Below are 1,153,433 nucleotides of genomic sequence, written 5' to 3'. Positions count from 1 at the left end.
CTGCGGCACATTGCGTAGCCTTGGAGAAAAGTCGTCGACCAATAGATGCAGACAGTTTACTCATCTACTTGGGTAAGACCAACCTGAAAAAGTGGAACGGTCCTGAGCAGGATGCCAAGGTCGAACGTATTCACATCCATCCGGACTACAACTACGAGCGCTTCTTTGCCGATGTGGCCCTGCTAAGGCTAAAGTCTGATGTCAAGTACGACAACTTCGTTCGGCCGGCTTGCCTGTGGAGTTTCGACGAGGATTATAAAGTTTTGATCAACAAGATCGGATTCGTTCCCGGATGGGGCTATAATGAACGTGGATTGGTCAGCGAAGAGCTGTCGTTTGCGCAGATGCCGGTGGTGGCGCACGAAACGTGCATCTGGTCCAATCGGGACTTTTTCAGCAAAGTGACCTCAAATACTTCTTACTGCGCTGGGTTTAGAAATGGTAATACTGTGGGATACCATTATTCTTTTCGAGAATTGAACATCTATTTCTTTTTTCTTTTTGTAGGAACTTCAGTATGTAACGGAGACAGTGGCGGTGGAATGGTCTTCAAACAGAGCAATCGATGGTACCTTCGGGGAATTGTGTCAGTGAGCGCTGCGCTGCAAGACAAGATCACATGCGATCCCAATCATTTTGCGGTGTTCACCGATGTAGCAAAATTCTTGCGGTGGATCAAGAGTTATATGTGAACTGTTGCAGAAGAATTAACGTGAGAAATATTTGGATGACCTACGGCTTTGATACAGAGTGTGCCTACTGTGGAGTTATCTACATAGTATTTTAGGTTTTCTGTAAGATATCTTAACTATTTGATCAAAACAATTCAGACGCATTTGAAAACCCACTGAAAAGTTGAACCCACTACAAAAAAAAAATATGTGATTAATCCGTAACAATACTGTCAGGACATCCAAAAATTCGCATCATAACATTGTTTTTATAGTAATATTGATAAAGCAGCTTAGTGCGGTTCAAAGCCGTAGTCAATGATGCCTTATTAAATATCATTAAAGAAAGATGTGTTGATAGCAACAGAAATATCAAATATATATTTCGACTAAGAATACCATATTTAATGTGGTTTTAGTATGACAAATACGTTTGAAATAAACATTAGACTATCAAAAGTATTTCCATGTCAAGTTATCGCTCATCAATAGTTAAAAATCTATGCATATTAAATAAAGTGTTAGTAATAAATAGAACAGTAAAATAAATACGTTTGATGTAATATTACACCTTTTGCTCGAGTTTCACTTAAAAAGCATTTATCAAAATTTCACTGCACATAAACTGCCGTGAATCGCAAGTCTGCATTTTTGTCAGTTCAGTTGAGTTCATTTTTCAACGTATGTATCAATGCTCTTTCAGCTGCCTTAATGAGATAATAAGATATGTTCGGAAAAAGTAGGAAAAAAAAGCAAGTCAAATTGTCTCATTATGAAAAGTAATCGCATATCAGTCCCACTACAGATTTCCGCACCGTGTAACAGAAAAATGAACCAAGTTTTGATCATTTTTATATTTTTCTCAGAAAAATATCGTAGTGAAAAGTAAATTTTGAAAGTTTTATGAAAATTCGAACATGTTCCAATCTTCTGGATTTTTTTTTGAATATTTGTATGGAAAACGAGTTTGGAACCTCATTTTCTCAATGCCTACTTTTTACAGATGGGACTGACTTGCGATTCACGGCAGTAAATAATATCAATCTTTCTAAAAACTTAGTATAACTTTTGAAAAATAGTTTTTATTTTTAGCAAGACTGCAAGTCGCTACATCGCCTGGCCAACATATACTCCCAGCTTTAGCTACCCCAGGACCCAGAATGGGAAATATACTCTCTAATATTTTTTTTATTTGATTGGCCTCAAACCGTTTTTATGTATGATGCATACGATGCACGGTTTCGAATTTCTGGTCAAACATCTTATAGTATTTTTTGTCGGTGTTCTTGGGAGTTCTTCAGTAGATTATTACGAAATTTCAATGGAATCACCCTGAGAACTTTGATAAATTTCTTCAACAGTAAGTTTGTAGCTTTGATGTAATTGGTATAGTATTGGAAGAAAACCTTTGCAATGTCTTTAACGAATTCCTTGCAACATAATTGAAAAATTATTGAAAAAGTTATAAGCAGATTTTTAATAAGATTTTCGGAGGATTCTATAGGAAATACCTGACTCTTCCAAAGTTCTTCAACAGACTTAATGAAACAAAACATTGAGTAAATTTATTGTAGAATAAGTTTTATTGACAGATATTTGATGAAATGCGCGACAGCTTTTTGAAGAATTCCTGTTGAAGGAGTTTGTACAAATTTGGATGGACATAAACATGAATGGGTGAATGGTCCTTGATCTTTGACTTGTATACTTGTGATGTCCCGAAAGATTTTTGTAGATCCTTGAGAAGATTTGCAGTGCATTCTTCCCAACAATCGCATAGAATTTTTGACAATGAAGCTTCCAGTACATCACGCAAAAATTGACTATTTTCAACCTCTCCCTCTCCCCTATGTTCTTGTATTTGGAGCCTTTAATAGAATTGTATGAATCACAAACCTTTGTAAGACGCCTTGAGATAATTTGATTTTATTTTTAACTTATATTTTCACAACTACCGAAAAGCTAGACATTACCTCACGCCGAGGACCTGGGATCGAATCCCATCCCCGACATAGTCACTTATGACGTAAAAAGTTATAGTGACGACTTCCTTCGGAAGGGAAGTAAAGCCGTTGGTCCCGAGATGAACTAGCCCAGGGCTAAAAATCTCGTTAATAAAGTCAAACCAACCAACCTAGACATTACATATAATTTGCAATTGGATTAAATGGACAAATTGATGTGAAGATTTGCGAAAAAGTTACACGTCTTCTCAGTGAGATCGTTCCTTGGTATAAGAGACACAAAAGCACCAAAGACACCATATTTTTGTACGACTCCTGGCCAAAATTACAGTTAAAGAGATTTATCCAATTGCACAGTGCATTGGTATTATGAGACATGTATTATCTAACCTCTGTTGATTAATTAATTGACACTTTATTATGGGGAAATTTAGGTCGAGGCTGGTTCATCCCCGTATATAAAGGGGGGGGGGGGCTTAGCAGGGGTCATATTAAAGTTCAAACCTCTCTCAATAGGGTGCATATTGGTAATTCTTTGTGTAATTTTGATGACAAAAAACTCAAAAAACGTAATCCATGCAGAAAAATTTATATTCAATATATTTTATACGTTTTGGAAAGGTCTTATTTAATTTAAAAAAAAAAACAATAAAACGCAGATATTTGTTAGTTCCTGGGAGGGAGGCACCGATACTACACTCGAAATATAAAACAACGTTATATTGAACTGCAAGATAACTCCAGCTTGCCAACAACAATCAAGGCAGGATTCGAGAAAATCGGTAGTTTCCTTTTGTTGTGCACCTTCGATCTTTCCTGACAAAAATGAAAAAAGGGTCACAGTTTTCTATGCACTAAATATTCATTTTCATTGGAAAAAGTAGAACGATGCGTTTTTCAATGCTTTATGTTCAATCAGATTAAATGGTGCTCACGTGACATTACTTGCGTTATGTTCATGAATAGATTTTCATTCGATTTTTATCACTTCTGAAGAAATACGAAAATGTGTTTTAATTAGTTACGCGCTTTTTTCATGTTAATCCAATGTTTGATATCTGGGCTCACAGTGACAGTTCGTGACAGCGGAATCTCGGCTCACTATGACGTACAGAAATTTTGTATTGGTTTCTCCCTCCCAGGTTAGTTCTATTCAGAACCAACGGTAAACAGTAAAAAAGCAGTAATATCGATCGTGTTTTGATTATTTTATATAATCATTATTTATTATTTTGTATAATATAAGGCTGATTTGACATGCATTATTCACTAATTTTCTCAGTATTACCAGTTGAAGTACATTTGCGCTATATAACAGCACAATTGAACCGATTTTGACCAATAAGTCTCCTAATCTATCACAAATCAAAAACTCAAAACATCTTCCAAAAGCCATGAAAGGCTAAAACAGCATGTTTGGGACGAAAAACTTTGGATAAGTAAATGTTAAATATTGCTAAGTGAGGGACACGCCAAGTGGGCACTTAATTTCGACACATAATTTCAAGACACATTTGTTTCGTTTAAAAACTTCTTTGGTGTGTATCATATCATGTATTAAGTATGAAGTACACATTTTAACAGAATATTTTTGCGTGTAGGCCTGAGTGAAAGCAAAAATACTAAAACCCTCACTGCTCAGCAAATACCACCACAAGGTATTTTTTGTCAGTATACTCGTACACATATCTAGTTTCTAAAGGTGGCCAGAGGAATTCGGGAATATTCTTGTGGCCGGAGTTATTCCAGTGGGTCACTGGGTCAGGTCGAATAAAAATAAGGGCTATTTTTCGGGACATGCAAAGTTATTTTCATTTATTTCAATGATATATTTTTTTTTTTAATTTGCATAAATTATTGAGATCTGATATTCAACACTATAAACGAAGAGTTTAGGACTGTTTAGAAGGTATCAAATGTGGCCACTCCGACTCAATGCCCTGAAGAACCGGCTAAATATTTGTTGGAAGCTAAACCTCAGTTCTCGAAAATTAGAGATCAAACATAACACCGTTTTGATCCATATTACGAACACTTAAGGCCTTAGGAAAGTATAGTCTATTCAAAACTAAAAGTATGCAAAATAAATCATTCTGTATGATTCGTCACATGATTGATCCATGAAAACACTTAACATCAACAGTTTTAAATAATTAGAAATGTTTGGACTTTTCCTGATTATTATTCCGGACGCTGCCTTACTTTTGCCTCATATTCCACACTTTGATTCTAATTTCGGAAAGCTTATGAAAATCCAAGATAGAAAAATCAAATAATCAATTGAAATCGTCAATACACTGAATCGACGTCTGAGGCAGTTTGGTATTATAGATTTCCATCCGTATCCGAGGAAAGGAAATGGCCATTTTTGGCGTTATGAAATTTGGCGTTATGAATGAACCCTTATCATTGATACCGTATCTACTAAAAACAACAAAACAACAACAAAATCACCAAAAGATCTTCCAAACATCATGCAAAAATAATAGGATAATAGGATAACAAATCACTATATCTTGCTTCATAAAAAACCCTTGTGAAGAAACTGTGTCGTATTCTCCTGTGGTTTTGTAAGCCAATCGTCAATATCTCACGACAGTATCTAAACCGTATCTACAGTGCTTGATTTCTTTTCATCGATCTACACTTCGTATTATTAGACGAAATTCATTCGATTTTCATTCAATTTAACAATGATTAAATTCTTGAAAGATGTTGAGAACTTATTACTGTATCAAGAATACCGTTTTGATTCATATTACGGACACTTAAGCCCTCTTCGAAGTGCTAGCCATCTAAAAGACGTAACAGCTAGAGCAATTATCAATTTCAAATATAGTCACCAGAGTGGATCTAGATAAGAGTGGCGTCAATGTCAAAATTGGAACAGCGGCGAACTGTCATTTCCATACAAATCCGCGTTCCAATCGAGCAGGAGACCTGTCAAAATTGAAACATGACGTCACTCTTGTTTACAGGCACTCTAATAGTCACGTGAACATTTACGCCCAATGCTAAAAATACTTCATTTGGCCAACCGCGAGCTAGGTGGCGGTAGTGAGCAAATGTCAAAATCAAACAAAAGTGATGCGAGCGCCACGAATGGCCCATCGGCCAACCACCAAATATTATAATTGGGCGCTATTCTGCTGTGCTATGAAAAAAAATAGAGTGTTACGTCTGTTTGTCTGTATCTCAGCGTTATTGTGCTATCAGATCAGGACACTTACTTCTCAAATGATAGGTGAAGATTTGAATTCTACAACTTCAATAAATTTAAATAAATTGAAATGTGTGTCCTCTTCATGATTCTTATTCCGGACACCACTTCACTTTTGCTTCTTATTCCGGACGCTTTGATTCGAATTCCGGACAGCTCGTTTGAAGCGAACTTGAAAAAGTTGAATCATTAAATAAACACTACCAGTTGTTAGAAAAACGTCAACACTAGTTGCGCATTGTAAATGTTCATGGATTGCTATGTAAAACTCTCATTAAAACGAGTCTCCAAATTGTGAGCTTTTAAACGGCAAATTTTGAAACATTTCAATTGAAACCTTTCCCATACAAAGTTGAGTGTCCGTAATTTGGAACTGTCCGGAATTTGCATCAAAACGGTAATACTAAAAAACATGCGCCTGGCGGAGAGAAAATCGATCAATGCAGATGCTCCGCTCAATGTACGTTAATATACTAAACGCGATATTCCATTGAAAAAATAAATGAAAGAAATAGTAGAAGTTACGATTCTTCGGAAGGCTAATGGAGAGTGGCTTATAAGTTTAAAAGTTAACAAACACTAAACTTTCCAAAAGAGACGGCAAAATTTTTGAACAGTCTCTTGGCCAATCTGACTCATTTCCTATGTCCTATATCCTATGTACACGGCATAGTTCGTGCATCGGTCGTTGAATGTGTTCTTAGTTCTCAGAGTGTGGGATGTACAAGTTAAGTTGAAGAACCAACCTTCGTTCGTTAACCTGTAATTCTCACGTTGATCTCTTGACCACCATCCGATCACACATTTTTACATATTGTTCTTCGCTATGGAAGCTGTACTCAATACTTATGTGTTGCGAACCCATGGTAGATAATTGGACACCAAACGCTCGCCCATTGATCATTTTAAATCCTATTAAACATTTGCATTTTGGGAGAACCGCACCGTGACCGTTGAGCTAACTTCGAATAAATCATATTAGTGCAATTTCATGCTTCAATACAAACATGAGAATACGCATAGATGATTGTACAAATGCTACTCAGTGATTCAACGGAACGATCGAAATTGCATAGAGATTCAATGAACAAGGCTAAGAAATGTACACAAATCGAGAGCTCAATATTAAAGAAATAAAAAGTCAATACCGGCGCCAGCCAAGCCCTTACGGTTCTTAGGGAAGGGAAAAAAAATACTTAGACACCCATTGTTACTAGGAACCGAATGTACTTCTGCTTCTCCTCATGGAAAGGATATTGGATTAGTGGAAGTCACCTTTGATTAGTGAAACGATCCATGATATATTCATTCCTACCCGGATTTAAAATTGTATTGCACTCCGAACAAGTATGATCCTGATACCATTGCTCGACTCGTAATCGATGGACCAAACACTACTCTACAATTTAATGTTACAACATCGAAAAAAATGACCGCAAGACATTCTTAATATAGTCACAGAAAAGAATATAGAAATGTTCGAAAGACGGGGATTAAAAAATAAAACAAATAACAAAAAAGTGAAAAATAACTATTTTTTGACCAACCTAGTAACAGAAATGTATATAATATACTATGTATTTTCATGAGGACTTCATCTCAAGTAGAATTATCATACAAGTTATAGAATGCACTGTAGACACCAAAAGGATTCGATGTAACACCTAGCTTAACTAAATCACACTTGAAAACACTTTGTATACTTGAAGTGCAGTAATCAGCAACTTAACCAACTTACTTCGTAAATCCCACAGCTATTAATAAACGAATTCACTCAATAAATATATCCCTATCTGGTAAGCGCCACATTAATTCTATATAGAGATTGGAAGAACTCGCGCCACGGTCACGATCGTTCAATATCGCTCGACCATCCCTCACTCACTTTGCGACTCCAATCTGTGGTTTGATTATTCAGCATTGCACGTTGATCACCGCGCGCGCTTTTGGCCTGCCGCATCTAAATCACGCTTTCTTATAATTGATTGCCGCACCGTTCGCAAGAGTTATTTACTTGAAAGCGCCACATTTAACACGTCATTAATTTCTACCGGTTTTCCATTTTGTTTTGGCTACCGTTCTTCAAAGCACGAAGGCGATCAGTTGTGTATCAGTTCTTATCAGGTTCACATTCACCGACATGCTGCTATTTCAAAGATCGATCATTTGCGGACTTGCCTTCGAACCGCGTGGACGCTGTAAAACAATTTCTGTCTGTTATCACCTCGGTACTTTCTTGGCTGGCATTCGAGTGAGGTGATCAAGTATTGGCTAGAATAGAATTGTAGCTGAAATGGACGCATCGGTAGTGAGTATTATTTAGAATGAAGTGATTGTATGAGTTTCACGAAATAACTGCTAAATTTCAGCGATGCGTTGCGTTCCGGTTCACGCTGCTTTTGCTGATTATGCAATTTGTTGGCACCGGGCGTCAAGTCTACGGACTATCGTATCATCAGCCTGTCGCAAGTGCAATTACCACCGGAGAGGTCAACTGTAACGATTTGTTCACCGTGGACCGCGAAAATTCCTATCGAAAGCAATATGAGGGCACTCTGCAGTTGAACAGCGACGTCACGCTGCGTGACGTTGAGATCGATCTTCGATTCGATCGTCAAGTCGACCTGTTAGTGGTGAGTAATATAACACGACGCTTTAGAGCATTTGAATTGAACAGGTTGTTCTGAAGATAGCCACTCGTAAACAAGTTAAAGCGTATTGGTATTTAACTACAAATCAAGCGGAATAGTAGCAACAGAGGCGAGCAAAACAAATGCATATTGATTATATGTGTTATTTTGATTCGAGGAACTCAAACGCATTCCTGCAGGGGATTCCATCGTTGCCTGATGATGAATAAATTTCAATAAATTAATTGTAGGATGTTTTGCTTTATGTTTCCAGAATTATTTTGGTGTCGCTGGCAGTGTTAACAATCGTGACTTCCGCATAACGAAATCTGGTTACAAGCAATTTGCTCACACGCTGTTGAAGATCAAACTCGAAGTGAGCTATTCCACCTCTTCACCGCCACAATTAGAGGAAGTTCGCCTCAATGGAGTTGTTGTATGTCCTGTGAAGTTCGTCAGCAGGTAAGTGACATTTCTTCACCCAACTAAACTCTATTTTTTCAGTATTCTTCATACTATCGTTCCCACAGATCCGACATATCAACGGAACCGACGACCCCCGTGTATCGCTACCCACCGAATAGTTGGAGTCTGAACACGAATCCCGTTCCACTAGTGCGTCCATCGGCAATCGGTAACGTACCGTCTTTTCAACCGATACAGCAACCGGCAGCAGTACCCAGGAATTTCACCGATGAGCGAGAAAATCGTTTCAACTCAACGTGTGCGGCTATGGGCCAAAACATTATCATTACTCCAGGCCGGTGGGATGGAGAGCTGACTGTGAACACTGACGTGGCCGTTGACGATGTGCAGATTGAGATAGTGTTCGATCGCCCAGTGTACGTCCTTGGGGTGAGTGAATAAACCTAGCATTTCTTAAACCTTGTGATAATGAACACGGCTACAAAGCAAAGTCATGTTGAAGGTGACTTGAGTTCGATTCCCGGCCGATACTCCAAAAGTATACACAAGTGACCAAAAAAATCGGCTCCTACGATAAACTTTACTATCAAGTCCAACAAATGTTAATAAAATTCGAAGCTTAAGATAAAGTTTCAAATTGTTTGAGATACAAGACATTTTTAAGTCCCTGCCCTTCGGTTCAGAAGGGTATGGGTGCGTTCTGCCAACTCGTTCGAGGTAGATTTCTTGTGTGAATAACTTACAACATGGGATGGGATGGAGATCATTACTTCGCATTCACGCTTTTCTGCAATGTTTCATACAACAATCGACAATGAGCCTAACTATCTAAACTAACTGTTACAATAACAATAGTCATTCTGAGCTTACTAACATGTCGTCGCGTCAATATTATAATAATGATCTCTTATCTACATCCGTAGAACCATTCTAAATAATTATTATGAGAATATCATCAAGAACTTCTTACATGCCGTCAAGGTTTTCGCTCCTTGGATTTCGTGAGAACTAGATTCGTGTGTTCTTACCTAAAGCCTGATTTGCTACGATTCCTTGCAGAAATTTTCTACAGCGCCTCCCATTTCGTTTCAACTGCGTTATCCATTTCAACCAAATCTTAATTTATAGCACGTACCTAAAATATCCCGACCTGACAGTTAAAGTTAAACAAAACATAGGACTACAAACGACAACAATATTGCAAGTTACCTAGTTGTGAATAGTTCGTCACTCATATTTGACAGCCTAGTTATAATAAAACTTGAATATGGTCTCAAATCTCTTAGCGAGAAGTATTTTTACAAGCTGGGACCATTTTTGTGATCTAATTCGGAAATTTTCATACAACGATACACGCCTAGAGGTATGCAATGCCCTATAAATGTTTGTAATTCATTCAATTTTGTTTGATTTATGCTCCAATATCAAAGTTACACCAAAATAGAAAACCGACTTTCGATTATATGAAAAGCTGCCTGACAGCTTTACTTGTCAAAACTGAACACTCGTTCTGGCTTTTGCCAAGTTTCCCATCTACCAGAACCAATACTCAGAGGTACTAGGCTATGGTGCCCACTTTAACACTGGGTTTTCACTAGTATTGTGACGTGGTAGTTTTTGAAAAATACCCATATTCCCTTGCTTCTGAAAATCAGAATTTATTTCAAAAATGTTAGAGTCATCACTAAAACTGTCTAGGCCAAATATTTTTAAGTAGACTGTCATTTACGCCCACGATTCCATTTTTTTTTCACAATTTTACATATTAATTTGTCCAAATAAACTTTTGTGTCTACGAACTTCAATTTTTTTTTCTAAACACCGTCGGCTTGTTTAAGCCGTAATAGACATGACAACCGTAGTTGCGTGAAATTAATTAATTGTGATTTTTTAAGACAAAATTGCAACATTTAGTTAAAAACATTAAAAATAGTATAGAATGAATAATTTCACTTATAACAGGAGGGTAATTGGAGTTATAACTCTAGTTCATTACTAAACTATCTCCTATGCTTCTAAAACTAGGTAGCGCAATATTGGTTTTATAGTAAGATATATTAGAAAATATTAGTATTACAATAAAACAAGAATGTGTATTAACTACGTTTCACCATTCAAGTGAAATTTTAAGCTTTTTCCAAGTCATCCCTCAGTCTCGTGGAAGATCTACGTATCCTCCGATTGAGCTGAATTTTTTACCGCAACTAGGAAATAACTTGAAATTTTCACTTGAAAAATTCACAGCATTTTAATTACCCACTTTGAAGTAATCGCAACTAATGCTAAACTTTTCATGTTGAACTATTTTTGAAACGAAAGGATTTAGAGCAATATACCCTTTGGCAAAAATGTTTGATTTAACAAGAGGAACACTGCCCCTCTTTGCACAACAGTCCCATGTTGGAAAACGACAAACTGAGAAAAAGACGATTGAAATGTGGAAACAATTTCGCTCCATTTTGAGTCTTTATTTGGCCTAAAATGTATTAAATTGCTACATATCACTGTTTGTTGAGTACACGAACAAGCCTAATAATTTTTTTTGAATTCAAGTAGAAAATTTGCCCTAAAATGCACAAAAATCGTAGCAAGACTTTTATGCGATTATATACAATATAATATACCAATGTAATTGCATACCAGTCCCATCATGTTCATCGGCTCGTTCGACAGCTACTAAAACACTCATTGTTATTAATGCACTGGTTGTTTCATTTGCTATTTATGTTCTTTCGCCGTAAAAATTTAGTTATTATAGTACACTCAACTCTCCGTAACTCGATATTAAGGCGACTATCGAGTTAGGGAAATATCGTGTTAAAGAACACAAAATCAGGGTAACTTTGGACCAAACATCGGTCATGGAATAATTCTCAAAGTAATTCCAACGGCAGAATTTTATTTGATGAGTGCTCTTCAGGATATTTCTCAATTCAATACCCTGATAGCCCCACTTGTTTTTCCTCTTCTAGAAATCCATCTACGATTGATTTGGTCTTAACCGACTCTAGTCATCTTTGTAGCCAACTGATTACTCATGCTGATTTTGATTCTGATCATGTCCCTGTTACATTTCAAATATCCCAAGAAGCGATTCTCAATCCTATCAGCTCCACTTTCAATTATTTACGAGCCGACTGGAATATATATAAAACGTATGTTGACTCCAATCTTGATGTTAACATTTCTTTAGAAACTAAACTTGATATTGACAATGCTCTTGAAACTTTAACAAATTCCATTGTTGAAGCCCGGAGCATTGCAATTCCAAAATGTGAAGTAAAATTTGAATCCGTGATTATAGACGATGATCTTAAACTCTTGATCCGTCTTAAAAACGTGAGGAGAAGGCAATTTCAACGCACTCGCGATCCTGCTATGAAAATTATATGGCAGGATTTGCAGAAAGAAATCAAGAAACGTTTTGCTCAATTAAGAAACAAAAATTTTGAAAATAAAATTTCTCAATTGGACCCTGGCTCTAAGCCCTTTTGGAAATTATCGAAAATCTTGAAAAAACCTCAGAAGCCAATACCGGCATTGAAAGAGCATTGGCGTAAATAGGGAGGGGCCAGGGGGGGCCTGGCCCCCCCGAAACGTGGAATTGCCCCCCCTAAAATTTTTGAAAAGTAAATGATGAGATAATAGTTAAACTGCATGTTGAATACAGTCGAATTTCGTTCGTTGCATTACGATTAATTGCACTTCAATTTAATTGGGCTCCCGTTAAGTGGGCTATAGCCCACCTAAAACGAAGGCAAGCGTCACTTTCTGACATAAACGGCAATTTGTCAATGTTGGTAGCCCTGAATTTCTATAGACCAATCAAGTTGCCTGCGTAGTAGTACAATGTTGACAAAATTTTCTTTGTTTGCTGTGACAACTGTCACAACATTGCTTTTGTTTGCTGTGAGAATCCAAATATAAACAGAATTGCTGCAAAACAACCACTTCCTTGTGTAACCGGACGTCCGAACGTGCTTTCCGGTAAGATTAGCGGATGGCTTGAGCGCCACTCCGGTTGGAGACCATCCACCTGTTTTCAGGGTTGCCCGGCCTAAGACCTCTCAAGGGAAAGGGTTTTGGGGTCCAATAGTGGAAGGAAAGCACGAAGCACGGTTGGCTACGTTGTTGCGACAAGAAGACTCCTCTTTAGATTACCCTAGACTGTTAGTCCGAGAAAAGAAAACCTAGCCGATAGTCCAGACTACGTTTGCACCTATTCTCATCACTGGCTGGCTGTACACGTAAACCTCAAACTGAACCCGAAAGACTAGAGAGTGTTCCTTGGTTGGATTCGGAGCCAACCTCCCCAGTAAAATAAAGTAAATTAACAAGGAACTACTAAACGAACCCGAGTGACATGAAACCTCCCCTACATTACCTCTTCTCGTTCACTAATAACTTCAACACAGGTCGGTTTGTCTGTGGTACTCTAATGAATTTATTCCAAACATAACGCAACTTCATTATTCGAGTTCATTTCTATATTTAGTTCTTAGGCCTACTTTACCGACATTCTCTCTTCCTTTCTTACTCTAGCTATTTACAAATTCATTTCCATTTCATCTTCTACCTCTCTATCTACTATCTCTTCACGTGCTCTTGTGCGGTGTGGGCATTCACATTGGGGGAACGGCTAGCGTCCGACAAAAAAGCTTAGCCGCCGCCACGCGTCTCCAACCATCAATCGGGAGCGGGCAAAAAAAATCTCTACACCATGCGCATGGGACTTTCACTGATTTGCATGCATTTACTTACGGTACCATATCAGCAGGACGAAAGTGGGTGGTCGCCGGACGACGACGCTGGGGTCTTGTTGGTGTGATTGGGGCGCTGCTGATCGGTGGGTGGCTTGATCCGTGTCGACGGTTACGGCATCGGTTGACACTGATCGCTCGTTCAACGGGTGGTATGGTGGGTTGACGCTTACTTACGGCCCATCTCTGCGATGTCCGTCCTCTTCAAAGCGCGCGCGATGCGCACTCCTGCCGACTTCTACGCCTCACTGCTTCATGCGCCGACGGCGCCTCACCGACGATTTGTGGGCTTCAACGGGGTACTGCCGTTGTACTTACGGTCGTCACCGAAACGGGAAACGCTGGTTGCTGGCTCCACTGACTCTTGATGAAAACGATTGTTGCGCTGGCCCTGTCCGGGGCGCGAAATTGACGGACGCGGCCCCCTTCCGGCCACGTGTACCACCGGGCTTCTTCGAAGCTGCAGAGTGGGGTCAGGAATAGTCTCCTAAACACTATTGTGAGGTGGCGGGCTTGGCACGCTTGCCACAAATCTAGTAGAGAAATGCCACCGTATTAAACATACCAATTATAACACCACACAGCACGTGATTACCTTTTGCCAAAATACACTCGCACACTTATACTATCGCACGTTCAATCTAACTACGCTTAATCCACGCTTTCTAATTAGCTATTCTAGGAAGAGAAATCGAACTTGAATAAATAATTTCAGAGAAACTCCATGTCACTGTTCACACCTATTATATCACCTCACGACGCGGAACTAACTTGGACTACTCCTGCCTCTTCCACTGTACAGATCAAAGTGAACATGTAACAATCAGAAACCCTCAGATAAGGTGCGATTATTCTGAAAGTCTTCGCTACCGGAATTGACCTCCCGAGTCTCTAAATTGCCTTTGCCCCGACTAACAGTCTATTGTGGCAAAGAGAAAGATCATTCGGGTTGCAACGAATGTCACCAACCGAGCCTAACCGAAATTCTCTCAATTACGAGCCAAAAGGTCAATAAATCCTGAAAAGGGTTTCCCAGAGGTCGATGGCCACCAACCGACGCTACTTTGTTATCGCCACGCTGGCTGGAAGCATATGCAATATGCTCCCAATTTCCTATGGTACTCATCGGCTTATAGTTGGAGAGTTCGCTTCTGCTCGTTTCCGTGAGCGTGCATTTGTTTTATAGCCAGAAGAGCTTTTATGGGGAAACCAAATTGCGGTGTATGTGACGGGGAAACTTTAATACAAATTCAATATATCAATTCATTTACTTAAGCTAAATTTATATTTACATAATTACAAACAATGTATCGAACTGAAAGTTCGTTACATCACTCCCTCCTAAATTTACGAAAATTTGATTGGCGATGCTATCAAGCTAACAAAAGCCAATCAAATTTTCGTAGGCTTGCTAAATAGTCATGGCGATGACATGCTTCAATTTTCGGGGTCATATAGTTTCATCATTGAACGAATTCAACTCCATCTCTATTTACAGTATGCAGCTCATAACAAACCACATCTGCCACTGACCATCAGCGACCTACGGTCTCCGGTCTCCAGCGAAAAATCATTGCTGCCATGCCATTACAATTTATAACCTTACTAAAGAAGTATGTAAAGAGATCCGATCGCAAAGAACTAAAATTTTACTGACCTATCTTGATCAAAGAAAAGAATAATTGTTGATGATGACCACACTCATAGTTTCCCCCCCTCCATTCATTCAAACATAGATTCACAAACGAAAAACTCAGCTTCAACTCAGAGTAGTCGACTAAAACTCTGAGCAAGCTTAAAATAACATAAACCGAAGTACATCTTCTAAAACCAGGACATTTTGCCGATACATGAAGACGCACTTACGAAAGTCTCCACCTAAGTGGACATAACCGTGAGTCCAGTCAACAATCTCTACCCCTGCCCGAAGCGAGAAAACGAGATTTTAACCTTCCTCACAAAAATAAGCCAATCCGAATCGCAATTCGTTGCCACGGAACAGAAACCGCGATTTACACTCATTGCGACGCAAATCTTAAATAAGCCTCTTACGAGATTTCTTTAAACGCCAATACATTGTCTGACTACCAAAAATCTCGAAGAAATTAAATAAACACAAACCACTACACATCCATACACCCTTCCCAATCATACCAAATGAACTCCGACACTTTGATGTGCAGAATCCAACTACATACGTGACGTTCCCCCCCGCATAACCGGTCTACCAAACATCCAATGTCATCACCCTCAAACGAACTGTCCAAGTGATGGACGTGAAAAAAAAAACAACACGCGAGTGAGAGTGCGGTGAAAAATTTTCACAAACGTGAAAAAAAAAACATTTTGCGCTGGAAAATTGAATTGTACGAGTGGAAATTTGAACACTCCGGGCTATGGACTACTTGAGGAGAGTAAAATTAATCATCGTTCCGAGCTATCGATGTAAGTTGGTTTGTTTTGTTTCTTTTATTCCCAGGTGAAAGTTCGGACCAGCCGCCTTCGGAAAGCAGACGACCGGACCAGTCAGATGCGAATTAAGGAGAAATACCGGAGATATGCGATTTCAGTGGACGGATGACGGGAATAAGGAGAAAGGAACCGGACAAGAAAACTATGGATGAGGAAGCGAAATGGAGGAATGTTGATTAACTACGTTGGATCGGTAAAGGAGAATTGGAGAGGAACTAAAAATAAACAAGGACGGATCGGTAAAGCAGAACTGTGCATGGATACGGGATTGCAACGCGATTTGGATCGATATAGTAGAAGCAAGGAAAAACAACAAGGTGGACTAATCGGGAAAGGAAACTAATCTGAGAAACGGATTTGAATTCATCGGATAATGCTGAGGGAAACCAGGATATGAACAACTTGGCGACTAAATTCAACTAATTCAATATATTAACACGATTCGGCTACGATGAACAACGAGGATATTTACAAAAAGGACGATAAGGAGAAAAAAGCGAATATTTACAACTTGACGACCAATTCAAACAAAAGGACTAATCAATTACGAATTGAACCGTGAGTAATTAATGTTTATCTACTAATCTAGTTTAAGTACTAATTCTAGTGATTAAGGGATAGGGCATTAGGAAACTAACAACTAATATCTACAGGTATTTACAAGCTCAATGATTGAGCGTCTCGTTTGGTCGTATCTTTCTCGGTATTTGAGTCCTCCTCAATTGGTTTTTGCCCTTTGAGGTGTTTTTGCAATCGATTATTGATTTTATAGTCACTTTCCAAAGTTGTTCATAGCTTGAGGTGTTGTTTAGATATTGTTTAGGCTCAGTTTCGGTACCCTCAGCGTAGATTCCATCCGTAGATTTTCCCTAGGCGAGTCCGTCGAAACTGTCCGTATACTTTATGACCATATAGGTGTTTTTTTGGTACTTATAGTTACTCATTAAGAGTTGCATAGCTTGAAAAACCAGTCTCTGACTATGTCCCAGACTGCGGAAGCATTCGCTTCAGCTTATTCGCGAAAAAGACTCCTATCCGTTTCCCAGTCAGGTCTTCTAGCTCATAGGTATTGGCTCCCAAGACTTTTCGAACTATAGCTTGCTCATATTTCGGGGCCAGCTTCTTACAAAATCCCTTCCCTTTATCTGACTGGTCGAACGTCTGCTTTAGGACCTTTTCACCGACAATGTAAGTAGGGCATTGAACATTAGAACGAAGATTATAACTTTTAGCATGCTTAGCGTAGGCGGCTTTTAGGTTCGTTTTAATTTCATCGAACAACTCTTTCCGCTTGTTTTTAATCTGCTGTTCGTCTTCTTCAGGTGGTACGTGATTGTCGCGGATCTTAGAATACTCTCTACCGTCTGAGACCTTTTGTCGACCAAAAACTACGAAGTAGGGCGTGAATTTGGTTGACTCGTGAACCGATGTTCTGATTGCGTCCGCTATTTGTTGAATGTCGTCTGCCCAATGGTTGTGGGACTTCTTTAGGGTCGCGCGTATGGCCGTAACGATTACCCGGTTCACTCTTTCCGTATTATTCACTTGTGGGTGATACGCAGGTGTGAGCCAATGGGACACATGATTGTCTTCGAGCAGTTTCTTGAATTCCCGCGAGACAAACTGAGATCCATTGTCGGTTAATATAATTTCGGGCACCCCAAATAGACGGAAAATCATATTTTCCACGAAGTCTACCAAAGAGTGAGCTTTGGCTTCGCGAAACGGTTGAATCAAGACGAACTTACTGAAGACGTCTGTGGCTACTAGTAAGCAGGTGTTTCTATTCTTACCCGATGGAGGTAACGGTCCTACATAGTCTAGTGTAACGAATTGCCACGGGTATTCCACCGGTTTTTGAGAACCCATAGGTGGCGTTACGTTGACATTTCCGGCTTTACTAACTTGGCATTTGAGACATTCCCGACAAAATTTTCGAATTTCAATATTCATTCGTGGCCAGTAGTAACGATTTTTAATTGCAGCCAGTGTTTTTTCGAAACCAAAATGTGCCTTCTCGTGTTCCTGGCGGATTATATCGCAACGTTCGGTTCTCGGAGGATAGCATTTCCATGCGAATCGTGGGTCACTCATCCGGTTTCCTGTTTTGAAGAATCGAAAAACTCTGCCATCCACTATGCGAAAGTCTTTGAACTTGTTCGGATTGGACTGAATTCGTTCCATCAGTTCCTCTTGTTCAGCGTCTGGCTGGGAGATTACCACCGTGTCCACTTCAATCGACCTCGATAGACAGTCCGCGGTAATATTTGCCTTACCCTTCCGGTATTCCAGATCAAAATCATAGGCTTGGATTCGTAGTGCCCATCTCAACAGCTTTGCATTTCCGGTCTCTGTCCCGACGTTAAAAAGCCACAGGAGGCTTCTCGCGTCTGTGATGACTCGAAACTTCGTTCCCTCCACATAATGTCGGAAATGTTGGATTGCGGACAGTACCCCTAAACATTCCTTTTCAACCGCCGCGTATCTTCGTTGTGTACGGTTGAGTTTTTTGCTAGAGTAGCTAATTACTCGCGTTTCTCCGTCCTGCTCCTGGACAAGGGCCGCTCCAATGGCCCGATCTGAAGCGTCCGATTCGATGATGAACGGTTTTGTGAAATCGGGGTTCCCTAGAATCGGTGCTGAAGTTAGGACAGATTTCAGTTCTCGGAATGCAATTTCCGCTTCTTTAGTCCAGACAAACTTTTTGTTCTCCTTCGTGAGGAGATCTGTGATTGGTGCCGTAATTCTACTATAATTCTTTATAAATCTTTGATAAAAGCCTGCCAATCCCATGAGGCGGCGAATATCTTCTTGAGTTTTTGGTTGGGCGTAATCTAGAATTGGCTGAATTCGAGCCGTGTCAATTGCCACTCCATTTTCGTTGAGAAGATAGCCGAGGTACATTACCTGTTTCCGGCAGAATCTTGACTTTTCCAGCGAGATCGTGAGTCCGGCTTTCTTAAGCCTTTCTGCTACGATACGCAATAGCCGAAGGTGTTCCTTGAACGTATTGGACGCGATGACAATGTCATCCAGATACACAAAGACGAATGGTTCGAGGTCGAACCCCAAGGCTTTGTCCATCAGACGTGACATTGTGAACGGCGCATTCGTAAGGCCGAACGGAAGCACCTTAAAACGGAAAACTCCTTCGGTTGTCCGGAATGCAGTGAAGTTTCGACATTCCTCTTTCAGAGGGATCTGAAAGTAGGCGTCCTTAAGATCAATTACTGAAAAGAACTTTGCCTTACCCAATCGACGGAATATGTCTTGCATATTACGCATTGGGTAGGTGTCCTTGACCGTTAACTTGTTAATTTTTCGTGAGTCCAAGCAGACCCTCACCTTCCCGTTTTTCTTGAGCACAGGTACAAGCGGGTTGGTCCACTCACTATAGCATTCCTCTATTGCATCCAACCGTTTGAACCTCTCAACCTCATCATTGATGGCTTGCTGAACGTAGGGAGAACACTTATACATTGGCGGATTACGCGGTTTAGCTCCCTCTTGGAGCACAATCTCGTGGGTTATTAGATGTGTTCTTCCTAGCTTCCCGTCCGATGTCAGTTCGAAATTCCTTATGACACCCGTCAACTGTTTCCTCTCCTCCTCTGATAACTCATGCTCGGTCTCGATAGCGTCTGGGTCTGGTACAGAACTTATCGGTCCTTCATATACTGGAATATCCAGTGTCTCATCTTCCTCTAATTCGTCAGCACTTAACGGCTCACCGGAAGGTTCTATGGTGAAGCACATTGGCAAACTGTTGGTTTGTCCGACTGTCTCAACTTCTTCAAACCCCTGACCCACATCTATCATAGGTTTAATTCCAAAACATTCCCAAAAGTCTACTCCAAGGATCAAATGCCTTGAAATCTCTGGTACTACGAGAGTAGGTACCACTTTGGTCAACTTTTTGTACGTGAATGGAATATTCACGTACCCCAAGCAACTATATACTGATCCATCAGCTGTTGAAACCTTGATGGCCGTTGGTTGAATTTTAAGATTATAACGTTCTACCACTTCTAGAGAGTTTAGGATGCTAATCCCCGCTCCGGAGTCCAGTAACGCATCGAGTTCGAACTCGAAAACCATGACTTTAATATGAGGGCATTTTGACCTCTTAAATTTAATGTGGTAAATTTGAGAAAAAGGGTCGTAGTTTGGTTGTTGTTTGGGAATTATTACTTTTGCTGGGTTTGACGAATTCCCCCCATCGCCCCCCTTTACTCGTTTCCCTGACTTGAGTTTTGGGCATTCGAGGGTCTGGAGCAACGCTCACAGCTTCGAATCGTTCTGCCCAAGTTTCCACAACCGTAACAGAAAATAACTCTTGGCCGTGTACACTGTCTCCATGTATGACCTTGTCCTTGGCAGTTCCAGCAGCTCGCTGGTGTTGTCGCATTCTGTGTAGGTCTTGCATTCTGCTCCATCGATGGTCTATTTGCTCTTGCGAAGTTGTTATTGGTTCGAGTGTTGATTGCGTTGATTGACTGGTCACTATCGTAGTCGCTTCCTTCTGCCTCTAGCTGGTTTATTGGACGTCGTTGATAACCAGATGTGCCTTCCATATTCTGCGACTGCAATTGTGGGTCGGCTGCATCTATTCGGTAGTTAAGCTTTATCAGTTGCTGTAGGTCCTTAATTTCCACGATCGATATTTTGGACCTATAGTGTTGCCTCATATTGTCCCAAATCACCTCAAACTTCCTTCGATTTGAGAGTGGTTTGGACAATAAACGATTCATCTTTTCGATTTCCGTTACAAACGCGATGAACGGTTCGCCACGTTGTTGTTTCCGCTCTTGTATTTTAGTTCGGATGCCCTGATCCTTATTTGGGTTTCCAAATCTGTAGGAAATGGCTGTCTCAAACTCTTCCCACGTGTTAAGGTCATCGACAAAGGTGAAAAACCAGTCAGAGGCGGCCCCTTCCAAAAGCATGTGGATGTCACGCAGTAGGATGTGTTTGGCCACCCCTTCCCTCTCGGCCAATTTTTTCGCCTTATACAGAAAATTCTCCACTGACATTGTCGATCTCAATTCGCCAGTGAATCGTAATTTCCATTTCTCCACTCGTCCTTGGCCTGCGTATCTTCCACCTGGATGCCTCCAACCCGATTGGTAAGCGTCGTTGTTCCAACCGTTATTGTACCCGCTTTCCGAATCATGGCTGCTCCGCCAATGCCTACTCCTCCAAACCGGTTGTGGTCTTCTTACGTCCTCCTCACTGTCTTCGTCCTCGATACTGGCCTGGTAGCTGTCTGCTGTACGTCTACTACGGTCGATTACGGTTCTAGTAGGTACCGGATTCCTCTGTGGTACGTTTCGATACTGGCGTTCCGTATTCGTAAAATCGGTTTGCTGTCTCAGTGCCTCACTCTGCGCTAGTTTGGCCGCCAATTCCGTTATCGCTGCCTGCATATCTTCCCACTCCTTACGTGTGACCGAGATATGTGTTGAATCGTCTGTGCCATGTCGCAGTCCTTCGGCCCCAGTCTCGCAGAAGGTATTCTGATCCTTGATCTCGCTCAATGTGATTTTGGGAATAGTACCAGTCCCATTCCTCGCGGGAACGCCAACCTTAGGGAACTCGAATGGGTTGCTTATATTCCCTCCAAGTACAGATTCCATACGACCTAGTTCTGTTTGACTCTGCCTTTCGACTGTCGGTGATTGCGGTGGCCCAAACTGATATTTCATCATTATTCTCTCAATAGCCTGAACCAACTCCCTCTTCTTCTTTTTCTCTTCCTCTCCCTCAACATGAATCCGTTTTACCCTGTACCAATAGTGCAGTACTCTTGACTCGTATTTAGATTCCACTTTCTTTTCCAACGCTTTTTCTAAATTCAAAATTCTTCCCTCAACGTGTGCATACTCGTCATTAATGCTGAATGGCGATTGGTACAAACGTCCATCTTTTTGATCATTTTTGAACAGATTTCGTAAATGTCTTTGCTTTGCAGTTAGATCAAGTTTATAGACTTCTTCAGGTTCATTGCGGATTTGAAGCTCAAAATCCAGCTCCTCCTGATTCAAATCTTCCGCTCGAGGGAATACACGACTCATCGTGAATTATTTTAAAAATTTAGCTTAAATTTAATGAAAATGCGAACAAAATATATAGAATTCAAATAAGGTAATAAGAAACTAAGAAAATGTATTTATATGAAAAGAAAACGATACGAAAAAAATAAATATTTACAGGATTCAGAAAAATCTAACAAAAAACAAACGAGTTTTAGTAAACAGTAAAGAAAAAGCCTTGTATTGTTGGGCGCCAAATGTAACCGGACGTCCGAACGTGCTTTCCGGTAAGATTAGCGGATGGCTTGAGCGCCACTCCGGTTGGAGACCATCCACCTGTTTTCAGGGTTGCCCGGCCTAAGACCTCTCAAGGGAAAGGGTTTTGGGGTCCAATAGTGGAAGGAAAGCACGAAGCACGGTTGGCTACGTTGTTGCGACAAGAAGACTCCTCTTTAGATTACCCTAGACTGTTAGTCCGAGAAAAGAAAACCTAGCCGATAGTCCAGACTACGTTTGCACCTATTCTCATCACTGGCTGGCTGTACACGTAAACCTCAAACTGAACCCGAAAGACTAGAGAGTGTTCCTTGGTTGGATTCGGAGCCAACCTCCCCAGTAAAATAAAGTAAATTAACAAGGAACTACTAAACGAACCCGAGTGACATGAAACCTCCCCTACATTACCTCTTCTCGTTCACTAATAACTTCAACACAGGTCGGTTTGTCTGTGGTACTCTAATGAATTTATTCCAAACATAACGCAACTTCATTATTCGAGTTCATTTCTATATTTAGTTCTTAGGCCTACTTTACCGACATTCTCTCTTCCTTTCTTACTCTAGCTATTTACAAATTCATTTCCATTTCATCTTCTACCTCTCTATCTACTATCTCTTCACGTGCTCTTGTGCGGTGTGGGCATTCACATTGGGGGAACGGCTAGCGTCCGACAAAAAAGCTTAGCCGCCGCCACGCGTCTCCAACCATCAATCGGGAGCGGGCAAAAAAAATCTCTACACCATGCGCATGGGACTTTCACTGATTTGCATGCATTTACTTACGGTACCATATCAGCAGGACGAAAGTGGGTGGTCGCCGGACGACGACGCTGGGGTCTTGTTGGTGTGATTGGGGCGCTGCTGATCGGTGGGTGGCTTGATCCGTGTCGACGGTTACGGCATCGGTTGACACTGATCGCTCGTTCAACGGGTGGTATGGTGGGTTGACGCTTACTTACGGCCCATCTCTGCGATGTCCGTCCTCTTCAAAGCGCGCGCGATGCGCACTCCTGCCGACTTCTACGCCTCACTGCTTCATGCGCCGACGGCGCCTCACCGACGATTTGTGGGCTTCAACGGGGTACTGCCGTTGTACTTACGGTCGTCACCGAAACGGGAAACGCTGGTTGCTGGCTCCACTGACTCTTGATGAAAACGATTGTTGCGCTGGCCCTGTCCGGGGCGCGAAATTGACGGACGCGGCCCCCTTCCGGCCACGTGTACCACCGGGCTTCTTCGAAGCTGCAGAGTGGGGTCAGGAATAGTCTCCTAAACACTATTGTGAGGTGGCGGGCTTGGCACGCTTGCCACAAATCTAGTAGAGAAATGCCACCGTATTAAACATACCAATTATAACACCACACAGCACGTGATTACCTTTTGCCAAAATACACTCGCACACTTATACTATCGCACGTTCAATCTAACTACGCTTAATCCACGCTTTCTAATTAGCTATTCTAGGAAGAGAAATCGAACTTGAATAAATAATTTCAGAGAAACTCCATGTCACTGTTCACACCTATTATATCACCTCACGACGCGGAACTAACTTGGACTACTCCTGCCTCTTCCACTGTACAGATCAAAGTGAACATGTAACAATCAGAAACCCTCAGATAAGGTGCGATTATTCTGAAAGTCTTCGCTACCGGAATTGACCTCCCGAGTCTCTAAATTGCCTTTGCCCCGACTAACAGTCTATTGTGGCAAAGAGAAAGATCATTCGGGTTGCAACGAATGTCACCAACCGAGCCTAACCGAAATTCTCTCAATTACGAGCCAAAAGGTCAATAAATCCTGAAAAGGGTTTCCCAGAGGTCGATGGCCACCAACCGACGCTACTTTGTTATCGCCACGCTGGCTGGAAGCATATGCAATATGCTCCCAATTTCCTATGGTACTCATCGGCTTATAGTTGGAGAGTTCGCTTCTGCTCGTTTCCGTGAGCGTGCATTTGTTTTATAGCCAGAAGAGCTTTTATGGGGAAACCAAATTGCGGTGTATGTGACGGGGAAACTTTAATACAAATTCAATATATCAATTCATTTACTTAAGCTAAATTTATATTTACATAATTACAAACAATGTATCGAACTGAAAGTTCGTTACACTTGTTGGCCTGCTGTTGACCGAAAGCTCAATAACGTCAAACAAACATCGATACGTTTTCATTCTGAGGAAATCGACTTGTGTAAGATTGATTGTGCGTTGGTGTTCGTGGCAGTTTGTTTGGGGACCTCTATTGTAATCGGTGTTTTGACAGCTCAAAACTTAGCCCGATTAGTGAAAGTCTTTCACTAATCGGGCCACGGGTTTAGTGCAATGAACGAAAGTTGACTGTATATATTTTCGAAATTTCTGAATGATCATTGTTTGACATGCAACAGCAATACGTAGTTTAAAAACGTCTTATGTCTACTAAAAAAACCCTTTTTTTTTGTCATTTATCTTCTCGATGATGATCGAAACACGTTTCACAATAGGCAGAATTCGTTTGATTTATTTGTAGTCGTATAGGTAATCATAAAACCAAATGATTAGGCTTTATGAGTATGATTCCAATCTTATTACAAGCTTCGAGATTTTAAGATCAATTATAGTTATTTAAGCTAAGTATACTGTTCTACTCAAGAAAAATAAACATTTCTGTGAAAGAAATGGTCAAGAAATTTTGTACAGCAAGCGTTATTTGAAAAGCCATTACATCTCAACTGCGTACTGCGATCAAAAGAAAATGCATTTCATTTCTGGAAACAAAATTTCCCACGCATCGAGATAGGCGATTACTTTTCTTTTAAGGTGCATAGTCCCCATTAGACAAAATTTTCCGCTGATTTGCTGTTGAAAAGAAAAGTAATCGCCGATTTGATGCGTGCCTGAAATGGTCAAGAAAATCATTTTTCTTTGATCGCAGTAAGCAGTTGGGAAGAAATGGCTTTTTAAATGGAGCTCGCTGTAGAAAATTTATTGACCCTTTCCTGCCCATACTCGCAATACAGTCCCATTAGGAAAATCATCATGTCGAGAAAAACGCGTCTAAACATAATTGTAAAATTTTTCGTTTCGCCACTCTTGGTAGTAGTCAATCCTGGTAGAATTACTCAACACATTATGATCGAAGTATGCACAAATCTTTAACTACTGAAATAAAGTTGAAGCGGTAGTTTTTTATGTCCAAATCCAAAATACTAGCAAATGGGACTCGATATTCAAGTATTTCGCTCGTCTAACACAAATATACCCGCATATCAGTCCCATCCCATTACTTAAGACTCGCTTACTTTGTTATCGTGCTCCTTGACACATTTATTTTCATGTTTACAATGGATTCCGAACCCAATTACTTTTGCAGTTGTTAGTATTCGCATATTTAAAGTGTAGTAATGTCCCTCAATGCTCAAAAAAATAGTGATGACAGTAATAGTGATGTACAATTTCTTGGCTAAGATTTGACTGTTGCACCGGCCAAAATTAAAAGTTCAATGCAACCACCTGCAGCATAACATTTGGATGTCGGTGTAGGATTTGAAACAGACCAAAGATAAACTTAAAGCAAGGTTTGGCCTACAAGCTGATGGCGGTTCCATTGATTTGAACATTCCTGCTGTGTGTCTAAAACATTCTAATTTCTCGAAATTGCATGGCGCAAACACTCAGTTTTACCATGAAAACCTTGTCAATGATATCAGTGGCGATGTGTGCAGATCTGCGCTGGCCCAAAAAGCCTTCACTTTCCCTCTATCAATGGAAGATGAGACTACCGAAGATTAATCTGAAGGACAATAGTAGAACGTAAGCATTGGTTCAGGGAAGCGATTATATTCAATACTCTAAGAAGGCTTCATAAGGCTCTAAAACAATTCGCTACAGAAGGCATTCTGGGAAAACTTTCATGTAAAATATCAAGTTTTTCTCAAAATAAAATTATGAAAACCACTGTAAATTGTACGATTTCTTCTTCTTACGAATTGAATACCATTGTAGAAAATTAAATAAATCATAATAGAAATGAGTTTGCTTGAATTTCGTCGAATTCAACTGATGGGACTGTTATGCGAGTACTTTCAATATGGGACGCACATGAATTGGTATTTTTTTCGCACTTTGTCCATACAAATATACAATTTTGAGAAAGATTTTGAAAACTACACTATAAATGAAGACTATTCATGAAGCTAACTCAAAAGTGATAAAAATTCAAATGGGACTGTTATGCGAGTATGGGCAGTTTCGATCTTGGAATTTCTCTACTTTTCTTGTTAAGAGCAGCTAACGTAGCTATACGGTTCAACTGTTATCATTGATTTGCACTTGCGATCCATCAGTTGGCTTCAACGATACCTTGGACATCACCCTTAGAATTGTTGTTTGTTGCTTTTATTCAAAGCGTGCTCTCCCTCAAACATGCTATGATTGGATTGCTTGCTTCAATGATAAAATGAGCCTGCGGTTGAATTTCTAGAATTTTGTTATTTAATCAATGATCTTTAATGATAATAAGAATCGTTCTTACCGGAAAATACAGAGTATAAGAATTTTATATTCTGTCCAAAGATTTGTTCCAAATGTCCGGTGTCTTATCACTATCGGTATTTCTGCATTTATGTAAAATATCTGTTATTTTAAAAAGTGACGATATTTAAGAAAAATAGATAAAACTTGCTTCTATGCTAACGAGATATTGATGGTTTGTGAAGGTTTGGAATAATTTTTCAAACTAAGTTTAAACACCATAATTTGGGGTTAAGACTATCTTAGTTTTTCTGTATTTTAAAGCAAGTTTGAGATAATTTTCAAAGACTAAATACAAAGGGATTTTTCAAAGTCTTAAAAGTTTTTGAAAAAAAATTGCATGTAAATTCATAAAATTGTCTAAAATTTCTCTTAATTCCTAGTTTGATTCGGATTTTTTTTATTGTACCAAGTCCGATAAAACTTGCGTAAAGTGAGCGTCCTTCTACATCTATTCTAGTTTTCATATATTGAGTTTTTCGAAATCTAACTCGCATGGTTTTTAAATTAACTAACTTATTATGCATGGATAAATTAATAATTAAATTATGAAAAAATGTACGTGCTCAGATGGGACTCGAATCCTAGACGAGTACTTTATCAGCTAAGCTACCGAGCCACTTGGTGTGTGTGTGTGTGTGTAATCCAACTAACACCCACTGTCCGGCAGCGATATTATGGAAGAAATCTTTCTGCAATGCTTTTTGATGCTCTTGCAGAAAGCTTTAGTCCAGGAGTTAGAAGGTGATAGCTCTATTGCAGATCCAGTGACCCATTTCAGAATGGCTGGAGAGACACGTCCATTCAGAAGTCACCTTCACTAACAATAAGCCCCGCATGCATGCATTACCGTTATCAAATGGATAAAGGTAATGAAAACACACTTCCTGTTTAAAAGATGTTTTCTTTTAAACTGGCACGTATTTAGTTTTTTTAGTAAAAATCATAATCAGAACAATCTCACCGAAAACCATCTAAGGTGGCATTGCCGTCGCCATGGAAACCTTCGATTCAACCAGCGTTGGGATATATTTTTCTTCCTCTTTCGCCTTTTCCGCGCATTCGTTCGTCATTTCACCACACAAAAACCATTTCTTCAATGTTTTTTAATTGCATGACGTTTCTTTCACATTAAAGCACTTTTCTCCAACAAATCGAATTACAGAACGTGATATTTGTTGCTTCTAATTTGTTCCTTTTGTCAGAAAGAGGTTCTCTGCTATCAATTAGCGACTTTTTTTTATCACGTTTCAACATTCTGGGTGGCGGTAGAACCCAAATCAAAATTTCGGAGACACATTTTTCCAGGGATAAACCTACTAGCGGCTAGTAACTAGCCAGTTGCAATTGCCGGTGAACCGTTACAACAAAACACGAATTATAACCTTTAATTACGGGGGCTTTCGGTGATTCACTCTCAAACTAAAATTCTGCTTGCGTAGCACTAACCAATATCGGCGGAATCACGAAAAAAAAAGCACGCGGAGCAAAATAAAACACGACCGTTCGCGGCAAAGCCTACTGCGATCCTGGTAAGCTACCGAGCCACTTGGTGACCCAATAATTCAGAATGTTACAATTTTTGAATTCAAATTCACGATTTGCGTAAACTATTGAGAAATTATTGATAAACAATCAATATACTATTGAAAAACAATAATAATTTTTTAAACTGATTTTGAATTAATTCCATTTGCAATATTGTTTGTTCAACTACTTTTCATAAAAAAGAACACTTTTTACAACTCAAACAGAATTTATGTGGGTGAACGTGGATTCCTTTATTTTAAATCATTTAATTTCATTTGAGTTCTATGTCACATCATCTGATTGTGTACAGCAAAACGTTATCTTGCTAAAATATACCAAAATTATTAAATTTTACTAATGTGCACTACACATAATGATCAAACGATTTTGGACATTTTTTTGAGGTTATGTTCTACCTTTGTATAAACTTGTGCTGTTGTAATCCATTCACACATTTTCGAAACAAGTATTGGGAATCTCCAATGTTAAGGGCCCTTGGCCCCCCCGAAGACTGATGGCTATTTGATTTCTCCTAATGCTTCCAAAACTCAACTAATAATATTCCCACATAAACCAAAAGCTCTTTATTTGAAACCTTCAAGTAGACATGTTGTCGCGATGAGAGGGGTTCCAATAAATTGGTCAGATGAAGTTAAGTATCTAGGGCTCATGCTAGATAAGAATTTAACTTTCAAAAATCACATTGAGGGCATTCAAGCCAAATGTAATAAATATGTAAAATGTCTCTATCCCCTTATTAATAGAAAATCAAAACTTTGTCTTAAGAACAAGCTGTTGATATTCAAACAAATTTTCAGGCCAGCCATGTTGTATGCTGTACCAATATGGACTAGCTGTTGTAAAACCAGGAAGAAAGCTCTGCAGAGAATTCAAAATAAAATTTTGAAAATGATTCTGAGGCTTCCTCCCTGGTATAGTACCAATGAGTTACATAGAATATCCAATGTTGAAACATTGGAACAAATGTCAAATACAATCATTAATAATTTCAGGCAAAAATCGTTACAATCTTCTATTGCCACGATTAATGCGTTATATGTTTAGGTTAAGTTAGGTTAAGTATATTAAAAACGTTTTTTTTTTTCTCTTATAAGCAGGTGAAATCAACTCACCTGTAAAAAAAAACTGAACTGCTACGGCAAATGAAATGTAATATGTTGTTAACAAAATGTTAATTAAATCTTAAATTTGTTTTACCACATTTACTTCAGATTCTATAACTCGATATCGAGATACGGAATAGCGAGTTACGGATAGTTTACTGTACGTCCATGGATGAATCACCAGATAAAAAAAAAATCGAATTGATTGATTTCTCAAAACACACATCATGATGTGGAATGCGCTTACAGTCATGAGTCCCAGTCATGAAAAACCCAGATGATCATCTTTTGGATAATGCGGAAATTGAATCCGATGGAAATGATTCGAGATGTTCCAGAACAACCTAGCTAATCTGTTATATGGAAGATCCAGAATGACTAAACAAATTTTTCAGGCAACTTCTGTAAGCCTTGACCGCAGATCTAAAATACAGTGGCTCGTGGGATGTGCCGATCCAAAATCTTTAACTGTATTCTCCCAATAAGCAGATGAAGAAGACGATGTGGTTGCTGATTGTTTTTATATGGAAATCTTGCTTTCGCATTGGGAAGTTTTTATTTTGCACACTTACAAGCAAGTACTCCTTAAGTCAATTTTACCAGTTATCGAAAAACGCAAAAATAAGTTTTATTTCGATATTCCTAAGCACCAGCAAAGAATCATTACAAAATTTAAATAAAAAATGTAAAATGAACTTTATTTTATTTTATTTTTTGTTGCTCATTTGTTTTTATTCCCCTCTTACCACCGAAATGGTTACCTACGGTCATAAAAGAAGATTAATATTTGTATAAGCCTTATTTAAAATGAAAATACATAATTATGTGTCATATCCACTAATTTAAAAATATTTTCGAAACAACGTGAATACATGACATTTACAATGTCGTAAGCAAGTATGTATTAAATACAGTCAAACCTCCATGAGTCGATATCTGAAGGAATCATAGACTCATGGAAACATCGAGTCATGGAACAGAAATGTTTTGGAAAGCTGTTTGAGCGATTCATCATAGTTAGCATGAAATTTTGTTTAAGTATGGTTCCATGAGTGGATATTAAGACATAGAACATCGACTCATGGAGGTTTCAATGTATAATTTATTTCCCCTTACTTCGCTACACATCAGTGAATAAGTAGTAGTATCGAGAGTCCCAATGTAGTACTAGAAGTGGTACCCATTCTGAGCCCGATCACTATACGGACTTTGATGTGACTGTTATGCGAATATTTTCAAGATGGGACAACACAAATGGGGTTTGTTTTTGTACAAGTTAGGAACAAAGGCTACTTTTTAGCAGTTTTTATCGATCTTCTGACGATGTTGAGTTGATTCATGCAAAAAACGCAAATCGGTCAAAAGTCGACATGGAACTGTTATGCGATTATGGGCAGAACAAGTATGTAGAACACATTTTTTCAGTAAAATTCATACTTTTCAAAATATATCAAAACCAAAATTTTAACATTCCTTTCAATATGGGATATTTGGATATCTTCAAAGAGGTGAGGACGTAATGCCAAGGAGAAGAAGAAGAACCTATGTAATTATATGAATTTCACTCTAATGCAGCCCATTTTTATATACCATAACATATGATAACTTTTATTGCAAAAAATTGTTCAGCTTTATTAAAATAATTCAATGAGCGTTGAATGGAGCATGAGTATTCCAAATGTTCGCTGGCTTTTAGTAAATCTCTACCACTGCGCTGGAATATTGAAATTACTGGAATTATTATCTCCTTGGTTAGTTTTCAGCCTTTCTGCCTAATTCTAATAACTGTCGATTGAGTTGATTTATATGTATATGAAAAAAAAATGTTAAACATGTATATTACACCACTCAAATTTGGTATTTGGGAAAGCAACGGTCAGGACTGGTAGCGAGTGAGTGTCTAAAAACTAGGAACTTTAGGATCCTAATGCATGAAAAAAGAGTAAACGGGTATTAAGAATAGACCAAATAGGAGCCAAATCAATAAGAGACTAGGACCAGCAAACAGGAAATACCATGATATTTTTGTATGGAATTTTTAGATAATCAGACTAGACAAATTTGTAAGAGTTGTGTTTGATCCTTCGACCATGACGCTTGCTCCTGCGGGGGCCAGTGATGAGGGTAGGATCAAACATGTCGCGCATCGGTCGAGTAAAGTGAAAAAGTGCCGCGTTCGATTAGTTCTTTTTGATCTTTCGACGTAGACGCTTGCTCCTGGGCAGTGCGTCAAAAAAGCCCGAGCAGTCGTCAGTTGTTTTCTCTTTCGGGTCGCGCGCCTATTTTCTCTGAGTGCTTTTATATAGCCGAGCAAACGAGTGAAGCTGAAAGTGGATTGTTGCTGCTCAAGGATGACGGATCAATTGGTGAGCTCGTTTCATGCTACTATTTCTAATCTATAAAATATGTATGACTGCACCTTTAATCGTTACAACGGTGAGACGTTAATATGATTTTTCAACAAACTTTGAAAGGTTCTTCACTGTGAATGTCGACCAGTGAATCAAATTGTCATCAAAAAAGATTAAAAACAAACAACAAAGCAAGCTCGCTCACAACCGTTTGTCGCAACTGTTGCGAATAAGGACACAATCAGAAGCAAAATTGTCATGACAATCACCGAGCGCAACATTGTCGCAACCTTTTCAACTCGCGATTTATCAGTTATTTTAAACACAAAACTAAATTTGTTTTATGGATGCTATTTGATAATATGTCAATGTTTACCAACACGCAGAAAGTTCTCGAAAATTGCAATGCGAAGCCCAGAAAATCGCTGCGCACGTGGTGATCGATCTTTGTCATATTCTGTTCAAGTGATGATAAACTGATGTTGCGGAATAAAATTGTTGCAACAAGAATATAAGGTGACAATATCTTTGTTTCTGCGTGTTGGATGATAATTGATTCACTGGTGTCGACATAAACTCTGATTCATAAATTATTTATGGCTAATTTTTTTTTTTCAAAACTCCTTTTTTATCTTTATTTTTGTAATTAAAAAAACTTTGAATGGTTCAACACTACAAGTGTAGACTTGCGAAAGGTTCACTTTATTCAACAAACTTTGAAAGGTTCGTCACCTCAAGTGTCGGCATAATTTTTCTCTACATAGATATTGATTATATCAAATGAAAATATTATATTTACGTATAAGCATGTTTATATCTCACAAATAATTATTTATCATGGTCTAATCGCTTAAGCGAAGTATGCACTTCAACAGAAAAGTAATCGTCTATCTCGATGCGTGGGAAATTTCTTGCAAGAAATGCTCAAGAATAGAATTTTTCTTTGATCGCAGTACGCAGTTGAAAAGAAATGTCATTTCAACTGTAGCACTGTAGGGAATTTCTTGACCATTTCTTGAGCAGAAATTTTTACGTTTCTTGAGTGGGACAGCATACCAAGCTTTATCAAAGTGAATCCTGTGACCCAACGATCCTCCCCATTAACAAACATCCCTCCCAGTAACCCTTGTGGAGATGCAGAGGCGAACACGGTCTCCAAATAGCAAAGGTTACACACTAACATTCCTTCCCCCAATCCCACCTGACTGCAAGGACGTGGCCGGCGCCGTTATTGACCATGTATAAATAGAGGCATGGAATAATGCACACTGAAGAAGATTATGGCCAATCCCAGCCGAACTTCTAGTTGATTCTTTGTGCATTTTCACTGACTTCGGTCAATCACGGAATAGCAACCATTGATATGTGTAGTCAGTCTAAGCTAAGCTAAGCTAATCAGACTAGACAAATTTGTAAGAGTATTTTTAAGAATTTTTTTCATGATTCCTCGTAGCAGTATGCCAGGTATACTTAATGTAAAAAAAAGTGTCTTTCACATACTGCTCCGAAGGTTTCTCCGGGAATCTATCCATTTATTATGTTCCAAGGAACTGCTCCGAGATTTTCATTAAAAAATATTATAGAATTCAGTTAATCAAATATCTACGGATAACTTCAGGGAATAGCACTGAAATATTTACAGTAGCTGCTAGGGCTTAGATTTAAAAAAAAATAGAGGTCATGATTGAAGGTGTTAGTAGTTTGAGAGTTGTGGTTCTCCCTACTGTCGATCTACTGCAATAAAATTGTTTATTAATATTTACATATTGCTTTAACACGGAAATTAATTTATGATCTACAGCACTATAAAGACTGTAATTTTCGGAGCACACATATGTAACTCTGTACCTAGAATCCTTGTCTACGCAACCATTATCGTCTTATTCCATTATTCAACTTATTGCAGAATCTTTTTGGCGAGGTGCATACCTTGGACGGTGTTCGTTTCGTGATAGAAAACAGCACCCTGGCACTGGCTGCCGATGCCGAGGTAAAGCTCAACTTTTTCGTCAAATTCAACGAAAATGGACGCACCCCGGACGTCCAGGAGGTCAACTTCAATGGACGGGATTTGTGCCGGCAGCGAGTTCGACGCGTTTCCGTTACCAGCGAAGCTTCTGTAGTAATTTTCGGTACCAGAAGCACAACAACCGAAAGGACGGCGTTGGAAAGGGTTACTGTAGGTTGAAGCTTATGATGTTCTGGTTAGGTTTTTAGAAGATCGAAATGTCGTTGTTCTTTCAGACTTCAAGAGCCGACTCAGAAGAAGAATACGACGAAGGTGAATGTGCCACAGTATATCCATCAAGTGAACCCATCGTTCAGGCTCGAATCATCGGTGGAACGAATGCAAAGTCTGGAGAAATTCCATGGCATGTTGCCATATACTATGACGATGTAGGTATATATGATAAAATACGCACCAAACTTTGCCGTGTACGCACCAAACTTTGCGCAGTTAAGAAATTATCATCGTATTTTTGCTTCAAATAAGGCTAAAATATGTATCTTTTTATTCAAACTTCTGCCAACGATAGGCTTTTAACCCTTCAGTAGAAAGCGTGATTTAAAAAAAAAAATGATTCGCAAAAAATTAAAAAAATGCGAAAGGTGATGCAACACCTTGTGCCTAACATTGCGCACAAAATCTGAATTGTTCCTAACTTTGCGCATGATATGCCTAACTTTGCGCATGCCTTAAATTGCTCGTTTACTCTAAATAATTTTACTTTTTTACTGGTTTTGTATTAAATAAAAAGGTTACAACTAATATGAGTTTCATCAAGAGTTTTTTCCGTGAATTTCAATTTAATTTATTCAATCACCTCAAACATAGAGTGCCCACGAATAGTAATTTACTCTGTTCTTTTTTTTTATAATACATATATTCACAAGATTACAATCTGAGCAATATAGTTTACAGCCGCAGCTTATGCCTATTTGTTACCGTGCGTTGCTTTATATAACTTATTCTCTTGTTTTTTTTTTTAATTCTTAAACTGAGAGATGTATCGTTGATCTCTCGCGATTGATTACTTTTTTATCTATTTGCCGCCAGTACGGCTATTCCATAATTGAACGCTTTTTGCTCGACAAGTGGAGCTTGAATTATTGTCCTTCAACTGGGAAGCCAACCTTTGCGCTATCAATTATCCAAGTTTACAGTAATAGTCTCCTGTGTTAATACATTAATACAGTGGATTTTCCGAGATTTTTCAATGCACACCTTGCCTTCAGCTTGCCTTTTCCGAGATTTTTCAATGCACACCTTGCCTTCAGCTTCATACAAAAGGTACTTTCAAGAATATTACATGTAGCCGCTGCCCTATGGATTGAGTGACCATTCCCGGTAAGATCGACAGATTTTGTTATTTGTAAGGACGTACATGTATTTACGTGCCATTCCGAATTGGGTTGTTTAGTGATGAAAAACTCACTGTTTTTGAAGCTTGATCGAAAGAGCACATTTTTTCTAAGTGTAACACGATTTTATTGCGCTATAATATCTTAATTTTGATAAGGTAAATGATTGAGAAAGATTTCATTCGGTTGACTCAATGACATTTCAATTTACATAATGACAGCTCATCCCGAAGTAAAATTTGCCGAGGGGTGATTCAAACGCGATTTCCATACCAAATTCAAACGTGTTTTAAAAATAGTTCCAGGGCACGAAAAATTATGAAACTTTGGATTATGACTCAGTTTCTAACGTAGATTTAGAAAATGTAAAAAACAGGGTACCCCTAAACAAGCCAATTGCTAGAAGTGCGCAAAAATTAAGACCCTCGTGTAAAAAATGGGTCCTAACATTGCGCATCGCTTTTTTCAAATGAAAATTCAACATATTATATGGAAAATAACTAGAATATTACCTTTCTTGCAAATACACCGCAAATATACTTTTCACAACACAGTTTTGTTCCTAAAAATGTTGATTTTTTGCAGAGCCACTCCTTAGCGCTTGTTCTAAGACGGTGTAAAAGTATACGTTTATGCGTATGACGATAAGGTTTTTTGTTTATTTACTAACATTAACGAGAGTTTCTTAGTAAACAAATGTATGTCAAATACTAATTTCACATAAACGAACATGTTGCTGAAACTGAATTGTTAAAAAAATCAATGAATAATTATCATTTTTTCGTGCTTCTTTAAAATGCGCAAAGTTAGGTGCATACACGGTATAATATCAACATTCTAATTAATATCCTCAGCAATACCAATGCGGAGGCAGTATCATTTCCAGGAGAAGCATTTTAACAGCAGCTCATTGCCTCACCAAGGAGAACAGCAATGAAACTTTGGAAATGGATCTCTTCAAAGTGTATATCGGCATAGTGGATATTGGATTGATTGACGATTACTTCTTTCATACTGCTGAAAATGCTACGATCCATCGAGACTACAATTCAGCAACCCAAACGACAGACATTGGTATCCTCAAACTGAAAAGGGATATCATTTTCAATAGCTTCATCAAACCCGTATGTCTATACAGAAACACGACGGACATAAGTGCTTTCTACAATCGATATGGAAAAGTGGCCGGTTGGGGAATCAACAGGAATGGTGTTGTTACAAACGTACTAAATTATTTGGACATGCCCGTGGTCTCGCAGAAAAAGTGCTCACAAACGAATATCCAGTATAATACAGTTCTGGCTTTCGGGGAATCGTTCTGCGCGGGTCATGCTGATGGTATGTTGCATTTTATATTTGGTGTAAACAATCAGACCTAACTTTTTTAATTTCAGGGAATTCCGTGTGTAACGGAGATAGTGGCGGTGGGTTGGTATTTGTCGATGACTATCGGTATTACTTGCGCGGAATCGTGTCAATTAGTGCCCAGAAACGTAACCAGCTCATGTGCGATCCGAATCGTTACTCTGTGTTCACCGATGTGTCTAAATTTCTCAAATGGATTCGACAAAACATGGACTAGCTTAATAAACACTTACAAAAGGAATGCTGTATTTCTTTCTGAGAAAGCCTACCTAATTTTAAATTCAAATTAACTGAAACTATATTTTCCCGAATTTCAATACCTATAATAAATCTTCAAACAAGTGGAAACAAACGGGTAAACAACCAATACTTACATCGATTAGAGACAAATCATTAAAAGCGAAAATTCGTCCAAAATGCTCTTAGCTAGCTGGAATTTTGCCCCCATTTAAGCCCACGACATATTCTCTTCCTCAATGCGACCCCACACGATCACGAGGAATCAATCGAAGCTCGGAGCCATGCTTCAGGAACACGTTACCGGCTGTCTGCTGTGGGTTAATACCGATGCCATCGTCCGTGATGATGGCACTAGTTGCCGGTGGAACTTTAAATTCTTCGGCAGCAAACTTGAGGACGGCCGTAAAGGGAGTCGCTTCGGGGACACTAAGCCTGGAAAACGTAGATTACGTTTTAGAATATACTCAGAGCAAACACCGCGGACACCGATACTTACACTTTGAATGGAAGCTTAGGATCCGAAGTCAACGTAATTTTGAAAGTAACTTTAGAGCTGAAACGATAGACGGAAGTGAAAGTTATCGACAATCAACATGCTAATCATATTCTATGCCATACGCCATGTCGATGCTGCACTACAACCTAAATATTCAACTATTGAGCACGGGATATATAGTTTCCTAAAAATTGAACAACTAATCAAGGAAAACGTAGTATTTTACAGGGAAATTTTCTAAATTTTGTTCACGTCTGCTGAAGCTGCTGGGATTTCGCAGCTGGGACAAACGACGAAAACAATTTTTGACAGCTGTTTGTAGACACGTTGCGAATCTCTGGGCTGCGTACCAAAGTAGTACAGTAAAAAATATATATGAAGCTTTATTTATCGAGAGCAATTTGCGATAAGGGCGGAGGTCAGCCACAACATCAAATACAATGAGAAAAATGAAAAACAAATAAATTTGCACACTCAATATTTTTGTGGGCGATTCGATATGCAATAAAAGGTCGTTCATAAATTACATCACGCACAAGAGGGGAAGAGGAGTTCAGTTAAATGAGATGATCCATACAAAATTTGCGAAGCCTCCATAACGTGTGGAATAAGGCAGAGTGGGAGCTAAATATAATAAAAAAACGTGACAAAATTGATGGACGTTGAGTTGCTCTGCAAGCATCACTGGATATATGCAGTGAAACATGGTAGCCATGACTTCGTGCCAGATGCAGCAATGTTTCCTGTACAGAAGATAAATCTGTACACTTCTTTTTCAAATGGATGAAATTGACATAAACGTCAAAATGAGACATCATCGTATGAAATTTTCCAACATAAAACCAATTCTCTATTTCTTATAGAACATATTTTTGACCCTCATTTCTGTTAATCGTAATTTAACATTTATTCATCTCAATTTTGCATTATAATTTTGGGAACGTCCGTTTCTGAACATAGTTTGTGATTGTGCCATTCAACATAATCGCCTTTTGTCAATTCATATATCCAAGGGTTCATTCAAATATTACGTAACGCAAAATTCGGAAATTTTAGAACCCCTCTTACCCCCACGTAACAGCTTTTGTATGGAGAATTTTAAAATTTTTTGAATGGACCTTAACACTATGTAAGACCCCTTCCATCCCCCTATTGCGTTACGTAATATTTGAACGATCCCCAATTGCGCTCCCCGATCAGTTGGAAAACCATCTGTCGAATTCGCCTGCCTTCGTTTTGCTTTTTGTTGGAAACAGTTTGAGTTGCGCCCTTCTGCTCAAATTTGTTGTTGTACTACTTGTTTCCATGAAGCACTTCAGCAGAAAAATAATCGCCTATCTCGTACATTTAGTATGAATATTTTTCGAATTTTGCATGAGCTGTAACATTTTTAGATCACCCACCCACCCCGTACAGCGTTATGAGATTTGTGAATTAACCCTTTGTACGGGAAGGTGTCTACGGATATACATGGACGGGGACACATTTTGAAACTTGATAGCGGCGAAGGTAAGTTATGAGTTCTATTATTTCTTGGTAGTTTTGTGCTGCGTGATGAAAAGTGAATAGAATGAGCGTCTACGTTGGTTCGATATATTATAGATTCGGCAGAAATAAGCATAAGCATGGATGACCGTACAATTCGTAGTTGCTACTCCGTGATTGACCAGAACAATTGAAGAACAAAGATTTAATGAATGGGACTTGGGATAAGCTTACCATTCCCAATGTGCACAAATCGAGAGCGCAAATTTCAAAAGTCAATAACGGCGCCGGCCACGTCCTTACGGTCGTCGGGGAAGGGAAGGAATATTAGTGTGACTACCATTGTTACTAGAAACCGAGATCACCTCTGCATCTCCACGGTTGTCATGGAAAGGATATTGGGTTAGTGGGTAAGATATTGGGTTAGTAGGTAAAGGGCGAAACTAACGAAAAATAGCAAATTGAGTTAGAAGCTGGGCTGGCATCATTTTGCATCGTACTTGCCAGAAAATCCATTTTTTTTTAATTTAACATGAAATAAATTATGAAAAAGGGGCGTAATTGAATTTTTAATGTTTTTTTTCTTAGCGTGCAATTTCGCCCATTCCCTCCCACACCAAACAACGATGACAAAAGGGCTGATTTGAATTCTCTTTTCAAATCAGGACTCTTGATGAAATTTGAGTTTATGCTTAAAGATTTTCACATAAATTGTACCATAATTAATTCCATCAGTTACTATGAGTGCTACTTCAGGGCGCCTGCATTAATTATCCTGAACTGAGAGATATAAAACATAGTATTGTGCCACGAATAAGGTTGCAATACTTTGGTACATAAATTGGCTAGATAATATATAGTGCGGTGAACAAGGGGTGGATCACTTGTTCAATGCACATCGAATGTACATCAATTTGCATCAAATGCATTTTTTCAACATTCGCATCAACCTAGCTTTGGCGTTAACAACACCACCTTATCAACCAATCGTTCTATAGCAACGTGTATTTATTTGTTGTGAATGTTCAAAATCGTTTGATCCTACAGTCGACTCTCCACATCTCGATGTTCTACATCTCGATATATCTCTTTATGTCGATGATTTCCTCGGTCCCTTCATTCTGCATATAAATTTGCTCTCCATATCTCGATATCCTCCTTATCTCGATATCTCCATATCTCGATGTAGTTTTGTTGACTTTTCGTTCCCGATTTTCTCTCCGTATGTCGATAAGCACTTTATCAAAGGATACTAGACCAGATTTTCGTGATTGAAAAACATCAACGAGCATGAAATGACGTCTGCTTGTTTATTATTATTCCTATTTTCCTAACAACGGATCGGTTTTCAATCTAGTATTCATTAAAAATATGTTCTATGTCTCGATCTCTCCCTATCTCGATGGTCCCTTCGACATCGAGATATGGAGAGGCAACTGTACTTATTTACCTTATTCATTGTCTTATTGTTATTTGTTTCAGATGATCGAGTAATTATTTTAACCGGATCTCCGGAGCATAGAGTTGAGGAATACTTTTGTCTTAGATGACTAGAGAACGAAACCAAGAGCACAAGTCTCGAGAACCAACCGCTCCGCGTTGAAAATTTATCCAATTGGTCACCACCAACAAGCAAGAAATTTGATCGATTTTCAACGCGCAAACGATTGTCAGATTTTTCAGACTTATGCACTTGGAAATTCAAAATTTGGTTTCGTTTAATAATCACCTTTCTTGTTCTGATTTTTGTCAGAAACGAAACTACCTGCAAGCTGGAGTAGTTCAAAACTTCTTCTCGGAATGCCCGCAATTTGTAAAGCAATTCCGCCTCACCGAAAGAGGACTGGATTCAACAGCTTTATTTTATCGAGTTACTATAGAAATCACATTCAGGTGGATGGAAAAGAACAAGACACAAAATTATATATTTTTGGCAAAATAAACCATTTTATTTGTTTTAATGGTAGTTAAAAAACGAGGGACACTAAAGTTAAGGTTATTATTTATCGTTTTCTTCACCTGAAGATATGATCGTGAGACGGATAGAACTTTTTTTTCTACAGAATGTGTATAGATCTATATATTGCTTCATGTCCACAACACAAACTATTCCTTTTGCACCAGGGTTTATTATGACCTCTCCGTACTAAACTTTGTCTCGAACTTGCCTCATGAATTCTTTTGGTCAGCGCATAAGATCCTTAACTGGAATAAGTGTATGGCCAACCATCAGATTGACTAGAGTTAACGATACTGGGTCATCAGATTCACTTGAATAGGCCAAGATGAGGATCACTGTCATTGTCACTATCTAGAAAAAGTAATTACATTTTAGGTACGCGGGGATGAAAATTCTTGAACCAAGTGAACTCAATTCCCCGTTGGATAAGTCAATGAATAATTCCACTACTCTAGCAGCTTTCATAGTTTCGACACTCGCGCTCCTCCATCCACACGTTCTCAGCCTTTCAACTGTCTACAAAGTAATAAGAAACATCGTTTTCCAAGTTATTAACAGTTATAATTCAAATACCAATAATCTGGAAGTGCTTCAAAACCTGTGTTTGAACATTTTTGGGATGAGGTAGCAGCTCTTCTCGAGTTTGTAAAATGATAGGTTTGACACTTTGACAACAACAACAGTCAAACGTTTGAGCAAGCCATGATTTGTAAATTTGCTGGAAGTGGGCATTCAAATGCATTTGAATGCATCCAATTTTTTCGAAATATCAGATGCATCAGGAGTGATCCACCCCTTGGCGGTGAACGTAGTCCTTTAATATGGGCTTATTCATAAATTTCATAACGCTGAAGGGGGTGGGTGGGTATCCTGAAAATGTTACAGCTCATACAAAATTTGAAATATATTTATACAAGATGCGTTACGAAGGGGTGGGTGGGTGTCAAAAATTGCCATTTTCGGCGTTATGAAATTTGTGAATGAACCCTATGTTCACTGCAGTAAATTCGAGACATATCTTTGCCGCTATGGGTTGCCCCCGTCTGAATATCCGTGGCAGGTGATCCGATACCATCTCATACAAATAAATACTGCAAAGACGGTACATCCTCTGGCCCAAGACGATACCTAGAAGGAATTCTATATGCCTGGCTGAAAAAAAAACATATATTGTGTTGATGTTGTCGTCTTCGAAGATTTGGGTGGTATCCTATCGACAATAGTTTGTGGGAACATTACCTTAGGCTTCACCTGACAACAGCTAGCCTGCCCAAGCGGGCTGTTCTTGCTGCTGAGGGCGACGAGGTGATTTTACCCGCGCACAATATCGATTATTCACAAAAATTAAGAGTTTTCTTTTGGAAAATGTACCGCAAAAACAAATTTGTGCAGAAGAGCGCAATTGAAACTGATTCCAGCAAAAAGTAAAACAGACAAGCGAATTGGACAGATGGGTGGGTATCCTGAAAATGTTACAGCTCATACAAAATTTGAAATATATTTATACAAGATGCGTTACGAGGGGGTGGGTGGGTGTCAAAAATTGCCATTTTTGGCGTTATGAAATTTATGAATGAACCCTATGTTCACTGCAGTAAATTCGAGACATACCTTTGCCGCTATGGGTTGCCCCCGTCTGAATATCCGTGGCAGGTGATCCGATACCATCTCATACAAATAAATACTGCAAAGACGGTACATCCTCTGACCCAAGACGATACCTAGAAGGAATTCTATATGCCTGGCTGAAAAAAAAACATATATTCTGTTGATGTTGTCGTCTTCGAAGATTTGGGTGGTATCCTATCGACAATTGTTTGTGGGAACATTACCTTAGGCTTCACCTGACAACAGCTAGCCTGCCCAAGCGGGCTGTTCTTGCTGCTGAGGGCGACGAGGTGATTTTACCAGCGCACAATATCGATTATTTACAAAAATTAAGAGTTTTCTTTTGGAAAATGTACCGCAAAAACAAAATTGTGCAGAAGGGTGCAATTGAAACTGATTCCAGCAAAATGGAAAACAGACAAGGGTTCATTCATTTATTTCATAACGCCGAAAATGACCAATTTTGACACCTCCCTCCCATGGTGCACCCACCCCATTCAGCGTTATGAAATTTATGAATGAGCCCTTAACATTTTTTCGCCGTGTACATCGCTTGAATTTTGCATACAATCAGCTCGCAGTAATAGACTAGTTAGTTTCTATTATTTCCCACATAAATTTTATCACAAAATGATAAGCCGTTTTATTCAGTGACTTGCAACGTTTTTGTACCAGTGTATAATTGACTCAAGTAGTGTTATATATTGATTCGTGGTTAAGCCACTTTGTCTCTCCATACAACGGAGCGGTGAAAGTGGCGATTAGGTTGGGAAAGTTGAAAATCTTACTAACGCTGTTTTGTAAATTCGAAATTAAAGCCCAGTTTGCTACTGAAAAGGAATTGCTAAAGAAATTTCTCGTCGATTCCTTGCAGAAATTTTCTACAGCGACTCCCATTTGAACTGACATTTTTTTTCAACTGCGTACTGCGATCAGAAAAAAGCGCATTCTTGAGCGAATCCTTGCAGAAATTTCCCATGCATCAAGATAGGCCGAGAAATTACTTGTCAGCAGCGAATCAGGCTTAAAAGTGAAAAATCGAGTTGGTTTAGAGCGGAACGCGTAGAATTTTGTCTGCGAAACACATAGGATCGATAAAGTAAGTTTGTTCACTTTTCTGAATTTTGAATGTTTGAATAAGTTTTCGAGAAATAGAGAATTGATTATCTGTTGGAATATTGACAATTCGAGTGACAATTACAAGTTCGGCAGTCAAAACTTCGGCTAAGTTCGACGTCGGCATTCTAATTTAGTACTTCGCCGGCGCATAAGGATTACCTTTGTCGGCGTAGCACTTCGGCGTTGAATTTCGGTGAACTTTTGTTGGCGATCATTTCTCTTATGAACTTCGGTCTAAAGATAATCTGAATGCACAATATATCATTCGATGGATTCTCATTTTGGCGTCGATGCCAATTTCGCCCATTTGAAAAAAGTGTACAGACTTACATTCTCATTGGTTTCCGTGCATACAAAGACGCAGCCAAATTTTGCTCAATGATGGCAACACGGTTCGCGAGAGCGCCTTTTTGACGTTTCTCTTTCACTTCTGTCCGTCAATTTATTCTTCTTTCCCAACCACACTCACATGGATGCAGTTTCATCGGTGAAGCCTGATTGCGTGCGGATAGAATTCCGATTTGGAAGGAAAAATCTCAGATTTTAATTTGGAAGTGTATCGATTCGTTTCAAAACCGGTGCGAAGCACCCATTGCGAAGTGAATTGCAATCGTTTTGCATAACTGGAACTATCAAATTGCGGGTTAAGTGCAGTGAAAAAAGTTTGAATAAGTTGTGCAAGTTGCGTTTTTTTATCAGCTTCATTTTCATCGAAAGACGGCAGGCTCCTCTTCAAAGCTCGGTGATATGCAGTGTTGCCGGTAATATTGCGCTGTTGCGTATAAAAAAATAGTACAGGTAAATATTTAACAATAATTAAATTATTGTTAGTTTGATTAGGGTTCATTCACAAATTTCAACAAACACCACTTCAAAAGTGCACTGAAATGAATTTTATTGTAGAAACTACTGAATCCATGGTAAAATTAAGAACTGCACCAACGATTTTCAACCGACTACATTAATCTGTTAACTCTACCAAAACATAGTAAACATCACTACAGAAGAAAATTTCTTCTGTTGATTTAACCAGAGTTGTAGTAGTTTTGACTAGAAACATTCTTGATTTGAGAAGTTTAGCATCATACTTTTGACCACACTGTGTTGTACGGTGGGTGTCACGGATTGAAATACAATGCTTTGTAGTGCATGCTACTATGGACATAGTCAAATTTACTGCACTGATCAGTGATTTCCACCAGATTATCGTAAACTTAACAGATTTTTGTAGTCGGTTGAAAATCGTTGGTGCAGTTCTTAATTATACCATGGATTCGGTAGATTATACAACAAAATTTGTTTGCGTGTGGCCATTTTCGACATTTTGCATATCAATGAAAAATGCATTTAGGTAATATTAAGCGTCAACTATGCGAATATAAACAGTACACGCTGTGAACTAGACTATCGAAATGCATACATTTTGCCTTATGAAAGGTGGAACGGTTATTGCAATACGAACGCTTGATGTATCGTGTTAGCATCAATACATATCAAGACGTAAATAGGCGCGTGGTGTACGCGCGGGTCTATCGATCGCAAGGTCCTTGGTTCGATTCCAGGTTGTGCGGGAATAGTCATTACGCTGTAATGATAATGCTGTACTGATTCATTACGCAACGCTTTTCCATTACGCAACTGTTTTCGAGTTGCGTAAAGAACGTAGCACAACATTTTTTCAGAAATTGTAAAATAATGGTGAATGCATTCCGATATAGTTTCTTACCCTCAAGTGGTCTTCTACGAAATTACAAAGTTTACGGAACAAGTTGCAGAATGATGTTTTTCACAGCACGAGTCGTAAATTTACCCTACGAGGCTTGCCGAGTTCTGCAACGAGTTACGTACAACTTTTTTTTACATAGAAGACCACTTGAGGGTATCAGAAATTATATCAGAATGCATTCACCATTATTTTACAATTTCTGAAAAATTGTGTAATGATGCATTACGCAACTTAAAACAGTTGCGTAATGAGAAAGCGTTGCGTAATGAATTATTACAGCACTGGTTTCAGTTGTGTAATGACTATTCCCGCACTGCATACTTCAGTACAGGAATTACGATGAGAAATTGCAAACAAAAAATTACATAATATACTCGTATTACTGCCCAGGGGGGTTAACTAATACCCTCTACTCATACAGAGATGAACCAGCCTTTGTCTAAAAATTAAAATAGAATTAAATAATAAACTACAGTCGCCTCTCCACATCGAGATGTGGAATGTCGACTGTACTATTGAAATTTATAATACTTTATTCCTTTTACTCCCACAGTTCCGACAACACTGGCTAAACTGAAAAGGTTCTGAAAGATCGACCAGAAGCAGGCAGAAGAAGCGGCAAACACGACAAAAACAAAGCCAAAAGGAGAGAGATTTGCGTTGAACTTGCAACTCGCACCGTGAGAGGATTTTTCGGATTTTCATTGATGAGAGTGTTGGTACGCAACCAGAAAACAATAAAAGAAGAAATTCTATGCATCGAGTCGAGTCGCAGCAGCCAGAAGCGAAAGGAAGGAGGAACGGAGAGCGCGAGGCATTTTACTGTGAAAAAGAAGTGATTTTTTCAGTTTAGTGGATTTTCGATCGGTGCGGTGCGTTTTCGGAGCTAATTTTCCGGAGATAAAGAAGAGTATAGAACGCGAAGTTCCGCCTCGAAAGTGCTCCGGCTAGCGCACGGTGGATTTTCATCGGATTGGATCGGATAAAAGTTCCAGTGTGAAGATCCTGGTGAAGATAGAGAGGGCGCTGGTGGCCAATCTTTGCTAGAAACTAGAAGGCACACATTTTCGGCATCCGAGAGGATAATGGGAAAAGTGCGAATTTTGTGCGATTGAAGAAGCGGACTGACTGAAAAGAAAAGCGAACTAAAATCGAGGTAAGCGTGTGCGAAATGGTACGAAAATGGCACAAAAAAAAAATGACCCGGCCCTAGAACGGAAGACATTTTTTCCCGTCGAGTGCTTGAGTGTATTTGTGCCTATATTGTGCCTTTAAAAGGACATTGTTGAAAATTTATTATTGTCGAAAAAAAGTGATGGCCATTGTTGCAAAAGGAGTAAGGCCCGTGAGTGAAAAAGTGTCGATCCGAAAAGATCGAGCTGAGTTTGGTTCGGTATCGCCCTTATTATCACGTATTGTGTAATAGGAGTTTTTACTTTCGACTCTTATTCGACATTACTTTGTGAGAGGAAAAAAAACTAAAATCCACAGCACCAAACATGGCCAATTAGCACGGAGTCTCGTCTCGGGGTTTCGGCGGAGAGGTGGTGCATTTTTCAGCGATGAGTCTCTTGTCGTGCGCGAGTGCCAAGGTGTTTGGCTGGCAGTGTTTATCGTTTCTTTATTCCCCATTCCGTCTCGCGTAAGGAGTGCCCTAACCTATCTAGGATTGGGATTGGGACAGTTCCAGACGATGGATGTTTGCTAGATGTGCATCTGGATTTTCAGATGGTTTATAGATCAAGGTTGTTTTTGGAATGCAGACGCTGGGATTGCAATAATTCATCCTCTGTGTATGAGATGACCTTGACGAGGAAAACCGAGAAAATATACAGATTCGAATGAAGTACCGTAATCCGGGGTCAAATTGATCACTGGGGCGAATTTGATCAGGTCGGAACCAAAAAACATTTCCTCCCAATGATGCTGAAGGTTTCTTTGGCACCACAGATATGCCATGTTTTCTAGTTTATAGATGTCTAATGATAATTTTTAACTATTTAATTTTAACTATGGACAGTTTTGCATAGAAATATTCACAGTTTTTGATGGTGTAAGCAATGCAGTTGGAAATGTCGGTGCTAAACAATTCACTGGTGCTTTGCCTACATGTCAACTTTGAGTGTTTAAAATGTTGTGTAAGCTTAAGTAAGAACTACTGAACTCATTTTTGATATCATACAGCATAGCGGGTATCGTTTTTTGCTCACAAAACCGTTTATTCTCAAATACTGTGCTTATTTCAAGCGAAATTGCCTACATTTAGGCTTATTAGGCAGATTTTCAAATCTTAATTTTGCGGAAAAATGATGAAATACTTGAGTTGTAAGAATTTTGACATCATTTTCAGATCCAGGAAGCCCACATTTAGTAGATAGAAAACAATAATTTTATTCTTTAACCTGCTTTGTTATATAATGATCAATTTCGCCCCAGTTTGTCATATTAATTTTTCGATATTTAAACTAATTTTATGTTATCTTAAATATTATTTAATGAAAAGTCGATTACATAAACTGACAGTACTGATTTTGCCGAAATTTTTTTGACAATATTTGTATTCTGAAGGATAGCACAACAAAAAGTTGTAAAAAAGTGATCAATTTGCCCCCGGTTTACGGTACTTTAATTTTTATGTATCTCAATGGTAAAGCGGTCTGTGGGTAAAGTTTCCTTTAACTCCTGATAGTATTTTTTTCAAATTTTCTCGGCTATCAAATGAAGTTGAGTTTTCCTTGGTACTACTAGAGCAATTCGAAATTTAATGTTTGGAAACACAAATCTCCCATATCTTCCTTACCATCATTACCATAAAAATAGTGCTCTATGAAATTTTCCATACCATAAAAATAGTGCTCTATGAAATTTTCAGCTTTCTAGGTGGGGATTTGAAGGTGGCCTAAAGACAATGTAGGTTTATATGGAGACATTTTAAACGTACCATTTCATAGTGAAAACTTATTCTTCAAACCTTAATGAATGGAAGATGTTGTTAATGATTGCTGTTTAGTGGAGTACCTGTAAGTAAATGAAAAACCGAATTTAGTACTATACCATTTAATTCCACTAGAGTTTGTATCCTTTGACAGATACGCGTATTTCAACCTCAACTGTAAGGCCGTCTTCAGTCGAGTCTAGTCAGTGAGTTTATGGTAAGGATGGTAAAAAAGATACCAAAGATCAGATTTTTTAACTTTTTTAAATTTTGAACCGTTCTACTCAGGGAGGTGAAATGAGCCAATAATTAGCTACCCAACATTGATTCAACATGGCGTCCTGTGTCTTTGTTTTGATTCTTTAGGGACTCACAAAACATATGATTTTTTGTGTAGAAGACATCAATGATACCTCACTATGCGTAAAACATTCATCAAAATGTTAAAAAGTGGAAAAGCGTCATGAAATATGACCATTCAACGCAATATATTTAATTGTCAGAAACTCTAACTAGCAGCACATGAGCCGTGTACTCGAAAATCCAGAGCAAGTTATGGCAAACCGACCAGAAAGTGGGTACCAAAACGCGAAGTACCAAAAACGATGTGAGGAAGAGCCGAAATGTATGAAGGATGACAGCCGTGTCAGTCCTCTGGTTCTACTCAAGTAACATTGTTGAACAGCAGTTTAGTCAGCTGAAATGGATCACCCAGGGAGATCAACGAACAACTTTTGTCATATAGGTATAAAGCCAGCCTTCTTTTATCGTCAAATTATTATGATAACACTAGATACAGAGCATTTGCGACAAAGTTTATTGAAAAAACACTTAACTATTAAGGCTATACAGTTTCATAGACACGGTTTATTCTCAACATAGATTGTACTTACAATAGATTTACGTAACTAACAACAGATTACAAAGATTGAGGCAGCCTTTGCCGATTCGATGGCATATCTTGCCTTACACGGTATTCTGAGTTAGAGTTCAGGGAGGGGAGAGGTATCGTGAAGCCTAACACAAGCGTATTGGATCAAAGAGTGATAGATGTGTGATGTGGATCAATTGATGTAGGTGCTGCACTGATGTGCGATCGATAATTGCGAACAAGATCAGGCGTTGCAGAATTCGCTCTCATTTGATTTTGAAGCTCGATCAAAGCAAGCGAAGAAAAACCTCCCATCTGTTGCGGTCGACGATCGGCAATGTATCGCAAGTTGTAACAAGTCTGATAAATAGAGAGAGCCATGATAAAATCCATTTTTCTCGCTTGTTTGAAAAAAAAAATAAAAAAGACACGGACACCGTCTTCAGCCATTTAGCTGCACAGACTGTAACTTAACACTAAACAACGAACAAGCATGCAAGTGGCACAGCCTAGAAACATTTCTGACGAAAAGTTTCAATGGCTGAAGCGGGAATCGAACCCACACCCCATGACACGATGCGCTTAAATGCCTGACGACACAAATCGCACGGCCACGAGGCCGTTTACCGTTGGGGATAGATGTGTTACTTTACTGGCACGATAAACAATCCCCGAATTTCCTATAGCAATAGTGCCCCCAGGTTTGGAGTTTGTTTAGACGGGTTTTATCATGCACTGCTATCTCTAATAATATATATGTTTCATTCACATTTCCCATGTAAAAACTACAGTCGACTCTCCACATCTCGATGTTCTACATCTCGATATCTCTCCCTATGTCGATGGCTTCATAAGTCCCTTCAGTCTGCATACATTTTCACTCTCCATATCTCGATATCTCCATGTCTCGATGTGCTTCTGTTGATTTTTTGTTCTGAATTTTCTCTCCCTATATCGATATGACCAATATCGAAGGCTCTAGACCAAAGATCTGGGATTCAAAACAAATTCGGAGCGCAAAATGACGTCTGTTTGTGTATTTCTTTCGTGACAACGAAGTGTTTTTCAATCTAGTATTCATCAAAAATATGTTCTTTGTCTCGATCTCTCCCTATCTCGATGGTCCCTTCGATATCGAGATGTGGAGAGGCGACTGTAGTTACAGAAAGCGATATGTGAGAGATTCTCTCAATTTTCGTAGGATTCAATCCAATTCAATCAAAATCCATCGTCCACAGATAACGAACAGATAGAAAACTGTGATCAAACAAACTGTATACACAGCATTTTTGCTGAATAAGATCTCCAGCACTTATATACTGAGGGTGTCTGTTAGTCCCAAGCAGTCATTCGGTTGGTTCCTTGTGTAAGTGCAGCTGATCTGGCGATACTGGAGTAGCAACCACGGGCGGCCGATCAAGCTCAAGCTCAAGCTCATCTCATAGTAGACTGAAATAGACTTAGACGGGTCTTTCCTACACGCAGCGAACTGGACTATCGAATTTCATACATTTTGCCTTATGGAAGGTGGAACGATTATTGCAATACGAACGCTTTATGTTTCGTTTTAGCATCACTCCTCATCAAGGCGTCGATAGGCGCGTGGTGTACGCTCGGACCTATCGATCGCAAGGTTCTTGGTTCGATTCCAGGTTGCCGCAAAAACTTTTTTGTTTTCAAATTCTGGTTTCATAAGGCAAATTTATGAATTTCAATCCGATTTCTTGTGGCGAATTTTCATAAGGGGTTCCTATGTTTATTGTCCATTTGCCTGAGTGTATAGCAGACTGAAACGTTTTGTTTCCTTTGCATATCCCACAGGATTCGATCCACGAAGCTTCTGATTGAGAGCCACGTTGTCTACCAAACGACCACTACATCGTGTTTTTCAAGAAACGGACGGGATGATACGTTTTATTCCTCCTGTCATCTTTTAAAAAGGTCCGAATGCTACAACATCCCCACGTTCTTTGTTTTCCAGAAATAGACCAGGATAATTTCATCCTCTTCATTCCTTACGGAGAAGTAGATCCGGGGTTGGTAAATGGCTGGGCATGGCGTACCATTGGTACCTCGCGTACCTGAAGGAATAAAATAGACCCCTTTGTGCGGTCCTTAGCCTCTTGCCCAGCAACTCCTATCCCGGCAAGGCTGGTAGCGAGTCACTTTTTAGTGACTTGGTCACTTTTTTAAGGTCAGTCACTTTAAAGTCTCTTTTTTGAAGCCATTTCAACTAAAGTCACTTTTTTCGTCAAAAAGTCACTTTTTTTAACTATTTTGAGTTAAATTTTCTGGAGAAAATAATGAATCGGCCTTTTTTAATTAAGGATAAGTTTTAAGTTAGGTCAGAACAACTTCATGTCATTATCAAAATATTGATTCATGGTTTTCACGTGAAAAAAGCTTGGAAAAAAGGTTAATCTCTCTCACGCCGAGGAACTGGGATCGAATCCTATCTAGAATCCTGAACTAGCCCAGGGCTAAAAATCTCGTTAATAAAGATAGAAAAAAAGTGGTTAATCTTTCATAGAGTGCCACATAATTTGTAATAGTATCTAAGCTATTATTAGTATGGTGTAACTTCATTGTTATTAAACTAAAGGTTCAAATGTTTAGTATTCCCTATTTTGGATAGGGTGCAGAGCTACTTGGGCACTTTCATGATTCACATTGCCAGGGGGGGGGGTGGTGGGTTTTCTCGGTCGAATTGTCTGAGACTTTTCAATAAGAAGCACGTCAATACGACGCATAATGTAGCCAAATATAAGCTCAGTAGCATTCAAAAAATTCCACTGCCTAAAGGCCGATTTCTTCACCTTAGGCTTTAAACCTAGTTTAATCATATGGGTAACGTGGTTTACGGCTTAAGCGAAGGTGAAGAAATCGGCCCTAAGTAAATCAAAATTGCCAAGAAAAGAATACGGCTCCCTATCTCGTGAAATCTCATTTATAAGAAATGTTCTTACCTTGTGGTGGATAATTAGATGTTTATCCTGCCCATAAACGTATAATTGCCCCATGTGAATAAGAAATCAAGTAAACATGGGACTGACATGCATTTATGGGCAGTATCTTCCATTGTCGAACATTACGTTTGAGAATATTCATCCTAATTATTCTCTTTGTCTTCGAAATTCGTTTTATTAACCAAACCATCATGGTATAAAGCACATTTGCTACTTAAAATATTACAAAATCTATAATATGTATAGGTATTTAATTGTTTAATGTTCTTTTTGAGAATCAAAACTTATCATACTTCTTAGGCCAGACTTTATTTGCAAGTCAAACCTTCAAAAATTGCCGGATACCCTATGGTTTTTTTCATGTTGGTCGTCCGTGTAAAAAAACCGCGTTATTCCAAAAAACGACGTTAAAAAGACCTCGTGTTTTTCGACGATTCATTTATCGCGAATTTATCGTTTAATTGAATCATGCATGCTTTCTTCAAAGAAATGTTAGTTGTTAGATCTTCTTTTTGGCTTTTTTGATTCACTTCGGCAGGAGGTTTTTGAAACCCACAGAGTTATATTCGACCAACTATAACCCCCAATGTCAAGTGAAATATGGAAGTGTTCAAGTAATTTTGATTGCAATATTAGAAGCTTAGTGCTATTAACTACTTTGACAGCATAACTCAAAAGAACAGCCTATTAAGCCTATCGTCTTTATGCTAAATGTCCATTCGGTCAAAAGCACCTCCCATTAAACTTACTGATGGAAAATTTCAATGTCACTCAGGCTTATATCAACCATTTGTTCTTCCTTAGGCGGTGTTTGAAGGACGCGGTGTAAAAAGTATTTCAATCATGGTCAATATTTCAATCTTCTATCATAATTTTTCATTTGAAATATTGATTAATGTCCAAGTATAACATTTTCGGTGATTTTGATCTAGTTACATAAAATATTGACCTTATTAGATAGAAGTGTTAGAGCCATTCAAACTCGAAGTAAATGTGAAATGACAAAAAAATACAAATGTTCCAAATATTATTCAAATTTACAAAATAAAATACTTTAGTAATATAAAAGACACAACATTTTTGAAAGATTGAAAAATATTTAATAAATGTTAACTTTTCTGCTTGAAAAAATTGTAGGCAATAGGGAGCCGGATCCTATTCTTGGCAATTTTGATTCACTTCGGCAATATGTTTTTGAAAGTTACAGATCTCATATTTGGCCACAATATGCGTCGTACTAAAACGCTTTTTATTGCAAAGTTTCAGACAATTCGGCTGAGATAAACCCCCATGCCAAAACGAATCATGAAAGTGCCCAAGTAGCTCTGTACCCTATCTTGAAATTTTGGAGGTACAATAAAATTTTACAAATATGGTACTCAACTAGACTTACTACCTGCAGATGATCATATTGCATAATCCCTATAATATTGGATATTGATCGAAAAACAGCATATTAGAATTGAAATAAAACTGATTACGGTTTGATTGTCAAATCACTTCTAGTAACTTTTTCGAGAACCGAAAGTCACTTTTTAGTCACTTTTTTGAGAACTGAAAGTCACTTTTTAGTCACTTATTTCTCAAATGTGGTCACTAAAATAACTTTTTTCGGTACCACTTTTTGCTACCAGCCTTGCCTATCCCTACCTCCTCGCGGTACTGGCCGGGGTACGAGTAACCTTAGGGAAGATCGGGTAACCAACCCCCGGTGGGAACTTTGGTCGTATGCTGACAGGGAAGGGGGGGTTTGCTTTTGCTTCTGCAAACCTTGAGCGTCTATACTCCATGTTAGGAGCGGCTCACAACAGCGTCTGTTCCCCATGTCAGGGGCGGCTGATCATCGTCCGAGTGCCAGAGAAGGACTCTAAGCTAAACTGCGCACTATGGTCCTCCGAACATTTAAGGGGAATGGTCCTCCGGAAATCTAGGGGGTTGGTGTCAGGCCCTGCAAGCCAGCCGTAAAAAAATCAAGCAACGAATAATCAACGAGAGAATAAATTGTTGATTCAGTGTGTAGATGTTAACTAAATAAATGAAATGATGAAAGTAGATCAGAATCATTTATTTTGTTCTCTTTACTCTATACTTAAGATGTGGCCCACTTAGAATTGGAACAAATATGTTTGGTTCTTACAACGACTCTAGTGGTCGAGTTTAGAAGCTTTCACACTCAAAATAATCCAAACGTTTGATCGCTGTTGTTAGTAGTTTTGATTAGATGTTGGGTAAATTTCAAAGCAATGGCAACCTTTTTATTACAAAATTTAGATTTTATCTTCTGACCTAAAGATTCTGGTTAAACTACTGTACTATGCAGTTGGGCTGCACTACGCTATCACTCATCAAAATTACTTTCATTTCGGGAAAATATAATTTCAAACTGGCGAGAAGATTACAGACTGAGGGTGGGTTAGGAGCACAATCAGACCCTTGAATGTGCAATGTGGGGTAGTAATTGGGAATGCCATTGACGGTTTGTAATCTTCTACGAGGTTTTCGAAAACCAACAGGGCGCGTGCACCGGGTTGCGGATAGGAGCAAAGGGAGATCAATAGCATCTACCTAAAATAATAGAGCAAAAAGCCGTTCCATGATTAGGTAATGTTAAGCGATCTTCTATGGTGTTCTAGTACTATAAAATTCTTCACTCACTGGGAATTCTGGCCTTGATAATATCAATAGTGATAAAAACATAAAATAATACCTAATACTTAATAAGTACAATGTAGCTTTAATGTAGTAATAAATGAAATAAAATCAATTTTCTATACTTGACAAGGTTTTGAAGACAATCAATGAGTGAAAGAACTACCTATTAGAAAAGCCACATCAGCTAAGTCTATACATATACAAATGTTGGTCATAGGGTCATGGCGAGCATTCGATATGTATGTCTATGACTGATTCTGATCTAATAGGGGCACTAGAAGACCACGCGGACAATTTCGAAACAAATTATTTTTATACATCGGTCTTACGTTCCGAAAGGCTCAGCTATGCTGCAAAGTAATTTTATAAGTTATTCATTACTGCTGTTTAATTGTTTATAATTCTAACAAAACTACATAATTAACTCATTACTAATCACTGTTCCTATATTCTCTTTTTCTCTCCTTCTTATCTGTTGCATGATTATGAGCATCACTAATATAATGCATGAGCATGCACAATAAGAATAATTTCAGGATTGAAAGCAGTACATGGATACCTGGATAGAATAGCTTCGAAAAGGGCGCTCAAAATATAATATTTCTGGTCAGGGAAGTATTTCATCAAGGGTATGTAAAATTTTTCCATTATTAACATCTAGATCACATAAACAAATGAACTAATATCAAATATTTTTTAAATATTTTTATATAAATCAGCATCGTCAATCAGTGTAAAAACAGATAAAGTTTGTAAAGTTATCACCATCGATTAAATTGCGCTCTGTATAGTAATGTTCATTCAGTATCAAAATCTCCTAAAGCGTCGCATTGTGCCATCAGCAGCCCTTAGCATCACTCTCATATTGTTATTATTTTGTTGTTTATAAAATTTCTAGAAAGCGATCAGCATATTCTTTCTTACTTGTACAATGGCCGATCTATTTGGAATTTTAATAAGTCAAATCAAACTTCAAAACTCAAATTAAATTGCTTTTAGCACATTTACATTTTGCAGCATTAATCGCATTACTGTGTCAAGTCTTCTCCATTCCCTATACCCTACCCCAACCCTTCTTATCCTTTCCGATGGTGTTCAAGTGGTCCGCATAGACTATTACGGCCATTACCTATCCCTTACCCCGGCTTTGGACTGACTTGCGCTCTCATTGCCCCACCAAACGCTGCAAAATGAAAAATGAAAATGAAAACATACGTGGTTTTTTTTTCATCGCACTTTCCACGTAGCTCTTACGTGAATCATTGGTAGCCCAAAATGAACGCATGAACTTATGAACTTCGTCTATTCCACCGGCGCTACACGTAAGAGCTACGTGGATTTTTCGGTAGCCTTTACGAAGCGTTTCAATGGGATCTAGATGGTTTTGCATTAAATTTAACTGTAATGAAGACCAACCTTATTTCGAATAGGCTTTGGAAGAAAACTAATTCTCAATTGGAAAATATAAACAAACTTAAAAGATTGTGATATTATTATATTCAATCTGAGCATTATGAATCCTGTTTCCCAATTTTTGTGAGTTTGGTCTGTCTTGTTGTAGACTTCGCGTGCTATAATTCATAGAGGTTATAAATCAGGTATAAAATATGAAGTAATGCAGGGATTTTTCGGTATTCAAAGCATATTTATCTTACACAGGGTTTAAAGTTCAGCAGCTTCTGAAGTTCTTCAAAAATTAAGCGGGCGCCATCTTAGGATTTGAGTTCAATACCGATTGTATGTATAATATGCAGATGTCAAAATGAACTTAGGCATCTACGTGAATTTCACGTAAATGCGATAGGTAACCACAGTAACAATTACCGAGTCACTGTTTGGTGGTTATGAATGGCTTAGTGATCTTTATCTTGGTCAGGTAAAGTGGAGGTAAAATGAATTTGGAATGATCTACGTGATTTTTCACGTAGCAATGACGTTTGGATTATTTTGAGTGTAGAATATAAGTGGGCTCTATCACAATAGGGCGTCTGTACCAGTGATAGAGGCAATAGTAACGGGTTGAGGGATGAAAATCCGCCAAAAAATAACGGAAGCAACGGTATCTGAATACGTCATTCGAAAGCTATTTCACGTAAAAAATAATCTTAGAATGATCATATCACTGAAACTTTCAAAAAATTATTTCCTCCATTACTGGAACATGTTCTAGTAATAGTGGTATTTGCTAACCTCTGTTCCTATAATAGTGGTTTACATTGATTTCCCATTGAAACTCACTATTACAGGAACGGCCCACTATTACTGGTACAAAGGAGCAAAAAAGTTAAGGTTTTTAATTGTGTTCTACTATTTCTTAACTAATTTACATTTTATTATGCACATTCCTATTATTTGAACAAGAACCATGTTAGAAAAATACATATAAAAATAAAAATTGCCTATAACACCCTTAAAACTGCGCTACCACTATTATTGGGACACACACTACTACTGGGTCACCGATCCTAATAACATCATATGAATTTTTTCGCAGCGTAGTTCGAACGCACTTCTGAGAAATTAAACATGGAAGAAGAGAGAAGAGAAATAAGTGCGCTCAAAAATTTGGAAAGCCCTTGATCAGGAATAGAAATTGCAAAAGTGTTTGGTTTTCCAAGCAATACTGTGTGGCTTGTACTGAATAAGTATGAAGAAACTATTTCGACGGATCGAAAGCCACAAAGGAAGCGTAGGGCAGTTACTGTGCACCGTCAGCTGTGGATCAAAGTCAGGACCATTGATTCACAAAATCAAGCATCTCTTAGACAGCCATTTAACAAAAAAGGTTCGGTGTTGCACGCAATACAGTGCAATGGATTCGTTTTCGGATATTGAAGCCTACGATCATACCATGACTGCAGACAACCAAATAGGGAACAAAATTAGAGCTATGTGGCCGGATTCCGTACCATTCTTCTTCTTTCTGGCGTTACGTCCCCACTGGGACAGAGCCTGCTTCTCAGCTTAGTGTTCTTATGAGCACTTCCACAGTTATTAACTGAGAGCTTACTATGCCAATGACCATTTTTGCATGTGTATATTGTGGCAGCTACGACGATACTCTATGCCCAGGGAAGTCGAGAAAATTTCCTTTACGAAAAGATCCTCGACCGGTGGGATTCGAACCCACGACCCTCAGCTTGGTCATGCTGAATAGCTGGATTCCGTACCATAAAGCTGTTTTATTAACCCTCTAATACCCAACCCCGCCTTTAGAAGGGGTACACTTTGGAATTTGGTGTATTTTTTCGTAGCTCGAAAATCAAAATGATTTTATTTTTAGCTAAAACCTTGACTCATAACACACATATAGGAACATTTTTTTATGATTTTTGAAACTTTTTAGTATTTTTGAAAATTGTTTGAAAAATTGTATTCTTATACAACCTAAATGGGTTCATTTAACGTGTGATGTATAAAAAATCGTACCAATTTTATTTTTCTACGATCAACCTATCACAAAAGAAGAGCTTGGTGGTATTTAAATAATTACAAACCTGTTTTTCCGTTAAATACACGGAAAATAAAAATATTCCCAGAAAAATATAAAAAATTTAATATTTTTAAAATTACCGTTAAAATTTTAATTTTCATTATTGCCAAAAATCAGTAATTAGAAGAGGCTTCAAGAAAAAATGGAAAAGGGTAGGGATGTTCAAAAATAAAAATTATAAAAATCAAAAACCGAAATCCATAGATTTACGAATAAAAATAAATCATTGCCCAAAACTTGTTTAGAACGATTTTAGATAACTAAAAATGATATTTAGATCGAAAATAAAAATTTGGGTATTAGAGGGTTAAGTATTGACGGAATTAGAGGATTTTTTCATGAAAAATGCAAGGATTTTTTTCAGGTACTCTCTCTCTCTTTTGTTGCGATGCTCACCTTTACTCACACTTCACAAGAACTCTTGAGTCTGCCGCTCGACCAAAACACTCCTCGGGGAGTTGTGAGAGCACTCTTTTTTGATGGAATTTTATTCTGTTGTGTTTTGTGCTGCATATTCCTGGCTCATTTTTCGTTGCCTCTCTGCTTAGCATTTTTCGCTCCCTCGCAAAGAGGTAAAGGCAGCACGCTGCTCTAGAGTATTTCACCGAACTCTAATGATGTTAAGGAGTATTATCAAGCCTGTCTATGCTTTCCATAGCGGCCGTCTTGGTTATTTTGATGATCCATTCAGCCCAATTTAGAGATTTTAGGCTATTATGAAGCGGAACCTGAGAGCGAATGGAAGTATCGCCAAAACATCGATGAACTGTAAACTAAACGGGTTGAACTAGCCAAAAATGATGAAAATTCGAATCGTAATTTCGTATGCAGAGTCAGAAGCTAGTTGACTGTGAGGGATTCTGAGTTGAAATAGGGCGTAGAGGAGGCAATAGAATATGTATGTTCACTACAAAACAGACAGGAGCTTTATGGGGCGATTCGTGTATACGTATTTACAATAGAAATATTAATAGTAGAACGTTAGTAGCGCTGTTGTCACCAAACTGATTTTAATTATTAGTACCTTAAATTATAGGTTTTCATTATTTGTTTAATACCATGTCGTTGTTTTGGTTTTTAAAATTATTTTGACACTTTAAGGCTCGGTACTCACGCTGTCTGTTCGTGGCAAACTAGATGTTGGTAACACGAACAGCAGCGACATTGGCATTCTTAGGTTTATGCTCCTACTGTATTTACAGACAATTCAGCACACGAATGACTAATAATATGGCTGTAAACTGTATACGGCGTCTTACCTGATCTTTCTTTGAACATTGAATAAGCAATGGAAGTGTGAAAATTTGTGACAGTCATCCCACAGCCTACCTGATTGAGAAATTACGCATGAATGTCCATGTGGGTTTTGTCTAATATGCATATTCTCCAAGATAGAAATAATCCAACTGTAATGGCATTTTTGTAATTGCAAACAATGTTGTATGCAACTCGTTTTTTCAGTTCTTGTCGTATTTATCCAACGAGGCTTGCTTGTACGACTCGCGCTGAAAAAATCATCATTTTGCAAACTTGTTGCAGAATTAACTATTCTCAGCAATGGTAGTGCTGGCTATTACGTCCAGAGCAGACAATCGTCAAATTCGCCACCGACCGGTGAGAGCCGAGATCTCGACTAAAGTACCGAGATTCGGCATTGAAAATTACCGAATTCTGAGCTGTTGGGTTCTCGGCGAAACGTTTTACGGTGAAATAATTTAAGTGTGTAAGGAAATCGATGGTTAGATTTCATTCCTTACTTATGGCGACTTGTTGTTTTTAGTTGAGATGGTCGGGTTTAATATTTTGCAAATCCGAATCCGACTTAATATTTTTTTTCAAATCCGGACCCGACCTGAACCCGAGACAATAATTTAAAAGCAAATCTGGATACGACCCGATCCCGAATAGTTTTCGCTGTTCAAACCCAAATCCGAACAAAAGACAGAGGCACCCGAACAAAACCTGAGTTTGAAAAGGATGATAAATCCATTAATTCTGATGCAAAGAAAAGCTCTCATGTTGTTAATCGGGAATACCGCAATGAAGCGTCCTCGACCCGCTAATGTTCATAATGTTCGTGAACGATCTGTATTAGCTGCTCTCGTCTTGCAATCAATCCTTCGCAGATGATCTAAAGTTCCTATATCGGGAGATTCGCTCTGATGTGGACTACATAGCCATGCATGTGTAATGCAGTGACAACGGAATACGAATCAATAGCAACAAATGCAAGGTGATATCTTTCACTCGCCGCAATAACCAATACGTGCATAAATATACCGCAATATCTGCCGTAATTGAACGCGTTCAATCAATCTGCGATCTCGGAGTTACAATTGACTCAAAAAACAGATTCAAACGAACACATCGCATTATCATTGCTAAGGCTTGGCCAGCGTTGGGGTTTGTTAGACGACACCGACATCTACGCGCTGAAATCCTTATTTTGTGCACTAGTCCGGAGCATACTAAAGTACCTACGCAGCTCCCGTGTGATCACCATATCATGTGACGCAAACGTTGAGCATTGAAAGAGTTCAGAAGAAATTTGTGCGTTTTGCATTGCGTCACCTACCGTGGATTGATCCTACCAATCTTCCTCCTTACCCAAACCGCTGCCAGCTCATCAATTTAGAAACTATGTCGGCTAGGGGGACCCAGTTGCAGCAATTGTTTATCTTTGACACCATCTGTGCCATTTTGTAGCCTTTAAATCCAACCCGAGCCCGATTCCGAAAAAAAAAGAATTCGTCGGGCTTCGGGTCTTAAAACACGAGACCCGACCATCTCTAGTTTTTAGCTTTGATCTCAAATTGTCTGACTTTTTGTCATTTCTTTTTTCTATTTCCAGGCAAGGAATGCGAAGCTTCCATTGGAATGGTTCGTTCCACAGCGTACGGTTACCATAGTGTAACATTACCAGCCACCAGTTGTGAACACCAATCGTCTTAATCCGAGGGTTATTCGGAAGCAGCGAGCGTCGCTCATCGAACGTCCTTGGCTATTGAACGGAGTTGGTTGTGTACATCTTATTTCATCAGCAGAAGCAATAGCGCTTTTGATAGCTGAAAGGAAAGTCGAAAACAAGTACGGCGTTCAATACGTCGCCAAGTAAATCCAAAGTCAAAACTGCCTTCCTCCGCATACACGCTTGTTGTGCGAGCACGTGTCGACAACGGATGCTGTTGTAGTTATTATTTTAAAAGAAATATTTATTTATTTATTTAGTTCTATTTATTCGCCCCTACCTTCCTCCCATCTTCCTATTATTATAACTAAGAAGCTGAACCATTTCGGTAATTGCTTAAATAGAATAGATCCGCAAACTGGCGACTCTTAAAGTTGTTAAAGCTCGAGAATAAGCTTAATGTCTGCGAAGAAAATGCATCCGCCAGCTATGGTACAAACGCCAATTGGACCGATTGCAAGCAAGTCCAATGCATTGGTAGTCAATGGTGGCGGAAAAGTGACAAAGGATCGCCAAAATGCAGAAAACATAGTTCCAGCAAGCCTCCAGAATGGGCCAGGTGAGCAAGTCAACGGCATCAAGAAACTCAGCAATAAGGCTCCTCCGGTAGTAGCAGCCGTCATGACACCAACAGTAGTGTCATCTAGTCTGATAAAGACAGTTCAGTCCCATATGAATGGATCATCGGTGATTTCAACATTGAATAGCACCAATCGAAGGAAAAGCCATCGGCTCAATTCGCCCAATCGGAAGCGGCGAGAACAGCAGAATGTTTTCAACAGTCTGAGGTCATGGGACGTGAAGATTGTTCCGAGTGGGCAAACCGTATCACAGGAAGATCGGGGAAAAAACGATAAACAGTCTGCTGCTCAAGGGATTGGAAGCAGCAGCAACAGCAGCAATGAGGCCAGCAAAGCTAACAGTGAAAGAAGCAGCAGCGCCAGCAGTATTACAACGTCTGGCAGCATGTCGAGTAGCGTTAGCAGCAATACTAGCAGTAGTAGTTGTAGTATTAGCAGTAGTAGCAGTTCTAGCATAAGCGATAATATTAATGACAATGGCTTATCGAAGGGCAAGAAGCGTTTGACAGTAGCGACGATAGTTCCTTCCAAGGAACCGTCAACCGCAAGTGTGGCCATTGCCCAGAATGTGAAGAAAAAGGAAGAAGCTGGTAATCGTGTCAATGCCAGCAATGAAGGAAAACCGATTCTGAACGCACCTGCAGTGCAACCGGTACTGGCGATAAGCAACACTAATGGCCATTCCGCAGTTCAAGGCAAAGTCGACAGAAAGGTATGTACTGAATTATTATCTTATATACCTAATTGATCCATAACTGTGGGGTGATTGTTTCCTTGGGAGGGAATGTGATCCGTTAGGTTTTAGTTGATCCAATCAAAGCAACCTTTTTTGTCATGTGATAGATGCTTTTGCAAGTTTGTGTCAAGGGGTTTGAAGGATAAAATGTCAGGCTATTGTCTGCAGCAGGGAAGAACACGCAAAGACCTCTTCTGGGTCGCATCGTAGTTTTTTGTTTGTGTTGTTTTATCGCTTCAACATCCTCCATCATTGCTCCAAGAAATGGACCACAAGCAAGAAAAACGCTTTCGGCGCTCACGAAGAAATCTAATCGTACATCCATGTGTTCCCTCTCCTCTTCTATTCAAGCTGCTGAACGGAAGTGGAGGCTTCAGTGCGAATCATCGTCATCCGGCAGCGGTCATTTCGCCATCACATTCATCATCCTCTGGATCTGTCATTCCATCATCGTCTTCGTCGTCGTCCACGGTTGTTGCTTCGTTACCGTCTTCAGCATCATCTATTACACGTTCATCGTTGACACCTCCTGTAATGTCTACGTCATCTCCGGCAGTGCTAACGAGTTCCCCAACGAATCATTCGAGGCATAACTCTGGCGCCAACACGCGAGCGTCAAATGCTGGCAAGGTGTTGCTTCCTAATGTAAATCCTCTGTCTGGGACCCCATTGGATCCGATGACGCTGCTGCAAGGAAAACTTAGAGGCACGATGATTGGGCCACAGCAACAGCCTCTTCATCACATTTCTCATCATCATTCCAATCATTCAAACTTACCGGGACAAAGCCACCAACAGCAGCAACACAATGGCCAACAAATGCAACCAACCACTCCTCCGCATTACAGTTTGGACTTTTTACACTCCGTTGGCATGCGAATGTTCACCACTACCGGAACTAGTCAGACTACAAATGCTGCATCATCAACAGCTGCTTCCGCGCTTTTACGTGGCAATCCACATTTTAACTACAACAATTTCAATCAACAGCTGCACCAACAACAGCAACATTTGATCCACCAGCAACACCAACAACAGCACCAGCAGCAACAACCATTTCATCAAATGCAGAGGCATTATTCGAATATCTACAACTGCGATGACTTGTTGCTACAGACTGGTAGTGCAGGTGAGCCAATATATCCGAATTATCCCGTGTCGGATCACATGGTAGGGGGTGGTGGTGGTGGAAGTGGTGCTGGATCCGGAGCAGTTGGCAGCAATGCAAACGACAACGGAATGGCTTATTGTTATTCGCAAAATCATCAACACCACCATCAGCAACAGCACAATCATTCTTCGCATCACCACCAGCAACAGCAACAGCCGCAGCATCATCATCACCATCAACAATCATCGTACGGCAACGGAGGCAGTTATCACCAGAATAACAACTACCAGCAGCATAATCGCAATTACGGACGTACCGGGCCAGGCAGGTGAGTCGATATAATTTGTTTTACATAAAAAGAGGTTGAGTGATTGTTCAGGGTAAATGACCAATATGCGGGACCCTTCTTGCTGACTGTTTTGATAAAACATCTCTCTCAGGCTCCAGAGACTTTTACGAAACTTCCACATGGTCTGCAGTAATCTCTTATCAAATTCTCCGAGGAATAGCTTCCGGATTGTTTCTGCACATTAATGTTTACTCCAGAGATTTCTTTTGAAATGCTTTCTGGGACCCCTCCATTACTCCCTCTAAAAATTTCTCCACAAATATTCCCAGGAATTCCTTAAACGATTTTTCAAGCTATGCTTAAAAAATCCCCAATGATTTATTACAGAGTTTTTAATGATATTCATTATTGGATTTTTCTAGGAAATCTTAAAAGAGTCTTCTAGAAGTTTCTAAACCGATTTTTTGTGTTATTCTGCGGACAGGTGTAAAAGAAAATACTATATGATCAAAGATTACAGACATTTAAGTCCGATTGTAAAACTGTGTGAGACAATTAACGATAATTTTAAATGGCAAAACAAGTAGCAACATCTTAACGGCGCTGTTATCGTTAAGTTCGCATTACAATATTTACTTGATACTTGAAGGACTACAATTCGCTACGATGAATCTGCGCCGAATGGATGACTCTTCTCCACTGGGATCGGTCCTGGGCTAATCGCTTCCAGTCGCCCTGAACGTTAAGTGCCCTTAAGTTCTGCTCAACTGCAAAAAGCCATCGTGTGCGCGGCCAACCATGAAGTCTCTGTTGAATATTATTTTTGCTTGTTCTTCCGGCATACAGGCAACGTGACCAGCCTAACGCAGCCTGTCGTGTTTTATGCGCTTGACAATATCCACCTCTTTAATGAATGTTCGAATCCTCTGAGCAGAATCTCAAATAGAGAAACTTAAAAGTAGATGGAGTACCGTGTACCTTTTATTTCCGCTCCTAAATGCTTATCTTTGACAGATACGCGTATTTCGACTACCACTTGCAGTCTTCTTCCAGTGGATACGAGTAACTGACACTGAAGAAGACTGCAAGTGGTAGTCGAAATAAGCGTATCTGTCAAAGATAAGCATTTAGGAGCGGAATTAAAAGGTACACGGTACTTCATCTACTTTTAAGTTTCCCCCAATATCCACCTCTTTATACACTTGGTACAACTCGTGATTCGTGCGACTCCGCCGGATGCCGTTTTCGAATTTACCACCGAGTATTGTTCGCAACACTTTACGTTCAAACACTCCGAAAGCTCTCCGATCCTTCAATGTCCATGATTCACGACCATATAGGACAACCAGAAGGATCAGTGTCTTGTACAACGCGAGTTTTGTTTTCGTTTGCAGGCTACGGGACTTCAGCTGATTACGGAGCCCGTAGAAAGCTCGACTCGCAGCTGTAATACGTCTTCTCACCTCGCGGATAACATTATTATTGCACGTCACTAGTGTTCCAAGATACACAAATACTTCCACCACTTTGAATTTTTTCACCACCTAGCACCATTTCGCTACCATTAACACGTCCGAACCACGTTGACCACCAGCTATCATGTACATCATTATCCGCAAAGCCAAGGAGAAGATGATAACGTGTGGTAATGGTATCGCTTCTCTGCACACCGGCTCTCCTGATAGCACCTTCGAGCGCTATGTTAAACAGCAAGTTAAAAAGAGCGTCACCCTGTTTCAATCCATCTAAGGTTACGAACGATGACGAAATCTCGTCCACCACCCGCGCAGATGATTTTGATCCATTAAGCGCTGCACGAATAAGTCTAATAAGCTTCGCCGGAAAGCCATGTTCGTACATGATTTGCCACAACTCGTTTCTCTTCACTGAATCGTACGCTGCTTTGAAGTCTACAAACAGATGATGAGTCTGCTAGTTGCATAAAATTCATTTGTAATTTTTGACATTCAATTTTCAGTTTCGGTGCCTCTAGGTGAAATTGAATTTCGAAACGACACCAGCCGTGGGTGAAAGTAAATGTGTGCGCGTGTAGCACCCACTCTCTTTCTCGTTGCATTCGCTCTCATAGTCAGATTGGCTTCGTGCTAGCGGAGTTTGTTTTTGTTCGTATTCGCACTGATCGGGAATCATTCGGCTGAATTTTTACGACACTGACTAGGAGTACTTTCGTGTAGTTATGTTTGCCTAGTACAATAACACCACGGAAGCATACGGATTCGGTCTATGACTATGCTTGTTCAATGATAAGCACAAGTGCTAGAATCCCAACCGCGTTGAATGAGAATGTCAGTCCTTTCCAAGGTCCTTTCACACTGCTTTCGGGCAGTTTAATACATGGTTTAACCACTTTTCCTTGCTTCTGAATCTTTTGCCTGCGAGTCTCAAATGCGCTGTCACATTAAGATTTTCGCATACGACGGCGTATGAGCCAGTGCAGATGTGATCGTTTGAGCTAGTACATTGCTACATGAGATCTAAAAAAAATGTATCTCACCATAGCACGTGCTCGAACGCGCGATTATTTTTGTGCGCTCATAGTGGTTTCTGCGCTCGTGTACATACGCGTTACATGTCACCAACACTACTTCAAGAGTGCTGGTTGAAAACATAAACAAAGATCAGCTGTTCCCATCAAAATCAAACGGCAGTTTTTTCCACCAGCAAATTTACGCATGTGTTCGTGCCAGAGAGCTCAATGGCAAGCTGATCACAAGCTCTTGATATGAAGCGCGTATACATGATGTCTGCAGTGTCTATAGGCTGCTCTACCAGTTAAGTACGCAACCGATGTGGGGTATTTAGAAGTGCGGGCGAACATCAAATTAGTATATGTGATAAGATCAGTTTTGAAGTGGTAGTTGTGCAATGGCAACTTCGGCAAGCCGAAAGTTCACGAAGTAGCCGAAGATGACGTCACGTTGCGAAAGCTGCGAACAAAATTTTTCGCAGCCTTGTCGTCACCATCAGCTGATCGTTTTGTTTACATCTTTTTCGTGACTAATACAAGCAAACACATACTAAGACCCCGGACCTGTTATATATGACATTGGTACCCAACCCTTAGCTGGCGCTCTTTGTCAACATTTGACCCGTGGTAGCGTGAGGTGGACGCACATCACATCACTGTCACACTTTCGTGGACACAACCAAAACTAGAAGTTTTTCTTTAAACTAACATAAAATCTAAAAATTTAGTGACTTTTTTGCACGATCACTAAATATGAAGATAGTATGTAGAATTTGCGATTTTTTGAACTTTCGCCCCAAGCTGTGTCACAAGCATTTATGTAAAAACTAATACCGTGTTTCAAAATGTAACCCGGCATTCAAGACGAGATGCAACTGTAACTAAGGTAAAAAAAATCAAAATTGTACTAAATCATATTTTGTCCACAAAATATATAAAACGATCTACTATATAACATTTAAACAATTTTAAAATAATCACACAATATTTTTGTCTGATTGATTGAAATTTAAGTTATTTTAATTTCACATGTCACATTGCACCTCAAAGCATCTTTTTTATAGACCTAAAAACGCCCTTACATATTTTATTTTTGAATGAATGAATGAATTGTCTTTATTAACGAGACTTTCAGCCCTTGGCTGGTTCGTCTCTTATATTTTATTTTTATTTGAATCCATGTAATGAAAGTTCGATCGAAAATTACAATTTTCACATCTAAGAACAACTAAAAGCCATTACTTTTCTAAATCTCAATCGATTACTATAATATTTAGAATAAAAGCCTCTGACTTCAGTAGCATTATAACCACCATGACATTTATAATATTTGTTTTGAATAGAGCTAGAAATCTGAAAATGAAATTCTTTTCCCACTCGAACTTTTGTCCCTCTTCACTCTACTGATTGTTTACAATAAAATTCACAAACAACACTGTTGTAGGTAAGTGAATTTGCGACTACTGTACGTTTGGTTGTTGTATCCCAGTGCAGTGTGACGTTGCACAAAGGTGGAAACTATTTACACTTGTGCTTATTGTGAAAAAAATAACTATCGAATCAAAACTTAAACTGTGGGACATTAATATGTTGGCAATGTGTGCATATGTAATGAATGTTTAGGAATGCTATGGTAAGGCATTAAAATCCGTGTTTGTACATTTTGATTATGGGTTATTTAGAATAGTTACGCGAGAGCCTGCATTGTATAAATTTGTGGACGGACTTACATGATTGTTTCCAGAATTTGACGGAACACCTTCAAAGCAACTTTGTGTTATTTTTCCTTTCAAAAATCGACTTTCCGTATCAGTGTCATTGTTTTTATCAATTTGATTATCTTTAGCGATTATTAGTTCACTTATTAATTTAAAAGATCAATAATTTGAATCGTCTAATAATAACTGAAATTTCCATGCCTTTTCTCATAACAGCAATTTACAAAACGGTGGCGGAAAGAAAACCTGGAACAACAACTGGCACAACAGTAAGAAACCAGTCCAAGGGAAGTATGGCAATAAGGGAACCGGCTATAATCATGGGTACCGTAAAAGTTATCACTATTATCATAACAGCCACTACGGTGGCGGAGGCCATCATTACGATCAGAACCAAAACCAGCAATCAGAAAGCTTGCGCAATCTTATCTATATCAAGGGTTACAACTATGGCCAAGGTGCACCCGAAAGTCACGGAAGTTTTAGTCGATCTCCCACCCCCAGTCCACAATCGTCAAGTCCTCCCATTGAAGCAACTGAGGCTAGCCAAACGATTGTTCCCAACAAGACTGGGCTCCTAGATGAACCATCGGATAGTGGAATCGAGGAAACGGGTAGCACTCACAAAAAATCGAGCACCGTTCCAAGTTCCTCATCTTCATCGTCCTCGATGGTATCCATCCCGTCGACGGATTCTTCTACTATCTCGGCATCTGCCGCGCACAACCTTAGTTTGGAATTGCACTGTGCAAATGGACAAGGCTACGAATCGGACTCATCACATTCCTCCAGCTACAATAGTCATACTTACCGACATCGGAAGTACGCAAACAGTGGCCAGGTTTATCGCTCTTCCTCATCCACTTCTTCAGGTGTGTCATCAACCGCAACCTTCCCGCCACTTAATCCGGACTATCATCCATCGGTACAACCTATGATTGGATCTGCCAACAACACACCAACAGCTATGAATGCTCAGATAACGGATTTCTTTTTGCGAAGTCAGAGCTATCATGGCTCCCATCAAAATCTCACAGCCGTCAGTGCCAGTACCAGTCCTCATCCACCGAATTCGCCCGTGAATACTCCTCGCTCGATCGTCGGAACGCAATCCATGCCAATGTTCAGTGAGCTATTTACCGGAAAGCAGCCACAACATCACTCCCAGCAACAGAAGCAGCAACGAAGTCAGCCGAGCTCTCACTATGGAAGTGACAACTCACTTGAGCTGACTCTTCCGACTGGTGGTGAATGCTCGGGTGCGACATCGGTTGGTTCCAATAACAGTAGCATCACGAGCAACTGCGGGAGTAGTGGATATGCTAGCGCCCCAGCGTCCACGGTGCCGCCCAACGAGAATCACTCGATGCAGAGCGGACATCCGAAAAAACGGTGAGTTCACACTGACTTCTCTCAATTCATGTGAAAAATTTCCACTGAAATTAAATGAATCTCATTATTTCCAGCTATTCTGGTCGCTCATCTCCGGCTCCATATGTCGCTTCAGCTAATCAGAAGCCAAACCTGCCAACTACCAGTACATCAAGCAATCCAACGGTTTCTTCTAGTCAACAGCTCAGTCCTATTGCTCCAGGACGAAAAGTTCAATCAACGGCGTGGAGCAAACCAAGCACAGCCAACGAACCACCTGTATCTCCAACGGCCTCCGTAGCAGTTGCACCGCCACCTTTAAGTCCCGGCATCAATGGGTCCTTCATGTACCCATTCGATGGTATCAATATGCATACGCCGGCAGATCGGTTTTTGGCGCGGGCTCATTTAGTCGAGCTCAGAGAACCTCCTGTGGAGCTAGCCCCCAGCGGCAGCAAGTGGGCTTCATTATCGACTGCCGTTTGGGACAAGTTCGCTGCAGCACAGCAGACAGAGGAGAAGTTCACACAAAAGATTCATCTGTGGAGGTACTTATTCATGTGCATCAGGGTAGCGTTTCCTCGGCTGAGTTTGTACATGGTTGGAAGTTCCATTTCCGGTTTCGCTTCCGATAGTTCCGACGTGGACATGTGTTTGGTATGTCGGTCAAACACCGTGCCGTTTGACATGCGAGGAGAAGCGCTTTTTCAGTTGGGTCAACTGAAGAACTACTTCATGAACATAAACACGCATTTTGAGGAGTTCAGTGTAATCCAAGCCAAGGTGCCGATTTTGCGATTCCGTGAAACGGCCCACTCCACAGTGATTGACTTGAATTTCAACAATTCTGTTGGCATTCGTAACACCCATCTGTTGTTTATGTATTCGCAATGTAAGTTTTTTGGTTTGAAATAAGGGTTTTCTCGATGTTCATGAATATGTTTGACAATACTTACAGTGGACTGGAGACTGCGGCCGTTGGCACTGGTTGTGAAGCTGTGGGCTCAGCATCACAACATTAATGATGCAAAGAACATGACCATTTCGAGCTATTCACTCGTACTTATGGTAATCCATTTCCTGCAGTATGGTGTTAGTCCCCCAGTTTTGCCTTGTTTGCATGCGATGTATCCGGATAAATTTGTGGTAAATGAATACTTTGGTGGAGTAACTGGAGAATGTTTTTTCGTAATATATTGGGTTTTATTTTAGCGAATGTCTGATATCAGCACGATAGATCTCATGGAGACGATAGACCCGTACAGTAGTGATAACCATTCTACGCTTGGTGAGCTCTTCGTGCAGTTCTTGGAGTATTATGCCAACTTTGAGTAAGTATAATAAATTAAATTCACTATGAAAATATCCGGGTTTCGAATGTTGTGTAGGGTAGAAACACTGTTTATCACAAGTAATGAAATGTGACTGAAAATTACTGATGTACCGAATATTGTTATTCCAGGTATTTTCTTTAAATTAATTAACTCATTACGCGTGGTAAAGATGGATACATTATGGGGGAATTTATGAAAAAATCCATGTGCTTGGGTGGGATTCGATCCCAGAACCCAGACGAGCACGTGGATTTTTTTTCATAAATTCCTCCATGATTTATCTAACTTTACCACGCGTAATGAGTTAACTAATTTAATAACCATACGGATTGGATTGCCGAACAGCTCAATATAAGCTTCAATTTATATTGTTTTTTTTATAGTTACCAATTCTATTCCGACTTGAGATTGGTGAACAATCTAAAATACGGTTTTCGCGCAAGCTGTATTATATCCGGCCGCATGTTTGGTACATCACTTCTGAAGACCTTGGGCCTTTCTTAGCCTGATGGTTAGAGTCCGCGGCTACAAAGTAAAGCCATGTTGAAGTAGTCTGGGTTCGATTCCCGATCGGTCCAGGCCTATTTCGTAATGGAAATTTCCTTGACTTCCATGTGCATACCTGCCACACGCTATACTAACTCCTTTGGCAAAGGAAGCTCTCAGTTAAGAATTGTGGAAGTGCTCATTGAACAGCTGAGATACAGGATTTGTCCTCCCAGTGGGGACGTAATGCCAAGAAGAACAAGAATGCATAACATTAAAAAATGCATTTCGGTCATATTAAAGACACTCTGTAGAGTAAAGTGGGGAAAAGTTCGAGTGGGGTAAGAGTTTCTTTTTAAGATTTCAATCTCAATTCAAAACAAAACTTGTAGATGTCATGGTAGTTCGAATGCTAATCAAGTAGGAGACTTTCACTCCAAATATCATAAAAATCGGTTGGGATTTGGAAAACTGATGGCTATTTGTTGTTTTTCGACGTGAACGTTGTAATTTTTGGTCAAACTTCTGTTCAAAGGAATCAAATAAAGATAAAATCTTTTTCAATATTTTATGTAAGTGCGTTTCTAGGCCTACCATAAGGATGCTTTGAGGTGTATTAGTTTTTGCATAAATGCTTGGAAACAATTTTTGGCCCATAGTGGGGCAAAAGTTCGAATCAGCGGGGCTAAAGTTCGACCCATGTATAAAATCACGGAAAAAAATTCAAATTGCCCAAAATTCACATAGTAACTTCAAATTTAGCGAAATTTGTTTGATCGTGCGAAAAATGTCACCAAAATTTTACATTTTCACTTAGTTCTGCGAAAAACTGCTTTTTTTGGGTATACAGTCGCCTCTCCACATCTCGATATCGAAGGGACCATCGAGATAGGGAGAGATCGAGACAAAGAATATTAATTTAATGAACACTAGATTGAAAATCATTCCGTTACTAGGAAAATAATAAACAAACAAACTTCAAGTTTGTTTTCAAATTGTTCTGAATTTCTTAAATCTGGTCTAGTAACCTTTGATTATGTTCATATCGACATATGGAGAGAAAATTGGGAACATGAAATCAACAGGAACACATCGAGATATGGAGATATCGAGATAAGGAGGATATCGAGATATGGAGAGAGAAATCGTATGCAGAATGAAGGGACCGAAGCAATCATCGACATAGGGAGAGATATCGAGATGTAGAACATCGAGATGTGGAGAGTCGACTGTATTAAAATTAACCCTGTTTTAGGTAATTTTTTGATGAAAATTTAGTGTGTATTTTCCGGCAAACATAAGTTTACGGCTAGTTTAAAGTATGCCTGTCATAAAAGATTCAATATTTAGTGTTTTAGCCAGCGAACTTTTTCCCACACTAGATTCGAGCTCTTGCCCCACCGGTGGGGCAAAAGTTCGTTTAAGACAATCAATTCTGAAACTGTTATAGAGCGCTGCATACCTAACCTCACTTATTTGACAGCTGCTGGTCCTGTTGTTTACGTTTCGGACTTAGTCGTTTTTTCCATCATTTTTTCATCTTCGCATTTCTATCACCAGCATGCTGATGGTGACGATTTTCCACGGTAGGAAGATAGAATAATACGATCCGTGGGTATCTGCAGTGGATTTGACCTCTCCTCGCAGCAAACTTTCACGAAATTAAGAATGATTCGAAAAAAGTACTAAGTCCAAACTGTAAACAACAGGACCAGTACCTGTCAAAATTGATGCGTGACGTCATAGTGCAGTGGAGTATTACTAAAAATGGGTGCCGTAATCCGGGGTAACATTGATCAGTTTTTAGGATATTCCTTAAACATTTCATCCAAAAATGTAAATGTTTATATTTTTAAAACAAGTACTGCCACCCATAGCTCCTGACTATGTACTGTATTTTGTTTTTTTGAAAGATTTAAGCATGTTTACAACAATGTTTTATGTGATTTTTTTCATTTGGCTGATATGGGGTAACATTGATCATCCATGTAAACAACGTTCGGTGATATTGAAAATGTCGTTACTTACATAAATCATGGCCCCTGAAGCCGAATATGATGTGCAAACGCTTACATCTTATTTACTTTTTGAGTTATTTTAAAATTAAAAACACTTCGAACAGCGGAATACGCCTAAAGGTAGGCTATTTCCTAAGGGAATTTTACATTCCTAACAGTAATTCGTTAATGTTGCCTAATTGAACATACTTATACAAGTTTTGACATCGGAATCGTTTTTGGCGATGCCATTTTTAGTGAGAACCGCATTTTCCTTGCTCATATCGCTTGCAAAACTTATGTGAGACATGGATTTTCGGTTAACCATTGAAATCATTGTTTCTCAAACTTGACAAATTTACGCATAAAGTTAACGCAATTTTTGCAAAAATCTTAATTTTTAATAGCTCCTAAATATAAGAAAGAGATGCAACATACATGCTTTGGAAATGTTTCATCAATAAATGATGATACCATTCCGATCAATGTTACCCCGCTGAACAATGATACCCCGGATTACGGTATATATTTTGACATAAGTACGTTCAGCAAAATTATAGCCATTATGTTGAAGGTTCACTGTATGGTATTTATTCTGTTTCAACTGCTATTGTTTTTCTGGAAACTTTGATTATATCAATAAGGTCGAACTTTTGCCCCACCTTACTCTAATGTATGTAGACAGTTTAAATAGTCATCAGATATACGAAACATTAGGCTATGAAAATTGTAGTATTCGATCATAGCAATAACAACTACATAACTACAAGCAATCAAATCTATTTAGGCTACTCTGGAATAGCATTAGCATTGAGCAGCTCGCACAAATTCGTAGGTGGTTCAGTTCTAGACCACTGTATGAGGGTTACCCACTTCCCATCCGAAACCTAAGCCAGAGATTTGGGATTAATTTCTGGCTTTGAGACAAGATTGGAGCATTCTCCAACAGTTGAGAGATGTTCTAGCATCGTCCTAGCAATTGCTTTGGGATGGGTAAGAAATGTTGATTGGTTTAGGGTGTCCTAGAATATATGCATACAAAACACAAGCAAGAGCAAAAACTCACTTTTTTATAATTCCAGTTATGCACATTACGCTATCTCAGTTCGGACGGCCTCGGTGATACCTATCGAAAGTGCACGAGTAGCACGGAGCTACAAAAACGATCCTCATCATTGGCGGCAGTTGTGCATAGAGGGTAATTCTCTAAGCGATCCCATTAGCTAGCAAGCTAGCACTAACACGTTCCATAATTTTAGAGCCATTTGATCTGACTAATACGGCCCGGTCGGTGTTCGATGCGGATATATTTGAACAAATCAAGTCCGTATTCTCGACCTGCTGGCGACGGCTAAAGGAAAACAACGATCTCAATTCGATCTTCGAGTGCGAGCCACTGTTCATACCGGTGGCTTCAGCGCTATCCATTACGTCATGATCGCTGTCATGGGCGATCCGAGTGTTGAAGTCGTCGTGGTCCTTGTTGTTTAACGATTACGGCGGCAAGTTGTGGTGGTTGACTTGCGCGTTCCGATGCAACTCACCTGATTGCTGATGAGAGGTGAGCTTCATAAGACTGAAACTATACTATTAGAGAAGAAAAAAAACGTAAGTCCAGCTAAACTAAAAGCGTTCAATCAACCGTTCCGATGTGGTAAAAAGAATGTGCGTGGGCGTGGTAATAATCCTCGCAAACGGAATGATGAGAAACTCGTAAAACCACGTCTGCACATATCAAAGGCATTGGTGGCCGATATCCTACCCGCTATCTAAGGGTGTGATCATATGCAAATCAGCAATCGTAATACATGCTGGAACGTACTTTTGCTGCAAGCAATGTAACTAAAAGGCATTAACCAGACTCAAAAAATGGCAAAAATGTGTTCATTTTACCGCCAGTCGAATAGTGCGAGTGTGATCCATGGTATTGAGTGTGCGCGTCTGGAATGAACGAATATGAGTCACTAGAATTTTAAGCTCAGTTCTGCGCTCCCCGAATTAAGTACTAGTCTCTAGAAATAGGGGAACGCTATATCATGAAATGATCTCTTTAATTATTACGTTGTTCTGTGCCATCGGTTTTTTGTTGTTCTGTACATTTGTACGCTCGTAAAGTACGCGGAAAGTTTTTCTTTTTTTTTGTGACTGATGAGATGAATCCGGAAGGATGCTCAATATGAGGGGACCAAATGGTTAAGGAAACCCAGAAAACTGCTTACAAATGAAAATATTGCCCCCGCATAAATAGCCAAGAAGTAGCAGCCCGGAGTTACATATATTTTCCCCATTCGCTCTATCAAAAGCTTCCTCAATCTTGGTAGATTTGAATCAAATACTCTTTCTAGCTAGTGCAGGCTTTACACATACACAAAGAAAGCTTAAGGACTAAAAAGGAAACTGAAAGATCCTAAGTAATAATATATATCGAAAGTAGGAAAACGGCTAAAGAGATACAATAATTCAGTGGGTGAAACAAAGACAAAGTTTGCAAACACGAAATGAATACACTTTTAGGGGTTCATTTTTAAAACGAAAAACAGATTTATATTAGAAATGAAAAAAAACACGGCTGTGAAAATTAAGAAATTTAAATTATTATTACAAAAAAGAGTGAAGCAAACTTAAAACTAATTAAAGGTATATTTTTAGATTTAATTTATATGAACAAGGGAAGATGAAGATGAAGGTGAATGAGAAGTAGAAAGCAGGAAGCGATCGAGTTAGAAGAAGGCGTAGGAGCGGATTGAAGAAAAACAAAAAAAAAAACTAAAAAAAAGTATTAAAAGTCAAAAACAAAAAAAAGTTACAAAACATGTAAATCGCTTGACGAAGGCTGTCAGTTTGTGGAACGAAGCAATCAAGAAACAAGCAGACGCAGTGAATAGTTTGGTCTGGAATGTACGAATCCGGCATTTTTTCCGTGTTCTTCAACGAAACAGCTTTCATCATGCGAACCAAAAAAAGCAATAAGAAAGGTTAAAATCTACAAAAAAAAGTCCGGAAATTATGCGTTTTGTTTCAAGAGACGAATTATATCTCAATTTTTGTATATCGTTTAAAAATCACGGCAAGAGGCGCAGCATTAACAGCAAGACATATTTTGACCGGACAGTGAACGGGACTAGACAAGTAGTAAGCACACAGAAAATAGGAAAGAACGCTCTCGGTAAAAGCTACACTCGATAAAAGTGGGACCAATCGGCTTTTGTCTCATTGTCTCGTGTTTAAAAAATGAACTCGAATGTTAGGAAAATCAATCTTTGCCATCTTTGCTCAAGTTTTTGTTTTTTTCTTTGCGTTACACATTTGTAATCGTATACTTAGAGGCAGGTTATTTTCATGTGTGAAGGTCAAAAAGTTTTGTAAAACAAACAAAAGTTTAAAAGCTCAACCAAACAACTGCCTTTTTCTTCTTGTCATAATGGCAAAGAATTCTGCAACTGTGTTTACGGACAGCGTTCTTGCTTGTTTCTTTGTGCTTGTTTCGTACGCCAAAGTTATTTTTTTGCAGATTATAGAAGTGGTAATCAAAGGATGAGAAAAAAAACTATAGTTGGAATGACGGAAAGTGTGTTTATTATTGGCGCTATAGTATGCCTGGAAAAGACGCATCTTGCAAAATCCACCCAAATCGTGACGTGAGCCGGAAGAGAAAACAGAGTTGTACAGTATATTATCTGCTGTGTTAACAGTGGAATGAGATGAAACAGCGGGCACGTTTGAAACGATACGTATTTTGCCAATGTGCAGGAAAAAGGTAAAAAGTTGAATAAAAATCAAGAAAAAGTGATTTTGGTTTGCTTTTTTTAATATTTTAAGTCTATTGAGATCCGAAAATCCATGCGAATTTTGCCAATGTGTAGGAAAGAGGTCGTAAAAAAATGAATGCGTTTTTTACTTTGGATGTCTATTGAGATCCGAAAAATCATACAGGAATACACTAAATTATTTTTCGTTATTAAAAAAAATGGCTGAAAACCGCGTTTTATAGTACGAAGCCATCCCTCAAATTTTCAAGAGCACAAGACTAGAGAGTCAAACAGCGCTCCGCGTTGAAAATTTATCCGATTGGTCACCACTAGCAAGCAAGCAAGTTGATCGATTTTTAAGGCAAACGGTTGTCAGATTCTCCAGACTTGTGCAATTGAAAATTCAAAGTTTGGCTTCGTTTTATAATCGACTTAAAAAATCCTTGATCCATTTTTTTCCATTATGATTCGCATAAAACGCATACGCCCAAAAACATATGAAGACTTTTTTGGTATGTTTCCACCTCAGGATGCAAGATTGCTTCGCTGATTAGCGTTCTCATGTGAAAAAGTGCTATGAAACTTGCATCTTGTCACCTTTATTAGCAGAAGAGAGGATCGATGAAGAGAAATCGATCATGTTCAGGCATTGCAGAATTCGTGCTCATTTGATTCAGAAGCACGATTAAAGCAAGCGAAAAAAAACATCGTATCTGTTTCGGTCCATGATCAGCAATGTTTCGTAAGTTGTAACAAGGTTGACAAATAGCAGCAACGAACGAGAACCCCAAAGATAGAGCGATGATAAAATTATTATTTTTTTCCGCTTATTTTCCATTGGGGGTGTAGGTGTTTTATTTTGTTGACACGATAAACAATACCGGAACATGCGATAGCAAAAGTGTCTCCAGATTTGGAGCTTTTTTAGATGGGTCTTATCATGCCCTCGATCTAATCAGAGCTGTAACAGTATACGATAAACAGGCTCTCATGATGTGCTGCAAATCATGATTGTTATAGATTAAAAAATAAGATTTCACTATGAGATGACAAATTTGTTCTTACATTTGAGCACCATTTTTTTAATTTTCCTCATAGTAATTTCCATATAAACCTATGGTAGACAATGGTCTTTAGGACGCATTTAAATCATAACCGACAACGCTGAAAATTTCACAGAATATTATGTTTGTCATAAGGATGGTATAAAAAAAGCTGATTATTATGGATCACATATTCACGGTTATAAGTCACTCTATTCCACATACAGTTAAAAAGCAAATGTCCCAAAATATTGGGTGACCCATAAAGATTGAACTCGAAAAAAATGCGACACTTTGTTTTGGGTGTAACTTTTTATCGCGTAAGTAAAAATTAATGAAATGTTGGGTAATACTGTCAACTCGTCGAAGTGGTTCGTCCAGCAAACCATGAAGCGGGCTGGGTTACGTTTGAAACACGCAAAAGACTTCAACAAGGACACTTAAATAAATCGGTCTGTTTATTTTATCAGAAATTCCCTGTACATTCTACTCCCTGGTCGACACACGTGTTTCATATGTAACCATATAAGTTACATTAGTAAAGTAGGTCGGTTTTACTAACAATCAAATGAATCTTAAAGTTATCATTTCTCAGCAGTATTATATACATACAAGATATATTCGCAACATGCTTTGCATAAAACTTCGACTAGCTCGGTTTCATTGTAGCCATTATATGCATGTAGGCCACATCAATTACATCAATTTAGTAATGGATAGTAATGTAATAAAGACAGATGGTCTAAGGAAATTGTGGAGGACGTTGTTTGATATCGTAGATTGCAAGTAAAGGATTTTCTGAGATCATACTTGATAGTTAATATTAATTCATTATAGAACTGTGTGCCAGCGCTTTCCGTTGTTCGGAACCCAATACAAATTGGACAAACCGCAGATTGGGTCCCGCATATTTATTTCATACTGTGCTCAATTGTCAATTTGTTTGGGAACTCCACCGAATACGGTAAGTAGATAGAAAGTAATTTATGCTGTTCCACAACCAAAATGGACATATTACAACAATTTACCAGCATTAACTATTGTCCTGTATTGATTTTATACGTGACCTTCTTAATTTCAGTGATTATGTATCGATAGTAAGAGAAGACGTCAAATCGTATACAACATGAGGCAAGGACAAAATTCATCACCGACAAACCATCTTGCGGAAGTTTACTAAAATGGATACCTCGAATCACTTGTTGCAACAGTGTAGAGCCGTGGTTAACTACTACAACGTCCACATAAATATCAGCCCACAATTGAGCACGATTATGTAGTATGATAATATTGCTAATAAATAATTGAATGATTTTTTTGTTTTTATTTAAATCGGTATAGAAAATACATTATAATACCCTAGATACAAATGGAACTCAAATTAGGCGCATATAGAACGAACCCATTATACATATAATATTAAACAACGAGCTACATCTGTTTTCGTCATACTAGCAGATGAAACGCACATGCCCGCTGAAATCTGAAAATAAAACGCTTTTCACATAATAATAACTATCTCACACTAGGGTCATATTATATGCTTTGCATATAACTCTCAATGATAGTTTTTACTCTATTGTGAAGTCTATATGAAATTCTAATAGTGCAAAAGTATATTTCTACCATATAACAATTAATAAGAAAATTGGCTCAGTGTATATAATTATTTAATCCCTGAAAATTTGAAAATTTACACGAAATATTGAACAACACTTTTCCAAATTGCAAGATAACTCCCGGCTCACCAAGGACAATCAAGACAGGCTTGCGAAAAATCACTAGTTTTCTTTGGTTGTGTACCTTTGATCTTTCTACACGCAAAAAAATTGTGCAGTAAAAACTACCATTTTAGGGGGTTAACTTGAGCGCTCGCACCGGCAATTTTCAGCAGACCAGATATGTGCTTGATTTTACCATGTCTGTAGTCGAAATCAGATTGTTGTAAATTATTTCTGTCAAATGTACCAGTATTGTGGTGGAATGTACCGTAAACATAGTAAATTGGTCTGAAATTCCATGGTAGTTTCAAGAATGGGCATAGTCAGCTAAAATAATATTTTTTACCACAGATTTTTTTTCCCGTGTAGACACATTTGGAAAAAGGGCTATAGTTTGATGCGCATTTAATTTTAGTTTTGATTGGAAAATAATGAAAAGACGCGTGTTTCAATACTTTATATTTGATCTAATTAGAAGGTGCTATCGTGGCATTGCTTTTGGGTGTGCCGGAATTAATTTTCCACCGATTGTTGTCAACTTTGTTGAAATGCAAAAATATGTTTTGTTCAATTACGCGCTTTTTTCATGTTTGTCCATTCTTTAAAATCTGGACTCACAGTGACAGTTCGTGACAGCAGAATCTCGGCTCACTATGACGTACATAAATTTTGTATTGGTTTCTCCCTCCCAGGTTTCCCGTATTGCTCTAGTTTAGTTCAGCAATAGAAGATGTTTTCGCCTGTTCGAAGCATTTAATATTGCGTTATTTCGAATAAATATATCGGTGGTATCGATACTTCAATTCGATATTCGTGTCGAATCTGATATCGATTCCTTGCAATATCGGAAAGTCCCTAGAGTGTATGCACAGTGCTGTGTGAGGTTCTCGTTTGAAACACGCAAAGGACTTCGACAAGGAGCAGAAGTATATAGGGTAACGGTCGTATTTTGGACCCCCTAAGGAACTGATTTTAGTTTTGTGTCCCAATTAATTAATTGCACAGCGTAACCATGTCAAAGAACATGTCAAAATGTAGAGAAAAACTTCCTCTACGAGATAAAAATGCCCAAACGGTCATGTAGGATCCAAAACCGCCGAAAATAATTGAACTGTGAAGCATTGTTTTTTATTATTTTGTACACACCAATACATTTTGGACCCTTAAAGTATATATTTTGGACCCCTGGCATTTTTTATCGTTTGGTGACAAAGTCCATGTTACTGGATGTATAATATGCTTGCCCATAGTCTAATCAATCGATGGACAATGGAAAACCAAAGAAATTTTACGCTTTTTGTCCAGAAATTTGAAAAAAGTTTTTGTTTACATTTGAAAAATTTCTGACGGCTTCAATTTCTGCGTGTAGCGTGTTGTAACGGTTGCATGGATGCACCAATTAAATTAAATTAATTTCAGATAAAATAAACACATTTTCTCTGTTAAAACGGTTGATGCAAGTGCGGAATAGTCCTATCTTCCTAAATGGCATGCAAATTGAGTTGGTCTTTCGATTTAAACTGGGAAACTTGCAGGAAAATGGTCATTGGGGGTCCAAAATATATAGGGGTCCAAAATATATTGGTTACCCTAATTGATTGCACTGCGTAACCAAGTCAAATAACATTCCAAAATGTAGAGAAAAACTTCCTCTACGAGATAAAAATGCCCATACGGTCATGTAGGATCCAAAAAACGTCGATAATGATTGAATTGTGACGCACTGTTTTTCATTATTTTGGACACAACAATACATTTTGAATTCTCAAAGTATATATTTTGGACCCCTGGCATTTTTTTATTGATTGGCGACAAAGTCCACGACACTGGGTGTACAATATGCTTGCCCATAGTCTAATCAATCGATTGACAATTGAAAACCGTAGAAATTCGACGCTTTTAGTTCATAAATTTGAAATAAGTTTTTGTTTACATTTGAAAAATTTCTGACGGCTTTCTGTGTGTAACGTATTGAAACGGTTGCATGGATGAACCGATTAAATTAAATTTATTTCAGATAAAATAAACTCAATTTCCAAGTACAAACGGTTGATGCGAGTGCGGAATAGTTCTATCTTTCCAAAAGGCATGCGCATTGAGTTGGTCTTTCGATTTAAACTGGGAAATTTGCAGGAAAATTGTCCAGGGGGTCCAAAATATATTGGTTACCCTACCAAGGTGTATTAGATTTGAAGTTAACAATGTTCGAAATTTATAAATTAAGTTCGTTACAGCCTTCCTTAGCCGAGTGGTTAGAGTCCGCGGCTACAAAGCAAAGCCATGCTGAAGGTGTCTGGTGTCGATTCCCGGTCGGTCCAGATTCTTTTGGTAACGGAAATTTAATTGATTTTCCTGGGCATAGAGTATGATCGTACCTGGCACACGAGATAAGAATGCAAAAATGGCAACTTTGGCAATGAAAGCTCTCAGTTTATAACTGTGGAAGTGCTCATAAGAACAAAGTTGAGAAGCAGGCTCTGTCCCAGTGGGACGTAATGCCAAGAAAGATGAAGAAGACAGTCTTAAAGATGTAAAATAGTTAATTGGTAAAGACAGCTCTCAGTTAATAACTGTGGAAGTTGGGATGTAATACGAGAAAGAATAAGGAGATTTTAAGGTTAAGTAAATTGAAAACGTGTTTTTTTCTCTTATAAGGACTGTTCATTTTATAAAGTGGACACTTTGTTTATGCTATATCTTTTTTATTTATTGATAAAATCGTAATCGGTTTTCTGTGTATCTTATCTTATCTTATGGGTCCTGGGCACCCATTCTGGTGCATAGGGCCGACGTGAAAGATTTCCATCCTGGGCGATTACCAGCCATCGCCTTGACCTGCGGCCAGGTCAAATTGCCGTCGACTTCTTTTATTTCTTTGTTGAGGCTGCGCCGCCATGATCCTCTGGGTCTGCCTCTGCTGCGATGTCCTGCTGGATTCCATTCCAGCGCTTGTTTGCAGATTTCGTTTCCGCCCCGACGTAGAGTGTGGCCGACCCACCCCCACTTTCGTTGTCGAATTTCGGTTTGTATCGGTTTCTGGTGGCACCGACGATGGAGGTCAGCATTAGAAATCCAGTTGTGTGGCCACCATGCTCGAATTATATACCGCAGGCATCTGTTGATGAACACCTGCAGCCGTTGAGTGTTCTCCGCTGATACACACCACGTTTCACTGGCGTATAACAGCACAGATTTGACATTGGAATTGAATATTCGAATTTTGGTGCGTTGACTAATCTGACTGTTCTTCCAAATATTTCTTAAGCTCGCAAAAGCAGCCCTCGCCTTCTTGATCCGTGCACCTATGTCGATCTTGGTACCGCCGTCAGACGCCAGTTGGCTACCAAGATATTGGAAGTTTTCGACGTTCTCCACTGTTTGCCCGGCTACTGTGAAGCTGGAAGGGCCGGCCGTGTTTACATCCAACGATTTGGTCTTGTTGACATTGATGTTGAGACCTGCCGCTGAGGAGCGTTCGGCAAGATCGTCTAGCTTACTCTGCATATCAGAGCGCCGTTGAGCTAGTATAGCAATATCATCAGCCAAATCGAGATCATTTAAGTGCTCCATAGTAATAGGCTGCCACAGCAGCCCACGGTTTTGTTCACGGTCAATGGCGCCTATCAGGATCTCGTCAATTACGATGAGGAACAGTAGTGGTGATAGTATACATCCTTGCCTCACTCCAGCTACAACCCGGATGGGTTCAGACAAGACCCCGTTGTGCAATACTCTGCACGTAAAGGCCTCGTACTGCGCTTCGATGAGGCCGATGATTTTCTCAGGAACACCCTTGCGTCTCAGGGCACCCCACATATTTTCGTGATTGAGTCGGTCGAAAGCTTTTTCGTAGTCAATGAATACCATATACAGGGACTCTTGGAATTCATTGACTTGCTCCAAGATGATACGGAGCGTGACAATATGGTCCACACAGGATCGTCCAGCACGGAATCCCGCTTGCTGTCGACGGAGAGTCGCATCGATCTTCTCTAGGATCCGGTTTAGGATCACTTTGCATAGAACTTTGAAAACAATACATAGCAACATGATGCCCCGCCAATTATCGCATACAGTGAGGTCACCCTTTTTGGGTACCTTCACTAACACGCCTTACATCTAGTCGGCCGGAAAAGTCGCGGGGTCCCAGATATTGCGGAATAGTTGATGCAACAGTTGAGCGGATATTGCGGGGTCTGCTTTGAGCATCGTCGTATTCATCTTTTCCCCGCTAAGGCGTCGTGAGATATCGTAGAGAAGACGAATGTCGCCGGTTGCTGCGGCTTTCTCACCTTCGTCAGCAAGGGAGTCCGCCCACGCTCGTTTGTCCCGCCTACATGAGCGCTTAACTTCCCTTTCTAGAGCCGAGTATCGTTGACGGGAAAGTGCCTTGGCTCCTCTGGTTTTCGCCCGCTCTATCGCGGCTTTGGCTTCTCTCCGCTCCTCTATCGTCCTCCAGGTTTCATCGGTAATCCACTGTTTTCTCCGAGTGCGTAGCTCACCCAGATTATTTTCGCTGGTAGTGATGAAGGCATTCTTGATGGCGGTCCATTGCTCTTCTACGCTGCCACCTTCCGAAATATTAGCAGCACGAGTCTCCAGTTCTTCGACGAAGGACCTTTTCACTGTGGCATCTTCCAGTCGGTGTGTGTTAAATCGACGTCCGACTCTTTCCTCCTGTCGACGAATCCGCGCAATGCGCAGACGCACCTCGCCGATGAGGAGGTGATGGTCGGATGCGATGTCAGCGCTACGTTTATTCCGCACATCAAGAAGGCTCCGTTTCCACTTTGGACTTTCACAGATGTGGTCAATTTGATTTTCGGTAAAGCCGTCACGGGAGACCCACGTGACCTTGTGAACCGGACGATGGGGGAAGAGCGATCCCCCGATCACCATGTCGTTATTGCCACACAACACTGCCAACAGTTCTCCGTTTTCGCTCATTTCTCCGAGACCATGGCGTCCCATGACAGGCTCATAGCTCGAGTTGTCGGATCTTCGCATTGAAGTCGCCCATGTAGATCTTGATATCACCCTTCGGAATCTTATCCACGACTGTAAAAGTTCTCTTTGTCCTGCAATTCGGCAGCATCGGTTGGCGCATAACATTGGACTATGGTAAGGTTTCGGACCCGTGTTCTAAATCTGGCGACGATTATTCTCTCATTTATAGGCTCCCACTTCATAAGTGCGGCGTAAGCTTGGGCGCTGAGCAAAAAGCCAACCCCACGGTGCCGAGGAGCGTGTTCACCTCGCAGGCCAGAATATAGCAGAATCTGTCCCGATGGTATTCTGTGTTCTCCAAAGTTTGGCCAACGGACTTCGCTCAGTCCTAGGATCTCCAGCTTCATGCGACACGCCTCGTTGGCGAGTTGTGCCAGTTTACCCTGCTGGGCTAGGGTTAGTACGTTCCATGTTCCAATTCGTGTCCGTTGTTTCGCGCTAAAAGTCGTTGCCGTTAAATCAGTTCGTAATATTTCTCTATCGGTTTCTTGAACATTTTTTGATGTTTCGGGGACAGTAGGTTGTTAGCCTAAGGTTCCCTATCCGCCGTGATGGGGCTGCCATCTTAGGTGTAGCTTCCGGGGAAGAGCATTTCTTATTCAGCCGCTGGATGCCAGACAGACGCTGTTTGAGCCGCACCTCCTTGGTGAACAGACGCTCGGTGGACGTACCTCCTCAATCTAGCTGAAGTCAGAAGGACTACAGGACCCAGGCTGCACTACCAGCTAAGCACGCAACTCTTAGCTGGCGGTCATTTGTCATCCGTCGACCCGTGGAAGCATGAGGTAGGAACTTGTGAGCAGTGCCGTAGCGTGCGGTTGGCCAGGTTGGCGACCGCCAAGGGCGCAAGCCTTCAGGGGGCGCCAAAATGCGTTACGCATTTGGTCAAATTTTTAGAAAAAAATTTGAGGAAAAAAATCTTAGTTAAAAATAAGAACTGTTAAAACACTATCTGAATAGATTCAAGCATACCACAACATATTGAATATTCGTAAATTGTAAATTTTCTAGATAATTTTTTATTATTTTAAAATTTATTAAATATTTTTTTTAAATAGTTCTTCATAACAATAAATTGTAAATCAGTTGTGACAGAAAATATTTTAGAAAATCCGTGGATGTCTTAAAAATAGCCACCACACGAATATTTATACTTTAAAAATCAAAGGCTTAACAGTGGAAACCACAGAATTATTGGCGAACGGGATTCTCAGAAAATTGTATGATATTGAAATTATAACATAAAATAGGCTATTGTTACTAAGAATAGTAATACTTGTTTGTTTATAGAAAAAAAATCCTTGAACATCCGTACAGAACTCTCAACATTTCAAGAAAGGTATTTTTGTTTAGTGACAGCATTTTCTATTTTATTCCGTGCTGCCATTTTGAATGCAACTAAAGTCACGATTCCTAATTGGGGGTACGCGGACCCTCATTCTTAAAAATTCTCGCTGAAAAGACCACCGCACTGTTTCCCCGTGATCATGTTAGAATAAAGTGTTTAGAGGATATCTTGACAAAATTTCTTCAGGGCAGAATTCTTTTTTAATCTTTTTGAGTATTTGCTTGTGTATAAAACTTCTTTTTTAATTTTTACACAAATTTTCTTGAGCTACTTTTACGAAAATTCTGGAAGTAAATTTTTGATTCATGAAAAAATATATATAAAAAAAATATTGAAAGAGTGGCGTAAGAAATTAAAAAATCCTCTGAAGTCAAGTTCGCATGGAAATTTCTGGATTAGGTCGACAATATGTAGCTAATACATTGCAGTAAAATATTTTCTGAAAATTTCGTTTGCAATATTAAACAAATGTATTAAAATACTATGAAAAAATGGTTCAGCAATATTTACAATAGTTCATTTAATAACATGACTTCTACTGAGTTTGAAGGTTAAAGATTTGAGGAGTAGCTTTGATTCATCTCCATATTGAATAACTTTCAGTATTTTTTTTCTCAAAGTCTTACAAATGATTCAGTAAATTCTAAATTTTAGTTAATTCCTAAGCTTGATCATGGACTTACCATGGAATTTTAAAAAGTATCGTCGATGTTTTTCTGAAATGTTTCATGTAAACTTGTAAAATCTCGAAAACTTATTCAAACAGACTCAAGTCAAAAAAGAATTCAAACTTACTTTATCAATTCTACGTGTTTCGCAGACGAAATTCTAAACATTTTGCTCTAAACCAACTCGATTTTTCACTTTTAGAACGTTTACTTTCCGGATTTATAAAACGACGAAAGTAAGATTTTCATCTTTCGCTACCTAACCACTACTTTCGCCGCTCCGCTGTATGGAGAGACAAAGTGACTTAACCACGAATGAAAACAAAACATTACTTGAGTCGATTTTACACTGGTACAAAAACGTCGAAAGTAATTGAATAAATCGGCTTATCATTTTTTAATGAAATTTTTGTGGGAAATAACATGTACCGCCGTGCGGGGTGACTTTGACCGCCTCTTTCGATGCATCTCATCACTAGTAAGAGCATCAAAAAACTAATCTATGACCATCTATTGCAGTGATTCCCAAAGTGGGCGAAGGGGGCGAAAATTTGTAAAACAGAAATCCAAAAAGGGGGCGAAAAAGCTAACATGGGAGCATTTAAAAATAGTAACTCATAACACACGCTCATACTAATGTATCAGAAGGATAATCAATTCCAAATTTAATTATTTTTATGATTGTTTAACCTTAGATTGTTAAATCTCTAATGACCATGATTTTAAAATTATGATAGACAACACTTAATGATTGTCAAAGACTAAATGATTGTGTTATTCATTCAGGTTTTTAACATGATGTGAGTTCAAAAAATAGTCGATATTTGAGATTTTCTTAAGGTCGGAATGATTAGTCACAAATAACATGTATCTGAGAATTTTCGAAAATTGTTATAAAAGCTCAATATTTTATATGGGATTTTTTTGTTTGTATGGGAACTTTGATGTTAGGAAGCTAGTATTTCTTATATTGGCATTTTACGGAAAAATGTACAGTACCCATGTTTATGTTTCGGTTGCATTATTATTACACTATTTATTAAACACAATTTTTGAAAGCTATTGCAGTTATTTTAGAAATCGCAGACAAATCCATATGAAATTATACAGTGAAACCTCCATGAGTCGATATTGAAGGGACCATCGACTCATGGAAATATCGAGTCATGGAACAGCAATTCTTTGGAAAGCTGCTTCTAGGGACAATCATCTTTCTTTTCTTTCTTTTTCTTGGCATTAACGTCCCCACTGGGACAGAGCCTGCTTCTCAGCGTAGTGTTCTTATGAGCACTTCCACAGTTATTAACTGAGAGCTTCCTTTGCCAAAGTTGCCATTTTCGCATTCGTATATCGTGTGGCAGGTACGATGATACTCTATGCCCAGGGAAGTCAAGTAAATTTCCATTACGAAAAGATCCTGGACCGACCGGGAATCGAACCCAGACACCTTCAGCATGGCTTTGCTTTGTAGCCGCGGACTCTAACCACTCGGCTAAGGAAGGCCCCAGGGACAATCATAGTAACCATGAAATTATGTTTTAGTATGGTTCCATGAGTCGATATCGAGTCATGGAACATCGACTCATGGAGGTGTCACTGTAGTTAACCAATTATATTACATATATTCATACGCACTAACTTGCGACGTAGTTGGGGGCGAGATCTTCCAAAAACCCAGAATTGCCAACAAAATCTATGCAGTTCACCTCAATATGACATGTTCTTGTGAAAAGAAGTGCATTTGCTTGGAAAACATTCCATTTGGTTCAGTTTTGGAAAGCTTCGCCGCCCAACTATATTACAAGTTGGCACCCATGCATTTATTGCGTTTAAAAAGTTGAAAGTGGACCGAACTTGTATCGAAAATTGATTGAGTAGCCTGTAATACACGCAAATGGTTACGGTTTTGATTAAATATTGATCTGTATAGCGCCTTCCTGAAAATTTTGAATCACATATTAGGGGGGCGATTCCAGATATATATTGGCCTAAAGGGGGCGAAAGTTGAAAAAGTTTGGGAATCACTGATCTATTGGCTATTTGTAACGTATTCTTGAAGCTTGACACATTAAATTCATTATTCTGACATTAGCTTGCTGGAAAAATATTGGCTCAAAGTCACCCTTATGGACCAATGTCACCCCGCACGACGGTACTGCCTAGTTTTTGAATGCGAGCTTATTGTATGCTAAATTTAGGCAATGTGCACGGCGAAAAAATGTCAAAAAGGCGATTCATTTTAAAACAGTTTTAGAAGACAGGTTGTGATTCTCCTAAATTAATTTTCTCAAAACCGTATGGAAGTTACTTACGTCGATTTGAAAAAGTAACACAGCGCAACAAAAATGACATTTTTGCGTGTCTCAAGGATCAAATTATGTGTCTCTAGTAGATTTGGGATTGCTGAATCTGATGCCGTTCTCAGAAATTTCCCATCACGTCACAATTTTTAGCCAAGGTCGCCAAAGTTGTATAAAACGTTGGTTTTATTGATGTTTACCTAATATTTGAAGTATATTTTATCAAACTTTTCTGTGATCTTATCCACCAAGCATACAAAAGGACCTAAATTTTCGTTTTAGATATATTTTTGTTGAAATTTCACGATTAAATTTAGATTAAACCGATTTTTTCAACTTGCTTGCAGCCTCCATACAAAATTCTTCGTTTCTCTTATATGGCAAATTACAATACTTTTCTAAACCATCAAAAAATAACTTTTCCGCATCAAAAGTATTATAAACTTTGATGATTAGTAATGTTATACACATACAGTTTGAATTCTGTGGCAAATTAAGCAAATAAATTTCCTTACAAGCTGGCAAACTTGCATGCAAGTTGGCTGAAATAGTGATTTTTTGCATTTTCAACAACCAATATCTCAAAAACTAGACGTGCTATGATATTTCTGTAAACGGCAATGGATTCAGCTACCCTTAATTAAGTGAATAGAGGTATTTTGATGCTGGAGACAAAATCGTGTTCCGCAGTGTAATCGAAAATCACAGACAAACAGACGTAACACATAGAACAAATCTCGATCAAAATCATAGTCACGATGACATGTACGCCCAATGCTAAAATTGGTGTGTTTGGCCGACAGGCCAACAGATGGCGGTAGTGTGTAAACGTCAAACACGAACAAAAACGATGCAAGCGCTGCGGGTGGCGGATTAGCCACCTATCATATTTTTGAATCGACCGTTAAAAACGTGGTCGATTGACAATGATGAGAGTGTGACGTCTGTTTGTCTGTGCGAAAATGTTATAATTTGAGCTTTGACTTAAGGGCGCTCATATGGTAGTTCGCCAAGGGCGCCACGGCACCACGCTACGGCTCTGCTTGTGAGGACTCCGTCGACTCACCATTTTGCAGCCCATTTCTGTGTATCGTTGACCTATTATTCTAAAATGCTATGAAAATATAAAATCTTTGAAAATGCTTTTGGTTGAAGAGCTAAATAGTTTTTCCAAAAACTCTTAAAAAAAGCTGTCCGTCAAAGTTTAACATTATTTTTCGCAAAACAAAAATCCTTATTTTTATGAACAAATTGTATGTTTGTATCCTTTACTATTCTACTAAAGGTAAAGCTTTAAAAATATCTATTATATTCCACCATTCTATGACATTAGGTAACTTTAGTGATTTACCCATTTATGGCCAAATTTGCTGATACACCATCCTTTCACTCCCAGCAAAAGAGAAAAGTAAAAAGCGTGTTCAAAACTAGTTTGGATTACTAAAGAAACTATATTAGTATAAACGAAAGCTAAATCATGAGATTAAACTACAGTCTTAAGCATAAATTTTACTGTTTATGGTCGTTTTACTAAAAAGTCTCATACTTTTAAAATCATGTACGCATATTTATCGATCTACAGCAAATTGTAAACAGTTTTCTCCGAATTTTTCAATTGGTAATCTCAGAATAACATATTATGAAAATAATATGTGGAAAATAAAATCGATTTTATTACAGCAGTGTTGCCAATTTTGATGACAGTCAATGTACTTTGATAGGTCTTCTAAGAATAAAACAATTGTGTTTCTGTTGTGCTTTGAATGTGACGTGGGGACTTACTAAGTAACTCTATGAAGGCGTAAGTTATTTTTCATATTAATACTATATTAGGACTTCCGTCAGGACGTACTTTTACACAAAAAATTCTACTCATATCAATTCCCATCAAATTTTAAAAAAAATTTCTTTAAAAATATACGGGAAAATTGATTTTATTATATCTGTAAAATTGTTGCTCCAAAAATAACTTGATTTTTTCCATCAGGCTTCTGATTGATGATGCCTTCGAAGAACAAGCCTTTTTTGAAAATAGAAAATATAAATTATCGAATTTTCCAGCCAATTTCTTACAACCATTGATTTTGATAACCTCAAAAAATCGACCGATCTAATCGTTGTTCCATATTCGTGTGAAATTTAATTATTTTGGAGAATTTTTATTATCACAACATTGTACAATACTAGTCGAACGATGTGCAAAAAACCGATTGAAATTTCATTGATTAATAAGAAAGATACAGCATGCACAAGGTGTCCACTTTATAAAATGAACAGTCCTTAAGTAGGTGAAATCAACTCACCTGTAAAAAATCTGAACTGCTACGGCAAATGAAATGTAATCTGTTGTTAACAACAAAATGTTAATAAAATCTTCAATTTGTTTTACCAAATTAGAATAATAGTGTTGTCTAATAACACAGAACACTAAGATATAAGAAATGAATGTAATGTTTGGAATGCTACTAATAAAGAAATTGAAAAAAAAGGGAAATGACGATGCTAATGATCTAAACGTCACGCGTGAAGGGTAAGTATTTGTATTTCAAGTTTCACGATGGTACCTAGATTGGCATCAATGTTAACTCTTTTGTATTCAAACTAAAAGCAGTTCAAGTACCAAACCTTCTCGGAATATTGTTAAATTCCGTTAACGACCTTAGGCATTTTGCTTGTTATCTCACAACTGAACATAAATCAGATAGATAGCTTGAGAAGCCCCACCTCGTCGCGTCGCTTCGTTTTAACCTAATCAGGCAGCAGCCACGCCTCCGAGGAAAATTTACTAGACCACAATGTGTGTGATCCAGAAACTTCATAAAGCAGAACGACTACACCAATCATCTGGCAGCAGACTGCTGCCCTGGAGCAAAATATGAATTTTGCTGGCAATATGACGACTGACTAAAAGATGAATCAAACATCCCAGTTGGTTCCTCTAAAGACTGAGTTCGTTATGGGTCTATGTATGAAAATTCCTCAAAAAGTGCGATTCCAGGAAAAACATCTCGGCAAAATAAATACCGTGAGGGCCCCTAACTCTGCGCAGCTCCTAACTTTGCGCACTTTTACCAAAATCCACCAAAATCTGGTAAAATACTTAATTTTTTGTTTAAATTTGTTTATTCATATATTGCTACAATAGTAATAATAACGTACGCGAATAATTTTCTTGACAAATTTACGTTTATTACTTTAATAAAAAATAAAATAGCTTTAAAAATGTTGAAAAACGTCCAAATTGACTGCCCGTTAGCAAAAATGCTAAGGGAGTACATCATCACTTAAGTCATTTGAAGCAAATTAAAGAGAAAATATTTCAGATTTTTAGTACGTAGGCACTAGTTTATTTATCGAGCAATCATCACTGGTATAGTGCAACTTATTTTCTCTTCATTTTCGTATTCTTCTTAAGTGCGCATAGTAAGGAACCATTTTTCAACTTATTTATTTATTTATTTATTTATTTATTTATTGTCGTCATTCATGTTTGTAGACCGTTACAGAGAGTTTCTTATGCGCTAGTTACACTTCTACATTCAATTACCTAATTTTTCTTAAGATAATGTGCGGAAGTATTGTTTTAGCTTCGCTTTGGACCAAGTTAAGTCGATTGAATTGTAATGTTTTGTAATGAATATGTTCCTTACTATGCGCAGCAGTTGAAAAACGTTATTTTCAACATACAATCAACCCTCCAGATGGCGATATTGTAGGGAACCATCGACTTGTCGACACCATCGAGATATGGAATAGAAATACTTTGGAAAAAATTTTGAGGGGATCATCATAGTAAGGGAAGATTAAACAATGACGTCCATCATATTTTAAGGATTTCTACACTCCGTCTCAACAATCCTCTGTCGCGATGTATACAGTACCTATTGCATGCATTGCCACATTTTCGTAGACTCCTCCTCCCCTGAACGATTGGCGTAATTTTTTAATGCTCCCAAACCATGCAATAAAATAATTTTGATTTTTTGTGTAGTTTCATGCGTCAATATCGAGTAATGAAACATCGAGGTTCAATCATATTTGCTGTATAGAAACTCAAATAAAGTACTGTTATTGATCTGTAATAGGAATCGTTCATTAATTACGTTACGCTTATACAGAGTGGCGATACTTCTCGATTGAGTGATAAACAATACATTCAGAATGGATATACCCTTTCGCTCAAACTATTCTTCGTATTTAAAAGAAATGTTCGGGTTTCACATATAACAAACCAGAACCAGGTTCTTATTTGTTTTCTTCAAACCCGGATCCGACCCGAATCCGAGACAATTATTTAATACCAAACCCGGACCCGAACCGAACCGAAGAAAATTTGGTTTTTATTTATTCTAGTGAAAATACATAAACAGTCAAAGCTAATTTTCCTCTACACGCCAAGGGTGAACGCAAAAAAGACGTAGTTTGTGCCCTTCTTGTATGTTGGTTTAGATTTTAGAAAACTAAGTTAATTACATGTTTTGGAAATCATATGATGATTTCGATTATTTTGAGAGTTGCACTTAATGGCATTCAGTAACAGTAATTATCATGGATTGAATTATAGATAAAATTTACTTCACTTAGTAAACTTCTATGTTAGACACATTCCACGCTCCACTGTGGACGTAAAGCCGTATAAAGCAAGAAAATGAAGATTAATTCAGAGTTTAAGGGCCCTATTTTATAAGTCGAGTCGACCAAAAACGACTCGACTGGAGTCACTGTCGATCAATATTTTTGGTCGACTCGGCTCTGTCACTCGAGTTTATCGATAGTTGTCACTCTATGTGACTGGATTACTATGGGAGTCGACGGATGACATCTGATATATGCATGCTTACTTTGATCGACAATGACTATAGACGAGTCACATGAATCCGTTCGATTTACAAAATAGACCCCTAAATGCTAGTGATGCTTTTAGTAAAATACTGCAACTGTTATAAAGAATTTATCGAGTGCGCAGAGTTAGGAACCTAAATGCGCAGAATAAGGAGCATTGCAAAAATGAGTGCGCAGAGTTAGGAACACGGACACCTTTGAGAAAAATTAAAAAAATGCAATAAAAATCATTACTTAGTGAAACTTTTATATTTTTTCCTTATACACAAGATCAATAAGTATTTGCTCCCAAAATTTCAGAGTATTGTGTTTTGTTTTCAATTAATTACAGCTGTTTGAAATTTGAAAAGCCTTAAGTGCGCAGAGTATGGGGCCTTCACGGTACTTCGGAAAACACCCCTTAGTTTCAATTGATTTTGAGTATGTTTATCACGACTTGCCATTGATCACAGGCAGAGTATCGAAAGACCATGAAAGTTACAACTCATTTTTTCAATAATTTGTCTCTGGTGGGTCGCGAAGATGACGCCTGATGGCTGGGTGGGTCGCGCATCTAAAAAGTTTGGGAACCTATGCCCTAGTCATCAACTTATTTCGAAGATCTTTCTGGATATCCTTCAATAATTGCAAATCACTTACAGCAGCTTCTTGTGTACTTCCATCTGAATTCCTTCAAGTTCACGCTCAGGATTTTTTTTTTCTAGGATCTCTTCCGGAGATTTATCCATTTTTTGTCCAAATAACTTCTTGATCCTCAAGATTATCATGAGCATTACCGTACAATTTGTAGTTGCTACTCTGTGATTGACCAGAACAATCGAAGTTGCACACAGATTTTATGAATGGGGCTTGGGATTAGCTTATCATTCGCAATTTACATGAATCGAAAGCTTAAAATTTCAATGTCAATAAAGGCGCCGGCCACGTTCTTACGATCATTGGGGGTAGGGAAGGAATGTTTTTTAGACAACCATTATTACTGGAGACCGAGTATACCTCTGCATCTCCACTGTTGTCATTGAAAAGATATTGGATTAGTGGGATGAGAAAAGAGTCTGGGAGTCACCAGGTTGGTGATGCGATCCATCCGTATTGACGCCTAACCGAATCTATGGCATTATTCGATAACCGTATTGTACCGCGAACAATTGTTGCTCGCCCCCATAAGAGCAAGTGATCCACGATCCACGACACTTCTTCACTTCACGACGCGCAGGACAAGTTTGATCCTGATCCCATCACCCGCCCCCGCAGGAGCAAGATCAAAGGATCAATTACAACTCATTGAACATTTCCTCGGGATTTGAAAAGACTGTCTTTAGAACAATCCATTGATTTTCCAGAGGTTTTTTTCATTTCACCTCATAATTTTCCCAGAAATTCCAATACATATTTTATCTAAAATATTGTGTTATAAATCTGTCTAAAATTACTTCACGCATTGCGTCAAGGATCACTGGCAGAAACCTAGCAGTAATGCATTGCAGAATTTTATTGGAATTCAGAAAGAGAGGATTCCCTGGAGAGGTATTCTTGGATAAATACTAGATTCAACCACTAGGTGCACACACTCTCTGGAATAATTCCTAACTTAAGGACACGTTATGGCTCCTGGTTGAATTCTTTAAAAAATTTTAGAAGGAATATCAAACATATTTCTGAGCTTGATTCCTTGTGACAAATTTTGGGCAAGCTTTCATAGAATTCCGCGGGCAAATGAACATAGAATACCTGAAAATCTTTTAAACATATGAACAATTCATAACCAAATGTATGGTTAAACAATAAGAATTCTAATCAATCTAGGGAGTGCAAACTTTCGCTCATACAATAAGAAGGATTGCTGTAGCCGTACGTATTTATGGTAAACGAGACATGTGTCCTCTCAAAAGAATAGACATATGCTAGAGCTGGCGGCATGCATCATCAAAAGTGCCTGTGTTATGCAAATCTCCACACGCATTAGTGGTAAATCCTTATTTGTGACAAAATTGTACCTACGTAGAAATGAATATGTATAAAATATGCTGTAGGTAGCTGTCTCGTAGCCGACTATGAAGATTATGAGTTGCGGTTAGTCCGTCTGTCTATATGAACAGGAGCAAGTCTATCACATAGTCAGGTCAGGAAAGAAATTGTTGGAAAGGAAATGTTCTACACGTCCATATGATGCCATTGGTTTCCACTATATCCGGGATTTGAGTGAATGAAAGGCTATCGTTTGAGAGATTGTAAAAGACCGGGAGCCAGAGTGATGGGAAATAGATTTCTTTTTACTTGCAGATTTCATTAGTTTGTAACTAATACGAACAAAGTAGCTTTGTCGCTTTAAGTGTGATCTGTGAGCTGTGATATTTAATATTCTTCTCAACTGTGAACAACGATATTCTGGTTTGTTAAGTTTCTCTACGTGTTGGGGTAATTGGTTACTACATATCAACAATATGAATCGCATTGAGTCCACAGTATAACAGATAACTCCTGAAACTATAGATTTCAACAACTTGCTGACTCATTTGTGTGTGAGGGTTGTGAACCCGATTATGGAGCTTTGTATCATCTGATATGTAACTGCCCAGTTTCTGCGCAACTGTGATTCCAATTACTCAGTAAACACTAATGTCGTTTTCGTTTTTAGGAACTGGGTCGGTGATCAACACATAAACAAACAAACGTCAAGCAAATTGTAGTTCGGTCGAACCTGAATCGGGTTGGGGTTGAAACTGCGATTCAGAACGGGTTGCGCCAGTTCCAACCTAGGTTCAAAAACGAATTCGACATAAGTGAATTATCATCGCCCGAGTGCCGCCGAAGGACTCTAAGCATAAGGCAGTTGGCCCTGCAAGCCAGTCGTTAAAAAATCAAGCAACGAGAGAATACGAATCGGGACAATCGGCAAAGACCACAGCGACGGAATTGGACTAGCGAATGGAAGCTCGGTACGTGGAACTATCTCTCAAATTCGTCGATAGTACTCTCTTACTTTCCGATGTACTGAAGACCCGTGGTTTCGGTATCATAGCGCTGCAGGAGGTGTGCTGGACAGGAGCAATGGTGCGAACGTTTAGAGGTAATCATACCATCTACCAGAGCTGCGGCAACACACGTGAGCTGGGAACAGCTTTCATAGTGATGGGTGATATGCAAAGGCGCGTGATCGGGTGGTGGCCGATCAATGCAAGCTAAGAAACAAAGGCTGATTCTTTAACTCTAGCATAATCAACGTGCATAGCCCACAGTCCGGAAGCACTGATGATGACAAGGACGCATTTTACGCGCATCTCGAACGCGAGTACGGCCGCTGCCCAAGCAACGACGTCAAGATCATCATAAAAGATTTGAACACTCAAGTTGGCCAGGGGGAGGAGGAGTTCAGACCGACGATTGGCAAGTTCAGCGCCCACCGGCTGACGAACGAGAACGGCTTACGACTGATAGATTTTGCCGCCTCAAAGAATATGGCAGACTGAATCGCATTTCGACCACGTTTTGATCGATGGACGGCACTTCTCCGACATATCCGACGTAAGAACCTATCGTGGCGCTAACATTGGCTTCGACCATTACCTGGTGATGGTGAAACTGCGCCCAAAACTATCAACGATGTACGGTACCGACGCCCGCCTCGGTACAATCTAGCGCGACTGAAACAACCGGATGTCGACAATGCGTACGCACAGCATCTTGAGGCAGCGTTGCCGGATGAGGGCGAGCTTGATAGGGCCCCTCTTGAGAACTGCTGGAGGACAGTCAAAGCAGCCATTAACGACGCTGCCGAAAGTATTGTCGGATATGCGGAACGGAGCTCAAGAAACGATTGATTCGACGAAGAGTGCCAGGAGGTTTTAGAGGAGAAGAATGCAGCGCGGGCTGCAATGCGGCAGCATGGTTCGTGACAAAACGTGGAACGATACATACTGAAGCGGAAACAGCAAACCCGCCTATTCCAGGACAAAAAGCGCCGCCTGGAAGAGGTGGAATGCTAAGAGATGGAGTTGCTGTACCGTTCTCAAGAAACGCGAAAGTTCTATCAGAAGCTCAACACATCCCGCAAAGGCTTCGTGCCGCGAACATATTTATGGACGGACACGAGGTGATCGAAAGGTGAACACCTGAATGGCGCAGAGAATACAGGCACAGAAGGTCAGGACAGCGAAGGCGTTGGCTACGTCGGCACAGCGGACAGTGGAAACCAACCAGCTCCCACGATGGGGGATGTTAAGGACGCCATTCAGCAGCTCAAGAACAACAAGGCCCCTGGCAAGGATGGTATCGCCTGGCATTATAAGCCCTATCTACAAAAAGGGCGACAAACTGAAGTGTGAAAATTATCGTGTAATCACTATCCTAAACGCCGCCTATAAAGTGCTATCCCAGATTCTCTTCCGTCGTTTATCACCGAAAGCAAACGAGTTCGTGGGAAGTTATCAAGCAGTTTTTATCGACGGCCGCGTGACAACGGACCATATCTTTTCTGTGAGGCAAATCCGCCAGAAATGCAGTGAGCATCAGATCCTTACGCACCATTTGTTCATCGATTTCAAGGCGGCATACGACAGTATTGACCGTGTAGAGCTATGAAAGATCATGGATGAGAACAGCTTTCCCAGGAAGCTCACAAGATTGATCAGAGCAACGATGGACGGTGTGCAAAACTGCGTGAAGATCTAGGGCGAACACTCCAGTTCGTTCGAGTTTCGGCGGGAACTACGACAGGGCGACGGACTTTCGAGCCTTTTGTTCAATATTGCGCTTGAAGGTGTCATGCGGAGAGCCGGACTTAATGCACGATGTACAAAACGCTCATAAGACCGGTAGTCCTCTACGGGCATGAGACGTGGACTATGCTCGAGGAGGACTTGCAAGCTCTTGGGGTTTTCGAACGCCGAGTGCTAAGGACGATCTTCGGCGGCGTGCAGGAAAACGGCGTCTGGCGGCGAAGGATGAACTACGAGCTCGCTCAACTCTACGGCGAACCCAGTATCGTGAAGGTAGCTAAAGCTGGAAGGATACGCTGGGCAGGGCATGTTGCAAGAATGCCGGACAACAACCCTGTAAAGAGGGTGTTCGCTACGAATCCGGTCGGAACAAGAAGGTGTGGGGCGCAGTGAGCTAGGTGGATTGACCAGGTGCACCAGGACCTGGAGAGCGTGGGTCACAGTCGAGGATGGAGAGAAGCGGCCATGAACCGAGTGAATTGGCGAAATATTGTTGGCGAGGTTTTACCAAGATAATTGATATAAAACCAAATAAATAATTAGGTGATACTGAGTTCAGAAGCCTGATTTTTCAGAACATTCTGTTAATTATATAACTCTAGACCCTTTTTACTGTCATACTTCTGTCAGCACCATCTTTAAGGCTCTATTTAAACTTATAGTGATATGATACCTGAATACATCTGACATCTGGTTGGTTGGTATTTGTTATGGTTTGAAATCGTTTATCTTATTTTCGAAGAATTAATATAACATGAGTTATATAACAGAGTTTCATAACATTAGGTAAATATATTAATATTATATATACATATGCTAGACATTAAATGTACACATATGCTAGACAAGAAAATTTTTCTTGTGTTCGATGCTCATACATGAACGACGCAGTGGCGTCATGGCGATGCGATTTGCTTCCCATGGCGATTTTCATTGATTGACGGGGAATTACTTTTGTTTGCGCCAAATATCGGCATCATATTGGCAAAATAGGGCTCCCGGTTGCGAGCCCACGATATGTACATGGGGACTATGGTCAACCCGGGAATGATTAGATTCTGTGTCCGATGCGATCCGATCCGATAAATCAAATTATGCACTAATTGAATGCGATGACCAGCCGAGAAATAGCAGGGATAAAAGGTGTCCGTGGAAATTGTACACTACTGCATGATGTGGTCGTCGTCAAACTGAATTGAATCACTATCGATGGCTATGGTGTTTATCGCGGGGATTAATACTTATAATTTGAATTTTAGGGCAAGCATCGATTGGAAGATTGGTCATTACGATGAATTAGGCGGTAGGCTTAGATGATTGCTTTAGTGTAGCTATGTGGGTTGGCGATTCAAATGAGGTTATGTTTAAAAAAATTGGAAATACAGGAACGATAATTGGGTTCATCTTTTATCATTTTAAAATTCACAATATACAGTAGATAGAGTTTCACATACAACAATTATTGCTAAATTTTTAACCCTAAACAAATCTGAAAAAAATTGTCGATCTAAATCCAATCCTAATCCAATCCAATCCAAATCTAATTTGAATCTACATCCAATTTAAATCCAATCCATTGCAAATCCCATCCCCATGATCTTATTTTAAAAAATAACGTGATACCTAGGTACAATGATATTTTAAATAAAAACCACTCTAATGAAAATCCCAACAAATGCCCTAAAATAAAACTCAACTGTTCCGTAGTCCCCGTTACGTCCCCTTCGTTATGGAACACTTTCACCGGAGCGACTTTGATTCAATCTCCGACTCAAAACTTGGCAGCACCAGGACGTGCTGGTGGGTCTAAACACCGAAGAAAAACTCATAAAACAACAAGTAACAAACGGTTATAGTGTTCACTTCCTCCGCCAGTCCGTGTTCGCATCAGTTGATTCGTACGGAATCCTATAGTGTATAAATAAATCACGCCAAATTTAAGCTTGTACAATTCTCCAACGGTTGTTTTTTTTTTCTCTGTGAGATTATTTTGCGGTTCTTTGTTCGGCGAAGATGCTGAACTTTTTTTCATCGCTAGCCCCGTAGCCGAGCGGTTGAATTTGTCCGAAAATTGAATTTGATTGTTCAGTCGACAGCTGGGAAAGATGTTGTTTTTCCGAGGGATAAATCTCCGGCACTGAAAATTAGCCCGAAACCGTTGGTGTGGAATTGGCTCGCATCGGATGGATAAGTTGAAATCAAACTGATATTTGTGAGAAGTTGGAAACTCGATGCGCATCAGTGATTCATGGAAAACATTGTAGAAACAAGCCAGTATCCTTGGCCTGTTGGAACTGGATTGTTATGAGTAGAGAGGCCTGCGAGCGATGCTGTAAAGAAAAGTTTCAGAGTATTCAGGATCTTTTCGTAATGGAAGGATCTTTTTGCAATAAAAATTTGCTCGATTTCCTTATGCATGAAGTATTGTTGAGTCAGTCACAAGGTATACAAATGCTTCAATTGGCAAAGAAAGCTTTGTAGCATGTAGCGCTGCATAATAAGTCATTACAATATAGGTAATAAACTATAGAGAAGAATGTCGCTGGCGTCGCTGTCGAAACATCTTTTGCTGGCGGAGATAGGCGGGGCTATGTCAACGCGAAAATGTATGCAGTTTGACAGTTATGTACCAGACATGTTTCCGAGCGAGAACAAAGGGAACACTAGCGACATTCGTCTTCTATGGTTTTCTATTTCTATTGTCATTACGCAACACATGTCGTAATTATACAACGCTAGATTCGGTCTGGAAAAATAGATTGTTTCATGATAGATTTTCGTGAAAAAGGCTTTAACAATTACTTATTTATTATAATTACTTGTAAATATTAATACAGCATAATTCAAGTATTTCTATATCAAATAACAAATATATCCATATCCTCGAAAACTCATGAGAATGATGTTTTACTCTTTAAACTGTTATTTAATTTGGATGTGCTTAAATTCATTCAGATTTATAAATTAAATTTATTATCGATGCTGCGAGCTGTGATTATAGTGAAACTTATTGCTACACAATACATAACTATGAATTAAAGTATTTAAAAAATATATATATTGTTCCAGAAATTACTCTAGAATTCTAAGGGAGTTTCTCATGGGTTTCTTCCTAAAATCACTCATGAATCCTTCAAATCCTCTCTGGGATTGTTTTGGAAATCTTGAGATTATTTCTGATTTTTCTCTGAGTTCTTCTGGAATCTGTGATTTCCATCTATCCAGATATTGCTTTGGGATTAATAATAAAAAAAATCGTTACCATTCTGGTATTACTTCTTTCTTTTGGATATCCCTTTGTGATTCTTTTGGACAACTTTTTGGATTTTTTGCAGAAATCTTTATGTGATTTTGCGTGTATTTCCTTAAGGATTACTTTTGAAATTTCTTGGAAATTCTTTTGAAAATACTATGGAAGTTTCTACCAAAAATCTTGATGCAATTCTTCTGGATATTTTTAGAGGATTTTTCCAAAAAAGTACTAAAAATTTCTACTACAAAATTTTCGGGAATTTCTCTGAAAAAGACTCAGATTTTTTTTTCGGAAATGCGTCTGGGATCCTTATGAGAATGCTTCTGGTATTCTTCCGGAAATCTCCTAAGATGTTTTCGGAAATCCTTAAGAATACTTTCGAGGATGCTTCCGAAAATCTTTATGAAATTTTTCTAGAAATTTCACTGAGATTTTTACGTCAATATCTTTGAAATACTTCTGGGACTCTTCCAAAAAATCTGTTGGAATTCTTCCGGATATCTTTCTAAGATTCTTTCGAAAAACCTGGGATTATTTCGGAAATCTTTCTGAGGATCCTTCAAATCCTTCCTACTAGATTTTTTTGAAAGATTCCTGCAGAAATTCTTCCCGAATCATCTCTAGAATCCAGGAGCATCCTGAATTTTTCAAGAAAACTCCGAGATTATTCTTTCTAGGATTTGTTCGGAAAATCTTCTGAAACACCCCCAGATTTCTTTCTGTTATCCTGCTGGAAGGCCTCAAAATATCTTTGGAAGATTCTTCCAGTAATTTTGCTGGATAAAAAAAAAATACGGCTGGAATTCCTCCGGATTATTAAAAATTTACTTCTGGAAATTGCTTTGGGATTATAGAAGGATTTTCGGAAGAATCCCCGGTCGATTTACAGAAGAATCACAGAGAAATCACTAAAATATTATCGGGGAGATTTCATTTCTACAATCCCATGAGAATTCCAAATGGATTTTGAATGTTTTTTACAATGATATCCAAAAGAATCCAAGAAATTATTTCGCAAGAATCCCTGAAGTTTTCTTGAATATTTTCCGGAATAATTCCGATTTCTAGTAGAACTCCAGAAAGATTTACGGAATCATTTCAAAAGGAATTTCCGAAACCAAATGGATCTTTCAGAAAATTTTCAAAAAAAAATCAGTAATCAAATAATCTCATAGTTATTTTTTAATAGTCCCAGAGGATCGTCCGTTAGTTTTCTTGAGGGGTTTCCATTTGAACTCAAGAGTTATTTTCATAAGACTCCGCCAAGGATCTCAGAAAATTTCCAAGGAAATTAACTGATAAATAACGAAAAAAAATCAGGAACACTTCCTTATGAATTTCCAGTAGAATACCGGAGTTTTTTTTTTCAAAGAACCTTAGAAAAAAATTCTCATGAATCACGAAGGATATTCCGGAAAATTTCCGGAAATTCAAAATTATCTCAAGCAGATTTCTTGAAACAATAAATCATGATTTCTGTAAGAATATAAGAAGGATTTCTTGAGGAGTGCTAGGAGGATTTCCAAACATTTTCAGAGGAATATTCGGATGAATCTCAGAGAAATTTCCTGAAAAATTTCGAAAGGATTTCCATACAAAAAAATTTCTAAAAATTCCCGAGCGACATCTGCAAGTTTCTTAACAAAATTTTCGGAAGTATTCCACAGGGCTTTCGGGAAGAATTCCATTGGGATTTACAAGAGATTCTGAACGAATCCCAAAAATTTGCACTGAAGAAAGTGAAAAGAAAGAAAATATTTTTTTTATTATAATCTCAAGCGCCTTTTCGATAGTATTCCAAATGATTCGGAATAATCTAAGACCTGTTTTTGGAAGAATCTCAGAGGGATATTCGAAGAAGTTTCAAAAAGATTCACGGAACAACTGCTGAAGAATTTCGGAAAAAATATCAGAAGGATTAAAATAATAATTTCGGATGGATTACCAGGAGAAATCCTGAAGAATGTTGTGAGAATCCACGTACCCGGAAGTAACCCATATTTTTAAAATAGATTCCATTCCACTGGAAAGTAATCATAAACACATTTTCGACAGCAATCATAAACACATTTTTACAGAAGCATCCTGAAAGGATTTCCATAATAACCCAAGAGGGGTTTCCAATAGGAAGTCCCAAAGAGGTTTCAGATCGGTTAGAGAAATAACTACATATAATAATTTCAGTGAATTTTCAGGAAGTCCTTTAGCACCACAACTAATATATTTACATATTTGTAAGTAAAAAACAAATTGTAACATATAGCATATTACATAATTACAAACTGCGGCGAGCTGAGTGATTTGTACCAGGGATGGGAAAAGAATTAAAATTCACTCTACAGTAGCCAAATAAAGCCAATCACAGTCAGCGAAGCCAGTGAAACTCACGCCCACCGCTGCTGTAGGCAGAAAGCCTTGAAAATTGCAAAACACCCGTTGCTAAGGGCAACCCAAAATTACAGTAGAAAAATGTTCTATTTCCCACTGCATTTCCCGCATTTAGAGCCTTCAATGACACTAACGATTTAGGAAATTCATTCGCCCAACATAGGTTACTTGATAAGATTCACGTTTTTGAGCTACTGTACTGGGAAGAGCCACGTGATTTTCGCGAAACTCAAGCCTACTACTATTACCATTCCCAGCACTGATTTGTACGCTATCCGGTTTGGGGGCGGATCGACGGTATCGAAATGGATTAAAAACAATTATAGGAGAGCGTGTGAGAAATAAGTATGAACTGCACAAAATACATCAGACCGATTAACCATTGTTGCACACTTCTAAAAGCATTTTATTTTTATTAATAATATTTTTGGAATAATTTTCCACCCAACTTGTAATAATAGTAGAACGACAATGATCATCAGTTGATTTTCCCCTACAGATTTGTAGTCAATCACAACTGTTATTTCTTTCCAGGAAATAAATCTGGCCATGGTGAAACAACCGCGCTCCATTCGATGAATCATATGCAATCCTATCCGTCAAATTCACTCTCCAAAGCTGTTTTGGTGAATATAACAACAGCTAATGTTATATCCCATATGATGTTTTGATGCGGCAAGTGCAGAAAGGGTTACCTTAAATTATCCATTTATTACATAATTCAAATAAGTAACCTAAGGAAATAGCAATGCGTAATGAGTTAAGTTGCGATATGCATTATTACGACACACATCATTCGGTGCAGGAAAGTATGCCATTTCATGATATCCCAAGTAACGTTTTAATAGACGAATATTGTGCATGCCAGCTCTATTACAGCACTATATAAGCTCGCATGGTGAATTAAAGTGCTATATGATTACTTGGAAGGTTGGCAAGATAAGAATCAGCCTATTATGTTTAGAAATTGCATAATAATTGTTAACGCAACAAGTTGCAGAATGATGATTTTTTACAGCACCGGTAGTACATTTATTTCACAAAGCTTTCCGAATTGGATAATTACTACTTGTGCTGCAATAATCGAGTCCTGCAACGAGTTGCGAACAACTTTTTTTGCTATTTCCTAAAGGTCACTTAAGGGTATCAGGAATCGAATCGAAAATCGTTCCTCGTTGTTCAGCCATTTCTGAAAAATATTGTGTTCATTAAGCAACCATAAAGAATTGCATAATGAAAAGTGTTACGTAATTAAACATTACGTAAATAAAACAATGATGATTTGTTTTTTTAGTACACCCCAACCTCTTTTTACGACCGTTATCGGGGGTCGTAAAAAAATCGGTCGTAAAAAAATCAGGGCTATAATTATGTTTTTGAAAAATGCAATGTCTAGATACGGAAATACTGATTCGTGATATTCGGCAAAGTTGAAGCATGGGTTGAGAACTTTCCAAAATGGCCATTCAAGTTTTCATATTTTGGTAATAAATGGCAACACTGCTCAATTGTTATCAAAAGGACCAATTTTATGGGGGTGTGATATGCAAATATCAAAAAAATTTATAGATAACGATACCGAATGTTCACCAAAGTTGAAGAAAGTGTTGCGTGCCATACAGTCGACCGAATCACAAATGTTCATGTGGCTGGCAACACTGTTTAAGCAGAATAAAGACAAGATCAAAACCATAAAACCTGAGCGGAACAGAAAAAAAGAATGCTTAGCAACATAGCAATACTCTTCAACTGCAATCCAGTTTTTCATTAAAGGTTCAAAATTTTGTCGTAGCTGGCAACACTGCTTGTGAAATTGCGCCACCAGACAGTACACGTGTGCATGCAACTTTTGTTTTGCGGATATCTCAGGATCCTGACCACTTAGAAAGATGGCGTCTTCGGCAAAGTTGTTCATTAGCTCAAGGACTATTATTTTTGCTTTGCGGATAGCTCAGGATTCTGACTACCGTAAAACGGGGTAACTTTGATAGTTTTTTCGAAGAAAACATGAATATTTATGCATGCTGTTTCAAAGAATAATAATTTATATTTTTAAAACAAGTACTGGTATCCAAGCTATCGATTGCAGTCGATAGATTTCCAAAAGATTTATTATGAATGGATATATAATTTTTCATGTAATCGAAAGTTGGTTTTCTGATTTGGGGTAACTTTGATAATGGAGTATGAATCGAACAGAATTGAATGAATAACGAACATTTGTAGAGCATTGCATACCTCTAGGCGTTTAACGTTATATGGAAATTTCTGACTTAGATTACAAAAATGGTCCCAGTTTGTGAAAATGCTTTTCGCTAAGAGATTTGAGACCATATTCAAGTTCTATGATAACTAGGCTGTCAAAGATAAGTGGCCAACTATTCAAAAGTACATCAAATAGTGATCGTAGAACAGATTGTTTGTAAGCGTTTCGAAAATGCTAAAATTGTGTCAATTTTTATTATTCGTATAAAAAGCCTCAAATGCACTTGATTCCAATGAAAATAGCTTTGACATGAAGTGTCACACTAATACTCTTTACTTTTGCATTTGTTTCGCTTAACTGATTAACAGAAACTTCGTTATTTCATTTAATATGTTGTGGGTCTCGCACTATCAAAGTTACCCGCATTATCAAAGTTACCCCGTTTTACGGTACTTAGAAAGATGGCGTCTTCGGCAAAGTTGTTCAGTAGCTCAAGGACTATCATTATTTTAGCCAAGAGATTCGAGATTTTGCCACCAGGCGGCGCTATTGAACATAGAAATTTTGTTTTGCGGATAGCTCAGGATCCTGACCATCTAGAAAAATGGCGTCTTCGGCAAAGTTGTTCAGTAGCTCAAGGACTATCATTATTCTGGCCAAGAGATTCGAGATTTTGCCACCAGGCGGCGCTAGTGAGCATAGAAATTTTAGTTTGCGGATAGCTCTTGGCCAGAATAGTGATAGTCCTTGAGCTACTGATCAACTTTGCCGAAGACTCCATCCTTCTATGTGGTCAGGTTCTTGAGATAACCGATAAGCAAAATTTCGATGCTCACTAGCGCCGCCTGGTGGCAAAATCTCGAATCTTTTAGCTAGAATAATGATAGTCTTTGAGCTATTGAACAACTTTGCCGAAGGCACCATCTTTCTTAGTGGTCAGGATCCTGAGATATCCACAAAACAAAAGTTCTATGCGCACTAGCGCCGCCTGGTGGCAAAATCTCGAATTTCTTGGCTAGAATAATGATAGTCCTTGAGCTAATGAACAACTTTGCCGAAGACGCCATCTCTCTAAGTGGTCAGGATCCTGAACTATCCGCAAAACAAAAGTTCTATGCTCACTTGCGCCGCCTGGTGGCAAAATTTTGAATCTCATAGTTTTTATAATGATAGTTCTTGGGCTACTGAACAACTTTGTCGAAGACGCCATCTTTCTATGTGGTCAGGTTCCTGAGAAAACCGGTAAGCAAAATTTGGATGCTCATTAGCGCCGCCTGGTGGCAAAATTTTGAATCTCATAGCTTTTATAATGATGGTCCTTGAGCTAATGAACAACTTTACCCAAGATGCCATCTTTCTAAGTGGTCAGGATCCTGAGCTATCCGCTAAACAAAAGTTATATGCTCACTAGCGCTGCCTGGTGGCAGTGTTGTGAAAAACTCAATTTCTCACAACTCACGCTTGAGATTTTTCATGCGTGAGTTGTCAATCATGCAACTCAGCAGTCAAAAAATCATGGATGAGTTGGCTCACCTTTTTAACTCATTGTCTCGTATTTCCACAGTTTACTCACACACGGCAATAATTTCTTGTTAGTCTGGTAAAATTATGTTAATCCTTTCTAACGTAAACAACAACATTCGGATTTCACGAGTTTTTGCCGGGTTTTGCGACTGAATCATTTTTTACGGTTTGAGTTGATTGAGTTGATTTTGCATCAAAATCTCAAGCGTGAGATTTTCGAAGCAGATCTCTAGTGAGTTTGCTCTCACGGGAGAGTGTATTGATTGAGATTTTGAGTGTGAGTCTATCAACACTGCCTGGTGGCATAATTTTGAATTTCATAGCTTTTATAATGATAGTCCTTGAGCAACTGAACAACTTTGCCGAAGACTCCATTCTTCTAAGTGGTCAGGTTCTTGCGATAACCGATAAGCAAAATTTCAATGCTCACTAGCGCCGCCTGGTGGCAAAATCTCCAATCTTTTAGCTAGAATAATGATAGTCTTTGAGCTATTGAACAACTTTGCCCAAGGCACCATTTTTCTAAGTGGTCAGGATCCTGAGATATCCGCAAAACAAAATTTCTATGCTTACTAGCGCCGCCTGGTGGCAAAATCTCGAATCTCTTGGCTAGAATTATGATAGTCCTTGAGTTAATGAACAACTTTGCCCGAGACGCCATCTTCCTAAGTGGTCAGGATCCTGAATTATCCGCAAAACAAATTCTATGCTCACTAGCGCCGCCTGGTGGCAAAATTTTGAATCTCATAGCTTCTATAATGATAGTCCTTGAACTAATGAACAACTTTGTCGAAGACGCCATCTTTCTATGTGGTCAGGTTCCTGAGAAAACCGCTAAGCCAAATTTTGATGCTCACTACGACGCCTGGTGGCAAAATTTTGAATCTCATAGCTTTTATAATGATAGTCCTTGAGCTACTGAACAACTTTGCCGAATGCGCTATCTTTCTAAGTGGCCAGGATCCTGAGATATCCGCCAAACAAAATTTCGATGCTCACTAGCGCCACTTCCGCAATTCAATGACCACCATATGTTAACCCTTAAACTACTGAACAATTTGGCTGAGCATCATGATCCTCTATTTTGAATACTTTTTAAGATATTGACCATTTACCAAAACGGTCGTTAATCTGAATTTCGGTCGTAAAAAAGTGGTCGGAAAACGAACCGTCGGTAAAAAAAACGGTCGTAAAAAGAGGTTGGAGTGTATAGCGGTCATTAAGGAAAATGACACCTTCAAATTTGATGAAGTTAGTGGTAGATAAAGTCTGAACATGATTTTCCGGCATATCTAATTAGGCTTATACGTGCATCGATGGATGGCTTGACATCAAAAGTGTTCGGATTGCAGATGAGGTTTCAACCTCGCTTGTGACGTTAGATGGATTGAAGCAAGCAAACGCACTTTCGAATTTACTGTTCAACATTGTACTAGATGGAGCTATTAGGACAGTGGTTCTCAACCTTTTTGCAGATGCGACCCCCTTTGAAGTTCTACAAACAACCCGCGGACCGCTAAAATGGATGGTCTCAAAATGAAAGTTTATGGAAACCTTCCAAAGATCTCATTACGAACCCTTGACAGGCACACCAAAAAGTCACGTCTGAAATTCATTACAAATATCATTGAAACTAATCAATTCGCATAAATTCGTAAGTGCTACATTTTTTTATGTTCCCTTCCGTTACTTAAGTTAGCGATTTGGAAATAATCCCTGACTCTCACATCAGACTGACACATCAACTGGCTACGTCCTTGCAAACGCTGAGGAATAGGAAGGTGTTATAAAGTGAGCACCTACTTAACGCCTCTACCGGCAGCTTCATTTTTTACCGCAAAATTCAAATTCAAATCGTTTTAACTTTTTTTGTTTTTCAATATTTTTGCACCATTTTTTCACAAGTTCTCAAAAAACTCTTCTAGTTTTAGGATCTGTGTCGATATTGATCATTGGTCATCTGGTTTTGAAGATATTCCAAAATTCCTTGGGGGACTTGTGAAAAATAGTGTAACAATAATGAATAACAAAAAAGTTATAACGATATTGAATGAATATTTATTTTGCGGTAAAAATGAAGCTGCAGCCGAGGGGTTAAGAGAGATGCTAGAACTCTACAAATATTCATACGTGTTTACAAACAGATAATGCACTAAATATAATATAAATGCATATAAGTCCACTAAATTTACTAAGAATTTTGCCAAGAGTTTACTAAACATCTATCACAGAATCCTATAATAAAATTCTAAGAAGGATCTTGCCAAAATCAACAGAAAATCAGGTAGTTAAGATGCTTCCAATAAAAGTTCTTGCTGGCATGTTAAAAATATTCGCAATAGTACAATGAAGTATTGTTCAAAATTCAAAAAAAATTGCACAAAATTTGAAAGATTTCTTTGGGTATTCGTATCATATTCCTCAAAATTTTTGACAAGAAATTTCCCAAAGAAAGGTTATGTGTCCTCCATGCTAGCTGCTTGGAATAATTGCATAGACTTGCAATAAGCTTTTAAGAAGCCAACTGAAGGCCGTGGCAGGATTTTGTTAAAATTTGGCCAGGAATTTTTCAAAAGTCTTGTCAGATCAAGTATTTTTGCTAAAATCTTTATGGGATCACTACGGCAGATATAAGTAAAATACCTATCTCACTAAAATTATGCTAATAATTTTGAGAAGATTTAGCCAAGTGTTGATTACTTTGAAACAGAGAAGAATTTCAAATTTCTTCAATTATTCGCTAACAAACTTTCAAGAAAATACACGGGGGTCTGGCCAGAAAGTTGGAAAAACCTGCCAATGATTAAGCCACAATTGTGTCACGAATTTCCTATGGATACCTATAGGATCGATATTAGGTTCGTTATAAGACTAAAAACAAATTCAAGCACTATCAGTGATGTAAAATTGGTCTTGTAATCTCTTATTAGCAGAAAAACATTGCAAGTATTGATCAGTCGTTGTGTACATAAACATTGAACAAGTCCATTTTTAAATATTCATGACAAAAGACATTTCGCGGACCCCCTGGGAAGTCGTCACGGCCCCCTAAGGGTTCGCGGATTACCGGTTGAGAAACTCTGTATTAGGAGATAGAGAGGGCAGTATTATAACACGGTTACATATAAGGTACAGTGGGGGAAGTGTATCAGTGGGGTAAGTGGATCATTTGTCCATATTAAGCACAAAAACTTGAATATTTAGAATGTTTTGCACTATTGCTTTATTTTAGGTTATATTCTCTCGCACACACTGTTACTACTGCAACATTGGTACTACATGCACACTAACACTAGCAAACTTGTTAACCGCGAAAATCAATCAATTTCAAAATTGGTTTCTGTCAATCAAAAATCAATTGTACCTCTGCCTGAAATTGAATACTGATAATTTTGTCAACACCTGGCGAACAATTCAATTCTTATTGAATGAATCATAATGAAAAGTATGTGATTTTTTATAAATAAATACAGATTTATTGGACATGGTACACTTCCCCGTACTTTTTGATGGGATGGGGTAAGTGGATCAAGTATTATTATCATATATTGGCAGACTGCTTACGCGAATTTGAATAAGTTTTAGTATTCTAAAGAGTTGTTTTCCTTCAAATTTTTTCATTCCTAGCTTTAACTTATCAAATCGACCAGAGAGAATTTTAATTAATCCACCTGAAAGTTTTTTACAATCTTTCTAGTATTAATATATTTAATATATTGTAAAAAAAGAATATAGCAAAATTCAACCAAAACTTTTCGTGGTTTATCTAAGCTGAATTGCAAAAGAACAAAATATACCAATTCCCCTATTGAAAGCATATTATTGTACGTTATTTGACCGTGTCGATTGTTCTAGACAGATGATACAAATATATTCACAAACAGAATAACAATATTTTAGTTTGTAAAATAAATACAAATGTTATTTCGATTTTCAAACTTCTAGTAGTTTTCCAAAACATCGGTAGGAATAATTCTACAATGCATCTGTATAACTTATTAGTATAAAATAGACAAATTTTCCCCAAAATATTACTGTTACAATGTTTTTTTTTTGTTCGAGTTAGTGTGAACCAAATTATAAATATTTTTCATAATATTTGGATATAATAAACTTTTTTGTATTTCTAAATTATCAAAATATACCAATAACAAGAATGAGGGTAATATCATTCTTACTATACATTTTTACATCACATTTGTTTTGAGAATTAGATTTTTTATTGGTGATCCACTTACCCCACCATGGTGGGGCAAATGGATAATTTGGCGCAAATTTTCAAGTCCCTTATATTCAATACATAACAATCAGCAAAAGCCAAACAAATTACGATTTGAAGTATATTAGTCCCTCCTGTGCTATCCACAGAAAAAATTTTGTATTTCATTATTCAGGTAAGCTGAACATAACATTGAAGTTGACTATTGATTTTTCTGTATCCACTTACCCCACGGTACCTTACTCCTTGGCTTTGCGGACGATATCGACCTTATTGGAATTGATCGCAGTAGGGGGACTGGGGGTAATTTGCCCACGTTAAGGAAAACAGCGATTTTAGATGTGAAAAACATTATTTTGTGCTCTTTTCAAATTATGGTCGGATAAACAAACATGTTTTCTTTCAAATAGTAGAAATAACCATCCATTTTAGCTTTTCTGGGGTTTATAAACTAATTTTTAAAAAATGCTTGCTTAACTGCATATGTATTGTTTTGCGGGGTAAAACGCCCCGCTTCAGTTCGGCGTTAGCCAGGCTGTAAACGAACGCACACAATCATGCTTGTTTATAGGTTGCATACATCCGGGCGTTTGTTCAGATGTTATTGTTCAATAATAGTATACATGCTGATGCGAAAAATGTACATTTGTAAGGTTTCAAATTGCGCGTAACTTCAATATGGCATTACATTTGATAGAATTTGAATTCCAACGGCTGTTTTGGTGTTATGAAATAGGGGTGGGCGTTTTGCCCCCAGAGTTGATTAAAGTTTAGGTCCTTCGATAAGCTTTTTTAGCACAAATTTAACATATCTTTTGCATATAATACAAACTATGACAGTGCACAAGTTGGCTCTCGGTGATAGTTTTAAAACTTTGGTTATTTATCGACCTAAAAAATGACCTTGAAAATCGCACAAAATTGCAACGAAAACAGCGAAAAACGTTTTTATACGTTTTTATCGATTTTCTTGAGAAAAACACATAAAAATTTATCTATAGAAGCATTTTTATCCATTTGCTATAAGCTAGGGTAAAAAAAAGTATTCTAAACCACACCGTTCGTCCAAACCGAGGGTGGCGCGTTTTGCCCCCTATGGGCATATTACCCCCAGTTCCCCTACGGTATAGGAGGCTTTCGTGCAAGAAGGAGACAGCGCCTATCCTCGCAGGCCATCAATCCTACCAAAACGAAGCATATGGTTGCAGAGAGAGATAGAGGTAGGATTAGTGCTGAGTTAGTTGAACTGAGCAAATTTTGTTGAAATATCGGACTAAATTAAATAAATAATATGTAATAATAAACGCGGATTTTTTGTTGAGCCAATTTTCGGGAATCCGATACCTGTGTAATAAAGTACTTTGGTAGCCATCAAGGTACAAGATAGGTTGGAAGTTCGTGTACGTACGCTGTAACGTCATCGTTAAAATGCCACGTGGTGAGACTTGACATATTCCCACATTTAAACGCTTTGACGATGGAAAAGTTTACTCGTTAGAAGCATACCAAAGTATCAATGGAATGGGAAAATTATGGCTGACATGTACTAAAAGGAACGAGATCATAAAACACGAGATTGCGATTGTTTTATTGCTTCTTTGTAGACAATGGGATCATTACCGTATGTGTGCCATTTCCCAAAACCGTATAGGTACTAATCATTGGATTGATATGTCTTTACAAAGTACCTACGACTGCATCGCCTCAAAACGTTGTCAATCGTATCCACTGTTTGAGTGAAAAAGGGACCTTCCAAGCTGAAGGCGGTTGTGTTCGAATCCCGGCTCGATACAGGATTTGAAAGCTATAGCTTGCCAAATATAGTGTTGTTTGGATAATAACTGTGGAAGTGTACATAGAACATTGAGCTCAGTGCATGCATGCACTGTCCCAGTTCGAATGTAATGTCGTCAAGAAGTAGAAGAAAATTAAAATTGCATTAAAATTCATTGCGATGGAATAAATGTTGCTGAAGTAGCATTTGAAAGCGCGATCTCATTCCATGCACAAGAAACATTTAATTCCAGAAGCGATTTGATGGGAATTTGTTTTGCATTTCGCATCTAACGAGTAAGATCGTAATAAACAGGAAAGATGCAATTGGATAGTGGGAAATTTCAAAAGCAATACTTCAGCAATAGGTTCTCTAAACTTGTTTCTGGAGGGTTGTCTCCTTGAAAAACTCAAACTTCATAGATGAGTAAATTAAGGAAGACTAAGATCCTACTGAAGACTGGAGTTTGGACACGTTTCACACAGGCGAGTCAACTGTGCAACCCCCGAACGGATCGTTACGCTCTTCATGGCAAACGACAATTTATTGTGATATTGATATTTACGGATGCGCTCATAGTCCGCATCTGAAATGAGGCGATGCAATGCAATGATGTGCATTCGGTGCACTTGTTCTTTTTCGGTACTGGTATTGAAAAATCAGAACGACGGAAGGAAAAGCGGTCGTATCGTATGTGCACTGCATTCATTCGCAAGCTGATGCGATGTTGTTTTCCTTTCAAATACAATTATTTTCAACTATCATTGACGGTTTTATGGGAAAATAATAGGAAGGAGAGAGTGCTCCTGAATGACCCATCGAGATGCAAGTGCTTTACACCTGATTCTGTTTTTGCACAGATTTTTATTACACGGCCGTGCAAAAAAAGTTTCCATACATTTTTTTCTGCCAAAATCCTATTTTTGCATGAAACGTCGAGAAACGATGTTACTTTTTTTGCACGGTTTTTGAAATTTTGAACTGAAAACTTTTTTTGCACGGTACGCCTCCCCCGTGCAAAAACAGAATCGGGTGCAATTGAATTACAGCCAAATCTGCATAACTCGACATTGAAGGAACCATTGGGTTATAGAACACAAAACCAGTGCAAATGCGATTCGAGGGACCATCGAGGTAGCCATGAAAACTTACTTTTACTTATCAGAAGCCATTGAAAGTCAAATGACTTGGAATAAGCTTTTAGACAACAAGATGTTTTAAACCAACCTTATACCAACATTATATCTAGTGAATACATATCGTTCAGTAACTACAGTTTCAATGGAGTGTTTTGTGCTGCAATAAAGTTGGTTCTTAAGCCACACAATTTTGGCTATTAAAGGATTTGATAAAAGCCAAAAGACGAATTATAAAACAGCAACGTAAAATGCTTTTTGCAATTTCTCGCCGTAACCACTATTTTGTAACTGTTAAAGTATGCTTGTAATTGTAATAAAATATTGATTAAGGCATACAAAAGCCAAATTGCTGTCCAGTTGTTACTTGGGGTAGGATATTATCTAAGTCTCGAAATCTCATTCAAGTTCCATTTCATCATCAGTATTGTTTCATGAATTCACCTAGAAATATGTAAATAACCTGACCAGGATTTGTGAGAATTAAGTTCCGGAACCGGTGGTAATAATGGTCAGGTTTCTTTTAAATCCTACTACAAATTCTGTGAAAATCCTATCCAAGTTTTTCTGCATCAATCTCTAACAAGATTGGACTTTCGTGTTGAAGCCTTATAGAATTTCAGTTTTATTTGTCAAATAGTGAATGAAGTATTAAATCCGCATATAATATCAATCTTTCTCAGATTGGCATTCAATTTTTTAACTGATTCAAGAATAAAATGAATGTCATAATTTACTTATCACTGGCGAAGTACTACCACCGTTATTCGTCCGTTAGCTTGTAACAGTCATAGGTTACTTTTCCGACAGGATGCCCCATTGTCGTTGTCATTCAACAGCATGTGCTCCGGTGAATATCGTTCATATAGGTATTCCTATCTAAACCTCCAGTGTCGTGTGCATCTTTTCCCCCGGTGAAAAGTTGGCAGCTGTGGCTAACTCATATCAACCATATCATATCAACGAAACGGAAGCTCCTTCCTGAACGTGTAAACCAGCATATCTAGATATAGATTTCCCAGTTGGTGGGTCGTCGCCATGGTTCACTAAAAGGAAGGATGGACATGGGTTTCTGGTCTTCCCCGAGGTGAACCCGGTGAGGACACGTTTCTGGTTACGTTTTTTTTTGTTTCGCTTGGCGCTGGGTGCTTGCAAACCCGGCTCGGAAGAATATATTTTCTGTATGAATGGCTCGGTAATATACTTCCTTTTTAATTAAATAACGAACCATGCTGCAACCACGGGAAGACTCGAAGGTTTGTACTGTGAATTGGGGATTCTCAAACGTTGATGGAACCTTCCCGAAGAAATACCGTAAGGTGGTTCCGGGGAGATGAGGGTCTGAGTCCAAGGGTCATGTCGAGGCACTGTTCACCACTTGAGCAATTCTAAATGAATTGCTCATGCACAGTGCATAGGCTGGTTTTAGCGGGTCGTCGTTGGTGCGTCATCCCCGCATTCCCTGAGTTATCTTCTCAGGGGATCTGTTTGCAGATTTCCCCCTTGTAAAAAACAAAAAAAAAAACGTTGATGGAAGACCAAAAACATGTTTAGCAGATTCGTTTTTCCCGGAAATATTTCCTTATTGTGTTCTTGTGAAAAATATTAGATGTGCCAGAAAAATTTTGAAATCCAAGCATAACTACAGTATGGAGTAGATTTTTCACAGAAAAAATCATAATTTTATCAAAGTTTTGTAAATTACGCAAGGGGATTATCGAGCTAGCGGTATTTTTATTTTATTTTAATTTTCTAGATTTTTATCAAGATTTATAATTTTGTGTGATAAATAACTCTAGAACCAAAAGTTGACTGTTATACATACCTGTGTTAGTTTATAATTACGGCAATCTAAGTTGTGTTAAAAAAAAAATTATAGAGGTACACAATTCACTGTGGATCATTTCCCTCTAAACACCAAATGAAATCAGGCTTTCATGTGGCGGAAGTTTTATAGATATCAACTTCAAATATGGTCCATATAACAATCTTCCTCTACTGTAGTTTGAGAAACGCTGCTTGGTATACGTTTTCTACCGGTAGGTATTTCATTTTCATTATTAACCCTCAGGTGTTGGTAGCATATTGTGCTCGCAGTTTATCGCGCCCCCTTTTACCAGCCGAGTGCGGTTTACCTCGAGTTCTTGTGAAAAGAGAAATAATCCTTGTTCAGTGGACATGTCATTAGATAAATGGCTGTAGCGCTGTTATGGACTGTGATGAGTAGATCAAAATATTATCAAGTAAGCTTGTCTGCAGTATTGTTAGGTGTCTAATAGGTGGAAATATCTCATATTAATAAGCAAGTATTGGACTGACAACATGTCTGTTTTAAGTTAGTTTTAAAACATAGACCAACTTTTGGAATAATTCTCGGTGTAATTTCCAATTGGGCGATATTCAAAACTGAAAAGGCATTAGATGGCTCTTTTTCAATGTTAGTAAAAAACGAAATCCTGAAGCAAAGAAAGCACCACGGAAGATGAACTAAACACAAAAAGTTGTATATTCACTTTACACTTGATTTCTAATCACTACTCTTTTGATCAAGTTTCCTAATTGCAAGCAATTTATGTTTTTCATTATTTTCCATACGTTTTGACAGTTCTCCGACTACCATACTTCCATGCGCTTGTGTTGAAAGTTTGAGAATTTTGAGAATCCAGCGTAGCGCGATAAGTGAGTGGAATACACACATCAGTGTCGCCACTCGGCGGCCGGTAAAAGAAACTGAATGTTCGAAAGGTTGTTGTCTGTATTTTTTTCCGCTGGCGCCAACTCTTAGCGTTTAAGAACAAAATAAACAGTCATTACCCTATTAGACAAGCACAATAAAAATCTATAAATTTCCCTTTCTTGAAAAAGATTCAAAGCAAGATTAAACCACGTTATTGCTATATTATAGCCATAGTGGATTGTCCACTGTTTTCCAAACAAATCAACGTGAATCATTTTGTGTTCAGTAGGCGATATTTAAATAATGGAGCTATGTTTATTTATTTCTCCGAAAAAAGGTTCCAAAAATTTTTCATAGATGATAATGGAGACTGGATAGACTTAAATTTTTTCATAGATGATAATGGAGACTGGATAGACTTGATTCCTTGATTGATTTTCTCAAAATGTAGAACAGCCTTTTTTAATTACTTTGTGCAATATTTCGAATATACGAAAGATAATGTGAGAGTGTGAAACCAAGCAGGTGGTATAAAGAATAATGTTTTAGGAGTAGTTTATTTGTATTAACACTTAAAAAGTAACAAAACTCTTGTATACAATTAAAAAAAATCTTAACAACTTTGTGTATACTTTTCACATACAAAAAAGTAAGATGTTTATAATCATCAAATATGTTAATTTAAGTACTCTGCGCTTTTCACTATTTTTCGTTGCAGTACTCGATTTTTACAGCACTCTGTGGCAAGGCTTGAACCACGGACACAGTGGCACCGAACAAACTGCCGAGGGAATTTCGGTCGCGTTTGCGGGAAGAACACAGAACACACAGAGTACGTTTGCTCGTCGCGGCGGTCGGTTTATTACTATTATTCAACATAAACAACAAACAACATACATACGGATCACAGGGTCGGCGCAAGGCAATGATGATAGAAATCGTCAACATAAAACAGACTGGTCCAAAATTACAACACACTCGTCGTAATAATCCTACTCGACAAGCCTCGTAGGATAAATTTACGACTCGTGCTGTAAAAATCATCATTCTGCAACTTGTTCCGTAAACTACTATTACACAACTAGCTTGTCCTTAATTACAGTTTTTTTTGCATTCAATTGAGTTTGTTTTTTGGTGTTTGTAGTGAATTAGATATAGCAACATGTAATGTGTTTCCATAGTTTTATTTTTCCATGAAACAGGAGCCCAGATAGCCGTAGCGGTAAACGCGCAGTTATTCAGCAAGACCAAGCTGAGGGTCTTGGGTTCGAATCCCACCGGTCGAGGATCTTTTCGGGTTGAAAATTTTCTCGACTTCCCAGGGCATAGAGTATTTTCGTACCTGCCACACGATATACACATGCAAAAATGGTCATTGGCATAGTAAGCTCTGAGTTAATAACTGTGGAAGTGCTCACAAGAACACTAAGCTGAGAAGCAGGCTCTGTCCCAGTGGGGACGTAACGCCAGAAAAAAGAAGAAGAAGAAGGAGCCATCGTATGTGACGTATGATAAGTGTGGCAAATCAACTGAAATCCCATGTGGCCTTCGTCATTTTGACCTGCCTCTTTACCCAAGTAACCAGTAAGCACGATAATGCGGCACGGTAACAACATTATATGCGCATATAGGGTAATCATTTGATGCATGTCAGTTTTATATACGCATATAATGCTATTATAATGCCAGAAAAGGCGAAATAGCGTGCCATTATAGTGCCAAGATATAACCGTGCGTCTCTGCACCACTAATGCTGATATAAGACCACGTGAGAAACGTCAGTTGTTTTCGCCTCTCTGGCTGCGTACGCGAAAGCACAAAATATGGCGAATATTTTGTGCTTTCGCGTACGCAGCCAGAGAGCTTTTACGTATGCGGCCAAGCAACTGGTACACGAGGTAAATAAATGAATGAATGAAAACGGAAACCTCTAATAGTATGCAAAAAATGTAATAAAATGATAGTACTTCTCCGTATTAGACATATTCGTTTTGGTAGTTTTCATCCTTTTGAGGACTTGCAATTGCCACATTTTGATCCTCGTTTTATGATGACGAAATTCCTAATTTGGCGTCTCGAACCTGCGACTCCCGTATTATTGTTGAGTTGTTGTCTTGCTCCTTTGCTCCCACGGCCACATAAGATGAATTGTATTGGAAAGAAAAGTGACCAATTTAAACCATCACTTTATAGTGCTTATTTAATGCCTCTTTGCATCAGGCTTAGAAGCATTAATGATGCTGTAATAGGGTTTCTATGCAGCGGAAGTGCTGTCATAAGGTGTGTAAGCTTTTGTGGTGCTATTATAATGCATGTACGCATCTGTAATGCTGATTAAGGGCTTATTATTAGTGCTTATTATTACTTGGGTATGATTTCCAATTCGCGTCGTACGAGGAAAATTAACTGTGTAATATACAGTGTAATGCATGCGAGGTAGGTATGTTTGAATACCCTTCCCTACCAATTTTCAATCGTTTCCATCTACCGGCTACAAGAAAAGGACATACAAGCTGAACTTGCTGCATGTCACAGAAAATGGACTCTTCCGGTAAAATATGGTAATGCTCGATTGTAAAAAGCAGCCACTGAGCTCCCGTTGCTCCCTTTTTCACATAGTACATGTAGCGGGCCCTGGTATTGGCCTCTATACATCCAAAAATTTTTTTTCTCGACTGCCCACAAGCCCACAGCCAGTACAGCACCCGAGATTCCGGTTGGTGTCGGATATGTCGAGCAAAGGGGAAATATGAAAAACTTTGACATTCACCTACAACGCAGCCGACAAGTTCGGCAAATATGGGGCAGACAGGAAACAATTTTGCCCTGCATCGGACAACGCGCAGTCAGCAACACTACACGCTTAACTTGTTGCAAATACTTTGCCTTATTTGATTGCAGCTTTAAGGAAATTTCATGTTTTGCGCAGTGATGCCACATACACAGATTTATCTGTAATTACACAGGCTTTTTCCTGTTCTTGCCTACAGATATCTGTGATCACAGATCGGGGGGGTTCTGTTAGGGGGGTCGGTTTCAAACTACATCAAAAGATAATAAATCTTCGAGCTGTTTAGTAGAATACCTATAAGTAGATGAAAAAACCGAATTTAGTACTATACCATTTACAAACTCTAGTGGAATTAAATGGTGTAGTACTAAATTCGGTTTTTTCATCTGCTTACATCAAAAGATCTTTCCCGAATTTCACTCTAAGCTATCACTATGCACAACTTCTGGACCGTTTTTGGCTTAAGCCAGCTTTTGAAACAGGATTTATGGATTTCATACAGTTTCTTTAACGTTCAATGCTCCGTCATCGTAATCATCGTCATCATCGAAACTTCAAAAGCAGTTTTTCTGTTCAAAACTAAAAATTATTCGATGAAATTGTGTTCACTGCGTTTCGGTTTGTGAAAAGAATACAGTGAACACATTTTCCTATGAATATACTTGATTTCAAACATAAATGTGCTAACGAGTCTTCCATAAAACCGTCTCCCCCAGCTCATCGGAATCCTAGTATGCTGCGCTAACAGGAGGCTCAAAAGCATTCTGAAAGTGTGCGCTAGGTGCTTTGCTACCAGCGAGACTCGTCTCATGCGCTAGTCATTGGTATCCAAGTTGTAAAATAACTAGCCTAGTAACGAACTAGGGGGTGCGAACTCGAAGATTTAGATTATTCAAATTGAACACAATCTTTTCCACGAGTGCTAACCGTTGTGTGTTTGGTGCACACTTATGCACACTTACAATACTTCACACAAAGCTCCATCAGTTCAATACGGGAAATGAACCCAATGAATAGGCTAAATCAGAAGTTTATGGCCGTATGTTACAGTCGACTCTCCACATCTCGATATTCTACATCTCGATATCTCTCGATACATCTTCGATGATTGCTTCGGTCCCTTCATTATGCATACGATTTCTCTCTCCATATCTCGATATCCTCCTTATCTCGATATCTCCATACCTCGATGTGATCCTGTTGATTTTTTGTTCCCAATTTTCTCTCTATATGTCGATATGAAAGGTTACTAGACCAGATTTAAGCGATTCAGAACAATTTGGAAACTCGAAATGAAGTGTGTTTGTTTATTATTTTCCTAGTAATAGAGTGATTTTCAATCTAGTGTTCATTAAATTAATTTTCTTTGTCTCGATCTCTCCCTATCTCGATGGTCCCTTCGATATCGAGATGTGGAGAGGCGACTGTAGTTAGAAACATATTTTGAGCAGTTGTACAAGACTTATGCATAATTTGGACCAAGCTCAACAATTCTTTAACAGATGGCGGTCTTCATGTTACATAAATTGTATAACAATTTTTAGCGTGTCGAAATCACGACCGTTCATTTCTAGGCGTACTCTGATCATTTTTATGAATATTTTAGTTTGACAGCAGCCTGGCTGCTTGTTGATTTTTAGTTCGCATCCCCCAGGTAACGAAGAGCCACTATAATTCTGGACAAACATTTCAAAAGGGCACATCGCCATTGGTAAACATTGGCTTTGCAAGCCGCAGTTGAGCCCAATTCAACTCGATCACGCTCACCAACACCACTAACTGGAAGAGCTAACACCAATCTTTCTGATTATGGTGTTAGTTTGCGTGGGCGGGCTAAAAAGGGCTCAAAAGCAGCGTTTCTAAAAAAAGGCTCAAGACCTCTTGGGCCCTTTCAAATGTTTGTCCAGAATTATTTTCACCTCATTATGCAGGTAGCTAGATGTACGTAAATACGGTGGAAGTCTCGCGATTCAAGAGTTACTATTTCGATCTTCGTTAAAAAAAATCATCACCTCAATTATTGCGCTGAGTTTTAAATAGCGCATGAGACGCATTGAGATACACCTTAAGAAAAATGAAGCGCACCAAAAGAGGTTTCAAACTGCATAGCGCTCGTGTGGGTCTGTAATCAATGTGACTCTTGCACTTAAGGCTACAGTACGTACATAGTAACTCTATTCAAACCTGGGAGACAGTATTGCTAGTTTATCAAGCCTGTAAAAAAAAAAACAACTTCCCCTAATGGCGAATAAGCAAGAGAAATGAGTTTCATAATCGCTGTCTCTTTGGGGCTCTCGTTCGTTGCTGTTATTTCAAGCTTGTTACAACTTGCGAAACATTGCTGATCGTGAACCGATACAGATGTGATGTTTTTCTTCGCTTGTTTGAATCTTTCTTCGAAATAAAAAAAAACAATTCCAACACATGTTTTCATCCAAAAAACTCTTGTTTCAATCTATACTTTGCAATGCATTCGAAAATAAACATACTTTGTTTGAAAATATTGTGCAAAAATATGAGGTTAATGCAGTTTTTCAACATTTGTTCTAATATCTTTTGCAGAAACTTTTGCAATCCAAAAAGCATGTTGTATATATTGAGAAATTTCCTATGAATTCTCCAGATGTTTTTTTTTGTTCTTTAAAAAATCTCTCTCTCTCTCTCTCTCTCTCTCTCTCTGTAAAAAAAAATTCAGTCAAATAGTCGTGAATACTGAATGTTGTTGTTATAAAGGATTTTTATTGACTCTACCAGACTAACAAGAAATCATTGCTTTGAAATATGAAACAATGACTCAAACAGATGACTCATCCATGCTACTTTTATTTGCTTAGTAGTGTGATTGACAACTCACATCAAATTTGTTGACGTATTCTATGTAGAATTACTCGATGAATTCGTTTTAAGATAACTTGGAATGTCGTTTGTATAACCCTCTACAGTTCTATGTTAGATCCCCTGGCAACGACCATGTTCCGTACTGTTTACATACAATAACTTACTATATTGCGCAAAAGCAATAAAGCTAGAGCAATCTGAAGACATATTAAGGTGAAGATAAATCGAAGCCAAAGTTCAAATTTTCAAGAGCACGGATCTGGAGAACCGAACATCCTTTCAAGCTAAAAACTTAATCGATTGGTCACTAGCTGGTGGTGACCAATCGATTAGGTTTTCTGCTCAAACGGATGTTTGGTTCTCCAGATCCGTGCTCTTGAAAATTTGAACTTTGGCTTCGATTCATCTTCACCTTAATATACCGTTTTGCATCGAATTCCCGGACGCTTCGAAAGCCGGACACTTAGTACAATTTTATACAAATCGGAGCCCAGTTTTAAGTTCTACATGATGCCACAATTTTCATCATAGTAACCTGGTAAAATGATTGTTAAAAACATAGATAAACAAATCGTGTCATATTCAACGTTAGTTTTCGCGCTGGATAGGTCGAAGCATTAGATTCACTGTTGGAACGAATCTTATGATTTCGAAGTATTGAAGCACTTTGATGTGATATTGAGCATAATTGAGCTATATTATTGTGTTCAGTGATGTTTGCAAGTGCTGAAAAGCTTAGCTTAGCTTAGACTGACTACACATATCAATGGTTGCTATTCCGTGATTCACCGAAGTCAGTGAAAATGCACAAAGAATCAACTAGAAGTTCGGCTGGGATTGGCCATAATCTTCTTCAGTGTGCATAATTCAGTGCCTCTATTTATACAGGGTCAATAACGGCGCCGGCCACGTCCTTGCAGTCAGGTGGGATTGGGGGAAGGAATGTTAGTGTGTAACCTTTGCTATTTGGAGACCGTGTTTGCCTCTGCATCTCCACAAATGTTACTGGGAAGGATGTTTGTCAATGGGGAGGATCGTTGGGTCAAACGATTCACTTTGATAAGTGATTAGACCATGATAAATAGTTTTTTTTGTCAAATATAAATATGCTTTTATGAAAATATAATATTTTCATTTGATATGAACAATTTTTATGTAAAGGAAAATTATGCCGACACTTGAGGTGACGAACCATTCAAAGTTTGTTGAACAAATATCTAAATGTAACATTCCTACAGCTGTCAGGACGAAAGCATGTGTTATTATATTTTACTTATTTGAAAAGAAACAAAAACTCGATTGGCTGGAACATCATAGAACACTCTTATTCTTATGCCGACACTTACAGTGGCGAACCATCCAAAGTTTGTTGAATAAAGTGAACCTTTCGCAAGTCTACACTTGTAGTGTCGAACCATTCAAAGTTTTTTTTTATAATTACAAAAATAAAGATAAAAAGAAAGGGGTGTTTTGAAAACAAAAAAAAATGTTAAACATAAATAATTCATGAATTAGAGTTTATGTCGACACTCACAGTGACGAACCATTCATAGTTTGTTGAAAAATCATATTTACGTCCTACCGTTGTATCGATTAAATGTGCAGTCATACATATTTTATAGATTAGAAATAGTAGCATGAAACGAGCTCACCAATTGATCCGTCATCCTTTACTGAGCAGCAACAATCCACATTCAGCTTAACTCGTTTGCTCGGCTATATAAAAGCACTCAGAGAAAATAGGCACACGACCCGAGAGGGAAAACAACTGACGACTGCTCGGGCTTTCTTGACGTACTGCCAAGGAGCAATCGTCAAGGTCGAAGATCAAACAGAACTAACCGATCGCGGAACTTTTTCACTTCACTCGACCGACGCGCGACATGTTTGATCCTGCCCTCGTCACTCGCTCCCGCAGAAGCAAGCGTCAAGGTCGAAAGATCAAACAGAACTCGATGTTTGCAAGTGCTGAAAAGTGACAAAAACTGCTTGTGTTTCCAGTATTTGTTAGAAATAATTGATGTTTAAGTCCTGCACTATATTTCGTGATGGTGCTGTAAATATTTTGCTCATATTTTGTTTTTCAAATTCAAAATAAATGAATTTATGCTGTGTAAAAGGAGGTAAGAAATGAATTTTTAAAAACGTGCTATTCGGCAGTCATTTCCTCATCTAGTGAGGGAAAAAGAATAACGCTTAAACACCTGGGATTCGATTCGTTCATCAGTTTAACTAATTCTACTAATACAATGCTTTCCATACAATTGAATGCTTACTGCATAGGAGTAGTACACATTTTAAAATAATCAACTTTAGCTTCTATAGAATGTTATTCATTTCTAAGCGTTAGCTGATTAGATTAAAAATTACTTTATTATAGAGGCTTCGCGCTTTAAGCCTGATTTGCTGCTGAACAGGAATCGCTAAAGAAATTTCTCGCCGATTTCTTGCAGAAATTTTCTACAGCGACTCCCGTTTGAACTGACATTTCTTTCCAACTGCGTACTGCGATCAGAAAAAAGCGCATTCTTGAGCGATTCCTTGCAGAAATTTCCCATGCATCAAGATAGGTCGAGAAATTACTTGTCAGCAGCGTATCAGGCTTTAAAGTTTAATAGGTTCTTATCTAAGCGTGAACTGTTCCTTCTTGTCTGAAGTTGATATCACAGAGAAACAGACATAACACTTAGAACAAATTGCGATCAAAATCATAGTCGCGAAAACATGTACGCCCAATGCTAAAAACACTGTAGTTGGCCGATGGACCAACAGGAGGCGGTAGTGTGTAAACGTCAAACACGAACAAAAACGACGCGAGCGCTGCGGGTGGTCGATTGACCACCTACCAGATATTCGAATCGATCCTTAAAAAGTTGGTCGATGGACATCGATCAGAGTGTGACGTCTGTTTGTCTGTGTTGATATGTTGAATTTTACAGTACATCAATTGCTCTTTCATAATTGTATCAAATCTCTATGTTGTTTGTAGAACGTGTCAAAAAACTTTCTCGCAAATATACATAACATTCAAAGATAACTTTTATTGATAATTTCAGAGTGTCCGGATTTCGATGCAAAGGTGTCCGGGATTCGAAGCATACATTATGCAGTGTCCCGATTTCGAAACAAGACATGTCACACATTTAATGTATTTTTAGTGGTTAATATCCTATTACTCGTTGTTTTTAACGCATTTTTGCTCTCAAAAGACTGTTGTTTTCATACTTCAACAAAATATTTCATTCCTTTATTTAAATTTCCTTGAACAATATTAGGTTGAAGCTGCCTAGGTGCTTAGGTGTCCGGCCTTCGAATCAAAACGGTAGTTTCTTTGGTTCCTTTGCAGTTATACATCCAGCAATCAAATGTACAAAACGTTGTAAACAACTTATTTCATTTCAGTGGGTAATCAAATGTTTCAAAAAATAATTTCCAACGAACAAACAAACTTGCTGCTCAAACGGAAAACAGGACGTCCAAATATTTGCTCCGAAGGTTGTGAAGCGCGCAACTGAAATTCGAAACTTTCTTCCGCATTTCATTGGCGACTGTTTGCGGTTAGTTCTGTGTTATACCCAGTGTTGGGAAACTCGTGCTCACGAGTAAAAAAATACTCACTCTCGTACTCGTTTGCGAGTAATACTCACGCTGTGAGTCACTCATTCCTTACTCTAACTCACGCGAGAGTATGACGTCATAACTCACTGCGAGTATTACTCACGTAAAGAGTAATACTCGCAGTGAGTATGACGTCATTACTCTCGGTGAATGAGCAAGTTACTCTTTGTGAGTATGGTGAGTAACCAATTTCCATAGCAAAATAAGATTGTACATAAGTATGTTCTATACTAGGTGGAAGACTGTAAATGTAAATAATTTAAAGTGTTTACAGCTGTTGTCGACTTCAGTGTGTATTGTGATATGCAGTTTTATAGTATGGTTGTTTAAACTATACCGAATTCAGACCCAGTTTTTCAAAATGGATAAACAAGTTATAATGGCGAAAGTCCGGTTGTGTTCAAATACTTTCCAGGCCAATTTATTTCGTTTAGTGGCATAAAATAAATACTGTAACTTTTTCTGAACGCGTTTATGCTATTGATATTCAAAGTTGAATTGAAATATTAGTAAAAATGGAATAAGGTACCGTGGGGCAAGTGGGTAATGGAAATCGTATAGTTGAGATTCTTCAAATTCTAAAGACTTTAAATTGAAATAAATGAGGTCGTCTTTATTTTTTAACTTAACTCCCACCAAATATTAACAGTATGCTAAAATTGATTTTTATGTAAAAATGAAAAAAATACAGAAAAAGCTCATGCAAAATGTTACTTTTCACTTGCTTCACAAGTTTTTGAACAATAAATTGAAATTTAGTTATATTCACGATTTCTATTAACTTCAACATTAGTTAAGGCGTCTTGTTCCTTAGGTAAGAAACATGTAAACAAAGAAAATTTTATTCTTGTCAATTCAATTTTCTCCTGTTCAGTTTCGGCTCTGTAGAATTTTCACCGGTCGTTATTTGTTTCAAAGAAAGTCGGATATGACATAAGATAACTATTCAAGAGAAATTATTTTTTGGAACGGAATCCTTCAATAGTGTTCGGATTATTTTTTGTGTGGATAGACCCATACCCCATTTTTATGTTTTGGACTAGCTTTACATTTACATTCCATGAGATTCCCGTGCGTTCTCTTATATTGCAACTTTTCAATCAACGTTTTCCTTTCCAATCTCTTTTAGAGAAGTTCCATGATTGGTAATAGCTTTTATCGCTTTGAGTATTGTGTTTCTTGAATTTAAAGCACGTTCCGATTTTCTATGATAATTGCGAACCTTGTTTACTAATAGCTACCTAAAAAGAAAACACAAAATCAATCTCTAATGAGAAACTTTTTACTTGCCCCACGTGATTAGAAAGTTGATGGTGTTTTAATTTAGTTATTTTTATGTCTAGGTCGAATTAATCCCAAAACTTTTATTTTCAGTTTAAAACTGTCAGAGAGTACAACTTAGATGTGGTACAGAGAATTATCTTCTGCAACTTTTTTCTACTGAACATATCAATACAAGATTGCACGTCACCAACTTGTAACGGAGTAATAGTTGACAGGTAGACAATCTTTCACTCTATTATGCAATAATGGTTGAAAAATCGCAGGAATCTCTTATCTATCGTAATGCTCTGAATGGCCTCAAAGGTTTACGCATGAGTTTGAAACGTGAATACATATATTTAGTAAAATATTCAAATTATTTTCACTTACCCCATTTACCCACTTGCCCCGCGGTACCTCACATAAATTTGGTTTGCGATTGGCATCTTGGCCATTTCATATGTAATTTCGCTTTTGAATATTTTTAGCTAACCTTATGTAATTTTCAAGTTTGTTCTAGAAAACTTGTATGCAACGTTGCCGAATAAAGATTTCTGATCAGAAAAATGTTCGGAATTTATTATATTTTGCTTGGTTTCTATATAGATACTGAATGATAAGTTAATCCTCATTGAACCATTATACGGGCCTCTGATTATTGTTTGGTCATTAATGTTATGTGGTAATAGCAAGTTTGCATAATTTTTCAATATATAATTTTCAATAGCACTGTTTAAGGAACAGACATTTAAAAATGTATCATTTTCAACGTTTTATCTAGTCCCATAATGAATAAAAAATAAATTAAAAATAATTTTCTGAAATATTTTTTTAACTTCTTTTGTTCGATTCTATCTAAGACATGTGACACCTGACTTATTGTTAGATTTCTGCTCCTCTTTTATGATCTATGTGTTGTCAGAAAACCGAAAAAAAGTGAAAATTGAAAAGTTGGTGCTGAAGTTGTCGCACAAAATATTGCTGGCAACGCTGTTTGGCAGACCAATCAGCGGCTTATTAGTTTTGGCACAAAACTCAGATACGTTTTGTCGAGTCTCTGTCTCAGGTTTTTATTATTGCAGTAGTGCTGCATATCGTAAAGTAGAGAATAAAAAAAATAGTCAATTGGCAAATAAATCAAGCCCATAGTTGATAAATGTGGAAATGCTCATATCATAAGTACACAAAGCTAAAAGCAGAATCTGGCCCAGTAGAGGTGTAACGTTAGAAGAAAAGAGCATTTACGATGCAACGTGCGCAGCGAAACACCAAACATAAATTACAGCTTGTGTTAAGAATTCATATTATAATAACGTTTTGCGTGCAACAAATAGTTTTCAGAATAAAATTTTCATGTTATCATTTGAATAAGGACACCCCAAGAATAGCCTTACTTATTACTTATTATTTATTTGAGCCATTCGCAAGCTTTTAGAATATTTACAATATTTCAAGTGAGTAAAATTACTCACGAGTGAGTAAATGTTAGTCGAAAACTCACTCACGAGTATGAGCTGTACAACTGAAACTCACGACTGAGTATACTCACGCGAGAGTTCAAGCTGTACAACTCATACTCGCGAGTGAGTTTGCAGTTTTCAGTGAGTACTCACGAGTTTCCCAACACTGGTTATACCTACTGCGCAACCAATCTTCGGTGCAGCAATCAGTACACGTTTTGGTCCTCTTGGAAACTAACTTTCCGTGAAGAATCCCAAGTAGGTAGGAGGTAAAAAACAGAAATCTCCAGCTTTCAAAACTTATCGCACGTCGAGGTGGCCCACCTCATTCTGGCAGCCAACCGCTTCGGACGCTTTCCCAAGTATAGAGTGGCCAATACTTTTTCTGTCACTTGCTCTGAAAACTTTGCCACCCGGCGTAACCTTTCGAAAGTGTCGAGGAACATTTTGTGCAAAAAGCCCATTGAAAGTGTTCACAGGCTGATAGATGCGCCCGGTGCAAATGACTGGTGTGAGGACAAGATGGCAGAAAGTTTTTTTTGGTGTGGTGAAAGCTGATGTGAAAGCTTTTTACGGTGGCCACAAAGATTAACTGGGTTTCAAATTTTAAGATCAACTGCATAAAGAATATTGTTCGTTATAATTGTTTAATAAGGTGCAATTTTTTTTTGTGGAAGTTCTAATCTGCTTGAGTAAAATGGGGCAAAAGTCTGACCTTAGTGGAATAACCAATATTTTCAGAAAAACTATATAGTTATATAACAATCGAAAAGAAATTAACCCCACTCAGAAAACCTTCAACATATTGGCTACAATTTGTGAACAAACTTATTTAATGGGTTAACTTTAACTTTATTTTATTAATTATTTTAAAATTGATTGTCTTAAACAAACTTTTTCCCCACCAAAATTAAGTGTACTTTGATCCAGCTATAAACTTATGTTTGCAAAAAAATACACACTAATTTTTCATCAAAAATTTCCCAAAACAGAGTTAATTTAGGGGATTTTTTTTTATTACCGTACGGGTTTGGGCCGAAGGGTCTCAGATTTTCATGAAACTTTTTCCACAGGCAGGGCTCATGGATATATGAATAAAAAAAAATTGAGAAAAATTCAGGGTCGCCTATTTTTCCGGCAATTTTTTCAGAAATCAAAAAAAAATATGAACTGGAAAAAGTTTTCCACAAAATTTTCCACCGTTGGGAAAATTCGTAAAGAAAAGCCGGAAAAACTATGCCCGAACTCGTGGAAAATTTCCAAAAAAATATTTTCGAGAAGTTAATTTTATAAGCTTTAATCACTGAAATTTTTGGAATGCACTTTTTTTTTCGTTTTTGAGTTATGGCCAATTTTGTGAAAAGTGTCCAGATGTGCCATATAAGACTTTTCTTTGAAAAATCATAACTCAAGAACGAAACATTGTAGAAACAAAGTGTTTATATGAAAATTTAAGCAAATTTTCTCAGAAATCCAAGAAAAAATATGAACTGGAAAAAGTTTTCCACAAAATTTTCCACCGCTGGGGAAATTCATAAAGAAAAGCTGGAAAATCTATGCCCGAACTCGCGGAAATTTTTTAATAAAATATTTTTAAGAAAGAAACTTTATAAACTTCAATTCTGGTAACTTTAAGGATGTACTTTTCTTTAGTTCCTGATCTATGGTCAATTTTGTAAAAAATGCAAAGATTTGCCATACATGCCTTTTCGTTTAAAAATCATGGCTCGAGACTCATCATGACTTGTCGATCCGGATTCAAATTATCTCAAAAATATGAAATTTTTGAAATGGAATCAGTTTCCCAGGACATTTTTCACTGTTTATGAAAACAAATAATGAAAACCCGATTAGCTATTCCAGCTTTCAAACAAAGTATATTTGAAAAGAGCGATCAATAAGATCCAATCCTCAATCTAACGATCATTTTTCGTTCCTAAGACCTGATCAAATATTGCTAGGATGTTTGAACCATATATTTACAAATTTATAAGTTCATAAACAAAATTTCTTAAGAACGAAACTACATAGAAACAAAGTTTTCTTCATTCAGAATGTAGGCAATTTTTTCCTGTTAGGTAACTACATAATTGACAGTTAAATGAATGGGTAGACAATATGACAAATAGGTATTTACCAATTCAAGTTTAAAGCGTTGAAATGGCTTGAGAATCATAAGTTTACCAAAAACTAACAAAGAGCAGTGAGAAAGTGCAAGTGTTGTCTATCAGCTGTATATTCCTCGTTATTAATTTTTGGAAAGTGAAAAAAGTTTTCCCGAAGCTGTTGAAATGGACAAAGTTCAATATTACGAATACAATTCTTTATGCTGTAACCCCTTCGGACTGGACGGCCACAAATCAGTAAGGACAAATCTACGATCGATCAGCCAAGGCCTCATCAGTAAGCTTCATTCGAATGGAGTTCGGTGGATTACGGAAAAGATGAACATTTGCGTGAAGTGCTCCATTACCGGTGACCAGAAGGCTCTCGTAACGGATCTTCTAGAAGCAATGGCGTTTGAGGAACAAGTTCCACCACTATCTTCGTTGGCGTCACCAAAGGAAACTCCTTAGTTGGTTCTATAAATAATGTACAAAAAATACAAGAGCTTGCTAAATTCTTGGAAATTTCTTTTCAAGTAAAATCTTCACGTTTAGATGCTTCTAGTAGCAACTATCGCAATGCTTCTATGGACGAAATGTTCAATTAAATTTTGAGTAAAATAAAGACTTGGTTTCCGCCTAATATTGTCGATGTTACAGAGGATTTTAATTCCGTTTTATTAAATTTGAACTCAGCTGTTACAAAAGCCGAACCTGACAAGCAAATTGAACTTCTAAAATTACTTCCTAGGAATTGGTCATATGCCAAAGTTAAAGCTCATTTTGACGTGTCTCAACACGTTATAACTGAATCAAAAAAATACAATTTAGGGATTCAACCACTTTCAAAAGTAGGACGACCCTCGCATGGATCAGATGTCCAAGACATAGTTTCAAATTTTTACCTAAGGGATGATATCAGTCGGCCATTTACTGGCTTGAAAGATACCATATCTATTAAGTTACCCAATGGAGTGCGCCAAAATGTTCAAAAACGCCTTTTGCTTGACCTTTGGATACTTTATATAAACAATATTTGGAAACCTGTAAGAGTGAACAGGAATCTGTCTCATTCACATCGTTCTGGAAACTTAAACAAAAACAATGTGTTTATACAAAGGATTCATCGGCCATGAATGTTTGTGTTTGCATGATACATGAGAATATGAAATTCATGGTTGATGCATTGAAAAAAACTAATTGCTTTGAAGTTCATAATACAGAAAAAAAACTTAACACCTTTTTGACTAGTCAAATGATATGTCCAGATAGTACAGATGATTGTTACTTGAGGTCCTGTGAGGATTATAAATTAAAGAAATTAGATTTTGTTGCCAATCGCTTAGATGAAAACAACGTTGAAGAAGTTAAGTATTGTTTTTGGATTATTTCTCCTCGTTGTGAAATTATCAACAAAGAGGAAAATGTAAATGATTTTATAGAAAACTTGAAAAATCTCACAGAGAAGTTTCTTGTGCATCAATTCAAATTAGATAAACAAAATAAATTTATAAGAGCTAAAAAGGAATCACTAGTTGAAAACAAATAAATAATGTGCCAGATGGATTTCGCGGAAAATTATTCGTGCGTGATACAAGATTCCATTCAATGCCATTACTTTGTACGACCTCAAGTAACAATACATCCATTTGTAATTTATTACAAAGACAAATCTTCGATCAAAGTCTTAAATTTTGTTGTAATTGCTGACATAAAAAAGCATAACATGACATCAGTTTATGCTTTTCAAACAAAACTAATTTCAAGATTGAAAAATAAATTTCCTGAGCTTGAAAAAATCATTTATCTTTCTGATGGTTGCGGAGAGCAGTACAAAAATAAATCAAATTTCAAAAATGTATGCAACCATGAAAATGATTTTAAAATTAGAGCAGAATGGCACTTTTTCCCAACCTCACATGGAAAAGGTCCATGTGATGGTATCGGTGGCAATATTAAGCGAATGGCTAGACTAGCATCTCTAGCCATTCGCTATTAGAAAGTCAGCGGAAATTAATAACGCCAAACAATTTTTTGACTGGGCTGTGTCGCAAAAGGTGAAAGACCAATTTAAAAAAGATTGGGAATTCATCTATGCAACTGAAAATGACTATTCAGAGGCTGAAAAATTACTTCAGGAGAGATTTTCTAACCTTGTTCCAATTCCTAGAACAAAAAAATATCATTCATTTATTCCAAAAGACGAACGAAGCATTTTTGCTAGTGAATTCTCAGATGCACATGAAAACCAAGAAAATACAGCATGCTTTGTTCTTAATAAAGAAACGAAAATCTTCTGGTGGTAGCAACCAAAGGCAATCTTCCTGGTTGAAAAAATAGATTGTTTTAAGATAAAATGTAAGTTATGTACTGAATAATTGAATAAATAAAATTAAAGAAAAATATAAAAAGAATCTTATTTGTTCCATAGAAAAGAAAGAATCCCTTGGAATGGGAAAGAAACAGTTTTTTCAGCTTTGCTTAACGGTGTAATGTTTCATGAAAAATATATTCCAATCCGACTTATACTTCATTAAAACCAATCCCATATCGTTTCTTTCAGATCTTTTAGAAAATTTGCAATTGCTTTGATAAAAAACCTTATTTTTCTGATGCTTCGATTGAAATATGGGTTTTCAAAGAAAAGGCTAATATGGTCATTTTTCACAAAATTGACCATAACTCAGGAACAAAAAAAAAGTACATCCTAAAAGTTACTAGAATTGAAGTTTATAAAGTTTCCTTCTCAAAAATATTTTAATAAAAATTTTCCACGAGTTCGGGCATAGTTTTTCCGGCTTTTCTTTACGAATTTTCCCAACGGTGGAAAATTTTGTGGAAAACTTTTTCCAGTTCATATTTGTTTTGGATTTTTGAGAAAATTTGCTTAAATTTTCATATAAAAACTTTGTTTCTACGATGCTTCGTTCTTGAGTTATGATTTTTCAAAGTAAGTAGTGTCAAGGGAAAACAAAAAATTTCCGTTTTCCAGAAAAATAGGCGACCCTGAATTTTTCTCATATTTTTTTATTCATATATCCATGAGCCCTGCCTGTGGAAAAAGTTTCATGAAAATCTGAGACCCTTCGGCCCAATTTGTACGATAATAAAAAAAAACCCCTGTAATATACTCAAAAATAGCAGTTTTTCGCAAAACTAAATAACAACCTGAAACGTTTATGATTTTTTTCTTACTACCAGGCAAATTTTAAAGATAATAAGTGAACTTTAAGCAATATGCCATGTTTTCCGTTAGATAATATATGACTCGAACTTTTGCCCCGTGTTAGGAACCACCCTACCCAATCTCTCCTCATAGTTGGTGCTGACAGGCATCGCTACCAAAATTTTGCGTTTCAATATTTCCTCTTGTTCTTAAGAAAAGATTGCGAGAAGAAGAATTACAATTGTAATAGAAACTGGCCTTAAGCCTGCAACATCATTCCATAACCAGAATAAAGGTATCGAGCCATGTGAACAGTTGTGTCGAGGAAGAAATTTTACTAGCATAACTAAATATAATCACTTAATCGTTAAATTCAATAAAGTACAGGTCCGGAGTGCTAAATAATGTAGTGTTTCTTGTGCTCAACCGAATCAACTCAAGCTGTCAGAGAATTGGCCCAATTCCAAATGCCCAAGGCGATCCAGGATCGACACCTTTGGAATACCTATCCAACGACCGGAACGGCATCCTCAGCTATCGATCACCCCGCTTATTCGAACTTTTGCGCCTGAAGTGTATTAGTTTTTGAATATATGGTAGAAAACCAATTTTGGCCCATAGTCCAAAATTGTTTTTCTACCATATATTCAAAAACTAACACACTTCAGAGCATCCTTATGATAGGACAAGAAACTTTACTCTACTTGTTATGCCATGAAAATAGTTATACCAATCAGCCACGCAAAACTGTGAAATGATGAATTTCACCTGAAAGTATAATAATTAACATATCTTCTGAACCACTATAATACCACATGACTTTCCATAGTACAAGCTTAGTAATTGTATATGTATTTTGCTGTCTAGAGAAAAACATCGATCAATTATGATTTAGCAGACAGAAAGGATGCTTATCCCCTAACATTCTCCAACAATGTGTCAGTTTCGTACCGATTGAAATTTAAATTAGCTTCACCGATACCGGCTCCATGGAAGCACCCTGCTTATTAATATTGAAATTTTAATTATTTTGCCACAATAGTTATTAGACTGACGGCCAGTGAAGCCATGACAGCAGCTCAGCGCTGACTTACTGATGATGACGTGGGTTTAATCACAAATTTCGGAGCGACATGTGTTAACTGTCGGCAGATAAATACATACATCATGTAGCTCTGGCTTCATAACTTCATCCTAAATACCATTTTGGAGAATGAATACGACTGGTGAATCTGATATTTGTATACACAAATTGGGACAGGTCGGAGCCGAGAGAAATTCAATATGAAGCTGTGATGTGCAACAAACTTTAGATAATTAGCAACCTGTTTCAATGGAATAAATAAACATCATGGAATTACTTCGCTGAAAAAGCTCAGCTGTGCTCGTACCAAAGTCAGTGACAACAATTACCAACTGAATGCTGTTTTTCCAAATAAACGTATTGGCTGAAATTTGAATGACGAACTACAAATGATTTTGGGACGATAAACATTTTCAGTATAGCTTTCCAAAAGTTTTCCAGCACCATGAATCATTTTGTACCATTTGCCACTAAGCCAATTTCAGATGTCCGGATCCTATGCCAGGTTATTGGGTTTGCCAATGACGTGGGTAGATAGTTGCCTTCCACAATTAAATTGCTGTTGGCTTTGTGATATTCGGATGGTGTATATTTTTGGACATTCGGGCCGGGTGGTAATCGCCTAGCTGACACGGTTTTGACTCCTGACAACTCGGGAGAGATTTCATTAGCAGAACCCTACTGGTACATGTAATGCAGACGGTATAATTAGAGTTAATACTGGTTGTATCGGGTGGAAAAGCCATCGTTGCTATTGAGTACGGTACTGTATCGCAGGCTAATGCAAATTTTAGCTTTACTTCCGTCATCATTGTTGAAGTTGTAATTAACATCCAAGGAACGATTGCCCGTTGATGATCGAAAGATGGCACCGAGTCGGGTACTGGCTAATGAATGTGCACTAAATGAGTTTGATATGAGTGTAAAAGTTCCATGGGTACTGCACACATAGAGTCGCTGCTAATCAACATCATGGCGGGGAAAGTACCACTTCCAATCAAACCACGTTGAATAGATTATGGCTAAAGGCATAAATCGGGCTCTCTGGTAAGGTTCAATGCGGCGCAGTCCTATGTAGTATTGGTCCCTGTCGCTGGACGCTATAGAGGAAGCAAGAATGCTGTCTCGATAAAGGAGTAAGTTGGGTGGTTATTTATTAATCACCGCATCATGCACTGCAAATAATGGGGCCAATGTACGTAAATAACTTAGCTCACCCCGTGCGATACAGCCAAGCCCTGCCGCATGGTGTAAAGATAGATTTACTAACTACGGTAGACGAGGGGCGATCTAATGCGAAGAGTTTTCTATCCTCACAGTACTACTCGATTTACGGACGATGCTTAAAAATTTTAATAACAAAATTATTCACAGTGGTCAAAAGAGCTTCGCCACGTAACTCTTTCGAATTAAACTACAAATGATTCCTAGTCAAACATTTCGGCAAAATATTTGCTTCATTTCTAAAGAAAAGCCTCATTTTTATTTATTATTTATTAGAGAGGTTTTAACTACAGAGTCATTCTCCTCGAGATAAGAGTCAACTGATTTTCTCTAGAAATAATGAACTAAATGGTAAAAATTGAATATAATTATTTTTGAAGAATTTTACATTTTTTTTTGATCAACCAGGGTGCAGCACTACTTGGATACTTCCATGATTCACTTTGGCCATTCGTAGCCAAGCATGGGAACCATTCACTCGAATATTGCGTTTTTCTCGCTCACTTCCACAAGCTGTCAAGAGCGAGATTGCCGTTTCCCCAACCAAGCTGAGTGTTTCAATTTCCAATGCGCTTTCCTCTTGTTCGCCGAGCGACAAGTTAGACAAAAACGGCAACAGAATGATTCACTACCGACTCCTTGTGCCGAAGGCATCCGATTGCTGTAGCGAATGATTCTTTACATTCCGATTCCGCACGAGTGGCATTCGTATTTGAGAGCTGAAGAGCGTTCACTGACTGGTAATACACAAGACGAAATGTTTCAGTGAACGCAAAATCTGTACATTTCGCAGGAAGCTTTCAGTGATCGAATGGCGAACGCGTTCTTTCGTGTCTCCAATTTAAGAGAGGATAGGTGCTCTCTCCGCTCTGTATATCTTTTCATTTTCGGTTTATCTCAATCGTTTGCGATTCGCTGGGATTGCGCTCACCCTAGTAGCGTTTGGCAGTCACTAAACATTCGGTGGTGGCAGATACGTTGCAGATATTTTATCGGTAGCGATCGGGTGAGTGAGTGAATTTTCCCATGCTTGTTCGTAGCACCTACTTCCAACATAGTCTTCCGTGCCGATACACCTGGAGATCACCACAGCAAACAGAATCGCAAATTGACTACCTTTTGATCGATGGACGGCACTTCTCCGAGATTATTGACGTCAGGACCTATCGCGGCGCTAACATCCACTCCGACCCCTACCTGGTAATGGTAAAGCTTCGCCTAAAACTCTCCATCGTTAACAACCTACGAAAGCGACCCCGCCTTGGTATGACCTTGAGTGACTGAAGCAGCTGGATGTCGCCACAGCATACGCCCAACATCTCAAACAAACGTTGCCGGAAGTGGAGTCGCTCACCGAAACCCCTCTCGAGGACTGCTGGTGCCATCAACGTCGCAGGCGAGAACATTGTTGGGTACGTTGAATGGAGTCGACGGAACGTTGGGACTCGGAACGACGAGGAATGTAGAATGATTATGGAGGAGAAGAACGCAGCGCGGGCAGTAATGCTGCAGCGAGTACCTTGCTTACGTGGAACGTTATAGACAGAAGCAGAAGCATCAGACCCGTCTGTTCCAGGAGAGAAAACGCTGCCTGAAGGAGACGGAATGCGAAGAAATGGAGCTGTTGCACCGCAACCAAGAAACGCGAATGTTCTATCAAAAGCTCAACGCATCCCGCAGAGGCTTCGTGCCGCGAGCTGAAATGTGCAGAGATAAAGATGGGAACATTTTGTCGGACGGACGCGAGGTGATCGAAAGGTGGAAGCAGCACTACGACGAACACTTGAATGGCTCTGAGAGCACAGGCACGGAGGCTCAAGGCAGCGGAAGAAATGATTATGTCGGAATGTTGGACAATAGCAACTATCCAGCTCCCACTTTGAGGGAATTTAAGGATGCCATTCAACAGCTCAAGAATCACAAGGCAGCTGGGAAGGATGGTATCGGAGCGGAACTCATTAAGATGGGCCCGGAGAAGTTGGTTGCTTGTCTGCATAGGCTGAGAGTCAGAATCTGGGAGACATAACAGCTACCGGAGGAGTGGAAGCATGGGGTTATATGCCTGCATATAACATAAAAAGGGCAACAAGCTCGAATGTGAGAACTATCGAGCGCGAGCGATCACTATTCTAAATGCCGCCAACAAAGTATTATCCCAGATCATCTTCCGTCGTCTATCACCAATAGCACAGTATGACAAATCCTCCAAAAATGCCGGGAATATCAGGTCCCTACGCATCACTTATTCATTGATTTTAAAGCAGCATACGACAGTATCGACCCCATTGAGCTGTGGACGAGAACAGCTTTCCCGGGAAGCTCACCAGACTGATTAGAGCGACGATGGACGGTGTGCAGAACTGCGTAAACACTCAAGTTCGTTCGAGTCCCGCCGGGAGCTAAGGCAAAGTGATGGACTTTCGTGCCTGTTGTTCAACATTGCGCTAGAGGGTGTCATGCGGAGAGCTGGGTTCAACAACCGAGGCACGATTTTCACAAGGTTCGGTCAATGAGTTTGCTTTCCTGATGACATGGATACAGTCTTCCCAAACGAACACCGAACACGTTGGTTCAGGCGGTTTCAGTATTCTCCTTGTACTCTGTTTTCGTGTGCAAACCGAAACGTTCGAAATTTAACCTAAACCCAAATATGTGTTAAGTGAACATCAGTGCAAACGCCGGTTCGAAAACCGGTCCATTTCTACCTCGATTACAACCGCGGTTAAAATTTTGGTGCTAATCTTCGGTTGTATCCGAGGTTCAGAACGATAACACAAAAGGAGAGACAGAAAATTGTTGATATCCACGCTTATAAATTTCTACTTATCGTGTCTTGTTGATTGATATAGTAAAATCCTTGGTTTTTTCATAAAGTTACCACTGAATGTTATTCAAAGTATTGATCTGCTTAAATGAAACATTTATTCAAGCCTCAAGGGTCTTGCGATTTGAACCAAGAAGTTCCATATATGATCGTAGAAATTTATCCGCGTGGATTTCAACCGTTCTCTGTCTGCCTGCTTTGTGCCATTATTTGAACCCAAGTTTGAACCAAAGTTTTAACCGAAGTAACCGGGTTCGGTTTGATACACTGGTACAGAGACAAAGCGCGTTTGTGGTTCAACATAAGTTGCAAGGTTCAAAACAAAGTTGCACATCGGTTCGGTTCATGGGAAGACTGCATGGATATAATCGGAAGAACATTTGAAACGGTGGCAGAAATGTACACTTGCCTAAAACGCAAAGCAACAAGAGTCGGACTGGTGGTGAATGCGTCGAAAACAAAGTACGTGCTGGTGGGCGGAACCGAACGCGACAGGACTCGCCTTGGAACCAGCGTTACGATTTACGGTGATACTTTCGAGGTGGTAGATGAACTAATTTATCTTTGATCCTTGCTGACGGCGGACAACAATGTGAGCCGTGAAATACAGAGACGCATCATTTGTGGAAGTCGTGCTTACTATAGACTCCAGAAGGACCTGCGATCAAAAGAGATTCACACGCGCACCAAATGTACCATGTACAAAATGCTGATTAGACCGGTGGTCCTTTACGGGCATGAAACGTGGACGATGCTGGAGGAGGACTTGCTAGCACTCGGAGTCTTCGAACGTCGGGTGCTTAGGACGATCTTTGGCGGTGTGCAGGAGAACAGCGGCGAAAGATGAACCACGAGCTCGCTGCATTCTTCGGCGAACCTAGCATCCTGAAGGTAGCAAAAGCTGGAAGAATACGTTGGGCGGTGCATGTTGTAAGAATGCCGGAAAACAACTTTACAAAAATGGTGTTCGCTTCCGATCCGGCAGGTACAAGATGGCGAGAAGCACAGCGGGCACAGTGGGCTGACCAGGTGCTGCAAGATCTGAGAATTCAATCTCCATATAAAATGAACAATTTTTTATATTGTACAAAACATTTTGTGAACGAAATTCGTTTATTTCGTATTGACAACGAACATTGAAAAAAAAAAAAAAAATAACAAATTTTAAGAGACATAGTGCAAGTGCATTCGACAAAATAAGCTCGTGCATTTTACAAAATATATGATTTTTAGGGATAAGGTCAATACTGTACGTTATGTGTGTTATGTGTCTATGAAACCATTTAGTTGGAAAATGAATGAAGGGTTTCGTAGAGCAAACGTCCAAACGGTCAGTTTCGCAAAATTTTAATTTTTCATCTAGTGCGAGTTGCGTTAGTTCTAAACATATAAAAAAAGCCCATTTACGAATTGTGAATCGTGTATTTCACGAACATTTCGTGAAGTTGCTGAATAGCGTGATTCTGCCAAGAACAAATGTTTCATATAGTGAGTGAAAAGTGCGTTATATGTTCGAAATTTTGTTTTACGAAATGGGTATTGAATAAAAAACGAATAGCTGTTTTCAGTGTAAATGGTAGAGTGAAAGTGATTGTCCATATGCTTTATGCATCTGTACTTACGGGAGTTAAGGGAAAATGGCTCAATTTGGACTGATGAGGTGAAATGGCTTGATTCATTGGATCATTCCAAGAACATATCAATATGTATTCCTTGCAAAACAATGTTAAAATATGTTTACCCAAGAGTTGCCGCTACAAGCTTTTAGATTTCCCTTCAATTTCCCGGTGAAGTTCAACATTTGTTCACGTTTTTGCGTAAGTCGTAAGTTTTTCCGATGATTTTATTAACGAATAAGCGTTTCCATGTCACAGAGCAATCTAATTGAGATGCTTGGTTGCTGACTCTTCGTTCTCCATACTAAATGGCATTCTACCCCATACATTCGGCCATTTTGAGCCACCTCCATTATTCAACCAACTTTTCAACACGATTTAGAATCATAAAAATGCTCAAATTTGCCAAGCAAAGTACCGTTTTGTCACAAATTCCGAACAGACTCATATTCCGAACACTCGGTTTTTGTATGGCGATGTGGTTGAAATATTTCGCTGAAATATGTCATCAAATTGCAAGGAAATGGCAGTCAATTGCAATTCAATTTTAACGTCTTCCAATCTATTTTATACCTCTGGAGTAGTGATGATTCTCTAGTTCGAGACCAGTAGAAGTTGCTCAGATAAATTTATTTGCGAAATTATTTATTTGGATACGATTTATTCGTGCTGTTCGGAATTTGAATCAAGGTGTGCGGAATATGAGACAGAATAAACACAGTGTTCGGCATTTGAATCAAAATGTTGTTCCATACTTTTACGTAAAAATAATTCTAAAAAAGTTCAAATTAACAATTTTATCGACACACCCGACAGCTAACAGTTCGACTTTGCGAACAAATAAAAATTTTCACAAATATCAGCTAATTTATTCCCATCAGATGCATTTGAAGTCACTGTTGGCCTTAAGTGTTCGGAATATGAGTTAAAACGGTAAATCACAGTCAGCAAAGCCAGTGAAATTCACGCCCATCGCTGCTGTAGGCAAAAAGCCTTGAAAATAGCAATACACCCGTTGCTAAGGGTACCCCAAAATTAATGTAGAAAAATGTTCTATTTCCCGCAATGAGAGCCTTCAATGACACGAATCTATGACAAAAGGTTGAAGGACAAAAGGTCGAATGACAAAAAGTCGAATGACAGAAGGTCGAATGGACAAAAGGTCGAAGGGACAAAAGGTCGAATGGACAAAAGGTCGAATGGACAAAAGGTCGAATGGACAAAATGTCGAATGGACAAAATGTCGAATGACAAAAAAGGTCGAATGGACAAAAGGTCGAATGGACAAAAGGTCGAATGACAAAAAAGGTCGAATGGACAACAATTAAGGAAGAACAAAAGGCTATACTCTTTAGATAGAAAAGTAAGTTATCACAAGCACTACAGCTAAAATAGACGCGAAGAAAACGCGCATATTTTCAGAAGGATCATTCTAAGGGAGGTTCAATTTCAGATGGTCAACGATCTTTTCGAGGTGAAATTTTGTTAGACTTTTCAGATCGTAGTGGATCCAGAGTTACTGTGTACGTGCTGTAGCCTTATGTGCATATGTGCAAGAGCCACATTCCTTTCATGCTCACCCGTGCACAGTACATTTTGAGACCCATGTTGGTGTTCCTCACTTTTTTAGGGTGATTTCTCAATACTTCGTCACATGCGTTGTTCAAAAACAGCACGTGCTAGCACAATAGTAGGTGTGAAGACAAAATTTTAAAACGAGAATCGAAATTGAAGCTTCCCGATCGCGCGTCTTCGACCGTATCATGTAGACCATCTAGACACCTGCATAATAAGGTAAAAATAGCTGTAGAGACTCTTCGTTACTGAGCAGTTGTTTTACAACTTGGATACCGATGGCGAGGGAATTTTCCTGGAATTTTCTTCTAACGGTTCTTCTAACGGAATTTTACTGGAATTTTCTTCTAACGGTTCGGGTTGCAGATCATCTCCTAATAAAAAGCATGATGCACAAATGCAAAAATGATCAAATTATCAGAAAAGCTCTCAGTAAATGCTAGTGTAGCTGAGAAGCAAACTCTACCCTAGTTGGGACCTAATTCCAGAAAAACGATGATTATTTTTCCCTGATGCTAATTTAAATCAGTCAAGAACAACAGTCAGATAAAACTCTAATGCATAGCCCTAAAACAGCAAAACATCAAAAGAGGGAAAATCCTTTGTTAGAAATTAAATTGAAATGCTCATAAACACTGTAAAGCATGAAGAACAGCCGATATTTGTAAGAAGGCAACATATCAATTGAAAAAAAAAAAATACAGGCAAGATGTAAAAGTGAAATCTATAAAGAACAGTCAATGTATAAGAGAAGGAATAATCATCGATACAAGTGTCTACAACAGTATAAAATCGCTATAATGTATAACTCCAAAAGAACAGCCAATTTTTTAAGAAGGACAAATCTCTATTGAAAATGTACACAGAAAAAAATCCGTTCTTGTATCCATGAACAGCAGACGTGAACTCATCAACAAGCAAAAATACACCGTGAACTAGATCATGTTTATGTGACCGTTGGTGGTAGTTCGTGGTGTATTTTTGACAGTTCACGTTTTTCAGAACTCTTTTTTGAGCGTGTATCAAATAAAAAGCTAATAATAATTACTTTAGGCTTTGGAGTTTCAAAATAATAACAACTGACATTCAGAAAATGAATCTTTTGTTTGGAAAACAATAGCATTAATACAAATTATTGCTTCAAACGATAGTTCTGAAGAACAGCTATCATTTAAAAGAAGGAAAAACTTCAGATGGGAAGGGAGGAATATGTGATTAAAATGTTAGCAACTGTGTGTACGATAATCCTTTCAACGGTACCATTTGGACCTTTCGTCCATTCGACCTTTTGTCCATTCGACCTTTTGTCCATTCGACCTTTTGTCCATTCGACCTTTTGTCCATTCGACCTTTTTTCCATTCGACCTTTTGTCCATTCGACCTTTTGTCCATTCGACCTTTTGTCCTTCGACCTTTTGTCATTCGACATTCTGTCCTTCGACCTTTTGTCCTACAACCAATGACACTAATGATTTAGAAAATTCATACACCCAACATAGGCTTCTTGATGAGATTCACGTTTTACTGTACTGGGAAAGCCACGTGATTTTCGCGAAATTCAGGCCTACTACTATTACCATTCCCAGCACTGCTTGGAAGAGCCACATGGTTTTTGCAAAATTCAAGCCTACTACTATTACTATTCCCAGAACTGGTTCGATTGCTCGATGAAGAGGGTAGGCAAATTGTGGACGAAAAGAATGCAGCGTGAACAGTCATGGTGCAACAGGGGATTAGGCAGAACGTGAATCATTAAAGATGAAAACGGAAACCGGATCTGTGCCTTTGTTGGGAGGAAAACCCCCATAAGGAGGAAGTGGAGTGCAAAGAGATAGATCAGCTGTACCGGTCTCACAGAACGCGGAAGCTCTAGCAGAAGCCTAACGCATCCCGCGTAGCTTCGTGCTGGATGACCGAGTTTCTACAGCCGAGGAGTAGAATACTTGGAAAGGTGGCTGACCTGTAAACTGAAGAAGTTGCAGCCAAAAAAGATTCACTCTCGCACCATTTGTGCCATGTGCAATACAATCATGTGGCTGGTATTCTTTTACGGGTATGTAACGTCGACTAAGCTCTAGGCTAGAAGGACCTGCAATCAGAGAATATCTGAAACCTCAGGGCTGTAGAAAAAACATGTGTGCTACTCCGAAATTGAATATGTGTCTACCGGTTTTCGTGCTTGATAAGCGATGCACAATCTCTACCCTTTCAATCTCATCGTGCCACAAAAAAAAGTCACACTAGGGAAATTTCAGCAAGATATGCTTTGAAATCGGACAAGCTTAATAAGTGCTTTACAAAAACTTGTTGTTGTCGATCTTTATATTTGGTTAAGTCAGAAACAAGTGTAGATTGTAATAAATTCTTTCTTCGTGATTAAGAGTTTTGATAATCACATATTGTTGATATGAATTTAAGTGAAATTTTTGACGTGCGTACGAAACGCAAAGAGCAAAAATGAGACAATTCGATACCATGTACTTAATCGCACAGTGGTGACTCGCACTGCCAGGGTGCAGTGCTGAGAAAACTACTCCTGCACGTCTCTTTGAAACTTGAGGTGCGAGTCAGCAGCAGCGTGTACAGCATCGAAAGAGATTTGAGTCCCACCCTGTGAACTCTTGGGATTTTTGAACGCAGGATGCTTAAGACAATCTTTGTCATTGTATAGTATGGCCCATAAAAAAATGCGAAAATCTTCATATCTTGTTGTATGGTAGTTTTTATATAGAAAATGTAAACGAAACATAAATGTTATTCATTACTCGTATTGTTTAATCTATTTAGACTCAGTTTTATGCTTTTGACATGATTTTTATCTGTTACGTTCACCTTACCAGAGAGGAATTGGAAGCATACCTTCAAATTTTATCATGCGGTTGTCCAGTTCAATATCTTTGTAATGAAAGCTTCTAAAACATCAACAATGGCGTGAGATTCTTCACAGGCCTTGTCTCCTACATTCGCCCATATCAAATGATAGCATTGGCTCATACCTGTATCGTTGGAGACTTGAACATATTTTCGAAAAACGGCTCATTTTGGAGAGCCTTGGTTGAACCTTCATATAAGTGTGATAAGCGGCTCTGTTTTGCTCAAAACCTATGAGCTAGTATATAAGTTGTCTCTAACCGTAGGAACACATTTTATCATCAAAAAACTGTTATAGACCTCCGTATGTATTTTTTATTCAACTTTAACAAAAAAATTAGGCATATCACGCGAATGCCTTCAAAACTATGACCCTGGCAACATATTTTATTGCGACCATGATAACACGTTCTGTAAGAACTCCTCCATCCTCTGATACCAAACAAACTAAAGATTTTTAAATGTGGAATGTTTATCGCCAGAGTATACGACAATCAGACGCAGTTCCTAACTTTGAGCGGAGAAAACCTTTAAACTTCTTTGCTTTATTACATTATTTAGGATAGTAGGAAAAGCATGACAAAAATTGTCCTGGATAGCGAATTTATGTCAAAATATACCACAATAATCAGAGATTATATTCATTAACAAAACGAATGAAAATAACGCTTGTGGATGCTATATTCACGTTCAAACAATTTTCGCATTTTTTTATGGGCCATTCTGTAATCGAGAAGTTTGGGAAGATGCAAGAGCATTTTTCACTACATTGAATGAACGCATATCCAAACCTTCCGATAGATTCGGGTTAGTTACCTTACAACTAGCTGTATTAACTCTCATTTGAAATTACATTGCCATTGCTGTAGTTAAGGACATTGTCCCAAACGTTCAAAAATGGCAGCAAATATGGCACCCGTCAACACTCTCTTCCTTCTTCCCTCTGAACGCTTCCCCTCATCCATACTCTCCCACAGCCACAGCGAGCGTTCAAGAAAAATGAAAAATGTGCCAACTAACCTGCTCAGAATAAGTATATTTTGCTACTCATATTAAAACAGTAAGTTTTCTTTGTATTGGGAGGCATTCTGGATCATTACAAATAATAATTCATTAGTTTTGTGCAAAACTAAAATCACTTCGCGAATGCTATTGAATTTCTAACGACACTTTTATTTTCTCACATCACAAACTATTTCCGTTTATAACTTCCCTTCCATACACCGCAGCGCTTCAAATTTTTGATGGAATACTCTATACATTCTACATTTTTGACTGGAGTACTTCCCCGACACAGAAAACTAATAGTTTCTCACTTTTGTGTTCGAACAAACTACGCGTAAAAAGTTTCCACGGAATCGGATGTATTACACCGGTTTGTTTGTTTTGCGATTGTCAGTCGGCTGTTGCTAGGGTTGTTGCTATGTATTTGAACAACGTTCTAAGATCTTGATTTCAAATATATCGATACATCACTACTACATATACTGCTAACATATTTTATTCATATCACAAATACAAGGAAATACTTTCTAGCGGACGCAGTGAACTTTCACCTTAAGGCGAAACATTTCGGAATTCAAAGATGACCGTTACAATGGCCAACTTAAACACCTACTCGCGTTTCCAAATGCACTAAACGGAAGAAATAGTGGACAAACATTTCTGATCTTTTTCTTTTAAGCTTTCTGCTAGTACACAAAGCCAAAGTAAAAAGCACACTGTTGTTGAATGCTTTCTTCGTCGGATTAGTGCTTTTGAAGTTTTAGTGCAATCTTGTAAGTTTGATTCCAAACTGTTTCACCACAACCAAAAAATTTTGTATCCTAAATGAAACAATGACTGGCAATTAACACTCACTCCATTTTTTTTAGCAATTTGAGCTGCTATCTATAGATCTATGTATATTATGATTGTACCCCGTTTGGCATAAAGTCGTTTGGCATAATGGTAATTTGGCATAATGGCCGTTTGGAATAATGGTCATTTGGCATAATGATTGACTTAGAATGCGCCGATATTCGCATTTTTTTACTTTTACCGAGATCAATACCATCGAGCCCATAGCAAAAAAATTTGGTAGGTTTTCAATAAGCATGGTGTTCATTCAGAGATTTTCCAAGCAATGAATGTAAAAATTGTTGTGACAGTAGAGGGCATAACTGAATAAAACTCGTATCGGGTCTGGTGGAAGATCTTTTCGGAATGATATTTTTTTACATCTTAGAACATAGAATATCTTTGAGCTTTTTGCGATATATATATTTGAAAATATTGGCAAAGAAGGTTCGCATTAAAATATTTCGCTGCAGATCAAGCTCTGCTCCACTTTGGACGTTACACTTGATGAAAATTACTTGATAAAAGAAGGGAAAATTTATTTGCAAAATATTCAGAGCTCTAATCCAAAGACCTGTTATTACAACATAGTGCAAAAATAGCCTATATGAGAGAGCAGATATTTTTTCGTTTAAAATGTTTGAGGCTCTAACGCAAAAAAAAAATGTTCCCACAGCATAACTCAAATGAACAACTCATTTAAAAATATATATATGTGGCAAAACTTTTGAAGGATTTAACATAAATTTTAATTTTAAAAGTGTACGTCAAAAACACCGTCTACTAACGAAAGAAGGGAAAAGAGATCATGTATTCGCAAGAAAAAAAATATGTTGAATATTAGCAGGTTCTAAAGCAATTATCAGACGTGCTTGCAAGAATTGATAATTCAGCAAAATATAAAAATTGTTAATAATAAAAATAACCAATAAAAATTTAAAACAGTAGAAATATAAACATCAGCCTATTTTTAGAAGAAGGCAAAATTTAAGATTAAACCAATAGAAGTTTGGACGCCTAAAATAACCGCGGCATAATACAACGAAAAGACATCAAAAACTGCGTTCAGAATCATCAGTTTCCCGAATGCCAGTTCCCCGAATGACCGGTTTCCCCGAAAAGTGGTGCAATTTAAATAGAAACTATTATAGTCTTCAGTGGCTGGATAGTGAATGAGAAAGAACGATAAGCAATCAAAAGAAGGAAGTATTCTGTCATTCTTGGCTATACACGTGTTGGCAAAAATGCTGAGGACTGTAAAACTCGCCAATTAAATAAAGAAGGGTGCATGTTAGATGGTTAGTATGTTCACCATCCTGAAATGTATAATGTTACGACAATTATGAGTGCCAAAAACTTTTTAGGGATGTGGGCTAATCGGGGAAATGGGATATTCAGGGAACTGGAATTCGGGAACTGGTGTTCAGGGAAAAGTAGCACAACTCATCGAAGTAACTACAGTAAACGATTTATCTTTTCGTCAATAACATGAGCAGATCAATATTATCGATTGTCGCCCTTCTGTCAGTTGGAAACAAATAATATCTACGATATAGCTCCAAAGAACAGCCTATGTATAAAAGAAGTTAAAATATATGTACATTTTTAATTCAACACTCTTTATACCTATAGTTATGGTTAAGAAAAAAATAAATAAAATGTTTGAAAAAAGGGCACATTTGTGCTAAATTTATCAAAATCTTCAGTGCAAAGAAAAAATAATATTTCAATAGCGAAACTCAAAAGAAGCATTCATATTTGAAAGAAGGGTAATTTCTGGATTAATAATAAAATACTATTGGCAATAACTTTCCTATTATGCTTTTGTTTATTCAAGAGCATATGATTGTTGCACAAAGTGTCATTTTGTTTCAATTGACTTCAAAACAAGCCTGATGCCATCAGGAAGCATTCAATAGAAACGTAAAAACGAATATCATCATAAGAAATTCTTGGTTTCAGACTCATTATGCCAAACGACTATTATGCCAAATGACCATTATGCCAAACAACTTTATGCCAAACGGCTTTATGCCAAACGACTTTATGCTAAATAACCTACCACCGTATATTATGGATGTAATATATTTAGTTATTTGACTTTTTTAGCAGTGTTCTCAGTTACGTGATGAGTTGTTATACATAACCGACGATTGCATTCAATGCCTACTTGAGCGAATCCGAAAATCTCAAATGATTATCTTACATCAGTTTTGATGCATTAACATTTCTATGATTTCACTTAGGCAGTGTTGCAAGCTCCCTGAAAATAAAATAGGTAAAACTAGAAATCCTTTATAAGAGAGATTCGCGAAAGCTGACATTTCTGTCAAAGTGTGAGCCAATCGAGCAGCGAGAGCTGTCAAAGTGTGAGCCAAAAGAACATGCGTTATGTTTGTTTTAAACTTTTCTTGAGGAGTAATGTAATTCGCCTGAAATTATTTCGGTAAAAGTAATTTTGCATGAAGCAAAATAATGAAATATACTTTTGAATTTTTGTCAATGCGATTTTTAGTTTTTGATATTTTCGGCTGTTAATTTGGTTTGATATGTAGCTCAAAGATCTATAACGAAAAAAAAAATACACTTCATAGCAATGAGGAAGTCATGTCCTTGTTACAATATTATTCTCGACGCCGAGCAAAATCAGCACTGCTGGTCTGTTGCCAAATCATTCCATTTTACTTCCGCTTATCTCTATAAAAGATCACTAGGTAAAACATTAGATAATGACTGAGGCCCTCTTCAGTTTTACTGAAAATTTTCTATTTTACTATTTTTCGCAGTTTTTCAGAAAATCATAAGTGGATTTGATTTACTTATTTGAAATTATCACACGGTGAACCCCTCGTTGCAGCAGTTAGGTATTGAATCGGCGAGTAGAAATACTCGTCCATCTCTTTACTGCAAGACGAACTGCCTCCAAAGCTGTTTCAATCCGTACTCACGAGCTAACCGAATCTAAATTTCTGGTGATGGGACGTCCGACAGCCGTCAGTAAGTGAATGGTGCTATACCGATGCACGGTTTGAGCCACCGTATAAAAAATCATATTTCCAGCTAAATTAGGTCTACGCATTCATCGGGGCGCGTCGGAATGGAATGGCCAGCGTATCCTTGCGTTTCTATAATGTATCTAGATTACGGTATGGGATCATAGAGATCGGATTTGGGTTTGGGAAACTTTTTGTATGGAATTTACTTTTAGTGCCGATTATCCATGATAGATAAATTTTCGTGAGAGATTATACATACGACAAATATCTAGATCTTTTGTATTGAAACATTACATTTAGAACAATCATGTGATACGTATACTCGCCAATGCTGAATTTCATTACCCACGCAGACAGTACTTTTTGAGTTTTCCTCGTACACCCTAAGAGGGGGTGGGTTAGCCGTTGATGTGCGTTTTCACCACATGCGAAAAGTGAGATGATAGCACTAAAAGCATCCCGACGAAAGGTTTTGTGGTCTGGGCCTGGGGGGAAGATCTACTTTGCCTTTTGCGATGATTGATTACTTGTGTTTCCTTCTGTTATGTGCGATGCAAGGAGAACCTAAACGGAAGGATCACTTTTGCGTTTGCTCGTGCCGTATTTTTCGATGATGTGGAGAAAAAAGTGTGTGACTAAAAAAAATATGAAAAATGTATGCCAAGTCTAAGACGGTGGAACAAATAATTTCTAGTTTTAAGTCAAGACAACTTTGAAGCTCTTTGAACTTTATTCCTAACTTTTTGGAATTTCCGCGTCTTTAACTAATTTTTGATACATTCTAGGTTTACCCATTCTGTATCACAAAAGCCTCGAAACTCGGTGCCGAGCCGACAGCGGTCTATGTATGGGAGATGATGATTGCTCGTCTACATATCGCGGCCCATTTCTCTTCCGTTCCCCATAAAATAGGGGAAATTTAATACATTTGGCACGGGCCGTGGATGATGTGCGTTTTACCGCATCTGGATCTTCACAACCATATTAACTCTTGATGATAGAGGCTTTCGTTCGTCAACGATGTGCGGTGGCCGGTTTTCTCGTGATGGCCTCGAACCTCGTAATTTCAGCAAGAAATCTGATATTATAATGAAAGCGCTTCGTTACAAATGACACCCAACATTTGTTTATTGTTTTAATGTACATAGTTTGTGATGATATATATATCTCAAACTTCTAATGGGCTTTATTTTAAGTGTTTTCGATCTAAAGTCAATAATTAATGAAAACTCTATAAAGAAGATTCATTTTTCGTAATGAAAAACTCCTTGGGGGACATCATAAAATTTTGGCTATAAAACTGTTGGCTGTTGAAACTAGACTGTTGTTTTAGATTAGGATTTTTTTCCTTGATAGCATATAAACCAAGAGCGGTCGCCCTGAGTGGCACACTTTTCCTCGTAGTGCTTAACTTGATTTTCTCCAAATTTCCATCAGCCAAAAGCACAGTTTCAATTGACTCGTTCTTCCCATAGCTTAGTTAAATTGTTTCAAAAAGCTATGCAACTAATGCAAATCAAATCGAGTTCAAGCTGAAAAGTCGAATTCAAACTTCTTCACCCCCCATTTTTCAATTTCGCTTTTACTTTGAATCCTGCTAGCAGATTGCATCGCTTCATCGGTTCGCTATGTCGTTTGCAAAGGGTGTGTTTCAAAGGATCCATCTTTTCCTTCGATACAGTCTTGGTACTGACAGCCGAAAACGACTCCTCGTTAGGGTGCTTTTCTGAAATCAAATCATACAAAAAAATTAAAAGTTTGAGGCAAAAATATTAAGATTCATAGGTGACGCAAGTTACTTGAAGGTGAAATTTTAAATTATAAAAAATGGTCCTCAGTCCTCAGTTTTCTTGCGTTCCTTAATTTTAAATACATTTCACCTTCAAAAAATATTACCTTCAAAAAAAATTCCTAGAACAGCAAATTTGTTAAAAATTATAACTAGTATAAGTAGGAAATATTTTTCTTCAAAATGTGTCTCATGCTCTACCGACAAAATATTATATTATTAAAACCAACCTTGTTTTTGATCTTAGAATTTTGAAATCGGGGAGATCATTTTAAAGAAAAATCATTTTCTTTCAAATAAAGCTAAAGGCTTCAATGCCAAACTAGCAGATACCTACTCGCCCGCTAAAATCATAGCCAAACTTGGTTCAAACTGTTTTGAGCTTGAGGATTTGAAAGTAAATAAGCTGGGAGTTTACAGGTCTGCTGACCTTCAAAAGAAATAATAATGTACAAACTGAATATTATCTGAGCAAAATATTAAAGGGACATTATGTGAATTAAAATTTGAGATCTAATGATAAGCTATGTAGTCACCAGAGCTCATTAGAGACCAGAAAACATCGATTGATTGATTGCAAACAATGTAAAATTAGAACCAATTCTCATCAGAAAAGTAGCATTATAAACACTATGAGAGGTTTCACTTTCATTAGCAGTGAACAACCCCAGTTGTAAAAAAAAATGCGTTGTGGAAGTCCTAGATCGAGTATAATTGCAAGCTATGTACGTAAACAAGAACTCTCTAGAGGCACAAACACACAAAACAATAGTTTTGGCGAGCTGAAAAGCGAAGGTGTAAATAGTTGTATATAGCAGTTAGTCAGTAGGTAGTCTTAAGGGAATTTGAAATCGGTCTGAATTCGTTGGTGTTGGGTAAATAGAGATAGGTATATGTAGGCATAGATAGGTTTAGGAACACACTGTTGAGATTAGCCAAGTATGAAATGAATTCGAACGTTAATTAATTGGATTGGATTGAGGATAATTTCACTTTAGCTGAAGTTATTGCTACCCCTAGACTGGCCCAGCTCAGTATGGGAGAAAAATAAAGTTGTATGATTCCACGGGGCACCCTTCAGGATTATTTCTTGGGGTTAGAGGAAGCCTTTCTGAAAAAATCAGCTCATTTGGTCGCTCCATGAGCTGGCGCATTTGAATTTAAGTTAATATGGGATTTTCAGCTCAAACATATAAGCAGCATCTCAACATCTAGGGTAGATGTTCCAATAGTGGAGGTACTAAGCACGATTGAACTTCATTTAACCGCCTACATTCAAGAAGCGCAATTAATGTACATGTTAATGTTGTAACGGGAAGTTACGACCATTGACTTAATTAGAAAAATGATTTCATCGCAGTAATCCACGGCATGTCAGTGAAAAATAATACCTCCACTATTGGTACACTGTTCCTTTAGTTGCGGTATATGTTTAATTTGTGTCCCTATAGTTGCGGTATCCGTGGTTTTCTTATGGGATCCTCCACTATAGGAACACTTTACCGCAACTATTGGTACAAGTAAGAAAAGTTTAAGCAATTTTAATGATATTTCATCAGTTTTAAAGCAATTTGAACGCTCTTTTCAACTATTCCGTGTATCAACAAGCCAATACGTCGATTGGCAGTGTCAGTTCTGTGGTTAATGTAATAAAATCAGTGAAATCGGCACTACCCCAACTATAGGAACACCCACAACTAAGGGAACACTTACCCTACTGTTTGGTTCAGGAAAATTGAAGATCGCGTTCAATTGGACTGAGAATGTCAAAAACACTACTTGATGTAATAGCGAAGAATATTGTAAAAGATTGTACCATGATCAAAATTAATAAAGTTGGTGTTTTAACCATCTGAAGTAAATCATGCAATACTGCTTGTATTCCTTCAACATAGCTTGGAGGTAGCCACTAAGCGCATCATAGCCACCTATGACGATGGGCGAGCTGAGGCACATGTCGCATGCATATAAGTGACTATACGGGAGTGCTGATCTTAGCCTAACTTTCAACAACTGAAAGAGTAATGAAAATGAGAATAAATCCAGATACAACCTTCTGCAATTATGTTCATTAGGGTATCAACTAGTGTATTTGTCATTCTGGGCTTATTTGAACGCGAACAATTAGTATACGGAACGAAACAGTGACATAGGATCAATTTTCAATATATTTGAGACGAATATCCCATACAAACTTCAAATCGAATGCGCCAGCTGGTGGAGCAACCAATTGAGTTGAAATTTTGAGAGAGCGTTTTTCTTACCCTAAGGCTCATATCTAGAGGGTGCCCCGTTGAGTTTTACAACTTTTTTGTTTAAGGGCCAGTCTACTACCCACCCATAGCATGAAACTATGGGCCAATTTGAAGATTGAGTCACGACGTTGTCCTGTAAAACATTCCATAGACCGGTTATCTGCAATAGAAATCAAAATCATGCCCAACATTTTCACAATAATACATTAAAATAGATCGGCACGGAAGCACAGATTAGCACCTTATTTAATCCCAATTTTTCGATAAAAATTGAGGAAACTGAAACGCTCGTGGAAGACGCTTACTTGTGTTGCAAGATTCGCGATGAGACTGACGATGGTTGGTATCGTACGATGTAGCACGGTGTCTTTGTGAAGGAACTTTATTACAAAAAAATAGGTAAGTCTGAAATTTCGAACTAAAAACAATTAGACTTTGCTCTTTCTTTTGCGACCAAAATCAAAAAAATCGGTCGGGGGGTCTAGAACATTTTTTTTTATTTTGTGTAAAGTATTTATGGATAGGGTGCAGAGCTACTTGGGCACTTCCAAGATTCACTTTGGCATAAGGGTTTTTCTCGGCCGAATTGTCTGAAACTTTGCGATGAGAACACTCCAACGCGATGCATATTGCGGGCAAATATGAGCTCAGTAGATTTCAAAAAACCCCACTGCCGAAGTGAATCAAAAGTACCAAGAATAGGATCCGGCTCCCTATGTGTTTTTGTACCGACGTACATTGCATTGAACGCATGGAGATACGGGAAAAACTGCAAGATCAAACCATTTGAACACCTTGGCATGGAAGGTAAAGTTATTCTAGGTCAAAAGAGCCGTAATAAGCATAATTAAATTGGTCTTAATGATGTAAGAAGTTATAAGGGATAATTCTCGCAAAACTTATGATCTCGTCCTAAGGTGAAGATGCATCGAAGTCAAACCTCGAATTTTCTAGAGCATATATCTAAGGAACCTGACAACCTTTTGTGTTTAACATTTTATTGATTGGTCGCCACCAGCGAGTGACCAGTGAGTTACCGGTTGTCTGCTTCTCTAGACTTGTGCCTTTGAAAATTCGAGGTTTGACTCCTTATTGAAAAGAATTCCCATGGTTTTGGCTACATAAACTAAGTTTTTCAAAAAGCATTGCGACAAGAACTACTTCATTTCATCAGTTTTATCTTATTTTGCAAAGAAAACAATAATTTGTGAAATTTGTATGAATATGCTGTAGCAATCTGTAAATGTGCACGCTGAATGGAGGCCGCACGGCGACTGGTGACTTGACGGTAAATCCATTCGTTTGCTCAATAATAACAAGCTACACACTTGGTCACCTATGGCGTTTAGGACGAGGTCATAAATTATGCAATATTTCTCTTTTTACTTGTAGCTACAAAAGTGACTTATCCGCCTTTCAAACAACACAATTTCAGTTATTCGAATTATCCGCCTTGTATAGCTTCGCAAGTGATAAACCTTGTTATAAGGCATGCAAAATACTTGCCCCATGGTGCTGAAAAATATGCTATTTTGGATGGTATTTAAAAAGCTTCAAATCTTATATTTTTATGTTATTTTCTTAATGGCACAGTGTTTATGAAAAGATTAGAAACTAGCATCATGTTGCTAAAATGGATTTGGGATTTGTGTACATGTTTGCAGGGCAATAATCCCATATTAACTCCTCTACCGGCAGCTTCATTTTTTATCATCAAAAATATATTCAAATCGCAATAACTCCAATAATACTTAACCGATTTGAATGTTTTTTTCAGAGTAGCTCCTTATTAACTGGTATTTTAAAGCCCACATTTTTTTTTGATAAACTGTAGTAAAACAAAATGGCCACCAAAGACATTTTATATGGAGAATGTCGGTTCCCTAGGAAACATCGCAATATCTTAAAAAACAGATATCATCAACGATCAATATAGACACGGATTCTTAAACTTGAAGAGTTTTTTGAGAAATTGTGAAAAAATTGTGCAAAAATATCGAGAAACAACAAAAGTTATCGTGATTTGAATTTTTTTTTTGACGCTACAAAACGAAGCTGCCGGTAGAGGGGATAAGCTAAATAATAGCAATCAAGCTCATGCATATTTCTTCTGCTATCCGTCGGATTGAATTTCTCTCTTCAGCAAATCTCTTTATTATGGTTTGAAGAATGAGTTTTTATAATGGGATGATAAGTTTGTACTTAAATTACAGTACAAGCGTGTTTGGAACAAATCTCAAAATTTCTTCATAGTAATTTCCATATAAACCTACATTATCTTTGGGCCACCTTTAAATCACCACCTAGAAAGCTGAAAATTTCACAGAACATTATTTTCATAGCAAAGATGGTAAGAAACATATGGGAGATTGGATTCTCAAACATTATTAAATTTTGAATGGCCCTAATGTGCATAAACATATAGATACGCAAATACAAACATATGTACAAGTCTCTCGAAATCAAACAAAAAAAAAATACTCTAGACCCCCCGACCGATTTTTTTGGTTTTTGCAGCAAATGAACGGGTGAGACCTAGACTTTATTGTGGCGAAGTTTCAGACTTACCTATTTTTTGTAATAAAGTTGTTCTACGAAACACACCGTGTGTAGTATACTATAAATAATTAATGAACAATAGAGTCGATAAAGTAGAAGCATGAGTTTAATTTAGAATAATGTATAGAATGCACTAGGTAGATGAATTACAGTAGAGGCCGAAGAGTTGGACCACAGGAGATGGCAAGGGAAATGAGAATAAATGGGGAGTTGTTTAAGGATGTGATTTGAGAGTAGCTATTGTATTCGAATTGTGATTCGGAGGTAAGAAACTTTTTGTTTCAGTTTGATTCGGTTCGTCGGGATGTACAACACGAAAGTAGTTTGTCGAGTCGTTACTTGACGGTGAGGTTACGTGCCTCTTTAATACGTTGTAGTGTCGGATAGTGATCTGAAAAAAGCGTGGGATGACTGATGTGCAGTTTTAGTATGGGGAACAAAAGAATGTAGACAATGTGTGGGGGAATGTAGATATGAGAAGAGAAGTGGAATATATTGAAGTGGTCCAACGAAGGTGTGAATAGCAGAGTAAATAAAGAAAAAAATAAGTGCATGAGAAAAAAGTAGTGATTAGGTGGGAAAAAGCAGTGGTTAGAGTACAGAAGAATAAGAAGCGAAGAAGAAAAGGTGTAGAGCATACCGAAATCATCGGCAAATTTGAGAATCATGAATGTTGAAGATCAGAGGATTATTCAGCAAGGAAGCGTTACAAGGAGGACGGATTAGGATACGTGTATATATAAAATCGTAAGTAGTTCTATAATATTTTTTGGATTTCTTCTGTAAATTTCTGAAAATACATAAAAAAATATTTTCGGGGTAATTTTTTTTCGATTAGGTGGGGGTAATGTAACAATGTTACAAGAGAGTAGAATATGGTTTTCAGTTTATTGGTGCTTTTCGGTGATGGTTTAAAACTTCCGTTGATGAATTTTTACGTTTCAACCTACTTTTATTTCTTTTCGGTCATCTTCAGAAACTGTTACACAACATAGAACATAACAAAAAAAAAAATCCACAATTAATATAATTCTTCACAAATGGGTTTTAACAATTTTACATAGAAAACACTTACAATTCCGCCGACCGTTCGTCCGTTGAGGCGGCACACTTAATTCTATTTATCTACGTCGTTTCTCTATGTTCTCGTCCTTCTTGTCGTTGTTCCGATCGTCGTTGTTCTGTTCGTCGTTGTTCGTCTTTAAGTTTACTTATCAAGTTGTTGTATGTGTTTGAGAACCCGTCTACGTGACGTTGTAAGTTTACAGTTGTCTCTCTATTTATCTTAATGTGAACTATTTCTGCTGCTAATCGGCTTGCGTCATGGTTGATCCTCTCTAAGATTCGTGTCTGAGAAAAGTCAAATTGATGTCCGTTTTCTATCGCGTGTTGCGTGAGTCCCGTGGCTGAAGCGTTTGTGCGTATAGAGTTCTTGTGTTGCGCGATGCGCTTGTCCAGTGTTTGAGATGTTTGTCCAATGTATTCTTTCCGTTCACAAGCTCCACAAGGGATGCTGTATACCACGTTGGTTTGCCTCATCGGTGGTATAGCATCCTTGAGTTTGGTGAAAACGGTAGTTTTCACCTTATCACACGGTTTGAATGAAGCAGTGATGTCGTGTTTTTTCAAGACTTTGCTCACCTTCTCGCTTAAACTAGGGATGTATGGGATAGAAACGTATTTTTTTATTTCCTCCTTTTCCCTCTCATTCTCCAGTGTGTTGTACAGCAAATGAACTCGCTTCTTGATCGTTCGCTGTATCACGTTGTCCGGGTAGTTGTTATTTTGGAGAATATTTTTGACCATTCTAAGGCTTTCCTCCCTCCTTTCGACGTCTGTTAGCTTGAGTGCTCTATCGATCAGCGCAATCATCGTGTTCACTTTGTGAGTGTGTGGACTCTCCGATGTGTAGTCCAAGTATCGGCCGTCTCGTTGTTTTGGAAACCATATTTTCGATAGTTTCTCATCAACTCTCGTGAGAGTGAGATCCAAAAATCGAAGAGACGCGTCGGTTTCCTCTTCGACGGTGAATTTCAGCTTCTCATCAATGGAGTTGAAATGCTCCACCACATTCTCCATATCCTCTCTTCTACCAACTACGAAGCAGTCATCGACGTACCTTCTGTATGTAGAGAGCGAAATGTTTTTCGCTTCTAGCTGTGTTATGGCCTCCTGTTCCACCTTTTCCATGATCAGGTTCGCTACTACTGGTGAAAGGGGGGATCCCATGGGGACCCCCGCTGTTTGACTGTAGAATTTTCCTTCGTATTGGAAAAAGGATGCTTCTAGGACTGTTTTCATCGCATGTTTAAAACTTTCCCATGGGATCGATGTGTACTCCTGTAGTTCTTCCCACTTATCCTCTACTAAACTGTATACCTTCTCCACCGGGACGTTAGTGTACAGAGACACCACATCTAGCGAATACATGGTGCATCCCTCTGGAACGATCACGTGTGTTATTTCTTCCGCAAATTCAAAGCTGTTGCGCACGTGATGTTGTGTTTTTCCCACAATGTTTCCCAAAATTTCAGCTAGGAACTGTGCCATGCGGTATGTCGCAGAACCTATGGTTGATACTACAGGTCGGAGTGGTCTATTCGGTTTATGGATTTTGGGTAAACCATATATTCGTGGTCAATATCGGAACAACGAATGGATCGAGAACACGACTACGGTGGAGTTACCGGACTTCGTGGAGAGAACTCTGCTTCTAGGTCCGAATTTCAACATCCAGAACAGAAAGAAGATCCCGTATGTGAGATTTGTAGCCGATGTAGAAACAGCGATTAAAAGGAAACCCGAAGCTGAAGAAATTAGGGGCGAAGTGTCAACGATTATGTCCAACTATGTCAACTTCCAACGACAACCAAAAACGAAAGAAAACGATTGGATACTCAAGGAAGTGATAAGCACCCGAAAGTTTTTGAGCGAGCATCCCGATCTGTACGTGACGAGAGTAGACAAAGGGAATAAGACCGTCGTACTAGCTGCTTCGGAGTATCGTGCAAAAATGGCAGAAGTGGTGAGTGATACGAACACGTACAAACCATTAAACGAAAATCCCACTAACAGAATCCTAAAGAAATTGAACTCCATCATCGAACAATGGTGGAAGAATGGTCACATCGAAACACAAACTAAAAACCGCCTCAAAATTTATAACTTGCACCCACCAAGAATATATGGTTTACCTGTGCAACATCAAACTGTAACTGGGAAATCACCCATCATGTAGATCACTGCATCGGAGAGGAAACACACGTCTTCCTTCGTAAGCCACCGAACTCTTACTGGCGATTAGCAACGACGGGGCCGAGACGTCACAAACACACTGTTGCCATCTCGCCCCACACATCCCCCTTTCTCTCCGGTGAAAAAAAAAATAAATAAACCGACAGTGAAATCTTATAGAAAATATGTATATAAGAAAAATGGTCTGGTAGGTTCTAAATCTAGATGAAGTCTTGATTCATTTTTACAGTAGATATACCAAGCCTATAGGTTCTAACCTACCGAATCTACCACATCTGCTTTCCTTCATAGTAAATTTAGTTCATTTTTAATTTTCTTTGTTATAAGACAAAATGTATAAATGTATAAATGTCAAAAGATACAAACTATAGTGAAATTAAATGGTAGTACTAAATTCGGTTTTTCATCTACGTATAAACTTCGATTGTCCAGTTCGCTATGTGTACCACCAATCCTCACCCAAGTAACATTTTTAGTTTTTTCATTTACTACAAGCTGTTGTTACCACCATATCGTTAAAACTCATTTTAGAGCTTATGACTCTTAATAACCTTAATAAACCTTTGATAAAACTCCGTTAAGCCCGAAAAAGGCCCACACTACAGGAGGTTGTTAAGACTATACCTTAAAACCGTTTCTAAACTTCTAGGTTTTGTATCGTATGAATACATCTACCCTTGTAGTATGCTATAAAACATTCATAAGAGCTATTGTATAGCCTTATTGAGCTCAACTAGCGGTATTAAATCTTTAACGATATCCTAATACACGGAATAAAACCAATGTTAAGAGCTTATGATTGAACAAACATCAACATTTGTTTATAAACCATAACCTTTTTTTGATTTTGAAACCATCATGATGTCTGCCGACTCATAATAATCAATTAAAATAATCTTTTTTTTGCGTGGCAGAAAATTTCCTTATGATCGCGTGAAATTCCTGCCAATAAAAATTTACTGGTGGAATGACATAATTTTTTTCGATTTACAGCAACGCGCCACAATTACGACATCATTATTGGCTATCCAATATTTTACTCCATTCCATTTTTAGAATGATTTCATGCTCATCTCAATCATAAATTGAAATTTCCCACGCATATTGTAATTATCAATCCGAAATGGCGACAATAAAAATGGATTCCATCCAGTTAAATCTTGTTGGTCTTGTCTGGGATGGTTTAAGATCAATTGGTGATTATGTCGAACAAAATAATCATTCATAAACGCTTTTGATCTTAAGAACCCGTGCGCAAAACCCTCACTGGCTAAAATATTCCTAAATCAGAATATTTGTTCTGCACTTAGACAAATTGTTTTTTTTTTGGGAGCCTTGACTTAAACTTAATCCACTCAGGAAAGCTAATGCTGTCAGAAAGGTAAACAAATCGGAAGATTCAATTTTGTGATGCAATTCATTTTAATTAAATTTGTAATAACAATCATAATTAAGGTGATTCGAAAGAAGATCCAAACAATACTTTATTTGCGTATCATTTCGTGAATCATTACAAGAGAACAAGTTAATCAGTGACGTTACTTTTGCATCACTTTACCAACACACTTTCAACGCCTTTTATTTGTGCCATCTTTCTGAAGCTCATTGAATTTGCGCGACAGGACTGAAACGGCTGTCATCCACGAACAACTGGAGTGAAGCCAAAAATTTGGTACTGGAGAAGGTTCTGATTGGACAGCTCGTCCAAAAATAGTGGTTATCACTCTCAATTGTATAAGCCCTCAAGTGTAGAAGTGATTGTGAAACTTAGATGAAAACAATATGCACTCTGTCTCGAAAAACACCTAGAATCTGGGTGTAAACATTTCAAATTTGGTAATATTTCCATATGCATTTTGATAAGTATGGAATGTGTGTACAAGTTTCGTTGAAGAAAACAAAAACAAACTGTGTATGACGAGCGTATCGGAATGTTCGTGAGTTCAAATGTCACTAAGCTCTATACCGTTTTAGGCACAAGACACACTAGTTTTGGAATGGAAAATATGAATTTTACTTATCATTCTGGTAATAAGTACGTAGTAGTTTTTCTTATCTTCTGTAACTGCTAGATAATTTGACAACATTTCATTAGGCACAATAATGAACGATTATCAATAGTATATTTTTTCATACGACATTTGTTGCTTCCGCACGCGGTTTGATGAGGGTAAAGCCTAAAATTTGTTTACTCAGCACTAGCGCCACACAGATGGTGTTGGCTTCAAGAACTAACGCTTCCTTTAGGGGGTTGGTTAAAATCAGTATCCTTTACGGAACTAACCATTTCGCTGGCGTCCTTCAGAGCACAGAGCACAAGAATCAGATTGAACAAATGTAGGAACACAAAATTCCATCATCTAGGCACAGAGGGAATAATTGAAAAACGTTTAACCCATGGTCCCCAGCACACCAGGAAGACGGAACTATTTTTGTTTTTACCCTTTTAAGGCTCAAGAATCATCGGCAATCATCAAAAATTGAAAACCTGTTTTTCCGTCCAAATGTCAATCAATCCTTTTGAAAATCTATCATCGTATTTCAGATAGCAAGTGCAATGCGATGATAGATTTTCGTGAACATTGCTTCGATTTTAAGCAAAAAAACTGGTTTTGAAAATTTGTTTAACAATGATGGTTATTTTCCTCTTAATTCACTGCGGGAAGGGTAGTGACAGTTTTCACAACTTGTTCTATGCATAGTCAATTTCTGATATTAGCGACCTCTTAACTCGCTATTAATCTGTTTACAAGCGGTCCTCAAAACTTGCTATTTATTCTTCAAAGGTGGCGGTTCTCAAAACGCGTTCCTACCCTATTTATCGATTTTAACGTTTCTCTCACGCTATTAATCCATTTACAAGCGGTCCACACAACTCGCTATTTATTCTTCGAAGGTGGCGGTCCTCAAAACGCGCACTTACCCTTTTTGTCGATTTTAGCGTTTCTCTCACGCTATTAATCCATTTACAAGCGGTCCTCAAAACTCGCTATTTATTCTTCGAAGGTGGCGGTCCTCAAAACGCGCACTTACCCTATTTGTCAATTTTAGCGTTTCTCTCACGCTATTAATCCATTTACACGCGGTCCTCAAAACTCGCTATTTATTCTTCGAAGGTGGCGGTCCTCAAAACGCGCACTTACCCTATTTATCGATTTTAGCGTTTTCTCTCACGCAATTAATCCATTTACAAGCGGTCATCAAAACTTGCTATTTATTCTTCGAAGGTGGCGGTCCTCAAAACGCGCACTTACCCTATTTGTCGATTTTAGCGTTTCTCTCACGCTATTAATCCATTTACAAGCGGTCCTCAAAACTCGCTATTTATTCTTCGAAGGTGGCTGTCCTCAAAACGCGTACTTACCCTATTTGTCGATTTTAGCGTTTCTCTCACGCTATTAATCCATTTACAAGCGGTCCTCAAAACTCGCTATTTATTCTCCGAAGGTGGCGGTCCTCAAAACGCGCGCTTACCCTATTTGCTGATCTGAGCCGTCCTATCCACGCGCTCTTTGTTTCGGTGCAAGCGACCTCACTCAACTTGATCCAACACATTATACATACTTGCCAGCCATCTTGGTTTTCTTCGAGTCGATCTCACTAGATTCATTTCTCTACGCAATGGGTGATTTCCGTGAGTTGAGTTTTGTAAAACGTTCATTTCTTTTGCCATGATAATATCCATAGTTATACATAGCAAAACCTGCCACGATCGCCAATGTGCAACATCAAACTGTAACTGGGAAATCACCCATCATGTAGATCACTGCATCGGAGAGGAAACACACGTCTTCCTTCGTAAGCCACCGAACTCTTACTGGCGATTAGCAACGACGGGGCCGAGACGTCACAAACACACTGTTGCCATCTCGCCCCACACATTACCCAAAATCCATAAACCGAATAGACCACTCCGACCTGTAGTATCAACCATAGGTTCTGCGACATACCGCATGGCACAGTTCCTAGCTGAAATTTTGGGAAACATTGTGGGAAAAACACAACATCACGTGCGCAACAGCTTTGAATTTGCGGAAGAAATAACACACGTGATCGTTCCAGAGGGATGCACCATGTATTCGCTAGATGTGGTGTCTCTGTACACTAACGTCCCGGTGGAAAAGGTATACAGTTTAGTAGAGGATAAGTGGGAAGAACTACAGGAGTACACATCGATCCCATGGGAAAGTTTTAAACATGCGATGAAAACAGTCCTAGAAGCATCCTTTTTCCAATACGAAGGAAAATTCTACAGTCAAACAGCGGGGGTCCCCATGGGATCCCCCCTTTCACCAGTAGTAGCGAACCTGATCATGGAAAAGGTGGAACAGGAGGCCATAACACAGCTAGAAGCGAAAAACATTTCGCTCTCTACACACAGAAGGTACGTCGATGACTGCTTCGTAGTTGGTAGAAGAGAGGATTTTGGGCCCAGATAGCCGTAGCGGTAAACGCGCAGCTATTCAACAAGACCAAGCTGAGGGTCGTGGGTTCGAATCCCACCGGTCGAGGATCTTTTCGGGTTGGAAATTTTCTCGACTTCCCAGGGCATAGAGTATCTTCGTACCTGCCACACGATATACGCATGCAAAAATGGTCATTGGCATAGTAAGCTCTCAGTTAATAACTGTGGAAGTGCTCATAAGAACACTAAGCTGAGAAGCAGGCTCTGTCCCAGTAGGGACGTAAAGCCAGAAAGAAGAAGAAGAAGAAGAGAGGATATGGAGAAAGTGGTGGAGCATTTCAACTCCATTGATGAGAAGCTGAAATTCACCGTCGAAGAGGAAACCGACGCGTCTCTTCGATTTTTGGATCTCACTCTCACGAGAGTTGATGAGAAACTATCGAAAATATGGTTTCCAAAACAACGAGACGGCCGATACTTGGACTACACATCGGAGAGTCCACACACTCACAAAGTGAACACGATGATTGCGCTGATCGATAGAGCACTCAAGCTAACAGACGTCGAAAGGAGGGAGGAAAGCCTTAGAATGGTCAAAAATATTCTCCAAAATAACAACTACCCGGACAACGTGATACAGCGAACGATCAAGAAGCGAGTTCATTTGCTGTACAACACACTGGAGAATGAGAGGGAAAAGGAGGAAATAAAAAAATACGTTTCTATCCCATACATCCCTAGTTTAAGCGAGAAGGTGAGCAGTCTTGAAAAAACACGACATCACTGCTTCATTCAAACCGTGTGATAAGGTGAAAACTACCGTTTTCACCAAACTCAAGGATGCTATACCACCGATGAGGCAAACCAACGTGGTATACAGCATCCCTTGTGGAGCTTGTGAACGGAAAGAATACATTGGACAAACATCTCAAACACTGGACAAGCGCATCGCGCAACACAAGAACTCTATACGCACAAACGCTTCAGCCACGGGACTCACGCAACACGCGATAGAAAACGGACATCAATTTGACTTTTCTCAGACACGAATCTTAGAGAGGATCAACCATGACGCAAGCCGATTAGCAGCAGAAATAGTTCACATTAAGATAAATAGAGAGACAACTGTAAACTTACAACGTCACGTAGACGGGTTCTCAAACACATACAACAACTTGATAAGTAAACTTAAAGACGAACAACGACGAACAGAACAACGACGATCGGAACAACGACAAGAAGGACGAGAACATAGAGAAACGACGTAGATAAATAGAATTAAGTGTGCCGCCTCAACGGACGAACGGTCGGCGGAATTGTAAGTGTTTTCTATGTAAAATTGTTAAAACCCATTTGTGAAGAATTATATTAATTGTGGATTTTTTTGTTATGTTCTATGTTGTGTAACAGTTTCTGAAGATGACCGAAAAGAAATAAAAGTAGGTTGAAACGTAAAAATTCATCAACGGAAGTTTTAAACCATCACCGAAAAGCACCAATAAACTGAAAACCATTAAGTAAACGGTGATCAAAGCTAAAGCAAGAAGAGAGTAGAATAGCTATACAATTTTAACTTTGAAATGCGTTGGATTTACTTCTTCTTGGGCTACCATAAAGCTGAGAGAAAAAAAAACATGTATATAAGAGACGATATTTGAATTAGAGCATTTTTAACCGATTGCAACGCCATGGGTGGCGAGAATTTGAATCACCCATTTTTAACGGATCGCGAAGCAGATCACATCGCTCGGATCCTAAAAATAGGCAGTATAGCCAATGGATTAGAGAAAAAATATCTGCTATTTTTAGATGTATGTTAGTTTTAGATTGTATGTGTGTCCTTGGAACCCCGCGAGTTCGGGAAGGCCAAAATTTGAAGGCCATCTTATTTTATCAAATTACCATTCTTTCTCGATTCGAACGGCATAGTGAACGGACGTAGTCCCGAAGTTAGTGGAAGTCAATAGTTTGAGTATCTAGTGTTAGCCAATCGTTAGTCAAAATGTGAGTTGTACCTGTGAATGCCTAGAAACCAGAATTTAATGTTAATTGTCATTTTCCTTAGAAATAGAGAATATTTAGCACGGCGTGTATGGTAGAACAATATTATCACAAAAAAATAGGCATCGCTAAATCTTTCAGCATTCGAAAATATAGGTTTTCAGCTTTTATTTGACGGGTTCCCCAAAAAAATCCATCGAGGGATCCCGAACATTTTTTTTTATTTTAAATTTTTGTTCCTTAAAGTACAATATTTTCAAATATTTGGCATGGTAAAAGACAGTTTTTTTTTCTCTCAAGCTCGATGGTAGCCCAAATTTCAAATGAAAGTTGATATAACATAGATATATAAGATTACATATTGTAATAGACATAACAGTCCTATGTGTTCATGGGGATACGACACTTACTCGTACAGTGGAGGACACACTCAGTTGAGTTCAACTAATTTTCATTCTTTTACCAAGATCCGCACAGCTGAGCGGTAAGCAAATTAATTTTAACTGATATGACAGCCTAACATCAAGATTACTTAAAACAGCACCTTTGGGTGCCGTTACCAAACGTCACTTTTACTAAGATGTCAACAAACGACTTTTTACCGAGATTTGCACAGCTGAGATCGGCATTCGGATTTAAGTGTGTATTTGATTCTAGTGTATAACTGTTTCTGTTCATATTTAGAAAAGATTAATTTTCTTTTCCTTCTTTCTGGAATTACACCCCTATTGAGACAAAGCCAGGTTCTCAAATAAGAGTTCTTTGGTTACTTATTAACTGAGAATTTGATTCGCCTATCATGATTGTTTTTTTATATTGTGTGTAAGAAAATTATACTCGACCGAGGAGATCTAATCAACCATCCTGAAAATTCCACAAACTACGTAACGCTCTAGGAGGAGGGGGGAATAGCGTTTAATTTTCCATACAAAAAACGTTACGGAGGGGATGGGGTGAGGTTGTCACAAATTTCCGATTCTAGCGTTACGTAATAAATGGACGCTGCCAAACGATTGAGACGAAATAGAGCTCTTTTGAACCATTTTACAAATCAATATCACTTGCTGCTGGGTTAATATTTTCATATTTTTCACAATTAATATGATATAAAAAACAACATGCCAAAATAATGACTCTTTGAATTGAAAATAGTCTTGCAATTGTGTTAACTCAACTGTTTTATCCTTGAAAATATCGTGGTCAACAGGCACAATTTGGCTTCATAAATAAGCAAAAATGCCACATTTGAGGAACAGAAAATCTATTCAAGATTCAAGAAACGCCATTCCATGACCAAGTAAATACTAACAGTTTAGACCAGACCAAAAGAATTATTGAGTCATTTTTTTTTTCAAACAGTACGAAACAGTCGATAAATTCGATATCTTTGGGAGTTTGTTCATTATGTCTCTGCAACGGAAATTCCATGGACATCTAACAGAAAAAAGGGACACATGATTTGAATTTGGAGATCCTTATTTGACTCCTCCTGACTTAAGTTTATGGAGCTACTGTAACAACAGAGGCAGAGCTCAAGGCAGACTCTTGAGTCGCTATCATCGCAAAACCCCCCAAAAAGCTCCAAAACGTAATGTAAAATGCATGCTGTATGGAGCTCATTTTGCTGCGACCAATAAATTCAGCCACTTGATTGATATTGCTTTCATGAAACAGGGCGTTTAGGCATATTCCATTTACTTTCCTAGGCCGTTGTAATGTTGATCCATTCTACTTTTAATCTTTAACGGCTGATTGGCAAAGAAAAATCTCAATCAATAACTAAGTACTCAACGAACTCTAAGCTGGGAAGCAGGGTATGTACCAGCAGAGATGTAATGCCAGACAGAAGAAGAATAAATTTAATGTATTCTAACCATGAAAAGAAACAGTGCTCGGTTAGATATACTTCCACAGTATGAATAAGTGAACAGTCGAACTTACAACATATCTAATCGAATAAGTGTCCTATAGCTCAATAAATCCTCAAAATCACATAGGACAGTTTTATTTTTTACAAAATGAAACTCAATAGATATGTAAATATATATTTATTTTATGAACTTTTTTATGGAAATAAAACTTTTATCCAACGAAGCTGTCTTTTGCAATGGTTACATTTAAAAATAATGTACTCTAAAGAACAAAAATTTTAAATAAAAAAAAATGTTCGGGATCCCTCGGTGGATTTTTTTTGGGGAACACGTCAAATGAAAGCTAAAAACCTATATTTTCGAATGGTGAAAGATTCAGCGATGCCTATTTTTTTGTGATAAACCTTTCCCATATACACGCCGTGTTAGTGGTTGAGATCGTGATTGTAGGCCCAAGTGAGCCAAGTCTTTAGATCAAACCAAGTGAGTTGTGAATGTAAAGATCTCATTGTGTACCCCAATTGTGCCATGTTCTTTGTTAGATTAAAAAACAAGCTCGTTAATTCCCTATCCTCTTGGAATATATTTAAGCGGAAATCGCTCGAGGTCAAGGTAATTGAAGTCAGAACAAAATTTGTTAACCAATATGACCTAATTTGTGCTAATTTGTTCTCACTTGAAGGACCAAATATCCTTCAAGTGAAGGTGTTTCGTCCGGATAGGTGTAGGAAGTTACGCACGCCGCGTGACTTCTGGGCAGGTCCGAAGACCCGACCGCTTGTAGCTGGTCTCGTGGCGGGTTAGTGATCCAGCCCCAGCGCATCTACGGGCCATCGGAAGTTGCCACTACTTCCGGGGTGATAATCGGTCGCCAATTGCCGGTTCCACTCCATTGTTGGCCTCGAAGCGACACTCGCGAGTGGATTCAGCGGGTCCGCCATCATCAAGCAAAAACCGTGAACACGTGTGGTTCTAGACGGCAAGCCATCGTAGCCGAGGCTCACAGTGGTTCCCCTTTGATTATCCCGTCTAAATTTAAGATTTGGAGCTAGTGGTGTGGAGCGAATCGTCGGTTCGGTTGTATTTTTTTTTTGAAGAACTCGCCTTGAGAGTCTCGCCGGGTACACAATTCTCGCCTCTTCGCATGCAAGTGGAACTTGAAGCTTGCTTGGCGTTTAAGCGAAGGGGTTAATCCAACCGATTCGGGTTCGAATCTAGTCGCCCGTTACAAATATAGTTAAATCGAAACGGGTTTCACACATTTGATTTTTAGAACCACTTATAAAGAATATTTTTTTTTAACATGCAAAAATATATGGAACCGAATGAATATTCATGAAGTTATGCCCAAACAAATTTCAATTTGTTAGTAATAAGAAGAAACACTTACACTTACTTCTTACTATAAGCACTCAAACTTATGGTTTTGAAAATTTGTAAAAAATAAGCCGCACCCTACGAGTCTCTATCAGAACTGCTGTCTGTTGCATACGATGCAGTGGAATAGCAACAAATTTGCAACAGCTGAAGTTAGTGTTCAAATAAAAACGAAAAAATGTTGAAAGTATCGAGTGCAACTTCATCGCGATGCATCGGTAGGGGAGTTTAGCCAGCCGCCACGGTTAAAGGAAGGATCGTGTCTTTATTTCATCTTCCCGTCGTGCTGTACGTGAGCTGGATATGCATATGTTGTAAAGGAATTGGGAAATAAAAGTTGGCACCCTATTTCCTCGGATGGCCTGAAATTTTGCAAAACGCTCTATTTGGCATATAATTGATAACTATCAATAACATGCTTTACATTCAATAACACTACAGAACAAGCTTTGACGGGGTACCTTAAACTTATCGAAATACAAAACAAAAATCTGCATCTTCATTGACCGAACTAACTAAATGAAAAGAAGTAGTAAAGTATTTCGAAATGAGAAAACCCAGAAGCAAGTTACAAACTGATGATGAAGCTATTCCGAGGCAATTTGAGTAAATATTCATAAACCTGGTTTTTAAAAAGTTAACCTTTTTCAGATCATGTCCATTGCAGCAGTAGACTATTTAATGCTCTAGCTTCCATCCATACGGTATCTCGTTTTCCTGCAGAGAAACGTAAAATGGCGTGCACATGCCAGGTTCGTTGGGCTACGAAAACCGTAGCGAAAGAAACCTACCTACTTCCGCCAAGAACGTGTGCCTTCCTGCATATGTGGAATCTTAGTCGGAGATTTTTTGCCACTTCGAACACTTGGGCGAGTCGGTAGATGGTACGACGAAAAAAGAAACTCTCTCTCGGATAGGATAATGCTTCTCGGTGCTTCTGTTGCAGTGATTTGAATTTGAATATTTTATCGGATGATCTCCTAGATCCAATCATGCACAGTGTAAGGCAGTCGTTACCCATTCGTATCACCTTTTCGGGCAAAAAAGGGAACTGAGGGAAATGTGAGACAGGAGATAATTTAAAAATAGCAACGTACGGGGATTGTTACCGGTAGGTATGTTTGTATGGGAGGAACTAAGGGATGTGGATGAGATATGAGGGCATAGTGCAATTGTTGAGTACTTTCAACGAACGTTCATGTAATATATGAGCTGTGCCCCGAGAATAATACTCTTCTTTAATGTGTTTTTCCAATAGTCATTACGAAACTAAAACCAGTGCTGTAATGATTCATTACGCAACTATTTCACATTACGCAACTGGTTTGAGTTGCGTAATGAATCATAACATATTTTTTATGTTATGCAGCTTTCAATCATCTGACAATTTTACTTCCACATGATGAAATCATTACCATACTAAACATAAATGCATGAGCTCATATAATGATTCCGTAGTAAAGTGAATTAAAACAGTAGAGTACCGTCGATGGGGGTGACAATGGGACTAGGGGGTGAGATTGGGTCAAAACGGAAAAATATGTTTTGTGAAATATTTCAGCTAATAACGCTGATATTACTAAAATAATAATTCATATGTTAGGGAACATATTATTACACATAATTCATAACAGTATACATTTTAAGAAATAGTAGTTTTTGTTTACTACATCAATAAACTTGCATGTTGAAACTAGATAGAATTTACAACATTAAATTTCTCCTGTACAAAGTATCACGCATGTACTCTAGCCTCTATCGTTTTATTAGTAGAATGTTGAAAGTCTTTTCATTACACATCACAGGTATTTTCCGGAATCTGTTTGATTTTTCCACAAAAAAATCATTTTTTTTCGGTACGATGTCTAAAACATTGAAAATGGGGGTGAGATTGGGTCAAGCAAGAACGATAGTAAATGAAATTCCAAGTCCACTTTTTTGATATTTTACGGTGCCGGGTGTTCTCTTTTTTCATTAAGATGTGTTATTCTTTCTATATACAGCATCTCTGAAACATCGTACAAGTCTACTTGAGTGTTCCTTGCATTGAATATCAATATAACGCATTTTGACAACTTTTCAAACCAGCAACTGTGTTGAGTGCGCAGCAACATCGTAAATTTTTATCAAAAGGGTGTTTTTTTCTAAATTTGATTATTTATCAGTGTTTTCATATATTAGAAACATTTCAAGGAAGTACAGTCATCTCTCCCTTACTCGATATTGAAGGGACCATCGAGTTAGGGAGGTATCGAGTAGACCTGTTCATATTTAAAAAAATGTCTGGTAATCTACCGGTCAAGCAGTATTCGGAATTCTCATGCTAAGAACAATGTCTGGTCAAATTTTCAGCTCATTTGATAAAGATTTCAGTATGCTTCAAGTTGAAAATGTGTTTTTGGGCTTATTTCATGGTTTGAAAATTCATAACTAACATGTGGAAAATCAAAACCACTTGCTATTACCACTATTTGAAAGCTAATTCTATTTTGTTAAAGTTTGTCGAACACGCTTAAATTGATTAAATTGAGTTTTAACATTGTTTGATCCAAATTTGTACTCCGCAGTACCCAGAAATTACAGTTTTCTCAATATACATGGCATATAAAACATGCATTGGTGTTATTTTTTCAGGCCCTAGTCAACGGGAATCAAGCATAATACATTTATGAATTCATTGACCATCAACAGATTACATGTTGCTAAAGGCAATCAATTACAATAAATGCCCAAAGATCGAGCACCGCATCGCAACCTGATGATAGTTAAATCATGCATGACACATGTACCGGAAACGAATGAATTGAACAAGTTAGCATTGCTTTTTCTTTCAGAGTGATGATTGTTTTGATCGCATTTCACTGATCATTTAGAACGATCATCATCATCGACTGAGAAAAGGCAGTGCTAATGTGTTCATTTTTTGTATTCATTGAAGCTCACGGTGGTGCTCTTGGCTCACCCACAGTGGATTTACAAATGTGCTTCATAATTACCTATTTTTTACAATTTATTTTCGTAAGATAAATGGTTACTTTGAACGGGATTGACTTTTAGATATGCATTATCAACATGTCTGGAAATTAAAAATCCGAAAATTTTCCTTTCAGTGAAAACAATTCCCGACAAATGAGATTTTCAAGAACCTCGAGATACAAACCTCAACCAAACTATGTTAAAACTTGCTCCAATCATGAAATTGTGTTCGGCAAATGATTTTTTAAAGCTTGAAAATAGCCCAAAAACACATAATTGATTTGAAGCACAACTAAATTTACTCTAAATTGAGTGAAATTTTGGCCAGAAGTTCATTTCGCAATGAAAAATCAAAGTATTGGTTGACTGGGGAGTTTCCAGACATTTTTGAAAATATGAATAGGTCTAGTATCGAGTTACAGAACACAAAACCAGTGAAACTGCGATCTAAGGGACCATCTAGTTAGCCATGAAAACCAACTTTTACTATGGTTCTCTAACTCGATATCGAGATACGGAATATCGAGTAAGGGAGAGTTAACTGTACAAATGAGTTGGATCGCTGAAATACTGGGATTATGACGTCGATTTCTGCCTGAAATTTATTGATCGTGGAATGTCGCACCGAAATTTAACTATTTGCGAAGGTTTAAAATAATCACTGTTTCAGTACACCTTTGGGGAAAATGAATGGGCTTTATAGCAATGGGGATGAGACTTTAACGACAATTTGAGGGAAAAACCAAGAAAATTTATGTAAACTTGACGATAAATGTTGGGTTAACATATTTTTTCTCATAGCTCTTCAATTTTCTGTATAATCTTTCTTTTAAGTGGGTTTATCATACTTGTGAAACATCTTAGATATCTTTTTGTCTTGCTTGCATCGTTTTTTATCAATATTTTTCAGTTGTGAATGGTTTTGAAATCATATTCTCAAAAACAAGTTATTTCAATTACAGTGACCCAATGTCACCCCCTCTATGGGGTGAGATTGGGTCATTTTACATTCACTTGTGGTGCCGCTGTGAATAAATATTTGTCTTTAATTTTTTGAACAGTTGTTAATGTACCATCAAAGTACATACACACCAAATTTGAAGTTTATTGGAGTTAAATTGCGATAGTTATTCAAAAAATAAATCGCACATATCCCTTTTTGACCCATTGTCACCCCCAACGACGGTATCCTAAAATTGGGTGAAATAAATTAGTAGGGTGAAATTGACCAATGTGCTAGTCGATTTCAATTCTTTCGAATGAAGTACTAATATCAATGTAACTTATGATATATCAGAATAGTTTGTCTTAACTTACAGTTGTTGAATTTTCATGCGTTAATAGATGTTCATGTATGTAAAAGATAATACAATCGATTATATTTATGCCCAAGTTTATCAACTTGTCTTAGTAATGATTTACATGAATCACTTTATCAAAGGTTTATGTCTCATATGAGTTTCGATAACGATATAGGCAAGATAATTCAGAGCAATACATGGATTGCTGTGAAAAAAATGCAGAATTTCTTTAGGAAATTGCTTAGCTTTAGGTGTATTCCGTAGAGCTTGTCAAAAATCGTCCAACCAAGGTAACTTTTTTTTAAATTTCACCTGATGTACTCCAAACTACAGTCAATCTATTCAAAGTCTGGTGGATAGGACTATCGGGTCTAATCGGATCGGAGCCAGGTGAACTAAGGTAATTTGGGGCAAGTGGGCCACCTTAAGGTGAAAATGAATCGAAGCCAAACCTCAAATTTTCAAGAGCACGGATCTGGACTATTAAACTTGCTATCTATGGATATCGATGATGAACTTTTATGAGGATTTATTCGAATTTGAACGAAAAAACTGGTTCTTCATTTTTGACGAGTGCTGATGATTGAATGATGGATTTTTTTAGCCTTAATATTACACTATATTAGCACTATATAACGGTAAAATCTTGATGTAGATTAGTAAAACAGTATTTGACACACCGAAAAACATGATATTAATGAATATTTAGAGAAATCACTTTGGGAGCAATAATGACAGCCATTCCCTTACTGCTTCTACACTTCAGAAACCCCCAGTGGTACCTCATTTTGTTTTATTATTATGATTTTGTTGATGATGTCTACATTTTAATAAATTTTACTCCAACGATTTTCGTTTATCAAATAGGTAGTACACTTCTTCTCCAATAAGTATTGATTTCAACCAAACTGAATTTTGTTTGTAAAACTAAATACTTGTTTTCGTTCAAATGCCACAACAACTTACACATTTCAATAGTTTCACGTTCGTTTGAAAAGTCTGCTAATAATTTTCTTAATCTACCATGCTATTTAAAAACAACGAAATCTTATAAAAATCCAATGAAATTTTGTTGTTTATACAAAAGTTGATATGAATAGATAACAAAGAAATTTTAGTTTGATCATTGTATTGTGAACTATAAGGGAAGATATTGTTTAACTCAAAAAGAAAATATATTTTCTCGTTTTTGTAAAAAGCATGGGTGCCACACTTGCTCCAAAGTCCCCTACCTGGCATGTTCTTGAGTTTAGTTAATCGTTTTGGTTTATATTACGGACATTTAAGGCCTTAGTGAAGTATAACTCAGCATAGAGCATACAAAATTAATTATTCAGTATGATTTCTGAGCATTATCGAGCGTCGGAAACCCTTAACTTTCGAATGATAGGTAAAGAATATGCTTCCGCAACTTGAATAATTTTAAATAAATCGAAACGTGTGGCCTTTTCATGATTCTTATTCCGGCCGCTTCCTCACTTTTGCCTCATATTTCGGACACTTTGCATGCATCATCATTGCATTTGGTGCATCATCATTCCTCATACACTCATTCATGTTGCATAGTGGTTATCACGCCCATTGGTATGGGTGCCCTAGTGTAGATGTGGTTGTGAACCTTAGAGGAAAACAATATGCACTCTGTCTCGAAAAACATCCAGAACTCGGGTGTAAACATTTCAAATTGGGTAATATTTCCATATGCATTTTGATGAGTCTGGAAAGCGTGTGCAAGTTTCTTTGGGGAAAACAAAAACAAACTGTGTATGACGAGCGTATGATAGTCTTCGTGCGTTCAAATGTCACTAAGCTCTATACCTAGAAACATAAAACAATTGAGCTCTCGCTGAGCGGTGTCACGAACACGTGCGCCAATTTGCTGGTTGAAAAAACTGCCGTTTGATTTTGCGGAGAACGGCTGATCTTTGTTTATATTTTCCACCAGCACTCTTTAAGTAGTGTTGGTGACATGCAACGTGTATGTACACGAGCGCAGAAACCACTATTAGTATCAAATCGTTAAAACACAAAGTAATCAACTTACCCTTCGATCATTCCAGACTGTCAATACAAGCTACAGCATTGTTATAAGGCAATCTGACGTTTAATCATCTTTCTCTTTTCCGCACACGTTCGCAATGGATTGTTTTCATACGGAAACCGTTTCCGTATGAAAACAACAAATAAAAAATCCCATTTGATCTTGTTGTTGGAAAGTGAAAGGTGCGAGAGCCTTATTGTTTACCATTTCCATTCCAAGAAAAACCCCTATCCCCAACGGTAAACAAGCGAGAAAAATTGATTTTATCATCGCTCTCTCTTTGGGGTTCTCACTCGCTGCTTCCATTTATCAGACTTGTTACACCTTGCGATACAATGACGATCGTGGACCGCAACAGATGGGATGTTTTTCTTTACTTGCATTGATAGTGATTCATACTCAAATGGGAGCGAATTCTGCAATGCCTTTCTGTTACATATCAGTCTGAAATAAATCGTGAACTAGAATTTATCTCATTCGTATTAATTATTCCCTACCGGATCGTATCCGCCGGAACAGGGAGTAAATCTCTTTCTATGATGAAAATTATATTTGAGCATTTAATTGAAATTTGTTATGTTGTATGATACTGCCTTTTTAATTATCTTTTCAGAATTCAAGAAACCTATCTCATCGTTTGTCCGTTTTTCACCACAGCTCAATGATGTTCTTTCTTCAAGATCTTAGCTCTGTTTTGGATTATTTCCGATTGAGCCTTTACTTTATAAGTTGTCTTATTTTATAAATAACGTTTTTAAAAAGATGAAAAGGTTTTGCGCCTTGAGAAGTGTTTAAAAAAAAAAAAAATAAATTAGTAGCATCTTATGCGAGAAAATACGTCAAAAGAATTCCATCCAATAAGTAGTGTTCTTAAATTGTCCTGTTACAGTAGTGCTAGTTAAACGACTTTTACGTGCATTGTTAAGCCACTCTGGTTGTTTGGGCTGTGTAACCATCGCATTGAAATAAGTAATGAAGTCAATGCTAAACTTCCAGCATTATCGACATTTTTTCTAGGTGGGTTCATCTGAATCAGCAGCAGCCATGCCATACTTAACCTCTACAGTACTAGGTGCCGACATCGGAGTTTCAAAATTATTCAACTTCACATTCGTTCGACCGATTTCGATGAAATTTTCTGGAAAAATCACAAATGAGTTATATTTTTACAATTTTTAATGGTTGTAGAATTAGGTCCAAATTTGTTGGGGTATCTAGGGCATTTCAAAATGAATATTATGAGGAAATGAAAGAAACGTTCTCGAAAACTTAAAAAAAAACAAGGTAACATTAATTTACTTGACAGAATGAGTTTGGAGACTGTGTTGAGGTAGTTTTGGAAACATAGTCATCGGATATCGGTTTCGATAGGAATTCTAAAGGGACATTTCCAAAATATTATGCACTGATACCTTTTAACGGCTCAAAATTCATGATTTTCTTCCCAGAAATGAACAAATGCCATGTCATGGATTATATAGTGGTTCGAATAATTTTCGGATATTTGGTTACAGGTTCCGGTAGGGCCTCAAATTGCCACTTTTGGGACCTCTTGAGGAATTGTCATGTGATGGCTTGAATAACATGATTTTTCGCACAAAACTGAGTGTAAATCTTCTCATGTGCTTACTTATCTGTTTGGCCCTACGACCCAACCGGAATTCAGCCTTCTTTTCAACTTGTAAGCTCTTTCTCATAAATGACCTGTAACCATAAAATGGTTACAGTTTCTACAGCTCAACATGCTGAGAGAATAGTTGACCAAATGCGATTTCACCACCTTGTTGGATTATGCAAAGTGGGGGAATGTTTTAGAGCCCTATTACTCCGAGAGGTGCTACCAACCAGTGGGTAGCTGCCACGAAATCTCCAACAGGTGGCTTTGTGGCTATGGGTGGCGCAATGACAGTGACAAGAGAATGGATGTTGGGAGAACGGAACGAACGAAAATCGAACCGGGTCGGACATGAGGGTTTGTAGGAGATATTTTGGCGCGATCGAGGGGTTTAATCGAGACCACAGAACGAGCCACATCGACGGGCATACGAAGTGTGAGCAAGTGAAGTCTGCGGAGGTTACCATCAACCGCAAAGAACCCAAGTCGTCAGATAATCGACTTTCCCAACCGAGCCCCGATTTGTCGAGTGGACATTCTGGTTCATGTCCAGTTTAGAAGCCCCTTGGGCTCTAGTAGAAGAAGCCTTGCCCGCCATTCCAGATCGTCGGAGCCACAGCCCGCATTGTTCAGTGCAAAGCAACGGAACCTACTTCGCCCACGGCATTGCATCCGAAGCTTCGCCGCTAAACCGCCTTCGTCATCTGCGACCGTTACCTCCATAAGTCAACCGCCGGATTCCCGCCATCGCTCATCCTGGGAGTTTGTTGAGGCATACCGCCTTCCCACGACGTTCATCTGCCACCCATCTACTCAGGCCGGCCGCCTCGCCACGTCGTCCGCCCTACCCCCAACAATTCAATCTACCGCCCCGGTCTGCCGTCCATCACCATCCCGCTGTGGACACTATCGGGGCACCCTCCGTCGCCCACATTCCACGGCCTCCGCCGTTGTTCGTTTCCTCGCTGTATTGGAGAGGCAGCGTATATTCTGTACCGTGAGTCAATACAAAACTTTAAAACTAACCCTAATTTGTATGCTAACAAGGTCCGAGAGCCTCCCCACTACCTCCTCTAACGACCCTGGAACTCGAGGACCCCAAAACAGGCCTTTTGAGCCCGCCCCGCTGACTGCCGTTGGTCAGACCAGCAGTCTGGGGTTTTGACCGGTTCCCCATCTGGGCTTCGGTGTCCGATCCTCGAGGGCTAAGAGAGCCGTACCAGAAAAACGGTAACAGGCCTTAGAGCTTTCTTTGCAAATTCACCATGTGCCGTATTTGTATGCAATGTTCACCAAACTAAAACAGCTCTGACAAGCAGATCAATTTTACACAAATGATCAGTTGGCAAGGAAAGCTCTCTGTTGAAGTGCTCATACAAACATTAAGCTGAGAAGCAGTCTCTTTTTGAGTTGGGACGCAACGCCAATAAAAAGACATTCTTCCTTGAAGACATCGACGTTGTACAAGCCATCCCTCGAAAGATGTATAGTGTTCTGCGCAGAATGTTCGATAAGTTTGTCATCATCAGCTAGTGATCAATCGATCTACCGTTTTGTCTAAAATTCCGAACAGACTCATACTCCGAACACTCGGTTTTTGTATGGCGATTTGGTTGAAATGTTTCGCTGAAATATGTCATCAAATTACAAGGGAATGGCAGTCAATTGCAATTCAATTTTAACGTCGTCCAATCTATTTCATACCTCTGGAGTAGTGATGATTATCTGGTTCGACACCAGTAGAACTAGCTCAAATACATTTATTTGCGAAATTCTTCTTTTGAATACGATTTATTCGTGCTGTTCGGAATTTGAATCAAGGTGTTCGGAATATGAGACAGAATGAACACAGTGTTCGGCATTTGAATCAAAATGTTGTTTGGTACTTTTACGTAAAAACAAAACTAAACAAGTTAAAATAAACATTGTTAGCAGCACAAACAACAGCTAACCATTAGACTTTGCGAAGGAATTAAAATTTACACAAATATCAGGTAATTTATGCTCAGCAGATGCAATTGAAGTCACTGTCGACCTTAAGTGTTCGGAATATGAGTCAAAACGGTAGTTTTCAACGGAATCGAATTTCCTCCAGATTCGTACTCTACGAAAACGAGGGTTTGAAATGAATTGGTTTCAGTTTATTCTTGACTTAAGTTTCGTTTCACCTATTTGTCTGAGATTGATAATTGCAGTTATACACTCATAAAACTTAAAAGCACGAAGTAAAAAAGCCTTCGATCCTAAAACACGGTGTTAAATTGATAAGCATAATGGTATTTGATTCGAAATACAATCATAAAACGTCATGTATCAGCTCAAAATCAAGTTAAAATAAATTACTCCATCCAAAACTAACGATCCCACCGTCCAATGACTTTCTACAAGTAGGTATAACAGGCACCTGCCATCCATTGCACTTCTGCGGAATTTAAATTGCCAATTATCACCTACTGGCTGCTGCTGGTTGATTTTTAACGACTTTTTTCTCGCTCAAACTTGCCATATACGTGCCAAAGAGTCGAATCCCATTCAATGTTTCCTTCCGATGAATGACCGTCAGGTAGGGAAAATAAGTTTCCCAAATCCTCTACTCGTTTTCGTTTCAACCGGTAAAGTGAAATATAAAAGCGCACGTTAACTGATATAAATTTTGAATAAAGTCTTGCAGAGTGCTTTTCATTAACCGCTCTTTTTTTGTCCCCTCCCCCCTCGAACAGAAACTAAAAGGAATAAAAGTTCAAAAAATCTCGCCAGCAGTGCCAGGAAAGAGTCAGGCCATCAAATTTGTTTCAACCACTTCCGGAATGGAGCAATTTTTCCCCGAGCTGAAAAGCAATCATGTCCTTTGCACTGCTTGGCTGAGAAGCGAGCAGTTTTTTTTTCTCCGACCGCTCCCAACTACGCCGACTTGATGTATCAATCAACGACTGAAACTTTAGCGTTCTATGTTCCGGTCCGAATTGTACTGCACAGTTGTTGTGCTTGTCGGGACCCGTTATTTTCCCCTTGTTGGTACGAGAACAAGAAATTCATTTTGCTGGAAAACAAATGATTTGGACCACTTCCAAGCGGAAAGATGTTTTCTGTTTTTTTTTTATTGTGCCGGTAAACTATACCCTCGCCGATTCTAGAGTACAGCAAGATACCAACTAAGGCGTTTCGGTCCAGGAGGTTTTCATTCTTTAACTAGGCATATTTCCGTCATATTGTTTTTTGTGATGAGCTTAAAATTACCTTAACTTTGAAAAACTATTGATTGAAAAGTTACATATACAGTCAGTGTCAAAAGTTAGTAACAATATGTGTTTTTTCTATACAAACCGCCCTAGTTTGATGTTCTGTATCTTAGCTGTTGGTAGTAGAAATAGCTGAAATTTTAATGAAGAACTACAAGTCATTTAACATTCTGTATACAGTGAATTCATTACAAGGCTCAATTCTCAAAAGAAGTTTTTTTTAAAAGACACTGACACGTTAATGCTTCCAGTGCCCTTTGAAGGAAGCACCACACTAGACAACGGAATAGCACGAAACGCCCAGTGGCACAGTCGGAAAACATTCTTCACGAAAAGTTTACCTACTTGTGGCGGGAATCGAACCCACACTCCCTAGCACAATGTGGCTAAATGCCTGGTGACACTAACCGCACGACTATCAAGTTTTGTTCAAAGGCAACCGAGAGATTTTTTAATTTGATTCATAAACGATAAGTTGTGTATGGTTATTGTATTCTGCAAACTTGCGTAACTTCTGAAAGTCAAGAACTTTGTCTAACAAACCAACCACCCTCAACTTACTTACTTAGTTTTGACACTATTGTCTTTGAACAACCCTCTGAAACTCTTAGTATACATGACTGCAATGTAATGATTTCGGTACAATACAACACTTCAGGTTGATCATAGATCGTAATTCGAATATCCGACAACCAGAAGTTGACATTCAGATCCCCAAATTTGGGCATTTTGTAAAGTAAAACAACATTTGATAACTAACCTTTGTCACTAATTGTATTCGAATTTTTGATGATAAAGATGCACCAAGCCAAATAGTTGCAATCGCATTTATTCATCGAACGATAAGGAAAAACTGTATTGAATTGACAAAATGCAACATATCTGTAACTTTTGAATCAATAGTATTTTTACAAATATTTCAGAACGTAGTAGTTTGTCACAGAAAAATGAAAGTATCGGTTGAGAAACAGCGGAGGTATGACTATCTAAAGTTAAGCTTTTTGTTTGGGAAAACGGCTTTGGTGCATGTTATATGAAACTATGAAGAGTTTCATATGTTACTTCCCTTCAACACCCATCTCATCTATGCGGAACCAATTGACAGCATAGATGGAATGACGACGGTACTGAAGCACATAAAGAGGTTAAAATTTCCTCTCATTTGTAACACTGACTAAGCGTAAAGCGAATCACTTTGGAAGAACTATTCAATGCAATGGAAAACGTCTATTCGAGTTTTGCTTGTAGCAAGGTTGTCAGACTTGTTCATCATTCAGGCTTGATTGGACTGGGGAGTTGAATGATGTATGCCAGCCTCATACAATTAGGTTAAGTATTTGAGTTTTGTATATTGGTATCATTCCGGGTGTAACAACTTCATCCACGTTATGTATGCTATGTAATTCAACGTTATTATACTTAAGGTGAAACTTCTTTGAATCCACTAATAACTGAATAAAAGTAGTGGTACATCAAAAATATTCTCCTATCTGTTGGTAATAGTGAAATTATAATTGATAAGACGTTGTTGCCAGTAATCACTACTTCATTTTGAGTCTTTTCCCCTTCGACTAAATAAGATTGTTTGATGTCGTACGTAACCATCAACATATCCGACAGCCCTGCAAGCAGACAGCAGCCAGCGTAAAATTAGAAAAATAAAAAAAGCGAAATGCTGTGATCGAGTGATTGTTTTTAGCACGGTTTGGTGAAATTGTAAGTTGTTTTCATCAGAAATTAACTAGTAATTGTTCTTTAATTAACAAGTAGTGAAAGTAAACTGTGTTGGAGGTTCTACGTTTACGGCGAAAAGTGTTCTTTGTTCGCAGGCGGATAAGTGTAAACAATTGTAGCAAAGGTAAACGTCCGTGTTAAAAATTAGCACGGTTCATTAAATTTTCACCAGCTACTAGTGTTAAAACTACGAAAATTGTAAGGTAAACGTGTTCTGATGTCTCGTTAGCAATTTGGGAGTGGATTTAGTGTAGGTAAGTGAATTATTTTGAAAAATAATGTGAACTTCCAGAAATGTGTTTGTATATGTGAGGAAGCCATCTTCACTGCCATGACAGGGATTCCTTCCTATATGTCCTATATAACTTTTTGTCACCCGGAAATCAGATATCAGGTATGAGAAGGCCGGCTCCACAGGCATGTTCCCCACCAATTGGGAGATTTGTGCCATCGGCATATTTGAGCCTATAGGCTATATATATTTCATTATCTATCCAATGGGAAAGGGAAAGAATGGGAAATGTGGAAAGGAATAGCGGTGGGGTCCCTTGAAGAAAGAAAATCGCAAAAAACGAAATGAGAGCATGTAGCTCTATACTACAATGAAATGTAGCATGTAGCTCCATCTACAATGAAATCGATGAGCGCCCTAAAGTGGGTACCTTACCATAGCGGGTTATAAATAACAGTATGTTCTGAAGATCTTGCTCAAGGGGTGCACAGAATGCACAGGCATTATCCTTGCCCTCAGACCCTTTCCTTCCCGGGACCACCTTACTGTATTTCTTTGGTGAGAGGGCAGTGCATTTAGCATTTAACACATGAAGCAGAAGTGGCCTAGGCAAACTGAATCTCCTAGCCGACTTAAATAAGGGCGCATTCATTTATTTCATAACGCTGAAATTGGCCATTTTGGACACCCACCCACCCCCTTGTAACGCTTCTTGTATGAATGTTATTCAATTTTTGTATGGACCGTAACATCGTTAGGACACCCACCCATCCCCTATAGCGTTATGAAATTTGTGAATGGGCCCTAATGTTACAAGGGATCAGCCTCGGCATGGCTAATCCTCTGCAGTCGCCATAGGCGCTTCAATTCTAGCATAATGTGAGTTACAGCCGTAGTTACTGCATTCCATCACTCGGCATCCGAACACATTATCTAGATTGTATTGTCAGGGGACATGTCCCCTCCGCATGTAGCGAGCATGCGATCTCTCATAACAATGAAACGGGGGTAATCGAACACATGCTCCGCTGTTTCTTCCACACCAGTACAATTGGGGCACTCAGCAGTTGCTGAGAACCCAAGCAGGTACTGCCTATAGCAACCATTTCCTGACAGAAACTACCTTTAGTGGAGTTATTTCATTCCTGCTGCCAATCTCTGAGCGTTGTCTTTTTACACGCGTTTATGGGGCCCAGATAGCCGTAGCGGTAAACGCGCAGCTATTCAGCAAGACCATGCTGAGGATCGTGGGTTCGAATCCCACCGGTCGAGGATCTTTTCGGGTTGGAAATTTTCTCGGCTTCCAAGGGCATAGGGACGTAACGCCAGGAAGAAGTAGAAAAATTCCTCTGATACCTTTTTGTTTGAACCTTTGAACATCTTCCTTGATGATAAGCCCGATGGGCGTGATGCCGACTGTGATGCACCCGGCCTATTTAGAAACCGTGGCTAGTGAAGCTGAGCTTGTCATCGATCATTACCCTAAGATGCCTAATGGATTGCTTTGACTGTATGATGCAATAACCTATCGAGATAAGTGCCCGTTGCTCGGATTTGCGATTGTTGACTACCTCGGTCTTGTGATGGGCCAGTCCTAGTTTCCTAGACCTCATCCATTCCTCAACTATGGAGATAGAGTGCGCTGCTGTCATTTCCTCCATCGATTCGCCGTAGACCACTAGGCGATACCAACAATCCTGGCACCCGTAGGAAGGGGCAGCCTAAGTACGTCATCGTACATTGCATTCCATAGCAGCGGGCCCTAGATTGAACCTTGAGATACTCCCGTGGTAATTCGAACGCTTTTCTGCCTCTCCTCTGTGTCATACAGTAGAATCCTACCATCAAAATAGCTTTCCAGAAGCTTAAACAACTGCACCGGTACCTTGAGGCGGTGAAGCGCGTGTGCTTTTGCTTCCCAGCTTGCGCTGTTCAACGCATTCTTCGCATCCAGAGTGCTAACCGCGCAGTAACGGTTGCTGCTCCTTTTATGCTCGATTGCCACCTCAGCTATCTGAGCGACCAACTGGATGGCGTCCAGAGTAGATTTACCTTTTCTGAATCCAAACTGGTTGTTGGACAGGCTGTCCACACTCTCCGTATACGGTACTAGCCTGTTGAGAATCAACCTCTCCAATAACTTGCCCGTCGTATCTAGTAGACAGATAAGTATGTACGCCGACGGGTCACCTGGTGGAATCCCCGTTTTTGGTAGTAGCACCTATTTCTGTCGCTTCCATACATCCGGGAAGATTCCTTGATCAATGCAGCGCTGCATCGTAGCTCTGAGCATGTCCGGATCCGCGTTCACTGCCGCTTTTAAGACAACATTCGGGATACCATTGGGTCCCGGTGCCAGACTCCACCTCTTCACCGAGATTCTGCCTTATCGTTCAGGTGTTTCTTCGTGTCTCTCATCGAAGCTTCCTCAGCGTCGTCCAGGCGTTCTTGGGCCCATAAATTGTTGAAAAATGAAACTTCAAAACAATGATTCTACTCCAAACCGCAGGCTTCTGACTGATATCGCTACCAGCCAGCTCCTCTCTTATTTCATGTCTGGGTACATATATTTACAATATTATCCGCTACGTGGTACCTCTATAATTCTTACTCATAGACATCTCCACTGCAGGGTGTGTAGTGTACCTGATCTCTAACATAAACACCATTGGAGCAGGCGCGGCAAAACTGTTTGCCTGAAGCGGGTTGATAAGATCACTAACGCTTCAAACCAAACAAGCGCATCAGCAGCACGAGCGTGAGCAGGAGCAAATTAATCCACAGCAACAGCAGCAGTAGAGTGTGTGGTCGAGAGTACCAAAACTACCGAAGGTAGTTACAGCGAAGAAATTTGTGGAGAAGCTGCACGAGTATGTCGACAAAAGATCCAATGTGCACAAAGACATCAAACTGTTGGTGACGAAGATCCAAGGAGCCCTTGGAAAACGCTGGACGCGAGGGCTGATGCAGACGCAAAAGAGCTTGCGGTAACCAAGTCCGCGATAGAAGCAATGTGAGCCTCAGCATCGTGAAAAGTAGAAACAAGAACTGTAATGGGGGAAACCGCAGTGTCGAACAAACATTTCAATAGCGTGCAAACCACTTTACGCCTACTTTACGCCGAAGAGAGCAAGAGCGTCATCAGAAGATGTTAGACCATGCGGTTCAAAAAAGCACAAGGACACCCCGGGACCTGGGGTCTATCCAACATCCAAGGAAGCTACTGAGGAAATCAGACAATCTCCGTGGCAAGTGGTCGGAAAGAAAAAAGAGAAGACGAGTAAAACGTCCATTAAGGGGTTGAACAAAGGCGGAGCGCACATTCTTAAAGCAAGCGATGGTCGAATCCAGTTCTCAAAGAGCTAAGAGAAGACGTACAAAAAGCCAGACGTACCCTGAATGGTGAGATTATCATCGAGTTAAAAAAAGAGTCAAAGGCAAGCAGAAAAGTTAACCGAAAACACCATGGGGGATAAGGAGGGAGTAAGAGTCGTGTGCCCGGAAGTGACTCTCGAATGTAAAAATATGGACGAGATTTCAACGAAGGAAGATCTGAGGTTAGCCATGTAGCAGCAGTGTGCATCCGGTAACGTTCCAATGACAATTCACATGAGAAAGGACCCAGTGAGATGCAAGTAGCCTCGGTCAGGCTGCCTGTTGACACAGCGAACAAGACCTTATAAATCGGTAAGATCATAGTAGGCTGGTCGGTTTGTCCGATTAGTGTGTCTTAACGCTATCAGCTGGTAGCGTACTTCAAGGTGAAGATGAATCAAAGCCAAAGTTCAAATTTTCAAGAGCACGGATCTGGAGAACCAATCATCCGTTTGAGCTGAAAATTTAATCGATTGGTCACCACCTGCTAGTGACCAATCGATTAAGTTTTCAGCTCAAACGGATGATTGGTTCTCCAGATCCGTGCTCTTGAAAATTTGAACTTTGGCTTCGATTCATCTTCACCTTAAGGTGAAACTCCATTGAATCCGTAAATTTCCGTGTGAAAGTAGTAGTACACAAGAAACGTGCTGGTAATAGTGAAGTTATAATAAATAATGCATAGTTGCCTGTTATCAATGTATCAGTTTGAGTATTTTTCGCTTCAACTAAATAATATTGCTTGATGTCGTACTCAATCATCAATATTCCTGACAGCACTGCATTCGGTCAACCGACCCAAAATTAGAAAAATAAAAAAAGTGAAAAGTTGTGATCGGGTGATTGTTTCAAGCACGGTTCTGCAAAGTTTTAAGTAGTTTTCATCAGAAATCAGTTAGAAAGTTGATAATAAATCTTCGAGCTGTTTAGTAGAATACCTATAAGTAGATGAAAAAACCGAATTTAGTACTATACCATTTAATTCCACTAGAGTTTGTATCCTTTGACAGATACGCGTATTTCGACCTCAACTGTAAGGCCGTCTTCAGTGTCGTGTACTAGACTCGACTTCGAGTCGAGTCTAGTACACGACATGTGGCTAACGTCCCCTATGGGAACGGCTTGGGTGTGTTTTGAGAATGACACTACCAAGACAGCCCTTGGTAGTGGACCCTTGGACACTACCAAGAGGCTGTCTTGGTAGTGTCATTCTCAAAACACACCCAAGCCGTTCCCATAGGGGACGTTAGCCACAAGGAAGTGACGTTTCAAGTAATACTGTTTCATATGGTATGCCCTCTTCAACATCTAATCCAATTTCTCTCGCCGTTCCCTTACGGTACCTATCCATCTAGTATTCATTGCTTTCTTCTCCATGCTCCCTCTTACTTCGAGCAAAATAGACCGATATGCCGATAAACAATTTCAAAACATAGACCTGTAGGATCGGTGCAAGTCAGGTAATGGCATCTGAGTCTACTACCGCCGAGTTGGGAGAACCATACCTTACCCGTTTGTGTCGCGATCAGTATGCCATAATCAGGATCTTACTGGCATCAATCTTGATGTACCTGTTGGCACTCCTGTTAGTTTGGGCTAGGGCACTTTGGTGCTTCAAGCGGCACCAATTGATTTGACAGAGTTGCATTCGGATTCATCAGAGCCTACTGTAAACTACACCACATCTTGGGCAACACTCCAACTCGAAGAGGTCCTGTGAAGGGATCCGTTAAGCCCCTGGACTTTCATCTCTGCTGCCCCGGTAGATCTTACCACGTAATGCGTCACGTAAAGGTGATCTACCAGCGTTACGGGTGGAGGTTTAGGCTACTGAAATCTGTTTCACTTAATACTTAATTATCAAGTAATTGGTATCGCAATTGCGAAACTACTAGACAGGATCATACTTGTACGCAGCGTTGTTCTTGTAGTGAAAAAGCGTTGCGGATCTTTTATCGCGTCGTTAGCTCCTGTGGAGATGGGCGACGAAAACAAGTTCGTCGTAGAATGCGGTTATCGAACTATATCGTTTTCACATAGGTACTCTCCCAAAGATCGTCTTCAGGACAAAAACTCCTAGCGCCTGCAATTCCTTTTCTTGTCCATGTATCATGCTCGTAGAGAGCTACTCGTCTTATCAGTGTCTTGTACACGATACAATTAGAACGGGGATGAAGTTTACCATACCGCAAAGTCTTGTGGTTTCCGTAGCGCTGCAGTTGTGACCCGGTGTTACCAATGATCCGAGGTACACAAATCCATTCACCACCTCGAACTCATATCGGCCGATCGTGACACTCATACCAAGAAAATAACAGGCCCGAATATTTGGCAACACTGCCTCAATTTTTTAGACTGTTTGAAACAAGAACAAATTGGATTTTTTTACTCTCCCGAAGTCAGTTCTTCTCACAGCAACCCTAGTTGAGAGACACGCTCGTAATTGAAGCTCGGTGCCAGTAAAATAACCACTTGAGTAATGGAAGTGAATAAAAGAACTTAATTAAAACTAAAAAAATGTATCATGAAAAAGAAGAAAACATGAATAAAAAAAACTCATGGGCAGAGGACGGCGATGACGACGACCTTTCTCAAAGAGCTTGCTTGTGCGCGGGCTAGTTGAGAAATGAGTTCACTTATAACTGTATAAAGTACTCAGCACCAGCGACCGCCTGCCGCCATACCGGATTGTTTTCCTTTCTGGAAACTTCAACCGAGCAGATCCGAAGAGATGACTCCAGAGACGGTTATTTTGTGCCGCAAAGTGACTGTGTTCGTTATTATTACCCCGCGGACTGCGGGTCGTCCTGAGATGTGAACGGGAGGGAACTGTTATTCGTTTGGTGGATTTCTTTGGAGAGAACGAAGCCCTTAGGGCTAATAATCACATTTGAATATGGATGGTCCGTTCTGCAGAGGAAGGAGATAATAAATTGTCTGGCTGCAGTTTGCTCATGCTGCTGCTAATGGGGATAGTTTTTCGGGGTGAAAATTGTTCAACCTCCGGACTTCGTGTGTATGTGCAGCACAGAGCAGGGCAGTCTTCAGTTGGCTACACTATCAAATGCAATAGTAATTAGGGCGACTTCTTCGAGGGTGCGGGACAAAGTAATTAGATTTTATAATGCAGAAAAAGGGCGGGGAGAGAAAGTGCTGCGTATGATGGTGCGATAAAACTATTCGAAAGTTTTCAAGGCTGCGGTCTGAGAGTAATTTCAAAAAGGATTATTTTGAGCTTTAGTTATGGCGATGATGTTGGTTGGTTGATGCTTGCAGCAAATGCATTGAACATAAAACTTAATGTTTCCATTCGTTACTTTATATCGAAGAAACTAGAGTAGAGCTGTTTTTCTCAAGCGGAAATAATTCATAGAGTATCAAACTTGTAAGGCCAAAACATTGTTTTTGTAATCGACTGACTCTTTCTTTGGCTACATTTTTATATCGTGTATAGTTATTGGTAACTCATAGTCAATAGTTCAAAGTGGAGTTGATAGCACTGAGAAAAGCTCCATGGGATATTTGAAATGTAACAGGGACATGATCAGAATCAAAATCAGCGTGAGTAATCAGTTGGCTACAGAGGTTATTAGAGTCGGTAAAGATAATTTCCCAAAGGGCTTAGAGATTTGAAAATTGTTGTTACTTACCCAGACAACCAAAATGTACGTATAACGAAATCTCCTGGAGGCATTGCATGTGCAAAATTTCACTTATAAGATGTCGCGAAAAGGACTTCTACGTGCAAAAGTGGAGGCGATATACGTGCATATATTATGTGATGAATAATAGCATATAATGCGAGTGTATAAAATTTCTACCGAACTAACGTGTGATCTTATGCGACATACTTTGTTAGAATAATTCAAAATTATCTGACAGCATTTTGAGACCAATATTATACAATATTTTCACATCTGACTCACCTGAGTTTTCTCAGGGATGTCAAAAATCTTTGTTTGCGCATGGAACCGGCCTCTCCGCCAAAGGACGAAGCATGCGTGTCATCTGTAGTCGAATGCAAAAAAGTTTGGATATTTTTTCTTCATACTTGCAAAAATGGAAGATTTGTCCCTATGCTTCCAAAACTCAACTAATAATATTCCCACATAAACCAAAAGCTCTTTATTTGAAACCTACAAGTAGACATGTTGTCAGGATGAGAGGGGTTTCAATAAATTGGTCAGATGAAGTTAAGTATCTAGATAAGAATTTAACTTTCAAAAATCACATTGAGGGCATTCAAGCCGAATGTAACAAATATGTAAAATTTCTCTATCCCCTTATTGATAGAAAATCGAAACTTTGTCTTAAGAACAAGCTTTTGATATTCAAGCAATTTTTCAGGCCAGCCATATTGTATGCTGTACTAATATGGACTAGCTGTTGTAATACCAGGAAGAAAGCTCTGCAGAAGATTCAGAATAAAATTTTGAAAATGATTCTGAAGTTTCCTTCCTGGTATACTATCAATGAGTTACATAGAATAGTTAAAACATTGGAACAAATGTCAAATATAATAATTAATAATTTTTGACAAAACCGTTGCAATCTTCTATTGCCACGATTAATGCGTTATATATTTGGCTTAAGTTATGTTAAGTAAATTGAAAACGTTTTTTTTTCTCTCTTAAATATAAGCAGGTGAAATCAATCATCTGTAAAAATTTCTAACTGCTACGGCAAATGAAATGTAATACGTTGTTAACAAAATGTTAATAAAAGCCAAATTTTGTTTTATCAAATAAGGATGATAGTGTTGTCCAATACAGAATACCTAGATATTAGAAATGAATGTAATATTTTGAATGATACAAATACAGTCGAAGCTCGTTATAACGACAAAAACTCTCTATAGCGACATTTTTCGGTCCCTTGCAAAATATTTTGATGTTATAACTATTCTCTATAGTGACAATTCCCTATTACGACGGTTCCTTGCGATGTCGTTATAACAAGCTTCGACTGTAAAGTATTTAAAAAAAGACGGATTCGAATTTTTCTTCACATTTTGGTATTGCAATGTCCCTTGCTTCAATGAAAAAATTTGTTGAAGTTTCGAGAGTTTGGTCAATATCATGTTTTGTTTGCAAAAATTTGCAAAACATCAAGATTACTATCGATGTATTCCAGTCGGCTCGAACATACTTGAAAGTGGAGCTGATAGGATTGAGTATTGCTTCATGGGATATTAGAAATGTAACAATGTTTAGAATCAAAATCAGCGTGAGTAAACAGTTGGTTTCAAAGGTGACTAGAGTCGGTTTAGACCAAATCTATCGTAGAAGAGTTTCTAGAAGTGGAAAAACGAGTAGGACCATCAGGGTACTGAGTTAAGTAATATCCTGTATAACACTCATCAGATGAATTTCTTCTGTTATTCTACTTATTCTACTAATTGCGAGTCAATTTTCACAAATCAATTTGAAACAAGTTAACTTGTTGCCCAGTGCATTGGCAGCTATGAGAGTATATTTACCAAGCTTCAACAGGAACACCCAAAGTTTCAAAAACATTAGTTTCAAATGACGAAAGAAGTTGATATTTTGTATGCCTATGAAAGATGATTGCAACTCCATTACATGCTCCATCCAGTCGATCATTATGATAAACAAAAAAATTGGATCTCTTTTGAGTTTAAAAAGACAATTTACACCGTCTACAACCAAAGGCTGCACAGACTGAACAATCACGAACATTTGGATCCAGGTTTCAAAAATAACGCCTTTATGTATGTTATTAGCTGTTAGAAAATTCAACAGCTCTTCCTCTTTATCATTCAGAGAACGAGCCTTCCAATTCGAAATATTTAAAAAAATATATTTGGGTCCATTAGAGAATCGAAGTCCGATAATAATTGTATTAGTAAATTTTACACCAACTTTAGCCATAGTAATTCCTGCTTCAGCCGTAGTGGTGCACAAAAATAAAAATCCATGTAAATTTCAGCATAAAATCATGGAAGGAATGCCAGATTTTTTTTTTCAAATTTACGTGTCACATCATGTGAAATTACAAAAACATCATGTAAGTTTCCACTAAACATCGTGTAATCTAACATTAACGTAATTTTACTCGATGTGTCATGTAAATTTGCGACAAATCTGGCATGTCCTATATGTGCAGTGCATGACTTTACGCTGAAATTTATATGTTTTTTCTTTCTGTGTGGTTTTAAACATTGAAGAGTAGTGTTTGATCCTTCGACCTGGTTGCTTAGTCCTGGGGAGCAGGGCGACGAGGGCAGGATCAAACATGTCGCGCATGGATCACGTAGTAAAATTATAAACTCCGCGGAACGTTAGTAGTGTTTGATCTATAAGGCAATCCATGAGACAGCTGCGATCAGCTGGTTTTTTTGTTTATCATGAGGTTTTGACGTTTCGCGAGCGGAGTGACCGTTCGATTACAAAGGAAAATGTAAAGCTCCGACAACACCCCCATGCTATGTTTATCTTGCCGTTTCGGTTACATTTACACTTTTAGCTGTCAGTCCTATCGCGGAAAGTCCTCATGGATAGCCTTATTGATCGCGTCGCTTGCTCTGGCGGGGGCGAGTGATAAACACTTATTTGGCGTACAATGCGTTTATCGAATTATATCGCGAATCCGGTTAGGCGTTCTAAACGTTGTACATTTTTAGTCTGAAATTTAATTATTTTAGTAACTTTTTTATTATCACAACATTCTACAATATTAGTCGAACGATGTACAGAAAACCAACTGCAAATTCATTGATAAATTAAAAAGATATTGCATGTACCGTTTTGTCTCAAATTCCGAACAGACTCATATTCCGAACACTCGGTTTTTGTATGGCGATGTGGCTGAAATGTTTCGTTGAAATATGTCATCAATTCACAAAAAATGGCAGTCAATTGCAATTCAATTTTATCGTCTTCCAATCTATTTTATACCTCTGGAGTAGTAATGATTCTCTAGTTTGAAACCAGTAGAACTAACTCAGATAAATTTATTTGCGAAATAATTCATTTGAATACGATTTATTCGTGCTGTTCGGAATTTGAATCAAGGTGTTCGGAATATGAGACAGAATGAACACAGTGTTCGGCGTTTGAATCAAAATGGTGTTCCATACTTTAACGTAAAAACAATACTAAATAAGCTAAAATAAACAATTTTATCGGCACACCCAACAACTAACAGTTGGACTAAATTGAATTGAAATTTTATGTATGCCTATCAGATGCATTTGAAGTCACTGTTGGCCTTAAGTGTTCGGAATATGAGTCAAAACGGTACAAGGTGTCCACTTTATAAAATGAACAGTCCTTATAATAGATCGCATCACCAAATATTGGTGACTCCCAGATCTTTACCTTATCCCACTAACCCAATATCCTTTCCATGACAACTGTGGAGATGCAGAGGTATACTCGGTCTCTAGTAACAACGGTTGTCTAACTAACATTCCTTCCCTTCCCCGATGACCGTAAAGATGTGGCCGGCGCCGTTATTGACTTTTGAGCTATCGATTTGTGCACATTAAGGCTTAGTAGCCCGTCATTCGTTTTGGCAGCAATGATGACTTTTCAGCTTGCATTTCAAAGTGATAAAACTCAGTCTTGATAGTTTATATTGACATGAAAAATTATCCCTATACGCGCTTACATACATAAAGTATGCTGATACTTTTTCAGCTATGTCAGTGCAAAACCGATTGATTTTCTTTGAATCGAAATCGTGAGATGAATTAGCAACAATCATCAACGACGCGTACAAATTTCAATGACGGCCTATTTCGCCTTAAAGAATAGTAAGCTAATCCCAAGCTCCATTCATTATTTCCCAGTGCAACTTCGATTGTTCTGGTCAACTACGAATTGTACGGTCATCTATGCTCTGTGTGGTTTTGAACATTGCATCAATTATTTGATTCAATTTTTCAGTTAGAAAATCAAAATCAGAGGAAGACATGTTACTAGAAGTAGGTTAATCTGCTGATGATTTTCCGTTGGGATTTTCGGTTGATGAAGAGACAGAATAAAAGTTACCTGCGGTGACATAAGCAGAGGTATTTCTATTTGATTTTAAATAATTCGAACGGTTAACCGTAGGAGAAACTGAAGTTACTTGCTGCAACATTCATATAGCAGTTATCACGGGTATTTTTCTTCAAATTGAAAAGATTCGAACGGTTACCCGACAGAAGAAAATTAGTTTGTGAATGAGCATGATTATAATTTACCTGATGGGTATGATTATTAAGCAGGCGATCAACTGAATAATGAGATTTGCTGGAGATTTTGCCTGGGGAATTACAGCTACGAAAAGCGCTGCCGTTCATCTGCCTGGTACGAGCCTCAACGAGTCGTTTGCAAGAAGGACAAAACCAAAAGTTAGACTTATGGTTGCCCCCGCAATTTGCGCATACAAGTTTTTTGCTATATCCCTTCACAGGATAGACGTCCTTAGCGTAAGAAAAACCTCTGCAAATCATATATTTAGTATCCATGCGATAATGCTTTGTACCATTGTTTACCAATGTATATCATATAAAATATGTACATATGTATGTCGCCTAAACTTTTGTACGCATAAGGCATTTTCACGACATCTAATACGAAATCTTTGCACATATTTGCATCGTATAATGCAAAAGGTAATGTCGTTACACGTACATTCTGGTTGTGTGGGTCCTAAAACATTAAGCTAAGAAGAATGATACTTTCAGTTGAGTGTAACACCTGAAATATATTATTGGCAAGAGATGACATCTATTAACCCCTGTTAAAATTATGAAATTCAAGTCGTCAGATGACAACGCCAGAAAAGGTTTCAAAAAATGGCAATTTGGAGCTATATCGAAACATTTCACCGAGTGGCTGAAAATTAATCATATCTATTATTTGTTTTTTTTTCACTTTCCCTAAAAAATTCATCAAAATCGATCGATTGATGATGAAGTTTGAGAATTTTTGAACTTGGATGTCGGTACCCAGTAAGTTAATAAACAAGCAACTTCTTCTTTCATGTTTCACCAGGGCACTGTAGCGGCATAGCTCTGCATTACTACAATGAAACAATTCAATTTAAATTTGTTTGTCTCCGTTAGCTCGCTTCTACATAAAGATGTAGTAATCTGTTGCAAAGTTTCTTCCATCGGATGTCAACCTAGCGATAAATTTAGCATAACCATATTATCTCTGCTTCGTTCTCCACCTTGATACCTGTCAGCATTTTCACAAGTTTATGTACTACTCAGTTGATAACATTCCAGCGATCGTCCTTGAGACGAATTGCTGCATAATGAATTAACCACTGTACTACATTATTTTCAACTAGTACCGACAACGAGGTAGATTCCGTGCGCGTTTGCACTCATCCATTCCCCAGCATCATGCTGCACGAAACGTGCTTACGAGCACTTCCTCCCACTCTCGATTGCAGCATACAAACCACCGAACCACGCTCGGTTTGTAACCTTATTAGGCGAGACGGAAAACTCTCTTGGAAATACCGCTATGTTTGTACCGTATTACCTGCGTACAAATTCCTCCCAACATAACCATTTATCTGCATTGTTTACAAGTAAACTACCACATCAGTTTGCGACGAGAACTACAACTTATATTCTGCCCCGGCAATGCTCAACAAGCTTATGTTCTACCATCTGTTTCCGAGGGTTATGTGTTATGGCAGTAGTGACGCACTCCTACATGACTTCCCCCCAAAAATAACTCCTCGGAGATGTTCAAAGCTCACTCGCGAACTTGTTCTTGTCAGTCCCTGGTCGTCACTTTACACAGCAACAGACAGCTATTGCACAGTGGAGGGCCTTCATGCGAGGGTTGGGAAAACCCTTAAAAGTGCTTCAAATCGCTCCTCGATGCTCAAAGTAATCTTTATAAAAATGAACAAACATTTTAAAATTTCGGTTTTTGGTGATGTCCAGATGATATTTCTTACCAATTCAGATAAAAAGTCTCTTTTTTCATAAGCTAGTTATGAATAAAGTACAAAATAATAAATCAAATAAAATATAAAATTCTTAAACTCTTCACAATAAATTAGCACAGTTTTGAACATTTTAGAAAATATTGCTTAAATACGCAACATACCGTATACATGGATATCATCACACTGAAGGGATAGGAATTAATTCAATTAAATAATCAAGTTTTAATGGCTTCAAATAAATGTTCAAACATAGAAAATTGGAATGCTCGTTCTTTGAATGATATAGAGTACAAGCTATTTGATTTACTAACAGAGTAAAACATACATTTTTCAATCATTACCACTACGGCTAAAGCAGTCCCAGTTGGTGTTAAATTTATTCAACGTTGGAATTTGAAACGTGGTTGGAACGTTGGATTTAATTTTTTTTGATAGTTTGAATTGGCATGATCATTCTTTGAATGGTAAAGAAGCCCAACTGTTTAATCCTTAAAAGGCGTGGACGACTTGTTTGCACTCTTTTGCTCATATCTTTTGACTCAATTGATCAATTCTCAAAATTTCAACAGAATTGTGTAAGGTATTAGTTGCACCTCCAAATACAAAAAAGGTGAAAAAAGTTGGAATTTACCGTGACATAATTTGTGTACTATCACTTTATTATAAGAAAACACGCATTATACAAAATATCAAATAACACTGTTTCAGAATATAAGAGCCTATAAAATTGTAACATTCTGAACGTATAGGGGCCATTTTGAGTATTGTTCCGATATTTAGTACCGGAAAGGATTCTAATTAGCATTCTGAAGAAAGCTGAAGAGAATACTGAATAGATTCTGATTAAAATCCAGGAAGCCTTCTGATGAAATCCCTGGAAGGTTTCTGATAAGAATTCTTAGAAGTTTCTGATAAAAATCCTGGACAGATTATGGTGACAATACTGGAAGATTTCTGATGAAAATCCTGGTAGGTTTTTGGTAGAGAATTTTTTGCAATATTATAATAAACCTAAAGCTCTTTATTTGAAACCTTCAAACAGACATGTTGTCACGATGAGAGGGATTCCAATCAATTGGGCAGATGAAGTATCAAGGGCTAAGCTAGGTAAAAATTTAAACTTCAAAAATCACATTGAGGGCATTCAAGCCAAATGTAACTAATTTATAAAATGGCGTTATTAACTTATTAACAGAAAATCCAAATTTCCTCCTAGGAACAAGCTTTTGAACTTCAATCATATTTTCTGTTCCGTCATGCTGCAATATGAAATAACTGTTGTAAGAAAGCTCTGCAGAGAATACAAAAATAAATTTGAAAAATGATTCTGAAGCTCCCTTTCTGGTGTAATAGTAATCAATAACATAGAATATCCAATGTTGAAACATTGAAACAAATGTCGAATGAAATTCTTTTATCTTTCTTTTAAGCAGGTGAAATCAAATTACCTATCTGTAAAATTTCTGAACTGCTACGGCAAATGAAAATCGTTTAAAAGTTGCTAACTTGTCCTCAAATGGCGCCAAAACTAACCCGATGATTTTAAAATTTCATTGAAATTTTTAAAACATTGTAACAGGTAATTACGGAACTTCAATTTGTGAGACTCAGTCCGGCCGTAAGCCTCTGTGCACCGACTAGCAGCACATCTTTCATCCGTTCCGGTTGCTTCCACCCATGGCATCAACGGACATGTCCGTGACACTACCAGCCAGACTCTATAGTAAACCACCGTCTCTGGCACTCGATCTGAGAAGTGCACATCGGCATTAGGAAATTAATTTGCTTTATGGTAATTTTCACTCGACGCAATTTCTCCGCGTCGGAGTCGGGGGGCATATCTCACCAATCCGCCACACTACTGTAGTTAGAGGAACTAGATGTAAAAGGCGCCTTTGTGGTGAAAAGCGCCTCTGTAGTATCTCCAAGACAAAATATATTTTAGTTAAATTCGATGATTTCATAAGATCGATCTAACTATTTTAACGCTTCTCATGGAATGGAATCACCCATTTTCTACATCAAAAACAAACTATAACAAAAAACGAGACATAGAACTGCACAATATCTGCTGCATATAAGGTAATTTACGACTTCGGCACCATTCGAATATTGTCGACTAATAGGGGGAGATCCCCCAGTACCGGACACTTAAGCCACTAAATTCATAATTCGAAAAATATTGATTATATGGGCTCGTGTTACCCATTTATGATAAAAATTATCATTTTTATAGTGTACAAAAATAAATTTGAAAATATAAATATGAATTTTGACATTGTGTTTTGATGATGTATTTAAGTACCAAATTGATCGATCTTGAAAGGTGGCACCCAATACCGGACACGATCTGGAAATGCCTCGAATTCTGTAAATTTGAACATCATTGAATGTGTACACTATAGAAATAGTTTATAATTACCAATTCAATGCAATTGCAACATTTACAAAAATAATTTGAGTTTTTCTTAGTTTGCAAGATGCCCATCAAAAACCTCTTTCATATATGATGAAAAATAGCACATTTTACGATGTTGTTATGAATGTTCATTCTTCTTAATTTTATTGCATGTTTGATACCATGGTCGACGGAACCCATGAAAAATGAAAGTATTTTGAGACACTGATGCAATAATTACAAAGATATCATATAACAAATCAAGCTGTCCGAAACTGAGGGACAGGAGGTGCTTAACCAAAATTGTAATTTGTCCATATTTACTTCAATTATGGTACAAAATACATTCATACTATCAAATTAGGATTATGTTCGATCATGCTTGCGGGATCCAAAGTATTTTTTCATATTCAAAATAATTACTAAATAGGCTCAAAATTAAGAAGATACGTCAATTTTTTAAAGATTTTCAAACTTTTCTACTTTTTTTAAAAAGGGATGCATATTTCAAGGATGTGTTATTCTACGCAAACATTAGTCTACATAATAGCTTTCTTTTCTACTAATACACCATCTTTATTGGACCATGATTTCTCAATGTTTCAACTTTGTCCGGTATTGGGTGCTGTCCGGCACTGGGGGATCTCCCCCTACACAGTTTTCTATCAAAACACACCAATGAAAACATTCAGATGTCTGTGTGTCGGTGTGACTCGATAGAGGATTGAGCTGCGAATAAATGTAAATGTAACACGTAATCTGCCTGCTGTTGTCTGAGAAAATTGCAAAAGAATCATGACATCGGCTTAGACTGCTGAGAATTTGTAAATTCCCCTATGTATTAAAATTTGTAAAATAATTAGATTTTGCAACAAAAAATCCGCTTATTATGTACCCAGTTCGGTGCGTTATACCTCGCTGTTTTGAAATCTTTGAATATGTTTTCATTTCTTTGAAATTTAATTTGTTAGATCGAATTCCCTCAATCCAATCACTATTTATTAGTAATGGAGAGCTAATCGGTGAAACCGAGTAGTTAATTTTTCGGCAAAATTTACAGTTAAAATTGAGTTGGGTGGTGCGCATATTACCCCGTCTTCCCTTATTAGGAGCAAAGGAAGCAGCTTCGCACCCGACGACGAGTGAATCATGTATAATTCAAACGATCACCGTAAAGCTTACAGCGGCGAGATAGCGGAAGCAACCTTTGGAATCCATTTATGCTGCGCTGTTGAAGCAACAGTATTGGAGCTGGCATGTTGGCTTTGGTGTTAATTTGTACTACTTGCCCTTTGGGTCGCCTCCGTCCATTAGGCAAGGATATAAATGCGTAAAAAGCTTCCTCCAGCTGTAGCTGAAGCGCTGAATAGTGCTGGTAAATATAGGAATGTTCAACGACATTTGTGGGTTACGGAAATTTGGAGAAGCAACAAGCAAATCCTATGCAATTAGTTTGTGTACAAATAGAATGTGTAGTCTAATTTATTGAAAGAGGTTTCATTAAATTTAACTTCTCATGGAGGATGTTTGTATAAGGACTGTACTCAAAAAATGCAACACTTCCTTTTATGTATAACTTTTTGAATGTTAAAATTGATGAAATTTCAGGTAAATCTAATTTAGAGTGTAATGTTTCACGTCACAATCTGTCAAGTGGTTATCGAGGTGGCTTCCAAGCAGAAAGTGTATCGACTAAAAAAGGATTTGGTCATGGAAAATCCAGGCCAGTTCCAAATGCAGATTCTACCGTGTCCCGTGTATTGAAATTCAAGGAGACCCAAATGACCCAGTGTTGTGCTGGCAGTTAAAAAAAAGCGAAGATATGTGACTCCGTGAAGGCAAGAATGGTGAGGGATTGCTTCAAGCGAAATCTGAACCTCACAATTTGGGATTTGGCCAAGAAGGTCAATTATTCCGTCTGTTTCGGCCAGCATACAATACAGCGTACCGGACTATATGACTTAAAGGTAAGGAAGTCGCCTAACTGAAACGATAAACAGAATATGGTGGACGAATCTGTCAAACTTCTCCCGTCCCAAATAATACAACACATGACGGTTGCATATCCATGGCTTTCATATTATACAATATTATTACAGCAGGCCATCATATGTGTCTCAGGTACCTTAGAGAAGGGCCATCATATGGTTATAAGCCGAAACATATGGTCGATTTTCCTGCTATTTTCATTTCCAAGTCTGCCCATAATCGCATAACAGTCCCATATTATATGGGATTTCCTATATAAATGGGACTGTTATGCGAGTATGGGCAGAAGTGTACTGATACAAGCCAAGCAAATTCTTACCAGTAGAATTATCGATTCAAGTTAATGGGCAAGAATCGGAAGATCACACAGTGAGTTCTAATTTGTTACTGCCAAAAATATCAGTGTTAAGGCTCCGGCGAGATTCGAACTCACGATCTCCTCTTTACTAGACAGGCGCTTTAACCAACTAAGCCACGGCGCCGCATGTTTAAAAAAGAATGATTTATATATATATTTCATAAGTGAACATCGGAGCAATGATTATCTTGGAATTTAGCTTGAGTCTAAGCAAATAGGGACGATTCTATTACATATTGGCACTTTTAATTCACTTGAGCACTGTGAATACGCGTTGTATTGATGCGCTTCGAACTGCAAACCTTCAGAAAATTCGACCACGAAAAACTAAATGTCAATGCCAAAGTGAATCTTGGAAGGGCCCCAATAGCTCTGCACCCAATCCATTTCATTGTTGAATAGGTTAAAGTTGGAAAAAAACCAACAAATTGTTAATATTCATTTAAAATTAACCATTTCTCATAAAAGTATTTTACAATTCATATAATTGTATTTAGAAATGAGTTATCCTATGTATTCGTTTTGCCCCGTACGGTATCATTAAAAATTAAATCGTTTTCTTTCGCATTAAAGTTTCATATTGTTACAACACTTTAGCAAAGTCTTGGGAAAAGTGAGCTCAGCATAAATCAGCTCTTCATGATAAAATATACCTTCCACAGGCCAATGCCAGCCAATCTTGCCATACAATCCCCTTATCAACAATTTCGATCGTGAAACCCAAGGGGGCATCAAAAGACGATTTCTCCGTAGCTTACAACAAAAACACGTTGAAGATAGTTTCTCCTTTTATTTAGTGGCTTACACAATTGTTTACTCATTTACTTGCGTATTTCTAGGAATCGTGTAATGTTTAAGCAATAACACACTAAAATCAATTCCGTCATTATGCGCCTTACCCAGCTTAAACCCACGTTAATGAGTAGTTATAAGCTAACGTGTACAATCCAAAATTGTCAGATTTCCCAAAAGTGTCAGATTCCCAAAAATGTCATAATCATGTTGGACACGGTGCATCAATATGTGATTGACAAGCTTGGAGGGCCCGTGGTGAAACCTTTAATCAGTATAATAGTTGGCGAATTTTTTTTTATTACAAATAGCATTGCAGTATTTGTGGATCTCAGTCCTTATTCGTAATTAATAATCAATATTATTATTTTGATTGATAAACACAAGGGTCTATTTTGTAAATCGAGTGGATTCATGTGACTCGTCTATAGTCATTGTGGTTCAAAGTAAGCATGCAATATATACAGATGTCATCCGTCGACTCCCATAGTAATTCAGTCACATGGAGTGACAACTGTCGATAAACTCGAGTGACAGAGCCGAGTCGACCAAACATATTGATCGACAGTGACTCCCCCCAGTCGAGTCGTTTTTGGTCGACTCGACTTATAAAAATAGGGCCCACAGTTTCGATTAATTGTAAATCTAAATCAGACCATTTTCCAAAAATATCTGTCAATTGCCGAAACCCGGGATTGAACCGGGGACATTTAGATCTTCAGTCTAACGCTCTCCCAACTGAGCTATTTCGGCTCCACAGGTTATTATGTTATATAAATATATTACATTATAATTACTCAATTATAGTTGTAATTGTCATAAACCCATTAATAAAGGGATCTGCTAATCCCAGCTTATGAGTGCTAATAAGTTTTCAAGAACTCGTCCTAACACGATAAGAGCGTCGCCATTCGCATAGTATGTTGTGATAATAAAACCAAATAGCATACACCTTCTACTCTCTATTGCCGTTAACAGGAAGGAGTCGTCATTTACAAGTGCGCACTAAGTGTGTTATGACAATGAATCCAGCAAAATTCATACTTAGGTTCTGGTCAGATTAGTGAATTTTGACTTCCACTTATCACCTAAGGTATAACCCAGATATTGACATATAATTTGAATAATAGATAATATTGCAACAATTTTAGTTAATGATAACCTGCTGTAAATTATTACATTCGCCGGAATATGGATACGGATTTCCGACTTTTCAGTAAGAGAAATTACGAGATTTTCAACTGTTGAAACCAGCACCGTTGTTGAAGATTGTAACTTTCGCTCTATTAACACTGAACACCTGAATGGCGAGGACCTGCTGTGGCCGTTGATATTGTTGATCCTACAGTGGTGATAATGATGATGGGTAATAATATTCCCATCTCTCAAATCGCATGGTCAATTTCAAATGGTGTGCCACTATCGACTATCCGTATATGGGAGCTATTTGCGCATGTGGTCACCATTGCGGTGTAGCGATAAAATGGACCCCGAAAGTGCATCAAATTGCTATTTTATGCACCCATTCTGTGGTCGCCCCACCGTCATCATTGTCACTATTCTATACTGTGTGGTCGCATAATCACCATTTCGCCACGATTCCTACACCGACTGCCATTCAGATAGATACATGTACCTAGCAACAGCCTTTTTTGCGTCGTGCTGTGACTTTTGACTACTCTCGTTTCGCATTTGAACTCAGTGCCCTAGGGAGGCACAGTACCTTAATGCACAGGTAACGCATTCCAGGAAATATTATTATTTTTTATTAATGACACTTTACCAAACATATGACATTCGTGTCAGTCCAGGAAATAGTAATAATTAATATAATAATTATTACTATTATTATTAATATAATAATTATTAAGTAAAAATTGCAAAAAAAAATAATTTACTTCAAATTGTATGGGAGTATAATTTTTTCAATCACTTTGAAGAAATCAGAACTTTTCATATGTAGCCTTACATAAATACGGGAATTTACGTACATATTTTCTGCCGTTTTGTTTTCTTCATCATGAGGAGTTTTTTTTCGGCCAAATCTTCTGAAATTCAGCAGTAAGACGCGTTTATATGCTAAGTTTGACCCAATAGCTTGAAGATTATTATGATTACATTATTTTCTCCTAATAATATTTGGGAACACCCAAGATGATCAATTTATATACGTAAAAAATAATTGGTCTAAACAAATGCTGAAATATAGAACTACTATAGAATGAGAAAAAATCATAATTATAATGAGAAAAAATAATCATGTGTTCATGAACCAATCTTTGGAAATGTACCTGTCTATTAAGGTACTTTGAGCACAGGCGAGATTCACGTAGAACCTAACAGCTAGAATACATTTGGTGGATGACATTTTGCCAAGAGAACGATGACCTTTTGGTTTCCAATGGGCTGAATTCGTCCAAGCTCAAATTCCCAAAAAAATTGGCATAAAAGCTGGAAAAACAGCTTGCCAATATCTAGCAAAATATGCTTATTCCAAGGAAATAATACATACCAAAGATTGAAAAGACAAAAAGTCTAACAAGTAGCGTTCGAAATACTTTGAAGAGTTGTAAAAACAAGTATTTCAATAACTTCTTGCTCCTCGAGCTTTCATTTTTTTTTGTCAAAGAAGAATTTCTTTCAAAGCAAATCATTTTGGACCTTCTGTCTTTCGATATTTTGTTCTTAAACAATTCTGTCTTTTAATATTTTGTTCTTAAACAATATTTTATTAGAGCTTTGTGCTTGTGGTCTTGAAAAAATATTTTAAAATGGAAGTGGTCGGTCAACATCTTGCCGCCGATGAGTGATTCAGCATAAAAAAATGATAATGTAATAGAAAAAGCGCTAGGAAATATTAACGCATTACTTTAGGAATTCTATCAGGAATGTTTTCATACGATCAAGGAAAGAAGAAAGAGAACCAGAATCAATATCTATGATTTTTTCCAGGGATTCATCTTGGAATTCTTCCACTGATTACATCGATTCCATTCCGTTTTCAAGGATGTTCCTTGGAATCTATCTAGGAATTCCTCTAAAAATTACTCCAAGGAAACATCCAAGGAAAAGGAATTCACTTTGACTTTTCCAAGGAATTTCACATATGATTTCTTTAGATGTTGCAGAGATTATCGGGCATTTATCAAGAATTTCTCTCATGAATAATACCCCGAACTTCTACTGGTCGGACTCGATTATCCGAAGACTCGATTATCCGGCGACTCGATTATCCGGAATTTTAGACTCGATTATCCGGAGTATGTTTTTGATATTCTTGTTTTTCTGTTTTTAGATAATTTAGAATTGCAATATACAATATAGATGATTTAGCAGTTTTTGACGTAAGTAAGAAAAGGGGGAGTTTAAAAAAGGTTCTTTTTTTTTGTACGCGGGTCAAAATGTTTTTTTTTTCTCAAGTCTTCTAATGTTTCTAGAAATAATTTCTGGCTACGCCACTGCATCATATAAATAACACAACACACTTCAGAATGCTTAAATGTTCTGAATATTGATACGTGCATGAGTTACTTTTTCGAGAATACAATTCGGTTAGTATCCGCTGGAAATCAAAATCTACTAGAAGTGAGATTGAGTTCACTGCTCAAGTAAAATCCAAACTTTTTGTTGCTTGGGTATTGATTATTCTAGGGATTTCTCCAGGGGTTACTTATTAAATCATTTCATAAAAAAATCGAAATGTCGGTCACCCTCTATTCCGAATTTTCATCCAATTTGTAGTAGATTAGTAATCTTTAATTAGTAATAGAATTCTCTCACACAAGAAAAAAAACTTGAGGAATTTCCTCGGAAATTTAAATGAAAATTTTAGTTTCTCTAGAAGCTCTTTATGAAATGTCTTAAAAGAATAATTCCTTTAATAATTACTTCAGTGATTCTTTCAAAGTTTATCCATGATTTTGTTTAAGTTTCTCAGGGGTTTCCATCCATAATTTCTTGAAGTTTTTTCACAGACTTCTACTAGAACAAATCCGAATATTTCTGATACGTTTTGCAGGTTGTACGTGAATTTCGTTAAAATATTTATTGTGGATTACTTTACAAATTTTAGGAAAACATCTTTCTTTTTCTGAACTCTTTCAAGGATTTCGTTTGAATTCCCCAGAAGAATTTTTCGGAAATATCCCCAAGATATTCGGAAAGATTCGTGTAGAAATTTCTCCTCGTATTTCACCATTATTTTTATTAAAAAAAATCTTCAGGGATTGCTCCGTAAAATGTTCCAGTATTGATATAGAGATTTGAAACCTGCTAACGATTTTTCTTAAATTCCACGTTTTGGATTTTATCAAGTAAAATTTATCAATGATTTTTCGGGTATTTTAATGAATTTCTCTTCACTGAATATAACACAACACAATACAATTCAAGATTTTTTTGACGTAGGACTATGTCTTTCTTCTCTTTACTGGAGTGAAATTGGAATTTCAGAACCAATAGCATTACGTTGACATGAAGTATTTAAAACGTTTATAACTTTTTGCTGGCTTAATGAAATTCCTTGATTAGCACCTCAATCGAAGACAATGCAATCATGTCGTTTACTTACTGAATTCCACATACCAGTACAAATAGTTTAGTAACTGTTTTAAAAGAGAACTTTGATCTCAAACATATCTATAAATAGGGGTGCTAGAGAAAAGTTGAAGTCATTTGCTCTTCACTCTCCGCTTGGATGAGCCAGCAGAGAGGATTCTTCCTCAATAAAACCCTAGATTTTTCTTAGGTACGCTCTAAGGCTTCTTCTTTCATGTTTGATCTTCGACTTTAACTTTAAGATATTTCCAGTATTTTTTTAATTCCACAAAATTATAATTTTCTTCAACGATTTCTACTTACAGGTTCATCCTGGAAGTCTCGAATACCTGCATTTATGCCTGTATATATGCTGTCCATATATTCCTGAATTTTTTTTGGATCCTTTCTGATTTTTTTCAGGGATCCATGGATTGTTTCTGAAAGGATTTTAAGTACTCTACTTATTCCGGGAAAGCTCCTGCAAATAAATTTAAAAGGATTTCTTATTTTTACAATTTTTTTAAAAATATTCTTCAACTTATTTCTCTAAGATTGTTTTTATGATCAAATCTTCCCAGGTTAGCTGCAAGAATTTCTCAAGCACATTCTTCAGGCATTCCTACAAGGGATATTTCAGGAATTTCCCTAGAAGTTTTTCACTTTATACTTCTAGAATTTGTTTCATGAATATCTCCATGAGTTCATTCCATGAAAAATCTTACATACATTTCTTTGAAATGCACCACCAACTTCTCGAAGAATATTTTTTTCGGGATTATAGAAATAATAGTCATATCTTTCTGGATTCCTTTAAGGATTTCTTCATTAGAAGCAAATGCAGCACAAACATTAAATTAGATGGAATATTGTAAAAGTGTTTCAATTATTGTTGATTGCAAACGTTTTAGTTAGTTTCATTTTAGAACATATTTACAGTATTGGACAATTCATCCGCAACTTTTTCGATTTTCCAAAAAAACAAAAATGGTCAACCACAGAGGATTAGATCTAAGTCATTTATAGACCGATTTGAATTGAAAATTTTGTCAAATTTTTTTTTACGGTTTTTGAATTTCGAAGGATAACACCACAAAAAGTTGTAAAATATTGATCAATTTGCTCCCAGATTACGGTACGCCAAATAATTAACCCATATCCGCCCAGCGTCCTAAAAATAGGACAGTACTTGTAGTGCAAATATCTTAAAAATAAAGAGGTTTAGGAGAAAACTGTCTTCTGCAAAGTTGATCACAGGACTACTGACTTCCACTTAGTAACTAATTTAATTCAGAATTAACTCACCAGGTGGCGCACAGACGCCAACAAATGTCGCATATATAAGCAACATATTAAACAACTTTCCAGCGTACAAATATTTGCTTCGTTTATATCTCAGTCCAGCGATGAGATACAAAATTGGTGTCTTCGACTAAGTTGAACAACTAAATAATATCTATTCGCATAGAACCTTACAAATTCGGAAAACACTCCCAAGATAGCGCTAGTGAGCCAAAACTTTATTTGCTTATATCTTAGCCCAGTTATGAGATACAAAAATGGTGTCTTCGACAAAGTTGAACAACTAAATAATACCTATTCGCATAGAACCTTATAAATTCGAAAAACACTCCTAAGATGGCGCTAGTGAGAAAAAAAATTATTTGCTTATTTCTTAGTCCAGTTATGAGATACAAAATTGGTGTCTTCGATAAAGTTGATTAACTAAATGAGAACTATTCGTCTAAAACCTTATTTGTTCAGAAAACACTCAAAAGATGGCGCTAATGGTAGAACATTTTATATCTCAGTTCAGTGATGATATACAACGTTGGTGTCTTCGACAAATGTGTTTAACTGAATGAGATCTAGTCACCCGAAAACTTATTAGTTGGGAAAACACTCACTAGATGGCGCTAGTGAGCAGAGATTTTATTTGCTTGTATCTCAGTCCAGTTATAAGATACAAAATTGATGTCTTCGACAAAGTTGATCAACTAAATGAGACCTATTCGCCTAAAACCTTTTTAGTTCGGAATACACTCAAAAGATGGCACTAGCGATTGAACATTTTGATTGTTTATATCTCAGTTCAGTGATGAGATACAACATTGGTGTCTTCGACAAATGTGTTCAACTGAATGAGATCTCCCAAGTAACCAGTAAGCACGATAATGCGGCACGGTAACAGCATTATATGCGCATATAGGGTAATCATTTGATGCATGTCAGTTTTATATACGCATATAATGCTATTATAATGCCAGAAAAGGCGAAATAGCGTGCCATTACAGTGCCAAGATATAATCGTGCTTCTCGGCACCACTAATGCTGATATAAGACCACGTGAGAAACGTCAGTTGTTTTCGCCAGGTTTTTAGGGCGAATATTTTGTGCTTTCGCGTACGCAGCCAGAAAGCTTTCGCGTATGCGGCCAAGCAACTGGTACACTAGCTAAATAAATGAATGAATGAAAACGGAAACCTCTAATAGTATGCAAAAAATGTAATAAAATGATACAGATAGTACTTCTCCGTATTAGACATATTCATTTTGGTAGTTTTCATCCTTTTGAGGACTTGCAATTGCCACATTTGGTCCTCGGTTTATGATGATGGAATTCCTCATTTTGCGTCTCGAACCTGCGACACTAGGGCAATTCAAATTTTAAAAATGTTTGAAAATCCAATCTCCCATATGCTCCTTACCATCCTTACCATAAAAATAGTGTTCTGTGAAATTTTCAGCTTTCTAGGTGGTGATTTAAAGGTGGCCCAAAGACAATATAAGTTTATATGGAAATTACTATGAAGAAATTTAGAGAAATGTTCCAAACACTCTAGTACTGTAATGTAAGTAGAAACTTATCATCCCATATTGAAAACTCATTCTTCAAACCTCAATGAAGGATGTTGCTGAAGAAACAAATCCTTTTTGAGCTAATTTTGTTTGGGATTTTTGTACATGTTTGCAGGGCTATAATCCCATATTAAGCTTAATAATAGCAAACAAACTCATGGATATCTCTTCTGCTATCCTTCGGATTGAATTTCTTATTACTTCGGATATCACCTAAATGGCACTACTGGGCACACATTTTATTCGCTTATATATCAGTCCACTGATTAAATCCAAAGAAAGCTATTCGCCTAAAACCTTCTTAGTTTGGAAGTCATTCTCATGATGGCGCTAGTCGACAAATGATTTATTCGCCTATATTTAAGTCCAGTGATGAAAAATTTGGTATCTTCGAAAACGATGATCAACTAAAGGAGATATTTTCGCAAAAAAAAAACATATTAGCTGGGAATTGCTTTTATGTGCGAAACATCAAGGAAACAACCAATAAGAAATTGGTCTGACTAGATCTAAACAATGGATACTTACTATCGATTCGAGCAACAATCGCTTATTTTGGATGCAATGCTCCTTACATTTTTAGATGAAACTTGACACCATTCAGATCTTTTGATTTTTAAAGGGAGTGAAGAACGAAAAAACGACAAATTATCCATCCATGAACTGAACTCCAAGGGTGAAGGGCGGCTGTCAAATGAGAGTAAAATTGAATAGCCACCAACCTAAGTCCAGATCCAGTGGAAAAGTAAAAATTATTATCCTCAAAATTACAGGTAATAAATGCGCTTGAAAGATATTGTTTGCAAGCAGTTATTTACTACGCGCTAGTGCAGTGCGTTGTTGCCAATTTAATCAGAAAATTCTACTTAATTCCCAAAATGATTTTTTCGAGAAAATTGATTACGCCTTCGCCATTGTTTGGTCGTAGTTTTGTATGGCTGTTTACTTTTTACAACCAGCGACGCGTTGAGGTAGCAGTAAAGCGCCTTCCTTGCTGAACTCACTCGGTCCAAGAATTGTGACATTTGAGCGGGCACGCTTCAGTATACTCCCCAGGTATTCTGGCCAGCTCTAGTGTCAAAAATCTTGGACCGCGTGGATTCGGTTCTATCGGTGAATAAGACTATATGCATCAGTGATGCAGTAACTTCAACGATATAGTCGAATAATGTTGGCTTCAAATATTCACATCTGTAAAGCATGTAATAGTTGGAGTCCAATATTTGACTGTCATTGGATTGAAGGACTAACTTTTGATCAGAACTAACGAAATTCTGATATTGCCAAATATGTATTTCGATCACTGTCAGATCCGAGTCACATCCCAGACAACCAGAAATCGCATGAAAGTTCACGTTATAACTCGTTTATTCATACTAATTACATCAAACTCGCAAAACACCGTGGATAAACTCGTCAGATTGATGAGTTTCCTCGTTTAAAACACTTTTTTTCTGAGTTCATTTGTACATTTTGCTTCGTCCCGTATACTCGTACAAAGTAAGTCGAATCAATCCGTAGCAGCTGTCAAATCAACATTTATTATCATATGTTAAGTCGCATAAGATCACAGGTTAGTTCGGTAGAATATGTATACACTCGCAATGTATGTTATTATTCATCACATAATAAATGCACGTATATCGCCTCCACTTTTGTACGTAGAAGGCCTTTTCGCGACATCCTATAAGTGAAATTTTGCACATACAAAGCCTCCAGGTGATTTCGTTATACGTACATTTGGGTTGTCTGGGATTGTATACTAATAACTTGACCCAGAAAAAAATATTTTGATAGTTATGTTTCCATTATCAGCTGGCAAGTTTGATATAATCTTTTTGAAGACTATTCTGAAACATCTGTAAGTTCTTTTTGTAAATCAAAATATTTGATGTTAGATTTTATTTTGTTTTTGGAATAAATGGTTGAAAATTGAATTGAAGTCACTAAATGATTTAGTTCTGGCATGCACCTTTCGCCTCTGAAATTTTTATTCTTTTTGTTGCAATTTCTTTATCAGGGTACGTCCATAAATTACGTCACGCAAAATTTTGCCATATTAATTTTCCTCAATTTTCCTCTGTATCACACTTTTTGTAAGGATTCCAATTTTTATATTGGTAGCCACGTTTCATTGTAACCCCCTCCTTCCTCTTCTGTACATGACGTAATTTATGAATTACCCCTCACCAGCATTTTTTCCAACTTGTTCACATTGTAATGGGTCGAACCGCATGAAAATATATTTGATTAATCTTGAAAATAAACTTATAGAACAGCTAGATATGGACGACACACTTTCAAGAATTTTTTTGGATCCCCACCATAGACTTGAAATTTTTGGTGAAAAAAGGTTTAATTTATGGGAATACGACAATGAATAACGAAAACGGAGCTGAATTCCAATTGTGAGATACCTTGGGCGTTAACGGGTTAAAGAACAGCTTTTTTGTACATTACAAATCGCTTCCCATTACTTCCCGCAGAGATATCTTGCTCAAACGCGTTTTCAAGATTAAGAAATCGGTTGTAGAACATTCCTCTTGCCTGAGTTTTCTTAAACGTTTCTTAAATGCATGAACAAAAACAGTTTTTTTTAGAATTTTGTTCTATGGTAACCAGCAAATTGAAATCATGCCAAAAATAAAGTCGTCAACCTCATGTTCTAAAGCACTTTTCATGGCTGAAAATAATAAAATTCAAAATTAAGAATGTAGAATTTCTGCCATGATCTTTTTTATTTTGAACTACCCTAGTTTAACATATATCAACACCATCAAAACATAATATCCAAAAAACGCACAAAACTGACGATGAATCTACAAGGCAGTACGAGACCGGCAAAACAAGCTCCGTCATCGTCACATCACAACTTTCAGGTCAAAACGAACGCTTAACAAACTTATCTGCGTTGTCCTACTACATTGTCGTTTCCATTTCCAACGAACGAACATACTCTACATGTGACGCGAGAGTAGCAGACTACCACTATAGCGAGCGCGTTAAAATTATACCAGTAGTCAGTAGTGATATTATGACTAAATGTTATTACCCTCGACGTCGTCATCGTCGCTGTCGGCATTACCGTTCGCTATCGTCGGCATCGTCGTCGTTGTGGTCGGTACGCTTCTTTGAGTAGGTATTGGCGGCAGTGACGACCTATGACGACGATGACGACGACGACTGCGATATGCCCTTGTAAATGGTGCTGTTTACTTGCCGCAAAATTTGTTACGCATTTGTCGTACTAAAGTGAATTAGAAATATGCGTTTATGTTCTCCCGGTGCTTATCTACGTACAACTACATCACTTCAGTTTGTTTGATAATGCGATTCGCAGTAAATTCGTTTGTTTTATGACGATGATGATTGTGTTTTCACAGTTTTACACTTTAGCATGGCTGATGTATTGGGGCGCCCTCGGCTGCGGCGTGATGTTGACTTTTACATTGCTTGATTTGAAGCCGGTCTATTGGCACTGGAACGCAAGCGGCGCCGTGGCTTAGTTGGTTAAAGCGCCTGTCTAGTAAACAGGAGATCGTGAGTTCGAATCTCGCCGGAGCCTAGAAGAGTATAGTTTTTTACTCGGTGGTTGAATGAAAGTAAAGTTAAAGTTAAGTTAAAGTTAAGTTAAAGTTAAGTTAAGGTTAAGTTAAAGTTAAGTTAAAGTTAAGTTAAAGTTAAGTTAAAGTTAAGTTAAAGTTAAGTTAAAGTTAAGTTAAAGTTAAGTTAAAGTTAAGTTAAAGTTAAGTTAAAGTTAAGTTAAAGTTAAGTTAAAGTTAAGTTAAAGTTAAGTTAAAGTTAAGTTAAAGTTAAAGTTAAGTTAAGTTAAGTTAAGTTAAGTAAGTTAAGTTAAAGTTAAGTTAAAGTTAAGTTAAAGTTAAGTTAAAGTTAGTTAAAGTTAAGTTAAAGTTAAGTTAAAGTTAAGTTAAAGTTAAGTTAAAGTTAAGTTAAAGTAAGTTAAAGTTAAGTTAAAGTTAAGTTAAAGTTAAGTTAAAGTTAAGTTAAAGTTAAGTTAAAGTTAAGTTAAAGTTAAGTTAAAGTTAAGTTAAAGTTAAGTTAAAGTTAAGTTAAGTTAAGTTAAAGTTAAGTTAAAGTTAAGTTAAAGTTAAGTTAAAGTTAAGTTAAAGTTAAGTTAAAGTTAAGTTAAAGTTAAGTTAAAGTTAAGTTAAAGTTAAGTTAAAGTTAAGTTAAAGTTAAGTTAAAGTTAGTTAAAGTTAAGTTAAAGTTAAGTTAAAGTTAAGTTAAAGTTAAGTTAAAGTTAAGTTAAAGTTAAGTTAAAGTTAAGTTAAAGTTAAGTTAAAGTTAAGTTAAAGTTAAGTTAGTAGTTAAAGTTAAGTTAAAGTTAAGTTAAAGTTAAGTTAAAGTTAAGTTAAAGTTAAGTTAAAGTTAAGTTAAAGTTAAGTTAAAGTTAAGTTAAAGTTAAGTTAAAGTTAAGTTAAAGTTAAGTTAAAGTTAAGTTAAAGTTAAGTTAAAGTTAAGTTAAAGTTAAGTTAAAGTTAAGTTAAAGTTAAGTTAAAGTTAAGTTAAAGTTAAGTTAAAGTTAAGTTAAAGTTAAATTCAGTGTAACATCATGCAAAATTCATTATTACGGTCAAATCTCCACGAGCCGGTAATGAAGGAACCATCTACTTTTGAAAATGTGGAATAAGGAAAAGGAATGTATTAAAAGACCGTTCGAGAGGACCACGTAAAATGTTTTTGATACAATTTGTCGATAAAGAGTCATTCGACTCATGAAATGTTAGAAGATATGCCTTCACCTACAACTTTGTGTAAGACGATTCGACTTTAAAATAAATCTATCTCACGTACACATATATGGCGCCGTGGCTTAGTTGGTTAAAGCGCCTGTCTAGTAAACAGGAGATCGTGAGTTCGAATCTCGCCGGAGCCTAGAAGGGTATAGTTTTTTACTCGGTGGTTGAATGAAAGTAAAGTTAAAGTTAAGTTAAAGTTAAGTTAAAGTTAAGTTAAAGTTAAGTTAAAGTTAAGTTAAAGTTAAAGTTAAAGTTTAAGTTAAAGTTAAGTTAAAGTTAAGTTAAAGTTAAGTTAAAGTTAAGTTAAAGTTAAGTTAAAGTTAAAGTTAAAGTTAAGGTAAAGTTAAGTTAAAGTTAAGTTAAAGTTAAGTTAAAGTTAAGTTAAAGTTAAGTTAAAGTTAAGTTAAAGTTAAGTTAAAGTTAATTAAAGTTAAGTTAAAGTTAAATTAAAGTTTAGTTAAAGTTAAGTTAAAGTTAAGTTAAAGTTAAGTTAAAGTTAAGTTAAAGTTAAGTTAAAGTTAAGTTAAAGTTAAGTTAAAGTTAAGTTAAAGTTAAGTTAAAGTTAAGTTAAAGTTAAGTTAAAGTTAAGTTAAGTTAAGTTAAGTTAAAGTTAAGTTAAAGTTAAGTTAAAGTTAAGTTAAGTTAGTTAAAGTTAAGTTAAAGTTAAGTTAAAGTTAAGTTAAAGTTAAGTTAAAGTTAAGTTAAAGTTAAGTTAAAGTTAAGTTAAAGTTAAGTTAAAGTTAAGTTAAAGTTTAAGTTAAAGTTAAGTTAAAGTTAAGTTAAAGTTAAGTTAAAGTTAAGTTAAAGTTAAGTTAAAGTTAAGTTAAAGTTAAGTTAAAGTTAAGTTAAAGTTAAGTTAAAGTTAAGTTAAAGTTAAGTTAAAGTTAAGTTAAAGTTAAGTTAAAGTTAAGTTAAAGTTAAGTTAAAGTTAAGTTAAGTTAAAGTTAAGTTAAAGTTAAGTTAAAGTTAAGTTAAAGTTAAGTTAAAGTTAAGTTAAAGTTAAGTTAAAGTTAAGTTAAAGTTAAGTTAAAGTTAAGTTAAAGTTAAGTTAAAGTTAAGTTAAAGTTAAGTTAAAGTTAAGTTAAAGTTAAGTTAAAGTTAAGTTAAAGTTAAGTTAAAGTTTAAGTTAAGTTAAAGTTAAGTTAAAGTTAAGTTAAAGTTAAGTTAAAGTTAAGTTAAAGTTAAGTTAAAGTTAAGTTAAAGTTAAGTTAAAGTTAAGTTAAAGTTAAGTTAAAGTTAAGTTAAAGTTAAGTTAAAGTTAAGTTAAAGTTAAGTTAAAGTAAGTTAAAGTTAAGTTAAAGTTAGTTAAGTTAAGTTAAAGTTAAGTTAAAGTTAAGTTAAAGTTAAAGTTAAGTTAAAGTTAAGTTAAAGTTAAGTTAAAGTTAAGTTAAAGTTAAGTAAAGTTTAAGTTAAAGTTAAGTTAAAGTTAAGTTAAAGTTAAGTTAAAGTTAAGTTAAAGTTAAGTTAAAGTTAAGTTAAAGTTAAGTTAAAGTTAAGTTAAAGTTAAGTTAAAGTTAAGTTAAAGTTAAGTTAAAGTTAAGTTAAAGTTAAGTTAAAGTTAAGTTAAAGTTAAGTTAAAGTTAAGTTAAGTTAAAGTTAAGTTAAAGTTAAGTTAAAGTTAAGTTAAAGTTAAGTTAAAGTTAAGTTAAAGTTAAGTTAAAGTTAAGTTAAAGTTAAGTTAAAGTTAAGTTAAAGTTAAGTTAAAGTTAAGTTAAAGTTAAGTTAAAGTTAAGTTAAAGTTAAGTTAAAGTTAAGTTAAAGTTAAGTTAAAGTTAAGTTAAAGTTAAGTTAAAGTTAAGTTAAAGTTAAGTTAAAGTTAAGTTAAAGTTAAGTTAAGTTAAAGTTAAGTTAAAGTTAAGTTAAAGTTAAGTTAAAGTTAAGTTAAAGTTAAGTTAAAGTTAAGTTTAAAGTTAAGTTAAAGTTAAGTTAAAGTTAAGTTAAAGTTAAGTTAAAGTTAAAGTTAAATTCAGTGTAACATCATGCAAAATTCATTATTACGGTCAAATCTCCACGAGCCGGTAATGAAGGAACCATCTACTTTTGAAAATGTGGAATAAGGAAAAGGAATGTATTAAAAGACCGTTCGAGAGGACCACGTAAAATGTTTTTGATACAATTTGTCGATAAAGAGTCATTCGACTCATGAAATGTTAGAAGATATGCCTTCACCTACAACTTTGTGTAAGACGATTCGACTTTAAAATAAATCTATCTCACGTACACATATATGGCGCCGTGGCTTAGTTGGTTAAAGCGCCTGTCTAGTAAACAGGAGATCGTGAGTTCGAATCTCGCCGGAGCCTAGAAGAGTATAGTTTTTTACTCGGTGGTTGAATGAAAGTAAAGTTAAAGTTAAGTTAAAGTTAAGTTAAAGTTAAGTTAAAGTTAAGTTAAAGTTAAGTTAAAGTTAAGTTAAAGTTAAGTTAAAGTTAAGTTAAAGTTAAGTTAAAGTTAAGTTAAAGTTAAGTTAAAGTTAAGTTAAAGTTAAGTTAAAGTTAAGTTAAAGTTAAGTTAAAGTTAAGTTAAGTAAGTTAAAGTTATAAAGTTAAGTTAAAGTTAAGTTAAAGTTAAGTTAAAGTTAAGTTAAAGTTAAGTTAAAGTTAAAGTTAAGTTAAAGTTAAGTTAAAGTTAAGTTAAAGTTAAGTTAAAGTTAAGTTAAAGTTAAGTTAAAGTTAAGTTAAAGTTAAGTTAAAGTTAAGTTAAAGTTAAGTTAAAGTTAAGTTAAAGTTAAGTTAAAGTTAAGTTAAAGTTAAGTTAAAGTTAAGTTAAAGTTAAGTTAAAGTTAAGTTAAAGTTAAGTTAAAGTTAAGTTAAAGTTAAGTTAAAGTTAAGTTAAAGTTAAGTTAAAGTTAAGTTAAAGTTAAGTTAAAGTTAAGTTAAAGTTAAGTTAAAGTTAAGTTAAAGTTAAGTTAAAGTTAAGTTAAAGTTAAGTTAAAGTTAAGTTAAAGTTAAGTTAAAGTTAAGTTAAAGTTAAGTTAAAGTTAAGTTAAAGTTAAGTTAAAGTTAAGTTAAAGTTAAGTTAAAGTTAAGTTAAAGTTAAGTTAAAGTTAAGTTAAAGTTAAGTTAAAGTTAAGTTAAAGTTAAGTTAAAGTTAAGTTAAAGTTAAGTTAAAGTTAAGTTAAAGTTAAGTTAAAGTTAAGTTAAGTTAAGTTAAGTTAAGTTAAAGTTAAGGTTAAAGTTAAAGTTAAAGTTAAGTTAAAGTTAAGTTAAAGTTAAGTTAAAGTTAAAGTTAAGTTTAAAGTTAAGTTAAAGTTAAGTTAAAGTTAAGTTAAAGTTAAGTTAAAGTTTAAGTTAAAGTTAAGTTTAAAGTTAAGTTAAAGTTAAGTTAAAGTTAAGTTAAAGTTAAGTTAAAGTTAAGTAAGTTAAAGTTAAGTTAAAGTTAAGTTAAAGTTAAGTTAAAGTTAAGTTAAAGTTAAGTTAAAGTTAAGTTAAAGTTAAGTTAAAGTTAAGTTAAAGTTAAGTTAAAGTTAAGTTAAAGTTAAGTTAAAGTTAAGTTAAAGTTAGTTAAAGTTAAAGTTAAAGTTAAGTTAAAGTTAAGTTAAAGTTAAGTTAAAGTTAAGTTAAAGTTACAGTTAAAGTTAAGTTAAAGTTAAGTTAAAGTTAAGTTAAAGTTAAGTTAAGTTAAAGTTAAGTTAAAGTTAAGTTAAATTAAGTTAAAGTTAAGTTAAAGTTAAGTTAAAGTTAAGTTAAAGTTAAGTTAAAGTTAAGTTAAAGTTAAGTTAAAGTTAAGTTAAAGTTAAGTTAAAGTTAAGTTAAAGTTAAGTTAAAGTTAAGTTAAAGTTAAGTTAAAGTTAAGTTAAAGTTAAGTTAAAGTTAAGTTAAGTTAAGTTAAAGTTAAGTTAAAGTTAAGTTAAAGTTAAGTTAAAGTTAAGTTAAAGTTAAGTTAAAGTTAAGTTAAAGTTAAGTTAAAGTTAAGTTAAAGTTAAGTTAAAGTTAAGTTAAAGTTAAGTTAAAGTTAAATTCAGTGTAACATCATGCAAAATTCATTATTACGGTCAAATCTCCACGAGCCGGTAATGAAGGAACCATCTACTTTTGAAAATGTGGAATAAGGAAAAGGAATGTATTAAAAGACCGTTCGAGAGGACCACGTAAAATGTTTTTGATACAATTTGTCGATAAAGAGTCATTCGACTCATGAAATGTTAGAAGATATGCCTTCACCTACAACTTTGTGTAAGACGATTCGACTTTAAAATAAATCTATCTCACGTACACATATATGGCGCCGTGGCTTAGTTGGTTAAAGCGCCTGTCTAGTAAACAGGAGATCGTGAGTTCGAATCTCGCCGGAGCCTTGTGGATATATGTTTTTTGGAAAATAAATCTCGCTGCTCCAGAATTTCGCTTTACAAGGTGTTGTCTATGTAAACTCAATTTATTTTACTTAACTTGTTCTTACAATCTGAATGAATCTCTGGATGAATTTCTTTAAAATATTTGAAAAATTGCGTGAAGATATTCCTGGATCATCCAGAATAATTATTTATATATTCACAGATAATTTATATATTTCACACATAATTTATATATTTCACAGACATCAATGGTATTTTCTAGAAAATTTGTGGTATTTCTTGAAATTAAACATTCAAACATTGAAATTTTGCATGTAATCCATGAAATCTATTCTTGACAAATACATGAACATATTCTAAGAGGATCGGCTGGTGTAGCTTTTGGTGAAACTTCTCACTTCTTGCGGAATTGGTGTACATAGAATTGATGGTATTCGGAGAGGAATGCTGGAAGCCTTTGGGTAGTTGCAGTAAATCTCTGATTATCATTTTAAAACTTTTTAAACCTTTTTTTGAAACCCATTGGAAACTTCTTACGAAGCCTCAAGAATCCCTGGAAATCCCAGATAAGGGAAACACTATAACAGCTTTAGAGCTAGTAAACATTTGTAAATTTTTGAAAACAATCTGATAAGTTTAGATCATCATAAGGTGACGTTTTGAAACAAATAGGGCCCTTTTCTTCATCTTCGTTTAATCGGTAAACCTCGGTTGGTTATATTAGGCTCAAGCGGTGGTAAAGGAACCGCTTATTAGGGAAACCGCTTAATAAAATCCGTTTATTAAGGATTAGGATGGTAAAGAAACCGCTTCTTAATAAATTTTTGGGTTTTTTAGGAACTCTATGGATCCGGAATACCTTTGAAAACCCATGAGGGCCTCTAGAATTTTGTAAAACATCTAGATGACAATGATAACCACTAGATAACTCTTTGGTATCTCTGAAAATACTTTAGGTACTACTGTAACTTATATGTTTCTGTAACAAAAAATGCACATATACGCAGCATTACAAAAGCCCAATATTACTAATAGCACCCCAAGACAAGAAAAACACATTCTCTAGAAGATTTTTCTAAGCTTTTGAACCCATTCACCCGTAGCCATGCTGGCAATTCAAAGCAAGGTTTGGTGAAAATGCAGTTTCAGCAAAGTTCCTGGCTAAAGCAACCAGCATGCCACACCAACCGCAGTATCGTTTTAATCTTTTGAAGAAGTGTGCGAAGCGAAAGAAAAACCGGCAGCCATTATTGTAATTTAACTTTTTGCCTTACAGTGCCACATTTTCGGAGACGTTTCCAGAAGAGCTAAGCGGGAAACCGGCCTTCTTTCTGTTGCAGGAGGTAGGCAACTAGGTATCCGAACCCGGTGCGCAGAGATGCATGATCGCCCATTTTTTCTCGTTTAGCACAGCCTCCGTCGATATTGGAATCACTTCTAGTTCCGGATCGCAGGCAAAGTTCAGAAAAGCACTTTTCCCAAGACAGCATCGCCCCATCTCCTATTGTGGAAAACCGCTGTTCTGGAACGTGGGTGAAGAACATGTGTACACGGAAACCTCCATTTACGTAATGGGTCGGGAGTATGTAAATGAAATCATAAAATTGTTCTACTAAATTTTTATGAGTAATTCGATGAATCATAGCACTTTTAATTGAAGTTCTTCAAGGAGATGAAAAAAACCTTCTACTCTATTGATTGAATCTGAAAAAAAAAATCGTTTCACATATTCTGCTGAAAACTCCTATAAAATCACAAAATAAACAAAAGCATGCTAAGAAATGCCACAGGGATATCCTATCAGGAATACAAATTAAATGTATCACATTTTTTTAGAAATTACACCACTCAAAGCATTCTACCAGATTTTTTTTCCAGAAACTTCTCTCTGCATTTCTTTGAATATTTTCTCATACCCCTCTAGAAGTTCCTTCTAAAATTTCTTTAAAACAACAAAAAACATAAAAAATAATAAGTACTTCCCAGAAATGCTTTCTTTGCTTCAACTATGCAATAATTCAAGAAAATACCGACACCGGAAATTTAGAAATTTTTCCAAAATTTATTACAAAGAATTCTTTTAAAATCTGATAGGATTTAATTCAGAAAATTGTACCAAAAATTATATTATAAATCTTGCCTTCAATCATGACAGAAAATTTACAATTGAACCAGATTGCATCTGAATAATTTGAATGATTTTTTTCCGAGATACATATAAAATTTCACGTTGAATTTCGGTCATAATCTGAAAAAGTTCTTCTAGACACCCGTTTCAAAATTTTTCCAAGCTAGAAGTTCAATTTAAGATTAATTTTAATCCAATCTCTATAATTCTAGGTTCATTTCAGCAAATTTTGTCAATTTTTTTTAATACATCATAATGAAAATAATAAATGTAATCCATAACTTCCTCGTGAATATCAAAATTTATAAAATCTTGTCAACATTATATATGCAAAAAATACTCACAAAGAAAAACGTTTTCTTTAAAATCGCCAGAATTAATATGTAATATAAATTTGAATAGAAATGTCTCTAAGAAATCTTAGTCGAATACCATTAAGAAAATTAGCTGAAAATCTTTGTTGAATTACAAAAATTAGAATGAGTCTAGGGGAAAGGCACTTATTTTCGACCTACAAGCCACGTACAAATTTACCACGAAATCTGTGCCAATTTTCGTATTTTCATACAGAATTTGTGCTTTTCCGCTTCAAAATCGAAATTTGTACTTGAATCTACAAATAAATATATGAAGATATTCAAAGAGAAAATGTGAACATCTTCTTTGATATGTTTAAGGAACTATCCCAACATTTCATGACAATTATTGTCACAAAATGATTTATTGATATATTTTTAGATTTTTTTCTCAATTTGTTTGGATAAAATTCAGGTGAAATTTATCAGCGAAATTCTTCCAGAAATTGCTGGTAAATTCTGGAAGAATTCAGAAATTCTATGAAGTAGTTCTGGCTGAATTCAAGAAGTTATAACGTTATATCTGAAGAAAATAGAGGAATCTTTAATCTTTTCTCCATTTGAAATTTTGAGAGGTGAATCTTCCTCAGATAGGTTTTCCAAAGTCACATCAAGATATTAGTTCAAGATCAACGATCAAGTATAGGTTCTCTTATAAATTTTTCCACCAGAAACAATTGAAAATGACCTTAAGAAATCCCATCACAATACAGAGAAATATGCTCTGATAACGTATTAGGAGGCTTCTATCTGAAACCGATCCCTTTTAATTAAAAAAGACCACCAAGAATTTGTTGAAGAAGATCAAATTTTTGTAATGGACTTCATCTAAAACTATGGATCAGAAATTCTTCCAGTTTTTTTTAGTGAAACAACGTCTAAACTCCCATTTCAAAAATAAAACAAATTGGATTTTCATCAAAAATTCTTTAAGATGTACCGCCAATAACCGAAAAAAGCCCTCGGATAAATCCACCAGAACTCAGGGAATAAAGCCATTTTACAATAAATTCCGTAAAGATTTTTAATCAAAATTTATATTGATGTAGCCCTGTAAATTAAATAAGGTCAGGTATTTCGCCAAAAATATTTAATGCCTAAAAATAACATAAAATCTCCCAAAATTTCGTTGAAAATTCCAAATGTCCTCGAAACATATTTGCGCATCTGATTTCTTCTTTGATCATAGATCCTGGAAGTATTCACACAAAAAGTGTTTATTTTTTTCATGATATCCCTAAGGACAGTCCCATGATTAATCCATGAAAAATATAAAGAAAAAATAGGATAGATTTCTAGAGCAATTTTATCAAATATCTCTTAAAAATGTCTGAAGTCCAAGAAAAGTTCTTGAAGAACATGAATTTGAAGAAAGGTTATACTTCTGATGGATTTCTAAAAGACATTATTGGAGAGTCTCATGAAAGAAATGTGACTTTCTTGGAATTCTCAATTCGTGAAGCAATCTTCGATTCCGAAAGTTATTTTAAAACAATTCTCTTTTAATGTACGATTCATCCACTTATAGAGGAATCCTAAAACGAAATTAATTATGGAGAAATAAAATGGAGTAAAATAACAAATTTTTTTTAAAGAATCTGACAAAATAAACCAAATAAATCTCTTGTAAGGTTCTCAGAACAGAATCCTGTGAATTTTTTTTGTAAGCTTGTTAGAATATGTTTATTTATATTTACTTGAGTATGCACAAAATTCATTGACCTTCAAGACATCGCAAGTAACCGTAAACAAACGTTTGAGACAATACTTGATAGGTTAAGTTTGTTTGATCTATCTTGTTTATTATTTATTTGGTTTTACATCAATTAGTTTGATAACCTCGCCAACAACATTTCACCAATTTACTCGGTTCATGGCCGCTTCTCTCCATCCTCGACTGCGACCCACGCTCTCCAGGTCCTGGTGCACCTGGTCAATCCACCTAGCTCGCTGTGCCCCACGCCTTCTTGTTCCGACCGGATTCGTAGCGAACACCATCTTTACAGAGTTGTTGTCCGGCATTCTTGCAACATGCCCTGCCCAGCGTATCCTTCCAGCTTTAGCTACCTTCACGATACTGGGTTCACCGTAGAGTTGAGCGAGCTCGTGGTTTATCCTTCGCCGCCACACGCCGTTCTCCTGCACGCCGTAGAAGATCGTCCTTAGCACTCGGTGTTCGAAAACCCCAAGAGCTTGCAAGTCCTCCTCGAGCATAGTCCATGTCTCATGCCCGTAGAGGACTACCGGTCTTATGAGCGTTTTGTACATCGTGCATTTGGTGCGGGGTGAATCTTTCTTGATCGCAGTATTTTCTGGAGCCCTTAGTAGGCACGACTTCCTGTGATGATGCGCCTTCGTATTTCCCGACTAACGTTGTTGTCAGCCGTCAACAAGGATCCGAGATAGACGAACTTGTCCACGACCTCGAAGATATCCCCGTCTATCGTGACACTGCTTCCTAGGCGGGTCCTGTCGTGCTCAGTTCCGTCTACCAGCATGTACTTTGTTTTCGACGCATTCACCATTAGCCCGACTCTTGTTGCTTCGCGTTTGAGGTGGGTAAACAAATCTGCCACCGTTACAAATTTTCTCCCAATAATGTCCATGTCGTCCGCGAAGCAAACAAATTGACCGGATCTCGTGAAAATCGTGCCTCGACTGTTAAGTCCGGCTCTCCGTATGACACCTTCAAGCGCAATATTGAACAACAGGCACGAAAGTCCATCGCCCTGTCGTAGTCCCCACCGAGACTCGAACGAACTGGAATGTTCGCCCGAGATCTTCATCCAATTTTGTACACGTTGCTCTAATTAATCTTGTGAGCTTCCCGGGAAAGCTGTTCTCGTTCATGATCTTCCATAGCTCTACACGGTTGATACTGTCGTATGCCGCCTTGAAATCGATGAACAGATGGTGCGTAGGGACCTGGTACTCACGGAATTTCTGGTGGATTTGCCGCACGGAAAAGATCTGGTCCGTTATCGAGCGGCCGTTGATGAAACCTGCTTGATAACTTCCCAAGAACTCGTTTGCTATAGGTGATAGACGACGGAAGAGAATCTGGGATAGCACTTTGTAGGCGGCGTTTAGGATGATGATTGCACGATAATTTTCGCACTCCAGTTTGTCGCCCTTTTTGTAGATAGGCATATAACGCCTTACTTCCACTCCTCCGTTAGCTGTTCCGTTTCCCAGATTCTGACTATGAGCCAATGCAGACAAGTGGCCAACCTGCCCGGGCCCATCTTGATGAGTTCGGCTCCGTCTTTGCCGATTGTTCTGGTCCGTATTCTCTCGTTGACGTTCCTGTGCTGATGTGTTTTAACGGTTGGCTTGCAGGGCCTGACACCAACCCCCTAGATTTCCGGAGGACCATTCCCCCTAAATGTTCGGAGGACAATAGTGCGCAGTTTAGCTTAGAGTCCTTCTCTGGCACTCGGACGAAGATCAGCCGCCCCTGACATGGGGAACAGACGCTGTTGTGAGCCGCTCCTAACAGTACAGGAGTACAGACGCTCAAGGTTTGCAGAACCAAAAGCAAAAGCAAACCCAAAAGTGTTTTGGGTACGCCTGTAGACATGAAGGTCATCACTCGAGGAAGTTTTTGGATGACTGCCAATTTAAATCAATCGGATATGTTTCATTGAGCCTTAAATAATAAACGTCTGGAAGATCGATGATTACGCTTGAAGATTTAAAGTCCTATAATCAAATCTATTGTTACATATCATTGGATGGGCGTTAAACTCAAATAATAATAGATCATTTTTTTTAATAAAGAGCATGATATATGTTGATAAACATTACTTTTACAAATCTGAATACTTATACACTAAGAAGTTAATGGGTTAAAGAATACATATATTAGATCATCATGGAGGAAGTTTGCAATTGTCTCTATGTTGTTCCATTGGTTTATCACAAGCTGAAATATTCCGAGTTTACAAAACATTCATTAATATAAGCTAAAGGAACGCTGCGTAGTCTCAGATGCATACAAATTCCATTTAGGTAAGATTACGTAAAATAAATTCTTGTAACTATAAGTCACGTAAATGGGGATTCCAATGTAATCGTACTATCGCTATAAGTTGGTTACCTTCGGTGTGCTCCGGTTGGTTAGGTTAAAGACTGCAACGGTTCCTGCAAGATGTACCGAACGGGGCCTTCTATGCTGGTTGATTCGAACAGAAGACTTAGTCCGCACCCTTGGAAGTGGTGGGAAACTGGCTGTCGTACCGAGTGCTAACATTTTGCACCCGACTGCTACACATCCCACATGGTGTTCGTTTTGCAATTCTTTGTGTTCGAAGGCGTAAAAGTACAGGACGAAATTCGATTTACCCTGTGTAAGCAGGGCTGTATTCAGGGCGCAGTATCAGATATGGCATGTGAGGCTTCTTGAACCGGAAGTTTCATCCCTGCCATTCATTGCCACAAGAACACTGGAGCAACGCTGGTACTGCTTCTGCTGTGACACCGCGGTTAGTAGCTACAACTACCAGCTACTTGCACTGCACAATGGTCGGGATCTATACAAAAAGGCGGCCAAAACTACCAAAAATGGTTTTGGGATTTTTTATTTCTAATTATTCTAGATTTCATTTCATTTATTTAGTTAACATCTACACAGATAACACTGAATCAACAATTTCACGCCATAATACTCGGTTCGTGGCCACATCTCTCCATCCTCGGTTCTGCCCCACGATCGCCAAATCGATACGCACTTGATCCGCCCACCTAGCTCGCTGCGCTCCACGCCTTCTTGTACCAACCGGATCCGAAGCGAATACCATCTTTGCAGGGTTGCTGTCCGGCATTCTTGCAACATGCCCTGCCCATCGTATCCTTCCAGCTTTGGCCACCTTCTGGATACTGGGTTCGCCGGTTCGCCGAGCTCGTGGTTCATCCTTCGCCGCCACACACCGTTCTCCTGCACACCGCCGAAGATCGTCCTAAGCACCCGACGTTCGAAGACTCCAAGTGCTTGCAGGTCCTCCTCGAGCATAGTCCACGTTCCATGCCCGTAGAGGACTACCGGCCTTATGAGCGTTTTGTACATGGTACATTTGGTGCGGGCGTGAATCTTTTTTGACCGCAGCTTCTTCTGGAGGCCATATTAGGCGCGACTTCCACTGATGATGCGCCTCCGTATTTCACGGCTAACGTTATTGTCAGCCGTCATCAAGGATCCAAGGTAGACGAACCACCTCGAACGTATCCCCGTCTATCGTAACACTGCTACCTAGGCGAGCCCTGTCGCGCTCGGCCCCACCAGCTAGCATGTACTTTGTCTTGGCCGCATTCACCACCAGTCCAACTTTTGCTGCCTCGCGTTTCAGGCGGGTGTACAGGTCTGCCACCTTTTCAAATGTTCGGCCGACGATGTCCATATCATCCGCGAAGCAAACAAATTGACTGGATCTCGTAAAAATCGTACCCCGGCTGTTAAGCCCGGCTCTCCGCATAACACCTTCTAGCTTAATATTGAACAACAGGCACGAAAGTCCATCACCTTGTCGTAGTCCCCGGTGGGATCCAAACGAACTGGAGTGTTCGCCTGAAACCTTCACACAATTTTGCACACCTTCCATCGTCGCTCTTATCAGTCTCGTGAGCTTCCCGGGAAAGCTGTTCTCGTCCATGATTTTCCATAGCTCTACGCGGTCGATACTGTCGTATGCCGCCTTGAAATCGATGAAAAGGTGATGCGTTGGGACCTGGTATTCACGACATTTTTGGAGGATTTGCCGTACAGTAAAGATCTGGTCCGTTGTCGATCGGCCGTCAACGAAGCCGGCTTGATAACTTCCCACGAACTCGTTTACTACGGGTGACAGACGACGGAAGATGATCTGGGATAATACTTTGTAGGCCGCATTTAGAATGGTGATCGCTCGAAAGTTCTCACAATCTAACTTGTCGCCTTTCTTGTAGATGGGGCAGATTACCCCTTCCTTCCACTCCTCCGGTAGCTGTTCTGTTTCCCAGATTGTGCCTATCAGCCGGTGCAGACAAATGGCCAGCCTTTCCGGACCCATCTTTATGAGTTCAGCTCCGATACCATCCTTACCAGCAGCTTTATTGTTCTTGAGCTGGTGAATGGCATCCTTAACCTCCCTCAAAGTGGGGGCTGGTTGGTTTCCATCTTCCGCAGTACTGACGAAGGCATTTCCTCCGTTGTCCCGTCCTTCATTGCCTGTGCTCTCAGCACCATTCAGGTGCTCGTCGAAGTGCTGCTTCCACCTTTCGATCACCTCACGCTCGTCCGTCAGAATGCTCCCATCCTTATCCCTGCACATCTCGGCTCGCGGCACGAAGCCGTTGCGGGATGCGTTGAGCTTCTGATAGAACCTACGCGTTTCCTGAGACCGGCACAGCTGTTCCATCTCCTCGCACTCCGTCTCCTCCAGGCGGCGTTTTTTCTCCCGAAAGAGGCGGGTCTTCTGTAGCCGTTTCCGTTTATAGCGTTCCACGTTCTGCCGGGTCCCTTGCTGCAGCATGACCGCCCGCGCTGCATTCTTCTCCTTCAAAACCTCCTGGCACTCCTCGTCGAACCAATCGTTCCGTCGACTCCGTCCCACGTACCCGACGTTGCTCTCAGCTGCATCGTTGATGGCTGCTTTTACTGTTCTCCAGCAGTCCTCAAGAGGGGCTTCGTCCAGCTCACCCTCTTCCGGTAATGCAGCCTCGAGTTGCTGCGCGTATGCCGCTGCGACATCCGGTTGCTTGAGCCGCTCTAGGTCATACCTGGGTGGCCGTCGGTACCGTACGTTGTTAACGACGGAGAGTTTTGGGCGCAGTTTGACCATCACCAGATAGTGGTCGGAGTCGATGTTAGCGCCACGATAGGTCCTGACGTCGATAATGTTGGAGAAGTGCCGACCATCAATCAGAACGTGGTCGATTTGCGATTCTGTCTGCTGTGGTGATCTCCAGGTGTATCGGTAGGGAAGGCTGTGCTGGAAGTAGGTGCTACGAATGGCCATATTCTTGGAGGCGGCAAAATCAATTAGTCGTAGGCCGTTTTCGTTCGTCAGCCGGTGGACGCTGAACTTTCCAATCGTCGGTCTGAATTCCTCCTCCTGGCCAACCTGAGCGTTTAGATTTCCTATGATGATTTTGACGTCGTGGCTTGGGCAACTGTCGTACTCGCGTTTGAGCTGCGCGTAAAAAGCGTCTTTATCATCATCAGTGCTTCCGGAGTGAGGGCTGTGCACGTTTATTATGCTGAAGTTGAAGAACCGACCTTTGATCCTCAACTTGCACATTCTCTCATTGATCGGCCACCACCCGATCACGCGCCTCTGCATATCACCCATCACTATAAAAGCTGTTCCCAGCTCATGTGTATTGCCGCAGCTCTGGTAGATGGTATGGTTACCTCTAAACGTTCGCACCATTGATCCCTTCCAACTCACTTCCTGCAACGCTACGATGCCGAATCCACGGTCCTTCAGCACGTCGGCGAGTATGCGTGTGCTCCCGATGAAGTTGAGAGATTTACAGTTCCACGTACCGAGCTTTCAATCGCTAGTCCCTTTACGTCGCTGTGGTCTTCGCCGATTGTCCCGGTTCGTATTCTCTCGTTGATTATTCGTTGCTTGATTTTTTACGGCTGGCTTGCAGGGCCTGACGCCAACCCCCTAGATTTCCGGAGGACCATTCCCCCTAAATGTTTGGAGGACCATAGTGCGCAGTTTAGCTTAGAGTCCTTCTCTGGCACTCGGACGATGATCAGCCGCCCCTGACATGGGGAAGATGCTGTTGTTATTCTAGAACGTCATTTATTTATTAAGCTCTTTTGACTGTTGATTGAAATTGCACGGAATTTAAAAAAAAAATGATGGTTTGATATTAAGTTGGCTCAAGTATAAAAAATATATATTAAAAAGCATAAAATTCATGTATTAGGAATGCCATATTTCTCTAATGTTATGAACCATTTGAAAGAACCTAATGATTATAAAAATGTTGAAAGTTTTTGTAATGTTCAATATACAGTTATAAACACCAAATAGCCTTGATGGATTAGATTTTTCTTCGATTAAGGTGATAAACAAAGTTTTGGCCAAACTTTCTGTTTTCCGACCATTGTGCCCTGCGATAGAACAAAGCGTCTTACACTTTTTGCCAGCCGGGTTCGGGTGGCATTATGCGCCTCCGGTTTGATAACAGTTTGAACACAGTTTTTCGCTTCAGCTCGTTTGTTCGATTGTAGTAAGCAAAGCATGCCAATAAGTGGGCAAGGCCGCCTTTGGCCTCGGTCGGAAATGCATCACTATCAGCTAAAGTGCAATAACAGCATTCTTTGGTTCAAGAAGACTTCTCTCGCGTTGGTAACAGTCCTAGGAAAGAACGGTATAAGATGATCCGGTGGGACATCCCTTACTCGATATTCCGTATCTCGATATCAAGTTAGAGAACCATAGTAAAAGTTGGTTTTTACGGATGGTCCCTTCAATATCGAGTAAGGGAGAGATGACTGTAATAGGTCATATTCATTAGTTATTCGCGATTTTCCATCAAAAACAATAGGTTTTAGACTGAAGACGGCCATACAGTTCAGGTCGAAATACGCGTATCTGTCAAAGGATACACACTTGAGTGGAATAAAATGGTATAGCAATAAATTCGATTATTCATTTATTTATAACTATTCCACTAAACAGCTCGAAGATTCATTATCATAAACTGACCAGAACTTTTTAGCGCTTTCCGCCCTACTTTACAGATAGAGGAAAGCCAACTTCCAGTCGAAGGTTCACCGCTTCAAGTACCTAGCTGATGATGGTAGGCGCGACACGACGAAACTCTCGTACAAAAACAATCCGGGTATTGAATGGGGGATGTAATTCAACTTGAAGGGTTATTATTCATCGGGTCAAGATGGCCTTGCTTGCTCCTCGTTCGCCCGTATGCCATATTTTAGCGATTTTCACTTTACAAAAGCGTTTTTTAATTGGCTAATCGACAAAAAAACGACCATGAATTTTTCTCATGAAATGCTGGCAAATATCTCGGATTCTGACTACTTTTTGATCACCGCTGAATGGTGTTTTCTTTGCGATGACAACAAATGGTGAATTACATTTTGGTTGAAGGTGCGGAATGGATATTTAATGCGCACAAAAAAACATTTTCGTCCTCCCCGACGGGGAATTGAACCCCGGTCTCCCGCGTGACAGGCGGGGATACTGACCACTATACTATCGAGGATGTGATTTTGCAAGATTTAGAAAACTTTTGGTTAAGATAGAAAGTTTCTGAAAAACAAACCTTGCTTATCATCCAGTGTTTATCAACACATCACGAAGTGATAACTCCATAATTGTTATTGCATGTTTTCGAGACGAATAGAATATGTTCTTGTGGTATGGGCATGATTGGTCAATCATATAGCATAGGAAATCATCTATTATATGTGTTAAATTGTTTGATAAATGGCAATATTTGATAACATTTTATAATCATTTTGTAGATGTTCGTTTTTTAATCAATGGGTTTTCTAATCGTCTGTTCTACGAAATGCTGAAAGGTTTTGAAAAATTAAAGAAGATATTTGAATAATACATGATGCATTTTGAAAAATTCACGTAGAATTATGGGGGGGTTAAGATTTGACGAGGTATCTACAGTTGTTCTCAGGGAGATGGCAGGTGGTCGAAAATTGGGTTTATGTCCACGAGGATATGGACGGTCTTTTGAAAAAGTTGGTTTTTGCTGCAACATTAGGAAATTTACCTCGCAGCAGCGGTGGCGTATTTTTTCTTCGAAATTCTGTGTTCATTGACAATTTTTTTTATAATTCTCACCACTTGAATCAAAATCAATGGAAACTTACACGATTTGCAAAAATCAATGAAAATATAACAGTTCTAAGATATGTCAGTTATTTATAGAGCCGAAATAGCTCAGTTGGGAGAGCGTTAGACTGAAGATCTAAAGGTCCCCGGTTCAATCCCGGGTTTCGGCAAAGATATTATTTTCGTGTAAAGTTTAATAACTCTAAACCAGTGAATCAGGCGATAACAAATTATGATTATAATATATTAATTTGTTAAGTCGATTTCGTTGCTCATTAAATCGTTGTTTATTCTGCGAAAAATTATCCCCAAAATTTAATTTTTAAATTAAAAAAAAAAAACATTTAATGTAGATAAGTCGATTTCTTCGTATCATTTTATCAAAAACTTTTTAAGATTTGATACCTTGATGGCTGCAGCGTAGTGTAACACGTTCATGGTTCTCATTACTGCAATGCTTGTTTCAGTGTATTTATCGAGTTTCTCACCGAGTATTGTCCGTAGCACTTTATGTTCGAAAACTTCGAAGGCTTTCGCACCGGTGTTTTATATAGAGCAAATTTTGTTTCCTTTTGCAAGTTGCGAGACCTAAGTTGGTTACGTAGTCCGGTAAAGGCCCTATTCACAGCCGCAAAACGTTGTATCACTTCGCGGAAATCGTTTTCACATGTCACAAGTATTCCGAGGTAAACAAATGCTTCAACAACTTCAAACACATCTTAGCACCTACACCTCCAGAAATGCCTCTATCTCTATTTGCAACCATATGCTTCGTTTTAGTAGAATTAATGGTCACTCTTGCTGTCTCTCTCTTCAGAGGCACGAAAGCCTCCTTCACTGACCTGCAATCGAATCGATTCCAATAAGGTCGATATCGTCCGCAAAGCCAAGGAGCGACCGTGTGATAATAATGCCGTTTCTCTGCACGTCAGATGTCCTAATAGCACAATAAATTTAAAACTGCCTCTCCCTGCTTCAATCCGTTGACACGTCGTCTGTGATCCGAGCACTTGATTTCGAACCATTCTGCATAGCACGTATCAGCCTATTAGTATCGCCGGAAAATCATGTTAGCGGCCCTTACGAAAACCAGCTTCGCCGACGAAATAGGATGCGTGACAGAACTTTGTACGCCAAATTCAGCAGGGTAGTCCCACTGTAATTGGCACACTCCAGTCTGTGCCCTTATTAGGGTACTTATTAGACTATGAGGCCATACAACCAGCCGGTGGGCATTTCTTCGTCCTCTCATTCTTTCAAAAGTACTCGGTAGATTGACTGGTAAAACTGCTCACTTCCGTGCTTGAGAAGCTAGATCGGGATCTTGTTCTTTCAAGCAGGCTTACATTTCTTCAGCTCACTGATAGCCTTTTCAACTCTCCTATGGTCGGTGGGTCCACATATTCATCGTCACCATCAATGTTCATCCTGCTCCTCGCTACATTTCCATTTTCACAATCCAAAAATTGCTGAAAGTGGTCCTTCTATCTGGTAGATGCCGCCGATTTATCGGTCAGCAAATGTTCTTCCCGATCATCGCACATGGCGGGCACTGGTACGGCATTGTGCCGCGCACCATTGACCGTTGCATAAAATCTCTGCATATCGTTCCGGTTCATGCTATCTTGTACTTATTTTATTTTTGCGGTGGATTCGCTTTTCTTCGGTTATCGCTGCCCTGTACCGCTTTCGGTTATGTCGGGTACCGGCCACGAGCATACGGCTTCTGGCGACATTCTCCATGTCTGTCACTCTCTGGCACTCTTTATTGAACCAGTAGTTTCGCCTTCGTCATTAGCCAGTGCCAATCACTTCCTGAGCCGTTGTTGTCTCAGCTACGTGAATAGGGTCCCACAAGCTGTTGTCATATCCAGGAACGTTGATTCTTCCCAACTGTTCGTCTAGCTATTGGCGGTACTGTGCAGCTACCCTATCAGTTGGCAAGCGTTGGATATTGAAGCGCAGCGTTCTGTTAGTTCTGGAACTCATGACGCTGGATAACTGCGCCCGAATTTTAGCTACAACGAGTTAATTAACCGAGTTGATATTGAGGCCTCGGAAGGTCTGATATCTGAGAAATGTAGCCCATCAACAAGCGCGTGGTTTATTTGGGAGCAGGCATTACCACTCGGGTGACGCCAGCTGTATTTGTGGATGGTCATTCGTTCAAAATAGGTACTGTTGATTGCCATCCCTCTAGCAGCAGCGAAGGTTACTAGCCACAGGCCATTGTCATTGGTAACGGAATGGAGGCATTCTGTTCCAATGACAGGTCGGAAGAAATCTTCTTGCCCTATCTGCATATTTGCGTCGTCGATGACTATTTTGACAACACGTGCGGGTTTATTCAAAGTTCTCACGCCGTAAAATCCATTCGTTTGCTCTACTTTTGCCTTTCTTGGTTGGTGAAGTCTTCGATTGGCCACCTAACCAGTGTCGCGCTACCTACATCGTACTAGAGACGCTGCCTCCTAGATGCTGATACGATACAACATTGTCCTATTGTTCTTCAAATGATGACCATAGCCATCACAACTATCCACCTTCATCAGGGCTTTGGACCTGTAGCTCTGGTTCTCAATAGTTTCAAGTTCATGCTACTATAGTGAGCCGTCATACGCTAGCGGTAATTATTACATTCGTTTTTTATATCTATGTGTTGTGCTGGGTTACACCATACCTCAAATTTGGTTAAACTTAAATAAATTATTAACGTTTTGTTAAACACACATAACATTGCCTTGTATTAGCTAAAGCAACTCAGATTTTTTACAGACGAATTAAGTTCACCTTCGTGTAAGACGAAAATGAAGCTATTGGACGAAAATAAGTAAGCCTAATCAATGTTTACAGATAAATATTAGGCACTTATCTGAATGTTGAGACCATCGCAAATGTTTTTGTTTTCAGTTCTTATGAACAACTTGTGGCTGATGGTTAGATCTTACAAAAGATTAGGGTGAAGATGAATCGAAGCCAAACCTCAAATTTTCAAGAGCACGCATCTAGAGAATCAAACATCCGTTTAAGCTGAAAACTTAATCGATTGGTCACTCGCTGGTGGTGATCAATCGATTAAGTTTTCAGCTCCAACTGGTGTTTGGTTCTCCAGATTCGTGCTCTTGAAAATTTGAGGTTTGGCTTCCATTTATCTTCACCTTAATATGATATGCTCATGATATTTCAGAAATAAATTTTACAACAAAATCACTTTGAGCTATCTTTAATAAACTTTGCTACAGTCAACTCTCCACATCTCGATGTTCTACATCTAGATATCTCACTCTATGTTGATGATTTCTTCGGTCCCTTCAGTCTGCATACCTACATTTTCTCTCTCCATATCTCGACATTCTCCTTATCTTAATATCTTCATATCTCGATGCTCCTGTTGATTTTTTGTTCCAAATTTTCTCTCCGTATGTCCACGGCATACTTACAAATTAATAAGGCAGGCTCTTTACTAGTGTAAACATCAAATTTGATTGTAAACATGTGACTTCATTCCTATCGTAGCATACCATCCAGACCACTTGATCATTTTTTCCAGAAATTTGTCCGAGGTGGATAGGAATTCGATATCGAGATGTGGAGAGGTGACTGTATAACTAAACTTTTTTCGCATGCTTGGATATTTAGGTCCAAACGAAATCATATGGTGCTCCAACCATATTTGAAGTTATGTTAATATGTTAATATATTACACATTTAAAGGCAAAAATAGGTTTAATTTATGTGTCATCGTTAAATCATTAAATTCACATATTCAGCAATAAGAACGTTTGAAATTCAGCCATTCTAGAGCCTAAATGAGCCAAAAGGTAACCTTTCTAAAAACTTCATAAGGATCGATAAACTAAGTTTGATTACTAATCTGACTTGAAACTGTTTGAATAAGTTTTCGAGAAAAACAGAACAAAGAAGGATTACATGCATTCAAGCGGCGCCGTGGCTTAGTTGGTTAAAGCGCCTGTCTAGTAAACAGGAGATCGTGAGTTCGAATCTCGCCGGAGCCTGAAGATGATCCTTTTGAAGCTCAACATTTAGATACATGATGCTTCCTTTGATTAGTGTATTTTTATACTTCAATGCCTAATCCCCTCTACCCTGTTAGTGTAGTGTTGGTAAGTTAAAAAAAAATTGGTTGAAATGTGCCTGTGAGGAATCAAGGAGGGAGAGAGATACCTGGCGGCTCTTTATTGCAACCCCAACGTGCGGCTGGTTCTAAAATGTAAACAACAATACAAAATAACGACCAAACAACGGTGAAGGCATAATCAATTTTCACGAAAACATCCATTTTGTGAATTTAGCAGATTTTGCTGATTAAATTGTCAACTCAACAGCGCACTGCAATAGCATATAGCAAATAACCGGCTGCAAACAACAATATCTTTCAAGCCGTTCGATTACCTGTAATTTTGCGAAGAATGATTTTTACTTTTCCGCGTTAAGCCTTAAAACTGGTTCTGGACTTAGGTTGGCAGCTTTTCAATTTTATTCCAATTTGATAGTCGCCCTTGTGAGGAATGCGAGAAGCCACCTTTGTGAGGAATGCGAGAAGTTTTCTATCAGCAGAAGTTGTTTCCCTAAATATTAAATAAATTTTAGAATAATTCTGACTATTAAAATTTAAGAGCATGACTTTTGAATTAATATTTACAATGTTCATGCAAGTCCTCGATAGTATAGTGGTCAGTATCCCCGCCTGTCACGCGGGAGACCGGGGTTCAATTCCCCGTCGGGGAGGCTAAAATGTTTTATTAGTTCTTCTGATGTATGGTCTAGCTCATATATTTAAGGGGGCAGGATCCGTCATTGATTTCTGAATTCTCAAAAGTAGTTTTTTCGTTCAAAATCAAGAAAATTTACAGGAAAATGTGTTCACTGTATTCTGTTTTCTAACCAAAACACAGTGAACACATTTTAATCGAATAATTTTTAGTTTTGAACAGAAAATTTGCTTTTGAAGTTTCGACGATGACGATGATTACGATGACGGAGCATTGGATATCAACTCAAAGGCAAAAGTTGTTTCACCTACTTACTTCAAAATTGCAAGAATAGTGAAAAGATAATCGTCTCTCATGCAGAAGATCGAAGCTTATAGGAAGCAGAAAATGTTAAGTTAAATAAACATTTTTTACAGACAAATTATCGAGCCAACTAAAATAAAGTCTAGTTTTTAGAAATTCAATGTAAAACATAGTTCGTAACAACTTCCAGGAAGCTATATTTAAGAATAAAAAAATGAAATAACTAGTTATCGACAAAACAACCTATAAATATTGTTGATCTTATCGAAGGAGAGAAAAAAAAAAACAATTATGAGCGATATTGTTTTTTGGGTTTGATCCAATTTATTCTTTTTGTTTATGAGCTACCATGCGTCCACATAATTTCAAATTAAATTAAACTTGAAGTGAACGCAATGTCATTGCTGCCTTTAAGACACCGTCTTAGAACCATATATTGCAAGCTTGAGTACACATATGTAATTTTAACACATGCTGAAAAAACTGGTCATGTGATGTTTCTTCTTGCAAAGTATATAACAAATAAAGATGCTCCACAGTACTTTTACATCTCTGTGCATCGTAAAGATAACAAATATATAATAATAAGAGCTCGATTTCATGTATCTTTATTTTGAAGAGTATGGGTACTCCGGTAACGCGGCTTCCATTAATTACTATTCCACATGGAGGGATATCTGTAGTTTATACTTCATATCTACGTATGTTTGTTATCAATGAAAGAAATTATTTAGATGAGGTGTACTATTGTGTAATGCATGATTAACATTTAAAGCGAAGTATGCACTTCAACAGAAAAGTACAAGCCTATCTAGATGCGTGGGAAACTTCTTGCCAGAAATGCTCAAGAAAAGCATTTTTCTTTAATCACAGTACGCAATTGAAAAGAAATGTCAATTCAAATGGGGCTCAATTGTAGGAAATTTCTTGGGCAGAAAATTTTACTTTGCTTGAGTGGAATAGCATACCTAGCTTAAGGGAGCTTTTTGCATAAATAAACAAACCACAGCGCACAGTGATGCGAGGACGGAAAAATGTCGAAAAATTTGTTCTCGCTATTTGTTTCCAAAATATTTTTGTATTTTTATACGATAATTGAATAGCCTGTTTTCAAAATTTCATGAAGATTGAGTGAAAATTGATTTTTTAGAGCATTTTGAAGAACATGATCGACGTAGTTGTATTTTTTGTTCCTTTGCAAAACATATGAGGAAAACCAAATGAAATTCAACTTAGCTTTTAAATGTGAGCACACACTCGCACACATATCGCAGAAGTCTTAATGTGAAGATTTTTCTGTCAAGTTTCGATAAATCTTAACCTCATCTTGCGCAAACTTGCGCAACATTGATTTTTTGTCGTTTGACTAACCGGAGTGGATGCGACAATACTGAGTACGGTCATACAGTACTGGACAGAATAAAGTACGCATTGGCCGTTTTTCCATACAAAATGATCAAGTTTGGAGTCTTATATCTCGGTTTGTAGTTGTCCGATTGACCTGAAATATTCACCGCAGCTTGAAAGTAACCTCAAATTTGCTAGGCTAGAAATTCATAGTTTTTCATTGACGAACTTTTAAGTTATCGCAAATATCAAATTTTGATAAAAATTACAAAATTTTAAAGTAAAATCATTTTTTTTTTGAAAATATTAAGAGCAATATGTCCTTCTGCAAAAATGTACAATTTGATAAGACAAACAAATTTGCAGAACATCATTTTTCGGTAAAACTGATTGTTTTCAAAATATTTTCAAAACTAAATTGTGCAATTTTTTGCAAATTGAGAGATTTTCAATAATTTAAAAGATAGTGTTTCAAATGCAGTGATATTTTAATTCAGTAAAATCTATGTTATATCTAGGCTGTGGTGAAAATTTCAGATCAATCGGAACACTAAATGCTGAGATTCAGATCTCCAAACTTGACCATTTTGTATAGGAAAACGGCCAATGCGTACTTTGTTCTGTCCAGTACTGTATATTAATGAGTGTAATAAATATTTCTGTTTGGGTTCCTATAAAAAGTCATATTTGATGTAAAATCATTTTATAAAATACTAATATAACGATACTAAAGGAATCTACTTCCACTAGCTGGGCTCAAGTGCCGTATAGCTTGACGAAGCCATCACATCTTGATAACATAGAATTCTGATATATGAAAAAATCACCTAACATGGGTCAGCCATGCGATGGTGATAAATAGTTCCAAAAAATACACAATCCGGTCTATCAGAGTAAAGAAACTTCATTAGAATATGAAAAATCTGTTTTCAAGACTTTTTTTCATCTTTTGTATGCAGAGGAATCACTGTGCAGCGTGTTTGATTAAAATATTAACCAACTAATTAAGACCCATGAAATCGCACGGTATCTCACTCGACAGCAATTGTATTACGTTAAATTCTGCCTATTTCGCGCGATAATCAATCATCAACCAGACGCTTTTCGTGCCTCCACGAACAATCAAACCAATTTCCAATCTCTATTCAATTGCCGTCGGCGCACTTTCGCGTTGATGGATGGCCATTTCTAGTCGCTTGACATTGTTATGCATAAATGAGCAAACCCTGTTCTGCCATTTTCCATTAGGAGGAGCTTAATCATTTCGCACTGCGTCGGGTGTATTTTAGGCACCAATCCCGGCCACCTCCTCCCCATTTGTGCCGAAATCCGTTTAATAAACTCAGCAACTTTTTGTGAGCTTTCGGAACACAAATGCCTAATGGTTTTCCTAGGACCTTTCGCAAAATTATTGATGGCATAGTCACGTTCTTCGGTCGACTACCGAATTGACTAGATTGTCACGAATTTCTTTTTCCTTGTGCAAAAGTTATTTTCTTCGTGAAACGAAAAAAAAACCTGATTTCCAGTCGCAGTTTAGATGGATCTTCGCGGTGAGCTCGTGACGCTTAATATGTATGTATATCGCACAGTGACGAATAAAAAGCAAATCTGATGTGCCACAGCAGCAATTTACGTTGTGGTTTGTTGGTTTCGTATTTTTGCGCGTATTACAGTGCGGATATTAGGGTGGTCCATAATTATCGAACCGTAAACTATAACTGAACAACACTCTTTAAATTTATTCATTTGGATCCCAAAAAGCTAATGTGAAGTTTTGGACGAGGGAGGGCTTAACGAGCTTGAAGCTTGTTTAGAGTGAAAAAAAAAATAGATTTAATGTTATAGGAACATAATTCAATTTACATTTTAGATTAATTCGCTGTTAATTCCATCCATTATTGATTAAAAGATTCTCCAATCAATATGAAAAAAAAAACTTCTTTTCATTTGTGAACTAAAAAATTATACTTGACGTATTTCACACCAACTCGAACAGATGTTGGTAGCAACCTCTCACATTTCAATGAAACTCTCTGGATGTGTAGAAATTGACTAAGTAAGCAACTTCGTATACTTAGTTTTTCCATAATTTATTGTTTGAAAAGGATCAAACTTTTTACCCGTTTTTTCAATTTAATGTAATTGAAAAATAGTAACTCCTACAAAAAGTGTTGTATGGGTGACAGGTAGAGAAATATCTAAATTTTTGAAAAATAATACTAAAAAAATCTCATTTGTGTCCTACACTGAAAAAAAAAAGATTTTTAGAACTTAGAGTAGATATGAAAAAATGGCCATTTTTTATTTTAATTAAACTTTGTCTCATGATAGGTAATAATGTTTACTACCAACCGTCCATACATTGCAGAATGGGTACTTTTAAAGAAAATAGGGTTTTTCTTATCAAAAAAATCCTTGTTGTCTAAGATATTTTTTCAAGCATGTCATTTTCGGAGGAAACTAATAAGTGAAAGTTTCTCACAGTGGCTTCTTAGGGTCCAAATGAACAAATTTTTGGAGGCATCTCTCAAGATTTCAGCTAGTTGTTTTTTTTTTTTAATAAAAATGGGCCACCTCAGTGGGTACACTGGAATAAGATTGCGTTCAGCCTTTGCCAAGACACAAGCGGTTACACAAGCCGGCGAAAATGAAACGATGACACTCATCCCCGGATCTCTTTCGTCATTCCTCTTCACAACACCACTACTGCTACCGTTGCGTTGGCTGTCGAAATCATTCCTTCGCCTCACTACGAAAGCAGTTTGTTATTCGAAATAATATTTGAGTTTTTACTTGGATGGTCTCCACTTCTACTCCAAACAACAGTACGCTTTCAGCGTAGGAACAAATTCGGTGCTGCCGTCGTATGATTTATGGGGCAGCCGCTACACTGAGCCCGAACGAATGAAATCAAATCCGAATGGAAATTTCTTCATTTATCATGATTCTTAGAGATAGATAATGGGGCCGTTGGAGCTGTGATGTAATCGGTGTTTGGAAAAGAGTTCGGGAAACGCTCATCGAGGTTGGATCTGGATGCGTCTGACAGGGCCATGGCCTTAAGTGATTGTTTGCTGTGTAGTTCCTGGAAGGAACCTTATAAATTTTGATTGATTCTATTTTCCAGGAATGAAAAACATTTATTCGGCCGAGGCTAAGCTATAGTCCGACCAGCTGTTGGTTGCAATGAACGGAGTCTGATTGTTGGTGCAGTATTCAAATTTATACTAATTGAAAATAATTGGAAATATTCTCACTACATAAATTAAAGAGCATGATTTTTGAATTATTTTAAATTACGTGTAAATAAGTCCTCGATAGTATAGTGGTCAGTATCCCCGCCTGTCACGCGGGAGACCGGGGTTCAATTCCCCGTCGGGGAGGCTAAAATGTTTTTTGTTCTTCTACAGGATGGTCTGCTTTTTACATTTAACCATGACATAATTCAAAAGCGGTCGCTCTCTTCACAATTACCAGCATCACCACTCTCATGCTATGTATATCAAGTGAACTTATGGCCGGAGCACAATGGATCCGGTTGACATTCCGTTTTTTTGACAGCTTTTTTAAATGAACGGGATCATATGCGCCAACGCACTAAACGCAAAATCAACCGCATAGTCATCCGGAAGAATAGAAGATTTCCAAATCTTGAGCTTGAGTTTACGGAAAGCTTTTTTGTTTTTTCTATAGTGTAAGGTTGTTATGTTTAGTGATTTTTGTGCATAATTAGTTCTATTATCACGAAATAGACCTTCCTTAGCCGTGTGGTTAGAGCATAGTGCAGAACACTAGATCCAGTATTAAAATATTATTTTTTTTAATGATATTAATATTGATATCGAGGAGATTATTAAGTATGCATCAAGTTTTGCTGTTTGCCTGTTGCCGGAGTTGACAAGGCAAATTGATTATTTATTGGAAAAAAAACAAGATTGTCAGTTCGTCTCAGATCCATATGGTCATATCATGATGAGTGATTGGATCATTTAGCCAAAATATGTTGAATATGTCACGGGAGTTTCATGTACCTAAATCTAGATACCGCCGTGAGAAGCCCGCATAGATTTTCTCCACTCAAACAAATTCCGTCATCATTGAAATCATGCATAACTAAATGGTAGCTTTGTGTTCTTAGTAAAAATAACCTAAACGGATAAACATTAACCCAAGTGCACTAATTATAGCGATGGGAATCGGCACAGTGAATTTTGACCGTGAAGTTTGAAGAACATTTCCTGCATGGAGTCGATGATGCTGTTGGTGATGTTACGGATAGCTATGGTCTTCTAATCTATATCTGTTCTATTCATCGTTGGTCGATGAAGGAAATTACCATATAGCGAAGTGCAACGAGGGTCATACTTCGTATTTAACGATAATATTGGTTCCGTTAATCATCCAGGAGATACTTCAGGAATTTTTCTATGATTTCCTCCTAAAATTCTTTCATGAATTTCTTCTGAAATTTTTACAGGAGGTGCTACAGGATTTGTACAAATTCCTCCAAGAGTTGTGTGTGGAAACCTGTTTGAGTTTTCTTTGGAATTTTTCCAGTAAATTATTCTGGAATTTCTCTTACAATAACTCCAGAAATTGCTTCTGAATTTTCTTCTAGAGCTTCTCTCTCCTTCTGGAGTTCTCTTTGGAGTTCATTTCAATAAAATCTTTGGTTTCTTTTATGATTTTCTTTTGTATTTTGTCTGGAGGTTTCTTCTGGAATGCCTCTTAAAATTCATTCGAAAGCTGCTCCTGAATTTCATCAAGTAGGTGTTTCTGTAATTTCTCCAGAATTTCCTCTTGATGTTACTTCTAAATTAATCTAGATAAGTTGACTCTGAAATTGCTAGTAAATTTCTTCAGGAGTTCCTTCTGTGATTTCTTTTGGATATTTTTCTAAAATTTGTTAAAGCGTTTTCCTAGGAGCTGTTTAAAAAAAAATATCAATAAATGACTTCTGATTTTATTTCAGAAGTTCCTCTAGGGTCTCCTTCTGGAATTTTTCTTGTTTGTAATGGAAATCTTCCAGGAGATCCTTCTAGAATTCCTTCTGTGGATGCTTTAGAAAATGATTCAAGTATTTATTCTAAAATGCTTCTAAGGAGTTTTTTTTCCTGGAATTCAACATTGATTTTTTCTTTAAATTTTTGCTAGAATTTTCTTCTGTAATTCATAGAATTTCTCTGGCAGTTGCCTGAAATTTCTCGGATTGATGCTTCTTGAATTCCTCAAAAAATATATCCGAAATTTCATCTAGAAATGCCCTGGAATTCTTACAAGAGTTGCTACAGAAATTCTCCAAAGAGGTAATGCTGGGTGTCCTTCATGAGTACTTTTAGAATTCTTCCACAAGTCGCTTTTAGATTATTTCAAAAATCTGCTACTGCAATTCTTGCTTCTAGAATCTCTTCTAGTATTTTCCGGGAATTGCTTGCCAAAACAAGTTGATTCTAAAATTCCTTAATTATTTCCTTCGGAAATAAATTCTACAGTTGCTTATGAAATCCTTCAGAAGTTCCTAGTACAGTTTCTCCAAGAGTTATTTCTAGAATTCATCATTTCTTTTCGTTTCTGGGATTTCTAAAGGAGTTGCGTCTGGGAATTCTCACATAAACGAGGGCCATATGTGTGAACAACACAATCGAAACGACAAATCGTTGCCTAACGTCCTGGTCTTGAACGGATAGCTGTTGTAGTGTTGGTCACTACTAACACTAGACAGGCAAACATTTTTGTCGCCTCGACCTGTTAACTATATATTGTTCGGCGTATATAACAGTTCTATCGATCGTTAGCATATTTTCAGAGATTGATAGATTAATTAATAGAATTACAGGTAGAATCTCTGAAGGAACTACTAATGGAAACCCTGGAGAAACTCCTGCTGTAATCCCTAGAAGAACTTCTGATGTAATTTCTGGAGGTACTCTAATAGGATGTCTGAAGGAACTTCTGAGGGGATCCCTACAGGAACTCATGATGTCTGAATTGAATTGAATGAATTGATATGAATTGATCTCCTGATGGAATCCCTGGAGGAACTTCTGATGGAATCCCTGGAGGAACTCCTGATGGAATCTCTGGAAGAAACCATATTGAAAGACCCAAGGGAACACCTGATGGAATACCTACAGAAGCTTCTGATAGAATCTCAGGAGGAATTCCAGGTGGAATATCTGAAGGAACTGCTTATGAAATCCCTGAAGGAACTCCTGATGAAATCCTTCTGATAAATTTCTGGAGTTATTCCGGATAAGATTCCAGATGGAAATCCTGATAGAATTCCTAGAGGAACTCCTTATGATATCCCTAGAAGACATCCTGATGAAATTCCTTAACGAACTCTTGATATAGTTTCTGGAGGAACTCCTGATTGAATCTCTGGAGGAATTTTAGGTGGAATCTCTGAAGGAACTTTTGATGGAACCCCTGGAAGAACTCCTGATAAAATCCCCATAAGAACTCTGATGGAAGGGCAATTCTGATAGAATCTCTATAGGAACTCCTGATGGAATCCCTAGAGGAACTTCAAGAGAAAATCCTTGGAAAAATTTCTGAAGATATTCTTGAAAAACTCCTGATGGAATCTCTGGAGGAACTCTTGATGAAATCTCTAGTAGAACTCCTGATAAGATTCCTGATGGATAACTCCTGATGAAATCTATTGAAGAGCTCTTTATGATATCCCTAAAAGAAATCCTGATTGAGTTCTTCGAGGAACTGCTGATACAATCTATGAAAAAACTCCTAAAAGAATCACAGGACGAATTCCAAGTTGTATCGCTGAAGAAACTCTTGACGGAATCTCTGGAGGAACTCCTGATCAAATTCCCATTAGAACTCTGATGGAGATTCTAGAGGTACTCTGGATAGAATCCCTATAGGCATTGTTGTTTGAATCCTTGGAGAAATTCCTTATGATATCCTGGAAAGTAATCCAGATGGAATCGTTGGAGGAACCCTGATGAAGTCCTTAGAAGAACTGCTGATGGAATCCCTAGAGAAACTCCTGATAGAATCCCTGAAGGAATTCCAGGTGGAATCACTGAACTCCTGATGGAATCCCTGTAGAAACTTCTGATGGAATCACTAGAGGAGTTCCTGGTAAATTCCGTTAAGGAACTTCTGATGGAATACCTGAAGGAATTCCAGATTGAATCCCTGAAAGAACTCCTGTTGGAATCCCTCGAAGGACCTCGATAACTCTTGATGGAATCCCTAGAGAAATTTACGATGGAATTCTTAGAGGAACTTCCGGTGGAATCCCTAGAGGAACTTCCAATGAAACCTCTATGGGGTCTGCTGATGGAATCCTTCGTGGAATTCATGATAGAATTATGGGAAGTACTCCTAATGGAATTCCTGGACGAACTCTTGTTTAAATACCTACAAAAGTCAGTGGGTCCACAGCTCGGTCGTCGTCATCTATGTTCATCTTGTACCTCTATATATTTATATTTTCACCGTTTAATAACTACTGACAGTGCTTCTTCGAGCTGGCAGCCAACGTCGTTTCATTGGTTTGCAGATTTACGCCCTTATACTAGCACACGCTTGTCTTGTGCTACAGCTATCACATTTTATTTGTGTTTTCTTTCTCGCTCTCGAAGCTTTGTACCGCTCTCTGTTGAGCCAGTTACTGGTCACTTACGGTAAAATTTACTGATATGAGCTGAATTAGCTTATTTATTAGGGTAAGTTTTTTGGTTTACTGATTTTTTGTCATTTTTTATATTTTAACCAATTTTTTATCCAGTTGTTTTTACTGCATTTGATGAAAATTCGTTCGAATTATTTGTTTGAAATGTATTATAAAAACCGTTGGGTGTCAGTTATAGAAGAATTCACTTGAATGAATTAGTAGCTTATATAAAACCTTAAGATTTGCCATTGTTTATAGTACGTTGTTCAATCATCGATCAGATTTCAGTCTTCGTCATTTTCATCATCGCTTTCGTCTTCCTCGTCCTCATCTTCAGGCTTGTTTTGGTAGCTGGATGCAAAAAAGCGAACCGTGAAAAAATAAACCAATTCCACCAGACTAAGAATGCTAGCTCCCATAAAAAGTCCCAAAATGCCGCCAATCGAAACGACCACGTCCAGATTTTCCCGCACGATCTGTCTCCGATAGCGTTGCGTTGGCAGTGCAATCAGTTTGAACAGTACCGAGCGACCGTCACGTTCCTCGATACCGGACTGCTTGCCGATGATTCGTATTTCGTGCTCGGTGCACGATGGCAAACACTGACAAACCAAGCCATTCGTACGCCACGGTTGCATGATCGTTGTCTGGGGAAACATGACATCTTTTTGATCCAAGCAGAAAAGGCCATCGTAGCCACAGATTGGGCTTTTGTCGTTTTCTGGAATTTACTTGAAATAGTATTTTGGAGAGCCAGAAACTATGGGACCTTACCATCAATGATCATGTTGTGATGACAGCAGTTGCACATCTTGATTTGTGCCATCTTGAGACATTCTGTTACGCACACACTGTAACTGTAATAGCGGTAGTTTGAGTTACTGTTTTCGTTAGGAAAAATACATCGTCGGATTTCCGGATCTACAGTTCGGACAAGCGGATCGTTCACGATGTTCTGCATGGTGAAATATATTGTTCCCGTGTAACCAATTGGGATTTGCGTGAATTGGAGACTGGTAAGTAGCATGTGTGGAATGTCTTCCTCGTTTAGAATGTAGGACTGAAAAATGAAAAAGTGGAACTCTTGGTTAGAAGCGAACATATATCCGTTTACCCTATCATGATCTTACCGAGAAAGCTTTTGAAACGTTTAGCAGTAGCTCACCCTGCGCTGTATCACGACCAACTTTCATACCGAGCCAGTTTTGACCGCCCCTGTTGGAAATTAGAAGAGTTTTATTATGTTAGCATCATAAACATAAAAATCATAGAGAAACATATTTAACACTTGAATTATTTCCATCGTACACCCAAATAGCACTCAATTCTACAGACCAAAACAAATCATAGATTTACACGTCACGTGATACAAGCTTCAAGCATGTAAAGCCATTAGTAATGTATTGTTCAATGATAAACCACAGCAATTATATCCTACATTGCTAACAAAATCCTAAATATTGAACTCAAAACGTCTTTTCTCAAAGAATGTTGCAAACGAAATCGCTCGGTTTCCATGATTTGACACTGAAATTTCAATCATAAATAACGCATATGAAATGACCAACCCGTCGATCCTTTCATGTGCATTGTATTCGACAGAATATTCAGCATATAAGCGTATAAGTACTAGCGTTGGGCAAATTTGTCCAGAACATCGATGTTACTGAATCGATTCACATTTGAACTGCCGAATCGATTCACCGATAAAATCGAATAATTTGAATCAATGTTTTTGAATCGATTCGAATCGGATGAAAATTGACATTTATGAAGCTTGGAATGAGACCAAATGCATTAGCATTCAATTTCGACATCTTTCAATCAAAACAGTTTCGAAAATCAATCGAACAGATTTACTACTTCAAGATAAGTTCAAAATATGGTTTCTTTTCCACAAACTCATTAAGAAATATTTAACGATTTCAACAAATTGAATCGAATCAAAAAATGGAATGAAGAGTATCGATTCATCCGATTTTAGGTGCTCCAAACATCGATTCAAAAAATCGATTAATCGGAAAGCAAACATCGATTTTCGGAACATCGATTCAAAATCGCCCAACGCTAATAAGTACCCGGTAATTACTTTTGAAACGTTTTTTGGCGCCTCCTAAAGACTTGCACTCATGACGAGGGGAAAACCCAGCCAAACAAACACTACGTCAATGTATATGTATTCTATATCTTTTAGCACAATCCAACATCTATACTTACTTTTCAACCAGTTGGATTGAATTCAACAGATAGCATGACCCCATCGAAGTCTGAATTGGTTTGAAGAATTCGCAACAATCGAACTTTTCTCCATTCCATCGACACTCTTCCAACAGTTCACTACAAGTCGCACGCACTCTCGCCGCAAACAAATTGTAATTCGACTTCGGACACTTGATGCAGTCGGTACAATCCGTGTAAGGAGCACAGTAGGACATAATGGATCCATAATTATACAGATTGTGAAAGATAATCCTCAACATGAAATCCTCCACATCGTAATTGTACTCCATGTCCTCGCTAGTTCTAAACCCTTCAATCACAGTTTCCAGTTTGCCATACGTTTCCTTAGCGTAGCCCATCTCGCAGATGCCGAGCGAAGGGATATCGATCTTTTCCCGCGGGTGGACATTCTCGATGACCATGCTGACCGCATTTTTGCGAAATGTTTCCATGTAGGACACGATCAGATAGTAGGAGCCGGTCCAGGAAAGTAAGACACACCCAAGCCAGAAGAGTCGCTCCGTGTAGTGGTACTTCCTGCTGGTGATATACGCAAGTCCTACTAGGGAGCAGTTCCTGCAGTAGTCCTTCAGGATTTTGTACCACACTGAGAAAACGTGTTTGAACTTTTTCATCTTGGATTGGAGGGAAATGTACAGTGCACTATGTCACAGCACAAGTCACTCACTGAACTAACTTCCAAACTCTAGTACATGTTGGATAACGTGATTTCCTTTCAAATTACACGGTGCAAAGCTCATTCAAAATTCATTGTTTTCTCATGTTAACATTTCTTACTAGAGTAATTGTATAATGGCAACAATCCACCACTTCGATAGTGTATAAACCATAGTGAAAAAATGTAGCTATGACCATGTCATATTCGCTATATGCCCGTTGCGCCAGCATGATAATTGAAATCAGTTATATTCTTGAATAATTACTTTGCGGTATGCTTCGAATCGATGTCACATAATGTGGTGTGTTGAGATTTTGGTTACTTTCATTTTTCTCTCCCATCGTCGGGATAGGCTCATGTGTTCTTTTTAAAATTTTTGATAATTTCCAAAAAAGCTTTGACATTAACAGGTTTACAGTTTTTATTTGTTTGTCCAGAAAAAAGTGTTTTAAAAATTCTGCAGATCTTATCACATAGTATTGATAAAAAGATCGCCAGTTAGTTTAAAGTTTCTTCTCCTCACATTTTCCAGACATATCAAGAGTTTAGGATCGTCGTCTCTAATAACTGTGTCAATAACCAGTATCGTCGAGAGACACCAGACAACCAAAATGTACGTATAACGAAATCACTTGGAGGCTCTATATGTGCAAAATTTCACTTATAAGATGTTACGAAACGGCCTTCTACGTACAAAAGTGGAGGCGATATGCGTGCATATATTATGTGATGAATACATACAATGCGAGTGTATAAATATTCTACCGAACTAACCTGCAATATTATGCGACTTAATTTATGATAACAAATGATAATTTGACAGCTGCTACGGATTGATCCGACTTACTTTGTACGTGTGTACGGGACGAAACAAAATGTACAAATGAACTCAGAAAAGAAGTGTTTTATGCGAGGAAACTCATCAATCTGACGAGTTTATCCACGGTGTTTAGCGAGTTTGATGTAATTAGTATGAATAAACGAGTTGTAACGTGAACTTTCATGTGATTTCTGGTTGTCTGGGTGGGTGTATCTTACTCAAAAGCATGACATGTATAAACTTTGTTTTGAATTGAACTATAAGAATCTCTTGCCTCACTTTACCTCTTCTTCTTCTTCTTTCTGACGTTACGTCCCAACTGGGACAAAGCCTGCTTCTCAGATTAGTGTTCTTATGAGCACTTTCTCAGTTATTAACTGAGAGCTTTCTTTGCCGATTATTTTTGCAGGTGTATATCGTGTGGCAGGTACGAAGATACTACTCTATGCCTTGGGAATCGAGATTCGAACCCACGACCCTCAGCATGGTCATGCTGAATAGCTGCGCGTTTACCGCTACGGCTATCTGGGCCACTTTACTCTATAACATTTAAAAATCAATCGTGTTTTACGTAAGTTCTAGTGTTCCTAAACTACTGAGTGGTGAATGACTGTTTCAGAGGTTCTAAACAGTTTTTGTTTTTTATGCTGTACTGGTTGTAAACTTCGGTCGATTCAATGTTGAAAAAATAGCCTTGTTTGTTCGGTTATTTTAAAAGATGTAACAACTTTAAATACAAATTTTGTAAACTATATTATATAAGTTATATCTGTGGAAATAATTACGAGGTAAGATGAACTCATTGCCTGTCGAATGAGCCATATAAAGTTTTAATAAGACCTGTAATTGCAGAGATATATCCAAAAAATTTTATATGTTTTTTAGGGAGTTAACCCAAACTTTTTGCACGGGAGCGTATGTGCTATAAATTGAGGGAACATGGTCCAATTTGGACCTAGTAACAGTTTTTGGCCATATCATTTAAGCACGATGTACAGCATGAAAAGTTCTATGTTTTCGAGAAAGCCTGATTTAGCGCGCACACTTTCTCTCAGAGAGTTTTGTTATATCCCTTACTAGGACATGATTAGACATGTTTGAACATAATTCTACAAAAGGTCCGAATTGGGACCCCCCATGTTCTAATTCGGAACACCCTATATTTTATCGTTTTTTGTTATGGTAGTTATCAAATATTACTCCGATATGTTTGGTATCGAAACCTTCTTCTGTAAGCTCAAGTATAAAAAATAAACTCAATTGTCAATTGCGTGAAACTTGTCAATTTAATTCGAGTCAGAACTAGCTCAAGTAAAATACGAATGTAATTTAAAAAACCGTGGGTAAAATCCAAAACTGACTCAAAATTAAGTACAGTAAGCTCTCTCTAACTCGATTTTCAACGGACCATCGTGTATGGGAGATATACAGATAAAGAACACATATTTTTAAACTTCAGAGCATTTTGTTATTTTGACACAAAACATTCGAAACAGCCATTTTAAGGCTAAGTAGCCCATCATTCGTTTTGGCAACAATGATGACTTTTCTGCTTGCATTTCAAAGTGATAAAACTCAGTCTTGATAGTTTATATTAACTTGAAAATTTATCACTGTACGTGCTAGCATGCATAAAGTATGCTGATACTTTTTCAGCTGTGTCAGTGAAAACCAACTGATTTTCTATGATTCGAAATCGTGAGATGAATTAGCAACAATCATCAACAAAGCATACAAATTTCAATGACGGCCTACTTTGCCTTAATCGGGTCAAAAAGGTGCACATGTGCGGGAAACTGAAATAGACAGCATCGAGTCGGGACATCAAGTTGGATAAGTATCGACCTACATTTTAAGGACAAAGTACACTATCATAAAGTGATTAGAGAACGAAACCAAGCTTCAAATTTTTCAGTTCAAAACATATATTAGGTAAGATAAAGTTGTATTGTTCTCAGCACTCGTGAACGTTTTTTTTTGTATCGTATTGTCAAACAGTAGTCCAAGTTACGGCTGATATAATAACATAAAATTTTTGATACAAAAAGCGTTACGGAGGGGGGTGGGGTAGAAAATTTCCAATTTTAGCGTTACGTAATAAATGGACGCTGCCGCCTAGAAACAGTTTTGAGGTATTGTTTCAACTTCTTCTTTGGAAATTATGGACCAAAATGATTAGAGTTTTATATAGAGCCGAAATAGCTCAGTTGGGAGAGCGTTAGACTGAAGATCTAAATGTCCCCGGTTCAATCCCGGGTTTCGGCATTGAGATTTTTATAGATGCGATCTACTGTATCGATGCAATTATTCGGCGTAAAGAAGTAGCCATGTATGTGTATGTGTAAATAAATTAATTTAACCCTTCTATTATTGCGGATTCCTGAAACTTCAGTTGAATGGCATGTGGTTGCAGTTGCTGCAGCTATCCGAAAACAATTCGCTTTTTGAGTGATGAAATATAAATTAATTGAAGTTTATTGTTTACTACTTCGAAAATATTTAACATTTTTGGAAGGGCAAAATTAAATAGTTATAAATAATAAGTACTACCTATTAATGCTACCATTCTACAGCTTCGAAAGGGTGTATATTTCAACAGTCTTCTATCATAGGCAGATTACAAACTTATAAACATACGGAGAGAAATGGAATCCCCCTTATTCGCTAAAATATATATTACCAAAGTTTTATAAACTGTATGAATTCGGTATTTAATGTAAACTGTTTAAAGATTTAAAAGTTTATATTTTCCTGCAATTGTCCTTGCACGTATAATGGTACCATGGTACCCATAGTGGATGGTCCCATAAGAAATCAATGGATTGCGTCATTAAAGGAAACATGCTTAAAGTGTGCATGTGCATGTGTGAACAGTGTGCATTTTATTGGTGCAAGGATTATTGCAGGAAAATTCATCATCGTAGTAAAGCTACCACTAATAGTAGTTTTGCCAATGTGGGTTTTCAAATATGATAGGAACAGTAGGTAATGCTGCTGCTGGTACAGTGATATTTTAAATTGACAATTTGCATTATTTTTGATTATTCATCGTCAAGGCGCCGTGGCTTAGTTGGTTAAAGCGCCTGTCTAGTAAACAGGAGATCGTGAGTTCGAATCTCGCCGGAGCCTCAGAATGACGTAACTTTTTTATACAAAGGCTGATAAAAAAGCAAGTGCCGGAAAGCGCAATAATGCCGATTTTCTGAAGGGGGAGATGAAGCATAGTACTGATATGACTACAGCCCAATTACTTGCGGTACAAATGATAGAATGGTGGTTAACGATCAACGCTCCGTCATCGAAACTTGACAAGCAGTTTTTCTGTTCAAAACTAAATAATATTTGATGGAAATGTATTCACTGTGTTTCAGTTGGAGAACAGAATACAGTGAACACATTTTCCTGTAATTTTTCTTGATTTCGAACGAAAAAACTGCTCTTGAAAATTCTAAAATCAATTACGGATCCTGTCTCCTACGTCCATCATTTAGGGGAGGAGGAGTATGTTCTTCGAAAGTGTGACAGTGCGTGTCTTGGGGTTGAGAGGGTGATCTAACAATGGAAAATGTTGGAAATTATATATGAATTATTACCATTTTTTCTAGGATGACATTTTTCTTTGAGTCCACATGTTTCTCCGTCTAAACTAAATCCGGTCCAAATATGATCCGCAATGGTAAAGGGGGGTGAAGACAGCTTCTAGAAATCCAAAGATTTACGTTGTTGATGACCGATTAGTGTACAATAGGATAAACTAGTTAATTTGTCTAAAAGCTTAAAACTAATCTACTCTACTCTTAAACTACACACTATGAAGCCATAATTTATTAGTAATTTGTGAAGTAAAAACTGGAAGCATCTGATTGAATTACCTTCATTCCCTTACAGTACAGTTCATTTGGCCTCACTTTGTACAAAGCATTTAAAGACCATTTTATTGCAATAGTAATTCCGACATCAATTCAACGAACCAAACGGCACAAAGTAATTCATAATGGGGTGCTTGTAAATAAACCGTCCAAGAAGCGAGACGAGGAAATCACTTAAAAGCAAATAAAAATAACACAAAAATAAATACAACAGCGCCATCCAGCCAGCCTCAGCAACCATCGTATGGTGTTTTTATACGAATCTCACATTCCCCCTTTCATGCGGAGGGATGAAGAGAAAAAAAACAGGTCGTGTGCTGTACGACGACGGCGACGACGACTATACGACTACGTCACTTGATAACAGAACGGAGTTAATGTTGTTGTTTTCATTTCCTTGCCTATTTTAGTATATTTCTCGATTACTTTTTCAAATCGACGTAAGTCACTTTCATACGGTTTTGAGAAAATTAATTAAGAAGAATCCCAACCTACCTTCTAAAACTGTTTTAAAATTAATCAACATTTTAACATTTTTTTTACCGTGTACATTGCTTAAATTTTGCATACAATCAACTCACATTCAAAAACTAACTAGATTCTATTATTTCTCATAAAAAAAATTATGACAAAATGATAAGCCGTTTTATTCAGTTACTTGCGACGTTTTTGTACCAGTGTAAAATTGGCTCAAGTAGTGTTTTGTTTTGATTCGTGGTTAAGTCACTCTGTCTCTCCATACAACGGAGCGGCGAAAGTAGTGGTTAGGTTGCGAAAGTTGAAAATCTTACTTTCGTCGTTTTGTAAATCCGGAAAGTAAACGTTCTAAAAGTGAAAAATCGAGTTGTTTCAGCGCAGAGCGTGTAGAACTTCGTCTGCGAAACACGTAGAATAGATAAAGTAAGTTTGTGAACTTTTTTGACTTGAGTCTGTATGAATAAGTTTTCGAGATTTTGTTCGCCACCGTCTAGCGCGTGGCACATGTCTCGAGGCTGCCTACCTTCTTTTTTATTTTATCAGTCCAGCAGTGACCAGACCATGCCTACACCGGTGTATCAAAGTTTATTTTTATTGCCTCGCTTCGTATGGTTTGAGTTGGAAAGGTAACGACGAGTGAAGAGATTTGAACGCTCACATTTTCTATGCGCCGAAATAGCTCAGTTGGGAGAGCGTTAGACTGAAGATCTAAATGTCCCCGGTTCAATCCCGGGTTTCGGCAAGTGTGCTTTTTATATGTGGTTTCTACCTTATCGATGGAACGAATTGGCTGCGGAATTTACGGAATTTTTGGGATAAAGCAACATCATCATCTGAGCGCATTTGTGGTTTATTCTCAAAACTGGTTATTCAAAACTGTTTTCAAGCAACACGTTGATCGTTACCTTCCCAATTAAGCAATGAAGAATTAATCATATTCATGATTTTATGATTTTAAGGGATAATATAGGTAACCATGAAAACCAAGTTTTAGAATGGTTCTGTGATGGCTGATATTGAGATACGAAATATCGAATTTTGGAGAGAGTTGACTGAATTTTGATATTCTTTGAATTTGTTGGCAATTTAGAAAGATTGGATTTTTCTTTGTGATTTTGAAATTTTCTTCAATTTGAATTAATATTTATTTGTTTCCATTACCTTGAGTGATGTGAAAATCTAAGATTAAAGTAGTATGTAATCCAACTTCAACATTTGAATTCACTTTCCAAACACACAAACTTAGGAAAGAAGTCAGATGCAGATCAAATAATTTATCTAAATATTTATTTGTTTTGCATCGTTTAAAATGGACACAAAGAAGGAATTGAAAATTTGTAATTCTTATGCGCCGAAATAGCTCAGTTGGGAGAGCGTTAGACTGAAGATCTAAATGTCCCCGGTTCAATCCCGGGTTTCGGCAAATGGATTTTTTACAGTTGATATCTACTTAATCGATGGACAAACCTCGCTTAATTTATGATCTCGCCCCAAAAGCCATTGGTAACCAAAAGTGTTGCTTGTTGTTACTGAGCAAACGAATGGATTTACGTCTAAATCCATTTAGCAATGTTGATATCCAGAACATTGTTCTCATATATTTGAGATCATTTCTAGTTAGCTCAAGGTGTTATAATGCAATTCAGAAGGTATTTTTTTTTTTCACTTTTATCAACTTTTATCAACTATTCACAAGGAATATGAGGATTTTTGAATCAAATATTCATTCACTTGAAACATGCAAAAAGTTAAATTTCATGTATTTAAAGGTTGGTCCGACCCTCACCATCGGACCATCCTTTGATTGAAATTTGCTAAAACCCATGATTTTGCCTACATTCTTCATATTTTATCTTCGAAATTTGATTAAATTTCGAAGATGATTAAATGATTAGAATAAATTAAATGACTCTTAAGAAAATGTGTTTTTAAGTAAAAAAAGTCTTATAAACTCCCAATCAATCTTCCGGATTAAGGTCCGGGAGTACCTAGGATATACCTCAGCGTAACTTGAACTCAAATCTAGAGGGGGCTTGACTTATTTGATTAAAAAAAAATCCTTGAGCAAGGTGCATACTTAGCATGAGAGTTTAATTTTTTTAGGGGGGGGGGGGGGGGGAGGGGGCTTGAACCTTTCTAGGGAGGGCTTAAACCTTCCATATTTATGCCAATGAGGGTATTTCAAAATGAAAATTATGGAGAAAATGCATAAATCTTCATAAAAATAATTTAAGAATCAGTGGTACAAATCGATGGAATATATCATCTTTTTCAGTTTGGAAACCATTGTGGTCATTTACACACTAAGATTAAATTACTGGAGTCGGTAAAATTTTACTGGGTTTTGGAACTACCGAAAAAGTCAGTAAAATGAAAACTGTCGCCACGTGTAATTAAAAAGCAAATTTCACCATGTTCTATTTTTTATCGATATATGATATAAAAAGAAAGCTCTCTGCAAATTTTCAGTGAAAAATCTCTGTTTTTCGATTTCTGACATTTTTTTTAGTTTACTGACTTTTTCGGTAGTTCCAAAACCCAGTTATTTTTACCGAACAGATTGAGTGTGTATGAAACATTGGTCCCGGTAGGGCTACTTCCAGAGTATTACGCACTGATACCTTTGGAGGCTTCAAAATGCATGATTTCCCCCGGTTGTTCGGACCATTTTCGGATACGTTCAATTACTTACTTTAAGTTCTAATAGGGCTCCATATGACTGATATTTGAATCTATTTTATTGTTATAGTATGGTGACTTGAATTTTATGATTTTTCGCATTAAAATAAACTGACATCATTTCATATACTTCCTCCTTTTTCTGGCGTCCAGAGTCTGGACCTCATCTTACTATTTCATGAACAGTTACTTATTATTGACTTGAAAACTTCCTTCAGAAATTTATCATTCTTTGCATTTGTAAACAATAGTCTCCAAATAGAAACAGGTGATACATTGTGTCAAAGAGATCAATTTACAATAGGTCTTAAAAAATGTTAACCAGGTTTTTTGCATTTCTCCATAATTCAAATTGAAAATTATCCTAGGTATTCCAACAAATTCGTATTTGAGTTTGAAACCGTCTCCGAATTCAAAATTTTTAATGCATCGTGTGATTTTTCCTGGAACTTTCATCAAAATCGACCGAACGATGATGAAGATAGAGAGTTTTGAAACATCGATGTCTACACCCAGTATTGAAAAGGTTAATTCATCTCAGAATACCTTGAATTTACATTGAGCATTAAATTCTTCGTCAAACTTGCTTGAGATTTATTGGGAAAGTTCTGTTAAATTGTAAAAGGTATGTATCAAAATTTTTGAAATCAAAAATACTTATTCGACAAAAAATCGATTTAAAGTTCATAAATTGAAAAAAAGTATATTTGGCAAATCTGTTTCTGGCGAGAATATTTTTTTCTAGACTTCTTGAACGATTTCCTTTAAATGTGCCGAAGGTCATATTTCTCTTACAAAATCATGGGTTTTTGTCAAATTTACAATCACGAGGGGTGGTCCCATAGTCCGAGGTTGGCATAAAAATTTGGCTTTTGAATGTTTCAAGTGAATGAACATTTCACTAAAATTTGGTTGAAATCCGTGATATTCAATTACACGTATGTACTTTTTTGTGGACACATTGTATGGCAAGACTCATATGTTGATTTGAGACTTCGTCTCTTACAGGGTAAGAAGACTAGTAAAAGAGGATGGCAACAAATTCACCTAAACTGCTCTCGCAAGGTTAAGCAAAGATAATAACTGTGGGTTCAAAGTTGACTTTTTGTTAAACAATAATAAAATATGAGAGTGAGCCTCACTGGCTCATGTACCACAATTTTCATACATATGTGATTTTAGTGCTCAAAATCATCTTTAAAATAAAAAAAATCAGAGGATCCCATTTCGGGGTGAAATTGATCACTTGACAAAACAATTGTTGTTTGTTTTGAAAATAACTCTACATACCTAATTTGGGCTTCCTGCATTCAAATATGCTTGCTAATTTCTTAATAATAATTATTAATTCATGAAAATAATGAAAAATTCAATTTCAGGAATACCGCAGAAAACGCATAAATGTAGATAGCACAAAAAACTTCACAACATGATAAGACAAACAAAGTTCATTTATTATCTTTGCTCTATTGGTAAAAACTGAAATCAAAAGGACCTATCTAACATTGAGAGACTCTTTTTATTTACTTTTTCTTTAATCATAAACAAAGTTACATTTACCTCTTCTGTTGCGTTTTTGGTATAAACACTAGTCAAGGAAATTGCCTTTCAATCTATAGTGAAAAACTTCCCAAAAGCTTTAGTATTCCACTAAAGAGAGCGAGAGAGGGAGAGAATCTCTCATTTGTACATAAGTCTTTAAATAACTTTCAGCGAGATTTACAATAGGCGTATTCACTAAAACTTGCGAAAAATGAAATCCTGCGTAACCTTAGCAATGAAACATTTCAAATGAAATATTCCGCTTCTGCTTCTATGCAATGTCAAATCAAAGAAATACAATCTAGTTATCCACTGTAAACGTCAAAGAATTGTTGTTTGAACTCCAAATTGTATTTTATCTCCGGAGGATAAAATGATGTTTATGCATTCATTATTCGTTCAAATAACCTGAATTCAACCTAAGAAATAAATGAGAGCCAGACACGAGACCAACGTAAACGGAAACCACGTAGACGTATAATGGCCAAGATGTGATTTTATTTGCAAGTGTACACTTAAATTTGTCCTCCATCTTCTATTTTAATCTCTATTCTTTACAATTTCCTTCAGTAAAATGGGGTTTCAGCCTTTTCCGTAACAATTTTTGTAACATAACATTTGTATTTGTTTGAAATTCCCATAGTGATACACAGGCATTCTACGATTAATTTTCAACTTACTGAAAGGTTTCAATGATTATTTACGCAGTTTCATGAAACATCTCTTAAAGTGAAGATGAATCGAAGCCAAACTTCAAATTTTCAAGAGCACGGATCTGGATAACCAAACATCCGTTTGAGCTGAAAACTTAATCGATGGGTCACTAGCTGGTGGTTCTCCAGATCCGTGCTCTTGAAAATTTGAAGTTTGGCTTCGATTCATCTTCACCTTAAGTAACTACCCTTAATATAAAGTTTGAAAGCTGTGATCTAATCCATGGAATTACACGGTGTTTGATTTGAATTGGGTTTACCTCAGCCCTTATAGGTATTGGCAAGGCATTGTATCTTACCATAGTGACTAAAAGATTTTTTTTCCCAAATTTAGTATTTGAACGGTTTATAACTAAGGCTGGAGGATTCCTAGTTTCGTAACGGTGAGAAGTGCGCGGCAATTCTTGATTGTGTAGTGCTAACGGATTATGTAACAGATTCTGTATTTGAATTAGAGTTTGCAGATCTTGCAAAGTAGCAACTGGCAACACTGATTTATCTGCTTCTGAATATAGGTCAATGGTTGGATACAGCCTCGGTTTTCTATAAATTATCTTCAGACAACGATTTTGTATGGTTTGGATTATCTTTAGCTTCGTTTTTCTAGCTGCTCCCTATACTGAGACAAGGTAGCAGATTTTCGATTGTATAAAAGCATGATACAGTATGAACAGTTGTTTTGATGGTACAAATTTGGATATCTTACATAATACTCCACATGTTGTACTGATATCTTTAGGTAGTGTAGCGATGTGATGGATGTCTTCTACTTCTGTTAAGGATCTTGTCCTTCAACTGCATCATTCCAAAGATCGAACGACATCCAGGGTCAAGAATCTTTATTCTCTTAGAACGGATATCTCTCTCGAGCATCTTTCCTTCAACTGATGGTACACGTTTTTTTTACGTGGCTGACATTCTTGGAGGAAGGACTCACGCAGCAGTGGCGAAATCATCGTTAAGTTTTGTATGGTCTACACTATTATCTTTTCTAAAGCACAGGTGCGAACAGTCCTGCAGTTCTGTAATGTCGTGAGCACTAAACAATGATCACTAATGTCGGAGAAAATTGTTTCATTGAATAAATTTTGGGAAAGCGATTCAGAACATACTGCATGGTCGAGAATATTCTTGCTAGTTGGCCTTGTTGGGTGTGTGTGTGACTCTAAAGTTATAGCAGTTTAAAATGTCCAGGTATTCCTAAACTGATCTATCATTTGATTGATTTATTGCCAGATTAATGTCACCAACTTTAATACAGGGAGCCCCTCTTTTTGTGGATGATAAAACTGTCTCCAGGATATCAAAAACCTGTGGATCAAGAAACGATGGACGCCTGTACATTGCGTGGATATCAACATGAGAGCCATTTTGTGCGACTCGCAGATGAATGTGATGGAAACCACATACATGCTCATTTGAAAGCTCTTCAAACGTTAAAGACTGACGCACATATACAACTAATCCACCTCCATCAGATTCAGAACGACATGAAAAAACAGCGTTATATCCATCAATGCTGTAAAGTTGACAACGTGCTTCCTTCTACCAAGTTTTTCCAATAGCAACAATATAAATCTCTTTAGTATACGCCGAAAGAAGTTCTTTCATGCAATCAAACTTCTCAATTGAGTTCATGCCTCGAATATTAAATTGTAGGAGTCTCATTGATGAACGGTTTGATAAGTTTACAATATTTTTATTCAGATCAGATATAGAATCAAAACAGTAATTTTTATTGTAAATTAAATCAAAACTCAATTTAATTGTAAATACAATCAAAACTCAATTAATTTTTCCATAGTAATTTTTACTTTGTGAAAAACAAAGTTTTTCTCTGTTCGACAGTTTTTCATAGAGACTTATGGAAACACATATAGTTAAGGCCTATTGCTAAATCTTATGTTACCATAACATTGTAAAACTATGTACTGAAAATTGATTAGGATTTCAATAAAAAACGTGGTGGCAACTCTATAAAACTAAACGGTCATTAGTAAAAAATACGACGACCATTTCTCAAAGACACTAGGTATACGAACTAAAAAAACGGATAGATACAGCGTGCAATATGATGTATATGAAATCTTATTATGCAAATGCAGAACTTTGGGCTGCATGCATCGAAGAGTGTTGTTAGTACTTTGATTCGTAAAGTTATTTATTTTTATCAAGTTTAAAATCCAATTTAACTACGCATTTCCCTCGAAATTGAGCATCAACAAATTTATAACTCATTTCATGGTCCATTAACGCTTTGCAATTTGCACCCATTACCATGAGTGGTCTCCGATTGTCATAAATACTTTGCGGCAACCCCAGTAGAACCCACACAGCATCCAGTCCAAGAGTCGTTTCAAGTTCAAAATCACACTCAATTCCGAATTTCAACAAACCATTGGGTTGCAAAAATGTAGGCAAAACCGGTCATCTCTGATGCATATTACACTGTAGGTACGTGTGAGTGTGTAGGTATACCTAGAGTCGAGAGCAGATAAGAAAGCCCCAAACTGGTCGAAGCAAAAGTTCACCGTTCAGCCACTATATAGCACCGTTATCAGGGCTTCTCGATTAGAGCATGGACCACAAACACGTCGGAATTTGCTTGCTGTTGCAAATTTCAGCAATTCGATCTCGGGGGATGCTGGTCTGAGCCAGTGGTTTTGTGTGTAAGGGAGAAGGGTACGAATTGAACTCACAGGCTTTTTGACGACTTGTTATATTTGGTGTCCGAAATGAATAACAGACAGGTCGTTATTTAGGAAGCTAATGCTGCCCGATTAAGGTGCCACAAATGTTCTTACTTCAATATGAGCGTGTTGTTCTAGAAAATCCTCGATGTAATCTTGATTGATAGATTGTTTCAAGCCAGGTCTTCATTAAAGTGATGAAAGTTTTGATAAAAATCATGATTTTAACACAAAAATCAATCAAATATTGAAGCATGTCTTGTCTTTAAATCCGGACACCTTAGACAAATGATGTCTTTAATTCCGGACACTTTTGGATCGAAATCCGGACAAATGTGTTATAGCATGTATCCGTTAAATTTCAATGAAAATAATATCAACACGCAATTAAATAACAATCTTTAATAAACTTGATGTCCACGATTGCCCCACAATGGCAAACTAAATAACACTTTTGTAATAAAACTGGTTTGATTACCTGAGCTGAAGCACACGTAGCTTGAACTGCATTCGTTGCGGGTCGAACAGCTATTACCGTGATGCATCAATACCCGGACGCTTAAGACGAGCGCAATATTCAAACACAATTTACTACATGTTCTAGATCAGTTTTTAAAAAGTTTTGCTTTGGAACTAACTAATTGAGATCTAAGTTTAAAGAATGTAACACATTTTGTAGTATTTATTACGATTTATTCACCCAAACCATTGAATTTACAATGTTAATCGTGTTTTTAAATCCGGACTGATGTTCAATCATGGGCTCAATAACCGGAAACGCTGGAATCGAAATCCGGACATTTGCAATATTAGCACATTTACAAGAAGTTTGTAGTATTATGAACAGAAAACCTGCGAATTCACACTTATTTATCCTATATCTCGTAATTTCTGTCTCGATAAAATAAAAAAGTACGCAAACTACTTTGCTTAACTTAATATTAATTACCTGAGACTGTTTTGCAATGTGACTCTGACTGCATTACCGTAATTGGAGGAAAATCCACAGATATTTTACTTCATTCCCCTTTCTGTTCACTATTTATAATTTATGTAATGTGTATTTATTTTTCTTCTGAATTTTACGTTTACAGTTTCTCATTAACAATATTAAGTGCAATCACTATTTGTCCGGAATTGAAAACAGTGCTTCTATCTCCCGGACAGTTATTTATACATATAAAATATCACAAGTTTGCAATTTTTATGACATCCTTGAAGCCTTTTACTGCTGTGTATAAAGTAGAGCACAATATCAACGTAAAATTACACATTTTTCTTTTATTTCAATGTTTAAAGTATGTTCACACGTTAGGTACTGATTTTGCTAAAGAAGCGCAAAAGAATTGATGAACAACGACTGCTGAAGGGGGCAAGCTTGTCATTTTTATTTTTTGTTTTATTACTAGGATTACTAGATCGATTTTAAAGGGAACATGAGACCTTATAATTCATATTATCAGACAGATATACAATTTATATTATATTCAATTAAATAACAGTGAAAACATGATTATTATCTGAGTGTCCGGATATTGGTCCCGTCCGGATTTTGATGCATCACGGTATTGAAGATAACTGTAATTAATTAATATAATTCAAGTGTCCGGATATTGGTACCGTCTGGATTTTGATTCACCACGGTATATGCCGATTCCAAAAAAAACCTAGCCTGTCCAAAATCGTGAAAGCATTAACGGTGCGTTTTGCAACATTCTCTCCCGGGTGCGCATGATGAATCCAGGCTGTGTAAAACCGGTCCATTTTCTGGTTCCTACTGAGTGTTGGACAATTATGACCAAATCTACTTCTTCGGGGATGGGAACGCACTGTATCACCATTCACCGTCCAACACCATTGGATTGTTTCCGATATAGTGCGAGGTTCTGCTGGCAACGGTGTGTTCGCACATACAATCCACATTTTAATAGCTGGTTGTATTGGTTTCAAAGTTGAATCGTACGGTCTATGGGGTTCTCCGTCAGGGATGGGTATTTCGCAAAGCACCGAGTGGGAAAAATAGTTCCTGACATGCAATGAGCCACAAACTCGAACACATACTTACTTACATACATGGATATGCATATTTATGGTTGAGAAAGGATCCCCTCAAGTGGGGTGCATCAAAAAAGCAAGATTGATGATAAGCTGTCTGGATCAGTGCTTGTGCAACATAAACTACCATTGCTGCCTTCGGAGACTCAGCACTGAGGTTTTGTACGAGTACCGAAATCACTGGAAAGAAGTCGAATGGAATTAGGTATTTTCGTTAGAACTTTTGCTGCCTGTCGCTTTGATCTGATTCGAATTTGCCGGCAACGATTTCGACCGGTTCCGAAGGACTACCCGAGAAGAAACGCATGACGAAATAATATCATATTATGGTATTGAAATGAAATACCAGCACACCATAGTATGCTTTTCCGGGAATAAGAGGCAAAATACCAAAAATCAATGCCATAAATTTCTATGAATAACATATCTAACATAACATACTTAAGCGTTTCAAAAGTGAAAACATATAAAAAATAACAAATTGTATCACAAAGATTATAAGCATATCTTACAAGTAGCTAATTTAGTTACAATAGCGTAATATGGCATGTCATTGTTATGGGCTTGCTATTTTCTTCTGATCGGGTAAGATCCAACTCAGGTACCGCATGGGAATAGTGTTCGAGTTAAATGTTTGGATCCTTGATGCCTTTGGGGGGAAACGATTCCGTTCTGCCGAAAACTACTTCAATATGAAGCTGATGTGTGGTATGTGTAGTGCGGCTCTTATATCTGGCGAAGCGCATTTGTTTGCAAAACCACAAAGTCTATTTCCCAAAATAGGCATTACCTAGCAAACTATTTTGATCGTCATTGTTTACAGAAAGCGCAGAGATTACGGGTGGATTTGGTTCTGGGGTTGATTTAAAACGATGGCTAGGGGTGTTGGTTTAGATTGTGTGAGGTAGAAGAGGAAGTGGTTTCAGAAACTATATTTAGAAGTTTCTTGAACGGAACATGCTGTATTTATAAGCTATATGTGCTGGAATCAACGAATGTGTGAATGTCGTTCTACTCACAAAGAAAACTTTTACAAACAACACACTAGTTTCAAATATGTTGACTTACTATTAAGTTTGTTTGTATGTTGAATCAAATCTTAAAACGAGGCAAATCGGTATGTGAAACAAGGTATGGATTTTTTAATTTTGTTCGTAGAATAGTTATTTGAAATATTGAAAGAATGTATGCTGATTTGTGCCAAGGCAAGCTAATAATTAGTTTTCGCAGAACTTCATGGGGTTACTTAGATTAAAAATATTGGATTTGAAAACTCTTTGGAGCTTGGATATGCAGCTTTCAAAGCACAATATCTATTTCAAATGGGTTTCTTATTAATTTGTTTGAGTTAACCCTGGCGGAAGTAACTTGCTAAATAACTGCAAATTATGTAGGTCGTGCAGTACAGCCCTGATGAGGAAATAAATCGATTTTTTTAATTACTTAAAAAAAAACATGATTGAAGAGAAACAGTTGATAAATTGATACGTATCAGATAAGGAACCATTATCTGATCATCGTTATAGGGTGCAGAGCTACTTAGACACTTCCATGATTCACTTTGGCATGGAGGGTTTTCCTGGGTCGAAATGTATGAAACTTTGCAATAAGAAGCACTTCAATACGACGTATATTGTGGTCAAATTTGAGCTCAGTAGCTGTCAAAAAGCCTACTGCCGAAATGAATCCAAAGAGCAAAAAATAGGATCCGGCTCTCTATCTACTTCTAACATGTGTATGTTAATTCATAAACTATGAATTCCAGGAATCCTGGATCAACAATCTGGAAACTTTATATTACATTATTTGCGACCAAATTTCATTGATACTCTCCGTTTATTGAAAATCCAAGTGCCTTGGATGATACTGGATCGAGAAATCGATCACTGCGGTACTGGGGTATTGATTTACTCTCTCAGAGGAATTGATTTACCTTTACGGTTAATCTACCCTCTCAGAGGAATTGATTTACCCTCTCGGGGAAATTGATCTGCCTTCTCGAGGGAATTGATTTACCTTCTCGGGAAAATTGATTTATCCTCTCTGGGGAATTGATTTACCCTCTCGTGGGAATTGATTTACCCTCTAAGGGTAATTGATTTAACTTCTCGGGAGAATTGATTTACCCTTTCTGGGGAATTATCTACCCTCTCGGAGGAATTGATTCACCCTCTTGGGGGAATTGATTTACTTTCTCGGGAGAATTCTTTAACCCTGTGGGGGGAATTGATTTACACTCTCGGGGGAACCGATTTACCCTCTCGTGGTAATTGATCTACCCTCTCGGGGGAATTGATTTATCCTCTCAGGGGAATTGATTTACCTTCTCGAAGGAATTCATTTACCTTCTCAGGGGAATCGATTTGCCCTCTTGGGGGATTTGTTTTTCCCTCTCGGGGGAATTGATTAACCCTCTCAGGGGAATTGATTTAATCTTTTTGAAGAATTGATTTACCCTCTCAGGGGAATCGCTCTACACTTTTGAGGGAATTGATCTACAATCTCGGGGGAATTGATTTACTCTTTGGAGGAAGTTGATTTATACTCTCAAGGGAATTGATCTACCCTCTCGGGGGAATTGATTTACCCTCTCAGGGGATCTGATCTACCCTCTCAGGGGAATTAATTTATCCTCTCAGGAGAATTGATTTACCCTGTTGGCTCGAGAAATTCCCATCAAAATACAATCCTGATTTACGACGAGCAACAAACAATCGCCAAAATAGGTATTGTACAAGGCAGACGGTCCAAATGTTTACGTCTGAATCATTGTTTGCTGGACTTTGGTGATCACCACTGGTAGACGATGGGGATAGGTAATAGGCTGTCTGAAATGATATGTTTACGTGAGATTGAGTAAGTTTAGCAAGAGAGACTTGATTAGCATTTAGAAAAGTATAAAATCACAAATCGGATTGATGACGTCATTGTTCTCTTAAAATATTAGATATTCAGGATTTCGAATAACGAGGGAGAGTTTAGTTGCGAACAGATCGTCGGGAATAAAACACCGCCTTGGTAGAGCCATGTTGTTTATTTTCTGTTAATTTATAAAAAATACATGCAGTGTAGTCTAAGATGAAGTTTTACTCATGTCCAGAATAAACCTCGTGTGTATAGTGCGATATTGTGTTTGTCATCAATCGTCCTGTTAGAATTTCTACATATACTGCCTCAAGAAGCCTCAAGGAGCCACTTAGTCGATACGAATATGAAGAATTCCCATGATGCTGATCCATTGATGGTGCGGTGTTTTAGCAGTTGTAGTTTATTATACGCTCGATGTTGGTGCGCTGTATGCTTAATCCATTGAAGTCGGAGGTGAACGGTTTAGACTCAACATACCCTCTCGAAGGAATTAATTTACCCTCTCAGGGAAATTGATATACCCTCTCGGGGGAATTGATTTACTCTCTCGGGAGAATTCTTTAAGCATGTTGGGGGAATTGATTTACCCTCTCGGGTGAATTGATCTACTTTCTCGGGGGAATTGATTTATCCTCTCAGGGGAATTGATTTACCCTCTCGAAGGAATTCATTTACCCTCTCAGGGGAATCAATTTACCCTCTCGAGGGATTTGTATTACCCTCTCGTGGAAATTGATTGACCCTCTCAGAGGAACTGATCTACCCTTTCAAGGGAATTGATCTACCCTCTCGGGAGAATTCTTCAACCTTGTTGGGGGAATTGATTTACCCTCTCGGGGGAATCGATCTACTCTCTCGGGTGAATTGGCTTGCCGTCTCAGGGGTAATTTACCTTCTCGAAAGAATTCATTTACCCTCTCAAGGGAATCGATTTACCCTCTGGGGGGATTTGTTTTACCTTTTCGGGGGAATTGATTTACCCTCTCAGGGGAATTGATTTAAGCTCTTGGAAGAATTGATTTACCCTCTCAGGGGAAATGACTTACCCTCTCAGAGGAATTGCTCTGCACTCTTGGGGAAATTGATCTACAATCTCGGAGGAATTGATTAACCCTCTCAAGGGAGTTGATTTATACTCTCAAGGGAATTGATCTATCCTCTCGGGAGAATTGGTTCACCCTCTTAGGGGTGATTTACAAGTTCTTTTGAAAAGTTCGTCAAAATTTCATCAGAAATAATTCTAAAATACATCACATCTTGCGTCAGAAATTCTTCTCTGTTTTCTTCATTGATAATGCTTTCTGAAATCCCCGAAATATCTCCGAAAAAATGTTTTTGAAATGTATTTTTCCAACGGCTCTTCAGTGGAAGTTTGTTGAATAACTTCAGGAATACTTTTGCTTCCAAAATTAGCATAGCGGTTAAGCTGTATGTGGAGAAACATTTAGCAAAATACCCAGACAACCAAATTATACGTATAACAAAATCACCTGGAGGCTTTGCATGTGCAAAGTTTCACTTTTAAAATGTCGCGAAAAGGCCTTCTACGTGCAAAAATGGAGGCAAAATACGTGCATAAATTCTGTGATGAATAAAAGCATACAATGTAAGTGTATAAATTTTCTACAGAACTAACCTCTCATCTTGTACGACTTAACTTGTGATAACAAATGTTGATTTGATCGCTACTACGGATTACTTTGTACGAGTGTGCGGGACGAAACAAAATGTACAAATGAAAAAAAGCGTTTTATGCGAGGAATCTCATCAATCTGACGATTTTATTCACCGTGTTTGCGGGTTTGATTTAATTTGTATGAATAAACGAGTTATTACGTGAACTTTTATGCGACTTCTAGTAATCGGAAAGGGAAAACTGACTTACTAAGATATTATACAAAATTAAGAATCTTCTTTAAAACAATCATTTGGAAATAGTTTATCAATTTTTGACAGGATTTTGACACCTATCTGTTAAAAAAGGATACCATCTTCAGCCATTTTGCTACACAGGCTGTAACTTAACACTAGGCTATGGACAAGCATGCTTCAATGGAGCAGCTGGTAAACATTTTTCAAGAAAAGTTTTATTGGCTGGAGCGGGATTTGAGCTCACACTCCATGAACTGAATAATGGAACATCGGAGTTGATGAGTTACGTTTTCAAAGATTTTAGCTTCTCGACTACCGATCTTGAGGATCAGAGTTTGATTCTTTTTTTCGAGTGAAACCAATGTTTATTATATGCAGCATAGAAAAAGGACTAAAGGCGCAAATCACTACTTGAGCATTTCTCTTCATTCACTTAGGAGTGGGAGATTTTTGTGAGTTCTATTGATTAAGACTCAGCCACAAGATACACTTTTGAACAATAAATCGTGATGAAATTTGTTGGCATCAAGTCATTTGGTCCATTGGAAAAAAGAACACTCTAAATGAACTCGCGTAATCAAATTCTAATCCTCAAGATCAGTAGTCGAGAAGCTTGACCTCGGGGCTATATCACATATGAAATTGCTTGGCATCAAATGAGAATGTTGTTTGAAACACGACTGCGTTGATGACATTTGCTAGATGTTTTCTTCAATCAACATCCATCATTGAAAAAGCAAAGCTACTATGTTCAATTTTGTAACATGTCAGCAATTGCGCCATTTAGGAGCAGCTCTAAATGCAGGGGAATGAGGAATGTCGTATTTCCGACGATTTTTTACAATTTATCTGTAATTCGGAGACAAAAATGATGTACTACAATAATGTTCAGAAATGACAAAGGAATGATACTACGATTGAACTTTTATGATTAGGCATGAGGTTAAGAATCTCGTAGAACAAAAACTGTAGAGAAATGTATGTTTTACAGGTACTTTAATGAACAGAAATTAATTTTATGAGGTCAAAACCATCTCTAATCGGCATACAGTGTTCTCAAAAGTTGTATAGTACTAATAAAACGTTCAACTAGTGGTATTCATTCTGATTTTCATTTTTCCAAATTCTTGTTAGAATTTTTTGAATGTAAAAAATAGTCAAAAAACACAAATTCGACTTGAGGCACCTCCTAATCTTCTCCAAATTGGATGAAAATTTGTCTGGTAGTTTGTTTTAGTATTGCAACTAGGACTTGGGGGTGACTGGTTGAATCCCAGAAATTTTGATTTTTGTGAAACTGTCTAATCCATAGTTTGTTCAACATATACATAAAAAAATACATGTCATGATACAAATGCGTTATTACAGTATACAACGAGCTCACCAGTTGATAATCCATCTTCGACTGAACGGTCACAATCTCAGCGTCAACACGCATAAGCAGGAATATAAAATCACTCCGATGGTGCGCGAATGAAGTGCTAACTGAAAAAAAATCACTAAGAGCGCGCTAAAAATGAATCGGACAGCTAGGACCTTCGCAAAGCACTCGATTAATATTAGGAAAATGTATGCAAGAATTAATTGCAAAATCCTTTAGTAAATAGGTTGAATAATTTCTTTAAAAATCCCAAGTAGAATCGCTAGTGTTGTTCAAAGATAACAATCTGTGGAAAATGTTTGCATGATTTTCTGGAGAATTTTTCGGAAGAATCTTAGAACGCCATCAACGCCATAAGAATCGAATCCAGGTACCTGGAAGAATCATTACTTTTTTTTCGGAGGAAGTCCAGGTTAAGTATTGCTGCACACTTTGGATACAATTTCCTAAAGATTTGTTGAAGGAATGTGAACAGAAAGTCCTAAAGGGCAAATTGGAAAAACTGTTGGCTAACTCTCTGAAATTTTTTTGGAAAGAACCCTTGCCCTTGCTCTTGGTGATTTTGGAGTGAGACTCCTAGAATTTATTGGAGAACTCCTCAGTAATTCCAGAAAATCCTAATCAAGTTAATAAACAATTGGATGATGTTTTAAATTAACAATTGTAATTTATGTGTTATAAGCACAAAGAGGTCCTTCCAGGAGAAATGTTAAAAAGATTTTCAAATGTGGAATTTGTCAAGAGATTTTTTAGACAACTAGATAGAGATCTCTCGAGAAATTTTCTGGTTAGATCAGATGAATAATGGGGTAGCTACTTGGGCACTTCCATGATTGATTTTAGCATGGAGGATTTTTCTCTGTCGAATTGTCTGAAATTATGTCACAAGAAGTTCTTGAATATGACGCATATGTGTCCAAAAATAAGCTCAATAGCTTCCGCAAAACCTTACAGCCGAAGTGAATCAGTTTCGGGCGCGATTTAGCCCATCTTCGGGACAATGTCCGACAGCCGGATGGGCTAAATCGCCCCCGAAACCGGTCGACGGAAAGGTAATTTTTAAAACTTTTTGACAACTTGTAAGAACGATAAGTGTTAGGGTGATGTGCTAGTATCCATCGTATTAAGCATTGATCAGTGAGAGCTGCAATTTTCCCAGTATTGCAGTGAATGATGCTGATACAAACCGATGCCAAACAATTCTTTCTCAAAACGGCTTTAGCATTGTACAATAACATTTTGATAAATCTTGATCTGTTTTTGGAAATAATGCAAAGAAAATGCATCTTATCGTATTCTCAATCCGTCGTATCGTTTTCAACTCCGTCGCAATCAGTTTCCAGATTCGTCCCACAACTTACGGCTCACTGTGATGTATTGAGTGGTTAAAACACAATATATCAACGCTATAATAAAATGTTTTACTAGAATATATTGACTTTTTTGATAAAAACCAAATAGTGATCGCAACTCAGCCTTCGAGTTGCGAACTTATTTGCATATCTAAAAAATAGTACTCATTAGTGAGTTAAAACATTTTAAATTGTGAGTGCAAATAAATAGTTATATTACAAAATGAAATGTTAATATTTGCACGCCAAATCTTGTTATTTACCTATATACGTATATGATTCAATTAATTCAATTAAAGGAACAACTTTTTCATCGAAATCAGTGCAAAGTATATATAATCTGTTCATTGCGTAACATTTTGTTTTTAGTTCGCTATACGCCATTTAGTGTGCAACTGTTGTTTACTCTTGATTCGGATTGACATTTCAGTGACTTGTTTTTAGCCCATCTTCCAGAGAAGTTTGTTTTGGTTGAAAAATTGAAGTTTGCGGAATACGAAACGAATAATGAATCGGTAGGAAAATATACTAAATAGTGTTAAGATTTTTTGTCACATACATTAATAAATCATTACATTACAGATCATTTGGTAGCGAAGAGTTCCTTGAAGAAGGCACTTCTGAAAGAAATCAACTATACACCTCAGAAATTTTGCCTGATGTGAACCAAACCCTGAATGATTCAGTTGATTATGGTCAGAAGAACTTCGTGGGAGAAACAGCTTTGAATGATGCCGACAAGCCCTCGGATGCTGTAGCGACCGAGAGCTATGTATTTTCCTTCAAAGGAACATTTTTCCGTAAGCTATTCCGAAGCCAACTTCGTCCCGGGCAAATGTCTTCCAGAGATATCTTCGGCGATTCCGTGGATGATGTACTACGATGTATTTGGAGCACCGCAAAACACCATGTTAATCGCAAAGTGCAATTCGAAGATGAGGTACCGTCGTGGTGCGACAAAGAACATCCGGATTTTGAAGACATCGGTGAGTTCGTGATGCTCCAGGACCAAACCAAAAAAAAACTCTACTCTATCGCTAGTATCACACCTCGAGTGTTACGTTTGTGGCGAGGAAGAGTTTTAAAAATCTTTGTGTACGTGTATTCCCTAAATGTGGAAACGAATACACAGCACCAAAAACTTCAGCGCGTGCTGATTTCCCCACAAAATCCCGATCGTTCAGGTGCCACTTCCACGCGTGATGATTCCTCACTTGCTAGTGAACTCTGCGCGTCACATCCGGACATCGAAGGACATTTCAGCTCCTGGCTGCTGTGGGAGAATTACGTAAACTCATCACCAGCACACGAACGTGATCGTCTGAAGCTTGCCAGTGCCCCTCCTCTTGAGCTGGCAAAATATTTTCGCTGGGCAGCAGTATCTGAATCAGCGAGACTACAAGCTATGCATCGAGGGATGGTCGTGGCCAATGTTGTAAATACTGGATGGACAAAGGAGGTAGCGGATCTGGAGAAAGATGTATCATTGGCTCTCAACGTTTTACAAGGAGTATCGAACAGACTAAGTGCGATGAAAGCGAGAGGTTCAGCTGGATCTGAGGTGTTTGATGCTATGGAATCAACATTACAGCCTGTGGAATCGGATCTTAGTAAAATTCTTGCATCTAGGGTTGGGGACTGCGATGATACAGACCATGCTTGAGAGATTTGGACTTGGAAATTAATTCCCGTTTGTTGTTTTTTGGCAAGAAATTGAAGTTTTGTTTTGTTTTTAAATCAATTTTATTCTGTTGACTGTGAAATAAACCAATATGAACGATCATGTATATAAAACTGAATCAATACGGCATGATATTGAAATCCATATCTTTTGGATCTTGACCCAATCCTTTTTCAGGTAGGAAAACTCCACCCCCAAAGTATCCACAATGCTCGAAAATGTGTTTTGTCGAAGAGGTTTTAAATCTATCGACTGTTCCACAAACGTCTCTCAAAATTGGAGAGTTTTCATGATGATGTTTCCTGAGAAATTGCTTCATCAACCCAAAAACTACTTCGATCGGGTTAAAAAACGGGCAATACGGAGGAAGAAATATTGGAATAATCCCAATTGAGCGTAGGTATCGAATTATATTCGGGTCGCAATGGATTCTTGCGCCATCCATAATCCAAACGGAATGGAATCCTGGGTATTGTTGGACATGCGGGTTTGTCAAAGCAAATTTCCTGCAGCAACCGAAGAATTTCGTCCTATTGAAGGTTCCCTCTGTCCAAAAACTTTCAACAATGCCATTTAGCCCCAAAAAACAAAGAAAAGATACCCGAGGTTTTCTACAGAATTCTCCTCGGTAAATAATTTTCTGTCCAACAACGCCGTATCCTTTGTTTCGAAGCATGTCTCGATCGTCGAAAGCTACCTCGTCGAGGAACACAAGATTGTATAAATCCCACTGAATAGATAACAATTCTTTCACAAAACGGATAATTTCATCATCCCGAATCTGGATTGCTCGACGCTCGATGGACTTCCATGAAAATCCTGCCTCATGAAGAATCACCCAGATTGATGATACGCTGATGGTTTGATGGAAGTGCAGTTGAAACTTGTGTTTGGCTTCTTCCAGGAAGAGTACCGGCTCCTTCCGATACAAATCAATGACCCACTGGCGCATGACCGATCCAAATTTTTTGTATACCTGGTCGCGCTGTTTACGGGTGAAATATCCATGTTCCTCGTATTTAGAAATCCACTTGCAGATGGTTGACAAAGCCTTTCCGTAAATAAGAGCCAGATCCTTTCTTGAAATACCGAGAAAGTAGTGTTCGTAGAGAGCGTGGTACACTGTATTCGGGCTTGCGTGCTTCCGTTGAACGTTGCTGATGATAACGTTGCTCATTCTGAAATATTTTCGTTTTCGAACTCACTTTAAATATTTATTTAGTTTGAATGCAATCCAAAAGCTGTCCGAATGAAAACACTACTATATGATCGATTTGTTTTATTTACATTCAGACGGCATAGGTTTCACCACAGCTCTGTGTCATTAGCAGCTTTGACAGTTACTTCGCACAAAAACTTCGCATCGCATGGTCAAAGCGCGACTACGGTTTAGTGCTGCGAAGTCAATATAGATCTACGGGCATCTCCCTCCATTCCTTCAGCATGATGGAAAATACTAATTTCCTTTAAAATTCATTGTTCGTCATCAAAATTCAGCCCAAACATATGAACACAATTCCTTTTGACCGTACAATTATGGCATTTGCTCACAGTACAGCGAAAACAACACAATCAAAGAAATCGTATTTTTACGTCGAGCGTCGCGCACACATTGATGCGCACAAACTTTTTTTTCTCAGTACGACGGATTGAACTTTGTTTACATTCTCAATTATACGCGGCGGTTGAGGAAATTTCGTAAAGTTTGGTGATTAATTGAAGTTTTACGGCCTGTGATTGGAATGAAATCCTTCAGTGAAGAAGTACGAAGGTTTTCCATAGTGAAAATAAGTGCCCGGCGAAGTAAATCACCCACGGGGGCGGGAAGAAACTTGTGTTCGAAAGTGGTGTGACTGATGTCGATCGCTATGCATTTCTCTCAAATCGTGTTCGTCCATGCGATTTCGGTGAAAAAGTGGAAAGTGGATAGTTGAACTGAAGTTGTTTATCGAAATACAGTAGTTTCATTGCATTTTTGGTGTACAGGTGAACGAATCATAAAAGCTTTCACAAAATTACATTCGGAAAATGAATCTATGTTGCAGGTAAGTTGGAATACCCGCCGTAGTGGAACATTTTAAGTTTGATACGATGAATAGTAGCTCTTACGACGAAGTAGAACGAAACCCTATGTCTTGTCTCCGTCGCGTCTCGTGAATGTCGTGTAGTTCTTACGTTAGTGCAAACTATAAAAATGAGTAGTGTCATGTTAAACAAAACTTGAAGAACCTAATACTTTCAATTCTGTAAGCCTTGTATGAGTATCTGGTCATTATTCCATAACTGTCAGAATGTCTTTGTTGGATAATTAGAAAATGTGCGTTTCCATTTTGCTACAAACTTAGTATCAGGATCGCATTGTCCCAATTTTCAACAAATTAACCTTGTTCTCGCATTTCTTGATACCAAACTCCATACACATCCAGAACATCCACCCATTCTTCAATCCCGACCTACTTTATCTGCACTCATTACAACCTACTTATAAAAGCATCCAACCGGAAGGACCGGAAGCGCTTGATGCTTGCACTCTGTGCCACAATCCTTCTCCCCTGCACCTGCCGTCATAGTAGAAGCCCAGCATTTTATTAGCATTCCATTCGGTTGCCTGCCGGCACGAACCCTTCGGCGGAACGAAAGCTAGAAAGCTATTCGCTGTCAGACCAATTTCCGGGTGTTTTATGGCCTTTCACTCTGATGGCACGACCCTCGAAGACGTCAGGGTGTCAGGGTGGACGATAGTCTAGCCTCTAAGTCTAAAGCAACCGAACTGAACACTACTGATGATGTTCCAGCTTTCCAACCAGAACGGTCTTTTGCTGGGCGATGCAACGCTCGGTGGCAGAAGGGAATGGAAGTGGTTCTGTTTCATCGCCACCATTAGACATTTTTAATCCTTCCTTGTTCATTCCTTGCTGTGCGCTTGAACAAGACAGTTCAGTCTTTGGCAGTCGGTAGTTTTTTTTTTTTTTTTTGGTTTTTTCTCCCACCGCTCGAGTGGGTTTTTACCAGTGCAGTTTACTTCTGTAGTGCTATAGACCGCGCGCCGTGAAGGAAGCGAACCAGATTGGCAAAGGTCAACTGGTATCGTGCCACCATTTGATTAATATTATCACCATCATCCCCCGGTGATTGGTTCCCCGCATACATCAGTGTAGCAGACCAGCAGCGGTCATCGAACGGGAACGGATAAGTATCAATTTGTATACCTACTCCACATCTATTGAATTGCTTTCGCATCTCCGAACAAACAGTGTTGAGTTCAAGGTTGTTTGTTGTTTCTCCTCTGTCTCTCTCCCGGTGCAATTTCGGCCGTATAGGGGAGTTGGGTACAAAATAGCCCACTGATTGGTTAAGTTTTTTTCTCGATTTTTATTTTTTTTTTTGTTAATTTATTTTGCCTACTTAGGGGAGGTGTGTACAAAATAGTCCACTGATAGGTTAATTTTTTTTTCTGCATTTTTTTTTGTTTTTTTTTTTTTTTTTTATTATTATTTTTTTTTATTATTTGGTTGCGGTTGAATTCTTTTCCGCATGGACGAATCGGATGGAGGCGATACGCCTCCTAAAGATCTCGTTGCTCGAACGCGGTTTTATCAACCGTCTTCGGCTGGGCCTTGGGTTGTCTATTTCCGGCGCAAAAATAAGATTTTGAATGTGCTCTCGATCTCTAGAGAGCTGACGCGTAAATATCCTGGGACCGTTATTCACCAAGTGAAGCAATCCAAGCTGCGTGTAACTGCACCTAGTTACAAAGCAGCGAATGAGATTGCTCAGCATGAGGCTTTTACTGTGGAGTACTTTATCTACATACCCGCCAGAGAGGTCGAGGTGGAAGGGAAAATTATCGACGCGAGTCTGACATGTGAAGACATTAAGACTGGCAAAGGCATTTTTGAGAACCGGTCCATTCCTGATGTGGCTATACTGGATTGTAAACAATTGCAATCAGTTTCCATGGAAGGAAATAAGAAAGTGTTTTCGCCGTCAGCCTCGTTTCGTGTAACTTTTCCTGGTTCCGTTCTCCCGAAATTTGTTTGCATCGATAGTGTTTTTTACCCAGTGCGCCTATACGTGCCGAAGGTATTTAATTGTACCAACTGCAAACAGCTTGGTCATAGTGCTAGCTTTTGCGACAACAAGCCCCGTTGTGGCAAATGCAACCAAGCTCACTTGGAAGATGCTTGCACACAGGAAGCTGTAAAATGCAGCTACTGTCGTGAGGATCTTCATGACTTGCAGAAGTGCCCGGCATACAAAAGGCGCATTCGAAATGAGAGTCGCTCCATTGTGAAGCGCTCCAAGAAGACATATGCGGAAATGGTAAAATCTTTAAAAAAATCCGCAGAAGAGTCTTCATCAGCCATCCCAGTTGGTAACTCTTTTCAAGAGTTGTCTTCCGATGAAGCGAACGACGACGAAACCGATGGGGGAGATTCTTCGGAGGTACACGCACCCGGTAAAAGAAAGTCTCCATCTTCTCCGGGACTGCGCCGTAAGGTATTGAAATCTTCCCTCAGAAGTTTGCCTAATCCCAAAGGAGGTGGGGCAAATTTAAAAATCCCGAAGAAACAGGTCTTTGATGCTTCCGTTCCGTGTTGCAGCAAAGATCTGCCGCCCCCGCCTCCACCGACTAAATACACTTCGAAAAGAAGCTCTAGACAAGATAGCAAGAAAAAAGCTACTGAAGTCCCTCGCTCTTCCTCGAAAACCCCCCGGGCTAAGCGAGGACTGTTAACTTTTACGGCCCTTGTGGATCGTATATGTAATGCTCTCGGAGTTTCAGACTCATTCAGAGGCATACTCGACCTTTTTCTCCCCGCAATAGAAGAGTATCTCAGGGAATTAACTATTTCGTGGCCCCTCCTTGCTTCGATCATATCTTTCGATGGCTAATTCATCAAGTGAGGTACAAGATATGATAACTGTGTTACAGTGGAACTGTCATAGTCTAAAACCTAAATTAGACACATTTAAGTTTTTGCTTCACAATTCCGATTGTGATATATTTGCACTCTGTGAAACATGGCTTTCTTCTGAAGATGATCTTAACTTCTACGATTTTAACATTATACGCCAGGATCGAGATGATAATTACGGGGGTGTGCTTTTAGGGATCAAAAAGTGCCATTCATTCTACAGAATCCCCATCCCGACTCATCCAGGCATAGAAATCGTTGCTTGCCAAATAAACGTAAAGGGTAAAGATCTTTGCGTAGCTTCTGTTTACATTCCTCCAAGAGTTTCAATAAACCGCCGTCTTCTTTGGAATGCAGTCTCCATGCTCTCATCTCCAGTTTTAATACTGGGTGATATGAACTCACATGGTACTGGATGGGGCGAATCTTATGACGATTATAGAGCGGCTATTTTCTATGACTTATGCGACGATTTCAACTTGAACATTTTGAACACAGGTGAAGCGACACGTATTTCATCCGACGGCAAAGAAAGCCGCATTGACCTATCTTTGGGTTCAAGTTCACTATCATTCGATTGCATGTGGAAGGTGATTGATGACCCCCATGGTAGTGATCACTTGCCCATAATAACCTCTATCAGAAATAATCTTGAAAGGTCAGAACAGTCAATTCAGGTTCCTTTTGACCTCACTAGGAATATCGATTGGCAAAAATTTGCATCAGCGGTAACTTTTGGTATCGAATCATTCAACACTCTCCCACCGTTGGATGAGTATCGATTCCTAACAGAATTGATTTATAAAAGTGCATTAGAATCCCAAAAACAACGAGTTCCAAGTGCATCCTTCAAAAGACGACCAGGCACGCCTGGTTGGGATGATGAATGCACTCAGTTGTATCGAGAAAAATCTAATGCCTTCAAAGCTTTTCGTAGATATGGTACCTCAGAACTTTATTTAGAGTACTCGAAGCTCGAAAAAAGACTGAAGAATCTTATTAAAGCGAAGAAGCGTAGCTATTGGCGACGTTTTATCGATGGCCTCTCACGAGAAACTTCAATGACGACGCTTTGGAGAGTGGCTCGCAACATGCGAAACCGCTCATCCTCAAATGAGAGTGACGAATACTCCAACCGATGGATATTCAACTTCGCAAAAAAGGTCTGTCCTGACTCAGTTCCAGCTCATCCGCCTTTTTGGGAAACTCCAAGAGACGATTCTTTGGACAGACCACTCACTATGCTGGAATTTTCTATGGCTCTTCTTTCATCAAACAACTCCTCTCCGGGACGCGATATGATTAAGTTCAATCTTCTTAAAAATCTCCCCGATATCGCTAAAAGACGGTTACTTGACCTGTTCAACTCATTCATGGAGCACAACATTGTTCTACCTGAATGGAGACAGGTCAAAGTAATAGCAATTCAAAAGCCTGGGAAACCAGCGTCTGATCATAATTCATACCGCCCGATCGCTATGTTATCATGTTTAAGGAAATTGTTCGAAAAAATGATCCTATCGCGACTCGACCACTGGGTCGAATCAAACAACATGCTTTCCAGTACACAATTTGGCTTTCGCAAGGGCAAAGGAACAAACGATTGTCTAGCGTTGCTTTCATCAGATATTCAACTAGCCTTTGCGGACAAGGAGCAATTGGCTTCGGTTTTCTTGGATATTAAGGGCGCTTTTGATTCAGTTTCCATAGAAATATTGTCAGAAAATTTGCACAATAGTGGACTACCTGGAATATTGAATAATTTCTTGTACAATCTGTTGTCAGAAAAACACATGAGCTTCACTCTCGGTCAACTGACAACTTCCAGAATTAGCTATATGGGCCTTCCCCAAGGCTCATGTCTGAGTCCCTTGCTTTATAATTTTTATGTTAAAGATATTGACAACTGTTTGGAAGAACCATGCACGCTAAGACAACTTGCAGATGATGCTGTGGTTTCTATGAAGGGCCCACGAGCGGAAATCTTGCAAAGACCATTGCAAAATTCCCTTGATAATCTATCCACTTGGGCTAGAAATTTAGGGATCGAGTTTGCTCCGCAAAAAACTCAACTGGTCGTATTTTCAAGGAAGCGGAACCCTGCCCAACTAAAGCTTAAGCTTTTGGGAACAGACATCGACCAGTCTTTGACTTCAAAATACCTTGGGGTCTGGTTTGATTCAAAAGGCACTTGGCGAACTCATATTAGGTATTTAACGGAAAAATGTCAACAAAGGATCAATTTTCTACGAACAATTACCGGAACATGGTGGGGTGCTCACCCGGAAGACCTCATAAAACTCTATAAAACAACCATTCTCTCTGTTCTAGAGTATGGCTCTTTCTGTTTTCTCTCAGCAGCAAACTGCCACTTGATTAAATTGGAACGAATTCAATATCGTTGTTTGCGTATCGCCTTAGGGTGTATGCACTCAACACATAATGCGAGCCTAGAGGTTCTGGCAGGGGTTTTACCGCTACAGAACCGATTCTGGGAGCTCTCGCTAAGAATACTTATTAAGTGTGGAGTGAGCAACACACTCGTCATCGAAAACTTTGAAGAATTGCTCAAACTGAACACTCAGTCAAAATTCATGAGAGTTTATCTCTACTACATGTCATCTGACATTAGCCTTCCATGTTATAACCCTCCACGTGTACGCTTCACCAATGACAGTTCCTCTGTTGAATATGATGTGTCCATGAAACAAGCTATTCATGGAATTCCAGATCAACTTCGATGTATAACTATTCCACGTATTTTCAACGCAAAGTTCCAGAATGTTGATTCCTACAGGAGATATTTCACTGACGGGTCTCGTATAAATGGATCCACTGGTTTCGGTGTCTTCAATGAAAATTCTTCCGCCTTCCGAAAACTTCAGGAACCTTGCACGGTTTATGTTGCTGAGCTGGCAGCAATCAACTTCGCTTTGGGGATGATCTCAAACATGCCCGCAGACCACTTCTTCATCTTTTCGGATAGTCTCAGTTCAATCGAGGCACTCCGATCGATGAAACCCGTAAAGCATGCATCTTACTTTCTTACAAAAATAAGAGAGCAGATGTGTGCACTGGTCGAAAGATCATACAAGATTACCTTTGTATGGGTCCCCTCACATTGCCTAATTTATGGCAATGAGAAGGCGGACTCTCTCGCAAAGGTGGGCGCTGAGGAAGGTGAGATTTATGATAGACGAATTTCACACGATGATTTTTTTCATTTAGTACGTCAAAGTTCTCTTCGCGGTTGGCAAAGCGATTGGCTAAATGGCCAACTGGGACGGTGGTTACATTCCATAATTCCTAGAGTTTCCTTGCGAGCCTGGTGGAAAGGTTTGGACATAAGTCGAGATTTCATTCGCGTGATGTCAAGACTTATGTCCAACCATTACTCGCTAGATGCACATCTCCACAGGATTAACCTCGCGCTGAGCAATATTTGTAATAGGTGTGGTTCCGGTTATGATGACATCGATCACGTAGTTTGGCAGTGCCCGGATATGGACGCCTCCAGAGCGCAACTTTTGGATACCCTTGCGGCCCGAGGTAGACAACCCTATGTTCCAGTTAGAGATGTGTTGGGCACCCGCGATCTTATTTATATGGTCGCAATTTACGATTTTCTTCGCTCGTCTTGTATAAAAGTTTAATTCTCTTGTGTTCTCTTCCCCAGTTTTTTTTTTTTTGTGTTTTGTCCACTTTGTGTTGGATTGAGGATCCTGGCCATCCGGCAGTCGAATACCGGCAAGAAATCGCTACCAACGCCATGAAACGAGAATCAAGATGCCACGTTATACCTCCCGGATGAGCTGCTGAGAACCCTGATTCCAATCCCTACCAAGTCCTTCCTTCAAAAATTGTGACCACTAACCTCGAGCTGCCACGAGTACCCTGGCTCCATCCCATATTAATGTTGAAAAAGCCAATTAATTGTATGTAATAAAAATACAAAAAATGAATTTCGGCTCCGTAAAGCGTTAAACGCATTTGAGCCTCAAATAAACGAACTAGATAAAAAAAAAAAAAAAATCCTTCCTTGTTCGATGGGAAACACTTCAGCATGCTGGCCCACGACTTTACAGCATGACTCTCAATAAATTAAAATATATAGAATATTTTTTAAAGGATTGATTTACTTCTACTGTACTCTTCTATTTACGCTACATTGAAATTTAAATATTTTTATCTGTGAAGCCCGCCTACAATATGTTCCATCAACATTAACGAAAACACAATTTTTAAAACACCATCCTGTCTCCACGATCGTTTTTTTGGCGTACGGTAATGGATCACTGGCCCAGGGAAAATTGGAAAATGAGCTCGTAAACGGTTTTAATTGGCTTCATTATTGGAAAAGTGGCATTCTTAGCTGGCACATTTCCCGAAAAGTAAGCAACCCACCACCAAAACCATCAGCCAAATTACAGGCGCGTTTTATGTTTTTTATCTTCCTGGTTACTGTGCCAGAATAGGCCTAAGAGGCGTTGTGGATTCCCCATTGTGGAGCTTTAACGACTACAACACCGACGACAGCCAAGAAGAAGGAATCGTTAAATTCCTGAATAATCAATCGAATCCTGGTGGCGCGTAGTGGTGGATTGGCACACTTCCCCCATCACAAGGCTTTTTCAATTGGATTTTGCACGCTAACCTGAATCGTCGGTTGATGGATGGTTTACGACCGACAATTAATCGAAATGGAGTGCTTTTTCAATCGAATAAAACCCAGATAAAAACGAATTCGTTTGAGTGCTATTTTCTGGTTGTAAAGTGTAGTGGTTTGGTTGTGATGTTACACATTGGTTTAAAAGATTGGGAGAAATAGGAATCATTCGGTAAAAATAAGTCTTGATGATATTGACGATGAGGTACTACCATCTATTGCAACAATACATCTGCCTTTAGCACTGCAATAATCTGAAAAGCAATTTGATCAAGATTGTACTGTTGTTTGTGAGCATCCAGTCCCCTGTATGAAGGGCGAAAATTAGATGTGCGGTCCCGCAAGGAGATACACTTGCAGGAAATCCGCGGCAATCCGGTGCAATCCCTCCCTTTTCCGATCATTCATAGCAATATGTTTAGGTCATATGCAATGAATTATAATTCATATTACCTCTATTTGTGAATCTGTAAGTGAGACTGATTTTGATGCATTAGTATTCACGCTGTATTTCGTTCGACGATAGCTATGCCTATTATTGAATCCCTGTTTAACTTGTAACTCATTGAAGTTGTTTTTGTGTTTATCCATAGATAGTATTTGTGTGTAAATAAACAAAAAAAAAAACGGTAACTTAATTTAGTTATTTAAAAGGAAACGATTTTTTCACCATGTCCTTTACAAGTCATATTGCTTTTCTTCATGGGTGACATTTCTCTAAAATTATTTAAATTGTAGATGTCCCTCCAAAGGCTACATTTGTTATACAGAAAAAAACATTTTTTACAACCTCATCAAGAATCTTCCAGAGAGTAGCTTATTATTGGGTGATATACTCAACGAATGTGGACAATTGTCATATCTTCTTGACAAATGCAATATGCAAAGGCTTTACCAATTTTGAAATTAGACATAAATCTAAAAAAAGTCATTTTGAATTATGGTCCACATTAACGAATATTCAATTTTTGCCAATAAACAGATTGGATTCCGACAAGGACATTTGCCCACTCATCAATTTTTACTTGTAACAGATTCGATTCGTTCCAACAAATCTGAATGCTGTTCTTGGTCTTGCTCTTCTAGACATAGAAAAAGCATTCAAGAGTGTTTGGCAGTAAAGGGTAGATAGTTAAATTAAAAAAACTTTAATTTTACAATATACATTGGTAGAATAATCCTTAAAGATATTTTGTACTTGCAGAAGCGTAGCATGACGTCTTAAGTATAAATCCTTCTGTACCATTGCACCCACTTGAATGACCTCGTTGAATGAAACCCTAGCTGCATTTGCCTTTGCGCTGGCGTCGAATACTACTTTGCATTTTGTTGTTGAACTCGAAGGGCGCAATACGGCATGGTGTGGTAAGTAATAGTTCTGCTGATTTGGATCCTCACCTTCCTCTCGAATCTCTCAACAGTGTGACCGCTGTTCATATTCACGCATGAAGTCTATGTACTGTTGTTTCAACTCATGATTCTTCTGAAGACGTTGTTTTGGCATCAGAAACTGTTTCAAAGCAACAGACCGGCAATCATCCAACTCGTTAACATTAGATCGGAACGGTAGTCGCACTACACTACATCTTCAGTACGACGATGGGTAGCTCTTAAATGAACCTCACATTCGTGTTCCTCAGTTGGGCTCACATTAGGCACTTCTTCGAAGTTCCAAAAACGATGTATCGCTTCCTCAACATCATCTAACGATGCGATGAACGAATGCTGCACTTCGTTGAGAACGGATCGTTCTTTGAAGACTCTGGCTACCACCCATCCTAGGAAGGTTTCACGGAGCTCGGGGAAATCTTCGTCAAGTTTGATATGACCTGGTCGCAACAACTGCAAGAAGAGTTCCGCGCCAAGAATCATGTCGATTTTCTCCGGTTCTCACTACCCCGAAAGCCATTACCCCGAATGGGTCATTATCCCGAACGCCACTACCCCGAATGAGCCATTACCCCGAATAATATGAGATACAGTGCAGTATCTTGTTTTGCGGACAAAAATGCGTCTCTTATAAGAGCTATTAAAACAATTAAAGGCGCATAAAATTCGTCAGTAAAATGTACATCATATATTTTCCCTTCTTTCATATGTCAGCTATACTTTCGAAATATCTTGTTGGCAATTTTCTTCTTCTCATTCTTTCTGAGACAGTGCCTGTTTATCAGCTCAGTGGACACTTTCGTAGTTCAACGGTTCATTTTCAAATTTCATAACGTCAAAAATTGCCATTTTTGACACCTACCCACTCCCTCGTACCATTTTTGTATGAAGGTTCTATAATCTATATATTGTGAGGAAAATCACCCCCTACATATTTTGCCCCCTTCAGCGTTACGAAATTTATGAATGGGCTTTTAATTAATTAAGCCTTTTAATGACTGAGAGTGTTCCTTGTCAATTTACCATTGTTGTACATCTGCCTCTATGCCCAGGGACGTCAAGGAAATGTTCAATGCATAAGATCCGCCACCGGAGGAATTCGAATCCATAACCCTCAATATGGCCTTGCTGAACAGTTGCGTGATCACCAGTATTTAGAGTTCTTGTTGGTGCTTACTTACTTATTTGGCTTTACATCAATTATCTTGATAAAGCCTCGCCAACAATAATTCGCCAATTCACTCGGTTCATGGCCGCTTCTCTCCATCCTCGACTGTGACCCACGCTCTCCAGGTCCTGGTGCACCTGGTCAGTCCACCTAGCTCGCTGCGCCCCACGCCTTTTTGTTCCGACCGGATTCGTAGCGAACACCATCTTTACAGGGTTGTTGTCCGGCATTCTTGCAACATGCCCTGCCTAGCGTATCCTTCCAGCTTTAGCTATCTTCACGATACTGGGTTCGCCGTAGAGTTGAGCGAGCTCGTGGTTCATCCTTCGCCGCCACACGCCGTTCTCCTGTACGCCGCCGAAGATCGTCCTTAGCACTCGGCGTTCGAAAACCCCAAGAGCTTGCAAGTCCTCCTCGAGCATAGTCCACGCCTCATGCCCGTAGAGGACTACCGGTCTTATGAGCGTTTTGTACATCGTACATTTGGTGCGGAGGTGAATCTTTCTTGACCGCAGTTTCTTCTGGAGCCCATAGTAGGCACGACTTCCGCTGATGATGCGCCTTCGTATTTCCCGACTAACATTGTTGTCAGCCGTCAACAAGGATCTGAGGTAGATGAACCCGTCCACCACCTCGAAGGTATCTCCGTCTATCGTAACACTGCTTCCTAGGCGGATCCTGTCGCGCTCAGTTCCGCCAACCAGCATGTACTTTGTTTTCGACGCTTTCACCATTAGCCCGACTCTTGTTGCTTCGCGTTTTAGGCGGGTGAACAAATCTGCCACCGTTTCTTGTTGTTCTTGTTCTTATTTCAATTTCGTTGTTAAACAAATATTTTCCTCTCTTATGAATATAGGTTGTGCCATAGCAACACAGTGATCATTCACGTTATAGCTGCAAACATTTCACCAGAAATTTGCCCTTCTTTCCTAAATAGGCTGTTTTTCCAAGTGTTCGTTGGATAAGCTAGTCACTAATTTTTCCGTGTAGAACAGTGTATCAGGTTGGTCTTTATGCGGGTTCCATAGAACAACAATTGCAGCGACTATCTCAGGGTGATCTTCCATTACCATCGTTTACGAAACAAAATCTTTAAGAAGATCTTAATGCTAGCAGCCTTAAGCTAGCGACTCCTACAAACATTAAAAGTGGGTATCGATGTCCAATTAAAGACTTTACTACATCCTAATTTTGTACATAGCTATCTTTTTCATAATCAATTTCAAATTTCAAAATAGGCTGTTCTGTAGAGCATTGCAATGTGGCTGTTTAAATCCCACCAAAATTAGAGTACAAATCTAAACAAAACTTAGTTTGTAAAAAATATTTTCTGAAAAACTAACTGCCTTTTTATCTTCAAATGTTTGAAAAATACATATTTGAGCCAAACTCGTTTAATACTCATTATTTCAATTACAATTATTTCCCAACTCTCTAAATAGAATAAGTCTCGAAATATTATGCATTCGGGGTAATGGCGTTCGGGGTAATAACCCATTCGGGGTAATAGCTTTCGGGGTAGTGGCATTCGGGGTAGTGCCGAACGTCATAGTGTCATATAGTCGAAACACTGTCCTCGTAGAGTTGGCGTAGTTGCACGATAACGGAGTCTTCGGCGTCTCTCTGGTAGAGCTAGGGGTGCATACACTCTCCTGAACAACTGCAGGGCACATTGCTTGAGCCAAAACGGGCGCACTGGTTTTTTGGCTCTTGCTTCGATTCCTCGTGGTAGAGCTGCGTATGGTGTCGCTTCTTACATTTCTGACACGTTTTCGTTGATGAGCGGTCTCTGGCGCTGTGTCCCTTACGGAGGCAGTTCAAACAGACTCCAAATGGTCGTACATTCTCCATCCTTTTCTCGAACGGCATGCTACTGATTGTGTCGCATTGATAGTTGTAATGCGCTTGGCAGAAATTGCACCTATCCTTCTTCCTTGGTTCGGTTCGAGCAGCATAGATCTTCACGTTGACTGGCTTCATTGATGCTTGACCCTTGGGATTCGATCTCTGTTGAAGCGGGGAGGAGGACTTCGGTAACGCAATTTCACAATTCTCCTGCATCTGGCACCTTGTGTGGAGAAATGAGATGGTCTGGGCATACGGTAGCTCGCCTTTCTTTTGTGTTGCCTCCCACGCCATCCTCGTTGGCTGATCTATCGCAGATGTCACAATGTGAACCAGAAAGAGGTCGCAAACACCGGAGCATTTCAGGCTCTCGACATGACGGGTACATTCGTCGTGAAGCCGTCGAAGCTCCTTGCAGGAACCAGAAGCCATTTTGTGGATATCAAATAGGCCACGAATGTACGTCTCTACGATGATCTTCTTGTTCTCGTACCTTTCGGTGAGGATGGCCCATGGTTGTTGGTAGTTCCCTTCGCTGATGACCTTCGCGTCTAGAGCTCCTGATGCTTCACCAACAAGCGCCTTGTCAAGATGGTAAAGCGTGATGGCATCGGAAACCCCTGAGTTTACGATCAAGTCCTGGATTATGGCCTTGAACTTAGGCCAGTTGGCATACGATCCATCGAAGGTGGGGATCGGAACCTTCAATGGGTGCTGCTGCACGATTACTTGTGGCTGTGGCACTGGAGTTCTGACGCAACAGCTCGTCGATGGTCGTGCGAACGTAGTTGTATCGCTCTTCAAATGACACATAAAACTGTTCTTGCTGGCGGAAGGCTACGTCGAAAATGATAGCGATCAGTTTGCTGTGCACTGTGCTGAATTCACTGTAGGCGTCGTCGATGTTTTTCAGAAGTGCTCTTTCCACTCTCGTTAGGTTCAGGCTCACTTGGTCACGTTGGCGGGACAGCGACGAAAGCTCCTTCAGTGTCTCACCATCTGCGGTGACTTCCCAACTGCAAGCGGCTTCAGCTGCTGCCTTAGCAGCCGATCTGGTCTTCGGGGGTGTCATAATAGGTGATCTTCGGTTGGAACACACAGCGTGTCGGGTCGGAAAAGGGGTGCAGAGTCCTTGGGCGACGGATGTTCGATAATCTACAAACGGCGGCAGCGGCGGCGGTAGCAGTAGTAGCTTCTCCTATCCTTGGGCGGTACACTTTCTGGCTAGAATGCCACGCAAACGTGTCGGGTAGCGTTGGTGCTGAATCCTTTCAAACGGCGGTCTGGCGGCACCGGTTCGAAAGACCACTATGTTGGCACGTTAACCCGTGGCCAACTCTGGTCTAGTCGGACCATCAACCTTTTTACACTACTACTACACTATTTTATTTTCTCTGCACTATTACACTTTATCTTTACTTTACTTTCACTTTTACTTTCACTTTAACTTTTGACTACGATTTGAATACCGCGACGGATTCGGTGAACTGGCATTCAGGGAAACGACATTCGGGAAAAAGTAGCCCAACCCGAAAAAGTTTAGCATCACTTCAAAACAGAAATATTCACATTGCTGTGTCTTGAGATTCTGGTTATTTGCAAAGAAACGATTTTCGGCAAAGTTGTTCAAAGGTCCAGAATATCCCGAACGAAAATAGTTTGCTTTGAAATTTTGCCGTTAGGTGGCATTAAATTTGAGCATTTTTAACTAGCTTTATCTTGTGATTCTGATAAGATGGAAAATTCGAATCTTCAGCAAAGTGGTTCTGAAAGTCAACGACATACGGAAAGTAAAAGAATGGTTCTAAATTTTGCCACTTGGCTTAATAAGCTACATAGTTTTTTTTCTTATGATTGTGATAAGATAAACAGTTCGAGTTTTCAGCATACTTGTTCAGAAAGTCAAGGACATCCGGAAGGTAAATAAATGAGCTAAAATTTTGGTGGCGCTAGCGAGTATATAGAAATCCAGATAAGGTAGAAAGTTCGAATTTTGAATATCCAGTGATGTAGACCTGAATAATTATAAAATGAAGTTAACCAGATTTGAAACTCTGAAATTTGAAGCAAATCAGATCTGATACAGTGAAATATGGTATGAGTCAGATTTGAAACACTGAGTAGACCAAACCTGAACCAGTTCTAAATCATTTGAACATGAAGTTAATCAGACTTTCATAACTGGATGTTGAAGAAATTGAATACAAGTTTAATCAAACCTGAATAGCTGAATTTGATATGATTGAGTGCTGAATCTTTTGAATATACAATAAATCAGGCCTGAATCATTTGAATATGAAGTGAATCTGACCAGAACATCTTTAATATGAAATGATTCAGACCTGCAACATTTGAATATAAAGCGAATCAGTCTCGAAAATGAAAAACAATTCAACCTGAATCATTTGAAAAGCTTCAGACCTGAATTACATTAATAAGAATTAAAAAAAAAACTCAAATACATTGCTTGAAAGTCCAGTAAATCAGTCCTGACCCCCTAAATATTAAGCAAATCTGGCCTGAATTAACAGAAAGTATTCGGATCAAATAGAAACACTTTAATATGAAATAATTCTGACATGAATAACTTGAAAATTAGGTAAATCAGATCTGAATCAGTCATGATACGAATCAGATCAGATCAAAATTAAGTGAATCAGACATGGATCACTTGAAAATGAAGAGAATTAGTCCCAAAGTGCTTGAACATGAAGGGAATCAGTCCCGACCCGAACAACCAAATTGTACGTATAACAAAATAACCTGGAGGTTTTGTATGTGCAAAATTTCACTTATAAGATGTCGCGAAAGTGCTTCTACCTACAAAAGTGGAGACGATATGCGTGCATATATTATGTGATGAATATTAACACGCAATGCGATGTAATTAGTTTGAATAAACGAGTTGTAACGTGAACTTTCATGCGATTTCTGGTTTTCTGGGGAATCACTAAAAACTGCACAGATAAAAAACTGAACGACTTAAATTCAATAAATTGAATATGCAGTAATCCAGATCGGAATCATTTGAATACAAAGTAATTCAAGCCTGAATCATGTGGATATGAAGTATTTCGGACCTGAATAACTTGAATATAAAGTGAAACATATGAAATGAATAACTTGAATCAGGAGTGAGTCAAACATGAATTGAACTACGAAGTGAATCAATCTTGAATCAATAGATTAGGAAACAAATCAGTTCTGAATCACTTGAAAAATGAAGTGAATTAGATCTGAATCACATCAACATGAATTTAATCTAACTTGAAACATTTGAATATTAAGAGAGTTTTAAGTGAATGAAACGTGAATAAGATGAATGTTAAGTGAAACAGACATGATTCACTATAAATCAAGTATAAAGCACTTGAATAAGAAGTGAATCAAATCTGAAACAAATGAATAAGTATAAATTGGGTATGAAGCGAATCAACCATAAATCGCTTGAATATGCAGTGAATTACTTGTTCTGACTTGAATAATTTGATTATATGATGTCAGTCAGGCCTGAATCTCTTGCATATGGAGAGATATGATTTGCTGGATCACCAAGATATGGATTAGATCTAATTCTCTTCACAATTAAGTGAATCAGAACTGAAATACTTGAATATACAATGAGTAAGATCTGATTTATTTCCCAGCAAACACAAAATTGTATAAAAGCACAAATGTGGACGCGATATACGCACATTTTGCAAGGTGTCTAATGACGGTTGGGTGACAAAACGTCGAAAGACAAAATGTCGAATGCCAAAACGTCGAATGCCAAAATGCCGAAAGGACAAAACGTCGAAGGGACAAAACGTCGAAAGGACAAAACGTCGAAAGGACAAAACGTCGAAAGGACAAAACATCGAAAGACAAAACGTTGAATACACGTTGAATGCCACAACGTCGAAAAGAACAAAAGTACCCGAATGTCTGACCCGAATGTTTTCGATATTTTCCTAAATCTCAGGCTACAGATTTTTTTCCAGTTCGGTTATTCACTTTTTGAAACTATAATTTGATGGAAGTCTGTTATGGAAAAATAGTAAAAACTAATAATATTTTTTTTAAGATTTCTTGAAGACACTTCAACCGATTTGTATGATTTATTAAGAGAAGCTCTTGGTATTGTATAGTCCACATTTCATTTTTTTATATTGACTAAAACAAAATGTCATCAAAAGAAATTTTACATAGGGAATATAAATTAAATCCCCCGGAAAAATCGGATCAGTGCAAATACATTATTTTCCAAAGATATCTACGGGATACCATAATTTATAGATGGTCTTAAAAAGGAAAGTAAGAAAATAAACAACCAAGTCTTGTCAGAATTGTTTGAGTTTTTTTCTCAATTTTTGAAACGATAAAATAATTATTGGTGTCTCTGATAAAAGTGCTCATTGTGGGATTATCAATGCACAGAAGTCATTTCAAGTGCATGTTAAAATGTGCTGGATATCCTGATGAAATATATCTATTTCCGAAAAGAAAATCAATAAATCGATTCAATTGTACTTATCCGACAAAAGAATGAGTATTTTTTTGAAGAATAAAGAAATCACTAAATGTCGAAAATCCAGTTAATTTGATGAAATTAATGTTACTGATTTGTTGAAAGAAGAGCGAGTGCGGCGAAAGAATCATCTTTTTCATCTTCAATCGGTCTTATTCTTTCACAGGCTTGTTTTGTCTTGCCTTCTCATTACCTCAGCAATTAAGTATAGCCATAAGAATGTCACCTAACCTCCTTGAACATATCTCTATTACCGAACATCATCTCAGGCCTCCATTTCAGTTTCCTTCTCAAAGTGCTTCACTGCTTCTTTTCTCGCAAGAAATGACATTTTTCTGAAAAATTTGTCCCACGATTACTTTGATGAAAATTCTAAAGTTTTGCTTTCTCAAGCCCGCAACCATTCTTTCCTTAGAAACGCTTGGCAATAACAATCGCTAGAAAAAAAAACTGCTTTCGACGTTTTGTCCCTTCGACGTTTTGTCCCTTTCGACGTTTTGGGATTCGACGTTTTGTCTTTCGACATTTTGTCCCTAAACCTTTAATGACATATGTACGTATATCGCCTCCACTTTTGTACTCTTATGCGCTATCCAATACGAGTTTGTGTTTGCTGAGTTGAACATTATATAATTCTGACATTAATCACCTCCATTTTCAAATGCCAATGGCTTTCTGAATAATTCTGAATTATTGACTCTCCACATCTCGATATCGAAGGGACCATCGAGATAGAGAGAGATCGGGACATAGTTTTTTTTATTGAACTGATTGGGAGTTATTATCAGGAAGAATTAAAAACAGACAGACGTCATTTCGTCTTTGCAATTGTTGAACCTTAGAACAGGCCTGCCCAACCTTTTCGGCTCTATTTTGACTCAAATGGTTGCCGCGTTCGTAATAATAGTCCGATCTGAGATTTTTATATCTCAAATGAAAGCTTGGTATTATATCCTATTGATCCATGTAGAAAAATTAAATTTTATATTAAACTCTTAGCTAGCAATGCAGACAAAGGCAGAATTCAATCCGGCTCGCGGGCCGCACTAATTTGTTGACTTAACTAAATCTGCAGCAAAGAGTTTGATATAAAGTCGAATTTTTATACATGGAATAATCAGATATACAACCATGCTCATTTCTCAGATCGGACTATTATTGCGAACGCGGCAACCATTTAAGTCAAAATGGAGCCGAAAAGGTTGGGCAGGCCTGCTCCAAAATCTAGTCTAGCAACCTTTGATAATGGGCATATCGACAAGCGGAGAGAAAATCGGGAATGAAAATCACATCGAGATAAGAGGATTTAGAGATATGGACAGTGAAAATGTATACAGAACGGAGGGACCGAAAAAATCATCGACGTAGGAAGAGATATCTCTATGTTGAACATCGAGATGTGGAGAGTCGACTGTATCTTATCAAAAACATCTTCCTACTCCAACTCTTCTGTCTATAGTTTTCATATCTAATGATTTTTGCGCATTAAAACTTGTGTTTTGTGGTCTGTTTATGCTCTTAAAATAAGTTTTTCATAGTTTGACAAGGAATCTTGCGGCAAAAGTAAATCCTCTGCCGAAACCCGGGATTGAACCGGGGACATTTAGATCTTCAGTCTAACGCTCTCCCAACTGAGCTATTTCGGCTTGCTGATACTCCAAAATGAAGCAATTTGAATCAAATCAGTCCTCCAATGACTTCTACTGGGTAGTGCATCAATTATAGGCATAATCAACGGCAGACGTACACGAATACACGATACGTTGTGCACACAACTGGAATCACTTGCCACTTAATTAATAGTCATGCCCAGCCTCTACATGAAGGCCGATTGCATGGCGTAAATCATGCCGCTTGGATTATTGCAAACACAGAGAATAACTGCAGAAAGCCGAACACCGCCTCTTATCAGGAAGAGTTCCGTGCGGAGAAGACGGCTAGACTCCTCCTCGGAACCGGAAAAGTAAACAATCAAGACTTGAACGGAGTGTAGCAAATCGACCGAACAGGCTCGTTCAACAGACCACACTCTACAACACGTGTCAGTAGTGTGTGTGTGTGTGTGTGTGTGGACCCAGTGCAAACAAAACACGCTGCCGGTCAAACTGCACGGAATGGCCAAACCCATTATTGCCGGAGTGTTTCTTCTGTTGCATGATTGCGTTTCTCAAGAGGTTGCACGTAAAGTATCCTTTGCCATTCTCGTATTACCACCACCTACGAGCCCTAGGGGGGGAGGCTACCGAAACATGCAAAACAATCATTTGTCTTCCTGACGCACTGCCCACGTGCTCCTTAAGGTGAAACAGTTTGGAATCAATTTCTAAGATTGCACTGAAACTTCAAAGGCACAAATCACGCGAAGGAAGCATCCAACAACAGTGAACTTTTTATTTTGGCTTTGTGCACTAGCAGAAAACTTAAAATAAGAAGATCAGAAACGTTTACCAACTATTTCTCCAGTTTTGTGTCTTTGAAAACGTGAGTAGGGGCACAAGTCGGCCATTGTGACGGCCATCTTTGGATTCCGAGATGTTTCACCTTAAGGTACAGCAGCAGAGGATGCCCAGTAACCACGTGGCTTGGCGTGCTGACCGTACGTACTGAACTGGCGTAAATCATTTCGGTTACTGGGGTTATATGGTCGGAGGTTTGTTCTAGCTTTCTTTAAATAATGGGTATCCAAGTGGTACCACAGATTGTGAGCTATCTTCACCAATTTAATGTAACCCCTCCCATCATAACAACATGTCTACTTGAAGGTTGCAAATAAAGAGCTTTTGGTTTGTGTAGGAATATTAATAGTAAAGTTTTAGAAGCATTAGGAGAAATTATCCAATTTTGCAAGTGGATGGGGAAAAAATATCCAAACTTTTTTGCAATCTGCTACAGATGACACGCAGGCTTCGTCCTTTGGCGGAGAGGAATGTGTCATCCGCAAACAAAGATTTTCGACATCCCTGAGATAACTCAGGTAAGCCAGATGTGAAAATATTGTATAATATTGGTCCTAAAATGCTACTTTGAAGAACACCAGCTCTTACAGGAAGTCTTTCAGATTTGGAGTTCTGATAATCAACCTGAAGTGTACGGTTTGACAGATAACTTTGGATTATTTTAACAATGTATGTTCGAAAATTTAAGTTTTTTAAAATTTTACAATGAAGCTTTCATGTCAAACACTGTCGAGTGCTTTTTCTATGTCTAGAAGTGCAAGATCAGTAAAATAGCCTCCAGATCTGTTGGAACGGATCAAATTTTTTACACGTAAAAGTTGGTGTGTGGTCGAATGTCCATTTTGGAATCCGAACTGTTCATTGGCAAAAAATGAATTTTCATTTATGTGGACCATCATCTTGTTCAAAATGACCTTTTCAAAAAGTTTACTGATGTAGGAAAGCAAACTGATTGGACGACAACTAGAAGCTTCTGTAAAAAAATACTACAGTCTGGATTTAAAATGGATCACTAGCTGGTGGTGACCAATCGATTAGGTTTTCAGCTCAAACGGGTGTTTGGTTCTCCAGATCCGTGCTCTTGAAAGTTTGGCTTCGATTCATCGTCACCTTAATGAGGATGTAAAAATTCCATCATCGCCAGGGGCTTTTATATATTTGATTTTTTTAATTATGGTTTTCACTTCTTCAAAATCAGTCTCCAAGGAATTTTCGAAATCGTTCGCTTGATAGAGAATGTTTTCGAAATCATGAGTAACTTGATTTTTAATTGGACTAGTAAGTCTTGAATTAAAATTGTGCGCGCTTTTAAACTGCATAGCAAATTTTTGAGGTTTTTCGCAATTAGTTAGTAATAATTTGTTCCTTTCTTTCAATGCCGGAATTGGTTTCTATGTTTTTTATTAATTTTAGATAAGGAGTGTCAATTTTATAAAGTGGACACCTTGTTTATGCTGTATCTTTTTTTTATTTATTGATGAAATCGTAATCTGGTTTCTGTACATCGTTCTACTACTTTTCTACGATGTCATGAAAATATTGGGTCTTACAAAATGCTAGTGATTGAAGAACTAAATAGTTTTTCTAAAAAACCCGACGATAAGCTGTTCTTTGAAATTAAACACTTTTTTGCATAACGAAAATCCTCATTTTTATGAAAAAATTGTATGTTGATATCCTCTACTTTTCTACTATAGGTAGAGCTTTGAAACCACCGATAATAATCCACCAATCTCTGACATTAGGGTACTCTAGTGATTTATCCATTTATGGCCAAATTTATTGAAATAGTATCATTAACTTCCAGCAAACAAGTTAAGTAAAAAGCGTTTTTAAAATTGCTGTAGATAAAAAAGAAAAATTAAAGTTAACTAAATCATGAGTTTTAATCGCATTCTTGAAAATGAATTTAACTCTTTATGACCGTTTTATTGAAAAATCGCATACTTTTAAAAATATTCATTCATTTTTCTTGGATTCCAAAATGTTCAATTGAACAAAATTTTCAACATGCACAAACTTGTTAAAATAATCATTCTCTCTTAACCGCTCTATCGGCAGCTTCACTTTTTACCGTTAAAATATTCTAATCGCGATAACTTTGTTGTTTCTCAATATTTTTGCACCATTTTTTCACAAGATCTTAAAAAACTCTTCTAGTTTAAGAATCCGTGTTCATACTAATCATTGGTGATTTAGTTTTGAAGATATTCCAATGTTTTTTGGTGGACCGACATTTTCCATATGAAATGTCTTTAGCGGCCATTTTTTGGTATATTTTTCAAAAAAAGAAATAATAATAATAAAATGTATACTATACAATGCCAGTTAACAAGAAGCTACTCTGAAAAAAAAACCATACAAATCGGTACAGTGTTCTTGGAAAAATCTGAAAATTACGATAAGAGGTTTTTTAGAGTTTTCAAGATCTTTATTTGTCCAGCGTGGTACTGCACCAAATTGCTTTATTTTTTCACACCATGCTCGCAATCATGTATCATTCCGAGGAGTGAATATTCGAATACGATAAAAAATCTGTAGCGCGAGATATTAACATGGGTTATGGCTACGCGTCGGCCCGCGAAGTAATTTTGGAATATCTTCAAATCCAGATGATCAATTATCAATACCGGCACTTATTTTGAAACTAGAAGAGTTTTTTGAGAACTTGTGCAAAAATGGTGCAAAAATATCGAGAAACAACAATAAAAAGTTATCACGATTTGAATATTTTTTTAGCGGTAAAAAGTGAAGCTGTCAATAGAGGGGTAATGATCAGGATTTTGAGATACAATGATTTCCATGAACCGGAAGTCGCCATCTTGTTTTCTTGGCCACCAATCTTGTTTTCTTGGATTCCAAAATGTTTAATTGAGAACAATTTTCAACTTGGAATAACTTGTCGAAATAATCATAATTCTAAATGCTCAGGGTCATGAGATACAATGATTTCCATGAACCGGAAGTCGCCATTTTGTTTTCTTGGCCGACATCTTGAATTCCAAAATGTTCAATTGAGAGCAATTTTCAACCTGGACGAACATGTAGAAAAAATCATGCGTCTAAATGATGAGGATCTTGAGATACAATGATTTCCATGAACCGGAAGTCGCCATCTTGTTTTCTTGGCCGACATCTTGAATTCCAAAATGTCCAATTGAGAACAATTTTCAACTTGGAAAAACTTATCGAAATAATCATGCTTCTTAATTATCATGATTTTGAGATACAATGTTTTCCATGAACCGGAAGTCGCGATCTTGTTTTCCTGGCCGCCATCTTGAATTCCAAAATGTTCAATTGAGAGCAATTTTCAATATGGACGAACTTGTTTAAGAAATCATCTTTCTAAATGGTCAGGATATTGAGATATAAGAATATATCAGTAGAGTTTGTGCATAGTTTGTATGCTCACTAGCGCCGCCTACCGGATAAATGCCTAAAAAATAGGCTCACCACGGGGTAGTCCTCGAACTAGGTAACAACTTTGCTGAAGGCACCGTTTTTCTATCTGGTGAAAATCACAATAATATTTAACATTGAAGTGAAACTAATATCAACAACTACTTGGCACCTCCATCCAGCGGGCAGTGAAGCGGAAGACGGCTTTGCCACCCACTTTCCTACATAAAATGCACTGTGATGCCAGATTGAAAGATGGCAATAAATGCGTTTTCGGAGTTTTCGGAGCTTCCCAAATTTTGAACTCGTTTATTTGAAGAGCTACTAGAAAGTTGTGTTCTAACGGAATATTCACTGTTATGTGCCCTAAATTATCAGCTAGGGAGAGGATTTTTAGTACGTCCTCAAGGTATCTTTTTCTATTTAATTTTGAAATGGTCCGTTTCCCCATACTGAATAAATCATTTTTCCATACTAAACTTCAATTCGCTTGCCGAGTAGCTAAACGATTGTTTAGAATTTTCAAACTTTGCGTGGTTTCGTTCGGGCCCATTTGCTACCATTTGTGACCATGCGGTTCTTCGATTTCGAAAATTTATGAAAATCGATGTAGCCTAGTAAATGATGATTTTTTGTTGGTTTTATCCGTTAATTAAGAGACGGAATATGAGTTTTCTGCGGCGGCAGGAGTTTTTCCATACGATTTGCAACAATTAGAATGGTTATCCGTAGGTAGGCAATTTGAAGGGGAGGAGTTGTAACTGCCTGTTACTATTAAATTAAATTAAATTAAATTAAATTAAAAAGGTTCGCACGGCTACCCGACGGAAGAAAATTAGCTCATGAATGAGCATGATTGAAATTTACCTGATGGGTGATAGTTAACTGAAAAATGAGCAATGTTTGAAATTCTGCCAGAGGAATTCCGGGAACGAAAACATTACCGTTGTATATCTGCCTTTGGACGTCTTTAGCGTGAGAAGAACCTTCGCAAATCATACATTTAGCATCCATGCGCCAATGTTTTGTGCCATGACCCCACTTTTGGCACTGTGTGGGGTTCCGAAAATTCCCTCCAGGTTTCTGTAGTTGTCTCCATGTCACACGGACATCGAACATAAGCCTAGATTTTTTCAAAGTTTCATGATTATTTAGATCATTTTGTTAAAGTGAACTAAATAATATAATTGAGAAAGCCCTTTCCGAAGAATGCCAGATTGGGTTCTCTTTTTCATAATGATTACTTGAACTGCGGAAAATCATATATTCCATTTTTGAGATCTTAGGGTACTTTTAGTGACTTGAGAAACCTTTCAAGACAACTTTGAACAAACGTTCAGTTTTTACAAAAATGTGCTTCTTCTCTTCTTCTCTTATTTGAGGTTTAAGATCTTTGAGAGTTCCGGCAAAACGTGACAGTCTCGTTTCCCTGCGATTTAAAAGGAAACCTTGATGGACCCCTGATGGAGTTCAAGGTTTCCTGCCTAAGTTTTTCAAATTCGTAGCAACTGACCATGATAGGCGGCACTCTTTGTTTCCTCACTTGAATCAAGGAGCCTGGGCTAGAGGCTCCTCCATTTTTTTGTTCGGAAAATTTGTCTAAAGTATCGAACTGATTGCTCATTTCGATGCAATTATAAACATTATTCATTTCACCCTTGGAAGAAAGTTCGCATTCCGAAGAAACGTCCTTTCTTCCATTCTTGCCACGTTAAGTGACAGTTTTAAATCCCACTTTTTTGGAAGGAAGTAGTGAATTCAGAGATTTATCCTTCCTTTTGTTTGTGTCTGCAATCATATTCAGTGAATAAGCGAAAGAAGACGTGACCTTCTTAGAGGTTTTTCGTGTCCAAGAAAGATTACCACCGCTAACTTTCACTTACGGGTCCAACGAAAAAACGAAGGCACGGATCCTAACAAGGATCGTGAAGAAATCTATAGTAGAACACTGTTTTTATAGCTCTGAAAAGTACTGTTCTATTGCTTGAAGTAGTTTTCAAAAACTTCCAAGTGCAGCAAAAATTTGTGTACGCCAGTGAATCAATTGTCACCGAACCCGTAGCACCAAAGACATTGTCAGCTCCTATTCTTGTTGCAGCAATTTTCTTCCGCAATAACAGTTTATCACCACTTAAACAAAATAGGACAATGATCGATCACCTCGTGCGCGGTGATTTTCTGGGCCTAGCCATTTTTAAGAACTTTCTCCGTGTTGGTAAACATTGACACATTATCGAACAGCATCTATAAAACGAATTTGGTTTTGTGTTTAAAATAACTGATTAATCGCGTGTTGAAAAGGTTGCAACGATGCCCTGTGATTGTCATGACAATTTTGATTTCAATTGTAACCCAATCCGAAACAGTTGGGACAAACCGTTGTGGAAGCTGGCTTTGTTGTTTGTTTTTCATCTGTTTCGATGACAATTTGATTCACTGGTGTACGCACATCACGATGGTACTATACGCACTGAATAAAAATTCTATTATTACCATTAAAACAAGTTTATATTCCACTCAAATACTTTGTATTTAATTTCCTATCAGCTAGAAAAGCTGTAAAAAATATGCTCTTGATCGGCTCGGAATGGATTGCTTCCTTTTTTCTGCCCAATAACTACCAATCAAGCCCATTAACACGTTTGCTGCAACCTAAGCCAATAGCAAAAAATCCAATTTAAATCCATCCATTGCACTTTTTAATTAACACGTTCACACCACTTCTGGTCGGTCGGCGGCCACGGGCAGAGCCACACTAAATTCAACGAAATGTCCGTTTTTCGCCACAATAACCTCAGCCTCCGTTGGTAGTCCACCGTATTGGTTCGATACGAGGTGTGGTTGGTAATCCATCTCTGGAAACTGCTAGGAACGTGTGCAACAATTGACTAAATCCGATGCGTTTTTGCGTCGCTGGGCATTCAAATGGGGGAATAGTTCGCCAGTACGGTTCAACATCGCTATCGATTAATGTAATTTATTTGAAAATTAATTAAAATTCAACGTTCTCACACCAGCTGGAGTTTTTAAGAGTGGCACGGTGGGAAATTCGGACAGCTGTCGATGGCATCTGCATAGTTATTAGAGGATTTGTGACCAACTTTACCATCAGTGCTATCTGACATGTTCACACGTTCGCTGCAAATGGTGAAACACGGTGCTACCTAGACCGTTATTACCAGAAAAAAAAATCTTCATCAAATCTGTGCACATAAGTCGTTTCCCATGGCTTAGCCTAGCTAAAATTTACAAAAAAGAAAAACGTGGGCCTGTTTTGAAGATATGCCTTTTTGATGATAAGTCCACAAATTCAAAGGAAATCTGGGATAGAGAAGGTATCGACCGTGATTGTTTTACATTATTTTGTTATGGCTGTATCGGTCATGCCATTCAAAGGTAAATAGAGTCTGTGCAAATAATGAAATGAATGGTTCATTTTATGAGACGTTTTTTAACAGCTGATCGTTTATTTTATGAATGAAATTTTGACAGGAGGCGGTGTCGTAATGAACGAAAGTAACAGCAATCTCATCAGTGTTGCCATTTCGTGAAATGGACTATTAGGCATTTCAAGGCAAAATTCTCTCTCTTTCGCTCTCCAACAAAACTTGAAAACAATGGTGCCAGTACCTGTCAACTTTGACAGGTACTGGCACCGTTGTTTTCAGATTTCCCGAAGGAGGGAAAGAGAGCGATTTTCTGATGACGTCACCGTGCAATGGGCAATAGTTGAATGCTTAGGCGTCGCAAGTGGGCGACAAGATTGAAATTTTATTGGGTGGAGAAAATTGAGTATGCCATCGAAGAATCAGTAAGCATCGAAGCGTTCTGTGTTTTGCCTAGCTTCTCTATTAGGGAAGAGTTGGCTCAAAGCTGTGGTCTATCTGTGTGGCTACCAACTAAGGCTGAGCTCTAGTCTAAATTAAATACGATTCTGAAAAGTGAGAAAAGAAGCTTTATCCGCAAATTTATTGTCAAGAAACACTCAACGATTTTTATGTTTAGAGGTATTTGCTGTTTTTTTCGGTCTGGTATTGGATATACGATATGGAGCGTTTTGTACCTACTCACAGCATTTCACTGAAACCGTATAACGTCACACATTCCCCCCTCAATGTTTATTTTGATTTACCACTACACTAATACAAGCACACAGTGACTTTCTCACAACCCGGTGCTAGGCAGCCATGTTTTCGTGGTCAGCATGAAACTCAAAAGCAACAACGTACATTGGCCTAATCATATTAGAGAATTTTTTCTCCAATACTAAAATGTGTTTTTAGCTAATCACATCAACCCAAATTGACTTGCTGTACTGCGATCCAATAGTTTACAACCGTTTGTTAGAATAACTGTTGTTATTCGGGAAAAGAAATTTTTCGAATAAAAAGATTTCGCCATCATCGATTGTTATTCCTCAAACGGTCATTTGTTTACAAACATTGAGCTGTCAGTGGGAATCACTTCCCAATGGGCACCAGAGATGTTTGCTCGTTATTTTTCAATGGGGTTGTATGAACGGTGTCAGGAGGCTGCTTTCTCATAACCTCCTATAAAACTCCAGATTACGTTTGAATTTGTGGATTTTAATCATAAGAACGAGCTTTACGTGATAATAAATCTTCGAGCTGTTCAGTAGAATATCTATAAGTAAAACTACAAATTGAACTTTAACACTTCACTTTTGCAAACAAAAAATAAAATACTAAAATCACTTGTAAGGCGAGCAAATACCTTTAAACTCTAATATGTGTTGCTTATCTTGACAGATAGGCCTATTTCGTCTGCGACTTACAGACTTCTTCAGTGTCGAGTGCTCGACTTATAAGTAGTTGAAAAAGACCGAATTTAGTACTACACCATTTAATTCCTCTAGAGTTTGTATCCTTTGACAGATACGCGTATTTCAACCTCAACTGTAAAGCCGTCTCCAGTACAGTACACGACACTGCAGACGGCCATACAGTTGAGGTCGAAATACGCGTATCTGTCAAAGGATACAAACTCTAGTAGAATTAAATAATATAGTACTAAATTCGAGCATTACGTTTTTTTTCCATTCGGCCCAAACATGCGGCTTATGCTTGGAAAACGTTACTAGTCGGATTGGATGAACATTTTTTCTGATAAAAACGTTCTGGGGAACACCGTAGCTAGAGTTCGTTTAGAGCTGTTGCGTTAGATTATCCTATGAGCGAACGGTGTCTAGAACCTTGCCACCTACCGGAATTACGTATGTAAAAATATTCCAAGTGGCCACTCATGGGCCCTCCAGACCATACCAGCCGGTCGGTCAAGTGATGGTGGATACCTACCATTTTTCGATGCGTTACCGAAATGTTAGCACGCAACTAGCTGGATCCCATGGCAATTCTATACACCGCAGGCTCTACAACCCACCCATGATGGAAATCCCTCGGAAAAAAGAGCTGGAATAGCTGCAAACCTTTCTCAAATTCAATTAGGCCCTCGGTAGAAAACTCCGCGTTGGCACTGAGCTAATTCGAAAATCGACACCAACCAACGCGTGATGATATGCAGGAAAATGCTTGGGCGCATACGGTGCATTCCACCATTGGATTGCATCATGTGGTGGGAATGCGGTCCCGACACCATGTGTGGCAAAATGTGGTACCCGCAGTGCTATGCAATGTTGCCGACTTGTAAATTGGGGCTTATTGTTTTAGAACGAAAAAAGGAAACGTGCATGGCTCATCAAAGCTTGGTAATTAGATTCGTGACGTTGTAGAAAGTTAAATTGTTTAAACTGAATGTCATATAAATACCAATCAGCTCTTAACAGTAGTTTATGCTATAAGGTGCAGAATGATGGTTGAACCTACTGTTTGGCTCATTCCTATATTTTCGCAGTCAAAGTGTTTTGATTTTCAGGTTGGTAAATATCTCGGTGTTCGTGCTCAGATAGGCGTAGGATCAATCATTCGTTGTGTGGTATTGGTAATGAATTACGCGGGGTACGTTCGCATGTTATCATTCCGGGAGGGTTTCTGAAACTATAGATCTGGAATTGATTGAGTATGCATGAAGTTATGGCCTAAAAAGAGGAAAAGTTTAGAGAAAACTACTTTTCGCTAGGATTAGTTTTAGTTTTAGACAAATTTGACATTCTACAAACTTTTATAAATTAAGTTTTGAAATGCTTCGAAATTGGTTAGAACATAATAAAATTATGAAGACTTCACTGAAGGCCATATTTAATAATTTAGAAATTCACTTTCAATCATAATATTTTTGGCTCAAAATTTGAGGTTTTCCTTTTTATGTGATTTCGAATTACATGAATTTTTGGTTTTGAGAACATTCGAAAAATAGGCCGCACCCTGTAATAACTAAAAAAACTTTCGACAAAATGTTTTAGCTATTCGATCAAACGTCCATTGGGTCAAATGTCCCTTCGATCAAATATACTTTCGAACAAATGTCAATTGATCAAACGTCTTCCAACGAAATGTCCTAAAACCTTGAGATATAAGCATAAAAAGTTTTCAAATTTCAAGTTTTTTGTTTTCTGCTCATTCTTTTTTTTTTTCCAAAGCTTATATTTTATAGTGCCATAACTGTGCTGACATGCCTAACTACAGGCGTTTTATAGTCATATAAACTCTAAAAGGAGGTTAAGAGTTTTAGTTGATTTCTTTGACATTTTTCATTAAAATGAAATCCGAGAAAACCAGTTCCAAGACAAGTATGTTTTATTTGCAGTTGATTCTATCTTCAGGTGCTCATACCTTGATGTAATTTATTTATTCCTCCTCACCAGCCACACCCTGTGAGGGCCATCTAGTTTGAGAGTAACTTCAAACTTCAGTTTCAAGTCCGTCGGTTTCATATTGGTCTGGATTTCAAATTTCTGCATAATCCGCAACAAAATAATCCTCATGACATTCATTGCATATCGATGTCCGATACAGTTGCGGAGGCCTCCGCTGAACGGTAGATAGGCAAATGGGTGACGTGCCTCGATTGCTTCCGGTCGGAAACGCTCCGGGTCGAACTGTTCCGGATCAGGTCCCCAGATGTCCTTGCGGCGATGCAGTGTGAACATACTGAAGATTATGATCTGATCTTTAGGGATGCGTATGCCATCAAGTTCGATTGCGCTCATCGTCTGCCGAGCGCCTAACGGAACTGCTGGGAACAGACGCAGTATCTCTTTGATGACCATTTCCGTGTACTCGAGTTGTTTCAAGTTTTCTATGTTGACTTCCACTTCAGGAGAGTAAAATACTTGGTTGATTTCAGTTAATACTTTTTCTTGAACCTCCGGGTACATCGCTAGATAGAGGCAGGTATAGGCAACATTTAGGGCAGAAGTGTCGGTTCCCTGTAAAATATGAATTGACTTATAGAAAACAGCTGTATATAACTTTTAGCAAGAATCTTACAGCACCGATCAATGTGTACAAATGCTCGTTCACTTCCAGATCTGAAAATCCAGTTCCGTCTGGTCTTTTCATTGTGATGATCTGATCCAAAGCATTCAGATGTTGTTTGATATATTCATCCTTCTGTTGGAAATCCTCACCAAGCGATTGTATTTCAAATCGTCTTTTGCTTACGATACGATGGGTGAACTCATTGCAGATTCTTCTTGCCTCGTCGTGTATCTTATACGCTTTGGATAACTTGTAAATTGGTTCGATGAAATAATACACATTAACAAGTCTTTCTCCAACCGCTTTCAGAAAACTAAAACAATCACATAAATTTAGTAAAAAATTTGCTCATATTCAATAATTTACCAACATTTCAACGTTTCTTATGTAATCGTGTTGCTCGGGAATTTCCTTTGCATTTTGACCCATAGTGGTGCCGAAGGTTGTGCTCAATGTGCAACTGGATAAGTGGCTAAAGATGTCGATCTCGGTGTTGCCGTCGGCTAGCGGTTCCAGCTTGTCGCACAGACTTTTCGCTTCGGAATCCATGATAGGGAGAAATGCAGTCAGCATTCGCGTATTGAAAGCAGGGTTAACAAGTTTCCTCGCTTGCAGCCATCGCTCGCCAGCTGAAATTTAGAGGAAATTCGGTACACTTTTGGTTTGCATGCAATTGAGCAGAATTAGCTGGAGTATCTGTCAGTAATTTGTAATCACGTTAGCCTGTTAGTGATACTGTATATCAGGTCAAGGAAACAGGTATGAGAAACATACAAAAGTGGTTCAAATAAATCCTAACAAATTCATGAAACGGCTAGGTGCTTAAAATACACATTTACATTAATTTATCCTGAAGGTTATTCTCTAATTCTATTGATCTTCTGATCGCCATTTTAAGAAATGAGAGAGTTTGTTTCTGTTTAATATCTATCGGTAAACTATTCCAGCAGGAAGCTCCAGCAATTAACACACTTCTTCCGCTTATTGTCGTATGCCTGGGTATTACAAACGATCATATTCATTGATGCTCGTATCCTCGTTCCATGAAAATGCAGGTATGTAGATGATAATTCGCCAGTAAGTCGTGACCAAGAATGGTGTTTCTGACGGCTATTGTGGTATCTCGACGTTGCAAGCCATGTACATTGTACAAACCGTACAGCCGATTTAAAACAACGATAAAGCTGTTCCTTGAGTGCTGCAGAAAGGCAATGATAGCACACTATATTACAGTTTGTTAATGCAGGCACTACTATGGCCTGAACAAGCTTCTGACGTGTTGGTATAGAGAGAACTGAGGCAAATCGGTGGAAGGTTCTCAAGGTGTTGTACACTTTTTGAATGACACTATTAACTTGGTGGGACCTAGTCATCTTTCTATCCATTTCTGGTCGAAAGTAGGGGACTACATCGGACAACGGTACAACTTCTCCGCTAAAGACTATATCTGTTTGTGATGTAAAACTACCAGTCTTGCTGAAGATTATAGTTTTAGTTATCTTCGGATTCGGGTGTAGACAGTTTATATTGGCCCAACATGTGATAGTCGTTGATGGTTCTGTTTGACTCGTCAATGTCATTCATTGGTCCCGGATGTAGGGCAAAATGGTCCAAAATGCCACTTTAAGGATTTGTGTCGTTTTCTCTCAATTAGATCTACATTTTAACACCATTCTAAGTCCTAACAGTAACTTTACAATATTTGCTAGCTTCCACATTGAAAACATTTCCCAAATTTGAGTTTTTTAACGGTCTTTAATCGTGTAGAAAAGTTGGTTGAAAAATGGGGGTGGTTCAAAACGACCGAATGGGTGGGGCAGAATGCCATTTAGTATGGAGAACTAGGAGTAAACAACCATGTTACTCCATGAGTTTGCTCTGTGGTATGGAAACGCTTATTCGTTAATAAAATCATCGAAAAACCTTAATATTTAGCTTAGCTTAGCTTAGTTTAGACTGACTACACATATCAATGGTTGCTATTCCGTGATTGACCGAAGTCAGTGAAAATGCACAAAGAATCAACTAGAAGTTCGGCTGGGATTGGCCATAATCTTCTTCAGTGTGCATAATTCAGTGTCTCTATTTATACAGGGTCAATAACGGCGCCGGCCACGTCCTTGCAGTCAGGTGGGATTGGGGGAAGGAATGTTAGTGTGTAACCTTTGCTATTTGGAGACCGTGTTTGCCTCTGCATCTCTACAAAGGTTACTGGGAGGGATGTTTGTTAATGGGGAGGATCGTTGGGTCATAGGATTCACTTTGATAAGCGATTAGACCATGATAAACAATGATTTGTGAGATATATACATGCTTATACGTAAACATAATATTTTCATTTGATATGAACAATTTCTATGTAGAGGAAAATTATGCCGACACTTGAGGTGACGAACCATTCAAAGTTTGTTGAACAAATACCAAAATGTAACATTCCTACAGCTGTCAGGACGAAAGCATGTGTTATTATATTTTACTCATTTGAAAAGATACAAAAAACTCGATTGGTTGGGACATCATAGAACACTCTTATTCTTATGCCGACACTTACAGTGGCGAACCATCCAAAGTTTGTTGAATAAAGTGAACCTTTCGCAAGTCTACACTTGTAGTGTCGAACCATTCAAAGTTTTTTTAATTACAAAAATAAAGGTATATAAGAGGTGTTCTGAAAAAAAAAAAAATTAAAACATAAATAAATCATGAATCAGAGTTTGTGTCGACACTCACAGTGACGAACCATCCATAGTTTGTTGAAAAATCATATTTACATCCCACCATTGTAACGATTGAATGTGCAGTCATACATATTTTATAGATTAGAAATAGTAGCATGAAACGAGCTCACCAATTGATCCGTTATCCTTGACTGAGCAGCCACAATCCACTTTCGGCTTCACTCGTTTGCTCGGCTATAAAAAAGCACTCAGGAAAAAAAAAATAAGCGCGCGACCCAAAAAGAATAAAAAAAAAAACCGTTCGGGCTTTCTTGACGCACTGCCCAGGAGCAAGCGTCAAGGTCGAAGGATCAAACAGAACTAACCGATCGCGGTACTTTTTCACTTTCTTCAACCGAACTCACCGATCACGCCACTTTTTCACTAACGAGACCGACGCGCGACATGTTTGATCCTGCCCTCGTCGCTCGCCCCGGCAAAAGCAAGTGTCAAGGTCGAAAGATCAAACAGAACTCCATCGAAAAACCTTAATATTTAGGCAAAAAAGTGAAAAATGTTTAATTTCACCGGGAATTTAAGGAAAAATCTATGAGTTTATGTTTAAGGGTTGTAGCGGCAACTCTTGGGTAAACATATTTAAACATCGTCTGACAAAGAATACAAATGGAAACGCTGTAGGAATGATTTAATGAGGTGAGCCATTTTACCCCATCAGTGCGTCTTGGACCATGTTCCCCTACACCTGCAAATCGTATGTGTACAGTTGATAGTTGCACTTTAGGATGACGGGCAGACTGTTGATGTAAAGGCTAAACAGGAATTGTCAGTTGATGTGTCGTTTGTAAGTCGAACAGATTGGTACCTTTGGCTGAGGAATGATGCAACTAGTCTGAAAACCTAAACTCTTCACTGAGTTTGATTTCCAGTAGACGATGGTTGATGCAATTGAATGCTAGTGAGTCCACGAATACTAAAACAGTGCAGCGGTTGCTGTCAAGGTTGCGTAGATATCGTGAATCACTTTCGGTACAACGGCTCCAAATCCTTTTTTGTAGCCTACCTGACAACGATCGAACAGACGACAGTTGGGATTATCCGGATGTTCAGTAATCTGATTCTGCATGATTTTCTCAAGTACATTTGAAATAGCGGGAAGAACACTAATAGGACGACAGAGAACGTTCTCGAATCGATGACGGCATTTAACAAATGAGAGAGTTGATGCAGAATAAAGGGACCCAGTGATGTATTGAACGTAATCGGGATAATATCGGAATCAGTTGCATTCGTTCGGACTTCGATTTTTTTTCGACAGACTTCATCGACATTTGTGCGACGGAAGTTGAATTTATCTGCACCGCGAGCACCAGCTAATTTGGTTCATTTTGCGTGTCGAGATCTTCCATATTCCCCAAGATATTCCCTAATTCACGATAGCCTTCACAAAAGAACCAGTTCAGCTCTTTCGCACTGATTTCGTCTGTTAAATCTTGTCTTGATGAGTTGTGGATGCCTTCCCTTCTGAGGTTGTACCAGAGCTTCTTCGCTGGTAGGTCACATCCGAAGTGCTGCTCCCTTTTTTTTTACAACGAAAATGAAGGAATTGCAGTGGTCTCGCATTTAAACGTAGTTGGCTCAATTTCTTATCATCGCCCCTTCTTTTGTTTGGATTACGTGAGTAGGAGAACTGGGGATAACATGCCCATAGGGGGCAAAACGCGCCACCCTCAACCCGGAAGAACGGTGTGGTTTAGAATACTTTTTTTTCACCCTAGGTTATACAAAATAGACAAAAATGCTTCTCTTAATATATATTTATGTGTTTTTCTCAACGTATAAAAACGTTTTTTTTTTGCGATTTTCGTTGCAATTTTGTGCGATCTTCAAAGACAAATTTTAGGTCGATAAATAGGGGCCTATTTTGTAAATCGAGCACATTCATGTGACTCGTCTGTAATCACTGTCGATCGAAGTAAGCATACATATTTCAGATGTCACTCGTCGACTCCCATAGTAATCCAGTCACATAGAGTGACAACTGTCGAAAAACTCGAGTGACAGACCGTGTCGAACGATATTTTTTGGTCGACAGTGACTCCAGTCGAGTCATTTTGATCGACTCGACTTATAAAATAGACCCCATAATAACATTTCTGAAACTATCGTCGAAAGCCAACTTGTGCACTGTCATAGTTTGTATCACATGCAAAAAATATGTTGAATTTGTCCTTAAAAAGCTTATTTAAAGACCTAAACTTTAATCAACTCGTGGGGCAAAACGCCCACCCCTATTTCATAACACCAAAACGGCCGTTTGAATTCAAATTCTGCCAAACGTAATGTCAAATTGAAGTTACGCGCGATTTGGAACCTTACAAATGTACATTTTTCGCATCAACATTCGCATTAGCAAACGCCCGGATATATGCAACCTATAGACAAGCATGCTGTAAACGTATGGCTAACGCCGAACTGAAGCTGGGCGTTTTACCCCGCAAAACAATACATATGCAGTTAAGCAAACATTTTTTTAAAATTAATTTATAAACCCCAAAAAAGCTAAAATGGATAGCTGTTGTTACTATTTGAAAGAAAACATGTTTGTTTATCCGACCATAATTCAAAATGATCATAAAATAATGTTTTTCCTCCCCAAATCGCTGCACAGTGGACTTTTCTGCAAAAAAAAAGTCTTTAAATTCAATATCTCTGGATGCCGCTGGAATAAAATCGATCTTTTTACCGCAAAAGAAAGATTTTTCCATGGACTAAACGATAGTGAGGTGAGTGTTCACTGCACGTTATTTTTTCGTACGGTTTTGACCAATTAAATGTGATTTTACCCTATTGTCATTGGAAATGATATATTCATAATTCAATATCTCTGGATTCCGCTGGAATAAAATCGATCTTTTTCTTTCGCAGAAGAAAGATTTTTTCATGGGCTAAACGGTAGTGAGGTGAGAATTCACTGCACGTTATTTTTTCGTACGGTTTTGGCATATTAAAGGTAATTTTACCCTATTTTCAATGGAAGTGATATTTTTATAATTTAATATCTCTGGATTCCGCGGGAATAAAATCGATCTTCTTACCGAAAAAGGAAGATTTTTTCATGGGCGAAACGATAGTGAGGTGAGAATTCACTGCACGTTATTGTTTCGTACGGTTTTGACCTATTAATGGTAATTTTACCCTATTTTCAATAGAAATGAAATATTCATAATTCAATATCTCTGGATTCTGCGGGAATAAAATCGATCTTTTTACCGCAAAAGAAAGATCTTTTCATGGACTAAACGATAGTGAGGTGAGAATTCACTGCACGTTATGTTTTCGTACGGTTTTGACCTATTAAAGGTCATTTTACCCTATTTTCAATGGAAATGATATATTCATAATTCGATATCTCTGGATTCCGCTAGAATGAAATCGATCTTTTTACCGCAAAAGAAAGATTTTTTCATGAGCGAAACGATAGTGAGGTGAGAATTCACTGCACGTTATTTTTTTGTACGGTTTTGACCTATTAAAGGTAATTTTACCCTATTTTCAATAGAAATGAAATAAAGTTAAGTCTCCCTTACTCGATATTGAACGGACCATCGAGTTAGGGAGGTATCGAGATACAGAACACATATTTTTCAATTTTTAACATATAATTATTTAGACAAAACACATTCAAAATAGTAATTTAAATGTGAAATATAATACAATTTTACCACACTTACCTATGTGAATCTCTTTTACCGGTCGGCAAAAATTGAAAATTTTATCACCCAGGAATAAGCAGTAAACCTCAATTTTACTATCAATTTAGTCATAACATTCAAATTCTTGATTTTTTTTAACATTTGGAGGTCATTTGGAACTTTTCATGAAAATATCGAGTTAGAGAGGTAAACTCACTTGGGAAACTGGAACAGATAGCATCGAGTTAGGGAACATCGAGTTAGAGAGGTATCGACTTACAGAGGTATCAAAGCATGCTAAATTGAAGGGACCGCGCATTCCATCGAGTTAGGGGAAATATCGAGATACAGAATATCGAGTAAGGGAGAGATAACTGTATTCATAATTCAATATCTCCGGATTCCGCTGGAATAAAATCGATCTTTTTACCGCAAAAGAAGGTCTTTTTCATGGGCTAAACTGTAGTGAGGTAAGTGTTCACTGCACGTTATTTTTTCGTACGGTTTTGACCTATTAATGGTCATTTTACCCTATTTTCATTGGAAATGATATATTCATAATTCAATATCTCTGGATTCCGCGGGAATAAAATCGATCTTTTTACCGCAAAAGAAGGTCTTTTTCATGGGCTAAACTGTAGTGAGGTAAGTGTTCACTGCACGTTATTTTTTCGCACGGTTTTGACCTATTAATGGTCATTTTACTACAGTGAGAGGCAAAATAAAGTGCCCACCTTACCAGTTTTCGAATTTCTCTCATTGATTTGGTTCAAATTAAAGTTAACACACCTAAATCTTTTGTGATATTTTATTTTTGATGTTCTTTTAAAGTTGCACTTACGAAATTTTGATTTAAAAAAGAATTTTACTTAAAGAAAAAGAAAATCAATTTGTATTGAAAAAAAAGTAGTGACAAAAATAAGTGCCCACTTCCTTCTTGGCCCCAGAAAAGATGATTTAAGAAAAATAAAAAGCAATTTAATAGTTAATGTGTCCTCCTTTGGCCTTAAGGACTTGCTGGAGGCTCTTCGGCATGCTTTTCACCAGGTTTTGTAGGTGTTGTGGATCTAGTTCTTCCCAGGCGCGCTCCAAGGCTTCAAAATAATTATTTTTGTTGGTAACACCAGTTTTTTCAACCCTAGCATCGAGAATCGCCCACAAATTCTCGATGGGGTTGAGGTCTGGGCTTTGTGGAGGCCATTCCAGCGGTTTAATCCGACAAGACCGGAAGAAAGACTTGGTCTTCTTTCCAGTATGCTTCGGGTCGTTGTTCTAGAGAAATATGAATTTCTCTTCAAGGCCCGTCTGGATCAGCGAAACCTCCAGATTTTCCAGCAAGATGTTAATGTAGGAATCTGCCGTCATTATTCCGTCGATTTTCACGACGCTTCCTACTCCACTCCATGAAAAACACCCCCAGACCATCACATTTCATCACATCACACTTCCATGCGTCACCGTTCCTTGGATGTGGCGCTCCTGAAGCTCGAGCTGTCTAACCGAGAGCGGCGGGCTCGTGTGTGATGCAGAGCACCACATCCAAGGAACGGTGAAGCATGGAGGAGGAAATGTGATGGTCTGGGGGTGTTTTTCATGGAGTGGAGTAGAAAACCTCGTGAAAATCGACGGAATAATGATGGCAGATTCCTACATTAACATCTTGCTGGAAAATCTGGAGGTTTCGCTGATCCAGACGGGCCTTGAAGAGAAATTCATATTTCTCTAGAACAACGACCCGAAGCATACTGGAAAGAAGACCAAGTCTTTTTTCCGGTCTTGTCGGATTAAACCGCTGGAATGGCCTCCACAAAGCCCAGACCTCAACCCCATCGAGAATTTGTGGGCGATTCTCGATGCCAGGGTTGAAAAAACTGGTGTTACCAACAAAAATAATTATTTTGAAGCCTTGGAGCGCGCCTGGGAAGAACTAGATCCACAACACCTACAAAACCTGGTGAAAAGCATGCCGAAGAGCCTCCAGCAAGTCCTTAAGGCCAAAGGAAGACACATTAACTATTAAATTGCTTTTTATTTTTCTTAAATCATCTTTTCTGGGGCCAAGAAGGAAGTGGGCACTTATTTTTGTCACTACTTTTTTTTCAATACAAATTGATTTTCTTTTTCTTTAAGTAAAATTCTTTTTTTTATCAAAATTTCGTAAGTGCAACTTTAAAAGAACATCAAAAATAAAATATCACAAAAGATTTAGGTGTGTTAACTTTAATTTGAACCAAATCAATGAGAGAAATTCGAAAACTGGTAAGGTGGGCACTTTATTTTGCCTCTCACTGTATATTTTCATTAGAAATGATATTCATGATGATTCATAATTCAATATCTTGTGTTTGTGTGTGGTCACCGCATCACACGACACAAATCGTCCGGTTGGAGAGAGTCCAGCGAAGTTTTATTCGATATGCTCTTCGTCAACTGCCATGGTCTGATCCCGTAAACCTGCCAAAATACCCAGCCCGCTGTAGACTGATAGATATCGAGACACTTGCTTCCAGACGCAACAATTTACAGCGACTTTTCGTATTCGACCTTTTAAAGGAGAATTTAGATTGTTCATCGCTTCTCGACAATGTTCCATTCTACGCGCCCAATCGCCATTTGCGAGAACGGGACTTGCTACTCATCAGGCGGCATAGAACGTCTTATGGATTCAACAACCCGCTGTCCAAGTGCCTTCGTCTGTTTAATAGTGTTAGTGCTTTGTTCGATTTTAATGTGTCTAAGTATGTTTTTAAGAATAGGATTAAGGATTTAGATTAAGAAACAGTCTGTGGGATTACAATAATTCGAGACAGTGACAAATAAATAAATAATTCAATATCTCTATATTCCGCTGGAATAAAATCGATCTTTTTACCGCAGAAGAAAGATTTTTTCATGGGCAAAACGATAGTGAGGTGAGAATTCACTGCACGTTATTTTTTCGTACCGTTTTGACCTATTAAAGGTCATTTCACCCTATTTTCATTGGAAATGATATATTCATAATTCAATATCTCTGGATTCCGCTGGAATAAAATCGATCTTTTTACCGCAAAAGAAGGACTTTTTCATGGGCTAAACTGTAGTGATGTAAGTGTTATTTTTTCGTATGGTTTTGACCTATTAATGGTCATTTTACCATATATTCATTGGAAATGATATATTCATAATTCAATATCTCTATATTCCGCTGGAATAAAATCGATTTTTTTACCGCAAAAGAAAGATTTTTTCATGGGCAAAACGATAGTGAGGTGAGAATTCACTGCACGTTATTTTTTCGTACGGTTTTGACTTATTAAGTCCCAAGTAAAAATGGAGCAAATGTCAAAAGTGAAAAAGCAGTTTTCGCCGTTGAAATCGACAAATCGAAAAAAATAAAAACACACAGCTGATTAATTTCCAAAATAGAAAAGCTGTGTGTTTTTATTTTTTCAGATTTGTTGTTTTTAAGGGCGAAAGCTGCTTTTTCATTTTTGACATTTGCTCCATTTTTACTTGCACCTTAAAGGTCATTTCAAACTATTTCCATTGGAAATGATATATTCATAATTCAATATCTCTGGATTCCGCTGGAATAAAATCGATCTTTTCACCGCTTAAGAAAGATTTTTTCAATGGGAAAAACGATAGTGACACCTGCATAGTTAGAGATCTGCACTCAGTATTTACTAATTTTGATTCTTTCGAGGTACAAAGATATACTAACGATCTTTGTACCTCGAAAGAATCAAAAATTTCAGCGGAATCAAAAGAAACGATTAATGAATATCTCAATCCTATAAAAAATAGGATATAAAAAAATAACCTTTAATTGGCAAAGATCGTACTCAAAAATTACGTTCCCCACCTTCTCACCTTAATATTGATTTGCTATTGAGAATGTCTTTCTTTTGAGGCAAAAATATCGGTTCTATCTCTGCAAAATACAGAGATATTGATTAAGATGCATATAATTTCTAAAAAAAAAGGGGTATGACAATCGGTCGGACAAACTCGTGCATAAAACTCGTTTGCCGTGAATACTCATCCCACCATCCATTTAAATATGAAATAATCTTTCTTCAGAGGCGAACAGATCGTTTCTATCTCCGCAGAGTCTATTAAAATGACTTTTAATAGGTCAAAACCGTAAGAAAAAATAACGAACAGTGAATTCTCACCTCACTATCGTTTCGCCCATGAAAAAGTCCTTCTTTTGCGATAAAAAGATCGATTTTATTCCAGCGGAATCCAGAGATATTGAATTATGAATATTTCATTTCTATTGATAATAGGGTAAAATGACCTTTAATAGGTCAAAACCATAAGAAAAAATAGCGTGCAGTAAATTCTCACCACACTATCGTTTAGCGCATGAAAAAATCTTTCTTTTGCGGTAAAAAGATCGATTTTATTCCAGCCGCATCCAGTGATATTGAATTATAAAAGTATCACTCCCATTGAAAATAGGGTAAAATGACCTTTAATAGGCCAAAACCGTACGAAAAATAACGTGCAGTGAATTCTGACGTCATTATCGTTTAGCCCATGAAAAAATCTTTCTTTTGCGGTAAAAAGATCGATTTTATTCCAGCGGCATCCAGAGATATTGAATTTCAAGACATTTTTTTGCAGAAAAGTCCACTGTGCGCTGTTTTCCTTAAGGGGGCAGTATCCGTCATTGATTTCTGGATTTTCAAAAGAAGTTTTTTCGTTCAAAATCAAGAAAATTTACAGGAAAATGTGTTCACTGTATTCTATTCTCCAATCGAAACACAGTGAACACATTTTCATCAAATAATTTTTAGTGTTGAACAGAAAAACTGCTTTTGAAGTTTCAATGATGACGATGATTACGATGACGAAGCGTTGAACGTTAACTTGGGCAAACTTGGGGGTCCCCGTAAAGCTTGAATGCGAGATTTCTCAATGCAATCGCTTGTTTGATTTGCTGCGTTATCCAAGGGGTTCGTTCGTCTCGTACGGTGATCGTTTGTTCTGAAGCATGTGCTGTGCATCCAGAAGACCTTTCAATTCTAATGTTAGAATTGTTGCCTTAGCATTTACGTCATCGTTGTCCAAAAAGGGTTGAAGGTCTTTGGCTTGGAAGTCTGCTAGTAGTAGAATCGCATCAATGTTCCGGACTTTTCTTACACAAATCCCCTGTCTGCGTGTTTTTTTTTTTCATTCTGATGTCTACTAACAGATATACCACTTAATGGTCACACGTTCCAACACACCGTCTTGACCGGTTGTTATTATGCGCGCTCTCGATATAAACCAGGTCATTTTCCTAGTTTTCCGCGGTCGCAACGTGCGTGATCCAGTGGTTGCGGTAGTAAGAAACACCGCACAGTGAAGGTTTCGTGAAAATTGGTATGTGGCGGATACACCCCTGACTTCGCCTGTGGAACGCGATCGGTAGAAGTAGAAGTCGAACGACAGAATGTTATGCTGGATAATCATAACATTCAGCCGTTGTAGAACGATGAACTACCCAATTCTTACACAGCAGAAAGTATGTGTCACGCCACTCAGTAGGTAGGCTAGCGTAAGGAAATGATTTTTGAATAAAGAGATATATACGAACCACCGACTGGACGAGAACGCAGCAGGCTTTCCCGCAAACAGTCGTGTTTTAGTTTTGCTCCGCGTGCTTTTTTTTTTTTTCGTATTCCAGTTTTTCGCAATTCCGTTGATATTGGCTGGTGCTACGCCATCCAGATTTTCGTATGAAAGTGAATCACCGAATGCTCCCGGAGTTTAACGTTGAATTTCGTGTTTTTGTTGTAATGTTTTACGGCTATTTGCAACTGGCTTGTGAGTTTATTCCGGATAAAGTTTGTCTCTGAAATTTTGATTCGGGTTCTACCGCCAGTACTTCGTCACCCAGTGTTGGTTCGTGTTCAAAATAATCGGTAACAGATCACAAAAAGAAGAAATTAGATGCAACAAATACCGCGTTCTATAACTCAATTTGTTGGAGAAAAGTGCTTAAATGTGAATCAAAAACGTCGTGAAATTCAAGACATTGAAAAAAATTTGTGTGTTTTTGTGTTGTAGAATGACGGACGAATGCGCGGCAGAGGTGAAAGGGGAAGAAAAATCGATCCCAAGGCTGGTTGAGTCGAAGGTTCCCATGGTGACGGCAATGCCGCCTTAGATGGCTTTCGGTGAGATTGTTCTGATTATGATTCTTACTAAATTTACTAAGTACGTGCCAGTTTTGATGAAAACATCTTTTAAACTGGAAGTGTGTTTGCATTATCATTATCCATTTGATAATGGTAATGCATACATGCGGGGCTTATTGTTAGTGAAGGTGACTTCTGAATGGACGTGTCTCTCCAGCCATTCTGAAATGGGTCACTGGATCTGCAATAGAGCTATCACCTTCTAACTCCTGGACTGAAGCTTTTTGCAAAAGGATTGCAGAAAGATTTTTTCCATAATATCACTGCCGGACAGTGGGTGTTAGTTGGATCACACACACACACACATATACGAACCACCGACTGGACAACATCATTCTATCCAAACTAATCCAGTCAATGCATGGCGATCCTAAGCCAGTATTAAGACCATAAATTAGTGTTTAGCACTAAGTGAAAGTATTCTACACTCAAGTGTAATGAAAAGTTTTGAAAAAAGAAGTGTTTGAGGCCGATATCACCGTAACAGTTGTGTACCAGAAAGAACATTACGCGTGACATTAATTGCAAACTAAATCGCATGGGAAAAACTTACTGAAACGATGAGTTGGTTTTCGGCTGACGAAATCGTCGCCCCAACCATCACCGCGTCAGCACCGAATGGTCACCACGTAGCACAAACCATTGCACTTTGCGTAATGGCTGGCGTAGCCGTGGGCTACATATTGGCAAAGAGTATTATTAGGTGCCACCGCCAGCAAACTGAGCGGGTTGCCGAACGTACGGCACGGCTGGCGACGCTCCCAGCTTAATAAGTGAAAACGAGAAACCAACGTAACAAGTGAAACATGAAAAAGACTAGTTTTCTGGTGCTCCGTTAATTTTATTTTTCGTGTCAAATGTCAAAAAACTAAAATTTTAAGAGATTTTTACGATTACGCGGTACACAGTGACTCGTTGCATCGAGAAACAGTAAAGTGCTCGTCAGAGAAAAACAATCGGCTTGATAAACCAATCGAAAAGAAGAAGTTCTCGTTTCGGACTAACCCCGCAAAGAGATGAACAATGGCAGAGAAACGGACGCTGCACGAGGAAACTGATATTAATTAGCTACGAGGAAGTCCAGGCCAAACAGCAAATAGGTGAGGCCGTATTTGGAGTTGCAGCAGCAGCATTGGCGAAAATCGAGCCACAAAGCACCCGGACGGGATGGCGCGAGACGCTGTTGTTTGAATATCGAGAACTCAACCAGACAATGGAAAATTATTAACAACAACAGAGCAGGGGGAGTAACCAAACAAACTGGTAAATTAAAAAAAAAAAAAAAAACATATTTACACAAAAAAAATTATTTTAGGTAACAAGGATAACGAAATCAAAACAACCAAAAACATGAAAAACTAAGGAAAAAGAAGAAGATAAACGATAAACAAAAGAGAGAAAAACAGAAATGTGTGAGTAAACCAAATTTTTTTACAAAATTGATATCTTTTGAATGGATAGATTTTTTATAATCCAAGATGCAATTTTAAGATTGCATACTAGCTTGAAAAAATGTAATTTCGGACTAGAGAAAAAAAAAATAGCAAGATTAAAGAATTACTAAAACTCAAAGATAGATTGAGAATCGTAGTAAAAGATAAAAAAGTAAGAGTAAATCTATCAAAACAATATAGAGATCTGAGAGTGATCATAAATGATTGTATCAAATTATTAAAAAGTTCAAACAAAAAGGACCTATCCATTCAAAAGATTATTAGTGAAGAATCAGACTCAGAGGAGGACCACTCGGAATCATCAGACGGGGAAGAAACCTTACCCAAGATGGCTCCAAAACTAGATTTGGGCACTGCCCTAAAGCTGGTAGATAAATTCAACGGGGAAGCTGAAAAGCTTTCCAGTTTTTTTGAAACTCTGGACCTCCTTAAAGATTATAACGATGGAGTTCCAGAAATCGAAATTTTGAAATTTGTAAAAACTCGATTGACTGGTCCCGCGCACGGTGTAATAAACACGGCGGTGACCATGGCCGAAGCCAAAAGGCTTCTAAAAATTAAATTTTCTGTAAAATTTAGTCCGCAGGCCATTGAGTCGGAAATGGCCACGATCAAACAAAACAAGAAAACTTTAACGGACTACGGGAAGGAGATTGGTGAGCTAGCAGCAAAGCTTGCAGCTGCTCACGTCTCCAACGGAACATTCGCAAATGAGGCGGCGGCTGAGGCCATCGTACAACCCATCGCGATCCGAAACTTCATGCAGGGTTTGAAGGACTCTAGGACGCAATTTTTCCTCGAGGCAAGGAATCCAGGCACACTTACCAGAGCGATAAGTGATGCTCTGGAGGTGCACACCAATGAGGAGGAAACCGCTATGTGGATGCATGCCGGCCCCTCAGGGTTTTATAGAGGAAACTATCGGGGAAGAAGTTCTAATTTTCGGACAAGAAGAGGAAGCAGAGCAAGAGGTTTCGGTTATGACAGAGGCCGAGGTAGAGGCTTCCACCAAAACCAGCAACCTCCCGGAAATAGACAACAACCCAACAATAATAACAACTATCCACAACAAAACCGTGGTAACAACAACAGAGGTAGACACGGACATGCCAATGTAGCTGTCCAAGAACCTCAACAGCGACCAAATCAACAACAGGAAGAAGATGTTGCGAATATTATCGAGCTTTTTCGTGAGTAATGTAGGGAAAAGGCTACCATCGATAACATTCAACATCAAAAATGAACAGGTACCATTTATTTTAGACAGTGGAGCAAGTTGTTCTATTATTTCAGCACATCTTGTTCCCCGTGAAACAGCAATTGACAAAAATGACAAAATTAAAATAAGAGGAATAAATGGTTCAACTTTGTCGTCAGGAAGTATTAATATTTGTCTTTGCTATGGACAAACAGTTTTTGGAATCAAGGCTTATGTTGTCAAGGGATTACCCCCTAGCATACCTGCCGTGCTTGGAAAAAATTTCTTGTACAAGTATGAAACAATATTAAACTTCAAGGAACAAACACTAATTGCATACGTAAACAATTGCAAAATTAAAATACCATTCAACACACCAAATATGTCATTTATATGTGTACCCGCTAGAACGGAGATCACAGCATTTGTAGAGGTAAATGTAAACGAACCTCAGGTGTTATTAAGTGAGGAAGTCAAACCATACGTTTTTATAGCTAATTCAATTGTAAAACCTAACAATGGGAAGATCCCAGTAAAAATTTTAAATGTATCAAGAAAAACAGTTCTTTTGCATGAACTGCAACCAAAAATGGAAAAGCTTGATCAATATAATATAATTCAACTTGATGATGTCAAAACTGACTCGAATAGAGCTGAAAAATTGTTAAAGGAATTAAAAATTAATCATTTATCTCGTGAGGAAAAAGCCACGATTCGAAAAATTTGTCTGAAGTACAACGATATATTTTGTCTATCAGACGATAAGCTATCGGTAACCAAAATTTTATCACCATCGATTGCCGTTAAGCAAAATACGCAACCAGTATACACAAAACCATATCGGTTGCCACAATCACAAAAAGAAGAAATTGCCAAACAAATTAAAAATATGACTGACAGTGGTGTAATAGAGGAAGCCCGTTCCGAATGGAATAGCCCGGTGCTCCTCGTACCCAAAAAGTCATGCGATGACAAAAAAAATGGAGGATGGTAATTGATTACCGAAAGGTAAACAATTCCCTTCAAGATGATAGGTTTGAATTAGGAAATATCGAAGACATTATAGATTCTCTGGCAGGGGCCAAGTACTTCACGCACTTGGATCTCTCGCAGGGATACTATCAATGTGAGATAGATCCTAAAAGTAGACCTATAACAGTTTTTTCAACAGCCACTGGTCAATTTCAAATGACCAGGCTGCCAATGGGATTAAAAATTAGTCCCTCAACTTTTTCAAGATTAATGACAGTCGCGATGTCGGGACTGAATATGGAAAAATGTTTAGTTTATCTAGACGATATTTTGGCAAGACACTAGAAGAACACAATAAGAACCTTATTGCTATTTTTGAAAGACTTAGGGGAGTTAATCTTAAATTAAATCCCGCTAAGTGCAATTTTTTGCAGCAAGAGTTGCTTTATTTGGGACATTTCATATCGGAAGAAGGAGTTCGACCTGATCCTTCGAAGATAGAATATATAAAAAATTGGCCTGTACCTAAAACAGCCGATGAAGTTAAACGTTTTGTTGCTTTCGCCAACTACTATCGAAAGCACATAAAAGATTTTTCAAGGATTTGTATTCCATTGAATCAGTTGACAAGGAAAGGTGTAGTATTTGAATGGATACCAGAATGTCAACAAAGCTTCGAAATATTGAAAACTAATTTTGTTAACCCACCAATTTTGGATTACCCGGATTTTGAAAATTCTTTTAAATTGCAAACTGATGCGTCAGGGTATGCTTTGGGAGCAGTGCTGTCTAACCGAAAAAACGGAAAACCAGTAGCATATACATCCAGAGCACTGAACAAATCAGAATTAAATTATGGAACTATTGAAAAGGAACTATTGGCTGTAGTTTGGGCGATCAAGCATTTCAGACCATATCTGTATGGAAGAAAGTTTGATTTGGAAACAGACCACAGACCATTAGTCTATTTGTTTTCAATGAAGGAACCTTCTAGTAGGCTAACTAAATTCAGGTTAGCACTGGAAGAGTATGATTTTAGTATAACGTATATTGCAGGAAAAGACAACGTATTGGCAGACGCCTTATCTAGGATGACAAGCGACAATTTAAAAGAAATAAACAAGAAAGTTGACCAAGATGTTCTAGTGACCACGCGAAGTAAATCAGCAAAAGAGAATTCTGATGGGGATCCAAATAATGAAATGGCTGGCCAGCATTCATTATCAGGATTGTCAATCGAAGTAATCTTTCATGAAAACAAAGTAATACCTGAAGTAAGATTTGATGCTCCAAAACATCAAATTAAAATTAATCCAGCTAAGACTCTAATCCAGCTACGGCGGATAGTAGTAATGCTGAAAGAAATGTGCAAAATAAACAAAATAAACGAGCTCGTAATAAAGAATACTGATCCAGGAAAACAATTTTACAACATGATACATACCAACAACTTAAATAATGGCATGCCACCATTGAGAATAATGGATCAGAAGATAAAGCACATTGAAAGTAAAATGGAGAAAGATCTCATAATAAATGATTTTCATTTACTGCCTACGGCAGGCCATGCAGGTATCGCGAAAACACTAAAGAACATACAAAGGCGATATTTTTGGTCGACTATGAAAAAGGATATTTCCAATTTCATAAAGTCTTGCGAATCTTGCCAGAAAAATAAACACATAAAACCCAAAAATGTACCACAGATCGTAACAACAACGGCAAATAGTGCATTCAGCAAAATCTATTTAGATTTGGTTGGACCACTTGTGCCTAGTTATGAAGGTCATTCATACATACTAACAACACAGTGTGAATTGACAAAATTCATCACTGCGACACCAATATTAAACAAATCAACCAAAATTGTTGCTAAAGCTTTTGTAGAGAATGTTATATTAAATTATGGAGTTCCCGATGAAATTGCTACTGATCGAGGAACAGAATTTATGTCAGAGTTATTTACAAAAATGTGTGAACTTTTAAAAATTTCTAAATTAAATTCAACTGCTTATCACCATCAGTCGATAGGCGCATTGGAAAACTCGCATAAGAGTTTAGGAAATTTTTTGAGAATCTATGCAGCAGGAAATCCTGGAGAATGGTCATCATGGACCAAGTTTTATCAATTTGCGTATAATACCACAACTCATCTGGAGACTGAAAAAACTCCATTTGAGTTAGTGTTTGGAAAACATTGTAAACTGCCATCAAGTTTAAGCGATCCTCCTCCGATTCTGACACCCATTTACAATTTGGACGATTATTCAAAATTACTAAAAATAAAAATTCAAGCAACACAACAAGCAGCACACAAATCATTAACTGAAGCAAAAACAAGAAGAACTCTAAAATTAAATACAAACACAAAAGAATTACACTATGTCACTGGACAGTTATTGTTAATAAAAAATGAAACAGGGAACAAGTTTAGTACAGTATATGAGGGACCGTACCCTGTAGTAGAAGACAGAGGACCGAATGTAGCGATTCGAATAAAAGATAAGGTAGATTTAATTCATAAAAGTAGGACAAAACCTTTTATAACAAATCCATCAATTTTATAACCAATATAATACAGTAAACTATTTTTAGGACGTGTGGCGGATGAGCTCGCTACCACTTACGTTTTTAATAATACCAAACAAATATCATTCCATTTCACATAAATGAGTATCTCTAATGTTAGTTCTGTAGAGTCTTGAGAAGACTGAGCTGGAGATATGAGATATCAAAGGCGATCTACAATGGATCACATTAGTTAAACACATTTACATTTCAAATTATTAGAATTAAAAATAAACATGTATTTCAAACTAAATGTTTTACGTTTCAACCATTATAAACTAAATATTTAAATTTTCAACTATAAGATAAAAATTTAAAAATAAATAAATAGGGCGTGTGGCGGATACACCCCTGACTACGCCTGTGGAACGCGATCGGTAGAAGTAGAAGTCGAACGACAGAATGTTATGCTGGATAATCATAACATTCAGCCGTTGTAGAACGATGAACTACCAAATGCTTACACAGCAGAAAGTATGTGTCACGCCACTCAGTAGGTAGGCTAGCGTAAGGAAATGATTTTTGAATAAAGAGATATATACGAACCACCGACTGGACAACATCATTCTATCCAAACTAATCCAGTCAATGCAGGTAGAAAAAAGTGGTTTTGTGTGTGCTCCAAGTGCCTAGATAGAGCAAAACAAACCATCGTCGTTTAGGTGGTGATGGGCACGGTGCACCTAGAGGGAAAACTTTTGAAAAAGGAAAAAGTGCCGAAAAGTTCGATAAGTTTCGAAGATCATTAAAACTCAGAAAGCTTTAGGGGGAGATCCCCCAGTGCCGGACAGCACCCAATACCGGACAAAGTCGAAACATTGAGAAATCATGGTCCAATCAAGATGGTGTATTAGTAGAAAAGAAAGCTATTATGTAGACTAATGTTTGCGTAGAATAACACATCCTTGAAATATGCATCCCTTTTTAAAAAAGTTGAAAAGTTTGAAAATCTTTAAAAAATTGACGCATTTTCTTAATTTTGAGCCTATTTAGTAATTATTTTGAATTTGAAAAAATACTTTGGATCCCGCAAGCATGATCGACCATAATCCTAATTTGATAGTAAGAATGTATTTTGTACCATAATTGAAGTAAATATGGACAAATTACAATTTTGGTTAAGCACCTCCTGTCCCTCAGTTTCGGACAGCTTGATTTGTTATATGATATCTTTGTAATTATTGTATCAGTGTCTCAAAATACTTTCATTTTTCATGGGTTCCGTCGACCATGGTATCAAACATGCAATAAAATTAAGAAGAATGAACATTCATAACAACATCGTAAAATGTGCTATTTTTCATCATATGTGAAAGAGGTTTTTGATAGGCATCTTGCAAACTAAGAAAAACTCAAATTATTTTTGTAAATGTTGCAATTGCATTGAATTGGTAATTATAAACTATTTCTATAGTGTACACATTCAATGATATTCAAATTTACAGAATTCGAGGCATTTCCAGATCGTGTCCGGTATTGGGTGCCTCCTTTCAAGATCGATCAATTTGGTACTAAAATACATCATCAAAAATCAATGTCAAAATTCATATTTATATTTTCAAATTTATTTTTGTACACTATAAAAATGATAATATATATCATAAATGGGTAACACGAGCCCATAAAATCAATATTTTTCGAATTATGAATTTAGTGGCCTAAGTGTCCGGTACTGGGGGATCTCCCCCTACCACTTAGCTGAGGTCTACTACTGTGCGTGACAAAACAACTTGCTATTTTTTCGAATTTTCTAGGACAATCTCACAGATTTCAGTAAGTTGATCGAAAGTATTTATCATTTGATGACTCTCCATTGTATTAACTCCAATTTTTCAAAAATGTCGATTGTGCTGTTATGGGCAGTACAGTGCGGCACGAAATTATTCGAACACCAGTACTGTTTTCACGTTGAAGGAACATATAAGGTAGGATCTTTCCATTTTCTACTTCTTATTCGTTCATTTAGGTAACGGGTGACCGTTGCCAGTGAGAGTAGTTCCAACGTCAGCCAAAATGGCGGCCGCTAGTATCGGTGACCCAGGTGGGTCTGCTAGACGAAAATTGCCGGAGTATATGGATCCGACCAATCAATTCGGCGAGTTGACTTATTTGCAATTGACGGGGAAGAATGGTGTTGCTTTACCGATCAATCCGTACATTACCGGAAAATCGGTCGAGGCTTGCGCTGGTGGCGCAATGGAAAGTGCGAAATCTGAAGCCCAAGGTACAAAATACACTTTGAGAGTGCGGGACTCGGCTCAAGTCGCCAAGCTGCTAAAGTTGACAAGACTCATCGACGGAACCGATGTAGAAGTTATCCCTCACCCAAATTTGAACGTCAGTAGGTGCCTTATCTCTTGCGTCGACCTGATCCAAATGGAGAAGAAGGATATCCTACAAGAGATGATAAGCGAGAACATTATCCGTGTACAACGGATCACTCGTAATGAAGGAGGCAGAAGAGTGAACACTCCGGCGTTGATTCTTACTACATACCCGGAATACCTCATAGTTGGCTTGCTGCAAGTTCCAACTCGGCTGTATTTCCCTAACCCCATGTTGTGTTACGGTTGCTTTAGCTACGGTCACACCCGCGTCCGATGGCCAGGGCCCCAACGCTGCGTAAACTGTTCGCAAAACTTCCACGGGGAAGATTGCGGCGAAGCTCCGTCGTGCCGGAACTGTAAGGGTGACCATCGGCCAACTAATCACTAGTGCCCAGTTTATAAGAAAGAAGTTGAAGTGATTAAAGTGAAGGTGAACGAAAACCTGAGTTTTCCGGATGCGAGAAAACGAGTGGAGTAACAGTCAGGTAGCTACGTCCAAGTAGCCGCACAACAGAGTTTGTTCGAGAAAAAACTTAAGGAGCTGGAAACGGTTATGCTCGCTAAAGATAAAGAGATCGCCAAATTGCAGGAAGAGGACAAGCGGAAGGACGAGCGTATCGAGCAGATGATGGCCTTCATCAAACAAGTAAAGCAGCAGTCAAACCCCGAGCAAACGCACCATGCCAGTGAAACCATCGTCGCAGAGAAGCCTCGTCACGGCCGAGAGCAACGAATGGCCCACAAGACGAGCAGCCCAGTAACTCGGTCGAGGAACAATTCCTCGTCCGTCCAAGAGACCAAGAGCGGAAGACCTACGAAATTCAACTTCGCCAAACCGGCTACTTCGCCAGATACGAGCCCACCACCACCAAAGAAGACCGCAACCAGTACACAGGACCTCACGCAAAAGGAGTATTCCGGCGAAGAGTCTGAAGTATCGGAGACACTCCCTAACCAGCGTCTTCGATAGTTCTACTCTCAGATCCCGTTTGGAAAACATTGACGACCCTCGCACGAATATGGACAACGAAATAAATCGGTTCGGAAGCAGGGAAAGTGTAGTACCTCTTCCGACGCAAGTATTGCAGGTTGAAGGAGTCATCCGGGACGTCTTATCCGAACCCGTTGATGACGAATTCTTCTCCGTAGCCGATGGAATCTTTGACCATACCACCTTATCACAAATCCACCGAAACATCTGCATCAAAATTAACCTACAGCAACCACCATGCATCAACATTAACCTACAGCTAGAGTTACTGTGCACGTGCTGTAGCCTTAGGTGCAGCCCGAGCAACACAGATGTTATAATAGAGTATTTTTAAACTATATATGACCAGATTTAGTTATATATCAGTAGATAATGCTCAATTATAACATGTGTGCTACTCGAGAGGAGCCTCATTGTTTGCATGCGCACGGGTGCGCTGTACATTTTGAGACATTTTTGGGGCGCCTCATTTTTCTTGAGATGTGTCTCACTGCGGTATCATGCGCTCCGTCACATGTGCTGTTTAAAATTCAGCGCAATAATTGAAGTGATTACAAAAGTTTTAAACGAGGATCGAAGTTGTAACTCTTGGATCGCGAATCTTCGACCATATCATGTAGGCCATTTAAACACCTGCATAATGAGGCAAAAATAGTTGTAGAGGCTTTTCGTTACTAAGCAGTTGTTTCACAACTTAGATACCGATGGCGAGCCGTAGCGCCGAGCAGCGCATGAGACGAGTCTCCCCGGGAGCACATCACCTTGCGCGCGCTTTTAGAATTTTCTTGAGCATCCGTCTAGCGCAGCATACTAGGATTCCGATGAGCTGAGAGACGGTTTGGTGGGAGGCTCGTCAGTACATTTATGTGCTCCTGAGGAATATGTAACTCTACCTACAGCAACGCAAGCAACAACGAGAACACCGACGATACTACACAAAGTCTTTCCCCAGTGCCGGCTGTTGCCGGTGTTTCTGGAAGCAGTCGTGTAGTAGTTTCGGCAATGGCTGGCACTGTGGGGCAAAACGTCCCACAGGTCAGCCTTTTCAATTCTCAATCGCAAACAGGTTCTGACGTATCTGAAATGAAATCCTCCCAGAATCCTATCAATAAACTCCGTCAAAAGCATTCATCGTCAAAACAGCAACCAACCGCCTCGCATTCAACAACCCACTCGCCGAAAAAGCAGGTCAGTTCTCATATATCACAACCACGAACAAATACCGCCACGCCTGATATTATTTCAGGTCACCACCCATCCCTTCTGTCTCCCGGAGAAGGTCCTTCGGGAATCCATCGAGCAAACATTTCACAGCGCTCTTCCCCAGTGCCGGCTGTTGTCGGTATTGGTGGATCAAGTGTAATTGTTTCGACAGTAGCTGGTACTGTGGGGCAAGTTGCATTCCTATTCTACCATCAACAGACGCTACTGTGGCACCCTTTTCTTTTCCAGCTAATCCACCCATGCGAAGAACGTCGACGTCATCATCCGCAACTCGTTTAAGCATTGATTGTCGCTCAGGTGGCTGCTTCGCATTGCAATGGAGTCTTCGGGACCTTAGAGCCAACATCAGCGAACTGAAGCTCTTCATTGCCGACCTGGAGCCCTGCATGATAGCACTACAAGAAACCAACGTCGGCCAGCACATGATACCGCCCGACTTCGTCGGCAAGCAATATACGCTGCTGCTAGCATCAAACACCGTGCACTACTGGCAACACGGGGTAGGCCTTGCTATTCGGGAACGAATACCCTTCGAACGTGTACAGATCGACACCACCTTGCACTTCGTCGCTGCACCTTCTACGCATCCATCCAGGTGACCATGGTTTCTGTGTATATCCCGCCGAGTGCAGCTCAATGCCTGACCGCGTTGGGAGAACTGTTTGAGCAGTTAGAAGGTCCAGCTCTTCTTCTTGGGGATTTCAACGCGCACCATCTCGCATGGGGGTCTCACCAGTCGAATGCGCTTGGCGCATTGCCGAAACAACTCTCGATAATCAACTGGTGATTCTGAACGACGGTTCTTATACTCGTATCGACCCGGCAACGGGCAACACCTCAGCAATCGACGTTACAATATGCTCTTAGAGTCTGGCGCGGAGGTTCACCTGGTGGACTTTGTCGGACACACACAATAGCGACCACTTTACGATAACGGTGTACATCCCCGGATGATCCAATCATCGAACAACACGACACAAGTGGCTGTATGACCAAGCTGATTGGTCGCTGTACAAACGCCTCACTGCGGAAACCATTCGCCCAGATGTCGAGTGGGATGTTGAAAGTTTCACGGAGGAGATAATTGCAGCAGCGAAGAAGTCCATCCCTCGAACTAGCGGACGTATCGGGTAAAAATCGGTTCTGTGGTTTGCCCAGAAGCAAAGGCAACTATTAAACGACGACGAAAGTGTCTGCGCTCCCTCCGACGTCTTCAGCAGTTTGATTCGAACCAACCCGAAGCACTGACGAGCTTCCAGGAAGCTAGAGCAGCGGTGAAAAAAGCGGTTAATCAAGCAAAACAACGATCATGGGAAGATTTCGTGGCGAAAATATCACCCAGCAGCACGACGACCGAACTGTGGCGTATGGTCAATACACTACGCGGCAGCCGGCAGCAGCGATCGGTTATACTTAAGAGAGCGAACGGGTTTACAGACAATCCCGATGAAGCAGCGGAAGAACTGACGAAGTATTATAACGAGAGATCGGCGACTTCAAGCTACCCTCCATTCTTCTAGATGGCGAAATCGGCTGCTGAGCGGGAGTCCATGAATTTTTCGCCTAACACCGGCGGTATGTATAACATCGATATCACCCTAGCCGAACTTCTGAGGGCTCTCGACATAGGACGAGGCGCCTCAACAGGTGCTGATTCTATAGGATGCCCTCTTCTTCAACGTCTCCATCTGTCTGAAAAGATGACGCTTATTGAGCTCCTCAACAAAATCTGGCAAAGTGGCGAGTTTCCCGTCAGATGGCGGAATGCTATCGTCGTTCCCATCCCAAAACCGTTGCATTATACACCAGTTGATATTAGGGTAAGTGATCCATTAGTTGTGGGTGTTCCTATAGTTGTGGTAGTGCCATTTTCACTAATGTTATTACATTAGAAACAGAAAAGACACTGCCAATCGATGTATTGGCTTGTTATTTCACGGAATATTTAAAAAAGTGTCCATTTTGCTTAAAACTGATGAAATATCACTAAAATTGCTAAAACTTTTCTTACTTGCACCAATAGTTGCGATAAAGTGTTCCTATAGTGGAGGATCCCATAAGAAAACCACGGATACCGCAACTATAGGAACATAAATTAAAAATATACCGCAACTAAAGGAACAGTGTACCAATAGTGGAGGTATTATTTTTCACTGGCATGCCGTGGATTACTGCGATAAAATGATTTTTCTCTTTAAGTCAATGGTCGTTATTTACCGTTACAACATTAATAGTGGATCTTAAATTTAGGCGGCTAAATGAAGTTAAATCGTGCTTAGTACCTCCACTATTGGTACATCTACCCTATACAATATTTTTGCATCTAACTGGAGCCTGAGTTATCTAAGGGATGTCAAAAATCCTTGTTTGCGGATGACAAAGGCCTCTCCACCAAAAGACGAAGCCTGCCAGAAAGTTTGGTTATATTCTCTTCGTATTTTCAAAAGTGGAAGATTTCTCCTAATGCTTACAAAACTCATCTTATTATATTCCCACATAAATCAATAAAACTTTTTTTGACTCGTTGCCACGATGTGAGGCGTTCCAAATAATTAGTCAGATGAAGTTAAGTACCGTAAAACGGGGTAACTTTGATAATGCGGGTAGCTTTGATAGTGCGAGACCCACAAAATATTAAACGAAATAACGAAGTTTCTGTTAATCAGTTAAGCAAAACAAATGCAAAAGTAAAGAGTATTAGTATGACACTTCATGTCAAAGCTATTTTCATTGGAATCAAGTGCATTTGAGGCTTTTTATACGAATATTAAAAATTGACACAATTTTAGCATTTTCGAAACGCTTACAAACAATCTGTTCTACGATCACTATTTGATGTAGTTTTGAATAGTTGGCCACTTATCTTTGACAGCTTAGTTATCATAGAACTTGAATACGGTCTCAAATCTCTTAGCGAATAACATTTTCACAAACTGGGACCATTTTTGTAATCTAAGTCAGAAATTTCCATATAACGTTAAACGCCTAGACTGCCGTTATACGCATAATTGTCCCATGTTACTTTTTGTGCATTTTGACTTTTTGTCATTAAACAGTTTATTTTTACGTAAAGTTTTAGAAAACACAAACCAAAAATTAACTTTGTTCGGAAACTCAATGAAAAGCAAGCCAAGTCAATTTGTCCCATTGTTGGATTTCTACGCATAACTGTCCCACTACTGTATTTCTACGCATAACTGTCACACTATACAATTCGCTGCGCTGATCTCGAACAAAATAGTCAGTAGGCAGTTTTGAATTAGCTGGTGTTTGGGAAAATCGTTTTGAACACCTTCTTACGTTGGCTTTACATCCCATGTGGAACACAACCTGTTTTATTTTTTATTTTCGAGTCCACGGCTTGCGACAAATCAACTTCACGATTTAGCAAACCAAGTCTAAATAAAAATAGTTCGAATGTTTTTGGATGACTTGGCCACATGCTGTTCCGAATACCGGTTCATTGATGGAAGTGGCCATATTATATTGGCGAATCTGAAACCTGGCTTGCGACATATCAATTTTCATGGTTTTGGGTGACCTGGCCACATACTGGGTTATTCTGGGTAATTGGTTCTTCGATGCAAGTGGCAAATATGTTGATGGTTCTGAAGCTTTATTTGCGATGTATCAAAAATCATGATTTTGTAAACCAAGGCCAAAGAAATGTCAAATCGTGTGAAGATTTGTGTCGTGAATTTTGAGTTAAATATTTACTCCGCAAAATAACCTTGAATACGCAGATGAGTTCCTGTCAAGCCTGCAGCTGGAAGAGTCGATATATTTTTATAACATCTTATAAACTATCTAACTTACTCATCCACTCTTTCTTTCACTAACTCATACATTGTCTCATTATCACATATACAGAAAACTTTGCTTTCCATCCCAAACTATAAAATCGTATTTCTTCACTTCCCCACACGTGGCTCCGTTTGACACATGTCACTTGAGCCGTCATTAGGTGCCTTAAGATAGTCTTGAGGATATACGTCCGCTACATTCGGTACAATCTATACGTAAGAACGGTCATCTACAGCATTATGCTTAGCACATAATTGGTCACTAATATCAGTGGGACTGTTATGCGTAGAAATTCACCAAAAACACCGTATTTCTAGGCATAACAGTCCCACTTCGAATTTCGTAGCTAAATTTACTTTATTCCCATAATAAAAACTCTTGACTCTAATAAACACGCTTTTCTTTATACTGTTGTAAAGATTTTAATTTAATTTACCACACACCTGGTCAATACGAGGCCTAAATGTCTTAAAATTTTTAAACACGTTTTTCTTGATTGCATATTTTGGAACATGAGACAATTATGCGTATAACGGCAGTAGAGGTATGCAATGCCCTACAAATGTTCGTTATTTATTTAATTTTGTTCGATTCATACTCAATTATCAAAGTTACCCCAAAACATAAAACCAACTTTCGATTATATGAAAAATTATATATCCATTCATAATAAATCTTTTGGAAATCTATCGACTGCAATCGATAGCTAGGATGCCAGTACTTGTTTTAAAAATATAAATTATTATTCTATGAAACAGCATGCATAAATATTCAAGTTTTCTTCGAAAAAACTATCAAAGGTACCCCGTTTTACGGTATCTAGGACTCATGCTAGATAAAAATTTAACTTTCAGCATTCAAGCCAAATGTAACAAATATATGAAATGACTTTATCCACTTTTCAAGAGAAAATCAAAACTTTGTATTGAGAACAAGCTTTTGATCTTCAAACAAATTTTAAGCCAGCCATGTTGTATTAGCGTTGGGCGAATTTGTCTATAACATCGATGTTAGTGAATCGATTCACATTTGAAGTGTCGAATCGATTCACCGATTTAATCGAATCATTTAAATCGATGTTTTTGAATCGATTCGAATCGAATACGAATTAAAATTTATGAATTTTGATATGAGACCAAAAGCATTTGCATTCGTTTTTAACATCCTTAAAATAAATGAGTTTTGAAATTTAATCGAACAGATTTACTTCTTTGAGGTTAGTTCAAAATTTGGTTTCTTCTTCACCAGCTCGTTAAAAAATATTCATCAAGTTCAACCAAATAAATCGAATCAAAAAATCGAATGGAGAAAATCGATTCAGTCGATGTAAGATGCCCCATACATCGATTTAAAAAATCGATTAATCGGAATGAAAACATCGATTTTCGGAACATCGATTCAAAATCGCCCAACGCTATGTTGTATGCTGTACCAGTATGGACTAGCTTTGCAGAGGATTCAAAATAAAATATTGAAAATGATTCTGAAGCTTCCTCTCTAGTATAGTATTAATGAGTTACATGGAATATTCAAAGTTGAAACATTTGAACAAATGTCGTTTAAAATTATTGATTATTTTAGACAAAAATTGTTGCAATCTTCTATTGCCACGATAAATGCGTTGTAGATTTATGTTAAGTTAGGTGAAGTTTATTCAAAGCGTTTTTTCTCTCATAAGCAGGTGAAATCAACTCACCCGTATAAAATCTAAACTGCTACGGAAAATAAATTGTAATTTGTTGTTAACAAAATTTCAATAAAAGTTTTATTAAGTTGTACCAATTTAGGATGATAGTGTTGTCTAACACAGAACACGGAGATATAATGAATGTTATGTTTGAAATGATACTATTGAAGGATAAAAAAAAACAAACGATTTATAAAGTCATTACCATATAAGCTCTTTTTGTGTATATTAGCATTAACATAGATATGATGGTTTAATCAGTATTGGAAGCATCGTTTCAGGATGTTTATATAAATTTACTCATAAACATTAGGCGGACATCCTAAATTAATTCTTCTTATTGGTTGAAAATTCAGCAGAACTCTTTTTTGACCATATAGATTGCACACTGGGCCAGGAACATAATTTAGCCAGACAAAACCTCTAGCACTTTAGGGGTGCATTTTATCGAGTCGGTGTCTTTGTTTTGATAATAGAAGTTAGTTGGAAGTTTCACCGTATAGGTGGCGCTGCTTAGTTATTTTTTTTATATTTCGTGTCCAATAGCTTTCACGTTTTTGGCAAAGTTTTAGTACGTGTAAAATCACGACAAGTTGTCGAAGACACAAGAGTTCTAGGACTTTAAAAAACCGTCGTGCGAGATGACATTGTGTCATTAGGGTTACTTTGGAAAATTAATTTTATAGCAAATTTAAACCGGAATACTGAATACAATGCGTGGTACGCTTCAAGAATACGTTAAAAAAAGCCACTGGATGGCCATGGATTAGTATTTAGACTCTCATACTAGCCATGAGATGCATTGAAGAGGGTGGTCAAAGTCACCTCTAGGCCCAATGCCTTTTATCGCTAAATTAAAGAACAAATAAATCCAAGATAAGTCTCCGAAGACACCAACCCGCTAAAATGCATCCCTAAAGCACGAGAGGTTAAATTATGTTCCTGGCCCAGTGTGGATTGTAAGGGAATCATGGGGAATTTTAACACTTCAGTCGTCGCGCTGTTGTATTTTGTACAACACTGCTGAAAAAACCTCGCTTTTCGTTCACAACAGCAGCGTGGTGGTTCTGACGGTGGCAAACCGCGCGACGACTGGAAGATTAAAACCTTTTTTGTTATTTGAATCACCCCAATGCGAATTACGTTGGCTAGTTTTTGGACCTTATTAAATTTATATGGAGCGCAAAATTACTGTAACACTTCAATTTCTAGCGCAAAATTACTGTACAAGCTATTCTTATTAATATTTGGTTTAATACACATACACTTTTTGGCGTCTGACTTTCGCAATTGCACTTCAATCCAATAATTTCGGCGTTATCCTATCAACAGTTGTCCATAAAACATGTGGTCCTAGTTGTGCACCGATAAAACACTACTCTTAGATTTTTTTTTCTCAATATATAAAGTCGGTGTGATTCATGTCTGGTCATTCACGTGGTACATAAATACCAATCATGTGGGTATTTGAAGTGCACTTTTCAAAATAGGACAAACAATTCTTGCCCACAGAATAGGAAAATTTGACGATGGTAATAGCAAACATTATTATATTCTTACATCGTTCGGTCAAAATTCCATTCCCGAGTCGAAAAAAGTCGTACAAAAATGGTTTGTCGTACAGTTCGTTGCAACACAGCACTTGCTGCATCAGCTCCGGGTGTTGAATCACAATGAACGGCTTCGGTCCAACCACAAACTTTCCAATCCGGTCAACAGAATTGAGCAACCGTCGTAGAGTACAAAACGATTCATGCGAATTTTTACCACCGAACAGTGGAATGTGTCCGAGCACAGGGTAAACGGGACGTAATGTTTCGATTTTGGTGGCATAGCTACCGGCACGTAGCAGTTTCAGATACTGGAATACCAACAACGCACAAACGACTCCGAGAAGAAAGACGAACATTTCTACTGCGTCAACTGTTGAGATCAGCTACAGTCGACTGATTTGGGTAAATGTGTGACAATAACTAATCCCATTTCAAGGAATCGAATTGCCAGGTCTCAATCGATTTCATAACCAGTTGCTTTTTTGGCATATGAACAGGAATAGTATATGCAAATTCTAAATATATAATCAAGGACATCATAAGTTAAGTTCAGCGTCTGTCGAGTCAGGTTTTTGTTTTGTTTCACTTTTAGCCAATCAGCTAATCATATATTTATTTTTAGACTGAGGACGGAGAAGCAATATTTTTTGCAAGCCCCTTCCTATTTCACTGCACAAATTTTGTCATACATGAAAGGCATTCAATCTTTTATATCGGTTTATGCAGACAGCGACCTTTTGAAGATCTGACCGGTCTGGTATTTTATGGAAAGCATTATTCAACAAGAATATCCAGAGACGGTCAAAAAAGATAGCAACAAAACGTTGTTTTTTTTTTACATAAGATGTCTATGATGTGGTTTATATATTACATTAAGCGATCCAAAGCCGAAATTTAATGAGTTCAATCCTCACTAGGGCGCAGCTTATTTTTCGAGGTTTCTCAAAACCAAAAATTCGTGTGCTCTGCAAAATTCAAATCACAAATAAAGATAAAACCCAAAATTTGAGCAGCAAATATTAGCATTTAATGATAGCTCAAGCGACTTGAAGGTGAATTTTAAAGTTATAAATTCTGACCTTCAGTGAAGTCTTCATAACTTAGTCATATTCTTACCAATTTTTGAGCTTTTAGCTTCATTCTCTTCAAATATGAAAAAGTTCGTAGAGCATCAAAGTAGTCTAAAATCAAAACTTGTCTCAGTTGAACGTAGTTTTTTTCAATTTTATCCTCATTTTATTAAAAAATCATCTTCGTTTTGCCATAGCTTCATAAATACTCAAACGATTCCAAATATTAAAAAAAAATAACTATTAAACACTTTGTCGAAGACCGCAAAGCTATCCAATGTTTAAAAAATTTCCCTAAATAAACTTAGGGTAGTTTTTGGTAATAGAGAAGATGCCAATTCCCTTTTGGAGTCTAAATTATTTAATGAATTTTTTCGTGTTTATGCTCCGTGTGATTCTTGCGAAATCAGCGGAGTAATTTATGACGAATTTTGTGATGATATTAGATCACATGGTTCTGGTATTTTCAGAAATCAATCGATTTCGCCAGTTAAAATTTTAGATTGTGAACGATTATCAAAATTATGTTTCTGCCAATTTTGAAACTTCTATTGCAGTTTTCAAATGAAATCTCATATATTGTGTGATATTTTTTTTTCGTCGCATGTTTCATTTCAGATTTGAAGAGTTTTTTTTTACTGTGTGTGGTATCTCAATAATCTTGGACGTTTCCCATTTTCAAGAAACTGGCTCTGCTATTGATTAATACCGTTTGAGCCTTTTATTATTAAGATTGTTGATTTTATAATGTGTTCAGAAAAGATAAAGAGGTTTTGTGCCTTTTTGAGAAAGATTTTTATTAAAAATCACTCAAAGAGGCTTTTCCCTCTTTCAAAATTTGAAGTTAAAAAAAAAAAATAAAAAAAAAAAATAAATGGTCGGAAATTGTGCCCGGTTTTGTTATTTTTGTTATTCCTTAAGTGTTAATCATCGTTATCTTGCCAATAGGTTTCATTTGAATAACTTTTTTCACAAGTCTTGGATTGTTTCGTGACCTTCGGCAAAATTCTTCATCGTAAAATTAATTATCGAGGTCTGTATTCAGAATTTTTATGAGGTCAATGGATGACCTCTGGAGATTTTTCTTTGCGAAAGTAAGTTTTCTCATAGCTAATCCCACATAAATTTTAAACGACTGGCGCTAAAATATAGTTGATAAAATTCTGCACAGTTGTTATGGGACCCAAATACAATCCAAAATGTGGACTGTAGCGAGGACCTGAATACTGTCCCACTCTAGTGCACATCAGATGAGCAGTTCGTCTACCATTCTGAAATGCAAGAATTAATGGCAATTATAATTGCCAAAAACTTTTCGGTGAATTGGGCTATTCGGGGAAACGGGGTATTCAGGAATCTGGCATTCGATATCGACTCATGGAACCATACTAGAATAAACAATGTCATGGTTACAAAGAGGTTTCCAAAGCATTTCTTCCATAACTCGATGGTCTCTTCAAATATCGACTCACGGACGTTTGACTGTAATGCCTTTTCAACAGCCAATATAACGAAAACTAGACTTGGTATGATATTTTCAAAACGGCAATGGAATCAGCAACCCTAAATTAAGTTAATAGCGATATTTTGGTGCTTATGCAGGAATATTTGGATAAATTACCCCAGAAAAATGTTTATAATTTATCAAAAGAATTGTGTGAGATGAATTTCTGGCTTTTTTTTTTGCTTGGAATATTGGGAGAACTCCTCGAAGAATTATTGTACAGATGTTTAAAGAAATTCTCAAAGTAATCCTGAAAAAATCAAGAACCTTTCAAAAATGATAGTAACAATATATGTGATAATGAAGACTTGATTGGAAAGTATTCTGGAGGAAACCAACGAGGAACCCTTTCAGATACACTTGCAAACATTCTGTTAGCATTATTGTAAGTATAACTAAGGAGCTGTGGAATGAATCCTCGGAGCATATCTTATAGTAAATCGTTGCTCAATCCCAAGAGATGTCTTCGGACGAATCCCTGAAGAATTGAGCATTTCCTGGAAGAACTCCTTAACCTAAAGACATATATTGAAGTATCCCTAAAAATATGTTTGAGGAGTTCTTAAAGTGGCTCTTGAACGAATCTCTTGTTTTGTTCTAAAAACACGAACAAGATTTTAACATAAATTTTCTGTTGAAAAAAAAAATAAAGGACACTTGGATAAACTTTTTGACATAGACATTTTTAAGGACTTCTTGAAGTGGCTCTTAACCCTTAAAAGCCCGAAACGTACGTTCAATTTTCAAATGTCTACAATTTGTAGACCGCTGGATCAATTTATTTGAAACAAATGTTGAAATTAATGCAGTTAGTTGGTCTTACAATCCTTGTGTGAGACATCCCCCTGACCCCTCCCCCTTTTCTGTGTAACGCAAAAAGCGTAGACACGAGGATATTTTTTCGGATTCTAATTGTTTATCTTAGATATTCTTATAACAAAATGCTCAGTACAGAGTGGGTTTTAGAACAAAATATTAGTTTTGCCTTTTAAGGACCTAGCCACAATGAAACCGATGCCGGAAGTTCGAGATTGTGGTTCCATGATGTCATATTTGATATGTTAGAAACCATATCATGCGACACATCAATTCACATCTTCGAAGTTGAATATGTTCATTAGAACACCAAATAGCACTTTATACTTTCATTGGCCACATTTGAACCGGTTCCGGATTATAGTTCCATGGTGTCATGGTAGATGTTACTCAGAAACCATATCTTGCGACACATAAATTCACATCTACGCAATGATATATGTCCAATGAAGGTATAAAGTGTTATTTGACGTTCTAATTTTTCCTTGGAAACAATTTGGATTAACAATTGACAGAATTCGAAGAAGTACCTTCGGTGGTATTCCGGGTGAAGTCGATGGAGGAGATCCATGTAAAATTTTGTGCAGAAGCTCTAGGAGAATCGATCGAGAAAGTTCTGAATAAATTTCAGGAATAATCCTTAGTGAATTACCTACTCATAAAATCATTGAAGAAATGTAGGTATCCTATATCCTTTTACCCTTTAAAAAATTATGAAAAAAGAAACGTATGGATTCTTGAAGGAATCCATGCAATAATTTCTCTATGAATTCCTACCAAAAACTTTCGGAATAATTACTAAAGGAAGCGTTTCTTAGATATAAACTTAGATAGAAAAATTAAAAAACCGAAAGAGATTTTTTAAAGTTTATAAACAAAGTTTGATAGTTTTTTTTTAACAAATCCTTTGCTTTGCGCGCCACGCGGCACAAGGACAGTTTGCTGCAGCTCTGCACTCCACTATCAGCAACACAGTCAAACAAGTTGTTTGAAACAACTTATTTGCCCCGCCCACTTGCATTCAAGCAGAGATAGAGAGAAAAAAGTGCCAAATTGAATGTCAAAGCACATTTTGCCTCTTCCTTTTGGTTCGGTTTGGGCAGTGGAAATCGGCCGAGTATTTCGTGAGTTTCTGGGAAAGAATGTACGAAGAATGAGAGAGAGAAATATACAGTGGGGGTTCGAAATCCGTACACTTAATACAAATACCTAGTAGATGTTTTGTATGAAGTAGACGAATTTAGATGTACGGATTTCTATCTCGCAGGTGTAACGTATGTCACGCAACGGGGTGTGAACCGATCTTTTTCCCGTTTGCTCGGTTCAGCTCACTCTTCCTTTGCAGCTGACCAACCAAACCGTTAAAAATATCCGGTTCGGTTCCGTTTACTCAAATGAGCCATTCAGTCCATCTCTACTGGCTACAACTGGTGCTGTGCCCAAAAACGGCGCTTGTATCCTATAAGACCATGGAGAAAGTACATATTGCCGTATGTAGCCTAGGGAAAATGTACCATATTTGGCCATAAACTTTCATATTTTGAAAATTTTTGAATGTTTTAACATCAAGATATATGTCGAGCTACTGAAACACACAAAATGATCATAAATTTGATTTCTGGGAATTCCTACTCTGACTGGAAAACTCTGTTACCGCGGTATAAAAGTACTGGCTTCATTTAGCTGTTATGATCAATTCCATAAACAATTCTAATACATGATGGATAACATATTCTTATTTGTGTCTACTACAGAAAACCTTGTGGTCTCCGTACCTTTTGATTTTCATTCTTATTTTATTCCTCAGCAAAGCTTCGAAATCATCAGAACTACAATTATCATTGCCATTCTTGCAGAAACGAATCCTTCAAAATAAATCTATGACAAACGGTCGAAAGACAGAAAAGCAGGGACAAATTGTCGGAAATATTTTTTCAAATAAGGAAAAACTTACCATCAAGTAAATTGTTTCGACCTTTTGTCCTTTCGACCTTTTGTCTCTCAACCTTTTGTCCTTTCGACTTTTTGTCTGTCGAACTTTTGTTCATGAACCCTCTAAAATATTCTAACCGATATGCTGAATAGTAGTCATGAAGCACATCGCTGATATGCAGTATCTCCCGGCTGAAACGTTTTACCGGATAGAATAATATAAATCGTTCGTATGATTAGCTAGTTATTCTGAAGTGAAAAGGGAATTATTTTATTATGTAAGGCATACTTCCATGGGCTGTTCATATTGTGTGAGTGTACGCAGAAAATGGAGATCAATAGACCATTTCCGTCATTTTTGTATTATTGGCTCATATGCTTCCTGTTATTTTACTAAACAAACTTACCCAAGAAACCAATGTGTGTTGCAGCCTCTAACTATTGAAAAACAATGGAAAACTGGCGACTCGTTAGTTTTCCCCTCGGTCCCTTACAATTTATTTCACCCCGAGAAAACGTAGACCCCTTTTAACCACACGCGCAAAAAAATTTTGCGGTAAAAACTACCATTTTAGGGGGTTAACTTAAGCGCTCGCACCGGCAATTTGCAGCAGACCAGAAATGCGCTTGATTTTACCATGTCTGTTATCGAAATTAGATAGTTGTAAATTATTTTTGTCAAATGTACCAGTAATGTGGTGGGATGTACCGTAAACATAGAACAAAATTCTATGGTGTGAAACTCTATGGTAGTTTCAAGAATGGGCGTAGTCAGCTACAGTAGTAATTTTTACCACAGAATTTTTCCCTGTGTATGAATTTGCCTGTACATTGCACGATGAAAAAAAAGTACACAAAACTGAGTTAATTACACTGAATTCGGGGAGAGGGGGGAGGGGATTCATGCGTTTACCAAATTCTGAGTTGATGGGGTAGAAGTTGTTTTCATTTGCAGCTATGCGAAAAAATATCTACTGGCTAAGTTCTTTTCACTCAACCGACAGATCAAATAACTCAATTTTCAGTTCTAAGCCACTTACTCAAATTTGAGGTAACGCATCAAGGTTCGGTTTTTGGGTTGCTTTGTTCTTAGCTCTCTGATAACAATAGAAGGAGCGAATGAAACAGGGTAAGAAAAATAACTCAAAAATAAGTTAAAAAATACTCAAAAATGTTTTTTTCGTTTTCTTTGTGTGTGGTGAGTTTTTGATCAGCTGGCATGACAGATATTTTTTGTTTATGTTTACATTCATCATAATGGGCTTTGCAGGTTTCTGTGACCCGAGAAATCTCCACGGAAATAGCCCCCACGGCCTCTAAAGCTTCGATTATGGCCGTCAACGTTGTCAGATTCCTTTTCATCTTCCCCACGCCCGGGTTACGCTACATGGTTCTACCGACTTGTACAGTGTGCAAGGAGTGTGCTGCTCAAACAGAACAGATGCCTGATCTCTTTCTGTTTCACGTCAACGAGATTAAATTTAAAGTAGCAACAGCCGCGCAAAAAGAAAATTTCCTTGCGCGGCTGCTGCTGCCTCAAGACGCAAATCTTCTGGCTCATCAGCCAACAGTTTGATCAGGTATTGAAGAATAGCAAAAAATATACTACCTTAAGTCATTCCTAATAAAACAAACGGTACCGAAACTGTTGGGTGGATGAGAGTTAAATTTTTCGAATCTGTAGAGTGAAATATTATGTTTCCCGTTGGATAAAAATTTACAGGGCTATAACTTAGTGGAAAGTATGGATGAACTCATTTGTAATGTACTACAACTGCTGGGTTTTCATATTATTCCACTGCTTTCAGACAAATTGAGAATTCTAAGTTGAGATCCGCAAACTAAGTTATTTGAGGTTAGTTTCGTTGGCGCTTCTGTACGGGGCGCCCTGACCGGGATCTCAGTCAGTCTGAGCGCGGACCTGATTTGACGTTTCCAAATGTAAATAAGCATCCCAATGCAGGGGTGCGATGCAAAATTACCACGATCCATAGGGTTGAACAAACTGTGCCGCATCTCGAATTATTTTTCAAAATGTGGTGAGCATCCCTGTTTTTAAAAAATTGTAGAAAATCAGGAGTGTATGTAAACAAAATCTGAAAGTGTTAATCTATATAAATAAAAATGGAATGGTGTTTGTATGTCACGAAATGGGTAGAGAACGGTCCAACGGATTGTCACAACTCTTTCACTGTTGCATAAGCCAAGGGTTCCGACGTGTTCGTGCGTAGAAAAAGTTTAGGTAAGTCTTCGGAATAGTCTTAGAAACGGGAGGAAACTAATGTGCCATTTTGTTTGGGAGATTGTATGACATTTTTCAATAGCCTACTTGATGGCAAGACGAAGTTTGCCGGGACCACTAGTATTCATTAAAAATGGTTGTCTTTCGAAGAAAAATACAAAAACTGGGGGTTAGATCTGACGGAAATGGTCTTTTAGAAACATCTGATAATTCATTCGTGTTGAAGATATATCAAATTGGTCTGCAAGCCGTTGAATCATCAAAACTAGTGTAACGCTATTATTATCCTATGAACATATGAGGAAAGGGCTTTTTTTTTCAAATATTGACCAAAGAAAGATGTTTTTATAAGTCACAGGCTTTTTGGGGAAAACAAGACTAACTTTTAGTGAAAAAGAGCGGAGGTTCATGTGCATTTCCGTGTCATAGGAAAAGGGATCGGCCAGGACCAACGATTGTTTTTAAGTAGTAATGTTACTTGCTCGTGTGCACACTGTCAAGTCGGAAAACAGAGAGGGGGCCGTTTCTATGGTGCGATGTTGGTCGCGGCCTACTTATGCGATATTTGAATATCTGTTGGTCAAACTTACCTTAACACATCTCCCCTCCTCTCAAAAAAAAAAAAAAAAAAAAAAAAAAAAAAAAAATAAAAACGGTGAAGGGCATCCAACTCTACTTCACTTCAAACCAATTAAAATGTTCCGTACATGTTCAAAGTTCAATTCAAGTTAAAAAATGCATATTTTCTCTTTCCATGTTAATATACATTATTTCATACACCGCTCAAAAAAAAAAAAAAAAAGTGAGCATTTTCATACAAATATCATGCTAACACAACCATACTATAGAAGTGTGCATGGAGACGTTGCGAACAATCAGCTATCTTTGTTCCTCTTTCATTACGTTCAATTGACTATCCTGCCCTTTGACTGCTGAAATTGTTTACATTATTTTATATGAAGTTGACGATCATTGCTGGAAATGTTGACATTTTTAAGTTAAGTTTCGAACACAAAACATTATATTTACAAGTCGTTCATGTCAGAATGGTTACTTTCTGCTTGTAAATCTTCATCAATTTACTTTTGCTTCTATAATTGTGGAATAGTAAAGACAGCAAATCAGTCATAATCTCGACATACAGTCGGGTCTCCTATTAAACGCATTCCTATAACGTGCACTCCTATTACGCTCCCTCCTATAAGACACACCAGGACGTTATAGGAGACCCAGGGCTTATGGGATTTCATCACTTTGGGGGTGTCGTTGAATATCTCGTATGCCAAAAGAGATGGCGCAGTACTGTCTTCGGCGAAGTTTCAGTGCTAAGTACGATCTACCTTTAGGAGTTGAGGATCATCCTTTTAGTTGAGAACTTAGCCGGTAGGGGCGCTTTTTCTGATTTGCACTATATGAACCATGAGGGATAAGAATGCAAAATTTTGTAACATATGATATCTCTGAATCCTGATGTTTTTGAAGGTTGGTGTCTTCGGAAGAATTGTTCAGTAGCTTAAGGGCTGACATGTGGTGGTCATTCTGATACGGAATTACACCACCAGGCGGCGCTAGTGGGCATGGAATTTTTGTTTTGCGCATAGCTCAGTTGCCTGACCACTTAGAAAGATGGCGTCTTCGGCAAAGTTGCTCAGTATCACAAGGGCTAACATTATTTTGAGCCGAAAGTTTCAAAATTTTGCCACTAGGCGGCGCTAGTGAGCCAAGAATTTTTGTTTTAGGAATCGCTCAGTAGCCCGACCACTTAGAAAGATGGCGTCTTCGGCAAAGTTGCTCAGTATCACAACTCAGTATCAGGGCTAACATTATTTGAGCCAAAAGTTTCGAAATTTTGCCACTAGGCGGCGCTAGTGAGCAAATAATTTTTGTTTCGTGGGTAGCTCAGTAGCCTGACCACTTAGAAAGATGGCGTCTTCGACAAAGTTGCTCAGTTTCACAAGGGCTAACATTATTTGAGCCGAAAGTTTCGAAATTTCGCCACTAGGCGGCGCTAGTGAGCCAAAAATTTTTGTTTTGCGCATAGCTCAGTAGCCCGACCACTTAGAAAAATGGCGTCTTCGGCAAAGTTGCTCTGTATTACAAGGGCTAACATTATTTAAGCCGAAAGTTTCGAAATTTTGCCACTAGGCGGCGCTAATGAGCAAATAATTTTTGTTTTGCGCATAGCTCAGTAGTCTGACCACTTAGAAAGATGGCGTCTTCGACAATGTTGCTCAGTATCACAAGGGCTAACATTATTTGAGTCGAAAGTTTCGAAATTTTTCCACTAGGTGGCGCTAGTGAGCAAGGAATTTTTATTTCGTGGATAGCTCAGTAGTCTGACCACTTAGAAAGATGGCGTCTTCGGCAAAGTTGCTCAGTATCACAAGGGCTAACATTATTTGAGCCGAAAGTTTCGAAATTTTGTAACGTTCTCCGTCTTTTCGTCTAAAAGTCTTTTGTTTTTTTTATATATATATCTTTGTTTATCAAATTTCATAATATGTTTTTTTCCGTAAATATGTAAATAAACGATGCAAACTGATTTGAAATATTTATAAAAGCACCAGTACAACAATTTTGGTTTGCTATAATTTTATAGCAACTTTTGATAATTTTAAGAACCATTCACATATCAGCCGAATATTTCATATTTTTTGTACGGAAGCTTTTTAGGATAAAAGCTTAGTAGTAAAGTAACTTAAATGTAGATGGCCCATGAATTCAATAATCTCGTCTAATATTGTTTAAATGTATGTGTAAAGGCCCAAACGCAATGATAGCGGAACGGCAACGGAATGCGGAACCGGTTCGCCAGCATGTATTACAACATCTCGACTGAGCTGACAACGAATGAAATTAGATCAACTCTGAGTCGACAAGCTGATTATAGTTCATGCTGGCGAACCGGTTCCGCATTCCGTTGCCGTTCCGCTATCATTGCGTTTGGGCCTTAAGTGTTAACTGTCAGAATATATGACTAAGCATTCTAAAGCATGAAGATTACTTTTTCTCAAATCTTTACTCACTTTTAAATCGTCTTGGCTGAAGAGTGGAAGCAAGTTCGGTGAATAATTTACGTTTTTATTTGATTCGAAGTTTTTTGATTAATTTTTCACGCGGAACAAAGGCTCTGCTCTCGAGCAATTATTTATCGTACAAAAGCAGCGTCCGATTGACGCTTTTTGTACGGGCTAAAAAGCTCTAAGGCCTTTTTCGGCCATTACTACTCTACAAGGTGGACATCTGGACCGTGCAGGCCCGCCATTACGGTAGCCAAACGGGTATAGAGGCCCTCCGACCTGCCGAGAATCCGGAGAAGGTTCATTTCGTCACGGTGGTCGCGTAGTCCCGAAGGCGAAGACCAGTTGGAGGCACGTTGGCCTTCTACGAGAGGAGACGGTAGAGTATCGGACATCAGCCATTGCCCATACCCGCAACTTTACTTCGGCCTATCCCGCACGTGTGCCCCTCCCGGCGACGCTTCTGCCGAGGAGTCGCGGTGTTTCCTGAAACGCATGGTTCGGACACCCGCTGCAGCCGGTACCCAGTGCTGAACATCACGCGACGTCGTTACACCCCTGCCGGTTCGCTCAGCTGCCAGCATTAACATAAATCCTGATCAGGTATGTCGTTAAACATGGCCATGTCACTCACACTACAACACTCACACTTACACCTTACACATAAATGAATTACCCGAAAAAATGAATACAATACATAAATGAATTCAATCTAAATTACGTTTTGCGTTTATTAGTTCATTCGCTACCGATCCCTGAGGTTAGTTCGTCCACCCAGGATTATCTTGAGTCACGTGTCGTCGATCTTAGTTCGCTCACGTTTTTGTTCTACGTTCACTTTACTGCTTCGGTGCGTTCGCTTCAGATTCATTCACTTTGAATTTCGACAGCCAGTTTTTGCATTGTATACCTCGGAACCGTTCGATCATTTTCCCTAGTAGATTGCGCTCATGCTTCATAAGCTTAGTCGGGCAACTTAACAAAACACGACCAGTGGTCTCTCTATATGAGAGTGGCGCGTAAGCCACTGCGTTTGCGGCATTTCTCTTAGACGATTCAACGAACGGTTACATTGGCGCCCAACGTGGGGCTCGAACCCACGACCCTGAGATTAAGAGTCTCATGCTCTACCGACTGAGCTAGCCGGGCCACTGCGTTTGCGGCATTTCTCTTAGACGATTCAACGAACGGTTACATTGGCGCCCAACGCAAAAATAATTGTCCAATTATCACTGAATTTATTTTATATTTAAATACTATTTTGATCACACATACGATTGCGAAAACTTTTAGCGTTATTTTACAGTTTTCTTTCACAATATACATAGTTAGGTTTAATATATTTTTTTGTATCATAGTAGGTTTTAAGGTGAATTTCAGGATATTAATGAGAATTACATTAGATTATAGAATTATTGTATTATTTTTCCATTAATTTATCATTTACATAAATTGTTGGAAAACTAAAATTGAATTCTAATCCTCATGTTTCATTGTTGTTTTTTTTTTTTTTACATTGAATTAAATAATTTTCTATATTGAATTGGTTGAACTGGTTTCTTTTGTATATATTTTTTCAGTTAATCTTTTGTTTTTTCTTTTTCTTCTCTTTCTTTCAATTAAACCTTATTTTGTTTCAAATTGAATTGAAAGTGATTCATTATTGATAAAGTTAAATTTTATTTGGATTGTTGATAATTAACTACGATTGATTTTTTTTTATTATATAACATATTTTTCTTGCATTTTTAATACAATTCAAAAAAAAAAATCAAAATGGTAAGGTATTATATTCTTCCGAATGCGGATCATTTAACCGAAGAGGAGATGAATTTTGAGCTCACTCTTAGGAATGTTCAAATTGACGAGAATGCTAAGCTTGAAGATAAAACAAGAGCATTGAGATATGCATTCAAGACACAACGAATGGAGCCAAAACTGTACGATACTGGCCTTTCTATAGTTGAAGAAGCAAAAACACTTGAAAAAACAATTAAATCGTTAAAAAAAAGTTTAAGGGAAACATTCGATTATGTCGTAGTTTCCCGACTTAGGCATTATTTAATTAGATTGGTATCAGCTAGCGCAGAGAAAGAGGATGAGAAGGAGTTGAAAACGGAGTGTTGTAAAGAGATTGAAGAAATTATGCGAGCCTACAGGCAAAGAGTAACATATGACCCAGACCATTCAAATGATGAAACAGATCAAGATTTAGGTGAGGGGGCGAAGGGTTTGAAGGACTCCTGGAGGAATCCCAACCCACAAGCTTTAGCTCAAACAGCGAATCTTAATCGAAATATTATTAGAGACAAAGATGGAAAAAGTAGAACAGGTACTTGGCCAAAAGACAACATAGGAAAAGATGGAAAAGGAAGAGGATTTTTCTCGGACAGATCATTGCGCGATAAAGATGAAAAACAAGAAATTGAAGTAGACAAAACACATGGGAATCATACACCGCATGGTGGATCGACGAAACGAGTAGAAAGAACAGAGAAACAATCATCTTACAAACACGAAGCTAGAAATCACAGTGTGAAAAGTAAAAATAAAAAACAATATGAGAAAAATCGGGCATGCTATTCAGAGACAGATTATTCAGATTCCAGTGTTAGTGAAAAAACTGGAGATAGTTGGAAGAAGAGAAATATAAAAAGTCACCATAGGTCGAGAGGCAGGTGTTCAACAACCTCATCGAGTTACAGCAGTACAGATGAAGAGGAAGAGCGAGGGGAATGGGATAGATATCGAAATTCGTCTCGAAGATCGATAACACCCCAAAGACGATTTAGAAGCTTCAGAGACGATTTTTATAGATCGCGATCTAGAGTAGAAAATTGGGATATTGTATTTAGCGGCGACGCTAGATCAATGCAGGTAGAGGACTTTTTGAATAGGGTAAAAAAACTGGCTAAGCATGAGCGAGTAGGAAAAAAAGAGTTGTTAGATAGAATCCATTATAAATTGAAGGGAGAGGCTAGCGACTGGTGGTTCACCAGAGAGAACTACTGTACTTCATGGGATAAATTTGAGAGCGAAATTAGATTCAGGTTTGGTAATCCTAACAGAGATCGGGGGATACGTGCACAGCTAAGAGAGTTACGACAAAAAAGGGGGGAAACATTTGTGGCATTTGTTACAGAGGTGGAAAAATTAAATCAATGTCTCAAACACCCACATTCATCCCGCACAATCTTTGAGATCGTATGGGAAAACATGTGCCCCCATTATAGATCTAAGTTAGCTACAACACGGGTGCGCAACCTTGAGCATTTGTTAGATTTAAACCATCGCATCGATGCAACTGACTTGAGTCTTTATCGATCCGGTAATAATTTACGAAATGAGATACACAATATTGATGCACAAAGCTGTTCTGAGGAAGAAAACTCGTCGTTCGAGGAATACGCTATAAACGCTCTTCAACGCAAACCAAAAGTAACAAAAGAAACCCAAAAATCAAGCACTACACCAAGCACTCAACTACCTACAAGAACTGATACTGCGACTGTAAAATGCTGGAATTGTCAAAAATCAGGGCACCATTGGCGAACTTGCACGGAAGCCAAACTGATCTTCTGCTATGCATGTGGAAACCTTGGTCGTACCACGAGGACATGCGAACGCAATCACCAACAATTACATTTTTCCAACCAAAATGTTAATAATGAACATTCGTTAAACTAGATGCGGGATGTACCGTTTGGAACCCGTCCATCTCGCAATCGATCGAAGTGGTTCCAGAACCCAACATCTCTCTAAACTTTCAAAAATATCAAGAAACCCTACACATTAGGGTAAATCCCAACATATGTCCCAAAATACGTGTCTCAATTTTCGACACTGAAATCATTGCACTACTGGACTCAGGGGCCAGCATTAGTGTATTGAATTCCACTAAAACTGTTGAAAAACATGGCCTAAAAGTTTTTAAAGCTACGGTTACAATTAGTACAGCCGACAACACGGAACACGAATGCATTGGTTATGCAAATGTTCCCTACACATTTGCAGGTACTACTAAGATCATCCCTACAATAATAGTTCCTGCACTCTCAAAGAGTCTTATTTTAGGAATGGATTTTTGGCACGCCTTCGGTATAAGACCAATGATAAAATGTAAAAATCAGTTGGCTGAGGTAGATTTATTAGACATGAATGGTCAGCCGATGATCAATTTGATTACCCCAAATGTAGGTATGGATGTAGAGTCGAACGAAAACGAACCAGAAATATGTCTTAAAATATGTTCATTAGAGTTGACAGAGAATGAAACAATCATCGCCCACAAGGCCAAACCCGAAGACGATGAATCGTTAGAATTACCATCTTTAGAACTTTCAAATGACCCTGAATTAGAAATCGACATAATAGAAACCGAACACGAGCTAACCGAAATAGAGAAACTACAGCTGAAGGAAACGCTTAAATGTTTTAATTGGACAAGTGAGAGAAAGCTAGGACGAACTAATTTAATTGAACATGAAATTGAAATAATTGAAGGTGCCAGAATGAGGGATTTACCAATGTACAAATACTCGCCAAAAGTGTGGGAAAGCATAGAAAAGGAACTAGAAAGATATGAAATGTTAGACGTGATCGAGGAGTGTACTAGTGAGTATGCCAGTCCTTTAGTGCCTGTTAAAAAATCTAACGGCCAAATTCGAGTGTGCTTGGATTCCAGGAAAATTAATTCGGTCACAAAGAAAGACGCGTATCCAATGCGCAATATGAACGAAATATTCCACAGGCTACAGAAAGCCAAATACTTTAGCATAATAGATTTAAAGGATGCTTACTTTCAAGTTCCATTAAAAGAGAGCTCTAGAAATTATACAGCATTCAGGACACCGAAGGGGCTTTTTAGATTCAAGGTCGTCCCATTCGGTTTAAAAAATGCTCCGTTTACAATGAGCAGACTCATGAATAAGGCTATGGGGTTTGACCTTGAGCCCTATGTATTCATTTATCTGGATGACATAGTTATAGCGACAGAGACCCTTGAAGATCACTTTCGACTGTTGAAAGAGGTGGCCAAACGTTTAGCCAGAGCCGGATTAACCATCTCAGTTCAAAAAAGTCGATTTTGCAGGCGCCAGGTTAAATATTTGGGATATCTCTTAACAGAAAACGGGCTAGCTATCGATAGATCCAAATTGGAGCCCATACTAAATTACCCACGACCCAAATCTATCAGAGATGTGAGAAGACTCATGGGATTGATTGGGTTTTACCAAAAATTTGTTAACAACTACAGCCACATTACCACGCCGATTACAGATTTGTTAAAAAAATCTAAGAAATTTAAGTGGACTACGGAAGCTGAACAAGCTTTGGATCAGTTAAAATCTGTATTAACATCTTCGCCAGTGCTGGCAAATCCCCGTTACGACCTTCCGTTTATTATCGAGACCGACGCATCACAGCTGGCAGTTGGGGCGGCCCTGTTACAGGACCATCCTGAAGGAAAACGAATAATTGCCTATTATAGTAAAAAACTCTCCAGTACGCAACGCAAATATGCAGCAACTGAAAAAGAATGTTTAGCGGTTTTATTGGCAATAGAAAACTTTCGCCATTATATTGAGGGTAGTAGTTTTAAAGTAATTACGGACGCGAAGAGCATTACATGGCTGTTTACAATCACTGCTGCGAACGGTAATTCTCGATTGCTTCGCTGGGCCCTAAAATTACAGTCCTATGATTTTAGTATACAATATAGAAAGGGCAAAGATAACGTGCTGGCTGACTGTCTATCACGCATTGAAACAGTTCAAATAGTAGACGATGATTATGTAAATCTGCGTACTCAGATTGCTAATGACCCAGAAAAATACAAAGAGTTCAAAATAGTGGGAAATAGAATTTTCAAATTTGTCCAAAATACTACCAAAGTTGAGGATAAAAGGTTTCTCTGGAAGTACTACCCCCCAAAACAAGATCGAATCGAAATTATTAAAAGTGCACATGAACCTGCTCATTTCGGTTACGAGAAGACCATTTTGAAGTTAAAAGAGAAATACTTTTGGCCAGGTATGGCCATAGAAACCAAACGATTCTGTAAGGCATGCACACCTTGCAAAACCTCAAAGAGTACTAATGTTAACAGTATACCCCCGATGGGATCCCAGAAGCCAAATTGCAATCACCCTTGGCAGTTTTTAACTTTAGATTATCTGGGCCCTTTTCCACCGTCTGGCAAGGCGCGGAATACATGCCTCCTTGTCGTAACAGATGTGTTCACGAAATTTGTACTCATTCAACCATTTAAGCAAGCAACAGCTTCTACTCTCGTAAAATTTCTCGAGCAATCAATTTTCTTACTTTTTGGTGTCCCTCAGACCATCCTCACGGACAACGGGAGCCAATTTACTTCCAATCTATTTAAAAGTTTATTAGAGCATTATGGAGTAACACATTGGCTCACGCCATCCTATCACCCACAGGTGAACAACTCTGAAAGGGTCAATAGAGTAATAACGGTTGCTATTAGGGCTACAATCAAGGCAAATCATAAAACATGGGCTGAAAATATCCATGACATAGCAAATGCTATCAGGAATGCTTCACATGAATCCACGAAACATACCCCATATTTCTTAACATTTGGGCGAGACATTATTTCTGACGGTCGTGAGTATGAAACGCTCGAAGATAGCAAAGCTAACGAACATACAATTTCCCCTGAGCAGAAAAAGCTTTTGTATGACGAGGTTCGAAAAAATCTCCAGAATGCGTACCAGAAACAAGCGAGGTATTATAATTTAAGGTCAAACTCGAAGGCACCTAAATATCAGGTCGGAGAACGAGTTCTCAAGAAAACTACCTTCTTATCCGATAAAGGGAAAAAATTCTGTGCCAAGCTGGCTCCTAGATACACGGAAGCAACTGTAACAAGAGTGCTAGGGGACAGCTATGAACTAGCAGATAACTCAGGAAAACGTATAGGAATCTTCCATGCGACCTTCCTCAAAAAGTTTTAGAGAACAGAAAAAGGTGATTAAGCTATGAATTCATCACTACGATAATTACAAAAGGCTAAAATTGTCTGCAAAAACACGTCTGAACTTCGGTTTCAATAAAACGGTCATCAAAATAAACACTAAAGTCGATTTTTATTCTATCAGCATTCATTTCTGCAATCATTGCACACAAGAGAATAAACAAAATTTACACAGAACTGTTCGCGTTAACATTCACTTTCATGTTGAATTATGTTGACGATAGATGACTTGATTTACACATAGATGAACTCGTAGCATAAATCGATAGTGAGCAGCAATAGGATCCATGTTATATTCATCTGTAGGTATGTGTTCGTAAAACATAATTTTCGTGTTCATGGGTTGATTGGTATGCCGTGATGAAAATCGTATATTGCAGAGCTATTCATTCAAATTTTGTCTGTAAATAGAAACAAATTAATTAGTAGTAACCGTATTGAGTAGTTTAGATAAATACTCCCCGGGTTTATTAAGATAATCAGTCAAATTTCGAAGATTTTCTTGCAGCTCCATTGTAAAAACGTTCTTATCCACTTTTCTCTTGTTGCTTTTGTCTGTTTGACACTTAGATGCTTTAGCAGCTCTGTCAAAACTAGCGCAGGGGTGGACATGATGCTGTCAGTTTTGATGCGATGTTTTTTCTTGACTAAAAGCAGTCACAGGGAGGGCTGTGATGACATAATATTTTATAAGTGTTGGTCAACACAAGGTTGATGTGGTAGAATATTATGAATCTCAGTTATTTACGTATATGTGCTGAGATCAACAAATTGTCCAAATAAGTTGATATGCAGCCGATTTGAAGAGTATAGTTATCACTTTACAAAACAAGTCGAATCAAGATCGATGCAGTAAAGGATGCATATATCTGTTATGAGTTTTACGTTCTATTTGCGTTCTCTAAGTTAAAGCTATAGAAGGGTTGGAAATGGTCCAATAGGGTAGCTATTTTGTGAATATTGCAACGATAACGAGACAGCTGAAATTCCACGCAGCGTTAGGTTTATAGAGTTGAGAAATTCAGTGTTATTACAATTGGACAGATTTGTTATTTCAAAATATTTCATTTATTTGGGTTATGAAAATTTGATCAATCTCACATTGATCAAATTTTCATAAAACTGCGTGATGTGATGTAACGTTCTCCGTCTTTTCGTCTAAAAGTCTTTTGTTTTTTTTATATATATATCTTTGTTTATCAAATTTCATAATATGTTTTTTTCCGTAAATATGTAAATAAACGATGCAAACTGATTTGAAATATTTATAAAAGCACCAGTACAACAATTTTGGTTTGCTATAATTTTATAGCAACTTTTGATAATTTTAAGAACCATTCACATATCAGCCGAATATTTCATATTTTTTGTACGGAAGCTTTTTAGGATAAAAGCTTAGTAGTAAAGTAACTTAAATGTAGATGGCCCATGAATTCAATAATCTCGTCTAATATTGTTTAAATGTATGTGTAAGTGTTAACTGTCAGAATATATGACTAAGCATTCTAAAGCATGAAGATTACTTTTTCTCAAATCTTTACTCACTTTTAAATCGTCTTGGCTGAAGAGTGGAAGCAAGTTCGGTGAATAATTTACGTTTTTATTTGATTCGAAGTTTTTTGATTAATTTTTCACGCGGAACAAAGGCTCTGCTCTCGAGCAATTATTTATCGTACAAAAGCAGCGTCCGATTGACGCTTTTTGTACGGGCTAAAAAGCTCTAAGGCCTTTTTCGGCCATTACTACTCTACAAGGTGGACATCTGGACCGTGCAGGCCCGCCATTACGGTAGCCAAACGGGTATAGAGGCCCTCCGACCTGCCGAGAATCCGGAGAAGGTTCATTTCGTCACGGTGGTCGCGTAGTCCCGAAGGCGAAGACCAGTTGGAGGCACGTTGGCCTTCTACGAGAGGAGACGGTAGAGTATCGGACATCAGCCATTGCCCATACCCGCAACTTTACTTCGGCCTATCCCGCACGTGTGCCCCTCCCGGCGACGCTTCTGCCGAGGAGTCGCGGTGTTTCCTGAAACGCATGGTTCGGACACCCGCTGCAGCCGGTACCCAGTGCTGAACATCACGCGACGTCGTTACACCCCTACCGGTTCGCTCAGCTGCCAGCATTAACATAAATCCTGATCAGGTATGTCGTTAAACATGGCCATGTCACTCACACTACAACACTCACACTTACACCTTACACATAAATGAATTACCCGAAAAAATGAATACAATACATAAATGAATTCAATCTAAATTACGTTTTGCGTTTATTAGTTCATTCGCTACCGATCCCTGAGGTTAGTTCGTCCACCCAGGATTATCTTGAGTCACGTGTCGTCGATCTTAGTTCGCTCACGTTTTTGTTCTACGTTCACTTTACTGCTTCGGTGCGTTCGCTTCAGATTCATTCACTTTGAATTTCGACAGCCAGTTTTTGCATTGTATACCTCGGAACCGTTCGATCATTTTCCCTAGTAGATTGCGCTCATGCTTCATAAGCTTAGTCGGGCAACTTAACAAAACACGACCAGTGGTCTCTCTATATGAGAGTGGCGCGTAAGCCACTGCGTTTGCGGCATTTCTCTTAGACGATTCAACGAACGGTTACAATTTTGCCACTAGGCGGCGCTAATGAGCAAATAATTTTTGTTTCGTGGGTAGCTCAGTAGCCTGACCACTTAGAAAGATGGCGTCTTCGACAAAGTTTATCAGTTTCACAAGGGCTAACATTATTTGAGCCGAAAGTTTCGAAATTTTGCCACTAGGCGGCGCTAGTGAGCCAAGAATTTTTGTTTTGCGCATAACTCAGTTGTCCGACCACTTAGAAAGATGGCGTCTTCGGCAAAGTTGCTCAGTATCACAAGGGCTAACATTATTTGAGCCGAAAGTTTCAAAATTTTGCCACTAGACGGCGCTAGTGAGCAAGTAATTTTTGTTTTGCGCATAGCTTAGTAGCCTGACCAAAGTTGTTCAGTATGACACTAGGCTATCGATTTTCCTCGCATTGTCACGTTTAAGTAAAAGTGCCTGGAGAAAAATATATACATTATTTATTCGGATAAAAGTATGGCTAGTTTCCTAGTATTTTCGAAGGATTGGGAGAATACTTGATCAATAATTTGATATGAGAATGAGTGAGGATCCGTTTACTACTCAAATATGTGATCGTTAGCTTTTCATATGAACCAGAGAAAAAAATATGTATGTTTATTTTTATTTCGTCATTGCATGAACTTCATTTCTTGAACATTTTCCAAGGTATGGATTGGATAGAAATGAAGTTAGGTTGGAATGTCAGTCATTACTAATACTCACTAGCGCCACCTAGTGGCAAAATTTCGAAGCTTTTGGCTCAAATAATGTTAGCCCTTGTGATACTGAACAACTTTGCCGAAGACGCCATCTTTCTTAGTGGTCAGGCTACTGAAGTATCCACGAAATAAAAATTCCTTGCTCACTAGCGCCGCCTAGTGGCAAAACTTCGAAACTTTCGGCTCAAATAATGTTAGCCCTTGTGATACCGAGCAACTTTGCCGAAGACGCCATCTTTCTAAGTGGTCAGACTACTGAGCTATCCACGAAATAAAAATTCCATGCTCACTAGCGCCACCTAGTGGAAAAATTTCGAAACTTTCGACTCAAATAATGTTAGCCCTTGTGATACCGAGCAATTTTGCCGAAGACGCCATCTTTCTAAGTGGTCAGACTACTGAGCTATCCACGAAATAAAAATTCCTTGCTCACTAGCGCCACCTAGTGGAAAAATTTCGAAACTTTCGGCTCAAATAATGTTAGCCCTTGTGATACCGAGCAACTTTGCCGAAGACGCCATCTTTCTAAGTGGTCAGACTACTGAGCTATCCACGAAATAAAAATTCCTTGCTCACTAGCGCCACCTAGTGGAAAAATTTCGAAACTTTCGGCTCAAATAATGTTAGCCCTTGTGATACCGAGCAACTTTGCCGAAGACGCCATCTTTCTAAGTGGTCAGACTACTGAGCTATCCACGAAATAAAAATTCCTTGCTCACTAGCGCCACCTAGTGGAAAAGTTTCGAAACTTTCGGCTCAAATAATGTTAGCCCTTGTGATACCGAGCAACTTTGCCGAAGACGCCATCTTTCTAAGTGGTCAGACTACTGAGCTATCCACGAAATAAAAATTCCTTGCTCACTAGCGCCACCTAGTGGAAAAATTTCGAAACTTTCGGCTCAAATAATGTTAGCCCTTGTGATACCGAGCAATTTTGCCGAAGACGCCATCTTTCTAAGTGGTCAGACTACTGAGCTATCCACGAAATAAAAATTCCTTGCTCACTAGCGCCACCTAGTGGAAAAATTTCGAAACTTTCGGCTCAAATAATGTTAGCCCTTGTGATACCGAGCAACTTTGCCGAAGACGCCATCTTTCTAAGTGGTCAGACTACTGAGCTATCCACGAAATAAAAATTCCTTGCTCACTAGCGCCACCTAGTGGAAAAATTTCGAAACTTTCGGCTCAAATAATGTTAGCCCTTGTGATACCGAGCAACTTTGCCGAAGACGCCATCTTTCTAAGTGGTCAGACTACTGAGCTATCCACGAAATAAAAATTCCTTGCTCACTAGCGCCACCTAGTGGAAAAGTTTCGAAACTTTCGGCTCAAATAATGTTAGCCCTTGTGATACCGAGCAACTTTGCCGAAGACGCCATCTTTCTAAGTGGTCAGACTACTGAGCTATCCACGAAATAAAAATTCCTTGCTCACTAGCGCCACCTAGTGGAAAAATTTCGAAACTTTCGGCTCAAATAATGTTAGCCCTTGTGATACCGAGCAATTTTGCCGAAGACGCCATCTTTCTAAGTGGTCAGACTACTGAGCTATCCACGAAATAAAAATTCCTTGCTCACTAGCGCCACCTAGTGGAAAAATTTCGAAACTTTCGGCTCAAATAATGTTAGCCCTTGTGATACCGAGCAATTTTGCCGAAGACGCCATCTTTCTAAGTGGTCAGACTACTGAGCTATCCACGAAATAAAAATTCCTTGCTCACTAGCGCCACCTAGTGGAAAAATTTCGAAACTTTCGGCTCAAATAATGTTAGCCCTTGTGATACCGAGCAACTTTGCCGAAGACGCCATCTTTCTAAGTGGTCAGACTACTGAGCTATCCACGAAATAAAAATTCCTTGCTCACTAGCGCCACCTAGTGGAAAAATTTCGAAATTTTCGGCTCAAATAATGTTAGCCCTTGTGATACCGAGCAACTTTGCCGAAGACGCCATCTTTCTAAGTGGTCAGACTACTGAGCTATCCACGAAATAAAAATTCCTTGCTCACTAGCGCCACCTAGTGGAAAAGTTTCGAAACTTTCGGCTCAAATAATGTTAGCCCTTGTGATACCGAGCAACTTTGCCGAAGACGCCATCTTTCTAAGTGGTCAGACTACTGAGCTATCCACGAAATAAAAATTCCTTGCTCACTAGCGCCACCTAGTGGAAAAATTTCGAAACTTTCGGCTCAAATAATGTTAGCCCTTGTGATACCGAGCAATTTTGCCGAAGACGCCATCTTTCTAAGTGGTCAGACTACATAGCTATCCACGAAATAAAAATTCCTTGCTCACTAGCGCCACCTAGTGGAAAAATTTCGAAACTTTCGGCTCAAATAATGTTAGCCCTTGTGATACCGAGCAACTTTGCCGAAGACGCCATCTTTCTAAGTGGTCAGACTACTGAGCTATCCACGAAATAAAAATTCCTTGCTCACTAGCGCCACCTAGTGGAAAAATTTCGAAACTTTCGGCTCAAATAATGTTAGCCCTTGTGATACCGAGCAACTTTGCCGAAGACGCCATCTTTCTAAGTGGTCAGACTACTGAGCTATCCACGAAATAAAAATTCCATGCTCACTAGCGCCACCTAGTGGAAACATTTCGAAATTTTCGACTCAAATAATGTTAGCCCTTGTGATACCGAGCAATTTTGCCGAAGACGCCATTTTTCTAAGTGGTCAGACTACTGAGCTATCCACGAAATAAAAATTCCTTGCTCACTAGCGCCACCTAGTGGAAAAATTTCGAAACTTTCGACTCAAATAATGTTAGCCCTTGTGATACCGAGCAACTTTGCCGAAGACGCCATCTTTCTAAGTGGTCAGACTACTGAGCTATCCACGAAATAAAAATTCCTTGCTCACTAGCGCCACCTAGTGGAAAAATTTCGAAACTTTCGGCTCAAATAATGTTAGCCCTTGTGATACCGAGCAACTTTGCCGAAGACGCCATCTTTCTAAGTGGTCAGACTACTGAGCTATGGCGGCATCCACAAATTACGTAACGCTCTAGGGGGAGGGGGGGAGTAGGCTCAAGCGTTACGGCCCATACAAAAATTTGAAATTTTTCATACAAAAAGCGTTACGGAGGGGGGGGGGAGGGGGTCAAAAATTTCCAATTTTAGCGTTACGTAATAAATGGACGCCGCCTATCCACGAAATAAAAATTCCTTGCTCACTAGCGCCACCTAGTGGAAAAATTTCGAAACTTTCGGCTCAAATAATGTTAGCCCTTGTGATACCGAGCAATTTTGCCGAAGACGCCATCTTTCTAAGTGGTCAGACTACTGAGCTATCCACGAAATAAAAATTCCTTGCTCACTAGCGCCACCTAGTGGAAAAATTTCGAAACTTTCGGCTCAAATAATGTTAGCCCTTGTGATACCGAGCAACTTTGCCGAAGACGCCATCTTTCTAAGTGGTCAGACTACTGAGCTATCCACGAAATAAAAATTCCTTGCTCACTAGCGCCACCTAGTGGAAAAATTCCGAAACTTTCGACTCAAATAATGTTAGCCCTTGTGATACTGAGCAACTTTGCCGAAGACGCCATCTTTCTAAGTGGTCAGACTACTGAGCTATCCACGAAATAAAAATTCCTTGCTCACTAGCGCCACCTAGTGGAAAAATTTCGAAACTTTCGACTCAAATAATGTTAGCCCTTGTGATACTGAGCAACTTTGCCGAAGACGCCATCTTTCTAAGTGGTCGGGCTACTGAGCTATGTGCAAAACAAACATTCCTTGTTCACTAGCGCCGCCTAGTGGCAAAATTTCGAAACTTTCGGCTCAAATAATGTTAGCCCTTGTGATACCGAGCAACTTTGCCGAAGACGCCAACTTTCTAAGTGGTCAGACTACTGAGCTATCCACGAAATAAAAATTCCTATCTCACAAGCGCCACCTAGTGGCAAAATTTCGAAATTTTCGACTCAAATAATGTTAGCCCTTGTGATACTGAGCAACTTTGCCGAAGACGCCATCTTTCTAAGTGGTCGGGCTACTGAGCTATGCGCAAAACAAAAATTATTTGCTCATTAGCGCCGCCTAGTGGCAAAATTTCGAAACTTTCGGCTCAAATAATGTTAGCCCTTGTGATACTGAGCAACTTTGCCGAAGACGCCATCTTTCTAAGTGGTCAGACTACTGAGCTATCCACGAAATAAAAATTCGTTGCTCACTAGCGCCACCTAGTGGCAAAATTTCGAAACTTTCGACTCAAATAATGTTAGCCCTTGTGATACTGAGCAACTTTGCCGAAGACGCCATCTTTCTAAGTGGTCAGACTACTGAGCTATCCACGAAATAAAAATTCCTTGCTCACTAGCGCCACCTAGTGGAAAAATTTCGAAACTTTCGGCTCAAATAATGTTAGCCCTTGTGATACCGAGCAATTTTGCCGAAGACGCCATCTTTCTAAGTGGTCAGACTACTGAGCTATCCACGAAATAAAAATTCCTTGCTCACTAGCGCCACCTAGTGGAAAAATTTCGAAACTTTCGGCTCAAATAATGTTAGCCCTTGTGATACCGAGCAACTTTGCCGAAGACGCCATATTTCTAAGTGGTCAGACTACTGAGCTATCCACGAAATAAAAATTCCTTGCTCACTAGCGCCACCTAGTGGAAAAATTTCGAAACTTTCGACTCAAATAATGTTAGCCCTTAGCAACTTTGCCTCAGACGCCATCTTTCTAAGTGGTCAGAGCTATCCACGAAATAAAAATTCCTTGCTCACTAGCGCCACCTAGTGGAAAAATTTCGAAACTTTCGACTCAAATAATGTTAGCCCTTGTGATACTGAGCAACTTTGCCGAAGACGCCATCTTTCTAAGTGGTCGGGCTACTGAGCTATGCGCAAAACAAAAATTATTTGCTCATTAGCGCCGCCTAGTGGCAAAATTTCGAAACTTTCGGCTCAAATAATGTTAGCCCTTGTGATACTGAGCAACTTTGCCGAAGACGCCATCTTTCTAAGTGGTCAGACTACTGAGCTATCCACGAAATAAAAATTCCTTGCTCACTAGCGCCACCTAGTGGAAAAATTTCGAAACTTTCGACTCAAATAATGTTAGCCCTTGTGATACTGAGCAACTTTGTCGAAGACGCCATGTTTCTAAGTGGTCAGACTACTGAGCTATGCGCAAAACAAAAATTATTTGCTCATTAGCGCCGCCTAGTGGCAAAATTTCGAAACTTTCGGCTTAAATAATGTTAGCCCTTGTAATACAGAGCAACTTTGCCGAAGACGCCAACTTTCTAAGTGGTCAGACTACTGAGCTATCCACGAAACAAAAAATCCTTGCTCACTAGCGCCGCCAAGTGGCGAAATTTCGAAACTTTTGGCTCAAATAATGTTAGCCCTTGTGATACTGAGCAACTTTGCCGAAGACGCCAACTTTCTAAGTGGTCGGGCTACCGAGCTATGCGCAAAACAAAAATTATTTGCTCACTAGCGCCGCCTAGTGGCAAAATTTCAAAACTTTTGGCTCAAACTATGTTAGCCCTTGTGATACTGAGCAACTTTGCCGAAGACGCCATCTTTCTAAGTGGTCAGACTACTGAGCTATCCACGAAATAAAAATTCCTTGCTCACTAGCACCGCCTAGTGGCAAAATTTCGAAACTTTTGGCTCAAATAATGTTAGCCCTTGTGATACTGAGCAACTTTGCCGAAGACGCCTCTTTCTAGGTGGTCGGGCTACCGAGCTATGCGCAAAACAAAAATTATGTGCTCACTAGCGCCGCCTAGTGGCATAATTTCGAAACTTTCGGCTCAAATAATGTTAGCCCTTGTGATACTGAGCAACTTTGCCGAAGACGCCATCTTTCTAAGTGGTCAGGCAACTGAGCTATGCGCAAAACAAAAATTCTATGCCCACTAATGCCGCCTGGTGGCGCAATTCCATATCAGAATGATCACCACATGTTAGCCCTTGAGCTAGCGGACTTTGGGGCAAGTGTGCCATAGGGGCAAGTGTGCCACCCCTGCTTTTTATAAAAACTACAATATATATTTTCTCTTTGAGCTTAACAATATGTTCCCTTATAGTTCACAATACAATGATCAAAATATGATGAAAATTGCTCTATTTTCCACGTATTTACATCGACTTGAGCAAAGACAACCAAATTTGAGTGGATTTTTATAAGATTTCGTTGTTTCTAAATAGCATGGTGAACGATAAATTATTAACAGATTTTTATAACGTACTATACATCGTGAAACTATTCAATTGTGTAACTTATTGTGACATTTGAACAAAAAAAGTATTTAGTTTTACACATGAAATCCAGTTTGGTTGAAATGTATACTTATTGGGGCAAGTGTGCCACCTATTTGGTAAACAAAAATTATTGGTGTGAAATTTATAAAAATTAAAACATCATCAACAAAATCATAATAATAAACTAAAATGAGGCACCAGTAGTAGTTTTTAAAGTAAAGTAGGGGAACAACGGACATGTTTGCCCCCCTAAGCATTTTTTTCTCAAAATATTCAATAATAACATGTTTTTGGCTTATTAACTAACGTTTTACATATCTACATCAATATTTTACCGTTATTTAGTGCTGATCTAGTTTAATATTGTACATATTCGCCATAATATAAAAGTAATGCATATATTGTATTGAATGGGGACAAAAATAATCATTTTAGTTATTCGAATTAAGTAATAGAGAGTTACGCATGTTTCGAACCTTGTTATAAAGCCCCCCCTTATTACGGTAAACTTAAAATATTTTTTTGAATTATCGATTAGCGTCTGCTTTGTAAGTAATATTAATAGGAAATAAAGAAAATTTCATTACAAGTAGAATTACATGCGATGTTCATTCGGTGGCCGTCTTGCCCCATATGGGTGGCACACTTGCCCCATAGTGTCGAAAAACATGTTATTTTGGATGATATTTGAGAAGCTCCAAAACTAATACTTTTTGAAATTATTTTCTTTTTGAATGGCACAGTGGTTATGAAAAGATGTGAAACTAACCTCATGAGGCTAAATTGGTGGATTTTATTAGCTTTAGGCAAAGTTATTGAACAATTTGCTTAAGGTGGCACACTTGCCCCAAATTCCGCTACTGAACAACTCTTCCGAAGACACCAACCTTCCAAAACATCAGGATTCAGAGATATCATATGTTACAAAATTTTGCATTCTTATCCCTCATGGTTCATATAGTGCAAATCAGAAAAAGCGCCCCTACCGGCCAAGTTCTCAACTAAAAGGATGATCCTCAACTCCTAAAGGTAGATCGTACTTAGTACTGAAACTTCGCCGAAGACAGTACTGTACTATCTCTTTTGGCATACGAGATATTCAACGACACCCCCAAAATGATGAAATCCCATAAGCCCTGGGTCTCCTATAACGTAGATTCCTATTACGCCCCCCAACCATGTGTCTAATAGGAGACCTGACTGTAGTTTACTTCAGTTTTAGGTTAATTAAAAGAGAAAGTTTATGTGCAAAAGCAGCTAGCTTTTCTTGCGATAATTTTTGTAGGACGAACAAGAACAACAAATGTTTAATTTTTTTTTGAGGTTATTTTGATGATAAGGTTAAAAATAATTTGAAATGAAAAGATTATTGAACATATTGGACTTAATTTTTCAATTACGTTGGGTGTTTCCTGTTCCGGTAATTTAACATCAAGCTTTGGGAGTGATTCTTCAGCAGATTTCGGATCTTCTTCTATTCGCCGCGGAAATACTTCCTGTGATTATGTGGCGTTTTATCCAAGGGAGGTACTGGCGGCTCTTTATTGCTATCCCAACGTGAATCTGATTCTAAAATGTAAACAACCATACAAAATAGCGACTAAACAATGATGGAGGCGTAATCAATTTTCACACGGAAACATCTTTTGGTGAATTTGGTGGTTAAATCGTCAATAGTGCGCTGTAGCATATCACAGCTTATAAATTATATCTTTCAAACGCAACAAGTTTTTTTTTACTTTTCCCCGCCTATCTCGATGCGTTCGAAATTTCTTGCAAGAAATGTTCAAGAAAAGCATTTTTCTTTGATCACAGAACGCAGTTGAAAAGAAATGTCAATTCAAATGGGCTTCACACAATCAAACGATTAACGTGAATGCATGCTACACAGTTCATTCAAGTTCGATAGTATGTGTATTTGAGAACACCGTGGATTACATACCTAGCTGGTGGTGTAACCTCAGCACTTTTGTCCATCTGGCGGACCTGTAACTAAAGGTCGAAATTTTTTACGTCGACAGAGCAGATATTTGAACAACAAAAACTTAAAAGGTTGAAAAGTCGAAGAGGGAAGGAGAATGGAAAAAATATTTGTTATATAACATATTACGGAAACAATTTCACCTAGCAAAATATTTTCGAAGTTTCGTTTGTTTTGTACTTGTGGAGGGAGGAAGGAGGGAGACCCTTCATCGGTTCACGCTATGTCTAAACCAGCAGAGTATGGAAATCGAATGTACCTCGGGTTGTTTTCCGCTAGAGTTCAGTAATAGGGTTATATTGTCATAATCAGAAGGTTTTAAAATATTCCATCTGTGAAATTTTGATTTTTTATCTCCTTTTAGCTATTTTTTTCATATATAGCCTATGAAAATCAATGAAAATCACGTTTTTCTCTATATTTCAGCAATATGTATGAAAAAAAAATAGAATATTTTGTAATCTTCTGATTATGGGATTATTGACCACTGATTTTTAGCGAGGAAAAATCCAAGGTACATTCGATCTTCGAGTTGTTGTTCATGAAGTGATATATGACCACATTACACAAAAAAAAACATTGGCCAAAGAAAATTAAAAGGGGTGTCTTTTCTGCTCTCTTCTGGCTACTCCATGGTTGGCTTGTATGAGAAATCAATATTTCCGTGCCTTTTCTCTGTGATGATTAAAAAATACTTCGGCTTGTTGAATGTGTTTACAATGTTTATTATTTCATTCATCTTTAGAGATATAGTTAAAAGCACAAATTGCATTAAAATGTAACCTTCATCATAGTCTTTTGTTTTATAGAATAAATAAATAAATAAATAAACGAGTCGGATTGATTGCAATCACCTAAAAAAATCTACCTGAGCATCTTTGCGTGCTGATAGGTAATGCTTTCAAACCTGCGTCTTGCCAAAGTCGTTCATGTTTCTTAAGAATTTAATCTTGTAAATGTTTAATGTATACTATGTTATATTTTTTTCTCGAGAAAGTTTATCAAGTTGCATTAATCTACTACTAACAATCACTTCAGCAAAAATAAAATATTATCAATAATAATAAATGTTGTTCGTTTATGTTAACTGTTTTGTTTGCAATATAAATTGCCAGATCTTAAATTGTCAATCCATGAATTCTAAATACCTAGAAATTGGATGAAAATATAATGTCAGTTTAAATATCATTAATGATTGAAGTATGATTTTTTCTGAATTCTTTAACTTTAATAATTCACTTCCGTATCTAGTATCCCTGGCTAGATCAGCGTGAAACTACAATCCCTTGTTCCTCTTAACTAACCAAACACTGTGTGGTCCCTCCAGCTTGGCTGTGATTTCAAACCTAAACTTAAAATCCTCCTGCTTGAGATTTGTTCGAACTTCGAAATTCTGCAACAACCTGAGCAGCATTATCTTCATCGCATTCATTGCGTATCGGTGCCCGATACAGTTACGGGAACCCCCTGAGAATGGTAAAAATGCGAACGGATGCCTTTGCTGAACTGCTTCCGGTCGGAAGCGCTCCGGATCGTACCTATCTGGATCAGGTCCCCAGAACTCCTTGTGACGATGCAAATTGTACAAATCTATGAAAATGATTTCACCTTTCGGTACGGTAATACCATCCAGAAGGATTTCGCTGGACGTTTGACGTGCTGCAAACGGAGCAGTGGGACAAATACGAAGAGCTTCCTTGATGGCCATTTCCGTGTATTCCAGCTGTTTCAAAGTGTCCAAGTTAATTTCCACATCGGGTGAATAGAACACTTGATCCATTTCGGATTTCACTGTATCCTGAATATGCGGATTCATAGCTAGATAAAGGCAAGTGTAGGATACAGTAAGGGCTGATGTGTCGTTGGCCTGTAATTGAATAAGTATTTTGTTGAAAGAAAACCTGACATTTCACAAAAATACTTACAGCGGAGATTATAGTGAACAACTGGTAAATAAGATCAGTGTTGGAAAACGTTGTACCATCACTTTTTTGAGCAGTCAAGATTTGGTCTAGTGTGTTCATTCGCTTCTTTATGTATTCATCATCGACGGCTGCGTCTTTGGGTAGACTATGAAGTTCAAGTCTCCTTTGTTCGATTATCTGAAGTTTTGTAATATAGTTGTGTGATTGTTTTTAATCCTAATCTACAACATACCTTGTTAGTAAAGTCATAACAAATTTTACGAGCTCGTTCCTCCACTTCATACGCTTTAGAGAATTGATAGAACAGCCAGAGGTTAATATTAACTATGCGAGTTCCAATGGCGTTCATTATTCTGAAACATTCAATAATTTTGATTAAAATCCAATGCTGTTTCACTTCAGAATTTCACCAACATTTCCAAATTGCGAATGTAGTCCTGTTGTCCGGGCATTTCATCGTCCATTCTTCCCATCGTAGTGCTGATGGCGATCTCCAGTGTGCAGGTCAACAAGAACGGGTAAATATCGATTTCGCTGTGTCCGTCGGCCAGCGATTGCAGTTTGGAGACCATTTTCATGGTGCGGGCATCCATGGTTGAGAGAAAACTGGTCAGCATGCTGGTGTTGAATGTGGGACCTAGGAGTTTTCTTGTTTGGAGCCATCGTTCCCCGGCTGGTTTGTTTAAGAACATGGATGTATACAAAGTGGAAAAAATGAAATTAAAATGGAGGTTAAAAAAAGCCAAACCATACGGAGCATATAAAGCCTATGGACGAATGTCAATCTCATATTTTCTGAATTTCATATTTCTTATTTTAATGCAATGTCCGAATACTTCCATCAAGAATTACTGCAGGGATTCCTTGAGTTGTTCCTCTTGAAACCCCTTAAATATTCGTACAGAGAATCCTTCAGCAATACCTACAGAGACTGCTTCAGACAATTTCCCTGGGAGGTCTACAGAAATGTCTCAAACGACACCTCAGAAATACATCTAATGATTCTCTAGAAAAAGACTTCTCCTGAAATTGCTCCTCAAATTTTTCCATGGTAGTCTACAGAATTTCCTCCGGACATCTCTTCGGAAATTCATCCTAAAATCCGGCAACCATTTTTCAAAGATTACTTCTAAAATTTTGCCAGGAATATCTCAACGTATTTTTCTAGGGAGGGATTCCTCAATAAGCTTTAGCCGGATTGCTGCAGAGTTTAGTCCAGGGATTCCTGCAGTGATTCTTCCAGAGGATTCTCTACAGGTTTTAACAACAGTTCCTTCAGGGATTCTTTGTAGAAATTTTATACAGGTTCCTCCTGCGATTCATCGAAAACCCCTACCAGTAATTCTCTAAAACTAAGTCCAGGATTTCCTCCTAAAATCCCATTCTGTGATTTTTTCAGGAGTTTCTCCATATTTTTTTTCAGGGAATACACCAGTGTACTGTAATTTATTTTGTTGATTTCGTCGAATTTGGTTTCATAAGGATTATTCGTTTGATAGTAAAAACGCATAAAAAAACTTTTACAGACAAATGTTTTTATTGCCTGCCGGAAGAGAAAATATGGTACTCTCATGATTTGTAAGGATTATCTGCGCCATTTTGCACCGGAAGCAAGTTTTGGAACCTAAACTACCACTTGAGAAAAGAGTAACTCCTGAATAACTCAGTTATTTAAAAGAAAACAGCATAATGAGATGTTCAGTGTTGGTGCATGGCAAACAACTTTGTAGAAAACACAAAAAATGTTAAAAATCTTGGACAAAATGGAATCTTGATGAAAGTTGTGAATTTTGGGGGTCATGTATTTACATACAACGGCATATATCTCATAAAGTATAAGAGGATTGATCACAAAACTGTTTGCATCTAAAGATGGGCTTTGATATACCAGGAAACTTCTCCGAGCAAACTATGCCGCTAAAATCTACGGTTCGGAAGCTATTCAAAAAGCGCACGAAATCGACAAAATAAAGTGTTATAGATCCTCGAGGGTATCTCGCGGGGATTCCTGTAAGGATTGCTGCAGACATTTCTAGTGAGATTTCTCCAGGGATTTTCTCAGAGATTGTTCCAGGGGTTCTCCCAGAAATTTCTTCAGAGATTCCAGGAATACCTCTAGGTATTCTTTCAGGGACTCCTCTAGAAATATATTCTTTCAGGAATCCCGTCAGAGATTTCCCCACTGATTCCTCCAAATAAACTCCAGGCTCTTGAGATTCCTTCGAGGCTTTTTCCGAGGATAACATTAGAGAGACTGCTCCGGGATTCTTTCATGCATTTATCCAGAAATCCTTCAAGGAACTCTTTCACAGATTTCCTCCAGAAATTCAATAATTTCAAATTTGAGTGGACCATGGTCTTTTTTTAGACCCCTTTTCCCTATAAATAACCACATGGTTTATGAACGACCTCTTGAGATATTTCCATAGTCATCCAGAAACTCCTACAAAATCCCTCTGAATATTCCTCCAAGAATCCTGCAGGAATTTTCAGGATATTTTCATGGAATTCCTTTGAAAACTTTAGCTGAGGCTTGTTCAAGCACTCCTGTAGGAATTGCCAAATATTTCTCAGGGGATTTTTCCAGGTGTTCTCTCAGAAACTTCTCCAAGGATTAAGCCAGAGATTCCTCCGGATATTTTTCAGATATTTCGCTGTTATTTCTTCCAGCATTCTTTCAATACATTTTCTGATTATTCTTTCAGGGATTTATTCAGGAATTACTACAGGGATCCTTCATAGACTCTTTCAGGAATTCCTTCAGAGACACATAAAGGAATTCCTGTAGGTTTTTTTCAGGTCTTTCTTCAAGGATTCCTGCACAGATTTCATCTGGAATGCCTCCATGGGTTTATCTAGGGATTCCTTCAAAGATTCCTTGAAAGATTCCTACTCTTCAGGGGCTTCCATTTTGGGCTCTTCAAGGGACTCCTCCAGCGAATCGTCTAGAGATTCTTCCAGGGTTTTCTTCATGGATTCCTACAGGTATTCTGATAATTCTAATGCATTCGGCCAATTTTTTTTCTGGGAATTCTTGCAAGTATTTGCCACAGATTTATTTTGAAAAGCATCAAAAAAGCTGTGGAACTTCTGAGGGATTCCTGTTGAAAACCCTGCATAGTCTTTTGGGAGAATTACTGGATAAACTTTTGTTGATTTCTGTAAAAAAAATCATAGTTGATTTCTTAACGAATTTTCACATGGTATCCTAGAAGGAATCTTGTTTGAATTATTAATTGAGGATTCCCATGGTAAGCTTTTTTTACCGCAGGAAACTTATGTGAACAATTATAGGAAGAATAAGAAATTTCTCTAAATGAATCCTTTACTGGATCTATGAAAATACAGCAGGACTTCATGGAAGAATTCTTGGAAGTGATTTCTAGCAATCTAGTGAGATTTCTTTGATGACGTGAAGAAATCTTTAAAAGAATTTATAACGAAGTTTATGTGGGAACCGCTGGTGAAATTAAAGAATTGTAGTTGATTTTTAATGAACCTCTAATTACCATAATCCGAGATAATATTGATCATTTTTGTGTTGATATATAATAAAAATTTCATTTGAAACGCAGTTGTGACAAATTTTATACTTAAAAAGAAGTACTGACACCCATGTTTATATTGTATTTTATTTGGAGCATATTTGTAAAAATGTTTCATGCAAATTTTTCGTTAAGCTGATATGAGGTAATATTGATCACTCATGTAAACCCAGACAACCAGAATGTATGTATGGCGAAATCACCCTTTGCTTTAAAATTGGAGGTGATATGCGTGCTAAAATAAGCATCAAATTTAATCGATTGTTCACCACCAGCTAGTGACCAAACGATTAAGTTTTCAGCTTAAACGGATGTTTGGTTCTCCAGATTTCTGCTCCTGAAAATTTGAGGTTTGGCTTCGCTTCATCTTCACGTTAACATATTCTAAGCAAAATTTTTATTCTGTTGCACGTGGAATTTCTCCATTCATGAATAAGCGGTACGATTGACGGAACTGACATTTGGTCGAATTTACTCTTCTTTAAACGGGCAATAGGTTGTTCCTTTTTTATACTGTTAAAACAATTATTGGTAGTAAATATGCCAAAGGTCAGTAAGCTAAAGGGATTTCAATAATCATAAGACTGTTTTTATGGTGTATTCATGAGCAGTTCCAAAGCAAATTCCTTTTAGGTTTTTATCTACAAATTTATTGAGAACCCTGAGTAATTAATAGAAAACTTTCTTCGAAGTTTACAATAGATTCTTGGTAACATTCTAGCCAAAACCTTTTTAGGATTCTTGTTGGATTTCTGATGATGTTCGAAACAAAAATCTGGTGGATTCCTTGTTAGTTTCCTTCTCAGCTTTCTGCTGAGTTTTAACTAGTTGCACAGTGCATTCCAGGCGTATTCATGAAGATCTGCATAACAGATTTTCCAAGAATCGTGGGAAACATCTGTTTAGAAAGATCCTGCTTAAGACTGCATCAGTGAAGAGGAGCCAAATCAGTTTGTATGTAGTTTATCTTAGATTTGAATACTTTTCAGAATTTTCATTATGCTTAACCCGTGGCACATCATGTTTTGTTCAAGTAACGGAAAATTTTCAAAAAAGGTTTTCGGCGAAACCAATTCCTTGTGCTCTGGAGTAGCCAGATCTGTTGATAGCGAGGTCATTCTTCATTTTTTGGCTTATTTTTTCCTTCAAATAACGGTAATGTCATAAAATTGGCCTTTCGTGATGTACGTGGTGCTCAGGAGTATTAACACAGGGTTTATTCCTCATTCATTGACATGTTCTGTTGAAATCATGTAGATTTAAACGTTGCACAATAGGTTTTTGTCCCCTAAGAGGCCTTGGCGGAACCAGTACCAGGTGCTTAGGAGTGACCTAATTAGTTTATACCTAGTTCATACTTCATGAGTTTACATGTTCTTTTGAATTCTCGAAGATTGACACGTCACACGGTTTGTTATGGATATAAAACAGAAATATCTCCAAGAAGGCCCTGGTGGAACCTGTGCTTGGAGCTATGGAGTGGCCACATCACATGTTAATAAGTTGATTCTTCTTTTATTGACATGTTTTTTTACTATTCAGAAAAATTGAAACAAAAGCAGAAAAATCCCCGAAGAGCCCTCATGGAACTTGTGCCAGAAGCTCTGGAGTGGCCAAATCTTTTATTTTCGTGTTATTTTTCATTTATTGACAAGTTATTTAAAATTCAGATGTCGCATGGTATGTTTTTGGACATAAAATGGAAATATTCCCCACGGAGCCTTCGTGAAACCTGTGCCTTGAGGTCTGGAGTGGCCATATCTGTTCGTACCGAGCTTTTTCTTCTTTTATTGACAAGTTCTCTCGATTTCACGAAGATTGATACGTCGCACGATTTGTTTCCGACGAAAAACGGATATGTCCTCAAGGAGGCCCTGGCGGAACTTGTGTCGGGTGCTGTGGAGTGGCCACATCTATGCATATTTAGTTTATTCTTCCTTCATTGACATGTTCTTCCGAATTCAAGAAGATTGAGACGTCGCACGGTATGTTTTGGACATGAAACGGAAATGTCTCCAAACTGGCCCTGGCGGAACCGTCTACGATGTTCCGGAACGGTTCACTTATTCAAATTATGCTGAAATGATGACATTCGACTATTATCTCACGTTTTACATAAAAACTTTAGTGCTTAGTTTTAGTGTAGCTGAAATAAATAAAAAAAATAATCACATTTCCCGAACTTGGCACTCTCGTGACCCGGAATATCTCCGGCATGGTTCCGAATATAGAATTGTCCATTTATGACAAATAACTCAGCGTAACAAAAATGACCTTTTTGTGTGTCTCAAGGATCAAATTATGTGTCTCTAGTAGATTTTGGGTCACTTAATTTGATACCATTCTCAGAAATGCTCCAGCACGTCACAATTTTTAGCTACACGTCGTCAAAGTTGTATAAAACACTGGTTTTATTGATGTTTACATGAAATTTAAGGTATGATTTATCAAACTTTTTTGTGATATAATCTACCAAACATACTAAATAGGACTTGAACTTTCAATTTAGGTACAATTTAGTTGAAATTCCACAATAAAATTTAGTTTCAACCGATTTTTCCAACAAACTTGCAGTCTTTATAAAAAATTGTTCGTTTCTCTTATATGGCAAAATATAAAACTTGTCTGAACCACCAAAAAATAACATTTTACCATCAAAAGTATTATGAACTTTGTTGATAATTATTGTTTAAAACATGAAGTTTGAATTCTGTGACAAATTCAGCAAATAAATTGCCGCACAAGCTGGCAAACTTGCATGCAAGAGTTGGTTGCAAGAGTCAAATTTTGCATTTTCAATAGTCAATATCTCAAAAACTAGACGTGCCATGATATTTCTGAAAACGGCATTGTACTCAGCAATCCTTAATTCATTAAATAGCGGTATTTTGGTGCTTGAGACAAAAACGTGTTCCGCAGTGTTATTTGTGTCCAATTATGATAAAGTCCAATGTAAATTTGGATATTTTTAAGAGTGATCTCTAAAGGGACTATTTTCATATGTAGCAGGTTCCCGGTTGCCACAGTGACCAAATCCGGATCTCCGGGAGGGTTTCTGAAACTAGACATGGGTGCCCTTCATTTAAGCCTAACAGAACTAAATTCGGTCGACACACTGATTTTTGCGAGCTGTTTGAATTTTCGGGTCGAAAACAACCCTTAGTCACAATTTGTAACTTTTTGTTAGGGACTAAGGAAGGTTAAGGGACTCCACTAGGAATTTTTTCAGAGATTATTTCAGGGATTCCGTCAAAGATTTATCCAGGGATTCCTCCCAAAATGTCTCAAGGCTCCATTAGAGATTCTTTCGAGGATTTCTCCAAGGATTCCACTAGATATTCCTACTGGGCACGTAAGAGAGACTGCTTCTCGATTCTTTCACGAATTCATCCCTCAAGGAATTCTATACTCATTTTACAAAGGAGTCCTCCAGAAATGTATCTAGGGAAGTGTCCATAAACCACGCGGTCATGTTTTGGATTTCTAGAACCCAGTCCCCCTCGTGGTCGTTTGAACACATCATTTTTTTAAATTTGCGTGGACAGTGGTCTTTTGCTAGACCCCTTTCCTATATATGACCACGTGTATTATGGAAGACTCCTAGGGATATCAACAAAGCAATCCAGAAATTCCTACAAAATTTCCTTAGAATATTCCTCGAGGAATCGTGCAGAATTTTTTACTGGGATCCCTTCAGGGGTTTTTCATGCAATTCTTTCAAAAAAAATTCCTGACGCTTGTTCATGAATTCCTCTTGAGATTACTAAAGTGGTTACTTTGGAACTCCAGAGATTTAGCGGGGGATATTTTTAAGTGTTCCTTCAGTAACTCTTACAAGGATTTGGGCAAAGATTGCTCAGGAGTATTTTTTTCAGATATTCTGCAGTTATTCATCCCAGTATTCTCCCAAGATTTTTTTTCTAGCTATCCTTTCAGTGATTTCTTCAGGAATTACTTCATAGATATCTTCAGGGATTCTTGCTGAGATATTTAAAGGATTGCTTCAGGGATTCTTGCAGAGATTCCTTCTGGGATGTCTTCAGGGATTTCTTTCGATATACATACAAGGATTCCTCAAGGGATTTATCTAGGCAATCCTTCAAAGATTTCATCAGAGATAAGGGATTCCTTCATAGATTCCTCCAAGACTTCCACCATTCTCCAATGGATCTTTCATGGGATTTCTACAGAAATTCATACAAAGATACCTCCAGATTTTCTTTCATGGATTCATGTAGGTCTTATTCCAGGAATTCTTCGAAGGGATTCCTTTTATTACCTTTCCCGGGATTTTTCCAAGTATTTGTCACTGATGCAACGCATTAAGAACACTGTGGAATCTTTAAAGGGCTCTTCTAGAAATCACTGAAGTACTTCCTGTGGAATTCCCTGAAAGATTTTCTGTATGGATTCTTGGGGAAATTACTTGATGAGCTTTTGGTGGATTTCTTTTAAAAAATCTTCGGACATTTCTTAAAGAATTGTCACGTGGAATCCTAGAAGAAACCAAAGATCTGTTTGAAAAATTTATGAGGTGAAGTATGTTCACCATTACCGAATTGTCTGCAGGAAACTTGTTTGAATTTTAAAATGTATTGAAAATTATTGGAGGAACTTTTGGAAAACACTGGAAATAATCATTGGCGAGGAATAATTAAAGAAAAATGAAAAAATATCTCTGATACGTGGCCGAATTTATGAAATTACAATAGAATTCCATGGAAATATTCTAGCAACCTTGTATTAGTTCTTGAAGAAATATTGGCAATATTTTTCATCGAGGATTTTGTTGGAGCTCTCGGTAAAATTGTAGTAAAAACTCTTCTACTTCCTACTTCAAAATTCTTCGAAAAAATCTGAAGGATTTCCTAGAGTAATCTCTGAAGAAACTATTGATCCTTTTACGATCCGTGCCTTCAATTTTTCGTAGGACCCATTAGTGAAAGCTAGCTAGCTAGGATTTAAAACTTTAACTAAACGTGGCAAAAAAGGGAAGAAAGGATGGTTTTTCTGGAATGTGCGCTCTCTGCCTAGGGTGAAATGGGTAATGTTTATAATTGCATCGAAATAAGCAATCAGTTCGATGCTCTACAAAAATTTTCCGAATACCAGATCGAAGCAGCTTCTAGCCAAGGTTCTTTGATTCAAGTGTAGAAACGAAGAGTGTCACCAATCGTGTTCAGTTGTTCCGAATTTGGAGGATTTAGGCAGAAAATCTTGAACTCCAACAGAGGAATCAAGGTTTCCTTCCAAATCGAAAAGATTGGAGACTGTCGCGTTTTGCCGGAAACTCTTTAATATCGCAAACCCCTTCTCAAACATCTTGCGAGTACCCTGAAGAGATCGAAAAAGGAATAAATAATTGACTTGGATATTTGCCAGTCCAAGTAATCATAATGAAAAATAGAACACAATCTAGTATTCTTCGAAAAGGGTTTTCTCAAGAATATTATTTAGTTCACTTTAACAAAAGTGATCTACTATTGAAGCTTTAGAAAAAGCAAGACTTATGATCGACGTCCGCGTGACATGAGAACCATCTCAGAAACCTGGAGGTGATTTTCAGAACCCTACTCAGTGCCGTTAATGCTAAAAGTGGGGTCATGGTACAAAACATTGCCGCATGGATACTAAATGCTGGATTTGCGGAGGTTGTTCTCACGCTAAGGACGTCCGTTCAGTGAACAATGGTACCAAAAAATGTATATGTGCAAATTGCGGAGGCAACCTTAAGTCTAACTTTTGGGATAGCCATGTTCAAAACCACCATAATGGCTGAATCAGGAATGTGTAAAAAAATACTTATAACATTGTTATTGGATTAAGTTTCTCTAATGGATCCAAATAGATTTTACAGAAATGAAATTCCCTGATATTTCTAGGTTTTCCAGGGTAAAAAAATAATTCCAGAAATTCTCCGAAATACATAAATAATTGACGAATAGCTAATTTTAGATGACTATAAATTGATTTTTACAGATAGGTATCTTTGAAAAAAATTATCTAACAAGTCTGTTTCCCTCCAATGAAAAACTGTCTGTTTTGTTCTAAACGTGTAAACAACATAGGAAAACTAATCAAAAATACTGGTGATTTTTATTTAATTTCCACGATAAACAAGAATGTTTATTAGATGTTCTGAAAGTGCAAAAGCCAGATGTAAAAAACAGTCTGTTCAAACTTTAGAAAAAAATACCCATTCCCCTAAAATGTAACTTAGATTTTAGAACATCAGCAACATATCGAAAGTATTTCTTGGAGAGCATTTGGTATATTCATACAGGGATGTCTCCGAGGTAATGTCCAGGATTTTTTTCAGATTGTTTTGGAGAAATTTTTTAAAAACATCCGCGACGAATTTCGAAAGAAAATCCTAGAGTAACTTTAGATAAAATTTGTGTGTGTTCTAAGTATGCCTTGATATACTTCTACAAGGATCTCTGAAACAACTCCTTCATTTTTGATAATAAAATTTCGTAAAATTTTCTTGATAAATTGCTAAGATAACTAAAAAATAAATAACAATCTATAAATTTCGACAGAATCCATGAAAAAACTATCTATGAATGATCGGAGCAACAACTGTAATAATTGCTTAAATATTAACTGGTGTGAAGAATACATGGAGTTGGAAATATTTTTATTTATTTAAGTTAGAGAAGTGCTTGAAACGAAATAATAATATAATATAATGATTTTGTATAAGAAGGAATTCTTGGAAAAGTTCCAAGTAGATTTTATCGAACAATGCTTGAAAGATTTTTGGAGCGACTCTAGAGTAATCAAGGATGAATTTTAACAAAAATCCTTATGAAAATGCCTAGAGTATGTGAAAAAATAAATGAAGTATTAATTATAGTGGGATTTCTTGATAAAATGGCGAAATGATGTTTTAAAAAATTCTGCAATAAACCTTTGTGAAAGAGCTCTTGTAAGATCTGTGGTAAATCTTCTAGAAGTAACAATTGAAGAAATCGGTAAAAGAATCAGTGCAAAAACTTCTGAAGTAAAACCTGAGATAATCGCTAGGATTTGTTTTTTCAAGACTGCAGGTTTTTTTATATCTGAAATAAACCTTTGTGGAAGCGTTAAAGTGCGCTAAGATTTTCTAGAACAAATTAAGAAATTCTATGAAACATCCATTGAAAAATTGTTGGTAGCATTTCTGGAGTACTCTGGAGAAATAACTAGAATTGCTGAAGCATTCCTTGGGAAGTGAAAAAAAATTCTTTTGAACTTGTCGCGTAATAGTCTCTGAAAGCTTCTCTTGAGTCTAGAAATTCGCACCAGGAGTCACTGCAAGCAGATTGATTACTTAAATAATTAAATTAATAGAGACTTAAAATAGTGATCAACTCTGAGAAATATACTATTTTTGTACTTCTTGTAGTTTTTGTTCTCTTCCTACAAAGTTTGTTATTATTGTATGAAAGGAAAACAAAATTTGGAATATTTCCAACAATCTTTCATAAGCTCACGAACGACACTCAACTGGAACTGTACTTGTCTTTACCAACATGGCTAGCATAAATATTGCTTCCTTGTCTAAACATGTTTTATGTTGAATAAATAACAATCGTTCAAAGGACTAAACATGTCAATTAGTGTTTGATAGCGGCGCAGCCCAAAATGTTTTGATTGAAAAGATTTTGTGATACAAAAACAAGATATTCAACCATATACTACTGCTTCAAAATTGTTTCCCTGAGTGTTGCCGAAATTCCAGGTTGAATTAAGTTCCCTGATAATTCCATTTTTTGTCAGCTAGTAGACACCTGATCGCCCTTCTTGTTTTATCCTCTTCTAGAAACCCTTCTACGATTGATTTGGTATTAATTGACTCTAGTCAGCTTTGTAACCAACTGACGCGGAATTTGATTCTAATCATGTTCCTGTTACATTTGAAATACCAATGAAGTGATTCTCAATCCTATCAGCTTTCTACTTATCAGCTCAACTCTTATTTATTTTCGAGCTGGCTGGAATACGTATGAAAAATATCGATATTATTCTTGCTGTTAACATTTATTTGCAAACAAAACTTGAAATTGACAATGCTTTCCAAACTTTAACTAATTCCATTGTCCAAGCAATGTGAAGTAAAATTTGAATCCGTGATTACAGACGATGATCTTAAACTCTTGACCCGTCTTAAAATCGTTAGGAGAAGGTAATTTTGACGCACACGCAATCCTACAATTTAAATGATGTGGCAAGATCTGTAAAATTAAGAAAATTATAATAAAGAAACACAAAATAATATTTCTCAATTAGACCCTAGTTCTAAGCTCTTTTTGAAATTATCAAACATTTCGAAAAAAAAACTCCGAAGCAAATTCTAGCCTTGAAAGAGGAAAAGATATAATTTCTAACTAACTGCGAAAAATCTCAGAAACTTGCTATGTAGTTTGAAAGCGCGCACAATTTTAATTTTGGACTCGCTAATCCAACTGAAAATAAAGTTACAAAAGTTTATGAAAATTCCTGCGACTGATTTAGAAAAAGTGAGAACTATCATTTAAAACTTGAACAATCTGAAAAGCCCTGGCGGTGATGGAATTTTCTATATCCTCATCAAGAAACTTCCAGGGAGTATCTTTTCATTCTTGGTTGGTATATTTAACAAATGTTTTCAGTTGGCATATTTTCTTGGCAAATGGATAAATGCCAAATGTTGTATCAATTTCAAAATCAGACAAAAATCCTGCATCTTTCGTCCAATCAGCTTGCTTTCCTTCATCAGTAACCTTTTTCAGTTCGGATTCCTACATGGACACTCGACAACTCATCATTTTTTTCGTGTAACGAATTTGATACGTTCCAACAAATCTAATGGCTGCTGTACTGGTCTTGCTCTTCTTGACATAGAAAAAGCATTCAACAGTGTTTTGCATGAAGGCTCGACTGTAAAATTAAAAAAAAAAACTTGTTATTTTCCAACATACATTGTCAAATCGTACACATCAGGTTAATTATCAGAACTCCAGGTTTGAAAGACTTCCTGTAAGAGCTGGTGCTCCTCAAGGCAGCATTATGGGACCAATATTATACAATATTTCACATCTGATTTATCTGAGTTACCTCAAGGATGTCAAAAATCTTTGTTTGCTGATAACACACGCATCTCCGCCAAAGGACGAAGCCTGCGTGTTATCTGTAGTAGATTACAAAAAAGTTTGGATATTTTATGTTCGTACTTGCAAAAATGGAAGCTTACTAATGCTTTCAAAACTCAACCAATAATATTCTCCACAATCGAATTTTCAGCCAGCCATGTTGTATGTTGTACCAATATGAACTAGCTTTTGTAATTCCTTGAAGAAGCTCTGTAGATTATTCAAAATAAAATTTTGAAAATGATTCTCAAGCTTCCTTCCTGGTATAGTACTAATGAGTTACATAGAATATCCAATGTTAAAACATTGGAGCAAATGTCAAATATCAAATAAATAATATTTTTAGACAAAAATCGTTGCAATCTTCTATTGCCACGATTAATGTGTTATATATTTAGGTTAAGTTTGATTGAGGAAATTGAAAACTTGATGAAATCCTTTCATCTGTAAAAAATCTGAACTGCTACGGCAAATGAAATGTAGTATGTTGTTAACCAAATGTTAATAAATGCTTAATTTTGTTTCACCAAATTAGGATGATAGTGTTGTCTAACATACAACACAAAATATAATAAATGAATGTATTTTTAGGAATTATACTAATAATAAAAAAAAACCTTTTGACTATATGCTTTCGAAACAACTTCACTTTGAGTTTGTTTATAGTATTGTATCATACTCGAGGATCTATCAGTCTTTTACACATTCTTCACACACATTAATCACTCCCATTTCACTCACATCTTTCGGTAATCAGCCCGTTGCCCAGTCTCAAGAACTCGTACAGAAACGGCTTATCGTACAGATCGTTTCGGGTAAGCACTTGCTGCATCAAGTCCGGATGGCTGATGGTGATCAGCGGTTTGGGTCCCAGCATGAGCTTTCCCATGCGTTCCACCGATCCCAGAAGTTTCACGACAACGTCGAACGCCTGGTGGGTATTTTTACCCAAGAAAAGTGGAATATGCCCCACCAGCGGGTACACCGGTTGCAACGGGGGAATTTTGTCTGCATAGCCGTTCGAAAGCAGAAGCTTGATGTACTGGAACAGCAACAGGACTCCCACAACAGCAAGAAGCACCAGCAGCATGGTTCACCTTCGCGCGATTTTTCTACGGAACTGTTTTCACACCACTTCTGACTGTTGACCTTACGCGGGTTTGCCGAGAACTGTTTTGGGTTCTGGATGAAAAACACGGTTTTATTCCGGCTGTTGTAGTTTTTGTCCATAGTTTTTTGTGTAGTTGCTTTAAATATGTTCTAGAGCAGTGGTGCTCAATGATTTTTGCAAGCGGTTCCATTCCTTCATCAAAGACATTGAATAAAAATTGGAAATTATGGTAAATTAAGAGCATATTATGCATTTTTAGTAAGTGAATTTTCAAAGTTTGTGCCCTTTATCAGTTTGAATGAAAAACCATAGCCAAATGCAAAAGCGAAATATAAAGCAATATGTGACAAACTTTTTGTTGTGGTGAAAAAATACGGTGCCAGTACCAAAGGTTGTAATGTAGGGTTTCGTTCTACTTCGTCGTAAGAGTTATTATTCGTCGTATCACACTTAAAATGTGCCACTACGTCGGATATTCCAACTAACCTGCAACATTGATTCATTTTCCAAGTGTAAATTTGTGAATGCTGTTATAGTTCGTACACGTGTACACCAAAAATACAAGAAAACTACTGTTTTTCGATAAATAACTTCAGTTCAATTATCCACCGAAATCGCATGGACAAACACAATTCGAGAGAAATGCTAAGCAATCGACACCAGTCAAACCACTTAATGATACAAGTTTTCACAGATCAAAGCTTGATACGATGGATACAAGCACATCACCCTGCTCTTTTATTATCAATTGAAGCACGGTGTCTTTGTGGATCAAATTTATTGCAAAAAAATTGGTAAGTCTGAAATTTCAAACTTAAAACAATTAAACTTTTCTTAAATTTGCGACCAAAATCAAAAAAATCGGTCGGGGGATCCAGAACATTTTTTTTTATTTTGTGTAAAGTATTTATGGATATGTGTTGTTGGAACGAGGGAAATTGGGTTGAACGTATGGAGATACGAGACAAACTGCAAGAATACCTTGGCATGGAAATTAAAGTTGTTTTTGGTCAAAAGAGCTGTAATAAGCATAAATGACATATGATATACGCATAATCGCAAAACTGTCTCAAGCATCATTTTAATTATTTTCCTCGAAAACCCTTGAAAATCGTACTTGAATTGGTCATAATGATGTAAGAAGTTATTAGGAATTATTTCTCGCATAACTTATGACCTCGTCCTAAGGTGAAGATGCATCGAAGTCAAACCTCGAATTTTCAAGAGCACAAATCTTGAGAACCTGACAACATTTTGCGTTGAACATTTTATTGATTGGTTGCCACCATCGAGTGACCAGTGAGTTCCCGGTTGTCTGCTTCTCTAGACTTGTGCTTTTGAAAATTAAAGGTTTGGCTTCTATGTATCTTCACCCCAAAAACCATTAGTAATCGAATCTGTAGCTCGTTGTTATTGCTTTTTGCATTTGAGGTGCAAACTCGACTAAATGAGCTCCAAATGCGGTAAGACAAAACAATCAAAGGATACCTAGCAACTAGGGTAGATGTACCAATAGTGGAGGTCAGGGATTGAATCCTGAGAAAATTGAGAGAATCTCTCACGTATCGCTCTCTGTAACTATCATAACATGCTGCACATTATGAGAGACTGTTTATCGTATACTGCTACAACTTTTATCAGATTGGGGGATAGTAGTGCATGATAAAATCCCTCTTAACATGCTCCAAGCCTGGGGGACACTATTGCTATTGGAAGTTCGTGGATTGTTTATCGTGCCAATAAAGAAAAATACCTATCTCCAACGGTAAACAAGCGAGAAGAATGGATTTTATCATCGCTCTCTCTTTGGGGCTCTCGCTCGCTGCTTCCATTTATCAGACTTGTTACACCTTGCGATACAATGACGATCGTGGACCGCAACAGATGGGATGTTTTTCTTTGCTTGCTCGGATCGTGCTTCATACTCAATTGAGAGTGAATTCTACAATGCCTGGTGGAGGTACTAAGCATGATGGAAATTCATTTGACCACCTAAATTCAAGAAGCACAATTAATGAACATGTTAATCAGTTGTTTTCTTATGGGACCCTCCACTATAAGAACACTTTACCGCAACTATTGGTACAAGTAAGGAAAGTTTTAGCAATTTAATGATATTTCATCAGTTTTAAGGCAATTTGAACGCTCTTTTCAACTATTCCGTGTATCAAGGATCTCCTCTTTATCGTAGCATTGTGAAATAAGGTGTAAATCCATTCGTTTGTACAGTAATAACAAGCTACAAACCTATAGCTTTTAAGACGAGATCATAAATTATGCGAGATTTATCTTTTAACTTGTAGATACAAAAGTGACTTATCCACCTTTCGGACAACACAAATTCAGTTATTAATTTACGATACGCATATTCATTTATATATACATCCTAACAATTGTACATTAGGGCGATTCAAATTTTAATATTGTTTGAAAATACAATCTCCCATATGCTTCTTCTTCTTCTTGGCATTAACGTCTCCACCGGGACAGAGCCTGCTTCTCAGCGTAGTGTTTTTATGAGCACTTCCACAGTTATTAACTGAGAGCTTTCATTGCCCAATTTGTCATTTTCGCATTCGTATATCGTGTGGCAGGTACGATTATACTCTATGCCCAGGGAAGTCAAGGAAATTTCCATTACGAAAAGATCCTGGACCGACCGGGAATCGAACCCAGACACCTTCAGCATGGCTTTACTTTGTAGCCGCGGACTCTAACCACTCGGCTAAGGAAGGTCCCTCCCATATGCTTCTTACCATGCAAAATAGTATTCTGTGAAATTTTCAGCTTTCTAGGTGATGACTTAAAGGTGGCCCAAAGACAATGTAGGTTTATATGGAAATTACAATGGAGAAATTTTGAGAAATGTTCCAAACACGCTTGTACTGTAATGTAAGGAGAGACTTATCCTCACATATTGAAAACTCATTCCTCAAACCTTAATGAAGGATGTTGCTGAAGAAACAAATCCCTTTGAGCTAGTTTTTATTGAATTTGTATACATGTTTGCAGGGCTACTATCCCATGTTGAGCTAAATAATAGCTAAATAATGAAAGCTGAACAGCAAGAGTATTTGCTGAATATTGGCTGATCAATGGTGTACAAGGCTGAACACCGTGACAGCTGAACAATAATTTGAAGAAAAGCTTATTAAACACTCTTATTCAGCAGTATACTCAAAGCTGAATATTGAGTTGAACAAACTATTTTTCATCTACAGTTTTAACTTTTGTTCAGCCAATCTGAATGATATTGATTAAAGGTTATTTAAAGCTTTAATCAAATCAACAGCCATTGTCGAAAAATTGTTCACCTGTATGTTGATAAAAAATATACATACCGAAATATATACCTACATTGGGTCGAACACTAAATTAATTATTATAAAACTGTTTCATCGAACAACAATTTTTCACATCCGAAGCAGACATGCTGTAAACGCACACGGGCCTATCATTTGTCGAAAAAACCCTGAATCCGGCATCGATGACCTTGTGTAACAACAAAATAGAACACTATACTCGATGACGCAGATTTCTTCGTAACATTTTTAATTAACTGTACTGCCCATACTCGCATATCAGTCCTATATTATATGGGATTCCCTATACAAATGGGACTGTTATGCGAGTATGGGCAGTGTACGAAATCGAAATCATTACCAACTTGCGTTGACAACAATTAAATAGCAGAAATTAAAAATTACCGAGGATTCTATTTTGTAACAAAAATCACAACACACTTTGACAGCTAACTCAAGTGTTTTTGCATAGCACTGTTATCACTTCTTCAGCCTCAATGCAGCCTTTAAAACAGCCCTTATTCAGACATAACAATATGTTAGTCCCTTGCTGTTGATGATGTTCACACAGTCTCATGTGGAGCAGATGTCAAGGTAAGTGGTTGTAAATCAGCGAATCCCAGTTCAAATCTCATTGGCACATATTTACTAATCTTCAACTTTAAATTCCAGCACTTTTCTACACTATGTGTTTGAAATTGTTAGTTGCGTTGATAAAACCCAAAACTATAAACCTGTAAATACTTTTTATTTTTTTTTTTGTTAATTGTTGAATAATGGATGACAAAGCGATCGTTAAGCTTACGATGGTTGCCATCTGTTCTAAAAATAGAATTATGGTTATTGAAAGAGGCCTGAATAAGCGCATGCTAGACCTTTATTCAGCCTTCTATATAGCTTCATTTAATCTTAAGGCTGAATAAAATCGCCAGAATTAGATGTTTAACAGCTGAACAACAGCAAATGCAGGCTATGAACAGCTTTTGTTCAAACAAAGGCTTAATTGAATTAGCTATAAAAGCGTTTGAGCAGCTTCAAATTGTTACCTGGGAACTCATGAATATCTCTTCTGCTATCCGTCGGATTGAATTGATGATGATTTCTCTTCAGCAAATTTCTTTATTATGGTTTGAAGAATGAGTGTTTACAATGGGATAGTTTTTTTTTTTTTTTTTTTTTTTTTTTTTTTTATTAACGACACTTTACACCGAACAGGTGCATTCGTGTCAGAATAAAGATCAATCATTTTACAATACAATTTCATATTTACAAATTCATTTCATTTACAGTATTTAGCAATAAATTTATCTTGCCGTTTTGATCGCTTGTCGAATTTAATTCTCCACCCGGCTACATCATCTGGTTCGGGATCTGGACCTGAGTCAGAGTCTGTACTCTCGTCATCGTTTCTTTCTTTTTCCATCTCATTGTCATTGTTGCCGATTGTACGAGGGACGGCTGGCATGGGCTCTGTGTTGTGATCTACTTTCTTCCGCGGTGGTGAGTTATCCAACGGGCTCATCTGACGAACATTCCGCTTTGTCTGTTGCTGTAGAAAATGTTGCGTTCGTTTGCAATTCGCGTCTACCTCTACAGGGACATTTATCTGTGCTGGGTTGTCAGCCAAACACACAGCTTGTTGGGTATCGCATGATGACTCCTTTGTGGTTTGATGGTTTTTTACGCTTGCTGCTACTTCAGTGCACTTTTGCTTAGGGTGTGCTTTTCTTTCACATCGCCGGCAGGTGGGGATTTGCGAACGGTAAGATACAGTCGTAAGCTGATCTTGAATCCGCACGAATGACGGTACGTGTTTATGGAGTTCAATACGTACCACACGAACACCGTTTTGGACACCGGGGAAGAATTTCTTCCACAGTTCACGAGATACAGAAACTACCTTCCCATACTGCTTCATGTAATCAGCGACAACTGCGTTTGGTATTCCTGGCGGTAGATCATGGATGCGGACATTCGTCGCAGTATCTTCCATGTAAACAGGAATGTTGAATTTTTTATTTTCTGACGTCATTGAATGCTTCAAATGATGCACCGCAGCTACTCTCTCTGCTTCTTGTAGTTCGTTCATCTCAACGAGGACACAATTCCTAATGTTGTGCATTTGGAGATTTTTGACGGAAGCCATCTGAATTTCCAATTTGTTGCACAGAAACTTGTGAATGTCTCCTGCACTTGGCCGCACGGGAAGCACGTTAAAATCGACAACTAACGTATTTTTTCGTGTGGTAGCCATTGTAAATAAAATCACCAATGGAATTCCACAGTGTTAACTAACGATCGCTTGCTCAAAAGCAAAAAGCCGACCGACTCGATCGAGCGCTGGCTGACAACTGACAATGGGATAGTAAGTTTGTACTTACATTACAGTACAAGCGTGTTTGGAATATATCTTAAAATTTCTGCATAGTAATTTCCATATAAACCTATATTGTCTTTGGGTCACCTTTAAATCACCACCTAGAAAGCTGAAATTTTCACATAAAACTATTTTTATAGTAAGGATGACAGGGAATATATGGGAGATTGGATTGTCGAACATTTTTAAAATTTCATTCTCCCTAATGTACATAAACACATAGATACGAATATACAAACATATGAGCAAGTCTCTCGAAATCAAACAAAAAAAAAAAAAAAAAATTACTCTAGATCCCCCGACCGATTTTTTTGGTTTTTGCAGCAAATGAACGCGAGAGACCTTGACTTTATTGTGGCGAAGTTTCAGACTTACCTTTTTTTGTAATAAAGTTGTTCTACGAAACACACCGTGAAAGTGGTTTCCAAAAAATCGAATTGTCGATGATCGTAAACGTAGAGGTTAATAATGCAAATGTTCAACTGGTCATTACCTCACTCGTTTATTTTTATTTTATTCCGTGTAAATGAGAAACGCGTAAGGCTTAAAATTATAGAATTTTTGATTTTGTTATGATCACGGAACTTTTGTGTTTTCGTAAGATTCCACAGCTCTGTGGAATTATTCCAGGTGTGCGTGATCGCGCATATTTTTTTTTTGAAAATGAATAGAAATTGTCCATGTTCAGATATTTGGATTAGTTTTCAGCTGTTATGACTGGTGTAAGCTAGAATGCTGAATAAAGAATGGAGAACCACTGCGCCATACAAGTTCTTCATGGTAATGACATATTTAATACGGAGACGACAAAAAGTGCTCTTTGCCGTGAATATGATTCTATATGTCATGCTTACTGAGCTCAAAGGGAAAAATATCTGCAGAACCAGGATTGAGTAAGTACGTATGCATGCTTTCGGACTTCAAGCGAAAAATCCAAACCGATCAAGTAGATGAACGGGTATTCACTATAATACCAGTATTTGTTATAGAACCAGTATTCGCCACCCTGGATTACAAACGGTTTTACGACACGAACAGCCATAACTCGTATAGTGATCGTTGAATCACTTGTAAATGATATAGTTACATTATCGGAAACGTCAAAACTTGCTGATAGGTAATATAAAATATAGTAATTTAGTTTACGGAAGAAGTTGCAGAATGATGATTTTTACATCACGAGTCGTAAATTTATCCCACGAGGCTTGCCGAGTAGGGAAATTATGACAAGTGCTGTAAAAATCGCGTTCTGCAACTTGTTTCATAAACTACTATTTTTTATATTACCTATCAGCAAGTATGATTTATGATATCCTCAAGTGGACTTCTACGAAATGGCAAAAAATTTTGTACGCAACTCGTTGCAGAACTCGATTTTTACAGCGCTCGTCGTAATTATTCAACTCGGCAAGCCCCGTTGGATAAATGTACGACTCGTGCTGTTAAAATTATCATTATGCAACTTGTTGCGTAAACTATTATTCCTTAATCGTTCCTTTGAACCATATCTCCTTTCTTGTTCCATAGAAAAATAATATAGGAGGCGAATTCAGGAACCAAAATTGATAAAAAATTACGAATAAAGGTACCATCTTAATTTTAAAAGTCAAAGCGGTATTTGAAAGTTTTGATGGTTTATAAAAAAATCTTTAATGTGGTATTCAATCAGAACAATCATTTATTTCTCTTCACCAACCACACCCTGTGAGGACCATCTAGCTTAAGAGTAATTTCAAACTTCAGTTTCAACTCCATTGGTTTCATATTGGTCCTGATTTCAAACTTCTGCAAAATCCGCAGCAACATTATCCTCATGGAATTCATTGCATAACGGTGTCCGATACAGTTGCGAAGACCTCCACTGAACGGTAGATAGGCAAATGGGTGACGTGCTTGTATCGCTTCCGATAGGAACCGTTCCGGATCAAACTGGTCTGGATCAGGTCCCCAGATATCCTTCCGACGATGTAATGTGTACAAACTGTAGACTATGATCTGATCCTTCGGGATGCGTATTCCATCGAGCACGATTTCGTTGGCCGTCTGGCGAGCACCGAGTGGAACTGCTGGGAACAGACGCAGGATCTCCTTGATGACCATTTCGGTGTACTCGAGTTGTTTCAAGGTTTCCAAGTTGACTTCCACTTCAGGAGAGTAGAATACCTGATTCATTTCATTTACCACTTTGTTCTGGATTTCCGGGTACATCGCCAAGTAAAGACACGTGTAGGCCGCTGTTAGGGCGGAAGTATCATTAGCCTTAAATCATAAAGAAAAGTATTCAAATCTGTTTTATGATGTCCAATTAGGATTCTTACAGCTCCTATCAACGAATACAAATGCTCGTTAACTTCTGTGTCTGAAAATCCGCTTCCATCTTGTTTCTTAATTGTGATAATCTGATCCAAAGCGTTCAGCGATTGTTTGATGTATTCATCCTTCTGATGGAAGTTTTCACCGAGCTTCTGTATTTCAAATCGTCGTTTCTGCACTATCCGATGGGTAAACCCATTGCAAACTTCACTTGCCTTCTGGTGAACTCGGTACGCTTTGGAGAATCGATAAATGGGACCGATGAAATGGTTAACATTCATGATTCGTTCCCCAACCGCATTCATAAGACTGGAAAGAATAAGTTGTAAATTCAACATTTCTCGCAAATTCATGTCGTCACCTACTCTTCCAAGCTTCTGACGTAATCCTGTTGACCGGGGATTTCCTTCCCATTCTGACCCATGGTGGTGCTGAAAACCATGCTCAATGTACAGCTAGAAATGTATTTAAAGATGTCGATCTCGGTTTTGCCATCGGCCAGCGGTTCTAGCCCGTTGCTTAGCCGTCTAGCTTCGGAATCCATGATAGGCAGAAATCCCGTTAGCATACGCGTGTTGAAAGTTGGGTTCAGCAGTTTTCGCGCTTGAAGCCATCGCTCACCGGCTGCAAAAAAGTGGGGTGTTTATGAATGCGCTGGTTGTTTCATTGACAAAAACTGGATTGAGCTATAAAACGGATTACCTGAACCTAAATTACCTTAATTGCGCGTCTAAGATGATCGTTAATTTTTTGTCTTATAATGCGTTGGAAATACTATTGCTATGGATAGGAAAAAGTTGTTTTGGTTTCAAGTTACATGTAGTGTTACACGTACCCTACTTCCTATTTGTTTTCCTTTATTCAGTTGTTTAGTATTGATAAAATTATGGAATTTTATTTTCGGGTTTTGGGTCGGGTTCGGGTTTGAACAGCGAAAATTTGTCGGATTCGGGTCGGGTCCGGGTTTGAAGAAATAAAATAAGTCGGTACGGGTCGGATTCGGGTTTGAAAAATGTGAAACCCGACCATCTCTAGTGGCTATTGAGGACACCCAGTATCCATCGTATCGTTGATCAATGAGAACGTGCAATTTTTCCAGTAGGTACTACAGTGAATGATGCTGATACAAAACGATGCTAAACCAAAACGACTTTCTCATTGTACAATAAGATTTTGATAAATCTTGTTCGTCTTTTTGGAAATAATGCAATAAAACTGCATCTTGCCATATTGTTAATTCGTCGTATCGTTTTCATATCGGTCGTAATTAGTTTTCAGATTCGTCTCACAGCTTATGGCTCACTGTGATGAAATGAGTGGTCAGAATACAACACATCAACGCTAATATAAAATGTTTTACTAGAATATATAGATCTACGGGCTTCTCTCCATACCTTCATGATGAAATATATAAATTTCGCCATCAAAATTCAGCTTAAACATATAAACGCAATTCATTTTGACCGAATTAACATTTGCTCACAGTTCAGCGAAAACAACACAATCGAAGTAAACCGTTTTTTACGCCGAGCTTCGCGCACATATTGATGCGCACAAGCGGATTGTACGGCGGATTGAACTTTGTTTATTACGGTTGTTAAGAAAATTTTCCGGTTTGCGGTAGTCGCAGACAGAGTGGATCTAGATAAGAGTGGCGTCAATGTCAAAATTAGAACACCGGCGAACTATCATTTCCATACAAATCAGCGTTCCAATCGAGCAGGAGACCTGTCAAAACTGGAACATGACGTTACTCTTGTTTACAGGCACTCTAGCCGCAGAGTTCTACCGCAGCTGTCAAAGTTCTACCGCAGAATTCGAAATCATTTTATCATTGAAGCAAACAATTCAATCATAGTATGCTTGAAAGAGAAAACGCTATAAAAAATAGCAACAAACAGCAATCATCAAGACGGTATCCAAGGTATCACAGTGTGTGTTCAGAGACTAAACGTTTCGGACGTATTCGATCGTTGCTCTTGGTCGAGAATCGAGTGTTTTTTTTTTTGGCTTATAGTGCGTTAGTGGTATTTCGTTTTGTTTCGTGAACAAAAAAGTGACCTTGAAAAGAACAATGGATACGAGTGTTCACAAGAATTGTTTGAAGGTGCAGTTTGGTGCTCAGTCCAAAATGCCATCCGACAAGGAAATTTTTGCCTTTTTCAGGCAGAGACGTTGGTTGCCAGAAATGCTTCATGCAATGTTTCGAGAACCACGTGAATATTCCGTTTACGTTAAGTTTCAAACGGAGGAGCTTATGACAGCGGAGTTGTTAAAATGTCCAGCTTCAGCTGAGTTTCGGTACGCAAATGGCGACTCTGTGTTGGTCACATTTGCTGCTGCAAAAGGCAACTTCAAATATGTGCGATTGTTTGGATTGCCGATCGAGGTAGATGACTGTCACGTGGTAAACGTTATTTCGAGATACGAAAAGATACATAAGGTAGTACGCGAACGGTATGGAACAGATACCGGTTACCCCATTCTCAACGGCGTAAGAGGAGTGTACTTGGAGATTGCCAAAGTAATGCCGGCGCAGGTTCACGTTCAAAATTTAGCAACGCGCATCGCTTATGAAGGGATGGAACGAAAGTGTTTCAGCTGTGGTAGTATCGAACACGTGAAACAGGACTGTCCGAAAAGGGTTTCGGTTAACGATACGCTCAAGAATGCTAGCTCCTCTGGTGGTGTGATTGGGAAACAGGTTAAAGTACCAATTCAACCGTCGGGAAATGTTTCCAAGGAGGCGGAGTTCCCACCACTTGAGGAATTGCGGCAGATGTTTAAATCGAAGTCAGAAAACAGCAATGTAAATCAGCGTCAACAATCTACGTCCGGAGCAGAGTCATCACCAAACGAGCAGGTGGCCTCCGGTGTAGAAACCCAGAAAGAAGGAATACAACCTTCATCGGCGAAATCGGAGTTGCCGTCTCATGACCAGGTCACTCAAGATGCAGCTGACGTGGACGAGACGGCCATGGATTCCGTTGATCAGCACGACTCAGTTAGGAAGCGAGGATATGAGGAGAGAGACTCGGATGCCATGGAGTCAATTTTGTGAACGTATATGCTCATTCTGGTTGAAACAAGAAGAAACAGAGAGATGAACTTTTCAGAAACCAGATGGCAGTGCATTTGAGTAAAACTAATATCAGGTTTTCTGTAATAATTGGCGATTTTAACTGTATCATTGACCCGGCAGACTCCAATAGCTCTATTAAGAACTATTGCAAAGATCTCCAGCATCTGGTTGATTCATTCAAGTTCAAAGATATTGCACAATCTTTGAATTGTGACAAGTACACGTTCTATAGGGGAGACAGTGCCTCTAGGCTTGATCGCGCTTATGGGCCACAAGAATTTGTCAATGTCGTAAGTGAAGTCAAAACAATAGCAGTCGCTTTCTCTGATCATCATGCTCTATTTTTGAAGTATGATGTTAAACAGCAAGATATAGTGCTACGTGGAAGGTGTTATTGGAAAATCGATCCTCTGATGCTTTCATCTACTGAAACGTATGACCGTTTAAAAATTGAATATACAAATTTGAAACGACGTTTGTCTTACATGGATCATAGTTGAAATAGGTAGAGTGAAGTCAGAGCTCATAGAGCTCGAAAATTTACGTTTGGAACGTTTACGTTGTAGAATCAACGATTGTTCCTTGATAGAAGGCGAGAAGATTAACGTTTGCCAGGTAGCTAAATATCTGCATAACAATTCATCCACCGGAATCGTCGCAGATGATTCAAACGAAGTTCCAGTAATTGAAAGAATCCATCAACATTATTTGAATTTATTCAAAGAATCACCGTCCAACAATGAGCTGGAGGGTTCAGATCCAATCGAAAATCTGACGAAGGCTCTTAATTTGGAAGAAGCTGAATTTTTTATTCGGCCTATAGCAGAAGAAGAAATTTCGAGTACTTCAAAAGCATGCTCTAAAAAAAATCTCCTGGACCTGATGGTCTGTCATACGAATTTTACGTGATAAACTTTGATATAGTTAAAAATGATTTAGTAGCTCTGTTCAATTCCTATCTGTCTGGAGACTCCAATCCACCAAAAGGTTTTACAGCAGGAATCATTACGCTGATTCCAAAAAAAGGCTGTGGACGTGCAATTGATGATTTAAGACCTATAGGTCTTATGAACACAGATTATAAGTTATTTACAAAGATCATTGCTAATCGTATAGCGGCAATTCTTAATAAGTTACCGTAAATTCGGGTCAAATTGATCAGTAGGGTGAAATTGATCACCATGTCACACGATTTTATTTCTTCCTAATGGAGCACAAATATCAATGCAATCTGTAGTGAATGAACGTTGTTTGTCTGAACTATTGTCAAATTGTGTTCTGTGATGTTTTTTACGTTGAAGAATGTTTATTTCTATGCAAATACTGTAAAATTTCAAAATCATGTACGGTGCAGTATTGACAAGCATCCATAAACTTCTTGTTCTATACAAGGTTTTGAACATGGTATAAACCTGAAAGTTTGTAAGGATGCTTACAATATATTCCCAAACCAGATTTCATCATCAAAACTCGTACCAATTTGCTGATTCGTGTGAAATAATTCAATTTCTGTTCAATAACTGAAAATTCCTTAGGAAATTGCCTACATTTAGGTGTTTTTCGCGTAATTCTTCAAATTTAATCATTCATTATTTCTACGAATATTGTTTTGTTTAGAATTTGGCAAGCATATTCGGATTCAGAGAACTCAAGTTCAGCATGTAGAGTTGTTTTAAAAACTAACAATAATCGTATTGACAAGTGATCAATTTCACCCCGTAACGGAATCCGCCGATTTTTTATTGTGGAGATGATTTTTAGCACTTAAATCACATTTGTTAGAAAATTTCGGAACACGAGCTAGTGAACCGCACCGTCGTACTTGTTTCTATATACTTAGTTGTATGGCATTATCAACATTTTGGAAAACAGACAAGGAAAACCGGGAAAAATGATCTATTTCACCCGAAATCACGGTACTTGGTTACGGGCAGTGTGCTGCAATGAATGGCCGCTCGTGTACAGACAATATAAAAGATTTGAGGAGATTGATCACGCGATCAGTTGAATCAAAAAAATTCGAAGGATACCTTGTGAGCCTGGACCTTCAAAAAGCTTTTGACAAAGTAGATCATGAATATCTTTGGAAAATTTTAGAAAACTTCAATTTTCCGGCTCAATTAATCAATAGTTCAGCATCATCTAAAGTTGTGCACAATGGTGTTTACTCCAGAAATTCCAATACGTTCATCAGTGAGGCAGGGATGTCCACTCAGTATGGTCCTTTTTGTGCTCTATGTTGAACCGTTGATAAGGAGCATACATGCTAGTGCAAACGGTGTTCTTGTCTATAGGAAATTCTTAAAGGTGATAGCATACGCAGACGACATTACTGTTTTTGTCCGAAGCCAGAAAGAGTTTGACGATTTGATGGGAATCGTCTCTTCCTTCTCCAAGTATGCAAAAATCAATATAAACATAGCAAAATCATGTTTTTTGAGGCTTAATAATGCGAAATCCGGCCCGCAAATGATAAAAGAAGTAGACGAGGTAACAATTCTTGGGGTAATAATCTGTAGATCTTGGTCAACGATTATTGATCACAACTACTCACGGCTAATTCGAAAACTTCAGCAGCGAGTAATGATCAATGATACGAGGAATATTAATTTAGTACAGAGATCATGGATACTCAATACTTTTATACTATCTAAACTCTGGTATGTGGCACAAGTCTTTCCTCCGCGTAATTGCCACTTGGCTAAAATTAAAAGCATAGTTGGTAGATTTTTGTGGAAAAACTCTATTTTCCGTGTAGCAAGAGATCAACTTTATTTACCGTTCTATAAAGGTGGCATAAACTTAGTGGACCTTAGTTCAAAATGTAAATCCTTGTTCATCAGAAATGTAATCAAAGAAAATGACGAAAGCGTCGAAGATGAAGTATATTTGTTAAACTATGCGAACAAAGGTCAACTTACGAGAAATGCTAAAGAATGGTTAGAAATTGCGATTCAGGTTAAAAGAAAAAGATGAATTCTAGTTTGGAATATTAGTAACGAACCACGACAAAATGCTGCACTCTGGCTAGCAGTATATTGTATAAGTTGACTAGTAAACCCTGTAAATAGTGATAGTCTGTATGTTTCTCAGAAAAGTATAAGAGAGATCAGGTGGTCAAACAGAAATATGTTTAATAAACATTTTAGTTCTTTCCTGAATATTTGTTAAGTAGTTAAAAAGTAGAGTATGATAATGCAAATGTAAAAAGTAATGTAATTTATATCGTTTAGATAAATATATATTGTTAAAAAAAAGGTATCATTGAAGCCTACTGATGATTTACCAGCGCAAATCAGTGATGTGATTAGAGTTATTGATGTTCGCGTTTGAAGTGCAAATCTGGTCTAACTGGGCTTCAAATGCTGATAAACAAACTTTTCAAAGGATACTAAGCAACCATGATCCATATCACCGCCAACCTAGCAAAGAAAAGTATTTTTTGACTTCGCCTTCCTTGTTAAACATCTTACCGCGTTTGGTGTTCCCGCATTTGATATTTGCATTTCAAATGCACACAGCAATACAAATTTCTTAGGAGCACATAAATGTACTGACGAGCCTCCCACCAAACCGTCTCTCAGCTCATCGGAATCCTAGTGTGCTGCGCTAGACGGAGGCTCACAAAAATTCTAAAAGCGCGCGCTAGGTGATGTGCTCTCGGGGAGACTCGTCTCATGTGCTGCTCGGCGCTACGGCTCGCCATCGGTATCCAAGTTGTGAAACAACTGCTTAGTAACGAAAAGCCTCTACAAATATTTTCGGCTCATTATGCAGGTGTCTTGATGGCCTACATGATATGGTCGAAGACTCACGATCCAAGAGTTACAATTTCGATCCTCGTTGAAAACTTTTGTAATCACTTCAATTATTGCGCTAAATTTTAAACAGCACATGTGATGGAGCGCATGAGACCGCAGTGAGACGCATCTCAAGAAAAATGAGGCGCACCAAAAAAGTTCTCACAATGTATAGTGCTCCCGTGTTCTTGCAAGCAATGAGGCTCCTGCACCTCAGGCTACAGCACGTGTACAGTAACTCTAGATGTGACAGCTGCGGTAGCTTTTCGTTGAACCGTAAAACGGAAAGTTTTCCCTAAAATTGCAATACATTTTCAATTATACGCGATCGTTGAGGATATTTCATAAAAAAATTGTGAATTATAGATCTTTTACGGCGTGTGATTGGAATGAAATCCTTCAACTTCTTCGAAGGTTTTCCATAGTGAAAATAAGTGCCCGGCGAAGTAAGGGGCGGGAAAAAACTAGTATCATAAAGTGGTGTGACTGGTGTCGATCTCTAAGCATTTCTTTCAAATCGTGCTCGTCCATGCGATTTCGGTGAAAAAGTGCAAAGTGTGCAAAGTGAAGTTATTTAGCAAAATACTGTAGTTTTATTGCATTTTCGGTTAACAAGTGTACGAACCATAACAGATTTCACAAAATTACACTTGAAAAATGAATCTATGCAGGTAAGTTGGAATATCCGCCGTAAGGACTGTTCATTTTGTAAAGTGGACACTTTGTGTATGCTATATCTTTTTTATTTATTGATAAAATCGTAATCTGTTTTCTGTGTATCGTTGACCTATTATTCTAAAAAAAAAAAAAAAAAAAAAACAAAAAGATAATTGCCGTGTCGTGCAGGAAAAAAGTGGTGGCAGCTGGAATTGTAGGAATTTTCAAGTCGTCGGTTTGCTGGCTGGCACATCTTTTATTGTTCAAAAGCAGATAAGTGTTTTTCATTGTTCCTTTATTATTAGCGGTTTCTTAAAGCCTTAAATTCCTTCCTTCTTGTTTTATCCATTACATTGTTACTTTTTTTTCATTAGTTTCTGTTTTACCATTTCGTTTTATTCATACGGTAAGATACTTTAATAACACTATGTATGATATATTACTATATATTGGGTATTGGGGAGGGGTAGCCTAAGGGAGTTAATTGAACTGTTGACTGGATGAAAGTGCGTGGGGTCGCCAGCCTTTTGTCATGAGAAAACAGCCTTAGTGTTGTCTTCCAAAGGTCTTCAAAGATATTAACTATCCCTGCTACAACAAACCATCAGGTAGATCATACCATCCCGGTATGATTCTGCAGCCATAGGTAATCCTTGCGCTGATGGTGGCTGAATAATCAACCTATTATTCTAAAATGCTATGAAAATATAAAATTTTTGAAAATGCTTTTGGTTGAAGAGCTAAACAGTTTTTCCAAAAACTCTAAAAAAAAAAGCTGTCCGTCAAAGTTTAACATTATTTTTCGCAAAACAAAAATTCTTATTTTTATGAACAAATTGTATGTTTGTATCCTTTACTATTCTACTTAAGGTAAAGCTTTAAAAACATTAATTATATTCCACCATTCTATGACATTAGGTAACTTTAGTGATTTACCCATTCATGGCCAAATTTGCTGATACACCATCCTTTCACTCCCAGTAAAAGAGAAAAGTAAAAAACGTGTTCAAAACTAGTTTGGATTACTAAAGAAACTATATTAGTATAAACGAAAGCTAAATCGTGAGATGAAACTACAGTCTTAAGTATAAATTTTACTGTTTATGGTCGTTTTACTAAAAAGTCTCATACTTTTAAAATCATGTACGCATATTTATCGATCTACAGCAAATTGTAAACAGTTTTCTCCGAATTTTTCAATTGATAATCTCAGAATAACATATTATGAAAATAATATGTGGAAAATAAAATCGATTTTATTACAGCAGTGTTGCCAATTTTGATGATTGTCAATGTACTTTGATAGGTCATCTAAGAATAAAACAATTGTGTTTCTGTTGTGCTTTGAATGTGACGTGGGGACTTACTTAGTAACTCTTTGAAGGCGTAAGTTATTTTTCATATTAATACTACATTAGGACTAGAGATGTACCGAATAGCACTATTCGGCCTTTGGCCGAATACCGAATAGTTGAAATATTATTTTTCGGCCAAACGAATATTCGGCCGAACATTCGGCCGAATAATGACTTAATATTCGGTCAAATAAAACCTAAATATTCGGCCGAATAACACCCGTATGTGGGTCCAATTTCTTAAAAACTATATTTTTAATTCTGGGTCAATATAAAGAAGACAGTTTTTAGGTAGGGAAAGCTGAAGAATAAAACAAAGTATAAATGGAAATGAATGATCGTCTTCTTGAGCTATTGAAACCGTTTTCAGAAATCATAAGTTCTGAGGATTTCTGTATTTCTGAAGCTAGGAAGCTGTATCCTATTGCTGTTTTTTGTTTAAGAAATTTGGTTTACTATTCATCCGACTTTTGGAAGTGTTTCATTAAAATTGAGGCAAATAGACCGCAGACCCCTGACTCGCATGTGCTCTTGAAAATGCCGGATTTAGCTTTGATGCATCTATACCTTAAAAACAAATTTTCAAACGCTTCTAACTAGCTATGCGGTACGTTACAGCTCCTGCAAGATGAGATACAATTTGATTTGCCGAAAATAGTAACGCCATAGAACAGAGAAATTCTCACTTTTTCAATATTTGGCATCAAAATTTATTCAAGGTGTCCATAAAAAGAAAAATTCGGTCATCACTTGAATAAATTATTGATTTTTTAAATTTTCCTTACATAAACATAATATTCATTCTACAGTTTAGTTTATTTTGTTATTATTCGGTCACTATTCGGCCTATTCGGCCGAATAATGGATTTCATTATTCGGCAGAACGAATATTCGGCAAAATAAAAAAAAATCGAGATATTCGGACCGAATATTCGGTACATCTCTAATTAGGACTTCCGTCAGGACGTACTTTTACGCAAAAAATTCTACTCATATCAATTCCCATCAAATTTAAAAAAAAATTCTTTAAAAATAACTTGATTTTTTCCATCAGGCTTCTGATTGATGATGCTTTCGAAGAACAAGCCTTTTTTGAAAATAGAAAATATTAATTATCGAATTTTCCAGCCAATTTCTTACAATCATTGATTTTGATAACCTCAAAAAATCGACCGATCTAATCGTTGTTCCATATTCGTGTGAAATTTAATTATTTTGGAGATTTTTTATTATCACAACATTGTACAATACTAGTCGAACGATGTGCAAAAAACCGATTGAAATGTCATTGATTAATAAGAAAAATACAGCATGCACAAGGTGTCCACTTTATAAAATGAACAGTCCTTAGTGGAACATTTTGAGTTTGGTACGACGAATAATAGCGCTTACGTCGAAGTAGAACGAAATCCTACAGTTGTGTTCAGAATAATAATAGTGGAAGCCGAATTTCATACAAAATGCTCAACTTTGGCATGCTGTAACTTTGTTTCCCCGACATGAAATTTTGGCAGTGAACTACAAATATACACTGATAGGCAAAATAAAGTGCCCACCACACCAGTTTTTGAATTTCTCTCATTGATTCGGTTCAAATTAAAGTTAACACACTTAAATCTTTTTTGATATTTTATTTTTGATATTCTTTTAAAGTTGCACTCACGAAATTCTGATAAAAAAAAATTTTACTCAGAGAAAAAGAAAACCAATTTGTATTGAAAAATAATAGTGACAAAATAAAGTGCCCACTTCCTTCTTGACCCCAGAAAAGATGATTTAAGAAAAATAAAAAGCAAATTTATAGTTAATGTGTCCTCCTTTGGCCTTAAGGACTTGCTGGAGGCGCTTCGGCATGCTTTTCACCAGGTTTTGTAGGTGTTGTGGTTCTAGTTCTTCCCAGGCGCGCTTCAAGGCTTCAAAATAATTATTTTTGTTGGTAACACCAGTTTTGTCAACCCTGGCATCGAGAATCGCTCACAAATTCTTGATGGGGTTGAGGTCTGGGCTTTGTGGAGGCCATTCCAGCGGTTTAATCCGACAAGACCGGAAGAAAGACTTGGTGTTCTTGGCAGTATGCTTCGGGTCGTTGTTCTAGAGAAATATGAATTTCTCTTCAAGGCCCGTCTGGATCAGCGAAACCTCCAGATTTTCCCACAAGATGTTGATGTAGGAATCTGCCGTCATTATTCCGTCGGTTTTCACGAGGCTTCCTCCTCCACTCCATGAAAAACACCCCCAGACCATCACATTTCCTCCTCCATGCTTCGCCGTTCCTTGGATGTGGCGCTCAGCACCACACACGAGCCCGCCGCTTTTGGTTAAACAGCTCGAGCTTCAGGAGCGCTACATCCAAGGAACGGTGACGCATGGAGGTGTGATGTGATGAAATATGATGGTCTGGGGGTGTTTTTCATGGAGTGGAGTAGGAAGCTTCGTGAAAACCGACGGAATAATGACGGCAGATTCCTACATCAACATCTTGCGGGAAAATCTGGAGGTTTCGCTGATCCAGACGGGCCTTGAAGAGAAATTCATATTTCTCTAGAACAACGACCCGAAGCATACTGCCAAGAACACCAAGTCTTTCTTCCGGTCTTGTCGCATTAAACCGCTGGAATGGCCTCCACAAAGCCCAGACCTCAACCCCATCAAGAATTTGTGAGCGATTCTTGATGCCAGGGTTGACAAAACTGGTGTTACCAACAAAAATAATTATTTTGAAGCCTTGAAGCGCGCCTGGGAAGAACTAGAACCACAACACCTACAAAACCTGGTGAAAAGCATGCCGAAGCGCCTCCAGCAAGTCCTTAAGGCCAAAGGAGGACACATTAACTATAAATTTGCTTTTTATTTTTCTTAAATCATCTTTTCTGGGGTCAAGAAGGAAGTGGGCACTTTATTTTGTCACTATTATTTTTCAATACAAATTGGTTTTCTTTTTCTCTGAGTAAAATTCTTTTTTTTATCAAAATTTCGTGAGTGCAACTTTAAAAGAATATCAAAAATAAAATATCAAAAAAGATTTAAGTGTGTTAACTTTAATTTGAACCAAATCAATGGGAGAAATTCGAAAACTGGTAAGGTGGGCACTTTATTTTGCCTATCAGTGTACTCAATTTCATTATCACATAATATGAAATTTTTCACACTACTTGTTAAAAGTTTTAGCATCATGTGAAATCGCTCAAAATAATAGTAGTTTTAAGCATTTTGTATGGAAATCACCTTCCACTACTATTATTCTGAATACAATTGTATATGGACGACATCATAACAGGAGCAGATGATGTTGCAACCGCTACGGAGTTGCAATTGCAGCTGAATGCTGTGCCGTGAGGAGGAAGTTTTCAGCTTCGAATATGGTCCTCTAACTACCCATCTGCTTCTACTGGAGTTACCCAAGGTTCGCGATCCATTGACGGTATCAATTTAGACAGAGATCTTCCGTCAAAACCTTAGTATTGACCTGGTTTCCTACCAAGGACGTTCTTGGATTTTAATTTTCCGTTCCTACTTTGGACACAGATACAATCCTCACCTAACGAACCGTTTTTTTTAGTGATTGCAACCTTCTTCGATCCTTTGGAGCTCTTGGGAGCCGTTGTCACAAAGGCGAAGGTTTTTGTGCAACAGCTATGGACCCTACGCAACGATAATGGGCAACCACTTGACTGAGATCAGCCGTTACTGCCATCCGGTTCTCAACCAACCACGAATCGAGGGATGCGTAATCATCCCGAAGGAAGTTGTGATCGAAATTCACTGCTTTTCCGACGCCTCGGAGAAGGCTTATGGAGCCGGGTCTGTCTGACGGAAAGGTGAAGGTTCGACTTTTCTCTTCAAAATCGAAGGTTGCACCATTCAAATGCCAAACCATTCCTTGGACCTGTGTATGGCCGCTAAATTGTTTGAAAAAGTTCGCAAGTCCATTCGGGTAACCACCTCTGGCAACTTTTGAACGGCTTCCACAAACGTCCTTCGTTGGATTCAGGCTTGTCCTACCACGTGGACGATGTTTGTAGCGAACCGTGTAGAAAAAATTCAGTCTACCGCTGAACTGAGATCGCTGAAGGCTGTCGATGGAGTTCAGTACCTGTAAAGCAAAACCTGGCACACTTGATTTCCCGATACATAACTCCCGAAGAGATTCTCGAAAATAATTATTGGTGGCAGGGGACAGTCTGTTTGTGCGATAGTTCGGATTAATGGCCCAAATCAACGGTAATCTCATCAACAGGAGAGACATAAGAAGAAAAATGGCGAACAACTGTTGCTAAAACAGTTACCACAATCGCTGAGTTCAATCAAAAGTACTTCCAGAAGTTTTCGTCGTATTCCAATCTCATTTATTGCACCGCCTATTGGTTACGCCTAATGAAGCATCTTCGAATGTCGTCTACACTTAGTTACCTCAGGGAGGTCAAAAATCTTTGTTTGCGAATGTCACAGGCCTCTCCGTTAAAGGACGAAGCCTTCGTGTCATCTGTAGTAGTTTGCAAAAGAGTTTGGATAATTCCTTTTAATTTTTACAAACATGGAAAATTTGTCCTAATGCTTCTGAAAACTCAACTAATAATATTCCCACATAAACCAAAAGCTCTTTATTTGAAATCTTCAAGTAGGCATGTCGTTACGATGAGTGGGGTTCCAATAAATTGGTCAGATGAAGTTAAATATCTAGGGCTCATGCTAGATACAAATTTATTTTCCAAAAAACACACTGGAGGTATTTAAGCCAAATGTTACAAATATGTAAATTGTCTTTATCCCCTTATTAAATGAAAATCAAAACTTTGCCTTTAGAACAAGCTTTTGATCTTCAAACAAATTTTCAGGCCAACCATGTTGTATGCTGTACCAATATGGACTAGCTTCCTCCCTGGTATAGTACTAATAAGTTACATAGAATTTCCAATGTTGAAAAATTGCAACAAATGTAAAATAAAATAATTAATACTTTTAGAGAAAATCGTTGCAATCTTCTATTGCCACGATTAATGCGCTTAATATATAGGTTAAGTTAAGTTAAGTAAATTGAAAGTGTTTTTTTTCTCTTATAAGCAGATGAAATCAACTCATATGTAAAAAATCCTAACTGCTACGGCCGTTACGGAAGCATTTGAAACAGAAACAACACTAAGTGGCCGTCCGTATTTCACGTGGAAATAAAATTTCGTTTTATGACACTTATTATCGAAAACTTAGAAAATATATTGAACTCACTCAGGCTTAAACAAACTTTTACTTACATCGTTCGGTGATCAGTCCGCTTCCTAGCCGAAGAAAATCGTAGAAAAATGGCTTATCGTAAAGATCGTGGCGGCTCAACACTTGCTGCATCACCTCGGGATGATGGACCACAATCAAAGGTTTCGGACCGAGCATCACCTTCCCTAATCGGTCCACAGTTGCAAATAACCGCGTTGCCGAAGAGAACGCTTCGCAACTATTTTTGCCCCAAAATAGTGTAAGATGACCGAGAACTGGATACGACGGGCGGAACGATTCGATTTTGGTGGCATAACTACCGGCTAAGAGTAGCTTCAGATATTGCCATGCAAGCAAGGCTCCAATGATTCCCAGTAGTATTAGAAACATTATGTAAACAGTCGTCAGGATATTGCTCTACAATCGACTGATTCGGATTGAGGTTTGTTTGAAACTGTTCTCATTTTGATAATTGATTTGAAAGAAGCATGGATAATGGATAACAAGTTTTTTGCATTGATTGAATCGATTTGGGTGACCGTCAACTGTACTGTTTTCTGCTTGCAACGATTAAAAGCGAGACGATAATATATCATTATGATAAATCTAATTTTATGACATTCCAACACTGATTTATTCTTCTTTTTCCGCTCGCGATTGTTAACGATTTAATATTCTTCTTCGATGTCTTGGGTAGTAAACGATGTGTTTACAAATAATTCTCGATGATTTCAACAGTAGACATACTCCTGCGGCAAACAAGTCTGATTAGTTTCGCAAGTGATTGTCTTTCGTTACTCTAACCACATTTCTCAACGCACCTAACGGGCTTTCAGCTGCGATTCATTTTCCTCCTGGTGGTTCAATCTAGGCCATGTGCCGAAAAAAATCGTTCTTCCCCTCTGGCGAGAACCTTTACGCTCGTTTGTCAAATTTGATTATTTTCATTAGACGCACAACACGTTTTTCGACTTGTCTTCAAACGGTCCCATTCCCGATCAGTTGGAAGATACAAGATTATAACAGATGTGTTTCTCTGATGTTTTTTCTCTATCATCATATAACAACCCGGCCACTGGCCGGAATTTCAACTGAATTGTGGTACAATTATATCAAGATTTGTTACAAATAACATAATTATTCATTTTTGTTACATGCACCGATTTTTAATAAAGGAGATTGTAACATAATTAAAACAAAATCATTTATAATAACAAAAGGTGTTTTAAATTTGATTCAATTTTAAACATAATTATAACACAATTTATTATATAAAATTGAGAGCAATTGCTTGTAACAAATTATGTTATAATTTAGTTATGAAAAATAAAAAATGAGCTATATTTTCATTTCATTTGAAACATAATGAGTAACATTTTCGTTTAAATTATAACATATTTTGTTTCAATTTTGTTTAGTGTAGAGTAATTTGTGTCATTTTTTTTTTGTTGTTTTAACTACTAACCAAAATTATGAAACATTTTGTTAGAAAAAACGCACCAACTGAGTGACAAAATCTGTTGTTATAATCTGGTCGGGTATGTGAAAATGTCATGTAAAAATATAACACGTGTTGTAAAACATGTTACGAGTTACGAAACATGTAACAATTTAAAAACAAAGCCTTCTTATTAAAAAAAATGTACAAACTTCAGCTATTTTCAACTGTTGTTGAAAGAGTTGTGTTATAATCTGGTTATGTGATTCTGATCGGGTTGCTCTGCATCAGCATTTTGGCGGCTGGAGCACTTGAAGACTAAGGGTTTCGGGACAGCAGTTTGTCTTATTCTTCATTTGATTGGTGGATATCAAGCGAGCGCGCGTGGAGACACAGGTCAGTGGAAGAAGCTCGAAGCCGAAGCGAGTGATGGAATGGAAGCGCAAGGACAACGGTTTGCAATTCTTTTCTCTTGTTGCCGGATCGTGCCGACGAAGAAATTTTCTATTTGGCAGCTCACTTCTACCCGGAAAGGCACCTCCGGCGATGCGATGGGTTGTGAGGTGTACTCGGAAAGGATGATGACGATGTATCTCTACAGAATAGAGTTAGTAAGATAATGAATAAAAGTGGATTGTTGAAATGAGGGGCTTAGCGAGTCTGAGCCAATGGAAAATCGTTTAGAAACGAAACTAAATTTATCATCGACACTTAAATAAGATTTTTTTTAAATTGAGATTAGATAAACTCAAATGAAGAAAAGCGTCGCTTTATCATATATTGATGAATCAGTTGTGGAAAATTTTGTCTCATAATAGAACTAAGAGACTCCCTTTGCCTAGTTGTAATGTCCGCGACTACAAACCAAAGTCATGCTGAAGGTTTTTGGGTTCGACTCCCGGTCGGGCCAGGATAGTTTGGCAATGAAAATTTATTGGGCACCCTTGGGCAATACTCAGTTTGATACACGATTTACAAATGCAAAAATGTTCACCATTGCAATGAAGATGCTCATTTAATAACTGTGTAAGTGCTGGAAGCTGTAATAGTAGTTTACGGAACAAGTTGCAGAATGATGATTTTTACAGCACGAGTCGTAAATTTATCCTACGAGGCTTGCCGAGTAGGATAATTACGACGAGTGCTGTAAAAATCGAGTTCTGCAACGAGTTACGTACAACATTTTTTGCAATTTCGTAAGACCACTTAAGGGTATCAGAAATTATATCGGAATACATTCGCCATTATTTTACAATTTCTGAAAAATTGTTGTGTTGTTAATCATTACGCAACTCAAAACAGTTGCGTAATGAGAAAGCGTTGCGTAATGAATCATTACAGCACTGTTTTCAGTTGCGTAATGACTATTCCCGCACTGCATACTTCAGTGCAGGAAAGTAGGCAGTTTCATGACAGATTGGCGTGAGGAAAAACAGCCTATTACGATGAGAAATTGCAAAAAGGTCCTTTACAATTATGAAGTAATGCCTAGGAAAAGCAGAAGGAAAAAAAGAAAGAGGAATTACTAGGAAATCTTAGATACATCATAGAGAGACTACTGCACGCATTGTTGAAAAAAATAGGAAATTTTTTTTAGATGGAATGCTGGACGAAATTTCTGAAGGAATGCTGGACGATTCCTTTGAAAAATTTCGGCAGGAATTCAAAGAGAAACTCCTCAAAGACAATCTGGATGAATTTTTGAAGTAATACAGGGATACAATAAAAATAAAATCTCATCAAGTCTTTTTTGATAATAGAAGGAAAATTTAGGAAGGAATTGAGAATCACTCCTAAAATTTTCGTAGGAATCTAAACCGAAAAATCTAAAGCTAAAAAGGAATCTAAAGTAAACCGGAGCATACAGTTTGTGAATTTACATGCTTTATCCGCTTTCTTGAATTATAAATAAGTGTATTGGAAATATTTTTTGAGAACCATTTGCACACTGTGAACAGCAATATTTTGTTTATCGTTAGCTAAATTATTGATAGACGTGAAAATAGATAGAACGGTTGTGCTCAGTTCATTTTTAATCAGCATTGGCGTAGGAACAGAGGGAGTCGTCCAGTCCCCTCTCCCCCTCGAATTTTGGATATATTTCATCCCATAATGTATAACATAAATTAAAAGAAAATAATAGTTTACATGATTTTAAAGTGAAGAAAAATTTTCTGAATCAATTGACAAATATTCTACTGTAGTTACGTTTTTTTTTTATTTTGTTCAACAAAAAAGGGAAAACCACGCTTGTCGAACTGACTTCGGTGAATTGTATGATCATCGCAAGATCAATCGTCCGGCTGTCGCACGACATCTTCACTACAAAAAATGTGAAACTTAAAAGTATCAGTATTTTGGAAATTCGGTTCCTTAAATTCGTATTTTCTGAATAGTGCAAACAATACTATTTCAAATGTTTTTGCATAGACCAGCATATTTTTAGAGGGTGCCCTGATCGAGGTGTCCGGTGAGGATGATTGCTCTCATAAGGATTCTTTAATTGAATTCATGAATTATAATTCGTATCATTTCCGACTATATTAATTGATAAAAAAAGCTCTCGGCAAATTAATACATAGACAAAATTACTAAAGGAACTTCTTAGACATGAGATAGCTGGAATAATTGGCGAAAAACAAGGCCTAATTCATAACACATCTCCTTAAGGAATTTTAAACTGGTTTAGGCTTTTAAGAAAAGTTTAAAAAAATCAGCCATTGTTTTTTTAATCCAGCAAAATGTTCTTTCTTTTAATTCGCTTTAATTTTTTTTAAATAATTTCGCATGAATAGACTTATTGCTTAAATTCTAAACTAAGTTTTACCAAGAAAAACAATAATATCGAATAGTGGCATTATACTTTTGCTGCAAATCTCTTAGAAATTAGTCAAATAATATTGTGCGATTTGTTCATGTTCAAGGTGATCCCGAAATGTATTTCCAGATTTATCTAAAAACAACCTAATATTTCAAAAATTCAAACTTTGCCTTAGTAAATTCCTTCATATAGTTTCTCAAAAAAATTATTAAGAAGGTTTTTGGCGAAGTTCATCAGAAGTCCTTCAGAAATATTTTCAAAATACAATATCAATCGCGTCACAAATTCTCCTTTGTTTTTTTTTTCTGTAAATTCTGCTTCTAATCCCCGAGTTATACAGAATTAATCTACCAAAAGTATTTTTGGAGTGTCTTTTGGCTTCGAATCTTTAGAGGAAATGTATTGAAAAATCCCAGGCATACTTTTGCTTCCGAAATTAGCAAAGCATAAGGATGGGAGCAGGAGCCTTCCTTAGTCGAGTGGTTAGAGTCCGCAGCTATAAAGCACAGCCATGCTGAAGATGTCTGGGTTCGATTCCCGATCGGTCCAAGATCTTTTTGAAATGGAAATTTCCTTGACTTCCCTGAGCATAGAGTATCATCCTATCTGCCACACGATATACGAATGCTCATAATAACATTAAGCTGAAAAGCAGACTCTGTCCCATGGGGACGTAATGCAAATAACAAGAAGAAGAAGGATGGTTTCGGAGCTGAACTCGACATTTGTGGCCATAGAGAGGTGCCGGCATTAAAAGCTGGGGAACGATTTTTACAAGATTTAGTAAATTTGTTTGCATCGCGGATGATATGGACAATGTCGAATCTTAATATCGATTAATATTACTAAAGAAGGTAGCAGACCTGTACACGCGCCTGACACGCGAGACGGTAAACGTTGAACTGGCGGTAAATGAGTTCAAGACAAAGTACCGTTTTGATTCATATTACGGACACTTAAGGCCTGAGTGCAGTATAGCCGATCGAAAAGCATATAAATTGAAGCATAATATATGATACCTCTGCGTTATCAAGCTTTCAAAACACTAATCTTTGGAATGGCGGCTGAAGATTCAGATTTCACAGCATGCACAGCATTACCTGAAATAAATAGAAATTAGTGATATTTCCATGATTCTTATTCCGGACGCAACCTATGGTTAAATTAAAAATAAAACTTTTCCATCCGTTAGAGCAACGTCAAAACTAATCGCGCATTATGAATTTTCATGGATTGCTATTGAAAATTCATATTAAAACGTGCCTGAAAGTTGTGAACTTTTGAACGGTAAATTTTGAAACATTTCAAGTGAAACCTTTCCCATACAAAGTAGAGTGTCCGGAATTTGAAGCTGTCTGGAATTTGAATCAGGACGGTACATTCTAACAGGTGGAGCCCAGCGCGATAAGGCTTGTCTAGGTAGTAGACGAGGATTCGTTCGAGGTGGTCGACGAGTTCGTCTACTGCTGACGGCCGATAGTGACGTTAGCCGTGAATTATGGTGGCGCATCATTAGTGGAAGTCGGGCCAAATATGGCCTCCACTAGAAGCATCGGTCATAAAAATGGCACACCCGCACCAAATGTACCATGTACAAAACGCTTATAAGCAGTCCTCTACGGGCATCAAACTTTGACGATGCTCGACGAGGACTTGCAAGTACTTGGAGTCTTTGAATGCCGGGTGCTTAGGACGATCTTTGGCGGTGTGCTTGCACGGATAAAAATCTGATCCCCAAACCATGATTTACAAATTATGAAATTCATAAATTGGTTAGGTCATAATATCAGGATCACAAATCATGGTTCCTGGAGTCATAATCATGATTCCTCATAACCGTAACATCCAGTGTGAAAACACTGAGCGGCGCACTTTGCTTCATTTCTTTCGTATCGATCACTCTGGATTCAAGATGACAAAACGGTCGAGTGGTAGAGTATGTGGCTTACAATCGGAAGGTTCTTGGCTCGAATCTCAATGTATGCTATTTTTAACTTTTTTTTTATTTTGTCGATCATAAACGGATGCGCGACTCAGCATTTTTGGCATTTGAATCATGATTCCGAGCAATCAGCTTCGAAAACCTAACGCGTGTGTTGCGTTACGGCAATCTGACTCATGATATCATGAGTCCAAATCATGGTGTATTTTCATAAGACGAAAACACGCTGGAATCATGATATCATGAGTCATAATCTTGTTTTTGGATTCTAATTTCTACCCGTGTGGGAACGATGTGTGGCGGCGAAGAATGGAACCATGAGCTCGCCCAATGCTACGGTAAACACAGTATGGCCAAAGCTGGAAGGATACGATGGGCAGAGCATGTTGCAAGAATGCCGGACAGCAACCCTGCAAAGATGGTGTTCGCTTTGAATCCGGTTGGTACAAGAAGGCGTGGAGCGCAGCGAACTAGGTAGGCGTATCAAGTGCCCAACGATTTGGCGAGCATGGGGCAGAACCGAGAATCCCAAAACGTATAATGTCAAAACGTCGAAAGGACAAACGCCGAAGGGACAACACGTCGAATGGACAAATTAAATTAAATTGTTATTAAAGATCAAAAATACCTCTGCATCATCATGGGTAACTTGGGAAAGAGTTTTTGTTAACAGAAAGGAATCAGAAGTACACAATCAGGATTCATCTTAATAAGGGATGCGATTCATGTAACTTCAAAATATCTTCCATTTAGATAGATGTAAATTGAATATGAGATATGTCGGAGACGAACCATTTAAAAATTTAAATAAAATAATCAAGATATGACTCAGGCTGAAAACGCCATCAATTCTTGTATTGAATCAATAGAAGTTTTTTTTAGTAATTGAAAAACATGAACGGAAATAGGAGCACTGGTGAATTGTGTGCTGTTATCCGAGACCAAAGTATTCGGATTGCCGAAACGGGAAAACGTATTACGCAGCTGATTCAACGTCGCAGTCGTGGTGACCAATTGGAAGATTTCGGGCCATAGACATCCACAATGACGAAATAGTAGTACCCATCGACTGGGCCAGCAAAATCGATGTGGACACGTTGCCATGGCTTCCCTGCGAGGGGCCTCGATTCCAGGGTTGCTTTCGTCAGAGATTTTGCTGCTTCAATGCACGTGGTGCACTGACGAACAAATTGCGCTGCATCGTTGTCCACATTAGGCCAGTAGATGTGACGACGGGCCAGAGATTTCATCAGGTGTCCTGGGTGTCCACGATGTAGCTGTCGAATAATCCGTTTGCGGAATTTGAGTGGCACGACGATTTCATCGCCGAACATGACACAGTGGTCAACGATTTGAAGTCCATCTCGTCTTGCGAAGTACTTCTTGACGTCAGGATCTTCAATTTGCTTCACATGGGCCGGCCACCCTTCTTGAAGGAAATTCACCACTGGAGAACTGGACCTCTTTGCGTTTCAGCCACTACCATCTGATGCGTTGCTTCAGATTCGACGTGCACGGCCGCTGTCACGAAATCTTCATCTGGTCTACGATGTGCTGACATCAGTCGGGACAGGAAATCCGCGTAGCCGAAGTTCGTTGTCGAAACGTGCTTGATGTCGAAGTCGTACAGCAGGAGTTTCAAGGCCCAGCGTTGCAAGCGGTTGTGTATACCTAAATCCCCATCTTTAACATTGCAATTCCAAAATGTGAAGTAAAATTTGAATCCGTGATTATAGACGATGATCTTAAACTCTTGATCCGTCTTAAAAACGTGAGGAGAAGGCGATTTCAACGCACTCGTGATCCGGCTACGAAAATTATATGGCAGGATTTGCAGAAAGAAATCAAGAAACGTTTTGCAGATTTAAGAAACAAAAATTTTGAAAATAAAATTTCTCAATTGGACCCCGGCTCTAAGCCCTTTTGGAAATTATCTAAAATCTTGAAAAAACCTCAGAAGCCAATACCGGCATTGAAAGAGGAAAACAAATTATTACTAACTAATTGCGAAAAAGCTCAAAAACTTGCTATGCAGTTTGAAAGTGCGCACAATTTTAATTTAGGACTTACTAGTCCAATTGAAAATGCAGTTACTCAGGAGTTTGAAAATATTCTCAATCAAGAGAACGTTTTCGAAAATGCCTGGGAGACTGATTTGGAAGAAGTGAGAACTATTATTAAAAAATTCAAAAATATGAAAGCTCCTGGCGATGATGGAATTTTCTACATCCTCATCAAGAAACTTCCAGAAAGTAGCTTATCATTTTTAGTTGATATATATAACAAATGTTTTCAATTAGCATATTTTCCTGTCAAATGGAAAAATGCTAAGGTTGTTCCAATTTTAAAACCAGACAAAAATCCTGCAGAAGCTTCTAGCTATCGTCCAATCAGTTTGCTTTCCTCCATCAGTAAACTTTTTGAAAAGGTTATTTTGAACAGAATGATGGCCCACATCAACGAAAATTCAATTTTAGCCAATGAACAGTTCGGATTCCGTCATGGACATTCGACCACTCATCAACTTTTACGTGTAACAAATTTGATCCGTTCCAACAAATCTGAAGGCTATTCTGCTGGTCTTGCTCTTCTAGACATAGAAAAAGCATTCGACAGTGTTTGGCATGAAGGTTTGATCGTAAAATAGAAAAACTTTAATTTTCCAACATATATTGTTAGAATAATTCAAAGTTATCTGTCAAATCATACACTTCAGGTTAATTATCAGATCTCCAGATCTGAAAGACTTCCTGTAAGAGCTGGTGTTCCCCAAGGCAGCATTTTGGGACCAATATTATACAATATTTTCACATCTGACTTACCTGAGTTACCTCAGGGATGTCAAAAATCTTTGTTTGCGGATGACACAGGCCTCTCCGCCAAAGGACGAAGCCTGCGTGTCATCTGTAGTCGATTGCAAAAAGTTTGGATATTTTTTCTTCATACTTGCAAAAATGGAAGATTTCTCCTCAAAACTCAACTAATAATATTCCCACATAAACCAAAAGCTCTTTATTTGAAACCTTCAAGTAGACATGTTGTCACGATGAGAGGGGTTCCAATACATTGGTCAGATGAAGTTAAGTATCTAGGGCTCATGCTAGATAAGAATTTAACTTTCAAAAATCACATTGAGGGCATTCAAGCCAAATGTAACAAATATGTAAAATGTCTCTATCCCCTTATTAATAGAAAATCAAAACTTTGTCTTAAGAACAAGCTGTTGATATTCAAACAAATTTTCAGGCCAGCCATGTTGTATGCTGTACCAATATGGACTAGCTGTTGTAATACCAGGAAGAAAGCTATGCAGAGAATTCAAAATAAAATTTTGAAAATGATTCTGAGGCTTCCTCCCTGGTATAGTACCAATGAGTTACATAGAATATCCAATGTTGAAATATTGGAACAAATGTCAAATACAATCATACATAATTTCAGGCAAAAATCGTTACAATCTTCTATTGCCCCGATTAATGCGTTATATGTTTAGGTTAAGTTAGGTTAAGTATATTCAAAGCGTTTTTTCTCTTATAAGCAGGTGAAATCAACTCACCTGTAAAAAATCTGAACTGCTACGGCAAATGAAATGTAATATGTTGTTAACAAAATGTTAATAAAATCTTAGATTTGTTTAACCAAATTAGGATGATAGTGTTGTCTAATAACACAGAACACCTAGATATAAGAAATAATGAATGTAATGTTTGGAATGATACTAATAAAGAAATTAAAAAAAAATCCCCATCTTTGAACCGAATCGTGTCCACGTACTTGTTGTGCTAAGGTGTGCTTAGCTTGCGAAGAAGCAACCTCGTCCAGAGATTGGTCATCCTGCGTGATGACATCATCATCCTTACGTACCAGCTATCGAAGAAAACGCCTCCGTCCGGATCGTACTGGAAATCCTGGATTCCGATTGTCAATGACTCGATGATCTTCTCGCTGCCAGGTTTTTGATCTGTTGCTGCTGCCGCGCGATAAAATTGGTGAGCTGCTGCATTCAGATTCGCGTGTGCTATTTTCTTGATTGGTACTTGAGTGAAAAAAAAAAAAAATCTTGAGGATCTTCGAGTTGCTTCCAAACTTTTTCTCGTCACCAGCTGTTATAGCCGTAACCTGGGATGGAGGCACCGATACTACACTCGAAATATAAGACAACGTTATTTTGAACTGCAAGATAACTCCAGCTTGCCAACAACAATCAAGGCAGGCTTCGAGAAAATCGGTAGTTTCCTTTTGTTGTGCACCTTCGATCTTTCCTGACAAACATGAAAAAAGGGCCACAGTTTTCTATGCACTAAATATTCATTTTCATTGGAAAAAGTAGAACGATGCGTTTTTCAATGCTTTATGTTCAATCAGATTAAATGATGCTCACGTGACATTACTTGCGTTATGTGCATGAATTGCTTTTCGTTCGATTTTTATCACTTTTGAAGAAATACGAAAATGTGTTTTAATCAGTTACGCGCTTTTTTCATGTTAGTCCAATGTTTGAGATCTGGGCTCACAGTGACAGTTCGTGACAGCGGAATCTCGGCTCACTATGACGTACAGAAATTTTGTATTGGTTTCTCCCTCCCAGGCCGTAACCAAGTCCAAAAGTCGTTACCAAGGAAAAGACGATGTTGGTACGAGCTAATGTTTAATTGAACTTGCTTTGTTGGTAGTTAGCTTACAGATGACAAATATATTTCTAATTTGCAGTTACGGCCTACTATAATCATTTCATACCAGGCTATGCCTGCTACACTACGCTAGGATTTTTATCCTATTTTATTTTTATATCAAAAATTCCTCCGATAACTGGATTCTTCCAATATGTACATTTATTAATGTTTGGCCTTTACTGGCATATACCAGATTTGCTGGTGTGTCTGAAACATACTTTTGGGAACTTGTAATTAGATGACGCAGTGTGTTTGTTTGACAAAATGAGACATGAATTTGCGAAAAAAAACTTCTCACTAGAACGCGTAATTTTTCGCAAATTAATGTCTCAATTTGTCAAACAAACACACCGTGTCTTCTGATTACAAGTTCCCAAAAGTATCTTCCAATGTATATTTCAGAAATGTTTGACATTCTTGTAAGTATGGTTTATTGACAAATGTTTGCAAGAAACTGTTGTAATTATCTACGGGGATGTTACCAATAGAATATTTCGAGAAAAAGCTGGAGCAATTTCAACACTAATATCTTGTAAATTTCCTGCGGAATGTAAGGAAGGTATACAGTTAAAATCAGTGGAAGCATTTATGAAACAATTTCTGAAGGGATTCCTAAGAAAACCTAGAAGAATTTTTGATAGTTTTAGGAACTTTTGCTCCAAACTGCAAAAGACCGAGCAGCAACGCAGCAAAGCCAAAAAATCAGTGCATAAACTCTTGAATCACGGTAAAAAGAAGCAAGGTATTATACTCCTAAAAATGACTTTTGGAAGTGACGTCATTCCTATCGCAAACTCGAAGGAGTGCAAAAGAAAGCAAGGTCTGCTCTCCTTAACTGTCCTTAAGGCCTCATGCTCGACGATAGGAATGACGACACATGTTTTGATGGAAAATCGTTGTTTACACGTGGGAATAGCCCAATAAACATTTTTGTGTAATAAAAGTTGAACAAACCACTCTCAAGTACATTTCAGCTGAATAATCTGTTATTCAGCTACAAATGTTACTTGGGAGCCTACCTTGTTCTGTCTACCGTGCCTCGAACTATTTCCTGGAGGGAATCACTGGACAAAATTCTACAGTTGTTTTCTGCAAGAATGCCTCCAAAGATTCTTGCAGAAATTTTATCAAGAATCGTTCTGGGATTCATCCAGGTTTTGTTTGCAAGAATGCTAAATAAAGGATTTCTTTTGAGATCTTTGCAGGATTTTACGTAGTGATTTCTGTAAAGATATATTTAGTCAAAAATGTGGTTGTTATGCTGATAACACTGAGTTCAGGTAATGTGGTTCCCAGTCGTGTCATAGAATTATTCTAGCGAATGGTCTTTTCAGGAATAAAGGTTTTGAGTTCAGTCGAAAATTGATCAGGGAAAATTGATAAAATCTCAACCAATAATCTGCATTAAACAATTAAAAATCAAATTCTTTCTAAGATTTGACCTACCAGCTAAAATACTAAATCAAGGAGAGTTTTGAAATTGAATTGCCATATCGTAAGTTGGTAAGAAAATTTACCATCATCTATATAGCTATTTACCATTAAAAATACAAAGCGCATCAGTGAACCCCTCGGTCCGTAATTGGTGCACGTCTGGACTGAGTGATGAGATTTATTCGCTTCCAAAAGGCAACTTTGTATAACTAAGCACTGCGGAGGAAAATCCTTCCCATACACGGAACAGACATTTTTCTTTGCTCCGTCATCTTCATGGTTGCTCAGAGCAGTAGAGGAAGGCATTTCAAAATGCCACCATGATCATTTGAATTAGAATTTCCGAAAGGTTCATGTTTTGGTTGGGATTCGCGTAGTTTAGGTAGAGCATCCAGCAAAGTATTTGCCCAACAGTCGCAAATCTAGACGACAATCCCTGAGAAGATAACACAACTTGGAATCCAAAATTCCCATCTCACTCTTTCTCGACGATACATTTTGACCCACAATCTCCTGTCGAACCGCATGTGATGATGATGGAATGGCAGGCAAACCAGACGGTAACTCACTCGACCGAACGGCTGAAAGGTTTGGCATGTCAATTAGGATGGTTGAAAATTACTTCATGGAGGAAACCCCTTCGCGCCCTGGAGGGTAATGGGTTCTGTTGTGTTGTTTCGAATAAATGAACCTGACGCAGCAACACGAGCGTGATCAAAGAATAGCTACTAGTATGGAAAAAGTTGTGGCTGATTCCATGCATGTCTTGAAAATCAGTAAGTTTATTTCCGCTTCTCATGGATTACATTTGATGCCATCTACATTGGGTTCATGTGCGACGAATTCCCTCCCATCGAGGACCAGTTTGAAGATTGCCAGCAGGTCGACCAGGTCCGAGCAGCGAACGGGATTGTGCTGGATGCCGAAGTTTTGGAGGCTTTTGTTACGTTTCAGATGATTGGCGTTGACATAAGGAATTTGGTTTCCGTGAAGCAGAAGCGTACGAAGATATTTGAGTGGTACGAATACCAGGTAGTTGATTTCGCTGATGTCGTTGTATGATAGATCGATTTCATCGATGAGGTCGTACTTGCGGATTGAGAATGTTCCGAATTCAACGTGGGAGATTCGATTGTGGCGCAGGTTGATGAAGTTCGCTGAAGACAAATCGGAAAAGATCCCTATGGGGAGGTGTGAAATGTCATTGTGCGATAAATCCAGGGTTGTTAAAAAATCAAGTCCACGGAACATATCCAGAGGGACTCCAGCAAAGGTAAAATTCATGTGTGACATTATCAAAGTGTGCAACGTTGTAAGACTCTTCAAAAAGTTGAAGTTCCTTAGCTGTCTATTGTTGGATAGAATCAGTGTTCCTAGTTCTGATTTATTGTAAAACGCTGATGGACTGATGCCGATGAGTTTGTTATCGCTAAGATCCACCATATGTACGATCATAAACGATTCTTTTTCAATGATTGAAATGTTATTACTCGCCAGGTTGATTGTCAAATCGTGACGCGTCTCGACTTCAGGATCAATCGTACGTAGGTTAATGATGAATGCCCCTGAAGTTATCCTCGAAATGTAATTCTTACTAAGATCCAACTTCTCCAGCGATTCCAGCTTGTTGAATATCCCAACCGGGACGGACATAATTTTGTTATCACTCATGTTCAAGGTCTTCAGCACCTTCATCCCAGCAAATACATCCACATCAATGAAGTCCAAATCCAACTTCATGTCCGCCATCTGCAGATCCTCCAGTCCTGTCATTCTCTTCATGAAACTAAACTCCTTCAACAGTGGATTCCCGCTAACCACCAGTGTCAGGACTTCTTCCGGCCAATCGAAAGCCTTTGCAGATATATCACGCAACCGATTGTACGACAAATCCACATGTTTCACAGTGGAAAAAGTTTTCTCAATCACCCGTACCAAGTTGATTCCCTTGGCTTCGACCGATTTGATGAACGGAATTCGGGGCAAAGTGTGAAGATGACAGTCGAAGAACTCGATGATGTCACTGTGTTCTGCTCCGTATACCTCTTTGAAGCGATCGTCCTCAGATGCGTAGATGTTCTTGAGATAGCAAACTCGATTTTTCGTTTCGCAGTTGAGTTTGATGAGCGCCGCCGATGTAATCGCCTCAGTATTAACGATAAGAAACGCGATGAGTAGCAGCAAAACTGCTGCGATCCGTACTGGAATCATGCTGACGATGAACTGAATCGGGATAGAATTATTAGAACGAGAATTAAATGCTCGTTATCAATAATGTGTGTTTTTGTTCTCAGGATGATAACGAAAGAGCGGCTTGTTCTAAAAAGAGCATTCAGTTGCTAGGAATTTGCATGATTCGTTGCCAGTAAATGAAGTGGCATCTGTTTGTGAAGTTGATCGCTAGTATGATGTGTTCTAATTTGATATACACATTGCACACCATTTAAGCATGCTATTATTTTTGGTCACAATTCTGCTGTCAAAGTTCAGATCGAGAACAGTAGTTGAAGATATTTTTTTATGGGATGACTACACACATGAAATGAGTGAGGCAGGGCTGGATTTGCATATACTTTTTATCTGTCTTTTGTTCTGCATAGATGATGAGTCGCTTTGACACCTGAGGGAGAATACAATAAATCCCAGAGTGTTACTGCTCAAGGAGTGTACTTTGTTCGTGATGTTGGAAAATTATCCGTGCCGAAAAGTTTACCATACACATGAGATTGCCACTTCCTTAAATCTACATATTGTCAGAAATCTAGATAAAATTGAAAATATTAGCATTTGAATTAAGCATTCCATACAAATACGTTAGTAGTAATGTCCAAGATCATTGTATGAGGGCTGCATCTATTCGGTCGGTCATAGCCACCTCCCTCCATCCTCGACTCATGACCTACACTCTACTGCACCCCACGCTTTCCAGTTCCGACTGGATTCGAAGCGGACACCATCTTTACAGGGCTGTTGTCCTGTCAAGCGTCACCGAAGATCGTGCTTAGCACTCGGCGTTCGAAAACCCCAAGAGCTTGCAAATCCTCCTCGAGCATAGTCAACGTTTCATGCCCGTAGAGAACTAAAGGTCTTATGAGCGTAAGTTGGTGCGGGAGTGAATCTTTCTCAACTGCAGTTTCTTCTGGAGCGTGCTTACGACTTCCACACATAATGCGCCTTCGTATTTCCCGATTAACGTTGTTGTCAGTCGTCAGTAAAAATCCGAGGTAAACGAACTCATCAACCACCTCCAAGGTATCCTCGTCAATCGTGACACTGCTTCCTGGGGGGCCCTGTCGCGCTCAGTTCTGGCTACCAGCATGTACTACTCCTTGTTGCTTCGCGTTTCAAGCGGGTGAACAAATCTGCCACCGTTTCAAATTTTCGTCCAATAATATCCATGTCATTCGCGAAGCAGACAAATTGTTCCGATCTCGTGAAATCATACCTTGACTGTTGACTTCGGCTCTCCACATGTCACCTTCTAGCGCAATTTTGAACTGCAGGCACGAAAGTCCATCACATGATCTGGTCCGTTGTCGAGCGTCGATGAAACCTGCTTGATAACTTCCCACGAACTCCTTTGCTATAGGTGCTAGACGACAGAAGATAATTTGAGATAACACTTTGTAGGCGGCGTTTACGATGGTGATTGCACAATAATGTTCACACTCCAGTTTGTCGCCCTTTTTGTAGATGGGGCATATAACGCCTTGCTACCACTCCTCCAATAGCTGTTCCGTTTCCCAGATTCTGACTATTAGCCGATGCAGACAAGCGGCCAACCTGTCCGGGACCATCTTGATGAGTTCGGCTACGATACCATCCTTGCCAGCGGCCTTGTTGTTGTTGGGCTGGTGAATGGCATCCTTAACATCTCCCATCGTGGGAACTAGTTGATTTCCACAATCCGCAGTGCTGAGGTAGCTATCACCTTTGCTGCCTTGGCCTGTTATGGCTGTGTCCTCTGTGTTCGTCGTAGTGTTGCTCCCCGGCACATTTCAGCTCGCAGCATGTGGGATGCGTTATTTATTTTATACGTTATTAAAACATCATTCAGAACACAACTTTATTTTTTCTTCTATCTCTATACCAAAGCAATGACGTTATACATTGCCGTTCAAAATAATAATAAATGTAGAATTTTTAAAGTGAGCAATTCACAAATTAACGCCAATACAATGACGATTTCCAGCTCGTAAACCAAGTATTAGTTCGACCCCATCTTTAGGCTTAGTATATTTTGATCATCACATTTGTATTACCATAGGTATATTATGAATAACCATTACAAACACTTTTAACCGGCACTGTACACTTCTGGTAGGAGTCACCATGCTTCAGGCAGGCGTTTTAGACAAAAATTTAACACAATTTAATTGATTTCACGGAACACGAATTGCAATTGCGCATCTAATGAACGGCGCGTTAATTATCAATGAGTACAACACTCGGTATCACTGCAAATCTTACCCGGCACATGAAATATCACATCCCGGTCGGTTTCGGGGGATCTTCCTACGTCGGGGAACTCTCTGTCGGAGTAGGATGGATCCGCCGTCGGGGACCATTCGAGTAGAGCGCGAGATGATGGAGCGCTAAATGGCGCACGCGGCGCGACCGGAGTAGGCTAGATCCACCACCGGGGACTAGACCGAGTAGAACGCGACGTAGTACTGATTCTGGGTCGTTGAGGCGCCAGTGAACCGGAAGTCAGTCTCCAACCGGCATCGCCGAACCGACCTCGGCACCCAATCGGTAGGTAGGCTTGATTCACCGTCGGGGACAAGACCGAGTAGATCGTGGAAAAGCACCGGAAATTGGTCGTCAGGGCACCCGCCAACCCGAATCGCAGGACCGACCTCGGCACCTATCCGGGCAGTATCGGTACCGGAAGAACTTCCACCTCCGGGGAACTCTTCGTCGGGGTAGGGTAGATTCACCGCCGGGGACTATCCGAGTAGTGCGCGAGAACCTGGAGTGCTAAATGACACGCGTCCAGCACCGAGAGAACTTCCTTGGTCAGGGAGTTTCTGGCACGAGTGTTTTAATACGGGTCGCTAAATGGCGGTAATGAGAGCGTAACCAGCTACTAACAGGAGCCAAAGGGCTTAGCATGATGGGCAAATTTCTTGATATGGGTCGCTAAATGGCGAAAATGAGATACTAACTACTAACAGGAGCCGAAGGGCTCAGCATGGCAAAAATAGAATACGCCGAAAAGTAACGAAGCGGTGCAAACAGCACATAACACCTCTCCGTCGAAGTAATACTGCAAGGTGGTGCCGGAGGGGAAGTCAGGTGAAAGGAATCCTAGGAGAGTTTTTTTTTTAGTGGGTAGGCACTCAAGTGAATCCCACACAGCGCCAAATCTGTATACTGGCATGTGCATGAATGAACAATACACACAACAGGCCAGTCTTTAGAAGATTTTTTTAACTACTTCTTGGAAAAAAAAAAAAACATGAAATATCATACACTTTGTACACGAAAGTCGTCTTATATTTGCTTATTTGAAACTAGTAAGAAGAAATAATATGCTTCATGATTTTTTTTGATCAGAGTACTTGTAATTGGAATCACTGTTTATTTTTGTTTTGTTTGCGATTAATTGAGCTGTCAACATATTTCAAGCAGAACACAATGTGTGCCTCTATTCTCTCATTCTAGATTACGTCTAGATAACTTGGTTATAACATACTGGTGTCTATTTTGTATTATGTAACATTGATATAACTATTCAGAATGCTTCCAGAAGCATGAAATATGTATTGTAAAACATCTGTTGAGACGAGGAAGATGTTTTAAATGCCATCAGATTTGCGCTTTTTCGGTTATAAATGTGCATGAAATTTGGTATTGGACATTCGAACCAAAACAGCGGTTATGTACGAAAGGTGTATTTTGAACATATTTATGACCAATTGTGTTACTTGGGACCTGCCACACGATATACAAAGAAAGCTCTCAGTTAATTACTGTGGAAGAAGAAGAAGAAGAAGAAGAAGAAGAAGAAGAAGAAAGAGAAGAGGAAGAAGAAGAAGAAGAAGAAGAAGAAGAAGAAGATGATGATGAACAACTCCATCTCTTGGTATTCCACCTTTTATAGGAGGAGTTTTTTGTCCCGGAAGAGACGGGTTCGCTGTTTCCGCTTCAGTCTGTATCGTTCCACGCTTTGCCGCGTACCATGCTGCGGCATTGCAGCCCGCGCTGCGTCCTTCTCCTCCAAAATCTCCTGGCATTTCTCGTCGAACCAATCGTTTTTTGAATTCCGTTCCACATGGCTTCATTAATGGCTGCTCTGACTATACTAAAGCAGTCCTCAAGAGGGGCCCCATCAGTCTCGCCCACATCCGGCAACGATACCTACAGATGCTGCGCGTACGCATTGGTGACCTCCGGTTGTTTCAGTCGCGCAAAATTGTACCGAGGTGGGCGTCGGTACCGTACATCGTTGATGATAGATAGTTTTGGGCGCAGTTTCACCATCACCAGGTAGTGGTCGGAGTCAATGTTAGTGCCACGATAGGTTCTCACGTCGGTTATGTCGGAGAAGTGCCGTCCATCGATCAAAACGTGGTCGATTTGCATTTCTGTCTGCTGAGGTGATCTCCAGGTGTACCGATACGGGAGGCTGTGCTGGAAATATGTGCTACGAATGGCAATTTTTTTTTGGAGGCGGCAAAATATATCAGTCGTAGGCCGTTCTCGTTCGTTAGCCGGTGGGCGCTGAATTTTCCAATCGTCGATCTGAACTCCTCCTCCTGGCCAACATGAGCGTTCAAATCTCCTATGATTATCTTCTATCTGTTGTTGTTTCTTGATCTTCATCATCAGTGCCTCCGGAGTGTGGGCTATGCACATTGATTATGCTGAAGTTTAAGAATCGGCCTTTGATTCTTAACTTGCACATTCGATCATTGATCACCCACCACGCGCCTTTGCATAGCACCCATCACTATGAATGGCCGATATGCTTGCTGGACGTATCGAGCAAGCATATCGGCCTATACGCTGAAGATTCGTCAAGCGGTTTACCCGGCTTTGGCAGCAACACCAACTTTTGTCGCTTCCAGGAGTCTGGAAAGCTGCCATCGTCAATGCAATTCTGCAGTGTGATTCTGAACATATCGAGGTTCTATAAAATCGCTGTTTTCAGAGCCAGATTTGGGATTCCGTCTAGTCCCGGGGCCTTCTTTGTGTCCAAGGCATTCGCCACACCGATCAACTACTCATTTGTTACTCGAGATTCTTCGTAGTCTCCATACTACACTCCGTAAGAAGTGGGCGGCCAGGTTGTGGCATCGTGCTGCGGGAGCAGTCCGTCAATAATAACCTTCACTCTCCGGGCACTTTTCCGGTGGCATGATTGGTCCTTTTAACCTCGCCATGGCTACTCTGTACGCGTCGCCCCACGGATTCGCGTTTGCTTTGTCGCAGAGTTCTTGAAGACAAGCTTTTTTGCTAAGCTTGATTTCGTTTTCAAGTGCGGATCTTTCCGCTCTGTAGATTAGTCTACGTTCCTCTTTTTCAGCGTTGTTGCAAGCCCGCTGCATCCTCCTTCTGGCTCGTAGGCAGCTCCAACGTAGATCGGCAATGGTCGAGTTCCACCAGTAGGCTGGACGGCGACCGTTAGCTGGTTTCCCAACTCTCGGCATGGTTACATCGCACGCACGAGTTAGTGCTGCCGTTAACTCGTCTGCACTGAGGTTCGAAGTGATGTGTTCAAGCCTCAGCGCTTCGACGATTACGTCCTTCTTGAAGTCCACCGTTTTCCACCTCCGTACGTCTGTCTGACTTTCGCAATATACTGGCTGGAACCTGCCCCCGATGCGGTACTGGATAATCTGATGGTCACTACCGGTATACTCTTCGCACACTCTCCAGTTCATGTGTCTTGCTAGCCCCGGGCTACAGAAAGTGAGATCGAGGATGGACTCTCTGCCTTCCCGACGAAACGTGCTGATGGTACCTTCATTGACTTGATGAACATCTAGCTTTGCTAATGCTTCTAAAAGACTGCATCCTCTTGCGTTGGCGAGGCGGCTTTCCCACTCGATCGCCCAAGCATTGAAGTCGCCGGCTATGACGAATGGTCTACGATCGGTAAGCTCTTCCGTTAATCTGTCTAGCTTACGGTTGAATTCTTCTAACGGCCATCGCGGAGGTGCATAGCAACTACAGATGTACACACCATCACTTTGGCGATTACGAAGCCTTCTTCTTGAAAGGGGTATCTTCCAACCGTCCAAATTTCCGCTGTTTTACTTGTATCTGCTACCCAATTCCCATCTCTAGGTAGGATTCGGTATGGCTCAGAGATGATAGCTACGTCACACTTCATTTCCGCTACGGACTGCCTCTGCAAATGCTGAGCAACCTCACAGTGGTTCAAGTTTATTTGCGCTATCTACACTGTGACATGTTTGCAGACGCTTGTTTAAAGGCCGGACATCTTGGGCCTCCTGTGACGTGTTTGTTGTTCCCGTTGTTGGCACAGATCAGACATTTCGGTGTTTTCTAAAAGTCTTGCGCCTTATGGCCTACTTCTCTTCACCTTCTACATAATTTGCTTCTGTCTGGCGCACTGCAGAACCGTGCAATATGACCAAACCCGAGACACTTAAAGCACGCTACCAGCTGATAACTCTAGGGTGCTATGGCACTTTGAAAGCGGTACCAGGTCGCTTGTTCAGAACTACTTGCAGATATGTGGTTTTTTTTTGTAGAGATTCAACAGAGCCCACTATTGAACCCCCACCACACCCTAGGCAGACTTTGCTTGAGCTTCTGTTCTGATGGACCAGAAGCTCGGCCACCTCCCGGAGGAAGTGTCAAAGGGTGTATTTCATACGGATGTATGAATGTGTGCCGCTTGGAACAGGAAAAAATCCCAAGCTGCTGGTATGATTCCCTCTAAACGTTCGCAACATTGCTACTGTTCAGCACACCTCCTGCAGCGCTACGATACTGAAATCGCGGATCTTCAGTACATCGGAGAGTATGCGAGTACTTCCGATGAAGTCGAGAGATTTGCAGTTCCACGTACCGAGTTTCCAATCGCTAGTCTATTTTCATCGCTGTGGTCTGTGCCGATTGTTCCGGTTCTCTCCATATCTCGATGTGTTTCTGTTGATTTTTCGTTCTCAATTTTCTTTCCGTATGTCGATCGGGGGCCCAGATAGCCGTAACGGTAAACGCGCAGCTATTCAGCATGACCATGCAGAGGGTCGTGGGTTCGAATCCCACTGGTCGAGGATCTTTTCGTAAAGGAAATGTTCTCGATTCCCAGGGCATAAGAGTATCTTCGTACCTGCCACACGATATACGCATGCAAAAATGGTCAATCGGCAAAGAAAGCTCTCAGTTAATAACTGTGGAAGTGCTCATAAGAACATTAATCTGAGAAGCAGGCTTTGTCCCAGTTGGGATGTAACGCCAGAAAGAAGAAGAATGTCGATATGATCAATATCGAAGGTTACTAGACCAAAGTTTTAGGATTCGAAACAAATTAGAAGCGCAAAATGACGTCTGTTTGTGTATTATTTTCTTGGCAACGGAGTGTTTTTCAATCTAGTATTCATCAAAAATTTGTTCTATGTCTCGATCTCTCCCTATCTCGATGGTCCCTTGGATATCATGATGTGGAGAGGCGACTGTAACGTTAAACGCCTAGAGGTATGCAATACCCTACAAATGTTCGTTTTTCATTCAATTTTGTTCGATTCATACTCCATTATCAAAGTTACCCTAAAACAGAAAACCAACTTTCGATTATATGAAGAATTATATATCCATTCAAAATAAATCTGTTGGCAATCTATCGACTGCAATCGATAGCTAGGATGCCAGTACTTGTTTAAAAAATATAAATTATAATTCTTTGAAACAGCATGCATAAATATTCAAGTTTTCTTCGAAAAAACTATCAAAGTTACCCCGTTTTACGGTACTTACTTTACTTTACTTTTGCTGGCTCTACGTCCTTCAAGACATGACCTGCGCCACAATGTTACGCTAAACTAACTCGGTCTATGGCTGCTAACCTCCAATTTTTCGATCGCCCCAGACTTCCAAGATCCTGCTCTACTTGGTACCGGCTGGATTTGAGGTGAACACCATTTTTGCGGGATTGTTGTTCGGCATTCTCACAACATGTCCAGCCCATCGCCCTTCCAGCTTTGGCGACTTTCGTGATACTGGGTTCATCGTAGAGTTGCGCAAGCTCGTTGTTCATTCTTCTCCTCCATACGCCATTCTCACATACTCCGCCGAAGATCGTCCTAAGCACACGTCGTTCAAAAACTCCTAGCGCTTGCAGGTCCTCTTCGAGCATTGTGCACGTCTCATGCCCGTACAGGACTACCGGTCTTATCAGCGTCTTGTATATGGTACACTTAGTACGGAAGTGAAGCTTACCAGACCGCAAGGTCTTGTGGAGTCCGTAGTAAGCACGACTTCCGGCAATGATACGTCTTCGAATTTCCCTGCTGCAGTTGTTATCCGACGTTATCAATGATCCGAGCTAGACAAATTCGTCCGCCACCTTGAACTCATCCCCGTTGATCGTCACGCGTCTGCCAATGCGAGCTCTATCGCGCTCGGTTCCTCCAGCCAGCAGATATTTCGTCTTCGACGTATTTACCTTCAAACCAACCCGATCTTCACGTTTCAGCCTGGTATACTGTTCAGAAACCACTTGGAACGTTCTTCCGACAATGTCCACGTCGTCAACAAAGCAGATGAACTGACTGGATTTATTGAAGATCGTGCCCCCGTTGAAATTCGTCCGTTTCATAACACCTTGTAGCGCAATATTGAACAAGAGGCAGGAAAGACCATCGCCTTGTCGAAGTCCTTTGCGTGTTTCAAACGGGTCCGATAATGTATCGGATATCTTCACACAACACTGTACACTATCCATCGTTGCTTTGATCAGTCTAGTCAGTTTCCCGGGAAAACCATTCTCGTCCATAATCATCCATAGCTCTTCGCGGTCGATGTTATCATAGGTCGCTTTGAATCGATGAATAGGTGGTGCGTAGGGACTTGATATTCGTGACTTTTTTGGAGGATCTGCCGCAACATAAAGATTTGGTTTGTCGTCGATCGCCTGTCCACAAAACCGGCTTGATAACTTCCCACAAATCTGCTTGCCAGTGGCGATAGACGGCGGAAGAAGATCTGGGAAAGCACTTTATAGGCTGCGTTAAGAATGGTAATCGCTCGATAGTTCTCACATTCTAACTTGTCACCCTTTTTGTATATTGGGTATATTATTCTCTCCTCCCACTCCTCCGGTAGCTGTTCTGTATCCCAGATCCTGGCTATCAATCGGTGCAGACAAGTGGCCAACCTGTCCGGACCCATTTTAATAAGTTCCGCTCCAATACCATCCTTTCCAGCTGCTTTGTTGTTCTTGAGTTGTTTGATAGCATCCTTAACTTCACTTATTGTGGGAGTTGTCACGTCTCCCTCATCCGTCGAACTGATGAAGCCATTCCCCCTGCTGTCTTGATTATCCTCCTCTGCACCGTTTAGGTGTTCATCGTAATGCTACTTCCACCTTTCAATCACCTCACGTTCGTCCGTCAAGAAACCGCCATCCTTATCCCGGTACATTTCGGCTCGCGGCACAAAGCCTTTGCGGGATGCATTGAGTTTCTTGTAGAACTTACGTGTTTCTTGAGAACGATACAGCTGCTCCATCTATTCGCACTCCAAATCTTGCAGGCGGCGCTTTTTATCCCGGAATTGATGGGTTTGCTGTTTTCGATTCTGTTTGTATCGTTCCACGTTTTGACGGGTGCCTTGCTGCATCATCGCCCGCGCTGCATTCTTCTCGCCCAAAACCATCTGACACTCATCGTCGAACCAACCGTTCCGTCGATTTGCTTCCACGAACCCAATGGCACCTTCCGCTGCGTTGTTTATGGCTGCTTTGAGACTACTCCAGCAGTCCTTAAGAGGGGCTTCGGTGAGCTCTCCCTCTTCCGGTAACGCTGCTTCAAGGCTTTGCGCGTAATCAGTTGCGACTTCGGGTAGTTTGAGTCGTGGCGGGCGTCGGTACCGAATGTTGTTCACAACCGAGAGTCGTTGGCGCATTTTAACCGTCACTAGGTAGTGGTCAGAATCGATGTTTGCACCGCGATAGGTTCTGACGTCGATAATGTCCGAGAAGTGTCTTCCATCAATCAAAACGTGGTCGGTTTGCGATTCAGTTTGTTGGGGTGATCTCCAGGTGTACCGATACGGGAGGCTGTGCAGGAAGTAGGACTACGTATGGTAATGTTTTTGGAGGCGGCGACATCAATCAGTCTAAGGCCGTTTTCGTTCGTAAGCTGGTGAGCGCTGAACTTCCCTATAATCGGTCTAAATTCCTCCAACCTGAGCGTTTAGATCTCCGATAATGATTTTGACGTCATGGCTTGGGCAGCCGTCGTATTCACGTTCCAGCTGCACGTAGAAAGCGTCCTTATCGTCATCGTCACTTGCTAGGTGAGGGCTGTGCACGTTGATTATGCTGATATTGAAAAGAGGCCTTTGATCCTCAACTTGCACATTCTGTTGTCGATTGGCCACCACCCAATCACGCGCCTCTGCATTTCGCCCATCACGATAAAAGCTGTGCCCAGCTCATGTCTGTTGTCGGAGCTCTGGTAGATGGTATAACCATCCCTATACGTATTTACCGTCGACCCTTTCCAGCAAACCTCCTGCAGCGCTACGATGTTCAACTTGCGGACCCTCAATAATTCGGAAATAATGCGGGTACTTCCCAAGAAATTGAGAGACTTACAATTCCATGATCCGAGTTTCCAATCGTTAGTCCGTTTTCGATGCCTGGGTCTATTCCCCTAACATGGAGAACAGACGCTCTGATAAGTTACAGTATGGCCCATAAAAAAAATCCAAAAAATTGTTTGAACGTGAATTTAGCATCCACAAGCGTTATTTTCATTGTTTTTGCTAGTGAATGCAATTTCTGATTATTGTAGTATATTCTGACATTACTTCGCTATAGAGGACAATTGTTGTCATATTTTTCTTACTGTCCCAAATAATGTAATAAAGCAAAGAAGTTCAAAGGTTTTGCCCGCCCAAAGCTAGAAACAGCGTCTGATTATCGTATACTCTGGTGATGAACTTTTCACTTTCAAAAAACACACTTTATTGTTGAAAATTTTAGTTTGTTTGGTATCAGAGGATGGAGGAGTTCTTAGAGAACATGTTTTTCTTGGTCACAATAAAATATTTTGCCAGGGTCATAGTTTTGAGGGAATTTGCGTGTTATAGGTTTGATATGCCTTTATTTTTTGTTAAAGTTGAATAAAAAATTAATAAGGAGGCCCATAACAGATTTTTGAAGATGAAATTCGTTCCTTAGGTTAGAGGCAACTTATATCAATACTAGCTCATATGTTTTGAGCAAAACGGAGCCGATTATCACACTTATATGAAGGTTCAATCAAAGCTCTCCAAAATGAGCCGTTTTTTTCAAAAATATGTTTAAGTCTCCAATGACTCCAATTCTATCATTTGATATGGGCGTATGCTGGAGACAAGGCCTGTGAAGAATCTCACGCCATCGTTGATGTTTTAGAAGCTATCATCACACAGATATTGAACTCGACGTCCGCATGATAAAATTTAATGGGATGTTTCCAATTCTTCTCTGGTTAGGTGAAAGTAACAGATAAAAATCATGTCTAAAGTGAAAAACTGATTCTAAATAGATTAAACAATACAAGTAATGAACAATATATATGTTTCATTCACATTTTCCATGTAAAAACTACTATAAAACATGATATGACGATTTTCGCTTTTATGGGCCATACTGTACACCCTCAGAAGAAAGGAGCCCCTCTTCCCTGTCTGCCTACGACCAAGGTCCCACCAGGGTTGGTTACCCGATCTTCCTTACGGTTACTCGTACCCCAGGCGACACCACGATATTTTCGTGATATGAACGACAAATAATAAGTTATCTAGATTAGCGTTAGAACAAACACCCTGTCGATAGCAAAGCATACACAGCTAAAAATATGTTGTAAATTTCAGTTTATATTCATGCACATATTTGAAGCATCAAAATAAACTGAAATATCAATGACAAATGGCCTATTTTTCAATCGAATGTGCTTTAAATCAACACGATCATGTAACATTCAAGCTTCTTAAATTCAAAATTAAACGTGATACTGTAACAATAAATGAATTTGATTTACTTTAAATATTTTTATCTGTGTAGTACATATTTGCAATCATACGCTAAATGATGTAGTTAGAATGCTTAAATTCTCAATGGCGCTTACGTCTTGCGGACAAGGGCAGAATTAGTGCATGTTTTCAAAGGGGATCAAGTGCTAACTAACTAACGCTTAGTCTCAAATGACGAACAGACTCATAATCCGAACACTCGAATTTTATATGGGATGATGCCATCTAATTTCCAGGACAGACAAATTGAATTTAATTTCAATTAGGGGGAGATCCCCCAGTGCCGGACAGCACCCAATACCGGACAATGTCGAAAAATTGAGAAATCATGGTCCAAATAAGATTGTGTATTAGTAGAAAAGGAAGCTATTATGGAGACTAATGTTTGCGTAGAATAACCCATCCTTGATATATGCATGCCTTTTTAAAAAAGCACAAAAGTTTGAAAATTTTAAAAAAATTGACGTTTTGCCTTAATTTTGAGCCGATTTAGTATTTATTTCAGATATCAAAAAATAATTTGGATCTCGCAAGCATGTTCGAACATGATCCTTATTTGATAGTATGAATGTATTTTGTACCAAAATTGAACTAAATATGGACAAATTACAATTTTGGTTTAGCGCTTCCTGTCCCCCAGTTTCGGACAGCTTGATTTGTTATATGATGTCTTTGTAATTATTGCACCAGTGTCTCAAAATACATTCATTTTTCGTGGATTCCGTCGATCATGGTATCAAACATGCAATAAAATTAAGAAGAATGAACATTCAGAACAACATCGTGAAATGTGCTATTTTTTTATCATATATGAAAGAGGTTTTTGATGGACATCTTGCAAACTAAGAAAAACTCAAATTGTTCTTGTAAATGTTGCAAATGCATTGAATTGGCAATTATGTACTATTCCTATAGTAAACACATTCAATGATGTTCAAATTCACGTGGTTCGAGGCATTTCCAGATCGTGTCCGATATTGGATGCCACCTTTCAAGATCGATCAATTTGGTACTGAAATACATCATCAAAATGCAATGTCAAAATTCATATTTATATCACCAAATTTATTTTTGTACACTATAAAAATGACAATATGTATCATAAATGGATAACACGAGCACATGTAACCAATATTTTTCGAATTATGAATTTAGTGGCTTAAGTGTCCGGTACTGGGGGATCTCCCCCTAATTATATTTTAATTAATACTTTGGGCAAAATTTTGTTACATAGTTTTGGGTAAAACTATTAGTAAATGGTAGTCAATCGTTATTTTTGTCACAGCAATCAATAATTTCCATTTAAACTTTGCAATTAAATTGAATAACTAAAAATTATCTGCTAATTCACGCCTGTCGTAAAGTCACTGAAAGTCTCAATTGTTCGGAATATGAGTCAAAACGGTATTTTAACGCTTTATTACCGAAAATTTAAGTATTTATAACGCAATATAGATTCATTTCTGTATGAAGTGTAATTTTTAAATCCATATCTTACTTACCATTGTTTCTCATTAATCTTTTATGAGTTTAATATTCCCGTTCGAAGCAGAAAGAAGATCTGCTATTTTGCATAGGATTTGCAAAAGCACTTCTCAAACAATCTCACTGCTTTCCATTCGAAAAAAAAACTTTGCCCCCCATCGGAGACTTTCGGATTGTCCGAAGAGCAAAGCAAATGCAACTGCACCGTTTAATTTTCTCGTTCACTGTTTCAGTTTCAATTTTTTATTCAATTTGTTTACACTTTTTAAATACAAAGTTAGTTTAACTTGAAGTTGACTGCCAAGTTGTGTCCGACAGAACACATTGTTGCTTGGTTCGGCTCGTAGCCGACCACCCATTGTTGTTGCGCAATGGGGTTGTCCGTGTTGGTTCTCTGTGGAATTTGTGTTTCCATTCTTCTGTCTCGCTTCCCCTTGGTGGGGGAGGAGTGCCACCTCACAAAACTTTTTTTTTCGTTATCATGTTCAGAGACTACGGCTTACTGTCTCCGTTCGAGTGAGGGGTTCTTCGGTTAGCTTTTTTTTCTATTACTATTCATCAGTCCATCTCTCCACTGAACCTAACCAAGTAGTGCAGACTGTCTTTTTTTTTCGTTAGTTGGATGCCCTATCCTACTTTTGTGCTGTGATGACACAGCAGGTTACTTCCGGAATCTAAGTTTGTCACTTGATTACACTGTTGAGTAAAAAACATTGACCGGACTGAGTTTTAATTTCTCTTATTATGAAAACTTAATTTCGGGTTATTTTTAAATGATTTTTATATTATCGTGAAGTTTTGGTAACGAAGGGTACTCAAATCAGACGATTTTTATTAATTTTCAATAGGCATGGACGACTTTGTTGCATTATTTTATTCATTCCTTTTGACCTTATAAATCAATACTCAGTGTTTTAACGGTTTTGTGCAGAAGAATGTGGCTATTATACTTTGCAAAACTAAGTTTTCCCATATTAGCCGCTGGTGATAAATTATACTTAAACCGATCAAGCTGAAATTTTGCACAGTCGTTGTGGTGCCTACCCAAAAAATGAACTGGAGCGAGAATATACATTTTTTATATAACCGTGTCGTATCACAGGCTAGTACACTGCACTTCCGGCCATGTACCTGGATTACTCACTGCAGTGCACCGGTGTCCAAATCTTTGTGAATAAATTTTAATGTACAATAATATTCCTGCACAAAACCGTTAATACAATTGAAAACTGATTTATTGGGTCAACAATGCAATTAAGTCATCCACGCCTTATAAGGGTTAAATGAGGTCGAAAATGTATGTTAAGGTGTACTGGTTCAACAAATTGAAACATTCTTAAAAGTGATATAAACTGATTTTTACGTTAAAACCTACCTTTAAGCTCAATACTGAAATCAATGCAAAAAATCAATACACTTTAGAAAAATCATATAAACTTATATAAACTCAACAGTATGATCTCCATTTTCAATTGGCTTACACACTTTCTTCTCAGTATTTTATCTTACTCCCCACCTTTGTACATGTTTTCGTTTTCTTCTATTATAATTTCTTCTATATTACACAATTTTTAGATTTTCATTTGTTTCAACAACGAACCTTTCTGGACCAAACGGATGAATAAAATTTCGCATATTTTCAACAATACGCCCATTCCAAACGCCCACCTTTCGTAACAAATTTCAACGCGCTCCATATTAGCTATTTCCTCACGATGTAAATGCGATAATCAAAAACCAAACAAACTTCAATTCCCTATTCAACGTTTTCCCCGGATTTTTTTGGCTGCCTTGCATAGCTCCTAGTGAACCCAGTTCGCTTCGGAGGCGAAAAAAAGTAATTAAGAACTGAAATTATTTCGATTCGATCGGTTTTTTGTTCTTTCACGGTGACATTCACACTGGCTTCACGTTCACGAACAAGGTTGATCGAGTGATATGTTAACAAACACGTTTTTTTACGTTCATTCCAATCGCGGTCGGTCGGTCGATTTGGGAGTAAAAATTCGATTTCGATTACAAGCAACGAGGTGCCCCGGTTTTTGTTTTTATTTTCTCCGAAAGAAATTTTTATTACGCGGCTCGGCGCAACCGGTTGCTCTGGTGAGGCAATGATTGATGGCTGTTTGATTTTAATGGTTTTTTGTGCATCGGTAGAAATGTTCAGCGTCAAGGTAGGTTTTATTACATTATCGTTTGACAGTGTAGATTTTCAATTTATGGGTGTTGTTTCTATTTACAGGGTTATTAGTAGAAAAAGGTGTGTTTCATTGTATGTTTGGGTGTATGGCGGAAAAAATAATGATTTTTATCTTCTTTTTCATTGGATGAAGGTTACTGACTGGTCAATATTTCATATCGAAACAACTATAAAAACACAAAGTAAACAAAAAACCGAATCTTGTACTATACCATTTGATTCCATTAGAGTTCGTGTCCTTTGACATATACGCGTATTTCGACTTCAACTGTAAGGCCGTCTACAGTGTCTTGTACTAGACTCGACTTTTCGACTCAATTTATCATTCCTTCCCATTCTTCAGCATTCGCAAGGATGTGACCAGGACAGCTCTCTACTGTTGGAGGATGCGTCAATCTTGTCTAAGAGTCAAGGGTTCGTCCCAAATCTTTGACTTTGGTAACGGACGGGAAGGAGGCAACCCTGAAACAACGGTCTAGGACTGTGCCACCTTCGAATTTGTGCGTATTGCTTAACCCGTATAGGCCTGAGTGAAAGCAAAAATTCTAAAACCCTCACCGCTCAGCGAATTCTTAATGGATTCAAATGATTTTTTGTTAGTATACTGGCACACATATCTAGTGTCTAAAAGTGGACAGAGGAACGCGGAAATATTTCTGTGGTGGGAGTTATTCCGGTGGATTCCTGGGTCAGGTCGGGTGAGAAGGATAGTGTGCGTTTGTGCCCCTGGAGGTAGGCAAATTTCCGGAATTGTTTATAATGTGGCCACTACATGACGGAATTTAAGGAAATTGCATCAGTGTAAACCTTTTGAGAAACGATTGAATTGTATAACTATGGGTTTTGCATTTGATTAATCCTACAAATGACCATTTTCGGCTCCCGGGACGCCTCAGACTTACGATAAAGTGGCCAATTTGTATCTGAACATCTATGCCAAGCTTATAGGAACGCATTTTAGTGCGCAGTTATGTTTGATATCTACTTTCCGAGAATTGAAATGGTTTACTATCCAACAAATCTATAGCCGGTTCATTCAGGTATTATGTCCGAATGGCCACATCCGGTATGTTTTAAACGGTGCAAAACTCTTCATTTATAATGTTGAATATCAGATCTTAATGATTTATGCAAAATAAAATGATTGTCATTACAAATATATAAAGGTAGCTTGGCGTGTCCCAAAAAATAGTCCTTTTTTACCCGACTTGACCCAGTGACCCACCGGAATAACTCCGGCCACAGCAATATTTCCGAGTTCCTCTGGCCGCTTTTAGAAACTAGATATGTGGGCCAGTGAACTGACAAAAAATCATTGGAATCTGGTAAGATTTCTCTGAGCGGTGAGGGTTTCAGTATTTTTGCTTCCACTCAGGCCTATACGGGTTAATGATAATGCTAACGTCAGGGGACGGACCTGGTGTAGTGGTTAGAACACTCGCCTCTCACGCCGAGGACCTGGGATCGAATCCCATCCCCGACATAGTCACTTATGACGTAAAAAGTTATAGTGACGACTTCCTTCGGAAGGGAAGTAAAGCCGTTGGTCCCGAGATGAACTAGCCCAGGGCTAAAAATCTCGTTAATAAAGTCAAATCAATCAATCAATGCTAACGCAGGTTCAGCCCATAGTATGCATAGTAGTAGGTAGGATGATTGTGAATATCAGTATAATTAAATTTATCACGGAATATCGAGGGCTGGCTTCAAAATTGATGATTAAAATCTTTTGGAAACTAGTCAGAATTTGTTCATATTTTCAAAGCGAATCTCTCCTACAAGAAAACCGTTACTTTTATGCCTACGTTTTATCCATACACTGATTCCTGAATATGTTCCCGGATCAAATAAAAAAAAAACCTTTTAAAAGTTCAAAGTTTTCCAAGGATTCCTTTTCAAGAATCCGGTCAAATATTATACTGAGGTATTTTGCTGAATGTTCTACCTGAAATTTCACGATGCATTCCTACAAGTTCGAGAGGTTTGACAAAACTCCTTCAGAAATGTTTCCTAATATGTTTTTTTTTCATGGAAACTCTACTTCAAATGACCAGATTTACCAGTATTATCTACGAAAAGTATTTTGAAAATGAAATGTGTTGAAAAACCTCAGAAATACTTTTGCTTGTGGAATTTCTGGAGAAACATCCAGGAAAGAGCTGGAAAGCTGCTTGATTTCAAGAATAATTTCTAAAGAAAATTCTGACGAAACTTCTCGAGAAATTTGTTTTTTTTTATTCATTAAATAGAGTTCAATTTTAAGATTATAAATTATCCCTTATATTTCGATGCCATCTATTGTTTCTACCTGCTTCTCCTTCCACAGCATGACGCTTTCAAAAGTACCTTCACACATTTTCACAACTTTTTTTTTTCATATATAATTCTTTGAATTTCAAATTTTGTCAAATAAATTTCGCCAAAATGAGTACTTCATTGATCTTAATCAGTTTTTGTAATCGATTGTTTTTTTTTTATGAAATGACGCTTAACACTTCAAAAAATTTTATTCAATATTTAAAATAGATAATGACTCATTGAGGCGGAATTGATGACCATATTAAGAACAAGTTTTGTTATAGAAACAAATCCCTATCTTTTTCCTGAATCTAAAAATCATGTCAAAATTTAAATATCTTTAGTAAAAATTCCATCCGTTTCAACGCCAATCACAAAAAACGCTTAAGCTTTTCCATGACACATTCAAAAATTTCGTCAAAATGCTTCAGAAATTTTACGGTAAATTGGGCTTTGGGCGATTTTGAATCGATGTTCCGAAAATCGATGTATGCTTCCGATTAACCGATTTTTTGAATCGATGTTTGAACACCAAAAATCGGGTGAATCGATTTTCTTCATTAGATTATTGCGTTTGATTTATTTTGTTGAAATTGTTAAACATTTCTTAATGAGTTTGTGGAAAGGACGCCATGTTTTAAACTAATTTTGAAGTAGTAAATCTGTTCGATTGATTTTCGAAACTGATTTGATTGAAAGATGTTAATATCGAATGCAAATGCATTAGATCTCATTTTAAGCTTCATAAATGTCAATTTTCATCCGATTCGAATCGATTCGAAAACATCGATTTAAAGGATTCGATTAAATCGGTGAATTAGTTCAAATGTGAATCAATTTAGTAACATCGATGTTCTGAACAAATTTGCCCAACGCTACAAAAATACTAGAATTTTTCGACAGAAATTTGGTTAATATTTCCAAATTCAATTTAAGCTTAAATTATCCAACAAATTTCTTTAGATGTTTTCTCAAAAATTTTTTGTATGTGCTATTTTAGAAATCTAATGCAATTTGGATATGGATATGATGGAGTGATTCGTAGAGAAGAAATCTCTAAAAAATATTGAGGTATTCCTGGCGTGTTTTTAAACCAAAATTAAAGAGGGGGTAGATTTTCAGAACCTGGAAGAATACCTGAGAAGTTCAAGAATGAATTGCAAAATCTTTTGATGAATCTGTTGAAATTTTTTTTCTGAAAAATACCCAACAAAAACGCTAGTGCTGATTAAAAAAAATCTCTGGAAATTGCTTGCATAAATCTCTGGCGAATTTTTCGAATGAATCCTAGGGCAACATCCAAGGAGAAATAATAATATAATTCTCTGAAAAATTTATTGAACTAATTGCTAGGGATATTTTTCAGTATTTTCGATGAAGAAAGCTTTGATAGAACGGTTGAAAAATTTCTCAAAAAAAAAATTTTTTTCCTGGGTACTATTTTTGAGAGAGTTTTGATGAAATAAAAGGAGCAACATAAAATATATTTTTGAAGGAATCTAAAGAGATTCTTGGAGAATTTTCTATGAAAAAATGCAAATGGATCTGTGGGGAACTTTTCGCTAAGAACATTTCCCCAGTTGAATCCAGTTTAATTTCGTATAAAAATCTTGTAGAAAATTAGGCGGAATCCTTAGAGTAACACATGCAAGAATTATTGAATGCTTTTTACAGGAGATCGCTGCAAAAATTATCCAATTTTTGTAACGATTTGTTGAAATTTGTTTGAAAGATTTGTTGAAGGAAGCTGAAGAGAAGCTTCAGAAAGAACCTCAAAGGCAAAGTTGGAAATACTGTTGGTGAACTCTTAAAATTTAAAAAAGAAAATCCTTGCTTGATAATCCTGAATTGTAATTGTAATTGGAGAAATCCTTAGTTTAAAAAAAATACTAAACAAATTTCTAATGCACAACTGATGTACAAAACTTCCCAGAGAAGTTTTTCAAATAATTTCAAATTAGGATAGCCTTAAGAAAAAGCTGTTGAATAATAACTACTAATCCCAGGAATGATTTTCAGTGGAAATCCCAGTGAAAACTGAGAAAGCATTGGAAAAGCACTGGAATAATTCATACATATTCTCGTTGGAATTCTCAGAGAAACCTCTAAAAAGCACATAATTGAATATCTGAACAGTTCCTGGAAGAATCACAAAGGATATTCTTCGTGAATCCTTTGGAAGCATTCTTGAATGAGTTTATTTACTGGATTAGACAAAGAACAATTGTTTTCCGTTGTGATAATTTAAATTAACAAATGTCACTGCTATGCAGTGTCATGAGACAAAATTACAAACAAAAAAAAATCAATCAACGCAAACTACGAAATTTGTGAAAATCGTAGTTGGTACGATCGATATTACTTCCGTAAACCAAAAATTTGCTAGGTCCGCGTTAATTTTGAGCAAATAAAATGATGAATTTGATCACAAATTCATATCTACATGTTAAATTAAAGATGAACTTGTTAAAAATTACAAGTTCAAAGCACATATAGGGTGTCCCAGAAAGTATGGAGACTAGATAAAATTAAAAAATGATTTTCACAGATTCTATTATTGTACTTATAAAGTGCAGATTTTGAATTTCGACTGATTTTGTTTTGCTACCTCTTTTTTGATGATGTTACATATCTGGAAGCTCCTTTTATCAGTTTTGCACAAATCGTATTATATCTGAGCAACATCAGTATGTACAGTAAAATTCTGAAAAAAATATATTTATGGTTGCCGATACGATGAATGATCAGATTACCACTTATTTTATTGGAAATTATAAACTTTAAAATATTAAATTTTAATAGAAACTAAAAGTCGAATTCCAGTTGTAGTCGTTTTTTAACAGGGCCAAAACCAAGTCCTTGTATATCCGTTGAACCATGTAAAAATCTTAAAAGTTTATTGCCTATCAAAAAGTGTAGACATTTGATATGACAGAATTGGAAATGATTTTTTTTATGCAATACAAATAGAAAATACCTGAAAAATTATGATTTAGTAGAGTTATCTTATATGGAGAGAAAATCTAGCTATTTTTTAGGAGTTTTCTATTTTGTGAAATGTTTCCTAGCTAATTACCCACATCGCAGGATTTAGATGAAAACATTCATTGTTAGTTAAGTTCCCACAAATCACAAAAGTAGGGTCTGTGCTGGCTAGATAAGAATTGATTTTCTTAAATCAAAGATTATTTTGCTAAACAAAATTTTCACCGGCAGTATTTAAAATGACCAAAGAAAATAAAATTTTAAACTATACTATGATTCTCGTTATTAATTTTGATTGTTTTCAAGGAGTTTTGCGAAGAAGTGGGGTTCATCCTTAGTTCTTCTCAAAAATGTCAATAGGGATGAAGGGAACCATAGTCTAACGCCATTTTGGAATCCAAGATGACGACTTCCGGTTCATGAAAATCGCTTGAAACCCATGCATTGTAGATATTTTTTGAATAGGACAGATGAGTAGATGTCGTAAATCGATGACTGACGCCATTTTGGATTCCAACATGGAACCAGGAATCGAATCCCACCCCCGAGATAGTCACTTATGACGTAAAAAATTGAAGTGACGACTTCCTTCAGAAGGAAAATAAAGCCATTGGTACCGAGTTGAACTAGCCAAGGGCTTAATATCCCATGAATATAGATAAAACAAACTTGAGTCGTTTTTTGAAAGAGATAGAAAAAAATCTGCTTTGAGGGTGCAAATTGTGCCAAGGTTGACGATATTGAGAATTAATGTGCTGTTTTAGAAATAGCTATTAGCTGGCAATCAAATAGCTAGCGTAAAATGGTCATATTCATGTTAAGTTTAAAGAACAACCAATAATATGAAAACCGAATAGTGTAACGTTTCAAAATATTTCGAATCATTGATCAATCAATCATCATAACTTCATTGGCCAACCAGTCAGTAACCTTCTAAACGAAATCACTATGTATATATGATATACAATGTTTAGGTGTTTCCATTCGATTAATCGTAATTGTCCAGTTTGATAGCTATAACATTTAGAAAAGAATCAGTAATTCTTTCATCCACTCATTCAACTGCGTTCTTTTTCTTACAAAGACGATAGTAACCTCAGCACACACTCAAGTGATGCATTCCACATCAATTTAGTTAGACTAATTATAACCAAACCAGGGGCCGTCACTTTGCCGTCAATCAAATGCCAACACAAGCGCAGGTATTTATGTATAGCTCTCTCGTAAAACTCTTTGAAATTACCTACAATGTAATTTAAAACCTCTCAATATCTAATAACAGCTCACGAGTCAGGAAAATCATATCCGGACTGACAAACTGGAATTCCTGATCATCGGCAAATATTATTATCATGCTTCTATGTGACCCGAACCCATCCTCGCCTGTACTGCCCATAACTGCATATTTGTAACATTCGACAAAAGTAGGCATGGAGTAAATTGAATGCAAAGTGTGCATTTTATGGCAGTATGGGAGGAAACTGAAATTTCTAAAAATTACCAGGAACTCAAAAGTGCTTATTTGAGGCTGAAATTGTGTACAACTTATATCGCATACTAGGTGAATAGTTAGAAAATAATTCTGATAGAAATATCATTTCTATTACATTACGAGACTCATTTATATTCTCAATGTGACTGTTATGCGGTTATAATTACCAATGTGACAAAACAACTTGGTATTTTTTTCGATTTTTGTAGAAAAATCTCACAGATTTCAGTAAGTTGATCGGAAGTATTTATCATTTGATGACTCTCCACGGTAATAACTCAAAATCGACAAAAATGTCGAATGTGACTGTTATGCAGTTATGGGCAGTGTACGCTGTTTGATTTTATTATCAGAATTCAATTAAACAAATATAAGCTATTGGAATTTCTCATTTCAAAAATACTTATTGTTTTGCAATGTGTCTTTTGGGTTCACAACGGATTGAAAATGAAAAATGAATTATCGACTTCTGTCCCTCACTCTGGCATACACCCCGTCCCATGCATTCCTGTTCCTCTGTTGTATGTGTGTCACGGTGTGTACTGAACTTTTTCCGGAACGAGAAAAATTCCACCGATTTGTAAATGAAATTAAGGACTGTTCATTTTATATAGTGGACACCTTGTGCATACTGTATCTTTTTAATTTATCAATGAAATTTCAATCTGTTTTCTGCACATCGTTCGACTAGTATTGTACAATGTTGTGATAATAAAAATTCTCCAACATAATTAATTTTCACGCGAATATGGAACAACGATTAGAACGGTCGATTTTTTGGAGGTTATCATAATCAATGATTGTTAGAAATTGGCTGGAAAATTCAACAACTTATATATTTTATTTTCAAAAAAGGCTTGTTTTTCGAAAGCATCATCAATCAGAAGCCTGATGGAAAAAATCAAGTTATTTTTGGAACAACAATTTTACAGATATAATAAAATCATTTTTACCCCTTTTTTTCTAGAGAAACTATTTTAAATTTGAAGGGACTGATATGAGTAGAATCTTTTGATTAAAAGTACGTCCTGACGGAAGTCCTAATATAGTTTTCATATGAAAAATAACTTACGCCTTCAAAGAGTTACTTATTTAGTCCCCACGTCACATTAGAAACACAATTGCTTTATTCTTAGAAGACCTTTCAATTTACATTGACAATCATCAAAATTGGCAACACTGCTGTAATAAAATATTTTTTATTTTCCACATATTATTTTCATAAAATGTTATTCTAAGATTACCAATTGAAATATTCGGAAAAAAAAACATTTACAGTTTGCTGTAGATCGATGAATATGAGTACACGATTTAAAAAGTATGAGACTTTCTAGTAAAACTACCATAAACAGTAAAATTTGTACTTAAGACTGTGGTTTAAACGCATGATTTAGCTTTTGTTTGTACAAATATAGTTTCTTTAGTGAAACAAACTAGTTTTGAACACACTTTTTGCTTTTCTCTTTTACTGGGAGTGATAGGATGGAGTATCAACAAATTTGACCATAAATGAGTAAATCACTAAAGTTACCTAATGTCAGAGAATGGTGGAATATAGTGAATTTTTTAAAGCTATACCTTTAGTAGAATGGTAAAGGATACAAACATACAATTTGTTCATAAAAATTGAAAGTTTTGTTTTACGAAAAATAATGTTGAACTTTGACGAACAGCTTTTATTAGGAGTTTTAGGAAAAACTATTTAGCTCTTCAACCAAAAGATCTTATAGTTTCATAGCATTGTAGAATAATAGTTAAACGATGCACAGAAAACCGATTATGATTTTATCAATTAATAAAAAAAATATGGCATAAACAAAGTGTCCACTTTATAAAACGAACAGTCCTTAATTTTGATTTGATGTTTAAGCTATGTATGTTTCTTGTTTGAAAATAGAGTTTAGTAATATAACAAAGACACTTCTAATTCGCTCGATGAAATGATTTCAAATTTACAGAACAGGTTCTTTGTCATGTTTTTGAGAGCTTTATTTAAATCTTACGACTGCTTGGCTGGTTTACAAACTGATAATAACGAACTGTTAGGGAATATTTTGAAAATTCCTCCATAATAGCTCAAACATTCAAATATCGATCGATTCTGTTCCCTCGTTTTAATATTTGTAAGAAGATACTTTATATCTTTTGAATGTTGAGTGACAAATCGATGGACATTTTTCTCGTCAATAACAGTTCTGGACGCAACGTTTGTGTGTATTTTCCTAAATATACATTTATATAAAAAAAAAACCTCTCTTCATATATTTAACCTAAATTTCCCGACTTAGACAACTGTTTTCCGTAATGTGCTTTAGTTTTTGACACGACTCAACGGACTTGTTCCGTTTCAGAATTCGCACGCTCTCTACCTCTCAAGCACGCAAATATTTTCTTCCATCCCATATATACTCCGTTCTTAGTAGTTCAAGTAGTTTGTGCCTGTACAAAAGGGGGACCTCCAGGGGTTAATGGTGCTGCGGGACGAGTTTCCGGTTCCGGAGATATACGATGACTGTGATAGTGTGAATGTGTGTGGGTGAGACCGATAGATAGTGGTGACGAGTAAAAGATATCTATTTCTGCTGTGCTGTTCTGGCTGTTTTTGCTGTTCGCTGCTCGGATAGGCCCGAGAGGCGGCGATGGCGGCTGAGAGTAATGGAGAAGATCTTACTACGTTAGCGGGTACTTCCACCGGATGCTGTGATGGTAGTACAGAAGTAGGCAGGACAGCACGAATGCTACTAAGCTCGGACCGGCCAGGATGGTAGACATACCGTGATGCATCGCCGCTGGGTGTTCTCCTGAAACGAAGGGGAAACGTTACTAGTAGAGGGATTCTGGTGGGTCGTATTTGTTCTTTGTTTTAGTATTTTTCATAACTTATTAGATCGCTTAAGTTATCTTACTTCGTCTCGATGATTCTATCATATTTCACCCGAATTCCAAAAGCTCAAAAAGACCATTCCCATGAAAAGTTTGATAACATTTCATGGGAATGGTCTATGCAGGTGATTGGAATTCGAGCGTTTGGAATTCGCGGGAAATCTGATGTAATCATTAACCCTCAAAGCCCCGGGACAGACCTTTTATTTTCAATCGACTGGTGCTCATAAACAAATAAGCTTAACGAAATTCGGTTTTCACTATGATCGATGGGATGAGTTAGACTTCCTGCGAGCGGGGTTTTCAAAACGGAAGTTCAGGTCTGGACATGTTTTTTAACCGGAAATAAGTGTTCCCTAGTCACATATTCTACAACATTAACAACGAAACCAATGTTTATCGATAAGTTTTAGCTATTTTAAGGCATTATGTAACGGACCAAGGAAAGAATACACTATTGGGTTTATTTTCTTGCATGGGACGAAAGCCGGAACCTGGTTCCGGAAGTACTTTCCGGATAAAAGCCGAGGCCAATGAGCACATGTGAATTAGACCCGAAGCAACATATGCGGCTACTTTAATGTCATGAAATCAAGACAGAAACGTGGTCATCTCTTCATACGTTGATCTCGACTCTACAACAACTCGTTTCAGCGATTCTACACCATTACCCCGAATGTATTATTACCCCGAATGTATTATTACCCCGAATTCCATCACCCCGAATGATATTTCCCCGAATCTAAAATTATTTTGACATGATGATATTGATGACATTTCCTCATGGTTTTGGAATTCGGGGTGATGGGTCGTCCGGGAATTTGGAATTCGGAGTTATGGCGTTCGGGTTAATTGCATTCGGGGTAATGGGGTAGAATCGTTTCAGCATATGCTTCAACCTCCCAAATAACTTCGAAGTGGGGACTTTGTGGTACAGAACTCGGGCAATTTGTCTTTGTGTAGTTGATTCTGGAAAAGCTCACGTAGTTCCGCTACCTCATTGGCTCCATCCCATTACCCGAACGCCACTACCCCGAATAGGTCACTACCTCGAAAGCCACTACCCCGAACGCAACTACCCCGAATAAGCCATTACCCCGAATAGTAAGAGATACAGAGCAGTATCTTATTTTGCGGGCATAACTGCGTCTCTAATGAAAACAGGTAATTAATGGCGCGTGAAATTTGTCGGTAAAATGTTCATTATATATTTTACCTTCTGTTTTATGTCAGCTATTGTTTCGAAATATCTTGTTGGAAACTATCTTCTTCTCATTCTTTTTAAGACAGTGCCTGTTTATCAGCTCAGTGGGCACTTTCGCAGTTCAAGGCTTCATTCCCAAAAAATAGTCATTTTGACACCTACCCACCCTCTCATACCATTTTTTGTATGGAATTTCCACATATTATGTATGGGTTGTAACATTTTAAGGACAATCTCCCACAACTTTTTCTGCCACCTTAAGCGTTACGAAATTTGTGGATGGGCTTTAAATAAAATAGGCCTTTCATTGACTGAAAGCTTTCCTTGTCAATTTACCATCCGGTATTTGGACATATTGGTGGTGTTCATATTTCAATTTAGTTTTTAAGCTAATATTTTCCACTCTTATGAATATAGATTGTGCCATATCATCACATTGTTACAGTGATCATTCACATCATAGCTGCAAACATTTTACCAGAAATATGCCCTTCTTTCTAAAATAGGCTGTTCTTTCAAGTTTTCGGTAGGATAAGCTAGTCACTAATATTTACACATACATCTTTTTTTTAAAGGTATATATCCTGAAGGCATTCACTAAAGTGAATCCTGCTATAATTCTAATCAGAAATTTTCCCTTTCTTTTATCTTCTTGTATTAAAACAGACAGTTTTCTTATGGATTTGCTCACCATTTTTCTGCCATCATCATTTCTTCATTGTCTTGATTAAAAAAAATTGTTTGTGGAAATTCAAATTAATAATCCCACAAACCAACAAAAGTTTTCACTGTAGCGGCAATCAGAGGCCGCCGATTTTCAAACATATACAAGTGTACAAGTGCTATAGCGGAACGATTGTCTATCGGGTTGGTCTTTAAGCGGGTTCCATAGAACACCACTTGCAGCGAATATCTCATTTCCATCTTTTACGAAATAAGCCTGACACCTACAAATGAGTGAAGGAAGATGAGTGGTTCCACGCCGTTTCGCACACCCGATTATTTTTGTATTTTTTGAATCGCCTGAAAATTTGCATACAGATTCTTTATGACCAAAAATTCCATTATGCACTTTCAGACCGCCATTTTGAACCTCGCCTTATTTTTGAGAAGGGCGTATCGGAAAATGCATGGCAAATCTTTAAAAAACTGTAACTCGAAAACGGTTTGTCCGATCGATTTGTGATCTTCTACAAAGTTGTAGGTATTGCCTAGGACTATATGGAGAAAAATATGCACGGTAAAAAAAGTTACAGATTATTTTTTATTTCAAAAACAAAATTTCAAAATCAATTTTCTCCAGAATCGCAGTTTTGATTTTGTTTTTATTTTTGGATATGTTTTAGGAGATAACTTATGTAATTTATTGCACAATGTTTCAAAAGGGAAGAATTATGGACAAAAAAGTTATAATATTTTAAAAAATAGAGGAAAACAATATTATTTTATTTGAAAGTACAGAAAAATTGCAATTGAAAAGTACTTAAGTAAATTTTTCCTAGGTTGCATCAATTTCGAGATATACTCATATTTATATAAAATTTTCAAATAAAAAAAGAAAAATAGGTTCTTTTCAAGCATATTTCGTGTTTCTCCATTCCAGAAAAAAAAATTTGGATTGAGCGAATCGTAGCTAAATCGTTTATTGTTTGATCAAAACATGTATGCTTAAGTATTGAAAAAAGAGTGCACGGTAAAAAATATAAACGATATTTTCAAATGAAAATTTGAAGCTAATAGTTCTTAAAAACCGCAACATTGGTGTTTTTACTTTTTGGATAGATTTTGCGGTTGTTGTAGGTATTGTTTAGGACTATTTGTAAAAAAAATGCACGGTAAAAAATAATGACAGATTTTTTTTAATAAAAAAAAATTAAAATCGATTTTCTATGAAAATGCATCTGTGACTCTTATTATTTTTGGACATGTTTTAGGGGACAACTTATGTGATTTATTGCACAATGTTTCATAATGGAAGAATTATGGACAAAAAAGTTATAATTTTATAAAATATTACAAATATTGAAGAAAATCGAAATAAATGAAAACAATATTTTTCATGTGTTTATTTGATAATACAGAAAATGCATTGGAAGAGTACTTAAGTAAAATTCTTCTAGGTTGCATCAATTTCGAGATATACTCATACTTATATTAAATTTTCAAATAACAAAAGAAAAATAGGCCCTTTTCAAACATATTTCGTGTTACTCCATTCCGGAAAATTTTATTTTGATTTCAACAACACAAACCAAGTCATGTCAAGTACACAACACTTAAGACGGCTTTACAGTTGAGGTTGAAATACGCGTATCTGTCGAAGGATACAATAGTAGAATTAAAAGGAACAGTACTACTCATCTTTTTGTATATTTACAGGCATTCTACTAAACAGGCTCCACAAGGGTTTTCATCACTTTTGCCTGTGTTTGGATTGCTTTTTTTTGGACATGTTTTTTGGACATGCTTTTTTTTAAACGTACTTCATGGGTACAAAAATAATGCGCTATGTTGTCAAGTTTTATCACTGTAGCAATCATTGAAAAAAATGCGGTACAAAAACTTCATGGTGTGAAGTACCTATGTAGTATATAAGGTAAGTCTGAAACCGTGAGGGCATTAGTGTTGTATCAACAGTGATTGTTCAGTGATTGTATGTGACGTATATTTGCCTGTGAAATTGACGTCATACGAAAGAAGATACAGCATTATATTGTGGATTAAGGAGGCGTTTTACAGAGGTATTTATTTTTGTTGTGCGTGAAGCTGTACAAATATCATTTTTCCGCAATGAGTACGATCTTGTCGCGAATCACACTTTTTTGGTCATAAAGAATCTGTATGCAAATTTTCAGGCGATTCAAAAAATACAAAAATTAAATTAAAGAAAAAATTCGTCATGTTCGGTGGAATTGCTCAGATGGTATCGACGTCCAATAAGAGACTTTACTCTATTTTAATTTGTGCATATCATAGCTGTCACCCTTCTTTTCAAAATATGCTGTTCTTCAGAGCATTGCAATGTGGCTGTGTAAATCTCACCATCTTTTTTTTTTTTTTTCCCTCATCTGTAGAGCCTTTTAACCACTGCTTCCATTATTTAGGAATATTGTGGTATGACCCATATTTTATTTGGTGCTCATCAAATATCCTTTCACAATTGAGATGTGATAGACATTGGTTGATGTGTCACACTGTCCCAACTGGGCACAACTCGTTTTATAAAGTCTATTACCCTATTAGGACTACCTTGCCAAATTTCCAAGGGCTCTAATAACCCTTTTCCAAATGTTAACGTTCTTTGATTAAGCAATGCTCCGCAGTTGCAGAGTAAATGCTCAGCAGTTTCGTCTTCAGCTTGACAAAAACGACACTCAGAGGATTGTATTTTTCCTATATTTTTAAGATGATACCTGCATGGGCAGTGACCGGTCATCAGGCCAGTTATTACCCTAAGATTTCCTTTATTAAGATTCAGTATAGCCCGGGCTTTAGCTAGACTGGGTTTTATGAATCTTTTCGCTTGCTTGGATGTATCCGTGGCGTTCCAATTGGATTCTACCATGGACATTTCCCAATTTTTCAGTTTCATCCTGAGAGTGCACTCAGGAATACCACAGAACGGTTCAGGGCCGACAAAGCTCGAAGCTGCACCCTGTCTTGCTAGATTGTCGGCGATTTCATTCCCCTCAATTCCACAATGGCCGGGCACCCAGTACAATGTAACTTCGTTCCTACTGGCCAATTGCTTCAAAGAAAGAATGCATTCCCACACTAACTTTGATCTACATGTGAATGCCTTTAGAGCATTCAAAGCTGCTTGACTGTCTGAGAAAATACAGATCTTTGCAAACCTATAGTTTCTTTTGAGACAAACATTTGTACAGTCAATGATGGCTTGTATTTCAGCTTGGAACACGGTGGGACTGCGCCCCATAGCGATTACCTTGCTGATACCAGGACCGAAAACTCCAGCTCCGGTATTGTCGCCCATCTTTGACCCGTCGGTATAAAACACAATAGAACCTGCACGTAAACTTGGCCCACCAGAATCCCAAGTATAGCGGCTTGGTTTAACCACTTTAAAGGGAACATCATAGTTGGTCTTCGTTGTCATCCAATCTTCTATTGTTTTGTTATCTAAATTCAAATTGAATTCCTTGATGATTCTCATGTGACCAATCAAATCACCATCTAGTATTTTATTATAACGAATAAACTGCAAGGCATTTTTTGCAGCTTGCAGTTTAATGAATTGATGCAAAGGCAGTATATTAAGAAGGGCATCCAAGGCAACCGATGGTGTACTTTTCATTGCCCCTGTCATTGATATACAAGCAAGTCTCTGCAACTTAGCCAGCTTCTTCTGAGCGGTTACCTCATTTGTCTTGGGCCACCATACCAGTGAAGCATAACTAATTTTTGGTCGGACTATTGCTGAATAAATCCAGTTTACCATATTAGGTCGCAGTCCCCAAGTTTTTCCTAGGGCTTTATTGCAGACCCATAGGGCATTAGTACCCTTACTTATGACCTTGCTCAGATGAGAGTTCCAGTTCAATTTCTTATCCAAAGTAACACCAAGGTGTTTAACTTCTTCCGAAAATTGAATTTGAACTCCATTCAAAGAAGGCTGTATAAGCTTTACCTTTTTCCTTCTGGTAAAAGGCACGATAGTAGTTTTTGAAGGGTTTACGTTTAACCCCTCTTTCCTACACCATTTGAGAGTAATGTTTAACGCAGTTTGCAACCGATCGGAAATCGTGTTATCAAACTTTCCACGAACTAAGATGGCCACATCGTCGGCATATCCTATTACCTCAAAACCTTGATCTATTAAATTTCTAAGGAGTTCGTCTACTACAAGAGACCACAGTAAGGGCGATAACACTCCTCCTTGAGGACATCCCTTCGTAGATCTTATAGATATTTGCGCACCTCCTAGATCAGCAGAAATTGTGCGACCCTTGAGCATGGTCATAACCCATTCGATAACACTTTTATCCAAGCCCCTTGCTTCCATGGCTGAACTCATAGAGCTATAGGATGCATTATCGAATGCTCCTTCAATATCGAGAAAAGCAACCACGGCTATTTCTTTGGCTTCAAGAGATTTCTCGATTTTATTTACCAGCGACTGCAGCGCCGTAATGGTAGATTTACCTGATTGATACGCAAATTGGTATTTACAAAGAGGCATTTCTATTAAACTTGTTGACTTGATGAAGTCATCAATTATTTTTTCCATTGTCTTTAAAAGAACAGAGGAAAGGCTTATAGGTCTAAAGGCTTTGGGAGTTGTTTTATCCTTTCTTCCAGCTTTTGGAATGAAGACAACTCGAACCTTTTGCCACGCTTTTGGAATATATGAAAGCGCAACACTTGCTTTGAATATTTCGGTTAAGAGCGGACAAAGCGTCTCTTTTCCTTGTTGCAGTAAGGCTGGGAAAATATCATCTTTCCCGGCAGATTTGAAAGGCTGAAAAGAACTCAATGCCCATTCGACCCTCGAAGGCGTGAAGATTTCACAAGCTTTCTGATAGGCATTTATCGACCATACATGTCTTGCCTCATCTGAGACCTGTTCTTCATCCGAATATGGGATCGATTCAGGGAAATGAGTTCTCATCATTACTTCCAGTGTTTCAGAAGAGTCAACAGTATAACTGCCGTCTTCTTTTTTAAGGCAACCTAGACCATTTGAATGGTCTTTTGAAAGGACTTTGTGCAGCCTTGCAGCTGCAGGAGCGTTGTTGATGGTTTCACATACCCGTCTCCAGTCCTTACGTTTGGCGTGCCTTAGTTCTCTGTTGTATTCTGTTAGGGCTTTTTTGTATTCAACCCAATCTAAAGTGATCTTTGCTCTATTGAACAACCGCCTGGATTTCTTCCTCAATCCTGCCAGCTTGTCATTCCACCAAGGCACATCCCTGTTAGATGACCTTTGTTGAATAGGACAGCTAGCATGATAAGATGAGACCATTTGGTCAATGATCCCATCAGAGGCATTTTCCAGTTGTGAAACAGTCGTGAACTGTTCACCGTTATACGAATTCTTATTCGTTAAATGAAAACGATAGAGATCCCAATTGGTTTTCTTCGGGTTTCTATAGCTTTCTGTTATTTCTGATCCAGCTTTAAAATCGAACCGGATTTGTTTATGATCTGACAATGATTCTTCATCAGAAACATGCCAGTTCACAATCTTCTCCGATAACAAGTCGCTACAGATCGTGAGATCAAGAACCTCTTGTCGGATAGAGTTTACAAAAGTAGGAGAATCACCTCTATTACATATGTCTATGTTGTTAGACGACATGTAGTTTAAAAGATCTTCTCCTCTTTTATTAATATCGGTGCTGCTCCAAATTGTATGATGGGCATTTGCATCGCACCCTATTATAAATTGGGCATTAATTTTCTTACAGTAGTTGACAAAATGAACGACAGAGCATGGAGGCACATCTTCAACATCTCCAGGAAAGTAAGCAGAAGCAATACATACCTCCGTTTTCCCACGGATAGTTGGCACCTCTACTTTGATCGCAACAATGTCTCTACGGATAAATTCTGTGATTGGGACAAATTTTGTGTCCCTCACCATAATTAGAAGACAAATTCAAACATAACTTAGTGTGTAACAATTATTTGCTGAAAATCTAGCTACTTTTTTATCTTCTAATATTTGAAAAACACATTGTTGAGCCAAACTCGTTTAACACTCATAAGGAATTGTGCAATTAACTCCCACTCTCACTAGAATAAGTCTCCAAATGTTATGCATTCGGGGTAATGGCGTTCGGGGTAGTGACTCATTTGGGGTAGTGGAGTTCGGGGTAATGACCCATTCGGGGCAATGCCTTTCGGGGTAGTGGCGTTCGGGGTAGTGGCGTTCGGGGTAGTGTCATAGAGTCACCTCATCAGCAGCGCTCCCCGTTAAATGCAATAGCATTATCCGATAAAAGGTCAGATGGGATTCCACGCTGACTGGTAAACAGAAGAAAATAACGATTGTCCGACATTTCCCCGAAAACCATTTCCCCAAATGGTTTCTTCCCGAAGGATTTCCTCCGAATAAACTGTTTCCCGAATAAACTGTTTCCCCGAATGTACCGTTTCCCCGAAATCTTTTTAAAAAGACATTTGATAAAATAATGAAAAGATTGATTTGAATCGAAAAACGAAAGATGAGATATTTGGAGTGAAAATTGATGACAGTTTTTACGGACAGGTCTGCTTTTAAAATATGTTAAAAAAGTTAAGTTTGGTATTCAAACTTTATTATGCTAAGAATCGTAATAATAATACATAATATGTTTCGAAAGAACATTCAAGAGATGAACAAATCTGACGCTTAATGTTGTTTGTTCGAACATAATTCATCTTAATGACATCTGGCTGAACGGGCAAAGGCAGAATAATGAAATAAAGTTTGAATTGTTGAAAACAGTTTGCAGAAATCAAAGACGTGACCCTAATGAGATCTTCACTGCATGAAAACTTAGAAAGAATGAATGAGTCACTAATGTCGTTTTCATTTTTAGGAACTGGGTCAGTGATCAACACATAAACAAACCAACGTCAAGCAAATTGTAACTCGGTCGAACCTGAATCGGGTTGGAGTTGAAACTGTGATTAAGAGCGACCAGTTCCAAGTTTCGCCAGTTCCAACCTAGGCTGAAAAACGAATTCGACATTAGTTGATTTGGGACGCATCTGACTGCCCAGCACACCGTATCCAGGCTATCATTCGATCATTATTTCCGCGTTTGTAGATTGTATTTCTTAAAAAATAAGCAGATGTTTTTTTTTAACTACAACTGAGAACGTAAGAAACTTGTTTTCAATTTTATATAAATATCTTCTTTAGAACATAGGTTGTTCTTCTTTATATTACTGGTCTAATAATCATTGGCATCGAAATAGTTGATAATTTTAAAACTCTCACCTTTTTATCATCGTAGGCGATTCTTTGAAGCTTTGCTGGTTTGATATAGTTCTGCTTGCAGCTGCTACTAAATTTATCATAAATTTGCCCTTCTTCTATTTGAAGGCTGTTCTTCATAGATAAAATTATCAATATAAATTAACAGAGCTACTGAAACTTTAATCAGATTTTTTTTTGGTAATTACATGTTATTGAACTAGTAGAACATTGTCATTGTGAGAACGAATACTACAGATTCTAATATTTTCATCCATTATTTTCAATGCTTTCGATCTACTCTTTATTAAGTTTTTTTCAAATAGGCGAATTTTTCTGTTTAATTAGTGATTATTAGCATTTTTAGTATTCATTACTAACATGTTCTCTGTATTTAACGTTTTCAACTAGATGACCCATTGAGGAACGTTTTGAAAAAAATGTTTCTATCCAAGACATAAAAAAAAAAATTATCTGGAAAACTTATACTTATTGTCAGGGGGAGAAGAAAGACTAGAAGGGAGACTCAAGGTTTAATTATGTAGAGCAAGATTTAATACATTCTAAGGATCAATGGTTTCACTGTAGCTACTGTCACTAAGTATAATGAAATTACGTTTAACCTAGTGAACACATGGCACGAAAACGTTTGGCCAAATAAGGCATCTTTTTGTAATAATGCGAAACAATGTGAAAGAACAGCCTATTATTAAAAGAAAAAAATTGAGGAATATCAGCTAAGTGTCAATGAATATTGGAATAGTATAAATAAGGAACAGCCTATTATTCTAAGAAGGCAAAACTTAGCCGAATGTTCATTCGTCCAAATGTTCATAAGCCAAATATCAATACTCCAAAGATACCGCTTTAAATTAAACTGCCTATCATGTGCTCGCTTTTTTCATCAGGCTATCACAAAAATGAATCTAAGTTGTTTTGAGTCAAATGCTCGTTGAACATCTGTTACATTAAACACATGGATTTTTATAACAAATTAATCAATTTTCGTCTAATCTAACACGTTAAACACTTTTTGGCAGCAGGAACATGGATTGCTTTCAGTATGTCATTTACATTACGATTTTTTCGGGGAAATGGTACATTCGGGAAAACAATTTTCGGGGAAATTGTTCATTCGGGAAAACGTCATTCGAGGAAATTGCATTCGGGGAAATGTCGGACAATCGAAAATAACTACTGAATACCAAACTAAGGTATTCCATACCAGATAATTTCCAATACTTACAACCTGAATGAGGGATGAATGAACCCTGCATAAGAGGTAAAATACCTCAAATAATACTTTCTGCAGGATTCAGGAAAGGTCAATCTACTCGGGATACTATTCAGTCGGTCTTTCATACAGCTGAGGTGGCAATCGAGCATTAAAAGAGCGATATCCGTTTTTACGCGGTTGCCAGTGCCACTCTAGACGTGAAGAATGCGTTCAACAGAGCAAGTGGGGAAGCGATAGCCCACGCACTTCACCACCTCAATATACTGCTGCAGATGTGTGAGCTTACTGAGGCTGCCCCTTCCGACGGGTGTTTAGATTGTTGGCTTTGCCGACGAGATCACCATAGTGGTCTATGGCAAATCTATGGAGGAAATAAAGTTGACAGCAGCGCACTCTATCTCCATAGTTGTAGAATGGATGAGATCTAGGAAACAAGGAGTGGCCCATTACAAGACGATCCCTTAGACATCTTGGGGTAATGATCGATGCCAAGCTCAGCTTTGCTATCCACGTTGACTATGCTAGGAAAAAGGTGTCTTTGGTTATAGCGGCGCTATCGCTGTAATTGCCAAAAAACGAAATCTTGTGGCAGGCGTGGCGCTATCCATACTGAGGTATGGAGGACCAGTCTAGTCAAAAGCGCTTCGAACGAGCAGAAACCGGAGAGATACCACAGGAGTCCGCAACGCGTGTAAAGAAATAACGCGTATAAAGAAATAAATTAAATCACAGAGGAAGGACATCAAAGAATAAAAAAAATCGGATTCTGTTGATCCTTAGATTTTTGTTGCAAATTACCATTTAATCTCTGATAAATTTAAGCTTGGATGTCGGTTCTCTGTTAACATATTATATTTCTAAATACGTATTTACTATACATTTCATATTATCTTATTACATAACATTTCATTATACAGCCATTCCATGAAAAAACAATCTAGTGGGTCTCCGAATTCCGTGCAAATTTGCTATTTTGTTCCTTATCTGAAATAAGGATACACGCATTTTTGGATTTTTTGATTAGGGTGATCATTTCCGAAATAGGGTGACCAGAAAAATCGCGATTTTGAAAAAAAAATATTTAAAAAAAAACTATAACTTTTGAACCATTCGACCGATTTTCAATTTTTTTGGACGAAATGAAGGCTAAAGATTTTGACTTTTCAGGAAAAATATAAAATTTCACAAAAATTGTGTTTTTTACATGAAAAAACTCAATAGTTTCCGTTTTTTCGTGTTTTGAAGGCCTCGGAACCAAAGGGGCTATCGCTGTTCTCATTATTTCTTGAAAGTTCAGAAAATTTTACGTATACTGTAAAATTTTCAGCGATGTATGTTTTTTAGTTTTTGAGATATATTTTTTTGAAAATAAAATATCAGTCATTTTTTATCGGCACACACTGTAGGTCTCAGCGCATTAGATATCTCTTCTTCTTCTTTCTGGCATTACATCCCCACTGGGACAGAGCCTGCTTCTCAGCTTAGTGTTCGTATGAGCACTTCCACAGTTATTAACTGAGAGCTTACTATGCCAATGACCATTTTTTGCATGCGTAATATCGTGTGGCAGGTACGAAGATACTCTATGCCCTGGGAAGTCGAGAAAATTTCCAACCCGAAAAGATCCTCGACTGGTGGGATTCGAACCCACGACCCTCAGCTTGGTCATGCTGAATAGCTGCGAGTTTACCGCTACGGCTATCTGGGCCCCGTCTATCGTGTTTTGAAGGCCTCGGAACCAAAGGGGCTATCGCTGTTCTCATTATTTCTTGAAAGTTCAGAAAATTTTACGTATACTGTAAAATTTTCAGCGATGTATGTTTTTTAGTTTTTGAAATATATATTTTTTTGAAAATAAAAAATCAGTCATTTTTCATCGGCACACACTGTAGATCTCAGCGCATTAGATATGTAATGTTTAAAAAAATTATAACTTTTGATCAGCTTAACCGATTTCCAATATTTTGTATGTAATGAAAGCTTAAAATTTCAACTATTCAGACAAAATTGAAAAATCTGATAAAAATGTGTTTAAACGTGAAAAAATATAAAAATTTCATTCATATATTTTAAGGTGAAAATTTTTTTTTTCAAAGTTTTCTATTTTATTCTATTTTTTCTGAAAAGTTGAGACCTTAAGCTATCATTTCATAAAAAAAGATTGGAAATCGGTTGAGCTGTTCAAAAGTTATGATTTTTTTTAAACATTACAAATCTAATGCGCTGAGATCTACAGTGTGTGCCGATGAAAAATGACTGATTTGTTATTTTCAAAAAAATATATTTCAAAAACTAAAAAACATACATCGCTGAAAATTTGACAGTTTACGTAAAATTTTCTGAACTTTTAAGAAAAAATGAGAGCAGCAATAGCCCCTTCGGTCCCGAGGCCTTCAAAACACGAAAAAACGGAAACTATTGAGTTTTTTCATGTAAAAAACACAATTTTTGTGAAATTTTATATTTTTCCCGAAAAGTCTTTAGCCTTCATTTCGTCCAAAAAGATTGAGAATCGGTCAAACGGTTCAAAAGTTATAATTTTTTTAGAAATAAAAATTTTGTAAAATCGCGATTTTGCTAACCAAAAAATCCAAAAATACGTGTATCCTTATTTCGGATAAGGAACAAAATAGCAAATTTGCACGGAATTCGGAGACCCACTAGATCGGTTTTTCATGGAATGGCTGTATAAATAAATGTAATATTTATTGGGACGGGTGGGAGCATCAGGGCATCATTGAAGTTACAACTGGACAATGAAGTGGAGTGCCAATCGGAGTCAGGAGAGAGAATATTATTCGTTCGCGACTAATACTTTTCTCTCCAACAGTTGTAAAAGATTAGACGCGCCCTTCTTCGAACCAACCATCCCGTGGAAAGCACGACAAGTACTGCAAGTTTCAATATTCAATCCGTTGGATCAAACTGTTGAAAGGAGATTTTGGCCCTTCATACAGCGGTATGTTGAATTCAGATTGGTAATGAAATTTGACCTTACTGTTGAGTGGAACCGCAAGCAGAGCAAGACTCAAGTAAGGATGGTGGCTACCTACATACATACACCCGATTCTGTTTTGCACGGGGGATGCGTACCGTGCAAAAAAAAGTTTTCAGTTCAAAATTTCAAAAACCGTTCTAAAAAAGTAACACCATTTCTCGACGTTTAATGCAAAAATAAGGTTTTGGTGGAAAAAAAATGTATGGAAATTTTTTTTGCTCGGCCGTGTAAAAAAATGCGTGTAAAAACAGAATCGGGTGTACATACATAGGACTTCAGATCTACAAGCAAAAACAAAGATCTCTCGGAGGTTTATAAACACTATGTTTCGCCATATGGGCATAGAGAAACAAGTTGTGTCACGTTTTAAGATCTATGTTTGTTCAAGAACCACTTGGAGTATAGGACATCAGATCTACATGTGATGCGCATGATCTGTTGGAGGTAACCACACTGCCGTTATACGCATAATTGTCCCATGTTACATTTTGTGCATTTTGACTTTTTATCATCAAACAGTTTATTTTTAAGTATAGTTTTAGAAAAAAACCCACCAAAAATTAACTTTGTTCGGAAACTCAATGAAAAGGAAGCCAAGTCATTTTGTTGAATTTCCACGCATAACTGTCCCACTACTGTATTTCTACGCATAACTGTCACACTATACAATTCGCTGCGCTGAACTCGAGCAAAATATTCAGTAAGCAGTTTTGAATTAGCTGGTGTTGGGGAAAATCGTTTTGAACATCTTCTTATGTTGGCTTTACATCCCATGTGGAACACAACCCGTTTTATGTGTTTGAATTATTGGGATGCATTCATCATTCATGCGAGCCTGACGTCAAATTTGATTGAAATTTTCAATATCAAAATATTATTTCCCATCCGTTTTTCAATGAATTTCAGTTGAATTTTCAGGGTCGATCACAAAATTCTTCTAGTTTTTGGAACCGTGGTCATCGATTAGACATTTATCGTAATTTTGGATTCATCACGGGAAGTACTGAAATAATCCCACTTGAAGAATCAGTAACCACTTTAATTTGGAGTGGCTGGCTTGCGACAAATCAACTTCATGATTTAACAAACGAAGTCTAAATAAAAATAGTTCGACCGATATTGGATGACTTGCCACATGCTGGGTTGTTCCGTATACCGGTACACTGGTGGAAGTGGCCATTTTATTGGCGAATCTGAAACCTGGCCTGCGACATATCAATGTCAAAAGTGGTTCAAATCAAGTCTTAAGGTGGTTCAAATGTATTTGAATGACTTGACCACATGTCGGATTGTTCCGAATTCCCGATTCCCTGGGGGAAATGGCCACTAAACTGTCGGTTCTGAAACCTAGCTGGCAACATTAAACTTCATAAATTCCCAAATCAAGGCTAAAGAAGTGTAACTCAAAGGTTCTTGGAGGACGTGATAACATGCCAGGTTGTTTTGGATACCCTGTTCCCCAGAGAAAGTGGCCATTATATTGGCGGTTCTGAGACTTGCCACATATCAAACGTGATGAATTTGCAAATCAAGTCAAAAGAAGAATAGTTCAAGAGGTTTCAGGTCATCACATACTGGGTTATTACGGATAACTGGTTCTTCGGCGCAAGTGGCAAATATGTTGGCGGTTCTTAAACCTAATTTGCGATGTATCAAATATCATGATTTTGAAAACCAAGTCCAAAGAAATGTCAAATCGTGTGATGATTTGTATCGTGAATTTTGAGTTAAATATTAATTCCGCAGAATAACCTTGAATTCGAAGATGAGTTTCTGTCAAGCTTGTAGCTGGAAGAGTCGATATAGGAATTTATTACATCTTATAAACTCTCTAACTTTTTTTTTTTTGTTTCTGTTCGGGATGAACCACTGCGACCAGTTTTCTTTGATCTTTTGTGGTATACCCGTGTCCTTTGTTTAGTGCATGTCGTTCTACTCTATTACTATTGAGAAATAATGAAGTAGTCGTTTTTTATACATATATCATTCTTTACCATTTTGCATAGAGCCTCTTTAGTAAAAGATAGCGCTATTTATACCTTTTGGAGAAAACAGTTTGTCACCATCAAACTCTCAAAAGCGCGCCCCTTAATCAGGTTCGGCTACTAAGCTGTTTGAATGATACTGATTTTGACCATGCATCGGTACTCTAGCGTATCAAATTATTGCTTCTACTTATAAGGTTCAAAGTCGTTTTTTTGAAACTGTGAACAGGTTTCATCGCATAAGACATTTGGATTCCTTGAAACAAAAAGCTTATTTTAGAAGTTAAGAGGTCTGCTACTCCACTGATTCGGAATCGTTTCCCTCCTAGATATCGGAAGATAAACTCTTGAACTTGGACAAACAGGTGGATCTTAGTGGCTTGTTACTCTCTTATACTCTTCCGACCGTATCTTATAAGTATTCACAAGAACAGATACAGCAAGAGTACAATTTGGTAGATCTTAACCCGTAACGCACCTCGAAAAGGTGATCTACCCGCGTTACGGGTAACTCTCTAACTCTCTAACTTACTCATCCACTCTTCCTATCACTAACTCATACATTTTCTCATTATCACACATACAGAAAACTTTGCTTTTCATCTCATACTACAAAATCGTATTTCTTCACTTCCCCACACGTGGCTCCGTTTGGCATATGTCACTTGAGCCTTTATTAGGTGCCTTAACATAGTCTTGAGGTTATACGTCCTCTACATTCGGTACAATATATGAGAACGGTCATCTACAGCAGTATGCTTAGCACATAATTGGTCACTACTTTCAGTGGGACTGTTATGCGTATAAATTCACCAAAAACCTCGTATTTCTAGGCATAGCAGTCCCACTTTGAATTTCGTAGCTAAATTTACTTTTTTCCAGTAACACAAACTCTTGACTCTAATAAACACGCTATTCTTTATACTATTGTACAGATTTTAATTCAATTTACCACACACCTGGTCAATACGAGGACTAAATGAGTTAAAATCTTTAAACGCGTTTTTCTCGATTGCATGTTTTAGAACATGGGACAATTATGCGTATAACGGCAGCACACAGCGTAGTTTAATTAAATTCTATCAAATTTTGTATCCAAGGACTTTATAAGCCTATTCAGGAACTCCTTTGATTATAAATCAGCAGATATTCAAGTGTAATCAATGATCTCTAAAGGAATAATAATCATACATTTCATATAACTGAAAATCCAAACAAATGAAAAAGATATTCAAAAATCCCGATGAGGAAAGGCCGTAGTCTATGGAACGAGCTATTTTAATTATTCCTAAAATAGTTAATTGATCACGCTTGGTAATAAGGAACTTCTCTAGTGACAAAAAATTGCTCTTTTAATTTCACTAGAAATACTGAGCTATATAAGATTTATTTATAAATAAACGATGAAATGATAACTTGAAAAGAATCATAAGAGATATTCAGGAACAATCAAAAAGTTAATTGTGTTCTCGAACAAAGTATACATTTGTTCGTGCGTTATTGTGACAAGCTTTTCATGTCATCAAGCTTATCCATCACCCCTGCCCTCGATATCCGCTAATCCCCAATCGCAGACGATAAAGGGAAGAAACTCAATCGACTGCAATCGACGACACCTACCATTCAGTATGTGCACCCGGACCGAGGCCGGATTGGCATTGGAGGGTTCACAAGTGTACAGCCCGGAATCGCTGGCTATCGCTTTCTGTACCAGCAATCGGCTGCTGGTCAGGACGCCTTTCTCCGTCACCAGCGAGATGCCGCCTCGGGGCGAATCAAAGTTGATGTCCTGCAACGAGAGTGAGTGGGGAAAATGGAAAATGCAATGTCAGTTGCACGCACGCGGTGCGCTTATCCGTAGCTGCAGGAGAGGAACCGAAGAAACTGCGCTGCATTGCGCTATGGACCACAAATCACAATTTCGCGACAAAAATTAAAAAGCCATTTTTTTCATTCCTTTATTAGTATCAATTTTTTTAATGGAGTTTTCAATTAACCAATCATCTTCTAAATATATAAAGCACTTGTCGTGGCAATAGACGATTGCAGCGATTTGTGTCTAATTGGTTATTAATTTAATTCGCCATTTTTTCAATGTTGCAACATTGGATATTTTATGTAATTCATTAGTACTATACCAGGGAGGGAGCTCCAGAATTATTTACAAAATTTTATATCTCTTTTTGAAGTTGTCTTTTCAACGTTTTGCTGATGTGTGCATGAAATTAAACGAATAGTTTCGACATGTTGGAAGCCTTAGAAGAAAGTTTTAAAATGGCAAGAAACATTAGGAATCTTTGAATTTTGTCGCGAAAAGACCCATAGTGAATAGTGCACCGTCGTCGGCACGTCATTTGACCTGTTGGTGACGGTTCCCGGCGAGGATACTTACGTCTCGATTGTGCTTCCAGATCACGGCTGGCGGTGGCTCCGGAGCGTACTTCACTATGCAGGTGAGATTTATCGTCGAGCCTTTATTGATAAATAAATCAGGCCCGCCATTAATCTCTGTCACTGGTTCTTGACGTGGAAGATGACCTCCCCCGAGGTGTTGGTGGTGGTGTTTTGGCAGAGGGTCGTCCAATCGATGGGGATGATGCAAAGTCATGCAAAGAGAAAAAGGGAGATCACAGGAAAAGATGAGAAACAGATGGTTCGATTGATTGGAATAAATCGTTTCTATTGCTTCCGTTGCGAGCTGGCACCGGAAGAGCAGAGTCGAGCGCCCTGATTTGGAAATGTATTGAATCCAATCTGGCACGCACACCGCTTCGTGTTCGAGCTGCAGAAACAGACAACGCTTTTCTAAATTTATATGCTCGAGGCACACGTCATGAACTTAAGGGACTATGGCAAATCCGAAAACTATGTGACGAGGCTTTTTCAATATTTTTGTGGGTTTTATATTTCAATTTGAGTTCTCTCATAACATAACCAACGAATCATCTTCAATGATTGTTGTAAAAAAAATATAGGTTGACTGCATAAGTATACAGAACCAGTATAGATGCCAGTGATGTAACTAACACCAATTTTGACATAGCTTTTGGGATCCGGTAATTCGTTTTTTAATTTTTGTGATTCGTCTTGCTTACACAATTTGTTTGCAAACATGAAATATTTTTGTATACATGAAACAATGGAACGAGAAAAAAAAAATCATTGAGTGTACCTTGGAGCAGCTAGTTTCACTCTTAATCTACACCATTGAGTACTGAAACAAAACTAAAGCACGGTGCTCCCCGAAAGATAATTATCAGAAAAAAATCGTCATCAAATATTTACTCAGCAGTCGATTTTTATGGTTATGCTGCATGTTTGAACAAAATTAAAAAAAATAACTTGCGAAATTTAAACGGGTTTCCATTTTTTCTGCAGAATTGAAAAACAAATTTAATTAAGTTTTTAAGTTTTTAAAATTCAAAGAGGAGATGTTTTATTGCGGTGGGGTTATTGTCATAGATGGTTTAAAAATAGCGAATTTTTGAAATGCTGGACGCCAATATCTCAGAACCAGTTTTATATAAAATTCTTTGTTCGGATGCTTCTAAATTCTGATGATTTGGAATATTGATGTCTTCGGCGAAGACTCTAAAAACTATACTTCCATTACTAGCCTAGTTCAGCGCTAGTGAGCATTTAAATTTATATGTTGGCTCATGTAGTATTGATAGAAGGGTTGTTTTCGGTTGTAGGAGACAAAGTGGAAGGACAAAAGGTAGAATGACAAACGGTCTAATTGATAAATGTGGTAATGGACAAAAGGACGAGTAGAAAAATTGCTTTTTTTTAGTTTGAAGTATGGAATCGACACATTTTTATCTTTAACAAAGGCCGTTTTTTAAATTTTATTGTCGAAAAGATTGTTGTATACTTAGCTGCTTACATTTTCATCACAAATGTGTCCCTTCTCATCTGTGATTTTTCGTTCTTTTAAATGATTGGTGTCAGAGGCGCATCCACGTTCGAAACCATGGGTAGAACAAACGTTAGCCATTTTTGTGCGGTTTTGCCACTGACCCTCCATTGCTTCAAACCTCTCAGTATCTTGCCAGCCTTTTCCGCAAGACTCGCTGGGCTGGTAGCGACTGAGTGGCTTAAAAATTGAAGACCACTTGTTAAAAAGAGACCTAAAAGGAACCCAAAAATACCAAGAAGAGACCAAGCCAAGCAGGTATCAAGAAAACATTATTAAATCTTATAGGAACCAGGAGATAAGAGTTTGACTCTCCATAGCCTCAGAGCAGACATTTCTCTATGATCTAAGACATGTTTTTGGGAGTTGCTTGTGACATAACGGCAAGCATTACTGTATGTCTCATTAATTTCTAAAGAAGATCATTTAGTGATTATTTCCCAAGGATTTTTTTCACGAACTTTTGTAGGGAATTTCTCCAAGCATTTTGTCTAGGATCCCTCAAGAACTCGACCTGGATTTTGGGACAAAAATGGAATTTCTCTAAAAAATGTATGTATTCTTCGAGAATTTTTTCAAGACAATCACTTCTCCAAGGTTTTATATAGTGATTCACCCATTGATTTCCCTGCAACATGCTCCAAGATTTCCGGTCAAAACGAGAGTTTTTTTTTCAAGAATTCTTCCAGAAATGTCTCTAAGGTAATTTTTCTGGAAAATAAACCAATGAGGTATTTCTAAAAAAATCCTTTAGTAACCTCTGATAAAGCTTGGGTAGCTTTGAAGACACTCTAAGTGATCAAGGATCTCTGAATAAACTTCTGGACTCTTAAAAAATTTAGAAGATTTCCCAGATTATATGCTAAGATAATCGAAAACAAAAATCAATCTAGTTGAAAAAATGGGCCAGAAACTCTATTGAAATTTGTCGAATAATTGGAGGAATTATTGTGAAAATTGATGTAGTATAAACTGATGGGAAATTGGCATCATTTGCAGATCGCATGGGATTTGTTGAGAAACTTTTTAAGAAATGATTGACAAAACTGTTAGATTTTTTTTTTCGTCTTCTTTTGTTAGGCAAAACTGTTAGAAAAATTTCCTAGAAAAAAAAATTGTTCGAAAACCCCTCTAAGGAATTTTGGATTGCAGGAAGGAAACAAGGATTAATTCTTGAAGTAATCCACATGAACATGTGAGCAGTGTTGCTGAACAGCGATCGGAAACACGAAGCACGATGAATTTTCTTAGGCATCTAAAGAGAATATGCGAATAAATACTATCAACCGTACGGATGTTCCATTCCTCGGTGATTCATTTTCGAAGCATTATTTCTCCCAAAGCATCGGGTGGGTGTTCATCGCTAGGTCATGTGAGCGGTATGATCCACGCTGCGTATTCTTCGCGAAGAGCAGAAAATTATTCACTTCGATCATCTTCATGCGGACCAACAAGCTGGTGCACCACAATGAAAGAGTTTTTTATGCACGTCGTCAATTGATTTATGTATTTTAAAAAGGTTTTTTACTTACATGTAGGTACCTACTATAATTTATTATAATGGTAGAGATTCCTATTTTTTTGAAAAGCTGCAATCGAAACCTCCTAAACCTACCATGTTTGTTCAACAACATTCAATAAAATTGAACTCAACAAGAAAGTAACCAAACAGTTTTAGTTTTTTATGGTGCGGTACTATATTTTTACATCTTCCCAATAATAAAAGTTGAAATCAGTACATTTAACGATTCATTGTACCTAATGCACTACTAGAAAATATGGTATAGTATTGCGCAATTAAATTAAGAGCGTACGCGCTTTCAGTAAAAACCAGCATCACCCGGCCACGCTCACGCTGTGTACAACAAGCGTGCATTTTTCGGGCGGTGTCTACTCAGTTCACGGTGCGACCAGCAGTGTGTTTGCTGGAATTGGCGAGAAGAAGCAACATTGCAATGAATCGCGAGAATGAACAGCGACGTGGATAAATGAATACTGTGAGCAAATGGGCTTCGCGAGCAACTTTTCGGTGCGTTCATTTTGCATCTTCGGCGTTGGTTCCGTTCGCATTTTGCGGTGCTCTTCGCGATGCAAAAATTAAAAATTAATGTTTACGAATGTTGGATCGCGAAGATGCGTAGATGATCGTTCGCGAAGAAGATCCATCGCAGCACTGCATGTGAGGACATTATTGCAGGGTTCCTTTCATACATAAAAAAAAACATAAGGCTATTACTTTACAAACTTTCTGGAATAATCCTTTTTGGATTTCCTCGGAGGAAATTCTGTAGAAATCTTTGAAAAATCTCCTGGAGTTACAAGTGGATAATAAGGTTGAAGGATTAGTGAAAATAAAAACTGAAGGAAGTGCTAGGAAAGTTCTGAAAAAAAAAACAAAATGATACCTTAGAAAATTACTGGAAGTAGGAGCTTTGGAGTTTTCAAGGATTTCTTAGAGCAAATTCTTCTAAGCAGCCTTCGAAAAATCACTGAAAGAATTTTTGAGAGGAATGTAGAAAAATCTCGAGAAGAATTTCTGAAGAGAACTCTGTGGAAGATCCTAGAAAAATTTCAAATAAAGTCACTATGATAATTCCTGAGGTTTTTTTCTCGGGAAATCTGAGACAAAATTCTTGAACACTGTTGAACCCGACATAGTCTCTGAAAATTTATTTGAAGCTTGTACAATTTTGAATCAGGATCAAATACAAGCAGAATAAGAAAAAATAGCGGCTTCAGAGACCATTTTGGTAAAAATAGATTGTTTAAAGACCTTCAAATAAAAATATAGATTTCTTAGAGACTGGCATCAGTGCAAATAATACATCTACCACTAGTTCTAAACTTAAGTATCGTTCATTGAAACCACTTTTGTTATCATTTATATTGAAAAATGAATATCTTTTTTATTTATATCGCTTTTAAACAAATATCATTAAAATTTGACAAAAACAGACCAAACTTCATGTTTTCACTACCAATGAGGTTATTCTTATTTTCTCATTTCTTGGATGAACAGCAAAAATTCTAGAAATTGGTGTAGTTTATTTTTCTTTGCACCGAAGTGACCCAGCTAATCGCAAAAGTTTTCAGGAGAAACTTAAGATGTTTAATGAATGTTTCATCGCGCAGAAACTCCGTAAAATATTTCGCAGTAATTTCTTAAACAATTGTGCAAAACAAAAATCTTCCGTAAAATCCTCATAATCTGCTCTAAATATTATTATAAATGATGCCTCAAAATATCAGTAGGAGTTCGGTCAAATATTTTTTAAGTAATTAATTACGAATTACTTTCTGTACTGTGGGAGTTCTATAGAAATTGCTCTGAATATCGTCAAGAGATTCAACAATGCTTTGATAGATTATATCAAGAGGCCTAAGATATAGTTAAGAAAATATCTATTGATTCATTCAGAAATGTCATAGAGGATTGCTCCATTCGTTTTTCTAATGGTTGAAGAAGTTTTTTGTATCAATTACTACAGTTAATTACAGATATTCTTAATCGTTCTTCTTACACGCCAGAACTTTTGTGGGTTATGTACAAACCATGACACACTTTTCTAGGTATGAGAACACAATGATAAACCTTATCATGTTTTTCATTCTCCATAAGAATAAGTACGAGATGGATCGTGTTTCTACTAATCTAGTGTTGAATCATGGGTAGGACAAATCTTTGCTTGTCCTACCTAGGTGTTTTCGTGCGTAGTACATGTCCTACCTGTCCTACCTACTTCCCGCGCCACTGATTGATGTTCTTAAGAAAAACTGTTTGAAGCAATTTTTATTTAGGCTATTATTTTTCGTACAAAAGATTTAATTTCTGAACGTAGGTTGTTATTTTTTTTGAGTTATAATTTGAAAGCTAATAACCACAGCTCTATATTTGATACATTTTCAATATAAATTTATCCTTCTTTAAAACATTGGTTGTTTTTTTGGAACTAGATGCTATAGCGCTTTTATACTTGTATCGACGATTATTCCTTCTTTTGAACATCGCCATAGATATTTTTATACCGAAGTTTACATTTTGCCTGTATATTTTTCAGTTGAAATTTTGCCTTCTTCAAAATAACGGCTGACATTAATGCTTACGAGCATTTATGACCATTTCATTTGCATGTTTTAACAAACACATACATTACTCTTGGACTGAGACTAATTTCTCTTCGGGACCAGCTTGCATTATTACTTCGAGGAGATGTCATTGCTTATAGCACTTTAACACATGCGCAGCAGAAATACTACTTATACCGGCGTTCGCATGAGTGATTTAATTTTCCCATGCTTGGCAAAGAGTTCATTCATCTGTCTTGTAAAAAACCCAAGAAGCTCTCATTCTGAGCATGAACAGTCATATCGTTTAACAATGAATCAAATCTTGCAGTTTCATTTTTCGACATCGCTCACATACATTTATCAGGGGTATATATAGAGGTATTATTCATGTTAAATTTATCTATTTTGCAGTTATACTTCACTGAATATTCATTGAATTTATTCTAACATAATAAAAGCTTAATATTATTCTAGCATAGATTCAAAATCCCCTAAAGCACTCAACCCAGCAAACACAAAATCGTATATGAAGCCACTTATGTGTATCTACATCCTGGAGGTCATATACGTACCTAATGAATGTAAATGTACGCATATGTCCTCCAGAATGTACACTTAAGTGGCATCTTATACGATCTAATATATACTGAGAAGTAACTATTTCAATACATTCTTATCTTAGATGTTATTTATCGAAGTTTTTATTAGAAGTACATTTAAATATACCAATTTTAATGAAATGTTTATTGGTATTTACTAAAACAACTTGAAATGTTTTTTAGATGCCTAGAAGAGCTTCTGTTAAAACACATTTTCAGTAACGTTTGTTGATAAGTATTTTGAAAGAGCACTAAAACTGCACTGAGTTATTTTAAAGTAACCTCAAATCACAACTTTCTCATACATGTTTTTGGAATGTAAAATGCTTGTGAACTTCCAAAATATTTGTCGATAATGATTATCATGTACAACGCTGCTTTTATGATATCATCAGAACAAGAAAACAGAAACTACAAATATCTCTCTCATAGATATATCTGACTACTATGAGAAGCATATTTAAACTTCCCGTGCTGGTGGGAAAACTATGCTGTATACGACAGCTGGGTTCACATGAAAAAAGAGTTAATTTTAAGTGGATTTTATCTTTTTTTATTTGTTTAATCATAAGCTTTACTGCTCATACTCGCATAGCAGTTCTATCCGAATTTTTATCACTTTTGAGTTGGCTTCAAGAATAGTTTTTATTTATAGTATAGTTTTCAAAATCTTTATTAAAATGGTATATTTGTGTGGACAAAATGCGAAAAAATACCAAATATTGAAAGTACTCGCATAACAGCCCCATCAATTGATTATGATGAAATTAAAACAAACTCATTTATTTTATAATTTCTGTAGTTTTCTACAGTGGTATTAAATTCATAGGAAGAAAAAAAATAACTTAAAACTTGATACTTTTCAAGAATGTTTTCACAGAACGCCTTTTGTAGTGAAAAGTGGAAGAAACTTTTGAAGCCTGCTTACTGGCATAATCGCTTCCCTGAATCAATGCTTTTGCTGTTCTGCTACTGTCCTTCGGATAAATCTCCGGTAGTCTCATCTTCCATTGATAGATGGGAAGGGAACGCTTTTTTGGTCCAGCGTAGAACCAAAGACACTGGCTCCATCAACATTCCACAACATCCCGTAACACCTATGGGAGGTCTCTGTATCTTTCTTAAGTAGGTGTTCAATTCATCATCCTTTCCCATTCCCCAGCTTTCGCAAGGGCATGGCAAGGAGAGTTCTCGACTGTTGGAGGTTGCGTCAATCTTGTCTAAGAGTTAGAGGTCAGTTACAAATTTCTGACTTTGGTAACGGACGAGAAGGAGGCAACCCACATACAATGGTCTAGGGCTGTACCACCTAAGAATTTGTGCGAAATATTCAATGCTAATGCTAATGCTAAAGAATGAAGCAAATTGAGGTTACCTATTTTGAGCTATGCATTTGTGTGTCTAGCAGTAAAAAAAAACTTAAAAACGCCTTTTTTCAGAGGTTTTTGTAATATCTGACTTTGTATGGCCCATATTTTGGTTTAATTTAAACAAAATGACGGTCAATTTTTCTTTGGAATTTCCATTATCGCTTGGAACATTCGATAAATAGAAATTTACAAAAAAAAATTGTGTTAAAATAGCATGGCGAAAAGAGTTATCGCGATTGATTAATTTTTATTGCGATAAAAATTATGCTGTTAGTGAAAACATTTAAAAAAAATTAACGGAATTGCGTTGTTTAGTGATGAAAAATTTACGGTTTTTTGTAGCTTGATCGCAAGAGCACATTTTTCTAAGTTTGACACGATTTTATCACGCTTAAATATCCAAATTTTGATATAGTAAATTATTAAAAAAGGTTTCATTCCGTTGACTCAATGACATTTCCACGCGATTTCCATACTAAGTTCAAACGTGTTTTAAAAATAGTTCCAAAGCACGGAAAATTATGAAACTTTGGATTCTGGCTAAGTTTTTAACGAAGAATCAGAATACGTGAAAAACAGGATACCCCTAAGCAAGCCAATTGGAGTGCAATACAAATCTTCTCTATATATCTGCTTTCGCCCTTATATGAATGTAATTTGAACAAGCTAACTGAAGTTTCAATCATTGATGGAATATAATTTTTAACAATAAAGATGGATAAAGCACCATGAGAATATCGACTCCCAAGAATTTGTGGACTTTTTCGTATCAAAGAGCGTAACATGTATTTGCTCAGACTTTCAGATTAGCGAAAAAAATAACTGATGAGCACATATGTTTTCTCATAATAACGGCCTGGGAAGCTCCGTGCAAGGAGTAGCGATAGACGTTCTTGTAGTACCGCCTTAGGTTTACAGATGCTGACAGGATTCCATAAAGCAGACAACGAAGGAGGATTCCCATTCAGTGCGAACTGCTTCGTTATTTATTCTATTGTTTTGTTGCGCTTGTCTTAATTACACGAAGCATCTCGACGGAGAAGCAAAATTGATTGCGCTGACAATGTGCTTTTTGTTCCCATTGGGATGAGATTGTTACATTGATGAAGAAACTAGTTACTCACCTACTACCGTCAGATAGACAAAGTGCCCAATGGGAGGGGTGGTGGAGATTTGACACTCGTAGATACCGGAATCCTTGCGCTGGGCATATCGTATCCGCAGGGTCCACTCCTCTGTGTGCGGCGAGTGCATGGCTTCGAAGCGTTGATCCGAGGTGTACGTGTACCGGCCGACCGTCAGCAGGTGGATGTCTCTATGACGCACCCAGGAGACCTGAAATTGATGAAAGGTAAAGATGAAAAAGGTGAGCTATCAACTTAATTTGAAATTTTGCGATTTGTAGTTGTAAGTAACAATTTTTCTAGTTTATCAGAAAATTATTTGAATATTTTAATTGCTTCTAATAATTTCCAATCAATTAAGCCAATTATGGAAAACATACACACCAATATTCTATCGCTGGAATTTGCAATCGTAGCTATATTCAGTATCGAGTGTTTATCCGTAATCGCAAAACTTATGTGCAAACATATCAAACTGAGCCACCACCATTCGTGTTTACCGATTCACTTACCACTCTGTAAATAACCGAGCCTCCAAGAATGTCAACAGGCAGCTCACCTCAAAATCAGATCACACAAAAAAAAAACAATCTTTGCAGCAAATACAACGTGCCGCAGCATATTATTATTATCATCATGCATCTGGTGCAAAATTCCGGCCAGGCCCGAATCGTTCCTGTTTGGATATGCATTACCACCGAGAAAGCAACCGGTCGGCCTTTCACCCACCTACGAAGAGAGTTAACCCCGTAACGTCAAGGTTTTCACAGCAAGCTAATGAAACTAAACACATGTGTGTGACCTCCGGATGGGTCGGTTGGTACATATTCTATTTTCACTTCATTCCTCAGCTCAGCTCTCCCATCTTGCAGTACCTCTACGTCTACAGTGTCCATGAAGCAAACAGAGTGGAAAAACGGATTCATTTTGAATAACCCAACTCCGGCTTTAGGCAAATGTACATCGAATGACGCAGCTCAGCAATGTCGACGCGGATACTGTATGGGCTCGTGCTGTGTGGTTTCTGTTGTTTGGGGCCGGCCTTGCAGGCAAGGGTATGCGATATGCATGTTTTTCGTGGCGATTTGAAACGAAACGATACACGGAATTTCTAGCAAATTCAATAACTAACGAACATAATCTTTCACCTGTACAGCAACCAAACATACTATCACTAGAGATATCAACAAACCTCTCTATTACAAAGTTACCCGTTAAAGTACCAGCACTAGTGTCCAACTAATCGACGTTCCCGAACAGAAAAAAAAACTCCGTCGATGACATCATTAAGGTGAAGATGCATCGAAGCCAATCTTCAAATTTTCAAAAGCACAAATCTAGCGAGCTAAATAGTCGTTCAAGCTGAAAACTTAATCAATTGGTCCCCACCAGCGTGTGGCCAATCGATCAAGTTTTCAGCTCAAACAGCTGTCTGGTTATCTAGATTTATGCTCTTGAAAATTTGAGGTTTGGCTTCGATGCATTTTCACCTTAAGCCGGCATCAGTATCCGTATCAACCTCCATCTCGGCATTCACAACTGCAAACTGTTCAGCCAGTAGCGTAGCTAGGGGGGTGTGGTGGGGCCCCAAGCTGCTAGAGGCCCTAAAATCGCGGTAATAATTTATCATAGAAATGAAAATTTGAAATGGCTTGTAGAAAACATTCTAGGACCCTAAAATCAAATTGGACATGGCAAGAATACGTTTTGTAAGAGTCTTGAACCGGTGATACACAGAGGCCCCTTACTTTTGGTCATTCAACTGGGCTAGATTTAAAGTTAGCCTAGGGCCCTGTCAAGACCATGGCTTTGGGCCTCCTCATTTTAGGGGCCTTTACATAAAATAATGTTGTAAGTTATTTTAATTTAAACTGGTGTTGACTCCTTATAGGTAATTGCGGCCTTGAAATAGACTCATGTTCAAATATTAAAGAGTCTGAACTACGGTCTTTGATTAATAAATGTTTTCTTCATAAATTTTGATTTTCAATAATTTATCCGGGTTTGTAGACCTCACCATTTTATACAATCTGAACCAAGCATTGATATTAAACTTTTTTATAATTTCAAGAGAACGAAATTTGTTTTTTCATCTACTTTTAATCTCAAAATTAATCCTTTAGAGATAACTCCAAGTATTTATCCTGCGTGTCTGCAATGGATAATAATGATTACTTCTGGCCGTTCTCCTAATAAATTGTGTTAAGAAGTATTTTGATGATTCCTTGACGAATTTCACTAAAATATCTCTAGTGATTCCTCCATAAAATTTCTCATAAATCGAGATCCTTTTAGATACAGTAATAACTCCATGAGTCGATGTTCCATGACTCGATATCGACTCAAGGAACCATACTAAAAAAAAAATCATGGTTACTATGATGGTCCCTAGAAACAGCTTTCCAAAGGATTACTGTTCCATGACTCGATATTTCTATGAGTAGACTCATGGAGCTTTCACTGTATGTGAATCATTCAATTATTCTTATCAACATTATCCAAATTTATCCTCGAGTGACCTTCAGAATCTTGTCAAGATATTTATTCTGGTAATTTATATGATATTTTGTCATGGATTTTACCACTAATTTGTGATTTGATTTATAGAGAGCACCCTCTAAAATTTCATTGAAGAATGGCTAAAACACTCCCAATAATTGTTAAACGATTTTCAAGAAATTTCAAAGATTCTGATTTTTTTTTATACCGCAATCTAGATTTGGTTTCAAGGATTTTTCAAGAATTTCTAAAGGATATATTTCAGAAACTTTTCAAAGGTTGAACCAAGAATCCCTCTGAGGAGACCTCCAAACATATTTCTCCAAATGGTACGCCAAGAAATCCTTTCAGGAGTTTTCCCAAATATTCTTTTACAAACAACTCCAGGGATTCTCCTATGATCCTATAATCCTTTTGGGTTCCTTTTATATTTTTTTCATGCAGTCCTTCTTGGATTCGTCCTGAAATTAATTCAGGCATTGCTGGGAGCAGTATTTCAAGCAGTTTATACATTATTTTTTTTTCGGATTCTTCTAAGTGATTTCATCAGATTTTTTTCCAGAATTCCTCGTAATATTCATGCAGGAGTTCTTTTAGAAGCATTTCAAGGAGTTTCGCAAATCTTCCAAGAAATTAGAAAATTCCACCAGAGTTCAAAAATTTTATTTTTACTTTTCAGCGAATTTTATTTCAAAGTTTCTTCCAAAATTTGATCGACAATTTCTCTTATAATACCTTTATAAGTATCGCTAGCGATAATCATAAAATAAAATGAACTATTCTTTCAAATATTTTATCTTTATTTCTAAGTAAAATTGCATAAAAACACAACAATTAGAATTAGAATTTCAGGAATTAAATTGACCGGGCTAATTGACCAGAAATATTACTTTGAATGGTTTCAAGATTATTTTACGTCTTTTCATGGAGTACAACGAGGAATCACTAGCATACTTCAATAAATGTTTCAAGGTATTCTAGTCTAGTCGGGTAACTTCTGAAGAAGTTGATCCACATCATTTTCTAGAAAATATTGAAGGTACATGCTAATTCAAAACTAAAAGGTATATTTCATTTCATTAACTTCAGGTTTTCAGCGCAAGGACTGCATTAGTAGAGAAATTCTACTTTATCTTATTGTGATTTGCTTTGATGGATGGATTATTGGGAAAGTTGTGTATCGCATTTTGAAGGTCACCAAACAGTGGCTCCAAATATTTTTACATGCAAATGGATCCATACCCAAAGTCCTTCAAGTGTACATTTACGCGACAAATTACGGAGCTTTTCTATTTATCCAAATGCAGATTTTTAGTTGACTGCATAATTGCAACAATTGATTATAGTCGAAACTTATTGTAATTGGCAGAAATACTTTCACAAATGATTTACAAACAAGTTTTTTTTTTGTAAAACAAGTAAAACAAGCAGACTAGCAAACCTGCTGAAATCACTTGATTTTTTTAAATCATAAACAATTTTCATTGGCGCGAAACCTATTCACTGCCATTTCTTGCCCGCCAACGGCGAAAACCACACGTTTGACGTTTTCGCACTTCATAAAGTGCTAGCGCTATACACGCTCTTTCAGATCTACTCAAAAGTGAGTAGAATTCGACTCACTTCGGAACAAAGTGGAACTGCTCACAAGTGAGTAACACCATCGTTACTCACTTTTGAGTAACGTTGTCAAATGTCAATATTAGAGTAACACTTACTCACTTCGTTTAATCTGGAATTTGCGAAAGTGAGTAGATGTCACTCACTTCAGAAATAATATTTTTGGAAATTAATTTATTATTATTTTTGTAAAATCAAGAGAAAAATATACAAAAAGCATAACATTTATTTTATTATCTTAAACATGTTGGGATAGTACATGATTTTAAGTAAAAATTGTGGTATTTGTGTCGAAGCTTTTGCTGCTCTGGAATGTATACCCGGGTGTTGTAAATCTCTGGGGGATTGATGAAAGACATTGGAGGATGTAGTTTGACGGAACGAGTAGCCTTCCCGGTTAGACTGTAAAGAATTGATAATTAGTCCAATAAAATGTACGACGGTAAAACTTACTGTTTATATATATATGTATATATATATATATATATATATATATATATATATATATATATATATATATATATATATATATATATATATATATATATATATATATATATATATATATATATATATATATATATATATATATATATATATATATATATATTTTTTTTTTTTTTGCGGTTGTTCGATTAAAGCCAGTAGGCGAGTTCCGGCGCGTATTTTCTTCGAAGAAAAGAAAATTTTCTTGCTGGTGGATTATGGAAGAAAATTTCTTCTCTTCGAAGAAAATGTGCGCCGGAATTCACCTGCAGGACTTGGTAATTTTCACTCCGACCTCGCTTCACTTGATATCAGAAGGTAAATTCCGGCGATTAATTTCTTCGAAGAGAAGAAATTTTCTTCCATTATGCACCAGCAAGAGAATTTTCTTTTCTTCGAAGAAAATACGCGCTGGGATTCGCCTACATGATAAATGATACCACTAACAATTGCCCATATATTCACAACTTGCATGATTCGTTTTAAGGCACTTGTTTAACAGCAATGTTTACTCCTAAACTTAGAAGCCGAAATTTTCACAAGTCTTTGACGTTTACAAAGTGAGTCAAATATGTTTGTGTTTACTCAAAAGTGAGTAAGGTCGTTTTTTTTTTCATGATTGAGTAAGAAGTTACTCACTTTGATAAAATAAAGTTACTCACTTTTGACAGCTAACTTGAAACTTCAAAAGTGAATCAAACTTACTCTCTTTTGAGTAGATTTGAACGAGCGTGTAGAGCTTAGTGACATTTGAACACACGAACACTTGCATACGATCGTCATACACAGTTTGTTTTTGTTTTCCTCAACGAAACTTGCACACACTTTCCAGACTCATCAAAATGCATATGCAAATATTACCAAATTTGAATATTACTTGTTTTCCGAGACAGAGTGCATATTGTTTTCCTCTAAGGTTCACAACTACATCTACACTAGGGCACCCATACCATTGCGCGTGGTGTCTACGACCTTCAGGTATTTTCAAAACACCGTCGGCTGGTAAAGCCGTAATATACATGACAACCCTAGTTGAGTTAAATTGAGCGGTGATCTCTCTATCGCAAAAGGGGTCGATATGACGAGATAGGGCAAGTGTACCATTAGTGGTGCACCTAAGGGAAAACTGCTAAAACATGGTGATAAAACCATGAAATATATGATTTTAATGTATCAATCGATAGATCTCAAATCCTCCTATCACTCAAATGTATAAAAATCATTATTCATTTAAAATTTCACTGCAAAAAGCCTTGCACCAATAATAGGAACACTGTTCCTTTAGTGAAGGTATGTTTTAAGAATGGTTCCTTTAGTGGCGCAAACCATTGATTTCTTATGGGACCCTCCACTATGGGTACTGATGCACCACTATAGGTGCAAAGGAGCAAAAAAAAAGCAAAATAAATGTTTTAAATTGTTTTTCGGTTAAAAATCATGGATATTATTCGATTACTCGCAACATTTTCACATCTTACATCATAGAAAAATATCACATAATCATTTATTAGTGCGAAACATGCTAAAACACACTACCTCCACTATTGGAGCTACCTCCACTAAGGGAGCGTTTGCCCTACGACCACGTCGAAAGCCGGACCCATAGGGGAACTGTGGGTAAAATGAACAGGTTTGTGTTTTACGGTAATTATGCTATATATCTATGCAAAACATTACACCATTCTGAATCCTCAGACTAAGGAACTATTTCGACAACTATAGCGCGATCTAGATCTGTCACAAGCTGGAAAAGTAAACAAAAACAAAGTACGCCTCTCCGTTTTCTCATGTGATGTAAATTTTCACTCCTGGAATTTAAGGTTTTTATGACTAAAACCATCAAAAATCTATTTGACTGCGTAGCACATCATATCTTTAAAGTATTTATGAGAAGTAGACGGAAATTGAAAGTATTATTATGTTCTAATTTTGTAGAACAAATGATTTGAAGATGTTGATTCTTTGGGGGTAAAATGAACCACTCGAGATGGGGGTAATATGAACATCATTGCAGGGGGAATACTACTGGATTTTATTTCAGATGCAGAGAGTTCTCCGGAGAAAATACAAAGACATACATGGACAGCCATCCAAATGGTCGTGGCTAAACGTTCCATCGATTCCGGATTGTCTGTGAGATATGCATTGAACATGCACCAGATGCCGAGCATCATGCCGCAACCCGTTCAATTTCAAAGGTGTTTTACCCCCAGTATATGTTCATATTACCCCCAGTGTATGTTCATTTTACCCCCAAGTATATGTTCATATTACCCCCGTTACATGTTCATTTTACCCACATGTTTGGAACATTGACTCTGTGGAAAGAAATTTTCAAAATTATAATAATGTTGATAAAATTCTAATTCCATCACAATTTTTCAACTTGTTACCATGCCCACACAGTTACGGATCACCCACAGTGACGGATCACTTTGGCGTTCAACATCGGATAACTCGCTCAAAACATAAACGTTGACGTAAAACATATTTTTCCCATGTTATACTATTTGTCTTCTACCATTTGTAATGTTAAGCACAACATTCAACCGCTAAATAACGGTGTATTTGACAAATGTTTAGTTGGTAGCACACAGCTTTCATTATATGTACGTTTCCTGTAAGAAGTGCCGTCAGCATTCATAAGCTCCCACAAGTGGTAAAATTCAAATCTTATAGCATGTTTTATGCTCGTTCGTTTCGATTTAGTATGAATTCATCTTTGGAAAACATTTTACTTGAATTTTTATTCAAAATACCGAATATTAGCACTTCTAACTAGTGATCCATAATATGGACCAGGAAATGATTGTTTACCACGGTTATGGATCACTTCCAAAGAATGTAGATTTCTGCCATTTTAAGCATTGGATTCGACATTTTCAGACAAAAGCACTAAGGATAAAACTAAAAAAACATCAAGGATTGTAAATTTCATATTTTAGCAGACAAAAATGGGTGGAAAACTTTGTGTGAAGCGCAAACAGTTCATGTCTCAGTTACTACAATGCAGTATCACAATAAAAAGGGAATTTTACCCTTGTTTCCAGCTCCAACACTGCTATTTTTGGCAGTAATATGTGACACATTATTAACATTCGCCATACCATGCAATACAGATGCATTGAGTTGAAAATCTCTTGATTTTGCGCACTGATCCGTAATATGTCACAATTTGATCCATAATATGAAAATTGATCCATAATATGGTTTTCAGGAATCGATACATTTTTTAATTTTTATGCAATCCTATGTAAATATTACACTCAAAACAGTTCACTAACCAAAGTTCCAATTTGAAACGATACAATTCGTGCTTTCAAATTACAATTTTACGTTTTCCATGTTGTTTTATTGAATTTTATAGGTTGGTCACCACAATATTTGATTCATAACTGTGGGGTCATGGTACATTGCATAAACATCCTTCTTCAATTCTAAGCAATTGAAAAAGAATCTGACAGCTTCATAAGCAAGAAAACATGAAAATTGCTTAGGGTGTTTATTTTACTCCCAGTTCCCCTACTAATCATCTCATCTTATGAGCAAGCATTGCAGAATTCGCTCTCATTTGAGTATGAAGCACGATCAAAGCAAGCAAAGAAAAACATCCCATCTGTTGCGGTCCACGATCGTCATTGTATCGCAAGGTGTAACAAGTCTGATAAATGGGAGCAGCGAGCGAGAGCCCCAAACAGAGAGTGATGATAAAATCCATTTTTTTCGCTTGTTTACCGTTGGGGATAGGTGTTTTTCTTTACTGGCACGATAAACAATTCACGAACTTCCAATAGCAATAGTGCCGCCCAGGCTAATCTTACATCTCAATTTGTCCAAATTGACTTTTGTGTCTACGATCTTCAGGTATTTTCAAAACACCGTCGGCTGGTTAAGCCGTAATAGACATGACAACCCTAGTTGAGGATTTCACTATGTTTTCGTCAGTATGCTCGTACCGAAGTTATTAAGGTGGTTCACTGGGTTAGGTAAGGTGAAAAGAGCGCTGTGACTCTGGAGGTTTCAATTTCAAGTCACAGATAGTTTCTGGAATCAACTATAACACTGCAGAACACGTTTTTGTCTCAAGCACCAAAATACCGCTATTCACTCAATTAAGGTTTGTTGAATCCATTGCCGTTTCCAGAAATATCATAGCACGTCCAGTTTTTGAGATATTGGCTGTTGAAAATGCAAAAAATGACTATTTTAGCCAACTTGCATGTAAGTTTGCCAGCTTGTATGGCAATTTATTTGCTTAATTTGCCATAGAATTCAAACTTTATCTTTATAACAATACTTATCGGCTTACTTTATAATACTTTCGATACGGAAAAAATATTTTTTGATGGTTTTAAAAAGTATTGTATTTTCCCATATAAGAGAAACGAAAAATTTTATATGGAGACAGAAAACATGTCGAAAAAATCGGTTTAGTTCAAATTTATTCGCGCAATTTCGACCAAATTTATTCCAAAATGTAAACTTTCAGTGCAAAATAGCATGCTCAGTGGATTTGATCACAAAAATTTACGATAAATTATACTTTAAATTTCATATAAACATCAATAAAATCAATGTTTAATACAACTTTGGCGACCTGTAGCTAAAAATTGTGACGTGCTGGAACATTTCTGAAAATGGCATCAGATTCAGCAACCTCAAATCTACTCGAGACACATATTTTGATCCTTGAGACACGTAAAAATGTCATTTTTGTTTCGCAGTGTAATGAGGCTATATCAAATAATTTTAGGAAAATGTGTATCTAAGCATCCATGCCCAGGCTTGGGAACTGTGACCACCATTCACCACAGTTCATTGATTCTGCCAGTCAACCAAAACACAAAGCAGCAGCAGCATCAATACCATCAGGCGTTGCGCTGCCAACAAATCACACACTGCTTGAATGTTTTTGTCTCTCCACTATGATCGTTTTCGGGCAGCCATCTCGAGGTGAATGATTGAATTTTTTTTAAATAATTCAATCGCTAATATTCCGCTTGTGTCTCCAACTAATTGAAATCTATTAGCGCCAATAGCAAAAGCACAGTCATTCCGTTATCACATATAAACAAGTTCAATTTCATGCTGCCTTTATCGAGCGAAAATGCAAAACCCCGAAAACCGGAATAATCGTGTCACCACTGTGCTCGAGTCATTTCGCATTCAGGTTTGAAAAAACGTTGGGAAGAAGAAGATTACAGTTTTGAAGAGCCGTGATATTTTTTCGTTTTGAACAGTCATGGTTTGCTTTGGATTTTGATGGTCGTGTAGAAAAATGTGAATGTCAAGGTGGTAAATGTTTGCTACAGTACATTTCCCATCCCTGTCCATGCCACGTTTATGGGGATGCATTTTTGTGAACAATTATGATTGATCTCTACTTTTCGAGAACTGAATATTCCATAAGTCTATAGCCGGTTCTTTAGGGCTTTAAGTCCGAGTGGCCACATCCGGTACATTCTAAACGATTCAAAAGTCTTCATTTACAGTGTTCATTACCAGATCTTGGTGATTAATGCAAATTTAAATTATTTTCATGGCAACTAAATAAAAATAACTTGGCATGTATCAAAATATATAGCCCTTTTTTACCTGACCTTACCCAGTGACCCTCTTGAATAACTTTGACCACAGGAATATTTCCGAGTTTTATATTGAAAATCATTTGCAAATGAGAAAACGCTAAAAATTGTCAAGTTCTAGCACTTTGAACATTGATAAAAAATGTGACGCATATATATTTCCCATATTTTATGAATCAAGTATTTCAAATAAAGATCTTAGACAATTTTATGATTGTACGCTTTTTTCGTATAGTAATGTTTATAGAATTAGCAAATGTTGTCTGGTACTCCACAAAATCTATCCAGAGTAAGGTGGGGCAAAAGTTCGACCTTAGTGGTATAATCAAAGTTTCCAGGAAAACAATAGCAGTTAAAACAAAACAAATACCATACAGTGAACCGTCAAAATATTGGCTATAATTTTGCTGAACAAACTGATGTCAAAATATTTACCCATTTTTAGTTATAACAGTTTCAAAATTAATTGTCTTATTCGAATTTTTGCCCCACCGGTGGGGCAAGAGTTCGAATCTAGTGTGCGGCAAAAGATCGCTGGCTAAAACACAAAATATCGATCCTTTTATGATAGGCATACTTTACACCAGCCGTAAACTTAAGTTTGACGAAAAATACACACTAAATTTTCATCAAAAAATTGCCCAAAACCGGGTTAATTGTAATATACTCAAAAATAGCAGTTTTTCACAAAACTATGTGGAAATTTAAAATTTTGGTGACAATTTTCACACGTTCAGACAAATTAAACTGTATTTGAAGATAATATGTGGATTTAAGGCAATTTGCAAATTTTTCCGTGATTTTATACATGGGTCGAACTTTTGCCCCGCTGATTCGAACTTTTGCCCCACTATGGGCCAAAAATTGTTTTCAAGCATCTATGCAAAAACTAATACAAGTTTATGATAGGCCTAGAAACGCCATTACATAAAATATTGAAAAAGATTTCATCTTCAATTGGTTCCATGCAACGAAAGTTTGACCAAAAATTACAATATTCACGTCGAAAAACAACAAATAGCCATAACTTTTTCAAATCTCAATCAATTTTTATGATATTTAGACTGAAAGTCTCTTACTTGAACAGTATTCGAACCAGCATGACATTTATAAGATTTTTTTTGAATTGAGCTGGAAATCTTAAAGAGAAACTCTTACCCCACTCGAACTTTTACCCCACTTTACTCTATGTATTTTAGAGAATGCAAAACGTAGTAGCCGTTCACAGGTATGTTTTTACGAAATTGTTTAAAAATACAACATCAATGGCTATAACATAAATTCTTTGATTTTTTGGTTTAAATCGAGAATCAAGATCAACACGGGTTATACTGCGATAAAATCATTGGAATGATCAAACACATTGCCTATTTGACGAAATCATTAAAAATATCACATACCCCTACTTGCAGAGTCTACTGGCAGGCAGCGTAAAACATGCCAGGCACCGCAGCAGTAAACGAACCTACATATGCGTTCAGGGATACCGGAAGATGTTGAACCAGGCCATGTACAACGCTGAAAGTGGCAGCTAAGCCAACATGGCATTATGACCCATTATAAGCATTTATGAGCTGAACAACGAACCGCTCTTTGTGCAGTGCTCCGGCTGGCTGTCCAATATGGAAACCGCAATATGTAAGCATGCCGGTGTGTTGTTTCATGGCTTGGATAGTCAAGCCAAGCCAAGGATCTCCACCGGCTGCTCATCACATGGTTCTCTTGGCTATCTGCGTTGGCTATCCGGATGAACTATGATGGCGATTATCGTTTCTAGACTGCTAATTTTTATTCAGTCGCCGATAGAGACATTCATAGCTCCGATAAGCCGGATGCAATGGTCTCCAAGTTAAGCCTATTTTGTCGGAAATCGGATCTAATGTCGTTGCTGCCCGGTCGTTTGCTTTTATGGGACTATTTTTTCAATTCTTTGTCAACGACTCGATTCCATTGTATGCATGAACTCATCCACTGGCCATCATCCGTTTGTGTTCAAATTCCTTCGTTCCAACATTCGGGTGGGTTCACAAAAAAAAAACGAAATCGTTAAAATCAACAAAGCTTGACTTTTGCCCAAGTAAATCCTTCAATGAACCCTGGGGAAGTTTTTCAATAAAATTCTGTCAATTGGATCAACAAAAGCCGCTCCTCCGTCGTTTTTCACCAATTCACATCGATAATCCTAAATAGTCCACGCGTAGCCCCAGGTGACGCTTCCAGTTGGCTGGTTGGCTTTTCCTTTCCCAATCCTTAACGCTTTATCATCCGTTTTAGCTTTGATGTCAAAGAATGCGCGCCGGCACAGCGTGAATGCCACACAGAAGGAAACCAGTCCAGACGGGTTCCTTTGAATGGAGAGAATATCCCTCAGATTCCAGACCTCCCACAATCCCGCACTGTGCACAGTGCTTTGATATGGAACAAATGACGGTAAGAACCTCGAATTCTCATTGAAATGGTGATTGTTGTATTTTCACGTTACTTATTTATTTTATATGTTTTTTTTCGCATTATTCAAGAAATATGGACTTTCAATTTAGCATAGAGTTTATAAAATTCTTCAAACTAAAGTTTTCCCAAGCAGCACAGTTTGTTCAAGAACAAAAATATCTCTTGTAACTAATAAGATTTGTCAATTGTTGAAAATGTGACTTTATGACTGATCGGAACAAACAACCATACATCTGTCAAACACGTAGTTTAGTGCAACTGCAATCCAAGTGTAAACCATTTTTTCAGTTTTGACTGCTTTATTATGTCTATGGCTTCATCTGTTCTCATTCAAAGCAAAAGCATGTCCACATAAGAAATGATTCGTTGATAGTATCTTGTTCAATCTAGATGCTGCATTACGAAGCAAGTAATTACATTCGACTTTAATAAACTGAGAGTGTTTCTATTATTATAACTTGTTAATTTTGATATTCAAAGCCCTTGGTCCCCAAACTGCGGCCCTCAAGAAAGTTTTGCGCGGCCCAAGAACGAATTTTGAATTTCAATGTAAATTTGCCTCCTTATTATCATTTTTTTAAGACAGGATTCCTGAAACTTCCCAGACAACCAGAAATCGCATGAAAGTTCACGTTATAACTCGTTTATTCATACTAATTACATCAAACTCGCTAAACACCGTGGATAAACTCGTCAGCTTGATGAGTTTCCTCGCATAAAACACTTCTTTTCTGAGTTCATTTGTACATTTTGTTTCGTCCCGTACACACGTACAAAGTAAGTCGAATCAATCCGTAGCAGCTGTCAAATCATCATTTGTTATCATAAGTTAAGTCGCATAATATTGCAGGTTAGTTCGGTAGAATATTTATACACTCGCAATGTATGTTATTATTCATCACATAACACTGCGGAACACGTTTTTGTCTCCAGCACCAAAATACCGCTATTCACTTAATTAAGGGTTGCTAAATCCATTACCGTTTTCAGAAATATCATAGCACGTCTAGTTTTTGAGAGACTGGCTGTTGAAAATGCAAAAAATGACTATTTCAGACAATTTGCATGCAAATTTGCCAGCTTGTAAGGTAATATATTGGCTTAATTTGCCACAGAATTCAAACTTTATGTGTATAGCAATAAGTATCATCAAAGTTTGGAATACTTTCAATGCGGAAAAGTTATTTTTTGATGGTTTAGTTAATTGTTGTATATTTCCATATAGAAGAAACGAAGAATTTTGTATGAAGACTGCAAGCATGTTGAAAAAATCGGTTTAATCGAAATTTAACCGCGCAATTTTAATCCAATTATGTCTGAAGTGAAAGTTCAAGTTCTATTTTGCATGTTTGGTGGATTAGATTACAAAAAAATTTGATAAATTGTACTTAAAATTTAATGTAAACATTAATAAAACCAGTGGTTTATACAACTTTGTCGACCTGTAGCTAAAAATTGTGACGTGCTGGAACATTTCTGAGAATGGCACAAGATTCAGCAACCCCAAATCTACTAGAGACACATAATTTGATCCTTGAGACACGCAAAAATGTCATTTTTGTTACGCTGTGTAATATATGCACGCATATCGCCTCCACTTTTGTACGTAGAAGGCCGTTTCGCAACATCTTATAAGTGAAATTTAGCACATATAGAGCCTCCAGGTGATTTCGTTATACGTACATTTTGGTTGTCTGGGTTGCAATCATATTTTTGGAAATTTTGTTTGAATCGTTTCAAATTTCATTGATTTTGTATCAGGCATTCGGAAGACCATCAGGAACTCGACTGTATTTATTAGCTCTGGAACAGCTTGAAATTTGTTTTCAATTCTCAAGAAAAGGACGAAAGCTAATTTTGACTTTGTTGGTGATATTGAAAGTTTTTATTTAAGATCTCTGAAATTAATATAAATCACTCATTCTATTACTTTAATACTCCACCCATAAATTTATGCGAAACATCCTTATGCGAAACGTCTTTATGCGAAACGTTCCTCCCCAGATTTCTTCTTAGAGTCATCCATAGATTCCTCCAGTGAAATTTATACTGAGGATTCCACAGGGAACTTTTACAGAAACTATTGCAGATATTACTTCAAGGACTCCTCACGAAATTCCTCCAAATACTTTCCAATGCTTCCTCCTGATACTAACAGATGTCTTCAAGGATTCCTCTAGCAAAATCTTTACATGGATTTTTGAGAGCGTTTCAAATGCATGGGTCATTTTTTACCATTAATGAATTAGGTGTAACTTTCCTAATGCATTAAGAAGCAATTTTTTTTAGAAACGCCAGTCAAACAGTCGAACAAAACCAAGAAAAAAATTATCGTTTAGAGAAAACTACTTTGATCGACGTTTTGCCCAACTTCTAACCACTGTGCCGTTCCTCCACGGTCGTCGTCAGAGCCTACATCAAGATAGAATAGAGGTATTTCCTTGATGCCAATTAAGATTCTATCATCAGCATGGCAGCTCCCGCTCCCGAACGATTCGACGCAATATCGTGGCGCTCTTGGAGTTTCTTCAGTGGGTGAATGTCTTATAGAGATTTGCTGAACTGGTTTGACTGACTAGCAAAGATAATGGCACTGTGCGGGTGGCTTTGCGATATAGTCGATTTTTAATTAAGACACCACAAAGATAGCGGCTGTATGGGAGCACTGCCTTTTTGTGTGCCCTGAGTTGTTGGCAGATTAAGACTGACGACCCGGAAGCAATGGGATTATAATGGTAGACAATTATAGGGAACAGGATTTGCACAAGTCGTTTGTCGTAAGATGAATTGTGATCGTGGCTCTTAATGGATCGTAATCGGTTGAGGTAAAGTAGACTACGATGAGTTGGTGGTAGTTTAGGGAAGAATCTTTCGTTTCCTCCTAATATTATAGCAATGACCATTGAGTTGGAGTATTGCAACAAATTTGGAAACTATCAGTTGTTTAATTTCTTACTTCAAGTTTTAGCTGAAACCCAAACCCAGATTCAAATCCAGATTTTAATCCTGGAATAAATTCAGATCCAAATCCAGATCAAAATCTAGATCCAAATACAGATCGAAATCCAGATCCAAATCCAGATCCCAATCCAGATTCAAATCCAGATCCAAATCCAGATCCAAATCCAGATCCAAATCCAGATCCAAATCCAGATCAATATCTAGATCCAAATCCAGATCCTAATCCAGATCCACATTCAGATTCAAATCCCGATCCAAATCCAGATCGAAATCCAGATCAAAATCCAGATCAAAATCCAGATCCAAATCCAGATCCCAACCCAGATCAAAATTTAGTTCCAAATCCTGAATAGCTAGATACAAATCCAGACCTTAATCCAGATCCACATTCAGATCCAAATCCAGATCCAAATCCAGATCCAAATCCAGATCCAAATCCAGATCCAAATCCAGATCCAAATCCAGATCCAAATCCAGATCCAAATCCAGATCCAAATCCAAATCCAAATCCAGATCCTTATCCAGATCCTAACCCAGATCCTAATCTAGATCCAAATTCAGATCAATATCTAGTTCCAAATCCAGTTCCTAATCCAGATCCACATTCAGATTCAAATCCCGATCCAAATCCAGATCGAAATACAGATTCAAAACCAGATACAAATTCAGATCCAAATCTAGATTTAAACTCAGATTTAAATGCAGATCCAAATGCAGATCTTAATCCAGATTCAAAAACAAATTCGATTCCAGATCCAAATCCAGATCTTAATTCAGATTCAAATCCAGATCCAAATCCAGATCCAAATTCAGATCCAAATCCAGATCCAAATCCAGATCCAAATCCAGATCCAAATCCAGATCCAAATCCAGATCCAAATCCAGATCCAAATCCAGATCATAATCCAGATTCAAATCCAGATGCAAATCTAGACCCAAATCCAGATCCAAATCCAGATTCAAATCCAGATCAATATATAGATCCAAATCCAGATCTTATTTAAGATCCACATTCAGATTCAAATCCAGATCTAAATCCAGATCTAAATCCAGATCTAAATCCAGATCAATATCTAGATCCAAATTCAGATCCTAATCCAGAACCACATTCAGATTCAAATCCCGATCCAAATCCAGATTGAAATCCAGATCAAAATCCAGATCAAAATCCAGATCCAAATCCAGATCCAAAACCAGATTAAAATTTAGTTCCAAATCCTGAATATCTAGATCCAAATCCAGATCTTAATCCAGATCCACATTCAGATTCAAATCCAGATCCAAATCCAGATCGAAATACAGATCCTAATCTAGATCCAAATCCAAATTCAAATCCAGATTAATATCTAGATCCAAATCCAGATCCTAATTGAGGACTTGTAATGTACAATCTCGAGAAACTTCTTATTATTGGTTATGAGTATAAGTATAAATTCTTAAATAGCCTTTTGCTAAGACTATAATCTATCAGATTTCCGAATATACTAGGGTGTTTTAACTTCGGATTTTGCAAGGTATTTGACAAGTTTTTTTTTTAAGTTATTTGTTTGAAGAAGGAATCCTTGTTGCCAGACTGTCGCTAGGTATTACATCAAGCATTCGTCAGGAATTTACAAAAAGGAATCCTTTGAGAATTTACCGAGGATCTCTAACATCCGTTTATCTATTTTGTTCAGAAAATCCTACAACAATCTCGTCAGTAGTAATGCAACTATGATTTTGAAAGAAATCAGCTTAATGCCCTGAAAAATATCACTCTAGAAAATTACTAAGACTGTAAAAAAGCCCAAGAATGGCCTCTCTTCGGAGATTTCTTAAAGATCATTCAAGGAAATGCCGCTTAGGTACTTTGAACCATGATTTTACAAAGAATCTGCGCTATCTTTTTAGAAGTTTCACAAAAAGCTCCCGTTGAGTTTCCATTGAGATCTTGTTATAATTTGCTAAAAAACTCGCTAGAAATTTATCAAGAGTTCTACGAAAAATCAATCAAATCTTTTGGGAAAAATCTTCACAGGAATCCGACAGTTTTTTTCAGCATTAGTTACATCTTTTCAAAAACTCATGGAGTGCGAGATGCTACGCGGCCGTACTCCGATAGCTCAATTTAGTAGTTTCGGCCATGGTTTTTATAATTATTGACTCCACTGAAAGTTCAACTACGTTACAGTGATAAAACACCCAACACAGGAAAATAACTCCACTGAAATTGCAAATTATGATTTTCGAAAACAACTTCAGTGCTTTTTATATTTCTTTGAGTTCCAAAATTATGGCAAAATGATGAAAGAATGCCTCATTGCGATGTATCAAAATATTGCACTACAATAGTAAAGATAAAGAGTTGTATGTTCCCTAGATTGCTATTATTATTTCATTCTGATAGCTATATCTATAACTTCGGAATCGTCAAGCGTCGACTAAACCTAAAAGTGTTGTAATACAATATGAAACGCATCCCAAATTTTCTATATAGCTAAAGTCGATTTCTGAACCGCAAAACTCAACATGAACTTTGGGATAGATACCATTTGAACATTATTGCTGTTTCTGGTACCAATTAGGATAGCTTATCCTTACTCAAAATATCATTGACATTCCACGATGTGCACGAAGCCGAAGAAAGCAGGACAAAACTTGAAAAATGAAAAATAAATCAGGACGCCTCAAAAGAATCTCAAAATCAGGATATGTGCTGCTAAATCAGGACGGATGGCAACCCTAGTCGCGATCCAAATCGAGATCCAAATCCCAGTTAAAATCCAGATTCAATTCCAAAATGAAATTCAGATCCCAATTCAAACACAAATAAAAAATTTTGGCCATAAAATATACCCATCTATAAAAAAATATGAACCATTTATTTCTGAATTTCTGCAACATTTCAATGCTTTGTAGCCTTTATCTGCCATGCATACAATGTGAATATGGGGCCCAGATAGCCGTAGCGGTAAACGCGCAGCTATTCAGCATGACCATGCTGAGGGTCGTGGGTTCGAATCCCGCTGGTCGAGGATCTTTTCGTAAAGGAAATTTTCTCGATTCCCAGGGCATAAAGTATCATCGTACCTGCCACACGATATACACATGCAAAAATGGTCAATCGGCAAAGAAAGCTCTCAGTTAATAACTGTGGAAGTGCTCATAAGAACACTAAGCTGAGAAGCAGGCTTTGTCCCAGTTGGGACGTAACGCCAGAAAGAAGAACAATGTGAAAGTCGAGAAATTTTCGACGCTCCAGCGGATTAGTTAAATTGACAAATCGTAGCACGTTGCCCGTAATCGCTTGAATAACCTTGAAGTACATGTCTTTCTCTCAAGACTCCATCCAGACCAACAGTACGGACCATCAGTATATGGTTAACGAGCGAACCCGAACCGGCTATTAGCATCATCCACACCCTATTCATAAACAGTGGGAGTACTCTCTAGCCGTCATAAAGTTTCATTTTATTTGCAACTTTTGCCAACCATGAAATTTCTCCCTTCGAAAATTTCACCCGATGTATCCATTGCATGCAATGTTTGTACAGTCACGGCCAGAAAAAGGTGACAACTCGTCCGTAATTACGTAAACTGGTAAAAAATGTGTCTCAGAACTGGAAAATCTGCCGTGAAAATGTTGATTCTTCATATTCAACATACTACTTTTGTGGAAAAGAGCAAAATATTCTTTTATTTTTGAATAAAGGCCGTCATCGGCTTGTATCTTTACATTTCGAATTTTATGTCACTGATTTATGTAAATGCTTAAACTAAAGGAGGGTCGTTTCGGTTTAGCTATCGGTTCAAGAAAATCCAACAATGCACTTTTTATCTGTAAGACGATGATAGATTTTCATGTGGATTAATTTGAATTTGAACGAAAAAAATGGTTTTCAGTTGATGCTTGAATGATGGGTTCTTAGGCCTTAAATATGAAGTTCCAACGCACAATGGACCAAATCAACAATTTATCCGGAAAAAAGTGTTGTCTCTGTTCTAGTCGATTTTAGACGTTCGATGTCTTCAGAGAAGTTATTCGTAATTGAGTTTTGCATGTTTTGAGAAAAACATTTGATTAGGGTGGCCCTTATTTAAGTTGAAATTTTGACTTAAACTTTTTTGTTTGATGAAATTTGTGACTGCGCTCTTCTGCAAACTTTTAGAAAATGTTGTTTTGAACAACTTTGTCGAAGACGCTTTTGATTTAACTCTTCATTTGAGCTGAGTAAATTGATTTTGAAAGTTTTAACTTGGGGTGGATCCAAAATATCAGTTATTTTGGTCTTACTTTTTTATTTTCAGTTTTACGTCAATGTGGTCTTCAGAAGAGTTGCAGAGGAAGTAAAGATACATATTTTTGCTGAACATCGCAAGTTTGTATTTCTTGTAATTTTGAAGCTAAAAGCAAATTTAAGTGTAAAACTATAAAATCATCAGATGCCCATGTTTTAGTGGCATTCGAAAGGCCATACAATAGGCAACTTTCGCTGCTAAAACTGTGAGAACGTAATTTTTGTAAATTTAGAAAATTCACTTCAAAAATACACTAAAAAAACCGAAATTTGCCTGTAACTTACAAGATTTTAAAGTTAACGGCGTACTGTCTTCAGCAAAGTTGTAGAATTCAACTAGATCTACAACTTTTCCATACACCACTTTTTAGAGAAATGTGAAACAAAATTTGAAGAAATGATTATACGATTCAGATCACCTCATATTTATTACTATAAAACATTAAGCTAGTACATCAGTAGTCGCTTTCATATACTTGCTGTTGTAAACTTTGTATGGTACTATGATTTTATCAGTACTCAGTGGTATAATTAACATATTATTCAAAATGTAAAATGGTACCAATGCAACTTAAGAAACTTTAAATGTTTCGTCATTGTGACTGCTATTATTGTGACTGAATAAATACAATAGTTTCCTGGGGTACAAAACTGTGGAAATAAGGTAATAATCTGATATGATTGAAGAAGCCAAGGTTATCAAAAAATGTGCAGGTTAGGAAAATTATTGATAGAATAAAATAACTATTATATTACTACTACTTGAATAATTTTGTATTAACTAATAGTAAAATGTATTATAAGCCCTACATTTTTTGTTTCACATTTTTCCATAACGTTCGATATAAAAAGTTGTAGATCTGGCTAAAACCTACAACTTTGCTGAAGGTAGCACGCCGTTAACTTCAAAATCTTGTAAGTTACAGGCAAATTTTGAGTTTTTTATGTGTAAATTTGAACTGAATTTACTCAATTTACAAAAATTACGTTCTCACAGTTTTTGCAGCAAAAGTTGTCTATTGTATGGCCTTTCAAATGCCACTTAAAGTAAAATTTTATCGAATCAACTCCATGAGTTATGCGCATCTGAAGATTTCATAGTTTTTCACTTAAGTTTGCTTATAACTTCAAAATTACAAGAAATACAAACTTGCGATGTTCAACAAAAATGTGTATCTTTACTTCCTTTGTAACTCTTCTGAAGACCACATTCACGTAAAACTGAACATAAAAAAGTTAGACCAAAATAACCCTAAGTTAAAACTTTCAAAACCAATTTACTTAGCTCAAATGAAGAGTTAGATCAAAAGTGTCTTCGACAAAGTCGTTCAAAATAACATTTTCTAAAAGTTTGCAGAAGTGCGCAGCCACAAATTTCATCAAACAAAAAAGTTTGATGAAATAAGGGCCACCCTAATCAATTTTTTTCTCAAAAGATGCAAAAATCAATTACGAATAACTTCTCTGAAGAAATCGAACGTCTAAAATCGACTAGAAAAAACTTTTTTCCGGCTAAATTGACGCCAGATTCTTCCGTTTTGACAAACGAATTCCGACAATTTGCATGATCACGAACAAATGAGCACTTTATTTTGGTGCTGACTGTATTTGTGTACGGCACGTTGCATACGAACGACACTGAACCTACATATAAGGCTCCACATACGGCAGCGAAGGAAAACTTTTATCATCCAACCAAGCCCCCCTCCTTTGGATCGGTAGGGAACTCGGGGCTCAAATTAGAGGGCGGAACGTTTGAATACATGTGTATTAAGGGGCACTTTTATATTCATACCACTGCGAGGGAAGGATTAAAGCACCAGCAATGGTGATTTGAATTTCTTGCTCCACTGCGCCGGTAGAATGGGTTGAATTTAAACTTACAATTATGTTTATGAAACATCCCCCCTGGTAGCGCTAACAAGGAATCATTTTCAGCCATTGGAATTCTCGTTTCATGACTTCATGGATTACTTACCGTTCTGTTTCCCAGATTTTTGACTTTGCAGATCAAGAGCACCGTCTTGCCGACGAGCCCGGTGATGTTGGAGGGAATCGAAGCGGTGTCGAAGTAAGGCCCAGTTCCCGGCGTTGGCCACTCCTGGAGGAAGTCGGTGCGAAATTTTCGTGATGCTCCGACGAGTTCGCCTGGAATGGAGGGAAAATGAGAGAAAAGAGAATGATTAATTTATTTCGCTTTGTATTACTATCTAGGTTGACCATTCAACACCGATTCAGAAATTGACTGAGTACGAGAGTTCATAATAGGGCGTCTCATCTCCACTTTTGAAGAATCTCGTAGCTCGGAGTTACCCAACTGGTAGTTTGTGAAACCCTAAGGGGCGTAACGAGCTCTCAAGAGGCGTGTGAAATCGTAACATAAACTTGATAAAATCTCAATAATTAATTCGAGCTGTTCGTTGAAACACCTATTAGTAAATAAAAGCCGAATATACAGTGAAACCTCCATGAGTCGATGTTCCATGACTCGATATCGACTCATGGAACCATACTGAAAACAAAATTTCATGATTACTATGATGGTCCCCTCAAACAGCTTTCCAAGGCATTTGTTTCCACGACTCGATATTTCCATGAGTCGATTGTCCCTTCAGATATCGACTCATGGAGGTTTGACTGTAGTACTATACAATTTCATTTCACTGGAGTTTGTAGATACGTGTATTTCGACCTCAATTGTAAGGGCTCAGTATCGTGTACTAGTGCCTAGTACATTACACTGAAGACGGCCTTACAGTTGAGGTCGATATACGCGTGTCTGTTAAAGGATACACACTTAAGTGAAATTAAATTGTTGCGGAATACAGGCGGTAGGCCCTTTAGTTCGGTACCGATGATAAATAATCGGTGAATACACAAATGAAACACGGAGACATTGTATTGATAATATTTTGGGATTACAGTCAACTCTCCCTTACTCGATAATCAGTACGTCGATATCGAGTTAGAGAAGTATAACGAAAGTTGGTTTTCATGGCCAGCTCATATCTTGGATCGCATTTGCACAGATTTAGAGTTCTACAACTCGATACCTCCCTAACTCGATGATCCCTTCTGTTCGATAGTCTCCGGAACGTTTCAACACTTATTACCAGCAGATTCTGTTTGATCAACTTCAATGCTGGAAATTTAGTTTCAATAATTATTTAAACTAATTTGACAATAGCACTTAAATTTTAGTATTCTCTAACATTCTGAAGAACAATTTTCCTACCATCAACTTATATTTTACTGGCTTTAGGACATTTCGTCGAATGACATTTGGTCGAATGACGTTTGGTCAAATGAAATTTGGTCGAAAGTACATTTGGTCGAAATGACATTTGGTCGAAAGGACATTTGGTCGAATGGACATTTGGTCGAATGGCTTCAGAACATTTGTTTTTTTCGAATGATGTTTAGTTGAACGGAAATTTGGTTGAATGCTTATTTTGAATTGGTTTATTGAAAGATCATTTGGTAAAATTGATTATTGTTTTCTAAGTTTTGCAAAGTTGATAAGATATTGTTTGAATATATCCTTTTGAATAATCTGAATCATTAACTGTTGTTGAATAAAAAATTAAACATTTTATTTAGTCTTATTTTAAATGACTAAACTTTTTATTTGTAATTTAAATTTATGCCAAAATCCAGGATTTCAATAATTATTCATAAGAACTTTTTTATAGTTTTTTGTACATTGGCTGAAATACTTAGCTCTAGTGAATTTATTCTTCGTTTAAAATATCATCGTTCTTTGAAAAACTGCTCGTTGATTTATTTTATTAGTCAGCGATGGGAACATAATGTTTTCTTTATTTATTATTCTTTTGATAAATCATCGTTCTTCATAATGTAGATCTGCTCATCTGATGGAAGCACTCGGAAAGAGTGCTCGGGATCTTTCTTTGAATTCTGGGTCTTGCAGCTCACGGACGTGGGTGAGATTTTCGAATGCAGAAATCAGAATTAAAACGGCAGAAACAATTTGCTTCAAGGAAAACCTCTATGGCGAAATGAATGTTAGGTGTCGGTAACTCTACTTATGGCCAATTGGCTTATTGTGAATTCCAGCTTAATAACATTTCTCAAGCAAATATATGACTTTGCTGACAGTGTTGATGACCTCGGGCAAGTAACAGAGTTTGCAGTAGAAGCTTTGGGTTATTAAAAATAAAATTGTGCTAATTCTATGTTTCGGAAAAGGGAAAACGAGTTGACTGAGGTGACAAAAAATGGCTTGTTTTCATTTAAGATCAGCTTATCTCAAATCGCAGAACATGCTTGAATGAAAAAGCAGCATGAAACGTCAAAAACGTAAAAGGTTGATCAATATATTGGAAGAGCGTCCATCAAAATCGAATCACAAAATTTTGCTAATCGCATATAGATTGTTGGCTGATACCTTTTCAATTATTCAATCACTTTTGTATTAGCGACAAAATGCTCATCTCGACGTAAATCAGACTAAACGTAAGACTTTGTTTCCATTTTATTTGGATTCGAGCACTGTTTTTTCATATACTTTCTGTTACAACTAAACATTTTCGACCAAATGTACTTTCGACCAAACGTCATTCGACTAAATGTCATTCGACCAAATGTCATACATTCTCTTTTACCAGCCTTCTCTCAATTTACACTGCTCGTAAATTATTCTAATAGAATTCTTATACAGCTCCGTCCGTGTTGCCGGTTTCACCAAAAACAAAAAAAAACTCCGCAACAATCTCCCACCTGTGAAACTGTTAACAGATCGAATCTTTATGTTGATTAATTTGGAATTGCTACAACACCTGTATCGAAAAGTACCAATGCTTCACACAATTGAAATCGATAAAAAAAATGTTGGTGTTGTATACACAGTTTGTTGTATTTCTTTCTGCGAAAAACGATCGATCTGTTTTGATCAGTGTAATATGTATCGAAAATGTTAGTTTTAGGTTTAATTTGTGAAGCGAAGGTAGTTCTTTTAGAACACTTCTGCTACTCATTGTTTGTACCCAAATTTGGTGATGCACGGTTCACTGCCACTCCATCGGATTCCGAATCACTACGGCAGCTAGACTTATAGCATTTGCCGTACCATACTGCCTTTCAACTGATTTCTTCTTAGCATAAAAGTCTAACTTGACATTTTCAATAGCCTTTTTGAAAGCTTCCCTAATTTCGATCAACCCTCGTTCGCACTCCTGCTTAATACGCCTTTCCTCCTCCTTATAATGCACCCTCCAAGATTTACTCTCCTCCTCCAACAGGATAAGGCTTCGCTCAATATCCTCCATAGCGGTCATCTTCTCTGACAATGATGAATTTAAATCATTGAAGTTTGTTGGGTAGTTTCAGCTCCGGAACATCCTTATTTTTCAATTTATAAACTAACTAGTACGGAGAAGTATAAAAGGCCTAATACATATTTTTAACATTATTTAATATTGCCTTATCTCAATAATTGTATCTGGAATACTACGCGAAAAGTTAGAAAAAAACTAGTTTTTGAGTGATTACTGGATGTATTACTATAAACAAATAATAGAAATAGAGTAGAATATTTAGATGAATAGATAAAAAAATTTCCACTCGAGTAGTGGAACATGATTTTACAAAATGGTTTAGTACTAAATTCGGTTTTCATTTTCTTTATAAGGCTGATACACCCCTCTTTAAAAATACAAAAATATTGAAGGCAAAAAAAGATCCATAATTTTTTTGACATCAGTAAGGTTTTTTTAATTTTTCAAAGTAAGAAAATAATGATCTAGAGGACGATTGAAAAAAGTTTAACAACTAAAAAATCACTTCGTTATCAGGAAAATTAAAAACAAACAGATGTCATATCGTCTTTGCAATTCGTTTTGAACCTCTTAAATCTAAGCTATAGCTACTATAGTAACTATAGTAACCTTTGATAATGCCCATCGACATACGGAGAGAAAATTGGGAACGAAAATCACATCGAGATAGGGAGAGAGAAATCGTATGCAGAATGAAGGGACCGAAGCAATCATCGACATAGGGAGAGATATCGAGATGTAGAACATCGAGTGGAGCGTCTGTATCGATAACAAAAAAACTCGGTAAAAAGCTTTTTTTTCATTTTTATTTTTTGTTCCTTACTTCCCCTCTTCCCCCCATCCTACATTCCAAGTGAACTCGGACATAAATAAAATTAATATTTGTATCAGCCTACGTAGTAATCAACAACAGTATTCAATTAACGAAAACAATTGAAGGATGTTTGATATGGGTACTGTCTCTCCCAAACAGTAATTCTAATGCTATTTGAACTATCTTGGTTTTGTATGTGTGTAAGTTCATGGTATTCCATTATTTTGTTGTTTTCACACGTTAATTTTTTTCTTGTTTCGGTAACGTCATGCATGTGTTGGAACATCCCGTAAAGGTCTATTGTTGTAACTACAGACACACTCACAAAATTGAATACTCGCTTTTGCGTGAGGTTTTAAAAAATATTGGAACGCCCTATATGTACTGCAAATACGCCAAATGGAAGCATTCAATCTATTTCATGTATGAAAAATATCAGTACTATGCGTAAACCTTATCTTCGAATTGGAAATTGTGTTGATTAATATAAACCACCTCAACCAGTTTCAGCCACATACTCAACTTCGGTTCCTAAATTGTTTAATCACATTGAGTTTTCATGGGAGGGGCCAAACTAGGTGTATAGGAATTAAAATTTAAGAGGAAAATTGTCTCTAATTTTTCGGATTATTTTTGACACATAAATGAATGTAGCTCTCTCATGTGAATGTGTTCTGCTAAACACAAAATGTTTAGAATTGTCGCTATGGCCGAAACCGGTTCTTCTACCCTAAGAATTTCTACTAATATCACAGGGTGGTTCAAAATTAAAAAAAGTTTTATATCCGATTTCCCATATCTTCCTTACCATCCTTACCATAAAAATAATGTTCTGTGAAATTTTCAGCTTTCTAGGAGGTGATTTAAAGGTGGCCCAAAACCGATGAAGGTTTATATGGAAATTACTATGGAGAAATTTGGAAAAACGTATTGGAATGTAAGTACAAACTTATCATCCCATAGTGATAACGCATTCTTCCAACTATAATAAAGCAATTTACTGAAAAGACCAAGTCAATCCGACGGCTAGGAGAAAAGATATTGATTAGGTGGTTTTCTAGGATTTAGAATTATGTGGGATTATAGCACTGCAAACATCTTCAAAAATTGAACTATTGAATTATGTGTTGGAACTAACATTACAGTACTAGCGTGTTTGAAATATATCTCAAAATCTCCATAGTAATTTTTATATAAGCCAACATCGCCTTTGGGCCACTTTTAAATCAGTACCGTAATCCGGAAGCAAATTGATCACTGGGGCGAACTTGTTCAGGTCGGTGCCAAAAAACATTTCCTCACAAAGATGCTGAAGGTTTCTTCAGTGTGTCATTTTATTTTTTGATATTTAAACTATTTTTATGACATGGTAAACATTATTACATGAAAAGTCGATTTCAAAAACTGATAAAAATTAATAGAGTACTGGTTTTGTTGATACTTGTATTTCGATATTTGAACTCCGAAGAATAACACAACAAAAAAGTTTTTTTTTAAGTTTTGAATCGCCCTAGTATCACACACTTTGCTTTATATGTACATTTATTCGCGATTATTTTTCGCACAACTGTAATTGCAAGCAGAAAAAAAACTATCTCAATTTTTGTTTCTAAGGCGTACTAAGTAACTTTCATACGGTTTTGAGAAAATTAGTTAAGAAGAATCACAACTTGTTTTCTAAAAACCGTTTTAAAATTAATCGCTTTTTTTACATTTTTTCACCGTGTACATCGCTTAAATTTGGCATACAATCAGCTCGCGTTCAAAAACTAGGTAGTTTCTATTATTTCCCACAAAAAAAAATTATAACAAATTGATAAGCCGTTTCATTCAGTTACTTTCGACGTTTTTCTACCAGTGTATAATCGGCTCAAGTAGTGTATTGTTTTGATTCGTGGTTAAGTCAATTTGTCTCTCCATGCAACGGAGCGGTGAAAGTAGTGGTTGGGTTGCAAAAGTTGAAATTCTTACTCACGTCGTTTTGTAATTCCGGAATTAATCGTTCCAAAAATGAAAAATCTAGTTGGGTGAGAGAGGGATTTGTGGAATTTCGTCAGCGAAACACGTAGGATCGATAAAATAAGTTTGTTCACTTGTCTGACTTGTGACTATTTGAATAAGTTTTCGAGAATTGATGATTTTTGTTTTCTCTGGAAATGTGCATTGTGCTTGAAAGTTTACGTCAGGTTTGTGTCAGAACATTACTTACTCAGACTATGATCCTTATTTAATAAAGATCTTGTATTTCAAAAAATCCGAGTCACATAAAAAAATAAATAAATAACATTTCGTTACTCTTGCCATTAACGATAAGTGGCTACGTGAGAACCAATATCTGAAATTATTCATAGAAAAAGAACTTGCATGTGTGAAGAAAACAGGTACAATAGAAGTTAAAGCCACTGAAGTCAGCATACAGCCAGAGAGCTGGAATTAATCAAATAAATAGTCTTTATTAAGTTTATATTATTAGCAGGTAAGTTTATTCTAGTAAAGTGTTTTAAGTGTTGCGATTCAGTGTATTGAACTATCACAGCAGGGACCGAGAAGATCCGGCAAAGCCGATGCCAACTGAGTTTGCTGATTTGGATGATAGGGCATAGCTAGTCGGTGCACTGAAAATTTGTAAGATGATGTTGAGCACGATTCATGAATTTAGACTAATAAAATTTATATCCAGCTTTAGCTTATCCACCAAATTGCGAAGTCCGTTTGGTTTGCTCAAAGAAGTTCAGCCCCTGACCAATCGCCCTACCCTTTGGCAACATTTACAAAGCTTAGTAGTACCATCTAATCTTGTCCGTCTAAACACCGATCTCCTTATGTCCATTAGACCTTTCGACATCGCGTACTTTCGGCATTTTGATCATTTGTCATTTTGTCCTTCGATTTTCAGTCCTTTAACTCTTTTGTCGTACAACCTTTCAGACGTAGTCCTTGATATGTTGCTAGAAAAGTTTTTGTAAAGTTCTTGTTGAGATCTTGACGGATTTTTGAAAAATAATGTCAATATTTTTTTGTAAGTCGTTTTGAATTTCAGGAATAAACTTAAAAATATTAACTGCGAGTTAGTATGATGTGAATGCGTTAATTATCATCCATAACATCTGCTAAATATCTCAATATATATAATATGCATATTTATTAACCCGTATAGGCCTGAGTGAAAGAAAAAAGAACTAATGTTCCTGTCACCGGAGTTATTGCGGTGGATCACTGTGTCAGGTCAGGTGATAAGGGTTCTGTGTTTCTGTGCCCCAGGAGATAGGCAAATTTCAAGCCAAAGATATTTTCCAGAATCGGCTATAATGTGGTCACTATATCAAGGAGTTTTAAGAAAAACGTGTCAGCGTAAATCTTCTAATAAACGATTTAATTGGATAACCATGTCTCCTGCATTCGATTGATCCTGCAAATGACCATTTTCAGGTCCCGGGATGCTGTAAATATATGATAAAGTGGACAATTTGTATCTCAACATTTGTGTCAAGCTTATGGGAACGCATCTTAGGGAACTATTATTTTCGATCTTCACTTTTAGAGAATTGAAACGGTTTAGTATCCAACAGGCATTCAGTCCAAGTGGCCGCATCCGGTACACTCTAAACGTTGCAAAACTATGAATTTATAATGTTGAATATCAGATCTTAATGATTTATGCAAATTCAATTGAATGTCATTGCAAATAAATAAAGATAACTTGGCATGTTCCAGAACATCGTCCTTTTTTACCCGACTTGACCTAGGGACCCACCGAAATAACTCCGACTACAGGAATATTCCCGAGTTCTTCTGATCACTTATATGAACTCTACATGTGGGCCAGTATACTGACAAAAAAATATTTGAATCCATTAAGTATTCGCAGAGCGGTGTAAGTTTTAGTATTTTTTCTTTCACTCAGGCCTATACGGGTTAAAATAGTTTTTTTTTCTTAATTACTAACAATAGGTATAAGGAAAACTACTCATAATACCAATGATTGGATTATTTATACAATTTATCTAAAAACCTTAGTTGGAAAATTTAAGAATCATCCCTTTAATTTTAAAAACTCTTAGACATATTTGTGTGCAGTCGGCCTTGCAACGTTTGAATAATCGTCAAGGGTCTGTAACTCGGGGTTGATTGGAAGCCGCAACAGGTAGTAGCCTAATAAAAACTTAATGTTAGTAGTTTCTATCAATAAGCGTTATATTCATTCAGAAGACACCTACTGCACAAAATACTCTGTTCACCAGAATGCTCTTCACGATCCCATTAATGATGATTGAGCTCAATTTCATCAAGACAAAAATCCTTCCATAATCTGATCAACTGAAATCCGAAATATAAGCTTGACAAAATAGATTAGAGAGCAGAAGTCGCTCGAATCCTATTAACCCGAAAGCTTCTCCCAATCGTTGCGCCGACGTCTTGAACCACTTAACGTGAGTCACCACACCACCACGTACGACACATTGTCAAAGATTTCAACCGTTAAAAAAGACGAAACAAAAAAAAAAAACCAAAAATCATAAAAGCTCACAAAGGCAATTACGACAAATTAAGTATCGAAACTCAGTGAGTCATCGTTTAGGCGTGGGTTTTCCTCGCTGCTGCCGATAACACTGCGGAACATTTTTTTGGTCTCAAGGACTTAATTTAAGGTTGCTGAATCCAGATATTCGCTGTTCAAAATGCATTACTTAACTGTTTCAGGTAATTTGCATGCAAGTGTACAAGCTTGTATGAAGATTTGTTTACTTAATTTACCACGGTATTCGAATTTTTTGTGTTAAATAATGTTTTTCAACAGAGTTCATAATACTTGCGAATATCTAAACCACTTAAATTTCTTCACATGACGATCAATCTTCTATCATTCGAGTCCTTTACATTTAAAAGTTGTGAAAATGTCAATTCTTATCTTTGAAATCTCCACTGTATCTTGCCGTATAGAAGAAACGAAGAATATTCTATGGAGATTACAGGCATATTGAAAAAAAAAAAGATTTAATCAAAATTTAATACTGCAATTTAAGCCACACTATATTCTCTATAAGCCCTATTCTGCAACTTGGATGATTTAATCACTAAAACAGTTGATAAATTATAGTTCAAATTTTAGTTGAACTTTCTTAGAGTTAATGTTTTGCACAACTTTAGCGTTCATAAATCTTCGAGCTGTTTAGTAGAATACCTATAAGTAGATGAAAAAAACGAATTAAGTACTATACCATCTAATTCCACTAGAGTTCTAGAACTCTAGAACTCTAGTGGATTTAAATGGTATAGTACTAAATTCGGTTTTTTAATCTACAACTTTAGCGACCTGTAGCTCAAAATTGTGTTGTGCTGGAGCATATCTGAGAGCAGCACCAAACTCAGCAACCTAAAACTTACTAAAGACACATGATTTGACCCTTAAGTTACACAAAGATGTTATTTCTGTTCCACAGTGTAAGCGACGGCTGGGAGGCGGAGTGGGTGGCGAATGGACCGTAGAACGACTTCGATGAAGAGCGATGATTCTGTGTACTCGCTTCCATGAATTATGTAACAAAGACTAAAAGCTTCCAGCCATGAGTTCGCCGCATTCTGAGCATTTGAGGGAAGTATCAAAGCGGTGAAAAAGTAAACTCCGAACTTGGGTCGTAAAATATGAGCATTATGTGAAGAATAAACTTCAGCCATTGAATCGGACGAACGCATCGCGTCGATTGGGAGTTTGGTGCTGCTTTTTTTTCTCGATACTTGCGTTATGATTGATGGCATTACATGTAAGGTTCGGTGCGTTTGATAAAAATCATGACTAGAAATGACGGGGATGACGTCGACAGAAAACCCATATATGTGATTTGTGAAAGCTTGAGGTTAAAAGGAAAAATAACAGATTTTTTATAATTCTTCGAAAAATATTTTTCGTGCTCATTTGCAATGCTTATAAATTTTGATGGTAACTTTTTGCCTCTCATATAATACTTTTCATTATAATAAACGATAATTGATGGATTTATTCACCCAAAGAAATAAACTGATTGGAAATTTAACCAAATTGTAGTACATTCAGATGAATTTTAAACATGTAATATATTTCGAGAAATAATTAAGACGAAAACACTTATTTTTAAAACACGTAAGTTTTTTAGCTTTTTCAACAACCAAGTAAGCTAACACATTCTCATGAAGTTATTTTTACCAAAAAAGCAGATCGAATCTACGGGTGCCCTCTGCAACTCAAAAACTCTCCCATATTTCCCAACGGTAGTCTTCTGCACCTTCATACCATAGACGCGTTCATGTGGAAGCAACAGAATGTGAAATATGCAATATTGAGAACGTAGGATGTGCAATGAACCGTTCCTTACGTAGGTTGGTATTGGGTTGTGCAGAATAGAAAAAAAGCTCGGACCACTCGCACGTTTTTCGTATCAAAGGTGCACCCTTTTTTGGGAAGCAAAAAAAAAAATCGATGGGCATCACATTTAGAAAAGTATGAGCGTTGGTTTGTTGATTTTTCTGCCTCACTGCATGGCTGACCATTATGATGGTTGATAGTGAGACCAGAGTGATATAAACCCGAAATTAGAAGGCAATGTTCTAGAAGCAATGTTACTCAGTTTAGTGTTCTTCTGAGCATTTTCATACCGTCGATGGGGGTGACAATGGGTCTAGGCGGTGAGATTGGGTCAAAACGGAAATATATGTTTTGTGAAATATTTCAACTAATAACGCTGATATTACTAAAATTAATAATACATATGTTAGGGAACATATTATTACACATAATTCATAACAATATGCATTTTTAGAAATAGTAGTTTTTGTTTACTACATCAATAAACTTGCATGTTGAAAATACAGTGGGATTCCGTTTTTGGCATGCTCCGTTTTTGGCATGCTCCATTTTTGGCACCCCCCGATTTTGGCAACAAAATGGATCCGTTTTTGGCAACATTTTTGAATATCATCAAAATTTGTAATTCTTTGTAAATATTACCATGTCTGTTGCTTTATTTATCTGAATGGCAGGTCAACTACACACCGTTTACATTCCAAATCTTCATTTTCGTTGATATCCCCCAAATCTCATTAACTACTAAGGGCTCCCGTACGCGCTTATTTACTTCAGGATGGTCATTTGTCATGCATTCGCAACGTTTCATAAGGCCATTCATCTCCACCACAATCTCAACTAGAGATCAATCTCCAAGGCATTTCTATTAAGTATCCAGCCCACTTGGGTCTGCCAGTAGGTGGTACACTAAAAATCACTTCTCTCCAGTTTTGGAACAGCTTGTTTGAACAGAGCATAAGCACATTAGGCAACTAAAAGTCACCTTTTTAGCTCACTGTTATTATTGTGGAGTTACACACATTGCGCATGAAAAACACACCGCAGTAATAAATGAAAATACAACAATATGTCATGCATCATAACTTTTAGGGAATTTCATAGAATAAATTGCTTAATTCTAGTGAATTGCAGAAGTGGCAGCATATAAGCCATAAAAAAGTGAAGATTTTACTATATTGCATATTATTTTTTAAGAATTCCAATGTTTCATTTGTCCGATCACGGACAGTAGTTGACGAGGGCAATCCTTTCGGTTGAAGGATCCCTGCTTCGGCGGCCAATTCCTCTTCGGAATGCCAGGGATGATCGGCCAATTCCTTCCCCTGAAGGAATGCCTGGGGTGTCGATAGCTCAGACTGTGAATATGATTTCTTAACAACAGTCCTGAAAAGGACTACTAGCTGGGCTGCTTCGGTGAGAGAAACGCTTTGGGTATCGGTTTTCGAACTACGACGGTTTATTGCGCGTGCCATACAACGGCTAAATACTGAATGACAAATTTCAAGAATGGGTGCACTATTTATAATGAACGTTTTCTTCTTCTTACTACTGTCTGAATGGTGATTGGAAAAGGCGCCATCCAATCAGCGCAAGACAGTTGGCGGTGCATCGGGTGGTGTGATGATGGAGAGCTCAAGCTGGTCGGTCGGGTTGCGTGAAGTAGTGTGTGTGTGTGGTTCAGGTAGGAAAGGGTGTTTGTTAGTGGTGGTAGCCGAAATACTCGCGGCGACTCGAGGTTAGTTATGTGGTTGTTTTACATGAATGGGAATAGGGGGAAATGGATTACATAGACAAGATCAACAACAAGATGGTGAAAACTATGACTGAACTGATCAGGGTGGAAATGTTGCACACTGTTCGCGTTGTGCGTGAACACCATTCAATACCGGCACAAATGCGAACACAGTCCAAACTACTACCACTTATTCTCAATAATTGACTACGCTCCCTCTTTGTTGGAAATTCTTTAAGACGTTAGATTTTTAAGAGACGAGTTCGGTACAAGATTTTTAATCAAGGATACGGGTCTCAACATAAACAAAATGTTCCTTTGGAGCTGGGACTATGAGTTTCCTAACTGAAGCCTGGAGAATCCTTAGGTGATTCTTAGTCCTTAAAGGACTTCTCAGAAGTTTTAACGGATTCTTGAGAATGTCTGCAGATTCCTAGCGGACACTTGGGTTTTTTTATGGGATCCTGAGAATGTACAGTTGGTTATTGGGGATTAAGTCAGAAATTTTGGATTCCTAATAAACTCTTAAGATTTCTAGGGCATCCTGGTAATTCCTAGCGGGAAAATATATATAAATAATATATAAGAATAAAAAACATTTGAAAATTTTCCTTGGAGACTTGAGAATTTTCGGCAATATAGCAGCAATATTCTTAGCAAGATGCTTCGGAACCTTAGCGTTTTCCTGTAGATTACTTACGAGCACCTGAAGATTCCTATCAGGCTCTTGAGGTTTCATAACATGGATATATGTAAATATATATTTTATATGTTTATATGTTTAGCTAAATAAAAACTCACTTCAAGTAGAAATAATAAAAGTTGTATGAGTATTCTACAAAATTACGAGTCGCATTTATGGATCATGAGATGTAGTTGTTTATGTTTGGTCTTTTGACTGCAGTCAATCATTCATTATGAAATGCTTTACTTTATCAGAAACATTAATTAGGAAGGTATTCTAAACTTACCGAATTTTGTAAAATTTTACGCTAAAGCCTAAAATTGAACTGATTTTTGATGTTTTTCAATACCCAGGGCTTTTGATTTGTACTTAAAAACGTCTTTGTATGAATACAGTAACACATTTATTTTTTTTCGTATTCTTACACATTTTTAGGAAAATGTTCAGTTCTTGTATAAAAGCCACTTTTGAGATTATTAATCTAAGATGGCCCACTCATACAAATAGTGTACATAATGCTTCGATAAAAAAAAGCTGGATGTTGAACGTTTGCCACAATTAACATTTCGGCGCTATAGATCCATAGCATAGTACAATATTACGGAAAACTGCTTCGAAGTGAACCGTTCAGAAGTCTTTATGCCATATGGTTCTATAAGGATGATGTAATAACATTCTAATGATGTTTTCAAAACCAGTAGTTGAAAAATAAAATTTAAAATAAGGGTTCCGATTTTGGCACGGTTCCGTTTTTGGCAACTGAAAATTTAGACTTTGTTGCCAAAAACGGAATCCCACTGTAGATAAAATTTACCACATTAAATTTCTCCTGTACAAAGTATCACGCATGTACTCTAGCCTCTATCGTTGTATTAGTAGAATGCTGAAAGTCTTTTCATTACACATCACAGGTATTTTCCGGAATCTGTTTGATTTTCCCACAAAAAAAAATCATTTTTTTCGGTGCGATGTCTAAAACATTGAAAATGGGGGTGAGATTGGGTCAAGCAAGAACGATAGTAAATTAAATTCCAAGTCCACTTTTTTGATATTTTACGGTGCCGGGTGTTCTCTTTTTTCATTAAGATGTGTTTATTCTTTCTAAATACAGCATCTCTGAAACATCAAACAAGTCTACTTGAGTATTCCGTGCATTGAATTTTTTTTTCTAAATTTGATTATTTATCAGTGTTTTCATATTATAGAAACATCTCACGGAAGTAAAAATGAGTTGGATCGCAGAAATGCTTGGATTATGACGTCAACTCCTGCCTGAAATTTATTGATCGTGGAATGTCGCAACGAAATTTAACTATTTGCGAAAGTTTAAAATAATCACTTCTTCAGTACATCTTTGGGGAAACTGAATGGGCTTTATAGCAATGGGGATGAGACTTTGAAGAGGGAAACACCAAGAAAATGTATTTAAACTTGACGATAAATGTTGGGTTTACATATTTTTTCTCATAGCTCTTCAATTTTCAGTATAATCTTTCGTTTAAGTGGGTTTATCATACTTGTGAAACATCTTACATATCTTTTTGTCTTGTTTGCATTGTTTTTTATCTATATTTTTCAGTTGTGAATGTTTTTGAAATCATATTCTCAAAAACAAGTTATTTCAATTACAGTGACCCAATGTCACCCCCTCTATGGGGTGAGATTGGGTCATTTTTCGTTCATTTGTGGTGCTGCTGTGAATAAATATTTGTCTTTAATTTTTTGAATAGTTGTTAATGTACCATCAAAGTACATACACACCAAATTTGAAATTTATTGGAGTTAAATTGCGATAGTTATTCAAAAAACAAATCACACATATCCCTTTTTGACCCATTTTCACCCCCAACGACGGTAGCTATTAACTTAGAGCTTTCTTCGCAAATTGATTATTTTTATAATTCAAATATGGGGCCTTCGTTAGCCGAGTGGTTAAAGTCCGCTGCTGCAAAGCAAATTCATGCTGAAGGTGGCTGGTTTCGATTCCCGGTCGGTCCAGGATCTTTTCGTAATGGAAATTCCTTGATTTCCCTGGGCATAGAGTATCATATTACTTGCCTCGCGATATACGAATGCGAAAATGGCAAATCTCAGCAAAGAAAGCTTCCAGTTAAAACCTGTAGAAATGCTCATTGAACATAATTCCAAGAAGAAGAATATCCGAATATTATAAGACGATAGCCAGTTCAAAACAAACAGGTCGAGGATCTTTTCTGATTAGAAATTTTCTTGACTTTCTTGGGCATAGAACAGAGCTGTCCGCATCTGACCGCGAAAAGCTATTCTCACGTTACTTTTTGAAAGGACGTATCGAACATTGAGAGGCTCTCGTTGATTATTTTTTCTCTAATCAATATTTTTTTTTTCTATCTTTATTAACGAGATTTTTAGCCCTGGGCTAGTTCATCTCGGGACCAACGGCTTTACTTCCCTTCCGAAGGAGGTCGTCACTGATTTTTTTTTGTGACTATCTCGGGGATGGGATTCGATCCCAGGTCCTCGGCGTGAGAGGCGTGTGTTCTAACTCCTACACCAGGTCCGTCCCCGCTAATCAATAATGAAACCACAATAAACTCTTCTTTAGCGTTTTTGTAAGAAACGCTAGCTTCTTGACTTTGTTTCGATCTATAGTGAAAACTTTCCAAAAAAGTTAAGTATTTCACTGTTATAATCGAAAGAGAGCGAGAGCACAGAAGGTCAATTATTGTTACATACACGCGTAACTTCGGTTTCGCTCTAGATGTGTAAGTTTCTCACGACGCCTGAAAATTCTTTTGTGTTTATACGCAATTTTGCGTAATGGTAGATTTACACATCATTAGGGACAATGGAAATTCGCGGCAAAATTTTCAAAATTTCGCGGGTGTCTAAGGCGATAGATAATACCAAAATTTAGCGGCTTTGTCGCGGTCCCATAGTTTTGACCATATTTCACACAAAAATGCATGTTTATATTGAAAATATCCTATAAATGTGAAAATTTAGCGCTATCGCATTAACAGACATTCTAATTCCACGAATAGGAACGAAAAGTTTAATAATAGAGTGGCAATTCAAAATTTGGAACGGAACAAGCAAACCAGAAGCAATTCACCACATTGGGCCAGAAGGATCTCCTGATTAAAACTTAATTTGTATGAAAATATTTGTCTAAACATCGATTTGAAAATAAGAAAACCATGCTCACAGCCATAACATTGGAATTTACTGCGATTGTAATATAATTCTTCAAATTTAGCTGATTTCACGCGATTCCCTAAATGTCGCGGCAAAAGCCAAATTTCGCGGATTTCGCGGCTTCCGTGGTTTCGGTTTATATTGAACCTTCATCAGAGATTCTTTTTTTCATTTTCCACGGCTATGCGCTATTGCTGCCAAATTTTGACACAACTTTAATTAAAAACTCAGAAACACGGATAGCCACACGATTATCAAATTTTTGTAAATAATGACTGTTTTCTATCTGCTTCTCTTTCATTTCGCAGGAAATTCTCAAGCTATTTCTCAATTCATCTAGATTGAAGCATCGCTAAGCTTCAACCAATGCAAAATGACAGTTAGTGTTAAAATTCACAGCAGAACGAAAAAGAATTATATAGAAAAAAGTCATTAACCCCTCTATTAGCAACATTTTTTCACCACAAAAAAAAAAAACTTCAAATTATAATAACTTTTTTGTTTTTCGATATTTTAGCACCATTTTTCGACCTTGATGCTTGCTCCTGCGGGGACGGACAATGAGGGTAGTATCGAACATGTCGCGCGTCGCTCGCGTAGTGAAATGATTCAGCGCCGCGGATCGTTAGTAGTGTTTGATCTTTTGATCGCTTTACTTGCTCTTGCGGGGGCGAGTGAAGAGCACTTGGTGCGCTTTGGCAGAGCGAATTCATGGTTTTTTTCGATCATTAGGATCTATGTATGAACACGTGAGAACCTTGATTCCTTGAACCTTGAATCCTTCCCATAAACACTTGTGACATGGATTCCAACATGCACGGTGATGATAAACATTTTTTGTCTCCAATTTTACTTGTGTTGTTGAAAACTGTGAAACACATCCAACCATACCGAACGAAGAACCATATTTTTCAATTTTTGTTCAGCCAGAGTGAACTGAGTGCTTCATATTGTTTAATGAAATCCAATTACACAGTTGATTTTTGATGATTTACTAGTATATTTAATCTCGGTGTACTTATTGAACACTGTTAATCGCATGTGAGCGATAAAAAAAATAAAATTATCATCCGCGATGAACTAGTACAGGAAAAGACTTTAAAGTAAAATATCTCGGAACAAAGATTTTGGCACTTGGTGCGGTTTAGCAGAACCCCGACCACTCGTTCAGTGTACAATGCGATTATATCGCGAATCCGATTAGGCGTGATTATATATACCAAACATTGGTGACTCCCTGATCTCTACCTTATCCCACTAACCCAATATCCTTTCCATGACAACTGTGGAGGTGCAGCGGTTATCTCAGTCGGTTGTAGGACATTTCCCAGAATGACATTCCCCAGAACGCCATTCCCCAGAATGACGTTCCCCAGAATCCCATTCCCCAGAAAACCATTCCCCAGAATAGAAAAAAAAAATGGATTTATTTAGTCTCTTGTCGTTAAAAAAAAGTGCACTTACCGAATTGATTCGAATTCCTAGACGCTTCAAATCCCAGACATCGACATCAATTCACCCAAAATATTATTTCGTTAAAATCATTATTATGGATCTCAAGTGAATACAAGTTGAGTCCAAAAAAAACCTTTTAAAAGGACATTGTTTGCTTCCCTTGCCTCTGGCAAACCATCTAAGGAAATGCCCATAAACAACTTGGTCAACTTGGAGTGAGAAGGTTTTGGCCGAAGACTACGGCCAATATAAATTTCAAAACGTTTGTATGGACAAAAGATCGCGCAGCGGGAATGAGATGATCTTGAAAACCCAATATAAATGACTAGGTGATTCATAGCCAGACCCGATAAAAATCATAAGAGGAAAATGCTGATTAAAAGCTGTTTAACATGATTGTGTTACTTTTCCCCAAAAGTAAAATCCCCGAAAGACCCATTGCCTCGAAAACCGATGCAGTTTAAACAGGTGCACGTACAAGAATAGACTTTAGGGACTGGGTGCTGAACTAGCAAAAATGATAAGCAATCAAAGAAGGAGATTCGATAGATTATAAGGTCATTCTAAACTAAATACATCTTGCCAAAAATGCCAAGGACGATTAAACTCGGAAGAATCGCCAAACAAGTAAAGAAGGGTGCATATCAGATCACCACCTTGAAACACAAAAAGTTATGATAATTATGAGAGCTACAATCTTTTCGGGGAACTGGACTATTTGGGAAAACGGAGTATTTAGGGAACTGGCGTTCGGGGAACCAACTTTCGGGGAAAAGTAGCTAAACTGTTTAAAACAAACCGTTCTTACATATGTCACACTATGTTTATGATTAAACTTGACTCAAGCTATTCGAAAAAATATTTATTTTGTATTCATAGTTATTCTGCCTTCTTTTAAAATTGGCTGTTCCTCTTAACTGTATTTTCAAAGGGTGATTTGAATTACTGTAATATTCTTTATTTTTAGAAAATAAATTGGTGGAATTTGTTTTTTGGTTTAATAGCATATTCTCCCTTCTGTTGAACATTGGCTGTTCTTCCTAGGTTCATTGTCTTCGTTATTATGAAGAATAATGAAACATAAATAGGGAGCCGGATCGTATTCTTGGCACTTTTGATTCACTTAGGCAGTGGGGTTTTTCAAAGCTATTGAGTTCATGTTTGGCACAATATGCACCGTATTGAAGTGCTTTTTATTGCAAAGTTTCAGACAATTCGACCGAGAAAAACCCCCCATACCAAAGTGAACCATGGAAGTGCCCAAGTAGCTATGCACCCTACTCTAGAAAATTTCCTTTTACAGCAAACTACTCTAATTAATTAGAGGATGGATGCTGAACGTCCATCCCCTATGAAACTTAAGAAAACTTAAATTTGGTTTTCCCCTAATTTTTTAGTTAATTGTGTTCCCTTTTAACTATTTACCATTTACCTGGATTTTAACAGTGCAAAAATCTCTTATATTTTTTTCTGGGGAATGGTTTTCTGGGGAATGAATTTCTGGGGAATGTTCCATTCTGGGGAATGGCGTTCTGGAGAACGTCATTCTAGGGAATGGGTTTCTGGGAAATGTCGTACAATCATCTCAGTCTCTAGTAACAACGGTAGTCACACTAACATTCTTTCCCTTCCCCGATGACCGTAAGGTCGTGGCCGGCGCCGTTATTGACTTTAAATGTAAGCTCTCGATGTGTGCACATTGAAGAATGGTAAGCTAATCCCAAGCCCCATTCATTAATTCCCAGTGCAACTTTGATTTTTCTGGTCAAACACGGAGTAGAAACTACGAATTGTACGCTCATCTATGTCTATGCTTATGCTTATGCTTATTTTAGCACCATTATTTCACAAGTTCTCAAAAACTTCTACATTGAGAATATGAGTCGATTTTATTTCATTGGTCATCTGTATTCGATGATATTCCGAAAATCCGTGAGGGACGCGTTGCCATAACCCACTCATATCTCAGGCTACCGAGTTTGTCTGCTGTAAAAAAAATAAAGCTTATTGGTGCACCAGTTTTGATTATTAAAAATTTATGTTTCTGGTACCATTCCGGTCGAAGAAGATCATGAAAACTTAAAAAAACCACCGTATCTTAATTTTTAGATTTCGTGTGGACAAATCAACCGATTTACATGATTTTTTTCACAGAAACTCGTTATGACCTTAAAGTGTATAAGTTGTATGGGAAGTGTTGGTCTTTCAAAAATAATTGAAATATCTTCTAAACCATCAATATAGATACAGATTCTTAAAAGTTTTTTGAGGACTAGGGAAAAATTTTTGAAAAATATATAGAAACAAAGAAGTTATCACAATTTTAATATATTTTTGTGGTGAAAATATGAAACTGCTGGTAGAGGTTAGGCAAAAACTAAAATAATACGGTGGCTATTTTTATTTCTCAGTGAAAATGATTTAACTTAATTTATTTATTTATTTATTTATTTATTTATTTATTTATTGTCGTCAATCATGTTTGTAGACCGTTACATAGAATACCTTATGTGCTAGTTTCACTAATACATTCAATTTTCCTACTTAAGATAATGTGCGGAAGTATTGTTTTAGCTTCGCTTTGGACCAAGTTAAGTCAATTAAATCATAATGTTTATTATAAGTAGTCATCATTTGGTTCATTGGCCCAAATTTTGCATAATTAGTACGGTGATAGTTGATTGCAAATAGTTCTCGATGGCGTAAACGTCTTGATGGTACATAAAAGTTTAATTTAGATAATAATTCTGGTGAATCAACTTTATAAGAAACAATATCGTTTATAAATGAAATCATAGCATATTCGCGACGCTCTCTTAGTGTTTGAATATCAATCAACATACATCTAGCTTTGTAAGATGGTAATGGAAATTCAGTCCAACCTAATTTGCGAAGAGCATATAATAAAAATTGTTTTTGTACCGACTCTATCCTTTCTTCATGTACTGTTGAAAAAGGTGACCAAATTATGCTGCAATATTCAAGTATTGATCTAACATAGGCAATGTACAATGTTTTTGTTGTGTATGGATCATTAAAGTTATAAGCGAAGCGTTTAATGAAGCCTAACATATTATTGGCTTTATTTATCATAGTGTTATAGTGATCAATGAAAGTAAGTTTTGAATCTAAAATTATGCCTAAATCTCTGATTCTATTACATTTTTCAACATTCTGATTGCCTAAAGTTATTATTATTAGGAATGTTTCTTTTCCTGTTAAAAGATATCAGGTTACATTTTTTACATTCAGTTGTAGTAGACTTTTCTGACACCATGTGTGGAAAATTTGTACTTCATATATAAAAGTATGTATGTCCTGTGCAGTTTTTATTTCCAGATAAAGCTTCATATCGTCAGCATATATTAATACTTTTAGTTTGTCAAGAATAAAAGACAGGTCGTTCACAAACAGTATAAACAAGAGCGGACCTAAATGAGAGCCTTGTGGAACCCCTGAAGTGGCATGTATGGGAGTTGACCTATTTCCTTTGAATTTCACTATTAGCTCGCGAGTGGTTAAATATGATTCGATCCATTCCAGCAGTTTGGCTTCAATACCCATTTTTCGCAGTTTAAATATAAGCATGGGTATACCAACACGGTCAAATGCTTTACTAAAATCTGTGTACAAAGCTTCCACATGATTTCCATTTTCCATAGCACTCAACGAATAGTTTACAAATTCAAGCAAATTAGTGGTTGTCGATCGCCCTTTAAAAAAGCCGTGCTGCGATGTAGTTATTCTATTTTTGATTTGGATGAATACTTTTTCATTTATGATGGCCTCAAAGAGCTTCGGAATGCACGAGATAAGGGCAATGCCACGATAATTAACTACATCAGATTTTTTGCCTGATTTGAAAATGGGAACAAGGTATGAGCTTTTCCACAGTTTTGGAAAGACTCCAGACTCCAGTGACATATTGAAGAGCCAAAATACAGGAGTAGTTAATTCAGTTGCTAAAGTCTTCATGAAAATTGGTGGAACTCCATCCGGTCCATTACCTTTGGTTGCATCCAAGTTTTTCAAACCATTCAATATTTCATGAACATTTATATGACTGATACCAACATCGTTAGGAAATTCAGGATGGAAATCGAAATATTCATAATCACGATCAGCTTCAGTGAATGTTGTGTAAACTTCTTGAAACAAATTTGAAAATAAGTTACATATTTCTTGTGAGGTATGGCCAACCTTATCATTAAAATACATTGTATTTAGAAGGAAAGTTATTGGATTTAAGTTTAGATTTAACATAGTTGAAGACATTTTTTGGACAGTTTTTGATTTCTTGCTCAGTTTTGGAGTTGTAGTTCTCATATGCCAGTCGCATTGCTGAATTAAGCTGTTCGCTCATGTTCAGATATACTTGTAAATTTTCTTGACTTTTATGATTTTTGTAAATTTTATGTAGTTTTTGTTTACGATTCTTCAAATTTATTATTTCTTTATTGAACCAGACAGGATGTCTTGAAAAACCATTACACCTTCTTTTAATGATTGGTACTTCTTCTAATATGATTTTGAACAAACAATTGTAGAAAACTTCAGTTGAATTATTTACATCATCTCTACTTCTCAAAATCGATTGCCAGTTTATATTATTTAATTTATTTCTAATGTTGTCATAGTTTGCTGAATTATAGTCAAATACTTCCTCAAATTCATTGTCAATATATAAATCTGTATTAGAAATAAACTGCGAAAATTCTATTGCCGTGTGAAACACTTCATTTCTCCAAAAAGGAGTCAATGCCTTATTAACACAAAAGTCATCAGAGACGTTCGTTAGCAAGAGATCAAGATAGCAGTTTTGTTGATTTTTTACATGGTTGATTTGATTAAGCCCTAAGTTTGCAATTTTGTCAAATATAAACTGTAGCAATTCGCTTTCTCCAATGATTGGGAGTAATATATTATCATTGTCCATATCTGGTATAAATTCAATATTGCGTTGATTAAAATCACCGTAAATATGAACCATAACTTCAGGGGGTAAACTAGACATAACATTTTCCGCTACACTAAAAAACTTATCGTATGTTTCTTTGCACGCATTGTTAGGAGGAAAGTATACGGAGACAAAAATATGTGTCTCACCTGACAATTGCACTTTTGCCCACACGTGCTCAAATTCTTTATATTTAGTGGTAACGATAATTTCAGAGTTCAATTTTGCTGAAACTGCGATCAAAACTCCGCCTCAACTAACAGCTTCATTTTTTACCGCTGAAAAAATATTCAAGTGGCGATAACTTTTTTGTTCTTCGATATTTTTGCACCATTCTTTCAGAAGATCTCAACTCTTCTAGTTTAAGAATCTTTGTCGATATCATTCATTGGTGATCTAGTTTTGAAGATATCCCGATGTCCCTTGGGGAACTGACATTCTCCATATTAAATGACTGTGGCGGCCATTTTGTTTTTGATCCATTAATCAAAAAAATAAAATGGTGTACTATACAATGTCAGGTAATAAGGAGCTACTCTGAAAAAATCATACAAATAGTTTCAGTATTCTGGGAGAAATTTGAAAATTACGATATGGGACGATTCAAATATGACGTCCATCGTTTTTCAGGATTTCTAGGCCCCCGCTTTCCCTCTGTCACGCTTTTCCCTATACCTTATACACGTACTGTCAACCTTTCTTAGACCCCCTTCCTCCCCCAAATGCTGGACGTCATTTTTGAATGAGGTTTTCTAGAGTTTTCAAGATCTTCATTTCTCCAGCGTGGTACGAGAAACATAAATGCTCATTACTTAAATACGGCTGCATCAAATTGCTTCATTCTTTCACAACATACTGAGAGAGGTGAACAAAAGCACTCACTCACTTGCGAAGAGCTGATGCCAGTGTTGCCTCATTTTTTTTACTCTTATCTGTGTTTTGTTTGAAAAAATCATGTTCATCATGAGTCGACCTCTAAAAATTTTGGTACGAGTCTCAATTGCGTAGAAAATTTCAAATTTTAAGAAAGATATAAATTTGACTTTGAATATTTATCATCCGTTCTCTAACATTTTGGTTGAATAATTTGAATTTTGATGGGGTTCGTTCGAGTTCTAAAAATATTTATCGAAATCTGTAGAAATTCAACAACAAATTCTCTCGATTAGTTTTTCAATTTTTTCGCTTGTTTTTTATCATCATACTAGCATATCCAGTCTGTGGAAGAAATAATAAAGAAATATCTGGTTATAAAAAGGTGAACAATCATACCCAACAACAACCAAACAATGATGAAGGCGTAATCAATTTTCTCGAAAACATTAATTTTTAAACATAATTTGATGATTGAAACATCAGCAGTGCACTACATTAGCACGTAGCATATAACTGCTTGCAAACAATATCTTCCAAGCGCATTGTTTTGCTGAAATTTTACTAATAATGATTTTTGCTTTCCCGCGTTGAGCCTTAAAACTGGTTCTGGACTTTTTAATTATTTGACAGCCACCCTACATTCTTGGGATGATTCGGAATGTCGCATCTCGCTTAACTTCAGTTACGTATCAATACGACCACAAATTTACAATATTTTTATTGTCAATACTTATCCACTGCGTTCAAGTCGGGTCAGCCATGTTGGTTGCTCCGTATAAAAATTTTGTGGGCTTCGTTGCCGTGGGTTTGATTCCCGCTTGAGTCTTCTTTTTCTTTTCCTGCGTGATCTGTGGGGATTTGAATTCGAAACTTGTAACCATCTAAGTTACTGCGTCACCAAGTGGCTCGGTAGCTTAGTTGGTAAAGCGCTCGTCTAACATACAAGAGTCCTGGGTTTGAATCCCAGACGAGCACGTGGATTTTTTTTCATAATTTCACCCATAATTTATCCATCTTTACCACGCGTAATGGGGCTGTGAAATGGTGAGCCGACAACTAGGAAGGAGCGTCCAACATAGCTCTGGTCCTCACAAGTCCCTACCTCACGCTTCCACGGGTCAAATGATGACAAAGACCGCCAGCTAAGGGTTGCGTACTTAGCTGGTAGTGCAGCCTGGGCACTGTTGTCCTTCTGACATCAGCTAGAGTGAGGAGGTGCGTCTCGAGCGTCTGTCCACCAAGGAGGTGCGGCTCAAACAGCGTCTGTTCTGGCATCCAGCGGCTGAGTATGAAATGCTGTATCACGTCAGCTACACGTAAGGTGGCAGCCCTACCATCGTGATGTAGGTATCGCGACCCTGGTAAGGTAGCATATCGAATTTCTTACCTACCACGAAAAATGGAGAAAGTATAAATAACGAACGATATTTTCGGCAACCGACCTGGCAACGAAATAAGGACTATGATTGGAAACTCGATACCTGGAATGTCAGGACGTTAAATGAAACCGGACGAGTGAGCCTTTTGGCTCGTGAATTGCAGAAGGTTGGAGTGAGCGTGGCTGCTATTCAGGAAGTAAGATGGCCTAGAACTAGAGAACGTGAATTCAGGGCGGTGGATCCCGTAGCCAACACAGCTTTCAAATACAACATCTACGATAGTAGCAGCGATAAGGCAGAGCACGGTGTCGGATTCATAGTGATCGGGAAGCAGATGAAGCGTGTTATGAGGTGGAAACCGATTATTGAATGAATCTGTGTATTGAGGATACGGGGAAAATTCTTCAACTACAGTCTGATCAACATCTATACGCCGACAAACCCGACGCAACGAAGGATGCGTTTTATGATTGCCTCGACAAGAACTACGGAGAGTGACCAAAACATGCCATGGGGATGCCAACGCTCAGGTCGGAAGAGAGGATTTTTTCCGCCCAATAATTGGTACGGAGAGCCTTCACTCCGCCACCAATGACAACGGCCTAAGCTAATAACTTTTGCTGCAGCTAAAGGGATGGCCATCAGCAGCACCTACTTTACACGCAAAGACATCCGAAAGCACACCTGGATGCACCCAAATGGCGAGCTCTGCAACCAAATAGACCACGTTTTGGTGGACGATCGGCATTTCTCGGATGTCATCGATGTGAGGACCTTTAGAGGCCCAAACATCGATTCTGATCACTATCTCGTTGTTAGTAAAATTCATGTACGGTTGTCTACCGTGGCGAACACAAGAACACAGCGACCGTTGCGTTTCAATATCCAGCGCTTATCAACAGCAGGTGTAGCAGACGAGTACCGCCGGAAGCTTGATGCGCGGATAAGGGGATACAACGTAGGCGACAACCTCAACAATCTGTGGGAGTCTATCCACGGAGCGATGAGCTCAGCAGCGCGAGAGGTGATAGGTACTGCTCAGAGACGACCCAGAAACGGTTGGTTAGATGAGGAGTGCCAGAATGTGACGGATGATAAGAATGTTGCCAGAAGCCGGAAGCCGGCAGAATAGAGAGCGGTACAAGGAAGCTAGAGCAGCCGAGAAACGAATTCACCGCAGAAAGAAAAGGCAGTATGAAGAAGACATCATTACTGAGGCGCAAAACAGCATCGAACAAAACGATATGCGAAGATTTTACGAAACTGTCAATGGCGAATGGAAAAAACTGCGCCGTCTCCCGTCATGTGCAATGACCGCGAAGGTAACTTGCTGACAGACAAAATCTTGGTGGCTGCCAGGTGGAAAGAACACTTTGAGCAACTGTTGAATGAAGAGAACAGGAGCGCGTCTGAGAACAGACTAATTATCAGCAACGATGGACAAGATGTGAAACCCCGACGCTGTACGAAATACTGCACCGTACTCTTTTAACGATATGGGAGGAAGAAGAATTGCCTGCTAGCTGGCTGGAGGGCTTCATCTGCCCTCTGTATAAGAAGGGCCACAGATTGGAGTGCGCCAACTACCGAGGAATAACGCTCCTCAAATCGGCGTACAAAATAATGTCGCGTGTTCTGTTCAATAGATTGAGACCGCTGGAGGAGTCCTTCGTCGGCGAATACCAAGCTGGTTTTCGTGAGGGCCGATCAACGATGGATCAAATGTATACCTTGCGACAAATCCTTGATAAGTTCCGGGAATACAACTTGCAGACTCACCATCTGTTCATTGATTTCAAGGTTGCGTACGGTTTTCCGGCGAAACTGATTAGACTGATTCGTGCAACGTTGGATGGATCGAAATCAAGTGTGCGGTTTGCGGATGAGACTTCCACCTCCTTCGTAACCTAAGATGGATTGAAGCAAGGAGATGCGCTTTCGAACCTTTTGTTCAACATTGCTCTCGAAGGAGCTATAAGGCGGGCGTGCAGAGAAGCGGTACCATCGTCACCCGGTCGCATATGCTCCTGGGTTTTGCGGACGATATCGATATAATCGGAATTGATCGTCGAGCCGTAGAAGAGGCATTCGTGCCTTTTCAAAGGGAGACAGCGAGGATTGGACCTACCGTCAACACCAGCAAAACTAAGTACATGATCGCTGGTAGACAGCGTGGTTCCAATCGTGACGTTGGTAGTGAAGTGGTGCTGGGTGGTGAAAAATTTGAAGTAGTGGAAGAATTTGTGTATTTTGGTACTTTAGTCACGTGCGATAATGATGTTACCCGAGAGGTGAAAAGGCGTCTTGCAGCTGCGAATAGGGCTTTTTACGGGCTCCGTAACCAGCTTAAGTCCCGTAGCCTGCAGACGAAAACAAAATAAGTGCTATATAAGACACTTATTCTTCCGGTTGCTCTATACGGCCATGAATCCTGGACGTTAAAAGAAGTCATTTGGAGTTTTTGAGCGTAAAGTGCTGCGAACAATACTCGGCGGTAAACAAGAATATGGCATCTGGCGGCGTCGCATGAATCATGAGTTGTACCAAGTATATAAAGAAGTGGATATTATCAAGCTCATAAAACACGACAGGCTGCGTTGGGCTGGTCACGTGGTACGAATGACGGAAGAACGACAAGCAAAAATAATATTCAGTAGAGAACACGGACGAGGCCGTCGGCTTCGTGGTAGGCCGCGCACACGTTGGCTTTTTGCAGTTGAAGAGGACTTAAGGGCACGTTCAGGGCGACTGGAAGTGGAGAAGAATTATCCATTCGGCGTAGATTAAACGTAGCGGATTGTAGTCCATCAAGTATCACGTAAGTATCACGCGTAATGAGGTCATTAATATAACAACCACGTGGATTGAATTACCGAAATGCTCAATATATGTGTTAATATACTAAATTTGGATTTTACTTTGCCATAAATTAAGTACAGTCGACTCTCCTCAACTCGATATTCTATAACTCGATGAATTTTCGGTCCCTTCAAATTTCCACACATCGTGCTCTCCATACGTCGAAATATCTGTAACTCGGTATCTCCATTTGTCGATGTCACGTAAGTTTCTGTCTATAACTCGATGTAAATTTTAAATTATTCCTTATTTGGGGAAACGGGATCTAATTCTTGTTTAGAAGTGAATAAATACTTGCAAGTTGTGAAAAAATGATGAACAACATGAAAACAAAATGTCGGTAAATATAACGTGATTTTTCGAGCATTTTGAAAAAGTTTCTAAATAATAGTTTCTAAAATACAACCAACATAATAAAATTGCTTTCTTACAGAAGTGATCATATATGTATGGGAAATACAAAAATTAGTTCCTTGATTTTTGTATTTTTTTTGTGTCGGTATATTCTATAACTCGATAATTCTATAAATCGACGATCCCTTGAATCGAGTTATGGAGAATTAATTGTTATTCGATTATTCATCCAATCCAATCGATCGAAGCCTTTTTGAGAGCCGTGTTTATAAAAAAAAATGAATGGTTTCGTCAAACATTCATCCTCTGAATTTTCATTCGGTGAACGAATGTTAGTCCAGATGTCATTTAATGTAAAAATTTAGAGTGGAAAAGAAAAAGAAAGTGGAAGGTAAAAGAAGACCGTGGATAAGTCCATGCACAAGTTCATCAATTTGACGTTTGAGCAATGCCGAATCCACTGGTTTCCATGGTCACATAAATAACACGGCCCCGGTAAAACTTCAAGTGGTGAAGTTATACGTGGGTTGAAAGAACTCTCTTTTGCGTAAAAGCAATCCAAATTTGAGAACATTTTTCTAATGAAATTAAAGGCAAACTACTTAGTAGTAAACTTGGAAATTTAGCAAAAATTGGATAATTACGTTGTAACAATACAAACTTACGTTGTAACAATACAAACTCAAAGCTTCGATGGGCCATTGCACATAAATTTTCCTCTCTTTTTCACTCTTACATAAAATTTGTGAACAACAAGGCCAGTAAACGTCAAAATTCCATTCAAAATCAAAACAGTGCAGAGCCCTATAAGAAACCTCGTCATCCAGTAGGAAACAAAGAGCGTCGTTTCCTATTCTGCATAGCATATTTGATTTAAGCATAGGTTATATGATTTAAGCTTATGATTAAATTATTATTAGCCTTCTAAACACCTTACCAACTGAACCCAGAAATCAAATTGTTTAATTCATATAATTTATATGACAAAATTCAGTATAATTTCTGACAAAATCATGAGTGAGATTTGTATAGAATCATGGGCAGCATTCTTAGAGTTTCCAGAACCAGATTTTAATATGAAATTTGGACTAAATTTCGCAAAATGTTAGGCAGGATTTTCCAATAAAAGTATGCGGCATTCTGACAGAGTCCTGTGTAAGATTATTTAAAAACCCTAGATATGATTCTAAAGGCCCAAATAGTTGTAGCGGTAAACGTGCAGCAATTCAACACGACCACGCTGAGAGCTAAGAACCGCCTAATGTCCATTCCGAAGGACTGCGTAGCAGGGTTGGTAACCATCGGTTTTGTCACTGACCGATGACGAAAAATTGAGAAAGATATTCAGTGCGTAAAATATCGTCATTTTCTTTGTCTTCGATGACTGGTAAGAAGACCACCACGAAACAAAGCCGCAAAAAATCAACGAGTAATATGCAGTGTTGCCACATTTATATCTGTACCAAAGGCTCAAAAATATTTTTTTTCGGTACCAGAGATTCCGAAAATCTGTAACCAAAATCTGTACCACATCCAACATAAATTGATGAAAAAACCCTTCAAATCCTTATTAATATGGATATTTACCATGGTTTTTATTGTAATAATTTCACTTATTACATAAAAAATATTGTTAAATTCTATGGAAACAGTATTTTTCAAAAATAATTTTGTGGGAATTTTCCGCATCCTTTAGATTTTGTGTTACAAAAATCGCCATTTCCAAAAATCTGTACCAATCTGTACTTTTTCGTGAAAATCTGTAATCTGTACCGTACAGAATCTGTACCAAAATTTATCAGAAAATCTGTACCTTTCCAGATAAATCTGTACTTGTGGCAACACTGGTAATATGTTTCGTCACTCTTCCCGTCACCCCTCCGCTCAGAACCAAGCTTCTAATCGTCACCGAGCGCACAATTGCAGACAAAGAGAGTCTGATCTACAAACTACTAGTCAACAAGGTGTCTTGTATTAGCAATTGGGCAAGCGAAAATTCCAAGAAGTTAAGTTAGCCCAGTCGGTAGGCGCGTGCTACCGATAATCTAAAGGTTTTTTGATCAACTCCGGAAGCGCGCAGATTTTTTTTTTTGCGAGTTTCTTTTTTTGTCAACCTTTCAATTGGCACCGATTAGTTGTCTGCCCGATATGTGGTCCACGAAAAGTCTTAACTGAGTTCCCGCTTAATCAGCATCGACTCAAAGTAGACTACATCAACGAAAACTAACGGTTGAAAGTTAAATACATCCCTCGCTAGATACCGTGCAGCCGTATTCGTAGAGCTTTGTACACCATGCTAAGGTTTCCGTTTTGTCAAGTTTGAAATTGGTGATCAGAGTACCAATACTTTTAACGCATCTTGTTCACAATCATTTCAGCATTCCGCAAAATAAAGGCTGCTTACAGCTTAGTTTAGTATTCTTTTTCTTTCCTGACGTAAAGTCTTTACAGGACAGATCCTGCTTCTTAGATTAGTGTTCTTATGAGTATTTCTACAATTATTAACTGAGAGCTTTCTTTGCCGATTGACAATTTTGGCATGTGTTTATAGTGTGGCGTGTACGAAGATACTCTATTCCTTGGGAAGTCGAGAAAATTTCTTCTACGAACAAATCCCGAGATTTGAACACACTACCCTCGGCTTGGTCTTGCTGAATAGCTGCGCGTTTACCGATTTTCAAATAATCTTACGCATAACTCTGTCATAATGCCGCATACTTTTATTAGAAAATCCTGCGTAACATTTTGCGGAATTTGTTGCAAGGTTCAGATTGTAATCTGGTTCTGGAAAACCTAGTATTCTTAGCTTGAAAAGTACTCTAACATAAATAGCCAGCTCTAGCCCAGTTGAGAAGTAACACAAGAAAGAAAACAACATTGCCTACACACTGCCAAGTGAATAATACAAACCAAAATATTAACTTGGCATTACAGACTTTTCTGCTTTTTCAGTTAGTGGTTAGAGTGCAGGCGTAAGTAAACATTTCTTATTCCTCAAATGCTGAAGAGCACTTTTGATGCTGTAATTATGAGCGAAAGTCAAACGCAAAAGAGAAAACTGCAGTTTTTATAACCAAACATATGTATGCTGATGGAATCATCCAAAGTCAAACATCGTTGAATTTTATTTCCACGGAATCTTAAGCAGTCTCCATTTTCGTTTTTTTCTTCGAGTAAAGACCCCATACACTCGCTGCACTATTTCAACCGGCAGACAGACGTTCCACACGGCTTATCACAATCATTTGCCTGCTACTGCTACCTACCATCTTTATAGAGTAAAGTGGGATAAATGTTGGACTCTAGTGGACATTTGAATTCAATTGGTCAGATTAAGTTATGCGTCTAGTGCTCATGCCAAATAAATTTGGCACTTTCACTCTCATAAATCACATGGCGGCCATTCAAGCCAAATGTAACAAATATATAAAATTTCTGTTTACACTTATTGACAAAATATCAAAACTTTGTCTTGAGAACAAGCTCTTGATTTTCAAGCAATTTTTCAGACCGGCCAGGAAAAAAGCTTTGCAAAGAATTAAAAATAAAGTTTTGAAGATGATTCTGAAGCTCCCTTCCTGGTATAGTACTAATGAGTCAAAAAAATATTGATAATTTTAGACAAAATTCGTAGCAATCTTCTATTGCTACGAGTAATACGTTATATGTTCAGGTAAAGTAAGGTTAAATTAATTGATAGCATTTTTTTCCCTTATAATCATCTGTAAAACAATCTGAACTGATATGGCAAATTAAATGTAATATGTTTTTTAGCTCAATTTAGTTTACCAAATAAGCATGATAGTCTTTTCTAACACAGATCATCCAGATACAAGAAAAAATGCAATGCTTCAAATGATAATGAAAGGAGTGTAAAAAAACTAATTATAATAAAATTAAAAAAAAATCAGGTATTTCGACGGCGTAGTATTTTCGGTTTCGGTTTTTATTGAAGCATTTTCTGTCCAACTATGGGTCAAAGATGGTTTTGAAACTTTATGCAAAATTAAAAAATTTGTTCGAGAAATCCAATTTGTGCGTCCAAAAACAACAAGCAACTATAACTTTTACAATTCTCAATTGATTTGTTAGAAATTTGTAGTGAAAAATCATTGTTCACAAATGAACTGGTCATAGAAAGATACTTTTGCCCCACCTCACTCTTCATCGAAACATTTTTCTCGCTCTTCTGCCCAAGACGGCAAGTAAAATCTATGTCGACACACCTGTTTTTCCAGAGTCGATTATGCATGCAGTTGTTGCTGCTGGCCGCAAACCTCGTTCGTCCTTTCCTTTGGCGCTTCTTTCTTTGTCGAAATCCTATTCTTTCAAGCGTCATCCAACTAAATAGGACGAACGGTTGTGAAAACGCTATCATCGTTGCTTGCAAAGCAGTTTCTTCCAGATAGTCACCCCCTACGGTGTTCATCTCTTTTGCTTCTCCATATTGCATCACCCGAAAAGAAAATAAGGACTAATTGAAAATCAAAATAAGTGAACTATCAGCTACTTGTTACATTGCTGCAAAATGAAAACAAAATGAGTAATTATATTGGTGTTTAGAAAGAAAACGAATTAGCAATGTTAATTTATTGTCATGTAATCTGGATGATGGAATTTATTTCAGAAAACATTAGGATTTAGTCCTCAGGTTTAAGACAGGCTAAAATCACAGTTTTTGTAGTTTTTCGTAGCTGAAAAATTCAAATCTTAAAACATGTTCTTTAGAACACATAACTAAACATTTTTTGATCAGATTCTGCTCGGGCAGGCACCCCACTTTTACCAACCCCGTCTATCTCAACCTTCTTCGGTGCGGTGAATATGAATTTATGGAATACACGGACTTTGCTCGAAGCTTTGCGCGTTCCGTCGTCGGCCAGGTTCAGGTATCTTTGGGTGTTCCGATGTAGTCGGGCGCCACTGAAGCAACAATCCGGGACTGCAAGCTCGTGCTAACCATTTTCAAACCTGATACAGACGCAGAATGGTGGTAGTTTTCCGACTTTTCCGCTCGGTATACATAATAAACTATTTGCGAAATAAATTTAACGACATTTATTATTCAACCGAATGTGGATAGTTTCTTTTTTCGGGACGACTGAGAGCTGAGAGAAGGCGAGATTTTAGGTTATTTGTAGACATGGAATCCCTCGCTCGAATAAAAGTGCATCCCCGCTTCAGCGAGGAAATTAAGACTTTAGCAAGGGCGTACCCGGGATTTCTGGTAGGATGGAAGAAAGCGACCTCAATACAAAATTATCCGTGAAAACGATCATTTTTGACGCCATGTTATTATTCTGAACGCTTGTGAGAAACACCACATTATAGAGACATCCACTTTCCGCTTAGATTCACAATACCGTTTTGATTCATATTACGGACAGCTTTTAATTCCGGACACTCTACTTTGTATGGGAAACATTTCACAAGAAATGTTTCAATTTTTGCTGTTCGAAAGTTCACAATTTCGAGGCTCGTTTTATTAAGCTATTTTGATAAATATCTATGCTAACTTATAATGCACAACTGTCTTACACGTCTCTTTAGTGGTTTAACAATTTCATTTGATGATTTGACCTTTCTTTCAATGATTTTCATGAGATGTCCGGAATTCGAATCAATGTGTCCGAAATATGAGGCAAAAGTGAGGACTCGTCCGGAATAAGAATCATCAAAAAGCTATACATTTCGATTGATCTAAAATTATTCAAGTTGCGGAAGCGTATTCTTTACCCACTATTCGAAAGTTTAGGGTTTCCGGCGCTCGATAACGCTGAGGAATCATACGGAATGATTTATTTTGAATGCTCTATGCTGTGCTATACTTCCCTGAGGCCTTAAGTGTCCATAATATGAATCAAAACGGTACTTGTTTACAGCATTTTTGAACTCGATATGCTGATCATCATTTTTCATGTAAAATCGTGCGCTGAATCTTAAAATAAAAAAAAATCACAAAATCCAAATTTTGAATTTTAAGTTTTTTGCATGTGCTTATTTTGCCACTGATTCGCTTATTTATCTCAGTTGCCATCTGTTTTTCGATGTGCCGTCTATTTTGTATTGGAACGGATTGCTATTTGTGTTTGACAAAAGTTGAGAAACACGGACGTCACAAAAAAGTCGGCTATGCCCAAGTGCCAACAATGATAAAGCCGGTTCCACATGCAGACTTAGATCCGTATCTGGTTTGCCCTAAGTGGAGAAGTGGAGCTTGTGTAGAATCTGATGTGAATAATGAGCTAGCGTATGACGAGAATGAAGCCGAATGGGAAAGAAAACCGATACTGTTCACCTAATCAGACCTTGATGATTTTATGGAGGATTTGAATTTGTTAAAGGGGAAATCAAAATTGTTGGCATCTCGCTGAATGAACGGAACATGGTATCGCCTGAGGTATAAGTTACTGCATACAGAAGTCATCATGAAAAGTTTGGAAAATACTTCTCTACCTTAGAAAATGCCTGTTCCCGCCACGACATCAATGGTCTTTTCGAGGAATTAGGAGAGCCGCATGATCCAGCTGAATGGCGTTTGTTCAACGACAGCAGCAAGTTGAGTTTGAAAGCAGTTTCGTTACATCAGGGAAACGACGAACCATCTACTCCGCTGGTTCACGCCGTAAGATAATTGGAAAATCTGCTCCGATTTGAAAGTCGTTTCAATGTTGACCGGGTTGCAACAAGGATACACAAAATTAATGTATTATTGTGCAAATGGAATAGTCGGAATCGCTCCACGTAAATTTTACAAACCGATGTCAAACAATTCTTTCCCAAAACGGCTTTCGCATTGTACAATAAGATTTTGATAAATCTTGATCGTCTTTTTGGAAATAGTGCAAATTAATTGCATCTTGCCGTATTCTCAATTCGTCGTATCGTTTTCATTTCTGTCGTAATCATTTTTCAGATGCGTCTCACAACTAACGGCTCACTGTGATATAGTAAGTGGTCAAAATACAACACATCAACGCTATGATAAAATGTTTTACTAAAATATAAAGATCTACGGGCATCTCCCTCCATTCCTTCAGTATGATTAAATATATTAAATTCCATTAAAATTTAACGTTCTACATCAAAATTCTGCTCAAACATATAAATACAATTCCTTCTGGCCGAACAATCATAACATTTGCTCACAGTGCAGCGAGAACACAATCAAAGGAATCGTTTTTTACGCCGAGCATCGCGCACACATTGATGCGCACAAGTTTTTTTTCCTCAGTACGACGAATTGAACTTTGTTTACATCCTCAATGGACCAATGCACGAGTTCACTAATTTGACGTTTGAGCGGTGCCGAATTCACTCGTTGTCATGGTCACGTAAAAAACACGGCACCGCTCAAACGTCAAATAGTGAACTCGTACATCGGTCCATTATACACGGTCGTTGAGGAAATTTCATAAAATTTCGTGATTTATAGAACTTTACCGGCGTGTGATTGGAATGAAATCCTTCAGTGAAGAAGTACGAAGGTTTTCATAGTGAAAATAATTGCCCGGCGAAGTAAGTCACCCACGGGGGCGGGAAGAAACTTGTATTATAAAGTGGTGTGACTGTTGTCAATCGCTAAGCATTTCTTTCAAATCGTGTTCGTCCATGCGGTTTCAGTGCAAAGTGCAAAGTGGATTATTGAACTGAAGTTATTCATCGAAATACAGTAGTTTTATTGCGTTTTTGATGTACAAGTGTACGAACCATAACAGCTTTCACAAAACTAAACTTGGAAAATGAATCTATGTTGCAGGTAAGTTGGAATATCCGCCGTAGTGGAACATTTTTAGTTTGATACGACGACTAATAGCGCTTACGACGAAATAGAACGAAACCCTATGTGAGGCAAATTACGAAATATAAAGCTGTACAACTGACATCGACTGTAAACCTGGAAGTGATTATCCGCTTTTTCAAATCGATTTATCTCTCGAGGTCCTGATGTTTGTGATGCAGAGCCGAATACAGCCATTGGACTACTTCTAGTTAGGTGTGACCTTACATATTTATACTCCTATTATTAAAATAGTTTCATTGATGTGGTTTGAACGCTGCAAAGCTATCTGTGTAAGCTTTTTCATATATGAGTTGGAATTTCTTTTTAATTAATTCACTTGATCCGGCCCGAATAAACATCTATCAGTTGTTGCTGTTACAATCCATAATCAGCGTAATTCCGTCTACGATTTGCGATTATCGCCGTGAACTGTTGAGTTCTTTTCAAAACCAAGTCTGCACAGTGGGCCTGGCCATTTCAGCATTTGTATCATATTACTGATATGCTGCAAATTAAAATGCTGACAAGAAAATACTACAAGAAATTCCAGTATTTCCAGGATGCTTTTCAATGTTGGCCGTGCAAGCGCTTAGATAGATAGATACAGAGATTTGTGCAAATGGGATAGTCGAGTCCGCAACGAGCACTACGTTTGGAAAGATTCTCCAAAACGTAAAGCTATCTCGTTTATCGGTCGAGAAAACGTAAAAAGTAGAGTTCTTGTGGATATGGACAAAATTATACTCCCTCCGTTGCACATAAAATTGGGACTCTTCAAAAAATTTGTGAAGGCGTTGCAGATGGCATTACAGTACTTGAAATCAGTGTTTCTAAACATATCGGATACGAAGATCAAAGAAGGTGTTTTCGGGAGTCATCAAAAAGAAACTGATGAATGATCTTGGGTTCAATACAGTTTTGATGTCGAATGAGTCGAGAGCTTGGAAATCTTTTCAGAACGTAGTAAGCAACATTTTGGGGAACACCAGAAATCCTTATTACGAGGACATGATTCAAGATTTGCTTGCCAATAATGCCAACATTCTAAATATAAAATTGAAGATGCATTTTCTACACTCTCACCAGATGTTTTTACCGAACAATCTTGGTAATGAAAGTGACGACCACGTAAAATGTCTTTACCAACAGATGAAACCATATAACGGCGTTATCAAGGTTTTTGGATTGAAGCAATGATGGGTGATTATTTCTGATTTCTGGTTCAAATATCGATCATTTGAAAAGCATATCTATATAAATAAAAATGGAATGGTGTTTGTATGTCACGAAATGGCTTACGAACGGGTCAACGGATTTGAATGATTCTTTCTCAGTTTTGTTCGCCAGGGGTTCCGACGTGTTCGTGTGTATAAAAATCCCAGGATATTCACCGGAAAAGTTGAAAAAACGAGCGCGAACGAAACTGTCATTTTATATGGGACGTTCAAAAGCGTTTTTCAACAGCCTACTTGATGGCAAGACGAAGTTTGCCGGGACCACTAGTACTCAATAAAAACAGTTAAACATATAAATACTAGTTACTATTCATAAACGAGAAATTATATAAAATAACAACTTTACATGTAACAACGAATTCCACATTGAGAAATTCAACAAAAGCTTCGCAAAACAATTATATTTTTACATGATATACTCAACTTATAGCCAGGTGCTGTTGAGTTTTAACCGCCTTCAACGTGAAATGCGTTTTTAAATATTCAACGTTAGAAAACGTGCAATTTAGATACTCACTCAAGAATAACCATAACTTATACAGCTTTCATCCGATTTTCTATATACCTTTAGTGTTGATTGAATTATTTTTTTTAAATTGTTTTCTTTTGCCTTGAATTGACACGGATTGTTAAATTTTCTAACAAAAAAGCTGAAATTGATAAACAACAATAGAATCAAACAATATATGTTTTATATAACTGTCATCAATATAATTAATACAATCAAACTGGCTAGTGCAATAGAAAATTCAAAATTGGAGCTTTACAGCCAGAGATATCAGCATTTTAGTGAAAAATGTTTTTTTAAACCTAATATATCATAATCAGGCTATGCAGAATTCGCTCTCATTTGAGTTTGAAGCACGATCAAAGCAAGCAAAGAAAAACATCCCATCTGTTGCGGTCCACGATCGTCATTGTATCGCAAGGTGTAACAAGTCTGATAAATGGAAGCAGCGAGCGAGAGCCCCAAAGAGTGAGCGATGATAAAACCCATTTTACTCGCTTGTTTACCGTTGGGGATAGGTGTTTTTCTTTACTGGCACGATAAACAATCCACGAACTACCAGTAGCAATAGTGTCCCCAGGCTTGGAGCATGTTTAGAGGGGTTTTATCATACACGCACGGCGTGTATATGGGAAAGGTTTAACACAATAAAATAGGCATCGCTAAATCTTTCACCATTCGAAAATATAGGTTTTTAGCTTTCATTTGACGTGTTCCCCAAAAAAATCCACCAAGGGATCCCGAACATTTTTTTTTATTTAATTTTTTTGTTTTTTAGAGTACATTATTTTGAAATGTAATCATTGCAAAAGACAGCTTCGTTGGATAAAAGTTTTATTTTCATATAAAAGTTCATAAAATAAATATATATACATATCTATTGAGTTTCATTTTGTAAAAAAAAACAAAACTGTCCTATGTGATTTTGGGGATTTATTGAGCTATAGGACACTTATTCGATTAGATACACCGTGTCCAGTATATTCTCATACAAATTCGAGATAACATTACTTTGCGCTTGTTTAACTGACATCATTGGTGATCATATTTTTTGAAAGTGGTTATAATACTGATTCACTACAGGAAATATTTTGGAAATATTTCAATTATAAACTTATTTTATCAACTTAAGAATTTACGAAAAATATTTCCAGCGGCACGCTCATAGGCAGAGCCCAATTTCAATCTGCAGTTATCGCACATATAATTATCAAATTTTATCAATATTTTTCTATTCAAAACGCAATATGATTATATTAAAGTTTCTGAAACTTTTTTGTGAATGCTCTGATTTTCACTTTGTAAACCAGACCAATATGAACTAAAATTAATTTTAAGTGCAAAACACGACTTCAATGGACATTTTATCACTTATCATAGCAATTATTTTTTCTTATTCATAAAACAAGCTATTCTACGTTAGTATAATACTACCAGATTACAATGAAATACTACAACATTGGATTATCCTACATTCAGTAAAGTTATACCAAAGAAAAGAAAAAGTGTATGAGAATATATTGGACACGGTGTATGTTGTAGGTTCGACTGTTCACTTATTCATACTGTAGAAGTATATCTAACCGAGCACTGTTTCTTTTCATGGTTAGAATACATTAAATTTATTCTTCTTCTGTCTGGCATTAAACCTCTGCTGGGACATAGCCTGCTTCCCAGCTTAGAGTTCTTAAAGTACTTAGTTATTGATTGAGAATTTTCTTTGCCAATCAACCGTTAAAGATTAAAAGTAGAACGAATCATCATAACAACGGGCTACGAAAGTAAATGGAATATGCTTAAACGCCCTGTTACCCAAGCCTTAGCGAAAAACTTAAATAATCCTCATTAAGAATATTATCCAGGCACCCGGAGTAAGTGGCACTACACAGACTTTTTTATTAGTATTGAAGTTATTTTGATGTTTTTAGCTTGGAATTTCAAAATTTAATAAGAATATAGTGCAAGATATTTCCTGTTAAATCAAATCATAAAAATAATTCCACCGTGAAAGTGGTTTTCTGACAAGCAGAACAACAATAATAAAATTTTCACAATTACTGCAGTAATTGAAACACGTAAGTAGCTTACAAACAAAAAAGTTTTACCGTTTTATACTCCTTTTAGATTGATATCATATTCATATAATATATGTTTTCAACATGAAATATGGTTAATTATGTGATTATTGGCAACGGTAAGTATTATGAGGAAGAATAAAAAGTTAAATTACATGTGCCCACTTGCCCCGTAGAGTTGAGTAACTGCAATTTACAGTAGATTTTTATGACTTTATTCTAAGGGTTTCAATATCTCGAAAAGATACCTTCCCATTCGTGCGGACATCAGCGAATACAGGGTGCAACTTTTGCAATTTTTTGGGCTATTTCATGAAAGTAACATCAATCAAGTGGCTGCATTTATTGGTCGTAGCAAAATGAGCTCCATACAGCATGCATAGCGACTCAAGAGTCTGCCTTGAGCTCTGCCTATGTTTTTACAGTATCTCCATAAACTTAAGTCAGGAGGAGTCAAATTAGGATCTCCAAATTCAAATCATGTGTCCCTTTTTTATGTCAGATTTCCATGGAATTTCTGTTGCAGAGACATAATGAACAAACTCCCAAAGATTTTGAATTTATCGACTGTTTCGTACTGTTAAAAAAAAATTGACTCAATGATTCCTTTGGTCTGATCCAAACTGATAGTACTTACTTGGTCGTGGAATGGCGTTTCTTGAATCCTGAATAGATTTTCTGTTCTTCAAATGTTGCATTTTTGCTTATTTATGAAGCCAGATTGTGCCTGTTGACCACGATATTTTCAAGGATATAACAGTTGAGTTAACACAACTGCAAGACTATTTTCAATTCAAAGAGTCACTATTTTGGCATGTTGTTTTTTTATATCATATTAATTGTGGAAAATATGACAATATTAACGCAGCAGCAAGTGATATTGATTTGTAAAAATGGTTCAAAAGAGCTCTATTTCGTATCAATAGTTTGGCAGCGTCCATTTATTACGTAACGCTAAAATCGGAGATTTTTGAGCACCTCACCCCATCCCACTCCGTTTTTTGTATGGAAAAATTAAACGATATTCCCCCCTCCCCCTATAGCGTTACGTAGTTTGTAAAATTTTCAGGATGATTGATTAGATCTCATCGGTCGAGTATATTTTTCTTATACACAATATAAAAAACAATCATGATAGGTGAATCAAATATTCAGTTAATGAGTAACCGAAGAACTCTTATTTGAGAACCTGGCTTTGTCTCAAATGGGGTGTAATTCCAGAAAGAAGGAAAAGAAAATTAATCTTTTCTAAATATAAACAGAAACAGTTATACACTAGAATCAAATACACACCTAAATCCGAATGCCGATCTCAGCTGTGCAAATCTCGGTAAAAGGTCGTTTGTTGACATCTTAGTAAAAGTGACGTTTGGTAACGGCATCCATAGGTGCTGTTTTAAGTAAACTTGATGTTAGGCTGACATATCAGTTAAAATTAATTTGCTTATCGCTCAGCTGTGCGGATCTTGGTAAAAGAATGAAAATTAGTTGAACTCAACCGAGTGTGTCCTCCACTGTACGAGTAAGTGTCGTATCCCCAAGATCACATAGGACAGTTATGTCTATTACAATATGTAATCTTATATATCTATGTTATATCAACTTTCATTTGAAATTTGGGCTACCATCGAGCTTGAGAGAAAAAAAAAACTGTCTTTTACCATGATTATATTTGAAAATATTGTACTTCAAGGAACAAAAATTTAAAATAAAAAAAAATGTTCGGGATCCCTCGGTGGATTTTTTTGGGGAACCCGTCAAATGAAAGCTATAAACCTATATTTTTGAATGCTGAAAGATTTAGCGATGCCTATTTTTTTGTGATAATATTGTTCTACCAGACACGCCGTGACACTACTATCCCCCCAATCTGATCAAAGTTGTAGCAGTATACGATAAACAGTCTCTCATAATGTGCAGCATGTTATGATAGTTACAGAGAGCGGTACGTGAGCGATTCTCTCAATTTTCTCAGGATTCAATCCCTGATCATAATATAATACGAGTGTATCTCGAAATCAGTTTCACTTTAAAATGTTTGGACCTCATCTTTGGAGTCAGCGTACAATTCAATATCGATTATAATGGGAAAGTTGACTCAAAACGTGTCTTAGTTCTATTTCTTGACCGGGTAATGGGTCCAGTTAACGGTTTGAACCATTTCAGTTCGAGAAAGTAATAAAAAATCATTATTAATTAGTCTAATAAAAACGTGAAATAAATCTTTATGTTTTCCTTTCTGTACAGTATGTTGAATAATATAAAGATTACTAAGGTTCCTCCAAGGATAATCGAGGATTAATTCCTTCAGCATTTCTTCCACGAATAACTTACAGACATTTTAAGGCATTTTTTTATCAAATTTGTTTACTGGTTCGTCCAAGAATTCTTTCAGGTATTCAATGCAGACGACAAATTATGGTTGTTGTTAAGAATTTAACAAATTTGGATTTTCAGAGATGCTGACACAGGTTTTCCAAAAGTCGATTCAAGATAATTTTCAAGTAATTCTTCTAGAATTCATCCAACGCTATTCGTAATCTTCCGGTCATTGTCCGGTTTATCTGAGACATGACACGTTAGGTAAAAGACAGGTAAAAACGAAACCATTTGCTTGTCAAAAAATACCACTTCTCATTGGTCGTTTTGTTTTGGCCTACTTTCACATCGTTGAGTTAGATAGGGCCCTGTGCTGCTAGCCAAGCCAAGAATAAAATAATGTAAATTGTGTCAATTTTTTTTTAATATCACCGGTTTCGAAAATAAACAAGCTATCATCCTCTATTGCATATTGAATGCAGGAAGTGTGCAAGAACTACCAAATTATGGACCTCGATATTTGAATTTGTTTTCAAGATTTCTCGCATAACCTGATATCTCGCCCTAAAAGCCATTGGTAACCGATTGTGAAGCTTGTTGTTACCGAGCAAACGAAAGGATTGGCACGCTATTCATCAATGCTATGATGAAGAGAAGATCCTCCTCTATCTCCCAGTGGTGTTAGTTGCCATCGTGGACCCTTCATTTGCTTAGAAACAAGGAGCTACACAGTCGGTTACCAATGGCTTTTAGGGCGAGATCCCAAGTTATGCAAGATTTGTTTGAAAAGGATTCTGGTAGCATTGGCTTTTGCATCGTCAAGGTTATCGATAACAACGGGACAGTCTTAGTGGAGCTGTCACATCCTGTCCTAGCTGTGTACAAAATCGAGTTAAGTAGATGAAAAAACCGAATTTAATACTATACCATTTAATTCCACTAGAGTTTGTATCCTTTGACAGATACGCGTATTTCGACCTCAACTGTAAGGCCGTCTTCAGTGTCGTGTACTAGACTCGACTCGAGACTAGTGGAATTAAATGGTATAGTACTAAATTCGTTTTTTTCATCTACTTATAGGTATTCTACTAAACAGCTCGAAGATTTATTAAAATCGAGTTGTTTTTCTCCTGTATAGGGTGCAGAACCACTTGGGCACTTCCATGATTCACTTTGGATTGCCGTTTTTTCTCGGCCGAATTGTCTGAAATTTTACAATAAGGAACACTTCACTACGACGCATATTGTGGCCAAATATGAGCTTTGTAACTTTTAAAAAATCCTACTCCGAAGTGAATCAAAAGTGCCAAAAATAAGGTCCGGCTCGCTAGTATAAAATACAACAGCGCGACTAATGCAGTGTTTAGCTCTCTCACATCTTAGAATCCGACTTCAGTATTGTACCGAAACATTGAAGGCATGAATCTCACGAAGGAAGTTACAGACAGGATTTAATTTTTAATATTGGTCTTATGCACTAACAAGATGCTTCAAATAAGAAGATCAGTTTTGCTGACTCACTTTTTCCTGAGATTTATACCCTTTAAAATCCAATTAGAATCACAGATTTAGCATTGTGATGACCATTTTTTGGTTTGGAGATGTTTTATCTTAGGATAGGTACTCTTCTGTAGATATTACTCTCAGAATTCTTAAGGAAGTTTGCCATACATTATTTATTCTCCATGCATCACATTTGTTTATGTCTTAAATTAGACGAAAAAATAGAAATTATTTCAGTAGTTCCTCGAAGGATTTGTCTATTTTTTTAGAATATTATGATTTAATTTATGAGAATTTTCCTTAAAATTTCATAAAGGAGTCTCTAAGAAAATTACTGGATTTTATCCCAAATATGCCACAAATTTATGTCAATCTTTGTTTAAGTTTCAGGAAACTATCACGATATTATACTTGGATGTATACCAGAGGAAGGATTTCTTATCAATTTGATGAATTACTTTCCAGAAATTAGTGAAAAGTTGTTTTTTGATCCTTAATTGATTTTAGGTCCGTCCAAGCACCAATGCTTTGTTTCGATTTCGTAGGTAGGCTCTGCCATGCTCGGCGCACTGTTGATTTTACCCAACGTCGGATGTCGGTCAGGGGTATCGTTGTTGTATATCGGTGGCCAGTGAAACCGGACCTTGCTAGGTGATCGGCTGTGTTATTACCCGGAACGCCATAGTGCCTTGGGACCCCTGCCCTGAAATTGTGTTTTATTCTGCCTTCGAATTGAAGGGATGAGCAGCACCAGTCACGTTTGCCGTATCAGTGGGCCTTGGTGACTGGGGGGAGCTTGGTGCCGGCTTAGAGTGGTTGATTTATACCCAGTCACAAATTCTTCAGCAGTGCTCGTTTAACTTCTGAACAGGCACCATTGCTGCACCTGGTGCGAAATATAGCACGCACAAATCATGGCTACTATGTTTTACTGCATATATCCAGTGATGCCTGCAGAACAGCCCAATAATTATAGCCAAAGTTTTATAACTCATATAGAAATCAATAACTAGTTACTGAGGCGTCCGATTTGAAAACGGTCTTCAGCAAAGTTGTTGCTGATGAATGTATCTTACTGTATCAACGTTGCTCTAATCCTCAAGAGCACATGGGCAAACACTATGACCGATTGAATGAATTGGTTACCTTTTTCATAGTAATGCCCATACAAACTTTAAAGGGCTTGTGCAGTCTCAGTTTTTATCCAAATGAGCTCAAATTTTGGGAGGACACCCAGAATTAGATCTAGAATCGAATGAGTGGTGTGGAGCAAAAACGGTTTTTTGAACCACTCTAGTGCCGGCTATACTGTCAAGCAGGTTGTCGTCCTTTTCTAGCAGGCGGGTTCCAGCATTCCCAGCTGTCTTTCCGGCAAAGGAGGCCGCCTTCGTACAAAGTGTCGCAGTAATTAAGCAACGGAAAGACAAGCTGCGTCGGGCGGAGTCGAGGGGAGGAGACTCGAAACTATCCTAACGTAGCGGTTATTGATGGGAGACAGTGTGTGTCAATGAGTCTGCTCATCGCTAAGAAAGCGGTTTCTAGACCGTTTTTATCAACACAAAAATATGTTTGTTGATTTTCAAAGTGTTCAGAATATAAACTTAATACTAATTTGGATGCAATTCAAATGCTTTTCAATAGCCTCAGAGTTGAATTTTTGATATTATGTTAATATTAAGCACCTACGATACATGGTAGGTGTCCAGTCATATACGATTCAATAAGGTTTGACTCCTTCTTATCCACTAATTAATTGGAGTTTTCAAACTTAGCATGGTCTGTTGGACAAAACAATCGAAAGTTGCTCTGGCCACGTCCTGGCAACTTACCTTACCTGGCAATACTTACTTAAGAGAATTGCAGAGACCTCTTCTTTTTCTTATATAACATGGCATCAAAGAATTTTCTATGTAAATTTGATATACATAGGGGCTGTCCATTAATTACGTTAGACAATTTTGGCGGTTTTTCGACCGTGTGAAAACAAAATTTGTGTGGTAAGTAAGATACATCAAACCTCCTCCCCCCCATAACCCTTTTACGTAATTAATGGACGATCCCATTTATGTTCAGTTCTTTTTTATAAGGGATGCATTTGTGAATGAACTCAAGAATGTTTGGGTAACGGCAAGAGACATGATCGAGTTTACAATATTTTTGATACAACTGTCGTCCCCGACATATTTTGGACATCTTCTATCTCTCAAACTCGATAGCATTGTACAAATTATAGCAAACATCCATTGATTAGATCCTGTTCCAAGGGGTAGGGGAAAAATTTCAGCAAAACTAAGCAATCCATACAAAATTTTGGAATCTCCATATAATAAGTTTGCTTCGAGGAGAAAGAGGGTAAACGACTGAAATGACTGATAATTTTAGAAACTGTTGATACTGGACCTTCCCACGTCATGCACGTAGCCATCCCAAAATTGCTAAGATCTTGATCGTTGAGCAGACTTGAACCCCTTCCTCACATAAAGAACAAAAGGTTAATTAAGAGTCTTATACAAACAGTCATACGCTTATTCATGAACCTTTACAAAAGAGTTTCTTACAAAAAAGTTTTTATTTGATGATGCTTGTTCTAGAGTTTGAACACATTTGTGTTTTCGATGAACTTCTATATATCCTCCATATACATAATAATGGAATAGTGTTTGAATGTCACGAAATGGCTTGCATTGGTCAAGTGGTCCGACGTGTTTGAGTGAAGGAAACGATTTGGAAAATTTTATGGAATGATTGGAAAACAACTGAAAACTAATCTGTCGTCTTGTACGGGAGATTGCACGTCATTTTTCAGAAGCCTGCTTGATGGCAACACGAAGTTTGATGGGACCACTAGTATTTAATATTATTTTTACTTAACAAAAAACTAGAATTTTGGGTTAGTTTATTGCCAGTCTATTCGTGATCTAACGTGAAGCTAAAAGGCGATGGTAGGTTGGCAATTAGTGCATCCCTGTCGAAGTTGGTAGTAATTACTTTAGAAGAAAGATCACCACAATCATTTTACAAATAAGATTTTGGCAATTCAAAACTTCCGCAGTCTAACTCCACATTTATTCGCCAATCGAGTGTGGCCAGAAACGCATGAAATGTATCTTGGCAAAAATCTCTCAGTGGATAACTGCGGAAGTGTTGATAAGAACACTAAGCTATGAAGAAAGCTCTTTTTCAGTTGGGATGTAACGTCATAAATAAAAAAAGAAGCAGAAGGATGAAGATGAACAGTAGAAAAAAAGTTGTTTCTTGTTCAATCTTTCTGGAAAAATTTTAATGATCAGCTTGACCCACTTCTTTGTACACTTTTATTTTTACAAATATGACGCACCTTATGATGGAAAGGACATTTATGTGATTATTGTTTTAATATTTTATAATACATTAATTTAAATCTAACCAATAAAACTAAAACTGTTGATGCTTCATTACAAAATCATATTGAGTCTGAAATCAACTTTCATTACGAATCTATACAAATGAACAGTCTAAATGCTCCTGTTCCCGCGGATACGATCCGGTAGGGAATAATTACACGAAGAGAGATACGTTCGAATTCACGGTTTATTTCAGACTGATTTGGTGTATTACATGGTGTTGTATTTATAGTCCTCTACCCTATTGCACTTGCATAGAATATTCTCGATGTGCATTGTTGTATACAATAATGTGCTGTGTCTAAACTGTTATACTGTTGTCGGACTGAATATTCTGGAACTGTCAGACAATAGAGAGAATGAAAATGTAAATAAACAATCGGTAGATTGTGTTCGGTCTGGAAAGATCGAAAGGTAAGTGAATAGCTAATCATTTAATGTTTTATCTAATTGTTGTTTGTCTTTTAGGTATGCAACAGTATGAATGGTCTGTAGTGTAGGTGAGTAGAGTGTTGCCAGTATTATGAATTTGTGGTGTGTTTGTGGCCTCAACATGAGGCATGTTCGTCCACCGGTGTGGTGCGGCATGATGCACCCCGGTGGCTTGTTGTTGGCCACAACAGCTCCTCACAGCTCCTAAACATCAATACTGTGCATTTATATGATGAAAATGTATATTATCCTGACAAAACTACAATATTTTTTTTCGAATGTTTAAAATATTTTGTATAAGAAAATTATTCCGTTTTTGTCACGGTTCCGTTTTTGTCAACTGAAAATTGTCGATCGTGTTGATAAAAATCGAACATACCTGTATACGTACGTTTTTACTTGAGGCTTCCTTCGAGTCGAATGAAGGTTGAGACAGTAATTTTTTCAGGTGGCCATCTTAGATTTTAACGCCATCTTGAATGGATTTTCCTCATGTTATCCATGAACTTCTGATAGCTAGTGTAATTTTGAAAAAAATTAAGAATTTCTGGAGGGATCTCTTAGACAAATCTTGCATAATTTCTCAGAAGTATCTCATAATATTTTTTTTTTTTGCGTTGAGTTCCAGTTTGCATTTCATTATGAATATATTTTCAAGACATTTGGGAAAAATTGTTTATACATTTATAAAAATATATCAGAATAATTTTGAGACGAAAGCTTGGAGGAATCCTGAAAAGTTGAAAATGGAGGAATTTTGAAGTGATTAAACTTCGAAATGATAGTTGCAGAAACCTAATTTTTTGGTGTGTGTTCTCTAGAAGATTTTTCATGTTTAAATTATTTTTTAAAATAGGAATTATGAAAAATTTATGAAAAAATCAATCATTGGAATAGTTTTTGTAGCAAATAGTTGATTCGAATTTTTACCCATCGGTCAGGGAGGGGACCAAGATCCCATTCTGTCCCCCTCTGGCTAACCCATGGAACTGAGTCTACATACCTACCAAGAAATAACCTCTTCGCATCGCGGGACACAATCCGCACATGTCTCACTCGCTATGATATACACCCGGGGGAATGCTCCCAATTTGGTTCTATCTCTGTGGCGCGCCTGAAAATGTGCGGGCGTTGTACCTCCGGAGCCATTTCCCAAGCTGTTGGATAGTTGATACAAATGGATCTGGGTAAAAATATCCGCTAGCATTTGCAATAAGTTTGCGACTACTGAATGTTGTTGTTGCTGCTGCTGCTACTGGCGCTCGCTACATCCGTTTGCATAAATAATGCTGTTCTAAGCTTGTGCCACTCTGACTTTTCTGCTGTGAATCATGATAATTTCAGACAGAATGGAATACATTTAACTCAACAGCAGCTGCAGTACGTATCGAGGGAATTGCGCGCTCTCTGTCTCTCCGGAGCAATGTTTTTAAATAGCGAAACGATGTTGGGGCTTTAGCTGGAAAGCAGTGCCGTGAACATTCCATAAATAACTGGGAAAAATTATGCTTGCGGCCAAGTGATGCCATCCCACAAATTTAGTTTGGTAGCTCCAAGAAATACGATTTTAGGATGCAACGAGCAAGTTTTTACTAAGTACCTAAGTTTTTTGCAGGATAGCATGGAATTCCTTAAACCTTATAGGCATCAAAATGGAGGACATTTTTTTAGGTTTCCAAAACAACAATATTGTTCGATAATAATAAAAACGGGAATTTTATTGCCTATTCTATTGTCGTCAAAGTTTATTACACTACTGTTGTCATATGTTATCCTAAAGGAGAAAATGTCATCTTTTTTGTAAATAGGTAGGTCCTTCTTACTTTTCTTATGGCTATAGCGGTGATGCGACTTAAAGGTAAAGGGAGTCTATAGAAAATTTTTGCAAATGATGGAAAATGAATAGGTTGATAGGCATCGCAAGGGAGCGACAAGATTGAAATTTTATTAGGTGGTGAAAATTGAACAAGCCTTTACCTTTGAGTCGTATGACCGCTATTGCCTATAGCCTAACTCCAGAAAGAGTAAGTGTATGGAATAGAGCAAAGCAATGAAAACACAATTAATCGTTTTCAAAGGCTTTAACAAAATTACAATATGTATTGCACGATATGGTGACAACGTCACTTACAGATAACATTCCAAATGTGAATGCGAATTTGTTAATCCTCATAGGTAACGCCTTCACGAGCGGTTCGTTTGAGCGGCAAACGTTACTCAATTAACTCGTCATAAAACAGTCAAATTCTCATTAACAGTCACATGATATCATCCTCTTTTGATCTCCCATTTCGGCTGTCTCAAATGTCATCACGGTGATTTTCATCATGTCACAAGTTCATTCTCATTAATTTTTCCATTACTTTATGTCCAACGCTGAATCACGCCTGAAATCCGTGCACCGTCGCAACCGACCACCGTAAGCGACAACTGACCGCAAACGGGAGCAAAATCACGCAACGTCATTTTTCACATGCTGCGAATTAAATCACGCGAAATGTTAAACGTTTTAATAGAAATGTACGCGATAATTACACCAAGCTGGTTTGCTCAATTTTCTCACTCCCAGAAACCATCCGGGAAAGAATTGCAAACAGCAAGTGGAGGGGGTCCAGAGTTGGTCGAAATGTCATTCATTTATGCAAACATCACCCTTCCTGGGTGAAGCCTCAATAAAGGACTGTGCTCGAAAACAGCTTATAGATGATCACCGTAAATTAATTTTATGTCGAATATTGTTGAATCCCGCAGGAAATATTTAAACGCATATTAGCTATGTTTTTGCAAAGTTGATTCATTCAACTTTATCCTGGGCAACTCTTGGGCCATCTTTTATACACACTTTCATTCACTTTTTCTTCATATCTGTGTCGTTTCGGGAAGACATTCCCTGTGTGCCGAAGCTTGCGCTTCATAATCTCCCACGTTTTTCTTTTCTATTGGACGAAGTTCTGCAAGTTTGGCGGATTTGCCTCTTTCGGCACATAAACAGCATCGTTGAATTCGTTCAACGATGTTTGTCAATTTGTCGACCGGAACATCTAGGAGGAACTTCGCGGTAAAAACTCCAGGCCAGAGATCTGCTTGACGTCTGTTATAATGTACTTCTCGTTGTCCATTACGTAGCGTTCCAGCTGCATCAACCACTCGCTTTTTATTTCAGGATTTGGCCACTGTATTCTGTTTATCGGTTCGTTCTTATCTTGAAAGCATGAAGTCCGGTCTGTAAACGAAACTAACGTGAACCTTCTCGTGGTCGTATGGTCGAACACGGATGGATTGTCGATTCCCAGCTGTTCCTGTGGGACTTGACTGGATTTTTCACGACCGCGCCCGACATTTTTGGTCGAAGCGCTTCTTGAATGGACGCCATCTCGATAACCACATGATACTTTGACAGAAAGTAAATCTTTCACTCTAAACTAGTTTTACTCAAAATATCATCATTTTGACACATGCATACACAAAATTAATATATAAAACAAAATGTTGTATTTTTTCAAGTACAGTCCTTAGAATCCATCTAGAGATCGACAAAAAGCGGCATGTTTTGCACCGGTTGGTTGCATGTTCAGGGTTGTAATCGGCTTACTGCACCGAAGTACATGGCTAAGAACTGTTCGGTGACCCTTTTGAAGCATTACAACTACCCCGTCAGACCTCACCCTTTTAGTCATCCCAATCGGATGATTCTGCTGATGGAGCTTTCGGAGCGTAGAGTAGCGCGACAAAACATCTCTTTCAAGTGAGTCGTAGCAGTTTTACGTCAAGGATGGTGTGTTATTCCGATTGCTAATGGAGTGGAATTTCCCTCGACAGAGCTCCGCAGTAATGACGAGAATTATTTCGGAATGGTTGTTTTTTTTTTTGGAAAGTTGAAGGAGCGCTGGTGATGTAACGGAATTAAGTGTTGTTCAAATATTTGCTTAATGCAAACAGTTGCGTTCGATGAACTAGCCGTTTATGGGAACATGTGAGGTGTAGTGTAAGTGAATGGAAGTAACTAGCATTTGTATTTAGAGATTCTTCTTTATTACTAAATTTTCGCATCGATATCGATTAGGGTCAATTTTTTAAGTAGAGTAATATGGGACCGTCGGCGAGATTTTTTGGAGAAGGGGGGTTTGTAATTTCGTACGCACTGTACAAATTGTTCTATCTTTGTTATAAAAAATCGCAATTTTTACCAAGCTTCGATTCAGTGTTGATAGACTCACACTCAAATCTCAATCAATACGCTCTTCCGTGAGAGCAAACTCGTCAGAGATCTTCTTCGCAAATCTCACGCTTGAGATTTTGATGCAAAATCACTCAATCAACTCAAACCGTAAACAATAATTCAGTCGCAAAACCCGTCAAAAACTCGTGAAACCCGCTTGATTTTGTTTACGTTAGATAGGATTACTATATCTCCACCAGACTAACAAGAAATTATTGCCGTGTGTGAGTAAACTGTGGAAATACGAGACAATGAGTCAAAAATGTGAGCAAACTCACCCATGATTTTTTGACTGCTGAGTTGCATGATTGACAACTCACGCATGAAAAATATCAAGCGTGAGTTATGAGAAATTGAGTTTTTCCCAACACTGCTTCGATTCTATTTATAATAGTTGTGAAATGCTTCGACTATTTCTATAACCAGCATAACATTAATAAGCCATTGAATCAAGCAGTATGTGTAGATCGGACTTTTTAAGTTGAACCTGAGTCCTAAGGTTTCAGTGAGGTCTGATGAAATCTGAGACCTGATGTCTCAGAATGAAACTGATTTAAAAGCTTGAAACTTTAGGACAGTCTGCTTTGCTTAATCCGATATAGGTTCTCTTTACATTTACATATTTACACATTTGAAGCACCCTTTTGATAATGCTGTTCGAACCCATTGTGGTGTGCAGCTACAGTATGGCTCATAAAAATGCAAAAATTGTACGAGCTTTGTTTTAGCACACACGAAACTATTGAAAATTTGATAGTAAAATCGCAAATCATCTCTTGTAAGAGTGAAGTGACACAAAAAAAAATAACGAAAATCTTATTTTAAGAGGCAAAGAAACTAAAAAGGGGCGATAAAGCTAGTAAGAAAAAAAAAGTAACGGAGATAATACGTATCTCTCACATGTGAAACACTTTGACACTTTTCCCATCTTTTTACAATTATTCTAACTACAATTAGTTCTAACATTTGCTAGCTGACATTAGCATTGATAACATTCCATTCTCTATCAGTAAGGAATAATTTCAAAACCTGAACGATTACTAAGATCTTCTCAAAGTAAAATGTACATATACATGGTTGATATTTCTTGAGAAACTAAAAGTAAAGTCTAATATTTGTTAGTAGCATCAGAATGAACCTCGGAATTTGAAAAAAATCTATCTTTTTTTTCAGAGGAACGGAAAATCTGTAAATTTAACGTGTTTAGTTTTGGATTAGAAAAAAAAATTACATACCAGAGCACATGACACATAACTTCAGTCTGACATTCTTTTATAATTGGGATTACTAAACTTTCACTATTTTTAGAGGCATTATGTATTATTGAAACTTTTATGAGGAGGTTTGTTATTCAAATTTCGAATCAAATTGCAGTTAAAATTTCAATTGTTTTAACTTTATTTTTTTCTTCTTCGATGGGATATGTTTCATTTTTCTGTGTAAGTTTTTTTCTTCTTCTTCTTCTTATTCTTCTTCCTGGCTTCCCTCTCTACTGGGACAGAGGCTGCTTTTCAGCTAAGTAATCTTATGAGCATTTCCATAGTTGTTAACTGAGAGTGTTGCCTACACTCTACGTGCATACGCCGCACCTGTCCGTACACCACATTGTGTGCAGACCTTGTAACGGGCGACTAGATTCGAACCCGAATCGGTTGGATTAACCACTTCGCTTAAGCGCCAAGCAAGCTTCAAGTTCCACTTGCATGCGAAGAGGCGAGATTTGTGTACCCGGCGAGACTCTCAAGGCGAGTTCTTCAAAAACGAAAATTACAACCGAACCGGAGATTCGCTCCACACCACTAGCTCCAAATCTTAATTTTAGACGGGATAATCAATGGGGAACCACTGTGAAATTTAATTTACGCAACGAACTCAAATTATCAAAATTTCTCTCCTCTTTCGACAGTCGTGAATTTTCGCATAAATTTTTATTTCGGTATTAAAAGGGTCAAACTTGCACAACCTATTGTCGGGGTTCTGCTTTACCGACTCTCAGTGTTTAAAAATAACTCTCACTGAATTCTTCTACCGGTAGCTACCGTACTACTGTCCCTCTACTTAAACAATTTATTATTCTAGAATGGGATATTCCCGTTTGTTACACTTGTCGGGGTGGAGGAATAGTTATAATTTGTTAATTAGCCTAATGAGATATTCTGACCTGTTCGTTTTTCCGCTGCGATTGGCCGATGACGATCGACCTGTTGCTCCTGTGCTGTCAGTGGTTCGTGCCTCGGCTACGATGGCTTGCCGTCTAGAACCACACGTGTACACGGTTTTTTTGCTTGATGGCGGGCCCGCTGAATTCACTCGCGAGTGTCGCTTCGAGGCCAACAATGGAGTGGAACCGGCAATTGGCGACCGATTAGCACCCCGGAAGTAGTGGCGACTTCCGATGGCCCGTAGATGCGCTGGGGCTGGATCACTAACCCGCCACGAGACCAGCTACAAGCGGTCGGGTCTTCGGACCTGCCCAGAAGTCACGCGGCGTGCGTAACTCCCTACACCTACCCGGACGAAACATCTTCACTTGAAGGATAGTTGGTCCTTGACCTCGAGCGAATTTCGCTGTACGATTTCCAAAAGTGGTAGGAAATTTTAGAGCTTGGTTTGAATTTGACTAGCTCAATAGACTTGGCTCACTTGGGCCTATAATCACGGTCTCAACCACTAGACAATACTCTAGATTTCATTTTACTATCGACTGGCTAACACAAAGTTTTTCTAACTATATCTTCCACTAGGTTTTGGGGACTACGTCCGTTCACTACGCCGATCGAATCGAGAAAAAAGCTAATTTGGCAAAATAAGATGGCCTTCAATTTTTGGCCTTCGCGAAAATCGTGGGGTTCCAAGGTCACACATACAATCTAAAAATAACATACATCTAAAAATAGCAAATATTTTTTCTCTGAACCATTGGCCATACTGCCTATTTTTAGGATCGGAGCGATGTGATCTGTTTCGCGATCCGTTAAAAATGGGTGTTTCAAATTCTCGCCACCCATGGCGTTGCGATCGGCTAAAAGTGCTCGAATACCAAATATCGTCTCTTATATACAATTTTTTTCTCTCAGCTCTTTCGTAGCCCGAGAAGTAGTCGATCCAACGCATTTAAAAAAATTATTTCTATACATATATTGGTATCTCTTGTAACATTGTTACAACCTGTCGAAGAATACGTTGTTCCCCGCGGAGTGAAGTTGGTGTCGATTTCCGACGACTGACGTTTGGATCAACTGTCACCAGAGAGAAAAATACGTGCAAATCATCCGGTGTTGAAGTGATCCGTTAATTCTATTCCGAATATTTAATTTTTCATTTAGATACGATCTATAGTTTGTCAAGCTGGTTGTTCGGTAATTGAACCAAAACCACAGTCAAGTGAGAGAATTACAATCTACATAAAATTGTGACTCAACAGTAATTTAGTGCTATATAGATACCATTACAGAAATCACGTGCTGATTTTGTAGATGATTCTATACTTTTTGCTCAGACAGGTAATTGAAAGAACTTCTTTAAGTTATAAATCTAATGAATTAATAAAATGTAGAGGTTTACTCATATGTCACGCCAGAGTGTTGATCCGGGTAACGAGTTTAAAAAAACCACAAAAGTCACAAAGTTTGACCTTAACAAGTACGATGTTGATCATGGAGGTTAAAAAATGATTAAATTTAGGAGATATTTAACCGTTCGATCCCCGACCGGTTCTAATAAACGAGTTAAAAGTAGTCCGAAGGACCATATTTGCATGTGTACATCGTTTGGCAGTTACGTCGAGAAAATTTCCAATCTGAAAAGATTCTCGACGGTGGGATTCGAACCCACGACCCTGCGCGATTACCGCTATGACTATCTTGGCCCCTTAGTTTTTCTTTACCTTGGTAAATAAATGAAAAACTGAATTTAGTACAAAACAATTTAATTCTACTAGAGTTTGTATCCTTTATCTGATACAGTTACCCCACAGTTGTGGATCAACTAAGGGTCATTTTTCAGAATAAAATACGATTAAAAACATGGTGAAGCTGTACAGAACAAAATTACCTCCCCGGCACTGCGGAATATAGTTGTTTTTGAGAATACACCTCAAAATACCCAGTTATTTACGTTAAAGTGTCGATTTCGATTGAAATTGCAAATGATATCTTCCCCACAGATGTGGATCAGTGGTAGATGATGATCCGTATTGGGGATCAAATCGACTCATATTATGGATCAAAACACTATAACAGCAATTTACAGCTAGATAAACGAATGGTGTGCTAGTGAAAGCGTTTTGGGGTTTGTTTCGGAATCGTCTTCCCAGACAACCAAAATGTACGTATAACGAAATCACCTGGAGGCTTTGTATGTGCAAAACTTTCACTTATAGGAAAAGGCCTTCTACGTACAAAAGTGGAGGCGATACGCGTGCAGACATTATGTGATGAATAACAACATACATTGCGAGTGTATAAATATTCTACCGAACTAACCTGTGATCTTATGCGACTTAACATATGATAATAAATGTTGATTTGACAGCTACTACGGATTGATTCGACTTACTTTGTACAAGTGTGCGGTACGAAGCAAAATGTACAAATGAACTCAAAAAAAAGTGTTTTATGCGAAGAAACTCATCAATCTGACGAGTTTATCCACGGTGTTTTGCGAGTTTGATGTAATTAGTATGAATAAACGAGTTATAACGTGAACTTTTATGCGATTTCTGGTTGTCTGGGTTATCTTTGATTCATAACTGTGGTATGGGCTTCAATGATCCACAGTTATGAATCAAAACATCTGGGAATACGCTTGACATTTTATTTCCTACGGATGGAAAAAATATGAATAAGCATATTACAATTGATTGTGATGCTGTACAGATTTATGGTTGACGTAGGTAAAATGTGTTTTGCGTAATTGCAACTCTATTTGATGGGATATTAACGTTTTAATCCAAATCTAATCCATATCTGTGTGCTATCCATAACTGTGGAGTGACTGTACGCGAATTCCAATCTCAACTGTAAAGCCGTCTTCAGTGTCGTGTACTAGACTGGACTCCAACTATTTTACTAAATAGTTCGAAGATTTACTATTTATCTTGATATTTTCACGAAAAATATCAAAACTTCTTCATTTTTTTTTAATTTAAACATTTTATTTACAATTTTATAAACAGAATTCGGAATATATTGCAGGATGAGAAAAATGCAATTATTTTTATTAAAATTTCATGTGAGAAACATGGAAAAACTTGAATATTTCAATATGAAAAGTTTCGAATTTATGAAATATGAAATACGATTGCACAATAGTCCAAATCAACATTTCAGCACGAAAAAAGTGTTTTATCTGTTCTCGTCGATTTCAGACATATGATGATTTCAGAGAAGTGCATCTTCTAAGAAGAAATTTGAATAGGGTGGCCCTTATATAGGATTTAATTTTAGATCAACCTTTTTTTGCATAAATTTGGGATTACACTCTCTCACGATCTTTTAGAAAATATTTTTATGAACAACTTTGTCGAAGACACTTGTGATAAAACTCTTCATTTCAGCTATGTGATTAGATTCTGAAAGTTTTAACTTGAGTAGATTTGCAAAATTAGTCTCTTTGTCTATTTTTTTTTGGTTTTCAGTTTTACGTGAATGTGGTCTTTAAAAAAATTGTAAGGGAAGTAATAATACACATTTTTTCTCAACATTGGAAGTTTGTAATTGGTTGATTCGATAAAATGTCCCTTTTCGTGTAATTCGAAAGGCCACACGTTAAACAACTTTGCTGCAAAAAATGTGAGAACGTCATTTTTGTGAATTAAGAAGATTTTCTTCAAAAATACACCATAAAAATTCGAAACTTGCCCGTAACTCACAAGATTTTGAACTTATCTGCATGCTGCGCTCATCAAAATTGTGGGTTCGAACACGATCTACAACTTTCCCATACATAACTTTTTGGAGAAAAGCGAAACAAAAAATGTAGAAACGGTGATACGATGAAGATGTAGGCCACTTTGTTCAAATTACTATGAAACATTACGCTTCAATATACTTGTTGTTGTTAACTTTGTATGGATATGCGATTTTATTGTATTTTATTTTTATTATTCAGTGACATAATTCACATTTAGTTCGAAATGAAAAATGGTGCAAATGCAAATCAAAAAACTTTAGATGTCTTATCATTGTGACTGCTCTTATCGTGATCAAATACATCCAAAAGTGTTCTAGGGTACAGAACTGTGGGAGCAGTGGAGTAATTTAACATTGATCAAGAAGCCAAGATTGCCAAATAGTGTAAAGTTATGAAATATTATTGAGAGAATACGATTTAAATTATATAGCTACTACTTAATGAAGTTTTTTCTCAACTCAAATTAAATGTATTATAGGTTGTACAGTGCTTAAATTTTCTCCATAAAGCTTCATATGGAAAAGTCGTAGATCTTGTTACAACTTACAACTTTGCTGAAGGCAGAACGTTTTTTGCATTAAAATATTGTTAGTTACAGGCAAATTTCTAGTAATAAGGTGTATTTTTAAAGTGAATTTTCCTTATTTAAAAAATAATGTTCTCGCAGTTTTGAATGCCGCAAAAAGAAAAAAGTATCGAACCAACTGCATGAGTTATGGGCATTTAAAAATTTCTTAGTTTTTCTCCTGAATTTGCTTATATCTTCAAAGGCAGTGCGTCGAGAACGCCCGAAAAGTCGTCAGTTTTTTTCCCTCTCGGGTGACGCGTTCTTTTCTGCCGGGTAGTGCGTCGAGAAAGCCCGAGAAATCGTCATTATTTTTCCCTTTCGGGTGACGCGTTTTTTTCTGCCGACTAGTGCGTCGAGAAAGTCCGGGGGCAGTGCGTCGAGAACGCCCGAGAAGTCGTCATTATTTTTCCCTGAGACGAGACTCGCGGAGACGGTCTTCTTTTTCTGCTATTGCTGAGTTTTTTTCTTATTCCACTCAGTGTTTTCTTTGATCTTGCGCATGCCGTTCAAACTCTCACATGAACATCTCAGCAAAAAACTATTGCGTTTGCATCACACCGAAGCATAAACGGCCTTTTAAGTGAAATTCCATGCCAGCAAACGTAGCAGACATTAGAAATTATAAGTCTTGTGTTTATATTTATCTTTGGAAAAAAACTGCTCCGCTGACTGAGGTTTTTAATAACAGTTTATTTTGAGTACAATACTTTTCACTTTTGCAGCCATAAAAACGACGGGCTGCATTTGACGTTTCGTGTCAGCGGAATCTGTGCTGCATAAAACGTTGAGATTTTTCCTCTTCGCGAGTCTCTCTCAGATTTTTCCCTCTCGTGAGACGCGTTCTTTTCTGCCGGGCAGTGCGTCGAGAACGCCCGAGAAGTCGTCAGTTTTTTTTCTCGGGTTGTGCTTTCTTTGGAGTGCATGTAGAAAGCCCGAGTAATTTTAGTTTGTTTTTCCTCGGGTCGCACGCCCTTTTTTTCTGAGTGCTTTTATATTGCCGTACAAACGAGTGAAGCTGAAAGTGGATTGTGGCTGCTCAATCAAGGATGAAGGATCAATTGGTGAGCTCGTTTCATGCTTTTTTTTTCAAATCTATTAAATATGTATGACTGCACATTTAATCGTTACATAAATATGATTTTTCATAAAACTTTGAATGGTTCGTCACTGTAAGTGTCGTCAAAAACTCTTATTCATAACTTTTTTTTTTATATATTTTATATAAAATGAATGGTTCGGTCTGTTTGTCTGTGCTAGAAGTGTAGACTTGCAAAACTTTCATTTTATTCAAAAGACTTTGAATGATTCGCCTCTGTAAGTGTCGGTAAAAGAATATTATGTGATGGTCAAGCCAATCGATTTTTTTTCAATTTGAGTAAAATATCCTAACAGCTGTAGGAATGTTGCTTTTAGCTATTTGTTCAACAAACTTTGAATGGTTCGTCACTTCATTTTTGAATATTTTTCATGTCAATTGAAAATATTATATTCCTAAGTATGTTTATTTCTCACAAATAATCGTTTAGCATGGTCTAATCCCTTATCAAAGTGAATCCTGTGACTCAACGATCCTCCCCATTAACAACCATCCCTCCCAGTAACCTTTGTGGAGATGCAGAGGAAAACACGGTCTCCAAATAGCAAAGGTCACATACTAACATTCCTCCCCTCAATCCCACCTAACTGCAAGGACGTGGCCGGCGCCGTTATTGACCATGTTTAAATAGAGGCTCTGAATTATGCACACTGAAGAAGATTATGGCCAATCCCAGCCGAACTTCTAGTTGGTTCTTTGTGCATATTCACTGACTTCGGTCAATCACGGAATAGCAACCATTGATATGTGTAGTCAGTCTAAGCTAAGCTAAGCTGAATTTGCTTATAGCTTCAAAATCACAGGAATTACAAACTTGCAATCTTCGGCAAAAATGTGGATCATTATTTCCTCTACAACTCTTATGAAGAGAACATTCGCGTAAAACTGAAAACAAAACAGTTAGACCAAAAAAAAATTTTTTTTTCGATCCACTCTAAGTTAAAATTTTTAGAATCAATTTACTTAGCTCAAATAAAGAGTAAGATCAAAAGAGTCTTCTGCAAAGTTGTTCGTAAATATGTTTACTTTAAGTTCGCAGAATTATGAACAACTTCTCTCAGTGCCGGATTTGGGCTTCCGGGGGCCCGGGTCAGATCTTATACAGGGGGCCCCTTTATGCAAAATTCAGCACGTTTTAGGATTCCACAAACTAACATATTGAATTTGAGTTTTGAACGAGAGCCCAAATTCAAAGCAGTATACGTGACATTTTTGTTTGTGAGCTCGTTTGTGAAATACTTTGAAAAATTTGACTGTTTTGAAGCTATCCAATAATGTTTTGAGGTAATTTTTGCGTACAAAGGGATAGATATAATAACTCGTGAGAGCTTGGCTCGTTTTTTGGCTTATATATAATTTGTATGGAGTGAAAAAATGCTAAAAGTCTTCAAAACCGTTTTCTCCAAAGCTCTTATTGATTCTATTTAGTAAAAGTTTCCAGATTTTCTCTGGTTGCCGCACCCTCTGAAAATAAAAAAAGAAAGTATTTACAGTGCTAGCAAAAATAAAGTACACGACGCCAATTGACCTGAATTTTGAACTGCATGTTGGAAATAAATCATCAAATTCTAAGCAAAAGTATCTAAGTTCTTAAACTTAGCCCATTTTGTCAAAAATGTCAAAATTTTGATACTTAGATATTTTGAAAATAGAAAATATGCCTTATGATAAATGTTCACATTTCAAAAATATTCTAATTTGAAAATATTGTCACTTTTCTCAAAATAGTAGTTTTTAAAAGCTTCCAATTTCTTGAACTACTACTTACTTCTTTAACTAACTTCTTTCTTCTATTGATACATTTCCAGTAACTAAATCAAATTTCAAGTTATTCATGTGATATAGTTCAATTTTCAGGTCATGCGGCCCGTTAGAAACTGTTATACAGTTCCCTAAACTTGATCATTTTTGTATGAAAATCGGTCTTCATGTACTTTATTATTACTGTATATTCTATCAATTATATTCAAATTTTACTTCAAGTCTTAAATGATTTCAAAGAAAACTTCATCAACTACGGAATACAAAAGAGAAAAGTATTTAAAAATAATGACTACCGTGTCACAAAAGAATTTTCCTTACGCTTCAAGTTTATGATAGAATGGCAAATATGTTTAAATTCTAAAGTTCTGATAGGAGCCAGATTAACTCTATGGTTGAATGTTCATGATTTTTTTGTAATATATTGGAAGATAATAATTGACCAAACCATACCGTGAGATAAGACAAAGAAAATATTATAACTCAAATATTGGAAAGCTGACTTTACGTTAGAATTATATTTACAATTGTCAAATGGGAAAATTATGTAAGGTATATCATAATGTTTTATGTTTTTAATTTTCATTCCTCGGGGGGCCCCTTTCATCGGGAGGCCCGGGGCATTAAACAAAAATAATGGCGTTTTCAAAATGTTCGTGTCTGCCCCAGGTCATTTTTAAAATATACTTGAACTTTTTGCATTTTTTATTTAAAAATCTAATCTAATCAATAAATCGACACAGTGTTTTATTTTCAGGACAGGGGAATTCATGTGCCATATAATGTTTTCAACTTTAAATACAATATGAAGAGTTGTAATAAGATTTGCAGGGAGCCCTCCCCCCTTTTTTGTACCCTCCCCATTTTTAAAGTATCGCAAATGATGGAATATTTGATATACAGGGGGTTGTCAAAATAACTGGGACAGGCGAAAATTGGGCCAACTTTGGAATGCTGTAACTTTGACAAAAATTGACCGATTTCAATTCTTTAAGAAGTAATGGACGGGTCAACTAATCTAGTTTTGAGGTGCATCCACGGAGATGAACTATGACCACAGGATACCGGTGATAATCCGGATTTCCGGAAGCATGTCTTATGCAGTAAAATTATGACATGTTTTTAGCAAAGGTCTCGGCTAAAAATTCAAAATTTTATTACACATGAAGATAGAAGATCAAATTCTGAAGCGATTGGTGCGCCAAGTATTAAGATCGATCCAGAAACAACCAAGATATGGCCATTTCCCCGGAATCGGTGCCGGTAGTGGATCCGAATTGGGATCAAACAATTTATTCACTCAAAATATGTCGCGCAATATTGTTTTCTCCCTAGCTTATCATAAAATACCCTATTATAAATTGAGAAAGAGTCTTGTACAGATTTGGCCACTCATGGCGCCGCCAAGTGCCCGGGGGAACCTTGCATAGGGGACATTTCGATTTCGACACCAAAGCATATCATGCGACGGCTCATTCTTCATGTCTTGTCGTAAATAGGGCAACTGTAGACTCAAAACGGATAGTTGACTACAGTGACTACTTCCGGGACCACCGGATGTCCCCGAGGGAACCTGTAATTAGGGACAATTGAAATTGAACTCCAATACATATCGTGCGACGGTTCATTTTTCATGTCTCGTGCTAAATAGGGCTATTGTAGACCCAAAATGGATAATTGACTACAGTGGCCACTTTTGGGACCACCGGAATTTCCCGGAGGAACCTGTCATTGGGGACATTTCTGTTCTTACACCAAAACATATCATGCGACGGCTCTTTCTTCATGCCTTGTCGTAAATAAAGTAACTGTAGACTCAAATTGGGAATTTATTTGAATTGGTCACTTTTGGGACCACCGGGTGTCTCCTAGGGAACCTATGATCGGGGACAATTGGAATTGAGCTCCAATACTCATCGTGCAACGGCTCATTCTTCATGTCTAGTCATGAATAGATCAACTTTAGACCGAAAATGGATATTTAACTAGAATGGCCACTTTGGGGACCTCCTATAGTTCCCTAAGGAACCTATCATTGGGAACATTTCGATTTTTACACCAAAACATATCATGCGACAGTTCGTTCTTCATGTCTTGTCGTAAATAGGGCAACTGTAGACTCAATGTGTATATTTAAATATTGTGGCCACTTTTGAGACCACCGGATGTTCCAGAGGGAACCTGTAATTAGGGAAAATTGAAATTGAACTCCAATGCATATCGTGCGACGGTTTATTTTTTATGTCTCGTGCTAAATGGGGCTATTGGATATTTGACTACAGTGGCCACTTTTAAGACCACCGGAATTTCCCGGAGGAATCTGTCATTGGGGACATCACAGCCTCCCTCAGGGATATCCGGTGGTCACAAAAGTGGCCACTGTAGTCAATTATTCACTTAAGGTCTACAATAGCCCTATTTAGCACAAGACATGAAAAATGAACCATCGCACGATATGTATTGGAGTTCAATTTCAAATGTCCCTAATTACAGGTTCCCTCTGGAACATCCGGTGGTCCCGGAAGTAGTCACTGTAGTCAACTATCCGTTTTGAATCTACAGTTGCCCTATTTACGACAAGACATGAAGAATGAGCCGTCGCATAATATGCTTTGGTGTCAAAATCGAAATGTCCTCTATGCAAGGTTCCCTCGGGGCACTTGGCGGCGCCATGAGTGACCAAATCTGTACAAGACTCTTTTTTAATTTATAATAGGATATTTTATGATAAGCTAGGGAGAAAACAATATTGCGCGACATATTTTGAGTGAATAAATTGTTTGATCCCAATTCGGATCCACTACCGGCACCGATTCCGGGGTAATGGCCATATCTTGGTTGTTTCTGGATCGATCTTAATACTTGGCACACCAATCGCTTCAGAATTTGATCTTCTATCTACATGTGTAGTAAAATTTTGAATTTTTAGCCGAGACCTTTACTCAAAACATGTCATAATTTTACTGCATAAGACATGCTTCCGGAAATCCGGATTATCACCGGTATCCTGTGGTCATAGTTCATCTCCATGGATTCACCTCAAAACTAGATTAGTTGACCCGTCCATTACTTCTTAAAGAATTGAAATCGGTCAATTTTTGTCAAAGTTACAGCATTCCAAATTTGGCCCAATTTTTGCCTGTCCCAGTTATTTTGACAACCCCCTGTATATCAAATATTCCATCATTTGCGATACTTTAAAAATGGGGAGGGTGCAAAAAGCCTCGGGCTGCAAATCTCGTTAATAAAGATAATAATAATAATAATAATAAGGGTGCAAAAAAAGGGGGAGGGCTTCCTGCAAATCTTATTACAACTCTTATGGACTTAACGTTTTAAACATTATGTGGCACATGAATTCCCCTGATCTGAATATAAAACACTGTGTCGGTTTATTGATTAGATTAAATTTTTAAATAAAAAATGCAAAAAGTTCAAGTATATTTTAAAAATGACCTGGGGCAGACACGAACATTTTGAAAACGCCATTATTTTTGTTTATTTTTATACTTTCAAGCCCGGGTTGTCCGGTCTCTGTGCATTCAGATCGACTTTTTTGTCGAACTGTGTTATTGTAGATTGTGCAACACTTAATTGAAAGTTAGAAATCTTATGCAGGATAAGAAAGTACAGTGACTATTTTGATTAAAGTTGCTGCGTAAGCAGCTTGGTAAAAGTTTTCATATTTTCAAGGATGAAACAACTATGTAATATTTCTATATTTTATTAATAATATGAAATATTTGATAACCAAAATATGTTTTTTGTATATCGATTGTTCCCTTTAAACAAAGTAGATAGAGTTGACTTAAAATTATAATAACAGTACTTGATCCGATATTATAGTTTCTATTTGTTCAAAAACCTTGTTTCTGTTTTTGCAATATACTTTAAAGGTAATTATTAATAACTGCAATTAAGCTTAATAATTTGATAGATTTCATTGCACCAGTCATAAAATATTAGTCAAACCTTAGCGCATTATAGTATTTAACATCATGTCCAAGAACGACCGATTCCAAAAAATATTGTTGGCAAATAATAGAGGGATAGTTTACAAGTGTGGGAAACACTGGTCTAGAGGATGAAGTAGGCTCGAATATGTTGATTAGACTGGCCCTTAAACAAAAAAGTTGTAAAACTCAACGGGGCACCCCCTAGATATATGCCTCAGGGTAAGAAACTCATTTGGTTACTCCCCCAGCTGGCGCATTCAATTCAAAGTTTGTATGGAATATTCGTTTCAAATATATTGAAAATTGGCTCTAAGCCACTGTTTCGTTCCGTATACCAATTATTCGCGTACAATTAAGCTCAGAATGACAAATTCACTAGTTGATACCCTAATGAACATAGTTCCAGAAGGTTGTATCTGGATTTAATCTCATTTTCTTTACCCTTCCACAATCACATACAATCACGTACAATCACATATATGTATGCGCCTTGTGTAGCAGCTCGCCCAGCGTCATAGGTGGCTATGATGTGGCCACCACCCAGCTATGTAGAAGAAATACTAAGCAGTATTGCAATTCTTCTTCAGATAGTTAAAACACAAACTTTCTCAATTATAATCATGGTACAACCTTCTACAATATTGTTCACTATGGTATCAAGTAGTGTTTCTGACATTATGGGTTCAATTAAAGGCAATCATCAACTTTCCTGACCAAAACAGGAGATGATGTGCTGTTTCCCATATCTTTGAGCTGAAAATCCCATAATAACTTCAATTCAATTGCGCCAGCTTATGGAGCCACCAAATGAGCGGAAGTTTCCAGGATGTCTTCCTCTAACCCTAAGGAATAATCCTAGGGGGTGCCCCGTGGAATTTTACAACTTTGTTTTTCTCCCATACTGAGCTGGGCCAGTCTAATGTTGATACCTGAATAGAAGGAAATGATTAGCTTCTTAAATATGTGGAGAACCGTCAAGCTAACATTCACCGTGCACTCCAAAAAAAAATTTTTTTACAAATAAATTAAAGCAATTTTGAATACCATCGTTGGGGCTGAGAATGGGTCAAAAAAGGATATGTACGATTTATTTATTGAATAACTTTCGCAATTTAACTCCAATAAACTTCAGATAGCCGTAGCGGTAAACGCGCAGCTATTCAGCAAGACCAAGCTGAGGGTCGTGGGTTCGAATCCCGCCGGTCGAGGATCTTTTCGGGTTGGAAATTTTCTCGACTTCCCAGGGCATAGAGTATCTCTTGAAAGGGAGGGTTGTCGTAGATCGCTACGTTTTTCGCCTACTCGATAGTGCTCCTCCAGTCTAGCCTACTTGATTAATCTTCAACAGTATCTTCGTACCTGCCACGCGATATACACATGCAAAAATGGTCATTGGCATAGTAAGCTCTCAGTTAATAACTGTGGAAGTGCTCATAAGAACACTAAGCTGAGAAGCAGGCTCTGTCCCAGTGGGGACGTAATGCCAAAAAAAAGAAGAAGAAGAAGTTTTAGACACCGCACCGAAAAAATGAAACTTTAAAATTAAATAGATTCCGAAAAATACGTGTAAAGTAAATTGAAAAGACTTTCAACCTTCTACTAATGATAATAGAGATTAAAGTACATGCGTTATACTTAGCACAGGAGAAATTTAATGTTGTAAATTTAGTCTAGTTTCAACATACAAGTTTGTTGATATATTAAACAAAATCTACTGTTTCTAAAAATGTTGTAATAATATGTTCCCTAACACATGAATTATAAATTTTGGTAATATCAGCGTTATTAGCTGAAATAATTCATAAATCATCTTTTTCCGTTTTGACCCAATCTCACCCCCAAACCCATTGTCACCCCCATCGACGGTACCTCTTTGAAGCATGTAGTTATACCATAATTCAGGAAAAGATCTTAAGTTAGTGATACATTGCAAAAAAAAAAAACACTTAAAAATTGTGTTTACAAATGTCATATTAATGTCACCTTGTACCGTTCTATGTGATGATTTACCTTGCGTTTAAATTTAATCATGATTCAATTTTGTATATTGAAATAAAAAAATGTTGGTGAAGCAATTATGTTGCTAGTAGTGTATGCACGCATGTTTAAGGGTATTTAAATCTCAATTCACAGAAAAGTCAGAGAAAGTTAAAAAAAAATGGCTAAGCAACTATTTTTTTATGAAAAACGTCATGGGAGGTTTAACTGTATTGTCTCAACCACTTCATATTCGCTCAAAAACTAAATATGAAGCAGTTTAATCATGACCTAACAGTAAATTTAACATAACCAAGAATTTCAAGCCTTTTGTACTAATGCACGGTAATAGGAACCGTACATATTTAAAAAGGATCCATTTACCGTGCATTTGTGCTTTGACTGAAACAAAATAATTTTTTATTTTACTTAAAATCTCAAGGCTCATACAATGAAATAAAAGTAACTTGTAGTATCTACAGTAAAAATGTAGTTTTTACTAAGGGTGTTGAAAAATCTTATTAACCCCTCTACCGGCAGCTTAATTTTTTCCCGCAAAATTCAAATTCAAATCGTTATAACTCTTTTGTTTTTCAATATTTTTGCACCATTTTTTCACAAGCTCTCAAAAAACTCTTCTTGTTTTAGGATCTGTGTCGATATTGATCATTGGTCATCTGGTTTTGAAGATATTCCAAAATTCCTTGGGGGACCGACCCGTAACTAGAACCCCCCGTTAACTTCTCAGGCTACAGAATTTTAATCGTAGGGGAAGGGGTGGTAAAATGAACACCTTAAGGAAATCATCTTGTTTTTGATAGAAAAACGAGAAATTTGTATTGTTCTATCGTACAACATCAAAAATAGGGATGTAATCTATAGCAGCGACATGGATTCAGACTAAAATAGCTAAATTTTCACATATTTCCATCGCTATCAAAAAGCGATGCAAATGTTCATTTTACCTGCACTCTGTGGGTAAAATGAATAGCGGTTGGTGGTAAAACGAACACCATGCAAAAAACGCAAGCAAAACAAATATTTCTGAAAATTTTCATTGCCCCACCGAAAATACATCCATTAATGATTGCAACCCATTCGAAAATTATTCTAAAGGTATAAGATTTGACATCATATCATAGCGATATTCACCTCACTGAAAAACCTCAAGTCTTCCGAGCTAAAAGTTACGTCAGTTCTAATTTTCAAACATGGTTTTCTAAAATCTTAGTTTTCGTTGATATTTTTACTTCAATTGACCTACGTATCAACTCGAACACTCAGATTTATGCTCTAAATCGTCCGTGCGTGATAAACAATCATCGAAATTAGTTTTTTCTCGGTAAAAGGCACGGTGTTCATTTTACCACGCTGGCCAAATAAAGATCTTAAAAACTTCACAAAACATCATATCGTAATTTTCAGATATCTCCAATAATACTGAACCGATTTGTATGATTTTTTCAGAGAAGCTCCTTTTACCTGGCATTATATAGCCCATATTTTATTTTTTTGATAAATTGATCAAAAACAAAATGGTCGCCAAAGACATTTTATATGGAAAATGTCGGTCCCCCAAGGAACATCGGAATAACTCTAAAACCAGATCACCAATAATGAATATCGACACGGATTCCTAAACTAGAAGAGTTGTCTGAGAACTTGTGAAAAATGGTGCAAAAATATTGAAAATCAAAAAAGTTATAACGATTTGAATATGAATTTTGCGGTTAAAAATTAGGCTGCTGGTAGAAGGGTTAATAAACAGAATTTACGTAATTTTGACTACATAAACTAAATTTTTCAATGTGCATTATGACAAAAACTACTTCATTTAATCACTTTTATCTTATTTTGCCAACAGCACAATAATTTGTGAAAATTGTATTAATATTCCATAGGAACCTGTATGTGTGCACAGTGACTGGTGACATAACAGTAATATCGCAAATAATTTAAATGAAATGTATCAATTGAGCTATGTCAGTTTCTATTGAATAGAAACTGAAGAAATTTCTCAAACATTGTTTGTCTTATCTGCGTACTATATTACTATCATACAGGCCCAACTTGTGAAGTGGTATATACAAAACCAACGCTTTTCATACAATCTGGACACATTCATGTACATTTGCACGCAATGTATCAAAATTAGTCCATTTTTGATGACAGCAGCGTTCATGGATGCTTGAAACATTAATTTGTGGAGCAACAACTATCATCTAGTTGGAGCTCATATGACAGAGAAAAAGCTCAACTCCTCATCGGATTGTAGCCCATTTTCACGTAGATACATTCAAGCCCAACAAAAAGTCGATGGATTAAACCATAAGCCATCCCCATTTTTTTAGCTGCACTAGGTACATAATTGGAGATCCCACTGTGCAGGTAGCATAACAAATAAGGTAGAAGCATTGGTTGTGGCCTGACCAAGAGAAAATTTTGCTAATAAATCTAAAAAATCATCAAATTTTTAATACGTATGGAAGATATCGAAACTGAACAGAATCCTTTTTCGCATTGGAAAAAGTGTTAGTCAAAATAGTTAACCAGAACCAGTTCTGGCCATAATTTGTAACTTCCAATTCTAATTTGACTTCATGAGAGTGGCCAAAGTAGGAATATCATGGAGAAATTAGGTGTATAGCAGTACGAATTCTAACAAAAAAAAATGTTTCTTCCAAATCAAAAAAATCATCTTGAATTGATTTCTAAAACAGTGTTAAAACCTATAGTGGCTTAAATTATCGCTGTGGCCAAAACCGGTACTTCTACCCTACCGTAGAAAAGCCAAACAGGAGGACATCCTGGTCGGTAGAAGCAACCGGAGGCGATGTCATCGGATCAACAACGGATGGTACCTCCGCTGCACATTGCTCTCCGCCCCGCTGCAGGAACAATAATGTGGCATTAATTGCATAATGAACATTTTTATGCCAACCTCCGGTGATCCGGATGTGGTTGGAAATGTTGTTCCGTCTCGACCTCGGCTCTACCAAGCTCGCTTGGATGCCGATGCAGGTGCACAGGATGTGCAGCTGTCCAGTATCGAGTGACCAAACAACTTGCCAGATTTTTATTGTGTTATGTATTGTTTGTGCTTTTGTTGACATGTCCGTAGTGCTAGGAGGGATTATACAAGCCAATGAATACAAAGTGGGTGAAAACATTTTGTTCAAAGTTGTGAGCTGCATTCATACGTGAGGTATGGAAAACTAGGGAATTTACTATTGGAATATTTTCACGTGATTAAATATCATGCATACATTGTTTGCGGAGGAAAGTCGTTGGTGAAGGTTTGTTCATGTTTTCATTTTATTTCATTGTATTCACCAGATGGTAAACTTCAACCTTTTTTGTGACCATTATTGGAGAATCGTTAAAAACTCGATTGCCTTAAAATTTAAGGATTAATAAAAAGTTTGTGAAATGCAGAAACTAAAAAAAAAATAAGTGTAGGACATTCAAAAAATTTAAAGCATTGTTTCAGAGCTCTCCAAGAGAGCCATATCAATTTGATTTAAAATACGACCAAGGATTCTTTCAGGAATTCGACGAAGGATTTTTTCAGGAATTGCACCAAAGATTCTTCCATAGATTCTTCCATAGATTCTTCAAAGGGTTTCTCCAAGAATTGTTCAAGGGATTCTTCCAGGAATTTGTCAACGAATTCTTCCAGAAATTCCTTACGGGATTCTTCAAGCGATTTCCCAAGGAATCCCGCCAGGTATTCCTCCATGAAATCCCTCTGAGATTCCACCAGGGATTGTTCCGGAAATTCCGCAGGAATTCCACTAGGGATTCTATCAGAAATTATATAACAGTCAAAGAACCAAATTTTTCAAATCAATTGCATGTCAAAACACAAAAGCCACTTCCAAAAGTTATTCTTCAGTCTAAATGACCGAAAACCGATCGATTTTGACATGGTGTTATAATGTATGTTGTCTAAATCGAACGGTATGGTGCCAAAACCAAACAATTTCGTGTTGCCAAAATTTAGCCGTATCAAAATCAAACGTGGCTGTTATAACAATAATAATGATATCCATACTAATACATTTTGTTTGATCCTATTCACATGTTATTTAATTTATCAGTCCTAGTCGTATTCGTCCAATCATTTGCTTGAAGCTCCATCCCAAGCTCTATCTCATGCACGTCTTCATCATTACTCGAATGTTCCGTCCATCTCAAGACAGCAATGAAGATGCATCTCGCGGAGCAAATTAAACAGTCATCAAAGGCTATGAAGTCAGGGGCACTACGGCATTTCAATTCCACTGCTGAGCGAACGGTACTTAATAGCAATCGGGTGCATCATCATAACTACTTCTGAGGATACAAAAAGAAATAAAATGCACCATACACCCTGCCAGCGTCCAAATTGAAGAAAATTAAAAAGGAAATGAGAAACATTTCTTGACGGTCGTCCCAGCTCAGCTCAGCTCAGCTCGCTTGGTTGGACAGACTCGAGATTGCCAGTTCAGGCAAAGTACCGCTCAAAATCTATTACACTGAGCAGCCCAGATAAAGCTGGTCCCACAGCACTTACCATCGAGAGTCGCAACTATTTATCAACGGTTTTAAGGGTATTTTTTGTCTGTGCACCGCTGCGTAGTGGAGGCACTAGTCAGAGCTCGGCACAATCCAGTGCGGATCAGAAGGATCTGAAAGGACACGACAACATCACAGCAGTTGCTTATTCCAGTTTTCCCACCAGCCTGTGAATATGTTTCCTTGAATTGAGAAGAAATGGCAAAAAGGTTTTTGCAACCGAAAAAATAGCAATGCATCAAAGAAAATCTAAAATTGCTACATGAAAAATAAAGCTGGTCTTGGTCACATTTACCATAAGTCTAACTTGTACTGCCTCGTGTTTCAGGCGGGTGTACAGGTCTGCCACCTTTTCAAATGTTCGGCCGATAATGTCCATATCATCCACGAAGCAAACAAATTGACTGGACCTCGTGAAACCAGCACCCCGGCTCTCCACATAGTACCTTCTAGCGCAGTATTGACCAACAGGCACGAAAGTCCATCACCTTGTCGTAATCCTCGGCGGGATCCAAATGAACTGGAATGTTCGCCTGAATCCTTCACACAATTTTGCACACCTTCCATCGTCGCTCTTATCAGTCTCGTGAGCTTCCCGGGAAAGCTGTTCTCGTCCATGATTTTCCATAGCTCTACGCGGTCGATACTATCGTATATTGCCTTGAAATCAATGAAAAGGTGATGCGTTGGGACCTGGTATTTACGACATTTTTAAAGGATTTGCCACACAGTAAAGATCTGGTCCGTTGGTGATCGGCCGTCTACGCAGCCGGCTTGATATCTTCCCACGAACTGAATGATCTGGGATAATACTTTGTAGGCTGCATTTAGAATGGAGAACGCTCAGAGTTGTGTTTGATCCTTCGACCTTGACGCTTGCTCCTGCAGGGGCCAGCGATGGGGGCAGGGTCAAACATGTCGCGCATTGGTCGAGTAAAGTGAAAAAATGCCGCGTTCGATTAGTTCTTTCGACATTGACGCTTGCTCCTGGGCAGTGCGTCAAGAAAGCCCGAGCAGTCGTCAGTTGTTTTCCCTATAAAATATGTATAAAATATGTATGACTGCATCTGACGTAAATATGATTTTTCGACAAATTATGAAACGATCGTCACTGTGAGTGTCGTTATAAACTCTGATTCATAAATTATTTATGTCTCTTTTTTTTTTCGAAACACCTTTTTTTTTCTTTTTACCTTTATTTTTGTAATTAAAAAAACTTTGAATGGTTCGACACTACGAGTGTTGACTTGCGAAAGGTTTACTTTATTCAACAAACTTTGAAAGGTTCGTCACGTCAAGTGTCAGCATAATTTTTTCTCTACATAGATATTGTTGATATCAAATGAAAATATTATATTTACATATAAGCATGTTTATATCTCACCAATAATTATTTATCATGGTCTAATCGCTTATCAAAGTGAATCCTGTGACCCAACGATCCTCCCCATTAACAACCATCCCTCCCAGTAACCTTTGTGGAGATGCAGAGGCAAACACGGTCTCCAAATAGCAAAGGTTACACACTAACATTCCTTCCCCTCAATCCCACCTGACTGCAAGGACGTGGCCGGCGCCGTTATTGACCATGTATAGAGGCACTGAGTTATGCACACTGAAGAAGATTATGGTCAATCCCAGCCGATCTTCTAGTTGATTGTTTGTGCATTTTCACTGACTTCGGACAATCACGGAATAGCAACCATTGATATGTGTAGTCAGTCTAAGCTAAGCTAAGCTAAGCTGCATTTAGAATGGAGAACGCTCATTTCCACCGTTGCCTTTACATTCATTGCCTGTGCTCTCTGCGCCATCCAGGTGTTCGTCGAAGTGTTGATTCCACCTTTCGATCTCCTCACGCTCGTCCGTCAAGATGCTCTCATTCTTATCCCTACACATCTCGGCGCGCGGCACGAAGCTGTTGCGGGATGCGTTGAGCTTTGATACAACTTACGTGTTTCATGAGACCGGTATAGCAGTTCCATCTCTTCGCACTCCGTCTCCTCCAGGCGGCGTTCTCCCGAAAAAGGCGGGTCTGCTGTTGCTGTTTTCGTCTATAACGTTCCACGTTCTACCGGGTCCCTTGCTGCAGCATAACCACCTGCGCTGCATTCTTCTCCTCCAGAATCTACCTACATACTTCGTCATATCAATCATTTCGTCGACACCGTCCCACGTACCCGACGTTGCTCTCAGCTGCATCGTTGATGACTGCTTTCATTGTTCTCCAGCAGTCCTCAAGTGAAGCTTCATCCAGCTCACCCTGTTCCGGTATCCTCCTCGGTTACGGCAACAGATTCGGCAATGAATGAAGGACAATAAACGCACCACCCAACATCGAAAAACCATCCGCCTCACCCAGTTGACTATGATGGTTTGGTACCAGCACAGGATTAAGCGCTGGATGCGACGAGAAGCAGGTTGCTACTTCCCAGTGCAGTGTCGCAAATTATCCAAACCTTGCGGATGCTTTACGTAAGGCCTGAACAGCTGCTGAATATGCTGCTTTCGAACGTGCGAAAGGCTCCGTTGCCAAAAGCGGTAAATTGGCGACGTTCATTCAGTTCAGTGTCGTCGTTCAGCAGCTTACCGACCATTTGGAGACAACGGAACTGACAGCGCATCTCATCAACCCGATTCTCATCCAGGAGTTGACGGAAAAACTGCCTGCCTGCACGTTGCATCGGATCAAGCGTTCCGTAAGAAGAAGGGAAGGAATGAGCAAGCCGGATTTCTACACACGCACAACGTGGACGACAGCGGACCTATCCACCAAGTTCCACAGCGGGAGAAGAAGCCATGCAGAATTTGCGTCCGCTGTGTTCATCGGATTTGGAACTGCGATACGTTCAAGAGATTGCGACTGTCGAAAATATGGGAAGCGGTACGGAAGTGGAAGCTTTGCTATCTGTGCCTCAACGAATACGGGAGCGCAAGATGCAAACTGAACTTCCGGTGCAACGTGAACCAGCGCAACGAATGCCACAATGCGCTGCATCTGCATCGCCAGTCGATGATTTTCCGGATGATACCGCTCACTCTCTACAACGGGAAGCTGACTGTAGACACGATTGCTTTTCTTGACGAAGGGTCGTCATATACGTTGCTGGAGAACGACTTCTCAAGGCCATCGCGTCGCAAGAGAGATGTGTGACGCAGCTGCACCGAGTTACTTGGACAGCTGGCGTGTCCCGAGTGGAGAAGGATTCGCAAAAGGTAGAGATCTTCGTTTAGACCCGGGGATCGATGCAGCGTTTCCGCATTGAAGCCGCCCATAGGGTGGAAAGTTTGAAGCTATCAAAGCAAACGGTCGCTATGTCGGAAGTCGTCAACGGCCATCCCCACCTGCGGGATTGCCGGTTACCTGAATTCCATCAAGGAGTCCCACAAATCTTGATCACAAATCCATCTGTACGCGCTTCTTGAATCCAGGACTGGTAAACCGGATGAACCAATTGCCGTCCGATCAAAGCTTGGTTGGACGATCTACGGGCCTACGTGTGCAAGCCGAGCCCAGTCTGGAATAGTCGGCCATCACAACTGCGAATCGGTTTCGAACCAGGAGTTGCACTACATTCTACGAAGCCATTACACCCTTGAGGAGTCGGTGATTTTTGTGGCGATGCTGCTGAAGTCCGAATAATAAACAATGCGACTGTGTGAATTGGTGACCGCTTCAAGAAGGGGCTATTGTGGAAAAAGGACGGAGTACGGTTCCCCGATAGCTATCCGATGCTGATGGAGCGTTTCCATTGCCTGGCAAGGCGGCTAGCGAAATACGATCAGCTGTGCAAGAAGGTTTGCGATTATGCGATGAAGGGCTACATTCAAGTAGCGACAGAAGGGGAGTTGAAACATTTCGAGCCAGAAGGGGTGTGGTACATGCCAATCAGCGTGGTGGTTAGAGCGATAGTCGAATACCATTACGTGGATGACTATTTCAATAGCACGAACACAGTCGAAGAAGCAGTGGAGCGGGCCTCGACCATCCTCTTCCATTCCAAGGGTGGGTTCGAGATCCGAAACTGGGTGTCGCATTTGGAAGAGTTTCTCCATGGCATTGGTGAGCGCACACTCGACCAGAGCGTGCAGGTCCTGCAGGATAAAGAGTTCAATAAGGAGCGTGTGCGTGTCTGGATTCCTCACTAGCAACGAGTTCACCTTTCTGGCAAAGCTTCGAGAAGATCTGGTGCCGTATTTCTCTGGCGAACGTCGGCCGGCTTACAGGGTAGTGATGAGCAGCGTTATAATTCTGTTCGATCCGCTAGGAATGCTGGCAATATTCGTGATCCACGGGAAATGCTGATCCATGATCCGTGGCGAAGCTGCAGTGATTGGGAGCAACCGATCGACGACGGAAGCTGCGAGAAGTGGGATCGGTGGATAGCTCATTTCCCGGAGATTTAACAGGTTAAGATTCTCCGCTACTATTTTCATGGGTCGAGGTCCGTGGATTATGGTACGCTTCAGCTTCACATGCTTGTCGACGCCAGCCAAGAATGCGCCAGGTGCAGCGGCATATTTTCGGGTGTTCACAAGTGCTGGGCCAGGTTGTTTTTTGGTTATGGCAAGATCGAAGGTTGCTCCGTTAAAAATGGTGTCAATTCCGAGGCTAGAGCTGCAAGCGGCGGTGATTGGATCGAGATTGTTGCAGACGGTCATCGAGGCACACTCGCTTGACATCAAACAACGGTTAATCTAGTTGAATTCAAGAACCGTCACCTCCTGGATCCATTCGGAGTAGCGGCAATACAAACCTTTCGTGGCGTCTAGGATCGATGAGATTTTGAGCCTCACGAAACACAGCGAGTGGCGTTGGATATCGACGAGAAGCAACATCGCGGACGATCTGACCAAATGGAAGAGTGGAAGAAGCCTGGACCCGAATGGACCGTGGTTTCGAGGTCCAAGTTTTCTATACCAGCAGGAAGAACGATGGACGAATCAAGAAGCGGTAGAAGCTAATACTCCTGAAGAGGTAATGGCGTATCATCTGGTGTACGACAATTTGCTAGTAGAGCCAATGGTCGATGTGTCGCGTATTTTCCGTTTTAAGGTGGTGGTCAGAACGGTGGCATGCGTCTACCGCTTCATATCCAATTGCGACCGGAAGAGAAAGGGTCTGGCGATCGAAGCAATTCCGGCAACACCTAGAATTCGGAGGCAGTGGATAACAAGGTCCGACAGCGTTTCTGGATTCCGAATCTCCGAAAGGAATTAAAGCGGTGGTGAAGGCTTGCTTCTGGAGTAGGACAAGGAAATGTGCTCCAAAGGTTCCGCGAATGGCACCTCTCCCAACGTTCACGGTTGGGCGTAGATCAGAAAAGTGTTGGATCTGTCTATTCACGTTCCTGGAAGTGGCACACAGCTTGACCACGCAGTCGTGTCTGATGGCGATTCAACGTTTGTGTGTCGCAGAGGCAAACCGTTGAATTGTATTTCGAAAACGCGACTAACTTCCAGGGAGCGAGTAAGGAGATAATTTGGAAGCTAAATGGAGATTGTGAAAAGGTGAATTCAGATTGGTAATAAAATTTGACCTTACCGTTGAGTGGAACCGCATGCAGAGCAAGACTCAAGCAAGGATTGGTGGCTACATACATACATAAATGGAGATTGTGAAAAGGAGATAACGGATGCTTAGACTCGGTGGAACTTCGATCAACCAAGCACGCCCCCATGGGAGGCGTCTGGGAGCGGCTAGTCCGATCCGTGAAAGCAGCACTGGTCGTATTGAAAGATGACAGAAGATTGACGGATGAGGTCCTGCTAACTGCACTGGCCGAAGCGGAGGACCTTGTAAATCCACTGCCGTTGACGTACGCAGGTTTTGAACCCGAAGCCGGTGAAGCGCTAACACCGAATCACTTCGCGAGAGGCGTAGACTTAGTGGAGACTATGTCTCAAAGGCAAACGACGCGGAGGTAGATGTTGTTCACCGTATGAGGGATAGCAGAATGCGTGCCGGAGATCAACAACCGTACGAGATGGCACGCAGAGACCTAGCCAATCAGACCGGGGAATTTAGTGTAAATAATAGAATAAGGAGTGAGGAAGTGTTGGACACGTGGACTATCCTGGCGTTGATGGACGAGTGAGACAAGCGTTGGTGAAGACAAAGAAAGGAGACGTCCGGTGGCGAAGCTGGCGGTGCTAGCAATTCAGAAGCGTAACTCTGGTGTTTTTTCGCTGTAGCTAAAATTCGGGCGTGGTCATCCAGTGAAATGAGTTCTAGAACTAAAAGAACGCAGCGCATCATTATCCAACGCTTGACGACCAGCAGCTAGACGAGCAGTTGGGAAGAATCAAAGTTTCTGGAGATTCCAACAGCTTGTGAGACCGAAGCTGTGACAACAACGACGGGGGAAGTGATTGGTACTGGTTAACAACGAAAACGGAACGACTGGTTCGAATAAGAGTGCCAGAGAGTGTCAGACATGAAGAATGTCGCCAGAAGCCATATGCTTGTGGCCGGTAGCCGACAGAAAAAAGGGCGATACAGGCCAGCGAGAGCCGAAGAAAAACGAATCTAGCGCAGAAAGAAAAGCCGAAGTATGGTAGCTGAAGCTCAAGATAGCATGAACCGGAACGATATGCGGAGATCTTATGCAACTGTCAATGGCGCGTGGCACAATACCGTACCAGTGCCTGCCATGTGTAATGTTCAAGAAGGGAACTTGTCGACCGATAAAATGGCGAAGGCTGTCAGATGCAATTGATGAACGGTGAAAATTGAAATGTAGCGATAAACAGGACGAACATTAATGACGACGATCAAGCTATGGACCCACTGACCATAGGAGAGGTAAATCAGCGATCTGAAGAACTGTAAGGCTGCTGAGAAGTACGAGATCTTGGTCGAGCTTCTCAAGCACGAAATTGAGCAGCTTTATCAGTCGATCTACTGAGTACTTCTGAAGGTATGGAAGAAGGACGAAGAAATGCCCACCGACTGGTTGGATGACATGATACGCCCAATCTACAAGAAAGGGCACTGACGAGTGTGTATCAATTACAGAGGAACTACCCTGCTGATTTTGGCATACAAAACACTGTCGCGCATCCTGTTTAACATACTGAGACTGCTCGAGGAGTCCTTCGTCGGCGAATACCAAGCTCGTTTTCGTGAGGACCGCTCGACAACGGACCAGATGCGTACCTTGCTAATGATCCTAGACAAAGTCCGGGAGTATATCTTGCAGACTCATCATCTCTTTATTGATTTCAAAGGGCGACGGGAAGTGAAAAGTAATGAGCTGTGGCAGATAATGCCTAAACATGGTTTTCTGGCGAAACTAATGTGGCTGACACGTGCTACGCTGGATAGTTCGAAATCAAGTGTTTGGATAGCAGACAAGGTGTCAACCTCGTTTGTGGCGTTAGATAGATTGAAGCAGGGAGACGCACTTTCGAATTCACTGTTCAACATTGCACTCAAGGGTGCTATTAGGAAATCCGACGTGCAGAGGAATTGCACTTGGCTTTGCGACGATATCGACCTTATTGGATCGATAATAGGTCAGTGGAAGAGGCCTTAGAACCTCTGAAGAGGGAAACAGCGGCGATAGGCCTGACTGGACGTCGGTAGATGTTGGCGACTTCGTGGAAGACCACGAATACGCTGGCTGTACGCAATAGAAGAGGACCTGGCGATCCTAACCGTTCAGGGCAGCTGGAAAAATATGCCGTGACGCTATCTTGTAGCCACCAAGGTAAAAGGTAAGTATCATATAGTGAAACTTACAATTTGGTGGTACAATTTTAATTTTATATGGGATTTTTTTAGGAGCTTGCTTCAAAAATTACGGATACATGTTGTGTTCAAGTGTTTTGAAATGATTTACTTTTACTATTTGGCTTTCCATTTCAGAACATTTGAGGTTGCTCCGGTACCATTAAAGCTATTGATGCAATATCTATGGACCATGTCACAAATTGTAATGTGTAATTGTTTTAAATTTTCAAAGGCGTATTTTCACTTTTTTATTAGTGCATTAAATAGACGGCCAGAAGAAATCGCAAGATATAGTCTTTCTTTGCAGCTTGCAGCTGCTGAGCTGACCTTCCTCATTCCCCCACTCCCTCCAAAATAGCTACAGGAAATGAGAAAAATGTAATTCCATTTCTGTTTGCGTCGATTTGCGCTGACTTTTTGATTTTTGAGTTTCGCCCGAGCTAGTCCGGGATGGTTTTGCAGCGCTTACTCCATATCTCTTGGCTTGTTATGGGGAATGAAAGGATTTTGGTCCTATTTAGCAGCCAGTTGTCAGTGTGGAAATTGCAAACAAGATTGCATCGCAACAACTCGAATACACGAAAGGATCGTCTGTTTCCACAGAACGGACAAGCTTCTCGAATCCAATTAGACGTCACATTTTGAGCATCGAGATTTCCGATGAACGATTCCGGTGAAACCGAAGCTTGGTGCTGTCTTCAAATGTCAATTATGCATAATACTTGCGCAAATTATAAGACGGCTCCGACAAGCCCCCCACGGTAAGCCTTTCGCAGTAATTTATTCAGTAATTTTAAGCCATCGCAAGCACACTCGATTCGAAAAATTTATCGTAACAAAGTCACTCCCCACAGTAAACTCATTTTCCGCGAATCGTTTCAAGTGTGCCAAGAGTCTCTCATTACCGGAACGCTAAGAACTTTTCCTCGCAAAACGACATTCCGTATCGATTAGAAGCACGCGACGACACTCCACAAGAAGAGTTGGAATCCTCTAGCACAGGGTTTCCCAATCGGTGGTCCGTAGATCGAAACCTTTTGTAAATTACGGATGTTTTGCTTGATTGATGATCCGTGTATAAACCATGTACGTTACTTATTTTGCAAGAGAGATTTATAAGCAATGCTTCAATTCTTGATAGCAGTAGATTAGGTATTCTTTTACTTGCTCTAGATTTTTTTTTACGAGTACTCTAAGTGAATGAAAATTCTGCCAAAGTCCATGGAGCTGCCTTAGGAAACCTTTCAAATCTTTTGAACATCTTTTGTGATAATTTTCGTGGGAATCTACAATAAATCTGTAAATATTTTTGACAAATTGTTTGCGGAAGTCAGAATCTTCCAGCATCAAAAAAGGTTGAGAGCCACTGCTCTGCCACCTGATTTTCCATGCTTGTGGAAAACCTCTTGAAAAGAAGTAACTTCCTAATGAATGGGCTACGCTAGGCGCGGGGGAGGAAAATTTATGCGTTCTGTTTCACGGGATGTTCTCAGGAATCTCCGACAAAGTTGGCAATCACCTGCTTGCAAACGATGTGTGTCTCCGAATACCGAGAAAAGGGATTAAGTTTACCCTGTGAACAGTCTTCTTCGTTTATACACATGATGTGATATTCTGCGCGCCACACTGTCACGATTCACTAAAAATTTTCAATATCAGTAAATTAGATGAAGTTATCTAGATTGTTCCCATGAAGGCAGATTCCGCCAAATGAAGGGAAAATCTTTGCTCGCTTACTTGGCAGCGATATCCTGTATATAGAATTTTAAATTGAATTATCACAGCGAAAATCTTCCACTTTTGTGAGAACATTATTATAACGTGCATTTAAGACCTATTCGGAATCAACAGTTTTGAATCACATCAAAAAAATTGAGAGATTCAAGGTTATTCTGAAAAATTCAAGGCATTAGGCTAGAATTACAAATCATAATACAAACGAAAGCTTCCGGTTGTCACGTGGTCCGGTCACAACCACCACACTGCTGTTGTGTATGCTCCAAAACTACTGAAACGAAATACCTTTTTGATTCATAGTGCGGATGCATAAGACCTCGGTGAAATATAGTATATCAAAAAACATATGCATTTAATCAATTTGACAGAGATTCCATCAGATCCAAGCATTGTAAATCCTACAGTTTAGAACAGAGGTCAAAGAAATCGATTTCCAATTCATATTACGACATTGAAAAAAGTATGGCATTTGCATGATACCTATTCAGAATGCTTTCCCATTTTTACTTCATATGGCCGGACATTTCGATTTAAATTCCGAATAACTCATGAAACACACCGTTGATAAAATCAAGTGTTTTTTACTACTCTGTAGCTTCGTACTGAACTTTTCAATAGTTAAGATTTGAAAATACTTATGCAAATATATCTCAAAAATGAAATGACCGTCCCTTGCTGGAAATTTATTAACACATTTGTGTGAATATTTCAGCAAAACCTCCATACAAAACACGAGTGTTCGGAATATGAGTCTGTTCGGCATTCGAGCCAAAACAGTGTATGTTTGTTGTTTGTAGAATATGATATGGTATTATTTAAGGACTAATGCAGCGCTATTTGACACTTTTTATTCAGGTGATGGGCATTGAAAGCTATCAAGTATGGAATATTTTAGTTTAAATAAACTAAAATATTCCATACTTGATAGCTTTCAATGCCCATCACCTGAATAAAAAGTGTCAAATAGCGCTGCATTAGTCCTTAAATAATACCATATCATATTCTACAAACAACAAACATACACTGTTTTGGCTCGAATGCCGAACAGACTCATATAAACTAATTAGTTTATTTAATTTTTCTCCTATATGGTTTCGCATTACGCGTTTTACACAGTGTATACTGTGCTTTTTCGCCTTTAGCGACTATCAATAGATTCCTATTTGGCTTTCTTGTTGCAGATCTAATTTCTTTCCCACAACAATTTTCAGCGATAAGGTGCCTTGCGAAACTAAGGGAAATCTGGGGTAATTTGCACTATAGGCTATTTACGAAGTAATTGGGAACAATTATTACTGATAGCAAGGATGCCCAATATACGATTTGACAAGAAAAATTCCACGGTAAATGTCGCAATTTTACTAAAATATTCAAAGAAACCCCAAAAAGTCGTTTTGCCTCAGATATGCATATTACCCCATATACCCTTATCCGTCAACAAAACAAAGCGAAAATAGATAATCGCACACTTCTATAGCTGTGACAAGCTCGTTTTCCCTTTCTCCTATCCATGCAGAAAATATATAATGGAATGTTATAATAGTTTCTCATCCACCGGTGATGCTCCGTACATGAAAAAAAAATAGAACTACACAATAGTGTAATGACAGTTTATTTTGTTCTCGAAGGTAATAGTTGGCACCAGTGGCAAAAATTACAGACAACAACCTTTCGAACATTCAGTTTCTCTTACCGGCCGCCGAGCGGCGACACTGATGTTTGTATTCCACTGATCGCGCTACGCTGGATTCTCAAGTTTCCCAAATTTTCAACGCGAGTGCATGGAAGAATGGTAGTTGGAGAACTGTCAAAACGTATGGAAAATAATGAAAAACGTAAATTGCTTGCAATTAGGAAACTGGATAAAAAAAGTAGTGATTAGAAATCAAGTGTAAATTGAATACATAACTTTTTGAGTTCCGCAGTGCTTTCTTTGCTTCAGGATTTCGTTTTAACTACCACTGAAAAAGAGCCATCTATTGCCTTTTCAGTTTTGAATATAGCCCTATTACGTTACCTTATTTGTGTGCAGCGCCTAACCAAAGATACACCAACCATTGATTTATGCAGAGGTATCAATTGGAAAAGAAAGCTGTCAGCAACTGTGGGAGTGTTTCAGTTAGAACGTAATACCTGAAAAAAAAAAGAAAAAAAGAAGAAGATTCAATTTTACTAATATCAAACGTAACATGTCATGATTCTAAAGAAATTCTATCCAAAAGTATCTCTCAACCAACCGAATCGAGTGGCTCCATTGCCTCTGAATAGCCCATCGAACCGCGAACAACTAATTCAACCTTCCCCAAAACAAGAGTTTACTTAGGATGTCTTGAAAGTTCAATCTTCGTTCCGAAAAACTCATTTGAATTCATAAAAGGCCCTCTCGTCAGCTCACAAATCCCTCGAAACATGTATGTAACAACCGGTCACCAAACAAACAGAACCCACACGCACTCTCGACACACACAAAAAACACTCATTTCAGCTCCTTTTCCCAATCCACCCACGTGGCAAACAATCCGCGCATAAGTGTCGACATATGGCGGTGTGTGTACGCGTGTATGTGTCTACCTTCTCTGCATTGGCGCACCCACCTCCACAGAAACCGTGTGATTACATTTTCCAGAAAACCCAAATGTAATCGTTCTGCCGAAAGACAGAACACAAATAACAATTTGGTAACGTTCTCCCACCATTTGCACACTCCAGCTTCTTGAAGACTGGTGTCCTTTGATTTGCGGAAAGGGTTGGGGAGACCTATCTTGGAGTGGTGAGGAAAGGGATAGGCACCGAACTAAGATTGACGTTTTCATTCCGTATTTGAGGCAGGCCGCATGGATGTTCGGCGAACTGGCCTGAGAACAAATCCCTGGAATAGATGGAAGTCGAAGGCAGGCAGGTACGAAGTGTTTGCTCATCCGTGCTACTGTGATGAATATTGTTTGCCTTTTTCGTTAGATGGGAGTCGACAAATCAAATATTACAACCAGTGCCATCATTTTCCTGAATGGAGGTACTTTCGATGGCAATGAGGGAACATTTGTTGGATGGTTTCTTAAGTTTTTGTTGACGGGAGATTCTTTTGGATGATTGGTACTTGAAAACATGCGTGAGTTGTTAAGAAAATCGGAAAATGTATGATGACAGTATCAATATTTTTGCTCACCTTGAAACCAAACCTAATCAATCAGTAGCATACCTAAGGCTAGACGAAGCTTAAGATCCATTGTTGGGCGGATAATAGTACTAAGCGGAAATACTGTCATACATCCTAACCCTTTTAAGTGTTGCCCAATAAAATCTTTTTTGCTAATTAAATTTTGAAAATTTAGAATCAAATGGACTAAAGTTCCTAAACTGCATCACCTTAATCTTTGTGAATGATCTGGCGCCTATTTTCAACTGCCTTATAATGTGCTTACCGAGAAGGCTGAAAAACTCCCTTAATTGCACAACACGGGAGTTGATCGTTACCGACAATTTAACACGAAGCCACTCGATGTTCGGTGAATTTCCCCAGCACATTAGCTTTCGCTCGAAAACAAAACAAAAATGTTGCGCATAACCCGTTCACCCAAACCACATGGTTGATAGGTACAGGAATCAACCCCCAAGTCACAAGAAGTTAACCCGATCGTTTGCTCCTCCACTGTTTCGGAGAAAAGCGCAGCCCATTCGAGAAAGCACTCGGTGCACTATGGAACAGAATCCTACTTTGGTTGGTCAAAATCTCTCTCCTCAAGTGCTCTGAGGGTGCATCCTAGAAGTTTGATGTCTTTGGCAAGTTATCTCTGGGGATTTTAAGCGCTATTGCAACGGTATTGAGTTTGATCAAGATAACTTAAAATTAATCAAATGGAATAGTAAAATATTTTCTTCTGTAGAGTTGTACATTATCCAATTTCAATTATTATGTGTGCTTTAATTGTTTTAGAGAAGTAAATGCTGGCCTAGATTAGTTTAATCTTATATACTTTTTTCTATCGTGGCATTATGTTATGAAAGGAAAAATAATGATCTTTCGTATAAACTATTTTATTAAAAGGAAAAAAACGTCGAGTCTAGTACACGACACTGAAGACGGCCTTACAGTTGAGGTCGAAATACGCGTATCTGTCAAAGGATACAAACTCTAGTGGAATTAAATGGTATAGTACTAAATTCGTTTTTTTCATCTACTTAGAAAAAAAAAAACGTTTTTTTTAAATCATATTTTTTTTTCAAAATTGAAACACTGATTGTGGACCACCAATTTGTGGTTTTAAAGCATATGTGTCTTCGGAACATTTTTCACAAACAATTTCAAGAGTCAGCTTCGCAGACAACATTTTTTTGCAAGGACGCTTCTATCAAAAGTTAAAACTGATCTATATAAGTTGTACGTTATCTAGATCCAATAAGCGTTTGGCCAACCAAAGCAAGTTTCTGACCCATAGTGCGGCGACTGCACATATTTACTCGCGCGGGTGCCATTAGAATCAGTTGCGGGTTTAATGGTTTGGACGTAAAGATTTTGGCACTTGCGAGGTTCGCTCTAAATTTTGAAGCTCGCTCCGGTAGTGTGAGCGTGTGGTGAATACTGGTGGGGTACGGGTGTTCGTTGGTTTGTTGGTGCTAGACGAATATCACTTCGAGAGCAGTCTCTTCCAGCTCGTTTGCTTCGGGTCTTTTCGGGAATATTGTTTCCACAGCATAGCACTTATGGATGGGTGCCGGTGGTGCTAATGGCGCTAGCCTGGGGTAGCGGAAAGGGGGAGACTTTGGCAGATTCGATAACGGTGCCGAACTGCTCTTTTCTGCCACTAGCACTACTAGTGGCTCAAGTGAAGAGCGAGTTGAAAACAAACACCCACTAACGGAGCTTTAACGGATTTAATAGCTGCCTTAAAGTTCCGATCAGTGCCAATGGCAGGATACGGTAGAAAGCCACAAGGGAAATCCTATGAGTGTAGAGGATGAGTGAGTCGGTTATCGGTTTTCGGAAGCTAAAATTGACAATGAAAAACGGGCTGAGCGGATTTATACGATTTGTTCTTGCGGGATTGGATAAGTGGAAAACTATGGCAATCGCTCATTTACGATGTGAGTGGTATTTTCACAATCAATGGTGTGCAAGGCAAAATGATTTTCAAAGATAATGTCAGTACAAGTTTATTTTTAATTGAACATATTATATTGCTATGCACGATTTGTGGTGAAACACTTGGAGAATTCTTTGTAAGATGTTTAAACAATTGCTTTTAAAAACATCGATAATTTCCTTTCAAATATTGCCATGCTAGTTAGCGTATTCGTCAATGAACATTGAAAAAATCCTTATGTGGATGCATTTTAAATTTCTGTACAATCTGTTAAGCATTTTATTCATTATTTGCTAAAATATGTGCCTCACTTAATCTTCTAAGAAATTTGCATATAATCTCACAAGTACAACATTTATGAATCCTATAATGATTCTGTCATACATTTCACATTGAACTTACTACGATCGCGATGGATTCCAAAGAAATAACACATGAACAAAGATTTCAAGAGGCAATTATCGAAGATTTACTCGAATACGGATTAAAAATTTTGAGCCAAAAATGCGTAAGTCCTGATATTATTTTTATCATTTTCCATAATTTGACTTTATTTGTTTGTTTGAATATGAGAGAATTCATTTGCAGAAGCTTAGGAATTCGTCGAAATTCTTTATTTTTCGATTGATAGAAAACATATGAAACAAACAAACTGGAATCGATTCTCAATTAGACCAATTCAAGACAATCGGTTTTCGTTCAAGTTTGCTACAGCTTTAGAGTAACAATTCGTATACTGGACACGAATGTGAGATTTTTGAATTGGAGCAATTCTCGCTGAGACCTATTTACACGTGGTCTTTAAAAATGTTCAAATTTATGCTCTTTCGAAAGCTCCTGTCGAGTAAGTGAAGAAACTGCGATCGGTTGGTCAAATTGAATGACCCCTCGATAGTTATAATTAAAACAGATTTTGAGGACCCCACGATTATTGACTCACTCAAACTGCCTTAACAATCTACTAACTCCAGAGATATAGGTTTTCAAAGAATTCTAATGATAGTAGCAATAAGTACTTTATTGAAATTATGCATCAATATTCCCAATATTCGCTGAGAAATATCAAATCATGCTTTGATCCAATGTCACCCAATTACGGTATACTATAAATTGTCAGTTCCTGCTCAAATAGAATATGTCAGACAATATCGTAATGGAGGTTGAAGCAGCAGAAGGTGAAAACGCAAACGCGTTCGCGAGAAGCGGAAAGCTACAACGTTCGCCAGTAGCACAGCAGGAGACACCAGCAAGTAGCAGCAGGGCGTGACAAGGTGAGAATTCTAGACTCCAAGCAGGACTAGGGTTTCAAAGCCCATCGTTCACACCAAAATCGAGCAACAGCATTTACCAAGAAGGCCTAACGGGGAATTCGAAGTTGATAGAGGTTAAAAAGAAGATCAATTATGCTTTTCGGCTACGCAGTCTTAATTTTTCAACGCCTTATTTATTTGCCCGACGTTTCGACACGGGAATTGTGTCTTCCTCAGGGGGTAAATATTGTTGTCGTTTGTAGTCTTATGTTTTGACTACAAACGACAACAATATTTACCCCCTGAGGAAGACATAATTCCCGTGTCGAAACGTCGGGCAAATAAATAAGCCGTTGAAAAATTAAGACTGCGTAGCCGAAAAGCATAATTGATTACAACCATACAGTCGATTCCCCACCAGTTAAAAAGAAGGTCAATGAACTTTACGAGTACATGAAGGACAGTACTAATGAGCATCATAAGATTAGGAATCTAGTTACGAGCATAAAATCCACCATAACGCAGCCAAAAACGAACAGAAAGCGCTAAAAATGAGAGCCGAGACAGCCGAAAAGGCACTACAAAATGCTAAAGAATAAACAGTTGCTGGCGCGCTTAACACCCCTAAGGCGTGGTAGAGACTCGCCAGGGGAAGAAGCTGGCGAAAATACAGAAAAACGAGCAGGTTAAGGACATATCCCCATGAGTACCAAAATGGCCTTTAATATGGCACCTTACTTCCCCCTTCGCTTTCCGCTCCCTCCTCCCACACTTCTCTCAGTGTTTTGGAGAGCGATCACAAAAAATGATTATTTGAAGTTACTAACCTTATTGTAGAGCGGTGGTTTCTTAACTGAAAGCATTCCTTAATATGTTTTTCACAAATCACCAGTTTTTGAATGCAAATACGTAGTTATTGCTGTGATTTGTGTTGTAAAATACCACGCACTTCCGAATCACTTCTTCTTCACGCACCGAGATATTGTTTGCTGGCTTTTCGGTGCCCGTTCTAAAACTCACTTTTAATCGTATTTCTACTCACCGTAGCAATTCAAAAATCTAATGCGATACTTGAAACACTTTGATTATCCACGCACGATGCTCCTGGGGGCAATAAATCACTTATATTGATCAATTTGTGATCGAAAACAGCACCGGAACGCGAATTCACTGAGCCAACATTGTTTATGGTTCGGATGCGCCGCTCTCACTGATTGGAAGTGATGCCAGTTTTTATGTTTGCAATTAGAATGGTTTGGATATTCATACACTTGCTACAACCACGTATTTTACAATTTCATAATACTCAAAAGGTGTACAATGTCACAAGTGTTGCAAAACATTTTTATGCGTGAGAAAAACAATGTACGACGCAATTTAACAGCAAAAATGGATATAAGATATTATACAGTACAACTGACTGTAGAATTCAAATGCATACTGATGGTAACTTTCTCCGTCCGTGAGAAGCGAGAGAAGAGAGGAGAAAACTGCCAAAAATAGTAAACAACACACGCATGGTGTGAAAAATGCTTATAATTTTGGTCAAAAAACATGTTTTCACTACCAAATGAAATAAATTGTGATTTTGAGTTTTTATGAAGTTGTTGATGAATTCATATCGACAATAATAACTTTGTATGAAACGTGTGCAAGTAACACTACCTACATAATTTTGTTGGTGGATGTATACATGAAACATGATGATTTATTTTTGGCCGACGCACATAACAATGTGCTCCGCCTTGTTGGTTGGCTCGAGAGGGTGCTTTAGCGGGTGGCTCGAGTGGGTGGCAACATTATGTTTACGTGTTCAATGAACCTTCACTTTAACTATTTGCTGAACGGAGCAGATAACGATGAAGACCGGCAAACCGCCAGGAGCCAGAAGAAGAGGGGGAAGAAACACGGCGAAGGAAATGAAAAGAAAAGGGAGGCTACGAAGAAAGCGGCCCGCGGCGTGAGTGCTCGAAGGGGCGCCATACTTGTTAAGGCGAACGACCAAATCACGTACGCAGTGATTCTTCGTAAGGTCAGAGATGATTCGAAGCTAAAAGAATTCGGAGAGAATGTGGTCAGAACGAGGCGTACTTAGAGGGGAGAAATGGCAAACAGTTAGCGACGATTCGGCTACCAGTGACAGCAGCCAACAAACTAGTGGAGAAGGAAAAGGTTAAAATTGGATGGTCGATTTGCCCGCTGAGACTCGTTTCCCGAGCCGAGAGGCCACCAATGAGGTGCTTCAAATGCATGGACTTCGGACATCAGGCGGCAATCTGTAACGGTCTGGACAGATCCGAGTTGTGCAGGAAATGCGGGGAGAAAGAGCACTTCGGGAAAAACTGCACGAAGCGACCAAAGTGTTTACTCTGTAAACCGGAGGAAGGAAACGCCCATGTAACGGGCGGCTTCAAGTGTCATGCGAATAAGGAGGCGATCGCATCACGACAGTAGTGGAGGTAACGCAGATCAACTCGAATCATAGCGACACTGCATAGCAACTGTTGTGAAGAATTCGTGATCGCGAAACTCAATGGTTTCTACCTAGGCTGCTACGCTCCTCCAAGGAGGACGCTCGACGAATTCAGGCGGATGTTAGTGGAATTGACTGATGAGCTCGTCGGTCGGAAGCCAGTACTAATTGGAAGAGACTTCAATGCATGGGCCGTGGAGTTGGGTAGCATGGTAACCAATGCCAGAGGTTACAGCCTGCTGGATGCCCTGACAGAGCTACATCTCCAACCGTGCAATGAAGGTAATTCTAACGATAGGAAAAACGGACGAGCATCGGACATCGATCTTACACGGTGTAGCCCATCGCTGGCGGGCGACTGGAGGGTAAGTGAGGAGTATACCCATAGCGATCACCAGGCAATCCGCTATACCATTGGCCGACGGGACTGCGCGACAACGCAGGGAAACACAACTATCGTGCCGCAGTTGAAGACGAAAGCCTTTGACAAGGATCTTTCCGTCGGTGCACTACGTTCAGACAACGATATCCGGGATCTTGTTGCGGTGGAGCTGACAGGGACACTCGTCAGGGAGTGTGACATAACAATGAAAAGAAAAAAGAAACCACCAAACAAACGGCGTCCCGTATACTGGTGGAACAGGGCACTCTGCACTCTTCGCGCCGCTTGTCTCAAAGCCAGGAGACGATATCAGAAAGCGAGACACGAGGAATTCCTTGAAGAGCGGAGAATTGTGTTCCAGCAAGCCTTTAGCGGCTTTCAAACGTGAGATTAAGCTGAGCAAGTCTAACTGCTTCAAAGAGCTATGTCGAGCAACTGATGCAATCATTGAGGGGATGCCTACCGAGTCATATGGGCGAAAATCAAGGGCCCGTCGACGCCGGTCGAAGCATGTACGGAAACACTGAGCGTCATCTTCGAGGTTCTATTCCCAAAGCATGACTTTACAATGTGGCTAGCCGCAGCTTAGGACAATGAAAAGGTAGGAAATGCAGAAACTCGACAGATCTTCAACGATGAGCTTATTTCCAGATATGGCGAGGGAGGTTATGCAGAAATGCCTGGACGAAGGTCAATTTTCTGAAATATGAAAAATTTAGAAACTAGTGCTGTTGCCAGTAAACCCAGACAACCAAAATGTACGTATAACGAACTCACCTGGAGGCTCTATATGTGCAAAATTTCATTTATAAGATGTTGCGAAACGGCCTTCTACGTACAAAAGTGGAGGCGATATGCGTGCATATATTATGTGATGAATAATAACATACAATGCGAGTGTATAAATATTCTACCGAACTAACCTGCAATATTATGCGACTTAACTTATGATAACAAATGATGATTTGACAGCTGCTACGGATTGATCCGATTTACTTTGTACGTGTGTACGGGACGAAGCAAAATGTACAAATGAACTCAGAAAAGAAGTGTTTTATGCGAGGAAACTCATTAATCTGTCGAGTTTATCCACGGTGTTTAGCGAGTTTGATGTAATTAGTATGAATAAACGAGTTGTAACGTGAACTTTCATGCGATTTCTGGTTGTCTGGGAAACCACCCGAGAATCAAGAATAATATAGGTCTACATGTTTACTGGATACATTCGGTAAACTCTTGGAACGGGTTATCCTCAACAGTGTGATTAAATGCACAGAGAGCGAAAACGGACTAGCAGAAAGGCAGTTTGGATTCCGAAAAAGAAGGTCGACGGTGAATGCTATTCGAACGGTGCTGAAGAGGGCCGAAAAAGCATTGAAACAAAAGCGTAGAGGGAATTGTTACTGTGCCATGGTCACGATCGCGTTCAACAACGCCAGCTTGGAGGATATTGCGACAGCATTGCACAGAAAGCGGGTTCCCGACTACTTGTGCCAGATTTTGAAGAGCTAATTCAAAAACCGAGTACTGAGGTATGAAACCGACGCCGGCCCGAAGGAGTTAGGAATAACGGCTGGAGTCCCACAAATGGTACTGGGTCCAACGACGAGGTCCTATCGCTGGAGCTACCCAAGGGGGTCGAGAGCGTCGCCTTCGGTAATGGGTAAGACGCATGAGGAAGTAGAAAAGCTGGCAACGGTGGCACTTGATCTGGTCAATTGGAGTCAAGCTGAAGATAGTCCACCACAAAAGGGAGGTGCTACTAGTAAGCAACTGCTAAGCAGTCATGCATGGTGAGATCACTGTCGGGAGGCATGCCATAGCATCACAGCGAAAACTGAAACACCTGGGCGTAATGCTAGACGATCGGCTGAACTTCGACAGTAACGTCGATTATGCATAGAGAAGGCGGCGAAGGCGAGCAATGCGCTCAAAAGAACTATACCCAACATGGGTGATCCTAGAAGCAGTAAGAGGCGCCTTCGTTCTGGCGTATCAACATCGCTACTAAGATACGGTGTGCCAGCCTGGGATGCGGCGCTTCAGACCAAGCGAAATCGGGAGAAGATGAACAGTGCGTTCCGACTCATCACCATGCGAGTGGTGTGTGTGCGCGTACAGGACTATATCGTTGGATGCGGTATGCGTAATCGCTGGGATAAACCCGATCAGCATCATCCTGTCCGAGGACATCGACTGCTATCAGCGAAGAGAAACCAGGCAGGCGTGGAAGTTGGCAAGATTTCGTTCGCTGGCTAAGTATCAGCAATAATGAGATGTCTCCGAAAAATGATGATGGATCCACAGCGTGAACAGGGAGCAAGTGCATCGATTCAGCCATGCGTCTACACCATTCTGTCCGAGGTTCAACATAGTACGAAACACGGTGGCGGCTGCTTTTTGTGAGTACTTCTGCGTATAAGGTGTGGTACACGGAATCATAAGCGACCCGATCTTTGGAATATGATAAACAACATGGTGGTGCAAATAATGTCTGGCTTACAGAGCAACTGACTAGCAGAGCAGCAAAACGAGACGCAGAGAGCAGCGCTTAACGTCGGGGCGCTGATGAACCGGAAGCCAACCTCCCATCGGAATTGTCAGACCGACCTCGACACTCGACAAGTCTGTCTGTTGATGAGAGGAGACCATCGGGCGCGATCGGAGTAGGCTAGATCCTCCGTTGGGAACTAGACCTAGTTGAACGAGCGTAACGTAGTATCGGTAATAAGCCGTCGAAGGGCCTGCAAGCCGGAAGTTTCCCTTCAACCGGAATTGCAGAAACGACCTTGACACTTGGCCGACCACCATCGAGTAGGGTAGAGTAGATCCTTCGCCGGGGACTAGCTGAGTAGATCGGCAAACAGCACCGGCAAAAAAATGGCCAAGGTGCCTGTGAACCGGAAGCTTTCTTCCACCTAAATTGCAGGAAGGACTTTGGCATCTACCCGGATGGCATCGGTTCGAAAGATTTTCCGCCGCCGAGGAAGTCTTTGTAGGAGTAGGATAGATCCACCATCAGGAACTGTTCTGAGTAGTACGAGCGTAACTCCGGCTTGAGTCGTCAGAGCACTTGAAACTATCCTCCAATCGGAATCGCTGGGCCGACTCCGGTACTCTATAGACCAACAACGGAGTATGAACAATGCGTAACGTTACCGGTTTCGGGAGATATTCCTCCGTCGAGGATATCTCCCGAAACCGGTACTGGATGGAGAGTACTCCATCGGAGTGGGCTACCGTCACCATCGGGAACTACGCCGAGTAGTGTCGATCACGACGAACCACCGGCTTTGGGTCATACGGGCGCTTGCGAACCGGAAGTCACCCCTCAACCGGAATCGCAAGACCAATCTCGGCATCCAACCGGTCCGCCCGTAGAGTATGACGAGCAGAATAATGGAGTGAAGCGCACCAACAAACACAGTAGCTCTATCGAAAAAAGTCTCACATGGCCTAGGAGTGTAGCCGACCCCAGAATGTGAGTGACTTTGAAGAGACAAATTACAGCCAGATTGAATAGAGCAAGAGGTGACGAAAAGGCGTGGCGGCATCAACAAGCCCTCTGCTTCCTGAGGTAATACCATGAGGTAGTTCCTGGGGGACATCGGACTTGTAGCCCAAGTCAAAGAAGGTTGGCGTGGTACAGAGTGCATCCGCAGTAGACCGTGTCCATAAGTTAGCTAACAAAAACGCTTATTCTTCCAATGAGTTTGTCCTGTATTACGCTATCAGAACAAGGCAACCCCATGGAAATATACGAATACGCTGACTGCTCGTAGTAATAGAGAAATATATTGTTTTCCATTACTGTTGTACGTTCTGACGCATTATACCAAATCTGGATAGGTTCGCCAACGATTTTATCACTCCTAGTACGTTCATGTCAATTTTTTATTGATGTCATTTGCTCCACATAATTTCCATTAACTTCAATCAACAAAAGTACCAAGAGGTGTTATAGATTACTTCACGCAATCTTCGATAAAACACAACAAATACAACATTGTTAGCACCACAATACCCAATCCACAAACTTTTCCCCTCGTCGAAACAAATCTTCACTCGTTCAAACCCTCAGATGGTTGCAAAACTGCCACAAATTAGCATTCGCAAATTGACTTTGCTGATTAGGGACTCCTGGCTTTTGGTTTTCCTTGTTGCCTGCCTGCCAGCCACACCGGGTGTTACATAAAGGAAATATATTATTCCAGAAACGTATGGTTCGTGTAACGATTGCGCAAGAATGGGAAACTACAAGCAACTAAAGCACAACAAGGCTGAATTTCTCGCAGGAAGTGCGGCCACCAAGGAACAACAAGCTACACACGAACTTTTCCCACAAGGACGACGATGACGATGGCATGGTATGCTAGCATGAGCGTAGCCAAGATATCCATCAGGAAAAAGTGAACGACCTTACACAAATTGAAAATTCTTGACACTATCCACATTCTTTTCGGTTTTGCTTTTATTTTGGTATACAAATTTTACAATTAGTTTGTCAATAGATACTTAAGTATTTACCTGAGCTGAATCTGAAGTTAACATGTCTTGAAATAACCTCAGAATATTTCTTTAGACATTAAGCCTGATAACTATTTTATGATTTTGCCATGAAGTACTTCATAAATTCCATCAATTCCTCATTGAATCACATTGCTAAAGAATTTTCACGTAGTTTCTTAGTGAAATACATCCACAGAGTTGAGGACCTTCAAGAGTTTACCGAAAGTATCTCTTTAGGATTCGTTCTGAATCAACACAACTGTACACAATTCTCCCAGATCAACAAAACTCTTTCGTTCGCAACTGCACTGAAAACATCTCTTCGTATTTTATCCAAAATCCATTTCGTTAAACAAGATTTCGTACATATAATGCTATTTTCATTCATTGTACGAATTATTTGTACTTGACAGAATTTCGCGATTCAGTGACTTTACGAAATAATCGTAAGATGTACGATATACAATTCGTAGATGTGCCTTATCGTGTTGCTTGTATTACGAATTGTTTAGTATTACGAAACTGATCGTTTAATCTACGAAATCATTCGTTGTTTTCTGCAACGAAAGGTTTCGTAGACACATTTCGTAAAATACAACATGACACGACCGCAGCGGAGGGAGGTAAGAAGAAGCGCGAATAAATGATCGTTCTGAATACGAAACAAACGAATTTCGATTACGAAATGTTTAGTACATTATAACAATCATTGTTTGTTTTGATTTCGGACTTGAATCATATTACGAAGCTGGTCGCATACATTTTACGAAACTGTTTCGTTGCAGAAAACAACGAATAATTTTGTAGTTCAAACGAACGATTTTGTAATATAAAACAATATATATTTTCAGTGTGTGCTGACAACACCCCTCGGTGCAACACTAACGTACAGCAGGTCGTACCTGAACGTTCCGTCATGCCTGTCACTGCGAAAAATAGGTAGATAATACAAGTAAAAACAATCCATCACTTGCAAGTCATCATTACCTCATCCTCATACAGCTAGTATTGAACGAAAACTAATCTGCCTTATTCTACCATATCAAAAACTACTCAATTGAATTGTAAGTATTTGGAAAATCTATGGCGGTACCTAACACTAAAGAATTTAATTATGTTTATAGCGACAGCAAAATCTGGATCTAGGGCATTCGAAACGATTTCTTCAAAAGCATAAGCAGTGCACTAAAATCGTGAGTAACATTTGTTTATGTATTCTGGACTTATAATAATAATAAAAATTTGTAGCTTGAAGCTTACACGATCAAAATCTGACGTTTGCTATCGAGATCTAGTGTGACATCACCCCCATTCCCAGCAGCAACGTTAGTTTTACTCTTCTCTAGGATTTGTTTCTAAAGAAATCCTTGTTTTCTAGAAGAACTCTTATTAAATGTAAAAAAATAAACGGTATAAACATCTGGAAACCATGTTTCAGTTGCTTTAGAATTTCTTGTTTCTAATTCTCATTTGGAATTCTAAATTAGAAATTTTAAATGATTTTTTAAGATAACTTCAGGAGAAACTTTAATGAACGCCTCTTAGAAAAATCTGAAACAGTGAGATTGCCAAAAAAAAAAGATAATAGAGAAATCTATAACTAAATAAGGAACGTGTACCAGTTATGGCCAAAGTGGTTCCCTATTTGGCCATATGTGAAATTTTGAAAATATTCACACTTAGAATCTTTTTGAATAGTTTATCGTGAACACATAATTGATATCTTACTACTACCCAGTAAACACAAACTCGTATAAGATAGCGCATAAGAGTACAAATGTGGAGGCGATATACGTACATGCACCATAAGGCTACATGCAAGATGTACGTATATCGCCTCCACATTTGTACTGTTATATACCATCATATACGATGGTGTGTTTACTGGGTAGAACACATAAAATAATCAAAAATATGAAACCTGTAAAATTAACATGTATGGCGAAATAGGCAACCATTATGTCCATAACTGGTACACTTACCCTACCAAAAAATATATTTTCAGTCGAAAAATCCATGCGTTAGTTCTTGTAGTAATTTAGAAATGACTGCTTAAGAATTTCCATAATGGGATCCTTTGGATCATGAAAGAATTTCTTACAAGAATCCTTTTTACAAGGATTGTGCTCTAAAAGATTTCTAGAAGCAAAAATGTGTAATTTCTGGAAGTACATCTAGAAGACTTCTTTGAAAATTGTTCTCAAGGTTATATCTGCACGCTCAAAAAGAGTTCTGGAAAACGTGAACTGTCAAAAATACACTGTGAACTACCATCATCGTTCTCGGAACTAGGCAACGCGTTCACATAAACATGATCTAGTTCACGGTGTATTTTTGCTTGTTGACGGGTTCACGTCTGCTGTTCACGGTTAAGAGAACGTATTTTTTCTGTGTGTGTGTCAGATTGCAGGTAGCATTTCACCACAATTTCAGAGAAAAGAAAACTTAGGATAGCTTACAGGAGAAATCATGGAATTATTCAACGAAGATTGCCCAAATAAATTAGCAGTACACAGATTAAAATATTTAAATTTGAATGTAGCTTAAACATAAGAGTACAGTAAAAGTAAATCAAATTCATCTATTGTTATAGCATCACGTTGTATTTTCAACTAAAGATGCTTGAATGCTACATGATCGTGTAAATTTAAAGTGCATTCGATTGAAAAATAAGCGATTTGTCGTTGACATTTCAGTTTATTTTGATGCTCCAAATATATGCATGTAAATTAACTGAAATTTACAACATATTTTTAGCTGTGTATAACAAAATATCTTAGACCATCACTCACCAGAAATAATGAAAATCTTGAAGCTATAATCAAAACAAACTTCAAACATCTTTTATGAAATTACAATTGTAATACTTAGACGGGTTGTTTGAAGAAAACTACTAAAGAAAATGTTTTCATGGTGGTGCCTTTAGTGGAACTGCTAGACAAATACTTGAAGGAATCTTTTGAAAAATCATAATAAGTTCTGAAGGCATGACTGCAAATGTTACTGAAAAGATATGAGAAGTAATTTCCTTCTCTTTTGGAAGAAATCATTACATGGTTTTCATTCTCTGAACCAAGAGGAAATTCTAAATGCTTCCTAAAGTCGGAATATCAAACATGTTTACACCTTTTGACGTTCTGAGATTCAAGCAATATATCAACCTTCGTCATAACCAAATTCATGTTGATTTCGGCCATTGGTAAGGGGAGTAACACTCCCTCTCTCCTCTGGCTTCGCCCAGGTACACTCGTTTCTCTTTCACAAAGGAAATTTCAGCAACACTTGCTCACTGGCGCAGGGGGAGAATCGCTGTACGACTTGGGAAAATAAATAAGAACAAGATAAATGTGGCGGAAAAACGAGAAAATCTTGACTGGACTTGGTATTCGGTGTGTTCTGAGGAGGGTTTGTTTGGATCCCGGGGTTGTAGACTGCTGTCACCTCCAAGCGGAGGTGTGTACTGAATTCCACTACGTGTCACAACCCAACGATGCCAATGCAAAGGAATGGCATTCTCAAGTGACACCGACGACGACGACGGCGACGCCAGGGCAACATGATAACAAGGATGCTGGCTGGTCTACCTGCCACACTGGTCGTCGTCGTTCGTGCCCTCGGTGAATGTGCTTGACAGGAAGGACTTAGTGCTGCTTAGCATCAGGGAGGAATCCTCGCGATTTACTCAAGATCCCCTTTCTCACGGTTGACTCCGGGACCAATCTGCAAACCCGTTACCGTAATCCTCCGGCAAAGCAAGGGACAGGACAGGACAACAAGTTGCGGTGAAGCGTACCAAACCAATGTTGGGATGGTAAATTTGATGACAACCGGCGGACGACGTCCACCATACCCCTTTACCCCTGTGTTCTTCTTTCGAAGCGGAATTTACGGTGTGTCTGAAATCGATATAAACAGGAAAAAAAGATCATCAATTTCTTATCATCACTTCAAATATGTGGTACTCTATTAGGCTCTCCATTGATTGGAAAATGTTTTATCGAGGGAAATAGAAGACATCGTAGATTTGAAATTTGGAGTCATTTTCAAAGGATGATAATATACTTCATCTCCGTCTTTAATGCAACATTAACAATGAAATACATTAACATTCCATGAGAAGTTTTATTCATTCTGGTGCATTACATTTTGGTTAAATAGATTTTATCGTAAAGGTAAAAAATCACCCATCCCGAAATGGACGTCGCATGCTAGTATGTGTCACAACTCTCATGACGAAGTGTATAAAATATATTGAAAAATTTATTATTAAGCATTTGAGGACAAATAAAAAAACAAAAAGGTGGATTTTAAAGTACCTCGTTTTTTTGATTTTTTTCTTTCTACACGTTAATGGCAATATTTACCTATTGCTATGATGTGAAAAATTTTTTTGGATTGGAAAAGTTTCTATACATATTCATGAAGCAACGTTAAACAAAAACGGCACTGAAATCCGCTTTAAGTGCTGTATGAAGTCAACATATTTTTCAATGGTATAACTTCTTCATCCTATTTCGTTTGGTATAAGTTTTGTTCCAAACCACAAATCTTTACCAGACACCTAAAAAATATAACTTTGTGTAAGATTTTGTTGATAATACTTTACTCACCTTTTAGTATTTACATTGAGACTGCATATTATTTGATATTTTTTTAGGTTAGTTTAAAACTTGATAACATGATAAAGATTTGCCTGAAAAAAGATTAACTGTGCATTGAGATATACCGTATTGAATGTTTGTGACTACTTTACGATACACTGCTTACATAACTTTACCTTCTTAAAGCATTAGGAAGAACAATAGCTTTCTTATTCACTTTTGAATAAATTTTCATTCTTTCAGCCTAAAATTAAAGATATGACCTGAACCTTTGTTTTTGTTAGTTTGGCCATTCTTGACACAAGGGACCTTAAACCTGTTTCGGAAAAATACACCAAATTCAGCATTGTACACACTTGTATTATATGACCGCTCAAATATCATTATTCGGCCATGACGGAATAGTTCAGAACCGATTCGGATACGTCGTGATGTGAACATTTACAGAACGTAATTAACCTTCCAGTCATCGCGTGAACCAGAACCACCACGCTGCTGTTGTGAACGAAAAGCGAACTTTTTTCACTAGTGTTGTAAAAATACAACATTGCGACGACTGAAGTGTTAAGTACCTTCATTTGAAACCTTGGAATTTCTAAAATATCACCAAAATTGTCGAACTGTATAGACCAAAAATAAAACATAAATCCAGATAACCAGAATAAGATTCGATGCAAAAACAGTACAGTTTGATAATTTAACTAGTTAGTATTCGACAGATTGGATTTCATGATGTTTTTTCCAGAAGTGAAATGACGTGAGAGTTTTCGATGAAAAAAATTTTTTTTTTGATAACTCAGGTATCTCTATAAAACTTTCTCCATGAATTATTGACAGAAATCCATTAGGCATTCTTCCAGTAATTTCTTCAAGATTCTGCTATGAATTTCATCAGGAGTTCCAACATCTATGTCTTTCGAAATTTAATCAGAGTTCTTTAGAATCACCAGAGATTCCTCTAGAAATTTCACCATAGATTACAGCAACTCCATTATTCCTCCTTGAACTCCATCATGAACTTAGACAGAACTTTTTTTCCAGGAGTTTCACCAATGATTCCTCCACAAATTCCACCATGGATTCCCTCAGGGTTGCTCTAAAGAATTCTAACAATATTTTCTTCTGAAAGTCTCTCAAGAAATTCTGCAGTCATTTAAAAATGTTTTGCTAGTATTCTTCTTGGGATTCTTCCTAAAACTTTTTCAGCTATTCTTCATGATTTTTCCAGGCGTTTCATCATGAATTTCACTTGGGATTCCTCCAAGAATTATACTAAAAATTCCTTCTGCAATTCTTGCATGGATTTCTCCAGGAATACCTTAATGAATTTCTTCAATCACTTCAACTGAAATTACTCCAGTAATACCCTGAATTTTCGGGATTTTGTCTGCATGAATTACTTAATAGTTTTTTTCAGACAATATTTGATGAATGGTTCAAGCGATTCTCTCGGAGATTCCGTCAGAAATTTCTTCTGAGATTCATCCAGAAATTCTTCCAGTTATTCTTTTAAAAATCACGTCAGGCATTTCAATGGGCGTAGCCAGAGAGATGGCAGGAAGCGCCCGTATTTCAAAAGATGGTCTTCGGAAACTTTTTGCATAATCCAATTAAAAATTGGACTTCTACAGAAGATCTTACCAAACATCAATTGAAGTTATCTTGTAATGAATTCATCCAAGAATTCCTCGAATAATTTGCCAAGGAATCCGATAAGAGATGACTCCGAAACATATTTTTCTATTCTTTATTCAATGAATATTTAAGAGATTTCATACTAAAAAATTAATCTAAAAAACGTTCTTGGGAGAAACAAAAATTTTCCTATCGAGACTTCAGCAATATCTCATGTTTTTTTCAGCTAGGGTAGATGTACCAATAGTGGAGGTACTAAGCACGATTGAACTTCATTTAACCGCCTTAATTTAAGAAGTGCGATCAATGCACATGTTAATGTTGTAACGGGATGTAACAACCATTGGCTTAATGAGAAAAATGATTTCATCGCAGTAATCCACGGCATGTCAGTGAAAAATAATACCTCGACTATTGGTACACTGTTCCTTTAGTTGCGGTATATTTTTAATTTGTGTTCCTATAGTTGCGGTATCCGTTGTTTTCTTATGGGATCCTCCACTATAGGAACACTTTACCGCAACTATTGGTACAAGTAAGAAAATTTTTAGCAATTTTAGTGATATTTCATCAGTTTTGAAGCAATTCGAACGCTCTTTTCAACTATTCCGTGTATCAACAAGACAATACATCGATTAGCAGTGTCGGTTCTGTGTCTAATGCAATGAAATCAGTGAAAACGGTACTACCGCAACTATAGGAACACCCACAACTAAGGGAACAATTACCCTATTCAAAATTTTTCTTGAAGTTTTTTGATTTTATCGGAGAATTTAAAAAAAATCTTTTCAAATATTTCACAAAGTTTATTTTTTCGAGCAATTCGTTCGGTTTTTTTTTTCAAATATCTTCAGTAATCCCTCCAGGTATGCTTTAAGAAATCGATCTTGATACCTCTCGCGGGATTGTGCCTTTAATGACTGGAAGCCCTTCGTGAAATACAATCTGCGACTAATTAACAAATTTGTTCTGAGAAAGTAACTCAGAGTAACCTACGAAAACTCCTCCAAGAACTCTTTTGGAAATCCTTCCGAAAATTCTCTTTCTGTCTTTCTAATACAGAATTTACACCACACCAAGTATTCCACTGAAAGCATCTTCAATCATAGCCTTAAGCAGGGATTCTTAAAAAAAAATACTCCAAATATTTTTCCAGTTATTTGTTATGAGTAGTTTTAAGATATTATCCCGGCAGTTTCTACAAAAATGCTTGTTTCGGCCAGGACGTCTTTCCCTACGTTGTGTTATTACGGATGACGGACGACGAGAACAGAAGCGAAACACTTTCTACTCTTCTACTGATTTATTGCCACCGAGAGACAGCATGCCTACTCGGTGGGGAAACGAAATAGACTACAAATCTTACATGCTAATGCGTGCGCCTTATATAGGCCCACAGTACGGATACACAAAAAGCATTCATTTCCCGCTCATGCTTCCCTTCGCAGTTTGGCGCGATGTTGGATTGGCGCCAACTGAAGAAGCTGCACGCTGACTGGCAGTGGAATATTCCACTGCGCCGATGAATGGCACAATAGGTAGCGTCTCTCTCTCCACAAGCTTCAATTGAGCGGCAACTAGCGATGACGCGTCTGTGACGAGCGCGAACAATGCTATTGAGCTTCTTCAGTTGATTGGGAATTGTTTTGGAGTTTTCCCTACATATATTTCCAAGCAATCTCTAGGTTTAAAAATAAAAGATTGAAGCGATATTTGCGAAAATTACTCCAGGCGTTTCTCTGGAGTCCTATCAGAGATTTTTCAAAGATTTTTGTAGGAATTCTCCTGGAGTTATATAAAGGATTTCTTAAAAACTTTAACGAAATTTTTATAAAGATTTCCGTAATTTGAACATGTTCAAGATTTCCAAGTATTTATTTAGATATACTTAAAACATTATTAGTGTTTTTTCCTCCAGGTTAAAAAAAAGTTCACTTTTTACATCTGTTTTTACTTTCTCCAGCAAATAATCTTATAATCTCTCTAGAATATTTTTTCTCAAAACTTCTCCAAATTTCGGCACAGGATTTCTACCAAATATACAGAAAAAAATAGAATCAAGGCAAAACTTTTCAGGATTTCATTCAATTCAAAATCTTTCGGGTTTTGTTTTTGTAATTATACTACTTTTTGTAATTAACACTACCAAGAATTAATCGGCAGAATCCAAAGAAAATTTCTCGATTACTGATTGTTACCACCCAAATTTCTTTAATTTTTGCAATGGATATTCTTCGAAAAAATCCTGGATCAATCCTGCAAGCACTTCCTGAAATAATTTCTGAAATGTTTAAGAAAAAATCGTGAAAGTTGGAATGATTTTTTTTCAGGATTTCTTGGGAGAATAGTTTTTATTTCGGAACTTCAACTATTCAATTGATTTCCGAAAGAATTTTTTGTAGTATTTTTAGAATAAATTCCCAGAAATACATCTGTATGTTTTTCACAGGACTGAATGGGTAAAAAATAGTTAACATCTATGGACAAAATTCTGGAGAAAATTTCTAAATTATGTCCAAAGAAATATGAAAATGATCATCTGAGAAAATAACTGTTGGGAGTTTCTAAAGGAAACCACATAATAGCCCTTATCTGACCCTTTGTAGGCATTTTGGAGATCTAGGAATAATTCTTGATCCTTGGAATAGTCATGCTAATTCTGAAAAGAATCTCTAAAATAAATATTAGCTAAATATAGTTTTTTTTAAATATATTCCTGAAAAAAAATTGGAGATTTGGAGAAATCCTTAGATATTTTTCATTTAAAATCTCTACGTAAATTCCTCCAAAGATTTCCTCCAAGAAATCTACAGGTATTCTGGTCGGTATTTCTTCAGGGATTCCATCTATAATTCCTTTGGAAAATTGATCCTGAAATTCCTTCAAATGTTTCTCCAAATTTTTGCAGAAATATCTCCTGATATTTCTTCAGCAATTTCTTAAAAGATTTGTCCAGTTATACCTTTGTCCAGAAAAACATTACTTCAGGAATTCCTTCCATGTGGCTCTTGGAATCGATTGAGAAATTCTTTTTGGATTTGGAAAGAATTTTGAGCTTTTCTTCTAAGAATTCTACGATGATGTCTTCAGAAATTTCTCCAGATGTTACTAAAAAATTATTAAAGGGATTAAATCGAGAATCTATCAGTTATTGTTACAGAATCCTCCCACTAGTTCTCCAGGAATGTTGATTGGGGTTCTTACAAGGTTTTGTGATAAAGTTCCTCCATTGTATACGAAGCTAATCTGAAGGTCCTCACTGCGGTAGTTCAGAAACGTGAATCTCACAAATAGCCTGTCTTATAAGATAGCTGCATCCCTTTGAAATCAATTGCATGGTTGAAACGTGGGAAAAGAAGCGGGAAGTAGTAACATTGGCATAGTTCTGCGTTAAATATTCAACATCTATCATCAGATTATGTAGTAGCGCGCTACCATTTGAAGTTCGACGAGCGGAAGAGCGAAATCAACGAGAGCATCAACCTTATACATCTGTGAGAGTCAGTCTACGTAACGGTGAACACAGCAGCGAGAGAAGTGATAGGACCTGCTCAACGAAACCAAGGAAGGTTGGTTCGACGAGGAGTGCCAGAGAATGACGGACGAAAGAACGTGATTAGCAGCCGGTTGTTGGTCTCTAGTACCCGTCAGAGCAAAAAGCGGTACAAGTTAGTAAGGGCAGCCGAAGAACGGATCCTTCACAGAAAGAAAAAGGAGCATGAAGAAGAGTAATTGCACAGAATTACATGCGACGGTTCTGAGAATATGTCAATGGTCTACTGAGAAAACAGCGACTTTTTTTGCAATGTGTAACCAGCGCGAAGGTTACCTTTTATTGGGTTGAAAGCCAACAAGGCTACTGGGGAGGACGAGCTCCCGGTCGAGCTTCTCAACCACGGAAGTGAGCAGCTGAACGAACTCCTTCATCGTATCATTTCGAGGATATTGGAGGGAAAAAAATGCCTTCTAGTGGGTTGCATGCTCTCATTCGCCCTTTGTACAAAACAGGACATCAACTAGAGTGTGCTAATTATCGAGGGATAACACTCCTTAATTCGGCGCACAAAATTATATCTGATTCTCTGTGTGATTTAAACAGGGTGCTAGTGGTCTACGTGGGTCCGGACGTGTCAGTGATAGCGAAATGGTGCTAGATGGTGATAAGTTTGAAATGGTGGAAGAATTCGTACATCTTGAAACACTAGTGACGTGTGATAATGATGTTACCCGGGAGGTGTAAACAACATATTGCAGCTGCGAGTTGGGCTCTCCACGGGCTCCGTATCCAGCTAAAGTCCCGTGGCCTACTAACGAGAACAAAAAATCACGTTATACAAGATATTGATCCTTCCGCTTGTCCTAAATGACCATGAATCATGGACATTAAACGAAGTCGACCGCAAAGCTTTCAGGGTTTATGAACGTAAAGTGCTGTGAACAATACTCGGCGGTAAATTAGAAAACGGCATCTGACGGAGTCGCATGAATTACAAGTGCCAAGTGTATAAAGAGGTGGAAATTGTCAAGCTCATAAAACACATAAAACACGAGGCCACCGACTTCGTGATAAGCCGTGCACACGATGGATTTTTGTAGTTGAAGAGGTATTAAGAACTTAACGTTCAGGGCCCACGACCGAGCCCAGTGGAGAAGACTCATCCATTCGGCGTAGATTCATCGTATCGAGTTGTAGCCCATCAAGTATCAAGTAAGTAAGGAAATATACCCTGGAAAGTTCCTGAAAAAATCCATGAGGGATCAAGAATCATGAGTAGATTTTTAGACCAATCCATTGAGAACGAATCCTAGAGTAATCCTTAGAGACTTTCCAGCAGATTTCATATTGAAATTTCTGGAGGATTTCCTGTTGTGATTCTTGGAACAAATTGGATTTGTTACTAAAAAATATGAAGGTTTTTTTTTTAAATTCCAGAATAATTCGTGTTGAAACTTTGGGATGATAAACTGTAGTGATTTTTCGGAAAGTACAGTGAATCCACAATTAAGAATCACCCACAATTTATGAATCAGCTGCCTTTAAAGGACAAAATAACAGTAAAAAATAGTACAAAACATCACGGAAACATTTTCGCTTATTATTTATTTTGAGTAAAATTGTTTACGTGATGTTTTGTGTAGTTTTTTGTTGTTATTTTGTCATTTAAAGTCAGCTGATTCGTAAATTGTGGACGATTCTTAATTGTGGATCCACTGTATCTTTGCAATAATTCTCTTGTTGAAGTTCCTTTGGAAATCCTTGAAGAAATCAACGATTGTCTAAATATTTTCTTCAGGAATTTCTGTATATTTTCTTGAAATACTGAAAGGATTCTTTCAAAACAAATTCATAAAGAAATCTCTTGAAGAAACCCTGGTGGCAATAGTGAATGAATTTCCTAAAAGAATACAGCATTATAGATCGAAAGATTCCTTGAAGGAATCAGGATATGAATTCTCGGCTGCCTGTTCAATTTTTTTTTTGTGAATAACGGTTTCAGACACACCATGACATTAGTTTCCAGGCAACTGGCATAAAAGCAGCTAGCAGCAGCAGCGATCTCGTTGCCATATCGCCAACTTGGTTGCTTGCTTGGTCATGTTGATGTTGTTCAACCTTGGCCAAATTGCGCACAGCTGTACCGGAAAGGTGTATTGCAGAGAGCCAGCCGTAAACAGCCAGCCAGCAGTGTCGCATACGCTTAACGTACCGAACGAACCGAGAGAATTATGGTTATGAGACAAAGGGGGTAAGAAATTTGTATTTTCATCACTGCTTACCGAGGCGGAACGAGCGGAGGAATCCACCCTGCCACGAACCGAGTTGGAATCGGATGGAAGATGGCGCCCTCTTGGTGAAAGAGAGGGCCATTCTAATATATTCATCACGTTTCGCTTGGTTTGTGAAAGAAGAAATGGTGGGAATGGTATTCTTCTGCGAGGGATTGTTCGAGGAAGGTGGGCTATTCACGTTCTTAAGGTTTAAATTTCTCGATGTCACGATTTGCGTAGTTTCTCACGTTTCGAGGGACGAACGTTTGAGAAACACGGCTGTAATGTTGAGTCAAATGTATTAGAAGACCCAATTGCAGATTGGTATGATAAGAGCTAAATGATGTATCCGTTGGAAAGCCTTGCTGATGAAAATTCTTGTACAACTTCACATAATGACTAAGGTTTAAACGAGAGCTATTCTTTTTTTGCCTGATTTTGCATCAGTGCTAGACGCTCACAATTCTAAATACTAGGGAGGCGGTGGCATGTCTTTATTCTGTTTATTACATGTCTTAATTTAATTGAAGAAATCAGACGTACTGTGAAGGAAATAGAATGTATTTAAAATTTTTGAATGTGCAAAGATATTCCGAAGTTTTTTAATGTACTTCAATTCACTTTCCAAAGCTTCTCGAAGATTTTGGGGAGTCGGTTTTGAGCAATTCTGTAAAGGTTGGGTGACCTATATAGATCTGCTCAACCTCTACTCCCCTAAAACTTCGAGAAGCTCATGAAAGGAAATTAAAGCACTTTAAAAAATCATCGAAGTATCTTTGCACATTCAAAAAATCCCATTCTCCGAGATTTTTCATTTATTCAATGACAGAAAATTTAACTGGAACTTTATTATAGATTTTTAACGAAAGTTATTTCTGTTACTGCTAGCAAATTGATTGGGCAAAAACTATAGGAGACTAAAATGTAAGCAAATTGATGGGGAATTTGATATTGAGCTTGGTTAACAATAATATATTATTTGTAGCTTTGAGCTGATCATACTCCCACAATACGCAAGTTTCTGCTGCAAGATTTCCTAAAAATCTCAAAGATTTTAACCGGAACAAAGATGAATTTCCAGTCCAATGTGCGACAAACCCGGTCCCGGACGAGGGCTAATTCTAACCTCACTCCACCGGGTGACAGCGATAGGGAATCAAGTAAATCGTCGGCAGATTCGTTCATCCCGTCCATGGTTGATAACACAGGAGGTGAATTACGTAATTACGCCGAACAACTCGGTGTAGTATCTGGTACCATTTCTACTGTGTAAACGTCGAAATGACAACGGTACGTACCATAAGCTTCATGCGAGGGAAATATATGCCGGGTAGGAATTCCGTACCGCAGCTAACGCCGCCAAGGGCGAGATTAGAGCGGCTGAGCTTATGGCTGAGGAGAATACGCTAATGGAGGATCTCAGACGTGAGTGGATTAAGATGGAACGAGAACTTCGTGAACAAGAAATTCAAGAAAAGTTGGATCGTGAAATACAATTCATCGCTTGGAGGCATGCATTGCTGAATCTACAGGATCATGACGAGAAGAGAAGTATGCATAGGATGAGAAGCAGTCAGAACTCAATAAAGCGCACGGAAGATTGGGTGAGGCAGACTGGGTCGGGCAGCGAAAGAGTCGCCTCCACTCGGTGGTGAACCTACGGCGAACACGGAGTCAGATTCGAAATCGATCCCACAAATCGTAGAAAACACTACAATTGAAGATTCAGAGGATATCGCGGAGGAAGCCGTCGGATTGAATCTGACCAAGTCCACATTCGTCTAATTTTCCACTTGTCGACCTACAGCCCTAAGAAAACGTATTAAAGCTAGAAGAGGTGTAGCCAACCGGCGCCATCACGAAAATCAATCGTTTTGGTGGGGACTGCTACAAACTGCTGGAGTGCTGAAGCCGGAGAGCTGCGAAAGCAGAACACTACAACAACAATAATCCGAAGCGGAACTAAGGGTCGTCCACGAGTTGATGGTGAAACACAGAACGGACATGGAAACGCGGCGAAAGTGTGAGATGGAGCTGGTTCACCGAATCTCCATTTTGGAAAACAGCACGCTGATAAGCTGAGACAAGTTTGTAAAGCGGAAACAGATTTGCGTACTCAGATCTAACGTCGTGATGTTGAAGAAACAGCACTCAAAACCAGTATTTAGATCCAGGAAAATAGCTGGTCGAGGAGAAAAAACGGTATCGTCATTCAGAAGCAGATATGCAAAACCAACTCGCACGAAGCGAGCGAGAATGCGAAGCGCTTCGGCTACAGCTAGCCGAACTGGAGACTGAAATCCAGTGCCTACGCGAAATGGACAAGTTGCATGGACACTTGGACAGCTAGAAGTGGCTCGTCGAAGCGAACAGGAAGCCGTTCGGCAGTGGAGAGAGGCAGAGAAGGAATATTGGGACTTGCATGACGAGGTAGAACAGGTCATCAGTAGTAACGGCGATCGTTCAACTGACAGTGGCAGCTCTTCCCCGTTACCTCGGCCCCCGCATCGTGGTTGGAACCAAACACGCTGGACACTGAACTATTTTTCACTAGTGAGTGAAACCCCTCTTTTCCTCCACCCTCTCCTTGGGTAACGGTCAATTATGTCCTGCCGGGTGACAGTCGAGAATTCCTTCCGTTATCGAGACAAAGTGTTTGTGGGATAATTAATTGGAATCCTCCTATATATTGTGGTTCAAATATGATTTCTCCAGGGTCAAATATCCCTTCGCAACTGTCGTCTCAGTTTCTGGTGCCGCAGCCTCGGCCCTTCGCCTCAGCAGTGGGCGGCTCAACAGGTTGTGAACAAACAGCTTCCAATTTTCTCCAGGAATCCGATCGATTGGCTCCAGGGATCGATCGATCACCGGATCAAGAGCTGCACATCGTTCAAAGCTCTTTATTTGGATGGGAGATGGAAAGCAGTGAAGTCGCATAGAATAGACTATGTACTCGTTGTCTCCCATTACACGCACGTTGGACGTGCAAAGGGGAGGTTTGTGGAACCCAGAACTGCCTTAAGGTGATTATAAAACGAAGCCAAACATTTAATTTTCAAGTGCACAAGACGAGAGTACCTGACAACAGTTCGCGTTGAAAACCAATCAACTTGCTTGCTTGCTGGTGGTGACCAATGCGATAGATTTTTAGCGCGGAGCGGTGTTTGGTTCTCAAGTCTTGTGCTCTTCAAAATTTGAGGTGTGGCTTCGTTCTATAATCACCTTAAGCGACATCATCTTCTACCCCATTTAGATCCACCAGCGGCGGCTAAGACGACCAATGCGCTTCAAGACCGTCGCGTGGTGTTTTCTAGCTGCGGATAAATCGCAGGTTTTCGGATCGGTTTGATCGAGTTCGTCCGCGAAAAGTAGTGAATCGCGAAAAGTGTGCTCGCAATTAGCGTAATTCGTATACGGATGGTGTCATTCTGTGGATTTGAGCCGATAAAAGAGAATTTAAAGTTATCCATTTGTGATCCCCGCAGTGCGAGAGAGGAGAAAGAAAATCTAGACGGGGCGGTGCACCGTTGTGTTCGTATAATCGCTAGGTTGTGGTTGTGCAGCAGAGCACAGAGCAAAACATAATAATCGATCCGTACGTCTAAGACTCAATACGGAAGCTCCATCTACAATAACGAGGTTGTTTATCTTATTGCCGACATCCGAGTACCACGAGCAGCACCCCAAACAATGAAAGTACACAACATGCGAAGAATTGATGTGGTTCGACTGCAAGTATACTTACCGATAGACGCTCATGCTCCTGAGCGAGTTATCCAAGTGCGGGATAAACGCACACCTTGGATCACCCGAGATATTGAGCAAGTCATCGCAGCAATCAGTGGCGAGAATATGAACGTGCCCGTAATCGAGTGAAGTCGCTGATTATCGCCAAAAAGCAGTATGGCGACACATATTTTTCAGCTGACCTTCCTGCCTATGGAGCTATACTGTAATTTGGAGTATGGAGTATTTGCGTAGAGAAGGAATACATGTTGGGATTTAAATTTAAGTAATCGAAATTGTAGGAAATCCCTATTAAAATGAATTGTATAGAACAAAGGTATTGAATAAAGTAGTTTTGGTTGAGCGTTGTGGCAGATCAGAAGTAGATGTCTGCCCCGCATGATAGCAATTGATATGTGTTTTCGCGTGCTATAATCCGAGAAGATGTTCGACTGGTGCAATTTAAATGGGATCCCAACAAATTTGGGGGCTCGTCCGGGAATCCCAAACGGTGCACATTCTAATGAAGCCAAGGAGCATAGTGATATAGCCGCGAATAACAATTACAACGTCGGAGGAATTATAAGACGTGAAGAAATAGATCCAAAATACCATGGGAGTTTTTGGACTATTTTCGCTGCTCAAGTGGAGATGCTTGCTGTTGGATCATCCAAATTAGCGCTTGAAGTAAGTGCAATGCGCTCAGATTTCAACGATGTAAAATCCAACTTTGCATCAATAAGTTCTACCATTGCCGAGATTCGCTCAAGTCCACATGGTGATAATTGTGAGACGAAAGAAGAAAATGGAAACAATTGCGAAGCAGTTGACAAAAGCCCAATCAACGATAGTGTGGTTTCAACTGTGTCTAGTCTATCGAACGCAAACGTTACAGAAATGGTTGGAACGATGTGTGACGATAACGCATTTGAGATAAATATGAATGATCGGCTGTGTGGCGTTGGTAATATTCTACTGCAAGAGCCGAAGAAGCGAAATCGATTTAGGGATCCTCGATCATTTCGGCTCAAGAAATGTACTGGTAAATACCGAAAACATGTTCGTCAGTGTTGGAACAAAATAAACCATCAACATTACTACGTCAAACTGATGCGCTACGTTATGCTTGGTGGATGGCGAAGAATACGGTTTAGGAAAAGAAAAGCAAATGAGAACGACATTAGACTGGAAGCTTCTGATCAGAACGACGGGGATAACGATGACGACGACGAGGATAATGACGACACCCGAGACGGATGTCAGTCAGGGTGGCCGAATGTTGGGATTTAAATTTAAGTAATCGAAATTGTAGGAAATCCCTATTAAAATGAATTGTATAGAACAAAGGTATTGAATAAAGTAGTTTTGGTTGAGCGTTGTGGCAGATCAGAAGTAGATGTCTGCCCCGCATGATAGCAATTGATATGTGTTTTCGCGTGCTATAATCCGAGAAGATGTTCGACTGGTGCAATTTAAATGGGATCCCAACATACATATCAATGCGAAGAAAACAAATTCCTCCAACGGCTTCGACGCGCATCTACTTAACCGTTTTTTCACTGAAGGAGACCTAACACTGCAAAACAGTGGAGTCGCTCCAACAGCGCCAACAACTCGAGAAGCTGCACCAGCCATTGTTCAAGAAGAGCTACGTTTCCAACCCACCAATGTAGAGGAAGTTGCCAAACACATTTTCGAGTTCAAATGCAACAGGATGTGACAATCTCCCAATCTCTTTCGTGAAGATGCTGAGCCCATTCATATTCCCATTATTGACTCATATCTTCAATACATTCATTGCTGACAAAACTTTCCAATCTTCCGGGAAAAAGCAGTAGTAACACCGATCCCCAAATCGTCCAACCCTACGGCTCTCAAAGATTTCCGCCCCATCAGCGTTCTCTAATCGATGATTCTTGAAAAGATTTTGCTGGCGCAGATCTCCCATCATCTGGACAACTCCAACTCTCTCCTCATGGCCTCACATCAATCAGGCTACAAACGCGGTTATAGCACCACAACTGCACTGAGAGCTACCCTAATACTTTCTACAACACCTACAACAAGGAATAAACAACCGAGTGCGCTCCTTCGTCTTGCCACACCATACAACGGCCAATAGAAAAAGTATGCTTATCAGCGGAGCATCAACATGGAATCATTTGCATTTAGCCATTAGGCAACAATCGACGCTTGAAGAGTTTAAGAGACATTTCACGTAGATTCAATGAACTCGAAATCATACTAGTAATTGTGCTGAATCTCTTTTAAGTTCTCTAGACAACACCAAATTTTTCCGATCACTTTAAATTTTCCTGTAAACTTTTCCTTGACATGATCAAAAGTTTGTAACTAACAGGCTTACGTTGAATGAACAAATTAAATTATAAATTACAATTACTTTGTATGGATGCAAAGTGCAGCTGGATACTTACACCTTCCTAGATGATGGATCGTCGGTGACTCCCGTGGGACAGTCAGAAAAGAGACATATCGTATCGTATGCGTATCAATGGAGGCATCAACAAGACAATTGCTGAAACAGAAGTCGTCATGTAGGAAAAGCATTCAACAGTGTTTGGCATGAAGGCTTGAACATACAATTAAAAAACTTTAATTTTCCAACGTACATTGTTAGAATAATTCAAAGTTATCTGTCAAATCATACATTTCAGGTTCATTATCAGAACTCTAGGTCGGAAAAACTTCCTGTAAGAGCTGATGTTCCTCAAGGCAGCATTTTGGGACCAATGTTATACAATATTTTCACATTTGACCTACATGAGTTACCTCAGGGATGTCAAAAATCCTTGTTTGCGGATGGCACAGGCCTCTCCGCCAAAGGACGAAGCCTGCGTGTCATCTGTAGTCGATTGCAAAAAAGTTTGGATAACTCTTCTTCATACTTGTAAAAATGGAAGATTTCTCCTAATGCTTCCAAAACTCAACTTATAATATTCCCACATAATCCAAAAGCTCATTATTTGAAACATTTAAGTAGACATGTTGTCACGATGAGAGGGGTTCCAATAAATTGGTCAGTTGAAGTTTAGTATCTAGGCCTCATTCTAGATAAGAATTTCACTTTCAAAAATCGCATTGAGGACATTCAAGCCATATGTAAGAAATATGTAAAATGTCTCTAACCCCTTATTAATAGAAAATCAAAACTTTGTCTTAAGAACAAGCTTATAATATTCAAACAAATTTTCAGGCCAGCCATGTTGTATGCTATACCAATATGGATTAGCTGTTGTGAAACCAGGAAGAAAGCTCTGCAAAGAATTTAAAATAAAATTTTGATAATAATTCTGAAGCTTGCTCCCTGGTATAGTACCAATGAGTTACATAGAATATCCAATGTTGAAACATTGGAAAAAACGTCAAATAAAATAATTAATAATTTCAGGCAAAAATCGTTACAATCTTCTATTGCCACGATTAATGCGTTATATATTTAGGTTAAGTTAGGTTAAGTCAATTGAAAACGTTTTTTTCTCTTATAAACAGGTGAAATCAACTCATCTGTAAATAAGCTGAATTGCTACGGCAAATGAATTGTAATATGTTGTTAACAAAATGTTAATAACATCTTAAATTTGTTTTACCAAATTAGAATGTTGGTGTTGTCTAATAACACAGAACACCTAGAAATAAGAAATGAATGTAATGTTTGGAATGTAACTAATAAAAAATAAAAAAAAATAAAAAAAAATGATCCTAAAAAATGAATTTCTTCGCTTTAAGATGTACTCTGAAGAACTTTCAATCAATGTTCACCCACGAACCTGACACAATTTATCGACACCCAAATCGATGCTCTAATCAATCTTCCATGCTTCTCGCCAAAACCCCCAGCTCGGTCCCACATTACATTCTATTTACTTTCTGGTTGGCAAATTGCTTCCATTTCCGCAGAAAATGACCATCAGCTTCATCTGTTTCGATTCGATAAACAATGAGGTTACAGTTTCCCACTTTCCCAAAAGTCTCAATTCACCTCCGGGGAGTTCCAGCCCTGAACGGGCCCCGAAACTTTTTCCATTCCGTTTTTCAGCCACATTAATGCGACAACAATGACGGTCGCGTGGCTAGGGCTGTGTGTTCCACTTTTCAAGTCTGCGCTTGCTGCGGGCAGTTAGCTTTAAAAAGGTCACAATGGAACGTGCCGGAAAATTAAGGACAATTTCAGGGAACATTAGGATCGGTGACAGTGGAGCTATTTCTGTAGGAAAGCCTCAATTGCGAGGCTTTCGAATGGGAAAGAAGCTAGAAATGGTCTCATCTTCCGCTGAGGGTATGTGATATGCTTTTTTGATGTCGGTGCAAAACGAAACGATAAATGGAAATTGTAGCATTGCTAATGATGAATGAAAACGCAGCAAAATATTTGGTCTGGGGTATCGAAATACAGTTATCTGAACATTTTTGTAAATGATAATCCTAAGAACGGTCCATTTTATCAAAAAAAGTTGGAGCCTTTTTCTTTTATTTTTAAAAACTATTTCGAAGGAACATCCTAGTGGCCAGGATGTTTATTTTCTAGTATAGTTCACTGAGTCGATTTCAAGTCATGAAACATCGACTCATGGAGTTTTGGATATACTTCGTTTCGAACTGTATTTTACGAAATCATTCTCATCGCATACCCTTACATCTTCCTCACTTCAGTAGATGCGGAATAGTTGAAAAGGGAAAACAATTCCATTAAGACTCCCGAAGGATTGGTAGAATTGACCTTTTTCCAGCATAAATAGAAGGGCAACAAGGCAGTAAATGTTAATCCAATCACTTTTACGACCGGGGACAAAACAGGATAGTTGATGGAAAGTTCGCCCCCGAAGCACTAGGGAAACATAGCAATTTGATTTCGTCAGAAAAGTTTTACAGTTTTGACAAATTTTTTTTTCAGTGCACATCCAAAACCGGAGCAAAATCTTTTTAATGTTTTCACTTTCTTGGGGGATTTATCATCCCTTACCGGTGCCACCTGTCTGGTGGGGCGTTCCTTTTTTTTCTGTTACACCATACTTGCTAAGTCACAAAAGCTTCCCTGTTGGCAGCTGTCCTTGTTCTTAGCCGGAAACACATCTCAGGATACCCCGCCTGACTAACTGGACAATGGGGAGAGCTTTTGTTTTCTGCAATGCTTTTTATTTTTTGCTTCCCCTCAATGGGGAAAGACAATCTTTTGGAGACGATTTGCTCACGTAATAAATTTAAAAAGACGAGCATGATTTTATGTGCTCTCCGCGAGGGTCTATTCATTCTTCCAAGTCCATCCCACCATGCCTGGTAGCATCTGTGTAGCTTGGCTTCCGGATGCTTAGGGAACTCCCAGTCGGGTGCGCTACGATGAATTAGTAATAGACAGCTTGGAGCTGAATAATTTATTGCGTTCTTGAAACGGGAGATCATCCGTACAGTGGCACGTGTTTATATTGAGGTTGGAAAAAACTGTAAATGTATCTCTAATGTCATACCATCGGAAATAAACGTCAAATTGAAAAAAAAATGGTTCTCTATGGAAATTAAACCAGACTAGAGTGTCCATCCCAATTTCGGGATATCCCGTTTCCCAGGATATTTGTTCTGACATCCTGGGAATCCCAGGGTTCCCGAAATGTATGTAGGATTTGGTGACAACCACTGAATTTCAATGAATAACAATGACATTTTTTATCACTATAAAGTGTTATTTAACAAAATAGAAAAGCATCGTGAAATAAAAAATAAACGAGTACCGTAAAACGGAGTAATTTTGAAAATGCGGTTAACTTTGATAGTGACAGACCCACAACATATAATCGAAATAACAAAGTTTCTGTTGATCAGTTAAGCAAAACGAATACAAAAGTAAAGTGTTTTAGTATGACACTTCACGTCAAAGCTATTTTAGTTGGAATCAAATACATTTGAGGATTTCTATGTAAATATTAAAAAATAATGAGATTTTAGCATTTTTTAAAAGCTTACAAACAATCTGTTTTACGATCACTGTTTGATGAAGCCACAATGAGTTCGTCACTTATCCTTGACAGCCTATCTATAGTAGAATATGAATTAGGTCTCAAATCTCTTAGCGAATTCCATTTTTACAAACTGGGACCACTTTTGTAATCGAAGTCAGAAATTTCCATATAGCGTTAAACGCCTAAAGATATGCACGCCTATAATGTTCCGTCATCATTCAAATTTTGTTCGACTGTCAAGGTTACCCCAAAACAGAAAACCGACTTTCGATTATATCAGAAATTGTATATCCATTCAGAATAAATCTTTTGGCAATCTATCAACTGCAATCGATAGTTAGGATATCTGTACTTGTTTAAAAAATATACATTATAATTCTTTGAAACAGCAATGCGTAAATATTCAAATTTTCTTCGAAAAAACTAACAAAAATACCCCGTTTTACGGTAATTATTTTAATGTAAAGATCAATGTATCAAGTAACACACATTTTTATTAAACTTGTTGCAAAGTTTTAATAATTTTCTCTTCAACATTAGCCGTTTTTATAAGCCTAGGCTGAGAAAGCATATTTGAAAGTACACCTAAACTTCGGTCAATAATTCAGTAATTAACTTATGACATGATAGTATACCTTCAATGATCTTTAATCGTTTATTTTGTTCTAAAGTTTTGATGACATTCAAACTCAATTCTTTTCCATACTTCTATCCATAAATGTTAGAGAGAATTAAAAAAAACTGTAGCAAACCCGTTATTTGTTCTAGCTTATTATTGGTTTCTGTTTAGTTACTCTTCATCAGAATAAGAAAGTTATACACTACCCGTCATAAATACGGACTCACTGAAATAAGTATTGCAACACTCAGCTGAATATTGAATCACCCTGAAAAGTTTAGCATCACCTCAAAACAGGTAATTTCACATTGCTATATCTCGAGATCCTTACGACTTACAAAGAAGCGATCTTCAGCAAAGTTGTTCAGGAGATCAAGGACATCCGGAAAGCGAACAGTTTAGTTCGCGATTTTGCCGCTAGGTGGCGCTAGTGAGCATGCAAAACTGAGCATTTCAAACTAGTTCTAGCTTGTGATCCATAAGAGATAGAAAGTTCGGGTCTTCGGCAAAGTTGCTCAGGGGTTCAAGGACATCCGGAAAGTGAACAGTTTAGTTCGCGATTTTGCCGCTAGGTGGCGCTAGTGAGCATGCAAAATTGAGCATTTCAAACTAGTTCTAGCTTGTGATCTATAAGAGATAGAAAGTTCGTGTCTTCAGCAAAGTTGCTCAGGGGTTCAAGGACATCCGGAAAGGGAACAGTTAAGTTTGCGATTTTGCCGCTAGGTGGCGCTAGTGAGCATGCAAAATTGAGCATTTCAAACTAGTTCTAGCTTGTGATCCATAAGAGATAGAAATTTCAGGTCTTCGGCCCCTAAGCAACTTTGCCGAAGACCCGAACTTTCTATCTCTTATGGATCACAAGCTAGAACTAGTTCAAAATGCTCAATTTTACATGCTCACTAGCGCCACCTAGCGGACAAAATCGCGAACTAAACTGTTCGCTTTCCGGATGTCCTTGATCCCCGGAACAACTTTGCTGAAGATTGCTTCTTTGCAAGTGGTAGAGATCTCGAGAAATAGCAATGTGAATTAACCTGTTTTGAGGTGATGCTAAACTTTTTGGGGGTGATTCATTATTCAGCTGAGTGTTGCAATACTTATTTCAGCGAGTCCGTATTATGACCGTATTTATGACGGGTAGTGTATATGAAATGTGATTTGTTATAATTAACATAGTATCTATGATGTGTTATATGTTTTATATCTTGGAAAGTTTGATTTCATTTTGTTTCAATGCAAAAGCATTGTATTGTTGGATTTGTACTTATATTGCAACCAAAATACTAGTTTTATTAAAAACTAGTGGTCCTGGCAAACTTCGTCTTGCCATCAAGTAGGCTGTTGAAAACGCTTTGATCGTCTCATATAAAATGACAGTGTCCGTTCGCGCACGTTTTTCCAACTTTCCCGGTGAATATCCTGGAACTTTTATACACACAAACACGTCGGAACCCTTGACGAACAAAACTGGAGAATGAATCATTCAAATCCGTTGACCCGTTCGTAAGCCATTTCGTGACATACAAACACCATTCCATTTTTATTTATATAGATATAGATTTAAGAAATTATGGGATCCCGGGATTTCCCGGGACAGGCTTAAATTTTCCAAGGAATCCCAGGACGAGCAAAATCGGGAAATGGACACTCTAAACCACTTTATTATTCAATGGGAATAGGCTATTATTGAATAATACAACTTTGTTGTAAAGCAAAACAGCGTTTTTACAGCGACACAAATTTAACTTCCTTTAAGTAAGCGAAGTTGAATTACAAACAAATCATGAAAAAGGATATAGACCAATTCCATCCGGAATGAGTCGAAAAAAATAAAAATCGTGCTCGATAGTCATTGATTGGTTTTAAAATTTGCACATGTTTCTAGTATGGTAGAATAAGTGTTTTCCATAGAAAAGTTGATCATTTTGACTCAAGAATAACTTTTGAAAATGGCCTATAAATTTTTGCATACAACTTATTTGAAAAATTCTTACTTCGAAACAGTTGATTTTAGAGAAAAATGTTCTATGAAGAAGTTGTAGTGAAACCGTTTGGACTATAAGAAAAAAATATTTATAAATATTTTATTTATTTTCATAAAAAATTCAAAAATAAATCTTAAATTTTAAATCACACAAAAGTCCATTTTAAATATTTTTTTTAAATATTCGCCATAGATTCTTGATAGTAAACAGATGTTTGGGACAAAGTTTCATAATGGAGAAATGTTTAATTTTTTTTTTTTCAAAGAACAACTTTTGGCCGATCTTCAAAATTTTGATTTGATTACTGATGTATTATCAGAAGAACCTTGAAATTATTTATAACCATAATGACTATATTGATAATTTCTCTAGAAGTCGGCATTTTCGAATTATATCGAATTTAATGTAAAAAATATCATTTAAATATTAAAATAGGTCATTAGTTATTAGAGATTCTCCATCAAGGAAAATAAGCAAGTGGAAAGAAATATGGTCTTTTCTTTCGAAAACTTATTTCTATTGATGGAGAATCGCGAATAACTCATAAAAAAGGCCTATTTTAATATTTAAATGTTATTTTTTTACATGAAACTCGATATAATTCAAAAATGGCTTTATCTAGAGAAATTATTCATATAATCATTATGGTTTAGAATCATTTCAAGATTCTTATTGTATCATCAGAACGTATATGTTTTGACAAAAAACCAAAATGTTTTAAAATCGACCAAAAGTTGTTCTTTGAAAAACTTGTTTATTGAAAATTTTTCCATCATACAACTTTGTCCCAAACATCTGTTTACTATCAAGTATGTATAGTAAAAATTAAATAAAATATAAAAAATGGGGTTTTTGTGTCATTTAAAATTTAAGTTTTATTATTGAATTTTTCATGAAAAAACATGATTTATTTTTTCAGTGTGGATTTTTTACTTGTAAGCAAAACGGCTCACTACAAATTCTTCATAGAACATTTTTCTCTTAAACCAACAGTTTCAGAGTTAGAATTTTTCAAATAAATTGCATGCAAAAATTTATAGGCCATTTTCAAAAGTTATTCTTGAATCAAAATGATCAACTTTTCTATGGAAAACACTTATTCTACCATACCAAAACATGTGCAAAATTTGCTGCAAATCGAAGATGGTCGAGTTCTGCGACTGACCGATTTGACATGGAATTCGTCTATAGATTCGAATGAGAAACTTGCTAAATTAAAATGAAACATGACATAGTTATTTTAGCAATTCGTTATCGTATTAGGCTGATTTTCATCATGTGTTAAACGACCTAACAATCGTTCATTCGGTGATGGCATGTTGTCGTTTCTTGGAGTGTTTCGTGATAACAGTAGAGCTATGTCAACGTCTGACCCATCCTGATGGCTTCCACTTCAGCAAATTTTTGGCTGTTTGCACGATCCGTTCTGCAGTGCCACTAACGAACTTACTGCGGCCCGTTGTCGGTCTCCAAAACTCTTGGGATACCATGGGTGGAAAACCAATTCATCATTATATTGATGACTCCATCCGAGGTGGATCGTGACAACTTCTTGAATTCGTAAAAGTTAGACCATTGTTAAAGGGTGAGGGCGCCTCATCAGATTAGGAATGACGAAGAATCGATGCAAATTCTTAATTTCTCCGTTTGTATCACTAAATCCATGGCATTTACCACTGGCGTTGATTAATGAATTCTCACGACAACTCCTAGGCGTTCCATCAAATCCATCTCCTTCTTTATGGTTTCTCGGATACTGTGTGGCACATGCCAAGCGGGTTGTGTATCCCATCAGCGGGTTGTGTATTGATCAAATCTATGTCGTAGAAATAATTTTTCATGCAACCGAAGCCTTCATAGATGATCATTTCATTTATTTAGTTAACATCTAAATAGATAACACTGAATCAACAATTTCGCGCCACAATACTCGGTTCGTGGCCACATCTCACTTGATCCGCTCACCTAGCTCGCTGCGATCCACGCTTTCTTGTGCCAACCGGATCCAAAGCGAACATAATCTTTGCAGGGTTGCTGTCCGGCATTCTTGCAACATCCCCTGACCATCATATCCTTCTAGCTTTGGCACCTTCTGGATACTGGGTTCGCCGTAGAGTTGGGCGAGCACGTGGTTCATCCTTCGTCGCCACACACCGTTTTCCAAGTGCTTGCAAGTCATCCTCAAGCATCGTCCACGTTTCATGCCAGTAGAGGACTGCCGGTCTTATGAGCGTTTTGTACATGGTACATTTGGTGCGGGTGTGAATCTTTTTTGACCGCAGCTTCTTGTGGAGCAGTAGTAGGCCCGACTTCCAGTGATGATGTGCCTCCGTATTTCACGGCTAACGTTATTGTCAGCCATCAGCAAGGATCCAAGGTAGACGAACTCGTCGACCACCTCGAACGTATCTCCGTTTATCGTAACACTGCTACCTAGGCGAAACCTGTCGCGCTCGGCCCCACCAGCTAGCATGTACTTTGTCTTGGACGCATTCACCACTAGTCCAACCTTTGCTGCCTCGCGTTTCAGGCGGGTGTACAGGTCTGCCACCGTTTCAAATGTTCGGCTGACAATGTCCATATCATCCGCGAATCAAACAAATTGACTGGATCTCGTAAAAATCGTACCCCGGCTGTTGAGCCCGGCTCTCCGCATAAACAGCGGAATATTGAACAACAGCCACGAAAGTCCATCACCTTGCGGTACTCCCTGGCGGGATCAAAACGAACTGGAATGTTCATCTGAAACCTTCACACAGTTTTGCACACCTTCCATCGTTGCCATCTCATGAGCTTCCTAGGAAAGCTGTTCTCGTCCATGATTTTCTTTAGCTCAACGTGTTCGATACTATCGTATGACACCTTCAAATCGATGGAAAGGTGATACGTTGGGACCTGTTATTCACGACATTTTTGGAGGATTTGCCGTACAGTAAAGATCTGGCCCGTTGTCGATCGGCCGTCAACGAAGCCGGTTTGATAACTTCGCATGAACTCGTTTACTACAGGTGACAGATGACGGAAGATGATCTGGGATAATACTTTGTTGACCGCGATTAGAATTTTGATCGCTCGAAAGTTCTCACAATCTAACTTGTCGCCTTTCTCGTAGACGGGGCATATTACCCCTTCCTTCTACTCCTCCGGTAGGTGTTCTGTTTCCCAGATTGTGCAGACGTATGACCAGCTTCTCCGGGCTCATTTTTATGAGTTCAGCTCCGATACCATCTTTACCAGTAGCTTTGTTATTCTTGAGCTGGTGAATGGCATCCTTAACCTCCCTCAAAGTGGGGGCTGGTTGGTTTCAATCGTCCGCAGTACTGATGACGGCATTTCCTCCGTTATCCCGACCTTCATTGCCTGTGCTTTCAGCGCCATGCAGGTGTTCTTCGAAGTGCTGCTTCCACATTTCGATCACCTCACGCTCGTCTGTCAAAATGCTCCCATCCTTATCACTGCACATCTCGGCTCGCGGCACAAAGCCGTTGCGGGATGCGTTGAGCTTCTGATAGAACTCACATGTTTCTTGAGATCTGCACAGCTGTTCCATCTCCTCACACTCCGTCTCTTCCAGGCGGCGTTTTATCTCCCGAAAGAGGCGGATCTGCTGTTGCCGTTTTTGTCTATAACGTTCCACGTTTTATCGGGTCCCTTGCTGCAGCATGACCATCCGCGCTGCATTTTTCTCCTCCAAGATCTGTCTACATTCCTTGTCGAACCAATCGCTTCGTCGACTCCACCTCACGTTGCTCTCAGCTGCCTTGTTGATGGCTGCCTTCACTGTTCTTCAGCAGTCCTCAAGAAGAGCTTCATCCAGCTCACCCTCTTCCAGTTGTGCAGCCTCGGGGTGCTGCGTGTATGCCGCTGTAACATCCGGTTGCTTGAGCCGCTCTGGGGCATACCGGGGCGGCCGTCGGTACCATACGTTTTTAACGACGGAGAGTTTTGGGCGCAGTTTAACCATCACCAGATAGTGGTCAGAGTCGAAAGGTCCTGACGTCGATAATGTCGGAGAAGTGCCGTCCATCAATCAGAACGTGGTCGATTTGTGATTCTGTCTGCCGTGGTGATCTCCAGGTGTATCGATATGGAAGGCTGTGCTGGAAGTAGGTGCTACGAATGGCCATATTCTTGGAGGCGGCGAAATCAATTAGTCGTAAGCCGTTCACGTTCGTCAGCCGGTGGGCGCTGAACTTTCCAATAGTCGGTCTGTATTCCTCCTAGTGGCATCCTGAGCGTTAAGATCTCCTATGATGACGCACGCGCCTCTGCATATCACCCATAACTTTAAAAGCTGTTCCCAGCTCGTGTATGTTGCCCCAGCTCTGGAAGATGATATGCTTACCTCTAAACGTTCGCACCATTGATCCCTTCCAACACACTTCCTGCAACGCTACGATGCCGAATCCGCGGTCCTTCAGCACGTCGGCGAGTATGCGTGTGCTCCCGATGAAGTTGAGAGATTTACAGTTTCACGTACCGAGCTTCCAATCGCTAGTCCTTTTACGTCGCTGTGGTCTTTGCCGATTGAGCCGGTTCGCATTCTTTCGTTGTCCTTCTTTCCTTGTCAGCATACGACCAAAGTTCCCTTCGGGGGTTGGTCACCCAATCTTCCCTAAGGTTACTCGTACCCCGGCTAGTACCGCGAGGAGGTAAGGATAGGAGTTGCTGGGCAAGAGGCTAAGGACCACACAAAGGGGTCTATTTTATTCCTGCAGATACGCGAGGTACCAACGGTACGCAATGAGATATACCTTAGTCAAATTGTGGTCTACTCGAACCGTATATGGTGTTATAAAATGATAGCATATGAATCACAAAGTACAACATCGCGACTGCCATAAGGCTAACTTTTAAAAGGCGTGGACGACTTTGTGTCACGTTTTTGATCATATCTTTTGACTCAATAGACCAATTCTCAAAATTATAACGGTATTTTGGAGGGGATTAGTTGCACCTTCATATGCATCTACTAGGATTTTGATACCGGTGGCCAATCCGGATACTTGGCCGAAAATGTAGTGTACGCCTCCCATTCCAAGAGTGATTCTTGGTAAAATTCCAATATAATTCGAATGTATTTATGTCAACGTATATGAATATAGTATGCACTAAGTCTAGCAATCGCATGTGGGCCATTTTTGTATCACAATAATTACTTGACCATTTGTCATGTTCAGATATCGGAGGCCAGAACTCTCATTATGTGATTTTAAAGAACCGACCCAAATCTAATTTTGTTTTCCAAAGAAACCAAGTTTACTCGACACAAGATAACCATTGTAAGCAAATCTAACCATATTGAATACGTGTGACCATTTTTCATCTAGTTTAAGAACCCCATTTTTTAGTTTAAAAAGGTCAAGTTTCACCATTAGAAAATGATCATTATTCGAAACTTAAGAAAACCACTGTTTCAATAAATTAAAACTGTTGTAGGTATATTTGAATCATTATGGACGTATAGATACCATTTTAGATTTTGTGGCAAAAAAAGCTCTCAGTTAATAACTGTGGAAGTGCTCATAAGATCACTAAGCTGAGAAGCAGGCTCTGTCCCAGTGAGGACGTAATGCTTGGAAGAAGAAGAATAAAGTTAAGATGGGAAATCATCACTCAATGCTATAGAAATCTTTATCGTCAATTTTAAAACCATACATTTTTGATGATTTGTCCAGCCATGCGCCACTGTGCAATCGTTTCGTGTGTCGGGTGGAGTTTCCTCGGTTTCTTTTTTTGTTCCTGAATGACGAAAACGGATACGAAGCCGGAGTGCCATCCCTAGACAACGACGACGACGACGACGACGACGGTCTGATGGAAGCTTAAAATAATGTCTCGATCCTGAAATTAGATGATTTGAGTTGCTTGGAGAGTGTTCCCTTCTTATTAAGGCGGTTTTTTAAATTCAATTTATTATTCAGCATTTTTGTGATGATGAAATTTGGTAGGCTAAATTTAGGTAAATGATGTTGTTTTGTTTATCAGGATACAAATGAGAAATTATGGTAATATCAACCGGATTCCAGAATCAGACATAATCTTCAGAAGCTCTAAAAAATATCAATAAACTTGTCATAAGCCCGTTAATCAACATTCAGCCAACATTTCTTTTACACACTAAAAAACACATTTAGTATTTAGTGCATAATGTTTTAATTTTGCCAAAATTTTCAGAGCCTCCCGAAAATAATTTCTTGTTTATGGTCCGAAGAATTTTAAAATATTGTTGTGGTGTTTCCGGAGTTATTACGGGGTACTGAAATTACTTTTCGAGATGAAAATTTTCTAGACTTTCGAGGGCGTAGAGTATTTTCGTACTTGCTGCCACACGATGTACACATGCCAAAATGGTTCATTGGCAAATAAACACTCTTAAAAATATTGATAATTACTGTGGACGTAATCTAAAGTATGACTGAATGGCACTTGATGTAAATGATAAAACGACACAAAACCATGTTGTTGAAGATGTATTGAACAAAATATGTATTTTTACATGTTAAAGAACACAAAAATGATGTCACTATGATCGGCATTTTTCCGAATCAGACACTATGGTATTTAAAATGTGGCACAAAATTTTACGTCATTTGACTCGCTTGTTTTATGTGCATCCTAAAGACGTAAAATCACATGATTTTTTGGGAGTGTGAAGCTCTCAGTTAATAACTGTGGAAGTACTTATAAAAATAGTCAGCTAAGAAGCAGACTTTGTCTCAGATGGGACACGTATCGCAAGAAAAGAAGCAGAAGATTATAGTTTATGATAAAATGATTACGGTCATAAAACCGTTTTATCCGGAATTGAACGATTCTCTATTCTAGAAATGAAATGATAAGATAACAGATTTGATAGTCCTGCACATACAATTACGATAGGAAAAAACGAAATCCAAATCTTTTCCTCTTCATTATCTTTTATGGATCAACTTCCGAAATGACGCCCAAACTGTATTTTACCTTCAATGAAAAGGCCATGCATGGCCCATAACACGTCCCGAGGACTTTCTCGTAGAGTTTGTTTTCCAACCAATTGTATGCGTACCTGACTCACTTTTCTCAAGCAGTTTTCCCTCCCCTGGGTGGTGGCTTGGCTGTCGAGGTGGACGTGTAATATCACCTTGCAACACGTAGCAAACATTCGTCTTGAAGGACACGTACGTCAGTGTATGGAAGCCATCGAAGCCGGTCACCGATTTCGTGTCTGTCGCATAGACTAGAGCTTACGATGATGGGTAAGGAAATGCCATCTATTCAACCGTAGCAGCAGAATTCGACTCCTGTTTGGCAGTTGGGTCAAACGGTATTGCGAGCCATAAATTCTGCACAATAGTTATTCCATGCTGTGGGACAACTTTCTTCCCGAAGACGGCGCACAGTAGAGGGCCTTTATGCAAAAGTTGGACAAAAATTTGAATATTTGCTAATTTTCGTATGCTGTTTCTGTTTTTGATGTAAGTTCGAGTTTTATGATTTAATGCTTATTTATTAAAAAAAATATTCTAATTCATGTATGCACAATCCTTCTTCATTTTCTTTCTATCGTTATGTCCCCACTGGTACAAAGCATGCTTATTTTTATGAGCACTTCTACTGTTAATAATTGAGTTATCTCTTTGTCAATTGGTCATTTTTCCATGTGTATATCGTGTGGTAGAAACGATGATACACTATTCCCAGCAAAGTCAAGAAAATTTCCTTTTCGTAAAGATCCTCGGCCAACAGGATTCGAATCCGAGACCCTCAACTTGGAATATAAATTTGAAATTATGGCCACGATTTTGTGCTAGTCATTCCTCTGTACGACGTATTCTTCCTATAAGACTGGGAAATGGGTGGCATGAGGACATTGAACACCGTTACGCTCCGAAGCGATGCATTATGAATGGAATAGGAATTGTGGCACGTCTAGTGATCGCAAAAGTACGGCCATCCCGGTTCAGTGGAGATCGTTTTGTAGGCCTCCATCGCCGTCGTTGAATAAATCATCTCCCGGGACGTATTCAAAGTGCGCAATGTGAATCTTCCTTTGATTGAAGCTGGTTTTCGTGACCTGGATGAAATATGTCAGTCCGTGACGGAGGAATGCAAATTGGAATTTATGCAAGACGGGCCTTTGATTGACTACAAGTTCATGGCTTGGATGGCATGGGCGTAGCCAGAGGTGGGTAGTACTTTGTAGTTGTATCTTTCACTTCCTCTTATCTTCCACTATTAATCAATCCACTTATTCTATTCATGCATAGCAATCGCTAGAACCAGAGATGGACAATAAACCGTTTCTATGCGCTGCCATTTTTCCATCATTATAGCACGTCTTTCCTTACGACTGATACATAGGCAGTCTGCAAACCAAAAAGCAAACACCTCTGCCATAAAATTACCTTACCTCTAAACCTTCCCGCATAAAACTGGAGTAGCTGCAGTGGTAGATCAGGTGATCCGACAATACTTAAGTAGCAACCACGGGCAGCCAACCAAGTTCCAGATCAATCAATTGAGACAGTTTAGACATAACATTTGAAGGATTTCTAAACAAATTTATTTAAAAGGAGTTTTTTGATAAACAATTGTAAGAACCTTTGAAACGATTATGACGAATTTCCAGGAAAAGTTCATATATTCCGTAATTTCTCGTAAGTTTTAAGCAAAGCGCTTTCAAATTAAAAATCCTTCCCCAACGTTCCCAAAATCACTGAGGAACTTCAAACAATAAAATCGCTTTCATTTTCCCGTTCGGTCGTTGTTTAAATGCAACAACAAACGCTTTCCAGGTTTGACTCCGCCACTTCCACACAACGGATGACGGGAAGACTTTTTTGTTTATTAAAGTCTTTGATGCGGATCCATTTGTTGTGGAGTTCCTTCGGTTGCAAGTCTATTTTTCCAGGGCACAAAGCCTCAACTTTGTTTTTCCTGTTTGTGTTTCGGTTTCATCAACTTGAAAGGAAACATCATTCGCTGGCGCTAACTGTTGGCCTAGACGACTATGGAATAGCACCGACAGCTGGGACAAATCGGTCGGTAGATGGCGGTACTATGGAGCACAAAAGGGTAATCGCATGGCAAGGTTCTTTTTTTCTCGTGTTATTCTTGTTTTTTTATGTTCGACATGTGTGAGTGATGGAATTGGTAGTGAATACAGTCGGCAGGTAACATGCTTTCATTCATTGAGTTGTTTCGCACCCTTCGAATGGTGTCCCATGAGGAATAGTTCAGACTGTGACATGGACATATAATCATGTCGGCTGATGGGATCCATTAGGGTGAAGCAAAAATAAGCATTGTAATCCATATCGTAGTGCTATCTGACATTGACCACAACTCTCTCGAGATTGATTCTTTCCTTACGCCACGTTTAAGGCTAAGTAGCCCGTCATTCGTTTTGTCAGCAATGATGACTTTGATTTGATAGTTTATATTGACTTGAAAAAGTATCCCTGTACGCGTTAACATTCATAAAGTTTGCTAATACTTTTTCAGCTGTGTATGTGCAAAACCAACTGATTTTTTTCGATTCAAAATCTGGAGATGAATAAGCAACAATCATCAACGTCGCGTACAAATTTCAATGACGGCCTATTTCACCTTAAACTTTATTTATTTATTATTCCTTATATGTTGATTAATTGAGTTGCTGCGTTACACGTATTTGTAGCTTGATCGAAAGATCACATTTTTCTTAGTGTGACACAATATTATTGAGCTTCAATATCTTAATTTTGACTTTAAAAATGATCAAGGAAGATTTCAATCTGTGAACACAATTTTTACAATGGCAGCTCGTCCAGTAAAAATTGTTGAGGAGTGATTTAAAAGCAATTTCCGTGCAGAATAAAACTTTTTTTGATACCTTTTGATTATTCGAAAAAAAAAACGACTTAAAAGATTTTCCGATTTAAGTGGAGTGATTTTAGAAATTTACGTCAACAGAACCAAAAATTTATCTAGTTTCTTTGTGTAATACAGAAATTGTCATTTATTTATTTATTTATCGCATAATCGTCTTCGATACTAATATCGTACAGACTAATTCCTAGTTTTAAAACAGTTCTCCGATAAATTTATGTCAAAGATTTCACAAACAAAGCTAACATTCCTTAAACAAAAAGTGAAAGGGTTATTGTATCCGCAGTTCGTTCTGTGCATAGGGATGGCAATGAGTGGTGCAAACCGCAGTCTACAACATGGTACATTCATCTGTACTTCTGCAAGCTGAAATCAGCTCAAAGTCCATGAGCTCACAGCAGGAAGAATAATCCGGTAAATTGACTGGGCCGTTCCAAACCAAAGAGCAAAGCGGATGGATGATTTTTGCACTCGTTCTATCCGAATCACTTGAGATGTGTGATACGGTGCCCACACAGGAAAAGTGTACTCTATAATACACAGAACAAGGTTTTCAGTGCATATTCGTCGGTAAACTGTGATGCATATCTCTATGCTCATTGCATAGATTCAACACGCTCGAGAGAGTTCCGGTTATAGCGTAAGCATAGTCAATTGAGGTAAGAATTGTAGAAGAGAATTAATGTCGTTTTGTAGAGCAACACTGTCGAGTATGCAATTGATCACTCGAAAAATTTTAAGATCATCAACAAAACATATTTTTACAATGATAACTAATTTTGTTATCATTAGGTTATCATTGATAATAGAATATCAAAATGATAACAGAGATAATAAAAGTTGTTATCATTTTGATATCATCCAGTTATCCGACTTTGCTCGGGCACAGTGTCGAACGCCTTGGAGAAATCAACGTAGATTGAATCAATTTGTTTTGGCTGCTCAACCTTACGAAACAGCATATTTGTGTAGCATAGCAGGTAGGAAGTTGTTGAACGATGAGGTAAAAATCTATGTTGGTACTCAGAAATGGCTAAGTTTGCAGCAGATAGTATTACTTTGTGTACTATGGACTCCAAGAGTTTTCCGAGCCAACAGAGAATCGAGCAATCAGATAATTATCCACAAGAAGAATGATGCATGATTTGTGAATGGGAATGATTGTAGTTTCCATAATTCCGGAAACGTTTTCTCTCTGAGAGACTGATTGAAAAGCATGGTCAACGGTGTTACTAGAAAAGTAGCATAGCTTTTCAACAGATGGGTAGTCAAGCCGTTCACAAACTTTCGTGGCGTCTTATTCCTGTAAAGCATTCAACACTTCTTGATGGAAAAACTGGAAAGGCGGGATATGTTTATTGTACGTTTGTACGTTGTGGAAGCAGCCCTGGTTAACTTGAGGAGATGCTGTACTGTACACATTTCGACAGTAGCTCGCAAAGAAGTTCACAGCGCTACGGATGTGGTGGCCTTAGTGTCTCCATACATAAGGGTGTTCGGGATTCCATTGTTCATCTTTTGGGCCTTCATATCCTTCCAGAACTGCGAAGGGTTTGTTTTGCCGAAGAACTGCAGATTTCCAAGGTATAGACGAAATCTCGTGTCAAGAAGATTATTATAGGAAAATTCCACTTGACAAAGTGTATTCCTATTTTCCACGATTTTATCAGCGAAATATCGCTTTCGTATTTCTCTCAGCCTGTTGCGCAAGTTTCGTAGCTGGGGACTTTACCAAGGCTTTCTATCTACACCATGATTAAAGCGCCGCAACATCGAAAAAAAAGGATGCTAAAATCGTGGGTAGACAAAATCGGGTCAAAAAGGTGCTAAAATCGGGGGTAGATAAAATCGGGGGTAGACAAAATCGGGGGCTGACAAAATCGGGTCATTACTGTAGTAGAAACCATGAGGAAGTGAACTTCCTTCTGGCGCAGTTTCTGTCAGGGCATGGTTGCTATAGACAGTACCTACATGGGTTCGGGCACTCAGAATCTCCTGCGTGCCCCAATTGTGCTAGTGTGGAGGAAACAGTGGAGCATGTTGTGTTCGATTGGCCCTGATTTTATGTATTGCAATGTTTCTTGTGGTGATCGATACTCTTTATATTAAATTTATTTGACCAGCATTTTGTTTTTAATCAATTAAAAAAATAAATTCATTATGAAATGTCAGATATTAGGAAGCTTCTGAATTGTTGAGTTATTTCCAATAAACCTGAATATAAAAAAATGAATGAAAAAAATAGAATCGACACAGATCATAAAAAAAAAATCTAAAAACTTTTGTAAAAATGGCGAAAAAACGAATAATCACGATTTTATGTTTTTGTGGTTATAAAAGCTGCTGACGATAAAACACAAACCCTATATCAAAATAGCTGAATAGCTCAAAAAATCCTAGAAAATTCATACCAAAATCGTTTATAATTGCAGCATGATTTTCAAATAAATTGTCATATTTTGGGTTCAAATTTTCCGTTACGAATTCCTCCTAAAATTGCCCACCTTTGAAATTTCGTCATAAATATATTTAGGGTTTTATTCAGCGATTTGTGTACCATCAGACGGGGGTAACTTGCAACAACAAGGAACGTGCATCACATCGACGTGATACAATTTTTGTTCCTTGTTTTTTGAATGGTTATGATAAACATGTTTCCCCGTCTTCACTCAAAGTGACTGTGTGATAGTGTACAACACTGTTTCTCAATCTTGGTGATCACTCAAAAATCGGCTCGCTGTAAGGTGCTTGTTTCAGCGAGCTTTTTACATGATTGAGGTTCATGGACCCCCTATTGGGACACGTGGATGTACAAATTACCTTCAATCAACAAAGTATCACGAAAAATCATATATTCTCAAATTTTCTACTGCTTTATGCTTATTTGAAGGCAAAGATTTTCACGTTTTTACTTGTTCGCGCACTTTTTTATTTGCATTCAAAATAGGAATTTCTAACAGTTGTGATATGGAACATTGAAAAATATGAATCTCTTTGTTCTTGATGTAAATTGTATGTTTACTATCAGAACTATCATTTATTTAGAAAAAAATGCACCAATATCGCTTAAACGCTTAATAACGGTTATGTGAGAAGCCTAATGGAGGCGAATTCGGCAGACGATATAACGTAGACTATGAACTGTGGTGTAATAATTCCAGTTTGCTCAAAAATCAATCATATGAAACTTCACCTGAAAAAAAAAACAGCACAATGCTCGCAGATAAATTTTTAATCATGTAAATGACTTTTTAATATCCTGAAAACCGGTAAGGTACTAACAACTTCCAATTTAAGAATGACGATTTATTACATATGGAAGATGCCTAATAATAATTAACACGGAAGTGACTTCATAGAGAATCTTCTCATCTCATCCAAACCATCATTCTTTCCCGATCATTGATAATAAAAAAAAGTTATATGCTCTAATTAGTGCTCAATTTAGAATCTTCATTCCATGCCTCAACTTCGAAACATAAAGCTTGGCATCACACGGTGTGCTGGAACACACATATTATCGAACTTGCATGAACCTTATATCTTTTTTCACTAAAAGTTAGCCTTGTTAGTCAAAAAAAGTTGGCGGCATATTAAAAAATCTTCTATCGGCAAAAAAATGAAAAAAGTCGATTTTTGTATTTTTGACCTTTCCCCATATATGGGTTCATAGAAGAATCTTAGAGTTACACTAATTTTGATGAATTTCAACGGATAAAAATCAATTTGACATATCTTGAACATAAAATAATTATCAATTGAGCATAATTTCTTCCTACAATCACACAATATGACCAGCCCATTGTGGTATGCCGTTTTTCATCGACTTCAGTAATTGATATAAAGTTATAAAAATTTGGAGTTAACATACTACAACTCATCAATCTGAGCATGCTAAATAAATTTAATCATTGGATTTCTTTATTGTATATGAAACTTTATGAAGATAGTAGAAACGCAAATAAATTATACAATTATATAAAGCTAAAAATAAAGAGCATTACTCTGTTTTGCTCTTGTAAATCATTTTCACTCTTATTGGGCTCGTTGTTTAAAATTTTTATGAAAGAGTGGAAGATAAAGAAAGATTTTTACGTTGAGCTCTATGCGATATATTTACATCCAAAATTAGAGCTTATACATTTTTCGTAAAATAACGTTACATTTACAGAAAAAGGAAGGTTTCGATAAAGAACATGTAAGATTTCGAACCAAAAAAATGTTGAGATTGTAGTGTCGCACCCGTAGGTAGAATATACGGGTATCGTCGGTGGTAGTATTTAGAGGTATGTTATGTTGTGCTTAGTGGAAATGAATTGTAGATACCTGGATGAAATAAAAGGAACAGCAGTTGCTAGTTGAGTTATCAGTCAGTAGCTGTCTGCAGAGGAACTAGCTTGTTTTTTTTTGTGCTCAATAAGCTATCCTGGAATTGGAATTGTCTTTGTGTACTTCCAATAAAACATCCATTCGTTCATAGCGTTACATGTGTATCAATTTTATGCAATATCTGTGAAGTTTTCACGCAAAATTGTATTGAAATCTTGCAGCCGCTGGTGGTGCATTTCAAAGAATCTCACATCATTATCGTATCCCTTGTGACATTCACCTGTAACGGCCCCCCCGGCTTGGGCACTGGTTTTTCGGAATCTTAACACAACTTTTCCATTCACACAATTCCTCAATAATAAGTGTTTATTCACGAATTCACATGTAGATTACCACCCCGAAACACATTCATGTGGCGTATGTGCTTCCATATCTAGGATTTCATATTTTGATTGAGAAACTCGGTCGCATCCGTCAAAATATGACAGACAAATATATTAATAATTTGTGATTTCTAAAGAAAACATTGATTTTCAATGCATTTTATCATCTTGTTGCTCATATTGGGCTTATTATTTAGATCTTTTTTTATGTAAAACACAGCAAATCAAGGCTTTCTTAAATCTACAGAATTCCAAGTCGTTAGATCGGAAATGAAATATTTAAAATAAGTAGATGAAAAACCGAATTTAATACTATACCATTTAATTCCACTAGAGTTTGTATCCTTTGACATACGCTTTTAGGTACATTCTATCTCTCTTTTGTTGAAACTTTAAATGCTGAAAGGTACATCACGGCAACTATTAGTAGGTACCAAGTTGAATAGCCATGTATTGCCGTTGTCTCTGTTGAGTAGCGTCGTAGGTACCTGTTTGCAAATTTCCAGACTCTCCGCCACATCCAGTTTCCAAGGAGAAGAAACATTTCTCAAAATTTTGATATCGGCCGTCGTAATTGTATGTCCTTCTGAAAAGATATGTACTGCCACCTTAGATTTGAAGTCGTATGTCCTCCGTTTGTCTATCGTCTTCTGAGCTTTTCCTATTTCCGCTAAGTGTTCCTTGAATCTAACCTAGAGACCGCTTTGTTTGACCAACGTAGACCTTGCTGCAGTGGGAACAGCTGATTTTGTAAACACCAGCCTTGTTTAGTGTGTTTACCGGATCCTTGGTAGAGCCTAACGAAGTTCTAAGTTGGTTGTCTCTGCAGGAAAATACCAAATCGATTCCGAAATTCCTTAGCTTTGGGCGGAGCTGTTTGCTAGTACACGACACTGAAGACGGTCTTACAGTTGAGGTCCAAATACGCGTATTTGTCAAAGGATACAAACTCTAGTGGAATTAAATGGTAAAGTACTAAATTCGGTTTTTTCATCTACTTATAGGTATTCTACTAAACAGCTCGAAGATTTTTTATATTTAAAATAGTTAAAACGATATGCTGAATGACTGAAGTGCTTATGGAACGAGCAGTCTTCATCCCAGTTGGAACGTTTCACCAGAATGAATACAATGTGTTTTTATGAATAGAATACTATTCTGAAGGTCAAAGTGAAATTTATGGTTATATAAAATGCGGCATGCCGCCATGGGCTGGTCATATAGTGTTAGTGTACGTAGAAAATGATGCTCAAATTTAAACTTCGGATAATTCCTTCGTCCTCAAGATATGTCAAATTGGTTTTTATCCGTTGAAATTCATCAAAATTAGTGTAACTCTAATATTCTTCTATGAACCCATATATGGGGAAAGGTCAAAAATGCAAAAATCGACTTTTTTCAATTTTTTGCCGATGAAAGATTTTTTAATATGCCGCAAGCTTTTTTTGACTTCCAAGGCTAACTTTTAGTGAAAAAAGATCTGAGGTTCATGCAAGTTCGATAATATGTGTGTTCCAGCACACCGTGCATCACCCTGTCAAACATGTCGAAAGATGACGGGCCCAACAGTAACCGGAGCGGTAAATTCATAAACATTCCTCCACTGTGAAAGGTATTTGAACGCGTGCTTCCCACCCTACTCATATCGCCAGGCACACTGAGAAAAGTATTCACTTAGAAGCTATCTGAAATCATAAGTTGACTTGTTCCATTAGAAAAAAAATGGTATAAAATTCAATCAAATATAAGTAATTTTTACTATGATAAAGGTATATTTTATGTAAAATTAAGTAGTATTTTGTATTCTATTTTATGTAACTCATTCGTACTATACCAGGGACTTAGCTTCAGAATCATTTTCAAAATTTTATTTTGAATCCTCTGCAGAGTTTTTTTTTCCTGGTATTACAACAGCTAGTCCATATTGGTATAGCACACAACATGGCTGGCCTGAAAATTTGTTTGAAGATCAAAAACTTGTTCTTCGGACAAAGTATTGATTTTCTGTTAATAAACACTTTCCATATTTGGCTTCAATGCCCTCAATGTGATTTTCGATTTTTTTTTTATCTAGAATGAGCCCTAGATACTTGACTTCATTTGACCAATTTGTTAGAATTCCTCTCATCGTGACAACATGTCAACTTAAAGGTATCAAATAAAGTGCTTTTTGGTTCATGTGGGAATATTATAAGTATAGTTTTGTAAGCATTAGGAGAAATTTTTGCATGTTTGACGAAAAAATGTCCAATTTTTTTTGCTTCTACTACAGATGACACGCATGCATAAATATTGTTATTAAACTGCTATTATGGCTTTTACAAGAATTTCATAGCAAATTTATATAAATTTTTAGTGAGGGTTACTACACTCGTGTTATATTACTAAAATATTCAATTTCAAACGGTAACTTTTACCAGTGAAATTTGCGTTCATATTATTCTGAGTGTAGTGTTTAAGCTATAGGAGGAGTGGTGAGGAAGAGTGATTTTCATATCGATACTGGAAAATACTTTCCCCATAAGGTATGTTGTTCGTGTCATGGATGAAAGGCAATTTTCTCCTGAAAAGGTTTTGTATGCATGTCAAACAACGTATCCATACGCTATGTCAACACCGGCTAAGAGGGACGTGCGTCTGTCATGGCTGGTTCTGCAATATGACCCCTTTGCAATGGTTGCTCGCAGAGCTCATCTCGACGGGCGGCGGCATCTCGTATTCGTGTTGAACCTTGCCCTTCAATTTCATTCAGACTTTGAGTACACACAGAGCGAGACTCTCTCCTAGTGTATTCATTCCAGTTTGTTTGCCGACACATGTCATGATGTATGCATACCTGCAATGGAGAAATTGCTTCGATGAGATATTATCGTCAACTGTCGCCAATAGGTGCGGAAGATGAGAAAATCGCAATTTGTTTCAATGAATTGAATATTTGAGCTGGTTTGTCTTATCACGAAGATTGACAAGCTTTATAGGAATTGAAGGATCAAGAGAAGATGAGTCCATGGATAAGCTATTGTAAGCTTTTCAGAAAAGTATGTTGAACTCATGAACTGTTCTTGACCAGAGGAACCATGAACGGTTAAATTAACAAAACTCAGTACCATAAAACAGGGTTTCTTTGATAATGCAGATAATTTTGATAGTGCTCACAGCATTGTAGCTCAAAAAACTGTTTAACGTTTTCGTGTTTTGATTACAAGTGTCTTAAATCTCTTTCGGTTTTCATTTATGAAGAAGTCTCAAGAAACTTTGTTCTACAATTAATCATTACACTAAAGCGGAATCGTTTAATAGCAATAGCAGATAATAGTTGCAACTAAACCATCACTCAGTTGCAGTGAAGTGCATCATAACCACTTTCAACGACTGAGCTAACATTGTTGTGGCTCCCGGTCCCGACCATACATCTTGCGATGTCATCTCTCTAGCTCCCTATCTTTTGACAAAGACGACGAGGTGATGGCCCTGAGCGTCACAGGCAGTTGAACCGAACTTCAATCTCCCGGCTCGGTACAGGCCAAAGCTCAAGATGAGAGATGAGCCCTTACGTTACGAGCCATTTGATGCGTTTTAAACTGCCCGCTTTATGCACTTCTCTGTGCTTGATTCGACTGTTACTCTGGGTTTACTGCCCATCCGATATTTTATGAAATCAATTTTACGACTGTACTTTGAATCGATTTTTTCAAGGGCCGTGTAGGTTAGTTTTCGGAGTTCTTCTTTGCTGCTCGTGATATAAATATTTGGTTCAAGACTGATTTTTTACGAGTACATAACAATAAATTGCAGAGTAGATTGGAGCCCAACTGATGGCTAGATAGAGAACATTGGACGCCAATTTAATCTTTTGTCTTGATTTGTGTATTAGGATTCAGTGTTTTTCGTCACTGTTCGATAATCGTATAATTTCTCTCTCGTTTAAGATAAAACTTTTCCGGTAGAAGTCAACGTGTTTGGGGCATAACATTTTGACAGAGCCGGTCCATATAAACTACATAGTTTTGGAGAGTACCTTGGGTTGAAAGGTCAAATCTTTTTTGTGATCTTCAGTATACAGATGAAGCGAAAATCCCTTCATTGTCAATGTCGAGGCAGTTAAGTGCAACTCACTCCCTTCTAGAAAGCTTTTCCCCTTATCCCAGCCCTGATCGATATGAAGTTGTGAACTTTGACGTTAAATCCCCAACGATACCGAACCAGTTGACCGAAATATTTGGATTCGAGTTTTCAAGCATAGTTGTTGGCTTCACATAACCGACTTGTTCCTGCATATTACCACCATTAGTTTACCTCATACGGTATTCCTGCTCTCGTTCGGTAGTTTTGTGGTCGGAAAAAGTGGAGGTGAAATATTCTACGGACGCGTTACCGACGAACTTCTGGTGTGTGCAGCGATGGACGGCATTCCTTCCCAAATAGACAGAACTGAAGGGAAACCACAGGAAATACACGTTCTGAGGAACGTTTAGCTCGGGCTTTTCCCCTTTGGTTTAGTTGAGCGCAAAAGTTGAAGGTTTTCCGGATTAACTATTTTGGTTGCGTGTTTTGCGAATGGAAGTGAACGATACCGATTTGTGATACGGTTAAGTTGAGTGGATCAGTTAACCCAATGGCATAGCATTTACGATGGGAAAGTAATATGATTGATAAACTGGTAAAACAAAGTTCTGCATTTTCATTGCTGTCGTTCAGAACTTTAAAAAGGGGTACTTGTAATTTACCTTATTTTTGATTCAGCATAGGTCATATGCAGTCTCGGTACGCCTAAAAGCTTGTTGAATGTGGCAACATTGGAACTTCATTGTTGAAATTTTCCTTCGCATGTTCGCTAGTAAATCTTTTTTGCGTAAAAGCATTCACAGCGTTTATTGAATTTAAGTTCACATCATTATACAGTTACAGCCATGAGGACATAAAATGCCCCACCACTTTCCTTATGTTGACACTTAAAATTTGGCAATTAAATACCAGATAACTAAAATGAGCTTTTCATAAGGGGTAAAATACCTCACTATAACAAACTGAAGAATTTCAATGCTGAATACATAACAAAACACTATTAGGCATTTTGAAATACTCAATAAGGTAAAAAGTAGGCTTTCAATAACAAATAATTGGCAAAGAATGTTATTGCGATGATGTTTAATAACAAACAGTAAAGTTTGGCACAATCTCAACGTTCAAAAGTTTTTATAAAAAAAATAGAAAAATCGAATAGCATATAAATAAACAATTTAATAGATAGATCTTTATGCTCATCCAAATAGTAGCAAATCATAAATAAGTCAATTCATTTCACCGCTAGGTTCACATTTTTTTAACACCAATTAGAAAGAATGATAAGCAATCGAAAAAAGGCGGTATTTAGTCATTCTCGACTAAACACATGTTGCCAAAAATACTGAGAGCGATAAAACTCGTAAGAACCGTCAATCAAATAAAGAAGGGTGCATAGCAGATGACCAGTACGATCACCCCCTGAAATGTATAAAGTTATGGCAAATATAAGAGCCAACAACTTTTCGGGGAAGCGGGCTATTCGGGGAACTGGCATTCGGGGAACTGGCGTTCGGGGAACTGGCGTTCGGGGAAACGACATTCGGGGAACCGACATTCGGGGAAAAGTAGCACAACCTTCTCAAACATACTTCATCAATCACAACATCTATGATATCAAAAGTATTCCTAAGACAATAATGATCATTAACAATAAAAAATAAATATCGATTGTGATAAATTTGCAATCCACAATTATTCGCGGTACCTTATTTCAATGACCCTTATAATATAGGTCAATAGACCATAAAGTTCCTAAATTGATCATTTTTCGCAAAACTCAGCTGCATATGATTGGAAAAATCCTTTACCCCGAAACGAGTTACATGTTCCAATATTAGCATAAAAAGTGCCACAACATGCCGTTTTTTTCTTCAAGCACACATACCTCATGGAAAGCGCGTGTCCTTTCTACTAGGAACATTTTAAACGCCGTTGGGGCGTACTAGTAGAGGGCTAAACCGTTGGGTTCTGTCACACGTGTCTCTTTATTCCTAGTATAGTTACCTACTGAGCATCGACGGGAACCCAATCGTACAAAAAGAGATGATTCCCTGCATGTGAAAAAATATACATAAAAAGTGTAGAGAAAGTGAGAATCGTTCCGTTTCCAGTGTGCTGCCATCTACCGGTACTGTCCGCTAGATATGTGGAAGGTACGAGCATCGCCAAACAATGCCGAAGGCAGCAATATCACACACAAATCGCGAACACGTTTCACAGTTTGGCACTCCATTTAGGGCTTCATTGCGTTGGCGAGGCGTGTACGATTGATCAATTGTAGGGTAAAGAACTTAATATGGGATCCTAAAATGCCTTATTTGTGTGGAGGGATTTTTTCGTTGGTTGAAAAGTGTTTGAAACTCTGTCATAAGGTTCAGAACGTAAGCTGGTAAACTGGTATATTTTGGAAAATGCTCATCGAAATTAACAAAAAGTTTCGATAAATGGATACTCATCCCTAGACAGATGTATCTTGGAACTGCAATAGACAGTTTTGATGGGAGCTTCGAATCTATATTTTAAATTTATTCTTTTTTTTCAAATCCATTATGCTTGGCACCATGGACAATCCCTTCAAACATTATCTCAGCTCCATCTCCACTAGGTTTATATCTGTCTCTCTTTGAAACCATGTTCCTCTTTGATGGAATTAATGGGCCAGGCCTATCCTCGCTGTCTTCATATTCAGAGGCAAGAAGGTTATCTCCTCTGATTTGCGATCGATTCCAATCCCAGACAATCAGAAGTCGCATAATGCAGCCCACAGACGCTCAGACCGTTTGACCAACATTGACTTCGCCTCCAGGTTGATGCTAATGTTGGTGCTATTTTTGATCGTGTTTGATGCAGGTTGACGAACAAATTGGACAGTTTGTGAAACCGATTTGACGGTTGGCGAATCGGTCGGCCAAAATAAAACCGGTTTGATTTAGCTCAAATCGCTGGTGGGCGGAGTCAACCGTTTGACTAACTGATCGTTCCGTCTGTAGTGCTGTTGCACGAACACAGACTGTCAAATTTCAGCAGCCAGCAGGCATCTTCCGTCAATGATTGTGATGCTTCAGCTAATGCGACTTATTTTCTGTATTGCGATCTACGCGCTTTTCTGCTTGACAATATTGCACATATGCACCAGCGATGTTCACCACTGGCTTCTCAAAATAGATAGTAAAAGTTAAAATGTTGGAAGTTAGTGATTAATTCATATAATTAATTTTAATAACCCTTATTGATTACAGTCGATCAGTTTATTTGTGATACCAATTTTTAGGATTTTTAATTTTTTCACTTATGTTGTATGGCAAGTTCTCCATTGTATTAACCGCTGATAAATAAAAATCTAAGTCTTATCATGATTCTTACCAATCGCATCTTCCGAGTTCCTAACAAAACCTTCCAGAAATATCTTCTTATAGTATCTTCCCGGCCTTCTTTGGAGATTCTCCCAAATATTTGCCGAAGAATTTACTCGTTTTGTTTTTTAAGAAATGTATATGTTTAATTCCTGAAAATTAAAATATTTTTAGGAATCCATCCATGGATTGCTCAATGTATTTCTTTGAATTGGATGCATTCTTTCAGGGATTTTTATATTTTTGTAGGTTCATCCAGAACATTTTTTTTGATTATCTAAATTAATTCTTCCAGAAATACATCCAGAGAATACTCCAGGAATCAATACATGGCTCTCATGATTCCCTCAGAAATAGTTCAAATGTACTCACGAATATCTCGAAAGATTCTCGAAAGATTTTTCCTAATTATTCCTCCGGGATGTACTTTCAAATTTCTCTCTTCTTTTTATTTCTTAAGAGATTACTCTTTAGATACTTCTAGAGATTTTGAAGTGTATATATAAATTATTGCTGAAATTATACCGCTGTATTTGTTTAGGCTTTTTTCATGAAATTTTTGCGAGAAAGATCTTGAATTATTTTTGGAATAATTTCAGGATTTCTTTACGAATATCTCTGGGAGTTCTTCTTGGTGATATTTCTAGAATTTCTGTAGCTTCAGATATTTTTCGGAATGTCATCATAAAATCCGTTGGATTATTTCTGGAATTTTTTTTTAAAGTTTTCCAGTTTCTTAAAATTTTACTGAAAATTATTCTGAAATTTCTCCAGAAGTTCGTCTTTTTATGATTTCTTTTTAGATTTTGTTTAGATGATTATCAGTTTTCACAAAAATTCTTTTTAAAATTCATTCTGGAATTTCCCCTATAATTTTATTTCAAAATGTTCCTAGTATTATTTAGGAGAATCCTTCTTCAAATTCAAATGCAGTTCTTCCTGGGGTATGTTTTCAGTTTATGTTCTGAAATTACTCCAGGAGTTCCCCTGAAATTTTCTCAGGAGACGATTTTGATAATTCTTTTGAAATTTCTTGTGCAGTTTTCGATAAAGTTTTCTACTTAAATATCTTCAAGAGAAATTTTCTACCAGACTACTTTAAGAAATATTCGCAAGATTATGATTTGTTTCGGAAATTCAGTGATTAATCTAATGACTCTTTCAACAAATTTCCAAACGTTTCATCATGTATTTTTCTAGGGATTCCTCCAGATGTTCGATTAAAAATCCTGCAGAGATGCCTTCAAAACTTTAAAGTAATTCAGAAATTCCAACCACAATTTTCCCAGAGACTCTATCAGGAACTCAACTAGGAATTCCGCCAGGTATTCTACCAGGAATTCCTCCAAGTTTTCCACCAGGAATTCAAGCAGGAATTACTCCGAGAATTCTACCAGGAATCCTTCCAGGAATTCCTTCATACAAGAATTTTACCAGGAATTTAACCAGGGATTCTTCCAACATTTCCTTTAGGAAAAAATCCCACCAAAAATTCCCTTGATGATTCCTTTTTTGATTGCTCCAAGAATTCTTCCGTGGATTTTTTCAGAAATTCATTCAGTAATTAATCCAATAATTCTTAAAAAAATAATAGAGAATAAAATAAAAATAAAAATAAACGGTTCTTTTACGTATGGTATTTGGCTAGGAATTTTTCCAGAGATTCCATTAAAAATTACTGAAGATATGCCAGGTGGAATCTAATGGTGGAAGATTTGATGGAATCTCTGTAGGGAGGGACTCCTTGAACATTCTCTTTACGAAATTCTGAGGGAATTCTTGGTGGAACTGCAGGAAATCAATACTAAAAGAATCTGTTTAGGAATTCTTGAAGTTTTGCTGGAGGAATTTTCAAATAAATCTCTGGAGGATTTTTTGGTGGTTTTTACTAAAGAAATCCCTTGGGGAGATTATTAATATACATATCTTCAGAGTCTGTAGAAAAGTTACTAGAAGCAATAGACACATTCCAGCGTAACGCGACACCACGAGGAACCAACTTTCATTATCAAATTAGGCCTGTTCTCGGAAAAATGCCTTGTGACCATGTGATTAGACAGGTTTTATATCTTGCATATTAAATGTACTTGATGTTGTGACATTCATTTTGAAACATAACACTGTGTATATGGTAACTAAAAGCAGTTGCATTTCGTAACGCGACACCATCGCTGAAATGCACTTTTTCAAACATCATTCTATAATCGCCTATATCTTCTCTCCGGGTTTGTTCTAGGCAATCCTCTATGTATTGATAAGAATCAGAGTGTGACTTCAAACTGGAAGAAAATATTGAGTGATTGCGGAAATCTTTGATTTCATTTTATGAGCGCCGCGTTACGTTTATCTTCCAACAGGGTTCTGCAAATGGTGTCGCGTTACGCAAAAAGCATTTTTTATTTTTATTGATAAAATCGGTAATGATGCTTTTAGGTTTCAGAGCAAATGTATATCTAGTATTGTTATTTGTTTAATACATTCGACATTCTGTCTCACAGTGGGGTAATTTTATCCGACACTGATTAAAATTAATTTAATGTTTCTGTGAAACCTTTTGAGAATGTCGTGCTTTGCTTGTGGTCACCATATAAGTTTGACTAAATTCTTTGCAATTATATTTAGATATTTCTGGTAAGAATGTTTCCGGTACAATGCTTTTATATGGCGTCGCGAAAAATCTTGAGCTTTGATACATGTTAGAATGATTGAATTTGATTGTAAAATAAAATTATGTAAACCTTTCAACGATGTACTTTTAAAAGTATGCTGCTTTTGGCAAAGTCGACAAGCAGACGTTTATGGTTGTTGGAACTACCCGAAATTCAGTAACACAGTGGAGTTAATGGATCTGATGAATGGGTAAAATTATTAAAAAGATTCAATAAATTATTATAATAATATTGTTTAAGAAAATTTGTAGACTACCATAAAAGCTTCCTAATGATAGGACGAAAAATATGTAGAGCTGCTATACAGTGGGGTAATTGCACTTTTTTTGGGTTACATTTTTTAACCGTTCAGACATAGCGAGTGCAGGTGTTTATGATTTACTAATGGTGGTCTGAAGGATACCGAATTTTGTGACACAGGGGTGTAATTGAACCAGATATTGGGCCAATAAAATTTCAACGTAGCCATGTAGTATTTCGAGGATCATGTTTTAGCAAAATTGTTAAGGATTCAGTTAAAATTCAGCTCCTCAATTATTCAACCGATTGTTTGAGCTTTCGTTGAAAGTAGTTCATAGTTGTACCAGATTTAAGCGTTGGCGCGATTCTTCTGAAACCTTCCACGTTTTTTTGAGAGGTAAATAGGGTAGGTGTACCAGTTATGGACATAGTGGTTCCCTATTTCACCATACGTGATTACTTTAATATCTTCAACTTTTGAAAATGTTTGTGTGTTGTAGTAGTTAGATTTAACATATATCTTGATGTGGAAACATTCAAAAAGATTTAAAATGTGAAAGTTATTAAAATTTTACACATGTCCAAAGAGGGAACCACTATGGCCATAACTGGTACACTTTCCCTATGTTTCTTTTTTCGTTTTTGCACAAAGCTAATCATGGTTTTAGGTCTGGTTCTAAGAAGCGACCCAAATCTTATCAGGAAAGTGCTGGTCAGTGAAAAGATAGTTTCACACATGTTGGGGACTGCTTGGCTTCAATGGTAAACAACCTGGATCACTAGAAAATCCGCAATATTCATAAAAAATATCAATTTATAAAATCATCCTAGACCATTGTGCGTTTTTAAACACGTAAAAATCATAATTATAGAATATATAAAATTTGTAATACACATATAATTTGGGGCCTTTCTTAGCCGAGTGGTTGAAGTCCGCGGCTACAAAGCAAAGCCATGCTGAAGGTGTCTGGGTTCGATTCCCCGTCGGTCCAGGATCTTTTCGTAAATGAAATTTTCTTGACTTACCTGAGCATAGAATATAGTCGTACCTGTCACACGATATACGAATGTGAAAATGGCAACTTTGGCAAATAAAGCTCTCAGTTAATAACTGTGGAAGTACTCATAAGAACACTAAACTGAGAAGCAGGCTCTGTCCCAGTGATGACGTAACGCCAGGAAGCAGAAGAAGAAGTATAATTTGTATTGAAAATAAAGACCTCCTTGATCACCGAAGTTTATTGCAAAATTAATTGTCAGCATAGATAAATGTCATGACAAAACATCCAGAAGATTTGAAAAAAAAAACTACGTGTCTAAGTTGATTTTTACGATGACCATTTTTTACGGTTGCTCCAGATCCTCTTAAGAGCTTTATAGAGGCCACTTATATCCAAGAACAATCCCAATCATCCGTTATGTTTAGTAATTGATTTTTGACATGTTTTGAAAAAAAAGCGCAGTGATCTAGGATGATTTTCACGAAATGACCAATTTTACGGATGTTCCGGATCTTCCAGAGGCCAGGGTCCATGAACAATTCAAATAATCTATTGCGTTTTATAATAAGGAGTTCTGATGAGTTTGCAAAAAAAAACTGTCTTGGATTATTTTCATGAATTGACCATTTTTACGGATATTCCGAATTATCCGCTGGAGAACCACGTTGTTTATCATCGAAGTCAAGTATTTCACAACATGTAAGAGACTACTCCTGCACAAAACGGCACCTGTCTGATTAGATTTGGGTCACTAGCCAACGAGTTTATAAAATACCAGAGCTACTTGATCAGATTTGAGTGAAAAACAAGAGAAAACAGACATACCCACATTTTACAAAAATGGGGAGGGTTTAAGTGGGGTGGCACCAACGCTGAAAGCTAGTATAACTATTTCTATCTACTAAAAATCAAAAATTTCAAAAACTGGTTGTAGCATTGCTGAGAACGAGCATTTTGAAATTTGTAGTTTCATCCTGAAAATTAACGGTTAAAATTAACGTAACGCGACACCAAAACTTTGCACCTAGTGTAACTTTTCGAAGAATGGTCCGATTTTAAATCTTTTTTTATGGAAACACGTATCTTGACGAGTAGGAAGAGAATCCAAAATATAAGAGTTCTATAAGAAGTATTTATTTTACAATGTCAAAAACAAGGCAATTTTCGTAAAGCGACACCATAATAAAGTGACTATTTGATAAAATACGTTTTCAAAGAATTAATAATTTGTTTGAAAAAATTAAACCCGTTCATAACAATGTCATCTAATACCCTTCTAGTTAACGGATAAGACGGTCATATTACACTTGATAAACTATGATACAGGGATTTTATAAAAAAATTGTTTAATGTCTCAATTTCTCATCAATAAATTATATAAACTTTATATAACTTTTCAGGTATGTTTTTCACTGTATTTTCAATCAAATTTATGTTTTTATACAATTGAACATATTGTCTTTCATGTTCTGCATAGCTTTGGCAATATTTCAGAGTTTGAATTTTTGATATCTTGGCGTAGATGTGCGTGGAATGTGTCAATAGCTGCAAAAATTCCTGTTGGAATCTCTGATGGAACTCCTAATGGAATTTAGGGAGGAATCCTATAAGGAATCCGTAGAAAAAGTCGTAGTGAAATTTTTGATGATGAATTTCTTGAGCAATTACTGGAGAAGTTTTGAAAGCATCCGTGATGTGAGTCCTGTGGTAATGCGTGATGCAATCCTTATTATAAAAATTAAGAATAAGAATAATAAGAAATTATCAAAAAAAATTCCGGATGCATTCTTGAAGGCAGCCTTGGAGTAAGCCCTGTAGAAGTACTGAAAAAATCACTTGAGCAATTTTTGTTCTTTGGAGGAATATGCGGAGGAAATCCTGAACTATTTGTAGAGAAATCTTTGTAGGAATCTCAGAAAGAATGCCTGGATGGATTTTTGAAGGTATGCCTGAAGGATTTTACCCGGAAGAACTTCAGAATGAATATGTGGATTAATTTGTTGAAATTCATGGAAGAATCACAGGAAGACTTTTTTTTGTGGAATCCCTTGTAATGCCTGGAAAAACTCCAAAGAAGAATTACTAGAGGAAATGGCTGCAGGTTGTTAGGCCGAATGCCGTTAAGCCGAATATCGTTAGGCCGAATGCCGTTTGGCCGAAAGGGCCGTTAGGCCCAAAGGGTCATTAGGCCGAAATAACATTTGATCATTTACTACTATTTCACAGCGGTTATTATGGGCTTCGAGGTAAAACAAATTATCCATTCGACCTGAAAATTCATCCGGCGGCTTCTAGCTGATTCAAATTGTCCTGACATATCCCTGTTAAAGACCCATTCGACCTTACGGTCCATTAGAACTATCGGCCATTTTCAGCCTAACGACCCTTTCGGCCTGACGGCATGCCGCGTAATGACCTTCAGCCTAATTACATTCGGCTTAACGGCATTCGGCCTAACGGTATTCAGCCTAACGGGATATAACCCCATTTCTATCGGTAGGCTTAAATGTTGAATGTTATGCTCTTCCTTACTACGATTATTGCTCATAAATCGTAGAAATATTCCCACCCACAGCCACAGAGTTCTAAAAAATTACAATCACAAATTCACTAGACTTGCCGAGATCATGCAAAAAAGTATCGTGTTGCTGTAACGAACTTTGGCAGTCGGTCAAATGGTTGCATCAACATACATCGGTTTGACTAACTTGGGGGTGGAGTCAATGATGGTCAAACCGTTTGAGCGTCTGTGGGCTGCATAACAGTTTACGTAATAATTCGATTATCAATACAAATCAATACAAACCTGCAATACATGGTGGATGGAATCATATGATTGATGAGTTTCCTCTCATAATACACTACTTTCTGAGTTCATTTATATATTTTGATTCTTCTCATATACTCATATGTAGGATCAATCCGTAGTACCTGTCAAATAAACATTTGTTTTCATGAATAAAGTCGCATAAGATGATAAATTAGCTCGCAAGAAAATTTTTGATTTCGCATTGTATGTCACTATTTATCATATAAAATATGCAAATTTTCCACTTGTGTATGTATGAAACCTTTTGGTGACATCTTTTACGTGAAACTTTGCACATATAAACATCGTATAATGTAAAAGGTGCTTTCGTTGTACGTACATTTTGGTTGTTTGGAGACAACTCATCAACTTTTACTTGTAACGAATTTGATTCCCTTCAACAAACTAGTATTGCTCTTCAGGTTAATCCTTAGAACTCCAAGTCTGATAGACTTCTTGTTAGAGCAGGTGTTCCTCAAAGCAGCATTCTGGGACGAAGCCATATAATAGTAAAATTCAGTTAATTAGAAGTGGATGGTATTGTTGCTGACTGATTTTTTATAGTTTATAAAAAAAATCTAAACAAAAAACGAACATTTCAAGCTAACGGTGAGGCCCATAAATTGCTCCTTCGCGTTCAATAGCTTTCCGCTACATATAAAATGACTCAATACTCGCATCATCATAGATCCCGAAGAGCCCTGAATAGAGCATCAAAAGCATCCGGTCTATCAAAAATTGACTCGCGAGTCGTATTTTCGTGAGCGCGTAAAAGGCACAAACCGCCCAAAGTCTGACAGCACAAAAGAGCACTCCCCCTCGCCAAAGTGTCTGAACGACTTAAGGACTACTCCCAGTCTGGAGCAGCACCCATCACCACGTTGTCGCCACTCGTTTTGAGATGGGTCTGACACAGACTTCCTTCATTTCCGCTGATTTTCCACTCAATGCCAGACGCGGCTACCGCCGCCATCTCACGTAAGCAACAACAGGTTTCCACAATGGCCGACTGTGGTTCCATTTGTTCTACGAAGCGGTCATAAATTTATCTTGTATAATATTTGTACAAACTGTATTTTCATAGCTGCCAATTCGCCTCATCAATTCACTGGGCAATAATACTGCTGAAGTTTCTAGCTATCGTCCAATCAGCTTGCTCTCCTGCATCAATAAACATTTTGAAAAGGTTATTTTAAACAGAATGACCACATCAACGAAAATTCAATTTTTGCCAACGAACAGTTCAAATTCTGGCATGAACATTCGACGACTCAACAACTTTTACGTGCATCGAATTTTATTCGTTCTAACAAATCTGAAGGCTATTCTACTGGTCTTGCCCTTCTAGACATAGAAAAAGCATTCGACAGTGTTTGGCTTGATCGTAAATTAAAAAAAAACTTTAATTTTCTAATATACATTATTAGAATAATTCATAATTATTTACAATCGTACACTTCAGGTTAATTATATGAACACCAAATCTGAAAGACTTTCTGTAAGAGCTAGTGCTCCCCAAGGCAGCATTTTAGGATCAATATTATACAATATTTTCACATCTGACTTACCTAAGTTACCTCAGAGATGTCAAAAATCTTTGTTTGCGGATAACACAAGCATCTCCACCTAATGACGAAGCCTGCGTGTCATCGGTAGTAGAAGTTTGGATATTTCTCCTTCATACTTGCATGGACATCACAATTAATCCATGCAACATTTGGGGGCTTAAAATCAAGACAACCCTTCTTCCGATTTTTGTCCTAGGGGTGGTAACACTGTGCGACGGGGTGACTGCAATCATCCATCCAACGCAACCAACTGCTGGCTGGTCGTAAAGTTTATGCTATTGTGAATTGAGGACACGGTGCCACTGTCGGTAGGAACTCAAGCACTGGCGCCATCTTCATCAGAGAAAGTGTTTCACATCTTGTGCCGGTGCTGCGGAAGCTGAATCAAAAGTGATGACAACGGGGATACGACATGAGTAATGATAGTGACGGGATGGTAGTCGCGATTTTTTTTTTTCGCCCGGTGTGCGTATAAATTGGTGGCAATTTCTGAGAGTGACTTGTGTTGTGCTCTGCGATGGGACCGTTTTACAAGAGGAGATAAATTTGTTGCATTATGAGATTGGATTTGATGGAAATATTGTTATCGCTGGGTACGCCCCAATTATGATAAACTTCTTTTCTTTTTTATTTCCAAAAAAATGATACTTTTTAATTCTGATTTCATCTTTTTAAGGCTAACCAGCCGAGTAGAAATAGGGTTAAATGGATAATTTGATATGAAATTTTGCGACAAAGTTACTCGTCTTCTCGGTGAGAATCGAACTGACGACTCCCTGTTTACTAGATAAGGCGTGCATTCACATCAATTTATCCATTTAATCAAATTGCAAAGTATTTGTAATGTTGAGTTTTATGGTAGTTGTTCGAAAATTAGAGCAAACATCTAATGCTTATAGGTACATTGTATCTTAGACCATCTAATATTTATAGGTAAGTTATTGAACAACCAATTTTTTTCCCAACTGAAACATATCCATGGAAAGTGTTCAATGTCACAAACAGACGCTTCACATAAGAACCTTTGTCATAAATTAGTTTCATTCTAACAGATAGAATTCAATAAAGATCAAATGTCTATTATGTGCATCAGTGGCGTACACAAAAAATCATTCAGGGGAGGGTTTTGATTTTTTTTTTTCGATGGGATTCATAGTACTGTAACACGAGGTAACTTACAGTGCTGACAGAATAAAGTGAGCATTGGAAATTTTTGCATACAAAATGTTTAAGTTAAAGGCTTGGATCTCGAGCTTCTAATGAGCTGAAAATTCAGAGTTTTTCATAAACAAACTTTTGAGACACACACAACAAACAACAACAAACAATAAACAAACGACACACACAACTTTGTAGAATAAACATTCTCAGTAAAATTGAATATTGACAAAATGTTTTCAAAATAGATTTTTGAATTTTTTTGAGAAACTTGGGATTTTTAATTTAAAGGAAAATTCAAACCATGATGTTAAGAAAACCAATATCATGAAATATGTTTAAACATTGCTAGCCAACAAGAAAAGTGAAACATTTCTAAGAATTATAGTGTAGCCAAGTAGACGGATTTTACTAGAAATGTTACCATTTATATTTTAAAGTTATTTTTCCAAAATTACAGTTGATTGATGGCAATATCATCAACCAGAACAACTTTCTACAATTTATTTTTGATTGATTGCCGATTTAAAGCTTAAAGATGTTCGTTCAAAATTATTTTTCCGGTGACCTTCTGAAATTCCCAGTTTTCCTGTCTTTTTCTTCGATGGATTCAAATTCCCGTGCTTTTCCCGCTTTTCCGGTTTTCCCGGTTCGGTGGCCACCTTGATTAGTGTAGTATTATAGAGTAAATGAAAAAATATGTACATATTTTGTAAAAAAAAAGAATCAATTCATCGCTCTAACAAAAAGAAGTCAAAAATCATTATTATTTATACATTTCTATCAGTGTAATTGTTTGGTTTGGCGTACGCAGCAAATACGCATAACCGAAACGAACACGAAGATTAGTGAAAAAAAAAAACAAGAAATAAAAAAAAATAATGACTGATGTTGCCATGAGCGAAAAAAAAATGTTTTATTTTGAAGAAATACGACAATTAGGACCCATAATACTATATCGACAAACGTATTGACAATATCCGGGCGGTGAATTCACTTATCTCTCCGATCGAAGATTTTTGAGGATTGGAAGATTATTGACTTACCATTGCAAACAGTATCTTAGTGCATTCCACGCGATATACATATGTTAAAATGATTAATTGTCAATTAAATATAAAAGATCAATCAATGTTCCTCATTGATTGATTGATTGCGGTTACCTCCTTATCGAAACACAATTATCAAACTTTCCCTGATGATAAGATGCAAGTTCGTTAGCCTTTTTTCACTTCAGACCGCTTGGAAGGAATGCATTCTTGCGTCCCAAGGTGAAAAAATGCTGAAAAATTTGCATCTTGTCATGATCAACCATAGAAGAAAGGACCGATGAAGAGAAATCGATCATGCAACTAACGCCCTTATTCTAGCACACGCTTGAATAAAACTGCTACCAAATTATAACAGCTAGCTTTACCGATTATGTTCTGAAAAAAAAAACTTATTTTACTGGATTTAAAGATAATCGGTAAAATGAACCGATTAAAAAGGTAGAAAATTGCAGTTGTACAACTGAACTACCATCACTTTGAAACAACAAACTTTACTGGATATCTTGAAAAATAAAAATGTACAGGATCAAAAGTGATAAACCGTTACAAAGAGTACAACATCACAGTTGTATGATTAATTTGCTATCCAATAATAACAGTAAAGTTTAAGGGCTATCTTCTGAGAAAAAATATTTTACGGATTCAAAAAGTTACACAATTCAGTTGTTCGATAATTATTATTGTTATTGTCTAAGCAGCGTTGCAAATGTTTCAAATGCTCATAACTCTTGCTTGAGTATTTCTGAAATAAAAATAAATGATGTTACCGGTTCACAAGTGCATCTGTGAAATGAATCGGAAAAGTTACAAATTTCAATGTACGATTGATCTGCTTCTAAATTATAGCAGCAAACTTCAGCGTTTATCTTCTGAAATTAAAATTATTGATTTTACCAATTCAAAAGTGAACCGTTTAATCGAAGCGCAAAATCAAAAAAACATGATTTAACATAATATTCCACATAACATTGAAATGTTATCTATATAAATAAAAATGGAGTGGTGTTTGTATGTCACGAAATAACTTGAGAACAGGACATCCGATTTGGACAATTCTTTCACTGTTGTCTTCTTGAAGGGCTCCGACGTGTTCGTGTGACGAAAAAGTTTAGGGAAATTATCGGAAAATTTGGTAAATCGGGGGAGTACTAATATGTCATTTTGTATAGGAGATACAATGACATTTTTCAACAGCCTACTTGATGATTTGATGGCAAGACGAAGTTTGTAGTTATGATGAAATCGATTTGTATAATGAACCAGCTAATCAAATAACAAGATATAACATTACACGTTGATTCTCATTATAACAAAAGTACGAAGAAGAATCATTACCTGCATAAGTTTCTTTATATGTAGATTTAAAAGTAAATCGGTAAAATAAACCTGTTCAAAATATGACACATTTTAGTCGAACGATTAAAATAGCAAGTTTTATAGTTATCTTCTGGAATATGAATAAAATATTTTACCGGTTCAAAAATGAATCGGTAGAATGGACTGGTACAAAAAATTACACATTATAGTTGTACGATTAATCTACTATCAAATTTTAACAGATAACTTCACGAAATATTTTCTGAAATCAAGATAAATTATTCAATCAGTTCTGGTCGGGTTATGCATTTATGATTTTTTGTAGTGTGCTCTAAGAAAATTGACAAACATAACTGTGAGATGGGGCCTTCCTTAGCCGAGTGGTTAGAGTCCGCGGCTACAAAGAAAAGCCATGCTGAAGATGTCGGGGTTCGATTCCCGGTCGGTCTAGGATCTTTTCGTAATGAAATTTCCTTGACTTCCCTGGGCATAGAGTATAATCGTACCTGCCACACGATATACGAATGTGAAAATAACAACTTTGGTAAGAAAGCTCTCAGTTAATACAGGTATGTTCCGTTTTTATCACGTTCCGATTTTGTCACGCTCCGATTTTGTTACGTTCCGATTTCGTCAACAAATTATTCCGTTTTTATCAACACAAAAATAAATAATTTAGTTTTTAATTTTTAAATATAAACTAAAAACTTATTTTGAAGCTATTAAATGTTTTTCAATATCCTCAGGGTTGAATTTTCGGCATTATGTTAGTGTTGATCACCTACGATACATAATAGAGTCATATACGTTTCAATAAGGTTTGACTCCTTCCTATCCGCTAATCAATTGAAGTTCTCAAACAAAGCATGGGTCGTTAGACAAGATTGACGCATTTTTCATCAGTCGATAGTTGCTCTTGCCACGTCCTAGCAACCAGGCTTGACAGAAGTCCTCTGCGATACAAAAATGAAGCGATATTGATGTTTTAACACAGATCTTAAAGATTCAACACAGATCCTCAAATGATTTGAGAGAATGAGTGCAAAACATACGAGGATTTTTTTGGTACTCTTTCTCTCTTGGTGCTATGCTCACATTTACTCACACTTTGAAAGAACTCTTGAGTGTCCCGCCCGAACAAAACAGCTCAGAGTTGTGATGGCACTCTTTTTCATGGAATTTTGCTCTGTTCCGTATCTTCCTTGCTCATTTTTTGTTGTCTCTCTGTTCATATTTTTTTCACTCCCTCGCAAAGAGACAAAAGCAGTACGCTATTTTAGAGTATGTCACCGAATTCTGATGATGCTGAGGAGCATTATCAAGTCTGCTAGCAACAACTGGAATTTGTGATACGTACTTAAGAAAGTTGTAGAGACCTTTCCTTTTTTTTATACGAAATGGCATAATAGAATTTTCGAATAAATATATATATATATATATATATATATATATATATATATATATATATATATATATATATATATATATATATATATATATTTTTTTATTTTTTATACAAAATGGCATAATAGAATTTTCGAATAAATATATATATATATATATATATATATATATATATATATATATATATATATATATATATATATATATATATTTATTCGAAAATTCTATTATGCCATTTCGTATAAAAAAAAGGAAAGGTCTCTACAACTTTCTTAAGTACGTATCACAAATTCCAGTTGTTGCTAGCAGACTTGATAATGCTCCTCAGCATCATCAGAATTCGGTGACATACTCTAAAATAGCGTACTGCTTTTGTCTCTTTGCGAGGGAGTGAAAAAAATATGAACAGAGAGACAACAAAAAATGAGCAAGGAAGATACGGAACAGAGCAAAATTCCATGAAAAAGAGTGCCATCACAACTCTGAGCTGTTTTGTTCGGGCGGGACACTCAAGAGTTCTTTCAAAGTGTGAGTAAATGTGAGCATAGCACCAAGAGAGAAAGAGTACCAAAAAAATCCTCGTATGTTTTGCACTCATTCTCTCAAATCATTTGAGGATCTGTGTTGAATCTTTAAGATCTGTGTTAAAACATCAATATCGCTTCATTTTTGTATCGCAGAGGACTTCTGTCAAGCCTGGTTGCTAGGACGTGGCAAGAGCAACTATCGACTGATGAAAAATGCGTCAATCTTGTCTAACGACCCATGCTTTGTTTGAGAACTTCAATTGATTAGCGGATAGGAAGGAGTCAAACCTTATTGAAACGTATATGACTCTATTATGTATCGTAGGTGATCAACACTAACATAATGCCGAAAATTCAACCCTGAGGATATTGAAAAACATTTAATAGCTTCAAAATAAGTTTTTAGTTTATATTTAAAAATTAAAAACTAAATTATTTATTTTTGTGTTGATAAAAACGGAATAATTTGTTGACGAAATCGGAACGTAACAAAATCGGAGCGTGACAAAATCGGAACGTGATAAAAACGGAACATACCTGTATTAACTGAGAGCTTTCTTACCAAAGTTGTTATTTTCACATTCGTATATCGTGTGGCAGGTACGATTATACTCTATGCCCAGGGAAGTCAAGGAAATTTCATTACGAAAAGATCCTAGACCGACCGGGAATCGAACCCCGACATCTTCAGCATGGCTTTTCTTTGTAGCCGCGGACTCTAACCACTCGGCTAAGGAAGGCCCCATCTCACAGTTATGTTTGTCAATTTTCTTAGAGCACACTACAAAAAATCATAAATGCATAACCCGACCAGAACTGATTGAATAATTTATCTTGATTTCAGAAAATATTTCGTAAAGTTATCTGTTAAAATTTGATAGTAGATTAATCGTACAACTATAATGTGTAATTTTTTGTACCAGTCCATTCTACCGATTCATTTTTGAACCGGTAAAATATTTTATTCATATTCCAGAAGATAACTATAAAACTTGCTATTTTAATCGTTCGACTAAAATGTGTCATATTTTGAACAGGTTTATTTTACCGATTTACTTTTAAATCTACATATAAAGAAACTTATGCAGGTAATGATTCTTCTTCGTACTTTTGTTATAATGAGAATCAACGTGTAATGTTATATCTTGTTATTTGATTAGCTGGTTCATTATACAAATCGATTTCATCATAACTACAAACTTCGTCTTGCCATCAAATCATCAAGTAGGCTGTTGAAAAATGTCATTGTATCTCCTATACAAAATGACATATTAGTACTCCCCCGATTTACCAAATTTTCCGATAATTTCCCTAAACTTTTTCGTCACACGAACACGTCGGAGCCCTTCAAGAAGACAACAGTGAAAGAATTGTCCAAATCGGATGTCCTGTTCTCAAGTTATTTCGTGACATACAAACACCACTCCATTTTTATTTATATAGATAACATTTCAATGTTATGTGGAATATTATGTTAAATCATGTTTTTTTGATTTTGCGCTTCGATTAAACGGTTCACTTTTGAATTGGTAAAATCAATAATTTTAATTTCAGAAGATAAACGCTGAAGTTTGCTGCTATAATTTAGAAGCAGATCAATCGTACATTGAAATTTGTAACTTTTCCGATTCATTTCACAGATGCACTTGTGAACCGGTAACATCATTTATTTTTATTTCAGAAATACTCAAGCAAGAGTTATGAGCATTTGAAACATTTGCAACGCTGCTTAGACAATAACAATAATAATTATCGAACAACTGAATTGTGTAACTTTTTGAATCCGTAAAATATTTTTTTCTCGGAAGATAGCCCTTAAACTTTACTGTTATTATTGGATAGCAAATTAATCATACAACTGTGATGTTGTACTCTTTGTAACGGTTTATCACTTTTGATCCTGTACATTTTTATTTTTCAAGATATCCAGTAAAGTTTGTTGTTTCAAAGTGATGGTAGTTCAGTTGTACAACTGCAATTTTCTACCTTTTTAATCGGTTCATTTTACCGATTATCTTTAAATCCAGTAAAATAAGTTTTTTTTTCAGAACATAATCGGTAAAGCTAGCTGTTATAATTTGGTAGCAGTTTTATTCAAGCGTGTGCTAGAATAAGGGCGTTAGTTGCATGATCGATTTCTCTTCATCGGTCCTTTCTTCTATGGTTGATCATGACAAGATGCAAATTTTTCAGCATTTTTTCACCTTGGGACGCAAGAATGCATTCCTTCCAAGCGGTCTGAAGTGAAAAAAGGCTAACGAACTTGCATCTTATCATCAGGGAAAGTTTGATAATTGTGTTTCGATAAGGAGGTAACCGCAATCAATCAATCAATGAGGAACATTGATTGATCTTTTATATTTAATTGACAATTAATCATTTTAACATATGTATATCGCGTGGAATGCACTAAGATACTGTTTGCAATGGTAAGTCAATAATCTTCCAATCCTCAAAAATCTTCGATCGGAGAGATAAGTGAATTCACCGCCCGGATATTGTCAATACGTTTGTCGATATAGTATTATGGGTCCTAATTGTCGTATTTCTTCAAAATAAAACATTTTTTTTTCGCTCATGGCAACATCAGTCATTATTTTTTTTTATTTCTTGTTTTTTTTTTTCACTAATCTTCGTGTTCGTTTCGGTTATGCGTATTTGCTGCGTACGCCAAACCAAACAATTACACTGATAGAAATGTATAAATAATAATATATATATATATATATATATATATATATATATATATATATATATATATATATATATATATATATATATATATATCAATGAAAATGTTCAGTTTTTTGTTATAAGGAATGTACCTGAGAATGAATTCAAGAATGTTTTAGTAATGGCAAGTAGTAGTAGCGCAACCAGGGGGGGTTTTGGGAAATTGGAGAGTAGGTATGTGATTTTGGAAAAATAAAAACGGTGTAAAAAATTTCGAACAGTTTTTTTTTTCAAACATGCTTGAAAATGCTAGAAAAAGTAACACCATATGTAAAATTAAGCTTTCCTCGTCCACCCTGGGCATACATTTTTATATAAATTTGAAATGCTACTCTAAGAAAATCTGTTTTATCTGGTGAATTTTTCAAAAGTTTCCGAAACACGTTTGTTGAGTATAGAAAAACGTTCGGGTTTAAAAGAAGATTTAGTTCTTTACAAACATTGTCTTTACTTTATATTAATGTATAGCAAAACGAAATTACAATATTCTGATATCGTTTAAATGTACACTTTTCGTAATTTGGGGATGGACCCCCAAAACCTCCCCTTGGTTGCGCCACTGGCAAGTAGTAAGACTATCGACCCCATCATATTTGGTATATTATCTTTAATTTCTCAAATTCTATAACATTGCACAGAATATAGCAACAGCCATGAGGAACCATGAGAATTGATTAGGTCCTGCTGCAAGGATAGTGGAAAAGGTCCAGCAAAATCTAACAATCTATTGAAATATTTGAAATCTCAAAACAAAAAAATTGCATCAAGAAAGAGCGAAAATAAGTGACAATTTGCGAAACTGTTAATACTGGATGGTCCCACGTCATAAACACTCTTATCTAAAATTTATTTGGATCTTGATCTTTGAGCAAACAAGCGTTTCTTCTTCACGTGGAGACCAAAAGTTTAATTAAGAGCTTATACCTGCCATGCGCTTATTCATAAAACTTCAAAAGAAATTCTAACCAAAAAGTTCTAATTTAGTTATGCTTGTTCTGGAGTTTGTACACTTTTGTGTTTTTGATAAACCTATTCAATATTGTTTTACTAAACAAAGCACTAGAACTTTAGTTTAGTTTAGTGCTAGCCTATTCGTGATCTAACGCAGAGCTAAAACGTGAAGGCAGCACTGTTCTAGAATGGCGATTAGTGCATCCCAATCGAAGTTTGTAGTGATAACTTTTAGAGAAAAATCACCACAATCATTTCATGGAACAGATTTTGACAATTCAAAACGCAGGAAACCGCAAATGTTCATTCAAGCTTGCAAAACTCTTGCAACAAAACCACACATTTTATCGCTAATCGGGTTTCAGAAATGCAAAAAATGCACCTTGGCAAAAAAAAAACTCTAAGTTGATAACTGCGGAAGTGTTTATAAGCTGAGAAAAAGGCTCTTCCACAGTTGAGATGTAATACAATAAATAAGAAGAAGAAGCAGAAGGATAATGATAAAGAGAAGAAAAAGAAATTATTTCTTGTTAAATCTTTCTTAAAAAAAATATCATCGTGACCCTCTTCCTTGTAGTTATTTTTAACAAATATGATCTATATCATGATGCATAGTACATTTAATCGATTATTGTTTTATTATTCCATATTTCATACATTTAAATTCTAATCAAGAAAACTTAAACTATTATATCATTAATTAATTTATCCTATTGATTGATTAGAGTCTGCAATCCACCTTATTTACGAACTTATACGAATGAATAATCTTAATGCTAATCACAGCTCCTAAACATCAATACTGTCCCTTATTATGATGAAATTGTGTATTATCCTGGCAAAACCGCAATTTTATTTTAAAATTTATAAAATATGTTGTCTAAGAAAATTGTTCCGTTTTTGTGAACTGAAAATTGCCGATCGTGTTGATAAAAACGGAACATACCTGTAACTGTGGAAGTGCTCATAAAAACACTAAGTTGAGAAGCAGGCTCTGTCCCAGTGAGGACGTAATTGCCAAGAAGAAGAAGAACTGTGAGATGGTGATTGGTCACCCTAATGCGAACATGATTTGCTATGCCATCACCTATCGGTGCGTTACGAGCTGATGATCGAAAATGTTGGCAAACGTGTGAGCACGCACAGTAGTGCCAACACACGCGATCACCGCTAGGCTCTTGGCACAGTGTAAAGAGTTAACGGCCTCTTTAGTGTTTTCACGGTTTTTACCACCGACCATGTAGGTTGCAGGCAATACAATCTCATATGATCGTAGTGATCAGCTTTGTCTGTTTAAAATATATTATCCCTAATCTAAGAGCACATTGGAATCATTCAATCGTTTCATCTGATGCATAAAATGATAATCTTGGCAGTTGGTAAACGTACCTTTGATATGCCGAATGTGGAATACTATATTTGTTGAATATGGTTGGAGATAATGTTTTGTCCACCAATTAATGGCTTCTTTATATTCGAATAATAGCAAGTAGAGGTGTTCGCCTGCAGTCTAGAGTTTGTTTTTACAGTCGCCTCTCCACATCTCGATATCGAAGGAACCATCGAGATAGGGAGAGATCGAGACAAAGAACAAATTTTTAAAGAATACTAGATTGAAAAACACTCCGTTGCCAAGAAAATAATACACAAACAGACGTCAGTTTGCGCTCCTAGTTTGCTTTGAATCCCAAAACTTTGGTCTAGTTACCTTTGATATTGGTCATATCGACATACGGAGAGAAAATTGAGAACGAAAAATCAACAGAAACACATCGAGATATGGAGATATCGAGATAAGGAGGATATCGAGATATGGAGAGTGAAAATGTATGCAGACTGAAGGGACTTATGAAAGCATCGACATAGGGAGAGATATCGAGATATAGAACATCGAGATGTGGAGAGTCGACTGTATAACGAATGAAAACTTGACTGCTCTTCATAGGCTGGCGTTGGGTCGTTGGCCTTAAAATTAAAATAGTCGTAGTAAAACGATAGCGACCGCCAACGGTTCAAAACGAATCGATAAAGATTACTATCAAAAACCACTGACTGATTGGCCGGCTAGGCATATTTATACCTTTAACTGAAACTGTGTGAAGGGAATTTCTATTCGCCATCCAGTTCCTCTTAAAACGAAACATGATTTAGAAAAATATATGAAATAATTTTATTATAACTCCATTTATTACAGAATATAAGCACGGTAAACTTTATTTTCTTGATGTCACGTTGACCCCACTGATGATATATTTAAAGCAGGAGATATATTGCTGTGTGCGTTTGAAGTGCAAATATCAAATGCGGGAACACCAAACGCGGTAAGATTTTTCACAAGAAATGCGATGTCAGAGATGGATTTTTCTTGCTAGGGCAGCGGTGACTTTTAAAATCGTTACTAAGTGTCCTTTGATTGCTTTGTGTTACCGCATTTGGAGAACGTTTAGTCATAATTTGCAGCTCAAATGCAAACAGCAATACTCTGGATAATGTTATGAAATTTAGACTTTGGGACTCTTAGCAGTGGTTACGTCCTTCGATTACGGGGTTGGTGGTCTGATAGCTACCGCATCTGCTTCATAAGCAGTAAGTCATGGGTTCAATCCCAGGCCCGTCCCTTTCCTCGTACTTTGTAGTTGTATATCTCTCACTTGCTTCTATCTTCCATTCTAAATCTATCACACTCAAACTATTCGTTCATAGCAAACGCTAGAACCAGAAACGGCAAAGAAACCGTTTCTCTAACGCTTCCATTCTTCCACGCGCATGCCTTCCCTTACGCCTGATATATAGGCAGTCTGCTAACCACAAAAGCAAACCTCTCTGCAATGCCTTTTCCCCCAATCCATACACTCCTGCATGTTCTGGCGTAGATGCAGTGGTATATACGGTCTACGTGGGAGCCAGTATAATGCATCATCAATTCCCCCCCTTTCCCCACATTGGTCTGCATTCTGACGTGGCAGGCACCATTGTCGCTAAAAATAGAAGATCACCAGCACTGAGGATGCCTGTTAGTCCCAAGCAGTCATTCGGTTGGTTCCTTGTGTAAGTGCAGCTGATCTGGCGATACTGGAGTAGCACCACGGGCGGCCAATCAAGCTCAAGCTCAAGCTCAAGCTCAAGCAGTGGTTACGTCCTTCGCTGAATCACCGAATTTGGAAAACATGATATTTAAGGTTTTCTTGCTCTATATGGGAGGAGGGCATCTTGGGTAGAGCAAAGAACGTAGAGCCCACAATAAAGAAAACCGCTACGTTACCTACAAATAAACGAAAATACTTTTTGTATCTTATTTCAAAACGTTTTATTTACTTACACTCTACTGGTTGTTTTATAATTATATTATTGTGAAGTAATGGCTATGACTTGTATGACAAACAGTGTCACTGGTCGATAATATTTTTCCGCACAGATTGCTAAGGCTAAAAAATTGTATCTATGATCAAATGAGCCAAAGATTTTGGTGAAAAATCGATAAAAGAGCTCTAAGATAGTATCTTGTTACTCGATCCATATCTCACACAGAAGATCGAAAGATGAGATGAAACGTAAAGCCTGGTAGGTTGTGCGTGCTGGGCGACAGTCGGGATCGGAGAATATTTTACAATAACATTATTTTACAAACAAGCAGTTTTAAAACTAAGTTAATTTCAATTCAACTGAACAAACAAACAAGATAATGTGCGTATTCTTAAAAAAATCGTTCAGCAAAAAATCAATTTTCGTGCTTGAAAACAAGTACAAATAAATTGCAAAGATTTTTAAGAAAATTTTTGCTGAAATTGAATTATGGCCGTCAAAAAACCTCATTTCCTACTTGAAGTTTTAAGAGTCGTCATTTAGAATATCGAAATATCTATCCATAAAAATCAAAATAATATTTGAAATATTGAGTATAATAGATTGGACTATGTACTTGAAAACAACAATAATCGCCGAAGTCGATGCGTAAAAATGACATTTCTGAAATTGCCAACAAAATCATCAAAGATTTGATCGTACTTCGAGGGGAGGTCTGTCTTTTGTATAATATGTAATGTGTTCATAACTAACTGGAGACCCGACTCTGATACATCAGAGATTGGATTAAGTGGAATTAGGGGCCCAGATAGCCGTAGCGGTAAACGCGCAGCTATTCTGCAAGACCAAGCTGAGGGTCGTGGGTTCGAATCCCACTGGTCGAGGATCTTTTCGGGTTGGAAATTCTCTCGACTTCCCAGGACATAGAGTATCTTTGTACCTGCCACACGATATACACATGCAAAATTAGTCATTGGCATAGGAAGCTCCCAGTAAACACACCATCGTAAATGATGAGATATAAGAGTACAAATGTGGAGGCGATATAGGCACATCTTGCATGCAGCCTTATGGCGCATGTACGTATATCGCCTCCACATTTGTACTCTTATGCGCTATCTTATACGATTTTGTGTTTACTGGGCTCTCAGTTAATAACTGTGGAAGTGCTCATAAGAACACTAAGCTGAGAAGCAGGCTCTGTCCCAGTGGGGACGTAACGCCAGAAAGAAGAAGATTAAGTGGAATTAGCCAAAAATGGGTCAGAAGCGGCGCTGCTGAATTTTTTTTTGTATTTCTGTGTATTTTGTACCGAAAGTTTGTTTCAAAATTTTTGGCTCTAGGGGGAGTGGTTAACCCTAAATCCTCCCCCGTAGGTACGCCACTGATGTGGAACGTCTATCGATAAAATTATTCGAAATGTTTCTCTGCAATCCTTGCATCCATTGCCGGAGTTCAGAGGAGGCTGTCTGGGATATGGCTGGAGTTCAACAACGGGTCCTGTTGAATCTCTACGAAAAACCACATATCTGTAAGCCGCTCTGAACAATCACCGACTGCGTAACGTCCTCCTGGAGTGGAAAAAAAGCGGTGAATAGGATTATGAGGAGACTACCTCCGTTCTCACAAAACCTTGACACATATCGCATCTGTATCGGTTCATGATCGAAAAAGTTTCGCAAGTTGATTAATATCAGCAGCGAATGAGAGCCTCAAAGAGAGAGCAATTTTTTTTATTATCTTCATTATCTACACTTTCAACCGATGGCTGGTTCGTGAAGAGAGTGGAGCCTCTTTCTGTCCCTTTTAATGATCAACTACAAAAAAAAAAACAATTTTATCCACACACAACTGAGCACACGTACTCTGTGGGATGCAGAGTTTACACTTAATTTTCATTCCCACAGTTGTAAAGAGTTCATTTTGATAACCTCAGTGCTTAAAAGTGAAAGAGATTTGTTTTCTCCTTTATCAGTTTGGAGGAAAGAAATTTTTTCCATTTCTCAGTTCGGTGAAGCATTTTCACACAGCTCTTCGTTGCATCTTTGCAGCTCTTTGTCCAAAAGAGCAAAGAGAAAAGCAAAATTAGGGAGTCGATGCCGGTTATGGACGTTTTGCGTATTATGGACCCCCTACAGAAAATCATAAAATTTACACTTAAAGCAACCTTATTCCTATGAAAATCCACCGGAGGAACTTCGATTGCATTGTTAGTTAGCAGTTTCAAGCAAAATATTGGGTTAATATTGGGAGACGCATAAATACAGATATTTGAACAATTTTATGAATTAAATCAAAAAAGAAGGTCCATAATACGCATTTCCAGGTGGGTCCATAATAGGCTCGTCGGCAGCGAGCCGAATTACATGGGAACCAAATGGAGGGTTCATAATAGGAAACGTCAAATTTGTGAACATTCCTATTATGGATCCCGGGAGGGTCCATAATAGGCATTCGGACAACAGGAATGCGTACACTATAAAGTAAAGACATTGAACTTGTTGTTAGACTCCACAAAACGTATATCCGCCTGAGATATCATTGAGGAAAAGTGTCAAGAATGAATTTCAGCTACTAAGGGGTCCATTACTAGCATTAAAACCCTATGCTCTTGCGTTGACGGATCAACCTCAGTTCATCCGAAAAGCAATGATGAAGTTTTTGAAGAGTTTCGCAGTAAGCAAGTGCTGTTAAATGGAAGATCCAAATTTGGCTAGTTACAACGTTTCTCTCTATTGACTGTTTAACGATAAATTTGCGACGATCGAAGCGCCTCCATGTTTCATATAACGGAGGGTATCAGAACTAAGTTGAAGTCAGTGAATCAATTGTCACCCAACACGCAGCAACAAAGACATTGTCACCTCCTATTCTTGTTGCAACAATTTTATTCCGCAACATGAGTTTGTCATCACTTGAACAGAATATGACAAAGATCGATCACCACGTGCACAGCGATTTTCTGGGCTTCGCATTGCAATTTTTGAGAACTTTCTCCGTGTTTGTAAACAAGTTTGGTTTTGAGTTTAAAATAACTGATTAATCGCGAGTTGAAAAAGTTGCAACCATGTTGTACTTTGCGATTGTCATGACAATTTTGCTTTTAATTGTGTCCTTATCCGCAACAGTTGCGTCAAACGGTTGTGAGCGTGCTTGCTTTGTTGTTTGATTTTCGTCTATCTTGATGACAATTTGATTCACTGGTTGAAGTTGATGATTTCGCAATTTGAAAGAAAATATCCCCTCCAAAAACTAGGGATTTTGCGGTGGAGTGTTGACGTTTGACCACGAATTCTCTTAGCTACGGATTAGTCAATGAACATCGATTGCCGACTCATAATTGTTGTGAGCGTTCGAGTTTGCTTTATCTATCAGATAAGCGAAACAAGGCATGATCAGAGCTAAAGCAGTAGACGTTAAGAAGATGCTCATGATGTGATGCAAATCATGATTGTTACAAAGACCAAAAAGTGGATACTCTCAATTTTCTCTGAGTTCAACCCTTGTTCCATACTTTTGACAGGTATGGACCGATGCACGAGTTCACTGTTTTGACGTTCTAGCGGTGCCGAATTCATTTGTTTCCATGGTAACATAAATAACACGGCACCGCTAAAACGTCAAAGAATGAACGCGTGCATTGATCCATTGTGTGCTCGTTTTAGAATGATTGATATTGTTATTATTTTTTTATTCAAAAAGCTCTGATGCTCAATTTTAGTACCACAAAGAAATTCGAATATTGTATATAATCAAATAGTAACGAATATTTATCCGAAAACCTAAAAAAAACTTCCCTCCACAGAATCGACACCATTCAACGCTCTATAACTCAATTACAAAGTTGGAAAATACATTACCCTCTGGCTTCCGTTCCGTTCCGTCACCTTCCAGCCAGCCAGCCAGCCAGCCATCCAGCGCTTACCACAGCCGCATTGGCTCAACAAACCGGCTAAATTATGGCTGCTCAGCCAATCACGTCCCCGTTGATCTCGGCCAGAAACTTCCCGGATTTGGAAACAAATTTTATTGCCATTTCATCATTCGGAAAAACTGCTGTTCTCTGCGTGGTGTGCTCTCTTGTTGGTCGGGTGTTACTTTCCCCGATGCACAGAGGTCCAATTGTTGGGAAAGCTGGCAAAATCGAATTTCGAATTGTTTATGGTTGTAAGTTGTTCTCATATTAAGAACAAAATTTCATGGTCATTATGATAATCGCTTCAAAGTGCTATTTGAAAAAAAAAAATCTGTGACATGATTCGAAATTTTCATCTTCCCTGAATGATTTACTGAATGTACTACAGTCGACTCTCCACATCTCGATATCGAAGGGACCATTGAGATAGGGAGAGATCGAGACACAGAACACATGTTTAATGAATACTGGATTGAAAATCACTCCGTTACCAGGAAAATTAAAAACAAACAGACGTCATTTCGTGTTTGCAAATTAATTTGAATCCCTAAAATTTAGTCTAGTAACCTTTGATAATGAGAATATCGACATACGGAGAGAAAATCGGGAATGAAATCCACATCAAAAAGAATATCGTGATATGGAGAGTGAAAATGTATGTAGAATGAAAGACCAAAAATATCATCGACATAGGGAGTGATATCTAGATGTACAACATCGAGATGTGGAGAGTCAACTGTATTCAAATGGCTCCTCGCGGAGATATTTGACCAAATGCTGCTTGAAGACTACGTTAATGATTAGAAAAGATTCATCTTGTCTAAGTTTGTCTAAATATTTATGTTTTTTCAAGTTGAAGAAATTAAAATGATTAAAAAACTGCAAATCTGTTGTGACTATGGCCATTTTTTTTAAATCCGGACCACTGTGCCTGGCACACAACTAGGCTCAGCTAGAAAACCAGCGGGAAAAGCGTAAACGGGATCACTTTTACGACGTCCAACGACGACAATAGTCGAAAGGAAGCACTTTTTGCGAGGCTCCAAGCGACTTTTAAAACCGAAATATAGCCTAAAATGAGACAAAGCACGTTTGCAAACCGACGACGATGGCGCGCTCTGTTTCATTTGGTGTCGTGGAAGACGGACTGCGGTCGTAATATGGGCGTGTGTGTGGCTTTTCTTCGGGATGGCAAAAACGTGATTCTTCCAAAAGATTAAGTTAATTTCCACGCGCGGGAAAAGCATATTTCGTGTGAGCCCCGATTTAATGGTCGCGCGTGATGGGCAAAGTTTGAACGTGTGGGGCCAATTTGGAGCCGCGATTTACAGCATCGCTGTCGATCAGTGGTGGTGGTGAGATTCTTCTGGCAAATGGTTTGAATAATTGAGCAATAATAATTATCATCGGGATCGTAAAATTGTTTCTCGAATATGTTTCACGTCTCTTTGAGTGGGTAGTATGATTCAGCTTGAATGAAATGGGAGGTAGTTTTCACTTTTCTGGTCAAGAACTGCTTGCGTCTAAAATCTATAGCATAGATGAATTTACCGTAAAGTGTCATCCAGTGTAATCTAAAAAGCCTTGTTCTTTATCTTCTTCTTCTTCTTTTTGACATTAACGTCCTCACTGGGGTAGAGCCTGCTTCTCAACTTAGTGATCTTGTGCGCACTTTCACAGTTATTAACTGAGAGCTTTCTTTGCCAAGTTGCCATTTTCGCATTCGTTTATTGTGTGGCAGGTACGGTTATATTTTATGCCCAGGGATATCAAGAACATTTCTATTACGAAAAGATCCTGAATCGACCGGAAATCGAACCCAGACACCTTCAGCATGGCTTTGCTTTGTAGCCGCGGACTCGAACCATTCGTCTAAGGAAGGTTCCCCTTTGTAACTATACCAAAGATTTGGCGAGACGAATTTACAGAACTCTATGTCTCAGTAGCCAATCTATAGCTGGCTCCCAAGGAAGTGGGAAATGGCCAATTTCAGGCTTTGGAAAATTTAACGATCATTGACACCCGAGACTCGAGCCATAAATTCATCCTATTCATTCACCTGCATTCATACAACACGCATGACATTTATCGTTCGTGGAAGATAACGAGCCATGAACGAAAACAAAACACACACCAACCACTGTTTGGTGCCGTTTACTGTGTGTCACCAATTGTAACATTCGCTGGCACACTCTCTTTCTGATCAAGAAGCAGAGGCGATTATTTTCCATTTTCTTTGCTATGTTTACAATCAAAGGGGTGTTCCATGATCCAATAGATTATAACTAGGATGTTTAAGGCTGCATTACCAAAAAATGTGAAAGTTATTATCAGTTTTATGCAAAATATAAATCATCCGAATGGCTCGATACTGTTGTAGTCTGTGAGAGTTTCTGCTCTAGAACGCTCTTGCGCCACGTACCAAACGAGAGAGTGAATGTTTACATTCATAGGGCTCTCCGATTCCGATGTGCCACGAACTCTAATGCAGCCCACAGACGCTCAGACGGTTTGACCAATATTGACTCCGCCCCCAGGTTGATACTCATGTTGGTGCTATGTTTGACCGTGTCTGATGCTGCTTGGGTGGCAAGTCAAAATGCGTGAATTTTAACAGCGTCTACGATATGGTGATCTAGCAAATGTGCGCTCTTGTGTTGCTTCTATATATTCCAGTGGCGTTTACCCACAATCTTTAAACTATATTTTTAGCAAATACACCAGCAGTTTTACAGTGATTCCATCAAAAGTTCAAAACGGAATTCCTCCAGGGATTATACAAGGAATTCCTACAAGGAATTCGTCAGGAATTTTACCAGGAATTCATTCCTTTTAAAGTTCTTCCAAGGATTTCGTCAGGAGAGTTACTATCAAAAGTTATTGTAAGGATTACACCAATAATTCTATCAGTGATTCCACCAGGAACTCCATCAAAATTTTACTCAGGAATAAGGCAATCCATGAGACAGCTGCGATCAGCTTTTTTTTACCATGTGCTTTTGACGTTTTGCGATCGGAGTGATTTTTCGATTACAAAGGAATATGTAAAGCTCCGATAACACTCGCATGATTTGTTTACTCTTTTATTTCGGTTGCATTCACATTTAGCTGTCAGTACTATCACAAAAAGTTCTTATGGATAGCCTTATTCCATCAGAGGTACTTCTACAGATTAAATTATGAGTTCCACGAAGGTTTACATCAGGAGTTCTATCGGGGTTTCCATTAGGAATTTCTTTAGGGATTCCATCGGAAAGTTCCTCTAGGGATTCCATAATGAGTTTTTCTGGGGTTTTCATCATTTTTTCATTTTCTGTTCTTCTATTGACTCCATCAGGAGTTCCTGCAGGGATTACACCTGTAATTCTTCCAGGGATTTTATCAGGAATTCCTTCAGCGATTCTACCTGGAACTCCTCTAGGCATTCCATCAGGAGTTCCTCTAGCAATTCTATGAGCAGCTTCTTCAAGGATTTCACCAGGAGTACCTTCAGAGATTGCACCTGGATTCTGTCAGGAGTCCTAAGGAACTCTTCTTCTAGGGATTTCATCAGGAGTGCCTTCAATAATCACCCTCATTATTGTTTACGGTGGACCCATCTTTCGATCGAATCCTATTCGTTCAAATCCACGGTCCACATTGGTGACGTAAACGGGAATGCAAAACGGTTTTCGATGGAAAGATCATTCGCACGAAAACAAGAATAGGGGTGAATATCTGTAGGTATTCCTACAAGAATCCCATCAGGAATTCCTCCAGGCATTTTATCAGGAGTATCTTTAGGGCTTCCAAAATAGTCCTTCTGGGGATTTCATCAGCATTTCCTCCAGGGATTCTATACAAAGTGTCAAGAGATTTCACCAGGAATTCCTCAAGAGATTATATTAGGAGTTCCTCGAGGAATTTCATCAAGATGTCTTCTAAGGAGGAGGGGGCCCAGATAGCCGTAGCGGTAAACGCGCAGCTATTCAGCAAGACCAAGCTGAGGGTCGTGGGTTCGAATCCCACCAGTCGAGGATCTTTTCGGGTTGGAAATTTTCTCGACTTCCCAGGGCATAGAGTATCTTCGTACCTGCCACACGATATACGCATGCAAAAATGGTCATTGGCATAGTAAGCTCTCAGTTAATAACTGTGGAAGTGCTCATAAGAACACTAAGCTGAGAAGCAGGCTTTATCCCAGTGGGGACGTAATGTCAGAAAGAAGAAGAAGTCTTCTAAGGAGATCATATGGAGTTAGATTCTATCAAGATTTCCATCAGGAAACAGGAGTTTCTATAGGAATTCCATCCGGCAATGATTCTGGAAATTCATCAGAAATTCCTCAAATGATTCCATCAGGAGTTCCTTCAAGAATATATTTGGGAATTCCTCCACGGATTCCATCAGGAGTTCCTATAGGTATTCTATCTGGAGTACCTCTGAGAGTTATTCTGAGGATTTCATCCAGAGATTCAATCAGGAATTCCTCTAGAGATTGGATCAGGAGACCCCCAGGAATTCCATCAGGATTTCTTCAAAGCAAATCATACCTTCTATGGATTTTATGAGCAGTTCCATCAGGAATATTATCAGTAATTTCTCCAGGAATTCCATCAGGAGCTCTTCAAGGGATTTCATCAGAAGTTCCTTCAATGATTCCATCTTCAATAATATCTCTAGGAATTACTCCAATGATTCCATCAGGAATTCTATCAGAAGTACCTTTAAGGCTTTCGTCAGAGTTCTTCTGGGGATTTCATCAAGAGATGCTCCAGAGATTTCATTAATAGCTCTCTCTCTGAGATTCCATCTGGAAGTCTTCCATAAATTCTATCAAGAGTTCCTCCAGAGATTATAACTGAATGTTCTCGAGAAATTTCATCAGGATTTCTTCTAGGGATATCATAAAGAGTTCCTCTAGGGATTCTATCAGGAATTCCATTCGAAATCTCATCAGGAATTCCTACAGGGATTCATCAGGAGTTGCTATAGAGATTCCTTTAGGAGATCCTGTAGAGATTACATCAGAAGTTTGTTCAGAGATTCCACCTGGAACTCCTCCAAAGATTACATCATCAGTTCTTCTAGGGATTACATTATGAGTCCTTCTGGAGAATGCATCTGGCATTCTTTTACGGATTTCATCAGGAGTTCCTTCAAAGATTTCATAAGAACTTCCTTTAGATATTCCACCTAGAATTCTTCCAGGGATTATATCAAAAGTTTCGGTAGGAGTTCCATCAAGAGCTCCTTCAGAGATTCCACCTGGAATTCCTACAGGGCATCCATCAGAAGTTTCTTTAAGCATTCCGTCAGGAGTTCCTTCGGAGATTGCACCTGGAATTTCTCTAGAGATTATATCAAGGATTTCTTAATGAATTCCATCAGGATTTTTTCTTGGGATTTTATAAAGAGTTTTGCCAGGCATATCATCAGAAATCCCTCCAAGGATTTCATCAGGAGATCCTATAAGGATCCCGTCCAGAGTTCCTTCGGAGATTCCATTAGGGTTCCTTCAGGGATTACATCAGAAGTTCCTCTAGGGATTTTATCAGGAGTTCCTTCAAGAAGTTTCTGCAGGAATTCCTTTAGGAGTTCCGTTAGAGATTCTATCTGGGATTCCTACAGGAATTCTGTTAAGAGTTTCTCTGGGGATTCCGTCATAAATTTTACCAGGGATTGCATCAGAAGTTCTTCCAAGGATTCCATCAGAAGTTTCTCTTGGGATTTCATCAGGAGTCTTTCAATAGATTTCATTAGGAGTTTTGCAGGGATTCCATTAGAAGTCCTTCCACGAATTTCTTTAGAAATACTTCTTAGATCTACCGAAAAGCTAAACATTACATATAATTTGCAATTGGATTAGATGTACAAATTGATGTGAAGATTTGCGAAAAAGTTACACGTCTTCTCAGTGAGAATCGAACTCACGACTCCCCGATCTCTAGTTGGGGCTTGTTACCACTACGCCATGAGAGGACTCATGAACGCAGAAGTTAACCTGAATTCGATTTCAGCTCAATAATCACGTGGTCCTTTTTCGCAAAGTGCACCTCTTTCGGAAGAATTAGATGCCCATTCCAAACACAACGCTTACTATATATATCCAATGCCTAGCCCGAGAGCGCATTGTTTTTTAGGTATAGGAATAGCACACTACACTAGGAAAAAGGACCACGTGATTATTGAGCTGAAATCGAAGTCAGGTTAACTTCTGCGTTCATGAGTCCTCTCATGGCGTAGTGGTAACGCGCCCCAACTAGAGATCGGGGAGTCGTGAGTTCGATTCTCACTGAGAAGACGTGTAACTTTTTCGCAAATCTTCACATCAATTTGTCCATCTAATCCAATTGCAAATTAAATGTAATGTTTAGCTTTTCGGTAGTTGTTAAACTTCCACTCGGCTGGTTAGCCGTAAACCACGATTCATAATTAAAAACAAGTACTTCTTAGATTTCATTATAAAATCCTCCTGGGACTCTACCATGAACACCTTCTGGGAATCTATCAGAAGTTCTGTTTGAAATTCTATCAGGAATTCTGCTAAAGATTCCTTCAGGAATTCCTCTTGGGTTATTCTAGATTTCATCAGGCAATTTACTACGAATTCCTCCCGTAATTTATGGATGGATTCTACCAGAATTTTCTTCCAGGGGTTTTCTAGAGAATTCTTCAATGGATTCATCCAGGAAGAAAACACATGAGGATTTATTTGATCTTTGAAGGAATCAGTGGAGGAAATTTTCCCCGGAGGAATTTCTGGGTAAATCTGTGGATAAATTTCTAGATGGAATCCGTAGTACAACCAATGGTTTTCTGGAAAGACTTCAAAGACTCTGGATAGAATCTTTGAAGAAATTACCTTAGCCATTCTCATACCTATGACTGCTCAAAATAATCCCCGACAGAGGTCCCTCATAGTTATGGAATTCTGCCGGAATACTTCGTGCGAATTGTAATTGGAATTCCTCATCAATATCCATTTCTTCCGGTACTTAAATTCTGAAAGTTCTGCTCGTCCTCACTGCGATTATTGCCGAAGGAATATTCACACCCACAGCCACAAAAATGGAAAAAAAAATAATAATCACATATTCACTAGACTTGTCGAGAGCATTCAAAACATGCGAAGAAATATGGTGTTGCTGCAAAGAACTGTGACAGTTGTTCAAACGGTTTCAGCAACATAAATCGGTTTGACTAACTTTGGGGGGTGGTGATGGCGGAGTTGATCAAACCGTCTGAGCGTCTGTGGGCTGCATAATGAAATAACCTTCTGCTAGTTACACCTAGGGTAATTCGCTAATTGTTGAACGCTACCCAAATGCTGAACGATCTGCAGAAACCATGTTAAAACAGGTTATTGAACCATTTTCAAACAGTTTAAATAAATTATTTTGTAAGTTAGCTGTACTATTAGACACAATAAATTTAATTAGCACATTAATTTCTGGAACGAAATATTTATTGAAAATTTTTATCGGTAGGTGGAACGAAAATTTCAAATCTCTTAAAGAATAACTTAAGCTGGGGCTGGTATGAAATGTGTGGTAAAACATACTACGTATATTGGGTTAAGCACCTATTCACGATATCAGTAAAAGTCTACTTAAGTTATTTTCTAAACATCCGTACAATTTACTCGTACCTATTAATTACATACAAACATTTTCAATTGCACTTTCGTTTCACGTACATTTTCCATTTGTTGAACACTAGCATAACATGAAAGTCTTGGTTTCATCAACAGTATTGCCAGATGTTTTATTGAAATGGAATATTGCATTACACAATATAGTATTGTTTATTGCTTTAAATGTCGGTTGAATAATTGGTCGGCGTTAAGTCAGAGTGGACCAAGTGACATTTTTGATATTTTGAGAAAAATGGGTTTAAAGTCCAACGCTCTGTAATTTTTGAACTCGTTTAAATTTCGGTTCAATATTTTTACACGTCTTTATGTTACTTTCAAACAATATAATGTCAAGTGATAATCATGAAAAACCATAATCCAAACCTCTAATAGAACGATTTTTATATGGACTATGTGTACTTGGTCCACTCTGACTGAACCAAAAACCACCGTTCAGTGAGCTGGTTCACTCTGACTGAACAATTTCTTGAAAAATAACAATCATTTAATGCTTGCATGGTCAAATTGGGTGCATATCTCTAAGATAAACAGATTATCAAGACCCTTCGAAACCAGTATCGTAAATTCTTAAATAACCCATATAGTAAATACCAAAATCAGTGGCATTACGATAGCTTGTCAGGGCGTTGAAGACCAGAAATATTCAAATATGCGTTCAGTCAGAGTGGACCAAGTGAAAATCTAGAGTACCGACCAAAATATGCTGGTCCAATAAGGGGTCATGCACAAATTACGTCACGCTCCAAGGGGGGGGGGAGGGGGTCAAGCCAAGCGTGACAAGCCTTACAAATTTTTTTAAGGACTCATACAAAAAACGTGATAAAGGGGGGGGAGGGGGTCGAAAAAGTCGAAATTTAGCGTGACATAATTTGTGTACCATCCCTAAGCGGATCGTAGGACATGCCATACATACACCATAGATCTACCGTACACTTCTATCGGACTCTGAAATTGACTCAAAAAATGCAGTAATCAATCATTTTATTGCTTTTCAACACTTGATCCGCTCTGTCTGCACAGAATTTGTTGCAATTTCTGACCACCCATCTGAATGTGGTAAATTGACAAAAATCAAAATCAAATGCATCAAATAATGTAATATTTATAAATTTCTATTGATGGATAAGTAGAAGAATGATTCGATGTCGAAAAATCTGACAAATCTCCTAAAATGTCTTTCATTTCCTCGCATTCCTAAGCGTGCTGATCATTTTCGCTGTTATGGTAATAAGCACTTGGTCCATTCTGACTCCAATAAGAGTCAGAATCCAGAATAATCCAGTTTTCTCAAGTTTTGTACTTGGTCCCCTCTGACTTAACGGCGACCAATTATTATAAAAAATCCTATAATGGTGTCGGTTGCAATGGTGAAAAACGTGATTCAGTAAAGTATAATGAATTGCATCCCTGGCTATATTCTGATTCTTTTTTCGAATTTCACTATCTTCACTATGGCATCAATGCCATCACCGTTTGGTCGTTTACATCATGATTGAAATTACACATCGGCTGCTGATTTATCCGGAGTATAACCTCAATCTTGCGATTGATGCTGTAATGTCGAAAATAATGTACATTAGGAGAAGCCGCTAAAGTCTATGGAGTGCCGAAGGGGATAATTCACTTCTGTTTCAGCCCAGAATGGTCAGGGAAAGTGCTTCGCGGACCTAAGCCTGCCCTCACAACCGACGAAGAGCGCGAACTTGCAAGTTTAATGAATGCGGAAGTAAAACGGTCAACATTTAGCGACAATCGTTCAAAATTAGGATAAGATGGGTTATGTATGTGTTCAACAATTGGGTATAGAACTATCTTTTTAAATATATATTTTTTCAATTAAAAATGGACATTACAGTGCCAAAAATGTTACAGATATAATGTTAAACAATCGTCTACGGTGTTGAATGTTTTTTTTAGGAACCTTTCTATCAGAATTTCCATGAAAATCAAATAACAAAAAAAAACGTCTATCCTAATCGTTCAACATTTAGCGATTTACCCTTATAGATTGCTCAAATATACATAGAAAAAAATGTTTGAATTTCAATGTGATGTAAACTAAAGTCTACTTTAAAAATAAATCAAATTCGCGTGTTGTTACAGCATTATGTAAATTTAACTTAATATTCATTTAACTTTCAACTAAAAATGGTTGAGTATGACATGATCGTGTAAATTTAAAGTGAATTCGATTGAAAAATAAGGGAATGATCGTTGAAATTTAGGTTTATTATGATGCTCCAAATATGTGCATGAAAATAAACTTAAATTTGCAACATATTTTTAGCTGTGTACAGTTACAACATCAAAACTACCACGGCTCATCTTCAAATGACTTTCCGACAATTCTTGTGAACACCACTTAAACTCAAATTACGCTCTAGATTTCTTCATGTATAGAGCTCACTCAAAAAAAAAAAAAAAAAAAACCACGTGAAATTGGAAGCGGAAATTGAAACGATTTCCAGCTTACAAAGTTTCTCCGGTTTCCCAATTGAAGTTCACATCGTCCCACGCTATGGAACGCACGTTCGCCTATCTGTCTACCTGTCGTCCCGTAGCTGTCAGTCAGTCAATCAATGCCTACAATCCTTAACCATACGCACCTTCTCATCGCACTACAAGGTGGAAGTTTAGGCGAAAATTGAACGCGTTTCCTTCCTTATTCCACGATTTTTTTTGCACCGCATTCGGCGGTGGAAAGAGCGAGATGAACGGTTTCGTTTTCCCTTCCGGTTGTCGAAGGGAAGAGGGGAAACGTGGATTCATCCGCATCGTTACCAATGAGTTCACGTTCTGTGATTCATTTCAGGAAGAAGCTGCTTCGCCGACAAGTTGCAAGGTGCGTCATACACAGTTATTATAAAAAAATACCTATAAAAATTGTTAATGACAGTTCGTTTATATTATTGTTCTGCATATCCATTTAAAAAAAATCATCATGCGAAATTTTGAATTTTGACTTTACACCCATTTAAAGTTTCTCCTTCTTCTTCTTGGCATTAACGTCCTAACTGGGACAGAGCCGACTTCTCAGCTTGTGTTCTTATGAGCGCTTTCACAGTTATTAACTGAAAGCTTTCTTTGCCAAAGTTGCCATTTTTGCATTCGTATATCGTGTGGCAGGTACTATGATACTCTTTATCCAGGGAAGTCAAGAAAATTTCCATTACGAAAACATCCTGGATCGACCGGGAATCGAACCCTGACACCTTCAGCTTCGTAGCCGTGGACTCTAACCACTCGGCTAAGGAGCCATTTAAAGTTGTAACCGTCAAAATCTTTGATTTGTAATAGATAATATGTGTTCTGATGACTATTTTTCCTGAAAATAACGCTAAATAAAGCACCGTGTTTGGCATGAAGACAAATGAATCGATTTAGTAGGTCGCCAGTATTGGAACGAATCTCCGCTATTGGGATGGGCACTGCTAAGTGGAGCGGATTTTTTCGGATTACCTGACAGGATTTACGGAAGGAAGACAATTTGTTTGGTTTTCGTTTTACCGCGCTGCCTGTGCTGTCGATGAGCTGATGATTGCTGCCATCATCAACCCACTAAGAGAGGATGCCGCTGCTTAGTGGGAAATGATGTTATTTTGTTGGAAGTGGTTTCCCTTGCGAAAATAGTCCATCAGTTGGATTCCATTCAGACGTGGCACAATTACCTGGAAGAGATAAGAGAAACGATATGTAGGTTAATGTGATGGGTATTTGGGATTGAATGAATTATTCTGGGAGAAAAAGTGTGATTGATTTTAGTAGAAGCATATAAGGATTAGTTTACTAGTGGTTATTGCCTTCTCAGCATCAAATTGGAGTTCATAAGCTGGACCTATAGCACGGGGGCCCAGGTAGCCGTAGCAATAAACGCACAGCTATTCAGGAAGATCAAGCATATGATATCATGGATACGCAGATATGCAGAGGTACGTGATCAGCCACGAGAAGGAGGAGTTTAGATCAACTATTGGAAAGTTCAGCGATCACCACCTGACCGACAAAAACGGCCCACGACTGATTGATTTCGCCGCCTTCAAAAATATGGCCATTCGTAGCACCTACTATCAGCACAGCCTTCCGTATCGATACACTTGGAGATCACCACAGCTGACATAACCACAAATCGACCACGTTCTGATTGATGAACGGCACTTTTCCGACATTATCGACGTCAGAACCTATTGTGGCGCTAATATCGACTCTGACCACTATCTGGGGATGGTTAAACTGCGCTCAAAACTCTCCGTCTGTTAAAAACGTACGATACTGACGGTCGCCCCGGTATGACCTAGAGTGGTTAAAGCAACTGCATACGCGCAGCACTTCCAGGCTGCATTACCGGAAGAGGGTAAGCTGGATAGGGGCTCTATAGTAGTCCTTATAGTACAGTAAAAGCAGCTATCAACGATACAGTTGAGAGCAACGTCGGGTACGTAGAACGGAGTCAAAAGAACGATTGGTTGGACGAGGAATGTAGGAAGATTCAGCATGAAAAGAATGCAGTTCGGGCGGTCATGGTGCAGCAAAGAACCTAGCTGAACGTGGAACATTATAGACGGAAACGGCAACAGTAGACCCGTATACTTCTTTAGAAAAAACTCCGCCTGCAGGAGACGGAGTGTAAGGGGATGATCTGCCTACGGAAAATGAAAGTTCTATCAGAAGCTCAACGCATATGCAGAGATAAGGTGGAATCTTGGTGGCATCTTGACGGACGAACGTGAGGTTATCGAAAGGTGGAAGTAGCACTTCAACGAACACCTGAATTGCGCTGAGATCACAGGCAATGAAGGTCGAATACTGCGGACGATAGAAATCAACCAGCCCCTGCTTTGAGGAAGGCCAAGGATGTCATTCACCAACTCAAGGGAAATAAACCTGCTGGTAAGGATAGTATCGGAGCTTATCTCACAGAGATGGGCCTGGAGAGTCTGGTCATTTGTCTGCACCGACTGATAGGCACAATCTGGGAAACAGAACAGACATCGGAGGAGTGGAAGGAAGGGATAGTATGCCCCATATACAAAAAAAGTGGCAAGTTAAATTGTGAGTTCTTCCGAGCTACAACCATCCCAAATGTGGCCTTCAATGTGTTATCCCAGATAATCTTCCGTCGTCTTTCATCTGCAAGACGTATGTATATTACCAATCTCTAGATTCACATAAATCTCAATAAACTCACTTCGCTCAGTGATTCGCAAGTTTGATCTAATCGTACAGTTTAGAGTTGGTAAGCACCTTCTACAGCAAATGCGAATCAATATAACCGGGTTGAATCCTAGCACAAGTTTAGTCAACCTTCGCTCGGCGCTAAAAACTCTGACCATTGTCCGTTCGGCGTTTTTGCCGTAAAATATCAGCGCGTGCCCCAGAATGGGTATCTTCCAAAGGAATTTCCCGCGCATATTCGATCGAGAGGAAATTCCGCCCAACTAACCCACCCACCCACAGCAACGCAAAAACGGTAAGCCAAATCACGTATTCCAGCACCGTCTGTTCCATGGCGAGTTCGGGTTTCTGACTTTCGATGCAGCTGGGACCAGACTGAGCACATTTAAACCTCTGACCTTAAACCCACTAGCGGCAATATCTTTATTTTACTTAAGAAAAAAAAAATAATCAAATTAGAGACCATGGATGGTTTTGTACCATTATTTAACAAATGCAGATACAGCTCCTCTGTTTTAGAATCTGTGTCAATTTTTGTCGTTGGTCATATGATTCTAGAGATATTGTCAAAAAAAAAAAAAATGAAACTGCCTGTAAATGGGTCAAAGCCGTTCGTTCGAGCGACCAAGCTGGACTTCCTCCCTCGGTTCGACGGTTCTGCAATTGGACGACGATGCTGTGCACTTTATTGGGGCACTTTGTCTCCGGCAAACTTTTGCAAGCATAAAACTTTGACCATAAAAAATTGATGCGTCCGCCTGTGCGCTTCAGTTGTCACCCGGTTTTGAGCAATAGCATGTGCTACAGGGACAAATTGCTTGATTTAAAGGAGCATAGTGTTATTTAAAATGAGCAATCGTTTTTGATTCAGTATTGTTAATTAAATTTTGTGTTTTATTATACCAACTGTAAGGCCGATAATTATAATTTGATGTATGGTTTGCATATTGAGACAGGAACATACTGGTAGGTAATATCTAGCTTAACAGAACATTCAGTATTGGCTTGTATAATAATCAGTTTTTAAATAAAAAAAAAAAAGATTGAAATAAATAAAACACTATAAACTGCACTCATATGAAAACGTGAAAAAGTTTTAAAATAAATACAGAATTAAGTGTAATGAAACCCCATAATAAGAAATCAAAATGATATAAGTTTTGGCCAGGACGTCTTTCCCTACGTTGTGTCTATTAGATTAACGAACGACAAATCAAATAAACAACTCAAGCGTATGCTAGAATAAGAGCGTGAGTCGCATGATCGAATTCTCTTCATCGATGCTCACGGCGTGTATATGGAAAAGGTTTATCACAAAAAATAGGCATCGCTAAATCTTTCACCATTCGAAAATATAGGTTTTTAGCTTCCATTTGACGTATTCCCCAAAAAAATCCACCGAGGGATCCCGAACATTTTTATTTTTTAATTTTTGTTCTTTGGAGTACATTATTTTTAAATGTAATCATTGCAAAAGACAGCTTCGTTGGATAAAAGTTTTATTTCCATATAAAAGTTCATAAAATAAATATATATACATATCTATTGAGTTTGATTTTGTAAAAAACAAAACTGTCCTATGTGATTTTGAGGATTTATTGAGCTATAGGACACTTATTCGAGTAAGTTCGACTGTTCACTTATTCATACTGTGGAAGTATATCTAACCGAGCACTGTTTCTTTTCATGGTTAGAATACATTAAATTTATTCTTCTTCTGTCTGGCATTACACCTCTGCTGGGACATAGCCTGCTTCCCAGCTTGGAGTTCGTTGAGTACTTAGTTATTGATTGAGAATTTTCTTTGCCAATCAGCCGTTAAAGATTAAAAGTAGATTGGATCAACATTACAACGGCCTACGAAAGTAAATGGAATATGCTTAAACGCCCTGTTACCCAAGCTTTAGCAAAAAGCTTAAAAAATCCTCATTAAGAATATTATCCATGCACCCGGAGTAAGTGACACTACACAGACTTTTTTAATAGTATTGAAGTTATTTTGATGTTTTTAGCATGGAATTTTAAAATTTAATAAGAATATAGTGGAAGATATTTCCTGTTAAATCAAATCATAAAAATAATTCCACCGTGAAAGTGGTTTCCTGACAAGCAGAACAACAATAATACAATTTTCACAATTACTGCAGTAATTAAAACACGTAAGTAGCTTACAAACAAGAAAGTTTTACCATTTTATACTCCTTTTAGATTGATATCATATTCATATAATATATGTCTTCCACATGAAATATGGTTAATTATGTGATTATTGGCAACGGTAAGTATTATGAGGAAGAATAAAAAGTTACATTTCATGTGCCCACTTGCCCCGTAGAGTTGAGTAACTGCAATTTACAGTAGATTTTTATGACTTTATTCTAAGGGTTTCAATATCTCGAAAAGATACCTTCCCATTCGTGCGGACATCAGCGAATACAGGGTGCAACTTTTGCAATTTTTTGGGCTATTTCATGAATGCAACATCAATCAAGTGGCTGCATTTATTGGTCGTAGCAAAATGAGCTCCATACAGCATGCATTTTACATTACCTTTTGGATCTTTTTGGGGGGTTTTGCGATGATAGCGACTAAAGAGTTTGCCTTGAGCTCTGCCTCTGTTTTTACAGTAGCTCCATAAGCTTAAGTCAGGAGGAGTCAAATTAGGATCTCCAAATTCAAATCATGTGTCCCTTTTTTATGTCAGATGTCCATGGAATTTCCGTTGCAGAGACATAATGAACAAACTTCCAAAGATATCGAATTTATCGACTGTTTCGTACTGTTTAAAAAAAAATGACTAGATGATTCTTTTGGTCTGGTCCAAACTGTTAGTACTTACATGGTCATGGAATGGCGTTTCTTGAATCTTGAATAAATTTTCTATTCCTCAAATGTGGCATTTTTGCTTTTCTATGAAGCCAGATTGTACCTGTTGACCACGATATTTTCAAGCATATAACAGTTGAGTTAACACAACTGCAAGACTATTTTCAATTCAAAGAGTCACTATTTTGGAATGTTGTTTTTTTATATCATATTAATTGTGGAAAATATGACAATATTAACCCAGCAGCAAGTGATATTGATTTGTAAAAATGGTTCAAAAGAGCTCTATTTCGTATCAATCGTTAGGCAGCGTCCATTTATTACGGAACGCTAAAATCGGAAATTTTTGACCACCTCATCCCATCCCCCTCCGTAACGTTTTTTGTATGGAAAAGTTAAACGCTATTCCCTCCTCCCCCTAGAGCGTTACGTAGTTTGTGGAATTTTCAGGATGGTTGATTAGATCTCATCGGTCGAGTATATTTTTCTTACACACAATATAAAAAAAAAAAAAAACAATCATGATAGGCGAATCAAATTCTCAGTTAATGAGTAACCGAAGAACTCTTATTTGAGAACCTGGCTTTGTCTCAATAGGGGTGCAATTCCAGAAAGAAGGAAAAGAAAATTAATCTTTTCTAAATATGAACAGAAACAGTTATACACTAGAATCAAATACACACTTGAATCCGAATGCCGATCTCAGCTGTGCAAATCTCGGTAAAAGGTCGATTGTTGACATATTAGTGAAAGTGACGTTTGGTAACGGCAACCAAAGGTGCTGTTTTAAGTAAACTTGATGTTAGGCTGACATATCAGTTGAAATTAATTTTCTTATAGCTCAGCTGTGTGGATCTTGGTAAAAGAATGAAAATTAGTTGAACTCAACTGAGTGTGTCCTCCACTGTACGAGTAAGTGTCGTATCTCCAAGATCACATAGGACAGTTATGTTTATTACAATATGTAATCTTATACATCTATGTTATATCAACTTTCATTTGAAATTTGGGCTACCATCGAGCTTGAGAGAAAAAAAACTGTCTTTTACCATGATTATATTTGAAAATATTGTTTTTCAAGGAACAAAAATTTAATATAAAAAAAATGTTCGGGATCCCTCGGTGGATTTTTTTGGGGAACTCGTCAAATGAAAGCTAAAAACCTATATTTTTGGATGCTGAAAGATTTAGCGATGCCTATTTTTTGTGATAATATTTTTCTACCAGACACGCCGTGATGCTCTCTCCTATGAATAAATGTGACATGATGTAAGCTCATCAGCGTTTTTCACTTCGGACCGCTTTGCAGCGATGCAATCTTGCGTTCTGAGGAGAAATAATACTGACAAACTTACGCCTTATTCTAGCACACGCTTGATACTTCACTTCTAAAGATTTATTACCACCTAGGGACAACGTGCGATGAGAGTGACGAGAGAACGACAGAAGCTACTTACAGATCTTACAAATGAGTGCGTCTTATATAGGCGCACAGTACGGACGTCTGTCATCCAAACATACAATAATAACTCATTTAGCGCGCACGTTTCTCTCTGATGTAGACCACAGACGCTCAGACTGTTTGACCAACATCGACTCCTCCCCCAAGTTAGTCAAAATTTTTTTTTCAATTTGTGATTGTTAATTTTTTTTTAATTTTGTGGCTGCCGGGGGAATATTTCTACGATTTTGAGACAATAATCCTAGTGAGGAAGATCAGAACTTTCAAAATGTATGTGCCGGAAGAAATGGATATTGATGAGGAATTCCAGTTATAGTTCGTGCGAAGTACACCGGCAAAACTCTAAAATCATAAGGGGTCACTGTCGGGGATTATTCTGAACAGTCATCGATATGGGATTAACTATGGTAATTTCTTGAAAGATGCTATCTAGAATATTTTGTTGTTTCCTCTAATTATTCTACTTCGAAAATTTTCCAGGAATCTATAGGTTATACTAAGGATTCCATCAGAAATTCTTCGTGGTATTCTACCAAGAATTTTATCAGTAATTCTACAAGGAATTTAGTAACATATTCAGCTCCTCGGGGAAAATCCTTAAGACATACCTCTAGGTGACATTCATCCAGAGATTCTTTCAAAGATTCCTCTACGAAATTTCATCCATTTATTCCTTCAAACATCAATCAAAAAAAATCCTCAGATGATTTCTTGAGTAATTCTTCAGAGTTTTCTGCAAGGCTGCCTCCAAGAATTCCTTCAAAGATGGCTATAACAATTTCTTCAAAGATTCCTGCAGGAATGATTCTAGAAGTTAGTTCCAAGGATTCGATCATGCATTAATTAAGACTCACAACGAAGTTTTTAAGATGCTTCCTGAAGAAATTCCCCAAAGGATTTCACAAGGACTTTTTTCAGGACTTCCTCCTAGGAATCCTCCTCAAACTCATCCAATGCTACCTCGAAAAATTCCACCGAAAAGTCATACAAAGATTTATTCAGGAATTCCTCGGACTTCTCTTCCTCGAGAGACTTCAGGGATTTCCAATCAGATTGTTTTCCTGCAATTCCTTCAGGAATTCCTCTAGAAATTTTTAAAGAGATTTCTAAATAAATCCCTTCTAAAAAATTCCACCAGGAATTGCCTCCATCAAAAATGTTCCAGTCATTCTTCTAGTGATTTACCTAGGAATACCTCCAGAAAATTCTACAGAAATACATTTATGAACTCTTACAGTGATTCCACTCAGCAGGATCCAAGGAATTCCAAGGATTCATCGAGGAGTTCTTCCTGGAATTCCACCAGGAAGCCTTCAGGGTTTGCACAAGAAATACGTAAAAATAGTCTGAACAACTTCCTACTAGGGATTCCACAAGGAATTCCTTTAGAAACACCGCTTGAAATTTTTTGAGAGGTTTCCCCAGGCTATTTCCCGGGAATTCTTCTAGGAAATCTTCATTAAAGTCTTTTATAAATTCTTCCAGTGTTTCCTTTAAAGATTCTTCTTTGTATCGTTGAAGGGCCCCTACGAGGCATTCGACCTGGGATTTCTGAAGGAGTTACTTCAAGAATCTACCAGAAATTTTTACGAGAATTCTTAAGGGCATTTCTCCATCAATTTCTTCCATTATGGGTAAATTGCTGGAGGAATTCCTGAAAACTATTGAGAATCCCTGCAGATATTCCACGAAAAATTCCGGAAGGAATCTCTTGAGCAATTCCGGTGACAAAATACTTATAGAAATCCTGGTAAAATCTTCTGATAACTTTGGAATATCCTTGGAGTTTTTACGGGAGGAATGCCGAGATAAATTCCTTGAGGAATTTCGGGAGGCATCCTTTAAATTCCCGACCAGACGGAAGAAACAAGATTATAACAGAACGTGTTCCCCTGATATGATTTTTTTTATATCACCAGTTGTTATAAAACATGTACCATTAGTAGTTAAAATAACAAGAATTCTAACAAAATTTGCACCAAATTAAACTAAAATATAACAAACCCTGTTACAATCATATCAACATTATTACAGAATGTGTTGCAAGGATGTTATAAAATAACAAAATTATTGCAAACCATGTTACTGTTTATGACATCGGATGTTATTTGCAACAAACTTATGTATGCAATGTCAAAAATTTAACAAATGTTGTTATAAAAATGTTACTTAAAATATAACAAGTTGAGAACAAAGCCATCTTGATAACAATATTTTATCAACGTCTGTTATTTATAACTGCTGCTGATAGGAATGTGTTATAATTTTGTTATGTGGTTCTGGTCGGGTTATTCTGGAAGGTCTCTCCTAAAGAATTTATGACGGAATCCCTTGAGGAAATAAAATCCCCTGGAAGAAAATTCTGGAAGAATCCATTTATAAATTCCGCGAGGAATTCGTAGTTAATAGCCTGATGGAACCCAGAATAATCCTGAAGGAATTACTAAAGAAACCTTTGGAAGAATTTCTTATAAACCTTCCTGAACAGAACTTCTAAAGGAATCTCAGAATATGTTCATAACGGAGGCCCAGGAGGATTTTATAATAAAACCTTAGAAATATTTCAAAAGAAATGCACGGAAGAATTTCTGATGAAATTTCTGCAGAAACTCCTAATGAAATCTATTGGAAGACTCCTGATGAAATACCTCGAAGAAATTTCAGAAGAAATCCTTGGAAGAACTTCTGATGTAATCCCTGGAGAAATTTCTGATGGAATCCATAGAGAAACTCTTGGTAGAATTCCTGTAGGAATTCCAGTGAGAATCTATGAAGGAACTCCTAACGAAAACCCCGGAGCAACTCCTGATAAAATCCTTAGAAGGCTCCTAATGGAACCCCTAGAGGATCTCCCGCAGTAATTCCTAGAAGAACTGATGACGTAATCCCTTTTGGAACTTCTAATGGAATCACTGAAGGAACTCCTGGTAGGATCCTTATTGGAACTCCTGATGAAATCTCTGGAGGGTTTCCTGATAATATGCCTAACGGAACTCCTTTAAAAATTCCAAGAAGAAATCCTGATGGAATTCCTTGAGGAACTCTTGATACAATCTCTGGAGAAACTTCTGATGGAATCTCTGGAGGAACTTTTGATGGAATTCATGGAAGAACTCCTGATAATATCATCAGAAAAACTCTTATGGAAGCCCTAAAGGTTCTTCTGACAGTATTTAAATTGGCTCAATACCATTGACTGCTTGTTACAGTGGCAAAAGTACACCTCACAGGTGACCCTTCATGCATAGTGTGATATGGTTTCATGCTTACCGTGCCTATGAATGAATGGTTAGGGGGGTTTCAATAATATCTGCTATGAACTGCTAACGGAGCCTGTGAAGTACCAGGGTGCCCTCCACAGTATTGTGCCTTTCCCATGCTACACGGAGTAATGGTGCGTTTCTCCAAGATAATCGGCTGCCCTTCTTCAGTCTCAATCGTGAGACTATATTATAAAGGTAGGATTATGAATATGTTTTTTTTTAGTTTAGTTAGTTTAAACTAGCGGTCCCGGCAAACTTCGCCTTGGGATCAAGTAGGCTGCTGAAAAATGCCATAGAAAACGAACCTCAGTTTCTTCAGTTTTTTTTGACTATGGACCGATGCACGAGTTCACTAATTTGACGTTTGAGCAGTGCCGAATTCACTGGTTTCCATGATCACATAAATAACATGGCACCGCTAAAACGTCAAAGAATGAACGCGTGCATTGATCCATTCTGGAGTATTCTCCAAACTGTTTCTTCACACATACACGTCGCATCCCTTGACAAATCTAACAATGAAAGAATCAGGTAAATCCGTTGACTCATTTCCAAGCTATTTAGTGACATACAAACATCATTCAATTTTTATTTATGTAAATTATATCCTACACAGTTAAAAATAATGAAGATTACATGTCATGTAAACTTCATTTATGCGATGTAAACATGACGTCATGTAAATTTAAGTCTGGAATCAAGTAAACTTGTGTTATATGTCACGTAATCACTCAGGATCCTGCTGGATTACATGACGTATAATTGAAGTTTACATGAGATATCATGTAAATATTCATTATATACCACGCTCCAATAATGTGCATTATATGTCCCAGAAATTTACACGTTTCGTTCGAACTGTGTGTATATGGATTCGCATTATGCGTATTATATAGTGTATACTGTGCTTTTCCACTTTTGGCGACTTTATATAGATCGCTATCTGGTTTTTTTCTGAGTGCCAATCTCGAACAAAACATTTGGAACGTAGTTTTTATCAGCCTGTGACTTTGGAAAATTATACTGAAGATCATCTTCTCACGTTGACTTGACATCCCACGTGAAACGCATCCTGTTCTACGTCTGTATTCTGGGGGTACATCAATATTGAGACTTACGTGCCTAATCAAAATTTGAAAATTTTATTCTTTTAGTTTTTGGAACTACACAAACTACAGTAGTTTATCGTGTGGAATAGTGTAGTAATCCCACTAGAAGATTCAATAATCACTTTAACATCGAGTCCAAAACATGGCGGTTCTGAAACATAGTTTGCGACACATAAAACTACATAATTGTGCAAATCGAGTCTAGAGGAGGATGGTTCCAGCGTGTTTTTGGATTATTTGACAAGTCGGTATGTTGTCTGGATAACGGACTCTCCGGGGAAGTGGCCACAAAACTGGCAGATATTAAACCAGGTTTGCGGAGAGTTTGAAAATTGAGTCCAAAGGAAGATGGTTCAAGAATTTTTCGAATCGAACTTTTAGAAAAGGGCCACTTTTATTATTTTAAATAAATTTTCAACTGTAATCTTGTATTTTATGAAAATGGCGTCACTAGCCTCGATAAATAATAAATAGCTTTTTTCTTTTGTCCAACGTTTCGGTCCGTTGGGGCATTCTATTGTGCTCTAGAAATTATTGGATTTATGCTCTCTTAGTTCAAATAATATCAAAATAAGTTATTTTGCCACATGTCACTTCAGCCTTATTTGAAATTTTAACACTTCTTCTTCTTCGTCTTGGTATTAACGTCCTCACTGGGACAAAGCCTGCTTCTCAGCTTAGTGTTCTTATGAGCACTTCCACAGTTATTAACTGTTATTATTAACAGTTATTAAATATACTCTATGCCCAGGGAAGTCAAGGAAATTTCCATTACGAAAATATCCTGGACCGACGAGGAAACGAACCCAGACACCTTCAGCATGGCTTTGCTTTGTAGCCGCGGACTCTTACCACTCGGCTAAGGAAGGCCCCAGCTATAGGAACACCCACAACTTTAAGATCCCTTACCCTATGTCCATTCTTTCATCGCTGGAAATGAATTGGCGGATGAGCCAACTCGCAATAGAGTATCGCAAGACTTCATTGGTCCTGAGTCAGCTATTCCAATTCCGAAGACACCCTACTCCTATTGACTTCCTTTCCCTTCCATCATCCATTAGGTGGATGATGAAAAATTCTCAAATTTGGTGATGGCACAAATTTCCCAATTGGTGGGAAAGTGCCTTTGGAACAGCCCTTCTGATAACTAATACCTGAATACTCAAACAATTGATTGATGTGATTACCACACGCCCAACAACAAACAAGTTTTCAGTAATGATACCGTGGAGCATTGACTTCTTTAGCTGCCAAAGCTCGTTGACTAAAAATGGGGAAAGAATGAAATGAAGTCGTTTTATGTTGAAGGGTTATCATAACACTTATGTTCTTGCTGAGAAATCCCACAAATTTATGGTACATATGAACATTCCATAACCACAATGATTTTGCCAGTTTTAATTTAGTGAGTGAGGGTTAGCTAGTAAAGTGGAATATACTCAAGCTACCACAATGACTATTTATATACCAATATCTTCCAAACATCCATTCTCTTGTCGTCATAAATGAAACATAAGACGTTCATATCGACGCGTAAACTAGTATAGTAATTTTATCACATAAAATGCACGAGACTGGTCCTTAGCAATATAAAACTGGTCTTCTTTCAGCTCAGCCACTCATAAAACGATCGCAAAAATGAACATCGCATTATTTCCATTAAACATTTTACCACGGATTCGCTCCGTCTAAATTTTAAACTCACCCTACAAATAAATTCCGCTCATGCAAAACAACCAGAGTGCATATTACCCCCGAAGCTTGTATGACATAGCAGGACGGAATTACTATAAAAACCAGCATCGGATGTGTTCTATTGTGGTGTGCTGCTTGGTGCCTAGCCAAAACAAGTTTAGTGGGATTTTTTTCTCCAATCGGAACCGGGACGAAGCAATTTGGACAATGTTTGTCCGAACCACGCACCGTTGAGCGAGCAAGAGCAAAAAAAAAACAAAAATTGCATGAATGTGTCATAAAAAATGATACATGCTGGTTGCCATCGCTGTTTAGAGAAATGAGAAACGGTTTCCATCTCGTCCGGTCAGTTGTTATAGAAATTCGAAACGTGAAACAAAATGGGCAGAGGCGTACGTTTTGAGGGGCGATTTTAGTGATTTATTTCTAGGAGGAAAATTTGAAATTCCGTGCAGGAAACATGGACCACACTAGTGAATTAAAATAAAATTGTATCTCATTTTTATCAAAAATTATAACAAATAACAAATATTGTTTCATTTTTGTTACAAGCATTCTCAGCTGAATAAGGAAATTTCAAATGTATTGAAAATTTATTATATCGGGGGCTGTTTAAAAATTATTGTGATGAATAACACAATTATTCTAAAATTAGTATAAATTAATCTAAGAGCATTTGATGTTACTTGTGCAACTAATTAAGCTTATACGTAACGCAAAACAGTTATTCAAATTTATATTGAACCATACCGAAGTGCGTTTAAGTACATTTAAACTTTCTTCCATACCACAGATATTTTCTTTCTAGAAATGTGCTTACCAAGTAACTGTTACACCGTTGAAACCGCGGCGGAGTTGGGAAGACCGACCTTCTTTCACAGCACTTATTCGACACGGCGCACGTTATTTAGACGGATTACTGCGAAACCGAATTCATTGAGACGAACGGAATATGGGATACAGCGATGTGTATGGTTTGAGATTAATTCTAGACTAACTCGATACTGGCTTGCATAGGGTTTATATGGGAATTCAGTTCAAAGTGTAAAAGGCTTATCTGAATATAAATCGGGATCGTATTTCTTTCATTAGCTGAGGGCTAGTGATAAAGAAGAATGATTCCTGATTATCTTATCAAATCGGACTGAGTGAGATCGATACTGTTATCGCTATTTTTTAGTACAGGAGTATTTGATTTTGGGAGAAACAATTGCTTTTAAATCTAGGGTGGCTGTTGAAAGGTCGATCCTTTCAAACCGACTAATACCAATGATGCTGAGAGAGATGAGAAATGGTAGCCGTTCGTAGTTGAGTTTTCCTTACACTTCGGGAATCTCGCCGGTCTGTTTCGATTCCTCTTTTATACAACGTGGGTCAGCGACCTCGGTGGAGTCAATCAGACTGCCTTTCGACTGGGCAATCGAAGGGAGATGGTGCTTGTTCACTACGGACGTTATCTTGCGGGTGGTTGTGACGTCAACGGGACTCCTCTCATTGCGATACACTCGGGGTTCGATTAGGTTGATCTCATAGTTCATTTCGATGTCATCGGGTTGAGCGTACTCAATGGGAGACCATCGGAGCAGCCATCGATGCGCAGTGCATGCCGGAATACAAATATTCCATTAGCTTTTTGAAATTTCATTATACAAACCCAAACTTTTGCACGATGACTTGAGTGACTGTTTCATTGATTTTGAATAGTTTTCAGATTTTTCCGCAAACATTTTGTGAGTGCTCTTCAAAGTACATACGTGAAACTTTGTACATATAAGCATTGCATAACGCAAAAGATGATATCGTCATACGTACATTCAGGTTGTCTGAGTTGTTGCTAACCCCTCTTAACTGCTACGGAATTCCTGCTCAGATTCATCTAGTGGGTCGTTCCAGTTTTTGGAGGTGTGCCAGAAAGTTTGAACAAACAACTTCGCAGGCACCGATTACCGGTGGTAACTCCTCCGAAAAATTCAACAGGTAGAATCCATTTATCTTCTAGAAATTTCACAAGGAAATCTTTGTGATTCTGCGGGGATTTTTAAGTAATTATATCAGAAGTTCCAAAAAATCGTCGAAAAATTCCACCAGGGTTTCCTTCAGAAATTACACCAGAGATTTCTCTGGATATTTCTTCTGGCACTTGACCAGCATATTTTAGTGCTTGTACCAGAGATTTCTACAGGAATTCCAACAAGGATTCCAACACGAATTGCTCCGTGATCTCTATGAAAGATTTTTCCGAAAATTGCACCAGAGATTCCCCTGAGATTTTTTTTCAGACATTCTTCCAGGTATTTTTCTAAATTTTATTCTGAAATGCATTCAAGGATTAATTAAGTATTTTCTCGTGAACTCCCTCCAGACATCCAGGTTTAGCTAAAAAATCACAAAGGTAATCTTTCTGCCATTTCTCCCATAGATGCCTCAAGGTATTTCTTCAGGAGTTTTTCTAAGTGTTCACCAGGGGTTCTGACTGGTATTTTTATATTACTTCTGCTTTAATTATTTAGAATTTAATCTCAGTTTTCAGGAATTTCTCAAATGATTCCAGTATTGGTTTCTTCAGTAAAAATTCTAGAGATTTATTATGAACTACTTCCTATAATTTTTCAAGGTATGGCTTCAGGTATTCTTATTGAGAATCTTCGATACATACATTCAGAATATTCTTCAAGAATTCCTCTGTAAATTCGTCCAGAGATTCATCCTCAGATTCCTCCAGAAATTTCTCCTGGAAATCTGAAAAGAATTTCTATAAGAGTTCCATCAAAAATTTATCCTGAGGTTCGCTCAAGATTTTAGCTTCGGCCTTTTAGCAGTTTAAGACTAAAACAGTCGGATAGAAAGACACAACCTCCATTCACTGCCGAACGGACTGCGAAGGCCAAAAATATTCCCCTTCGCCAGATAGGTTCCAACAAGAATTCTTTCAGAGATTCTTCCAAAAATTCTCACATGAATTCTTCTAGTTATACCTTCAGAAATTCCTCTTAGAATACTTCCAGTTAATGCTTTTGGTATTTATTTAGGAATTCTTCCGTAAATTTATTCATGAATCTCTCCAGGGCTTTATCCGATTACTTTTGATGGGATTACTCCATGAACTTATCTATAGATTCCCCCAAAGCTTATTTTTAGATTCCTTCAAGAATTTCTCAATGTATTTCTTTGTGGATCTCTCTAAAAAATCCTCCAGAGATTCTTCCAAAAATTACTCTTAGTTCCAGATATTCTTCAAGGGATTTAACATGATCTGATCCAGTTATTCCTCTTGAATGCTTCATCATTTGCTACCGGTATGCCTTCAGAAATTTGTCCTGGGATTCTTCCAACATTTTGTCTGAAGATTCTTCCTGAAATTTTACCGATAATTCCTCAAGGGTCTTTATCATGAAATTGTTCGAGGGTTTTGTGATAATAGTAACAGGAATTCAGAAAATAATCCTGAAATGTTTCTGTTTGTTACTCCAGAGACTCATACATATTTTAGCTAATTTCGCCGATAATGAACTTGTATTCCGAAGGGTGCAGTCAAGTTATTAGCAACAAGCTTGATTAATGGGCCATGTGGTCGCTTTTATAGTGCATTGGCGAAGCAATTGCTCGAAGAGCTGGTGGAGTAGTGAGTAGAGGAGAAGATTGGTGATCTTGAGGTCGGCAGTTCGATTGTCGTTCATATTTTTGTTTTCATTTTTTTCTTTTAAGTATTTTGCAACAAATAAGCAATTTCGATTTTACTTGAATATTTGCAAATAGACTCCGCCTCTTGCACTTTTTGCATTGCTATTCAGTACAATTGTAAGTCATATTTTCAACAATTGACAACTCTGATTAGTTTCAAGAGATAATTTTTTTCTTGAGTTGCAACAAACTGTGCTGCTTGGGATAGATTCATGCATAGATCTTAAATTACTCCAAAATACATCATCAAGTTCTTCAGTGAGTTCCAGCAGCATTTTTCAGGAATTCGTCCAAGAATTCCTCATAAGATACTTCCAGTTAATCTCTCTAGGACATCTTTGAGAATTCCTGAAGTTATTTCATCTACCATTCCTTCAGGATTTTTCTTACAGATTCCTCCAATAATTGCACCGGAAACTCGTCCATCTAAGTACAAGTGTTTAGAGAACAATCACAACTCAATCTTTTAAAGGAATAGCTCTGAACAAAAAAGGTCACATTCAGGGAGCTCTGGAGGAATTGCTGAAGGAATTCCTGCAGAAATCCTAATAGGTATATTCGGATGAAATCCTTCGCAAATCCATAGAGGAATTCAAATAGAAATTCTTAAAAAGATTCCTTTAGGCCTATAGAAATTTGGATAGAATTCTTGGCGGATTTACAGAAAGAATTAGACAATAATAACAAGACTTTATGGAATCATGGTTGAAAGATTCTAAGTGGTATTCCTATAAGATCTCTGAATAAATTGCATATTTGACATAAGATTCGCAGTGATCTAACCAAACTTTCTGAGTAAAATCTGAAACTTTGAAAATTTGTAGTGGGACTTAAATCGGCCCTTAAAGTGAACGGGACCAGATTTTGAATTGGCTTCCCCGTGCTTCGTGGAAGTCAAAGCTCTCGTGTTGTATTTTTGTGTGGTCGATGAGGTTGACTATTTTTTCTCCTGCTGGGTGACCCCTAATTTATGGTGTGATGCGTACCGTGCCTAGGAATGAATGGTTAGGGGGGTCTAAATAAAACCTAACCGCAAACGGAGCCTGTGGGGTACCAGGGCGCCCTCCACAGTATTGAGTCCTTCCTGTGCTACCCGGAGCAATGGTGCAGGTGACCTTGTGTTTCTCCGAGATAATCGGCTGCCCTTCTTCAGTCTCTATCCTGAGGCTTAATAAGGGTGGGATTATGAATATGTTGACATTTAATTTAAATTATCACCTATATGGATTCGCATTATGCGTTTTACACAGTGTATTCTGTGCTCTTTCGCCTTTGGCGATTTCAAATAGATACCGATCTGGTTTTTTCGTTGCTGGTCTTTTTCGTGCTGAGATTGCAAAAAGCTTAATCCTGCCAAGTTTGGGTAGTGGCTACGGTTAGGTTAGCTCAGATCAATCTTCAGCATAAAAGAACAGCAACGATCAATCTTTGCAGACTCATGCAAAATGGTGCAGCCCAAGTGGCGCTAGTTCAAGAACCCTACTTTCGTAGAGGAAACTTCTATCTAGGTAACCTTGTGGACCCAGTTTTTGCTACTTTCAGCAAACTTGAAATGGTAAACTCGCGCTGCATGCCCCGCGCATGCGTGCTCGTAAATAAAGCAATCGTTGCTACACTCATTTCTGAATTGACGACCAGAGATGTATGTGCTGTCACAATTGATGTTTCTGTTGGTGACGTCAACAGGAAATACGTCTATTGTTCGGTATATTTACCACATGATGAACCATCCCCAACGGATGACTTCAAACGAGTTGTCGTACACTGCGTAACAAAAGGCCTTCCGCTGATTGTGGGCAGTGATGCCAATGCTCATCACATCATCTGGGGCAGCTCAGATATCAATTTGAGAGGCTCCAGTCTGATGGAATACTTAAGTAGTCAACAAACTGGGAACTCTATATTGAATTGGTTGCGACCAAATTTCATGGATATTCTCCGTCCATTGAAAATCCAAGTGATCTGGATGATGCCGTTGATACTACAACATCCTACATTATGGAAGCTTTTGAAGAAGCATGTCCTCTGCGGTCTGTAAAGACTACAAGAGGAACCCCATGGTGGAATTCCGATCTGACTAGACTCAGGAAACAATGTAGAAGGAGTTGGAACAGACGCCGTTCAGCTGGATCAGAGTCGTTCAAGTCGGCTCGCAAGGCTTAGAAGAAGGCTCTTCGTTCTGCTGAACGATCCGGCTGGAAAAACCTTTGTACAAATGTTTCCAGTTTGAGTGAAGTCAGTCGGCTGAACAAAATCCTTGCAAAATCTAAGGATTTCCAAGTGAACGAAATTCGCTTACCTAATGGTAACTTTACTTCTTCCGATGAAGAAGTTTTAGAATGTTTATTCAATACACACTTCCCCGGATGTGTGGACATAGCATCTACGGATGAACCAAATGTCTTTTCATGTAGTTACGAGTCTCTGGCCTCGGCTCGCAATATCGTAACTACTGAATCGATTCAATGGGCACTTAATAGTTTTGCTCCTTTCAAATCTCCAGGAGCGGATGGGATTTATCCTGTTCTGCTCCAAAAGGGATTTGAGTTTATCAAACATGTTTTGAAACAGCTACTTGTAAGCAGTTTTGCTACCGGGTACATTCCCAAATCCTGGCGTGATATAACTGTAAAGTTTATCCCGAAAGGAGGACGTGCGTCGTATGAAGAAGCGAAGAGTTTTAGACCAATCAGTCTGACCTCTTTTCTTCTGAAATGTCTGGAACGCATTATCGATCATCACATCCGTGATGTTTATTTGGCAAACATGCCTCTTCATGTGAATCAACATGCTTACCAATCTGGAAAGTCCACTGTGACTCTTTTACACAAAGTTGTATACGATATCGAGAAAGCATTCGCTCAGAAGCAATCCTGCTTGGGTGTTTTCTTGGATATTGAGGGTGCCTTTGATAACGTGTCTTTCGATGCCATATTGGAAGCAGCACGAAACCATGGGCTACCTACAATGATTACCAATTGGATTCATCAAATGCTCAAAAACCGACATCTCTTCTCGACATTGCATCAAGCAGCGATTCGAAAATTGAGTGTTTGCGGATGCCCCCAAGGGGGAGTCTTGTCACCACTTTTATGGAATCTCGTAGCAGATACGCTATTGAGGCAACTCAATAATAGCGGTTTTCCAACATATGGATTTGCCGACGACTATCTAGCTCTGATAGTTGGTATGTGCATAAGCACCCTATTCGACCTGATGCAAAGTGCTCTTCAGGTAGTCGAGAGTTGGTGTCGCCAATATGGCCTTTCGGTTAACCCGAATAAAACATCTATTGTTCTGTTTACGGAAAGACGAAACCGCGATGGAATTCGACCTTTACGTCTTTTTGGCACTGAGTGTGGTGGCAAAAGGGCGAAGTGAGAACAATCCAATCAAAATTGGGCCATCTCCAAATGATGTACTTGATGGCGATGTCTGGTGCGTTCTCTACAACTCCCACAGCAGCGCTCGAGGCCCTTTTCCAGTGAATCGTAGATCTACACACACAACTCGTTGTTTCCACTTTTGGTGAATTGGTGCTTGCTCACAATTGCTTGTCACTTTCCTTACAGGACATTTATCACACAATTCCCTTCACGGGAAGAGTGGACGTCTGGCTATTTGGAAAGAAGTATATCAAACAATATAGTATGTTACACTGATGGCTCCCTTCTTGAAGGTAGAGCTGGTGCAGGAGTATATTCTCGTGAGCTAAGGCTGAATCAGTTTTACTCACTTGGTAGAAACTGCACCGTTTTTCAAGCGGAAACATTTGCCCTTATGTGTGGAGTGCAATCAGCACTTCAACAGCGCGTAATGGGTAAAGTCATATACTTCTGTTCAGATAGTCAGGCTGCTATAAAAGCTCTCGCTTCGGCCAACTCAAGGTCGAAGCTTGTTATCGCATGTCGAACTCAAATTGAGGAACTGAATTCAGTCAACTCTGTAAACCTTGTATGGGTACCTGGCCATTCTTCCATCGCTGGAAATGAATTGGCTGATGAGCTAGCTCGCAATGGAGCATCGCATGACTTCATTGGTCCTGAGCCGGCTATTCCAATTTCGAAGTGCTGGGTGAAGCTTAAGATAAACTCTTGGGCGGCAACTCAGCACAAGCAATATTGGAATAGTTTGGAGTCGTGTCGTCAAACAAAATTGTACATTACTGAGCCATCTCCAAGGGTGGCGAAGTATTTAACAAATCTGTCAAAGCAGAATTGCAGTCTCTTGGTCAGAGCGTTGACAGGCCACTGCCGACTTTACTATCACATGGCAAATATTCAGCGTGCTGACTCATTTGTGTGTGATAGTTGTGACTCCGATTATGGAACTTCGTATCACCTGATATGTAACTGTCCAGTTTTTTCGTAAATGCGATTCCAATTACTTGGTAAACACTTATTAAGTGAAACTGAATACAGAAGCCTGAATCTTCAGGACATTCTGTTATTCTTAACCCGCTGTGGTAATGAGCTATAGGCTCTCTACGCTCATGCGTTTTGCAGTGCCCTTTTTAGGGCGCTGTTCGAACCCATAGTGGCATGGAGCTACATGCTCTCATTTCGCTTATGCGTTCTTCCCTCTTCAAGGGACCCCACTCCTATTTCCTCCCATCTTTCCCTTCCCTTTCCTCTCCCATCGGGTAGATGATGAAATAGGCTCAAATATGGCGATGGCACAAATCTCCCAACTGGTGGGGAACGTGCCTTTGGAGCCGGCCTTCTGATACCTGCAGAAATCCTAATAGGTATATTCGGATGAAATCCTTCGCAAATCCAATAGAAATTCTTAAAAAGATTCCTTTAGGCCTATAGAAATTTGGATAGAATTCTTGGCGGATTTACAGAAAGAATTAGACAATAATAACAAGATTTTATGAAATCATGGTTGAAAGATTCTAAGTGGTATTCCTATAAGATCTCTGAATAAATTGCATATTTGACATAAGATTCGCAGTGATCTTACCAAACTTTCTGAATAAAATCTGAAACTTTGAAAATTTGTTGTGGGACTTAAATCGGCCCTTAAATTGAACGGGACCAGATTTTGAATTGGCTTCCCCGTGCTTCGTGGAAGTCAAAGCTCTCGTGTTGTATTTTTGTGTGGTTGATGCGGTTGGCTTTTTTTTCCTCCTGCTGGGCAGTGGAATTGTTTGTGATCTTTGATTTTGTTGCATGATTATGTGAAGCGAGCGATGGAATCTAGATCAATTGTTCCTGGTTCACGTTTTGCGAGTATAAAAAGATATTCCTTCTCAGTAGAGAATGGTTCACCAACTGGTGAGCTCGTTTCATAATTACGATAACGAATTTTTATCGAGGTGACGTTAAGTTTTTGTATTTTTCAAACGAAGTGTGGGTGGTACGTCACTACAAGTGTCGGCATAACCTCTTTCTCCAGTTTTATATATACACGGTTCCGGCTCATTGAGCCGAATGTCGTTTGGTCAAACGCCATTTGGCCGAATGCCGTTTGGCCGAAATTGAAAACTATTGTGAACTACAGTAAGCATTGTAATGAATAACAAAGAAACACCTACTTTCAAAGAAGGATAAATCATCATTGATATACAAATAATAATTTCTGTAGTGCTAGTTCAAGAAACAGTCAGTGCTGGAAGAAAAACATCCTAAAAGCTATTATTCACTCATAATGATGATAACTGCCAGCAAAGGTTGTCGCATTGCGTTTGTAGTCAGCTTTTGACAGTAGCTAGAACAGTTTGCGATTTATTCATCCTTCTGCAGGGTCGATTTGCTTCGGTTCTTCGGATCGTACTTAACAAATTATTTCTTAATTCTAGCAACCATATGTTTTGGTCTTTTTTTTTACAAAGGAGAAATAGTGAGCTTCTATGATGTAAGTGTTTACCGAGTCGTTAAAACTTTATGCAAGCAACAGTGAAGAGTTCAGTTCACACATTGCATCCGTAATCTTGGAGAAGAATGACATCTCACCTAAGTTAACCCTTCGGCGGCGTCCACAAATTACGTAACTCTCGAAGGGGAGGGGGAGTTGACTCAAGCGTTACGGCTCATACAAAAATTTGTAAATTTTCATACAAAAAGCTTTACGTTACGGAGGACGCTCCCTTATGGTAATAATAATATGTTTTGAATAATGCGCTTTATGAACGTATAATAAGTCTTAATTCCAAGAACTATGAGAGATACTTTTCTCATGAAAAAACAGCCTATGATATATTAGGGAAAATCTCTTAATAAAATATAAGAAAGTGTAATGCTAATGAAAGTTATATTAGTATAACTACAAAGAACTGCCGATGGTTTAAAGGAGAAAAATATCCCAATAATAAGAAAGAATAGCCTATGTTTAAAAGAAGGAAAAATTTCTGCTGAAATCATTACAAACACTTTAAACTCTAGCACACCGTTGGTAACCCAGAGACAAACCTGAAACTTTGATTTATTTGCTCATAATTCGGTAAAACGGCATTTGGCCAAACGGCATTCGGCTTAGTTGCAGATTGTTTGAAATAAAATTTGCAGTGATCTAACCAAACTTTCCGAATAAAAATGAATCTTTGAACATTCGTGGTGGGACTTAATGGACCCGAAAAGTGGACTGGGGCTAGAATTTGAGTTGGCTTCCCCGTGCTTCGTGGAAGCCAAAGCTCTCGTTTTATTTTTTCGTGTGGTCGGTGAGGTTGGCTATTTTTTCTCCGTATGCGTGCGTCCTGCTGGGCAGTGGAATTGTTTGTGGTCTTTGATTTTGTTGCATGATTCTGTGGAGCGAGCGATGGAATCAAAATCAATCGTTTCCGGTTCACGTTGTGCGAGTATGAAAAGATATTCGTTCTCAGTAGAGGATGGATTACCAATTGATGAGCTCGTTTCATAATTATGATAACAAATTTTTAACGAGGTGACGTTAAGATTTTGTGTTTTTCAAACGAAGTGTGGGTGGTTCGTCACTACAAGTGTCGGCATAAACCTCTTTCTCCCGTTTTATATAATGTTATTATACACGGTTCCGGGTCATTGGGCCGAATGTCGTTTAGTCGAACGCCATTTAGCCGAACGCCATTTGGCCGAATGCCGTTTGGCCGAAATTGCAAACTAAAGTGAACAGTAAGCATGCATGTGTAATGAATTACAAAGAAACAACTACTTTTAAAGCTATTTTAGCTACAGGTCGCCAAAGTTGTATAAAACATGGGTTTAAGTGATGTTTACGTAAAATTTAAAGCATGAATAATCAACTTTTTTTGTGATTCAATCCAGCAAGCATGCAAACTAGGACTTCAACTTTCATTTTAGATATAATTTGGTTGAAATTGCACGATAATAATTAGATTTAGTCGATTTTTTCAACATACTTTCAGTCTCCATACAAAACTCTTCTTTTCTCTTATATGGCAAATTACAATACTTTTCTAGAACACCAAAAAATAACTTTTGGGCATAGATAGTATTATGAACTTTGTTGTTAATATGAGTAATGAATATGAGTAATGCGCTTTATGAACGTATTGTAAGTCTTAATGCCAAGAACTATGAGAGATACTTTTCTCATGAAAGAACAGCCTATGATCAAAAGAGGGAAAATCTTTTAATAAAATATAAGAAAGTGTAACGCAAATAATCGTTCTATCAGTACAACTACTAAGAACTGCCGATGATTTAATGAAGGAAAAATCCCAAATTAAAATAAAACTATATTATTGCAAATGTGGATGAAAAAGTTGAGATTGATGAATGAAGGAAAGCGAGATTAATGAAGGGACTGTTAAAAAAAGGTATGAAGAGCTTGTGATAATAAATTACAAAGGCCTGAAAGACTTTTTTGTCATTCATCACATGATGAAGTAATTTCCGAATCTATGGACTTCATTTAAATTCCAATTAAAAGGCCAGATTAAAACACCCCCTTAAATAACAACCCAGTCACTGCGCCCAGCTGAAAGCACCCATCGTTATCATCATCATCGTAGAGAGAAGAAAAAAAAGCTATATATGGTGTGCGAAGAGATATGACAAACGTTTTCGGAATGTTGCGACCGCTGTTCGTTGGACAGCAGTCCCCTGGAGCAGTTATGTTTCCATGGAACGACGAGAGTGGATGTTTGTATCGTGCTGAGTGTAGTCGCTTTTAAGGGGGCCGAGAGGGGGAGCTAGCTAAGTTATGTTATGGATTCGTTGCAGCGAAAAAGCTTTAAATTGGACCTGACACCAAACATACGAGCGCCGCGTGCGGTGACAGAAATTGAATTCTAAAGGATTTTTCACAACTCCGAGCAAACAATGTTTATTGGCACGGATCTATAAGTGTACTGCACTGGGGAGGATTTTGTTGGTACAGGTCACGTTTCGTCAGTCGAACCGCGTGGGGTCCCACGAGTTTCATGGTGATGGCCCATCGAAAGCGCATATCCTCCCGCTTCAAACTGGTGTCTATGTGGAAGTTTTGAAGTATCCTGAGTAGCATTATCTTGAGCGAGTTGATGGCGTAACGACCTCCGATGCAGTTACGGAATCCTCCGCTGAAGGGCAAGTATGCGTATGGATGACGATTTCTGCTGTTTTCGGGGCTAAATCGGTTCGGATCGAATTGCTCCGGTTCGTCACCCCAGAAGTCTTTCCGCCTGTGAAGAGCGAAGAAGTTGAAACAGAAGATTTGCCTTTGGGGAATATGGATGCCGTCTAGCTCAATAGGTTTAACGTTACTACGAGCAGCAAACGGGACAGCTGGACAGAGGCGAAGTGTTTCCTTGAGTGCCATCTCGGTGTAGATCAGCTGTTTAAGGGCTTCTGGCGTGACTTCAGTGTGGTGCGATGGAAACACCTGTTTGATTTCGGAACATACTTTGGCTTGGATTTGGTGATCCATTGAGAGAAAAAGGCACGTATACGATATTGTCAAAGCAGATGTTTCGTTGCCCTATAAGACGAAAAAGTGAAAGGAGGATGATATGAATCAAATAATGAATTATAATGTATTTGAAAAATGGCTATACACTACAAACACGTATAACTCTAACTTACATCCGTTATTTTTACCTTGGAAGATTTAAACAGATTTCTCTGAGAAAGTGACAGATTTTTTTTCCAATTTTATGAAAGTGAAATATATTTGTTCATTTTTCCACGAGTTCATGCGAAGTTATTGTCTGAATTTGAAGTTTGGCTTCGTTGCATCTTAACCTTAATAATACTAATGACTTAACATGGCTGGAGATTAAAATACGTTTCGTGTAAAACTTTCATTTAGCGGTAAACTCAAGTGGGCTGGTCACAAAATGTGAAGGTTGAAAAAGATTTTGTAACTCTGGTTGTGATACTTTTAGAGATTTTTGGCTTCAAGAAGCGTGGCAAACATATGACTATCTCAAATTAAATAAACGCGCAAGGGCAAATTAGAGAATATCAACGAAGAAGAAACTCTGTAATTCGGTAGGCCTGAAGCTGACCTGCTTTCCAAATGTCGAAAACAAAAGACACAAAACCATTTATGAAAAACTACAACTTCTTATGGTATTGTTTCAAACGCACACAGCAATATTCAAAAATATTGGCTAAACGGATCCATTTTGTTACCACAATCGGGGGGTGCCAAAAATGGAACATGCCAAAAACGATGCATGCGAAATACAGGATCTCACTGTACTTGATTAATTCGTCTCAAGTGCATCTCCTGGAAAATTATTTGAATTTTTATAACTGCGATCTCATGACTTTATACACATGGTAGAATTCCTTTAGGAATCATTATCTAAAAAATATGATAGAATAATTCTGAAAATTCTGGACGGATGGCTCAATAAATATCAAAAAGAGTCTTTGAAGTAGATACTAATGTATGTGCAAGAAGTGACTGATGGTCAATAAAAATGAGAATTTAAGTCATATAATAAAAAACGAATGTCAACGAATTCAGTTTTTTTTTTCATCAAAAATAATGTTTACGCTTCAAAAAAAATCAGCCGTACGTCGTAACAGTCGACGTCGACGACTGACATCCACCTTCCGGGTTCAATTCCGGCTTCGTATCCTCTACGAAAAAAAAACTGTGCCTTTTATGAAGTTCAGAGAGTAATTCTCTTGGAGTGAACTAAAATACGCTCTTCACTTTTATCAAAGAAAGGTATTGATAACATTTTTATTTTTTACTGAACATCCTTTATTTTAGGAGAATGGCTCTCATGATGCTCAAGTTGAGCCGTAGAGCAAACGATTGTTTTCGACATCTAATTTCAAAATTGTTATGACTAAAAAGAAGAGCATTATGTCACATTTTTTTAACTGTGTTGTAGCGTAAAGGTAACACTAACGAAATTGGGGGTGCGACTACAAGACATCGTGATAAATACCAGATAGGCGAGAACTTCAAAGTCATATCTCGAAACGAACAAATTTTGATCTCATATCTCAGTCTGAATTGAAAAGATGTTCAAAAATTTGATAAAACTTAACGCGATAGCCCGACATTTGAAAATATGTATACAAGATCTAAATTAGTTCAATATGAAAAAAAATACATTCATCACCAAAATGGCCGGACTGAGCAGAGTGACGTCGGGATAACCTCATAAGAGCAACACGTCGTCTCAGACAGCGAAAAACATGATGCTCACTCTTAAAAATAATTAATTTCACATGTGATGTAATTATCATTACACATAAATATTTGGAGATGTAAATAGAAATAGAACTCAGTTTTACGTTTTATTGTCTGTATTGTAGGCTACATTTGAAAAACAAAGCTTCTAAATAAATAATAGGTGTTGAAAGCCGTAAACTGAGGACGTTAAATATTTTTGTGGCTTGAAGCACGTAAATTTACACGTTATTTACTTGCTTGCCGAAGTCGATTTCGGTCAGCCATTTTTCTCACTGATTCCAAGTTGTTTATTCACACAGTCGGATGTTTGATCGCGAAATTTATGTAAATCGTGCAAGACGCGTAGAGATTATGCTCTTCAATTTCGAACTCAGTACAGTAACGTATCGCGGAAGTGGAAAATGAACCCAAGGATGCGTCGGAACTATGCCTGGGCCTGGTGCATGAACTGTGAAGAAAAACTCCGTATGCCACATACAATTGCACAAGACGGGATGGACCTTGAAAGAAGTTCTTGTTACGATGAAGCAGAAAGTGTTTTTAAAAAGATTTTGTACCTCAAGTGCGAATGGAACTCAATTTGCAGAAGCCAAGTGTAGCAGAGTGATCCGTGTAGAAGTTGAAGTTCAGTCGAAAAACGATGATAGAAATTTATTGTGAAGTGCGGGTGAAGTGTGAGTGGGACGACGATCGAAATTTGAAACAGCAAACAAGAAAAACTGATCGTGGTGGACAACATAAGGAATATTCTAATAAAATCAGGTTTATTTTAATTTCCTGCATTTCAAGTGATTACTGCAACAAGTCGGCTGTTGTTTTTTCAGCTAAGATGAGTTCTGATAATGTAAGTATATTATTCTATGACCCTCCATTCCTTAGCACCACGAAATGAAAGTTTTGGGCTCAGATTATTTGATTTGGATTTTGTTAGATGCATCTGACCTGTGCAAATCGACCACACAAATATGGAAACAATACACGGCATGACGTAAAAATAATGCACAACGTGCTTATTTTTACGTCATGCCGTGTTTTTTTTTTTGGTTTTTCATTGACATGTAATTTTAAGAACGCACTTAAATTTATGTCCAAATGTTCGCTTCTTTTATGTGCATCCAACAGGATTTAAATTTACATGATTTTTTCTAAGAGTGCTCGTATATGCTTCGACTTCCAGCCATGCCTCAAATGTCCGGATGGTTAGCATCTCTGTTTGTAGATCTGAATGTCGAAAGTTCAATGCCAGATGTCGACTATTTATTTGTTTTTACTCTCCACTCTCCGTCAGATAATAGTTTGGTCTTGATTTGTTGGTAATCAATAAACTTGCCAAATTATAATATAATGCAATATCTTAGCAAGATATGGTCCAATGCTTCTCCATACTATTTTTTGATCATTTGTCTCTTATTTTCAACAAACCAATTGCTGATAACAATCGTCAGCAATTATTGCAGAACAACATCTCATAATCTTTCTTGACTTTTTCCGTCAGCTCGGATAGACTTTCGTCATTAAGATGGTTTAACCATTATTAGAGTGTATATCTGTAGAAATATTGATATTTAGTATAATCGTTGCACACTGATCGTACGTACTGTTAGTATCGCCAGTTCTACGATTGGTACGTGCTCTCTCCAACTCTCTCTGAACATATTCTCAGAAGAAACTATGGCTCTAAAATCAATAAATCTTGACGAAAACCTCATGTCCGCCTAAATTAGCTTCCTGGACCAGTGTGCATTGTTACCATTTCGGCAATTCTGAACGGATTGCCTATCTGATTTTAGTTCTAGTGAAATCGTCTGGATATCTAGTTTATCAATCACCATTGGAATTTTTGGGGTTTTCCACCGGAAGCGGAGTTTTTAGGGTTTGTCACTGGATTAAGTTGGGTAAAACCCTAACTTCCTTTCCATTCAACTTATACGGAACTAAGTGATATATATCTGATTTCATTTCGATTAGTTTTTAGAGTTTCGACTGCGGGCATCATGTGATAGCATAATTAAACAATCGGACCAGGTTTGGCTTTGATTATTTTTTCGATTCATTGAGCTTGAGGCCTCCGTGGAACCGGCACCAAATAGACCAATTTTATTTCTCTTCTTAACTGGCAAATATAGGTATTGAACATAATCATTTTGAAAAACCAGCTCAAAGCCGATCTAACAAGATCATTTCAAGGAAATCGACCTAGAAAAAGGAGGATAGTTGACAATGTGCCCTAAGATCTAAGGCACAACTTGTCAACTAGATGGCTGATATCCTTCAATGATTCCCCTCGACTATGCCTGAGTTAGTTTTTGAAAATACTGATAAAATTCTTACAAATAACTAAAAAATACCCAAAGTATAAGCTGGTCCCGTTGTCTAGTTTAGTCTCACATGACGTCCGTAGTCCAATCTATAAAAACAAGTTGTGTTGGAGTCAGATTTTCACTAGTAAGTTGGGTAAAAATTTATAGAAGGTGAGATCATTCTTACCCGATTTGACTCAAAAAACCTATGTAATAACTCCAAACTAGTGGACATTTCCAAAAATTTCAATTGTTTCCGTAAAACTAGATATCCGGACGACTACATTCAAACTAAAACGAAGGCAATCCATCAAGAATTGCCAAAACGGCGGCAATTTAAAAATTTTCCATTTGCTGGGCGGATACAGGTTGAATAACTATGGAGTCTTTAAGTGTCTTCCCGTTATGAACGTTATGGATACCTACCCATTCTCAAAAATTTTAATTAGATTTTAAAACAGGCTATCCCATTTAAAAGACTCACCGCTCCCACAATGCTGTAGAGATGATCGGACACCTCATCGTCGACGAAGTTTGTTCCGTCTGGTCTTCGAATCGTGAGAATTTGGTCTAGAAAGTTCATTGATTTGACACGGCCCTCATCAATTTCCGCCGCTGACATTCGTTCATCGATAATGTTGTTATTATTATTCGCCATCTCACGCTTTCGTTCCTGGATAATCTGCAAATATCAATCCATCAGGAGTAATCATTCGCAGCCATCCGTTCTATCATCTACCTTTTCCGTAAATCCGTTGCACGTGTCTCGACAAACTTTGTCCACCTGGTATGCCTTCGTGAAGCGATACACCGGTCCCAAATATCTATCTATATTCAGAATCCTTTCGCCTATGCACGTCATCAATCCTTCCAGACAACGAACGTATTCCCGCTCTCCTGGCCGCTCCTCCATCTTGCAGCCCATAGTCGTACTAAACACCATTTCCAATGTGCACTGAGCCGTAATCGGCAAGATATCGAATTCCGTCTTGCCGTCTGCCAGCACCGCTAAACTCTTCACCATCTTCCGAGCACGCGAATCCATTATCGGAACGAACTCGTTCAATATCCTCGTACTGAATGCGGGACTCAGCAACTTTCTACTCCGTCGCCAAATTTCACCTCCTACAATTAGTACGAACACTCATCAATTAGCCGTTTCACTAATTTCCACTAACTTTTCCGAAAATTGTCTATCATCTTACTCTGTTCCGTTATCAGTCCCTTGCCGAGACCCATGTATTCGTAAAAGAACGGCTTATTGTACAGCTCCGGGCGGATCATCAGTTGCTGGATCAGCTCAGGGTGGTTAACCAGAAGCACCGGAATTGGTCCAAAACGCAGCTTCGCCAACCGATCAACTTCTTGGTAGCACTTCACAAACAACCAAAACATTTGGCGGGTATTTTTTCGCATGAAGATTCCGGCGTGGCCAATCACCGGCTGCACCGGGGAAACCGTAGGGATTTTTAATGCGTATAGATTATCGATAACATAGCGACGAATCAGAACTAACATGAAAAAGAACGTTGTGAAAAGTAGGAATGCTAGAATTACTGCCATTTCGAAATAATTTTGTGGCAGATAAGTTGTGTGGACACGAATAGATTAACTCAATCCAAATTCAGTGCTAATATTTATGAGTTTCTGCACGTTCGATTTGCTATTAGTTTCTTTAAAATGGAAGGAAGCAAGTCACCTTCAATATCGGCATTTTGGTTTATGCTGATCGAATCGGTGTACCGGCTGTGCATTACTATCTTGATGATAAGTCTAAGACAACAGCCGAGAGGCATTCAGTTCGTTCCACTAAGATTACTACTTATGTGCGGATTGGCCTCCGTTGTTGCTGCATGACCTTTAACTGTTTGCAAGCTGATCTTAATCATACCAGTTTTATGTATTTTTGATTTTGATACTACTCAAATTGTTTATATGTGAGCATTTAGGGGCCCAAATAGCCGTAGCGGTAAACGCGGTTGAGGATCTTTTCAGGTTGGAAACTTTCTCGACTTCCCAGGGCATAGAGTATCTTCGTACCTGCCACACGATATACGCATGCAAAAATGGTCATTGGCACAGTAAGCTCTCAGTTATTAACTGTGGAAGTGCTCATAAGAACACTAAGCTGAGAAGCAGGCTCTGTCCCAGTGAGGACGTAATGCCAGAAAGAAGAAGATATGTGAGCAGTTTGTTGACGAAGATTTGAAAACTCAAAAGCAAGGTTGTAATTTAAAAAAATCTAATGAACGTAAATAGAATATTTCGACAAATAACGATATCGGTTGTAAACATTCTTTTAAATATTTTTCTTCAAAGAAATAATACAACAATATGTTGATCAGCCCATAGTCTGAGAAGTCTCACGAAAACATATTTTGTAAACTTTATTCATAAACATTAGAAAAGGTACAAGTTATGCTTGTAGATCGGAAGGCTTCTATTCAAAGCACTTTAATGATTACCGGAAAATTTCAAACTTTGATTACCAGAATTGTATGAGTTCACATAGCTTGTTGATTAAGAGTCAAGAGATACTGGTTTCATTTGTTAATCTGAAACCCTCAACGGAGTTCGTGGATAACCCTAGAAAGCCGCCGTTGGACTCCAAACTGGATAGAATATGTTTTTTTGAGTCTACTTTACTCTTAACCCTTCGATAATCTTTAGTTACACGTGAGGATATGAAGGCCTTTACTCAAAGACGCTTATGGATAAAAATAATGTTTTGATTTAGAATCTCTATAGTACATATTTGATTGAGCCTATTTTAGTGTAAACCTTATTCATTAACCTCAGTAATGGTACTGATTGTGTGTAAATTTTAAGTCCTGAAAAAGGAGTTCTTGGATAGCCTTATATTGGCGTTGAATTGAAAACACAATAGATCATAGATGTTTGACCTTACGTGAGAATGGATTGCAATGATAAAGCTACCGACGAGCACTGGTAATCTCAATAAATTTGGATACCTATACTCCACCGTATTCATGAGTTCAAGAAGACATAAGTATCTTAAATCATCACAGAGGATTAAGCCACCGAGGTTTTCCCTAGGATTAGCACAAGTTTTAATGTTTCGTTTAAATTGAACAAAATTAAACGGTGGGTGAAGAATACGCTTCCACAACTTCAATAATTTTAAATAAATGAAAATGTGTGGCCTTTTCATGATTCTTATTCCGGACGCTTCCTCACTTTTGCCTCATATTCCGGACACTTTGAATCGAATTCCGGACAGCTCATGATAATCATTAATGGAACAGTCAAATCATCAATCGAAATCGTTAAACCACCAAAGAGACATCTAAGGTAGTTGGGCATTATAAATTTTCAAAGATATTTATGGAAAAAGTTTACTTAAGCGAGCCTTGCAATTGAGAACTTTTGAACAGCAAAAATTGAAACATTTCGCGTGAAATGTTTCCCATACAAAGTAGAGTGTCCGGAATTTGAAGCTGTCCGTAATATGAATCAAAACGGTACGTTAAAAAGAATTGAGTGTATTCCAGATTTGCATAAATTTTCTTTTCTTTTAAACGAAGACCTTCTCTAGAATAATACTGTTCTAAGATAATATGTAGTATAGCCTAATTTCAAACATTTCCTTCCGTTTGATTTATTCATGTTTCCATATATAGGTTATATGTTTATAAAAGCTTTCAATATTTTCCATATTTTTTTTCTTCTCTTGCCAAGTTTTTTTTTTTATCAAATGTTTTGTTTATTTTATAAGGTTGAGAGTTTTTTCAAGTCACGGATTTGTCTGTTATGCTTTTAAATAATCTATAGAATTAGGATCGTTAATATTTCAGTCATACATTGACCTGCATACAATCAAATTGCATTCCGTCTATGAGCATTTTTGATAAATCCTAGGTAATTCTTCACGTGATATGTCTCATATTTCTCTTGCAACATAAAGCAAACTTAATGTCATCGTATAGATAAGAATAAGGATGTGGCTTTCATTTGAAGCTATTATTTATTTATTAAACATGGTTTTTCATCGCTCGTTTTGAATTATGAGGTTACTATCTAAAAGCTTAGAAAAACTGAGTATGATAGGCTATTAAAACTAGGTGAGCAATGGTATTTATCCAATGAAATTTCTATATTCATGTTCGTTAAAATCCGTTTATGACGAGTGCAATCAATGCAATTGTAACCGTTCGTAAAACTTTACAAGAGATTATTAGCAAACTCGGTGGCTTAAGCGCCATTCTCAATGAGAGACCACCAGTCGTGTGCAGATATGCCCGACGTTTAGGGACTTTTCTCTCTAGAAGAGTTTTGAACGGTTCTTAGTAAACAAATCTAGAAAATTCATTTAAGCATAGTTAAACGTAACGGAAGGTTCTCTTCAAAATTTGTTTATTTTAGGAAAGAGTCCGCCAAACGGGGTAACCCCTATTCAAGGTGCCAATCGACCCGTGCCAAGGAATGGGTGGTCGAGGGGGTGAAAAAATGCTCGATCGTTTACGGAGCCTGGGCACCCCTCACAGTAAGTTGTCCCTTACCGCGTTAATGCAGGGCTCTGGCGTGGTGGACCTCTTTTCCAGTGCAACTCGTGGGGTTCTGAATGAGTACAAACATAAATCAAAACAACAGTAGTATCGTAGGTACCCAGGTAACATTGGTAGCTGAATAACATATTATTCAACTGAAAAGAGGCTGTATAAATTGAATTTTAGCTGTATAAGGTGCTATCAATGTTACTTGGGTAGCGGTAGTAGAGAAGTGAACCCCTTCGCAAGAAGTGGGTTAGCTAGGTCTCCGTTGAGAAGAGCGGGTGAGGTTATGAATGAAGCGTGGTTGATGAGGGCAATCAAAAGAAGTAGAGATGGGCTCTCTGCGATGGAAGTGGCTGCACAGCAGCTTGACTGCATCATTGACTGTGCGTCCTCGAAGTCCAACATCAGTAAGGACTTCTAGCAAGCCCTGATGAGACTTCGTAAGTCGATGATGGCGGCCCAGCAAAACCATGCCAAACCCATGGCGACTGTGGCAGTGGCAAAACCCGTGGAATTGAAGGTTCCGAAGTCTACTCAGACGGAGGCCTTCGTTTTTGCGGGTAGCCCTAGAAGTGCAGAAGCAAATGCTTACAACAAACAATCGCAGAAGCGTGTGAGGCAGCCGTCAGGTGAGGAACTACCAGTTGACGCTCGCAAGGCTAGCCGGCTAATAACCCCGAAAGTCGGCAGCAGTGCCGGAAAGTCGGACCCTAGCCAGGCATCCCGGAAAGCTGGGAAGGGTGGTCCTGAAAAGGCTGGCCCCTCACGGATTGAAGGGAACAGAGGGTTGTGACGATTGAGAGGTTCTCAAACACCACAGGTTAGGGCGGATGAGGAGGACCAAGTACACGGAAGTCTTGAAGGCGATGCGCAGCGACGCGAAGCTCGTAGATCTAGGAGCCGACGTACGCAGTTCATAAGGCACGAGGCTGCAAAAATTCTCCCAAGTGTTTGATTTGTTCCGGGAAGTCTGTGAACAACAAACATCCAACGGGAGGCTCAAGACGCCCGACCTTCAAAAGAGCCATAGCTGAAAAGTCACAGTGCAGATAACGCAGCTGAACCTGAACCACTGTTACGCAGCTCAGCAATTGCTGTACGCTGCTCACGAACGGCCCGTTCACTTTAAAATGCACAGCGAAGCACGAAACCTTAAAACACTACTTTAAACAACATTGAATTCATATCACGCACAATGTATGGAACCTTAAGTGTTCCTTGACACCTTTTACAAGTCTTTCTGCTTCTAAACATGTTTTAAATCTGCCATTGAAAGAATTTTCCTTTCACGTTCATTTTTCGTCTCCCTTGGGTTCAACATTTTGAACTGATCAATGTTCAAGCCTACTTGATCCCTCGTTCAAAAATTTGAACTGGAACGCAACCTGAACGCGTTCAAATGCAACACTGGAGTGGGGGACGGATATCGCCATCATATCGGACCCATACCGAGTACCCGCCGGCAACGGCAACTGGGTCGTGGATGGATCCGGAAAAATGATGGCGATATGGACGACGGGTAAATACCCCGTCCAGGAGTTGGTGGCTACAACTTACGAGGGCTTCGTGATCGCCAAGATAAACGGGGTCTTCTTCTGTAGCTGCTATGCGCCTCCGCGATGGTCGATCGATCAGTTCACGCAGATGCTGGACTGTATGTCAACCGTGCTGACAGGGCGAAGGTCAGTGGTAATAGCGGGTGACTTCAATGCCTGGGCCGTGGAATGGGGAAGCCGTCTCACGAACCAGCGGGGTCAGATCCTACTAGAGGCACTGGCCGTGCTAGATGTCGATTTGGCTAATGTTGGTACTAAAAGTATCTTTAGCCGAAACGGAGCGGAGTCGATTATCGACGTTACTTTTTGTTGTCCTGGCCTAACAAGCAAGCATGGGAAAATTCACTCACTCACCCGAACGCTACCTATAAAATATCTGCAAAGTATCTGCTGCCACCGAATGTTCAATGACTGCCGAACGCTACTACACGCTCAAAAAAGCGTTCTGGAAAACGTGAACTGTCAAAAATACACCGTGAACTACCATGATTGGTCTCGTATACATGATCTAGTTCACGGTGTATTTTTGCTTGTTGACGAGTTCACGCCTGCTGTTCACGGATACGAGAACGGATTTTTATCTGTGTAGGGTGAGCGCAATCCCGACGAATCGCAAACGATTGAGATAAACCGAAAAAGGAAAACATACATAGCGGAGAGAGCACCTATCCTCTCTTAAATGGGAGACACGAAAGAACGCGTTCGCCATTCGATCACTGAAAGCTTCCTGCGAAATGTACAGATTTTGCGTTCACTGAAACATTTCACCTTGTGTATTACCAGTCAGTGAACGCTCTTCAGCTCTCAAATACGAATGCCACTCGTGCGGAATCGGACTGTAAAGAATCATTCGCTACAGCAATCGGATGCCTTCGGCACCAGGAGTCGGTAGTGAATCATTCTGTTGCCGTTTTTGTCTAACTTGTCGCTCGGCGAACAAGAAGAAAGCGCATTGGAAATTGAAACACTCAGCTTGGTCGGATAAACGGCAATCTCGCTCTTGACAGCTTGTGGATGTGAGCGAGAGAAATGCAATATTCGAGTGAATGTTTCCCATGCTTGCTAACAAGTAGTTCGAACTGGAGGGTAGACGATGCCTACACTCACAGTGACCACCTGGCGGTTCGCTACAGTATCGACTATAACAACAGCAGGCAGCGGGTAGAGGAAGCGGCGGCTAGGTCAAGGCCAAGCCCTCGTAGGTGGAAGACATCGTATTTCAATGACGAAGTATTAAGAGAGGCGCTCCGCCATGATCGTAACCTACTCGGCTTAAGCGGGGACGAGCTGGTAGCGATGCTCTCGCGTGCATGCGTACTGATGGACTCAAGCGATTGCGAACCTGCGCCGAGCCTGCCTACGGGCTAGGAGGCGGATGCAGCGAGCACGTACTGAGGAGTAGCGAGATGAACGAAGGGTGGTATTCACTGCTGCCAAAGTCGCCCTGAAGTCCGAGATAAGGGCAAGCAAAAAGGCCTGCTTTGAGGGACTCCGTCAGAGTGCCAATGCGAATCCGTGGGGCGATGCCTACAGGATCGTTATGGCAAAGACAAGAGATGCAATTGCTCTTACCCGAGTACCTGTACAAGATTCTCGGGAGTTACTTCCAGAATCGGGTATTAGTCTATGACACAGAGGTGGGTCGGAAGTGCTTTCACATAACCTCAGGAGTCCCTCAAGGTTCCATCCTGGGTCTGGTGTTATAGAATGTCATGCACGATGATGTGTTGAGATTAAGATTCCTAGCGGGTGTGGTCATTGTTGGCTTTGCCGACGATAATACGGTGAATCGATCGAACAAGTGGAATTGACTGCAGCTCACTCGATCGCAATTGTGGATGAGTGGATGAGCTCCAGGAAACTGGAATTGGCTCACCACAAAACTGAGGTGGTTGTTGTTAACAACTGAAATCGGTGCAGCAAGCGGTGATCAGTGTAGGCGACTGCACGATCACTTCGAAGCGCTCCGTCAAACACTTGGGGCAGCGCAGGCAATCGTCAGATTCGACGAAATAAAAAAAGACAGCGTCATCCAGTATAATAACTCAGGCAGGTCGTCGTCTCGTCATCGACGAAAGAATGCACGACGAACAGTGCGCATCGTACCTTCGTGCTGTGCGTACACGAATTCTCTCTGCTCTTGGAAGTTTTCTTAAAAACTACCTAAAGCAATAAAACAATACTTTTCAGTGCTACTAAAACAGTACTTTTCAGTACTATTTTTCCTACTATTGATCCCTTTACGATCCTTGTTTGGACCCGTGCCTTCGATTTTTCGTTGGACCCGTTGGCGAAAGCTAGCGGTGGTAATCCTTCTTGGACACCGTCTTGGGAAAAAACCTTTCGAAGGTCACGTCTTCTTTCGTTTATTAATTAAACATGGTATCAACAACAAACAAAAGGAAAGGTGAATCTCTGAATTCACTACTTCCTTCCAAAAAAGTGGGTTTTAAAACTGTCACTACACGTGGCAAGAATGGAAGAAAGGACGTTTCCCCGGAATGCGAACTTTCTTCCAAGGGTGAAATGAATAATTGTATCGAAATCAGCAATCAGTTCGATGCTCTAGACAAATTTTCCGAACACCAAATCGAAGCAGCCTCTAGCCCAGGCTCTTTGATTCAAGTGAGGAAGCAAAGAGTGCCGCCTATCGTGGTCAGTTGTTCCGAATTTGGGGGATTTAGGCAGGAGATCTTGAACTCCATTAGGGGAATCAAGGTTTCCTTCCAAATCGCAAAGAAAGGAGACTGTCGCGTTTTGCCGGAAACTCTTAAAGATCGTGAGCTTCTTCTCAAACATCTTGAAGAGAAGAAGCACAATTTTTTTACTTATGACGACAAAACTGAACGTTTGTTCAAAGTTGTCTTGAAAGGTCTCTCAAGTGACTATAAATCACCTGAAGAGATCAAAAATGGAATAAATGATATACTTGGATTTTCCCCAGTCCAAGTAATCATTATGAAAAAGAGAACCCAATCTGGCATTGCTCGGAAAGGGCTTTCTCAAGAATATTATTTAGTTCACTTTAGCAAAAAAGAACTAAATAATATTAAAGCTTTAGAAAAAGCAAAACTTTTGTTGATGTCCGTGTGACATGGGAACATTTCCAGAAACCTAGAGGAAATTACCAGAACCCCACTCAGTGCCGTCGGTGCCAAAAGTGGGGTCATGGTACAAAAAATTGTCGCATGGATGCTAAATGCATGATTTGCGGAGGTTCTTCTCACGTCAAAGACGTCTGTCCAGTGAAGGAAGATACCACCAAATTCATATGTTGTAATTGCGAGGCTAACCATAAGTCCAATTTTTGGAATTGTCCTTCACGCAAAAGGGTCATTGAGGCTCGTGCCAGGCAGATGAAAGATAATATCCGTTACGATAATGGTCGTTTCCGGAATTTGCCTGGTAGAGTATCGAACAATGCTCATTTTTCAGTTAACGATCGCTTGATCATGAATCATACCCATCAGGAAGATCATAATCATGCTCATTCACAAACTAATTTTAATCCGTCGGGTAGCCGTTCGAATCTTTCTATTTCGAATGTATCTACCCACGGTAAATCCTTTGCCGATATCGTAGCAGGAAATTCGAACTCCTCCCCTGTTCGATCCATGGGTACCCATTCTACTTGTTTCAAATCAAATGGAAAAAACCCTACCGCCACAGGTAACTCCGCTTCTTCGTCTACCGGAAATTCCAATGGGAAATCACATGACATGTCTGCCTCTGATTTTAATTTTCTAACTGAACAATTGAATCTAATGATTGATGCAATGTTCAAAGCCACCACTATGACTGAAGTAGTCCAAGTAGGTGTAAAATTTACAAATCAAATTGTTATTGGATTACGTTTTTCTAATGGATCCAAATAATAATTTAAATATTTTAAATTGGAATGCTCGTTCTCTGAATGGTAAAGAGGACGAGCTGTTTAATTTTCTTACAGTTAATAACGTGCATATAGCAGTTATTACCGAAACGTATTTAAAACCTGGATCTAAACTCAAAAGAGATCCTAACTTTTTTGTTTATCGTAATGATCAACTTGATGGGGCATGTGGGGGAGTTGCAATCATCATTCATAGGCGTATAAAACATCAACTGTTTTCATCATTTGAAACTAAAGTTTTTGAAACTTTAGGTGTTTCTGTTGAAACACAGTTTGGTAAATATACTTTCATAGCTGCCTATTTGCCTTTTCAATGCTCTGGGAAGCAAGTTAATTTGCTCCAAACTGACTTGCGAAAATTGACTCGCAATAAGTCAAAATTTTTTGTCATTGGTGACTTTAATGCCAAACATCGGTCATGGAATAATTCTCAAAGTAATTCCAACGGCAGAATTTTATTTGATGAGTGCTCTTCAGGATATTTGTCAATTCAATACCCTGATAGCCCCACATGTTTTTCCTCTTCTAGAAATCCATCTACGATTGATTTGGTCTTAACCGACTCTAGTCATCTTTGTAGTCAACTGATTACTCATGCTGATTTTGATTCTGATCATGTCCCTGCACACTCCGAAAAAATCATGTGATTTTACGTCCTCTGGATGCACATAAAAGAAGCGAACCAAATGACGTGAATTTATGTCACATTTCAAATACCATACCGTCTGATTCGAGAAATGCCGATCATAGAGCCATCGTTTCCGTGTCCATTAACGTGTAAAATTACATTTTTTGTTCAATACATCTTCAAGGACACATTTTTGTGTCGTTTTATCATTTACATCATGTGTCATTCAGTCATACTATGAATTACGTCCACAGTAATTTCCATTATTTTTAAGAGTGTGTTACATTTCAAATATCCCAAGAAGCGATTCTCAATCCTATCAGCTCCACTTTCAATTATTTACGAGCCGACTGGAATATATATAAAACGTATGTTGACTCCAATCTTGATGTTAACATTTCTTTAGAAACTAAACTTGATATTGACAATGCTCTTGAAACTTTAACAAATTCCATTGTTGAAGCCAGGAGCATTGCAATTCCAAAATGTGAAGTAAAATTTGAATCCGTGATTATAGACGATGATCTTAAACTCTTGATCCGTCTTAAAAACGTGAGGAGAAGGCAATTTCAACGCACTTGTGATCCCGCTATGAAAATCATATGGCAGGATCTGCAGAAAGAAATCAAGAAACGTTTTGCAGATTTAAGAAACAAAAATTTTGAAAATAAAATTTCTCAATTGGACCCTGGCTCTAAGCCCTTTTGGAAATTATCTAAAATCTTGAAAAAACCTCAGAAGCCAATACCGGCATTGAAAGAGGAAAACAAACTATTACTAACTAATTGCGAAAAAGCTCAAAAACTTGCTATGTAGTTTGAAAGTGCGCACAATTTTAATTTAGGACTTACTAGTCCAATTGAAAATGAAGTTACTCAGGTGTTCGAAAATATTCTCAATCAAGAGAACGTTTTCGAAAATACCTGGGAGACTGATTTGGAAGAAGTGAGAACTATTATTAAAAAAATCAAAAATATGAAAGCTCCTGACGATGATGGAATTTTCTACATCCTCATCAAGAAACTTCCAGAAAGTAGCTTATCATTTTTAGTTGATATATTTAACAAATGTTTTCAATTAGCATATTTTCCTGACAAATGGAAAAATGCTAAGGTTGTTCCAATTTTAAAACCAGACAAAAATCCTGCAGAAGCTTCTAGCTATCGTCCAATCAGTTTGCTTTCCTCCATCAGTAAACTTTTTGAAAAGGTTATTTTGAACAGAATGATGGCCCACATCAACGAAAATTCAATTTTTGCCAATGAACAGTTCGGATTCCGCCATGGACATTCGACCGCTCATCAACTTTTACGTGTAACAAATTTGATCCGTTCCAACAAATCTGAAGGCTATTCTACTGGTCTTGCTCTTCTAGACACAGAAAAAGCATTTGGCATGAAGGTTTGATTGTAAAATTAAAAAAAAACTTTAATTTTCCAACATGCAGTGTTAGAATAATTCAAAGTTATCTGTCAAATCGTACACTTCAGGTTAATTATCAGAACTCCAGATCTGAAAGACTTCCTGTAAGAGCTGGTGTTCCTCAAGGCAGCATTTTGGGACCAATATTATACAATATTTTCACATCTGACTTACCTGAGTTACCTCAAGGATGTAAAAAATCTTTGTTTGCGGATGACACAGGCCTCTCCGCCAAAGGACGAAGCCTGCGTGTCATCTGTAGTCGATTGCAAAAAAGTTTGGATATTTTTTCTTCATACTTGCAAAAATGGAAGATTTCTCCTAATGGTTCCAAAACTCAACTAATAATATTCCCACATAAACCAAAAGCTCTTTATTTGAAACCTTCAAGTAGACATGTTGTCACGATGAGAGGGGTTCCAATGAATTGGTCAGATGAAGTTAAGTATCTAGGGCTCATGCTAGATAAGAATTTAACTTTCAAAAATCACATTGAGGGCATTCAAGCCAAATGTAACAAATATGTAAAATGTCTCTATCCCCTTTTTAATAGAAAATCAAAACTTTGTCTTAAGAACAAGCTGTTGATATTCAAACAAATTTTCAGGCCAGCCATGTTGTATGCTGTACCAATATGGACTAGCTGTTGTAATACCAGGAAGAAAGCTCTGTAGAGAATTCAAAATAAAATTTTGAAAATGATTCTGAGGCTTCCTCCCTGGTATAGTACCAATGAGTTACATAGAATATCCAATGTTGAAAAATTGGAACAAATGTCAAATACAATCATTAATAATTTCAGGCAAAAATCGTTACAATCTTCTATTGCCACGATTAATGCGTTATATGTTTAGGTTAAGTATATTAAAAACGTTTTTTTTTCTCTTATAAGCAGGTGAAATCAACTCACCTGTAAAAAAACTGAACTGCTACGGCAAATGAAATGTAATATGTTGTTAACAAAATGTTAATTAAATCTTAAATTTGTTTTATTATGATGATAGTGTTGTCAAATAACACAGAACACCTAGATATAAGAAATGAATGTAATGTTGGAATGATACTAATAAAGAAATTTAAAAAAAAAGAAAAAAAATGCACGACGAACATCAATCCAAAATTGCCAACGAACAACTTTGTCTTCATTCCGTTCGCTCCCCTTTCGCAAACGAAGGAGGCGTTTGTTGTACATTCGCTTGCTATGCACAAAACGGCGAATGCCATCCCAGAACTGCTTGTATTGGCGTTTTAACCCGCACTCCTCAAGCTTCAACAATAGCTCTGTTGGTAAGCGCGTGATGTTGACGATTCAGAGATATTTTGATCAATTCCGGACACGTTTTGGTTTTTTGTTTGTGTTTTATTTTTTCAAAAAAGGCTCATAACCTATCGACGCCACGATTCATATTTTTAGTCGGCTCAAAGCTCCCGAACAAAGATTCGACCCTAACGAATGAGGCCTATTTGTTCGTCATGACGCTGAGTCTTTGTGGCGGACCACTGCAGCAAATCGTCATCCAACGCTGGTTTAGTGACGATGACTATTCATTGTTTAGTTTCGTCGACGACGTTTTCCATTTGACGGTGACGATTGTCTACCCTGCATGGGGGTGATGATCAACGATAAGCTTACCTTCGGTAGCCACGTCGATTATGCCTGCAAGAGAGCCTCCACAGCTATTGTGGCACTGTCCCGGATGATGTTCAATAGCTCTGCGGTGTACGCCAATAAGCGTATGCTTCTGGCCAGTGTCGCCTCGTCCATACTGAGGTATAGTGGCCCGGCTTGGGGCACGGCTTTAAGTACCAACAGCTACCGTATGGGGCCCTGATAGCCGTAGCGGTAAACGCGCAGCTATTCAGCAAGACCAAGCTGAGGGTCGTAGGTTCGAATTCCACCGGTCGAGGATCTTTTCGGGTTGGAAATTTTAACGACTTCCCAGGGCATAGAGTATCTTCGTACCTGCCACACGATATACACATGCAAAAATGGTCAATTAGCATAGAAAGCTCTCAGTTAATAACTGTGGAAGTGCTCATAAGGATACTAAGCTGAGAAGCAGGCTTTGTTCCTTTTGGGACGTAACGCCAGAAAGAAGAAAAAGCTACCGTAGTAAGCTAGAAAGTACTTATAGGCAAATATGCCCGAGGGTTGTGAGCGCGTACCGTAACGTGTCACACGATGCACTCTGCTTCATCACTGGTATGGTGCCTATTGGTATCCTCCTCATTCAGGACATAGAGTGCTTCGAAATGCGCGGCACAAGAGGCACGCAGGACTGCCAGACTGACCTCTATAGTCAAATGGTAGCGTACGTGGGGGACAGCTCCACCAAAGGAAGGTGGACCCACAGGTTGATTCCGAGGGTAGATATCTGGGTCAATAGGCGTCATGGGGAACTAACATTGCACCTGACACAGGTCCTTTCGGGCCATGGTTGCTTTAGACAGTATTTACACCGTTTCGGTCATGCGGGTTCTCCCGAATGTCCAGTTTGTGCAGGTTAAGAGGAAACGGCGGAACATGTTTTGTTCGTGTGCCCGCATTTCCGCACAATGCGTGACCGCATGCTTGCCACATGTGGTGGGGACACGACTCCAGACAATCTGGTTCAGAGGATGCGTGAAGACGAGCTTGGCTGGAATGCCGTTTCATCGGCTATCACCCACATCGTCTTGGAGCTACAAAGGAGGTGGCGCGTGGACTCGAGGAGCGGTTAGTGCAGATACTAAGCAACAGGTGGTCCAGGGGTTCGCAGTCGGCTACGTAGGTCATACCGGTGCCCTACGGTCGAAATCGACCCTTACAGCGATTAAGTGGCCGCTGGGAGAACATCCTGGTAGCGTTGCTGTCGTGGCGCCGGTCTATCGGTTCGTAAGGGTCTGGGTAGATGGAGGCCCCCTTCGTCAGCAATCCCAACTGGTGCTAGCTGATATTGCCTGAGCATTCAGCAGGTCAAACAGCGGAGCACGCAGAATCAGTTCTTGATACTTGCAGAACAGCTGGGCGCGGGCATTGTGGTTGACCCTGCCCGCCTTCAGAGGACAATGGGAGTGGTAAGAACCACCCGGGAAGCTGGCAAAGCGCCAGCATGCGTGTCATCGATGTTCGTTGCTACGCAGCTAACCTTGAGGGTGTGATGTGCAATAAGCCCTCTCCTAAGCAACACATACTTGGTGGTCCCGGAGAGACGAAGGGTTTGGCGGCAATGGTTTTTTTAGTTTTTTTTCCTTCTTAGCAATGGGAGGATAATCTGCTCAACAGACCCCGGACCAAGGTCCGGGAGTGTGGGGTTGGGAACCATTTACTACATGCAAGCAGTAAACAGAACTACACCCCGACCCACTTAAAACCAAGATAGAGTCGAATTCCAAGATGGCCGCCAGATTTTCATACCTCAAAATGATACTCCTGTGTATTGACATTACGTCCCAACCGGGACAAATCCTGCTTTTCAGCTGTTCAGTTTTGCTATATTTTCACATTATGTTGAGCGTCAGTTAAAACGATACTCTATGACTAGAAGATCAAGGATTTTTTTTAACCCAAAAACTCAATATTTCCTCTTTAAAGAAATGCACTTTTGGCAATGTTTTACATCAAAATTACAGATAATACAGATAATTTTTGGAACATCAGTGCAATCTTAAAACTTCATTCAATGAACAACAAGTCGTTTGGCTCAAAAAATGTCTGTTTATTACAATTAATGGTTTATTTAAGGTGAAGATGAATCGAAGCCAAACTTCAAATTTTCAAGAGCACGGATCTGGAAAACCAAACATCCGTTTGAGTTGAAAACTTAATCGATTGGTCACTAGCTGGTGGTGACCAATCGATTAGGTTTTCGACTCAAACAGATGTTTGGTTCTCTGTGCTCTTGAAAATTTGAGCTATGGCTTCGATTCATATTCACCTTAAATCGTAGAAAGTGATATAGAAAATCGTTCATTTCATACCATTGCTCATCTAAATTGTGTAGCTTATCTTACTTAGTTTTTTTTCTCAGCTTCCTGATGGTGACCTTAGAATTCAAAACAAGCGGTGCGCTAATAGTGAAGAAACTGTTTTTCTAAAGAAATTCAACTTGGCTTTTTAAGCTTCAAATGAAAGCCACATAATTCCTCTATACGATGCCACTTAGTTTGCTATGTGTTCCAAGGGAAATATAGAACTTAAAATTTATAAAAAAGGACTTTTTCGCAATTTTAGAAAACCGTAAGGACCACCCTTTAGTTTTAGCATATACTAGCAATCAGTGACATGAAATTGGAATTCTAAAGCTGCGTGCGATGGCGGCCTGGTTTCAGCGACAATTGCTCCTATGTGCTATGTTGTAACAACTTTTGACATCAATTTAGGATTATTTAAATGAAAAAATGATTTGATTGTTTAACTCTCAAACCCCCAACGTCTGACTTTTCATTGAAAATGAACTTTAAAAAATCATAACTTGGCCAATTAATTATGAATTCTGGATCTTTTGGTCTCAAACAAACCACATACTCCTCAAGATTTATTGTGTTTCGGAAGAAATGGGATTGGCCACTTGGTTCCGGAGTTATTCCGGATTCAAATGGGGTATATTCGTTCCGGAAGTGATAGTTCCCTTAGATTTTTCAAGATTAGCGGTAAGAAAATTATTCATTGTGTACTTTCTATAAGTAAAAAGCTGCCAGAAGGTCGAATGACATTGGTTCTCATTGATTCTGGCCATTTCGGATACCCGGTCACCTGGCACCGGTTCCTGAATGTACCCAGAGAGGACATTTTCTGAAACACAAAGAACACTACCGTGCGACGGCTCAAAATTCCTGATTTTTTATCCGGAATATCATAGATATAATGCCAAATACCAATATGAGGTTCTGGCCACATCCGGATACCCCGGAATCGGTTCCGGTGGGGCCTCAGTGAGACACTTTTGTAATCTTACTCACTCATACCGTGCGACGGCTCAAAATTCCTGATTATTTATCCGGAACATCATAGATATGATTCTGGCCACATCCGGATACCCCGGAATCGGTTCCGGTGGCTGAGGCTGGTTCGAAAGAAACATAACCTGGACTAAGACACAGAGCCTGGACGCGGAAGCAGAACCTCTTCGTGGAGATATAGCCTGGAAGCTGAGCTGTAGTCTGAAGGAAGAGTTTGCATGGACGAAAATCTAATATAGATTTGAAGGTCAATACGCGTTGATCAAATTCAGCGTGATGCGAATGCTGACTCATCTTAGGAACTGGTCAACAGTGTTGGAAGGAACTTGGTAGTCTGGAGAAATTGATGCTAGGTGAATTTGGTTGGGAGGAGCTCACGGAAGAGCTTGGCAACTAATTTCAATACTGTCGTTAGCAACTATAATAAACTATAACAAGGTGTAAAAAATGGCTTAATTTTAAGGACGAATACAAATTAATACAATGATGTAGTTTATGAACCAGCATCAAAGCTTAACAAATGATATAGAATTTCATCAAATGACTTTCAAAGACATTTTCAAATTTCTTTATTATTTAAATTTGGAGCACTTCTGCCACAAGATTAACTGATATTCTAAAAATAAAATTATACTTTTCTCTAGTCAATTGCATCAAGGTTAACAATAAATTGTATAAGAAGGTATTTAGCATTCAGAACGAATTCCAAAAACAATATGTTGTCATAAAGGATATATAGGATGAAATAGTCAAAAGAATTTGTAGCGAACATGTCTTAGAATTTTCTCTAAATATTTAATTTTTTCAACAACATATATGAAAGGGACTCTATAAATTTTGATAAGGTATAGTGCCGTTTGATTTTGGAAGAATTCCAGAAAAAAATCATGTTACCAATATCGAACCGTGTCAAAATCAAACAGTTGTTTTAATCATACTTTTGTTTTTGTAAACACGGATTAAATTTAACTATTTTGAAGAAAAAAGACACAAAGAAACATTAAGATAACCAAGATTGGGGACTAACACATGATGTATTTTTTTTTTGTATATAAATTTTAGTACAAGTCGGACTCGATTATCCGGGATTCGATTATCCGGAATTTTAGACTCAATTATCCGGAGTACGATATTTGATATTCTTGTTTTTCAGTATTTGTGCATAAATTTGAAATAAATTAGTATTGCACTATACAATATGAATGGTTTAGCAGTTTTGGACGTACGTAAGAAAAGGGGGTTTGAAAAAGTTTTTTTTGTGTACGTTCAAAAAATGTTTTTTCTTCTCAAGACCCCCAAATGTTCCTAGAAATAATATCTTGCTACGCCACTGCATCATATAAATATAATAACGAATGAAAAATATTTGAGTTCTGTATTCGCAGATTTCAACTTTTTTTTAGTGATTCGATTATCCAGAGGATTCGATTATCCGGAGTGAAAAACAATCGATACTCGAGTCCGATCTGTAGTACCAATAGATAGTTTAGTTGCATTGTATAATGAAAAACAAACTAATCTAAATATGTCTGTAGATTAAATAAATACAGGTCGGACTCGATAATCGAATCGCTAAAACAACATTTAAATCCACGATAAAAGAAATAAAATAAAAACACGGTTTTTTATCGTGTTTTTTTATGTTGACAAAAACGGTTAGCCAGAAATGTCTCATGGACTTATCGATATGGATTCAAAGCTATCTCAATGGATTCAACGAAGATCACACAGAGTGCATATGAGTCTTATCAGAACAATTCTGGAGTAATCGCATGTTACCAGAATATTATACTGATCCATGGCATAATAGATATGATGTGCAGCATAAAAATCATGAATTTTGAGCCATCGCACGATATGAAGGAGAAGATTTACAAAAGTGTGCTACAAGGGGTCCTGTCGGAACCGATTCCGGGGTATCCGGCTGTGGCCAGAACCTCATATTGGTATTTGGCACTACAGTCGACTCTCCACATCTCGATGTTCTACATCTCGATATCTCTCCCTATGTCGATGATTTCATAGGTCCCTTCAGTCTGCATACATTTTCTCTCTCTATATCTCGATATTCTCCTTATCTCGATATCTCCATATCTCGATGTGTTTCTGTTGATTCTTTGTTCCCAATTTTCTCTCCGTATGTCGATATGACCAATATCGAAGGTTACTAGACCAAAGTTTTGGGAATCAAAACAAGTTAGAAGCGCAAAATGACGTCTGTTTGTGTATTACTTTCTTGGCAACGGAGTGTTTTTCAATCTAGTATTCATCAAAAATTTGTTCTTTGTTTCGATCTCCCCTTATCTCGATGGTCCCTTCGATATCGAGATGTGGAGAGGCGACTGTATATCTATGATGTTCCGGATAAAAAATCAGGAATTTTGAGCCGTCGCACGATACGAATGAGTAGGATTACAAAAGTGTCCTACTGAGGCCCTCACGGAACCGATTCCGGGGTATCCGGTTGTGGCCAGAACCTCACATTGGTCTTTGGCATTATATTTATGATGTTCCGGATAAAAAATCAGGAATTTTAAGCCGTCGCACGATATGAGTGAGTAAGATTACAAAAGTGTCCCACTGAGGCCCTAGCGGAACCGATTTCGGGGTATCCGGATGTGGCCGAAACCTCATATTGTTCTTTGGCATTATATCTATGATGTTCTGGATAAAAAATCAGGAATTTTGAGCCGTCGCACGATACGAATGAGTAGGATTCCTACTGAGGCCCTCACGGAACCGATTCCGGGGTATCCGGTTGTGGCCAGATCCTCACATTGGTCTTTGGCATTATATTAATGATGTTCCGGATAAAAAATCATGAATTTTAAGCCGTCGCACGATATGAGTGAGTAAAATTACAAAAGTGTCCCACTGAGGCCCTAGCGGAACCGATTCCGGGGTATCCGGATGTGGCCGAAACCTCATATTGGTCTTTGGCATTATATCTATGATGTTCTGGATAAAAAATCATGAATTTTGAGCCGTCGCACGGTATGAGTGAGTAGGATTACGAAAGTGTCCTACTGAGGCCCTCCCGGAATCGATTCCGGCGTATCCGGTGTGGCCAGAACCTCATATTGATCTTTGGCATAATATCTATGATGTTACGGATAGAAAATCATGAGTTTTAAACCGTCGCACGATATGAGTGAGTAAGATTACAAAAGTGTCCCACTGAGGCCCTAGCGGAACCGATTTCGGGGTATCCGGATGTGGCCGAAACCTCATATTGTTCTTTGGCATTATATCTATGATGTTTTGGATAAAAAATCATGAATTTTGAGCTGTCGCACGGTAGTATTCTTTGAGTTTCAGAAAATGTCCTCTCTGGGTACATTCAGGAACCGGTGCCAGGTGACCGGGTATCCGAAATGGCCAGAATCAATGAGAACCAATGTCATTCGACCTTCTGGCAGCTTTTTACTTATAGAAAGTACACAATGAATAATTTTCTTACCGCTAATCTTGAAAAATCTAAGGGAACTATCATTTCCGGAACGAATATACCCCATTTGAATCCGGAATAACTCCGGAACCAAGTGGCCAATCCCATTTCTTCCGGAACACAATAAATCTTGAGGAGTATGCGGTTTGTTTGAGACCAAAAGATCCAAAATTGATTGATAATTGGCCAAGTTATGATTTTTTAAAGTTCATTTTCAATGAAAAGTCAGACGTTGGGGGTTTGAGAGTTAAACAATCAAATCATTTTTTCATTTAAATCAGTGTTGATAGACTCACACTCAAAATCTCAATCAATACGCTCTCCCGTGAGAGCAAACTCATTAGAGATCTGCTTCGTAAATCTCAAGCTTGAGATTTTGATGCAAAATCAACTCAATCAACTCAAACCGTAAAAAATGATTCAGTCGTAAAACCCGGCAAAAACTCGTGAAACCCGAATGTTGTTGTTTACGTTAGAAAGGATTACTATAACTTTACCAGACTAACAACAAATTATTGCCGTGTGTGAGTAAACTGCGGAAATACGAGACAATGAGTTAAAAAGGTGAGCCAACTCATCCATGATTTTTTGACTGCTGAGTTGCATGATTGACAACTCACACATGATAAATCTCAAGCGTGAGTTGTGAGAAATTGAGTTTTTCACAACACTGATTTAAATAATCCTAAATTGATGTCAAAAGTTGTTACAACATAGCACATAGGATCAATTGTCGCTGAAACCAGGCCGCCATCGCACGCATCTTTAGAATTCCAATTTTATGTCACTGATTGCTAGTATATGCTAAAACTAAAGGGTGGTCCTTACGGTTTTCTAAAATTGCGAAAAAGTCCTTTTTTATAAATTTTAAGTTCTATATTTCCCTTGGAACACATAGCAAACTAAGTGGCATCGTATAGAGGAATTATGTGGCTTTCATTTGAAGCTTAAAAAGCCAAGTTGAATTTCTTTAGAAAAACAGTTTCTTCACTATTAGCGCACCGCTTGTTTTGAATTCTAAGGTGTACTTACAGCCCAAGTTGCGTTTGACACTTGTTGTTACCGCCTTGAACTTGGCATTTCTTTGAACAACAACCAAGCTTGCTGAAAACTAGCTGGAAATGTTTGCTATGCATTGGATGGTGCCAATCTCGGTAAACAAAAAAACTTTGTAAAATATCGATATTCCACGAAAAAAATGATTATTTTCAATGGTGCAGAACAAATTGCTTATTAGGCTGATACAAATATTAATTTTCTATTATGTCCGAGACCACTTGGAAGATACGAGGAGGGGAATAAAAATAAATAAGGAACAAAGAAGAGGGCTTCCTTAGCCGAGTGGTTAGAGTCCGCGGCTACAAAGCAAAGCCATGCTAAAGGTGTGTGGATTCGATTTCCGGTCGGTCCAGGATCTTTTCGTAATGTAAATTTCTTTGACTTCCCTGGGCGTAGAGTATAATCGTATCTGCCGCATGATAAACGAATGCGAAAATGGTAACTTTGGCAAAGAAGGCTCTCAGTTAATAACTGTGGAAGCGCTCTTAAGCATAGCATAGCATAGCATAGCATAGACTGACTGTACATGTCAATGGTTGCTACTCCGTGATTGATCGGAACTGGTAATAATTGCACTGCGATCCAAATGAATAAGGGATGGGAGTTTCCGCTTACTCTCGGAGTGCAATTTTAGCAGATCTAATATTATTGATCAATAACGGCGCCGGCCAAGTCCTTACAGTCAGTTGGGATAGGGAAGGAATGTTAGGGTGTAATGATTGTTGCTTCTAGAGACCGAGAATACCTCTGCATCTCCACAATCACCACGGGAAGGGTGTTTATTAGTGGAGGAGGAAAAGATCTGGGAGTCACCTTTGGTCGGTGATGCGATCCATGGATAAGGAGGAAAAATACGATTTATACTTAAAGCTAGTTTTTAGATTTGTCTCAAAAAGTTTTTGGTAGAAGATTTTAAATACACGTCAACATCTATAATGTCGAACCATTCAAAAGATGTTTTTATTAATGGCGAAAAGAGAAAAATATATGCGTATATCTTAAATTATATGAAACAGGAATAATGCCGACACATGTAGTGACGAACCATACATAGTTTGTTTGAAAATTACATAGAAGTATTATTGAACATTTATGCCTCAAGAAGAAAAGTCTTTGGTAGAAGTTTTAAAATAAACGTCGACATTCATAATGTCAAACAATTCAAAAAATATTTTAAGAAATGTAAAATGTTATGTTTATTAGAATTGTATAAAACAGGCATAATGTCGACACATATAGTGACGAACCATGCAAAGTTTGATTGAATATTACAAAAAAAAGTAACGCTTTCATGAAAAAATGTGTTATCATAAGCATGAAACGAGCTCACCAGGTGGTAATCCATCCTCGACTGAACACGAATATCTTTTCGCACTTACACAGCGCGAACAGCAAAACTTCTCGACGCCCCGAAAACGAACTGGCTTGTTTGGACTTTCCAAAACACGGCCCAGCAAAACACGCGAACCGAAAACCAAACTCCCGGCGTCCCAAAAACAAAGCGTCTTGTCTAGGCTTTCCAAAACACTGCCCAGCACAACACGCGAACCGAAAACCAAACTCCCGGCGTCTTGTTAGGGCTTTCCAAAACACTGTCCAGCACAACACGCGAACCGAAAACCAAACTCCCGGCGTCCCGAAAACGAAGCCTTAATAACTGTGGAAGCGCTCTTAAGAACACTAAGCTGTGAAGCAGGCTTTGTCCCAGTGAGGACGTAAATGCCAAGAAGAAGAAGAAGATAACATAAACATTCTATTGTGGGCATTCTATAATTTATAATATATTTTACCTATCTCGATTTTTGGTAAGCTCGGATGTCGGTATCAATACGTTTCAAAAACTGATAGATCAATTTCATATATTCCAAATCAAGGCCTGTGGATTCGATTGTCAAGTCAGAAATTGTCTGACCACTTCGTATCCCTTTTAAGGGATCATATAAATTCACATACATAGAAACATTAATGGTGATCAAAATGCTCTTCTTTTCAAAAGTTCACTTGACTCACCTGTGATGGTGCTATTGGAGATCTTAATTAAATTGTCCCTTTCTCAATGAAAAGATTATCCACGATTGAAAAATTCCATCATAAATTTTTCTTTTGTATTCTATTGAACATCCGACCGGTATGAAGTTGACATTTTTTCCCGCCATATTTGTCTCCCACGGGCACACCTCAACGACCCCCACACGCTACACACTCATCACCATCATCGATATTGATGTCATATTCAGTGTGTTCCATCGAATTGTGGGAAATCAGTAAAAAAATGAACACCATCACACGACAAAAAGCGCACCACACGTCCTCCTCTTCGAGACCGACCGGATATGGGATGTGAAAAAGCCATCCCAAGCGGAAATAGATGGTGTGGCCGTCGGCTGCCAAACCCGGGCTATAATTATGATTTATTCCTGCCCATAAGTCTCGTCGGATAATTGTGACCAATCAGGGCCCGCACTACACACTGCTGACGGTTGCGATGATGATGATGATGGTGCTATGGAGCAGGGATTTTCAACCGGTGTGAGGAGTTTCTCCCTAGCGGGGTATTTGACCTAGGTACTGACTGTGTGTAGGTTATATCAAAATTTCCAAAGGGGTCCAAGAAATGGAGAACGTTGAAAACCACTGCCTTAGAGGTACAGCACGTGGTGGTGGCTCAGGTCGTTATCGTTTAGAAAATGGGTTCCCTTTTTTCCCCGGTGCTCCGTTCGGTATGTCCCAAGCAGAACGATGTCTATCCATCTACGGGTTATGGTTTTTTTTTGGGTTCATCGAGGGAATTATGTTTTCCTTGGAAGGAGAGCCCGGTAAAGTGATTTAAATCAAAAGCACAAATCACAGTGTTTGCCATGGGGAAAGCCGCTTCGGAAGTCATTGCTTTCGGCCATGGGCGTCAAATTATGGGGGGCTAAGCTCTCTGGATCTCCTTTATAATTTTCCAGAGAGATTAAATACCGCTTTAACAAAAGTAATGTAGATAATATGAAAGCATAATAAAAAGCAAGACTTAAGTTAGATGCCCGTGTGATATGGGAACATTTCCAGGAAACCTGGAGGAAACTTCCAGAACCCCACTCAGTGCCGTCGGCAGTGATGCATTTTGAACTGAACGCGAGCCAAAAATGAACGGAGCGCGTTCAAATTTTGAACGAGAACGCAGTAAACATTGAACTCTCGAGCCAGAGCCTGTCGTTGCTCTCGAACGGCCCGTTCAGAATGCAATCCATTACAACAGGAATCAAAGCATGGGTTTAGGTTTATACTTGGAACATATTTTTTAAATTGATGATAAGTTCCATTCAATTATAATACACATAGTATTTCTAGCTTTGAGCACCATCAAAACAACTTTGGCACGTTCAGATGCCGTGAAATCTGTCCAAACCATCTGCGTTCAATTTTCTGCTCTCTAGCGTTCAAATTTTTGAACTGAACAATGAGCAAGCCTACTTGATCACTCCGTTCAAAAAATTGAACTGGAACGCGAACTGAACGCGTTCAAATGCATCACTGGCCGTCGGTGCCAAAAAAGGGAACAAAACATTGCCGCATGGATGCTAAATGCATGATTTGCTGAGGTTCTTCTCGCGCTAAGGACGCCTGTCCTGTGAAAGAAAGATACCAAAAAGTTTGTATGCGCAAATAGCGGGGACAATCATAAGTCTTACTTTTGGGAATGCCCTTCTCGCAAAAGAATCGTTGAGGCTTGTACCAGACAGATGACATGGAGCGGAAATCCCAAGACAGTATCTCCAACAATTCTCATTTTTCAGTTAACGATCGCTCGTGATTTTGGAAAACAAATGATTACTTACTAAGTACGAAAAAGCTCAAAAACTTGCAATGCAGTTTGAGAGCGCACACAATTTTAATTTACGACTCTCTAGTTAAAATTAAATCAAGTTACTCAGTATATTACAATCATAAGTACGTTTGAAAACTCCTGGGAAAATTATTGAGAAGGAGCGAAAACTATTATTAAAAAAAAACAAAAATATGAATTTTCTACATCCTCATCGAGAAACTTCTAGAGAGTAGCTTCATTCTTGGTTGATATGTAATAAATGTTGACAGTTGGCATATTTTCCTGACAACTGAAAATATGTAGGAATTTCTGAAGCTGGAATGTTTCCAACTGTAATGAGGAATTCTTGCAGGAGAAGTATTCCTTTAAGGGATCCCTACATGAATCTCTAAAAGAATTATCATTGGATAAATTAATTTCCTAAAGGAAAGCTGGAGAAACTCATGGAAAGATGATTGCTGGAATTCATGCATTAATCCAATAATTGTGGGAGATGTTCTTCAGCAGTGGCGCAACCAAGGGGGGGTTTTGGAGGTCAAAACCCCCCCCAGAGCAGATTTTTTTTATAATAAAATTTAAATATATTTTTGAAACTCAACACCAAAGTCCACAAACACTGGACCAGTAAGTTGTATTGACAATTATGTTGTTTTGAGTTGTGGATCTCTAATTTGAAGACTTTTGAAGGAGTTAAAAACGTAGTTTACTAGCTTTTTCTGATAAATTAGCCACAGATTTTCGAAGAGAAGTTTGTATCAAACAAACATGCAAATATGTTTGTATATCTATACCGTTCAAAAAGCTGTTTGATGCAAAATTCGATGCTTTGAAAAATCTTTTAATTGGCTCAGCATTTGGCAAATTTCAAGATCTCCAGATAGCACGTGAATTTCCGGAGAAGCAATTCTTTAGTTTTAAGTATATGATTACAAATAAAAACCCTAGGAAAGATTATGGAAGATGGTGATTCCATTGCTAAGCTGAAAATTCGTCTACAATATGGAAATGCTTCAATATCTACAATGCTGATTTGCCCTCGACAAACTGCTAATGACAGTCGCAATGCTTAGTACTGCGACTTGTACTTGAAAGATTCTGATAGTTGAAAAGTGTGTATAAAATGGGATTTCGGATGGACGGAGAAACTTGATTAAAAATCCAGATATTACTTCGGGAGATAACATAATCTTGTAATTCGCGGTTGGTAATAAAAGAACAAAGTAAACACATTTGACATTAGCAAAATACAGCCAAGTCGTTATAAAAGTATGCATACAGTATTGGGTATTCATACAGGCCTGGTTGCCAGAGGTTGATCCTTTACAGTGTATGTGCGCGCATCCATATGTAGCTTGGATAAACTTTCGAACAAACTACGCGATATGTAATACGCATTTTGGAAAACTTCACCAGATACAAAAGATTTCCTTTGAATAGAGTTGTAAATTTATATAAAAATGTATGCCCAGAATGGGAGAGAAAAGCTTAAGTTTGCATTTGGTGTTATTTTTTTTTCTTATGGTAATCTCGCAATAAGGCTGATACAAATATTAATTTTCTTTTATGTGCGAGACCACTTGAAAGGTACGAGGGGGGGGGATAAAAATAAATAAGGAACAAAAAAATAAAAATAGAAAAAAAAATATTTTTTCGATTTTTTATTTTGAACGATAGTTCCCAAGCAGCACATATTGTTACAAGTAGCTTACAGCAACGGCTACTTAACATATTCAATAGTTACAATATGATACATTTGCAACATGGAAAAATACTGCTATGTAACCGAAAAAGCGCAAAAAGTCGAGCCTTATGTAACTTGTTTGTTCGTTACATAAGAAGTTAACAAACGACTGCTATGTAATTTGTTGATTACGCATGGGTTTTCCTGCGACAAAATAAATGAAACGGCGTTGAAGTTGTTGTTACTTTCTGACAGTTTTGGAACCGTACAACCATTTTAGAATTGAATGTCAATAAAAGTAATACGTATGATTTTCGAACGCGTAATTATGCACAAGTACATAATAGATTTAACATGCCGATTTGAATTTGTGGTGAAATCAATCATTTTACTTGCTCAAAATTGACGCGCTCATAAAATGGATAGTAATTTTATATTGAATAACACATCATACCTGGATTGTTGAGATATTATTCCATTAGAACTGACACAAAAAAATGGATATTGACACTGTTACTCAAATCAGCAGTGTTTTTTATTTTAATTTAATTGTTTGTGAAGATTGTGATTCCAAAACCGCGTTGTTTTGTGTCCCGCAGTTGGATTTTCTGGGTTGCCTATCATAAATCGCCATTTAATTTCATCTTGCTGCAGAAACACTTCCGAATAACTGTTTGAGGACAGCCAATCTAAAATGATGAAAACTTTTTAAAAGCTGTTAGAGAGGCTGCAAATTGTAAATTCAACAATTTTAATTAATCACTGGAAAAATATCTATGAAAGCAATAACTAGTCATAAAATAGTAAAGTTCTTATATCAATACACAATACATATGAAAACTTTTGACATGTAGTGTTGACCACTGTCAGCATGTTACTCGTTTGTTACACATTAGTTACCCAGAAATCTTATGTTATTTTGAAACTGCCAATAAATTACACTGCTGTCAATAGGGGAAGGGGTATTAAAATGAACACCTAAACGATATCGTCTTGCTTTTAATGGGAAAAACGATGAATTTGCGATAAATCATCATATAATGTACAAACATCCCCTATGACAATTGACTGGAATATTACAAAAGTATGAAAATTAAATGCTCCGTCCAAGAAAGCACATGGTTTGTGACGTGCTCAAATGGCTCAAAAAGCTCGAAAGAAAGTAAATTCAAGCGTGTGATATAACCAGGCTTCTTCCTTGCTCTTGACTTATCCTCTTTCTCCCCCTTTTAATGATTAACTACAAAAGAGAAGCGATTTTACCCACACACAAACGAGCTCTGCGGGATGAAGAGTTAACACGATTGTGTTTGGTTATTTTCATTCCCACAGTGCTGAAGATTTTGTTTCGACAACCTCAGTGCTTAAAAGAGAAAGAGATTATTTACTCCCTTTCTCAGTTAAGGGAAGAGCATTTTTTCCCATTTCAAGACCAACAATTGAAAAGGCCTCAAGTCCAAAATGTAAACAAATCGGTTTTCTGCTGATTTCAATGTATAAGAGCCTATTTTTACTAAAACATACAATAGTCATTTAAAAATATGCATAAAAGTTGAAAAAATAACATTTTTCTAAAAGGCCCCATCTCATTTTCCGCTAACCAGGATATTCATCGCAAATGCGGCCTTTTCTCAAAAAGGCCTCATTTCTATATCTGACGGAAACCGAGTTGAGGCCTGTTAAACAAACATCAAAATTGCAATGTAGATTGCGAAAAACGTTCCAAATTCACTAAGTAGATGCAGGTTATACTACGGAGCGACTGTTCCTTGTATTATTTTATAAAGTGGTTGTCTAAACGGCGAACATTATCGGGTTCCTGTAGACTGATGTATTTTGTATCATACTACCTAATAGCACCTGTGTCAGCCTGTCTGTACTTCACAAATTATCAACAAAAACACGATTTGGTTTCAATTGCATGAAAAATAACGTTCAATTGCAATATTATTTCAATTGAACCAATATTTCCATACATTTTCTCGACGACAAACTCGCGTAGCACATACATAATGTTCATGGATGACGAAGGGTTCAATCAATCACATGTTTAATCGACCGCACGAATCTTCTCTTGCTGTAGGGATCTCCATGTACTTTACTTCACCACTTAACACTCTTCTACACTTCAAATTTCTTATTTCATCATCAATTTTGAATGATTTTCAAAAGGCCACATCAGAAGATGATGAAAAAACAAGCCACAACTAGAAGGCCTCAACACATTTTAGAGTAAACAAAGGCGTCAACTCACAGGCCTCATCAGCGTCGGCCGGCGTCTATGGGCACAAATGAAAAGGGCTGCACAGCTTTTGGTGAAATAATAGCCTCATTTCCTTTGACTCGTTTTTTAGCAGGATTTTTTGCTAAAATGATAGTAATGAATATTCATAGCTATAAATCAGTTTATCCATCGACTTTCTGATAAAATAACATACAATGCTTAAATTCATAATTTAAATTTGATTTATTGTTTGACAAAACAAGATTGCATTTTTCTCATTGTTTACTTTTTGGAGATGAGGCCTTTTGAATTGTTAGTCTTGATTTCTCAGTACGGGGAAGAGCATTTCCAGACAGCTCTTCGTTGTCTCTTTGTAGCTCTTTGCCCAAAAGGGCAAAGAGGAAAGCGAAATCATGCTCTTGCGTTGACGGAGAAACCAACCTCAGTTCATCCCAAAAGCAATGATGATGTGTTTGCAGAGCCTCGCAGTAAGCTAGAGCTGTCAAATGGAAGATGTGCGTTTGGATAGAGCCAACGTTTCTCTCCACTCTCTCAGCCACGGATTATTCAACCAACATCGAATGCTAACTCATAATTGTTGTGAGCGTTAGAGGTCGCTCCATCTATCAGATCAAGATGAGCAAAATAAAGCCTGGATATAACAAGGGCGCAAGTCACATGATCGATTTCTTTTCATCGATTCTCTCTTCTGTGAATAAAGGTGTTAAGATGCGGGTTTATTAACAATTTTTCACTACAAGACGCTAGGAAGTAATGCAATCTTGCGTCCTGAGGTGAAACAACGAATTGAATTTAGAAATTGATCAATTTGTGCCAATATTAGGGACTGAGGATAATATGCCCTTGATAAGGAAAATTGCGATTTAGATGTGAAAACATGCTTTTATTATTATAATCAAATAGTACAAACAACATCCATCCATTTGAGTATTTCTAGGGTTAATAAATCAATTAAAAAAATGCGTGCCTTAGTCATTTATTGGGGAAGGGGAGAGATTCTGCCCATGGGCCACGGTCCATACAAATTGTAAATTTTGTGAATGGACAAATGACTACTAGGGGGAAGGTGGGTCTAAAATTGGGAAAAAATAACCGCGTTGTTAATGGTAGCCCCTTGTGCATTTCTGTGCTGTAACTTCAATAGGGCCTAACTAACATGATTTATTTCTCTTCAACGATTATGCATATATAATGCATACCTAAAGGCGCTTGTTCTGATGTTATTATTCATTAATAGATACATGCTGATGCGAAAAAAATACATTTGTAAGGTTATAATTTGCGCGTTACTTCAGCGTGGCATTACGTTTGGTAGAATTTGAATTCAACAGCTGTTTTGGCGTTATGAAATAGGGGGATGGGGGTTTTGCCCCCACGAGTTGATTGAAGTTTTGGTCCTTCGATAAGTTTTTCAAGGACAAATTTAACATATTTATTGCACGTAATACAAACTATGATAGTGCATAAGTGGACCCTGTGGGACTTGGAATCCCAGAACAAATTTCAACAAAGCCACTGACTGCTGTCGTCTAAAAGTAATTAAGCTTAACAAAACACAATCATTTACGGGATTGACTGTTCAACGAGAAACTTGCGACAATCGACGCGCCACAATAATTCGTGGACGGAGGGTATTGGAACTAAGTTGGAGATGTTGATTTCGAAATTTTGAAGTAAACATCACCTCCAAACACTAGCGATTTTGCGGTAGAATGTTGACGTTTGATTACAAATTGTCTAGAGGACCCAAACACTTTAACGTTCAAGGATCCGTCATCGTAATCATCGAAACTTCAACAGCCATTTTTCTGTTCAAAACTCGTTGAAAATGTGTTCACTGTGTTTCGATTGGAGAATAAAATATAGTGAACACATGAATAAATGCATGATTTTGAACGAAAAAACTGCTTTTGAAAATTGTCGAGTTGTTGACGGATCCTGCCCCCTTAAACGAATTCTCGTTATTCCGTGTCATCGGCTCAAAGATTGGCGTTCCCCACTAAAGTAGTAAAGAGAACATTACAAATGTAACTCGATGTCTTCGCAGAAATTGTCCTTCATTTATTAATTTTTTTTATTAATTATAACTAGCTCTAACGCACAACATCAAAAATAGAGAAGTTAATTAACGCAGCGACACGAATTAAGACTAAGACAGCTAAATTTTCACATACTTTCATCGTCATTAAAATATTATGGAAATATTCATTTTATGTTGGTGGTAAAACACACGAGCAAAACAAACATTTTTGAGTTTTTTTTTAATCACAGTCCTAAAAAAACATCTATGAATGATTATAATCCCTTCGAAAACAGTTCTAATGGTTTCTGCTTCGACATCATATCAATACGATATTCACCTCATTGAAAAACCTCAACATCTCCGTGCCTAAAATTACATCAGTTTTAATTTCTGAACGTATTCTGATTTCAATTTATCTCCGTATGTACAAAAATACTCTTATTTATGCTCTAAATCATCCGTGCGTAATAAAAATTATTGAAATTTGTTCTTCATGCGTAACAAGTTCGGTGTTCATTTTACCATCCTGCTCATTTTTTCACCCCTTCCCCTATGACAAATGGTAAACAAACTTCATGTTGTTACACACATCTGACTTAGCAATCTGTATGTAACCTAGCGAGTTATTTGTTTCTTTGCAACCACAGATTCAATTTCAATGTAACTTATTCATTTTGACAGCTCTAGGTTAAGTTACATGCAAGTAAAAATGCAACACCTATGTAATGTAAACAAAGCGTAAGTTACAATGTAATAGTTTAGTAACCAAAATTGAAAATCATCAATAAGATATGCTACAAATTATCTGAAATGCAACGGCAATGTAATTTGTTTTATTTTTCTAAAATATTGCATTTGTTACCAGTGCTACTTGGGTTGTTCAACTTTTTTCAATCGTCCTCTGGACCTTTAATTTACCTGTGTTTTACTTCGAAAATTAAAAAATCCCAACTGATGCCAACAAATTGATGAATCTTTTTTCTCCATACATAACATGACATAAAAGAAAATTAATATTTGTATCAGCCTAATTTTAAATTATTCAGCCCGAAAGTTTTTACACCCGTTTTATTTTACCAAAAACACATAATCTTCAGCTTCACAAAACCCCCCCTAGAGCCAAATCCTGGTTGCGCTACTGTTCTTCAGGGATACTTGGAAAAACTTCTGGAAGGATTCTCGTAGACTTTTAACAGGGATTTATAAAGGAATTACTGAAAAAAAAATTTCCCATGAAAATATTCAGAATTTCAGTTGAAAAAGTAAAACATTTGTCTTCTCAATCATGCGTTGCGTTGCGTTGCGTTGCGTTGCGTGGTAACGGAGTATTTCGTAGATTGCATACTGAAAACTGTCATGTTTGTTACTTTAACACTCTTATTCCAATTGCTCATGGAGAACTATTTTGGATAGAATAGCTATCCAATCGGAAGTCAGAAATGAAAAGACATGACAATGTCCATTGCCGGCCACGCCCATCTTCTCCGTTACGAGGAAAGGAAAGGAAAATGATGATATGACACCTACTTGAAGAGAGGCCAGCGACTCACCGACGCCCTCATAGATGTCAAGGAGTTGGATGAAGGGATAGGTGATTGTCTAGGATTCACTATAAGCGAGTGATGCGACCGGATTGAAATTTAGTGTAGGTGTAGTTTAGTATATATTTTGTAATTGGGTGTAAGTGTGAATGAAATGGTTTCATCATCGTTGGGAGTGACGCAGCTAAGAAAGTTAATGTCACTCCATGCGCGTTCGTCTTTCAGGGATGGGACACAGGTATTTCCACCTAGTGCCCTAGCTAAAAAGCTTTGGTTTGAGCGCCATTACTCGCTCTCTGAAACGAGAAAATAAAAAAGCCCGTCCCCATGATACAGAAAGAGCCCAGATTGCATTAATATATGTGGTCTAATCGGAACAAACTCACCAAATACATTCATATGTCTAAACGCCGAGTTAAAAACCGTTTCCTCAAAAAACTTGAATGATTCTATTGGGAATTTGAATCGACATCCTCTGAATGGTTTCGTATATCAATAGAACTTAACGGCATGGCAATGTACCCATCATCTTTTCGTCACACAATAAATGGAGAATGGTTTGAATATTTCTGCGTAGCACAATAATCATCATCGAATGCGGTTTTCACACTTAACACAGGTTTTTCAATATATATTCAATTTTTAAAAGTATTTAATTAAAAAAAAAGCATTAAAAATTATTCAAATCTCACAACCGTATGATTTTTCTTCTTAATTTGTCAGAATCACTCTTATCCCAAACGAAACAAAACCAATCCAGGTGGAGTAGCACCGACGGGATCATGTCTACACGCCACAAGCCATCTTCAAAATCTTCGCTAAAAAAAATACACTTCGATTACAGCACAATCAGCCAGTTCTATTGCAGCTATTTAGCGTTGCATAAAGCACTACAATCCAGATAACATTGCATCTGCTAATATCGGCGTAATTGCGAACAACGAGAGCACGAAAAAATTTTCAGGTGGCATAGCACCATCAGCCGAATCTATTTTTCACTCATTAAATAATCCAGACAAGGCTTCATCAAAAATCAGTATCATCTCAGAAATCCGCCAATCGTATTTCTAAATTAATCTGTCCAAGATTTCAGTGGATCTCCCAAGAAATTTGTCAAATATTAATTTGGCTCAGGTATTCGTAAATGGCAATATCATCAACCATAACAACTTTCTACAACTTATTTTGGTGGTTTGTAGATTTAGTGCTTGGAGATGTTCGTTCAAAATTATTTTCCCGGTGACCACCTCAAATTTCCGGTTTTCCCGTCTTATTCCCCGGTCCAAAGTGGCCACCCTGAAATTATTGAAAACAATTGTATCACTCGGTAACGACTCGTAATCTCACGCTTTATCTGTTTTACTACCCGTTTTTTATAGAAATAGTTGACCTAAGATGAAGTGATTTCATACAATATTAGTACTCGCTTTTGATTTTTTGTTTGTTATTAAAACCCTACTCTGGCTTATCTCCGGGAGGAATTTTGACGACAATCTTTCGAATATTTGGTTAAAGATCTCTTCTATAGTCACATATTACTGCAGGAAGTTCACTAGTAATTTATTCAGCAGATCTGTCAGATATTGGCCCTGGTATTCGCCATAATTTATTAAAACATTACATCTACAAAATTCAGCCCAAATATTTTGCCAGCATATTCTTTGAAATTTTCCCAGATTTTTTTGTTAAATTTTCCGTTGCAAATGTCTACGAAATATTCAGGGATCCCTATCTTTTTTGACTCTTAAATTTCCAAATCACACTTATTTGTCTTTATAATAATAAATATCTATTTCTTGCTATTTGTGTTTGAAACCCAGCCTCAAATTTCAATACCGTTAGATCACGAAAATAGTGACTTGAGTGACCAATTTTCTGAAAAAAGTGACTTTAGTGACTTTTTGTTGGAAATAGTGACTTTTTAGTGACCAGGTCGAAAAAAGTGACCAAGTCACTAAAAAGTGACTTGCTATCAGCCCTGTCAGAGTGTACCCACCACATTCTTCAAAGGCTATAAATAGCGGAACCTTTCAATTAGAATCCTTTCCTGCGATCAAGTTATGAATTACAACTGTAAGAAAACCGAATACTTTATCACTTCTCAATAGTGATAAGGTAATACGACATGCACTAAACAAAGGACACGGGATATACTACAATAGATCAAATATTGGTCGCAGTGGTTTATGTTCCGAACAGAAAAAAAAGGCTCTCATGGGTCAATTTGTTTCCAGGATGCATATTATCTCTGATTTCCTTACCATGCTGGTTCCAAACATATCCACAGCTGTCAGCCCCTGGTGATTTATTATCAACAAAAATAATTAAAGTCCAATTATTTTCACTTTTCAGCTCAGAAGTTTACCAACGCTTCATTGGTCTACATAACTGAGACAGTTTTAGAGGAAATCGGAATAATTGAAAAAGGCCCGCAAGTGGTAATTCTAACCGTGGTAGCAAAACTGAAAAAAGCTCATCATGACAGTACATCGGATACAAACCCTACCCAAGCTGGACCATCACGAAGATTAACTGAGTCTCCGAGTGAAGCTGTAACAGTAAGTTAATAGCATATGAGACTGCAAAGAAACGTTACTATATCTTGCCCTGCCTTAGATCCGACAAACCCTGGAACGAGATGCTACTTGTTGAAAAATACTTTACACTAAAGTTGATGCTGGAAATGTACCGACACATACTGAACTGTTGTCAGTGGTTCGAGTTCTTTGTAATAATATGGTATCGAAATTGCTGAATGAGAAAATGTAAGTATATTATAAACGAGATCCATTAAACAACGAAACATTTAAGGAAGAAAGGGTTCAAATTTCATATCAATCAATTCAAATAAAATCGATTGAAGAATCAGTGAATGAACTCTATGCTATTCTTGAGAAATTTGCGAAGGAATCTTTAGATGTATTTCTGAAGAAATTCGAAGTAGAGTCTCTAGAATAATTTCTAGGATAGTCCTTTTAGAATGATAAGTTGAATTCTTGAAAATATTTAGAGTATCTTTTTGATCCCTGCTCGGTCTTTTTTTTTCCCATTCGGTTCATTTTTGGTCTCTTCTATCAAGCATAAGGTCTCTACAGTTCCTATTTTAAAAAGCAGTCATCCGCAACATTTGTCTTCTCAATCATGACTGACAAACTTTGCCCCCTCAACATTTCCATGAAGTCGGCGCCTCTGCTCTCGGTTAACTTAGAGATGGATACAATGTGGTGAAAGTTTGTAGAAATACGCTCCTTTCTCGCTCTCCATGGAGTGTCGTCCTAATGATCTGCGTACGCCACATTTGGGTGGATGTAGCCTCTTTTAACAACAAGGACGACGATGACGACGCGCCTGATGGTAATAATGATAAATGCTGCCATAAACCGGTTGAATTTATGGCATTCGCTCAAGACGAGAGCAGTTTCTGGCTGCCGCTTCCTGGAGTGAATTATTCATCAAGATTGTTGCTACTCTAGGGGAGGCTAATGCGCATGAGGTTAATCTAATTGATTGTCAAGATGCTTCCCATGGTGGAGATCACATGATAGACGAGGGTCTTTCCGGTGAGCCTAATGATTAGTGCGTGGAAATGCGAATTGAAAATTAAATCTTGATGTTTGTCACTGGGATGTGGGATCTGGGGATCTTTCCTTAATTAAATGATAATGAATGAAGCAGCATAGAAGGCACTACCGTTTCGTGCACACACAGCAAAAGGCTAATTTACTGCTGTGGAAAATTTCACTCATTTTAGATTGTTGATAAGTAATGTTTGGTTTAGTTTCAGTGTATTTCCTAAACCGCAATTTTCTGCTTCGCTGGTTTCAATTAATGAATTCTTCTGGCGCCCTCTCAAATGATACAATCAATCAAATTCCTCTTCATCAAAGTCGTATGGAGAAATTCCCCTTGGTACCGTGTAGAGGTAACTTTTTCCATTAGCTTTCAATTAGAGCTGGCTGGATAGATAGGAAAAAAGCTCCTATACTCCTACGTCATCAACAAGACGACTTTCGTTTTCATAGGCTGAAACGAACAGATGAACCACTTTGCTTTTCCATTAGGTGGAATTCCGTTTGCTAGTAGTCAGTCTGAGGGGAGTGCTTCGAATCAATAGCCATCAACACATCACCTTCAGGTAATAAGATTAATCAAACGGCTTCCCTTGTATGTTTTCGACAGATAACGGCCATACGGCTTTGGAATTTGAACATGATGGGTCGAGGAGTTGAATATTCTTTACTTCTTCTAAATGAACCTCATTATGTCTAAAACCGCACTAAGAAAAGCTTCATGTTCATGTTCAATTTCTAAATAATTATTAAAGATTAGTTATGTTAAAATTGACTGATTCAGAATTGAAATGTTACAAACTGCGTCGTTCTGTATGAGACCTCAGCGGAATCAGGTCTTGCAAACATTTGCAAAATTTTCGAATGGTGGGTTATGATTTCGATTCCACATCCAGCGATTGAATCTGAGAAAATTGAGAGGACCTCTCACGTATTTCTCTCTGTAACCATCATAACATGCCGTGCCATTAAAGTAAAACACCTACTCCCAACGGAAAACAAGCGAGAAAAATAGATTTTATCATCGCTCTCTCTTTGGGGCTCTTGTTCGCTGCTTCCTTTTATCAGGCTTGTTACAACTTGCGTTACATTGTCGATCATAGATCACAACAATAGAAATATTAGTAGTAGAACGCTAGTGGCGCTGTTGGACCAAAACTGATTTTAATTTTTATTACCTTAAATTATGATTTTTCATTGTTTGTTCAATACCATGTGGTTGTTTTGGTTTTTATAATTAATTTGACACTTTGATGCCCGGTACTCACGCTGTCAGTTCGTGGCAAACTAGATGCTGGTAACACGAACAGCAGCGACATTAGCATTCTTAGGTTAATGCTTCTACTATCACAACAGATGGGATGTTTTTCTTCGCTTGCTTTGATTGTGCTTCAACATTAAAAGAGAACTAATTCTGCAATCTCTGTCCACATCTTAATATCAATTTAATGAACATAACGATAGGACTCGGAAAAAATGCGACACTTTGTAGTGGAAGTCAAAATAAATGAAATTTTGCGTCATACTAATTTAGAGTGTTATGTTTATGTGTGCAAAATTTTATCGCGATCTGTCTAGTAGTTTTCAAGATGCATTCGAAACACAAAGAGCTACGCTAGCAAATCTAGGGTGCGGTGATCGATAGATCGATCAAAGATGTTCCAGGAGGCGATGACCGTGCTGGAAGTGGCCAAAAACCGAAAACAGAATACCCAGAGAAGGCGCGAAAGATAAGGCAGGAATGCTTGCAGAAGTGCTACTACCCTTCATCCGCTCTCACCGAGGTCCCACACTGTTCTGGTTGGATCTCGTTTCGTGCCATCACGCCAAGCCTGTAATGGATTGGTACGAAGTGAAGGGCGTTAATGTGGTCCCGAAGGAGATGAACCCGCCAAAGACAACAGAACTTTGTCCGATCAAAAAGTTTTAGACGATAATGAAGAAGAAGTTGAAGAAAAGCGGAAAAACTTTCAAAATCGATGGAGCTTTGAACAAAAACTGGGAAAAAATGTGTAAGAAAGATGGGCAAAGTCTCGCCAAGATCTCATGTGCAGAAAAATGTTAAGAAAAATGTGCGAGCATTCAGTTTCGGGGCGAAAATTCATTGAATAAAATATTCCAAAACATAGCTATTACATAGTTATTTAATCCTTGACAATTTGAGAAGTATCCGATTTAAAATGAATTTTTAGTGATCATTTCTGTGTGTCTCAAGTGTTATGATTCCAAGTTCATCGAAATGCAAGAGGAAGCGGATATGAAGAAGCAGAAGCGAAAGAAGGACAAGGAGAACATATTGCACCGGAAGCGACTTGAGATGCAGCAGGACTGAACGAAATGCACGAACAGCTCGAAAAGGAGAAACAGGAGATGGAACTGGAGTTCGAAAGGGTGCAAATGGAGAAGAAGATTGCCAAGAAGCAGACCAATCAGAAGAAGCATGCAATCGGCAACAATGACAATGAGATGGAAAAAGAAAGAAACGATGACGAGAGTACAGACTCTGACTCAGGTCCAGATCCCGAACCAGATGATGTAACCGGGTGGAGAATTAAATTCGACAAGCGGTCAAAACGGCAAGATAAATTTATTGCTAAATACTGTAAATGAAATGAATTTGTGAATATGAAATTGTATTGTAAAATGATTGATCTTTATTCTGACACGAATGCACCTGTTTGGTGTAAAGTGTCGTTAAAAAAAAAAAAAAAAAAAAAGAAGAAGCATGCTGAAATTCGGGCAGAGATGGAGGAAAAGCTGAAGCAACTGAAGCTGAAGCAAAGTGAAGTGCCAACAGAGGCCAAAAAGGAGTTGGAAGGTGTAGTTGGAGTCAACGAAGAAGGATTCGAAGAAGTGGTCGCTGAAGACGATGAAACCGGAGAAAATGAAGCCAGCAGGGGAAATGCTGTAAATTATGTATTTTGGACAAGCTACGGATGTGTCTGGAAACGGCGACCAATTAAGTGTATAATATACTAATATTTGATTACGCAATGATACTTATATGCTTAATGTCTCATTGTACTTAGAGTTTCTGGGGATAAAAAGCTCACAAACCGTAGTATTAGCTTCCAAAATAGTGTTTTTTGGTGGCCTGTCTAATATACATTTCGGACACCAAATATACATTTTGGACACCATCATGAGAATATAATTTGGACTGGGGCGTTATCTCAATATCCATACAATGGTTTCTTAGAAAGACGAAAATAAAAATAAATTGTATGTCGCGTAAGAAATCTCAAACCACCAAAAACCCTTAAGTAATTAATGGACGGCCCCAAACTGAATAAAACGGCTAATTATTTTGTCATAAATTTTTTGCGGGAAATAATAGGAACTCCCTAGTTTTTGAAAACGAGCTCATTGTATGCAAAATTTAAGCAATGTACACGTCGAAAAATCCTAAAAAGGTGATGCATTTTAAAACGGTTGTAGAAGACAGGTTGTGATACTTCTGAATTAATTTTCTCAAAACTGTATGGAAGTTACTCACGTCGATTTGGAAAAGCATTCGAGAAATTTTGAACTAGCCTGTTGTTGAATTGATTTTTTAAAACAGATTTGATTGAGACATATTGTAATCGAAAGCAAATGCATTTGGTCCCATTTCAAACTTCATAAAATTCAATTCATGAATCGATGTTCTGGACAAATTTGCCCAACGTTAAGCCAGATACGCAATCGTCATGCCACTCCTGGGTTGTTTGCAGTGGTATCAGGTATCAGGTATCAGAAGGCCGGCTCCAGAGGCACGTTCCCCGCCATTTGGGAGATTTGTGCCACCGCCATATTTGAGCCTATTTCATCATCTACCCGATGGGAGAGGAAAGGGAAGGGGAAGATGGGAGGAAATAGGAGTGGGGTCCCTTGAAGAGGGAAAATCGCATAAGCGAATTAAGAGCATGTAGCTCCATACCACAATGGGTTCGAACAGCGCCCTAAAAAGGGCACTGCAAAACGCATGAGCATAAAGAGAGCCTATAGCTCATTACCACAGCGGGTTAAGAATAGCAGAAGGTCCTGAAGATTCAGGTTACTGAAATCAGTTTCACTTAATAAGTGTTTACCAAGTAATTGGAATCGCAATTACGCGAGAACTTGACAGTTACATATCAGGTGATAAGAAGTTCCATAATAGGAATCACAACTATCACACACACAAATGTATCAACACACTGAATATTTGCCATGTGATAGTTGAGTCAGCAGTGGCCAGTTAAGGTTGTAACCAAGCGACTGCAATTCTGCTTTGACAGATTTGTTAAATACTTCCCCACCTTTGGGGTGGCTCAGTAATGTACAGACGTCCACTCGTCCCGCGAAGGGAGTTGTGAGGAACATTTCCTATAAGCAAAGTGACAAGCAATTTTGAGATCACTCGAAGCAAGGACAATTGTGTCCCAATTCACCGGAAGTGGGAACATCCAAATCACTAGGGTTTCCAATGGACGGAGAAAATCCATGGAATTTGGTCACAACCAATTCACAGTTTGTGGAATGCAAAGTCTGCAAATTTACATTCTTATGTTCATATAGAGATGTAGGCGATTTCCTAATATAAGTAATCCAAGATTTGAATTACTTAAGCATTTCATCAGACTGGAGCTTCTCAAATTGATATCTGAGCTGCTCCAGATGATGTGATGAGTAACAGCATCACTGCCCACAATCAGCAGAAGGCCTTTTCATAGACAGTGAACGATAACTCGTTTGAAATCATCCATTGGGGATGGTTCATCATGTGGTAAATACACCACAAAACGAAAGACGTATTTCCTATTGAGGTCACATACAGAAATATCAATTGTGACAGCACATACATCTCTGGTTGTTAACTCAGAAATGAGTGTAGCGACGTCAGCGCTATTTACGAGCACGCATGCACGAGGCATGGCACGCGAGTATGCCATTTCATGTTTCTGAAAGTAGCAAAAACTGGATCCACTAGGTTACCTAGATAAAAGTTCACAAAAGTAAGGTTTTTGAACTAGCGCCACTTGAGCTGTACCATTTGCATGAGTTTACAAAGATTGATCGTTGCTGACATTTTATGCTGGAGATTGATCTAACTAAGCTATCCTAGCCGTAGCCACTACCCAAACTAGGCAGGATTAAGCTTTTCGCAATCTCAGAACGAAAAAGATCAGCAACGAACAAAAACCAGATAGGTATCTCTTAAAAGTCGCCAAAGGCGAAAAGCACAGATTACACTGCCTAAAACGCATAATGCGAAACCATATAGGTGAAAATTTAAACTAAATTACAATGTATTAATAATCCCACCCTTATTTAGCCTCAGGCTTGAGACTGAAGAAGGGCAGCCGATTATCTCGGAGAAACACAAGGTCACCTGCACCATTGCTCCGGGTAGCACAGGAAGGGCATAATACTGTAGAGGGCGCCCTGGAACTCCACAGGCTCCGTTTGCGGCTAGGTTTTATTTAGACCCCCCTAACCATTCATTCTTAGGCACGGTAAGCTTAAAGCCGTATGAATTAGGGGTCACCTGTGAGGTGGACTTTTACCACCGGAACAGGCAGTCCGTAGTGTTAATTCTTAGCCAGTTGAAACAACCGCTACCGACACTACGCGGCTATCTAGGCTGATCGAGAAAAGGAAGTTAACATTGAAAAGGTGATGCATTTTAAAACGGTTGTAGAAGACAGGTTGTGATACTTCTGAATTAATTTTCTCAAAACTGTATGGAAGTTACTCACGTCGATTTGGAAAAGCATTCGAGAAATTTTGAACTAGCCTGTTGTTCAATTGATTTTTAAAACAGATTTGATTGAGACATATTGTAATCGAAAGCAAATGCATTTGGTCTCATTTCAAACTTCATTAAATTCAATTCATGAATCGATGTTCTGGACAAATTTGACCAACGTTAAGCCAGATACGCAATCGTCATGCCACTCCTGGGTTGTTTGCAGTGGTGCGAACACCCTGAATAAGTTTCAGGAACTCTTTACAAGATAAATATTACGAGGATATTACTTGTGGAATCCCTGAAAGAATACTTGGATTTGTTATCTAGGGTTTCTATGACCGATTACGTTGTATCGAGAATTTCTAAGTAAATATCAATAAATATCTAAATGGTTATGCTACTAAATATTTTTTAGCTTCAATTCATCGCTGAACTCTAGTTAAGTGGGAATTTATTTGAAAAGAAAAATACAAAACGATTTTGATAAAATAAAGTTTAAAAATTTTGTAGAGTTTTCTAAAATTACTCAAGCAAAATATCCGAAATTATTGCGTAAAATAACTTCTGGGTGTAATTCCTTATAACATTATAGACAAAATATCCTGAAAATTCGCTCGAATGATATCTTCAAAATTATGGAGATACCATAAATTATTTTTTTCAGTGAATACTTAAAATCAGAGGTTGAATTCTGAAATAAATGAGAGCATAAGGTATCCCAGAAATTATGGGCACGACTTTGACAACGAGAATCACAATATAGTTTCAAACAACTAAATATTTTTATTTATTTGTTTTTTTTTCCATTTGGGGAGTTTTAAATACTGCCTGTGAAAATTTTGTTTGATTAAATAACTTTTTACAATGCAATTTTTGGTTAAAAAAAATCATTTCTTATCTAGCCAGCACAGACCCTATTTTTGTGTTTTGTTGGAAATAAACTAGTAATAACTGTTTTTATCAAAATCCTTAGATGTGGTGAGTTCAAGTACATTGTATCCAAGATGTGCTTCAAAAATTTTTGTTTAAAATTTTCTTTAGCTTTGCTAAAAAATATTGGCTCCATCCCATTACCCCGAACGCCACTACCCCAAACGCCACTACCCCGAATGGGCCACTACCCCGAAAGCCATTACCCCAAATGGGTCATTACCCCGAACGCCACTACCCCGAATGAGCCATTACCCCGAATAGTATGAGATACATTACAGTATCTTGTTTTGCGTGCAAAAATGCGTTTCTAATGAAGGCTGGTAATAAATGGCACGTTAAATTCGGCGGTGAAATGTTCATCATATATTTTCCCTTCTTTTATATGCCAGCTATTCTTTCGAAATATCTTGATGGTAACTATATTCTTCTCATTCTTTCTGAGACAGTACCTGTTTATCAGCTCAGTGGGCATCTTCGAAATTCAAGGGTTCATTCACAAATTTCATTTCGCCAAAAATTGCCATTTTTAACACCTACCCACCCCCTCGTACTTTTTTTTGTATGGAAATTCTACATATTGTGAATGGGCTGTAACATTTTGAGGACAACCACCCACAAACTTTTTTGCTCCCTTCAGCGTTACGAAATTTGTAAATGGGCTTTATAAATATAAGCCTTTTATTGACTGAAAGCAATTCGAATCCATAACCCTCAATATGACGTTACTTAACAGATGCGTAATCACCGGTATTTGGACTTGTTGGTGGTGTTCATATTTCAATTTTGTTTTTGAACAAATATTTTTCTTTCCTATGAATATAGGTTGTGTCATAGCATTACGTTGTTACAGTGATCATTCACGTCATAGCTGCAAACATTTTACCAGAATTTGTCCTTCTTTTTTAAATAGGCTGTTCTTTCGCAATATTGTTGGATAAGCTAGTCACTAATATTTCCATATAGAACAGCTTTTTATAAAGGAATATATCTTGAAGGCATTCCTGCTGTAATTCTAATCGGAAATTTTCCCTTTCTTTAATCTTCTTGTATTAAACAAGACAGGTCTCTTATGGATTTAGTCACCACTTTTCTGCCATCATCATTTCTTCATTATCTTGAATCAAAAAAATATTTTTTTGTGATTATCTCACAGAAATTCAAATTAATGATCCCACAAATCAACAAAAGTTCTTACTGTAGCGTCAATCAGAGGCCGCCAATTTTTCAAACATGTACAAGTGTACAAGTGCGATAGCGGAACGGTCGTCTATTAGGTTGGTTTTTAGGCGGGTTCCATAGAACAACACTTGCAACGATTATCTCAGGGTGAACTTCCATTACCATCGTTTACGAAACAAAATCTTTAAGAAGATCTTAATCTTAATGCCCGACACCTATAAGAATGAATGAAGGAAGTGGCTACCGACGTCCAATAAGAGACTTTACTACATCCTAATTTTGTGCATATTATAGCTATCCTTCTCCTAATAATTCACCCTTCTTTTCGAAATAGGCTGTTCTTCAGAGCATTACAATGTGGCTGTGTGAATCTTCCCAAAATTAGAGGACAAAACTTAGCGTGTAAAAATTATTTGCTGAACAACTAGCTGCTTTTTTATCTTCTAATATTTGAAAAATACATTTTTGACCCAAACTCGTGAAATACTCAAAAGGAATCGTACAATTATCTCCCCACTCTCTAACTAGAATGTGTCTCAAAATGTTATCCATTCGGGGTAATGGCGTTCGGGGTAGTGACCCATTCGGGGTAATGGCTTACGGGGTAATGGCTTACGGGGTAATGGCGTTCGGGGTAGAGGCATTCGGGGTAGTGGCGTTCGGGGTAGTGTCATAGAATCAAAATATTTGATAAAATGGTAAAATTACACAAAATCGCATGTTTTATCAGTACATAAGAAACTTTCACGAAATCATAGCTTTTCTAGTATTTTTTAGATTTTTATTGTACCGTAAAACGGGGTAACTTTGATAGTATTTTCTAAGAAAACTTGAATAGGCTGTCAAATATAAGTGACGAACTTTTCAATACTACATCAAATAGTGATTGTAGAACAGGTTTTTTGTAAACCTTTCGAAGTGGCTTGTGTTGTAGCACGTTTGATCCAGGCAGCCTTAGCGACCGATTCTACCCCATTACCCCAAATCCCATTACCCCGAATGCCATTAACCTGAACGCCATTACCCCGAATTACAAAACCCCGAACGTCCCATCACCCCGAATGACATTACCCCGATTTCCAATATCGCGGGGAAATGTCATCAATATCATCATGTCATGATAATTGTAAATTCGGGGAAATTGCATTCGGGGTGATGGAATTCGGGGTAATGGTACATTCGGAGTAATGGAATCCGGGGTGATGGCAATCGGGGAAATGGCATTCGGGGTAATGGGGTAGAATCTTAGCGGCCACATAGCAACGACCATTGATTAGTTACCCACCTTATTGATTCAATAAAACATTCATTCTGTATTTTTCCATCAAACGAACCAGACGTATTTTTAATTAGTTCGATACAGAACAATTGGCGACGAAAGGATTTCAAACCTACGAAGTTATTATGGAAGGATATGGCCCACCAAGATTTTCGTTTGGAAACCAGTGGGAGATGTATCTGGAGCGGTTGGAACATTACTTTCTGGCTGCGGACGTAGATGAGGAGCGTAAATCCGCTGTACTTCTGACGTCAATTTCCCTAGAAGTCTATCAAACCGTGAAGAATATCTGCCATCCTTCAAAACCGAATGAGAAGAAGTACGATGAGCTGTGTGCACTTTTGAAGGGAAGATTTTGTCCGACGATGGTCACTTACCGGGAACAAGCGATTTTCTACAGGGCTCGACAGGAATCAGGAGAAAGTGTTCAAGAATGGTACGTCCGTTTGAAAAAGTTATCCCTGAATTTTGAATTTGGAGAACATTTGGACCATGCGCTGAAGGATATATTCGTGACGGGTCTTCAACCAGGTCCGATTTTCGAACGTTTGTGTGAAGAAGAGGACACCGTTGCACTAGAGGACTTGCTCAAGCTTGCGGCGAAACGAGAAGCAACCTTGAAAAACAGAGGATTTCTCGAAGTAAACAAGATTAGCGAAAGGAAGGCAAGTTATGGGGCGAATTCTGCGAAGAAATCAAGTTCAACTGTTTGCTATGCGTGTGGTAAGAACAATCACGATTTTCGAAGCTGCCAGAACCGGAGTTTTGTCTGCAAGATTTGCAAGGAAAAAGGTCACATTGCCGTGGTCTGTCCGAAAAAGCCGAAGGAAAACTCTGGAAGAAAGGAAAACAAAGTCAATCATTTGGAGGTGAACAGCATCGGCTGCTCTGACCCTTATTTCGTGAACGTTGCGGTTAATGGACGTATGACTAAGTTTGAAATGGATACAGGATCACCGATTACAATAGTTTCAGAAGCGTTTTATCAAAGCCAGTTTGGAGAATTTCCCTTACATCCGTTCCGTGGTAAGCTGGTGTTTTATACCGGCGGTGAGGCTACACCGCAAGGAGCATTTGAAGCTGTTCTAGTGTATCAGGGTCGACAAGCTGTTGGCCAAGTCGTTGTCATTGAAGGAGGACGCAACCCATTGACCGGACGAGATTTTATTGGGGAGTTGCTGAATTTGCGAATCAACAAGTTGGATACGAAATCATCAGAGAAGCATGAAAAAGAGCTGAAGGAAGTTTTAGATCGTTACGAAGAATTGTTCGATGGATCGTTGGGTCGTTACAAGTATTCGAAGGTCAACTTGCAATTGAAGCCGAATGCTGAGCCGAAGGTTTTCAAGCCAAGTGTAACAATCCGTTCCGTTCCACCAAGCTAACGGCTTTAGCGCCACCTTCAGATTGAAGGACCGTTACCTCTGTTCATAACCCGGTATGAGAACTCCTGCTCAGGGCAGGCCAAACAGTTCAGTAGGAACTTCTTATCAACAACTTTGACCCAAACGACGCGACGCAAATTAACCAAACCAAATTCAAAAAACAAGTGATAATAATAGCGGAGGGAATTTTTAAAATTATGTTGTACTATTTAAACTCTCTACAATACTGAGCGATAGTCTTACGATGAATTAGAGCTCGAACAAATTCGTAAGAAATTAAAAAAAAAATAAACGAACACGGTCTGATAGAGTGGATTACCAAACTCGAAGTAATTATTGAACTTTATTAAAAATTCTACGGACCGAAAAAATATTGTTTCTAAATGGTAAATTGAATGAGCTTTACAATTTCTATTTCGATTCCTTTCAATTTTCAAATTATTGGGATTTTAAATCAACTAAAACTGGCTACGGACCGTGTGACGTCACATTTGAGCAATCGATATTCGCTTTCAAAAACTTCTTCATACGTTGCGCAATCGTATTTAGTTAAAAAGGTCTGACCTTAATATTCGCTGCGGCGCTGCTCCCACGTCGAACGATGTCGAGCAGTTCGAAGCCAGGATCCAATCCGATGAACCAGGCGTTTGCTAACGGTGTCACATGGGCCTACTCGTGCATGGGTAATAGTGAGGTGAATGCGTCCTCACGCTTGGTGGAGATTCGAGCTGGGTTTGCGGAGCTCGCTATCACACGTCTTGGCGCTACGAGTTCGAGTTCCTTGGCTCACCGTACTCACCACTGCCGTCGAGCACGTGGTTGATTCGGGAAAACGGATGCTCGACTATTTGAACGCTGGTTCCGGTCTCGGCTTCACTAGGGGACACTAGGAAGAATCCCAGATAAACCGCCCACGTTGGATGGGCTAGGCCTGTTCAACGCGGTCAGAAACATTAGCACTTGTTATCGGTCAATTGGCTCACCAGCTTACCTGATTTTTCACAAAAATTTCACAATGTTCAGGCTTTCTCAAAAAAATTCTATCAACTCACTAAATTCACTAAAAGTATTCAAAAATGAAATTAAAATATTTGAAACTAAGAAGAGCACCGCGCACTTACTCCGAATTTAGTATAACTATTGATCACAAACTACTTTTAGTTCACTAAGCTTTCCAAAATTGTACGTCTTAACGACTTGAGCACTCCACCAGAAATGGGCGTTTAATCGCGAGTCGAATTGGCTTGAGCTCAAAATCCAAGGCGCAATAACTATCTTCTATTGTGCTTTTGTGTTCTTTTTAAACTCAGTTTTGTAGAGAGAGAGGCAGTAATTTTCCATTAGTCATTTAATTGCAATGGGGATTCACCTGTATTGAAAAACGTCACACCTTTCATTTTTCAAAATGGTTTGGTGAATTCGCCTAAATGTATGCATCAATAGCACATTGCTCGAAACCCGATATTGCTAAAGCTTCTCATATCGAAATATTTCAGAGAGGTTGATGACTTCATATATAGGTGGCTTATTGTCGCTATGAAACGCTTTGGATACACACAAAACATAAATCTCGGAAACGGATAAATATTTAGGGTTACAATTTGCACAAACACATTTTTAAAAATTTTGAAAATTTTTAATTAAAGCCATATTTTACGATTTAAATAATTATTTGTTATATTTAATGAAACTCTATGGGTCAACTAATTCAAACAAAGGGCTCTCAACAACTATGAAGACTTGCTTTCTTGTATTCTTATCTTTTATTTCCTCACAATTAACTCATTCATTCTATCTGACTCATTCCGATTTTCCCAGATAAAATTATTTACAGAAACCGATATTTTTACTCCAAAAAATGTTTGGAAATTGTGCTTACATCTAACCAAATTAACTTCCTTAGAAGTCCCAATTTACTCCAAAAATGTTTGGAAACTTAATAACCGATAATCATAAGTTACTTTAGAAATTGTCTGAAAATATAAATTTCCTTATACAACTAAACCTTAAAACCTATCCTACCAATTTCACTCATTCTGCTCAACCTAATCACTCAAAACCATACGCGCCCGATTTTTACTCATTCCTGTCAACATAGCGTTTCAAACCATTACACTCTAACCGACTGATTTGACCCTACACATACATAAACAGCTAATGCAAAGAGAACTGTCAGAGGTGTAAAAAAAAATGGAAAATAAAAACAGAAACAGCGATTATTAAAAGTGAGTTGCAATATATTTAAGTTAAAACGGAACATAAGGCGAAAAAACTATTGGGAAACTATTGTAACTGTGCGATTGAAGTGGAATAAACTGTGGTGCTGTATTTGAAAGCTGTAATTGAGAAAAATAACCGGATTGAGAATGAAGCTAGATCGAATGTTTTGATGATATGAATGGTACGACAAATTCTCTCGCGTAGTAGACGAACAACTAACTAATTGTTGATATACTATTTTAGGAGGACACAAACACTCAACATATCTTCTACGGATAGCAATGCTACTCTGAAAGTTAGGAGGTCGTAGGCGTTTCGAGGCTGTGATTAGACACTCGACTAACTTTCATTTCGCTGCGAAGGATTACTCAATGAGTGTTTTCCGAGTGTGGTCTGGGCATGAATCGAGCACCGTACATAGCTGTGTCTTCGAGCAGATCTATTTTTACCTGCTTATACTGCTGGAAACACCTCCGAAGAGTATTTTCTATTGCTGTAGGCACTTTGTTTATATGGGACCCAAGTCCCATAGTCATAGCTGATTCTTTCATGCTGATCATGTCAGCTAAGAGTGGCCAACGTACGAGGAAACCAAAAGGACATCTCAGTACGTGACGATGAGCCGTAACACCGCTATGAAGCGTATTTTGATGGACTTTTTTTTTTTTTGGTGTATGCACTAGCCGGTACTAGAGCAGTCATAGCTGGATTTTGTAATGTAAGGCTTATGCTTTCTGAAGGAAAGAGCCATGATACGTTCCTGGTAACCGTTGCCCTAATAAATCTTCTAAAACGTAAGTGTTGGTCCCGATTCTTTCTTTTACCCGAGCTTTGGAAAATTTGTTTCCGAATTTTCCTACGTAGTCCTTAGACTTATCGGACAGGTGCATATTTTTACGATAAACTATATCTCCTTTATTGAATTGATGTCGCGCATTAGAACGGAGGTTGTATGGACGTGAGTATCGTTCGTATGCACGATGAAGATTAAGTCGGACAACCTCGTAGAGTTTCTTCATTTCCTCGCTCATTTTGGTAGGGTCGGGCTCCTTATCCGGACCTAGTTTCCTAAGGTGGTCATATTCGCTACCATTGCTCACCATGTGCCGACCAAAATTAATGAAGTATGGACTAAATCCAGTACTCTCGTGCACACTCGTTCTAATTGCCATTGCGATGTTCGGAATAGACTCATCCCAGTTTTTATGAGAGAGTTGCTTATTCAAAGCACATCTAATTGCGGTGACAATTACGCGATTTACGCGTTCTGTTGGGTTCGGAGCTGGGTGGTATACCGGGAGAAGCCAATGAGTGACTTGGTATTTTTCAAGAAGCTTGAGAAAGGAGCTAGACTTGAACACCTGGGCATTGTCAGATATTGGTACAGAGGGTGCCCCGAACAACGTAAACACCATAGTTTCGAGAAATAAGCAAACTGCGGGAGCGGTTGCATTTCTCATGCACTGAGTAAGAACAAACTTTGAGAAGAAATCGCTCACAACCAAAACCCATACATTTCCATGCTTTGACCTTGGATAAGGACCAAGAAAGTCTAGCGAAATTACTTCCCATGGCCGAGAACATTCCTTAGGCTTTCCACACGGTGGTCGTACATTCAGGTTTGGCGTTTTTGACTCTCGACAAATTTCACAGGTATGACAAAATCTCTTGATAAAGCTGGACATTCTAGGCCAGTAGAACCGTTCTTTGACTTTACAAAGTGTTTTGAAGTATCCCAAATGTGCTTCTCCATGAATATCTCGAACGACCTTTTGACGTTCACACAATGGCACAACATATTTCCACCGAAACACTGGATCTTCAGGAGTCGTACCATTGGTAACAAACTTGTATACCTTCCCTTCAACAATCTTGAAGTCTTTGAATTTTTCTGGAAATCGCTCAATTTGAGATTTGAGGCCATCGACATAAGGATCCAATCCAAGAACATCTAGTGCTTGAACACCTCGCGAAAGACAATCTGCGGGTATGTTTTCGGTACCTTTTTTGTACTGTAACGTTAGGTCATACTTAGCGAGTTTTAATGCCCATCGGGCAATACGAGGGGACTTTGATTCAATGGACATAGTGCGTAAGAACGTCAAGCTCATCGCGTCAGTCTGTATTATGAACTTTGAGCCTTCAACAAAATGTTTGAAGTTTTCTATGCTCAGTAATACAGCCAGGCACTCTCGTTCCGTTGCGCTGTAACGGCGCTGAGTGCTTGATAGCTTTTTTGAAAAATAGGCTATCGTTCGTCGTTCTCCTCGCTGAATTTGTACCAAGACGGCCCCAATTGCTATGTCTGAACTATCCGTCTCGATGATAAAGGGTTCGTCAAAATCGGGATTAGCTAGAATTGGCGCGGATATTAAGGCTTCTTTTAACTTTCGAAAAGCCACTTCGGCTTCCTACGTCCATATAAACTGTTTGCGTCTTTTTTTCAGCAAGTTAGTGATCGGTGTTGTTATTTCGGAGTAATTTCGAATGAATTTCTGGTAGAAACCAGCAAGCCCTAAGAGGCGTCTTATATCCTTGACCGTTTTTGGTTGCGCATAATCTACGATGGGTTGGATTTTGGACGCATCCATCGAAAGTCCATCCTCAGACAAAACATATCCTAGATATCGAATTTGTCGTTGACAAAACTTCGATTTCTGGAGATTAATAGTGAGTCCTGCTTGTTTGAGGCGCTGAGCGACTATCCGAATCAGTTGACAGTGATGCTCAAAGGATCTGGACGTAATAATGATATCGTCCAGATATACATACACGAACGGTTCAAGATCACTTCCCAAAACTCTCCTCATGAGTCGTGCCATCGTCGCTGGAGCGTTTGTTAACCCGAATGGCATCACCACGAACAGTCCTTTGTTTGTACGAAAGGCCGTTTTTTCAGTCGAGGTTTTCTCTAACCCAACTTGGTAATAAGACTCCGAAAGGTCTATTACGGAGAAATAAGTGGAACGCTGAATCCTTTGGAGTATTCCGAGCATATTCGGGAAAGGAAAATCATCACGTTTCGTGCATGAATTTAAGCTACGCGAATCAAGGCATATTCTCCATTTGCCATTTTTCACGGGCAGTATAGGATTCAGGAAATCTACGGGTCCTGTGCATTCCTCAATTACACCAAGCCGTAGCATACGATCAACCTCGTCGTCAATCACTTTTTCAACGACTGGCGACCATCTGTAGGTTGCCATTTTCCTAGGTGTACTTCCAGGAAGAAGTTCTATCGTATGTTCTAAAAGATGAGTGCGTCCTAATTTGCCATCAGTCGTTGCTGGAAGCTTATGAACTGCCTCAAACAGTTCCTGTTTTTCGACGTCTGAAAGCTGATGTTCAGTATCTATATCTGCGGAATTTTCATACGGGTTTTTCAGGACTTCAATAGTCGGCATGTCCAAACTTTCGTCCACTTCCGTAGGTATAGGTACAACTTCAGTTTCTGGTTCAATTTGAAAACAAATTGTACGGTCGTCATCTCCAAAATAATTTTCGACCCACATAATCTCAAATAAAGAACATTCTTCAGCCAATTCAACACCTTCATTGTCTTTTTGACTAGGTTCTCGAGGGATCATTAAACGAAAATTGAACGCTTCCAAAAAGTCGACCCCTAGAATAAGTATTTTCGAAACTTCTGGTACAATGATTGTAGGAATTACTCGGGTTTTTGAATTGTATGTGAATGGTACGTTCACATAACCTAGGCAAGAATATTCGGTACTATCTGCCGTCTTGATTTTAACGTTGCATTTATTTATGGGTAACCCTAGCTTCCTTATCAGGTCTACAGAGCTGATTATTGAAACTCCGGCGCCAGTATCGGCTAAACCTTGAATTTCTTCATCAAGAATCTTCACTGATAAATGAGGACATCTACGAAAACAAGTATTAATGTTATAGTTTTGCGAAAAATACTTAAAATTGGACATGGGAACACTAACCTGATCTTTTTCGGTAATTTGGTTCCCCGAAACTACCGTTTTTACTCGTTTTTTGAATCTGCCGGTTCACGTGGTTTGAGATTATGTTTCTGAGGGCATTGATAGGCCGTTGTATTATTGTGACCACAAATGTGACAGAAAAGAGTTTTCCGTTGGCTACACTCTCTCCACATATGACCAAAGTTTTTGCAATTCCAACATAAAGGTTGGCCAGCTTTTTGACTTTCTGAGGTTATGCCGGATCCCGAGCTTTTATTTGCATCCTTACGAGACATTTTAGGTCGAACAGCCATCACTGTTGCATCTTCTTCCTCTGATACTTCCTCATAATCTTCAAGTTCCTCTTCAGCCAAGATTTGATTAAGTACCGCAGGTTTCATTGCGGGTTTGGTAAGAAACATGTTATTTTCCAACGAATCAAACTGATAACACAGTTGAGCTAGATGGTCAAGAGACTGTATTGGCTGTAAAGCTAATCTCCGTCTATACGACATCTTCATATTTTCCACTACCAAATCAAATTTTTCTTCGGCAGACATTTTACGAACCAACCTTTGCGACATGGCCTCGATGTCGGTTAAATAGGCGCTAAAAAGTTCGTTGGGTTTCTGCTTCCTGTTTCTCATATCTTCTCGAATCGCTCTATCCCTGTTGGGATTATCATACCGCATTTTCAACATCGCGGTCAGTGTGGGCCACGATTCTAACTTGTCATCGTACGCCGTAAACCATACATATGCATCCCCTTTGAACAACATGTGAGCATGCATACGTAATTCCTCTTGAGTCACTTGATAAGACCGGCTAAGGATCTCTATCTGCCGCAGAAAATCTACTACGGGCACGGCATTGCTATCCCCGGAGAATTTCGTCCATTTTTCAATTATATTGCACGTCTGATGCGGTAAACGCTGACGTAAATAATGATTTGGAACGAAGTTGTTACTCAAAGGATTTCCTGTTCCTAGCGGTCCTAAAAAAGTCGAGGAATTCGGCGGTAGATGTACTTGTTGATTTAGAAGGTCATTTCGACGATAAGGGTTCGGAAACGGCTCAGGAGTAGTTGTCGGATACAACGGAGGTACCATAGAACTTGAAGAGACATTTGGAATTGGAGGTCTCCATTCCGTAGACGGATTCCCAACCTTTTGACCAGTATATGATGGAAATCCATGCACGTTCTTGATTGGGATTGATGGTTTGGGTTGAGCGAAGGAATGTGTTATAGGAGATTCTGCTTCCCTCGGCCTTCCAGACCAAGCGTACGGAATCTCTAACCCATTTTGTTCCTTCAAACCAACGGTTTTCAATCGACCTGCCAAATTGTCAACTACATCACTCGTCAGAATTTGGCTAATACAACTTTTGATATACGTTTCTATCTCCGAGACATGGACATACTTATTTAACGATATTTTCTTTCCAGTTTGTTCTTGAGGACTCAAAGATGAACTATCTCGTGACCCATCCACCGAAAAGCAGTCTTGCAACACGGGAGAAATGTTGGAAAGCGGCGGATTCTGACAAAGACTGGCTTGACCCATATCAGTTACAACGTTTGGTCGCTCGAAGGGATTGACTTCAAACGCATTCTCATCCTTCGGAATCGGAGTGGCCGACTTAGCTGGATCTCGACGATTCAACTGCACCTGAATCGAACTTTTGAAATGCGGTGATTCACAATCACCTCCCACGTCATCTTCAACCTGTGGATCGAACGCCTGTGGCTGTGGAACTAAAATAGATTGAATCGCTTGACCCCTGAAAGCCTGCGGACCCGCCACCGGAAACGTGTGCCGTCTCGGATCCACTCTCGAACCGTCCATCGGCATGGGTGAGAATAGGATCAGATCCTCATTCAACGACTGCTGCTTTGGAAAGACACCAAGTCTCTTTCCCTCAGCCAAGTCATCCCGACTTTCAGGCACCGAAGAAACCACGTTCGTCTCCTCAGGGCCGGTAACGAGAGTCATCAGAGGTACTGCCTGCCCAAGATTGTCCAGGTTGACACCGAAGTAGTTCAAGGCCATCTGAGACACCGCGTTCAATAGCATCCTCTGCTTCTCTCGTTGGTCGAAACTGATGACCCTATATCGACGAACTCGTTTGTGCAGATGTACCAATCGCGACAAACAGCCTGCACCAACTCGATTCTTAATCGCCAGCTCAATTTGCTGTAACTTCATCGGAATGCCCACATACTCGTCCTCAATGGAGTACCAAGTTTGCTTCACCTCCATGCCTTCGCTTTCTCGCAACAAACGACGCAATGTTCGACGTCGGGGTTCCAACGAACTGTCAGTCGAATAGCCCCGAATACGTAACTCGTAGTTAATCTCATCTTCTTCTAGACACTGTTCGTTAATATGATAGTAATTCATTTTAAGTTCAAATTCAAATTCAAAGTTCGCAAAAAAAAAAAAAAATCACGTATGACAGAAATAAACACGTACTCTACACCAAATACACACTAGCTTCTAATTCACTACCGATTCGTACGAGAGAAAATTCAAATGAAATTATAGTAAATGAAATTCAAGGAGATGTAATAACCAATTAAACTTAAGAATTCCAAAAAAAATTGTAACGAGATATACTAGAAGGCTTATGAAAATAAAACTATCAAATGGAAAGTTGTAAGCACAATACCAAACCTAGATTCCGACACCAATACCTAAACTAAGAACTAAAGAAAACTCAATGCAAACTAAACTTATAAGACCAATAAAATTAAACCTAAACTAGACCCAATTAGTATTCACAATCAAGTATGAATCGTGCTTCAACCAACTCCAATTTGAAATTCTATTAAAAGCTTTTCGGACAAAATCCAATTGAAAATTCTACTAACTGTTTTTCGGGCCCCACGTTGGGCGCCAAATTGAAAATGCGGTATGATAATCCCAACAGGGATAGAGCGATTCGAGAAGATATGAGAAACAGGAAGCAGAAACCCAACGAACTTATTAGCGCCTATTTAACCGATTTAGGGTTACACAAGGAAGATACCAATTTCGTTCCAATCCAAGGTGGAGGAAGAATTGGAAAATCTGGAGAAGACAGGCATTATTTCGAAGGCAGAAACCGCTGACTGGGGAACAGCTTTGGTTCCAGTTTTAAAGAAAGATAAGTCAATTCATCTATGCGCTGATTACCGGGTAACCGTGAATCCGTTTCTTGAAGACAAGCGGTATCCAATGCCGGTTGTAGAGAATTTGTTTGACGCGCTGCAAGGAGGTAAACTGTTTTCGAAGTTGGATTTGAAGTCAGCATATAATCAACTTGAGCTGGAAGATGAGTCCAGGAGAATGTTAGCATGGAGCACCCACAAAGGTATTTATCATGTAAACCGATTGCCATTTGGAACAAAACCGGCCTGTGCGATTTTTCAAGAGGTCCTAGAGAAGCTACTACAAGATTGTCTTGGATGCGTCAATTTCCTCGATGATGTTTTGGTAACCGGTGCAACAGTTAGTGAGCATATGAGTAACTTATCAAGAGTCTTGGAGAAGCTTTTGCAAGCAGGATTTCGCCTGAATAGAGAAAAATGCGAGTTTTTGAAGACCAAAATGCAGTTTTTGGGACACATCGTAGATGGCGATGAACTACATAAAGATCCAGAGAAGGTTCGAGCTATTATGGATGTTCGAAGACCGGAAAATGTGAAAGCGCTACGAGAATTCCTCGGGATGGTAACGTATTACGCCAAGTTCATTCCGAATATTTCAACAATATTGAGTCCGTTGTACCGAATGCTGAAGAAAGACGAAAGATACAATTGGTCAGCTGAATGCGATACGGCTTTCGAAACCATCAAGCAGATGTTGTATTCCGACAACGTTTTAACTCCGTACAATCTAGAATTGCCTGTTGTGTTAATTACTGATGCTTCGGGCAAAGGCGTCGGAGCTGTACTCTTGCAAGTATTCCCAGATGGAAGTCAGCGGCCAGTACCATTCATTTCGAGAGTGCTGAAGAATCATGAGCAAGAATATTCACCTTTGAACATGGAAGCGCTGGCTGTTTATTATGCTGTACGAAGATTGAGTGGCTACTTACTTGGAAAAACATTTAAAATTTTGACGGACCATCAACCTCTAGTGTCGATATTTGGACGAAAAGGAATTCCAGATATGGTGTTTGGCAAGCTACAACGTTGGGCTGCATTCCTGGCTAATTATGAATATGAAATCAAGTACATCAAAGGAGTAAGGAACAAGGTAGCAGATTTTTTGTCACGATCACCAGTTCAATGTAGTGAAGACGACGTTGGAGATGACGAAGAAGTAATATTTCTACAATATTTGGAATCCGAGACAAGATCGTTAGTGGAACGAAAGCAACTCATTATGGAATCTCGACGCGATCCTGTTGTTAGCCGAATAGTGAACTTCGTGAAGACCGGATGGCCAAGCAACATGAATGACCAGGAACTTAAGAAGTTTTATGTTCGGAAAGATGAGCTGACGGTTGAAGAAGGAGTGCTTTTGTGGGGCTATCGCATTGTGGCGCCGGATAAGCTTCGTCCATTTTTGCTGCAAGAACTACATTCATTGCATCTTGGAATAGTCAAAATGAAGTCTCTGGCCCGCAATTACTTTTGGTGGCCCAATATTGACAAAGATATTGAAGACATTGGCAAGCGTTGTGAAATTTGTATCCAGCGTAGACCGGAAGCAGGTAATACCCCGATTTATCCATGGAAGTTAAGTTCAAGGCCATTAGAGAGGATACATATAGATCACTTGTTCCTGAAAGAGAAGAACTTCCTCATAATAACGGATAGCTATTCAAAATGGGTGGAGTGCTACTTGGTTCGTTCGCTTACTACCAAAGAAACCATCGAAAAGCTGGAGGATTGTTTTTCACGTTTTGGAAACTGCGATGTTCTTGTATCCGACAACGGAAGATCGTTCACGGCAAACGAGTTTCAAGCATTTTGTCAGGAAAGAGGTATTCGTCATTTAACATCAGCACCCTTTAGTCCCTGCTCAAACGGTGCTGCGGAGAATGCAGTCAAAACGTTCAAAAATGCTTTGAAGAAAATGTTAGCAGATTCCGGCAACCGTGGCAAGTCTTTGGCAACACTAATGAATCATCACCTACAAATGTATAGGGCTACACCGCATTGTACCACGAATGAGACTCCTTTCAAGTTAATGTTTGGACGGGAAATGAAAACCAGATTTGACGTTCTAAGAAAGCAAACCAACGTTCAACATTTCGAGAAAACTTGGAAACTCAACATTGGAAAGAAGGACAACAATTTTGCGGTTGGTGAGATGGTATATGCGAGGGATTATCGAGACCCTGATCGACAACGATGGATAAAAGCCAAGACTGTTATAATAAAATGCGAAAACATATATGAATGCCATGCTGCCGATTTGGGTATGATTGTTAGAAGAACACATCAAATTATGAAGTACGCATATGATGATTACGAAGATGAAGGTGCTCGTGAAGGTGACATTGAAACAATTGTTGCTGTTCCTGATGATGAGTATCTATCCGCGGAAGATGATGACAACCCAATTCCACAACTAGATCAACAACAACCAGGTCGCAGTCGTGAAAATGGAGTATATGTCACTAGAAGCAATCGGGTGGTGCGAATTCCAGACCGCTACTAGCTTACGGGGGAGATGTGCTGTAGCACGTTTGATCCAGGCAGCCTTTGCGGCCACATAGCAACGACCATTGATTAGTTACCCACCTTATTGATTCAATAAAACATTCATTCTGTATTTTCCCATCAAACGAACCAGACGTATTTTTAATTAGGGCAGGTGTACCAGTTATGGACATAGTGGTTCCCTATTTCGCCATACGGGATAACTTGAATGTTTTCTTATTTTGAAAGATTTTTTGTGTTGTAGTAGTAAGATTTAAGATATATCTTTATGTTTAAACATTCAAAAATATTTAAATTGTGAAAGTTATCGAAATTTCCCGTATGGCCAAATAGGGAACCACTATGGCCATAACTGGTACATTTTCCCTAGTTCGATACAGAACATGGCTAAAGTTGCATCAATTTTTAATATTCATATTTCAAGTCTCACGTGTTCTTGATTTAAATGAAAATAGCTCTGACATGAAGTGTCATACTAATATTCTTTACTTTTTTATTCGTTTTGCTTAACTGATTAACAAATATTCGTTTTGTATGTGGTGAGTAACGCACTACCAAAGTTACCCGCATTATCAAAGTTACCCCGTTTTACGGTATGTTCTTTTTAACCTAGCACGAATTTCGTACAACAAAGTCACTCAAATATAAAGCAATTTGTGCAAAACTGATAAGAGGAGCTTCCAGAAATATAGCACTATCAACTAACAGCTAGCGAAAATAAACGCTCAAAATTCAAATTCTGCTCTTGATAAGTGCAAGAATGAAATATGTGAAAATCATATTTTTATCTGCACTAGTCTCGAAATAGCAGTATGGTAAAGCCGTGCCCATACTTTCTGGGACACCCTTTATCTCTGACTAGTCGCTGGCTGTAACAATCATGATCCTCTACACATAATGAAAGTCTGTTCATCTTTCACTGATTATATTGAGGAGACAAAACCCATCTATACAAGCTCTCAACCTGGGAGTTACTATTGCTATCAAATATTCGTGGATTTTTTTTTTATTATGCCAGTAAAGTAGAACACCTACTCCGAATGGTAAATAATCGAGAGCAATGGATTTTATCGTCCCTGTCTCTTTGGGGCTCTCCTTCGCTGCTACTATTCATCAAGCTTGTTACAACTTACGAATCATTGCTGATCATGGACCGATACAGATGCGATTATTTTCTTCGTTTGCTTCGTTTTGCTTCGAAATCGATTGAGAACGAATTCTACTATGCCTGCTTAGAATCGATATTTGTTTTAGCAGGAACTTTGGTTGAATACAGGTATCAATCGATTAAGCACCTCTTCACGACTCAGCACCAGCATCACATTGACGAGAAATCGAAATTTATAGCGTAGCGTTTGTCGAAATAAGAGCATTGATTCTTCATACTCCAAAAATGTCCCTCAAAGCTTGGAGTGATTTAAGTATACTATTTGATTCTTTCTCATAATATTCTATGGGAAAGTAAAGAACTTCTAAAGCAAAACTCTTTTTAGCTACCATTTCGCTGAAAGCTTTATGAAAACATACACTGAGAGGAAACTCATCTTTTTTTTCTCAACCATATTGAACAAAATGATGAATGTCTTTGAGTCAGTTTAAATGTTGGGAATTAACGCCTCAACACTGAGATAATTTCTTAATACACGATACTTGATGAAAATTCGTGGAACTGAAAATCTATAAATAAGTTATAACCTCTCGATCCCTTTGCTCTCTGGACCTGAATTGTGTCTAGAAAAAGAACCCTATGTGAAAGTGCACTTAGGAAATCAAATCACCTTAAAGGGAAAAATTGCCGCTGCTCTATTAAGCACATCATCATCCTAAAAAGCACTTCTAAGTGACATTGTCATTCTTATCTCATAGACTCACTTTGTCAAGTAAGATGCTTCCTTCACACCACTTGACCAAACGACTAAAGTGAGTGCCAAATTAGTTCAAACCTTTCGTCAGATAACGGCACTGTACCGTCCCTTATGTGTTGCCTTCTGAGCAGGTTGAGAAGCAGGCTCTTTCTCAATCGGACCGTAAGGATAAGAAGAATCAGTGCGCATCGTACCTTCGTGCTGTGCGTACACGAATTCTCTCTGCTCTTGGAAGTTTTCTTAAAAACTACCTAAAGCAATAAATCAGTACTTTTCAGTGCTACACAAACAGTACTTTTCAGTGCTAAAATTAAAAACGGTACTTTTCAGTGCTACTAAAACAGTATTTTTCAGTACTGCTTTTTCTACTATTGATCCCTTTACGATCCTTGTTTGGACCCGTGCCTTCGATTTTTCGTTGGACCCGTTGGCGAAAGCTAACGGTGGTAATCCTTCTTGGACACCGTCTTGGGAAAAAACCTCTCGAAGATCACGTCTTTCTCGTTTATTAACTAAACATGGTATCAAAAACTAACAAAAGGAAGGGTGAATCTCTGAATTCACTACTTCCTTCCAAAAAAGTGGGGTTTAAAACTGTCACTACACGTGGCAAGAATGGAAGCAATGTCCTGTGAAAGAAGATACCAGAAAGTTTGAATGCGCCAATTGCAAGGGCCCTCATAAAGCTAACTTTTGGGAATGCCCTTCACGCAAAAGGGTCATTGAGGCTCGCGCCAGGCAGATGAAAGATAATATCCGTTACGATAACGGTCGTTTCCGCAATTTGCATGGTAGAATATCGAACAATGCTCATTTTTCAGTTAACGATCGCTTGATCATGAATCATACCCATCAGGAAGATCATAATCTTGATCATTCACAAACTAAGTTTAATCCGTCGGGTAGCCGTTCGAATCTTTCAATTTCGAATGTATCTACCCACGGTTAATCCTTTGCCGATATCGTAGCAGGAAATTCGAACTCCTCCCCTGCTCGATCCATGGGTACCCATTCTACTTGTTTCAAATCAAATGGAAAAAACCCTACCGCCACAGGTAATTCCGCTTCTTCGTCTACCGGTAATTCTAATGGGAAATCACATGACATGTCTGCCTCTGATTTTAATTTTCTAACTGAACAATTGAATCTAATGATTGATGCAATGATCAAAGCCACCACTATGACTGAAGCAGTCCAAGTAGGTGTAAAATTTACAAATCAAATTGTTATTGGATTACGTTTTTCTAATGGATCCAAATAATAATTTAAATATTTTAAATTGGAATGCTCGTTCTCTGAATGGTAAAGAGGACGAGCTGTTTAATTTTCTTACGGTTTATAACGTGCATATAGCGAAACGTATTTAAAACCTGGATCTAAACTCAAAAGAGATCCTAACTTTTTTGTTTATCGTAATGATCGACTTGATAGGGCATGTGGGGGAGTTGCAATCATCATTCATAGGCGTTTAAAACATCAACTGTTTTCATCATTTGAAACTAAAGTTTTTGAAACTTTAGGTGTTTCTGTTGAAACACAGTTTGGTATATATACTTTCATAGCTGCCTATTTGCCTTTTCAATGCTCTGGGCAGCAAGTTAATTTGCTCCAAACTGACTTGCGAAAATTGACTCGCAATAAGTCAAAAATTTTTGTCATTGGTGACTTTAATGCCAAACATCGGTCATGGAATAATTCTCAAAGTAATTCCAACGGCAGAATTTTATTTGATGAGTGCTCTTCAGGATATTTCTCAATTCAATATCCTGATAGTCCTACATGTTTTTCCTCTTCTAGAAATCCATCTACGATTGACTTGGTCTTAACCGACTCTAGTCATCTTTGTAGCCAACTGATTACTCATGCTGATTTTGATTCTGATCATGTCCCTGTTACATTTCAAATATCCCAAGAAGCGATTCTCAATCCTATCAGCTCCACTTTCAAGAACAAAAATTTTGAAAATAAAATTTCTCAATTGGACCCTGGCTCTAAGCCCTTTTGGAAATTATCTAAAATCTTGAAAAAACCTCAGAAGCCTATACCGGCATTGAAAGAGGAAAACAAATTATTACTAACTAATTGCGAAAAAGCTCAAAAACTTGCTATGCAGTTTGAAAGTGCGCACAATTTTAATTTAGGACTTATTAGTCCAATTGAAAATGAAGTTACTCAGGAGTTCGAAAATATTCTCAATCAAGAGAACGTTTTGAAAATGCCTGGAAGACTGATTTGGAAGAAGTGAGAACTATTATTAAAAAATTCAAAAATATGAAAGCTCCTGGCGATGATGGAATTTTCTACATCCTCATCAAGAAACTTCCAGAAAGTAGCTTATCATTTCTAGTTGATATATTTAACAAATGTTTTCAATTAGCATATTTTCCTGACAAATGGAAAAATGCTAAGGTTGTTCCAATTTTAAAACCAGACAAAAATCCTGCAGAAGCTTCTAGCTATCGTCCTATCAGTTTGCTTTCCTCCATCAGTAAACTTTTTGAGAAGGTTATTTTGAACAGAATTAAGGCCCACATCAACGAAAATTCAATTTTTGCCAATGAACAGTTCGGATTCCGCCATGGACATTCGACCACTCATCAACTTTTACGTGTAACAAATTTGATCCGTTCCAACAAATCTGAAGGCTATTCTACTGGTCTTGCTCTTCTAGACATGGAAAAAGCATTCGACAGTGTTTGGCATGAAGGTTTGATTGTAAAATTAAAAAACTTTAATTTTCCAACATACATTATTAGAATAATTCAAAGTTATCTGTCAAATCGTACACTTCAGGTTAATTATCAGAACTCCAGATCTGAAAGACTTCCTGTAAGAGCTGGTGTTCCTCAAGGCAGCATTTTGGGACCAATATTATACAATATTTTCACATCTGACTTACCTGAGTTACCTCAGGGATGTCAAACATCTTTGTTTGCGGATGACACAGGCCTCTCCGCCAAAGGTCGAAGCCTGCGTGTCATCTGTAGTCGATTGCAAAAAAGTTTGGATATTTTTTCTTCATACTTGCAAAAATGGAAGATTTCTCCTAATGCTTCCAAAACTCAACTAATAATATTCCCACATAAACCAAAAGCTCTTTATTTGCAACCTTCAAGTAGACATGTTGTCACGATGAGAGGGATTCCAATAAATTGGTCAGATGAAGTTAAGTATCTAGGGCTCATGCTTGATAAGAATTTAACTTTCAAAAATCACATTGAGGGCATTCAAGCCAAATGTAATAAATGTGTAAAATGTCTTTATCCCCTTATTAATAGAAAATCAAAACTTTGTCTTAAGAACAAGCTTTTGATATTCAAACAAATTTTCAGGCCAGCCATGTTGTATGCTGTACCAATATGGAAGAGCTGTTGTAATACCAGGAAGAAAGCTCTGCAGAGAACTCAAAATAAAATTTTGAAAATGATTCTGAGGCTTCCTCCTCAGGTTCCTTCTTCCTGAGGTTAAGTTAGGTTAAGTATATTTAAAGCGTTTTTTTTTTCTATTATAAGCAGGTGAAATCAACTCACCTGTAAAAAATCTGAACTGCTACGGCAAATGAAATGTTATATGTTGTTAACAAAATTTTAATAAAATCTTAAATTTGTTTTACTAAATTAGGATGATATTGTTGTCTAATAACACAGAACACCTAGATATAAGAAATGAATGTAATGTTTGGAATGATACTAATACAGAAATTAAAAAAAAGGATAAGAAGAATGTATTGAGCTATTAACAACGATACTGCATATTTAGTAGCATATTAGCCAAAGAAGGCAAAAAACACCCACACTTTAACGCTCTCAGCACACCTTCAGCGTTCACAATCAACGCAAGACACGAAAAGTGCTTCATTGTAACTATGACTCGCCGGTTGGTTCCTCCCATAACCATCGTGACGCAGGTGTGCTTCCGAAATGGGTATTGGAATAATCGGCAACATTTCTGCGAATGCTTGATAAGGGCCGTGAAAGATATGGAAATAACTTCACGTCGGCAAGAAAATGCGTACATCCGTAGGTGGTGGGAAGATGAACAATCAAATTGAGGAAATTTGAAAAGGTAAGTAAATTTTGTTATAAAGGGAGTTCTGCTATTGGTTTGTACTGCTTCACTAATGAAAAGTTGATGGAATTTAAGCTCTGTCTTTCCTATCGGGATTATTAAAAGCAATAGACGAATGTTCGCTAGCTGATGAGAGAATGGTGGAAAACAGCATAAAGCCAAAATATGTCAACTCTTTTTCGTTTTTTTTTTCTTAGCATCATGTCCTCACTGGGACAGAGCCTGCTCCTCAGCTTAGTGTTCTTATGAGCGCCTCCACAGTTATCAAGTAAGAGATTTCTTTGCCAAATTGACCATTTTTGCATTCGTATATCGTGTGACAGGTACGATGATACTCTATGCCCAGAGAAGTGAAGGGAATTTTCATTACGAAAAGATCCTGGACCGACCGGGAATCGAACCCAGACACCTTCAGCATGGCTTTGCTTTGTAGCAGCGGACTCTAGCCAGTCGGCTAAGGAAGGTCTAAATATGTCAATTAATGAACTTCCAAATTATGGTATAGACCCTAGGTAAATTCGTCAGACCAAAGCTAAACTTGCATGAAGAACTTCTATTCAATTCTGTTCCAGGTGTAATTGTATTTTTTCCAAAATGTATTAGATGTTCAATCTTAAAATAAAAATTAATCTTTGGATAAACTCATTTCTGAAATAATGATATCATGTCTAGACTCCAAAAATCTTGATCCATTATAACGTCTGCTGACCACAGCAGCTAAGTCCCCAGTCCACAGACAGATCACCACTGAGTTAAGCGCAAAAATAAACACTTTTGCGACAGAGAGGACTGTGCTTTGGCCCATTAAGCAGCTTATCGCTTTTAGCTGCAGAGTAGAGCTAAGCGGCAATAAAATAATAATTTACGATCATGCCATCCCCAAATCCGAAAACCGACCAAACATAACAGATGAAATGATACTTCGATGGTGCATAGCGATGGTGAAAAAACCACCCAGACTGGACCATGACCATGACAACCAATTTTCGATCCCTCCCCTCATCGAATTTGGGAGCTAATCAGGGCAACTTTTCGCTCATGAATGGTGTCAAGTGGGCCGAAAAACAGTACAAGAAGTGAAACACAAAATCATACTTTACGGTCAATTTCAATATTGCTTCCCCCCACAAATGGCCCAAGGAGTAATTTTACAACAAATTATACCTCTCCACTGCAATTTCACTTCCTCCGATTACACACGCAATCATCGTATAATAACAAACACCCCCCGTTTCTTCCTGGTAGGCCTTTTCTTGCCCTCAGCAGACTCGGAAAGCAGCTCCAAAGTGCTTCCGTGAAATTGTAAACGATTCCATTAAACGAAGGAAAAACCTACCCAACTAGTTGAGGGCGTTGCCTTCCAATATTTCGTTTCTGGCTAGAGGAATTTTCCTGCGAATCAGATTTTCCTCATTGGACCCCACTTGGAATGCTACGAGTGAGAGGGAAGGGTGCCGCACACGGGAGTAGTTTGGGTTGATCATGGTCAAAATTATTTTCAGCTCTTCACAGACATAAAGCAGTTCTTTTGAAACAGCAATATTTTTTTTGTTCATGACACTCCACGTGTCGGGGTAAACAATTTCAATTTATTAACAAATTAATTTACAAACTCCTTTCTATCACGCTTTGCTAAACAATTTTGTAACGTGTAAGTAGTTCAATAATTTTTCATTCCTTTCTTCAGAATTGTCTAGTACTTCTTTTAGACTAAGCGAAGCAATGTCGTATCTAGTGTCTATAGCGGAACAAAATTTGCACGCGTTCTGTGAGCAATCGTGTTCAGGTTTTCGTGTCGCCAGGGATATATTTTGCTTTTGTTAAATGAGCATGCCCAAATAAGGATGGATGGTCAATTTGGTGAGCTTGATTCATGCTTATATTGCAAATGTACAATAAATTATGAAACGTTTTTTCATCATGACAACGGTGATGTTACTTAAATTAATGGATTTAACAAAATATGAACAGTTCGTCACATATACTTTTTTACATTAACTTCAAAAGCCCCATATCTTTCCTTTTACCTGAGTTTTACGAATTGAGGGAGCATGTCGACAGAAGTAGCTGGACGAGTTGGCGGACTTTCTCCGGAGGGTCATCGGCTCGAATGTACCTCTTCACGTTCCATACAATGGAGGGTTTCCATTAATTCCAAGTACGATAGCCCTGTCTCGCAAGGTGCCCGACAGCAGGGGGTGCTGCGTTGGTTAGTTCTTCCAAACATTCCGAAGCGCGTCGAATCAAGGGAAGAGTGCTGTTACGGCTGTTCTTCGCCAGAATACGGATGGCTGTCTTCGCTACACGGGCTGGTGACAAACGCTCCAGAAGCAAACCGAACCATTTTGTTAAAATCCAGAGCGAAGATCTGCAATGTTGCTGGTCCTCCTTGGTTCACCAATCCGATACCGTCCGTCAGTTGTTCTGTTACTAACGCTTGTCCGATTGCCTCGCGGTAGTTTGGCTCCGATCATCTGGAGTATTCGCAGACGTGACTCACATGCTTTCTTCACCATTTTGCAATGTGATTAGAACGTCAAGGTACGGTCCAGAGTGACCCCTAGAACCCTCAGCCGATTGGTTTTCGGGATGGAGACATGCCCGAGTAGCACACATGTTATAATTGAGGCAGAATAACTCTTATATGACCAGATCTGGTCATATAAGAGTTATTCTGCCTCAATTATAACATGTGTGCTACTAGGGTGTTTAACGTTGATGTTCCGTGCTCGGTCCCGACGCGCGTTCGGATTGCAGTAGAACACATGCGACTTGGCAGCAGAAATTACAAATCCAATATACTTTCAACAGACAGCCTTCGCGGCGGCCTGCAATCTCGTATGTGGCCTTTCGATTTTAGCCCTTTTAACGACGATGAGGATTTCGATGGCGTAATAGAGTATGTTGACTTCATCCGGCAGTACCCTACAGATGGGCTGCATCGACACCATAACGAATAACACTGGTCCATGCGGCTACCATTTTCCAGCTTGTGTTCACTGGACGTGTAATCCCGCAACGACACCTGAAACGTTCTCTTCGAGAGAAAACTTTGCAGTAGATTCGTCATCCGACCACGTATCCGCCATGATTTCAGGGTGCGAAGTATACCGTGCCGCCAGGTGGTGTCGTATGCTTTTGACAGATCCAGAGACGCTATCAAACAGTGCTCGTCGGCGTTTGGTGTCGACCTCTCCAGCTCGGCGAAGTAAAGTCGGTACCGCATCACACACGAAAAGCGTGCTGACGCTTGTCAAGTCGTCCATTTGACTCCAGCTCTGTGATTAGACGACGGTTGACAATCCGTTCGAGTGGCTTCGCCATGCAGCTGGTCAGCAAAATAGGTCGAAAGGCAGCATGATCGGAATCTTGGCAATTCGGTTACGGAATCGGGACGGCAAGGGCATTTTGCCAGCTGGTAGGAAACTCTCCGTTGCGCCAGACTTTATTCAGCAGCTCCAGCAGTACAAACTTCACGGATACAGGAAGACGTTGAATCAGCAGGTACCCTACCCCATCGGTATCTGCCGAGGCACCTCGTCCTTTGTCGAGAGCCCACAGAAGTTCGGCTAGGGTAAAATCAACGTTATACGAGTCGCCTGTATTGGACGAAACATCTATAGACTCTCTCAGTTGCCATTTTCGCCATCTGAAACGATGGAGGGTTACTAGATGTCAGTAGTTTTTCACCCATTCTTCCGCTACTTCTTCAGGGTTGTCCGTGAATCCGTTTGGCCGTTTGAGAACAACTTGAGCGACTCTGCCGATTTACACACAGTGTGTTAAGCGTGCACCAATGTTTGGTCGTCGTACTGTACGGGGAGATCTTCCCTACGATGCTTTCCCACGATTTTTCCTTCGCTTCTTTAATCGCCTTTCGTGCTTCCGCTTTAGCTGCTTGGAATCCCACCAACGCTTCAGGCTGTTCCGTGTTTATCTGTTGTAGACGTCGGAGCGAACGAAGATACTTATTTCGCCGACGATTTGGCACATTCACCTCGGGGTAACACCACAATATCGCTTTTGATTCGATTCGGCGACCAGTCCACGGAATGGTCTTAGTCGCTGCTGCAATTATTTTTTCGGTGAAGCTTTCTACATCCCACTCGATCTGTGGACGGATAGTTTCTGCTGTAATCCGTTTATATAAGGGCCAGTCAGCTTGGGCGTAGAACCATTTTCGCGGCGTTGTTTGCTGACATGACCACTAGCCTGGGACACGGTTATATGACAAATTTAGATTCTCGCTTCAGTCCACTTTTTGGATTGCATTTAGGTCCCATACCAACTGTTCAAAAATTCAGCTCGATCGGAGAAACTATATTTTAGCGCCAGCCGTTCAAAGTTTGTATGGGATTTACTATGGGAAAACTTAATTTTGCAAAGAAAAATCGCAAGAGGCCGCCCATTGACCTCTACAAAAATTCTGAATACATATCTCGATAGGTATTTCTACGATGCACAACATTGCCGAAGACTGCAAATCAATCCGATGTTGCCCAAAGCAGGGTCGATGCGAGTTTCTTAACCGTCACTCAGGATAACCATTTGCTTTGTCAACGTTGTTTCAACTATGAATCACCCAAGTTTATGTGTCCGATCCCCATACGATGTGGTGGGCGTTGAAATCTCCTAGGAGCAAAATCGAACCCTCTAACTGATCGAATAGTTCCCCCAGTGCGGTCTGACACTGAGTTGAATTCGGCGATATAAGCACAGACACCACAGTTGCCTGGATCGGTGTATGAAGGCGAGCAGCAACGACATGTAGAGAAGTATCGACTTGAACGCTTTCGAACGGTATGCCTTCCCGTGGCAAGGCCTACACCGTGTTACCAGTAGTTGGCGTTCCTCGACTGTAGCAGCCACGTGTAGTTTCTGCCAACGAAGTCGGGCGGTACAACAGTCTGGTTCACCTTGGTCTCATGCAAATCGACCGACGGCTCGAGGTCAGAGATGAGCAGCTTTAGCTCACTGATGTTGGCCCTAAGACCACGTATATTCCACTCGAGAGCGAAGCAGCCGCCAGAGCGACTATACGTAGGTGAATGACGATGTTGATGTTCTTCAGATCGGCGGGTCTGTTGTGGATGAGAGAGGGAGTGCGGTAGCGTATGTCGACGAAAGAATCAAACTATCATTATCCCGTGGGACGCTTTGTCCCACAGTACCAGCTGCTGTAGAGACCATTACACTAGTTCTGCCAATACCGACAACAGCCGGCACCGTGGAAGCGCTTTATGTAATGTTTCTAGGATAAATTCTCGAAAAGCCTTCTGCGGGAGATGAATTCGTCATCAACGGGTTTGGGTAAGACGTCCCGGATGACTCCTTCAACCGGCCGTACTTGCGTCGGTAGAGGAATTGCACTTTCCCTCAAACTCTTCACCGGAATACTCCATCTGAGTCAGATCATGGGTGCTGGATGCACACTTCTTCGGAGGCGGGCTGGTTTGGTAGACGAATTTCGGAGGTCTTCCGGATTCTCTCTTGACTCGATTGTTGTTTAACTTGCTTCATGCAGCTTCGCTATCTCCTTATCCATCGCCAACATAGCCACTTCCAACCCAGCCAACAATTTTCTTCACATAATTGAAATTCAAATCAGTGAAGTGAACACTTATTTGAAATAAAATATTGTTTAAAATGCCCATATTCCCTCTATGTGAACATAAGTGGAGGCCATATACGCACATTCCAGAAAGTGCAGTGTGGGGAATACAACTTCAGACGAGTTCGTTTGGTGCTCTATATAATTTCGTAGATAATAGCATTTTGCACTATATATGACTTAGTTTTAACAAACAAACAAAAAATAAAAAAGGTAAAACGAGTAGATGCAAGTCTTCAGGCAAAGATCCTCAGATCGATAATCATATTGGCTACCACTGTTCCGTTCAGCCACTGTTGAATGACACTGAAATCTAACAAATACCTATAAATCCAATAATATAGCTCATCTGCAGGTATGTACGTCTCCCCATCAATACTGCCACCCATGTACAAAAGAAGTTTTCATCGATACATTTCGTAAATTCATCAGTTAGCTAAAATAATTGTAACCGTTTGGTTACAAATTGTGGATTTTTGTTTTTATGTTTAGTTGTATGTTTTGGAACCTTCACGTTTCGCGTGTAATGACTGCAGAAGATACCACAGAAGCGTTAGGGTTTGTGCCGCTGTAAATGTCTTCGTCCGCAACCAATACATGTTGGATCATGGCGGAACGATGATTGATATGAAGCGAGATGGCATGTTAGAAAAATAAATTATGATGGAAGTGGGAATTCTTTATAAGAACGGCCATTGCCCATATTCGGCCTCTTTGTATATCAGGCGTCCGTGTGCTGTGGACAAGTGTTTAGTGCAGTGAAAACGTTTACGAACCCCCCCCCCCTTTCCTTAGCAGGAGCTAAGTGGACGTTTGGGAACGAAATACGCTCAGGTAAAAATCCTGCTCTGCACCATTCCGAGCGAACATTTTGTAATTTGTCTTCGTCCAATAGGACCTCTTGTTCTTGTCATTGTTTCCGTCCAACACACGGTTCGGCCCGTGAAGCCATTAGGCTTCCGAGCCTAAATGTTAAGGATCTGTCCTCTATAGAGGACCAATATCTCGGGCCGTTGGCCCTAATCGCCAAGGAGATCCCCCTCTCGGCCGTCCAAGGTGGTCATGCCACGGCCGGCCGATTGCGTCTAAGAGGGAAGACGCCTGCATCCCATCGTCCAGCAACGCCCGCTGGCCCGTCGGAGAATCCGCCCGTACATCCGCCCGCTTCGCCATTCCGGCGAGAGTTCCGGCCGCACAGCAGGATTGAGTCGCTGTGTCGGCCATTCGTCATCAACATCATAAGGCAGCGGTATGTACCGGTACCAACGATAGAATTAGGCTACACTTAACAAATTTACACTAAACTTGATAATACAGAACAACACGCACACGACACAATTAGGAAATTTAATAAATACATAAGAAAAGTGAATGTTCCGTGTTGTTAGTTTTTGTACGCGAAAGCCCTTGATTACCCAGTAGCTAGCCGACCCTGGGATTGCCGGAGAGATCTTGTGTCCTGAGTTGGCCTGGCACTGTATGATTTACCGCTTAGTTTCATAATATTAGTAATTATAATAATTCACATCACAGATTTCGCTTATTCGGTAACACCAAATTGTTGAAAATACAAGGATTCCCTCTATTCGCATAAATTTCGAGGCCATATATGGTAATTTGGCGCGGTAAATGGCTGGGCATGGCGTACCATTGGTACCTCGCGTACCTGCAGGAATAAAATAGACCCCTTTGTGCGGTCCTTAGCCTCTTGCCCAGCAACTCCTATCCCTACCTCCTCGTGGTACTGGCCGGGGTACGAGTAACCTTGGGGAAGATCGGGTAACCAACCCCCGGTGGGAACTTTGGTCGTATGCTGACAGGGAAGGGGGGGTTTGCTTTTGCAAACCTGGAGCGTCTGTACTCCACGTTAGGAGCGGCTCACAACAGCGTCTGTTTCCCATGTCAGGGGCGGCTGATCATCGTCCGAGTGCCAGAGAAGGACTCTAAGCTAAACTGCGCACTATGGCCCTCCGAACATTTAGGGGGAATGGTCCTCCGGAAACCTAGGGGGTTGGTGTCAGGCCCTGCAAGCCAACCGTAAAAAACACATCAGCACAGGAACGTCAACGAGTGAATACGGACCGGAACAATCGGCAAAGACCACAGCGACGAAAATGGACTAGCGATTGGAAACTCGGTACGTGGAACTGCAAATCTCTCAACTTCATTGGAAGTACTCGCATACTCTCCGATGTACTGAAGACCCGCGGTTTCGACATCGTAGCGCTGCAGGAGGTGTGCTGGACAGGAGCATTGGTGCGAACGATTAGAGGTAATCATACCATCTACCAGAGCTGCAGCAACACACGCGAGCTGGGAACAGCTTTCATAGTGATGGGTGATACATATGCAAAGGCACGTGATCGGGTGGTGGCCGATAAATGAACGAATGTGCAAGTTAAGAATCAAAGGTCGATTCTTTAACTTCAGCATAATCAACGTGCATAGCCCACACTCCGGAAGCACTGATGCTGACAAGGACGCATTTTACGCACAGCTCGAACGCGAGTACGACTGCTACCCAAGCCACGACGTGAAATCATCATAGGAGATTTGAACGCTCAGGTTGGCCAGGAGGAGGAGTTCAGACCGACGATTGGAAAGTTCAGCGCCCACCGGCTGACGAAAGAGAACGGCCTACGACTGATAGATTTTGCCGCCTCCAAGAATATGGCCATTCGTAGCACCTATTTCCAGCACAGCCTCCCGTATCGGTACACCTGGAGATCACCTCAGCAGACAGAATCGCAAATCGACCACGTTTTGATCGATGGACGGCACTTCTCCGACATAACCGACGTCAGAACCTATCGTGGCGCCAACATTGACTCCGACCACTACCTGGTGATGGTGAAACTGCGCCCAAAACTATCCGTCATCAACAATGTACGGTACCGACGCCCGCCCCGGTACAATCTCGAGCGGCTGAAACAACCGGATGTCGCCAATGCGTACGCGCAGCATCTTGAGGCAGCGTTGCCGGATGAGGGCGAGCTCGATAGGGCCCCTCTTGAGGACTGCTGGAGGACAGTCAAAGCAGCCATTAACGACGCTGCCGAAAGCGTTGTCGGATATGTGGAACGGAGCTCAAGAAACGATTGGTTCGACGAGGAGTGCCAGGAGGTTTTAGAGGAGAAGAATGCAGCGCGGCAAAACGTGGAACGATACAGACTGAAGCGGAAACAGCAAACCCGCCTATTCCGGGACAAAAAGCGCCGCCTGGAAGAGGTGGAATGCCAAGAGATGGAGTTGCTGTACCGTTCTCAAGAAACGCGGAAGTTCTATCAGAAGCTCAACACATCCCGCTTCGTGCCGCGAGCTGAGATGTGCCGGGATAAGGATGGGAGCATCTTGACGGACGGACGCGAGGTGATCGAAAGGTGGAAGCAGCACTACGATGAACATCTGAATGGCGCAGAGAACACAGGCACAGAAGGTCAGGACAGCGAAGGCGATGGCTACGTCAGCACAGCGGACAGCGGAAATCAACCAGCTCCCACGATGGGGGAAGTTAAGGATGCCATTCAACAGCTCAAGAACAACAAAGCCGATGGCAAGGATGGTATCGGAGCCGAACTCATCAAGATGGGCCCGGACAGGTTGGCCGCTTGTCTGCATCGGCTGATAGTCAGAATCTGGGAAACGGAACAGCTACCGGAGGAGTGGAAGCAAGGCGTTATATGCCCTATCTACAAAAAGGGCGACAAACTGGAGTGTGAAAATTATCGTGCAATCACCATCCTAAACGCCGCCTATAAAGTGCTATCCCAGATTCTCTTCCGTCGTCTATCACCTATAGCAAACGAGTTCGTGGGAAGTTATCGAGCAGGTTTCATCGACGGCCGCTCGACAACGGACCAGATCTTTTCCGTGCGGCAAATCCTCCAGAAATGCCGTGAGTATCAGGTCCCTACGCACCATTTGTTCATCGATTTCAAGGCGGCATACGATAGTGTCGACCGCATAAAGCTATGGAAAATCATGGACGAGAACAGCTTTCCCGGGAAGCTCACAAGATTGATCAGAGCTACGATGGACGGTGTGCAAAACTGCGTGAAGATCTCGGGCGAACACTCAAGTTCGTTCGAGTCTCGGCGGGGACTACGACAGGGCGACTGACTTTCGTGCCTGTTGTTCAATATTGCGCTTGAAGGTGTCATGCGGAGAGCCGGACTTAACAGTCGAGGCACGATTTTCACGAGATCCGGACAATTTGTTTGCTTCGCGGACGACATGGATATTATTGGGAGACAATTTGAAACGGTGGCAGATTTGTTCACCCGCCTGAAACGCGAAGCAACAAGAGTCGGGCTAATGGTGAATGCGTCGAAAACAAAGTACATGCTGGTTGGTGGAACTGAGCGCGACAGGGCCCGCCTAGGAAGCAGTGTTATGATAGACGGGGATACCTTCGAGGTGGTGGACGAGTTCGTCTACCTCGGATCCCTGTTGACGGCTGACAACAATGTTAGTCGGGAAATACGAAGGCGCATCATCAGCGGAAGTCGTACCTACTATGGGCTCCAGAGGAAACTGCGGTCAAGAAAGATTCACCCCCGCACCAAATGCACGATGTACAAAACGCTCATAAGACCGGTAGTCCTCTATGGGCATGAGGCGTGGACTATGCTCGAGGAGGACTTGTAAGCTCTTGGGGTTTTCGAACGCCGAGTGCTAAGGACGATCTTCGGCGGTGTGCAGAAGAACGGCGTGTGGCGGCGAAGGATGAACCACGAGCTCGCTTAACTCTACGGCGAACCCAGTATCGTGAAGGTAGCTAAAGCTGGAAGGATACGCTGGGCAGGGCATGTTGCAAGAATGCCGGACAACAACCCTGTAAAGATGGTGTTCGCCACGAATCCGGTCGGAACAAGAAGGCGTGGGGTGCAGCGAGCTAGGTGGATGGACCAGGTACACCAGGACCTGGAGAGCATGGGTCACAGTCGAGGATGGAGAGAAGCGGCCATGAACCGAGTGAATTGGCGAAATATTGTTGGCGAGGCTTTATCAAGATAATTGATGTAAAGCGAAATAATAACAACATCATATGGTAACGGGGCTATACGCTTAACTTGGTAGAAATCTCTTCGAAAACATTCCTACACCGTTGTGCAACTTGTTTCTAGGGGCATACTGCACGATTTGTTTTGGAACGTCATGATTTGTATCGTTCATAAAAAAAAACATCTTGTACGCATTACCCTATTCAGAAGCTATCTAGCACGAAAAAGTTGCGTGCGAGCATGACCAAATAAATAAACAACATCCTGACATAACAAATTTTAGATGTAATGTATTTGTTACTATGATAGAGCACTTTTTCCTTAGGGTGCGTATTACACTTTTAACCTTACATATATTTTAATTTTAATTGTTTTATGGCTTTAGCGGTCATGCGACTCAAAGCTAAAGGGAGTCAATGTAGCCTTTAGCTTTGAGTCGCATGACCGCTAAAGCCATAAAACAATTAAAATAAAAACAATCACGGTCGATACCTTCTCCTACATATATTTTAAGTAATTTCATCAGAGCCACTATAACTCCAAACAAATTGATTTGGCGTTTAGTATGACTAACGCTTATGATAGTGTGTTGCATTTTGTATGATTTAATTTTTACAAACATAGAAAAGGAACATTAAGAAACAATCTTGACACAGGCTGCAAATTTGTAACCAATTCGAGTTTATCATTTTGTGATTTTCAAGTTTTTACAATAAAAGTTATAATAATGAATCAGTAAAACGCTGATGTATCTTTTCCTGTGTGATTTTCATCAAGTAAACGTAGGTATGGAGCAGTATCAGCACCCTGAGTCCGGAGAGGAGAGCAAATACGGTCCAATTTATGACCCTGACCCAGTACATCCACCTCGTAGTGAAGTGATTATGGAAGAAAATAAGCTGAAATCCATCATGCCATTGCGTTTCTGATAAACATTGATGTTATAATATCCAGTATCAATTAATTCATGTGTACCGCTTGTTCAGTTTATGTTTGATTTTTGATATGCATCCAGCAATGTGCACTCTTCCCCTGTATGATTTTATATTTACATCAGATGAACTTATATCTAATCTCTCCTTCAAGATTATGATAGAATCAAGTCAAGTGAAGTAGAAATTGCAAGGGAATGACAATTTGACGTTACATATGTTGTTATATGAAGTTGGAATTTGTTGAGATGCAAATTTAAATCAGATCAAATTACTGACTCCATAAACCATCTATATATATAAATAAAAATGGAATGATGTTTGTATGTCACGAAATGGCTCACGAACGGGGCAACGGATTTGAATGATTCTTTCTCCATTTTGTTCGTCAAGGGTTCCGACGTGTTTGTGTGTATAAAAGTTCTAGGTTGTTCACCGGGAAAGTAGGAAAAACGGTACTGAACGGAACTGTCATTTTGTATGGGACGATTGATAGCGGTATTCAACAGCCTACTTGATGGCGAGACGAAGTTTGCCGGGACCACTAGTTTAAAATAATTAAATTTTGCATCATACCAGATTCCAACGCAAACTGCACAATTATACAATTTGAATTTCACATCCTTATATGATCTTGGTTTGCTTCAGCTTTTTCTCAAAAATGTTCTGTTGGAAGGCTACCTGGGCATAGCTACCTCCTTGCTGTTCAATGCGTTTTTTAGACCCGGGAAACTCAATTTTTGGACCATTTTCAGTTTGATCACTTCCACTTATTTTTTATACACCGTACATTGACGACTTGTTGAACGATGGTCACCCTTCTTGTTCCGGATGTGCCACACTGGGCAAAATTTTAAAAAAATCGTTGGGCCCGTTTCGAAGTTACGCCCTTTTGATTTTAAAAGTCCACAAATTCAAAAGAAATCTGAGATATATAAACAGATTTTTATCGCCATGATCAGAATTATCAGATTATCAGAAAGAATAAACCATCAAAATTTGCTTCAAAGTAGGTGTTTTAATTATTTATAACCTCTGGGCGGAGTTTTAAATGAGAAGATCGTCGAAATTTTGAGTTGCGCCCTTTTTGAAGAGCAACTATGAAAATCACTTAATTTAAAACAGATCAATTGAGCATTCTATTTATTACCAGTCAGCATGTTCAAATGTTTTCAATTACGCATTGCACTTACATGCCGTCAAAGTCTTTCACAATTGACTGATTTTTCATAGGCTCAAGCGATATAAGGCATTACGGTGCCAATTTCATCATGTTTCCAAATTAGTTTTTATGCAACAATATTCTGGATAGTTTGGTGAAGCAATGAACTAACGATTCAGATTATTTAACAAGCAATTCATGTTGTAAAGTTGACGTCAAGGAATACTTTCGGACTTAAGTTTCCCGTTATGGGTAGGAGGTAATGGAATAAAATGAAATCAACGATGTAAAAAGTAGCGATACAAAATGGAACAAAATAATGCAGAGTGTAGAACATCCATTATTATTTTGTTTAATGGAATTGAAAATTGTAGCACTTACAGAGCTTTATTCTAAATGTTTGTCTTTGTTACCTATGATAAGATTGTTTAGCAAAGTATTATCTATTTTCGTTTGTCTTGACTAATTGTAGCAGCAGGTGAGTTGAAACTTCACAGGAACAGTTTGCAAACAAAAATTGAAAAGTTTACGAATAAATAACCATTTTTTGTAGGATTCAAACACTGTTATGGTAGATAGATTAGCAGGTTACCAACACGGCCACAGAGATTTTACGGTAATAAAAATTGGAGTTGTCTTTTTTTTGAATTCCATTACCCCGAATATCTTGAACCTGAAGACTATAATCTCGAGTTCCAGTTCATAGAATGGAATCTATGACAAAAGGTCGAAAGACAAAAGGTCGAAAGGACAGAAGGTCGAAAGACAAAAGGTCGAAAGGACAAAAGGTCGAAAGGACAAAAGGTCGAAGAACAAAAAAGAAGGGACAAAAGGTCGAAAAAATTATTTTCAGAGAAGGAAAAATTTCCCACCATGCAGATAATTTTCGACCTTTTGTCTTTCGACCTTTTGTCCTTTCGAAGTTTTGTCTTTCGACCTTTTGTCCATAAACCGTCTAGAGTACAATAGTTTGGCCAATAGTGCATTACTCAGCATTTGAGATTTAAGTTCTAGGGCAATTCAAAGTTGGTCAGAACAGCCGGGTGCAGCTAGTTGATTTATAACAATATTTTATTACTAATAATAATAATACAAAATTTGCTCCATAATGCCTTATATCGCTTAAGGCTTCGAAAAATCAGTCAGTTGTAAAATACTTTGACAGCATGTTAGTGAAATGTGTCATTGAAAACATTTGAACAAGCTTACCGGTTTTAGAATGCCTAATTAATCTATTTAAATTTAGTGATTTTAATGTTATACTTCATAAAGGGCGTAGCTCAAAGTTTCGACGATCTTCTTATATAAAACTCCGCCAAAGTGTTACTAATAATTGAAAACACCTACTTTGAATCAAATTTTGATGGTTAAATTCTTCTGATAATCACTGCTAATAAAAATCCATTTCAATATCTCCGATTTACTTTGAATTTGTGGACTTATATAATCAAAAGGCGTAACGATTTTTTTTTTATTTTTTCAGACATGCAGCTTGGCTAAAGAAAATGACTGGTGAGCACAGATTTGATGGAGATTTTTTTCTGGTAATAACGATTAATTTCTGAAATTATTTGAAATACTTTATAAATATTAACAAGAAATATACTTCTATTTCAGAAAATTCATCATATAAAAATACAAGGATATATTCTTTCGATCAACTTACTGAAATCTGTGATATTGTTCTAGGAAATTCGAAAAAATACCAAGTTGAAACCGCATAACAGTCACACTGAGATTTTTCATGAGTCTCGTAATGTAATTGCAATGAATTTTCAATCAGAATTATTTTTTGAATACAGTAATGGTTCAATTTTGTCAGCCCCCGATTTCGTCTAACCCCGATTTTAGCATCCTTTTTTGCCCGATTTTGTCAGCCTACAATTGATATTTATTTTAATCAGAGTAAGCACATCTATACTTGCAATATTTTGTACATAAAGTCAATAACGACCGTGGCCACGTCTATACAATGATCTTACGACCAAAATTTTGAAATTTGAAATTTTTAATAATTATCAAAGAAACTGATCAATGTTACCTTGGATTACGGTACAGAGAAAATGGAGGTAAAAAACAATGTTAATATTAACAAAATCATAAAACTAAGTCCTTAAATTAAAATACAACTTGAAACCAGTTGACAATTTTTTCCCGATTGTCAACGATTGTGTCAAGGAGTGTGGGTTCGATTCCCGCTTCAGTCCGGAAAACTTTTCGTCAGGAAGGTTTTCCGACTGTGCCACTGGGCGTTGCATGCTAGTCCGTTGTCTAGTGTGGTGCTTCCTTCAAAGGGCAAATCGTCCACTGGAAGCATTAACGTGTCGGTGTCTTTTTAAAAAATACCAAAATTCAGCATGGGGCTGACAAAATCAGGACATTACTGTATTAATCCAATATGCAATATAAGCTGTATTAAATTTCAGACTAAAATAAGCACTTTTGAGCTCGTGGTAATTTTTAGAAATTTAAGTTTCTTCCCATACTGCCATAAAATGCACACTTGGTATTGCATTTATTGAATGCCTACTTTTGTAGAATGTTACAAATATGCAGTTATGTCCAGTTTAGCTTTGCTCAAGAAAAACCAATTTGTCTCAAATTCCATACAGTGGCGTTTTTAAAGATAAAAAAAACATGTTTTCTCAACATTTGAAAGTATATGACTTGAACCATAGAAGAATTGATCTTCCAGTAAAAAAAAAAATTGGAGTGGTTGTCTTGAAAAATTGTTTCAAAAAGTCGAGTGTTCGGAATATGAGTCTAGTTCGGAATATAAGACAAAACGATGTAGCAGAAACAAAAATCTCATTTCTACATATTAAATTATGGTCAAGAATTGGTTCAATTTACTCCTCTATGGCACCGCTTTGAATTACCATAATTCGTTGAAACTAATTTATCGCTTCGCCAACTACCGTTCTGTTGATAAGCGGAAAGCTCACAGCGACCCGGAGCGATCCGTATCAGCTTAATTGATGACTGTGATAGCATTCTCTCCCAGAGGTCATCCAAGATTACCCGCATTCTGCTGGGGAGTTTAGATAACCTCCGATAGATGAATGACCACACTAATGAATAGGAAAAATACTCAATCCTGGGAAAAAAAGTTTCGCATCTTATCAAACGGAAGATTCATCGAATTTCATTTACCGGTTTCAGTTCGAGGACACCGGAGTTCGTCGACGGAACCATTCCCAGCACACCGCAAGCATTGCCAATTTCCTTGAATTACCTGAAACGGAAACAAGAGAAAAAGGAAATCATGAAAAATTGGTCGGTGCATCGCGATTTTACCACTCTCTCTAAGCGCCCGAAGCTAAGGGTATGCGATATTTCTGAACAATTACGTCAAAAAGAACATGAAACACAATTTTGCAAATTTTTAAGGAATTTGATGAGGAGAAATTTATGTTTTCCAATTCCAATTCGCTTCGCATCGACATGAAAAACAAATCGCATACCCTTACCCGAAACCCCCGGTTCGCTTTTGGCACAGCAGCCATTCGGGAGCGGGGTGCCGACCTACAAAGTAAGCAAACTGTGTAGATCTTGATCTAAAATAAATCACTTTCCACCCCCGAAAAACCACCGGCAAAACCACCCCCACAAAACGTGAAACTAAATTGATAGCATAGTCTCGCCAAATCCACCAGTCCAGCATGCGGAAAATGGCTTTCGTGGCGCCAGGAGTTGGAAAGCGTTTGGACATACGTTTGCTCGCCCCCGAAAACGATAAGAACAAAGCCGGCTATATTTTAAAAGATTAATTGAGTTATCTTTATTGCTAATATGACCTATTTCCTCTAGCAATCCATTTTGGGGAATTCACCGCCTCTCCTAGCTTCTACGTTGCGATGGGCGATGATGGGGTGATAAAGTGGCGGTCCAAGGACGAGGTAAGCTGCCTTGGGATGGATCAATGGAGTCAAATAGTCGTTTGATGTTGGATGGGATTAGATTTGAGTTACATCAGTGATCTGGAAAGGATATTGGCTGTGACAATGGTTATCAGTTCAACTAAGCGTCTCCGTATACGGGTTATGGGGCTGGTACAGAAGCAGCATATACTTACATAAAAAGGGATTATCAACCTTTATGTTACACACGATTTGTATTTTAGCGTTATCGTTTTGAGTTAACGGTAATTCGCATAATCTACTTAAATTGCATAATATGTGATTACGCAACTCAAGACACTCATTACGCAACAATTAACTCGAAAATGGTAAATTTAGATTTTAACAGCATGCAAAATTCCTACCAAATACAACGTTATAGATGGGCCTTCCATAGCCGAGTGGTTAGAGTCCGCGGCTACAAAGCAAAGCCTTGCTGAAGGTGTCTGGGTTCTATTCCCGGTTGGTCCAGGATCTTTTCGTAATGGAAATTTCCTTGACTTCCCTGCCTTGGACATAGAGTATCATCGTAGAAGAACAAGAGCATCTCATAGTTAATCATCTTCTATTACCTTTTTTCAATATTGAAATCGGAGTAAAGGCATAAAATGTGCTGTTCTTGTTTTACCTGTATGTGTCTGATTATTTTAATACTTAGTTTGGTGAGAGGAGAAAGATAAAATGAATCGTTTGAAAGAACAAACCATATCAGCACTTTTTGTATAAGGTTAAGCAATGATGTGAGTCAATTAACCCTACCGATATTTCACCCGAGTAACGTCTCAATAAAGAACGAAAGGTTGATAATTAGCCCGAAGGTATGTTTTACCCCAATTTCATCCCCAGTTAAACATTGATCCATTGCCATCCCACAAACAGCGTGCTGGTCAGGTCGGCTTCCGAGGAAATCAACTTGCAACGCTACCCTGAAATGCAACGAACCATTATTGGCAGCCACAAATACCAGCTCGTGGTTGTGGTAGCACAGTGGCGCTGGGTATCATCCTTTCACCGACGGGCATACTGACTGGTTTCGGTTCGTTAACGAAATGAAAAAGGCGCACCCGCCGCAACCCATTTTGACGTTGTTGGGTAGCTAGGATGCTAATGCCAACCGACAGCGTCTTCGTTTCCCCAGTTGGATGGGGAACCGCCAGGAAAATTTCCAGTGACCTTGTTTTCCGGTCCGGTGTGAATGTACAAGTAAGTAGAGGGAAGTAGTACAAAAGAGGCGATTGGAGGTTAGAATCTCGTCGCCATACGAAATTCCTCATTTCTTCTATATGACAAGATGCAATACTTTTATGAAGCATCAAAAAATAGCTTTTGAGCATTGCATGTATTATGAACTACGTTGATAAGTATTCCTTAGCTTTAGCGTCGATAAGGATGCAAGTAGTTTTAATACGCTACTCTTTCGAAGATTTTGCTTGATGAACACCGAAAAAGAAAGCCCTCCTGTGTATTATTTTCTTTTATTTTAGTAACAGGTTTTCGCTTGTCAAGTCCTGTAAGCCGAGCTTATTCCTTGCTGTTTGGGGCTGTCAATCAATCAACGGATTCACAACTTTTCGACTCCGTTCGATGTCGTCGTTGGAAATGAGGTTTGAGAAAAAGCAACAAGTGGAAATCGAAGGCTTTTTTTAGTTATGGCATGTTTCATTCGATTACATGGCCGTTTCAAATCCAACCGACACGTAACAAAAAAAATATTGCTCTCTATTAGTATCGCTTCTATTTAGCTTCTCAGTTAGCAGATTTTTTCCCACTCGAGCACACTCGAATTGAATTATTGAGACGTTAAGAATGCGTTAAGGAATTTCGTCGATGTAGCTGGAAACATTCCTAACAATTGAATTCCAAGAAAAGCGAGTCCATCACATTGTACGCTCTATCGTTTCCCTGCACATGTCTGCCACCATTTTCAATCTTCATTATAGAGTTCATGTGGAAGCAGTTTTGATATCTTCGAAACGTTTTTACAAACCTATTTGGTTAAGAATTTTCAATGTATTTTTTTTTTTCAAATCAGAACACATTTCATAACAAAACATCATACGATTTGATTGCCTTCAACTCCCCATGACGAAGAGTACTAATTCTATTGGAATTAAATGGTGATCGAACAGTATGTTGAAAAACAAAGGTTTTCGAACTTACATTGTTAGAATTATTCAAAGTTATTTGTCAAATGTTACACTACTGGTTAATTATCAGAACTTCAAATCTGGTTGACTATCCGTAAGTGCTGGTCATTCTTTCCTTTCCTTACATCTGACGTTTTTCAGTGGACTCTCACTAACTTGATACTTGATGGGCTACAATTCCTTGTTGATTTGAATCTACGCCGAATAAAGAAACCTGTCCTCCACTGCAATAAATCATCTGATATGCGGTCTGCCACGGAACCAATGGCTTTTTCCTGGTTCTCATTTCCCTGTATGGTCTCTTTTTTCATACACGAGGTCTCTAAAGTTCCTATTTTTAAAACATTATGTCGCTGCTAGTTCTGCTTATAACATTTGAAAGGAATATCATAAAGAATTTGCGAGAAAACCTTGGAAAATGCTTGTAGTCTTTTGAAGATACTACTTTGAAAATCATAGAAGGAGTTCATAGACAAATCAACGGTGCAATATTTGGGGATTTTTTTTTTTTGAAAAATAATAGGAAGAATTGCTGAGGAATCCGCACCGGAATTTTGAATGGTTCTGGAGAGGAGACATTTATGAAGCAATCCTAGCTTCTAAAATAATTCATCCCAAACATCCTTGCAGTTCCTGGAATATTTTTTAAGATAAATTTAGATTGGAATTTCTGGACAAATACCTAAAGAGTTTCTTAATAAAATCATGGAAAGCTGATGGAATAATCGAAGAAATTTCTGATAGAATCCTCAAACTATCATATAAATAGTTCATGAAAGAATTGTTGGGCAAACGCTTGAAAAAAATTTAGAGGAATATCTGGAGGATTTTCTCGACGAATACAAAATAACTGGGAGAATATCTGGAAGAATTTTTGGAAAATCCAGTGAGATTTTTTCAAGAAATTTCCAATCATAGTAGAATGATCAAACGAATTCCTATAAAAGTTTTTGAAAGAGTTCTTGGAGGAGTAAAAAATTATGTAAAAAAATATCTTTGAAAGGTCCTGATGGATTTTTGAAAGGAGAACCAGAAGAAATTTTTCGAGATATTTTTCAGGATTCCTTAAAATATATGAAAAAAGCAAGGAACATTCAAAACTATTCCGGAACAAATTCCTGGGAAAATGCCATGAAAGAATGCCTTGGAATATTATAGGAAGTGTTCCCGAAGGGAAACCAGTTTTTTTTTGACAGCGGCTGATTAGTTTTCAGCAACGCCTCAAACTGGAATTTATTTCATTTAAAATAATTATTTTTAATCTAAATTACTAATTACTAAATACTCACATGAAGTGGTTTCCTCTCTCACTACTTCCTCTTCAGTATTTCCCTAAATTAACTACTACGTTGCGGATGCCGTTTTTCGCCTAAGGTTGTCTTGAGATAGGATCACTCTTTTCTATTTTCTCTATGCATCTACTTTTTTTTTATTTATTTATCTTTTTCTCGGAGTAGGGAAAAGCCCTTTGGAGTAAACTTCTTTCAAGATTTCTCTCCAAAAGGCGTAAAAGCCCCCTCATCTTTTCATTCATTATTACAAGTGTGCACCTTCCAGTGAGCTCAAGCTCTTTTAAGGAAGCTTGCTTTATAAACTATCTACAACAATAATATTCAGACACTTTACATCAATACTACTATTGCTTAACATTTCGTTTCGAAGGCGTTGAGTGATGGTGGGAGGTTGGCGGCGGGTAGTTGATGGCGGGCGGCGGCTGTGGATGGAAGCGGATCAAAAGAATATACGTAATGTATAAGTGAAATGTGGTTTGGGACATTAAAATAAGTATTTTGAAACATTTTGTTTCATCTCCATTGTTAACATCTTTTTGAAGACACTGATGTTGTTAACTGATTTGCATTCGGGACGAAGGTCATTATGCAGCTTGAATCCATTAAAAGTTAGCTTTTTACGACCCATTTCAGTATTTGGCCTGGCAAGAGAAAAGTTTCCTGCTTGTCTTGATGCACGACTACGTTGAATCCTTCTTATGGCGATGTTGTGATGCAGTGAAGGGTCATGGGATATTCTGTGGACATGAGTGAGCGTTTGCAGATCGTACAGTGCTTTAATCGGTAAAACATTATCGCTTCGATTGGAATACAGCATGGCGGTAGAAAACCGGAAAGGTTTGTTTAAAGCAATCTTAAGGCATCGAATTTGTACCACTTGAAGCTCACGGAGAATCGATTTGCTAGCGGATCCCCAAAGTGCTACTAAGTAACTCAGTCTTGAGTGAACCAACGTATAATATAGCTGCATCAACCATTTACCAGGAATGAAGTTGGATACTCTCCGTAAGGCTCCGCATATAGAACTGAGTTTCTTTTTGAGATTTCTGATGTGTCCAGACCAGCTCATTGTGGAGTCGATTGTAAGTCCCAAGAAAACATATTCATGCACTTCTTCAACATTGACGCCATGTACTGTGAGAGGTAAGCGAGGAGGAAATCTTCGCCTTGGTGAATGAATGAACATGCATTTCGTTTTCTTAAGGTTCAGAGACAGCTTATTAGCGCAGAAGTAATCATACAACAGATTAAGATCATGCTCCATTCGTTGCTGAATATTACGGTATTGAACATCTTTGTAGAAAAGTGAAGTGTCATCAGCAAATAAGCAGATTTCCCCTTTAAGATTCAGCTTGCAGATATCGTTGATGAACAATAAGAACAATAATGGGCCGAGATTACTGCCTTGGGGAACCCCTGAGCTAATGGTACGAATCTCACTGATAGTATTTCCGATTGATACGAACTGCTGCCGATTGGTGAGATAGCTTTCCAGAAGAGTTAAAGTTGTTCCTCTGATTCCAGAAAATTCCAGTTTTTCCAAGAGCAGCTCGTGATTTATGGTGTCAAAAGCCTTTTTGAGGTCAATAAAGACTGCACCGACCATTTTTTTAGAATCCAGAGATTCATATATTCGCTCGACAAGATCACAAGTCGCGCTTAGAGTGCCAGACCCTTTTCTGAAGCCATACTGATGCGAAAAGATCAGACCAAAATGAGATGCATAGTTCATAATCCTACAAGCAAGCATCTTCTCCAGTATTTTGTCCAAAACTGATAAGCAGGAGATAGGTCGATAATTGTTCAGTTCTCTAGGGTCTCCAGATTTGAAGATTGGTATAACTTTCGCCACTTTTAAGCACTCAGGAAAATTACCGGTACTTATCATCTCGTTGAAAACATCCGTCAGCAGAGGGGCAAATATGGCATAATGAATTTTGATGGATTTGGCTGAGATCATGTCGGGACCCGGCGATTTCCTCTCTTTCATATCATTTATCAGCGTGATTGTTTCATTAAGCGTTGCAGGAGAGAGATATATTGATGACGAATGGCCGGTTGTTGTTCTGAAACGGTCAGGGTCTCTCGCACTGGGAATTGTTGCTGCTAACTGAGCTCCAATATTACAGAAAAACGAGTTGAATGCAGAACAAATCAAGCCTTGATCGGACAGTAAAACTCCGTATTTCCAGATTCGATTGGGGGTATCAGTATTGTTATTCTTGCCAACTACTTCATTGACTACTTTCCACGCATTACTTTGAGAAGCTTTTTCAATGATAGTATGGTAGTAGTTCCGTTTAGCCAATTTTTTCTTCTTAAATAGCAATTTTGAAACATGGTCCAATAGATCGGAAGTATGTTGATCATTGGGATGAATTTTATGTCGCTTGAATAGGCGGTCTTTAATACTGATTAGTTTCCAAAGTTCTATTGTCATCCATGGATAGTGCCCTTTCACCTTCGCTTGAATGGAAACCGTTCTGGTGCATTGTATAAGGCAGTTACGGTAGCATTCAACTATATGAGACAGTTTTTCTCCAGGAGCCATATTATCAGGCAAGGACACAAGAGAGGAAACGAACAATTCGCTGAGGCGTGAGTGATCCACAATTTCTTTCTGTAGCGTGCAGGTTTCCAATACACATGCAAGATTAAATGACGACATAATCAAGCAATGGTCGCTAATTGTGTTTTCAACAGTGTCATTTATAACGGTATTGGCCATTTTTTTATGAGCAAATTACATGATCAAGAACGTTACAACTAGATGGCCTGGTAACATGTGTGTTCGAAACTACAACATTGTAGGATATTAACAGGCGAAGGTATTCCTGTACAACATTATTCGATCCCATGTTGATAGGTACATTCATGTCTCCCACAATTATACATTCATCTCCTTTCCTATTTGCTGATAGCATATTCTCGATATTGTCAAGGAATTCTCTCACTCCGTACGATGGAGGTCTATATACAGCGTGAAAATTAATTCGTTTCCCACTTGAAAGTAGTTGACAATGAATGTGGTGAAACCCCTCCACGGCTCGGTTCTGACAAACTTCAACGATCAATCCATTCCTCATGAACACAGCTAACCCCCCGTGTGACTCCGATCTTGAAGAGAACACTCCAGTATAACCATCCAATTTATACATCTGAGTTCTATCGGATTTAACCCAGGTTTCGCATAATATAACAATATGGATACGCTTCTTACATCTCTGCAACAGTTCACCAACAGAATCAAATTTTGCAAGATCGTTAATGCCCCTGATATTCCACTGAAATATTTTCAATGAATTTGATCCGCCAATAGGCACTTTATTTTGCTCAATCCAATCAGATATACAATCAAACTTATTATTAGTATACATTGTGGGTTACAAACAAGAACAGCGGTGTACACATCCAACATCTATCGTTTTTGTGCTGGTCTTTCTGGTGATACTGTTAGTTGACGCTTTAGATTTCTACGCTGAAGCAAGTCGACATCACTGAGGCACCGAATTACATCAATCTTAGAGTTGTCCCCCTTCTTGACTAGTACAGCTCCATTACGCCCTGGCCATACATACTTCAAGTCAAATTGCTTCTGAACTTCACGGATCTCCTTCAGTAGATTCATTCCATAAGATGTGAGCTCATCCCGCAGAACGATTTTTTCATTTCCAATGGTGGCATCAATGGTCGAAAGTAAGAGTGGCCCATGTGACTTCTTTTTCAATAACAGCTCTTCCTTGTGAGTTTCATTGGAGAGTACCACTTTGATAGGCGCCGATTTCATTCCGTTTTGCGATTGAACTTTGGATAAGATCCGCTTAGCGTCCAGAACTGCATCATCGGGTAGATCATATCCAATCACGACGGAATTTTTTTTGACGATTTGGACGGTCGATTCGTTTTTCACCATCGGAACTCCAACGATGACGACGTTTTTCGACAGATCTCTTCTTTTCAAACGATCTACCTCTAGCTCCAGTTGCTCTACAGTTGAAGAAGTTGCTCGTTGATCACTTTGTAGTCCTTCATACTTTGTTTTCAGCTCACTTTGCTCCCGTCTTACCAATTTCATGTCCCCCATCAAACAATCTAGCTTTTCGGATAAGAAGTTGTGAAACTTCTCGAGCTCACCGATCGTTGTTCTCACAGCTAGCATCTCAGCTTGCATTTCAGCACGCGTTCCCTTGACTTCGCTCAGGACCATGCGGACCTCCTTGAGGACCTGGGATTCCATTTCCGCCGGTTTTGGTGACCTTAAATGCTGTGCCTTGCAATCCTCAGAACAGTAGTAGGTTTGACAACGTAATTTCCGTACCGCACTCCCAACGATATTCTTGCATGTGATGTGTTCAACTTTTTGGCAGTAACCGCATTCCAGTAATTTGCGCAGATCTTTCTCTTCTCTCCGACAAATCACACAAGTCGAAACATTTTTTGACATTGACTTCTGCATCAACTAACAATAATTTCACGGCCACGGACAGACAAAACTGTAGAACGAATGAAAGCGAATGTGTATAACAAAGACAGCTCAACTAGCTTCTATACGACAAAGTGCTTGTGCATGCTGGTGGTGAAACAATAGATGAGTCAAGAATCAATTGGTTTGCTACGGATGGCTATAGTTACCAGACCACTAGAGATTCGGATTTTTTGCCTTATCCGGACTAGCGTGGGTGGAGATAACACGTCCAGCGATGTGCCTTGGCCTGATTAATGTAGAGATCACTGTTGAATAAACGATTGAGTCGTATTTCCAATTATTTGGAGATTTTTTTTCAGCTACGAATTGATGAGTAGTATGGATTCACCAGTGTTGCCAGCTTGACAGGGTTTCTCGAAAGATTACACAGGGTTTCTCGAAAGATGCTAGTACTCTTCTCCTTCACAGATATTATTCTGGCTGGTTGTTGATTGATCACGGCTGCGGAATTACTGGTAAGTATTTACATATTTTCATACCCTAAACTTTCCATTTTCATTGCGGGTTCTTACCAACGTATTCGTTATAATTTGAACAAATTTTGTTCCTGGGTCAGTTTAATTCACTTGATATAAATCACGGCTTTTTGAAATAACTATAATTTCACTTAACGACTTCAATTAATCGCGATGGCTATTATTTCTGCTTCAATCAACGACTAGTTAACTTCTACCTCATCCTCATATGTTTTTTGTTTTGTTTCTGCTTCTCTATCTGCGCCCTACCACTACCATTTCACGGGAGCTGTCATGCTGCGGTTATGCTTTTGGGTTAGACCTGTCCAGGCAATACGCCTGTTTAAGCGGCGTCGCAACAGGAAGTTTGCCTTAGGAAATTTTCAGGAGGCTTATCTGAAGCAATTCCTGGAGGAAATCATGCGAACCTCAAAATAAAGGAGTATTTCTCGAAAATATACCATAACATATTCCTGAACACAACCCTGAAGAATAATCTGAAGGAAAAATTTGGGAGAATATATTAAGGATCGTTTCGTCGAATACTTTTAGCAATTATTGAACATTCAGGAAGTATTTTAAAAAAATGACAGCCGTGAGAAAATTGCTTGTGAAATCCTAGAAAAAAAGGTGTTAGAAACCCTGAAGGAACTCCTGATTAAAACCCCTGGAAGAACTCCTGAGGAAATCCCTAGAGAAATGTTTCCTAAAGATATCTTCAGAAGTGCTCGTGATGAAGTTCCTAGAAGAACTTCTGATGGAATCACTAGAGAAAATTTTGATAAAATCTCTGGTTGAACTCCTAGGAGAACTCTTGAAGGCATTTCTGATGGAACTTCTAAAAAAATTACTGTTAAAAAATCCCCTTAAAGAACTCATGATGAAATCCATTGATGGTTTCTATATGGAATCACTAGAGCATTATTTCTCTACCTTGGTAACGGCGAAATAACGACTCACGGTGATGCGTTTGCTTCAGCGTGCTTTTTGCATAACCGGGAAAGAAACGTGGCGCTTCTTATTGAATTAATTGAGAAACAGCTAACGAAATCCCCACAAATACCATTAAATCTCTTAAAAAACTTAAAATCTCTTTAAGAATTAGCGTTAGCGTAGCGTAGTTACGGTATACTTCGTAGATTGGATACTAGAAATATTCATGTGTAATTTGATAATTTTATACAGACTGCTTTCAGGAACAAGGCTGGGGAGTAAACCTTGGCTCCATCTTGGGCAATATTATCAACAGCATGAATATTACTATTCCCGGCCACGCCCATCTTTATCGTAACTTGGGATAGGGGAAGGAAATGTTGATGTAGCACTTACTTAATGAGAGGCCACCGACTCAGCGACACCCTCATATGTGCTACGGAGGAGGAGGTTGGGAGAGGTTTGAAGTCAGGATTCGCCTGAAAAGCTAGCGATAGACACAAGGCATTTGTGGTCAAGTGTTGTAAATTAATTCCTTTGAATGCCGGCAATCAAAAGAGAACATTTGTTTTATTTCTTTCTTTCTTCTTGGCATTAACGTCCCCACTGGGACAGAGCCAGCTACTCAGTGTAGTGTTCTAAGAGCACTTCTACAGTTATTAACTGAGAGCTTTCTTTGCCAAATTTTCCATTTTCGCATTCGTATATCGTGTAGCAGGTACGATTATACTCTATGCCCAGGGAAGTCAAGGAAATTTCCATTACGAAAAGATCCTGGACCGACCGGGAATCGAACCCAGACACCTTCAACATGGCTTTGCTTTGTAGTCGCGGACTCTTACCACTTGGCTAAGGAGGACCCTCAAAGATACCAGGATGTAAGAATGAAAAACATTTTTTTAATACGCTGCTTTATCTATTTGTTGAAATATAGATACAAAAAAAATCAAGCAGACCAAACAAAATTTATTGCACTGAGTTCCAATAAGGTGTCTTCTATAATTGCAAGAAACATGGGGCTCCGTTCCAGCACCGATATATTTTCTCCTCAATAGCATTTTCTTAGTAAATGTCCCGAGTGCAAGCATTAAGAAAGAAATTATATCATTCTCGCTCCATCGCCTTTGATGATGTCCCTGTTTCCACCTCAGTGGTTCACAGACTATTTGTTGTATGGAGCGTCTTTGATTTCAAATCATGAAGCCATAAGGTTTCATACTGGATTTATACATTCAAAGACGTTTCAAAACGTAGAAAACAGTGCAATATTTTTATTTGAACATTTTTAGTTCTGCAATTATCGACAAAAAAAAACCGATACAAAGATTGGTTTTTTTCCTGGAAAAGTTCAAAACACGACAAATTTAAGACAAAAAAGCGACGACGAAATGATTTTTCTTTTCTATTTTTGAATGAAAAAATTACCATGAGAATGGCCAAAAATGACAAATTTCCAAAAGAAAATTTTTTGTGATAGAACATATTGTCTTTGTACTAAAACAGCATATTCGATCAAGCACTGTTTTACACGAACTGCAAACTCCTGTGCCAGCTCAACCATAACACTGTCCAGGGAGTTCTACTTAGGTGGACTCCATTTCGTGATTATTGTTTTTTCGGTTGCTATTCTGTGTTTTTTTTTTCGTCGAATAGATCCAAATGTGTGGGCGACCAGAATGTGCGGTGAAGCGAATCGTTATGATTAATATGTCACGGTTCGATACTTCGATGTGACATGTGTCAATGCTAGTAGTGCCCGAGAGCTGATCCGATCAGAAATTGAAAAAAAGGAAAGTAAGTCAAGCATGGGAAAAATGATCCTCTTTGACAGTTTTTCGACGCCCTTTAGCTGCCCTTATTGTTCGCCAATCCTCTTGACGATGACGATACTTGTTATCATTGTTCTGCCATCAGGGATCAGGGGGAAGAAACATTTTTCGCCAGCTCGCCAGGGATAACACAGTTCCACAAAAAAAAGTTAATTTGATTGCGCACCTCAAGTAATTATTGGCACTAACAATAAGCTTGGAATCAGCACCAGAATTATTTTCAAACAGCTAACAACATACCTATAGCAGTTATTACTGAAACTTATTTGAAACCTGGATTCAAACTCTAAAGATCCAAACTTTTTGTTTATCGTAATGATCGACTTGATGGTACATGTGGGGAGTTACAATCATCATTCATAGGCGTATAAAATAGATATGGGCTAAAAGAATCGGAGCCGTTCAAAACATCCGGATTGCTTAGAAAAATGAGTGACCCATGGCTCTTGCTTGGCGAGAGTTGGTTCTTTGATCAGCTCGGATCAGACAAAAAGTGACCCGGAAACAGAACGAAACGATTCTTTCCCCCTATTCTTATTCGTGTGTTTCTCGGCTTTATTATAACGCTTGATATGTGCCTTGTTTTGCGCGCCACGGAACACATGCAAACACAGTTTGCTACAGTTCGGCACTCACAGCATACACAGCCAAATCACTTATTTGCTCCGCCCACTTGCATACAGGCAGATGAAAGATAGAGAGAAAAAGTGCCCACTCGTAAGTTCCTGGTAGAGGAATGTGGGTACAAAGAATGAGAGAACGAAAAATACGATGCCATGCATGTCGCGCAACAGGAAGTGACCGCTCTTTTTTGCAAACCGCTGAGCAACTGAACCGTTTAAAAGATCCGGTTTAATAAAATGAGTGATTCGGATCGGATCCGTTCTCTAAGAAGGATAGTTTTGCCCATCTCTAGTATAAAACAACATTTTTTTTCGTTATTTGAAACCAAAGATTTTGAAACTTTGGGTGTTTCTGTTGAAACAAAGCTTGGTTAATATACTTTCATAGCTGCTTTTCAATGCACTGGACAGTAAGTTAATTTGCTCCAAACTGACTTGCGGAAATTGATTCGCAATAAGTTAATATTTTTTGTCAAGCTACTCAAGTTTGTTTTATCAAATAAGAATGATAGTGTTGCTTAACACAGAAAATCTTGATAAATCAATAGAATATTTGAAATAATTCTAAGAAAAGCAGGATATTCCTTTGAAAAGTTTTAATGTTTAATGTTGTTTAATGTTTAACTTAAAGATTTTTTGAGGCACAAAAAATATTCAAAAACGCCATTTTTTTTCGTTTTTTAGTCCTTTTAAGCCCTGAATGACACACCTCTGAGCATTCAGATTGATATTTTTGTCGACCTGTGTAATTCGGTGTCGGCCGCCGTGCAGTGGAGTGGATATTTTTTTGAACCCAAGCGAAAACAGGACATCGAACAGGCGGAAAGCCAATTTAGTGCTCTCGCCGTGAACGAACACATTGTTGACTTTTCGGCCCGGGCGGCAGCATTCAGGTTTGAAACGTTGCCAAAACAATCTTTGACCGCTGATTTCGTTGGTTGGCTGGGAAAAAACATCGTCGCTGGGATTGGATGGGGGGGTTACTCTGCAAATTCCCAGCGCTCAGCAAGTTCTCTTGCCAAAGTGGAAGATGAGACACGGTGTTTAGTTTACCGTTTTTGTCAAAACAAACAAAAAGCCAGCTAAACTTAAAACGACAATTTATTTATTTTGTAATTTAACACCTCAGGACTGATTAATGGAAATGGCATAACCGTGAAAATCGTGGATTCTAAGTACATTAATGTAGTATTTCAATTCTGAACATAACTCTCGTCGAACATAATGATTAAATTTAACCGGCTCCGTAATGTATCATCACGCTTAAGCCTGACATAAAACAGTTTATTAAATTATTCAAGAGATGACTTTCGGTATTGAAATACAATGTTCAAATACTAAAAATCATCTATTTTGACGAATATGCCTTAAAAATAGCCAAATTCAAAATTCCGTCGATTTTTATTTTTTTTCAGTGATGTAGATTAACTACAAAAACAAACTGGCGGCATAAACATTATGGCTTACTATATTTGAAGAGTGAGGATAAATGAGGCACCGTGTAAGGTTGATGGCGACGGCGACGAACGACTACAACTACGTTGTTTGGTTCGGATGCTATAAATCTCCGTGAAATCAATTTCGCATTATATTCATCGCCAGAAGTGCTCTGCAGTTGCTAGGAGCAAGCTATAAGTTTTACGGCACCATGACGGTCGGTTGGTACTTGGCCGTCTCGGTAATTGGTAAACGAAAATAAAGGATAAACTTGCAGCTATGTTGCGGATAGGATTTGTTGACCTTTTTTCGTTCCGCAGAAAACTGCCAAGAAACAACAGCAAAGACTTTGCTTGTCTTAACGCAGTAACGATGAAAAGGATTATATTTTGAACGCAAACATAAATATTTTTATAGAGCTCTTACATGAATTATTTAATTGATCCTCCTTAACACAATTCTCGAAATTCAGGTGACGACAAGTTTTTCTTATTATTTATTTCATGAGTATTATGTCTATTTCAATACGCATGATTTCAAACGATTTCACATGAATTCCTATGCAAATTTTCCAACACGCAATTCTCGGCGCACAGGTGGTGACAATTTGATATCCACATGCGACGGCGACAATAATGACTATCCTTTACCGACCGGCTGCACTTAACGACGTGAAAAGTGTCCTCTGCTGAAAATGCCGCCTTCTTTTGACACCTTCGCGACACGTCACGTTTCTCAATCAACTGTGTGTACGGGGTAGCTGCAGGTCCTACCTACAAAATTCCGGCATCAGAGGCGAGGCTCGACGTCATTAACATTCCGAGCGTCAATCGTACGGCACCACCCACCACGTTTTCGCGCACCAGAACGAAAACGCTGGAACAGGTCGCAGAGGACTCCCAGAATGGCCCACGATGACTACGATTTTGATGAGAACGCCTAGCCCTTGGAAAAAGGTTTCGTAAACCACGCCTCGAGTCCATCCACCTTGGACAATTGTACAGTGGGATAGTTTGAAACACGCAGACTGCTCTTGTTGTTTTCTAAGTTATTTATTTACAAAAGATTTCTTTCAACTAATCTTTCTTTACTTTCAAACATTAATTTAAAATAATTTCCAAGCGTTCAGGAATCTATCAAGGAGACCCTTCTGAAAATCCATGCAGGAATGTTCAGGATTGTCTTCAGGAATGACCTATAAAAAATGTCAAGGCGATTCTTCACAAATTTCGTTGAAAACTCAAGATATTCCTTCAGGGTATCTGTCAATCAATGTTGCAGCGATTTCCTCCAAAACCCATTCATATATTTAGTTAACATCTAAACAGATAACACTGAATCATCAATTTCACGCCACAATACTCGGTCCGCAGCCGCATCTCTCCATCCTCGGTTTAGCCCCACGCTCGCCAAATCGCTACGCACTTGATCCGCCCACCTAGCTCGCTGCGCTCCTTGCCTTCTTGTACCAAACGGATACGAGGCGAACAGCATCTTTGCAGGGTTGCTCTCCGGCATTCTTGCAACATGCCCTGCCCATAGTATCCTTTCAGCTTTGGGCACCTTCTGGATACTGGGCTCCATGGACCAATGCAGTTCACTATTTTGACGTTTGAGCGGTGCCGAATTCACCCGTTACCATGGTCACGTAAATAACATGGCACCGCTTAAACTTCAAATAATGAACTCGTGCATTGGTCCATAGTCGGTTTGAATTCCTCCTCCTGGCCTACTTGTGCGTTTAGATCTCCTATGATGATTTTGACGTCGTTACTTGGGCAGCTGTCGTACTCAAGGTATTTATAAGGGAGGTAGTTCAATGTGTCAATTAGTACAATACGCCATATTGAAAAAGGATTTGACAGCTGGCGAGAATGTGTTGCCTAAACAGGTCAGCAAGCCTTGAGATCCTAGCAACTGTTTCCCCTTATTCATTTATGTATCGTAAACGCACGTAAATATCATTCAATTAACGAGAGTGAAAATTTATAGTTTTGATAGTTGGAAATAATAACTTAGAACCTATAATGTGATAACATAGCATCATTAGAATCTCATTTTCGAGGATGATAAAATCGAGGTTTACAATTCCACGAAATTAATAGTAAGTGGTAGTTGTAAACTTCTGATTTAAAAAGTACACTCTAGCATTATTCGGCCAAACGACCGATCAGAGATAACGAAATAAACTTTCAAATTTATGGATTGGTACTGTACATCGCAGTTCTTTGTATCACTCATGAAACATGCCATTGTTAAGTAAAACAACAAATCAAATCTTTTAGCGTTTATTTCTAAAATATCACTGGTGCAACTTATATTGTGATTTGAAAAGTGGTTTCATGTGGTTCATTTTTATTTTCCTGTTTGGTTCAACTCGTAGTGAAGAACATTCCTCAATTGCAAACCATCGAACTTCCTAGTTTTATGTCGACCTCAGCTGAAAATGTTTTTTTCGAGATGAAAAAAGTACGATGGTAGTCGGACACATCACAAAATCTTCTGTTGTCACTACCGAAAATAAAATTCCACTAAGGGTGTGATTTCCAATACTTTTATGCATTGCAGAGAATACAACGTCATCCTGAAATGGAACAACTGAAATTATGTTTGAATCTAATACAAAGAAAGCAACTATTTCGTACCTGTAGTTGAGCTATCACTCGAAGAACAGAAATTTAAAAAATCGCAATAATAAACAATCATGTCACTAAGGAAACAATAGCAACCGTGGGAGAGGAACATTGAATCAACAAACTCGCCAGCTCGCAAGCTGGCCAGCTGTCATTTTCTTCCCCCCACTTCCAAAAAGTATAGCTGGGATTTCATTTTTTTTCGAATGAATCTACCCAACGAATCCGATGAATGATGAATGATTGAAAAAAATCAACGAATTCTACAATCTGAGGCAGTTATTCCCAGGATTGACCTCACGGATTTATTATTTGACAATTGGCATGACAACTTTTGAGAATTTCATTCAAGGTTTCTTCCGAGAGGTTTATACGGGAATGTTTCTGCAAGTTTCCAGAAGGACTTGGTTTCAATTACGGAAAATGTTATAATATTAAGAAAAAAAAAGACTTGTAAATCTTTAAGGTATTGCTACGTTGCATTCCTATAAAATTATCTCGAGAGATCTGCAATATTTTCATGAGTTTCTTCCAATGCTTCGCGCTGTTGTCTGAATAGTTCTTTCTGTATTCATTTCTTCTTATTTTTTCCAGAATTCAATAGAGCATTTCTAATAACACTGCGGAACACGTTCTTGTCTCCAGCATCAAAATACCTGTATTTACTTAATTAAGGGTTTCTGAATCTATTGCCGTTTACAGAAATATCATAGCACGTCTAGTTTTTGAGATATTGGTTGTTGAAAATGAAAACATGGACTATTTCAGTCAACTTGCATGCAAGTTTGCCAGCTTGTAAGGCAATTTATTAGCTTAATTTGCCACAGAATTCAAACTTTGTGTGTATCATCAAAGTTTATAATATTTTTGATGCAGAAAAGTTATTTTTTGATGGTTTAGAAAAGTATTTTATTTTGCCCTTTAAAAAAATCGAAGAGTTTGTATGGAGACTGCAAGCGGTTTAATCAAAATTTAATCGTGAAATTTCAACCAAAATGTATCTAAAACAAAAGTTTAAGTCCTTTTTTTGCATTGTTGGTGGATAGGATCACAAAAAAGTTTGATAAAATATACTTCTTATATTAGGTAAACATCAATAAAACCAATGTTTTATACAACTTTGGCGACCTGTACCTAAAAATTGTGACGTGCTGGGAAATTTCTGAGATGGCATCAGATTTTGCAAACCCAAATCTACTGGAGAAACATAATTTGATCCTTGAGACACGCAAAAATATCATTTTTGTTGCGCAGTGTAATTATCCTAAAGTTTGCTACAAAAACCTACCTACCTACCTATTTGATTTTTCAAATACCACTACCAGAATTCTTTAAGAAACGGATTTCTTATTCACTTCATAAATTTATTTCAAAATGTTTTGAGTTAATTTCTTTTTAAATTGATTTGGAGTAGAGAATCTCACATTACAAATCCCGAATTCTTGATGAGTTCTTTCAAAAATTTATCGCCAAGTATTAAAATATAAATTATTGCAATTCATAATCCCGACATTTGCCTTCAGTGAATTTGTAATGAATGACCCTAGGACATTTTTTTATTTAATTTTTTTATTGATTTAATTTTAAATTTAATGTTGATGTATCGTTTTCAAAAACAAAAAAATACAGGTGAGGTTTTCGTACATCTGAATTAGTTCTAGGTGAAATGTTTTACAATATATTACACAAAATAAGGCTGAGAAGTGGGCTCTGTCCCAGTTGGGACCATTTATGTAAATTATATAAACAATTTCTAAACAAAATCAGTGGTAAAATTAATTGAGGAAAACCAGGTAGAAATTCTAGTAGAACTCTTCACCAACTCTTGGAAAAAATACAAATAAAATTGAAGAAAAAATCCCTGGTGTGATTTACATGATATCATCAAACGAAATGAGTTGCAACAACGGAGTGACTTGCACCACATGGTAATTTATCATCATATTTCGCAATAAAACACAAATATAAAAAGAAAATTTGCCATAAATCGGTTCTCCAAAACTCACGATTCAAGTAGTGGATACAATTAAAGCTGTTATTGCAGTTGTTTTTACTAATGAAACATATCTTTTGAATATGTAATGAAAACTAATACTTGATAAAGGCTTAAATTGTGATCTAGAAACATGAGATAGTTTACAAAAATACAGTAATAATAAAGTAATAATATTCCACATTTTATTTTACGAAACTATAGCAAAAACTTTTTAATTGAAATACTTTTTTTTCAAAATGCTCCTACGCGGGATGACTTGCAGAAATTTATAGTTCTGAAAAAGTGGACAACTTTTGTTGTAGGTCCAAAATGCTGAAAATTCATCAATCAACTAAAACACGTCGGTAGAAATATTGGACAGTATGGACAAACGACCTTAATCAGTAACGCCTCATTTTCTTGTATGAAAATTACTTATTTAGTTTTTTTTTACAAATAATTAATCAAAATTCTTGGTGCGAATGTTTTAAATACCCTAATAACAGTACTTGACAAGTACGACTTATGAAAAATATGAAAATTTTGCCAGGGATTTTGTTTATTTCTTTCTTCAATTCTAATGGACAAGAAAAGTCATGAGATTCCTTCGGAAATATCTCCTAATATTCCTTCATACAAATGGAGTGAAATTCCTTAGGCGGCATCCACAAATTACGTAACGCTCTAGGGGGAGGGGGGGAGTAGGCTCAAACGTTACGGCTCATACAAAAATTTGAAAATTTTCATACAAAAAGCGTTACGGACGGGGGGGAGGGGGTCGAAAATTTTCAGTTTTAGCGTTACGTAATAAATGGACGCTGCCTTATGGATTTCTTGAATAATGTCTCCAGAGATTTTCAAGGGATTCATTCAGAGATTACTCCAGGATTTTTTTCCATAAACTCCTCAAATTCTCTACAGTAGCGAAATCTCAGGGATTTCTCAAAGAATTGTCCCAGTATTTTTTCCAAGATTTTTTTAGTAAAACTTTCGATCACAGCCGTATTTTTAGACCGCTTCCAATAGAACTATATTCCATTACTCCAGGAATTTCTGAAGAGACCTTTAGGGATTCCTTCAACGATTTTCCTAGGCATTCTTCCAGGGATTTTTACAGTTGTTTCTCAAGGAATTTGTCAATTTCTCCAACGATTATTCCAGAAATGCCTCCAAGCTTTCCCTGAACAATATACCCATATATACTAAATTTTGTTCAGGATTTTTGCCAGGGATTACTTCAGAGTGCTCTCTTCATAGTTTCCTTCGAAAATAGTTCATTTTTTTAAGGAATGCCTAAAGAGTTTTCACAGAATATAATTTAAAAGACTCCGCTTTTTTCCCGTACTCCTTTCAGATATTTAATCAAATATTCTGCAAGAAGTTTCCTTTGATATTTTTCTAGGGCTTCCTTCATGGAATCTTACAAAGATTTGTCCATGTTTTTATCTAGATATTCATCTAGGCATAGATTACCCCAGGAATTTCAACAGGAATCCAAGTATTATTCTAAGAAATGTATTCAGGTATTTCTCCAAACAAATTCTTCATAACAGTAGTGTCTGAGAAAAATTTTGATGGAATCTCTTGAGAAATTCATGAGGTTTTTTCTGATGTGATAATTGTAGGAATCCATGGGGAAATCTTCGGAGGAATCTCCGAGAAAAAAAGGATATTTAAAACAATTTTTAGAAAAACAAATCTGGAGAATAACCACGAATCCTTGAAGTTATTCCGGTAGCGATTGCACTGAAGGTTTCTCTAAGAGAATTCATGCAGTAAAATCTTCAGGAACTCGTAAAGTAATTACTTGAATATTGCTTGGAGAAATCCATACAGGAATTCCTGGTAGAATGCCTGGAGCAATTTCTGCAGGAATCATTAAAGAAATCTCCGGAATAATTCCTGAAGTAATTTCGAGAGTACTACCTGGGGAAAATCGTGCAAGTATCCTAAAAGGAATTTCTGAAGATATATCTTGTGTAATTCTATAAATTTTCCTAGTGCACCGCTGCAGGAATTCCTGAAGTAATCCTTTAAAATAAATCTGAAAAAAATCTCTGTAGAGATATTTTGGAGACTTTGAGAAGTCTCCAGAAGAATTTGAGGACACATCTGAAAAACAATATACTTAGAAGAATCTATGGAAGACTCCCTGTATCAGCTGCTGAAGGAATTCCTGGAAGAATCTCATTTAAAATATTGCTGGAGCAATCTGAAGGCATTCCTGCAGGAAATCCTCCTCTCTATAGACATAAGGTACAGTGGGGGAAGTGTATCAGTGGGGTAAGTGGATCATTTGTCAATATAAAGCATAAATACTTGAATATGTTGAATGTTTTCGCACCATTGCTTCGTTTTAGGTTATATTCTTATGCCCACACTGATACTATTGCAAAACTGGTACTACACGTACACTAACACAAGCAAACTTGTTAGCTGCAAAAAGTAATTTATTTGAAAATTGTTTTCCATCAATCAAAAATCCATTGTATCTCTGTCTAAAAACGAATTCTATTATTTTTTTCGACACATGGTGAGCATTTCAGTTCTAATTGAATGAATCACAATGAAAAATATGTCATTTTTATAAATAAATACAAATATATTGGACATGGTACACTTACCCCTACTTTTTAATGGGGTGGGGTAAGTGGATCAAGAATAATTATCATTTATTGGCAGACTGCTTACGAGAATTTTAATAAGCTTTAATATCCGCAAATGTTGTTTTCCTTGATTTTGTTCCATTCCCAGCTTGAATTTGTCAAATTGACCATAGAAGATTTGAATTAATCCACCTAAAAGTTTTTTTAACCTTTCTGGTATAAAAAAAATATAAAAAAAATAATAATTTCAAAATTCACACGAAACTTTTCGTGGTTTATCTTAGTTGAGTTGTAAAAGAGCAAAATATTCTAATTTTCCAATCGAAAGCATAGTATCGTACCTTATTTGACCATATAAATTGTTCTGGACAGATGATACACATATATTGATAAATGAAATAGAACGGTTTCAGTTTGCTATTCAAAAGTAAATGTAACTAATATGTTTAAACCAAGAGTGTTTTTCGAAAATATCGTTAGGAATTATCTTACAATACTTCTGTATAACTTATGCGTGTAAATGGATGAATTTTCTACTAATTTTTCTACTTACAATGTATTTATTTTGTTCAAATTAGTATGAGCTAATAGATACATACTTTTTATTATATTTTGATTAAATTAAGATACTTTTTAATTTTAAAGTATTAAAATGTAACATTACTAGCACTAATAACAAAAACGTGGGTTATATTATTCTTATTAAACATAATCACACTACATTTGTTTCGAGAACAGATTTTTTTTAATGGTGATCCACTTACCCCACCATGGTGGGACAAGTGGATCATTTGGCGCAAATTTTTAAGTCTCTCGTACTCAATACATAACAATCAGAAAAATCGGAATAAATGACGATTTGAAGTATAATAGTCCCTTATTTGTTATCCACAGAAAAAAGTTTGAGTTACATTATTTACGTAAGCTGTACATAACAATGAAGCTAACTATTGATTTTTCTGTATCCACTTACCCCACGGTACCTTATCTGGAGGAATCTTTGCAATAAGACTTGGCTCGACATTAATGTTTTTATTTATCAATCTGACCAAACCGAATGAATAATTTTGTTTCCTTTTGTACTACACAACTTCCTATGTTTGCTATGTAACGCTAGCTCGATGAACCAACATGTTTGAATGCACGAATATGTTTCTACAAAATATTTGCTAGTAGAATGTAAGCAAGATCTTTTTTTTAATCCATATCCGACCGGGATAAGATTTTTTTTTGAAATTGTTATTGTGAACATTAAATTCAACTGATTTAGATGCAGTTTTAACTACATGCAATCCAAAGGCTTTTAGTTTTCTTCTTGGCCAAAGTTATTCTTCCTGGCTCAGGTCGAGTGAAAATTTGATTAACTTCCTTTTCAGAATAGTTTAAACATAGTAAACGGTGTTCAAACAACTCAAATTTACCATACACGGAAAATATGTATTCGCGGTTAATATTGTGGTATCCTGGGGCAATCAATTGTGGTCAAGGTCACTCTATAGTCCTTGGGAAGATCCGGAACATCCAGTAGACGTTGTTGACCTATAGAGCTGAGATTTTTTCAACCGACAGTGATGAGCTTCAAATAAGCATACCATCGTTGCCTCGGTATGCTCTCGAACGATCGTTCCTTGTTCCTATGGAAAATCCGGAACATCCGTAAAAGTGAACTTATGCTGAATTGCTATTGGTCATAACAGAATCAAAATCTATAACTCTTTTTATCCTAATTGATAATAATTCATAAATAAATAATTTTAAACAATTGTCAGTTAAGTTGTTGAAGCGTGTTGAAATTATTCCATTTTCAGATTCGTGGTATAAAAATGACGCAAAACCCAAATTTATGTAGAAAAAAAAGTTGTTGCGTCTAGTGGTCAGCACTAACGGAAAACCGTACTCGTTTGTCCGATGGGTCCAGTATATCCGTCAGTATGTCACATACATGCACCAAAACCGCCTCCAAGGTCTACAGATAAGTCCACCAGATGATCACCTGAATCACCAAAATGCGTTTTTGTTATTAAAGAATTTATTGCACAACAATTTATTCAGTTAAATCGAACTTAACTTGGAAACTAATTTATAGAACACGTCTTCCCTATGGCGGCTTTGGAAAGAATGGTAGTTGGGCCTATTCAAAGGGTATCTTTTTAATGTAATGGCTCTAGTCCTGACTTTTGTTAGCGCGCAAAAGGAACACTCGTCTAAAAACCTAGCTGAATATTACTTTATACGAATTGGTTCGAGTCCCAACTACAATAAAACAGTGCACAAAAAAAAAAATTAAACTATATATGTATTTAAAAAATGAAAATAAATGAGATACGGATAATATTGACAAGCATCGACGACGACTAAAAAGGAACCCAAAAATCAAGCTAAACAAAGTCTTCTTGTCACTCAATTCGGTTCTTCCGTGAGCTAACCCGGATTTGGCTTAACTGGCATATAGCTCTCAGTAGGTAGCTATCGTTCAACAACAGCGAAAAAACAATTCAGTTGAGGGTCCCTAAGCCGAGTGGTTAGAGCTCGCGGCTACAAAGCAAAGCCACGCTGAAGGTGTCTGGGTTCGATTCCCAGTCGGTCCACGATCTTTTCGTAATGGAAATTTAGTTGACTCCCCCTTGGTATAGCGTATCATCGTACCTGCCACACGATATAGAATACGAAAACGGAAACTTTGGTAAAGAAAGCTCTCAGTTAATAACTATGGAAGAACTCAACACTAAACTGAGAAGCAGGTTCTATCCCAGTGAATAACTGTGCACTATGGACCGATGCACGAGTTCACTATTTGACGTTTGAGCGGTGCCGTGTTATTTACGTGACCATGGCAACGAGTGAATTCGGCACCGCTCAAACGTCAAATTAGTGAACTCGTGCATTGATCTATGAATCAATGCACGAGTTCACTAATCTGACGTTTGAGTTGACTAGTTTCCATGGCAACGAAAATGTCAAAAAGTGAACTCGTGCATTGGAATATAAACCGAAGCAACTCAATTTTGTGGTAAAAATCGAGCTGTCATTATGTTATCCATCTTTCAAAGAGCGAAATTTTGTTGATATCTTGAGGCCTAAATGAGGTACAAAAAATGTGGAAAATATACTGATGTGCTCTGAAAAACTACCATGTGAAAGCAAAAATTGTAATTTCTTGGGAAGATAAAAAAATCCGTTTATATAAAATTTTTACCACCAACCTTCCCACAGTGCAATGATAGTTCACAGTTTTGCACCGTAATCGGCCCTGCGTGCTTTGAATGGGTGACGATGACGGGTTGGCGGCCTAGAATAGCGAACGTGTGGCGTCGAATTGATATGCCTCTTATCAAGCTTTGTCATCGTCTATTCCGGAAAGGTTCCGGGAAGAGTAATACAGTGAGTGTGAAGTCCTCATAACGCAACGACGGTGACCTCGGGTAGCTAATGTTGATTATGACTGGGATATCAGCGTCTTTTGCCACCGAAGATGACTGGCGTTATGAGTAAATGGGGGTGAAATGAGATGGGTTGCCTGTTATAGTAAGACGACGCATGGCGCTTGCAATGGTGTGTTTTGGAAGATTTTAGTTCGATTGATCGATTATAAGTCTTAAAATATAAAGTAATAGTAGTTTACGGAACAAGTTGCAGAATGATGATTTTTACAGCACGAGTCGTAAATTTATTATAATTACGACGAGTGCTGCAAAAATCCAGTTCTGCAACGAGTTACGTACAACTTTTTTTGCAATTTCGTAGAAGACCACTTGAGGGTATCAGAAATTATATCGGAATGCATTCGCCATCATTTCAAAGTTTCTTAAAAAAATGTTGTGTAATGCTTCATTACGGAACTCAAAACAGTTGCGTAATGAGAAAGCGTTGCGTAATGAATCATTACAGCACTGGTTTCAGTTAGGTAATGACTATTCCCGCACTGCATACTTCAGTGCAGGAAAGTAGGCCGTTTCATGGCAGATTGGCGTGATGAAAACCAGCCTATTACGATGAGAAATTGCAAAAAATACACTGATAGAATTTATTGATGTTGATACCCTTACAAACAGGCTAAACAATATCTTAAAATCAATACGAAATTGTATCTTAAAATCAATACAGAATTTTCGGATTTCTAGATTATAATAAGTAAAGCTCTGAAATTACTGTGGTTCATTGGCATAAATTGATTTTTGCATGTTTTTAAGTCAAAAGTTAAAATCTATGATATGATATTACATGCAATTTGATTCTTGAACAATAGAAAATACTCACTGTGTTCCATTTCCTCGCCTCTTTCCTTCAATTTACCCTAGCAACTAATGGAATCCTCCCCCATTTCCACCCTCGAATCGGTTCGGGATTGTTCCAAAAAATTACACCCATTGTGACACCCAAACAATCATCCACATCAAACGAAAAAAAAAGCGTCACCCAACTCAACCGAACGAACCGAAACTGTCAATGGTCCAATTTGGCGCCTCAAAGCCCTGCACCCATTAAGCAATTTTTCTCCCGTCAGCAATTAGACCCCAACCGACCGTATCCCGGGACCACCCAAGCGCAACCCATTACGCAATCGATCGATCGAGATTCCGCAAAACATCCCTGCCCCATTAGGGGTACCGTAAAACGGGGGTATCTTTGATAATGCGAAGCTTACAACATACTAAATGACATATCAAAATGTTTGTTCATCAGTTAGCAAAACGAAGTAAAAAGTATAAGTACGACTTTTCATGTTTAACTGTTATTTTTGGAATCGAGAAAATTTAAGGTTTTGTGGTCGATTATCAAAATTTTGTGAAATATAAGTATTTTAACAAACGATCACTATTTAAAGAATTTTATTTCTTGATAGTCTTGTAATAGTAGGATTTATAATCAGTTCTAAATCTCGAAGAGTAAAATTATCTTTTGCAAACTGGGTCAATCTTTGTTATCAAAATAAGATATTTCAATATAAGGTTATACGCCTAGAGGAATGCCGCGCCTTATGTGTTTTACGTAAATCATGCAATTTATTCGAAATATACTTTTTTATATTCCAAATGTTGAAACCAATATCAAAACATAAGAATCAATGGATATTTTCTCATTATTATTATTTAACACAAATTTGAATTGACTTATTATGGTGTTTGCTATGTTTATTCAACTGAAAACACTTTAATATGTGATTTCTTTTCTGAAACCTTAATTCATAAAATTTAATTCAAATTATTTTAAATTTTACGGTTTTCATGATTTTACGTTTTTTTAAATACCTACCAGAATATGATTTTAAAATATAAAATAAAAATCTTCAAGATGGGATGCGGAAAAAACTGAATTTCATACAAATAAAAACCACTAAAGTTACCTCATTCTACGGTACCCGAAAGTTTGCGGGGCTTACTGGAAGTACGTGCCTTTCCATTCAATTTTCACCCACCCATTCGGTCGCGGCTGACTGACGCTGGGGGGATTCCCGAGTTCTTGCTCGCGCTGTCTCTCCCCTGGGTGCTTGTTTGTCGGGATTGTTTCGCTGACAGATTCAATTTTCTCCCTATTTAACAACATGGTCATCAGTGGATGCGTTCTTCCAATTATGTACTGCTGAGGGTCGTCATGAGTGGAAAATTAGTGGAGTGTAGGTCGAAGGAGAGGGACCTTCCTAAGCCTAGTGGTAACGGCCGTAGCTAAGAAAGTTAAGTCATGCTGAAGATGTTGTTCGATAAGTGTTCGATTCCCGGTCGCTCCAGGATATTTTCGTCATGAAAATTGCCACACGATTTACAAATGTGAAATTGTCAACTTTAGCAAAGAAAGTTTTCAGTTAAAACCTGTGTTGAAAAAGTGCTTTTAGAACACTAAGCCGAGAAGTCGGCTCACTTTCAGTGGGGACGTAATACCAAGAAAAAGAAGAAGAAGGTCGTAGGTAAGGCCCAAGGAAGCAGCAGCTTTTTGGCTCAATTAGATTCTACCCTCTATGATGAGACCCGTCCTTCTCAGAATCGGTGTAATTGTATTGGGATAGAGAGACCACGTGCTCACCGTAGTCATGGGTTGATAGAATAGTGGTCAATTAGGAAAGAAACGAGTATTTTTTCTATTAAAACAGCTCTGATCCGTTGAATATTTCAAATTCAATTAACAAATAGGAGCAAGTCTGAGTAATTCTATATTAATTGTGACAATTTGAATTCCATTCAATAAGGATTTGTTTTTCAGTATACTGAAACAATTTCAACAATGTAGAAATTTAAAAATGTTTTCAAAATTTTGTTTGATTGTATCACATTCAAAATTACATTCGAGCTATAAATCAAAATTTCTCAACTAAATTTTACGTTAAGCTATAAAAGCTTAGCATAAATTGAGCATTTCATAACTTTTTATTTAGTTATTATTGTTATTTTTGTTTTTTATCTTGAGTTATTTTAGAACTGTGGAGATGCAGTGGTATATTCGGTTAGTTTTGGCACAGCACAGATAAAAATATGTAAATTCCAATGTAGCAGTTTACACAGGCATAGAGTAAAAATAAACCAAATTTATCTATTTTTACGGCATTTCGTTTTGTTTTCAACCAAAGATGCTTGAACGTTGCATGATCGTGTAAATTTAAAGTGCATTTGATTGAAAAATAAGCGATTTATCGTTAACATTTAAGTTTATTTTGATGCTCCAAATATGTGCATGAAAATAAACTTAAATTTACAACATATTTTTAGCTTTGATGAGCAGTAGGGAAACAACATACAACAGGCCAGGCTTTTGAAGCTTTTTTTGTACCCTACTTTGAATAAAAAAAAATTGAGATGCAGAGCTCCACAGTTGTGATGGAAAGGATATTGGATAAATGGGATAAGGTGGGATCTATGATGAAATCATGCCTAACCGGATTCGCGATTTTACTCGAATACGTATTGCATGCCAAACGAGTGTGCTTCCAGGCCAATCGCTTGATTCCGCAGGAGCAAGGGACACAAATAATTAATGGATTAATGGACCAAGCACTACTCTATTCCCGAAACATAGATATTTATTAATCAAATAAATTTAAAAAACAATGGGAAGTATCTTAAGTATGAGCACTTGTCTTTTATATGACAAAATCACTTCAATCATTTTTTTAACTGGTATAATCGTGAGAACTACATTTATGCCTTAAAAGTAGATGGAGTACCGTATACCTTTTAATTCCGCTCCTAAATGCTTTTCTTTGACAGATACGCGTATTTCGACTACCACTTGCAGTCTTCTTCAGTGTCAGTTACTCGTATTCACTTAGTGGAACAATCTTTTCAAGAATTACTCCAGATATTTCAAATTCCTCGATAGGTTCCTCTAAGGATATATGCGAGTATATCCCTAGGAAGTCCTCTTCAGGCCCCCATGGAATCCTCCAGCGATTGCTTCAGAAATTTCATTAGAAAATTCTCCTGGGATTCCATTAAGAAGACTTCCAAGTGATCTTTGCTTCACGAATTTGTTGAGGGAATCTTCCAGGAATTCCTTAAAACCTCCTGGAAAATGAATTACTCTAAGGAATTTTCCAGGTTGTTCATGGCAAAACGTCCCAACTGGGACAGATCCTGCTTTTCAGCTTAGTGTTCTTATGAACACGTCCACAGTTTTTTACTGAGAGCTTTCTTAGCCAAAGTTGCCATTTTCGCAATCGTATATAGTGTTCCCTTGACTTTCCTGGGCATAGAGTATCATCGTACCTGCCGATGATACTCTATGCCCAGGGAAGTCAAGGAAATTTTCATTACGAAAAGATCCTGGACCGACCGGAAGTCGAACCCAGACAACTTCAGCATGGCTTTGCTTTGTAGCCACGGGCTTTAACCACTCGGCTAAGGAAGGTCCCACACTCTTAAAAATAATGGAAATTACTGTGGACGTAATTCATAGTATGACTGAATGGCATATGATATAAGTGATGATGAAAGATGAATTGAACGAAAAAAAAAAAATTACATGATGAAGGACATGAAACCGATGCCACTATGAATGATATTTCTCGAATCAGACGCCTTCGTATTTAAAATGTGACACAAATTCACGTCATTTGTCTTGCTTCTTTAACGTGCATCCAAAAGACGTAAGGCACATGATTTTTTCGGAGTGTGTGCTTCGGGAATTTTATCGCAATAAAACTCTAAGAATTTCGCCATGGATGACATAAGGAAATTTCTACCTAGATTCCTTTTGGAGAATCCTTCCATGAAGAAATTTCTCTATAGATTCTTCCAAGGATTATCCAGAGATCCCGCAGAATCTTCACAATGATTCTTCCAGGGATCCGCCAAGGATTACGCCAGGAATTTCTTCAGTAATTAACTAAGCTAATATTTTAAAAATACCTTCATCAGTTGACACAGGTAACATTTTATTGATTCATTCAGCAATTTACCCAATTAATACTACAAAGATTTTTACAGGAATCTCTTCAAGGATTCCTCCAAATATTTACCCAGCAACTTCGTCAGGAATTTCTCCATGAATTACTCCAGTAAAGTCTTCACATGGGTTTTTCTAAAAATTGTTCAAAAGAATCTTTCAGAGAATAGACAAAGATTTTTCAAGAGGTTCTCCCCGATATTATTCTAGAGATTTCTATAAGGATTCCTTCATGTAATACTGAACATTTTCTAGAGGTTCCTTCAGGGACGGCTCTAAGAGATTCCATATATTATTTATCCAGAGGATATTTCAAAAACTTCTTCAGCATTTCCTTGAGCAGTTCCTAGAAAAAAATCTTTGAGGAATCTCATGAAGCACTCTCAGGGTAATTTCTGATTAAATTTTTGGTAGAATTCATAAGGAAATCTTTAGAGGACTTTATGAAGTAATATTCAGAAGTTAAAAACGAATCTCTGGAAAAATTTCTCAAGAAATTCATGAACTCATAAGGTACAACTTTCGATTTTCTTAGAGATATCCCTGGGAGAATTTTTGAAGGGCAATCTTTAAGTAATTTTTTGTAGAATCCTCGGATGAATTCTTGGCGGAACCTCTAAAGAAACTCCTTGTGAAATCCGGAATAATTTCTGGAGGGATCTTAAAAGGTCTACCTGGGGAAATCTCTGCTAGTATGCTTCTTTAGGATCCCTGGAGGAATTCCAGAGGATACAGCGAAGAATTTTTGTAGAGATTTTCTTGGTGGAATCTTTGAAGGAGTCTCTAGTAAAGTTTCTGGAGCTATTTAGAAATATCAGGAGAAAACGTTTTAAAAATGATTGAAGAAATCAGTGAAGGAGCAATCCCTGGAATAATTGATTGAAAATTTCACGGAGTGATTCCTTGAGGAATCTCAGTTATACCGAAGGTACGTATGAAGGAATCATTCTCAAAATATCAAGAAGAATCCTTGTCAAAATTTTCCTGTGGAAATCTCTGGAATAATAATTGCACGAATCCCGAGAGAAACAGCTGACAAAATTTCTGGAGAAATTGCTGAAGGTTTTCATGGAGCCCTGTCGGAACCGGTCTGAAAAATCTAGTAACGATCAAAAGATATCCTTGAAGAAAATCCTGGAGGAACTCTCGAAGGAATTTCTGACGAAATTTCTGGTTCAATCCCTACAGGAATTTGTTTTTATACTTAACTTTTCGAACTTTTTTAATACATTAAACCCAATGATTCTATCCTTGTTGAATGGCTAGTAGAATTGACATGAATTTATTAAGGAAATTTCTTCCTTATCCTTTAAAATTGAAGCCATTGCGTATCGTATAAAAAATTGGTACTTTTATCTCGAAATATGAATTTCCTGACCATAGTGCTTGGTATATAAAAGTAGGGGAAAGTAGGCTAGTTTGGCCACCTTATGGAAAATTAGTTAAATGTGCTGAACTATGAAATCTTCGGTTTTTAGCAAGCTTTTCAACAATTCTGAGATCAATAAGATAGATCCGCATGGCTTCCTTTGTTTTATCAGTTCACGAATGAATGAATGGTTTATCAAAATTTGTCATTTTTCAGGGCGGTTCTGTTTTCCATGAAGTGATACGAGAACCCTATTTTTGATTGTAAAATTATCTCATATTATCTCTATTATTGCTTCCTCTACATTCTTCCTCAGAACAAGGGACGAAAAAAATCATGCTCGCTATACTCAATTCACTGACATTTATGCCACCATCAAAGTAACCGCACCACCACCAAAATTATTGCACCAATGAAGATGGCACAAAAGTAGATGAAAAAACAAACAACGATGCACGTGCGTCGCTGGTGTTTTTGATTATTAGAAGCAGAAGAGTGTCAGTTTTAGAAAATTGATTATCATTGAGGTTCACACTTATTAAAAAATATGCTGCTTTACGGGTAATGAACGATCCGATGCACGGAATCGATGATGTTGACGCGTCTTTACTGTGCTTTGTGCAAAAATTACAACTTCCCGAAGCGGAATGTAAAAAAGTCAAGCTGTCCAGAATGAATATCATTTTTTGCTTCCGATGATCATAAGGCGGTTGAGTATCAGCAGGGTAAAAGGAAACTGACAATCTTGCGGCAAGCGCTTTGCCAATCTTTGTTGTGTTGTCAAGGCGAGGATAAAAACAAATAAAAATCATCGTAGATTCTACCCAGCAAGTATCAATGTAGGCGAGGGTAGATTGAGTATTTTCGTCCCTGCTCAGAACATTCTGACAGTCAATCATCATTATTCTAAAATGTTGAAATTTCAAAGAGCCTTCCGGGGTAATATTTTTGAACATTATTCAATTAAAAAAAAACCCTGAAGTTTGTAGGCACTCTTAGGAGAGTCAAATTGAGCATCTTAGAAAGCCGAAGGAAATGTAGGGTTGTGAAGAAGAATGTGGGCGTCACGACTTTGGTTTCAGGTTGGCCGATTGCGCTGCAGAATCGTTACCCGTTCTGTGGTGTAGTTGGTTAACGCGCCCAGTCTTGCGTATTGGGAGTCGTAGGATCGAAACCCAACCGAACGATTCCATTATTTTTCACTATTTTACAACTCAATTTGTCCAAATCGATTGTTTTGCCTACGAACTTCAGGTTTTTCTTTCAAACCCACGATCCAAATTGCTGAATGTTTCAGAAAACATATCCTAGATCCATGAGTCAATTTTCACTTCTAATTAATTGCAAACACTTTGTTTGTCGTTCACAATCTTCAACAAAAGCTTACGAGAAGATCTGCCTCTGTTAAATTGTGACTTTTCCGAGAAATCATCGGAAAACAAGCGAGTAAATTTTCCCATGAACGATTCATTGTCAGGTTGTATTACAAACGGATTTAAACGTTCCAATGTATTTCGTTTTCAGCGGAATAAAAATTAATTACAGCCATTCAAACCGATGCCAAAGGGTATGCAATAATTACTTCCGAATGGTTAAACCATTATTGTTGGCTATTATGGCGTGACAATGAAACCACTTTGGTTGGTGAAAAGAATTGATCTCGGCGTGGGATGCTGAAAGCTGCTTTCATCGATTGTCAACCGACCGAAGTGTGGAACCTCGAGAATGGAATGTAAATGAACGTATGAATTGATTGATCATAAATGAACTTTTTTTTCATTTTTAAAAAATTTCAACAGAAATGGTGGGTAAAGGCAGTCGTGGTTTTCCATTCTTGTCCAACATCTATCATCTTCCCGTGGTACTTGCTGGGATACGAGTAAACTTAGAGAAGATCAAAAAGCCAATCCCGTTGGGAATGTCGATGTCTTCAATTCAAGCGATGAAGCAACGGAATCAAGCAAATAGAATGGATGTCAATTGTTAATTATTAGTTTGTGGTGAAGTCTACAAAAATTGGCACTCTAAGAATGATAAATCAATATTGTGATCATTAGTAGCTCATGCTCAAAATTCCATTTATATCGAGAGCATTTGATGCGAAAATGGTATCTTCATTTGTGCGTTGGACTGAAAATGATCCATAGCTGACACTATTGAAATGTTAAACCAGCAAGAGCTCACAAAATAGCAAGCACCATTCAAGCTTAATCATGCAAATTATTTCATTGATATGAAATAAAAACTTTGCACAGGATGGAATATCTCTGAGATAAATTTTCCTTTGTACCATTAATTTAAAACCATCATTCCATAGCACAATACTCAACTTTGCTTACAAAAGCAGTCGCAAATGAGAAACTTTCCTGACACGCACTCACCGGGTGCTCTATCTCCCGTAGGATTCCCCTCATCACTCGCACTTCAATGTTTCACCATCACGATTACATTCGTCAGATTTCATCTTGACAGGAGGAAAAAAAAAAAAGATCCGGAAAAATCTGCACTCTCGGAAAGTCCCCGGTGTATAAAATCTCTCGACTGTATTCCGTACGAAAGGCGAAACAAATGTTACTGACTGTAATCCGTTTTGCTTATGGCTTAGCCCACTTGACTTGGCAGCAGCGGTAAGTTCTGTCACCCACATCCCCCCACCCTCCTCATTTTGCCATCATGCTAGAAACCGACCATTTTGCAGAGAATAGCGTTACTGTCGTAGCAAAACTTTCCGTCACTAAAATTAATCAAAACTTGCTGTGGGGATTACAAAAACCGGAGTGTCATTTTTCTCCGGCGAAATCGTGCGGTATTCTGCGGGGTAGAAAGGGGTTTCCAAACTTGAGGTTGGAGTCCACGTCCTTAGAGGATCCTCTACAACCAATTGTAATAAGTGTTTTTTTTGTGAGGTTTTTAACTCGTAAAATAAATCATTTCCGACTCTAGTCACCTTTATAGCCAACTGATGACTCACGCTGATTTTGATTCTGTTCATGCCCTTGTTACATTTTAAATATTCCATGAAGCGTTTCTCTATCCTATCAGCTCCACTTTCAATTATTGACGAGTCGACTGGAATGTATATAAATCATATATCGATAGTAATCTAGAAGTTAACATTCCTTTACAAAAAAAAACTTGATATTGCTCTCGAAACTTAAACAAATTCCATTATTGCAGCAAGGGGCATTGCAATACTCAAATGTGAAGTAAAATTTGAATCCGTGATTAAAGACAATGCACTTTAACACTTGATTTGACTTTAAAACGTGAGGAGAAGGAATTTCAACACACTTTCGATCCTGCTATGAAAATTATATGGCAGGAACCGCAAAAAAAAATAATAAAACACATTTTCAAAATGAAAAACTATAAATTTTGGAAATAAAATTTCTGAGATGGACCCGGACTCTATGCCCTTTCGTAAATTATCTAAAATTTCGGAAAAACCTCAGAAGCTGATTCCGACATTGAAAGAGGAAACCAATTTATTACTAACTACCTTATTGCGAAAAATTTCAAAAACTTTCTATGCAGTTCGAAAGCGCGCACAATTTGAATTCCGGACTCACTAGTCCAATTGAAAATCAAGTTAATCAGGATTTAGAAAGCATTCTCAATGAAGAGAAAATTTTGAAAATTCTTGGGAGACTGATTTGAGAACTATCATTGAAAAATACAAAAATATGAAAGCCCTTGGTTATTATGGAATTTTCTGCATCCTCAGCAAGAAACTTCCAGAAATAGTTAATATATTAAACAAATGTTTTCAGTTTGAATATTTCCCTAACAAATGAAAAAATGTCAAGGTTGTACCAATTTGAATACCGGACAATAATCCTGCAGAAGCTTTTAGCTATCGTCCAACCAGTTTGCTTTCCTTCATCAGTAAACTTTTTGAAAAGGTCATTTTGAACAGAAAGATGGACCACATCAATGAAAATTCAATTTTTGCCAATGAACAGTTCGGATTCCGACATGGACATTCTAGAATCTAGCATTCATAGTAGATTAAAATTAAACTTTAAAAAATTGCATTTCTGAAAAATATACCCGTCAGAAATAATATAAAATATGTAAAATGTCTGTATAAAGTGAAATTGAAAAGCAAAACACTAAACATGACACAAGCATATAATTGGAAACCCCTGCTAACCAAACCCTACCACCAAGCGGGAAAGTGTGTACAAGACGGAAATGCTGAAACTACGGTCAAAATGGATTCCCTGTGCGCGTTACAAAGCACCGTCCAGTTTGCGCTTTGCCGTGAACCAACTAAAGGAGCTTTTGGGAATACACTATTCTTTCTATCCGTAGGTTCAGACAAATGAAAGAGAAGTTCTGATTGTCAGATATTTTTACTAGGTGCTTGAATACCGGCACCAGTGTCCAGAATGCTGTGCCGTGTTAACTTATGGGACATGCCTTCATTATGTATTCCTTTCTGTCGTGTCTCATTCCGGAAAGAATGTGACATCCTTTCCAACTTTGGGTGATGTTTAATCCGGTGAATGTTTTATGCGAAAGAAAGTGGAGAATAGAATTCGAGGGTTAATTGTATTATTTCTCTCTTAGCCGCTGCCCCATATGTGACTTTTTGTCATTTTTGAGTTAGGAACATTCATTACGTACGTAAAGCTTATAGTAAATAGGGTTTTCGATTGTGATATAAACAAACAAAAATTCATAATGACGTACTTAATACATATTTCCGAAGAAATTTGAGTAAAGTATCCATTTGACCAATTAAAAGTATACCATCTGCAAATGGAAAAGTTGGCCTCAACCGGGGGCTTAAGGGGCTCAAGCACACCTCTTCACCGGTATCTTGCGATGGCTTGAAATACATATTTTTTTTTAACAGAAGTGATGAAACAATGAGCTATTAGAGGCAGGGATTTAATACTGAGAATATTTAGAATATCTCTCACTTATAGCTTTCTGTAACAATCATGATCCACATCAACGGAATTTTTAAAGCCTTCATCGTGGGTTACAGGGTACCTCTACAACTCGTCTACTAACCATGCAGCCAATTTTTCACTAGGTGCGCTAGTATGGAGAAGTGTTGGTGTCCTTCGATGTTACAGCTATGTTTCAAAAAAAAAAAAAAAAAACAACTGATGTCAGAGGCTTTAACTTGCATCGATAAAATTTAGAACGGTGTCGAATACCTCCAAATCAAGTTGAAGCGTAAATGTTAGTGTTTAAGAATAAAAATTTCTTTATGTTTGGAGAAATTTTTTATAAATAAACATTTGGTTTTAGTATGGGAAAAAAACTCTCACCCTCAAGGATGGACAAAAATTGACTCAAGCGACAAACAACACGATATTTGAACGGTCTAAGAGGGCCGTCGCTCTTGCAGCAACATGATTTGAAGAGCTCACTACGCGCGCGTTTGACCGATAAATCAAGCATCCGATGCACTGTTTGTCGTGGGACAAATAGTTTATCGGATGTTGTTACACGTAGCGATCAAACTCGAATCATGCCGTCTGCGCGCTGTTATTTTTCTTGGAGCTCATGCCAAAATGATTAAAGATCAATGAACAGCATATCCGAATTCAAATCACTAATAAAAAACGAAAGAATCCTCAAAATAATGAAATTTTGACTAGCGAACAATGAATCGCTAGCGCACATGCAGAACGATGCATTATTCGCGGAGCGTAGTTTGTTGTGATAGCTTAACGACAAAAGGTTGATCGTTGTTGCTATGATCGCAGGATAAGGAACAACCGCGATGAATCATTTATTTTGTCATGATCACTAGATTTCCATCCTTGCTCACCCTTCTTGGCTGACCAAGAAATTGATTAAATTTCACACGAATCAGGTACAATATTTGAAACAGTTGATTATTAGAGTTTAACAAAATCAATGATTATAAAAAAAAAAAAAACAAACTATATTGCTTATTTGAAAAAAAAAGGCTTGTTCTTTAAAAGTATTAATTTTCCAGATATCATGAATTCGTGTATCAAAGATTTTTTATAATATTTTACATAAAAAAGGAACTTATATGAGTAACATTTTAAGTCCTTCATAGAGTTGCTTATTTTGTCCTTACTTAATATTCAAAACACAATAGCAAAACATTTATGTTTTTATTTTATTATTTTATTTATTGACAACACTGCTGTAATAAAACCAAATTTATTTTCCATGTTTTATCTTCATAATGTGTTATTCTGAAATTAGTGATTAAACTATTTGAAGAAAAACGTTTACCATATGCTGTAGGTCGATTAATATGCGAATATGATCTTAAAAGAATGAGATTTTTTAATAAAACAACCATAAAGAATAAAATTTATACAAAGATTCTATACCATTACCCGGAATGCAATTTACCGGAAAAACCATTTACCGGAATGCACCATTACCCGGAAAGCCAAATCTTTCATTTTCGACAACCTTTATCAGTACATTTGTCTACAATTTTTATTCTCTTTCATTGATGCTCAGCACAAATTATGCCACGCTAACCATAGACATTCTCGACTCCCTCGGTTTCCATAAACACTATTTCAAAAAACATCTCCAAACAGCTATGGACCAAATATGTTGTTCTTCTGGTGGTGTTATTGGGACGAAACCTGCTTCTCAGCTTTACTAGGAGCATTTCTACAGTTTATAGCTAAGATCCTGTGTCAACCGACTATTTTTGCATTCGTTCATAGTTTGGCAAATATGTAAAAACTACTCTGAAATGTCGTCAAATTTGCCAAACAGAAATAATTTTGAACTGGCGGTATTCAATTCTACCAACCTCAGCTTGTTCTTTCTGAATAGCTTCACTTGGCCACAACGTAAGGTATAAAAATATATAAGAAACGAACAAAAAAAAAAATAAAATGAAGGAAACAAGTTTCAATATTTAACGTTACAGTCGACTCTCCACATCTCGATGTTCTACATCTCGATATCTCTCCCTATGTCGATGATTTCATAAGTCCGTTCAGTCTGCATACATTTTCACTCTTCATATCTCGATATCCTCCATATCTCGATATCTTCATATCTCGATGTGTTTCTGATGGTTTTTCGTTCTCAATTTTCTCTCCGTATGTCGATATGACCAATATCTAAGGTTACTAGACCAAAGTTTTGGGATTCAAAACATATTAGGAGCGCAAAATGACGTCTGTTTGTGTATTACTTTCTTAGCAACGGAGTGTTTTTCAATCTAGTATTCATCAAAAATTTGTTCTTTGTCTCGATCTTTCCCTATCTCGATGGTCCCTTCGATATCGAGATGTGGAGAGGCGACTGTAATTGTTGAACTGTTTTCAATCGTCCTCTGAATCGCCATTTTACTTATTTTTGTGCCTTAAAAGATTTTAATATCTAACTGATTTCCAAAAAATTATAATGGATCTTTGTTTTCTCCCATCCAATATTTTGAACTGTTTGAAGGGGGTGCTGGCTTGACATAGAAGAAATTGAATATTTGTATCAGCCTTATACATATTTGATGACAAATATTAACGAGGTCAATATAAATCGAAAAAATCGATAGTAGATGGAACATCTCAGCATTTAAAAATGTTTGGAGTTATGATGGTTTTCTTATTCCCTTAAGTTAAAACAGTTTAGTATCCAATTTTAATATTGTATAAAAATATTAAAAATACCTATCTTGCAAGAGAAGCGACATACAGCAGTGCAATTCTCATTTCAGCTTTATGGTTTGAGGAAAGCTAAAAAAATCAAGACGAAAACTAAAAGTGTCTTGGTAAGTGACTCGTGATTCGCCATTGTATCGTCCATCTTTGGATTTCAAAATATTGAACCTCAATACATCTAATTTTCGTTTGAATTTGCTTGATTGTGCTATTTGTCTGTTTTTTTTTTTTTTTCTTTTGTTGGGATTTGAACCACTGCGACCATTAAGTTGATCTATTGTGGTATACCCCTGTTTATTTTTCGCATATTTTCAGGACGACAAGTTACTATTGAGAGTAACTGCAGTTGACTGATAGTGCGACGTACCCCAATCTGGTATGATTCTTAAAATGAATTCAACTACCTTATTGGGATTTCCTTGCCAAATTTCAAAAGGACTCAGTATGCCCTTGTTGAAATACTGTCTTCTTTGCGCAAATAGTGCAGAGCATTCACAAAGCAAGTGTTGAGAGGTCTCTATCTCACAGTCGCAAAACCGACAGATATCAGTTGGACTTCGACTCATCTTCTTTAAATGATATCTAGCTGGACAATGTCCTGTAAATAGTCCAATAACTATACAGAATGATTTTTTATTTAAGTTTAGAAGTTTTTCTGTAATTTGTTTATTTGGAGTTATAAACAGTTTAGACTGTCTTGATGTATTTGTACCAATCCAGTTCGACTGTATCATATTACGCTCCCATTTTTTTATTTCCATTTGTATTACACATTTTGAAACTCCACAAAAGGGTTCTGGTCCTAAAAACTGAGTATTCGATCCTCGTCTAGCCAGAAAATCAGCTTTCTCATTTTTTTCGATTCCACAATGGCCTGGTACCCAGTACAGGGACACCTGGTTATTCATAGCCAGTTGCTTCAATACTTGTATGCATTCCCAAACCAGTTTTGATTGGCATGTATAGGATTTTAATGCGTTCAGAGCCGCCTGGCTGTCTGAAAATACGCAAATCCTTGCATGTCTATACTTTCTTCTAAGACATATAGAAGCACACTCTAAGATGGCGTATATTTCTGCAAGGAAAACAGTTGTCCATCGTCCCATTGGTATTGAAACATTAACTCCTGGACCTGTTATTCCAGCCCCTGTGTTATCACTCATTTTAGAACCATCGGTGTAGAACATAATCGATCCTGGTGAAATACTAGGCCCACCCGATTCCCACATTTGGCGGTCTGTTTCAACCACCTTATATGGTATATCTAGGTTTAGGGTTCTTTCCATCCAGTCTTCGTTCATGACTACTAATGGATTAATTTGAAAATCTTTCAGTATACTTAGATGTCCGGAAAGATTTCCTTCAAGAAAGATATTCGTTCTTCGCAGTCTTAGTGCATTCTTTTCAGCTTCCATTTGCACGTGTTGATGAAGTGGAAGCTTATACAGAACTGCCTCTAAGGCCTTTGATGGCGTACTACGCATTGCTCCTGTCATAGCCATGCAGGCCAAACGTTGCAATTTTTCTAGCTTTTTTTGGGCTGTGCTTTGCTTTGTTTTAGGCCACCATACTAGTGCGGCATAAACTACCCTGGGCCTTACAATAACCGTATAAATCCAATGAATCATTTTAGGTTTGAGACCCCATTTTTTACCAAAAGTATTCTGACTCACCCACAGGGCAATAGTGGCTTTGCTTATTACCTGCTCTAAGTGCAAGTTCCAATTAAGTTTATCATCTAGAATAACTCCTAGATATTTTACACTGGATGCATATTGGACAATACATCCCTCAATTGTTATATTTTTAAAAGTTACTTTCCGTCTGCGAGTGAACGGTACCAAAACGGTTTTCGATGGGTTTATATTCAACCCTTCGTTTTGGCACCACCGCGAAATGCAGTTTAGTGCAGACTGCATTAAATCTGTGATGGTATGTTCAAACTTTCCACGAACTATTATGGCCACATCATCAGCAAAACCGATAACTTCGAAGCCTTGTTCTGTCAATTTATTAAGAATATCATCAACAACAAGCGACCATAATAAAGGCGACAATACGCCTCCTTGAGGACATCCCTTAGTGGTCTTTATTGTTATAGATGATACTCCCAATTCAGCAGATACTTCTCTATTTTTCAGCATTTCCATAATCCAAGCTATAATGCCAGGATCGAAATGCCTATTTTCCATTGACTTTTTTATTGAACTGAATGTCGCATTATCAAAAGCACCTTCTACATCAAGAAATGCTACAAGAGCAATTTCTTTTCTATCGAGAGTACTTTCTATTTTTGTAACCAAATTATGTAGAGCAGTGACTGTAGATTTGTTAGTTTGATATGCATACTGATACCTATTAAGAGGAATCTTTTGTAGGTATTCTGTTTTGATATATTCATCTATTATCTTTTCCATGATTTTAAGCATAGTAGATGTTAGACTTATTGGCCTAAAAGATTTTGGATTTGTTTTGTCTCTTTTTCCTACTTTAGGAATGAAGACAACTCGTACTTGGGTCCATATTTTTGGTACATGGCCTAACATTAAACTTGCTTTGAAAATATTTGTTATAGAATCCAGCAGTATTTCCCCACCCTTCTGAAGCAGTGCAGGAAATATACCGTCCATTCCCGGAGATTTAAATGGTTCGAAAGAGTTCATCGCCCATTCAACTTTAGATTTTGTGAAAATGGTATCAGGTATAAGCGAATTATATCTTATAGTCCCGGTCGGCCCATAATTATCGTTAACGTTTATACTTTCTTCATTATCACTTACCACTAAGTTTGATCCTGGGAAATGAGTCTCCATCAACATTTCAAGGGTTTCTTGTGAGTTAACAGTAAAATCGCCATTTGTTTTCTTTAAATTTCCCAGACCATTTGAATGGTCTTTGGAAAGCACTTTTTGCAGTTTAGCTATATCTGGAGTTTTCTCTATGTTTTCACAATAGGATCTCCAGGTTCGTCGTTTTGATTTTCTAATTTCTTTGTTGTACATTGTAAGGGCCTTTTTATATTGGTCCCATTGCCCAGAAATTTTCGCTTTATTGAAAAGTTTTCGCGATTTTTTCCTTAAATTATTTAATGTTTTATTCCACCAAGGAACCTCTCGATTTGAGATTTCTTCCTTGACAGGACAATTAACGTTGTATGCTTGTATTATTTGTTCAGTAATATTTTTTGCAACTCTATCCAATTGCATTGTTGATTGAATTGTAGTATTTAGCAATAAACATTCAGATTGCATTGTTGAAGCATATCTCTCCCAGTTATTTGTCTGTACCCCGAATTCAAGGCCAGGGTAATACACTAGAAATAACAATATGCAATCAAAAGAAGAAGATATTTGGTCATTTACGACTATACACATTTTGCCAAAAATGCCGAGATCGGTGGAACTCGAAAGAACCGCCAACCAAATAAAGAAGGGTCAACATCAGATGACCCGAAATGGGTCATTCTAGAAAATGGTATGTATGGGGGATTTGCATTAGGTTGATTGACGTTTGCGAAAACGACATTCGGCGAAAAGTAGTACAACAAATCGTATTAAAAATTCTAATTATTGCTTGTTCATTAACATCTGGACACTTGACGAACCGAATGTTAAAATAAAATAAAGTTACATAGTTGTAGCCAAATTTAGCCAGTTCAGCCAAGACAAGCTGAAAAGATAAGTTGAAAGAACAGCTTATTTATAAAGAAGGGTGAATCATCTATGACATGCAAGTATATGAAAATGGTGCATATAGACTTGATCAAGTATGAAGCTATCTTAGACTGCTCTTCGATGCTTATGTATTTTGAAGGAAGAACTGTCCATTATCATTGGTGGTCATTTTAAATATTTTTTAGTAAAAATACTGACCTGAATGACCGCAACATGTTTAGATGGACTTTAATGAAAAAAGTCAAGAAATGGAGGTATAATTTTTCGGTAAATGGTTCATTCCGGGTAATGGTTTTCCGGTAAATGGTTCATTCCGGTAAATGTTTTTCCGGTAAATGGTGTTCCGGTAAACTGCATTCCGGGTAATGGTTTTCCGGGTAATGTCGGAGAACCTTATACAAAGCCTCAGCTGTTCAGCTAGCTCATCAGCCAATTCATTTCCAGCGATGGAAGAATGGCCAGGTACCCATACAAGGTTTACAGAGTTGACTGAATTCAGTTCCTCAATTTGAGTTCGACATGCGATAACAAGCTTCGACCTTGAGTTAGCCGAAGCGAGAGCTTTTATAGCAGCCTGACTATCTGAACAGAAGTATATGACTTTACCCATTACGCGCTGTTGAGGTGCTGATTGCACTCCACACATAAGAGCAAATATTTCCGCCAGAAAAACGGTGCAGTTTCTACCAAGTGAGTAAAACTGATTCAGCCTTAGCTCACGAGAATATACTCCTGCACCAGCTCTACCTTCAAGAAAAGAGCCATCAGTGTAACATACTATATTGTTTGATATACTTCTTTCCAAATAGCCAGACGTCCACTCTTCCCGTGAAGGGAATTGTGTGGTAAATGTCCTGTAAGGAAAGTGACAAGCAATTGTGAGATCACTTGGAGCAAGGACAATTTTGTCCCATTCCACCAAAAGTGGAAACAACGAAGTGTGTGTAGATCTACGATTCACTGGATTTTTCTCCAGTAGATCCAGTACCCATAAACGGTAAGAGCAAGAAAGTGCTTCTTGTTTAAGATATATGTGTAGTGGCGCAACGTCGAAAATGGCCTCAAGCGCTGCTGTGGGAGCTGTAGAGAACGCACCAGATATAGCCATCAAGCACATCCTTTGGAGATGGCCCAATTTTGATTGGATTGTTCTCACTTCGCCCTTTTGCCACCACACAAGACATCCATATGCCAATATTGGTCGATCAACTGTTGTGTAAATTTATTTGATATATTTGGGTTTGAGGCCCCAAGTTTTACCAAAGGTTCGCCGGCATTGACCGAAGGTCATGCAAGCTTTTTTGACTCTGAAATCAATGTGAGCTGTCCATAAAATTTTGGAATCTAGAATGACTCCGACATACTTTACTTGATCAGTCACATTAATCTCAGTGCCAAAAAGACGTAAGGGTCGAATTCCATCGCGGTTTTGTCTTTCCGTAAAAAGAACAATAGATGTTTTATTCGGGTTAACCGAAAGGCCATATTGGCGACACCAACTCTCGACTACCTGAAGAGCACTCTCAAGTAGCACGCGAAACATCTTCCAAAGAAATGCTTTTCAAAAATGGTTTCAATCGCGTATCAATGAGAGCATCTGTAACTTATCTGGTTCTAGTTCGGTTCCATATCAATATCAAGGCTCATAAAGTTTCATTGCCGTTCCAATGAACATGCATTTCACTCCTTGTTTGACGTTCAACATATTTGAAATGACAAGATTTGCTGCAAATGTCCCTTGAAAATAGCAATAAAGTCAAATTTGTCAAGATGTTTTCAGCAACATTTCAAACAAACTCTTGAAACTTCTCCCAAAATCCCGGTTTTAATGTTATGTTTCACATTACTTTCATTTAAAGCATCGGCATCTTGCATTCATTTTTCGTTCCCATAGAAGATTCATCTCAGTTGCGAGAAAGTTGCACTAAACTTCGTGAATGACAGCTACAAGTTTGTTTGTTTCAATCCAGTTGCAATATGGTTGAGTTGCACCTTACGTATCATCTAACAAAGAAAACATGGTCTAGCAACAGTTTGTTTGTTTAAAAGGTGTTTCTCAAGTGTTGCGCGGAAGTTTTTGCGAAAAGTTTAGATTATTTCAGGCGTGGCCTAATTTCGCCAGTAATGAACTTGTATTCCGAAGGGTGCAGTCAAGTTATAAGCAACAAGCTTTGATCTATGGGCCATGTGGTCGCTTTTATAATGCATTGGCGAAGCAATTTTTCGAAGAGCTGGTGGAGTAGTGAGTAGAGGTGAAGATTGGTGATCTTGAGGTCGGAAATTCGATTCTCGTTCATGTTTTTGTTTTCATTTTTTTTCTCTTTAATTTTTTTGCAACAAATAAGCAATTTCGATATTACTTAAATATGTTGCAAACAGACTCCGCGTCTTGCGCTTTTTGCGTTGCTATTCAGTGAAATTGTAAGTCATATTTTCACCAATTGACAACTCTGATTAGTTTCAAGTGAGAATTTTATTCTTGGGTTGCAACAGACTGTGCTGCTTGGGACTTTGCATCAGGTCGAATAGGGTGCTTATGCACATACCAACTATCAAAGCTAGATAGTCGTCGGCAAATCCATAAGTTGGAAAACCGCTATTATTGAGTTGCCTCAATAGCGTATCTGCTACGAGATTCCACAAAAATGGTGACAAGACTCCCCCTTGGGGGCATCCGCAAACACTCAATTTTCGAATCGCTGCTTGACGCAATGTCAAGAAGAGATGTCGGTTTTTGAGCATTTGATGAATCCAATTGGTAATCATTGTAGGTAGCCCATGGTTTCGTGCAGCTTCCAATATGGCATCGAAAGACACGTTATCAAAGGCACCCTCAATATCCAAGAAAACACCCAAGCAGGATTGCTTCTGAGCGAATGCTTTCTCGATATCGTATACAACTTTGTGTAAAAGAGTCACTGTGGACTTTCCAGATTGGTAAGCATGTTGATTCACATGAAGAGGCATGTTTGCCAAATAAACATCACGGATGTGATGATCGATAATGCGTTCTAGACATTTCAAAAGAAATGAGGTCAGACTGATTGGTCTAAAACTCTTCGCTTCCTCATACGACGCACGCCCTCCTTTTGGGATAAACTTTACAGTAATATCACGCCAGGATTTGGGAATGTACCCGGTAGCAAAACTGCTTACAAGTAGCTTTTTCAAAACATGTTTGATAAACTCAAATCCCTTTTGGAGCAGAACAGGATAAATCCCATCCGCTCCTGGAGATTTGAAAGGAGCAAAACTATTAAGTGCCTTTGAATCGATTCAGTAGTTACGATACTGCGAGCCGAGGCCAGAGACTCGTAACTACATGAAAACACATTTGGTTCATCCGTAGATGCTATGTCCACACATCCGGGGAAGTGTGTATTGAATAAACATTCTATAACTTCTTCATCGGAAGAAGTAAAGTCACCATTAGGTAAGCGAATTTCGTTCACTTGGCAATCCTTAGATTTTGCAAGGATTTTGTTCAGCCGACTGACTTCACTCAAACTGGAAACATTTGTACAAAGGTTTTTCCAGCCGGATCGTTCAGCAGAAAGAAGAGCCTTCTTGTAAGCCTTGCGAGCCGACTTGAACGACTCTGATCCAGCTGAACGGCGTCTGTTCTAACTCCTTCTACATTGTTTCCTGAGTCTAGTCAGATCGGAATTCCACCATGGGGTCCCTCTTGTAGTCTTTACAGACCGCAGAGGACATGCTTCTTCAAAAGCTTCCATAATGTACGATGTTGTAGTATCAACGGCATCATCCAGATCACTTGGATTTTCAATGGACGGAGAATATCCATGAAATTTGGTCAATATAGAGTTCCCAGTTTGTTGACCGGGGATTTCTTAAACGCAAAGTCTGCGCAGTTACATTTGAATGTTCAAAGAAGATGTAGCGATGATTCCACATCTGATACATGCCAATTTGTCAACTCGTGACTGATTCTATTCGAGCAGAGCGTTATGTCTAACACTTCTTGTCTAGTAGAAACCATGAAGGTTGGGCGATTGCCTATGTTAAGTAATCCAAGGTCTGTACTACTTAAGTATTCCATCAGACTGGAGCCTCTCAAATTGATATCTGAGCTGCCCCAGATGATGTGATGAGCATTGGCATCACTGCCCACAATCAGCGGAAGGCTTTTTGTTACGGTGCACCTGGTCAATCCACCTAGCTCGCTACGCCTCACGTCTTCTTGTTCCGACCGGATTCATAGCGCACACCATTTGTACAGGGTTGTTGTCCGGCATTCTTGCAACATGCCCTGCCCAGCGTATCCTTTAAGCTTTAGCTAGGTTCGCCATAGAGTTGAGCGAGCTCATGGTTCATCCTTCGCCGCCACATGCCGTCTTCCAGCACGCCGCTGAAGATCGTCCTTAGCACTCGGAGTTCGAAAACCCCAAGAGCTTACAAGTCCTCCTCGAGCAAAGTCTACGCCTCATGCCCGTAGAGGACTACCGGTCTTATGAGCGTTTTGTACATCGTGCATTTGATGCGATGGTGAATTTTTCTTAACCGCAGTTTCTTCTGGAGCCCATAGTAGGCACGACTTCCTCTGCGTCATCATATTTCCCGCCTTCGTATTTCCCGACTTACATTGTTGTCAGCCGTCAGCAAGGATCCGAGGTAGACGAACTCGTTCACCACCTCGAAGATATCCCCGTCTATCGTGACACTGCTTCCTAGGCGGGCTCTGTCACGCTCAGTTCCGCCTACCAGCATGTACTTTGTTTTCGACACATTCACCATTAGACTGACTCTTGTTGCTTCGCGTTTCAGGTGAACAAATTTGCCACTGTTTTAAATTTTCTCCCAGTTATATCCATGTCGTCCGCGAAGCAAACAAATTGTCTCGTGAAAATCGTGCTGCGAATGTTATGTCCGGCTCTCCGCATGACACCTTCATGCGCAATATTGAACAACAGGCACGAGAGTCCATCACCTTCTTGTAGTCCCTGCCGAGACTCGAACGAACTGGAGTGTTCGTTTGAGATCTTCACGCAGTTTTTCACACCGTCCACCGTTGCTCTAATCAATCTTGTCAATCAATCATGCTTCCCGGGAAAGCTGTTCTCGTCTATGATTTTCCATAGCTCTACGCGGTCAATACTATTATATGCTGCCCTGAAATAGATGAACAAATGGTGCGTAGGGACCTGATACTCACGGCATTTCTGGAGGATTTGTCGCACGGAAAAGATCTGGTCCGTTGTCGAGCGGCCGTCGATGAAACCTGCTTGATAACTTCCCACAAACTGGTTTGCTATAGGTGATAGACGACGGAAGAGAATCTGAGATAGCACTTAGTAGGCGGCGTTTAGGATAGTGATTGCACGATAATTTTCACACTCCAGTTTGTCGCCCTTTTTGTAGATAGGGCATATAATGCCTTGCTTCCATTTCTCCGGTAGCTGTTCCGTTTCCCAGATACTGATTATCAGCCGATGTAGACAAGCGGCCAGCCTGTCCGGGCCCATCTTGATGAGTTCGTCTCTGATACCATCCTTGCCAGTGGCCTTGTTGTTCTTGAGCTGTTGAATGGCATCCTTAACTTCAGTTTTGAATTTCTCCCTAGTGAATTTTATTAGTTTTAGTAGAAATGAAGACATTTTGCATGTTCAAATGGTTGATGCAAGTGTAAAACAGTCATATCTATCGAATTGACATGCGAACTGAGTTGAACTTTGGATTAAAACTGGGAAATTTGTTGTCAAAAATATATAGTGGTCCAAGTTACATTGGTTACTCTAGATGCGCTTTCGAACCTTCTGTTCAACATTGTCCTCGAAAAGGTGATTAGGAGAATGGAGAAGAAACAATTATTAACAATAACAATTAAATATAGTACATAATCGTCGGTAGACAGCGTGGAACCATTCGTGATATTGGTGAGGAAATTATGCTGGGTGGTGAAAAATTTTAAATAGTGGAAGAATTATCTTGATACTTTAGTGACGTGTGGTAATGATGTTACCGGCGAGGAGAAGAGTTACATCATTCGTGTCGTGAATTTTAAGCAATAAGTTTCATTCAAATTGTTGCAATAGCATGCATAAAACGATGTGATTGGCTGATTTATGTTGTCTCATCTATTACATTACAACAGTTCGAGTGTTATTTTACGCAATATCGTCGTTTATCGAAAACGACGAGATAGTATAATGTATTTTTGTATGTAATGTAAAGAAAGGTTCCAGTGTGCATGATTTGTTTTTATAGAACATACACATGTTCAAATTTGTTCTGAATCATTTATTCCATAATCTACATAATATACTCAAACGGTTGCCTTCTTTTACCACATTTCAATCACGCTATTTACAACGGCGTAGTAACGAATGGATTACAAGACGCAGGCAATTCTTTGGAACGCACGTTCTGTGCATTTGAGCGACTGGAGCCAGGGCAGGGCAGAGAACCATCACAGGATGCCATTAGCGGAAATTGTATGCATAAGGAAAATAAAATATGGTAATGATTTCCTTCAGCAAACGAACAGTGTGCAAGTGAAGAAAAAATAATACTGAGAGGATGCCCTCTAGTATTGGCAACGTTGAAAGGATTGGAAATTGCTGTTGCTGTTCACAGCTTTTTTAGCTTGTTTGAGTGAAGAAACCATTTGTTGAAAAAAAAACTGTGCTGTTTAAAATATTTACTGCTGTCGCTTCACGTGCCATTAATTTGCAATCATCGATCGGAACTTTAATTATTTATTTTGTTCAACATCTACTCAGCAGAATAATCATCAATCAATAATCTTTAAAATTTGTATTAGCTTTATTTATACCTAGAGTTGGAAAAAAGACGTAAGAACATCATAATTTAGCAACAAAAATATTGTGGTCACTACTGTTTGACTAAACTAGAAAAAACACTCAAACTCAAAACCCCCAATTGGCTTAAGGCCGATAAACTTTTAAAATCTGAATTCATCGAAAACCTCCAACTACTAAGAACCCTCCACCTAATTATACGATTCGATTCCATTTACTTACCAATCAAAGTGCCATTTCCAATCCCAAGCCAATCCATTCAACCGAGTATGGGTGAACAAACTTTGTAGATTTACGCGTAGCATCTTCCAAGAATCTTTATCGATTCATCGTCCAATGACAGCTACCGGAGAGAAAGCGCACCGACCCGTGAAGTACAATCCCCACCGATCAGATCAATTTCCCCGACACATGTTCCCCCGTTTTCCGTCGTTCAGCTCATAGACAACACCGATAAAAATATATTTAAATTTCACCGTAGTATAAATTGACGAATACTGTAAAAATAAACTTAATTCATGCATTTCGAATTTATAGCGAATCGGATGAAACTTAGATGTTGACTGTTAAAATTTATTTCCATTACTCCAAATATGCGCATTAAAAAAACCTAAATTTACAAAATTTTTGCTATCTGTGTAGCACAACCCCTGTGGGAAATCCATTTGCAGAGTGAGAGACTGGAATCCGTTTAGTCAGCAGAACTTTCATCATCGATCCCAAAGCCAAAATGCTGTTTGATTTTGCGATTCTATAATCTTACGCATTGTCCTTAACGCTTCATCGATTCCGTTCCATTTGGTGTTAGTCAAACTCAAACACGAAGAAGCTCGCTGCAACATCTCACGTTCCATTATTGGATGCATTCAACAACGGTACCTACTGTCTCACGGGGATCACATTCTTCTGGGCGAGTACCAAAGAAGGAAACCCTGCTCGCTTCTGCATTTCTAACCGTCACGTTTCAGCTGACATCTGCTGGGTGGCGGTCATAGGCGTACTCAGGAGAAGGAATAAAATCTGAAAATTTCATCCAAAGCGAACATGACCAAAAACTCTACTTTGTTTCTTGTACCTTGATGGCTACAGCGTAGCGTCACGCCATTTTCAAGCGTATTGTAGAGATCCATATATCTAAGTTTGTCTTGAGCGATACTTTTCCAGCTGCCTTGAACGTTTAGGGTCACCAGGTCTTCTTCCATTGCGTACAGCCAGCGTATTCTAGGTCGCCAACCTCTACCTGGTTACAGAATATTATTTTCGCAAATTCTTTTTTTCGACATATGCACTAAATGACCAGCCCACTGAAGTCTGCCGTGTTTTACACGCTTGTTAATATTCGCATCTTTACACACTTGATATAAGTCGTGATTCAAGCATCTGCAGCACACATTTTATATCATCCCAATGAGTATTGTCCGCAGCACTTTCCGCTCAACAATACCGACGGCTTTCCGGTCTGCCTTTTTCAACGTCCACGCTTCGTTCCCGTAGAGAGCTACCGTTAGAATCAATGTATTATAAAGGGTGAATTTTGATTCCGATTGCAAGTTGCGGGACCTCAGCTGGCTACGTACTCCGTAAAAGGCCCTATTGGCATGGCTTTTCACTTCGCAAGGAACGGCAGTTTCACATGTCAAAAGCGTTCCAAGATAAACAAACTCTTCAACACCTTTAAAAACATCCTCATCAAACACTAATTTAGCACAAAAGTCAATTTGGACAAATTGAGATGTAAAATTGTGAAAAATAATAGAATCGTTCTGGTGGGCTTTGATCCCACGACTCCAAATACGCTAGATTAGGCGTATTAACCAATTACGCCACAGAACGGGTAACGATTGTGCAGCGCAATCGGCCAACCTGGAACCAAAATCCGTCACGACTAATTCATGCTATCTTGAGCTTCAGCTACCACACTTTCTACGTACTGCCTTTTCTTCATGCAGTTGATTCGCTTTTATCAGCTCTCGCTGCCCTGTACCGCTCTCTGTTTTGTCGATTACCGGCCAATATACGGCTTCTTTCGCCATTCTTCTCGTCTGTCACTCTGTGGCACTCTTCATCGAATCCGTTTTTGATGCCTACGTAGTTGACCAGTACCAATCACAGTTTCATGGATAGGGTCCCATAGGCTGTTGACTTCTCCAGAAACGTTAATTTTCTCCAATTGTGCGTCTGGCTTCTGACGGTACTGTGCAGCTACCCCATCAGTCGACAAGCGTTGGATATTGAAGCGTAGCGTTCTTATATTTCTGGAACTCGTAAAGCTGGATAATCGCACCCGAATTTTAGCAACAACCAGATAATGATCCGAGTCGATATTAGGGCCCCGAAAGGTCCTGACTTTTATGACATCTGAGAAATGGCACCCATCTACCAGCGTGTGGTCTATTTGGCAGGTATCGTTTTTCGGGTGTCGCCAGGTGTGTTTGCGAATATTCTTGCATGCAAAGTAGCTATTGCTGATTGCGAACCCTCTACCAGCTGCAAAGGTTTCAAGGTTACTTGCTGCGATCTGTCTTGGCCACGTCACTCACATTTTGGGACCAGCCACATGCCTGAGTCATGTGAGACTTTTTATGATAAACGCTCCTGTGCTTGTTGGTTCTCAAGACTCCACTGTGCTGCTCGTCAAGCTCTCCGGGAAGACCGGTTGGATGCCGAGGTCAATCTTGCGATTCCGGTTGAGGGGTGACTTCCGAAACACAAGCGCCCCGACGACCCAAAGCTGGCGATTCTTCGGGATCGATACTACTCGGCGTAATTCTCGACGGTGAAGCTAGCCTACTCCAATGGAGAGTTCCCCAACAGCGGAATATCTCCCGAAACCGGTAATGTTACGCGTTGTTCTTACTCCGTTGTTGGCCGGTAGAATGCCGAAGTCGGCCCAGCGATTCCGGTTGGAGGATGGCTTCTGGTTCTCTGGCGCTCTGACGACTCAAGTCATTGATATGCTATGTACTACTGCGTACGGGGATCTTTCCTACTCGGACGAAAATTTCTCCGTTGGCTGAGTAGTGCGGCGACTCTGCGTCCCCGAATCTATGGAAATACTTCCTGAAACATTCATGACCTGATAGGAACTTTATTCGGTAAAGGTTCCCCTCTCCATGCTCTCTATTCATCCACATCGACAGGTTTGGGACGAGCCGGTGGGTCCTTTTTCCTTTTTCCTTTTTCCGCGTAGTCCCACTTGTGCTGCCACCTTCCCATAGATTCGACACTGACCATCTTCTGTACGTTTCTGATGTCTCGTCCTTGGTAGCATTCGATGTCCTCATACCGGCTATAACGCAAACAGAATCTGACGATATCGTTCTGCACGCACTCGCAACTCGCACTGCCATCAGCCGAAACGCTCTGTTCATTTTTCCGCGGTTCCGCTTCGTTTCCAGTGCCTTGCCCCTAGCAGGAACTCCATATCTCAGTATCGATGACGAGACATTAGCTAGGAGACGCCTAGTACCGCTGTTTAGACCGCCTAGTACCGCTGTTTAGACCGCCTAAGCTTGGCATATTTCTCCCTATTTTGAATTCATTTCCTTCCCGGACTTTTCGCATGCGTAATCAACGTGGCTGTTAAAATTCAACCGATCGTCTGTCATTACTCTCAGGTGCCCTAATACGCGCTTCGGTGCAATCACATACCTTCCGACGATGACCTCCATCTGCTGAACTGCCTTGGAGTTGCTGACTAGAAGCACCTCTGTTTTATGGCGAGCTGTCTGCAGTTTGACTCCGCTCGTTTAGTCCTCGATTGCGTTAATTGTTTCCACTTCTTCCAGCATCTTGCACATCATCGTTAGTGACATATCATCTGCAACACCAACAATCCTCATCCTTCTGAGCAGCCGCAGTGTCAAGACTCCATTATGCACCCCGTTCTAATGAGTTGGACCGACATTTGCTTCGTACACCAAGATTGCATGCACAGATAGTCAGGGACCTGCATTTGACCTGCGCAAGATCCTCACAACTGACGCTGTTGAATGCGTTTTTCCCCACGGCGCAGTATCGATCTCCTCTTCGTTTCTGCTTCGACGCTATCTCAGCACACTCGAGTACTGTTCGAATTGCATCTACCGTCGATACTCCTTTGCGGAATCCAAACTGCATGTTCGATAACCCATGCTCACTCTCCGTACACTTCATCAGCCTGTTGAGGGTAATTCTTTCCAGGAGTTTTCTGCGCGTATCCAGCAGGCAAATGGGCAAATACGAGGCTGGATCTCCCATTGGCTTCCCTGGCCTGGTTTAGGAAGCAGTATTAGCTTCTGAACATTCCTTATTCCTGGAATGCTACCTTTGTCATGACACTTCTGCAACACCTTCCTGAACATGTTCGGATATGCCAGGATGGCAGCTTTCAGCGCCACGTTCGACGTATTGCCGCTTTTACAAGCTCCTCGTAAGATACTTGCTGGTTCTCGGGGATTGCTTTTGCGTCTTTAACGTACGGCTTGGGTGGACAGGACGTTGGATTCTTATTCCGGAAGAGACCTTCCACGATCATCTTTAGCTTGGTTGGGCGCATCTTAGCTGTCGAAGGATCCTTGATCTTTGTCATAACGACTCGTTATCCATTATCCCATGGATTGATGTCTGCATCTCGGCACAGTTCCTTGTAGCAGTTGGATTTACTAAGCTTGATCTCCCGTTTGAGTGCGATCATAGCTACTCGAAAAGCCGTCCTTAGCTCCTTAGTCTCTCCATTTCCATCCCTGCTCTGTGAGTCCACCTTCTGGCTTAAAGACAAACACTGCGAAGCGTGCTAAGCGTGTCATTCCACCAGTAAGCTGATCGTCATCTATTCCTCGACATCCTATCCGTCTTAATGAAGTGCCCCAACGAATAGTTCCTTGTTGAAGGCTTTCGTCTTCCACATCCGCTCACTAGTTATTCTTTCCATTGTTACCGCAGGGTTCCGTTGACCGATGCGGTAGCGAATAGCTTGATGGTCGCTATGGGTGTACCTCTCACAAAATTTTCTGTTCATATTCACCGACAATGCAGGCCTGCAGTATGTAACGTCGATGATGGATTCCCTTCCATTTCTCCGAAATGTGCTAAACGAACCTTCGTACACCTAAACCTTAGTGAGGACACCATACAGCATTGTCCGATTGGTCTTTATATGATGAACACGGTAATAGCCATCTTTATCAGGACTTTGGACCTGTAGCACTGGTTCACAATAGTTTCAAATACTTTCGGACATTTTACTATGGTGCGCCGCCATACGCTAGCACTGACGACTTGATCTTAAGGATCTTCTTATTGACTCAAATACGGAAGGGGTGGGGGGGGCAAAATGGTGAGTCGACAATCAGGAAGGAGCGACCAACACAGCTCTGGTCCTCACAAGTTCCTACCTCGCACTTTCACGGGTCAAATGATGACAAAGACCGCCAGCTAAGGATTGCGTACTTATCTGGTAGTGCAGCCTGGGCACTGTTGTCCTTTTGACATCAGAAAGAGTGAGGAGGTACGTTCTGAGCACCAGGAGGTGCGGCTCAAACAGCGTCTGTTCTGGCATCCAGCGGCTGAGTATGAAATGCTGTATCACGTCAGCCACAGCAAAGATGGCAGCCGCATCAACGTGATGTAGGTAGCGCGACATCGGTAAGGTAGCATACCGAATTCATTACCCACCACGAAAAATGGAGAAAGAAGAAGAAACGAACGTTATTTTCGGCAACCGACCTGGAAACGAAATAGGGACTATGATTGAAAACTCGGCACCTGGAATGTCAGGACCGAAAAGTTGGCGTGTGCATGGTTGCTATTCAGGAAGTGCGTTGGCTAAGATCTAGGAAACGTGAATACAACATCAACCACAGCGGTGGCGATAAAGCTGAACACGGAGTCAGTTTCATAGTGATCGGGAAGCAGATGAAGCGCGTTATTAGGTGGAGGCCGATCAACGAGCGGATCTACGTATTGAGGATTCGGAGCAAGTTCTTCAACTACAGCCTGATCAACGTCTATGCACCGACTAACGACAAACCCGATGACGTGAAGGACGCGTTTTACGAATGTCTTAACAAGACCTATGGAGAATGCCCAAAACACGACGTGAAAATTGTCATCTGCGACGCTAACGTGCAGGTCAGAAGAGGACTTCTTCCGCCCAATCATTGGTACAGCAAAATTCGAGCGCGATTATCAACCGTTTCGAGTGCTAGGAATCGACAATCGTTGCGTTTCAATATTCTACGCCTGTCAGCGGATGGTGTAGCAGCGGTTTACTATCAAAAGCTCGACGAGCGGATAAGCGAAATCAACGAAAGCGTCAACCTTAGCGATCTGTGGGAGTCAGTCCACGGAGCGGTGAGCACAGTAGCGCGAGAAGTGGTAGTTACTGCACAACGAAGACCAAGGAACGGCTGGTTCGACGAGGAGTGCCAGAGAGTGACGGACGAGAAGAACTTGGCTAGAAGCCGGATACTGCTGTCTGGTACCCATCAGCGCAGAGAGCGGTACAAGGAAGCAATGGCAGCCGAAAAACGGATACATCGCAGAAAGGAAAAGGGGCATGAAGAAGCAGTAATTGCTAAGACGCAAGAAGCTATGGAACAGAACGACATGCGACGGTTCTTCGAATTCGTCAATGGTGTGCGGAGAAAAACAGCGCCGTCTCCCGCCATGTGCAACGACCGTCAAGGAAACTTGCTGACGGATAAAGCAATGGTGGCCGCGAGGTGGAAAGAGTACTTCGAGTCATTGTTAAACGGAGATTGCGGAAGTAGATCTGGTAGCAGAATCCAAATCGATGGCGATGGACAGGCTGTGGAACCTAGCTAGAATACCAAGCTGGTTTTCGAGAGAGCCGATCAACGACGGATCAAATGTTTAACCTGCGTCAAATCCTAGATAAATTCCGGGAGCACAACTTGCAAACTCAAGGAAAAATAATATTCAACAGAGAACCCGGACGAGGCCGCCGATTTCGTGGAAGACCGCGCACACGATAGCTTTTTGCAGTTGAGAAGGACTTGAAGGCACTGAACGTTCAGGGCGACTGGAAGTGATTGGCCCAGGACCGAGCCCAGTGGAGAAGACCCATCTATTCGGCGCAGATTCATCGTAGCGAATTGTAGCCCATCAAGTATCAATAAAGTACGTGGGGAGCAAGGGAGGTCTCTCATGCGAAGTATACACCGTGCTTTAGAGTCTTTTTCAAATGGGTCAAGCCCCACTAGATTTGATTTCAAATCACGCTAATGGATCTTCTTTAGAATCTTCTTCCCTGATGAAAATTTCGGGAAGAATTGTAAGATGAGACTCCTGAAAAAGCCTATAGTTGAACCGTGATATTCCCTGGAGAAATTTGAGCAGGAACTACTGCAGAAAATCAATTAAGTAATACCTCGAGTACAACTAGAATAACATTTGAGAGACATCCCTTTAGCATGCCAGAATTTATCTCTTGAGAAATATAAAACAATATTGTAGGCGAATTCTCGGAAGAATCCCTTTAGTAACAATGCTTGAAGGAATTCATATGTGCTAAAATTATGTAGGATTTTGGAGCAAAATGGCTTTGAGGAATTCAAAACTTGTCTTAATTTTAATAACGCAATATTTTTTCATGAATAAGTATGAATGTTGAAGACATTCCTTAAAAAAAATCAAAATTTTTCCCATAGTAGGTACTGAGGCCGTCTTTAGCCGAGCGGTAAATTTCGCGGCTACAATGCAAAGTCATGCTGAAGAAGTCTGGGTTTGATTTCTTGTCGGTCCATGTTATCTTCGTAATGTAAATTTGTTGACTTCCTGGGCATAGAGGGAATGTATGAATGCAAAACTGGCAAATTTGGCAAAGAAAGCTTTCATTTAATAACTGTGAAAGTGTTCATTAGCAGAACGAAAACAATAAATGAAAAAAATAAGGGGGCAGGATCCGTCATTGATTTTAGAATATTCAAAAGCAGCTTTTTCGTCCAAAATTAAAAAAAAAATGCAGGAAAATGTGTTCATTGTATTTAACTCTCCAATTGAAACCCAGTGAACACATTTTCATCGAATAATTTTCAGTTTTGAACCGAAAAACTGCTTTTGAAGTTTCGATGATTGCGATGACTGAGCGTTGAGCGTTAAAGGGTATTATGTTGAAAAAGGAAAGAAGAAGAAAAATTAGAGGTAGAAGTAGATTACCCACCCCAATAAACAAATCACTTTTGAATTTATTGTCAGTCTGTCAGCGAGGGGGAAACGAACAGGCTCCCTCCAGCAACGTCTATGGTGGTGGCCGTATCTTCAGTTCTCGAAAGCGGACCCCACCCATCTGGCGATGTGTTGCTCTTTTCCCAAGTTCAACGTTTCCATCTTATTCTGAATGCGACGTGAACGGCGATGTGAAAAGACCATTCCGCACTTTTACAACTAAAGCTTCAACTAGAGAATGGAGCATCTCGCAAAAGATGATCCCGAAGATTTTATTTAAATTTTCCCTAACGAAAACATTGATTCACTACTTTTTTATTCATGAGCTGGCGCGGGACGGTTGGCTTCGTGCCGGCCGTCAACTGCTTGTTGAAGGAGTCGTAAAAAACAGCTCCAATACGTCTGGCTTGTCTAGATGATGATGGTTCCGCACGAGCCGGAATGCCTTTTTGATAAATTACATTTTAATAACTTTGATCTGAATGGGTATATAACGAATGGCGAAGACACTCGTGATGGACTAGAAGATGGGGGTTACCGTCATCATCGTTTGGGCTATTTATTAGCTGTTCTCTGGTGGAGCCTATGCAAAAATACTTCACAGGAATTTTTGGCATGTTTTCTACGTTACTTATTCTGTCGGCACCACAAACAGACGTGAGCATCCTCCGAGGTGGAGGAAAAAACGTGAAAGCCGAGGAGAGCTGACTTGAGTCGTAAACTTGTCGGGATGGTACTTCAAGCAGCCATGTAATACCCACTTGGAAGCTGTTGAACAAAGTTTGAGCCTTGTTCTGTGATTGAATATGATGAAGGGAAATGATATGGGTATCAAGATAGCTGGAGACATCCTGTCAGCGACGATAGAAAGCAAGTCACGACGCATGTCAACTCTCCGGTACTTCTTGGCAAAGTCATCGGAATTGGATTTGTTCTGTTTTGGAAATTGAAAATAAAAAAAAGTTTCCAGACGAATGAAAGTTTTATGATGGATTCCCTTGAGGTCGTTCAAACAAACTCAGTATGAAACCGAATAACGTGACCATATTTTTAACCGATTCAGTCCCATGATATTATGTCGGTAAAAGTTTTTCTCAGACAGATGCTTTGATTACAATTTTGAACACCCAAGCCTACACATGCAACCCTTTCAGCCATTTTTTGCTGAAATTTGCCGAGCTCAAGCATTTAGCAAACCAAATGATCAAAATCGTAAAAAATGACAAAAATCAGAAAATCGATGCTGGCAATCAGCAGAATTCGTTGAAACATTGAGCAATTTTTTGCTAACAATTTCAGCAAGACAAAATTTAGCCGCGGACTCTAACCACTTGGCTAAGGAGGGCTCCAATTGCCAACATATTTTGAACTACGTTCGACGCAGAACTTGGCCAACCTTCGACGATGACCACAGAACCTCGAGACTTACTTCCCGACGACTTCCCGGAATCACAGACCCAACAACAACTGGGGGTATTTCAGATCGCAGCACAAAAGCGAACTAGCTCGTTTGCTTGTTGTAACTAAAATAATTGAATTTATTTCATCGAAGCGTTGAAGCCCCTAAAATGAGAATGAATATGTATTGGTTGCCTGCCCGATAGCACCAGCTTCCTAATAGATTTACAATCGGACACCCAGATTCACCTGATTTCAAATTACGTTTAATTCAATTCTTAATGTTTTTCAAAAACTTACATACAATAAGTTCAATTGGTATTAAACGTCTTCACTATCTGTTAATTCTCCATCAACTTCATCATATTCATCGCCTACATCTACTAATTGGCACCATTGCTTCATACGATCTGCTGCATAAACTGTTGTTCTGAGTCGGTTCGATCTACGCACTCCTGGGAGATCTTCTAGCTCGTAACGATCGTTGTCCAACACAGTTTTCACTACATAGGGCCTCTGTATCTGGCTTCAAGTTTACGACTATGGCCCATCGCGGTAAGGTCTCGCTCCACTAATACCATATCACCGAGCTCATAGGTGTTTGGAGGCTTACGTCGCATGTCGAAATACTGCTTCTGTAGACGCTGCCTTCTCTCGGTGGCTTGCATTGCCTGCTGTTTCCGCTCCTGTGGATTCTCCAATACATTGTTCACTTCGTGGTGTAGCGCCAAAACAATGGTGTTCTGATGAATATCTCGTGGCTTGTAGGACAACACCAATGCACTAGGCGACAAATTAGTAGTCGAGTTTGGCATATTGTCAACCGACCACTGAATCTTCGGCACTTGCTCATCCCATGGCATGTTGTGCTCTCCCACCATACATGGAATCGAATTTAGCACGGTCCGGTTGGCTCTCTCCACTTGACCGTTTGCTCTCGGTGACCCAACAGCTGTCTTTATGTGGGTAATTGCGTTCTCCCGACAGTACTCCTCAAAAATCTTGGCAGTGAATGCTGTGCCTCTATCCGTTACAATGCGACTTGGTGTACCAAACATAGCTGTCACATCCTCCAAAAAATTCAAAACTGGTCCAGTCTTAGTCGAACCCACAGCTCGGATAATCATAAATTTAGAAAAATCCGCAGATTAAAAGAACTACATACGAATTTCCTCGCACGGATCTGACGAACGGCCCCATGTGATCCATGTGTACTGTACTAAATGGGACAGGTTCTTTCGGCACACAGTGTAAATACCCTTCTGGTCTTCCCCCTTTACTTTTGTGGAACGCACATTGTGGACACGCTTCTATATAAGAGCGAATATACTTGCGCATCTTCGGAAACCAGAATTTCTCACATAATCGATTCAACACTTTCTCTTCGGCGAAGTGACCCATTTCATCATGATATGTGTGAACCAGTCGCCAACGAACTCGTGTGGGCACTACGAAACACTTTACTCCATCCACTACTCTCATTAATCTGTGCTGCTCCAATCCATAATGTTGCTTAATTTGCCTCTCCTCATCACTCAACGGATCTCTTCCCAATACATCGATTATGTCACACAAGCGAGCATCTTGTCGTTGTAGAGCCACAAGAAAATCTACGTTGCTCACCTCGATAGATAACATATCACACAGAACTTGATCTACACTTTTTCCATCTTCGATTGCGTTTCTGCTCAGAGCATCAACGTGTCGCATAGAACTGTCAGGCCTATGTTCTAGTCGAAAATCGTACTCGGTCAGCTTCAGAAACCACCGGTCAATTCGAGCATTCATATCACGTTTTGAGTAGGTGTCTCTCACTGCACTGCAATCGGTTCGCACCACAAAAAATGTCCCGATTAGGTAATGTCGGAATCTTTCCACACTTGCCACGACCTCTAACACCTCCAACTCGTAGCTATGGTACTTTCGCTCCGCTTCCGATGTTCTTTTGCTGTAATAGCTGATTGGGCGCCAATCGCGGCGTACCAGTGATAAGTAACCTAAACTCTTCTGTACGCATTAAAAAATTCCGGCTAAGCCATCTTTTGACGCATTCGTGTGGAGCTCTATATCAAATTTCGGGTCAAACATTACTAACAGAGGCCGATCACTTAGGGATTTCTTCAGATTTTCAAACGCGATCATTTGCTCACTCTTCCACTCAAATTTCGTATCCTTCTTCAGCAGCGTGAAAAGAGGTGCCGCTACAATACTGAATCGTGGGATGAATCCACGGCAGAATCCCGCCAATTCCAAAAACTGCTGTACTTGTAGCACACTCTCCGGCGTTGGGAATTCTTCAACAGCACGAGTCTTCATCGCACCTGGCCGTATTCCATTCTTCGACACCTCGAAACCCAAAAACTCCACGGATGTTTTTAAGAAGTGTGACTTCTTGAGATTTATAGTGAACCCACTTTCCTGAAGTACTTCCAAAAGTTGTTCAAATTTGGCCAACACTTCTTTCACGCTTTTCTTACCAATCACCAGATCATCGATATATGCCACTATTACTTCTTTCTGAAGTTTTCCGGTCAGCTGATTCATAGCTCTCTGGAACACTGAACATCCATTTGCCAACCCGAATGGCATCCGAAGGAATTGATAGTGCCCGTCACGAGTTGAAAACGCAGTACACTCTTGGCTGTCTTCTGCAACGGGTATTTGATAGTATCCTGAATAGAGATCAACCGTAATAAACACTTCTGCTCCGCTCAGTTTATTTAAACACCATTCGATATCCGGCATGGGATAACGATCCTTCACAGTCTTCTTGTTTAAAAGGCGATAATCCACCGCCATTCGGAACGAACCATCCTTTTTCGGTACCATTACAACACGGCTATTATACGGAGAATTCGACTCTTCTACAATACCAGCATCTATCAGCTCTTCCACTATACCACCCAGCGCAGCTTCTCTCGCATATTCCATCCGATGCGGCTTCACATACAATGGCTCCTAGTCACTCAGCACAATCTTCATTTCGGTACCCTTCGCGACCCCCAACTCATTCATATTTCTCGCGAAGCAGGATCGGTACTGGTACTACCTTCAGTATTTCTTCACTTGGTCCTTCAACGTTCAAATCATCAGCCATGATTTCCGAACACTGCACACTACTGGTGGCTGGACGGTTTTTTTTTTGTGGAGGGGCTGAGAATCGAACCCATGACCTTCCGCTTATGAAGCGAAAGCGTAACCTCAAGGCTACAGAAACAAAACCACCCCCCCCCCCACCCCCCAACCCAGCCCAGCTACACTATCACGACGAAATTCAACTCTTCCGTTGCGATGCACCATCACTATGCCCTCCTGATTGAGCATATCATGTCGCAAAATAATCAGTGCGCATCGTACCTTCGTGCTGTGCGTACAAGAATTCTCTCTGCTCTTGCAATAAAACAGCACTTTTCAGTGCTAAAATTAAAAACAGTACTTTTCAGTGCTACTAAAACAGTACTTTTCAGTACTATTTTCTACTATTGATCCCTTTACGATCCTTGTTAGGACCCGTGCCTTCGATTTTTCGTTGGACCCGTTGGCGAAAGCTAGCGGTGGTAATCCTTCTTGGACACCGTCTTGGGAAAAAAAACCTCTCGAAGGTCACGTCTTCTTTCGTTTATTAATTAAACATGGTATCAACAACAAACAGAAGGAAGGGTGAATCTCTGAATTCACTACTTCCTTCCAAAAAAGAAGGTTTTAAAACTGTCACTACACGTGGCAAGAATGGAAGAAAGGACGTTTCCCCGGAATGCGAACTTTCTTCCAAGGGTGAAATGAATAATTGTATCGAAATGAGCAATCAGTTCGATGCTCTAGACAAATTTTCCGAACACCAAATCGAAGCAGCCTCTAGCCCAGGCTCTTTGATTCAAGTGAGGAAGCAAAGAGTGCCGCCTATCGTGGTTAGTTGTTCCGAATTTGGGGGATATAGGCAGGAGATCTTGAACTCCATTAGGGAATCAAGGTTTCCTTCCAAATCGCAAAGAAAGAGACTGTCGCGTTTTGCCGGAAACTCTTAAAGATCGCGAACTTCTTCTCAAACATCTTGAAGAGAAGAAGCACATTTTTTTTTACTTATGACGACAAAACTGAACGTTTGTTCAAAGTTGCCTTGAAAGGTCTCTCAAGTGACTATAAATCACCCGAAAAGATCAATAAAGGAATAAATTATTTACTTGGATTTTCCCCAGTCCAAGTAATGATTATGAATAAGAGAACCCAATCTGGCATTGTTCGGAAAGGGCTTTCTCAAGAATATTATTTAGTTCACTTTAACAAAAAAGAACTAAATAATATTAAAGCTTTAGAAAAAGCAAAACTTATGTTCGATGTCCGTGTGACATGGGAACATTTCCAGAAACCTGGAGGAAATTACCAGAACCCCACTCAGTGCCGTCGGTGCCAAAAGTGGGGTCATGGTACAAAAAATTGTCGCATGGATGCTAAATGCATGATTTGCGGAGGTTCTTCTCACGCCAAAGACGTCTGTCCAGTGAAGGAAGATACCACCAAGTTCATATGCTCTAATTGCGGGGCTAATCATAAGTCCAATTTTTGGAATTGCCCTTCACGCAAAAGAGTCATTGAGGCTCGTGCCAGGCAGATGAAAGATAATATCCGTTACGATAACGGTCGTTTCCGGAATTTGCCTGGTAGAGTATCGAACAATGCTCATTTTTCAGTTAACGATCGCTTGATCATGAATCATACCCATCAGGAAGATCATAATCATGCTCATTCACAAACAAATTTTAATTCGTCGGGTAGCCGTTCGAATCTTTCAATTTCGAATGTATCAACCCACGGTAAATCTTTTGCCGATATCGTAGCAGGAAATTTGAACTCCTCCCCTGTTCGATCCATGGGTACCCATTCTACTTGTTTCAAATCAAATGGAAAAAACCCTACCGCCACAGGTAACTCCGCTTCTTCGTCTACCGGAAATTCTAATAGGAAATCACATGACATGTCTGCCTCTGATTTTAATTTTCTAACTGAACAATTGAATCAAATGATTGATGCAATGTTCAAAGCCACCACTATGACTGAAGCAGTCCAAGTAGGTGTAAAATTTACAAATCAAATTGTTATTGGATTACGTTTTTGTAATGGATCCAAATAATAATTTAAATATTTTAAATTGGAATGCTCGTTCTCTGAATGGTAAAGAGGACGAGCTGTTTAATTTTCTTACGGATAATAACGTGCATATAGCAGTTATTACCGAAACGTATTTAAAACCTGGATCTAAACTCAAAAGAGATCCTAACTTTTTTGTTTATCGTAATGATCGACTTGATGGGGCATGTGGGGTAGTTGCAATCATCATTCATAGGCGTATAAAACATCAACTGTTTTCATCATTTGAAACTAAAGTTTTTGAAACTTTAGGTGTTTCTGTTGAAACACAGTTTGATAAATATACTTTCATAGCTGCCTATTTGCCTTTTCAATGCTCTGGACAGCAAGTTAATTTGCGAAAATTGACTCGCAATAAGTCAAATTTTTTGTCATTGGTGACTTTAATGCCAAACATCGGTCATGGAATAATTCTCAAAGTAATTCCAACGGCAGAATTTTATTTGATGAGTGCTCTTCAGGATATTTCTCAATTCAATACCCTGAGATCCCTACATGTTTTTCCTCTTCTAGAAATCCATCTACGATTGATTTGGTCTTAACCGACTCTAGTCATCTTTGTAGCCAACTGATTACTCATGCTGATTTTGATTCTGATCATGTCCCTGTTACATTTCAAATATCCCAAGAAGCGATTCTCAATCCTATCAGCTCCACTTTCAATTCTTTACGAGCCGACTGGAATATATATAAAACGCATGTTGACTCTAATCTTGATGTTAACATTTCTTTAGAAACTAAACTTGATATTGACAATGCTCTTGAAAATTTAACAAATTCCATTGTTGAAGCCAGGAGCATTGCAATTCCAAAATGTGAAGTAAAATTTGAATCCGTGATTATAGACGATGATCTTAAACTCTTGATCCGTCTTAAAAACGTGAGGAGAAGGCAATTTCAACGCCCTCGCGATCCTTCTATGAAAATTATATAACAGGATTTGCAGAAAGAAATCAAGAAACGTTTTGCTCAATTAAGAAACAAAAATTTTGAAAATAAAATTTCTCAATTGGACCCTGGCTCTAAGCCCTTTGGGAAATTATCTAAAATCTTGAAAAAACCTCAGAAGCCAATACCGGCATTGAAAGAGGAAAACAAATTATTACTAACTGATTGTGAAAAAGCTCAAAAACTTGCTATGCAGTTTGAAAGTGCGCACAATTTCATCAAGCTTTACACGCGAACTCACCACTCTGTCAACGTTCACATTTTTGCCTCCGTAGCCGACCAACGTTATACTGGCCACCTCGCTATCACCGACTTTATCCGCGAAGCGTTATTGGATGGAGGATACCTTACATCCCGAATCGAGCAGAGCATTCAGTTTGATTCCACCCACCTCGACCACTTTCACAAAATTATTTTCTTCATCTACCACTTGCATATTCAAGGGTCCTTGCCTTGGCTTAGGCGTCGGACAGTTTTTCGCCATATGCCCACTAACACCACAATTAAAACAGCACCTCCCAGCTATGTTCGGACTGTTCGGACAAGCTACACGGCCTTATGTCCGGGCTTATTACACCGATAACAGTTCACTACTTTTTCTCTTTTCTTTTCGGTTGCTCGTGTAGTGGTTAACACCGGCGTTGTATCTACCATGCCTTCCATCCACTTCAACTGAGAAATCAACTCCTCAATTGTTTCAATTTTCCCACCCAGCTGCACTCGGCACTTCGACACGAATTCTCCCAATCCAGCGATCGTGTATTTCACTATCACAGCTATAAACCAGTACGTTTTCCGAGGGCAACTTGAGAGTAAACGTATTCTTCTACGGTTTCATCTCTCATTTTTCGAGTTAAGTCATCTGGTTGTGGTAGTAGATAGGATCTCGTGCTGATGGATACGCTCGAACCAACTTTTGTGAAAATAGCGCCCATGCGTTGACTTCGTTCTGTACACCAGCCCACCACAACTTAGACGATCCTTCTAGATTCAGACGAGCACAATGCAACTTGGTCGCGTCATCCCAGTCATAGTGCGCGGCCGTATACTCGATTTCCTGAATCCATTCTTGCGCTGAAAAACATGTAGCTTCTTTTGGATTGAACCTACTGACCTGCTCCCTCAACTCGCGGAAATCTGGACGCCGTACTGCTATGCGATCTTGAGGACTTGCTGTGGCGCTAGTGGCAATAGTGAGCCGTTGCTGTAGCGGGATTTGGGGCAAGTGTGCCACCTTAAGCAAATTGTTCTCTAACTTTGTCTAAAGCTTAAAAAACCCGCCAATTCAGCCTCACGATGTTAGTTTTACATCTTTTCATAAGCACTGTACCATTTAAAAAGAAAATAATTTCAAAAAGTATTAGTTTTGGAGCTCCTCAAATATCATCCAAAATACCCTGATTTTCAACACTATGGGGCAAGTGTGCCACCCTTATGGGGCAAGACGGCCATCGAATGAACATCGCATGTATTTCTATTTGTAATGAAATTTTCATTATTTCCTGTTAATATTGCTAACAAAGCAGAGCCTAATTTACAATTTTTAAAATATTTTTAGGTTTACCGTCATGAGGGGATGCTTTATAACAAGGTTCATCACATGCAGAACTCTCTACTAGTCAATTCGAATAACTAAAATCGTTATTTTTGTCTCCATTCAATGCGATATATGAATTACTCTTTCATTATAGAGGATCTGTATAATATTACACTAGATCAGCACTAAATAAAAGTAAAATATTGATGAAAATAAGTAAAATAGTTCTTAAAACGCCTAAAACCATGTTATTATCGAATATTTGGAGAAAAAATCATTGTGGGAGCAAAAATGTTCGCTATTCCTCTTCTACGCTTCAAAAACCACTACTGGTGCCTCATTTTGGTTCATTATCATGATTTTGTTAATGATGTTTACATTTTTATGAATTTCACCCCCACCATTTTTGTTTACCAAATAGGTGGCACACTTGCCCCAAAAAGTATAGATTTCAACCAAAATGGATTTTGTATGTAAAACTATTTTTTTTTTCATTCAAATGCCACAATCACTTAGACATTTGTATAGCTTCACAATGTACAGTACGTTTGAAAAATTCGTTATTAATTTACCTCTCACCATGCTATTTAGAAACAACGAAATCTTATAAAAAATCACTGAAATTTTATGGTTTTCACAAAAGTCGATGTAAATACGTAAAAAATAGAGCAATTTGCGTCATGTTTTGACCATTGTATTATGGACTATAAGGGAACATATTGTTAAGCTCAAATAAAAAATATAGTTTGTAGTTTTTACATAAATCAGGGGTGGCACACTTGCCCCAAATTCCGCTAAGCGTTCAAATTTGGCTACTTTTTCGTCCAACTTTGCCCTCAATGCCAACGCATCTTGTTCAGCATGTCGACTCTTTCTATGCTTTTTTCGCAAGGTTACGAACTTATCATTCCGTTCACTGGAGCTCGATATGTTCTTATTACCGTCTCCGTGGTCACCTTCACTCACAATATTCCTCAGAAGTGGACATACGATATGGTGCACTCAAATTTACCGGTCATTTTCGATACCCGCGACAACCATGTGCATCGAAATTTCCACGTGGTTCTTTTGTCTGACACTATTGTGCCCAGAACAATACTGTCCTAGAACCTTTGTTCGCAATCGAAACCCGAATCGTACCACGCGCGACTGTAAATCCTGTCTACAGCTTGTAACGACGATGACCACAGAACCTCGAGACTTACTTCCCGACGACTTCCCGGAATCACAGACCCAACGATAACTGGGGGTATTTCGGATCGCAGCACAAAAGCGAACTAGCTCGTTTGCTTGGTGTAACTAAACTGATTGAATTTATTTCATCGAAGCGTTGAAGCCCCCAAAATGAGAATGAATATGTAATGTATTGGTTGCCTGCCCGATAGCACCAGCTTCCTAATAGATTTACAATATGTTCTCATAAACCGACATCGCCTTACTAGTGATTTTAGTATTTTTATAAAATCACTAATAAGGCGAAGCATAGAAATTCTCAAACAAAACAACTATAAAATACTAAACAAAGTGAAGGAAATGGGTACTCTTGGCTGTTTAAACTTATACCTAATCTTCACACACACAAACCCAATTGACCACCTGCCAAACAAGCAGGAATTTGAAATTTTAACAATCCTTTCATTTGATTATGTACACAATTAAAAAATGACTCCCTGTATACGATAACAGGCAGAATCTAGTTCTAACATACCCACACATACCTACACATTTTTCTACTATAAAAAATAGAAGATTGTAACGATTTTTGCTTGAAACTATTAATTATTTTATTTAACATTTGTTCCAATGTGTCAACATTGGATATTCTATGAACTCATTGTGGACCATCTGTTAAAATTGACCTTTTCAAAAAATTTACTTATGGAAGAAAGCAAACTGATTGAACGATAGCTAGATCACAGGAAGTTTATGGAAACTCTCACCAACAGTACACATATGCAGTATGAATACAACGGATCCAAGTTACAACACAATCGGATATGTTTTCTCGTCATCAAACAGATTAAATTTCCAAGTTGAGTTTGCACAACGACAACGCAAATGTAACTCAATAGACAAACATACCCCAAACAATCGAGTCAAATTCCCTGGAAAGAAAGTGGCCCCATGTTTGCCTGTTTGTCTCCGGAACGGTTACTCCAGCTACGCGGAAGCCACTCATCGATTCATATCCGCACAATAAGGCCAATCAATCCCAATAAAGAGATAAAGCGTATATTCCCATCCAGGGTGACATGGGGTACCCGACTGGTCCTGATTCGAATTCTTCCTAAGACCGATAAGACAAGTCGGTGGTCGACCCAAAAAAGGGGGAGAGCCAAAATCAATAATCCTCCTTTTCAACAACGATTGCTTCCGTCTGGATCGTCTAAACTGGCAAACAAATTTTGAGAATGAAGCTTCCATGGGAATCGGTTTTATGGATTATGTATGGATGTGGGAAAAATACATCGAACAGACATGTTTAGAATGTTTCCAGAACGTACGTGGTAGGTGTGTTACATTTCGACGCTGTCGACAAGGCCCGTCCAGATTGGGGCACTGCTCTCAATAATCCACTCTGTAGGATTACCAGTCTGGAAAAGCGGGGTCAATGCAGATTGAGTTTCCTCCGATTTTATAGGGCACGTGATAAAATTCATTCATAGTACAAAGTGGCAATCTGGCAGGCTGGCAACTCCGGCTGCCCTGTAAATCTGAACCATGTTCCATTTTTTTTTCTCCCTGCCCCGAGGATAACGTTATTTGGAACGGCGCAGCTTCAACGATACACATGAATCACATCGATGACACAAGCACGAGTCTTTCGTGACGGGAAAAATGCGGAATACATGTATGCAAACTACGGGATCTTTCTGTGACATCAGGATTTCTAAACAGAGTCAAATTCAATCCAGGAAAATATTTGCGATGCATCGAAATGTTTTGATACTGGAAACTTATTCCTATTCACTGAATTGGTACTAACGAAATGAAAAAGCTTCTAAACTGAAACCTCCACATACGTTGAAGGACGGGCTTACGAAAATAGATTTTACCACGTAAATGGAATTTACGTTACGCAAATAAGATTATCGCCCTCGAAATTCAACTCGTATGAAATACATAGATATAGGTTCATAAATTTAATAGTTTCGTAAATAAAATCGGTTCGCAAAGTCTACTTGTCAAACAAAATATGGCTCTCTAAAAGGCTCCATAGAATATGGGCTCAAGAATATACAAGCGTAAGCAGTTGTATGATGAAACGTTTCAATAATGGCAGAGACTCATAACCCTTCATATAAATCAACGGAGTATCGCATTGATTTGTACCGATGTTCGTGGTACTCAAAGTGGGTTCTTGATTGTTTTAGGTCCTTAGCCATTCTCTTAAGTAAACGGTGTATTGTTTTGATTTATACCGACTATCTTGACCCTACAAGAACTTCATGAAGTACTGGCGATAAGGTCTAGAAACGGTTAAAGCAATTCTACATTGATCGTTTTGATAGATGTCATATACTTCTAACTCTTCGTATAAGAAGACAATTTAAAGAAGACAATTTACACCGTCTTCAGCTCAAGGCTGCACAGACTGAACGATCACAAACATTAGGCAACGGACAACACGAAACACCCAGTAGCCCAATGATGAATTTTTCGTTTGACGAAAAGTTTCCACCGACTGGAGCGGGAATCGAACCAACACTTCATGGCACAATACGCTTAAACGACTGACGCCGCTAACCGCACGGCCACGAAGCCTACTGAGTTTCAATTTTACTTATACTGATGTTATTGGTCTCCAAAACAATATGGAATACTGGCCTTGAAATCTACAAACGTTGATTTGATATTATATTGATATTGAATAAAGAATATTATTTTGAGTTATATTGATAGTTTTTAGTTATGGCACAGTTCCTTACCCATTCACACAAGTAAAATGAATAATAATATTTATGTGTACTAATATTTCCTGATCCCCAAGGGACTGAATGGAATATCTACAAATGTGCACAGTTTTATTGTGATGGTGTTTGTTTCATTTATATCATATCCCTTCATATGAGTAAACGGAATATTGTTATGATTTGTACAGATATTCACGGTACTCTCAGAAGTCCTACGAATAGGCCTTAGGATCTACCGTGTTACTAAAAATAGAAATATTTGGATATTTCAAATTCCCTTAACTATTCAAACAGGTAAACGGAGGATTTTGCTTTTTTGTACTGACGATCTTGATCCTACACTATCGAACATATGCCTTAGTTTATCGAAGGTCCATGAAAATCTGTGAACAATCGCAAACAGTGGCTGAAATCTACGAAGGTTCACAAAGATCCGTGACAATCTGCAGAGGTTTACAAAGATCCCCATATGTCATCAGAGATCACGATCTTTCATGAAAGTCAGCAAAGGTAATCTGTGGCCAACGAAGCCAGCAAAGGCCAACGAAGTTCTGCTAATGTGCTAATAATCTATGAATATCCAAAACGGTTGTCGAAGATCCGCGAAGATCTTTGAAGATCCAAGAAGGTCTACGATGGTTTGCGAAGCTTCGCAAAAGTGTGTGAGGGTCCTCAACTTTATTAAGATGAAGATGCATCGGAGCGAAACCTGGAATTTCCAAAAGCACAAATCTAGAGAACTAGACAACCATTCGCGCTAAAAAAAATCGATTGGTCACTCGATGGTGGTGACCAATCGATTCAATTTTTAGCTCGAACGGATGTCTAGTTCTCAAGATTTGTGCTCTTGAAAAATACAGGTTTGGTTTCAATGCATATCCACCTTAAGATTACTTTCTTGATATGATTATATGACTTATATTCCAGGAAGATAACAAATTATGCTTTAGATTTCAAAATTTATGTCTCACGAATTTGTCTATGAACAATTTTTTTTATTGAATATTCTTCGGGAATAAAGAAGGCCATTTAATGGAATTTCTATGAGCATTTGGGTGTCATTTTTAAACCAATTGTGAAACTTTAAGCATCATTCTCTTCAAAATTAATTTTATGAAAACTTTGTTTATTATGAAATCGGTCTGAAATCAAAGTTTCAGTTAAAAGTAGTTAACTCCTAATGTTTTTTCGTTTTATTAAAAAACATCTTTATTTGACCATAACTTCATGAGCACTCAACCGATTTCTAATCTTTTTACAAGCTTCTTAAGTTAATTCTTTTTTTTCTAACTGTTCCTATAACACATTTTACTAAATAAATGTTTTGACCAAACAACCAACCAAAAACTGTTTTGCACAAAAAACATGTTTTTTAAGAAGGAGGAAGAAGATTATCTCTAAGGCTGAAACTGGTATTTCTCATTTGTCAATCCTTTGAAAAGGACTTTGACATAATGTTTAAATTATTATGAAGCTAAAATATGTTTGCACATGTTAAAATATATGCACTATTCAACTCGTAATTAAAACAAGATACTTTATAGACTTAGATTTTATAGAAAAATGCAATTTCTGACAAAAACTGAAATATTTTGATTTGCGATTTTTTTTTATTTTTGATTTTGAATCTTGTTTTTTGTGTAGTTTTTGTTGCATAAATAAGTCAAAACAATTTTTTAGAAAAATGTGTTGTATGAACATTTTGAAAACAATTAAATTTGCTGCAAAAGCAGGTAAAACGGTTTGGGATTGGTTGAGTATTTATGTAGTTATGGTCAAACAAAGATGACTTTTTCGTAGTACTCATAATGAGAAAAATATTTTTAACTAAGACTTGTTTCGATTTTAGACATTTGGCTTTGAGAACTTAAGAAAAATAAGCCGTGCCTTTAATGAGCATGTATTGCAATAATTGTTCATTAATATGCCACTTACAACGCACGTTTTGTCAAATTACATTTGTTCGAAATTCCATTTGGTCAAAATGGCATTTGATCGGAAGGAATAACTTTAGAGCATTTTGTCAAATGGTATTTGTTCCAATGATGTTTGTTCGAACGGACATTTGGTGGGTAGATTATTTTGTAATCGTTGGATGCAGGATCAATTGGATCAACAGAAACATGTGAAACGAGCCAAAATTTTTGCACGATGGAAGAACATCAAATCTATTTTAAGCATACTTTTCATCTGAAGTCAATAACAAATCGATCTAAACTATAATTATATATGACAACGTTTTCAACAAGGTTAGTATGTGTACTATGTTCTTCAGTCGGATAGCAAGACGTACCGTTTGAGTTCACCCGATAAATAATAAAAATTATTTATTCCAAGTTTATCGAGTTTGATTTTTTTTTTTGTTGAATTTATTATTCTTCAATAACTTCATCTTTTTTATATCTAACTGCTGATCTTTATCTAATGATATTCAGTGTAAGTGCTCGGAATGTTTTCTGATTTTAAGAACTTAAAACGTTTGAGCTTGGTTAAGAATATGGGATGCGGGGACCAGACTTGGAATGGGCATAGAACTATTTGGACACATCGAATAGCCGGCACAAAATGCACTTTTACAGTAAAATCTTGGGGCCAATTCTGATAATCATTGCATTACGAAACGCTTATGACGAAGTGCATCGAAAGTGAAGTCTGATTACAGTAAGGAAGAGTAGAACTTTCAAAATTTAACAAGGGAGGGTCACGATAGCGTCCCCCGGGGTTTTCATCCGGACTATTTTTGTTGAATTCTACATGTCAAAATATGGAAAAATCCAAAGCCTTTCGGGTGATGGGCCAGTGGTGTAGCCAGGAGGGGCTCTCAAAGGGGCAATTTTTTGCATATCGAATATTAATGTAAAATTTTCTTATCCAACAAAATAAATAATTTTGATGCTGATTGTAGTAGAAACAAGGAGAAGGCATATTAATCTTTATGAATAATGCATATTTACTACACAAAAGGCGTAGTCAGGGTGAAAACTCTGGAGTACAATTTCATAATAACATAACATTATTTAGTATCAATTTCTGACCAGTTCACGCTATCCCTTTACTAAGAAAAAAGAAAAGAGCCAAATATTTCCTCCATTGGTGTAGACAGAAAGGGCAATGTTAACTAGTATTTTTCAAAATTACACTTTTCAGCACATAGAACAGTCCAAGTATGTCTGTGAATAAAACGATTCTGCTACTAGCAAGGGCATTAGTATGGTTAAATTTTCTTATATTAAAATATTATAAAGGAAATTCTCCATTGCTCGAGTTAAAAATCACTATAATAAAGGAGAAAAAAATCTTGATTTCTCATTGTTATATGAATAATTTATCTCTTACATATGTGCACCAGTCGGTGTTGCATAAATGAATATGGCCAAAAATCTTCTATGACTCTTCCAAGCATATGATTTTGATTTTTTTTTATTGATTTTATAATTATACAACACGATTTACAATCGTAAATTTGCAAATAATACAATATAATCAAATTAACATTACTGAAATATCGACTCAACATATATTATAAAATAAATCCAATGTAATAAAGAAAGTACGTAAATCAACAGGTACAGCAAAATCAAATAAATTGTAATAAAAAATATACGTTACAATGATATCATGCGCATAGTTTTGCACAGGTTTGTCTGTGTCTTTGATTTTGCAACTAGTAAACTATGACTTCAATTCTTCTTATGCACTAGAATTACATATAAATACATATAACACTGGTGATACTCCATGTAAAATTGGCCGAAACGACCCCAATGCAGGGGGGTTGTCCGAACATTTATTCACTAGAACTTAAGGAATCCGTAACCTAAAGGTTTGAGCAAGGAGCCATTAGAATTTTGCACTGGCCATGAACCACTAATTTAATTATAGATTACACTCCCGTGCATAAGTTTGGATTCACCCCCTTAAAAACATACAAAAGTGTTCTGTCCATATCTCTGCGATTACACGTCCAATTGAAACTCTCTAAGCCGCATTCGAAAAGAAAAGAGTTATTCTTACTTCGTATGTATTTTTCCAAAAACATTTTTCGAATTTTATATGCCAAATTTTTACTTAAAGTTGTGACAATTATCAAAAACACACTGAAAAAACATTTGTAACTTACTCAGCATTGGATCGACCAAAATTTTAAAACAAGGTCTCATTAAAATCGTAATCTTATATTCTACACAGGGGCCCAGATAGCCGTAGCGGTAAACGCGCAGCTATTCAGCAAGACCAAGCTGAGGGTCGTGGGTTCGAATCCCACCGGTCGAGGGTCTTTTCGGGTTGGAAATTTTCTCGACTACCCAGGGCCTAGAGTATCTTCGTACCTGCCACACGAATATACGCATGCAAAAATGGTCATTGGCATAGTAAGCTCTCAGTTAATAACTGTGGAAGTGCTCATAAGAACACTAAGCTGAGAAGCAGGCTCTGTCCCAGTGGGGACGTAACGCCAGAAAGAAGAAGATATTCTACACTACTGATTCAGTGATAGCTAAGGACAACGTCAATATTTGGCACAGGGACTATTTTCTGCGAATTCAATCTTTTGCACACTATCAGTTTAGTGCCAAACGGTTTGAAAATCTCATACGTTTTGCTTTTTTTAAATGCGGTTATATTGTAAATCATCCAGGGCCATTCGATACTCCTATTGATTATTGCTGCGGAAGAATTCAAAGTGATGAATTTACAGAAACAGACTGCGAACAAACTGCGTTTATCAGATGTGCACATTGTGAAAGAGTATTCTGCATTGATCATACACTGATAAAACGACTACACACGTTCTGTAAATGAATAAACAGTCTGAAGCATTGGTTTGATTTTAAATAAATGTGGCACCCAGCATTCTCTTGTTTTATTTAATGAAAGTATTTCATAATTGTTGTTCTTTATTATTATTTTATTGTTGGGATGTTGGACAATTTATGGTGAACGTTTAAACATTGACAGAAAGAGATCTGTAAGATATATACTGTTAAACCTCGATCGAGTCGAACTCCTTATAATGTACCCTCAATGTTATATAACTAGACATAATGCATACATCCATACTGAAGCATCCATAAGTTATTTGAAATCGACTTCAATAAATTTTAATTATCACTTAATGTTTCGATTTTAACTTTTGAATGTAACAAGTTGAATGTAAATAAATCGTAGATCATAATTAGAACCCGTACCTCCATATTTGCTCCATGCTAAATATAGCCCTTAAAAAGCCCTTTCTGTCTACACCACTGGAGAAAATATCTGGCTCTCCTTCTTTTTCTTGGTATAGGTGGAATAGCGTGAACTGGTCAGAAATTGATTCTAAATAATGTTATGTTATTATGAAATTGTACTCCCGAGTTTTCACCCTGACTACGCCCTTGGTGTAGTAAATATGCATTATTCATAAAGATTATTATGCCTTCTCCTTGTTTCTACTACAATCAGCATCAAAATTATTTATTTTGTTGGATAAGAAAATTTTACATTAATATTCGATATGCAAAAAATTGCCCCTTTGAGAGCCCCTCCTGGCTACACCACTAGCCCATCACCCGAAAGGCTTTGGATTTTTCCATATGTTGACATGTAGAATCCAACAAAAATAGTCCGGATGAAAACCCCGGGGGACGCTATCGTGACCCTCCCTTGTAAGTACCGGAAAAATGAACTCTGATGAGAAATTCTAGGCATAATTCGCACGAAGTATTCCGGCAAACTCTGAAAATATGAGTGGTCTCTGTCGGGGATTATTCTGAGCAGTCATCGATATGTGATTCCAGAATTTTTAGTGGTTTCCTTTAGTTATTCTACTTTGAAGTTTTTCTAGGAATTTATGCGCTATACTAGGTATATCACCAAAAATTCTTCCTTGAATTCTACCAAGAATTTTATCAAAAATTCCATTGATAATTTTATGCACAGGTTCAACCAGAAATTCAACCGAGGAAAATCCTTCAGACATACCTTCAGGTAGAATTCTCCCAGAGATTCCTTCAAAGGTTCTACTGCAAACTTTTCAGGGTTTCCTCCACTACTTCAAAGTTTAATACACAAAATCCTTCATGTAATTTCTTCAGTAATTCTTCACGGCTTACTCCAAGGCTGCCTCCAACAATTCCTGCAATGATTGGTGTAACAATTTTGTCAATGATTCCTTCCGGAATTCCTCTTAAAGTAAGTTTCAAGGATTCCATCACGCATTACCCAAGAATCACATCACGAATTCTTTCAGATACTTCTCAAGGATTCCTCAAGAAATTGATCACCAGAAATTCCTCTAAGGATTTCACTGGGTCTTTTCCAGGGCTTCCTCCTAGAATTCCTCCTAAAATTCCACAAGGAGTTGTTTCGGAACTTCCACCAGGAATTTCTTTACCGATTCTTTCTAGTTTTTTTTTCTACAAATTCCTCCAGGGATTTATACAAAAAAAATCGCGAGGGATTTCTTCTGTGATTCATCAAATGCTTCATTCAAGAATTCTACCAAAAAATCCTTCAAAGATTTATTTAAATAAATACCTCCAGCGAAACTTCAGAAATTTCATAATCCGATTCCACCAGGAATTCCTCTAGAATTTTTTATAAAGATTGCTCAAGAAATCCCTTCCAAGAAATTATAACAGAAATTCCATCAAAAATTCCACCAAGAATTCCCACCAGGAATTGCCCCTATCAAAAATCTTCCAGTGAGTTTTTAAGTGATTTCCCTAGTAATTCCTCTACAGATTCCTCCAAAAAAATCCTACACCGATGTTCTCTAGAAATTATTTCAAAAACTCCTACAAAAATACAAAGATTTTGCCAGGATTTTTTAGAATGATTCTACCCAAAATTTCTTCAAAGGTTCATCACGTAATTCCTGCAGGGGTTTCACCAAGAATTCCTCAAAGGATTCTACCAGAAAAGCTTCAGGGATTTCACGAGAAATACTGCAAAAGAATTCATCAAAACTTCCTACACGGGATATCATAAGAAATTCCTTTAGAGATTCCGCTTGCAACTTTCGAGAAGTTTCCCCAGGTTATCCTTCAGTATTCCCCTAAGGAATTTTCAATAAATTATTTTATAAATTCCCCCAGTGTTTACCTCAATGATTCCCCCTTGTATCTCTGATGGGATCCTACGAGGCATTCGTCCTGTGATTTCTGCAGGAATTACTTCAAGAATCTACCTGAAATTTATCCGAGGATTCCCATAGGAAAATATACATTTATTCCTTCCAGTATTTCTTGAAGGATTTTTTCCAAGAAATCAATCAGTAAGAACCATTGGAGGGTTCCCTGAAGGAATTCCTGTTTTGAATCCCAGGAAGAACTCTTGATAGAGTCACTGGATGGTATACTGGAGAATTCCCAAATTACTGATATCCTTAAAAAAAATTCTGATGAAATTTCTGGAGGGATTCCTAAAAACCCCCAAGAATCCATGAAGATAATCCACGAGAAATTTCTTGAAAAAATTCCTTGAAGATTTCCTGATTGATTCCTTAAGGAATTGCGGAAAGAATCCCTTGATGAATTTCGGAAAGAATCCATTAAGAAATTCCGGAAGAAATCTTTTGAGTAATTCTTGTGATGAATTCCTTATAACATTTTTCTGGTAAAATCCCTGACGGAATTCCTGATCATCCTCGAGAATCCTTGGAGATATTCTGGGAGGAATTCCTTAGGGATTAATCTCTTCAGTATTTCCGGGATGAAAATCTTAAGGAGTTTTAAGAGGACTCCCTTGAAGAGTTCCTGGATGAATCTTTTGAAGAATCCCCTGGAGAAACCACTGGAAGAAAATTCTAGTAGAATCCTTTTCCTGAAGTAACCTTTAGAAGAATTCCTGACAGAACTTTTGATGGAATCCCGGAAGGATGATGGAATCTCAAGAGGGTTTTATAATTAAATCTTATAAGTAGTTTTAATGGAATCCCTGTAGAAACTCCCAATGAAATCTGAAATCTATTGCAGAACTTTTTATGAAATCTCCAGGGAAACTTCTGATAGAATCATTGGCAAAATTTCTGGTGAGATCTCTAGAGGAACTTCTGATGTCATCATTAGAGAAACTCTTGTAAATATCTGAAGGAATTCCAAATTGAATATCAGAAGGAACTCCTAATGGAAACCCTGGAGGAACTCCTGATAAAATCCTCAGAAGAACTTCTGATGGAATCCCTGGATGAACTCCTGCTGTTATATCTAGAATAACTTCTGATGTAATTCCTGGAGGGATTCCTAATAGAATATCTCAAGGAACTCCTGATGAGCTGAAATGAGATGAGGCATTCCTGATAATATGCCTGGCGGAACTTCTTTTAAAATCCCAAAAAGAAACGGATGTAATTCCTTGAAGAACACCTGATATAATCTTTAGAGGAATTTCAGATGCAATCTCCGAAGGAAATTCTGATGGAATCCCTATAGAAACTTCTGAAAGAATCTCTGTAGGAATTCCAGGTGGAATCTCTGAAGGAACTCCTGATGGAATCCTTGGAGAAATAATTGATGTAATCGCTAGAAGAACTTCTGTTGTTATTCCTGTAGGAATTCCTAATTAAATCCCTACAGGAACTCATGATGAATTCTCAACAGGAACTCCTATTGAAAGACTCAGGGAAACTCCTGATGGATGCCCTACAGAAATTTTGAAGAAATCCCTGGAGGAGTTCCAGATGGAACATCTAAAGAAAATGCTAATGAAATCTCTGAAGGAACTCCTGATGAGATCCCTAAAAGAACTTCTTGTGAAATTTCCAGACGAACTCTGATGGAAGCCTTAAACTTACTCCTGATGGAATCCTTGAAGGAATTTCTAAAGATATTCTTGACAGAACTCCTGATTGAATCATTGGAGGAACCCCTGATAAAATCCCCAGAAGAAATCCCGATGAAATTTCTAGAGGAACTCTTAATGGAATCGCTGGAAGAATTCCAAGTAGAAACTTAGGAATATTTCCTGATGAAACCCTTGGAGAAACTTCTGATGAAATTGCTAGAGGAACCGCTGATGGAATCCAAGTGTTATTCCTAAAAGAACTCCTAATAGAATCTCTGGAGGAATTCCTGATGAAATGCCAAGAAAAAATCCTGTTGGAATTCCGTAAAAAAAACTCCTGATAAAATCTCTGAAGAAATTCCATGTAGAATCTCTGAAGGAACTCCCGATGGAATCCCTAGTCGAACATCTGATGAAGTCCCCAGAAGAGATCCTCAGGGGTTTTTTTTTTATGGTGCGTATACTCAGCACACGATTCGATAGGTCACGCAAAGAAAATTGAAGTTTTTGGAGGTTTGTGTTTTCAAATTTACCAAACTCCGGCCCTGTCCACAGACTCATGCCTTTCATACACCCGCGAATAATCCGACTGGGGACCTGGAGACATGCGAATAAACGAACGAACATACAAATCCATCGCCCGTTTCCAGGCAGCCAGTGGATTCTACGGCAGAACCAAATCAGCCATTTGATTTTTATCCGAGATACGTTTGCAGTTTTTTTTTCTCGCGTGCTTCATCAGATCGGACAACCAGCATCGAAAAGTGGGAATTCTTTGCACAACAAATGTTATCCGGTTTCCCATTAGATACAGGTGCAGATCTACAGCCGTATTCGTTGGGTCGGTCGATATCTGCCCGGTCGTCAGCGATACCAGTTCCGATTGCAAATATTTATTTTGCTTCATTGCCATTCAACCGATAGGCTCCTCGGTTCCCGCAATTGGATTGAACGGGGATCTGCTTTCAAATCTAGGATTTTATTTCAATTGGATGAGTTGGTTCGTACCAGAAACATCTCCATCCACTTAAAGCTGCATGACAATGACAGGTTAAAAATACGTCCCAATTTGTGCCATGTTAAACGGAAAAGACAGAAGGAATGCTGCTACCGAGCTTTTATGGTCGGTGCTTAATCTTGACGGCAGCTAATTTTACTACCCGACAAATAACAAGCATCGTTTGCTGTCGGTGTGTTTCCCATTTTCGGAGCACACGCGGTGATAAAATACGGCTGCTTGCCGATTCCTGTTGTTTCCACTTGTATAAGCATCCCTCAGCAACATGTTTCTAGTTAGGCTGGAGGGTGCTAATTTTAAAATTCGTTGTTTAGCATACCGTTGTGGGGTTGTTTAATTTGGTGTGACAAAGATATAATGGTTGTAATTTATGTTTAAAGCAGAATGACACGAAAACTAAAAGACAAGAAGACAAGAAGACAAGAAGACAAGAAGACAAGATATCAAATCAAATACAAAAAGTACAGTATTTGTAGCGAGCCTTATCATAAAGAAGCATCATAGACATTGCAAGACCAAAGCTAATTTCAAAATTTATCAAAATACAGTCCAGATTGCGCCATGAAACAATAAACAGAACAACAAAGTTGAAATCAAACTTACTTATAACTAGAATGCTGTTCCTTGGATATTCGATAGCGTTCTAATAAAAATTGTTGGGTCGTAGGACGATTATGTTCTTTTTATGTTTGGGCGTAGAAACACTGCGTTCGTTAAGCTTCTCACTCCCTTCCACAAAGCAACACCTTTTTCTAAGGTTTCACGAATCCCATCAGAACAAACAGCAAATCTCTGGTTACGCACCCACCTTTGGAATGGTTTTGTTTCGAATACAAAACTTCTCGGAATTAAGTTATTCTATCAACCCCCTAAAATCCTTCATTCAATCACTGACTTTTTCCAACCACTCAAGCGAGAAAATCCCTTTTTCAAGAAAACTTTCATCGAACCCTCGCTCAACTGAAAAACCTTTCCCAAAGGAAGGCAAACACTCAATCTGGATTACCGAGAAGAGAGAAAAAAGCATTCTTCTGTGTGCATACTGGGCTGGTCTGCTACTGTTTTTTAGCTGCTAAGACGATGATGAAAAGCGCCATTATCTCCTTCGTTTCTCCGTTTCATTTTGTACAGTTTAAAAAGTTCTTAAACAACTCAACGGTTGGCGACAACCGGTCCTTCGAAGTGACCTTACGCAAGTGGCAAGCACAGACAAACAGACGTAACATTTGGAACAGAATTCTTTAAAATCTATCCCACCATCATCATCTGAGCACTCTCTTAAATAGAATTACACAAAATCGGCATTTTCAGGATCAATAAATCGTATTCAGAATCCAACGGCTTTCAAGGGTTATCCTAGAACTCCGTTGAGCCTAGGTCTTCAGACCAACAAACGTATTAAGTTAACTTTTGATGATAAATTAACGGTGTGTAGACTTATGTGGGCCCACATAATTTTGATAAACCAAGTTTAGCACTTTCCGGAAATTATTGAACTCCTATAAATAAAGGCCTTTATATATGCAAGCGTAGCTTTAACCTTTCTGACATTATTGAATCTGGTCAACAACTGAACATGCTCATTCAAATATGTGCTATCGCGATCCAAACTCAACGGTTGTTAACATTTATCCAAAAACGTCTTTGAGTGAAGGCCTTCATATCTTCATGCGTAACCAAAGATCATTTGAAGGTTTATGAATAAGGTGCATACCCAAGCAGACTAAAACGAACATGTTCCATTAAATTTGGGGTTCAGTGGCATTCAAGAGATATTCAAGAACTTCGTTGAGCCTAGGTCTTCAGGTCAACAAACGTAACTGGTATACTCTTGACGATAAATCGAAAATGTTTACATACATGTAGACTCATTCAAATATGCTTTACTAAATTTTAAATTTTCCGGTAGTCATTGAACTCCATTGAGTAAAGGCCTACAGATCTATAATCGTGACTTGTAAAGTTTCTGATATTAATAAATAAGATTTACAGCCAAACAGGCGCAATGAAGTATCAAGTTTCAGACTCAATCGAACATTTTCTACCAAGTTTGGAGTCTAATGGGTTTCTGGGATTTTCCAAGTACTCCGTAGAGCCTAGGCCTTTAGATCAACAAACGTAACTAGTAAACTTTTGATGATACGTCAACAAGGTTAACATTGATGTAGGCTCATGCTATTATGGAAAACCAAATTTAACATTTTCCGGTAACCATTGAACTCCAATGAGTAAAGACCCTTAGATCTATTAGCGTAACTTATAACCGTTCTGACGTGAATGAATCAGGTTTACAAACAAACATGCCCAATAAAATGTGTGTTATCGAGATACGATCTCAACGGTTGTTTATCCATAAACGTCTCTGAGTGAAGGCCAATTACTATTAGCAGGTTCGGCAGATACTGTTCCCATTTTGACACAGGCTCCACAACTTTTTACAATGTTTTCGATGTCCAAATCAATACCAAATCAAAACCTTTACGATGCCTATATGGTTTGTATGTAGTAGTTTAAGGACATCTGCCTGCAGGACTGCAGGTATAATAACTCTGTCTTGATAGAGAAGACACTTCTGGACCACCTCAAGATCCGTCCTAATTGAATACAAGTCCTTTAGCGAACGTTGAACATTATCAGACCACTCTTATTCTACAAATTGCAAAGCCTCTTCCAAACAAATGTCTTTCTCAGTGTCCATTCCGGGACATCCCGGTACAAAGAATCCCAAGATTTGACAAATTTCGGGTTTCCCGTTTCCCGGGATTTTATTTCTGCTATCCCGGGAATCCCGGGGTTCCCGAAATGTACGTAGAATTTGATGAAAACCACTGAATTTCAATAAAAAAAAAACAATGACATTCTTCCTCACTATCAACCTTAATTGATAAAGTAGAAAAGTATAACGGGAAAGAGATTTAAACGAGTAATTATTTTAATGAAAAGATCAATTTACCAAGTAAGAAACGCATAGTTTTATTTGTATTGTTGCAAAGTTTTAACGCTTTTCTTTTCAACATTAGCCATTTTTATAAGCCTATGCTGAGATAACAAATTTGAAAGTACACCTAAACTGCCGCAAATCGCAAGTTGGTACCATCTGTAAAAAGTAGGCACTAAGAAAATTGAATCTTGTATTCCATACAAATATTCAAAAAATTTCAGGAGATTGGAACATGTTTCGATTTCAATGAAACTTTCATAATTTGCTTTTCACTCCATGCAGTGGGTCTGACATGCGTTTACTTTTCATTATTGGACAATTCGACTTGGTGTTCTTTCCAAATTAAAAAAAAAAAAATAAATAAATTAAAATATACTTCAGCTTATAGCTTACACGCACCTAAAAATTGAGTTTGCGATCCAATGTTGCTAATGCAACAGTGAGAAATATAAGTTTCAGCTCATCACACACCGAGCCGGTTTGAGCAATCAGCACCGATTTCTTGTTATCTTCCGTCCAATTATAGAAAGAAATAAGATGCTCCAAACGTTCCATATATTTCGTGAAGGACGTACTTCACAAAAATCAACACAAATAGAAAAAAGAAAGAAAGACTTACTTGATGCACTTTTTTCACCACTTGTGCAACTGTTGATCACACTGTTGTTCACGTCTGCGTGGCACATTCAGTTGAGCCTTCTCACTACTCACAATTGCTACTCAGAGAACGCACATTCACTAGCCAACACAGTGACAAGTTCTACCAGTGGTAGAGGGCATGTAAACAAGAGTGACGTCTTGTTCCAGTTTTGACAGGTATCCTGCTCGAACGGATTTGTATTGAAATGACAGCTCCTCCATGCTTCACGCGCTCTGCACCACACACGAGCCCGCCGCTTTCGGTTAAACAGCTCCAGCTTCAGGAGCGCCACATCCAAGGAACGGTGACGCATGGGGGTGTGATGTGATGAAATGTGATGGTCTGGGGGTGTTTTTCATGGAGTGGAGTAGGAAGCCTCGTGAAAATCTACGGAATAATGACCGCATATTCCTATATCAACATCTTGCGGGAAAATCTGGAAGTTTCGCTGATCCAGACGGGCCTTGAAGAGAAATTCATATTTCTCTAGAACAACGACCCGAAGCATACTGCCAAGAAGACCAAGTCTTTCTTCCGGTCTTGTCGGATTAAACCACTGGAATGGCCTCCACAAAGCCCAGACCTCAACCCCAACGAGATTTTGTGGGCGATTCTCGATGCTAGGGTTGACAAAACTGGTGTTACCAACAAAAATAATTATTTTGAAGCCTTGGAGCGCGCCTGGGAAGAACTAGATCCACAACACCTACAAAACTTGTTGAAAAGTATGCCGAAGCGCCTCCAGCAAGTCCTTATGGCCAAAGGAGGACACATTAACTATTAAATTGCTTTTTATTTTTCTTAAATCATCTTTTTTTGGGGCCAAGAAGGAAGTGGGCACTTCTTTTTTATCACTATTTTTTTATTCAATACAAATTGATTTCCTTTTTCTTTGAGTAAAACTCTTTTTTATCAAATTTTCGTAAGTGCAACTTTAAAAGAATCAAAATAAAATATCAAAAAAACGTTTAAGTGTGTTAACTTTAATTTGAACCAAATCAATGAGAGAAATTCGAAAACTAAGACCAACTTATTGTTAGTTTCGAAATCAACTTAACTTACTTATTTTGGGCCTCCTGAATTCAAATCTGCTTGCCAAATTCTTAACAAGACAATATTTATGGAAATAATCAATAATTAAATTTCAAGAATACCGCGAAAAACGCCTAAATGTAGGCAATTTCCAAAGGATTTCCCTACTTTGTTGCAGAAAATCAAATTTTTCAACAAAACGAGCAAATTGGTAAAAGTTTTGATAGTAAAATCTGTTTTGGAGTTATATTGTTAGCATCCTCAAAAACTTTTAGGTTTACACCATGTCCAAATCCTTGTTTAGAACTAGAAGTTTATAGATGATGATCAATTTCACACTAAACTTGATTCTACAATTTTACTTTATTTTCATAGAAATAAACATTCTGTGGCACAAAAAACTTCACTATACACAATTAGACATTATTTAAGACAAACAACGTTCATTTACTATAAATTGCAATAAGCTTGGTGCACTATTAGTAAGAAATAAAATCGCGTGACACGGTGATCAATTTCACCCTACTGATTAATTACACCCGAATTTACGGTATGTCAATCAAATCTTGTTTGTAGTCTTTTCAAGATTTATTTAGGAAATTTCTTAAAAATGTATTTTGTGATGGAATTTAACATTTATTTAACAAAAATTGAATTTACGCAATGATTCAATTAACGTCAAATTGTTGAAATGGTAGATTTTTTTTTTAATTTATTTTATTGGTGTACAAGGGGGTCAGGGGCCAAGTCTCCAGCATAAGTATAAAAACTCACACCTTCCATAATACACCGGGGGGTTTTGGAGCGTGGGAAGTAGGCATCGCAACATCTTTGACCAGAAGGTTCTTTAAGTTTTGCTTCTACTCTAGACTTCCACTACACGTATGAATGATGCAAGGTCAAAAGAACATGCAATCAGTCAAACATATAGCGGTAATGAAGTGTTTTGCCTAAGGATTCGGGAAAGAAGGGATTTTGTGTGGTGTTTTGTAAATAGCTCTGTGAAAAAAATTTGTTTTTAGTTAAATAATTAGTTAATCTGATTTACCTTTGTATTTATAATAAGAAGGATTATAGAAACGTTATACTCATCGTTTTCTCGGCTATAACGCTGCCATTAAAACGATCTACTTATGTAGCTAAACAAGTTAAACAAGCTAATCTGTTATTTCTTAAGAATAGTTATCTGAACTGCGTGTATTAAAGTTTCGTTCAACGTCGTTGCTGTACCAAGATTTTGTTTCGTCATGTCATTTGTATGATATTTCCAATTTAAGTATTGTCTGTCGAATTAAATCTTCATGATTTGTCGTTTCAGTAATTAGAATCCACCTTGTTATCTAAATTTCTACAAACAAAGTCAAGTAAACTACCTGTGTAACTAATAATTTAATCTAAAATTATTTGTTTTACGCCCAAAGTTTTTTTTTACTCATATTCCCTTGTTTTTCTTTTTTTTTTTTTTGAAAAGGAGAAATTGTGAAAATAAGCCATCCCCAATTTGTTTGAAAAACTAGTGTCATTATTGTATTATTACTTTCTACTCGAAATAATTTAAACAATTTGTCATTTAAGTGTACTTTTTAGTCATGCTACCCTTGTCTTTTACGTGAGATTACAGTCTTAAATGTCAAATGTCATTCTGGCACTTTAGAACATCCATGTTGTAACTTGTTCACACAAGAAATCTGCCTCGACCTAGTTGGCAGAACGCGCCCATACCCCTTTCTGAACCGAAGGACAGGGTCAAATTGTTGAAATGGTAGATCGATATAAATTTCCTCGGTGTTACGTCCATTTGTCTCTGAAACAACGTCCACCCGCACCGCAAAGTAAGGCAGCTCGAGATTTGTAGGGAGTTGCTTTTCCATACAGAGTCATTTCTTTGTTTCCATCGAAAGGAAACTTCCTCCGAGAGAGAGCGAATAACTCATCTCTGTTGAAAAGTTTCGTCCCTAATCGAGGGGGAAAAAGTCGCGCGTCGGCCGCCTGGTCCATTTTAACGAATTGGAGTTCGCCAAAGTCAACCTGTTGTTGGCTCCGTTGATTTGTGGCATTTTTAATTAATTCGATCGAAACAGCTGCTCGGGGACCCCTGACTGAACCCTTGTAGGCCTGTTGCCTTCTGGGAAACGCTGGGCTGGAGCTTTAATAAGTTCGTTCATATTTCTTTCAACGTTATCTGGTTTATAAATTGGCTTCCCGGCATTGCGTTGGATGATATCTTTTTTTTTTCGATCTGTTGGAAAATGACCTGAGGCGAATAATTTTCACTGAAGTTTGTTTCTGGGCCACGGTTGTTGAACATTCCGCTGAAGCGATGAGCGTAGGAACGCCGGTATTTCGCTTGGGAACAGTTTTCTCAGTAAGGGTCGGAGGATTATCGAAGGCAAGAATATACTTCTAAAATGCCTTCTGTTACTCGCCGTGGGTGGCGGTTAGTATTGGCGTGGGGGGAAGAAACTTTGTTTTTACCCCTCCCCAACAGTTTCATCGTTTTACCACGCAAAAAATTGATCCGGCTTAACTTTTTAGTTTTCCGATAATTTGCACATTTGCACATATTCTCAAAATTGCTATTTTTTCTATTGATTACTACGCCAAGAACAACAGCTAGTCCATATTGGTACAGCATACAACATGGCTGACCAGAAAATTTGTTTGAATATCAAAAGCCTGTTCTTAAGAGAAAGTTTTGATTTTATGTTAATAAGGGGATAGAAGCATTTTACATATTTGTTACATTTGGCTTGAATGCCCTCAATCTGATTTCCTTAAGTTGACTTTCTATATAGCATGAGCCCTAGCTACTTAACTTCATCTGACAAATTTATTGGAACCCCTATCATCGTGACAATATATCTACCTGAAAGATTCAAATCAAGAGTTTTGGCTTATTTGGAAATATTATAAGTTGTGTTTTGGAAGAATTAGGAAAAATCTTCCATTTTTGCAAGTATGAAGAGAATATATCCAAGCTTTTATGCATTATATTACAAATACATGCAGGCTTTATTTCTTGGCTGCTAGGACTGAGTCATCCGTAAACAAATTTCATATCGCAATTATCACATTTTTGAGGTAACTCAGATAAGTCAGATGTGAAAATATTGTATAATACTGATCCCAAAATGTTGCCTTGGGAAAAACTTGCTCTTACAGGAAGTCTTTCAGACTTGGAGTTATGATAACTAACCTGAAGTGTACGATTTGAGATAACTTTGGATTATTCTAAAAATGTGTGTTGGAAAATTTAAGGTTTTTTTTATATTAAAACCAAATACATCACGCTAAACACTGTCGAATGCTTTTTATATGCCTTGAAGAGCAAGACCAGTTGAATAGCCTTCAGATTTATTAGAACGAATTCAAACTTTTCATTGGCAAAAATTGAAAACCGAAGAAGGGTTTCTAGAAGAAAAAAACGAATAAGGCTTCCCGGGTATTGCATTGAAGAATGTCCTGAAAAACACTCATTAAATAGCATTCTGCTCGTGGTATTGCTTTGAAATGTAATTCCAATAAGAATGAGAAAAATTAGTATTCGTGAGTTTGGGTTGGATTTCAAATCCAACCCACATCTAGCACTTCTCTCGATTTTGATTTCTACTGACTCTCACATCGGTTACATTCATTGCAACTCCGCGAAACTTAAACATTCCCAGCTGCAGCACATCTGCAGCGCATAACCTCGCATCTGACAGCTATTGATTTTTCACCCCACTTGATAAAATTACAATTACGTTGCAACGTGCAGTAAACTCCCGCAGAAACTTACTTAATTAAGCTTTTCCCGCTGTTAAACTTGGCTCTCGGGCTCTGCAATGCCTTGCTGGAGGAAAGTGTTCCATCAAGCGTCACGGTGACTACTACCAACTACTACTACTAACAACATGCGTCACGGTCTTTTCTGCGCGAAGAGTGCCAACTTTCCGTGGCGGTTTATCAGATTATCGTAAACCGGCAACTTGAAGAAGTTCTCCACTTTAGGAGCGTTCGCTCATTTTCCACAGGTTTGCGCTCGACGTCGAATTGCAGCACCAGCATCGGCATCGAAATAGGTACATAAGGACGTACACAGGAGTAATTTGGGTCAAACATAGGACCTTTCTGGGCCGAGTGGTTAGAGTCCACAGCTACAAAGCAAATCAAAGCTGAAGGTGTCTGGGTTCAATTCCCGGTCGGTCCAGGATCTTTTCATAATGGAATTTTGCTTGACTTCCCTGGGCATGAGAATCATTGTACTTGCCACACGATATACAAATACGAAAATGCCAACTTTGGCATAGAAAGCTCTCAGTTAATAACTGTGGAAGTGCTCATAGGAACACTAGTCTGAGAAGCAGGCTATGTCCCAGTGGGGACGTAATGCCAAGAAGGAGAAGCAGGAAAAGGTAAGGTAAGACCACAAAGTAGTTGAAACAAAAGAAAGAATAGGTAAAAGTATTAAACTGTAAAACGAGTTGAGAGGGCCGCTTGAGAGATGTGTAGCGAGTTGAGAGAACCACAGAAATCAGAGAATAGAGTTAGAGCGCGTTGTGAGGACCGCCACTTTTCACTCATATTATAAAGCGAGTTGAGAGGACCGCTTTCAAAGAGACTTGTAGCGCGTTGAGAGGACCGCATAAATCAGTATAGGGTAAGAGCGCGTTGTGAGGACCGCCATCTATGAATAATAGGGAGTTGGGAGGACCGCTTGTAACAGAAAATAAGGTAAGTGCGCTTTGTTAGGATTGCCACCTTTCACTTATATTGTGAAACGAGTTGAGAAGACCGCTTTTGAAGAGATTTTTAGCGAGTTGAGAGGACCGCAGAAATCAGTAAGTAGGGTAATAGCGCATTGTGAGAACCTTTGAATTAGGGATGGGCAAAATGGCTTAATTTAGTGAACAGATGCGATCCAAATCACCAATTTAAGTGAACCGGATGTATTGAATAGTTCAATGGTTCAGCGGCTCATAAAGAAAGAGAGAACTCCACCGAGGAACGGAAAAATCGCGAACTCTCTTCTGAGCTACATACGTCGTATCTTTCGTATCTTTTGCTCTCTCATTTTTCGGACATTCTTCCCCAGAAACTCACGACATATTCGGCTGATTGTGCTTTGCCGTTCAAGTGGGCGCTCTTTCTCCCTATCTTTTCTCTGCCTGTATGCAAGAGGGCAGGGCAAATTAGTTGTTTGGCTATGTATGCTGAGAGTGCGGAGCTGTAGCACACTTTGTTTGCATGCGTGCCGTGGCGCGCAAAGCAAGGCACGTGTCAAGCGTTAAAGTAAAGCCGAGAAGCGAACAAAGTAGAATAGGGGAAAATCAGTTCGTTCTTTTCCCGGGTCACTTTTTGTCTGATCCGTGCTGATCAAATAAACCGATTCTGGCCAAAAATGAGCCACGGATCATTCGTTCTTTCAAGTGATTCGGATCTTTAGAACGGCTCCGTCCATCTCTACTTTGAATAATAGCGAGTTGAGAGGACCGCTTGTTAATTATTAATCGCTTGCGAAGAGATGTGTAGCGAGTTGAGAGGACCGCAGAAATCAATAAATAGGGTAAGAGCGCGTTGTGAGGTCTGCCACCTTTGAATAATTGCGATTTGTGAAGACCGCTATTGTAATGTTATGCATATTGTAAGAAAAGGGTGAGTGGGCGTTTTGAGGATCACCATATTTGATCAATGTTGAAATACATAGTAAGTTGAGAGGACCGCTTAAATTAATTAATGGTGAGTTTAGACGACTGGTAATAGCGGGCAATAGGATAAGAGCGCGTTTTAAGAAGCGGAGAAGTCCTGTGCATATCATATTTTATGTCAGGGTTTAGAATGCGATCGCAGCTCACCTTGGAAGCTGCGAGCATTCGCACGGCGAAAAAAAACTTACAAACAAACTGTGGTGTCAGGCAGCGAAGTAAATTCACAATGGTAATTTATGTTCCTTGTCAATATGGAGTGCTACAGAAAGTAATTGATGAGAATGCAACCATTTCAGTGAAATTAGAGCAACTGAAGTGTAATGTGGTATAAAAATCACGTCTCAGTTGTAGTTTGTAATTGAGTTTTTTTGTAGAGCGTAATTGAGGTCTTGGTGAATAAGAGATCGGTATAGCCGTTTATGTGCGTCAGTGAAAATCTTCACAGCCACCATGCCATTGTTTTGACTTTGACGTTGGCTTCACATCAGAGGATTTTGCATCACTTAAAAAACACGATTACGGATTGGTGCTCAATAAATGTATTAGTAGCAAGTCCAGATCTGCGCGATACATTTTGCGTTTTGAGAGGTTTATACCTGAATTTTGGAAGGATTGAGTTTTGAGGACAAATGACAGCCATTTAAACGCAAAGGTGCCAATAAACAGCAGGAAGACTTATTACAATAAAATTGCATTCAAAGTTCTAATAAAACGTACAACATATTTTTGGAAAGCTTTATCCAGATGAGTGCTCATTGACAAAATGTGTAACGAAAAACTATCAACGGGAAATAATAAAATTTTTGATATATTATGAAAAAGAGATAAAATAAGTCATAGAAAACCCCACTTTTTTGCAATCTTTTCATGCTTTTTCAATGCTTTTTTGACTTCTCCTCGAGTTTTTCACAGCCTCAAAACTCTAAATTTTGTTGGTATGACATTATGGCCACAAATTTGTTCTAGTTACCCCTCTGTGAGACGTCTTGCGAGTCGAACCTCCGATGACGGGGGAAGACCAACTTTTCTTATCTGGCAAGTAGGTAGTGATGGTTGTTTTTCTTTCCACTTCATTTCTACCACAACCACCATTCATTTCGCGTCATATTTTCAACTACATAGCTGTGAGCATGGGAGGCGGGGGTGGTGGGTCCTGCTGGCGGCAGTTGCCATAAACAAGCTAACCCGTCATCTGCAGAAGCACCGCCAACGCGCAAGAGATGTACCTTCCTACAGGTTCCCCACTAAAAACTTAAACTCGATGAATAACCATCTCCGAGCACTCCGGTATGTGTCGAATGAAGGTGAACTGCTTGATAGTCATAAAGTGTGTTAAGCGACTAGCTACCTTATTATTACGCTCCCCATCCCCACTCGTTCCAGTGTTGGTACTCCATCCTTGAAAGCACCACAAACCACGACGAGCTTAATGTGAGATATTTTTGAGCTACGGAATTATAACACGACCGGAGGCGACAAAAAAACGGAAACGAGAAACTTTGCACCTTTTTACCTGTTTCTAGCTGGCAGCACATAATTCGAAGGTGTCGTTCTACCAAGCGGTCATAAAACATAAAGGCGACCCAGTTTGCTAAGCTGAGAACAACGCATGATTTGTTTTCCTTGATAATTTACATTACAGTGAAGGACCGTCACACCTCAACGGTATCGCTCCGGTAAAGTGGGGTAACTTGTAGATGTGTAGGATGAGAGATAAGCGATGGTATGACACTTGAAGATTTGCGTGGAAATCCGTTTCCATGAAGAGATTTTGGAGCAAAAACGTGTAATCTAAGTTCTTTCTATGTACTTATAAGGTTACGAAATGCTGGACATGGGGTATCATTGGTTGCACCTGAAGATTATTATTAATTATTAGATTAAATAGATCACATTGAGTGGTCATTTACCTCTTGTTCAACAACTTCTATCGCCCTACCTTCCACAGTACCAACAGGAAACAGGGAAAAGAGGTTTTCTTCTGCAATCTTAGAGCGTCTATTCCCCATTTCAAGGGCGTCTGTTAATCGTATGAATCCTAGCGACGAACTTCAAGCGAAAGTGCACATCACGATCCTCCAGAATAGTAAGGAAAACATAAACATAAACCCCGCCTGAAAGGAACAAAGTGAGAGAAGATGGAATAGCTGTGCTAGAAAAGAAAACAGAAGATCTATCAGAAGCTCAATGCATTCTGCAAAGGCTTCATGCCGAGGACCAAGGCATACTTGATTAACCATTGGGGCGTCTTTAAGGACGAACGTGAGGGAAAGGTAGAAATAACACTTAGATAAACAACTGAATAGAACTGTATGTACAGGAAATGAGGCTCAAGCCATCGGAGGAAATATTTTCGTCAATACTAAGGACAATGAGAACCAAATATTCCCCAGTATGCGGAGGTATAAGCATGCCGTTCAACAGCTCAAGATAAGACAACTGGTAGGTCTTGAATTGTTTTACCAAATTAGGATGGTAGTGTTGTCTAATAACACAGAACACCTATATATATGAAATGAATATAATGTTTGAAATAATACTAATATAGAAATTAAAAAAAAAGACTACTGATAAGGAGGGAATCGAAGCTGAATTTAACTAGACGGGCTCCAGGAAACTGGACATTTTTCTGCACTGGCTGATAAACACTATCTTGGAAATAGAATAGGTACTGGGAGAGTGGAAGGAAGGTGTAATATGCTCCATCTACAAGAAGCTCGACAAGTTAGATTGTGAGAATTTCCGATTGATAATCATACGCAAGGAGGTACAAATAACTCACAATAATATATGAACACCATATTTTGATAGCATACCATAATTAGGAATTGCTCAGTAGTCAATACCTCAATTTGGTATTAAAATGGTATTGAACAAAAATGTTCACAATAATTTGAAATACTTCATTGAGGTATTCGACAGCTTTTGAGATACGCTGAAGGTATTGCACAATTATTGAAAAATTCCACTTCTATATGGAAATCCGTCATGAATTATTGAATCCTGGCCTAATTATCAGTTTGGTGTTTGTACAATATGCTTGATATATTATTTGATGAATTTTACCTCTCATGCAGAGCTCATTTATACCTTTTTTAGGTTGTAAGTATTGGAAATTATCTGGTATTGAATACCTTGATTTGGTATTCAGTAGCTATTTTCGTCCGCTCCAATACTTAATGCAGTTTACAAAATGTGATTCCTTATCATCTTCTGTTGTCTGCTGCTAGCAGTATTGATTTCAGGGGAAGTTATCAAGCCGGCTTCGTTTCCAGTCAGGCGACAAGACTTGCCAAGAGTTGCTCACAAGACTGATGGACGATGTGCAAAATTGTGAAGGTTTCTGGTGAACTTTCCGTAAGACTAGGACAAGGTGACACTTGTTCCTGTTATTCAATATTGACCAATAAGGTGTCCCAGAAAGTATGGGCACGACTATACCATACTGTCATTTCGAAACTAGTGCAGATAAAAATCTGATTTTCACACACATCATTCTCGCACCTATTAAGAGCAGATTTAAATTTTTTCCGCTACCTGTTTGTATATGGTGTAACATTTCTGGAAGCTCTCCTTATCCTGTCTCCACAAATTGCGTTATATCTGAGCGACTTTTTTGTAACAAAATTGTGCTAGGCCATAAAGAACGTACAATAAAAATCTGAAAAAATATATTCATCATTGCTGATACGATTAATATTCAGACTATAGCCTATTTTATTGGAAATCATAAACTTAAGTATATTAAATTTGAATAGAAACTAAACATTCCAATTTCAGCTGTGGTCGATTTTTAAAAGGTTCAAAGCAAATCCTTGTATATCTGTTAAAACACGTAAAAATTTTTGTTGCCTATCCAAAAGTATAGATATTTATACATAAGTAAATATGAAATGAATTGTTTTTATTTATTTTGAAAATACCTGAAAATATATGATATAAGAATAGATTTTCTAATGTCATAAATTTTAATCTAGAAGGTTATTTTATTAAAAACAAAATTTTTACAAACATCATTTGAATACCCCAAGGAAAAATACAAAAAATATTTGTTTGGAAAAATATTGTGATATTTGTTATCAAAGTCGTGCCCATACTTTCTGGGACACCCTATAAGAGGTAACAGTCTGGGTACGATTTTCATCAGATCTAGTCTACTTGTTGGTATGTACTCCTGTGGAAGGTGAGGCAGAAAAAATTGGACTAGTGGTGAATGCGTACAAGAAAAAATCTGTTAGATAACCAAATTAAATGATGCAATCTGGGAACCTAGAGGCAGGTGATGAAAATAATTATTTGTAAATACACTCATTCCCTTATTAGCAAACAAAAAACTCTGCAGTATTTGTCAAACCATGACTAAATAACTACATACTTACGAAGTGAAAAAGTTTTTACCTGAAACGAGAAAAAAAGAACATGAGTCAAACATCTCTGAAACAAAATCTAATAATGGAAGGATTCTATAATAAATTCAAATACTATAACAAGAAATGAAACAAAGGTTGCCATAATTCATGTTTTCTTACTTGCACTCTTTTCCAAAGTATCAGGACATCATGATTACATTTCAATCATTAAAGTTAAGAAACGGAAACTTTTTTTTTTGCAATAACATTTTGCAATTATTAATAAAACACTGTAAGCTTGAAGAAGCTAATGCCTATGATACATCAACGCAAAATCAATACAATACTCCGTTTACTTATATGGAGAATTGAGATTATATACCATAACTAAATACCATCAATATACAACTGCTTACGCTTGTAGATCCTAAGGCCTATATTGCGTGAAATCATTGAATGACCCAAAACTGCTTATGTATCAGTACAATACTACTTATATGAAGGATCAATATTATACACTATAAGTAAAAACTATTACTAGACCACTGGTTACACTGGTATATTGTAAGGCCTATATTACATAGAGTTCTTGGAGAACCAAGAACATACGTATGACTCAGTACAATACTACGTTTACTTATTTGAAGGATCAAGAATATACGCCAAAACTGAAAACAATTGCTGCAGCACTAGTTACACCAGCAATTCCTAAGGCCTGTTTCACATGTAGTGTTTGAAGAATCAAGAACATCAGTACAGAACAGTACATTAATATATTTAGTTATATGAAGAGTTAAGATTTTATGCCATAACTTAATATCGTCGATATACAACTGCTAACGTTTGTAGATACTCAAGCCTATATTCCGTGGACGTCTTTTGACGTCCAATAAAATCGACACAACTGAGTATAAAACTTCGTTTACTAAAATAAATAGTTAGGGGTCTTCGCAATATTAAAGAACAATCATTTGATAATTGATTTGGCTTGTAGATCCTAAGTTTTTTGTTCGATATAGATCTTGGAAGACCAAGAACATCCGCACAAATTAAAGCAACACACCGTTTACTCAGGGGCCTTTGGAGTCTTTGAAAACTAACCTTGAATCACTTATTTAGGTCGTAGATCCCAAGACGGGTGGTAAATGACTGGACAATGCGTACCATTAGTACTTCGCGTACATGCAGGTATAAAATAGGTCCTTAGCCTCTTGTCAAGTAACTCCTATACCTACCTTCCCGTGGTGCCGCCTGGGGTACTAGTAACCGTAGGGAAGATCGGGTCGTATGCTGACAGGGAAGGGTGGCTCCTCTCTTCTGAGTGTGTAGCTTATCAGAGCGTCTGTTCTCCATGTCAGGAGCGGCTGATCATCGTCCTAGTGCCAGCGTGGGACTCTAAACAGTGCTGTGCACGATGATCCTCCGGTGAGATAGGGGGTTGGTGCAGGCCTTACAAGCCAGCCGTAAAAACCATTAGTACAGGAACCATACAATGTAAATTCGTACCGGAACAATTGGCATAGACCTAGGCATCGAAAACGGACTAACGATTGGAAACTCGGATCATGGAACTGTAAGTCTCTCAATTTCTTGGAAAGTACCCGCATTCTTTCCGAATTATTGAGGGTCCGCAAGTTCGACATCGTAGCGCTGCAGGAGGTTTGCTGGAAAGGGTCGACGGTACATACGTATAGGGATGGTTATACCATCTACCAGAGCTGCGGCAACAGACATGAGCAGGGCACAGCTTTTATCGTGATGGGCGAAATGCAGAGGCGCGTGATTGGGTGGTGGCCAATCGACAACAGAATGTGCAAGTTGAGGATCAAAGGCCGTTTCTTCAATATCAGCATAATCAACCTAGCAAGTGACGATGACGATAAGGACGCTTTCTACGCACAGCTGGAACGTGAATACAACGGCTGCCCAAGCCATGATGTCAAAATCGTTATCGGAGATCACAGCGCTCAGGTTGGCCAGGAGGAGGAATTTAGACCGACTATAGGGAAGTTCAGCGCTCACCAGCTTAAGAACGAAAACAGCCTTAGAATGATTGATTTCACCGCCTCCAAAAATATGGCCATACGTAGTATCTACTTCCAACACAGCCTCCCGTATCGGTACACCTGGAGATCACCCCAACAAACTGAATCGCAAATCGACCACGTTTTGATTGATGGAAGACACTTCTCGGACATTATCGACGTCAGAACCTATCGCGGCGCAAACATCGATTCGGACCACTACCTAGTGCGCCAACACTTTCCGTTGTGAACAACATTCGGTACCGACGCCCACCACGGTACAACCTGGAACGACTCAAGCTACCCGAAGTCGCAACTGATTACGCGCAAAGCCTTGAAGCTGCATTGCCGGAAGAGGGAGAGCTCACCGAAGCCCCTCTTGAGGACTGCTGGAGTAGTCTCAAAGCAGCCATTAAGGCCGCACGGGACGTCATCATAATCACCCTATCTATTTCAAGAAGCAAATCCCAAGAACCACTCCATATATCGATGCGAAAATGTATCACTATCATTCTATATATGTAGTGCACAACCCGATAAATTTTCAGCTTCATCGGTTCACTAAAACTCGAGATTTGCTTCCACAAAGTTTTGATGATTATTGTTAGAGTGAGACGAAAGATAGGGAAAATAACACGGTCTCCCGTGTCCCCTTAACAACGCAGCGGAAGGTGCCGTTGGGTTCGTGAAGGAAATCGACGGAACGGTTGGTTCGACGAGGAGTGTCGGACGGTTTTGGACGAAATGAATGCAGCGCGGGCGATGATGCTGCAGCAAGGCACCCGTCAAAACGTGGAACGATACAAACAGAAGCGAAGACAGCAAACCCATCTATTCCGGGATAAAAAGCGCCGCCTAGAAGAGTTGGAGTGCGAAGAGATGGAGCAGCTGTATTGCTCTCAAGACACGCGTAAGTACTACAAAAAACTCAATGCATCCCGCAAAGGCTTTGTGCCGTGAGCCGAAATGTGCCGGGATAAGGATGGAGGTATCTTGACGGATGAACGTGAGGTGATTGAAAGGCGGAAGCAGCACTACGATGAACACCTAAACGGCGCAGAGGAGGAAGATCAAGATAGCAGGAGGAATGGCTTCATCAGTACGGTGGATGAAGGAGACGTGCCAACTCCCACAATAGGTGAAGTTAAGGATGCTATAAAACAGCTCAAGAACAACAAAGCAGCTGGAAAGGATGGTATTGGAGAGGAACTTATTAAAATGGGCCCGGACAGGTTGGCCACTTGTCTGCACCGATTGATAGCCAGGATCTGGGATACAGAACAGCTACTGGAGGAGTGGAAGGAGGGAATAATATACCCAATATACAAAAAGGGTGACAAGTTAGAATGTGAGAACTATCGAGCGATCACCATTCTTAACGCAGCGGAAGGTAAGTGCTTTCCCAGATCATCTTCCGCCGTCTATCGCCACTAACAAGCAGATTTGTGGGATGTTATCAAGCCGGTTTTGTGGACGGGCGATCGACGACAGACCAAATCTTTATGTTGCGGCAGATCCTCCAAAACTATCGCGAATATCAAGTCCCTACGCACCACCTATTCATCGATTTCAAAGCGGCCTATGTTACCATTGACCGCGAAGAGCTATGGAAGATTATGGACGAGAATGGTTTTCCCGGGAAACTGACTAGACTGATCAAAGCAACGATAGTATACAGTGCTGTGTGAAGATATCGGTTACATTATCGGACCCGTTTGAAACACGCAAAGGACTTCGACAAGGCGATGGTCTTTCCTGCCAATATTGCGCTAGAAGGTGTTATGAAACGGGCGGGCTTCAACATGCGGGGCACGATCTTCAATAAATCCAGCCAGTTCATCTGCTTTGCTGACGACGTGGACATTGTCGGAGAACGTTCCAGGTGGTTTCTAAACAGTATACCAGGCTGAGGTAAATAAGTCGAAGACGAAATATCTGCTGTCTGGAGGAACCGAGCGCGATAGAGCTCGCATTGGCAGATGCGTGATGATGAGGTGGTGGATGAATTTGTCTACCTCGGATCATTGATAACGTCGGATAACAACTGCAGCAGAGAAATTCGAAGACGTATCATTGCCGGAAGTCGTGCTTACTATGGACTCCATAAGACCTTACGGTCTGGTAAACTTCACTTCCGTACTAAGTGTACCTTGTACAAGACGCTGATAAGACCGGTATTCCTCTACGGGCATGAGACGTGTACAATGATCGAAGAGGACCTGCAAGCGCTAGGAGTTTTTGAACGTCGTGTGCTTAGGACGATCTTCGGCGGAGTATGTGAGAACGGCATATGGAGGAGAAGGATGAACCACGAGCTTGCACAACTCTACGGTGAACCCAGTATCGCCAAAGCTGGAAGGGTACGATGGGCGGGACGTGTTGTGAGAATGCCGGACAACAATCCCGCAAAAATAGTATTCACCTCAAATCCGGCCGGTACAAGACGAAGGGGAGCGCAACGAGCTAGGTGGTTTGACCAAGTGGAGCAGGATCTTGGAAGTGTGGGGCGATCGAGAAACTGGAGGTTAGCAGCCATGGACCGAGTTAATTGGCGTAACATTGTGGCGCAGGTCATGTCTTGAAGAACGTAGAGCTAGCAAAAGTAAGTAAGTATCCCAAGACCTATATTTAATGGAGTCCTTGGAGGTCCAAAAACATCCGTACAAACCAATAACATATTCCGATGATTTAAATGAATGGTTAAGAAACTGTGCCATAAAAAATACTATCGATAGACCATTGATTACAAATGATACCAATTCTCATTTAACAGCCACGAATAGATAAGGGCTTGTGTCATATAAAAAAACATCAAAAGATCGCTAAATACGCCAGGGTATTTCAGGTATATATTTCAGGAAGTTTCTGGCTGAATTAGAACACCTGTTGTACTCAGTTAATTACTAAAACTTGGATCTGACAATACAAATGATTCTTCAAAATAAAACAATTTTCTAGGATCCTGTATTGAGAGATATTCTTTTACATATAAAAAATAAATGAAAAATTGATCTCCATCAACTCATGTTGAATCATAAACCCAAACTCCAAATAGTTCTTGAAAGACCTTTAGGACAGTTAATTTTTGGCCAAGACAGTAAACGGTTGACATTACTGAAGGTTCTGGGAAGTTTGCTTTGCGGCCGCGTGGTAATTCATCAATCGCTGGAAGGTAAAGCTTTACCCCTCGGGAACCTAGTCAAGCGACAAGGACCCAGTAACCGTCATCCCTGCGTTGCGTCCAAGCGCTGCAGCGACCTGTAGGGGCCATATCTACCCCGTTTGCTGCATCTCGGTTGCACACCGGCATGGCCTAATCCAGCCGCCTTAACGACGACGATTCCCTCTATATCCTGTCATCGTCGACAATTTGGCCCAGCAACCAACACGAAGCGCACGTTGAATGCCGCCCTCCCCGAGGACTCGCTCGCACGACAACCACCCTCGTCTTTCTCGCCGGTTTGCTTGTCGAATAACAAAGTGATCACCACAGACTCAAAACCCTTCGAATCATCGTGATCCCCCAACTCCATCGTGCTCCTCGCCAGCGCGATTTTTGGACCGCAAAGTGTGTACCCCACGCGCACGTCTTGCCTGCTCATCGTTCCACCATCGCGGTAATGTCTGATCCATACAGTGGGTGGTGAACTAACCTGTAACCTGTAAGTTACAGCAATTACCCTTATTCATCGGTTTTTTATAGCGTCATAGGGTTTTCACGTTCTTAAACCTCCCCACGCCAAACGCCTTGAGAACCGGAACCAAAAGAGGTCTTGCACACCCACCCAGTAGATGGCCGTGGCTTAGACCAGCTGTCTTAGGTTTGCGCCGGTTCCCTTCAGGAACCGAGCGGTTCCAGGCCCGATAATTAGAGTCTTATAGTATCAAAATGAAAATATTAGTTTGAACCAACAAAATTTGTATAATTAGTTTAGACAAATGTGTGGTTTAGTAGCAACAAATTTATAAGTAAGTAACAAAATTTGGTTGTTTTAAACTGATCTGAATTTTCTCCGTGTGCCATCGAGTTCGATAAGATGGAACATCCCACGTAAAGTGGTACCGCATAAGGACGCGCGGTGTACCTACTATGGGCAAGAAACGCAATTGTGTGGGAAAAAAATAATAACTTGGAAACAAATCATTTGCGGCATTTTCTTCGGGACTTTTTTTTGTAACAACGAAGACCATCTACAGTGTCTTACCGATTTTGGCAACAAGGCTCGATTTTTATGTTGCCAAAATTGGGATGTTGCCAAATTCGGGAATTTTGAAATGCATGTGTTTTTATCATTCTAATCTCTGAAAGTATCAGAAAATGCATGGCAATTACTACGAATGATGTAAAAAATGTCTGGGAGCCTTCTTCAGTTCAGCTTCTGATTTAAAAGCAGAAACATGTACTGATTATATGCGCCATCTGAAAGGCACACTTGTTCTACACAGTACAAGCGTGGTATTACTTCCAGTGGCCATTTGCGACTGTTCTAGAGCGCAAATGTGCTTTAAAACCAGACCATATCAAAAGTAGCAGATTATGAATACGGTTGAGGATCCTTTCGGGTGGGTTTATTTTAGAGATTTTTTGAACATAGAGCGCAATTTTGATGACCACACGTCTTAATAGTGAAGAAGGTTCTAAGTGAAAAAAGTGGAAATTTTTCTAAATAACTTCTTACTATCAATGTTATCACGGTTGAAATGTAATGTCAACTTTTTTATCAAGACTGGCACCGCCATGCACCGAGAAATAGAGTTAATGACGAGTTCTTATCAAGCATTATGATCATTTGCTGAGATTCGGGAAAAATCAAGCTGAGAGTTGCAAAATTAATTATTAGAGGGGCTTTCCTGAGCCGAGTGGTTAGAGTCTGCAGCTATAAAGCAAAGCCATGCTGAAGGCGTGGGTTCGATTCCCGGTCGGTCCAGATTTTTTTCGTAATGGAAATTTTCTTGACTTCCCTGGGCGTACTTGCCATACGATATACGCATGCAAAAATGGCAACTTTTGGCGTAGAAACTTCTTAGTTAATAACTGTGGAAGTGCTCATTGAAACTAAGCTGAGAAGCAGGCCCTGTCTCAGTGAGGACGTAATGTCAAGAAGAAGAAGAAAGATTGGAAGATATTTCTTGAAACAAAAAATCATGTTATAGCAGAAATAATGTGTGAAGAGCAACGCGAGGAGTTATATTCAAACTGAAAGTTATTGAAAACTTTGCTGCCGAAATTTCAAATATCATTCATTTCATTGCGTTTCATTTTTCAAGATTTATTTATTAGATTTTTTACGAACTCGTCAAGAAACTGCTTGCAAAATCTCTATTGTGCATATGAATTTACTCAAGGCTTTCACCATTTCATGCTTCTGGTAGAAATACAATCGCTACATGTATCCCTAATGTTTTGATTTGTTTTCTGTAAGATTCTGAAACATCCGTAAAAACGAAAACGGATAGCAAAAAAATGTAGCTTAGATGCGGAGTCAGTGGAAAAAAAATGGAGTACAGGTCGGACTCGATTATCCGGAGTATCGATTTTTTTTTTTCACTCCGGATAATCGAATTCTCCGGATAATCGAATCACTGAGAAAAAAATGAAATCTTCGATAAAAGAACATACATATTATCTTTTTTTTTTGTTGTTTTATTTATATGACGCGGTGGTGTAACTTGAAACTATATCTAGAAAAAGTAGGGGTCTTTACAAGAAAAAAAAATTTTTTTTTGACCAGCATACACAACAACAACTTTTTTAAACCCCCTTGTTTTTAAATATTTTCAAAACTGCAAAACCATTCATGTTGTATATTGCAATACCAAATTATCTCAGATTTATGCATAAATATTGAAAAACAAGAACATCAAAAATCAAATTCCGGATAATCGAGTCTAAAATTCCGGAGATTCGAATCCCGGATAATCGAGTCTCCGGATAATCGAGTCCGATCTGTAATCATTTATTTTTTCTTCTTTTTAAGGTGAATATAAATTGAATTAAATTGGTCACTAGTGGTGATCAATCGATTAAGTTTTCAGCTAAAACGGGTGTTCGGTTCTCCAGATTTGTGCTCTTGAAAATTTGAGGTTTGGCTTCGATTCATCTTCACCTTAATTGTAGAGAAGAATCATATAAATGATAACAATGGCCAAAGAATTTTGAGCATGGGCTTTTTACTCACTCTTAGAATTCTTCTAAAGAAGTTTTTCAATGACTACTTCAAAACCCATTCTCAACAATTTGCCCAAATTGTCAACTAGTGTTATGAACAAACTTTCTCGATGTTTTCCTCAATAACTGTTACTAAAATTCCTACAGAAATACCCAAAAGAAATCATTCATCAATTATTCAATAAAATCTTCTACGGATTAACTAATCAATGATCACGAGACAATTTGAGGATCTTCAAACCACCACACATAATACGATTTGTACATTAATTACAAGCACATAACAATAACAAAACATTAACGATGAACACAGTAAGGCTAATCATCTTAACATTTGATGCTTTTATTACACTTGTTTTTACTGTTGATTACTATCCTATTCCACCAAATTATTATGCCTTTAAACAATGTAGTATTTATTTTTACAGCTTGCCTGCTTTATGTCAATTCCCCTTTGAAATATGCGCGTTTTACTTATAAGTACATTCAACATTAGCTTTCTAAACTCGCAATGGTCACCAACATTTTCATTTTGACTTATTTTGGCTTTGTTTGAACTCACAATATTAGGTTTCAGTGCTTAATTATCATTTTAAAATATTTTTCCATGTGTTGCCAAAATCGGGAAGAAAATGTTGCCAAAAACGGGTGTTGCCAAAATCGGAGGTAGACAAAAGCGGGTGTTGCCAAAATCGGGAAGGCACTGTATTTACATAAATGGATAGTTAAAAAAAATTGTCCGAATCAATGGTGCCACAGTCTCACTTTTCACTGTGTTTTAGAGACTTGGAATGTTCGACAAAGTTGTTAATTTTGATAAAAAAAACAACTCTCTAGAAGACTTCAAAATGTCATAGCCTACTGTTTCGAATTATTAGCTAAATAAAACCAAATTAGCGAAACACCGTTTTTAACCAAGTATTTTTTTTTCAAGAAAAATGTCGGATTATAAGTTATGTTCAAAAATATAACAAATACAAACAAAATTGAAGCAAATTAGGGAATAACAAAAAAAATCTACAGAACAGTGCAATATCTCCGACAGCGTAAGAAACCGCAAGCTCAGTTTTTAGGCAACATAGAACAATACTAGATGAAAAATATGTGAAAATTTCAAAAAGGTATACTTTGGTGTTTGGAGGGGACGGACCTGGTGTAGTGGTTAGAACACACGCCTCTCACGCCGAGGACCTGGGATCGAATCCCATCTCCGAGATAGTCACTAAAAATTTCAGTGACGACTTCCTTCGGAAGGGAAGTAAAGCTGTTGGTCCCGAGATGAACTAGCCCAGGGCTAAAAATCTCGTTAATAAAGATAGAAAAAAAAGAAGACTTTGGTGTTTTTGAAATATATAATTTTGTTTTTACTATGATAATATTACTCCAACACAGTGAAATTGCTATGAGTCGGTTTTGTAGGGACAATCTACTCATATAAATAACGAGTTGGGAACCAAAACCTATCATAAAACTGTTTAAAAGGGCCATTGAAGTTGCCATGAAATTCAGTTTTAGTACGGTTCCATGAGTTGATGGGAATGGAACATTCGGTGACTGGATTTAGAAGCAAATTTTTTGACTGTTTCGGAAGACAAACACACACGAATATGAAATAAAAACGGAGTTTAATCCTGATCATTGAAAGCTGTCGTGTCTATATAATCAACGAACAGTTTTTTAACTAGTACGTTTATTTGAGGCTCAATCGCGTAGTCAACGAACAGTCATTTTGAAACATTCAAGAGAAAGAATGTGTTATATTCTGGTGGTTTCTGGTGAGTTAAATCAAAAATATTTCCATGAATTATTAGAGTTCAAAATTCTTATATAATTTTAAACGAAAATTTAAATAATTCGTCACAAAGAACTGTCCGCAATTCGAAATGTATCCGAAATTATAAGCAATCTAATAATAATTCAAAGTACCTTATGAAAATAGATGTACCGTAATCCGGCGTAACATTGATCAATTTTTTGAATTTTTGTTAAAAATCTCATTTGAGAACGCATATATTTCTAAAACAAGTACTAACACTCAATGCTCATGTCTATATACACAGTATATACAATTTTGTTTTCTAAAGCAGTTTGAAGTGATTTTTTATTTAGCTGATTTAGGGTAACATTGATCACCCATGAAAACAATAATCGGTCATCTTGAAAACATCACAACATTACTTAATAAAATCATTGTCCCTGAAGCCGAAAATAGGGCCAAACTCTTACTAGTCATTTACTTTTTGATTTATTTCAAAATTTAAAACACCTTGAATTGTGGAATGCGCCTGAAGGTAGGCAATTTGCTAAGGAAATTCTGCATTCCTTATAGAAATTTGTTAATTATGCTTAACTGAACTAATTGTAATTGTTTTGACAACGGAATTGTTTTCAGCGATGGCATTTTCAGTAACAGTCGCATTCCTGTTGCTCATATTGTTTTCAGAACTCATATTAGATAAGTTAGCACCACCCTAGTAACACACCAGTTAAGCACCAGCACATTCACAATACATTCACTGCACCGGCGCGGCATCGACGATCCCAGAACCGACAGCCAGTCAAAACATCGTTTGGAATTTATCAAAACATAAACATAAATTAATATCTAATAAAAGAGCATGTGGCTCGATAGCGACAGCTTGTTCAGTTCGTTCAGTTCAATTAGCTAGTTCAGTCTTAAGTTAGTCATCCGAAATCATTTTTTTAAAAATTAAGTTTTAGTTCTTAATTTATTAACTGATACGATTCTTTGATCGTGTCATCCATAATCATGAAAATCGCTGTTTATAAATGTTGATAAATTTACGCATGAATACAAATCAATTTTTGAATTGAAGACTGAAGCTGAAGACGGTGTCCTTGTTTTTTTTTCAATGTTTAACCAGAAACAACAAACTTTGTGAGTCACAAATAGTGACTGTTATCATTTGGTCTCACAACTTCAATTAAAAAACAACTTCAAAATATCGTTCTCCATACTGCATCAGCAATTCGGCAACCACAAAAAGTCATCATTCGGTAGGATACACTTTGCCACCCATCTGAGACTGCACTCAACTAAGCCACTGAATGCTCGTGGTTTGGCATATCGAGCGACACAGAAGCAAAATGAATTTAAATGGGAATCATTTCATACTGCTTCAAGCGAACATTTTTCCACCCAACCAGCTGGAGTAAGAGAGAAGAGTTGAGTTGACACACATGGAAACCAACCGACCACACATCTTGTCCATTTCGGAAAAGTTTGTTTCCGCGAAGTTGCATATAAACAAATGGAAAAACTCACATTATCCTAATGGTTATTATGTTAATTTATTCATGTTTTCCACTTCTTCCCGAGCGAGTTGCGGTGCACTCGCAGCCTGGGACTTTCCCCGGAACTTGGCTCGACTTATATTCAATTCGGGAAATCAGCTCCATACAGTTTTTCGTTACATGTGCTTCCGCGTAGAGAGTGAACCGCGCCATCTGCATATATGCTGGGCTCCGACTCGTGTCCCCGCGGTTGTCATTTCGCCTAATGCTCGGGCAGTTTTTCCAAAGAAATGCTCACATAAGCTCGATCACAGTGTGGAACGAATGTAGGATGCCAAAGAGTGTCACCGACACACCCGACTGTGGGCGTGTGTGTGCGGTTTGCAGAGTTGTTTCAGAGGATGGGTACGAAATAAAAATTATACGCCTAATTATTACGGAAACTTGCACTTGGTCTGGGTGCTCCACAGATGGGCTGACACCAGTATGGACACTGCGGAAAATGATGATTGCTGTTTATATTCGTGTGATACTAAATGCCATATGAGTTATGTGGTTTGCTATTGAATTAATACCGTCATTCAACTTCGTTATGCAATGTGTCTATTCAGATCTTGACCAACTTTTTTTCTCGCAGTGTTAATTATGTTAATTCCAAGTTCAACTTCCAACACCGAAAAAAACTGCTCTCGCCGACGTGCCTTTTAAACATGGGAATTATTTTTCCTGCTACGTCGACTCTGACAGCGACTGACTCGAATCCACACCAAACTCACGGTCACGGGTCACAGCGAATTCATGATGCACTTCTTTTTTTTTGCAGTTTTGTTTGAGCATACAAAACGAAATTGCACTTCTTGATTAGGCAAATTTAACCAGGCCGCAACTCTGGCACGGCGGTCGTCAGGTGGTCCGAATCCGGTTTTTGTGTGTTTGAAGCTTGTGTGCATTTGGGGTTATGTGTTTCGGCGTGTGAGAGCAGTGAGGACTAACTTTTGCAAGTGTTTAGTTAGGTGTGGTCAAAAACCGATTGTTTGAGTTAGTACATAAAGAATCGCATTTAGTACTATTCCATTTTATTTCAAAGTTGATTTTTATTTATTAATCTACCTACTAGCAGATGTATTATACAGATATTTTTATAATAGGTTCAAAAATTTGTTACCATCATGACTACCAAGAGGACAATGCAGAGTTACTTCATCGATTCTAAGAGATGTATTGCTAGAATTGCAAAAGGATATAGTCGTTTCCCACTCCGAAACGGACGGACAACCTTCGGCCCTGGGATAAGACATAAAAGAGGAAAATTAAATCTGAGCCTAAGTTAGGCTAATCCCTGGAAGACGTTACTAGCTTACTTATTTGGCTTTACATCAAATATCTTGATAAAGCCTCGCCAACAAAATTTCGCCAATTCACTCGGTTCATGGCCGCTTCTCTTCATCCTCGACTGTAACCCACGCTCTCCAGGTCCTGGTGCACCTGGTCAATCCACCTAGCTCGCTGCGCCCCACGCCTTCTTGTTCCGACCGGATTCGTAGCGAACACCATTTTTACAGGGTTGTTGTCCGGCATTCTTGCAACATGCCCTGCCCAGCGTATCCTTCCAGCTTTAGCTACCTTCACGATACTGGGTTCGCCGTAGAGTTGAGTGAGCTCGTGATTCATCCTTCGCCGCCACACGCCGTTCTCCTGCACGCCGCTGAAGATCGTCCTTAGCACTCGGCGTTCGAAAACCCCAAGAGCTTGCAAGTCCTCTTCGAGCATAGTCCACGTCTCATGCCCATAGAGGACTACCGGTCTTATGAGCGGTCTTATGAGCAGAAAGTCCATCATCTTGTCGTAGTCCCCACCGAGACTCAAATGAACTGGAGTGTTTGCCCGAGATCTTTGCGCAGTTTTGCACACCATCCATCGTTGCTCTAATCAATCTTGTGAGCATCCCGGAAGAGCTGTTCTCGTCCATGATCTTCCATAGCTGTACACGGTCAATACTGTCGTATGCCGCCTTGAAATCGTTGAAAAAATGGTGCGTAGGGACCTGGTACTCACGGCATTTCTGGAGGATTTGCCGCACGGAAAAGATCTGGCCCGTTGTCGAGCGGCCGTCGATGAAACCTGCTTGATAACTTCCCACGAACTCGTTTGCTATAGGTGATAGACGACGGAAGAGAATCTGGGATAGCACTTTGTAGGCGGCGTGTAGGATGGTGATTGCACGATAATTTTCACACTCCAGTTTGTCGCCCTTTTTGTAGATAGGGCATTAACGCCTTGCTTCCACTCCTCCGGTAGCTGTTCCGTTTCCCAGATTCTGACTATCAGCCGATGCAGACAAGCGATACCATCCTTGCCGGCGGCCTTGTTGTTCTTGAGCTGTTGAATGGCATGCTTAACTTCCCCCCATCGTGGGAGTTTCTTGGTTTCCACTGTCCACTGTGCTGACGTTGCCATCGTCTTCGTTTTACCATCACCAGGTAGTGGTTGGAGTCAATGTTTGCGCCACGATAGGTTCTGACGTCGGTTATGTCGAAGAAGTGCCGTCCATCGATCAAAACGTGGTCGATTTGCGATTTTGTCTGCTGAGGTGATCTCCAGGTGTACCGATACGGGAGGCTGTGCTGGAAATAGGTGCTACGAATGGCCATATTCTTGGAGGCGGAAAAATCTATCAGTCGTAGGCCGTTCTCGTTCGTCAGCCGGTGAGCGCTGAACTTTCCAATCGTCGGTCTGAACTCCTCCTCCTGGCCAACCTGAGCGTTCAAATCTCCTATGATGATCTTGACGTCGTGGCTTAGGCAGCGATCGTTCTTGCGTTCGAGCTGCGAGTAAAATGCATCCTTGTCATCAGTGCTTCCGGAGTGTGGGCTATGCACGTTGATTATGCTGAAGTTAAAGAATCGGCCTTTGATTCTTAACTTGCACATTCGTTCATTGATCGGCCACCACCCGATCACGCGCCTTTGCATATCACCTCGCATCACTATGAAAGCTGTTCCCAGCTCGCGTGTGTTGCCGCAGGTTTGGTAGATGGTATGATTACCTCTAAACGTTCGCACCAATGCACTGTGTTTTAATTCCTCGTTTTCATGCGCTTTTTGAATAGCGCCCTAACCGTTGATTTTAGCGATATAGTTTGTTCGGAGAAGTTTCTTGGTATATTAAGGCGCAACTTTTGACGAAAAAAATTTTGTGATCAATCCACCTAGCAGTGAGATAGAAAAACTATTTTTTCAAAACATTTAGATAGACATATGGTGTCTTCGGCAAAGTTGTAGAATTGGCAATTTGAAACAACTTTGTCGAAGACACAATTTTTCTATCTCTTATACTTTTTGAGATGTATGCCGTTGTATGTGAATCACCCCTAAAAATCATATTTCTTATCATAACTTTTTTCCAAGATTTTTAACATTTTTTGTGTTTTCTACAAAGCTGTTTGTCATAGAAAAACCCGTGTTTTTGCTGAACATATTATCACCCTATCTCTTGAAGTAACAAAGTTATTCATGAATTACTCTTTTTTCAAGGGGTAGTTTAGGCCTCTATAAATGGCTTCGGCGCAAAATGGCGCAGACAACTCTTACAAATCATGAAAGTACCTTATCTTCCCTTTTGGCAGTTGATAAAATCTTTTGTCTATAAGCGTCTTTGCATGGGTTTTTACTATCAAACAAATAAGCCTTATTAAAACGAATTCGACTGATAATTCTTTTACTTGAAGAGATAGAGAGGTGCAATGTTCAGCAAAAACACGCGTTTCAAGATGTTCAACAACTTTGTAGAAGACATGAAAAATGTTAAAAATCTTGTAAAAGAGTTACGAATTTTTTAACTTAAAGTACACAAATTTGTATGAAAAAAATAATTTAAAATCATTTTCGATTATAACTTTTTACTTAAATTTTTAACATTTTTCATGTCTTCTACAAAGTTGTTAAACATCTTGAAACGCGGGTTTTTGCTGAACATTGCACCTCTCTATCTCTTAAAGTAAAAGAATTATCAGTCGAATTCGTTTTAATAAGGCTTATTTGTTTGATAGTAAAAACCCATGCAAAGACGCTTATAGACAAAAGTTTTTATCAACTGCCGAAAGGGAAGATATGGTACTTTCATGATTTGTAAGAGTTGTCTGCGCCATTTTGCGCCGAAGCCAGCCAGTTAAAATTGTGTCTTCGACAAAGTTGTTTCAAATTTCCAATTCTACAACTTTGCCGAAGACACCATATGTCTATCTAAATGTTTTGAAAAAATAGTTTTTCTATCTCACTGCTAGGTGGATTGATCACAAAATTTTTTTCGTCAAAAGTTGCGCCTTAATATACCAAGAAACTTCTCCGAACAAACTATATCGCTAAAATCAACGGTTAGGGCGCTATTCAAAAAGCGCATGAAAACGAGGAATTAAAACACAGTGCAATGCTCCTGTCCAGCACACCTCCTGCAGCGCTACGATGTCGAAACCGTGGGTGTACTGAAGACGGAGAGTATGCGAGTACTTCCAATAAAGTTGAGAGATTTGCAGTTCCACGTACCGAGTTTCCAATCGCTAGTCCATTTTCGTCGCTGTGGTCTTTGCCGATTGTTCCGGTCCGTATTCTCTCGTTGACGTTCCTGTGCTGATTTGTTTTTACGGTTGGCTTGCAGGGCCTGACACCAACCCCCTAGATTTCTGCAGGACCATTCCCCCTAAATGTACGGAGGGCCATAGTGCGCAGTTTAGCTTAGAGTCCTTCTCCGGCACTTGGACGATGATCAGCCGCCCCTGACATGGGGGACAGACGCTGTTGGGAGCCGCTCCTAACATGGAGTACAGACGCTCCAGGTTTGCAGAAGCAAAAACAAAAGCAGGGTCCCTTTCCCTGTCAGCATACGACCAGAGTTCCCACCGGGATTGGTTACCCGATCTTCCCTAAGGTTACTCGTACCCCAGCCAGTACCGCGAGGAGGTAGGTATAGAAGTTGCTGGGCAAGCGGCTAAGGAACGCACAGAGGGGTCTATTTTATTTCTTGAGGTACGCGAGGTACCAATGGTACGCCATGCCCAGCCTTTTACCAACCAAGTTTTAAGCTATTTTATTCGAAAAGTTGTAACTTGTTATGTAATTCCTAACGATGATACGAGAAACAGATGCCAAGAAACAGAAACATCTTTCAGCTGATCGATGTAAACATCATGTAAACACTTGTTTCAATTAACGCATTTTTGGTGGCAATAAACCTTAAAGTGACAATGTTTCATACGGTTCTATCCCATTACGCCGAATGTCGTTAGGCCGAAAGGGTCATTACACCGAAAATGTTCGATAGTTTTAATGAATCGTAAGGTCAAATGCAAAGCTAACAGTGATAGGTCAGGATAAATGGTTTTACCTATAAGCCCACAATATTCGATGTGACATGTAACTAGAAAGAACAGCCTACGATTAAAAGAAGGAAAAAATACTGATGAATGTGTTAGCCATTTAATCATCAAATGTTATTTCGGCCTAACGACCATTTTGGCATAACGGCCGCTTCGGCCTAACGGTATTTGGCCTAATGGTCTTCGGTCTAACGACATTCGGCCAAACGACCTGCACCCGTTCCATGTAATTGTTTCAAATGGGGCTCTGCATAAAAATCTACCGCTCTCTTTCACTCCTCCGTGAAAGTTGTAAACAACAAGGCCAGTAAAAATAAAAAAAAAACATGCAAATTCACAACAGTACAGAGCTCCATAATACAAAATGTTACACAAGAAGTTTCATAACCGAGGGGGGGGTTTTGGGGGTCAACCAATCCCCCCCTATAGCCAAAAAATTATAAGGCTTGCCAAGTATACTTTTGAAATTCAAATTGACACATTTTACAACCACAGAGCTGTTACTTAGTTTGATTCATGCTACCACTGGGAATGTCAGTAATTTTCGCAGTTTTATTCTTATAAGTTGTGTTTTTGCAATTCTTAAATTCTTCAGGGATATTGATAAAAATAAAATTGTCTGCGGCTTATCACTCCAGTAAGCTTCTTAATAATAAAATATTCTATCCTTTAAAGACGTTGTGTCAACAGTTTGTCAAACCTTGAGCTATTTGTGCAGCATCCGGAATATTAGAATACTCATAGTTGTCTCAGTTTTGTGGCCTTCAGAACATACGAATTCCTTGAGTTTTAAATATTATTCAGCTGCCGTACGAAGCATTTCAACCCCATTAAGAATTTAAACAATTTTAAGATTTTAAAGGTGTGAATCATAAATATAAATTCTGAAAAAAAATCTTTGTATTTAGGTAATTCATAAAAAGGGTGTTTATTTCAGGTGTTTGTGGCTCAGATTTATCCATTACATTTATCCATTACAATAGTTAATCGATAAGATTTCAAAATCATCCAAAAACAAAGTTTAGTGGTCGTAAAAAAATAATATGTTATTACTAAATACTGAATCAGCATGGCCATCACGTCATTTTTTTGATAAGTACCCAGACAATAAACCAGTGCGATAAAAAAACAGTGCTATAAAAAAGGTAAAGCTACCCTTAAAAATAAAATTGAAAATGCATTCTTTGATTTGTCATCTGGCAAGATTTGCTTCCAACCTTGGAAGATTTTTAGTCGAGCAGGGTGAGCGAGCACATCAAGATTTTAAGGACATCGAACAACGGTTTAAAGGTAAAAATAACGTCAATGCAATGGCCACATTTTGTTGGGAATTACTCCGACAAAAATATCCAGAAGAACATAAAAGATAATCTCCAACCAAAATAAAATATTTCGTTGTTCAATACATGTAGAAAAAAGGTAAAAAACATCATGAAACATATATTCCAATTTATTTTTCTCAATTCGAAATTCTTATTTACATTGTAGCAAAAGCATAAAAAGTTGATGTACAAAAAATAAAGCAGAAGATAGTGTAGCTGCAAATAAACTCCACTGTTATCTCAAGGAATTTCAGTGGACATTAGAAAAAATCGTTTTGAAAATGTATATTTTTATTTGTGAAAATGTTTAAATGCCCAATAACAATTAAAACGCACTTTTTGTGACCAAATGAAGTATTGTCATTGCGTTGTTCATATGTATATGAGAAATTAAGCAAAGATGATATAGCCATCACATTAGCAAAGAATTTGATAGAAAGAAGTGAAAAGTTCGTTAGCCTGTTAGATTTAAAATTCATTATAGTGAACAAGAAACATATATAAATAAATAACCTGCAAGGGATCCTCCAACAACCACGTGATTATATTTTTGGTATTTTTCATCCTCCTTCTCGTTGTGGTCAACTCTTCAAGTTTTTATTTTTATTTACATGAACCGTCACCTTTGAACAAACCCCCCCTAAATAAACACGCAATTTATGAACGGTTCCACAGAATGGAATAGGGGTTGTTCATAAACCACGATATTTCTCGAGTGATAGCAGGTGGATTGTAGTATCACTAAAATCGCTTATTTCAACCATTTATATAAAATATTCCATCATTACCAATACTCAAAAAAGGGGTGGGTACCAAGAAGGGGGGGGGGGGTCCATGCAAATCTTAGTACACACCAAAAAAATCTTAGATTTACACGTAACGTAAATTTAGCTTCAATCATGCAAAGCCATTTCTCATGTATAATTCAATGATAAAACATACAAACACATCTATTATATCCATCATTGCTAGCAAAATCCTTAATATTGAGCACGAAACGTCTTCTCTTCACAAATGTTGCATGCAAAACGGCTCGGTTTACATAATTTCCCCGCTGAAAATTCAATCATAATTAATGCTCATCAAATGACAGGCCGTCGATACATCCATGTGCATCATATATGACAGAATATTCAGCGTAGAATCATGTAAATCGAGCATTCTTGTTTGCAATTTCACTTTCTAGATGCAAGAAAACATGCAATACTGGCGAATGTTGGATAGAAGATAATGAAATGTTTCAGTTTCACTCAAGATTGCAAGCATTTTCGAATGCAATGAGACAGTTTACAATATTTATCGTTGAATGTTCAGTTATAACTCGTTTTACATGATTATCATAAAAGTTTACATGTCACGTAAATTTAATATATTTTTTGCTGTGTAGGTTTTATCATTGAATAATACATCAGAAATGGCTTTGCATGATAGAAGCTAAATTTACGTTACGTGTAAATCTAAGATTTTTTTGGTGTGTTTTTTTAAATTGACCTGGGGCGGACACGAACATTCTAAAACGCCATTATTTTTGTCTATTTTTATACTTTCAAGCCCGGGGTGTCCGGTCTTTGTGCATTCATATCGACATTTTTTGTCGAACTGGGTAATAGCAGACATATCGGTTTATCGGTGGCAATACAGCGGCCTTCAGAACATTCGGAAATCTATATTTTGCAAGAAATTGGATTAAGAAAGTTATTAAATTCGTCCTAGAATTCGAGTCCTGATGGTCTAGCGAATTCTAAAACATTTTAATTCCTATCTAAAAGCTTCAATATGGCTCGGAAAGTGTGTTGCTATGAATATTATAGAGCCTATAGGTCTTCAGAACACACTTATGTTTCGTGTGTAAATTTCTGTAAGCAGCATGATTTATTATTCAAAAAATGTCATAATATATCCTCTGTACTTGACCGCACAACTCTCTATTATTGTTTGAAAAACATGTTTCCGAGCTTATTGGTTATACTACGGTTGGTTAAAATTTCAGAAATCAAAATTAACAATAAAGATTATCCTACTTAGCAGTCATATCAATGAATCTACCAATCAGTTTGTTTATTCCGTCGTTGATATCTCTTATGTGCCCCCATAATACAAATGTCACCAAATTGGTCTGCGGTTGATGGCGAAAAATTATGTGATAATACCTTGCAACCACGTTTCCGGACCTTGACAACAGTTACTCGAGAGCGGTTTCCGTTTCACTGATGATTAAATTTTGCATAATGAATTCGATTCAAGTACCTTTCGGTACACGGTACAATAGCAGCGTTTGAGGGTGAATCCCTTCCCTTCCCGGAGAATGTGTGCATCGCTTCGGGAGTGCAGCGAGCCCGAGCCGAACAAATATCCAATTTAGCGGATCGATTGTTGAGTCCCATCACACTCGAGGGAATCTAGGAATGTTTCGTCCCCGTCTGCCATGACAACAAGGACGGACGAAAATTCGCAAACTGCTGCGAGCGGTACCTACTCGAATGGATATTGCCGGGAATGACGAATGAGAATAGAATCAATTTGTGGGGATCCATTTGCATCGATAGGCGGTTAGGGGGAGGAAGGGGGAATGCAGTATGCTGTTGGCTGAGTCGGAAGCTGCATCCACTAACTTGTGGTGGCGAATGGATGGACCTGAAGCTATCGTTGTTGTCATGGGTGCAGCCAGGATTTCGTACAGCATTTTGTACGGCACAGAGTAAATTATGCTAGATTGAAGGTTTATTCATGTAATATGTATCATCTTGTGTAATATTTTAGCTTTAATACAGTATTCGAAAAACACGGTAGGCAGCGGCCATTTATTACGTAACTCTAAAATGGAAAATTTTAGGTATCCCCAAACATATATTTTCGGTTGAACTCTGTTTGCATTTCAACATCATCAATTTCCAGAAAACATATCAGAAAAATAGATATTTGAAAGAGATCATCAAGTTATTCATGGCAGAATCCCGACAGAGAGTAATGATAAGCAATGTGTAGAACAGTATTGATAGAAATTACTAATGATATCTGAAAAAAAAAACTGGAAGGATTCTAAGGGAAATTTTTCAAACTAAAACTGACTCTTGGAAATATATATAACTCTTAGGGTCGATTTCTTCACCCTCGCTTAGGCCTTAAACCTAGTTTATCTATATGGGTAAGCGTGGTTTACGGCTTAAGCGAAGGTGAAGAAATCGGCCCTTAATGCAGAATTTTTTTAGACTTAAGAAGATTTCTTAACTCTTAAGGAATTCCGTTTGAGGAGTTATATATTTTCAAGAATCAATTTAAAAAAATCCCTTAGAAACTTTTTAAAAGGATTATTGTCAAAAACGTCGTTTTAGACGAGTACTTGAAGAAATCTCGATTAACTTACATGTTTATATTTTGCTAGAATTCACAAAGCAATTACCTGTATCTTGAAGCTAGTTATGACAGGATTTTGTGGATAAATTATTGATAGTGTCTTGAAAGCAATTTTTTGGGAAATTTTTGTAGAGATCCCCCTCGCTATGCCCATGTTTCTCGTATCGTGTCGTCTTCTTCCAGGCAGCACCGATGACGATGTCGTATTTTGTTGGGATTCTTGCACGGGAAGAAGAAACGCATTCCGATGGATCCCTTCGAAGTTCACATGCTATGGGTAATAACAATGATGATGGGAAAATGGGACATGCGGATAGTTGGTACATCCTTTGAATGCGAGATACGGACACGACGTGAATCCTCTTGGAAAAATTGTGTTTCTTTCAATTTGCAATCGCTTTTTTTTCTCTGCAATCGGTTGCTGCTGTGGGAGGTTCAAAACTCGCTTAGAACGTGCTTGCATGACATGAGATGGATGTTGTGTGTGCATATGTCATAACAAATGTTTATCGGAAAGCTTGAGTTGCGAAGCGCAAACGGACGTGCTGTGACACTTTTTTCAAGAACATAGTGACAAACAGTATCGAGTGCGGTTCACTATCATTTTTGAAGCTCTCGATTGCGGAATTGGAACTTTTACATTCGGTTTTTGAAGTCAAATAATGTGTATGCGTCCGCGGCTTTATAGCAAAGCTACGGTGAAGGTGTCTGAGTTCGACTCCCGGTCGGTCCAGGATCTTTTCGTAATGAAAATTTCCTTCACTTCTCCGGGCACGCCACACTTTCAGGTATTGAAATACCACACACTACTCACCAACGACGTGCTGGCTGAAATTTGTATAGATTTGTATATATGCTCTCGGACTAGGCATTGCACATTTCAATAGAATGCATTGTGTTTGGATGGGGATCTTATTCTTTAAAAAAAGGTGCGCTTTGCGAAAGAGGACCACGTGATTATTGAGATGAAATCGAATTTAGGTTAACATCTTTATCCATAAGTCGTCTCGTGGTGTAGGGGTGATGCGACCTATCTAGTAAAAAGGGATTCGTGAATTCGATTCTCACCGAGAAAACGTGTAACTTTTTCGCAAATTTCACCTCAATTTGTCCATTTTATCCAATGGCAAAGTATATGTAATGTTTAGTTTGTAGAAATTGTCAATAGATGCTCCTAATACGAATTGGACGAGTCTCATATCGTAAAACGACGGATCTACGCTGGTTGGCGTCTGGCAAATGACCATAGTCTATACGATTTTTTTTGTTTTAAAGGAAAAATACCAAGAAAAAGGAGGGGGAATTTCTGAAATAAAAAAATGACCTCTTGGTTTATGATTTACTACTAAAAACTCGGAAAAAATGAGACACACAAAAATGATGACCCGAAATTCATTTCAAATCGGAAACTTCTCAAATTTTCAGGGATTAAATAACTACAGTATGGCCCATAAAAAAATGCGAAAATGGTCATATCATGTTTTATGGTAGTTTTTAGATAGAAAATGTGAATGAAACATAAATACTATGCATTACTCGTATTGTTCAATCTGTTTAGACTCAGTTTTTCGCTTTGGATATGATTTTTATCAGTAACTTACACCTTACCAGAGAGGAATTGGAAGCATACCTTCAAATTGTATCATGCGGACGTCGAGTTCAATATCTGTGTGATGGAAGCTTCTAAAACATCAACGATGGCGTGGGATTCTTCGCAGGCCTTGTCTCCAGCATACGCCCATATCAAATGACAGAATTGGTTCATACCTGGGTAATTGGAGACTTAAACATATTTTCGGAAAAAACGGCTCATTTTGCAGAGCTTTGATTGAACCTTCATATAAGTGAGATAAGCGGCTCCGTTTTGCTCAAAACCTATGAGCTAGTATTGATATAAGTTGTCTCTAACCGATGGAACAAATTTCATCCTCAAAAATCTATTATAGGCCTCTGTATTTATTTTTTATTCAACCTTAACAAAAAATAAAGGCATATCAAACCTATAAGACGTAAATGCCATCAAAACTATGACCCCGGCAAAATATTTTATTGTGATCATGAAAAACACGTTCTCTAAGAACTCTTCAATCCTCTAATACCAAACAAACTAAAATTTTCAACAATAAAGTGTGATTTTTGATAGTGGAAAGTTTATCACGACAATCAGACTCTGTTTCTAGCTTTGGGCGGACAAAACCTTTGAACATATTTGCTTTATAACATTATTTAGGACAGTAAGAAAAATATGACAAAAATTGTCCTGGATAGCGAAGTTGTGTCAGAATATACTACATTAGCCAGAAATTACATTCACTATCAAAAACAATGAAAATATCGCTTGTGGATGCTATTTTCACGTTCAAACAATTTTCGCATTTTTTTATGGGCCATACTGTATATATAACCTATGGTATGGCATCATTTGTTTATTGAATTTCCTCCCCCAAGATGAATGCTCGTATATTTTTCTTAACATTGCTCTAGCGCGGCTTTATCCATCTTTCTTACACAATTTCTCCCAGTTTTGCTTCAAAGCTTCATCGGTTTTGAATGTTTTTCCGCTTTTCTTCAACTTCTTCTTCATTATTGCCCACAACTTTTCGATCGGAAGAAGTTCTGGTGTATTTGGCGGGTTCTCTTCCTTCGGGACCACATTAACGCCCTTCGCTTCGTACCAATCCATTACAGGCTTGGCGTAATGCCATGAAGCAAGATCCGGCCAGAACAGCGTGGGACCACGGTGGGAGCGGATGAAGGGCAGCAAGGGCTTCTGCAAGTATTCCTCTCGATAAATCTACCCGTTTATGGTGCCGGTTGTAACGAACGGCTTGCTGAACCGTCCACATTCGCAGATCGCCTGCCAAAACAGGTACTTCTTCGCGAATTTGTCCACCTTTCTCTTCCGACAAAAAAACTCGAGGCCGGGCAATTTGTTTGGTGTCCGCCTTAATGTATGTCTCGTCGTCCATGACGAGACAGCCTGGCTTGTACAACCACTCACGGTACAGGTTCCACGCACGCAATTTGGCCACCGTGTTTTGCTTGTCAGACCTGTTTGGCGCCTTCCTGACCTTAAAACACGTAGCCTAGCCCGCTTCATGGTCTGCTGGACGAACCATTCGACGAATTGACCTTTTCGGCTACATCTCGGGTAGAAAGGATCGTGTTATCTTTAAAGTTACATTAAAAACAAAGTGTCGCATTTTTTCCAAGTCCAATAATTATCAATCATCTGGTAAGCAGATCGAACCTGCTGTTGTGGATTTGAATTTGGACATTTGCTTTGAATCTTCCAACGCAGATTTCCCTTTGAGGGAAATGCACGCCGCGATTGCTAACGTAAACTTTTCTGTGTGTTTGACGTTTCATGGCCTTGTTGTTTACAGTTCGGACTTAGAAAATTTCTGCTCGCGTCAGCTTACTATGCAACCATGGATGAGAACCAGCTGGATAATTACCTGAGAGAGACTCGCGAAGAGGAAAAATATCAACGTCATATGCAGCCCAGATTCCGCTGTCACGAAACGTCAAATGCAGCCAATCGACTTTATGGTTGAAAAAGTGAAAAGTATTGTATTCAAAATAAACTATTATTAAAAACCTCAGTCAGTGGAGCAGTTTTTCCAAAGACGCCGATAAATCTAAACACAAGACTAGTTATTTATAATGTCTGCTACGTTTGCTGGCATGAAATTTGACTCAAAATGCCGTTTATGATTCAGTGTGATGCAAACGCAATAGTTTTTTGCTAAGATGGTCATGTGACAGCTTGAACGGATTGCGCAAGATTGATGTACACACTGAGTGGAATAAGAAAAAACTCAGCAATCGCAGAAAAAGAAGACCGTCTCCGCGAGTCTCGTCTCAGATAATAACCATCCACAAGATTTGAACATCTCCCGCTTTTTGCATGCAAGATGGCTTCTTTACAGAATAAGTCATGGTAAAAATTACAATACTTCCATTGAATCTTCAAAGAAATACTTCGGAAGTTGCTGCAGAGAATCATTTAGAATCGCTCAAGGAATTTTTTTAGGCATTCGTTGAAGAATTCAGTCATGGATTTTTTTTCCAGGAATTATGTACATCAGGGATAACTTCAGAGTTTCCCTTTGAAATTGCTAATCTAGGGATTCTTTCAGGAAATCCCTCGAAGTTTATTAGCACTAGGGATGCTTTCACGAACAACTTTAGAGGCTCTTTAAGGAATTCCTCCAGAAAAACATCTTGATGTTCTACGGCGGATCCATTTATTGATTTAAAAAAAAAAAATCTTCAGAGTGTCTTCCAAGAATGCCTATTATGGATTTCTTCATGAATGCTCCTAAAGATTTCTTCAAATATTTGATCAGAGATTGTTTCAGAAATGTTTCTAGGGATTCCTTCATGGTCATTTGGCATAACAGTCGTTTAGCATAATATGTCTGAAATCAAGCATTTCTTAACCCTTTCTTCCCACGAGGTTTTTCGTAGTTTAAAAATAGAAAATGTGATATCTGGATAAATCACCAGAACAAAAGATGTAAAGTTTTACTCGAAAGTATGGATAGAAATGAAAAACATATTTTTTGTGGTGGATCCCCTGTGATCCATTGGGAAGATGACTGCAACTAGGGTATGAAAGAAGCATCAATATTTTTCAATTTCATTGTTTTTACTCATACATTTTATTTGAACATTGTGTACCTCTCGTCAATTCTGGAAAAAAATAAAAAGCTGGGAAAAAGTTTTTGTCTTTTTTGAGAAACAAGCAAACATCACACATAGTGCATTTAAATGAACTGAATGATCATTTATATTTGCTCAGAACGGTATTCAACAGGCCAATGTTCTACGCCGTCATACCGTGCTTATAGCTACTGCTGAGTATGTTGGTTTGTTGATGTCTCACAATTTTCTTTCAAAACTTAAAATCATTTTCCAAAACATGATGATGGTTTTGTTTTCGAAAAGAGAGGTTAGAACAGAATTGACGAAAATATCGTTTTATTCCCAATGGATCACCAGTGATCCACCTAATTTTCCGCAAAATCAATAGCTTTGTGTAAAGATTATTCTAAGTACTCAACTGAATCTTGAAAAAGTTATTCAATTTAGCTTGTTTTCATTTTTGTTTGGTGAAAATCATGATTATATTTCTAAATATAGAAGTTTGAAAATCCACTTTATTTAAATTAGGAAAAATTCTGACTTTACTTCGGTTATTGTGCTTTAACTAAAAATCCAAGTGATTATTTTTGATGGAACTTTGTACATTATTCATGAAACATATGTGAACATGTGGTGTAAAAATGGATCAGATCTAACTTGTACAGTTTATGTACGATATACGCAAAGTGGTGGATCACCTGTGCTATCATGGGGAGGAAAGGGTTAAGATGACATTTGTTTTTACGTTTCTTTTCAATCTTTCTGATGACATCAGGCTTGTTTTGGAGTCAATTGATACTGATCGCGCACGGGAGGAACATTTCTTGCTACGTTGTGTTTCAGTAATTAATTTAGACATTTACGTTTGACCGTCCGGCCATGGCGGAGGTATAGAGTCAACTGACTTTTATTGAGTAGATACAACACATCGGCATATAAATGCAACACATTTGCACAAATGGATACAAAATGACACTTTATGCAACAATCATATGCTTTTGAATTAAGCATATAATGAAAGTTATTGCCAATAGTATTTTATTATTTATCCGGAAATTACCTTTCTTTCAAATATTTATTTTTCTTTTGAGTTTAGCTATTAGAATAAATTTTTGCAAAGAAGATTTTGATATATTGTGCAAATTTATCCTTCCTTTGAAAATTCTTTTTTTTTTTTCTAAATATGATGTAACTAAAACTAGAGGTATAAAAACTGATTATTTAAAATTTGAATAAATTTCACCTTCTTTCATACATAAGGTTGTTCTTTGGAGTTATATTTTTTAGATATTTTTTTGTTTCCAACTGCAAATCGGCAATCGATAACATTATTCTGCTTAAGTTATCATCGAAATGAGAAATCGGTTACTGCATTAACTTCGATGGGTTGTGCTACTTTTCTCCGGATGTCGGTTCCCAGAACGCCATTTCCCCGGATGCAAGTTCTCAGAATGTCAAGTTTCCCCGAATAGCCCACTTCCCCGAAAAGTTTTTGGAACTCATAATTGTCGCAACTTTATACATTTCAGGGTGGTGAACCATGCACCATTCTTTTTTTAATTGGCGGATATTACGAGTTTTACCACCATCCTCAGCATTTTTGGCAACATGTGAATAACCGAGAATGACAGAATACCTCCTGCTTTTGATTGCTTATCGTTCTTTCTATTATCGCACCTATTAAAATTGTACCACTTTTTCGGGGAAACGGTTCTTTCGGGGAACTGTCAGTCGGGGATCTGACTTCCGGAGAAACGACTTTAGGAGAAAAATAGCACAATCACTTCGATGATTCTGAGCACAATTTTTGATGTCTTTTCGTTTTATTATGCCGCAATAATATTTGGCGTCCAATCTTCTATTGGCTTAATAATAAATTTTGCCATCTTTTAAAATAGGATGTTCTTTATATTTATACTGTTTTAAATTTTATTTTTTAGTAAAGACAAATGTTTACCATTTTTATATTTTGCTGTGTAATCAATTCATGCAAGGCATGCTGTAAGAATGATAATTACTTTAGAACCTGTCAATATTCAACATATTTTTTTTTGCAAACACATGATCTCCTGGAAAAAATATTGTTTTATTTACAAATTTTCCTTTCTTTCGGTAATAGACAGTGTTTTTGATGTATACTTCCAAAATAAAATTTGTATTGAACCGTTCATTTGAGTTATGCTATGAGAAGATTTTTTTTAAACATTTTAAACGAAAAAGAATCTGCTATATATAGGCTTTTTTGCATTACGCTGCAGTAAAAGATCTTCGGATAAGAGCTTTTAAAATTTTGCAAATAAATTTTCGTTTCTTTTGTTCGTTTGTTCATTTCCAGTGGCGTAAAGGAATCCTTTTTTTTATTTACCACCTACTAAGTAATTTTCATCAAGTCCAAACTGGTACAGAGCTTGATCTGCAGCGAAATGCTTTATGAGCTATCCCTTTTTTTATAATTGCGAACTTTCTTCACAATTTACTATTTTCAAATATGTTCATCGCAACATGCTCAAAGATACTCTATGTTCTGGGATGTAGAGGAAAATTTTTTTCCAAAAAAAATCTTCCACCAGACCCGTTACGAGTTTTAATTAAGTAATGGTCTCTAATGTCACAAGAATTCTTGGCATTCATAGCTTGGAAAATCTCTGAACGAATAACACGCTTGTGCACCTACCGAACAATTGTTGCTATGTATTCGGTGGTGTTGATCGCGGTAAAAGCTTCAAAAATGCCGAAATTCATACTAAGTCAATCATTATGCCAAACGGCCATTATGCCAAACGAATTTATGCCAAACGGCTTTATGCCAAACGACCTTATGCCAAACGATTTTATGCCAAACGGGGTACAATCCGTCAATGTTCTTGTTCCTAGAAAAGCTATACAGTTCGGTAGGCTTTCAGGTATTTCTTCAAGAATATGTTTTATTGATTTCGTTGAAAATACTTCCAGAGATTCTTTTAGAAATTTGTCCAGGGACTGCTTTAGAGTTTCCTTCAGAAAAACAAACCAAGTCCATGAATTTTTAATTATCTTGCATGAAAAAAGAGGGAGATGGTCAAATCTTGTGGACGGTCAAAGTAAGCTGGTCCTCACACGCGAACAGAAATTTTCTAAGTATGAACCGTAAACAACAATCTCGCAACTCAGCAGTAAAAAAAATCATGGATGTGAGTTGGCTCATCTGTTTCACTCATTGCCACGTTTTTTTCTGACGTAAAAAAACCCCATCAAGACTTTTTGACGCGCTCTACGACTGAACCATTGTTGACGGCTTGAGTGATTTTGCACAAAAAACTGAATCATGAGATTTTCGAAGCATCTCTTATGAGCTGGCTCTTATGAGAGAGCTCTTTAATTGATGTTATGACAATTGATGTTTTACCGCTAGAAAAATATTCAAATTGCGATACCGTTTATGTTTCTCGATATTTTTTCACCAGTTCTCATTAATACATTAATGAGTGTGACGGTGGATACGAGTAACTGACACTGAAGAAGACTGCAAGTGGTAGTCAAATTACGCGTATCTGTCAAAGATAAGTATTTAGGAGCGGAATTAAAAGGTATACGGTACTCCATCTACTTTTAAGTTTCAAAATTTAATAGTTCATGCGATTTTCAAATACTATTTCTCGTGGTTGGCCATGATAAGTTGGGGAGATTAGTGTTTTACTTGGAAAATGCGTGATGAACACGATGAAATCAAATTGCTTGAAATAAAAAAAATCGACCAAAAATCGTTGGTATGTTTTAAAAACTATAATATATATGGCAATAATCCATCGAAAACAATATTTTTGCTCTCATATACCATTAAGTAGTAGGTATATATTTCCATACAAATACTTAATGATCGGCATATCATTTTTTGTGAATCTTATCTTCTTTCCATACAAGACAGGAACAAGGCGGAAAAATGCGCTTGACTGCTTTCTGACCAATATTGAACGTTGTCTACGCTCTGGCGATGACAGTGATAGACAATTTCCATGGCAGGTCCAGCATGCGAAGCATTTTTCCTCTTTTGCTCGTTTAGACAATCGTTAATAAGGACACTGAGTTTCACCTTACATCATTTCACGGATCTTGAGCAGCAGTGTTTATCAGCACGGATCTCACCACTGCTTATTCCAGTGATGGAAAAACTGGACCTTTTTTTTCATTTTCACTCACATACACACGTTCTGTGCGTGGACACGTAGCCTAGGAAATAATAGCAATTCATTGTTTTTCGTAAATGGACATCACTAGATTGTCTAAAATTGAAAGTTATATCAAAACAAACCACAGGGACCTTCAAATCTATAGTAGTCAACGTACAGCTTTTTTCAGCAAAACTAATCTAAGCGTTGATGGTTTAAATCCCAGCCGGTCAAGGATCGTTTCGGTTGGACATTTTCTTAATTTACCAGACTATTTTCATGTTTGCCGTATTATATACAAATGCAAAGAAGACAATTGGCAAAGCAATCGGCTAGTTAATAATAGTGGAAGTGCTCATTGAACACTAACTGGAGAATCAGGCTCATCCCGGTAAGAACATAGCGACCGAAAAAAAAGAAGAATCAGTACTACTCCTTTTAACTGAACTATTGGAAGAAGCAAGGGGCATTCCTTAGCCGAGTGGTTAGAGTCCGCGGCCACAAAGCAAAGCCATGCAGAAGGTGTCTTGGTTCGATTCTAGGTGGGTCCAGGATCTTTTCGTAATGGAAATTTCCTTGATTTCCCTAGGCATAGAGTATCATCGTACTTGCCACACGATATACGAATGCGAAAATGGCTAAGAAAGCTCTCCGTTAATAACTGTGGAAGTGCTCATAAGAACACTAAGCTGAGAAGCAGGTTCTGTCCCAGTGAGGACGTAATGCCAAGAAGAAAAAGTAGATTAGATAAAGCGATGAAAATATGAGGAATAGAATCAGCAAAATAATCTAATCATAAAATCAATATGTTTGAAAATTGTGCAAAATATTCGTGCTAGAATTTTTAATAAATCCAACTGATAGACAATTCTTCCAAAACTTCCGATGATGAGACACGCAGAGCCATATCTGACAGGAATTCATTCCATTTGATGATGTTTGACGATGGTTCCCGGCAAACGAACTGAAACGAGTAGCAAAAAGACACATCCCAGCCAGCGGGCAAACGTTGTATTTCCTGGAAATTTCTGCTTCCTCTGAATCAACAGAAATGTTCCGCAAAAGTGCGTTTCGTGCGGTGCTCCTGCACTATGCTGTCGTTTTCACTGGCTGAACCTTGTCCGTTTTCCAGCTGTATTTATCTACTGGAGCGCAAGTGGCGACCAAAGCAAGTCCTAATTCAATTTTCCGCCCCGACGACGACGGTGTTTTTCAACGCTAAGGACAAAAAATCAGGTCAAACCTGCGCTCGGGATTGTAGAGGCATTGCCTGGCAGATGGCGGTTTTGTGAAGTACACTGAAAGCTCTGTTTACGTAATGGGTCAGAGGTACGTGTTCGCTCTACGTAAATTTAAGTGAATGGAATGATTATAACTTGAATAGAATCGAAAAGCTAAATATTACATATAGTTTGCAATTGGATTAAATGGACAAATTGATGTGAAGTTTTGCGAAAAAGGTACACGTCTTCTCGGTGAGAATCGAACTCACGATTCCCTGATCTCTAGTTAGGGCGCGTTACCCCTACGCCATGAGAGGACTCATGGACGCAGAAGTTAACCTGAATTCGATTTCAGCTCAATAATCACGTGGTCCTTTTTCGCAAAGTGCACCTCTTTCGGAAGAACTAGATGCCTATCCAAACACAACGCTTTCTATTTATATCCAATGCCCTATTTAGAGATCAGGGAGTCGTGAGTTCGATTCTCACTGAGAAGACGTGTAACTTTTTCGCAAAACTTCATATCAATTTGTCCATTTAATCCAATTGCAAAGTATATGTAATGTTTAGCTTTTCGGTAGTTGTTTAACTTCCACTCGGCTGGTTAAACAAGTATTTAATAGAATGTTTGCCGTCAAACTTCAGTTTATTTGAAATTTCGTACATTGATATCAAATAGCCTTCAAACAAATCTAAAAATTCGTGCAAGGTCATCCAGCTTAACGAGTTCCAGAAATTACAGAACGCTGTGCTTTAATATTCCACAATCGACGACTGATAAAACAGTGAAGTAAACATAACTTTGTTATTTCCCAACCAATTTTAAAACTTTTAGCATCATTATCTTCAAAATTAAATTTACAAAAGCTTTGTAGAACATTAAATTTGTTGAAAATCAAAATTAGTCTTAGTTTGAAATACTTTTATACATTTTTTTTTCTCATTTTACTAAAAAATTCAACTTAGTTGGACCATAACTTTTTGAATACTCAATCGATTCTGAATCTTTTTACATGTTTTTGAAGCAAATTTAGTTGTTTTCAAACTGTTCATACAACACATTTTTCTAAAAAATGGTTTTGACTAAGTTTTTTACCAAAAACTATCCAAAAACGTGATTTTTAATGCAAAAATCAAATTTCTTTTGATTATTTAAGTTTTTTCGCCAGAAATTGCCTTTTTTCTATAAAACTTAAATTTATAAAGCATTTTGTCCTTACTACGAGTTGAATAATGCATATATTTTTCAACAAATGCAAACATATATTTGTTTCAAAATTATTTAAAAACTGTTGCAAAGTCCTCCTCAAAAGCTTAACAAATCAGAAAAATTAGTTTCAGCTTTAAATATAATATTTAACTGGCAAAAATTTGAAAAAAACTGGCATTTTTCGTTAAAAATTCATGTTTTTGTGCAGTTTTTGCTGAATAACTTGGTCAAGACATTTTTTAAATAAAATGTGTTGTATATGAGTTTTAAAAACAATTGAAATAGCTTCAAAAACATGATAAAAGATTTGGAATCGGTTGAGTAATCATGAAGTTATGGTCAAACAAAGTTGAAATTTTTAGTAAAATGAGGAAAAATTTTGAATAAATTTCTTTTAACTTAAACTTGTTTTGATTTAAGACAAATTTGGTGTTCTACAAAGTTTTTGTAAATTTAATTTTGAAGGTATGGATGCTAAAAGTTTTAAAATCGCTTGAAAACTAATAAAGTTATGTATACTTTACTGAAGGTTATTTTTTATAACTTGAAAATTCACCTTCAAAACGCTTGCGCCACCCCTAAATGTTAATATTTTTGGCTCAGATTTTGAGGTTTCTCTTTAAATGTGATTTGAATTCAGTAGAGCACATGAATTTTTGGTTTTGAGAACTTTTGAAAATTAAGCCGCACCCTAGTGCACAGATAACCAGTCGTTTTATTCTAAATTGATGGTCCATACCTCTCTAAGGCCTTAAGTGTACAGAATGTGAACCAAAACGGTGTTTAAAAAAGTTCTTCAGTTGAAGAGAACATATCTCAGATCACGGATGTTTTTACTGCTTTTGAGATGTTCCCTTAACCTACCATATATATGCTTCAATTATTATGTTTGTGCTAAACTAATGCTGTGTTACCTTAATTGAATAGAAGTTCTATTAACGTAAAAGGAGCTTTCAGTGTACCGGAGTTTAGTTTTGTTCTAGCAATGTACTTATCACGCCGCGCTGCAAAAGCGCGGGGGCCGTCCGAAGTAACAGCGCAGCAGCCTTTTCCTGAGAAAACATATTTCTGTTGCTGATGGGATTTCAGTTCGCAACTGAAATGCATCATTTAACATTTATGGGAAACTTTGCTCACAGCAAACGAATGGGTGGCACCGGTGGGGAAGGGATCCTACGAAAGCATCGAAAGATTGTTGATGCAGTCAGTCTGTCGTTGGTTCGGAGGGGTGGTGATGATTTGAATATATGTGACGAAGGAGGTAAGAAAGTGTCTTTCAGCACGATTTCAACCGAGATAAACATTTTATTTCCAATTTATGCCGAGGAAAACATGTTGATAGCCAGCTACTGGGAATGAGACGGTGGAAAACAAGCTCTAATTTCTGAGGAAACTAATTGGTTTTACCTATGATAACGGGTCTGAAACTGATTTCACAACATATTGGTCTGGTTGCTTCCGAAGAAAAAGTCAACCACATTTTCTCCCATAACTTTCCGCTCCATGGTATTTTTTTTCGCTAAATTGTCTTGTATAATAATTGTCGCGTCAACACAATATCTTTCTTTTGGTTTCTAAACAGTCTATGTATTAGGACAGGATACAAAAGGCTTTGCACTGATTGCTGTAGCTCGATTTATTGCTTCTTAACTGAAATTAGTTAAGTAATTTAATAACATTCGAGGAACTTACACTTCAGTGACCCTTAGTATTCTGGACATTTTTATTTCACTGCCCAAATCCATTATATGTTATAGTTATTAGCTCCTAAGTCGTTGTAGAGATAACCTTTCAGTGTTTCGTAACTAGGTTACATTAGAAAGTAATTTTGAGCACTAACTGTTGTTTTTAATGTCTACAGAAAATAGCTTTAGAAAAAAAAACTCCACGCTGTCTATCGATTTTGTTTTTGATTCCATCCAGTGAATCAATTGTCACCCAACACGCAGCAACAAAGACATTGTCATCTCCTATTCTTGTTGCAACAATTTCGTTCCGCAATATCAGTTTATCATCACTTGAACAGAATATGACAATGATCGATCACCACGTGCGCAGCGATTTTCTGGGCTTCGCATTGCGATTTTCGCAAACTTTCTCCGTATTGGTAAACATTGACACATTATCGAACAACATCCATAAAACAAATTTGGTTTGGTGTTCAAAATAACTGATTAATCGCGAGTTGAAAAGGTTGCAACAATATTGCGCTCTGTGATTGTCATGACAATTTTGCTTTTGATTGTATCCTTATCCGCAACAGTTGGGACAAACGGTTGTGAGCGAGCTTGCTTTGTTGTTTGTTTTTCGTCTGTTTTGATGACAATTTGATTCACTGATTCCATCCCAATGACGTCTAATCACCAGTGACATATTATCGGGTCAATGGTGACAGCGGTTGAGATAGGGGGACGGTACCGGTAACAGTCTCTCCTCAGTTTGGGTGTCTTCGGATGACTGGTAGGTACTCTACCAAGAAGTGTTGCCAAAACTTTTCCAGTTGGCATTGAATCTCTCTCGAAGTGTCGGGTAGACACCACTCTGTTTCGTTTCACTAGACGTTCCCAAAATAAATCATCACCAGGCGGGATGGAGGAAGGGCTGCCATCGGTGGATTGTTAGGTCGAGCCTTGCGAATCTTGCATAGTTGGCAATTGAACGCAACCCGTTTCACGAGACGACGAAAGTTCGAAATGCGGAAACGCTGGCGAAGTTCATTGACGATGGTTTCGTTATTTCCATGGCGGTAACGACGATAATAGTCTTGTATCAAGAGGTTGATAGCTCGATGCTTCGATGACAGAATTATCGGATACCTGGCATCGTAGGTCACATTCTCCGTGGATATTATGCGGCTTCGCTGCCGAAACAATCCAGCTTCATCTATCATTGGCATCAACTTGTAAAGGTTGCTTTTCTGATCAAGGGGTATTGTCTGCGTATCGGACTTATTCTGCTCGAGGGTGATTACTTCATCAGGAAAGCTTTCTCACTGTTTAAGTATGGTTTGGCGAGGAAACGTAAAACATAAGCCCTAGCGCGCAGCAATCTGTTTCACAATGAAAAACGTTCTAGGTTCAGTGTCGTATCAACCGCAAAATGGAACAATACTGAACAATCTTCAGCTGTTGACCCGAGGGTCGCCTTTTCTAGGCCAAGCTACCTCGAGATGTCGCAGAAGTTCTGGTCCGTTAAACCATTGACCATCCTGGCTAGACCACTTTGTGGTTTCATCCGCAGGGTTGAGTTTGGATGACACCCACCGCCATTCATTTGCGTCCGTAGTCTCCTACTCGGTGAGCTACGAAAGGCTTGTAGCGTCGCGGATCCGACCTGATCCATGATCTCGCTGATGTAGAATCCATCCAAAGGAAACTCTTGGAAAATGTGATAGGGTTGTTATCTTGCACAAACCTGAGAAGACGAGCACCAAGCACACATTCATACATTGATCAAAGACTTCTTCACCAACTGCTTCGTCCCACTTCGTAACGGTTTGTCACAGGGCTTGTATAAGCATCATCCCGTGGATAATAAAGAACGACACAAGCCCCAGTGGATGGAACAGTGTCATAAAGTACCGCAGTACTTGTCGCTTTGTTGGGCGACGGTACTATTATCTAGGTGTTGTACGACTTCTTCACTCATAGAGGTGGAGAAGCTTAATTCGTCTGAACTTGAAGACCACAGCATCCCGAGTACTCGATCCACATGTTGACCAGATTCCAGGTTCAGGTTTTTGCTGTTTTTCTTCGCTGATTCACCAAGTTCTGCCGTGACACTTTCGCTGTTCGACCTCCAATTTCGTAGATGAAAGCTACCGTTATGATGAACTATATGTACTTTTGCTGATACCTTCTTCGCCTCACTTCCACAGTCAAAACTGTGCTGATAGTCATCTACATAATGGTTCTTTAGTATACCTTCGATGGCCCTCGGATATTGCTGTAGGCGTTCCATGGCATTTAAGTTTCTCACGTTCTGCGCCGATACCGGCGAGTATGTGGCACCAAACGTAGCGACATCTATTAGGTATATTTCTTCTGATCCATCAGAATTCACTCCACAAAAAGCGCAGGGAGTTTCTGTGATCTGGTCGAATCCCGACCTGATGAAACATGTGTTCTATATCCACACTGACGGCAACGGAATTCAGCTGGCAACAATGTACCGTTTTGATTCATATTACGGACAGCTTCAAATTCCGGACACTCTACTTTGTATGGGAAACATTTCAAACGAAATATTTCAATTTTCGCCATTTAAAAGTTCTCAATTTCAAGGCTCGTTTGAGTAAGCTTTTTCCATAAATATCTTTGAAAATGTTTGATGCCCAACTACCTTAGATGTCTCTCTGGTGGTTTGGCGGTTTCAATTAATGATTTGACTATTCCATTAATGATTATCATGAGCTGTCCGGAATTCGAATCAAAGTGTCCGGAATATGAGACAAAAGTGAGGAAGCGTCCGGAATAAGAATCATGAAAAGGCCACACATTTTGATTTATTAAAAAATTTTCAAGTTGCAGAAGCGAATTCTTTACCCACCATTTGAAAGTTAAGGGTTTCCGACGCTCGATAACGCTAAGGAACCATACAGAATGATTTATTTTGTATGCTCTGTGCTGGGTTATACTTCACTGAGGCCTTAAGTGTCCGTAATATGAATCAAAACGGTAAGTTGATCCGGCCCGTTAAGCAAGACGCTATTTAACGAAACCCCCCAAAAACATATACGTCTGGGATCCGCAGTGTCCAGGTCGGCAGATGTTACGCAATAAGCGTACCCTTTCTCAACGTATTCTTTTAATTGACGATTAATATTTTCCTTCAGAGCAGGTTGACTTTGGAGGCACTGATGTCTTCGCAACGTCATGCCTGTAGCTGTCCGGTAACTCTATCTCCTCGTTTATCTACAGTAAACCTGTCTCGAAGTGAGTACCACCTCGCTTAGTTGTTGATTCCAGCAGCGACTCTTGAGTTCGTTTGTCTTCTGCACTGAGAGGCTTACTCCGTTTTCCCCAACGGCAATGAACTGTTTTACGGACTCGTGTAATTCGTCGTCTTTCGTAAAACCACAAATATGGAAGCTGAATCCTTCATTATTTTGTTGACCTTGCCGACCGTAAACGCACCAGTCCAAACGTGTCTTGACAGCAATTGGACCAGATCCATCTCGTTCGTTTATCTTCAGTGGCACAGCAAGTCTAATGTTATTAACTCCGATCAAAATCGCCGGTCTGCCGTTGCGATAGCTTTAGATCGGCAGCTGCTTCAAGTATGCAAACCTCTTTGCTGCTTCTGCTAGTTCGAAAGATTTAGTCGGAAGATTTAAGAAGAAGAGCCCTTGTCCAGAAAAGCAAAAGTGCTAATTTACCCTGACTTTCCATGTAGCGTCACTGGTAGGATTTCGTTCTACTTCGTCGTATCAAACTTAAAATGTTCCACTAAGGCGGGTATTCCAACTTATCTGCAACATAGATTCATTTTCCGAATGAAATTTTGTGAAAGCTTTTATGATTCGTCCACCTGTACACCAAAAATGCAATGAAACTACTGAATTTCGATAAATAACTTCAGTTCAATTATCCACTTTTCACTTTTTCACCGAAATCGCATGGACGAACACGATTTGAGAGAAATGCTTAGCGATCGACATCAGTCACACCACTTTCGAACACAAGTTTCTTCCCGCCCCCGTGGGTGACTTATTTCGCCGGGCACTTATTTTCACTATGGAAAACCTTCGTACTTCTTCACTGAAGGATTTCATTCCAATCACACGCCGTAAAACTTCAATAAATCACCAAACTTTACGAAATTTCCTCAACCGCCGCGTATAATTGAGAATGTAAACAAAGTTCAATCCGTCGAACTGAAAAAAAAAGCTTGTGCGCATCAATGTGTGTGCGACGCTCGACGTAAAAATACGGTTACTTTGATTGTGTTGTTTTCGCTGTACTGTGAGCAAATGCCATAATTGTACGGTCAAAAGGAATTGTGTTCATATGTTTGGGCTGAATTTTGATGACGAACAATGAATTTTAAAGGAAATTAGTATATTCCATCATGCTGAAGGAATAGAGGGAGATGCCCGTAGATCTATATATTCTAGTAAAACATTTTATTATAGCGTTGATATATTGTGTTTTAACCACTCAATACATCACAGTGAGCCGTAAGTTGTGGGACGAATCTGGAAACTGATTGCGACGGAGTTGAAAACGATACGACGGATTGAGAATACGATAAGATGCATTTTCTTTGCATTATTTCCAAAAACAGATCAAGATTGATCAAAATGTTCTTGTACAATGCTAAAGCCGTTTTGAGAAAGAATTGTTTGGCATCGGTTTGTATCAGCATCATTCACTGCAATACTAGGAAAATTGCAGCTCTCACTGATCAATGCTTAATACGATGGATACTAGCACATCACCCTATGATGCGGAATAGGACTCTGGAGTCAAGAAGCTGTTGAGTGTGAGTGTTTCCAATCTGTGTTGATGGGGTCGTGGATTTTCCGTACAGTAGTGTTTGAACTGACATCTACTTACATTGCACCGATTGTTAATCCGGTAGGCTCTTCTTCTATGACTGAACAAGCAGATTTGACACACGTTCAGTATTCTGATACGCTGCCATCGATAGTCAAAGGAAAGCGTTCTAAACGCTTGGCATTCCCAAAGTTTATAGCCTTCTTAGTCGCAATGTAGACACTCACTAGGCTTGTTCTGAGTAGGCGTCAAAGATGATGTTCCGTCAACCATGGTAACGTGAGAGTTAACGTTCCCCTATGTATTCTCTCTTCCTCCTATTTTTCGTGAAACCGGTTCGTACACCACCACACTTGAAGCGTCCTGCATTACTCCAGCCATGTACTTGCTAAAAGTTTTCAGATCTTCTATGGCACGTCCTCGCTTAAAGCCTGCCCATATCAGTTTCTGATCCGCATAGCTCTTGAGCCGCCATCCCGTATTCTATGAGCGATTCCAACTTGCCTCCTCGTATGGTAGGCATCGTCTTAATTTTCTGCAACAAAACTTTGATTAACAACTCCGGACGCCTGTTCTCATCGTATATTCAAAGTTGGAGATGAATATCGGCCAATCGGCTGGTTCCCCAGAAAATGTAGGAAAATCTCGGGCCAGCGATTGACGAGCCGTTAGCTGCTGTTGTGTTGGCGGTTTGTCCATCCCTCTCTCTCTTGATCATGTATTTCTGGAACCTCGACTGGAGAAGTTAACGGAGGGTCTACGACTTAAGATTGTTGCAGCAAAGGTTGCTGCGCAAGATTTTGCTGTACCACAGTCTGCTGCATAGTATATTGCTGTGTTGTTGGCGTCTGTGTCAACTGCTGCTGAAGTGAAGGCAGCTGCACTACATAAGTACTGTTGGGCTGAATACTGCTGCACCAAACGGTTGCACTGAAAACTGTTGTAGCGGAGGCTGTTGTACTACATGCTGCTGCACTGAAGAGTTCTGCATCTAAAGTTGCTGCACTGGATGCTGCTGCACCGAAGATTGCTGCATCGCAGGCTGCTGCATTGAATATTGTTGAAGTTCAACTGATACTAATGGCTGCTGTTGCTCAGCATGGCACTGTACTGAAGGCTGCCGAACTTGAAGCTGTACTTGCTGTTCTTTAGGGGCGGACGCACTGACTGCTGTTGTACAGATGGTTGGTTAAACCAAAGCATACTGCGTTTGTTGATGTGGCAGATGCAAGGATTGGGTTATTGCTGAGACGAGACTCGCGAAGACGGTCTTCTTTTTCTGTGATTGCTGAGTTTTTTTCTTATTCCACTTTGTGTTTATACCAATTATGCACAAGCCGTTCAAACCCTCACATGGAGCTCTCAGCAAAAAATGATTGAGTTTGCATCACATCGCATCATAAATAGCCGTTTCAGTGAAATTTCATGCCAGCAAACGTAGTAGACATTAGAAATAATTAATCTTCTGCTTAGATTTATCAGCAACTTTGGAAAAACTACTCCACCGATTGAGGTTTTTAATAACAGTTTACTTTAAACACAATACTTTTCACTTTTTCAGCCATAAAAACGGTGGGCTGCATTTGACGTTTCGTGAGAGGGGAATCTGGGCTGCATATGACGTTGATATTTTTCGTCTTCGCGAGTCTCTCTCAGGGTTATTGTAGGGGAAAGTTGTGCTTTGGGTAACAGTCAGTTTTTCAAACATAACATTGGGGATTTTTTTTTATTACCGTACGGGTTTGGGCCGAAGGGTCTAAGATTTTCATGAAACTTTTTCCACAGGCAGGGCTCATGGATATATGAATAAAAAAATTGAGATAAATTCAGGGTCGCCTATTTTTCCGGAAAACTCAGGTAGAAATTTTTTGTTTTCCCTTGACACTACTTACTTTGAAAAATCATAACTCAAGAACGAAGCATCGTAGAAACAAAGTTTTTATATGAAAATTTAAGCAAATTTTCTCAAAAATCCAAAAAAATATGAACTGGAAAAAGTTTTCCACAAAATTTTCCACCGTTGGGAAAATTCGTAAAGAAAAGCCGGAAAAACTATGCCCGAACTCGTGGAAAATTTTCAAAAAAATATTTTCGAGAAGGTAATTTTATAAGCTTTAATCACTGAAATTTTTGGAATGCACTTTTTTTCTCGTTTTTGAGTTATGGCCAATTTTGTGAAAATGTCCAGATGTGCCATATAAGACTTTTCTTTGAAAAATCATAACTCAAGAACAAAACATTGTAGAAACAAAGTTTTTATATGAAAATTTAAGCAAATTTTCTCAGAAATCAGAAAAAAATATGAACTGGAAATGGGGACGGGCCTGGTGTAGTGGTTAGAACACACGACTCTCACGCCGAGGACCTGGGATCGAATCCCATCCCCGAGATAGTCACTTATGACGTAAAGGTCATAGTGACGACTTCCTTCGGAAGGGAAGTAAAGCCGTTGGTCCCGAGATGAACTAGCCCAGGGCTAAAAATCTCGTTAATAAAGATAAAAAAAAAAAAAAAAATGAACTGGAAAAAGTTTTCCACAAAATTTTTCACCGTTGGGGAAATTCATAAAGAAAAGCTGGAAAATCTATGCCCGAACTCGCGGAAACTTTTTAATAAAATATTTTTAAGAAAGAAACTTTATAAACTTCAATTCTGGTAACTTTTAGGATGTATTTTTTTTAGTTCCTGATCTATGGTCAATTTTGTAAAAAATGCAAAGATTTGCCATACATGCCTTTTCGTTTAAAAATCATGACTCAAGACTCATCATGACTTGTCGAATCGGATTCAAATTATCTCAAAAATATGAAATTTTTGAAATGGAATCAGTTTCCCAGGACATTTTTCACTGTTTATGAAAACAAATAATGAAAACCCGATTAGCTATTCCAGCTTTCAAACAAAGTATATTTGAAAAGAGCGATCAATAAGATCCAATCCTACAATATTTTTTAATACGCTCATTTTTCGTTCCTAATACATGATCAAATATTGCTAGGATGAGCTGTTTGAACCATATATTTACAAATATATAAGTTCATAAACAAAATTTCTTAAGAACGAAACTACATAAGACAAAGTTTTCTTCAATCAGAATGTAGGCAATTTTTTCCTGTTAGGTAACTACAAAATTGACAGTTAAATAAATGGGTAGACAATATGACAAATAGGTATTTACCAATTCAAGTTTAAAGCGTTGAAATGGCTTGAGAATCATAAGTTTACCAAAAACTAACAAAGAGCAGTGAGAAAGTGCAAGTGTTGTCTATCAGCTGTATATTCCTCGTTATTATTTTTTGTAAAGTGAAAAAAGTTTTCCCGAGGCTGTTGAAATGGACAAAGTTCAATATTACGAATACAATTCTTTATGCTGTAACCCCTTCGTCAGGACGGCCACAAATCAGTAAGGACAAATCTACGATCGATCAGCCAAGGCCTCATCAGTAAGCTTCATTCGAATGGAGTTCGGTGGATTACGGAAAAGATGAAAATTTGCGTGAAGTGCTCCATTACCGGTGACCAGAAGGCTCTCGTAACGGATCTTCCAGAAGCAATGGCGTTTGAGGAACAAGTTTCACCACTATCTTCGTTGGCGTCGCCAAAGGAAACTCCTTCCTCGAGTGAGTCAGTTGGTTCTATAAATAATGTACAAAAAATACAAGAGCTTGCTAAATTCTTGGAAATTTCTTTTCAAGTAAAATCTTCACGTTTGGATGCTTCTAGTAGTAACTATCGCAATGCTTCTATGGACGAAATGTTCAATCAAATTTTGAGTAAAATAAGGACTTGGTTTCCGCCTAATATTGTCGATGTTACAGAGGATTTTAATTCCGTTTTATTAAATTTGAACTCAGCTGTTACAAAAGCCGAACCTGACAAGCAAATTGAACTTCTAAAATTACTTCCTAGGAATTTCACAAAATTGACCATAACTCAGGAACAAAAAAAAGTACATCCTAAAAGCTACTAGAATTGAAGTTTATAAAGTTTCCTTCTCAAAAATATTTTAATAAAAATTATCCGCGAGTTCGGGCATAGATTTTCCAGCTTTTCTTTATGAATTTCCCTAACGGTGGAAAATTTTGTGGAAAACTTTTTCCAGTTCATATTTTTTTTTGGATTTCTGGGAAAATTTGCTTAAATTTTCATATAAAAACTTTGTTTCTACAATGTTTCGTTCTTGAGTTTTTCAAAGAAAAGTCTTATATGGCACATCTGGACATTTTTCACAAAATTGGCCATAACTCAAAAACGAAAAAAAGTGCATTCCAAAAATTTCAGTGATTAAAGCTTATAAAATTACCTTCTCGAAAATATTTTTTTGAAAATTTTCCACGAGTTCGGGCATAGTTTTTCCGGCTTTTCTTTACGAATTTTCCCAACAGTGGACAATTTTGTGGAAAACTTTTTCCAGTTCATATTTTTTTTGGATTTTGAGAAAAATTGCTTAAATTTTCATTTAAAAACTTTGTTTCTACGATGCTTCGTTCTTGAGTTATGATTTTTCAAAGTAAGTAGTGTTAAGGGAAAACAAAAAATTTCCACCTGAGTTTTCCGGAAAAATAGGCGACCCTGAATTTTTCTCAATTTTTTTCATTCATATATCCATGAGCCCTGCCTGTGGAAAAAGTTTCATGAAAATCTGAGACCCTTCGCTGCTGCTCAGTAAGAGGATATTGTATGGTTGGAAATAATGTCGGTTGAGAAACATGGTTTTTGTTTGTTTTATCGGGTTGGCTTTCAGAGGCATGACTTTTACCTGAAGAAATTTCGTTCGTACGTTGCTTTGGTACAGCGCATAATGTCATTGCTCTGGGTTGTACTACCCCCATCTGAATCGTGGATGTCGGCACCATCGCTACACGGTTGAATGCATTCCTTCGATTTCCTCCCTGCACAGCCTTAATTACTGCTGCAAATCTGCCACCTCAGGCGATGTTTGCTGTAAGCACCGCTCCAGTCTAACTAATAATTCGCAGATTAGGTCCAAGGCGTTATGCTGATTGACTTCCGGAAATGGTTGAAGCTCGCAAAAAAACACACGTCTCAAAGGCAGGAATAGTTCTATCTCGGAGAGGTGAACTGTGATGTTGGCTGTCTAAGTTTGACGGAAGCTCTGAAGGTAGCTCCTTTTCACATCTTTTACCGCCGCAGCCTCGGAGTCCTCTTGACGTAGAATCGTATTTTGCTGCTGAGTCGTAGTAGCTGCTGCTGGCAGAAAGTTACCTCCTGCTGCGCTGGTTTCCTGATTTGCGCTGTTTGTTCGCTATCGAGTCTCGAACTCTCCTTTGGCTATCATCGCGACTTGCTTGGTTCTGACGTTCCTCTCCGGCGATAATCGAAGGTTCCCACAGCATGCGTTGCTCGACTAAAAATTCCTTTTCCAGTTCAATTTCTCCTGCTTCTCCAATTCCTGGCGTACTCATGAACGGGCCATACTTTTCGCCAGATGCGATGACGATCGACTCGTAGCACTGACTCTCGACGAAGCACGAGAAGAACGTTTGCAGCGGGTACATACCCACGAACGATCGGCAATTGATCCTGTGAGTCCAGCACAACTGAAGTGCCACAACACATCGCAAGCATTGCATTGGAGCAAATTATCCACTTCATCTGGACGGTTACATCTAGCACATTCATCCTTCTTGTTGGTGGTAGAACGATGACTCATCAATAAATTTTTGAAATTTTCTAAGACAGGAAACGATAGGCGTAACACCGATTTCTGTAGCTCGATGTATTGTTTCAAAACTAAAATATTACTCCAATTAGTTAAGTGATTTAATAACATTCGAGGAACTTACACTTCAGTGGCGCTTAGTACTCTGGATCTTTATATTTCACTGCCCAAATACTTTGTAGGTCATAGTTATTAGCTTCTAAGTTCTTGTAGAGAAAATGTTACGATTAGATATGAGTTTTAGCATAAAGTACAGCAATTTCAACTCCAGTGATTCGTAACTAGGTTAAGAAAGTAATTTTGAGCACTAACTGTTGTTCTTAATAGTATAATAATTTATCTATAGAAAATAACCATAGAAGAAACACTCCACGCTGTCTATCGATCGTTTTAGTTTTGTTTTCGATTCCATCCCAATGACGTCTTATTACATGTGACATATTATCAGGTCAATGGTGACAGCGGATAGGGTGCACAACTCGACGGTACCGGTAACACTATGCCTAGAAAAGCAAGACCAGTAAAATAACCTCAAGATTTGCTGGAACGAATCGATTTTTTACACCTTAAAATTTAAGAGTGATCGAATGTGCATGTCGGAATCCGAAAAATGAATTTCCGTTGATGTGGATAACCATTCTGTTCAAAATGACTTTTTCAACAAGCTTGCCGATTGGTCGATAGCTGGAAGATTATGCAGGTTCCGGTTTCAAATTTAGTACAACATTGACATTTTTTCATTTGTTAGAAAAACATTTGTTGAACATATTTGTTGAATTTATTTACCAAGAATAAGCTACTCTCTGTAAGTTTCTTGATGAGGATGTAAAATATTCCATCACTTTTTCGATTTTTCAATGATAGTTCTCACCTCTTCCGAATCAGTTCCCCTGCAATTTTCAAAACTGTTCCCTTGAATTAATTAACTCATTACGCGTGGTAAAGTTGGACAAATTATGGGTGAAATTATGAAAAAAATCCACGTGCTCGGCTGGGATTTGAACCCAGGACTCTTGTATGCTAGACGAGCGCTTTACCAACTAAGCTACCGAGCCACTTGGTGACCCAATAACTGAGTTGGTTACAAGTTTAGAATTCAAATCCCTACAGACCACGCGGACCCCTTTCATAACCAATATCCATCCATCTCTTGTTCCTACACACGCGGACTGTGAGTGCGAAACTGTTTGCCTATCGTACCTACATCGCTTCCACAACAACGCGTGTGTAGGAACAAGAGATGGATGGATATTGGTTATGAAAGGGGTCCGCGTGGTCTGTAGGGATTTGAATTCTAAACTTGTAACCAACTCAGTTATTGGGTCACCAAGTGGCTCGGTAGCTTAGTTGGTAAAGCGCTCGTCTAGCATACAAGAGTACTGGGTTCAAATCCCAGCCGAGCACGTGGATTTTTTTCATAATTTCACCCATAATTTGTCCATCTTTACCACGCGTAATGAGTTAATTAATTTAATAACCATGCGGATTGGATTACCGAACAGCTCAATATAAGTGTCAGTTTACTGTTCTCTTGGTTGAGAATACTTGAGTCCTAAATTTGAATAAGGCATGCTTTCAAACTGCATAGAAGGTTTTGAGCTTCTCGCAATTAGTTATTAAATATTTATTTTCCTTCCTTTGTCGAGAAATTGAAGTCGGCTGCTACAAAGCAAAGCCATATTGAAGGTGTCTGGGTTCAATTCCTGGTCGGTGCAGGATTTCTTCGTAATGGAAATTTTCTTGATTTTCATTACGAAGTACCTATCATCGTACTTACCACACGAATGGCAGCTTTGGTAAATACATAGAGTTCTCTGTTAATAACTGTGGAAGTGCTCATAAGAACACTAAGCTGAGAAGCAGGCTCTTTCTCAGTGAGGACGTAATGCCAAGAATAAGAAAAAGTATTCAAATGAAAAAAAAAATCGGTTTTCAAACTTTAAGGCTAGAATTTACCCAACAAAGTACCATAGAAAAGTGGCTAAGGAACGTTGGTTGAGTGTGCTACAAGGTCGCTTATATCATATTCCCTGCATGTATTATCCCAAACAAGTTTGTTTTTCTTTCCTCCATAAAATTTGGGTTGTTTTCCTGAACCCCTTCCTCACACATTTCCCCACTCTTCCATATTCCATCCAAATCACTTCCATCTACCACACTTCATCAAGGCCCTCCCTAGTGCAATCAGCAGCAAATGTTGGCCATATTTTATTCAACTCTATCCATCCAAATGTAGCGAAAAAAGGTGCCGACGCCAAGTGATTCCTGTCGGAATGCTGCCAAATCCTCATACACTTGAGCCCTCTTCTCGCGTCCCTGGAACAAGAAAGAGGGAACAATTCTCAAGACATGCGATTAGGGCTTTCACCTTTCACGCATTACTGTTTCCACTTCTGACTCCTGCCGGGGGGATAAAGTTAGCATTCCATCATCATGCGGGGCGTTGGAGCTTTCGGCTTCTGGTTCCCAATGACAGTAACAACCCGTGCTAAGGATATATCACCGTAATTTATAGCTCTCAATAAATCATGCCGCCAAGTGGAGGCAATCAAGACAAGCGGAAAAAGCCTACAAGCGAAACAGTGCAGCATCTTGCGAGTTGCGTGGGCATTATTAGTTCGAGAAAAAGCGCGAAATTAATCCACTGAAGGATGTTTTATTAGATGAACCGATAGGCGAAAGCCACCTTCAAAGCCCGACAAGCCGTGACTTCTGAACCATAAATTAGTTAAGACAACTAACTGCGTGAATGCTCACTTCCAGCCATCCAGGATATCCGATAGCAAGACATGCATTGGTATTCCTTGGAATCATATAAAAGCAGGAAACCTTTCACGTTCTACTGTTTGGAATAATTTATCGATATTTTATGGTAAATTTACGCAGAACAATTCCACCACCCAAGTCAAGTCAAGTCAAGTGCCACCCCAATACCATCGAGGACGTCAATCGTCGTCACCAACAACAATGATGACGACGATGACATTTCCGTTTGTGAACAGTCGGATGACGATGACGATGATGATGGTTTCTCGTTTTTTCTTTTCAGAATTCGTTTTTTTTTTCGATTGATTCCATGGACGTATTCAGAGGGGGCCCGCTTGGTAAATTTCTCGGAGTGCTATTGAAAATCAGTGTTCTGCTAGAGCAGGGTTTCTCAATGCAAAGTATCCAGAGCTGACGATTTCTGAAGAAATCTTCAATTTAGTCCTAAAAAATTTGATAAAAAAAAACTTGTTTTTATCAAATAACACGGTAGGGCGTGTTCTTGTTACTATTTTGGCATAATTTCCCGCGCAAATAACAGCTATATCACATTTAAACTTTTATTTAAAAAATGGGTTCAAATTTGAACCTTGACACTTTTGATCGTGTTTGACGTTCACTTGGCCGTCAAAAACGTCACAGGGGCTAAAGTTTTTAACACTGTGGATGTTCCTATCTGACATTTCAGAAGGGATGTTTTTCTGGCCTAAGCTTAGGCGTTTGATACTAAAATTGAGACTGTGCTTTAGGACTCTATTGACTCCTGGGAATATTTTTGTTGAGAAGCTAGTGGGATTTTGAATGTTGAAGAATGTATATTGTCCTTTGCACTTTTGTTTCACGTTGGCAGGATATTTTGAAAGCTACTGAGCTCATATTTGCGCTAAAATGTGTTGCTTTGAAAAAAAAAAAAGTTTTAATTGCAAAGTTTCAGCCGAGAAAAATTCACCAGCTTATAGTGATTCGTTGTTGTTCCATGTTTTCCTTTACTCTATTCTAAAACTGGACATAAATGCGATTTAGTGCAGCGTTTCAGAACATCGGATGGAGAAAAATCCACCATGTTAAAGTGAAAGATAAAGGTTCCCAAGGGGTTTATCTCACTTGCCCGGCATTATTTTTTATTGGATTTTGTCAACATTGTTTATGGAGGTTCCTTGTCATACTTCTGAAAAGATGCTAGTAGTCAGAAATGTACATTCCTCAATTATTAGTTAACTCCTCCGAAGGATCATAGCAGGATTCTTGCATTTGGTTGATTGCATTTGATTTTATGAAAATTCGCCTTTAAGGGTACTTTGTTGGGTAAATTCAAAAGGGGTCGCAGCACCGAAAAGGTTAAGCACCACTGTGCTAGAGAATTCAAACATTATGGAAGCACTCGCAACGGATATTCAGAAGAATCTTCTCAAACTGTTATGTAATTCTTCAGTATACTTGCGAAGATCTTACCATCAGAACTATGATTTATTCCAATAATTCTGTCAAAGAATTTCTCTAAATATTCCTTGAATATTTTTTTCAGGAGTTTCTCAACTATAGCAGCTATTTTTCAGGAAATATTAAACGTGGTGTTTTCAGCCGTTGCAGTCTTTGAGAGCAGCAAGAACAGTTTTGCTTCAATATCCGACGGTTTTGGTAATATATTTTACCTTTTTCAAGGAGAATGTACAAAAGAACGTAGTTTCAAATCCTTGAAAAAGGTAAAATATATTACCAAAACCGTTGGATATTGAAGCAAAACTGTTTTTGCTGCTCTCAAAGCCTGCAACGGCCGAAAACACCACGTTTTATAGCTGCAACATCCAGTCGTCAAGTAACATTTCAGGAAATATTTTAATCATCTCAGAGAGACCTTAGCGATTCCTCCACGTATTTTTATGAAAAGTACTCAAAGAATAATTCTTGAGCATGAACATTAGCATTGATAACACTGGAAGATTTGTCTCAAGCCTCAAAATACCGCCATTTAGTTAATTAAGAATTGCCGAATCCATTGAGATTTTCAAAAATATCAGAGCAGGTCTTGTTTTTTTAAAATATTGGCTGTTTGCTAAATTTGACTATTTCAGCCAATGCCCGAGAGACGAAAATCACACACATGATTCCTTGAGCCTTCTAAAAGCATTGCCCGGCCAATAACGTGAAAAATAAGAGAGAAAAACACGATTGCTCGAAGAACTGCCCAGCAAGAAAGCTCAAGCCGGAAGAAAAAAATATACACACGATTCTTCAGAAGTGCCAACAATTCCACAAAAAATGTTTTGCACAATGTTTTACTAACAAAATCGAAAGTAATCCATTAAAATATTATTTTTTACGGATCTGTGTAAAATTATTTTTGGAATTCTGCCCTAACTTACTCCATGAATTCCCCCTAGAAATTTTTTCAAAGATTCTCTTTCTGAACAATGTTAAGATAATTGCCATGGATTGAAATCTACAGCGCATAAAAAAAAATACGAAATAATATTCGAATAGGAAAAATAAATATTATGGAGATTCTCTTCGAAATAACACTTGTTTCTGCATTTTTTTTCCCGAACTTAATGAGCAATTTCTTCGGAAATATTTAGATGAATTCCTTGAACAATTCTCCCAGAAGCCCAGGAGCAAACAAATTCTAGCAGTCTTTCTTAGGAAGTCTTTTTAATTTGCCAAACCTTTTTCGCCTTTTTTAAGTTGAAATTCCGAAAAATTGAATAAACAATTGAAAAATCTTCCAATTATTTTTCAATTCTATTCGTAGAAAATATTAAGGAATTTGACCAGACATTTCAAAAGAACACTTAATTAGCATTTTTTCGGACAACGACATCCAAAAAAATTAACAAGACTTTTTCTAACCATTCTTGCTTCTTCAAAAAATGCCTGAAATTTGGTTAGAATATTTGTAGGTTTTCCTAGCAACTTTTCCAGGAGTTCCTTCTGGCATTCTTTCCAGCAAGATGAATAATTTACCAGTCGTACCTTTTTGGATTTTTTCCGGTATTACTCTATGTTTGAAACATTGAACAATTCCTGCATAAATTCCTGAATAAATTTCTCAAGAGAATTCTTAATAACTCTACCAAGAGTCTTATCTTGGATATTTTCCTGAAGTTATCCTTAAGAATAGTTAAGACGTTACTTACAAAATATTGTGAGGCAATAAAATAAATTTGTTTTTGGTAATTTTTAGGACATATGGACATATGACATATCATTGATCATTCTATATCAAGTCTCCAAAAAGTTCAAACGCGTAATCGACCATTACCGATTTCAACCAAACTTTATATGGTCAAATCTTAGTTAACTTGAAACATATTTAAATTAAAATTTGTATGACGATTGGACTCCTCGTTGGATTATTGCATATAGTTTTGCCAAATATACGTTTTTTCTGCTTTGAAAGTTCAGATCAATTTTTCGTCAAAAGAAAATTTTTTGTTAAATTTTTTTCATCATTTTCATTGTGTTTTCAGACATTCTTCTGCCATAAACACTAAACTCCCCGAGTTGTTTTGAGTCAATCTTAAAAAATTGCATCTAAAGAAAAAAAATCCGATTGTTTCGTCTAAAATTCAAAATATTCTTGGCTTTTTACTAACAATTCATTGCTTAATGCAAAGTCAATGATTTCTGAGCTCAACGGTACTAAACAAACAATTGACGTTCAAATAAAGCACATGACAGTGTTTCCAGATATTTTTTTTTTTAAATTGCTTCACTATTAATATTTGTTGTTTTTTTTTCAATCCATTCGTTATATTCACCGACAAAAGATCTACTCCTATCAAACATGAGATGGCAGTGTTACCAGATTTGCAAATTTTTAAATAATCATTTTGATAAAAAAAAAAATAAAATATTGACATTATAATCAAATTTAGATTTCTAAGGCATGGATACTTTAACTGATATACTCAAATATGTATTTGCAAATAATAATAAATTAAAATTTATTTCATTCTCCCTCAGTTCAACATTGTTTAACATTGTAACACTGTTGCATTTTTTTTGTTTTTTTTATCATTTTTTTTTTATTTCTTATTAACCCAGAATATCTGAATTCTGCATTCTTTATAAATTCTTCGTCGTTATCCGAAATTTAGACTTTTTGAACTGAAAAATGCAGTTTATCGGTATTGTCTCAAAACGGTTGGGTGACAAAACGTCGAATTCCAATACGCCGAAGAGACAGAACGTCGAAAAGAGAGAGTTGGAAGAGAACGAGAATTACTTGAAAGAATGATTCTTTTCCAAGAGAATAAATAACTTACGATCGTGGAAAAAGATATCAGGAAAACAATTTCTTAACGGCATTGAAAAATTACTGCTTTCGAAGTTTTGTTCTTTCGGCGTTTAGTCTCTTTTGACGTTTTGGGATTCGATGTTTTGGCATTAAACCTTGTTGTTTTTCGACATTTTGTCCCTAAAATGCTCAAAACACCTCGGGAAGTTAAGTGTTTTTGACTGTGAAATGTCTAATGTCTAACACAATGTTATCGAATTTTTTTGAGTTAAAAAAATACCTAGAATTGAAATGTGCTTTTGGCAACACTGTATCCAACAATTTTTTTTTAGACTGCTTAAATTTATTTAAAAAATTCCGAAGGTTATTTTTCTCTTCGAACAAAAGATTCGAAGCTAAATATTAAAGCATGTTAGCAAAATCATGAGTTTTCGTCAAATTTGTTAACAGGGATGGGGTGGTTGCATGGTCCGAGTTTCAAGCTTATGAACATCTGATGAAAATTGGGTTGAAATCGAAAATGTTCAATTACACGTGCTGTGGACAATGTGTTTGAAATGAATCATATTTTTTCTAGCATTCCTTAGAAATCCAACTAGAAATTACTCTTAGGGTACATTGCATAGAGACCAATATCATTATTTTTTTGAGTGCTACTTCAGAAATGAATGTGAGGAATTCTAGAAGAAATTACTGAAACACTTAGAGGGAAATTTTGAAGCAAATCTTGGAGAAATTTACGTAGATATATCTGAATTAATTTTTATCGGAATTTTTGGAATTACTATTTATGGAATTTCAAGAAGAGCTTCTGTTGAAATTACCGTTAGTATTAAGATGGAGTGTCTTAAGCGATCCTTGAAAAGGTCCTTAATGAATCTTTGGTCGAACTTATGCTATTCGGGAAAAGCATTTGGGTTGCTTGAGTAGATGTTGGTGTTATTTTTGAAAGAACCCTAGATGAAAACTCCATTTGCACTTTCAATGGTGTTTTTAGAAGTATTTTTAGATAAACTTTTGGATACATTCTTTGATTAATTTTATTAGAAATTTCCTTTGAAAATCAGGTCCATTTATTTGATGAGAAGTTCATTAGGAAATCTATCTATTTGTCCATAAATCTTTGATCTTCTAGTTTCTAGCTTCTAGCTTCAGTAGCTTCTAGCTTCTAACTTCTAGCTTCTAGCTTGTAGCTTGTAGTTCCTAGCTTCTAGTTTCTAGTTTCCAGCTTCTAGCTTCTAGATTCTAGCTCTTATCATCTAACTTCTATCTTCAGGCTTCTAGTTTCTAGCTTCTTAGTTCTAGCTTCTAGCTTCTAGTTTCTAGCTTCTAGCTTCTAGCTTGTAGTTTCTAGCTTCTAGCTTCTAGTTTCCAGCTTCTAGCTTCTTGATTCTAGCTTCTATCTTTTAACTTCTAGTTTCTAGCTTCTAGCTTCTAGCTTCTATCTTTTAACTTCTAGTTTCTAGCTTCTAGCTTCTAGCTTCTAGCTTCTAGCTTATAGCTTTTAGCTCCTAGCTTCTATCTTCTAACTTCTAGCTTCTAGATTCTAGCTTCTAGCTTCTAGCTTCTATCTTCTAGCTTCTAGCTTCTAGTTTCTCTCTTCTAGCTTCAGTAGCTTCTAGCTTCTAACTTCTAGCTTCTAGCTTGTAGCTTGTAGTTCCTAGCTTCTAGTTTCTAGTTTCCAGCTTCTAGCTTCTTGATTCTAGCTTCTATCTTTTAACTTCTAGTTTCTAGCTTCTAGCTTCCAGCTTCTATCTTTTAACTTCTAGTTTCTAGCTTCTAGCTTCTAGCTTATAGCTTTTAGCTCCTAGCTTCTATCTTCTTACTTCTAGCTTCTAGATTCTAGCTTCTAGCTTCTAGCTTCTAGCTTCTATCTTCTAGCTTCTAGCTTCTAGCTTCTAGTTTCTAGCCTCTTGCTTCAGTAGCTTCTAGCTTTTAACTTCTAGCTTGTAGGTTTGTAGCTTCTAACTTCTAGTTTCTAGCTTCTAGCTTCTAGCTTGTAGTTTCTAGCTTCTAGCTTCTGGATTCTAGCTTCTAGCTTCTAGTTTCCAGCTTCTTTCTTCTAGCTTCTATCTTTTAACTTCTAGTTTCTAGCTTCTAGCTTCTAGCTTATAGTTTCTAGCTTCTAGCTTCTAGCTTATAGCTTTTAGCTCCTAGCTTCTATCTTCTAGCTTCTAGCTTCTATATTCTAGCTTCAAGCTTCTAGCTTCTAGCTTCTAGCTTCTAGCTCTTATCATCTAACTTCTATCTTCAGGCTTCTAGTTTCTAGCTTCTTAGTTCTAGCTTCTAGCTTATAGCTTTTAGCTCCTAGCTTCTATCTTCTTACTTCTAGCTTCTAGATTCTAGCTTCTAGCTTCTAGCTTCTTGATTCTAGCTTCTATCTTTTAACTTCTAGTTTCTAGCTTCTAGCTTCTAGCTTCTATCTTTTAACTTCTAGTTTCTAGCTTCTAGCTTCTAGCTTCTAGCTTCTAGCTTATAGCTTTTAGCTCCTAGCTTCTATCTTCTAACTTCTAGCTTCTAGATTCTAGCTTCTAGCTTCTAGCTTCTATCTTCTAGCTTCTAGCTTCTAGTTTCTCTCTTCTAGCTTCAGTAGCTTCTAGCTTCTAACTTCTAGCTTCTAGCTTGTAGCTTGTAGTTCCTAGCTTCTAGTTTCTAGTTTCCAGCTTCTAGCTTCTTGATTCTAGCTTCTATCTTTTAACTTCTAGTTTCTAGCTTCTAGCTTCCAGCTTCTATCTTTTAACTTCTAGTTTCTAGCTTCTAGCTTCTAGCTTATAGCTTTTAGCTCCTAGCTTCTATCTTCTTACTTCTAGCTTCTAGATTCTAGCTTCTAGCTTCTAGCTTCTATCTTCTAGCTTCTAGCTTCTAGCTTCTAGTTTCTAGCCTCTTGCTTCAGTAGCTTCTAGCTTTTAACTTCTAGCTTGTAGGCTTGTAGCTTCTAACTTCTAGTTTCTAGCTTCTAGCTTCTAGCTTCTAGCTTCTGGATTCTAGCTTCTAGCTTCTAGTTTCCAGCTTCTTTCTTCTAGCTTCTATCTTTTAACTTCTAGTTTCTAGCTTCTAGCTTCTAGCTTATAGTTTCTAGCTTCTAGCTTCTAGCTTATAGCTTTTAGCTCCTAGCTTCTATCTTCTAGCTTCTAGCTTCTAGATTCTAGCTTCTAGCTTCTAGCTTCTAGCTTCTAGCTTCTAGCTTTTATCTTCTAGCTTCTAGTTTCTAGCTTCTTGCTTCAGTAGCTTCTTGCTTCAGTAGCTTCTAGCTTTTAACTTCTAGCTTGTAGCTTGTAGCTTCTTGCTTCTAGCTTCTAGCTTCTAGCATCTAGCTTCTAACTTCTAGCATCTAGCTTCTAGCTTCTAGCTTTTGACTTCTAGCTTTTATCTTCTAACTTCTAGTTTTTAGCTTCTAGCTTCTAGCTTCCAACTTCCAACTTCTAGCTTCTAGTGTCTAGGTTCTAGGTTCTAGCTTGTAACTTCTAGCATCTAGCTTCTAGCTTCTAGCTTCTAGCTTCCAACTTCCAACTTCTATCTTCTATTTTCTATCTTCTTTCTTCTATCGTCTATCTTCAATTTTCTATCTTCTATATTCCTGTCTTCCTTTCCTTCTATCCTCCGACCCTCCTATCCTCCTATCCTCCTATCCTCATATCTTCATTTATCCATATCTTCCTATCTTCCTATCTTCCTATCATCCTATATTCCTATATTCCTATCTTCCTATCTTCATATCTTCTTCCTTCGAATCTTCGAATTTTGCTGGGAGCGCTAGTTTCTAAATCAATATCTCAAAATAATTCTCGCGAAACTTTTCGAAAGGACCTTCCTAACACTGAGAGGCTCTTTTTATTAACTTTCTATTCAATCAATAAACTGAGCCACATTAACCTCTTCTGTTACGTTATTTTTGTATGCAACACTATGTCTTTCGATCTATAGTGAAAAACTTTTCAAAAGCTTTAGTATTGTACTGTTATAGTTGAAATAGAGCGAAAGAGGAGAGAATCTTTCATTGTTACATAGGAGAATGGTAGAAGTAAAATGAAGAATTTTGGCAGACATTATAGAAACATTCTTGAATTTAAGGTGAAGATGAATCGAAGCCAATCTTCAAATTTTCAAGAGCACAAATCTGGAGAACCGAACATCCGTTTAAGCTGAAAACTTAATCGATTGGTCACTAGCTAGTGGTGACCAATCGATTAAGTTTTCAGCTCAAATGGGTGTTTGGTTCTCCAAATTTGTGCCTTTGAAATTTTGAAGATTGGCTTCGATTTATCTTCACCTTAATACCGAAAAAAAACCATAAAAAAATTTAAGTGATATTTCTTGCGAAATTCAAAAAGAAGTAATGGTTGAAAAATATTTCCTGTTGTGATTAAAGTTATTAAGGAAAGCATTCCAGTGTTCAAATGTTTCCTCAAGTATTTTGTCTCGATTTTTTTTTCCAAGACTTACTGCAGAGTTTCTTAATAAATTAATCCAACGGCTTTCTTCGTAAAATTATCTACATGTGCTCTTCTCAAGATCACTCTTTATCCAACCAGGAATTGGGTCCTAAAATTTTTAATGGAATCTTGATATTATTTAATAACACGAAAGAGCATGTTACTGCAACTATTACAGCAGTTTTTACCGCTCAAATAACGGCTATATCATATATAAACTTTAATTTAAAAGTTGTGTCCATAAATGAATTTTGACACTTTTGATCATGTTTGACGTTCGCTTAGTCAACAAAATCACCACAGGGCTTTTAGTTTAAACACTGAGGTTGTTTCTATCTGACATTTTGGAAGGGACACGGAAAACAAAAAACACCCAAAATTTGAGTTTAAGCCAAAAAGTGTGACCAAATTGAAAAACATGTGTTTTTGACCTAAACTTAAGCGTTTGGAACTAAAATTGGGACAGGACTTTTGGACCCTATTCCTCTAAGAGTATATTGGGAATAGATTCAGAAAATCAAATCCAGTAAATACGCTCGTAAAGTGTTTCTTTGGAAATAACTATAAGTAAGTCAACAAAGTCGAGTCTATTACACGACGGCCTTACAGTTGAGGTCGAAATACGCGTATCTCTTGTAGAATTAAATGGTATAGTACCTAATTCGGTTTTTCATTTACTTATGGGCTATCAGTAGTTTTGGAAATATTATAAACGAAATCACTGAAAAACCATCGGGGGAAAAATGTATCATAGAAAAAAATCATTTCGAAATGTACTCTCAATTTTCTCGAAATTCAAACATTGCTAGTAGTATTTAGGAAGAGTTTCTGAAATCTTTGAACGAATTTAATCTATCTTGAAGAAGCATTTAGATTCCAGATTGTTGGATTGTTGGTGCTTATTTTGAAAGAGCCTAAGAAGAAAACCCCTTATGAACTTATGAAGGAATTTTCAGAGGTGGCTTTTGTCTCAAATTCCAAACAAAGGTGGTTTCAAAAATAACAATTTCTTTCTTTACGTCTCTTGAGAGTTATTGAATCATGGAGCAATTGATTAATCTGTGGAGAATTTTGAGTTGTGTTCTTAAAAAATTGTTAAAAACAATCGAGTGTTCTGAATGTATGACATCTTCGGAATTTGAAACAAAACGGTACCTCCAAATCTACGTTTGTTTTTTTTTCAATTCCCTTTTGTCTTAAATTACAAACATGGCTTTTAATCCGAACATTATTTTTACAGCGATTTTTCAAGAAAATCACTCAAAGTTCTCCACGATGGCCAATTCATTCATCATTCAAATTCTCTGCATTTAAAAATAGTGAAAAAAAAAAACAATTTTCACCATTGAAATTGCTACTGCTCGAAGTATGAGTCAAGTTTGGCATTCGAGACAAAACGGTATAATGCATAAAATTTAGAAATCCTATTCGATGAGGAATTCACAAGGAGTAATGTTTGAAGAAATATCCTGAGTATATTTTGAAACAAGTGGTTAATTAAGGTGAAGAAATTTGTCAGATTTTAAAGAAAAAATGTATTGATTTTCGCGAAATTCGGATGTGTTTCTAGTAAAATTCATTTATAAATTCTTGTAAACCCTTGAGGAATTTGAAGGAACGTTACTTTTTGGCCATTATCTGAACTAGAAAAATACACTTTTAATAACAAACTTTGATAAGCTTGGTCCCAGATGAGTATCAACTTGATGGAGTTGAATATATGAAAGAATTATTGGAGAAACCTGTACAGGAATCTGAAAATAAAATCATGAAGGATTCCTTAGAGAAATCTGTCAAAGAACTCTTTTCCAAAATGCAGCAGCAATTATGGAATTATTGATGAAAGTCTGGACAACTGTCTTTTGGATGAATAATACAATGGTATTGATTTGTAGCCTCCTTTACAACTGATCAAATCTACAAATTTATTTACAATGCGTCAAAAAACGTTAGCTAAACCTATTCAATTTCAGTTTGGTTTCGTTCTTCGCTACGGAGGAGGATTTTCGTGCTTTAACTTTTAACGTGAATTGCGAAAATTCAGGAAAATAAAACTGCCCAAAAGAAGGGGGGTGTTTTCGAAAATTGTCAAATCGTGAGAAATTTGCGAATAACACCATCTTTCCCATTATTGAAATCCTGCCTACGCCCGTGATAGCATCGTCCCCCACTAACAATGACAACAACAGAATCAGCAATATCAACAGCAGGGGGCTTCTTGGGGAGATTTATTGTGATTACACAGCCCCTTTCCCCGCTCGCGACTACTTGTCGGCGAGGCCTTCGAGGGCTCGCACTCAGAATGTGATGATAATGTCAATCTCAATCATTTGGCTTTCTGTTTTTTTTTCTTTTCGGGGAATGGAAAGAGGTCCTGGTGAGCGCCACAGGATTGGGCGTGGAACCAATGGGAGGTCGTTGGCAACCAAATGAAAGACATTCAAATTATTCGAAATGGGCTCAGTAAAATGATTTTTTACGAGACATGCTCAGCTGCCAAAGGGCACAAGCAACACGTGACTCTGGTTGGGGATTGATTGATGGTTGGAAGGAGGTCACGTTGCGTAGGTCAGGAAATCAAATCACGGGGAAGACTTAAGGGATCCATTAATCAGGCTTATATTGCATAAAAGGCATTGACGTATTGATGTGAATTTTTCGCTTTAAGGTGAAACAGTTTAGAATCAAATTCTAAGATTGTACTGAAACTTCAAAAGCACAAATCTCGCGAAGAAAGCATCCAACAACAGTGAACTTTTTATTTTGGCTTTGTGCACTAGCAGAAAGCTTAAAATAAGAAGATCAGAAACGTTTGCCAACTATTTCTCCAGTTTTGTGCCTTTGAAAATGTGAGTAGGGGCACAAGGCGGCCATTGTGACAGCCATCTTTGGATTCTGAGATGTTTCACCTTAAATATGATTTCGAGGCATGTAAAATATTTTGTTTTCTTATATACGACAACTCTCAATCCTGGGAAATCTGCTATGCCTCTTTGCTACCATTTAGTTGCGAAAAGTTTTCTGAAAGCATGAATGCCAAGATAATTTTTTTACAAAGTAACATTGAAACCATTCCGTAACCAAAGGGATGAGGCATATTTCTCCCATTCAATCGATATGGACAATCCTTTTAATCCGAACTGTGATTGCTCTACTTAATTATTCAAATTTATGAAAATTTCCAGTGGCAAAATTCCATTTTTATAATTGACTGTAGTGTTTGCCTAAATTAGATTTTCAAACACAGCCGCGAATCAATGAAGTAGCCAGCTAGGGTTGTCACTTCTATTGCACATCGTTTCTGATTTGAATGTTTCGATGTTTGGATATTATTCGTAGCAAAGTTTGCACTTAATGCTTCGATTTTTCATTTCGATTTAAGAATGAATAAAGACGTTTGATCCATTTTTGATAAAACTTCGCTCTGTGTTCTGGTCAATTATTCACCCTCTCCCCTACCCTCAATCAGCCCCTACATAGAGCTTTCGATATCTTCGTTGTCAGAACAGCGGAAATCGATTTCCGCTTTTGTTATCTTTTGTTCGTGGAAGAAAGCTTCCCCATACCACATAAAATCTAGAAAACTGATGAAAACGGAACAACGAATCCAGGTTTCAAACTCGGCACGAAGAGTCTGTGCCGATGTAGAGGCTTCCGGAGCGTTCTGTTGCTTTGGACAGAACAAAATTAACAATTTAAATAATGGATTTGTGGAATTTACCGGTCGCTTAGAATTTTCGACCACAGCAACAACGGTACGGAATCGGACGGAACTTATCGATGTCATGGGGTGGCTCGTGAAATTGCATTCGTACCAATTCCGAGGAAGCAAATTTTCTATCTCGTGTGGTTCCATTCGATATTATTCGGGGGGTTTGATTAGAATCTTTCATCAGCACACATAATATCTGGTTTGCATCCAAGCGGGAGTTTGGCTATTCCGAAATAGAGTGGACTGGATGTATGGAATCCATTCATTGGAGTAACATGCTGGGATGGTAATGAAAATCAGCAAATAAAGCGTGTATAGCATTATTATGAAGCTTTTCATAGTAGATACCGTTTTGTCTCAAATTACGAACATGACTTAAATTCCAAACTGTGACGAATTAAAGGAAACATTTTTTTTTAGTTCAATTGTAAATTAATTCTCAATCATGAGAACGTTTTCGAAATGAATTAATGAAAAATTCAAACATATAGAAACCCCTGGCGATTACGGAATTATTTACATCCATACCAAGAAATTTTCAGAGAGCAGCTTATTATTCTTGGTTGATAAAGTTAACAATTAATTTAGCGTATTTCCCCGAAAAATGTTGTATCAGTTTTACAAATGGAATAAAATTGCTTGAGCTTGAGATTGAGCTTGATGGGCCGCCCGTGGATGCTACTCCAGTATCGCCAGATCAGACGACAATGGTGCCTGCCACGTCAGAATGCAGACCAATGTGGGGAAGAGGGAGGAAATGATGCTGCACTCATACTGGACCGTGGAGTCCAACTGCATCTACGCCAGTTCATGCGGGACTGTATGGATTGGGGAAAGGTATGGTATTGGTCCGATATCAAATCTTCAAGTTGAGTCACGACTAACTTTTCAAAAGGGTGTATGTGAAAATGGTTCAAAAATATTCAAAAAGTTGCACAGCAAAAACGGTTCGTTCGATTGTTAGACAACTAAAGAAACAAAGTTAGACAACTAAAAAAAGATTCCAAAAAAATACACACAGTAAAAAAATTAAAAAATTAAAAAAGAAATCTAATATTGAAGACAAAAGCTACAAAAAAAGTTTTCTATACAGGTATACGACTAGTTTACCTGCAAAAAGTTTACCTCGTAGAGAACAAGGCGGGTCTATACCCAGGTGATCTAGTATACGTAAAGCAGGTCGGTTTTCTCGGCGCTGGTTTTCTCCACAAAGTTAAAATCTGATTACACCTGGGTATAGACCCGCCTTGGTAGAGAATAGACTTTGTTAATCATATTTGGGAGAAAGCGAGTAACTTCAACAACATCAAAAACATGATAGGTACATACCATGAACATACTCACGAAAAAGCTTAAAATATACTACCACTATGGTTATAAAAGATTTAATTATAAAATTTTTCTTCAGTCAAGCAAACGACACCAAACTAGTCAGTAAAAACTTAAAAGTGATTTTGTTTATTAAAATCTAACGAGCAACATGAGTAGTCGCTTTCTCAACTGTTGCAGGCCGTTTGCAGAAAAAAAGTGTTCGAAAGAGCTACGAAATCTCACCGAAAGCACCATAGATAAACTGAAAGCGGCTGGTTATGCTCCAATGTCTACATTGAATACAAATTTACGCATTTGTACGTCCTGCCGTTTAAACGTTGACAAACGGGCAATCTGTACATCATCGGTGGATCAGGTTGCAGGAAGTTCGAAAACAACAACAACTGAGGAATTACTAGATGCACCGACAACAACTGAGGAGTTACCAGAAGTACCAAGTGCAGATAGTCTTGCCACCATCAGCGACATCTGTTTCAACAAATCAATCAGAAGATGAGTGCATCCAGAAGGTCAACATCGAACGCTTCAACGAAGGGATAGCTGGAATAAAAGTGACTCCGATTAAATGGACGAAGATGGGTTACGTCAATTATCCCGAGAAAAAATACCGTGAAATCAACGAAGCTGTACGAAGAAACCTCTTCAAATTAGAACCTGAGGATGTGGAAAATACAGACTACGATGAGGTAATTATGAATATGAAGGAAAGGTTCTCGAATCTAGCCACGACAAGGAAAGAAAAATTATTGATTTTGTCGATGCTGCCAAGCTCATGGTCTATTCAAGACGCCATTGATGAGTTCAAAACCAATAGAAATACAGCAAAAGAGGCAAAACAATTCAAAAATAACTGTCTTGCAACCAAAAATGCTAGGTCGAGTACTTCATTAACAGATGAGACAAAAGAAAAAATAATTCAATATTTTGAAAACGATGAAGTAAGTAGAGCTATGCCTGGCCAAAAAGATTATGTATCTGTAAAAAAAGATGGAAAGCGTCAAGCAATCCAAAAACGATTAATGATGACTACTTTGAAAGAAGCGTATACACGCTTCATGGAAATTAACGAAAATATTAAGGTAGGTTTTTCCTCATTTGCAAGCCTTCGTCCAAGGCAATGCAAGCTTCTATCCAATTCAGGAACACATAATGTTTGTGTGTGCACAACACACGAAAATATTAACCTAATCTTACATAGTTTGAAAAGAATCAATTTATCAAAGGATATTAAAATGTTAACTGGTAGTCTTTTGTGTGAAAATACAACATCAAATTGCTATCTACGATCTTGTTCGGATTGTCCAGATTCTTCATCATTGGAAAATACTTTATTCGCTGAGTTTGAAGAAAATTATATTGATCAGTTATCATTTGAGCAATGGGTGACCACGGATAGGTGTGACCTAGAAACTATTGTAAAACCTGTAGATGAGTTTGTGTCATTTTTTTGCTTGAAATTAGAAAGTTCAATTCCTCACGAATTTATTAAAACAGAGCAATCCCGCTTTTTAAAAAATACGAAAAATACATTACAAGATGGTGAATTTTTAGTCATTTGTGATTTTTCTGAAAACTATAGCTTTGTATTGCAAGATGAAGTGCAGTCCCATCACTGGAACGTACAACAAGCTACAATTCATCCATTCGTTATTTATTTCAATGGAAGTACGCAAATTGAACATTTTAGTTTTATTGTAATTTCCGAAGATTTAAGACACGACTCAGTATCTGTAAATTTGTTCATTGCCAAAATGATTAACTTTTTACGCGTTGATAAGGATAAAGAAATCAGAAAGATATATTTCATGTCTGATGGAGCAGCATCGCAGTACAAAAACCGTAAGAATTTTTCGAGCCTATGTCAATTTAAATCAAAGTACGGAATTGATGCAGAATGGCATTTCTTTGCTACGTCACATGGCAAAGGTCCTTGTGATGCTATTGGAGGAACCATAAAGCGCATGGCCACAAGAGCAAGTTTAGCCAAAGAACGTGAGCATCCAATTAAAACTGCAAAAGAACTATTTGATTGGGCGAATCGCAGAAAAGAAGAAGATTTAACAAAATTATCATTTTGTTTTACTACTACTGAAGAGTACGAATTAACGGCATCAGAGCTTAGCGAGCAATATAATAACGCGAAAACGATCCAAGGAACCCAAAAATTTCACTGTTTCATTCCATTGTCAGAAAATAAAATTAAAGCAAAACTATACTCGAACTGCACTGATAATGATGCAAAAGTGTTCGATATTGTAAAAAAATTGAATAACAATAAATAAATAAATAAGTATTAATAAAATGTTTTCATGATCTCATAACGCATACCCAAATCCAAAACTTTTAAAGTTTATATATAACATTTAGAAACTCATCGATCATACTCTAAAAAAAAATATCCTGGTAAAAAAAAAATATTTTCGTGTAATCTGTTAATTCATTTTAATTTATACATATATACATATACATATAATATTTATACACATACATAATATTTATACATATAATATACATGATATTAATGAATACATGAAAACGACTTGTTTAATTCATGCAAGGCCCTTAACAATAAAATCAGCAACAAACTGCGGTTTCCGTAATAATTTAGGGAAAGTGTACCAGTTATGGACATAGTGGTTCCCTATTTGGCCATATGCGAAATTCGGATAGCTTTCACATTTTTAATCTTTTTGAATGTTTCAACATCAAGATATATCCTCTTTCTTACTGCTAAAACACAAAAAAAACTTTTCAAAATGTTGATTCATTCAAATTATCCCGTATGGCGAAATAGGGAAACACTATGGCCATAACTGGTACACCTACCCTACACCGAAAAAAAATTTTTTTTTTCTACTAACTGTGAAAATTGTGACATGTTTGAAATGTCATAACTTTTTTGTTTATTGGTTTACCATCACCAAATTTTTATGGTAGATAGCTAATACAGGGTGTCCGCAAATTATCCGAACAGCAAAATATTGGAAAGATGATCTCGCATTGAAAACAATGAAAAATCGATGTCCATGTACCTTTTATAATACATCTATATGTTAATACAAAATACAACTTTAAAAAGTTTCAAATTGATTGCTTGTTACTGAGATAGGCAAATTTAATTTTTTCGGAGACGTTTTTCCTGAGGGCCGCTAGTCATACTGGAGATGTGTTATCCCTAAAACCTAAAAGAGATAAATCCAAATGTCCTATTATTATTTGAAGTAATCTACAGGTTAGTGGCTTCAAGTTAGACTGGAAATAGAAAATTATATGGTTCAAATCCAGTGAGTTATATGGACATTTCTCTTCCAACATAAAGCTCGGAAAACAGCTCCCTTTAAGACACCTTAATACATTTGGGTTTGTTTTGCAATTATTTGAAATCGGAAATGTGTCAAACTTACTTCTTAAGAATATAATAAGCCAATGTTTAAAACCATGCAAGGATATTGAGTTTATTATGCTTGATTGTATAGAGCCAGGTCTTCAAAGTTTGTACGGATAATTTGCGGACACCCTGTATAATGGACCGTTTTCCCTCAAAAAATTACGTTGGTATTCCGATAGGGTTTTGAGATATTTGAGTTATGTTTAAAATTATGTTTTTTAATGCAAAAAAAATTTTTTTTTACTGTGTGTATTTTTTTTTGGAATCTTTATTTAGTTGTCTAACTTTGTTTCTCTAGTTGTCCAACAATCGAACGAACCGTTTTTGCTGTGCAGCTTTTTGAATATTTTTGAACCATTTTCACATACACCCTTTTGAAAAGTTAGTCGTGACTCAACTTGAAGATTTGATATCGGAAAATGACGATTTAGATGAAACTGGAAAACTGTGCAAAGTTTCAGCTCAATAGAAAAAAATGAATTAAAAAATTTACCAAATTTTGGTGCTGTTGCTTGGAATCACTCACCTTTTATCCTGATTGAATATAAAGTGTTCAAATACGCATTATTTTACTTTTTCCAATAAAAACGAAAATTAAATGCACAGAATACTTTGGCCCATTTTCCATGTTTGTCCAGAACGATCGAAGGAACACAACAAAATAAAACTAGTGATTTTCATCATGTCTGCCTTGAGTGTCGTTGGTAAGCTGGAGTTTTCTTGCAATTTTAAATAATTTTGTGTCATATTTCGTGTGTAATATCGGTGCCTCCCTCCCAGGTCACTGCATGGCTTGAGTCAATTAAGCGTTCCGAACGAGAGTTAAAACGGTAAAGGAATTCAGTACCTTTAGTTCAACATATGTCAATCTATTTCTGTAATGTTAATTAAATCGTCGTGTGTGCTCAGAATTAATGGGGCAGAGTAAGAGCTCAAAGTGACATCAACTTGTTATAGATGTGATGATGAGGTGTGCAATTATTTGTTTTATACATCCATAACAGCGCCCCAGCGCTCGCAAAACCGGCATAACATTTCAATTTCATGTGACTGTCGTCATGAATACTAAGCGGAGAAAGTTTCACTATCCGTCATTCTGAAACGATTCACTATTATAAGCCAAACACTCATCTCAGTGTCGTCATCAAACACAGCCAAGCAACGATAACAGTGGATGGTACTCAAACAAGCGTTTTCATCATCCGTCAGCTTTGTGCTTTGGCGTTTCTGCTTTAATTAGGCGATCTCCACTTGTCAAACCAAATTTCCCTCCAATATCTGAACCGTGAACTTTTATCATCTCCGGGCAGGCACCACCCGTTCTTCACAACTCTCAAGACGAGGAAGATAACATTTCCCACGACACGACTCAGAATCTACACTGAAAAAAATAAAACAATATCGGCCGATGCCATTTTTGATATGTAACAATAATCAGAGGTCAGTGAACACATCCATTTTATTGCCAAGAAATCGTATTCGAGTAGCAATACAAAACTTGTAGTAAATTTAAATTACTTCTCTGAGTGTGGCTGCATGGTCGAGAGGTATCCAACGCGATTCTCACTCGCTAGGTCAGGATTCAAATCCCAGTAACCTCTTCTATCGATTCCAAGACCCCTATTCGCTGTAGTCGCCGGCTGGTTATATATATACGTTAAAAGATGTAATAGTACACCACATAGGTATGTGATTGGACTGACGTGCAGCTAAAATGCCGTGTTATCAAAATTTACTTTTTGCTGTGCAATCTGAAGGCAGGCAGCTTAATTTCCGTTCCACTGCTTAGCGAAGCCCCTATTATCGTTAATTACCACGATTGCTGCACGGAGGCCGGCTCGCTGCTGTCGATTTATGCCTGTCGAACAAGTCATCGTTAGAAAATTGTTGGCGAAATCGGGAAAAGTTCACCGTGGACCGCTGCGCGTCCTTCGCGATTTTAATTAAATATAAATTTTAATTGTTAGCTCATTACACGGCGGCGAATGGTGCGCGGATGCTTCGTCGTTTTTCGATTACCTACACAGTTCTCTTCTCGACGGAACCCGGAGGCATCGACAGTTATTAGATTGTTGAATTCTGGTTCCCTGCCGGAGCTTGGGTTTTCATTTCCTCCATTAAACCTAGGGACATCGCCCTCAGCTTTTTTGCTCTGCCAGCTGTTGAATTTTCTTGAAGGTTGTTGACCAAACTGTTGATCTTGCTGTCGATGTCGGTAGCGTCACGGCAGGAATCATCGATTGAACAGAAATAAACTTTTCCAAACAATGGTTTTTCCGCAACTTCTGCGGCCAAGTTGGTTGACGTCGTTGATTGGGAAAAGGAGAAAATGAAAATCGATTTTCCCAGTCCATTCGGCAAACAGTGACACAAAATAATTAGTTTCGGCTCTGCTGATGCTTCCGATTCTCTTTGCTCTTTTCGATGCGTGATAATGACCGTGTTTGCTCTTTCGAAACATGATGTGCACAGAGTGTACTTTCCAATCAACGCCGGCGAATGCAATGAATCGGATTACTCTTTCGGACTTTTGGACAGTCTCAGGCTTGCGGAGCTAGTTATGAAATAAATGGGAAATGTGAAACTAGTTTTCTGTGTGTACTTAATGATTCGTTGTTTATGTTTCGATGATATAATTTGACGAACACTAATTCCAGCCTTCCTCAACTTTTTGGGTAATCAGCGATACGTAACCAAAGTCATGTTAAAGGTGTCCAGGACAGGTGTAGGACGATTTTAGTCCAAACTTATTGATGAATATATTCAATACTTGTTCCAATGTTTTAAAATTTAATATTCTATGCAACTCATTTGGACTATACCAAGGAGGAAGGTTCAGAATAATTTAAACATGGTCGGCCTGAAAATTTGTTTGAAGATTAAGGTGAAGATGAATCGAAGCCAAATCTCAAATTTTTAAGAACACAAATCTGGAGAACCAAAATCCGTTTGAGATGAAAAAATTATCGATTGGTCACCACCAGCTAGTGACAAATCGATTAAGTTTTCAGCTTGAACGGATGTTTGGTTCTCCAGATCTCTGTTCTTGAAAATTTGAGATTTGGCTTCGATTCATTTCCAGCTTAAAAGCTTGTTCTTAACCCGTTAACGCCCAAGGTATCTCACAATTGGAATTCAGCTCCGTTTTTGTTACTCATTGTAGTATTCCCATAAATTAAACCTTATTTCACCAAAAAATTTCAAGTCTATGGTGAGGATCCAAAAAAAATCTTGAAAATGTGTCGTCCATATCTAGCTGCTCTATAAGTTTATTTTTGAGATTAATCAAATATATTTTCATGCAGTTCGACCCATTACAATGTAAACAAGTTGGAAAAAACTGCTGGTGAGGGGTAATTCATAAATTACGTCACGTACAGAAGAGGAAGGAGGGAGTTACAATGAAACGTGCCTACTCATATAAAAATTGGAATCCATACAAAAAGTGTGATACAGAGGAAAATTGAGGAGGATGAATATGGCAAAACTTTGCGTGACGTAATTTATGGACGTACCCTGATAAAGAAATTGCAACATAAAGAATAAAAATTTCAGAGGCGAAAGGTGCATGCCAGAACTAAATCATTTAGTGACTTCAATTCAATTTTCAGCTCTACCACGTAAGTAAGATACAGAAATACATACATTTCCATACATGTACATGTACAATAATGCACACTTAAGCCATTTATACCAAAAACAAAATAAAATCTTACATCAAATATTTTGATTTATAAAAAAACCTACAGATGTTTCAGAATAGTCTTCAAAAAGATGATATAAAACTTGCCAGCTGATAATAGAAACATAACTATCAAAATATTTTTTCTGGTTCAAGTTATTAGTATACAATGTGACTCTGATCTGACAGTGATTGAAATTTATATTTGGCAATATCAGAATTTCGTTAGTGCTGATCAAAAGTTAGTTCTTCAGTCCAATGACAGTCAAATATTGGACTCCAACTATTACATGCTTTACAGATGTGAATATTTGAAGCCAACATTATTCGGCTATAACGTTTTAGATACTGCATCACTGATGCATATAGTCTTATTCACCGATAGAACCGAATCCACTCGGTCCAAGATTTTTGACACTAGAGCTGGCCAGAATACCTGGGGAGCATACTGAAGCGTGCCCGCTCAAATGTAACAATTCTTGGTCCGAGTGAGTCGAGCATGGAAGGCTCTTTACTGCTACCTCAACGCGTCGGTGGTTCTACAAAGTAAACAACCATACAAAACTACGACCAAACAATGGTGAAGGCGTAATCAATTTTCTCGAAAACATTCATTTTGGGAATTAAGTAGAATTTTCTGATTAATTGGCAACAACGCACTGCAGTAGCGCGTAGTAAATAACTGCTTGTAAACAATATCTTTCAAGCGCATTTATTACCTGTAATTTTGCGAATAATAATTTTTACTTTTCCACGTTTAAGTCATAAAACTGGTTCTGGACTTAGGTTGGCGGTTATTCAATTTTACTCTCATTTGACAGCCGTCCTTCACCCTTGGAGTTCAGTTCATGGATGGATAAGTCAATTTGTCGGTTTTTTCGTTCTTCACTCCCTTCAAAAGATCTAAATGGTGTTAAGATTCGTCTAAAAATCTAGGGAGCATTACATCCAAAATAAGCGATTGTTGCTCGAATCGACAGTAAGTATCCATTGTTTTGATCTAGGCAGATCAATTTCTTATTGGTTTTTTCCTTGATGTTTCGCACATAATAGCAATTCTCAGCTAATATGTTTGTTTGCGAAAATATCTCCTTTAGTTGGTCATCGTTTTCGAAGATACCAAATTTTTTATCACTATACTTCAATCATGAGAATGACTTCTGAACTAAGAAGGTTTTAGGCGAATAGTTTTCTTTGGATTTGATCAGTGGACTGATGTATAAGCGAATAAAATGTGTGCCCAGTAGTGCCATTTAGGTGATTTCCGAAGTAATAAGTTTCCAGGTGAATAGGTCTCATTCAGTTCCCCAACTTTGTCAAAAACACTAACTTCGTATCCAATCTCTAGATTGAGATAAAAGCAAATAATATGTTTGTCTACTAGCGCCACCTTGGGAGAATTTTCCAAACTACTATGTTTCTGGGCGAATAGATCCCATTTAGTTGAACACTTTTGTCGAAGATACCAATTTCGAGAGTTCGATTTTTTTCAGTCTCATCGCTGGACTGATATAAAAAAAATAAAATATTTGACCACTAGCGTCACCTTGTGAGTGTTTTCCGAACTAATATGGTTTTAGACGAATAGGATTCATTTAGTTGTTCAACATTGTCCATGACACAAACTTTGTATCTAATCACTTGACTGAGATATTAGCGAATAAAATCTTTGCTCACTAGCGCCATCTTGTGAGTGTTATAAGGTTTTATGTGACTAAGTATCATTTAGTTGTTCAACATTGTCGCAGACAACAATTTTGTATCTCATAACAGAACTTAGATACAAGAAAATGCAATACTTGTCCACAAGCGCAATCTAGTGAATGTTTTCCGAACTAATCAGTTTTCGGGTGACTAGATCTCATTCAGTTAAACACATTTGTCCAAGACCACAACGTTGTATATCATCACTGAACTGAGATATAAACAATCAAAATGTTCGACCATTAGCGCCATCTTTTGAGTGTTTTCCGAACAAATAAGGTTTTAGGCAAAAAATTCTCATTTAGTTGATCAACTTTATCGAAGACATCAATTTTGTATCTCATAACTGAACTAAGATATAAGCAAATGAAGTTTTGGCTCACTAGCGCCATCTTGGGAGTGTTTTTCGAATTTATAAGGTTCTATGCGAATATGTATTATTTAGTTGTTCAACTTTGTCGAAGACACCAATTTTGTATCTCATCGCTGGACTGAGATATAAACGAAGCAAATAATTGTACGCTGGAAAGTTGGATCATATGTTACTTATAAATGCGACATTTGTTGGCGTCTGTGCGCCACCTGGTGAGTTAATTCTGAATTAAAATAGTTACCAAGTGGAAGTCAGCAGTCCTGTGATCAACTTTGCAGAAGACAGTTTTCTCCTAAACCTCTTTATTTTCAAGATATTTGCACTACAAGTACTGTCCTATTTATAGGACGCTGGGCGTTCGGGGCTTCTGTCCTATTTTTAGGACGCTGGGCGGATATGGGTTAAGACAAAGTTTCGATTTTCTTTTTGTGACGATTATTGGGACCCCTATGGTACAGCGTCACCGCCCTGTTTATTGTCATCTTTTCATCTTTTGGTCATTGTAAACATATAACATATTGAACTAGTTGGAGATGAGTGAAGTTTATTATAATTTACGATATTATTTGCTGTTGCCATATATAAAAAAAATAGCGTTATCTTTGATTAACGGAGCTGTAAGTTTGCCAGTATATGAATTACTGTTACTATTATGTTATCATGACTATTACTATGTACTAACATGCTACAAATGTTGCTTACAGGCTTTTCCTGATTTGTAGAATTAGCCAGTAACTATTACTAGCGAGTGGATATCGAAATTAGGGTATTTAGTTAATATGTAGGTATCTCATGAATTTATAGATGGGCGATATTGATATGAATTCCAACATTGCAAGCTACCTATCCTCATTCGAATTGTGGGATTCTTAGGTGTAGAATCAAATGAGTTGCGAAAACTAATATGTAAGTATTTTGTTATACGAAAGTTACCCTTCATTAACAATAAAACTTAATTTCAGTTGAGTCTCTTTCACACCACGAAAGGACTGCGAAAAGTTTCTTTACAATGTTAATAAATGGATACAGACATTTTTATATTTTTAACATTTCACTTGAATGCCTTCAAAGCGATTTTTGAAAGTAAAATTTTTATCTAGCATGAGCCTTAGATACTTAACCTCATCTGGCCAATTTATTGGTTCTACTTGGCATTAACGTTCTCACTGCTACAGAGCCTGTTGCTCAGCTTTGTGTTCTTTAAGCACTTCCACAGTTATTAACTGAGAGCTTTCTTTGCCTGAGTTGCCATTTTCGCATTCGTATACCATGCCCACACAGTTACGGATCACCCACAGTGACGGATCACTTTGGCGTTCAACATCGGATAACTCGCTTAAAACATAAACGTTGACCTAAAACATATTTTTCCCATGTTATACTACTTGTCTTCTACCATTTGTAATGTTAAGCACAACATTCAACCGCTAAATAACGGTGTATTTGACAAATGTTTAGTTGATACCACACAGCTATCATTATATGGTTGTCTTCTGTAAGAAGTGCCGTCAGCATTCATAAGCCCCCACAGGTGGTAAAATTCAAATGTTATACTATAAAACATGCTCGTTCGTTTCGATTTAGTATGAATTCATCTTTGGAAAACATTTTTCTCGATTGTTGATTCTAAATACCGAATATTAGCACTTCTAACTAGTGATCCATAATATGGACCAGGAAATGATTGTTTACCACGGTTATGGATCACTTCCAAATAATGTAGATTTCTGCCATTTTAAGCATTGGATTCGACATTTTCAGACAATAGCACTAAGGATAAAACTAATAAAACAACAAGGTTTGTAAATTTAATTTTTTAGCAGACAAAAATGGGTGGAAAACTTGGTGTGGAGCGAAAACAGTACATGTCTCACTTACTACAATGCAGTATCCCAACAAAAATGGCATTTTACCCTTGTTTCCAGCTCTAACACTGCTATTTTTTGCAGTGATATGTGACATATTGATAACTTTCACCAAATCATGGAAAACAGATGCATTGAGTTAAAAATCTCTTGATTTTGCGCACTGATCCGTAATATGTCACAATTTGATCCATAATATGAAAATTGATCCATAATATGGTTTTCAGAAACCGATACAATTTTTAATTTTTATGCAATCCTATGTAAATATTGCACTCAAAACAGTTTACTAACCGAAGTTCCAATTTGAAACGATTCAATTCGTGCTTTTAAATTACAATTTTACGTTTTCCATGTCGTTTTATTGAATTTTATATATTGGACTCCACACTATTTGATCCATAACTGTGGGGTCATGGTATCGTGTGGCATGTACGATGATACTCTATGCCCAGGGAAGTCAAGGAAACCGACCGGGATTCGAACCCAGACACCTTCAGCATGGCTTTGCTTTGTAGCCGCGGACTGTAACCACTCGGCTAAGGAGACTCCCATGTCTACTTGAAGGTTTTAAATAAAAAGCTTTTGGTTTATGTGGGAATATTATTAATTGAGTTTCGGAAGCATTAGGAGATTTCATTTATTTTTGCACGTATGAAGAAAAAAATATCCAAACTTTTTTGCAATCGACTACACATGACACGCAGGCTTCGTCCTTTGGCGGAGAGGCCTGTGTCATATGCAAACAAAGATTTTTGACATCCCTGAGGTAACTCAGGTTAGTCAAATGTGAAAATATTGTATAATATTGGTCCAAAATGCTGCCTTGAGGAACACCAGCTCTTACAGGAAGTCATTCAGACCTGGAGTTCTGATAATTAACCTTTTTTTTTTTTTTTTTGTTTTTTACAAGGGGGAAATCTGCAAACAGATCCCCTGAGAAGATAACTCAGGGAATGCGGGGATGACGCACCAACGACGACCCGCTAAAACCAGCCTATGCACTGTGCATGAGCAATTCATTTAGAATTGCTCAAGTGGTGAACAGTGCATCGACATGACCCTTGGACTCAGACCCTCATCTCCCCGGAACCACCTTACGGTATTTCTTCGGGAAGGGACCAGTGCATATAGCACAACACGTGTAGCAGAAGTAGCCTAGGCAAACTGCTTCTCCTAGCCGACTTAAACAATGTTACAAGGGACCAGCCTCGGCAGGGCTAATCCTCTGCAGCCAACTCTTGGTCGGCGCGCCATAGACGCTGCAATTCTAACATAATGTGAGTGACAGCCGTAGTTACTGCATTCCAGCACTCGGCATCCGCACACATTCTCTCTATAATATTGTCGGGGGACGTGTCCCCTCCGCATGTAGTGAGCATGCGACCTCTCACAACAATGAAACGGGGGCAATCGAACACGACATGCTCCGCTGTTTCCTCTACACCAGCACAATTGGGGCACGCAGGAGATTCTGAGTGCCCGAACCTATGCAGGTACTGTCTATAGCAACCATGTCCTGACAGAAACTGCGTCAGGTGGAAGTTCACTTCCCCATGGCTTCTACCATACCAATCTGACACATTTGGTATTAGTCGATGGGTCCATCTACCCTTAGTGGAGTTATCCCATTCCTGCTCCTTGATAATTAACCTGAAGTTCACGATTTGACAGATAACTTTGAATTATTCTAACAATTTATGTTTTTTAATTTTACGATAAAGCCTTTTTGCCGAACACTATCGAATGCTTTTTCCATGTCTAGAAGATGTTGATGAGTGGTCGAATGTCCATGGCGGAATCCGCACTGTTCATTGGCAAAAATTGAATTTTCGTTGATGTAAACCATCATTCTGTTCAAAATGACCATTTCAGAAAGTTAACTGATGGACGAAAGCAAACTGATTGGACGATAGCTAGAAGCTTCTGCAGTATTTTTGTCTGGTCTTAAAATTGAAACAACCTTAGCATTTTTCCATTTGTCAGGAAAATATGCTAATTGAAAACATATGTTAAACTAAGAATGATAAGCTACTTTCTGGAAGTTTCTTGATGAGAATGTAGAAAATTCCATCATCGCCAGGAGCTTTCATATTTATGATTTATTTAATAATAGTTCTCACTTCTTCCAAATCAGTATCCCAGGAGTTTTCGAGAACGTTCTCTTGATTGAGAATATTGTCGATGTCTTAATTAACTTGATTTTCAATTGGACATGTAAGTTTTATATTAAAATTGTGCGCGCTTTCAAACTGCATAGTAAGTTTTCGAGCTTTTTCGCAATTAGTTAGTAATAATTTGTTTTCCTCTTTCAATGCCGGTATTGGCTTCTGAGGTTTTTTCAAAATTCAAAGGGTCCAATTCAAAAATCTTATTTTCAAAATTTTTGTTTCTTAATTGAGCAAAACGTTTCTTGATTTCTTTCTGCGAATCCTGCGATATAATTTTCATAGCAGGATCGCGAGTGCGTTGAAATTGCCTTCTCCTTACGTTTTTAAGACGGATCAAGAGTTTAAGATCATCGTCCATAATCACGGAATCACATTTAGGAATTGCAATGCTCCTGGCTTCAACAATGGAATTATTTAATGTTTCAAGAGCATTGTCAATATCAAATTTCGGCTGTAAAGAAATACTAACTTCAAGATTAGAGTCAATATATGTTTCATATATATTTCAGTCGGCTTGAAAATAATTGAAAATGGAGCTGATAAGATTGATAATCGCTTCATGGGATATTTGAAATATAACAGGGACATGATCAGAATCAAAATCAGCATGAATAACTAATTGGCTACAAAGATGACTAAAGTCGGTTAAGACCAAATCAATCGTAGATGGGTTTCTAGAAGAGGAAAAACATGTAGGGGAAGTGGTGGTAAAATGAACAACTTGAGGATATCATCTTGTTTCTGATAGAAAAACAAAAAATGTATAGGGAAAGTGTACCAGTTATGGCCATAGTGGTTCCCTATTTGGCCATATGTGAAATTTCGATAACCGTTACATTTTAAATCTTTGCGAATATTTTAACATCAAGATATATCTTATATCTTACTGCTAAAGTACACAAAACCTTTCAAAATGTGGAGACATTCAAGTTACCCCGCATGACCAAATAGGGAACCACTATGGCCATAACTGGTACACTTACCCTAGTTCTTTCGCACAACATCATAAATAGGGATGTTATCTTTATATATGAGAGACACGAATTCAGACCAAAAAAGCTAAATTATCACATATTTTTATCGCTACCAAAAATGGGTACAATTGTTCATTTTACCTGCACTATGTGGGTAAAATGAACAGCTGTGGGTGGTAAAATGAGCATCATGCAAAAAACGTGAGTAAAACAAACATTTATGTAAATCTTCATTGCATTTCCGAAAATATATCCATTAAGGATTGTAACCCATTCAAAAAGAAATAAAAAATTTCAAATTTGACATCATATCATAACGATATTCACCACACTGAAAATCCTCAAGACTTCCCAGCTAAAAGTTACATCAGTTATAATTTTCAAATGTGATTTTCTAAAATCTTAGTTTTCGTTGATATTTTCACTTCAATTGACCTCTGTTTTAACACGAACACTCCAATTTATGCTGTAAAACGTCCATGCGTGATTAATTTTCATTGAAATGTGTTTTTTATCGGTAAAAGGCACGGTGTTCATTTTACCACCACTTCTCCTAGGGCTATCAGGGTATTGGAATGAGAAATATCCTGAAGAGCACTCATCAAATTAAATTCTGGGTTTTTTTTTTTCATTTGATTTGAAACAATTAGAATGGGTACTCATAGTATGAATATGGGAGGAGTTCAAATTACCTGCCGACGATATCGGCAAAGGATTTTCCTTGGGTAGATACATTCGAAATTGAAAGATTCGAACGGCTTTCAGACGGATTAGTATAAGTTTGTGAATGAGCATGATTACAATCTTCCTGATTGGTATGATTCCTAATCAAGCGATCGTTAACTGAAAAATTAGCATAGTTCGATACTCTACCAGAGAAATTCCGGAAACGACCGTTATCGTAACGGACATTGTCTTTCATCTACCTGGCACGAGCCTCGATGTCCTTAACGTGAGAAGAACCTCGCAAATCATGCATTTAGCATCCATGCGGCTATTTTTGTGCCATGACCCCACTTTTGGCACCGACGGCACTGAGTGGGGTTCTGGTAATTTCCTCCTGGTTTCTGGAAATGTTCCCATGTCACACGGACATCGAACTTAAGTCTAGCTTTTCCTAAAGCTTTAATATTATATAGATCGTTTTTGTTGAGGTGAACTAAATAATATTCTTGTGGAAGCCCTTTCCGAACAATACCAGTTTGGGTTCTCTTTCTTCTCTTCAATCCCCCAAATTCGGAACAACTCCACGAAGATCGTAAAGGGATCAATAGTAGAAAAATGGTTTTGAAGAGTACTGTTTTATTGCTTTAGGTAGTTTTTAAAATACTTCCAAGAGCTGAGAGAATTTGTGTATGCACAGTACCAAGGTACATGGCGCGCTGTTCGTATTGTTTGATTCTGCCAAACCAAGGTCATTTGACACACGCCTCGATTGATTCTCCAAAATTTCTATAGAATTCAATCAACTTAAACGAGAAAGCTTCCATTACGATCTATTACGTTTTTTTTCATGCATGAGACGAAAGCTCCGTCGACCATCACCCATTTGTCCTTGATCACCCCAAAAACGTAGGACTTGGTCGGTCACCAGTTTCGTTTTTTCCTCCAAATTGATTCAATTCATGTTGACGTCGCACGAAATCATGATTTATACCGACAGGTTCAAGCTGCTGCCGCTGCTGCTGCAAGCTCACTGAAGTTTAAATTTACGCTCGGAAAACATGTTCCCCGAAACGCGCCAATGTAGCTCGAGGACACAAGCCACACTCCGGCGTTGACCTGCTTGAAACCGGTTCACTACTAGCGCACACAGTACAAAGTCGCATGGAACCAATTCGGGGAAAAACAAATTTTCCTGTTCAAACCAAAGAAAAAAGCCCGCTGGCAATGATTTACGACGACGATTGGGTTAAGCGATGCATACTCGGTTGGCGTGATGTGCACTCGTGTGAGACGGTTGTGTTGTGCCTCCTCGAAGTTGACCGGAGCATATCTTCGACTCGACGTTCGGTTGCGTATTCAATCGATGGGCGTTTCCAAAGCTTAAGGTTTGGAAACCATGGTCGAACACTTGCTACACCTTTGCTTGTGAGAGTGGAGTCTACCAAGGACATCCGTTCATATGTGTGCTGTCTGGGATTCTTGCTAGCTTCGCACAGTGAGAAAAGTGTAAGTAGATGAAAAAACCTACTTAATACTACACCATTTAATTCCAGTAGAGTTTGTATCCTTTGACATATATGCGTATTTCAACCTCAAATGTAAGATCGTATTCAGACTCGACATGAAGAACACCATCGTATACGCATTAGTGTGGGACAAAATTTAAATTCTCGCTCCAGTCCACTTTTTGGATTGCATTTAGGTCCCATAACAACTGTGCAACATTTTAGCTCGATCGGTGAAACGATATTTACGTGCCAGCCCTTCAAAGTTTGTATGGGATTTACTATGGGAAAACTTACTTTTGCGAAGAAAAATCGCCAGTGGTCGCTCATTGATCTCTATAAAAATTCTGAACACAAACATCGATAGGTATTTCTGCAATGAAGAATATTGCCGAAGACCGCGAAACAATCCGACACTTGTGAAGAAAGTTATTCAATGAAAACCTATTGGCAAGGTGACGTCGATTAACACGTACCTATTTGCAAATTTACAGACCGTCCGCCACATCCAATTTCCAAGGAGAAGAAACATTTCGCAATATTTTGATCGACCGTTGTTATTGTATGACCCTCTGAAAATACATGTTCTGCTTAGATTCTAAATCGTATGTCATCCCCCTGTCTATCGTCTTCTGAGCTTTTCCTATTTCGGCTATGTGTTCCTTGAATCTAACCTCGAGAGACCGCTTTGTTTGGCCAACGTAGACCATGCTGCAGTGAGAACAACTGATTTTATAAACACCAGCCTTGTTTAGTATGTTTATCGGATCCTTGGTAGAGCCTAACGAAGTCTTGAGTTGGTTGTCTCTGCTGGAAAATACGTTTATTGGAACGCTGGGAAAAAGGGCCATTACGTCGAAAGAAACCATCCTCTCGTCATCCTCGATGTGTCTTGTCTCTAATAGTTTCTGGGAGAACTCCTGGGTGTTTTTAACTGACCTAGTGGGGAATGGATTCGGCATACTCTGGAATTCCTGGAATTCCTTCGCTAGTTTATGAGTGGGGGATCCGTCGGCCGAAATGATTTCTCGCATTTCTTTTCCCGGCTTGTGAATCTTCGGAAGTCCTTTAATCCGTGGCAGAATGAGGTTTGACTGTGTTGCCTTTATCCGCCTTGATGTACAACACTGGTTTATCCTTAAGTTCTTTCACGATCCTGGTCTCGTCCTTGTCTGCCTTGCTGCGTTGTCCTGTTGTAATGGTTTTTGCTACGATGTTCCTTGTTGTGTTCTGGTTCTTTATTGGTACGGTTTGGGTAATCGCTGTTTCCATGTCTACGATGAGTTTCTCCTCGTCAGGCTTGGTAGTCACCGCATATTCTAACCCCTTGTTGAGGTTTGTCAATTGTCCCACTCTGAACTGCTGCGTCAAACGGTTAACTATGAAATCTTCAATAGGGTCCTGAAGCCCTGTCCCAATTTTAGTGCCAAACGCTTAAGTTTTGGCCAAAAATACATGTTTACTCAACTTTTTAGTGTTTTTCGTTTGTTTAAGTCCAAAATACATGTTCATATGTTTTTTAAGATTTTGTCACACCCCTTGGCATTAACTCAAATTTTGGGTGTATTTTGTTTTGCGTGTCCCTTCCGAAATGTTAGGTAGGAACAACCCCAGTGTTGAAACTAAAAACCCTGTGGTGTTTTTGTCGACTAAGCAAACGTCAAACATGATCTAAAGTGTCAAGGTTCATTCATGGACCCATTTTTGATATTAAAGTTTAAATATGATATAGCCGTTGTTTGAGCGGGAAAAATTGCTGAAGTAGTTGCAGTAACAAGCTCTTTCGTATAATTAAATAAAAACAAGATTTCATTAAACATTTTAGGACCCTATTGGCTCTACAATCGAATTGGGAACGTGGCTACCTTCCGTCGTCTTGGGTCGCATGGTGGCTAGTTTTTTTCCCGGTTTAGACTGTTCTTCCTGTCGGCTTCACATTCTTCCTCTCGTTTAACCTTGGTCAAGAATAATGGGAATCCTTCCGGACATTCCTGAGTCAATTTTAGAGGCAGAAAACAGCACTTCGTCTTCAGGTTTTCCAGTTTCGAGAAAATATACTAAAAATGATACAAAATTCAAGTGGCTGATTGCGGTTCTCAAAAAACACCTTATTCCATATAACTACCGTCAAACGGGGCTTGTATATGTACGTAAAAATGTGCAAAATATGAGGTAAATCCATCACGGAATAACAAAAATGCTTGAATAGCGATAAAATGAAATGAAATGAAATGATTTTTCCTTATAACTTTCAAACTGATTCTATAGATAATCGTCCACTGTGATGTTATTGAACGTTTTCCATTGATAATCATAATTTAGAAAATTGCATAGCAATAAACAATTACACATGTATAACAAATTTCAACGAAACATGCCATTCACTATTCTCAGTTTATAGTATGAAACTTAAACTAGCAACTTCCTCTTAGAAGGAACTATCAGTTACGAATGCTTGATTTTTAAGTTGACATAAACGAATGATGTACTACTAGGTACTGCGATGATTAATGAGTTTTTTTACAAGAACTGTTTTTTTTTCTATTCTTACTGTTATTTGAACGATATGGATCACATTTATACCAGTAACTAATTTAATACCAGTAAATAATTTTCAATAAAAACGCAATCTTTGAATTAAAGTTTTGCAAGATCGTAAAGAAGTAAGTTTGCTTTTGTAATATGATTTTTGCTTCTTAGCAATTTAGAGCTAGCTTAGGAACAGTTTATATAAAGCATTTGAAGGATGCAATTGTTTAGTACTGGAAATTCATGTAAAATACGACGAATGTTTTGAGGAAGTCAACATGCAATATGTTTCAGAAATACAGGGTGTCCGCAAGTTATCCGTACAAACTTTGAAGACATGGCTCTATACAATCAAGCATAATAAATTCAATATTCTTGCATGGTTTTAAACATTGGATTATTATATTCTTAAGAAGTAAGTTTGACACATTTCCCAATTTATATAATTGCAAATCCAACCCAAATGTATTGAGGTGTCTTAAAGAGAGCTATTTTCCGAGCTTTACGACGGAAGAGAAATATCCATAGAACTCACTGGATTTGAACCGTACAAATTTCTATTTCCATTCTAACTTGAAGCCACTAACCTGTAGATTACTTCAAATCATAATAGGACATTTGGATTCATCTCTTTTAGGTTTAAGGAATAACACATCTCCAGTATGACTAGCGGCCTTTGCTGTTCGGATAATTTGCGGACACCCTGTACATTTGAAAAATATAAATTCATGAAAAGTTTCTCAAACATAAGCATTTTTTAACATATTTTCATTAAATTTTCAAACCACCACAACAAAAAAGCCCCACGTGGCCCCACTTTTCTTTCTTCGCGAAGATGGAACTTATGTTCTTGACTAGTCGTATACAAAAAATTAGCTGCCGCCATCTGCCGCTTCATGAGTTATCCTGGGTTTTGTAAAACAGTATTTTATAGACTGTTTTTACTAAAAACAAAATTAAATCTGAAAATGTTGCTAGTAAATGATGTAAACTTACTTTGTTATAGTTAAGCTTCCAAAACTTGATTACAAAATATTTTTCAACAATTTTTTTGTATGAAAAAATGGTCGAAATAGATTTTTTGACTGTTTTCACTCAATTGTCATATATCGTAATCCACGTCAGTGATAGAGTGTAAACGTCTTCCGAAGAAATGTCAAAAATGCCTCAATGAACAACTTTTTAGAAGAAATTTTTTTGCTAGGACGCTCCTATCATTAGATAAAACTGATCTAGATCAGTTTCCACTTATCTAGATCAAATCTGAATGTGTCAAAATGTAGTACAAGTTATTCCAAAATACTTCGTCGAATGCACCAAACCTCTAGGGTGCATATCCAGAGTACTAGAGGTTTTGGCCGTCGAAAACAGCGATCTGCCCCAGTGTGCGCCGTCTCGGTGATATATTAAAACATTTTTGAACATATTACACCTTGCAGGCCCCAGTTCAAATCAAATAACCCAAGGAAGTGAACAAACTGTTTTGAATTGGCAATATAATCTCACATTTTAACCCTTTCTTTCCCACAGCTTTGTTCAACAATTTAACTATCAAAATGGCGTTTCTAAAAAAAGTGCTTGAACAAAAATTGTTCCAAATAAGCTACATTATTCAAAACCACAATAAAAAAATGATTGTTTTTCAATAGAGGGATTCCACGGAGGCATGCAAGTCGATTCTGATCGACCATTTCAAAAATATCTGAAACTTTGCACAGTTTTTCAGTTCCATCTAAATCGTCATTTTCCGATATCAAATCTTCAAGTTGAGTCACGACTAACTTTTCAAAAGGGTGTATGTGAAAATGGTTCAAAAATATTCAAAAAGCTGCACAGTAAAAACGGTTCGTTCGATTGTTAGACAACTAAAGAAACAAAGTTAGACAACTAAATAAAGATTCCAAAAAAATACACACAGTAAAAAAAAATTTTTTTTTTGCATTTAAAAACATCATTTTTGTTACAAAAACTCAAATATCTCAAAACCCTATCGGAATACCAACGTAATTTTTTGAGGGAAAACGGTCCATTATATTAGCTATCTACCATAAAAATTGGTGATGGTAAGCCAATAAACAAAAAAGTTATGACATTTCAAATATTTCACAAATTTGACACTTAGTGAAAAAAAAAATTTTTTTTCATTGTTAATTTTTTTTAGGACCGCAGTTTGTTGCTGAATTTTTTGTTAAGGGTACCACATGAGGTTAACAAGTTGTTTTCATGATATTTTATTTAATTATTCATAACTATTATAGCATCTATTAGAAAGTTAGACGCGATCCAGTGTTGTGATCTAAAGTCTTGATAGTGTCATATTTTTTATTGTACGTAAATGAAGAAAAATTCTCTCAATAGTGTTGAAACCTTTTGATAAAAGAAACCTATAAGAAATCTAATATTGAAGACAAAAGCTACAAAAAAAGTTTTCTATACAGGTATACGACTAGTTTACCTGTAAAAAGTTTACCTCGTAGAGAACAAGGCGGGTCTATACCCAGGTGATCTAGTATTTGTAAAGCAGGTCGGTTTTCTCGGCGCTGGTTTTCTCCACAAAGTTAAACTCTGATTACACCTGGGTATAGACCCGCCTTGGTAGAGAATAGACTTTGTTAATCATATTTGGGAGAAAGCGAGTAACTTCAACAACATCAAAAACATGATAGGTACATACCATGAACATACTCACGAAAAAGCTAAAAATATACTACCATTATGGTTATAAAAGATTTAATTGTAAAATTTTTCTTCAGTCAAGCATACGACAACAAACTAGTCAGTAAAAACTTAAAAGTGATTTTGTTTATTAAAATCTAACGAGCAACATGAGTAGTCGCTTTCTCAACTGTTGCAGGCCGTTTGCAGAAAAAAAGTGTTCGAAAGAGCTACGAAATCTCACCGAAAGCACCATAGATAAACTGAAAGCGGCTGGTTATGCTCCAATGTCTACATTGAATACAAATTTACGCATTTGTACGTCCTGCCGTTTAAACGTTGACAAACGGGCAATCTGTACATCATCGGTGGATCAGGTTGCAGGAAGTTCGAAAACAACAACAACTGAGGAATTACTAGATGCACCGACAACAACTGAGGAGTTACCAGAAGTACCAAGTGCAGATAGTCTTGCCACGGTACCATCAGCGACATCTGTTTCAACAAATCAATCAGAAGATGAGTGCATCCAGAAGGGCAACATCGAACGCTTCAACGAAGGGATAGCTGGAATAAAAGTGACTCCGATTAAATGGACGAAGATGGGTTACGTCAATTATCCCGAGAAAAAATACCGTGAAATCAACGAAGCTGTACGAAGAAACCTCTTCAAATTAGGACCTGAGGATGTGGAAAATACAGACTACGATGAGGTAATTATGAATATGAAGGAAAGGTTCTCGAATCTAGCCACGACAAGGAAAGAAAAATTATTGATTTTGTCGATGCTGCCAAGCTCGTGGTCTATTCAAGACGCCATTGATGAGTTCAAAACCAATAGAAATACAGCAAAAGAGGCAAAGGAATTCAAAAATAACTGTCTTGCAACCAAAATAATTCAATATTTTGAAGACGATGAAGTAAGTAGAACTATGCCTGGCCAAAAAGATTATGTATCTGTAAAAAAAGATGGAAAGCGTCAAGCAATCCAAAAACGATTAATGATGACTACTTTGAAAGAAGCGTATACACGCTTCAAGGAAATTAACGAAAATATTAAGGTAGGTTTTTCCTCATTTGCAAGCCTTCGTCCAAGGCAATGCAAGCTTCTATAAAATTCAGGAACACATAATGTTTGTGTGTGCACAACACACGAAAATATTAACCTAATCTTACATAGTTTGAAAAGAATCAATTTATCAAAGGATATTAAAATGTTAACTGGTAGTCTTTTGTGTGAAAATACAACATCAAATTGCTATCTACGATCTTGTTCGGATTGTCCAGATTCTTCATCATTGGAAAATACTTTATTTGCTGAGTTTGAAGAAAATTATATTGATCAGTTATCATTTGAGCAATGGGTGACCACGGATAGGTGTGACCTAGAAACTATTGTAAAACCTGTAGATGAGTTTGTGTCATTTTTTTGCTTGAAATTAGAAAGTTTAATTCCTCACGACTTTATTAAAACAGAGCAATCCCGCTTTTTAAAAAATACGAAAAATACATTACAAGATGGTGAATTTTTAGTCATTTGTGATTTTTCTGAAAACTATAGCTTTGTATTGCAAGATGAAGTGCAGTCCCATCACTGGAACCTACAACAAGCTACAATTCATCCATTCGTTATTTATTTCAATGGAAGTACGCAAATTGAACATTTTAGTTTTATTGTAATTTCCGAAGATTTAAGGCACGACTCAGTATCTGTAAATTTGTTCATTGCCAAAATGATTAACTTTTTACGCGTTGATAAGGATAAAGAAATTAGAAAGATATATTTCATGTCTGATGGAGCAGCATCGCAGTTCAAAAACCGTAAGAATTTTTCGAGCCTATGTCAATTTAAATCAAAGTACGGAATTGATGCAGAATGGCATTTCTTTGCTATGTCACATGGCAAAGGTCCTTGTGATGCTATTGGAAGAACCATAAAGCGCATGGCCACAAGAGCAAGTTTAGCCAAAGAACGTGAGCATCCAATTAAAACTGCAAAAGAACTATTTGATTGGGCGAATCGCAGAAAAGAAGAAGATTTAACAAAATTATCATTTTGTTTTACTACTACTGAAGAGTACGAATTAACGGCATCAGAGCTCAGCGAGCAATATAATAACGCGAAAACGATCCAAGGAACCCAAAAATTTCACTGTTTCATTCCATTGTCAGAAAATAAAATTAAAGCAAAACTATACTCGAACTGTACTGATAATGATGCAAAAGTGTTCGATATTGTAAAAAAATTGAATAATAATAAATAAATAAATAAGTATTAATAAAATGTTTTCATGATCTCATAACGCATACCCAAATCCAAAACTTTTAAAGTTTATATATAACATTTAGAAACTCATCGATAATACTCTAAAAAAAATATCCTGGTAAAAAAAAATTTATTTTCGTGTAATCTGTTAATTCATTTTAATTTATACATATATACATATACATATAATATTTATACATATACATAATATTTATACATATAATATACATAATACTAATGAATACATGAAAAAGACTTGTTTAATTCACGCAAGGCCCTTAACAATAAATTTAGCAACAAACTGCGGTTTTTTTTCTACTAAATGTGAAAATTGTGACATATTTGAAATGTCATAACTGCAAAAAACATTTTTTTTACTGTGTGTATTTTTTTTTGGAATCTTTATTTAGTTGTCTAACTTTGTTTCTTTAGTTGTCTAACAATCGAACGAACCGTTTTTGCTGTGCAGCTTTTTGAATATTTTTGAACCATTTTCACATACACCCTTTTGAAAAGTTAGTCGTGACTCAACTTGAAGATTTGATATCGGAAAATGACGATTTAGATGGAACTGGAAAACTGTGCAAAGTTTCAGCTCAATAGAAAAAAATGAATTAAAAAAATTACCAAATTTTGGTGCTGGTGCTTGGAATCGCTCAATAGTAAGTTTATTGTTTTTCAATAGTTTGACCCTTAGGTCACTTATTTCGATGTTTGATAAGACAAATAGGCGTATATATTTATTCTAATTATTATTGAGCTACTCGTACCAATTCGGTTTTGCCCGCGTTAGTCGAAAATCGGTGGATCATCTGTGCTACCATGGGAAAGAGAGGGTTAATCCTGCGAATACTCAAATGTTTTTGATGTTGCTAAACTGACATTTAAATCTGTCATATTCATGTCATTCTTTCAAAGTGAACCCTCCAAAATAAAAAAAATCAAATAAGGCAAGAAAACATACCTTTCTTTTAGTATCATACTGGCATATCTGCAATAATCTATTTATCTACGTCGACTTTCTTTTTGGATTAGCAAACAAAATTCAAACGATTTTCGAAATATTTTACTATGCAATATGGCGAAGGACGATGAGTAGGTACTTGCTACGGAATCAAAACGGAAAGTCGGAAATAATCACCCGACTAAGTAATTAGCGAAAGAGAAAGCAATAAAGAGTAATCGATCATTGTAGTTACGCCCTTATGGTACTGAACGCGCGGCATACCTACTATGAGTGAGCTGTCTCCTCTCTATCAGACACCCCTTATCTTCTAACCCCCTCATTTTAATGCCAGTTGTTACCACAAGTGTAAGAAAGCTTTTCGTCTATACAGGGCTGGTAGCGATTGAGTGGTTTATAAATAGGAGATTGAAGACATCTTGCGAGAAAAAAGAGACCAATCAAATACTTAAAACTAATCAAAAAAAGAGACCGACAAGCAGGAACCAAGATAACCAAAATAAACGTAACAGAGAGAATTTCTCGTGACATAATTATATGTATGTGTTTTTTCATGATTTTCTCTAGAAATTTCAGCAGCCCAAATGTTCAGTTATTACTCCGGAAATTTCTAAAGGAGTTTAATTTAGCTTTCCTCATGAAATATCTTCACAAACTTTGTTTGGGATACCTCAAGAGCTCAACCCTAGAAGAACCACAGAAATGGAGTTTCTTCAAAGATTATTTCAGAAATTATATGAATTCCTTCATTTATTCTTTGAGAAATTTTTGGAAAAAAAAATCCTAAATTGTCCAATATTAAATCCAGTGATTCATTAAAACGTCTTCAAAAATTCTACATCAATAACTTTTCCAGAGATTTCTAGTTATTTCCTTTAAAATTTTCTTTCGAGTTTTATATAAAATATAAACTAGGAATGTCTCTGAAGATACCTGCAGAAATTCTACATAAATTCTTTAATACACATAGATCTCTGTAGTAACTCCTGGACTCTTGAGGAAGTTTTAGAAGATTTCCTCGGTAATTTGCTAAAATAATTGGAAAAATCAATCTCGGAATCTCAAATTTCAGCTCAAACTGTTTTGAAAACTTAAGTAAACTTTAGAAGATTGTATTAGATTTTTTTGAGAAAATTCTTAAGAAATGTTTAGTGTTGTAATACTTGGATGCAATGCTGGAAAAATTCCTAGAGAAAAATTTGATTTATTCGGGAATTTTGGATTTCTGGGAGGAATCGTGGATGAATTCTTAAAGGAATCCACATGAACATGTGGAGGAATTCTTGAAGAGTTTCTTAACAAAAAACTATAAGCTATGTTTTTTAACAGTCTCTAAAAATCCTTTGTGGATTTTTCAGAAGAAATTTTTTAGAAACCTTAGAGTAACAAAAAGAGATTTTATTTGGAGGATTAGTAAAAAAAAATATCTGGAGGTTATTCTAGGATAGTTTAAAAAAAAGTTAAATTAGTACTCCAGGAAATTACTAGAATATGTTGCTTTGGAGTTCTCAAAGCATAGAAGCATGTTCTCATAGCAGGAAATCTATGATAATTCCTTAAGCTTTTCCCGGGGAATCTGAGAAGAAATTCTTGAAGAGCCTGTTGAACCCGTAATGGTAAAATTTCAGCAGGATTCAATACAGGCAGAATAAGTAAAAAGAAACATTGAGGACCATTACGATTAAAAAAGATACTTTGGAGACCCTTTATAAAGAATAGAAACTAAGTCTCTTAAAACAAGTCCTGTCTTAAGGATCATTCGTTGGACGAAATTTTGTTATCATTCATATTATGAAATATGAGTTTATTTAATATTTATATCTGTTTTGGATCAATTTTATTGAACAAAATTAACAAAAGTAGACCAAACTGCTTGCTTTTTTAACTAAATAGTTTTTTTTTATTACTTAATTGTGAATTTGTGTATTTTTTTCTTTGCTTCGATGTTACCCGGCTAATCGCAAAAAAGTCGAAGGAAATTGGAGATGATTGAAAATGTTTCATCGCGCAGAAACAACATCCAATATTTCGCTAGAATTTATTCAAAAATTCTGCAAAAAAAAACTATAAAAAATCGTCAAAATTTGCTCTAAATATGTTTATGAATGACGCTACAAAATATCAGTAGGAATTCAATCGAACCATCGGCAATTCTGAATCAGCCAAGAACTTCTAAAGAGCGTGCTGTGGTAGTTCTGTAGGAACTGCTCTGAAAATCGTCAAGAGATTCAGCAATGGTTTGATAGGTTAGTATAAGATTAATGTAATACTTCATCCAAAGATTCTTCAATAATCTTCTGATTACTCCCTAAAGATGTATGAAAAAAAAAATGTCAATCAAAAATGAGAACAGGGCTCAACTCTTGAGGTCAATCTGCATCTCTGAGCCAATTTTTAATTTTTAATCCCAAAAAATCTTAGTTTGAAGTTTTGGCTAAAAAATTCTGTATATTCATAAATCTATATAAAAATTACGCAACAATACCTACAAAAGCACTTAAAAAGTTGGCCTAACTTTTTATTACTAGTATCAAATTGTTATAAATAGAAATATTTACAACTTATTTAACTTGTTAGAATGGCTTAAGCATGTATTTTATGTGTCTTTAACCAGTAAACTTAGTTTATTGGAATGAAATCTTAAAAATAAATGTTAATATGATGATGATGTTCTGTTCGACAAAAGTGAAACATTCGATGCTGAATATTTACTTGACTTTCTTATTTTTAGGCTTTCATACTAAGTGACAAGTGAGTTTGGTACCACAAGACTAGGAGAGGTAGAGAGCAAATCGCACAGTTAAAATAGTTGAGAGGAGAGATTAATGGAATAGGAAAGAAAGTAGGGTACCCGATTAAAGAAATGTTCGAATATATGTTGAAATTTGAATAAACTGTGTTAGTTGATTGATGTAATTAGATGTCTCGATAAGTTCTCCCATTCATTGTTGCACTGCTTTGAAGAGTCTTCTCACGTTCCGGTCGTTTGTTGTAAGGATTAGTTGATGTTATACTCCAAGTGTGGACTGCTTGGGAATCTCAGTCCCTCATTGTTGCTTCTGAAACGTGTAGATTGAGGTTTTCGGAGTAGTTTTGGCCTGTGATGAGAACTAGTCGCCATTGTGTGTCTTGGTAGAAAGTCGGGTCTTTGAATACTTTTTGAGTCGGTTACGAGTAGCGTTCTGATTACCTGAGAAATTCCAGCATCTATTAACACGTTCGAGTAATTGTACTACATTGAACTCGCCCTGAGGTTTGAGTTATGCTGGACACGTAAAACCACAAGTGGTCTTCTTAGGAGATGGCGCTTAAGCCATTTGTTAACCCACTAATCTGTACGGCTGCATTACTCCAAGGAAAGCTCACGGCAATTTGTTCCAGGACATATGCAAAAAGGTACGGGTTTTGGCCCATTTTCCCCACTGTGCCGTACAGCGGATCCAACTTCGACGACTTGTGTAACGTACAGCAAATAGTACACGTTTAAATAAAATAACACAAAATTCAATGTACAAAATCGAACTCTTCTGGACCTTTTCTGTATAATTTCAATAGATTGTGAAAAACTGCTCCTTTGCTGATTTGTTTAGCTTTTTCGCAAAACCAATAGCGCATGAATATGCTTCGCAACATGAAGCATCTCAGTGTGACATGAAATTTGTTCACACAGTCTGTGCAGCTACATGGCTGAAGACGGTGTCCGTGTCTTTTTTTTTTTTTTTTAAATAAATCAACACAAATTCGATTTTCCAGCATGTGTGAAAATTACACATTGATGTGTTGGTCCAGAAGAGTCCGTTTTTGTGTAACTTTTTTTTAAGAGAGCAGGAAGTAACATGCCACGTATGCAGTCAGTCATTCGTCCTCATGTGGTAGCGCACCTCAGTTTGAGCGAGTCATAATTTATGATTTCACACAGGTTCCCTACGAAGCACCGCACGCACGTAAGCTGGCGTCAAAAATGGTGTGCCTTTTCGTAGTCTAGGTGAGACCCTTCCCGGAAGTGAAGGCAAAGGTGCAAAATTCTGGATTCCGCAATCAAATTGATGCAATTCCCAGTACATCATCGTTGCGCTGATGGATCGGGACATGAAGTGTTGATGCAAGTAGCAGCAGCAACAATAATAATTTGACTGCATCGACAATACCCGGCAGATTGCAGTGCAGGGAAGTAATTGGGGCCTGAGGGTTCGATCACAGCAAAAAAATAATTGTAATATTACGTCGTTTTAGCTATACGTCAGTTCTGTCGTCAATATGGCTTCTATGGTAATTGTTTAAACGTATAAAACCACCAATGAGCTTTAACACTTCACTTTTTGCAAAAAAAAAAAAAAAATAAATAAAATACTAAAATCACTAAGGTGAGCAAATACCTTTAAACTCTAATATGTGTTGCTTATCTTGACAGATAGGCCTATTTCGTCTGCGACTTACAGACTTCTTCAGTGTCGAGTGCTCGACTTATAGCAAGCGAGATAAGCAACACATATTAGAGTTTAAAGGCATTTGCTCACCTTAGTGATTTTAGTATTTTATTTTTTTTTTTGCAAAAAGTGAAGTGTTAAAGTTCATTGGTAGTTTTAAACATACTCTAATAATCCCTCCCAAAGTTTAATATAAAAAAGTGTAGTATAAAACCAGCTATCAACTGCTGAAAATTGAGGTCCAGCAATCTATAGAGCAGGTTAATTAACAAAACAGGACCTAACGCGACTTGATTTATGATGAAAAAGTTGATTTGACAGCTGCTATGGATTGATTTGACTTACTTTGTACGTGTATACGGAACGAAACAAAATGCATGGATGAACTCAGAAAATAGCGTGTTATGTGAGAAAACTCGTCGCTCAAGCGATTCCCATCACCGTAACACCCATACATGTGATGTTATTTGTACAAGTAAATGAATTATTAGGTTAATTCTTATGCGACTTCTGGTTGTCCGGGTTGGCATTTTCGTCGGTCGAATCCTATTACGTTTTTATTTACTTTACGGTAAGCGGAATATTCTTGTAATGTGGAACAAATTCTCTCATGTCCAATTATTGTTACATAGCCAAAAACTGCCTCGGGTGATATTTTATTTTTACTGTGATGCAGCGCAGCTTGGTAAATGGAAAACTGATGTGCTTCTGGGTGCTGTTTGATTGCAGTCAATACCAGCCAGTATATGCAAATCATTTGCCGGATTTGATTGGAGCGAAGATTTTTTTTTGTGATTTGCGTCGTTTGCCAAAGTTGTTGCACATTTGAAGTTTCTGATGATGACGAGGCGGATTCGATTGTCGAAGCAAATTTGTTGTTTGTGCGGGAGAAGAGCAAAAAAGGAAACATCAGTGCAAGAGCGGAAGTTTGAGATTGATGTAAAATTCGATGCATATCAAATTACGGTTACAAATGCGAACGCTCTTAGCTTCCGGCGGTAGGGAAAGTTTGTACTATGCATTTGATTTGATACGATTTTTATCGGTGTTCGATAGATTTGTGCATACCCGGATCGATATGGGTGAACTTGCATTTAGTTGAGATTTACGGTGGTATCGATTAAAAAATGTTTATACGTGGGGAGTGAGATTTTTCGTGTGATAAAATGTATCAAATTTCAGCAAGCAAATATCTACCACTGAACTAATAAACCCTCTTTATTTGAAACCATCAAGTAAACATGTTGTCCCGATGAGAAGGGTTCCAATGAATTGGTCAGATGAAGTTAAGCATCATGGACTCATGCTAGATAGAAATTTAACTTTCAAAACTCATATTGACAGCATTCAAGCCAAATGTGACCTATATATACCCACTTATTAACAGAAAATCAAACCTTTGTCTTGATAACAGCAGCTTTCAAACCAGAGTTCTCAATGAATTGATGAAATGATAGGTTCATCCCAAGTTACAATATGTTTACCTTAGAGTTGCCCCTACAATCCTTGAAGATATGCTCTGAAACTGAAACCATTCTCGTTCCAATAGGAAAGTAATCGCACGAAGAAGATAAACATCTTTTAGTGTACTACACCAAAAACGCCAATCATCATCTCACGGTAAGTATTTTTCCAATCTCAGTTAAGCGAAATTCCAACGTCTCTGCTGCGTTCTTCCAAAGTTAAATCCCGGGCAAAACAAACGCTAATGTAATTGGAACCGCCCAACTTTTCGTTCGCTGGCGGACGACAGCGAATTGATGCCTTAATTTTCTTCGGGCTTCATTAGCAATTTTTCATGCAAACTTTTGCAATTTATGCAAGTAGCTTCTCCCAAGCATACTGCCGACGATGACGACGACGACTGGAACGGTGTGGATAGCGGAAAAACAACACCATTCGTTATGACAATAATTGAAACGAATGAGCAGCGAAACCATTCCGTTTAATTTCCTCTGCGATTTTCGCAATAATAACAATATGACTGCTCTCGTTGGTGGATCGATGGGTGAAAAGGGGTGGTGGAGAGGACGAATCCACTCCGTTCGACTCATTAGGGCCAGCGGTGCCAGATCTACGGAAATTACCGAAGGTCTTCGGAATTGAAGAGTCCCTACGGATTTAAGAATTTCGTACATAAAATCTAGGGATATCAACGGATTTTTTTTAGTAAAATCAATCAAGAATCAGCCTGAATGCTGCAGAAAAGTAAAATATCGAAAAAAATAAGCGCAAATTGATTTTTTGTGGTAAGGTACCCCCTAACCCCTCAACAAATTCTTCAAACAATACCTACAGTATATTTTTATTGAATCCCTACACATATTCATATTGGGGCCTTCCTTAGCCGAGCGGTCAAAGTCGACGGCTACAAAGCAAAGCCATGCTGAAGGTGTCTGGGCTCGAGTCCCGGTTGGTCCAGGATCTTTTCGTAATGGAAATTTCCTCGACTTCCCTGGGCATAGAGTATTATCGTACCTGCCGTTATAGGAATGCGAAAATGGCAACTTTACAAAGAAAGCTCTCAGTTAATAACTGTGGAAATGCTCATAAGAACACTTGGCTGAGAAGCAGGTTCTGTATCAGTAGGGATGTAATGCCAAGAAGAAGAAGAAGACATTCTTCAAAACGATTCTACAGAATTTAATGCTTTCCCAAAAAAAGATCCTCCATATACTTGATCATAGACCTACTCATAAGTTTGACTAAAAATTCTCTCGGGATTCGCTCGCAGATTTCATTTGTTTTTTCTTTGAAAATTTTCCTCGACATGTATGCAGATTTTTATATTTTTTTAAATGAAAAAAAAAACCTTCTGGGAATTTTTGCTGGGGGCTTTAGGACATTCACGGTGCTCCCCTGACCGTTATTATCAGAAAAAAAATCTCCATCAAATCTGTGCTCACCAGTCGTTTTCTATAGCTGTGGGCTAAATTTAAAAAAATCGTAGGGCCCGTTTTGAAGTTACGCCCTTTTGATTGTATATGTTCATAAATTCAAAGGAAATCTGAGATATTGCATTGGGTTTTCATTGGCCGTGATTATCAGAATAAATATAATATTAAAATTTGAATCAAAATTGGTTTCTTTAGTTATTTGTAGCCGCTGAGTAGAGTTTTGAATGAGAAGATCAAATAAATTTAAAGTTACACCCTTCTCGAGGGAAAATCATTAAAAACAGTTATTTTACATAGACTTATTAGGCATTCCATGACCGTTAAGCATATTCATTTTTTTTCATTGATCCAATGCACTAACACGCCGCAGAAGTGATTCAAAATCAGCTGATTTTTTATTGGCTCAAGTGTTATAAGGCATTACGGAGCTAATTTCATAATGTAACCAAATTTGTTTTTGTAGCATAACCTGGTGAACCTATGTTCTCACAATTCAGATTATTTTACATTCAACTCATTACTACATGTTGTATATCGAAGCGCAAATATGCGGCAAGAAATACTTTCGGACTATAATTAGGGGCTTTTGGACTAGGTTAGGGGCTTTCCATTAAGTTATGTAAGATAATATTCGTGATTTTCAAAACACCTTACCCCACAATAAGATTTTTTGTATTTCTATTATCCGTCACGTTATTAATGGACAGCCATTTATGGGTAGCAGTGTTTGGAATAAAATAAAAATAACGGCATAGAAATCAGCGATACAAAATGGAAGAAAATGAAACAACGTTTAGAACACCCTTTAACACTTTGTTTGATGGAATTTAAGGTCCTAGCACTTAAAAAGCTTAATTTTAAATGTCCCAAAGTACGATTCGTTGCGGACGGACGGAAAATCATAAAAGTTTGTTAGAAATCTTCAGTTTGTCTTGGAATCAACCCATATTACACACTCAGATTTTTTTCACGAGCTCGGCTGTGCGAATCTCGGTTTCCCGATTTTAACCAAGACTCAGCTAACAAATTGTCCGGTTGCTTAGCAACGAAGCACGATTTACTGATACTCGGCTTTTATTTGCTGAGATCCCAGGAAATTTATTAGCCGACTACTCGGCTGTGCGGATCTCGGTTAAAATTAGCCGAGATTCGGCATTCTAAATTAAGTGTGTATGATTAGTAGACCAGCAGGTAATCAATAGGACCACAGAACTAAATATGGTTTTCCGGTAACCAAGACTAGAATTTACGCAGAATCCAACTCTGTATTTACCATATTTTTGAAATTATACCCCTTAACTCTGACTTCAATTACCCCGAATACCATAAACCTAAAGACCATCACCTCGATATCCAGTTCCTAGTATGGTATTACTTTGAATTCCATTATCTCGGGATAATCCCATTCAAAGTAATTATATATTAGATTGTGTGATAATGAGTTCAGGGTAATGAGGGAAATGAAGTTCAGTGTTAAGGTATAGAATTTTCTCAAGATAGTTTTGATTTTTAAGGAAGACATGTAAAAAAAAGCTCTGAGAGTGTTATGATTTTGATTTCAATGGAACCAAATAATAACGAATATTTCCTACTTTTCTTAAGCGTATTTCAAGTGTTGAGGCTTGATATTCATGAGTTGAATTGAGAATCAGTATGGGGAGTATACAATCAATATTGTATTTATCCAGGACTCTTGCGAGTATTTAAAATCGAAAAAACCGGGAAACCCATATGTGAAATTTTTAATTTATGAATAATCTTAAGGTAGTCATGTATGTTACAAATGATCACAAAAGTATTGACAATGATCTAGAGTGCCATAGTTTGGCAAAAAGTGAATTACTCAGCAATTGATGTTTAAGTTCTGCCGGAATAGCCAAAGGAGTAGCCAGATGGGCTCTAAAAGTATTTTATGAGCAACAATAATAGAAAAATGGCTCCGTAATGCCTTACAGCACTTGAGCCTTTGAAAAGTTGATTAATTGAGAAAAAATGTGGTGGTATGTAAGTGCAATGTGTCATTGAACATTTTTTAATGTGCCTAACGGTTTTAAAATGCCTAATTAATCTATTTAATATCAGAGTTTTCAATAGTTACACCTTAAAAAGGGCATAACTAAAAATTTCATCTTTACTCTCATTTAAAACTCCCTCCGGAGTTTACAAATAACTAAACAAATCAACTTTGAACAAAAATTTGATGGTATAATTATTTTGAAAATCATGGCTAATGAAAACCCGTTTAAATTTCTTAGATTTCCTTTGAATTTGTGGACTTAAACAATCAAGAGGGCGTAACTTCAAAACGGGCCCTACGATTTTTTTAAAATTTTGCCCAGATATGCAGCTTAGCTACAGAAAACGACTGGTGAGCACAGATTTGATGGAGATTTTTTTCTGATAATAACGGTCAGGGGAGCACCGTGACATTTCGTCGAAAGACATTTGGTCGAATGACGGTTGGTCGAATAACATTTGGTCGAAAGTACATTTGGTCGAATGGACATTTAGTCGAATGGCTTTAGAACAATTCATCGACTGACATTTGATCGAATGATGTTTAGTTTAACGGAAATTTGGTAGAAAGGTTATTTTAAAATATTTTATTGAAAAATCATTTGGTAAAGTTGATTATTGTTATCTGTTTGAAGTTATGCCAATATCTAAGATTTAGATGATAATTCAAAAGAAATTTTTAGAAGTAGTTTATATTACATTGACTGAAATATTTAGCTCTAGTGAATTTATTATTCTTTTAAAATTTCGTCATTCTTTGTAGACTGCTCAACAAGCTATTTCGTTATCATCGATGTGAACATGATATTATGGATTTATTATTCTTTTAAAATTTCATCGTTCTTCATAATGAACTGCTAATCCTTATCTGATAGAAGCATTTGGAGAGTCTGCTGTGGATCTCTCTATGAATTCCGGGTTTTGCAGCTTACGGACGTGGGTTAAATTTATGAAATAAAGGCAGGAAAAAAATTGCTTTTAAGCACATGCCTCTCACGCCGAGGACCTGGGATCGAATCCCATCTCCGAGATAGTCACTGGCATAAAGTTATAGTGACGAAGGGAAGTAAAGCCGTTGGTCCCGAGAGGAACTAACCCACGTTAATAACGATTGAAAAAAAATGCTTCAAAGAAAACCTTTATGGCGAAGTGAATGTTAAATTTCGGCAACTCTACTTATGCACAATTGGCTTATTGTGGCTTCCAGCTTCTTCAAGCAAAGAGATGGCTTTGCTGATGTTGATGACCTCAAGTGAGTAAAGGAGTTTGCGTTAGAAGCTTTGAATAATTAAACGAGAAAATCGTACCTTCTATGTGTCGGGTAAGGGAAGACGAGTTGACTGTGGTGACAAAAGTCGGCTCACTTACATTTAAGATCAGATAATCTCGGCTCTCAAAACATTCCTGAATGAAGAATGAGCATGAAATGTCAAAAACGCAAGAGGTTGATCAATATTTTGAGAGTGTAGGGTTTATCAAATAGATTAACAAAATATTGCTTATCGCATATAGATTGTTTCTAGAATTGTTGATACTTGTTTTCCATTATTCAATCATCCTGCGTATGCAAGACATAATGCTGTAGCAATCAAACCTTTTCGACCAAATGTCCATTCGACGAAATTTCCGTTCGACCAAATGTACTTTCGACCAAACGTCATTTGACTAAATGTCATTCGACCAAATGTCTTTCGACCAAATGTCATAGATTCGAATTTCTGGAGATTAGCGTGTACGAGCAATCCAGATGAGATTACTAAAAAGAAACATGAATGTTGCTAGTATCCAATCTACGAAGTATATTGTAATTACGCTAACGCTAACACTAACGCTATTCCTGGAGATTATCGTGTACGGACCTTTATATAAGTGTGTTAAAGAGTACCCAGCAAAAATTCTCATCTGGATTGCTCGTACACGCTAATCACCAGAAATTCAACCACAAACTTTTTTGAATTACTATAGGGAAAGGATTAATCATGATATTCATTGTTTTGAAAAACAGTAGTTTCGTTTAAAATCCAACCGAAAAAGAAATAAAAATCGAAAAGAAAAATGTTATTTGGTTCCAACGGTTACGATGATAGATTCAGGAAACTTAATGTTTTAAACAAATATTTTTTAGTCATGAATAATGAATTTTTCTACAATTTTGTCTAAATTGTCTAAATGATTTTTTTTCCTATGGTTCCACTTGCAACTCGCCATTGGATTTTATGGAACTTCATTCAAGCGTTAATCCAAGGACTTCTTTTAAAATCACATCGGAACCCTTATGAAGATTTTTCAATATTCATTCTTCCAAAATACTGTAAATTATTGCTACTAGAATTTGAGAGATGTCCATCCAGACAGAATTATAGGTTCCATTTGGAACCCTACCATAGACTTGTCCATGATATATTTTATGAAATCTTTCAAGTATTGTTTTAGAAATACCTTTTACAGTTTCCCTAAAAATTTCTAAAGAGATACATCTTTTAATTCCACTATGGTCTTTTCTATGAATAACACCTGATATTTTCGAAAATCCATTTATTGCTTCAAGAAATTATCTGATGGTTCTCTTAGATATGTACATCGCTAAGAATTACTCCAAGGTGAACTCTTACATTAATTTTAATTTTTAATAATAACTATAGAAATTGCTTTAGTAAATAATAACTATCCAATTCTCGGCAATTTCGTTTCTTTTTTTATTTAAAGCTGAAGCTGAATATAAAATGAAGAATAAGTACTTCAGGCAGTTGAAGTAAAAATCTCCAGAGATGTTCTTACATGAATCCTTGGAGAATTCTTGGAAGGAATCCAAAGAGGAAGATCTTAACGTTCAAGGATCCATCATCCAAAACTGAAATTGTATTTCAGTTGGAATTTTCATGTAAACTCTCATGATTTTGAACACAAAACTGCTTTTGAAATTTCTGGAATTGATGTCAGGTCCTGCCCACTCAGTAGCGTAGCTAGGGGGGAGCGGGCACCGGGCCCTGGATTACAAGGGGTCCCGAAATCATGGTGAATATTTTTTATAGCAGTAGAAATTCAGTTTTTAAAAAAACTAAAATGTATACAGGAAGAAAAATCGGGTTTGGAGGGAAACTGAATTGTTAATGTGTGTGTGTCCCATATGAAAGAGCAGTTGTTTGAATAACATTGTGTCATCTTATATCCGAGGGCTCCCTATAACTTGAGCCTGAGTAAGCCAGGAACTGTTTTGGGAACCTTCCTCTTATGAGCCATATTATAAAAGCCGGTCTCCAATAAATATTTGTACTCAAAAGGTTCTACGGGACTATACCAGGCTTACGCGACGACAGGTTTACAGATTCATCATGGCAGAGCTTAAGGAATTCTAGAGCTTCCATCAGGAATCTATTCAAAGACTCGTCCAGAGATACCTCCTGAAACTATTCTGTAAATGCCTCAAGAATTAAGTTTGAAAATCCTTAAATGATTTCTCAAGCTAGACCAAAAGAAATTTCTTCCCAATTTGCTACATAAATCGTTCACCGTTCGAAAAATGGACGAAGAAACACACAAAGAAATTCTTACGAGATTTTTTTAGAAAGTTTATTTCAGTTGTACCGATATCTTCAATAATTACCAGCTCAGAGTAATAACTAGGAAAATAATACTTCCAAGAAATAATACATATGCTATTATAAGGTTAACAGAATCCGTGTAGATTTTTTTTTGAGAAATCAAACAAGATTTTCCAGAAAATCCTCATATTTTTTTAGTATTACTTTTGTTATTTCAGAATCACCCCTTCAAAAAATTACCCCACCGAATATCACAGGAATTGCTCCATAAATTGTACCAATTATATTTTTCCTCACTTTCTTAAGAGTCTTGAAGAAATCCGGAGATATTTAAAAGTATTTTCTACTGTAAGAATGTACCATCGATTTTGCCAGAATCAGTGATACTTTTTTAGATTTAGTTTAGAAATATCCACCAGATTTTTTTTTTCAGATATTCTATCTAATTAAGTATTTTAGGATAATTTCTTTAGCATCTCCTTGGAAAAGTTTTTAGAAAAATCCTTGATGAAGCGTTTGATTTTTTTTTAGATTTTTTTGGAAAACTCTGTTGATTCATAAAGGAAACATGAATAAAATCTCTCAAGGTTATATCTAGTTGCAATACTAAAGAAACGCTGAATGATAGTTATTTCTAAATTATATGGAATATTCGTTAAATGAGTACCGAGAAAGATCAGTTCCTTGAGAAACGAATCTTTCAAGAAATCCCTGGAGTAATTTTTTAGAAAAAAACTTGGATGAATTCTTCAGGGTATTCTTAACAAAAATCTGTAATGATTTTTTTTTGTGAAATTTGTGTAGGAATCGCCTGAAGAAATCTTTCAATTATTAACTGAAGGAAACTCTAAGTTAACACTTGAATTTCACTACCATGAAATCATTAAATACTTATAGTAATAAATGACGTAACGTCACCAGAAATCCCAACCCTATGAACTAGTCACATGTCAATTGTATGTTAACATAGTGCTCCTATTTCAAAGGGCCTCCAAATTTGACTCCGCAACGGGCCTCGAAAGCCTTAGCTACGCCACAGTACCCTCTTAAAGATTTTTCATGTAATCTGTGGAGGTAATTTGAGTGTGTCATATCGAGCTTCTTCTTAGAATTTCCAGTTTTCTACCAAAATCCACACGGAGGTTCTTTTGATTTTTTTACGAAAATTTCCAATGCTTTTAAAAAAAATATCTAAGGATTTATTCTGAAATATCTTACAATCCTCATTATTTCTGAGTTTGTAGGAATCACTCGAAAATGCGTTATTTTCTATCAAAATGTTCTATTCTTTAGCAGGAATGCTAAGACACCAGCTTTCTTCAAAGTTTACCAATCTGCTCCCGAAAATTACTCCAATTTTTTTAATTATCCAAATAATTATAACTCTATGAAAATCACGAAAATGTTTGTCACCACTAAATCGCCCTTTAGAAATATCAAGGTTTTAGAGATAAGCACAGCCAACTTATAATTATTTACTTCTCCCGTATGTCAGATTCAAGTTGCTTGAATTGAAATACAGTAAGTCTGAAATTTAGCTCGCGCTATCATAAGTTCTATAATTGCTCGGAACAAAGTTTTTGCGAAAAATTATCTTGAGCTTGATTGGCCGCCCGTAGTTGCTACTTCAGTAGTTTCTTTTTTTAGACGATAATGGCGCCTGCTAAGTCAGAATGCAGACCAACGAGGGGAAGGGGAAGGAATTGATAATACATTAAACTGGCTCCCACAGTAGACCACTGAGTCTACGCCAGTTCATGTTGGAAGGGTGAAGGGGTGGGTAATTTTTATGGTAGAGAGGCTTGCTGTTTAGTTAGCAGACTGCCTTTGTATTAGGCAGTAAGGAAAGGCGTGCTATAATGATGAAAGATAAAAGCGGAGGAAAACGGTTTATTTCTGTCCGTCTCGGGTTCTAGCAAACTGTGATAGATTAACTATGATATATTGCGAGTGGTAGATAGAGGCAAGCAGGCTTGGAACTGTGACCACAATTTGCCACAATTCAATGATTATTCCAGTCAACTAAAACAGAAAGCAGCAGCAGCATCAATACCATCAGGTGTTGCGCTGCCAACAATTCATACACTGCTTGACTGTTTTTGTCTCTCCTCTATGACCGTTTTCGGGTAGCCATTCAAAGGTGAATGATTGAAAAATATGTTAAATAATTCAATCGCTAATATTTCGCTTGTGTTTTCAACTAATTGAAATCTATTAGCGCTAACAGCAAGAGCCCAATCATTTCATTGTGATACATATAAACAAGTTCAATTTTCTGCCGCCTTTACCGAGCACAAAGTCAAAACCGGAAAAATCGTGTTACCACTGTACTCGAGTCTTTTCACATTTGGGTTTGAAAAAACGTTAGGAAGAAGAAGATTACAGTTGTGCAGAGCTGTGACATTTTATTTGTTTTGAACTGTCATGGTTTGCTTTGGATTTTGATGGTCGTGTATAAAGATGTGAATGTAGAGGCGGTAAATGTTTGCTACAGTACATTTTCCATCCCTGGAGGCAAGTGAATGATACAACTACGAAGTACGGGGAAATGGGACGGGCCTGGGATTGAACCCATGACCTTCTGCTTATGAAGCAGAAGCGGTAGCTATTAGACCATCAACCCCGTCGACATTCTGGAGAATTATATGGTAGAATCCATAAAGGGATTTTCCCAGAGGAGCCTAGGTAGAAATTTTACTAATGTAATCTCTGAAGTAATTTTTAGTTTTAGAAAGCCAGGAAGAATGTTTGAAGAAATTTCTAAGGAAATCCATGGGAGATTATTTGGAAAATTCTTTGAAGTAATTCGTAGCGATTTTCTAGAAGGTATTTCTTGAGTAATTCATGTAGGAATCCCTTAAAAAAATGGTGAAGTAATTCCTTGTAGAATCCCAGGAGTAATTTCTGATGGAATCCCTGGAGCAATCCCTTGAAGAATCTTTGGAGTCCTAAAGAAGACTACTTCAGGATACACCTGCATGTATTTTTTGTGGAATCCATGGAGATATTACTGATGAAATAAGTAATTTTCAAAGATTATATCGGAGGAATTTCTAGTAAATCTCTTGAGAAAGCTTGGAATGGAATTCCTAGAGAAACCTCAGGAATTGTGTCTGGAAAAATTTCTGGAGATATATGGGGAGGGATACTTGAGGTAATCATTGCAGATTTTCCTGAATGAACTAGGGAATTTCCTTGAGCTATAATTGAAATGGTCCCAAAATTTCGGTTGGGGTCCATCTAATTTTAATATCAAGTAGTTCTACTAACCCCTTAGTTTCTTGCTATGAAACCCTTTTTTGCACTTATCAATTGTATTCTAGAATTTAACAATTCCCCATTAAAATACAAATTCATTCAAATTATGAGCCAGGTCCTATTTCAGCAGGGTTTTTAAGCTACTGAGCTAAACAATCCCCGCACATCCTATAGCCATAGTGTCCCCCAACTATGGAGCTTGTTTAGATGGGTTTTATCATACACTATTATCCCCATATTAGCAGGAAACAATAAATAGATTCTCAAGATGTGTTGCGGATCTTGATAGTTACAGAGAGCGCTAAGTGAGATATACTTTCAATTTTCTCAGAATTTAACAACAATGTCTAGCTCTCTACAAAAACGCAATTTCCAATTCTCCTTAAAAATATCATGTAATATAGAAATGTTGTTTCGCAGGAGTCTGTCGAAAATACTTAGCAGAATTACCAAAGTCACAGCTTTCTTAAAAATATAGCAACCTGCATTCAACATGTATGCCCAATTTTTTAATTATCTTGAAATTAATATCTCTACGTAAATTACGAAAATTTTCATCTCGAAATAGTTTTCTCCAAATATCTTGTTTTCAGAAATTAAACTAGCCATTTTGGGATTTTAATTTGGTTGTTGTTTATTCAGACTGGACCAAATGCTTTTCAATGTGTTGAGGAAATCGAACTCCAACCGAAATGGCAAAACGTTAATATTATTTGCAGAAACATTGGAACTTGTATGTTAGGTAACATAACCGTATCAAAATTGCATCGAAAAAATCCGAACGACTTGTCTTTAAAAGACCAGAATGTCATAAAGTATGCTCTGTCCGAACATCAACTAATTGTTCCCAAAAGTTTCCGAAAGATAGAATCGAGTTGCTTATAATTAAAAACCTGCAAATCTGAAAATTAAAAAAAAAAACAATATAATTAATTCTGATTGACAAATTTTCCTCGGTTTTTATAGTACATTATTGATTGGCTGGACAAAAAATGGATCATCAGTTGATAGTCAATTCTAATAATTTAGACTGCAGAAATGTTGCATGAACTATACCTCGTAATGATTTTATTATCCTGTTTATCAAACCTACGGAATCAATGCTCTAAAAATCTGGCATCGCTGATTAGTGCACGTCTGCCAAGCGCGACTTGGTCCGTCCGTACGTCCATCCCATTCTTTTCGGACCGGTTCCGGATTCTCCCGGTCCCTCTCAGCCAGCGAACCAAAAACCGGTAGACATTTGTTTAATTAAAATCGCTTTAATATTCATTAAATTCATTTTGGCGCATCTCCATTTCCCCACGTCAGCAAGAGTTATGGTCTGAATGGCTTCCGGTAAAGGGGCTTTGCCGTGTACTAAGGAGGCCATCTTACGGAAAAGCGACCAAGACGATGGAAGGGGCACCAAGGTGAGCATATATTCACCACCATGTAGGGACTCACAAATAGCTACCGGCTTTTTTCCCGACTGCTATTTTTCTTCCGCTCAGACACATGAATTTGCAGCAGCCTTCGGAATTGTTAACGGTGGTTCTCAAAGCGTTGTTAATGGGGAATAAGTCTCCATCAAATGTATTCTCACCAAGTAAACTAATATCTGTAGTAAATTAGCAACATAAATCATCAAGTTGGTCGAAATCGATAAATAGTAGTCAATAAACAGTAGTCAATATATAAAAAACAGACGAATTTTGACATTTTAAAAAACGGTAATAGATTCTCAAATATTAAGAACAAGCTTTTGATCTTCAAACAAATTTTCAGGCCAGCCACGTTGTAAACTAGACCAATATGGACTAGATGTTGTAATACCAGGAAGAAAGCTCTGCAGAGGATTCAAAATTAAGTTTTGAAACTGCTTCTGGAGCTCCCCCGCTGGTATAGTACTAATGAGTTACATAGAACATCCAATGTTTAAACATTGGAACATACGTCGAATAAAAATTAATAATAATTTTAGACAAAAACACTGCGTAACAAAAATGACATTTTTGCGTGTCTCAAGGATCAAAATATGTGTCTCGAGTAGATTTGAGGTTGCTGAATCTGATGCCATTTTCAGAAATGTTCCAGCACGTCACAATTTTTAGCTACAGGTCGCCAAAGTTGTATAAAACATTGATTTTATTGATGTTTATATGAAATTTAAAGTATAATTTATCGTAAATTTTTGTGATCAAATCCACTGAGCATGCTATTTTGCACTTAAACTTTCATTTTGGAATAAATTTGGTTGAAATTGTACGATTAAATTTAAATTAAACCGATTTTTTCGACATGTTTTCTGTCTCCATATAAAATTCTTCGTTTCTCTTATATGGAAAAATACAATACTTTTTAAAACCATCAAAAAATATTTTTTCCGCATCGAAAGTATTATAAAGTTTGCCGATAAGTATTGTTATAAAGATAAAGTTTGAATTCTATGGCAAATTAAGCAAATAAATTGCCATACAAGCTGGCAAACTTGCATGCAAGTTGGCTAAAATAGTCATATTTTGCATTTTCAACGGCCAATTTCTCAAAAACTAGACGTGCTATGATATTTCTGGAAACGGCAATGGATTCAACAACCCTTAATTGAGTGAATAGTGGTATTTTGGTGCTTGAGACAAAACCGTGTTCCGCAGTGAAATCTTTGTTATTTTCTATTGTCACGATAAATGCATTAAATTTGTTAATAAATTTTGCCCAGACATTGCCTATACCTCAGAAATCGACAGGTGTTCACAAATTTGAAGAAGATTTTTTCTGTTGATAACGGCCTGGGGAGCACCGTGATGAGATTGTTGTGAATCTTGTTTCCACGACGGGTCTTCCCAGATGATTTTTCCCTCGGATGGGTGAGGATCGGGTATGGCAAAGGGTCTGATTATACCGAGCAACCAATGCCAAGCCTTCCGCTGCTCCGGGGGAATATGATAATAAAATTTACGTTTCTTGCCCCGGTGGCGGCTTCCACTTCCGACCATCGCACTCAAGACTACGGAAACGACGACGACGACGACAACAGCGATGACGATGGCAATGTGTGTTCAAGAGTGGCGGGAAACTGAAGTCACATAGACTCGACTAGAAAACAGCTCATTTTCATAAACATACGTTCTGGTTCAGTTCGGGAGGTGCGGGAGTTCAGGAACACAATGACATGAAAACGCCAGGGTTGGCTGGCGAATTAGACGGGAAAATCTCCTGGGGGACATTTGAATCAGTTAGGGGAGATGTTTTAATGAGGAAGCGTTCTCCCCTCATAAGATACATGCAAATTTATAGTCACTTCATGGAAATACAAACAACATTTGGTTGTTGTTTCGAGACTGGGAGGAATAATCGTGCATTCCAGTTGGAAGAAGTACAAGTTGACAACATACATTCTAGCGGAAGTTATGAAATTTAATGAGTTATCTTAACCCTGACGTTGTTAAACATATGCTCAGAGCATATCATGTGGAATTGAAATGATTTGAATATCAGAATCATTGGAATTCAGCCAAAAACAGAATTTTAAGTGCAATTAACATCCTTGTATAGGACACTCAACGAGATAGTTGTAGTTTTGAGGATATGAAAATATCAAACATTAGATAGTGGTTTCGTTGAACAGTTTTTTTTATTGAGGGAATGCACATAAATTAGGTCAATCTACTAAAGAAATGATGAGTTTCGAGAAGCCTGATAATCCAAACTAAAATTTGGCGTTAAGAAGAGCAATACCAATTGAATAACTTTTTTTTTTTTGAACGAATCAAATTCTTTATACGTTAAATTTGGTATTTGTTTGAACACCCATGTTGCAGTGTTCATCGGCAAAATAAGAATTTTTGTTGATGTGAAACATCACTTTATTTGGAAATGATGTTTACAAAAAGTTAACTGTTTAAGAGAAATGTAAAATGGTGGAACATAAATTAATACGACGACTTTGTTGCACCATTTTTTCTCATATCTTTTGATTCAATTGATCAATTCTCAAAATTCGTACAGTTTTGTGCATAAATTTAGTTGCACCATCAAATGTATCCACAAAGATTTGGAATTATGTTATAAACTATTTCGACAACTCTAGAACGATCTAGAATTGTCAAAACCTGTGAAAGTAGACAAAAACAAAGTATGTCTCTCCGTTTTTAATTATGATGTAAATTTTCGTTCGTGGAATTAAAGGTTTTCGTGAGTGAAACCATCAAAACCGACAGAACTGCGTAGCACATAATATCTGTAAAACTATTAGACGGAAATTGCAACTATTTTTATCTTCTGAATTTCCAACAACCATTGACTTGAAGATGTTGGTTCCTAGGAAGTAAAATGCACCACTCGAGAAGGTGCTGTTGAAACCGGGCAGGGAGAATACTATCGGATTAAATATCAGATGCGGAGAATTGACTTAACTTGCTATTGATTGCGGAATGTCTGTGAGGTCTGCATTGATCATATCCCAGATTCCAAGAGTCGTTCTGGCTATATGAATCAAATCGCCACTGATAAAAAAGGCTGAGTTTCAATGCAGCTTCTTTTTTACCGCAAAAAAAATATTCAAATTGCGATAACTGTTTTGTTTCTTGGTATTTTTGTACCAGTATTTCACAAGCTCTCAAAAAACTCTTCTAGTTTTAGAACATGTGTCGATATTGTTCATTGGTCATCTGGATTTGGAGATATTCCAAAATTCTTTGGGGAACCGACGTGAACCATAACCCACTTAAATATCTCAGGCTACAGAATTTTTTTCGTTTACGGATAGTGACTCCATGGAATGATGCATTAATACGAGCATGTTGTGGAAACATTAAGCCATTTGGTGCTGCCATCTTTGAGTAATGACCATTTATGTTTCTGGTACCAGGCTGGACAAATAAACATCTAGAAAACTATTGAAACCTTATACCATAATTTTCAGATTTCTCCAAGAATACTGAACCGATTTGTATATTTTTTCCAGAGAAGCTCCTTATTACCTGGCATTGTATAGTACACATTTTATTTTTTGATAAATTGACCGAAAACAAAATGACCGCCAAAGACATTTTGTATGGAGAATGTCGGTCCCCCAAGGAACATTGGAATATGATCAAAACCAGATCACCATTGATTAATATCGACATGGATTCTTAATACCAAAAAAACAAAACAGTTATCGCGAATTGATTTTTTTTTGCGGTGAAATATAAATTCTGAGCAACTTAGAAAGAATCTGACAGCTTCATGAGCAAGCAAACATGAACATTGCTTAGGGTGTTCATTTTACCCCCAATTCCTCTATACAATTCCGGAGAACTAACTGAAATCAAAAGTTGCTTTCCATACCGTGCTTATCCTTCTTATCAGTATGAATTTTGATATGAATCCCAAAACCTTCCAATAGGAACCCTGGAAGACTTCTGATGAGTCCCCAGGAAGGTCTCTAGTAAAATACCTGGAAGGTTTCCGTTAATAATTTTGGAAGCTTTCTGAGGGAAATTTTGGACAGTTATTGGTGACAATACTAAAAGATATTCTCATAGAATTCTGTAAGAATCTCTTCGAGATTACTGGCAAAATTGTGATGAAAATTTGGATTTCAGGTAATATCCCTTAAAGATGAAAAAAAAACGGATGAAAATCCAAGAAGAATTCTGATCATAATCCAGAAAAGATTAAGAATTATGTAATGATTTTTATAAGAATCCTCGAGGAATTTAACTTTAAATCCAGAAAGAATTTGGATAAAAATTCTGGAAGGACTCAAATGAAAGAACTCAAAGGATTCTTCTGACAATTCTAAATTGTCAGAATTCTAACTTAACAACTCTAACAGAATTCTAACTTATTTTATTTAGAATCCAGGAAGTTCTCGTTTGAGAATCCCGAAGAAATCCCGATAAAAACCCTGAATGCATTCTACGATTAATTCTGGAATGATTCGGATAAGAATCCTTGAATGATTCTGATGAGATTTTTTGAAGGATTCTGATGAGTCGTATTCTAACGAGAAATATGAAAGATTTTTTAATTAGAATCCTAAAAGGATTCATATATTTATCCTGTAGAGGTTCTGATCAGAATCCTGGATCGATTCTGATGGGTATACTGAAATTATGAAAATCCTAAAACTATTTTGATAAGATTTCTGGAACTTTATAATGAGAATTCGGCAATCATGGTGATAGAAACCTGGAAGAATTCTGATGAGAAATTGTTGAGAACAACTGAAATGATTCTGAAAGTATACTGTTGAGAATCTTTGGAAGATTTCTTGGTGCGGATCTTGTGAGAATTCTGAGAGCATCCTCGAATGATATGGCGAGCATCATGAGAATCTTAAAAGGATTCTGATGAGAGTCCTGCGAGGATTCTGAGAGACTGTAAGAGGATTTTTCAGAAGATTTCTAGGAATTTCATGAGCTTCTTTCCAGGACTCTCCATGAAATAAAAATTTCAAAGATAAAACATTGATCTCCAAAAGTTAACAATTGGTTACTCATAAAAAACCTGAACTTCAGCACAATGATCGATTATATCCATAATACTCAAATTAAGCTTCCGATAATTTTACCTTTACGAAAGATATTTCTCATGACAAGATTTTTTGTTGTGCCTTTGAAACATATAAATTTGAGTTCCGAAACCAAACACAGGAGCTACTGAAGCAAACCCAAAACCCTATTAGTTCAGAATATTCCAACTTTACCTCCAATTCAGTTTAAAAAAAACTTTGGTTTCAATCTCAATAATTCAATTCAAAATACAACCACATTACATTCATTCTGAAACTTTTAGACTACACTGATACGATTTGAAAACATAAAGCTTAAACAAACAGTTTTTATGTGGCTCAATAGACATTTCAGATTATAAAAATTATATGTTATTTACATTTTATATACAAAAATTGACAATCAGACAAAAATTCATTATATCAATGCTCTCAATTTTTCATAGAATTTCCTGGCGAATAGACCAAAAGACTATATTCGAAAACTTAAATTGAAATGTTAAATTTCAATGAATGCACTCAGATGGTTCTTTGGTCTGTCAGTTTCCCCCTGATAAGATTTCAGAGACTTAACAAGAAATTTCTTATTGATTGAAATAGATGCGGCTCGAAATGCGGCCGATATTGAGTTGCCGATTATAGAACCCCATATTTACACCGTCATTATTGTGGTAAAAGCTGCCAAAGAAAATGAGGCTGCCGATAATATTCACCTCGGTCCAACAACTGTGATGGGACGTCATGTTTATTGAGAAGACTCTCAGCTGATAATTAATTCGTCTCTGGGTTACCAACGGTGTGCTGAAGTTAAAAGTGATTTTCAATTATTAATTTTTCCTTCTTTCAAACAAAGGCTATTGTTTCGACTTCTACTGGTTTCATTACTATTGGCATTAATATCACTTATTGAGTTCTTTAAATCATCGACAGTTCTTTGTTGTTATCCTGATGTAACGAGAGTTTTCTTTCTTTTGATTAAAAGCTGTTTTTTTTCAAGAGAGCAGTATTTCTCATAATTATTGGAATTAATGCTTATTATAGGTTCGTAAAGAAGTTCATAAAGGGCATAATGTTAATGGGGTGTCATTCTCTTCCATAATTAATAATGTAACGTGTGAACACTCACGTTAATGAAACTCACTGTTTCTCCATTGTGAAAAGAAGAAGCTTAAAATTCTTGTTTGAAAAAGCTGCATGTTAATTTGATTGCTAGAACTATGAAATATTTTTTTAAGTACGATTTTTTAGGGATCGGAGCAAACCGATCCTGCAAAGGAAGAATAAGCCGTGAACTGTTTTAGTCACTGTCAAATATTGATTACAAACGCAATAAGAAAAATCTTCACTGGAAGCAATAGCCGCTAGTATAGTAGAGAGGTGAATAGTTGCTAACATTTAGGATGTCTTTCGTTCGGCTCTGACTGGCACTGCAAAGCTGATACTTGTATGTCAATGATGATTTATTCCTGCTTAGGTATAAGCTGTTCTTTGAAATTCAACTTTAAAATTAATTGCAAATACATGCTAACTGTAGTGCACTATTGTTTTCTTTTTCGGCCAAACAGCATTCGTCCAAATGTCCTATAGGCTTAGACTGCTAATGGCTTAGACTGCCGAAAATACGTTAATTCTCCTACCTCTTCAACGTATTTTAGAGAACATTATTAAAATTTCTTTAAAAATACTCCCAATAAACCATCTGGGAATCCACAGCTTCTAAAAAATAAAAACTCCAATTTTTAAGAGTCTTGGAGGTAAATTTCTGTGGATATTCTTAGAAGAACATTGTGGTAGAGTCACAGAAGAAATGTTGAAATAATTTTTAGAGAAAATACTTGAACTTGATATCTTGTACGTTAACAGGAAAATTTCGAGTAATAAACATGTAGCTTGAAGAGGGATATATTGAACCAGTTATCACAGACAGACAGACGTTAAACTCGGATTATTTTCATCATACAGCATTATAGCGCTGAATTTTAATGTTTGGCTCACTCGTGGCACTAGTATCGCTTTTGTTCAAGTTTGACGTTTGTCACCTAGTCCCCGTTTGACCAAATACAGTATTTTTAGCCTTGGGCGTTCATTTTCACGTTACTATGTTTTGAATAAATAGTTGCCCCTTTTTCACGTCTGTTTGTCTCTGCAGTTAAAGTGAGATTTTTTTTTCATTGAACTTGATTTTTCCTCTGTAGGCCGCTTGAAAAATGAAAAACAAACCAAAATTGTATAAATATCTACGCTTAATCAGTCAGGCAAGGCTCAAGGTAGGGAGGTGTATCAATTATGGTTGCAATATGTAAACACTTTGAAAAAAAAAATCAGATTTTGATCGTGTTTCTAAAATGTACGAATGAGACATTTCGCATATAGACCTATCGCATAAGGAAGTTTGGCTGAATGAACATTTGGCATAATGAGAAATTTGTGTCTCCTTTAAAATAATATCTGTTTTTGTATGAAACAGTTTTAGGCGAAACTTCTGTTATGCCAAACTTCCTTAAGCGAAACGTCTTTATACGAAATAGACCACCCCTTTAAAACATATGAATGTCTTCCTGATGTAAATTAATAGTTTGAAGCCTTGCGAAACAGATTAGTTGAACAGTTTTAGAACAAAAGTGGCAAAAAAGAGGTTCAAAATACAAATTAGGGTAATAGTGTTCCTAGCTGTGGGATTTTCGTGTGCTTGTAGTAATGGCAAATCTCGCTAGGGTTGGAGTGGAATGGGCACGCTGGTACAAAATGTCATTTCACATTTATACGCTATTGAAGTGTACCAATTATGGACTATCGATAATTTGCACGAAAGGAACATAAATGACAACCAGAGTGCATGATCATGCAAATCTACAAAGTAATAAAGTGATTGCCTACAAAATTTTCCACAAATTTTGTGTTAAATTGATATTAAATTAATTTATCGCAATGTACTATGAGCCAGGGACGCAATCTGGCGAAACAAAATTAATAACTCGGTTACGAAGCGATTCCGGCATTTTGTGTCTTCGGCAAAGTTTTTTTTTTTTGTAACAACGAGGATTGCAAAAATGGAAATATATCAAAAACACCAAAATACACCTCTCTAAAATTATGACATCTTGCCTGAAAATTTGAGCTTGCGATATTTTGCGCTTTTGAAGATATTAGAGTTAAAAAATGCTCTATTTTTCTAGTTTTTTGTTTTTAATATTTCTTAATTTTTAAGCGTCGTATTATTTAAAAAAAAATTCACCTAAGTTTATGTTTGCTATATTTTTATCAGCAAACAATATTATATGGTATGGTTCTTGATAAAAATATCAAGCTCGATGAAAAAAATTATTTGTCCACTAATTTGGTATTATTTCGGCAATAACTAGAAAACAGAAGGCTGTGTGAAGAGAATTGTTTATTTTATCGAAATGAAAAACTTTGCCAAACATCTTCTTCTTCTTTCTGGCGTTACGTCCCCACTGGGACAGAGCCTGCATCTCAGCAGTGTTCTTATGAGCACTTCCACAGTTATTCACTGAGAGCTTACTATGCCAATGACCATTTTTTGCATGTGTATATCATGTGGCAGGTACGAAGATACTCTATGCCCTGGGAAGTCGAGAAAATTTCCAACCCGAAAAGATCCTCGACCGGTGGGATTCAAACCCACGACCCTCAGCTTGGTCATGCTGAATAGCTGCGCGTTTACCGCTACGGCTATCTGGGCCCCAACATGCGAAGTCTCTAAAACGTCACAGTAAAAAGTTAGATTGTGATGCCACCTATGCGGACGATTTACGAACTCTCCGATTACCGTAAAACGGGGTAACTTTGATAGTTTTTTCGAAGAAAACTTGAATATTTATGCATGCTGCTTCAAAGAATTATAATTTATATTTTTAAAACAAGTACTGGCATCCTAGCTGTTGATAGATTGCCAACAGATTTATTTTGAATGGATATATAATTCTTCATATAATCGCAAGTTGGTTTTCTGTTTTGGGGTAACTTTGATAATGGAGTATGAATCGAACAAAATTGAATGAATAACGAACATTTGTAGGGTATTGCATACCTCTAGGCGTTTAACGATATATGGAAATTTCTGACTTAGATTACAAAAATGGTCCCAGTTTGTGAAAATGCTTTTCGTTAAGAGATTCGATACCGTATTCATGTTCTATGATAACTAGGCTGTCAAAGATAAGTGGCCAACTATTCAAAACTACATGAAATAGTGATCGTACAACCGATTGTCTGTAAGCGTTTCGAAATTGCTAAAATTGTGTCAATTTTTGATATTCTTTTAAAAGGCTTCAAATGTTCTTGATTCAAGTGAAAACTGCTCTTACATGAAGTGTCATACTAATATTCTTTAGTTTTACATTCGTTTTGCCCAACTGATTAACAGAAATTATGATATTTCGTTTAGTATGTGGTGGGTTACGCACTATCAAAGTTACCCGCATTATCAAAGTTACCCCGTTTTACGGTATGTCATTAGATGGTCCTCGTTGTTATTAACAACTTTGCCCAAAACACCAAATGCCAGAATTGCTTTGTTAACGAGTTATTATTTTTGTCCCGACAGATTGCGTCTCTGGTTCATTTGAGCAAATCAATTTTCAAGAAGCGGTAGAAATGTTGTGAAAATTCATAATATGATACAAATCTCGCATAATCTAATATCGTGCCCTAAAATCCATTGGCTGTCAACTGTGTAGCACGTTGTTTTTGAGCATATTAATGAACCAAGATACAAAGTATCACCACCGCTAGATAAAGGAGGATTTTCCTCTTCAAAATAACATTGTTGTATAACGTGCAAATCCATTTGTTTGCTCAGTAACAACAAGTTACACACTGGATTACCAATGGCTTTAAGGGCGAGATCAGAAATTCAGCAAGAAATCAGCATGAATTTTTGAGTTCATGATTTTGGGGCAAATGAACGAAAATAAAAAAAAATCGAGGTTCGCTGAAACATTTCTCTCTACCATAAAATTAGCACCTGCAGCTTGCGAACGTTTTTGAACAAATCTCGCATAATCTGAGATAACGCCCTAAAAGCCATTGGTAACCACGGGTGTAGCTCGTTGTTTCAGAGCAAATGAATGTATAAACATCTACACTAATACCACTGGCAGGTAGAGTATGATCCTTTCTTCACCATAGAGATTTTAAATAACGTATATATCCATTTGAATGCTCAGAAACTAAGAGCTACACACATGGTTACCAATGGCATTTAGGGCGAGATCATAAGTTATGCGAGATATGATTAAAAATCATTGTAATTGAGCACAAAACTTGGGGGTAATTGCTTGCCGAACCGTCCCCTCATTCTTAAATTCACTGAACAAAAAAAAATAAACCGCTTCCACTGATCGATATAGTTAGGTTCTTATATGTGTGATACACGAATGTTCCTATCAAGATCTAGTCAGGCTATAAAAATAACAAAATGTTTTGTCATTTTTGTGATAAATAGCCGTTATGCCAGGGTTGGTGGTCTAATGGCTTTACATTCTTTTTTACTTGCAGAAAGCCATGATTTCAATCCCAGGCCCGTCCCTTTCCTAGTACTTTATAGCATTATCTATCACTTGCTACTATCTTCCACTCATAATATATCACAATAAATCTATTCGTACATAGCAATCGCTAGAACCAGAAACGGACAACAAAACCGTTTCTACGCTTCCATTCTTTTATCATTATAGCACGCCTTACCTTGCGCCTGATAGGGGTAGTCGGGGCGGTTTGGCCAATGGGGTGGAATGAGCACCCCTTGAAAACTGCATAAATTCTGTAAATTTCATCTGAAATAACATGCAACCCCAAAGCTGATTAGGAAATAAAGCAATAGGCATGTTATAAGTCAGTGTTCGAAAATCAAATAAAAATAAATAAATAATGTTCGAAAAAACTGCCCATATTGCCCCGAATGGCTCTTTTGAATTTCATCATTTCAGAATAATGATGTTTGACTGTTAGAATGTTCCTTAAAAATTATGTCTTCTTGCACGAAGTGTTTATAAATACTAATAATTTTCAAGTGTAGTAACAAAATAATTGAATTTTTAGATTATATGAGATTATTTTGCAATCAAAAATGGGGTGCTCATATCACCCCATCAGTAAAAAATCGACTCGAAAAATGACAAATTTTGAAAAATCAATCATTCATCCGTGAACTTCATAAGACAAAGGAAATCATGCGGATCTAGTGTGTTCATCTAAAAATTGTTGGACATCATGCAAACATTCGAAAAATTCATAATATTTTCAGCACTTTTATCGACTTTTCCTTAAGGTGGCCAAACTGCCCCACTTTCCCCTACATGGGTAGTCTGCTAACAAGCAAAACTCTCTGCCATAACATTGTCCTACCCACCCATACACCAGAGCAGATGCTGTAGGACTGCACGGTCAGCAGTGGATCAGTATGAGTGCAACATCAATTCCTCCCCATTCCCCTTATTGGTCTGTACTCCGACATGCCAGGCATCATTGTTGCCTAAACATGGAGACCTCTAGCACTTATACACTGAGAGTGGTGGTTTGTACTTTTTGTAAATACAGCTGATCTTGGAATACTGGAGTTGCAACCACGGGCGACCAATGAATCTTGAAGCTGCTCAAAACTCTGTGGTTATTTGCCGTTATATTCTAGTGAAAAAAATAAGAATTTGTTGTTGTTCCTACTATTGCAATAATTGATACTAAAAACATAATTGGTACTACTTTATTCAACTCTTCAGTGAGGTCATAATCAACTCTATGAAACTAAGATAAACGTAATTCTATGCAGAAAGCAAGAAACAGGGAAAGAAAACAGTCAAACAAATTATAAATGCTGCATATTATCTTGTGGAATGTTTTCCTATTAATTGATTATTAATATTGTAAAAAACCTTAAGTTATTCAAAAAAATTCTCATATCTACCTTTTTGACTCTGATAATCGTCAACCCTATTGTTGCCACAGGTGAGTTCTATGGGAAGAGAAGAGCAAAAATGTGAAGAATAAGCGATTAAATTAAACCAACGGTTCGTCGACAATTCATGTTGATGCCTAAAAAGTATAAAAATGGTGAGGGGACAAAAAACAGAAAATAATGAAAGATGAACAATAAATTCGTTCCTTTGAAAAAGGTACCATCCTGGCAAAGATGAGCATACAAAACACTTGTCACTGCCTGCAGGAAACCATTTTTCCCACCGTCAAGGACGAAAGCGAGAAAGTGGCTTTCTTCACCGTCATGGCCGTCACTTCTCGGTGCAGATTAATCACGAAGCGGCAAGAATCCTTTCACCATCATCGGTGAGGTTGAGTAGAAAAGCACGCTCAAATCGCCGCCGTACCCTCGGTTCTTGGAAGAAGACGAGCGTCTTCACGTCTGCTGTCACGGTAACGGTGTGTATCAACCACTTCAAAGCTTCCTTCCTTCGTTTGTTCTCGTCAGAAAGCTTATCGCCGGAAGCACGGACTGAAGCTACTCACCGCTAAAAGAACAGGAAATCCTGTCAAAAGAAATCTCCCTTACACAATCTCCCTTCTTTGAGGGAAAGGGATTTTCTTGATTCACGCGAGGGGAAACGTTATTTATTTGATGGTTTTTATGAAAACCGAAGCGATTCGAAAAAAGTTTCGCACCATTCTATAGTGGAGCTTCCTTCTATTGGAAGGGAGAGCTTCTCGTCATGGGCGTAGCAAGAGGGGGGTAGGGGCTAAGGAGGGTGCCCGTTGACCATCCACACTCCCAAACGATTCTTCGATGGGTTCCACCGTATGCCATTTTCTAGCTAAGGAGTTAATCTTTTTCGCGTGTGTGTGTGTTTTTTTTCATTACGAATGAGGTTGAATGGACTTTTATTGTCTCATTTTAAACAAAATAAATGAATAATCATACAAAGCGGGTACAGAAAGTGCCACAATTGATAATCTTTGGGCTAAAAAACTTCAAAGACCATTTCCAACCCCTCTCTCCTGATGAAACTCCTGGATACGCCCATGGTCCCCATTCATTCGCTCAAAGTTTGCACTCCTCCATTCACGTTATTCAACAACAAATCTCAATAGTAAACCGGGAAATGGCGGCGTGGCGTGTTTGCGAGCGTTTAATACCTGCCATTTGGGTTGATTGTTTTCCACCGCCGCCGCGCCGCCTTGGAATCGTTCCGCGCTCAATAGTGCCGACATCGTCGCTTCGTGTATCCCTCATCAAGGGCAGCATTATCATCGGCTCCGAAGCCTTTCGCGTGTCGAACAAAACAAGCCCGCCATTATGTCTAAGTACTTTCTGTTCCTGCGATCCCTTACCCGTTCCTTTCTTCTAAATGCAATGGAAAATTACTACTATCAATTTGCTCATTTTACGATCAGGCTATCAATCAATGCCTTCATTTGAATGCTTTATTCTGTGTTTCAGAAAGCCTTAGAAAACGAGTTGTTCACCAGTGGCGGGGCTTTGTAATGAGCTTTCGGCTCGTTGCTATTTGAATTAATTGCTACGCGTGGAGCCGAGTGATTAACGGGCACGGGGAGTTGTAACTTGGTGTAACAGTTTTATACCACGATATGTTTTCTGCTTTTTCTTCTTCATTCTGGCAATAAGGCATCAGAGTCTCATTCTCAGGCTTATATTCCCAAATTTATAAAATGTTAAGCTCTTTTTTGGCAATTGATTATTTTTTAATTTGTTTGTCGTGTGGCAAGGAGCTGCCAATTGACGTATTTCTGCCAAATATGACCTTATAAAGGTATGCAAAAAGAACAGCACCGATTCTTCTGGCAGACTCATGCTGAATGGCAGAATGGGTGGTAGTTTAACAACCTTATTTCGGTAAGGGGAACTTCTATCCAGTGAATTTCGGGGACCCAGTTTTTGCTACTTTTAGCAAACATGAAAGGGCGAAATCATGGCTAGAGGAATGGCATGCGTGCTCAGCGTTGCCAACTTTCCAGATTTGTCTGGAACATTCAAGAGTTTTGTAGTTTCATTTTGCAGCAATCGTTGCTACACTTATTTAATGTTCCACATGATGAACCATTCCCAATGGATGATTTAAACGAATTGTCTTAAGCAGCCTACAGACGCTCAGACGATTTGATGATCCATTTTGACAGTTTATGAAATCGATTAGACGGTTGGCGAATCGGTCGGCCAAAATCAAACAAGTTTGATTTAGCTCAAACCGCCGGTGGGCGGAGCCAAATGTTTGACGAACTGATGGTCAAATTTCAGTTTGTTTATGCGCTGCTGGTCTTGAGCTAGAATATTTTCGATATTGTTCGCGGTCGCGATTTTGATTGCAATTGCAATCGCAACAAGCAGCAGCAGCACAAAGTTTCTGAAGAGATCCTTGGTACAAGAAAATCACCTGGACAGTGATCGACAGGAAGTCAATACGAGAAAAGGATCAGCAGAAGGAAAACAATGCCAGGTAAATATTGGTGGATACGTGAAGCTCATCTAGCGGTTCGATTCCGCCGTATTTATTGACCACTACTTTGTTCCATCGATCAGCTTGTCCGGTAGGGCGCTGAGAACTTTTGTGTGGATCAATAAGCAATGCAGAACAATCCAGAAAAGTTTCATTATATCGAAAATCCTTGAAATTTACTTATCGAGTTTTCCCCGTAATTTAGTAATCACTCAATGATCTCATATATTTCTCAACATACCGGTTAAGGGATTCTATGAGTAATTTTTCCAGAAGTTCCTCGAGAGATTTTTCTAGGTATACCTCTAGTAATTCCACCATGAACTCTCAGGACTGGTAGTAAATCACTATTTACTGACTTAGTCACTATTAACTATTTGCAACAAAAAGTCATTCAGGGGGGCTGGGGGCAAGAAGGACACCTTAAGATTTATTGGTTCAAATCATGGATGATTAGCCCAATTTTTGAAGATAAATCCAGAGTAGGGGCAAGCTCACCTCTTGTTCTAAATTAGGTTATCGATAGATTTCAAAAATATAAGAAACACATGATGATTTGAGATTTTTGAAAATGTCCCTTCTTATGAGGTTTTTAAACGAGGCACGGGGCAAGAGTGCCACTCGTATGGGACAAAAAGACCACCAGAGCAAAATGCCGCAAATTTTGTATATTATTATTTCCCCGCCTAAACGATAAATTCTAGAGTAAGTAAAGATAAAAACTGAGGGATAAAGGTTGACTTATAGTTAAAAAGTAATTATACGAAATTAATTTAGTTCTCATCTTATTTGACTGTAACAATAATAGTAAAAATTTTCAGAAACTATTTTGAATGTCCAAGATGTTTTTTTTTTATTTTATTTAGTATGAAACATTGATTTAATGCAATATTAAACAAGAAAAATAAAAAGTTGTTTGATTTTATATGAAAAAATTGCGGTGTCTCTTTTGCCCTGTAAGACATACTGCAGCCATTCCATGAAAAACCGATCTAGCGGGTCTCCGAATTCCGTGCAAATTTGCTATTTTGTTCCTTATCCGAAATAAGGATACACGTATTTTAGGATTTTTTGTTAAGGGGGAACATTTCCGAAATAGAGTGACCAGAAAAATCGCGATTTTGCAAAATTTTTATTTTTAAAAAAAATTATAACTTTTGAACCGTTCGACCGATTTTCAATCTTTTTGGACGAAATGAAGGCCAAAGATTTTGACTTTTCGGGAAAAATATAAAATTTTATATGAAAAAACTCAATAGTTTCCGTTTTTTCGTGTTTTGAAGGCCTCGGGACCAAAGGGGCTATTGTTGCTCTCATTTTTTCTTAAAAGTTCAGAAAATTTTACGTTAACTGCCAAATTTTCAGCGATGTATGTTTTTTAGTTTTTGAGATATATTTTTTTTGAAAATAAAAAATCAGTCACTTTTTATCGGCACACACTGTAGATCTCAGCGCATTAGATTTGTAATGGTTAAAAAAATTATAACTTTTGAACAGCTTAACCGATTTCCAATTTTTTTTTATTGAATGAAAGCTTAACTGCCCATAACTGCATAACAGTCACATTCGACATTTTTGACAAATTGGAGTTAATACCGTGGAGAGTCATCAAATGATAAATACTTTCGATCAACTTACTGAAATCTGTGAGATTGTTCTAGAAAATTCGAAAAAAATACCAAGTTGTTTTGTCACATTGGTAATTATAACCGCATAACAGTCACATTGAGATTATAAACGAGCCTTGTAATGCAGTAGCAATGAAATTTCTATCAGAATTATTTTCTGACTATCAACCTACTACATGATATGAGTTGTACACAATTTCAGTCTCAAATAAGCACTTTTGAGTTCCTGGTAATTTTTAGAAATTTTAGTTTCCTCCCATACTGCCATAAAATTCACACTTGGTATTCCATTTACTCAATGCCTACTTTTGTCGAATGTTACAAATATGCAGTTATGGGCAGTTAAGGTCTCAACTTTTCAGAAAAAATATTTAAAAAAATAGAAACCATACATCGCTGAAAATTTGACAGTATACGGAAAATTTTCTGAACTTTCAAGAAAAAATGAGAACAGCGATAGCCCCTTTGGTCCCGAGGCCTCCAAAACACGAAAAAACGGAAACTATTGAGTTTTTTCATGTAAAAAACACAATTTTCGTGAAATTTTATATTTTTCCTGAAAATTCAAAATCTTGAGCCTTCATTTCGTCCAAAAAGATTGAAAATCGGTCGAACGGTTCAAAAGTTATAATTTTTTTAAAAATAAAAATTTTGCAAAAGCACAATTTTTCTGGTCACCCTATTTCGGAAATGGTCACCCTAATCAAAAAATCCTAAAATACGTGTATCCTTATTTCGGATAAGGAACAAAATAGCAAATTTTCACGGAATTCGGAGACTCACTAGATCGGTTTTTCATGGAATGGCTGTATATGTAAAACTTAATGTCAAAAAAACTCAAAATTTCCTCACAGTTATATTGAACAATTTAAAATCATCAATACTGTGCGGAAAAATCAATATGTTTTGTATTTATTGAGAGTCAAACCTTGTTTTCCAGTTTTATATTGTTATAATATTTCGCATTTTTCGTGTTAGTGAGTTAAAGACATTTTTCCTGCGTCGAACATCAAAAAATTGATTTGAACAACGTGAAATTTGGGGTGGCACTTTTGCCCCGGGTGTCACTATTGCCCCATGTCCCCCTAGGTAACTATTTTAATTGAAACAACTACCGAAAAGCTAAACATTACATATAATTTGCAATTGGATTAGATGGACAAATTTATGTAAATATTTGCGAAAAAGTTACACGTCTTCTCAGTGAGAATCAAACTCACGACTCCCCGATCTCTAGTTAGGGCGCGTTACCACTACGCCATGAGAGGACTCATGAACGCAGAAGTTAACCTGAATTCGATTTCAGCTCAATAATCACGTGGTCCTTTTTCGCAAAGTGCACCTCTTTCGGAAGAATTAGATGCCCATTCAAACACAACGCTTTCTATATATATCCAATGCCTAGCCCGAGAGCGCATTGTTTTTTAGGTATAGGAATAGCACACTACACTAGCCAGCAACTGCGCTGGCTGAGGTATCTATTGTGTGGGCTTCCAATGGGTCGCGACGTTCTCAAACGACCGGTTACGGAATATGAGTCCACTTTGCGAAAAAGGACCACGTGATTATTGAAGTATTCCCTCAGATATCTTCCCAAGTATTCAATTTTATTATTGAAGAATTTCTTTCAGTTTTTCCTCCAGGGATTCCTCAAAACGTGTATAAAATGTATGAGGTTTCTTCCAGAAATTTTTCAGATATTACATAAGAAATTTATTCAGAAATCATTTCACGGATTCCTCCAAGGGTTTTTCTACAAATTTCTGCAGGATTTCCTCCAGTTTTCGCTTCGAAATTTTCTACAGGAATTTCCATACGGATTTCTTCCATAATTTATCCAGAAAATCCTCCAGGGATGTTTTAAAAATTCCTCTTTTTTTCGCAAACTTCTCCAGAGATTTCACCCTCATGGAATTTTCTAGAAATTGCACTTTTTTGATTCTATCAGAAATATCTCTTGAAATTCTTCCAAGTTTTTCTTCAAACATTTCTTAAAATATTCTTCCTGAAAATATTCTCTCAGAAACTCTTTCAGAAATCTCTACAGTTTCAGGAATTCGTCTTGACAAAATTCCCGAAATTCCACGATGGATTTCTAAGAAATTCTTCAAACTGTAAGTTCAGAAATTCCTTTAGAAATTCTTTCATGGTTTCCTATATGAAATCCTTGAAGGACTAATTCAGGAAATCTTAAGGGCATTCTTCCAGATATATTTTCGGAAATATTTGCAGGGATTGCTCCGTGTATTTCTCCAGCCATTTAAAAAAATACTCTACAATGTTCTCCAAGTATTCCCTCAGATTCCTCAAAAGGTATATACAAATATATAAGGTTTCCTCCAGAAATTTCATAAAAAAATATTCAGGAATCATTTTACGAATTTCTCCAAACGTGGCTCCAAGAATTTTCCTAAAAATTCCTGCAGAATTTCCTCCAGCGATTGCTTCGAAAATTTCTACAGGAATTTCCACACGGATTTCTTCCGAAATTTCTCCATTAAACCCTCTAGGGATGTTTTAAAAATTCCTCTTTTTCCGGAAACTTCTCCAGGGATTTCTTCCAAAAATTCTCTAGGGGTTACTTAAGAAATCGCTTATAAATAGTTTCAAAAATTCCTGTAGAGATTCTTCCATAAATCACGGGTTTATTAGGAAATTTCTTCAGTTAACCTTTCATAATAACCTTCCAAAGTTCTCCTAAAACTTCCTGCGGAAGTTCATTAAGGAATTCCTCTAAGGATACAAAGATTTCTCAATAAACTCCTTTAGAAATCACTCCACAAATTACTCCGGCAATTTATACAACAGTCCTACAGCAATTCATCATACCTCCAGATATTTCCTCTGAGAATCCCTCTAGAGATTTTTCCAGGAATTCCGATTGGAATTGTTTTTTTGGTCACTTCAGGGTTTATTTCCTCTTGAGATTCCTACTCTCTTTGGAAATACCTCCATGAAATCCGCAAAGCATTCCTCTAGAAAATCATTCAAAAACTTTTCAGAAAATATTTCCAGGAATATCTAATGGAATTCTTGAAGAAATTCCTTCAGAGATTCCTATAGATATATGTTAAAAGAGGCAGCACTTTAGCAATTAATCTTGGTATTCCTACAACAATTGCACGATAGATTGTCACAGAAATTCTTCCGGAAAAGGCTTTATAAAAATTCCTGATGAGGAGGAATTCCGGGAGAAATACCTAGAGAAATTCTCGAAGGAATCGTAAAATACATTAATTTGAGTAATTTTAGAAAAAAATAGAGGAATTTTTGAAAACTCGCTGTAGATTTTCTAGAAGAATTCGTGGATGATTTATCCAAAGAACTTTGGGGGACAATTCTCGAAGGATTCCAAAAGAAACTCTTAGTACTATCACTGTAAGGATCCCATGAAGAGCACCTGGAGGAATTCCTGACAAAAATCCTTAAGAAATATTTGCAAGTAATCTGGAAAGAATCTTTGAAGGACTTTCTGAAGTAAATTCTTAAAATAAAGGCTTTGAAATCCCTTGATACATCTCCTGAGGAAATCCTGGCAGTGGCGTACCTCCTGATGAGTTTCCTGAGATGATTTTGGAGAAATTGCTCTAAAAAATCATGAACAAAATTTTGCAAATACTTCTAGAATTTCTGCTTGATTCAATGGAAATTTCCTTGCTGAAACTATGAAGTACTTACTGGAGGAATTATTTGACACATTTGTAGTGGAGTCCATGAAAAAAATCAAGAGGAATACTGAAGAAATACCCATATTTAAAAAAAATCATGAGGAATAACTGGAAGAATTTCGAAAGTAACTTTTGAGTAATTATTTTTTATTCTTTTGAAGAATTTCTAAAGACGATCCAAGAGGAATGCCTGAAAAAAAAACAACTCCTGGAGAAATCATTGCAAACATTCTGAGAGCAGTCTCTGGAGGGATTTCTGTACTCCTGAAGAAATCGTTGGAAGAAATCCAAGAGGGAATTTCGGATGTTTCTCCAGAAAAATTCCGTGAAGAATATCTGGAATAATTTTGGAGTAATCGCTGGAAAACTTTTTGTAATACCCGGTAAAATCGTGAAGTAATTTATGGTTATTTTCCTGGAAAAAAATCATGAAGAAATTCCTAAATATCTGGAGGAATTTCTGGAGCAATCCAATCCACAATTTTGCTGAAAAGAAGCTCTTAGCTAATTTCAGGTTAATAAACTACTGGTATGCTATTAATGTTACATTGAAATTCTTGAAGACATTTCTGAGAAATTCTTGAATGATTTATGAAGACAATTGAAGGTAAAATTGCAAAATTTCAAAAGCTATCTCTGGGGGAATACAGAGAGGAGTTCTCGAACTACCTTCTGGAAATATTTCTGAACGTATGGCTGCTGGATTTATTGTAAAAACCCTTGAAGTAATTCCTACAGAAATTCCTGAAGCAAATAAAAGTAGAATTCAGAGAAAACAACCTGGAGGAATTCCTAGGGGACGAGCCTGATGTAGAAGTTAGAATACACGCCTCTCATGTCGAGGACCAAAAATCGAATCCTATTCCCGAGATAGTCAGTTATGACATTAATGTCAAAGTGAAGCCGTTGGTCCCGTGATGGACTTGCCGTGGGTTAAAAATCTCGTTAATAAAGATAGAAGGAAAAACCTATTATAGAAATATTATTAAATGAATTATCGGAGGAACTGCTGAAGGAGTTCTTTGAGGAAATTCTGTAAAAATCTCTGGAGTAATTCATGAAAGAATCGTTGAGGAATCTGTAGGTTTTTTTGGAAGAAACCTGTGCTTAAATTTCTGAAAAAATCCTGAGAAGAATTTGTGAGAGATTCCCTGTATATTTTTTTGGAGAAATTGTTAAAGTAATGTCAGGAAAAGTTTCTGGATACATTCCCAGACAAATTTTAGAACGAATTCGAGTAGAAATTCCTGGAGGAATATGTCAAGAAGTTTGATGAGGAAATCTTTAAAAAAATCAGGAGGCAGCCTTGAAGTCATTTATGAAGTAGCTCTGTAGTCTCTTTATAAAGAATTTTCTGGATTAATTTCTTATGATTAAACCCTTTGGAGGAATTTCTGAAGTGATTTCTCGAGTAATCTCTAAAAGAATCTTTGAATTATTCCAGACATTCCTCCAAAGACTCCTCTAGAAATCTGTATGTCCTGCACTCCAGAAATCCATCCAATTGTCAATCAAAATAATCCTAATGTTTTTTCTTTGTAACTCAGTAAGGGCTTTCTTCAAGAATTTATACATAGATTCCTACAAGAATTTATTCAGATATTCTCTCAGCAATTCATCAAGGTATTCTAGATATTCTTCTGCATATTCATTTCCACGGAATCTACCAAGAATTTCTTCTGGATTTACACCAGGAATTGCTCTAGAAGATTCTTCAAAGATTACTCTTGAAATTCTTCGCAATAAACTCCTCCCAGAGATTTCATCAGGAACTTCTACAGGCATTTCTTCACAGATCTCTTCAGGAACTCTGCCAGCCTTTCTTCAACAAGTTTTCTAGAATTATTGTAGGACTTCTTTCACTGATTTTTTCAAGGTTTCCTGCAAAAATCCCTGTGAAGAATAACCACAAAAGGTCCCTAAGAATTTTCTTCAGATACTGTTGCCGGATTTCCTTTGAGACTCTTTCCAGAGATTGTTACGGAAATTCCTTTAGAAACTCCTCCAAGACTTTATCCAAAGTTTTTACCAAGAATTCCTCCAAAAACTTCTCTAGGTAATACCTAAGGAATACCAGGCATTTGCTCCTGGGATTTAAGCAGATTTTTTTCCAGGTATTTATCCAAGTCTTTTTTCCAATGATTCAAACAAGGATTACTTCAAGATTTTCTTCTAGTAATGCCCCCAAAGATTTCTCGAGGGATCAGCCAAAAATTAGTTCAGAAATTACTCCACACATACCTCCAAGAATTATTTCATAGATTCCACCAATAATTTCTCAAAAGATTCTCTCAGATATTTCTCGAGGAACTTTCCCAGTGATTTCTCTAGGAATATTTTCAGAAGAAGAATAAGAAGAAAATTGGTGTAAACAAGTTCAAAGCTAATGTTAATGTTGTTCCCAATAACACAGGCTAGGAAGACATCATAAGATGCCAAAAGCAGTTCTATTTTCTTAAAAGCAGTATGACGACTTCATAGCATTGCCACACTTCATTAAAGAATATAATTTTGACAAGTGGCCAGTAATGTAATCCAATCCCCACTCGTCCCTAGCAAAATAATGACCATCGAGCCTCGATCACATCCTAGACAAGAGCCTCGTCTTTCGTCCTCGTTATAATGGGGCATAACAAATGGCTATTCATATAACACCGCCAACGGTCGCCATCATGTTGGAAAATGAATTTCACGCTTCGTTTCTGGCTGCTGGCTGATCCATACCACCATCATCTACCACATCGTGGCCAACAAGGCAGACCAAGCGGCTGGACACTTTTACGGATTTTCCATTCGTCTAACTAACTGTTGCTCAAGCCATTATTCTGACGTCCGACGCCCGACGACGGGTGGAAGTTTCGGTGCGCTAACCACTATAATTGAAAAGGGAATAATGGAACGTTAAAACGAAAGCCTGGCAAAGGTAACACACGGGCAACGTTGGCATCTGAGATTTATGAAACTTCATCTTTTGAAAACTGGGAAGGTATATTGTTCCATACAGCATGCGGGTTCACCCTTCCGTCTCGGGCTGGACTCCCAGTTGGTCTGCAGTAGTCATCATTCAACTGAAACCGTCTCACACTGAGGCAGAATCGATAAAACGCGGATAAAAAAAATTGTCATGTCTATTACGGCTTAAACCAGCCGACGGTGTTTTGAAAAAAAAACCTCCGCACCAAAAAAATCTTAGATTTACACGTAACGTAATTTTAGCTTTAATCATGCAAAGCCATTTCTCATGTATTATTCAATGATAAAACCTACAAACACATCTATTGCATTCTTGTTTGAAATTTCACTTTCTAGATGCAAGAACGCATGCAATATTGGCGAATGTTGTATAGAAGATCATGAAATGTTTCAGTTTCACTCAAGATTGCATGCATTTTCGAATGCAATGAGGCAGTTTACATTATTGTTCATTGAATATTCAGTTATAACTCGTTTTACATGATTATCATAAAAGTTTACGTGCCACGTAAATTTTAGATTTTTGCTGTGTAAAGTTCGTAGACACAAAAGTCAATTTGGACAAATTTAGATGTAAAATTGAGAACAATTAAGGAATCGTTTTGGTGGGTTTCAATCCCACGACTCCCAATACGCTAGACTGGGGTGTTAACCACATATCAAAAAAATCTTAGATTTACACGTAACGTAATTTTAGCCTCAATCATGCAAAGCCATTTGTCATCTATTATTCAATGATAAAACCCATAAAAACATCTATTCTATCCAACATTGTTACCAAAATCCTTAATAATGAACGCGAAACGTCTTTTCACAAAGAATGTTGTATACAAAACGGCTCGGTTTACATAATTTTCACGCTTAAAAACCAATCATAAATACACATGACACATGACATGACAAGCCGTCGATCCATCCATGTGCATTATTTTTGACAGAATATTCAGCGTAGAATCATGTAAACCGAGCATTCTTGTTTGCAATTTCACTTTCAAGATTCAAGAAAGCATGCAACATTGGCGAATGTTGGATATAAGATCATAAAATGTTTCAGTATCACTCAAGGTTGCAAACATTTTCGAATGCAATGAGACAGTTTACATTATTTTTCGTTGAATAGTCAGTTACAATTCGTTTTACATGATAATCATAAAAAATTACCTGCAATATAAATTTGAGAATTTTTTGCTGTTTTTTGTCTAAAATTTCCACCAGGATTCGCTCAAGGAATTCTGTCTGGAATTAATCCGGAAATTCCACTACAAATTCTTTTGAGAATTAAACAAGAATTTTTTTCATGGTTTCTTGTAGGAATCACTGGAGAAATTGTTTTAGGAGCCTAAGTATGGATTCCCGAGGAAATCTCTAGAGGAATTCCAATGATATTACCAATAATTGTGCTTTTTTCTGTAGTTATGATAGAAAACATCTTATCCATGCCAAAAAGTGAATATAAATTATTGTTTCATGAGTTTTTGAAGGTTTTAGAAGGTAAAGTATACTTAAAAATACACAAATATTAATTCACTTAGGTCATTCAAAAACAATGGAAACTCTATACAAGTGCTTATATTGATCGTTTCTAGGATATTCTATATAACAAGACATAATAAGTAGTTTGAGTGATTCGTGTTACACATTTTTATTAGCAACACTTACTTTGTCCTTGTAAAACCAAAATTTTATCCTGAGTTAGGACATTTTTTGTATGAGCATCGTAATAAAGTATATGTTAACAATAAAGTACAGGCATTTAAGCAAAATTATGTCAAGTTGTTAAAAAAGATTTTTTCCAATTTGCGTGAGTACAAGCAACTGGGCACTTGAATTTAGCTGTTATTGTATCTTATTTCGTTTAATATGTTTCGGGTTCCACATTATCAAAGATACCCCGGTTTTAGTTTCTGTCAAAGGATATACTCTAGCGGACATGAATTGTAAAGTACATAATTTGGATTAAATTTACCTACAGTAGTATAAGCCATTGTAGGGTGTGTTATCATTTGTTTAAAGAGAAATTACAGGCTTTCTAAGATCTCTTATAACCAAGCAGCTTTAAATGCGCTATAGACATATGTATACCAATCGAAGCTGGTTTAGGTGTCTTTCAATGAAACAGTTGGCTTGTAGCAACGATCAAGGGAACAATGTTACACGATTAGTATTCGTTTTCCTAGCAGCACACATGTTATAATTGAGGCAGAAAAACTCTTATATAACCAGATCTGGTCATATAAAAGTTATTCTGCCTCAATTATAACATGTGTGCTACTCGGGTTATGGCTTCTCAACTCGAACGTAGTGAAAACGTGATAATTATGTAACTTCCAACGTTTCGGCTCGTGGAGGCTTCCTCAGGGAGGTTATATTCGTACCACTATTTGTTCAAAAAGGCAATGAACAAATAGTGGTACACGTTTGACCAGAAAAGCCGCAAAAGAGGGTACTTTAAGTACTGGTGTCATTGAAGGAAACTAAAAAGCAAGTTAAGCAAGAATTGGATCTGCATCGAACCTCTTTGGTCAAGAACTATTTTGTTGAGGTCCCGAGTGTGCTTTAAGGATGGAACTAAAGATATGGGAAATGTCAGGTAGAATCCAACAAGAATACCACAAAATTCTGCAGAATAGCGAAAATGGTTAATAAAACCCAGCGATATTAAAGCCCGGATTCTGCTTGATCTTTAAAAAAGTGATCTTATGTAAATAACTGGCTAAATGATAGATCACTCAAATCAATATTGATCCAATCTTAATTGTGGTCGGGAATTCAGAAACAAGATCAAATCTGGATCATACTACAATATTCTTGAACAATGGAAGCAGTGGTTTCAAGGCTCTATAGAACCTTCCTTGTACATTGATGGCTAGAGCTAAGTGTTAACGATTGAGAAAAAAACAGGTAGCAATTTTAGGTCTGTAAGTTGACGCTAAATGGTCCCACAATGACCCTGAAGGTGTCATGTACAAGTGACCCGTGTACACAATATTGAGCACTCTGCTCGAGTGCATGTAGGTACGAAAAGCTACTAGTAACACATTTACCTGCGCTCGTTGATAGTCAACATGGATGTAAATTTGTTTTAACTTCAATGAGTTTGTACAGATATCATGGTTTACTAGGGTATTTGTTTTTCTTTAATATCCACCTGAAGGCAGTTATTGCTGTCACTGCACTATGGTCCAGGAATCAGTTTTACGCGGAAAGATGCATTTTGAGCTTTTGAATGAAACATTAGACGAAAACGGTCTTCTACAAAGTTGTTTGTATTAGTTAAGCCCTTTGTTTGGTATTATTGAAAATTAGGGTGGACTACATTTTCATAGGAATTGGGTAACTAACTTTCTTATTTGTAGAAATTATATTATACATGCTTCAGCAAAGTTGTAGACCATTCAATTTTAAGCAACTTTGCCAAAAAAGTGTTTTGTATCTCTTAAATTGACCGATTTAGAGCTGTTTTCTTACGGTGACATAGGGTGGTCCGAACAAAACTGGTTTTCTGGCTCTAGAGTTTTCAATTCAAATTTTTCATCAAAGTAGTATATGGAACACTTTAAGAGTTTTGAAAAATGCGTAATTTGGTGAGTGAAGAAACTCGCTATCTCCTTCCGTTTGGGAGTTATTGTTGTTTATCTCACAAAAACATGCTTACTTTGATTGTGAATATCTCTGATTGGGGCAAACATAAAAAATATCTTTTGACGGCATTCGAAAGACAAAATAAAATTATAACTCCCAAGCGAAAGGAGATAGCGAGTTTCTTCACTTACCAAATTACGCATTTTTCGAAGCTCTAAAAGTGTTTCATAGACTTCTTTGATGAGAAATTTGAATTGAAAACTCTAGAGCTAGAAAACTAGTTTTGTTCGGACCACCCTATGTCACCGTAGGAAAATAGCTCTAAATCGTTCAATTTAAGAGATACAAAAGAACTTTTTTGGCAAAGTTGCTTAAAATTGCTTAAATTTCTATGAAAATGTAGTACACCCTAATTTTCAATAACACCAAACAAAGGGCTTAACTAATAAACACATTTTTGTAGAAGACCGTTCTCGTCTAATGTTTCATTCAAAAGCTCAAAATGCATCTTTCCACGTAAAACTTATTCCTGGACAACTGTGCACTGGAATACATCTAGTAAAAATTACCTATATTTCCTTTATCATTAACACTTACCAAATTGAATGGTACTAGAACGAAGTTATATCATACTTTATGTATTGAAAACCTTTTAAACAATGCTCGTTGACATAAAATTACAACTACAAACAAAATTTACATCCATGTTGGCTATCAACGCACGCAGGTGAATGTGTTACTAGTAGCTGTATCTGATACCTTCAGGACCGTAAAAGACTACTTAGCTTCAACTTAGCGACCTGCAATTTTAACCTGACATTTTTCTTACTGAATTGAGACGGGTCTAATGACTACCGCTTCTGCTTTATAAGCAGAAGGTCATGGGTTCAATCCCAGGCCCGTCCCTTTCCTCGTACTCTGTAGTTGTATCTTTCACTTGCTTCTATCTACCACTCTTAATATGTCTATCACAGGGTTGGGTGACAAAACGTCGAAAGACAAAATGTCGAATGCCAAAACGTCGAATGCCAAAACGTCGAAAGGACAAAACGTCGAAAGGACAAAACGTCGAAGGGACAAAACGTCGAAAGACAAAATGTCAAATGTCAAAACGTTGAAAAGAAAAAATATGTGAATATGTTGTAAAACTTCAATTTAATTGATATAAAGCGAAGAAATGTGAAGAAAATCGATAAAAATTTAACATGGGATACAAATACCTAACAATGTTTCGATAAGTTTAGACAGTGAAAATATATGTTTCTAATTTGTAAACCTTGACACCGTATTTTTAGTTGGTCTTGGAAAGGATAGAAAAAATGCAAATTGAAAATTGCTAAAACTTGTTGGTTTGTTTTTGATATTTGTTTTTAATTTTCAGGTTATAAAACACTTTCATCAAAGTGCTTATTTTATTCAAACACATGTTTTAAACTGAAACTATCAATTACCTTTAGTTGGAATTAAATGGTATCCTACTTAAGACAGTTATCATTTACTCAACGATACCTGTATCGTATTTACTATTTAGTACTTTTTATATCGTAGAAATAATCAAAATATAAACTCTCTATACATAAAATAAATCGATGTTTAGTACTCCATTCTATAGTACATGTTTGAAACTTGCTAGAGATCCTGATTTTTATTTATGTGATTTCGAATATCTGGTTCTGAAAGGAAAACCAATCATTCAATTTAAGTGTACTTATCGAGGAAAGAATGAGTAGATTGTTAAAGAATAAAGAATTCACTAATTGTCAAAAATCATGTCTTAGATGTCAGTAATTATTTCACTTCACATTAAATTTGTTAAGCACGCAAACAAAATTAGATAATTGCAATGATCATGTTCAGAAACATCATGCCACTCTATACAAACTGTTTATGTTTGTTAATCTAAGTGACATAAACTACAAACACTATTGTAACAATCGCACAATACCACATTCTCGGAACACGAAGAGAGACGAAACCGATCAACAGCAGTATTCATCAGTGATCAATCTGTATGCATGCAATAAAGATAGCAAGATTCGCGCGCGAGGTTTCACTAAAATAGTGTGGTTTAATTGGATGTGACTGATGAACATTATTATCAGAAGGAAAGAACTTGGATTAACGGAAGTTATAGTGCCTGGATTAGGAGTGTTTGTAAGAGAAAAGTTGAAAAGGAATTCAAGTTATTGGGAACACGATTTTTCACACAACTTAGGAGGCAGCGGAATGCATAGCTGAATGTATGTATAAGCCACGAGCCTATATTCCCCAACATAAATATTGACTAGTTTGATCAGTTCTGCGTATCTTGGGCTTCAATTTCTATAAGCTTCATAAGGTGCTGCTTTCCTCGCCAGAAATGGATGTAAGAGTGACATTTTTCTGAAAATTTGTTCTATGCTTACTGTGATGAAAATTGAGAATTTTGCTGTTTCCAACACCGTTTGCATCGCAACCATTTTTTCCTTAGCAACACTATTTATCCAAACACTTTCGCTAGAAAAATGACTGATTTCGACGTTTTGTCCCTTCGACGTTTTGTCCCTTTCGACGTTTTGGGATTCGACGTTTTGGCATTCGACGTTTTGGAATTCGACGTTTTGTCTTTCGACATTTTGTCCCTAAACCCTATCACAGTTCGTAGCATTTGCTAGAACCCGAGGCGGACAGAAATAAACCATTTCCCTATGCTTCCATTATTTCATTATTATAGCACGCCTGATACACAGGCAGTCTGCTAACCAAACCAGCAAGCCTCTCTGCCATAATAATTACCCCACCCCTTCACTATTCCCGCATGAACTGGCGTAGACGCAGTGGTTGGTACGGTCTACCGTGGGAGCCAGTTTAATGCATCATCGATTCCTCCCCCTTCCCCTCATTGGTCAACATTCTGACGTGGCAGGCGCCATTATCGGCTAAAATACAGCATTGGACAAAACATTTGCAACTTTTACGATTTTCCATACAAAATGACCAACTTTGGTAAGCTAGATCTCAGTTATTTATGGACCGATTCAAATGAAATTTTCACAGAACAACAGATATAATTTGAATTTTAACATATATGTTTGAAATTTTTTTCCAATAACGAATTCATGAGAAATAACGGTTTATCTGAAGTGTTATTTTCGACAAAAAATTCCAAACTGTTTATCTTAAAATCTGATAGCCCTACACAAAAACTGGCTTCAGCAAACTTGTTCATCTCGTTTAAATCTACAACTTTGCTGAAGATACTACGAAGCTATTCATTCAATATATTCATTTATGTTTTAATAAAAAATCGTCAAAAAATTCACTTCAATCAAACCGTTAGTGTTTTTGAACTTGTGAGTGGAAAAATCACTCAAAAATATATGTTAAAATTCAAGTTATGTCTGATGTTCTGCCAAAATTTCAATCAAATCGGTCTATAAATAATAAAGATATACCCAAGTAACCAGTAAGCACGATAATGCGGCACGGTAACAGCATTATATGCGCATATAGGGTGATGCATTTGATGCATGTCAGTTTTATATACGCATATAATGCTATTATAATGCCAGAAAAGGCGAAATAGCGTGCCATTATAGTGCCAAGATATAGCCGTGCTTCTCTGCACCACTAATGCTGATATAAGACCACGTGAGAAACGTCAGTTGTTTTCGCCAGGTTTTTAGGGCGAATATTTTGTGCTTTCGCGTACGCAGCCAGAGAGCTTTCGCGTATGCGGCCAAGCAACTGGTACACGAGGTAAATAAATGAATGAATGAAAACGGAAACCTCTAATAGTATGCAAAAAATGTAATAAAATGATACAGATAGTACTTCTCCGTATCAGACATATTCGTTTTGGTAGTTTTCATCCTTTTGAAAACGTGCAATTGCCACATTTTGATCCTCGTTTTATGATGATGAAATTCCTCATTTTGCGTCTCGAACCTGCGACACCCGTATTGTTGAGTTGCTGTCCTGCTCCTTTGCTCCTACGGCCATAAGATGAATAGTATTGGAAAGAAAAGTGACCAATTTAAACCATCACTTTTCGCCGTCATAAAACCTGCAATTGTAGTAGTAAGAAGATTTATGTTTGACTCGCTCTTACCACTATATGCAAACACAAAGCACATGGTTTATCTGTCAAAACACTGGATGGCATTTAAACATGCCCTGTATTCGAATATAAAGCCAATATAGTGCTTATTTAATGCCTGTATGCATCAGACTTAGAAGCATTAATGATGCTGTAATAGGGTTTCTATGCAGCGGAAGTGCTGTTATAAGGTGTGTAAGCATTTGTGGTGCTATTATAATGCATGTACGCATCTATGATGCTTATTAAGCGCTTATTATTAGTGCTTATGGTTACTTGGGTAGCTTACCGAAATTGGTCATTTTGTATGGAAAATCGATAAAGTTGCAAATGTTTTGTCCAATATTGAACAAGATCACCAGAACTTATACATTAAGGGTGTCTGTTAGTCCCAAGCAGTCATCTGGTTGGTTTCTTGTGTAAGTGCAGCTGATCTGGCGATATGTAGCAACCACGGGCGGCCAATCAAGCTTAAGCTCAAGCTCAAGAAATGTTTCTTGCTGAAATGAGCACTTAACAATGAGGAACTCATAATATTTCGGTTTTTTTTTTTTTCAAAAAACATGAGACAACCTGTTCTCCTACTGTCCTGAACGTGCAGCCAGCGTATTCGTAGTCGTCCTAGAAGATGTCAACCTCTAATTTGTTCCCTGCTGAATATTATACTCATAATTCTTTTTTTCCGGTATTTGTACTAAGCGGCCAAGCCCACTGGGGTCTGCCGTATTTCTTATTCCCTTCTGTATATTCTATATTCGCAATTCTTGCGTTTGAGCCACACACCATTTTCTAGTTGCTCACCGAGTATGTCTGCAGCACTTTCCGCTCAAAAACACCTTCCGGTCTGCCTCTTTTAACGTCCAGTCTTCGTGCCCCTAGAGAGCCATGAAGCGAATTTTGTTTCCCTTTGGAAGTTGCGGAACCTAATCTAGTTGCGTAATGCATAGAAGGCCCTTCACGCAGCCAGAATTCGACTTTTCACTTCGCAGGACGCGCCATTGCCACATATCCATATTGCATCAAATCCAAAGTAAACAAACGCTTCAATAACTTTAAACACATCCCTATCCAACAATACCTCAACACCAACACTGCTGAGCCACCCATGTATTTCGTTTCGATGGAATTAATGGTCAGGCCTAACCTTGCAGTCTCCTTCTTCAGAAGCACGAAAGCCTCCTCCACCGACCTGCGATCGATATCGTCCGTAAAGCCAAGAAGCATGTACGACCGTGTGACGATAGTGCCGTTTCCTTGCACGCAAGATCTCGTAATAGCATCTTTGAGTGCAATGTTGAACAGTAAATTCGAAAGTACTTGTCATTGCTTCAATCCGTCTAACGTCACAAACGAGATTGACATCTCATCTGCAAACCGAACACATGATTTCGAACCATTTAGCGTTGCACATATCAGCCTTATTAGCTTCGCCGGGAAATCATGTTCAGATGTTTAATAGGATTTGGCAATATATTAATTGCAGCAGAGCAATCCCTCAGTAGTAGGCGCACTGCAGTAAATGACCTTTTAGTAGATAGGGCGTACAAGGTCATCTAACCAACTGGTAGGTATATTTCTTCGTCCTTTCAAAGGGTCTACAAACAATGCGAAAAATTAGAGAAAATGGCATTTCCCTAGGCAATTAATGGCTTTTAATATATACATAAATACATACGAAAATACATACGAACCTAAATATTACGATATTTAGAAAAAAATCTTGAAAATGCTTTGGAAACTTGAGGTCTTAAGCAATTACTTCCAGCTTAACAGAATAAACAATTTTGCCGAAAGAACCATATAGCTGAATTGCCATTTGACCCAAATGGGTGTTGAACCATTCACGCGTATTGCTCAAAAAGCAACATTTTTTTTTCAAAATATCGGTCTACTTAAAACATTATTTTCGCCAAAGACACCAGGCGTCTATCCAGTCATTTAAGTGGGATAAAGTTATTTCCTCGTTATTTCGAATCAGCTGCAGTGTGCGTCTGGGTGGGTGATGGCTGATTCTACTGTTGCTGATATACACCATTGTCGAGCGTACAAAGCTGTCCATCGTACAACGAAAAAAATCCACATAAAAAATTCATATTTCTTGCTTTTTAATTTCCCCATAGCTCCAACTATTTTGGCTCGAGTAAGTCAGTGCTTCCCTGCTGCAACATTTCTGCCTTGCTTCTTCGTCCTAGTCATGTGAAAATATATGTGAATTGGATAAGTTCAGCACGTACTCGTATTTTTCTTCTGTCTGAGGCTACATGTATTTGATGCACAGTGATATCAAAGAGCTCCTTACTGGAAGGAGTTTAAAAAAAAATAAAAAATTTTAATGATAAATCCACTGTCAATTATGCTGAAGCAATAGTACCCTATTTCAAATATTCCCATGAATTTTAACGGAAGATACATCCATCCCACTCTACATCTTCCGAAAGATTAATGACTGCGAGCACCTTTTCAGCGAAAGCGGTTGGGGAATTTTTCGCCAAAACTCACCCGAATTTCATTATGAGGGGGCAATATTCGACGACAAGTGAAAATTGCGGAAGGGTTGGCATCATTTATAATCGTAACCGGTGCGTCATATTAGTCAGTGTAGGTCGGAAGACGCGCGACGAGTGAACCTCTGGGAAGCGAAAAATTAGCGGAAGCAAAAATAATGACTTTGGGAAGGATGCCTTCTCGCAAGGATGATGCCACGTCACGCAAACGTTTCCCCAACTTTTGGTGGGGATGAGGGCAATTAAAAACTCAACTCTTTAATTGCGGAGTGGCTGCAACATAAATCACTCCGGTGGTGCGCTTGTACAGGCTTATCGCCCGAAAAATGAAGTCTCCTTATTTGAATAATGGACTTCCTTACTTATTTGTACAACTTTGCAAACTCTCATTTGGAAGATAAAATAGAATCGGCAAAAACATTCCTTCGTTCAGCTGATCTCTTTCCTTCTAACGACCAATGTCACCGAGCAGCGTGAAGGTTCGACTATTAATAAAAAATCATGAAATCATGGCACAAATCTTCCCATTATTGGCGGGAACAATGTCTCTGGAGTTGACCTGTATTTTTTTTTAAACTTTATTTCCATCCTTTAACCCTTTGGGGCCTGATTTTTTCCAAGAACTATTATACAGTTTTTTTGAACGCCTTTCAATAGTTTTGGTGCTCAAAATGCTAAACATAACAAGAAATGATGACAAATATTTTTTTGGGAGATGCTAGGTCTTCCAAACTGCTCTTGAGTTCATAACTTGAAGTCTATGCTTGTAATAACAACCTTGTTCATCATACAAGGTGATGAACTGTAATCTACCGTATATTCTGAACCTTCTGAGTGTTCAGCAAATATTATCAGATCATTTCGAATGTTCTAGATTATCTAACTTGTCGGGATGTTCAGTGCATAAGATCTACAACGCGATGAGAGTCAGGATTTAGTGGTAATAAATTAATAACCACGAAACGAAGCACTTCCGAAACATGGTGTATTCGACAAAGTTTCCAGTCATAATTAGCGACATCTATTCCATAAATTATGTCACGTAAAAATATACTATTTTCAACCCCCCTGCTTTTCACCTTTTGTTTGAGAACAATTTGTGAAAACGTCAGTAGAGTCTAAATGCGTAAACGAGTAGAAACACGTTTTGAATATATGTGTTTGTCGACGAATCTTCTTCTTTTTTCTTGGCATATCGTTCCCACTGGGAGGAAGCTGGCTTCTCAGCTTAGTGTTAGTTTAGCACTTCCACATTTATTACCTGAGATCTTTCTCAGCTAATGACCTTTTTACATGGATATATCGTGTGGCAGGCATGCGCCCATACTCTGTGCCCAAGGAATTCAAGACTCTTTCCTTTACGAAAAGATCCGGTAATCGTCATACAAATCTCGAGCTCTACTTCTTTTTTGCAATCGTGCAACACGACTATCCGTGTAGAGGCGTCACTACTGTACTGTCAAAGACAAACAGACGTAACACTCTTGAGAAGCTCATGGTACATGCGTTTAACGATGAATTTGAATTTCAGTGTTCAGTGAAGTTCAGTGAGCCTGGTAGATTCTTCTTCTTCTTCTTCTTGGCGTAACGTCCCCACTGGGACAAAGCCTGCTCCTCAGCTTAGTGTTCTTTGAGTACTTCCACAGTGTGGCAGGAACGAAGATAAAGGGTGTCCACGATAAAATTGCCACACACAAAATTGATTCGCAAAATTCGAGTTTTCATCCGAAAGCCATCAAATTGTCAGGGATTGAGAAATAACTATTAAACTTCATTTTACCATTTAACTCGTATTTTATTAACAGTCCATACGGAAATGCCCGCACCTTGGCCTTAACCCCGGCCATGAGATTCCGCGCAACCTGTGAATCAATCGTTTTTTTGCATGTGAACCCATACTTTCTTCAGTTCCTCGACTGTCTTCACTACCTTAGGTCGTTTACACACTTAATTTCCGTAATCGACTTCGGTAAAACGGATTGCCGAGAATCCAACAGCCGAATCTCGGCAAAATATTTGCTGAATCTTGGCAAAACTTTTACCGAGATTTCGGTAAACCATTACCGAATCTCGGTAACGTTTGCCGAAATCTCGGTAAAAAATTTGGTTTGCCGAGATTCGGTAAAATTTTAAAGATATTTCGGTAAAGTTTACCGAGATTCGGCAATTTTTTTACCGAAATCTCAGCTGTTAGATTCTCGGCAATCCATTTGCTGAGGTCGGCAAAATAATTTAAGTGTGTAAGAAGGTGCTGCTTCATAATCGCCCAGTACTTCTCGATGGAGCGGAGCTCCGGAGTGCTGGAAGGGTTCCCAAGTAGCACCCGAAACATCTTCCAAAGAGATGCTTTTCAAAAATGGTTTCAATCGCGTATCAATAAAAGCATCTGTAACTTACATGGTTCTAGTTCGGTTGCATATCAATATCAAGGCTCATAAAGTTTTATTTCCGTTCCAATGAACACGCATTTCACTTTTTGTTTGACGTTCAACATTTTTGAAACGACAAGATTTGCTGCAAATGTCCTTTGCAAATAGCAATGAAGTCAAGTTTGTCAAGATGTTTCCAGCAACTTTTCAAACAAACTCTTGAAACTTTTCCCAAAATGCCGGTTTTAATGTTATGTTTCAAATTACTTTCATTTAAAGCATCCACAACTTGCATTCAATTTTCATTTCCATACCCACAACTCAAGAAGATTCATCTCAGTTGCGACCAAGTTGCACTAAACTACGTGGATGACAGCTAGAAGTTTGTTTGTTTGAATCGAGTTGCAATATGGTTGAGTTGCACCTTACGTATCATCTAACAACGAAAACATGGTCTAGTAACAGTTTGTTTGTTTGAATGGTGTTTCTCATATGTTGCGCGGAAGTTTTTGCAAAAAGTTTAGATTATTTCAGGCGTGGTCTAATTTCGACAGTAATGAACTTGTATTCCGAAGGGTGCAGTAAAGTTATAAGCAACAAGCTTTGATTAATGGGCCATGTGGTCGCTTTTATTGTGCATTGGCGTAGCAATTGTTCGAAGAGCTGGTGGAGTAGTGAGTAGAGAAGAAGTTTGGTGATCTTGAGGTCGGAAGTTTGGTTCTCGTTCATATTTTTGTTTTCATTTTTTTTCTCTCAAGTATTTTGCCACAAATTAGCAATTTCGATATAACTTAAATATGTTGCAAACAGACTCCACCTCTTGCGCTTTTTGCGTTGCTATTCGTTGCAATTGAAAGTCATATTTTCAACCATTGACAACTTGGATTAGTTTCAAGAGATTATTTTATTCTTGAGTTGAAACAAACTGTGCTGCTTGGGTTGAACATTTTCGACATGAAATTGACCTTATTATCCGCATACCACTTCAGCACGTCCTTGGAGTAGTGGCATGAGGCCAAATCCGGCCAGAAGATTGTTGGGACGTTGTGGGCCTTCAGGAGAGGGAGCAGCCGCTTCTGGAGGCACTCTTTCATGTACACTTGTCCGTTCATCGTATCCTAGGTCACGAAAGGTGCACTCCGCTTCCCGCACGTGCAGATGGCTTGCCAAACCAGGAATTTCTTCGCAAATTTGGACCTCTTCTGAGTGCGGACATGCTCCGGAACGCTGAACTTATCCTTGGCCGTGAAAAACAGGTTGCCGGGGATCTGTTTGAAGTCGGCCTTCACATATGTTTCGTTGTCCATGAAGGTATGGGTTTACATGCAAAAAACGGTTGATTCACAGGTTGTGCAGAATCTCATGGCCGGGATTGAGGCCAAAAATGGTAAATGGTAAAATGAAGTTTAATAGTTATTTCTCAATCCCTGAAGTTTTGATGGCAATCGGATGAAAACTCGAATTTTGCGAATCAATTTTGTGTGTGGCAATTTCATCGTGGACACCCTTTACTCTATGCCCAAGGCAGTCAAGAATATTTTCATTACGAAAAGATCCTGGACCGACCGGGAATCGAACCCGGAACCCTCAGCATGGTCATGATGAATACCCGCGTCTTTACAGCTTCGGCTATGGGGGCCCTATATAACCTGGTAGATTATATAACTGAACTCTATTTAGCGAAAAAAAAATACTGTCACAAGGGCAGATTTGATGTTCTGAGCTCCAGGATAGTTTGGAAAAGCTTTTGAGATTCTCAGAGGTCAATAGATTCCGTTTTAGTTGAAAATATTATTATTTGCAGCGTTGCCAGATCTACGGAAATTTCCGTAGACCTACGGAATTGAGCACTTTCTACGGATCCGTAAGATAATTCTACGGAAAATGTATATTTTCTACAGAAAGCTACGGAAATTCTCATTATTCAACGGTAATTTACGGATTTTTCCAACGGAAATCCGGGGATGCCGGGGATCTTTCCCCCCGCTTATCACTTTTCGTCTACGGAATAATTTCCAAAGAAATCTGGCATCGCTGATTATTTCTAGTGCAAGTAACTACTGCTGTAAATTTCGAGAATTGAGCTTCGGAATAGCCTGAACGTCGTAGAATATCCCAGGACATAAAAAGGCATGTGAAGCAGCGTTTTTCTTGACATAATAGCTATGTATTACCAAGTACGAACATCAATTGTATTTACAAAAGGCATTTTCAGCTACTTTTATACTAATTATTCTATTTGTCAGACTTCTGCATGTTCAGGATGTTCTAGGTTGCCAAATATCACTAACGTTCCTTGAAATAGCCAATTGGTCTGTGAGAAGGTTCAGTGAACATTGTAGATTATATAACTTCACTCAATTAAGAAGGAAATATTACTGAAAAAATAGTAGACCTGAAGTTCTGAAGTCCTGGGGAAATTTTGAAGGATCTGCAATACCTCAATCGTTCCTTGAAACAGCATATTGATCCATGAGAAGGTTCGGTCAACATTGTAGATTATATAACTTCACTCAGTTTAGTTAGAAAAAATATTGGAACAAGGGAAGACCTGTAGTTCTGAACTCCAGGGTAATTTGGAGGGCCTGGAATACTCCAAACGTTCCTTGAAATATCTTTTTGATTCGTGAGAAAGCTCAGTGAACATTAAATAACTTCATCGTTTAGTAAGAAAAATTACTAGAACAATTGTAGATCTGAATTTCTGAACTCCGGGGTAATCTGGGTGGCAATACCCCAAACGTTCCTTGAAACAGCTAATTGATCCGTGAGAAAATTCAGTGAACCTGTTAGATTTTATAACTTCACTCAGTTTAGCGAGATAAATTACTTGAACAAGTGCAGACCTGAAGTTCTGAACTCCAGGGTAATTTGGAGGGCCTGGAATATCCCAAACGTTCCTTGAAAGAGCATATTGATCCATGAGATGGTTTAGTGAGCATGTTAGATTATATAACTTCACTCAGTTTAGTGAGATAAATTACTGAATCAAATGTAAACCTGAAGTTACGCACACTAGGGTAATTTGGAGGGCCTGGAATACCCCAAACGTTCCTTGAATTAGCCTATTGATCCGTGACAAGGTTCAGTAAACTTGGTAAGTTATATATCTTTACTCAGTTTAGCCAGAAAAAATACTGGAATAAGTGTAGGCCTGAAGTTCTGAACTCCAGGGTAATTTGGAGCACCTATAATATCCCAAACGTTCCTTGAAACAGCCTATTGATGCATGAGAAGGTTTAGTGAACAGGAAAGATTTTATAAATTCATTCAGTTTAGCGAGATAAATTTCTGGAATAAGTGTAGCCCTGAAGTTCTGAACTCCAGGGTAATTTGGAGGGCCCGGAATACTCCAAACGTTCTTTAAAACATCCTATTGATACGTGCGAAAGTTCAGTGGACATGGTAGATTATAGAACTTCACCCAGTTTAGCAAGAAATACTACTGGAATAAATGTAGACATGAAATTCAGATTTCCAGGGTAATTTAAAGGGCCTGGAATACCTCAAACGTTTCTTGAAGTATCCTATTGATCCGTGACAAGGTTCAGTAAACATCGTAGATTATATAACTTCACTCAGTTTAGCGAGAATAACTACTGGAACAAGTGTAGACCTGAAGTTCTGAACTCCAGGGTAATTTGGAGGGCCTGGAATACTCCAAACGTTCCTTGAAATAGCTCTTGAGATTCTCAGAGGTTGGTAGATTCTTTTTGAATTTGTAATGTTATTGTTTTTAACCCAAACAATTACTGTAACGGTTGTAGATTTCAAAGAGTGTGCTTCAGGACAGTTTGGACTAGGGACGTTCCGATATTGCGAAGTATCGATTTTTGTTTCGATACGATCATCGAACCGAAGTATCGATACCACCGATATATTGAATCATAATATCGATATATCGCAATATCATTTGATATATTTGAAGGGTACAAAATTATTGTATTGCTTAGATATGCGGCGTTGAATTTCCTGCGATTCGTAAATAATTCTTTGCACCCTAAATATTATTGGAAGTTTAATCGATAGGGACATCAATATCTTCTTTTACGATTCATTATATAATAATTGGTATGTGAACTGCTATCAAATATTTAAAAAAAAAAATTGTATTAGGAGAAAACCCTACAATTGTTATCCAAATAGTGGTTTACGATATATCGGAAGGATGTATCGATATCACCGATATATTGAATAGGAAATATCGATACCAAAATATCGAATATCGAAAGCAAAATATCGATATTGCGATATATCGGAAGTATCGGAACGCCTTTAGTTTGGACGTCCTAGAACATCTCAGGACATAGCAAAGCAAGTGAAATAGTGTTTTCGTTAAAAGATTAATTCTGTATTATCTAGCCTGAACATCATTTACGTTCACAAACAGCATTTCACGCTTCGTATGTACTTATAGTCAATTTTCCAAACTTCAGGATGTTCAGGATGTTCTAGGTTGTCAATTAGGTCATAAAGGCATATACTTCATATTTTTCTCTGATAAAAGAGTATATTTGGGACAACTTTGCCGAAGACAGTATATACATTTGTTCATTGGTTCTTTTTTTACAGCCTTTTTTGTACTGCGGTCATATATGACCGCGCCGGCCCCAAAGGGTTAAGAAAATCCGAACACAATCTTTAATCAAAGCTTCAAAGGAAAAAAGCTTTACTCTATTCAATAAATTTGGAATTGCTTAATCCAAAGTTGTTCTCACCATTGAAAAAAAAAACGAGAATGGTAAGGTAAATTATAATAAAAAAAACAGAACTAAAAATGCGACGCATAATTCCTACTTTTAATTATCATAACAAAATGTTTCAGTGTGAAGAAAACGTTCTAGCAAATCAATCTACAACATACCTGTTCGCACCAGCAGTAGGAATCCCAACAGCATCCATAAGCCTCCACCACCGTAGCTGGTGGGACTTTTCCGAAGCACCATCGTATCGACCGCTTGGATCTTCTCAGCTGCAGACTAGGTAACACCAAGCACGTTTTCACAGACACATTCACCGCGCACTGTGTGACAACTTATTCTCACAAGTGGTGCCTCGACATCTCTGTACACTCGCTTTTTCTTCTTTCTTTCCCGATTAATGATGGCTTTTTCCCACGAAATGCTGCCGTTCACCGAGTAATTCTGGCACGTTGCTACGCAATTGGTATTTATCCTTGCGTTAACATTTCTTTTTTTTATTTCGGAGAAAAATACACTTGTTACCCACCCCCTCCCCTTACATTACCACACGTTCGCGAAAACTTTGTTGGAAATCGATTTCCGGCGAAAAAAAACACGAACCACTCAACGTGCGGCAGTCGTTACATATACGCGTCGCCGACAACCGGTTGTTAACAACTTCACTTTTTGTCACTTTTTCTTCGCACGCTGAATTTAATCTTCAAATATCGCTGTGGGGGTGGTGCTCCAACAAGCCGGATTAGTTAACAGGGAAAAAGTTGTGTGGTTTGACAGAGAGGGATTTTTCCGAGTCAGCTAAAACTGTTGGCCTAACCTAGATCCATGGTGCATGTACACTGGAATGAAACAGAAGGATGTTTGAATTAGTTAAATATAGTTTATATACTAACTCCAAAAACTTTTTTTTTCAGTAAGTATATGAAAACCCGAATTCAGTACTATACCATTCAATTCCACTAGAGTTTGTATCCTTTGACAGATACACGTATTTCGACCTCAACTGTAAGGCCGTCTTCAGTGTCGTGTACTAGACTCGACTTTTTCAGAAATCTTTTTTTTTCAGAAATCCCTATGAATCAAGTGAACTAAAATAATGTTAAGCTCGGCCTTACCTATGTCTTCTATGATCAATAATAAAATTCAGCGCCATTTATTTGCCACATTTGGAGCCAATGTTTGCGTAAATGTGCCTACCGGAACAATTTTTCCCCCGAAACATGACTGAAAACCCGGCCGGCGGAGTTGTTGTGCGTTCAAGTCAAATCAAAAGCAGCCAAAATTGCTTTTTCCACTTCATTTTGGGTTCTTTCAAGTTTCAGCAACGGAATCATCCCACTTCCACCAGTGGGGCTCTGTTTATGGCGGCACGCTTACGAAGAACCATTCGGAAGCGGAAACTTTTCCTCTCGAAAGAGTCTTTAGGGTGCGTGATTGATGTGGGCCTGGGAGGAAAATCCAATTCACTTTGATTGGATATTCAAGTTGGTTTTTGAAGAGGTCTGAAAATAAGCGGAGAAAAGAAAACTTTTAAATTCGTGATTTGATAATGATGACTGGATGATAGATTTGTGACAGATGTACGGCGGACTTAATTCATCAAAACGGGGTTCGGGATAAGAAGGATTTGGATACAATTCTATGGAGACCCATTAATATCACAGGCGAAAAAAAGCTTACAGACTCGTTGCGAAGGAACGAATGCCCTACCATAATGCCACAGATAACCTTTTAATTAATTATCACATGGTCATTTCATGTACTCCCCATACTAACATGGGTCAATGTCATTTCTTGTCATCGGTAAATGTGGTGTACGTTTCCAGAGAGACACAGGAAGAGCATTAATTTCCTGGTTCTTTCCATTAGGAACACCTTCTTCCGATCTCTTGCTTTCAAACAACACACAAAACTCCTAACCTACACTTTTCTTTGGAGACACAAAAAACCAACTCAAGATTCGAAGTTTTCTTATCCGGTCATTTCCTCCTTTCGTTTATCTTTCGAGCATCGTTTATCTTCTCGATAGGCTGACGCTTTTTTTTTTTCTTTCTAGAATCCACAATAACGAAGTCTGAAAAGTGGAGGGCTGTGGAAATGATGTATTATCCAAACCCAGTTTTCTGTGTGTTTTAGTGAACTATTATTCTTCGGTACTCCACCCGGCTGCCTACGTTCGGCAAACGGATGAAATGGCCGAAAAATAATGGCGTGACCTATGTTTTTGTTCCGTAGCACGAAATTAAAACAAACTCTTGGTATCGGTTTCTTGAACGAAAAACATTGTTCCTGCGTTCAATGTGCTAGATTTGATTTCAGGTTTGAAAAAATGGAGCTTTTGGCTCAGATGAAAACGCACAATTACTTATCAAGTATTTGTGATGTTAAGAATCATGATTTGTTCGTATTTCTTCATGGAGACGCCGTGGCGTTAGTTTAAAAAAATAATTTTAGTATTTACGTATCGAGTTTAGACCACTAGAGTTCTATCACCTTCATTAGCTGCCTAATAAAATCGTAAATTTTCGAATGTTTCAAGATATTGTTAGAAAGTAGATGGCAGAAGGTCCTCTATACTTCTTGGTTTCATAAGTTTGAATCAACTATAGGTAATTAGGCACAACAGTCTTGCTCATACCACTCCTAAGGCTGATTCTCTGCAACGATGGAACTTTATCACGTAATGCAAATGATTTCTTCCTTTTACAACAGAAGTTGCTTCAGAAATTCCAAAAGGAATTTCTTCAGCGATTATTTCATGTATTTTTTCTGGAGAGTCCTCCAAAGATTTATTTAGGAATTCCTCCAGCAAAACTTCATGAATTTCAAAACAGATTCTGTATGAACTCTTCTCCTGAGATTCCGGTATGAGTTCCTTTAGAAATTCTTAAAGAGATTGCTTAATGAATCACTCCCAAGAATTTAATACTGGAATTCCAACAAAAATTCCACCAGGAATAGCTCCTATCACAAATCTACCAGTGATTCTTCAAGTAAATCCCTAGAAATCCCTAAAAAAAAACTCTCTGCGATTAATACAAAAATTCTTCCAGGAATTGCTTCAGAGATTTCTACACGATTGCAATTTTTTGAGAGGTTCTCCAGGGTTTCTCAGGGGATTCTTCTAGATTCTTTTAAAAAATCTTCCAGTATTTCCATCAAAGATTCTTCCTCGTATCCCAGAAGGAAGTCTACGAGGCATTCGAACTGGGATTTCTGAACGATTTACTTCTAGAATCTACCAGAAATTACTAAAAAAAATTATCCATCAATTCCTTTCAGAACTTTTTGAAAGATTTCCAAGGAATCCACCAGGAAATACCTTAGGGAATCATGTAGAAACTCCTTCAGTGATTGTTTTTAAAGTTCCTTCAGAGATATATTGAGGAATTTATCCAGGGAATTTTTCTGGGAATTTTTTCAGTGATTTCTTCGATGATTCTTCCAAGGCACTATTGGACGCAATCTGGCGGGACAAAATTAATAACTCGGTAACGAAGCGTTTCCGGTATTTGGCGTCTTCAGCAAAGTTTTTTGTAACAACGAGGATCATCTACTGACATAAACGGATAGTTCGTAAATCGTCCGCATAGGTGGCACCACAATCTAACTTTTTACTTTGACGTTCTAGAGTCTTGGCATATTCGGCAAAGTTGTTCATTTTGATAAAATAAACAACTCTCTCGAAGACGTCAAAATTCCACAGCCTACTGTTTTCTAGTTATTGGCGAAATTAAAAAAAATAGTGAAAAAACATTTTTTTTTCACCGAATTTGACATTTTTCCTAAGAACCATGTCATATAATATTTTTTGCTGATAAATATACAACGAACGCAAGCTATGGTGGAAAAAAATTAATAATACGACGCATAAAACCTAAGAAATCATGAAAAAACTTGAAAAATAGAGCAATTTTTGAACCTTAATATCTCCAAGAGCGCAAAAAATCGCTAGTTCAAATTTTCAGGCAACATAGAGCAATACTTGTTGAAACGGATGTCAAAATTCCAGAGAGGTATATTTTGGTGTTTTTGAGATTTTTTTTACGGTTTCCTTTCAATTACGCGATTAATATTTTCCTGGCAAATATTTAAGTGTATTTTTAAATTATCGGAAAAATATATTTTATCATTTCATGAAATTATTATATCTGCTCACAGTATAAGCTGGCTTTGGATTTCATCTCGAATTCGTTGTCACAGTTTTCCGGAAGCTCAAAATTTAAGCAAATCCGGTGATTAAACACATATTTAAGGTTAAACAACCTAACAGTTCTCAAAATCGAAGGAATCTCCAAATTGATACCTTTGATCTGTATCCTCTGTTTCAAAACATCCAAGAATCAACGCTCTTTCCGCTTTAAAACAAATCTGTAAGCTCCGGACAACAGATCGTGCGCTCTGAAATTTTAGAATTAAGAGATATCGACATGAATATGCTTTAAAATTTAATTTTCCGTGTTAAAAGTAACACATTCAAAAAATAAATTGCTCACTTCGAACCACGATGACAACAATTAACTGACACACGATCAAGTATTTCATGACATATTATATCATTTGAATTATTGAAGTAAAACAATTATGTACCCAGTTTTAATCTACACTTTCATCTACATTACTCAATATCAACTCAAGGAACTGCTCTTAAACTGAATTTCATGGCTACTATGATGGCTTTTTAAAACAGTTTTCTGAAAGTTTTTGTTCCACGACTCGTTATTTCTTGAAGTCGATCGTCCCTTCAGATTCCTCATGGAAATTAACTGTATTGGAGAAATATAATCATTGTAAAAAAAATGATAGATCTCAAAAACACCAAAATATACCTCTCTGGAATTATGACATCCGTTTCATCAAGTATTGCTCTATGTTTCCTGAAAATTAGAGCTTACGATTTTTTGCGCTTTTGGAGATATTAAGGTTTAAAAATTGCTCTATTTTTCAGGTTTTTTCATAATTTCTTAATTTTAATGCGTCGAATTATATTTTTTTTCCACCAGAGCTTGCGTTTGCTATATATTTATCAGCAACAAATATTATATGACATGGTTCTTAGGAAAAATATCAAATTCGGTGAAAAAAAATCGTTTTTTCACTAATTTTCTCTAATTTCGCCAATAACTCGAAAACAGTAGGCTGTGGAATTTTGACGTCTTCGGGAGAGTTGTTTATTTTATCAAAATGAACAACTTTGCAGAACATGCCAAGTCTCTAGAACGTCACAGTAAAAAGTTAGATTGTGGCGCCACTTATGCGGACGATTTACGAACTATCCGTTTATGTCAGTAGAAGGTCCTCGTTGTAATAAAAAACTTTGCCGAAGGCACCAAATACCTGAAACGCTTCGTTACCGAGTTATTAATTTTGTCTCCCCAGATTGCGTCCCTGTCCCATAGTGCAAGGGTTTCACAATAAATTGATTTATGAACTTCTCCACAAATTTTCCAAAAACCCTTTCCAAGGATTCAGTCTGGAGACATTCATATAATTGCTTTGTTTTAATTCTTTGAGTAAATATCAGTGGAATCCCTGGAAGAATCGTCTTTGGGAATTTGAAGATTCCTTCCTGATGGAATAACTAGAGTAGAGAAAGAAAAAAAATCTAGTTCATTCCTTCGCGGGATTCCTGTTCGATTCTCTCGCGCAAATATCGGTGGTTTCTTAGAAAAAAAAATCTTGTGAGCTTGAGGAATATTTTGTTCAATTCTCTGAAGGAAAGAGAAATTCTAGTAAAAACATTGAGGTATTTTCTGATAGAACTTTTGGCGAAACTCTGTTAGATTTTTCTGGTACAAATTCTAGTGGAACTCTAGTGATATTCCTAGTTTTAACCCTGGAAGAACTCTTGGTAGAATTCATTAAGAAACTCCTCTCATGAAAAATTACAAGTTTAATAATTATAGAAAATACCAGTGAAGTCTCTGAATGAATAACTGGTAGAATCTCAATACAAAAATTGTGGTCAAATTCCATAATAAATTCGTTATAGGATCGTTGGAGATCGTCTTGGTGGAAACTTTGGAGGATTTTTGGAAGAACCTCTGAAGGATTTTTTGAATACCCGTTAAAATCACCGGAAAAATATTGGTGGAGTTTTTGAAAGAATTTCTAGCGGAATCTCTATGAGAATTTCAGCTGAAATCCTCGAAGATTTTCCTGATTGAAATCATGGAGACATACGTGGGTGAATTCCAGATGCAATCCGTAAAGTTTCCTGGTGAACTCCTTAAAAGAATCCTTGTAGGCTTTATTTGGAGGATTTTTTTTTTGGAATCCAAGGAAGAACTCCTCTTAGAGTCACTGGAGGATATACTGGTGGATTCCCAAATTACTTGTAAAATCCTTATTAAAAAAAATGCTGGAAGAATTTTTGAAAACTCCCAAGAATCCCTGGAGATATTTCGCGAGAGATTACTTGAGAAATCTCGGAAGAAATGTCTTGAGTGATTCCGGTGACAAAATCCTTATCGGAAATTTCTGGTAAAATCTCAGGAAGAATTCCCGATAACCTATAAGGTTCCTTGGAGATATTAATTCCTTAAAGAATTTCGAACGAAATCCCTCGATTAATTCTGGGAGGACTTCCTAGAAACACCCTTGGAAGAAAATTATGGTAGAATTCTTTCACAAATTTCCCTTTCAGCCTGATGGAACCCCCTAGAGGAATCTGACAGAACTTCTTATGGAATCCTAGAAGGAGTTCATAATGAAGCCCCAGCAGGATTTTATAATGAATTCTTAGAAGAATTTCGAAAGGTATCCATGAAAGAACTTCTGATGGCATCCCTGCAGAAACTCCTATTAAATTTATTGAAAGACTAGTGGTGAAATCACCAGAGAAACTTCTAATCGAATCCTTGGAAGAACTACCTTGGTGGGCTTCGTGGCCATGCGATTAGGTTTACCAAGCATTTAGCCGCATCTTGTCAAGAAGTGTGGGTTCGATTCCCGCTTCAGACTGGAAAACTTTTCGTCAGGAAAGTATTTCGACTGTGCAACTGGGCGTTGCATGCTAGTCCGTTTTTTTAACTTGTGATGTAATTCCTGGACGAATTTCTGATGGAATCACAATAGAAACTCATGATAGAATTTCTGTAGGAAATCCAGGTAAAATCTCAAAAGAAAATCCTCATGGAATTCCTACAGAAACTATTGATATTCTTGAAGGAAGTCATCGGAAGGAAGTTCTCCTGATGGAGTCATTGGAGGAACTCCTAGTAAAACCCCAAGTATGACTTCTAATGGAATCCCCAGAGGAACTACTGATGTAATCTCTAGAGGAACTCCTGATGGAATATCTGAACGAACTTCTGACGGGATCCTTATAGGAACTCCTGATGAAATCCCTGGAGGAATTTTTATAAAATCCCAAGAAGAAATCCTTATGGAGTTGCTTGAGGAATCCTCAATATAATCTCTAGAGAAATTTCAGGTACAATCTCCGAAGGAAATTACTAATGAAATCCTTGCAGGAGCTCTTAATGAAATCACTAAAATAAGTCCTAATGTAGTCACTAGAAAAACTCCTGGTGTAATTCCTAAAAGAACTTGTGATATGATTCCTGGAGGAATTTCAGGTGGAATCTATGAAAAAACTTCTGATTAAATCTATAGAGGAATTCTTGAAGGAATTTCTAAAGCAACTCCTGTTGAAATATCTGAAGAAGTTGCTGATATGATTCCTAAAGGAAATCCTGATGGAATGCCTGGAATAACTCCTTATGCAATTCCCAAAAGATATCCTAATGCGTTTCCTTGAGGGAATCCTGATATCCTGATAATCTCTGGATGATTTCCAGGTGGAATTTCTGAAGAAACTTCTGATGGAATCTCTAGAGAAACTCCTGATAAAATCCCTATAAGAACTCATGATGAAATCCCTGGAGGAATTCCTTGTAAATTTCCTGATGGAATCCATAGAGGAATTCCTTATAATATGCCAAGAAGAGATCCTGAAAAAAATCTTCGAGGAACTCCTGATGTAATCTCTGGATTTCCTCTTATGGAATCTCTGGAGGAAGTCCAAGTGTAATCTCTGAAGGAACTTTTGATGGAATTCTGGGGGACCTTCTGATGAAATCCTCAGAAGAACTCTCAGAGGTACTCCGGATAGAATGCCTATAGGAACTCCTAATGGAATCCATAGAGCAATTCCTTATAATATGTCTAGAAGAAATCCTGAAAGCATTCTTCGAGGAATTCCTGGTGTAATCTCTGGAGGAAGCCCAAGCGGAAAAGATGGAATCCCTAGAGGAACTCTAGATGAAATCTTTGGAGGAATTCCTAAAGATATTCTTGAAGGAACTCCAGTTGGAATCATTGTAGGAGTTCCTGATGAATTTCCTAGAAGAACTTCTGATGAAATCCCTAGAGGAATTCTTACAAGATTGTTGATGGAACTTCCAATAGAATCTCCTTATGATATTCCTAGAAGAAATCATGATGAAATTCCTCGAGGAACTCCTGATAGAATCTTTTGAGAAATTCCAGGTGAAATCTCAGACGAAACTCTTGACAGAATCTAAGGAGGAACTTCTAATGAAAGCCCAAAAAGGATCCTGATGGAAGCCATAAGGATACTCCTAACAGAATCTCCATAAGAATTCCTGGTGGAATCCCTGATGGAATCCTTAGAGGAATTCCTAAAGATTTTCTTGAACGAACTCTTGATGAAATCCCTGGAAGAACTCTTTATGGAATCCCTAGAGCAATTCCTGGTAGAATTCTTGGAAGAATTCCAGATGAAATATCTGAAGGTACACTTGGTGGAATCCCTGGAGAAACTTTTCATTGAATTGCTAGAGAAACTCCTGATGAAATTCTGAAAGGAGTTCCAGGTGGAATCGCTGAAGGAACTTCTGATGTAATCTCTTGAGGAATTCCAGATAGAATTTTTGGAAGAACATCTAAAAAATCCCCAGAAGAATTCATGATGGAATCCCTAGAGGAGCTTCCGATGGAATTCCTAGGAGAACTTCCGATGGAATCCTTAGAGAAACTCCTATTGGAAACCCTGATTAAATTCCTGATGTTATTCGTGGAATTCATGGTTGAATCCTTAGATGTACTCCTGATGAAATTCCTGAATTTTGATGGAGTTCCTGGTGGAATCTCTGAAGCAATCCGTGATGTAATCGCCAACCGTCAAATCGGTTTCACGAACAGTCAAATTGGTTCGTCAAGCAGCATCACACACGGTCAACCATAGCACCAACATGAACATCAACCTGGGAGCAGAGTCAATGTTGGTCTGAGCGTCTGTGGGATGCATAATGCCGTCAGTGCGTCGTCAATAACACTTTAACACTCGACAGCCCAAGATCTATCAGAACATAAATTTTCAATTCAAAAAACAAAAATCTTAGGTCACGTGATTCTCAGCCAATCTTGCTGAAATTTTCAGACAGTTTTGATTCTAGTTTTATTGTTATGGATGACAATCCTCGAATCCTGGATGGTATCGGAATTATTCCAGATTCTCTTTGGATGCCAACATATGGCCGTTTGGGGTATTTCGTTAAACCTGTTAAAAGGAACAATTGCATTTTCTAATCAAAATGACCGTTTCGGCACCATTGGGGTACCCTCATGGAACCTATGACAGATGCCACCCGAATGGTTCTACAAAAGGCCAATGTGGCCAATGAACCATTTCATATGCATTGATAGTTCGGAATCGGTACAGAAATACTATTTTTTTCGTAGCTGCCTCTTAGTGGTCAGCTCAAACTAAAATTAGATTTATTTAGAAACATTTTCAAATATTTGTATCTTAACTTACAAGAAATAGTTTTTCCTCACATCAGCGAAGACCTACCACAATTTCAGCACTTTATTTGATGATTTCCAGCGCTAGTTCTAGATGAACAAACAATTTCAAATCAGTCCAATCTAATCAATTTTTTATCAGTGTTTGCTCACGGATATTAGGGGTAATTAGCTACCTGCTAGCTTTCGAAACAGATCACTGCTGCTTTTTTCAATTGCACAAATCCTCAGTGACTGTGCGAATCCACCTAAACTGTCGTTTATACTTAAAAAGTGCTTTCTACACAAAACTAATTCCTTTACAAGAACATAAAGTTTGTAATGTTTTTATTTTCTCTTCGTTTCAAAACAAATCATCGTCAATGATATCTGTTACCACAGTTGACCGGTAATATCTGCGGTGAGATAATCTCACTTCTCACTATAGTCTGTGAACGGAAAGATAGAGCTCGATGCCGTCAAAAATAGTATTCCCATGAGAAATCATGCAGGAAAAGCTGTCGTACGGCCTGTTTTAGTGCGAAAATGCAATTGTCCCCTCGAAGTTCCAGAAATGGCCAATGTGGTTCAATGACCAACTTCAAATAATTTAAAGCATTATCATAAAAAAACATGAAGAAAAAAAAACTGTTGCACGACCTGTTTTTGGCGAGAAAATGAGAAAAAATCATGTGCAGTCAACTCTCCATAACTCGTTAGGGAGTTTCCATCAAGTTAGGGAGGTATCGAGTTACAGAACACAAAACCATTGCAAATTCGATTGAAGGGTCTATCGGGGTAGCCATGAAAATACAATTTTGCTATGGTTCTCTAACTCGATATCGGGATACGGAATATCGAGCAAGGGTGAGTTTACCATAGTAGGTAATCAGTATTATTCTCTCTAAGTCCTCCAACAAGAAAAGAATGTGATTCATGTGATTTTACAAAATCCGGGAGGTATTCTAGAAGGATCTCCTAAACCAACATCTGAAGGAACTTGCTTAAGTTTCATAAAGTAGGTGACCCTTGATGAACTCTCGCAAAGATCTTACAAACAACTACTAGAGACTATTCTCAGGATAAAATTTTGCAGGAATTCTTTGAATACTATCGGACGGAATTCCTGAAGAAAACCTTTTTTATTTTTGAAGAAGTCGTAGAGATTTTACTTTTTTTTTACTAATATTTGATTCGCTTCTTCTATATGTAAAAATCAATAGGAGAAGTCCTTAAGTTTTGCTTCACGAAATCTGGAAGTAAATTCCTGAAAAACCTGTGAAATACTCATGTAAATACTCTAACATTTTCTCTGGACCCTTTTAAATTTGGTAGCAGGATTCACTGCTAGCAAATTTGAGAAAAAATGTTTTAGAGACCATTTTGGTCAAAATATTTTCATAGACCATCCGTTTAAAATATTAATATTTTAGAGACTTGCGTTGAAATAGATTACGTTTTTGCCTTATTTTCGTTACGTCACTTGGACAGAACCTGTTTCGCAGTTTAACATTCTTATGAGTACATCCACAGTTATTAGCAGAGAGCTTTCTTAACCAGTTCATTATTGTTTCACGTGTATATCGTGTGGCAAGTACGATGATACTCTTTTCCCTGGGAATTCTAGAAAATTTACAAACCGAAAAGATCCTCGACCGGTGGGATTCGAACCCCCACAACACTCAGCTTGATTTTGCTGAATAGCTATATCAACCCTGCCATCCGTGAAACATTTATTTGCCATTCAAAGATATACCGGCAAACCAATGAACAGAAACTCTTGTTTGCATTTCGCATGTTTTTTCAACAAGAAAAGCCATTGATGAAATTAGAAAACCTCGCTGCCATGTTTATGAGCCCCCTCTTGGAAAACTCGATACCGTTTTCATAGAACATACGTGCCTCCAACTCCGAATTGAAAAGAAAAAGCAAGCCGCTATCTGAGAATCATTCGCGAGTCGGTACTTTTGTGTTTTTCTTTCATCCCCCCCAAACTGCGGCTTTGAAGCTCTGAAAGCAGAAATCCAGCAACGCCGGTCCACACCGAGGTGACCAATTTCACAAGAAGTTCAAATGCAAATGAAGCAAACCGCAAATGGGGTCAGCGGTTGTCCTTGCGGGGTGCGGCGGGAGCGGGATGGTTCCGCAAAGAAAATGGAGGCTTTTCATTTTTGAAAAGCGGTTTTCCGTTTGAGTTAGCACGAAGCGCACTCGACCGTGTGGTTTCGCAAGATCAATGTTTGCAGATATGTGCCGGCATTCAATTAGGAGCGGGGCTTTCTTTTTCTGACGTGATTTGATGGAGGGTTCCTTTTGACTCGAGAGTGGGTACTTATCTAATGAAATAAATTAGATGTTCTAGATGTTCCGTAAAATTGCGGGGATATTTGTTGGCTTTCTGAAGCTTTTACTCAATGTAAAAACGGAAGTGACGAGTAAAAAGAAAAATTCGGACAACACTGTTCAAGTATGATTAAACACATTTTTGTACCTTAGATAATATTGAACATTCAAATGTTGAGAAAATTTGAATCTACTGAATCAAATGCCATTCAGACTTCCTATTGAAAGGTTAATAATTGTTTCGGGTAATATATCACAAATAAGCATGGTTATTAAATCTGGAATAGGTGTTCAGTTTAACCCTAAGCTTGAATAAGTTGTTCAACTCGTCTAGATGGAAATAAAAAAAAAAACTATTTCTAGATTTATCAGCAAAATTCTTCTTCTTTCTGGCGTTACGTCCCCACTGGGACAGAGCCTGCTTCTCAGCTTAGTGTTCTTGTGAGCACTTCCACAGTTATTAACTGAGAGCTTACTATGCCAATGACCATTTTTGCATGCGTATATCGTGTGGCAGGTACGATGATACTTTATGCCCTGGGAAGTCGAGAAAATTTCCAACCCGAAAAGATCCTCGACCGGTGGGATTCGAACCCACGACCCTCAGCTTGGTCTTGCTGATTAGCTGTGCGTTTACCGCTACGGCTATCTGGGCCCCTATCAGCAAAATAACGAAGTCGAATAGTCTTATGTCGTTTTCGTTTTTGAACCTGGGTTAGTGCTAACCTGACTCCAGAATAAAAAAACGTTTTCAGGTTCATCTGTCAAACGGTATGTTGGTGTGCGTGCCATCACGCGGGGTTGTATTGCGAGCAGTCAATCCTTGTCGTCAAACAAATCTTTCAACAATAATTTCAGCTGTTGGTTATTTCAGGCGGAAGTTTCGTCGAAACTGAATTAAAATGATTTTGTACTCAATTTATATAAATCAGGCTTATCCCACCCTTTTGAACCTCGGCCAAATCACAGAAACAATTTTGTGCGGCGGTCCAAATATTTTAAAGTGACCAGATATGTTTGGCTTCAATGCGGGACATAATTTGTAAACTTTAGAAAATTTTAAATATTCTAGTAGGATTTCCATAACCTGTTGTGAAAGAGTTTTTAATGTTGCACAGATAAAAATAACAAAATATTTTTTTTAATTTAGATCCTAATAACGTGATATTTTTAAACCAGAATTCCAATCAGAATGTTGTATGCTTTTCAAACTGATTTTTGAGATATTGAAGCAACATTTTTTAGTAATTTGAACTGAATCCTTATAAGATTATGGACTAAATAAAATCCAAGAAAGAATCTTGATCATGAAGGATTCTGAGTTAAATTTAGTGAGTTGGTTCGCTGAACAAAATCCACAAATTGATTCTTGATTTTGGACAAAATCTTTGCAATTAAAAAAAATACCGAGAAGAGAACCAATACAAATTTTTGGAAGATTCTGAATAAAATTCTGAACAAATCATGAATTCCTTAACAGTGCCATTTGAAGTTTCTTAACTAAACCAAGGGCTTAAAATATAATAAATCCTGTTGCGTATCCTGGAAGTATTTTCATAAGACTTGAGCTGAAATATTGTCATAGTTTTTACCAGTGAATACAATGGAAATTCTTATTTCTATCAGAATTATATTAAGCTAGGTATGCTGTACCGCTCAAGAAAAGTAAAAATTTCTGCCCAAGAAATGGTCAAGAAATTTCCTACAGTGAGCTCCATTTGAATTGACATTTTTACAAATATTTTGAAAAGATTTCAACGTAAATTAATTTCCTATATGGATTCTGTTAAGATTTTGATTACATTTCTGTTGGTCCATGGAGAAAACCAGCCAGTAATTTTGAATTTCCATAAAGGCGAAGTAGGCCGTCATTGAAATTTGTTCTGTATATCGATGATTATGGCTAATTTGTCGCACGATTGCAAATTGAAGAAAATCACTTGATTTGCCTTGACATTGCTTAAAAAGTATCAGCATACTTCTTGCATGTAAGCGTAAGTAGTGATACTTTTCTGAATCAATATTAGCCATCTTTATTACTTTGAAATTGCAATCTTCAAAATCAGCATAACTGTCAAAATGAATTACGGGCCACTTAGCCTTAATAACATTTCATTACTCATATTTCAAACATAAGTTCTATTTCTGGTTACCTCTACAATCCGGGACGTTTTCCGGGACGCTTGGCGATGCGGGACAGATTGCTCAAATCCGGGACTGTCCCGCACAATCCGGGACGTCTGGTCACTTTAAAATATTTTGATGCACAGACATTTGCGTAAAATCTAACAAAAGTTAGTAAATGGTGCATTTTTTTTTCTAGAAATCGCAAAAAATGCTGATAAGCATCCTGCTGGCTGTCGTAAGAATGCCTTCCAACATAATTTAAAAACCTTGCCCAGGATTTTTTATTTTAAACTAGCCCAATTTTTATGAAAAATATCTCCATCGTAAAGTCGTAAGGTGTTAACATCGAACTTCCATGTATCTCATATATTGCACATGGATATGGAAAACGTTCAGCATCTAGTTAGATTTCGTAATTATAATGCAAATATCATCATAGTTCCATCACTAAATAATATAATTAAATAATATAATATCAAATCAAACTTTCGATCGAATCATGTGCTCAAAATTTTCCAAGAATTCCTACAAATCCTATAAATAATGTTCCTACAAATCTTTCAAAATCTCATCATTTTGAAATCCTATCTTGAAATCTTCGATAATGTTTTCCAGGATCATTAAAGAATTTTGCTCATAATTTTATTAGAGAGATTCCGTCAGTATCTGTCTGGTTCTGTCTAAGTCTAAGATTATGTGAGAATCCTACCTAGGATTATATTTAAACTATGCCCAGGAGGTTAGAAAATAACTTCTCGAGTTCATTGTTAAACCTGACGAGGAGTCTGAAAAATTCTTTCGAACATCAAAATCTTGCCCAAGTTTCCATCTTTATTTAAGATTTGTGAACAAGCTTTTGTGAAGATTCTGCCAAATTGTTGACATAATCCTGCAAAGTTATCTACGAGAATATTTGGCCATGATTCAATTAGATTGTTTATAAAAAATACACTATTTCGCAAAAACTTTTGTTCAGCCTCAAGCGGCATTAAGTTTTGTCTACTAAATAGAGAAGAAAAGGGAATAAATTGCTCTTACACACTTAAACAGAGTATACGCGTTCGGTAAAGAAAATTACCGAAACGAATCGGTAATTCACACGAATACCGATCATTCGGTAATTTAACAATTTTTGACACCTTATCATGATCATAATTACTGAACTACGGTGAATTGTCGACGATCTGTCAAAAAGATTACCGAATAATCTGTGAATCGTCCGTATTACCGATAATGGTAAAATATTTAACTGAAGTTTCGGTAAACGGGCTGTTCGATTACCGAATTCAGCAATTAGAATGAATGACAACGTCAACTCATTGTAAATGTTTATCTTTCGGGCGTTGCAGTGAAACTATTCGTGGAATATCTCCAACCGAAATAGTAACAGTAATCCTGAAAATTTTCTCGACACAGGTGAGTTTAGTGCACGTACGTTTAATCAATAAGCCAACGTTATATTCATCTTTGCAGACCAGCCGTTAGCGTCCGCCGTTTTTTCCTCATTTTCCCGTGCGCAAACTGCTGCATGCTTCCGCCTGAAAATCAGTCATTGATCTCAACATCATTTGCGACATCAGTTAAGCCTTATAACCATACTTTGTTGATTCCTGAATTTCCAGTACATAATGTGCAAAAATACTATTTTCTTGTGAAATAAAGAAATGCGATTTGAAAATTTGTCTACGTTATTGCATTCGAGAAAATAGGTCCCCAAGGAAAATAATCTGTGCACCGAGATTACAGTTCTTTGGTAAACGATTACCGACAGCTCGGTTATTTTGACAGCTGACCTAGAAAATGGGAATTACCGAACAGTCTGTAATTTTTTCGTTTACCGAACTGATTACCGATCATTCAGCTGTTGAGATTTCGGTAAATGAATTACCGAAGTCGGTGATTTTGTCTAAGTGTGTATATTGTAAGATTGTTATTGAGGATTTTGCCCTCCAATAGACTCACACCTAAATAATTTTGTCCCACCAAAATATTCTCCCACCATGATTGCAATATATTGGATGGCGTCGTAGCTAACAAAACCAATAAGTAACGCACATGTAACGCATTATGTTGGATTGTACATTGAATGCAAGGTGCGTGCTTCTATGAAAGTGCCATATAAACTGACGTGTGAGTATTTATTTTTCCTCGTTGAAGATGTGCACGATAATCTATTCCTCAACTAAACGAACAATAATATTGAATAAAAACTTTTCACATCATGAACGCGATGTTCTCACGTTAGATCTATGTGTAGTACAATTTTTGCCATTATTCGTAGTCTAAAAATAAGTGCTTAAAACTTATCTGCAAAGAAAAAAATCTGAAATTTAATGTTGATTTGAATAATTCACAAATTAAATGTATAGCCTTTATATGTGCTAACTCCAATTTCATATAATTCTCAACGGGCTGATATGAAGAATCTTCAAACTCTTCGCGGGCCACATAAAATGGGCAAAATATGGCCCGCGGCCGTACGTTGGGAAGCCCTGATTAATAAATAAATACATATAGGTACTACCTCTTCATCCGTGTATGTAGTTTTCTCTTATGTCGTTCAAAACGTTGCCCACAGGCGGTTGTTTAATTCTCGTTATTTTCCAAAATAACTGATAAAAAAATCTTCGAAATCCGAGTCAGAATCTGATTCAGATTTCTAATCGCAGAAGCAGCGAAACCTGTTTAGTAACCGCAAGCGAAAACTGTTTGTACAATTATAACAGTTCGATTGCAGTTGTATTGGTGAACCCAGTCATGAAACCGTGATTCATCACAGTGCGAACCTATTGGATTTGGGGTTGGAACTAGTGCGAAACTAGGTCCAACCTGTGCGAATAAAAAAACGTTTTGACAGCAGTTAGGTTGGAACTAGTGCGAACCTAGGTTGGAACTGAACAAAAACGAATTCGACATTAGTTAACTATCTAATGGAGTAGCTCTTAAACACCATATAGTATTGCATAATGTTATAAAAAAGCCTCAAAACTTGAACTTTGTCATGTGTGTTTTCTGTCAGTAAAATGTTTCAGCACCAATGAGAGGTAAACTCCTAAAACTGAAACAGATAGAGTATTCTCCTATCTCATAGACACACCTTATCCAAAATGAAACCCAATTGTGCATGGGACACATTCTACGGAATCAAATTTGCCGATTTGTCACTCATTGACCACAGTTTTATCACTTCGATTGACCCCCATCCGCCCCTCCCTCCATGAAGAAGTTGTACAACCGATTGTTTATCTCAAAGCGATAGGCACATTGGCCGGATTTATCGGTCCCAACAGTCGTCCCATGTGGATACACGCATAAGACTAACTTTTTCCGTTCGACCACAGAACAACAACATCAACAGCAGGGAATATAGCACAACAACAATGTTCGTACCGTAGAACAGGGTATTTTTGATAATGCAGATATATTGTACGTTCTAAAAAATTCTAAACGAAATTACATAATTTCCCTGAATCAACTAGTAAAAGTATTAGTATGATACATCATGTCAGAGTTCTTTTCATTGGAATCGAGAATACTTGATGCTTCATACCGTTTTCATTAATATCACGGACAGTTTTTAATTCAGAACACTCAACTTTGTATGTAAACATTTCACACGCAATGTTTTAGTTTCTGCCGTTCAAAAGTTCTCGCATTCGAGGTCGTTTTAATCAACATTATCTATAGATATCTACAAAAAAAATATAATGCTCAACTGCTTTACATGCAGTTGTTTGCCGATTTCAATTATTGATATGACTTTTCTATTTATGATTTTCATTAACTGTTCGGGGTTCCGGGTCATTTGGCCGAACGCCGTTTGGCCGAATGCCGTTTGGCCGAACGCCATTTGGCCGATAGGGTCATTTGGCCGAATGCCATTTGGCCGAATGCCGTTTGGCCGAATTTGAAAAAAATAGTGAACTACAATTAGCATGCATTTTGTAATTAATTTCAAAGCTGAATTTCAAAGAACAGTTTAGAGAAACATCCTAGATGTAAGCAATTTTTCACTTCTTTGCTAGCGGAAATGACTGCCAGCATAGGTTTTCGCATGGCATTTGTAGTCAGTCAGCTTTCGACAGTTACTGCAACGGTTTACGACTTATTCGTCCTTCTGTAGCATCAGTTTGCTTCAATCATTCTGATCATACTTAGTAAATGAATCAATTTCTAGCAATCACAAGTTTGGTTTCTTCTCCACAACTGTGAAACAGTGAGCTATTTGATGTAAGTATTTTCCGACTCGTCCGGTTTACTGATATACGCAATCAACGGTGCAAAGTTCAGTTAACACTTTGTAATATTATTCTTGGTGGAGAATGACATCACATCATCCCTTGTGTTAAAAATTATATGTTTTTAATAAAACTCTTTCCTTAGACTGAATTCCAATAACTATGAAAAATATTCAAATATGAAAGAACAGCATATGACCAAAAGAAGGAAAAATCTGTTATAAATTTCAAGCAAGTGTAACGCAAATAACTGTTACATCAGTATAACTACAAAGAGCTGCCGATGATTTAAAGATGGTAAAATTCCCTTTGAAAATATAAGCTAAATTATTTCCAATAATAATGAAACCAGTACAAATCGAAAGAAAAGCCTATGTTTGAAAGAAGGAAAAAATTCTGATGAAAATATAAAAAAACTCCAAACCCTAGCACACGGTTGGTAATCTACAGCTTAGTCTTGACGCGAGTTCACAACTTCGTCCGGAATGAACGGATCGTATTGATTATGCTCTTGGAGCACTTATATATCGACAAACATGATATCCCGCCTCATCGTAAAGATCAACAAATTAATTAGTTGATCAATTATTGGGCCACACTTATGATAATGCTACACATCAGTGTTGAAAAAAAGAGATATTTTTGTTCGTTATTCGGCCAAACGGCATTCGGCCAAATGACCCGTTCGGCCAAATGGCATTCGGCCAAATGGCGTTCGGCCAAACGGCGTTCGGCCAAATGGCCGGACACCTGTCTAACTGACATCATTGGTGATAATATTTTTTCAAAGTGGTTATAATACTGATTCACTACAGGAAATATTTTGGAAATATTTCAATTATAAACTTATTTTATCAACTTAAGAATTTACGAAAAATATTTCCAGTGGCACGTTCATAGGCAGAGCCCAATTTCAATCTGCAGTTATCGTACATATATTTATCAAATTTTATCAATATTTATCTATTCAAAACGCAATATGATTATCTTAAAGTTTCTGAAACTTTTTTGTGAATGCTCTGATTTTCACTTTGTAAACCAGACCAATATGAACAAAAATTCATTTTAAGTGCGAAACACGACTTCAATGGACATTTCATCACTTATCATAGCAATTATTTTTTCTTATTCATAAAACAAGCTATTCTACGTTAGTATAATACTACCAGACTACAATGAAATACTACAACATTGGATTATCCTACATTCAGTAAAGTTATACCAAAAAAAAGAATAAGTGTATGAGAATATATTGGACACGGTGTATATGAAAAATTATAGCCCCAATTAAATTGTGTCGTTATGCTATTGTTGATTTGCAATCAGTAACCAAGATACAAGTTCTTGTTTGAAAATTATCATATAAAAATCTTTAACATAAAATGTTTAAATAATAAAACTTTCTTTCAAAAACTGTTGCGTACACCCTAGTTGTAACGCTGCACCTACTTCAAAAGAGCGTACCTTGCACGGTCTCAGGACACCGGTGAAGTGAAGTTGTCGGTGGTTAACTGACAGATAGGGAAACGTCAGAATTAGAAGAGAAGCAAAGGTGAATTGTAATGGCTAACACGCCGTCTAAGTGAATTCGATATTCTACGGTTAATTATTGCCAAAATTAGTTAATGCCTAAATATTACCCTACAATCCTAGTGAGTTCTGCTTAAACCTAAGTTTGCCGGTAACTTGTCTTGTGACTATAGCTGTTAAACTTAAACTAACCAGAAAAATGTACACCTTATAGGTTAGCGAGGGAGAGAGCTGATCGCACATGCAGTTATTCTATTGAACAAGTATTTCTGAGCCTTAAGGTAATTTACGCCGAAGTTATATCACAATTCAAAATCTAAATGCTAATAATTGCTGTTAAAAATTCAGAAAATTATCCTCTTAAATTGGCATCGTCCACAATCGAACCAAACCATTAGCCGTGCAGGAAACTTACAAACGTAAGTAAGAAAGACCTTATAACATAGAATGTATAAAACTAAACAAAACATGAATTACAGGAAAATTTTAATCGCGGCGCTTGCCGCTGAGCCAATAAACACGATTAAAATTGCGGAAAAATCTGTTTCCTTCGTTGCATGCGCAACAAAAACTATTAAAGTTACCCCGTTCTACGGTACCAATTCATTCGGAACGGATAGGGCTCTGAGGTTGGATGAGGGACGGTTACGGTGGGATAATGAATCAATAGTTTCACCCTTGTGAACTGACCCGGTACCTCTCGTTTCGAGAAAACCGCAAGCGTTCCACCCATCCACTTTGGTTGTGCTTGCGATTGTGGTTTTGCTTTAGCAGTTTTCAGACAGGATTCAAGGCATGGGCGTAGCCATGTGCCCTCTTGGGGGGAAAAGGGCTTTTTGGCCCCTTGCTCATTAGAAAAAGAAATAAAATGTTTTGCTACAAAAACTTATCTGATGTTTGCATTTTCAAAAACTGTCAACACTCGTTAATAATTGCGTAATGATAAGGTTCTTGGATTTTTTTAAGTCTACCAGATTTGAGATATCTATAAAAGATTCCACAGGAAAATAATTTATGCTTCTTGCAAACTTTTTATGAAACTCAAAAGCAAAACTCGCAAAATTTTGTTAGTTTTTTCTTCGATATAAGATAGGATATTTCTATCGAGTGCGGAACGAAGGCTTAAGCGCTCTTGTTTGCTTTCGCGCATCCGGAGTGATTTTGTTTTTTTTTTTCTATTCTTAGTTTGCGCTTTGTTCGTTTCCGGGCGGAGTCTGTATGCTGGAAGTGGATTATGGCTGCTAAGTCAGGGATGAAGGATCAATTGGTGAGCTCGTTTCAGGCTATCATTTCAAATCTGTTAAATATGTATGATTACATATTTAGTCGTTACAATGGTGGGACTTTAGTATGATCTTTAAATAAACTATGATTGGCTTGTCACTGTGAGTGTTGACATGACCTCTTATTCATAAATTATGTATGTTTCTCATAAGTATATTTTTTTCATAATACCCCTTTCCTTTAACTATCATCATCCGATTTCATAGTTTCCTCAGCAATATCTGCGATAATTCTTGAATAAATCCAGGGTTTTTGATTTATTGATTAATCAAGAGCGAGAAAATATAATAAGGGTTATACAATCCTCAAAGAACTGAACTTTTGAATCTGTCAAAGCAACTGACAAGTAGATCGTTTAGAGATTCTAGATATTCATTTGATAGATCAACTAGCAATACATTCAAAATCTCCAAGAATTAGACCAAGAGAAAATTCAAGAACGTGGAGATTTACTAACGAAAATTTTCAACAATGGTCTGAGCAGGGCTTCCTTCGGGAAATTTTTCAAGAACTTTATGAATTTGTTAAACAACACTGCACGGTACGGTTTTCTCGAGCATCAAAATACCGCTGTTGACTTAATGAAGGGTTTCTCAATCCATTGCCGTTTTCAAAAATATCATAGCACGTCTACTTTTGAAATATTGGATGTTGAAAATGCACAATTTTACTATATCAGACAACTTGCATGCAAGTTTGCTAGCTTGTATGGCAATTTATTTGCTCAATTTGTCACATAACTCAAAAAAAAAATCTGAGAACGGCAGCGATCCAAATTCTACCAGAGATACATAATTTTGTCTCTTCGGGATCTTTCAGTACTCTTCCTCAGGTTTTAAGTAATTTGTTTCAGAAATAACTTCGAATTTTTCAAGAAAATTTACAGAATTGTTCACATAATTTAAAATTTTCATCCATTCTTAAATTTTCTCAGAAATTACTTCAGCGGTTTGAACAAATATTTTTACAACAATTTAGATTAAAATTTCGACTGCAGTTTCCTAGCTTATCTTTAAAACAAAAGTCCTCTAGAAATTATAACCAGTGTTGACCAGACTCATTTCCCCGAAATTCGAATTGTGAAGCCATGAACTGTTATAACTGTGCGTTGTATTCCTGAGATGGAGGAGGAGGTGGTTGGGCTTGAGTGTTGCACATGGGATCCGACAGTTTCGATCTCGGTGGGCCGCAATTCAAGTTTCGGTGAAATGATTCGCACTCACTCACTCACTCATTTCATTTCACCGAAACTTGAATTGTGGCTCTCTGGGATCAAAATTGATCGATTTTGTGTGCAGTACTCAAGCTTAACCATCTGCTTTTCTATCTTAGGAGGATAGAGCTTGGTTGAAGTAGTTCGTGGCCTCGTAGTTCGGAAAATGTTATTTTCGGGGAAATGAGTCTGAACAACACTGATTATAACGGTGCTTTCAAGAATTTAGTAGTATGGTAAGGTACCAGTTATGGACATAGTGGTTCTCTATTTCGCCATATGTAGTAACTTTAATGTCTTCAAATTTTGAAAATGTTTGTGTGTTGTAGCAGTTAGATTTAAGATAAATCTTGATGTTAAAGCATTCAAAAAGATTTAAAATGTGAAAGTTATCAAAATGCCACATATGGCCAATTAGGGAACCACTATGGCCATAACTGGTGCACTTTCCCTATTTATTTTTTTCCCATGTTGTTATTACATTTCTATTTGGACCAAGCGAGGCTTCCACAGTTACTATCTTAGAGCTTTTTATGCCAAAGATGCCATTTTCCCATTCGTATGTCGTGTGGCAGGAACGATGATACCATCTTCTTCTTCTTTCTGGCTTTACGTCCCAACTGGGACAAAGCCTGCTTCTCAGATTAGTGTTCTTATGAGCACTTCCACAGTTATTAACTGAGAGCTTTCTTTGCCGATTGACCATTTTTGCATGTGTATATCGTGTGCAAGGTACGAAGATACTCTATGCCCTGGGAATCGAGAAAATTTCCTTTACGTAAAGATCCTCGACCAGCGGGATTCGAACCCACGACCCTCAGCATGGTCATGCTGAATAGCTGCGCGTTTACCGCTACGGCTATCTGGGCCCCTAACGATGATACCATGTGTCCAGGGAATTCAAGAAAATTTCCATTACGAAAAGATGCCATACCTACCGGGACTTGAACCCAGACGGTGGTAGGTCATTTGGCATAAAGTCGTTTAGCATAATGATCATTTGGCATAAAGTCGTTTGGCATAATGGTCGTTTGGCATAATGGTCGCTTGGCATAATGGTCGTTTGGCATAATGGTCGTTTGGCATAATAGTCGTTTGGCATAATGAGTCTGAAATCAAGAATTTCTCAATTTTCGATTTTACGTTTCTATTGAATCTTTCTGATGACACCAGGCTTGTTTTGGAGTCAATTGATACAAAATGGAACTTTATTCAACAATCATTCCCTCTTGAGTAAATTTGAGCATATTAAAAAAGTTGTTGCTAATAGTATTTTATTATCTATCCAGAAATTACCCTTCATTCAAATATTAATTCTTCTTTTGAGTTTCGCTATTGGAACAAATTTTTGCACTGAAGATTTTTATATAATAAAAACAAATTAACCCTTTTTTCAAACATTGGATGTTTTTTAAATATGATGTAACCATGATAATAGATATGAAAACTGTTGATTTAAAATTTCAATAAATTCCTCCTTCTTTAATACAAAGGCTGTTCTTTGGAGCTATATTTTTTAAGTATTTTTGATTCCAACTGACAAAAGGGCGGCAATCGATTACATTGATCTGCCCACATTATCAGCGAAAAGAGAAATCGATTACTGCAGTTACTTTGATGGGTTATGCTACTTTTCCCCGATTGTCGGTCCCCGATTGTCGTTTCCCCGAACGCCAGTTTCCCGAATATCCCGTTTCCTCGACTAGCCCACTTCCCCAAACTTCCCCAACTTCCCGTAACTTTATATATTTCAGGGTGGTGAACGAACTGACCATCTAATATGCACCCTTCTTTATTTGATTGGCGGTTCTTTCGAGATGAACCGTCCTCATATTTTTTGCCAACATGTATGTAGCCGAGAATGACAGAATACTTCCTTTTTTTGACTGTTCATCGTTCTTCCTCGTCATCACTTTTCGGGGGAACCAGTCATTACCGCAATAATTTTTGGCGTCCATTAGTCTATTGGTAAAATTGTTAATTTTGCCTTCTTTAGAAAATAGGCTGTTCTTTATATTTATACTGTTTAAAATTTCATTATTATGTAAAGCTAATTGTTAAAAATATTTAAATTTTGTTGTTTTATCAATTCTTGCAAGATGTGATGTTAGAATGATAATCATTTTAGAGCCTGCCAATATTCGACATATACTTTTTTTGGGGCAAACGTGTGATCTCGTTCCGAGGTATGCAGAAAAAAATATTATTTCAATCACAAATTTTCCCTTTTCTCGATAATAGACGGTGTATTTTATGTACACTTCCAAAATTATAATTTATGTTGAACCGCTTAAAAGTTTTGCCACAAATATTTTCTTATCAAGAATTTTTTTGCGTTAGAGTCTGAAACAGTTCAAACGAATAATAATCTGATCTCTTATAAAGGCTATTTTTGCATTAAGTTGCATTGATAGATCTTTGGATTCAAGCTTCTGATATTTTGCAAAAAACAATCATTATTTTATCATGTAATTTTCATTGAGTGTTACGTCCAAACTGGGGCAGAGTTTGATCTGCAGCGAAATTTTCTATGAGCGTTCCCTTGATGAATAACTGCGAACTTTCCTTGCCAATTTACTGTTTTCAAATATGTATATCGCAACAAGCTCAAGGATAATCTATGTTCTGAGATGTAGAGACCCGTCACGAGTTTTATTTAGAAATAATCTATAATGTCACAACCATTTTTGAAATTCTTAGCTTGGATAATCTCTGAATGCTTGTTTAGAACCTACCAAAAAAATTCTATAGGCTCGGTGGTGTTGATCTCGGTAAAAGCTTAAGAAATGCCGATATTTATTTTAAGTCAATCATTATGCCAAACGGCCATTATGCCAAATAACCGTTATGCCAAACGGCCATTATGGCAAGCGGCTATTATGCCAAACGACTTTATGCCAAACGGTTTTATGCCAAACGACCTTATGCCAAACGACCTTATGCCAAACGACTTTATGCCAAACGGGGTACAATCAACCCAGACATCCTCAGCATGGCTTTGATTTGTAGTCGCGGACTCTAACCACTAGGCTAAGGAAGGCAACTATTTAAATTCACACATACTTTTTTCGTGATTACCTCAACTTTAAAATAGTTCGACCTTATGAATGTCGACGTTCTATTTTGTTCTTCTAACAATATCTTTTCACCACGAGGAAAAAATTAAAAACTAGCTACGAAGTTATAACTCATACTTCTCCACCTTATCCATAAATTGCATCACCGACCAAAGATGACTTTCAGATCGGTTTCCTCCCTCACTAATAAACACCCTTTCCATGGTAATTGAGGAGATGCAGAGGTATCTCGATCTTAAGAAGTAAAAATCATTATACAGTCATTCTTTTCCCATCCTAACTGACAGAAAATACATGGCCGTCGCCGTTATTGATCAATAACATAAGAGCTGCTAAAATTTGCACTTCGAGAATAAGTGGAAAGTCCCGCTCCTCATTCATTTGGATCGAAATGCAATTTTTACCAGTTTCGATTAATCATGTGCTATTCCATTAATATGTACAGTCAGTTTGTGCTATGCTTGAACCATCCCCCCATTACGGAAATGCTGGCTACGCCCTTGATTCAGGATTCTGTATTAAGGAGTACTGTTTCCTCTATACAGGAGGCACGAGTGTCGGAGATTGGTGACCCCATTTGTACGGTTGGAGAGGAGTGAACTCGTGAGCTGGAGAAGACCGAATTGAGACGCAAGTGAGTTATTTTAGTGTGGTCTTCTGTCTTCTGGTCCGATGGCAATCCCGTCTCAATGAAGGGAAACCACAGTGCTATTATTGGCATGGGGATTGTATCGATTAACAGTTGAAGGAAACTGGTTTTGCGATGTGTAATTACGGATTAGAATTCAATTTAGCGATCTTTACACAGTAATGGACATGTTTTTACTTCTTTGGTACTTCTTACTAGACACCTAGAACCGTTTCGAAATCGCTATCGGTTGTCTATCATCAGGTATCAGGTATCAGAAGGCCGGCTCCAAAGGCACGTTCCCCACCAGTTGGGAGATTTGTGCCATCGCCATATTTGAGCCTATTTCATCATCTACCCGATGGGAGAGGAAAGGGAAGGGAAAGATGGGAGGAAATAGGAGTGGGGTCCCTTGAAGAGGGAAGATCGCATAAGCGAAATGAGAGCATGTAGCTCCATACCACAATGGGTTCGAACAGCGCCCTAAAAAGGGCACTGCAAAACGCATGAGCGTAAAGAGAGCCTATAGCTCATTACCACAGCGGGTTAAGAATAACAGGATGTCCTGAAGATTCAGGCTTCTGTATTCAGTTTCACTTAATAAGTGTTTACCAAGTAATTGGAATCGCATTTGCGCAAAAACTGGACAGTTACATATCAGGTGATACGAAGTTCCATAATCGGAGTCACAACTATCACACACAAATGAATCAGTACGCTGAATATTTGCCATGTGATAGTTGAGTCGGCAGTGGCCTGTCAACGCTCTGACCAAGAGACTGCAATTCTGCTTTGACAGATTTGTTAAATACTTCGCCACCTTTGGAGATGGCTCAGTAATGTACAATTTTGTTTGACGACACGACTCCAAACTATTCCAATATTGCTTGTGCTGAGTTGCCGCCCAAGAGTTTATTTGAAGCTTCACCCAGCACTTCGAAATTGGAATAGCCGGCTCAGGGCCAATGAAGTCATGCGATGCTCCATCGCGAGCTAGCTCATCAGCCAATTCATTTCCAGCGATGGAAGAATGGCCAGGTACCCATACAAGGTTTACAGAGTTGACTGAATTCAGTTCCTCAATTTGAGTTCGACATGCGATAACAAGCTTCGACCTTGAGTTGGCCGAAGCGAGAGCTTTTATAGCAGCCTGACTATCTGAACAGAAGTATATGACTTTACCCATTACGCGCTGTTGAAGTGCTGATTGCACTCCACACATAAGAGCAAATATTTCCGCCTGAAAAACGGTGCAGTTTCTACCAAGTGAGTAAAACTGATTCAGCCTTAGCTCACGAGAATATACTCCTGCACCAGCTCTACCTTCAAGAAGGGAGCCATCAGTGTAACATACTATATTGTTTGATATACTTCTTTCCAAATAGCCAGACGTCCACTCTTCCCGTGAAGGGAATTGTGTGATAAATGTCCTGTAAGGAAAGTGACAAGCAATTGTGAGATCACTTGGAGCAAGGACAATTTTGTCCCAATTCACCAAAAGTGGAAACAACGAAGTGTGTGTAGATCTACGATTCACTGGATTTTTCTCCAGTAGATCCAGTACCCATAAACGGTAAGAGCAAGAAAGTGCTTCTTGTTTAAGATATATGTGTAGTGGCGCAACGTCGAAAAGGGCCTCGAGCGCTGCTGTGGGAGTTGTAGAGAACGCACCAGACATCGCCATCAAGCACATCCTTTGGAGATGGCCCAATTTTGATTGGATTGTTCTCACTTCGCCCTTTTGCCACCACACAAGACATCCGTATGCCAATATTGGTCGAACAACTGTTGTGTAAATCCATTTGATATATTTGGGTTTGAGGCCCCAAGTTTTACCAAAGGTTCGCCGGCATTGACCGAAGGCCATACAAGCTTTTTTGACTCTGAAATCAATGTGAGGTGTCCATGAAAGTTTGGAATCTAGAATGACTCCGACATACTTTACTTGATCAGTCACATTAATCTCAGTGCCAAAAAGACGCAAAGGTTCTAATTCCATCGCGGTTTCGTCTTTCCGTAAAAAGAACAATAGATGTTTTATTCGGGTTAACCGAAAGGCCATATTGGCGACACCAACTCTCGACTACCTGAAGAGCACTTTGCATCAGGTCGAATAGGGTGCTTATGCACATACCAACTATCAGAGCTAGATAGTCGTCGGCAAATCCATAAGTTGGAAAACCGCAATTATTGAGTTGCCTCAATAGCGTATCTGCTACGAGATTCCACAAAAGTGGTGACAAGACTCCCCCTTGGGGGCATCCGCAAACACTCAATTTTCGAATCGCTGCTTGACGCAATGTCGAGAAGAGATGTCGGTTTTTGAGCATTTGATGAATCCAATTGGTAATCATTGTAGGTAGCCCATGATTTCGTGCTGCTTTCAATATGGCATCGAAAGACACGTTATCAAAGGCACCCTCAATATCCAAGAAAACACCCAAGCACGATTGCTTCTGAGCGAATGCTTTCTCGATATCGTATACAACTTTGTGTAAAAGAGTCACAGTGGACTTTCCAGATTGGTAAGCATGTTGATTCACATGAAGAGGCATGTTTGCCAAATAAACATCACGGATGTGATGATCGATAATGCGTTCCAGACATTTCAGAAGAAAAGAGGTCATACTGATTGGTTTAAAACTCTTCGCTTCCTCATACGACGCACGTCCTCCTTTTGGGATAAACTTTACAGTAATATCACGCCAGGATTTGGGAATATACCCAGTAGCAAAACTGCTTACAAGTAGCTTTTTCAAAACATGTTTGATAGACTCAAATCCCTTTTGGAGCAGAAAAGGATAAATCCCATCCGCTCCTGGAGATTTGAAAGGAGCAAAACTATTAAGTGCCCATTGAATCGATTCAGTAGTTACGATACTGCGAGCCAAGGCCAGAGACTCGTAACTACATGAAAAGACATTTGGTTCATCCGTAGATGCTATGTCCACACATCCGGGAAAGTGTGTATTGAATAAACATTCTAAAACTTCTTCATCGGAAGAAGTAAAGTCACCATTAGGTAAGCGAATTTCGTTCACTTGGAAATCCTTAGATTTTGCAAGAATTTTGTTCAACCGACTGACTTCACTCAAACTGGAAACATTTGTTTAAAGGTTTTTCCAGCCGGATCGTTCAGCAGAACGAAGAGCCTTCTTGTAAGCCTTGCGAGCCGACTTGAACGACTCTGATCCAGCTGAACGGCGTCTGTTCCAACTCTTTCTACATTGTTTCCTGAGTCTAGTCAGATCGGAATTCCACCATGGGGTCCCTCTTGTAGTCTTTACAGACCGCAGAGGACATGCTTCTTCAAAAGCTTCCATAATGTAGGATGTTGTAGTATCAACGGCATCATCCAGATCACTTGGATTTTCAATGGACGGAGAATAACCATGAAATTTGGTCGCAACCAATTCAATATAGAGTTCCCAGTTTGTTGACCGGGGATTCCTAAAACGCAAAGTCTGCGCAGTTACATTTGAATGTTCAAAGAAGATGTAGCGATGATCAGATAATGATTCCTCATCTGATACATGCCAATTCGTCAACTCGTGACTGATTCTATTCGAGCAGAGCGTTATGTCTAACACTTCTTCTCTATTAGAAACCATGAAGGTTGGGCGATTGCCTATGTTAAGTAATCCAAGGTCTGTACTACTAAAGTATTCCATCAGACTGGAGCCTGGTGATGCGATCATCATCAAGACGGAAGAGTCCAAGTACTCGGAAGTCCTGAAGGCGATGCGCAGTGACGCGAAGCTTGCGGATCTAGGAGCCGACGTACGCAGTGTCAGACGCACTCGTACAGGCGAAATGATCCTCGAGCTTAAGCGCGACAAGGAGCGCAAGGGCGCCGCCTACAAAAGTTTGGCGGAAGAGGTCCTTGGCGCTGGTGTTGAAGTGAGGGCTCTGACGCAGTCAGTGACTCTGAAGGTGATGAACCTTGACGAGATCACTAACGCAGAAGAGCTCGTCACGGCACTGCGGCAACAGTGCGAAGTGCAGGTGCCCACCACCGCCGTTCAGCTACGGAAAGGTCCGGCAGGTACTCAGGTGGCCTTAGTACACCTACCTGTGGCAGACGCAAATAAGTCCGCTAAGGTAGGTAAGATCAAGGTTGGTTGGTCAGTATGTTCACTGAACATACATGAGCAACCAGTGATCTGCTTTAGGTGCAGGGAACCTGGACACAAGTCCTGGGGCTGTAAAGGCCCTGATAGGACTAAGTTGTGCAGGCGTTGTGGTGAGGAAGGTCATAAGGCACTAGGCTGCAAGAACCCTCCCAAGTGCTTGATTTGTTCCGGCAAGTCCGTGAACAACAATCACCCAACGGGAGGCTCAAGGTGCCCGACCTTCAAACGAGCCATCAACGAAAAATCACAGTGCAGGTAACGCAGCTGAACCTGAACCACTGTGACGCAGCTCAGCAACTGCTGTACCAGTCAGTTGCTGAGTGGGGGACGGACATCGCCATCATATCGGACCCATACCGAGTACCCGCCGGCAACGGCAACTGGGTCGTGGATGGATCCGGAAAAATGGCGGCGATATGGACAACGGGTAAATACCCTGTCCAGCAGTTGGTGTCTACTACCTACGAGGGCTTCGTGATCGCCAAAGTAAACGGGGTCCTCTTCTGTAGCTGCTATGCGCCTCCGAGTTGGTCGACCGAGCGGTTCACGCAGATGCTGGACTGTATGACGACCGCGCTGACAGGGCGAAGGCCAGTTGTAATAGCGGGTGACTTCAATGCCTGGGCCGTGGAATGGGGAAGCCGTAACACGAACCAGCGAGGTCAAATCCTGCTAGAGGCACTGGCCGTGCTAGATGTCGATCTGGCTAATGTTGGTGCCAAAAGTACCTTCAGCCGTAACGGAGCGGAGTCGATTATCGACGTTACTTTTTGTAGTCCTGGCCTAACGAGTAGTTCGAACTGGAGGGTAGACGATGCCTACACTCACAGCGACCACCTGGCGGTTCGCTACAGTATCGACTACAACAACAGCAGGCAGCGGGTTGAGGAAGCGGCTAGGTCAAGGCCAAGCCCTCGTAGGTGGAAGACATCGTACTTCAATGATGAAGTACTTAGGGAGGCGCTCCGCCGTGAGCGTAACCTACTCGGCCTAAGCGGGGACGAACTGGTAGCGGTGCTTACGCGTGCATGCGATGCGACCATGCCTAGAAAAGTCCACCCTAGGAATGGGAGACCACCGACATACTGGTGGACTCAAGCTATTGCGAACCTGCGCCGTGCCTGCCTACGGGCCAGGAGACGGATGCAGCGAGCACGTACCGAGCAGGAGCGTGAAGAGCGACGGGCGGTGTTCACCGCTGCCAAAGTCGCGCTGAAGTCTGAGATAAGGGCAAGCAAAAAGGCCTGCTTCGACGGACTCTGTCAGAGTGCCAACGCGAACCCGTGGGGTGATGCCTACAGGATCATAATGGCGAAGACAAGAGGTGCAATTGCTCCTACGGAGCAGTCTCCACAGATGCTGGAGGGGATCATCGAGGGGCTCTTCCCGCGCCACAACCCTAGCCCATGGCCTCCTTTTGTAGGACAGCCGGGGATTGGGGCTGGCGATGAGGATAGAGTAACTGATGAGGAACTTGTAGGGATTGCAAAATCCCTAAGCATGGGGAAGGCACCAGGTCCGGACGGAGTTCCAAACCTGGCCCTCAAAGTCGCAATCTTGGAGGCTCCCGGTATGTTCAGATCTGCTATGCAGATATGCCTGGACGAGGGAGTATTTCCAGATGCGTGGAAGAGGCAGAGCCTGGTACTATTGCCAAAGGCGGGGAAACCACCCGGTGACCCGTCGGCGTATAGACCAATATGCTTGATTGACACGGTGGGGAAAGTGCTCGAGAAGATCATCCTCAACAGACTGTCGAGGTACACCGAGGGTGTAAATGGTCTCTCAGGCAACCAGTTCGGCTTCCGGAAAGGGAGGTCCACTGTAGACGCTATTCTGGCGGTTAAGAAAACCGCTGAGATAGCACTCCAGCGTAAGAGGAGGGGTATTCGCTACTGCGCAGTAGTGACTCTGGATGTAAGGAATGCATTTAATAGTGCCAGTTGGGCGGCTATTGCCGATGCGCTCCTGCGTCTGGGGATACCCGAGTACCTGTACAAGATTCTCGAAAGTTACTTCCAGAATCGGGTATTAGTCTATGACACAGAGGTGGGTCGGAAGTGCTTTCACATAACCTCAGGAGTCCCGCAAGGTTCCATCCTGGGTCCGGTGTTATGGAATGTCATGTACGACGAGGTGTTGAGATTAAAATTCCCGGCGGGTGTGGTCATCGTTGGCTTTGCCGACGATATTACGCTGGAGGTCTACGGTGAATCGATCGAAGAAGTGGAATTGACTGCAGCCCACTCGATCGCAATTGTGGAGGAGTGGATGAGCTCCAGGAAACTGGAATTGGCTCACCACAAAACGGAGGCTGTTGTTGTCAACAACCGAAAGTCGGCGCAGCAAGCGGTGATCAGTGTAGGCGACTGCACAATCACTTCGAAGCGCTCCGTCAAACACTTGGGGGTGATGATCGACGACAAGCTTACCTTCGGTAGCCATGTCGATTATGCCTGCAAGAGAGCCTCCACAGCTATTGTGGCACTGTCCTGGATGATGTCCAATAGCTCTGCGGTGTACGCCAGCAAGCGTAAGCTTCTGGCCAGTGTCGCCTCGTCCATACTGAGGTATGGTGGCCCGGCTTGGGGCACGGCTTTGAGTACCGATAGCTACCGTAGCAAGCTAGAGAGTACTTATAGGCTAATGTGCCTGAGGGTTGCGAGCGCGTACCGTACCGTGTCACACGATGCACTTTGTGTCATCACCGGTATGATGCCTATTGGTATCCTTATCATGGAAGACATAGAGTGCTTCGAAATGCGCGGCACAAGAGGCATACGCAGGACTGCCAGACTGGCCTCCATGGTCAAATGGCAGCGTGCGTGGGACAGTTCCACCAAGGGAGTGTGGACTCACAGGTTGATTCCGAGGTTAGATATCTGGGTCAATAGGCGCCATGGGGAACTAACATTCCACCTAACACAGGTCCTTTCGGGTCATGGATGCTTTAGACAATATCTACACCGTTTCGGTCATGCGGGTTCTCCCGAATGTCCAGTTTGTGCAGGTTTAGAGGAAACGGCGGAACACGTTTTGTTCGTGTGCCCGCGTTTCCGCACAATGCGTGACCGCATGTTTGCCACATGCGGTCGGGACACGACTCCGGACAATTTGGTCCAGAGGATGTGTGCAGACGAGTTTGGCTGGAATGCCGTTTCATCGGCTATCACCCACATCGTCTCGGAACTCCAAAGGAGGTGGCGTGTGGACTCGAGGAGTGACTAGTGCAGACGCTAATCAACAGGTGGTCCAAGGGTTCGCAGTCGGCTACGTAGGTCATACCGGTGCCCTACGGTCGAAATCGACCCTTACAGCGATTAAGTGGCCGCGGGGAGAACATCCTGGTAGCGCTGCTGTCGTGGCGCCGGCCTACTGGGTGGATACGAGCCTCTGGTTGTTCGGGGCAGGTGGAGGCCCCTTCGTCAGCAATCCCAGCTCGTGCTAGCTGATAGGGCCTGAGCCTTCAGTAGGTCAAATTGCGAAGCCCGCAGTATCAGTTCTTGATACCTGCGGTGCAGCTGGGCGCGGGCTTAGTGGTCGACCCTGCCCGCCTTCAGCGGACAACGGGAGGTGAGGACCACCCGGGAAGCTGGCAATGCGCCAGCATGCTACCTTGGTGGACCCCCATAAGCGTGTCATCGATTTTCGTTGCTGCATGGCTATGCAGCTAACCTGGAGGATGCGATGTGCAATAGCCCCTCTCCGAAGCAATGCCTTCTTGGTGGTCCCGGAGAGACGAAGGGTTTGGCGGCAATGGAAATGGTTTAGTGGGTCGGGGGTGTAGTCCTGTTTACTGCTTGTACGTAGTAAATGGTCCCCAACCCCACACTCCCGGACCTCGGTCCGGAGTCTGTTGAGCAGATTATCCCCCCATTGCTTAGAAGGAAAAAAAAAAAAAAGACTGGAGCCTCTCAAATTGATATCCGAGCTGCCCCAGATGATGTGATGAGCATTGGTATCACTGCCCACAATCAGCGGAAGGCCTTTTGTTACGCAGTGTACGACAACTCGTTTGAAGTCATCCGTTGGGGATGGTTCATCATGTGGTAAATATACCGAACAATAGACGTATTTCCTGTTGAGGTCACCAACAGAAACATCAATTGTGACAGCACATACATCTCTGGTAGTTAACTCAGAAATGAGTGTAGCAACGATTGCTTTATTAACGAGCACGCATGCGCGGGGCATGGAGCGCGAGTTTGCCATTTCAAGTTTGCTAAAAGTAGCAAAAACTGGGTCCACAAGGTTACCTAGATAGAAGTTCCCTCTACGAAAGTAGGGTTCTTGAACTAGCGCCACTTGGGCTGCACCATTTTGCATGAGTCTGCAAAGATTGATCGTTGGTGTTCTTTTATGCTGAAGATTGATCTGAGCTAACCTAACCGTAGCCACTACCCAAACTAGGCAGGATTAAGCTTTTTGCAATCTCAGCACGAAAAAGACCAGCAACGAAAAAACCAGATCGGTATCTATTTAAAGTCGCCAAAGGCGAAAGAGCACAGAATACACTGTGTAAAACGCATAATGCGAATCCATATAGGTGATAATTTAAATTAAATGTCAACATATTCATAATCCTACCCTTATTAAGCCTCAGGATAGAGACTGAAGAAGGGCAGCCGATTATCTCGGAGAAACACAAGGTCACCTGCACCATTGCTCCGGGTAGCACAGGAAGGACTCTATACTGTGGAGGGCGCCCTGGTACCCCACAGGCTCCGTTTGCGGTTAGGTTTTATTTAGACCCCCCTAACCATTCATTTCTAGGCACGGTACGCATCACACCATAAATTAGGGGTCACCTGTGAGGTGGACTTTTACCACCGGAACAGGCAGTCCATAGTGTTAATTCTTAGCCAGTTGAAACAACCGCTACCGACACTACGCGGCTATCTAGGCTGCTCGGGAAAAGGAGGTTAATATTGATGATTAACTCCTGACGTGCCCAAGCAGCCTGGTAAATCAATGAAGTAACCATCAATCTTCATACTATTGAAAATGACTTTGAATCGTGTTAGATAATTAATCGGACTCATATTTATATATTACCTTCCTAGAAAGAAACAAGATTAATTAGATTAGACAGAATGGGCTTCTCTGATGCGTTTTATTTATATTACCAGTTGTTATAAACATGTACCGTTAGAAGTTTAAATAACAAAAAATCTAACAAAATTTGGGCCAAATAAAACAATAGTATAACAAATCCTATTAAAATTATAACAAAATTTTGAAAACAAAAATTCAATTTTCATCACAAAGATAGGAAATAAATTATGGAAGACGTTATGTTTACACATTAAACATAGGAACCGCCATAATACAAAAATCTACCTGGAAGCATAGAATATGTTCGTTTTATTTATCTATTTCTCTACTGAAAGTATAAAAAAATATAAATTAAAATTGACCCGCTCTACAACAATCTTAGAGTCTATTCCGTTTCCTTTATTTTCCGGCTCTAGCTTACCAGCGCTTCCGTTTGATTGCTTTTGGCAAAATAAACGGCTGCGTGGGATTCGTAAATAAATTAAACTTATTAGCTGCTACACGGACATATTTTATTCAGACGGATCCCACGGGTCCTCTTTTTTGTGCGCCTCAAACCATTCATGCCTTCCTCCTCAAAAATTGTCACTCCCCGTGAATCGCATCCCTCCGGAATGGGAATGAGCTTCCCCGTTCGCACTTTTCCGAAACAAGACGCCAGAACAGATCGTCTGAACGCAATTTTATTTCGTTGATCGGAGGACAAGCTTTTCGTTTATTTATATTTATAGCCAGATTGCTAGCTCTCCGTTGCGAGCGATTTTCAACGAAGTTTCACAGCACAAGAATGAGTTTGGAGGAAGATATACATCGAAATTGATTTTTATTTCACTCGTTTGATTACAGCTCTTGTTTGTAATCGAGAAGAATGTGTTGCCTTGACAGGAATAGCGAAACTGTGGCTCCCATGAGGGACAGTGGTTAGGGAACTTATACGAAACAGAACACTTGTAATTATTTGATTGCAACTTCCATGTGTCCTGCCTGGTATGTCACTTAACCCCTCTAACAGCAGCATTATTTATTGGCAATAAAAAAAAATATTTAGGACTACAGTATTTTCGCATGTTCGGTTTTAAACCTTCCAAAACATTATCTTCAAGAGACTTTGTTTGTTGATACAAACTGATGGAACCGTTCTTGACTAATGAGCATTTTGTTTGCGATAGCACTTGGGCCGTAAAAAGATTTTGACATCAAATAGCACAAATATTTTATATGGGAAATGTCTATCCCTCAAGGAGTATTGAAATATCTCCAGAAACAGTTTGACTCATATAATAGAAACGTTTTCGAGAACTGGTGGAAAAATGGAGCAAACATATCGAGAATCAAAACAGATATTGTGATTTGAATAATTTTTGTGGTAGAAATATTAAATTGCTGAAAGAGGAGGTAAATTCACCCACTATGGCCCATAGTCAAAAATTTCGAGACAAAGGTAAAAAAAAAATTTTGTCGAGAACTTTTGACTTCTAGCCCACAATGCACCCATCCCATTTTTCCTCAAATTGCCAATTGGACTTTATTTCCAGAAATTTGTTCAATCTCCCGTAGGAACTATTCCCGGGAAGGGGTTTGCCTACATTTTGCAACTTCCTTCGCTCCATCGTCGCTCTTCCGGAAGCCGAACAGCCAAAAGCCCTTCAGCAATTCCCATAGACCAGCTCCCGCACACCCAGTAAACACCTTGCACGGCGGCAAACTCGCAAAACAAAACAGGAAAAATCGTTCCTTCACCTTTTTATGACGGTTGTAAAATTAGTTCCATCGGGTTTCTATTCTCCGACGGGCTTTCCGGCTTAAAGCCATCCGCATAAGACCCGGTTATCCGAGACTCCGAGTTTTAACTTCGAAAAGTTAGGGATGGGTAAATGGGAGACGGGCCAGACGGAAGTACATCCTGTCCGTCCAACAGAATTCTAGGCAAACTCCGCCCTGCGGGGATTTGTCCTTATTGTGCTCGTGTGTACAATAGAGCAGAAGCATATTAAGGAAGGAAACAGCAGTCAAGAGCATGTTTTATTGTTTTTCGTCATATCTACAGATTATTGTATTAGTGCTGTATGGGTTTCCTATACACAATGCTTACTTTCGTTATTGCCTGCATCAGTTTATGTTGAATCCATGATTTTCATACGAAAAACAGAGAGCCAATCAACGGTAGCACGTTAAATGGTTAAATTTTGGTTGACTCTATCGTTATTTTGAGTAAAATATTACAACAGGTATGGATTTTTTCTAATATTTTTTGATAGGTTTACACTTTAAATTTGATCATATGTGAAAAAGTGATCAATTTCATTTCGATACATGTTTTTATCGATTGAGCCTGTTTGGCATAAAGTCGTTTAGCATAATGGTCGTTTGGCATAATGAGTGATTAAAATGAGCAGATTCAAACACAAAATATCATAAATAATTATTGATTTCTTCTGCTCCTTTGAAAATTACGCACTGATGTTTTTGTCAAGAATACAAGCATTTTTCGAAGCTTTTTACCAAAATTTACACTAAAGCAAATTGAAAAAAAATCTAAGAAACAGTCAATTTTTGACACAATTAAAAAAATGAGATGCTAAGTGGAGTTTCTAATTATGTTATCAACATTGGTTGTCATGAAACCAGGTTTATGCATGATTTAAATATTCACGAACAGTTTTCCAGAGATTATTAGAAAGCATAACTTGATAATAGTACATAACACTGATGAAGACAAACTTGGTGAAATAAGAAAAAAAAAATATTCAAAATATTGAAAGCTTCGATCCAGCATTATTAAGAAATAGACTTCATATAAAAGCAGTTTTTTTGTTAAAATGTTCAAAGCTGCAATGCCAAAATATCTTCACATAGCATAAATTGAACGGTCAACACTTTTTGAGAATTGAATATTTTTGGCAAAATTTTCGAACGATTTAATATAAAGTTTAATTTTGAATGTGTACCTATTTTTGAAAGAAAGGAAAATATGTAATTGAATTTGTTTTCCTATCTCTAAACAGTATTAAGTGTTGAAATATTATCATGAATGTGTGTTGAAATATTAGCAGGATCCAAAGCAATGCTTATTTTAACAACAAGGTATGAAAGAATAAATCAAACAACAAATTTTAAAAATGTACTTGTTGAGGCTGTACCAAATATTGTCCTCAGTGCCAAATTTGGGCTTCGGGGTGCCCGGGTCACAGAAAACGCTTAGCATAGGAAAGTCCCCAGCAAACCAGACAACGTATATCAATATGCAATCAAAATCATATATCTAGATAAACTTAATAGGAATCTTTTACTTGATACTTGTTACTTGATGGGCTACAATTCGCTACGATGAATCTGCGCCGAATGGATGAGTCTTCTCCACTGGGCTCGGTCCTGGGCCAATCGCTTCCAGTCGCCCTGAACGTTAAGTGCCCTTAAGTCCTCCTCAACCGCAAAAAGCCATCGTGTGCGCGGCCTACCACGAAGTCGGCGGCCTCGTCCGGGTTCTCTGTTGAATATTATCTTTGCTTGTCGTTCTTCCGGCATACGGGCAACGTGACCAGCCCAACGCAGCCTGCCGTGTTTTATGCGCTTGACAATATCCACCTCTTTATACACTTGGTACAACTCGTGATTCATGCGACGCCGCCAGATGCCGTTTTCTAGTTTACCGCCGAGTATTGTTCGCAGCACTTTACGTTCAAACACCCCGAAAGCTCTCCGGTCGACTTCCTTCAATGTCCATGATTCATGGCCATAAAGGACAACCGGAAGGATCAGTGTCTTGTATAACGCGAGTTTTGTTTTCGTTTGCAGGCTACGGGACTTCAGCTGGTTACGGAGCCCGTAGAAAACCCGACTCGCAGCTGCAATACGTCTTTTCACCTCGCGGGTAACATCATTATCGCATGTCACTAGTGTTCCAAGATACACAAATTCTTCCACCACTTCAAACTTATCACCACCTAGCACCATTTCGCTACCACTAACACGTCCGGACCCACGTTGACCACCAGCTATCATGTACTTCGTTAGGAATCTTTTATTAATATGAAAATGAACTGTCAAAAATGACAACAAATAATGTTTTCCGATATACACACTTAGAAAATACCGACTCCGGTATTTTTTTTACCGAAATATAAACCGCTGAGCGCTCGGTAATGCTTCTGGTAAAGTTAAGAATAACCGAACTGTGGAGTTTAGATAATCAACGAGAAAGGAATCAACTTCCACGCGATGCTCACACAGCTCACCCAGCCAAGCATCGAATCGCAAGTGAGGCAGAGTGTGAATGCATCTAATGTGCAAGTGACAGTATTGTGTTAGTCATGGATACCTAGGACAGGACGTGACAGCTCAACTAAGACTGCCCCGTTGTTTTTCAGCCGATAACCTTGACGACACAATTTCCAGTGCTACCAGTATCATTTTTAAAAAAATCTTGTGAACAAACTCAAATATTAAGGCGCATAATTTGATTGTTTCTTGCACGCTTCATTCATTTATTGCAATAGAAGATGCTATATTTTTTAAAACTCAGGATGAAATTCAAAACCGGTAATATTTTTATAGAAAATTGACACAATTTTCATCATATTGTACTAAATTCGATATTTTTTGCATGTTTTAGTATTGTATGAACACATGCTTTGAATTTATTATCAAATATAAATAGATTTGAAACAAAATGATTCCATGCAAAATTTCCAAACTTTTGATGTAAACTTTGATTCATGAACTAGCAACACGGCCGGGCTAGCAACAAAATGCCCTGTTGCTCAACGGTGTGAAAGTAGGCTTTTGCCAAAACGACCAATGAGAAGTGGTCTTTTTTGACAGGCAATTGGTTTCGTTTTTGTACTTTGACCTGTCACGTCTTGTCTTAGATGGATACCAACATTGACAATATGACAGTCCGCATCACAGAAGAACGTCTAAAACCGATTGCTGTGATCAACCCTCATGCCACTTATCAACGCAGTGGATTCTGTATCCCACATTCTCCCTCTACTCCAAAGAAATTTGAATTTCTTCAAATTTAAAGACGCCAAAATTCCATAATTGATGAGCGAAAATTATTCTTATTAAAAGCATAATTTTCCATTAGAATTGCATTTCAAAAAGATAATACAGTTATTTTGATGATTCTGTAAAACTATTCAAAATCATCCGTATTCTATGCTCAATTATAAAATCTTCTCATGAATACTTGATGTACTTTTAGCATCAAATTTGGAATGGTCATACTCGTTACATATTTTAGAAAATCTTTTTTCCTTTTCTCCAATTTCTCGTTTTTGTGTCATTTTTTTTTTTTTTTTTGTAAACAATACTTTTGTGTTCCATAATAGTTTGGTTACAAACAACTTCGAAGAAACAAAACTCTATATTACGCAAATTTCACCAAAGACGAAATAGTATTACGCTATTAGATAAATTCTCGCTATCAACCTAATATTTTCATAAGGATCCAGAACCGTCAACTGAAATGATTCATATTGTCAATCTCTAGTTTTGACTGCTTTTCATCGCTATCTCTGGGACACCCTTACATTCATCGTGTAATACTGGTCATACACCCATCTTGAATCAAATTTTCACTCGTTTTAGGTTTGGCCGACAATTAAACCAATCTTAGAATCCTCCCATCATTTTTATTTGGTACGAGCTGTAACCAGGCAAACTTTATTACTCTAGGAAACTTAACAAGAGTACATGAATGGATTTTTTTTTCACCAGAGGGCACTGCTTATTCATCAGTCTGTGTTTATCACTCAAATTTTAAACAAAATATTCGATTGATTCATGCTGTACCATAAGTGGACTTGACATTTTTTTTTCTGCAGACTAGACTTTTTTCGCCCTTGCAAAGAGCAAAATTGAGGGGTAAAAACTCTTCTGTCAACAAGTTTCGTATGTCATGGCATGCTTAAAGTTTCTGGTTTGACATTTGTAAATAGATCAACAATAGACTCGACGCATGTGTCGTCATTTCTTCAGCGGACATTGCCGTGGCTTCTCTTCCCCACGGCAAACAACACATCTTCTTATCCGACATTTGCACACAGCAAAACAACGAGATTAACGATTTTAGCTTATCGTCAGCGGACATTGCCGGGGATTTTCTTCTCTCACTGGCAAACAACACGTAAGCTACTGATCTGACATATGCACATAGCAAACAACAAGATCAACGTAAACTAGCTTTTTGACAGCGGACATTGCCGAGACTCCTATTTCACACAGCAAACAACACGCTTTATCTTCTGATCTGACATTTGCGTATGGCAAAACAACAAGATCAATTCATTTTAGCTTTTCGTTAGCGGACATTGCCGGGGTTCTCTTCCCCAAGACAAACAACACGCTGTAAGCTTCTGATCCGACATTTGTACAAATCAACACAGCAAGATCAACGAACTCTGCCTTTTGGGCTGCGGACATTGCCGGGGACTCCTCTTACCCCACGACAAACAACACGCTGGAATCATCCGATCTGACATTTGCTCATAGCAAAACAACAAGATCGACTCAACCCAAGACTCAACCTGTTGCTTCTCTGTTCACTTTTCTTAGCACGCCACCGAAACTCTCGGTTTTTCTTCAACGCAGGGAACTTTTAGGATAACACTTTTTTTCGCACTAGCCGAAAACAAAATAACTCCACTTTATTCACCTTCACTATTTCACTTTACCAACGCTGCAGGGTGATTCCTCCCATTAAATATGAAAATAAATGCCAGGTATCTTTCCGCAAAAAGCAGAAAACTGGCTGGATCGCCAATGTGGAGTTTAGATAATCAACGAGAAAGGAATCACCTTCCACGCGATGCTCACACAACTCACCCAGCCAAGTATCGAATCGCAAGTGAGGCAGAGTGTGAATGCATCTAATGTGCAAGTGACAGTATTGTGTTAGTCATGGATACCAACATTGACAATATGACAGTCCGCATCACAGAAGAACGTCTAAAACCGATTGCTGTGATCAACCCTCATGCCACTTATCAACGCAGTAGATTCTGTATCCCACACGAACAATCCGTAATTTGAATCAAAGCGCAGCTGTCAAAATATTACAAATTGTTCGTGAATGGTTACCGAACGATTTGTTAAAATGATTACCGAACGCATTGTTCATATTTGCAGGCCGTCAGAATAACAGCAGGAAGTTCAATAACAACTTCAAAACCATCAATTATCGTAATAATATAGCTCCAAATAACAGTTTATGTTTGAAAGAAGGTAAATTTTATTACGGTTTAAATGAGCAGTTGTGATAACTTTTATTGTGGTTACATCATATTTCGAAAGAACAATCAATATATGAAAGAAGGATAACCCCTCTACCGGCAGCTTCTTTTTTCACCGCTAAAAAAATATTCTAATCGCGATAACTTTTTGTTTCTCAATATTTTTGAACCATTTTTTAACAAGACCTCACAAGCTCTTCTAGTTTAAGAATCCGTGTCTATATTAATTACTAGTTTTGAAAATATTCCGATGTTCCTTGGGGGACCTACATTCTCCATATGAAATGTATTTTGTGGCCATTTTGTGTTTGGTCAATTTATCAAAAAATAAATAAAATGTGTACTAAACAATGTCAGGTAATAAGGAGCTACTCGGAAAAAATCATACAAATCGGTTTAGTATTCTTTGAGAAATCTGCAAATTACGATATGAGGCTTTTTAGATTTTTCAAGATCTTTATTAATCCAGGGCGCTACCAGAAACATAAATGCTCATTACTCAAAGACGGCTGCACCAAATTGCTTCGTTTTTTCACAACATACTCGCATTGATGTATCATTTTGAGGAGTGAATATCTGAACACGATAAAAATTCTGTAGCCTGAGATATTTACGTGGGTTATGGCTACGCGTCGGTCCCCCAAGTAATTTTGGATTATCTCCGAATCTAGATGAACAATTATCAATATCGACAAATATTCGAAAACTAGAAAAGTTTTTTGAGAACTTGTGAAAGAATGGTGCAAAAATATCAAGAAACAAAAAAGTTATCGCGATTTGAATATTTTTTTTAGCGGTAAAAAAAGAAGTTGCCGGTTGAGAGGTTAATTACACACTTTCTTTCTGAACAACTACACTCAAGGGTCCGAGTTACTGTGGAATCTATTCTCGGCGTTAACAGTAACAACGAGATCGGAGCCGTTTACTTGCGAGTAACCGAGCAAGATGTGATTTGTTATGCTTTTTTACAGACAAATCAAATGTGTAACCATTAAGTTGACAGTAAACAACCAGTTTGCAGTCCATAACCCTTAAAAACCATAAATCTCGAAGGGGTGGCAGCTTTTTTTCCAAAAGCACAACTGACTCTGAATAACTCAGAACACGATCACGAATCAATTTAGCTTCGATTACTCGAGAACACGAGAGATGCGAGTAAAGCAGCGCTCTGACGCTCGACAGAATTTGGTTTTGTATCTGTTCCATCACTACCGCAAAGGGCACAACGCCAGAGACTTGTCTTTGACAAAATCGTGCCCAAAGTGCCAGAGACGACATCACAGCCAGCTCCATAATGAGGAAGTGGAACTTGAGCCAATATCCAGTGTGTGCCTTCCAGCACAGGAACCTAAGACTCCCCAAAGAATGGTATACGCTTCGACCTCTACTAGAGAAACTTTGATCATGCCGCTCCTCTGCAACTACGCTGACTCCTCGAAGACTGTGTTCTTGTTAACAGCTATTGTCAACGCGTTGGATGAGACCAATCAACCGTATCCCTGCCCTGGCAAGTAAACTTCGTCACAGCTGACCTTGCGAGCCGCTTTGGAAGTACGAAACAACGAGTCAATGTCCCGATCAGAGGAATCAACGATGTGAGGACCGTTGCACATCACAAGGTGACAATCAAGTTCCGATCCCGTGTATCCGACTATGCCCAGATGCAGTGCCTCGTAATACAAAACATGACAGGAGTCATTCCAGCTACGAAAATTAACGTTTCGTCCTGGAGCATCCCCTTTGGTGTTCAACTCACTGATCCAGAGTTCTACAAACCGGAACTGAACTGAACGATGATTTTCCAGAGCTTCGTGAGACCCCTCTAGGATGGGTGGTAGCGTCGGTAGCTTGTGCCTTTTGTTTAGTGCATGTCGTTCTACTCCACTACTATTGAGAAATAATACAGTTATCGGTCTTTACCATTTTGCATAGAGCCTCTTTAGAAAAAGGTACCGCTATATATACCTTCTGGAGAAAACAGTTTGTCACCATTAAACTAACAAGCGCGCCCCTCAATCAGGTTCGGCCACTAAGCTGGTTGAATGATACTGATTTTGACCATGCATCGGTACTCTAGCGTATCAAATTATTGCTTCTACTTATAAGTTTCAATATCGTTTTTTGTTACTGTGAAAAGGTTTCATCGCATTAGATATTCAGATTCCTTGTAACAAGACGCGTATTTTAGAAGGTAGGAGGTCTGCTACTTCACTAATTCGGAATCGTTTACCTCCGAGATATCGAAATATAAGCACTTGATCTCAAAAAGAATTCGTCTCATGAATTAAACCCAGCCTCAGTTCTTGATTGAGTGATTCTTCCACTTCGACCTCCTCATCATCTAGGACAAATAGGTGGGTCTTAGTGGCTTGTTACTCTCTTATACTCTTCCGACCGTAACTTATAAGTATTAACAAGAACAGCTACAACAAGAGTTCAATATGGTAGATCTTGCCTCGTAACGCACCTCGAAAAGGTGATCTACCCGCGTTATGGGTGATCAATTTACTTAGCTCAAATGAAGAGTTAGATCAAAAGTGTCTTCTACAAAATTGTTCAAAACAACACTTTCTAAAAGTTTGCATAAGAGCGCAGCCACAATTTTTTTAAATTAAAATAAGGGGCATCCTATTCATTTTTTTTTCTAAGAAGATGCAAAACTCACTTAGGAAAAACTTCTCTGAAGACATCGATCATTTGAAATCGAGGAGAACAGAGAAAACACTTTTTTCCTGCTAAAACGTCGATTCGGACAATTGTGCAATGACGGGAAGAAAAAGGAATTGATGATGCATTAAACTGGCTCCCATAGTAGACCGGATATGCCCTTGCATCTACGCCAGTTTATGCAGGATAGTGTAGGGGTGGCCAATTTATGGCAGAGAGGCTTGCAGTTTGGTTAGCAGATTGCCTATATATTAGGCGTAAGGAAAGGCGTTCTTTTATGATGGAAGAATGAGAAACGTTTTTTATTGTCCGTCTCTGGTTTTAGCAAATGCTAAGAACTGTGATAGATAAAGAGAGGACGATTGAAGCAAGCGAAAGATACAACTACAAAGTACGAGAAATGAGACGAGGCCTGAGATTGAACCCATGACCTTCTGCTTGTGAAGTGGAAGCGGTATTCATTGGAGCACCAACCCTTTATGTAAATTTTAAAACGATATTTATAAAGGATCAATAAGGAATGAAAAGTAATCGTGTAGTGTGAGTACTTACGTTCAGGCTATTTCGCCATGTGCCTTCATTCAAGTATTTATTCAATACACTCTGTTAAATAAAATGAGATGTCTAGGTCATGATTGTTATACAATTTGCTTAGCTTAGCTTAGCTTAGACTGACTACACATATCAATGGTTGCTATTCCGTGATTGACCGAGGTCAGTGAAAATGCACAAAGAATCAACTAGAAGATCGGCTGGGATTGGCCAAAATCTTCTTCAGTGTGCATAATTCAGTGCCTCTATTTATACATGGTCAATAACGGCGCCGGCCACGTCCTTGCAGTCAGGTGGGATTGGGGGAAGGAATGTTAGTGTGTAACCTTTGCTATTTGGAGACCGTGTTTGCCTCTGCATCTCCACAAAGGTTACTGGGAGGGATGTTTGTTAATGGGGAGGATCGTTGGGTCACAGGATTCACTTTGATAAGCGATTAGACCATGATAAATAATTATTTGTGAGCTATAAATATGCTTATATGTAAATATAAAATTTTCTATTTGGTGTGAACAATATCTATGTAGAGAAAAATTATGCCGACACTTGAGGTGACGAACTTATCAAAGTTTGTTGAATAAAGTGAACCTTTCGCAAGTCTACACTCGTAGTGTCGAACCATTCAAAGTTTTTTTTTAATTACAAAAATAAAAGTAAAAGGAAAAAGGAGTTTTGAGTAAAAAAAAAAATTGACGTAAATAATTTATGAATCAGAGTTTATGTCGACACTCACAGTGACGAACAATTCATAGTTTGTTGAAAAATTATTAAAGGTGCAATCATACATATTTTATAGATTAGATATAGTAGCATGAAACGAGCTCACCAATTGATCCGTCATCCTTGAGCAGCAACAATCCACTTTCAGCTTCACTCGTTTGCTCGGCTATATAAAAACACACAGAGAAAATAGGCGCGCGACCCGAGAGGGAAAACAACTGACGACTGCTCGGGCTTTCTTGACGCACTGCCAAGGAGCAAGCGTCAACGTCTAAAGATCAAAAAGAACTTATCGAACGCGGCACTTTTTCACTTTACTCGACCGATGCGCGACATGTTTGATCCTGCCCTCATCGCCGGCCCCCGCAGCAGTGTTGTGAAAAACTCAATTTCTCACAACTCACGCTTGAGATTTTTCATGCGTGAGTTGTCAATCATGCAACTCAGCAGTCAAAAAATCATTGATGAGTTGGCTCACCTTTTTAACTCATTGTCTCGTATTTCCACAGTTTACTAGCACACGGCAATAATTTCTTGTTAGTCTGGTAAAATTATGTTCATCCTTTCTAACGTAAACAACAACATTCGGGTTTCACGAATTTTTGCCGGGTTTTGCGACTGCATCATTTTTTACGGTTTGAGTTGATTGAGTTGATTTTGCATTAAAATCTCAAGCGTGAGATTTGCGAAGCAGATCTCTAATGAGTTTGCTCTCACGGGAGAGCGTATTGATTGAGATTTTTAGTGTGAGTCTATCAACACTGCCCCGCAGGAGCAAGCATCAAGGTCGAAGGATCAAACACAACTAAGTGATCACGCCACTTTTTCACTTTCACTCGACCGACGCGCGACATGTTTGATCCTGTCCTCATCGCCGGCCCCCGCAGGAGCAAGCGTCAAGGTCGAAGGATCAAACACAACTAACTCAGGTCATGATTGTTATACAATTTGAAAGAAAAATTCTTCTGAAGTTATAACATTGTATCAATAACTTTATGGTTTAATATTGATAGAAGTTTAACTTGACAAATAATGAAGACTACTTGTTTCATTTTTCAAAGGGTGGCCCGACTATCACAAAAGTTGGAATTATTACCTTATAGATTTTGGCAAAATTCACAGGAATGATTGATTTCGGACGTTTGAACAACCCATACCAGCTCAGTGTAAAGCATATTTCAAAAGAACTGAGTTCATTTGAACTTTGATCATTTGCTTTTATTTGAGAGGTTAGTTTACAAAGGCGTAGGAAATGAATCTTCAGCACCAGCCTGTGATGTCTGTCTGAGAAATTCAATTGTGCTTTCTAAGATCTGTTTTGCAACCTACAACCTCCCACGACAATTTCAAGAAAACTCGAGTCAATCTTCATTAGCTTGCCTACCACCAGCCAAGCACAAGTGGCTTCTCCAATGCAAATTGCCTCCTGATAGGAAAAAATGATAGCCCATGTTCCCCCGGCATTTGCACTGCTCTCGACATCATCTGTCCCGGAAAGTATCTGGCCGACCTGCTCAATGGTTCCATGGCTATGGGGAGGTAAGTCAAGTCGTAATTTTTCCCCGACCAAGAGTTCAGCGAAACGCTCAGCGCCAGCATGTGACAAAAGGGTGAAAAATCCGTAACAACTTTGCTGCACTTTCCACGATGGTGTGTCAAGTGCAATCCGCTCAGATTGCATTTTTATGTGTCAGATGAGCGAACGGGGGGCACAGAAAAAAAACTAGCAGTCCTCTTCCCTAAAGGACTTCAGGAGGAAGGAAAGGCAAAGCACTGTCTCAACCTCAGTGTCGATTGCCAGTCAGAGTGAGCCATCTTTGTAAGCCGATCTGCATGCTCCTCTCGGTGCTCTCGATCTGCTGATGTAATACAATTCAATTCAAACTGTGCCACAGCGAAGTCGTATTGGGTGGACAAGTTGAGATGGATATTTTTCTCTGCACTTGAAAAACAGTGCGCTCAGCATGGTAGAATAAGGAAAAAGCACTTTTAGTTACAATCATAGCATTGCTTGGCTATCTGTGCACAGTTGGATATTCTAGGAATCAAAGCCGGCAACCTTTTTGTCACCTTCTCTCACACAAATAAGGGTATGCGATATTTCGAATCGGTTCATAAAATTGTACATTTTTTCATTTCGTTTTGTTTAATTTAATCTAAACATCTCGGCGAAGTTTTGCAAAAATAAACAAAATTGAATTTATCGAGGAAGTTCTCCTTTCTAATATATAATTTTCAATTGTTTCGTGAATTTATATACCAGAAAATAAGAAATTATTTTTTCCTCTAGGGCAAACGCTCCCTTAGTGGAGGTAGCTCCAATAGTGGAGGTAGTGTGTTTTGGCATGTTTCGCGCTAATAAATGATTATGTGATATTTTTGTATTATGTACGATGCGAAAATGATACAAGTAATCGAATAATATTCATGAAATTTAACCGTAAAACTATTTAAAACAATTATTTTGCTTAATTTTTTTGCTTCTTTGCACCTATAGTGGTGCATCAGTACCCATAGTGGAGGGTCCCATAAGAAATCAATGGTTTGCGCCACTAAGGGAACCATCCTTAAAATATACCTCCACTAAAGGAACAGTGTTCCTATTATTGGTGCAAGGCTTTTTGCAGGGAAATTTCAAATGAATCGTGATTTTTATACATTTGAATGATAGAAGGATTTGAGATCTATCGAATGATACGTTAAAATCATATATTTCATGATCTTAACACCGTGTTTTAGCATTTTTCCCTTAGGTGCACCACTAATGGTACACTTGCCCTATATATTTTCCAAACATATTAGGGGTATTCACTTAAAGCTGCGTAACTAAGGTTCTGCTTGCTATTGGCATAAGAAATATTTCAGTTGAAATAATTCCTTTTATGACTGTGATCGTAGACAAATGACGAATTTATAATCTAGTTACCCAACCAATAACGTTTCAAGAAGTGTTATTGTCGGAACTCAGTTCATATTTTATAAAATTTTGTACATATTCGTTTGCGGTACGCATAAACTATTGCTGGCTGATAAGGATCGGAACCCTCCGCTGTTCAAGATTAACATTTTCGCTCCGGACCAGATCGTGGCCAAGTGCCGTTTCTGGTACTTCTTGCGGCAGCTGCGCAAGTTCAAGAAGACCACCGGTGTAATCTTTTCAGTCAAGCGCATTTTGGAGGAGACTCCGCTGTTGGTCGTGAACTATGGCATCTGACTGCGCAACGATTCCGGCTCCGGTACGCATAACGTGCTATCACTCAGTGCTACAGCGACACGGCTTTGCGTCACCGTACCCCTGCCCACTCCATCCGAATCATCAAGGTCGAATCGGTGAAAGCCTCCAAAACCCGCCGTGCTCACACTAAGCAGTCCCACGACTCGAAGATCCGCTTCCTGCTGGTGCAAAGATATCACCACCATCGCTACTGGAAGCTGTTCTCGTCCCACCAACCGGATACCTACTACCAGTAAAGATTTCGGAGCCGCCGTTCATTGTTGACTCCAGTCTTTATAAGGAGTGAAAAAGCGCTTCGAATACCTCTTAAATTTAAAAGCATACATAGTCATTTAGAAATAGTTCTAATAAATCAATAGTTGTAGCTCATATAAAACATGAAAAAGTAATTTTATCTGAACTGTAATCTGAATTACTCAAATATTTTGAACTACTGAAAACCTTGCTCAATATTCTTGCAAAAGTTTCGAATATATGGAAGAAATGCTCCATCAAATGATCTGACTTCGTTCAGTGCTTAAATTATTGACCTTATTATCGATTTGTAAACATGAGAAAACTGGGACACATAATCATATGATGTCATTAACTTGAAGTTTTCGATTGTAATACATCATTATGGGTCATTCCGTTAAGAATATTGTTCCAAGTAGCATCAGTCCACCAGTATCGATCCATTATTGGATCCACTGATGTTTCGTGCAAAAAAATGAGTTATTAATTGACTTATTTGAGCAAACGAGTAACCAGTTAAATAATTGCTCAAGTAAACTGACTTTCACCATGAGCGTCGTAATGGAACGTTAGTGGAAACATGTGCACCGATGATATATGGTTTTGAGAACCACTTCTTGGTAAGATGGTTAGAACAGTTGTTATTAAAACGCTTCCACCAAATGATTAATTGGCCCATGTCCGAAGGCTCTAATCCCATTTTGATCGAAGTTTAGATAATTTTCTGTTGCGGAAGTTTCTGTTTATTTATCTTCTGATAACAGTTGTTGTTACGACGACGAACGCATTCTTTGATCGATTTTGTGTAGATTTTTGACAGTTGGAAATGTTTCATGTGTTGTTTACTCAATTTTGTGAAAGATTTAATATAATCAAATAATCGTGATTTACGCAGCGTTTTACGCTGTTAAGTGAATACCCTTATTGAGAAATTAAAAAATATACTGTGCATTAAATTCGCATACCCCACACACAACCCGACTTATATCTTGTCACTCAGTTCGCTCGCTCGCTACTGTTGGATTTGTCCTCGTCTGATTCAATTACTTCCGCTCTGATGTATTTTCAACTTGTTTCTTCTGCAGCTCACCGCAGCTCTCTCTGGTGTCAACGTTTTCGCTTGCGGGCTGCACATTTCCTCCTCTACCTACCTACTATTCCAGCGCCAGCAGTGCATTTCTCGAGGGTCTCATCAGAGCTGGGCTGTGCAGGATGAGCTAAATCAACTGAGTACCAACACTGCACACTAAGGTGGTCCGTTTTTATTAAAAAAAGTAGCATAAAAATCTTAAGGTACACCCTTTGTTCGTTTGGATCCCCTTTCTAAGTGTAAACGGATTTTACTCAAACTGTCACAGTAGCTTCTGGGGGTCCAAATCCATAAATTCTAAAGGTATAATATAAGATTTTCTTGGTTTAATAATTATGGGCCACCCTACTGAACACTGAAACTATTTCTGTCAGAGGGGTTAGTAGTAGAAGAGAGCTGCTGCATACATGCCGATGGAAGCGGAAAATAAAGTGACAGCCACTCTATCACTTAACACATTTGTGTCATCGAGTCGGGTGTGTGTGTATTCGTCCTAGGAAGCAATTCGTTCCGTCCTTCTTGAGGTACCCGACATTTATTTTCTCTGCCAGCAATTGTACCCCTACATACGCAGAGCACTTGCTGAGTGAGACTAGTGTGGGATGGCGGAAACTCCTTCAACTGAATGACGGAATGCGGTGAACGGTTCATTATCCGCATAGACATGGTTCGAGTTCGAGCGCTCGACTATCGGATATCTGCCGAGCCGAAATAATTCATGTGGGTGTGATGAGTGTCTTTTCTTCTTACCGGATCAAGTGGGATTTCTTCCTATCGGTTGGGCCGTGAACGGGTCTTCTAGGAAGGATTTGGGTGCGTGACGAATGGAAATGTACTTGAGGGTTTTCCGATGAGGATGATGATTAGGATACGTGATACCCACCCATTAATTGATTACAGGTGGAATGTGGGAAGCTGGGAAAGTTGCGTTGACTTCATTCCAATGAATTTCGGAATTCCAATAAATTCACAGGGGTTCAGAATAAAGATAAGGTCATAATTGAGTAATTGGACACAAGGAATTAGTGCTCCACACTCTTAAAAATAATGAAAAACACTCCAGACGTAATTCACATTATGACAGAATGACACATGATGTAAGTGATTCTATGACGTAAAAATGGGCTCTGAAAGATGTTTTGGAAGAAAAATGTAATTTTACATGATGGAGGACATGAGAACGATGCCGGTATGATTGACATTTCCCGAATCAGACACCATCGTATTTAAAATGTGACACAAATTCACGTCATTTGGCTTGCTTCTTTTATGTGCATCCAAAAGACGTAAAATCGCATGATTTTTTCGGAGTGTGTAGGGAATCTCTGTGATTCGGGTACAATGAAAGTGATAGTTACGTCAGAACTTAGCAAATGAAAACCAACCTGCTCCTACGATAGAAGAAGTTAAAGATGCCATTCAGCAGCTTAAGAACAACAAGGCCACTAACAAGTTTTTGAGACAAAAGGTCGAAAGAACGAGAGGTCGTCTTTCCGTCGTAGATTCATATCTTTTCCGTAAAACAAATCCTTCACTAATGACGCGAGTACCTGGTCCTTTCGCAACATCTGTTCATCGATTTCGAAGTGGCATACGACAGTATTGACCGTGTAGAGCTATGGAAGATCATGGTAGAGAACAGTTTGACGGTGTCATGCAGAGGACTCAGGCTGAAAGATGAGGCAAAATTTTTACTAGATCCAGTCAGTTTGTCGGATTCGCCGAAAATATGGATAGTATTGGAAAAAAATTGAAATGGGTGACAAATTGGTACAGCAGTCTAAACCGCGAAGCAACGAAAGTCGGACTGGTGATGAATTCATCGGTCGAAAAACATAGTACCTGCTGGTGGGTAGAACTGTACGGGACCGAGCTTATCAGAAAAGTAGTGTCACGACAGACGGCGAAAGAGTTCTTCTATGTCGGGTCCTTGCTGGCTTACAACTTAGGTTGAGATATGCAAAAGTGCTTCATCTTTGAAAGTCATGCCTGATATGGGCTAACTCACCTTCGCACTAAATGTACAATGCACTAAACGCTACTTTGTACTAAGGCCTGGACCAGGTTCGAGAAAAATGTGCAAGCTCCTGGAGCCTTCGAGAGAACCATCTGTGGCGGAAAAGAATTGAACGCAACTGATCAACTCAGTATCCTGAAAGAGGATCAAGTTGAAAAGGTACACTGGTTAAGGTATGTGATAGGAATACCAGACAACAACCCAGTAAAAACGGTGCTCCATAATCTGTTGGGAACAACAAGGCGATTATCGCGGCAAGCTAAACGGATTGGTCTGGTGATTCAAGAGCTAGAGCAGCCGACGATTCACCCCCGCACCAAATGCACGATGTACAAAACGCTCATAAGACCGGTAGTCCTCTATGGGTATGAGGCGTGGACTATGCTCGAGGAGGACTTGCAAGCTCTTGGGGTTTTCGAACGCCGAGTGCTAAGGACAATCTTCGGCGGCGTGCAGGAGAACGGCGTGTGGCGGCGAAGGATGAACCACGAGCTCGCTCAACTCTACGGCGAACCCAGTATCGTGAAGGTAGCTAAAGCTGGAAGGATACGCTGGGCAGGGCATGTTGCAAGAATGCCGGACAACAACCCTGTATAGATGGTGTACGGCACGAATCCGGTCGATACAAGAAGGCGTGGGGCACAGCGAGCTAGGTGGATTGACCAGGTACACCAGGACCTGGAGAGCGTCGAGGATGGAGAGAAGCGGCCATGAACCGAGGGAATTGGCGAAATATTGTTGGCGAGGCTTTACCAAGATAATTGATGTAAAGCCAAATAAGTAAGTAAGTAAGCAGCCGAGGATGAAGAGAGCCTTTAACAGGTACTCTAGTTATCGTTATTATAAAAAAATAGCCATAAAAACTCTGAACGCCATATGGATTATATACCTATTCTACAACTCTGAGCAGTGCCGGAATTTGGTCTCGGGGGGAGGGGGGGATCTCTTGAAGGGGGCCCTTGGTACAAAATCTGCCGAACACGCCAAGCATAGGAAAGTATAGTTTTATCATAATCAAATCTTTCAAAGCTTTACAAAATTGTAACACTACTTGAATATGACAACACTTGAAAAGATTTCCATAATAGATTATGGAGTTGAATTAAGATGGAATCTAGTCTAAAAGGAAAATGCATCAGATGAAATCATGACTAGATACTTTATTTACCAAGATGATATTTTATAAGATATTATGGGCATTTTTAGTTTGACTTCACGAGAAATATTGACAGGAAAAAATGCTCAAGCTTGGACTGTATGGAATATTCAATAATTGTTTGTATTTTTGTCAGAAGCTGAGCTTCACCCTTCTTAAACTGCCAAGTTCCAGAAATATCTCCATGGGCTCATAAAACCCTTGATGTATAAATTTAATGGTTAAAATATTGACAACTGTTTCTAAAAGCCAATCACGCTTAGCAGATGCTGTCACAGTACAAAATAATAATAAATTGTAGGCTTTCAGGCAAAATCACAATTTTTATAAAAAATCATAAAAATATCAATACAAAATAATAAAAATGTGGCCCCCAAATGGAAAAAAAATTGCAGTGAATTATGGAAACAACATATTTCCGGTAGAATGACGAATTTCATAAAATAGTAATTTCAGTTCCCCGTTAGTAAAATCTCAAAAGCTTATTCAAACAGATTCAAGCCAGAAAAGTAGCCAATTTGATTTATGAATCCTACGTGTTTCGCAGACGAAAAGACATTTCGCTCTAAACCAACTTGGTTTTTCACTTTTAGAACGTTTAATTCCAGGATTTACGAAACGGCATAAGTAAGATTCTCAACTTTTGCAACATAACCATGATTTTCACCGCTCCGTTGTATGGAGAGACAAAGTGACTTAACCATGAATCAAAACAAAACACTACTTGAGTCGATTTTACACTGGTACAAAAACGTCGTAAGTTACTGAACGAAATGGTTTATAATTTCGCCACACTTTTTTTTTGGAAACGATAGAAGCTATTTAGTATTTTAGCACGAGCTGATTGCATGCAAAATGTAAGTGATGTACACGGTGAAAAAATGTTAAAAAGGGGACTCATTTAAAAACCGTTTTAGAAGACAGGCTGTGATTCTTCTTAATGAATTTTCTCAAAATCGTATGGAAGTTACTTACGTCGATTTGAAAAAGTAATCGAGAAATCATGAAAATGTGTGAATTACATCTTTCATAGTTTTTCAAGATCATTCTACGCTATAGCACTATAGTTTTGGCAATATCTTTCCAGAAAATTGTGAAAGTTTGATACATATCAAACCAGGTGAAGTTTTAAAGAAAAAATCATCATTTCGAGTTCGCAAGTTCTCTTTGCAAGATATGCTGGAAAAATATGATGTTTATCTCAAATTCTCCCTTATTTCGATTTTGTACGATTTTTCTGATTTACACATCTGAAACTCAAATAAATATTGAACAGTTCAAATATTTTCTTACAAAAATGAGCATGAGCATGAGCATTGATGACCGTAAAATTCGTGATTGCTACTCCGTGATTAACAAGAATCATCGAAATTGTACAGGGAACCAACAGATGTAGCTTGGGAGTATCATACCATCTTCAATGTACATTTTCGAGGGCTTTGAAATTAGTAATGTCAATAACGGCGCCGATCACGTCCTTACGGTCATCGGGGAAGAAAAGGAATGTTAGTGTGACATCAATTGTAACTAAAGACCGAGTATACCTCTGCATCTTAGTGGGAGGGCTTCAAGGCTACATGATCAGGATTCACCATGGTAAGTGATGCGATTCATGTAACCTCTGTTTAAAAAGTTATCTATCAATGCGTCGACATCTTAAACATCGAACTATTCAAAGATATGAATCTCGAAATTTTATAATACATGAATAAGCGCTTATGTCAATACTTAAATTGACGAACCATTCATAGTTTGTTCAACAAATTCATAAAAAATACATGTTATGATACTATACTATATGCTCAATGTGTTATTACAAGCATGAAACGAGCTCACCAATTGGTAATCCATCCTCAACTGAACATTAACAATCGCAGCGTCAACACGTATAAGCAGGGATATAAAACAACTCCGATGGCGCGCGAATGAAGTGCTAACTGAAAAAAAAAAAACACTCCGAGCGTGCGGAAAATGAATCGGACAGCTTGGGCCTTCGCAAAGTACTAAGCAAACGAACGGAGCCAGCGAAATAACACTCCGAGCGCGCGAGAATGAATCGGACTGCTGGGGCCTTCGCAAAGCACTCTCAAATATTTTCTTCCAAAAATGTGTTGTTAGTTTGAGTTATTCTGTGCGATTTTTTTTCTTTTGCATTAAAATCTTTAACATTTTAAACGTAAAAATCTGCTCTCGTTTATAGGATTTTTTTTTGTATCATGTTATTATTGCAGCATCATTTTCAGATCTTTAGCTTAGAGCTTTCAATATTTTGCATAAAAATTTCCTTTCTTTTACCAAGTAATTTTCATCAAGTGTTACGTCCCAACTGGGGCAGAGCATGATTTGCAGCGGAATATTCTGTGAGCGTTCCCTTAATTATCAACTTTTTTTTGCCAATTTCATATTTTAAAATATGTATAACACAACAAGCTCAAAATTACTCTATGTTCCGAGATAAAAAGAAAATTATTATTCCGAAAAAATCTTCCAACAGGGCCGTCGCGAGTTTTAATAAGTTAGGCATTCTAACGTAACAACTATTTTTGACAACAACAATCTCTGAACAAACACCAGCCCTAACATCATCAAATATGTTTGCTATGGGCTCGTTGTTATTGATCTCGGTAAAAAGATCCAAAATATGCCGATATATTGTATTGACTATGTTGTTTTTTTAATCTGCTCATTCAAAATCACTCATTATACCAAATGGTCATTATTCCAAACGACCATTATGCCAAACGGTCATTATACCAAATGACCATAATGCCAAACGGCTTTATGCCTAAAGACTTTATGCCAAAAGACTTTATGCCAAATAGCCTTATGCCAAACGAGGAACAATCGCGGAGGTCATCCAGATAGGGAATTTCGCCACCATGCGGCACTAGTAAGCATGAAACTTTTGTTTTACAGATATAACAGGAACCTGACCACTTAGGAAGATGGCAAAGTTATTCAATAGTTCAAGGGCTATCATTATTTTAGCTAAGAAATTCTAGATTTTGCCGGGACTTTTGTATTACGGATATTCTAGCTAGGGTCTTGAAAACTTAGAAGCCGTCTTTTGCAAAGCTGTTCGGTTGCTCAAAGGCTTTGAGGCTTTAAACCAATAAATTAGAAATTTTTGCCACCAGGCGGCGCTAGTGAGCATAAAACTGTTTTGCGAAACAAGGAGCATCATTGTTTGAGGGCAGAGATTTTACCACCAGGTGACGATAGTATGCATGAAACTTTGTTTTGCAGATATCTCTGAATTCTGACCACCTTCAAAACAGGCATCTTCGACAAAGTTGTTTAATAAGTCAAGGGCAATCTTTGATCGTGCTAGTAATTTCTAAATGTTGTCACCAGGTGACTCCAATGAGCATGAAACATTCGTTTGGCAAATATATCAGCAGCCCAATCACTTAAAATGATGACGTCTTCAGCTGAATTGTACAATAACTCAAAGGCTATCTTTATTTATGTTTTGAAATTGGAGATTTGCTAAAATAATGATAGCTTTTACTGTCCATAAAGGCATATGAGACTGCGTATTTTTCTATATCATAGTAAACATGCAGAGTAAGGTATATATTGAAACATGGATGTTGCGATAAAGAAAGGTGTTGATTCAAAAATAATATGAGACAGCGCAGACAACCAAAAATCGCATGAAAGTTCACGTTACAACTCATTTATTTATACTAATTACATCAAACCCGCAAAACAATGTGGATAAACTCGGCAGAGTTCATTAGTACATTTTGTTTTGTCCCTTACACTCGTACAAAGTAAGTCGAATCAATCCGTAATAGCTGTCAAATCAACATTTGTCATCATAAGTTAAGTCGCATAACATCGCAGGTTAGTTCAGTAGAATATTTATTCGCTCGCATTGTATGTTATTATTCATGACATAATATATGCACGCACATCGCCTCCATTTTTGTACGTAGAAGGCCTTTTCGCGACATCTTCTAAGTGAATTATACGTACATTTTGGTTGTCTGGGAGTTATGCTTTTATGGGCATTTAAGCTACTGGACAACTATGCCAAAAATGCCGTTTTTCTTAATGGTCAAGATCCTGAGATATTCGCGAAAAAAAAAATTTCACTCTCACTAGCGCTGTCTGGTAGCAAAATCATGAATCTCTTGGCTAGAATAATGAAAGCCCTTGAGCTATTGAATAACTTTGCCGAAGACGCCATCTTTATAAGTGGTCAGGATACTGAGATATCTGCAAAACAAAAGTTTCATGCTCACTAGCGCCGGCCGGTGGTAAAATTTTAAATCAACTTGCTTGAAAAAATATAGCTCTTGAGTTGCTAAACAACTTTGTCGAAGACGCCATCTTTCTAAATGGACAAGCTCCTGAGATATCTGCAAAACAAAAGTAGAAGTGTTATGCCCACTAGTGCCACCTAGCGATCAAATTGCGAATCAAATGAGGTACCATCAGATAGTGCCTCACCTCAAGAACAACTTTACAGAAGATCTGAAGTTTCAAAACTGGATGTTAAGATATGTCGGTTTCATTAGAACTTACCATAATTAACTGATTTTGTACAGGCTCAAGTGGTATAAGGCATGACGAAGCCGATTTAAATGTGTAACTATTTACAAACCACTTTTTCAACATAACAATCTTAATAATTTAAAAAAACATAAATGCTAGTGTTCGAAACATAATTGTCATACGTGCTTACTAAGCGCAAGTCATATTACAATGCGTATGTTTGTTTAAAAGAATTCCAACGAGCTGATCGTTTACGTAGGATGAACCACTTCTTTCTAACCCATTTTACATGGTTTATTATTTTTATTAGTTATTTTTCACCACCCTAAGAAGATTTACAGCCAACCTTTGATATCGAGACAGATTTTATAAAGTATCGAAAAGAGCTAAACGGTCTTTACAGTATAAACCACTTTAAAATGCTTTGTAGATACCAATAAATACTTCTGCTTCATCTTATTTGCCGGTCAAATTTTTTGATAATGAATTGTATTTTGTAGAAGCTGAGTGGTATCTATTAAAACTTATACTTGAAACTACAACTTGCATGTTAATGGAAATGCAGTCTGCATGTGATTACCGATATCATTATGTCGATAATAATAATCATGTGAAGAATTACGAGTAAATAAGAAATGGCAAATGGCATTCCTCTGGTAAAATTATCTGGCTACCATGCTTGTCTGAACTAGTGGACCAACTATGCTGCATACAACAGCTGAGTTACACACACTTAATTCAGAATGCCGAATCTCGGCTAATTTTAACCGAGATCCACACAGCCGAGTAGTCGGCAAACAAATTTCCTGGGATCTCAGCAAATAAAAGCCGAGATCCAGTAAATCGTGCTTCGTTGCTAAGCAACCGGATAATTTGTTAGCTGAGTCTCGGTTAAAATCGGAAAACCGAGATTCGCACAGCCGAGCTCGTGAAAAAAGCTTTCATTTTTCTGGCACCGTGATAACCGTGTTCTGCATCTGTACAAAACCATAGGTTTCAACATAACAATTCAGACCAGTGAAAACCTAACTTGATACATAATGGTACAAATTTACTTCATTCAACTTTTTCACAGCATCAAAACTTTCGTTTTGATTTAAAAATATTTTAGCCGGTGAAGGACTTTGCGCAAGAGTTCTCATGGGATGATTATATTGTACGGAGAAATCTTAATCAAAATATACATGGGAAATTTTTATTTATGATTGTGAAGAACATGAAATCATTCTGAATATTGAATGGAATAAAATATTAGAAAGACATTTATGATGCCGTTTATATGACGCGTTGTTGTAAATCGAGAAAATGTTGTGTTATTCCACAAGTAAATTTTCTTCGGCATGAATTCCACGCGATTGTAAGGAAATTTACTGCCACGCAAAAAATGAGTTTCAACGATATGGTGGTAACAACAAATTGTAATAAATGAAAAAAAATACTAGGTGAACTCAAAATTTCTAAAAAAAAATGTCTGTGTTAATCATCTAATTAACTTTATGAAAATAGGTTGAAGAATTTCTGGAGAAATATATTAAAACTCAAACATGAAATTATTATTCGTAGTGAGGCATTGGTTTCATAAGCCTTACAAAGGTCCAACTACATCCCTTGTGCTACATTGTTTATCAATAAGTAGCATATTTGTGATTATTTTACTAATACACAGATGTAGTGTAGATGGCTCAAAAGTGCATGATATAGTCTTAGCAACAACGTCTATACAGCTGTAGTGGATGTTATTGAATACCATCCTATTTGTCCTTTAATGAAAAATGTCGAAAGAACCAACAAAAACTCTTATTCTTCTTTTTGAGTTTATATCACTATAAAACGCTTGTAATTAGGCATGTCAGCTCAGTAAAGGCATTATATAAGCCCGAAAGGCGAATTAAAGTGCCATTCGATACTATGAGCGAGATGAACTAGTCCAAGATTTCATCATTAAGGGGGGTCCGTAGCCTTGAGGTTACGCTTTCGCTTCATAAGCGGAAGGTCATGGATTCAATTCCCAGCCCCTCCACAAAAAAAACCCGTCCAGCCACCAGAAGACACCGCACGGAGGAGCGTGCTTTGGGGAGCACATTCATCCTCCGTCAGTATCAGATGGGTGACTGAGACAAACTGACCCTCTTCGCAGGCAGCTAGCCTCACTAACAGCAGAGCTCTCTCCTACCTGCTCGGTGTGAGAGTGAAAGAGTAGGAGAGAGTGAAAGTTGATGTAAATATAGATAAGTTAAAAATAGATCTGTATCGATAAAGAAGCTAAAGATCAACTGATTCCGGCACAGTAGTGGCCACGAGCACGGAGTGCCTTAATAAAAAAAAAAAAAAAAAAAAAAAAAAAAAAAAAATAAGATTTCATCACAATTTTAACTTTGAAAGAATTCTCTCCATTGAATCAACCACCATCTATTGTCATTCTCCTGCTACTAATGGATCCCCACTATCAGTCGCATGTATCGAGTGTTTCCTCCAAATGGGTCTGCTACCGAATGCCAACGGTTGTGATGCTCCCTCTTGAAGCTGGATCTGACAGTATAAAAATCCATAAAACCACAGCATATCCATTACGCTTGCCGTTTGAGTGTCGTCACATCGCCTTCATAGTGCTGTGCCATCGTGGCCATCAAACTCAAGTACCCACTACAAAGAGTGCTTGCTGTTGTTGGATTCTAGCGCGAAGGGAATTCCATTAGAATGCTATGTGTATGGCGCGTGTGGGGCACCAGAATGGACACTCGCGCCCGAAGACCAGCAGTCTGCGCCAAGCGACAAACGATGCCCGGAACGCGACAAAAAGCACATCCGCAAAAGCTTCCGTCATCCGCCAAGCGGAAAGTAAAATCAATCAATAATTCAATCAACCAAACATTGTGGCCGGACTCGACGAGAAGGTTGGTCAGTTGGGGCTGGAGGAGTGTCTCGGTCCGGTAACGGATCTGCACTTGATTCCTGATGATGTTCGACTGGACTGGAGTGAAGTGGAAGCAGCCAACCACCAGACGACTAAGGACAAGGAGTGCCCGGTCGATAATGATGGATGCCGGGCTGTTGTGGGCAGGATGAGTAAGCAAGTAACAATGAAGCAGCTGCTAGCTGGTTTCTAGGGAGAGAGTGTGGGTGTTTATAGTTCAGTGTGCGTTCAATAGAAGAATCGATTTGGATTGTGCAGTAGAAGCACAAGCGATTAACTTCAAGTATTGTATGTTCGTATTATTAAAAAAAATACAATAAAATATTAAATCATCTTATTATTAAAGAAGTCAAAATCGCATTTATAAAAGTCGAGAGCTCTTTTGTTGAAAACATGGGAGGAATTTCCGAAGGATATCTTCACAAAACCTTCCTTAGCCGAGTGATTACAGTCCACGGCTACAAAGCAAAGCCATGCTGAAGGTGTCCGGGTTCGATTCCCGGTCGATCCAGGAATTTTTTAGTAATGGAAATTAAGCTGAGAAGCAGGCTTTATGGGGACGTAATGCCAAGAAGAAGAATATCTGCACAAAACATTAAAACATATCTTAAAGTCACTAAAGAACTCTCGTGAAAATTTGAAGAAAATATTAAGTTGTAGATTCCTGCGAGAATTTTTTGAATAAGAACCACAGTGCCTTTCTGATTTTGGCAACATTCGCTTTTGGCAACAATTTCTTACCAAGTTCGATAATACATTGAAAAGTATTTTTATTTGACAACTAGGTATTGACACCTTACTTTTAGAGATATAAGAAAAATAATTTAATAGGTTTAATCTTAATTAGTTTCTAGGTGTTTTCGATGATCTCACATTTTAAAAAGTAGAATACCTAAATAAAGTTGCGTGTTGGCGAACTCTATTGATTTTTTTTGTATTCATATCCTTTTTCATAGTGAACAACATGAACATACTTATTTTAGTTTTGACCAAAATAAGTTCATCTGATTGTTGTGCACTACCCAAGAAGGCTAGTAAATATGCCAGCTATCAGTAAGCTGTCTCCTCTCTCTCATCCCCATGTACAATAACCCCGAATGCTGTTACCACGAATACACAATTACTTCGAATGACATTGCCCTGCGATAATGGAATTTGGGGTAGTTCAGTGATATGGAATCGGGGTGATGGCATTCGGGTTGATAGCATTTGGGGTAATGGGATTCGGGGTTATTGTGAACCCAGTGAACCACGTATCGTGTAAAATATGCATCCAATATCACATATTCGTGCGTCCAAAATCAGAATCGCACGAGATGCCAAATAAGGCGTTATCATTGTCAACACAAGTTGTATATAAATTCCCAATACGATTCATAAACGACAATCTGTGTCGAAAGCAAAACATGTCGTAAATAGTGCAACATATAATGGCGTTCAGTTGTATAAACTGACAGATCGTATATCAATCCAGAAAGTATCACATGAAACCGCAATAACTTAGAAAAAATTTGCCACCCAAACTTGGTATCTGCTGACGATCGGCCTCAGAGAACAACATAGCAGGTGGCGCTGAACATGAAACATGCATTGTGAAATAAACAAAATAACTGTTATGTAACAGTTGGTGCTACAGTGGTAAGGTGTCCGATCCCTAATCCAGAAGTTCCGTGTTCGAGGCTTGATGGAAACTTTTTTTTCTTATTTTCATCCAAGTTTGTTGGCATCGTATATCTGATCGCAGAAAGTCTGAAAACGTCGTGCCAAGTACGCATATAACCTCCACTTTGGTAGGTATATAGCCTTTCCGTGCATTCTATACGATTGAATTGATTCATATAGAATGATGTATAACATAAGTTATACCAACCAAAATGTTGACTGGGAAGAGTTGTGATAATAATACCATCGAACTCATAGAATTCATAGGTAATATTGCAATTTCAGAGAAAACATTCCGTTTTATGGTTCAACGGAAAGATACCGCAGCAGTCACATCATTTATTTGAACTGGTAAATCGTCAGTAGGCTTCAATGATACCTCGGATACCGTCTTGATGATTGTTGTTTGTTGGTGTTTTTCATTGCGCTTTCTCTTTCAAGCATACTATGATTGAATTGTTTGCTTCAATGATAGAATAATTTGGAAGCCTGCGGTAGAACTCAGCGACTACCGCAAAACGGAAAATTTTCTTAACAACCGTAATAATACCATAGAACTTATTTAGGAGTTCACTACAAATGGTCAACATTTATTTCAGAAGTTCTGGCAGCAACAACACCAAATAAGTAGAAGAAAATCGATTTTAGTGCTGTACCATTTAATTCCGCTAGAATTTGTTTACTTTGACAGATACGCATATTTAGACCGTTTTTTTTTTCAACTAATAGTTTTTCAAGCAAATCCTCCTTGTAGTTGAAAAAAAAATGTTAAACATGTAGCTAAAACTCGTCTTTATGTGAGGCTAGAAGTGACGTGTGTGTTGCTAAACATTTCTTCTTTCTTCCATTTCCAAACTTCTACCAATAAAACAGACAAAATATTTTTTTTCTAGAAACATTCCTTGAATTCTATCAGGAACTTTGTATAAAAAATATACGCATTCCTTCTGGAGTTGTCTGTATAGTTTTCAGGGAATATACCCAGGAGTTCTGTATGCCACGTGAAGTCTACAAATATGTGTTCGGCAATTTTTAAAACTGATTATGGCTAAAAAATGGCATTTTAGTTTTATTCCTGACATAACAATCCTACTGGGAAAGCACTGAATTCAATACAGTAACTTCTAATCTTTTCAACTATGTATCTTCAAAAAGGTCTTGGTTTGAAGCTGCACATTTGTTTTTGAATAACAAATGGCCACCGAAAGTAACATCACGCTTATACTGTGTACAACAAGTGAACTTTTCATATTCTTCATGTACTTAGTATGATGTCTCTGCTCGTCAGTAAAAAGCTGAACTGTGAGAAAGCCCCCTGACATTTTTCACACCATTTATCTACCATGCCAAGCATTTTCTGAAACTTTTAGATATAGCGATTATAAAACATAAAATCAATTTGAAATTGCCGAACATGGCAATATCCCAGATTTGCAACATAAAATTTACGCCTTTTTTCCAAAATCGGTAAAGTACTGTATGCCAAAATCGGTAAGGTACTGTACTAAGTACAAATTATGTCACGCTCCAAAGGAAAGTTAGGCATGGCGTGGCAATCCTTTCAACATTATGTAAAGCCATTAAAAAAAACAATGATCCAATTTGTTCTTAAATCCAATCGGTTCTACTAGACTAATATGCTCAATCGCCAACATTACATCGCAAAGCGAAATGCATGACAAAAGCTCAGCACGGACAACAACCCCTATTCGCCCTTCTTTGCGAAAGGAAAATTACTGAGTGCGTTCGGTAAAATGATTTTGAAATTGGCTCCACTCTCTCGTTCTCTTAATCTCTATTCGCATGAGTGCTTTGCCTGGTGTTTAAATTGCGCCTTTAATCTTTGCATACTGCAATGCACGGATTCTCAAATGGATTTAAAACGTTAAACCAAAGGGGATTCTTTGTTCTGCATGGATTAGGCAGTTTCTGTTAAAACAATAAGTAGTGGCGCTTGGCCAAACCAACAATAGCTCACTTGAGTATCGATTTCCTACCAGTGTGGATGCGTTAAGCTATAGCTAATCTGTAGTCAGAAGTGCAGTATAGTTGATATGGAAGCCAACTTTGAAAATTGTTCTCCAAGTGTGATCTAAACCGAAATAGTGCCTAGAAAATTCAAGTAATATTCAGATTGGTAAGACTTTGTGAAACCTAGTAAAAGTCTGTACTTAAATTTGAATTTCCGACTTAACTTTTAGTGAGTACATGTTACTTAGGCAACACACGTGAACAACCGAGGGCTAGTTGTAATTTACCTAGTAAATTTCGAGGTAAGCCAATGTGACTGAAACAAGTAGGCTCCAATTAAATTAATACGTTGCAGGAAACCCCTACAACGTAGGGTGTTCGTGTAGGCTCGGATTAAGCACCTTCAGCCACCCACGTGCATTGCATCCTCGGTGTGGCCTGCAGTCGGATTACCGCCAATAAGCTCTCCTGAGAACCACTACTCCGCTCGCCTCTCATCTGCGATACGACTAAACCAGCAATACTGCTCGAACGCATCAACTGGTCGAATTCCATCACGTTTTCGAATGGTTCATTGCCTAACCCGTCTGAGGCAAAGCGGCTAAATTATCTGCGGGTGAAGTGGTGCCGAGTGAGCTGCGAATCGACGACTGCAAACCGACGCCTAACCACGTGGTGAACCATTGTAAGGTAGGAGTGAATCCCGCATGCGAAGTGAATGAAGGATAGTTGAACTCTGTCGGGGCCCCGATCAACGCGTCGTTGGACCATCGGTGCCGGCAAGTACTAAAAAAGAAGAACCTAGATTAAGAGAAGTTAGGGTAGCGTTTAGTAGATCGATGTGCACGAACATAATTGGACCAATAAATGAATTTGAAACTATCTCGTGCAAAGGTCCCAAAATAAGGCACATCGTTAACGTTTTTTTGCATTGGTTGAAATCCTTATTGGAGTGATCTTTTTATAACTTTAATAATTAATTGAATTGGTGAATTGGGAAAGTAAATTGAAGAGTTTTCTTGGTTTACCGGGAGGGAATTATCAGGTAAGTTGGGTCAGCGAATGGGTTTAAGATTTGTCGTAGTGTTTGAGCCATTTAACTAACTCGCCCGAGTAGAGGGTCTCAAAGCCGGGACCATAACAGCATCAGCAGTCTTCCTCGGTTGAGGAAGTGGCGCATAAGCTGCTGTTTGTGTTGAGCAAGAACAATTACGTTACAATTATTTGACTGATACAAAACGCGTTACAAGGTTGAGGGGTATACTATTCCAAATATTCTTGAAATATTTCAAGAAAATATTCCTTCAGGGAACACTTTAGAAAATGATTCTGGAATTCTTGAACTACAAACTGTTCAATTCCCTTCCATCTTGATTGGAATTACCGAAGTCACTTTTGTAGCAATACCTGTTTTTTTATTATTTCTTGAAGAATTATTTGGAAGAGTGTATAGACAATTCTTTGGAGAAATTATTCGAAGTAATCTTTTTTCTTAACTGTGGTAGAATTTATAAAAATAAGGCTGATAAAATCCAGAAAATAATCATGGATGAATTTATAAGAAATCTATATAATAAACACTTAAAGTATTCTCGTAAAATTCTTTGTTAAAAACGATCTTAGGCAAACTTTCGAGTGAATCCTTAAAAGAACTTTTGAAAATTTTGGTAGGAGTTTATCAAGAAAGAACTACTTGCTGGATTTTGGAGAGATTTACGATTATTTTTCAAGTGCTTGATAAGGAATCCTATACAATTCCAGCTGTAAACATTCGACATTTTCGCGACGTTCGTTTTGCTTCGATGGTCAGCAGTCAAATGATTTTCCTATACTCATCCACTACCATCGGATGTAAACTAGAGGTGACGTACACAGGGCGTGTGGTAGAATGAACTTCTAGAAAAATAAAAATTGTGGAATAAATGTCGTCCAACACGATAACATTTTCATGGATCATGAATTTTGCATAGATTTCAGAAATGTCCGATCATGAACAGCAAAAGTGGTTTAATCTTGCTTGTTATGTCGAATGTGACACACATACAATGAAAGAAACTTAATACAAAAAATAATTGAAGCGAGCAAAACCGTATCGTTTTCTGGTGACGCTGTCGTGGTCAGCTACGTTCAATTGACATTTTTCCTTCGTACGTTCGTTTCATTGCTCATAAGGGTGCCGCTTAGTTTTCGAAAGTTCTCAACCAAAAATTCCTGAGTTCTTCTGAGTTCTAACCACTTAAAAGACAAACCTCGAAGTTTGAGCCAAAAACATTAATATTTAGAGGTGACAAAAGCTATTTGAAGTTGAATTTTCAAGTTATAAAATGTGTCCTCTGAAGTTATTTTCCAACAACCATGATTCCTTGAGCATCATAATTTTCTGAATTTATTTTAATAAAAAAATTATAAATATCAAATTTGTGAGCAAAGGGGTGTAAGTGACATAAACCCAGTTTTGAGAAAATCAAATTTGAAGCTGTTGCAGCAATTTTTTATTCCATACAGATTGTACGGGAACTAAAAAAACAAGTCAATGTTCTACAAATTGTATTGTTTTTTTTTCTGTTAAACGGATAAAATCACCTTAAAATACCATTGGAAAGCTCAGAAACAGTAGAATTTTTCAGTATACTTAAATCGAAACCGACCAAAATTGCACTTGCGTTAGGGCCCCTCAATTGAAACTACCTAACTGTTTTATAGTGAAATAAGCAAAAAAAATTGACAAAACTACATCATGGGCAAGACTTTAAGAATACTCAATCAATTTAAATTTTATCATGTTTTCAACGTGAATTTACAACAAGCGTTTACAACACATTTAATTTAAAAAAAATTTCAACTTAGTTATTTAACAAAAACTACTCAAGACCTAGGGGGTGCGAACTCGAACATTTAGTTCGTTCAAATAGAACACAAACTTTTCCACGAGTGCTATCCGTTGTTTGTTTGCTGGTCTCGCAGGAAACCACATTTAAAGCGCACACCTAACATATTTCACACAAAGCTTCATTAGTTTAATGCAGACAATAAAACAAATAAATAAACTTAGTGGCAAAAATAGAGAAATTATAAGACATTTTATGCAATGTGCCCTGAACAATATTGATATGTGGGCTCATGAAAATGGTTTTTCTTTTTCTGTTCAAAAAACAAAATATATAATATTTTCGAGAAAATATTCGACTTCTTTATTTCATTTATATTTAAATTGTATTGAAATTGAACAAGTTGATGAATATAAATATCTTGGTATTTGGTTTGATTTTAAACTGAACTGGAATGCTCATATTAAATATATTCAAAAAGTTTGTTCAGAATGAATAAACTTTCTTCGTACAATTACAGGGACTTGGTGGGGTGCAAATCCTTCTGATTCAATTACACTTTACAAAACGACTATTCGTTCAGTAATGGAATATGGTTGTTTTACATTTGGGAGCGCTGCACGTACATATTTTGTCAAACTTGAAAAAATACAGTTTCGTTGCTTGAGAATTTGTTTGAAACTTATGAATTCAACACATACTCAATCAATAGAAGTTATTGCTGGTATATTACCATTAAAGATTCGTTTTCAAGAATTGAATTGCAAATTTGTGATGAATTGTTTTTCGAATAATCATCCTCTCATTGATTTTTTAAAATCTTTATTTGATATTAATCCTACGAGCAAAATGTTAGATTCCTTCATTCATTGCTCAACGAAAAATATTGAACCAATTCCTTCTTATGCCTTTTATAATCCAAAAATTTCCATTCATTCATACAAACCATTAATTGATTTGTCTCTATTCTATGAAATGAAACAAATTCCAAAATTTCACCATTCTCATTTTGCTAACATTCTATTCGAACGCAAATTCAATGGAATTTCTCCCGCACAATTTTTTTATACTGATGGTTCATTGATTGACAGCATCGCAGGTTTTGGTGTCTATAATTTATTTTCTGGTCATTTTTTTAAATTGCAATCTCCTTGTTCTGTTTTTTCAGCAGAATTGATTGCTCTTTACTTTGCGTGCAACTTGATTAAAGATTGTACACCAAATATTTATATTGTTTGTTCGGATAGTTTGAGTTGTCTCCAGGCTTTAAATACAATTAATTTCAACTTCAAAATTCATCATATTATATTAATTATGAAAAAAATATTGTTTGAACTTAGTTCTCGAGGATTTATCATTAAATTTGTTTGGATTCCTGCTCATTGTAAAATTTATGGGAATGAACAGGCAGATACGTTAGCTAAATTTGGTGTTCATTATGGAATAATTTACAACCGTAACATATTTCCTTCTGAATTTTATCCAAAATTGAAAGCAAAATCTCTTTTGGATTGGCAAACGTGTTGGGATTCGAGCGACAAAGGACGTTGGTGTCATTCTATTTGTCCTAAAGTCAATTATTTTCCATGGTTCAAAAATATTCCAGCAAGTAGAAATTTAATTTGCTCTTTTTCGAGATTGATGTCGAACCATTATATTTGTAACAGCCATTTGTATCGCATCAACATAAAAGATTCCAATTTATGCGATTGTGGGGAATTTTATGAAGACATCGATCATATAGTATTTCAGTGTGACAAATTAATTACTCCAAGAAATAAATTCATCAACAATCTATTAAATTTGGGTCAAACTATTCCTGTATCTGTACGTGATATACTTGGTACAAAATGGTATCCTGTAATGAAACTTTTGTTTCAGTTTCTAAATGAGATCTCATATCTGGTTTGATACTCTTTGTGTTTTTTTACGTTTATTTTCAGATGTCCGGTTGGATTTGTTTTCGATTCTCCCCCTCACTGGCTTTCGATGTCAATCCTTAGTCAACGCTGATTGTGATATTTCAAGATTACGGCTCTGTTATGGTTTACTACCGTGTGAGCCTTTAGTTTTAAGTTTGAATTATAACGTTTTTTTTTAAAGATAAAGAGGTTTTGTGCCTCTTTGAGAAAGATGTCCAATGGAAATCACTCAAAGAGGTTTTTCCCTCTTTCAAAATTTTAGAAACAAATAAATAAATAAATAAAATAAATAAACTTAATCAAAAAGTTTTTGACTGTATGTAGGTTAGAAACATATTTGGGAACTTTTGTAAAAGACTTATGCCTAACTTGGTCCAATCTCAACTTTTCGTTAAAAGTTGGCGATCTCTGTGTTACATAAATTGTATAACAATTTTTAGCGTGACGAAATCTTGACCAGGCATACTACGATCATTTTTACGAAAATTTTAGTTTGGCAGCAGCCTGGCTGCTTGTTGATATTCAGTTCGCATCCCCCTGCTCAATAGGGTTCCAAAGCCCTGTCCCAATTTTAGTGTCAATCGCATAAAGCTTAGGCCAAAAACACATGTTTACTTAATTTTATTATGTTTTTCGTTTGTTTAAGTCAAAAAAGACTTTATTTTGTTATATTTAGTGTATTTGGTTCAAACATAAATTGTGGGCGTATATTGTTTTCCGTGTCCCTTTCTAAATGTCAGATAGGAACAACCCCAGTGTTAAAACTAAAACCCCTGTGGTGTTTTCGTCGACTAAGCGAACGTCAAACATTATCAAAAGTGTCAAGGTTCATTTATGGACCAATTTTTAAATTAAAGTTCAAATATGATTTAGCCATTATTTGAGCGGGAAACATTCTTAAACTTGTAGTAGTAACAAGCTCTTTCGTGTTATTAAATAAAAACAAGGTTTCATTGAACATTTTAGGACATATTTGTATAGATTAATTATGTTTTTTGCCAAATATTTTTGTTTTTTCTACAAAACTAAAGTTAATAAAGCTTTTCGTTATATATACGTTATACCATACGAATCAAAATGGAGAACATTGTTTTTTGTATAAAAAAAAAATGGCACAGGTTTTTTTTTACGTCGGTTTTTAGATTAACGCAGTTTTTATGTCGTTTTTGAATTGATGCGGTTTTTTTACGCGGTACTTCTATATCTTAAAACGTTTGGTTCAAACTTTGAGAATTCTATTTTAATGTGAATTTTGATTCAGGAGAGCACATGAATTTTCGATTTTGGGATTTCTCGATAAATAATATGAAATAAATGAATGTGATATGTCTTGTAAAGTCTGTAGTAAGGCTCCTTGTAGGAAGGAAATTCCTGTACGAGAAGTTCATGGTGTATTTCACGACGTAATGATTAGTGTGATTCCATGTTGAATTCTATGATAAATGGGACCCTGGTGAAACCCTTGAAGGAACAAATGGAGGAGTTGTTCCATTAACAATCTTCAGAGCAGTTTCTGCAATAATCCTGGAAAATAGTTTGAAGATGTACTGGATGTCATTCAAATATATAATGAATGCTGGACAAATACCCAGAGAAAAGAATATGTTTAGGAAACACACTAAATTATTACAATCGTTATCTTTAAAGTTATTTTCTGAACTCTTTGACGAATCTTTGGAGATATATGTAGAACAACTTGTTATAGATTCTTTCTAATGCTGGAATTTAAAGGAATTCGTGAAAGGTTCTTCAAAAAACAAAAAAAAACTTTTACATTTTTTTTTTTAATTTCTGGATGATCTTTTATTCATAACAATATAATAAGATATATTGGACATCATAATTAGGCAGCGTTCATTTATTACGAGACGCTATAATTGAACATATTTATTTTGATTTTATTTATTTTTATTCATTTAATCACCGTCTTCAACTTAAGCTGACCCCCTCCCAAACCTCCACAAGGCTTTAAACTACCACCACCCTTTCTTCAAACGTTATGTAATTTGTGGACATCACCTTATCAATGTTCATGTATTGTCAACGAAACGTGTCATACTGCGGATTTCCTCTCAATTGAAATGTACCCGTCTTTGTCAAAAAATTCAAGAGTAATTCAATGAAAAAAAAACTAGATAACTTTCCTAAGTAGTTCTTTATGAAATGTTTTGAGAAATGGCAAATAGAATTTTTCACATAACTTCTAGAAATTTCCTAGAATCTATAAAATAATCTATTGGGAACCTTTTATTTATCAGTAATGGCTAGAGTCTTTGAGACAGAATTTCGAAGGATTTCAGGTGTTTCTGCAGGTGATCCTTTAAAGATAATGTGGAGAATATCTCTGAAATAAATAAGAGAATTATAAATAGAAGGTTTCATGCAAGAATTGCATGTTCTTAATTCAAAAGCTATTCCTGGATTAATTCTTCAAAAATCTCTATGAAAACATGTGCCAATTATAAAAATATATTGTAGGAGTTAGGTCTCTATTAATTCATAAGCAGCCAATCATGGATGCATTCTTCAAGTAAGTAAAATATGTTTTAAGAAATCTTTGGTATCTGAAGTATCCCTTGAGGGAGTCATAATTCAGTTTGCTGAATTAATGAAAGGCGTGAACATGAGGAATTTGCGATGTCCAGCGTCACACACTGGGGCAGATGGTTCTTTTTGGGGGTCAAAATCTCTATCACTCTGGATATGCATCCTAGAGGTTTTTTTTTTCTCCGATAAAGTATTTTTGAACAATTTGTATTTTATTTTGCTGTTTTCATTAAAACGTGAATCTAAACTAATTGTATGAAAAGCATACTATAATATGAAGAGACTGTATAGTGAAGAAAATAAAATGCATCACGGTATATAACGCAATCCACGCCAGTGATAGAGCATAAGTGTGTTTGGAATAAATATCAAAAATGCTTGAATGAACAACTTTGCAGATTCCTTTTGCTAAGAAGCTTCCATCATAAGATAAAACTTATCTAAATCAGTTATAGACTATCTAGATCAAATTTGACAGAGTCAAAATGTAGTGCAAATTATCATAAAAAACTTTGTCGGAAACAACAAACCTCTCTAAGATGCACATCCAGAGTACTAGAAGTTCTGGCCGTCGAAAACAGCAATCTGCCCTAATGTGCGTCGGTGTGAATAAAAGAACACCGACGATGGTGTGCACACATGGTGGCACACAGGTCCATTTGGAAAGCTTTTCGGGTTACCAATTTTTTCCACTATTCAGCATATTGTGCATTATTTTTGTGACAGCGAAATGCAAAGCTCGGTCACGAAATGCTAATAACACTGCGGAACACATTTTTGTCTCAAACATCAAAATATTGCTATTTAACTAATTAAGGGCTGCTGAATATATTTCTGTTTTCATAAATATCATACCACGTCTAGTTTTTGAGATATTGGCATGCACGTTCGCCAGTTTGTAATGGAATTATTTGCTCAATTTGCTACAGAATTCAAACTTAATGTGTGTATCAATATTTATCAACAAAGATCATGATACTTTCGATGCCTAAAGTTATTTTTTGGTGGTTAAGAAAAGAATTGCATTTTCCCATACGAAAGAAACGAAAAATGTTGTACGGAGACTGTAAGCATGATAAAAAATCAATTTAATCTAAATTTTATCGTGCAATTTCAACTTAATTTTATCTAAAATGAAAGTTGTGGTAGTAATTTGCATGGTTGGTTGATAAGATCTCAAACAAGTTTAAAAAATCATACCTTAAATTTCATGTAAAGAGATCAAGGAAATCAATGTTTTATACAACTTTGGCGACCTGTAGCAAAAAATTGCGACGGCATCAGATTCTGTAACCCCAAATCTACTAGAGACACATAATTTGATTCTTGAGACACGCAGAAATGTCATTTTTGTTACTCTGTGTAATTGTTTCCGGGTTCGTAGACATCTAATCTATATTTTCAATTTGATTTGAATTTGGAAAACCTTTTGTACGTCTAAAGGGTTTATGTGTTTGCTTCACTAAATGTTTCAATTGAGAATTGAATGTTTTTCTTCCTTTCCATCATGGCAAAGGCCAGTGTTGTCTTCCCATCAGAGGACATCATTGTGCTCCAGCATTTCCATGTCTGCACTTTGTTATTGAAACTTGGTCGATGGGTTGAGCAAGGTCAGTTTTCATCTTCAGTTCAGCTACATTGGGTTGCAAACGTGTTCTAAGTTGTGGACGTCTGGTTGACTGTAGAAATGAACATGTCGGTTAGTTGGAATTGCTTTGATTAAATTCTTCGGAATCGACCTTGCCTCACATGATGGCCAGTTACAGTGTACGGACGGAAACGAGAGAGAGTTTTACAGAATGCACCAAACATGTTAAATGTGTTATTTGTGATGTTTATCTGACGAATCGAATTACAGCACATTCACTGTCACGGTCTCCAATTCTTCTTTTATCACATGGATTCGAAAGAATTTACGAGCATTTCAAATGAATAAATTCCATCGGTTCATTTTGTACTGTCCTCCCCAACCTTCCCATTCGATTACAGGTAGCAACATAACTCATGATTTACATAACTTGATCATTTACATCATGATAACAGATTGCTCTGGGATTAGATTAAGAAAAATTACAATATTTATTCAATGGATATGGTTGAGAGGGGGAGAGGATTATGTGATGTTTTGAACATTTGGCATCGAGAGACAGATATCGGAAGGGTCTGCAAACACATCCGCATCAAAAAGAGAAATTTAAATTATTTTCTTATTGAATGCAGATTGAAATGACATTTGATGTTTCACTACTAGAAGAGACAAAAGAGTGAAATGCATAGTTCGGATGCACAGGAACCACTTCTTTAGAATGTTTGTCGATTAGAAGTTGGTTTGAAGTAACAACCGACAGTAAATGTGTTCGCTTGGCAATTGTTTCGAACTATTGATGCCTCCAACAACTCCAAATCAGCCGCTTTTCATTGAATCAAGGCGTTATACAAAACATCACTAATTATTAAACATACAAGATCTGGGACTATTTTAGTTTAACAAGAAACAACATGGTATTCTGGTGAGAAGAAAGAAGAGGAGGTTCTGCCCCCGTTTTGGAAAGAGCTAAAAAATAACTAATTATCGAAAATATGATTTTAATATATATTTCATAAACGTATTAATCGTTACCAACATAATCAAACAGCTATATTTCAAAACGGAATTATCGAAAAACCATTTATAGATATAACTTCAGTTGGAACAAAACTAGTACTCTAATGATATTGATCAAACTTCCACAAAACACTAGTGAGTGAGCAGTAATTGTGGGGTTTCAATCGTTTTTGATTAAGATATTGCCAATAGCAGAGAAGTCAACGGAAAACCATTAGGTTCCACAGTGTTCCACCTGTCATTAACATCGTAGAGCTACATGCAGCCTTAAATATGTTATTCACACAAATGGCTTTCGGCGTGGATGGCGCTGGAAAGCACAAAAACCTCATTTCGATTTCGAGTTCTCCTCCCATGCGATCCGCAAAATTAATCAACATATTGATTCAGATGTGGGCGAAAAGAGTGTGCTTCTCCGAGTGTTTCGTTTACTCTTGGAAATTAGGTACTCCGGAGAAAAGATACCTTTATGTGTAATTCTCATACATATGCGCATTACTGATTTGAACAGCAGGGTTGAGTTTAATTGAAATTACAAATTAATTATTCGAAATTTGTTTTCACCAGACAGGTTGGAAAATAACAGGTACAGTGGTGATTCGATTTTGTCACCCACAAAAAAAAACTAGTAAATTTGACGAAACGAGAAGTAACATAATTTTGTTTAAATCCAATTTATGTAACCCGTGAATTACAATTTTTAACATTATTGGTTGTTCTAAGATATTTTTTGGCGACCCATGTTATTAAATTACCTTCCAGTTCAAGGCATCGATTTAAACTATACGAGAAGGAACCTACCACTCAGCAAGATTCATAGCCAAGCTAATGAAGTGTACAAATAACAATGATACGTATACGATGAAAATCGATTAAGGCTACGAATGAAATCCCCACAGGGAAGAAGAAACCGGTACCAGTATCGTTACAGTGAAGCTTGTAGCTTACCTTTATCTTATTTTCTGTGGAATCGATCCTACTGTAGTCCAACTGATAAAACAACCTTTCCCAAATTGGGTTTCGTTAGCGTTCGAAAGGCTCTTTAATTTGATTAAATTTCTGCTCAGCCTAATCCATTTTCAAGGTTTCACTGTCACTGAGAATAAAGCCTGCAGATGTTGAATTTGTCGGAAGAATTCACGTTCAGATGAAAGCTTCTCTGATATTCACTCACAGGACGATAGGAAGGAAGAAAGAAAAACACCGTCACTTGAACTTGTTTGGTTGTTTTGCACTACTCTTCACACATTCACTCACATTGCTGCTTGGATGATGTCCTCATCCGTTCGAGGAGGATAATCGTTTCAACTTTTACTGCCCCAATTTCACATCTTACGCTTCTGTATCACGAAACCAGAAGAATCTCTCACATTCCCGTGTTTTCGAATTCACCGTTTTTCTTTCCGAACTATCGTCACGTATCTCATTGCACCACTGTGCCAATTTCTGACTGCTGCTTCCACCACACGATTTCACTAGTGGGGGGTAACTACTTTAAACGATGCTCGCCCACTCCCCTAAAGGATCCAGCAAAACTTTTGCTTCGCAATTGAAATATCGCGTCCTGTCGATTTTGCACACCTCGGAAGAGCACGTACTTCTCTCTGGATGCTTGGGCAAGTTTGGGTGCTTTTCGACGGGTCGAACTCAAACTTTTCCTTTGCGTGGTAGTTTTAATTAAATTGGAGTTTGAATGGTTCGGATGTATGTGAGGGTTCACTGCTAGTGCCCAAAACTTTGGCTACTTTTGAGGCATGGTCACACATCCCTCGGTAAATACTGTATACAAATTACCAACTCGATTTACATAACACAGAACAGGAGCCACTTCTATTCTCCACCACAAACCAGCTGATAATCCTTCAACAAATAGGGAAACATTCTACCCCAAGTATTGGATACCACCCCACCCCGCAAAACCACCCAACAAATAGCCTTATCACCTCCAAATCCATTCCTCACTAAGAGAAGCGTGATAACGATGACACCGACGACGCCTTTGCGAAACAGGGCGCCACCCACAAAAAGGACCCCCCTTATCGACGCGTTCACGTAACTCGACGCCACTACCGGTGGGAACGTCACCTCAAAATCGGCCTGGTTCGGCACCGAGGCATACAACACTCTTGCACGGATCGAAAGTAGCGAAAAGACTGACTGACTGACTGGTTTGCGGTCCCAGCTGGAAAACGAGACCACCATCAGCGTCCTCGTCGTCTTCTTTCGGTTGGGTGGGTGAGCTTTCCCGTCGGTGGAATACCATGCGACTCCATTCGGGATGGAAAAAGCACGATGTCGAAACGAACGACCGATATACACCGGCGAAAGCCGAACAGGACACGAGTGGGAAATGCAGACTGGAAAGCGGTGCATTTTGGGCAAGGTCGTGCAACGGGCGGCTGATTTTCTTTCCTGGCGGCTTGTTCGATGTTTGATGGAAAAAGGGTTTGCTTTTGAGAAGGCTTCGGCCCGAATGCAACAAAGCTCGGTGGGGAGATGGAATGAAAATGCGTGGACTGTCTATGTGTTGGTTTTTGCGAAAAGCGGTGGAGTTGAACGTCAACAAACTTGACACGGTTTTAGGGAATGGAAAGTTGAGTGGGAATCTTATCCATTTTTATCTCAGCCTCTGAAGGAGTAATTAATTGATTTAACCATGTTAGAAAAATAATCTTGTTTCTATTAGTTATTCTATTATAATGAATAATAAAATTTAATTACATTCGATTGTCTTTGGCAAGATTGAAAATGAGCTTTTTTATCGGTAGGTACCGTGATCCGGGGTATCTCAGGTAATGCGAGTAACTTTGATAAAGCGGAATGTACAACATACTAAATGAAAAAACAGAATTTCTATAAGTAATTTAAGCAAAACGAACGCACAAGTTAAAAGTATTAGTATGCTACTTCAAGTCACAGCTATTCCCGTTGCACGGCATAGGCTTAGTTGACACTTTCAATGGCTGTTTGGGCACATCAAGAGTTAACCATCCATATTAACCTCCTTTTCCCTATTTGCCAAGATAGCTGCGTAGTGCCGTAGCAAATGTTTCAATTTTTTTTTTTTTGCTTTATTTTTATAGAGGCTTTAAATTTTCAATTCATTCGCCTCTTATTAATCTAAAGTTCTGTTCAAAGTAAACTATAAAGTCCTGTATCCTTTAAATATTTTAACATTTTCTCTTCTTCATTTTTGTTATTTCCTAAAGCTATGGCGATATTTGAATTGATTCCTATTCTGTTCCTAATGTCATCGAATTTTCTGCATTCTAATAAAATATGCTTTACATCTAATGGAGTATTACAACTATCACAAATTTCAGGGTCTTTGTTTTGGAATAAATGGCATTTAGTCAATCGCGTATGGCCTATCCTGCACCTTGTAAGAATTCTTTGATCACTTTTTTTCTTTTGATCACACCATTTACCAATATTTTGTTTTACTAATGCCAAATTATCAACCGTATTTTCATTCCAACTTATTTGCAACTGATTGTTAATTTTATTTTTTGTCCACCTGATTGCATCTATAGCTGGTACTTCATATTCAACAGGTAAACTTGTTCTTCCCTTCTTTGCAGCGTGATCAGCTTCTACGTTTCCGGATATTGCGCAATGACCCGGTATCCATAAGAAAGTCACTTGTTTGCCATCGGAGTATGTCTCAATAGCCTGAATAAAAGGATGCATGATGTTTCCTTTATCAAGCGCAGAGAGAGAGCTAGCTGAGTCCGTTAAAATAACCGTTGGTGCATTACCAGCATGATATACAGCGATTGCAAGTGCAGCCGCTTCTGCAGAAAAAATTGAACAGCATTTTGGAAGTTGGCCTTCTATCTTAAAATTCGGTCCGATTATTCCACATCCAACCGCTGTCGCGTCTTTTGATCCATCAGTGTAGATTTTTGTATGCTGCATATATTTACTGTTGAGAAGTTCATTTACGATGGCCTGCGCTTTGTGAGCACCTTGTCCAACTTGAAATCTCGCTTTCACTGTCCAATCCACTTTGGGCCGAGGATAGTACCACGGCCGATACCCGAAACGATGAAGCTTACTAATTGCTGGAAAACTTTCTCCAAAAAGAGTCACAGCCAGTTGCTCTATGTTTTCTTCTAATGCTGGTCGGATTTGAGGGCTTTTCTCTACAAGTTTGCAATAACTTCGGATATATGCCAATGAGACTCTTTCTTTAAAAGGAAGTAGGCCACTTTCAATGGCCAGTGATAAAGAAGGCGATGTCCTAAATGCTCCTGAGGCTAATCGAATCAACCTATTGAATACAGGTTTATATGGTTCTATGCAACTTAGTCCAAAAAGCTCTATTCCATAGAGCAGCTTCGAAATACAAGTTGCGTTAGCTATTCTCCAAATTACACTTCTATGAGCACGGGCAGCTATTGCTCTGATGAAGTTTAAACGATTCTGTAATGCGTTGATAGTGTTTTTGAAATGTTTCTTGAAGGTTGCCCTACTATCAAGCCAAATACCAAGAATCCTTGCAACTTTGACATTTGGTATACTTTCCCCATTTACTATAATGTCCTTTCTATGTTTCTTCCAATTCCTGTGCTTTGCTCTACATACGTGAAGAAGCGAAGATTTTTGAGCTGAAATTTCAAAGTGGATATTGTTCGCCCATTCACACACAGCTTGAACTGCCGAATCAAGACGTTTTCTGGTGCTGGTGACTTTTTTCCCAACAGTGATTACCAAGATATCATCCGCATAAATCAGCGCTGTAACGTTTGGTGGGATCACGTTGAACACAGTATCCATTACAATAGTAAACAACGTAACTGATAATACCGACCCCTGAGGTACACCATTTTCTTGGATCTTTGATGAGGATAGTGCCCCACCGAAACTTACACGAAAGCATCTGTTGTTCAAAAAACTCTCAATGCTTTTTGTCATGTTGATACCAAGATCCAACTCTCGAATTCGTTGAACTATATGAGGTCGCCATGTAGTGTCATAGGCTTTCTTCAGATCTAGAAGAGCGCTTTCGCAGTGTAGGAGAGCGTCAGTCAATATTTCATTTAAATCTGCAAAATATGTTGCGGTTCCCTTTCCAGATCGAAATGCATGCTGATTTTGGTTCAATAGCTGATGAGCCTCCAGATGAACTATAAGACGGTGATTGATGAGTCGTTCGTAGATCTTCCCAATACAACTTAAAAGAGTTATTGGGCGATAACTGTCCGCATGTTGAAGTGATTTACCGGGTTTCGGGACAGGGATTACTATTCCTTCTTTCCATTTTTCTGGAAAAATGCCTTCATTCCATAGTTTATTGTATGCTTTTAACATACTAATTTTTGCATGAAGTGGTAAATGCTTAATCATTGGATAGCCAACATCATCAATTCCCGCTGAATAACCTTTAGCAGAGTCAATAGCTCGCAACAATTCTTCCAGTGTGAAATTCGCATCTAGCACAGAGGGTTCTATATCCGCATCATCCCGTGTTCGATCGTATTCTTGGCTGCAATGTTTATCATTTGTCTGAGATATACTCTCGAAATTCTCCGCGAAATGCTCTGCAATTTGAGTTGGGTTGGTTACGTGGGTTTTATCTATGATCATGGTTCGAACTCCTGCTTTTCTTTTACCATTTAGCCGGTTAAAATTACCCCAAATTTGTTCAGAACTAGTTGTTGGCGAGAACGTTTGACAAAAGAGATCCCATGAAACTTTTTTAGCCTCGGCGATTACTTTCCGCGCCTCGGCTCTAGCTGTTTGAAAACTTTTCCGCATTTCTTCTTTACGGGGGTCGTCAGGATTTAGACGTTTCATTGCACGGAGAATTTTACGTCGGCTTTTTACTGCATTTGCTACTTCCTCAGTCCACCATATTTCGGATTTTCTTCCAATTTTACCAGAAGATTTGGGTATTGAGCTTTCAGCAGCCTTGGTTATTGTGGAACCAAAGTGCATGATGTCAGTTTCGATGTCAACTGGTAAGATTTTGTCGATACATAGTTCAAATTTCCTCCAGTCTGCATCCTTATAGAGCCACCGTTTACGGCAACCTTGTCTTGATATTGTTTCATTTGAAAAAGTGATAATGGGAAAATGATCACTTCCCATAGTATCGTCTATGACTTCCCAGTTGTATTTAGAAGCTATACCCTTAGAAGCAATGGTTATATCGATAGCTGAATAAGTACAATGGACATCGCTGAGAAAAGTAGGAGTTCCGTTATTAAGCACAACCATATCATTGTCTACAATCCATGACAGTAATGCCCGTCCTCTCTGAGACGCCTTAGAGCTACCCCAAGCCTCGTGAGCAGCATTGGCATCACCTCCGATAACATATGGAGGTTCGGTTGTCGCCAGTAAAAGATTCATTGCGTCAATTATGTCCTTGTCAAGAGCGTTATTTGGAAAATAAAACGCAACCACTGTAACGTTATACGGATTGTGCAACCGAGCAGCACACATGGGAATATTGGAATTGAAAACATAGAAGTGGTGGGGAACTTCTTTCAGAATCCCCAGTCCAGCCATTCCTTTGCCATTTCGTATGTTGTGATCAGCTAATTTCCATTCATATTCTCCTCTCAAAACACGCTCTACGCTTGCGGTTTTCATTTCTTGAAGATTTATAGAAATTGGCTTCTTCTGGCTAACGAAGTGCGATAACTCCGAATGATTAGCCCATAGACCTCTGACATTCCACTGAAGCATGAGTATTCTTCGCGATCCAGTCGATTCGATCGGTGATGCTGTCAGAGATTCGTTAATGTTGGTATTGCTTTGGTCGTTGTGCTCCTGACGATGAGGATTGCTATTTGGAACCGCTGGGTTATCGTTGCAGTTTGGAACCGCTGGATATAGCAGTAGTCGTACGTGGTAACTGGTTGATGGAACAGCGGTGATGCGATGGATTTGATCGTACATCTCAGAATTGACCAGCGCTTCGACAGGCAAGGCGATTGCCATGTCTGGTCGCTGAATGGAGGATCTCTCAATTGTAGGACCTGCAAATATTTGAGGGCGGCACAAACTTGGGTCTGTAGAGCGATATGATATTTTACTTGCCTGTGGATTTAGGCAAGCCACGTCGGCTGCCGCCAGGGGCTCGTCGGTAATAACCGGTACATCCCTGGTCAGGGCCGACGTGGAATGCCTCGCGCTTGGCGAATCGAATGCCGCAGTTGACGACTGCGAATGACCATGGTGGTTGGAGTCCGAAGATATTGGGGAACAGGAGAACGGACTATGTACTGGTGTATATGCACAGTTCTCATTGTTAGGGTGATCTACAAGAAGTTGTACACGCGGAAAGTTGTTGTCCGAATTTGAAAATAATACTGTACTTGCCTGTGAAGATAGGCAAACCACGTCAGCTGCCGCCAGAGGCTCATCGACCTCGGCCGGAACATCTCTGGTCAGGGCTGACGTGGGATGCGTCGCGCTTGGCGAATCAGAATTGTAGCTTTTTACAGAGTCGTATTTGCGAAATAGCTTAGGTTGTATCGTGGCAGAGTGTTTCGACAGACGTGATTGATTTTGCTGGTTGTCCATTGTGCAGTTTTGTTTAAAGATGTATCTCAGTTGTCCAAAATTCGAGTCCGGGTCAATAGCGTGGTCGTTGTCTTCAGAAAAGGTTTCGTGGGCCATTATTTCTTCTTAGAGCTTGAAGCGATACCTTTCTTTCTTTCAGGAGATTCCGGTTCAGTTTTGTTTTTATTACCTTTCCGTTTGTTATTTCTATTCGATTCGAAGTCCATACTGTCCGTCGGCTCCAATTCCAAATTCGGGTTTGAATTAGAACTTCGTACTTGGTTTTCGGTGTACGTTTTAAGGCATTGTTCAATGGAATTCAAGCGTGACAATGCCACCGAAGGAGTCTTACCAGGGATACCAGGTAAACTCTTGATGGGTTGTACTAATTTACTAGTAGAGGGAGCACTAGATTGAGTTGGTACATTGTTGTCGCGGATGCTAGGGTTCGCTCGTTTTTGCTTAAGTTCAAGAATTACCTGCCGTAATGACTCCACTTCTTGTTGCAACATTTTGATGACCTTGTCTTTTTCAGATTCATCATCACGCAGACGATTTTGAAGCACGTTGGCATAGGTGGTTGCCTTGTTAGCTTCACGGAAATTGGCACGGGCTTCTCCATAGGATAGCCCACGGTCGACCTTTGTTTTGATGATAGCTTGCTCTTCTTGATAAACGCGGCAGATTCTTGAGATCGGAGTATGACCTTCCTGACAATGTTTGCAAAAAGGAGTGTTTTGGCAGTTTTCTCCGACAGGGTGATCATGTTGAGTGGAGCAGTTGAGGCAAACTTCAGTGAACTTGGTGCTATCACATTTTTTCTTAGTGTGTCCATAGTTGGCACATCTGAAGCAAAGCATTGGGGAGGGGTAGTACATTCGCACTGGGATGCGCAGAAGTCCAAAGTACACATGTTGTGGTAGAACAGATCCTTGAAACGACAAAACAGAAAGCGGTGTATTCTGATATGCTTCTCCCTTACGTTTTTTGATGCGCCGAACTGAACAAATACCCTGTGCCCTCAAATTGCTCAACATGTATTCTTCGGTGTGGTTGATCGTATCCAAGTCATAAACTATCCCTTGAACGACGTTGAGCGTTGGATGTGGAACAATTTCAACTGGAGTTTTGTCTGGCAGCTCAGTAATCTTTTGAAGCTGTTCGCTGATCATTTTGGAGTTGGTCCTTAAAATGTAACGAGTTCCACGCGCCTCTTTTGATGCCGTCACTTTCCGAGCATTTGCTGGACCAACAGCTAGCATTACCGCATTTCCAATCACGAAAGGGTCCGTGGGGAGATGAAATTTATTTTCCTCAGTACTTGCTGCACTTGTTCTCACTCTCATTTGCAGTGCTATTGTGTGTTGTAGCTCGTCATCACCAATCATCCATCCCGGGCACCGACTGCTGTCCGGTGGATCACTAGGGGGTGGTCTGGAATGACCATCCATCCGGCTAGGACGTGTTGTAACTAACCAATACTATTGGATGTTTTTAATGCTCTCGACGAGATGCAGCCGAAAAGGAAACCACAAACACGACGGGTTCCGTGCTAGTGATGTACTGCGGCTTCTATGTCAACAAAACACGTTCACAATTTGCAACAGAACTTCACTTTGGCGTCTATGATTTAGTGGAAAACACTATTGACTATTAGGAAAACCTCTAGTACCTTTCACGATGTGAAAATCACAATTAATTTCGACCGTTTTCAAGAGAAATAACTCGATTTGAGTTTTAAGTAAACAAACTCACGCGACCGTACTGATCAAGTTGTGATAATTTACTGAATGTTTCAATTGGCTAAGAATTAACGCAACGGTCTGCCTGTTTCAGTGGTAAGAGTCCACCTCAAAATGACCCCTAATTCATGGTGTTATGCGGCTTTATGCTTACTGTGGCTTAGAATGATTGATTAGGAGGTCTGAATAAAACCCATGTAGCATTAATTCAAGAACCTTACTTTTGTAAGGGGAATTCCATATTGGTAACCTTATGGACGTAGGTTCTGCTACTTTCAGCTACCATGAAATAGCAAACTGCAGTTTCATGCATAGTCGTAAATAGCGCAATCGTTGCTACACTCATTACTAGTTAACTACCAGAGATGAATGTGCAACTGATGTTTCTGTTGGTGACCTCAATAGGAAATACGTCTATCGTTCGGTCTTTTTACCACATGATGAACCATCCCCAACGGATGATTGCAAACGAGTTGTCATACACTGCATTATAAAAGGCCTTCCACTGAATGTGGACAGTGATGCTATTGCTCATCACATCATCTGAGGTAGGCCAAATATAAATTTGAGAAACTCCTATCTGATTGAATACTTGAGTAGTACAGATCTTGGGTTATTAACACACTGAGGACAAAGCCTCAAGATCAGTTGGAATGCTAAATTCAACCCACTGTATCTACAGAAAATTATAGGCTTATAAATTCATGTGAGATCTTTGATTTTTTGTAGGATAAATTGTTTGCTTTGTAGCACTAAATGAGTAGTGTTCGATTCGTTGATCACGTTACTTGTTCCTGTGTGTTTTCATGAGAAACAAGTTTCCTGAATATTATTGGTAGCTGTTAGTTCCAAAAACCACATAACTTTCACAAAATCATGTGTAAAACAGAAAGTTCTTAGATTCCTTCTGTAATTTGGAAGTCGTGGCATTCCTCTGGAGGAATTATATAACAAACTCCTGAACAGACATGACAGTTCGACGTTGTCTGCATTACCTAGGAATTCATCCGACTACGCAACAATATGGTGGAATAACCTGTTAAACCGGATTGAATACACAACAAAATAATAATAGCCTGTTTTCTGATTTTGGCAAGATTTGGGAATTTTTCAATATTACCAGTGAAATTTCAACAGCAAACTTGATTTGGAATCAGTAGTAGGATCAACTCGTCCAATGAGCCCACATAGTTCAAAAATATATGGTTGCGACAAACTCTTGACTACTCATGGTGCTATGGGAAATCTTTTTCAAAATGACCACTCCGGGGTCAACTCCTCTGATAACCCCTTATGAAGCAGAAATCAACTTCTAAGCTTATCCATAATATTTCGCCATATTTTAAACTTTCCATGGCTTTTATTGTAAACTAGTGGTCCCGGAAAACTTCGTGCCATCAAGTAGGCTGTTGAAAAACGCTTCGGATCGTCCTATACAAAATGACAATTTCGTGCACTCTCGTTTTCCCTACTTTTCCGGTAAATATACTGGGATCTTTGTACATGCAAACATGTCGGAACCCTTGAAGAACCAAACGGAGCAATTATCATTCAAATACGTTGACCCGTTCGTGAGCCATTTCGGGACATACAAACACCACTCCATTTTTATTTATATAGATAACGATTTGAAGACTCTTAAAAAAAAATGCGCAGACTACTAGCGACATAGTTATCCCACCAACAACGTTTCTTCAAGATACAATATTAAATCGTGACGAAAACTATACGCACGGTGAATGGTGCACTAGAGTGTACGGTAAATGGTGACATAGAACGGTACATGGCGACCTTAACATGATATTTGTAAACATAATTTTTGAGTATTTTTTTGTTATGCATCTCTAGTTTTAGATTTTTCCCTGTATTATGGTATAAATGTAAGCTTCGTAGTGGTATTGTAGTACGCTTTAAATTGTTTGGAAAAATTGTACATTTTTTTTGGAATTTTTCCTTATTTTACTAAAAAAAATCTACTTTGTTTGACCATAACTTCAAATCTATTTGCATGCTTTTGAAGCTAATTCAATTGTTTTCAAACCATTCATACATCACATTTCACTAAAAAATGTTTTGACCAACTAATTTAACAAAAACTTAACGAAAACTGCCAGTTTTTATAATTTTTTTCCAGGTAAATATTATTTCATAAGCTGAAACTGGTTTTTCACATTTGTTGAACCTTTGAGAAGGACTTTGCAACAATTTTTAAATAATTTTGAAACAAAAATATGTTTGCAAACGTTAAAAAATGTATGCAGTATTCAACTTGTTATTAAGGCAAAATGCTTTATAAATTTAAGTTTTATGAAAAAAATGCAATTTTCGGCGAAAAAACCTAAATGATCCGAATAAATTTGATTTTTTCATTCAAAAATCATGTTTTTGGGTAGTTTTTGTTGAATAACTAAGTCAAATCCATTTTTTTAGAAACATGTGTTGTATAAACAGTTTGGAAACAATTAAATTTTCTTCAAAAACATGTTAAAAGATTCGGAATCGATTGAGTATTTATGACGTTATGGTCAAACAAAAATGATTTTTTACTAGGATGAGGAAAAATTTGGCAACAATATTTTTAACTAAGACTAGTTTTGATTTTAGACAAACTTGATGTTCCACAAAGTTTTCATAAATTTAATCCGAAAAATAATGGTGCTAAAAGTTTCAAAATTGATTCGAATTCAGTGGAGCACACAAATTTTTGGTTTTGAGAACTTTTGAAAAATAAGCCGCACCCTAGTGATCAACGATATTTGCACCATAAAATTATTGATTTTCTAAACCATGTTCTAATATTTTGACGTACCGTATTGTCTCAAATTCCGAACAGACTCATATTCCAAACACTCGGTTTTTGTATGGCGATTTGGTTGAAATGTTTCACTGAAATATGTCATCAAATAACAAGGAAATGGCAATCAATTGCAATTCAATTTAAACGTCTCCAATATAATTTATGCCGCGGGATAAGTTATGATTCTATAGTTTGAGACCAGTAGAGCAAGTTCAGATAAATTTATTTGAGAAATTATGCATTTGAATACGATTGATTCGTGCTGTTCGGTAATTGAATCAGGGTGTTCGGAATATGAGACAGAATGAACCCAGTGTTCGGCATTTGAATCCAAATGTTGTTTCATACTTTTACGCAAAAACAATACTAAAACAAATTAAATCAACATTATTATTGGTACAGCCAACAGTTAACAGTTAGACTTTGCGAAGAAATAAAAATTTACACAAATATCAGCCATGCTATGCCAATCAGATGTATTTGAAGTAACTGTTGGCCTTAAGTGTTCGGAATATGAGTCAAAACGGTATATGGCGAGTGCAATCAATGCAAATATAATTTTTACAACAAAGTAACCAGTTTTCAATCGTTTGTTCTTTCTTCAAGTGAAGTGGAAAAAAATAAGGATCATTTTAGGGTTTTAAGCATTGCAATAAGTTTTTCCTATTGTTAGCACTTAAATGACCGCCAATATGTTTTAACTTATAATAAAAGCTACATCCTCATTCAAAACGATGCCACTAATTTTGATGTGTGTTCCACGGTGAATGTGAGAAAAATACCTAAGATGTATAGAATAATTAGCTTTTTCGCAAGCTGTTAGCTAACTGCCGTACGAGGGGTCCACCAGTTTGGTTAAACCTTCGATAAAACTGAAACGTCCCTCCGCTAGTGTCAGCATGTACTAGCGATCAGTGACATAAAATTGGAATTCTGACGATAAGTGACGATGGCGGATCCAGCGATTTTATCAATTCGACAGAAAAAGGCACAAGTCGTTTTATAGAAAATAGGGAAAGTGTACCAGTTATGGCCATAGGGGTTCCCTAATTGGCCATATGTGAAATTTTAATAACTTTCACATTTTAATTTTTTTTTAACGTTTCAACATCTAGATCTATCTTAAATCTAACTACTACACACATTTTTTTTTTCTAAATTTGGAGACATTTAGGTAATCACGTATGGCGAAATAGGGAACCACTATGTCCATAACTGGTAGACCTACCCTATACATTTTATTCCAAAGTCGAATCTACTGATACATCTACTGAAAGTTTTATGCATGTTTCACGAAATACTCGAAATACTAAATTTTCAAAGTCTTCTATCTCACGAAGGATCAAACAAGAGTGAACTTTTTTTGACTTTGAGCACTAGCAGAAAGTTTAAAATAAAAGTATCAGGAACGTTTGCCGACTATGTCTTCAGTGTAGTGCCTTTAAAAACGCGAGTTAGGTCACAAAGTGTTGTGACGGCCATCTTTGGATTTCGAGAAATTTCACCTTAAAAAGTGTAGTAAAATTCGATATTCATTTAGCTTTCGACTGTTCGGTCATTGAGCTTTCGATTAGTCATCATTCAGCTGAGCCGAAAATAGCAGTCGGAAACAGTCACCCGATCTAATAATTAGCTAAAGAGTCGATGAAGAGAAATCGACCACTGTAGTTAGGCTCTTATGATACTGAACGCGAGAAAGAAAGCAACTTTCGTACAAATCTAAACGGAAACACAAATCGACCAACATTTGACTTCTATACACTCAAATAGGCTCTTGTATGGATTAATTTAAATTTGGCAAAACAGCATATCGCTTCAAGTAAGTAGTTTTCCGTTTGGAAGCAGCGAAAAGTGACAACTCAATGCATGTTGTTTTTTCTTCTACCCAGCGTTAGCTTTCAAAGACTTTCTTATGGATTTAGAAAAAAAATATGTGAACTAAAAAAAACAAATTTGGCTTGCTTCACGGACGGCTGAGCTTGAAAACTACATGCGGTTAACTTAAATGTAGGTTTTCAAAACATATATTTTGGATTAAATACTAAGGGGTCGTCCATTAATTACGTAAGGGGTTATGGGGAGAGGGGGTTTGAGATTTCTTACACGTCATGCAAATTATTTTTAAATTTCATACAAAAAATCATAGAATGGGGGGAGGGGGTCCTATGTAATAAATGGACCGCCCCTTATCCGTGTTCGAATTTGTGCGAATTGCATAATGCTAGGACAATGCTTTGGGACAGTTATGGTTTTGTTGGAAGTATAATTTAGAAACAATAAAGTTTTTATCCTATGAATCAGTAGTCAAATAATATAGAAACATCCTAAATAAATGAACTCCGTCGTTTCATTTCATTGATTTCAACATAATAAGGACGTACCATGAAATTCATCTCCGCCTGATTCCAGTTGGACTTGAACAGTTGTTGACATTTCACCTATCACTGGTTCAAAGAAGTTTCTATTTGGCTTATGATGTGGCTTTAGGCGTCTGTGTGAACAAAACTAGTTTTGTGCTTGCTTTGGTCAAATGAACCGAATTTGACAAACATGTCAACAAAGATGCGACATTTATGTGAGACCGTTAATCTACGATTTATTTCGTTTCAGAATATTTCATATGAATATTGATAGACCAGCTGAACAATTTTGAATTGATGTTTGGTCTTGCTGAATAGCTGCGGGTTTAACGTCACGGCTATCTCGGATAATTTCCAAGTAATTTTACATTGTAATACGTTCCCGATATATGTTTAAATTTCGTGATTTAATTTTAAGAACTATTCTTTGAGGCTGCAAGATTAAAAAAAGATAAATCGTTTTACTCCATTAACAATATAGCATTATATTGACAATATTCTCAAACATGCATGACAATTCTTCTCGAGGAGAGACGCTCATACTATGCCTACTCACTGTTCCGCTATCACCCGCGTGCTATTTGTTTATTTGACCTCTTCGGCGATAGACGTTCAACACATCACCAACCGTTAGCGATAAGCGATGTCATTCATACCCAACAACCGTTCCCAAGATTAACTCTCATCGGTCTCCAACTCAGTAGAAGATCGGAAGTGAAAGTGATCACATCTCAGCGGGACGCGGTGAAACTGTGATTGAACTGATAGAACTGTGATCAAGATCAACTCAACGAAGTAGAATGTTGTCGGTTCTGTCGAGAGTGGCTCAGCGGGGGAGGAGCTTATCGGCTGTATCCGCAGTGCAGCGCTGTTATGCATCCACGGGAGGAAAGGAACCAAGCAAAACGGCTCTGTACGAGTTTCACCAGAGCCAAGGTGGAAAGTTGGTAGACTTTGCCGGTTACTGGTTGCCCGTGCAGTACAGCGATCAAAGTATTATAAAATCCCATCATTACACTCGTGAATATGGATCTATTTTCGACGTGTCCCATATGCTGCAAACATACTTGAGAGGTCGGTGTAGTACCTAGTTGATTGTGGATCTTGATACGATCAGAACACTTACTTCCGTTATTTATTCAGGCAAGGACGTCATCAGTTGCTTCGAGTCGGTTTGTACTGCAGACATAAAGGGACTTCGGAATGGTACCGGAACGTTGACCGTGTTCACCAATGGAAAGGGAGGAATTTTGGACGATTTGATTGTGAGCCGAGTGTCCGAGGATACTTTGTATGTGGTCTCCAATGCATCCCGGAAGGATACGGATATGGCCGTCATGACCGATGCAGTGGTAAGTATCGACAGAACAAAGAAAAGTGGTTTGTGAAAATGCCATCATAAGAAAAAAAAACTTGAATGGGCTCATTTTACTGTAGCGGTAAACAAGCAGCTATTCAGTAATACTATGTTGAAGGTCGTGGGTTCAAATCACACCGGTGGAAGATCTTTTCGCAATTTACTCGACTTCCCAGGACATAGCGTATTGTCGTGCTTACTAATGCAAAAATGGTAAATCGGCAAAGAAAGCTCTCGGCAACTGTGGAAGTGAAGCTAAGCCGTGAAGCAAGCTCTATGCTAGTCGGGTCATAATATCAAAAAGAAGAATGATTAGTAGTATTATAGCTTTATTACCGAGGCTTTCAGCCCTCCGTTAGTCCTCCTCGAAGAAAGATGCAGAAAAAAAGTCTTGAAATGGTAAGTTTGCAGAGATTTTAAATTTAACTTATCAATAAGAAATCTTCTTTCTGTGATATTAGTAAGGAGATATATCTCTTATAGGTATCTTGGATTGACTTCGTCATAGTTTTGCAATGAAATCGAAATCTGTACCGTAAATTAGTGTGAAAGGTTCGTTGCATGTTCCTTCGTGGGCAAGCAGCCGAATCCGTATCGTGTCCGGTTCGTTTAGTGACATTACTACCGGTATCGCTCATCCGTGTCTAATAGACCTGTTCACTTTTTCTAAGGTACCCTTGCCACATCAAATTCCAAGCATATTTATCAAAACAATATAAAAATAGGGTCGATGTACCAATAGCCGCATAGCTAAGAACAAATATTCATATTAAATCGAAAAATAAGGATGGCGACATAACTTTTACATCATCTGAAAGCTTTTTATCTCGGCTTTGTGGAAAAAATATGAAAACTACGAAAACCCATTTTATTATCGCTTGTGCCACTACAGGAACACATGTGCCTATATTAACACTCTTTCTAATTGCTGTTACCACTTATAGTAGCACTAACTTTACGCCGTGAACAAATTGACTATGATAAGTACAACTCGAAAACATTATCCTTAGTAAATTTTTAGGCCTTCTTCTGAAATTGTCAGTGCAAATGAATCATGTATCTTTTGAAAGGAATCGTGATTCGTTCACTCATTTTCGAGAGTCGACTCTTTTGAATGATTCATGAGTGAGTTGCCCATCTCTACGTGGCACACTTGCCCCAACAAGTAAAGATTTCAACCAAACTGGATTTCGTATGTAACACTAAATACTTTTTTCGTTCAAATGCCACAACAACTTGCACATTTTAATAGTTTCAAGATGAACAGAACGTTAGAAAAGTCTATTAATAATTTACCATCTACCATGCTATTTTGACACAATAAAATCTTATGAAAATCCATTTCTATTTTATTGTTTAAACAAACATTGATGTAAATGCATGACAAATAGAGAAAATTTTATTATAGTTTGATCAATGCATACTGAACTGTAAGGAAACATATTGTTAAACTCAAACATAAAATATATTTTGTAGTTTTTATACAAAGCAGGGCACACTTGCCCCAATGTCCGCCAGTTGTGCAAAAGATTAATAGTGAAAGTCTTAGATCCACCGAGATTTTTGGTGAATGTTATTGTAATTCGTGTTGAGAGGACAAAAAACAATAAAGATCTTTTGAAGGAACGTAGAACGTTATTTTTAAAGTTCAAGTAGGGTTTATGCATACTCGAACATCAGTTAAAATAATAAAAGAATTTCCAGCTGAAATCATACATTACATAGAATTCATAGACAGACAACAAATTCTTGGAAAGATCTGTCCAAATGTTTCTTCATTTTTAAAACTAAACTGAGCATCAATCTCAGTCCCAGTGATGACGAAATGTCAGGACTAGCAGCTTCATTTTTTACCGCAAAACGAAATCCGAATCGCGATAATTTTTTTGTTTCTTGATATTTTTGTACCATTTTTTTACAAGTTCTCAAACTAGAATAGTTTCTAGTTTGTGTTGATATTGATCATTGGTCATCTTGTTCGGGAGATAATCCAAAATTCCTTGGAGACCGACGCGTAGCCATAACCCACGTAAATATCTCAGACTACAGAATTTTTATCGTATTCGGATATTCACTCTTCGGAACAATACATTAATGTTGTGTATGTTGTGAAGAAACGAAGCAATTTGGTGCAGCCTTCATTTAGTAATGAGCACTTAGGCTTCTTGTACCACGCTGGCCATATAAAGATCTTGAATATTTCAAAAAAACATTATTTCGTAATTTTCAGATATCTCCTAGAGTACTCAACCGATTTGTATTTTTTTTTTTTTCAGAGCATATAGCACGAGACGCGATGGAGGCAAGACATAACACTTATCGTTCTTACAAATCGTCATCATTGTCCCGAAAATGGGCTATATCGCGCGCGAAACCGGTCGACGAAAAGGAAATTTTTAAAACTTTTTGACGATTTGTAAGAACGATAAGTGTTATGTGTTGTCTCCGTCGTGTCTCGTGAATGCCGTGTAATTCTTGCAAACCATAAAAATGAGTAGTATATAGTCCACATTTGGGTTTTTGATAAATTGACCAAAACCCAAATGACCTCCAAAAATATTTTATGTGAAGAATGTCGGTCCCCAAGGAATATCGGAATATCTTCAAAACTAGATTATCAATGATTAATATCGACACGGATTCTTAAACTAAAACAGTTTTGTACTTGTATTATGTTTTTATCTTGGGTTAAATATTGTGTACGTGCAGTGGGATGGACCCGGGTTGTAATTCTTGTAGATTTATATAAAACGCGGATTTACTATTCGGCGTCCTACCATGGCGGAGGCATTCGATCGCCTGTTTTTATTTTTTTGAAGTTTCGTACAGTTATACATGTAGTAGAGAGAAAAGATATGTATGGCGATGTATTGGACAAACACATTACCTTATATAAAATGCCGAAACGCCGGGTGAAACAAAACTTTCCATGCTTATTTCCTTTCCTTAGGATGCGTAATAGACCTGTTCATATTTTAAAAAATGTCTGGAAATCTACCGGTCAAGCAGTATTCGGAATTCTCATGCTAAGAACAATGTCTGGTCAAATTTTCAGCTCATTTGATAAAGATTTCAGTATGCTTCAAGTTGAAAATGTGTTTTTGGGCTTATTTCAAGGTTTGAAAAATCATAACTAGCATGTGGAAGATCAAAACCACTTGCTATTACCACTATTTGAAAGCTAATTCTATTCTGTTCAAGTTTGTCGAACACGCTAACAAGATTAAAGTGAGTTTTAACATTGTTTGATCCAAATTAGTACTCCGCTGTACCCAGAAATTACAGTTTTCTCAATATACATGGTATATAAAACATGCATTGGTATTATTTTTTCAGGCCCTAGTCAACGGGAATAAAAAATAATACATTTATGAATTCATTGACCATCAACAGAGTACATGTTGCTAAATCCAATAAATTATAATAAATGCCCAAACATCGAGCACCGCATCGCAACCTGATGATAGTTAAATCATGCATGACACATGTACCGGAAACGAATGAATTGAACAAGTTAGCATTGCTTTTTCTTTCCGAGTGATGATTGTTTTGATCGCATTTCACTGATCATTTAGAACTATTTGCAAACAATCATCATCATCGACTGAGAAAAGGCAGTGCTAACGTGTTCATTTTTTGTATTCATTGAAGCTCACGGCGCACAGTGCTTCGTCCCTTGGACAAAAGTCAAAAAATCAACTTTCATATTCGAAAGAATCACCGAAACGTCCGGACAATCTGGCAATTTATTTGTACGTTAATTCTCGCCGAAAACAAATCGATGATTCACTGACACATCAAGTCGCGGCGATTGAACCATTGATATCATCGAAAGAATCAAGTAGGCCATGATGTTGACATATGTTTTGAGCGTGTAATACAGATACTAGAAAGTTCTTGCGCTTATCAAAACAAACCAAAACACCACGTGTTGACAAGTTGTTTCATCGTTATAAATAATTCATTGTTTTTGTGTCAATCAAATCCCTTTTTAATTCGCTTTATTCCCATACTAATCACATTTTCAAAGTGAAAGCCGTTAAGAACCGTGTTGAAATTAGTAAGTAGGAGTCATTCCGTTTAATTTTCTGTGAAATATTTTAAAAATTGTACAAAAAGATGCTTCTGAACAATAAGCTTTTTAATACAGAAGAAAATAAAAACTCCTATCTTCTTCTAGCCCATACAAAAAAGTACCTCAAAGTACCTTTCTGAAATCCACTTTAAAATAAAATTTGAAATATTTTTCAAATTCTGAAAGTAATTCCAGTTGCATATGTTTGCCGATTGTATGTCATTTTATGATTTTTAGGTTATGCTGCCACAATCATCAATAAAGATTGTTTCAAGCAATGGTATTCTGCCAATCCACGTATTCGAAAAAAATCATGTTGTGGATTTCATGTACGGTTGTTATAGAACTGATTCTTTCTCCCAAATATTTGAAAACAAGCTAAATACTTTTATCAAATTTTATTGCTGCAAAATACACCAAAAATGGGCTAAATATAGAAGATCAAACGATATTTTTTTTTTTTTTTAAGCAAAACTCCGACTGATGAGCAAAGCCAGTTTTGCTTCCGCGCAAACAGAAAATTGACTATGCAGAGTTTTCCAATTCGGCTGTAAAGGCTGGCATGAGAAGGCCTTTCATACCGTTCAATGAATGTTCATAAAAAACCTATATATATATCTTATCAACAATAATGAACCTGAAGAGCTCGCGTTCGTAGCCTATGTATCAAATTGTTTCTAATAATCACCAAACAGAAACCCACGACATTTCAACTTTCTTTGTAGAAAAGAAGATAATGATTCGATTGATATGTTTTTGGATGATTAATAGCTGGTAAATGAATTGTATTGCTAATAAAAATAAATTTTATATAACCTTCTTTATTGGGTTTGATTTTAGTCGTTGGAATAATCCGTGCTTTAATATGTTTATGAATATTTGGTTATTGAGACACTTTTACATTTACGCATACCACATACATCGTTTATGCAAACGACTCAAGTACTTTTTCATGCGTTTTTATTTTAAACACTGTTCTATGGTGTCAAATGTAAAACGTGGCATATAAGCCACTTATGCCATTACTGATGTAATATGTGTCATTCATGCCAATAATGAGATTTTTTGTGTATAACGACTTTCTCCTCAACTTCGTAGGGCAAAACCGCATAAAACATCCAGTTCTGACTTTTGTCCCCAAGTGCCATACATTCGAAGCACTGTGCGGCGGTGCTCTTGGCTCACTCACAGTGGATTTACAAATGTGCTTCATAATTACCTATTTTTTACAATTTATTTTCGTAAGATAAATAATTACTTTGAACGGGATTGACTTTAAGATGTGCATTGTCATCATGTCTGGAAATTAAGATTCCAAAATGTTCATGCAGGCATGCTGTTCAGTGAAAACAATTCCCGAAAAAAGAAAAGATTTTCAAGAACCACGAGATACAAACCTCAACCAAACTATGTTAAAACTTGCTCTAATCATAAAATTGTGTTCGGCAAAAGTTCGTAGAATTGGATAAACTACTACGTAGAAGTATTTCCGATAAATTTTGATGTTTCGTTCGGTAGTTATGATTTTTTAAAGCTTGAAAATAGCCCAAAAACACATAATTGATTTGAAGCACAACTAAATTTATTCTAAATTGAGTGAAATTTTGGCCAGAAGTTCATTTCGCAATGAAAAATCAAAGTATTGGTTGACTGGGGAGTTTCCAGACATTTTTGAAAATATGAATAGGTCTAATGCGTAAGCCACAAAATCACAGTTAAAATCCTTCCAGTCGAGTATCCCTAATCATCGCAAAGATGGCTGTGTAAGACAGCTTCTTTAACAAAATTGTAAATAATCATGTTCACGTAAAGCATAGTTCAGTCTAAATTGACTCCTATTTCCATCATTTAATTCTATTCCATCCCACCAGGCATCCTTCAAAGCCCAGGGCAAAGACGTCTCGGTGCAGTTCCTGTCCAGCGATGACCGATCCCTCCTGGCAATCCAAGGCCCACATGCCGTTTCAGTCCTCCAGAAGTTGTGTACCAAAGATCTTTCCCGCCTATACTTCATGAACACCACAACGGACGCTATTGCCGGCGTAGAAAACTGCCGAATCACTCGTTGTGGATACACTGGCGAAGACGGAGTCGAAATTTCCATCCCATCCAACAAAGCCACCGACATTGCATCAGCGCTTCTGGAGCAGAAAGTCGGCAACCTTAAGTTGGCAGGTCTTGGAGCTCGTGATTCCCTCCGACTGGAAGCCGGCCTATGCCTGTACGGCAACGACATCGACGAGACTACGACCCCCGTTGAAGCTGGCCTTCTCTGGTTAGTGGCCAAACAGCGCCGCGCAGAAAACAACTTCCCCGGCTCGGACAAAATCAACAATCAAATCAAAAACGGCGTCACTCGACGTCGCGTCGGATTCAAGATGTCCGCAGGATCAGCCCCCGCTCGACAGCATGTGGAAATTTTCGACAACGAACATCACAAAATTGGAGAGATCACCAGCGGCTGTCCGAGCCCGTGTCTGCAGCAGAACATCGCCATGGGATACATTCGGGAGGAGTCGAAAAAGGTGGGCACCGAAGTGACGCTTAAGATTCGGGACAAGTTCTACCACAGCCAGGTCGCCAAGATGCCATTCGTTGCGACACATTATTATCAGCCACCGAAATAAGAAAGTGCCGAATTGTTTGCCTCTAGGTTGAATAATATATGCTGTGCATGTGTGTTTTGGCGCGTGTAGTATTTATGTTTGCAGCTTATCAGTTGACCCCGGATTGGACGGGATGAATCGTAAAAGTTAACGGCCTGACATATGATAAGCAATCAATAGCTCTTACAACGTATGGAAATCGGTTTTGATTCTGTGAAAGAACTGCCTTGCCACGTAATTTTGCGCGCACTTCTGGGAATTGAACTCTGATTACTTGAGCAGAAATCTGTGGAGACACATAACTCCGAATCATTAATGTAAAACGGGGATGCTGATCAATTCACATAACTTTCTCAATATGTCTAATCATTTAATTTACCACGTAGGTATTCAAAATTTTGCGTTGATTTTGATTGTTTTGAAGGAATTATCGAGAAACAAAGCATTCGCTTCTTTATTTTTGTCTAGACAAGTTTTCGTTCAGAAACATTTGATTTCTTATGTTCCTAGCCTTATTTTTATTCTTCATGTTTTAAACCTTTTCCTAACAAAATGAAATGAATTTTATGGACGCACAAAACAATGCCTGCATGAGATTATTAAGGATTATTATTACAAAAACTCGAATTTTCAATTATTTACAAGTCTAATATATATGCGTTTTCTAACTAGGATTACCTAGAAAATACGGAGATGCACTTAAGGGCGTAAATCCCCGCGTGCATCACGATTTACTTGTTATCTTAAATCTTTCTCGAATTTGTGGAGGAAATATTTCAATTTGCTAAAACTTGACAGCCTACCAATCCAAGAATGTGCTGTTTATTATAACCTACTCGGAGAAGAGATTTAACTCAATTTTGGGTTGTTTCGACGCTATTTCGTAGTAGAGCCCAATTACTAGGTAGTTTGCCTTTAATTTCATTAGAAAAGTATACTCAATTTTGGGTCGATTTAGCGCAAAATAGAGTTCTTTCGACCTAAACATAAGAAAAGTTGCATTTACCCAAATTTGGCCTATTGGGCTACCCAAATTTGGCCTATTGAGAACCCCCATTGGCTAGATGCAGCTCTCTCTATATTTCACAACATTCGTGTGGGAGAAAGAGAATACCGAGCGATTTTGGGTTCGATATGTATGACGAGTATAATCGATACACCCAATTTTGGGAAAAGTAAACTCAAAATTTAATTAAAAGCTTTCTCCCGTGTAGCAATTGTAAAATAACAAAGCTTTACGAAAAAAAATAACAAAGCTTAACGAAAAATAAAATCATTTGTACCGTTTTGATTCATATTCCGAACACTTAAGGCCAACAGTGACTGCAAATGCATCTGATAGGCATAAATTAGCTGATATTTGTGAAAATTTCAATTTCTTCGCAAAGACTAATGTTAGCTGTTGGGTGTAACGATAAAATTGTTAGCTTAAACTTATTTTGTACCGTTTTGTCTCAAATTCCGAACAGACTCATATTCCGAACACTCGCTTTTTGTATGGAGATTTGGTTGAAATGTTTCGCTGAAATATGTCAGCAAATAACAAGGAAATGGCAGTCAATTGCAATTCAATTTTATCGTCTCCAATATAATTTATATCGCGGGATTAGTGATGATTCTCCAGTTTGAGACCAGTAGAATCAGCTCAGATAAATTTATTTGCGAAATTATTCATTTGAATACGATTTATTCGTGCTGTTCGGAATTTGAATCAAGGTGTTCGGAATATGAGACAGAATCAACACAGTGTTCGGCATTTGAATCAAAATGTTGTTCCATACTTTCACGTAAAAACAATACTAAAACTAATTAAATCAACATTATTATCAGTACACCCACCAGCTAACAGTTAGGCTTTGTGAAGAAATTAAAATTTACACAAATATCAACTAATTTATGCCAATCAGATGCATTTGAAGTCACTGCTGGCCTTAAGTGTTCGGAATATGAGTCAAAACGGTATTTTGTATTTTGAAACAACAATTTGATTCAAATGCCGAACACTGTTCTCATTCTGTCTCATATTCCGAACACCTTGATTCAAATTCCGAACAGCGCGAATATAGAGTATTCAAATGAAAAATTTCGCAAATAAATTTATCTAAGCTAGTTTACTGGTCTCAAACTAGAGAATCATCATTACTTCCGAGGTATAAAATAGATTGGAAGACGTTAAAATTGAATTGGAATTGCTTGCCATTTCCTTGTAATTTGATGACATATTTCAGCGAAACACTTCAACCGAACCGCCATACAAAAACGGAGTGTTCGGAATATGAGCCTGTTCGGAATTTGAGACAAAACGGTACCTGATTATCATGATTAACATTCTTGAAATGGTGATCTTAAATGACTTGCTTTTTGTTTTTGTTAAATAACTAAATCGAAATATTTTTTAAATTTAAATTGTTGTATACACAGTTTTAAATTAACTAAATTAGCTTCAAAAGCATGTAAAGAGATCTTGAACTGGATAAGCATTTATGAAGTTATGGCCAAACAAATATTATATTTTTAGTAAAAAGAGAAAAAAGTATAGAAAATTACTTTTAACTAAGACTTGTCTTGTTTTTAGGCAAATTCAATATTCTGCAAACTTTTCATAAAATTAATTTTGAAGAAAATGATCAAAATTGGTTAGAAAATAACAAAGTCATGAAGACTTCACTGAAGTCATGTTTTTGGCTAAAAATTTCAATTCAGAAGAGCACACAAATTTCTGGTTTTGAGAACTTTTGGAAAATAATCCGCACACGGTGTGTTTCGTAGAACAACTTTATAACAAAAAAATAGGTAAGTCTGAAACTTCGCCACAATAAAATCTAGGTCTCTCGTGTTCATTTGCTGCAAAAACCAAAATAATCGGTCGGGGGGTCTAGAGTAATTTTTTTTTTGTTTGATTTCAAGAGACTTGCACATATGTTTGTATTTGCGTATCCGTGTGTTTATGTACATTGGGGTGGTTCAAAAATTAAAAATGTTTGAGAATCCAATCTTCCATATGTTCCTTGTCATCCTTACTATATAAATAGTGTTCTGTGAAATTTTCAGCTTTCTAGGTGGAGATTTAAAGGTGGCCCAAAGACAATGTAGCTTTATATGGAAATTGCAATAAAGAAATTTTGAGGTATGTTCCAAACACGCTTGTAATGTAATATAAGTACAAACTTATTATCCCATTATAAAAACTCATTCTTGTACCATAACAAAGAAATTAGCTCAAGAGACAAATTCAATCCAACGGATATCAGAAAAGATATTCATGAGTTTGTTTGCTATTATTTAGCTTAATATGGGATTATAGCCCTGCAAACATGTAAAAAAATCCCAAACAAAATTAGCTCAAAGGAATTTGTTTCTTCAGCAACATCCTTCATTAAGATTTAAAGAATGAGTTTTCAATATGGGATGATAAGTTTTTTCTTACTTTACAGTAATAGCGTGTTTGGAACATTTCTCAAAAATTCTCCATAGTAATTTCCATATAGACCTACATTGTCTTTGGACCACTTTTAAATCAGCACCTAGAGAGCTGAAAATTTCACAGAACACTATTTTTAGGGTGAAGATGCTAAGAAGCATATGGGAGATTGGATTTTCAAACAATTTTCAAATTTGAATCGCCCTAATGTACATATGTGTGGATGTCTATATGAATGAATGTACGTATGTATATCTGTAAGTAAATATTTAAGTATACTAGGAATACTGGAGAATGGAAGTATAGGCGTGAGGAGTGATTGAGTAATAAGGAATGAGAAATGATGAATAAGAAGTGAGAAATGAAGCGTGTGAAATGAGGAGTAAGGAATAAGACATGAGGTGTGTGGAATGAGAAACGAGAAGTGAGTTGGAAGGAATGATTGATGAGGAATGAGGAAAGAGAATCGAGTAATGAGGAGTGAGGTATGAAAAGTAAGAAATGAGAAATGGGGAGTCAGGAGCGAGGAATGACAAATGAGGAGCGAGAAGTGAGAACTAAGAAATGAGGAATGAGGAGTGAGGAATAGGGAACCTTCCATACCGATACACCTGGAGATCACCACAGCAGACAGAATCACAAATCGAGCACGTTCTGATTGATGAACGGTACTTTTCTGACATTATCTACGTCAGGACCTATCCTGGCGCTAACATCAACTCTGACAACTATCTGGTGATGGTCAAACTGCGCCCAAAACTCTCCGTCGTTAACAACGTACGGTACCGACGGCTGCCCCAGTATGACCCAGAGCGGCTTAAGCAACCGGATGTCGCAACTGCATACGCGCAGCACCTCGAGGCTGCATTACCGGAAGAGGGTGAGCTGGATGAAGACCCTCTTGAAGACTGCTGGAGAACAGTGAAAGCAGCCATCAACAATGCAGCTGAGAGCAACGTCGGGTACGTGGGACGGAGTCGACGGAACGATTGGTTCGACGAGGAATGTAGGCAGATTCTGGAGGATAAGAATTCAGCGAGGGCGGTCATGCTGCAGCAAGGGACCCGGCAGAACGTGGAGCGTTATAAACGGAAACGGCAACAGCAGAACCGCCTTTTTCGGGAGAAAAAAAAAGCCGCCTAGAGGAGACGGAGTGCGAGGAGATGAAACAGCTGTGCCGGTTTAAAAAACACGTAAGTTCTATTAGAAGCCTAACGCATCCCGCAACGGCTTCGTGCCGCGAGCCGAGATGTGTATAGATAAGGATGGGAGCATTTTGACGGACGAGCGTGAGGTGATCGAAAGATGGAAGCAGCACTTCGACGAGCACCTGAATGACGCTGAAGGCACAGGCAATGAAGGACGGGATAACGGAGAAAATGCTTCGTCAGCACTGCAGAGGATGGAAACCAACCAGCTCCCACTTTGAGGGAGGTTAAGGATGCCATTCACCAGCTCAAGAACAATAAAGCTGCTGTTAAGGATGGTATCGGAGCTGAACTTTAAAAGATGGGCCCGGAGAGGCTGGCCATTTTTCTGCACCGGCTGATAGGGGAAACATAACAGCTACCGAAGGAGTGAAAGGAAGGTGTAATATGCCCCATCAACAAGAAAGGCGACAAGTTAGATTGTGAGAACTTTCGAGCGATCACCATTATAAATGCGGCCTACAAAGTATCATCCCAGATCATCTTCCGTCGTATGTCACCTATAGTAAACGAGTTCGTGGGAAGTTATCAAGTCAGCTTCGTTGACGGCCGATCAACAACGGACCAGATCTTTACTGTACGGCAAATACTCCAAAAATGTCATGAATACCAAGTCCCAACGCATAACCTTTTCATCGATTTCAAGGCGGCATACGATAGTATCGACCGCGTAGAGCTATGAAAAATCATGGATGATAACATCTTTTCCGGGAAGCTCACGAGACTGATAAGAGCAACGATGGGAGGTGTGCAAAATTGTGTGAAGGTTTCAGGCGAACATTCCAGTTCGTTTGGATTCCGCCAGGGACTACAACAAAGTGATGGACTTTCGTGCCTGTTGTTCAATATTGCGCTAGAAAGTGTTATGCGGAGAGCCGGGCTTAACAGCCGGGAAACGAGTTTTACGAGATCCAGCCAATTTGTTTGCTTCGCGGATGATATGGACATTGTCGGCCGAACATTTGAAAAGATGGCAGACCTGTACACCGGCCTGAATCTATATAAAATAAAATAAATATAAAATAAGTGAATAAATAAATAAATTGACCAAATAGTTACCTGTGTTTTCTAACACAGAACAGCTAGATGTTATGATCCGAATGATACTAATGAAGAATTTAAAAAAAAATCGTGTTGGATGATGGATGATTGATACGAATCCCCGAGTGACAACACTTCTGGATGTTAAGGCTCCCCCAAATCGAGGCGATTTTTTACGGCGGCAGCTACAAACAATCGCCACGAATTCGCTGATGTTTTGCTGCATGCACAGTTTTATGAGCGTGTCCAAGCCACAGCGACGCGATTTCGCAGAGACTTTCGTCGCGTCAGTCTAGATGGTAGTTAGATGTTAGCTTGAGCTTGAGCTTGATTGGCCGCCCGTGGATGCACTCCAGTATCGCCAGATCAGCTGCACTTACACAAGGAACCAACCGAATGACTGCTTGGGACTAACAGGCATCCTCAGTGTATAAGTGCTGGTGATCTTCTATTTTTAGGCAACAATGGCACCTGCCACGTCAGAATGCAGACCAATGAGGGGAAGGGGGAGGAATTGATGATGCATTGAACTGACTCCCACGTAGACCGTATATTCCACTGCATCCACGTCAGTTCATGCGGGAGTGTATGGATTGGGGGAAAGGCATGGCAGAGAGGTTTGCTTTTGTGGTTAGCAGACTGCCTATGTATCAGGCGTAAGAAAGGCGTGCGCGTGGAAGTAGGAAGCGTTAGGGAAACGGTTTCTTGTCCGTCTCTGGTTCTAGCGTTTGCTATGAACGAGAATAGTATGAGTGGGATATATTTAGAATGGAAGATAGAAGCAAGTGAGAGATATACAACTACAAAGTACGAGGAAAGGGACGGGCCTGGGATTGAACCCATGACCTTCTGCATATGAAGCAGAAGCGGTAGCCATCAGACCACCAACCCCGTCAGGCCAATCTTAGTTAGATGTTAGCGCTCAAAAGCATGTAAAAGTAAATGTGAAAGAGATTTTTATTCAAATTGTATCATAATGAACAGGAATGTTGCCATTGTTCCCACGACCTGAAAAAAGGACATCTCTCTGAAATATTATTTTGAACATTTGTCATATTCAACTAACCGTAAAAAATACTGTTAAATTGACCTCGTAGAACCATGTGGTGATTTTTGGTGTATTGTTTTGTATTTGCAGCATCAGACATTTCATCTGCAAAACAAACACTCATTGTTATCATCCGTTATTCATTGACTAACAGTCTTATAGCAAATACCTTTTTCACAGTAACTTGATTGTATTCCTTACAAGCAGCCACACCCAACAGAGCCAACGTACGACGAGATCCCATTTCCAGCTTGTGTCCCGAAATGAGATTCGCCCCCATTCCAAGACAATACTCAAACCACCAAATCATGTGCGATCCGCTGGTGAGGATATGTTCGTAATTTGCTATCGATATGGCACGATAAACAGCATAGGTGGACAGAATCCCGTATCCGAGCACAACCGAGCAGAATATGACTATCTGGTTAGAGATGCAATTAGAATGAGAGATTGTAACTCATAAAATTTTAACTTACTTCTGCAAATTGAAGAAAACTTAGGTCCAGAGACAGTTTGAACATGTCGTCGAATATGAACGCGATTTGCGATATGTACTGATGAAACATTTCCGGTGGTATTCGCTTTTTAGACTTTGTAGTTTGCAAATGTAATTCTTGCCTTGAAATAAACCGATTAGCAAATACGATTTCTAATATTTATTCAAACCTGCACCTAAGTCGACGATTAAGCAGCTGAATCCTTCTGACGAGGACCTGATTGATGAGAAATCCACTATGTGCCAGCACTAGCCCTTGATAGCTCACAAAAACTTTCCCTCCATACATGACCGCCATTGTGCCAGCGGTCCCCAACAAATAGAGCACATACAAGACCCCTAAGGCGGCCAGCATAACGATTCCGATAAACATCACAATGTAATTTGTCACAAGCCGTGTTTCGCTGCGATGATCCAACGGCATCCGATTTGCTGCCATCCGTTGATCAATCATGCGGAAGCGATTCAAAATTTTCAACATCAAATTCCGTCGGTTCATCCTTATGAAAATGGCCCCCAGCATTGACGTGTAGCTGAATGCCAATGTCAGTCGACCTCCGCCGTCCAGCAGATAGGACCCACTTTTGCTGTGGTTTGCATGGGTCCGGGTGGCATTATGATACGAGAAGGCGAAATTGACCGACACATTCAGCACAACCAGGGCTATTCCTGTGCGACTCCAGTTGGACGTTACTGCGGAAGAGGTCTGCTTATAGACGAACGCATTGAAGCCGAACAGTTTAGTCAGTGTGAAAACCGGCTGGAGACTTTCCATCCTGATTCCTGACTGACTGAAGCTGACGCGGATTATATCTGGTGGAGTCAGCATTAATTCAAGTGTTCAGTGGAAGGTGGGTATCATCTTGTAAAGTAATTACGAAAACAGTCAACTGGAATGAGTGATTACAGCGAGGAGGTATGATTAAATTGTCAACCCCTGGCAGGATATTGATTTCCTTTGTTTGATCTGATACGAAGTAGGAAGGCTTCTGGGTAAATTTCCAGGGCTGCTCACTGTTCAACAGATAAGGCAATGCTTATCATGTGACAAATTGATTCCATTAATTTAGATTATTATTGACTGCGAGGGTGTCTGCTGTCAGAAATGGAACGCGTAATCCCACCGGCAAACGGTATCAATTGAAATGAGAGATCCGTATCATTTGATTACTTGGCTGGTTGAAATTTACAAGTAAGTCATACGGAGAGAGAGAACTCGCTTGAATGTAATGTATTTGAAATATTCTATTGGAAAAACTTAAACAAGAAATGTGTTTTAGGATTGAAACACACATGATCCTTTTTTTTTGTTTTTTACAAGGGGGAAATCTGCAAACAGATCCCCTGAGAAGATAACTCAGGGAATGCGGGGATGACGCACCAACGACGACCCGCTAAAACCAGCCTATGCACTGTGCATGAGCAATTCATTTAGAATTGCTCAAGTGGTGAACAGTGCATCGACATGACCCTTGGACTCAGACCCTCATCTCCCCGGAACCACCTTACGGTATTTCTTCGGGAAGGGACCAGTGCATATAGCACAACACGTGTAGCAGAAGTAGCCTAGGCAAACTGCTTCTTCTAGCCGACTGTTCGTTCTAAGCGCTTTTGACCAGATTGGTCCTCCATACCTTAGTATGGATAGCGCCACGCTTGCCAGCAGCTTGCGTTTGCTGGCAATTACAGCAGAGCTGTTAGACATCATCCTCGAAAGCGCCGCTATAGCCGTAGATGCCCTTTTACAGGCATATTCAACGTGGCTAGCGAAGCTCAGCTTGTCATCGATCATTACCCCAAGATGCCTAAGGGATCGCTTGGACTCTATGGTGCAATCACCTACCGAGATAAGCGCCCGTTGCTCGGACTTGCGGTTGTTGACCACCACCACCTCAGTTTTGTGACGGGCCAGTCCTAGTTTCCTAGACTTCATCCATTCCTCAACCAGGGAAATAGAGTGCGCTGCTGTCAACTCTACTTCCTCCATTGATTCACCATAGACCACTAGGGTGATATCGTCGGCGAAGCCAACAATCTTAACACCCGTCGGAAGGGGCAGCCTCAGTACGTCATCGTACATCGCATTCCATAACAGCGGGCCCAGGATTGAACCTTGAGGTACTCCCGCGGTAATTCGAACGCTTTTCTGCCCCTCCTCTGTGTCATACAGTAGAATCCTACCATCAAAATAGCTTTCTAGAAGCTTACACAACTGCACCGGTACCTTGAGGCGGTGAAGGCGTGTGCTATTGCTTCCCAGCTTGCGCTGTTGAACGCATTCTTTACATCCAGAGTGACAACCGCGCAGTAACGGATGCCGCTCCTTTTATGCTCGATTGCCACCTCAGCTGTTTGAACGACCGACTGGATGGCGTCCAGAGTAGATTTACCTTTTCTGAATCCAAACTGGTTGTTGGACAGGCCGTCCGCACTCTCCGTATACGGTACTAGTCTGTTGAGAATCAACCTCTCCAATAACTTGCCCGTCGTATCTAGTAGACAGATAGGTCTATACGCCGACGGGTCACCTGGTGGTTTCACCGCCTTTGGTAGTAGCACCAATTTCTGTCGCTTCCATACATCCGGGAAGATTCCTTGATCAATGCAGCGTTGCATCGTGGTTCTGAACATGTCCGGATCCGTGTTCACTGCCGCTTTTAAGGCAACATTCGGGATACCATCGGGTCCCGGTGCCTTGTTTGACGCGAATGATTTCACGACTTCTGCCAGCTCTTCGTTCGTCACTCTCGCCACTTCTTCTCCTTCATCTGCCGCATACGGCGCTGGGGGCCATGGGCTTATGGGATGGTGCGGGAAGAGTACATTGATTATCGATCGCAGCAACTCGGGCGATTTCTCTTGGGGCGCTATGGCTCCTTTGGTCTTAGCCATTACCACTCTGTAGGCGTCACCCCATGGACTAGAATTGGCACTCTCGCATAGACTTTCAAAGCATGCCCGTTTTCGACTCTTGATTTCCTTTTTGAGAGCCAACTTTGCCTCTCTGAATGCTGCACCGCGTTCCTCTCTTTGTGCTTCTGTGCGTGCGCGTTGCATTCTTCGTCTAGCCCGAAGGCAGATTGCTCGAAGATTTGCAATTGATTCGCACCACCAATACACTGGCGGCCTGTTCTCTCTAGGAGGGGCTTTTCTCGGCATGGAAGCATCACACGCTCGTGATATCATAGCAACTAGCTCTTCACCGTTTAGATCCAGAGTGTTTCGTTCGCGCCTCAGGGCTTCAGTGAATACTTCGCCGTCGAAGCGCGCTGTTTTCCATCCTCGGGCTTGGGTCGAGTTACATCGCGCTGCCTTCTGCCCGCCTGGTATTATACTATAGCGAATCGATTGATGATCGCTATGTGTATAACCGTCATCAACGCGCCAGTTCATGGTACCTAAAAGGTTAGGACTACAAAACGTCACGTCGATGATCGATTCTGCACCATTTCTGCGGAAGGTACTCACTGTACCCACATTTGCCAGCTCTACATTTAATGCGGCCAGGGATTCCAACAATAGCTGGCCTCTTTGATTGGTGCAGCGGCTACCCCACTCCACTGCCCATGCATTAAAGTCGCCAGCTATCACTACTGGCTGCCGATTAGCTAGTTCGGCCATCATCCTGTCAACCATGTGGGATGACACATGATCCTTGAACTAATCAGAGTGTAAAAGGTTTTTATCATATCTTAATTAACGCGATGTTAGGTGCTGTGCTGGTCCATCTCATGACCATCAATTTTACTTTCCTTCCAAAGAATGTCACTTCTTCTTTTTCTTCTTGGAATTACGTCTTCACTGGGACAGAGCCTGCTTCTCAGCGTAGTGTTCTTATGAGCACTTCCACAGTTGTTAAGTGAGAGCTTTCTTTTCCAAAATTGCCATTTTTGCATTCGTATATCGTGTGGCAGGTACGATTATACTCTGTACCCAGGGAAGCCAAGCAAAATTTCCATTACGAAAAGGTCGTGGACGACCGGTAATCGAACCCAGACACATTCAGCATGGCTGTGTTTTGTAGCCGCGGACTCTAACCACTCGGCGTGGGTTCTAACCACTACACCAGGTCCATCCCCATTATAAAAGATGTAATCAAGAGAATGGATGAAAAAATATGTAAGTTTTTCGCCCTAAAAAATCTCATGGTCCCAACGAATATTCGTACCTCAAAAGTTGATATCCATATTTTCATGGATGTGTTCGCCTTCTTTTATCAACCGAATTCTAAGCGAACACAATCTTTGCACGGTTGCTGCCCGGTATTCTTACAACAAGCCTTGCCAATTGTATTCTTTCGGCTTTGACAACCTATTGGGTTAGCCATAGAGTTGGACGAGCTCAGGTTCATCCTTTGCCGCCAGATACCATTTTCATGCACACCGCCAAAGATCATCCTAAGAACCCGATCTTCGAAGACCCCAAGTGCTTGCTGATCCTCCTCGAGCATTGTCCACGTTTTATATCCGTTGAGAACTACTAGTCTTATAAGCGTTTTGTACATGGTATATTTGGTGCAGGGGTGAATCTTATTGACCGCAGCTTCTCGTGGAGACCATAGTAGGCCCGACTTCCTCTGATGATGCACCTCCGTATTTCATGGCTAACGTCATTGTCAGCTATCAGCAAGGATCCAAGGTAGACGAAATCGTCGACCACCTCGAACGTATCTCCGTCTATCGTAACACTGCTACCTAAGTAAGTCCTGTCCCGCTCGGCTTAACCAACTAGCATGTACTTTGTCTTGGTCGCATTCACCACCAGTCCAACTTTGGTTGGTTGGTTTGACTTTATTAACGAGATTTTTAGCCCTGGGCTAGTTCATCTCGGGACCAACGGCTTTACTTCCCTTCCGAAGGAAGTCGTCACTATAACTTTTTACGTCATAAGTGACTATGTCGGGGATGGGATTCGATCCCAGGTCCTCGGCGTGAGAGGCGAGTGTTCTAACCACTACACCAGGTCCGTCCCCCAGTCCAACTTTTGCTGCCTCGCGTTTCAGGCGGGTGTACAGGTCTGCCATCTTCAGATGTTCGGCCGACAATGTCCATATCATCCGCGAAGCAAACAAATTGACTGGATCTCGTAAAAATCGTACCCCGGCTGTTGAGCTCGGCTCTCCACAAAACACCTTCTAGCGCATTATTGAACAACAGGCAAGAAAGTCCATCACCTTGTCGTAGTCCCCGGCAGGGTCCAAAAGAACTGGAATGCTCGCCTGACACCTTCACACAATTTTGCACACCTTCCATCGTCGCTCTTATCAGTCTCGTAAGCTTCCCGGGAAAGCTGTTCTCGTCCATGATTTTCTAAAACTCTACGCGGTCGATACTATCGTATGCCGCATTGAAATCGATGAAAAGGTGATGCGTTGGGACCTGTTATTCACGACATTTTTGGAGTATTTGCCGTACAGTAAAGATCTGGCCTGTTGTCGATCAGCCATCAACGAAGGCGGCTTGATAACTTCCTTGTCCGGTGCAGACAAATGGCCAGTCTTTCCAGACCCATCTTGATGAGTTCAGCTCCGACACCATCCTTACCAGCAGTTTTTTTTAGCTGCTGAATGGCATCCTTAACCTCCCTCAAAGTGGTTGCTAGTTGGTTTTCATCGTCCGTAGTACTGAAGAAGGCATTTCCTCCGTTATCTCGACCTCGATTGCCTGTGCTCTTAGAACCAGTCACGTGTTTATCGAATTGCTGCTTCCACCTTTCGACCTTTCCACTTTTCTCCCGCAAAAGGCGGGTTTGCTGTTGCCGCTCCAGTTTATAGTGATCCACGTTCTGCCGGGTCCCTTGTTGCAGCATGACCACCCGCGCTGCTTTCTTCTCCTCCAGAATCTGCCTACATTCCTCGTCGAACCAATCGTTCCGTCGACTCCGTCCCACGTACCCAACGTTGCTCTCAGCTCCATCGTTGATAGCTGCTTTCACTGTTTTTCAGCAGTCCTCAAGAGGGGCTTCATCACCCTCTTTCTGTAATGCAGCCTCGAGGTGCTGCGCGTATGCAGTTGCGACATCCGGTTGCTTAATCCGCTCTATGACATACCGGGGCGGCCGTCGGTACCGTACTTTGTTAATACGTTGATTTGAGCACACTTTTCAGCGCCACGATAGGTCCTGACGTCGCCGATAATGCCGGAGAAGTGCCGTCCATCAATCAGAACATGGTCGATTTTGGATTCTGTCTGCTGTGGTGATCTTCAGGTGTGGAAGGCTATGCTGGAAGTAGGTGCTACGAATGGCCATATTCTTGGAGGCGGCGAAATCAATCCTCAGCCGGCCTGCGCTGAACTTTTCAATATTCGGTCTGAACTTCTCCTCCTGGCCTTTCTGAGTGTTCAAATCTCCCATGATGATCTCGTGGTCGTGGCTTGGGCCGCGGTCACACTCGCGTTCGAGATGCGCATAAAATGCGTCCTTGTCATCATCAGGCTTATGGAGTGTGGGCTATGCACGTTCATGATGATGAAGTTGAAGAGCCGGCCTTTGATCCTCATCTTGCACATTCTTTCGTTGATCGGCCACCACCCGATCACGCGCCTCTGCATATCACTCATCACTGCCGCAGCTCTGGTAGAAGGTATGGTTACCTGTAAACGTTCGCACCATTGATCCTGTCCAGCACACCTCCTGCAGCGCTACGATGCCGAATCTGCGGTCCTTCTTTCTAATCGCTATTCCCTTTACGTCGCTGTTGTCTTCGTCGATTGTCCCGGTTAGTATTCTCTCGATGATTATTTGTTGCTGGCTTACAGGGTCTGACACCAACCCCCTAGATTTCCGGAGGACCATTCCCCCTAAATGTTCGGAGGACCATAGTACACAGTTTAGCTTAAAGTCCTTCTCTGGCACTCGGACGACGATCAGCCGCCCCTGACATGAGGAACAAACGCTGGTGTGAGCCGCTCCTAACATGGAGTACAGACGATCCAGGTTTGCAGAAGCAAAAGCAAACCCCTCTTCCCTGTCAGCATACGACCAAAGTTCCCACCGAGGTTGGTTACCCGATCTTCCTTAAGATTGCTCGTACAACGGCCAGTACCGCGAGGAGATAGGGATAGGAGGCTAAGGACCACACAGAGGGGTCTATTTAATTCCTTCCGGTACGCGAGATACCAATGCCACAGTGGGAAAAAGGGGCAACAAACCGAAGAATTCTGTATCTGCTGAACGCAACGAGTAATTCTTGAGAAAATACCTGTATCTTATGTAAAAATGTCTAAGGAATCGAATGAAAGTGGTTCTGATGGCCGCACGGATCGTTATCATGCCCATTTTATCCAATTTCTCCATTTTTATTAGGTTTTGGATAGGATTACTCACATTATATGCAAGGAAACTGTGTATGAGCTTTCGAAATGACGACTTTCAGACGATAGGAATATGAATATGTGGATGCAGGAGTTTGACCTGACCACACCACATATCATGCCCATTTCACCCAAATTCCCCATTTTATCAGCTTTTTCATAGGTTTTGTCATATTACACTGTTCGACAAAAAAAGTCGATATGAATGCACAGAGACTGGACACCCCGGGCTTGAAAGTATAAAAATAAACAAAAATAATGGCGGATATTCCATGAACTGTCGCACGATATGTATTGGAGTTCATTTTCAATTATCCCTAATTAAAGGTTCCCTCGGGGACATCCGGTGGTCCCGGAAGTAGTCACTGTAGTCAACTATCCATTTTGAGTCTACAGTTGCCCTATTTACGACAAGACATGAAGAATGAGCCGTCGCACGATATGCTTTGGTGTCAAAATCGAAATGTCCCCTATGCAAGGTTCCCCCGGGGCACTGGGCGGCGCAATGAGTGGCCAAATCTGTACAAGACTCATTTTCAACTTCTTCTTCTTCTTTCTGGCGTTACGTCCCAACTGGGACAGAGCCTGCTTCTCAGATTAGTGTTCTTATGAGCACTTCCACAGTTATTAACTGAGAGCTTTCTTTGCCGATTGACCATTTTTGCAATGTGTATTATCGTGTGGCAGGTACGATGATACTCTATGCCCTGGGAATCGAGAAAATTTCCTTTACGAAAAGATCCTCGATCAGTGGGACTCGAACCCGACCAGAAGGAAGAAACAAGATTATAACAGATTGTGTTCCCCTGATATGATTTTTTTATATCACCAGTTGTTATAAAACATGTACCGTTAGTAGTTAAAATAACAAAAATTCTAACAAAATTTGCACCAAACCAAACTAAAATATAACAAACCCTGTTATAATTATAACAAAATTATTACAGAATGTGTTGCAAGGATGTTACAAAATAACATAATTATTACAAACTATGTTACTGTATATGACATCGGATGGTATTTGCAACAAACTTATAAATGCGATGTCAAAAATATAACAAATCTTGTTATAAATGTGTTACAAAAAATATAACAAGTTGAGAACAAAGCCATTTTGCTAACAAAATTATATCAACTTCTGTTATTTTTAACTGCTGCTGATAGGAATGTGTTATTATATTGTTATGTGGTTCTGGTCGGGAACCCACGACCCTCAACATGGTCATGCTGAATAGCTGCGCGTTTACCGCTCCGGCTATCTGGGCCCCTTTTCAACTTATAATAGGGTATTTTATGTTAAACTAGGGAGAAAACAATATTGCGCGACATATTTTGAGTGAATAAATTGTTTGATCCCAATTCGGATCCACTACCGGCACCGATTCCGGGGAAATGGCCATATATTGGTTGTTTCTGGACCAATATTAATACTTGGCGCACCAATCGCTTCAGAATTAGATCTTCTATCTTCATGTGTAGTAAAATTTTGATTTTTTAGCCGAGACCTTTGCTAAAAACACGTCATAATTTTACTGCATAAGACATGCTTCCGGAAATCCGGATTATCACCGGTATCCGGTGGTCATAGTTCATCTCCGTGGATGCACCTCAAAACTAGATTAGTTGACCCGTCCATTACTTCTTAAAGAATTGAAATCGGTCAATTTTTGTCAAAGTTACAGCATTCCAAAGCTGGCCCAATTTTTGCCTGTCCCAGTTATTTTGACAACCCCCTGTATATCAAATATTCCATCATTTGCGATACTTTAAAAATGGGGAGGGTACAAAAAAGGGGGGAGGGCTCCCTGCAAATCTTATTACAACTCTTCATATTGTATTTAAAGTTGAAAACATTATACGGCACATGAATTCCCCTGTCCTGAATATAAAACACTGTGTCGGTTTTTTGATTAGATTAGATTTTTAAATAAAAAATGTAAAAAGTTCAAGTATATTTTAAAAATGACCTAGGGCAGACACGAACATTCTGAAAACGCTATTATTTTTGTTTATTTTTATACTTTCAAGCCCGGGGTGTCCGGTCTCTGTGCATTCATATCGACTTTTTTTGTCGAACTGTGTTATATGCAGCGAAACTGTTTATTAGCTATTGACATAACGTTTTCTAAGCGATAACAGTCTAGAGGAGGAAGTGCATGAATTAAAACTGACCAAACGGGTCGGTATCATGCTCACTTTACCCAAAATCCCCAAAAGAACAGACTTTCGTTCTGATTTCTGAAATAATATGCATGGCAATTGTTCATGAACTGTTGATGGAAATTACTACAATTGATCAAACGGATGATGGGTCGTTATCACTCTCATTTTACCCAAAATCCCCATTTGTAAGGCTCTTGGCTTCTTATGTTATATTCAGGGAAGCTGATAATGAACTATGCAATAACGCTTTCTAAGCGACAATTGTCTAAGGAAGTGAATTTAGGAATTAAAGCTGATTACACGGATTGGTATCATGCCAATATTTTTTATCCAAAGTCCCCATTTTATCAGATTTTGGAAATATTTCTCATATAATAAGCAAGGAAATTTATTGTGAACGTCTTATCTGTTTCTGTTCGGGATGAACCACTGCGACCAGTTTTCTTTGATCTTTTGTAATATATCCGTGTCCTTTGTTTAGTGCATGTCGTTCTACTCCATTACTATTGAGAAATAATGAAGTAGTCGTTTTTTATACAAATATCATTCTTTACCATTTTGCATAGAGCCTCTTTAGAAAAAGATACCGATATTTAAACCTTTTGGAGAAAACAGTTTGTCACCATTAAACTCTCAAAAGCGCGCCCCTTAATCAGGTTCAGCCACTAAGCTGGTTGAATGATATTGATTTTGACCATGCATCGGTACTCTAGCGTATCAAATAATTGCTTCTATTTATAAGGTTCAAAGTCGTTTTTTGAAACTGTGAACAGGTTTCATCCCATGAAACATTTAGATTCCTTGAAACAAAAAGCTTATTTTAGAAGTTAAGAGGTCTGCTACTCCACTGATTTGGAATCGTTTCCCTCCTAGATATCGAAAGATAAACTCTTGAACTCGGAAAGAAATTGTCTCATGAGTTGAAGCCAACCTCAGATGCTGATGCAACTCGAAAAGGTGATCTACCCGCGTTACGGGCGAAACGTCTTATAGGCGATTATAATAGAAGAAGATGAGTGATGGAATTAAAAGCTATCACAAGCGTTGTGATCATGTTCGTTTTACCCAAATTTTCCATATTTATCTGATCATTGATTGGACTTCTTTTATGATATGCTAAAAAAACCTTTAATGAGTTATTTAGGTAAGTGCAATAATTCAAACTCATTCTACCCACATTTTCTATTTTAATCGCAATTGTAAAGCTATTGAAACAACAATTTCTAAGTGTCAAGAGCATAAGCAAATGAGTGTAGGAATAGAAGCTGATCGCAAGGTGTGTTATTATGCTCAATTTTTCAATATTTCTCATCTTTTCATTTTCATAAAACCAAATGAAAATGGGGAAAGTAACTAGTGTCAAGTAACCATTCATTCATCCTTTTGGCAAAATATATCCAATCATAAAAAATCGTAAAGAATTTGGCACAATTCATTTGGTTTTGGGGCATAAATTTGAGTAATTTCATCGAATCGTCCAGATTGGCCACCTCCCGGGACTTCAGGAACCGGCTTCACATTGACCACACTGGATTGATTTTTTCAGGGAATGTGCGCCGGTAATTGTTTCCTTATTACAGAACAAAATCATGCCAAAATATCCATCAACCGAATAGTGCCCATATGAATTACACATACAAAACTGCGATGGAAACTTACTTTTCGGATGTTTCGGGTTTCCGGAACCGGGTATGAATAACTAAGTGATTTGAGAATCTCTATTCACAGTCTACGTGAATACCTATTCAACAATATGAGGACGGTTCAGATTACTTGTTTAGTTACGAAACTACAGGTTGTCAAAATAAGGGTCTCTAAAGGGATCTTTTTCAGATGTAGCAGGTTCTTGATGGCCACAGTGACCAAATTCTGATCTCCGAGAGGGTTTCTAAAACTAGACATAAGTGCCTTTCATTTGAGCCCAACAGAACTAAATTCGGTCAACACACTGATTTTTGCGAGCTGTTTGAATTTTCAGGTCGAAAACCACCCTAAGTCACAATTTGTAACTTTTTGTTAGGGTCTAAGGAAGGTTAAGCAGATTTTTTTAGCTGTTTCAATAGTGCTAAGTATTACTAAGCTCAAAATCAAAACTATTCTCGAACTTTTTTTTTCCAAAAATTTAGGTGTAATTAAAGTAAGAGGCATACCTTCTTAAAATATCTTCCGAAGAGGAATCGATTCTTGAGAGAAATCCCTTGTAGAGTCTATGGGTAATTTCCTGAGCGGAACGCTTGAGAAATTCTTGGATAAATTTCTGCAACGATCTCTGAAAATCTCTACAAGAACTGTGGAGGAATTTTATTTATTAATTTACTGAAAAATCTAAGGAAATTTTTTAAACAATGTATACAAAAAAATCTGATATATTTATAAAGGAATTACCGTTTTGTCTCAAATTCCGAACAGACTCATATTCCGAACACTCGGTTTTTGTATGGCGGCTTGGTTGAAATGTTTCGCTGAAATATGTCACCAAATTACAAGGAAATGGCAGTCAATTGCAATTCAATTTTAACGTCTCCAATATAATTTATACCGCAGGAGTAGTGATGATTCTCTAGTTTGAGACCAATAGAACAAGCTCAGATTGATTTATTTGCCAAATTATTCATTTGAATACGATTTATTCGTGCTGTTCGGAATTAGAATCAGAGTGTTCGGAATATGAGACAGAACGAACACAGTGTTCGGCATTTGAGTCAAAATGTTGTTCCAAACTTTTACGTAAAAACAATATTAAAACTAATAAAATCAACATAATTATTGGTACACCCAACAGCTAACAGGTAGACTTTGCGATGAAATTAAAATTTACACAAATATCAGCTAATTTATGCCAATCAGATGCATTTGAAGTCCCTGTTGGCCTTAAGTGTTCGGAATATGAGTCAAAACGGTAGTTAGAGTATTCTTGAATACAATGTAAGGATTTCTAGGAAAAAAATATAACAAACAATTCCGTAAAAGATCTATTGAAACGTTTTTCGGGGAATTTTCAGGACATTTCTAATCTATTCCGCATTCTGAATCTATTAGGTAAGAGTTCTTGGACAAATCCTCGAAAGAATAATCGAAGAAATTTCTGTAAAATTGTTCTCCCTGTTTTCACGTGAGAGACAATAAAGGAAATTTTTCCGTGCATTTGAAAGAGACCAAAAAATCACTCTGTAAGGCCATTAGAAATTTAGTTTAAGTTTATGCTATGGTGTTACCAGCCAGTTAACCAATAAAAGCATCCATAGTTTACGACAGATGTAGATGAATCAAACATCAATCATTATTAAATAATTTACTTGGCAGAATCGTTATACACCACAAGAGAAAACTATTAATCAAAAATTAACAAGCGCTGTGTCTCCACACGTTTCGAAATGATTTCGTATAAAAGTCTGTTTTATCCTTTGGTTTCATTTCTCCACTGCTCGTCATGAAGTTACCCCGTTTTTTCGTTTCCATGAGCTCCAGCTCGGTATATCAAACTGTGCATCCGTACCGGTTGATTTACACGTTAGCTGGAATGCACTACCACGAACCTCCGAAGCCAGTCCCCAACTATGAACCTCGTGTTACCTTTCCGTGGTTGCTCAACTACATCCGTTTGGTATTTATGGAACTATCAGGAACCGCCATGTACCTCTACGTATCGACCAATCTCGATGTTCGAGGTTCGTTTATTTTGGAATCCGGAATCAAGGTGTGTCAAGGATTGTCCGGGATAACCGTCATGATCGCATCGTTGATTTTCAACTTTAATTATCTGTCGTTCGTGGAAGTTTTACGGAAGCTTCATTCAGTGGATGAAATGTTTACCTCATTGGAAATTCGCAACGATCACACTCGGCAACACAAGTCCATATGGCAAGCCATCGTCGTGACGGTCGGCGTTCATCTTATAATGCATATCTTATCTGCTTTTCTATATTTCGGTAATAATATGCCCTCCGAACAGAAATTTTACATTCTCATAATGCTTATATTCACCGTGTTCTCATTTCACATACCATTTACGATCGCCTTGGGCAATTATCTCATTTACACCTACCTTATCCATGAACGCTACGAACTTCTCAACGAGCTGATCAAAACTCGCTTCGACACTTCCAACCGGAGACGCATGATTTGGGTGAAGGAGCTTATGCCACCGATGAAAAATCAACAAGAGCTGATCCAACAAATATCCGAAATCCATGCCACCCTATCGGACATGGTTGATATCCTGAGCAACTCCCAATGGGTGTCGTTCATTTGCCTGTCTGTGAACACTCTCGCCTATACCACGTTCAACATCTATTCCCTGTATCGGATGATGCTGCTGCAAGTTGAATGGCAAAGGGTGTCCACTACGTTACCCACCTTGCTGTGGAACGTGATCTACGTGGGAATGTACGCGGCGGTGATCGTTAGAGGCATTTTCGTAGGATGGATAGCTGACGGTACGGTTACATTGCTCTACAAAGTGGTCAACAACGAGCGAGACCCCAAAATGGAGATGGCTCTACGGAACGCAGCATGGCAAATACGTGGCAGGTCATCAGAGTTGAAGTTCAAATTCTACAACAGTAGCTTTCCGGTGTTGTTTTCGGTAAGTAATGGTTGAGGTTCGATCCTCGCAACGCCTGGGATTAATAATTTTGTTTTATTCCAGACAGTGGGATTGATCATCACTTACTTGGTGATCCTGTTCCAATTCGATAGTATGATGAAACAATAATAATACGCTTTAGTGAATAACATAATAAATAAAGAAACTTTAAAGCTTTAAATTTAAAAGCAATACAAATACTACTCGTAATAGTCCCTAACGGTGGAGCTATCCTACATCGATGGAGAGTTTCCCTACGAATGAAATTCTCGCGAAACAGTTAAGCATTCTTCTAACTTCGTTCCAGGTTGGTAAAGTATCACAATCATTTCAGCAATTTTTGATGGAGGTCGGTTTCAGATTTACTGGCACCACGATGTATTAAGCCAGTAAAACGCCTCGTACCTCTGTCTTCAGAGTTGGATCTATACTTCTCCGATGAAGCATGTTCCAGATACGGGAGATCTTTCGATTTCTGTATAGGAATCTGGGCAAATCCTAGCTTCCCACACCTCGATGGCTATTTGACAGTGCTTCTTCCTCAAGTTCTAGACTAGTATCCGGCAGCTGACCTAGCATACTCTAACAAAAAAAAAAACTTCCCCGAAGACGAAACTTCTTCTAAAACCGGTGTTTTTTGTGTTGAACAAGTTGTAGTGCCGAGGTCTGCTCAGCGATTCCGTTGAAGGAATACTTCCGATTCTGAGGTGCCTCGACGTCCTACCCTATGCTGACAGGGAAGGGGGGTTTGCTTTTGCTTCTGCAAACCTGGAGCGTCTGTACTCCATGTTAGGGGCGGCTCAGAAACAGGCCGGATTCGACAGACTATCAGTGACGGCGACGAAAAATAAAAAGTTTTCGTCACTACCTCAGCTCAGCGCAACCAACGACGCCCAACTACCAGCAACCAAGCACTTCGCGACGAAAAATCTTTCCCGTTTCTGTCTGTCTATGTTTTTGTTGAACATGTTCAGCTTGAGCTTGAATGGAAAGGCAGACAACTAATCGGTGCCAATTGAAAGGCCGACCAAAAAAGGAACTCGCAAAAAGTAAGAGGTTGATTCAGAGATACAACCGCCAAGTCGACGTTGGATAACGCTAGCTTCTTCTATTTCCTGGCTTGAGACCGTCACGAACTTGTGAAAGATTTCTACTGAAAATCCAATCAATTTTCATACTATTTGTTGCATGTCAATTCTGACCTATTATGGACATTGTGTGTTATTATTTGGTCGGTTCGGTTAAAACTTCAACACCGATAGAATCGGTCGATGGAAGAAGAAGCATGAACGGTAACTCTTGCTTAACAAACAAATATTCCGGTCGAACATTAGGTCCACGTATGATCCACTAAGATTGGTTTGCTGCGCACTACGAAGAACTTCTTCTGCTTGGTCGTGGTATTCGGGAAAATGTTGAGGCAAATCTGCGATTCCAGAGCTCGGCCGTCATTGTCCTGCAGGAAGCGAGTGGCCTTACTGATCGGTTTGTTTGAGGATACCAACTAGTGCGCGATCCACGCCAAGCGTGTCAGCATCATGTCGAAGGACATCCAGCTGACTCGTTGTATCCGTGGAGAACGCGCTTAAATTGAATTGCAGCACAATTTCAAACAAAACCGCCCTTTTCAGGGTCACAACAATGCATTCGACGTAAAAGAGTTACAACCAGAGACATTTCATCTATTAATAGTAATAGATTATTAAATTTATTCAGACACGAATGCCATGACAAATGGTAAATTGTCTTAAATAAAACATAATAATAATAATAAAAATAATTAAATTTATTTATTTTTTCAATTATAATTTTGGTTGATTAGTTTTTAATGGAGATAAATGGCAAACAAAGTTTTACCTTGGTTCCCGTCGCTTGGGTCGGACCGGACGGTGGTAGCATTTTTGCAGTTTTCTCTGTGTGCGTATTTCGATTCGATCGACAATTTCTTACCAAATCAAAACATCAACATAGCTGTTGCTGATTAGTTTTAGCTCTTTGTTTGACAAGTTGATAGGTACTGCTCGCTCCAGAATGCATGTAATGCATGTAGGTAGTGTCGACGACAACGACATTATTCAAAGTAAGTAAAGTTTGTAAAGATGCTTAAAATACATCCCCGAGCCCGATTTCGTCATCTACACTCGTACCAATTAGCCCATTCGATTGAAATAACTAAATTTCTGTTAGATATCAGGGATTTCCTTAGGAAACTGCCTACATTTATGCGTTTTTATCTTGAAATGAACTATTCATTATTGCGTTAAATATTGCATTATAAAGAATTTAGCAAGCAGTCGTTTCAAAAATAACAATAATCGCATTGACAAGTGATCAATTTCACCACGAAATGAGATTCCCCGATGATTTTCAGCACTAAAAACACATTTGTTAGAAAATTTTGGCACATGGGCCAAAAAGGTTGACCATCGTTCTTGTTTTCTTGCATTCAGTTGTTTGGCATTTAGAACATTATTGAAAACAGACAAGAAAAACCATGAAATATGATCAATTTCACCCGAAATCACGGTACATGTAAACTTCAAAACGTTAAGGTGAAGATGAATCGAAGCCAAAACTCAAATTTTCAAGAGCACGAATCTGGAGAACCAAACGCCCGTTTGAGCTGAAAACTCAATCGATTGCTCACCACCAGCGAGTGACCAATCGATTAAGTTTTCAGCTTAAACGGATGTTTGGTTCTTCAGATTTGTGCTCTTGAAAATTTGAGTTTTGGCTTCGATTTATCTTCACCTTAAAACCTTATAACAGCAAGAAAAATGTGCCTTTCTATGAAAAATAAGACATACCTCGATATTTACCAATTTTTCAATAGTTCAGTCATGAAAATCAATAGTTTTCATTATTGGAATAGATTCGTAGAAAGATTTCCAATTGATTAGTGCAAGTTTCTTGAAAATCTATGCGGGCGTTAGTAAGTTATTAACAGTCAAAATCTAACCACTTTTCGTGACGCGAGCGATTTTTCGTTTTTCGAAATTGTACCCCAGTATGTTGCCGTAAGACGTTATCCAACGTCAAAAAAATGATGCAACTGCGACATGATCATTACACCACATTAAACTTCAAATGTTCTAATTTCACTGAAACGGTTGCATCCTCATCAATTACCATCCGTAACACTCCACTCTGGCAAAGAACATAAATTACCATTGTGAATTCTCATTTACCTCGCTGCCTCTGGTGTCAGTAATCAATAAAGTTTTTTTTGTAGGTTGTTGTGGACAGTTTTTTTCATCACCGTGGAAATGTTCGCAGCTTATAAACTGAGCTGCAATCGCATTCTAGGCCTTGACAAAAAATACAATATACACAAGCAGTCCTCTCAACTCGCTCTGCATTCCACGATTGATTCAAGATGGCGCTTCTTAAAACGCGCCATTACCCTATTATGCACTATTGCCGGTCCTTTGAACTAGCCATCAATTCATTTAAAAGCGGTCCTCTCAACTCATTGTCTATTTCAATGTAAATCAAAGATTTTTGACGTTAACTACGTCTTACGGCAATATACTGGGTGTCAACTGAAAATCTAAAATGTTGCGACCGTCACGAAATTGTGTAAGATTTTAAATACTAATAACTCAGCCATTTATCGGTAGATTTTCAATATTTTCCCACCAACCGGTCGGAAATTTATACTACATTTTACTCATGTGGAGAAAACTTTTGATTTTTGACGATAGACTGTCGAAAATTGGGAAAATGTCGACCCCTTTCTTACGCAACCTAACTCGTTCATATTGTCTTTCACGATTTCTTTGGGTTGGCTAGTGCACTATAAAAGCAGACCAATTTCTGCTTCTTCGCGCATTCTTATTTTGACGTTAACTACGTCTTACGGCAATATACTGGGTGAAAATCTAAAATGTCACGATATTATGTTAGACCGTCACGATATTATGTTAGAGTTTGAACAAAAGGAAGGCTGCAACTATGACAATCGACTAAAATTCAAATGCAGAAAATCACTTGGCGTAGTTAACGTCATGCGGTCGTGTCTTGTACACAACCCCCTCTGATTTTTATTACAGTGGTCCTCTCAACTCGCAACATTTGCACTATATTTTTCCACTGCTAGTTAAAGGATGGTGGTCCTCACAACGCGTTCTTTCCCTATTTATTGATTTCTGCGGTCCTCTGAACTCGCTACAAATCTTTTCATAAGTGGTCCTTTCAACTCGCGTTACAATATAAGCGAAAGGTGGCAGTAACCACAACGTGCTTTTTTCCTATTTTCCGATTTCAGCGGTCCTCTCAACTCGCTGTTAATCAATTTTCAATCGGCTTTTCCAACACGCTGTTTTTTACTATTTGTCAAAGGTTGCGGTCCTCACAACACGCTGTGGTGCCTACCAGCCTTACTGTTTCTTTTAGTCTCAAGATCAGCATAAATACGCACAGTCCAAAGTATCAACGATCGGACGATTGCGATTATGCTGACGGCAGCTAAAGAGTCACGTAGCTGCTAACCACACTCGAGTAAGTTATATAAACATATTTTTCAATTCATTCATTCTTAACGAGACTGTACTAGCGAGTGGTTCTTATTCTGAGATCAGGCGTTGCAGAATTCGCTCTCATTTGAGAATGAAGCACGATCAAAGCAAGCAAAGAAAAACATCCCATCTGTTGCGGTCTACGATCGTCATTGTATCGCAAGGTGTAACAAGTCTGATAAATGGAAGCAGCGAGCGAGAGCCCCAACGAGAGAGCGATGATAAAATCCATTTTTCTCGCTTGTTTACCGTTGGGGATAATTGTTTTTCTTTACTGGCACGATAAACAATCCACGAACTTCCAATAACAACAGTGTCCCCCAGGCTTGGAGCATGTTTAGAGGGGTTTTATCATGCACTACTATCCCCCCAATCTGATCAAACTTGTAGCAGTATACGATAAACAGTCTCTCATAATGTGCAGCATGTTATGACAGTTACAGAGAGCGATACGTGAGAGATTCTCTCAATTTTCTCAGGATTCAATCCCTGTCTGAGATATCACCACGCCAGCGGGAGTAGTGAAGAGTCCCCACACAAAGTGCAGAGCTAAGCACATCAACGCATTCACCCTATTTTTTTTATCATAGAAGTCCTCTCGACTAGCTGTTAATCAATTTACAACCGGTCCTCCCAACTCGCTATTTTTTTTTTTTTTTTCTCTATAAATCATATGTGACGGTCCTCACAACGCGCACTTACCCTATTTACTGATTTCTGCGGCCCTATCAACTCGCTACAAATCTCATCACGAGCGGTTCTCTCAACTCACTTTACAATATTGTCTTCGCAGCACCAATCTGGAGTTCGTCGGTTGGACTTCCGAAGTGAAGTTTCAAGCGAACAACCTGTCATTGCTCTGCCGGCTCGTCTTTTATCTCTACTGTTTTTGAAAACAGTCCGGCATCACGTCGATGGAGGAAATTTCACTACAACGGAGGATTTTTCAGTTTGAGAGCGCCAAAATCCTATTCATGTTTTTACGCTAGTATAAGGATTTGTTTTTTGACCTTTTTCAAATTGAATACTGCTGGAATCGGATTTTTAGTTCTAATACAAATGTTACATGCTCAAATTAAAAATTTCAATTTGAATAAGTGATAGTCCGATCAATTATCGTATCTTCGATGATAGGTATATTTTTTCTGATTTTATTACGCACTTTCTGACAAAGAACAAATTTTGTAAAAAAAAAGTCGCTCAAAAATAACGAGATTTGTGCAAGGCTGATAAGAGATGCTTCAATGAGATGTTACGTAATCAACACATTAACAGTAAAATTATTAATTAAAAATCACTACTCTTGTTGAGTATAGTAATCAAATGTGTAAAAATCAGATTTTTATCTTCACTAGTTTTGAAATGGCAATATGGTGAAGTCGTGTCCATACTTTCTGGGACACCCTATATTATCCGACAGATTACCGAATGACCGATATGATATAGAACATAAATATTTTCTTTTCAATGAAAGTTTGAACATAGATTGTTCATGGATGCCACAATGAGTTAATCGTGTGTTACCTTAAGTTCGTTGCGTTGATAAAAAAGAGGAAATAGAGCTTAGTTTTCTTAATGATGTTTATCGAGTTGCACAATATAAGTGAAAGGTGGTGGTACTCACAACACCCACTTACCCTCCGATCTCAGCTGTCCTCACAACTCGTTTTTATTCAATTTCCAAGCGGTCCTCATAACTCACTTTTTTCTTCGTCAAAGATGGCAGTTCTCACAACGCGCACTTACCCTGTTTTACGATCTCAGCGGTTCTCTCAACTCATTCTTGCGGGTCTCTCAACTTGCTTCAACATTATAAAACATACCTACCAGCCATCTTGGTTTGCTGCGTCTTGATCGTACTATATTTATTACACCACGTAATGGGTGATTTCCACAAGATGAATTGTTGATGAAAAAGTTCTTTTTTTTTTAACTGACACTTATATTGAGCTGTTCGGTAATCCAATCCGCATGGTTATTAAATTATTTAACTCATTACGCGTGGTAAAGATGGACAAATTATGGGTGAAATTATGAAAAAAATCCACATGCTCGGCTGGGATTTGAACCCAGGACTCTTGTATTCTAGACGAGCGCTTTACCAACTAAGCTACCGAGCCACTTAGTGACCCAATAACTGAGTTGGTTACAAGTTTAGAATTCAAATCCCTACAGACCACGCGGACCCCTTTCAAGAGTCCTGGGTTCAAATCCCAGCCGAGCACGTGGATTTTTTTTTCATAATTTCATCCATAATTTGTCCATCTTTACCACGCGTAATGAGTTAATTAATTTAATAACCATGCGGATTGGATTACCGAACAGCTCAATATAAGTGTCAGTTTATATTAGAGTGTACTGCCTCTCTGTAGTAGTCATGTCGTCACTTGAGTGAGAACGACACGTTGATAGCCTTCCCACATCTTTACTCTTCCACAATACAGTTGTTGTGGAAGCGATGTAGGTACGATAGGCAAACAGTTTCAACACTAAATAAATCGCACTCGCTCGCTCCGCGTGTGTAGGAACATGAGATGGATGGATATTGGTTATGGAAGGGGTCCGCGTGGTCTGTAGGGATTTGAATTCTAAACTTGTAACCAACTCAGTTATTGGGTCACTAAGTGGCTCGGTAGCTTAGTTGGTAAAGCGCTCGTCTAGCATACAAGAGTCCTGGGTTCAAATCCCAGCCGAGCACGTGGATTTTTTTCATAATTTCACCCATAATTTGTCCATCTTTACCACGCGTAATGAGTCTTTTTTTTGCTATTATATTAAACAAAAATATCCATAGCAAACCCTGTCACGATCGCCAACTTCAAACTGTAACTTAAAAATCACCCATCACGCAGACAGCCACTACCGAAGGGAACACATGTCTTCCTTTGTAATCCACTCAACTATGACTGATTAAATGAACAACGATAGGGCCGAGACGACACAAACACACTGTTGATCTTGCCTCACATATTATTTACCATACTTTTTGAGATCTTACTCACGAAGCATGCAAAATGGGACATCAACTTTCATTTCAGACACAATTTGGTTGAAATTACACGATCTTTTTTAGATTAAATCGATTTTTCCAACATGTCTGCCTCTAAACAAATTTCTTCGTTTCTTTTATATGACACAATACAATACTTTTTTTACCCATATAAAAACCGGGTATTAATGAATAAATGATTTGTGAATCTTTATTCACAGTCCACGTGAATACCTATTCAACAATATGAGGACGGTTAAAATAACTTGTTTAGTTACGAAACTACACACTGATTTTTGCGAACTGCTTGAATTTTCGAATCGAAAACGACCCTAAGTCATAATTTGTATCTTTTTTGTTAGGGACTAAGGAAGGTTAAGGTGAAGCGGCGTGTAACTCAAAGAATCATTAAAATCATCATTGATGTAATAGTAGTAGTGTCGCCTTTCCATGTTTATTTTCAAAACAAACAAACAAAATATATAACATTTGTGTTAAGCACATTTTTATGTAAACACATGGGAAATTTAGTAGATTGACGAGTATTGGAAATCAAAATCAACTCTTCAATCGTACATATCAAAAGAAAACATTACAATTTAATGAAGGGCAACGAAATTTCTCTGTTTTTAATTGGATTTATCGCATATTTTTGTTATGCATCGGTACGGTTTATGTTTGCAAGGGATGACGGTGTTGCCAGGTGATTGGTGACAGATTTTTCTAGCAATTCTTATATGCTTGTTTTCGGAACATTTGCTGCACATTATGAAAACTTATCATTTTGCAAATAGTTTTCCATCACAAGATCACTGATTTAATAAAATTTTAATGATTTTTGTGATCAATTCACATTAAATGCTATGATTTTACAGATAGCAACTTCGACATCATTGCGCTCAACGATCGCGATGATTGTGCACACACGATAGACGCGTCCCGACGCATCGCACTGTGGAGCTTTTCAATTATTTTGGGTGGTCCAAATTGATAAACTCTTGGTATGATTTTATGCTTCGTAGAGATGGTTTTTGTAATTTGAGAGAATCGAAAAACAAACAACGTATGAGTTTCAAGTTTCTGTGCTTTGCCCAACCTTTCCGCAGTGAAAATTAGTACAACAGAAAAAAGTTGGATATTTTAGACTATAAACACAGGCATGTCTCAGTGTGCGGTGGCGGCGTCGATTCGCAGCAAGTGGAAACCACCGCCATAATAGTTTTAAGTGTTGCGGTTGATGAAACTTTATAAATATTTGATTCCCGTTTGAAATGTGTTCCTTTAAGGAAAGTGAATTAAAGATTTGTTTAGTGGAAGTGTAGTGAACGCAATATGAAATGCGATACACAAATGTTTGCTGCAGAATTGCAATGGAAAAGGTAAGCACCTTCTATTTACAAGTGTAGTTGTGTGAGGCAATGAAATGCGGCATAAAATCGGCGATTTTTTGAGAATATTATTCTCATGTATATTGTTGCTAAATTGATAATGCTGTATCTGAAAGTGTTGATTGAATATTGAAATACCACCTGAAGCATTTGTCTTCGCATAAATTATCCATTAAATCAGGTGATAAGCAGTTATATTTAATCGATGTTGCAAATACCAATACTATCATAACAATATGATAATGATTTTTGAAGAAGCCATTTTGTGATGACGCACCAAAAGACCTTAACCTTATTAAGTTGTGGGCTCTCTCAACAGCTTAACCATCGTTGTCAACGTTAATTCTGTTTTGTTCCCAGTATTCAGTAACGTTTCGAAGTGCTTTCTCCACTGCCACTTTCACCAAGCTGAGTCCAGAAACCTGAATCTTCAGGACATTCTGTTATTCTTAACCCGCTGTGGTAATGAGCTATAGGCTCTCTTTACGCTCATGCGTTTTGCAGTGTTCTTTTTAAGGCGCTGTTCGAACCCATTTTGGTATGGAGCGACATGCTCTCAATTCGCTTATGCGATTTTCCCTCTTCAAGGGACACCACTCCTATTTCCTCCCATCTTTTCCTTCCCTTTTCTCTCCCATCGGGTAGATGATGAAATAGGCTCAAATATGGCGATGGCACAAATCTCCCAACTGGTGGGGAACGTGCCTTTGGAGCCGGCCTTCTGATACCCAGTATTCAGTAACGTTTCGAAGTGCTTTCCCCACTGCCACTTTCACCATCGTGGCACATGACGGGGAACGGCGCTGACTTTCTCCGCACGCTATTGACAGTATCATAGAATCGTCGCATATCATTCTGTACCATACAGTTTTGCTCTTCGGCTATCACATTTTCATCATGCTCTTATTTCTTCCTGCGATGGATTTGCTTTTCGGCTGATCTTGCTTCTCAGTTCAGCCTGGAACCAGATACTAACATCCGACATCAGGCAACGTTCTTCTCATTCATCACCTTCTGGCACTCCTCGTCGAACCATCTGCTTCTGTGGCGTCTTCGAGCAATAGGTACCTATCACTTCTCGCGCTGTTTCACTCACCACTCAATGGATTAAATGCAATAGATTATTTAGGTTTCTTATTTTAGTGAGGCCAAAACAGTTTTCCGTAGAGTAATATGGAGTAAAATGAATCTTATAGTGCTACGTATGTACCATAAGAAACGTATAAGGCGATAGAAGTTATCTCTCTATTATCGATTTGAAGTTAAAGCTTCCATACAACTTGTAAAATAAATGTAGGTTAGGTTATATGCCCTATGAATAACATATGCTTTTTTTTTCTATATTTATTAGAAACTTATTGTCGAATTAACGAACTGAACTGACATCACTCAGAAACTTCATGACACCAGCGATACCTACCCTGAAAAGATAGTCAAGCAAACTTTCAGTATCATTTGGATTCCAATCATGTACCATGGACGAAACGAAACGATGTTTCTCCTGGTTTCTGAGTCACAGTAGCAAAAATTTCCTATCAATTCGTAAACAACGCATGCCAGCGTGTCCAAGTTGTGTGGCTCACATGGCATCAATTAGCCGAGGATGATTAAGACCAACCTCGATTGGCCCCCAACGACAAGTGCCGGATTTGATTAAGCCTTCCGGTGGTGTGTCAGATTCATCATCACCCCGACTGGAGCCCGGAGGTGCAAAGCATGACGGGAAGTGAAGGTCTCTCCGAGATACTTGAGCAGTGGTTCTCAACTTTTTCAAAGCTTCGCCCCGCTTGAAAGTTCTACAAGTTTTTCGTGGACCGCTTGATAGCTTCGTGGACCCCCGGTTGGGAAACCCTGCCCAAGAGCACTGCGCGATACTCATATCCACCGATGCATAGCAATGGTTTTCCGGTGGTGGCTGCAAAACTTTCCTCTGATCGAAATTGTTGATGTTTATTTGGCATGGCCCGGAAAGACTAGGGAGACGTGCCTTCTTGGAATCCAGTAATCAGATCACGTATCCAACGGATTAGAACTTCCAGTGTTTGTTCATTTCGTCGAAGCAAGTTTGCGACTCAACATCGCTGCGATGGTCTTGGCATTGTACACGGTCACCGGTTTTGCTCGCTCATCCATGTTTTCACGTGTGCATCGATAAAGTTTTTTCCGGTGATATTTGTGTTCTTGATGAGGAGTTTATAAATTTAATATCAAACTGTCTAACATAAGTGTGAATATGTTTATAGTGAATTGATTTCTGGAAAGTACAATAATTAAGGAAAGATGAGAAATCCATTTATTCCGTATCCATTTATTCTATCAAAGTTTTTTTTAACCCGTTAGAAGCCTCATACAACCAACCAAATTTGAGAACGATCGGTTTCGTCTGCGGTGCAGATTTTGTGCATTCTTGTAAAGAAAAATGTTTGCCAAAGAACAGTTCGCCGTCTGACATGGACATCAGACATCTCATCAAATTTTACGTATAATGAATTTTATTCACTTTACCCAAGAAAATTTGAAACAAGTATGAAAAATAAACCAAATGATGTCGAAATGTATTCAACTCGCCCATTAATCCACTTCAGTGAGCATTTATCATCTTCACCGTCAAGAACGTCGTGAACGATGGCCAGACAGCGGCAATGGTGCAATTGTAACCAAATAGACGACATGTCTTCAACAGAAAGCTTCAAGAAGCCGCACCAGCGACATCGCTATGACGAAGATAGAATCCCATGGCAATGTAAGTACAACATCTTCCCGAGCGAAACATACCACTTTCTGACAAATTATGATGGAATTATGCACGCTTCAATCCGGTTGGGAGTGAACACACACAAACAGCGCAGTGGTAGCTTGCTGCAATGTACCTGAAGCGAGGTCACTCAAGAGGAAGCTACCGCAAAATTTTGGTCTGCTACTAACGAAGACAACCCGCTACGAGGGAAGAGGATAGAGGCTTTCTTGTACATAAGTGCGCCGAGGCAAGGGAACCACAATCCTCATGTTCAATTACTGAGTTTGTTCTACCACATTCACACCGTGGTTCGGTAACCGCTCCCTGAGCATTCCTCGGAGGCTCATCGTCGTCGTCGTCCTTGTCGTTGAGACCGAGTCACTCCTAATAAGCGAGTAGAGCGATTTAAGCCTTCCGAGAAGCACACTTGTGCGACTGCCAGCTCCTAGAAATCACATTAATTTAAATCGGTTGCTATTATGCTCTGGGGTTTCCCGCGTGAGATGGTGACAACATTTAGACTCACCTTCGGGTTTCTCCCGGGAAGAATCCCTATTGCGCCGTGTACAATGTACGTACAATCTAGCTCCATTATGTTAATTTTCGAATGAATCTACTCCTAATACAGACAGTGGGTTAAAATGATTACAGAATAATTTGATGTTTAAGATAAAGCAATGATTTACATCGTTTTATTAAATGTTCAGTCAATGGAGGGGACAATGAGTCAATAGGGTAAAAATCGATTAAAACATAATTTGAAAAATCTTTGCAAATATGTGTAATATTGATGTACAATTATGATGGTCTATTTTTTCTACATGTCAAAAGCCCCCAAAAGACTAGATGTTTGGAGTCAGTAATTTATTTTAAATAAATCAATAAATACAGCTTGAAAATAATGCCTTTATAAACTGCTTATTAACTCCTAAATATCATGTAATTTTACGGTAATAGCTGCTCTATAATACTTGAAGATGAGCTGTTTCTATCCATTCAGATACTGTTGTTCAATATGTGACAAAAAGCTGATTGACAAGTTTTTCCAATATTTACCAACATTTGTTTTGTCACTTTTTCTGCAATACTTACATGGCTCAGAACTGCAGTGAAGATAAATATATATTTGCTTTGAAATGCATTCGACTCAATGTATCAACCACTATTGCTTGTAATCAGAAAGCTCTACAACATAAAAGTATTAACTAACTTACAAAAAAAAAAACTGGTGTTTAAGAACAGTTTCTCATAGCTGTTTTGTTTAGCTCTCAGTTGTTTATTAATTGTCTTAGGTAAAATGAAAATGAAACTTTTATACAGGCGTTATTCGCCCAGAAATGGAGAATCTATTCAATAACAACAGTTTTATTAACGTAATATGGTACATGTTTGTTCAATGAACTTAACTCGGCTATTCAACAGTAGTAACATTACAGCAGATTCTACAATGCGTATTCAACATTAAAACCACCAATTATCCATCAAACATCCAGAAATTCCCATTCAGCGTTTGTCTTACAGGGTTGTATAACGAATAATTATTAAATTGTTGAAGAAAAGTTGTAGAAGTCATTATTACCTATGATCACCGTCATCCAGAATAATAGCCTATGTACAGTTTTAATTCAACCGCAAGTTTTATAGAGCGATTATTCGTCTATTATGAAACTTTAATGAAGCTGATAGCTTTGATAAGTTGCGTTTGAGACCTTTTCACAAACAATGCTCAACAATGGTGTGTATATACACCGAAGGCAAGCAAAATACTTAGACGATGTTAAAACAACACATTTTTTCAATGAAATGTTCGATTATCTTCTTGTATCTTTAAGTACTGCTTTAAACCTGCGGATGTATGTAACCTTGGTTGGAGTAGTGGAGATGCATGCACCTGTAAATCGGACGATCCTGGGTTCGAGGCTCGGCATCACAATAATGTGTAATTAATTGAAAATAAATACCAATGTGTCAAATTCTAGCTGTGTACCTAGTAATAAAGTTTGAGTGTGTAATAAAGTGTACACATAAATATGAATATTTTTGCTATTTCAAGCATAAAACAATGTTGAAGAAACATTAGAGAAACCTCTTTTGGTGAGTTTATACAATCAATTCTATAAATAAATACGATATCCATGTTAGTCGAACAAAGCACCAAAACAGACTGTGTTCAGCATGTTTTTCCGTTGAGCCAATGCTGAACAAAGCCTACTATTTTCTATACTAAGTAATAATGGCATCAACAACTTTTCTTCAACAGCTTACAAATAACATGTCATTCAATCTTGTTTAATAAACGCTGAACAAGCATTTTTGTATGTTCTATGGAAACCTGGCGGTTAAAATGTTTATTAAACGTTGTAGTTGCCACTTATAATGTCACTATTGTTGAACAGCCGAGGTAAGATCATTGAATAAACATGTATTATATAACGTTATTAAAATGGTTGTTGTTGAATAGATTCTCCATTTCTAGGCGAATAAGGCTTTAATAATAGTTTTATTTTAACTAATTCATTCATTAAGCAAATAATAGTGTAATAAAACAGCTCTGAGCAACTTATCTTAAAGAAAAAAATGTTTCTTGGGGTGACATCGTTTTGATATCCTTTAACATGTAAAAAAACAGTTTTTGATCGATACTTCTTTAAGAACACAGTTTTGTGTCGTTTTATCGTTTACATCATGTGCCATTCAGTCATAGTGAGAATCACGTCCACAGTAATATTCAAAATTGTGACGAGTGCACAACATCAAACTATTGAAGGCCTAACACTATTTTAAAATGTTATACAGTCGGGTCTCCTATTAAACGCATTCCTATAACATGCACTCATATTACGCTCACTCCTATAAGACACACTAGAATATTATAGGAACCCAGGGCTTATGCGGCTCAAATTTTGGCAAAATTTTGAAACTTTCGGCTAAAATAATGTTAGCCCTTGTGATACTGAGCAACTTTGCCGAAGACGTCATCTTTCTAAGTGGTCAGGCTACTGTACTATGCGCAAAACAAAAACTCCATGCCCACTAGCGCCACCTGGTGGCGTAATTCCGTATCAGAATGACCACCGCATGTCAGCCCTTGAGCTACTGAACAACTCTTCCGAAGACATCAACCTTCCAAAACATCAGGATCTAGAGGTATCATATGTTACACAATTTTGCATTCTTATCCCTCATGGTTCATATAGTGCAAATCAGAAATGGCACCCCTACCGGTCAAGTTCTCAACTAAAAGGATGATCCTCAACTCCTAAAGGTAAATCGTACTTAGCACTGAAACTTCGCCCAAGACAGTACTGTGCTATCTCTTTTGGCATACGAGATATTCAACAACACCCCCAAAGTGATGAAATCCCATAAGCCCTGGGTAACGTAGATTCCTATTACGCCCCCCAACCATTCGTCTAATAGGAGACCTGACTGCATTACAGCCAACTCTCCCTTACTCGATATTTCAAATCTCGATATCGAGTTAGATAATCATAGGTAGAGTTGGTTTTCAGATCTACCTAGAAGGTCCCTTGAATCGCACTTGCTCTGGTTTTGTGTTCTATAAGTCGATATATTCCTTACTCAAAAGTTTCTTCAATATCGAGTTATGAAGAGTTGGCTGTAGATATTACATTATCATATTCATTAAATAGTTTAAATTTTGAATAAAGTATGATTTCTATTTTTTTCCTTATTAGAACCAATTCTTGTTCCTCTGACCCAGGATCATCTCCTCGAAAGTGTGTTAACGAATAATTTTTCATGCTTTAAGGTGAAGATGAATCGAAGACAAAATTCCAATTTTCAAGAGCACAAATCTGAAGAATCAAACATCCGTTTTAGTTGAAAGCTTAATCTAGTTGGTGGTGACCAATCGATAAAGTTTTCAGCTCAAACGGGTGTTCGGTTCTCCAGATTTGTGCTCTTGAAAATTTGAAGTTTGGCTTCGATTCATCTTCACCTTAAAAATTCAGTAATAAACAGACAAATTTCGAATATTTTTTTCAACATTAATTTGATGCACGTAATCCTATAATGGGAAGAAGATTTCAATATAAAATGCGGGAGTTATACAACAATCAACAAAGACTTATGCGTTTCATGACCCATGATCACCCCCACGACGATATCTGAAAATACATGTACATGTACCGTAAACCCAGGCAACCAGAACGTACGTACAACAAACTCGCTGTTTGCGATATGCGATACATTTATGTACAAAGATTCCGTTTAAGATGTCGTCAAAATGCCTTTACAAAAATGGAGGCGATAAATGTGCATATTTTATATGATTCAATGTGAATGTATGGATTTTATTACGAATTCTTCTGTGATCTTATGTGACTAAATTCAGGATGACAAAGGTTATTGAGCAGCTGCTATGGATTCATTCGGCTCACTTTGTGCGTGGATACGGTAAGAAACTAAATGTACCAATGAACTCAGAAAATATAGTTTTATGCGATAAACGCTATCATTCAAACGATTTAATTTACCATTTTGTGCGGATGTGATTCTATACAAATTAGATACTTTTTTTTCACCAATTTTTATGCGACTTCTGGGGTAAATTGATAAGTATTTTACAAACTTACTTATACATTCAATAATTTATCATTCAATCTTTGCCAGCTTACATAATTGATGTATGATAAAACTGCTTTAAACAATTGGTAATTGATCCTCAAAAACTAAAAATTAAAGGGACGTACCTGGTGTAGTGGTTAGAACACATGCCTCTCATGCCGAGGACTCAGGATCGAATCCCATCCCCGAGATAGTCACTGAAAAAAAAGTTATAGTGACGACTTCCTTCGGAAGGTAAGTAAAGCCGTTGATCCCGAAATGAACTAGCAAAGGGCTAAACATTTCGGTAATTAAATTAAAAAAAAATATTAAAATTGATATTCTGTGGCAAACCTGATCACCATAAACAAAAACAGTTTGTGTCTCCAAAATATGAAAACAGTTTTTGCTTTAAAATAGTGTACTGCACCAGTTTATTTCCAAAACTCAACTTGAATACCCGTATTCACCTAGAGCTGGCCAATTTTCTTTGAAATAAGGACGTTTTTTTTCGGGAACTTCAAAACTTCAAAAAAATCAATGCAAACTAACGTTTTTGGAAAACAATTTCGAAATCATCATTAGATATTCAAAAAACATTGGATTTCTGTGAGACAAATGAGATGTTCAGTACCCTTCAAAGGAATTCTTATGCACAGTATCTGCAGACATTGCTTTCAATTAATTGTTTTGAAGAAGGCTCTAACCCAGAATCAAATGAATGGTGTCAGTAGCGTAACCAGGATTTTATTCAAAGGGGGGTTTTGTAACTTTTTAAGAAGGAAATTTTGAATGAAAACAAAAAGAAACATTCCAAGGATATTAGTATGTTACACGTATATTAAAAATATATTGAACTAGATTGCAAGATTCCGTATAGTTGGATGGGTTCCGTAGTTTTAGACAATACAAATAAAATTGGAGATAAATGATGTTTATCATCACCACGCATATTGGAATCCATGTCACATATTTTTATGTACTATGAATCGGAAGGATTCGTTGTTATTCAAAGGTCTGGACATGCTGTTGTGTCGTGGATCTATGTGTACAATTAATGCAACGGCTCTTCTACGCTTTCCATGTATCATCGATTAAGCGAGCTATCCATTTTCACAGAACTTATAATCAATACAATTCAATCAAGGTCCTCACGCGTCCATACATAGATTCTAATGAGACATCACTAGTGATGTGTTTAAAAATTGTAATGATCGAAAAAAAACATGAATTTACTCTGCCGAAGCACACCAAGATGTTCCCATTTGGTGCACTTTTGCTGAACAAGCTCACAGTTTAATGCGAGAACTTGACACCACGAATGACCACCATTTCAGCTGTACATTAATCTGCTGATGTTTTACTGCAATATAAAAATAACCACAGAATCTAAAAAAGTTGAATAATTTTCATTAGTTTCAAAGGGATTCGAACTCGTGCCTTCTTAATGTTAATCTAATGTGCTAACGCTGAGTCATCTTCACTTCTTGAATGAAGGGTGATAAACTTGGAACAAGTTATGTGCACTATGTCTATCGGAGGTTTGATGACGATAACACTATTTTCTGAACAAATAAAGCGCATCAAGTCCACCTCAGTTGTTCACACAGTTTCTGATTTAATAGATTTGTTATTTCATTACGGCTCCTATGTGGATTAATTAACTTATTAAACAAACTAATGTAGGTATTTATTGCATGTCAATGTCTTTTTTTCATGTCAAAATGTGATTTTCAGATAAGCAGTACTTATTACGATGTGGCTGGATGAAAATAGATCAACGCTACCGAAGTAATATTTAATTTTAATTAGTCAATTGCTGCCCAATCTCAACGGCCCCTGTTTCTTTGAGTAGCTTGGAATGGGTAATTTGTAAGAATACAGATGGAAATTGAAAAAATCTTGCTTTATAGCAGAAAAATGAATTCCCTCTGAAGACGTGCGTTGGTGTATGGTTTACTCTGGCTGAACAAAATCATACTCATACATGTCCTTCCAGAGAAATTTTTTGATCTAAGATTGCAAGGAACTGTTCAAATTAACCGATATTTTTATGGTAGAAAGGTAATGACTATTTGAGTCCTCTGATGTAAAAAACTTAATTTGGGAAAAAATGGCACATGGTGCGGTTTAGCAGAACCTTGACCAAATCCTCATTGGAGTAGATAGGATTCTTTTCTGGAGGGGGCCTAGGGAGGCCAACTGCTAATACTTGTTTCACAAAAGAAAGGTCGATAGCAATAATCACAATTTTCACAAATTTAAAAATTTCAACAGATTTGTATTTTATCTTTTGATTCATTTCGCGGTACATTAGTGATATTTGTAAATTTCAATTATCACTACGGAAAAGATTCATTCTTTTTGTAATCCAGCCGAAAAGTTCTTCAAGAATCCTAGCAAAAAAAATCACTAGGGATGTCCTTTGTGATTCTTCTACGAATATTTAAGGTATTGAACCATGTGCTTTGTAGAAATTGCTCTGCGAATTCCTAATTGAATTTCTTCTTGAATTATTTTCGCATTTCTCAGTGCTTTTTCCAAGAATCGCTTTTCCCATTTTTCACTGAGTTTGTCCTGGTATTTACACGGAAAATCAATCCCAGACTTTCTGAACTCACCAGAGAATTTCTCGGAGAATCTATTTCGTATTGCTAAAAAAAATCTTGAACAATTCCGCCTGAGAATATATTAGAAATTCATTTTATCATTTCTCCTGGTAGATCACTCTATGTAGTTAGTACATATGAATTCCAATTGTTCGTTTAAAGTATACTCCAGTTGCTCATTATTTATTTGTTTAGGATTTTCAAGAAATATTGTGCATTTCTCTAAAAAGTAGTATAGCGAATTTTTGGAGACACACAAAAAATGTCTTTAAGATCACCAAACAAGGATTCATTCTACGAATTCTTCAAAGAGTTCGCCAACAGTTTTCTGAACATTGCTTTGCAAGTTTTTCACAAAGTCTCTCTACAGGATTGTTCGAAAAAAAAAAGATTGCAAAAATTATCCAGACCTCCTGCAGAAAAGTAAATGATTCAGTTCTCTAAAGATTCCTCGTAATACTCCACAAGAATTCCATGGACAATCAAAAAGAATTCAATTGGGAAAATGTTGTTCATAATTTCTCAGAGAAGATCTTCGCAGATCTATATGACTTTTTTTAAGAGATAATTACTTTTTTGACTTCTCTAAAATCAAGGAGCAACATCCCGAATTCCTTCAAAACTCTTTCAAAAACATTTATTTTTATTTTTTTCAAAAATGCCTCACTAAGAAATGTTCAAAGAACTCTAACATTCCTATAAAGTTCCTAGCGGAATATGTTCAACTTTTCTCTCAAAAACTCTTCCGCGAAAATACTCAAAGCTTTCCTGAGTAAAAAAACTTGCTCAGGGATTTTTTAGAAAATTATATGATTGTTTCCCTACGATTCTTCCAAAAATTCTATTGAAGTGTTTTCCTAAGTTTTTTTTTTCTCTAAACCGCAATAACGATTCTATTGAAATTTTTTTTGGAGATTTTTTTATCAGATTTACTAAAATTTTGCAATTTATTCTTGAACTCCTTAAAAAATTTCTACAGAAGTTCCATAAGTATTCTTTCTGGTTCTAGAATTTTTTTTCGGAATGGTTATCTCTAGATTATTCTAGGAATGACATTTAAATAGTACTCCAGGAATATCTGAATATTTTTTGGTGATTGCTTTCCACATTTTTCTACGAATCACTCCACACACTCAATCTGGTCGGTGAAAATAACTGGGTTTTTGAACTACCGAAAAAGTCAGTAAACTAAAAATAAATGTCAGAGATCAAAAAAACAGAGATTTTTCACTGAAATGTTGCAGAGAGCTTTCTTTTTATATCATATATCGATAAAAAATAAAACATGGTGAAATTTGCTTTTCAATTACGCGTGGCGACAGTTTTCATTTTACTGACTTTTTCGGTAGTTCCAAAACCCAGTAAAATTTTACCAACCCCAGTAATTTAATCTAAGTGTGCATACCAGATTTTTAGAGAAACACATACAAAATAAGGTTTGAAAGAACTTTGTTGGTATTTTTTTGAATGATTGCAGCTTATATATATATATTTTTTTTAAGGCACTCCGTGCTCGTGGCCACTACTGTGCCGGAATCAGTTTTATCTGTTTTATCTGTATCGATTTCCATAAGCCATAGTCCATTGCTCTTTTGCGGTGGTTCGTTTTGCCGTGTTCCTGAGTCGTTTGAGGCTAGCGAAAAGGGTCAATTTGTCTCAGTCACCATCTGATACTGACGGAGGATGGATGTGCTCCCCTATGCACGGTCCTCCGTGCGGCGTCTTCTGGTGGCTGGACGGTTTATTTTTGGAGGGGCTGGGAATTGAATCCATGACCTTCCGCTTATGAAGCGAAAGCGTAACCTCAAGGCTACGGACCCCCCTTGCAGCTTATATAATTCGGAAAAAAATACTAATGTTCTGTCTTAAAACTCAAAAATTAAACCGTAGAATTTCTGAAACTTGTTGACAATGTACTTCACAGAAAAGTTTAAGCGGTCCTTGAATGATTTACTATTAAAATTTTTCTCCTTTTTTCTTCGTCTTTTAAAATAGGAGATTATTCGTGGATGAAATTTGTACTGAAAGTATTTGTAACTGATGTTTTAGATAATATTTTGTATGAACAACAAAATATTGAAGCAGGTAAAACTATAAATGGACAATGGTATAATGAAAGATAGTTTATAGTATTTTCTCTACAGGTAAATAACAGGATTGTTAAAACCTTTCTGATGAATTTACAAATTACTTACTTACTTCTGGTTTTCTAATTGTGCCAGAGAGCCTCTAGAGGGCCCAGATAGCCGTAGCGGTAAACGCGCAGCTATTCAGCACGACCAAGCTGAGGGTCGTGGGTTCGAATCCCACCGGTCGAGGATCTTTTCGGGTTGGAAATTTTCTCGACTTCCCAGGGCATAGAGTATCTTCGTACCTGCCACACGATCTACGCATGCAAAAATGGTCATTGGCATAGTAAGCTCTCAGTTAATAACTGTGGAAGTGCTCATAAGAACACTAAGCTGAGAAGCAGGCTTTGTCCCAGTGGGGACGTAACGCCAGAAAGAAGAAGAAGAAGCCTCTAGAAATTC

At 38.1% G+C, this 1,153,433-nt stretch overlaps 11 protein-coding genes, 2 long non-coding RNA genes, 18 other non-coding genes and 1 pseudogene across 35 annotated transcripts in view; 18 read left to right on the top strand and 14 right to left on the bottom strand.

Annotated features, from left to right (window-relative positions):
- The window catches only part of LOC5567682 (serine protease easter), an 8,467-nt gene extending 7,307 nt beyond the window's left edge, over window positions 1-1,160 (top strand). For both annotated transcript variants that reach the window (XM_021850971.1, XM_021850970.1), the window contains 2 exons: window positions 1-441; window positions 508-1,160. The exon at window positions 1-441 is cut by the window's left edge and continues 190 nt beyond it. In XM_021850971.1, the coding sequence (XP_021706663.1) occupies window positions 1-441; window positions 508-692 (626 nt within the window). In that variant the 3' untranslated portion in view covers window positions 693-1,160. The remainder of the gene's footprint in view (window positions 442-507) is intronic.
- A 6,694-nt stretch (window positions 1,161-7,854) lies between these two features.
- LOC5567672 lies at window positions 7,855-36,942 on the top strand. Its single transcript, XM_021850663.1, has 8 exons — window positions 7,855-8,163; window positions 8,225-8,488; window positions 8,760-8,947; window positions 9,016-9,340; window positions 33,880-34,152; window positions 34,218-34,370; window positions 36,191-36,674; window positions 36,731-36,942. Exons 1-8 carry the CDS (start codon window positions 8,149-8,151, stop codon window positions 36,916-36,918), a joined length of 1,890 nt encoding a protein of 629 aa, XP_021706355.1. The 5' UTR covers window positions 7,855-8,148; the 3' UTR covers window positions 36,919-36,942.
- LOC110678087 lies at window positions 34,406-35,450 on the bottom strand. Its single transcript, XR_002501447.1, has 2 exons — window positions 35,242-35,450; window positions 34,406-35,199 (listed from the first exon to the last, which is right to left on the bottom strand). It is a non-coding gene; the product is annotated as an uncharacterized LOC110678087 (long non-coding RNA).
- A 39-nt stretch (window positions 36,943-36,981) lies between the features above and the next one.
- On the bottom strand, window positions 36,982-37,771 carry LOC5567684 (ubiquitin-fold modifier 1). The gene is made up of 3 exons (XM_001657563.2): window positions 37,560-37,771; window positions 37,438-37,494; window positions 36,982-37,373 (listed from the first exon to the last, which is right to left on the bottom strand). Exons 1-3 carry the CDS (start codon window positions 37,562-37,564, stop codon window positions 37,175-37,177), a joined length of 261 nt encoding a protein of 86 aa, XP_001657613.1. The 5' UTR covers window positions 37,565-37,771; the 3' UTR covers window positions 36,982-37,174.
- Window positions 37,772-44,065: 6,294 nt separating this feature from the next.
- On the top strand, window positions 44,066-76,852 carry LOC5567685 (poly(A) RNA polymerase gld-2 homolog B). 2 transcript variants are annotated; one of them, XM_021852962.1, is made up of 10 exons: window positions 44,066-44,370; window positions 45,889-46,491; window positions 61,104-62,513; window positions 62,889-63,976; window positions 68,360-69,535; window positions 69,610-70,406; window positions 70,473-70,660; window positions 70,727-70,845; window positions 74,414-74,529; window positions 74,591-76,852. In XM_021852962.1, the coding sequence occupies exons 3-10, from the start codon at window positions 61,620-61,622 to the stop codon at window positions 74,767-74,769; spliced, it is 4,557 nt and encodes a 1,518-aa protein (XP_021708654.1). In that variant the 5' UTR covers window positions 44,066-44,370; window positions 45,889-46,491; window positions 61,104-61,619; the 3' UTR covers window positions 74,770-76,852. The 2 variants fall into 2 exon arrangements, with proteins under 2 accessions (XP_021708654.1, XP_021708653.1); XM_021852961.1 differs by having other exon boundaries at window positions 44,066-44,407.
- Window positions 76,853-78,901: 2,049 nt separating this feature from the next.
- LOC110678290 lies at window positions 78,902-79,437 on the top strand. The gene is made up of 2 exons (XR_002501484.1): window positions 78,902-79,087; window positions 79,205-79,437. It is a non-coding gene; the product is annotated as an uncharacterized LOC110678290 (long non-coding RNA).
- Window positions 79,438-201,915: 122,478 nt separating this feature from the next.
- Window positions 201,916-201,989, bottom strand: Trnat-agu. Its single transcript has one exon. It is a non-coding gene; the product is annotated as a tRNA-Thr (tRNA).
- A 1,348-nt stretch (window positions 201,990-203,337) lies between these two features.
- Window positions 203,338-203,410, bottom strand: Trnaf-gaa. Its single transcript has one exon. It is a non-coding gene; the product is annotated as a tRNA-Phe (tRNA).
- A 10,133-nt stretch (window positions 203,411-213,543) lies between these two features.
- Window positions 213,544-213,617, top strand: Trnat-agu. Its single transcript has one exon. It is a non-coding gene; the product is annotated as a tRNA-Thr (tRNA).
- Window positions 213,618-214,875: 1,258 nt separating this feature from the next.
- Trnat-agu lies at window positions 214,876-214,949 on the top strand. Its single transcript has one exon. It is a non-coding gene; the product is annotated as a tRNA-Thr (tRNA).
- Window positions 214,950-217,041: 2,092 nt separating this feature from the next.
- Window positions 217,042-217,115, top strand: Trnat-agu. Its single transcript has one exon. It is a non-coding gene; the product is annotated as a tRNA-Thr (tRNA).
- Window positions 217,116-219,035: 1,920 nt separating this feature from the next.
- Window positions 219,036-219,109, top strand: Trnat-agu. Its single transcript has one exon. It is a non-coding gene; the product is annotated as a tRNA-Thr (tRNA).
- An 11,634-nt stretch (window positions 219,110-230,743) lies between these two features.
- Trnad-guc lies at window positions 230,744-230,815 on the bottom strand. Its single transcript has one exon. It is a non-coding gene; the product is annotated as a tRNA-Asp (tRNA).
- A 684-nt stretch (window positions 230,816-231,499) lies between these two features.
- Trnaf-gaa lies at window positions 231,500-231,572 on the top strand. Its single transcript has one exon. It is a non-coding gene; the product is annotated as a tRNA-Phe (tRNA).
- A 3,772-nt stretch (window positions 231,573-235,344) lies between these two features.
- Window positions 235,345-235,418, top strand: Trnat-agu. Its single transcript has one exon. It is a non-coding gene; the product is annotated as a tRNA-Thr (tRNA).
- A 661-nt stretch (window positions 235,419-236,079) lies between these two features.
- On the top strand, window positions 236,080-236,151 carry Trnad-guc. The gene has a single exon. It is a non-coding gene; the product is annotated as a tRNA-Asp (tRNA).
- Window positions 236,152-241,099: 4,948 nt separating this feature from the next.
- Trnad-guc lies at window positions 241,100-241,171 on the top strand. Its single transcript has one exon. It is a non-coding gene; the product is annotated as a tRNA-Asp (tRNA).
- Window positions 241,172-245,379: 4,208 nt separating this feature from the next.
- LOC5567669 (sodium channel protein Nach) lies at window positions 245,380-248,308 on the bottom strand. The gene is made up of 4 exons (XM_001657561.2): window positions 247,648-248,308; window positions 246,561-246,645; window positions 246,205-246,490; window positions 245,380-246,151 (listed from the first exon to the last, which is right to left on the bottom strand). The coding sequence occupies exons 1-4, from the start codon at window positions 248,283-248,285 to the stop codon at window positions 245,715-245,717; spliced, it is 1,446 nt and encodes a 481-aa protein (XP_001657611.1). The 5' UTR covers window positions 248,286-248,308; the 3' UTR covers window positions 245,380-245,714.
- A 3,033-nt stretch (window positions 248,309-251,341) lies between these two features.
- Trnaf-gaa lies at window positions 251,342-251,414 on the top strand. The gene has a single exon. It is a non-coding gene; the product is annotated as a tRNA-Phe (tRNA).
- Window positions 251,415-252,204: 790 nt separating this feature from the next.
- Window positions 252,205-252,278, top strand: Trnat-agu. Its single transcript has one exon. It is a non-coding gene; the product is annotated as a tRNA-Thr (tRNA).
- A 1,886-nt stretch (window positions 252,279-254,164) lies between these two features.
- Trnaf-gaa lies at window positions 254,165-254,237 on the top strand. Its single transcript has one exon. It is a non-coding gene; the product is annotated as a tRNA-Phe (tRNA).
- A 608-nt stretch (window positions 254,238-254,845) lies between these two features.
- On the top strand, window positions 254,846-254,918 carry Trnaf-gaa. The gene has a single exon. It is a non-coding gene; the product is annotated as a tRNA-Phe (tRNA).
- A 37,480-nt stretch (window positions 254,919-292,398) lies between these two features.
- Window positions 292,399-292,471, bottom strand: Trnaf-gaa. The gene has a single exon. It is a non-coding gene; the product is annotated as a tRNA-Phe (tRNA).
- A 10,907-nt stretch (window positions 292,472-303,378) lies between these two features.
- Window positions 303,379-304,762, bottom strand: LOC5567661 (cytochrome P450 4V2). Its single transcript, XM_021851787.1, has 3 exons — window positions 304,451-304,762; window positions 304,090-304,393; window positions 303,379-304,028 (listed from the first exon to the last, which is right to left on the bottom strand). The coding sequence occupies exons 1-3, from the start codon at window positions 304,651-304,653 to the stop codon at window positions 303,444-303,446; spliced, it is 1,092 nt and encodes a 363-aa protein (XP_021707479.1). The 5' UTR covers window positions 304,654-304,762; the 3' UTR covers window positions 303,379-303,443.
- A 41,299-nt stretch (window positions 304,763-346,061) lies between these two features.
- Window positions 346,062-346,134, bottom strand: Trnak-cuu. Its single transcript has one exon. It is a non-coding gene; the product is annotated as a tRNA-Lys (tRNA).
- An 18,075-nt stretch (window positions 346,135-364,209) lies between these two features.
- LOC5567554 (cytochrome P450 4V2) lies at window positions 364,210-379,287 on the bottom strand. The gene is made up of 5 exons (XM_021853602.1): window positions 378,833-379,287; window positions 365,845-366,103; window positions 365,663-365,783; window positions 365,431-365,607; window positions 364,210-365,372 (listed from the first exon to the last, which is right to left on the bottom strand). The coding sequence occupies exons 1-5, from the start codon at window positions 379,179-379,181 to the stop codon at window positions 364,782-364,784; spliced, it is 1,497 nt and encodes a 498-aa protein (XP_021709294.1). The 5' UTR covers window positions 379,182-379,287; the 3' UTR covers window positions 364,210-364,781.
- Window positions 379,288-386,518: 7,231 nt separating this feature from the next.
- On the bottom strand, window positions 386,519-401,881 carry LOC5567662 (cytochrome P450 4V2). Its single transcript, XM_001657559.2, has 4 exons — window positions 401,338-401,881; window positions 387,560-387,818; window positions 387,200-387,503; window positions 386,519-387,140 (listed from the first exon to the last, which is right to left on the bottom strand). Exons 1-4 carry the CDS (start codon window positions 401,684-401,686, stop codon window positions 386,556-386,558), a joined length of 1,497 nt encoding a protein of 498 aa, XP_001657609.1. The 5' UTR covers window positions 401,687-401,881; the 3' UTR covers window positions 386,519-386,555.
- A 12,437-nt stretch (window positions 401,882-414,318) lies between these two features.
- Window positions 414,319-415,865, bottom strand: LOC5567663 (chaoptin). The gene has a single exon (XM_001657558.2). The coding sequence runs from the start codon at window positions 415,813-415,815 to the stop codon at window positions 414,400-414,402; it is 1,416 nt and encodes a 471-aa protein (XP_001657608.2). The 5' UTR covers window positions 415,816-415,865; the 3' UTR covers window positions 414,319-414,399.
- A 24,661-nt stretch (window positions 415,866-440,526) lies between these two features.
- Window positions 440,527-1,090,507, bottom strand: LOC5567664 (zwei Ig domain protein zig-8). 3 transcript variants are annotated; one of them, XM_021850384.1, is made up of 9 exons: window positions 1,089,315-1,090,507; window positions 1,014,246-1,014,632; window positions 1,013,295-1,013,969; window positions 985,129-985,176; window positions 489,450-489,619; window positions 467,593-467,803; window positions 458,908-459,035; window positions 458,136-458,304; window positions 440,527-441,085 (listed from the first exon to the last, which is right to left on the bottom strand). In XM_021850384.1, the coding sequence occupies exons 3-9, from the start codon at window positions 1,013,374-1,013,376 to the stop codon at window positions 440,955-440,957; spliced, it is 939 nt and encodes a 312-aa protein (XP_021706076.1). In that variant the 5' UTR covers window positions 1,013,377-1,013,969; window positions 1,014,246-1,014,632; window positions 1,089,315-1,090,507; the 3' UTR covers window positions 440,527-440,954. The 3 variants fall into 3 exon arrangements, with proteins under 3 accessions (XP_021706076.1, XP_021706077.1, XP_021706078.1); XM_021850385.1 differs by having other exon boundaries at window positions 440,527-441,082; XM_021850386.1 differs by having other exon boundaries at window positions 458,908-459,029.
- Window positions 1,061,214-1,063,302, top strand: LOC110677726 (annotated as a pseudogene).
- A 12,952-nt stretch (window positions 1,090,508-1,103,459) lies between the features above and the next one.
- Window positions 1,103,460-1,111,011, top strand: LOC5573084 (aminomethyltransferase, mitochondrial). Its single transcript, XM_001660666.2, has 3 exons — window positions 1,103,460-1,103,854; window positions 1,103,924-1,104,132; window positions 1,110,084-1,111,011. The coding sequence occupies exons 1-3, from the start codon at window positions 1,103,581-1,103,583 to the stop codon at window positions 1,110,837-1,110,839; spliced, it is 1,239 nt and encodes a 412-aa protein (XP_001660716.2). The 5' UTR covers window positions 1,103,460-1,103,580; the 3' UTR covers window positions 1,110,840-1,111,011.
- Window positions 1,111,012-1,138,658: 27,647 nt separating this feature from the next.
- On the bottom strand, window positions 1,138,659-1,138,730 carry Trnas-aga. Its single transcript has one exon. It is a non-coding gene; the product is annotated as a tRNA-Ser (tRNA).
- Between the last annotated feature and the right edge of the window lie 14,703 nt (window positions 1,138,731-1,153,433).

This window comes from Aedes aegypti, chromosome 3, assembly GCF_002204515.2.
Source record: "Aedes aegypti strain LVP_AGWG chromosome 3, AaegL5.0 Primary Assembly, whole genome shotgun sequence".
In the NCBI taxonomy this organism is placed as follows: domain Eukaryota; kingdom Metazoa; phylum Arthropoda; class Insecta; order Diptera; family Culicidae; genus Aedes; species Aedes aegypti.
The sequence above is the reverse complement of the archived record's forward strand: the minus strand, read 5'-3'. Positions and strand labels throughout refer to the sequence as shown.

Excerpts from the sequence above, each read along its gene's own strand:
- LOC5567663 (XM_001657558.2), bottom strand. The coding sequence starts at position 415,815 with ATGATTCCAGTACGGATCGCAGCAGTTTTGCTGCTACTCATCGCGTTT.
- LOC5567664 (XM_021850384.1), bottom strand. The coding sequence starts at position 1,013,376 with ATGGTGCTTCGGAAAAGTCCCACCAGCTACGGTGGTGGAGGCTTATGG. Across the intron at positions 489,620-985,128 it reads CGATTATCAGAGTCAAAAAG|GCGAACTCGTCGGAGCATCA; the intron begins GTAGATATGAGA and ends CCTCCATTCCAG. Across the intron at positions 459,036-467,592 it reads TGTCTATCTGACGGTAGTAG|AACCAGTGACAGAGATTAAT; the intron begins GTGAGTAACTAG and ends TTCCACGTCAAG.
- LOC5567669 (XM_001657561.2), bottom strand. The coding sequence starts at position 248,285 with ATGAAAAAGTTCAAACACGTTTTCTCAGTGTGGTACAAAATCCTGAAG. Across the intron at positions 246,491-246,560 it reads ACGTTTCAAAAGCTTTCTCG|TCCTACATTCTAAACGAGGA; the intron begins GTAAGATCATGA and ends TTCATTTTTCAG. Across the intron at positions 246,152-246,204 it reads TCACAACATGATCATTGATG|AAAACGACAAAAGCCCAATC; the intron begins GTAAGGTCCCAT and ends AGTAAATTCCAG.
- LOC5567554 (XM_021853602.1), bottom strand. The coding sequence starts at position 379,181 with ATGCTGCTGGTGCTTCTTGCTGTTGTGGGAGTCCTGTTGCTGTTCCAG. Across the intron at positions 366,104-378,832 it reads CGGGCTGATTACCGAAAGAT|CCGGGGAACGATGGCTCCAA; the intron begins GTGAGTGAAATG and ends TAAACAAACCAG. Across the intron at positions 365,373-365,430 it reads TGTTCACTATAATCTCCGCT|GCCAACGACACATCAGCCCT; the intron begins GTAAGTATTTTT and ends ATTCAATTACAG.
- LOC5567684 (XM_001657563.2), bottom strand. Across the intron at positions 37,374-37,437 it reads CCTAAGCTTCCATTCAAAGT|GCTTAGTGTCCCCGAAGCGA; the intron begins GTAAGTATCGGT and ends TACGTTTTCCAG.
- LOC5567685 (XM_021852962.1), top strand. The coding sequence starts at position 61,620 with ATGTCTGCGAAGAAAATGCATCCGCCAGCTATGGTACAAACGCCAATT. Across the intron at positions 70,407-70,472 it reads GTTGTTTATGTATTCGCAAT|TGGACTGGAGACTGCGGCCG; the intron begins GTAAGTTTTTTG and ends CAATACTTACAG. Across the intron at positions 70,846-74,413 it reads GAGTATTATGCCAACTTTGA|TTATGCACATTACGCTATCT; the intron begins GTAAGTATAATA and ends TTATAATTCCAG.
- LOC5567662 (XM_001657559.2), bottom strand. The coding sequence starts at position 401,686 with ATGTTTCTAATACTACTGGGAATCATTGGAGCCTTGCTTGCATGGCAA. Across the intron at positions 387,819-401,337 it reads CGGACTGATCACCGAACGAT|CCGGTGAGCGATGGCTTCAA; the intron begins GTAAGTAAAAGT and ends ACTTTTTTGCAG. Across the intron at positions 387,141-387,199 it reads TGTATTCGTTGATAGGAGCT|GCTAATGATACTTCCGCCCT; the intron begins GTAAGAATCCTA and ends TTATGATTTAAG.
- LOC5567672 (XM_021850663.1), top strand. Across the intron at positions 8,489-8,759 it reads GTCAAGTCGACCTGTTAGTG|AATTATTTTGGTGTCGCTGG; the intron begins GTGAGTAATATA and ends TTATGTTTCCAG. Across the intron at positions 9,341-33,879 it reads GCCCAGTGTACGTCCTTGGG|AATCTTTTTGGCGAGGTGCA; the intron begins GTGAGTGAATAA and ends AACTTATTGCAG.
- LOC5573084 (XM_001660666.2), top strand. The coding sequence starts at position 1,103,581 with ATGTTGTCGGTTCTGTCGAGAGTGGCTCAGCGGGGGAGGAGCTTATCG. Across the intron at positions 1,103,855-1,103,923 it reads GCTGCAAACATACTTGAGAG|GCAAGGACGTCATCAGTTGC; the intron begins GTCGGTGTAGTA and ends TTATTTATTCAG. Across the intron at positions 1,104,133-1,110,083 it reads CCGTCATGACCGATGCAGTG|GCATCCTTCAAAGCCCAGGG; the intron begins GTAAGTATCGAC and ends CCATCCCACCAG.
- LOC5567661 (XM_021851787.1), bottom strand. The coding sequence starts at position 304,653 with ATGCTGACTGCATTTCTCCCTATCATGGATTCCGAAGCGAAAAGTCTG. Across the intron at positions 304,394-304,450 it reads TACATAAGAAACGTTGAAAT|TTTTCTGAAAGCGGTTGGAG; the intron begins GTTGGTAAATTA and ends TGATTGTTTTAG. Across the intron at positions 304,029-304,089 it reads TGTACACATTGATCGGTGCT|GGAACCGACACTTCTGCCCT; the intron begins GTAAGATTCTTG and ends CATATTTTACAG.